The sequence below is a fragment of the Stegodyphus dumicola genome, chromosome 10, assembly GCF_044657685.1.
Source record: "Stegodyphus dumicola isolate Sdum_Otavi_A_Nest chromosome 10, ASM4465768v1".
Classification (NCBI taxonomy): Eukaryota; Metazoa; Arthropoda; class Arachnida; order Araneae; family Eresidae; genus Stegodyphus; species Stegodyphus dumicola.
In genome coordinates, this window is record NC_140777.1 from 141105407 (window position 1) to 142057812 (window position 952406).

At 33.3% G+C, this 952406-nt stretch overlaps 7 protein-coding genes and 1 long non-coding RNA gene across 13 annotated transcripts; 3 read left to right on the forward strand and 5 right to left on the reverse strand.

Annotated features, from left to right (window-relative positions):
• Positions 1-3397: 3397 nt before the first annotated feature.
• On the reverse strand, positions 3398-60607 carry LOC118204705 (protein BCCIP homolog). Its single transcript, XM_085825613.1, has 7 exons — positions 60451-60607; positions 60009-60086; positions 35377-35454; positions 22306-22392; positions 13072-13259; positions 6665-6809; positions 3398-3622 (listed from the first exon to the last, which is right to left on the reverse strand). The coding sequence occupies exons 1-7, from the start codon at positions 60550-60552 to the stop codon at positions 3458-3460; spliced, it is 843 nt and encodes a 280-aa protein (XP_085681739.1). The 5' UTR covers positions 60553-60607; the 3' UTR covers positions 3398-3457.
• Positions 60608-61336: 729 nt separating this feature from the next.
• Positions 61337-203352, forward strand: LOC146995117 (nuclear pore complex protein Nup107-like). 3 transcript variants are annotated; one of them, XM_085825614.1, is made up of 27 exons: positions 61337-61475; positions 64143-64246; positions 80457-80504; positions 84831-84898; positions 85023-85052; positions 87570-87642; positions 95426-95517; positions 101076-101140; positions 108541-108673; positions 109168-109239; positions 110439-110533; positions 112898-113024; positions 119903-119965; positions 124016-124195; positions 127827-128032; positions 128406-128454; positions 128558-128624; positions 138696-138847; positions 142227-142323; positions 144288-144445; positions 148613-148715; positions 156785-156870; positions 156957-157028; positions 159549-159728; positions 170545-170613; positions 196794-196961; positions 203185-203352. In XM_085825614.1, exons 1-27 carry the CDS (start codon positions 61441-61443, stop codon positions 203296-203298), a joined length of 2706 nt encoding a protein of 901 aa, XP_085681740.1. In that variant the 5' UTR covers positions 61337-61440; the 3' UTR covers positions 203299-203352. The 3 variants fall into 3 exon arrangements, with proteins under 3 accessions (XP_085681740.1, XP_085681742.1, XP_085681741.1); XM_085825615.1 differs by lacking the exon at positions 61337-61475 and adding an exon at positions 62438-62569; XM_085825616.1 differs by lacking the exon at positions 64143-64246 and having other exon boundaries at positions 61370-61475.
• A 122-nt stretch (positions 203353-203474) lies between these two features.
• Positions 203475-260539, reverse strand: LOC118195729 (uncharacterized). The gene is made up of 6 exons (XM_035367054.2): positions 260393-260539; positions 237168-237569; positions 221309-221465; positions 219279-219483; positions 205381-205481; positions 203475-204560 (listed from the first exon to the last, which is right to left on the reverse strand). The coding sequence occupies exons 1-6, from the start codon at positions 260431-260433 to the stop codon at positions 204054-204056; spliced, it is 1413 nt and encodes a 470-aa protein (XP_035222945.2). The 5' UTR covers positions 260434-260539; the 3' UTR covers positions 203475-204053.
• Positions 260540-290205: 29666 nt separating this feature from the next.
• On the reverse strand, positions 290206-292809 carry LOC146995118 (uncharacterized). Its single transcript, XM_085825152.1, has 2 exons — positions 292772-292809; positions 290206-291597 (listed from the first exon to the last, which is right to left on the reverse strand). Exons 1-2 carry the CDS (start codon positions 292807-292809, stop codon positions 290904-290906), a joined length of 732 nt encoding a protein of 243 aa, XP_085681278.1. The 3' UTR covers positions 290206-290903.
• On the reverse strand, positions 291917-294561 carry LOC146995119 (uncharacterized). Its single transcript, XM_085826107.1, has 2 exons — positions 294234-294561; positions 291917-294084 (listed from the first exon to the last, which is right to left on the reverse strand). The coding sequence occupies exons 1-2, from the start codon at positions 294366-294368 to the stop codon at positions 293881-293883; spliced, it is 339 nt and encodes a 112-aa protein (XP_085682233.1). The 5' UTR covers positions 294369-294561; the 3' UTR covers positions 291917-293880.
• An 18052-nt stretch (positions 294562-312613) lies between these two features.
• On the forward strand, positions 312614-374547 carry LOC146995120 (2',3'-cyclic-nucleotide 3'-phosphodiesterase-like). 4 transcript variants are annotated; one of them, XM_085825618.1, is made up of 7 exons: positions 312662-312820; positions 316911-317149; positions 317359-317663; positions 353739-353895; positions 365471-365675; positions 370281-370387; positions 373805-374547. In XM_085825618.1, the coding sequence occupies exons 3-7, from the start codon at positions 317362-317364 to the stop codon at positions 374339-374341; spliced, it is 1308 nt and encodes a 435-aa protein (XP_085681744.1). In that variant the 5' UTR covers positions 312662-312820; positions 316911-317149; positions 317359-317361; the 3' UTR covers positions 374342-374547. The 4 variants fall into 4 exon arrangements, with proteins under 4 accessions (XP_085681747.1, XP_085681744.1, XP_085681743.1 ...); XM_085825621.1 differs by lacking the exon at positions 316911-317149 and having other exon boundaries at positions 312614-312749; XM_085825617.1 differs by lacking the exon at positions 316911-317149.
• A 47729-nt stretch (positions 374548-422276) lies between these two features.
• LOC118192468 (corticotropin-releasing hormone receptor 1-like) lies at positions 422277-945508 on the reverse strand. Its single transcript, XM_085825622.1, has 12 exons — positions 943494-945508; positions 661932-662072; positions 594780-594871; positions 589640-589743; positions 588197-588326; positions 482826-482982; positions 454636-454766; positions 449047-449132; positions 445826-445961; positions 431726-431767; positions 427777-428018; positions 422277-422469 (listed from the first exon to the last, which is right to left on the reverse strand). Exons 1-12 carry the CDS (start codon positions 943588-943590, stop codon positions 422433-422435), a joined length of 1395 nt encoding a protein of 464 aa, XP_085681748.1. The 5' UTR covers positions 943591-945508; the 3' UTR covers positions 422277-422432.
• LOC118193726 (uncharacterized) lies at positions 873674-887543 on the forward strand. Its single transcript, XR_004758980.2, has 3 exons — positions 873674-873771; positions 875586-875663; positions 887081-887543. It is a non-coding gene; the product is annotated as an uncharacterized LOC118193726 (long non-coding RNA).
• Positions 945509-952406: the final 6898 nt, after the last annotated feature.

A 952406-nucleotide genomic window follows, 5' to 3' on the forward strand; every position in this document is an offset into this window, starting at 1 on the left:
GGGGGGGGAATTGAAAAATTTATAACACTAAACACCAAATATAATTTTTGCCCATTTTTAACTACTTATTTATGTCAGTTTACCAGAAACTTTTTTGTAAAATCTAAATTAGTAGAATCATTTTACATTTTTTGTGTATTACTTCACTTCTAATAATTTCACTGCTTTTTTGAAAATCTATCATCAAATGCTATCTGTATTTAAAAATAAAATTATCTGATCAATTGTCCACTTATTAGTTATTAATATGTTTACATTAAGTGCCTACCAGAGCAAGTCGATAAGACCACTGAACATTGATAGGTTGATTTAGGGTCAAATCCTGGTGAATCTGTATGGCATTTTTGCAATTCTTTTCATGTAAAATGTAAATATGAACTGGTTTCCTTTTGAAAATTCTCCAAGAAGGCATCTTCCTCATAGGCTAGTAGCTGTAGAGAGCTTTGCTCTTATAAAAGCATATTGTTGCAACATTTTTTGTTTGAATTTGCATCTGCACATACAGTCGAACTTCAAGCTATCAAACATTTGGTTTGCTATATCCAATCTGATAAGGAAGGAGGAGATTATATTACAGTAAATAGTGTAAAAATTGATTGATGAATTACACAGAAAGAAGGATTAATTTCCCAAAAATTTAGTAGTTACTTTAATGTAAAACTATTAAAAATTAATAATTATTTTGTGCAGTTACTGAATTTTTTTTGTTTTTCATTTACGCCGTACTCTAATAATTTTACATAAAACATTACTTAATAAAAAAAAAATGGAAAAAGGTCTTATCCATTATTTTTTTTTATACTTTATACAAGTTTCCTTTTAAAATAGACTTATGCAAATATCAGGTAACCCCATTTAAAAGAATCCTGAAAACTACTGTGGAGTTATAATTTCAAATAATTCAGAATATTAATTTGAAACACATACATATACACACATATTTTCAGACAACTTTATAAGAAAATATTATATATTTTTATTTATTGAAAATTAATTTATGATTAACTATTATTTCACACACATGCTTACAATTTTGATGTCTCACATTAAAAAAAATATTTGCTAACATCAGCATACTTTTAAGGAAAGAGAGAATTAAGTTTTGAGAACTGCTGCATTTGCATGTGTATTTTTGTGTGTCATAGGTTGGCAAGTTCAGTAACATACTTGCCAACCTATGACACACAAAAATCAGGAGATTTTTCACAATGTTAAAAAGACTTTTTAAATGATACAGATAGTTTTTAATAATGAATTAATTTTAAATAGTTACTAATTCTTAAATGCAAGCAACACAAAAATACCTTACACATAAAAATAATTTTTATTACTTGCATCGTTTAAGAAAATCGTTACTTTAATCAGTTTTCGTACAAATGTTATGAACAGTGGCAGATTTTGCTTTCGTTAAGAAAGAAACCAGTAAAAAGGCAGAGAACAGACATTCTGCATTAATAACTTTTTGGTCCTTTGTTTTAGAAGAGAAATTTAATTTTTTCGTTTTTTTTTTTCAAAATAACTCATGTTGTCCTTGTGTACGCACATGTTTGAGAACATCTGCCCTTTCACCATGCGAAATCGAAAATTTGCAAGGACACGGTAGACATCACAAATTTATTGCATTTCCTTGAGGAAATAATGAAAGGAAAGTCAACTGTGTACAATATTTTGAAACATACACGTGCATTTCACCTTTCTCACAGACAACAAAAGATGATAATTTCTAAAACTATTTCCCGAAGGCATGTGTACTCACACAACTCGGGACAAAATGAACGAAATAACTAAAGAACATCCAAATAACAGCCTTGAGCTTGCTTTGTGCTCATTGGCTAATAAATGCCTGATGACACGCAGTGGAGCTCAATGTCCATTGGAGAACGTTTTTGTATACGTATAGCTCTTGCTCACAAAGCAAAAATTCTCATCTGATTCGCAAGGTTTTGTTTTAGATATAATCTAGAGAAATTTCAGTTGCTTTCAATCATCCAAAATCACTTTTTTTTTTTGTTCATATAACGAAGTACTATGCCAAGTACCATAAAAATCGTGAGAAATTTTAAGAATAAGAAAAGATCAGGAGAAATATATTGCAAATTGGGTTGGGAGAGCAGTCGAAAATCGGGAGTCTCCCGCCTAAATCGAGAGTTGGCATCTCTGCAGTACGATCACATGTTTTGCCATACAAAAATAATCTAGCCAGTGTAATCAGCAAAACATTTTGTTATACACGACTTTAGATTATAATTTGAAGTATGTATATTAGTAGGTGTTCGAGCTGAAAAACTACTAGAAAGAACAAAGTGTTTCATGGAATGTAATGAATTTTGATTAACTGTTCAGTTATTCAATAAATTATTCCTAACATCTTTTATCAATAGGATCTTCAGAGCCAAAAGTTATGTGTGTATGGTTATGTAATGAGAATAAAATTTCCCAGTTTGTTGCATCAAAGCTTTCCACATTCAAGGATGCTCAACATTTTTTCATAATAATACCCATATAAATAAATGAACTTTCAACAGTTTGTCTATGAAAGCAAGTTAAAACAAATTTAACCAGTTTTGCCAAGACTGGAGATTTTTGTTTTCCATCTTCTTTCAGCCTGAATATATCAGTAAAACTTTTTTTTTTTTCATTTTTTGTAGAATACAAACAATGAAATAACTTTTCTGCGAAAGACAAATTGAGCAAACCCAGTTTACTCATATAAGAAGTTTGATCTCTCATTGAGCTTTATTTAGTTTTTGAACTTTATTAAATCTAAAAAATCCAGAATTCTGAACTATATTGAGACCACAATCACCCCTGAATTACAAATATGCATCATCCCTAAAACTCAAAGAACTGATTCAAACTCTGTTTCAATGTACGGCACAGTAGGATCTTCTAATGTATGCATGTTGTGTACTAATTTTCTAAGCTACATGCAGGGCTCGATTAACCATTAAGCGGGATAAGCACATGCAATCAAAAAATTTCCTATAACCAGTTTTAGGCTGCATAGTGCAAATAAATCACAACTGAGAGAGAGAAGGGATGAAGAAAAATATGTCTGAAACTTAAAGTTTTAATTGTGCCTTGTATTGTCTTTTATTTAGACTGCAAAGAAAGGCAGGAGAAAGATAAAGGCTTAAAGGTGATTTCATATTGTTCATGATTTTCATATGGTTGTATTTAAGAGTTAGTAACAAAAATTCTGGAAAAGTCTAAAAATTTTTAAAAAAAATTAGTCTAAGATATCCTCAATGTTTGATACATCCAGAAGTTCGCCATACCCATAAAAATAACAAAGTGTGTAGAAAATTGAAGGGGGCCGAAAAGTTTGTAATATATTCAGACTTGTAACTTGATGAATGAGAAATACAATATATCAGAGAATTAAAGAAATACAGGATTTCAGCATGTTTGAAAACAATTTATTACATAAATAATACACAGTCACGAAAATTTAGAATTATGCTTGAGAAATTTCTGAAACCATTTTCAAATACATTTCATCATATTTAGAAGCAGGTATGAGCATCACTCTTCGTTTTCGACGACCTTCATTTCCCTCATCTGTCCATGCACCAGAATCGTTTTCATTGGAAACTGGGTAATCAAATGACATCACTGCTGACTGCAATAATTAGATATATTAAAACCTATTAATTTAGATGCATATGAAATATTAAAATGTTTTCAAATAACACAATATACCATAACCCATAGAGATGCCCGAGACATAATAAATATTCCTACTTTTACAATTTGTAAGATCCTTCAGTTTTTAATGTATATTTACTATAACATTTTAAATTTAAGTTTTGCAGATGACGCTTCAATAATGCAAATGATGTCGTCACACCATATTCAACAGAATTCGATAAAGTGTGCTGATATACACTTGGATTTGCATTATATTCAGTAATCAGTTGAGATACCAGCAGCTACCTTTTTGTCTTCAAATAGCAGGGCAGTCTGCAATGTCTATTATTTATCAATCAGGTGTTGATATCTAGTGCCAACGCCCATCAGCGGCCGAGTGGTAAAGACTCTGAACACTGAGGTTCGAATCCTGCAAACGGGCTGGCTGCATGGGCATTTTCGTGGTTTTCCCCATGCGTAATGTATATACGAGCCAGTTTCTCTTAGAAAGTCCTCCACGAAGGCATCCCTTCCTTTAGGCAGATAGCCCTCGTGTTCTTTGCCATAATAAATTAAAATAATAATCCAATCCAATCTAGTGCCCAACATTCAACAATAAGTCTCATTTTTTCATCTCTTTCATTTTTAAAATGATAGATTTTACTCAACGTTGGAACCAAAATTACAAGAAATTGCTGTTCTTTCTTCAACAATGAGGTAAAGGAAGTGACTATTATTTAGAAAATGAAGATTCAGAATTTAAACAAAATGCAGTCAGTAATGTTCTTGAGACTGCAAGAATAATGAATGAAAAAGAAACTTTTAACACAATTTAATAAATGAGAAGACAGAAGAATGAATTTGACATTCCAACTGAAAAGCCATGATTCTCAGAATTTAATATGGCAGAGAAACAGTCTTTAAACATTCGACGAGGAATGAAGATAATTTATATTTTCTGAAAAAATCCTAAAGAAACTATGGCTGAGAACGTATCTGAAAACTATCTTTATTATATTACAAATATACAAAAGCATACTTATGGTACACAGTGCATGTGAATTCCTTATTTGTTACAAACAAAAAAGAAATAATAAAGTTTATCTTAAATATATTTTAATTTTCTGTAAACTTATATTTTTATAACCCAACATAAATTGCTGCTCCCATGGATGTACCAACTTATCTATATGATTTCACAATAGTAAAAGCAAGAATGATACAGTAAAACATAGTCTTTATAAAGCAGAAATAACACATGCAGAATAATTTTATCTTTAAAAAAAAAAAAAAAAAACCAGACAGAGGGAGCATACTGAAATGAGAGTGTCTCGTACATTTTATCAAACATATTAAGGTATAGCACAGAATAAGAAGGGCTAAGTATAGTTGACAATATGCAGCACAGTTCCCAATCCCTAATTTTTAACTTCTAAAGAAAATTTAAGCACTTATTGTTGAATAATAGTTTTACCAATATCATACACAACAGATTATCTACGATACTGTTACAATGAAGCAAATTAAGAGAAATAAAATTTCTCGCCAAGACAGAAAATAATAAGAAGCAGAAGATATATTTGTAGTATTATAGTTGTTTACATCTTTAAGTTTACAAGATGAAATGTTTATCATCAATTGTTCTTAAGTTACACAATACTAGATATTATACATACTACTAAAACCAGACATCAAAATGAAAAGATTTTGTAACCAATGAAATTTCTGAAAATTTGTAACAGGGTTGCCACTCAAGCAGGAGAAAGAAATTCCCTAACTTTTCTGGGTGTGTTTTAAAAAAATTCCAGTCTATCTGCATAGTGAACGTTGGCTGTGCAGAGGGTAAATTAATAATGGTACCACTTAAAAACACATAAATTTGCCAATTACATAAGACTTATAATACTATATGTGTGTGTGTATACATATAGTATTATAAGTCTTATGTAATTGGCAAATTTATGTGTTATATATATGTGTAAAAATCCCCAAAGCATTACTATTATAACTATAATAGGAGTTGTTACCCTCAATAACTTAATTACGTTTTTGTCAAACTAAGAGAACTTGCTATACAATATTTGCATACTAAACCACCATTCTACTCAGCAATCATCAAGTGTATTACAAAATTAGTTAAGTTCATATAAATTCTCTCTTTAATTACATGAAAAGAGTTATTAATACCAGAAGTGATAGTTAGCACATCTGAAATATTTGCAGTTACTGAAATATATTTATAATAAAATGTCAGTACAAATATAATTAATTAAAAGGAAAACTTAAAAATTAATTTTACATGCTATAAAGATATACAATTACAACAGAAATTGAATACTTACACTACATTCCATCTAAGTAATAAACAAAATTGGAAATGAAATTCATTGGTTTTTCAATGCAATGTATGAATTTTTAAACATTGGAATTTTTCCACCAATTATTATGATAAAATTATATCATGATAGCAGCTTTATTGTTTTAAAAAGTATTAAAGATAAATTCTGAAATAAAAGTTATTGTTTATTTACAAAATGGCAATGGGGGATAATTTCAACATATCTATCCAACGTTGACGTGAAATTCACTTTTTACGGATTACGACGTTCCCTGACATTACCCAGTTTTCCAGGAGTGTGGCAGCCCTGTTGTAATACATAACAAACAATTCAGCATTTCTTTATATGGCATGAACTTTATTTCTTGGAAGCAACACCAGCATTACTGGATGCACTTTATATGTGAATTATTGCATTACTTAAGTTCAGCAACAATATATTAAACAGGATGAAAACTTAACTATAAAATAAGGCATATTGTACTTTCTACTGCAATGCTCATTTTAATTAATCGATTAATTAGTCGAGCAAAATTACCAACATTGTACAGTACATTTGAAGCAGATTATAGACACCTAAACTCACCTAACAGCTAAAGCTAGTTGTAGAATAAATTTCAATAGGATAATTTGTAAAATAATTAATATTTTGGTTTGTGATTCAAACTTTTTGAAAATAAAACAATTTATACATACCTCAGCAATAATTTCTTCTTCAGGATTTGCATAATGCACCCGGTCTTCCACTGGGCCACTGTCATATACAATAAGTTTACTTATTATGATATAATAAGCAAAATCAAATGGTTGTCCTAGTGCTTTGTATTTTTTAATATCATGGCTAAAAAAAAAAAAAAAATATTCCATGAGAATTGTAAAATTAATCATGAACATCTAATAACAGAATTGGTTTTCATGTTGCACTACTTCTTAAAAGCTAAATGGTTTTCATGTTGCAATATTAAGTGTTTTCGAGAGAATGCCAAACTGATTTTAATGTTATTCTGATGCAATTTGAATATCATTACGTAAATATCAATCCTTAACAAGTTTTTTAATAAAAAAAGACAGAATATTGAAAAATATTCATGATTACAAGTTTGCAAACTATGGTGATATCCTAGTTCACTATTAAAAAGTATGCTATTATGTTTAGATAGGGAAAAACAAACTTGTAAAATTATTTTTGATCAGACTGTAATGTGGATTGTGAGATAAACTTTGTTATTGTGACTCAGAAACAAAACAACATAGGATAGTGTAGAAATATGATGAATCTGCCTATTTCAAGATGCTCAAAATCCAGAAAACCCCTCAGAATCTCCCAAGAAGATTTTAGGCAATATTTTAGGGGATGAAATGAAATAACTGTTTATTGATTATATACCACATATCATCGTAAGAGATATTTATTATGCTAATTTGTTGACAGAATTTTGATGAAATATAAAGGTAAAACACTGTGGCAAATTGAGCAGAAAAGTGTTGTACAATAAGGTCAGTATACATGGCTCAGACTTTCCAGAATAATTTCAGTAGGTGGGCATTTCAATTCCAATTTTTGATCATACTGACTTTACATTATTTTACTTTCGTTTTGAAAACTAAGAAATATTTGCATAGTTCAGAATACAGCAGTGATGATGATATGAAATACTGTTGAGAAATGGTTTGACAGCTGGTTCCTCCCAACAACCTGATGGCACAACTAACATATCATGCTGCATTGTTCATGTTTTTAAAGGGTTATTAATTAATAATTTTTAATCTCTTGCCATCACTGGTAGATATGAATGAATTGACAGGGTTCACAGCCACATTTTAATTAAAAAAATAAGCACCTGTCTAATTACATCATACACAACTGCATAACCTTAAAAATTAGACTTGTAATTTAAATTATGAGAAATGAAGTACTTATTAAGAGAGAATAAGCATTACCTCAACCATGGAAAATAATTACTTTTTTTTTTTTTTTTTTTTGTTTTGTTTTTAATTTTAAATGATAGTTCAATTTACAGAACTAGTTTACAATGAGAGGGAAAAAGAACTATGAAGAACTAAACTATATTACAAGATTTAATGATGAAATTTCAGTTCAAAATAGAAAAAATAAGTAATAATAAGGCATATTTATTGTATTCGCTTGGAACCTAATAACAAATACAATTTATTTTTCCACTTATATTGATATTTAAATAATTTAAATCTAAATTCTGAACATTTTCTAAATTTTCATTGTATATCAGTTTTCTCTTAACAGATATTGCAAGGAAAGTAATTTAAGTAAAAAAGAGGGACATGTCTGAAATCAGAAGACAGAAATTTGCTTCATGCAGTCATCTTTAACAGTAAAAACTTAACTAACCCGCTTACTTGGAAATTGGTGAATATTCGGACAGTCGAGCTTAACTTGAAGGAGCGGAGGGGGGGGGGGAAACTGTAGCCTCTCTTTAGATTTTTCCGCTAAATAAATGCTTTTGACATTTCAATATGTGCATCATATAAAAAGAAAAACCAATGGAACTAAAAAATATTCTGCTTAGCAAGCACAGTATAACTCTTTTAAGTGTTCATAAACAAATCTCGGACTGAACATCAAAATTAATTATCTCTGCAAATATCGCAAACTTTATTGCACAATACGTGCCCCGTAATTCTTCCCTACGTGATATTACGCAATCGGAATCAACAACTACCGGTATTGGGAGAATAAAGAACTAAATAACTGGGCTGTTTTTCATTCTAATTTTCAACAGACGGCGTTAAATTTCCGGAATAGAATCATTCTTCGCTTGCGTTGGTAGACCGCAGAACTTTTAGTCCTATTCAATCCAGATTGAAAGGTGACCCCCCCCAAAAAAGTCCGTTGCTTGTTTTGCAGCGAACTGTAACAGTTTCAATATTCCAGATTTTACGGAGAAAGCGGAGACCTCCCAATCTTCATACTGTATAATATATTGGCCAAAAAAATGAAATTATTTTGACTATTCGATTACTTTATTTAAGCCATTCCGAATATTATTCCTTAGAAAGTTAATCTGTGTTAAAACACAACCATTTTTGGAAGTTTACTATACTTCAGCAGTTACTGCAACTATGTTATTATAAACATTCATACATATGCTCATAATATAAGCATAACGATCATAATAAACACGAATATGAACTGACTAAGCAAAACGAGAATGCAAATTTTTAAGATGTTTATAGAAATTCAAACGTGTGTAGTATTTGGGGAGGAAAAGAATGCTGAATGTAACAAAATTTTCTACTGCTTTCGCAATTCTTTGACCAATAGAACGACGGGCACCTGTCTGTACTCTTCGTGCACACCAAAGGTTATGTTAATGCAGAGAAAGGGGGGAAAGCTATTTCCGGGAGTATGACTCACCATCTGACATTCCATATTAGGAAGAAAAGTTGTTTATTTAGTTTCGGCTTTGGTACCAGAAAAAAGCAGCGCATTCATTAAAAAAAAAAGCACTAAAAGCAAAAAATAAGCACTAAAAACAAAAAAATAAGGGCTTTAGAGAAAAAGTAAGCACCTATAAGGGCCTTTATATTTTATTTTCAAATATAAGGACTTAATAAGGACCACTACGAAAGCTGATCGATCATTTATGCCCAACTAACAGACAAGTACCTATACATTTTATCATGCTTATTTGACACTTGAAAGGAAGCTAATTTTAAAGTATGTGAATCCAATGGGTAACTCACAAGCGATGTCATAACTACATGAAAAGCATGTATTTGAAATATAAAAGGTGAGGATAAAATATTAAGTAAATTTCACATTATTTAAATTTTTCGCTAAAGAGCAAGTGTCAACAGCCTATTGGTACTTGCAGAGAAATATGAGATCTCAATTTAAATCCAGCCTCTGCCAGGGTCTGCTTTTTAAAAAAAGAATTACTACAAGTATTTTTTTTTAAGTGCTCCAATTTATTGCATTTTCCTAAAATTTATTTGTTACTGATGGATGATATTTATCACCGAATATTCAAAATATAAAATACTGGTAACAAGCATACTGAATAAATAATGGTTTCTCGCAATTTAAATTTTATGGGATGATGAAACCAAAATACAACAGAAGAACAACACATGGATCCATTTATGTTGCAAATGATATACGGGAAATCTTTATAAAAGCTTAATGGAAAGGCACTTTCCCTTTCAAAGTTTTAATGTAAAAAAAATCATAATTAATTTATTGTGCCAGGTATCAATAATTTTATATTAAAAACTATTTATGATAAATACTACATATATTAACCATAAATAAATTTGTGAGAAAATGTTTTAAATTAGTATAAAAATAAACGAAAAAGAGCTTTTTCTAAGAAAATTTTTACAGCCTTTAAAATTATTTTTAACAAATATTCTTTTCTTGTTCTCAAAATAAAGCAACATTACAGGAATTAAAAACATTGATTTAAGAAAAGCTGGCAAAAGTTGGATTCAAACTGAGGACTTCTCATAAGCCCCATTTAATAGTTTAAGGATACTGCTGCTTGCTGCCGAGAGAGAAATTCAAGCAATATGAATATTAAATTAAAGTAAAAATAACATGCCAAATAACAATTATTGGAGATGTTAAAGTAAAAAGGATCAGTAGTAATTTTTATAAATTTGCAAAACTAGTTTCAAAAGTTTGAATCTTTTTCAGTTGGAGTGAAAATGAAGAATTGGTATCATGTGAGCAAAGGCTTCTCCTTCATTTTCATCTTTTGCAGCTGAAGAAGGTTCTAACTTCAAACTCTTGAAACTCCTGAAAATTTATGAAATTACTGCTGATTCTTGTTGCCTCAGCCACTTAAATATTCTGACTGTTATTCAGAAATTTAGTCTTATCTATTCTTTTTTTTTGTTTGTTTATTATTAAGAGATGCACATTCTCTGTTTGCATATATATTTATTTTGTAACCACTACCACATGAGATGGTGTCAAGTTGAGACTGGATCTGTTTAAAAGAAAGTACATTATTTACCAATGCTACACACTATCTTCTTCAAAACGGTCACCTTGTACAGCAATACAACACTCCCAGCATTTCTGCCACTGCTGGAATGTGTCCTAGAAGTCTTCTTTTCAAAACGTGTCTGCAGTGGGGTCAAAATGGCAAACTTTGAGCTGGATCTTCATCTTCGGAAAAATAGTGAAGTCCACGGGAGCCAAATGAAGACTGTTGCTTTGTCTTAGGGCTGTGTCCACACACCCAAATTTCGCCATCGATAATGATTCTCTACATGAAAAACGAGCCATCCACAGCACACTGGCAGACTTCGATGCAGCATTCCTTCTGCTCCTGTGTCAGCAGCCTGAAGATGAACCTGGCAGTAACACAGTGCATGTTTAAATCCCACATGAGGCTTGTGTGCACTGTTCCATATAAAACACTGACAATGCATGATTTTTCTTTCACTCCCTGAAAGAAAGTTTTTGGTTCAATGGTCGTGTACAGCATATGATGTCCTAAGATGTGCTTACTGTATCCTTGTCTTAAGAGTTAAATGTCAACATTTGTCTCTCATAGCCTTTGTTCAGAACACAAAAAAGTGATGGTGAAGATAAAAGAAAAACAACATAAAGGTGTCTTTCATTAGGGGTGGTATGTAATTTTTTTTGTCTGTTTGTTACATCTTGCAGAAATTCTGGAAAAAATATGAGACATACAAAAAAGTTTTAATTAAATGATATCCATACAGTTTGTTACATTCAATTTCCATAGTCAAATAGGTTTGCTATTACAGTATATAATAACATTAAGAGTATCAAAACGGGATGGGACCAAAAATTCTGCTTTTTGTAGCAGGGTTTGATTTTTAAAGACATTTATTTTCCAGATACTTAGTAACACTAAAAATCAACTAAAAGAAAAAAAAAAGTTCTTAATTATTTCAGTAACAATTTTTTAACAAATACCTTTTCGGCAAAACTAGATCCCATATTTTCAACTAGTGTTCTGAATATGTTGAAAACAGTCAGAAATTTAGATTTGCTAGAAAGTTGCAATAATTTTTGCACAACAAGGCCAGCCTAACAAATGACTAATGACAGAATATTTATACCAAAATGAAAATGACTTCAGTTCACAGAGAAACACAGATGCAGTTGTGGAAGGCATAACATTAACCCTTTTGTGCCGACTGTCACGCATATGTGCCAACAAGAAACAAACCCATTTCCCAGCCGGCATCCAGGAACATTTTAAAGACCATTAGATGGCATCCCATGTCCATAACTTTTGAAATGAATATAGTTTTTAGGATCCTGACCTTCATTTTGATCACATTCTGCTTAATGTTGATGTCAGCTGTTGTGTGTGTGGGGGAGGACGGAAAGCATAATGTAGACAAAGAGTTTGTCTCTTTAACTCACCACGTGATATAAAAATCTGTGTTTCTGTGATATCTCTTTGAATTCTTTTTTTTTTTTTTTTTTTTTGCTAATATGCAGGGCTTTTTGGGTTACTATGTGAAGTTCTATTATGCTTTTATTTCTTATATTTCATGTACTTTCATTTTACTTCGGGAAGTCTCGATGGGGAGCAAGTGTTATTTATTAGATGAAGGATATACTCACATGGTAAATGAGCCAATCAGTGACATGAATAAGCGTGATGATTCATTTTCTAAAGAGTTAGAGAGCAATATTCCTAATGATTTCCCTATAGACATTTTGTGGAAGACTGAGCTCACTTCAGAATAATTTGAATAGCACTTCTGAAAATTATTTCTCAAAGTAAGCAATTTTTTTAATATATTTTTATGTACAATAAAGGAAAAAGATTATTAAATGCTAATTTTAACATACATGATAGCATAAGTAATAATCTAAATAATACCAAAAAGTATGACATTAGAATGTAATTTTGTGTGCGTGTGTGATTTTTCCCCCTCTTAAGTTCGGCTTAGCTTAAGTTCGGACGTAAAACCCGTCTAGTGGTACCATTAATTTCGAACCCCATTCATCCTGAGGGAGTGTCTTAAACAAAGGTGCACTGTCTTGAAAGGGTTAATAATCACTTCTTACTACATATTCTTAACCACACCAATATAGAACTTATACACAGCAGAAGAAACTTAAATAATACCTTAATCCAGCATAAAGTGGCACTGCTATTTGTGCTGGAATGTTGACCAGGCGTTCACTGATTATGAGGCCAACATGTTTTTCCATATCCTCAAGGATGTTTTTAAAGGTTCCATAGTCACTCTCAGCACAGACTTCCTTGCATTTGTCTAACAGCAATGAATGTATTTGCCTAATACACTCCATATTCTAAAATTACAAAAAATTTATTTCCTTAAATTAAAAAATACAAAGCATTTTTAATATACCAACATAAAGTGATGATGATTGACAAAATTAACATTAACATTGTGGGATTAATGTTTAAACTTTAGTAACAAAAAGTTATTAAATTTACTTCTTTTTATATTGCCTGTTTTTGCCATGAGGTTTGCTCATTCCCAAATATATGTAGATTTGAGTGGCATGCAATTTTACTACAAACAGACAGAGAGAAATTAAGGATTGGAAAGTAAGAATTTTGCCCGCAGAGTGGTGATTTGCAGATTAAAGCAGAGTCTTATTTTTTTTGTACTGAGTATTCTAGATCAGGGTTAGATCCTGTCTTGAAAAAGTGTGCTTGAATTTCTGCCGTGGTTTAGACAAGCTCGTCGTCTCTAGTCAAATTAGATACAAACTGTTAAATTTATATCCATTTTGAAAGGACGCTTTGAGTTTAAACTACCGTAATTTCTGGAAGAAACGCCGTGGCGTTTACGTGTTTAAAACTTAAATTTTCAGCGGGTGCGGCATTTAGGTGCACTGAAAATAAAATATTTCCTATGATGGTCATTGTACATAGTTTGGATGGCCTTGTCATTGTGCATAGATTGGTGCTGTTCCCACACAAAAGACCACTCAGTTGCTTTTTGCGAACGTTATTTTGTTTACGTTCTTTCCCTTGAACGGACCTACATGCCTTATTCATCCTAAACGAGATCTCAGAACAATAACATTCTTCCCCCTTTCAAATCAACATTCTCATCAGTTTGAATAGTCTCTCTCCTCTGCCATTCGATGAATCTTTCAGGACCCATCCTCTTTCCACCCCTGCCTTTTCTGAAATTTTTTTCAAAGGCGGACATGACTCCACCTGCCTCGCAATAACGAACTCTGACGTATTTCCCCTTCAGCATGAATGGATTTTTCTTGGCATTCTGCCAAATACAGATCCCATCAGTTAGGGTACAAGTACTTGTTGGATAGTTTTTAATTAGGGAGCGGAAAATTTTTGAAAATGTCTCTAAACGGCACAGAAGCTATACATTTCTTACCTTTATTTTTGAGTTATGGTTTCATTTCATGCATTTTTCTTAACTGGTATGTCATATATCAGGACTTAGGTTGAGTTTTTGCATCTATACGGCCCACGACGATGTCACGCGCAATTTAATCTATTGCGGCGTTTCTGTGTAATTTTAATTTTTTTCCCGCCATTTTTCTCAAGTGCGGTGTTTACGCTGATGCGGCCTTTCTTCCGGAAATTACGGTAGGTCCAGATTGGCTGGTAAATTTTTAGGTTTGTATATTTTAATCACTTACAAGTGGCGAGGTAAAATCTATTTGAAATGTTTTAATTCTGTGCCTGTTTGTCTGATGGTTAGATAGTCTGGCAGTGATAATTCACCTTAATTAACATAAATAACACCTTCTTGTTATGACATTGACAATACTAAGTTATTTGGAACCCAAAACTGTTACAACTAGTGCCCAAAATGGTAGATTGGGAGAAAAGTTACTGCAAAGTTTTGAAAGAAATTTAGTTTTGTGTAAAAGTGAATTTGGTGGTGTAGATAGTTGTGAAAATTAAGTGGTGATGGCACAAAGACTAAATGAAGGTGCAGTATTAGATAGAAGTGTGTTGACCCCGGCAAGGAACCGGCACATTAGAAGGATTTGGCTGGTTATGAGATGCATCAAGCCAAATGTCATATTTGAAGGAATAGGATCAGTATTACAGTTTTTAGAAGAAATTGAGACACATTTTGTATGTAGTACCAGATTCTCAGACGGTAGTTGTTAAAAACAGTCTTAAAAACTTCCATAGAATTATCATATGTGAGAAGAATGCTAGGTCTCAACTTCCTTCTGCATAAATTTTGATTTACTGTAGACTTTCAAAAGAGAGATGAAAGAGCAATTGCTTGTTCAAGCAGTGAAAAATATGTACTCGAGGTTAAGGCTAATTTTGGAATTTCTTATTTATGTTAAAATATATACAGTACGAAATGTCTGAGACATTGATTTCAAAAGATATGAAATGGATGGTTAGTTTAATGCAGAGATGAGTGGCAACGGTTTATGCCAAAAAACTCCAGCCTAGACAGAAGGTTCATTAAAGGAAGGTAGAAAACTGGTAGAATGTAAAGTTAACTTTTTTAAAATTAAATGGTAGAATATAACACTAAATCAGGGTTTGTAGCCACATTTTAGTTAAAAAAATAAGCACCTATAAGCACTTCAAGCACATTTTAAGAAAAAAAAAAAATAAGCACCTGTCTAATTACATTATACACAACTTCATAACCTTAAAAGAAAATTAGACTTGCAATTTAAAATATGAGCAATGCAATATTTATTAAGAGAATGAGCATTACCTCAACAATGGAAAACAATTAACTTTTTTTTCTTTTATTTTAAATGACAGTTCAATTTAAAGAATTAGTTTACAATGAGAGAAAAAAAAAACTATGCAGAACTAAACTATATTACAAGATTTAATGATGAAATTTCAGTTCAAAATAGAGAAAATAAATAATAATAAGCTATATTATTTGTACTCGCTTGGCACCTAATAATAAATGCAATTTATTTTTCCACTCACGTTAATATTTAAATAATTTAACTTAAATCAAAATTCTGAACATTTTATAAATTTTCATTGCATAACAGTTTTCCCTTAACATATATTCCAAGCAAAGTAATTTAAGTAAAAAAGAGGAACATTTCTGAAATCAGGAGACGGGGAAATTCCTTCATGCAGCCATCCTTTAACAGTAAAAGGCGCAATACGTGCGGCGATTCTTCGATACGTGATATTGTGCAATTGGAATCAACAGCTGCCGGTATTCGGAGAATAAAAAACTAAATAAAGAAAAGAAAGAGAATTACTAATCTGGGGTGCTTTTGATTCTAATTTTGAACAGACTGCGTTAAATTTCCGGAATAGATTCATTCTCCGCTTGGGTTGGGTAGACCGCAAAATATTTAGTCCTATTCAATGCAGATTGGACAATGACCAAACAAACAAACAAACAAACAAACAAACAAAAAAAAAAAAAAAAGTCCGCAGCTTCAAGATTAGAGACTTTGTGGAGAAAGGGGAGAACCTCCCAACCTCCGAATGTATAATGTATTGGAAAAAAAAAATTTTTTGACTATTCCATTACTTTCTATTTATTTAAGCCATTCCGAATATTATTCCTTAGAAAGCTAATCTGTGTAAAAATACAACCATTTTTGGAAGTTTATCTACACTTCAGCAGCTACTGCAACTATATTATTATAAATATTCATACATATGCTCATAATATAAGCATAATGATCAAAATAAACACGAATATGAATTGACCACGTGGAACGAGAATGCAAATTATTAAAATCTTGATAGAAATTCAAACATGTGTAGTATTTGGGTGGGAGGAAAAGAATACCGAATGTACCAGAATTTTCTACGGTTTTCGCAATTCTTTGACCAATAGAATGACGTGCACCTGTCTGTACTCTCGCGCGCACCATAGGTTACGTTAATGCAGAGAAAGGGGAAAAAGCTATTTCCGGGAGTATGATTCACCATCTGACATTCCATATAAGGAAGAAAAGTTGTTTATTTAGTTTCGGCTTTGGTACGGAGGGAAAATGCGCATTCATTAAAAAAAGCACTAAAAGCAAAAAATAAGGGCTTTAAAGAAAAAGTAAGCACCTATAAGGGCCTTTACATTTTATTTTCAAATATACGACTTATAAGCACTTGCAAGGACTGCTACAAACCCTGTAAATACATGATGATAAGCTGATGCTGAATGTTGAAGATGAGCAAGCAGGAACAGTGAAATACAAGTGCAGGAGAATCTCTCGAAATAATGTTCAAGTCTTTATACTCACACTACAGTGAATGCGCAGGGTACTGCATGCTATGCTAATGTCAAAAATGCAAATACTCCACAGTACTCCCCCCAACACCTGCCACAGGCACAAGAGGTCAGAGATACCTAGGGAACTTGACTCTCCTGCTGGAGCGAGTAGTCTGCACTGGAGGTATAGTGACATTCGGTTTTACAGTAAAAATCTGCTCAGGAACAGGAACTGATACTACAGTATCTGAAACCCAAATACTGGTTTCAAGCGATAAATGCTGATCACAGATTCTTTTCCTTTAATAAGAAGGGAAACATTTTTATTACTTTAAATGGTCCGTCATACGGGTAATCAGTGGTGGTTTTATTGCATCGTGTCTCACAAGTATGTGAGTACATTATTCTAAAGTTGCTGTACAAAATACTTATTAACATGAGTTAATGTAGATACTGGTGATATCTCTCAATGCCGCACACAACTTCTGTAAAAACGAAACTGGATCAGAAGAATTAGAAACTTAAGTGGGTTGTAAAAATTCTGAAGGGAGACAAACAGTCATTCCATAAACCATTTCCGAGCATGTTCCTCTGAGACCGTCTTTGTATGTTGTTCAAAGACTGAGGAGTGCAACTGGAAGGCTCATTGCCCATTATTATGGCACATTCGCACTTCTTTTAGTGAATGAAGGAATTTCTCATTTAATCCATTAGCTGCAGGGTGGTACGGAGAAGTTTGAATTCGGTAAACACCAAGAATTTTATTGAGAGTAGTGAACATGCATGACTCTTCTGGCAGAAAAATTCACCGGGATCTGTCTTGATCAGTACTCATGGTCGTGGGAACTCCAAACCTAGATATGCAATAGTAAAAAATGCTTAAATGGCAGTTTCCGTCGAAATATCCTTCTTAGGTACTGCTTCCGGCCATCAGGAAAAATCATTCGATAAGGGTAAAAAGGTTGGAGTATCCTTCTGAAGGTGGCAAGGGCCCGACTAATGCACTTATTCAAAACACTGACTTGCGTCCAGCAAAAACCTGCAATGGGCTGTCAGTATGCCTTATGACTTCGGACTTTTGGCAGTCAATGCAAGCAAGAGTCCAAGCACACAATTCCTTGACATAGAAGGCCATACAAAACATTAGATTCTTGATGGTATACCTTGATGAGAAAGTCCATGGAGAGAATCAAACACTGCCTTTCGTAATTGGTTAGGAATGAAAGGATGGATCTTGTCACCACTAACGTTACAGTATATAGCCAAGTCAATCATCGAAGTAGAGAATACAAAAATCTAAATAAGAAAGTACTCGATGAAAAATTTTTTAATTTGTTTGAACTTGCATTTTGTAAAACAAACGGCAAAGAAACTCAAATAATCCAAACTGGGTGGTTACAGCTTTTTTAGGCATGTCCTCGTGATTAACAGGAATTTAATGTTGTGCCATAGCCAAATCAAGTGCTGAGAAAATATTTTTTCCAAAAAATATCTGTGGAGAATCTTGAATATGCGATACAGGATACTGCTAAGGAATAGACACAGCATTCAGGGAGCGATAATCATCACATGGGTACGAAGGGCTTTTGGAAGGCTGAATAATTTCTTTAACATAAGGAACTCAAACACTTCTCTTGCCACTCGGAATACATCCACTGATAAACGACAAGGTTTAGAGAACACGAGAGGACCTTTAGTCTCAATACAATGAAAAATTGTTGAATTCTGATTATTGTTGGTTATGTAAGAAGAATTAGTGAGTTTGGAGTATTCAGCTAGTAATCTATTAAATTTAGAATCATCAAGAAGAACAGATATGCATGAATGAAAAGAATTCCCAAACAATTTACCACAGAATGATAAATTAGTTTTAGAATCAATATAGCAATTATTAGCAACATCAACAAATAATCCATATTTCTTAAGGAAACCTACACCTATAATTGGTGGATTTACATCTGCAATGACAAATACCCAAGTTAAGGTATGAGGTAAGCTTAAGTTTAAAGTAAGGCGTTTAGTGCCAAATGAGGGTATTTTAGTTCCATTGGTAGCAAACAAAACTAAATTCTGCGAAGGCTTAGAACACAGAGCATACTTTTATGGTTATACCAACACATCCGCACCAGTACCAGTTAAATATTTTATTTTGAAGAGGGGTTGGACAAGAGTGTACGATTCACCTGGTGGTCTCTATTTTGGTGAAAAGAACACAAAAGACTGACATTTCCTTGCATGTTCCCCAAAATTTACATGATAAAAGCAAAACTTGTTTGTTCGCACTTTATCACAATTAGTATGTAAGCATGACCTGCTGCAATGGTATGAATGCCAAAAATTACACTTAGCACTGCGAGAAATGTGTCCTAAGGTAGAGGTTTACTCACTTACTTGTTTAGTCAGCTCCGTTACCTGGAGTTCCAAATGACCAGTAGCAGATTCACTTGGCTCAGGGGTCACCACAAAGCAAGCCCAGCAATCTTATCAGCAACCACAGCCAATTTATTCAAATCACCTTCACCAAGAGCAGCTAAAATTGACTGTGTACTATTAGGAATTAGGAAGCCTTGCAAGCCTTAAAGACATTAGCAAGGATTTACCTGTGGCATCATCTGGCAAAGTCCGCATATGAGTCGATAACTGAGAAGGACGCTGGTCGTGAAACACTAAAACTTGCAAGAGAGTACAAATTTTCGACGCTTCGCTCTTGGAATGCACTAAAATCAATCTTTGTTTTAGGGCATCATATTTTCCAGTAGTGGGAGGTTTTAAAATCATATCATCGAGAGAATTAAGTCTATCAGAGTCATGCAGGAGCAACAACATGGTTAAATTTGGTTAAATCAGAAGTTATGTTAGAAAGGGAAAACTGCAATTCAAATCTGACAAACCATACGGAAGGATTTGTTTTTTAAAAAGGCAGTAATTTTACCAAAACATGCGACACATGTGTAGTCATTGAACTTTCAGGTACAATGTTATCTGTGAAATTTTCATTATATAACATTATCAACTTTCTACAAATAAGTATTACAAATATTAATAATAAAACAAAACATAAAAAGATAGAAAAACTATCACACATCTGTACCTATTACAGACACAGACTGGAAAGAAAATGCATGCCAACAAAAATACAGAATATTTGTTACATAAAAGAATACCGTACATATTAATACGGAAGAAAAAATGAACTCCTATGAACCAGTCTTACCTACACTCCAAAATTCACAATAAGCTGTGAAAAAAAATTATCCAATATCAGCACTGACATACTAAGTGATCAGTACTTTCACTGAAATATTCTTGATTTGCAGCTCCATAATAGAAATGTTAGCACAGATACTGTTGCCATAGAATCTCAATACTCAGCTTCCTTTGGCCACGCATAAGTGCAGCGTTCTTGTGTCCCCAAATGTGGCAATGGTTTATGCCACAAAGCTTGCCAGAAGGTTCAATAAAGGAAAGTTGAACACTTTGGTAGAATATAAAATTAAAAGGTAAAATAGGAACTAAATACATGATGATAAACCTATGCCGAATATCGACCACAAGCAAACAGGGACAGTGAAATACAGATGCAAGAGTCTCTATGCGAAACATTCAAGCCTTTGCACTTGCACTATAGAGAATGCACACAAGTACAGCGCAGCAAACGTGGATACTGCATGCAAATGTGAAAAATGCAAATACTCCACCACAGATGTTTCAGTGCAGCTCTACAAACATTTAACTGAGTTTGTGAGCTCTATGACTGAATGAAAGATGTATAAAACCTTCATTCTGCACACAATTATATGGTTTCCAGCTATCTGAGACAGTTACAGAACCTTGGTTTATTTTTCTCTTAATAACTTTGAAAACAGTTGTCCTGATTCTTTGCTCAACAAACTAGGGGAAAAAAAAAATAATAATAATATTGCCTAACTTCTTTTCAATCTCTCCAAATACCCAGGTTCCATTCACTCTTTTATGGCAATTATACTTTCACCAGTCATACTTTCATACACATGCATTTCTGCAGAGGAAAATAGGTACTTTTAAGGACATTTAAGGACCATCAGAGAAAAAAATTAAGGACCTGCCAGAGAATGAGAATTGAATAAATTACAGCAATTGTGTATGTCTGAGCTTCACTTTTCAAATACCATTCTAAAAGAATGAAATATACCTATAAGTAGCATGCATTACGATTAAACATAGTCCAATATTTAACATAATTTATAAAACAAAGTCAAAAATAAACTTCGTAAATTTATCAAGTAATTAGCATTAAATTATAAAATTTCTTAAAATATTTATATTTTGTACATATAGCAGTCCCACAAATTTTAAAGAAGATTACTGACATTTTATTTAAGTTTTATTTACAGTTAGTTTTATGTCAACTCTTTTTTTTTTATGCTTTCTTTCGTCATGTATTCGCTCATTCAGAGGTTTTGGTCAATATCATGCCAAGCGGCTTAGGTTAAAATGACAAGTGAAACCATAATCCTTATGATTTATAACAGAAGCTTAGCTGTTGCTACTACAACTGCTTGCCTTGATTAGAACTGATCAGAACAGATGTCAATGCCTAATGTTGGCATGGTTAAAATGAATGTTATTTCTCGTATCATTTTATTATATTATCAGGATTTTTATGATATTTATCAATGTTATTTTGTTGGTAAAAAATATCTATCACAAATTTATCTTAAATTGCCCAAATGTCAACAAATCACCAAATGTAGCCTCATATAACAAAAGAAATCATTTCCCCAAAAGAGAAAAGTTGTTTATGAATTTTCAAATGGAAAATCAAATAATTTTGAACTGTTTAAATTTTGATTGAGCTATGGCCTCATGTCCAAAAACTCGAGTATTGTACCGTTTATAACAAAAGTAGAAATGAATTCAAATAACTCATTAGATACACATGTGTCAACAAATTGCTAAAAATATTCCTCAGAAATAATAACTCACACTCAAAATGGAATTCGCAAAGAAGGGGTGGGGACGGACATAAATGTCAGATAAATAAAAGGATCTTTCGGCAATTTTGTAAGAAATTAAGGATTTTTAAAGACCAAAAATCATTTTTACAAAAACTAAAGATCATATAAACCTTGATCTATTTTCAACTACACAATAATTTTACAGGTGTTAAGTTTAAAAAATAATAAAAGAAAAAAATTATATACTTTTTTTGCTGTTAAATTCACAATTGAAAACACTCCGTAACATACATCATCCACCTCTACGTCTTCATGTTCAAATTCATCAGACACCTACATAAAATATTTAAAACATAATAAGCCCTGTTGAAAAAATGAACACAGAAAATGTGAAAAATGTAAAATATATTATCATTCTAAGCAGCATGACCATTCTGAGTTGTTACTCAGTATAAAGGATGATTCAAAAGGTCTTAGGTTAGATATTTTACACGTAGGTCAAGAATATAAAAGTAAACCACTACCATATTACAATTTCAGTGAAACGCCATTCCATCCAGGGCAATATATGCTTCACACACACACACACACACACACACACACACACACACACACACACACACACACACACACACACACACACACACACACACACACACACACACCACACACACACACACACACACACACACACACACACACACACAAAAAAAAAAAAAAAAAAAAAAAAGCATAGATCACAAAATTTGTTCTTAAATGGCAGACATCTCAAGGATGCTTTAAAATATCTTAATGAAATTATAGGCTACAAAAACAAAGATTATTTATATTAGTAACAATATAAAGGTAATAATAATAATAATGCAACCCCTTTGCATTAGAGGTTATAAATGCAACCCCTTTGCATTAGTAATTTACAAACTTTATTTAACATCAGCAATAATGTAAATTAAGATAAACACATTTGCTTTTCCGCTATTCATAAATTTCATGACTGATCTAAGCCTTTAATGTATGGAAAGTTTAAGCAATAATTTCTAATTACAAATAGTGATAAACATTTCTGGTTATTTTTGCATTAAAAATATCACCTTTTAAGTACACCAGATGGTTTGTTTGATAAGCATTATTAACTCAGTCTAAACCAAAGTAAAACATTCAGAGATTTTTCTGAAAGATCAGGACAACTATCTCACAGCAACTTAAATAATTTTTAAATAAATGCAAATTATAAGCTAGTGTTAAATAGTATTTCATTGATAAATAAAAGTGCAGTCTCTAATTCTTAAATATGATTTTTGAAAAGTACATGTACACTGCACAAATAATAATAATAAAATGGGATAGTTCCCGTTCTACTGGGGCAATTGACGAAATTTAACTTGCATTTTTCATGTCTCGAAAGCATGACTTAGGATACGTATTAGATTTATACATAGCACCTTTATAATATTTTGACACTAAATTGGACTTTTCTGAAATGACATGCCATGCCAAACTCTGAAGTTCAATAAATTCGCATGAGTAGTTTTTAAAAAATTAACTCTCTGAATTTTAGTTCCTCCACGTTAATTGAATTTGGTATATGTTTAGAAATATCTCTCTCTTTTTTTTTTAAATTAAACTTTTTTGATTCGTCCTTTCACATTTTGAAATTTAGGTTCATTCCAAATGAAATTCACCCATTTTTTATGATTTATTCTTGAAACTTGTATTTTAAAATAATTTTTATAAATTAAAAAAAAATTGAATTATAACCTATAAAATTTTTACCATCATCTTAAAATAGATGTATTTCTAAGCATACCTACAAAAAATTTGAGTTTTTAATTCAAAATTTCCTAAGGTACACGTGAATTTACGTGTACATATGAGCACATTTTGAAATTTGCCATATTTGTTATAAATGATAATAATGCCAAATTTACCCACTTTGTTAAAATTATGAGAAAGTATGAACAACGATTCCCCCCCCACTTCTGTGAAATGAAAAAAAAGGAAAGAAAAATAGGTTGCTATAAATTAAGAAATTCGCCAAGTGAATTATTCTTGGTGTAAACTGAAAAAAATGAGCCAGGATAAATTTTTAAATTTCTTATCAAAAATTACAAAATTTAATATCTAGGCATAATTTGAGTTGTAGAATTGAAATATGGAAAACAATTGATATGTTATTTCAGAAAAAAGTCAGATTTTGTGTCAAAATACCTATATTAAAACAATACTATATATAAATTTAATACATAGCCCAAGTCTCACTTTTGAGATATGAAGAATGCAATTTGAATTTTGTCAATCAGCCCAGTAGAATGAGAGATATAGAACTGCCCCATTTTTTTTTTTTTTTTTTCCCTTTTTTGGTGCAATGTACATACAGTCAAAAGTCGTTAATCCGGACTCGTTGGGACTTCGGCGATTCCGGATTATCGATTTTTTCCGGATTATAGATCATCAGTTTAAATCTGGTAAGATGGCATGCAGAAATTACAAAATTAAAAATATGAAACCGTAATTTATGAAATAAAGAACAATTATGATCTAAAGGGTATCAAAATTTACAAAAAGAAAAAGCTTAATATTTATTTGTTTACTTTATTAAACATTTCTTTCAATGTAAGTTGCTTCGTTTCATGTGATAATGCTTTCTCTTTAATTCTATTAAACAGACATAATTTCTTGTTTAGTTACAAAGTTCCGCTGTTCAAGTTCTATAATTGCTTTAAATCATATTAAAGACGGAGTACATCGACATGAAATACTACATTTAGTAAGGAATTATAAGCCATATAAAATAAAAACATCTGCCGTGAAGATAAACATAGTGCTGATAGATCAACTTCCAATTCATTGTGCTCCGCAGCATTAAAGATAAACAAAGGATATGCCTTTATCCATTTTTTGCAGCAATTCCACTTTTTGTTTAATGAAATTCGAAATATACTTTCGCTTTGTAGATCCGTTGCATATTAATAAATATATATCAGAAACTCTATTTGACCCTGAAGATAAGGATAGAGCTGACAGATCAACTTCCAATCCGCGGCGTGAAATTGATAAACAGATTTCGGATTTCAAAACATACTTTCGCTTTGTAGATACGAATTACATATTAGTAAATATATATCGGAAATTCTATTTGACATAATCGAAAGTTCAAGCTTACTTTTATGAAATTGCTCTAACAGTCTGCAAAAAATAATAAGCCGGATCCAATTCGAAGATTAAGGAACAACGCAATCTGCAACATTAACTGAATTAGATAATTTTAGCTTAGCTTATATCTCCGTTACACATTAAACGCGCATACGCACAAACATATTCGCAGCAGTAAAGGTCTTACGTGCACTCTTAAATGCCTGTGCGCATGCGTGAAAGCGACGCATGCGCAGAAAGTTTGTAGCTTTGAGGTCCGGATTATAGATCATTCCGGATTATGGGTGTCCGAATTAACGACTTTTGTCTGTATTACTTTTCCCTTGCACACATACTGAGGAAAAAGACTGCAGATTCTTAAATCATTTCTTGCAGCGCGTACACTCAAACTGTGTTATAAGAAAATGCAAAATATACCCTGAATCTTGTTTATGCTCATAAGCTAAAATACACTGCTATGTGACTGGTAACTCCAATCAAAGTTTATTGGAAAAAAATCATAAGAAATTTTTAAAATAAGCTTAAAGTGTGAGAAATGTGTTGATAATCAAGTTGGCACGATTGTAAATTAGAAGTCTCACTTAAAATTACTTTTTTAAATGTTCGATCTCATAGCCTTTTTTTCTGATCTGTAAATCCACATCACAAAATATACACAATAGAAGAGCTTTTTGTAAAATTTCCAGGGGCATTGATTTCCATTCCTCGTCTACTACTTCCTAGAATACAACAATCGTGGGTCTGCACTTCACAACAGCTATTTTCAAGAGCCCAAAGGCACAAGAGTCTCCATACATTAAACATCAGGGGACTTTTCAGGCATACATTGGAAAGGTATCTATGCAGTATATGTATCGGTTTTCTTTTTTTCAAAGAATGTAGAGGAACTTTTCTAAGATAACTTGATGAAGTTTAAGTCTTTTAAAACCATTAGGATAAAGAAATGGTAATTTTTCCATAAATACTGGACCTGAAACATTCTGTTGATAGTATGCTGAGTAGGTTTTAAAATTTGCAGCCCTGTTCTTAAGTTTAATTTCCTACTGCAATAGAATCGTGTGACAATCATACTGAAACTTCCTTTGCACCGATGGAACTAAGTTTGCACACTTTTTTTTTCCCTTTTCATTTTCAATACCAAATAGAGCCTTTTTTTTTTTTGGTTGCCCACATTTTAGGTAAATCTATGCTTCATCAAGAGTCATAACGTATTTCCCTTTATTTTCAGCTAGTCTTTATAGTTCCGTGTAGAGTAACATGCCTCAGCAAAAGATGGTGAAAATTACGTTCTTTAGTTGTAAATCCTGGTTTATGATTTACTTATTATTGTTACAGATAGATGTATTTAAAGACCTTGCAATTGATTTCCATGTGTCAGTGGATTTTCTTTTGTTACCAACAATTTGATTTTAGGAAAAGTACATAGTTTTTTTTGGGGTATTCGATTGGAATCATCTTTCCGTAAGTAACAACTGACAGTTTTTTTCTTTTCCAGTTACTAATGTTGCTTGTTTTGCACTCCAGAATTTTAATACCATGCATTTCACACTGTTTTTGAAATATGGAACAGGAAAATTATTCTTCAAAAACTGTGAAAATATATCCTTCAATCCACAGCTAGTTTACGTTCGACATTTTGAAAGCAAAATAAATTTAAAGGTAGAAGACAACAGTTCTCATTTCAAATAATGAGCTTTTGCCAAAATTTTTTATTCTAAAGTATTTTTTTTTAAAACTCTATCAAAATCATTCTAAAAATGTGCACACACCCTCCACATTTTCTGAGTTACTGAGTGGCACAGGTGCTAACATAGTCTTATAACCTTACTATGGAAGTGGACATAATCACACTAAGCTCTTAAATGGCTTTATGAAGCCCAACCAAATGATTAACAGCAATGAGAATAATCTAGATATTGAGGTTTTATGCATCAAAAAGGTCAGGGATACATGCCAAATAGTGCTAGACATGAAAATATTCCACTGTATATTTGTGGCATTTGCTTTGTGGTTTCAGGGTGCGACCACCAAGTCACTAGAGCAGTGATGGCAAACCTATGGCACAGTCGGCATGCGACTAAAATATTACATCCTTAATCAATAATCACAATAAAATGATAATATGCAATTTAAATTGGTATTTTAGTCTGTTCTTGAAAGTTTCACTTACTTCTTGCATAATGCCACTGGCTTAGGGCTAAGCCTAGATATGATTTTCGTATATTGCCATAGAAATGATATACATATTTACTGACACAACTCATGACGTGTCAATTTGTTTGAGTGAATTATATTACTTGTTACATGACATAGAATATGCCAAAGTTGAAGTGGCTAAATGTTTGCTACCGGTGAGTTTTAATACTTTCATTGTTAAGTAGATTGCTAAGTAGTAAAGTATATTTTCATTGTTTCTCCAGCAAAAAATACTCTAAGTCTCGAACCCTCACAAATGACTCCAGCAAAAAAGGCAAAATTAAACATTGATAATAGGAAGATCATTTTAAGAGACCTGGACAGAATCATTTGGAGTTATTGAACACAATAGGAAAACATTATGCATTTTGTGCGGGGAAAGTGTTGTGTGTCGCAAATTAAGTTTCAGATCGCACCTTAACACCAACCACAAGATTGTTGTTGAATTTGATGAAGCTGAAAGGAAGGTGTTTATTGAAGGGAAATTGAGGAATTATAATTACCAGAAAGTTGGTTTTTTCCAATTATCTTTCTAAAATAAAACCATCTAAAACGATCAGCTTTCAAATACCATTGCGTTTGGCAAAACATGGTAAACTGCTCTATGATGGGGATTTAATCAAAAGAGCTTTTGGGCACACGGTTCCAAAAAAGGTTTGCCAACACTGCACTAGAGCATTGTGTCACAATGCTCACAATCCTCTAGAGGGTGAGTGGTCGCACCTTTAAACCACTGCTTTTCACAATGGCATTTGCTGCTTTTCAAATCGAAATGTTTAGTTTTACCTGATATATATATATATAAGGGGCTTTGAAACCAGAGTTATTTTATTACTAAACAATACATGTACCTGCTCAGTGAAAATGCCTTTCTTTTCCAGAGATTTTTCTCTTACCTCAACAGGCTGGCTTCCTATGCTAGTATTGTAATTTTATAAATTATTTCATGTAGTTTAAATATACTTTTACTATAATTAAAAATAGAAATCGAGTAAAAGTTCTATTTAAATTTAAAATATTTTCTAAATATTTTGGGACGAAATACGAATGTGAAACGAAAGATCCGTACCAAAGCCAAAAAGACCAACGCCTCCTCCATTAACCCTTTGCGGCGCACTATACGTTAACATCGGAATTTCAACAAAAAAAGTTGTATGCAGTCTGTTTAGTCCTAAAGGAGTATACAGGTAAAATTTTGTAAAAATTGCTCTTACCATTTTAATTCTGTAGGTGTTCCGTGAGGTGGAACACTACGTCGCCAGAGCTTTTAAAAGTGCGGCTAAGCAAGCATTGCAGTGAAGCAAGAAAATGAGTAGAAGTGTTTGTATAAAAATGAAAAAACTGTATTATGGCTGTATACATGGTTTCCTGGATATATACAATATTCTTGAATATATACGGATAAACAAGATAAATATCTATATACACAAGTCCTATATACAAAAATATTTACAAATTTTAGGAAAGAGTGCTTCGGAAAGAGTTAGACCTCTGAGCACCATTTATGGAAAATTAATAATAAAAAATTAACTACGATTAATATTAACAATAAAGAAAAATAAGCCTATAATATATAGATACACGAAAAATATCTACACAACTATTGAAAATAAATGGGAATGAGAGTAAAATGCGACAGCAAAAAATTCGCGCAGGTCTAAGTAAAGATGAGTCAAGTACTAATAATATTCCCGCCTAAAAACTATTCCCAAAAAATTTGATATACCAATATTAGGGCTTTAATAACACAAAACACATTCCACCCCTCAATACTGCTTTGTTTGAATTCCCCCCCAAAACAGAAATCGTAAACAATGGATGTCCTTTCCTAAGCACAGATGGTCTGATTCGTAACAGCATGAGATCGCTAAAGACGCAGTGTTCCTCCTAATGGAACACCGGGTTTTATTCAATGATTCTGTGTATGGTTTTTGTATGAAAGATTAAAAAAAAATATAGAACAAATAATTTGGAGAACAGCCAGCAAAATTATTCCTATATTTTTTTCCAAATAAAATTTTTTACATCATTAAAAGAATAGAGAAAATTACTTGAAAAAAGTGGATTTTAATAACACATAATAAATGAAAATTCTGTGTCTCCTTGTAATATGCTGCTATCTACTGTTTAAAAAGAAAAGTTCAAACAGGCAGTGTACATTTTGTAGCGCAAGGGAGAAACCTCACAGAACAAGATACATCTGCGAAATGTGCAATGTGGGTCTATTGCATGTACCAAAAAGACAAAACATGCTTTGAACAGCGTCACAAAAAAATTTGTTCTTTGACATTAAAAAAAAAACACTTAGTTTTTTAATCCATTTATCTGAACGTCTTTATTATGTAGGTTCTTATGTTTACACTGCTTTAAAAAATAAACATTTATGTGTTTTTCTAAAATTCTGACATATTTCTAAAATTCTAAAAAACACATAAATGTTTATTTTTTAATTTTTTCTGACGATTTACTTTGTAAAAAAATTACATATAATGCAAATCTTTATTTGTCTCTAGGATCATAATATTCAATTTCTACAATTTTTTAGTCAAGAAAATTGTGAAAATAATATCGCACAGATCAAAGGTTTAAGGTATATTTTTAATTTATTTAAGGGTTAATGTATAATTTAAATTTATTCAAAAGGTTAAGGTTCGAATTTTTAAGAATAATATTTACGTGATGATTTCTTGAAACCGATAAATAACGGTCACCTTTAATGATTATCCCAAACACTGCATAACCATTAAAAATTGCCAGTATACAACACATCAAGCTCTTACATTGCTTAATTTTTGGCATGGACGGCGATGGAGAAAATCATGTTCAATTTTGTAAATTCTCAGGATTTCCCAAACCATTTAACTTAGAAGATACAAAGCAAAAAATAATAAAAGAATTTTCACTTATGGATCTAATTGCTATATGTAGTTTACTAAGAATTTTCTACTGATATTGAGAAGTGTGCTACCACAATCCTTACAAATTTTACTAACATTTCACTATTAAAATCAGATTTGTCTGACGTTAGTAAACTAGATGACGAACTTCTGGTGGAAAGTTCACCCCCCGTGGATATTGTCGCAAAAGTGAGCATTACTCACACACCACATGAATCTTTATGGAAACAAATGGAAGGGAAAACATGTCTTAATCACTCACTTGGAAATTTATTACTAATAAATAGTATGCTCAGAGTGTTTCTTTTCAATGTTCTGGTCTGAAAGACATCGTTGAGCTGATTAAACCCTTTTCCTATCGTGATAATTACAGGGTTGAAACTTTTATTTCAGACACTGATGACATTTTTAATCTCTATCAAAAAACGAACCCCGTTTGTTCACCAAGTAATTTTTGTTAAAGAATATTTAACAGGTCCGGCTTTAATAAGATCAATTCGTTCAATTACCAATTGGGAACAATTAAAACACCATTTGTTAGACGAATTTTCAGATAAAATTAATAATTACATTAAATAATGGAATCTCATCATAAGAAACCATTTGAAACTTAACAAGAATATTTTTTAGCCATGAGAGATCTTGTGCATAAAGATTCTATTGATGATTCTTCTCTCATTGAGTATGTTATAAATGGTATTCTTGATTCATCAAAGAACAAAACAATTTTGTACGGCTGTAAATTAATTTTTGAATTTAAAGAAAAACTGAAAATTTACGAAAATCTCTTCAGCAGTTCAAAACATTTGAGGCAAAATACTCAGAACTTTCACAATTCCCTTAACAATGTTGAACTCAATAATAAACGTACATCAGACACGCAACCAGTATGCTTATTCCTGTGGTTTAAAAGGGCATAAAAGCGTCAATTGTCCATATAAATAAAATGGCAAATTTTGCTATGGCTGCAAAAATTATGGTCATGTTCATGCCAACTGTTCCCCAAATCCTTGTAGTTTTACCACAGAATTTGATCCTATACATTCTACACCTAATACAACTGTAAACACACTTTCTGTTCAAATTTTTTCCAAACATCCTATGCATGTTGATATGTTGCCATTAACCACACTTTATGACACTGGATCCCAAGCCACACTTATTAATGAAAAACATATACCGCAAGACTGGTTCTCCATCATTACATTTTCAGGAACTGGCCGAGACACAGTTCAAAGCACTCGATTCTTTCACGATTCCACTGAAATTCAAAACACTCTTTTAACTGCTAAAATCCATATAGTAAAAGTTTATATGATTCTTCTTGATGCGATTATTGGAATCGACGTTTTGCAACAAACTCAATTTACATTTGATAAAGATGATATTCATTTATGCAACAGTAATGATGATGAACTTTTTGCTAATATTGCTAAGGTCACTCATGATCAACAATGTCCGTTTGATCTCTCACACATTTCGAACTCTGAAATTCAGGAAGAAGTTCACCATATCATTACTCCTTACAAAGCACATAAGTTATTACTGCTATGAAAGATTTTAAGAGGATGAAAGAAAAATGATAATCAGTTAAAGAAAATGGTTAATGATGAAGATGATGCCGATGCCGATTTGGATGATGAACAAGTATACAGAATACTGAGGAAGCCGTGAAAAATAAACTGAATCAGTTCAAACAAGAAAGTGTGATGAATAAACAAAAGAGAAAACACATGCTAAAAGTGCAGAAATACCCAAAGAAAAGAAACCAGAGAAAACTCTAAAAGCGGAAAAGACCCCGAAAACTGAAAAAAAGAAAGCTTTTCGCAGAAGACTCTTGATGATGAAGCAATAGGTTTAAACCGCAGAGCTGGCTTCCGTCCTGGATATATCTGGGTATACCCATACGGAATTGAGTGCCCACCCAGCAGGGAGATGCCAGAGAGGACCATCCCATGGTAACACAAGTCCGTGGACACGGCAAATTTAATGTTCTATTACTAAAAAAAAAGGAAAGTTCACAACATGGGCATGGTCACGGGCCCTTAAGCCCTTGAAGAGTTGCTAACATTCTATTGTCATACTGCATAAATCAAGTAATACGGGATTACAACTGAATATGAAAATACATACACTGTTGTTGCATTACATATGATTAAGAGGTACAAGTGCGTAGATTTACGCAGAGTTACAAAGTTAATAATAGACATTCATATGATATTGGTACAATTATACATATAAAAACAAAGAGGGGTTCACAACATGGGCACGGTTACAGGGCCCTTGAAGAGCTACTAGCATTCTATTGTCATACTGCATAAATCAAGTAATAGGGAATTACAACTGAATATGAAAATACACTATTGCTGCATGATTAAGAGATGCAAGTGCGCAGATTTACACAGAGTTACAAGTTAATAATAGACATTCATATGATATTGGTACAATTATATATATAGAAATTCAAACAGTACATAGAGAAATGTTAGTGGTTACCACCAACAGGGTACAGACAGAACAGTGTAGGAGCTTTACGAGTATACATTAGTTGAGAGTTATGTACTGTGTGCTGTAGGACATGTGCTAGCGCACACCTCTAAATGAAGGTGATGCATTAAAATGTAACTACCAGTTGACAATCAGAAGTAGGTAGCCGTGCTGTAGCTGATGTCTCTAATTAGTAAGGTTTGATGAGTCAATGTTGAGATTTTGCAGAGATATGATGTGCCCAGCCAGCAAATGTCTGTCGATGTGTATACACTGAGCCCTAAGGGCTTTCAAGTGGACCACTATGGTCGTTACTGCAAATTTGCACTTCTGGTTACTGGGCTCTGCCCTATACATTATTACGCATTCATCTATTACAGCCTTGATCTTTAGCTAATCTTGACTTAGACTCTTTGTAGTCTGGAACCATTGGGATCAGTAATTGTCTTTAGGCTTTTTGAGCCTGTACTGAGGATGCATGAAAAGAAGAGATGGTCAGGGTCATCTACCTCACCACATTCGCAGGTGTCATTATCTACGAATCCAAAGCGAAATTTGTACATGAGGAAGGGCCGTGTCGTGTTAAAAACTGCGTCATAAAATAAGTGTAGGACTGTGTATCGGTCTTTACTTTTGGGATGAACTTAAAAACCCGACATTCTGTGGTGCCCTGAGCACATCTCTGTTGCAACTAAGACAATAATTGTTCTTGCGTCTGTCTTTTGACAAAGGAGATCGGCTTTAATGTGCCTTCCTCACTGCCGTCAGTGGAGCTCGCTGCCTCCTTTGCCGCAGCATCAGCCAGCTCGTTGCCTGAGCTGGCACGAGTATGAGCCTGCACCTAGTTGAGACTTGGGATGTGCACCTGGTTGAATTGTAACAGCTGCAGCCTAATTTCTTGAACTAGCACGCTACGTGATCTCTCATTAGCTATGGCTTCCAGACTGGAGGCCGAGTCAGAGTAGATCTGTGTGGGAGCTCCTTCAACTTCTGTGTTATACTTCAGAGCAGCACTGATGGCCAGCAGTTCAGCCTGATATACAAAGTTGTAGTGCGGCAGTCTTCTTTTCCATACATGCATCACTTTCCCAGTTAGAGGCTTCTAGCACCTATTACTTCACGTCTGAGACGTTAAGTAATAGGTGCTAGAAGCATCTAACTGGGAAATTTACTTAGTGATATTACTACGGAAGAAATCAAAGCTTTGTCTTCTGATATTTTAGAGGTTGCTGTGCCAAAAAAGATGCAAAGAAACATAACTATTATTGCAAAGTATTATTTGCATTTTGAGAATTTACTAGTGAAACTAAAACTGAGAAAAATCAAAAGATCTTGCAGGAGATTTATTTGTCTCTTGTGCTCCAGTCGATACAATTTCTCAAATTGCTGAAATTTTTCCAAAAGTAACTGAGATAATCCTAAATTTATCACTTATATATTGAACTTCTACCGTAAGTTACATACATGAAAAAGATGCAGTTGAAGCTGTTAAGGCAACAAAGAATGCTGAAATATCCGGGGAAAAAATACTGTTTTATATTCTTTAGCCACTTTAAACCCAAAGATAGGCAAAAATAGAGCATGGAAACATAAACAAAGAAAATTTAAAAGGACCCTAAAGAAAATTAAATTAGAGAACCAGTGACATGATGAAAAAAACTCATCTATGTATTGAAGCTCAACAGAACATACACTGTTTACAAGAAGAAAATATACAACAGTATACGAAACGTCGAAAACCTGCCTGTAAATACAAGCTTTGAGACTAAGTGGCAATACAAAGCACCCAGTTTGGACCTCGACTGAAACTTCGTTCTAAATTCTTCGGCCTTTAAGAAATATTGAAAGTTCATCCATCTGTTCGTTATGAAGGCCTTACCACAACGTCAACTTCTGCTGATAAGATGAAACGGTGGTGCACAAACCCAACATTCGCCACCAAGACATTGATTTTTTCTCCTTCTTTTCAGCTCTCTTGTCTTCTTCAACCAGCCTGCAGAATAGCCATGTGGTTACAAGCTTCTTTTTACATATAAGAATGGCAACGCGCTTACCAAAACGACCACGTGACCACTTAGCAGATGAAAGATGAAAACAGCAGCAACGAAAAAGTTCAAAAGAGAAGAATTCTAAATTATTTTTATGATGTGATTTCACTTAATATGATGTTATTACATTTTGATGATGCCATGGACAGATAATTTTTCTTCTTCGTGTTAATTATGTTTGCGTGTTTTCGTCATTAAATTACTAAATGTCACTACCGCTGTCATCAATAGGACTGTTCCTATAGTTTGTAAATACAACTATATCCTACATATATACATGTGAAAAAAAAAAGTTTACAGACATGCATTTTGAAATGTGCCCAAATAATTGAAATAACATATATATTGGATGAAAAGGAGTCAAGGCATAACTTGGGAGGATCATTATGGGTTTATAATCCAAAAAATACCTATTATTCATGAACTTTAGAAATTTGTGGCCAATTGAAGAGTTAATATACTAGCTCAGACAATTAATTTAAGTTATATTTGAATTAAAAAAATATTTAAGTACTCAGGAAAACTAAACAACTTACTTTGACAACTGAAGTAATAGCTTGCTGAATCAACAAATCAGACAATTCACCAATATTAACACATACTCTGAAAAACAGCTGCAAAAGAAAAAAAGAAATATGATTCATAGCTTATTTGAACAAATTTAAAACTGAAGTGATCATGAAGCAATGAAAAAAATGTAATTTTACAGTACGACTAATTGATTGGCAGGCAGAGAGAGGAATGGACAAAGACTTTCCACTCTGTTACAAAAGCAATAAGTCTCCTTTATGCGTGGATATTTAGGTTAGGTTAAATAGGACACTAGATTTCCAGAGCCTGAATACTACTTAGGCTTACAAGGCCCAGACTAGGGCCCATAAATCTTCCTAACTTCTTATAATCCTATTTTTCTCCTGTAAAAGGAATGAAAGCAAGCACCGGGGATCCTGAAAGAACTCTCTGCTGCAGTCCCAGACTGTTTTAATGAGGCTTTGAGTATTTCCCCACATTATTGTCCTTCCTGTTTAGTACATATTTTGAGTATTTATATCATAAATTATTCATTTTTTAAATTAAAAAAAGGATGTAATAAATCATGGGTAAATGAAACACAAGATACTGAAAGCTAAATACTCTTTAGGCAGTTTCTTTCAGAGGATATTTTAACTACTATGAATTCTTTTAAAAATACCTGGGTATATTCTTTATAAAATAATAATAATAATAATAAAAAAGGAGTAGAGTAATACAGTCAAAAGTCGTTAATCCGGACCCCAAAACTACAAACTTTCTGCGCATACGTCAACACATAGTGCGTTCACGCATGCGCATAGGCGTTTACGCATGTGCGAAATACCTTTATGCATGTGCATATGCGTGTGCGCATGCTCATAATATGTTTACGCATACGCGTTTAATGTATAACGGACGGTATAAGCTAAGCTAAAATTATCTAATTATCTATTTCAGTTAATGTTGCTGATTGCGTTGTTCCTTAATCTTCTAATTTTATACGGCTTATTATTTTTTCCAAACTGTTAGAGCAAATTTTATAAAAGTAAGCTTGAACTTTTAATTATGTCAAAGAATTTCCGATTCTGGAGCTGCCAAAGGATCTACAAAGCAAAAGCATGTTTTGATGTCCATCAAACAAAAAGTGGAATTGCTGAAAAAAATGTATAAAGGCATATCCTTTGTTTCTCTAACCATTCCGAAATCTGTTTATCAGTTTCACGCTGCTCTGCGGGGTGGGGGAAACACCGAGGTGCGCAATGACTGGAAGTTGATCTGTCAGCACCATCTTTATCTTTAGGGCAGATGTTTTTATTTTATTCGGCTTACAATTCCTTACTAAATGTAGTATTTCATCTCGATGTACTCCGTCTTTGATATGATTTAAATCAAATTCCTCGTCATTATAAATATCACGAATACACATCAAATAGTTTTCTGGTTGTAATTTTCTAATTTCGACTATGCGTAATGTATGCTTTACGCATGCGCGCGTTAAAAGAAATATTTAATAAAGTAAACAAATAAATATTAAGCTTTTATTTATTTATTTATTTATTTTTTGTAAATTTTGATACCCTTTAGATTATTATTGCTCTTTATTTCATAAAGTAAACAAATAAAAATTAAGCTTTTTTTGTAAATTTTGATACCTTTTAGATAATAATTGCTCTTTATTTTATAAATTACGGTTTCACATTTTTAATTTTATAATTTCTGCATGCCATCTTAGCAGATTTAAATTGATGATCTATAATCCAGAAAAACCGATAATCCGGAATGGCCGAAGTCCCGACGAGTCCGGATTAAAGACTTTTGACTGTAAAACATATAGGCATGGCTAATTCTGTGGCAAGCATATATACCAAGCCTGGCAGTGTCTTTTTCTAAATGAAATTCTTATACATTATCATTAAATACATTTTTTACTTCATTAAAAATACAATTTAAAATAAAATTAACAAACTTATCCTATCCTGTGCCATCAGAGGCCTAAGTATTTGACATTTATACTTGACGATTTGCAATATTTACTAAAACAAAGGAGATCAATGCTTTTAAATTCGACAATGTAGGACAAGCATCTTGATCTCTCTGGAAAGAATACGCAGTTACTTTCCTCAATGTAGATGTCTGCAAAATCCACAACTATGAATAACAATCTAAGAATATGGTTCAAGTCAACAAAAGAAGACTTTTTTTGGGGGGTCTTTCCAACATCTTCTGAATTTTATAGGTAAGTTGCGTGAAAACATTCTCTCATTCTATCAATTTTATTATATGGTACAATCTTTTGCATCACAAAATTTACCAAATTCCACTAAAAATTAAACATGAATTATCAGGTAAATTTTATTTGCTAATTACAGAGAGATGATATATACCAAAGGTGGCCAAACTCCAATGTCAGTTAGAGCTTCATGTTGAAACTCAGTAAAGACTGAGAGCTGCAACTAGATTTTCTAAGAGCTACAAGTCGACATTCACATTACTTTAAAAGTAGTAATAACTTTGTAAAAAAAAAGAAATAAATTAATTACTTTCTTCTGAACATTCAGTAGTTTTAGATAACCATATTTTACACATATATTTTATTTGCACAAGAGGCCACACATCTAATGAGCCACGCTATAACCACCCGCAATACACAAACACACATTTTAGGTTAAAATAACACGGTGAATAATGATTACTGGAGAGGTCAAACAGGGTTGCCACTCAAACAGGAGAAAGAAATTCCCTGACTTTTCCAGGTGCGTTTTAAGAAAATTCCAGTCTATCCGTGTAATGCACATTGGTTGTGCTAAGAAGTAAATTAATTATGGTATTACTTGAAAACACAAAAATTTGCCATATATATAAATCTCATATTATAAGTATAATAGGAGATGTTTCCTCCTCTACAGGTCGAGATTAGAATCTGAATTAAAAAATGTCTTTTTTTACAGATATTTTGCAGCTAAACGAAAGAAAGAAATCTATTTAATGATGTTCTTAAATAAATTCAGGTATTTTATATTATTTAGGAGCATACATAAGCAAAAATTATGTGCATCAAATTTCATGATGGTATGTCATCATACTGCTAGAATGATTTCAGGATTATGCCAGAGAAAATTTCCTGAAATTTGAAAGTATTATTTACTAATAATAAATAAATTTAGAGGGAAGAAGCAACATTAAATGATACGAATAACATAAAAATAATTACTTAAAAATTGAATTCGAATAATCAATGATATTTTAGCGAATATAATTATATTAAATGGATTGCCTAGATGACTGATTACTATTTTTTCATTTTACCTCAAAATGACAAATAAGGCATTTATTAAAAAGGGGAAAAAAGATTTTGCAGTAACATCTTAATATACGCTAAGGCTTTGGACATGATTTTGAAAATTGTCGCCAACACCAAAATGACCTGCTTACTGCTCATCATAATGTCGCCAAATCCTGTGTGTACTATACATGGAGGTTAAAATAGAATACATGGAGGCTGTTCTAACCAAAGAACGCCTATGTAAAGAAGAAAAGATTCCATAGACCTAATGCTATCACGTTGGTAGAAAGCAGAGGGAAAATTCGCCAAGGGATTTGGCGACGAGAATTTCCCTCTCCGCGATGTGTACAGGGAAAAAATGTTTCTTCTTTGACTTTTCACGATAATTTAAACACGGATTTTCGTAGTGTTTCCCCCCCTCAAAATTAACTAATTCATTAATTAATTTACTTACTCGAAAAAATATTTCTTTTCCTTTAAAGAAAATTTTAAACAATATTCATTTTATGAACCCCTTGATAACGTCCTTCGAACTTCAACACCGGCTTTGAGCTTTGGCGACAGATATTTCACGTGTGCACAGCTGTTTCCCTCTACGTAGGAACGGAGCCACTCCTGTTGCAGAGTTTACTTTCTTAATAAACATATTCTTGATTCTGACCCTTCATAGTACTGTATACCAGGATTAAACCGATTACCTTTTATACCAGAATAAGTATATTGTTTAGTTGAACATGCACTGCACATGCGATTCTGAAAGTTACTGGAAACCAAAGTTGCTGGAAACTTGCTTTGCCTTTCTAAAATACAATATAATTGGAGCTGCGAAAATTGGCTCTATGCCGGCTGCCTGAATGACGCTCACGCGATACACAATTCGCCAAGAATGTGATCGCTTCCAACCTCGGAGCAAAACTCGCTTTTTTGGGGTGATCGCCGTATAAAATTCCCTGACTTTTCCCTAAATTCTTTGGTCAAATTTCAAATTCCCCAATTTTCCAGGTAGCATGAAAACCCTGGTCAAACAACAAGAATACTTCATACTAATAAGTAAGCTGAGGAATTATCCACAGAAAACAATCTAGTTCCATCTTTGCTGATATCTACATGCATTATTACAAATCAAAATCATTTGAAGCTTTAAACTTCCTAGTATGGTTCCACTACACAGATGATACTTTTACCCTGTTTGGTAGTAATAAAGATGATTTAAATAAAGTTCTTTGAAAAATGAATTGAATTGATCTTGCTATTCAGTTCACTTCTGAACTCCAATTCTCTTCCATTCCTTGACATTTTGGTTGCACATAACATATCCAACTTCAGTAACCTTCATCACTTTGCCTTCCATCACACTTCAAATCATATCATACAACTACACAGAAGTTAGCCTCATTTTATTGCTTTGTTTTCCATGCACTTCAGGTTTGCTCCTCCAAGCCGGCTCTTGATCATGAACTAAATAATTTAACAGCAGTTGCTATTAACACGTGCTTTTTACATAATATTATTAACCAAGCAGTTAAAAAATTCTCATCTCAACACATCAAAAGGCACACTCTCGTTTTAGAAGATTAAAAGAATTTTATTGTCTTCCATTGATTAGCTATAAAATTGTAAGTATTTTACAGAAATTTAAGTTTTGGGTTGTTTATTCTGCCATCAATAAAATTCCGAGTTCCATACTCAAGAACCCCATTCTGGATATGAATTCATGGGATATTTACAGAATTCCTTGGTTTAATTAACATTGGCCAAACCAAGAAAGCCTTAGAATTTCATGTTTAAGAATACGAGGAATACATTAGGAAAAAGGAAACCCAGAAATAATCTGCTGCCCAGCACTGTTGGTCAGAAAATCACACTTTCCATTTTTCTGCAGCCAAAATTATTCAAAAAACATCTTCCATTATTGAATTAAGATTTTCGGTTAATCTTTGGATTATGGTAACTTGTCGATTTTTTTTGGCGACCAACCCTGCTATAGTAACCTGCTAGTTTTTGTTTATATGCCATTTTGTTTTCACGAAGTAAAGGCATGTTTTTTTTCTTACTCAACATTTTTTCCCCAACAATCTGCTAGCCGAATTACGCTTATGCTAGAACTTTTATGGAAAAAAGTGCTTAATCCTGACGAAGATTAGTTGCGAAATTGGGACAAAGTGCAGAATCGCCCACTGCTTGCCACTGCTGCACTTAAGAATTCCACATACACTGTAAGGATCTTAAGTTTTACTAACGTTTATTTTATTTTAAATCTTTACTATCACTTCTTATTTTCTACTTCCGGCCAGAATTATAAGCGTGAAGGAGTTTATGCAAAGTTGTCTGGCGAACGCCAAGTATTTAAGTGTGGCCTTTTTGCCAAGCAGAGGAGAGAGGAAGCCGTGAGTTCGAAGCAGGCCGCTTACCTTAGAAGTTACGCAGTTGCTACTTTGCCTTCCAGGCCAGAGGTTTTAATCCTCTTGATAAATTAAACGTATTGTAGTGTTCACAGTCTCTGTGCTACATACGCTTTCTGTTATTATAAGGCCAATCTTATTCTAAAGTTAAATTAGAGTTTAGTTTTATTTTGATATCTTTTAAGTTAGACCCCGAGTGGAGGGTCATTGTATTCCGAAGTACGGAAGTCATTGTATATAAAGAAAAAAATAAAGGGTTTTGTATACCCTTCGTCTGTATCCTGTCTACTTACTACAATTAGTGAACATAGCTTTAGTAAGCTCTCTGTTCTAGTCAGGTCATTGTATGTTTCCGAAGAAGGTTAGAAGAAACATTGAACCTGATAGTGGCGCCCGACGAAGAATAACCATGGCCGAGTTTCAAGAAGAACCTGTGCTGCCTGCAGAAACAGCTCAGAATCCAGAAATGCCAGCTGCCGCCCTGGAAGGATTTGGGTATATTGTCCAGACCATGCGCGCTTCGATAAAACCAGAAGCAACGTTTAATGGAAACTCACAGGTAACCAGTTTTTTGGAAAAATTGGATGACCACTTCATGCTCTACCCCGTGCACGAGTTTCAAAAAGTTACCTTAGCTACCAGCGCTTTGAGGGGCCAAGCGCTTAACTGGTTCAAATGTATCGGCAGAAGTCTCTTGGGTCAAGCAGGAAGTCCCACCTATACCTACGAAAATTTCAAGACTGCCCTACTAAAAGCCTTCCCTGTTGTAAGGGATCGTGCGAAATTAGAAACAGAACTTTTCAGTATATATCAACAAAGAATGGAAAACATCTCGAGCTTTATTTTAAGAAAAATTCAAGTTTTCAAGCTCTTGTATGGAAACCGTCCGGATCCTGAAATAATTCAAGTGATTTTGCCGAGGTTACTACCCCAAGTGCAAGACTTTATTGAATTGAGAAATCCGACTACACTGGAAAAATTATTTGAGCTAGCAATCCAGTTTGAAAGTAGAAGAACGGCGGACGTCGAAAGAAGACGCCAATATCAACAGCGAAACCAATTTGGTACGCCAAGACTACAGCAAACTCAAGCACATGGCTACGGAGAAAAAGCGAATCAGTGGGCAAGGAAACCCGAGCATTCAAAAACAGCCGGCGAACGTCGACAGTTCAATAGCAACCCAGGAAAAAAGTCTCAAGGCCAGTGGAGAAAGAAGGAAAGCACCGAAAGGAAAAATAATTTAAACTAAAACGGATTTCTGCTGACGAGAGGGTGCGGAAATCCGAAGGCCACGAAAACCCCTCTTCCTACAAGTTAAATACAGTAATGGTGAAAAATTTAACTCTTCCGAAGATTGAAGTCTTGGTAAATAATATCCCGGCCACCGCACTCCTGGATACCGGCGCGCAGTGTTCCTGTGTGGCAGAAGTCTTTTTTAGAAAGTATTTTCGCAAATACCGCATATATAATGCGGATAATACAACAGTATTAGCGGCGCAAGGAGAACAATGTAAGTGCGTAGGTAAAGTACCTTTGTACATCCGTATCAAGGACGAACAAGTAAAGGTGATGTTTTTTATAGTAAAGAATTTGCAAGCACACTTAATACTAGGAATAGACTTTCTTTCAGACGCACAAGCTACACTGGATTTTAATGAAGCGTCTCTTAAGCTGACGATGAAACCAGTGCGTGTAGAAAAGGTTGAACCGCCAAGGTTAAATCTCGACCACCTGCCTAATGACGAGCAAGATAGAATCCGACAAGTGGTAAGTGAATTTGCTTCCTTATTTAGTGATATTCCAGGATTTACCCAGGTTACTAACCATAGTATTGACACCGGAGATGCATTGCCGGTTCGTCAAAAACCATACCGGTATGATAAGAATAAGGAAAAAATTATAGAATGGCATATTACCGATATGCTACGTAAAAAGATCGTAACGCCTATCTCAAGTAGTTATGCTAGTCCGGTGGTTTTATGTAAGAAAAATAATGATTATCCTTTGGAGCATCCAAAAAGGTAGAGATTCGCTATTGATTACCGTAAATTAAATTCCATAACGAAATATCCGGTATATCCGTTACCGATTATAGAAGAAATTTTAAGGAACATAAAATCAACCAAATTTATGACAACTTTAGACTTAACGAATGGTTATTTTCAAATAGGGATCAGGCCTGAGGACGTGCCTAAGACTGCTTTTATAACCAAGTCTGGCACTTATGCATTTTTGCGAATGCCGTTTGGCCTTTCAGGCGCCCCAGCAACATTTCAGCGATGCATGGACATTGTGTTAAGACCTGTTCTCGGAAAGTCCACATTTATCTATTTAGACGATATCATTATTACTAGTGATAATCTAGACCAACATGTACAGGATTTAAGACAGGTGGTTTCTTTATTAAATGAGGCCGGTCTAAAAGTTAATGTTGAAAAATGCAAATTTCCAGCCCCTGAATTAAAATATTTAGGTTACAAAATATCGCAAAAAGGGATCGAGACAGATGAATCAAAAATAATCGCTGTACAAAAGTATCCGACTCCAAACACGGCAAAGAAGCTTTCTTCTTTTCTAGGACTTTGTTCATATTATAGGTCCTTTATAAAAGATTTTGCGGCTATCGCTGAGCCATTGTTAAAATTAAAAAGGAAAAAGGCAAGATTCTCGTGGACGGCCGAAGCCAATAGTGCTTTCGAAAAATTAAAACAAGCATTAACGCAAGCCCCTGTGTTGAAATTTCCTGAAAAGTATGAAAATTTAGAAATTTCAGCGGATGCTTCGGATTATGCGGTAGGAGCGGTACTTTCGCAAAATCAGCAGCCAGTAGCATTTTTTAGCCGAACTTTAAATCAAACACAAAGAAACTATTCCGCGACCGAGAGAGAGGCACTTGCAGTTCTGTTAGCAGTGCAAAAGTTCAGAGTCTATTTTGGAAAGGCGCCGATAACAGTATATTCTGATCATGCGGCGGTAACTAGATTGTACTCTGGAAAAAATTTATCCCCAAGGTTAATAAGATGGGCACTCAAGCTGCAAGAATATAATCTGGTAATCAAGCATACCCCCGGAAAGGAAAATATCGTAGCAGATGCCCTGTCACGAATTAAATTAGACGAACAGGGTAATACCGTAAAAGTTGCAATGCTGACAGCATGTACAATAAATTCCCGAGAAACTGTAATAACCGAACTGGGTAAGGATCCTGAGTTTGGAAGTATTTATGAGTATTTGAAGGATCCTGAAAATTTTAGCCACCAAGATATTGTGGCGATAAGAAATAGGGCGGCCCATTACGAACTAATAGATGGTCTATTATTTTATACAAAAACTACGAATTCCAACAACGAATTTCGACCTGTTATCCCAGCTAGTCTTAGAATAAATATCCTGCAAGAGCTCCATGACAGCCCTTTAGCTTCTCATGCTGGTATTCGAAAAACTACTCAACGCGTACGCGAGGCAGTCTACTTTCCTGAACTGCAAAAGTTAACAAGGGCGTATGTCCAGTCCTGCCCAACATGTCAAGCCGTTAATTATATTAATTTCCGCCCGGCCGGGTTTCTAAATAGTATTAAATCCGAATTTCCAAATGAAATAATCGGCATCGATTTATTGGGCCCTTTCCCAAAAAGTCAGTTAAACAAAAGTCGCTATCTCCTTGTTATAGTTGATCATTTTAGTAAATGGACCGAAATTGTTCCCTTAAAACGAGCCTCCGCGAAATTAGTTACCGATTCTATTTTAAATAAATATATTTTAAAATACGGGGCGCCCCTAAAAGTTATATCGGATAATGGTCCTCAATTTGTAAATAATATATTTGAAGACATGTGCCAAAAACTGGGCATACATCATTTAAAAATGGTCCCGTATCGGCCGCAATCAAATATAGCGGAACGGGTCAACAGAAATATAGTGAAAATTATCCGTAGTTATGTTAAAAATTTTCATAAAAGCTGGGATAACTATATCAATGAATTTGCTTTCGCCCTTAGGACCGCAAAACATGATACAACGGGCAAAACTCCTGCTGAGTTATTTCTAGGCAGAAAGGTTATAACACCGTTAGATAAACTATTTTATGTGCAACAAAGAGCCCCAGAATTTAAAATGGGTGATATAGAAAAACTAATAAAAGAAGCAAAAAAGAATACGGAAGTAGCACAAAGAAAACAAAAATTGTATTATGACTTGAAACGACGGGGAGTAACTTATAAAGTAGGGGATGAAGTACTAAAAATTAAGCATTCACTTTCTTCAGCACCAGAAAAATGCCAAATTTTTTCCACGCTTTGAAGGACCATATGTTATAGAAAAAATAACTCACGCTGTTGTAGTGTTAAAGGCAAGAAATGGTGAAACCTGTTCCGCAAACATTGACCAGATAAAACCATTCTATGACCGTAATAAAATGCAAATCTTTTCAGATCTTTTGCAGGATCCGGTACGGCAGACACCGCAGGTACAAGTTCCAGAGGTGGGAAAACGACAAGTACAAGGGCAAGCCAATGAGAGACAGAAGCAAGTGAAAAGAAAATTGCCCCGCGGAAAAATTGAAGGTACAAAGAAAAAGAAGCCGTTCCACCGTCCAAAAAACAGAGTTCACGAACACCCCCAGAATGAAGAAGGGAGAAGGACGACGTATGTGGAAAAGACCGGGAGAAAGGACGGCAACTATAACCCGGCTGTGAAACGGAAGATTGACTCATCCGACAGAACTCTCTGCAGCAAAAGTCGCCGAACTGCGGAAGGGCCATCAGCGGCGGAGGAAAAAGTACAAGAAAAATTTGAACGGCCAACAACGAGGTCCAAGCAGGATCACGACAGAAGTTTCCCGGTTCCACCAAGACCAGCTGCCTTCAAACGGCCAAGACCACAAGCAGAGGACAGAAGGAAGATGTTCAAGGGTGGCCGTAGTGGTGAAAAACGGAAGCTTCCAGAGGAAAGCACTGAAGGGCGAGCCCGTACAAGAAGGAGGATCAACCAAGCTACGGTCTGCAGCACCTTTAAAGACTGGGCCCAGAAAAGGATGTCTGAATATTACAAAGATAAGTAAAATTTTATGTTACTTTACAAACTTAAGTTAATCTTTCATTCTTACTGCAAGTGGCAGATTTCAAGAAGTTTTACCTCATGCGAGGTCTACCTTTATCCCCAAAAGGGCGAGAAATGAGTTGTGACCGATTTTCTTATTATGTTTTTCAATTACTCGCGCGTAAAACTAAAGTTGATGTATAATAGCGTTGTATAAAGACTTAAATATTGTAAAAAGTTATTGTATAAATTTTATTTAAAACATTCTAACAAGAAAGAAGTTTTAGCCTGAAAGACTTTTTGAAATGTAGTATTATTTCAATGTAGAAAGAATTGGCACTTGCTTTGAAAAGAATAGAAGTTAACAATGTACTACTAATGTATGTTTTCAAATGTGTAAAATTAACGGCATCTTGATATGTTCTTGTATACATGTGAACTGTTATTTTGAATGTTTAGAAATACCGTGATATGGTAAAAGTGAAAGTAATGTTAAAAAATTTGTTATTCGTGTGACTGTAAAGATTAAATCATGGTGAATATGTGTTAAAGGTTGAATGATGTAGTTAGGCTCTCTGACGCTACACTTTAGAGTTAGCCACTTTCAGAATAGTACCTCAGGGTCTAGAGTTGAAATTAGGGTGTGTTAAGAGGTCTCGTATGTTGAATTTTAACACGTTAGTGTTTTGATTGTAGGAGGAAGTGTTGAACACATAGACAGAAACACATTCGTGTTTGGTGTTTTTACAACACATGTCAGAGAGCACGGGGAGAGATAATTAAAATAGTCATGAATGAAATAAGAATGTTAAGAAAAGTATATTCTATATGTTATTTGCAATGTCATTCTGTAACATTTCATTAAACTAGTTTTCCTTCCAGATCTCTGGAAGGAACCAGAATTGAATAAAGCTCCTGTTTTGATGCAGTACAGATGAAAAAGAAAAAAGATTGTTGTATATTCCGGGAGCTGCTATTGTAACAAATTTCTTTCTTTTAAAATTTTCTAGTTTCTAGCTAAGTTATGTTTGTAAAAGTTTGGCCTCGCGTTAGTATCTAGAGCTAAAAGTTTTCAACAAGGTCGTTTTAGACCTCAGTTTCAAACTAATTAACTCTGGCGGGAAGTATGTAAGGATCTTAAGTTTTACTAACGTTTATTTTATTTTAAATCTTTACTATCACTTCTTATTTTCTACTTCCGGCCAGAATTATAAGCGTGAAGGAGTTTATGCAAAGTTGTCTGGCGAACGCCAAGTATTTAAGTGTGGCCTTTTTGCCAAGCAGAGGAGAGAGGAAGCCGTGAGTTCGAAGCAGGCTGCTTACCTTAGAAGTTACGCAGTTGCTACTTTGCCTTCCAGGCCAGAGGTTTTAATCCTCTTGATAAATTAAACGTACTGTAGTGTTCACAGTCTCTGTGCTACATACGCTTTCTGTTATTATAAGGCCAATCTTATTCTAAAGTTAAATTAGAGTTTAGTTTTATTTTGATATCTTTTAAGTTAGACCCCGAGTGGAGGGTCATTGTATTCCGAAGTACGGAAGTCATTGTATATAAAGAAAAAAATAAAGGGTTTTGTATACCCTTCGTCTGTATCCTGTCTACTTACTACAATTAGTGAACATAGCTTTAGTAAGCTCTCTGTTCTAGTCAGGTCATTGTATGTTTCCGAAGAAGGTTAGAAGAAACATTGAACCTGATAACACGGTATCATCCATGTACACGTCGACCTATTTTCACTTAAAAAAAATCCCGGGATTGCACAAAAATGGCATTGTGCACACTCTTGACTTTATCCATGTACACTGCTAAAGTCCTAGCTAGTAACCTTTATCACCTTACCAAAATGTCGCCAAACTACCTGTTACTATATTCCAAAGATTAGCCAGATTTTCTAGAGGAATTTCACATTCAAAAAAGTCTTAATGTTCTAGTTAAGGTCCCTAATTCTAATTCCTTTAAGGAACTTATGTTTTAGTTTTCTTGTTTCATCAATATAACTTTTTTCCAGCAATTCTTAACTTATCTCGTTCATTTGTACTTAGGCAGCTGAGCCAGATGGTTCTAAACCATCGAAACTTAATTCTGCAAAATTTATAAATATTACGCTTGTTCGAGAATAAAAGTACTCATGAAACACAAACACTAAGATTTAATGGACTGTAGCTTTATTTCTTTTAACTTCTGTTTGGATGGACACTCTTGCCATCGCATAGGTGCACCTCCCAGCACGCAATCAAGCACAATAATAATGGCCGCTAGCTAACCACGTTGCTGTTTTCTCTCATCGTGGTTGCCAGATCACTTCTGCCTTAACTACACCGCCCGGGTTGGGCATTTGTTACATAGTTAACAATGACCAAAATTAAACAGTTTTAAATCACCATATAGTCCAAATCATATCACAAAATTTAAATTGATACACATAAACAAAAGCAATAAACATAATTAACCACAGAACATGAAATGCACAACATCTAAATTAAAATACAATGCATATATAATAAGTTTTTGAACTCAGGAAATATACATGAACTTATGTAACATCTACTGGTAGTACAGCTAATTTAGTTATTGGTCTTTTTAAAAAAACCTGTCTTGGTTTTTACAATACAAATTCTAACCTTTTTATCCTTACCATAAATTACCTCTTCTATTTTATCCAGTTACCAAGTCGAAGTGGGCATGTTGTCTTTCTTTACTAAAACTATAGTGCCCTTTTTAACGTTATCCTTAGAGAAATACCACTTAAATCGTTGCTGTAAATGACTGATGTAATCATTTTGCCATCTTTTCCACAAATATTGCATTACTTTAGTAGTGCGCTGCCAGCGCTTTAAAGAACTATCAGAAAACCAGTTAAATCAGGCTCTGTTATTGATGTTAAAGATCGCCCGACTAGAAAGTGTGCGGGTGTAAGAGCTTCTAAATCATTGGTGTCATTTGACAAAGGGGATATTGGACGTGAATTTAAAATTCCTTCAATCTGGTTCAAAATTGTAAGAAACTCCTCAAATGTAAAAATCAATCTCCCAACTGCACGCTTAAGATAAAACTTAAACGACTTAACACCTGCCTCACATATACCTCCAAAGTGAGGAGCCCTGGGAGGGATAAACTTCCAATGAATTCTTTCAGATGTCAGATATTTGGTTAAGAATTCATCAGGGTATTTCAACAAATTGTAGAGTCGCTTCAATTCATTGCTAGCCCCAACAAAATTTCGAGCGTTATCGCTAAATAAGGTTGCGCATTTACCCCTTCTAGAAATAAATCACTTCAAAGCAGCAATAAATGATTCTGTAGATAAATTTGAAACGATCTCGAGGTGGACTGCACGAGTCAAGAGGCAAACAAAAATTGCAACATAAATCTTGTGCTCTACGCTCTTCTTCTGAGTTGTATACTTTATACCAAAAGGGCCAGAAAAGTCAACACCAGTATGGTTAAAGGGAAAGGATGGATTTAGTCTCTCTAACGGTAAATTTCCCATCTTTTGATCCAGCAGTACTTTTTTTACTTTGGCACACGTAACACATTCTCTTACTATCTTTCTAGCAAGATTACGTCCACTTATCGGCCAAAATTTTTGTCTAACACTATGCAAGAGCGCTTGTGCTCCAGTATGAAAGTTTCGAATATGGTAGTGTAACACAATTAAATGAGTCAGTTTATGATTTTTTGGCACAACAGCAGGGTGCTTTGTGTTAAAGGGTAAGTTAGCTTCCTGCAGTCTACCACCTACTCTAATAACTTAAGATTCATCTAAAAAGGGACATAAAAATTTTAACTGACTATTTTTACATACTTCCCTTTTCTTACTTAAGTTCTTGAATTCTTCAGGAAAGTTTTGACGTTGAACTAAGGAAAGTAATTTATTTTCGCTTAATGAAACCTCATCTACTGTCAGATGACCTACTTGTTTTCCCTTTGATCTACAATTTCTTATAAATCTTAAAACATAAGCAAAAACATTAATTAATTTAGCATAACAATTAGTAATACTAAAAACATAATCTAAAAGAGAATTTTTGACAGTTACTGTCAAATTTACATTAGAAATAAGTTTCAGTTCACGCACATAGTTCTCATTTGAATTTTCAAAGTTATTATTAACACCATAATTAATGACCTGTTGATGCAGAAAATTTGGTCCCTGAAACCACAAAGAGTTGTCAGCAATAATTTCCGGGCTCAGACCGCGAGAAATTAGGTCAGTGGGATTGTCTGCGGTTCTGACATGTTGCCAGCAGAAATCCTTAGTTAGCTCTTGGATACGAGCTACTCTATTTGACACAAACACTTTTAGAAGATGAGGAGATGTAGCAATCCAGGCTAACACAATTGTTGAATCTGTGTACAGAATAACTTTGTCAACATATAAACTCAAAGATGTTATTACCTTACACACAAGTTTGGAAAGGAGCTCTGCTGCACACTACTCCAGATGAGGAATGGTTTTTACTTTGATAGGCGATACTCGAGATTTGCTGCAAAGTAAAGTCACTTTAACTTCGCCAATTTCAGAGACACTACACAAGTAAATTACTCCACCACATCCAAACTTTGAAGCATCAGCAAAACAGTGGAGCTCAGTTTCTTTAATTGATTCTATTAGAGTGTAACAAGGGACTTTGATTTGTTTCAACTCTGGTAAGGCCTTTTGAAATGTCTCCTATTCTTGTCGCTCTTTGAAAGGAAGTGGATCATCCCATTCTAGATGTAAAAGCCACAGCCTTTGCAGGAATATCTTAGCCCTCATGATTACAGGCCCTAGGAAACCTAAAGGATCAAACAGTTTAGCAATATCTGCCAAAACCGTGCGTTTTGTACAGATTTTTGACGAACTAGACACAGTAAAACTAAAAAAGTCTTCTTCTGGATTCCATCTTAAACCCAGAGTCTTTACGGTGCTTTGTGAAGATTCTCCAAAACGATACTCTTGTTTTTCGAATGGAACTTGTTCTAAAAGAATTTTTTCATTTGAGCACCACTTGTGCAATTCCTTTTTCGCAGATTGTAGCATGTCTATTAACTGCCGCTGCAATTCTACAGCAGAGGTGACATTTTCTGCACCAGACAAAATGTCATCAACATAAAAATCGTTGAGTGTCGTTTTAGAAGCCAATGGATACTTATCCTTTTCATCTAAGGCTAACTGCTTCAACACTCTTGTTGCTAAAAAAGGCGCTGATTTGGTTCCGTATGTTACCGTAAGTAATTGATAAAGTTTAGACGCATCATTTAACATATTTTTCCAAAGGATGCATTGAAGTTTGCGTTGCTCAGGATCTATACGAATATGCCGATACATTTTACATATATCAGCAGTGAAAGCCACCTTGTGTTTTCTAAATCGTAGCAAGATAGAAAACAGGTCATCTTGAACTACACCTCCATTCATCAAACAGTCGTTTAATGAAAAACCAGACGATGAAGGAGCCAATGCGTCGAATACCACTTGTAACTTAGTTGTATTGCTCTCTGCCTTATAAACACCATGATGAGGCATTATGTATCTAGAAGTTTCAGACACCCTCTGCATTTTTTGCATATGCCCTAACGCTTTATATTCACTCATGAACTCACAATACATCCTAGACATGTCAGGGGTTTTGTCTAGTCTCTTCCACAAATTATTTAACCGTTGGGTGGCCAATTGCGAAGAATCACCCAAATGAACATCTTGCCTTAATGGTAGAGTCACTACATATCTACCCTCAGTATTCCTCTGATGGGTTTTCATAAAACGTTCCTCACATTCTACTTCTTCTTTATTTTTTATTTTGAGAGATTCTGTAACAGCCTCAATCTCCCCAAAGGACTTGGTTAGTGAATTTAAGTCTTCTTCGACTTTCATAAATCCGCACTGAATCGTATTGCCTGAATTTGAACCAACATTTACACCGGTAGCAATGTATCCAAATACGGAATTTTGAAGAGTTAAATTAGAATTTCGTGGATGAATTTGATCAGCCTTCAATAGTTCATAAAAGCATACTGCACCTAACAAGGCATCTATTTTCTGGGTTTTGTTAAAATGAGGATCCGCTAGTTTGATCTTTTGCGGAAGCTGTGAAAATGAAAACTTAAAATAATTCACTGGTACTAATTCATTAATTTTAGGTACAACAAAGAATTCGAGACCACGGTGGTAATCACGCTTGTTTGATATCACAGCAGTAAGCTTGGATTTTACCAATATAGCTTTTCCATTTAAACATGAAACTGATATGTTAATTTTACTCCCTTTTATTCCAAGCCTATTAGCGAAATCATAGGTGAAACACGAACACTAACTTCTGCAGTCAAGTAAAGCTCGACAAGCAATAAAATTCCGCAAGAATCTTTAACATAAATAATAGCAGTAGATAGAAATACCTCCTTCGAAATCACTTGTGAAGCAGTTACACACGAACCAATAAATTCCGAATTGTTTATTTGGTTGCAATTAGATAACATTTCAAAACATCTGGCTTCAGCGTTCAGCTCCGAGTTGTCTACTAAAGGGGGGGCAGAATTATTAGCCAGTGCTTCCTCCTTCCCCACAAAACTCCCTATAGTAGCAGGTGAATGCGAAATGTCTTGATTGGGAAAATGCAGTAAACTATGGTGTTTTTTCATGCATTTTGAACAGCTGAATTCTGAATGACAGTTCTTTGCAGAATGAGTCGGATTCAAACCCAAGCAATTAAAGCATAATTTATGTTTCTTAACAAATTCAAGACGTTTGCTTACAGTCATTTTCAAGAAAGAATTACATTTATACAACTTGTGAAAATTGATACTTTTACAACAAATACATTTAAAATTTTGACATTTAACATTTGACACTAAGGCTCTCACCTTTTGAATAGGTTGACCCTTTTTCGCATTAAATACATTAGATGACTTTGACGACTGCAAAGTTCTAGCATGATTTTTTAGAAATGTAATAAGCTCAGATAATTTAGGTAACTCACTTGTTTTTGAATCTCTTTCCCACCAAAGACGAGTGGAAACATCTAATTTTTGCAGCAAAATATATGCAAGAAATGTTTCTGCGAATCCCTCTATTTTTTGGTCTTATATTTCCAAAGACCTTACACTTTCATTCACTGTGTCTACTAATTTTAAAATAGAAGACAGGCTTTCATTTAGTATGGGAGAAATTGACATGAATCGCTTTATCTGGGCGAAAACTTGATCACGTTTATTGGAGTATCTCTCTTCTAAAAAATCCCAAGCAATTTTATAGTTATTGTCACAAATTATGACTGATTAAATAATCCTAGCTGCGATAACTTCAAATACGAGAGCTTTTGGGAATCCGATAATACATTATTATTATGAATGCTTGAAATGAAAAGATCCCGAAAGCTTAACCAATCTTGAATATTTCCACTAAAAGACGGCAAGTTTAATTTAGGTAATTTCATACCTTGTGCACTGGTATTTTCAATCTTTACATTGCTTGCATCTTTAGCACTAAATTTTGACATTTGTCGTTTAACCTTAACCCACAAAGTATCAATGCTGTCTTGAACAGTTTGTTGTTCAGTTACATATTTGTCAAACTCTTTTTCATCTACTACTACAAATAATTTATCAAAAATCTCTGAACATTCATTATTAAATTTTGCACATTTATTTTCAAAAAGTTGTAACTGAAATTCATCACAAGTATATTTTTCGAAATCTGAAGTTGCTTTCGTTATATTTGACTTTAAAATTCTTTTCTTAATTAAAAATGCTTCCATAATTAACATTAATTAATAATACCGAACATATATGAGCAAATTCACTTACCTCCGTTTGAGGTAATCCAAATGAAACCAAAATTTGTAAATCCAAACACACACTAATTTTTAATTATCTTGTTGAATGCGAAGTAACATATCACACTTTTTTTTATCAATTTAACACTTCACCTTTAAGCTTTTTAACCAGCACTTTATCCATAGGCACTAATCTTCCTACCGGGTTGCACGGACCACAATATATTTGAGAATAAAAGTACTCATGAAACACAAACACTAAGATTTAATGGACTGTAGCTTTATTTCTTTTAACTTCTGTTTGGATGGACACTCTTGCCATCGCATAGGTGCACCTCCCAGCACGCAATCAAGCACAATAATAATGGCTGCTAGCTAACCACGTTGCTGTTTTCTCTCATCGTGGTTGCCAGATCACTTCTGCCTTAACAACGCTGATACTTGTTGTTTGACTTTCCAATACTACATACACACAGTTTTCCTTTGCAGTAACTTGCCACACTAGTACACTTCTTTGAATGTCTGTGGAGTTTCTTAATTACAGGAGAATAAAATTTTTTGTCTGCATATTGACCCAGTCTTGCATAGCATCAACAACTTCTTTCTCAGACAAACTTCTTTCTTCCTAAAAATATGTGAAATTCACATATTCTAAACTGAGATAAATATTCAATTCTGAACAGATTCTACACCAATTGGGATCATTAAGCTGTTCATGTGACTTCTTTCCTCTCCACAATTTTCATTTACTGATTCTTTCATCAATCAGATTTTCAGCCATTAATGTCTGTAAACATTTCATCTTCAAAGATAAAAGTGATGTATTTTTCTCAAGAACACTGCTTGCTCACGGATTACAATTATAATGCAAGCATGCATACTGGGTTTAAAAGGGCAAAAAATAATTTTTGTTTAAAGGAAAAGCTCTCAAAATTTTAAATTCAACAACTGTATAACATTGTGCTTCAAACAGCAGTTACTGTTAGACTGAACAATTTTTATTAGAAGTTACATCAACTAAAAGTAATGATGAGAAAATTTATTAGACATGTCGGTGGATCCAAATGCTAAATGTTAAAATCTCAACAGGAAAACACTAATCATATTCCAAATTATAAAAAAAAAAACTTTTCCTACGAATGGCGCTCGCTGATAGTTTAACATATGCCCACTGCTGTGTGATCACTATACAAATGTCTACAAATCAAATACTATCAAATACAAATATAGTATATATAAAAATAAAATCAAATACAAATATAGTTTTCAATAAAATTTTACGTGAAAGTTTTCTCAATATTAATGAAATAGAAATAGTGTCCAACACAGATACCAGCACAAAGTGAAATGCGACCATTCTCTTTCTTTTATGGGCATGTAACTCTATCCAACTATATATTTACATTAGAAAAGTAAATGGTACCCGCCATCAAACAGATATTCTAGAACAGCGGTTCTCAACTTTTTGACTAACGCATACCATCTAAACAAAAATTGAAAACCTTTAGTACCACCACCACGCTTGAACAAAGCTCACATCGCATAAATTTATGAATGTTAGAGAGAAAACTGAATCAGGATGTTTGGTTTTAATTTTTGAATTTAATAGTTCAAAATACTTTGCTTCTTTGCGTACCACCTATTTTTCTCTTGCGTACCACCAGTTGTGAACCCCTGTGTTCTTAGGGACAAAAAGGTTGGGGCTGTATATAAGACAGCAAAAATGCTTTCAGCTTGTAAGGAAGAAATCTATACAAATTTTCACTTATTATAGCATTACAGTGGGAAGCACTTCGACAGAGAACCCGGTAAATGTAAACATCACCAACTTTAGCGATAATAGTTCAAACCGGTAACCCAGCGAATTTATCCTATTCGCTTGTTCGAAGTTTGCAGATTTATATTATTCTTCTCTTATTTATTATTATTTTTTTTCTGAATATTTTAACAACGAATAGATAGAAATATTTTCGTAGATAGATGTCGGTTCTCGGTCCGGGATGAAAGGAAGAAAATACGGCGGGAGGGGTGAATGTTAATTTGTAACACGGCTGTTGACGTAGTGTTCTTAATTATTAACAGCTCTAAGAACCATGAGGTTTACAAACTCTAAAATAATTTGTTTCCGTAGGCCGCAAAAATTTGCATGTGCATTTTAAATAATTAAGTAATGCTTTTATTTTTATTATTGGGGCTGATCTTTGGAATATGGTAACTGGTAGTTTGACGACATTTTGGAGGCGATAAAGGTTACTTACTACCTAGGACTTTAGTAATAATGTGAGAAGTACTCAGTTCCGATTACGCATTATTTTGTGTGAGGGAAATGAGAGATCATGAGATATGTCATGTGACATTAATGAACGAATTACAGTTCTTTAATCGGAAAAGGGGGGGGGGAATTTGGAAAACTGTAGTACTATATTATTTTGTATTAAGCTTCATTGTGTGTTGTGTGAAATAGTGGAAGTGTGCGTGCCACGTAATAAAGATTCTGAAGATTAAGGAAGTTTGTATTTTTAATCATCTGAGGATATTATTTTTATGCATTTTCTAAATGTAAGGAGTAAATAAATTTATATGGTATTATTGGAAAATTGTTATTAGCACTGATTTAGTTTAAAGTAATTAGGATTGTAATCTAATTTTTATTAATTTAATGTATGTGCTTATTTATATTTTAAGTAGTGTTTTTTAGTTTAATTATATTTTAATTTAATGATCGTGATTTTGTGAGTTATATGTTTGTAGTATTTTGGAATACGTTTGAGTAGAATACGTTGAGTACTTTCATGCATTTTCGTGAAATTTTTCTAATTTATGAGATAAAAGCAGTGTACATGGATATAGTGAAGAGTGTGCGCAATGCCATTTTTGTGCAATTCTGGGATTTTTTTTAAGTAAAATTAAGTCGACGTGTATATGGTTTAGTGATATTTTAATTAAATGATAGTTATTTTGTGAATTTTATGTTTGTAGGAATTTGGTATACGTTTCAGTTGAAGCAAACGTGCATGGAAGTAATTTAAATATTTGACACTAAGTATTTGTAACCATTTGTAATGTTTGCGGTATGAATTCGTTGGTGACGTTTATAATATAATAGATAATTTAGAGGTAAAAGTTTTTGGATATTTTATTTATTTTATACGTGGAAATGTTCATCCTTAGAAAGGGTATATACTTTTTCGCGATCAGGTAATTTCATATATGTGCTTTTTACCGAGTTTAAAGATTCACAGAATTTTTTTGCATTTTCGTGCAAATTTTTGTAATTTATGAGAAAATAGCAGTGTAGATGGATAAAGTTAAGAGTGTGTGCAATGCCATTTTTGTGCAATTCTGGGATGTTTTTTTAAGTAAAAATAAGTCGACGTGTAAATGGTTTATGTGTATGTGCTATTCTGAAAAACGCGCAAGGAGTTTGTGAATGTGCACTTTTTCCCAATTTTGCAGTTAATATTTGTCATGATTAAGCAGTTTTGTTACATAAAATTTCTAACATAAGTGTAATTCGGCTAGTAGATGGTTGGAAAAAGTGTTCAGTAAATAAAAAGAAAAGAAACATGTCTTTACTTCGTGAAGACAAAATGGCGGCGAAAAAAAAATAGAGGGTTGCTGTAGCAGAGTTGGTCGCCAAATTTTCGTGAAAAAATCGCCAAGTTACCATAATCCAAAGATCAACCATTATTGGTTACTGTCATCTAAAATTATGAGAATAAATCAATTTTTATGGCGTAAAATTTTAACAAGATATTTTTAATGCTTTTCTAACAATAACCTTTCAGAGGATGGCAGGTGTGACATAAATAGATGATTAAATTGAAATAAAAAAATATTATTGATTATCTAAGATGACAGAATAGTTTGATGCATCACCATGGTCATCAAAATTAGCAAGCCACTGCTGGTGTAAGGAATATATTGTTTTCTGTGTTAACTGGAATTTAGGGCAAATTTTCGTTTATCACGTTTAACCGGTTAATTTCAGTACATTAATACTAATTTATATTTTTAAATGAATTCTTATTTCCGTTATAAATGCTTATATATTGTCTAATGCTTAATATATTCTTTTCTGTGCTAACTTGAATTTAATACAAATTTATTTTCCTATATTACGTTTAATCGGTTAGTTTTAGATCTACATGCTTATTATCTGTGAATTTTTACTACCATATGCTTAATATATTGTTTTGTCGTCTAACTTGAATTTACATGCACTAAAAATCACGGCTAATCTTTGGAATATGGTAACAGGTAGTTTGGCAACATTTTAGTAGGCGATTAAGGTTACTACCTAGGACTTTGGGAATAATGTGAGAAGTACTCAGTTCCGATTACGCATTATTTTGTGTGAGGAAAATGAGAGATCATGAGATATGTCATGTGACATTAATGAACGAATTACAGTTCTTTAATCGGAAAAAGGGGGAAATCTGGAAAAATATCTGCAGTACTTTTTGTATTTAGCTTTTGTATTTGTGCATTTTACATTTAGCTTCACTCTGTGTTGTCTGAAATAGTGTTGGTTAATTTTTGGATCCCATGGCCCTATCTAAAGTGAATTCGAAATGGGTATTTAGTGGGATTGAAAGGGGTAGTAATAAGTGTTTTTTTAAGGTTGTGCGAGATAGAAGTAAAGATTGCTTATTAAGTTTTATTAAGCAGTATATTCTACCTGGTACAATAATAATATCTGATTGCTGGAAGTCATATGTCTGTTTGCAGGATGAAGGTTTTCAACATCTTGCTGTGAACCATAAGTATGATTTTAAACATCCTGAAACAGGCGCACATACGAATACAATAGAGGGCATGTGGAGTGCTATAAAAAGCGCCATTCCGAAGCATTATGATAAAGAGAATTTTGTTTTTTTATTTAGCGGAGGAAATAAGAAAAGTTTATCCGCCACGTAATCAAGATTCTGAAGAAGATTAGGTAAGTTAGTATTTTTAATTATTTGAGGATATTATTTCTATGCATTGTTCTAAATGTAAGGAGTAAATAAATTAATATGGTATTATTGAAAAATTGTTATTAGCAATGATTTAGTTTAAAGTAATTAGGATTGTAAGCTAATTTTTATTAATTTAATGTATGTGCTTATTTATATTTTAAGTAGTGCTTTTAATTTAATTATATTTTAATTAAATGATAGTTATTTTGTGAATTATATGTTTGTAGCAATTTGGTATACGTTTCAGTGGAAGTAAACGTGCATGGAAATAATTTAAATATTTGACACTAAGTATTCGCAACCATTTTTAATGTTTGCATTATAAATTCGTTGGTGACGTTTATAATAGATAATTTAGAGGTAAAAGTTTTCAGATATTTTATTTATATTACACGTGGAAATGTTCATCCTTGGAAAGGGTATATACTTTTTTGGGATCAGGTAATTTCATATATGTGCTTTTTACCGAGTTTAAAGATTCACAAAATTTTTATGCATTTTCGTGAAATTTTTTTAATTTATGAGAAAATAGAAGTGTAGATGGATAAAGTCAAGAGTGTACGCAATGCCATTTTTGTGCAATTCTGGGATGTTTTTTTAAATAAAAATAAGTCGACGTGTACATGGTTACTGTGTATGTGTGATTCTGAAAAACGCGGCAAGGAGTTAGCGATTCTGCACTTTTTCCCAATTTTGCAATTAATATTTGTCATGATTAAGCAGTTTTGTTACATAAAATTTCTAGCATAAGTGTAATTCGGCTAGCAGATTGTTGGAAAAAGTGTTGAGTAAATAAAAAGAAAAGAAACATGTCTTTACTTCATGAAGACAAAATGGCGGTGAAAAAAAAAATAAAGGTTTGCTGTAGCTGAGTTTGTTGCCAATTAATCGCCAAGTTACCATAATCCAAAGATTAACCAAAATCACTTTCACGGTTCGGCTGATCGTCGATGAACCACAAGCTTGGCGAGTAAAAATGCAATGGCGCCAACGGGTTCTCTGCGGATGAAAATCCTTACAGTGCAGCAAATTAAGCCATTAAAATACATCTCATGAAATTTTACAGAGTTTGCTATCAGTTTTATATAATAGCATAACAGGGTGGACCTACTGTCTGAGTTATACAAATAAACATGAATATAATGGACAAAAGCCAAATGGATTAATTAAGTCACAAAACAAAATAAAAACAAAGAATTAATATAAAAAAGTATTACCTGCTGTAAAAGAGTTATTACACTAGGGCGATCAGTAGGTTCAGGAAATTTTACATCAAAGTCGACATTCAACACCACCTAACAAAGCAAAAAAGATTTGAGTTATTCACACACGCACATTAAAATTAATTTTTCATAATGTCTTAGACATTCAACATTTCAGATGCGGCTGCTCGCAAATAATTACATAAATATACCTTTGTTTACTTTTTAATATGCGGGGTCACTAGCAGAAAACAGAATATTGCATTTATAAAAAATACCTGATTATAAATACATTTTACATGCATCAATGGGAAAATTACAATTGTAACTCGAGTCCATCCTGCAGAAGCCAATGCCCTTAAATTCTCACAGCTACAATACGGTAACCCTAAATATGTTACAAAATTGGGTATTGTTTGAGTAATCTAATATTAGTTAAAAGTATTTTAAGACTCACCATTGGAACTACATCATCGTCATGTGTAGGAGAATTATTACCGGTATCAGAAGATTCTTTTTCTTGTTGCTGCACACGACGCTTTTTCTTATGGGCTGCCATTTTGACGTTAATTCGTTCAAGATTACACAAGGACCATACGCCGGAAGTGATAGACAGACAAAAAAAAAAAAAATTCTCAGAGCACGGTATATTGAAGCATTTTTGCCTTGTGAGCGAAAAAAAGTCCCAGAGTTATGTTGTCGAAAAAAATATAAAACATTTTTTTTAATGCGTGCGTTAGCCAAAATATAAAACATAAGAGAAAAAAAAGAGTGGTAGATGTGAATTAAAATAAGCATTATATGTATATATTTAAAACATTTAAAAATTAATTTACTTTTTATTTAAATAGAAGCTGAGAAATTCCAAATTAAGCCCCCAGTAGCCCATCATTCGTTTTTAATTTTGATTTTATTTTTATTCCTTGATTATCATATATGATTTGCTGTTTACATGACACTGTTTTATAGTCAAAAGGGTAAATAAAGAGAAAATATCGTAGCTGTATGTGATCGAAAAAAGAGACAGAGAGAGATAAAATGAGGCTGCTAAGGAAATATTATAGAAAAGCAAAAGTATTCCTAGTATTTTACAAAAAACGGAAAGGTGTCATTTCCGAATAGGTTCATTCTGAATCATTTCGGAAATGACTCAAAGGCTCATTGTGTCATTTCCGAAAAATAAAAATGAATGATATGTTTATGGTATGTATAAAATACGTCGGAAAATAAATCAATAGCATTTAAAGATGGACTTAAAATAGGCGTATAATTAAGTGTAATAATGGAAAATAAAAAAATTAATAAAAATTATCTCGCTGTATGAAGTGAGTTGAGTTGTATTTATATAATGCGCGCGGCTATGTGAATGTTGAAATTGTATACTAGCATGTACTACTGGTTTTACGTTTTTTAACGCTTTTAGTTTAATTGAATACTTTGTACCGAAATGTTAGAGTTGTCGAGAACTCCAGTAAAAGATATGTGAGTGCTTGGGTTTGTTATTTTTCCTATACATTTAGATAAAAATATATGCGAACTTTTGTTCTTTCCCCCTTTTGCTTGTAATTAATAGTTAAATTACATTTCATCAAATGTAACTTAATTTTTTTTTTAATTTACAAATTAATTCAACAGAAATCTTGTCTTACCTTACATATATTATATTCAATTTTTGGGAACCGAATATTAAATATATTAACTTCACTAATTCCGTTTGTTGGATTTAGTAGGCATTTGCTTATTTTCGCATATTAAATATTGCTATATATTTCTCCTAGTATCCATTGCACAAGGCATTTGGCTACTTTTGGCGGCTTTATGATGAGCAGTAAACGCGACATATACGATGAGTAGTTGAACGGGTCATTTTGGTGTTGGCGACAGTTTTCCAGTTTTTAAAGATCCTGAGCAAATCGTTATTCTATACTGTAATAGTTTAATTATAGGTTTTTTTTTTAAATTTACAGATTAATTCAAAACAGGTCATATGTTTATTTACTAACATTTAGTTTCTGGGTCCTGGATTTGGGGAAAGTGCAGAATCACCCACTGCTTGACGTGTTTTTAAGAATTGCTCAGATTCGTTATCCATGTACACATTATTTTCACTTAAAAAGTCAAAGAAAATTGACAAAAATCCAATTCTTCTTACTCTTAAAAAGAAAAAAAAAAGCGCCAAACAAATAAGTGGTCGATTCTGCACTTTACCCGTGGATTTTATACTTATTACTACTAACTTCACTAATTCTGTTTGATGAATTTAATCGGCATTTACTTAGTTTCGCATATGAAGTCATATTTGTATTAGTTTTTAAGGGTTTTCATCCGCAGAGAACCCGTTGGCGCTTCGGGAGCGAACCCGTTGGCGCCGTTCCATTTTTACTCGCCAAGCTCGCGTTTCATCGACGCTTGAGGCGAGCCGTAAATGTGATACTTTGTAAACGTGATTTTTAGTGCATGTAAATTCTAGTTAGCAGACTAAACAATATATTAAGCATATGGTAGTAAAAATTCACAGATAATAAGCATGTAGATGTAAAACTAACAGGTTAAACGTGATATACGGAAATAAATTGGTATTAAATTTAAACAAATTAATTATTAAATTATTAACTTTTGTTATGAATTTTGCTGATTATGATACTTCTCATTTTAACCTATGCCATTTGACATAAAATCAACCTGCTACTTACTAAACCGCTAGCCTGACCAAGTATGTGACATTATGAGACATAAAAAAAAAGTTACATAAAGTTAGTAAAATGTAAATGTCACTTCTTTCAAATATGCCCAACTATTATAAGTGTAAAATATTTAATGCTACTTGATCAATTACTTAAAGTTTATTTCATTTTCAAACTTATTAATAATTATGTTAATTCATGTTTAGTAATAATACATACTACTTATGGATCTATTTTATTTTTAGGATGGTATTACAAATGTGAAATGCAGGCATCGCTAATATTTTTAATTGAATTTATTCAGTTCGCGTTTACTCATAGGTCCTGAATTTTTTTTCATTAATGGTCCTTAATTTCTGTGTGCAGAAATGTGTATGAACTCTGATTAACAGTTTTCAGTATTTTTTTTTTTTTTTTTTTTAAGTTACTTGCATGCAGGTTAAAGCAATTTACATTGAAACAAATACCCATCCTTTTCATAATTTATTTCACAATACTAATAACCTTCAACAGTAATCAAATTTTCTTCAGTAGCATTGTTAATAAAACTTGAACATTACACATTTCATTACTTTTCAAGAGTCATTTGAACTATATTCCTTACACCAGCAGTGGTTTGCTAATTTTGATGACCATGGGAATACATCAAACTATTCTGTCACAGATAATCAGTAATAAATAGTATTTATTATTAAAATTTAATAATCTATTTATGTCACACCTGCCATCCTCTGAAAGGTTATTGTAAGAAAAGCATTAACAATATATTGTTACAATTTTATGCCATAAAAATTGATTTATTATCATAGTTTTAGGTGACAATAAACAATAATAAAAATAAAAGCATTGCTTAATTATTTAAAACGCACATTTTTGCGGAGTACGAAAACGAATTATTTGAGCGTTTCGAACCTCATGGTTCTGCGTGCGTACAGCTGTTAATAATTAAGAACACAACGTGAACAGCCGTGTTACAAATTAGCATTCACCCCTCCCGCTTTATTTTCTTCCTTTCATCCCGAACCGAGAACCGGAATCTACGAAAATATTTCTATCTATTCGTTGTTAAAAAATTAAGAAAAAAAGTAATAAATAAAAGAAGAATAATAGAAATCTGCAAATGCGAAGAACCACAGTGATAACGAAACAAAATGGTTGCAACAAGCGAATAGGTTGAATCCGCTGGGTTACCAGATTTTAACTATTATCGCCAAATTTGGCAATGTTTACATTCACCGGGTTCTCTCCGGAAGTGCTTCCGTTTTTAAAGATCCTGAACAAATTTTTTAATCAATTAAATGGAAAATTCATCGAATTCTAGTCATTGGAAGTTTGGACTATTTTATGTGTGGTTTCCCCCTTTTTCTACTGTTAAAAAACGTGATTTAAAATTGCTGTGACAATACTTATATATTGATTTATGGTTTTTGTTTAAAATGGATGTCTACAAAGCTTTATTTTCTAGGGATAGTGATTATATACAAATACTTTCACAACAGACTCCTCGACAGAGTGGGGTAAAGTCATCATTTTTGAAAAAGTGCATTAGTTCTAGAAGTAACAAAAAAGGTTTGTTTAATAATTTATAAACTATTATGAATACTTTTGTATATTAACACTTCACTTTCTTGTTAAAGTGGCCACTGCTAAGCCTTTGATGATATTTGAAGCTTGCATTTTCAAACTGGGCAATGAAGTTTGCCAGTTTTAGTGACTTAGTGTTGTGTCTGCCTCAACAAAAAAAATACCATATAAAGTTTTTAAAGTAGTTAAATTTTGTAGTTTTATCTTTCTTCAGCTGCTGTTATTCAAAATGAGAATAACTATGTTGTATGGTGTAATGTATATTTTAGGTTAAGTTTTACTAATTTTTGCTGGTGTTCTAAAAAAAAATGTCAAACTTTCAAGCATTTGGAATTTTATGGAAAAAACTCAGATAAGCTGCACTTGCCGTAATTTTTTCCGCCATCTTGAATCGCAAAAAATCGCCATATCCTCGGGAGGAATTTTTTGATGCCAAAAGGGAAATAGCAACAAAAGGTGCTTTCCAAAAATTCCTTCTTGAGCCCAATATTGGGAGGAAAAGCTTTGCTGGGCAAAAATTGGGTAAGGCAAAGTGTAGCGTTTGCATTGAGTGTGTTTGCGTGTGTATGGCAAAGCCTCGAGGGCTATCTGCCTAAAGGGAGGGATGCCTTTGTGGAGGACTTTTCTAAGGGAAACTGATTCGTATACGTGTTACACATGAGGAAAACCACGAAAACGCCCATGCAGCGAGCCTGTTTGTGGAATTCAAACCTCGGACCGAATTACTAGTGTTCAGCGACTTTACCGTTCGGTCGCTTGTTGGCCGTGTGTTTGCGTTGAGATGGTAAAATATACACATAGAACAAATTGTAAACGATTACTTTTTTTTGTGTCTAAGTAAATCTAAATACTTTTTTCATTTTAGTATTTTAGGTAAAAGTGTAGTTTAGGGTATCCCTTGGCGAAACTTTGCGATTTTTGGCGGTACATGGATACCAATTTTGTGCAGTTCTTTGACTCGTTATTTTGGCTTGCGAAGCGGTGATTTTTGCGCCAAAAATCGCCGCTACACAAAGCCAAAATAACAAGACAATTGCACAAACTCAGTATCCATGTACACATTGACTTATTTTCATTTAAAAAAAATCCCCGAATTGCACAAAAATGGCATTGTGCACTCTTTTAACTTTATCCATGCACACGTAAACATATTTTCACTTAAAAAAAATTCCCAGAATTGCACAAACTTGCATTGTGCACTCCCTTTACTTTGTCCATGTACACATCGATATATTTTCACTTAAAAAGTCAAATGAGCACCAAATTCTACAATATAGGCAAACAAAAAATACATAATCTCAATAAAATACATTTTAAACCAAACAATGAAATAACATAAAAAAGCAAAAACATGTTATACATTTAAGCACTACCAAAAGCAAATATTCACTTACCATGATTTTTGAGTTCGCTTCGTATACCCAGAGCCACGTAAAAATCAAAATATCAATCATACTATCAATCATCAATTTCACGCTGCTCTGCGGGGGGAGGGAAACGACACGGCACGCAATGAATTGGAAGTTGATCTGTCAGCACTATCCTTATCTTCAGGGCAGATGTTTTGGATTTTCATCCGCAGAGAACCCGTTGGCGCTTCGGGAAAGAACCCTTTGGCGCCGTTGCAGTTTTACTCGCCAAGCTCGCGGCTTATCGAGGATGAGCCGAGCCGTAAGCGTGATATTTTGTAAACGTGGTTTTTAGTGATGTAAATTCAAGTTAGCACAGAAAACAACGTATTAAACATAACGGGAAGTAAAAATTCATTTAAAAAATAACAATTAGTTTTCTTATACTTACGTTTACAATATACTTATATGTGTTTTCTCTAATTCATATAGAATACTAATATTTCTATTACAAATGTCTTTTTTCCACTATTAAGTACTTTGCCTGTTGATTGATGTATTTCGGTAAGAGCCATGCCCATGTAATAAATTAATGAATGCATGACCTTTAATATATCCATTTTACATAGTTTTTAAGTTTTTTTTTTTTTTTTTTTTTTCAAGTTACTTGCATACAGCTTAAAGCATTTTACGTTGAAACAAATACCTATCCTTTTTCATAATATATTTCACAATACAAATAACCTTCAACAGTAATCAAATTTTCTTCAGTAGCATTTTTAATAAAACTAGAACTTTATACATTTTAAAATTATTATAGGGGTTGGAAACCTCATGGTTCTATGTGCTTACAGTTGTTAATAATTAAGAACATAACGTGAACAGCCATGTTACAAATTAGCATTCACCCCTCCCGCCATAATTTCTTCCTTTGATCCCGAACTGACGACCCGAGAACCGGCATCTTTCGACGAAAACTTCTTTAATTATGCGAAAATATTTCTATCTATTCGTTGTTAAAAAATTCAGAAAAAATAATAATAAATAAGAGAAAAATAATATAAATCTCCAAACGCGAACAACGACAACCTTCGCATAAGTGAACAAGATGAATTAGCTAGGTTACCAGGCTTGAACTATTATCGCCAAAGTTGGCGATGTTTACATTTACCGGGTTCTCTGCGGAAGTGCTTCCGATGTTTTTATTTTATTTGGCTTATAATTCCTTACTAAATGTAATATTTCATCTCGATGTACTGCGTCTTTGATATGATTTAAATCAAGTTATATAATTCACTTCCGATAGTGAAGAAAGTGACACAGAGGTTATTGAAAACGAAAAAATTTCGGAAGTTAGTCTGTATTCTCGACACAGCAATTATAGGGCTGGAACAGCGGAACTTTGTAACTAAACAAGAAATTATGTCTGTTTAATAGAATTAAAGAGAAAGTATTATCACATGAAACGAAGTAACTTAAATAACTTACATTGAAAGAAATGTTTAATAAAGTAAACAAATAATATTAAGCTTTTTCTTTTTGTAAATTTTGATACCCTTTAGATCATAATTGTTCTTTATTTCATAAATTACGGTTTCATATTTTTAATTTTATAATTTCTGCATGCCATCCTTCCAGATTTAAACTGATGATCTATAATCTGGAAAAATCGATAATCCGGAATCGCCGAAGTCCCGACGAGTCCGGATTAACGACTTTTGACTGTATATCACATAGTTAAAGATGAATGTTTAAAAAATAAAATATGCATAATATTGCATCCTCGAAATGTATTCCAGCCTGTTCAATCATTCAGTCAGGTTTATATTTTCCATTCAGGATTCTTTTATGCATATAATTTCAATTAATAAGGTTAAAAGGGTTATTTGTATTCTTTTTTTCGTGTTTAAGTGCAAAAATAGTTTTCATGTAGGTAACCAAAGAAATATGATCCTGAATTTCATAACTGCAGAAAAACAAGATTTATAACAGGCGCTTCTATGGCTTTTCACGATTGTTATGCAATTGTTTAAATTTCAGAAAGAGACCAATCAAATAGAACAGGATAAGGTTATTTGAATTTGTCTGTATTTATTACATGAAAAGTTAAATACTTAAATATTACTTTTGTGCAATTTGAACGTTGTCTATAACAGTGTGAACTGGCGGCCCCCGAAGCAATTTGATGGGGTTGACGAATCTATTTCAGTTATGCATTTGTTGAAAATACAATGATGCAAAAATTTCTATGGTTTACTTATTTGAACTTTCAGTTTATTTTACATTCATTGCTATTAAACATGAACATGAGTAACACACCAGAAAAATCTATAAATATAAATCAGTACTTTTTTGTTTTGCCAGCGCCGGTGATAGTCACCATGGTGACAATAAAGGCAAAAGTCACCATGGTGACTTTATTGCTTGCGCCGGCAAAACTACTACAGTCAAAAGTCGTTAATCCGGACTCATCGGGACTTCGGCGATTCTGGATTATCGATTTTTCCGGATTATAGATCATCAGTTTAAATCTCGTAAGATGGCATGCAGAAATTCTAAAATTAAAAATATGAAACCGTAATATATGAAATAAAGAGCAATTATGATCTAAAGGGTATCAAAATTTACAAAAAAAAAAAAAAAAAAAAAAGCTTGATATTTATTTGTTTACTTTATTAAACATTTCTTTCAATGTAAGTTGTTTAAGTTGCTTCGTTTTATGTGATAATCTCGTAAGATGACATGTTTAATCTCGTAAGATGGCATGCAGAAATTCTAAAATTAAAAATATGAAACTGTAATATATGAAATAGAGAGCAATTATGATCTAAAGGGTATCAAAATTTACAAAAAAAAAAAAAAAAGCTTGATATTTATTTGTTTACTTTATTAAACATTTCTTTCAATGTAAGTTGTTTAAGTTGCTTCATTTTATGTGATAATACTTTCTCTTTAATTCTATAAACAGACATAATTTCTTGTTAAGTTACAAAGTTCCGCTGTTCAAGTCCCGTAATTGCTGTGCCAAGAATACCGACTAACTTGTCAATCGAAATTTTTTTTGCTTTCACTAACCTCTCTGTCACCTTCTTCATGTCTTTATCCATTTTTTGCAGCAATTCCACTTTTTGTTTGATGGACATCGAAACATACTTTTGTTTTGTAGATCCTTTGAGAGCTCCAGCATCGAAAATTCTATTTGACATAATCGAAAGTTCAAGTTTACTTTTATAAAATTGCTCTTACAGTCTGCAAAAAATAATAAGCAGGATCCAATTTGAAGATTAAGGAACAACACAATCATCAACATTAACTGAAATAGATAATTAGATAATTTTTTCTTATACCGTCCGTTATACATAAAACGCGCACGCGCATATGTGCAATCGTAAAGGTCTTACGCGCACGTGTAAGCGCCTATGCGCATGCGCAGAAAGTTTTTAGCTTTGAGGTCCGGATTATAGATCATTCTGGATCACGGGTGTCCGAATTAATGACTTTTGACTGTACTATTAATAGTACAACTGGTGCCAAACGGAACATCTTTGCTGATAACCTTTTACGCTTCATTTTCAAACAAGTTGTCACCATTTCTTATCAGATTGATTCTCTCTTTTAATACTAGCATACAATTACATAGAATTTTTATAGGATGAAATCACACCCCTCACCCGAAGGCGAAAATATAGAAAAGGCAAAGTTAGGGGTTAAATTCATCAATTCTAATGAGAATGCACTAAAGAAGTAAAGCACTGCAGTTTTACGTAATTTCTGAGTAAGCTATTCGTACAAATTGAAATAATTCTTGCATTTAAACTTGTATTCCAAAAGTAAGATTTAACTTGAAATTAATGTAAATAATTACTGAGAGAATTAGATTTTTGTAGCGTAGTTTATGTGGGATTAGATCACTTGGGGTCACGTGATACGAACCGGCGACTCAGGATGTTGAACCATGAAAGTGTAGTAAATTCTTAAAATTAATATCTTTTTACAAATTTATTGTCTTTATTTATTGGCTTTTTACAAAATTTTAAATGCTATTAAAATGTTTATGCCTTCAAAATAAAAAATTCTTAGAACTAACATTTGGCAAAATTTTTTATGCTCATACTGTATGTTGTCGCCAATAAAGTCTGCACCAGCGAAACGGAAAAGTACCTATAAATCTTATTCAACAATTTGAAGATACAAATTTAATTAACTTTTATTCTTTTTTTTTTTTTTTTTTTTTTGTGAAAAAATAAAGAAATGCTCATGTTTTGGCTAATGGTTTAGATTTTTTACCGATATACCCAACTTTTAATCCACAAAATCCTCTGCTGTTAAAAATCTGTTTTTATGATATAAGGTGTCTTTCAGCTGCTGAAGGGTACAATTGTTGCATGCTGGTAGTTCGTCTCGGAGTCAAGCCATTGCTGATAGACTTCCTTCTCCTTAAGCAAATAGCCCGGGAGTGCTTTTGATATTCTAAATAATTCTAATCGTATTTATATATAGACATAATTAGAAAAAAGGCATTTGGTTCGATTAAACAAATGACTTCCATAAATTAAATAAATATATATATATATATATATATATTCGTATTAGAAGTATAATTTATTTAGAAATTAATTCCTGTTTGTTATGGCCAGACTCTCATATATTTAAGTATTAAGTAGATAACTTAAAAAGTTTTCATTCTAATTAGAAATTATTTGGAAATACATATCTAGAAAAAGAGCATATTTTATTCTATAAAATAAAATCATTTTATTCTGATTAGAAGTGTGATTAATTTATGTATTATAATTAAAAATTTTATATGCAAAATACACATGGGATAAGGTGAGCCATAAGTACGGAAAAGGAGCATATTTTGTAATTTTCTTGTATAAAAGTAAAATTATCTTATTCTAATTACAAGTGTAATTAATTTATTTAGAAAATAATTAAACAGCGAATTCAAACTGCTGACAAAGTCATGTGATTGTATGCACAAAGATTCATCTGCAAAGTCGCGCCATCCAACGCAAAGTATCAACCATATAGAGAGAAAATATCCCTTTCCTTTTCCCTATCTTACTTAACATCTGGGCTAGCAACCTAGACACTCTTCAAACTGTTTGGCGCCTATCGCCTAAGTTGGTGAACACGATTTCCAGAACCTCACGAATTGCCGGTTATGTATTGTTAAGAAGGAAAACTTATACACAACAGGAGTGGCTCCATTCCAACGTAGAGAGAAACAGCTGCGCATGTGCAAAATATCTGTCGCCAAAGCTTGAAGCCGATCGTCGACGTAAAATGAATATCGTTTAAAATTTCATTAAAGTTGAAAAGAAAAGAAAATATTTTTTCACACAAGTAAGTTAATTAATAGATTAGTTTTTTTAGCCCCCCCCCCCCCGAAAAAAAACTATGAAAATCCATGTTATCAAATCAAATTATTGCGAAAATTTTAAGAAGAAACGTTTGTCAAAGACTGTTTCTTAACACGTGTTTCTCAGTTTCCTGTACACATCGCAGAAAGGGAAATTCTCATTGTCAAATTCCTTGACGAATTTTCCCTCCACTTTCTAGCGGCATAATAGCATTACGTCTATGGAACCTTTCCTTCTTTATGTAGACGTTCTTTGGTTAGAATAGCCTCCATGTATTCTATTTTAACCTCTGTGTATGGTACACACAGGATTTGGAGACATTGTGACAGGGTTGCCATGCTACCTGGAAAATCGGAAAAAGTCAGGGAATTCGGAAATTAACCAAAAAATTCAGGGGAAACTCGGGGAATTTAAATATTTTAGTCAAAATCAGGAAAAGTCAGGGAATTTCATGCAGCGATCCCCCCTTTCCCATTAAAGTGAGTTTTACGCCCATGCTGAAAGCAATCACTTTATTACGGATATCTTGGATATCTCCCACCAAGGATCTGGAAGTTTCAACATCATTAGATAATGTAATTTTGTGACTTAGTATTTGGAGAACGTTGGGTTCATCATCGAGATGTCTCATGTGAGGATTTTCTGAGTTTGGAGGTGAATTCTCCATGTTTGTGTTATTATTAGTTAAATTTGTGTTTGTTGTGTCATATTGATTGATCATGTGAGGCAAAAAGGTTGGGAAAAAGGCCAAACTATTGGCTGTACTTGAAGGTACCCTTATCAGCACGGTGAATAAAGAGAATCAGAAGAAAGAATAAAATATGACTTGTTTTATTCAGCGAAAAAGGATGCAGCAGTGGAAGTAAGGTGACGCTTCTGCGAGGCGAAAGCAAAAGAAGAAACAACACAAGCCCGTAAGGCGACGTCGATGAACTGGGTTCAGCCGTGGGGTGGTAGCAACGCCAAGGACATGGCGAGCGAAGCGATAAGACGTCTAGCTCGAATGCTGTCCCAGCTCGGAATTGGCAAATTTTGTTTTATATACTTGCCAGGAGGTCTTTCTATCATACGTGGATAGTTCTGTGAGAGACGAGCAGGTATGGGTAAAAATTTAAAACTATTAAATTGCTCCTTGCCTTCGCTATGAATTTCTTTAAAATATTAACTTCTTTGGCAACTGCAGAATACCTGTCATCAATTAGTTGTTTGATTTGTTGTTGAACAGCAGAAACTCTGCCTTCTATTTGTTCCTTGACAGAAGAAGCTTTTTCATCAATTTGTCCAACTTTATTTTCAACCGTGTCTATTCTGCCTTCCATAGCCTCAAATTTGTTTGCTATTATGGAGGTAATTTCTCTTTTCATCTCTACTTGACTAGCTTTATCTTTTCTTTAACGGATTCATGACCCGCTTTTATCTCTTCTTTGCCTACTTTCATTTCTACTTTAACAGCTTTCATCTCTTCTGTAACGGAATCTTAGCCAGCTTCCATCTCTTTGACGAAGTTGACGGCCCCTTCTATCTTTTCTTGGAATGCAGCAAAGGCAGTCACGAGCTGTCTTAATTATTCTTCCATCGCTCTTGTCACTGGCATTCAATCCCATTTCTGACACCAAAAAGTGTATCGTGCATGCGAGCTCGTAATAGATTGTTAATGCACAAGTCTGATAAAAGGTTAATAAAATTTATTTTTATCACAAGAAATATAACATTACACTGGAATTTTCCTGAGATATTCGTAGAAGTGTTCACTTTATCAGGGCGTAATAATCAGTAGAATGCATATGTGCTAAATAGAACGCAATTCAGTGCATTTAAAGAGAAAGCTAATTCAATCTCACCGTGAACTAGCAGCAAAAACAAGCTAGCTAAACAAACTCAGCTGAGATGTCTCACTCAGGCTTTTTAAAGCTTTCAATTGGCATGAGAGAGTTCTAATAATTTCTTTGCTTCTCGAGATTTCTGGAAACCAACAAGAGGATGAGGTTACAGTTAACACAGTAGTCCATTACATTTATTCAATTTCAATAAAAATTATGAGATATCTATTTATTAAATGTTAAATGCACATGCTTCTGTATTTTTACTTTTTCGGCTTAGCTTTCTCTTAAAATATGGCTCTTGCTGCATTGCACAGGGAAATAAAAGAATTTTAATTATAATTCTACTAAAAATATCTATCAAAATACAAAATTTGTGACCATATGAAAGAATTGCTTATAAAACTTGCATGTTATAGACATAATGACCAACAAGTCATTAATATTTATGGATTGTTGGAAAGACTATTCAGTGCAGCAGTAAATTATGGGTTATCAAAACATCACTGGAGATGTTTTGTTACCAAAAAATTCCTGACATTGAAAAATTATTGCTAAGAGTATGTAACCTGGTATAATTAATAAGTGCTGAAACTTCCATAAAGGCTAGATAAAAAAATTTATGATATCTTAAAAGAATTTAATTAAAAAAAGCAATTATTTTTCATTTGATATCTTATTTATAAAATTTATGTATATTATCACTTTTAAGCTCCTATTATAGTTATTCTTATCACTTTTTGAAAACTGCTACCTTAACTGAGCCATTTTGCATATGCAGATCGTCAGAATTTATAACTGAAATTTATCTGGAAAACATTTTGTGTTAATAATACCATTAGGAAGTTAGCTATAGAGTGGGAAAAAAACTGCACTGCTGTTCATGTGACACTTTATTGCAGGTGTGACGAAACTGCACTTCTTAGCCTTTAAATGTGATTCACAATGTAATAAATAATTTTTATTTTTAAAATAATAGTTGGTTATTACATATTATCTTGTAGACTGTGAAACTGCTAGCATCAATTATAAGCACGGCATAATTATACACAGTATCTTTACTTATGCTTATTAGCTTGATTTAATTCTAATTGATTTTTGATAAGTTTCATTTTATTTTTAGGATATAAATTATCTGTTGTCACTGTTATATATGTAACTGTAACTGTATCTATTATCTTTAATCATAACTGTAATATAGAATAGTGGATGAGTAATGTAGAATAAACGATGTTTGTGTACATCTTGTAATCATAACTGAGCACGTACCCAACACATATAAAATACAACACATGGCCGTTAATTAAAAAAGAAAATCTTTTATGAAGAACCATGCAGCGTGGGTAAAGATATTCTAAACAAAAACATGATGGGAAGTTGTTCACAGTGAAAACGAAACTTATATCGCTGGTAAGGTGCCTTGCGTTGTTTATTTTTATTGGAAGTGGCTAAAAATACGTATATATAAACTATTTAAAGTCCTAAATTAAATATGGATGGATTAAAGCCACCAAGTAATCTAAGTTTCGAAGGAAATTTAAGCGAAAATGGGAAGAAATGGAAACAAAAATTCCAAATTTATATGTTAGCGTCTGGTGGTATTACTAAATCACCTGAAATTAAAGTAGCTATTTTATTGCATATTATTAGTGAAGAAGCACTTGAAAAGTTTAATACTTTTAATTTAAGTGAAGGAGATAAGAAGGATGTTGACAAAGTAATTGAAGCTTTCGGAAATTTTTGCATACTGAAAGCAAACGAAAGTGTTGATAGACATATATTTTTCTGTCGAACACAACATGTAGGTGAATCGTTTGATGATTTCTTAACCGATTTAAAGAAATTAAGTAGCAACTGTGGATTTGGAAAATTAAAAGATAATTTAATAAGAGATAGAATAGTAAGTGGAATTCTAAATAAAAATCTCAAAGATAGATTATAAGGGAAGATCAGTTAACATTGGAGGAATGTATTAAAATGTGTAAAGCTTCTGAATTAGCAGAACTTCAGCTGAAAACTTTAACTGAAGAAAATAAAATAGAAGCTATCAAACGTAATAAATTTCAACCTTCAGAGGGAAAAAGTCAGCCTTGTAAGAAAGACTATCATGTAAAACAAAAGCAACAAAGTACTAAATCTTCTTCAAACTATCAAGGAAATAAGTACAATAATCCAAAACCATGTAGAAAATGTGGAACTTTTCATAAGTTATACAACTGTTCTGCTTATAATAAGATTTGCTTGTACTGTAAAAAGAAAAATCACTTTTCTAAAATGTACACTTATAAAAAGGTTAATGTTGTACAGAATAATTTAGAGCATGAGTTACATAATAATGGTAATGAATATATTTTAGGATCAGTAGAAGATACAAATCCATTTTCTAAAAATAAAACTGAATGGTTTGAAAAACTAAAAGTAAACATATCTAAATATTTATTTGTTAAGTTGGATACTGGAGCTCAGTGTAATGTGTTACAATTACCTAAATTTAAACAATTAAATTTAAGAGATAAATGTTTGACTAAATCAAAAGTCACTTTAAATAATTACAATGGTACTACAATTGATGTAGTCGGAAAATGTAAATTATTATGTGAAACATCGAAAGGGGGCAAGAATGAAGTAGAATTTCAAGTCGTAGCTTGTGATAAAACTGTTCCAGCTATTTTAGGTTTACCTACATTGCAAAAATTAAACCTGATACAAAGGATTTGTACAGTAAATTCTGATTCCAATGAAAAGTTACCAGAATCTTTAAAAGGATATCAAGATTTGTTTAAAGGAACTGGGAATTTAACTGGATATACATATCATATTAAATTAAAACCAGGAGCTGTTGGTAAAATAGAACCCTGTAGGAAAATTCCACTTAGCTTATTAAATCCATTAAAAAAGGAATTAGCAAGAATAGAAAAAGATGGTATTATAAAGAAAGTTAACCAACCAACAGAATTCGTGAATTCATTAGTGGTAGTAAGGAAAAAGGATGGAGATTTAAGAGTGTGTTCAGATCCTCAGCACCTTAACCAAAATATACTGAGAGAACATTATCACATACCAAACTTTGAAGAAATTTCATCTCAAATGACAAATGCAAAGGTCTTTAGTATTTTAGATGCAAACAAAGCATTTTGGCAAATTAAACTGTCAGATTCAAGTTGTGAATTTACTACACTTAACACTCCGTTTGGTAGATATTGTTTTTTGAGGTTGCCATATGGACTGAGTTCATCACCAGAAGTTTTCCACAGAAGTTTTTCTGAAATTTTTAGTGATTTAGAAGGAGTTCAAATATATATAGATGACTTATTAGTTTGGGGTAAAGATAAAAAAGAACATGATTCAAGATTAAAGAAGTTGTTGGACAGAGCCAGAGAAAAGAATGTTAAATTTAATTTAAATAAATGTAAATTTGGGCTGAATGAAGTGAAATATATGGGACATATATTTTCTAAAGATGGTTTAAAACCAGATGAAGACAAAATTAAGGCTATTCTAGATATAAAACCACCAAAAAATGTAAAGAAATTAGAAACTTTCCTAGGAATGATTACATATGTTTCTAGATTTATACCTAATGTATCAGAATTGACATCATGTGTAAGAGATTTGTTGAAAAAACAAGTTATCTGGACCTGGAATGCAACACATGAAAAAGCATTTAGAAGACTAAAAGATGTCTTAGTAAATAAACCAGTTTTACAGTATTATGATATAAAGATGCCAGTAGTTTTATCTGTAGATGCATCTCAAGAAGGACTAGGAGCAGTCTTCAGAATAATTTACCAGTAGCATATGCATCTAAGGCATTAACACAGAAGAATTATGCTCAAATTGGAAAGGAAACTTTAGCTATTGTATTTGCGTGTGAGAAATTTCACCAGTATATATTTGGAAAAAATATTACTGTGGAAAGTGATCATAAACCACTGGAATCCATTTTCGAAAAGCCATTAAATAAATGCCCTGTAAGACTACAAAGAATGCATATAAGATTACAGCCATATCAGTTTGAGATAAAATATAAACCAGGAAAAGAACTTTTTATAGCGGATGCATTATCAAGATCATTCACTGATGAAGGATCTGATTTCTTTGAAGGAGATATAAAAGCTCATGTGGGACTGGTTGTAAAATGTATACCAATGTCTAATGGTAAAATGGAAGTTTTTCAACTAAAAACAGAAAAAGATGAAGAACTACAAGTTTTAAGAAAATTAATTAAAACTGGATGGCCAGATGAAAAATGTATGGTTCCAGAAATGGCAAAACCATATTTTAACTTCAGAGAAGAACTATCAGAAGCAAATGGATTAAGATTTAAAAATTCCTGTGTTGTTGTACCAAGAAGTTTACGAAAAGATATGTTAAACAGAATTCATTATGGTTATTTAGGAGTAGTAAAATGCAAGATCAAAGCAAGAGAAATATTATATTGGCCAGGAATGTCGAAAGAAATTGAAGATTTGGTACTGAATTGTCAAACATGTTTAAGTTTACAAAAGCTAATACTAAAGAACCAATGATATCTAAAGAAATACCTAATGGTCCATGGGAAGTATTGGGAACAGATCTCTTTTACTTTCAAGGAAGGGATTATATAATAGTAATAGATTATTTTAGTAAATATGTTGAAATTGGACATTTGGAAGATTTGTCAAGTGTAGCAGTGATAAAGCAATTGAAATCAATTTTTGCAAGACATGGTATTCCGAAAATAGTATATTCGGATAATGCTCCACAATATAATTGTAGAAAATTTAAAGATTTTGCACGAAGATGGAATTTTGAAACCAGAACTTCAAGTCCAAATTATCCACAGTCTAATGGAATGGTTGAAAGACATATTCAAACTGTCAAGCGAATGTTAGAAAAAGCTGTAGTTGACAAGAAGGATCCATATTTAGTATTACTGGAATATTGTAACTCTCCTATTTCAGATGAAGTTAAGTCACCTTCAGAATTGATGTTTGGAGGAAAAGTAAATGGATTGATGCCTATAAAAGAGAATTTCGTCCAAGCTAAACGATATGAAGACCATAAACAACATTTACTGAAGAGACAAACCTTACACAAAAGTTATTATGATAGGAATGCAAGACTGTTAAAACCACTGAAAGCAGGAGATCATGTTTACATAAAAGAGAAAGGGAAAAAACTAAATGAAAGAGGGAAAATTATAGAAGAAGCAGAAAGACCACGTTCATATAGGATTATAAGAACAGAGGGAAGAATTGTAGAAAGGAACAGAAGAGACCTTCTTAAAGGAACTAATCAGGAAGAGTTTGCAATACAAAACAACTATGAGAATGAAGTTATAGATGAACCCGAGATACATGAAAATAGTAGGAGCACTACAAATTTAGATGTGCCTGCAAGTCCTTCAAAATCTAACAGAAGTGTTGTGTCACCAAATAGTGAAAGAGGTATAGTATCATCAAATTTTTCAAATGGACATAACTATGTCACTCGATCTGGTAGGACTGTTAAGAAATCTTATTATTTAAAAGAATATGTTTAATTTTACTACTATTATTATTTTTTATAAAAAAAGGGAGATGTTATATATGTAACTGTATCTATTATCTTTAATCATAACTGTAATATAGAATAGTGGATGAGTAATGTAGAATAAACGATGTTTGTGTACATCTTGTAATCATCACTGAGCACGTACCCAACACATATAAAATACAACACAGTCACTGTATTTTTTTCTTGCATTTAGAGGGGAAAAAGATTGAGGATTATAGAATCACATTTGTGACTGCATTCTAGTTCATTTACAGTTGGCCGAGAAAATATTCATCTGCTCAATGACCGATAATAGACTAGAGCATCAACCTGTAGGAAGTTTGTATTCATAATGTTATAAGAGCTTGTAAAGTTGACTTAACAAAATAGTAGAAATCGACAAAAGTATTTTCTCAAAGCACAGAAAGGAAGCAGATTGAATACTTCCCGAGCAGTGGCTTATTGTCAAATAGTTCTGAATGATTAATGAATGTTTTATTTTAAGAATTGCAGGTAGAAGTGCAGCTCAGAATTCCACAGGAACAACTGATGTAACTTTGGTGGAATCTCCACCAGCTTTCATGGTTGATAGGATAATAGTTCAACTTGAAGCAATCATACTTTGTCATGCTTTTCAGCAATCAATAATTTCACTCTTTTAATTATACATCTAGCAGTTTTAAACAATTTAAAACTGTGCACCATTTCAGCAGCTAGATAGGGGATTGCCACTGACCGCGGTATGTTATCCAAGTATCGTTGAGCCGTCATAGTGCCCTGAATACGAATTAGAGGTGACTTGGAATCATAGGCAATGGCACCTCAAACCATTATACCACGTTGTCGCACAGTGGGGTGTTCCACAGTTACTGCCGGATTATATCTGTCTCCACGTCGACGCCACACACGTATGCGGCGACTGTCACTGGATAAACGGAAGCGTGACTCGTCTGAGAACATGACGTTTCGCCATTCTGTCTTCCACATTGCTCCAGTCCGGCACCATTCTAAACATTGGCGTCTATGTTGTGAAGGTCGATAGCAGTCTTCTTAACGAACGAGGTGAGTGCAGGCCATATTCAACCAATTGATGGGAAATGGTTTTGGTCGACACAGGAACATCCAGAGTATCTTGCACATGCTGCAGAATCGCGATACAAGTGACTTGCGTGACTGCCACAGCTTGTCGGTGGATGCATCGATCCACGCATGCTGACATCACTCTGGCTGCAACTGCACCCCTCCTTCTTCTCACATTTCCTTTTTCCAACTATGTTTGCCATAGCTGATGCACTGTGCTTACATCCATGTGGGTATCAGCTGCAATTTGATATAAGGACCAACCTGCCCTTCTCAGTCTGATCACCATACCCCTCGTAAAATCGTCTATCTGCTGGAAGTGCCTTCGTTGACGGCGGCCTCGCATTCTCTCCTATTACACGTATCCTCCGGGACAAAAACCAACTTTCTTCGATATTTCGTCTGGCAGGAAAAACGACATGAATATTGCCCATTCTGCACGTTCCTTCCCTCATATCTTACTTCACGTGCGTCGGAGAGCTGCGCATTTCACATCATTCACATAACTCAGTGACGTGCGCCTACTCTAAAATTTGCATAAATTTCTGACCACTTCTTATTGGTGTTGCATTTTCAATGTCGAGCAGTGTATATATATATAGTATTTGCATATATTGTATAGCAAAAAAGACAAATATATTATCAACACTGTGTTGATTATGTATCTCAATTTTTACTGAATGCCGCTGTGTGTATGTTACTTTGTAACTTGTATGGAAAAAAATGAAATTATGAAATGATTTAGGTCAGCTTTTTTGTCTTTATGTTGACTCTAATGTTAATTGTATAAGAAAATTAAACTATAATTCTTTATGCTAAAATTCTGCTAAATTGGAAGCTTATTTTAAATTAAATGTAAAAGAAAAAGATAAATACTCTTATGGTTTGTTCCCACTTTTCATTATAAATGCACATTTTTACTCTTAAATTTTGTGTCTTTTTTTTTTTTTTTTTTTTTTTTTTTTTTAAATAATGTAAAACTATTGTACTGATGGGGAAAAATTGAGTAACAGAAATTATATTTCAAAATTATTTGTATATTCACTAAAATTTTACTTTTTAGGATTTTCTTGTGAAGATATGACTATTGATACAACCTTAGCTCAGTTAAGTACGTATAAATTAAATTTAAAGTACATTATACTTTACCTTTTTAATTTAAATTCATAATGATCATGAGAAATCATTTTTGCATAACCTTAAGTATTACTTGTAAAATTGTGGTGTACTTTTGAATGAATTCTTATATATAATATATATAATACTATTACTCTCTTGTTTAATAGTTTTAATTGTGAATGTAAGAACATCTGAAGTTCAGTTTTTAGTGTATATGCTTATTGGTATCTGTTGAACATAATAAGATGTGCATGACATTATAGGATGTTTGATTATTATATGAAGATGTGATTCATTATACATAAAATTGTAAAACACTAAAGTGAGATGAAATTATGCTGGAGAAAACATAAATCAGTCTTGAATGATTTAATGTGTCTGATTTTATTTTTGCTTTAATGAGCCAAATCTCTATTATTAAATAATGAAGAATCTGTATGTATGTATATTTCGTGCATTGTGGGAAAACAATGGGAACTAGAGCCACCAAATTTGGAGCACAAATCAGTTTAAAATATGACCAAAATTCATAATGTAATTTTTAAATTCAACAGTAATTAGATAGTTTTATTCCATTTTTGAATGAGTCAGTATATATTGCTCAAAATTTCTATTCAGTGGGAAATTTTGAGTTCACATTGTTTAAAGGATTATTATTTTTATATTAGTAATATACATATCATTTGGAATACTGATCATTAAAGTTGATTTATTAAAGAGAGTAGAACTATAATAATGTGTGTGAGTGCTTTGGATAGTTAGCATAAAACCAAAGGTATAACTTCAGTTCCTGTTTGAGGTTTAGCTACACAGGTTATCATAAATTAAGGAAAAATCATGATTACTGAAAAAGTTACATGTAGAATTTAATGAAAACTTACCCACAATATACAACACATAGTAAGGTATCAAATAACATAAAAAGAAATTACCAGACAAATATAGTAGTATAGAAATTAGCACATGCATAAAATGAACAAATCGAAGGTGCCAGTTTGCTATAGGAAAAGTACCGTCAATATGGAATATGATCGGCTCTAGAAGCAATACAGTACATACAACGATGTGTGATGCTTTCAATTATGCAGTCTATCAGTTTCATAGGAAGCGAGAGCCATTGCTCTTGCAAAGCTGTTGCAAGCATGACAAGGGTTTGAGGGGGTGAATTGAGAGCAGCTAGACGTCTCCCTAAAGCATCCCAAACATGCTCGATAGGGTTCAAGTCCGGGGATCGAGCTGGCCACTCCATGCACATAATTGTTACCTGTTGAAGATAATCATCTACGATTTCGAGCCCTTTGTGTTCTTGCATTGTTGTCCTGTAACAGGAAAGCATCACCTATTGCCCTGGCATATGGGTGCACATAAACATCAAAGATGTCATCTCTATAAATCTGAGCATTCACAGTTCCCCTTGGAAAGACATGGAGGTCTGTGCGTCCACCCAAAGAGATGCCACCTCAAACACAAACACTGCCTCTTCCGTATGCATCTCTTTCACGGATGTTTGACGGATGATAATGGGTTCTAGGTTCTCTCCATATCAAATAATGCCTATTATCGCTTTCTAGAATAAACCTGGACTCATCAGCAAAGAGAACTGCCTTCCATTGATCGGGAGTCCAGTGGACATGTTGTCGTGCCCACTGAAAACGGTTCCTTCTATGGTGTGACGTGAGCGGCACGCAAATGGCTGGTCGCCTCGCATACAGACCACCTTCGTGATGCCTTCTACGCACAGTTGACGTTGACACGAGCCTTCCGGTGGCTGCAGCAAGGGAGGATCTAAGAAGAGTCGGAGTAGCGGTTCTATTCCTGCGTGCACATAATGTCGAATATCGGTCATTGGCACTTGTTGTAGCAGTTGGCCGTCCTTGTTTGAACTCCTTGATTCCGAATCTGTGGTTTGAAATTGCCTCCAAAGTCTATGAACCACAGAAGGACTCGCATTTAGCCATCTGGCCACTTCTGTTTGACTTTGTCCTGCCTCTAAACTCCCAATGGCTCTCCATTGCAGTTCTGCAGGCAAATGATACCTGGAGGTCATTGTTACAAATTGTCTATCTCGGATTTCTGATGTCACTGTCGCAGTGAAATATGTGGGCTTGCTCTCAAACATGTACTTTTATGCTCCTTGCAGATGACGTATTTCGAAAGCAGCGCCACTAATTTGCATGTTGCAGTTTTACTCAGCTACTCTTACTTGGCAACATATTCAAATTTTACACGGTTTGGCTTATTTTTGAGGGAGTTATCCCTATTTTTGTGATTTTTTCCTTAATTTATTATAACCAGTGTATTTTCTGTGTTATCCCCACTTTTGTATCAGGTTTGATATCGATTGCTACCTGTACTGTATTCTGGGCAAAGTTATATTGTTAAATCCATTGCTTATTCAGTCATAATTTTAACTAGCAGATGTTTTAACCACCAGGGAAAAAGTATAATGGAAACTGTGAACTTGGTCTCTGTTAACTGAGCCAATAATCAGTTGAAAGAAATAATTTGGAAAATGTAGTAACATTATAAAATAAGTGCATTCACAAACTTTATCAACGACTGATTTTTTTGCCTTTCGTATTAGTAACAGGGGTATCACCTCTCAATGCATGTATCGCATGCCTTAAAATTTAATTTAAAAATTAAGAAATTTGGCAGCTTGTGTAAATTTTGATGGGTTTGTATGTTCTATTTTTTTATGAATACTTTTGTCAACAAAATAAAATCTTGCATAGATTATTCATTAATTGGAACCAAATATTATCCAACACTAAAGAGTTTCAGAAGTATTGACATTTATACTTATGCATTTACTTTTAGAATTTCATATAAACAGTTTCAGAAAACTTTATAGTAACAAAAAAATTGCTTTCTATTAAACTGAGTTTTCGATTATCTAAGTGATGACAGTCCCAATTGCCTCATATGACGATGATTCAGCTGTATTCTGTATATAACACTGATTAAAAGTAACAAAACATTGTTTTATAAGTGATATTTTAAAAAGAAGGCAGTTGTAAATGTCTGTAAATTTTATTTTGGAAGCATTTAGGACACCTCATTTTCTGCTACTTCGTCTGTGAAGCTTTGTTAGTTTATACTTAATATTTTAATTTTAAACTATTGGTGAGTTTAGTTTATTATTTTAAAATTATTTAAGTTAGAACTTACTCTCTTTTAATTTAATCTTCTGCTAGTTCTATGTTTGGATTTTCTTCCAAAAATATTAGTAATAATTCTAAAATAATACATAAAATTTTAAGAATGAGCATCATTAGAAATGAAGTAATAGCTAGTTTTAGGTTATAACAAAGTCCTATGATGCAGTTTTATGGCTAATTTTAGATTATAGCAAAGTTCTACAATGCATTTTGACCATTTCTTTGTTACAGTTTTTTTTCTTGGAACATCTGCAGAACTTTTAATAATTGTTAATGTACAGAACATTTTACAATTACAGTCAAACCCTGCTATAGCAAGCATACTATTTTAATGAATCCCTGGCTATAATGATGGAACTTTCTGACCCTGTCCCATTTTTTTGGAACTTTTGCAGCTTTCAACTGAAAAATTAATGGCTTTTAAATTCATCTTGTTTAGGGTATTAAGAATAATGAAAAACACCGTAAGGCTGGGGTCTTTTTATCTTTACTCTCCTTTTTCTCTCTGTTGCAAACAAAAAAGCATGCGAGGCAGGTGCTGCACTCAGTTCTTGGCAAACCAGAACACACCATAAACATACCTTAAGAAGATCCTACTGTATCATGCATTTAGCTAAAAAACTATTGATCTCTTGAGACAGAGAACTGGAATCAGTTCTTTGATTCCATTCTAATTCTTTGTTTGAACTGTCAGATAACATTCCGTTCAAGGCTGATTCTTATTCGCAGTTGCAAATGTGTATTTTGCATGTAAGTATGTAATTGGACAGGTGGATCTAAACCATGATTTTTGTGCTGATTAATTTTTGGTATAAAATTATTAATATATGGTAAAATAGAAAAACAATGAAAAGGAAATTTAATAATTGCACAGAATGATAGATGTAATTTAAATATTTTTAAAATAAAGTTTTTATTAACATCTGTTGGGAGATGGATAATGTTAATTACCTTTCTGTGTAATTCATTAATCTATTTTTACACTGTTTTGGAATATGATCGATTCCCTCCCCTTATAATATCAGACATAGTGAACCAAATATTTGGTCTCTTGAAGTTTGTTATAGAGGGCTTTGATTGTATATTAATGTAGAGATCAAATGAATGATTTGTGTTATAGCATTTATAATATGAAACATATATAACTTTTGTTATAGGTGACCAATCAATGTCATTCATAAATCCAGAAAATCCAGTCAGTTCTGACATCAGTGGTATCTATGAAGTAATAATTTATAACATTTTAATATTAATTTTGGAAATTTACTATGATTTTGAAGCCAAAATATATTTCAGTATAATGTTTGAAATCTAATTTGTTCATTTGTTTGATTTTTTATCTTTTTCAGATTGACAGCAGATTTCAAGATACTCCTAAGGTACTTAAATTTGAAATTTCAAGATTTGAAAAATAATTTTTTTTTTCTGTTCTTGTAACTATTTAAGTATAGCTTTTTGCAATGCATTTTTCTAAACATGCCTTATTATTTTTTTTAATGAATTTATGCAGTACTTCCTTATTTTTACAGCTCTTATTGTAATGACACCATATTGTCACAAAGTTCATGTTTACTTTTCAGATATTGTTCCTACCTGCCATATTTATGCATTTCTTTTAATGCAGTATCAGGAGTATTTTCGGGTCCCAAGAACTTCTGCTACAGGAATTTCACAAGATAAATTTAGAGATGATGACGATTATGATGTGCCTCATTCCTTTTTATTTTTTCACTTAATCGAGCACCGCCGTCATTCACCGTTTTGTATATTAGCAAATATTTTCAGATCCTCAAAACAGAATTTATGATTCACAATTAAGTGAACATACTATGCTTTTCCCAGTTCCTCTGTTTTGTATGCTTTGTTTGCAGTCTGAATAAATAGGTGATTTTTCTTCTGTAAGTTATCTGCAATTTTTGCCATGAGAATTATTATCTCTCTATTCGGAATCTGAACAAGAAGACACTCTCCAATTTCTCCAAATATCCACTATTGTGGAAGAACTCTGCTGACATTGTTATTCTTTTGGATTAACAGACTTTCGGCCATTTCCAGAATTTTTCCAAGGCCACCAAGGCTTATTTATTTGTTGAATCCAAGGCTTATTTAGTTGTTGAATTAAATCTAGAAAATATAGTTCTTTCATAAAACTGTTCCATTCAGCTATTATATTTTCATAAAAGTTCATTTATTTCTCAAACAATTTAAAATTACCATCCTCTGCCCAACAGTAAATAAATCAATAGGTAAAAAGATATTCTGAAACCACCGAATCAGTTGTGATTTCCTTTTGTTTGCAGCTATCACATTACATCTCCAAATATGTTTATTAACATATAATTTCAGCTTATCACATTACATTTCCAAATATGTTTGTTAACCCGTAATTTCATTTTCTGGCCATTTTCACATATTTGAATATCAGATAATGTGCCTTTTTTATGGAAGAATAATATATCATCTTCCTCAGCTGTTGGTAAATCAAATTTGTACTAACAGTTTTTAATTCCTTGTATGATGTAAAGGAAATATTGTAATGACGAAAAATTCCGGGAATCGTATTTGAACGAAAGTATACTTTTTGATCACTATTGAGTTAAATTTAATGATGTTTTTGCATGACATCTGTGTGTAAGGACAGAAAAAAGAATTCTTTTTCCCCAAACGAATTATAAAAGTATTTTAAAATGCATTCAAAAGAGGTTTTTGTGGCATCTGTATGTATGTATTTATCTCGTTTAACTCAAAAACGAGTAACCTCAGAACATTAATATTTTGTATATAGGACTGCTATAATATGTAGTTGTGCACCTCCTATTTTGGTTGCAATCGGCCACACCAAAAGTATATAAATATATGTATATGTATACCCACTCTGTTACTCAGGTCAGTGAGCTCATTTTTTTTTATTCTTATATTTTGGTACATTTTTTGCTTTAAAAAATGATTGAATTGTGTTGTTCTTATCTTCCGGTTGAGGTTTTTATGCCTTTAGTTAACCTGCATGTTATAGTTGTAGAAATATGAACGATTTAAAAGTTGTTTAAGTGTGGCTAAGCCTAATTTTTGTTTACTATAGCAGCCATATTTGTTTACATTTGAAACTTAGCAGAATCGTTAATTCAGTTTCTGCATCTTCAGTGTCTTTTAGCCAAGTGGAACCAAAATTAGATTTTCATTTTTTGGTACCGAAAAATCTGCTTGTTGCCTGCTGGCCAAATTGCTTGTTTTTGTGTAGAAACTCTAATTTAAATTGTAAAAAAATTTTTTTTGGATTGTTTTAACTGTATTTGATGTTTTATTATTTTTTCTTCTATATTTTTCAATTTTTAATGAAGATATTTTGAGATTTTATGTATTTTTGCCTTGCAGCAAACTGAGAACAGAATTAATTGAATGAGAGATATACCTCTAATGAAATTCGAGGCAATAAGTTTAAATGAAATGCAGGAAAAAGTGCATATAATTTAATATTACGTACTAGGAAATCATGTAGTGTACACATCAGATTTTTAAAAAGGGAAAAGGGCAATACATTCATACACAATCTATTCACACCTTTTTTATCTTCCTTAGTCTTACTGTTTTATCTTCCTTAGTTGAGTACGTCAGGAATTGTTAAGATATTTTTTAAAAAAGAAAATATGTTAATAGATGGTATACTGATAGCTCTTCTTGTGGTGTATGAATTAGTTAAGTGATCATTATTAGGACTGCTATTGGCTGTTTATCACTGTTCTTGCTGGTGTTTGTTTTTAAGACACATGAGCTATAAAAGTAAGGAAACACCATTTACATTATTAATATATTTTTGACTTTGGACTAATACTAGTGCCCTTTTGTGCAGAAAAACATTTTAAAAAGAGCATTTTTTTTTTTTTTTTTTTTTTTAACAGATGGATTTGACAGATGCTTCCAGAGGTGATTTTGATACTGCTGTCATCTTAAATGCAGATGCTGGGGCTTTATGTAAGTATAAGATATCTTTGGTATGACTAAATTGTAGGTATTTAAGCATTATAATTGACAAGTATTTGCTGTTTTATGAATGTTCACTTAATGCAATTTAACCTTTATGAAAGACCTATAGCAGCATTTTTTTTTTACTAGCTTGTAAAAAAATCTGAAGATTTTTGCTGCTGAAGATGATGAACACTGATGCTAAAGATTTTTCAAAAATGTTGATAAATGAAGTTGTTTTTCAGAATATATTTTATAAAGTGATTGAATTAAAGTAGGTCTTTTAGTGTGGAAGAGCTAACAAGTTCAGGAAAGTTTTAACATATTTTGTGTGTATGTCAGTAGTTGCAGAATGGGATAAATGTATGTGTCCCAGTATTAAAGCTCACTATTGCATTTTAAATCACAGCAGATGACACATTATTACACTTGACATTGGAAAAAGTGAAGGCGCTGTAAATGTAATCATCCGACAAAAGCAAACTGCAGTCCTCTATCTCCTGCAGTTTAATCTCCTATGCTTTCTACTATAAAATTTCTGTAAGCTCAGCTGGTTATTAGTCCTGTCATTTCTAAGTTTTCCCACTGTGTTCGTTGTATTCCTGGTCTTTGAAAGTGAATTGCAATACATGTGTTATTTCTGTTTTAAGACTATATATATATCATATCATTCTTGCATTTAGTATTATCATAATATAGCTCTTAACTCTACATTTTTTCAACATAGGTCCTGGTACATCATTGGTCTCCCAGTTTTTAATTATTAGCCTGGAAAATATTTCCCACCAATAAATGAAATTTATTGAATTCATGAAACCTAAATTCTAATTCCATTCCCCACACCTTAGTGATTTTTCAGTGTAATTTCTTTTACTAAATTTGGTATTAATGCAATACCATGCAATTTATTGATTTTTTGCAGATAAAAGTTACTTATCAGGCACAAGTTGGTGACTTTTGCAACTTTTTTTTAAAAATATTTTTGATGTGGTGATACTTAATCTGTAGCCTGCAAATATTATCAACATATAAAAAAATATGTTTTAGTGATTTAAAATGCATGTTTTGATTATTAAATAAAGATTATATGATACATTAAAAAATAAAACAAATTTTTCTTAAAATTCTTCTGTAATTTTTTTCATGCCGTTCTCTTTATGTATCTAGTGATCCGTTTTTGCTTAAAAAAAATCTGAAAGCTGCATAAACTCAGCATTGGGCACAGTCTACTGCCAAATGAACCTCATCATTGCTTCCTTTAACCGTTCAGGACCAGTGTAGCGTATACGCAGCGCAAGGATTCTACTCCTACCAGCCCAGCATCCCATATACATGACGCAATGATTCTGCTCTTACTGGCCCAGCGTCGCGTATACGTAACATTAAAATGGAACGATTTATTTGAATTTTTAAAAGCTGCACAGTTTATAAAAGCAGTGGATGGAGCTAATTGGTAGTTGTTTTCACATGGGCTGATTCATACGGCATTTGACCTTCATGCACTGGCATTAGTTTCTGTTTTGTGCTTCAGGTTTTGATAGATTTATTGAAATAAACAAACTGGGAATCACAGCTCTTTATAAGTGCGCCTGTGAATTGAATTAAAGAGGCACAGGCGTTTCTGTTTATTTCGTTAAGATTTCCCTTTTTTTTTTTTTTTTTTTTCTATTTATTTTGAAACTTAATATAAGCTTTCTTGGTTAATTAAAAAGTAACATTACAATAGTATTGTAGAAGGGGAAAGACTATCAGCTTTCTCGACGCATAATTGTCTTATTGGCTCGCATTTCTCAGGAAAGAGCCAGGGTTTTTGGTTTTTTTATTTGATTTACTAGGTCATTATATAATGCCTTGAATGGTCATCGTGTTGTGCCATATTTAAGAGAATTCGCTATCAATGGGATATCACCTAATTTTAGGGCCATAGTTCTTTAAACGGTAAAACAGCACAATATGAATATAAAATAGGGTATTTATGAATGAGAATTAAACAGTATAAACACAGCTTAAAATCGTAATACTAATAAATTATGAACGAATCAGGGAAAAATGGGCCTACCTAACTTCGGGGCAGTCCTTATATTCCAATATATTTCTTGGCCAATCAATGTAATCCAAAATCGAATTTCGATTTATCCAAAATCAGAAGAATAATCAAGTATCATGCGACATCATTCACATATGTCGCCCAGCTTGAAGAATATTAAATTGTCATAAAGGCACGTCTTGCCTTTGTTAGCTTTCTGAACATCTTTAGTGATTGCTGGTGTCTAGGGTTCGATTAACGCATGCACAAAAAGCACGGTTGAGCCCCCAAAATGTGGGGAAAGACAGCGACCATAGTTGATAACACACGTTTATTACTATTCACAAACATAGATTACATTAGGATTACAATTAATGATATAATATACAAGCGATTGAGCGACGTCTGCTCCGCTCGCCCGCTAGTCCTCATCTTCTCCCGAAGGCGGGAAACACATGCTGACGCAATGCATACATCACACAGTAGGGAATTAGGGAATATTATGACGTAACATTTCCCACACATATAATGCAATTATATATTATGTATATATTAACGTGATCACTAATGGATATTCCGCCAGTGGGGGTTTTTCCTTGATTGCTTTTCGGTTATTGTGGACGCTATTTTCAATTTAGAAAAATAGGAAGTTTTCTAATATAAACCTGATGTCACACAGGGTTTGAGGAGGAAATATTTCTTAGTGTCTTTTGAAGAAGTTTTGGGACATGTGTTGGGGTTATGTTCAGTTTCATCCCCTTAGCCATGGCTAAGAGACCTTACTTAAAAACTTACAAATTTGTGCAAAATCACTGGACACTCCACCTTTTCGTCTAACTGGAAGACAGTTTCCGAAAATTTACGTTGACGGAAAAGGTAATGAAGGTAGAAGAAGATGCGTTGTTTGCGCTAAAACCCAAATAAAAGCGAAAGCAAACAACATATTTTGAGTGAAAAATATGCAATGTAGAATTGGTGTCGATCCTTGTTTTGAATTATTTCACACACACAGCAGAATTTTTAAATTGGAATTTAATTACCTACAGTTTGTAGTTTAGTTTTTTTCTAAAACTTTTTTTAAAAAAGTTTAGTTGTTTAGTTGTTGTTTTAGTTTTTTGTTTAGTTTTGTTTGTTTGTTTAGTTTGTTTAGTTTTTTTCCTTTAAATTTCGTATTTGTGCTTTTTTAATGTTTATAGTATTTATTTCTGTGTGTATAGTTATGATTTTAGTATTTAGCCTTTTTAATTTATTTCTATTAATGTGATATTCTTTATATTAATACACATTAAAAATATGTACATTAAATATGCAACTTCAAAAATTGAAGTGTTGGTTGAAGTGAAAAATGTTGATTTTATATGATTTGTTTTATAAAATTAGGTTTAACTGCTGACAATGTGCTTGCCGATGACGACAATCAATTTCAGCGGGCCCGGTCCCATGACTGCACTTCGTTCTCCCGGCGCTTGTCCTTAAGGGGTTAATGATTTGCTGAAAAAATCTTGTATCCCTGCACAAATTTTACCACAGTTTTTTCATTTATTAGCAAATTCTAAAAGTGCACATTTTAAATTTGAGTTTAAAGTAGGGAGAAAAAATATTTTGTCTACAAAAACCATTGGAACTTGGAATGCAACAAAAATAATGCATACAAAAATGGCAGTACGGCTTGATTAAATGTTTGCATGATTGAGCATGGTTGATGCGTGCATAATGATGCATTTTTTTTTTTTTACTAGCTTGTAAAAAAATCTGAAGATTTTTTATTCTGAAATTTGAGAAGAATTCTGAAGATTGAGCATGCATGATTGAGTTATGAGCATGGTTGCTTGAAGAAAGGTTATGTGCGTAGTTGCCAAAGTTTGGCACATTCTGAAAATTTGGCGACCTTCTGCTAAGTTAATGCGAGAAGGCTATATTTTATCTGAATTATCTTGGGTATTTGTAGAATTTTTTGATTTAAATAATGTTTATCAGCTAATATTTGTATTTAATTTTGTTTGACATCTATACATGATATATTACTGTCTTTAACTAAATGGTAGTGTGTACTATAATTATTATTTTTATCATATTTAAAAGTGCTTTTGTAAATAAAAGTTTTCTTTTCTTAGTCAGTATATGCACATTGATTGTTAATTTTATTTTCATTTTATTTACAACTACTTTGATAAGTAAAAGAACATAAAATTTAAAATATTTAGATAACCATTAATATATTTTACATTAGAATCAGAAACACCTATGGCCCAAATCTGCAGCCTTTAAGTCTTAGGAGAAATGCATGTTTAGGGAAGTACTACAATAAGCTCTCTAGTCTTCGCCTCCAGAATCGTACCTCGAAATTTTTAGGGTGATGGAGCAATAACCAGAGGCTCAAACATGACAGTTCCTTTGGACAAGTTGTTTCTGACCACCTTATCGCCAGTTCTATAGATCATCACAGCTTATCTCAGATTATCGACCCCTCTGAAGGTCTCGATGGGTTTACTTCCATGTTAACCTTTCTGTCCAAGTTAGCAAACAGATGGAATTGCCATGTTACTTCAAACATTACTACAAAAATATGTACATTAAATATGCAACTTCAAAAATTGAAGTGTTGATTGAAGTGAAAAATGTTGATTTTATACGATTTGTTTTATAAAATTAGGTTTAACTGCTGACAATGTGCTTGCCGGTGACGACAATCCATTTCAGCAGGCCTGGTCCCATGACTGCACTTCGTTCTCCCGCCGCTTGTCCTTAAGGGGTTAATGATTTGCTGAAAAAATCTTCTATCGCATGATTTAGTTATGAGCATGAAATAATTAATAATCTTGAAGTAATTAATAATGTCTCTATAGATGCTGTTCACATGTATACGGACGGCAGTAAACTTGTTAATGCCAGTTCTGACAGTGGCATTTATATTAGATTTCAGGAAAGAAGAAATCCAGACTTCTGCTCGGTATTTCGAAGCGAGTTTATTGCAATTCTAGAGGGTTTGGACTCCATCATGTGGCTTCCTCAGTTAAAAGATATCTGGATATTTTCGGATAGTAGAAGTGCCGTCCAGAACTTGGCTGATTGGCATAATGTGAGGGATAGGATGGATACGATTGAATAAAAAAGATAATTGATTTAACCGCCCAGGAATCACATCAGTTTTCAAGTGCAGACATCCTCAGGAAACTAAAACAACTTTCCCTTTCTCATCGGATCCAGTTTCGGTGGATTCTGTCCCATGTTGGCGTTGCTGGAAATGAAATTGCGGACAGCTGTGTTAGAGCTGGTGCTAGTGAGACCACGCCTGCCACTCCTCTTACTTATAAGGAACTGTTTTCTAAATAATAAGGCCATTTGGATGGTCCCACCAGTGCATCCATGGTATCAGAGTAAATGCCCTTGTGGCTTCTTGGTTCAGAGCAGCAATATATGAGATCAAACTGCACTTAATAGATTCCTTAGTGGCCATCTGTTATCAATGACTTTTGTCGGTGGTAATAAACACTTCGAAATATGCACTAGGTGTTCTCCCACACAGGCCTCTTCTGGCCACATCTTTTCTTGTCTGGGGCTTACCAAGCAGGACCTGATTCAAGATCCCCTTTTTGTACTGGACTCTTTCAGGGTGAATGAACTCATGGACCTGATCTAGCTCTGCTGGTCATGGGGATGAGACACAACAATAACACATTAGAATCACAAATAACTTGAAATTATTTTCAAAATTGAAGTTGAAAAATTGCTTTCTTAAACTTTAATGGAATTTTCTGAGAAGAAGAAGGAGAGGAGAAAATTGAAAAATGCATTTTATAAATTGGTGATAACTGCTTCTTTTCTTACATTTTGGCTTACAAAAGATATAGGAATGATCTGTTTTTGTAAAGTGAGAGAAACTTTTACATCATACTGAATTATTTAATTAAAGCTTTATCAAGCATTTCCTCATTTCTGTTTTGAATGTAAAATTTAAATTTGTATCTTCCTTCTCTTGATAAAAATTTATACATGCTATGCATTAATGCAGTCTCCTTGATATTTGCCTTGTAATGAAAGTTTAATTCTTTAAATTGAATTCGAGGGTACCATTTTTGGTTATTTTCTATATTTAATATTACTAACTTTAAAAAACTCTTAGTTCCTAAAACATAGCCTTTTTTTTTTTTCATTTTTATTAAAATTAGTTTCCTTTTACTGCTTGTGTATATTTCAAACATCTTCATCTTGAAAATATAAAATCAATTAATATTCTAGGTGTAAGTAATGAAAGGTGTGACTTGTCAGTATTTGCTGAATTCATCCACACTGCTGTCAGCAGTGTAGATGAATTCAGCAAATATTCCTTGTTTGTAGTGAGATCTATGAACTGTAAACACTGTAAACATTTTATTTCAACCATGCTCATTAACCTTTTTATGACGGCGCACCTTTGTTTAAGACACTCGTGCGGGATGGAAGAGAATCGAAGGCAGTTACCGTACAGGACGGAGGTTTTGCATCGCTAAGCCTAATTTTATAACAAAAATCAGACAAAAAGTTTCGCTTCTAGCATCGTAATTTTTGGTATCATTTTAGATTATTACTTGAGCTCTTATATATGTTAAAATTAGCCCTTAAAACATTTTTTCTTTATTTTGCATGAAAATATACTTAAAAAATTGCTTATCTTTTAAAATAATTTTCGAAAGCGCTATTCAAATTATTCCAAAGTTTTAATTGATAAAATCCATCAATAAAGTTTAAAATTAATAAAAAAAACACAATAAAGACTATTTACAGTAAGAAGTAACAAAATTTAAAATAAAAACGAGTGTGGTAAATTTCGAAGCACAGAGAAGTATCACTTTGTAACTCTTAGAAAAAGTAGTGCCTTTCCACCATAATAGACTGGAGGTGAGGCTTTCCTAAATAAAAAAAGAAGGAACGGAAATATATCTGAAGGCAATGCAAAACGTAAAAAAACTCTACACAGTAACCCTAAAAGACCATACATAGTAGAATAAAAAAAGGAATTGGATATAAGTCTATACGAGAATGTTTTCATTAGCACACAGCGATTTAAAGAGCCCACCTCTGTTTACGATTTCCCTCCGCCCCCCACCCCAACCCTCGAACAGCTGATGAGTAAAATACCAAAGTCAAGTAGAATATATCAAACTCAAGGTCAGGAACCTAAAACTGTGTTCATTTCAAAAGTAATAAACCCAGGATGCCATCTAGTGGCCTTCAGAAAAACGTTCCACCTTAAAATGCATATACGCATCACCCGTCCTCTGAATGCGATCTTTACTGATGCATGGATGTTACACCTGGCTGTAAGAGACGTTCTTAGGGAATGCGTATATGGGACGCCCATCCTGAAAGGGTTAAGAGGCAGTTACTTTTTTTCTAATAATTTGTACTTACTTCAGCAAGTTCAGAGTCTGTAAACTGTTTTCAAAGACAGATTGTTTGTTTTGAAATATTCAGTTAACTTCCCACTTTCATCACTACTTCTGTATGATAGACAACTTTCCAATGCAAGATTTCTTTTAAGTGATACTTCAACTGCCTAAGAAAGTGTTTTGATGTTATGAATACTAAAATGAAGCCCTGAAACATGGGAAAATGTAAAATTTCACCAGGAGGCAAATAAATTGTAATGAAACTTATTGGTATAAATCTTAGCAATAATACTAATTTTAAAAAGTTTTTTTTTTTGATTTAATTAACTTTTTTAATGTATTTAACATTACAGCATAGTTTTCGAACACACTTATGCTTTTTCTGATGTTATTTCAGATGCTGATTTTTTATATGAAGAATTTCTTGATTTTTTTCTGAGTTACGCAGGAGAGCATGAGATTTTTAATCTTTTGCTAAATTATGAAGAGGTAAGAATTATATTTGTATTATGGTGAGTAAAGCTATAATTACTCATTATGCACTTAAATCTCTTTTCATTTCTTTATTAAATCATATACCTACATAGCGTGTTTACACATTTTTGGAACAATTTTAATAAAGGATTTAAGGAAAAAAAAAAAAGGTTTGGAATAAAAGTTTGCAGCAACATTCCAATTCTGTAATTCAAAAATATTGTACAGTGCAAGGTATTAGAATTTCTGGGTGCAAACTAAGCAACATTTTTAATTTAATAGGGGCAAACTGCTAATTGGAAAAATGTCATGACTTCTACATGGAAAGAAGATTCCAGACGAATACTCGAAAAAGTACATATTGTTTTTAACGTTTCTAGAGTTAAATCATTATTAACAGGAGAAGATCCTCTGATGCAAAAATCAGTTGCAAAAGCAACAATAAGTAAAATGATAAATCAAGATTTACAATTTAAAAAAGCTAAAAAAGATGATATTCACTAACTTTTGCTGAGGCATATGGCTGAACACAGAACAATTTGTGTAAAACTATTTAGCAAGAAATAAATAGAAATAGATTGTGACGCTTGATGAAACATGGGTTATCCAAAATGATTGCAATAAAAAAAAAGGTCTATTTATGATCGAAAATGAAATATATATATATGTGATATTTGCAGTAGATCAGCATTGGAAGTCGGTCGCGAACACTTAGCCGACAGGACACTTAACCGACACCAGTCAGCCGACAAGACATTTAGCCGACAGGGCACTTAGCCGACATGGACACTTAGCCGACAGGACATTTTGCTGACAGGGACGCTTAACCGACAGGTCATTTAGCCGACACAGACAGTTAGCCGACAAGACACTCAGCCAACAAGGACACTTTGCCGACAGGACATTTAGCCGACACGGACAGTTAGCCGATAGGACATTTCGCTGACACAGAGAGTTAGCCGTCAAGACATTTAGCTACGGGACACTAAACTGTCAACACATGTAGTTGACAGGACACAAAGCCTACAGTAACGTTTAGCTGACACGTACCCAGTAATTATTTAAACTTACTATCAATTACAAAAGTTCTCGACTTTCCATAAGTTCAATATTTAAGTTATTTTTTCACTATTAGTAAAATTCATTTTTCGATTCTTAAAGATCTCATATATACTTTTAATTATTGTGTTAATTTATAATTGTTTGATATGTATCCGTGGACCTTATAAGAAATAGACCAACCCAAATGGGTTTTCTCCCTTGCCTTGGCGTATTGCCGGCTGTCACCTTGACCACATCCGGAGGAGTAGGAACGACTTGCAGAAACTTAACAATAGTTGGCTATTGCAGCGCGTGTAATTTTCAAGAAAAAGGCTGGTGATAGCACCTCATTTAACAAATTAGAATTTTTAGGTATTCTTATTTTTGAAACTGAGATTGATTTTTAAAAAATTTAGCGTGTTTATCAAGCATAATTAATGTTCTAAATAATTATAAAGCTGTTGCATGCTTTCAGGTCTGGATGTTTTTTAGCTTTTCCTATGCTGTAAGGAAATTTGTATCTCCTTCTTTTAAAAAATAATATTTTAAATCTGAACTAATAGAAAAATTCAAACAAACAATTTTCTCTTACAATTTTTATGCTTTTTATTGGTGTAAATAAGTAAAAAATACTAAAATCGAAAAAATGGATTTTTGAAAGTTTTTGCTTAAAATTCTTATTTGTACTGCTTTTTAAAAATTATATCTGAATATTATAGCATAATATTCTACAAAGAAGTTTTATTTCAATAATATTTCATAATACATCATAGTGATTAACACTTTAACAATAATTTTTATGCATTTATTCTAATGTTAAAAATTGTATTTAACTGTAATAATTAATTGTGCTAGTATTTTATAGTGATTATTTTTTTAATATATGTCTAGTTCTGCATAAATTTTCTTATTTATTGTTAATTTATTTTATTAATGTCCAAAGGGGCGGCAGCTCAGAAAAGCTATTAGTTTCGAAACGGCATTTTGCTTTGTTTCACTATAAATGTTCGTTTCACTTTGCAAATTGTTGCCATCAAATATTATCGCCCTGTATTATATTTAAAGAAATTAAATAATGAAGAATCTGCATAAATGCATGTATGTTTCTCTCGCACTGTGAAAAAAACAACAGAATTTAGAACCATAAAATTTTGAATAACGTAAGCCTCCACCTTAACATGGACACCTGGATGGGATAATTTCGAATAAATTTTAATCCATTTCATATTTTGGTACTTTAACGAAGTTTTGATTAACGAACTCAATGAGTTCAAAGCAAGCAATGGCAACCCTGTGCAGAAAATAACAGCGCGGAATTTATAAATTTTTATCTCCAGCGCGGAAATTCTTAGATATGTCATTTTCAAATGTTTTGTGATATTGTTCTTGAATTAAATTTAATGTGGTTTACTTGAGAAGAACATGATGTTTAAAAAATAAAGGTAAAACACAAAACATTAATAAAATGCCTGTTTGGGCGTAATATAAAATCTGAAAGCTTTTAGATTTTATTTATTTTATTTGTTTTAATTTCTTTGTTTGAATAGTTTTTAATTCTTCCAGAGTTTATGTTTTTTTTCCTCATTACACTCAAAAAAGTTTATGCTCCGAATTTTATGAATTACTAAAATAAATAATCATCTTTTAATGTTAATAATTAATGATCATAAATAAATGATTGTCTTGTTATGTTATAATAATTTTTAAACACTACTGCCTGAAAATGCTCATAAAATCAAAGAAAAGGATCAGATCTTGTTTAATTCTACCTTATTTGTTTCAAAGCATCATATGCTATCAATATTATTTAATTTTACTTTATTTATACACAAAAATAAGTTCATAAGTTTTGCGTTTAGAATTTTTACCATTTTACTAAAGTAAAGAAATTTATACAAGAATTACGCTTGAAAAAAGTGCGCAAAATGCAGTAAAAAGTTCTTTTATGAGATGTATTAAATCTTGTTTGCAAAAACTGTGACTGTCATAATCTCATCACTATACAACATTTAATAATTAAAAACAGTTATGTGATACAAACGCCATAAGTTTCTGTGTTAAAGTAAGCCAGATCGACCTTACTCTTTCTTGCGGACATGTGGGTGTTAGTCTATCTCTTATAAGGTCCATGTATGTATCGTGCTGTTTGGTGTATATTCGCGAAATTGATAAAGCGCTGAAATTTCTCGTCAGAGAATATGAATGAAATTTCAAAAGGAAAAAAGAATTTTTTTAGCTAAGTACGGCGGTCACTTAATTACATTTTAACGTGAGATCTTCAAAAATTATCCATAAAACTTCTTCATTTAATCAACTGGGTTCTTCTGAACACTTTCATATCATTAATAATTTTTCTTGTTTACTTAATGATATTAATTTTTCAATGTCGCTCTTCCAAATGCTTTCAAATTTTTAATACCTTTATGTTTCATTACTATTTTACACATCATGTTACATTCTTTCCCTTACTAAATCGTTTGGCTCCTCCCACTAATGAAATTTCCTTTCCCTGTCATGAAAAATCTGAATAATGCAATAAAAATTATTGTTATTCTTGAATTATACTTTTTTATAGAAACATATGGTGGTAAGGGTTAGTTTAGCAAATATATTTTATTTTGTTATTAAAAACAATTAAAAAAAAGTGAATTTTTAAGACAAGTAAAGGTATAAATTATTTGTGACCTCTATAATTTGCAGTTCATGCCACCATTCTTGAGATAAAAATTCTGTAACATTTTATTGACCACGCCTCTCGCTTAAAATACTTACTTAGGTTAATGTTTATAGCCCTAAACTAGTGCATAATGATTAATTTAGAAGTAAAATTTAAAAAAGTAAAATTTAAAGGTTTTGTTTTATTCATTTTCGAGAAATTTCAGCGCTTTCTCAATTTGGCCAATGTACACCAAACAGCACGATACATATCAAACAATGCTAAATTAACACAATAATTAATAGCACATATGAGATCTTTAAAAATCGAAAAATGAATTTTACTGATAGATGAAAAAAAATTACTTAAATATTGAACTTATGGAGTAGTCGAGAAATTTTGTAATTGATAGTTTAAACAATTTTTGGGTACGTGTCAGTTAAACGTCGGCTTAGTAACCTGTTGACTAAATGTCTTGACAGGTAAGTGTACCGTAGCTAAATGTCCTGACAGCTAACTCTCTGTGTCGGCCAAATGTCATGTCGGCTAACTAACTGTCTGTGTCAGCTAAATGTCCTGTCAGCTAACTGTCCGCGTCGGCTAAGTGTCCTTGTCGGCTAACTGTCTGTGTCGGCTAAATGACCTGTCGGCTAAGTATCTGTGTCGGCTAAATGTCCTGTAGGCTAAGTGTCCGTGTCGGTTAAATGTCCTGTTGGTTAAGTGTCCTGTCGGCTAAGTGGTTGTCATCTAAGTGTCACGGACCCATTGGAAGTGATGAAGCATAGCAATCTGTTCACCTCAGAGTCCGGGTGTGGTCGTTACATAGTGGGAAGGCAGTTGAATTGAGGGCACAAAAGAATTTCAATTTTTAAAACTTCATACCTTTTTTCACTTAAAATTGCAGATCATTTTTCTTTCAGGTTCTCTAAAAACTACATATCCAATAATGATTTAAATGAAAATAAGTTAAAATTAAGCTTTCGATATCATAAATATTCTAACAAAGCGAAGAAGGGACAGAGCAGCGCAAGGTTTTATGGCAACAGTGGCAGGGAGCAGTCTGACGAAAAATGGCGTGAACTCTTCATTTATAGTAGCTGTTACATAACATGCCTGGTGTAGGGGAAAGATCCTGAAATTGCGGAAAATTAATTAGAGGTTTCCTGTTTGCGCAAAGCCATCATATTTTTTATATTATATATATATATATATATAAGCCTGGTTCTGTCAGTGCAAAGAAAGTTTTACAATGGGTTTATGATTGTTTCTGGATTCTCTTACAGTGAGAAATTTAAAATTAGTAATGTGTGAAAAAATCTTAAAATCAACTCAATGTAATATTGAAAAAGTTTTACATCAAATATTTACAGAAGAAACTCCATTTATTTATTCCAACGATTTTCAAAGAGTTAAGCTTCATCAAGGCGAAGCAACAGGTCATACTACAAAAAGTACCACTGTCTACCTTGAAAAAAGGAAGACTGATACAGGTATTGCATATATACTTTTTCAGTGTGTTCTTGTGAAGTCTTGATGTTTCACCTATGCCCTATTGTGCCTCTGGTCTGTTTAAAAGAGTTTTTTCTATGTGCAAGCCTAGCATAATTGATGGACTCTGGAGAGTAGTGGAAGTGGATAGAAATTAATACCTATAGAAATTTTGTGAATTGCCCAAATATCATGGAAACCATAATGCCAAATTATTATAGTCCAAGGGGGAACTACGAGATCAAACTTTTAAAAGAATACTCTAAATTTTAAATATTGATTAAAGTGTCCCGGAATCATTCTGAAAATGTGTAAATGCTTTTTGTATAATAGTACTTTTATTATTAATAACCTGACATATTATGTTATTATTCTATGATAATTTTAGCTGTGTTGTAAAGGCATTGAGAAATTACAAGAAATACTTGTGAAAAGAACTTCAGTAGAAACTAAGTAAGTGATTTTATCTGAATTTGAAAAAAAGTGTTTGATATCCATTCAAGATTTAATTACCCGTACATGGGAATTGTTGATTAGAACTTTTTTTTAAAATGTGCAATGTTTAGATATTCCAATTATGTACCATTGTGTATAAAAGCAACTTCCAAATAGTATAGGTTTATCGACTTATCAGTGCTGTTTTATCACAAATTTTTCTTTTCCTTTTTTATAGGCAATTCAGGGTTCCTACAGTCCTTAAAAGTCCTTAGATTTTTTGCAATCGATTTTTGGTCCTTAAAAGTTCTTAATTTTGGCCAAAATCAGCAGACGGTCCTTAATTTTAATCATCTGAAATTTCTGTCTGTTTTTACGACTGCCATTTTGAGTGTGAATTAGCATTTTAGGGAATATTTTTGGCGATTAACTGACGTATCTTTTGAATGGGTTCATGGGTTATAATTTGTTTCTATTTCTAATATAAGAGTGAGGGGATACTCGAGTTTCTAAGCAAAAAGTGAAACATAAGCATAGCAAAATTCGTTTTTATCTAATAAAGAGCCCTTAAACAACTTTTCGTTTTTGGGGATGTGAATTCTTTTATTAAACGGCTCTAAATTTGGCTACTTATCAATATTTTGGCGATTTTAAGATCAGCTTTTATAGAAAATTTTTAATTCTGAGATCTGAGAATTTTTTGACGACTTTTTTATTTAAAACATCGTAACATTGAGAAATTTCATTAAAATAAAGGTAATATATTAAAATTATATTTAAAAAATAACATTAAGGAAAAAATTTTATTTTTCCGCTGTCATATTATAAAGTTTCATTTTGGCAACATGGCCCACCAGCGGCCGAGCGGTAAAGTCACTGAACACTGGTAGTTCGGTCCGAGGTTCGAATCCCGCAAACGGGCTGGCTGCATGGATGTTTTCGTGGTTTTTTCCCCATGTGTAACGTGTATATAAGCCAGTTTCCCTTAGAAAGTCCTCCATGAAGGCATGCATCTCCTTAGGCAGATAGCCCTCGAGGCTTTGCCGTAATTAATTAACCTAACCTAGCCTAACCTAACCATTTTGGCAACTTATTATACAATATTTTGAATCTGAAAAATTAACAAGGTATAATACTATAAAGCACAATTTACGAAACAGCTCTTAGCAAAAGCAAAATTAGCTATGTAATTAATTCAAAATGCCTTCTTTTTAATTTTTTCATAGTAAGAGTTTTTTCCATGAATTGTCTCATTTAGAATTTTTAGAATATGCATCAGTTTTTCTCTATAAAATTAATTTTGCACTTTTTCCCTTCCCCCTTTTTTTTCCAAACAATTTCTGTTACAAATCAATGTTACAAAATTGGTAGGGATAAATTTTTTTTTTGGATTTTAGACATTGCAGCTTGGAAAGTTTAGAAAGATTTGAAGGCAAGATTTATAGAAGATTCGAGAAATATGTGACAAAATGAAAATGTCTCCGTGGTATCAACACGTAATTGATGTATTTTACAGAAAGTTTGCAATGAATTTCTTACTTTTTGGAGAACGTCTGGAAGAACAATGAAAACATAATATTTTAATGTTTTACTTCTGGTACTAGAATCTTAACATGTTTATCTTCCCTTTATTTTCTCTACTTTTCACTAGCTTGAAGCATGGAAAATATCAAAAATGCTTCTAATCTTATCACATGGGCAGGCATTATAGAAAGGGATTTTTGTATTAATAAAGAAATTGAAAACTTACAATTTAAAAGATTAATCTGATATGTCTTAATGCAAGTTACTCATAGCTGGCACTAGGCATTTTCCCGCTTGATGCAATCTCTGTGGATTCTAAATTCTGTTGCCTAGTGCCATTCTAAATGCATCCAATGCCAGCTTTAAATTCTAAAAGTTTTGCCATTTATAGATTTTGTTGTTCGGTGTGTCATTCAATTCTAAAAATTCTGCCACATCAGCTCTGTAACTGGTCTTTACCATATATATTTCATATTTCTTTTGAATATTCTTATTACTAAAAAATTAAATTAGCCGCTTTTTCTGTACATTCTAAATGCATTTAGTGTTTTCTAAAATAACAGAAATACTTAATTAAATCATAAAATTATAAAATGAAAAGGAAACATGTTGAAGAATGAAACTAAATACATAAAGAAAATTATTCTTCAAAGATATGTGCAGTTATTATTATATAAATTACCCAATTATTTATGATTTCAGCCTTTACTATAATTTCCCATTTCTATTTCCTCATATGATAGAGTTACTGAGCCAACCCTCTGAGTGGTCAGGGTTTTCACTAAGAAAGCACAAATTTCCCAAAACTACTATGAGAACAAATTATGTTTTTGATTTTAATGTAAAAATTCTCCTGGTATTACATACCTGGATTTGTGTACTTTTGATATATTGCCTTAATTTCTTTGACATATTTTAATATGCACGTATATATACATTCTTAAAGATATCAAAAAATATTCTAAGCCGTATATATACGGCCTTGCCGCTTAGAGGGTTAAATTAAAACTAAATTGTATAATCTTTGACCACTAGTCCACATTTTTAGTTTGAATTTGACTGTTCTTGTTTAATTATGTCACCATGAGCTGTAACTGATTTTGTTAGCATCAGAACATGCCTTTATATTTTAAGTTCTTTTTTAAATAAGAGGCTTATTTAAACCTTTGTCTGATATTACAGTTACTTTCAGACATAGCGATAATATACTTCACGTCTGTCGAGGGGTTTGGACTATTTAACTTTTACCAGATCAAATAAACCCTCATAGGTACATTGTGGACAAGTTGATAAGTTAGGAGATAAAGCACACAGAAACTAGCAAGAGCATTGGTTTTTGCATATTGAGACAAATCTCTAATTGTTAGAAAAGATGCTTAAAGAGAAGGAAATCGATATAAACTAGCCAAAATGTCTGTGAAGGCTTCAAATTAAAATGTATATTTTGCTATAACAAAAATAAATATTTTGTTGAGTGTTGTTGTTGCAAAACATAAATGTTTTGTAGCTTTTAATGTGTAATTATCCTAATACCATTTAAGAATCAATGCCGTAAATTACATGTATTTTAAACTGTGAAATGATATTAGATTTTTATTTTGATAACAAATATTGTTAAAAAATAAAATTTAATAGTGGTCATGTAAATCCATAATGACTAAGGTTATTAACCTACCTAATTTAATTATTGAACTGTTTATGCTTAAAAATTTTCTCTACATGTTAAAGCGAGTTATTGCCTTTGGTCAGGCCCACTAGCGGCCGAGCAGTAAAGACGCTGAACACTGGTAGTTCGGTCCGAGGTTCGAATTCCGCGAACGGGCTGGCTGCATGGGCGTTTTCGTGGTTTTCCCCATGTGTAATGTGTAAATGAGCAAGTTCCCCTTAGAAAGTCCTCCACGAAGGCATCCCTCCCTTTAGGCAGATAGTCCTTGTGTGCTTCGCCATAAATAATCCAATCCACTGTGGTCACAAGATAAAATACAAAAATGTAAAAATTCAAGTAAAATGTATTCTTTGCATCTAGTGAGACTTAAAATAATACAAAACAACTTATCACCTCTGATGCTTTAATGGATTATTGGAACCTTAAAGTATATTAACTGGGTTACAACCCCTGGAACTCTACACAAAATTACGACGCTAACTGCATCAAAAAGAGCCTGACTGACTTTCAACACTTGCCAACTGTGCCTACATCAGGCCTTTCAGGTTTGTTCGAATCAGCAGGTCTCTCTCTAGATTAGTAGTAGCGGTCACAACATTCAGTCTTTTATTACGAATCATGCTGATTATGATCTTACTTCTTATTTTAACTTATGCTGTTTGACAAAATCTACCTGCTATTTACGAAACCAAGTAAACTGACCAAGTATGTGACAAAATGAGGCATAAAAAAAAATCAACATAAAGCTACTGTTAGTAAAACTTAAATGTCACTTATCTTCTTTCAAATATGTCCAACTATTATAAGTGTAAAATATTTAATGCTACTTGATAAATTGCATAAAGTTTATTTTATTCTCAAACTCATTAATAATTATGTTAATTAATTCATGTTTAGTAATGATGCATACTACTTAGGGATCGATTTTATTTTTAGGATGGATTTACAAAAGTAAAATTCAGACATAGATAATACTTTTAATTGAATTTATACAGTTCCCAATTGCTCATAGGTCCTTAATTTTTTTCATTAATGGTCCTTAAAAGTACTTAATTTCCGTGTGCAGAAATGTGTACGAACCCTGGCAGTTGTGTTTTACATAGATGGTTTGTGATAATAATTTTTTCTGTCCTTCTACGATGAATAATTTTCTTAGACTGTCTGTTAATCTGCCTCTTGTTAATTGGGAGTTGATTGCATTTAAATTCTGCTCAGATCAGTTTTAAATTTTGGTTTTACTGATATTCAGTTTTGAGCACAAGTATTAAACACTTTTTTAGCTGCAAAGGGCTATTAGTGTCAAAACACGACTTTGCATTGTCAACTGTAATTACTTTGTTTCAGTCTGTTGCTATCCAGTGGAATGTAAGATATTATCTTTCAAATTTAATATGTCTGTTATTATAAACTAAGCTGTTTAAAAGCTGTTGGGAAACTTTCATTCCCCATTGTGAATATGAAGAGATGAAAAGCCCAGTGCTATATATAATACCACAGTAAATGTGTGACGAACTGTATATTCCGATCTGCTTATCTGGGTTGTATGTTGTGCTCATTATCGATGTGGCCAGTATCTATGAATCTCTCCAGCATGGTGGGATGATTTGTTATCAAACAAAAGATTAGGAATAGAAATCTAGCAGTGTGTCCTGGATCAGCATTTATATAAAGCATTGCATTGAACTGCAGCCAAATACGTGCTGACCTAAATGAATTGCAGAGTAGACTCTACTGACATAGTGCAGCAATTCATACCAATCAATTTAATCGCATATTATCAATCTTATGTTTTTTTCCTCGCATATCATGGGTTGACATACCCTGTTCATCTGTTTTTATAAAGCTCAAGGAAAGCATCCATTAATATCCTTTTATTTCACTTAGTTCATGTATGCTTCTTTGGTAGGCAACCATGTTTTCTACTGTGCATTACTCTCAACAAACAACAAAAGCACTAAAGTTTTTAGAGATACTATTTTTTTACTATTAATCTGCTTGTTTTAAATAAAAGTGCAATTAGTTAATGATTTATCTAATTAAAACAGTAAATATATTTATGGAATTACCATATATATTTTTCATTTTTCAAACATTTTCTTTTTATGCAGAATATATATAATCTCATGTTAGAGCAAAATGCATGTTTTTTTTTTTTTTTTTTTTTTTTTTTTTTTTTTTTTATGTTTTGTTATTCCGCCCGGGCTCTCTTTATTGATAATCGTTACTAATAAACTGTATTAGACATTAAAAGAGAATTTTTGTTGACCATTAAAATTTGAACCCTTTAAGATTTTTATTTAAAAGTACTTTATGTGAAAGCTTTTCTTGTCTATTCAGTATAAAATAGTATGAAAATTACAAAATTAAGTTAGTCAACAACATAAAATTTAGAATATCCGATTAAATAGTAATATATTTCACATGAGTATCATGTTATAAATAGTACAATAACCTAAGTACATATTATAAATTGAATTGAAGTCCATTTAGAGACTTGAATAATGTAATAATAATAATACATTTATTTACATTTGTCTAATCATTTGCACTGAATTCAATTTGTTTTGCTTTAATTCTGAAAACTGGGCAAAACAGTTAATTTGTATGTGAGCTTTTTTTTTTTTTTTTTTTTCTGTCTTGTCTGAAATTTGAAAACCTAATTTTGCCAAAAATGGCCACTTCCTCTGTGGTGAGAGATCATTCTTTTTTACTAAGTAATGTTAAATTTTTATGATTTTAGCATTTATTTTATGTTGTTGCTTAGGTTTTGATTAGCTACTGCAGCAAAAGAGCAAGAACATTATTTGTTTTAAGAGAGATGCTTTTGTGGGGGTATTTCAATGAAAAATTGGCTCATATTCATGCACCATGAAAATTCCATTGAACCATCCCATTCATTCATGGAAAATCAAATTTAGGATGAAGCACTAATGTTCTATGGTCTTATCCTTTTACTGTGGCTCCCAAATTGCTGTAGCTAGACTAACAAGTGGTCACCTTAAATGTCTCTCCTTTGATAATGGCAGAAAAATCCACCCCATTTGTAAAAAATTGCTGTGACCATCCAGCTTCGTTGGATCTCATTCTGATTTGCATAAGGTTGTTTAAGAGTCACAAAGAGCTTTCATATATTGGATGACCTGATGTATCTTCATTTGTTGAAAATATTCTTAAAAAAGCATAAATAGCATTGAGGTAAAAGGAGAAGTAAACACTTTGCTTTCTTTTAAGATAAATGTAAGAGGAAGAGGAGTGATAAATTATCTTTTTGTGTGTATATATATTTAGATAAATAATGTTAGACTGTGATTTAATATGGTTGTAAGGAAAGTATTTAAGGGGGAGAAATTGTATTATATTTGGGTCAGTGTGGTATTTTGCAGAAAGTATATTAAATTTTTATTTTTAGTAATCCATTTAAATGGAATGTTCATTTTTTGTAAGATATGTATAATACGTATGTTTCATTTTGGAATGGAATCAAAAAGTTGAATACCAAGCTATTCTTTTTTCTGCTTTTGATAAGACAAATTTTATAGTACTTGGAATTCTGTATTAAGTAGCTTAGTTTTAAATGTCTGTATTTTTCACTCTCTGGCCCATCTTATGTAGCATGAATATTGCTAGCGAGGTATGATGCCATTGGGCTCAGATTTGAATACAAAGCAACAGCCCATTTGTGACTGCAGTGTTTTACAGAATGAAGGTACTTGAAATTTATCAGTCTCAAAATCTATCAAGAAAATGATAATTGTGGAATTGGAATGGTAGTTGGCATATGATGCCTTTTTATTCTACATTTCTGAGTTCTTATAAATGAGATAATAGATGAGGCTTAGATATATAACTTTCAACAACCTTTGCTTACCAGCCTTCAATAAATGAACACTAGTGAACAAAGCCTTTTGCTTTATCAGCAACAAAAGTCAATACTGAAACTTGTTATTTTTAACAGAGAACTCTTTTTTTTTAATTTGTTTTTGTTTGTTATTTAGAAATACTTGTTTGAACCTTCAGCCTTATAGTCTGGATCTCAACTTTTCCATTTTTCTTTTTGGCTTTATTAATTTGGGGCATTTTTTTAACAATGTCCACAGTTTTTATTGTTCTGCTATTGAAATGTTAAATTAAAATATCTGTCAACTATTTCCTATTAAAATACTCAATTTTAAAAAATGCTTTTTAATATTTCTTTTGATTGTAATAAAAGAAATTTGTTTATTTTCAGATTACAGAAAACATCTTGCATGCTTCGTTTTTTGCAAGAAGAACGTAACACTTGGCGATTATTGCGAACACTTTTTAAAGATCGTTTGGAAACTGAAATTACTGAAGAAGGGGATATAACAATGTATCCTTTGGTAATGTTCATTTAATACTTACTTAAAATATATTTTTTAATTTGAAATATATAATAATTTTGTTTGACAATCCAATTTCTTTATGTGTTTTACTTTCAGTTTCTTTATGTGTTTTACTTTATTGTTGAATATCTTTATCATTTGAAGTATGTAAGTTTATTGACAGATAAAATTTGTGCATCATGTAAAAAGGGGAAGAGAAATATTTTCATCAGTCTTATCTTATTAAATTCCTCATTTTCTCTAAAAATAGTGAAATGCAGTTTCTTTAAAATGTACTGTTAGTCTTTACAAGAAACATTTTCAGTAATTAATATTAACAATATGTGCCTCCACATATATAAAATTTTTCAAATGAATATGGAATTAAGTTGTTCCAAAATAGAAAATCTTCTAATTTCTTACTCTTTTTCAAATAATTCATTATCATGTATTAACTGTGCATTGCTTAAATAGATTGATGATTATATAAAAGAAACTGTGTTTACTTTCAGGGAAAGAAAATAAGTGACAAACAAATAGTTGAAAATATTTATCAGAAAGATTCATACATACGCCAAAGTCAGGTAAATATGTGTACTGGTATTTTCAACTTTGAAATTTAATTTCTAGGAGCTCTAGCGGAGTCATGAGTTTATTTATATACATATTTTTAATTATGCAAAAACTTCATTAAAATATTTCAGGTAGTGTAAATATGCAGATTAGGAAAGGTTTACTTCTGGGGAGGGTATGTAGCATAAACAGATTTAAATTTCTCAGTACAGTACAAAGTCATTAATCTGGATGTCCATAAACCGGACCTCAAAGCTGCAAACTTTCGTAGTGTTTTCGCATGCGCATAATATGTTTACGCATGCACATAATACGTTTACGCATGCACATAATACGTTTACGCATGCGCGTTTAATGTATAACGGACGGTATAAGCTAGGCTAAAATTATCAAATTATCTATTTCAGTTAATGTTGCAGATTGCATTGTTCCTTAATCTTCTAATTGGATTCGGCTTATTATTTTTTGCACACTGTTAGAGCAATTTTATAAAAAGTAAGCTTGAACTTTCGATTATGTCAAATAGTTTCCAATTCTGGAGCTGCCAAAGGATCTACAAAGCAAAAGCATGTTTCTATGTCCATCAAGCAAAAAGTGGAATTGCTTCAAAAAATGGATAAAGGCATGAAGAAAGCGACAGAGAGGTTGGTGAAAACGAAAAAATTTCTATTGACAAGTTAGTCGGTATTTTCGGCACAGCAATTACAGGACTTGAACAGCGGAACTTTGTAACTGAACAAGAAATTATGTCTTTTTATAGAATTAAAGAGAAAGTATTAGCACATAAAAGGAAGCAACTTGAACAGCTTACATTAAAAGAAATGTTTAATAAAGTAAACAAATAAATATTAAGCTCTTTTTTTTTTTTTTTGTAAATTTTGATACCCTTTAGATCATAATTGCTCTTTATTTCATAAATTACAGTTTCATATTTTTAGTTTCATAATTTCTGCATGCCATCTTACCAGATTTAAATTGATGATCTATAAACCGGAAAAACCGCTAATCCGGAATCGCCAAAGTCCCGACGAGTCCAGATTAAAGACTTTGTACTGTATTATAATTATGCTTTGGGAGAAAAAAGTCTCTATTTATATTTGTATCATTATTTGTTTAATTTTTACCCTGTAAAGGAAAATTATAAAATTTGTATTTAAGTTTGTAACAGCTCATTACAAATTTTAACTGATTTACTTAAATTTCTTTTTAGCTTATAGTTGATTGGTTGGAAAAAAATGCTGCTGATGATTTTCGGGACATGTTCTTTGATAAATTTGAATATTTCACAGACAATTGTTTAGCACTGTAAGTTTAGTTTTTGTTCTAAATGTTATTTCTGAGTAGATAGAATTTTTAGAGTTAGCAACAGTACTTCATTTGTATGAAAAATTTGTGCTTGTTTTAAAAATTAATTAAGAATATCCTTGTTTATAACTGTATTTTAAATCAAATGTTATTTAGATGCTTTTATACATGAAATATATTGGGAGTATTTATTCTTACGAATCTTGGGAATTTTTTTTTTTAAATTGGTGTCCTTAGTAAAACTTTCTCTATTTTTATGAGATAATGTTGAATAATTTTTAAAATGGTTGTGTTATATGAAGTGCCTAGGCAAAAAGGATTATCTTTGTTTTCTTAGCATTCTATGTTTCCAATTTAAATCAACAGTTTAACATTAGGTATGTCAAAAGTGTATTATATTCAGTATATCAATATTGCATGATCATACACAACTTCATAGTTTTATTTAGTAACTATCTGAATTATAATAATGATAATTATAAAATTGTCCTTTTATATAAATGCATATATAGTTCAATGTTTATCATTAGATTTTTATTTGAATTATTTAAATATGCTACACATAAAACTAACTCAAATAGCTGAGGTACACAGTATATCGAATTTTTTAAATTATATTTATACTATAAGTGCTAGTAAAATGTAAGTATAAATTATCATTAAGAAATGACACAGACATGTGTGTGTGATTATGGCAAAGCCTCGAGGGCTATCTGCCTAAGGGGAGGGATGCCTTCATGGAGGACTTTCTAAGGGAAACTGGCTCATATACACGTTACACATGGGGAAAACCACGAAAACACCCATGCAGCCAGCCCGTTCGCGGGATTCGAACCTCCATTAAGAAATGCATATGGCTTTAAATAATTTATTTTTTTCCTTTCGTGATAAACAAACTGCTGTAATAATTTCGAATGTACCCATACCATTACACCTGCATTATTGACATGATCACATTCTATAATCTATGAAGGGAGATTTTGTATTCCTGACTCTCTTCACATGTAAATACATTTAGAATTAAATGTTTAACTATACCTTGTCTCATCAGTAAAGAGAACACAAATCATTGGTGCTCCATCCAGTTCTTGCATCCAGTGATCTTTCTTGAGTCCGGTGATCTATCTTTTGTTGCTCAGGCAGTGAAACACATAGCCTTGGCTTTTTGTCATGAAAGCTTTTTATAATTTTATTTTTATGTGTCATTAGACATTTTATTATTTTATTTTTATATGTATTTTAATTAATTTTTAGATGTAAATTGAAATTATAGAATTTGTATTTCAGTTTGTAGCAGCAAATCTTAACTGATGTACTTAAATTCCAATGTGTCATATAGTTGATTGGTTGGAAAAGAATGCTGCTGATGATTTTCACTTCATGTTCTCTGATAAATTTGAATATTTCACAGATAACTGTTATACAGTTTGCCATGATACAACATTTACAGTGGTAATTGCAAGCTCTGAACTTAACTGCCGAGCAGTAGATTTCCTGTTACAAAGGGCAACTAAGCCTCTCAACTTCAGAAGGGCAACTCAATCTTCAGAAGTAGTTGTTATTCATGTACGTTCTTGTCCAGATTCCTTACAACAGTTTCAGAGTTCTGAACTTTTTTCTATAGCCCAGAGATTGTCTCTTTTGAAATATTCACATATCTGATTGCTTCCATGATTATCTGCCCTTTTTCTAAATGGCTACCGATTTGTTGCTTCATATTTTCCCATATGACACTTTGGAACCATAACAAACCATTTTGAGCCCTTACGTATTGGAATCAAATACTGCATAAATTCGCTCAAATATTCACGTTGCACAAAGCATTTAGTCCATCGTCAGATGACACAGTGCTGTGATTTGTATATCAGAAACCATTTAATCACTTTTGATTGAGTAATACTAATTAGGTATACTGTTTTTACTTTACCTACAAAATGGATTACATCGATTGAATATGTAATGTAATTTCTTTATTGGATATATAAGTTAAGGTCCTGAATGTAGTTAGAAGTACAATGTGTAGATCACTAGAAATTTAAAATTTAATGTTGGAAAGCTACAACCCCTATATTTAATTTTCGATATATTTATATGGTACTCTTCTGTTATCAGGGGGACCGGATTCAGAAATGTATGTATTAGATGGATGGATTCATTCATATATGTATATGTATGTTTACACACACACATATATAGGCACATACATACATACATACATACATACATACATACATACACACACACACACACATGGGCATACATACATATAATTCTGAATCGGGCCTGATAACAGAAGAGTACAGTTTATATTTTTTATCAAGTTAATAATTTGAAACTTTTTTGCAAATGTATGCATTTTTTCAGGGAACATTCACTGAATGAACTGACGTCAAATATTAACCTATCAAAAAACAAAGAAAACTTAATGTTTGAAATGGATCCAGATGCTCCTTTCAGGCAAGAGAGCTATCCTGTACATGAAGCAGATAAAGTATGTATTCTTGTAATGAAAGAATGAAAAGCAAACTTTGCAGTCTGCTGTGATCAGAAAGTATTGGGAATGATTCTATAAAACGAAAACAAAATTGAATCTATTAATTAATGTTAATTACATCCACATTAAAACAATCCTCTTCAGTTGCAATGCAGTTACGCCAGTATTTATTTCAATCCTCTAAACATATGTTAATAATGTTTCTATATAACATTTTACATTCAGTTTTCTTTTATTACACCAAAAGACTCGCAGTGGTTACGAAAAATCACAGTATTCAGCAATTAAAATCACAGTTTGGCAGTTAAAATCACAGCAGCAATTTTAACTGCTGAAGTAAGAGAAACTAACATGTTGTTATATCAGATAAATTTCTTTGGAAGTGTTATTTGTTGAATTTTTAGCTAAAACATCGTAAGTTCCAGCAGTGTTATAATCAGATGATATATCATGGTGCAATATCTTTATGTTATCTCATCATAGTTTAGGTGAACTTCTACAAATTGCTGAATGCAAACACTGTAAAACACACAAATAATATTGTTTGCCAATAATTTGACTAGGTGGAAGAAATTCATAACACACAGAAGCATAACAGTTAAAGAAAAGTATCAGTGTGTCGTGGACTTTGGAAAGACTTTTAAGTGTACTGTATGTTTCAGCTTTCGAGCACTATTCATTTAACTGCTGAACAGTTTCTGTATTTACAAGTAAAGATCCATGTTTGTTGACTCACCTTGAGAAAGCATTTCCTGGGCTACTTGAATATATTTTTCTGGGGAGGAGGAAGGAGAGAATTTAATGTTTTTGAAACAATTTGAGAAATGTTATCCTACAAGCCCAAATAATCTTTGAAAATTTCTTGACTAGATTTAAATGATGGAGGAATTCATTCAATGCTATTCTTAACAGTTAAAATGAGTATTGCTAAGCACCAGATCTCTGATTTAGCATTGCATTGCTCAGTTGAAGTGATGTTCTACCATATTGTGATTGACCATCACTTCAACTAGTAATCATTATTGATGCTTTCTCTGCTTTATTCAAATATTTATATCACTCAATTTTGTTTCTGATAGAGTGTTGTCTTGAGGTTTTATGCAGTTTATACAACATTTTAAATGTATGTGAAATTTTATTGCAAAAACAAAATTTAATATGTGTATTTGCTCTGTTATATTTGTCATAAAAAATTAAAAAGAACATTTTTAAAAGGGGGGCAAATAATGAACACTTGAAATATGGATTGTTGCAAAATGTCTTTGACAGTAGTAACTTATGACTATACTTGTATTCTATTCTTTTGTTATATTCTTTGAAAAAAATTAATGAAACAGATCATTCATTTGTTTGAAAAAAAATATGGTAGAGTATCATTTATGTATTGTCTAAAGTTTCATAATAAATAATACAATGGATAAAATTTTTCTCTCCATTCCCTTCTTTCAAAGTATTTCAACACTTTTTGTTTTCATAGTACTTTTTAATAGTTTGTAAAATTCAAAATTAAAATGTTTTAATATACTAAACAGGAGCATTTAAATTTAAGATTTATCATTTGTGTGTATAAGTGTACATTATTTGTAAATTTATTAATATGCATTACTTATATATTTTTTGATTTTGTGAAGTATTTAATTAGTATAAATAAAGAAATATTTTTATTAGTATATACATGATATATACATGAAGCTTACATTTACATTTTGAACTTGTGGATGTGGATCCATGTGGTTTTGAACTTGCATTATAATGATTATTTTCTGTGAGGCTTTTGCTACAATTTGAGTCTGTCAATCTGAAATTAGAAAAATCTCCTCTAAAACTGGGGACCTTCTTGAGAATATCTGGCATAACATGTAATTGAAAATTATGCTACTAAAATTATTTCTATAATTACATTTACAGTGATAGCATCTTTATCAACATTTTCAGAGTTATAGGGTTTGATGTCAAATTACAGAGTTTCATTTTTATTTTTGTCATATAGGTTTTATTTTAAATTGTTTTAAGTTTGTAATTTGAAAATATTCAAATACCTTATCCTCTTTCCTGCTTTTCTGAGATAGGCTAACCTTATTACCAAACCAATTTATTTTTCATGCAGCTAGCCATTTTCATACAGCTAACATGTCTCGAAGTACTTAATGTCCCACTGTACAGTGCATATCAATTTTACATTTTCACTCATGTGGTAAGATTGTTGAAAATTTCAGTTTAAAATGTAAAATTGGTTACAATGTACAAATAACTCTCTCTAATAAGACTATTTATTTCACGTGAATTTGGTCTTCTATGGAGGTGATCATCTTAGAGAAGTGATGCCCTATATTGAAAGTTATTTCTGCTGTAAAGTTTTTTTTTTTGGGGGGGGAGGGAGTTGGTTGTCATAAGATGTCTTGCTGTCATTAATCAATTCCAGATCCTTGGATGTATACAAAATAAACTTTTCCAATAAGAAATAAAGAGAAAATAATCTATTCTTATAAAAAATCCCACTGTTATTATTATAACACTATTTAATGTTAAAAAGCAGTTAGAAAAATATGTACTGCATATAAATGAAGCATTGCACACGATACTGTACATAAATGCTTTTCTGTTATGCAGAGCAAAAGCATTTTTTAACATGCTCAGACATCTCTGATCTTTTCTATTCTACTTCCTTCACAATGTTAGCTTCTTTAATAGCATCTTTGGTTTTTTTCAGTGTTAAGATACCATTGTACTTTGCACACAATATGCATTTACTAAATCGCAGATTTGCATATCGTCTTCATATTTTTCAACAATCTTTTTATTCACCTTTGTGGTGATCCTAACAGTTTTCATCATTACTTGACTCTTCTCATTAACTTTTCTAAAGCTCATTCTTAATGAATTTACAAAACGATTAAGTGAATATACACAAAATCATTTGTAAATTCAGAGTTACAGCTTAGGTTGTTATTTTGCAACAAGTATACTGACTCTCATTGGCAATTATAGCGTAGTCTTGAAAGAGGTAAATAAGTGTAGTGTACGTAGTCATGTCTTATCAAACTGAGTCGTATTCCAAACAAATGTTTTATGCCAAACAAAAATTTTGGCATACAAACATGACATATGCCAAGATGGACATATTTCAAAGCAGATGTATGCCAAGTTGCTGCTATATATTGTTATCAATTCAATGGAAAATATTATTTAGATAGATACATATAAATTTCAGTGTCAGAGTTGCCAACTCTCCCGATTTAGGCGAGAGACTCCCGATTTTCGTCCGCTCTGCTGCCAACCCGATTTACAATATATTTCTCCTGATTTTTTCTTATTCTTAAAATTTCTCATGATTTTTATGCAACTTGGCTTAATACTTCGTTATATGAACCAAAAAAAAAAAAAAAGTGATTTTGTACATCTGAAAGCAATTGAATTTTCTCTAGATTATATCTAAAACAAAACCTTGCGAATCAGATGCGAATTTCTGCTTTGTGAGTGAGAGCATACATATCCAGAAACGTTGTTCTCCAGTTCTCCAATGGGCATCGAGCTCCACTGCGTGTCATCTGCCATATATTAGCCAATGAGCACAAAGCAAGCTCAAGGCTGTTATTTGGATGTTCTCTAGTTATTTCGTTCATCTTGTCCTGAGTTGTGTGAGTACACGTGCTTTCAGGAAATAGTTTTAGAAATTATCATCTTTTGTTATGTCTGCTAGAAAAGTGAAATACTCGTGTATGTTTCAAAAATCGTACACAGTTGACTTTCCTTCCATTATTTCCTCAAGGAAATGTAATAAATTTGCGATGTGTACCGTCTGTCATTGCAAATTTTCGATTTCATATGGTGAAAGGGCAGATGTTCTCAAACATGTGCGTACACAAGGACAACATGAGTTATTTTGAAAAAAAAAAAAAAAAAAAAATTTAATTTCTCTCCTAAAACAAAGGACCAAAAAGTTATTAATACATAATGTCTGTTCTCTGCCTTTTTACTGGAGCACAACCTGCCACTGAATGCAATGCAACACGCTGCAGCTTTATTTCGAAAAAATTTTCATGATAGTGGAATCACTAAGAAATACTCAACTGCAAGGACCAAAAGAGGTGCAATTGTTAAAGAAATGGGTTTGAAAAATAAATCCTCAGTTATTGATTGCATTAAAACAGCTCCATTCTGGATGGAAGCAATAATATCAATTCAAAACTGTATCCAATTGTTGTTTCGTTTTTTTAATCCAGAGTCTTCAGAAATTGAGTGCAGTTTACTTTCTGTCCCCACTTTAGAAGGACATTCGACAGGCTTTAATATAGCACAGTTAATTAAAACTTTTAAAGAAAATGCAGGCCCTCTGGATAATTGCTTAGCACTTGGTGCCTATAATGCAGGCTTGAAGACTGGTGTTGCAGGCATCTTAAGAAAGGAAAATCCAGATTTGCAGATTATGAGGTGCACCTGTCGCCTCTTAAATTTAGCAGCTGAAAATGGGGCAGCTTCTTTACCAATAAATGTGGATGAACACATTGTTGATATTTATTATTATCTTGAAAGGAGTTCTGAAAGGAAGGAAAAATTGAAACAGTTCCAACAGCTGCATAATACTGAAATGAGAAAAATTTTGAAACGTGTGTACACGCTGGCTGTCTTTAAAGAAATACTTATCTAGAATCCTCGATCAATGGAACCCACTTCTTGCATTTTTTAAAGAAGTAAATGCTTCGAGAGTTTTAAGATAAAAGACTCTATTGAGAGTTATAAAATACCTAAAGTAAATGGAGATGTAGTTACTACTTCCATTGTTAAAAATAGGTTTGAGAAATGTAAAGTAATTTCTGCACCATTCAGCAATTTAACTGGCAGTTCTCAAAATAATGCAGGAAAATATAAGCTTAAAGCTGATACAAATTTCTCTCAAAATAAAAAAAATTTTCAACACACGAAACATTTTCCAATTACTGTAAGTTTATCTTGTGAAGAACGAATATTTATGTTTTTTCCTTCAGACCTTAACAAAGCTTTTTTTTACAATTCATTTTGCCATTATTCGATTTTCTAAACACAGTTTTACAAAGCAGAATTCCATTAATTCATGTTTTGTAATCAATGATTTATGATCTGTTTAAAGACATACGTTTGTAAAACCAGTCTGTGTTTTGTCTGTAATTCTATATATGATGTGATTTATGATGAAATGGAAAATTAGAAGAAAGATGAAGATTTGGTAATAGGAGTTGCAACTACAAAAGTAGTAGAAGAACTTTCAGAAGACAAAAATAAGTTTTATCTTCATGTTAGAAGTTACTTCTGTCGAGTATGTGATTACATACTACATAAATTCCCAGGCAATGATGAAGTGATTTTGCATGCTAAAGTTGCTGATGTTTCTGCTTTAGCAAATGCATCTTTTTCTGGTATAAGGTACTTTTTGAACAGATTTCCTGTGTTACTTCATTTTGTCATGAAAGATGATGATATTGATGTTGCCACTGATAAATATTGCAGTCGCAATTTTGCAGTTTACTATTCGAAAACTTGGATGAAGTTATAAAATCAGCTAGGATTGACACCCAGTGGAGTTTAATTGGAAAACTGAAAGGTGCTGATGGAATTTTAAAATATAGTGAACTGTCTAGAAATATGTTGGCCATCTTGACAGTTCCCCATAGTAATGCAGAGTGTGAGAGGATTTTCAGTTGCAAAAACGAGGACTAAATTTAGATCTAATATTAGAAAAACTTTTATTAGCGAAAGCAGGCCTACGTGGCAATTGCTATGAACAAAATTATGAAGTTTCTTTCTTAACGAAAGCAAAATCTGCCACTGTTCATGACATTTGTACGAAAACTGATTAAAGTGTCTTTTTTTTTTAGTTTTCTTAAATGATGCAAGTAATAAAAATGTTTTTTTATGTGCAAGGTATTTTTGTGTTGCTTGCATTTAAGAATTAGTAACTATTTAAAGTTAATTCATTATTAAAAACTATATTTTTATCATTTAAAAAGCTTTCTAACATTGTGAAAAATCTCCCAATTTGTTAAAAAAATCTCCTGATTTTTGAGTGTCATAGGTTGGCAAGTATGCAGTGTTAATAATTTGAACAAGAAATGCTTAAAGATTAAAAAATGTGTACAGTTCAACCTTAATTTTTAAATGAAAAAGCTCAAGGTTTAAGGCAAATGAAAGGAGAAACAGTGCTCTTACTTAGAGGAATCATGAAGTTCTCCATGATAGCATCGCTCTCCTTAGGCATATAGCCCCTGTGTGCTTTGTCATAATCAAATAAACCATATTAACCAACTTACTTCCAGGAGAATGTTCAAAATGCTCATAATATTCAGAATACTTTATGACTGGAGAGACCATGTTTGTGTTTCAAAACATATTGGGCATTGGATCTTTTTATTTGAAACCTCAAAGAGGCTAATTGCTGCCTTGATTATAATAAAAAAATCAAAATTTTGAACATATTAACTAAATTTCGAGACAGACATTGTCCCCTCAATCTTGAAATTCAGTTAATGTTCTGAAATTACAGTAACTTATGATAAACGTGCCAACCAAATTTTTATATATAACAGGAAAAACTAGGGTTTTTAAAGGGAATGAATACTTAATTATTTTTAGTGGAAATTTTTGAAAAGATTTTTCTGAATAATACATGGATTTTTAGGATGTCATTTATGTTCTTTGATTCGGAATTTATTTATGATTTAAGTTTCCTTGTTTTGTTTATTGGTAAAAAAGTGCTGATATGCTTTTCAAAGTTTTTCATTAGATATAAATACCAATATGTTTTTCAAAATAACTGTTTGTATTTTAATGTAAATAAATTTGTTATTGATGCAAATAAAAATGTACTTTTAACTTACTTAGCTTTTAATTTACTTATTAAGGAAAATGAAGCACGCTTGTTTAAGTTCATGTTCATCTGCATTCGTTCTGGAAAGCTTGATGATGTAAGTTTTCTTTTATAAATATTGTATGCTTTTTAATTTGTAGTGATTTAGTGTATGCTTCAATTTTGGTCATCAGTTAGTTGTCTATATACTTATTTTTAGGATTAAAAGAAAATTAATAATAAAATAAAATTTTGCAACAAAGGTTCATAGTATGTGATTAGAAACAATTTTTATATTAACAGTGTAAATTTTAGTAATGCTATTAATAGATATGCATGTTTTTTTAGATAATTAAATTTCTTACTGGATCTTTGGCACACCTTTTGAATTACAATGGTTAATGTAATTCAAAAGGTGTGCCAAAGATCTTATATTATATAAATCGCAGAAATTAGAATTTACATTCTGACAGTTCTATAGTTATGATTAGAAGAAATCAAATTGGCAGTCTGCCACTTCACTTTTTTCAGATCATGCAAATGATTAATGTAGTATAATAAAGATCTCAATTTGTTACTGTAATGGCACAAAAAATTGAAATGCTGGACTGTAGATGTTCCCCACATCAAAACTGTGATTGGTTTTGAATTTTTTCAATTTCTTTTCGGTGTGAGGAGGACACTTTTCATGGTTGTTTAAAAGTATAAAAATCTGAACGAAAATTTATAAAGAATCTGTGTTTATCAAAATTTATTTATGATATTTATTTAATTTATTCATGTATATATTAAATGTTTTTTTTTTTTTTTTATTATTATTATTTGCATACTACTCTTTAATTTTTAACAGGTTTGGCCATGCAGTACTGAATTTCCTAAAAGGATATAAGAACATAATTTTTTTGGGGGGGGAGAAGGGAGTTAGAATTCCAATATGTTGCATTGGTGATTTATATGTTTTAAGATGCATGTATATGCACTTAAAAGTATTAGGACAAATGTTATTGAATGTGTGTACATGGCTGAATAGTTCAAAGTTCTATCACATATGTATTGTAACTATTATAACTTAGAATATTCACAATATATATCTTGAGATAATTTTAAGAGATACATAGCTTTTATCTAGATTAGAAAAGCCAAATAAATAAATAAATTTCTCCTGCACATGAGCATTTTTATCTCCATCGCGCGAGACCGTGTATCGGAAGTTCTAAAGATATGCTCTTTTTAAATTAGTTTGTGATATTGCTGTTGAATTGACTTTTATGGTTTAAATGCGAAGAACATGATACTTACTAAATTAAGGCAAGACAAAAAATCTTTAAAAAGAGCTCCTTTGGGTGTAATATAAAATCTGAAAATTTTGAGATTTCCTTCCCCAAACAAATGAAGCTTAAAAATCTTCTAGAAAATTCAGAAAATGAGGATTTTTTTAAAGCGTTTGTCAAGTTATACTAATATCTAATATGCTTGATTAGAATGAAAATAGTAAAGTTTTTTATATATATATAAACACACACAAACACAGAGGTGGCTGCCAAAAAAAATTTTACAAGCAGTAGCATTTGAAAACTGCTTATTATGGAGGGAATGTTTTTTCCCCAGAATGGAGACAGATGGTTTTAGTTGTCTTAAGGAGATGAACAGACAGGTAGTGTAATTTTGCAGATGCATCAGACCCATTAAAACTGCAAGATGTGTAAAAATTTGTCATGCTTCGAGGTGCAAGCCGCAGTTCATTTCTTATGGGCAAAGAATGTGTCTGCATTCTGAAATTCACAGTCAATCATGGAATTTTATGTTGAAGAAGGGATGAGCGGGCAATATGTAGTGAAATACTGTCTTGTTTTTAACTGGCAGAAGGGTTGTCAAAAACTGCAGTGGAAATCAACCCAGCATGAGTTGAAGAAATTATTCAAAATAATCGACAAGTAGCTGTGCATGCAGTCACATCAGAACTGACCCTGATACCATGGTATCATGCAGTATATCATTCCTGATTTGTTGCAATATTCCAAAATTTGTGCCCAATAGGTACCACATGCAGTAGAGAATTCTAAGAGCACAGAGCTACACGAATGATGTGCTGTCTCGCATTTCCTCGGCATTACTATTGTAAAATTCAGTTGTGGCTGGTGTCATGTGGTGTGCATAGTTAATGGCATGAGGTTGACTTTCTTATTTATTTAAATTACACAACATTGATTTATATACACTTTATACAAATAAAAATATATATTAATTAGGACAGAATTGCTGATTATAAAATCCCTACACTGAAACGTTCGGCCTCTTCATTCACCTAAACTACACTCTTTTCATTCACCTAAACTGCCTTTTTTTAAAGTTTCAGAGGACCAGACATTACAACCATTCTGGCAGGCAGTATTTTATTGATCATATCGTTACTGGGGGTGAAAACTTAGCATCATCATTTGATCCCCCACTACCAAAAGAGCTACTATGAAGTGGAAACACGCTAGATCACCAATGAAAAAGTTTAAAGTTACACCATCTGCCAATAAAGTTATGGGAACCATATTCTGGGATTCATGTGGTGTTATCCTGATCAAGAATCTGAAGCATGACCATACCATTACTGCCAGTAATTACAGTGCCACTTAGGTTACGTGAAGCGATCTGTTGGAAACATTGTGGCATGTTGAGTAGTGGAGTCATCCTCCACATGATAATGCCAGGTCCCATACTGCTTGCCAAACTCAAGAATTGCTGCAAACGTTCAAGTGGAAAGTATGGAGCCTGCCTGCATGCATCTCAAATTTCATATTAAATTCCAAAATTGAAGGCAGATTAATCTGAACGAGGTCCTTCTCAGATAGTGATGTGAAAACAATTGTTAAGAATTAGGCTCAGTGGGCAGGGATGTGATTTCTACTAATCAGGTTTAATAAAGTCTTCTGTATTCAGATGCATGCCTAAATAGATTTGGTGAGTATGCGAAACAATATACAGTCAAAAGTCTTTAATCCGGACTCGTCGGGACTTCGGCGATTCCGGATTATCGATTTTTCCGGATTATAGATCATCAGTTTAAATCTGGTAAGATGGCATGCAGAAATTATAAAACTAAAAATATGAAACCGTAATTTATAAAATAATGAGCAATTATGATCTAAAGGGTATCCAAATTTACCAAAAAAGAAGCCTAATATTTATTTGTTTACTTTATTAAACATTTCTTTTAACGCGCGGATGCGTAAAGCATACCTTACTCATAGCCGAAATTAGAAAATTGCAACCAGAAAACTATGTGATTTGTATTCGTGATATTTATAATGACGAGGAATTTGATTTAAATCATATCAAAGACGGAGTACATCGAAATTAAATACTACATTTAGTAAGGAATTATAAGCCGACTAAAATAAAAACATCTGCCCTGAAGATAACGATAGTGTTGACAGATCAACTTCCAGTTCATTGCGCGCCGCGACGTGCCCTCCCCCCCTGCGCAGAGCAGCGTGAAATTGATAAACAGATTTCGGAACGGTTAGATAAACAAAGGATATGCTTTTATTCATTTTTTGTAGCAATTCGTTTTTTGTTTGATGGACATCGAAACATACTTTCGTTTTCTAGATCCTTTGGGAGCTCCAGCATCGGAAATTCTATTTGACATAATCGAAAGCTCAAGCTTTCTTTTAGAAAATTGCTCTTACAGTCTGCAAAAAATAATAAGCCGGATCCAATTTGAAGATAAGTTAATACAACGCAATTATTAACATTAACTGAAATAGATAATTAGATAATTTTAGCTTATACCGTCCGTCATACATTAAACGCGCACGCGAAAACGTATTCTGCACTTGCGCAGATGCATATGCGCAGTCGTAAATGTCTTGCGCATACGAGTAAAACGCCTATGCGCATGCGTCAACGCGGCGCATGCGCAGAAAGATTTTAGCTTTGAGGTCCGGATTATAGATCATTCCGGATTACGGGTGTCCGAATTAACGACTTTTGACTGTATTTAACTAGTTTTTTTAGTTTGTGTAGCATGAATTTGCATAAGTTAACATGTTGACATTTTGAGGAAACCATGTTATATGTGTATAAAGTTTGGTCTAAAGAAGTATTTGTCTGAATGGTTTTAATGTTTTCATATTTAACTGCTTAGGTTGCTAAAAATGTATTTATTTTCTAGGCACAACAGTTAGCAGAAAGGTTTGGTGAGCCATGGTTAGCTGCTGCTTTAGAGGGGTGGAGGCTTTTTCATGATCCCAATTATGATAATGAAGTTATGGAAGGACAAGAATTGCAACCAGTTGAAGGTAACAAATACAGAGATCTGTGGAAAGCAGCTTGCTGGATGGCATCTCAAGCAGTAAAATATATTTTTTGTTACTTTTTTTAATTGAAATCTATCATGTATCTAAGTTTAATACTTTAGGCATAATATCATGGTCGAATATCATGGGTATCATGGTCGAATGTTGAAAGTAACAAGAATTTGTGCATTTTTGTTCTGTAAACTGTAGATTTCCCCAACCAAGATATGTATTTGTAAAAGCAGTTTTCTATAATGTTACATCGTTCTCTTTAATTCTGCTGTAACAAAAGTGAAGAGTTAGATTTAAAGCTGTTAGTATATGCAAAAGTAAAAAAATATAGTATTAAATTCTGTTTGAGAGAATGAAATTTTCTTTCTCTTTTTTAATTACTCTAAATGCAAAAGACTAAAATTTGGTGAAACTCAGTTTGATATTAAGGTAGAGTCAGTTTTAAGGTTGAATCTTTTATAATTTTAGCTTCCAAAATGGCAAGAATTTCTTTTGTCTAATAGTTAAATAATTGCCAATTTAGATATTAATTTTTTTTTAAATTTTATATAATTTTATCCAAGCATCTAAAGAAGCAGTTCAAGATACCAGCACATAATGTTAAAATCTCATTCCTAGGTACATTCAGAAATAGTCTTCCATTTGGCTATATTTTTTTCACAAAGTGTTATGTTCACCCAGATTCTTTTAAAACTCTTAAAAATCAAACTGCACTTTAAAAATATTTGCATATTTTCATATTTTAAAGCAATTAAGATGATTGTAAATCCTGCCAAATGCAAAATATCTGTTCACTCTTTTAATGCAGAAAATACGTTTTTGACCAACATTCAACACCAAATTTAACAACTTTATTGGCCATACTCAATATTTGATTTATTAATGAAGAGATGAGATAAAATTTAGCAAAAGTGATGGTAATGCTCAAATGAAATCAAAAATTTTTAATTAATTACCAAAAATCAACTGAACTTTCAAGTTATGTTATTTCTGGGTTCTAAAACTTTTATGTACAGAATACATGAAAAAACTTTCAGCTTTCTTACTTTGAAGTAACAAATTCTTTAATTGTTATGGAGATAAAATATGGATATCCTATGCAACTCCTGCATTGAAATATCAATCTAGATGAATCTAGAATGGATGATTTTCCCCAAACAGAAGAATTTGGTTTCAACCAAGACAATTGAATGTTTTTAACTGATGTTAAATATTGAATGTGAATTTTTGCATCAGGTCAAATAAATGTGTGCCGAAGATTATTGTGATTTCTGAGATTTAAAAAAAAAAAAAGTGGTGTGTATTTTAAAAAAAGTGTGGAATCTTGGTACAAGGTGTGTTATTGTTTTATGATAATTATAATGCTTAGCCACATTGCTTAAATTTAGCTCATGTAGCTTTTTGTTAAGTTATTTATCTGGAAGCAAAGGAGTCATCACCAGTCAAGGCTTTACTAAGCCTTGTTATATCCAGTCAAGGCTTTGACTGGACATCAACCTTTTATCTTTAGCCTAGCTTCTTACCATTTGTAAGATACTTTTGATCTGACCAAAATTGATGGCAGAGGTTAGGTTATTTAAATATGGCAAAGCACATGAGGGCTGTCTACTCATAAGGGTTGCATGAGGGCACGTGAGGAATGTCTTTGGGGAGAATTTTTTAAGAGAAAATGTCTGGATTTTGAACTTGGTTCATACTATCAGTATTCGATGGTCTCTCTTGGACACTACTAGGGCCTGTTGATGACAGAGAAGCTAGTAAAATGTTAGCTAAATGGATTGGCAGCAAATTTCTATGAGAGTGATATATGAAAGTTGGTATAGAAAAATATTTTATAGTGTGTCGAACATCATGGTAGTATATATATTTAAAAATCCTTTTTTTGTAGCTTAAGAAAACATAATTTCTAATTATGCTGCCAAATGTATATTTGAAGAATTATATTAATTTTTATTAAAATGTTGAAAATTGGAACTGGCATTTGTGAATGATATTTTAATTAAGAGTCCGGTATGTTCCTTTTAGTGCAATTTTTTTCCCTGCTATTTTTTGTTGTTTCTATCTGTGACCTAGCTTTGCCTAATACTCCTTTTTGATTATTTTTTATTCTGTCTGTTTCCGTTTAATTATGCATCTCTGAAAATGGAAGATATAACAATTGACTCATTTGATATCCAAAGGTGTAAATCAGTTTTTTGAAATTATGGAAGTTTTGGTTTGGTTCTTTATTGCCAACTCTTAGCCTCGTAAACTTTGAGTTGCTCTCTGTGGTTTGGTTTTTAACCCCTGCTCCCTCTAGTTTCAAAAAGTCTTAAACTCATTTATGGTGTTAATATAACGTGTCAGAATTTGTTAAAGAATACTTGGCATTGTATCTGTATATGTTAAATTTTTCAATACTAAACTGGAAAAGTTGTATGAAGAATCACATGCTTGACCAATATTATTGTTGTATGCAAGGCAACCTTAAGGTACCAACAGATGTTTGTGGCATGCACAAAAACATGGTTAAGTAGTTTGACAAGACTGTGTCTTGCAGTTGTGCACCAAGCAAGAACGATGTTCTAATGAATTTTTTGTCAGGTGCAGGATTGAAACTTCTACAGGTTTAGTGTCAGATTAGAATAAATTGTCATCAATATTAAACATTAATGTTGTATCATCTCATTACATTATACATGGCGAACTGAAGTTTCTTAAAGATGATATTCAAGGGCTTTATACATGAAATAAAGGAAAGAGATGGTGATGCTTGTTTTTAAGAGCTTTTTCATTGGTATGAGGCTGATAGTAAAGCATTTCTGTATTGTATCTGACTAGTGGATACATGCATAAGTAGAATAAAATTTGAGGTTGCTGGAGAGGTTTAATCAACAGTGCATAATTATTGTATACCTATCAAAAATATTTCATTTCCTTTGTTATCACTGTGTTTGCCAGTCAGTGATATAAATGCATTGAATTATGCAAGGACTGCACTGAATGAGGGTTTTATAATTATTTAATTTTTTTTGGCCATAAAAATTCTCTAAATATAAAATTCCAGTTTTTCGTTAATGTTATTATCTTTTATGGTAAAAAATGGTAATATTTAAAATACATTTGAAACAACTTGTAACAACAACATGTTAAATATTAGTTATCTTTAAAGCCATTCACTTTTATCATTTTAGATTAGTTTTATTTCTTACTCTCAGAATAGAGTGAATTTTCTGTTGAAATTTCATTATATGTTGCAAAGTAAATTATTGATTAAAGAACACGTTCCATAATTATCAAAATTGCATGATAATTTTTAATGAAAAATATTTTTTTTTTTTGTTTTAGATTATTTTATTTTATATTATCATATTATATTGTTTAAAACAGTTGCCATTTTATGTTGTGAACAATATAATGCATTTAAAATTATAATTTCCTCCCTCATTTTCACATTTCTTTTTTTTTTTTTTTTTTTTTTTTATTGTGTTCATCAAATTATCTAATACCTGAGATTGACTGTAAACTAACTGGTAAAAGCATGGCAGATATTGTATGGATTAATAATTAGTGTAAAAGCAAGCAGACTGTAAGAAATCTGAAAATGTTTACTTATGAGAAATTATATAATTTGTAACTGTACATTAAAACATGGGATTTACCAAATTTTTTAAAAAATTAATTTTAAAATTCCAGCCTGTTGTACCTGTTTATGAGCAGGCTGTGTATGGTTCAGTATGTGGAAATCTGAAAGCTCTCATACCTGTTTGCCATACCTGGGAAGACTTTTTATGGACGTATATGAGAACATCTTTAGATAAGCGTATTGAGGATGAATTACAGAGTTCTGCATATCAGCAAAGAGCTTTGGAGGAAATGCCTGCTGAATATTGGGATAAAACGTATGTTGAAATTTTCTAGTAAAAATGTTTTATTAATTTTACTAGAAAATTACTGTACTTTTCTTGGAGTCTTTAACTTAAAATAGTTTTCAGATGTATATTTTGTTTTGATAAATGAATGACATGGCATAATTTTGGGTACATAGTTTTAGTTTTAAAACAATGTAAATGTTAAGGAATACATTTGTTTTTAATAGAAATATTTTTGTCAGTATATTGCAGATTGTTAGTGAGTTCTAAAAAATACTAGAAATGTATGAACAGTTCTTCATTGTGTTGTAAATTATTAAATTTTACTTTTAGACTGTATTTGAAAGTTATCAACTGTCTTCCCCCCTCTTTATTTTAAAAATAACAATATTTTCTCTTATAGGTTAGATTTTGCAGAAATATTTCAAGAATTGGAAACAAATGATTCAAGAGTATGTTGCTAGTCCATTTTCTTTCATAGTGTGCTTATGTAAACTAATGAACTTTGAATTAGTTTTTGCAAGAACATTTTTTATAGCAAACTGTATTTTTTAGGTGAAGCTGAATTGCAACAGTTCTCATCATGTAATACAGAAATATATAATTTTAAATGATCTAGATGGTAAGTTAATTAATCGTCATTCTTGTATATATATATATATGTGTGTGTGTGTATATATATATATGTGTATGTGTGTGTATGTGTGATGTTGTGGTTATTGCAGAAGATGAAAACTAAGTTCCTCTTTAGTCATAGTTGAGAAGATTGTTGCGTAGATGATGACTGTTATGAAGATCACAACTGGCTTGATGATTAAAACATCATTTTTATTTTTGCACAGAAAAAATAATTCAGAAATATATTTCCACTTAAAATTTGTACAATTCGCCCTACAATTTTGATGTATGCAATTTACACAAACGATGAAGAAAGAAGGTGAAACAAGAGACATGATTTATTTAAGCAGCAACAGACAGGAAAAAGCAATGCACACTAACTTCAGTTGTATTCATAACTTGAAATTTATCGTGTTAATCTTGAGCAGTGATTCGGCTAAAGATATTGCAGTGCAAAGCAATTGCAGAGAAAGAGTGATGTAAAATATGGCAGAATGGTGCAAAGTGAATCTTTGAAGCGGAGATGTATTAAATTAAAAAATTTATGAATTTAAATGTCTATTGCCAGTTGATTGCAATTAAGTTTAGTAATTGTATTTTATATTTTGTATTTTACACACACATATATATGTATATATTATATACGTATATGTCTACATAGATTTCCGTCCTTACAGACTGCAACAAATTTTCTAACCTCTATGCTTTACCAAAATTCCACACATCTCTGATTAAATTTAAATTTATTGCAAATGGTAAACTAAAAACTACAAAAATGCAACTGACTACATTTTTACTTTCAGGCTTAAAAAAATTCAGGTAATATTTTTGAATCTGTTAATAAAGAACACCATTACAATTGGGTTATTAATAACAATGTTCCTATTCTTTCTTGAACTTAAAAATGCAAAGTAAAAGCGATCAATTGTAACAATTTTGAAAATTTATACACCTCTCTTCCATTAACAGAAATTTATAATAGTCTTTTAACTCTGCTTTTTCCTGAAGTGCTTACTGTTATTATAGAAGGAGATTGGAAATTTTCATTAATTTTCACTGCTTCATAACTTCATACAGTTTAGAGAATCTATATTTCAACAAATAAATGATATTCCAATGGGTTCTTCTTTTTCAACACAGATTTTCAACTTACACCTCTTCTCTAAAGAATTTTACTTTGAAAACTCAATAATGTTGATAAAAGTTACTTTACTAATATTTTCAGGTATGCTGATGATGATATTGGTATTTGAAAAATAGAAACACACAATATTTATCTTTTGTGCTTGATTCTTAATAAAACTAATACCACACCAATAGAAATCAGCTCTTTAGATTTACATCAATTCTAATTCAATAAAATTAATTAACCGTGATTCTAACATTTCAGAGAAAAATTTAAAAAAAAACACTATTCACAGCCTACTTCTTACGATCAAAAATATTTCTACAGAAGTTATTATGTTTAAGAAGCAATTTTACTTTTAGTTAATACCTTAACCCTTTGCGGCACGCGTATTTAAAATATATTTTAATCTTTAAAAAAATGCCTTAGAATAAGTCAGACGGACTTACTTAAGTGCCTTTAAGGCTTGAAAAAAATTCTGCACTTTTATTTTTTGCGGTGGAAGGTGGGATACCATTTGTCCCACCATGCAACTAGCACATGTCTTATAGCATATTGGTGTATAGCAGGAAAAAAAAAATCATATGTGGAATGAATAAACAAAATAAAGCGTGCATTCTAAAATATTTATAATAAACACACTAAAATGCATTTTGTACTTATTGCATATATGCATGACTTGTAAAATTTTGCATATGCATATTTTGCATTTAATGTTTTTAAATTTTAGGAACAAAAGAAAATATTTTCTTGAATATTATTTTAAGATTAAAATTTGATACTCGTACATATGATACTAAATAAAATATTAAAATTGGCACTTGATTCAAAAACATTTATATATGATTAAAATTGAAAAAAAGTCATTTTTCATGAAACTTTGAAAAACATGTTGTTTCATTCTTTTGTAAGCATAGAGGCACTTCACATGTTTCACACATCCAAAATGTTCATTGTTCTTCTTTCGATATGCTGCAATATGCACATCTTCTCCTGCTCGTTCTCTTTGGCGTTTTACTTACATTTTTTAGTCTCTTTTCTGGTTGTACGAACGGGTTTTTATTATTTGAACTGGGGATTTCAGTTTTCTTTTCAGCTCTTTCTTGCCTGCAAGTGCCATTAGACCTTCTATAACTGAGAGAAGAAAATCTTTCATTGTTTTTACATCATGATCAGGTTCGTGAACAAACTTGAATAAACGTGTTTACTATACTCGCATCTAAAAAGTAAAAAAAAAAAAAAAAAATCATGTGCCACCATTTCTTGCTTTTGCGGTGTATGACATATAGTCCTTTCAGTTGATCAATCAGTCGACATATCCCGTATTCTTATTGTATGAAATAATGCTGTTTGGGCACAGCACTTTTTTTTTTTTTTTTGTCTTTCCATCTCGTTCTTTTCTATTAATTTCTTTCATTTCAGTTGCCTTTTCCAAGCAAGACGGGATAGAAACGGATCTTTTATCGTTTCATTTTATGCAATAAATTGAATCATCGTTAACTGAAAAGTCTATATATTCTCTTGACATAAATTTGTCTTTTAAATTTTTGGGTAGATACTTCCGATCCATATTTACAGTGCCACATGCATAGATGGGTCTGTGTCTTTAAAAAGCAAAACAAATTATAACTACTTCCCTTTCTTCTTCAGCAATAACTTCAACCTCAGTTATTCTCTCCTGGATTTCAATTTCATCTGAATCAGAACTGACATCTGAAGCATTTGAGTCGCAATCGGATGGCAATTCAGCAAAAAGATCCAAAGCTTCCTGAGTTGTTAATTTTTTTTCTAGACATTTTAGCACATCAGAGCATACAACGGATGTAAAAGCGCGCGCAATCACGAAAAAAATAGATGCAAAAAAGAAAAGAAAAAATAATCATGAGTGCTGCGATCTATTGAGCAGAAATTCAAGTGTGTGGTGTGACAAATTTTAACCCACTTATTTCAACTGCAAAATTAATGTTATAAAATATTGAATCCAATTAAGATTTTTGAAAATAAAATACCTTTGGATATTAAAAAGAATCATACATATCATAAATTGTATACCAAAACTTTTAAAATATTGAAAAATGCGAGATACATGGATATCACTATTGTGATCCTATTTTGAATATTTTTTGCTAATAAACTTAAGCCCTGGTATAGTAGTAACATCTACTGAGAAAAATAATAACTAAAATAGATTATTTTTAAAAGATTAGAAAATTTCTAACGGAAATTGCTAACTGAGAAAATAAATATTAATTAGGTGGGACATATATTGACCCACCATGCCGCAAAGGGTTAATAGAAAATAAAATTCCAAACTATTTCATTAATCTTTCACTTAAAAACACAGGCATTGACTACCAAATTTAATCCCATATTTTATTACGATATGATTGCATTATTTCAAAATTAAGCAAGATGGTAAGTAAAATTAGAGATTTGTATATACTGTAATTAATTGTTTCTTAATATATAGTTTTTGTATAAATATTTCTGGCTGTATACTTTAAATTACATGGCATTATTTTTCCTTTTCATCAGCCACATGAAAGCCAACTTGTGTGAAGACTGTATTCTTTTATCTTATTATTTTCGAATTTTGTAACTTTTGCCAGATTTATTTTAAACTTTAATTTTAGCTTTTTTTGGAGGGGGGTTCCCCAGTTTCTCCATTCCTTATTGCAACCTTAATTTTCCACAAGCTCAAATACTCTTTTCAGGATAAATTAGCTGTTTCTTTATTTCTCAGCAACGTACTATAATAAACAACTTCGGCCTAGTTTTTATGTTATGGATTCAATGTCAAGGATACCAAACTTTTACGAAAGTTTGTTTCCTACCTTAATGAAATGATTCTTTTCATTTTTGGCAAACCAGTTGTACTTCTTACTTTCATTTTCTCGTTAAAATGAGTTAATATGTGCCATTTGCAACATCCAATGTTTTCATGAACACAGCTTTAAAAAAATTACCAAGTTATTAATCATATTTCAAATATTTTATTTTACATTTAGTTGTAATTAGACTATATTCTACGAATAATACTTTTGAACTTCTAAAAAAGCTTTACTCTCTTTCAGAGTAATTTTCATGCACTAATTTTTTTTGGCTGATCATTTGGTTTCTCATGTACTTTAGCCCGTATGGCAGGCTTTGCTTCTTTGGAATATAAGTAATTTTGTATTGAATATTTTCATATTTTGGCTTTTTGTATTTTTTATATTTATATTGCAAATTTGATGTGATTAGAATGTGGAGTTTTCATTTCAATTTTTTTGCATTTTGAATTTTCATTTTCTTCAAGATCTGAATTCAGGTTGAAGTATATTTTTGACTATTTGAGAATGGGATATTGTTTGCTGTTTAAAAAAAATTATTGTATATTAGTGTAAATTTTTCACTCAGGTGGTCAGAAAGGATGAAATGTGTATTCAGAACTCCTTAATTTTTACTGTTTAATGTTATAATTAATTTTCCCTGTCTAATCGGAACAGTAAGCAATGAATAATTAATTTACAAATTGTGTTTCAGGTTTAAAAGATCTAAAAAAAAATTTAAACGATTATTTTGAAAAAAATTTAATTTATTTGAAAGGAATAGAGCTACTCTATTTTGATTTTATTGTTAAAAATTTTTCTTTTTCAAATTTTTTTTATTTTCCAGGACAGTATAATCTTTTTCTCTTAAAAAATTTTTATTTTAAAAATTAATAAGTTTTTCAATCTGACTTGCTTTAGTTCTAGAATTTATTATTTTTGTCTTAAATATTCTATAAATGTTATATATGAAAGACTGAAAACTGGAGATTGTCGGCATTCACATAGTTGCTTGGTGTATGTCTGAAATGTTTATTAAATATCCTTATTTCACCATGCACTGATGGTGAATGTTGAAAAATATTTTTTGTTGTGTTTTTAAGTCATATTTTATTATTTAAACATGTTATGATATGTGTCAAAATAGGAGAAAGCTTAAATAACAGCACATGTAAACAAAATGTAAACATGTAAACTTAAAACGAACAATACATTCTAAATGGAAAAGAAAATAACACTTATAAACTTAATAATTATGTGATTGATGTTATACACTCTTATTTATTGCAACAACTTAAACTGTTATGTTAACAGTTAACTTTAACTTGCTGAAGAGTCCCTTGCTTTTACAACTGCATTTAGTCATGAAACACATCTTATTATAATGACAGCATGTATAGTCTTGCCTTCAACTTCTCTAATTAGTTGCAGTTGTTTCATTGAGGGACATTTCTTTAAGAAATGGAGTGTGTAGAAGAAAGTTTAGATGCAATTTCACATCTCTTGAATGTAACTTTTCTCTACAAATTACAAACTGATTACAGGTATAAAGTTGCTTAAGGGTACCATTTTTGTTTGCTGACTTATCAAAGTTGGGGTCTTTTATTCCAACAACAACTGCCAACACATTTCATGCATGTGTCTGACTGCAGTCGAGATCAGGGACTTGCATTTGTCTGGTATCACCCATTTGAGCAGGAGGAAATTTTCTTTTTGAGTTTCATAACATTTTCATTGCTTGCAGTAGACGATTCTATTTTGTGGCCCACTTTTTATAGAAATAAAATGGCATTGATCACTCAGGGCTTGCTATGAAGATGAGGTAAGTTGCAGCTCCTCTTTAATATTTTCTTTTGGAATATGGTTTTCAGTATGGCCACCATTCAGATTTTCTTCAAAAGTATTAACAGATTCTTTGAGCTATTCTTCAGTTTCAATGTTTGCATTTTGCTTGCATAAATGAGGATATTATGCCTCTTTTTACTTCCTTGTACAAAGTAAAAAGGAAGTATTGTAATTGCCAAAAGCTTCAGGCAGCATATTTCAACGAAAATATCCACTTTGACCACTTTCGAATGCAATTTAAGGATGTTTTTGCATGATATCTGTACATAAGGACAGAATAAAAGACTCTTCTCCTCAAAAAAAAAAAAAAAAAAAAACTGCTTTAAAATGAATTCTGAAGAGAATTTTTCATGGCGCCTGTATGAACGTATGTACGTACGTGCGTACATATGTATCTCGCATAACTCAAAAACGAGTAGCCTCAGAACGTTGAAATTTTGTATATAAGACTACTATAACATGTAGATGTGCACCTCGTATGTTGGTTGCAATCGGCCGCACCAAACGTATATAAATATATTTATATATATATCCACTCTGTTACCCGGCTCAGTGATCTCAGTTTCTTTACTTTTATATGTTTGTAAATTGTACATTTTTTGCTTTAAAAATGATTGAATTATGTTATTTTTATCTTCCGGTTAAGGATTTTATGTCTTTAGTAAATCTGTATGCAATATTTTTAGAATTATCAGCAATTTTAAAGTTGTTTAATTGCCGCTAAGCCTTTTTTTAATGGTGGCCATTCATGTTTACATTTGAAACAGGAGACAAGTGGATTTGTTGCCAATCTAGAGAAACTTAGCTGCGCAACAACAAAGATAACGCATTCATTTATTATTGCCAATTAAATCATGCTTTCTGGAATTTTTTCGAGGAAATAAGTGTTTGAAATTTACTTCGTAATTTTTAATATAGATATTTTGAGTTTTTATGTATTTTTGCCTTCTCGCGAAGTGAGAACTGAATTAATCGAATGAGAAATACCCAATCGTCTGTGAAAAACTGTTTCTTTTTTGTTTTGTTTGCTTAATTTCTTTTATACATAGTTCTAGCTTTATTATAGTATTTGAATAGAACATGTGGCAACGATTAGATAATTCTTTAAATGATATGAATTTTGTGCATTCAGAATTATAATATGAAGGAAATATAATACTGTTAAGTAAACCTAGCACCAGAGTGTCGCTATAGTAAACAAAGTGAATTTTAAAGAATGCATTTATTCTATTGTGGTTTATGCGCTGTCGGCGAAGTAGATTTAATTCAATCTAATAAGTTTAAATAAAATGCAATAAAAATGTGTATAATTTAATATTCCGTACAAGGAAGTCACATCAGATTTTTTATGTTCATTTAGATAGCAACTAATATCATTCAAATGTGACTTAGTTTATTTATTTAATGCTAACAGGGCTTCATAAGGACTTTGGCATATTCCTTCTGAGTATGTAGATCTCCTGGCAAATTTAACAAAGGGCAAACCACATGACCATTTGTTTGTATTCTTATCATTCATCCATGCAGTTAACATCTGTATATCCTGATTAGCCCTTTCACCTGAGCTTTGTGTTTGACTATGATGAGGCTTTCCATGAACTATCTCAACATCTTTCTACATAGCACATAGTTCAGCTATAACTTGATTGAAAGCAGAAGAGAAACATACCAAGTGAAACATAAAAGAAGTAACACAATAACTTTGAGTCTGGCATAGATTTAAGTCAGGATCTCAATGGATTTTGAAGGTAAACACGTAACTCCCTCTTTATTAGAAGGAAAGAAATCTCAAAACTGCAAAGCAGTGGGCGTAATGGTCATATTTATGTTCCACACTAAAGCAAAATCAGAATATAGTACTGTCTATCGGCAAAAATAGTAATGAAATTAAAAATATTAAGTTGATAGGATTTTAAAAGTGTTAGGAAGGACTGGATTTTACCTCAAGTCATTAACTAAACAAGATAAATCTTTGTGAATGTGAAAAGCCTCAAGAAAATCCAATTCAGCAATTGAAGAAGCTTTTTGAATGATTTTTGCAGGCTTAAAATCAGAATTATGATTAAATTACTAACAGTGATTAGCTATTCCAAATTTTATCTATAAATTATAAGAATATCAAGGAAGTGGATTGCCAGATTCAATTTCAAGAGTGAACTGGATGGCTAGATTAATTGAATTCATTGTAGATAAAATTTGGTATGAAGCTTCTTGATTACCACGAAAAAGTGTGAAAGTGTCATCTCCACAGACGAAAAGAAAGTTTTTGAAATAATTTGACCTCAAAATAGTACATGTAAATGTCAGCAAGTACAGGACTGAGGGGGATTACCTACAGCTAATTCCTCAATTTGGCGATAATATTTATTTTGGAAAACAATTTTTTACCAGTTCTATAACTTGATTACTTGATTAATTCCCTTCCAGTATCTGAGTGCTATATAGCTGGAGCACCAAATGTTAACAATATTTAAAGAAAGTTACATCTTCAGCTCTTAGTTTTTCAAAGGTCGTAGCTGGATAAACTTTGTCAAATGAAATTCTGATACACCGTTTATGAACTTACATTCTCCATTCCTGTGTGGTTGCTGGTTTATCAGATGAACTTGACATCTGGAGTTTAACTCTGAATTAACCACTGGCTTCACAACAGTACCTTTTATAGGTGCACTGTGTTTCATTTGACATTGTTTACATAAATTTAAATACATTACAACTTCATATGTAATTTTTTTGTCTTTAACTTGCAGTTCTCCAAAAATATATTTTCTTCCTCCAATGCCTATTCTAATAGTTTGTCATTAGTAACATAAATACTGTTTATTCATTTCTCTTAGTTTTAATGGTACAATTAATTAACTTTTCTTCATCATTAATTTTTAAAACAACAAAACATTTTAATCATCTGTAATCCAAATGTGTACTGTATTTAGTTTTACCAGAAATCACTTCAAAAAGTAGAGTACTTTCATTGAGAAAAATGAAAGCAGTGATTTTTCTCGGTTACTCACAATTAATGCATGCATCTTTTCGGGAAGGAGGAGATAACGGTTCACTGCAGTAGTCATTCAATATAAATTAGGGTATCAGATAAAAAAATAAAGAAAGTGCTGCACTTACCAGCAAACCTTGCAGACTGACAAACAAGCAGTGTTTCAGAATATAACAAATTGTTGCCACATGATCTCAGTCATGGCAGAACAAAGGATTTGGTGTTTTTGTCGCCTCTCTGTCTGTCTTCTTGGCTTCTTGTTTCAATCTTCAGCAGGGCATATCTGTGCTTATGAACATACACTGGTGATGGGCTGAATGTATAAAAATATAACCAAATATTTGGTCTTTCACCGACATATTTTATATTCACTGGTGTATGTCAACATTCTGCAGTTTCGGTCATTCACAGTAATTATATGACTTAATATTTTCTTTTATTTAAATTAGGCGAGTGGTAAAGTCACTGAACACTGGTAGTTCGGTCCGAGGACGGACTGGTTGCATGGGTGTTTTCGGGGAGTTTCCCCATGTGTAACATGTATACGAGCCAGTTCCCTTAGAAAGTCCTCCAAGAAGGCATCCCCCCCTAGGCAGATATCCCTCGAGGCTTTGGCGTAATTAAATAACCTAACCTTTTATTTAAATTGTTTAAGGTGATTTTGGGTACGAATTCGTTTTTGCAATGTATTTGCATCACGCATGCCTACAAAAGTATAGATAACCTTACCTAGAAAATAGCAATCAGGCATTTAACATTAAGAATTAGATTTAATAAGAAGAAGTAATATGGATAGATAATAATGGCTTAAGGAAGCGTACAGTCCCACCACAGATCGGCGTTACATATCACGTGGAAGGCAGAAGCCGAGTTGTTTCACAGATGCACACACACAGACTGAAGTCGTTACCCGGAACTGCCGGGAAAAATCTTCTCTTCCCGTCAGCCCATAGGGTTGTCAAGCAGGTTTACTGTTTCGCCAATTGGCGCTTTTCTCCAGAGCTTTTGAGCCTGTATCGCCTGTTTGGCGCTGCCGCAACATATTGATACTGAACTGTATTATTTAATACATTTGTCTGGAGATACTGAAACTGCTGTCATATTTTTTTGTTTATTTTTTGATTCAATGGTTGTTTGCACTTGTAATTTTGCTATTTCTGTAGTAAATCATTATTCCACACTGGCAAATTGAATACATTTGAATTTACTTAGATTTTGTATCGATTTTAATTATTATGTATGCATATTTAATTTGCTGCTGTTCTTTGAATTTATTGAAATTTAATGTTTTTTAAATTTTAGGGCTCATAGAAGAAATGTATAATTGGCTAAGCAATATCCAGCTGCAAGGCCATGTTTTGCGATGCATGGCACACATAATTCTTTTCTTACGAGTTATTGGAAAATCTACGAAGGAGGAATTGTGTATTCCTATTTTAGAAGCATATGTTCAAGTAAAAATTGCTTTTATTATAAACTATGTAATTAATAACAAATTTATAGTTAAGAATTTGCCATAGATTTAAATATGTGCATGTATATCGAATCTATTTAAATTATTGTATAGTGCTGTTCTGGAAGGCTGCAGTTTTCAATTATTAAAGTATCTTCTAGATTGTTACTCACTCTAAAATATGCTGCTGCAGACTATTGCATTTTTTGAAAAGGCTCTTTTGGTATAATTTATAGATGTGGAAAAAACTGCTCTTTTATGGGATCAGATCAGAACTGTTCACTCACTGAATTGAATTGGTTCTTTTATAGGACTTGTCACTCTCTAGAAGTAATCTTGATGGATAAGATCAAAAGTGGTGTGTGAGGATGGAGCAAAGAATGGGGGGGGGGGAATTGAGTGAGACGTATCAGGAGAGTTGACTCATTTGAACTGTTAACACCCCCTTAACTGGTTTTAAATTGGGTTAGCTGACTGAACCCAATTTGAACTTCATTCACTGTAGTTTTGAGATTCCTTAAAACCTCTTTTCTACATCAAACTAACAATAAAATTTTGGAGTATAAAAATGTTAAAATAGTTGGGAAGTGATAGTCAAACTTTCTTGGCATGCTTCTAACATGAACTCTTAGTGGGTGAGCTGTAAAGGAGCTACTGGTGCATTTTATCAGATCAGCATTTGCTCACTCAGTAAAGTGAATTGGTTCTTTGAATCAATTTATGATTGAATGTCCATCTCTAGTTATGTAGCCAAGAATATTGAGAGTACAAATAAGTCTCCACTGTTTGACAAAAAATAGTGCCACCAGTAAGTTATGGTTAAAAGTGTCTGATGTAAAATATCATATCATAAGGTTAAACATCTGCTAACAATATAATCTTGAAATACTAGCTGTTTTATATCAGCATCATGGTTTTTTTTTTTTTTTTTTTTTTTTTTTTTTTTTTTTTAAATGTCAAGTTTTGAAGAAATCTGCAGCTGTGGTATTGCTTGTAGAAGCAATGAGGTGAGGCTGCCTTAAGTAAGGTAAGTTGTCGTGAGTGGTTTAAAAAAATTAATAATGGTGAGTTTGATACGAAGAATGTAGTGGAAGCATGAAAGTTTGCGAAGACACAGAATTGAAAGCATATTGGATTAAGAATTAAGATTCGTATCATATTTTTTACACATAAAATACGCTTACCAGGCATAAATGAAAGGTTTTTTTTTTGTATCGTATAGTCACTGGTGATGAAAAATGGATATCAAGAGAGCCAAGGCGAATATTCATGGAAAGAAAATCGTGTTGTGTATAAGGTGGGAACAACTTGTAATAGTATTTTGAATTGCTCAGACCATTACTGGGGCTACCTACTGAATACAGTTGATGAGACTGATTTGAGCACTCAGAGAAAAATGTGCCCACTACTACTCCAGACATAATGGAATTATTCTCCTGCCTGATAACGTTCATCCATATGTTGTGGCACCTGTCAAAACCTACTCCAAATCATTGAAATGAGAAGTTTTTATCCTCCTGCTCTATTCACCATACATTGTTCCTCTGGACTACTACTTGTTTCAGTTGATGATGCATCTTCTGTCTGATTAGTGGTTGACATCATATTGAAGATACCAAAAATTGGGCTGATTTGTGGATAGCCTCGAAAAATGAAGCATTCTTCTGATGCAATATCTGTATGCTGGCAGAAAGGTGGGGAAAAGTAGTGGCTAGGATGGACAATGCTTTGAATAAAACATAACGTAGTGTTCTTTCACAATAAATGCCCAATTTTTTATGAAAAATGGCGGAGATTTATTTGTGCCCCCAATATATTTTGTAATTTTATCATCGTAGAATTAAAAATGAAATCTGATATCAAAGCAACATGTGTGTTTAAGAGAGATTTCCACGTGCTCATATATTTTTCAATACTTATTTTTGATTTGTGTATACATTTTTTTTTTAACTTGTTCTTGTTCCCTTTTATTTCATTTATTAAAAATTTTGTTGTATTTCTTCTGTGTATGTTGTTTGTCCTGCTTGTCATTAATTTAAAAACATTGATTTTTTTTAATATGATATCCATGTTTGCTAGTTAACCATGCATAGCTATGCAATTAATTAGCTGAAATAATCAAGAGTTGTGCTTGTAATAATAAAAACTGAATTTCCAAGAGTTTTGATAATATTTATTAAATCAGCTTTTATTATATTTTCTTATTTTGATTAAAAATCTAGAAAGATTGTCACCAATTCTCTTATATTTCATTTCAGTAGACATGTAGCTATGTTTCCATCGCTAATTATTTTGTGGCAAAATTTTGGCATAGTAAAATTTCTTATAATCGACAATATCAAAATATTGGCATTTCTGAAAGTTTATATTTAAAACCGAAATTGGATCTATCAAATAAAAAATGTATGTAGTGTATTAATGATTAAATAATTAAATCTAGAAAACATTTGTGTTATGCTAATGCCATCCAGTGTAACAAGCCTTATCCAACCAATGAATTATCCAGACTATAAAGATAAACTGCCAATCCCTTTTTATATCAGTGTGAATTTTGATGGCAGTGTCTGTGACTTTCAGAAACAATTAACATCAAAAAATGTCATATTTGCTTTGCCTGAAAAGATGTAAAGAACATTACTTTATGTCACTGTTAGTGTTAATTTTGGCCTATGTTTGTGGCAAAGATTTTCTTGGTTTTAAGACCTGTCTGGTACCTGTGTCTGACATTTTGAATTTATTTGCATGTTCGTAGAAGATTAGTGTTAGTGAAAAGAAGGTACACACTATGATGGATTAGATAATTCTGTTCCCATTTCACACTCTCAAGATGATGGCAGAATAATTGGACATGTGCTGGGAAAGAAGGAAGATGAAAAGGGTGAACATAAAGATAACATGCAGAGCAAGAAAATTGTGCTTGCTGTGCATATATATGTGCATTTTAAAAATTATGATGACAATCTTGTAAGCAGGCAGACATACAAAATTTTATGCCATCCTGCTAATAAATTTGTAATAATAAATATGATAATTTTAAAATGCTTAATGTTAAATTGTGTTTTAATTTCAAACAATCTGTGTGATTTTAGATTTTATATGTTTAATCATGGCTGATAGATGGAAAAACCCAACTAACAGATTTCACATGCTGTGATTTCTACAATTGGCATCACAAATAAGCTCTAAAAATTCCCATACCTGTAGCTTAAAAGAGATTCAGTCGTATTTTTTTATAAATTGTTATGATGTATCTGAAATTAGGTACTTTATTATTGTAATCTTATTTGCAACTTTCAGAACTTATATTATGTTATTACCTTCTGCTGTATTTTGTATTTTTTAATAACTTTAATTAAAGCTTATATATATATTTTCGCCAGGAATTGATAAAATCTCGCAAAGTTTCTCTTGTGGCACCTTATACATCAACACTTCCTAAACAGCAGCAAATAATGTGGTATGCAAAGTTTTTGGAAGGTTGGTTTTTTTTTTTTTTTTTTTTTTTTTTTCCGTTTTCTCATACTTTTTTTTTACATTGCATCTGTACAGTTTTAACATTTAAAAAAAAAAAAAAAAAAAAGTTTTGTAATATAAGTAGTTTAATAGTTTGTGAGGAACAAAATACAGTAAGCTCTCTCTAAAATAACCATCTTTGATTCCAATTGATTTTGGTCTTCTTTTGAAGGTAATTGTCTTAGATGAAGTAGTCTTCAGTACCATTATTTATTCATATTTTCAAAAATAATGGTTCCTTTCAGAGGTGGTCGTCAGGTGAGGGTTAACTGTATCATGTTTTTGTGTTGGTCACTTACTATGCAATTAGTGCTAAGATTGTTAAATCCATTTTATAGCTGCCAATTTTACAATTTTTCATGACATCTCCCGGTAGATTCTGTGGGTTTCTAATTTTTAGTTTTCATTAAGGAAAATGCTGCTGAGGAATAAAAGAAAAAATTAGTAATTAATGAGATTAAAAATTGTGCAGATTTCATTCCTCCACCTCTAGTGACAATCGGCATAAATTTTCATCTTAAATTTTATTCGATCTGAATTGTCATAATCTAGTGTAGACATTTGTGGAACTATGTTTATTCAGTCAATATTTATATTTAGTTTTGTTTTACATCAATATATATTACGTTACTAAGTTTGTCCACAATAGTATGTACATTAATTAGTAGTTTTATTTTCATAGTATATAGAAATGCCTTGATAAATAAAAATTTTTCTTCCCTACTCAGGATTTTCCTAGGCATAAAAGTGTAAGAAAATTACAAAATAAAATTAGCTAAAGGGCCTACAATTTAGAACATCACCTAATTAAATATTAATATATTTTACATCAAGCATTTTATAACTAGTTTATTCATGTGATTCTTTGCATTATAAAGTGAATTTAAGTCAGTTTGGAATCCTTTTGAAAAAGCATCACCACACAGCTCGAAAATGTCTGGGAAATACCAGGTTATTTTGAAATTGATAGCTATGCTATTTGTTCATTATCTACAATATAAAGCATGCAAAAAAAGATAACTGGGAAAGCTAAAATGGTATCAATTTTCCACTTTTCTACAGGCAAAACAGAATTTTAATGTCAAATGATATAAAGTCTAAATTATAGGACATTTTGCACAAATTACATATAGTTCAGCTGCTGGTAAATATGTACAGTAAATTGCATCATCTAAATCAATGTATGTTTTATGTGTAATATAAATTGCATTTAAAAAAATTGAATTAATTCATGAAATTAAATTTTTTTTTTAAATGTATAATGAATGCACTTACTATCATCCCAAACATAATCATTTGTAAATGCATTAATTAAAAAAGTTTTATTAATGCATTAAAGTTAACGTACTTGACCATGCCTCACAGAATTGAAAGTTATTTCATTAAAAGCTATGTATATTGTAGAATTCTTTTGCTTGACCAAGCCACATAAAATTATATGTAAATAAAACTTTAAGATTTCTTTTAATTACTTATTTCATTATTATTATTATTATTATTATTATTATTATTATTATTTTGCATTTGTATATGTTTTAAAATAAGCCATTTGAAAGTTATTCGTTAAATTATCCATTTTAGCCCAAAAGGGCTGTTAGTCTCAAAATTATATTTTGCATCAAATTACTAATAGTGTTGAATCACTTTTTAAATTGTTGTCACCAAATATTATTGCCCTGCATTATATTTAATGAAATGAAATTATGAAGAATCTGTATGTGTATTTATATCTCCAGTGCGTGAGATTGTCTATCGGCAATTCTTAAGATATGCTGTTTTTAATCATTTTTTGTCCAAAGGTCTGTTACCCCAAATGCTTTCGAAATGGCTGTCAAAATGTGAATGTATGTGTAAATGAAAAATAAACGCCGCTTTGAGCGTAATATAAAATCTGAAAGTTTTCAGATTTTTTCCCCCTCTTTCAATAGGTGTAACAGATAATGCTGAGCGTCAGAAGTGTTTACAGTATGCAGAAGATGCTGGGCTTGATGTTCCTGAAATCACTAAAACTGTCGTAAGAAATATACGAGAAAAAGAATCTGACAGAACTGAAACATTTACAGACCTTTCAGTCTTGACGACAGCTGTAAGGATTACTTTTAACATTGAATTTCTAAAATTATTCATGTTTTAGTACTATCACAATGACTGGATTTTTTTTTTATATGCCCATAAAATCCATGCATGTTGAAAATTTGCATAAAACACATTTATGAAATCATATTATTTTTCCTAAATACATGAATGTTTTCTAGGTAATCTTATGTATAATTCTGTAAAAGACATGAAGGTAAATGTTTACATGTGCATAATATATGTTTATGATTTGGGTTTAAAAAAAAAAAAAAAAACCCTTTTATAGTTAAAATAGGTATGTTGGTATGTAATGGAAAATGTAATTAGCTGCTACCTTATAAAACATGAATTCTTGATTTACCTTCACTGTCATATGAAAACAATTACCATATTTGACGGCATATAAGACGTACTTTTTCTCCTAAATTTGGTCTCAAAAAAGTTACCTGCGTCTTATACGTGAAGGACACAGGTTAACTTTCAATACTGAATGCTATTTTTAGCCCGGATAAAAGTCTAGACACACATAACTTTTTCTACATCTGCCATAATTATTTTGCACATGCGTGAAATATCTGTCGCCAGAAAGCGCCAAAGCTCGAAGCTGATGTCGAAGTTCGAACAGGTTCGACGAACACATTACGTCTATGGAACCTTTCCTTCTTTACATACTTTCTTTGACTCAGCCGACACATGTGTTGGTATCGGTGCTACTCTCTATAAACGTGTCAGTATCGGTGCTTAAAACTATTTGTTTAAAAAAAAATACCCTGGCAAATATAACTACAGGAAACAAGAGATGAAGCTATACAATTCAGTATAAACTAGGAGTGTTAAACTACGCCAAAGTCCATGGAAACAAAGCAGCAGCAAGGCATTTCAGTCCGCCACCTACCAAAAAAATTATACGTACTTGGCGACTGTAGGAAGATCAGCTGAAGACTGCTAAAAAACAAAAACATAATCTTCGATGCCCAGCTCCATCTTGGCCTGAACATGAAAATGGCGTAAAAATGTGGGTGATAGATAAGAGGAAATTTGGGATAAGTGTTTCAACCAAAAAGATAATCAATGAGGCCAAATGATTTGCAGAAAAACATGGGAATCAGAATTTTTCAGGTTCTGAGGGCTGGTGCTACAGGTTCATGAAAAGGCAAGGCTTATCAATGCGCACAAAAACAACTATTGCACAGAAAATGCCAGCAGATTATGAAGAAAAATACTAGCATTTCATAGGTTTGTTATAAATGCCTGCAAGAAAACTTCTTTTGAGCTTGGTCAAATAGGAAATATGGATGAAATTCCACTCACATTTGATGTACCATCCAACAAGACTGTGAGTATTAAAAGGTCTAAATCAATAACCATAAATACCGCAGGTCATGAAAAACCCCGATATACAGTAGTTATAACATGTTGTGCTGATGGCACAAAACTACCGTTGTTTTTCATATTCAAAAGAAAAACTTCCAACGGGTGTAATTGTTCATGTTCATCCAAAAGGCTGGATGGATGAAGCTGGAATAAAACTGTGGTTACAGAACGTATGGGCGAGGCGACCTGGTGGACTCTTAAGAAAACCCTCTCTTTTGGTTTTGGATCAATTTAGCGCCCATACAACTGAAACCATAAAGAATAAAGCGGAGAGAATGAAAAACCCAGATAGCTGTCATTCCTGGTGGACTGCGAGTGGGTAAAAAGATCTTGGGAGGACGTAAAGGCTGAAGTAATTGTTAAGTCCTTTAAGAAGTGCGGAATCAGTAATGCTCTTGATGAAACAGAAGATGACGCATTATTCAAAGAAGGTGATACTAGCGATGACGGAAACAGTAGTGGTGACGATATTCTCGTTTTCGATGATGATGATAGTGAAAATAATTTTTATGGTTTTGAAAGTGATTAAAGTCTAATTTCATGACAGGAAACGTTTTCTTTGAATCTGTGTTTTTTGTTGTTTCTGCTTTATTTTGTATTATGAATAATAATTGATTGATTGCTTGCCGTGCATTCATTTATTCATTATTGAAATTTACATATCATGTTCTTGCCGTTTGTTAATTTTCCTTAATAAAAATATGTTTGGTAATTGCATTCAATGATTGTTTATTTGGCTTTTACGAAACGTGGGAACTAAAAGAAACCAGATTTTAAGTTATTGTGGTACCGCGCTGTCACGCGGACTATTGAACATTTTTTCCTTGTGTGTGGCTTTCTAAATAAGGGTGCGTCTTATATGCCGTCAAATACGGTAAGATTTGAGAAAAAAGTTATCTATCTCCTTCTATATATGTGTATATATATAAGATATAACAAAATATGATAGCTGTTTAAAAAAAATAATTGGCAACCTCAAAATTAACATTCTAAAATTGGTGATCTGCCCCTAAATTAATCTCTTCTCACAGGTTCCAGATTTTCCTATCTTATGTAACGTTTTAATGCAGATGCCTCTTTTGTATTAACGTTTTAATGCAGATGCCAATCAAATTAATTGTAAACCAAAACTCTGAACTAAAACTTTCCCACTCCCGACCTTCTTCATCTGAAAGTACTATAACTGGTTCCCTTTTCTCGCATAAGATCTGCTGTTGACACATTGCTTTTCATCCATGCTGCTGCCACTTACTTGCTTAAAACAACGTCGTACTTCAAAATTTTTGCAGATGCCTCTTGTCCAATCAAATTAATTGTAAACCAAAACTATGAACTGAAACTTTCATCACTCCCAACCTTCTCTGAAAGTACTATAACTCTCCCCCTTTTCTCGCATAAGCTCTGCTGTTGACAAGTTGCTTTTCATCCATGCTGCTTCCGCTTATGTGCTTAAGATAACATCCTACTTCAAAATGCAAATTCTGTATTCAAATATAATTAGGAAACATCTTGTCTGAAAACAGGATGATTTAATATGCATAAAAAAATAAAGATTGTGAATTTTCAAGATACATTGTGCTAAATTGCGTCATCATGCTTTTACTACTCTGCCACCTTCAAGCCACTACGGTCTCGGTCATCTACGCAGTATCACAAGCTGTTAAAAGTTCCACTGTTTTCATCTACGCATTTTAAAATTATTACATATATTTATATAACTGTTTCATACAGCATCAGTATCTGTTGCATTGTATATTGAAAAGCATTAAGGCAATAGCTATGTACACTACAGATTTATTTAACAATAATTTCTGTGTCTCATTTTCACCAAATTTTGAAATGTAGGAAAAAACAAATATCTTTAGATAACTTTTTTCTAAAAAAGGATGTATTTTAATGTATTATTAATTACATTATTATAAATTTTTGAATTTTTTTTTTTAAATGAAATACATTACTGTATTTTACATTGATTCTTCTGGGGAAAATGTGTTCGTTTAATGAGTGTGTCATATTACGAGTAAGATATGGAAACAAATTATTCTCGTTAAGTTATTATTTTAAACTCTGGTTACTACTAAATAATAACTCTTCTTAACTTATGCAGTTTATTTTAATTGGATGCATTTTCTGCTTCAGTTTATTTTATTTTTATTTGTGACTTGACACAGCAATGTATTTTGGTAACCGTAATATTTAAAAGTAAGATTTTTCAAAATTTTCTTCTGTAATCAATTTACATAAATTATTTCTTCCTCTTTTAAAAGTATGTAGTAAAAATGAAAAAGTAGTGAAAAGTGTCTTTTCATTAGTTTATTTTCATTTAATAACTGCATAAAATCATTACATGCTTAATTTTTATCTCTGTGCAGTTAAATATTTTCTTGTATGTATATAATGTTAGATTTTTAAATATTGTTTGAAATTATTTCATGATTTGTCAGTCAAAGAATTGCTCTTATTGATAAGAAGAATAAAGGCAGTTCAATTTGTCATTTTATTTTACTTAAATAAATATTTTTTACTTTAAATTTTGTAAAATTTAGTTCAGTCTTATCATGTTGAATGAAATTTTCTGTAATGTGTAGTTGAAGAAAAACTAATTTAAAAAAATGGGAATGCTTAATTTTAGCTTCTTTTTGCAGAAGAAATATAATAGTTATTTTTTATGTTTGGTATGGAAATAAATAATTTCTAATGGAATATCAGTTCAGATGTTAAATTATTCCTTCATTTGAATTTTATTAGCATGTATGTGCTCAAACTCTTTTTTTTTTTTTTTTTTTTTTCTTCTTTTGATTAGGAAGATCTACAAAAAATCAATTCTATTGACTGGCTAATATTTGATCCAACTCAGAGAGCTGAAGCTGTGAAACAAGCAAATGCCCTAATGAGAATTTTCATTGGTAAGAGCTGTATATTTAAACTTTATAAGTTAATGCAGCAAAATATGATTAATATCTGCATTTTCTGTGAACATTAAACACAATTTCAAATTAGCATTTGATAAGCCTGTATTAATAACAGTTTAAGTAAGATATAACTGATATTATTTTCATATTTTTAAAGTTTTTGACAGCAAATTCTCTGATAATAAATTGTAATGCTTTGTAATCTTAAAATGTAATATCATGAGCTAAACTAGACAAACTAAAACAGTCCTTATGTCTCTTGGATATTACTTAAAAATTGGTTCTGATTCAAAAACCCATTTTCCTCTCAAAAATTTTAAGCAAGAATTTTACTGTTATTTAAATAATGGTGACATAAGGTAAAAGATAATACTTGTGCTTTTGTAATATCTTTTAAAATTTCATTTTATGCTAGCTTATCTAGTTGCTGTACTTATGGGTTGGTGTAAATTTATTGATTTTCTGTTTCCAAATTTTAAAGCATTTTAAAAAATGAAGTACAATCAGCTGTTACATACAAAGTACAAACAGATCTTGAGCATTACAGAGATTTTGTGCTTTTTAGTCAGTCTTTGAAACCAATTGCATTATACCAGGCATTTTGGAATGTGTCAAACAGTCCATAATCTAGTGCCATTCACATTTGATATCAGTGGTTGGCAGTATAAATACTACTTGTGTGATACCATCATGCGAGACTCGGAAGTCTCTGTGAATGCATCATGTTAGCCTTTCCTTTTTTCACCCAGAAATGAGCTGTGTAATTCATTTGCCTAGCCAGAAGTGGGTCTTTGAAGTTGCATATCTCCTCAACAGTCTGACTGTATTTTATTTCATCTGACTCTCTGAATGCACCACACTTTTTTGAAACAAGCCTTTTCTGGTTGCCTGTTTTCAGGGACATATGTTAGAGAGCTGTTTGATCAACAACGCTGTATTTAGAAGTATTTGGAGGTTGAACTATTATTATTAAAAGGCATTATGACATCTTCAAGTGTATGTTCTTTGTGAACAACATAAGTTTGTCATTTGTTTTTACTTCCTTGTACGAAGTAAAAAGGAAGTATTGTAATCGCGAAAAGTTTCAGGCAGCATATTTGAACGAAAATATCCATTTTGACCGCTATCGAATGCAATTTAACGATGTTTTTGCATCATATCTGTACATAAGGACAAAATAAAATACTCTTTTCCTTAACAAAAAATTATAAAACTGCTTTAAAATTAATTCTGAAGAGAATTTTTCGTGGCATCTGTACGAACGTATGTACATTCTTGCGTACGTACGTACGTATCTCGCATAACTAAAAAACCTCGTATTTTGGTTGCAATCGGCCGCACCAAACGTATATAAATATATTTATATATATATCCACTCTATTACCCGGCTCAGTGATCTCAGTTTCTTTACTCTTATATGTTTGTAAATTGTACATTTTTTGCTTTAAAAATGATTGAATTATGTTGTTTTTATCTTCCGGTTAAGGATTTTATGCCTTTAGTAAATCTGTGTGCAATATTTTTAGAATTATCAGCAATTTTAAAGTTGTTTAATTGCCGCTAAGCCTGTTTTTAATGGCAGCCATTGATGTTTACATTTGAAACAGGAGACTAGTGGATTTGTTGCCAATCTAGAGAAACTTAGCTTCGCAACAACAAAGATAATGCATTCATTTATTATTGCCAATTAAACCATGCTTAAATCTTTCTGGAATTTTTTCGAGGAAATAAGTGTTTGAGATTTACTTCGTAATTTTTAATATAGATATTTCGAATTTTTATGTATTTTTGCCTTCTTGCGAAGTGAGAATTGAATTAATTAAATGAGAAATACTCAATCGTCTGTGAAAAACTGTTTCTGTTTTGTTTTGTTTGCTTAATTTCTTTTATACATAGTTCTAGCTTTATTATAGTATTTGAATAGAACATGTGGCAATGATTAGATAATTCTTTAAATGATATACATTTGTGCATATATATAAAATACATTTTGTGATAAATATACATTTTGTGCATTCTGAGTTATAATATGAATGAAATATAATACTAAGTAAACCTAGCGCCAGAGTGTCTCTATGGGAAACAAAGTGAATTTTAAAGAATGCATTTATTCTATTGTGGTTTATGCACTGTCGGTGAAGTAGGTTTAATTCAATCTAATAAGTTTAAATAAAATGCAAGAAAAAATGCGTATAATTTAATATTCCGTACAAGGAAGTCATGTGGTGTACACATCAGATTTTTTAATGATGAAAATATATTAGGAAAATATGTCATTTTAATATTCCAGATTTTTAGCAGGAGTATTCAAGATGTTAATTATAAATAGGTAGATTATCTTTTAACACACTCACTGGCAGCTGGGAGTTAACTATTGTGCTGATGTTACATTGAGGAGCATTAAGGAATTTTTACACAAACTATTTTGTTTTGCATTCTCTGAAGCATTTCATATCATCTGTGTATCAAATTATGTGGTTAGTCTGGTGATGTTTGAACATATATAATTTCTGAAAATTTCCTTCTTTGCAATAATATCATTTATGATTTAATATGTCTACTTTAACATTGCTAGAATATCATGAATATATTTTCCATAACAGTAAAGCCTGATTCTTCAGTTTCAGACTCACCGAGCTTATGTCTTTTACCCAGTCTCTCTCTCTATATATACACACTCTTTTGCAAAAAAAAAATCGAAGCACCATGAAGGGAGTGGATGTTTTTGATGAAATTGAATATGTGTATAGCTCATACATAAGATAATAAAATGATTAAAAAATGAAGGTCATAGCACCTGTTCATGCCTCACAATCACCCATTGAGTATTCAAATTAGTAGTTCTTTGAACCGCCCCTGTCAGCAATGCATCCTTGAATTCATCGATTCAAGGAGTGTTAGAGGTTCCTAATGTCATCCTGCAACACATTATGCCATGCATTCAGCAATTGTCACTCCATATCTGTGATATTTTGTGCTGCCCGAATCTAGTGGCCTACCATGTCCCAAACATGCTCAAATTGGTGAAAGGTCTGGTGACCTTGCTGGCCAAGAAAGAGTAGTATCAACTGCACGGAGACAGTCCAGAGATATGCTTCCCCCCGGGGGTTGACTCGGGCGTACGCCTGGGCAGTACTAGGCAGTCTCAACCATGGGGGTTTTCTAACAGACTTTACAGAAGGCCTGAGGGCTCTCAGGACAGAGTAAGGCTCGGCAGGGACCGTACAGGTACTGCCTTGCCTGCCCTTGCTCTGTGGGGTTGCCACATGGTAGATTGATAAGATGCACGGGGTTGGCACTCAATTCCGTATGGCCATTTGAAGCTAGGTCGGGAGCCTCCCTGTCGTTTGAGTAGTCCATAGATATGCCAGCGATATGTGGCTTTGCATTATGTTGTTGGAAAATGGCCCCAGGATGACGTGCCATGAAGGGTAATGCAACCGGCCTCGGGATGGTATCAACATATCGTTGATCTTTTAAAGATGTATGGAGGATGACTAAAAATGACCTGCACTCATAAGAAATAGTGCCACACACCATCAAACCAGGGGTTATGGCTATATGCTGTTGTAAAACAAAGGCTGATTGGGAACGCTGGCCCCGTCCTCTCCAGACACGAACATGGTGGCCATTTGCTTCAAGACTGAAGTGAAATGCATCGCTGAACACTATACGATGCCAATGTGATGCCATGATGATTGGCTGCGACACCACTCCAGGTGACTGTGCCGATGTTGTGGGGTCAAAGGCAAATGTCTTAAAGGCCTCTGTAAGCGTAACCCCACCTCAGACAAGTGCTGTGAGATGGTGGGCAGTACCATGGGAGATATAGACGTGGCTGTAGTGCGTTGAATAGTCGACAATGATACTGTTGGGGCGGTTCGGGCTTGGTGAACAATCATCCTTTCTTGCTTCGCATTTGTGCTGCTAGCCTTCCAGAGCCTTCATTTCGTTGGCAGTTTACTTGTAGCAATCATTGCTGCCAACATCTTTGCACAGCAGGGTCTGTACGTTTCAGGTGGCGGCTTATTGCTTGGTGTGACCACCCAGCTTCACACAACCCTACAATGCAACCACACTCAATGTTATTTAGTTGTCTGTAATGTCTTCAATAACGTGGTAATGGCATCTTTAGTTACTTCTTTACAGAATTACAATGGCAGCAACAAAAAAAGATAAATTTTCCGCCACTGTTACTGGTTTTATATTGCAAAAATGTGCGCTATGATCACAATTCCTGTTCATTTTCCTTGTAACTTTGATCATTTGCATGCTCAATCAAGATGTTTTTGCATACCAAATTTCGTCACGATCGCAAAAGTCCTTCTTGGTGCTTCGACTTTTTTTGCAAGAGAGTGTATATATAGGTATATATATGGCTGAAACATTTCCCTAACCCCTCTGAATACTCACCAGCCGTACTCGAGGATTAAAAAAAGAATAAAATAAAAGGGAAAGCAGGAAAAAAAAAAAAAAAAAAGCTGATGAACACCACTGCTATATTTTATGATGATATACAAGGCAGTCAGAAAATAAACCACTAGTGGTTCATCTGCTGAACTAATCAAAATGAAATTTCAGATCACTTGAATATATATGCTCAAGATTGTTAAGGTTTAAAACAATAGAGCTCTCATGGTTACAATTAAAATTTTGAAATTTTTGAATGGTAGCACCCACTTTTTCCTTGCACAAATTGATCAGCACATTAAAAAATGGCGTTGGAACGACACACATATGACAAAAATTGACGGTGTAAAGTATTTGCAAAAAAGACCATTATAAAGGCAATTCAAGAAAGGATAGGGAAAATAATCTTATTGAAATTACAAGTTTTCAATGTGTCCACCTTTGCAAACAATAACACATTCCATGCAGTAGATTGTTGACAAGAATGACAAATGCAACATTGCAGGAAGTCTTTAACTTCACATTTTATGGCATCTTTCAGTTCTGAAAGGTCTCTTGGATTATGTACACCTTAGATTTCAGATAACCCCAGAATCAGAAATGTATCAGAGTAAGGTCAGAGAATCGTGGTGGCTACAAAACTGTAAAGTTATGGGAGATGACTATCTGCAAACTGCGGAGGCTGTACTTATCAAATACATTTGGCAACATGTGGAGAAGCACCATGATGTATCCATACAATATTATTAACGACATTCCCTTGATTCGATGAAATGAGTACCAAGTTTGCTTGGGGACTAAACACTGGGGGTCCTGCGACAAGCTGACCACTTGTTCAGGGCATATGTTTACACATCCCGGGGCCGACGGTCAAGAAAGCAGATTTCGGGGCACTGCAGTCATTGGCCCACTAGGGCTGTTACAACACTGAGTTTTTTTTTTTTTTGCTGCAGTTCTGGAATTACATAATTCTGCCACATTGTTGTTTACCCAGTACTTGTGATGGAGCACATTTTCATACCTGTAAAAGTAACTCTTTGAAGAAGTATGGATTGAAAATGATTGTGCTTGTGATGCCATACCACACATTCACTTTAGCTTCATGTAAAGGCGCTGGTGATATATCGTGTGGATTTTCGTCAGCCTAGTGAAGGCAGTTCTTAAAGTTTACGTTCCTAATTAACATGTTCCCTGCCAGAACGTTTTTTTAAGACTTCCCGTTCAGGCCGCGTGGGGCATGCTTTACATTTGTATTATTTTGTTTCTGGTGTATGCCTTCAGTAATTAAAATAGTGCAAAAATCATAATTATCAAGGAAAGGTTGTATAGTTTAACATGCATAACACAACAAACCAATAAATATATTTTTCTAGGAATTAGTTTAACAAATACTTAGCTGAACATTACTATGCCAAGCAAGTTGCATCCTCACGTATAATTTTTTTTATCGTACGTATATCAGTTTTAAATATAACATTTTAATTAAATTCAAGTTTGTATGCAATTACAAAGGGATGTTACGATGAACTTTAATAAAACATGGCAAACATAAGTGTGGTTTATCCACACAACTATTGCAGAATGTTGCAACTTTACAGTAACAGTTTCTTGCCAATGGGAAACCCAAATTTTGAACATTTCTTTCTTAACAAATTTTACAGCATCGTCTTATCGAATTAAAGTGGCCTTCGTCGTCGTCAGAATCATCACTAGAAAAACTGTTGCTGTGTTTTGCCTTATCTGCTTATAAGGAGTAATTATTGTAAAATTTGGAAAAGGTCTGAAGAAGAAAAGGCAGGAAAAATTGCAACCATTTTTAAATGCAAAATATCTGAATTTATAACACTGAAATAATATGTACGTACCATATTTCCTTCGTCTAACACACTAAAGAAACACACTGAACTATAAATCAATCCCAGCTTCAGTGAAGCAGTAAGTAGTGTATCAACGACACTCAAATAAATGACTGATCGAAATACGAGGAAAGCAGTTGAAACAAGTTACGGAGAAAAAAAATTCCCCATCACCCCACGATTAAATGAGGGCATCAGCAGTACTATTAAGATGCCCATAATTGACTGCATAATGAATTTTTAAAAAATTCTTCATTTTACAATGACAATACCAAATGGCTTGAACAGAAAGTTTAGCGTGGGACGTGTGGAACGTGTTAAAGAAAAATGCGCCTCATCCACCCTTTACAATGCTTCTCTTTTCAAATATTTTACACTAACAGTTTTCGTCAGTTCTCAGTTCTCAGGTCAGATCATAACAAAATAAAATGTTGTCTTTATAGAATGTGTTATTGTTTTAAAGTATAATTTATAGTTACATATGTTTATCTAACATATATCATCGATATGCATTGCTACACAAATGTGAGCTAGACCAACGTGCATTTTATTTGTGGAAATGTAATAGCTGCTCAAAAAATGGTACTTGGGAATCATTCTTTGTGTCTCCTTTGAGTAGTTACTCTGTTTTAGTCACAGCCTCATAAAATACATATCAGTGAGTTCTGCATTAATGTAGCAATGCATTTTGCTCAAGTTTCCTGTATTACTTTAATGTGCCATTTCTGCATACACATTCCATTATAAAATCTGCTTATTTTGATCTGCATTCACATTTTTACCATTTTTTAAATCACCCTGTATATATGAAAACAAAACAGAAAGCAAAATCTATCTTATGGCATGACTTCAAGACATGCATGAAACTGCAGTAATATAAAGTAATTAATAAAAATTTGATTTGCTTATTTAAGCTAAAAGGAAATGTTTAATAATGTGTTTTTTTTTCACCTGCAGCCAGTTTGATGTTTATAGAATTGTATGAAAGCAAAAATGAAAACAGTAAAAATGTTTAAATACAAGAATAAAAGTAAAATAGGTGGAAGAGAAAATTTTAAATCTAGAATACAAGACAAAATAGAATATGTACAACAAAACTGTTCAACCTGTGAAAATAAAAAGGAAGAAGCAGTGTGAAAACTAAAAAATTTAATAAAATTACACTTATGTTTCATCAAGGGGCAAAAGTTCATCACCGATATTTCTGACTTTTTCAATTCGGTCGCAAAAAAATTAGAATTTTTATTTCTTAATAAATTAAATGGTGAAAAGTGGCAAATGAATTGATAAATATGTAATATATCATTATGTAATAAAATAAAAAAAACTTTAGAGTTGTAATTTAATTTTCATCAAATTATTATTATTATATCAAAATTTATGTTCATTGTTTGTCACATAATGATATATCCTCAAGGTTTTTCATATTCATATGTATTACCAGCTTTGCTAAAAGTGTGTATTTTGTCTGCTTTCAAAATTATCGCTTTTTGTTATAGTAAGTTAATGAAATTATTTAACTAATTGCATATAATATTTTTTGAATCCATCTATCTGTTCTGTTATTTAATTTTGTATAAACTTCTTTAAAGTAATAATTCATTACATAGTTTGTGATGTTTAAAATTATGAATAAAATAAATTAATATAATTAAGTCAAAGTGTTAAAAAGCTCTTTTGAAATGATTTGCTCAATAGTGAGCTTAAGTGCTTCGCAAGACAATTGTGAATCTTTATTGCATTAAATTTTACATGTATATTTAGAAATTACAAAAATTCTGTTCTGCTTTATTTCAGTTCAACGTAAAATTGAAGCAGCTAAAGCAGTTTTTTCCAAAGTACCACCTGATTCTGTTGGAGTAATGGTACAACTTTCAAAAGCTGTAAGTGAAGAGAAGTTATTTTTTAGTATTTTGTAGCCATCTCTTAAAATGTATGAAACTTGCTGATTTTTGCTCTCTTGTTACAGAAAGGACTTGAGGAATTATCTGATGATGATGATAATGCAACTAGGGAGTATTTGTGTTTCAAAGCTTATCTAGTAAGTAAATTAAGTCTTTTGCAATAAAAATACAATGAAACTGTCATGAAAATAGTTAAATATATTTTATTTTATCCATTAAAATCATAAGCAGCTGGATAAATAATTGTTTTTCTAATACCTCAAAATATTAATGCTATAATTTCACCCTCCAAGTGGCCAAAGTTTGGCCTCAGAACTCTTAAATTGTTCCAAAACACTTTGAGTAAGTCATGTTTTCTTCATTATAATTCCAGAATGACTCTCCTGCTTTGTGCCTTGATTCCTTTTCTTCCAATACCTTAATTATTTCAAGATGCATGTTTGAATGCTTATAATTATCATAACAAATATTTTTGAACACATATATACAGTTTGGCCACTTGGAGGGTTAACTCTATAATGTATCATATGTGTAGTCCTGAAATGGCATTTTGCATCGGTTCACAATAAATGTCCGTTTCACTTTTCAAATTGTTGCCATCAAATATTATCGGCCTGTATTATATTTAAAGAAATTAAATAATGAAAAATCTACATGAGTGTATGTATGTTTTTTGCATTGCAAAAAAGCAACAGTACCTACAGCCCTCAAATTTTGAATAATATAGTTTTCCACCCAAATGTAGGCACCTGGAAGCCTGAATTTGGAATTTCAAATATGCTTTATTGTGTATTTCATATTTTGCAAAACTTTAAAGAATTTTTGATTACTCGCCAATTTCAAAGGGAGCAATGGCAACACTGTATGGGGGGGGGACATTTTTGTCTCCAGTGTGATTCTAAAGATAGGCTTTTTTAAATATTATTAGCCCAAATGCTCTCAAAATATGTATATGTGTGTAAATGAAAAAACACCCCTTTGGGCATAATATAAAATCTGAAAGCTCTCAGATATACAAATACATAAGGTAATTATAAGTAATAAATTGCCTAATACTTGCTGTAAAGCTGCAAAACAATAAAATAATAATTTATTTTCTCTCTCCCTATATATATATATGGGGATTAAATGATGAACAAATTAATTAATGAAAGACATTTTAATTAGACAAATGCTTATTACATAAATTTAGCATTTACGAGAATTAAAAAAGTAATGCTTTGTTAATGTTCGTTTTAAACAGAAGTAGCGTCTCAGCTAAAGAGAAACCACTAAATTGTCTTAATCTTTTCCGATTATTTCCGTTGCCCCACAACGTTAAATATTATTTTGTGTAATAATTTTATATTATGTGCTTTCTCACTTTTCAGGACATCTTCCATTCCTGACACATCAATTAGAAACATAGTTAATAAAATTGAGAAAATCACTCACTTCATATAATGGTAATCCACGATGTTCCTGGCTATAATACGAAACAGAAATGAAACAAAGTACTTCCATACCATCCAATAGATGACGAATGGTGTCACAGGTTATGTCCGATGGGTTTTGGCCAAAATTCACGTCTTGACACATGACATACGGTATTATTAAAATTTATTCCACAGTCTTTAATAGAGCTGCACACTATTTACTCATTATTACGCACTTTATGTCCATCAAACAAAAAGTGGAATTGCTGCAAAAAATGGATAAAGGCATGAAGAAAGTGACAGAGAGGTGATTTGTTTCTCTAACCATTCCAAAATCTGTTTATCAATTTCACAGTGCTCTGCGGCGGGAGGGAGGGACGTCGCGGCACGCAATGAACTGGAAGTTGATCTGTCAGCGCTATCCTTATCTTCAGGGCAGATGTTTTTATTTTATTCAGCTTATAATTCCTTACTAAATGTAGTATTTCATCTCAATGTACTCTGTCTTTGATATGATTTAAATCAAATTCCTCGTCATTATAAATATCACGAATACACATCAAATAGTTTTCTGGTTGCAATTTTCTAATTTCGACTTTGCGTAATGTATGCTTTACCCATGTGCGTGTTGAAAGAAATGTTTAATAAAGTAAATAAATAAATATTAAGCCTTTTTTTGTAAATTTTGATACTCTTTAGATCATAACTGCTCTTTATTCCATAAATTATGGTTTCATATTTTTAATTTTATAATTTCTGCATGCCATCTTACCAGATTTAAATTGATGATCTATAATCCGGAAAAACAGAAAATCCAGAATCGCCGAAGTCCCGACGAGTCCGGATTAAAGACTTTTGAATGTATTAGAGATAATTTCTTCTATGTGTTTTAGCTGAGCTGCATATTAGTCCTAAAATAAATTAAAAATAAAAATAATAAATTTAAATTATTTCAGTTGGCCTGTAAATATACAAGTTATGTTTATTTTGCTTACTGATATTTTTGTATGTGTATCTGTATAAATTTAAATTGAGAAACATATCTCATTTTAATTTAAATTCACTTTCTTTATTATTTTTATTCAGTAATAAAACTTTCTTGATTACATATGAAAAAAGAATGAATGTTTTTCTATGAGATTCTAAGTATCTTTCTATCAGGGTGTTAGATTAACTTCATAAGAATAAATATCAAACCTAAATAATTAATGCACCTGTAGTTTATATTTATTTTATTTATAGGAAGCAATGGATGCATTTAGTAGCTGGTTCCATCATTCAGTACAAGCAAAACCAAAAGAACCTCAACCTCCTTCTGGTGAAAATGTAACTTTTAAACAAAAAGTTGCGTACGAGCATGAAATGCAACAGTATAAGAAAGATTTAGAAAGATGGCACACTGTTGTAGCATCACTTGGCTTGGTAAGCAGTGGAAATGAGTATTTTATTGTATTATGCTTTGGTTGATACTACTTTTCAAAAAATGTACGCAAACAGAAATTCTGTTTTCCAGTGCTATAAATAAACATGCATTTTTTAAAATGTACTGTGCATAATGATTTACTTTGAATGTTAAGTCATAGATCTTGTGATCAGGATAGGGTTATGTTTAATAAAGTAAACAAATAAATATTAAGCTTTTTCTTTTTGTAAATTTTGATACCCTTTAGATCATAATTGTTCTTTATTTCATAAATTACGGTTTCATATTTTTAATTTTGTAATTTCTGCATGCCATCTTACCAGATTTAAACTGATGATCTATAATCCGGAAAAATCGATAATCCGGAATCGCCGAAGTCCCGACGAGTCCGGATTAACGACTTTTGACTGTAGTTTAAAAAACTTTCTTAGTGCTGTACAAAATATCTGTTTGACTGTAGACTGTTGGAGCAACCAAAAGGCTGAAAGTTACATGGCCGTGACAGGCCATTTTATTGACGAACACATGCAAAGGAAAACGGTACTGATTGACTGCTCAATTTTTGATGAACGTCATTCAGCCAAAAATATTGCAGAAAATATCATACACATTTGCCAACCATATTTTCCGATGGAAAAAGTGTCTTTAATAGTGACTGACAATGCCAAAAATATGATTAATGCTGTCGACAGCGAACTAAAGTTTAAACATTTAGGATGCATTGCACACTCTCAATTTGGCTATCACAAATTCTCTAAACGAGGTTAACGACCTTCTAACGAAAATTAGGGATATTGTGATAGTTTACAGGAGAAGTAATATCGCTGCTAAAATTTGCGAAAATATCTGTGCTCTAGCGAGGAGAGAAAAGATTTAAAAGTCATCTTAGATGTGAAGACTTGTTGGAACAGCACGTTTTATATGGTAAAACGTTTCCTTGAACTGAAAGACGCTATTCGTTCTACAATGGATTTGATGAACGACCCCCCAGAGGCTCTTGATGTGCCAGAAAGGGAAAGTGTCCAACATCTTTGTGAGGTTTTGAAACCTTTTGAAAAGGTGACTTGCGAGTTAAGTTCGGAAAAATACTTGTCAGCATCTATGGCGCCTGTGTTAATCGGCGGACTTGAAAAAATCTGTGAAAATCTGCTTAGTAAAAGTGTTAATGAACAAGTACAAAATGTGGTACTAGTACTACAACGTGAATTGGGTAATACATTTACAACTATCGATTCAAGAGAAGACATTGCTCAAGCCGCTTTCCTTGACCCCAGAATAAAAAAATTGGGGCTCAAATGTGATGTCGCCAAAAAAATTGAAAGTGATATTATCTGTGAGTTATCAGTAGTTCCATAATCTTGTTGAGGATGTGGAAGAGGATGATGAAGAGATAGACTAATCATCGGTTTGGTTTGAGTTTGAGAGTAAAGTTAGACTCTCGAACTTCATCAGCTCCCGCAGCAGACGCGGCGATCGACAAAGCTGCAGCAAAAGTAAAAAGATACCTGCAAGAGCCCATTCTTTCCAGGAAATCTGATCCACTGGAGTTGTGGGAAAAGAATAAAAATGTATTTCCTAATTTGTATGAATTATCACGGAAAAAATTAGGCCTTGTGGCTACTTCAGTGCCATGTGAAAGGGTGTTCTCTGAAGCTGGATTAATACTAAATGATCGGCGAAACCGTTTGAGTGGACAAAAGTTGAAACAACTAATTTTCTTACATTACAATTATGATAATTAATCATTTGTTGACTGTGATATCTGGCGACTGTTTGGCGATCAACAGAGCATGCTTGGCGCAGGTAGCTCTTCTTCGAGAAGGGTTAATGTATTTATTAGGAGTTGCATGTTAGCCTCGGAAGAGGAAGGTAGTAGATTGTACTATGCGGTAGGAGCGACGTACTGCTCTGAGTAACTATTATATTATTATTTGAATTATATATTTAATAAATGTTTGTTTCGTCTTGCTAAATGGTGCCTTATTAAACCATGAAGTCATCACAACACGCTCTCTTACGAGAAAACCAGAGAGGTTAGAAGCTTAGAGCGTTGAAAACGGAAGAGGCGTAAAGTTAAGCCTAACTAACGAAAGAAGTGTTCATTTGCAAAAGAGAGTAAAAACGTGAGAATTATTTAATCGAGAGTTTGAAAGGCTTGATTCTAAAGGAAAATAGAAGAAAATGTTCAAAAACGCAAAGAAAGAGGATTTAGTAACAGTTCTATTGGAAATTGGCGAAGAAGCATCCCCAGATTTGAAGCTGGTAGAACTGAAACACAAACTCCAGAATAGCAAGCAATACATCGAAGATGCTGATTTCGTGAAAGAAATTCTGATTACTACAGTGGAGAATAGAAAAAGAAAAGAAGAAATGGAAAGAATGCAAATGGAAGAAGAAAGAATAAGAACAGAAAGAGAACACGAAATAGAACTAGCGAAGATTCGAGCAACTCAAAATGAAGGAAGTAGAAGTCCAACACCTTTAATCCAAAACACAGAACGAGAAACCGAAATTTCCCTGGACAAGCTGATCAAAGGAGTAGAAACACTGACTATACCAGTACCGAAGAGAGCAGAAGAATGGAATATATTTTTCGATTCTATCGAAAGAGCATTTAAGCACAAGAAGGTTCCTGAAGAATACAAATCAGAAATATTATTGAAATTAATTGGAGAAAAAGCTTCAAATGTTCTTGTTTATATAAAGGAGGAAGATCTGCAAAATTACGAAAAAGTGAAAACTCTTGTTCTGAAGGAATATCAACCTACTCCTCAAACCTGTTTAGAAAACTTCAGAAAAACTAAACGCATATCCAGTTCGCTTCAAGACTAACAGCTACATGGGACTATTACTGCAAGTCAAGAGAAGTAAAGGATTTCGAAACACTCAAGGAGTTAATTATTTCCGATAAATTATTCCAAGCATTAGATGCAGAAACAGCTGCACACGTCGCAATACGCCAAGGAAATAAATGGCTGAAGCCTCAAGAATTAGCTACAGAATGTGATATTTATTTCACGGCCAAAGGAAAATCTTTCGACGAAGTTCGAAATGGAATTAAGCGATCACCGAGATTCCTGGATACAACATGTGCACACGACAAATATATTCCACCACCCATGAGAAAAGAATATCCAAAACACGAAAGATTTCACGCGAGAAGAAAAGAATGTTATATTTGTGGAAATTATCAACACATCGCGAGAGATTGCCCAGACAAAAGAAGAAAGAACGAAACTGCAGTAAATAAGAAGGGAAAGGATGATTCCAAAACTCAAAAAAATTCAAACAGAACATCAAAAGAAGAAGCCATCGTAGCTAAAGTAGACTCATCCCATCTACGATCTGAATTCGCAGAACGCATCGTTCAACCACTGCAAAAAGTAGATATTTTTATTAACTCTGAGAAAATCGAAGCTATCGTAGACTCTGGAACGCAGATAACGATCGTACATTCATCGCTCATTCCAAATTTAGAGGAGAGAGAAGGAGGTAAAATATTGCTAACACCTGCTTTCGGACAACCAATTGAAGCAAAAGTTTGCCGTGTACCTATTTACCATAAAGATCATGGAAGCAATATATTTAATTTTGTGGATACATTAATTGCAGTGACTGATAAGCTAAATGTGCCTTGCCTAATAACTCCAGAAATATACGAACTGTTGATTAATCCTGCGGCAGAAGAACCAAACGCAGAAAGAAATAATTACGGAAGCGAAAACTTACAAACTTTTTTCGTCAATGCACAGTCAAACGACAGCGTCGATTCCCCCCCCCCCCGCTAATGCTTATGGAGGAGAAAAACGAAGAGGAGGAAGGGAAGAAGGCGAGTGTTTATGTAAACACAGACTTATCGTCTGCTGAACGCCTACGCGAAGAGCAAGTTAACTGTCCCTCGCTGAGAGAAGCATGGAAGCTAGCAATAGAAAAAAAAGGAAATTATTTATTTATTGATCATCTTTTACATCACCAAGAAAAAATATTAGGACAGAATGTTTTTCAGTTAGTGCTTCCACTTAGTAGAAGAGCACAAGTGTTGGAATTAGCACATAGTTCCATTTTCAGTGCACATCTTGGGATAAGAAAAACAAAGGAGCGAATACGATATTCATTTTATTGGCCTGGATTAGCACAAGATGTTGAAACCTTTTGTAAAACGTGCAAAGATTGTCAGTTGAAAAGTCCAGAAAAGTGATCTGACAAGATTCCCATCACACCGGTCAGAAGGCCAGGATTACCTTTCGAAACAGTTAACATCGACATTATTGGACCTATTGAACCTTCCTCTGCTAGGAAACATAAATATGTGTTATGTCTGGTAGATCAACATTCCCGATGGCCAGAAGCCATTCCACTGAGAAGCTTGACAGCAAAAGCCACTTGCGACGCGCTTTTGGAGATTTTCATGAGAACAGGAATCCCTAATACAGTAGCTAGTGACAACGGAAGTAACTTCGTTTCAAAATTAACTAAAGAATTCCAGAAAAGACTAGGTTCTCACCCCAGGTTCTCTACACCTGCTTACAGTGCTTCAAATGGATTAGTAGAAAGATGGAACAAGTCCTTCAAGCAAATGTTACATCAGGACTGATCCTTCGAATTGGGATAAGCACATCCCATACCTGCTCTTTGCATACAGAGAAGTACCAAACTGCACCACGGGTGTCTCACCATTTCAGCTGATGTATGGAAGACAACCAAGAGGTCCTTTAGCAGTACTGAAGTCTTCATGGTCAGGAGAAATACCTATACCACCTAATCTAAGTGAATCGGCAGTGGATTACTTACAACTTTTAAAAATAAGGTTAGAACAAGCAGCCGAACAAGCCAATTTAATTGCAAGTGATAAACAACAAAAATATGCTGAGTACTTTAATCGGAGATCAATACCAAAAAATTTCAAAATCGGAGAACAAGTTTATTTACTCATACCAGATTCAAATAACAAACTCTATGCACAATGGACTGGTCCAGGAGAAATCGTGAATCATTGCCCACCTCATTCCTATAAAGTAAAACTACCTGATGGAAAGATCAAACATGTTCATGCAAATAAAATTAGAAAATTCCAAGCTAGTGTCAATGCAGTTGGAATGATATTTGAAAATGAAGAAGAATTTGGAGAAATTATAACTTTACCAGGAAAAGATCTCTCGACCCCCCTGGAAGATTTTAAAATAGATGCAAATCTGAATTTAGAAAATTTGAATCCGCAGCAGAGAAGAAAATTGATAGCTCTTATCAACAAACACCGAGCACTATTCACCGGAAAGCTGAAAATAGCTAAAGTTGAAGCTCATAAAATTAGATTAATACCCAATATGGAGAGGAAGAAACCTTACATTTATAGGATTCCTGAAGCATTGAAACCCAAGGTCGATGAAGAAGTAGAAGAATTATTGAAATCGGGACTAATAGAAGAAAGTAATGCAGAAATAGCTCATCCAGTAGTTTGTGTAAGCAAAAAAAATGGAGATATCAGATTGTGCTTAGATTATCGAGCTTTGAATGCAGTGACGAAGCCAGATGACTTTCCTATGCAAAATGCCATTGATTTAATGTACAGTATAGGAAGAGCCAACGTCATAACAACTTTAGATTTGCTGAAAGGATATTGGGCAATTCCCATGGAGGAACAAAGTAAAGAGTACACATCGTTCAAAACTCATCGAGGTCAATATCAGTTTAAAGTGCTACACTTTGGATTAAGGAACGCAGCAGCAACTTTTCAGAGAGTAATGAATAACGCGCTGAAAGAATTTCAACAATTTTCAAGAGCCTATATTGATGACATAGCTATATTTTCCACGGATTTCGACACTCATCTCCGACATCTGGATAAAGTTTTTACCAAACTAGAGTCACTTGGATTTACTATCAATTCGAAGAAATGTTCGTTTGCAAAACCTCAAATTAAATATTTAGGACACATCATTGGATCAGGAAAACATCAACCAGATCCCGAGAAAATAGAGGCAATCAAGAAGCTGGAAACGCCGAAAACGAAAAGAGATCTTAAAAGTCTGTTAGGACTATGTAATTATTATCGCGATTATATCCCAGGGTATGCAGAGATCGCCTACCCACTCACAGAACTCACGAAAAATAAACAACCGGAAATACTCGAATGGAAAGAAATTCATGAGTCAACATTTCAACAACTGAAGGAACGATTAGCGATGTCAACGGAGCTGATTACCCCAACACTGCAGGATCCGTTTGTCATTCATTCTGATGCATCCCAAATCGGAATAGGTGCATGTTTGTCACAGCAAAGGGGAGAGAAGCAATTTCCCATCTGCTACGCGAGCAAGAAATTATCGAAACCTCTGGCCGACTATAGAGCGTGAAGCTTATGCTATAGTATGGGCATTGAAGAAGTTTGAACCTTGGATATTCGGTTCATCGGTGAAAATTGTGACTGATCATAATCCTCTAGCCTTTATAGTGAGAAATGCTCCGCAATCGTCCAAATTACAACGATGGGCCATAGCTTTGCAGAAACATAATCTCGAAATAGAACATTTCCCTGGAAAAAAACTGTCAAACGCGGATGCATTATCCAGACTTCCCACTTGTGAACTTTGAACATTAATTTACTGTTCATCTTCACGAACATTTTGTATAGTTAATAATTAGATAGTTTTCTTTGCTTTTCATAATCATTTTACAATTTTGTGCAAATAAGATGTTTATGTAATTTGAAATAGGTAGAGAAATTATTGGATAACAAATATTCGAGGTAAGTGGTAAATTTAGATATTTGTCTCCCAAGGATTTAAATCATGCTGCAGCATCATTAATTAAAAGGAATGTTAAGAATATAATTTTATATATATATAAGAAACTTAATAATTTTACTGTCATCATTGGAATAATACTAGGGTATATTTTAACATGTTTATAAAAGAAAATATCAACTTGGTTTCTTTGAATTAAGAATTGATAAATTGTTACAATAATAATAAGGTTCGGAACAAGTGAAGTTAAAAATGATTTATCTATGTTTATATATAAAAATGTGTTATCTATGTTTATGTAGTAAATTGAGGTATGTCTATAGTAATTGAGATTTGAAAATTAGGAGAGAATGTATAAAAGTATATGTAGTTTTTTTTTTCTTTTTCACGTTGATCGCAAACAGTTGTTAGATTTTAGTTTCCAGATTGCTGATTGATTGTAAATAATATCAACAACAATCTTACGACGGGGGTGTGATATCTGGCGACTTTTTGGCGATCAACAGAGCATGCTTGGCGCAGGTAGCTCTTCTTCGAGAAGGGTTAATGTATTTATTAGGAGTTGCATGTTAGCCTCGGAAGAGGAAGGTAGTAGATTGTACTATGCGGTAGGAGCGACGTACTGCTCTGAGTAACTATTATATTATTATTTGAATTATATATTTAATAAATGTTTGTTTCGTCTTGCTAAATGGTGCCTTATTAAACCATGAAGTCATCACATTGACCTTCTTAAAATTCCAACCTAAGTTCAGCTTAAAATGTTTATTTCTATGTTTATTTTCGCTGCATTATTTTCAAAACTGTTTCTGGAAGTCAATTTTTTTATGCTTAATTTTTCGTTACATATTTTAAGTGGTCTTTATAAAAAGAAATAGAAGGAATTAAATGCCTAAAATTTCCATAAAGTTAAAAAATTTGATACTTTTATAACGTTTTGCACAGCCTATCAAAGTTTTATTTGTTTTAATTAAATGAAATATTACTTCATTCAAATGTTAATTTTTTAAAAAAAATATTATTTTGAAATTGTATTTAGATCATTAATATAAAGATCTACAGTTCTATTATTTACTTAGCTGTACTCACATGTTAAGTTCTCATATAGTTGAAAGCATGCTATCTTATTTTCTAGTGTTTAAATCATCTTTAATTTAAATTTTTATATCGAATGTACTTATTGAATTCATATAATGCGATTTTACAAATATTTTTGTTGCTTTTTGCTGTTACAGCATCCAGATATTACGTTTTCGTAGTTTTAAAGACATGCTGCCTCATTTCCTAGTGTTTTTAATAATCTTTCACTCAAAATTCTTATGTCGAATGCGCTTTGGCTGTAATTTGAGTTTTAAAAATATTTTTTACCATTCTGTTGCATTTTTGTGTTTACAGCAGTTACTGCATCCGGGTATTGCGCTCTCACAGTTTTAAACCCTTTTCTATCTTATTTTCTAGTGTTTTTTGATAATCTTCAATTCAAAATTGTTATATTGAATGTGCCTTTTAAAATCATATTGTGCATTTTAAAAAATATTTTAAACCATTTTGCTGAAATTTACTTATTACTGTAGTACATCCAAATATATTACATTATCTCACTTTTCAAAACATACCTCATTTTTCTAGTGCTTTTGGTAATTCAAAATGTTTAAATCAAATATCTATGTTTATGCATTTTTTAAAATCATATTTTTTGTTTTTAAAAATATTTCTAATCATTTTGTTGTTTATTGTACTGTGCCAAATCTCCAAAAGTACAAATTTAACTCAAAACAAACCTAAATGTAATTTAAAAAGGAACAGTATAAACTTTTTTGTGGAAAAGCTCTTCAACCATATGTATATGAATAAATGTGTAAATTTTATTTTATGCCAGTATTGTACAATTAAACACACAAGGTCATTTATGTTATATTTAATGTTTAAATTATCTTACTTTTACATTCAGAATTTTTAATATATATAGGGAAGAGTAGAGAATAAGAGATTTATCTTTTTTAAAATTTGGTAGCTTGAATAAGTTTTATTTCGCAGTGGTACTGAAGGTCATTATCTTATCTATAAGTGGGATAAAGGTTTGTGATTATTTTAATGTCTAGACCCTACACACCCCTATGCCCTTTACTACCGAATTGTAGGTATTAAACGACTTCTGTGGTATGTTATTTATTCGTATAAATAAAAAATATCATGTTAAAACAGATTGATCATTAAATTTCTGATATTTACTTAGGAAACTGCATCCTATCGGGTTGCTACACAGCAAGTTATAGTTAATTTTCTATTTTAAATTTATTGCGACATTTTTACTCATAGTATAAAGTTGCATCAAAATTTCTATTTTCCGATTTTTTTCCCTTCCAACAACACAACACAACACAACACAGCCGAAAAAAACATAGTGTACTCTCCCTTCCTTCAATATCATACAAAGAAAATCTTCCGACATTTTTCAAGTACGCAACTATGCTCATTTGGGGCTGTCCATAAATGATGTCACACTTTTCTGCAACATTTTGGACACCCCTCCCCCTCTTTGTCACAAAGTGTCACACTTCAACATACCCCTTCCACCCCCTTTGTCACGTCACGCAATTTTACGTAAACTTATACTTGCAGTTCAAAAACCTAGCACTACGTTATATAGATCATATTTCAGACTTTATTTTTAAATTTAAACTATATGTTTTAATGACATTTGTAAATATAACAATAATAATGATTCGTGCACTTATTTTGTATGAAATAAGAGAAAAGTTTACAGCAAAAACATAATTAATACACAATAGCAATAAAATTACAATTTCTGCCGCTACCTTATTCTCAAAACCTACTCTGAATGCCTTTTTTTTTTTTTTTTTTTTGGAAAGAAAGGAATGTAAGTAAAAAAAAATTTAAAAAAAAAGTGAAAGTTGCTTACGCCCCTATTAAGGAAAATACCTTCAAATATTGATAATTTTAAAATAACTTCAAAATTCAATCTGCTGATTTTAAACATTTTTATTTTAATCAAAATATGATTCGCCCGTCTTGTCACAAACTGTCACAATTTCACTGACCCGTCCTCCAAGCATGACATCATTTATGGACGACTCTATCATAGAAACAACCCGCCACGCTCTCCTGCTCCTCAGACACTTCCGTAGTTGACATGTTTTCTGATATTCAAAATCTTACTCCGTACAGATAAAATCAAACACGTGGTGGAGTTCCTTCAGTGCACAAAATCGCTAGCTGCGTATTTCGGTACTCCAAACCGTTACTAGGGTACTCCGGTATTTCGTTACTTCGGTACTCCAAATCGTTACTTGGGTACTCGGTACTTGAAATCAGTTTTTGGTACTTTTCAAAGTAACGGTTACTTGAGTAACGGGTATTTTGTACCGGGTACAAGAAAGTACCGAAGTTGCCCATCACTACTGACAAGTGCTTTCAAGCATTTGTCTAGGTATTTGTGACGAGAAATACCTTGAAAGTTGACTTATTCTTTATTTATAAATGACAAAATATTTTTGTTCTCAGTATAATTTCATTGCAATGGCTGCAGCATCATTGCACTTTCATATTACTATGCCTCACCTTCAAAGCAATAGATTGACTAAACTAAATGGCTTTATTTAGCCTAGTGATAACGACCTCACCTCAACCTAATACATTTGTTTGTGTCATGCAAAGTTTGATGTTGATTCATGCATACAAAGTAGTGAAATTTTGTGTATTTTCAGTGTACTGTTCCAACTGCATTTGCATTCAATTTTTGTCCTGGATATATCCTCTTTAGTCTTTTCAAGCCACTGTGATATGCTGTCTAACCTTAAAATTTTAATCATTTACAAATTGGTATTAAAATAGCTAGCTGCATGTGGAATTGCATTCAGATCCAAAGATTGTGGGGTATTGAACTTGTTTTGTTAAAGAATATTGTTATGAGATAGCAATTACTTGAATAAATTTCATATTAATGTATATTTAAAATCATGTCTACTGAATATAACTGTATTTGTTTCATATTTTTAACTGTTTACATTTACTATATTTTCAGAAATTTAAGAGTAATTTATTGTTTCAGAATGCAGCTGAATGTTTTTATAATGTACTACTCTTTGTGAGTGGGGGATGGATGGTAGATCAAAGAACAGTAAGTTATTTTTTAAATAACTTGAACAAAATTTGAGTTAATAATTTTTTTGCCTTCCCAACAAAAGTGAATTTAAGTTAATGTTTAATATATAAAACTCTTTAATTGAAGATTGTTGAAATTTAATTTTATACCTTATTTGCAAAACACATATGTGCAAAATCAGCATTATTGAATAATCCATATTTTTGGGGACAGGTTTTTAAAATATATTTCTACTTTCTGAATACACGAGTTAGAATTAAATTTTTATTTATATAATCATATTGTTACGCTTAACTAGCACTTAGGTTTTCAGTGTGTTATTGCTGAAAAGAAATTTCATAAGAATAATTTTTGCAATTTTGATTTAAATTAGAATATATACCATTATGAAGAAAATCAATTTTATTAATGTAGTAGATTTAAGAATTTTTATTCTAAAGAAATGCGATAATTTAATTTGGTTTTTTAAATAGTATTTATATAATAGGAATAATTTTTCCATAATTTATGCACGGTGTGCAATGAGTATTCGAATATTAATACTTTGAAATAAGATTTAATTTTATCAAATTTAGAAATATGTAAATAATTTTTTTAAATGTAAAGCAGTTTTTAATTTAAAGTTTTTTATAATTATTCTGCCAATTAACTTCAGAAGTGCATATGATCTTAACAGAAAAGTATGCATTTTAGAATTTGGAACACAATTATCAGATATCCAGATACTGTAACTTCTGGAAACAAATTTGGCTTACTTTAAATGGATATGCTATACATACATATTGGCCTACTATAAATAGATGTGCTATACATACATATAAAGCTTAAGCCTAGAAATATTCCAAATTGCAGATTTCAGTATTTCTGTTTGGCTTTTCTCATAATCCAGTAAATGAGATATTTTCCTTAATATGCAAGCCTCTCAAAGATCAGAAAGAGTCTAGATTTCTTGTTTTTGCTCTGATTGGTAAACAGAAGAATTCAGAATGTTTTTTTTTTGGGGGGGGGGGGAGGCATGAAAAGGAAAATAATTATAAAACATGAAAACAGCCCATAACTATAAGTGTGCAAGAAAGTAAATTTTAGTATTTCTGATCATGATCAAATTCTTTCTCTATGTGCACAATTTTAATTTCATAAAATATGGCACCCTTAAATGTTAGAGATGAGCCTAAAAAAAATAATTTCCTTTGGTCTTTTCAATCTTAAATCTGACAGCAAAACTGTATTTATCATGTTTTGAAAATTTAAGAAAGGGCCCTGATATTGATGGAATGCAATACCACAACAAAATTCCTCACCTATGTATGGATGGGTGGAGAGAGGGTTTAAGCATTAGCTGTCATCTTTCTATTGAATTTCCTGGCAGCATTCCAAAAAGAACACTGGAATTAAAGATGTTACAGCTCTTTTTTTTTTTTTTTTTTTTTTTTTTTTTAATGTTGTTTGTGAGCTGAGGTTCTTTGTTGAAGGTAGCAGGCTCGGATAACTGTTTTCTTCTGTAAGAATATGTGTTAATGATATAACATGTTCATGATTTCTTTTGAATAAAAGCAAATATTGTTTAAAGAAAGATGATTCATCACTATGAAGATTCTATGCAGTACACCAACTGAAACATCCACATACACTTTGATATGGTTGTTCGAAGGTATGATAGGATGAATGAATTATGTGCCATTTTAATGAAAACGTTAAGAAAGAAGCAACCACCCTAGTACCAAGATGTTTTAGGCTGCCCTAACATTTAAGTTTTCTACTTGAGAGTGCAGAAAACTCTGCTTTCCTGTGACAGAATATCTTCTTTTAATTTGAAATTACCATAGTGTTAAGACCATTTATTAATGGCATGTTATCCAGTGTTCTACATTTGATGAAATACAGCAGAGCAATCCTGCTCAGAATCTAGAATCTACGTATAGTGAGATTTATTTAGTTGGGCAATTCTGCCCTGTGTTCTCTGTTTGGTGAAATACAGTGTGCAATCCTACTTAATGTTATATTTGAATCCACGCATGTTGAAATTTTTTGGGGCAACCTGCCCAGATGTCTTTTTGCAATGTATTGTATTTTCTACAAGAGAAAGAGAGAAAGATCCAAAAATTATTTTAAGGTTTTTGCTGGATTCCTAAAAGTCTAACCAAAGTACAAGATAAGAAGCTAACTGTGTTTTTACTTTAAGTAATATTTTCATATGTAGGAATATTAATGCAAATTAAATAGTTTTGTTGTTATTCTACTAGAGTGAAACTTAAGTTCTAGAAGAGTAATTTTTATTTCCTTGTACGTAATCACGAAAAGTTTCAGGTGGCATATTTCAATGAAAATATCCATTTTGACCGTTATCGAATGCAATTGAACGATGTTTTTACTTGACCTCTGTATGTAAAGACAGAATAAAAGACTCTTTTCCTATTTAAAAAACAAAAAAACAAAAAAAACAAGAAAACTCCTTTAAAATGAATTCTTAAGAGAATTTTTCGTGGCATCTGTACGAACGTATGTATGTACGTACGTACCTATCTCGCATAACTCAAAAATGAGTAGCCTCAGAACGTTGAAATTTTGTATATAGGACTGCTATAACATGTAGACATGCACCTCGTATTTTGGTTGCAATCGGCCACACCAAACGTATATAAATATATATATCCACTCTGTTACCCAGCTCAGTGATCTCAGTTTCTTTACTCTTACATGTTTGTAAATTGTGTATTTTTTTGCTTTAAAAATAATTGAATTATGTTGTTCTTATCTTTTGGTTAAGGTTTTTATGCCTTTAGTAAATCTGCAAGCAATATTTGTACAAATATCAACAATTTAAAAGCTGTTTAAGCGCAGTTAAGCCTGAAGTTTTAAATAACATGGCGGACATATCTGTTCACATTTGAATAGCAGAATAGTAGTTTTGTTGCCAATCTAGAGAGATTAAGCTTCACAACAATAAAGATAACACCTTCATTTATTATTGTGAATTAAATCATGCTTAATATTTTCTGGAATTTTTTTCAAGGAGGTAAGTGTTTAAGATTTACTTCATAATTTTTAATACAGATATTTTGAGTTTTTATGTATTTTTGCTTTGTCGCGAAGTGAGAACTGAATTAATTGAATGAGAAATACTGAATCGTCTGTGAAAAACTGTTTCTTTTTTGTTTTATTTGCTTAATTTCTTTTATACATCATTCTAGCTTTATTATTTATTATAGTATTTGAACAGAACATGTGGCAACGATTAAATAATTCTATTCTTTAAATGATATAAATTTTGTGCATTATGAGTTACAATATGAACGAAATATAATACTGTTGAGTGAATCTAGTGCCAGAGTGTCGCTATGGTAAACAAATACTAGAGTGAATTTTAAAGAATGCATTTATTCTATTGTGGTTTATGCGCTGTCGGCGAAGTAGATTTAATTCAATCCAATAAGTTTAAATGAAATGCAAGAAAAAATGAGTATAATTTAATATTCCGTACAAGGAAGTCATGTGGTGTACACATCAGATTTTTTTATATTGGGCTCGGTTTTCTTACTGGACTGCATGTATTATTTTTGAATTTGTAACCTTATTTTTATCTATTCTAAAAAAGGCTTTATTCAAAATTATAAATCACTCGAATATGAAAAGAATACTGCAATAATAAAAAAAAAATGGTTACAGCAAATCCTTCCAACGTACCAACGAACATTTTATTAATCACGAAAAATAAATAAAAAAAGCATGAATGGCATTCTTAATAAAGTTCGCAATAAGAAGAGAAAATCTTTGAAACTTTCGTCCAATTCTTAACGCTTCCAATTTTTGAACATGTTCGATCAATAAGCTTATCGAATGGGAGGAAGTTAAAATCGACGGCTCATTGTTCCAAAAAGAATAAATAAGTTACCGGTGGGAGGGGGAAGCTGGAACCATCCAGCAAGCTAAACTGGATGGCACCATAAAGAACGTTTCAACTATGATGGAAGACATTTTTATTGATTTTGTAATCTATCAGGTGAATGTTTTGAAAGAGGATAGAAAATGGCTGCGGAAGACAAACTGGCGCCTTTATCGCCTATCATAATCATTTTTTCCTTGTCGCGAAGTGAGAACTGAATTAATTGAACGAGAAATACTAAATCGTCTGTGGAAAACTGTTTCTTTCTTGTTTTGTTTGCTTAATTTCTTTTATACATTGTTCTAGATATATTAAGAGTATTTGAATAGAACATGTGGCAACGATTAGATAATTCTTCAAATGATGTAAATATTGTGCATTCTGAGTTATAATATGAACGAAATATAACGCTGTTAAGTGAACCTAGCACCAGAGTGTCGCTATGGTAAACAACTATAGTGAATTTTAAAGAGTGCATTTGTTCTATTGTGGTTTATGTGCTATCGACAAAGTAGATTTAATTCAATAAGTTTAAATGAAATGCAAGAAAAAATGCGTATAATTTAATATTCCGTACAATGAAGTCATGTGGCGTACACATCAGATTTTTTCTTGAAGTAATTTAAATAAACATATCAGATGGTATAACTAGATTAGTAGTTACTTGTTCTGAATCTGTTCTAATTTTATATTATTATTCTGGTGATACTTGTTTATAGAAAGGAAAGTTCTACAAAAGTTAATATTTGTCATTGATCATTTTTAAAGTAATTTAAAAAAATGGAAGGGGAACTTAAAAATAATAATTATTTGCTTTGTTATGAAATTGCTTTAATTTTATTTATTTCAGTGATAAATGTTTATAGAATGTTTTATCTACTGTGTTCTTATTTGAGAATATGAAATCAGAATTAACTATTTGGTCGTTTTGAATTTTGCACCAGCTAATTTAGATCTTTGTTCTGATTTGGAAGTTAATTTATTTAAAATAACTTTGGTCCAAAAGGTTTTGAAAGGAAGATTTAAAAATTTTAGCTGATCATTTTAGATACACAACTGCTTTTCAAAGTTATAAATTTTAAGAATATTATTCTCAGTAGCTAAGATTATTATGAAGAACTTGTAAAAAGAATTAAACATGGTAATAAGAAAAGAAGGAATCAAAGAGGAAAGATAAGAAGCAATCACAATTGAAGAACAGAGAAGGAAAAATAAAATTTAGTTGGAGCTTGAAAAATTAAAAATTGAAGCCAAATGTAAGAAAAATGGGAAGATTCAGATGGATGACGCTAGAAACCCTAGGAAAGAGTTTAGAAAACTGGCTCAGAAATTTGATTGAAAGATATAAATTTGTATTTGATTCTTTTTGAAAGAGAAGCCCATTGTGTCTCCTTACCAACACCAAATTATTTGGGATTTTCTCGCCATGAAATAAATCAAAGAACTGCCTGTAAACTAGAGGATAAAGTCAAACAGTGTGATTATGTTAAGAAACTGTTGTTAAAAATGCTCGAGTTAACCCCCTGAGAAATTCTGGTAACTATTCACCACACGCCGAAGGACATGACCCAGTACATGGCGTGACTTTTAAGAACAACATTCAAATAATTAAGACATTTTAAAATTGTTTTATTTTATTTCCACTGGTTTATTCTCCAATGGTAAGCTATTTGACATGAACGTGATAACGTACTAAAATAACATAAGTAAGATACATAAACAGAAGAATACAGAAGTAAAAGTCATTGACCCATATGCATTCATGCAAACCAATATAGCCTCAGATTTTCCATGAAATGCAGTGCAGTGCATAAGATGGTTTCGGGTCATAATGTACATTGCTGCATAATGGGCAGATTGGGCATAGCAGGATACCAATGGAAACGGGTGTGTTGCTAAGTAGTCATGTCCTGCTGTTAGTCACTATGTTGTGAGAGCTGTAAGCTGAGGCCAATCAACAATATTGTACAAAATTGGGTCAGTAAACTATGGCTCACAGGCCAAATTCAGCCTGCCGCTTGTTTTTAATCCAGCCCATGGGATAATATTATTTCTTACATGAAAAATAAATCAAATTACACGCTATTATGCAATGGTCAATAGTTGAGTTAAAAAGTTGTGAATTATGACTGTGAGTGGTGCTACTGTATATTCTCTCGTTTGTCATTGTATTTAAAAGCACTTCCAACAGGCAATCTCGTTTGTCATTGTATTTAAAAGCACTCCCAACAGTCAATGTTTGTACATTGTGCAATGCAAGAGAATGTTGACAGTTTTGCTGAAGTGTGCGTGATTCAAGGCAATCTGTGCAATTTTGTTCTTTTAATTAAATTTTATTCATTACCTTACTGTTGCCATGTCCATCTCTAAATCAAATAAGAAGAGAAAAGTATACCTCAAATGTCATGCTTTTAAAGCAGAATGGAGTGCCAAATATTTTATCATAGAATTAAATGACAAAGTTTCATGTAATGACATAATATTTGTTTGAAAAGAGTGCAGTTATACATCATTGAGGCACAGTATTCAAACCTCACAGAAAATGAATGGTCATTAAAATTGGAAAATTTAAAACAGAATCATCACAATGCAATTTATTCATAAAAATAAAATATGATAATGAAGCAGTAACTAAAGTGAGCTTATGAATAGCTCATTTATTAGCTACAAAATGAAAACCATTTACTGATTGTGAATAATTAAATTGTATTTCCTTGTGGCCACCGAAGAAATGTACCCAGAAAAAACTAATATGTTTTGATCTGTCAGTCTTTCTGCGAGAACAACCATTCAGCCGCCTCAGTCATTTAAAAGACAAGGCAAAAATTTCAAATGATTTTCGTTGGCTGCTGATGAGTCAACAGGTATAACTGATATGGCCAAATTGTTGGTGTTTATTCGAGGGGTCAGTGCTGAATTTTGAATTGACTGGAGAATAAACTTCTATGAATAGTTTGCATAGAACAACTACTGGTGGCAGTATCTTCAAGGAAGATGAAAAATGCTAACACAATACAGTTTGCAATGGAATCAGTTTAAATATGTTACAAATAATAGTGAAAAAAATATCTGTGGAATGGGAAAGAATTAGTTGGACAAAGATGTTAAATGTTTAGAACCTCTGGGGATTCATTGCATTATTCACCAGCAAACTGTTTATATGAAACATGTCAATCTGTCATGTGTTATTGAAACAATTATATCAGTAGTAAACTTCATTCGCTCTTGTGGTCTTAACCATTGCCAGTTTCATGAATTTTTATTAGAAATCGAAGCTGAATATTTTAACTTGCTGTATCATACAGCTGTTCGAAGCCTTAGCAATGGAAAAGTTTTGTAGAGATTCTTCGAACTGAAAACGGTGAAAGATATTTTTTTAATGAGAAAAAAATGCCCATGATCTTTATTTACAAACAGCAAATAGTTATGGAAATTAGCATTTACCACAGACGCTGTGCGATATCTCAACAAATTCACTTAAAATTAAAGGGGAAATTAGTAAAATGAGAAATGTATTTTATCGTTTAAAGGCATACTGCTGAAAATTTGCATTGTTAAAAAACAAATAACATTAAACAAAATTGACTATTTTCTATGCTTAAAAAAAATTTCAAATGTCGGCAAAAACTCTTTTTGTGAAAGAATTTGGGCAAGATATATTTTCTGAACTTATACTGCAGTTACCACCAAGGCTGTAGAGTTGATAGGAACAATGACAGACTCCTGGAATTTTAAAGACTCCGACTCCCTCATATATATAATATATATATGTAAACATATACAGATGGGTTACAGCTTCTTTTTTTAATATAAAAGAAATAATAGATGCTACAGAAAAAAATGATGGCATAGCAAATTATTTATTATGAAATGGAAAAACTGGCATTAGTTATTTCTAAGAAACAGTATAGCTTCGGCAAGAAGATCTTTGTTGGAGGACCATAGATTCGATTTAATAAACTTCAGAGCTGAGAAGAGTCTTTCCACACTAACTTGAGTGAGAGGAAGAGCTCTTACTGTTAGGGCTACTTCTTTTAACTTTTCAGGGTAGACTTTTATAAATTCTAAAAGAGGTGTTTTGCAAGCGCAATCATATTTCTCTATTTCTTCAAAGGCCGTGTAAAAATCTTGTTTGTATTTTTTCATTTTTATAACTAATTCCTCTTGGTTCTTTATTTTCATTCGTTTGCCTTAGCCTTTTCAATATTATCCAAAAATATTTCTCACAATCTAATTCATCACTCAAAAAGGGTGATGTTTGTATATACCTGTTTTTAGCCACTTCAAATAAAAATAAACAAGGCACTTACCAGTGATTTCGCTGTAAACAACTTCCCATCATGTTTTTGTTTAGAATATCTTTAGGGTTATTCGTAAGTGATGCTGCATGGTCATTTAAAAAAAGGTAATCTATTGAGACCTACGCCATGTACTGTTTTTATATGTTGGGTATGTGCTTAGTGATGGTAACATCATGTACACAAACATTGTTTATTCTACATTGCTAATCTACTATTCTATATTACAGTTATGATTAATAATAATAATAGATACAGTTACATACATAACATGATGTAGTCGGAAAATGCAAATTATTATGTGAAACATCGAAAGGGAACAAGGATGAAGTAGAATTTCAAGTTGTAGCATGTGATAAAACTGTTCCAGCTATTTTAGGTTTACCTACATTGCAAAAATTAAACCTAATACAAAAGACTTGTACAGTAAATCCTGATTCTAATGAAAAGTTACCAAAATCTTGAAAAGGACATCAAGATTTATTTAAAGGAACTGGAAATTTAACTGGATATACATATCATATTAAATTTAACCCTTTGCGGCATGGTGGGTCAATATATGTCCCACCTAATTAATATTTATTTTCTCAGCAATTTCCGTTAGAAATTTTCTAATCTTTTAAAAATAATCAATTTTAGTTATTATTTTTCTCAGTAGATGTTACTACTATACCAGGGCTTAAGTTTATGAGCAAAAAATATTCAAAATAGGATCACAATAGTGATATCCATGTATCTCGCATTTTTCAATATTTTAAAAGTTTTGGTATACAATTTATGATATGTATGATTCTTTTTAATATTCAAAGGTATTTTATTTTCAAAAATCTTAATTGGATTCAATATTTTATAACATTAATTTTGCAGTTGAAATAAGTGGGTTAAAATTTGTCCCACACACTTGAATTTCCGCTCAATAGATGGCAGCACTCGCGATTATTTTTTCTTTTCTTTTTCGCATCTATTTTTTTCGTGATTGCGCGCGCTTTTACATCCGTTGTATGCTCTGATGTGCTAAAACGTCTAGAAAAAAATTAACAACTCAGGAAGCTTTGGATCTTTTTGCTGAATTGCCATCCGATTGCGACTCAAATGCTTCAGATGTCAGTTCTGATTCAGATGAAATTGAAATCCAGGAGAGAATAACTGAGGTTGAAGTTATTGCTGAAGAAGAAAGGGAAGTAGTTATAATTTGTTTTGCTTTTTAAAGACACAGACCCATCTATGCATGTGGCACTGTAAATATGGATCGGAAGTATCTACCCAAAAATTTAAAAGACAAATTTATGTCAAGAGAATATATAGACTTTTCAGTTAACGATGATTCAATTTATTGCATAAAATGAAAGGATAAAAGATCCGTTTCTATCCTGTCTTGCTTGGAAAAGGCAACTGAAATGAAAGAAATTAATAGAAAAGAACGAGATGGAAAGACAAAAAAAAAAAGTACTGTGCCCAAACAGCATTATTTCATACAATAAGAATACGGGATATGTCGACTGATTGATCAACTGAAAGGACTATATGTCATACACCGCAAAAGCAAGAAATGGTGGCACATGATTTTTTTTTTTTTTTTTTACTTTTTAGATGCGAGTATAGTAAACGCATTTATTCTATTTAAGTTTGTTCGCGAACCCGATCATGATGTAAAAACAATGAAAGATTTTCTTCTCTAAGTTATAGAAGGTCTAATGGCACTTGCAGGCAAGAAACAGCTGAAAAGAAAACTGAAATCCCCAGTTTAAATAAAAAATGAAAAACTTGTTCATACAACCAGAAAAGAGACTAAAACATGTAAGTCACACACCAAAGAGAACGAGCAGGAGAAGATGTGCATATTGCAGCACATCGAAAGAAGAACGATGAACATTTTGGATGTGTGAAACATGCTAAGTGCCTTTATGCTTACAAAAGAATGAAACAACATGTTTTTCAAAGTTTCATGAAAAATGACTTTTTTTCAATTTTAATCATATATAAATGTTTTTGAATCAAGTGTCAATTTTAATATTTTATTTAGTATCATATGTACGAGTATCAAATTTTAATCTTAAAATAATATTCAAGAAAATATTTTTTGTTCCTAAAATTTAAAAATATTAAATATATATATGCTAAATGCGCATTTTGCAAAATTTTTCAAGTCATGCATATATGCAATAAGTACAAAATGCATTTTAGTGTGTTTATTATGAATATTTTAGAATGCACGCTTTATTTTGTTTATTCATTCCACATACGATTTTTTTTCCTGCTATACACCAATATGCTATAAGACATGTGCTAGTTGCATGGTGGGACAAATGGTATCCCACCTTCCCCCGTAAAAAATAAAAGCACAGAATTTTTTTCAAGCCTTAAAGGCACTTAAGTAAGTCCATCTGACTTATTCTAAGGCATTTTTTTAAAGATTAAAATATATTTTAAATATGCGTGTCGCAAAGGGTTAAACCAGGATCTGTTGGTAAAATAGAGCCCTGTAGGAAAATTCTACTTAGCTTATTAAATCCATTAAAAAAGGAATTGGCAAGAATGGTAAAAGATAGTATTATAAAGAAAGTTAACGAACCTACAGAATTCATGAATTCATTAGTGGTAGTAAAGAAAAAGGATGGTAATTTAAGAATGTGTTTAGATCCTCAGCACCTTAACCAAAATATACTGAGAGAACATTATCACATACCAACCTTTGAAGAAATTTCATCTCAAATGACAAATGCAAAGGTCTTTAGTATTTTAGATGCAAACAAAGCATTTTGGCATATTAAACTGTCAGATTCAAGTTGTGACTTTACTACATTTAATACTCCATTTGGTAGATATTGTTTTTTAAGGTTGCCATATGGATTGAGTTCATTACCAGAAGTTTTTCACAGGAGTATTTCTGAAATTTATAGTGATTTAGAAGGCATTCAAACATATATAGATAACTTACTAGTTTGGGGAAAAGATAAAAAAGAACATGGTTTAAGATTAAAGAAGTTGTTGAACAGCCAGAAAAAAGAATGTTAAATTTAATTTAAATAAATGAATGAAGTTAAATATATCTAAAGATGGTTTAAAACCAGATGAAGACAAAATTAAGGCTATTCTAGATATAAAACTACCAAACAAATGTCAAAAAATTAGAAACTTTCCTAGTACGGATTACATATATTTCTAGATTTATACCTAATGTATCAGAATTGACCTCATGTTTGAGAGATTTGTTGAAAAAACAAGTTATCCGGAACTGGAATGCAGCACACGAAAAAGCATTTAGAAGACTAAAAGATGTCTTAGTAAATAAACCAGTTTTACAGTATTACAATATAAACATGCCAGTAGTTTTATTTGTAGATGCAACTCAAGAAGGGATACTGCAGAATAATTTACCAATAGCATATACATCTAAGGTATTAACAAATACACCGAAGAATTATGCTCAAATTAAAAAGTAAATTTTAGCTATTGTATTTGCGTGTGAGAAATTTCACCAGGAAAACCCACCGGAAAATATATTACAGTGGAAAGTGACCATAAACTGTTGGAATCAGTTTTCAAAAATCCATTAAATAAATGCCCAGTAAGATTACAAAGAATGCATATAAGATTATAGTCATATCAGTTTGAGATAAAATATAAACTAGGAAAAGAACTTTTTATAGCGGATGCATTATCAAGATCATTTACTGATAAAGGATCTGATTTCTTTGAAGGAGACATAGAAGCTCATGTTGGATTGGTTGTAGAATGTATACCAATGTCTAAAGACAAAATTGAAGTTTTTCAGCAGGAAACAGAAAAAGATGAAGAACTACAAGTTTTAAGAAAATTAATTAAAACTGGATGGCCGAATGAAAAATGTATGGTTCCAGAATTGGCAAAACCATATTTTAACTCCAGAGAAGAACTATCAGAAGCAAATGGATTAATATTTAAAAATTCCTGTGTTATTGTACCAAGAAGTTTACGAAAAGATATGTGAAGATTCATTATGGTCATTTAGGAGAAGTAAAATGCAAGATCAAATCAAGAGAAATATATTGCCCAGGAATGTCAAAAGAAATTGAAGATTTGGTACTGAATTGTCCAACATGTTTAAGTTTACAAAAAGCTAATACTAAAGAACCAATGATATGTAAAGAAATACCTAATGGTCCATGGGAACAGATCTCTTTTACTTTCAAGGAAGGGCTTATCTAATAGATATAGATTATTTTAGAAAATATGTTGAAATTGGACATTTGGAAGATATGTCAAATGTAGCAGTGATAAAGTAATTGAAATCAATTTTTTTAAGACATGGTATTCTGAAAATATTATATTCGGATAATGGTTCACAACATAGTTGCAGGAAATTTAAAGAATTTGCAAGAAGATGGAATGGATTGATGCATGTAAAAGAGAATTTTATCCTAACTAAACGATATGAAGACCATAAACAACATTTACTGAAGAGACAAATTTTACAAAAAAGCTATGATAGGAATGCAAGATCGTTAAAACCACTAAAGGTAGGAGATCATGTGTACATAAAAGAGAAAGGGAAAAAACTAAATGAAAGTGGGAAAACTATAGAAGAAGCAGAAAGACCACATTCATACAGGATTTTAAGAACAGGTGGAAGAATAGTAGAAAGAAACCAAAGAGATATTCTTAACCCCTTAATCTGCAATGACGGGCATAGTCCGCGTAGGATGGTCGGGCCAAACCTAACTTTCACGGGCTTAGCCCACGTATGATGGTCGGGCCAAACCTAAGTTTCACGGTCAAAGCCCGCATACTGTGATCGGGCCAGAAGTGAATATTACGTGGAATATTTGATACGCAGTTACAGTCTGGTGCAATAATTGTGGTAGACGCAAGTATTACAAAATGTTTATTTGTACAAAATTCCAAAATACAAAATTAGTAATCTGTAACAGTATGACATATTTCAAAGCATTCTGGTACATGTAACGGAACTTTACACTTGTGTTCTATGTGGATTTTCTCGTGCTTGATCTGCATACTTATTCGTTTCGGTTACAATATTGTTCCAAAATATGTCATCAAATATTAGATAAATATATCAAATTCTCCTCTACTTCCTCCTAATTGACATAAGGCTTCCTCTCTTATGCCAGGAGTCATCGTATAGTCCCAGATTTTTGGACTATTTCTTATTTCTTTCCAAAGCCAGGACTCTGGTAGTTGATCGTCATCGGATGTATCATCAATAATTATTCACCTATACTTTCTTCGAAAATTACATAATTCGTCATGTTTATGATTGCCCGGATTAGCATGTTATACTAGTCATGCAAATGTCCCGATCGCGGCTCGAGCTTGTATACAATTTCGGCCCAACATCTTCGAATCTAAATCGTAAGTTAAGGGGTTAAAGAAAGTAATCAGAAAGAGTTTGCAATACAAAACAACTATGAGAATGAAGTTATAGATGAACCCGAAATGCCTGAGAATAGCAGGAGAACTTCAAATATAGATGTGAATGTAAGTCTTTCAAAACCTAACAGAAGTGTTGTGTCACCAAATACTGAAAGAGGTATAATATCATCAAATTTTTCAAATGGACATAACTATGTTACTCAGTCTGGTAGGACTGTTAAGAAACCTTATTATTTAAAAGATTATGTTTAATTTTACTACTATTATTATTTTTGATTAAAAAAAGGGAGATGTTATATATGTAACTGTATCTATTATTAATCATAACTGTAATATACAATACAGTACAAAGTCCGAAATCTGGACTGTTTGTGACTTCGGCGATTCCGGATTTGGGATTTTTCAGGATATTACATCACCAATTTAAATCTGGTAAGATGGCATGCAGAAATTATACAATTAAAAATATGAAACCGTAATTTATGAAATAAAGAACAATTATGATCTAAATTTACAAAAGAAAGCTTAATATTTATTTATTTACTTTATTAAACATTTCCTTCAATCTAAGATGTTTAAGTTGCTTCCACAAAAAATTCAAAAAGTTCCTTTTTATTATGTCATATACAGTCGACTTTCTAATGCCATACTCCTCGCATAATTTTGAGACGGATATGCCTTTATCCATTTTTTTGCAGCAATTCCACTTTTTGTTTAATGGACATCGAAAAATGGTTTCGCTTTGTAGATCCTTTGGCAACTCTAGAATTCTAAACTCTTTTTGACATAAAGTTCAAGCTTAGTTTTTATAAAATTGCCATAATAATAACACAAATAATAGTGAGCTGGATCAAATTAGAAGATCAGGGAGCAGTGCAGTCTGCTACATTAATTGAAATGGCTTAGAATCAGTAAAGATAATTTTAGCCTAACTTAATAGCGTCCGTTATACATTATTGGCTGTGTATCACAAGATTGGCGACGAAAGCCAAGTTGTTTTGCTAAATTTTGTCCTGCTCCTATTGTGTACTGAATTAAGCCTGAATTGTATTAGTTTAGTTCTTTACTATACCTACGTTTATTTCATGCACGTTTCAAACTAATCCATGTCCTGAATAAATAAACTCCGTATACTTAAGGCTTTATCTAGGGCCAGCGCTCAGTACCGCCTGGTGCAGTCTCTACGGGTCCTAAATTCTGCTACAAAGCGCTTTCCTAAGTTCTAAAGTTTCACCGTGCCTAAACGTTGGATCCCAGTGCTTTCTCTAATTCATAAATATTTCTCATCCCTTAATTTTGCCGCTTGATGCTTCCCTAAATTCCAAAAATTGCGTCTTTCCTAAATTCTGCTGTTCGATGCCAACATATTCTGTCACTGCTTCTGGGTTTATGGTGAATAACATATCAGTTATTCTTAATTAAAATAGCACTAAATGTAATCTTTTGGCTTATGAGTTTCATTAACAAAATCTATTTTTAGCATATGAAAAGAAATTTTTGTTGAATTTTCCCTCGTCAACATTTCGTAAGAGCATTTAAAAATTTATAATCATCGCCAAGCGTAATGTTAGCATAAAAGGTTGCCATACTCTTGTTATTCAATTACTAATATAAAAAAAGTTTACAAATCACAGCATGAGTTATTACTGAAGCTATCATGTATTGATAAACTTGCAGTGATGAAAGCAAAATATAATAACTAATGACTTGCCAGGTCGGCATCAGGGATGTAAAATAGGTGAATGTTTCGGTTTGAGATGTATGCCAAGTAGATACTCAGCTATGGAGCCAAATTATGAATCTCGCAAATTTATGCTTACATGATTGTTTCTCCATAACGATGTATTTTATTTAGTGCCTAAGTGAAATTAAGAATGAGATTTTTAATTGAAAATTTCCACGTTTTATTATGGAAGAAAAAATCAAATGCACATCCGTAAAGCATTAATTAAAAATAATTTTTTTTGTGGCTTTGAGATTCCGATTTTAGATCATTCCGGATAATGGAAATCCGGATTTCGGACTTTGTACTGTAGTAGATTAGAATTTAGAATACATGATGTTTGTGTACATCACATTACCATTACTCAGTACGTACCCAACATATAAAAACAATACAATAGACTCAATTGCAATGTCTGCAGGTTGACTATCCTGATTCGAATTCTCCAGTTGTTCTGAGAATAATTTCATTCTTAATGAAAGTTCATAGATGGCTTTCTTTGCCTTTTTATCTTGTTCGTCATCCAAAAAAATTTGGTGTTTCAGATCTACTTATATTGAACCCAGCAATATCACATTGTCTAGCAAATTAGTTTCTCTTTTCTTCATTGAAGAAATGATTCCTTCTGCAGTAAACCCTCTATTTCAGAAAGAATAAACATTCTTCCATTCTCGCCTCTTGTCAGTTCTTCAGATTGCAGCTTTTTTGTGGCTATATATGGTGTAGAAAGAAGAGTTTCCAATTCTGCAAGATCATTCCATAGTGCTTTCTGTTAGTCAAACAATAGGGTTACCTATGTATGACGATTGGAAAACACATTTAATGTTGGGAATTTCAAATTCCGGTATGATGAAATATTACCTCAAAAAACAGTTACATTCTTTGCATTAAAAATTTTAACCTATTTAATAATAATGCTTTTTAATACCTAAATGTAAATATTGTATTCATTTTTCTTTGTAATTGCTAGAATGTGCATAAGTAATAAAATAAACATTTTCATAATAAAAAATTAACTTTTTTGGGGAAGGGTGGGGTTCTGTGAGAAAATTAACCATTCATCATGAGATCTTTGCTACTTGGCCTTGTCAAGCCCAAAATTTTTACAGTTTGGCTTTCTAAAAAAGTTTGCCGATCTCTGTTCTGAATAATCTTCAACAACTCTTTTTATAATTTTTACACACTAAATCTTGATGGCAGTTAGAGGCTGAAGTGTGTTTAATAATAGTTTAGCAGTTGAAAAAAAATGTCATTTTTAATCATCTGTGGAAATAGATCAACATGTTCATTACCATCCACACCACAGTGGGCCGAGATTCTCTGGAAAGTAACACGAATTTTTTTCCTCTTGAGTTGTTGTAAATTAATTCCATATTGTAATACACCTAAAGATGTAACTGCAGTATCAGGTGCAACAGCCTTAATAGCTGCCTTCAAGTCAGATAGTTCAAAACCTTAACAGAAGTCAAATTTCTAATCAGATAGTGTTATAGAGCTACCTTAATAGTAGCTATGCAGCTGCAAAATGTCCGATACAAATATGAAATGCAAATATGCTAATAATTCACGAAGTACTCCCACAGTGACATTTGGTGTATCAACTGAATGCGGTCCATTGTTGTATATTCCTTAGCTAGTCAGATTTCAAATATCGAAGTTCTAGTCTCCAGTGTCACACAGCGTGAGATTTCAGGAAGATTTTCTTTTTTATAGGCTGGGCAATAAAGTTTATAGCTTCATATTCACAAGAATGAGCTGGTCATACTAGATCCTGTGTCTCACCCTCTAGCTTGAAGGTAAGACACTCTTCCAGGAGCTAGAGTTGCTAAGTTGGATCATTTAATTCCTGGGACTAGAGTGGTATTGCTTCAAAAACTGACCACTACTTCTTATTAATTTTTCATCTTAAATAGCTGCCCTTTCATTTTTCAGGGTCTCAGTAGGTTTATTCTGTGTCAAAAATAGCATTGCATTAACTTTCGTGATCTTAACAATGCCGGTAATTAAATGAAATGCCTGATTCTGCAGCCTGTGGTTTTCTCAAGCACTGTTTAGAAATAGTAATCAATGGTTTGCAGCAATATGCAAGGACCAGCAGGATAAAGATAAGAGTTGCTAAAAAAAGTATAGTATACCTTTATAAGTATTGTTTAGAGTTGATCAAGCACATCCCCAGAGGAACCAGATCCAACACTTAGTTCATCATATTGTCAATCATAACCTTGGTCTCATTTATCAGCGATCAAATTAAAAAGCAACCTCTACCAGATTTCAAAGAATATTTCTTGGATGAATGGAGCAATATCGTTTTGCCCTTAAAATAAAGAGAAAAGCTTAGTGATTCTGAAAATGGGAAAAAGCCCAGAGAAGTGCCCTCTTATATGAAACATGATCGATCAGAGCTGTTAAGGTCACTTTTTCCAATTTTTTAAAAGAAATTCATTAGAAACAGAGAAATAAACAATAGAGATGTTGGCCAGGAGGCATCCAGAAACTGACAAACTGGAAAGTTTCAAAGCTTATTAAAATGCTGTGAATGTACACATAATGGACATTTCACGTCTTATTACCCAGAGTGACTGGAAAGAGATGTGGTCCCGTACCAAAAGCAATTAAGAGAAGGCAAACTCAGTAGTTAAAAGTCCTAAGCATTGACATTTCACTCTAGGTTCAAAACCTGGTGAATAGGTAATTGCATGGATATTTTTTCAGTTTATTGCATATATAATGTGAATTAGTTTCCCTTAGAAAAATCTCCCATAGAGACATAATGACTTTACCATAACAAATAGCACTTGCACGCCATATTATAGTTCATCAAATGATAGTAACATTCACCCTTTGATGCATGCAATATTATTTTTATAATGTTTTAACTAAAAAAACTCTAAAAATTGAATATGATCCTAGAAACAAATATATGAATTTAAAAAAAGTACTCTTGCCCATTGATCTGTGGGTTGTGGTTGCATTATGAAACCAGAGCATGTTTAGGACTTTGAAACTTACTGATGTAGTAGGGGGGAAAACTTACCTTTTTCCTTGCACATTTCCAGTAAATGACAAAATTTGCAAAGTAAAAAGAAATTGTATTTAAGAATTGCATTATAGGTAAATTCTTTACATTATTTTGTAAGTAAATCATCAGAAAAAATGAAAAAATAAACATTTATGTAATTTTTCTATAGCAGTGAAAACCTAAGAAGTACGTAATAAGGATATTCAGATAAATAGATTAAAAAACTATTAATTTTTTAATTAGCTTGTTTATCATGCCCTAGGGCAATGGTGGCAAGCCTTTCTGGAGTCGTGTGCCCCAAACCTCTTTGATTAAATCCTCATCAGAGTGCGATTTACCATGTTTTGCCCGGGACAGTGAAATTTAAAAGCTGGCTGTTGTTAAATGGTTTATTTTAGAAAGATAATTGCAAAAAACAACTTTCTGGTAATTATAATTCCTCAATTTCCCTTCAATAAACACCTTCTGCTCAGCTTTATCAAATTCGGCAACAATCTTGTGGTTGGTGTTCAAGTGCCCTCTGACACTAGATGTGCGACACACAACACTTTCCCCGCACAGAATGAATGCATAATGCTTTCCTGTTGTGTTCAATAACTCCAAATGATTCTCTCCAGGTCTCTTGAAACGATCATCCATTATCAATGTTTAATTTTGCCTTTTTCGCTGGAGTCATTTGTGAGGGTTCAAGACCTGGAGTCAAGAAAATCTATTTAATAATGAAAGTATTAAAACTCACTGGCAGTCTGCAATAAATTTGGCATATTCTTTGCCATGTAACAAGTAATATGATTGGCCCAAGCAATTGAAATGTCATAAATTGGGTCAATAAATATGTATACCATTTCTATGGTGATATATGAAAATCTCATACTGTCTGTCTATGGTAAGAACAGCTCTCGCTAGTTTGTCTGCAGCTGTCTGTTGCCGTAGAAACAAACCCTAACACATTCTTCATAGGGGTGTCTTGAAGGTTTACTTCTCAGTTTGCCACCTTGGCACATTTAAAGATTATTTGGCGATATACACATTTTGTTTTAGTTTCAAGTAAAATCCTCGTTGATCCTTTGCATCGACCACGACATCCAATTTCCGAAAATGGAAATTCGATGGCGTAGATAAAGCTTTTGCAGTTAAGAAACTGTCTTTGATTTTGCCATGTGAGGTACAAGTCGCTGTATTTGCCATCCCTCTAGATGTACAATGAGTAAACATATATCAAAATAACTTGTAGGGAAATAAATTTAAAAATCCGTGCTTATTTTTGAAGAAAAATTTAAATTTTTACATTAAAAAATCATGCTATTATTTTGCTTAGTTTTGTTTATTTGTTTGCTTTCAAAATCATAGATGACATCTTAGAAATCTACTTGATTGCCCCATTCTCTGTAATATAGTATAGACACACTTCATAAATGTAAAGTAAATTAAATTTTTATAGTTCTCCCCTCTAGCTAATCTACTGTGAAAATTCAAGCAATTTTTTCAGTTTTTAAATGATGCTCTGTTATGTTTTTATTTCAAAATTTCTGTTAATTTATTGCCTGTGCTCTAATAATGACTAAAAATTTAATCATTAAATGTACGAGAGCTATCCAGAAAGTAGATTACGTTTTGGAATAAAAAAATAAACAAAGTATAGGAAACAAATTTTATTATATACAGATGAAAGCCACACTCAAATACTACTTTTCTACATAGTCACCATACAAATTAAGGCATTTATCGTAGCGATGTACGAGCTTGGAAATTCCTTCGTCGAAAAATTCGGCCGCCTGCGCCTTCAACCACTTGCACAAAACTTGTGGTAACCAAGCTTTTCGCTGATGATTTCGTGCAACAAACTTCGCGAAATTTGTGGAAAACTCAAAGAAAGTTCCGTTATTGTGAAATTTCGATTTTCACGGACTTTAGCATCGACTTTTTCGAGAAGTTCGGCGGTCACTATGCTGGGTCTCCCACTTCGATCTTCGTCGTGAACATTGGTTCGGCCATTTTGAAATCTTATGACCCACTGACGCACTCCACCTTCAGTGATAATGTTGTCCCCATACACTTCACGAAGCTGCCGATAGATTTCTATCGGTTTACAGTTTTTTGCAGTCAGAAACCTTATTACTGAGCGCACCTCGCAGCTCGCAGGATTTTCAATTAACGCAGACATTTCAAACCGTCACAGTATCTGAACGGAGCACAGCACGAACCTCTCACTAGCACGGCTAGATGCAGACTGAGCTGCGCAACGCTCTGACCCCAAGATGGCCGCGCTAGCCCCGCCCCTAGCGGACACAGACGGAAACGTAATCTACTTCCTGGATGGCCCTCGTAATATTTCCAAAAGAAGAGCAAGTCCTATGGAGGAAAACCATGGATGAGGAAATAGCTTCTCTTAATAAAAATGAAGTGTGGAAGTTAGTCGACTTGCCAAAGGATGAAAAGCCAATATCCTGTAAATTGGTGTTGCGCATCAAACAAAACAATGTTTACAAAACTAGACTGGTTGCTCGTGGCTTTGAAAAGAAGCCAAGCATTGATTACTTTGAGACCTATGCTCCTGTAATTAGTACATCATCACTTTGACTTGTGCTGGCTATCATTATTCAAAAGAATTTTGAAATCTATGCATTAGATGTAAAGACTGCATTTCTGAATGGTGATCTTCAAGAAACAATCTACATGGAACAACCAATGGTCTACAGTGACAACAGTGGTCGTGTGTGCAAGCTTCTCAAGAGTCTTTATGGACTTGAGCAAGCACTGAGGCAGTGGTTCAAGAGATTTACTGATTTTATAATTCAGTTAAACTTCCAACAACTAAACTGTGAAGCATGTACTTTTGTGAGAAGAACTAAACAGAGTGAAATATTTATTGTGCTGAATGTGGACGACTTGCTTATTGCTGGTTTTAATGATTCAGAGGTAAGAATTGTGATTGAATTACTTGGAAATGAATTTGAGATGTTCAAGGCTGAAGTTGCAAATGAATTTCTAAGAATAAGTTTTGAATATTCACAGAACAAACTTACTTTAGGCCAAAAGGCTTATGTTGAAAAATTGTTAAATAGATTTAGACTGTTAGATTGTAAGCCATCTGATACTCCCCTAGTGCTTAAGTCAACTTCATCAAATTTTGTGAATGGTGAAAAATTTCATGGCCCTTATTGTGAACTTGTAGGTGCTTTGCTGTACCTATCTTTGACAACTCGTCCTGATATTCTGTATTCTGTGAACTGTCTGAGTAAGATACAAGAGCAACCCACTAACAGTGCTTGGGCTGGTCTGAAGTGAAAGGAACAGCTGAACTCAAATTATTATTTTGTAAATCTAATAGTGTTGATATTATGTTAAATGTTTATGTTGATGCTGATTGGGGGTCAGATACAATATGATAGAAAATCTACTTCTGGGTATATTATTTTCTTTAATGATTGTCCTGTAAATTGGTCTGTTAAGAAGCAAACATCTATTGCTCTGTCCTCTACTGAGGCAGAAATTTTGGATTTTAGCAAAAGCTATTCAGGACCTAATTGTATTTTATTCTATTGTATGCTATTCGCACCTCGCAGCTCGCGGGATTTTCAATTAACGCAGACATTTCAAACCGTCACAGTATCTGAACGGAGCACAGCACGAACCTCTCACTAGCACGGTTAGATGCAGACTGAGCTGCGCAACGCTCTGACCCCAAGATGGCCGCGCTAGCCCCACCCCTAGCGGACACAGACGGAAACGTAATCTACTTCCTGGATGGCCCTCGTATATGGAATCACCCTACAGTAAAAGTGTTTATTTACATACCTATGTTCTCAATAAATACTTATTGCATTTCTTCTTTTCCCATACCTTCAAACTAAACCAAAAGCTGGTCAATTTAATGGTGATTTAATTAAAGGTGAATTAAAATCAAAATTGCTTTTACCTTAATTACCAGTGGTTTGGGTTGGTTTATATGATAACGGAATGCCTCCAGGGTTAAATGCCTAAGAGGAGGGCTTCCTAAGGGAAACAGGCTCGTATACACGTTACACATGGGCAAATCTACGAAAACGCCCATGCCAGCCTGTTCACAGGATTCAAACCTCGAACCGAACTACCAGTGTTCAATAACTTTACCGATCGGCCACTGGTGGACCTCTTAATTACCAGCGCCCATTTATGTATTATGCTGCTTTTTATAGACACTGTAATAGCTAGTAATATAATAAAATGTTAAAATCAGAATAAAATTAAGGTCTCTTAAATTATTCAGTTACCTATTTTATATTTAAAATTATACGAAATTTATATAATTATACAAAATTTGGTTTTCATAACTGCAGTGAGCTGTGTTGCATTAACATAATTTTGTATTAATATTTTCATAATAAAACAAAACTTATTTAATTTTCATTAAAGATTAAAAATTATTTTTTAAGCAAATTATACCATGGCTTGTGGGTTCCCAAGAACACAGTAATGGGAAATGAAGCAATCATGCAGTATTTTTATTATCCACAAGAGGGGGGTTTCGCCTCTGCCCTAGGCTCATTGTTTCCCACTTTTCATTTACATAGTGGGAAAGAAAATACTGAACCTCAAAATATCCTCATAACTTGAAATAGCTATCAGATGAAGAAGAAGGATGCCTTCGTGGAGGACTTTTATAGAGGTATAACATCTGAAAAGTCAGCTGAATCACTTTTCCCCCTTGCCTTTGTGGGTTAAAAAAAAATTAACATACTTCTGGAACCTTATCAATTGGTTGTCCAAATCTTTCAGAAGCCATTGAAACCCTTGTTTTTTCTCTAAATAAATAAATAAAATTAAAATAAACTTTTTTTATTCTTAGTTCTATGCCATAAATACACTACACCAACTCAAAGTTGATTTAAAGTTTTGATTTTCATTTGCATTCTCTTTTGACCACTTTTAAGGCAAATAAATACATGCTGTTCTCTTTACAATTAATCGATTCTGGAGTTTTTCTAGGATCCATTTCACAACACTTTCTTCTAAGATAGATAATTTTGTTCATCTTTTTTGCAAAGCACATCTGCTAAACATTTATCCACAATTTCACACTGTTTTCATCCATCCTTTCTTTTAAAAATAACTGAGGATTATGTAACCTCCGCTAAGCAGTGAAGTGAGATTTTTTATTTATTGAACTAGTAGTTTTTTTAACTTGCAGAGTCATTAGGTTATTTTGAAGCAGGAGACATGAAAAATGAGCAATGCCCTTGCTGGGGCTCAAACCTTGAATTCTCGAATACACTCCGAGTGTGCTAACCATTACACCACAAAGGAATGCAGAATGGAGGGAGAAAATTCCATATGTACTCTCTCTTTTAAAGGGCGACTGGAGATTAAGGGACCCAATCGCCAAATCCTGGTAATGAAGAATCATCATCCACAACCTTTTCGTTTGGGTGCCATTGTAAAGTCATTTTGAGTAAGAAGACATGAAAAATGAGCAGTGCCCTCGTTGGGACTCAAACCTGGACCTCTTGTATATGCACCGAGTGTGCTAACTGTTACACAACGAAGACATGCAGAATGGAAAGAGAAAATACCTTATAAACTGTTTTTGTTCATTTTACATTAACTTTTTTATTTTCTTACAATTTTTTTCTGCTTTGTAATCAATAACATATGTCTGGAAGTGCAACAATTTGTTGTTGGAATTTTTCAGAAGCCTTTGTAAAACTGCTCCTTTTTCTCATAGAACTAAATTATTTCATGCTAACTACACCAACTCAAAGTTGCTTTAAAGTTTGCTGGCCATTTTCTCAGACTTCGTTTGCAACATTTCTTTCTAGGATAGACCATTTAGTTCCTTTATTCAAAGCACATTTATACTTAATACTACTAGCATATTAATTATTGTGATTTCATTTTTCTTCCACTCACATATGGAACTTCATCAACAGCAAACATACTTGCTGCAGGACGATTTCTATTTTTGTTTTTGCAAATTGAAACCAGCATCGCTTTTTTTTTTTTTTTTTTTTTTCATTTGGCAGCAGTCATATTTACAACTAAAAGGAATGCTAGATCAACTGCATTTCAGCTAACGCAAATGCGATTTTACTTCCAAAATCAGGGCTTCAAATGACTACAGAAAGAGAAAAAAATCTGATTCTTAATTCCGCAATTTCATTTGAGCCAGAAGTGAATTCTTACTCCAAATTGTTTCTCTCGTTTTGCAAAACCCCAGAATAACATTCTTGTGTACAGCTGTAATGAATACATCTCGTCCTCTTTGCAAAATTATTTACTCCCTCAAGCATTTCCCCACCACCACCACACACAGGCATATTGTTCCCTTACAGCTTGTCAGGGAAAACTTTTCAAATGATAAGAGCATCACACATCTATCTTTCATGTTTCTCCATTAAAAAAAAAATAGTTTGCATGTTATACGACAAATATACTAAAAACTGAAAAAAAAAAAAGTAGTTTGAAATTATAGGTGCACGTTATACGCTGAAAACAGTAATTAATAGTACAGTGTGGTTAGGTTCACCAACAGAGAAGCATTTCAATATTGCTGAATTGTTGATTACTTGAATTATTTACTGTAATATTTTTCCGTGAGTTATATAGACTAATTTTTCTATGTATTCAATCACTATTCAACCAGCAAGGAAGGGAAAAACAAACTGGCTGTGTTTGCCATTTCCTGCTCCACATTAAGTAGCAAATTTTAAACTCTACATAGTAGATTAAATTTCTTTGAGCGTTATTTAATGTTGTGAACATGTGGGAATATATGTTGCATTCCCTAACAAAAGGTGTTTAAAAAAAAAAAATGCATAGGATCACTAACAGAGAAGCGTTTCAAGATGACTAATTATTGTTTGACTGAATTATTCAGTAGTATATTTGACTAAGGCTGTTATAATGCATGGCATAAAATCTATTAATTTACATTTTTACATCTTTTATTCGTTTGTAAGCTATATTTACATGACTACAGCAGGTTGTCACATATGCCATCTGCCCTTAGATTGATAAAATTATTATTCATACCAACAATATCCAAGGTATCAATCCTAAATAAGAGCTCTTTTTAAAAATCATTCAGCCTTTTGAATTCCAAGTAAAAATTCTGCGACTGAACACTTGTTCCACACCAAAATAATTAATATGTTCAAAGTTTGAGAATAATTTCACAGTTTGTTTGCATCTTATAAAAAAGCATTCCAATATTACATTTATTTAAGGGGAGTTAAGTGAGAATATGTTTAACTGAATAGTGAATTCTTTAATGCTGAAGTGGAATTTTTTTTTAAACCTTCGTAATATCCAACTTACATTCAGTTAACAATTTATGACTTTAAGCAATAATCAATGTGTTTATAGTATACATTATATGCAAATTTATTTGCTTTCATTTAAAGTGAATTACTCAGCTTATTGATCTTGGTGTAAATACCCCTGCTTTTACCTCATGGAATTTTATTCACCAAACAAAGCACATAGAGATCTGTTTCCGCAAGTAACGTTTCACGTACGGAAACCAGTATAGTTCTTTGATTTTATTGACAGTTTTGTCCACTGAAAAATGTCCCATTAAGACATGAAATTTTACTGCCACGCTTTTCCTCATACTTTTGGAAATTACGTAGAGCAATTTTTCTCTCCCTTTACTGAAAACCCTCCGATATACTCTATTTGTTTTAAAGATGTAATTTGTAATTTTCTGTTTTTCTTGCTGCAACAGAAAGATATTTAACTTTCTTATAGATCTGGAGATTTTTGGTCAACTTTTTAGCTCTTACTTTGAGATTAACATTTTAAAGTGCTTAAAATTTTTCAAAGTTTTTTTATTATTTATCAATCACTGAATGCTACAGCAATTTTTGTTTTAATTTTCAGTTACTAAAAGCTTTGTTTTTTATAATTTTAACATTACAGGATGGCACACCAGATGAAAATCGACAGTTACAGTTGTCACATTTACGTAAATTCTGTATCCCTCAGGTTACACAATTATTGCAAGAACTATTACACAGCGAAAATAGATTTAAAGAAGCTTTGCAGTTGGCTGACATCATTGCATCAGAAAGGTATCAACTATACAAGGTAAGTAAAACTTTGTTGTATTTTATGATAATGCGTATAAATGTAGTACAAAGGGTATTCCTATGTTAATAACATTTTATTCAAAATCTTATTTTCTGAGAATTATGTATTTAAATAACTAAGAGTGATGACATGATAATTACAAATATTCAGCATTTATTTTCTATGGCATAAAATCTCGTTCTACTGCAGAATCCCAGCATTTGCATTGGAAATTCTTAATATTAGCGGGCCCACCAGTGACCGAGCAGTAAAGTCGCTGAACACTGGTAGTTTGGTCTGAGGTTCGAATCCCGCGAACGGGCTGGCTGCATGGGCGTTTTCGTGGTTTTCTCCATGTGTAACATGTATACACGCATGTTTCCCTTGGAAAGTCCTCCACGAAGGCATCCCTCCCCTTAGGCAGATAGCCCTCGAGGCTTTGCCATAATCACACACACACACTCTTAATATTAGCTTTAACTGTGATGCCTTCTGTTTCTGTTTATCATAAGCATATTTCACCTTGGCCTATCCTAAGAAATGAGTAATGAATTCCTTACTTTCAAAGACGCTGCTAGTTCATCAAATTATTTTATAATTATTCTATACATAGTTATTTAAAATGTGTAAAGTCTTTTTTATGCATAGGCCATGTTAATAATAAAATATGTATATAACTGTTGACTGCATTAAAACATCAAAGTCCTTTTATGGCAACATTTCTTTTCCCATGACAATAGCATCTGACAACAAAGCTTTTAGTAGGTGTTATTAATGGTAATGTCTTTCAAAATTCATTGTAATAAGTATGCGTTGTTTTGAATTTGACAATTTGTACAATAATTTGTTTGAAGCTTATATATGCTACACTGAATAATTTTTAATAGCTAAGAAAATAATCATTAACTTTTCAATACTTTAAAATTGTTAATGTATGTAATTATTGATTTAAAAGTATGAATGTTTGTTTTTCTGATTCACATAATGTAAGTTAAACCTAAACAAAATAATAGATGATTCAAAATGCTCTTATAAAAAATTCACAACATGCTGTTCTCTTTACATGAAGAGCTATCTTCTAAATAGTATCATGTTTAAAAAATCTGATACAGTTTGGCCACATCAAATAGAATTTAAGTTACTGATGTTAAACATCATACAAGTAATAAATGTCAAAAAGTATGAAATACAAAAGCTAAAGAAACATTTATGCCTAGAATACAATATTTAATAAATCTTTATGTAAAATGATTTTACACAGTTTACACATCTATAAAAGTTTTCCATGTCTTACTTTTGTGCTGAATATAATTTACATCTTCGTAATTAGATATTTCACCTTTCTAATGTTATAACTACTGTGGCATATTTCCTACTGCTTGCATGTACAACAGTTCATCTAAAAACTTTTCACCTGACATTTATAAATACTTCTGAACAAATATCAGTACTACTAGTTATGAAAGTATTAACTTGCAAGCGTGTGCTCTGGATTCAGTAGACCTGCTCGATTAAACAAACCCTTCTCAGAGCATGCCTTATAAGGTATTTCTCCCACTTCCCTAGCGTGCCTTCGTGGTGTAACGGTAACACGATGGGCTGGTATTCCAGAGGTCCGTGGTTCGATTCCCAGCAAGGGTGGTTGCATATTTTTCATCTTTCCTGCTTCCAATTAACCTAATGACTCTACAGCCTATTTTGCCTACAAGCCCTTGATGTCTGGTGTAGTACCATCCAAGGTCACCCTTTATAGGTTTCCGAAGTTTTTTTGCCAAGGCTTTGATTCAAAGTCTTGTTTTTGATCGGATCAGGATTTTTAAACCCAGTGCACCTATTTGCATTACTGCTATTACATAGTTGATTTGTGATAGAATAGAAAGTGGCAGACATGAAGCATAATTTATCCCACAAGAAAGAAATCTTGCAAAAATTGTTTGAAGATGTATCCACTGGCAAAGAATCTACTGATTTAGTTCGAATGATACTGATTCTGAAAACAAAAATGAGAATGACATAAACTGTTTTATTGGGGGGGGGAGGACACAGTATCTGTCCAGTGAAAAAGCACAGAAAAACAAAAATGTGCTGTGTGAAGTTTGCAAAATTTTTGTGTTTGGAACACATGACAACACGTTATTCAGTGTACTGCTAAAATATATTCTTGTATTTTTTCTTCGTGTTTATAATCCTCATAAAGAAAATGAATAATCGATACAGAGTAAAGGTATACAGGGTTGCTAAGATACCTGAAAAACCGGAAGTCAGGAAATTCGAAAAATGACAGGGAAAAGTCGGGGTAATTAAATATTTTTGTCAAAATCTTGGAAAGTCGGGAAATTTCATATGGCGATCCTCCAAAAAAGTGATTTTTATGCCAATGTTGGAAGTAATCACTGTCTTGGTGAATTATGTATCGCGTGAGCATCATTTGAGCAGCTGGCCGTAGAGCCAATTTTCTCACTTCCAATCAGATTAGATTGTCTTTCAGACAGGCAAAGCAAGTTTTTTTTCTAGTAACCTCGAGAATCGAGAGATTTGCATGCACATGTGCAGTGCATGTTGAACAAAAGAAAATACCTTCCCATTTTTGTATAAAGCAAAATCGGTTTAAACGGGTCATTTTGGTGTTGGCGACAGTTTTCAAAATCGTGCCAAGGTCATAACTTATATTAGGAATTTACCACAAAATCTTTTAAACCTTTTTTTTTTTCATTTTAATAAATGCCTTATTTGTCATTTTGTAGGTTTAAAAAAAATACTAATCATTCATCTTATACAGTCGAAAGTCGTTAATTCGGACACCCATAATCCGGACCTCAAAGATAAAAACTTTCTGCGCATGCGCCGCGTTGACACATACGCACAGGCGTTTTACGCGTGCGCGTAAGACCTTGACTACTGCGCATATGCGTGTGCGCTAGTGCAGAATACGTTTTCGCCTGCGCGTTTAATGTATAACGGACGGTGTAAGCTAAAATTATCTAATTATCTATTTCAGTTAATGTTAATGATTGCATTGTTCCTTAATCTTCGAATTGGATCCCGCTTCTTATTTTTTGCAGACTGTAAGATCAATTTTATAAAAGTAAACTTGAACTTTCGATTATGTCAAATAGAATTTCCGATTCTGGAGCTACCAAAGGATCGTACAAAACGAAAGTATGTTTCGATGTCCATCAAACAAAAAGTGGAATTGCTGCAAAAAATGGATAAAGACATGAAGAATGTGACAGAGAGGTTAGTGAAAACGAAAAAATTTCGATTGACAAGTTAGTCGGTATTCTCGGCTCAGCAATTAATTAACGGAACTTGAACAGTGGAACTTTGTAACTGAACAAGAAATTATGTCTGTTTATAGAATTAAAGAGATAGTATTATCACATAAAATGAAACAACTTACATTGAAAGAAATGTTTAATAAAGTAAACAAATAAATATTAAGCTTTTTTTTTTTTGTAAATTTTGATACCCTTTAGATCATAATTGTTCTTTATTTCATAAATTACGGTTTCATATTTTTAATTTTATAATTTCTGCATGCCATCTTACGAGATTTAAACTGATGATCTATAATCCGGAATCGCCGAAGTCCCGACGAGTCTGGATTAATGACTTTTGACTGTATTCACTAAAATATCATTGGTAATTCAGTTTTTAATCTTTAAGTAATTAACTTAATGTTGTTTGTATCATTTAATGGGGGTTCTTCCTTCAAATTTATTTATTGTTAGTTAATAATACTTTCAAATTTCAAGCAATTTTCTCTGTCATACTCCTGAATGTATGATGACATATCATCATGAAATTTAATGCACGTATTTTTTGCTTATTTATGCTACTAAATAATATCATATTTATCAAGGTCATACTTATATTAGGATTCAGGATTAACATACCTGGATTTATTTAAAAATATCATCAAATAGATTTCTTTCTGTCATTTAGCTGCAAAATGTTTGCATAAAGACATTTTTAAATCCAGATTGTTCAGATTTTAATCTCGGTCTTCAGTGAATAACTATTATAGTTATAATAGTAATGCTTTGGGTAATAGTCAGTCTTTGGGTATAAGTCGTATGTAATAGGAAAATTTTTGTGTTTCCAAGTGGTACCATGATTAATTTGCCTCTCAGCACAGCCAATGCGCACTATGCAGATTTCTTCTTACGCAGAGACTGGAATTTTCTTAAAACAGACCTAAAAAAGTCAGGGAATTTCATTCTCCCACTTTCAGTTGATAACCCTGGGTATACTATTTTTCTCCCTACACTATGTTTTTCTATTCCTTTGAGAAATTTTATTTCATAAAAACATTTGAAGAAATTAATTTTAATGTGCATACCTTTTAAGTTTGATCCTAAAATTTATTATTGGCATAGATATAATACTTTTATCTGGAATATTTACAATTTTTCCTTCAAAAAACAGGAGTCGGGTCTTTTAAACCTAGAGCATGCACTCGTGCAACTCAATGAGAATGTGTGCTTCTGGGTTAAAGGTATTATTTGGCAAATTTTAAGCTTTGTCAAAGTTTTTCCATTCTGAGATAATAGTCAAAGAGTGAAGTGTGGTTTATAAACAGGATTTCTATCTTTAATCTTAAAATGCTAATATTTTACAAATTATTAGACTATTGAAAAGCAAAACGTAACCAGAGCAACTGTTTCAATAGTTCTGAAAACTTGAAATCTTGCAGGTAATATTTCTTGACATCAAGTATTTCTCAAACTTTTAAACCTTAGATAATTCTGATACCTATATACTTTAATTTCTTAAATGTTTTCTAGTTTATACAGCTACTCTGCGGAAGGAGGAAGAAAAAGGAGATTCCTCGAAACAAATGTAGTAATTAACAATAAACATATAAAGCTATTAACAAGTATTAATAAACGATAAATTGTTTCATAATTATATATAATTAATACAAAAGAAAAGGATACTTTAGAACTTAATACATTTTACCAAAAATGATCTTCTTATCCAAACTTTTGGGAAGGGAAGAAACACTTTTTAAGTAGTTTGAGAATAATTGGTCACTGTCAACTGATTCATGAACATCTTTTGAAAGGTAAGAGAAATCCACTTTGTGTAAAATTACAATGGAATTCTGATAATTCACCATATTTTATTGGAATAGCTATCTTTTAAATATTTCCAGCTGAAACATTTTAATTCTTTCAATCTGGTGTTAGAAAACTTAATAGGAAGACAACCTGTTTGTTTTGAAGATACAGCTTTTACATTGTAATCTGTTTCTATTATCAATTTTACAGTTAAAATTATACTGTAGCTGCATACATGCAGCATTTTAACATACATTTTATTATGCGTTTTCTGAACTGTTGTTTCTTTCATGGTTTTACCCTGCCATTAGTTCCCCCCCCCACAGTTCCATCATTGTTTCAGTCTTATCCTTCCCATCCGTGATATAGTCTGTAATGGTGATCCCCCCCCTTAATTTCTATTTTACATGTTGCCTTCTAGATTATCCTAACTTTAAATCTATCAACTTTAAATGTTTTGCTTCAACATTGGTTTGGCATAGATAACCTCACTAGGTTTTGTGCCAGAAACTGCAATACAAATAAACCAAACTTTGGGTTTGGCTACAGGAAAACACTCCAAGGACTATCTGCCTCGGGGAGGAATGCCTTCATAGAGGACTAAGTGAAACTCACTCATATATATATTACATACGGGGAACCAAAGTTTGGGAAGTGTCTGCTTTACAGCATTAAATTACAGTATCTTGATTTGATATGCACTGTGACACAGAATACACTTAGACAAATAATTTAACCACTTGCACTAAAAAGATGTGCCACACATGTCAAGATGCTTTTGTCTCAAATAGTGTACAAAAATGAAAATAACGTGGTGCGCACGTCGCCTAACAATGAGATTGTTTATTTCTCTTGTTACAGCTCTGGATTGCACTCGCAGACGCGGAGCGGCGTAAATGAGACACTTTACCGCTTGTTATATTGTAGCACAAGGCATTGCAACCGTGAAGTTTAGTGGTAGTGCAAGTGGTTAATGAAAATTTATTTGAAAAATAATTTTAGATTTTAATATGGAAATACAACCTTATGCAAAAATAATATTTAATCATATAAATAACAGAGCTTTAAGTTATCTAGAAAAATATTTTAGTTCAAAAATTTTTCATTTGTCAGTGGCAAAAATAATATAAATGCTTATTAATGTGAATATACGTAAATTTTATATTTTTTCCTTTCAGGAATTTACATCTGAAGCTCTCAAAGATTTTTTGCGTGCTACACTTTTTTCTTCTTTTGCCTTACTAAATCAAAAACTGGATCCTTTGGGCTATGAGTATCAAGAGAATTTGTAATATATTTTTGAATTTTATTTTGTACAATAATGTATTAAAAATATTTTCTAATAATTTGTTCACGTTTTTATATATCAGATGCTATTTTTGCTAATGGTTACGTATTAGAAATTCAATTTAGTCACAGGAGTTATGATATTAATTGTTCTGTTATTATTTAAAAAATGTAGTCCGAATAAGCAATTAAAACACAACTTTAGAACAATCATTTTCACTTATTTTTGACAATAACAATGACAAAGAAAAAACTGATAACCATGGTAACGCTTTGCGACTGCGCAGATAGTCTCACAGGCGATGTGCTAAGCAGCACAAATACAATTTTAAACACACCACACCTGTACTCTGTTAAGAATACCCTCAATATTAACAAGAGATCAAATATAACACAAATTAATATGTATAACACAAATTAATAAGTATAATACAAATTAATAAGTATAATACAAATAGTACTACATGAACATACACTGTACTTAAGGACATTTGTTATCCAAAATACAATATTAAAGGAGAAATATCAGGTTATTTCAAGTGAATAAATTAACTGGATTGGTCCTTTATTGTTATTAAAACAACGCATACAATTATCAACAACATTATTAATCAACAATATATGCAATGTAAATAGAAATTTTGTTAAAAATTGAATTTCCAAAAATTAAAATGGCATTAATTATTCAGGTATTAAAATATTTTATTAAAATCAATAGCACATGCAAAGTAACAAAATAATGAAACCATCTTTCTTATATTCAGTTATAAAAACCAGTAAAAACTGTTTTCACTCTTATTTTTTGTGGAATTTTAATTAACCATTCGTTATTTGGTAATCGGGTGAACTGATAGCCAGTATATTCTTCACATTTATTATCCTGAATTGATGACAATGAATTATAAAAATGTTTTCTAGTTTCTTCAATATTTCCCTTATTATTATCCTTTTGGGCTATACAAATAAAAGTACTATTTGTTACACTTATATCTTCATCACATTTCCAATTTTCAAATGTTGTTGTTTTTCCATTGGCCGAAAATTCTTGACTTAATGGGATTGTTGCTCCAAATTCCATTATATTATCATCAAGTTCAAGCGCATTAAGTTCTTCAGCCACATTGTAATGTTTATTCATTTGCACACTCTCCTTGTAGAGAAGATACTTCAAATCATCTTCAACATGCACAACAGCAGTGACTATTGATTCAGATACAACATAACCAAGTATGGTAATGGCACAGCTTTTTCCACAATAATTTTGCACCTGAAAATTAAAATTTGTTTAAAATAAAAGCCAAGGGCAATTCTTGTTACATGGATCAAACCATTTATTGTAATGTTGCAGATATAGATGTCGGTATTACTACTGCTTGTGCAAGTTTAGCTAAAAGAGGAGTGTCTGATCAATGCAGAATCTTCAATGCAGCAATTCGAAATCAATGCAGAACCTTTTTTTTATTAAGCTTGCATAAAATATAACTCAAAGAAGCCCATTTAAATAAAAGCTTGATAAAACACATTATTTCTTCATTAGATCCTAAGCTCATTAGGAATTAGTTGCCATTGAATAGTCATCACCACTGAGTGACAAACCTGATTTCTGCTCTTCCATTGTAGTTTGAAATAATGCCTTCAGCATTAATACTGTGAATGCATGTGAGAAATAATGCATGTGATACTTGTTTTTCATGCTAAATTCTGTATTTTCATGTGAGTATAAAACAAAATAATAATAATCCTTTTCTAAGGAAAAAAAAAAAAGTCTCTTAAAATAGTTTTAAATGGATATTTGACAACTTATGTATATCTGTATTGTGCAAATCATTAAATATTAGAAATTCTAATAAAGTGGAATATGGTATCCAAAATAAAGATATTTCTTACTGTCTACACATTAATGATTATAACAAGAAATAATGATAAAAAAATAATGTAATACAGATAAGCGATTTTCAAAAAATGAAATGACTATTTTATTCGTAGATGAGATATTAGTTAAAAATTTCCTCCTATTAAATTCATAATTACTTTTTGTTTGATTTTCATTCTTTATTTACTTAACAGAATACCTAACATAAACTTACCAGAGCAGAAAAATAATACTTCTCCATATCAGCCTTACTTTTAGCATAACTGGCTACACAGCACAATAATCTTCTGGCTTTGTAATGGTGGAAAAGAGCATCTAATAAAAAAATATACCTATGTGTATATATATAAGAAAGATAAAAATATGTAAATATAAATCAGCAGTAGCCCCTTAATCCTTAAATTATTTATTTTCCATTTCTATTCTAAGAACAGTGTTGTATGCATATGGGTTTATAATAGATTTAATGCACCCCGTCTTAATGATAGGTTGATAAAATTTATTTTATCGAAAGAAACACTTCAGAGTTTTGGAATTTCCACAGAAATACTCATTCAGGTGTTCACAGTATCGCAGAGTATAATCAATAGATACACTTCAAACTACTAAGAACGTTAAAACACATGCAATACAAAGTGCATCTAAAAGGCGAAGCTTCTATAGATATCTCAATACAGTTGTTGAGATGTGAATTTGTTCCCAAAAAAATGAGAACAAATTCACAACAAAAAATGGGAAACAAACTCTCTCCAATCTTATACTATCTACCTGCGAGTGCGCGCACTGGGTACAAAGGACTCGTGCGATACAGGGTTCATAGCCACATTTTAGTTAAAAAAATAAGCACTTTTCAAGCACATTTTAAGAAAAAAATTAAGCACCTGTCTAATTACATTATACACAACTGCATAACCTTAAAAATTAGACTCGTAATTTAAAATACGAGAAATGCAGTATTTATTAAGAGAGAATAAGCATTACCTCAACCATGGAAAATAATTACTTTTTTTTTTTTTTTTTTTGTTGTTGTTGTTTTTAATTTAAAATAATAGTTCAATTTACAGAACTAGTTTACAATAAGAGAAAAAAAAAAAAAAAAACTATGCAGAACTGAACTATATTACAAGATTTAATGATGAAATTTCAGTTCAAAATAGAGGAAATAAATAATAATAATAAGGCATATTTATTCTATTTGCTTGGAACTTAATAATAAATACAATTTATTTTTCCACTCATATTGATATTTAACTAATTTAAATCTAAATTCTGAACATTTTCTAAATTTTCATCGTATATCAGTTTTCCCTTAATAGATATTGCAAGCAAAGTAATTTAAGTAAAAAAGAGAAACATTTCTGAAATCAGAAGACAGAAATTTGCTTCATGTAGTCATCTTTTAACAGTAAAAGCTTAACTACCCGCATACTTGAAAATTGACGAATATTCGGACAGTCGAGTGTAACTTGAAAAAGAGGAGTGGAGGGGTAGACTGTAGCCACTCTTTAGATTTTTCTGCTAAATAAATGCTTTTGACATTTCAACATGTGAATCATATAAAAACAAACCAACGGAACAGAAAAATATTCTCCTTTGCAAGCACAGTAAAACTCTTTAAGTGTTCATAAACAAATCTCGGACCAAACATCAAAATTAATTATCCCTGCAAGATATCCCAAACGTTATTGCGCAATATGTGCGCCGTAATTCTTCCCTACATGATATTACGCAATCGGATTCAACAGTTGCCGGTATTGGGAGAATAAAGAACTATATAAAGGAAAAGAAAGAGACTTGCTTGGGTTGGTAGACAGCAGAACTTTTAGTCCTATTCAATCCAGGACGCCTATTCTATGATCACTGGATCTGTCTACAACTTTAGCGAACAATATTGACTCAGAAAAACCGGTATGGACAGCCATCACTACTTATCGGAGAAAGCCATTCTATGGTCCTCAGTTGGTGGGCGCGTCCATTTAACTTTACTGAAAGGGGACAAGGCTTCAAGGAGCTTTAGACCAATCGCAGTACAGACGAGTGACGAAATTTATAGCATGCGCTATCTGAAGTTCTAGGAATATTCTGTTATTATTTCACTAACTCACACGCAGCATTTGTAGTTCGAAAAAAATTGCACAAAACGGTATTATGACCAACATTATGTGTTATGTGAACAACCAGTATTATGTGTTATGTGAAGGAAAATTCCGTTTTTTAAGGGGAAATTTAACGCAGGAATTTAGAGCTAAGAAATAAAGAGTGATATGGGATACCACGAAAGCAATGGTAAATAGATAAAAGTAAATAAATTAAGCTTGCTTCAAATCCTTTTAGAAATAAGCAATTTTAATCATTTAAATTTATAATATGATTAATTTGCATTACAATCTAATAGCAAACTAAGGTTTTTTTTTTTTTTTTTTTTTTTTTTTTTTTTTTTTCATGCTTACATTAAAACTGTTTCTCCGCAATTTATTTTATAGTTACTATTGGAAAAATATTTTTTTAAATAAGAAATTAGAAAGAAAATATTGCTTTCTTAATATTTCTTCCCTTTTTTTATTTTCTTTTTCTATGAAAATTATTTCTTTCAGGAAAAATAAAATTCATTCGCTATTACAGTATGGCCGATTGCTGCTGTATTCAACTATCACACACGCATCAAAGTGCTTTATTTTAAACAATTTATTCTATAATTAACATGAAAGAAAATATTTTTTCAATATAAAATATATAACCAAAATTAAACTAATCTATCCTGTATGTGCGATTAATTCGTTTTGCAATTTTTGTCACACAATTACAAATACCTTTTTTTAATATTACATTGCTGTTATTTGAATTTTTTATATATATAAGAACTGCTCAGTTTAAATATTCTTCCTTCTCAAAAGATTTTATTTCGTGAAAATAATTAAAAGATAGTAATATTTTCACAGTGCAAGTACAAAAGTAAAAATAATCAGTGTAGGTCTCCTGTAGTTGAAGTCCTTGTCAAACCAGAGTTTCGACACATTTTAAATAGAAAACTAATAATAATCAATATCTCTTTTACAATATAAAAATGAGAATGCTATGAACAGTATTTTTTTTTTTTTAATTTGCAAAGAAACAATTATTTTTTAATACTATAGTAGGTTACAAAAGTATTAGTCCATGTACAAACCCTCAGGCTTACAGCATTGTTACTTTATAGCATAATACATTAATAATGCAGTATAATTCTACTAACAAGCCCACCAGCCGCCGAGCGGTAGAGTCGCTGAACGCAGGTAGTTTGGTCCGAGGTTTGAATCCCGAGAACGAGCTGCCCAGCATTTTCGTGGCTTTCCACATGTGTAATTTGTATACGAGCCAGTTTCCCTTAGAAAGTCCTCACTTAGAAACCAGTTTTAAAACGTAATAAAATTACACACAAAAATAATAATAATAAATAAATAAATAAATAAATCTGAAAGCCTTCAGATTTTATATTACTTCAAAAGGGCCATTTTTTAACGTTTTGCGCGTTATCTTTATTCATTAAACATCATGTTTTTCGCACTTAAACCATAAAAATCAATTCAACAGCAATATCATATAATTTAAAAAAAGCATATCTTTAGAATTTCCGATACATAGTCTCCCACGCTAGAGATGAAAATTTTTTTTTCCGTACAATGTTGCCATTGCTCGCTTTGAAATCGTTGGGTTTCTTAATCAAAAACTCATAAATGCTTTACAAAATATGAAATAGATAATAAAACAAATTCTCAGTTCCAAATTTGGGCCTCCAGATGCCTATATTAGGATGGAGGATTACATTATTCAGAATTTCATGGCTCTAGGTACCGTTGTTTTATCACAGTGCGAGAAACATTCATACATTCTGCAGATTCCTCATTATTTAATTTCTTTAAATATAATAGAGTGCGATAATACTTGGTGGCAACGATTTGAAAAGTGAAACGCCACAAAATGGCAAAACGAAATTAATAGCCCTTAACTAAAACTTATTTTTAAAAGTATCACACTAGTAGTAGTACAGCTGCTGAAAAAGATATTATAAAGCTATTTTATAGTTTTAGCTTTCACATTGCAGAAGAAATAATGACATCAGTGATGCAGTATAGATTTATTAAAAGGCATGTATCTAAATTAAATCAGGAATTCAAAGATCTATTGCCAAATTATATTTGTGATTTATTAATAATTGTCTTTCATATTTTATATCAAACATATTCTCCTCCCTTTTCAAGGAGAAAAAGGCTTAGGTAGAAAAGCCTTTTTAGAAAAAGCATTAGAGTGTTAAGAGAAATTTTGTATAATGGATATGAGAAAGAATTGCTTCAAGAACATAGTCTTTAGATTTCACTGTGCCCTATTATTTGGTTATGAACTTTGTCATACCTGGATATATAAAACGACACATAAAAATGTAATTTGGAAATACTGGAACAAAATATTACACAATCTGTAAATTAAATGTAGAATCCAAGTTGGAAGTTTCTAAAATAAAAGTTTTTTAAATTCTGAAACATTTTAGCCTAACAGAATAAAAATATATTTTAAATCTGGTGTCTGAATTTTTTCATGAAATAATTAAAAACGTGCATAGTTCTTTAAGTGATTTTTAAAATTAAAATTAAAATGAATAACTTGTACACTTATCTTACAAATTTAATAAACAAATTTTTCATTAATAAAAAAAAATAATGTGTGTTGTGCGGTAACACTCTGTACTGAAACTATAACTAGAAGAATGAAAATCCTACTACAGTCAAAAGTCGTTAATTCGGGCTCATCGGGACTTCGGCGATTCCGCATTATCGATTTTTCCCGATTATAGATCATCAGTTTAAATCTCGTAAGATGGCATGCAGAAATTTTAAAATTAAAAATATGAAACCTTAATTTATGAAATAAAGAACAATTATGATCTAAAGGGTATCAAAATTAAAAAAAAAAAAAAAAGCTTAATATTTATTTGTTTACTTTATTAAACATTTCTTTTAATGTAAGTTGCTTCGTTTTATGTGATAATACTTTCTCTTTAATTCTATAAACAGACATAATTTCTTGTTCAGTTACAAAGTTCCGCTGTTCAAGTCCCGTTAATTACTGTGCCGAGAATACCGACTAACTTGTCAATCGAAATTTTTTCGTTTTCACTAACCTCTCTGTCACATTCTTCATGTCTTTACCCATTTTTTGCAGCAATTCTACTTTTTGTTCGATGAACATCGAAACATACTTTCGTTTTGTACGATCCTTTGGGAGCTCCAGAATCGGAAATTCTATTTGACATAATCGAAAGTTCAAGTTTACTTTTATAGTATTGCTCTTACAGTTTGCAAAAAATAATAAGCCAGATCCAATTCGAAAATTAAGGAACAACGCAATCATCAACATTAACTGAAATAGATAATTAGATAATTTTAGCTTATACCGTCCGTTATACATAAAACGCGCATGTGGAAACGTATTCTGCGCTTGCGCACACTCATATGCGCAGTCGTAAAAGGTCTTACACGCACGCGTAAACGCCTATGCACATGTGCTAACGCGGCGCATGCGCAGAAAGTTTTTAGCTTTGAGGTCCGGATTATAGATCATTCCGAATTATGGGTGTCCGAATTAACGACTTTTGACTGTAATACATAGTCAGTTCATGGCCACAACTAACTCACCTGTGTAAGCTATAAGTATTTAATAATGTGAGTTATCCTCGGTAACAATCTCCTAATAATAAAAATGTGTTATTCTGTCTATTTTTAATCCGATTGTATTGTCACAGGTTATGTTAAAAGAGAACAGCAATGCAGCACGCTATTAGGGAATCTAAAGCATTAGGATAACAACACTATAGTTGCATTTAAGAATTACTTTAATCCTCACACTGCTGAATTTCTGAGGAAATTTTAATTTTTGTATTGATCCATAATGAAGCCATTACCATTGCATTTCAGTTTTTACTTGTATGATCTAGTCCCAAGCCCCATATCTCATCCAGCATAATGCTATGATATAAGAAAGCTTCTCCTTAAGTATTTAAATGGTAATTCTCCTCAAAGTATTTAAATGGGCTTGAACAACATTGTATCATACTCTTCTAAACATAAAATCCATCAGGATGACAATTTTCTCATGTCCGGATTTCCTTCAGAATATAAAGCACAGCATTGTGTAATACTGCTTTTCAGGTAAAAGTTTAACAACCATCCAACATTTGTTCATTTCTAGCAATGCGTCAACATCTTGTGTTATTTCTTTACTGACATTATGTTTTTATGGGCTAAGCATGCCAACCACATTCTGGCATATTTAAAAGAAGGCTTCACCCATTAAGTCGATATACTAAGGCACTGCAGATTGCTCACATGACTTGTGAAAAATTTATGCTATTGTGTTCCACAACTGCACACATACTGAATCCTTATCCAACTCTTACTTGTTCATCACAGCTACATAATCTTAAATCAGAAACTCATGTGAAACTTGATTTTCTTGTCATGGTGGAAAAGTGTAATCTTGGAAGAAAATGTCCACTTACTGTAAGGTAGGAGGAATACTGAATAAATACATTCAATATCTAGTGTAACGTCAGTACACCCGTGTCGGGTGAAAGAAAGACAGGTTGTCTTTTAAATTATTTATTTGATAAACTAAAATAGATTTCTTGATTAAAACATAAAAATAAACTGATCATTACAGCTCTAAATCATACAATATCCGCTAACGCAGATTGGACGCAAAAAAGCGTCTTTTTTACTGTAGTTACAGCATAAAAAAACTATTGTTCTACAGAAACCACTGGCGTGGTTTAGAACGTAAAAGATGCGTCCTGTCACCTCAAAATCACATGAAGAACTCTTACACAAAGATTTCACTCGTTTTGTTATCTGCGAAGAGAAACATAATTAGTTCCTTGTGTCCGGAAATTCCCAGGGGGTTTTATCTGCAGTCCTGCTTTTTGCAGGTATAGTCCATTTTGTCCGCGAACAAACAGGAAGTTATAATTCAGCACCTGTGCCCGCGGGGGTGCTAGTAGCTGTATCGTCACAACCCCTTTTCTCCCCAGGGGGTGGGGGTTTTCAGAACTCCAATTCCGGGTAGCTACCACAGCAAGTTTTCAAAGTAAACTAATTAGCAGTTATTAGCATTAATACATTTTACAACAACACTGGGCTAAGTACCAAGGATAATATAACAAGAACTATATTGAGGCCAGTAAAAAAACAAACATATAATCAACACAATACTGAGAAATAAACTTAATTATACACATACAAATAAAGAACGTATAATTTTCTAAAAAATGGAACATAGTTTAATATTAATTATATATCTAGCCAGGCTGAAAAGGGAAACCTTGCAGATTTTTAATTTTCCGTTTGTGATAAACTCTCAATGGTAACCCAACACCTGGATGAGAACTACTACATTTGACCTCAAAATAAGCATGTACATTTAATTTGGCTTTAACATCAGAAAAAACCACTTCATTACAAGTTGGATTTACATCATTCATGAAGTAGCTATATTTAATCCCCTTTGACCGTTCAGTATCAGGCACTAGTATAGATAAATGATAAACTGGGGATTCTTCTACTTTCCTTGGTAAATTTACACTACTAGGTGTCTTGGGCAATTCTCCTACGGAATTTCTAGGCATTCGCAAACCTCCCGAGTCTGGTTGGTACGAAACGTCGTTTAGCTTATCTACAGTTTCTTGTTCGTGCCGAACCGAAAAGGTAATTCTTAACTTGTACACCTTTCCCAAAGAGTTACTGTGATCGTTTAACGCAACTAAGTCACAAGATGGCTTTACAACATCACTTTTCTTTTGTAGGTCCGCTATAAAAGAATATTTTATTGTAGGCAATGATAGTTCATTCACTTTCGTTTCAGGCAGAAAGAAATTGGTTTTCTCTATCCTTTGTGTTTGAGACAAGACTTTACCCCTTTCTATAATGAGGGGAGAAACTTCGATTGAGGGTTTGAGTTCGCCGCGTTCAGACTCCAGTGGACAACCTTTCTCCATTTCATTCTTTGATAGACTCGAAGCTCGAATACCTGTTTTCACCTGAAAGCAAAGTTTATTGTGTTGATCCACGGCTAATTTTTCGGCGGTTCTGTTTCCTAACAGATAATGTTCCAATTCATTTCGAGTGACCGCTGCTTTTGTTGTTACTTGGCCAAAAGTTCCTTCTATTATAACGTTTGCTAAGGGTACACAAATTGGGGCCTCATCAAACGGGTGTTTGACCCAAACAGTCTCGCCCGTCAGCATCGAAGGAGTGAGATATTTCTTGCAAATTACGTCAATGCATGACCTGGTATCTCTCAAAACTGGAAGATCAAAACCGTTCCCTTTAGCCATCGTTAGATACGGGGCTAAACAATCTTCTTCAATCTCCTGGACTCTATTTACAATAAACGGAGTTTTGAGATCCTTTTTAATTTCTGGACATTGAGGCCTTAAGTGTTGGGTTTAACCACAAGAATAACACTTAATTGGTCTTCTCATATCAAATTGACGCTCATCCTGATTCTGGAGATGTTCCTTTCTGTCAGAGGCATATCTATCTTTCCCTCCAGACTGGTGATACTTTTTTGGATCCCTCGAATTTAAATTACCGTAATTTCCAGAAGAAAGGCCGCATCAGCGTAAACACCGCACTCGAGAAAAATGGCGGGAAAAAAATTAAAATTACACAGAAACTCCGCACCAGCGTAAACGCCGCAATAGAGTAAATTGAGCATGACATCGTCGTGGGCCGTATAGATGCAAAAACTCAACCTAAGTCCTGATATATGACATACCAGTTAAGAAAAATGCATAAAATGAAACCATAACTCAAAAATAAATTAAAGGTAAGAAATGTATAGCTTCTGTGCCGTTTAGAGACATTTTCAAAAATTTTCCGCTCCCTAAAATAAATTAAAGGTAAGAAATGTATAGCTTCTGTGCCGTTTAGAGACATTTTCAAAAATTTTCCGCTCCCTAATTAAAAACTATCCAACAAGTACTTGTACCCTAACTGATGGGATCTGTATTTGGCAGAATGCCAAGAAAAATCCATTCATGCTGAAGGGGGAATATGTCAGAGTTCGTTATTGCGAGGCAGGTGGAGTCGTGTCCGCCTTTGAAAAAAATTGCAGAAAAGGCAGGGGTGGAAAGAGGATGGGTCCTGGAAGATTCATTGAATGGCAGAGGAGAGAGACTATTCAAACTGATGAGAATGTTGATTTGAAAGGGGGAAGAATGTTATTGTTCTGTGATCTCGTTTAGGGTGAACAAAGCATGTAGGTCCGTTCAAGGGAAAGAACGTAAACAAAATAACGTTCGCAAAAAGCAAGTGAGTGGTCTTTTTGTGTGGGAACAGCACCAATCTATGCACAATGACAAGGCCATCCAAACTATGTAAAATGACCATCATAGGAAATATTTTATTTTTAGTGCATCTAAACGCCGCATGGGTAGAAACGGCGCACCCGCTGAAAATTTAAGTTTTAAACACGTAAACGCCGCGGCGTTTCTTCCGGAAATTACGGTATTTGTATTTCCCCTTTGTGACTCCGAACTATGAACAGGAGAGATCTTCTTCCGGGGTTCACGCACATTTTCATATTCTTGCAGCATTTCCGCTAATTTCTCTGGAGTCGTTATCTTCGACCATTCGTTAATAAAATGTTGGCGCACTTCGGCATTTACACGACGCTTCATTTGGTCCGTTATCATGAGCTTCTTTAAAAGTTCAAAATCCCTAACTTCCAAACCTGCAATCCATTCTTCAAAGTAATTCCTTAATTCAAAGGCATTCCTAACTTTTGCTAAGAATGCCATGATATAACAAAAATTATGATCCTACACAATTATAGCTCCCTCACACTACAGATACATACAATTGATTTAAACAGATATCATTTTCACAAGAGAGAGTAAAAATTAAACTTTTATAATTTTTTTTCACAACCTATTTTACAGATGTTAGACAAAAACAAGACAGTTTACACTATAATATGCACATTGCATTCAAAAATAAAAACAAAAATTGTCTACTTGAGGACGTATGAAACTACAAATAATATTATCCTGTGAAAAGCTTTAAATTCAGTTGTGTAAAACACACTTGCTTGTGATAATTCAATATACGTTCCTCAAAATTTGGGATATATTAAAATATGCATTCAGAAATACAATAAATTACACAATACCTATCCATATGCTAGTAATTAACATTAATATGACAACAGGTAACAGGAAAGATACTGGGGGTTTTATCATTCCCCTTTTACTCCTTCAATAGAAAAAACAATTTCTCAGTTCTTACACAAATAAAAGTTTGACACACCTTAACTGAATTTCTAATATTTATAACATTCAAAACGTCTTAGAAATGATATGTCAGATTGCCACCTAACATTAAAACCTTCAAGTTACAGTAATTCTACTCCTTTACACAATCTAATATATAAGTTTAATTTAAGCACAACACATTAACATTTCAGATATTAAAAAAAAAATCTATTAACACAGGTTTAAATTCTAAATTGTATACTTTTTTATTGTAACATAAAACCCAAAAAGCACATTTCTTTAAGCTTTACAGGAACAAGTTGACTTAAAACAGTTATGTGACTTACATACTGATTTACAGAAATAAATTAAATTACTTTACTGCCTCAATATAAAAATCCAAGGGACTTACCCATCTGGATTGGAGAGTTGAAATGGTTGCGATGCAACTTCGCTTCTCACAATTTAAGATTTTATGGACACTGATGATCCAGGCACCTATAACGCACACACACAAGATCTGTTGATCTAAATTTTCTCGATCACAAGGGTGATCACCCACATATCACTTTTTCAATACTCTACACATCACAATGATCTGAAGATCTTCGGACAATGATTGTCCCACATGCTCACTGCGGTAAATTTTCTCGAACACAAAAGATGATCGCACAAGTAGCACCTTTATCACCGCGCTTAAAGATGAGCTTATTTCAGGAGACTGTCGTTCCTCTTTTTCTGGACTGATGTCCGTAACTTCTTCGTGGATTCTATTCCCCCACTTCAAAGAGCTGTAAATTACGAACGGATGTTCATAAATTCGTGCTGCACTTCAGAGCCTGGCGGTCTGTACTATCTGCAAACACTGATGATGTTCGGACAATGGCTGTCCTACAAACTCGAGATGAATTTCAGACTCGGACGGTCTGTAATCTCTCCATGGATTTTCTTATCTCGTCACTTCGGAGAGCTGTAATCATTTTTTCGAACTGATGTTTGTAACTTTTCGTGCTGCACTTCAGAACCTGACGGTCTGTAATATCTGCAAAACACTGTTGATATCCGAACAATGACTGTCCCACAATCTTGAGATGGATTTTTAGAGCCTGACGGTCTGTAATTTCTGCATGGATTTTCTCATCTCGTCACATCGGAGAGCTGTAATCACTTTTTCGAACTGATGTTCGTAACTTTTCGTGCTGCACTTCAGAACCTGACGGTCTGTAATATGTGCAAAACACTGTTGATATCCGGACAATGACTGTCCCACAATCTTGAGATGAATTTTTAGAGCCTGACGGTCTGTAATTTCTGCATGGATTTTCTCATCTGAACCGCTGCCACCATTTATTATAGCTGTAACGTCAGTACACCCGTGTCGGGTGAAAGAAAGACAGGTTGTCTTTTAAATTATTTATTTGATAAACTAAAATAGATTTCTTGATTAAACATAAAAATAAACTGATCATTACAGCTCTAAATCATACAATACCCGCTAACACAGATTGGACGCAAAAAAGTCCTTTTTACTGTAGTTACAGCATAAAAAAACTATTGTTCTACAGAAACCACTGGCGTGGTTTAGAACGTAAAAGATGCGTCCTGTCACCTCAAAACCACATGAAGAACTCTTACACAAAGATTTTACTCGTTTTGTTATCTGCGAAGAGAAACATAATTATTTCCTTGTGTCCGGAAATTCCCAGGGGGTTTTATCTGCAGTCCTGCTTTTTGCAGGTATAGTCCATTTTGTCCGCGAACAAACAGGAAGTTATAATTCAGCACCTGTGCCCGCGGGGGTGCTAGTAGCTGTATCATCACACTAGACTAAATCTGCCAACCTATTTTCCTGTCTCCAGTAAATGACTGTATCTCCAAAATTTTAAAGTTATCTAAATGTAAATTATTTCTTTCAAATCCATCTCTAGAACAAATGCTGATCACTAGGAGTCAAAAAAAAAAAAAAAAAAAAAAAAAAAAAACTATGAAGAAATGTCTTGGCAGTACTAAAAAATAGCTGCATAGTCCTATCTTAGCAAAACATTAGATGTGCAAACTCTGCTTGCCACGGTATAGTGATACTCAGCATGGTGTTTCTGATTATTATTATTATTATTATTATTATTATTATTATTTTCTGATCTGATTTGTTTAACACATTCACTGCCAGGATAGATATACAAAACTTCACATTAACTTACATTTAATATGTAAAACTTGTATTTCATTTGGTTTTAAGAGTTCATTGCTAAGCTTATTCACATAATAATTTACATTTTAATTACTACTAATTTAATTTTCTTCATGTTTAAAGGTAATTTGATAAAACTTTTTATTACTTATTCAAGATTTTGCAGCAAAAAGTTTATATACTGATAGTAGGAAGAAAAAATATAATAATGAATTAAATCAAAATCACATTTTATAATTAGTTTAATAATCTAAATCATGAATTGCACAGTGACTTTCCACTCAGATTTGTTAATTTATAATTTTTCTGAAATCTTACAGCTGTACAGTGGCATAGGCATTCCAGTTTTTCATATTTTATCTCATATCATTGGAAAGGTTGGTAGCTTAGGTGTGGACAGCAATGTTGTAACGATTAAAGTTCCAACTCATATATGTAGTTTTAATATATTCTGATGGAAGAAATTTCTTACATATAATTATAAACAGCTGATTGAGTTATGGTTGTACCAGATTTTTATATTATAAAAAAAAATAGTTGAAATATTGTTGATTTTGGTACATTTTCAAAACAAAATCTGAGATACAGTATGACAGATCAGATCATAGAAATTTCTGAAAACAACCAGTCTGCCAATATTCTGCAGAAAAATATTGTGCTACTAGACAGTTCTTATTGAATCCATGAATTAATTCACTGAAGCAACATAATGTAATGTTTTGGGCAAATGCTATGGTTCGTGTATTTAAATTCAAGTGTTTTATATTTCATCGTGTGTTTTTAAATGCTTTTATAATTGGTATTCTTGACTTATCAGAAAAAATTATGGGGCATTACATATTTTGGAACGAACTATGGGAATGTTCTCAATGAATTTTATTGTGGTATATTCAACAATGCTACTGTGTGCATTGACATTTATGTGTTGTGTTTTTGTTGTCAATGGGCTGTTTATCATGCAATTCATTCATGAATCCATAAGACTGTAATAATCTGTAATGTTACTTTTCTTGATTTTTTTCCATCGTTTACCAAACTGAAAGGAATGTAATGGAGTCTTACTAATTTTAATTTGTAGTACAAATGTTTGAGTTATTGTAAAACTATTCCATAAACTATATTATTCTTCATAAATGTGTTTTTAGAATTTCAATTTTTATCCAAATTAATGAAAGTTCACACAGAATTAAAAAATATATATCACTGTATATAACATCAAACACCTCTGTCACCCCAAAAAGCATTGTTAATACTGCGCATAAAACGAAAATTATCACAGAAACAAAATTATGATGAAATGCTTTTATTACAAAAAGATGGTTGGTTGTTATTTTGATTACAAAATAGCAAATAAGGCCTATTTGCCTAAGGAGAGGAATGCCTTTATGAAATTTTTAAGAGAAATAGCTCATATTTACATTAGCAATAATGAAAACTAAAAAATGACTAGCTCACTTTATTATCCCAAAGGATCTAAAAGCAGGCCAAATCACTAGTGTTCAGTGGTCTTATCGAATAAACCACTAGTGAATCACACACACACATACACAAAAGAAGATAGTATATATTTATAATACCTATTAAACATGAATTGCTCAAATAACTTAGAAAAAGTATTGAATCACACAGTAATTCTTACCATCATCATATATATCAAAAATCCTGCAAAACCTTCCGTCATTCAGCAGAATTTTAAGCGAACTTTTTAGAGAATTCAGAATACATGATGCATCTTCAGGACATAAGAACCATCCAGTTACATAAGGCAAAACATGATCCCACGTCCTCATGCGTTTTTTAAAATAATGCAAATTCAAACCATCAGAATTGGTTTTAGCCAAAGCCTGAAAAATTGCAATATAGCTGCATGTAATTGAGTGTTTTTTAATTTTGATTGTCATAATAACAAAAACATTCTTTACAGCGAAAACTTTTATGGTAACCACCTATGAAAGTGACTAATACTTCAATAGAACACAAACTATTAATACTAATTAGAAAAAATATCATACCAAATAAATGCTGACTAAGGAAACAATGGTAGTTGGTGTAGGTTTTATTTTAGTAAATGGGAGTTCAGCAATTTAAATACTTTTCCTTTCTTTCAACTACAACTAAATTAAAGTGCACAAACAAAAGGAGAGAATTTTCAAAGATCCCCCCTTACATGAAGATTTTAACTATGTAAAAAGTGTTAAAACAATTTGGTTATAGTTTAATATAATAAAATCATTCATTTTTTCACTGAAATTTTAAGTATTTTGAGGTATCATTTCTACTCACCTTTCTGACAGACATTTTTTATGCTCATGCATATTTTTTTATACGCTTCGGGGAAAGTATCAACATAAAATTGTTCTTTTATGTTGTAAATTACATGTAATTCCACTCAGTAATTACATGTTTAAAACTTAATTCTTTTTTAAATATGCATGAAATATTTTACACAATTAAATGCAGAGGGTCGCACTTAAAAGGGTCCCGGGAAAAATGGATAAATATTGTTTAACAAGAGAAAATGAAACCAAATTTTTGCATGACATACCTTTATATTTGAGGAATCAAAAATTAAACTGTAATTCAGCTAAATTTATATTTGATTTATCATCTTTATTAAACGTGTTTCTTATTTTTATTAATTGTTATACGATATCCATTTTTCCCAGGGCCCCTTAATTCCTTTTCCCAGGACCCCTTAATCCCAGGGCCCCAAATAAATGCAGAGAGTCTTCGACACTCTGCATTTAATTCTATAAAATATTTTAAGCATATTTGAAAAAGAATTAAGTTTTAGACATGTAATTACTGAGTGGAATACATTTCTAAAAAATTCTGAATGCCAGAACAGAATAACTAATGCAATTCATTAAGAAGGGTCAGAAGCACTTCCAAATTAAGAAAAATATGAAAAAGAATTTATCAAAATTACTAGCCATTTACCTAAAATTATTACCATAAAAATATTAAATGATCTTAATGAGTACAGCAAGTGTAAATTAACTATCTCATGACTTACATGCACTTTAATCTAAATCAATCAGATTAAAAAGTAGAAAAAATATTCTTATGAACTATGTTTCTTGCTTTTAAATTCCTTAGTTTGTTACTCAATAAGAAAATATTAAATTTGTTAAAAAGTTAAATCTTATGCTTTTTTGAATGGCAACAGACTTGCATATAAAAAATAAAAATATTTCATTTCAAGCAGTGGCAATACATGCTTTTAAATAGCCTGGTTTGTTGATAAGTTACAAAGATAAAATCTGATATTTTGTTAGCAACAATCTACTGCATTGGAAATAATCCTTAATAACTTCATAACTGATTTATAATCATACAAATTGTGAAATAAATAATAAACAAATTCAAAATCCGGGCTTCAGTGTGCACATGTTGGGTACAGGAATACACGTAATAAAAATTCAGTAGCTCCAGGTGCTGTTGTTTTTCCACAATAGAAGAGAAAAAAAAACTTACATACATTCATTATTTAATGGCAGAGATTATACATAATATTTAACAGCAGGTTATAACTATTTCATTTATATTTTGAGACAGAGACTATTTCATTTATATTTTGAGATTAATAAAATTTCATTTAAAATAATGAATATTTTATTAATATTTAAATCATCAAAATTAAAAAAAAAATCAAATATAATTATTTACCTCTACAGATACATCAAACTTGAATAGAGTGATAGCCATAATAACAGTATAATTGTGTGCTGCCGCCAGGTTTAAATACTTCTGCATTTCCCACTTCCTGATATGTGTATTTTGAATAATAATAGGGCTTTTGCTGTTTAAACAAGCATCTGTGGCTCTGAAAAACAGTTATTTAAAAGGAAATATTTTACTTGGATTAAATAGTTTTTTTTAAATTTTAATAATAATTTTACAGAAATAATAACAAGAAGCACGGCAATGATTATCATTTCAGGGCTGAATATGATGCTAAATATAAAAATAAACATTAATGGTGTATCTACTACTGTTAGGGCATTATCCTATTATAATGTAAACCTAGGGGTTCATGAAAGTAAGGGCAACGCTACATGGCATAGAATCATTGATCTGCTGTTGTACAGTAAGAGTGTCCCTGATGACAACCAAAGGAGTTCAGCTGCCAAATAAAATTGGCGCTCCATAACTTCTGGTTGTCAGCCCAAGTGTCAAATGACAGTTAGGTCATTATAGACTATTATGACAGTTAGGTCAGGATAGTATACCACGGCTATCATGGACATCTCCAGACACATCTTCGCTGGTCAACGAAACTCAATTTGAAGCAGTACTCTTTGCCGAAAACAATTCTATTCCAGTGCATCAGATTCCAGGTTGAATGACACACCACTGAAAACCTACCTTGTGTTGTGCAATGATGAGGCCCAGTTGGTGCAATGGCCTCTGTGATCTCCATTCCTGTTTACTGAGTCTCTTATCAATGGCTACTGTAGCCACTTTTGTCCTTGTTACACGTTCGATCGATGATAAAGACACATCAGTGTGCACTGATTAGATGATCACTTAGTCCTCTTGTCCTCTCGTCACTGCCAGTTGACCGCTATCTTCTTGAGCCTCACATGGTTCACCCATTTCTGACAATATCATTGAATGGTAGCATCATTCTGACCAAACTGTTTAGCAATCCCACAATTCGACCACTCTGATTTCTTTAGTCCAATTGCATGTTTTCTCTCAAATGATGATAACAATTTATGATCATGTTCTGCAAGGCACTGATACAGTCTACGTGGATCGACGGAACCACATCTGGAAGCTCTGTTGTAATGTGTTGGAGCTCTAGCTAGTCGCTCACTGGTCATCAAATGTTAATTATTTGCATATTCTATTTGAGTTATGGGCTTACAAAATTTCGCCGCATTCAGATAGCTTTTTCATGGTGCCTCGCATTTCATGTTGTATATTGCATTTATATACACATTTTATTTCACCTGTGTGATAAAAACATGTTACAATCATAAATGAGTCAATAAGATCTTATGTGTCTATTTGAGTGTGGCTGCAGTAACATTTATTCCTTAACTCGGCATTACTCGCACAGGGTATGAGATAACCACCTCCCTGAATTTTTTAATTTTCCTTCCTAACCTTTTTTGGAAATGGATGAGCCTTTGTATAGCTGACTCTAAGGCTGTAACCTTGAAAGAGAGGAAACTTGGGGCCAAATTTTGAAAATGATTCTTCAGATATTGCATCGATGGGTATATTATACCCTGCGTGAGTATTTGTGTTATAGTTCTAAGTATGCGAACAAGCTTTCAGATTGTTCTTCTAATATGGTCTGTAATTGCAGTTATGATGAAGAAATGCGATGTTTGATAAATTTATTGGATATTGTATCTTTGGATGAGTAACTAACATTGGAAACATAAGAAAAATATAAAAGAGAGATTCCTGCAATGTTTCTGAATTCAAAGAAGAGAGAGATTTGCTCCTCCATATTTGGTTTCCAAAAAGACACATAATTGTCTCACATACACCCAAGAAATATTCTTCTACTTTCAACTATGCATATTGATGATGCAATAGACTCATCCACAGGAGAATCGAAAAAAACCTGAAATAATAACTTTCTCCAATTTATCTAAAGGAGCAGTTGACGTTGTAGACAAAATTGCTGCCACATAGTCAATGGGCTAGGAAATCTAATCATTGGCACGTAGCAGTATTTTTTGCACTGTTGAATGTTGCTGCAATAAATGCTCGAATTAGTTTGCTATGTACTAAGAAACCACCTACTGAACATCATACAAAGTGATCATTTTTTAAATATTTGGCATTTCAACTTGCAGAAGAATACAAGAAAAACAGAAGCCAACAAGCGATGCTTCCATGAAACTTAAAAGAAAAACTAAGATCTAATGGAGACATCGCACAACCTACAAAGAAGGTCAAAGTAATATCTACAATTTTCGCTGAATGCCCTAATAGAAAAGACAGAGAAACTAAATTTATTTGTGAAAGGTGTGACAAACATATATGTGTGGAACACATGGCATGTATTTGTAGAAAATATGCAAAATAAATGTAAGTAGCATGATTAACTAGTTTTCAAACTGTAGTCTCCTTTTTATTTATTTATTTTTTACCTTTCATGCATAGATTTTATGATAGAAAATATAATGAAACATTCTTGGGTATGACATATCCTGCACAAGTAAGTTTTTGTCGCGCAGGTAATGCTGGATTAAAAGAACCTGCAGGTAAATATAAATAATTCCTAATTGTCACCTCATTATTATTTCCAAATTGTTTAATACTTAAATTTGCTACCCAGCAGACATTCTTTGATCATTTAAGAAAACAGATTGCTGTATATAAGGGTAAAAGAAGGTGCAATACAAATTACAAAAAGATTTGCCGAAGAATGTAAGCATTTTATTTTTTTAAATATTTTATATAAACCTTATTTAACATTTTAAATTGCTAAAGTACGTTTTTTTCACATGTTAATAATGTTTGCTTACTTACAATAAATATCAATAATATGGGAATCTTCTTAAAAAAAATCATGAAAACTGCTAATTCTCCCTCAATAAGTAAGTTATATTTCTTAATATGAGAAAAATTGCCAGATTGTGACGACAAGGTAGTAGTTGTGTTAATACATACATACCCTGGAAAATATTTAAAAAAAAAAATCAGTTATCGAATAAGTGATGTGAAAACCGACAAACTGAATAATAAAATAATATGATTTGTAAAGTCGGAAAGTATTAATTTATTGTACATTATTATATTTGCTAAAGCATTCAAAGTCTGTACAAAATGTATGATATAGGGGTGGAGGGGAATAAGTAAGAGCTACTGAAATAATTCGATTATTCCTTGGTTCAATAACATTCCCATGATGATGATGGTACCTAAAAGTATTCATGAAAGAAGTGTTTTAAAGAAAAACAGTTTAAAGATAAAAATTACGATTCATTATTTAAAAGAGATTTTTTTTCTTTAGGCCAATACACATACATACATACATACACACAGTAAAAGCCTGACTATCTGGATTTCAACTGACTGGAATATTTTAGAAAAATCCCCCCCCACAAATTTAATAAACGAGAAATCTGCAATGCCATTATAGAACCTGTAATACTATTAAAACACTTATTATTGCCAAACAGCATGATTTAGCATCAATAATGCATAAGCATGAAGTCCCGATTTTTCCAACTGATTTGGCTTTTCTAACATGAACTCTGTTTTTTATATGCTCAACTCGGAATTCGGCATATCCTAAGCTTTCTGGATAGTCGAGCTTTCATTGTATTCATCTAAATCACTATTCATCAGACAGTGTATTAGAATCATCTGAAGGTTCTAATATAGTTTACTTAATTCTATTTGAAATTTAACAAATAAATACAATTTTCAGGAAAGAAAACAAAAAAACAAAAAAAGAGTTGTATTTTCCTGTAATGTGCACATATGATTAAAAAAAGGTGACAGATTTGATATGATTTTACAGAATTAATACACAAATTATACGGGTGTACTCCAACTGCGCAAATGAAAATCCCCCCTGAGTAAAATAAAATAAAGAAAGAGGGTACTTACGTATTATTGCAACCAGGTTGGCGCGATTTGTAAGTTTGAGTAAAAAAGTATGAATAGAAAGAAAATGTACATTTATTAATTACAGATAATTTTTAATACAGTTTTTTATATTATTTTGTTTTAAAATATAAAATAGTAATTAAACCCTTCCGGTCTCCAATTTGAATAAGTTGCAGAATTATTTTTTCGGCGGAAATCTTTTGGCTATTGCTTTCAGCACTGATTGAAAACAGTCTTCGCCATTAACAGCTTGAGCTTGGCGCCATATAAATTTGATAAGGTATGAGTCAAGATGATGACAGGCTGTTCCTCTCTGTTTTTTGTTGCGCCATTTGGCTGAGCCCCACATGCGCTCTACATGTTGTGTGTGAACACGTGTTGGGATCCACAAAGTTATATTTGTGATTAACAGTTCCATGCAGAAATCCAGCATTTTCGAACTCACTTGTATTGTATCCTTTCCAGCAATCCGAATAAATGATGCTTCCTTCCTTGATATTTCCGCAAATTTTTTCCATGAGGGTAATGGCGCTTCTGTTAGGTACAGTAACCAAAAAAGTCTCTTTCTTTTCTCGGCAAATTCCACCGAAAACCCATTACTGTGGTAGTACACGCCCAGTGTTATTTTTTCTTTTTACAAATAAACTTTCGTCTATTGTAAAAAGAAAAAATAACACTGGGTAACTATAATTTGGCGTCCCTACTGTTAAACACGTAGGGTCGCCAAATTTGGCGATTTATGCGAATTTTGGCCTGGTTGCGTTAATACGTAAGTACCATAAATAGAATTACATATCACAAGAACAAGTAAAAAAATATCTAGCAAGCAGGCTAATTACTTGAATAACAATAATAAATGTGAGAGCTAACAAAGAAAATAAAAGGTATTGGTAAACATACATATTAGCATTACAAACATCTTTCATTTATTATAATAATATCATAAATTAAATAATTATAAAGGTAAAGGTAAAAGTATGGGGGACACCAGCGATGTACCATAGGTCAACTGGTAATGAGTTCCCATACTAACTCTTTGAGAGAAAAAAAAAAGGAGGGGGTAATTGCAAGTTTTATAAGAATTTGCATAGACTGAAGCTTTTCAAAAGGTCTAAAGTTTGCCCATTATGGTACATCGTGCAATTCCACAATACGCCCCACATCCAGTATTTATTAAAAATAATGGTGTAGGACATAAGTAGATTATAAAATAGTAGGAATACAATTTGAGATTCACAAGATAAATTGAACATCTGATTTGGTGCAATAACAAAAATAGGAGATAAACATAATTAATAAACAAATAAACATAATGAGATAATTATAATTAGTACTGGTAACACAATGTTAAATGAATTGTTATAATAATGCTAAAGAGGTAGGTGTCCATGGGTTATTTCAGATATATTGGTTTATTGCAGTTTATAAAGTTCACAAGTGGATCCATTTTGTCCATAATCACAGCATGTAAAAGTTCACTAAGTTTAAACTGTATGTGGACTTACACTTGACAGAGATCTAGGCCGTAGGAAGAAAGTCGTTGCATAATTTTCTGAAACTTTGGATACTGATGTTTATCTTTAATTAAAAACCTTTGGAAGGCCAGGAGGTCAGTTCTTGGGGATTTTATGTGAATATCCTCAGTTGAGGTGCATGAGAAAATGTAGTGATCAAGAGTTCCCTGTTCCCCACATATACAGATATCAGAATTTTCCAAATTTCTTGCGTAGAAATATGTGGGGAAGGGTCCATGTCCTGTTATAAAGTAATTTAGGGAAGGATTCGAGTTCAGAGATGATAAGCTTACATTGGGCATAAAGTTATATGTGTGTCTTCCCTGTGGAGCATTATTCCACAAATCTTGCCAAGATTTTGAAGCAAGTTGTTTTAGTTGGTACTTGAAATTTGAGCGAGGCCACGGAATGATGATTTCAGTACCATCTTGATTAATAGCTGCTTCTTTGGCTAGTTCATCTGCCTGATCATTACCAAAATGGCCACTATGTCCTTTGATCCATGAAATTTGAATTTTGTAGTTTGGGATTTTGCCAAGAAGAGAACTTATGTCGGATATCAATGGAGAGGAAGGTAAGGGATTTTTAATAGCTAGAATAGCTGCTTGGAAGTCAGATTTTATGCTAAATTCGTCGAGATTTTTGAGAATGGCTATTTCAATCGCTGCTTTTATAGCTGACAATTCCGCTTGGAAAACACTATTATTATTATGGAGATGGTCTTTCTATTTGACAATATTTGAGGGGGTAATTTGAAAAAAAGACTGCGGAACCAACTTTTCCTTCAATTTTTGATCCATCAGTATAAGTAATTGGAGATGAACTTGAATTTTCTTCAAACGTGAGGAATATTATTTTGCTGAAGCGAAACGCCGGATGGATAAGATTGGGGTTAATTTTCTTTTCATAGATGGATGGCCAAAAGGTTTAATTGTTGAATTCCGCGGCTTGGTTAAGTTGAAGGACTTTCATATAGGTGCATTCCATTTCTGCACTGATTGATAACGGAAGAGTACCAGCTAGAGTATCAAGTGCTATATTTGAAGTTGTGCGATACGCCCGAGTAATGCAAAGAGTAAAAGGCCTTTGAATTGAATTTAAACATTTCATCTTTCTCACTGTCATTGGTTGTGCCCAAATTCCGGCTCCGTAATTTACCATATTTGAGATGACTGTTTTTAGAAGAATACGTGTTATATGGGGATTTAAGCCCCAGTTATATCAATGCATACGTCGTAGGCAATTAGCTATTGATGCTGTACGAAGTTTAATATTTTGTAGATGAGGAATCCAGGAGAATTTCTTGTCGATTGTTAAACTAAAGTACTTGATTGTGTTCACAGATTTGATCTTTTGATTGTCAATTTTTAGAGCTAAAGTTTTAGTTTTGTCCTGGCTTATGGATCACTAAGACTTGGGACTTACTATGTGAAATTTGTAGTTTTTGAATTTTGCAAAGTTGGTTAAATAACTGGAGTGTTTCGTTGCAATTATTCTGTAAAATGTCTCTGGTATGGCAACTTGTAATAAAAGCTACATCATCTGCAAAAGCTACAATTTTTGAGAGATCTGGCCATGGATAGGCAATGATGTTGTTGAAGCTGATATTCCAGAGATCTGCACTCATGCACGACCCCTGAGGACATCCTCGGACTTGATTACGCACAATTTCAGTGTTGTTGTTTCCTGTTCCTGAAGTAATCTTGAATAATTAGAAATAAATTTTGAGGGCACTTAAAGGAATGCAGCGCTTGTAAAACTGTTGGCCACCATAAAGAATCAAAAGCTGATTTTAAGTCGAGACATATTATTGCAGAATGAAGTTGGTTGATTTTATTGTTTTTGACTTGTTCAAGAGCTGAATTAATTGCATGACTTGTTGAAAGTAGGCTTCGAAATCCAAACTGGTTATTGCTTATTAAGTTTTTGCTGTAAACATGAAATTTTAAACGACCAATAAGACATCTTTCCAAAACTTTTCCCAGGGCTGGGAGAAGATTTATCGGATGATGAGATTTAGGTTCATCGGAGCTTTTATTCTTCTTATTGAAGAGTATTATATTACCAATTTTCAGGCAATCAGGAAAGGTAGAGAGCTCTATACATCGATTTCAAAAACTACAGATTATGTCAGAATGGGCTTGATTGATTAATTTTATAATGTGGTTATCGATGCCATCTGGGCCTGCTGCCTTTTTTAAAGCTAGGTTTTTAATTATTTGCTTTATTTCTTGTTTTGAGAACGGAATATCGTTGTCTGTTTGTGGAATGTCATCGCAGTTACAGATTCTGGTTTGAGTACGCGAATCTTCAGCTGGATCATCTTTTAGAAAGACAGAGTCAAGAATCTCATTTAGGGTTGAGAGAGTGGCATCCTGAATTTCAGCAGAACTTGAAAGCAAATTTGAGGGAAGTTGGATTTGCGACGGTTTAAATATTTTACTACTGGCAATCTTGTATAAGGTGCCATAATTTTTTTTATTGTTTGAACAATAGTTGTGCCAACTTTTTAATTTAGATTTGAGAATCATCTTTTTGTAGTTTAAATTTTCTTTTTTGAATTTGAGCCAGGCTTGGTGTCTTAATTCATCGTCAGTAATCGATTTCATTTTCCGTTTCAATGCTCTCGCCTTATGCTTTTGAGCGCGTAACTCTTTAGTCCACCAATTTATATGAAAGTAAGGTTTTGCAGATCGTATTGGAAAGGTATTTTCACATATTTCTTGGACTTTTTTTAATAAAATTTTCTGTAGCTTTATTTAGATCTTCTTTTGTTGCACTTAGTTGGAAGGAAGAAGTCACTGGAAGTGCGGATTGTTGAATTTGCTTAATAAAATTCTTTTCTTTTTTTTAAGTAATTTTAAAATGTTCCATTAAAACTGATTCTGAGTTCTCTTTGATTTCAAAAGTAATATATTTATGATCTGAGTGGGAGTAGTCTTCTTCAATTTTGCGATTTGAAATCGAATTAATTAGGTGATGGGTAGTAACTATGAGATCTGACCACCCTCTCCTATACATTACTTCGAAAGAAGGTAAATCCGAGGTTTGGTTATGAATCACAAGATTATGTGAATTGAAGAATTCCTCAAGGGACCTTCCTCTTGGACTTGTGGAGTTGTAGCCCCAAAGCTATGAATTGAAGTCTCCACAAATTATGTGTAGACCTTGGAAGGAAAACAAGATGGATTCTAAATCTTTAAGCAAAGGAGAAATATCCTCGTAGGGAGATGCATAAATACTTGAAATAAGAAGTTGAGAGTTGGAACTATTAAGACTGATTGTAACTAGGTCTCTTTTGGCTGTAATTAGAATTGGGTGCCAGCTATGATTAAAACTGATGATAGCTGCTCTGGGATGTTGATTAGGGGACTGAGGAGAATATTGAAATACACTCCAAGACGTTGGAATGCTACTTACTTTCCCTTCGATACAATAGGGTTCTTGGATTAAAACAAAGTCTTTATGGTTATGAGTTAAGAATTCTGCTAGATGATCAGAAGCCATTTTTGCTCTTTGTAAGTTGATTTGGAGAAAACGAATTGAAGAAAATGGTATTGAGTTTTTTAGCAAGGTTGGGGGTAGACATCACTGTGACATCACTGTCCACGTTATAATCTTGAGTTGCACATCACTGTCCACGTTATAATCTTGAGTTGAAGCGTTGTTTTTTAAATTGCGCTCTTGCATGTTAATTGCAACTGAAGAATTTTTAGTTATGGATGATGGCAACATGTGAGGTTGTGGCTTTGTCCGAGTACAATAATTTGTTGAGCTGACTCCTGTAAGTCTGGCATGTTCTTTCATGAGCACCGTGATCAGTTGGCAATGAAGAACCAGTTTCTTGGTTACTTTGCACACAATTTACACAGAGTTTTACGTTTGAGGTACACTCTCTATGGGAATGTTGTTTTGCGCAGATGGAACAGCAGGGAGGATTTTGACTGCTTTGACTATTATGTCCAAGACTCTGGCAATGAAGGTAACGGGGAAGTGAAATGTAGGGACGGAAGGAACACGATTTGAATCCAATGAAGACTCTTGACGAAGTAAAACAGTCACTAGAATCTGAAGAAATTTCTACAATCCAATTATTTGTATTTTCAGATCGGTGAACTGGAGAACACGAAATATCAAGATTATTATTTGATGTAATTTTCAGAAAAGCCGATTTGATATCTTCAGCAGCCGCTGAAGATGGTACATTAAACACTATGAGTTTGGTACTTTTGGGTTTTCAAGTACGAACAGTTACGGAGGCTTGTAGTTGTGAATTTTTAACGATTGAGCGGTGTAAGTGTTCTAAGTCTGCTTTCTTTTCGACACCGATTAAAAGCTCATTAGACTTAGTAGTACGAATATTACTGATATGAATACCCAGTTTTTGTGAATTAAGTGTCGAACTTAGTTGGTGTCTGATATCTTCAGGTGTTCTCTCTGAATCTTTAGGTTTCAGGAGTAGAATATGATCTCTGAATTCACTTTTTGGAGTCTATTTCAAAGAAATGATTTTGGCGGCAGCAATGGCGTAGGAATTTGGGGTTTGTTCTAGAAACCTTGTTTCGAATAATTTTTTAACTTCATGTTGTTGTTGCTGCAAATGTTCCTTCACTTCAGAAATAACTGTAGTATTTGAATGCTGAAGAGACAGTTGCTCTCTCAGTTCCAAAATTGTACCTTCGTGCTTCGCTAGAGTAAGTTCTTGTTCTGCCACTATTTGATGAAGAGTTGTTAAATGGCCAGAAATATCTTTATGTTCTTGGGTATTAAGTTTTCTATTTTTGCCGATGTTTAGAAGATCTTTAATTTTATCAGTAATTCGTAGAATATCATTCAATCTGGAGGAGTCAGCATTTTCAGGATTGCTAGTTAAAGGAATGGGAGATGTTTAATAATGATGGTGAGGAAGTCCTATCTTTAGAAGCCATCCATAAGAGTTTACAATTTCATCGCTCACATAAAATAAAAATGACAAAAATCAGAAACTATTCATAAGCAGAGCAGAAAATTACTAGTACATGAAGTTAACAAAAATAAATAAATAAGTAAATAGTAGTGAATAATTGCTTATTAGAATAAATGTTATTACTCACATAAAGTCTGACAAAAATAATTCTAAATTCAGGTATTACGCAGTTCCAATGTTTCTTAGGAAAAAGAATATATATATAAAGAAAGAAACTCAAAATAAATAAAAATACAGAATTATCTGTTGGCAATACTATATTATGTCAAGTCTTAACCAAAGTTAAGTTAGTTTAAGTTAAAAATTAAGTTAGTTAAGTTACCAAAGTTAACCAAAGTTTATTTAAAAGCAATAGCTATTGACAGAGGCTTTTCACTCAACATTATTAATCAAGCAGTTAAAAAATTCTCATCTCAACACACTAAAAGGCACACTCTTGTTTTAGGAGATTATAAAAATTCTGTTGTCATTCCCTTCTTTCCATCAATTAGCTATAAAGTTGCACATATTTTGCAGAAATTTAACTTTCGGGTTGTTTATTCTCCCATCAATAAAATTCCGAATTCCATACTCAAGGACCCCATTCCGGATATGAATTCCTGGGGTATTTATAGGATTCCTTGCCAGTGTGGTTTAATTTATATTTGCCAAACTAAGAGAGCCTTAAAATCTCGCGTCAAGGAACATGAGGCATATGTTAGAAAAAAGGAAACACAGAAGTCTTCTGTTGCGCAACATTGTTGGTCCGAAAATCACACTTTCAATTTTTCTGCTGCCAAAATTATTCAAAAAACATCTTCCATTGGAGAACTGGATTTTCTAGAGGCATTTCACATTCATAAAAATCTTTCTGTTCTAGTTAACGATCCTAATTCCAATTCAAATTTGCCTTCGGCCTTTACAGAAATTATGTTTTAGTTCTGGTTTCACCAACAGATGGCGCCACTTGCTTATTCTTGTCCAGGCTTTCTTATCTTATCTAATCATTTTTTCCTATCTTGTTCATTTGCGGTTTTGCAGCTGAGGATGGTGGTTCGGTAAAAACCATTGAAACTAGTCCTGTGGAAATTTTGTAAATATAACGCTGATTTTTGTTGTTTGTCTTCTGAATTAGTTCTTAACCAAAGGTTAATTAATTAAATAACTGCGAGTTGTCAGACGTACATTATATTAAGTCATTAAGAGGAGTTCTAAATCTTATTCAGACAGGTATTTCTGCAAGTGAGTATTAAGTAATCAGTATTACACTTAGAAAACAGATACAACAGTACATAAAACTTTCAGAGTTATGCAAAACACATAAAACACAATGTGATAGGTTAAGGGAGTATAAATACCTATGAAAAGACACACTAGTTACATTAACACATGTACATACGATTCTAAATACCAGATAATAATAATAACAATAATTGTAGTGAAAATAAAATATAATATTAAAAAAGAATTTAAAAAAAGTATATTCTTTCTTAAAGTACTAGACTGCAGGAGTTAATAAATAAACCATGAAAACTGGTAAACTGTGCAGAGTTCTGGTTACAAGTGAATAAAAATAGTAATTCAAGAATTAATTAATTGAAAGATAAGCGCATGGTATCAAACTGATAATGTGATGATCTGTGAAGATGCAGTACTTGACCCCGTTTCATTCAGTGCTTTTATCCTTTTAGAACTTTGGTTAAAGATTTAAAACACAATTGTTGAAATAGGGCAAAAATGCTCCGCCGATGAAACTGAGAAAGCTGTGTGCAATGAAAGGGCGCTTCCGCTAGAGCTGTAAGAATAGAACACGGTCGTGGGCATACAGATACAGTTCAAGGTCGCCTCCCAACTGGTTTCGGGAGCAAGTATGTGGGAAAAAAAAATCTCTCTGTAGAAAGTGACGGGGGAAATGGAACACACTTGCACGTTAAATGATGTAAAATAATTAAAATAAACGCCTCAGACGAAGGAATGGGGAAGAAATTTTCAACGAAGATAAAGTGTTTAAGAGCCTACCTCTTGAGTACGATTTCAGCGTTGATAGTCTTGTAAATAAGTTATAATCCAGGAAAAACTTGCATTAAATGAGCTGAATATGGCACAATTTTAATGAGCTGTACTTCCTTAATTGCTTGAAATAATAACATCAAATGGCATCCATAGGTATCCTAGGAATGTGATTTAATTAAAAAGTTCAATTAATTTTATAGATGGCAGCACTATTACACAGGAAGAGTTTTATAAATAACTTGTGATCCTTGGCACTTCACTTAACCACTTTCACAAACAAAGGAATATCGGCCGCGTTTCACGAGAACAATAAAAACTAAGTATATAAAGCATACCAATTATATTTTTTATAAATTACATTAATAATAGTCAAGATGTCTGAACTAGATTGGAAAATTTAATACAGTTCACTGGTGTGCAAAAGATTATTCCATATCCAAGTGTGTTAATTTTTTTTTAAAATTATAGTAATGATGTAAATGTTTGCAGAAATTAATAGTTAAATTTAAAAAAAGCTTAGTGTGAAATCTATTATAACAACATTACTATGTGTTTGGAAAACTGCCGTATAAATTCTAAATAAGTTTAAATCAGTATGCTAAGAAGATTTTTCAAAAATTTATCTAGAAGAAAAGAATTAGATAATCAGTACTGCAAATTAATATAATCAATCAGGTCTCTCAATAAATAAAAGTTAATTTTTTTAACAAAAAATTAAAAAATGGGATGCAAAAGTTTGTGTAATATACTTGGAAATATCTGAACATATAATTAATTAGAAATGTATAATTAAATTAATAACAAGTTAATTAAGAGTAATATTAATTAAGCTTAATTTCATTCAATCTAAAACAAGCAATCGATCAGGAGCTCCGCATAACTGAAGTTTTATTGCTATTTTACATAGATTTGTGTATAAAATAAATATTTGCACTTGTGAAACAAGTGAATAATGTACTGATGGTCTACAGGGATTAAAATATAGTGGTTAAAAATATAACTGCTTGTCAGAAGGTATGGAAAGTTGCCATGGCTAGAGTAATTGAATGATTATAGAAAACTCATAAAGTTAAGTGCTACAGTGTGAAAAGAAAATTCTGGAATAAACATGTTAAGAAAATTAGATTGAGAAATAATCCTTAATTTATTGATATCCATATAAAATCTATGCTTTTGGAAAAAGTTACATATAATTTGCACTGAGGAATCAATCACCGAAAACGAGTTAATTGCTTTCCTTATTTTTTTTATTAGAGGGATTTGTAAAAAGGTATGCCAAAGTGAAAATTTTTGCAATATTTTTAAAGAATAAATTAAAAAGTATTTTTACTTCATGAACTGAAATTTTTACGATATATTTTTACACAGTAAATAAGCACAAAAAAAAAAAAAAAAAAGAAAAAGAAAAGAAAGAGTTGGGAGATCTCTGGCATTGGAAACTTGAGTCGAACTACTATTGTTTATTGACTTTTCCACTTGATCATAAGACCTTTTGAAATTAGGCTGAACAATAATTAAAGGAAAATAAAAGATACAGCACAGATAAGAACAAAAGTGAGCTGAATTAGAGAATTACATGTTTGGTGAATGAGTTAAACTTATATGTATGCCATTATGAAATATTAGGAAAGTAGCATAAAAGCATCAGTGAAGAAAGCAAGGGCAAGCTAAATCATTGTAATCTAAATGTATAACATTATCAGTATCCGCTATTAATTTCAATACTGCTGAAAAAATTATAAATGAATTATATTATAAATCACATGAACTTGTTGTATTATAAATTACAACTGTTAGAAATACTATTAGTGTAATTTAGCTACCATTTTTGTTAACAAATAATTTCAAATAATTAATTTTACAAATAATTCAGTTTGAAACTAGGTTGGAAAATGAGCTGCATGCTGAAGATTAAACTTTACCAAAGTGTTAGAAAAATCTTCTGCTAACTAGAGTTATGATGCGAGAATTTCTAAAAATTATCATTTAAATATAAATTGGCATAAATACAATACAAAATATATAAATTCTACATACATAAAAACTTGAATACAGTGCAATAATATGTGAAAAAGGAATGGATTAAAAGGAAACTGAAAATTCCATATTCAACTGAATATAAGGGAATTCGAGTTTTTTTTTTTTTTTTTTTTTTTTTTTTTTGTTAATTATGAAAATTCCCCAGAGGATCATAATTATGAATTTATTAATTAAATATTCATTAGAAATTAAATGCATGACAAAGTACATCAGGTAAGAGTAACTGGAAAACAGAATAAATATTTAAACGTTTCTAGTACTAAAATATGGAATTTGTAAGAAAGTTAAATAACCTTAAAATAACTTCAGTGACTAAAAATGGAAAGCTTACTATGGCAATATATTGCAATAATATTAGTGTGAATATAGAACTACTTAAGAAAATCCAATTTTTAGATTTAATAAAGAGAATTGTTTAAAATTAAATTAAAACTGTTTACCTAAAATAGTAAATTTGAAAGTTAAAATCATTCTGCTATCTAAGATTTGTTAATATTTATCCAGACAAGAAACGTATTTAAGGTGCGCTACAAATACGATATTTGATAGGTTGATTATGTATCAGTTTTGTGTATGTAATTAATCTATCAATTTTATTATTCAAAACTGATATATGTATATATATATATCAGCGACTAAAATCTACGACTTGGAAAGTTTTTAATTCTTACAGAGAATAAAAAAGATCTGGCTCATCATTCTTTTAAGCATCATAAAACTTTAAAATAAGTGTAAAATAAATTTATTTTTACTTTAGCACATGCCAGACGTTAAATGAATATTTGTTTTGTATGCACAATTTTTACAATATTGATAAACAAAAATAGAGGCTTGCAGTCTCAATAAAATGTCCCATTAATGGTGATAAATGACTTTTTGTAGCACCCATCTTCTTGGTAAAGAAAGAGGAGATAGGAAACGTCGCACAGTTCCTGAATTAGATAAAAGGGGGGAGGGGATTTTCGATCAAATTTCGCGCAGTTCGTACCCTACCAATTAAACATTAGCCACAGAACTGGCTTGAATACTAGGAAATATGGGGGGGGGGAACTGACACTGAAGGTGCAAACACAACTGGTTAAATACGTATGCATTTCTTACTATTTTACATATAAATTCATTAAAAAATTACTGTTCAGATTTGTGCAGTTTAACTTCTTTTTCTCATGTGCTTAATGTAGAGTCATAATATAACAACAAACCACTTTAAAAGTGAGTTTAATCTATTTTATACTATTCATTCCCTTATAAGTTAATTTAATTTTGACACTTATTTGAAAATAAAAAATGCACCACTTTCAGAACAATCATTTAAATAAAATATGATCTACTAATATGAAAATGTTCCTTAATTTTGATCTAGGACATTAAAAACTGGATAGGAAATTTTAATTACGTGACAAAGTTGATAATAAAATAACAAAAAACTTACAGCTTTTCACAATAATCGTGAGACTTTTTTAAAGTTTCTCTGTTTCGTTCCGAAGTAAATGTTTCGGCGAAATAACGATCAGCACAGCAATATACAGCAGATGGATAATACTTCAGAAGCATTTCACTTAATGTTTTTTTCCCTGTTCCAGGAGGTCCACGAACTATAAACATTATTTTTCCATGTTGTTGAAGATAAGAGACTGAGTCTTCATTTGCCAGAAATGGAAAGTCAAATATTTTTTCTTTATCTACATCACAGCCAAGTTCATATTTTTTTGTTCCCGGTATATCATACTGTTCCCATGGACCACTTTTCATTGAACTGTTTTTTTCATGAGGTGAAATGTCACTTGCTCGAAAATTGTATCTTCTAAAATTTCTTGACTCAGCCATTTCTGACCTACAAGAAAAAAATACTGAATAAATAAAAAAAAAAAAAAAAAAAAAAAAAGATAAACTGATAAGCAAATCTTCAGAACATAAAAAAATATTCCAACAGAAATATATTAGTCACGTACTACTGCTTCCAAATAGATATTTATTTATCCTTCAGTGTTTTTACATTCCTATATATATCTCACACTTTTATATTCCTGAATCAAGAGAAGAATAACTTACAGAAATCATAAGCTGTCTTCATTTGTAGTATTATAATAGTAAAATCTTAAAAACTGCCACATCATCAATCCTTAAACAGATACCAGCTATAATATTCATTAACAGCTACATTCAATGAAAGTGAAGCAGTGAATGTATCGAAATGCAGTTACCATTTTCTAAAATACAGAAATTTATTCTCAAAATCTGCTGATAAAATGGCATGCATATCTTTTGTTGTTTAGCTGACTTATGCAGACAAGAAAAGTTATTCTACCCTTTCAGTCTCGCATCAAGGACTATTAGAAGTGAATTAATTATGCTTATAGCTAACTCTCAATGTAAAACAAACCAAATCAGCATTAAGTTTGTTAAGTAAGCAAGTTACATTCATTTAAAATCCTTGAAGACGTTAAGCATATATGGAACATGGAAGAAGATAGGTTTAAATTAGATGTGAAATCGCTTCTTGCCATGATCGATAATTTGAAGAATTCAAAAATTAAAGCATATATCAAATGCTGTTGAAGTTACTTAATCTTCTGGAAATTGCTTCACCTTTTATTGTCACCATAAAACTATTAATGCAAGATATATGGGAAAATGGATTATGATGGGATGATGAACTACCAACAGGATTGAAGAATCCATTTAAGCTAGTAAAAGAATTAGACTGCATATATTTCCAACACAAGTCCTAGAGTTTTCGAAGCAGTTGTACATTTTAAGTGATGACCACATACACAAGTTTCATAACTGTGAAATCTAGAACTGCACCTCTGAAAAGATTGACGCTTAAACTAATAAGTTCTGTTATTGTTTCAAGAATTTTCCAATTTCCAGTTTCTAAAGTATATTTGTGGAACGATTTCTTTATTGCTCTTCACTGGATTAAAAGGAAGGCTTCAAAATAGAAAACTTTTGTATTGACACTATGTGAAATCCAGTCAAACTGACCCTGCTCAGTGGTATTATTGTAAAATGACGGATAATCACACAGATTACGTATCTCGAGAAGTGATTACTGAAAAGATTATGGCTCCACTGCCCGGAATGGCTTTATTGGAGAGCAAAAGCTTGGTCAAAGGGCTCTAATTACATAATTTGACCAGCGATTTCTCAGAAGTATCTAGTGAAAAAAGAACTAAATTGGATGAAATATATTTTGCACGAGGCATTCAATTGAAAGAAACATCTTTAATGGATTCTGTATAAATATAGCAGTTTGCAAAAATTACATTGTGTTACCAGTTGGATACTTCAGTTAACATCCAACACTAAAAATGAAACTAAACGATGTCAAGAATTAAGTGCTGAAAAACTCGATGGTGCCAAAAGATTTCTCTAAAACTATTCAGAGAGAAGTTTTTGGCTGAAGAAACTGTACTATTTAAGACATGGCAAAACAATTTAAAAATTTTCACTGATTTTAGAATCAAATCTCACTTTTGACGACAACAGAATAATGCATGTTCTCGGGAGACTACAGAAGTCAAACTTACATCATTCACTTACTTATCTGCTAAAAGATCCAATTATTATACCTGCAAAACATCGCTTCATAAATTTGTTAGTGTGGAATGCTCATAGCAAAGTGTTTCATGGTGGAATTTCTGAAACTTTGATAGAAATGCTTTAAGCTCGTATGTAAGTGATCAGGGTTTGAACTCAAAAACCTGTGGACTGTCATTAGCCAACTTATAGTAAAAGACTTATAGTATTATACATTTCCCTAAATCCAGTGGTGTTACATAACCAAGAAAAATGAGAAGCTGCTTAGTGGGATGGCTTTTATGACCCAAAACTTGCTTTACAAAAAACTACTTTGTCTCAAGATGAATTAGAAACTTTAATAATTGAAATAGAGGGTAAGCTTAACTTATGTTTATTCTGAAGTACAAGAATTAATGCCTTTAACTCCAGCTCATATGCTACTGGAGCATAGAATGAATAGTTTACCTCCTGCCAGGCTCGTCAATATTTCCTGTTAACAAACTAATATCTTCCTGTTAACTAAGACAGAATTAAATTTTTAATTCTACTTTAATTAACAGGAAAATAATATTGACAGATGACAGCATAGTGTTTGTGATTTGATTATACAGCAGTAGTATGCAGATTTAGGAAAAAAAAATTTCCATTTGAACCTGTTTTGAATTTTTGTTTTGAACATGTTTTCAATTTCAGTGCTCATCCTTTTTTCATGTTTAATATTTGAAAAATGAGTAGCTTAAGTGAACAAGAGGATTTAAGTCTTGAAAAATCAGGAACTGATTCAGAAGGCAGCTATTTTGCAGATGTTTTTGATTTTGAATTATCAGAATTTGAAGGCAGTGATAATAGTGACGATCCTGTGCAACTTTTACCAGGGTGCGAAGGGAACAAAACTTTGACAATCAATGCATGTCGTAAAGCAAAACTCTCAATCGTTAGATATTATTTCTTTACACACCTGACTCCAATGGGCTGTGACTTAGAATGGGTAGTCACTTACGATAAAACAAAATTACCATTCTGAATTTTTGAACATTTAATATAATTCTATTTACAAATTAGATACACCTACAATGACATAAAAAATTCTATTTTATCTGCATGTCAAGAATAAACCTGGAATCATTTCCTAAACTTTTGAAGATTGAACATTGCAAACTTACACAGGGGAACCTCATTTTCTAAATGCAGCAAACTGAAAGAATTCTTTAACAAATGCAGCAGATTTCATTTTGTGTGTCCCACAAAAGACCCCAAACTCAATTCTATCTCGCAATGTTGAAAACTATAACCAACTTATTAAACAAGATGGTCTCAAAGTTAGGAACGCTTTTTTCTAATTCCCCAAAGCAAAATTCTGTAACCAATGACGGTGCTGATAGATTTACTCTCGCACATACACAGAAGATAGAACACCACATATTTGTCTCCCTCCCCCTCGTTTTCAGTTCAAATCATTGCCTAAAGTTAATATTTCATTTCAAGGCACTTTACAATATTTATGGCCATTTTATAAATGATGAAACAGTATAGTATATGTAATTGTAAAAGAGACTAATCGTTATATTGAGCAATCAAGTAATGTTGTTGGTAAAAGAAAACTAAAAGGAAGAAGAGAATGGAAAACTTGTATTGCCACATGAAAAGCAATTGTTTCCTAAACTTTCGATTTTACAAGATATAATTAAAAAAAAAAAAAAAAAAAACCTGAAGAAAGCATCTGTTGGACTAACAAACCATTAGTGGAAATTCCCTTTTTTTATTTTTTTTTTTTAAGATTATGTCATATAATCAACAATGTGAAATTAAAAGATCACTGTGTGTTCATTTTGTGAACAAGGATTCTTATGATCTAGAAAGTCATCCTAACCCAAAAGCCTACAAAATTTGGCCCATATGTGAGCATTTGAATAAAGTATATCAAACAACAATTACCCTGAAAGAGATACTATCACAGATAAAACTCTGATGGTGTTGTTCAAAGAATGTTTATCCTTTGGCACCAATATGTACCTTTAAAAAAAAAAAAAAGCCAAAATCTGAAATCAAAACATATATGATAAGTAAATCTAGTACTGGTTATATATGGTTATTTATTATATATACTGGGAAAGGTACTTTAATTCATCCTAAATTCTAATCACTAACAACAGTACTACGGAGTATAAAGACTTTATACTCGTGAACAGTACCTTCACAAATTGTTATGAATTTGATGATGCCATTATTAAAACACCTTAATTAATTATTATTATACTTCACCAGAATTATGCGATATCCTTTTTTTTAATTATTAAACACATGTGGTTGGAACTGTCAGGAAAAAAAAAAAAAAAAAAGGATTTATCTTTAGAATTGAAAAACAGAAAGTTAAAATCTGGCAAAGTTATATCATTTAGACGTGGGAAAATCCTCAATCTGAAGTGGAAGGACAAAAAGAAAGTGACCAATGTTATCATCATTTCATGACTGAAACTATTGAGATAATGACAAAAAGTAAATATTGAAAACAAAGCCAAAGGTCGTAACTGACTACAATAAAACAATGGGAGGTGTGCACTTTGTAGATCTAATACCTTTCTAGTTATCAAGTAAACAGAAAGGATGAGAAAAAATATTATTAAAAAAATTAGCTTATACCTGCGGCTTCGCTCTCATTGATGTCCTTAAATAAGTTTCAAAGACTATTGAAAATAAAATAATTTTGTTTTCTTATTGCATGACCAGGATAATCAAGATAGAATTTTAGTTACTATTACTTATTTTTCAAGTTAAAAATACACTCTGCACAAAATTTCAGTAAATACTGCCCTTCACTGAGATAAAAAGAAATCCATATTGAATTTGCTAAGACGCTATTCTGCATAATTTTTAAAATCCGATTTGGATATATCAAACACTGCAATCATATTTTTTTTGGGGGGGGGATACTAAAAAATTCTAAAATAAAATATAATTTAAAAAAACTGAAAAACATGCTTTATTAAAATATCTCACTACAAAAATTAATAATTTTCATTACCATGATTTCAAAAAGTTTAAAGTTAAAACATTAATTCTTTTTCAGAAGAGCATGAATAAGAGTATTATTCTAGGATGCTTCTGTATAATATATTATATGTGTTTCCATTCGGCGCTAATAAATATAAATTCCTGGTTTTGGATATACACGAACAGGTAACATATACTTGACCATGGGAAAAACATAACAGAAAAACTAAGTTTGGTTGGAAACTGCAGTCTTTTAAAGTGAAATGGTAGGTCAGTGGGGAATATTGGAATTTGAGGTATGATAACACTTTCCCCTTTTCCTACACCTGTTCAAATAGTGGCACCGATTATATTCTGCCCTAATTTTGTGATCCGAAGCCTCATTCCATTACACAGTCGACCCACCAGCGGCCGAGCGGTAAAGACGCTGAACACTGGTAATTCGGTCCGAGGTTCGAATCCACGAATGGGCTGGCTGCATGGGCGTTTTCGTGGTTTTCCCCATATATAATAACTATATGAGCCAGTTTCCCTTAGCAAGTCCTCCATGAAGGCATACCTCCCTTTAGGCAGATAGCCCTCGTGTGCTTTGCCATAATTAAATAATCCAAATCCATCCAATCCAATCCATTACACAGTCGAGGTGCATCTATATTTCGCATAAGCATAACCAGTACATTTAGTTTCAATGAGATACATTCCGCAAGAGAAGAAGAGGAAGAATGACCTTGCTTGTTTACATTAGCTATGTGATGTATATTTAAAATAACTATAACTGTAACTGTAATGGCATTCATGCTATGCGGTTCTGTTGTTGTGATGCACATGTTACTGTGCTAGCGGAATGTCATGTAAACTGTTTAAAAATGTATAATAAAATTTTCAATTCTTGAGATATACTCATTAGTTGAGTCTACTTTGAAAGTACAGAAGTTATCAAGTTTAACAAACTAAACAAGAAGTTACATGGTGTCAGGAGCAAAATGGATTTCAGACCACCTGCTCCGCTAACATTTTCCGTCGGAAATGTTAAAGAAAAACGGAAAAAATGGAAGCAAGAGCTAGAAAACTATTTACTTGCAACGGAAAAAGATGCCAAGCCAGATAAGACTAAAATTGCAATCCTTTTGAATTTACTCGGCACTGAAGGAATCGAAATTTATAACACGTTTCGATTTGAGCCACCTGAGAATAAAGAGAAGTACGAAGAGGTCTTGAAGTCGTTTGAAGTTGTTCACCATGGCAGAATGTCGTATATGATCGTTACAAATTCTTTTCGTGTAGTCAGCAAGAAGGACAAACAATTGAATGTTATGTCACTCAGTTAAAGACTTTAGCGTCAACTTGTGAGTTTGCTAAACAAGAAAATGGATTGATTCGCAACCGTATTGTATTAGGCATTCGGGATAGGAGTCTGACCGAACGTTTGCTTCGAGAATCTAACCTAGGATTAGAAAAAGCTATTAGCAGAGTAAAGAACCATTTTGCCACGAGGTGTCCCAAGAACATTTGTGAAGTTGGAATACCAAATAATGAACTTAGTATATATAATGAACATAGTGTATTTGTTGACTCTGTAATGATAAATCCACCAGTAAACGGGCATAGTGAATTTAAAATAAGTGCAAAATCAATCAAAGATCTAACAAATTCTATTGATGAAGTAAATAAGGATATTCACAAGGTAAGTGAAACATGGGTGAAAAGTATTACAATGTATGTAAATAATAAGTCTTTTTACGTACAGGGGAATTTCCTGACGAACCATATCATATAACCCTTAAAGATGATGCAATACCAGTAATACACCTCCCAAGACGTGTTCCTAAGGCTTTACAGCCTAAATTAAAAGATACTTTAGATAAACTTGAAAGAGAAGGGATAGTATCGAAAGCAAATAAACCAACTGATTGGGTTCAAAGTTTGGTTATAGTTGAAAAACCTAATGGGAGTCTGAGATTATGCTTGGATCCTAGAGATCTAAATAAAGTAATTAAAAGGGAACACTATCAAATTCCTTCTCCAGATGATATAATTAGTAGGTTAGAAAGTAAAAAAAGTATTTTCAGCTGTAGATTTAAAAGATGGATTTTGGCATGTACCACTAGATGAAGCTAGTTCTGAACTATGTACATTTAATACTCCTTATGGAAGATATAAATTTAATAAAATGCCATTTGGAATATCCTCCACCCCAGAAATATTTCAGAAAAGAAACCAAAAATTATTTGGTGATATTGAGGGTGTGGAAGTTTATTTTGATGATATCATAATTGCAGGATCTGATGAGGTTACTCATGATATAATTGTCTCTAAGGTTCTTGAAAGAGCTAGGTCTATAAATATAAAATTTAATCCTAATAAATTACAATATAGGGTACTGGAAGTCAAATATGTAGACCAAATTATTTCTGAGTCAGGTGTAAAAGCCGATCCTAGTCATATTAAAGCAATTATTGATATGCCAACACCAAAATCAAAAACTGAAGTAAGGAGGTTGTTAGGAATGTTAAATTTTCTGTCAAAATTCATACCTAATGTATCTAAAGTTACTGCTCCTTTAAGAGAAATCATTCAAGAAAAGGCAGAATTTAATTGGGGAGAAACTCAGGAAGAGTCATTTAACAACATCAAACAACTGCTAACCAAAGCACCAATTTTTAAAGTTTTCAGTGGTAATGAAGATATAATTATACAGTGTGATAGTTCGAAGGATGGCCTACGATCGTGTCTAATTCAAAAGAGTAAGCCTTATCATTTGCGTCTCGCAGCCTGACTAACAGTGAAAAAAACTATGCACAGATCAAAAAAGAGCTATTGGCCATATTATTTTCTTTTGAAAAGTACCACAATTTTGTTTATGGACGGAAAGTCACAGTACAAAGTGATCATAAACCGTTAATGGCAATTGTTAAGAAACCACTGCATAAAATCTGGTCTAGAATGCAAAGGATGATCTTAATACTAAAGCATGATTTTGAGATAAATTATATTCCAGGTAATCAAATGCTTTTTGCTGACACTTTGTCACGAGCATATCCTGTGAATGAAACTATTAGTGATGATCCTGAAATGTTAAATGTTGTTCACATTATTTCAAAATATTTGCCTATGAGTGAAAGAAGAGTGGTGCAATTTAGGAAAGAAATTGAATCAGATCCAGATTTGCAAATAGTTATGAAATATATTAAAGAGGGTTGGCCTAAATGTTACAAAAAAGTAGATAGTTGTGTAAAAGCATACTTTAAAGTTAAAATGATCTATATATTAATGACGGCTTGTTATTTATTAATGAAAAATTAGTTGTACCTTATGGTTTGAGAAAAGATATGTTGCATTTCATGAAGTGCATTTTGGAAATGAGAAATGTAAAAGTGGAGCCCAAGAAATTTTTTACTGGCAAGGTATGACAAATGACATTGAGCAGCTTGTTTCCAAATGTGAAATATGTGAAAAATTCAGAAATAGAAATCAAAAAGAACCTCTAATGCAACATGAAATTCCAACTAAACCATTCGAAAAAATTGCCCTTGATATCTTGCAATTTGGTAATCAAAATTACTTAGTAGTTATCGATTATTACTCTAAATGGATTGAGGTTTCTAACATAAAAGATAAGACAGCAAATGAAATTATGATAAAGTTAAAATGCATCTTTGCCAGGTATGGTATTGCAAATGAAGTTGTTTGCGACAATAATCCCTGTAATAGCTACTTATTTAAGAAATTTGCTGAAGATTGGGATTTCGAACTTAAATTTAGTAGCCCCAGATATCCTCAAAGTAATGGGTTGGCTGAAAAAGCTGTAGGAATAGTGAAAAATATCATGAGGAAAGTGCAAGACATAAGTGTAGGCTTAATGGAATAATGAAATACCCCAATTAGTGGAATAAATTTGTCTCCTGCACAACTGTTACTTAATAGAAGATTAAAAAAAAAATTACCTATCAGTACTAATGAATTGTTAAATACTAAAATAAACAAACCTTATTCTAAATTTCGTGCACTTCAAGCTAGGCAAAAATATTATTATGATAGAACCGCACAGAAACTGCCTGAGTTAAAACCTGGAGATAGCATAACCTTGTTCAAATTTAGAACTGGGCAATGGGATAAAGGTGAAATAATTTCAAAACATAAAGCCCCTAGATCCTATATTGTAAGAAATTCAAATGGGGAAATCTTACGAAGAAACAGACACCATATAAAATTTTCAAAATCACCTTACAAAGTTAATAATGATTATGATGATATATTATTAGATAAAAAGGAAAATTCAAATGGAAGCCCTGAGAATGTTTCTGTGCCTATTAATATAGGAAATCAACAAAATAATCTATCCAATAATATAATAACAAGAAGTGGACGGTTGATTAGACAACCTTCAAGATAGAGACTTAGTCATGGAATAAAATAATGTAACATATTGCATATATATCATTTTTATGTAACTTTTTTTATTGTATGTCATATTGTGAACATACTTGCATTGATATTATTCACTATTTTTATTATTGTTTATAAACTGGAGGAAGGGATGTGATGTATATTTAAAATAACTATAACTGTAACTGTAAATAACTTTAACTGTAATGGCGTTCATGCTATGCGGTTCTGTTGTTGTGATGCACATGTTACTGTGCTAGCGGAATGTCTTGAGATATACTCATATGTTGAGTCTACTTTGAAAGTATAGAAGTTATCAAGTTTAACAAACTAAACAAGAAGTTACAAGCTGCACATAAGTCACGTGATCTCTGAGGTCATCTGCATTGTTTGTTTACAAAAGGTATGGATGAGTCACGTGAAAATGAGGTCATCGGAATGTATGTCATTGGAGTTTATGTGAGGGTACACCTAATACCTCTAGTGAATTTAAAAACTCAGCAGGATATGAAGTGCTTTGTTCTATATCCATGGTTATATCTATTGACAAATACTCCTTTAATTCTCCCTGCACCTCTTTCAAAATATCAATGTTGATTTTGTTTACAATTTCATTTGTCGGTGCTAGAATTGCTCTTGCACATAACCAGTGATCACTATTGAAATTTTGTTGCAAATGAGGGTAAATTTTAGCAATAAGCTCCACATCCTTTTCTACCAAATTACAAAATTCCTCTGAATGTAAAATACAACCTTCAGCAGCTGTGTCCAAACATTCATCGCCAATTTTCAATAGTGTCTCTGCGTAATTCCCTGAATTTACATCATTATGAAGATGCACTCTCATATTTGTTTTAAGATTGAATTTTTCAACTTTCGCTCATAAGCTTGATGATTTGAGACAGACTTTGATTTCATCTGTAGGTGTACCTCTCTGGATTACTGGCAGAGTTTGTCGGAAATTACCAGCCAATAAAACTACTATTCCTCCCATAATATCTGTACTGTCTCGCAAATCCTGAAGACTTTGGTTTAATACTTCTACAGCCTTTTTGCGAGACATTGTACTTTCATCCAACACTAAAAGCTTACATTTTCGTAGTATCCTACTTTCGAGTGTTATTTTTACTGAAACTGCAGATGGGTGAATCTTCCTGTGCAAGGTTCAACGGCAAATTTAAAATGGAATGTGCAGTTTGGCGGCCGTTCAATAGTGTAGCAGCTATACCAGAAGAAGTCACAGCAATCACTATTTTCTGGTCTTTTCTGACAGATGTTAATGATAAATTTAGCACAAATGTTTTCCTGGTTCCTCCAGAAACGTTTTCCTGGTTCCAAGAGCATTGGAAAAGAAAAGTACACCATTCCCGGATTCTATTTTACGTAACACCTGATGGAACACGTTATTTTGTTCTGGAAGTAACTGAGGGACCAATTCTGTTACTTGCTGCTGCAATGCAATGAAATTGTAGTCTAATTCTTGAGCAATTTCATCATTAAAGTAATTTTCGTCTGATTGTCATGGGCTAAGCATTCCAAAATCTTGAAGCTTCTTCCCCACCATTGTCAAAACCTTGTTTACAATTATGATCAATGCTTCGTTATAGACGTACTCAATAAAAGTCATTATGTGCATGCACTCGCTGCAGTTGCCACCAAAATATCTTTCACCATATCCTTCTTATACTTATCCCATAAAGTTTGAGGATTAGAAAGGCTGCAAGATGATGTAAGGGTTGCATAAAGTTCCCTGATTTTATCTGGTGATTGAAATTGCATACCTTCTTCTATAGTTTCGTTCCAATGGTTATCATTCTATAACAGACCCTGAGCTTCACATGCTTCTCTATAAGATCGACATTCCAGACTATTAACAATTTAAGCTCTTTAAAGCTAGTTGGACCTCGAACATGATACAATAAAATGGGCAGACAAAAACAGTCAAAATTCATTACATGGACGATGTAGACACGACCAAGAGCGTCCGATGCCAATTTTCAACAGCCGTACTTCGAATGCAACGTTGCCATTACTTTTTGAGTTGCTCCATGTAAAATATTAGGTAACTTCGGAATGCAATAATCTTTTTGCAACTTCGGAATGCAATAATCTTTTCGCAAACGTATCTGTCTGGCAAAGCTGGAAAAAAGCGGTCAGTGTGGTTTTAGGAGATAAAATTCTTCCTTGAAAATTATTCTCATTAAAAACGACACACGCCACCCATGTGGTGACTGTGTGTGAAAGAATAGTCCCAATGTAGCTCATGCATGTCATAAAAGGCGACTAAAATGGGTACTCAGCATCTGGGGGTATAGCCGGGCACCCTGCCCCTGGGGATTATATCAGAGGACTGGTCCTCTAGGTTGGAGATAGGGCATGGGGCCAACAACCCCCTAAAAAAATCTTACTGTTAAAAAATCCAAAGATAGACTTAGCCGGACTGCTTCTACTGGAAAACGACTTGGGAATGGCCTAAGGACGTTTTGTTTTAGAACCTGGAATGTCCAAACAATGTACTACAGTAAGGATCTGCAATTTCTTATAGAAGAATTTGACAAATATAACATGGATCTACTTGCCATTCAGGAAATGCGAAGGCTTGGGGAAGGTCCATTGAGAAAGAAACTACACGGTTTACTATAGCTGTGATGTGAAAAAACATGTTTTGGTAGTGGTTTCTTATTGAATAAAAATTTAGAACACTTAATGATTTTGTTCCTAAATTCGGCTAAAGGAAATGTTAAAAAAATTTTTTATGAGGAACATTCTATGTTATACGGATCTTGTTCCAAGCATGACATTAAATTGTTATGGGAGATATGAATGCTAAATTGGGTAAAGAGGATGAATTTAGACCAATAATTAGAAAGTATGGCTTACATGATAGTACTAATGACAATGGAAATGACTAGTACTTTTTGCTGTTGAACACAACATGATAATTTCAAGTATTGTGATCAGCCACAAGAGAATACATATGATGACTTGGTGCTCATCTGACGGAGAAACCTGGAATCAAATTGATCATGTACTCATTGATTCTAGACATTCTTCAGATATCCAGGATGTTAGAACTTATCGAGGTGCCACATGTGATTCCGACCACGTTTCAGTTATTGCTAAACTCATTGCTAAAATTTCACCCAAAAGATACAGGGAGAGAGGCAAAAAAAGTTTGATTGTGAAAAGCTGAAAAATGAGGCAGTTGAACGAAGTTTCCAGTTCTCACTCAGGGGAGAACTAAGATCTAAAAACATGGCCGAACTGGAAACCGTGGAAAATAAGTGGAGTTTGCTTAAAGACTCGATCATACGCTCAGCTGACAACACACTGGGATATATGGAAAAACCCAAACCAAGAGACTGGTTTGTATTAGAAACTCAATATAGCAGACAGTGGTTACTTGCATGCATGAGAATAAATAATACACAACATACCTGTTGGGAGTTTGGAACACAAGTGAAGTTTTATTGGAGTGCACAGTTATAGAAGAATATAAAAAACAGTGGTGCCATCTTATGGGCCAAGAACATATTTAAAGCTAACCTTTTTTACACTCCCACTTTAGGTTTAAATATCATCCTAATTAAATACAATGAGAAATTACATCAGCACACATACATATAATAAAACATTAAATTACATTGGTCTTCATTTTAAACCGATGATTTTTGCACACATTTCATATTTTGCACTGTTTACATTTTTTGTCAAAAAGTCTGCAATCATATCATTAGTAGTCTTATATTGTATGTCAATGTGCTGAAGTTTCACAGCTTCTCGCACGAAATGATGTTGTATATCAATATGCTTTGATCTACCATGACACACACTATTTTTGCTGAGATTAATAGCACTGTTGTTATCGCAGTATAATAATACTGGCTTTGCAGTAATAATCCCAAGTTCTTTAACAATTTTGTTGAGCCATATGGCTTCTTTAGTAGTTGCAGAAAGAGCCATATATTCGGCTTCTGTTGTACTAGTTGCAATGGTTGGTTGACGCTTACTACACCATGACACTGCACCACCTCCGATGAGGAAAACATATCCAGTGGTTGATCGTCGATCCCCAGCATCACCTCCATAGTTTGAGTCGCTGTAACCAAGGACATCAGTACTACAGTCCTTTGAAAAAGACAATGTAGCATCTGTAGTGGCTCGAAGATACCGCATGATGCACTTGACAGCATGCCAGTGAACCTTTGCCGGATTATTGGAAAACTGGCTAAGGGAATTCACAGCATAAGTTATATCTGGCCGTGTTGCCTGAGCTGCATAAAGAAGACTCCCAATGGCAGCCTGATAAGGAACAGGTAGCTTTTGTTCCTCACTAGTTGGTATCTGCAGTTTAGATAACACTTGATTTTGGTCTAATGGTGTTTTTACACCATGAGATTCATGCATATTATATTTGCAAAGCATACTCTCTACATACTGAGTTTGACTAAGGCTAATGGACCCTTTAGTTCTATCTCATTCAATTTTAATTCCTAAGCAATAATTTGCTGGTCCCAAGTCTTTCATTTCAAATTTTTCTTTAAGTTGTTGTTTTACCCAATTTTTAAGTTCTATGTTATTACTAAAAATGAGTAAGTCATCAACATAAATAGTAACAATAACAAGATCTTTATTTTCATTTATTTTAATATAGACACAACTATCAAAAGAACTTTGCCTCAGTCCCATTTCTATTAAACCCTTTTCTAACAGTTGGTACCATAGTCTACCACTCTGCTTTAAACCATCTAATGCTTTGTTTAATTTTAGGACCTTTTCCTTTAAGTTTTGCTTGTAAAATTCACTGAAACCGTCTGGAATTTTCATATAAATGTCTTCATTTAGAGTTCCCTGTACAAAAGCCATTACAGCATCCATTTGGTCAATTTCCCAATCATATATAGCTGCATAAGCTAATAAAACTCTTAACGTTTCGTATCGGACAACTGGTGCAAATGTTTCAGTATAATCTATTGCCTCAATCTGAAAATAGCCCTTAGCAACTAAATGTGTTTTATATCTTTCAATCTTGCCTACTGAATTACATTTAATTTTGAAAACCCATTTACAATCTACAATGTTCTTATCATAAGGTTTATCTGTTATTTCCCATGTTTTATTTTTAATATGGCCTAATATAGTCTCCCATATAGAATCCTTCCAATGGTTTGCATCATTGCCCCTTAATGCTTCATCAATGGTTTTCGGTTCAGAATACACACCATTTGTTGCTGCTGCCAAAGCTTTAACAAAGCACATACGATCTAAATTTGGCATTGGCATTTCTGGCATCCCATATGTGTCAAAGTCCTGATAACTCTTAGGGAATCTAAGTTTTCTGTTTCTAGTCAACATAGGTAGCTCATCAACTACACTACTGTTATCATGGCTATCATTTTGAGCAGTATTATGTTCATCGTGATTAGATTTAATACCAGCATTAACTAATTCATGATCAGACTGAGTATTATCATTAACCATCCCTTCCAATTCACCGTTCTGATCATCAGCTATTGCATTCTCAGTATCTGAAAATGTCGTAATCATGCTCCCACTGAATGAGGATTCATCATAGAATTTTGGCATATTACTTGCCTTTTTGTAGTACATTTCATTTTCCAAAAATTGTACATCTCGTGCATTTATTATTTCATAAGTTTTGGGATCTATTAATCGATAGCCTTTTCTATCCTGACAGTACCCAACAAGCATTAATTCCTTTGCTTTTATATCCCCCTTTTTACGTTTTTGTTTTGGAATGTGAGCAAATGCACGACATCCAAATACTCTCAAGTATTCTAAATTTGGCTTATCCCCATACCATTTTTCATAAGGGGTCATACCTGCAACTGCAATAGTTGGAGATATATTTTTACAGTGATTTGCAGTTTGCACTGCTTCAGTCCAATAATTTTGATCAAGGTGAGCATCCACCAACATTGATCGTGCTCACTCTACAAGAGTTCTGTTACTACGTTCAGCTACACCCATTTGCTCTGGTGTAAATGGAATAGATTTTTGATGCTGAATTCCATTTGATGCTAAATAGTTATCCATCTCATTGTTTACATACTCAGTACCATTATCTGAGTGTAAGATTTTGAGTGATTTGCCAGTTTGCCTTTCAACAAATGCTTGAAATATTTTGAATTTTTCAAAAACTTCAGATTTATTTTTCAAAAAATAAACAAAAGTCATTCGCGACAAATCATCAATAAAACTAATAAAGTAGCGAGAACCACGAATTGATGTAACATTCATAGGCCCACACAGGTCACTGTGTACTATGCCTAATAATTCTTTTGCACGCTTAGCTTTTCCCTTGGGAAATGGTTGTCTGTGCATTTTGCCTTTAATGCATGACACACAATTTAACAATTTTCCGTTAAATGTAAAACCTTCGACCATATCTTTTAATCTGGTCATTCCTCCTTCACTTAAATGGCCCACTCTTTTGTGTAATAATTCATTTGAAATATTTTTATCAGTAATTAAAGCCCACTCATTACATAAATCAAAAGAATACAAATTATCTCCCATACCTGTTCCAGTAGCAACTAAATGTTTACCATCATACACAAAACATCTTTCACTTGTAAAAGTACTAACCATTCCAAATACAGTCAAAAGTCGTTAATTCGGACACCCATAATCCGGAATGATCTATAATCCGGACCTCAAAGCTACAAACTTTCTGCGCATGCGTCGCGTTGACGCATGTGCGTAAGACCTTTACCGCTGCTAATTTGCGTGTGCGCGTGCGCAAAATACGTTTACGAATGCGCGTTTAATGTATAACGGACGGGATAAGCTAAGCTAAAATTATCTAATTATCTATTTCAGTTAATGTTGCAGATTGCATTGTTCCTTAATCTTCGAATTGGATCCGGATTATTATTTTTTGCAGACTGTTAGAGCAATTTTATAAAAGTAAGCTTGAACTTTCGATTATGTCAAATAGAATTTCCAATATATATTTACTAATATGTAAAGGATATACAAAGCGAAAGTATCTTTCAGAGTCCATTAAACAAAAAGTGGAATTGCTGCAAAAAATGGATAAAGTTTATCTAAACTTTAACGTTTGTTTATCTAAACTTTGTTTATCTTTAACGCGGCAGCGGCGCGCATTGAATTGGAAGTTGATCTGTCAGCACTATCCTTATCTTATTAAGAGCAGATGTTTTTATTTTATTTGGCTTATAATTGCTTACTCAATGTAGTATTTCATCTCGTCTTTGATACGATTTAAATCAAATGCCTCGTCATTATAATTCGCTTCCGATAGCGAAGAAAGTAACAGAGGTTATTGAAAACGAAAAAATTTCGATTGACAAATTAATCGGTATTCTCGACACAGCAATTATAGGACTTGAACAGCGGAACTTTGTAACTGAACAAGAAATTATGTCTGTTTAATAGAATTAAAGAGAAAGTATTATCACATGAAACAAATGCGTATTCCTTACTTTCATTGACTAGGGGTTTTGAATCTTCGGCTAACAAGCAATTTTTAACATTGTCAGCTGTTATTGCCTCACCGCAATTTTTCAAAGCCATTATAAGAGGTTCAAACCTATCAGGTAAATTAGCTAAAATTATTCCTGCAATTAATTCTTCATCAGGTTTAACACCAGTAGATTTTAACTGCTGATAAGATGAAATGGCCCTATGTAAATAGTCAGACATATCCTTACAATCAGTATAACGGGTATTCACTAATGTTTTAATTATTGAAACCTTTCTTGTGATTCCCTTATCCTCATATGTTTCAGCTAATACTTTCCAAGCTTCCTTTCCACTTGTTAAATCCCTTATATCATTGAAAATAATTTCACTTACCCCTTCAACTATATATGACAGAGCTTTGGTATCCTTTACTGGATCTTCTTTTGTACCCTCTACATAAGCCCATAAATCTAATTTAATAAGACGCATTTTCATGGAAAATTTCCAATCCATGTAATTTTCCCTTCCGAACCTTCTCCCCCTGGCATTTTTCCTTTTTTAACTTTAATCAACAAGAGACAAAAAAAATTATAATTTGAGATAAATTCAAATAAATTTTCTATTGAATTAATTTTATTCTCAAAGAAACATTTGCCCAAATAATTAACAGTCAAAAATATTTGTACTAAGCTTTTGCAACCATGTGCTTTGGCTAACCCTAACATAACCATGTGGTCAATTCTGGTTAAAGTAATTCTAAAAATTTACAAACAGAATTAAATAAACAAACTAACTTAACTAGTCACTAGATTATTTATCCTCATTTCTTAATCTGGACTGGGCCCATAACCTATTAGAAACTCAATGTAGCAGAGAGTGGGTATTTGCTTGCATGAGAATAAATAATACACAACATACCTGTTGGGAGTTTGGAACACAAGTGAAGTTTTATTGGAGTGCACAGTTATAGAAAAATATAAAAAACAGTGGTGCCATCTTATGGGCCAAGAACATATTTAAAGCTAACCTTTTTTACAGTTTGATAATGAATGCTTCCTGGTAACACAAGCAAAAAGAGCTGCTTATAAAAATATGGTCCAAAAGTGGCATTCGAGACTCTCTGTTGAGGAATATAAGAGATCAAGAAAACAGGAGAAGGTCCAATGGCTTACGAAAAGATATTTTCACGACAGCCTATTTAAGGATGTTGAACATCAGACGGGGTCCAATGAAAGCTGTGCTTTCTATCATGAAATTAATCTTGGCCACAAAGATTTTAAGCCTAGAACTACTGCCTGTAGAGACAAAAACGTCATCGTCCTATATGATAGAAAAGAGGTACTCCACAGGTGGAATGAGCACTTTAGTAACTTGATGAATGATGAAACATGGGATGGGTCTTCAAACTATCCAACTATCTCTGTAAACACTGATAGTATCCCGCCACCATCTTTGGCAGAAGTTGGAGAAGGAATTAAAAAGCTCAAAAATAACAATGCCTCTCGCCCTGACTCATTTACTTCAGAACTTATTAAAAGTGCTGCAGGTCAAAACATTGAGGAAATACACCACCTCATCAAATCAGTTTGGAACCAAGAAGTTTTACCCGAAGATTGGAAACTGAGTATCATCTATCCTATACACAAAAAAGGAGACATTTTGGAATGTACCAAATACAGGGGAATCAGTCTCCTTTGTGTTTTCTACAAACTATTTTCCAATATACTTTTTAGTAGACTAGTAATTTATACAGAAAATATTGTAGGTGATTGCCAATGTGGTTTCCGCAAAGGAAGATCTACAGCAGAACAAATCTTTTAACACTAGGCAAATTTTTGAAAAAACTGATGAATATGGCATTGCAACGCAACACCTTTTTGTTGATTTTAAGACTGACTACGATTCTGTAAACAGAAAATATTTAATTGAAGCTATGAGAGAATTTGCAATACCTGAAAAACTTATAAATTTGGTCACCATTACTCTTACTGAGACAAAACTTAAGAGTTAAAATCCAAAATAATCTTTCTGAGCCTACTGTTGTTTCAAATGGGCTCAGACAGGGTGATGCACTGGCCTGCTTGCTTTTTAATCTTGCCCTCCAAAAAATCATACAAGACTCCAACATTAATACATGTGGACTATCTTTAACAAGTTTGTTCAAATTTTTGCGTTTGCTGATGATATTGACATAGTCGCATACACTCCCGAGTCACTTAGAGAGGCTTTTACATCTCTCGAGGCTGCAGCCAGCAGAATGCATCTAGCAGTCAACCAAAATAAAATTAAATACATGGCATGTGGCAATAACAGCAGCCCATATTTGGAAATTGGGAATTACAAATTTGAAACTGTTCGCAAATTTAAATATTTAGGACCAGAAGTTAATACTCTCAATGATTTAATGCCCGAGATCTGCAGTAGAGTCACACATGTTGTTGCAAATAACTTTTAATTTAAAAGTGGCGGGAAGAATAAGCATCTTGCCTAAGTCATTGGGGCTAATATTACCATCTGTGCTATTACATCTTGTAGGTAAATGTAATTTTCAACTCGTAGTTGTGTCTGGTTTAAAGAAATGTAACAAAGGTGTTCGTTCTCTACTTTGATATACATATCTACTAAGAATTGATGAAAGAGCTGTCTCGACTGTGGAAGGAGGTTAAAATCATTCTCTCGAAGCTTCATGTGATAGGCGTAAAAATCCATGCAGGAAACTTTTTTATTGGGAACTGAGTGTTTTGTAGTTGGATTAATCTGTGAAATATGAAAATGGTATTGCAATTGCCCTTTACTAAAAGTTAATGGGTACTGCATAGCATCATAAAATTTAGGAGTATCTGCTATGCGTGTCAGCGCATTATCATGTGCTCGTAAATATACTATATCTCGTGGAGAGCATGGGTCGCCAGTAACCAAGACAGCAACTTCATTAATTGTCAGTGCATTATAGAGCTTTTCATGTTTGCCACATGGAGTTCGATCAGCATGAATGATGACTTTATAATCGTCTTGAAGCAAGTTTTCTATTGCAATTTTGAAGATATTTATCAAAACATTATGGTCATGTAACAGTCTTTGAATTTTCAATACTATATCTCTCTCAACTCCATCAATATACTGACAATGATGGCTTACTTCATTTTCTTCTTGATCCATGAAATAAACTAGCAAACATTTATGCGGTTCATTACCTGTTGGAAAAAGTGAACCAATTCGATGATGTATCTGGCCTTGTACGGTAAAAGTTGATGAAAACTAGGGCATTCTTATCTCTTTGTCTACTCCAAAAGATGTCATTTGGAAGCAAGAGTTTTACTTTCTGATTTTACTTAAAAAATGCTTTGATTCATCTGTATCATGTAAATATAGAGTTTTCAGCAGCTCTTCTGGTTCACCAAGTAAAGAAAGCGAACCTTTACCATTGGAACAGCACATTCCTGCAGTTTCATCTTTCCATTCTAAAGCATCGCAAAACTGATATTTTTTAATCGAATCTATAACAATTAATGGATGATTATGGTAATCAATTGAAGTCAGAATCATTAAATACAGACCAATTGTTACACATGAAATTTCGCTGGTGTTTGGTTTGCATTTCTGCATGAATGATTCTATTCACCAGCAATTGTTTTGGAGTATCTCTCGCTCTAATAACTGCCTGTTGTTAAGCCTGTTCTTCCAAGCAAATCTCTGTTTGAAGAGGCGCTTCAATAGCTCTCAAAGCCGTTTGATATTCAGCTTGTTCTTTCAAGCGGATATGCGTTTGGATAGGTGTTTCAGCAGCTCTGAAAGCAGCTTGGCTTTCAGCTTTTTCTTCTAAACAAATTTGTGTTTGAAGAGGCGTTTCAGCAGCTCTCAAAGCAACTTGTCATTCAGCTTGTTCTTCCAAGCACATCTGCATTTGAAGGGGCATTTCAGCGGCTCTCAAAGTAGCTTGGCGTTCAAGTTGTTCTGTCAAGCGGAGTTGTGTTTGGAGAGGTGTCTCAGCTGCTCTCACAGAAGCTGGACGAGAAGTTTGGGCCTCTAATCTTTCTTGTCTTTGAGAAGTTGTTTCATCAGTTCTCAAAACAGATTTTTGCCTTGCTTGTTCTTGTCTTCTTAATTGTGCATGCACGGAAGATTCTTGGTACAGTCAAAAGTCGTTAATTCGGACCTCAAAACTAAAAACTTTCTGCGCATGCGCCGCTTTGACACTTGCGCATAGGCATTTACTCGTGCGCGTAAGACCTTTTACGACTGCGCATATGAGTGTGCGCAAGTGCAGAATACGTTTTCGCGTGCGCGTTTTATGTATAAGCTAAAATTATCTAATTATCTATTTCAGTTAATGTTGATGATTGCGTTGTTCCTTAATTTTCGAATTGGATCCGGCTTATTATATTTGCAGACTGTAAGAGCAATTTTATAAAAGTAAGCTTAAACTTTCGATTATATCAAATAGAATTTCCGATATATATTTGTTAATATGTAAAGGATCTAAAGCGAAAGTATGTTTTGAAATCCGAAATCTGTTTATCAATTTCACGCTGCTCAGTGGGGGGAACGCCGTGGCGGGCGCGTAATGATCTGGAAGTTGATTTGTCAGCACTATCCTTATCTTCAGCGCAGATGTTTTTATTTTATTTGGCTTATAATTCCTTACCAAATGTAGTATTTCATCTCGATATGCTTCGTCTTTGATATGATTTAAAACAAGTTCCTCGGCATTATAATTCGCTTCCGATAGCGAAGAAAAGTGACAGACGTTATTGAAAACAAAAAAATTTCGATTGACAAATTAGTCGGTATCCTTGACACAGCAATTATAGGACTTGAACGGCGGAACTTTGTAACTGAACAAGAAATTATGTCTGTTTAATAGAATTAAAGAGAAAGTATTATCACATGAAACGAAGCAAAACTTAAACAACTTACATTGAAAGAAATGTTTAATAAAGTAAACAAATAAATATTAAGCTTTTTCTTTTTGCAAATTTTGATACCCTTTAGATCATAATTGTTCTTTATGTCATAAATTACGGTTTCATATTTTTAATTTTATAATTTCTGCATGCCATCTTACGAGATTTAAACTTATGATCTATAATCCGGAAAAATCGATAATCCGGAATCGCCGAAGTCCCGACGAGTCCGGATTAACGACTTTTGACTGTATTATCTTTGTTATTACAAAATTTTGTTTCTCCAGATTGGCAGCAAAGGAAAAAAAAAAAAGCAACAGAAGTTTGATATAACATCTAATAACGTTTTCTTTTATCACTGTGAATTAAAATGTTTAATCCATTCTGGAATTAACATTTAGGTAAAATCCTAGTATACGGTGCAGCCTTGGCGCTATTTTGAAAATTATCGCCAACACCAAAAATACGTCTATGTATATACTATACACTATATACTAAGTATATACTATGTATAACTATAATATATTCTTTGAATGACCCGTTTACTACTCATCGTATATGTCCCGTTTTTATTGCTCATCATAAAGTTGCCAAATCCCGTGTGCACCGGATACTAGGATTAAGCCAACATTTAAGTTATTAAATTATCTCATGTATTGATTGAGCATAGCGTCCATAGCAATCTCTCGCTAAGAGAAACTGAAAACTACATTATTTAGCAATCTAAACATACGTTAACTACATCTTGAAAATACTTCTATTCGGAGCATTTTACATGTTGAATATGCAAAAGGTGGTTATGATGATCAATAAATGTGGTGTTTATGAAGAGCACTAAATGAGTCATTTTGGTGTTGGCGACAATTTTCAAATCACACCAAGGGCGTACCGTATACTAGGATTTTACCAAAATAATATTATCTTTGTTATTACAAAATTTTGTTTCTCCAGATTGGCAGCAAAGGAAAAAAAAAAAAAAACAGAAGTTTGATATAACGTCTAATAACGTTTTCTTTTATCACTGTGAATTAAAATGTTTAATCCATTCTGGAATTAACATTTAAGTTATTAAATTATCTCATGTATTGATTGAGCATAGCGTCCATAGCAATCTCTTGCTAAGAGAAACTGAAAACTACATTATTTAGCAATTTAAACATGCGTTAACTACATCTCGAAAATACTTCTATTCGGAGCATTTTACATGTCGAATATACAAAAGGTGGTTATGATGATCAATAAATGTGGTGTTTATGAAGAGCACTAAATGAGTCATTTTGGTGTTGGCGACAATTTTCAAATCGCACCAAGGGCGTACCGTACACTAGGATTTTACCGAAAAAGGTTTACAAAACATGAAAAATTCAGAAGAAAATATTTAGAGCATTTGTAAGCAACATACTTATAAAATTGTTGGTATAAACGCACAACAGGCTTCATCATTCAGTAGGAGGAACTGCGTGACGTCATTAAATGGGTGGGACTAAACTTATGACGTGACAGTGTAGTCTCGCATTTACACTAGGTGTACTTTCTATTTTCTCTTAAAAATAACAATAATAAATTGTTTTTTATTGTAAATTAATATCAAATTCTTTACTTTTAATTTACATTTATAACATTTAAGCTTAGGCGTTACTGATAATAAGTATAATAAATTGTTTATATTTAAAATTACCATGATACAGTGAGCAAATTCTACCAATTATTAAAACGATAAACAACGTCGCAGTCCCTAATAGTTGTAGAGCTTCAATGTTTTCAAAGATTTCTATTAAATTATTATTATTATTTTTATTAATTTTTCTTATTTATACAAATAAACTATTTTTTTAAATTTAAATTCATATTGTGGAACATTTCAATTTTATCATTTTTACAAATTACCTTCTTGCTATCTAACGACATAATTCTTTACATACCAATAATTAGACAATTTTAATTATTTCAAAAATTTTAAACTTTACATTAATAAAAAAAAGAATATTTTTTATTGCATATTAACATCATTACACAGCTTTCATATCAGTTTCTAAAATTCCTAAATAACGCCATATTCTGTGTAGGCATGCTAGAATTCTACGCATTAATAAATAAAAATATCTAATCTCTCAGAATGAAAGAAAATAATATAATAAAATAAATACTACAAACTTGGAACACTAAGCAGTGCTTCACATACGCACACACACACATATTATCAATGAACTCATATTATCAACTGCAATTACGATACCAAACACTACCTATTAAAATATGAGGTAAACGTTACTTCAAGGGTTAAAGTTTACAGTTTTGCTACTGTTGAGTCGATCGTCGGACTATCCATATATATCGTAAGTCGGAAAGCGTTATAAACATATCAAAAAACAAAAAATTAAAAATACAATTTAAATGAAAAATTATGTCTTAAATATAATTCACAATTAAAACAACAATACAAATTTAAAATACACAAACGATATGTTAAACATTGCACATAAATAAAGTTACATTACTCCTCGACATCACGCACAACCTCGTTTTCCCTTTTACACAACAATCATTCGCTCGAAAAACATCAAAGAATTCCACAAACTCGGTGTCCATGTGCTCATTTATCTATTTTCACTTAAAGAAAAATCAGAGAATTGCTCAAACTCGGCATTGCGCACCACATTGGCTTTGCCCATTTGCACATCGATCTATTTTCACTTAAAAAAACATCCCAGAATTGCACAAACTCGGCATTGCGCACCACATTGGCTTTGCCCATGTGCACATCGATCTATTTTCACTTAAAAAAAATCCCAGAATTGCACAAACTCGGCATTGCGCACCACACTGGCTTTGCCCATTTGCACATCGACCTATTTTCACTTAAAAAAACATCCGAAAATTGCACAAACTCGGCATTGCGCACCACATTGGCTTTGCCCATGTGCACATCGATCTATTTTCGCTTAAAAAAACATCCCAGAATTGCACAAACTCGGTATCGCGCACAACCTCGGCATTGCGCATCACATTGGCTTTGCCCATGTGAACATCTATCTATTTTACTTAAAAAAGTCAGACATTAAATAAATTCTCCATTGCTCATATACTCAGAAATTCGCTTTCACTTAAAGAAATCAGAGAATTGCAGAAACTCGCGCGGAACCAACTCCATTGATTCGAGTTGCCAAAAATGTGTCCAGAAAAATGATACAAGACAAAAATAAAGCTGCCAGAATAAAGCAACTACCAAACATCCAAACTGCCATATTAGAAAAGCACCCAATATGTTACTTAAGTCAATAATAATAAATGAAACTTACCTTCAGTCCTCTCCTTTTGCAGAATATGTGGCTGTGATCTCACTGAGAAATGTAAGCATCAGTTGGCTGGCGTCGGATTTCTTGTGTTTCCTTCTCCAAATATATTCCGCAAGATAGGAATCAAACTGTCCTTTTGCCTTACTAGAGCCACGGAAATTTCTTTTGATTGCTGCCCAAGTTCCTTCAATACTATTGGTATGTGCACCTGTTTCTGGATCTTTAAAACTCAAGCTATGATTGACTTTCAAGTGCGCATACCCTTCGAACTCGAGACAGTCGTACGCTTTCCAACAATCGGATATAATAATCGATCCTGGTAGAACATTCTCTTTAATGATTTCTAGCAATGTTTCGGCACCTCTGTTTTCAACAACTCTAAAGACGCATTTATCTGTTCCTCTCTCAACCAAATCAAAAACCCATTTTCCTTCGACTCTTTTCTCTATGATACTTTTGCTTGCCAAACTTGCTTTCGTCGATTTCGACAATGACACCTTCCCCACCCAACTTAACATTCTCCTTCAAACATAACTCCATGCATACTTCTCTACAAAAACTTTTTCAATCGGTCACCGTATTTTTAGCAATACGTAATTCCGTTCGTATATCCCGCACTTGCCCAACCACATATAGGTAACTCGCAAAACATCACACATGCTCCATTTACTCTTCGCAAACCAGTGGTTCTTTCGAACTGACCTTGAAATTCGATGCCTACATTCGCCTCCAGTAACTCTGCACATCCACCCAAAACCGTCTATCCGTTTTTTTCGCTCTACTAGTTTCATATTTGTTCCACAAATCCGGCACTTATACGATATTGCAATCAAACCTTTCTCCATACACCACTCAATAACGCATTTTTTATCTTTTCGCTCCAACTGATAAAAGAAATCCAGATTCAGATACTCATCCATTCTGCAGTAAGCACTGAATTAGATTCACTCATGAATAATTAAACATAGAATTCTTTTCTGTATTTTCAGAAGTTACGGTTATAATTTTTAATTCATGCATTCAATATTTTCAATCGTTTGCTAATGATCGTTTTCAATCGTTTGGTATCTTAATAATACATTTGTGAGAGATAATTCGTTGCGTTAAATGCTAACAATACCACACAACACACAAAAGTAGATTTATAATTTAAAAAATCTCGCACAGAACATTATAAACCTACCATTTCAACTCAGTTAAAATATAATTTAAGTTTTCTTTAAATACGAAGCTATAGCATACTTATAACTTGTTTTGAAGAAGAGGCGTAACCAATATTACGTCATAAAAAGGCGTGTCCAAGCATAAGAGAAGTAAACACAGCATCGACTGATGCAGCCTATTCTGCGATTTAGCCAAATTTTGTTATATAATAATTTTGTAAATATCAACTTACAGGAGGGTTAAGCGTACGTAACACAATAGGCTAAAAAGGTAATTCCCCTAAAATGAAGGATACATAAGTTACATGCCTCCATACAGTGCAACCTTATATGCTCTAACTAACTAAACTCAGACGATTCATTCAATAACATTTCACGCGACATTTCACACTTATTAGTAATTAACTCAGATGACTCACTTCAGAAATCAATAAATACCTATAAATCAAACAGTCAACAGAAACCGAAACTTTTAGTGATTAGCGGACAGTTCGATGACATGCGCAGAAACATTGTGTTTAACGAGAAGCTAGACTGCGCGCTGTACCCTCATGTAGCTAGCCAATTAATTAGACTTCTCGATGACATCAGCTTGTGGGAGTGGTCTTCTGTTACGTGATGCGATCAAAGAAAGTTGAACATATTCTTTGACGCGATGGTCCATTTTAACTGTTGACTATCTATCTGACAGTTGTATGTTTTGGTAGTGATTGAATGCGTACGGCATGTCTTCTTCGGAAGAGTGTGTGCTTTGCATGTATTGCGAAAAAAGTTTTAAAAATAGGGTGCAACTATGGAGTATACTTTAATACTCCGTGGGTGCAACTTAGAAAACATTTATGCAACATGCACAAATTTTGAAGTGAGCTGAATCACATTAAATGCGGAGAAGAAGGTTGTTTGGAAGCTTCTGTACAATAATGAATTACAGAGAACATTTAGACAATCTGCTTAAGTATGAAATTATAAGTAAAAGTTTAGATCTGTCATTCCCAAAGACAAGGTTGTCATTCCTCACCTTACATTTATTTGAGTACGCAGTACTTTAATTTTTTTTCTCATTTTAAGGAAAATAAAATTACTGAAAAAGTGCTATTTTCTTCTTTGCTATGCTTGAATTAATCGTTGTTAAACTTTTCGGATCTTAACGATGTGAGAAATGTTATAAATATTGCTCTTTATCTTTTATTATCAGTAATACCAAAACACTTACCGACATTCCACTTGCAAATTACAAAATTATTGAAACATTAACGTACCAGTTAGTCTTTTTGCATCTCTTGCATATTTATGCTCCTTGAAAACTACGTTTATGGTATAAATTCATCACTCAATACATAAATTTTAATAACACTGTATATTTTTCAGTTTCATTGTCTTAGTTTTTAAAAATTGGGTACTCCTCTATAATTGGGATCAGATTCAGAAATGCACATACATACATTTCTGAATCTGATCCCAATTATAGACGAGTACCCAATTTTTAAAAACTAAGACAACGAAAATGAAAAATATACTGATAAATATACATACTGTATATATAATATATACAGTTATTAAAATTTATGTATTGAGTGATGAAGTTATACCACACACATACATACATATGCACATGAACACATACATCCATACATTTCTGAATCTGGTCCCAATAACCGAAGAGCACCAAAAACTGGTATCGATACATTAAATTTCCCTGCTAGACATGATGCAAGGAGATTTAATTGTATTAATTCTTTTTTTGCTTTCATTCACTAAAATGTACATACCATTTTACATTGCTTCACAATTTTCTTATCTCATATATGTTGCTTTCTTTTAGATTGTTTACTTCTTTTGAATACCTAAAACTGATCATATTTAGATTTTTGTCATCTGCATTAAATTTTTTTCAGTATATTTACCATTCAGTTTACATAACATGTTTTGTGTTAAAGAATCAAACTGAACAGATATGTTCATAAACCATTTATTGGAAATTGGAAAAATAGTCCTTTTATAATACATGCTTTTCTCCTTTTAGTATTACAAATGTGAAGTTAGTGGACTAAAGAAGTTACTGTCTAACAAGCTTTTCCCCCCTTCATATTTGTAATTAAAAACTGAGTTTTAAGTAATCTTAATCTTTAGCATATTTCCAAAATAATCTTTAATGAAAGAAAAATGAATGCTTAAGTTTTCTTTCAATGCATTCTTCCCATTTCCTTGTTATTATAGTAAACACACTGAGAACACAAATTTGCTTATATGCATTATCTTAATTGTATCAATTTAATTTGTCCAATGTGAGAATTCCAATTACATGCAGCACGTTGCGGAATATTGGCAGCATTGCAATAGTTTTCTTTAATGACTGGTTTGAAAATTCATTTATTAAAAAAGTCAGATATTACATAGAATAACAAAACCTGAACTGTAATGTTCTCCTCTCTTCACCAAACTCAACTCCAAACAATGGATCAAGGAATTATAAGAACATTCAAAGCGTGTTACAAGAGGCATGTTTACATCTTTGCAAATAAAGTACTAGACGAAAGAAAGCACACTAATGGCATTTTTGGAAGAAATTCAACATAAGTGTGTGATTATGAAAAAGTCTCGAGGGCTATATGCCTAAGGGAAGGGATGCCTTCGTGAAGGGTTTTCTAAGGGAAACTGGCTCATATACACGTTACACATGGGGAAAACCATGAAAACGCCCATGCAGCCAGCCCATTCGCGGGATTCGAACCTCGGACCGAATTACCAGTGTTCAGCGACTTTACCGCTCGGCTGCTGGTTGGCGAATTCAACATAAGACACTGCATAGAAATGATTGAAGGCCCATGGGAATAAGTGAATTCATCGACCATGAATGTTTTCTGGCTTCTGCTCTGGCCAATGAACAATTTTAAAGGATTTCCATCGAGTGAAAATGAAGCCAAGGAAATCATAAAAACTGCAAAAGAAATATTCATATATGGAAGGAGAAATAGAAACATTAGTCAAGAATGATAATTCTGAAATAACAAATTAAGAACTGAATGATTTTACTTTATTATCAACTAAACAGCAGCTGAACTATGAAAGCAGCAATAGAGGGGAAGATGAAATGCTTTTAATGTACAAGAAGTTAAACAAATTGTTAAAAAAGACACAGGAAACGTCCGATTTTGGAATACAGATTGACCGAAGTGAAGAAAGAAAAAAACACTGAGAGGAATTCAAAACTGCACTCCTTATCACAATATATTTAATAAGTTGTATCAAGTATTGTCCCAAACAAAAATCAGCAGCTATTTAAAAAAAAATAATTGTATCATGTACACTGCCCAAAAAAAAAAAAAAATGGGACAGTCCTATATCTCCCGATCTACTGGGCCGATTGACAAAATTCAAATTGCGTTCTTCATGTCTCGAAAGCGTGACTTAGGATATATATTAGATTTATATATAGCACTATTCTAACATAGGTATTTTGACACAAAATCGGACTTTTTCTGAAATAACATACCAATGTTTTTACATATTTCGATTCTACGACTCAAATTACGCCTAAATATGAAATTTTGCAAAATTTGGAGCGAAATTTACGGAGAAATTCACAAATTTATGTTGGCACTTTTTTGTCAGTTTGCACCAAGAATACTTCACTTGGCGAACTTCTTAATATATGGCAACCTAGCTTCCTTAGGAAAAAAAGTTACCATCGTTCCTTTTTTCCAAATAATATTCTTTATATTATATTTTTAATTATAACTTATTATTTTAAGTAATTCTTTTCGAATTCTTTCTTTTCGAATTTCATTTTAATTGTTTAAGTTGCACGTTTTTTTTTTTTTTTTTTTCTTCGAATAACTGTTTTAAAAATTTCTATTTACCTATTCGAACTGCGTAAATAAAGGTGCAGCGTTTATTTTTTTTTTCAAATAGTTTTCTTTATATATATTTTTCGTCATAGCTATTATTTTAGGTCATTTTTAAATTTTTATACTTTTATTTTAATTGTTTGTGTTGCATTGTCTCTTCAGATAATTGTTTTAAAATTGTCTATTTATTCCTTCGAACTGAGCATTTTAAATATATTTATTAATATCAATTTTCCAGAATTTGATTTTATTTATTTGAACTGCGTTTTTTTCGGAAGAATACTTTGTAACCCAGACTACGATGCGTTTGAAAACTGCATACTATATTAAAAGAGAAAATACAGTAAAGCACAGTTTTACACGCCTTTCAATGTTCCGTTCAGAAAATATATATATAAATAAGAGAGATGTATAACCGATATTTTAACTTAGGATGACTTGCATACACTGCTTTAAACAGTTTTATCATTGTGCCCATTGCTTTACACAATTTTATCCTACATTTAGTTTCTTAAAATGTTATTCATATTTTAGTCAAATATTTTATTTTTGAAATCGCAAGAATCAAATATCATAAGATTGAAAAGTTTTAAATTTAAAAAAATACGAATACTAAATTTTACGAAAAAATTTATTTTTCTTCTCTGTTTCTTTAAGCATTCTGAAAGTATATTGAAAAGGATCCAACTTTTCGAAACATTTTGGTATTTCTGACAATCATTTTAAATAAAGTTATCGCCTTCCATTTCATAAAGGCCCACAAACGGCCGAGCGGTAAAGTTGCTGAACACTGGTAGTTCACTCCGGGGTTCAAACCCCGGTAAACGGGCTGGTTGCATGGGCGTTTTCGTGGATTTTCTCATGTGTACTGCGCATGACAGCTGGTTTCCCTTAGAAAGTTCTTCACGAAGTATTTCGTCAGAGCCTTTATCAGTCTTTAGAGGCTAAACATTTTGAAGCTATGAGATGAAAGGAAAGACTGGTTTCATCAAAAGGTTTTGGTTTATTTTATTATGACAAAGCACACTACGGCTATCTGCCTAAGGGGAGGGATGCCTTCCTGGAGGACTTTCTAAGGAAAACTGGCTCGCATACACGTTACACATGGGGAAAACCACGAAAACGCCCATGCAGCCAGCCCGTTCGCGGGATTCGAACCTCGGACCGAACTACCAGTGTTCAGCGACTTTACCGCTCGGCTGCTAGTTCATCAGGAAGGGAAAAAAACATCTTTAAGTGACATCCACATACATCACTGGGTAAACTCCTGAATCTTCAAATAATTCAACTGAGGAAATCATGGGATTCACCATTTATGATACGATATGATGTTCTATAACGTAATTTACACAACCATATAGTTTAAAACCAGTCGCTCTTCACTTTAATCTGCAATGATAGCGTTTTGTCTTTTCTGGTAACACAAGCTCAATTGATGGTATTTGCTGGTGTACTCGTCCAAGTGTTTTCTCTTTGAACACCTAAATTCTTTGAAGTATCCTGAAAGTATATTCGAAAGCGTCCAACTTTTTGAACATCTTGGTACGTCTGACAGCCAAATTTCCCTGCAAATTTTTGCTTACTTTTCTCCCTAATTTTCTTCTTTCCTTCTACAGTTATTTTCAGTGCTCACACAAGAAAATTAAGATTTTTCGACTGCTAGACTTCCATACATTTTGCATTCTTGTCAATCTTTTAAAATATCAATTATATGAATTGCGTTTCAGCTAAAGACAGCTTTTCATTTTCAAGTCATTTTAGCTATAAATAAAGTTTAAAGCGAAGTCCAAAGGATAAATAATTTAATTAAAAGATTTTTGCTAAATGACAAAGAAATAAAACAGTCCAGCAGGATTTATTCTGTACCACAGAGTAACCCGATTCTTATATCGGCTGAAACAATCTAAATCATGTTAAAGATCATGTTTTTTTATACAATCTATAACGCGAGAGAAAAAATTAGCTTCTTAAAACATGCTTTCTAAGAGAATTAATATAAAAATTTATATTTATATATATATTTTTTAAAGTTGGGTCTTGAACCAAACTGTCAGACTTTTAAAGCTTATTTTACATGGTGGTTATTATTAAAGTTCCACTTTGAAATGGTAATAAAAGGAAAACTACCGGACCAAATGTTATCAAACTTGGGAATCGTGTAAAGGAGGTTATGAGAATTTATTTTTGGCGGAAAAAAAAAGAGTTAAAAAACTCACCATCAGGGGAAAAATGGCGCTGTATAAAATATTGTTAAATGAAATAAGACACGAAAACATCTGTTTAAAATGTGTTTAATATTTTCCGAAACGTGTTACAAAGCATGTTCAATGTAGCGTCCAGCATTTTCCGAAAGCAAGTTAAATTATGTTACTGCATTCTCAACAGCAGCTCTTAGCATATCAGGTTTGGTTTTGGTTTGGTTTATTAGATTACGGCAAAGCACTCGAGGGCTATCTGCCTTAAGGGAGGGATGCCTTCGTGGAGGACTTTTTAAGGGAAACTGGCTCGTATACATGTTACACATAGCATATCAGTAGGAATGTTATCAGTGTATCACATTTTTCATTTCTGCCAAATTGTTTAGATTATCACCATAAACAGTGCTTTTGAGATAACCTCATAGACAAAAGTCACAGAGGTTGAGGTCTGGTGGGAAGAGGGGAAGTGTTGGCCTATAAGACGTTCATTTGTGAAATGTTGCCTAAGTAACTATGCGACACTCTTGAGGTGGTGTCCAGCCCTGCATAAAAATCGTAGTATCTAAAATGTAACGTTACTGCAGTTCATGTATCACGAAACATTTTAATATTGGCTCTAAGGAACTGCAATCGCAGTGGTCCAGCTGTCGACTGCTCTTCAGAAAAAAATGGTTCAGTTATAAAACTAGCTGTCATTCAACAGTAAGCGGTGTGAAATGACTGTTATGCAATCGAATGCAGTAGGAGAATGCAATGGAACTAGATAGATAACATGAGAGATTTCTTTGGCCCAAATCGATTAAAAGCGTTTTGAATCAGTATCTTCATGTTTTAGTGCCGAATTCAGGCTTAAAAAATTACAAATTAGCGATCTGTAAGAAAACGATTTCCAGATTGTACGCACTTGTGAGAGTGATTTGCGATCTCACATTTTCTAATCGCTAATTTGTGGTTTTCACGGACGAAATTCTCACTTACAGGGATGGCGCACTCGACATTTATCGAATTTAACGTCTTTAAATAATAATTTGCCTACTTCAAAGTTTCTTAAGGGTATACAACATATTAAACCCGTTTAACAAAAGGTTAAGTTAGATTCCGACCCATATTTCGTTTAACAATATTGCATACAGCGCCATTTCCCTCCCTGGTGGTGAGGTTTCGAACTTCCTTTTTTCGCGGAAAATAAATTCCCATGACCTCCTTTACACGATTTCCAAGTTAGATAAGATTTGATCCAGTAGTTTTCCTTTTATGACCGTTTCAATGTGGAACTTTAATTATAACCACTCTGTATATTATTAAATTTTAATTTGAAGCTATGCGTTATATGTATACCATGCGTAAAATTTTCGCTTTTATGGAAAAATAAAAAATAGAAGCAAATATACTTAGTATAATGGACCAAAACTGAAAATATTTCCCCTCCCTCCGAAAATAAAATATTGAAATTTCGAACTTGAATTTACTGGGTTATCGAAATATTTAATTTGACTTATCTTCTAAGTCCTAGTTTCGACAACAATTCTGTCAAAAATTCCGAATTACTTAAGCTAAAGTTAAAGATTTAGTATATATTCACTGTATGTTAATAAAGTAATCAGAGTGTAATAAAAATAGATTATAGATATTACGCTGATGTAACTTTTTGTCTGAATGCACAACATGTAATGGTAGAGAAGGTTTGTAGAGATCTGTTTTTCACATGCCTCTAAAAGTAGATGTCATATTAATTTTGTCTCTTCAATGTCAAAAAACTTTCCTTTGAGAGGCAACTTTAGTTTTTGAGAAAGAAAAAAAATCACAAGAAGACAAATTTGAAGAACATGCAGGACGATTGAATATACATACTTATTTTTTGAACAGAAGCGGTTCTCCGACTGGTTATTGAATAATGAAAAGATGCATTGTCATGCAATACAAAACATTTGGAATACGTTTTCTGGCTGAATAACGTAAGATTAAAAGTCATCTGCTTAATTCACATCCATTTACAAGTCAACTACTCAGGCAATTGCAGAATAGTTTTGATCCTGAGCTTGTAAGACAAACCTAATATCACTGGATTTAAACACTTCTTTAATCTTCCGAGAACGTTCCTTCTTTAGCTCATATTCCAAGAATATTAAGTGAATACAATTATTGCCAAAGAAATTGAATATTCATTTGCACTACGGCTTGGTAGTTTACTAACGAGTTAACAAAACTTAAATTCTGCTTTTTGTGTCAAAGAATACAACAATATTTTAAATATTTACAAATAAAATATTAAATTGGAGATTTAATTGGAGCCTCATCAGTTGCCTAGCATTTGAAAAAGAAAATATTGTTAAATACTAATTGTTTGCTGCTCAGTCTAACCCAGGCTGCATGGTTGGTTTTCGTAGTTTTTTAGGTTCTCTTTACAAAGATTCTCTATGAAAGCATCTTAATCAAATAGCTCCCATGTTCTTTCTATGTTCAAATAACCAACTAACCTAGTTTAAGCGCGATTTCCAAGTGAAGTTACTAGTAAAATCCGAATACTCATTAAAAATCCTGTAGCTAGCCAATCGGGAGTAACATGAAAGATACGGAACCAATAATTGAAATGTTGTTACGGTACGCTGTTTCTTAACTTAGATGGTCATTCCTTAATTAAATAGCCCACCAACAGCCGAGCGGCAAAAACGCTGAACACTGGTAGTTCGGTTTGAGTTTCGAATCGCGCGAACGGGGTGGCCGCATGGGCGGTTTCGTGGTTTTCCCCATGTGTAACATGTATACGAGCCAGTTTCCCTTAGAAAGTCCTCCACGAAGGCATCCCTCCCTTTAGGCAGATAGCCCTCGTGTGCTTTGCCATAATTAAATAATCCAATTCAATCCTTAATTAAATATAATTGATTTGTAAATTCTACTAGAACTGACGGTAAGAATTGAAGTGGAAATAAGTAATATGGTGTGCAATCTTGATTAATATAAAATTAAAAATATTTGCATAGAAAAGTGTTTGCATTCAGACAGAAAGTTTTTTGAAATATTTGCAATTACTTTATAAGAAGGATTTATTAATAACAGCAATAATTACTTATTATATTACTGATGATTAGGATTCAGTTCTTGACAATTACATTCTAAATTAGAATTTTAAGGATATAATGAAAATACGCTACGCACAAAAATACATTTTAGGAAAAAAATGAGTTGATTTTTTATGTTTTAAAACTTCTTAATTCATTTAGTAAACATCGTATCCTTGTTGTTTATTGAATCCAGAATGTTGGTGTCGTTTATATAATTATTCTTACTTGTCCACAGAATCTGCTGACTTATCCAGCCATTAAGTAGCTGCAGATCATTTCTACATAACCATTGAACTTCCATTAATTCAGTCTCTAGAGGGTTGTATGTTTATATCATAATTTGACTTTTATAAAAAATGATTATTCTAAATATTATGTTTCTATAAAAATATATTGTGCTTTAAAAATATGGATAATAGTATCAGCCGCTCTTTCAGCCACTTCAAAAGCAACAGTTTGTTTAGAAATAAATTATGCAGTTAATGTCATAAAATTCAAATAAATATGAAACGAAAATTCTCAGTTTTAGACAATTCGATTTAAACGAAGTAAAGTAGCAGACGATAAAACGCCGAAGGTAAAAATTTACTCTTACAAAAACTTACTCTTAAATTTTTTAAAAAAAGAAAAGATACGAGAGAAATTAAAAAAAAAAAAAATTGTTAAAAATTTGAATAATATCATCTATAGTTTAAAAAAATAGCCTTTCATATAGTATTAATAAATATTTATTACGCATCATTGAGGGAAAAAATGTCATATAATTAATTCTCCGTAAAATTTTACTTGAAGTTTAAGGTTAAAAATAGCCGTGGCAATTCAGTGTAACAAAAATCCATAGACCACATTTGGCATTATTATCGCTCAAAAAAAAGGTGCCAAATTTCAAAACGCGAAATTATGTAAATTCGTGTATATCTTAGAAAATTTTGAGTAAAAAAGTCTAATTTTTTGCAGATATGCTTAAAAATACACCTACTTTAAGATGATGGTAAAAATTTTATAGGTTATAATTCAAAATTTTTTTCGAAAAATCTATAGAAATTATTTAAAAATAAAAATTTAAAAAATAAAACGCAAAAAATGGGTAAATTTTATTTGGAATGAACCAAAATTTTGAAATGTGAGAGAAAAAATCAAAAAAGTTTAATAAAAAAAGAGATATTAATAAATATTTGCCGAATTCAATTAACATTGAGGAGCTAAAATTTTGAGAGCTAATATTTTAAAAACTAATCGTACGATTTTTACAAAACTTGGTATTCTGGCATAATTTGAGTCGTAGAATCGAAATATGTAAAAAAATTGGTATGTTATTTCAGAAAAAGTCCGATTTTGTGTCAAAATACCTATATTAGAATAGTACTATATATAAATCTAATATATATCCTAAGTCGCGCTTTCGAGACATGAAAAACGTAGTTTGAATTTTGTCAATCGCCCCAGTAGAACGGGAGATATAGCACTGTCCCATTTTTTTTTTTTTCAGCAGTGTACCTACTTATTAAGCAGTAATAGAAATTATTTCAATTACCATTTGTTTCATTTTTGCCTTTTAATTACAATAATATTAAGGTTTGTATTAAGTATTCATGCTTTCTTAATCTGAAATATACCTAACCCATTTTTTTCCCATAAAAAGTTGGTCTTTGCGGAATGTAATTTTGCTGTATGTGCATTGTGTTAATGACATAACCCCTGTCTTTGGCAAAGCTTTAAAGTATACATATACAATGAACCCTCTGGAAAATTACCACCCATGGTCCCAGATATTTTTTTCTTCTGTGTAGGTAGTTAGTTGTCTGAAAGAAATAATGTTAAATATGGATATTGCCCTCAGAAATATTCAAAAATCATTTTTCAGGATTAATTTGGATTGATCAGATAAAGCACATTACGACTATCTGATAAAGGACAGAGATATAATCATGGGGGCCTCTTAAGGGAAGCTGGTTGTATATTCATATTACACATTTAGAAAATTACATGAACGACTGTGCAGTTAGCAATTTTGCAGAGATTTGAACTGGATCAAACTACCAGTGGCTGCTTGGATTTATAAATAGAGAAAAGTTCTTACTGTTGAGTGATAACTACCACCTACGTGCCTCTTGAAACACATAACAAAAAAACAGGATACTTGTTTTGCATGTTCTAGTTCATCTGCCTTACATCTTAGACACAATAACATTGCATTAAAATATTTCAGTACTTCTAACATTTCTTAGCTGTGAAATATTTTGAAACATGTTAAACAGTATATTGAACAATATTTGGCTTCTAAGTCACCTATAAGCTGATTTCCAGATGAGAAAATGTGAGAATGATAGCGATTATATAAGTGATCCATTGTGGGTGCTTTCTGTATGATGTAATTTTAAATTCAGCCACTAAAAATGACGGAATTTTTTAAATGACCGACTATGTTAAAAACAACTATAGACTTCCTATTCTTTTTCAACATATACAGGTTAAAATTGGTTTTTATAATACTACATATATTTTAACAAGATGCTGATTCAAAATTACAATATATGTTTATTACATATTATGAAATTAACATATTGTTATTAGATAAATTTTTACTGTCTAAAATTTTGTAGAAATAATGGATTATCAATTGCTTTTAATTTTTATAGAGCTTTTTATGAATGGTTACATGATGAGGAAAGAAATACCAGAACATCCTTTGTAATAAATAGCTCATGGGGGAAAAAAATTCAAAATCCATTCTTCTCTAACTATGACAGGTAGCCGAAGTGGATTTTATAAATCTGAAGGGAAAAGAATATGGCAACTAAAAGCTCAAGGTTTAAAAAGTGTGGACAGACATGTACAGCTAGCATAAATATTAAAATTTACGAAAATAAAATTTCAATACAGTACTACAACACATACGAGTACTACAAGCACAATTTTAATTTAGGTCATGTTCTTATTCCATAACCTCAAAAAGAAAAATATTGCTGGTAATGATTTTAATCTTTTTTATTCTATATTAATGTAATAGTTATTCATTCTTTGTAGTTATCACAGTTTATTTCAAAAATCCCTTCCTAAAATATATTAAAGTTTTTTCCGTCATAATATGTATCTGTTTCGCTTTCTCACTTTCTATGCTGCTGGTATTCAAAATGCAACACCATGAATGAAGGATCCAATAATCTTAAAATCTTCCTGTTAGATGACTTAGCATAGACTTTGATGGAATATGTTTTGCTTTGATTGTATGTTTTGCCAGTGCTTCTTTATGTGGGAAGTTTCAGCATGGCACAGCATTCTTTTCAGACAAATCTCATTTTTGCCTTACCATTACTATGGTCTTATCTTAGTCTGGTGACATTTTAATAACAGATATCATGACCCTTGCATTATGAATTATCCTATCAGTCTATCACTAATGGTTATAGTTTAGGGTACCATTAGCACTGTTACTCATGCCTAATATACTACATTACAGGCACCCACAGCAGCAATCACTACATCTTAAAATTTTGTGCCCTGTTGTCTTCCCTCCCTTTCAAGGATAGCCTGCTGCTGAGTTTCAATGTGATCACAATATTCAACAGTTTTTCATTGCCTATTAGGTCATTCTGCTGCCTTGGCACAAAAAAAAAAAAAAAAAAAAAAAGCACAAAGGCAAAATTACAACAAAAATCTCAAATACTTTTAAGGCTACACAAAGATGCAAAATGTTTACAGTCTAAGAAGATTGATGACAGAATATTTAAATTTAAAAGTAGCTCATCATGAAGAATCTATTAGGTAAAAAAAAAAAAAAAAAAAAAAAAAAAAAAAATTCAGAGCATGATTGTAACAAACACTGTTTGAAAATGCATACACAGTGTAATATTAGCATGCAAGCATATAGTATTTGTGAATGTATTGACCTTAGTATTCAAAATAATTTGTGCAAACACATTCTTTCAGCAGTAATGTACAACAGAAGTGAAACAGGTTATTCTGGAGCAATCATGAAAAGAAGGAGTACAAAATTTAGAAAAACCACACATAAACTTCACTTTTGAGAAATCAACTATCATATTTTTTTTTAAGGACTAGTAAATGAAATCCAAAAATTGGGGAATGAAAATAAAAATTTGCAGACTACATTAACAGCAGCAAATCATGCAACATTTAAATGCTGTTCAAAAATTATTACAGTAGTAAGAAAATTGCAACACAAATAAAAAAAAATACATATGCACTAAATTTGAATCTAAAAAGTAACAAGATTATTTTACAAAAAATATTTTTCTCAACAAAAATTTGTAAAAAAATGAGAACTGAACAAACCTACAGCAAATGAAACTGAAAAGTTCACAGATATTTTATTAGGACAGCCTGTCGTTAGCAAAGGAAATTATCATGACAATTCAATACAGAAACATCACTAATAAGTGAACTTTATTACTATTTTGTTTGATAAAGAAATTTAATCATACAATCTAATCATTACTTTTACTGTTAACTGCTCCTGTAAGTTTCTTTCTTTCTATATTAATAATTTAGAACAAACTATGAGAGATTAAATTATTATTTCAAGTGGCTTTAGAACTTTTAAGATGTTTAAGAGCTAATTTCACCCAGGAAATCTGTTTGCTAAATGAAAATGTGCTATGATTAAAGAAAACATTTGTAAATAATCAAACTTTTGAAAATAACATCTGACTAATGTAATATGTATTGTCAATCACATAATAACAAAGATTTTACTTTTTTTTAAAAAATTTTTGCCGTAAATATTATTTGTTGAATATTTTATAGATAATAAAAATACATAATGAAAATTTTGTGCATGCGCTTAATGTTGTAGGTAATTTCGAATGCTTCTTATCAAAACTTTAATTCTTTATTCAGATTTGTGAGAAAAAAAAACTTAACATTTATTAATAATAATGTGTATCCAACTTTTTATTAATTTCATAGAAAAATTTTATCTAGAATGTTGAATACTTGTAAATGCATTCACAGTCATCTACTTCCTTTTTTTATTAACAAAAAAGCTCATTAAGCTGTTCATTCGTACAATGCTCCAAAATCGTCATCCTTATTACGAACAATGCATATTTTCCTATAGCTTTAAAATTAGTTAAATTATTTCCTTATACAAAATAGTTCCTTATGTTATCTCAAGAACGAAAACAGCAACTTCATGTGGCACTGAATTGCAGTTCAGAATTAATCATTTATAAACTTTCATTATGCAATAAATCTTTTTTTTTTTTTTTTTTTTAACTGAAGTTTGATAGTGATTCTGTATAAATTGCATTCATAAACTGATAGAATAATAACTAATTGTACAGATATTTTTTTATATGGCACAGATGCTTAAACAGTGTGATGTCCTATAAATTATTTCATGTATGTTAATATAAAAGTTGACATGTAAAAATATTATTTTTGAAACTCGGATTAAATAATCAATGATTCAGCAACCGCCAAAATGCAAAAACAAGCAGCACCAGGAGATACTTTCAGAAGGCATAATTATCTAATATAGTATGGAAAACTTGAGATTATAAAAGAAAGTAAGATTAGACTAAAACTATCTGAACACTTTCACGTTTACATCGTCAGCCATTCACGATTACTCCGCCTATAAATGACGCCATTTTCAAGTCAAACATAATTGGCCAACATCAGAAGGGTACGGCGCATAGTCTAGCTTCTCGTTTGTGTTTATGTCTACAAGCAAACGTTTAAGTACTTTTACGGGGCACTGCGTTTAGGTTGTTAAATTTTTTGGTTACGTTTCTTTCCATCAAGGTCATGTAATTATATTTTCTTTTCATAATATAAAAATACCGAACATTTTGAGATTCTGATTAATTTAAAAGTGCATTAGAATGATTTAATAAACATGTCTTTCTCAAAAAATAAGTGTATCTTTCACATCATAATACAGATTTCGAAAAAATTAATTATTTCTTTTACTTGAAACTGATTATTATTATTATTATTATTATTATTATTATTATTATTATTATTATTTATCCTTGATTCATAAAAACTTTTTGTTTTATTTTTGTAAAAATCTTGTTGGCAACAATGATAGATTTCAAGAAAGTTTCGGTTTGCAATTTTCGATTGCTACCGGCCAAGGAGGTTAGAATAGCAGGAGGGAAGGTTCAACTCAAACGGTGAAGCTTGGCGGCCATCTTCCTGTTATCACCGTGACTTATGCAAGGAAATCCGTCATTGCAACATTTTTTTCTTTTCTTTTTGAAGCATGTCAGCTTGTATTGCATATGGATGCACAAATAGATTCTCGAAAAAAATTCCGGGCATTGTTTTTCACACGTAAGTATTAATTTTCTTTTTTATGTAATATGACAACTATGTCAAAAATATCACAATGTCATGTGATTTTCTTTCCAGATGTGAAAAAAAAGGACTTAAAATAGGTTATTTAATATAACTATAATCAAAATATATTAAATACATTTTAATGTTTCTGTTTATAGCTGGTATCTTCGTTCCTTAAGATACAATGCTATATGGTAGGATTTAAATTGTATAATTTGAACGTTTTAGTTAATTCGTTTTATAACTTTCATGAAAAGTAAGAAATCAATTGTTACTATTTTTATTAATTGTAAAGGTGTTAAATAAAGCAATGCTTTTCTTTATATATTAATTATTATTCATTTTTTTAAGTTAAGATAAACTGTTCTGTTGTTAAAATTTTTTTGCATAAACTTACAAATTTCTGGGCAGTATAGTGATAAAATTAAGTAAAATATTTACACAATTGAACATGTGGAAAGATGTATCCAAAAACTTATATAGGTGTATTTCTGTAATTCAACTTAATTAAAGGCAGTTTCTTTGAGATTAATAAATATGAAATGCGCATAAACTGAAATCATTGAATTCACATAAATCTGTTTTATTTTATTAAGATTTATTTTCTAACCTAAGCAAATTCGTGAAATATGCAGAAACATCATTTTTTTAAAGGCTTTAATGTTATGCGCATGCATTTAGATTTCGAACTATTTCTTAATAATTTGCTGTACATAGTAAATTATGGATATCATCTTTATTACTTTAAAACAAAAATTCAACAATAGCGAAGGATTTCATTATAAATTTAACATATTTTTACTGGAAAATAAATGCACGGAACAGCTTAGAAACACGTACATGTCACTGCCGTAATGCAATGTTTTGAAGTCACAAACATGGACGCCGCTTGTTCGGCGGAGTTTCATTCCCTGATAGTGAAGGAAACAGCGAACCCTCCCTCCTTCTATTCTAACCTCCTTGCTACCGGCATATTCACAAAGCCTACAGACCTTTTCTTATACGCTTTGCTCTGATTGGATGGCACTGCTGAAATGGCAGTTATATTTGGTTTGGCGAGTAATTGCTCTGCGTTTCACCTGTTAGGCTTTGTTAAGGACGCCAAGCAAACGTTGTAGGCTTTGCAATGTGTGGATTAGAACAAAGCGTAGTGCATTGTTAAATTTTTATTTTGAGATTTTATTTTTTTTAATTCGGTTTCTGCTAACTTTTTTAGTGTAATACTGTATTGTCATATATAGGTATTTTGTAATTACTTTACTACTGACCAGCCATTTTCATCAAATTTCAAATAAATTCGTAACGAAACGGCATGTAAAACATTCTTACCGTTGATTATGCTTGTCTAACCACTATGTATGAATAATAATACTTTACATTGTTTTTCTTTGAACAGAGATATTTTACTATGTATACAAAAATTATGCTAAACATAGAATGTTATGTTAAAATGTAACCCAGTTTAAAGTACTGATATTGAAATCTTTCTTATTCCTTCAACTGGGAGTGGAACAAAAACATAATGTATTATTTCATACAAGCAAATATATCAAGATTTTGTTTATAGCATTAGGCATATTAACATAGTATATTAAAATATATGAATTAATGTATAATTTTTCGACATAGCATATTGTTTAAAAAAATTTATTGTAAATTAAGTGTTCTCACAAAGTTAAGGATACTTATAAATCTCTGGACTCAGTAAGAAGTAAATAAGATGGTAAGTCTGCTAGCAGCTCATTATGTGTTATGATGTTTTATTTTTGAAAAGTAAGTGAACGTTACCATGATATTTTATATTTTACATTATCTCATAATGGCTATGGGAAGTATGCCCACTAACATAGCATATATATCAGATCTATTCAATTATTAATGATGGAGATGAGCACATAATACATTTATAAGGCATATTGTACACAGTTCTAGATAATTTCTAATTGCATACATAAGAAAGTTAAAGATTAAATACTATCATTCATCAAATTGAATACATTTCTCCATAACTGGAAAATCTGTGGTATATAAATTGGGAAAAGTAGAATTGAATTTTCACTTTTCTTGTTATGAAAATCCTAGTGGTTAAGTGTAAAAAATGTTCCTGTTGCTTCTTGCAAAATAATCTTGATATCTAACGTATTCCAAAGTTCATTCTTGAAAATTAAATGTATATGTTAACTACAGCATTCAGTAGTGATGCAAGGTGCAAGTTTGTTTGATATAAATATTCAATCTTATAATTCGGAATCTGCACCGGAGTTGGCAAAAGAAGTATTTACTGTTATGTATTTATTAAGCATTCATGAAAAGCAGTTTATTATTCTTACTCTGATTAACTAAATGTAGGGCAGTTTTGAATTTAGATTATATATCTTAAGAGTTCATAAAATCAAAGTTGAACTGATGTAAACGAAAATTTGTTTGAAATAAAAATATGTTTTAAAAATATTTGTTTTGAAGTATTATTACATATGTAAGTTAAACTGTATAGAAAACAGTTTAGAGATAAAAAAAGGAACTAAAGTATCAGTTTATAATTTGACATCTAATTTCAGTCTTGTTCATAAGAAAAGTTAAAAAAAAAAAAAAAAAAAAATAGCAGACAAAGACACAACTACTTCAAACACTGAATTTTTAATAAACCAGTAAATACATAATAGATGGCCCCCCCCCCACCAAAGGTGTACCTGTTTTTAGTCATAGTGCTAGTTTTGTTTCGCCATCCAGCAGCTTCAGAATTTTGTTGGCCTTTCTGCACATTTTGCATTTATTTCTTCTGTTTAAATCAGAGCTTAAATTGTGCTGGAGCTTTAAATAAGAATACTTCGGCACTTCTGTTTCGTAACTGAACAGTTGCAGTAGAAAATTGACCTCAAAAATTTTTATTTTTTGTAATAAAGTTGTATTCAAAATTGCTTATTAAATTTTAATTTATCTTTTTATATTTTTTTTAATTTTAATTCTTTATTTACTTTAAACTTTAATTATTTTAATAATTAATTTATTAATTATTCTATTGGTCATTTTATTTATTTTTGTTCCTCTTTCCTGACAGTCTTCCATATGGCTTCACCACCTCTAATTTTAGAAAGCTGTGGTTTAACAGATATAGCAAAGCTTTATGCGAAACTCATAACACAGTGCTAAGAATTAAACTGACAAATTTTTATATAATTAATATTTTTTTAATTCCCATTCTTCAGTAGAATTTACATGAAACTTATTTGCTTCCAAATAGTTGGCATTTGGACCTAAACAATATCCTGAGCACTACTGCAAAATGAACCTTTTATCTTCAAAAATTTCATATGTGCATAAGGGAGTTTAAACATTTGTTACTTTTCCGTTAACATCTGCCATGCATTTTGGCATGTGTGTGCATAATGGGAAAATACTGTGTGTATATGCATGTGCTATCTATCAACTACTTTTATTTATTACTAGATGTTATTTATGAAAAAACCCAATTAAAATGCATAATGGGAAAAATTCCAAATTTTCTTGCTTTTTACAGTTGATGAAAAATGATAGCCTGCTTGTAATACTGAACAAAAAATAAATATATACTAGCGGGCAAGCCCGCTATTCATTGTTCGTGTGTATAAGAGTTTCTAATGTAATTTAGCGGGTATTGGAAATTTGAAACGAACTACCAGTGTCCAGCGGTGTCACGCTGTCTGCGCCCGCTTTATTAAAGTTTGCATCCAGAATATACTGCATACACGATACACATGCGTAAAATCACGAAAACACCCATGCAGCCAGCCCGCAAATTTTTGGGATTCGAAAGTTGGGACGAACTAACAGTGTCCAGCGGTTACCACTCATGCAGCCAGCCTGCTCGCCGGAACTTGTAAGTTGGACCGAACTACCAGTGTTTAGCTTTCTTGCGCGGGCTGCGCCGGCTTTATTCACTTATGCATACACGATACACATGCGTAAAATCACAAAAACACCCGTGTAGCCTGCCTGCTCGCCGGGATACGAAAGTTGGACCGAACTACCAGTGTTCAGCGATTTTGGGCAGGAAACGCTTGTTTTATGCACATATGTATCCAAAAGACATTACATACACGATACACATGTGGAAAATCATGAAAACACCCACGCAACAGCCTGCTCGCCGGGACTCGTAAGCTGGAGCGAACTACCAGTGTTCAGCTTTCTTGCACGGGCTGCGCCCGCTTTATTCATTTATGTATCTAGAAGACACTGCATACACGATACAGATGTGTAAAATCACAAAAACACACGTGTGACTTGCCTGCTCGCTGGGATTCAAAAGTTGGACCGAACTACCAGTGTTCAGCGGTTTTTAGCGGGCTGCGCCCTCTTTATTCATGTATGCATCCAGAAGATACTGAATATACTATGTACATGCGGAAAATCACGAAAGCACCCATGCAGCAGCCCGTTTGCCGGGATTCGAAAATTGGACCGAACTACCAGTGTTTAGTGACTATGACGCCCGCTTTATTCACTTATGCATACAGAAGACTTTGCATACACATTACACATGCGTAGCCTGCCTGCTCGCTGGGATTCAAAAGTTGGACCAAACTACCAGTGTTCATCGGTTTTACGAGGGCTGGGCCCGCTTTATGCACATATGTATTAAGAAGACACTGCTTCCACGATACACATATGGAAAATCATGAAAACTCCCATACAACCAGCCTGTTCGCCGGGATTCATAAGTTGGAGCGAACTACCAGTGTTCTGCTTTCTTGCGCGGGCTGCGGCCGCTTTATTCAATTATATATCCAGAAGACACTGCATACACGATAGAGAAGTGTAAAATCACAAAAACACCCGTGTAACCTGCCTGCTCGCCGGTGTTCGAAAGTTGGACCGAACTACCAGTGTTCAGCGGTTTTTAGCAGGCTGCGCCCTCTTTATTCATCTATGCATCCAGAAGATACTAAATATACTATATACATGTGGAAAATCACGAAAGCACACATGCAGCCAACCCGTTCGCCGGGATTCGAAAGTCGGACCGAACTACCAGTGTTCAGTGACTTTACGGTGCCGCTAATGGGCCGTTGTAGAAAGAGAAATCGCGAAAATTTTCGGGTTTGTTATTCAAACAATAGATTCGTTACTAAAATTCCTTTATTTTTTATAATCTTCAACATAATCACACACAAAATTGTATCAATATATATATATTAATGCGATTATCAATTCATAATTATTTATAATAAAAAAGTTCTCATATACCGTCTCCAAGGGTCACATGTTCAATTTAAAACCCAAAACGAAAAAAAAATTTTAAATTTACAGAATCCGCACAAAGTTTCAACAAAGTTGTTTCACAAGAATATAGTTAAGTTAAATTAAATTTAAATAATTCTTTTGCGTCGTTGCTGCAAGGAAAAGCTCATATTCAATTAAAATTTAATTAAGAAATTTGAATCGTAAAAAAAAATTTAATAATTATTATTGTTGCGAACTAATTTACGATATCATTTAAATTCAAAAAGCATATGTAAATTAAGTAGACGTATCCAAAACCATGAAAGAATATATTATTCAAAAAGATTAAATTTATTATTCCAAAAAAAATTACATATTTTAAAAAAATAGCGCTTTCAGATTTTTAATTAATATCTCAGCTGATTAAAATTGTACAACTTCAAGAACGCCATCATTTAAATTTAATGTAATATAACAACTTTTACTCAATAGTAATAAAAGAATTAACGTGGCAATAACATATCATGGCAATTATAAAAACCTGAAATTAAAAGAATGTTAGTTTAAAATGCTGACATTAACGAAATATTTTCAATACACCGTGAGGTAACATGCAATCGCGTGTTTTATTAAAACTTCAGAATATAACCTTGATTTTTATCTCTAGTGGTTCAAGAAACTGTAGCCACTCGGAAAAATGAGGGGGAAAATTAGCATTTTCACAGTTTTTAATTAATATCTCAGCTGATTAAAGTCGTACGAAGATGAGAATGGTATCAATGGATTCCGAGAATTTTTTGCAATCCGGCGATACCTCTCTCGAATTCCAACTCGACCCGGTTCCATAGATATTTGGAAAAAAAAAAGAAATTGACACCTGACCTTTCGCCAGCACAAATCTGAAACGGAAGCAATTCCCCCCCCCAGCAATTCCCCCCCCCAGCGCTTTCGAAAAAGCAATTTTATCTCAGCTAATTCGGAGACTGTTGCCACTCCGAAAAATGAAATAATGCTTTCGCAGTTTTTAATTAATAACTCCGCTGATTATTGTCGTACGAAGATGGGACCGGTATCGTTGGATTCGTTGATTTTTTTGGAATCCGCGGATATGCGTTTCGAATTCCAACTTGGAGCCGTTCCCCAGATATTCGAGAAAAACAAATTTGGCACGTCGCCAAATCCCTAAAACAGGGAAAACTCCAGTAAGAAAGTGAAAAACGTAGGGAAAGTAGGGAGAAAATTAGTTTTTAATTAATATCTTGGCTAATTGTAATCGCACGAAGATGCCGATGGTCAAAATGGCTTCCCACGGACATTCCGAATCCAATGGTACCTTCCACTAAGCTCTGCACCCAGCCGTTTCGGAGAAGATGATGTTACAAACAAACGCATACAGATTTTAATAGTATAGAAAATTTAAAAAAAAAAAAAAAAAAAATCCAGGAAAACTTATCAGAATAAATCATATAAAATACAGAGTTTATATTTCACCGAATGTGTTGCCACTTACTATTCAGTTACACTGTAAGTTTAAGTAATTTCTGGTTTTACTATATAAAGACAATTCTTTGTCTTTTTAAAACATTTCTCTTCTATATATGGCTACTGCTGAAGTTGTGTGTCTGAAATTTGCAGTCTCTGGTTTAATTTATCATATATATAAAATATTCAAAATGTTACAGAAATTTATATTCTTGAAAGAGAACCTTTCTTTGGTATTATTTGATTATGGAAAAGCATGCAAGGGCTACTTGCCTAAGGGGAGGGATGCCTTCCTGGAAGACTTTCTGGGGAAACAGGAAACCACAAAAAAACCCATGCAGCCAGCCCGTTCACTTGGATTTGAATTATCAGTGTTCGGTGACTTTACCACTTGAGCACTAATGGGCCCCTGAGAAGAGAAAGTATGTGATCTGTTTTCAAGATAGTCTATTACTTTATAATTCAACCATTCAATAGATGTAGACAAAATGAAGGACTTCTCAAAGATAGGAAAATAACACATATATATCAGGTTGGCAACTAAGTAATTTCAGATTTCACTCATAGATGGTTTCAGTTGAATTTTTAGGGTTGCAGACGTAGTACAAACGTAAAACACATTTTGTTATTTGATAGTTGGCAATTCAGCTGTCAATCAGTAAAAAAAGTTTTTTGATTGGTTGCGTAGTTTTCATTTGGCGTTCGTTGAAAAATGGAAAATCAAAAGGAACATTTTTGTCATATTTTGCTTTTTTATTTACGCAAAGGGAAAAACGCATCGTAAGCTCATAAAAATTTATGTGCTGTTTATGGTGACGAAGCCTTAAAAGAACAGCAGTGTCAAAATTGGTTTGCCAAATTTCGTTCTGGTGATTTTTCACTTAAAGATGAAAAACGCTCTGGTCGTCCAGTTGAAGTTGATGAAGACCTAATCAAAACAATAATCGATTCGGATCATCAGTACAACGCGTCAGATTGCAGAGAAGCTTCATGTATCACATAAATGCATTGAAAATCACTTAAAACAACTTGGCTATGTTCAAAAACTCGTTAGATGGGTTCCTCACAAACTGAAAGAAGCGGATTTAACGCGACACATTAACAGCTGCGATTTGCTAAAGAAACGTAATGAAAATGAACCATTTTTAAAACGACTGATAACTGCCGATGAAAAATGGGTTGTTTACAACAATATCAAGCGGAAAAGATTGTGGAGCAGGACAGGTGAACCAACTCAAACAACATCAAAAGAAGGTTTTGTTATCAGTTTGGTGGGATTACAAAGGAATTGTCTACTTTGAACTCTTACCACTCAACCGAACGATGAATTCTGATGTCTACATTGAACAACTAACGAAATTAAGCAATGAAGTTGAAGAAAAGCGGCCCGAATTGACAAATCGAAAAGGTGTTGTATTCCATCATGACAATGCAAGGCCACACACATCTGTGGTCACTCGGCAAAAATTATTAAAGCTTGGTTGGGATATGGGCAATACATTACAGAATAAAGTTATTTAGTTCATGAAAAAATTGTCTTTGATTTTCTAAAAAAAATCAGAATTACTTAGTTGCCAACCCAATATAATAATAAATAAAGCAATTTAGTCAACAGATTAGACATTAAAATTGCATTGTAGAGCCATACAGTTATATTGAATATTCATTCGAGAGAAAATGGAATGTTTAACTTTATTTAGTTGAACACTAATAAGCTTGGAAGTTATTATCAACAAAAAGCCTGTTGAGGACAATTTGATGAGAATTTCCACCAAGCTGAAAGTAACATTCTTCAAAATGGGCATATCACAATAAAAATAATTTAGTCTCATGATTAAATTTATTTTCTGTACATTTTTCCATGTAAATCACACAGCCTAAATTTGAATACTGCACTAAATTATTTATTTATATTTTAAGATATTTTATGGATTATTAGGAGCAATATGGCAGATACTTTCTCAGAACAACTGTCAAATACTTTTATGCAGTAAATGATTCAGATAAACACTTAAAGTTTAGCTGATAAAAAGTTTTAAATGTTTGAAGTGTAAATGTAAATAAAAAGATTATCAAACTGAAATTCTACGAAATTCCATTATGTGAGGATACTTACTACTTCCAAAGGTAAAAATTTATATTGGTAGAAAAACAGACTTTTTATTTAAGCATATTGGAACATCCCTGAAAGAGAAAAATTATAGAAATAAAATGCAAAAGGAAAATTAAATATAAGCATGATTAAAAACACAGTTTGCAATACTAGATGATATAAGTAGGACACTGAAAATCAAATACAACAAAGACTTTTTGGAGCATGATAAAATAAGTAAATGAAAAGTTTAGTTCTTCACAGGTTAAATTGATGGTATTGAACAAAATGACAATATAGCAGTTTTCATATAGAAATATCAGTAACTCTGTATTACCGTATATACCCGCATATAAGTCGAGATATTTTGGGCAAAAAAAAGACTTCAAAGTGGGGGGATCGTCTTATACGCGGGGCCATAAAAAATTAAAAGAATCGGAAGTTCAAAAATTTCTTTGTATAATGCAGTTGTTTTCTTCCCGCACTCGAATTGGACGACTTATCAAATCAGTCACTTACTTGAAGTAATTTCACGACTTAAGTTATGTGACGAACTACAGTGGTGGCCAAAATTGTGGACACTTTTGGAAATTTTTATGTTTTTGCCCCTGAAAAATGCGAATGCCTGCGAAATACCCTCTGAATGATTATAAAATCATTTAAAAAATGTTGTATTAGCAACGAACTAGATGGCACGGAAGATGATACTGTTTTTGAAAGTGAAAATGACGACGAAGGCTGTAGTAGTGATTTTAACAATACAGTGTTCGAGACTGAAAATATGTATGATGACAAGCCAATGACAACAGAAGAGTTCTATGAAATGTTTGGCGAATCAGACGTTGAAGAATTTTGATTTTGTTTATTTACCAAGGTATTTTTTATCGTATTTTTACTTTTTTTCTCGATCGATTTCGGAAGTGGGGGATTGACTTATACGCGGGTTTCTTATTTTCTACGAATTTTTTATGTCGAAGTGGTGGGGGGGGGTTGACTTATACACGGTATCGACTTATATGTGAGTATATACGGTAGTTTTTAAATGCTTCAGTAACATAAAAAATTAACCAAGCTTAAGAAACAGTTCTAAAAAAAAGGGGAAAAAATGCTTTTTGAGTTTATACAGTCAAAAGTCGTTAATTCGGACACCCATAATCCAGACCTCAAAGCTAAAAACTTTCTGTGCATGCGCCACGTTGACACATACGCATAAGACCTTTACGACTGCGCATATGCGCGTGCGCGTTTTATGTATAACCGACGGTATAAGCTAAAATTATTTAATTATCTATTTCAGTTAATGTTGATGATTGCGTTGTTCCTTAATCTTCGAATTGGATCCGTCTTATTATTTTTTGCAGACTGTAAGAGCAATTTTATAAAAGTAAACTTGAACTTTCGATTATGTCAAATAGAATTTCCAATGCTGGAGCTCCCAAAGGATCTACAAAACGAAAGTATGTTTCGTTCGATGTCTGTCAAATAAAAAGTGGAATTGCTGCAAAAAATGGATAAAGACATGAAGAAGGTGATAGAGAGGTTAGTGAAAACGAAAAAATTTCGATTGACAAGTTAGTTGGTATTCTCGGCACAGCAATTACGGGACTTGAACAGCGGAACTTTGTAACTGAATAAGAAATTATGTCTGTTTATAGAATTAAAGAGAAAGCATTATCACATAAAACGAAGCAACTTAAACAACTTACAATGAAAGAAATGTTTAATAAAGTAAACAAATATTAAGCTTTTTTTTTTTTTTGTAAATTTTGATACCCTTTAGATCTGTGGTGATGGCGATAAGGAGCGCGCCTTGCGCCCTCCGATAACTGTGGCAACCCTAGAGGAGAAGTTTCTTACGAGTAGCGAGCAGAGCGAAACAGGCAGGCTGTCGGGGAGTAAACGCGAAGTTCCAAAATAAAGCTTAATTTTTATTGTGCACTATGTCTTGTTAATATTTATATTAATGCAGTAAGAACATAATCTGTGATATGGAATTCAAGGATTGGTGGTAAAACATATAGGAAATCACTATAGATCATAATTGTTCTTTATTTCATAAATTACAGTTTCATATTTTTAATTTTAGAATTTCTGCATGCCATCTTACAAGATTTAAACTGATGATCTATAATCCGGAATCGCCGAAGTCCCGACGAGTCCGGATTAACGACTTTTGACTGTACTACACAATCTCTATGATAAATAAAAACTGGGTCTGAAAGTAGATATCCCAAAACTAAAGTTTTTACACATAAAAAAAAACATTGCTATTCAATTCGTTCTGAAAGACTTCAGTTATGCGAAAAGTAAAAATAGCATTCTTAGTAGAAATACAAGAACCAAAATAAACTGGAATACTTCAGTAATACCACATAATTAACCAAGGATAAAAACGATACACATTATATAAGCTTTATAAATGACATTTAACACCATAATAGCAGAATTACTGCACAGAAAAAATATTTGATTACTTTTGAATTGTTTTCGTAACCAAAAACATAACAACGAATAAAAACATAGCAAACTGTATTTTTTTTTTTTTTTTTTTTTTTTTTTGGTTTACTCTATAAAAATAAACTGGTACTCAAAACCAATACTGAAAAACAGTTTTGACGTACAGGAACACCATTAATATTTGATTCAATCGATTCTGAAATATTAAGTCAAGCACATTAATCAACAGAAAATTTAATTTGAAAAGAATATGCAGTACAAAATCCAAGATACGGGCTCCTTGGGACTTCGGCGATTTCCGGATATTAGATCATCAGTTTAAATCTAGTAAGATGGCATTAAAAATATGAAATTGTGATTTATGAAATAGTTCAGTAAAGAAATAATAGATCACTAATACATTTTAAAGTCTTATGTTTTAAAAAAATATTTTTAATGTTCAATAAGTATAATATATACCTTTTAAATAAAAATGCAATAAAACCTCTCTTGATAATCATATATGACAGTTAACCTGCTTTGGCTTGGGACATTCAGTACTTCTGCAATGGCTCTGTTTGATTGTAATACTATAAGGAAATAATTATTTGATATGCTTCTCCATCATAGTTTTTTTTTTTTTTCATTTCTTGTAGAAATATTTCTGCATTCCACTACAGAGCCCTTTTGGGTTTTCATAAAGAACAAAATAGACAGTTATCGGTTTTCAGAAAGCTAAAAAAATAGGGAGCTGCTGAGTAAAATATAACTTCAGCTATGTTTTACTGAATGGAATATATTCAGCAAGATCACACTGGATGATCATCACTCGAAATGAAGCTGATCCATTTTACAGATTGTAATAATACAATAAGTATTATTAATAATTAAATAAATCATACCTGTTTTAAATACTTTTTCCTTCTCAATGTCAGTAATAACACATCCAACTGGTGCACCACCAACAACAGCTGGTAAAATAAAAAAATATACACGGCGATTCAAAACATCCATATGCCCTGAAGCATCTACTAAAATTAATTCTTTCACTTGAGGAAGAAGTGTGGTCGTTCCCTGCATTATTGGCGTACAAATTGCAGCTGCAATATTATTATTTACAGTTTTCATACTTACTTTTCCAGCAGAAACAATGGAATAATTATTGCAGCAAGCTTTCAAATCGGATATGACATCCTTTCCATGTTTTGCCCCATACAAAGATGCAAATTCATTGTTAAATAAATGCTGAATAACAGATACTGATGGAAAAATTGATGCATCAGCAACTAATCTATCATAATTTTCCGCATTATTAATCTGGAATGCCATATCCAAGCTCCATCGAGCACTTGCTGCAGTGTGTCCTTGACGAAAAAGACGTTTCAGTGCCTCTTTCGTTGATTCAGATAAATCTCTAAATCTTAATGCAGCAGCACCGCATACAGCATGATTGTGCACATTATGTAATTCAATGACACATGGAAACTCTTTTACAGTCTTATCAGGGTTATCCAAATAGCTATAAATAAAATAACATTAACAACATATTACTATACAAATAAAATAACATGAGCATATATATTACTGTTATTGAGATAAAGGTACTCATCTGTTATTGGGGCCGGATTCAGAAATATATGTATGCATGTGTATATGGATATATTGTTCATCCTCACATGTGTGCATATATTATGCATGTGTGTATATATATATATATATATATATACACATTTCTGAATCCAGTTTCCCAATAAATGAAGAGTACCAAGAAAAATACATTTGGCTTAGCTATTAAAAAATGGATTTAAATACAAACAGAATGGGTGAATCTTCAGATTATGGCGTTTTTTTGGCGACCAACCCAGCTACAGCAACCTGCTAGTTTTTTTTTTAGAGGCCATTTTGTTTCCACGAAGTAAAGGCTTTTTTTTTTTAACTCAACATTTTTTCCAACAATCTGCTAGCCGAATTATGCTTATGCTAGAACTTTTATGGAATAAAAGTGCTTAATCATCACGAACATTAGGTGCGAAATTGGGAGAAAGTGCAGAATCGCAAACTGCTTGCCGTGTTTTTAGGAATTGCACGTACACGGTATCCATGTACATGTCGACCTATTTTCACTTAAAAAAAATCCCAAAATTGCACAAAAATGGCATTGCGCACACTCTTGACTTTATTCATGTATACATCAACCTATTTTCACTTAAAAAAGTCTAAGAAAATTGACAAAAATTCAACCCTTCTTACTCTTGTAAAAAGCGGCAAACAAATAAGTGGGCGATTCTGCACTTTAGCAGTGAAATTGTTTCTAAGTGCTTGTTAGCTAAAATCACGATTGGAATTTTCCGGAAAATATCACGACATGTCTCATGATCTCTCCTTTCTCTGAGACAAAATAATCTGTGATTCGAACTGTGTACTTCTCAGGTTATCGCAAGTCCTACCTAGTAACCTTTATCGCCTTACCAAAATGTCGCCAAACTACCTGTTACCATATTCCAAAGATTAGCCACAGAATGATATATAGCCTGTATTCTGTTTTACTTTAAAGTCTACCACTAGCATATTTTTGAGAAAAACATATTACACCAGTCTGAATATAGGTATTTGTAAAATAAATAATGCATTACATATTTTCTACCTTTAGATGTTGAAAGAAAACATACTCATTCAGTTATGGTCAATTTTACTTGTAAAATGCTTTCAAAGTATCACTCAGGTTTGGCATTATCTGTGCCACACTCTGCAGTAAGACTTATGAGGCACAAATGTTTAGAATTCAAGGTGGGTTCACGCTACAAAATATCTAGCACTGGTCCTGCTTTATGCATATAAGCTTCTCTGATTTTGCACTTAATTATTGTTCATTGAACGGAGGTTGGTTTGTTCCCCTTGAAAAGTCAACTAATTTCCGATCAATGACAATGATTACTTGCATTTAATTTATTTCTTTTACAATTCTTATTCATGGTTTAATTCCAATCCCCGTTAAACATTTTTAACAATTTACATTCAAGTTACTTAAAAACATCGTTTGAAATAGAACTTACTACGTATGGATTCACTATTTTCAGATCATTCTACTATAATTAATCTTAGGAGATAATATAATCAATATTATTTAGTAAATAAATTATAATACCTTTATATATTCATTATTACCAAACTGAGTGTGATTTTTGAATTTTCCAATATGTCTCGAAAACCTAGAAAGAAAAATGATGCAGTAGTTATTACATATAATGCTAACCATTTTACCTCTGAAATTATCTTTTGAATATACATTATATTGATTTTTATTAACATAAATACGTTGCATGCTATTATCGCAAATCAGAAGTTTCTATGTTGCAAAAGCTAGGATATATGATACACAGTATGAATAAATATGCAAGTAAATAAAATTACCCATTCAAAATAACATTTTCTGCATTATAATATGAATGTTTTAATTAACAAACTATCCAAATAGTGACTAAGGAAGAATGTATGAAAATTATGCTGATTCTTTTTGCCTTCGTATCTCCAATGATCCAATTTGTGTTGGAAGGGCTTTAATTGCACCAATAAAAATTCTTTTATTTTGCTGCTTCATTATAAAATGCAGCAAGAAACTGTTACAGCAGGAATGAAATTCTTTGACTATATATTATATGGATTTTTATTAAAACTTTTAGAAAAAATGTATCTTTTTGAAACAATATAGAATACATCTGGGATAGCAAGAATACATAGATTCAGTACTTAATTATAATTGAATGATAAACTAGTTGAAAAAGTATGTATTCAACAGCTGTCATTATACGAACCTTTGCACTATAATTTTCAGAGTTGCTTGGCAATTTGTATTTTTGGAAATCTTCACATTTTTTATACGTCTACGAGAATCAGTATTATGCTGGCAGCGAAAATCTTCACGAAAGATGTATTTGCTGGCACATTTGAAAGTGCGAGCTGTTCTCCATACTACATTGGACAGCTTTTGATACGAATCAATCCATAACTGAAATAAAATATATTTATGAAATAGGACACGAATACTTTTTTATTAAATAAAAATTTTATTTTTTATAACAAATGGCTACTGAAATGCATTCCCCTCCTAGCTTTTGAGAAAGCCAACTTCCCAAATCATTAAAAGATTACACTCACTGAAGCGGATTCTTCATCCCTTACTTCAGCAATTCTAAAAGCGGCACTATAAGAAATATCACTCAGAAAATCAATTTTCACAATTTTGTATGAATAATTTTGAGGCAAATTTAACTTCTCCATTACAACTTTCATCGATAACAATGCAAAGTATGTCTAATTTTTTTTGTCAGGACTAATAACAAAATTATTTGGCGTACTTGAAACTGACGCCAACAACAGAAACAAGCAACCCCTTACAATCGTCTTTCAACCAATCAGAGTGGACTCTATAAGAAAAGGTCTGTAGGCTTTGTGAATATGACCGCGAGTTTCGAGACAAAGAACAAAGAATCTGTAAAGGTTTCCCGAGGCAAATGTGGCTCCGTCAGACTGAAGAGACACTGTGTATGTCCCTGAAGCAAAGAATTTTCCTTAGAGATTCTTTGCCCGAAGCTTATTTCAAAGGGGCAATCGGGAGCGACTAAATTTCAACTCGGCAGGAAAATTTGATTGGTCAACGGTACACATCACATGTGACGTCAAAAGCGGGATGTTTTAGATTTACCCCACAGGCAAAGCCTTTCTAACCCTCAAAATTATAGACCTATCAGCCTCCTATCCTCGTTATCTAAGATATACGAGTTTGTGTTACTTAAACGCCTGAATGATTTTCTCCGAAATCACAACGTTCTGATTGATGAACAATTTGGATTTCGAGCAAAACACTGCACCACGCACCAGCTGCTGAGGACAGTGGAGTTCATTCACGAAGGGTTTCGTAACAAAATGCTTACTGGCGCTTTATTTCTTGACATAGCCAAAGCATTTGATAGGACTTGGCATATAGGAATTATTATCAAGCTCATACGACTTGACGTTTCGGCCCATTTAATTCATATAATTAATTCGTACCTCACTAATAGATCTTTTTCTGTACGGGTTAATTCTATCATTTCGACACCCCGTCCTATACTAAGCGGCGTCCCCCAAGGGTCACTTTTAGGCCCAATTTTGTTCAACATTTTCATAAATGACATACCAAAATCACCTAGTATCACTCTTGCACTTTATGCAGATGATACGGCCATCCTAGCTCAACACAAACGCCTGGAAAACTTAGTCCGAAACATTCAGAGTTATCTCTCTAGCCTTGAGCACTGGCTCATCACTTGGAAAATAAAAATTAATGTTGCTAAATGTGCTGCTATGATATTCAAACGTAGCCCCCTCCCGTACCCTTCCATTAATATTAAATTCTTTGACGACTATGTTCCCTGGTCAAACTCTTACAAGTACCTAGGAGTTGTACTTGATTCAAAATTAACCTGGCGCCTTCACATTGAAAATGTTCTCAACAAAGCAAAAGGTGCCAGAGCCCAACTTTACCCATTTTTAGCTCGAAAGAGCAATCTGTCAATTAAAAACAAAATCCTTCTCTATACTTCCATAATAAGACCTGTCTTTATGTATGCATGTACAATCTGGGGTACTGCTGCAAAAACTCATGTGAAAAAACTTCAATCTTTTCAAAGTAAAACCTTACGTATGGCCCTAAACGCAGCTTGGTACGTCCGTACAGATGTGATTCATTCGGACCTTAATATTAAACCAGTTGATTACCTTATCAAAAAACATAGTCAAAATTTATTCCTCAAAATTGAACAGATTGATAACCGAGCACTTCAGCAGATGCCAGCCTACGATCCTACTATTCGCAGCTCACAGAAGAGACCAAGAGCCGTGATTGGCCGAGAGTTCGGCATCTACCCTCCATCTAAAAGGGCAAGACACGCCCTCTCAACATCAGGGTCAGTCGTTTTTCCTTTTCTCAGGGTTGCCTTCGCTTGCGAAGGACGTAATCGTGGGGAGTTCCGCCAAATCCAAATCGCCGTTTTCACGCTTCGATGAGCACGGACACGTGCTAACGCAGTGACGGTTATTCGGATTATGATTATGCCTTGCTTATCTTGCCATATTCTTGCTATCACGCCTAATTGCTGAGTGTTTACTGCTATTTGATTGTTTCCTTGCTGGATTTCAACTCACATAGTTACTCCCTAGCTCTCACTTCAGGTGATTGTCAGGAGCCTTGTGAGTTTCCGCCCGCCCATCTGTCTGCCGGGACGCCGTCGAGCGGGCCCGGTTCCAGGGCGCGGGTCTTACTGCGTACTTGGGCGCTGCGAATTTTTGGATTTTCGGACCGATCATGGACAGAATTAGCCTAGTTTTTGAGCAGCTCATTGAAGAGCTAGAACATAAGCGTTGCGATGATGGTGCGCTTACTTGCGAACAAGAACGTGACTACAAATTCTACGTGCACATGCTTACATGCATCAACGCATACTTAGCTGACAGAAATAGTAATACTAATAAAACGAAACATACACAAAAAACTGACGAAGCTGATAAAATAAGTGACAACGAACGTTCGCGCAGTCCACTAACATTTAATGATAATGACCAAACAAACTCCGAAAAAGAAATCACACTCGATCAGGAATCTAGTTCTGACGAAGAATTTTATACTAAACGAAGAGGCGACCAGACAGTACGCACCAGATCGGCAAAACCGCCGGCGAAAAAGCAAAAACAAGATATGCCGACTGACTTACCACTTGCCACTAGGCACATTAACTCTGATATTATTGATAAGAAATCTAATGATGACACACAATCAAAAGATAAACAACATGAGTCAACAGAAAATAGCAAACACCAACAGGGATTACCCCCTACTGCTGAAACCGAAAATGATACAATGGATACGACTGCTCCGGAAACGGAACACTCTCAAACCGAAACACACCCACAAAATAAAGACGAAAATGAGATAACTGACACAAACTTTGTCAGAAAATATAAAATTCCACCTATTACCATTAAAGTGACTAACAAGGTCTGGAATAATATCAGGAAAACCTTTCAAGAGCGTAATATTGAAGTAGATAGCCGTCAAACTCCTAAAGGCATTAGAATTATGACTAAAGATGACGAAGACTACAGGGTGATAGTTAAGCTGCTTCAAGCCACAAAAATTGAACATCACTCATTTATCTTGCCACAAGATAAAGATATTAAAGTAGTCATTAGGGGACTACTTCATGATACAGAAATCAAAGAAATTAATGAGGAATTAAAATTTAAAAATTTCGTCGCTAGTTCTATCAAACAAATGACTAGCAGGAGAAATGGTGAGATTATTAAATTGCCTCTTTTCCTTGTTTCACTACCCAGAAAGGATAAATCGAAGGAAATACATAACATTACTAACCTATGCGGGCTTAGAGTAAGAATTGAAGATTATAAGGGTAGAGCTGGGCCCCTACAATGTTACCGTTGTCAGGGGTTCCACCACACTCAAGCAGGATGTTACTTTACGCCCAAATGTGTTCGGTGCGCTGAAGAACATTTATCTTATCTTTGCCCAAATAAAAATAAAGAAAAACCACCAAAATGTGCCAATTGCCTTCAAGAACATACATCGAATTTTAGAGGATGTGACAAATTCCCTAAGAAAAAACAAGAGAAAGTAAAAGCCTACACAAGCAGAGTAGTAGAAAGCAAAAGCTACGCACAAGCTCTCTCTACTGGAATATATTCTGACACGATTAGTTAAGCGAAAAAGGTGTTCGCCGACTTGGCTGAACTTGTTAATGTAATTAAAAGCTCAGGCTTTTTGCTTTCACAGCAAATTCAACAGACCAAAGCGGTAATTCAAGAAACTCATCAATCCGGAGACCATAATGGCCAATCACAACATTAATAAGGCCCCCATTCGAGCAGTTTTCTGGAATGCTCACAGCATTCTTAAAAAAATCACGGAACTACACAATTTCCTCACTACTCATGAGATTGACATCGCTTTAATTTCTGAGACTTACGCCACTCCGTGTAAGAACATAAATATTAATAATTATCGCACATATAGATGTGATCGCTTGAATCAAAGAGGTGGAGGAGTCGCAATCTATGTACGTAACTCCCTGCAATCTTGTTTTATTTCCGATAAAAGAAACTCCACAAATGAAATGGTCACAGTTTCAATATTACTACCTTACATAGGGACTGTTTATTTTAGTGCTTTTTACAACCCACCCGATATTGAGCTTAATGAAGATATTCTGAAAAGTATTTGCCCTGACAATCATCAGTTTATCGTTGCTGGGGACTTTAATTCAAAAAATAAAGAATGGGGATGTAGACAGACAAATAAAAATGGAAAAATTCTACATGATTTTATTACGAATCACCCCATTGCATTAGAGGCGCCAGCTGAATATACTTACCGGCCAAATGATCCTCGCAGAGCAGAGATTTTAGATCTCCTTCTTACTAATACTTCCTTTCCCATGACTATTGAAGTTCTCCACGAACTCACGTCTGATCATCTGCCAGTGGTTGCCACCCTAGGAGTCGCCAGGGATAAAAATGCAAATAAAATTAAACTCACTGACTGGAATCTCTATAAAGATATTCTTCAGATTAATCCCCCGAATATCGGTCCACTCAAAACCAGGAAAGATGTTGACGTTGCAATTGAAAACTTGACTAATGGCGTCAAATCTGCCATTAATAATGCCTCAAAAGAAATTAGCAGAGAGCAATTCGCCAATTTTCTCCCCCGCAATATTAGAGATCTTATTTCCGCACGGAATAAATTACGCAAAAGATGGCATTTGACCTGGAGTCCATATGTTAAAAGAGACTGGAATAAATTAAACAGAGATATTAAAAAGAAAATTGCTGAATACCGTAACGAAGTTTGGGAAGAGAAACTTCTCAATCTCAACCCTGCTGACGGCTCTATTTGGAAATTTGCTAAAAACTTAAAACGCAAGCCTTGCAGCAATAGGCCTATTTATTCGGACAATCACGTTGCCACCACCAATAGTGAAAAAGCACAGATCTTTGCTAATAATTTTGAACAACAATTTATGCCGAACAGAGAACCCAGAAACATCAATTTTACTTATGAAGTTTCCTATTTCATTAGAGACTGGCTAAATGCACCGACCGCTAGCAATCTTACCAAGTTCACTTCGCCTATTGAGGTTAAAGAAGTTATCAAAAGACTTAAAGCTAAGAAAGCACCTGGCTATGATACAATTAGCAACAACGCTATCAAAAATCTACCTGATAACTGTGTCACTAAATATACAAGCATCCTTAACGCATGTTTGAACATGAGCTATTTTCCCACTGCATGGAAGCATGCAAAAATGATTTTAATTCCAAAGCCCGGAAAAGACATCACAAAACCGGATGGTTACCGGCCCATTAGCCTGCTCGCCGGATTTGCGAAAATTTTTGAACGAATTATACTTACCAGACTAAGACCATACTTATCTGTACTTCCACCTGAGCAGTTCGGTTTTCGCAGCCAACTTTCCACCACCAAGCAACTGATTAGATTGGTTGAGTTTTGCGGTGACGCACTGCACAAAAATCAAAATGTGGCTCTCCTCATGCTGGACGTGGCGAAAGCTTTCGACCGCGTCTGGCATGAAGGACTTATCTACAAATTAATTCATCACAATCTTGACAGAGAGATCATCTTGCTTATCGTCTCTTTCATTTCTAACAGGACTTTTTCAGTTTCCATAGGAGATGACTCTTCTTGTGTCAAACCAATAAATGCTGGAGTCCCCCAAGGATCAATTTTGGGACCCATTTTATATCTCCTTTACGTTGCAGACTTCCCTAATGTTGACAATGATCCTAACTATTTTCTTGGTTGCTACGCGGATGACACGGCTTTAGCCGTTAAGTCCGCTAGCGCCAAACATGCTATTTTCAAGCTACAACTACGCATGCCTGACATTGAAGAATGGTGCCAAAGATGGCGTATCTCTATTAATGCACAGAAATCAAACCTATTAATGATTAGGAAGAAACGCAGACTTATACAATTAAATGAAAATATTACACTGTTTGGGGAAACAGTCCCGCATGTTGAAGAAGCCACTTACTTAGGAGTCGTATTTAACAGACAACTCACCTGGAAAAATCATATCAAAAACTTGAAGAGAAAAGCTTACAGCATTATTAACTGCCTCAGGCCTTTACTTGGCAAATACTCCAGCCTGGATCTTCGCAGGAAAAGACTTCTTTATATTACCATGATCAGGCCTATTTTAACTTATGCGTCACCTGCATGGGCCACTGTAAAAGATAATGAAATTAACCAGTTACAGAATATACAGAATAAAATGCTTAGACAAATGACTAATGTACATATGTACGTTAGTAACGTCACATTGCATCATGACTTTCAACTCCATTCAATTAAAGAACATCTGCACAAGCTGAATACACAATTTTTTAATAAAGCACTAAACTGTGACCATCTTGCTATATTTGATACTTTTAAGTATATTATCCTCTCTGACGACGAAAAACTGAGACCTCTCGCGGCTCACCTCACTCACGACTCTAATTTTCCAACATAATCAAGTATTGTAAATATTGTAAAGCATCTTGTAATTTATATTATTTTTTACTTTATGATTGTATCTTTATTTTAAAAGTTGTATTTATTTATGTATTTTGTATTTATGTTTCTCGTTATTGCACATGATGACTTACACACTACCCGTCTGTCCATGATCGTCTCCTTGCTTGGTCTGCGATGTTGGCCCCCTTTTTACCAACTACCTCTCTAAACTGATGATTGTACTACTGCGATGTGCCTTCATGGTAATTTATGGAGCCAGACAAGCGGCCATGTGCTGCATTCTGGCAATATACAAACAGTCAGTCAGTCAGTCTCAACATCAGTTCCAGCTCCCGCGCCATGAAGGAAGGAAGTCTCTTCAGCGAGCTGCCATATAATTGCTTATTACCATCTCTACCTGCAACCAAGATCTTCAAGCAAAGTTATCAATCTGTTCGCATAGAGTCACATCTCCCGCAGATTTTTTAAAATCTGCCTATGAATATTTTCAACGCGTTCATATTTATTATTTGCACTATCCTACACAAGCCACATGCCAATGAGCCTATTAATCTTAAAATCTTTCCTCTCCGCTTTCTGCTTTAGTGTTGTATTGTGTATAAAAAATTTATAAAAACCAAAAAAAGTATAAAATATAAAATACAAAAAAATTATAAAACCTAAAAACTTTTAAAAAATATTATGATTCTTAAGTTTTTATTATCTCATCTCTATCCCTAAACTTTCTTGAGCCAGTGGCTCCCTCTAGTGTGCATCAGGTAATTCACTTATGCAAAATTTTTTCTCATTTCTGCTCGCTTTTAGTAATTCTGATGAGGAGGTAAATGGTTTTGAACCATAGGAACTCCGTAATTTTCAAATCATTGGCATTGGCATTACCCCACAGGATTACCTGCCATTTTCGGTTGCTTGTTTGCTGAGCTCTGCAGTTATATTTTTTGGCGGGCTAAAAGTGTTTTTTGATAAAATATTTTAATTGGTAATTTAGGTATTGTTTGCTTGTAATTAAACATGTGATTACAAATTATTGTAAAGTATTTATTTTTGAGACAAACTTTTTGTAATCTATTTATTTTTCATATATTGCCTTTTGAGAACAGATAAATTTAGCGGAAATTTCCTTTGTTGAACAAAGAAAAATGAAAAATGTTTCAGAATAGCAAGCCGTGTTAGTTTCACTCAAACATTAAATATTTTAATATCATATGCTACCATTTTTTGTGTCAAACATTAAATATTTTAATATCATATGCTACCATTTTTTTGTGTCAAACATTAAATATTTTAATATCATATGCTACTAGTTTTTATTCATTTCTTAATATATCTGATGACAAAATAAGTTTTTATTTTCTATTGCAGTACATAACTTTTTGTTATAACAATGGAATATGAAAAGATAGCAGTATTTGAATGTATGTACTGCTGCAAAAAGTACAAAAAGAAAAAGGTTTTATATGAACACATTCGGGAAGTACATAAAGTACCTGTTGTGGCTGAAGGAAATTTGAAATGTCCTATTAATGCCTGCAATTTTTCATGTAGAACGTTTGAAGAGTTAAGAAATCACGCAAGAGATCAACATGGATACACTCTTAACTCCGTTGAAATGACATTTAATACATATGAAGGTAAGATATTAGAAATTTGCATTTTCTGCGATAAACGTTTTTAATTTGAATAGCCCCAAACTGAGTACAAATTACTATTTTTGCAAATTCATTCATCAAGCTGGGGAATAAAATACATCTATTTTTGTGAGTATAATTGATAACAGAATAATTTCCTTAGCATCTTGCTTTTTTCTGTTAGCCTGATAAAACCCCATTATTCTTCAGTAAAAATATTTCAAAGTAATATTTCTCTTCCTCAACTATTTGAAATATGAAGTAAACATTTTCTAAATAATAAAAACATATATAGAGATGCACTGCTGCATAATTATTTATACGTGTAATTCAGTGCTTCATTAAAAAAAAAAGACTATCCTGTTATTACACAAATGGATCTCTTAATGCATATGTATATTGAAGATATCAAAAATGATGTGGACCTAATAAAAAAATTAGTAAAATCTTTATTAAAGTGGCAACCTTCAATTGTAAGTTTAGTATCATAATGATAGACACTTATTTTATTATATGTAAATGAGGCTTAAAATTTATTATATGTTATTTTAAAACTACTTAAAGAAATTTATTCGATGTCTTAAAATTTTAATAACCTATACACATTGTATCAGTTATCAAGAAACAGGCTACAATGTTTTTTTACTTTAGACATAGGCCAGATGACACTCATGTTATGGAAAATGTCTGATGACAATTTGTCTCTTAAGAATAAATTTCTTGCATTATTATACAACTTTGGGGAATATGTTTTAAGTCTTGTTTAGCTGGAACACGAGTACTAGTAACTGTCAAATAGGAAGAAAAATATGCCAATGTATAACTTAAAACAGAGTCGTAGCTAGGGTTTTCAGCGCCCAGGGAGAACTAAAGGTTTCGTGCCCCTCTACTGCTTGCCAAGGATGAAAAACATTTAATTCTAAAATGTCGTAACATCAGTTTGGCGCCCCTTGGATTCTGCGCCCGGGGACAGATGCCCCCCTCTAGCTACGCCTCTGACTTAAAATTAGGCAACTTTATTTCAGTGTAGATTTTAAATAAAACTATCAGTTTTGAGAGCAATTAGACATAGGTTCCTCTTCTTGAAGAGAAAAAATATTCTGCTAAAGTGACCAGTATCTATTTACAATCAGTGCCAAAATAAGATTTTGGTTAGTTTTAAATTAGTAATTTTGTTTTAAAGATTCACTAGTTCACAATTATAATGGGCTTTTATATTGTATGTAGGCTAATGTTTACCCTTCAAATTTAGATTTCTTACAATGGAAAAGTGAGGAAGAACGAAGAGAAAAAATTTCTTACTTTTTGAGAAGTACAATAACTCTTAAAGAAGGTGGGAAAAAGAGTTACTTCCTTTGTAATCGATCTGGATTTTATAATTCTAAAAGTAAAGGTGTAAGAGCTATAAAATCACAAGGTACCTGCAAAATAGAGGGCCACTGTCCATCTACTATTGAAGTTACCAGTAATGGCATAATTAAGATTTTATATTTCCAAACACACGTGGGACACACAGTAGATCTAGAACATTTGCCATTAACAAAAGATTTGCGAGAAGTGATTGCAGGTAAGTTTCTTTATGAACTTGATTGTGAAATTCAATATAAAACAGACATTATTATACAACATTATCATATAAATGCAATATTTTCAGGTAAGTTAAATGAAGGCATTCCACCACAGAAAATATTAGATTCCACAAGGAATAGTATTAAAGAAGACATTTACAGGGAGCATTTATTGACAAAAAAAGACATACATAACATTTCTAATTCTTACTGTATTGGTAATGATGAACAATATCATCCAACTGATGCTGTCAGTTTAAGGATCTGGATAGAAAAAATGAAATGTTTAGATGATAATCCAGTTCTTTTTGTAAAATTCCAAGGAGAAGCAGCAGATCAGCACTTGGAAATTAGTGACTTCTGCATCATCATAATGACAAACGTTCAAAAGCATATGCTTTTAAAGTTTGGATCCGATAGCACACATGGGACTAATGCTTACGATTTTCAATTATCGACAGTTTTAGTCATAGACGAGTTTAATTCAGGATTTCCTGCTGCTTTTTGCCTAAGCAATAGAGTAAATTTAGGTTCAATGCAAAAATTTTTTCAGTGTATTAGGGACAAAGTTGGACTGCTGTCTGTAAACTGCTTTATGAGTGATGATGCACCAGTATATTATACTGCATGGACATCAGTAATGTGTGATGCCAAATTTAGGATTCTATGCACCTGGCACGTTAAAAAGGCATGGCTGCAAGCAGCAAATTCAATTATCCCCTCAAAACGAACGGAAGTTTTGAAATTTTTAAATGTAGTATCTGAATGTCATGATATAAAAGAATTTGAAGCACTGATATCTGATTTCCTCAGCAAACTCTTTGCTGATAGAGATACAGACAAGTTTGCTAATTATTTTGCTTCAAATTATGCAAACAGATGTGAGTTGTGGGCTAAATGTTATAGAAAAAGATGTAACATCACAACTAACAATCATCTTGAAGCACTGCATCGAGTTTTAAAATATTCTTATCTTGATGGATTGAAAAACAAGAGGGTTGATAGGTGCGTTGCGAAGCTTATTAATATGGTGCAAGATAAATGGTTCCAGAGATTTATCAAAACAACAAAAGGGGCAAACACATCAAAGATCAACCAAACAAATTTACGACACAACAGAGTAATAAATTTCCAGCTAATAATATCACAGAAATCAATGAGTTTTCTTGGCATGTGATTTCAGAAAGTGACCCTACTCTTGAATATACTGTTACTCAAATACATACACAATGCATTAATTGTAACATTGTTTGTAAATGGTGCAAAATTTGTAACGATGCATTTGTATGCACATGCACAGATGCCATGATTAAAGGAAGTGTCTGTAAACATATACATGCAATAATTTTAAAGACAAGATTACCTAATAGAGAACAGCCAGCTAAAACTAAAGAATCAAATGATGTAAAATCCTTTCTTGATCTATCAGCACAAAAATTTAAAAAATCAGGAACCAAGCACCATATTATAGATCAACTGAGTATCATATCAAAACTTGTAACATCAACAACAGTAAATAATATAACTTTGGGAGATATTGAAAACACACTGAATAAAGTGATTACAAAATTAAAGAACGAAAAGCTGAAATTGAAAATGGTGAACTATGAACCTACAAATAAAAAAGCAGAGAAACAAAAAAATTTCTTTTCTACAAGAAAGAAAAGAAAACGTCCATGCAGTACTGAAAATATTGCAACAACTTCATACAAGAAAGCTGCTATACATGCCATTGGAAATAATGAAACTCTTATAATTCATGATTCTTTTGATCATGCATATTGATATCTCATCATGTAAATATATTGTATATAAAATAATCTCTAAATAGTTTATAAATTAAAATATGATGAATTAAAAACAGTATATAAATTTAAAAGGCTCTTAATCTTGTCACTACTTCATCCTTGCTAGTTACACAAGTAATTTATTAATCAATTTTTGATCTGCATATTCTGTCGCAGTATTTCACTACTAAATTATTAGTGTAAAGTTCTCCAGTTGATGGTACACATACAATACAGTTAGCAACATCATTTTACAAAACATCGACATATAATGTATTTATTAGGACGTATCACAACAATATGTGCAAAAGAACTAAAAGTTTCAGCATGAAATATGTAGTTACAGATTCAGTCAAATATAGATAGTAACATCATATACAGATAGAGAACATAACAGGAATAACAATTGCACTTGATTATTACAAAGGAAAATCATAATTTAGTATCTGCTGACAAATGAGAGTGTGCTGGTATTTCTCTAAATAAATGATTAAAAATGCCACAAAAATATAATAAGTGCTTTAAAATTCTTAAATTCATATAAGTGTAAATCTTAGTGTTTTTGAAAATGCTACTGTATTTTGTTATTGAGCATTTTTGAATCGCTAGTTATTACCATAACAATTTATGAATAGTGAAAACTTAAATTTTTCCAAGAGAATTGATTAATAAATTTCATACAGTAAATAAATCATTGGGCTGCAAAAGTATGCAGATATATGACAACCAATAACAGAAATAAAAATAAAATCTTTAAAAATTTTATGAAGTGGCGAAGCATGCAAGAGCTATTTATTTATCTTGTAAACAATACATTTTCAGTAGAATCAGTACTTTAAAAAATTGATATACTTTGGAAACATGCTCTGCAATGTAGTTGTTTTGTGATGAAACTGTTAATAGTGATGCTTTGATAATGCTTTTGTTGATTTGCTCCACACAGTAAAACTGTAGAATTTATGTATACATAGTTCTTGCTTTTATGTATGGATGCAAATTATACAGCTTTTAATTTTTCATGAAACTTGCATACATATTAAAGTCAAGTGACTTTTCAGAATATTACAACATTATAAATCTCACACCTTGAGATTACTAAGGCTTATACACAGATTTCAAAGGAAAATATTATTGATATAGACACAAGTATATAGTTTTCATTAATTAACACATTGTTATTGATGAAGATCTCTTTAATGATTCTTACATAAAGCTATTTGGATTTTTTTCCAGAGGAAAAACAAAGTTTCATTTAAGAAAATAAACCACAGAATATTCTTAATTTTATTATAAACTTTCATTACATCACATGAATCTGTAAACACTGAACTAATCGTTTTTAATTTAAATCACAAATGTATTCTTCATATTGATTTATTGACAGTATGAATAACGACGAAAACTTAATATTATCTGTATATAATAAGAAATCATTGATACATAGGGTAAAAATAAGCATGAAGTTAGACTATATTAGCATGCTAATGGATCAACTAATGGCAAAAGACTTAAAAACCTTTACCTAATCATTTGTACAAGATTATTTAATGAACACAAAATGTATAGGAGTTACTCCAACCCTTTTTTGACCGTGGACACATTCTAACATATATTTTGAGATCTTGTACCCTTATGACTAAACATTCAAACAGATTTCAGGCATGAGACTTTTAAGTGCTTCTTTGTCATGAAATTACCTTATGATCATTTCATTCAACTACTACAAATCAAGGAAAGGAGAATTAATTACCAGTGTTTTATACTTTTAGCCACTTGATAACGTTACATAATATGGATTAACTCAAAGCACATTCTACTGATTATAATCAGATAATTGCATATCTCTTCTGAGAATTTAGATTCTTCCGCATTCATTTCTTTGCAGATCTTGCTCTAAATGGATTTCAATACATATTTACCACTAACAATCGCAAATGATAGTAAATAACAAATTAATTTTTATTCTAAACATGATTTGGGATGGCTGCATAGGCGTTTTCGTGTTTTTCCTCATGTGTAACGTGTATATGAGCCAGTTTCCCTTAGAAAGTTCTCCAGGAAGGCATTCTTCCCTGTAGGCAGTTAGCTCTCGAGTGCTTTAATCAAATAAAAACCTATTTTAAACTACAATTTCAAATTTTGTATTTTGTCCTTATTTATTTCACTAAATAATTGAAGTCCTCTTTAGTACATACACATATCAGGCGCTATTTTATCTTCATTTACAAAATAAAACAGTTGAAGTAGTTTTAGGACTTTTCTCTCATGGGGAAAAAATATCTGCATTTTATCCAATTTCCTTTATGAAAACTGAAGTTTTCATACCAAACGACATTCTTACAATATAACCTTCCTTACGAACTCTCTTATTTACCATATAAACCATTTCGGATCTTTGCTTTGGTAAATGGTCTAAGGCATTTTACCAGTATATGGCTGTCATAATTCCTAAGGAAGCATATTAGAAAAACAAAACGGTCAGCTATACACAGGGTTTAATTTCAAAAATTAGAAGTACCAGAGCCCTATAGACGACCTTCAGGAAAGAGGAACAAGAATAAATAAGAGAATAAGATGACTAATAAAATCATTAACAATTAAAAAATTAAATAATTCATTATTAAAAAAAATTAATGGTTAAAGTAATTAAATAATTAAAATTTAATAAAATGCAAAGTGATAAATTAGAATTTAATAAGCAATCTATAATAATAAAAGCAAGTGTAATGTGTCTGTCTGTCTGTCTGACCGAGCTCTCCAGCCAAATCTATCGCACGCAGGGACCTGGAATTTTTTATACGGAAGCACAAAGGGGCTGGCCACCAGACCTCGAAGCCCGATTTTCGATTTTTGAATTAGAAAAATTTAAAAAAAAATTATTTATAATTAATTAATCACGGTTTTTTTGACTCACTGATATTATTATTTGTTTTCAAATAACGTTCGATTGTAACAATTGATTTCTTTATTCTAGCGTTAGTTTGCTGTTTTGACGATACATTAAATCGATTAATTACAATTCATTTCTTTTTTGTAGCTTGTGAGGGGGGGAGGAAGAGAGAGAGACAGTCTACATGTCCTACACTACTATTCCTGCGCTATTCACTTATCTGCATTTTCTAAATGCACGGGCAACGCCGGGCGGGTACACCTAGTTTTTAATATAATTTTATTATTAAAAATAAAGCTTCCAAGACCAGGTTTCTACTGAAATTATTGTTCAGTTACATAAAAGAAGTGCCAAAGCCTTCTTATTTAGGGCTCCGGCTAAAATTATGAATTTTTCCTAAAACTAATAAGTATCTGAGCCAGCCTCCGGTGGGCTCCGACGCAAGTTAAGCCCTGGCTATACGGATATCTTGGTAAAGCAAGAGAAGAACCCATCTTTGGTCATGACCAAACATGGCGCATGATGAGTTTTGATTGTAAACCACATGAGAGGCGGAGTTTAAATACGTTGAAATGACGTCACCAGAGCCAACCAATCAAAATTTCCTGCCAAGTTGAAATTTAGTCTCACCCGGGGCAATCCATCCACCCTCCGTACCTTTCTGCGCATGTGCGAAATAGCAAGCAAGAAACCGGCATGTCGTCAGCACTAGCGGCTCAAAACAGGGATGGCTGTGAACGGCTCCCTATGAGAAAATCTTTTGAACGAACTGCGCATGCGCCATTTCTTTTTATCGCCAACAAATGATGGTAAACCTATTGTAATTTCTCGCCAGCGTTTCGCGTTTCATTTGAATTAGCGTAGGTGTTGTCAGTGAGATTAATAACAACGATAATAAAAAAGTCATTTCAAATGTTTACGCAAGGAAATATTTTTTGCTCTTTTTCACACTATATATGCTATCATCGATAGAATTAAGAACTTTTAGTAATTAGGTCAAAATTAATTTTAACGTGTAAATTTCAAACTCACAAATTTGAGTACAGATTAACATCAGATGTCTGAAGGCAGTTACTATATTTCAGTACAGCAAATCCTGGAATATAAAAGAAAAAAATTTTAATTGAAGTCTATTCTTCAGCTTCATTGTAATTCCTATCGATACATCTCTCTAAAACAGTTTATTACAGAAGTTTCAGATGTAAAAGAAGTTCACAAAAGTATTAATCAATGAAATTATTTCCAATGGTCGGTGAAATTGGTTGCAGTTTCAGACACTGTTGCAGAAGTTTTCACATACAATTGCTGTTTATTGTGCAAGTAATATTGAAACTAACTAAAGTGCTTGCATAAATTTCTGCATCTTGGCGGAAAAAATGGAACATTAGTGGAAACAAATTGTGTATATTATTGATACTGTAAAATTTGGGAGGTTTCAAAGACCCAGCAGAAAATATGGTGGCATTGATATCAGTTGCATATTTACTTTTCCAGACTATTATATCTGAAAAGTACGAAAAGCATTTCATCTACACCATCAGCTTCTTACAAAAATAACTGAGGCTCATCTCAGTTATTTTTGTAATATAGTATGTATGTATTAATAAAATATGCTGTGAATGTAATTTGCTGTACAAGATAATAAACATGAGTGTCATCAGGATTTCTAAATATATGTTTGAACAATTATGTACAAAACATTCTTTCAAATTCACTTGAAAGAAATGTGGAAACGAAACTGAAAAAATTCAAGAATCAGTAAAAAGCAACTTTTTTTTATATTTGGATGATATTTTCTTAATGCTATGTTTAAAATCACAATTTCTTAAACTGTGTGTTTTAAGTATACATTTATACTTCTTGCAGGGTTAAAGTGGCCCTAAATCAACATAATTTATTATATTATAAATAATGAAAATTGTACATTACTTATATAAAGAGAAACATAAAGTGACATAGTATGTTAAGTTAGGTTTGCAAAGGTAATTTAAATATTTTCATTGTGCAAGACTTGTATGCTTAAGAATTTTTCAATCTTGGTGTTATTTATCGTATAAAACATCACGATTCAAATAAAAGTACTATTTTGTGGTATAATTCCATTATAGGAGCCATAGCAAATTGCAGCAAAAATATATGCGCAAAATCTAACGAAAGGGGCGATTTCACACCATGTAAATTTAAATAGTTCTATATTTGTAAGTCATCGCCCACACGATATTTTGATTAGGGAAGCTGACTGCGATACTACAAGGCCTAGGCTCGAATTCCGGAGAAGGCATGGTTATAACTGCTGGTTCCTTCATAGATTTTTCTGCACACCCCTATTGGTTTATTAGGTGCCTCCATAATAAAGTGACCACCACCTGGCCTTAGTTGTGGCCAAGCTGAAGGGCCGCCGTTGGGGGGGGGAAATATTTGTAAGTCGCCATTGGAATACTGGTTTATTTTTTTTTTTATTCGTTTTTGATAATGATATGGATCTAACAATTTGGGAATTGCCCAATGACAAAATATCTGCAATATAATTTTTCCAAAGAAAAGACATCATTCATTATAGAATATTATGATCGAAAAACCACGAGATGAAATTATGCTTTAGCGGTAACTCAATAGCGAAATGGAGGTGCAGGAATGAACCTGTATTCTGAAGAAAGGATTAAGAAGTCAGATATTGGATCGAAGGAGCAAAAATCCCCTTCCTTATAACTGATAGGCAGGCTCACCTATTTTTGATATCAAGAGATGACATCTATTGAATTTTGTGAACTCCAACTGAAGATGAACCACAATACAACTGTAGACTGGAAGATATGCATGAGGTGTGTGCCATAGCTTTAATTTCTCAGCCTAAGTTGAAATTCGGCGGATGTGAAAAAAATTATGAAGCAGATGAAAGCCTTTTCAGTAGAAGCAAGAATATCATTGGATGTCTTCTTCTGCCACAATGGGTTTTCGGTGGATTGTGCAGAGAATCAAAAGAATGTTTTAGTCGCTATTCCAGATCGATCGGTGAAAACCTTATGGAACATCATAAAGGTTTGGTTTGGTTTATGTGATTAGAGCAAAGCCTCGAGGGCTATCTCCCTAAGGGAAGAGACGCCTACGTGGAGGACTTTCTAAGGGAAACTGGCTTGTATACACGTTACACATAGAGAAAAACCATTAAATTGTCCATACAGCTAGCCCGTTTGCGGGATTCAAACCTCAGACCGAACTACCAGTGTTCAGCGACTTTATCGCTCGGCCACTGATGTTCGAACATCATAAAGGAAAATGTCACAGAAGGAAGCATTATTTATACTGACTGCTAGAAATCATATAAGTTGGATGAACTGCGATATGCCGGCATTGAACATTTTACTGTCAACCACAACTAGAATTTTGTGGACCCCGAAACGGGGACCATACGCAAACAATACAGCGACTTTTGGTTCTTGGCTGCAAAATTTGCTCATTGTTTTCATAATGGTCATTCCAAATAATTGTCTAAAAAATTTCTTGGTATGCTTAAAATTATTTTGCATATGTATATTCTGAAACTTGAGAAATGTCAATAAAAATCATTTTTTTACCTCAAATGTGTTATTCTTTGTTTTAATATTTAATAATATGCTTAATATGAAAAGAAAAATAGCGTTATTTATGTAATTAATTGCAGATTTGTTAGAAATCTAACACCACGGCAGTAGTTAATTTTGTTTTCTATTAATTCTGATCTTAGTTATAAATTAATGCTAGATATTATATCAAAAGAATAACAATTATGTGAGTTTACAGAAAGAAGGGTTAAGGGGAAAAATAAGGAATATAAAAATAATAAAATTTATTTATTTATTCATTTATTTTGCAATTGAATTTTAGGATGTTCTATGCGAAACATCTAGACGATTAAAGATTAGAAGATAAAAGATCAGCTACACAATTTATCTGAAATGTATGCAAATAAAGCATTTTGAAGAATTTCAAAGTAAAAAACATTACTATCTCCTCGGACTGCGCTATTTAAATTCCACCCTGCGCTGCTGTTTCACTGCATAGCCGTGGCTCCTCGATATAGCGGCGCAGAGGCGAAACAGGTTTGCATTGCGTCTATGGAAGCTTTCATTCTCCCCTTAGATTCTTTGACAAAGAATGCGCAAGTCAGTAAATTTCCGCTTTCATTTCCTGTGCTTTAGTAAATTCTTGGGGAGTGTAATTGTGAGAGGTTTGCATCGAAAACTTTTTAATTCTAAGCAAAATACTGTAGTAATTTAACTTTGGTAATTGATATATTTAGTAAGTATTACTTGAATGATTTTCTAGTGTAAATTGTAATGCAACGTAAGTATCCAAAAAAAAAAAAAAAAAAATACAGTTAGAGGTGTTCAAGAAAATTACTGTGTGTTTCAGTGGCCGTCAGTTTCTAACAGTTATGGGAAGACAAATGTTATATTTACCATTATATTTGCAGAATTTTAAGAAATTAATGACTTCACAGAATCTTCGTATGATTTGATTTTTAATTGCAAGTTATAAGGGACGTAGTTTATTAGTTCGGTAATTGTTAGCACTTTTCACTGCTGATATGATGTGCTATGTATTACTCAACGCGGGTATTGGTTGAGTTTCCCTTCGGAATCTCATCAGTAGTTGAGATTCAGTTAAAAATTGTTTTCCTTTTAGATGTTTTAGAGTATGAAAAGAATACGGATTCTGGAGATCCTTAAAGCAAATCTTAAAGGCAATAAATAAATTTTATTTTTTAAAAATAGTTTTTTATGAGTATTGAAAGTTAGGTGTGGTATGATCTCTGTCCTAGAAACAAGTGCTTTCTTCTTTCACTGCAAAAATTAATGACTAGTGTAAAAAGGAATTTTTCTGTCAGATATGCGAGTAAATGCTAATTTGTTGAAAGAAATTATCTTTTTTTTTTCATTTGCATAAAATATAGCCAAGGAGTTAACAGTAACTTCTGTCACTACATGGAATTTTTATTTAGAATAAATGGACTTATCATATTACAGAAGATATTAGAATATGAATTTAACTCAATATATGGAATTTTAATTTAAAATTGATGTACTCTATATGTTTTCATTGAAGCATATAAATTTATGTACTAGTTAATATTTTTTTTACCATTGATTAAATAAAAAAGCATATAAATATATGTACTAATTAATATTTTTTACCATTAAAATACTTTTAAATTTTGAAATTAATATAATTGTTAATCAAGAGCCTTTGACAGTATTTATTCTTAAAACTCTCCTAATATAAATAAAGTGCCTATTTTAATGAACCGACAAGCCAATCCAGTAACAATTGTGGAACGCCTCACCGTGCATCAACGCAACGTGGCATCATGGCTTGGGGCGCAATTGTGTACCATTCCATGTCAGCTATAGTTCGTATTCAGGGCACTAATAATGGCTCAACGATACATGGATGATGAGCTGCAGTCAGTGACACTCCCCTACCTTCAGGGCATGCCCTAGTGCCCTTTATCAACAGGATAACACTTGACCACACACTACCTGCATCAGCCAACATGCTTTGCAAGGTGTACAGATGTTTCCCTGGTCATCGATCGAACACATTTCGGATGTGATTGGATGCAATTTGCAGAAACTGCCATTGCCACTGTCAGAAGAGGAATTGTGGCAAATGGTTGCCAGGGAATGCAGAGGACCATTCCTCAGGACACCATCTGTAGTTTCATTAACTCCGTTCCTAGATGTGTTGCTTCGTGTATTGCCGTCCAAGGTGGTCTGACAACCTAGTAAGCCGACGCCGTTCTCCCTCTGCATATCATTTTAAAATAATGATCACTTCTTGTTCATTGCCTGCCTCTCTCTGTTTGCCAAGTTTCATCATTTTCTGGCCACTTCTTTTTGGTGTTGCATTTTCAATGTCAAGAACTGTAATTAAAGTTCCGATTTCAAATCAAAAGCTAGAAACTAGTCAAAATGACCTGAATATATGTGAAACAGTAAATTTTTACTTTGCAAGGAGGGGAAAAATTGTCTTCCAAAATGCACTGATAGATGACACTATTTGTCTAATATGGGAATTTTAATAATAAAGTAGTAATTAATACTAAGATAATTTTCATGATATTAATAATGAATAATCAAAGGTAAATATTTGTCATTTGGTAGAACATGTCAATTTAGTTAATAATACATGATTTAGGAATTAATGAAAAGGAAGTCATGATGCAAGAAATTAGTAGTATGTTGTCTATTCTATTTTGTAAAGCAGCATGTTTTACAGCAGATCAGTGTGCATTAATTGTGGTAGTTTGGATGGGCTTGTGAAATTCGTTCCTTCAGCCAATTTCACTTTCTGATCATTGTACACATTTTAGAGGTACCCTCAAAGTAAGATGTGACAGAGTTTAAAGGTCAGGTGAACATGGTGGCCGGATTGTTGGAAAGTTAGGGCTCATAGTTTCCAGAAAGGATATTTAGCAATTCTTCACTGGTGTTGCAATGCGTGAAAAAGCACCATTTCGCTTAATAGTGCTATTCACACATTAATGCTATTGAAAAGCCAGAATGATATGGTTGCACAAAAGAAATTCCTGCTGTTTGTTGGCCAGTAGTGGAATAGTGCATGCAAAACCTTCCTGCTGTTTGTTGGCCAGTAGTGGAATAGTGCATGCAAAACCTTCCTGCTGTTTGTTGGCCAGTAGTGGAATAGTGCATGCAAAACCTATCTCATTCAGGAAGGCCCAGTAATAAATACCACCATGAACCTTCACCATGCAGTGATTTATCTGTCCACAAAATATATCATGGCCGTCCCTCCAAGGCAAATCCTCTCCTTCCAGGCAAGAAATTATAGGGCAAAAATGTCTCATTGTGACAAGTGAGCAGAAAGCAACTCTTGAATGTGTGTAATTTTGTATGGATAACATCACAGGACACTTTGTAATTTTTTTAAAATTGTTCTGCCAGGCATGTCAGCATTGAGCAACTGTGCATGCACTGCAGCTTCAAACACCATTACTCTTCTCTTTCTGCAATGATGTAACAACATTTTCCATGGGTCAAAGCAGATTATTTCCTCCCTCTGCCAGGTTTGGCTGCCTGAATAGTGGTTGAATAGTTTAAGGTTGCTGAATAAGGAGAATTTAATCCCAGACTGCATGGTTGGTTCTTCCCATGTGAAACAAGAATATGAGCCATTTTTCCATAGAAAGTCCTCCACGTAGGAATCCCTTCCCTTAGCTAGGTAATCCTTGTGTGCATTGCCCTGATCAAATAACCTAGTTTCTGCCAAATTTCACATCCAATGAACTGGCCTCTTCAAATTTGGGAATCATTTTATCTAGAATGTTTATAGATACTGGATCCTTCTTTGTCTGGAACTTCCTAAGAACAGTTAATGTGTAGTCATTATTCTGGTAAAAGAATCTGCATGTGCAGTCCTTCAAGTGACAGAGCCATTATGAGGTACTCAGACGCAGAGTAATGGGAACTTATGCATTGTGCATATGTGAATTGAATCCATGAAAAATCTAGTGGCTAATTTTTCCACTTCAGCGACCAGTTTAACCTGCGAGTATGCGCACTGGTTATCTCATACCGGGGGGCATATTCTTTTTCCTTTATCTCAAAACCCCTTTCATGGAAATGGATGAAACCTTTTGTAGCTGAATTCAAGGTCACATTCATGAAGCTGAGAAATCCATGGAGTTATTCTTCGAATATTTTTCTAGAAATTATACCGTTTGGGTATTTGACACCCGCACGCCTTCTTCCGTCTCTCAGATTTTCACCCTCAATTTCTTAGTTAGTCAACATGGCCCGCCTTCTTTCTAAGTTACGATAAAGAAATAGAAAAGGTTGAGAAATATGCTAGAAAAATTTCAACAGATGGAAAATTAATAGATGAACACAGCAGCAATTATAATTAAAAAATGGCTTGGTATGGAAGAAAAACAAATTCCGAACGAATGTTCCAAACTAGTTCTAAAAGCATTATCTTTAAAATTCTAGGAAATACTGGTTATTTGAGAGTGGAAGATTATTCAAATCGACAGCAGCAGCAAATCGTGCTCCCTTTAAAACTAAAAGAAAAAATAATTTCAGGAAATTGCAACATGGAACCACCATCTAAAAAGATGAAAAACGTTTACAGAAGATGCTGTGAATGCCCAAAAAACAAGGACAGAAAGACACGGTTTCTGTGCGAGAAATGCAATATCAGTATTTGTGTAGAGCATATGTGTTCAGTCTGCCAGAGATGTGCAAAATAATTGTATGTTAAGTACTTCATTTATTATATTCTTTAAAATATTCTAAAATTCATTGTTTTTATGTTAATCCACAATTATACTCATATGAAATGTAATTTAAAATGTGTTCATTGCTTTCAGGTATGACATACCCAGTGCGCCTTCTTGTGTTTGTAATTTTGGCGCGCATGTTTGCGAGTTAAAAAAGAATATAGTGCTATATATAACAGCACATGTTGGAAATTTTCTTTCCCCCTTGGGTAAACCAAGGTCCATTGCTTTGTATATACTCAAGTATCACATCATATACTACAGCACTTTAAAACTGAAGCTTAAATTATAATCACTGTATATTATGCAAAGTAAAAATATTATTATGAGTAAGTATTATGTTTTGAATTTGTTATCAAAAATTAAGGTATACTGTATGCAATTATGTCTTAAGTATTTTTTCATGTAATACAATTACATAAAATTTTACATTTCACTTTGCTGGTACTATTTTGATACAATTCATACAATCACATTTGCATTTATAAAACTGAAATCTAATTGTATGTATTTGTTTTAACTATTTTGATTATTATAGGATATGGAACTAGAAAGTCATCAGAAGAAATATATTCCTGGCTCTGATGCCGACTCGGAAGATATATTTCAGTATCCATTTACTGTGGAATCGAACACTATTAATTTCATTGAAAATCATGGCCGTATTATGTTTATAGTACGTGGCCCACCAGGTACTGGCAAAAATACATTAAGCAAAATGCTTACAGATCGTTATGCTTCTGCTGTTATTTGTTGTGCTGATGACTATTTTAATGATCAGTTTTCTCGCCCTGTTCGTAACAAGGAAAGTTTAGCAGCCTCGCATATGTATTGCAAGAAAAAGTATGTACTTTGGTAATTGGAAATTTTATTTAAAAGTTGTATATTCTGTGTAAATGGATTTTTATATAGTCATGTTACTTGTATCCACTAATTTTATATCTGCTGTCCCCCTTTCAAAAGGAGCATGTTGCATAAGTTTTGAAATGCTTACCAAATGATATCAGGCTGTATGTATTATAGTACACCTGTAAAATATTTCGTTTAATCTTTGAATTATGGTAACTTGGCGATTTTTGGCGAAAATTTGGCGACCAACCCTGCTACAGCAACCTGCTAGTTTTTTTTTTTTGGACGCCATTTTGTTTTAACGAAGTAAAGGCATGTTTCTTTTTTTTTTTATACTCAGCATTTTTCCAACAATCTGCTAGCCGAATTACGCTTATGCTAGAACTTTTATGGAAGAAAAGTGCTTAATCATGACAAAGATTAGGTGCAAAATTGGGAGAAAGTACAGAATTGCCCACTGCTTGCCGCGTTTTTAAGAATTAATTGCACATACACGGTATCCATGTACACGTCGACTTATTTTCACTTAAAAAACATCCCAGAATTGCACAAAAATGGCATTGCGCACTCTCTTGACTTTATCCATGTACACTGCTAAAGTCCTAGCTAAGTAACCTTTATCGCCTTACCAAAATGTCGCCAAACTACCTGTGACCATATTCCAAAGATTAGCCAAGAACTCTTATTTGTATTTTGTAAAACAAAGCTGTTTATGATCTCGGTATAGTACTCCAGTTTTTTTTTAGCAATAATATTTTTCTTCAACGAAAATGCAAGAGAATTTGTTACCCTTTTTTTTTTTTTAATAATTAACATAGCGTATACTAAGTTGCTATCACTTTCAGCCTAGACATACTCCTTTCCACTCAGCAAAGGTACTGATATTAGAATCGTTTAAAAGAATAAATGGTACTTATGTAATATCCTATCGACTATGAACGTTGTCTACCATTGAACCGTGAGAACATTTGGTGGAAATCCCACCAAAGTTGTGCCATTAGTTTCTGAAAAGAAATTTTAAAGGAACTGTTGCCTCCTCAATAAACAATGGACCTGTTTTGTTTTGCTTTTTGTGAAAAGGCTTTTGATAGTTTGTACTATTTTGCTAGTACATTGAATTTTATTATAATCTCTGTTTAGAATGTTATAAATACAAACTTCCTACAGGTAATTGTTCCTATCTGTTATTGTTTTGTCATTCATTATTCACCTGACTGTATTGTGTTCATTAATACACTCTTTTTTTATTATAGGATTCCATAACTTACAAAATAATCCACTACTTCTTGATCTTTAGATGGCAAGTTTAATTTTTTTTTTTTTTCAAAATGCAAGAAAAAATACAGCAATAACAGCTAATATAGATCCTTGTACATAAAAACAAAACTGACTTATGGAGAATCAATTGGGATTATATCAAAACGAAAGCACACGTTATGAGTGTGTTTTTACTTCACGTTCATCCATAATTGGTACTAAATCTTACTGTTTGGCGACAGTTTTATGATTAATGGAATGATACACAAATACCAAGTATAGGACAAACTAGACATTAAAATTTTGGATTTGGGTTATGGCAAAGCATGTGATGGCTGTCTGCCTAAGGGGAAGGGTAGGTTCATGAAGGATTTTTTTTAAGGAAAACTGGCATGCATTTACATAACAGATATCGGAAAACCACTAGAACTCTTAGAAGTTGTGTTCACCAGGTTGATTAAGGATAATATCTTTTAATGAATGCATGTAAATTATTGAAAGACCTTCTTTTGGGTGTCGTTATGCTGTTCCAAAAGTGAGATTCTGTAAGGGAGACTCTTACATTTCGGATTCCTCCCCCCTTAAATCCATAATTTCCTTTAAAAATGAAAATGGGGTACTTTTCCGTTTTGCCGGCGCAAACGATAAAGTCGCCAATAATGGTTTAACTGATGCCAGACGGAATATCTTCGCTGGTAACCTTTTACGCCTCAGTTTCAAAACAAGTTGAAGCCATTTCTCATCAGATTGTTTCTTTCAATACTGGCATACAATAATATAGAATTTTTACACGATATTTAAATTTTATCCCCTAAGACAATTCACGGTAATTAAGTCAATTAGAACGCAATTACACCGCTCATCCGAAGGCGAAATCAAGTGTTAAATTCATCAATTCTAATGAGAATGCACTAGCGAAGTAAAGCACTGCGGTTTTACATAATTTCTGAGTAAGCTATTCGTACGAATTGAAATAATTCTTGCATTTAAACTTGTATTCCAAATTAAGATTTAACTTGAAATTAATGTAGATAATTACTGAGAAAATTAGATTTTAGTAGCGTAGTTTACGTGAGATGAGATCACTTGGGGTCACGTGATACGAACCGGCGAATCAGGATTTTGAACCATGAAATCATAGTAAATTCTTTAATTAATGTCTTTTTACAAATTTATTGTCTTTATTTATTGGCTTTTTACAAAATTTTAAACCATATTAAAATGTTTATGCCTTCAAAATAAAAAAAAAAAAATTCTTAGAATAACTATTTTTTATGTGTATACTGTATGTTGTCGCCAACAAAGCCTGCTTGGCGAGATTTGCGCCGGCGAAACGGAAAAGTACCGAAAACGGGTGTTATGATGCATGTTTGAGGTAAATGAAAAACTTAAAACTAATTGGTTATGCACTTGGTCTATAACTGAGTATGTAAATGTTTTTGCAGTATTACATTGCAAGACAAATTTTCAAGTCCGCTACAATACAAAAATAATTAAATTTCGGGGAAAGTGCAGAATTGCCCACTGTTTGGCGCATTTTTAAAAATTGCACATACTCGCTATCCATGTACACATCGACCTATTTTCACTTAAAAATACTATTAAAAAAAAACAGATATGCATGCCAATCACAATATTTACTTAATGTTAGTTGGCAACAGTGTGTTGTCATGTTGCCCTTATCTGGTGTGCATTACTGTGGTTGCTCGTTTCCATGTAACCAAAATATTCCCAATATAATTAATTGTTCAACCTGGACTATGCCATTTATTTAACACACGAATAATTTAAATTTTAACACGTTATCAGCACGAAGCTCAAAAGGAAATGCCATAACGATCCAGGATTGAAGATCGCGCTGAAGCCTAACCACGTTGGGACTCTGAAGTGAGCTGGATAACCATCCTTTGATGAAGAAAATAAATTTTTTTTGGTGAATTTAGCTCGATATATTTACTTGAAGAATGACATCTGAAGATTATAAAATGCCGAAACCAAACGGCAACAATTATCACACATGGTGTATCCGTTCACGTGCCATGCTGGTGCAGAAGAGATCTTGGGAAGCAGTGGAACCCGGATATGGAATTGAAATGAATGAAGCGGAGAGGAAAAAGAATAACGAAGCTCTTGCCCTATTATTCCTCATAGTTGAAGATACATTTCTAGATGATATTGGAGATTGTGTTAGAGCCAGAGACGCCTGGAACTGTTTAAAAGAAATGCATATAAATTTGGTTTGCTTCACATACTGTAACTTATGAGAGAATTCTTTAACATAAATATGAAGCCAAATGAGTCTGTCTAATCCTTTCTAGAAAGATTAATGGACTTACATAGAAAATTAGCAAATGGTGGATATGCATTAACAGATAGAGAAGTGGCCCTAGTGATGCTATTGGGACTGCCTAGAAGTTATGAATCGCTCATCCTAAGTTTGGAAAAAGACGAAGCAAATCTGACAACTAAGATTGTGAAACCAAGGCTACTTGTAGAAGAGAAACGTATAGTTAGAAATTGAGAGTTCAGCCAAAGTGTATCATAAAGAACAAGCTCTTCACACTAAAAGTTTTGCCACCAGCCAGAAGAAACCTGCATTTGGAAAACTCATGAAGAAGTATGCAGCTAAAAAAAGGCCAAATGAAGAAGAAACTAACAGAGGAAGAAATACTAAATGCTTCAGCTGTGGCCAGTGGGGGCACATCTCTAAAAAATGTGAAGAGGCCAAATATCAGAACCAAAACAGTACCAAAACTGCAGTTGACCTCAAGACAAGCATTGCACTTCTGGCAAACAAAGAAAAATCAAGGAAAAGTAATCTGTGGATTTTAGACAGTGGAACTACAGAACACATGACATCTGATAAAAGAAAATTCTCAGACCTTAAGAAATACACATCTGAAGTTGAAGTTTGCTAATTCAGAAAGAATAAAGGTCACTGGAATAGGAAATATTTCATTTTCTGTTGGAGAAAAAAATGTCGCTATTGAAGATGTCCAATATGTTCCAGAACTAGGAGGAAATCTTTTATCCATTGGTAGAATTGAAGAAAGAGGCTGAAAAGTAGAATTTGCTGAAGGAAAAGCCAAAGTATGGTAATGTTTGATGATTTCGTTGGTTGTGGTGGCAAACGTATATGTCACATGTTGTGATAAACAGGAATATAGTGGCAACTTACCCCAGGACAAGATCCAGGTCTATAACCCGCCGTGACGAGAGAGTGACAAACACGTGAAAACAGATTTAATTCTTGCTTTATTGGATACCAACAATACTGAAGAGATATTCCTTTTTTTTTGTAATCCGGTGGCACATGACGATATGAGGCCTCCTCACTCAGAACAAAAAAGATAGATCAATTCTTCCACACAGCCCCTCGAAGACATGGTGTATTTCAGCTCACACACATGCAGGTACTCTTCATCGGGATGCCGGGCGAAAATGCCAAGCCCGGGGAAAAAAAGAGATTAGCTTAAATTTTGCAGCTACAACATCAAAGAGAAAGAAAATCACTTCCTTTATACACACTGGGAGACCAAAGAAAGCTTGCACGATAAACTCCCACAAGTTTGCATTTTTACTCCACTCTTACTGTCTTTCTCTATGCAGCGTCTTCATCTCGCACCTTCACAATCTCCTCCTTCTCCTCCCTCTTGGTAGACAAAAAATACCGCCTTTTATAAAGTTCCACAGTTAAGTTTTGCCGCCCAATGAAAAAAGATCCAGCGTCAGAAGGCAACCAATCGCAAAATACCTTCAGCTACCCAGGCAAACAGAAGTGAAGACGCTAGTTGTCTGACGCAATACTTTTTTCCGCTTACAACAGTTGTCTGATGCAATGCTTTCCTCCGCTTACAACAGTTGTCTGATGAAATCTGTTTCTCACCTTACAACACAAGTTGGCGAAAAAAATGAAACTGTTACCAAAGGAATCTGATGCAAATATCTAAATATTGCCATAACGTAGTAAATAAGTAATTCAATGTGACCTCGTCACATATCCACCCCTCCTTCGGAAAAAAAAAGGTAAAAAAAAATTCCTATGTAGACGAAGAACATTCCTAGTGTTAAGAGGGAGCCTCATATCAACACATGCCAATTCATGTGAAAGTGCTGGTTAAAAATACATATATTACACATAGATTGCTATTTACATAATAAATAAAAGTACATAGTATACAAACGCCAGACAAATAACATAATCAAATGTGCTATAAATAAACATACAATTTCTAACATATTAAAACATGGAGATCACTTGGTTACATTGCTATCGTTTAACACCAAAGTATATGGAAAATTGTGCAAAGAATCCAATTTTACACTGTTGGCACAGATGATTAAAGTTCAATTGATAGTCTTCTGTGCATCACGCACAGTAATGGAAGCATTCATTTTAATAAAAGTCCAATTAGAGTCCATAATATCAAAAAGTCTATAAATTTAGCATAATTACCGTACTGAGTATTCAGGCACAGTCTCTAACACGTGTACTCAGTAATAAGTGATATAATCATTGCACATTCACATAATTTGTCCAAAATATTGAAGAACTAGGCACATAATTGATAATAAGTGTGCGTTAAAAAAAAGTACACAGTCCACAAAAGTAGTCGAGATGTCAAACAATTTGAACATTGTTCATATAGTTCATAACCTACATTCTGTTCTATTTGCACAGAATTCAGCATTTAAGAGGATATATGGATACACAAACACAGAAATATGTGTAAACAAAGTTAACTTGCAAGACATAAGACAGTTGTGGTGGTAAATGCATTAACAGTGAGTCCTCAAAGGCACAGTAATAGAATATCATGACATACAATACTTCTCATGCTATACAACAAACAAAATTCACATACCAACTTTTGATGCAAAACATGTTTCATGCTATAAATATGTAGTATAACACATACAGTTTCAAGATAAAAGTAGGGCGTATAAAATCTCATGGTGACTAAAGATTAGAGAACCGTTACAATAAAATAAGAAAACATTCTTTATGATAAAGCAAAATTGCAATTTTTACATAAACCTAGTTACACTTAATAAATAGCATTTATGATGACAAAATATTATAAGACAACTATAATCACATCATACAGAGAGATTTTGAAAAATAAAACACCTTTAATCATTTTAAATAAGTTAGGCACAATGTTGTTGAATCTATAATTGATATTTAAGGGTGATCAAGCCTTAAATATTAATGATTATGCCTGCACAATCATAAGAATTCAACAAAAGAGGCGCAACAGAATAAATTTGGTACAATTAGATATAAATACACTACTTAACAATATAATAACTTTTCATATATATCAACATTCTCCAATACACTACTATGTTAAAACGAGAAGAAAATTTAAACGTGCTGTCTTTTTCTTAGATTATACTGATGTGTAACTTGAGGAGCAGGAGGTGGATTTTGAACTAAGTGAGAGAATCGTTTTGGAGCTAAACGAAGGCGATTGATGTGAATTTTGAATGGTTGAGCAAACTCATTGTCAAGTGCTCGAATAGTGTAGTTTACATCACTTGATTTTGAAACAATACAGAATGGTCCAGAAAATCTGGGTTTAAATGTATCCTTAGATTTCAGATACACTACGTCATCAATACTGAATGATCTTAATTTGGCATTTTTCAGTTGACGAGTATTTTGTTCTACTTGTTTTCGCTCGAGCGTCTCATAGGCATGTTCATAAGTTAATTTCAGCTGCGTTAGAAGATCACACAAATAATGGGATTTATCCAATTGAGCTGGCTTTGGATCAGGATGAAATGTATCAAAAAGTAAAGATAAGTTTCTTCCAAAATGCAAAATATTAGGAGAATAGCCTGTTGAAGGATGAATAGTACCATTGTAAATATTCTGATGGATTAACAATGCATTTTGAAATGAAACACCTTTTTTATGAAGGGTAAGTAAAGAAGTTTTGATTGAAGTATTAACTCGTTCACTTTGTGCATTGCATTCCGGTCTCTGAGGAGTACAATGAGATAATTTAATACCTAATGATTTTGTAATTGATTCAAACACTAATGAAGTGAATTGTGTGCCCAAATCAGTCAAGATCATTTACGGTCGTCCATGTACAGATATATATTGTAATAAATGCCCTGTAATAGTTTCAGCAGTGAGATTTTTAAGTGGATATAAAGCAAGATGCTTAGAAAAATGATCTAAAACAGTAAGAACATGGCCACAATTCCTTATAGGACTGACAATATCCATGGAAATAAAGTCATTTGGGTACTTAGGTATTCTGATGGCTTTATATGGTGCTTGTTTAGGAGTGAACGACTTATATTTGTTGCATAAATGACACGAGAGGACAAAGTTCTTTGTGTCGTTATACATGCCCTTCCAAAAGTAACGTTTCGATAAAATCTCATAAGTCTTTTGCACCCCAAGATGGGATATATGGGAAATTTCTAACACTTTAGATTTCAATGCTTGTGGAACAACAATTAACTCAGCATTATTTTGTTTGTTTGAAATAAACATAAGAAGCTTGCTTGACTCATTAATAAAGAAATTATGTACCTTTGCAGCATTAAGCAAGGAAGGATTTTTCAAAATTGTGATAATTTCTGAAGTAAAAGGATCCGAACTTTGCTCAGCAAGAAACGTTGACTCAGAAATTTCATGAGCAGGATCTGCAGAAGAAACCAGGGCATTCACTTGGGGTCGTTCAAGATTTGTTTCAACAAACGGAAGAATAACTGAGTTATCTTCAGAGTTTTCAGCCAACACTGGCTGATTATGATCAGGATCTTGCATACGTGACATGTAATCAGCTAGAGAATTTAATTTTCCAGGAATGTGCTTAAATTCAAAAGTATATTCACTTAACTCCATAAGCCACCTAGTCGTGTTGTCAGCAGGTGACGTAGATTTTTGATAATGCAACAGAGGTTTACTATCAGTCAAAATTGTAAACTTTCGATTATATAAATATGATTTGAAAGCAGTAACAGACCGATAAATGGCATAAAGTTCCAATTTTATAGCTGGGTATTTTCTTTCAGATGGTGACAATGTTCGACTATAATATGATACAGGATGCAATTCATTGTTGTGCTCCTGCAGTAGAACTCCTGAAATAGCATGACCACTGGCATCAGTATTCAGTATAAATTCCTTGTCCCATTGTGGTAAGATAACAAAAGGTCCAGAAAAGAATATATGCTGAAGTTTCTCAAATGCAACGCTATGCGCATCAGTCCATTTAAATTTATTCTTCTTACTGGTCAATTGTGTCAAAATATCAGTAAGTTCGGCATAATTTGGTATGAGATGCCTATAGAAACCACAAAGGCCTAGAAATTTTCTGACCTGTCGGACAGTCTTAGGTGGTTGAAAGTTAGTGATCTTAGCAATATTAGTTGAAATGGGTTTAATTAAGTTATGAGAGATGTGAAATCCTAAATAATCTATAGCTGTTTTGAAAAAGACACATTTTGTAGGAGACAGTGTTATGTTATACTTAGATAAAAGTTTCAATACTGCAGTCAACTTAGTCATCATGTCATCAAAGTCAGAAGCACCTATTACAATATCATCCTGATATGCATGCACACCTACGATGCCGTCCATTTTTAGTTCATCAATAAGCGTATCCACTAAAGCTTGAAAAGTACTGGCGGCAGTCTTTAAGCCAAAAACTAGCCTTCTATTAGCAAAGGATCCAAAAGGTGTAGTAAATGTTAACACATCCTGCAAGTGATCGGGAAGTTTAATTTGCCAATAAGCATTTTTTAAGTCAAGTACTGAATAGTACTTGTAAGTGGAGATGTTGTTTATAAGCGTTGAAATCTTTGGAAGAGGATATGTTGAATGTTCAATAATAGAATTAAGCAATCTTAAATCAAGAGCCATGCGGTATTTGGGTGGATTATTAGGGTATTTGGGATCTGGCTTCTTTTTTACTAACAGCATGGGACAAGCCCATTCAGCAACATTTCGATGAATTAAACCAGCTTCCTGCAATTCCTGAAGATCTTTAACTTGGGATTGCAATGAATAAGGAATTTCAAAAGGGAGGGTCCTAATGGGATTCGAAGACCTAAAACAAATTTGTGGGGTTACCCTATCAGTGCAACCAAGTGATTTTAAAGATTTGGAAAAAGCTGCATAATTAGAGATTAACACATCCAATAAACACTGCCTTTGTTCAGGAGAAAGATGGTTAAGATCAAAGTCAGTTGGTAACAATTCTTGTTTCCTTATTTCTAAAACCTCTTTTGATGGAGTTATAAGATTGCAATATTCAGTTTGAGGAGTATCCGAATTTACAGAATCAGGTATGGTCTCAGCAAATTCAATATCAGATGTGACTTGACCTAGCTTCTGATTTTTGTTTAAATGAACATTGTTCGAACCAATATTTTTGATGACAGTAATGAAGGAATTGTCGTTTAGAGTGTGGATCGCAGGATGCAATTCAATATTGTGTTTACTTACAGTTGGTTGAAAGAGGACAGGTTGATTGTTAGCATGAGGACTATTGACTCTTAAGTGCGCAATTGTCGATTCTCCAGGATCTAACATAATTTTGTGTTTCAAAATTGCATAACATTCTGAAGGTACAGGATTACAATTATAATTTTTTACATTAACCATATTAATTAGAGGTACATCAAAATTATTAAATTTTGCAACTGCACTTTTAGCACATATTAAGACATCATGTTTGGATAAAAAGTCATAACCTAAAATTCCATGAAAATTTTGTTGAAAAGCATCAGATACATAAAAGGCGTGTTTAAAATGCTGCTTGTTTATCTTAAATGATATTTCTGCACAGGCTGAAAAATGTAAATTGGAATTGATAGTTTTAATTTGAACATGTCTGGATAAAAATCTAACTTTAGTATCCAATCTTATTGTATCAAACACAGCTTTTGATAACAATGACACAGAACTTCCTGAATCAAGTAATAAAGTGCACAAATTTTTACCAAATGTTACATGAATCAAAGGAAGAGTACAATCAGAAAAGACATTATTTATATGCACAATAGGTAAACAATTACTTTTACTTTTGACATGAAATTGTTGCAAAAACTCTTTGATAGAACTCGAGGGTTTACCACTGATTATCATTTGCTTATTTAAATATGTTTCAATACTCTCCGATTCTTTGCTCGTATGATAGTTGGTTTTTGGTGACTTAGTGTAAACATTAGAGGTCACATCGCCACCTACTTGTGAACTCCCCTTGCGTTTAAAGGGGTACTGTATCTTGGCTGATTACAATAATTTGGTCTCCGACTATAAGATGGAAATCTGTTAACATTTGAATTATCACATTGTCGCGTACTATTGCGATAGAACTGTGGTCTAGTGAGATTAGGACGACTGCTAACATAGTTATTCGAACTTCTAACATAGTTCTGACGAGGGCTACACATCGCCAAAAACGCACGACATACTGACATTGAATGTCCAAATTTATGACAGTATAAGCAAGGAAGTGGGTATTGAGGATATATGGGAGTTTCTTGCATCCAATTTACACAGTGGTCATTTGTATCTTGAGCATGTGTGGGATTACCTGTCTGTAAAGACAAAACAGCATTACATTGATTTAAGGGATGCTTATCTAAATTACAAAACTGACATTTTTCATTCAGTAATGCAATTTGAAGACTGAGGTTTTCAACTTGACTTTTTAAACTCTCAATAGCATCATTTTTGCTATTCAAAGCAATGGAATGTGTTTGCATTATTTTCAAATTTTGCGAATTAGAATGATGTTGCTGAGCTAAATTCACAAGCTGATCAAAATTATCTGTAGATTCACTAATTAATTTTTCTTTGAGTTCTATTGGTAAAGCAGCTAGAAACTGCAAAGATTTTATTTGGTTTAATGCTTTGCTATTTTGAACATGGTTGTATGTAGCATGAGCCAAAGTTTCAATGCGATGAGCAAAACTTTTCATTGACTCACCAGGTAACAGCTGAATGGTCTGGAAAGCAATTAAATTAGATGAAGAGTTAGAATCCTTTGAAAAGAAATTCATCAGTTTTTCACAAGCCTCGTCTAGGGAAGTCACATTTTGACAAGCAGGCGATTCTGCAAAGAACTGCTGTGCAGCACCAACAAGTTTACTTTTCAGATATAATAGTGCAACTTTATCATTCCAATTATTAAGAGTTTTATATTCTTTAATCTGGCTAGTGAACCAGCGAACGGTATCAGGATCACCAGAAAATGATGCAATATTAAATGTGAATGTTTTAGTTTCCATTTGTTCAGGAGATTGTTGTCGTGTCTTAGGCATACTCAATTAAACAAAATAACATTCTATGAAATGACACATATGATAAATATGCAAATTTTTGCCCAATAAAGGTATATACTATAAATCATATATATAATACAAATAAAAAAATTAATATCAAACAAATTTACCACTGCAGCATAAGACTTAAGTTAGACTTTGAATCATTCATGTGATTAATACAATGTATATTCATCTTAAATACATTCAGTTAGACTTTGAATCATTCATGTGATTAATACAATCTATATTCACTTTAAATACATTCATAAATACAACTGCTTTAAATACAGTCTTAGAATAGATACAGTTCAATGCAACGTTAATGTAATTGCCACAGCACACGAAACGGTTGGGCGCGGCACCAAGTATGGTAATGTTTGATGATTTCGTTGGTTGTGGTGGCAAACGTATATGTCACATGTTGTGATAAACAGGAATATAGTGGCAACTTACCCCAGGACAAGATCCAGGTCTATAACCCGCCGTGACGAGAGAGTGACAAACACGTGAAAACAGATTTAATTCTTGCTTTATTGGATACCAACAATACTGAAGAGATATTCCTTTTTTTTTGTAATCCGGTGGCACATGACGATATGAGGCCTCCTCACTCAGAACAAAAAAGATAGATCAATTCTTCCACACAGCCCCTCGAAGACATGGTGTATTTCAGCTCACACACATGCAGGTACTCTTCATGGGGATGCCGGGCGAAAATGCCAAGCCCGGGGAAAAAAAGAGATTAGCTTAAATTTTGCAGCTACAACATCAAAGAGAAAGAAAATCACTTCCTTTATACACACTGGGAGACCAAAGAAAGCTTGCACGATAAACTCCCACAAGTTTGCATTTTTACTCCACTCTTACTGTCTTTCTCTATGCAGCGTCTCCATCTCGCACCTTCACAATCTCCTCCTTCTCCTCCCTCTTGGTAGACAAAAAATACCGCCTTTTATAAAGTTCCACAGTTAAGTTTTGCCGCCCAATGAAAAAAGATCCAGCGTCAGAAGGCAACCAATCGCAAAATACCTTCAGCTACCCAGGCAAACAGAAGTGAAGACGCTAGTTGTCTGATGCAATACTTTCTTCCGCTTACAACAGTTGTCTGATGCAATGCTTTCCTCCGCTTACAACAGTTGTCTGATGAAATCTGTTTCTCACCTTACAACACAAGTTGGCGAAAAAAATGAAACTGTTACCAAAGGAATCTGATGCAAATATCTAAATATTGCCATAACGTAGTAAATAATTAATTCAATGTGACCTCGTCACACAAAGTGATTGGTAAAAATGGAGACACTCTTCTATCTGGTGAGAAAAAGGAAGACTACATAATCGAAGAAAAGATGACAACCGCCTACATTACGAAAACTGAAAGTGCCGACTTGCTGCACCGTAGACTTGGTCATTCACACTCTTGTACAACAAAAAATGTTTTCCCCATCTGCAGAAACCTGAAATCAACAGTATTAGTAAATTCACCTTGCCAAGTCTGTATCCAGGAAAAAAATGAAAAGGAAGAGATTTCCAAAGGCTTCTAGTACAAAAGCTAAGGACATCCTAAAAGTTATACATTCAGATGTTGCTGGTAAAATTTCTCCTCCTTCCTTTGAAGGCTCAAATTAGTTTCTGACTTTCACGGATGAATTTTCTCGCTATACCATGGCATTCTGTATGAAAGCCAAAAGTGAAGTACTAGAAAAATTTGAGGAGTACCGTTGCATGGTAGCAAATCTCCAAAACAGAAAATTCAAATTCCTGAGAAATGACAATGGTGGGGAATATATAAGTGAAAAGTTTGACAAGTACTTCACTGTGCATGGGATCCAAAGACAACTAACTGTACCTGACACACCCCAATAAAATGGTGTGGCAGAAAGACTGAACCAAACATTGATAAACACAACAAGATACTTCTTTATAGAGTCCAGAGCAGATCACAGGTTTTGCGTGAAGCAATGGCCACTATGGCCTATCTCCACAACAAGTGCCCATCTATGGCAATTGATGGCAATATTCTAGAGGAAATATGGTCAGGGTCTGGAAGCAAAACAGACCACCTCAGAGTTTTCGGATGCAGAGCTTGGTATCATGTTCGCTTGCACTCAAGAGAAAGCAAGCTTGATCCTAAAGCTACAGAATGTGTTTTTGTGGGCTATCCTAATGGAGTTAAGGGCTACAAATTGTATGACCTGAAGAAGAAACATTTTTTTTTTTTTTTTTTTGTCAGCAGAGATGTCATTTTTGAAGAAAATGTTTCCCTCTTAAAACTAAGCAAGTGTGACAATCCTGCAGAAGAAGCTACTCTTAAAATTGAAGACTTTGAATCAGAATATCCCATAAACCTACCTGAGACAGAAGCTCGTGATTGATCTCTAGATCACATAACTCCTGATGTAAATGACCTGGATGAAACGCAACATCTAAATACAGATCTGATTGACCAAAATTCTGAAAGATGTCCAGACCTACAGCTTGAAAATACTCCAGATTACGGAGATGAAGGCCAATCAGTTACACAGATACGAGATGTTATTAACAACCTAGACCTTGAAGTCGAAGCAGCAGCCAGAAATCCTACTCATGGGAGTGAGAGAGGTGAAAAAAGAAACACCAGAATTCCTAAATGTTTTGAAGGTTTTTATCTGTACAATGCCCAAGAGATACAACAATCTGAAGAAAAGGACCCAGTCCTGAAATCACCCGAAGCTGACTCCAGATGGTTTCATAAGAAAAAAGACGAGATTGGGAACTGAGCAAAGTTCAAAGCCAGATTGGTATCAAACAGTTATCTGCAAATACCTGGAGTGGACTTTCAAGACACCTTTTCACCAGTCATCAAACTTAAATCTATAAGGTTCGTAGCTTCAGAGGAAAAGCTAGAGTTTCACCAAATGGATGTAACAGCTGCATACCTTAATGGAATTCTAAAAGAGGACATATATATGGCACAGCCAGAAGGCTGCATTGAGAGAGGGAAAGAACATCTTGTCTGCCACCTGAAGAAAAGCATTTATGGTCTCCAACAATCAGGACGTTCATGGAATACTTGCTTGAACGACTTTGTTAGATATTAATTACTTTGCTTGCAGATAGATGACTGCCTCTAACCTGACTAAGTAGGCAAGTGCATGGTATTTGTGCTCCGTCACACTCTTGTCACTTGCCGCCAACCATGTAGCATCAATGTCTCTCTTATGTATAACGTAATCTAATTTAATCTTATAAATAAACAGTAATTTATCTGTGTTTGATGAGTCAACGTATATAACATGGTGTCAGAAGTGGTCAGAGTAAACCATGCTCACGGATTTAATGCATAAATGGATATTTTAAGGATAACGTGTATTTGAAAAACTTGGAATTAAAAATGGCGCATAACCTGCCCACGTTGTCACCGTTTGACGCTGGACCGAACCCTTCTGAAGCTTGGAGACACTGGAAGGAAGACTTCGAGGACTATATCGAGGCATTAAGATATAGCCAAGAGTCGGAAAGCACAAAAACTGCGCTTTTTCGACATGTTTGTGGTGACGAATTAAAAAAGCAATATCGATCGTTTGATTTGAAGCCAAAAGCGGGCAGCAGTGAAGTGTCCTTGAAACAAGTGCTACAAGAATTCGACAAATATTTTGCAGATTATCAGAATGAGATTTATGCATCATTCAAGTTTCTCGAAATAAAGCAAGAGAAAGGAGAGAAATTCACGGACTTTTACTTAAGGCTACGATGTGCAATAGTAGATTGCAACTATGGGCAAGTGCAAGATAGAATGCTCCGTGATAAAATAGTGCAAGGCATCTCAGATAAAGCATTACAAAAACAGCTAATATGAGAGACAAATAGAGTGAAAAAGATGCTGCAGAATATCATCAGTGAATGCAAGGCAGTGGAACATAGCAAAGCTCAAGCCACTGAAATGAACGAGAACAAAATCTCCGTAGATGCTCTCAGAAAAAACAAACATCGATCAAATCTCGTGCAGATAACGCAAGTAAAAGTGTGCAAGAGATGTGGAAGAAAACATGAGCCAAAGAAGTGCGCTGCGTTCGGAACGGTCTGCCGAAAGTGCGGTGGGAAAAATCGCTGGGTGAAAATGTGTTGCGCCAAACCAAAACAGAGAGTGCACGCCGTTGAATGTACGGAAGATAGTGACTCGGAGTTTATTTACCTAGGGGAAGTAAAAACTGTTGATGCGGTGGATTCAAATAAAGCATCAGTCTGGTACCAAAAGATCACTGTAAATAAGAACGAAGTGAAATTAGATACCGGAGATCAAATTAACATTATACCCAAGAGTGAATTGTTAAAGTGGAGTGAGAAACCAATAATTAAGAAAAATAAACAACCAGTACTGGATTATAGTGACAACCAAGTACCAATATTAGGTGAGTGCTACCTTACATGTAAAACTAAAAAATTGACAAAAACTATCAAATTTCTAGTAATCACTCTGGAATCATCTCCTATTTTGGGTCTTCAGGCTTGTCAAGACTTGGGTCTGATTGAAAGAGTGTATCAAGTCAAGCAGGAAAAGAAACAAAATGAAGAGACACCAGAGCAAGTGATACAGGAATTTGCAGATGTGTTTACTGGTGTGGGAAAACTAAATCGCACAGTAAAGATAAAAATAAAAGAAAATGTCGCACCTCATGTTGCAGCACCACGTAAAGTGGCCACTTGCTTTTCATGAAAAAGTAAAGCAGGAGCTAAACAGAATGGTTGAAACTGGCATCATAACGAAAGTTGATGAGCCTACAGAATGGGTGAGTAACATGGTTGTGATAAATACGCCAAAGAAATTGAGAATTTGTCTAGATCCAAGACAACTTAATGAGGCTATTCAGAGACCTCATTATCAAATTCCTACAGCAGAAGCCCTTATGACAAAATTCCAAGGATGTAAAATATTTACCATTTTGGATGCCAAGAATGGATTTTGGCAACTACCGCTTGATGAGGCGTCATCATACTTGACAACATTTACAATGCCCTGGGGAAGATTCAGATTTTTGGTTCTTCCTTTTGGTCTGAAAAATGCACCTGAGGAATTTCAACGGGCCATGGAGGAGATTTTTAGCAATGAGAACGAGATAAATCCATATTTTGATGATTTAGCCCTAGGATCGTCATCTGTCGAAGAACATTGCAAGTTGTTGCGGAAGACACTTACGATAGCCAGAAGTGCTAATCTAAAATTTAACATCGAGAAGACACAGCTATCTCGGACCTCTGTGACTTATTTAGGACATGTACTGTCTGATAAAGGCATTGCACCTGATCCAAAGAAGATCCAAGCGATTGAAAAGTTTGCAGAACCAAAAGGCTGAGAAGACTTGCAGCGATTTCTAGGAATTGTGACATACTTAGCAAAATTCACACCTCAGTTGTCAAGTCTAACTCATTCATTAAGGCAACTTTTGAGAAAAGATAGCGAATGGTTATGGGATGAAAACATCCAAAGACAGATGATTGACTGATGACAAAGACAGACAGATGATCCAAAGACACCTAAAACAGATGAATTGTGCAAGCCCCATGTTTACAATATTTTGATGAAAGCGAACCTGTAACTGTGTCAGTAGATGCCAATAAATGTGGAATTGGAGTGGTTCTCCTACAAAATAATCAACCTGTGGCTTTTGGATCAGCATCATTGACAGAAACGCAGCAAAGGTATGCACAGATTGAAAAAGAACTCTTAGCAGTTGTGTATGGCTTAGAACATTTCAACTACTATACATACGGAAGACATGTAACAGTGCAGACTGATCACAAACCATTACTAGGCCTTAGTAAGAAACCTTATGATACAATCTCACCTCGTCTTCAGCACATGCTCCTCAAACTAAACAGGTAGGATTTGAAATTGGAATATGTCCCAGGAAAAGAATTGCTAATAGCTGATGCCCTGTCCAGAGCACAGTCAAGTGTTGACACCTTTGATGACACCTTCAGTCAAGAACCTACTGTTAAGTCTATTAACACAAGCCTCTCCAACAAAATGGCAGGAAATCGGAAATATGACAGAAAAGGACCCTGAATTGCAAGATGTGTTATTTCATATCAAAAATAGATGGCCAGAAAGAAGCAAAACAAGGCCAGCAGCACAACCTTACTGGCATTGCAAAGAAGAGCTTTATACAACAAAGGATGGAATAATTTGTCAAGGAAACGACTAGTTGTGCCAGCATCTCTTAGAAAAGATATTATGAAAAAACTGCATGTGTCTCACAAAGGTATAGTTTCTAGTAAAGCTAGAGAATATTTTTACTGGACGAACATCAACAAAGATGTGGAAGAATATGTTTCTAAATGTGTGATGTGTCAGAAATATCAACAGGCGAATCAGAAAGAAGTTCTTTTAGACTGTGATCTACCAGAGAGACCCTGGCAAAAAGTTGCCCGTGATTTCTTTTACCTGAAAGGACAACAATATCTGTTAATGATAGACTACTTTTCAAAATATGTAGAGCTGAAACCACTGAAAAATATAACTGCTCAAGCTGTAATGATCGTTATGAAGTCCATTTTTGCAACACATGGAATACCAGAGAAGCTCATCACTGATGGGGGACCACCATACAACTCGGAAGCATTGCGGAAATTTCTTGAAGAATGGGGTGTTATGCATAACATCACATCACCACATTTTCCTAGAGCAAATGGGCAAATTGAAAGATCTGTCCAAACTCTCAAGAAGTCTCTGAGCAAAGCTGCTGAAGAAGGAAAAGACTTGTATATTGTTTTGCTAGATTATAGAATTCAACCTGCAAAAGATTTGCCATCCCCGGCTGAATTATTAATGGGAAGAAGACAGAGATCTTTTCTGCCATCACATCCTAAAGCATTGCAACCAAAATATCAAATAAAAGGTGCAAGTAGAGCATTAGAAAAAAGGCAGTTGGTGCAAAAGAAATATGCAAATAAACACGCAACCCAGCTTCCAAAACTTCATAAAAATGATAAAGTGGGGTTTAAATGGAAAATTAAAGAGCCTTGGAAACAGGGTATGATCATGAAGACAGGTCCTCAGCCAAGATTGTATGTCATAAAAGCAAAGGATGGAACTGTGTATAGGAGAAATCGACATCACATTCGTAAAGACAAGTCTACGTGTGAAATGACAGAGTGGAACAGGACAGCAGAAGATTTATTTGGACTTGATCAATCAACACTGGATCAACCTGTTCTTGTAGATAATGATAGGCAGGATCCACCTAAGGACCAGAAAATGATTCTATTAAACATCCTCAAATTCCAGGAAATGTGTCAACCGAACCAATGTTAAGATGATCTTGTAGAAATAGAATAAAACCTCTTTGATATAGAGACAATTAGGAAGAACTTATTGATGCCAAAAACTTGTACTTTATTTATAGACTAATTATGGAATTTTATGAACTGTTCAGAACTCTAAAATATCAGTCTAATTAGTAAGTCACAATTTTAAAGATTTAAGTGAGTCATCCAGGTATGTAATTTTGCTATGTTCTCTAATGTCAACTGTTAAGTAATAATTTAATGTCAAAATGTTTTCTTAAGTTAACTGCTAAGTAATGATGTAAAATAATTATTGTACTAAGTTAGTAACATCCACTAGTCTTGTTCTATAAATAAAAAGTGCATGTTAGATATTAATTACTTTGCTTGCCGATAGATGGCAGTGCCTCTAACCTGACTAGTTAGGCAAGTGCACGGTATTTGTGCTGCGTCACACTCTCGTCACTTGCCACCAACCATGTAGCATCAATGTCTCTCTTATGTATAAAGTAATCTAATTTAATTTTAATCTTATAAATAAACAGTAATTTATCTATGTTTGATGAGTTAACATATATAACAGACTTCCTCATCCAGTATGGATTGAAAAGATCAAGTGCAGACCCTTGTATTTACTTTTGTCATGAGGAGAACATCATGATTGGAGTTTATGTTGATGACCTTCTCATAGTTGGAAACATGCCAGAGATAAATGAATTAAAGGAAAGCATCAAGAAAAAGTTCAATGTCAAGGACCTAGGTCCTGCAAGCCAGATCTTATCTATGCAAATATGCAAAGAAGAAAATGGATCATACACACTAGATCAAATCATTTATGTGTCGGAGGTCCTAGAAACATTTAAAATGATTGAAGCAAAACGTGCATCCACACCATTGGACCCCAGCATAAAATATAAAAAGGTAGATGAACAACAACAGTGGGAGGAAATCAAAGAAAACAGCAAGGAAATCCCATACAGACAAGCTATAGGAAGTCTCCAATTCTTCTTACTCTTGTGAAAGTGCCAAACGCTAATCAAATAAGTAGGCGATTCTGCACTTTAGCCTAAATTTCTTACCTTTAAAATTTATTAAAAAATCCTGTCCTAGAGTTCAAAATCAGATATTTGTCAATAATACTTAGATTCAAATCAGTGACATTTTCAGCCACTATTTTTGATCACATTGAAATTTATGCTAAAAATTTTCTAATAATAACAATAATATATATTCATTTAAGTTATTGAATTTTAAGTTGTCCAGACAATATAGTGGTTAGGGGAGCCTACTGCGGTACCAAAGGGCCCAGGTTCGAATCCCGGAGGAGAAATGGATATTTGTAAACGTATAGTGTCTTTGTGGCATGAAAGCACTCCGAAATATATGGCAAGCAAAAAGTCCTCTCTGGTGAGGGAAAGGGGAGAGACACTTGGACCAACCCCTGAGGTGCTTTCTCTCAAAACTGGGGTGAAATTTCCATTCCCCCTCTCACCTCCTGCAATAAAATCTACCAAAACAGGAAAACCTTTATTCATTTTATCAGCAGATATGTCCTTCAGAAACATATCCTCGAATTTTTTATCTACTTCAGAATAAAATTCACCGTCAGAATCAATAGGTATTTCATTCTCTGATGAACTAGAATAGATCTTTTTATGGAGAATATTTGGTGTTTGAGGTTCCCTTTTCAGTTTAGATTGTTTTTTGAAAGCAGATTCTCCACAGGAAAGCATTTACAAAATCCATTTCTTTTACAGTGTTGAGAATAATCACACTTACTCCCTGGTTTATGATTTGATGTTATATGTATATTAACCATAATTGTTTATATTTTGCTTAGGTTGTATCGGCAACAGTCGTTGTAGAGTAGTTTGGTGTGATATGTAGAAGTGTGCTATGTCATGAGAGTGATTAATTTCATCATTTAATAAAGCCTCTACTTAAGTTTCACTGGCCTCTGATTCACCTTTTTAAATCTTAACAGCAGAGCGTGGTTCTGATATTGAACATGCTAGAGGCAAAACATGTATATTTGTGTTGTGGAACTTATTTGTTTGGAACGGAATCGCGTGTTAAGTGAAATTTGAAATAGCAGCACGTGATGAGAACACAAAGTATTGTGTTTAACCATTTAACTGTAAAAACTTTTCTCTGTTTAAGTGCTGTGTTGAAGCTGTGTTTGCAGCCAAAGAACTTGATAAATATTTAGTCATTGAAGCAAATGAAAGTTGCTGAAATCAAAGATGCAAAAAAGGTTACACATTGCTGCTAACCCTTCTAGATGATGCCATATTGGCTACCATGTCGAGTGAATCTTCTGCATGTGAAATTTGGAGCAGTTTAAACAATAAATACCTGAAGGTGAGTGCAGTTAGTCAAATATTACAGTCAAAAGTCGTTAATTCGGACACCCATAATCCGAACCTCAAAGCTAAAAACTTTCTGCGCATGCGCCGCGTTGACACATGCGCATAGGCGTTTACTCGTGCGCGTAAGACCTTTTACCACTGCGCATAGGCGAGTGCGCAAGCGCAGAATATGTTTTCGCGTGCACGTTTTATGTATAACGGACGGTATAATCTAAAATTATCTATTTCAGTTAATGTTGATGATTGCATTGTTCCTTAATCTTCGAATTGGATCTGGCTTATTATTTTTTGCAGACTGTAAGAGCAATTTTATAAAAGTAAACTTGAACTTTCGATTATGTCAAATAGAATTTCCGATTCTGGAGCTCCCGAAGGATCGTACAAAATGAAAGTATGTTTCAATGTCCATCAAACAAAAAGTGGAATTGCTGCAAAAAGTGGATAAAGACATGAAGAAGGTGACGGAGAGGTTAGTGAAAACGAAAAAATTTCGATTGACAAGTTAGTTTGTATTCTCGGCACAACAATTAACGAGACTTGAACAGCGGAACTTTGTAACTGAACAAGAAATTGTGTCTTTTTATAGAATTAAAGAGAAAGTATTATCACATAAAACGAAGCAACTTAAAACAACTTACATTAAAAGAAATGTTTAATAAAGTAAACAAATAAATATTAAGGTTTTTTTTTTTTTTTTTTTTTTTTTTTTTGTAAATTTTGATATCCTTTAGATTGTAATTGTTCTTTAGTTCATAAATTAAGGTTTCATATTTTTAATTTTAGAATTTCTGTATGCCATCTTACGAGATTTAAACTGATGATCTATAATCCGGAATCGCTGAAGTCCCGACAAGTCCGGATTAACGACTTTTGACTGTAGTACGAAACAAATTATTGACACTGAAGAAACGGCGAGATTGCAGTATGAGGTCACATATTAACAAACTGTTGGCAATCGTAAATAAACTGCGACTCTCGGGTTGCTGAAGTCAAAGATATGGATGTGATTATTTATTTGTTAATGTCGCTACCTGCCGAGTACGACATTATTAAATCAGCGATTGAGAACCATCCAAATGAAATGGTTACGCTGGACTTTGTTATGCAAAGACTTTGAATGCTGAAGAATTGCAAGATGAGAGATATTCTTATGATTCTCGTGTTTCTGGCTCAAGTAATAACGTAGCTTTTAGTGCTGATAAGAGTGATATCATCTGCCAAGAAACAATCTACATGGAACAAAAAATGGGCTACAGTGACAACAGTGGTCACATGTGCAAGCTTCTCAAGAATCTTTATGGACTTAAGCAAGCACTGAGGCAGTGGTTAAAGAGATTCACAAATGTAAAAGTAAAGGTCATTTTGCCAAGCTTTGTAAGAGAAAATTAATTTGTTTTGGATGTGAACGCTCAGGGCATTACAAGAAGGATTGCAGATTTAAGCATAAATCAGATTACACAGAATCAGCTGCAGTATGGTTGTGAGCCTGTTGGAAATTTCATTTTGGATTCTGGAGCATTTACACACATGTGTAACAAAGGTGAGTGGTTTGAAGAAATTAAACCTTTTTCTGGAACTGTAGCGTGTACTTCAAAAAATGATGTTTTAAAGGTAGAAGGTATTGGTACATACCTGGAACGTTAAATGGAAGAGAAATATTGCTTAAAGATATGTTATATGTGCTTGAGTTGAACGGTCAATTAATATCTGTGAAGAATATTCAAAAAGCAGGTTACAGTGTCATTTTTAAGAATGATGTAGCTGTTATTGAAAAGAGGAATGGAAAATTTGAATTTGCTAAACTCGATGAGAAAGGACAGTATGTGACTCAATTTGAATCTGTTAAAGCTTCAACATACATTGCAAATCATAGTGCTGAATTATGGCACAGGTGCATGGAGCACTCATCTGATAAAATATTAAAAGAAATGGGTTTGCCAGTATCTGAATCACCATCAAGTTTTTGTGAAGTGTGTGTGCTAGCAAAACATTCCAACACTCCTTTGAACAAAGACCCTAGAAGCAGAGAGCATGTGCCGGTGAGAATGATACACATTGGCATATGTAGTCCCATTGATCCACCCACTTGGGAAGGTGAAAAGTATTTTGTTACAATTATAGACGATTTTTCTAGATTTACTGAAGTGCATCTCTTAAAGCACAAGAGTGACATGAATGAAGTGTTTAAATTGTTCCTAAAGCAGAATCCTGACCTCTACAAAATCCGGTGTGATAATGCCAAGGAATACGTGTCTGGTGAACTAGCTCGTCATTGCAAGAAAAATGGTGTTATGATAGATCCTGCTCTTCCATATTCACCTCCTTTGAATGGTGTGGCTGAGAGAGCCAACAGATATCTTTTAGAGAAGGCCCGAGGTCTAATATGTGAAGCAAAGCTTTCTAAATCCTTTTGGGGTTATGCTGTACAGAGAGCTGCATATCTTAATCCAAATCAGACTGTTGAAAATCTATCTTATAAGCTCAAATATGGGAAGCCACCTGATTTGAATATTATTAAGGTGTTTGGATTTGATGCATACATGAGAGTTCCTGATAACTTAAGAAAGAAATTAGATCCAAAATCAAAAAAGATGATTTTTATTGGATGCTCTATCATGGGTTATCGTTTACTGGACCCAGTCACAAATCATATTGTGGTTTCTTGAAATGTAGTGTTCAATGAAGAGAAAAAGAAATGTATCTCGGTTCAAGATGTTTTTTCCATAGAAAGTACAGATCCTGCTAAAGATGAAGTAATATGTGATTCAAGTGATGTAGAATCCAGAAATCTTGGAGAAAGTCATGAAGAAATTACTAGGCAAAGAAGAAATATAAAATTACCTGTAAAGTTGAATGATTACTCTGTGTATGAAGCTAATGTGTCAATTTTTGGCACAGTAACATTATGAGGATATAATACGAGGGCTATCCAGAAAGTAGATTACGTTTTGGAATAAAAAATTAACAAAGTATAGGAAACAAATTTTATTATATACAGATGAAAGCCACACTCAAATACTACTTTTCTACATAGTCACCATACAAATTAAGGTATTTATCGTAGCGATGTACGAGCTTGGAAATTCCTTCGTCGAAAAATTCGGCCGCCTGCGCCTTCAACCACTTCGTTACCTCTTCTTGCCTTCCATCTTGCACAAAACTTGTGGTAACCAAGCTTTTCGCTGATGATTTCGTGCAACAAACTTCGCGAAATTTGTGGAAAACTCAAAGAAAGTTCCGTTATTGTGAAATTTCGATTTTCACGGACTTTAGCATCGACTTTTTCGAGAAGTTCGGCGGTCACTATGCTGGGTCTCCCACTTCGATCTTCGTCGTGAACATTGGTTCGGCCATTTTGAAATCTTATGACCCACTGACGCACTCCACCTTCAGTGATAATGTTGTCCCCATACACTTCACGAAGCTGCCGATAGATTTCTATCGGTTTACAGTTTTTTGCAGTCAGAAACCTTATTACTGAGCGCACCTCGCAGCTCGCAGGATTTTCAATTAACGCAGACATTTCAAACCGTCACAGTATCTGAACGGAGCACAGCACGAACCTCTCACTAGCACGGCTAGATGCAGACTGAGCTGCGCAACGCTCTGACCCCAAGATGGCCGCGCTAGCCCCGCCCCTAGCGGACACAGACGGAAACGTAATCTACTTCCTGGATGGCCCTCGTAATATTTCCAAAAGAAGAGCAAGTCCTATGGAGGAAAACCATGGATGAGGAAATAGCTTCTCTTAATAAAAATGAAGTGTGGAAGTTAGTCGACTTGCCAAAGGATGAAAAGCCAATATCCTGTAAATTGGTGTTGCGCATCAAACAAAACAATGTTTACAAAACTAGACTGGTTGCTCGTGGCTTTGAAAAGAAGCCAAGCATTGATTACTTTGAGACCTATGCTCCTGTAATTAGTACATCATCACTTTGACTTGTGCTGGCTATCATTATTCAAAAGAATTTTGAAATCTATGCATTAGATGTAAAGACTGCATTTCTGAATGGTGATCTTCAAGAAACAATCTACATGGAACAACCAATGGTCTACAGTGACAACAGTGGTCGTGTGTGCAAGCTTCTCGAGAGTCTTTATGGACTTGAGCAAGCACTGAGGCAGTGGTTCAAGAGATTTACTGATTTTATAATTCAGTTAAACTTCCAACAACTAAACTGTGAAGCATGTACTTTTGTGAGAAGAACTAAACAGAGTGAAATATTTATTGTGCTGAATGTGGACGACTTGCTTATTGCTGGTTTTAATGATTCAGAGGTAAGAATTGTGATTGAATTACTTGGAAATGAATTTGAGATGTTCAAGGCTGAAGTTGCAAATGAATTTCTAAGAATAAGTTTTGAATATTCACAGAACAAACTTACTTTAGGCCAAAAGGCTTATGTTGAAAAATTGTTAAATAGATTTAGACTGTTAGATTGTAAGCCATCTGATACTCCCCTAGTGCTTAAGTCAACTTCATCAAATTTTGTGAATGGTGAAAAATTTCATGGCCCTTATTGTGAACTTGTAGGTGCTTTGCTGTACCTATCTTTGACAACTCGTCCTGATATTCTGTATTCTGTGAACTGTCTGAGTAAGATACAAGAGCAACCCACTAACAGTGCTTGGGCTGGTCTGAAGTGAAAGGAACAGCTGAACTCAAATTATTATTTTGTAAATCTAATAGTGTTGATATTATGTTAAATGTTTATGTTGATGCTGATTGGGGGTCAGATACAATATGATAGAAAATCTACTTCTGGGTATATTATTTTCTTTAATGATTGTCCTGTAAATTGGTCTGTTAAGAAGCAAACATCTATTGCTCTGTCCTCTACTGAGGCAGAAATTTTGGATTTTAGCAAAAGCTATTCAGGACCTAATTGTATTTTATAATGTATCTAAAGAAATTTTAGATACATTATAAAATAGGAGTCGACAACATTAAATACTCAGGAGTCGACAACATTAAAGTTTCAGTTTATGAGGGTATTCAGTCTGTAATTAAAGCAATATTAAATTAAAGTAATTGTGCTAGACTAAAACATTGGGATATTAAAGTATATTAGGGATATTGTAAAATTGTATGATATAATTCTTGTATATGTTTCTAGTGAAAATCAGTAAGCTGATTTGTTTACAAAAAGCTTGCCTAAACCAAGATTCTGTTATTTAAGAGATAAATGTAAAATAATATTTGATTAAGAGATGGTGTTAAGAATAATCACACTTACTCCCTGGTTTATGATTTGATGTTATATGGATCCGGCGTATTATTTTTTCAGACTGTTAGAGCAATTTTATTAAAGTAAGCTTGAACTTTCGATTATGTCAAAAAGAGTTTCCAATTCTGGAGCTGCCAAAGGATCTACAAAGCGAAAGCATGTTTCGATGTCCATCAAACAAAAAGTGGAATTGCTCCAAAAAATGGATAAAGGCATATCCATCTCAAAATACAGACACTGGAAGGTCAGCTGTATATGACATAAGCAAAAAGAAAAAGGAACTTTCTCAATTTTTTGTGTATTCTGACATTCAGTTGACAAGTTAGTCAGTATTCTCGACACAGCAATTACAAGACTTGAACAGCGGAACTTTGTAACTGAATCAAACAAAAAGTGGAATTGCTGGAAAAAATGGATAAAGGCATATTCTTTGTTTCTCTAACCATTCCGAAATTTGTTTATCAATTTCATGCTGCTCTGCGGGGGGACGTAGTGGCGCGAAATGAACTGGAAGTTGATCTGTCAGCACTATCCTTATCTTCAGGGCAGATATTTTTATTTTATTCAGCTGATAATTCCTTATTAAATGTAGTATTTCATCTCGATGTATTCCATCTTTGATATGATTTAAATTAACTTCCTCGTCATTATAAATATCACGAGTACACATCAAATAGTTTTCTGGTTGCAATTTTCTAATTTCGACTATGCGTAATGTATGCTTTACGCATGCACACGTTGAAAGAAAATGTTTAATAAAGTAAACAAATAAATATTAAGCTTTTTTTTTTTTTTTTTTTTTTTTTTTTTGTGTAAATATTGATACCCTTTAGATCATAATGACTCTATTTCATAAATTATGGTTTCAATTTTATAATTTCTTCATGCCATCTTACCAGATTTAAACTGATGATCTATAATCCGAAAAAATCGATAATCCGGAATTGCCCGACGCCGCCAGGAAGTCCTGATGAGTCCGGATTAAAGACGTTGCGAGTTATTACTGCAAGATCTGAACTTAATCTTTATCATTTAAGGTGGCTTATTTTTAATCATTTGTTGTCTATTATCTCTTAAATTAATCTTTTTTTTATGTATAGTTTTGTATTTATCGAGTAATGTTTGATTGAAAACATTATGCAAAAATAGTTGACATGCAGCTGCATGATTTCTAGTTATATCCCCTTTAAAAACGCTTTTCTATAGTAACTATGTTTTTGGGGGGGGGAATTAAGGGGTGTTTTCAAATAAAATCCAAAGGAAAGAAAATTCATAAAAAAAAATTTATTTTCAAATTCCACATACTTTTCTCTATTTTTCAACATAATTGCAGAGTATTTTTAAATACAAATCATAACTTTGAACTAGATTTTGAATACCCTTTTCATAGAAATTTGCCGCCAAAATGATATTTGAGATAGCGGAAAAGATGAAAATCACTCGATGCAAGGTCTGTGCTGTAGGGAGGTTTAAAACTTCCCATCAAAAGTATCCAGTAAAGCTCTGATCTGAGCTGCAGTGTAAGGCCTTGCATTGTCTTGGAGTGGTAAAATTTCCTCTGCCAGCTGCATCTTTTACTTTGAATCGCTCTGCCTAGCTTTCACAGGGTTTGGCCATAGGCTAACACATTTATGGTGGTTCCATGTTGCATGAAGGTGACCAACAAAACACCATGCCTATCCCAAAACACGAATGCCATGATCTTGCACTGGGACAGCGTCTGTTTGGCCTTACCCTTAAAGGAGACTGTGTGTGTCTCCACTCCATGCTTTGTTATGTACTTTATTTGTAACAGCTACAATATATGGCAATGTAAAAATTTAAGAATTATTAATAAACACGTGGACAAGGGTGGGCATGGGCAGAACCGATTAACCGTAATGGTAGAGGGGTTGTGCCCACGTTCTCCGTTACTACTACTACATGCTCTGTTGCTTCTATTTGGTGTGACATGTGAAACCCATATTTCTTCTCCTGTTATAATCTGACTCAACATTGTGTCACCTTCTTTATTAAAACGAGTCAAATTCAGTGAACACTCAAAATCTTTTGTTTTTGTGCTTATCCGTTAGGAGTTTACGGACCCAATGAGAGCACAGTTCCTTAAACCTTAACTTTTCAGAAACAATCTTTTACAGCACTGACCTAGACACTTCAGGAAAATTTTTTGTAAGAGTGCTTATGGTGAAGTGTCTGTTTTCAAGAATTTTTGCTTCAATTGAAGTTAGCATATCGTCTGTGATCACGGATGGGTGACCGGAGCAGGTTTCATCATGGATGTATTCGCAGCCAGCTTTGAAGTCTCTGTCTCACTTACACACATTGCCTTCATTCATGACAGTAGCTCTGTAAAATTCACAAATTTGCCAGTGAATGTCTGTAGCAGACAGGTTTCTTGCCAGGTACTGGGCAGACAATTCGATAATTTTGAACAGTTTAAAGACACAGATTCACGGTACATTGTTGTCATGGCTAGCTTTGAAATTGTTTTGTTCTGTTTCCATATCGGCATTCACAGGTGTAAACACCGATACAGAAACAGACACTGGTGAAGCTGTAACTAACATAGTTTAGTTAAACTAAATTGATTTATTATTAGTTTATTTATTTATTAGGCATTTAGTTAAACTAAATACCAACCTGAAAATAAACTCTTTAAGAGTTAGTTAATTTCAACATTTTTCGTGATCGTACAAGTGAAAGTATATGCTTTGCGTTATGTGAATGCACCCGGGACCACGCCGTGAGAGGATCGGACAAACAAGAGATAAAAGCAATATACATATTAGTAAACACATAAATAGATATAAAGAAAACATAAGAAATAGGTTCCAGATTAAAATACAGTTTATTCTGATTCCTCAACAATTAAAATTAAATTTCACATCCTAGGTAATCAATACTCAATTTCTTATTTTAGTTACACATGTGAACTCTTCAATTTATATCATTTACACATTCAAATTAAGGATTTACAAATTTTATTTTATTTTCAACTAACGTAATGAAATTAGTCTCAGAATTCACTTTATGACCCATTTAATTTAACTTTAACCAGAACTACTACAGTACATCCTAGGATGTTAAAAAAAACATTATCTGAAATTCAACATCTATACTAGGATAATTTCACAAAAAACAAACTATATTTTACACCACAATTAACTTATTAAGACTTTTCTGTTTGTCTCGGTAAATTAAGAAGGGGAAAGGGGAGACAATTTTTAGCCATTTAGAATTAATTTAGAGATTCAATTTAAGTGTAATTAAGTTTCTGATTTAAAAAATTCTTGATTTTATTTAATTCTTAATTATTATTTTAATAATTTAATTTTGGGGAAAAAACAGATGCTTCTAAGAATATTATTTAGCTTCAAAGAATATTATTTTTTTTCCTTTTATTTGCAATCTTTGATTCATTGTGAAAGAAGCAGAGAAGGGAGGCGATTTTGCTAAGTCATGATTTTCACAGGCTGTTTTGTCATTTAGAATGTTCTAGAAGAAATTTCTTTTGTGCAATTGACCTTTAGGACAGGAAGTACGTGACAGGAGGGGTCAGAGATTGCCACTTAAACTTCGATATAAATCATCTGGTATTGGCGATCGGGGTCCGGTCGTTGGCTAAGTGAAGAGGGGCGTGCATGTGGGATCACCCTAGTTCTGATATTCGGGGAAAGAAACGCAAATTTTCTCCAAATTAAGGGGGCGATAAATGAAGCCATTGTGGGAGCCAATGTTTGTGAAGAAGAACACAGTACAAATTCCTAAAAGTTCATAGGAAAAATTGATAACAAAAAAAAAAAAAAACCTTTTAAGTAGACAGCTTGAAGTGGAGGAGAACTTTATCTTTAATTCTATATTTTATGACACCTGGCAAATCCACAGCTCAGGGGACTCGAATGGCATGGCAATAAATTGCATCCACTCCGGGAAAACAAGCCAAACCGTCTAAGGAAAATTGGAGTAATCGGAGTAGCAGTCGTGATCCATTCCCGTAAGAATAATGGCAGCGGCTAGGTACTCAAGAGAATGGCTGATGCAGGTTTTGATCCATCTACGTAGAAGTTCAGAGGACATCGTCCTAGGTTTTGCCGATACAGATATAGAACAAAGTCTGTTACTTTTTTTTTTTTTGTTGTTGTTCACTCAACAGTTTTTCTTTTTCCCTCGCATTTTTGGGAACCCACGGCCGCGGAGCATAATTGTCGCTCCCCGCCGGAAACACTGCTCGATGACGAACTACCTTTTTTTCCCCCTTTCTACCGCTCATCCCAAGAGCAAGTTCGAAGTCCAAGTCTTAGTCAAAAAGTGATTCAAACTCGAATTTTCTTCGTCTTCTTCACAAACATTGGCTCCCACAATGGCTTCATTTATCGCCCCCTTAATTTGGAGAAAATTTGCGTTTCTTTCCCCGAATGTCAGAACTAGGGTGATCCCACATGCACGCCCCTCTTCACTTAGCCAACGACCGGACCCCGATCGCCAATACCAGATGATTTATATCGAAGTTTAAGTGGCAACCTCTGACCCCTCCTGTCACGTACTTCCTGTCCTAAAGGTCAATTGCACAAAAGAAATTTCTTCTAGAACATTCTAAATGACGAAACAGCCTGTGAAAATCATGACTTAGCAAAATCGCCTCCCTTCTCTGCTTCTTTCACAATGAATCAAAGATTGCAAATAAAAGGAAAAAAAATAATATTCTTTGAAGCTAAATAATATTCTTAGAAGCATCTGTTTTTTCCCCAAAATTAAATTATTAAAATAATAATTAAGAATTAAATAAAATCAAGAATTTTTTAAATCAGAAAAATAATTCACCTGGATTTTTATAATGCGATCAAACAGTTATGTACACAACAGATTGTTAATCACGAATTTGTTAAAAGTTTTACAAAATATGAAATAGGTAATAAAACAAATTCCAAAGTTGGGCTTCCAGATGCCCATATTTGGGTGGAGACTTACTTTATTCAAAATTTGAAGGCTCTAGGTACCATTGTTTTATCACAATTCGAGAAACGTACATACATTTATGCAGATTCTTCATTATTTAATTTCTTTAAATGTAATAGAGGGCTCTTATACAGTACAAAGTCGGTAATCCGAACTCGTTGGGACTTCGGTGATTCAGGATTAGGTTTTCCGTATTATAGATCATCAATTTAAATCTGATAAGATGGCATGCAGAAATTATACAATTAAACATATGAAACTGTAATTTATGAAATAAAGAGCAATTATGATCTAAAGGGTATCAAAATTTACAAAAAAAAAAAAAAAAAAAAAAGCTTAATATTTATTTGTTTACTTTATTAAACATTTCTTTCAATTTAAGTTGCTGTAATGTAAGTTGTTTCTTTAATTCTATAAACAGACCTAATTTCTTGTTCAGTTACAAAGTTCCGCTGTTCAAGTCTTGTAATTGCTGTGTCGAGAATACTGACTAACTTGTCAATTGAATGTCGGAATACACAAAAAATTGAAAAAGTTCCTTTTTCTTTTTGCTTATGTCATATACAGCTGACCTTCCAGTGTCTGTATTTTGAGATGAATGTGCCTTTATCCATTTTTTGGAGCAATTCCACTTTTTGTTTGATGGACATCGAAACATGCTTTCGCTTTGTAGATCCTTTGGCAGCTCCAGAATTGGAAACTCTTTTTGACATAATCGAAAGTTCAAGCTTAATTTTTATAAAATTTCTCTAACAGTCTGCAAAAAATAATAAGCTGGATCCAATTAGGAGATTAAGGAACAGCACAATTTGACTAATTTACTTACACTAATTTCTTCTTGTTTGGTGAAATATATGCACAATTCTCGATTTTTTGCACCTTTAACTTTTCTTAATTGCATTTTTTAATAATTTTTTATTTCTTAGTCATATTTCTTATTTTGTTCTTTATTTTTGTTCAGTTATCTCTTTTTTTAAAGTAAATTGAGTGAGAAAGGTACATGGAACAATCGTCTTTTTATTGCTTTTAATTTGCTTTGTAATGCAAACAACATCAAAGCATCTGTTTACATTTGGTATGATGTTGTACTTTGGTGCAGAAGTTTGGATTTCTTTAGTCAGAAACAGACCATTATCTTCTAATCCAGATTATCAAGTTTGTTCTATAGGGTTAATGTTTTTTGAGAGTTCAAGCAATCCGAAAAGAATGTGATGACCTGTTTATGACAGGTTCTGAAAGAAGCATTCTTACAGTTTTCCCAGGAAAGACAGGAGTGTTGGATTAGGTGCGAGTGTAATTTGATTTATTTTGCTAACTAAACTAGATAACTAAATAACATTCTTTTATTTTTAAAATAAAGTTGCCCTGCAAGCATTTTCCACACATATTGAATACAGAAGTATATTTTGGCATATAAAGCCTTTTTACATATGTTGTTTATACAGTACAATATCCACATTCCGCAGGACTTCAGCAATTCTGCGTTTTAGAAATTTCCAGATTTTAGATCATTAACTTAAATCTAGTAAATGACATGTAGAAATTATAAAATTAAAAATATAAAAAAAGCTGTTAAAGTGGTTTCATTGTTTTGTATCAGTACATTCTCTACAAAGGCATAATGTTTTGTTATTACAAAGTTTCATTTTTCTAGTTCTGTAACAGCATTTCCCTAAATAGTTAACTAAAACTTTTTCAACAACCTTCAGTGGTAGTATTTTCTGGAAACTGTACTACTGATTTTGCCATTTTTTAATTAATTGATGAAAGGAGCATTCTCACTGCATTAGAAGACTTCAGTTATATCCTCTTCATTTAGCATTTCTTTCCATATTTTGTAAAATTTAAAATTTTGCAGTATATTTCTGTTAAAGTCCTACAACTTGACACTGTTTTGTTTTGGCATAGTTCTTCGGTGCACATGCCACCAGTTTGATTTCACATCTTTCCAGATGCAATTAACAGTTTTTTTAACCTTTTTGGGGAGATAAGGAATGGACTTATATGATTTGGATTTGCAAGAGATGAATAAGTAGTTGTCATATTTCTTAAGGAAAGAAGTGTTCTATTCTGAGCAAAGAAAGGCTATGTTTGAATAATCACCTCATGAAATTAAACTGTGACTCAAAGACTAGATGCAGGTATTTTCTTGATTTAAACTATTCTGCAGATTTTACCATCCATTAATTCATCATTAATTGGAGCATTGTCACTGCAGGGGAAGACTTCAATTATATCAACTTCATTTAGCGCTTCTTTGCATATTCTGTTAATTGGAAGATTTAACGTTTTACTTGGACAGTAAATGCCTGGAATATTATATATAAGTGGAAATTTTAGAATTTTAGAAACTTTTCTTTTTAAAAACATAACAAACAGAAGACTTATAAAGACAACATAAAGCACCTATACGATAGTTGTCGCCGAACAGTGTGATTTAGTGCCTGTAATGGATGAACATGGTATCGCAATGCAATCACAAGGTCTTCACCTTGCTTTTATATAAACCAGATTAATTAATGTTAAGTTGGTTTAGTTTTTATAAAGAGGGATATAAGTTAGCTGCTATTTATCTGTTTTTTCTCTTGCATGTGTGACACCCACCAGCAGCTGAGCAGTAAAAGTTGCTGAATACTGGTAGTTCGTTGTGGGGTTGAATCTTGGTGAACAGGTTGACCACATGGGCATTTTTATGGTTATCTCAATAACATATTTATGAGCCAGTTTCCCTTAGAAAGTCCTCCATGAAGGCATCCCTTCTCTTAGACAGATAGCCGCAGTGTGTTTTACCATAACCTAATAAACCAACCAGCTAACCCTTGCATATGGGAGAGAGGATGATTAAAATATGCAATCTGTTTTCTATGAAACAGCTTGCAGTAAAGTATTTTTAAAATTACAAGATCTTGGCACCAGGAGAAGTGTACATTAATGAGCTTGATAAGCAACCTTATTTGAAAATGACCAAATAATGACAATGCAAATTGAGAAATTGGGATAAGTGACTAATCATTTTATGTGTTATATCCATAACTTGTATTTTTTAATTATCTTATTAAAAAATAAAGAACAATGCTCCTTTAAACTCCTGCTGGAACGATTTGTGCAAGTTTGGCAACATTGCCACCAACTTTCATGGTCAGTGGCATTTAGTTTGATATTCATGTTTATAAGAAATAAGTTGATAGTATTTATAATTTTAAACTGAAAATTTCTTCCATTCATTTTGCTTTTCTATAATAGGAACCTGCTCTTATATATACAGTCAAAAGTCGTTAATCTGGACTCGTCGGGACTTCAGCGATTCCGGATTATCGATTTTTCCGGATTATAGATCATCAGTTTAAATCAAGTAAGATGGCATGCAGAAATTCTAAAATTAAAAATATGAAACTGTAATTTATGAAATAAAGAACAATTATGATCTAAAGGGTATCAAAATTTACACAAAAAAAAGCTTAATATTTATTTGTTTACTTTATTAAACATTTCTTTCAATATAAATTGTTTAAGTTGCTTCGTTTTATGTGATAATACATTCTCTTTAATTCTATAAACAGACATAATTTCTTGTTCAGTTACAAAGTTCCGCTGTTCAAATCCTATAATTGCTGTGTTGAGAATACTGACTAATTTGTCAATCGAAATTTTTTCGTTTTCAATAACCTCTGTGTCACTTTCTTCGCTATTGGAAGCGAATTATAATGACGAGGAATTTGATTTAAATCATATCAGAGACAAAAGTACATCGAGACGAGATACTACATTTAGTAAGGAATTATAAGCCAAAATAAAATAAAAACATCTGCCCTGAAGATAAGGATAGTGCTGACAGATTAACTTCCAATTCATTGCGCGTCGCTGCGTCCCCCCCCCACAGAGCAGCGTGAAATTGTCAATTGAAATTTTTTCGTTTTCACTAACCTCTCTGTCACTTTCTTCATGCCTTTATCCATTTTTTGCAGCAATTCCACTTTTTGTTTGATGGACATGCTTTTCCTTTGTAGATCCTTTGGCAGCTCCAGAATCGGAAATTCTTTTTGACATAATCGAACGTTCAAGCTTACTATTTATAAAATTGCTCTAACAGTCTGCAAAAAACAATTAGCCAGATCCAATTTGAAGATTAAGGATCAACGCAATCTGCAACATTAACTGAATTAGATAATTTTAGCTTAGCTCATACTGTCCGTTATATATTAAACGCGCATGCGTAAACGTATTATGCGCATGCGCACACGCATATTCGCAGCCATAAAGGTCTTACGCGTCAACGCGATGCATGCGCAGAAAGTAATGGAGAAAAATTGATTTAAAGTCCATTTTCTTTTTCTTGAATATCTTAATTCTCCATTTCTACACCGTATGATAAAAAGCAAGTTTTCAAAAAAAAAAAAAAGTGGGAGGGGGGGAATCTAAACAATAGATTATTCTGTTATTGGACATCTGGGATCTTTCAAAATTTGTATTGTATATCTTTATTCACAGTCATTTCTAGTTGAATTTGGAAGTATGACCGTAAGAATAAAAGCCAAGAATCTTTTGTGTTCATTGTGTGGAATTAATGATTATAATAGCTATTATTAACATATTTTGTTATTGAATTTTGTATGCAACTTTCAAGTTATCTTTCTGATAGAGAATTGTCATAAGGATAAATACCTGAAATAGTAAGAGTTTTTTTTTTAACCTTTCAGAGTGTCAGATGCTTGTAAAAAGAATAACCATCCAATTGTTGTACGGAACACGCACATGAGAAAATTTGAGCTTCAGCCATATTTGGATTTTGCAGCTGAATTTGATTATACTGTTATTATGGCAATTACAACGCATAAATTTAAAGTATCACCTGAGGTAAATATTTAATTGTGTATTTTATATTAATCAAAATGATTTTTTGTACTTTCTGATTATTTACACTCTTGACAATATTTGACTGAATTATTCTATTGTGGGCATATTTTTAAATGTCCATATGTCCATACCAGGAAGAGTATGTGTTAATTTATATGCTTTATATTTAAACAAACAGTATCCACAAGCTATAAAAGAGTAAATATATTTAAAAAAGGAGTAGAAAAAAGCGTTTTTTTTTTTTTTTTTTCATAAAATTTATTAAATGCTTTTACTATTATTTATGAACAGAACAATAAACCTATGAGTAAAATTAGCCAAATAAAATTGTTTTCCAGCTAAGTCACAAATGAATTGTCGATTTGGATAATCGTAAAGCACTGATTTTTCTGATGATATATGCAAGAAACTATTTGTACGCCTATAAGCACATGAAGAAGCCTTTTGTGTCGCATAACAGACATGTACTATATCTCATAACTGGTTATTATTAAATTATAATTTTTTTAGAAGTTATTGACAAGTCTTAGATATTCATTAATAATTAGCAAAGGTTGCTTGTACAGTAAAAACTCCATTATCCAGCATTATCCACTAACCGTAAAGATCAAGTTACTAGAATCTTATAGAAAAATTTAGTGAGAGATTTTTAATGTCATTATAAAGCTCATATTAATATTAATGTGTACACAGTGTGATATAGTGCCAGTAATGACGTTTCAACACAATCATAACAAGTTTGTTTTGGTTTAAATTTAAACTAGGTTAATCCTCGATAAGCCAGCTTAATTTTTATGACATTTCATTAAAAAAAATTATTTAGTATTTAGGACTGCATGAAGTGGAGTATTTTCAAAGTTACAGGATCCAGATGTCCCCCGCCCCCGCCCAAAAAAAAAAACTTCATAATTCAGAATGGTACATGGTACATAATTCAGTACCAGGAAGTTTAAAGTTTCAAACAATTTTGATTCATAATAATGCATTTAAATAATGCATAAACTTTAAACTTCCCGGTATTGTTCCACTACGTAGACGATACATTTACCCTGTTTGAAGGTAATAAAGATGATTTAAATAAAGTTCTTTCAACAATGAATTCTATTAATCCTGCTATTCAGTTCACTTTGATATTTTTGAACTTGAGACTTGCAATTCTCTTCCATTTCTCGACATTCGGGTCACACATAACACATCCAACTTCAATACTATGGTTTACCGTAAACCTTCATCGGTTTGCCTTACACCACACATTAAATCATGTCATCCGACTAAACAAAAGTTAGCTTCATTTTATTCCTATGTTTTCTGTGCTGTTCAAGTTTGCTCCTCCAAACTATCCCTTGATAAAGAACTAAATTATTTAAAAGCAATAGCTGTTGACAGGGGCTTTTCACCCGACATTATTAATCAAGCAGTTAAAAAATTCTTAAAAGAGTAAATATATTTAAAAAAGGAGTAGAAAAAAGCGTTTTTTTCTAAGCGTTTTTTTAAATTTGCTAAAACGTTGATGAGGACATTCAAGACTCGCCCAGAATGTAAACCAATGCCTAGAAACAGTCAACCAGATGGGAAAAAAAAAGTATATCTTAAAATAATCTCATCTCAACACACTAAAAAGCACACTCTTGTTTTAGGAGATTATAAAAATTCTGTTGTCATTCCCTTCTTTCCATCAATTAGCTATAAAGTTGCACATATTTTGCAGAAATTTCACTTTCGGGTCGTTTATTCTCCCATCAATAAAATTCCGAGTTCTATACTCAAGGACCCCATTCCGGATATGAATTCCTGGTGTATTTATAAGATTCCTTGCTAGTGTGGTTTAATTTACATTGGCCAAACTAAGAGAGCCTTAAAATTTCACGTCAAGAAACATGAGGCATATGTTAGAAAAAAGGAAACACAGAAGTCTTCTGTTGCTCAACATTGTTGGTCTGAAAATCACACTTTCAATTTTTCTGCTGCCAAAATTATTCAAAAAACATCTTCCATTGGAGAACTGAATTTTCTAGAGGCATTTCACATTAAAAAAAATCTTTCTGTTCTAGTTAAAGATCCTAATTCCAATCCATCTTTGTCTTCGGCCGTTAAAGAAATTATGTTTTAGTTCTGGTTTCATCATCAGATGGCGCCACTAGCTTATTATCTGTCCAGGCTTTAATCTGATCATTATATCCTATCTCGTTCATTTGTGCTTTTGCAGCTGACGGTGGTGGTTCCGGTAAAACCATCGAAACTACCTTGAAAATTTGAAAATATAACGCTGATTTTTGTTGTTTGACTTCTGAATTAGTATTTATTCAACATGTTATTGTGTCTTAACTATGGTACATAACTTTGAAAACATATAAACAATAGCCATATAATGTGAAAAATTATGATAAGTAATTCAGTTTTTTTATGTGCCAATGAGTAATTTTCATCCCTTTATTATCTATCCAAATAGTTGTATTTATTTTAAACTTCTACTGGAATGATTGGTGATAAATTTTTATGTTCTGTGGGATTTCGTAACAGTTGAAATACATCACCTTTTATGACTGAAATGTATATTTTTTTCAAAATCTTATATAATTTTAAATGCAGGCTTTTAATATTCAAGATGGTAACAAAAATCATGATAGTTTTTTAATTTCAAAATGAAAATTTTTCCTTTTGATTTGTCTTTTTTAATGGGAATTCCATTTTCTATATGTTCATCTATCCAGAATTAGGTATTTCCTGACCTTTCCAGATAGACAATCTTTTGCTGTGCTGAAGTAGAAATTTGTTAATTAATTGAAATTCTCTTATGTGTTTTTAACATGATAAAGCTTATACTGAAAAAATGTGCTTTCGGCTCATGATATTCATTTTCTTAAAAAATTGTATATTTTACTGTGAAAGAGAAGTGATGTATAAGCAATTTTAGTTTACAACAAGTTACGGAAGTTTTAACTGTTTCAAATGTATTTAACATTCACTGTTAGTAGCTTCTTGATGTATCTCTCTTTTATTTATGTATAAAAAATGCCTTACAAAAACATAAATCTTTGAAATTGAAGAAAAAGTGATTTTGCAGGTTACATATTGGAAGCATGAATATTTTTGACATATTAAATATGTTTTACAGTGACATAGCAATAAGGAAAATACTGCAGATGTAAAAGAATGATTAAAAAAAGTATCTTGAGATTTTGCAAAGATGTTCAACATATAAAAGTCCATTATTTATTGTGGAATGCATTTGTAAGTTAGGCTATATCAATCAATATGATAAAGTTTACGAGTTTATGATTAAGTTTCTTTGTATGGCATATTTCTAAAATGCTCTAAAAATGACTTAATTTTTGAAACTGTTGGTGACAATATATTATTTACAACAATTTCAATGATGAGAAAACATTCATTGAGTTATAGCAGTGATTTCAAACTCATGGAACCCTTAGAGGTTTATTAGGGAACCCTATCAACCTTTAGAAAAAGTATATCTTAAAATAATATTTAAAACAGATCAATATGTTATAAGGTACTTTATGTTATAACTGCCACATATGCTGAGAAAGATTTTTCATTTAACATTGTCTTGAATGGCATTAAAATGTTGATAGCTGAGTGAGAAACTTCTAGGTATTCTGCATGAATCTGCAACCAAAAATTTAGGAGCTGCTTTTACTTAAAAATTTGCGTTTTAAGATTGAATTTGCTAAAACGTTGATGAGGACGTTCAAGACTCGCCCAGAATGTAAACCAATGCCTAGAAACAGTCAACCAGATGGGAAAGACATGCATTGTGAAATGGATACCTGCATATGTTGGAATTGATGGAAACGAGGTAACTGGCTAAAAAAGGCAAAAATCTCAACAACTCAATCCTACATCACTTTAGAGGATGCTAATACCATTTCCAGACATAGACTCAAAAGAGAAATCAATTAAGAAAGACTGTCAGATATGCGATGTTGGTGAAAACGTAGAAATTGCAAAGACCATTACTAGATCGAGAACCTGCAATTTTAGAGGAATATTGAAGATGGTAACAGGTCATGTAGAATTTGTAGAAACTACCCCGAAACGGAGCTTTCTCGAGAACGCACCTTTACCTATCCAGCAATACTTGCAGCTCTCCAAAGCTTGGGGAAATTTCCTTTCCAAGGAGAGCTGTATAATGGAAAGCTGTATATTTCTTTTCCAAGGAGACAGTGGAACTAGCAAAAGCAGTAATTTCCAGGCATAGATCAATTTGGCTTATCAAAGGACAGGACACCAACCAACCATAAGTTTTTCTCTTTCCTTCATTGGCATACTTGAACAGATTTTTTTATGCAGTCATACTTAGTTTTTTTCTTCTGAGAAATATTGTCTTGTCGTTTTCTTTAATGGGAAGAGTTGCACCATTATATAATTTTTAAGAATTTTATTTTCTATTAGAAAATTGTTTAGTTTTTGCAAAGGATTGCATGTCGTCTTCTTTAACATATGATGATATATGTTAAGTTTTAAAACCAGTGCATTGATTTTTTTTTAATTATTGTAATATGTATATTCAGTCCTTGAAGGATATGTTTATTTCATTTAGAACATTGGCAGCTCAGGCAGGAAACTCCTGATTAATTTTCGAAGATGTTTCAATATTTTTTAGTTAATAAACACTTGTCAACTTGGGTGGATGTTTTATAATTTTCTTTTTAAACTTGTATTGTGGCCTGCAAAACCTTCCACTTGTGCAGAAACACAGTTTGAACAATACACATTTTGTAGTCGAAACCGAAGACATTTTAGAGTATTGGGACTGAGCCCAAAATACCCTTTGCTCAGTCTTTGTTGAGATCAATGAATTACAGATAATAAAGCTGTAATTCACCAGAAATTTTCTCGAAAGATGGGATAACAAATACTGCTTAAAGCTATTGCCTTTCACTAGGAACAATTAAAAGTAAGTATGATTTTTAGCTATTAAAATGGTTATTATGTGCAGAAGAACAAAGCCTAATCTTTTGTTTGCTAGCAGAAAAGTGCTGGTGTATAGTTGGAATGCATTATCTCCCCCTGCTCTTCCTTTCAACATATCCCCCTTTTAAATGCTTTTTGAATGAAGTGCAAAAATTGGATCAATTTTATTATGTATGATAATTATAGAATATGAAGCATGAGAAGTTTTTAAGAAATAAAATATTGCAGTCAAAGAACACCCGGATCAGTTTTCATATTAATAATAATCATAGAAGTTAACCTTTTAACTGTCATGCACGAGATAATCTCGGGCACAGCACTGGGGTTCGAAAATGTCATGCCCGAGTATTACTCAGGGTAATTTTTTTTTTTTTTGAGTGCATCGTATTGTTATACCCGAATATATATCGGGAGGCGTTTATTTCGGCTTCGTCTCTTTGTCAAACCCGACTGTATTTCGGGAAAAGTTAATGTGCGCTCAGTTCAATAGATGACAGTACTTTACTGAAGATTTCAAAGGTTAGAGGTTATTTGGTTCAAGGTGCATGGGATCTTTTTGTTGTAAAATAGCGTCCAGTTCTTTGAAATGTTATATAGATGATTTAGATTCTTCAACCGAAGATGAAGGATGTGTGTTTGATGAGCAGTATTCATGATACTTCCATGGTCAGCCTCAAAAATAAAAAATGGCGATATACTCAAGCCGAAGATTGTTTCTAATTACGGTCTAACTATGGGTGGTGTAGATCGCTGTGATCAGGAAATATCCTTTCATCCAACAATCCGAAAATGTCAGAAAAAATATTATAAAAAGATATTTTTACATTTACTAGACAAGGTACTCTGGAACTCATATTTACTCTATAAAAATGTAGTTGGGAAACGTATTACATTTTTAGAATTTCGAATCCAAGTTGTAGAAGAGCTTTTACATAAATATGATGATGCAGCTTCTGGACAAAAGAATGTTGGCAGACCACCTACAATAGATAACCCTGCCCGTCTTACTGAACGACATTTTATATCCCATTTTCCTCCTATTCCTGCGAAACGTGAGCCTACAAGACAGTGCAAAGTGTGTTGTTCGAAAAAGGATAAAAATGGGGAAAAGATAAGGAAGGAATCACGATTCTGGTGTAGTGATTGTGGAGTTGGTTTGTGCTTGGAAAAGTGTTTCCAGTTGTACCACACAAGACTGAATTACTGGACTACTAATAGGTATTCACTTATATTTATTTATGTTTTAGAAAATAGTTAATTTTTTTCATTTTTAGAAAATAATGCTCCACTAGAAGCGAACTTTGCAACTGCCATGTTGAGTGACAGCCGCCTCAAAGAAAATATGCAGTGGCTACAAAACTTTAAAAATTTTACCCATGTACGTCAAAATATCAATTTTTAACTACTTAAGTATATTTTATTTTGTACTAAACATTTGGTTTTTTGCAATAAAACAATTTGACAATTTGTGTACGCAAATCATCAAAATAACTTGACAGTTAAAGGGTTAACTATGAATGGAGCTTGTGAAGTTCTGTTAAGATAAAATGTTGCATCTGAATAACAGTTGGCAAATATGTTTTATAAAAATAAGTTGCTTATTTCATTGAATAAAAGATTTTCCTTTTGACTTTTTCCTTTTATACAGAAAGACATGAGAACTTTGTAGATAATTTAACAACTTAAAATTCAAGTACAATTATAACATTTGCAGATAATGTAAGTGTTTTGAATTTTTCACACTTCAGTAGAAATTTGATAATATTTTGCTGTAGTTTATTAATTTGAGTCTCCATTATAGGAGAACTAAGTGCTTTCAAAGAAATGAAGAAGGCAAACAGTCATATCAGGACAACTGTTCACTAAATATGTGATGTGTTGAAAATTTAATTCTTAAATAAATAAATAAATAAATAAATTTGGTCATTAGTTAAAATTGTGGGGGCTGTTGTATTTTGACATTAGGAAAGGACTTCAGAGGACGACATAACATTATTATGCTAACGTGTAATTTAATATTAAAATTATACCTTATTAAGAAATTGAGTGATTTAAGAGCAATACATGCATTTCTTACTAACTTAAATCTTTACTTTCAGTAATATATTAACATACCTAGCTTATAATTCTGAACACTTTCCATGCCATTATAATTAATAAAAGTTATTCTCTGTATCATGTATTACATACTTTAGTACAGAACCTTTTTTTGGGGGGGGGCTTCATTTTGCTGAAAAAATCGTAAAAAGGAAAGTATCATATGACTATGACATATATTCTATAAATATGCTATTATATGCACTTTTAATTGTTTAATGTATTTGATTTTAGACCTTGGCCAAATACATGCTTTTCTTAATCTGTGTTTACACCAACGCATTAACCAATCAGAAGCGAGTTCAGAGGTAGCATTTGCCGGATGGCCGAAGACCGCATAAGTTGACACAATTTTAACATTTTTACGCTTGATGCCTCAGTTTCAGGCATCTTGTTTCAAATGTACAGTTTATACCATGGTTTTTAAATGATTGCACTTTAAAAAATTCTTTGTGATGGAAAAAAAAAAAGTAAAATGGACTAATCTTAATAAAAATTTCAGATTAAATTTTAAAAAAATGCATACGCTAATAGAATAAATAGCTTTATAAATTATTTAAAGGAAAATTCTCAAGTTTATTAATGGTAATAAACCTTAATAATCAACCAAAAATGATATATGGTTGATAATTTTTACAGAATAATCTAAAGGAATAGATTGTTCCACGAAAATAGTGATGGATTTTGAAATCTCAGATTATGAATTTTAAAAATATATCTACATCAATTTAAGGTTGCTCTTGTTGCCTAGTGGATAAAACGTTGGCTTCTTGAGTTAAAGATTTTGGATTCAAGCATCACCAGAGTAGTGTTGTAATGAAATTGGTATTTTTTAAAAAAATATTTTCAGAAAATATTAGGGCTAGTTTCACAGTAGCCCAGATGCTTTTTTAGTTTCCTGAAGGTGAAGTGTGAAAACGATGCTTACCTGCAAGGTATCGTAGCGCGGAGGTAAAAGATTCGGTAAGTAAATTTACAAAGATAAGTAAAAGATAAGATTCAGCTTTTAGTAGGGGCTTGTATTGCAGGTTCAGGCCTTGCTTTTTCCTACCTTTGATGATGGTACGAATATACTTTTTTTTTTATCCTACCATGAATTTTTTTTGTGGGGGGGGGCACAAGAAACTTGCATATACAGTCAAAAGTCGTTAATTCGGACATCCATAATCCGGAATGATCTATAATCCGGACCTCAAAGCTAAAAACTTTCTGCGCATGCGCCGCGTTGGAACATGCGCACAGGCGTTTTACGCGTGTGCGTAAGACCTTGACTACTGCGCATATGCGTGTGCGCAAGTGCAGAATACGTTTTCGCCTGCGCGTTTTATGTATAACGGACGGTGTAAGCTCTAATTATCTATTTCAGTTAATGTTGCAGATTGCGTTGTTCCTTAATCTTGGAATTGGATCAGGCTTATTATTTTTTGCAGACTGTAAGAGCAATTTTATAAAAGTAAACTTGAAATTTCGATTATGTCAAATAGAATTTCTGATGCTGGAACTTCCAAAGGATCTACAAAACGAAAGTATGTTTCGATGTCCAACAAACAAAAAGTGGAATTGCTGCAAAAAATGGATAAAGACATGAAGAATGTGACAGAGAGGTTAGTGAAAATGAAAAAATTACGATTGACAAGTTAGTCGGTATTTTCGGCACAGCAATTAACGGGACTTGAACAGCGGAACTTTGTAACTGAACAAGAAATTGTGTCTTTTTATAGAATTAAAGAGAAAGTATTATCACATAAAATGAAGCAACTTAAACAACTTTCATTGAGAGAAATGTTTAATAAAGTAAACAAATAAATATTAAGCTTTATTTATTTTTTTTTTTTTTGTAAATTTTGATATCCTTTATATCATTATTGTTCTTTATTTCATAAATTACGGTTTCATATTTTTAATTTTAGAATTTCTGCATGCCATCTTACGAGATTTAAACTGATGATCTATATCCGGAAAAATCGATAATCCGGAATCGCCGAAGTCCCGACGAGTCCGGATTAACGACTTTTGACTGTATTTTTCATTTTATTCATCATTCATACAAACCTAATTTTTGCTCGGCATTGTGTGCATTATCCTTCTTTTGACAACGAGCCTTTGGTATAATTTATAAGATCTGATTCCATTTCGGCTGACACGAGACTAGCAAAAGTGATACTAGTATTAGTATAAAGTTGCTGTTTCATCTAATTAAAAAATTTAGTGAGTTCTGAATTTTAAACGAGTGGTGATGAGTAAACCATTTGTTTAAAGAAATTAAGAAAACTATAATCCAGAAAAGAAGCTCGCTAGTATGTAGCTGATTTCATGTAATATTTCTATGCATTTTAATGGCTTCATGTTTGTTTTTCTTAACATGCATGACCACATTTCGACAGGTTTAATCTTGATAATTGTTCATTAATTTAAAAAAACTTTTGCATGAGCATTAACAAATTTGCTAACTGTGGAATTCAATATTTAACACAGAAAAAGAAGTACAGTACAAAGTGTTTAATCCGGACTCGTCAGGACTTCGGAGATTCCGAATTAGGGGTTTTTCCGGATTATAGATCATCAATTTAAATCTGGTAAGATGGCATGCAGAAATTATAAAATTAAAAATGTGAAACCATAATTTATGAAATAAAGAGCAATTATGATCTAAAGGGTATCAAAATTTAGAAAAAAAAGCTTAATATTTATTTGTTTACTTTATTAAGCATTTCTTTCAATGTGAGTTGTTTAAGTTGCTTCGTTTTATGTGCTAATACTTTCTCTTTAATTCTATAAACAGACATAATTTCTTGTTCAGTTACAAAGTTCTGCTGTTCAAGTCCTGTAATTGCTGTGCCGAGAATACCGACTAACTTGTTAATCGAAATTTTTTCATCTTCACTAACCTCTCTGTCACTTTCTTCATGCCTTTATCCGTTTTTTGCAGCAATTCCACTTTTTGTTTGATGGACATCGAAACATGCTTTTGCTTTGTAGATCCTTTGGCAGCTCCAGAATCGGAAACTCTTTTTGACATGATCGAATGTTCAAGCTTGCTTTTTATAAAATTGCTCTAACAGTCTGCAAAAAATAATAAGCCGGATCCAATTAGAAGATTAAGGAACAATGCAATCTGCAACATTAACTGAAATAGATAATTAGATAAATTTAGCCTAGCTTATACTGTCTGTTATACATTAAACGGGCATGTGTAAACGTGTTATGCACATGTGTAAACGCATATTGCATTTACATATGCCCAGGAAGCTTGTAGCTTTGAGGTCCGGATTATAGATCATTCCGGTTTATGGACGTCCGTATTAAAGGCTTTGTACTGTATTACATAAAATGCAGTTACTTCAGTGAGTTTTAGATAAAAGTGACCTCATGAAATAAACCTTTAGATAGTGGCTGTTCATTAATATATGAATGACTAATTGAAGTAATTACTGTTACATTTAAGGTAAAAAATATGTACATAAGGCAGAAACTATCAAATATTTTTTTAAAAAATTGATATTGTTTATTAACTTAAAAATAACTCCTTTTTTAAGTGTGATATTTAATTTAGTAGTGCTGTAAATCCTACATATATTTAAAAAAATATACATTTTTATTGCATTATTTAAACCAATTAAAAGATGTTCATACATCATAAAACATTTATGGTATTCTACTACATGAAAAATTTACTCTCCAAAATAGAATCATACAATTAGGATTTTTTAATTATCATTCAACAAAATTCATAAATAAATTAAATTAGATATAAACAACAATCCTTTTCTGGGATGTCCTATTCCTACAGTCCAATCGATTCTTTTCTAGGATATTTTGACAAAAATTAGTTTTCTGCTTTTGAATAAATAGTTCAATGAGCGCTAGAAATTCATCAAATTGATGAGGTGTCATACAAAAGTAATTAAAAGAAATTTCGTTGTGTTCAAGCACATTTCTTCAATTAAATTACTTGCATCTCCTTACTGCAGTCATCTCTCACATATTAATAAAAACCTCTGCATTCTGCTTCTCTTACACAAAGCAAGATGTAAAATAAGTTTTAATCGAACAGAAATTAAATCCATTTTAATTAAAAATTATAATCGTAAAAAGTCAAAATACCACACAAAAATTTCACGTTTTCCCCAAAGTTTCCAATATGAAACTGCCATCTAGTGCGAGCATATGACAACTTTTAAGCAAAAGTTGCCGACCTGGTGTAAACTGGCTTACACGGAAAGTGCTTTTTTTACACTTTGCCGCTTGATGCCCCAACGGAGAAGTGTGAACGCAGCTTTACTAACTTAAATCTTTATTTTCAGTAATATATCAACATATCTAGTTTATAATTATGAACGCTTTTCACATCATTATAATTAAAAATTATTCTCTTTATCATGTATTCATACTTCAGTACAGAACCCTCTTTTTTTCGGGGGGGGGGGGCTTCATTTTACTATTATCTGAAAGATTTGTAAAAGAGAAAACATCATATGACTATGATGTTCATATGGTATGCACTTTTGATTGTTTTATGTATTTGATTTTAATACCATTTTAGATCTTGGCCAAAAGTAACACTAAAGGGTTAACAAAAGATTATTTTAAGAACCGTCTGAAACAGTGGGAGCATGTTCCACCTGTTGTAACTGGTTGGTTCCTTTGTTCAGATGACTCCTGTTTCCTTCTGAATGAACTACAACTCTCTTTGGATGCCTTGCTTGGAGATGGAAAATTTTGTCGTATTTTAAATTCCTATGATAAAGGTACTGGTTATATATATATATATATATGTTTATATATGTATGTATATTTTAGCTCTTAGTAAACCTGATATTTGTATATTGCCTTTATTTACTGCATTTAATTTTTTTTTCAATTCATATTAAAGATTCTAATAAATTTATAGAAGTAATGATTTTTTTAAATAAAATTCATTGTATTTATGTTATGTATACCCTGGAAATAATAGAACACTAGAAATATTGAAGTTTTCAGTTCAAACTGAAAGCTGCCTAATGGCTTCAAAAATGAAGGGGAATTAAATTCATTTTCAATTCTTTATCTAATTATTAATTTACAAACGCTATCTAGGCGTAGGTTAAGATAATTGTAAGATAATATTTATAGAAATAAAAATGTTTTAAAATTAAAAAATTGCAGACCTGTTTATGCAGTTTCTAATTCTTCAAAGTACAATTTAATATTAGAAGGATATATTTCTTTATTTGTAGTATTATTTTTTAAAATTCTCTTATGTATTGGTTGGGGGTAATTGCACTTACTGACAAAATTCCCACAATAAGAAAACTGGCTTATTAAAAGCACTTTTCTTTCAGCTTTGAAATGTCATTTATTAATGTAACCTCTGTTTATTTGATGTTTTGAATTGGTTTATTACTGTTGTTGAGCTTATGAAATATGTTTTGTTTACATTACTCTATTATATTTTCTCATGAATAATATATGACTCCAGTAGTTTTCAGCATCTTTGATTATTAGCAAGACAATTTAAAATGTTAATCATTTAAATTTTAAATGTTAAGTTAGTTAACATTATTATTTTCAAGGGTATGTTAATATTACAAATGATTCATCATATTTTGAAATACTCTGCTTTCCAAGTTATGGATTGCTTGTGGTTTAGCTAATAATGTAACACAATAAAATAGCTTAAATTTTTTTATTTGCACATTCAAATTTTCTTGTGACACATCATGTAGCCAACATGAGTTCTATTTCCAAAACTGTGAATTTACAGCTGGATGCATTTTATGTTTTTAAATGCTCAAAGTTTTTATCCTTTATTAATATGTAATATGCATTTTGAAAACCGTGCACTACAGATATATTGAGGGACTAAAGCATTCTGCAATGGTATTGACAATTCAAAGACTGGTCACGTGTAAAGGCATGATCCTCAAACAGCTGAGCATTTCTAAGGATAAAGTAGAGAAAGTTGGAGATGAATTAGTGTGTTGCCCCCCCCCAAAAAATAGGCACAAACTTGGTATTCAACAACCAATAATTTGGATGATATTACAATAGTGATTGCATTATATCAAGTGAAATGAATTTAGTAATTCTATGCAAGAAGACAGTATTGCTACCCATCTCTTAACATTTTGTGACTAAGTAATGTTTAACCTTTTAACTGTCATGCCCGAAATAATCTTGGGCACAGCACTGGTATTCCAAAATGTCACGCCCGAAAATTACTCGGGCTAATTTTTTTTTTGAGTGCATCGTATTGTTATACCCGAATATATATCGTGAGAAGTTTATTTCGGCTTCAGTTCAACAGATGGCAGCATTTTACTGAAGGTTTCAAAGAATAGAGGTTAAAGTTCAAAGTGTGTGGCATTTTTTGGATTTTTTTGACTGCGAGGCAAACATTTCATTTTTGAAATAAAAAAAATTGATAATTTATGCACCCAAACCATCAAAATAACTTGACAGTTAAAAGGTTAATTTGTGCGAAATTTTGAACCTTCACAATAACTCAACATAAGGTATAGAAAATTGTCATGCTATCATTGAAGAGAAATAGAACTCAACAACGCTAAAAATTTTTTTGTGCCAGTTCATTTATGTATGTATGAGCCCTTCAATGCTTTAAGAAATATCTGATGGGTGTACTATATCTTGATATGTGTCAGTTGTTGTTATTTCTTCAAAGAAATGGTGATCCAGCAAATTTTATATACCAGCAAGAATCTCATTGACACTGTGAGGTATATTGCAACCCATATGATGAGCTTTTATGTGACTGGATTAGTTAGCATGAGAAAGATGACTTAGCTACCTGAGTTATAAGTTGCCTCATCACTGGATTGGTTCATATGGGAAGAAATGATTTAATGTTGTTCAGATGGCCTTCAAAGTCTCCTGTCCTAAGGCATAGTGATTTCTTTCATCTGGGGATTTATTAAAAACAGTATTCCTGTGCCCATATTGTCAGCTACATTAGAAAAGCACCAGTTGTTTTAATAACTATCAGTGAGAAATAGTACAGTGTGTGTGGCTAAGATTGGAGTACCATTTGGGCATGCATTGTATAATGAGAGATGAAACTGAATATTTATAGTATTATGACTAAAATTTATATTTCATCTCATATAGTGCTCATTGTTGTAATGCTTTATAAAATGCCTCATTTTGAAACCTGATAAATCATTTCTAATGACTCTGTATAGTAATAGAACTCAATACCCACATATATGTAGGAAAGAGATCAAATTTCAAAATAATTTTTTTCCTATTGTGGTTCAGATTTTTTCTGAGGATCAACCTATCCTTTGAGAACTGAATCGCAATTGTTTATATTGGCTTTTTTTTAAAATCTTGTAAATTTTTGATCCATACCTGAATCATTACAGCTAGCCATTTCCCACAACTTTCAGTTCTTGAGAGTCTTCACTGATTAAAACTCCATCATCATCTTTAGTTATACTTGTATGAATATTTTATCTGATATTAAGGCCAGTTTGAAGTCTTTCCTTGACGGAATTTCTTTTGTTTTGACCATCTTATAGAAAACTATGTATTTTCTCTTGGTTTTTTAGTTGTTCTCCCAGTCTCTCTCACCTCTTTTTTTTTTTTTTTTTTTTCAACCAGATAATTTTTGCTTCTGATCCATTTTATCTTCTATATAAATTATTATCAAAAGAAAAAATTGAAATAAAGTTTCTTTCTGAACAAAAATAAAATAGCAATTTGCAAACTAACTACTATTATCATATCTGCTCCCCTTTTTTTTACTAATTTTATCCAGAAATCAAGAGGGGGAAAATTGTGCAAGTTTTATTTCTAAAGAATATAATAAATGGAAAGTAGTCGTAGATGAACTACACAATAATATTTTTAAGAGGAATTTACTTTCCAGTAAGAATACATAGTAATAGTAACATTATAATATCTAATAAGATATCTTCATTTCTATTTCCCTTTAACTTGAATCTCATACATTCATATTTCTATCTGTGCTATTTATTACTCAAATCATCCATAAATAAATAGAGAATGTGAATGTGAAGCTGACTCAGTGCAATTATAGACTGAATGTGAGTTCATGTTTGCTTTGCTGTGATTCATCAGTTCTTGTATTAGGTTGGCATAATGTTTAACAGTTAGAAGAAAATGTTTCAGGGTGGTTTTTGAAAATAGTTTCATATTTGCTGTGGTTACCTTTGTTAGACAAAAACAATCATTATGTGAATGAACCCATTTTAAAGATTAGAGAAGCTCATTCTTTGAATGCTTTGAGGAAGGGAAAATTACGTGAATATTTTACAAATTTTCAGAACCTGTGTCTTAAACATGGGCAACACAATGCTTACTATATTTTAACTGACCAAGGAATTGTCAACACAGGCCCACACTCCACTTTTGTATTGCTACCACCACTGAACCGTTGGTATGGAGTTCTGAAATTCCAAACAAGAAATTTGTTTGTTACTTGCCACAGAGAGGAGCTATTACTCTACTTAAATAAGTCGCTTGTCATAAAAATTTACCACCCATTTTTTATATCTTTAAAGCACCTTCTTCATAATAGTGTCTGTGTGCTTAGGTTACTTCATACACATTACTGGCTGGTCCTCATCTTCTGGGTTCACCTGGATATTTACAATCCTTTCAATGTCAAAATAAGCCCCAAAACAGTACATACTGTATTCAAGGTGTATACAATTATATATACCACATGTAGTATGTTGGTTTTATGTATGTATAAAACTTAATTTTCCTTTTTATAAAAATTATTGCAGTTCCAAGCAGTGGATTTCAAGGGTTACAGATTTGTAAAGAAATGATTATGATTGGATAAATTTCTACCGTGAATATATTTATTCTAAACCAAAGAAATCTTAATTTTTACCATATATATATATTATTTAAATCTGCATTATAAATCTTCTGTTCAATGGTATGATCAAACGAAATACCTGCCAACAGTTTTGCTTAAAAGGATTTCAGAAGAATATTACAGAATTTTCATCATTTTATTAAAGCTCGTCATTAATTTTCCATACATTGAAACTTAGATTTGAAATTAAGAATTTTATTATGCTTTAAATAAATATAGTTTTTTTAAATATAAATCTAAATTTAATTAAATGAAAAGAATATTGTGCAAAAATATTTTAAGAACGTCTTTTGTAGTAACCAAATTTAATTTTAAAAAATTCTGTAAAAAGATTTTAATAATGTGTTCTTCAAACCGTTGTGAACTTTGAAGATACAACTTATGCATAAAGGGCATATAAAAATATATGTGTACCATTCTGAAATAAATGTAAATATGTTCTGATTGTAATGAAATTTATTTTTGTATGGTTGTAAAATTTTAAAAAATATGTTTTATTTTTCAGATGAACTTTTGAAGCATTACAAAGCTAAGAAATTGCTGTTTTGCTTAGCTGGTTGCAGTGCAAATAACAATGCTAAAGACTTAAAATCTTACTACTTATCTGAAAATGTTAGTAGTCTGGATTTTTTGATACGTTGCTACAAATCTAACTGGAGTAATGAGATAATTTAATGTTTATAACTTTAGCTGTTATTATTTAATTTTATAAGCTCGGCCTGAATGTGAACTAGACTTTTATGTTAATAGAGCTGTTCTTATTATGTTGTGCATTTAATAGATGGTAATGAATAAATGGTGATTAAGCATGTACCTTATATACAAATTTTATTGGTTTGTATTCACAGGCATAAAATTAAAAGAAGAGGCGTCTAGTGGGTTATGTCAGTGCTTGGCTATTCAGCAATATTTATTTTTGCTTCTTTGTTCTCTTAGCGGCTAATAATTGAATGCTGCTTTTATTTTTTTATGAGACCTATAAAAGACAAGACAAGAAACATTGTAATCTGCCTGAAACAATGTCATTTGAGTAGTGTTGCCCCTAATGCACTTATTAAGTTACAAATTTCAGTGGGATGAAGTAAATTTTTCATTGAAGAATTTCAACTTTTTAATTCGTGGTTTGAAAGTACATATGAATGATATAGTTCAAAAATAAAATAAATCCCTAACACACATCCTTAGTAAGATACAAAAAATAGTACCCTATAAATTTATGAGAACATGACGCATATATGAAATTTATGAGAGAGAAAATAACATATAAAATTTTAATGTTATGCATGAATGAGATCTGTGAACTACTATAGTATCCAAATATCCTATAATAGTTGAAAATTAGACAGCATTTGGTTTAGTTTTAATAGAAGACTCTTAATGTGTTCTGAAAGGGAAACGTAGTTTGTCTTCAGATTTTGCTTATTTCTAAGTGGAATTTTTGTTGTGATACAAGATAAATAAATGTGATCTGTAAAAAAAAAAAAAAAAAAAAAAAAAAAAAAAAAATAACAGATTTCCATCCAAGTGTGACATATACTTGAAACTGTCACTTTATAAAAATGTTTTGACCCATATTAATTACTTATCTTGAAGTGAAATATTTGAATATTAGGGTCACCTGTAATGGGTAAATTTGTCAGCAGCAAGTAAAAGTGTACATCAAAAATAAAAATCAAATTCAAATTAGTAATGTGTTTGAAATATAAGACTTTCTCTTATTTATGGTAAATTTAATTTTTCATTTTAACTTATGAAAATATGCGCTGGGCGTGTCATGTTCATACATGTGTTCACTGTTGTTTAACCTTTTTCTTTGGAAGTGGAAGAAACTTTTTAATTTAGGAGATATTCTTTCAAAGGTTAATATAGGGTTAATGTATTGAGTTTGAAGATGATGTTTAAACAAGTTTGAATTTTGAAAACTCTTCAAGTTTATAATTAGTTTATTTTTGGGGGCTTTGATGTTTGAAAATTATGGTCATATTTAGGAGTTAAATTTTTGGAACAAACAGTAGAATACATTTCTTTAAAATGTATCTTCTGGATATTAGATACTAATGTGCCTTTTCACTTGACTCACATTTAATGTTCAGTCTCTTCCTACCAAACTCAGCACAGCATAAAGGTGCTTCCTGTTGTTGATTGCAGTATTTGTTATGCACAAATATATATGTATAAAATTATGAATGACAAGAAGCAGTCCATTAATTCAAAATGGTAAAAGTTAATACTATTGTAAAATGTGTGATGGATCCTTTATGCAATTCTCCACAAATCTTAGTCCACAATCTTAGGTAATCTTAGTTACTATCTCAGAAGCTCTTATAAACGAAACAACAATACAACCTCCAAAGTCATTAAATTATGTTATTAATGTATTAATGAAACATTATCCTGAATCAAAGAAGTCATTTCACTATTTCAGTTTTATATCCATCTTTTGTATATATTATGTATTGTCTGGCTATCTGTTATATTCAAAAACAGTAATTTTTTTTTTTTTTTAAATCTCCAGAAAGCCTGAAATCATGTCATTTTACAATTTATCAAAAACAGTAAATGTAACTTGAAATAACAGTATAATTTGGCTAACAGCTAGACAGTGACATATGGGGATTTTTTTACTATTGTTAAATATCACTTCAATTGATGAAATAATTATCATGCAGTTAAAAATATGCAAACATTCCAATTTCAAAACATATTATGATCACAGCTCTTTAAATTTCTAAGGAAGTAGATTTAACAATGTTTATTTTTTCATTCAGACTCCAAAGACACCAGTTTATAAAAGATGTACAAAATGCTTTTGTAACAAAGGTAATGTTATTCTGCTTCTGTTTGAAAGATGTAAAGAAAAATATGCACATGTGCATGACATTTAGATTGTTTGTACTAACCAAGGTAAATGTTAAAACACAATAAACTACATTTTCAAAATTTTTAAAGTACATATGTAGGATATAAAAAATATATGTAAGTACTGACTTTAATTTTGTAGTAATCTTTTAACTCATTTTAATTTGGGCATTTTCCCTTTCTGTCTTAAAAATAGTAACTGCTTATAATAATTTTTTTCAAAATTAATTGCTGTCATATGAATTTTACATAAACCTCTGATGCAAATAAATTGCTTAAGCCCTCAGCCAATGATAATGTGATTTATTAATTAGCCAACAAAAGGTATCAAAATTGAAACTAAATTGTTCTAAATTCGGATTTTGTCTTGAACACATCACACTTGCTTTCTACTTCTCTTGCTAGATAGATGCTGTCATTCTGCTTCTCTTAAACACAACAGTATGTAAAATGTTCTTTTAAAAAAAGATGCTATGGCACCTATTTTATTTGTGTTGACTTAAAGAAAAATGTGTGTCAGTATAAATAAAAAGAAATATTTTAATCTAGCCGCATCTGTAATTTCTTCTAGTATGCTTGAACACATCTAAATTATTGCACTTAGATTTTAGTTAGCAGAGAAATTAATGCATGTTGTTGCTGCTGTGATTTACCTTTCTTTTCTGATAAGAACATCAGATCAAGTTCATGAATTTTGTCATGGCCAAGAGGGCAAGAATTGTACCTGCCATATTGAGTACCTTATAGGTTATCATGAGAATTTACCCAGCTTCAGCCCATATTGGAAAGGGAATCTTCAGGAGTGCAGATCCTAGGTTCTTCTTTATTTCTTTCCATTCCAGCAATATCTCCAAACTGTTTTTCCAGCTTGACAGTATTGCGAGGGACCCCATGATACAAACGTAATACATGTGTAAAACTAGAATAATGTGCCTTTTCTAGAATTTGAACACAGCCCAAGGCTATGGCTGCTCCCTTACCGCCATGCCGAACAGGACAGCATTTAATATATAAATAATTTAAGCTGCTTAACATGCAATAAATGCTTTTGCATAAGAGACACCTAGCATATATTTTCATGTTTCTCAGTTTGGTATGTCCTCTCTTGGGTTAAAGCTTTTGTTCATTTTGATTTTTAATTTATATAATATTTTTATTCTTTCACTATAGGTTAAAGATTGTTATGGTAGAGTATACAAGCTGAGCATCCAAGCATTTATGGTGATGCCAGCTTATGCTTTGGCCATAGTTTCATTGAATGAAGCAATGAAAACACTTATTCACAAGGCTAAAGATTCAATAAAAAAGTCTAAGCAGAATGATATTGATGACTTCAGTTCAGCTCTTAGTTCACTTTCTCTGAAACGAAAGCTAGCTCAGTGTTGCAAAACAATCAAGTTTGAGGAGAAACTTTCTGTTCCCAGCAAAACTGCCGAAAAACAAATTGTTGATGGCATCACCATTAATCCTTGCAGTTTCATTCTTCTTGCTGAGAGTGGAGAACAGAGTTTTAATCTTTGGGAAATACAGAAGATATTAGAGTGCAAATTGAATAAATTAGATACACATGATGGAAAAATTAATGTTAGCAATTTTATAGAACTTGAAAAAGACTTTAAAATGTGTCGAATATCTAGTGATTCTTGGTTAGTTAAACCTCCCTATGATATAAGTCTTGAAGCTATTTTTACTGGAATTTATGAATAAAAGTAGCTGTATGAAATATGACATTTTTATTCAAGGATTGTTATTTTATAGAACTATACATTTTATTTTTGAATATGTAATTAGCTTGTGTAAAAGAAATTTTAAAATATTTGCTTATAATTTTAATGCAAAAATTAAGGTTTATTCATGTGTAATTTTTAGAAGCAATTGCAAAGTTAATAAATAAAAATGAAATATAGACTGAATTATTAATATTTGTCTTAATTGTTTCATCATCTGTTTAGTTCAGCAAGAATTCTTAAAATGAGAAGTAAATTATTTTCAAATTGAATAAATGTTTTATTATAAACTTTTAAGCACATCTGAATGCATTTTAATGCAATTAGCTTGACACTTTATATATATATATATTTTTTTTTGTCTCGCATGTTTTTATAAAATAAATTAGTTTTATCTTGCTGTTATAAGTCTTTAATTGTGGAACAAAAATTTCTATATACATTAGAAGTGTATTAAAATATAGTATGTAAGATTTAATTGATTTATCCATAATCCTTTTTGTTGCCACCAAAAAGTTTTTGCCATCTAGGTGCTACTGTATGAGTATCATCTTGTAAATATTGACTTCAGAAACTATTTAATTAAAAAATATATTTCTCATAACATCTGAAATATTATTAAAATAATTCAATTATTGCTATCAGTTTTTTATTTTTAGTTATTTGTATTGTTGTGTAGATAATTGTCTGATCGCGTTATAAAAAACTAGGTGAATGATTTTCTGATTTAAGAAAATCTTAATTTTATTTGATTCTGAATTATTTATTTTAATGCTTTAATTTTGGGGAAAAACAGATGCTTCTAAGAATATTATTTAGTTTCAAAGAATATTATTTATTTTCCTTTTATTTGCAATTTTTGTCCAAGCTTTCATTCATTGTGAAAAGAAGCAGGGAAGGGAGGCGATTTTGCTAAGTCATGATTTCGCGCGTTTTGTCCTTTAGAATGTTCTAGAAGAAATTTCTTTGTGCACTTGACCTTTAGGACAGGAAGTACGTGCAGAAAGGGTCAGAGGTTGCCCCTTAACTTTCGATGTAAGTCATTCTGGTTTTGGCGATCGGGAGTCCGGTTGTTGGCTAAGTGAAGAGGGGCGTGCATGTGTGATCACCTTAATTCGGTCATTCGGGGAAAGAAACGCAAATTTTGTCCAGATTAAGGGGGCGATAAATGAAGCCATTGTGGGAACCCGTGTTTGTGAAGGAGACGAGAAGAAAATTCGAGTTTGAATCACTTTACTTTTGGGACTGACGTTTTGACTAAGACTTGGACTTCGAACTTGCTCGTGGGTTGAGCGATAGAAAGGTGGAAAAGATGTAGATCATCATTGAGCAGTGCTTCCGGCGGGGAGCGGCAATTATGCTCCTCGGCCGCGCGTTTCGCAAAAATGCGAGGGAGAAAGAAAAACAAAATTAACAGAAACTTTACTTTTTGGACTGACTTTTCTATGGTGAAATGCTGTACTTTAGAGTTCTGGTGATGAATAAGGAAGGGTAGTTCGTCTTCCAGTTGTGCCTATGGCAGGGAACGGCAGTTATACTAACCGGCCGCAGACTTGTCTACGATTTTCCTGGTCCGAATAGATTCGGACAGCCGTGCGGGGCCAGCGGTTCTCTTGCCTTCCAGAGTGAAAATTTTTCGTCTATGGAAACCAGTTACCCGGCCGCGTGTTTCGCCAAAAGGTGCCAGGACAGGACGATGTCCTCTGAACTTCGACTTGTAACCGAGGGGCAGTGCCGTTTGTCGAAAGCCTAGAATTAGGATACTAGTTCGCCGCTTCAAGATGTGTACCCAAGATAATTTTTTTTTTCTGTGTTTGATGTATTCCTATGAATTTTAAGTAAAGTTGCAGAAACTTCCTTGGAATTTTAAAACTAAGATTGCATTTTTAAATTAATTCTAAAGGGTTGGAAATTGTCTCCACTTCCCCTTCTTTCTTTTTCTGAGACATAAATGATAAATAGTAATTAGGGTATAAAAATAGTTTGTTTTGTGAAATCATCCTTAGAATAGATGTTGAATTTCAGATAATGTGTTTCTTTTAACATCCAAGAAATTATAGCAGTAGTTCAAGTTAAATTAAATGAGTCATAAAGTAGATTTGCAAATCCTTGATTTAAATGTGAAAAAATGATTTATGTTGAAGAATCCACATGTGTAACTAAAATAAGAAAATTGAGCATCGATTACTTAGGATGTAAAATTTAATTGTTGAGGAATTTGAATAAGCTTGTATTTTCATCTGGAAACCTATTTCTTATGTTTTCTTTATATCTTTTATGTGTTTTCTTATATGTATATTGATTTTACATCTTGTTTATACGATCCTCTCATGGCACGGTCCCGGATGCATTTACACAACGCAATGCACAAAATTTCACTTATATGATTACTAGAAATATGGGGAATTAAGTAGCTCTTAAGAGTTTAGTTCTCAGCTGATATTTAGTTAGTTATGGTTTCACCTGTCTGTTTCTGCATTAGTTTCCTCCCTAAGAGGAAGTAGAAACACAACAGTATCGTACAGCTATTCTTTTCTAAGTATCATTTTATGAATTTGAAGTTTGTAAACTGTGGGATCAAAAAATGTCTTTTTTAGTTTTTGGAGCATTTAAAATTTATATTCAAGTTTGGTGAACTGTTTCTAGACTTCTCTAAAATTTTTTTTTTTTTTTTATTTTAGTGAGCCGTACTTTTCTTATTTTATTATTTTATAAAGTTCAAATCAGTGAACTTAATTGAAAAATGTTCGTCTGCAGTTTTCTGAAGCAGTAAAAATGTAGTCATACATTCTGTATGAAATATTACCTTACTAACTCTGTTAATTTTTTTCCTTTATGGTAGCCAGTCATTTTACCTCTTCCATTCTCAGTATCATTTTATCAGTGAAAAATCTCTCATCTAAAGAATATTTAAAAGTTTATTCATACGAGGTTGGAACTTTAAGAGTGGCAACTATTTATTTACAAGGAATACAAAAGTGATTCATGTCACCATGTTTTACAGTCCTTCAATACAGTCACCAGCATTGTGTACAACCCGTTTCCAACGATGTGGAAGTCGCAGAATACCTGTAGCAGTGCCTGTTTTATTGATAGTTTGAATGGACTGGTCTACTGCCGCAAGAATCTCAGGAACAGTTTGGAAGCGAGTGCCACGAAGTGGTTCCTTCATCTTAGGAGTTAAGTCATAGTCACAAGGGCTTAGATCTGGGGAGTATGGTGGATGGTAAAGCACTTCCTAACCCCATCGCTTGAACAAATCATTCATAGCTTGCGCTGAATGCGGCCGAGCATTGTCATGCAAAATTAGAGGAGCGTTCTGCAGAAAGTGTCGCCGTTTTTTCTCAAAGCTGGTCGGAGATTGTGCTCCAAAAATCAGCAGTAATGGTCTGCTGTGGGGGAACGGTATGCGTTAGGATGACACCATCACAGTCATACACAAGAATCACCATAACTTTCACATTGCTGGGGTTCTGACGAAATTTCGAATGTCGTGGTGACCCGTGATGACGCCATTCGTTTGATTGGCATTTCAGTTCTGGCTGGTACGATCGGGCCCAGGTCTCATCCAGCGTAATGATACGGCATAAAAAAGCATTTCCCTTGTGCTCCAGGTGGGTTCGAGCAGCATCGTATCGTAGCCATTTCTGCATTTCCGTCAATTGATGTGGAACCCATCGTGAAGCAGTTTTTCTCATTGACAGGCGTTCCTTCAGAATGTGCAGCAGAGTCATATGCGCTAATCCTGTTTGTCTGGCCAGCTGACAAATTGTTTGGCGTCGCTCACTGTCCATTAGTGCGGCAACAGCTTGCACGTCTGCATCGCTGACACTCGAACGACTTGGCCGCAGCATGTCTGCCACGTTTTGGCTTCCTTCATTGAATGCTTTCACCCATCTTGCTACGGTTCTGTAAGGCAATGCAGATTCCCCGCAAGCCTCTTGAAGCCCTTGATGACACTGTCGTGCTGTACAACCTCTGGCACATTCAATTTTTATCCAACATCGTTGTTCTTGTTTTGAAAACATCCTGACAAACACTTACTTTAGACCGCGAGCTAATACAAGGATCCGTTCTTCGCATCACTCCGCACGCGCGCGACGTAGGCAGGACGAATCTTTGCTGAGAGGTAAGGTAGGTATGTAGTTTACGTGTGGTATACGCGATATTCTTTCGTTTTGTTGCGTAGTGTTTTTTCAGCTGTGTTGCCACTATTAAAGTTCCAACCCGTCGTATATGGTTTGTAAAATAAAACATTTTAAAATGATATATTGTATTTTTTCTAAAGTTAAATGTTAGTTATTAGACATAAATTGCCAATATTTCACTTTTCAATTTATGTGTGGCTAACTTTAAAAAGCTTCCTTTCATATGTTGTTTATTAATTTGTGCTCAAATGTGAATATAAATTGCTTGAATGTTTTTCCTCTGGAACCAAAATATCTCAATTGATAAGCAGCTTGGATCCCTCTTCTCCCAAAAAAACCTTGCTACCCTCTAGCTTCTATTGACAAAGGAATACATTCCCTAAGGCTTCTGTAATAAATAAAATGCAAACTGGTGTATTTTATCTTGATATAGCATTTGATAGGAATCATAATCAAGCTCATATAACTTGATTTTTGGCCTATTTCATTTTATATTATTAAGTCATATCTGAGTAACAGATCGTTCTCTGTTCAAGTTAATACTATCATTTCGAATTCCTGTCTAGTACATTCAAGCGTGCCCAGGGTTCTTTATTAGGCTTGTATTTGTTCAGTATCTTCATTAATGACATGCCAGAATTATTTAATATCACTCTAGCATTTTATGCTTATGACATGGCCATTCTTGCTCAATATACAAGACTGGATTTTCAGGTTCAAAAATTCAGTTTTTCAGTGTTGAGCTTTGGCTTATTTTGTGAAAAATTTAAATTAACATTACTAAATGTGTTGCCATGATCTTTTTATGTGTACCCTACGATTAATTTAAAGTTTTTCAATGATTACATTCCCTGGTGTAGTTCTTATATATGCATACCTTGGTTGTACCTTGAATTCAAAATTAATTTGATGTCTTCATGCTAAGAATGTGCTGAAGATGGGTCAGATTCCAGGTATACCCTTTATTTTATTAGCTGAGAAGAGCTATCTGTCAATTTAAAACAAAGTTCTCTATACCTCAGACTATAAGACCTGTTTTCATGTTCACATGTAAAGTCTGGTGCTAATGCTGCAAAGATACACATAACACTCAGTCTTTCAAAATAAAATCTTATGTTTAGCCCTTAATGCACTGTAGTATGATTAGTAATGATGTAATTCATTTGGACTTAATCAATAAGCCCATTGATAACTTAAAAGATTTAGTCAAAATTTATATTCTAAGATTTAACTAATTACCTGGCATGTACACTCATTATCAGGGATAATTAAAGACCCATGTAATATGCACCAAAACTGTGCATCTTAATTGGCAAAACTGGGCATCTTAAATTTTTAGTCAAAATTTATTTTCTAAGATTTAACAAATTGCATAGTATGTGAAAAAATGGGGACAGCTCTATATCTCCCATTCTACTGGGCCGGTTGACGAAATTCAACTTGCGTTTTTCATGTCTCGAAAGCGCGAATTAGGATATATATTAGATTTATATATAGCATCGTTCTAATATAGGTATTTTGACACAAAATCGGACTTATTCTGAAATGACATGCCTTTTTTTTTTTTTTTTTCATATTCGAAAAGAAAAAAGGGGGATGAAAAAGAAAGAATCCTGATACAGGAACATTAAAAATTTGTGCGTTTACGTATAAATATAATATTCTCATATAGGTCATTTAAGCAGTCTTTGAATCGGTAACATTTCCAGAAGTATTTCAGTTTTCATAATGTAAAGCAAAAACAAACCTGCATTTGCAGAGAATATCCATTGGCAGTTGCCTTCAGAAAAGGTTTCAATTCATTGAAGCAAACCGATTTAATCTGAATCTACTGATGAATTCACGCTCTGCCATTTCAAAAGGATTACGTCTCTCTCTTAAATAACAAGGAATTCGATCAGCATTTCTCCGATTTCTTAAACGTCTGAGGAAAATCTCTTCAGCCATCTTGTTTACAGTCTCTGTTGTTGTGGCAGGTCAGAAGTAGCCGCAAAATTCCTCTATGGTAGTGACGGTGGTGTATTTATGGCAAAGCACACTAGGGCTATCTTCCTAACGGGAGGGATGCCTTCGTGGAGGACTTTCTAAGGGAAACTGCCTCGTATACACGTTACACATGGGGAAAACCACGAAAACGCCCATGCAGATAGCCCGTTCGCGGGATTCGAACCTCGGACCGTGTTCAGCGACTTTACCCCTCGGCCGCTGGTGGGCCTATGGTAGTGACGTATTTACAATAGGCGTGTCCGAAAAGCATTGCACTTGAATCCGGTTTTGTAATGCAAGTGCGATTATTATGACAAGCGTTGCACTTGAATTCGCCCCTAAGAAATTATTGCGTTCTCTTGAGTTGACATTTAGAAGATTTGTTGTGAACAAACTTTTCCCTTGCTGCCAAATTCCAGCAAGGGCAGAGTTGGATTTTTCACATTTCTTTCTTTGAAAGCTTACTACTTTTAAATATAGCCTGAGTTTACAAGAGGAGAACATTAAGTTGGGAGACAATGTGGACTTTTGAGACAACCAGAACTTAAATTCTGTGGAAGCCCAGCTCCAGTAAATTTTAGTTTTCGAGATGAATTATAATTATAGTTTTGTGTAACCCTAAATATGAGAGCTTTGGTGTTTCTTTATCGAACTGAACCACATTTTCAGCAGAAAATTCTTCTGACATTAAAAACATTATTTTCTTAACAAACTGTAAAATATTATTCTAACGTTGAATACAAGCATAGTGCTTTTCTCAGAAGCAATCACTTTCACTAAAGTTGAGACTTTTAATGAAAAGAGGAATACTCACCCACATGCCAGAGGTTTATTCTTCAGGAAATGTAATGAATTTATGAGAACGGGTAAATTTTTCATTCCTGAAAGTACTAGAAGTGATCACCCAGCTCGTGCATCGAACATTAATGACTTCCCAGAAAAAGAGCATCTACAAACGTTTGCAACGATGTGACCAAATACAGGGAATGAAAATTGTCATTTCTGCAAAATTTTATCTTTCTTGTTAGCTTACATATCAACCCTTAGATTCTGGGAAACGTTTCTTATCCTGTTGCATTTTGCTTGACAATTAGAGGGGATTGTGAACAGAAGTTTTTTGATTCTTCATACCTATACATATCTGTTAAAGTTTACTTCCATATTTGCATATTGTTTCCAGCATTCTCTCTGTTATCATCAGTGGAAATTTAGCCAATTTACCTTTTTACCAGATAAATAAAATAAATTCCTGGACAATTTATTTTAATAAATATATTTTAAATGCTCAGTTCGAATTAATAAATAGAAAATTTTAAAACAATTATCTGAAGAGACAATGCAACACAAACAATTAAAATAAAAGTTTAAAAATTACCTAAAATAATAACTATGATCAAAAAAATAAATTATGAAGAAAACTATTTGGAAAAAAAAAAAACAATGCACTTTTTATTTAAACTACGCTGTTTGAAGGGGTAAATAGAAATTTTTAAAACAGTTATTAGTTTTTTTTTCATTGGTTTGTTGGAGGAAGAATGGTATTTATTTTTATCATCTCTTGAGCTAGCTCATTGTACCGTACATTAAGGGCTTAAAATTCAGCCATAAGCCCGTTGACTTGCTTCTTAGTTTTGGAATGAAACTGTAGTTCCAGCTAAGTCCCAGTACATATTACTGAAATTGATTTATTTAATTATGAATTATTTTATTGGTTATTTTATTTATGCATTTTTTTCTCTCTCTTTTCTGATGGTCGTCTCTTAGACTTCAGTTTCTAAATTTAGAAATTAAAGCCGTAGAAACAGTGAATAGCAGAAGCAATTTCCTTTATGCGATGTGTGATGAAAACAATAACTGAACAGCTTCACAACTGCAGGCAACAGGAAAATAAAGTCAGTTTGGTGGAACTGGAAGAATATAATTTTTTTCACTGAATAATTGATTTAGGTAATCTAAGAATGTCATATTTTAGTAATTTTAGAATTATTTTACCTAAGAAAGATGCAGTAGATATTTTTGCTAAGAACTTTGCATTCCCTTAGGCAGGAAAGCAAGACCTTGATGAGTTTAGTGATTTAGTTGAAGGACTAACAGGTATTTGCCCATAGGAAAACTAAGAGCCCTTTCTTTTGACCTTGTGCTTGGAAGGACTGGACACATGACACCCCCATTCTCATAAATCTGTCGCGTCTCTTTCAACTAATGCACACTATTTTTGGACACAAGGCACTCGCATACATTTTGAAATCAAGCCACATGCCCTTTCAACCAAATCCGATAAATGAAATCTATACATTCAACTCTTTGAACGGCAGCCATTTTGCTGACACAGTTAAAATGATGCAGTGAAATGATGAATATTTAAAAAGGAGCGGTTAAACAGCATTGACAATAACCATAAACTCTTAATGGTTTTTGCAACTTGGAGCCAATGGCCCATAATGTTCAGTATGGGCCATTGGCTCCAAGAATTGGCTCAAGAAGTTCAGAAATGAATTTTGAACAGAAATTCGTGCTGTCTCCACTTCCATTGACAACATTTTTGTGCTATTTAACATTCTGGAGAATATATTTACCTGAAATTAATCTGGTATAAATGGAAAATAAGTATGTGTGATATTGCGGTGAGAGTTTAATATTTTCTATCTGCATTCAGTGGCGTAAATAAGGGTATGCAAGGAATGCCGACGCATAGGGGCCCTTAAATGTCCTGCTAAACTACATTTACATGTTTAAACTTAAAAGAGGAATTCTATTACATATGTATAGAAGCTTTAATTCATTTTCCCCTGATGAGTTCGGAATTGGAGTTTCAATAGAAGAAGTTTTGATATGTTTGGATTTTGTGTTAAACTCCTTTTACACGATTGCTAATATAGTTGAGGATAGCCTTGCTTTGACTCCGATTTACTTTTAACTTTAGAATCTTTAAGTATATGTAGATAATAGAATTCGTTTTCTTTTAAGTTTTAAGGGCCCCCTTCCTATATGGTGCCGTGACGCAATTCTCTATATGACGCAGATAGGAGGCCCTTGGAAGCACATGAAACAGCTAAATTCAGTGTTTGTAAAAGTTAATATTCCATCATTCGACTATGAAATAGTAACTTCATGACCTACCTCAGTTTAGGGATAGCAGTCAGCAGAAGATAGGAAAAGTTTCTTTGTATTCCTTAGTCTCTAACCTGAAAATTATTAAAGGCAACCCCCTAAAGGAAAGGTTCCACCTTTTGTAATCCCAAATCAGAAAGGGGTGGAAGTGGAAATTAATTGCAACTATTTATTATAAAGCACTTATTTTATATATTAATTTGTTTCTGTATAATTCGCATTATGATCAAACAATCAATAGACATATTTTCTAAGCATAAATCAAAGAAGTTATAAGGTATTTCTCCCACTATCCTAGAGTGCCATCGTGGTTCTGCACGCTGGGCCGGTCTCCAGAGGTCCGTGGTTCGATTCTCGGCGAAGGCTTTGCTAGTTTTTCATTTTGCCTGCTTCCAAAAAGTCCTAATGTCTCTACAGTGGCACCCGAACTGAAAGGGTGTTGGTTGTTTTCTCCACACCCAGGCTTTAGCGATTGGGTCTTCTGAAAACCCCAATCGCCCTTTAAAAAGCGGAGTATATAAGGTATTTCTCCCACTTTCCTAGCGTGCCTTCGTGGTGTAGTGGTTCTGCATGCTAGGCCCGTATCCAGAGGTCCGTGGTTCGATTCCCGGCGAAGGCGGTTACTAATTTTTCATTTTGCCTGCTTCCAAAAATCCTAATGTCTCTACAAAGTAACTAGGTAAGATTCTGGTACTTAATTTGGAATGAACTTTGCAAGTTAAGAGGAATGGTGGTATGTTATTTGCAGTTCGCAATTTTCATATGTCATTCCGTAGCGTGTAATTTTGTTCATATATGGAATTTCTTACTATCATTTCCATTAAACCCAAGTCCAAAAATCATTTCTAATATTCAAATCGAAATTGAATTTATAAATGTGAATGATTCTTACTATTCAATATAACATGTATTGCATTGGTTTGCTATAAACAGCGCATCACTTTTCAAATTGTTGCCACCAAATATTTTCACCCTGTATTATTTTTAAAGAAATTAAATAAAGAAGAATTTACATGCTTGAATGTATAGTTCTCACAATGTAAAAAGCGACGGTACTTGCAACCTGTGCAGTCGCACCAGGAGGCAGGGTTACGGGACAGAAAAATGTTTGATATAGAAGTACGATTGACATTACAAAATGGCAAAGTTAAAGGAGGATCTAAGTTTTCCTCTGTTTTTTACACTAATAAGCTGGAGGGTGGTATCATTCGTACATATCAATTGCTAACTCCAGAATATATGCTTTTCTTTCTTAAGGACACAAAATCATTGACGTAAGTTGAGCAGTTGTGCTATGAAAGGACTTTGCCCCACCCACATGTCGAAATACCGTTCTAGTGCAGGAAATGCAAAGAATTTATGACACCAAATTTGGAAAGGAGAGATTTCCCGTTCGGCTTAGGGATCTTTGAATGAATTCAAGGTCCGAAAAAAGGTCCGTTGTTTTACGATAGGTTGTTTACGATATCAAGGATCAAGGAAGTTAATTTACGGAGTGCGCTAGGCTAGGCCTTTAACTCCACATCATCAGAGATAGAATAATTACATCAAAAGAGGGGTTCATCTAATAAGGGAAGATTTTGAAGCCTAATTATAAAAATAAAAGCTTTTCAGATAATGCCTTCCGCATGAGAAAAAAAAAAGGAAAACTCTTAGAAATTCTTTAAATTAAATTTTGTGTTCAAAAAGGGCCAGGAATAAATTTTGAGAGAGGAGTCAACATTCAAAAAGTTTTGAAAAGAATAAAAAGGTGCAATACATTTCCTTGATTCTTGATATCAACAGTAAAATAAAATCCTTAGGACAAGCAATCCGGAGAGTTGGGCAAAAAGGGCTGGGGGCGAAACCCGTTGGGCGGGTTCTAGTAGCAGTTCAGTGTGATACACTGAAGGAGGAGAAGAAAATTATTGGTCGCTATTTAGTGCGACGTTAAAAGGTCCCCTTAGGGGGTCGAAAGCAACCCGTTTAGCGGGTGGAGAAGAAGCTTTTAAGAAGCTATTGAGAAATTAAGTGCAGTCGCGTGCGGCTGCGGAGATAGGTTGTCCCTTGTTAAAGAAACGTTAGAAGGCTCTTCTTAAAGAGTTAAAGAACAGGATTCCTCCGGTCAATGCCCTTACGCATTGTTAACGCGGGGGCGGTTGGGGTTTAGGAACGAGAGGTAAGCATCCACTTGGGCATCTGTATTCCAATACCGACGCCGTTTAAAAGGTAGTTGAGCATAATCAGGTTGTAAGATTGCTCTGGGTCGCTTTTTAGAAGAGGCAACCGCAGGATCATATACGGGCAGGGTATGTAATACTGGATTTCCAACAAGATGGATGTTTTTGAAAAATCTTTCCGAAAGTCGCTGTATAAAGCGATTAATGGGCATAATTTTGAGGTCGTTATGAATGTCATCGTTCCTTATGAACCATGGAGCGTTTAATATCTGCCGTAAAAATTTTGATTGAAAAATTTGGACGTGTTTACGGTTAGTCAGAGCAGCTGAGCCCCAGATGGGACTCGCGTAAGTGAGAATAGGCCTTATGATAGATTTATAAAGCAAGATCTTGTTATCAAGTGACAGGTCGCTATTTTTAGCGAAAAAGGGGCGCAGGTTGGCTTTGACAGCTTCCGCATTCGCAATAATTTTTTGAACGTGAAGTTGCCAAGTTAATTTTGAGTCTAGTAGAACACATTTGTAAGTAGTAACCCAGGGAATAGGTTCACCGAAGAAAATTAGATTATCTAAACGAGGGATGTTTCTTCGGATGAATAAAGTGGCAGCACATTTAGCGACATTAATTTTGATTTTATACAGTCCGAGCCAGAGTTCTAAGGCTGAAAGGTAACTCTGTAATGTAGAGATTACTGTGGTGATGTTGGTATGTTGAGTTAGGATGGCCGTATCGTCTGCATATAAAGCTAAATCGATACTAGGTGCCTTAGGCACGTCGTTGATATAGATATTGAAGAGCAGAGGTGAGACAAGACTGCCCTGAGGACATCCAGCATGGATCGGGCGGGGAGAGGAGAGTTCGTGGTTAACTCGTACGCGGAAGCTTCGTCCGGCTAAGTACGAGCTAATAATTTTAATGATGTGAGCCGGAAATCCAAGTCGCATGAGTTTGTAAATAAGTCCGTCATGCCAAACCCTGTCAAAGGCTTTAGCTATGTCAAGATAGACAATTCCAGTATTCTCTCGCTTACGAAAGCCTTCATGAATGAATTCCACTACACGTAGTAACTGGTGTACCGTGGAGTGTTTAGGTCGGAAGCCGAATTGTTCCGGGATGATTAAGTTTTGATCTCGACAGAATTCATTCAGGCGATTAAGTAAGACATATTCATATACTTTTGAGAGTGAGGAAAGCAGACTAATTGGTCTGTAGTTGACGGGTAAGTTTAGATTTTGCCCCGGTTTTGGAATGGGGACGACCGTTGCAATTTTCCAGCGGTCGGGGAAGTAGCTTCTCCTTAGCATAAAATTAATAAGGACCGTAATCCAAACAATAAACATTACAGGGAAATTTTTAATCATGCGATTAGAGATAGAATCCATGCCTGGAGCCTTGTTGGGTTTCAGTCTATTGATGTATTCCATCACCTCTTTAGGATCAGTGGGCCTAAGTTCAGGCGTGAAAGGTTGTGTTAAAAACTCTTCAACACGTGAATGTATGCGCCCTTGAGTAACCGGGCGGTTACAGTAGGCGTCGTTATTAGGAGCGAATTGAGTAGCAAGGTTGTCGGCTAAGACTTCTGCCTTTTCAGTGTCTGTGTAAGCCATCCGTGCGTCATCGGCCGTTTGGAGCGGCGGAATGTGTCTGGATTGTTTGCGTATTCGAGCGGCAGCCCGCTAAATCGAATTGTCTTCAGTCGTTAGGGACTCAATGTAGTGTTTCCACTCCGTCTGTTTGAAGAGACGGGTTTCAGTCCTTATCTCGTTCTGTATTTTGCGAAATTGGGCGCGGATATTGGGATCACGCGACCTTTGCCAAAGTTTTCGCAAAAAGTTCCGCTGCTTAATTTTGGATTTAGTCTCAGGTGGGAGTCTGACACCCGGATAGAAAATTGGTTTTGAAGCCGCAGCTCTCGCTTCTTTGAGAATGGACTCCAAATTTAGTAAACACCTGTCAAAATCCGAATTGCTGGTAATTTTGATAGGGGGGGTAGCAGTACGTTCCAAGATAAATCTAAAGTCGTCCCAATTTGTAGAGACTTGTTCCTGTAATTTTGAGTAACGATTTTGGATATCTAGGGTGATCAAAACTGGATAGTGATCAGAGTCAAGGTCTTGAATCACTTTTATTTCGTGTCTAAAATTGACATTATAAAAGGCAGCCAGATCAAGAACTGCAGGGGACCCTCTAACAGGGTAGTAAGTCGGGAGGGTAGGAGCTATGATCTGCATATGGTTTCTCTGGCACCATGAATTTAGACTAATGCCATACCTGTTCCTGTTAGGGCAAAACCATGCGGTATGACGTGAATTTAGGTCACCAGCAATAATTAGGTGATTTGATAATGATAAAAGTTTATCAAAATCACTGACAGGAAAAGTACCTCTTCCACGTGCAGTTGATAGTGGAGGCAGGTACGCCGAGATGACTGTTAGTGGGGGAGAATTTTGGAGGAAAATTTTGATAATTGTCGCTTCCAAAATACTTAAATCAGGAGGGGGTATCATGTGATGCTTAATCGAACGCTTCACGTAGATACAGGTGCCACCACTTGCACGCCTGGCTAATGACACCCTGTCAGTCGAGTACATGTCATAATTCCCAATTTTGGGAGTTCTTCCTGGGGTAAGATGAGTCTCTTGGACTAATAACACGTCAAGATCGTGCACTACAATAAAATCTTTGACTTCATCGATCTTATTGATGAGGCCGTTTGCATTCCATGTGCACATGGTAAGTTCTCTGTTGGTAACTGAACTTTGTCTTAAACAGTTGAATTTAAGGCCGTGGTAAAAGGTTACAGCTCTGAAAAACTTAAGACACGGGTCTAAAATAGCCGAGAAATCCTAATTTGAAAGCATAATATAGCTTTCATAAATTAGGAAGGCCCTCGTAAGAGCGTCTGCCTGCCTAAGCTTTGGCAGGGCCCTTTGGAAGGCTTGTAGTAGAATATGCCTATCTACCGCAGGATCGCGGGAGATTTCAATTAGGCATTTTAAAGTAGAGGAGAAAACATCCTCTGAGTCTCCACTTTCTACTTGGGTAACCGGGGGAGCTATTTGAGGCACATTCGCCATAGCCGCCGGATTTGGACCCTGATTTTTGGGTCGGGGCTCTGTAGGTCCTTTACCTAGGGTCGCTGCATAAGACAGCGAGCTTGTGGTTTTAGGTGCAGTCACAGTTGCTGGTTGTACAGCTTTTGCTGGGGTGTTTGTAGTTCCCTGAGGGGGGCTGCAGGAGCAGCTGCCCTAGGGGCATTCTTTTTTGAGCTCTTTTTGTTATTACCTGGGTAACGAGGACAAGATTTAAAGGACGCTGGATGACTACCTCCACAGTTGCAGCAGCAAGCAGGTTGATCGTCACTTAATGTGCAATCTTTTGCCCAGTGCGGGCCAGCGCATCTCACACAACGGATGTTAAGGGTGCAAGTTTCAGAGGAGTGAAAAAATCCTTGGCACCTAAAGCATTGAGTAGGGCCTTTACGGCCTCTGTAAGCCTCAAATTTGACCTCAGCGCCCCACATATCGGTGACACTGTACAGTTGGTCTATGAAGGGATGAGGTCGGACTTGTATGTAAACAAGTGGCATAGGGTGTCTAGTGCGCGGTTTAGTCAACCGGGCGCACCTATGCACTTGGAAACCCCATGATTCCACTTCATTTTTGACGTCCTCGATTTCAGTTTCTTTAGGGAGGCCTCTGATAACAATTTTGATAGGCCTGTCCTGCTTTAGATCAAAAGTCTTGAATTGGATGCCGGCCTGCCGCATCCATAGTGTAACCTCCCTAAATTCTAGTTCTGTTTGAACAAATAATTTTAAAAAAGGTCCAGTGAGAATGCACTTGATATTAGGGGCAATTTCTCGCAGGAAAGTCATCTGCGTTCTCCACTGTTTGCTGCTCTTAACGTGAATAGCCGGAATGGAGGGTTGCTGTGGAGGGGGGGGGCGCTCTGTGACTGCGCCGTACTAGTTTCTTCTCCTGAAGTTTCCCCGTTAACAGGGGGGGGTGATTATCGAGCTTCCCTTGGCAGGACTGCGACCGCTGTCCAAGAGGCTTTCTTTAATTCTTTCATATTTGTTTTTAGAAACAATATTTTTTGAATTTGCAATTACTTCAGTGGGGTTACTATCATCAATTGTAATTATTTCTGGAGGTTTTCCCTGTTTGCGTGATGCGGGGGTAATAAAGCCCTCCGAATCTACGCTCGCAGTCTTTCTTTTTCTGCTGGAGGCAGTAATGGTATCTTGAGCCGAGGGAGTCGAAACTGGTCTATCTGCTTGCTTCTTTACGCTATGCGTGCGAGAAACAGGTTTCAAATTGTCCTTGAGTTTCTCCTTGCGGAGAAGAGCTTCTTTTTCGGCGGCCATTTTGGCAATTTTCTCGTTATCTAATAGTTGCTGAAATTCTTGTAAGGTGGCAGGGAGTTGGAATATCTGTACATTAAGTCGGTTTGCAATGTCGTTGATCTTATTAAAGAGTGTCTTACCCGCTAGGTCTAGTTGTTGGTATCCAGAAGTATCCAGGGGGGCTCCAGTTCGTTTTAGGAACATTTTCTGCTGTTGAATGGCTTCAAACTGAGTTTTGAGTCCGTAAAATTCAGTGATAAGATTAGATCGGTCGTCTTGGGTATTATCATCAGATGGATTGCTCTCTGTACATGATTGCACGTTTGGAGTATCCAAAGGTAAAGCATTTGTTTGCGAAGAATCACAAAATTCCATGGATGAAGGCTGTGTCAGCGGGAGCCCGCAAAGCGAGCGACCGTCCTCGTCCGCGTCCATACTCGGAATCCTGTTTACGATAGGCTACGAACCAACAGATGCTCGAACATTTAAGCGGTTAAATATTTCAGTTAATTTCCTGCGTAAATTTAATGAAATTTTTTCATTTATCGAAATTCATTACCTCTTCACTTATGGGAGTAGAAAATGGAATGGATGAATATTCTTACTTAAAATAATGAGTAAATAAATATTTATCCAATTTTTCATATCAAAATATTCTCACATTGCAGATAAATGCAGGTTAGGAATTCTTTAAAATCCCTAATCGAGAAAGAAATCTGAAGGCATACATTGAACTGCGGTGCTTAACCACCAGGGTGCCTGGGCGCCATAGCCCTACCCCTCATCGAATAACATGATAAAAGTTTTGAATTATGAGAAATATAACTGAATGTGCTAAATAATTAAATGAGTAAGAGTTTAAATTCATAATTGCTAATAGTTAAATACATATTTTTTACCTATTTATCCATACATAATTAACTATATATATATTTTTTTTTATATATATATTATTCTGTTGTGATGCAGATAGCTGTGGCCTCTACGGCTGAGAGCTGTGGAATGTTCACGTGATAATGGGGAATGCAGCGTTTGACAAGAAGTGCAGTGCCACCTCCACGTGGGCGAGGAGCAGTAGTACTTCTGTGCGACTTGTAGGTATAGTAATTTGCCACACACAATGATATTTTAGGGTCAAGCTTGTGTTCTTGTAGGAAAAATAAGTCGGGACTGTGCTCACTTGCAAAATCCCGCAATTCATTGATCTCACGGAACAAACCATTTGCGTTCCAAGTAATTATACTTAAGTACCTACTCTTTACACTATACATAATTATTCAACATTGGAGAAAACACTGTCAAAAACATTAAATAATATAAACAACTTATCAATTGAATGCTCCGTAGCCCTCAATTCAGGCATGACTGCCGAGATTTTTTGAAAAACATTCATGACTGTGGTGCCTTTAAAAACATCACACACCTCTTTGATTATTTTGAGAAAGTCCATAAACATACCAGAATTAACAGTAGCACTAGCAGCACCACCACTGCTGACAATCTGTTTATGCATATCAACATTAAAATTATTAACAGTATTTACAGATCTTTGAACGTCACCCTTGGCTACACTAGCATAACTGCGCCCGGAGGCAACAGCAGAATAACTCAAATTTGCATTAGAAGTACTAGGCATTTTAACACCATTATTTACATTATTATTTACATTTTCTGAGTTTGCACTCTGAGTTAACTGTGAATAACAGTTTTATTTCCGACTATGCGTCGGGGGAATTTCGGATATCCGCGTTAATTGGCGGTGTGTCCTTCTTGCAGGCAATTACAACAAATAGGAGAGTCTAATTTTTTAACATTACATTTATCAGTACGATGGGCACCCGCTCATTTCACACATATTGGTTGTAGTTTGCAATTTTCACTACTGTGGTGGAAGGAAGTGTTGGCAGTTGTGACACTGCACAACATTTCCACGCACTTTATAAGGATGTATTTCAACAAAGAAACATAGCAGTTTTTTAACATCATAAATAGATTGCATCCCTGGTACATTCTCTAAATGAACCTGAAACAAAGGCGTAGGAGCCTTAGATTTGGTTCTGTGCATTTGGGTAACTTTTCGAGGTTTATACTTTAAATTAACCAGCTCCTCAAAAATGTCATCTGAGGGGCAATCGATAGGTAAACCTCTTATAACTATTTTGATGGGCCTATCCATCTTTCTGGTAATTAAATAATGATCTACACTTTTTCATCAAAATATTTTGTTATCTGACGATGATCATTTTCCGTTTTCGGAAAAACTTAAAAAACTCTCCAGTAACTTTAGCTGCAAAGTCTAAATTAGTTTCAGCCCTTAATTTTTTAGACAATTCCGAAAATTTAATTGGAGGCTTCACCATTATCGGTTTCACCTTCGGTTGTTGAATTTCGATAACCTCAATCTCTTCACTAACTTCCATATCATTATTAGTGGCAGTATTATCTGCATTAGCATTTTCAACTAGCTTATCAAATTTATTGCTAACATTAATTTCTGCATTAGCTTTGACTAATTTAGCAGGCCGAGCCGTATTACGCGGCTGTGTAAAGCCTTCTGAATCCTGAATTTCGCTCACACATCTTTTTCCTTTTTTTCGAAGGCCGTTTAAGCAAAATTTTTGTTTTTTCTCCGCTAGGAGTTTGTGCAATTACACCAGATTTATCATTGGCATTTTTTATACTTGATACAGTATCATTACAGTTAACAGAATTAACAGTAGATATAACCTGCATCTTAGGGACATGCTTAACAACATTCACATTCAACTTATCACATGATAAATTTACAATACTAGGATTTTGGGCACTAAAAACGTCGCACCTACCCTAAAATAACAAAGCCAGTCTTTTAGCTATTCCACTCCTTTTTTGGTGTATATCCAGACGTTTTTGCTTATCCTCCTCACTGGATAATGTATTGAGATCATCTTCCGTTAACTGCTCATCTACATGAACTGCAACATTCAGAAGCGAACTTGCTGAAGCGCGAGTTCATAATCCTCCGCATCGTAACAATCCTTGTTTAATAGCTGACTCCATCCTTTCCCTAACACCTTGTCTGCATACGCACATATCTCCTCGGGTAAACCAGAGAGATTTTCATTAATAACGTTCACAACCTCGGGCGGAGGAAACGGCGGGTAATCCTTCGGATCCATTGCTGACACGAGCACGTGTTAGGCCTAACACCCACAGGCTTCAGCAAATCATCAATGTGATCTGTTCCATTCCGTTGACTTCGCCAGCCGTGCAATAATTCTTCGATCATTCAACTTTTGTGACAAATGTGCTACAATAGTGATTTTCGCTAAATGTGCTACATCAGTGATTTTTCTGCAACGTGCTACGGCAAAATTCTTTCCTCAGTGTTCGAAAGTAGTGAATTTCTTTCCCATGTGCTACAGAAGTGATTTCCTTTTTCCTTCGATAATGTGCCTTAGCAGTGAGAAGTGGTGGTTTTGTGTGTGCGCAATACAAAGTGAACGCATCATTTTTCTCAAATAGGGGTTTCTTTTGTAATGCATTTCGATAAAATATTATTTGTGTGTGTAATTGCTGACTGTGTATTATTTGCGTGTGTATCGTTACGTAAATTTTATCTGCATGGTTAAAATATTTATTGTTATCATGGTAAAATATCAATAGTGTATCCTCATGCTACACAATTTGTGCTGTTAAGTGATTATTAATTAAAGCGAAAATTATCTATCAGTATGCCCAACGATATTCAACCGGAGCCACAAATCACACGCGTTGCGGTGAAGCCCCCGCCTTTCTGGAAAGATAATCCTTCATTGTGGTTCGCTCAGATCGAAGCACAATTTTTTATCGCTCGCATTACTGAGGATTCTACAAAATTCAACCATGTAATTGCAGCAATTGAGTCTGATATTCTGAATTCAGTGCATGACTTAATTCTCAAACCACCTGATTGTGATAAATACTCCAAATTGAAACAGCGGCTCATCGAAATCTATTCAGAAAGTGAATCTTCAAAAATACGTACTTTACTACAAGGACTTGAACTTAAAGATCAGCGACCTTCATACTTACTGTCACGAATGCGTGATCTGGCACGAAGCCATTTTAGTGACGACTTGTTGAAGTCACTATGGCTTTCGCGTCTCCCTAATAACATACAAATAATTCTTGCTGCTTCCAATGAAGATCTAACCCGTTTAGCAGCAATGACTGACAAAATTAATGAACTTGTTACTCGAGCTTATGTCAGTGCTGCTAATGTTGCACCTTCCAGTTCACCCCTCGAACAACAAGTGGCTGAATTGACCAAAAAAGTATCTGAACTCTCTACAAGTTTTCATGCTTCACGGAGATACAATCGATCAAATCAGGGCCCACGTAATAAATTTCGTGCCCGTAGCAGGTGTCGATCTCGTCACAATACTCGAACGCAATACAAAGAGACCATAAGTGGCATATGTTTTTATCATATGAATTTTGGTGCTCAAGCTCGCAAGTGTGCCCCTCCATGCACTTTTGAACAAGCGGGAAACTAAATGGGCGGTCTTCTGCTGGTCAACAGAATGTCCGCCACATCGACAGAATAGTACTGGCTGATCGTTCAACTCAGTTATGTTTTCTAGTAGATAATGGAGCTGACATCAGTGCTCCCGAGAACTAAAACAAATGCTCACGAACTTAATAAACTTGTACTGTATGCAGCTAATGGTACCCAAATAGCAACTTACGGCACCAAACTATTGACACTTGATTTAAACTTGCGCCGGACTTTCAACTGGCCTTTTATTATTGCGGATGTATATCAAGTAATTATTGGTGTCGATTTCTTGACACATTTTCACCGTCCAGTGGATGTCAAGAATAATTGCTTAATTGATGCTACAACTCAGCTGACATCACAGGGCCAAGCTTCTCACATATCAAACGTACCTACGAACATAACCGTTGTATCGGGCAGCACACGGTTTCATCGGTTATTAGTTGATAGTTGATAGTTGACGGGGGACGTGTGCACCATCCCTTTACCGTAATGGTTAATTGGCATATGCAACACGTCCACCTCTATCTTGAGCCAGATGGGCCACACAGGCGCCTCGCACCATACACCGAAACCCAGCGACCAGGCCATCCAGGTGGCAGTCCAAAAGACCAAAGAAGCCCCCAGAAGCATGTTCACACCAACCGCCCGGGCCTAGTATTTATTGAGTCAAAGTTCAACAAATACATGGCCAGACAAGGGCTCAAAAAATAAAATAAATAGATAAATAAAGGGTACATTTGTAGTTTTGACAAAGCATAAGATTACAAAGGTGCAAGTGCCAGTTTTGAATAAATACTATAATCACATAGACATAATTAGAACAAAACACATACAGATAGCGATAACAATAGAAAACCAAAGGAGTAAACACCATTACAAAACTACTACTGCTACATACTACAATACTACAAAACTACTACTAGAATACTTACAAACAGTACTACAAACTGATACAATGCTAAATATTACAAAACTGCTACTGCTGCTATATACTATGCTGATAATAATGCTGATAGTATGATATCGATGATGTAATGATCTTAATACTGATGGTAAGTTCAATACAATAGTTAGTGTACAAAGCAAGGATCCAATACATAAATACATTATGCAACTATATAATACCAATACAAGGTAAAGAGGATACATTATACAACTATATATACATATATATATATATACACACACACACACACATATATATATATACACATACGCACATATATACATACATACACATATACAGATATATACCAATACAAGGTAAAACGATACTAATGATTCTGTACGAGATGCAAGACAAGATAGATAATTCAATATAAGATCAATAAGCCATATTGTTCAATACAATAGTTAATGCAAAGTTAATAAAACACTATTTATATTACTATACCAAATGTATATTTCCTATATTAGTGCAATTTTATACGACGCATATCTATACGATGCTCACAATTTAATATATATTACACAGTACTGTATTGCAGGGAACTTATAATTCAATTTTATACAAGATGATACATATCTATACTATGCTCACAATTTAATGTATATATTATATAATACAGTATACAGTACAATATGATTTACAACTAATACGTAAGATAATGGATGCTATATCATTCAATTACAAAAGTTAATGCAAAATTAATGATACATTATTTATATTACGATATCAACTACACATTTTCTGTATTGAAGGGGACTTATAGTGCAATTTTATTATGTATACGATGCTCAGAACATTGCAATTTCATATAAGATGAAACATATCCATAGGAAGCTCACAATTTAATATATATATTATACAATACGGTTATACGATATAATATAATGTACTGCAAATACGTAAGATATGTGATACAATAGGTAAATTAACATGCTTACAGGGTTAGTATACAAGACACAACAATAGGTACAATACAATAGTAAGAGTAAATAAATAGAGTATGTGACAGTATATAGACAAATGCAATGTAGAAAAATACATATTGTCAAGTAATTGGTAATAATTCTATGCAATATGCAATACAAGACATATGATACAGTATAAAATCGATAAGCTACGTCTATGATACTATTTATAATTTAATGGAATATTTAAAGCAAAATGAGACCAAAATACTACTTTAACTTTCATACAGTATTTTAACACAATTGCTAGTTCAGTAAAATAATTATTACAATATTTAATTCAGTACGTATCTCAGGGTATAAAAAGAAGTGCAATATATATATTCTTAATAGTATGATGCCTATAAGGCAATGTTCTTAATAACTAAAGCGAATTAAATGCAATACTTTGTATACAATACACAAGAGCAACACTTCAGTACAATATTGAGGATAAAAAGACATATTTTGCAACAGTATAAATATACAAATGCAATGTATAAAAATACCTATGATCAATTCAATATTATCAATTCTGTGCAATATGCGATACAATGCAACAATATAGTTATACCAATATAATGTATAAAAAATACTTATGATCAATTCAATATTAATAATTCTGTGCAATATGCAATACACGACATATAATTCAATATAATCAATAAACTAATCTAAAATCTAAAGTCTAAAATTCTGCATGTAATTCAATAAAATAGTTAATGCCAAGTTGAATCAAGACTACTTATAACGTTATGCTAATAATCCAGCTAATAATCCAGTTTCTGTATTGCAAAGAATTTAATTTACAGTTCCATACTAAAGCATACATAGCGATACGATGTTCATAATTTCAATATGTTGCATCACATATTCTTAGGGTAGAGCTTATAACTCAACATAATATTACATAACTACCAACTTAATACAATAATTAATGCAAGAATTAAAATAATAAGTAAATTAAGTTAATAGACTAGTTAGAATATAATGCAGTACTTAGGGTGCAAATATTGTATATTGTAATTATAATGAAATATGATACAATGCTAATAGTTTGATACAATAGTTATTACAATGCTCGATACAATATTTTTGATATATAACCAGATTAGAATACTTAATATGTAGCTTGTAATTCAGTAAGATAGTAATACCATATCTATAGTTTGAGATTGCGAGTATAATACTTATTGTGCAATATCTTATAGTGCATTTAAAATACAATACAATTTTTAATAATATTTGTAACAATATTGGGACTATTAAAAAGAAAGAATATAATTATAATATGTAAATAGACAAGAATGCAACTGGAGTGTACAAAAATAAAATTGTATTATGAAAATACTATGTAAACAGACAAGAATGCAACTGGAGTGTACAAGAATACAGTTGTATTATGAAAACAGGACAAAACCATTAACATTAGACAACCTAACATAGATCAGATCCATAACTGTGGAGAATGTCCATAATTTTTGAGAGTTTTCTGATAAGGTACTTCTGCTTAATTAAAAATTTACTAAATGCTAGTTGATTATCCACAGGGAAAGGAATGTGAAAGTCCTCCGTTAACGGGCGTGTAGTAATATAATGTTAAGGTATGCCTAGAGTTCCGCAGACACAATATTCACTATTTGCAATTCCATGTAAAAGTAGCTTGGAAATGGACCATGCCCCGAGATATATCTTACTAGTTGATGATTTGTTATCTGACGACATTGATCCACATACGTAATATGATTGTACGTTCGTCGACCGGTTTCATCAGTATCCCATTCTAGTTGCCATTGGGATATAACTTTTAAAAGAAGAGCTCGTTTTAAGTGAGATGTTGGCCACTTAAGAATCACTTCTTCAGCCTCGGCATCGGTATTTTCGGCAGCTGATTTGGCTAACTTATCTGCCAAAGTATTACCGTGATCCCCAGCATGGCCCTTAGTCCAAGCTAGCGTGATTTTATTTCCCACTTGATTACGAAGTTCACATTGGATGTCCGAGATAAGCGAAGAAGAATGTCTGGGGTTTTGAATCTCTTGAAACGACGAAAGACTATCAGTGATAATTATTGCCTCCATAGCACCACTTGTTTTAGAGTGTTGAACTGCTTTGAGGATGGCTAGGGCCTCCGCTTGAAATACACTATTATTTCCATGGAGATGACCCAGCCACTGATAAATTGACTGACCATTATGAAAGGCTACAAGGGCACAGCCTGTCTGTTGATCTATTTTAGATCCATCAGTGTAATATTGAATGCTTGGGATAGGCGGCAGTGTTACGTCTTTAAGGAAAATCCGAAGTCCTGTTCCTTGAAGGACTGGATGCACATCCATATGTTGTGAGGGTTGTTCATAGTGCAATGGTGTGAAAAGTTCATCAAATAGGATGAAAGGTTTTTTCAAAACCTTGACGGATTGTATTGCTGCTTCCTGCAGAATACGTAGATGAAGAGGGATCAGTCCCGCCATGACATTTAATGCACTGGATGAGGTAGTACGAAACGCCCTAGTTATCTGTAAGGCAAATTGACGCTGGAAACTTTGCAAGTGGCGCACTTTGCGACCCTGCATGGGTTCAGCCCATATAGCAGCCGCATAGGTGACCATTCTCTCGATAACGGTGAGATAAAGAACCTTTTGTATATAGGGACTAATTCCCCATCCACGACCCTGCATTTGACGCAATTTACATGCAATTATAACAGTTCGTCTCTTTAGTTCCAAAACATGCGGCATCCAGTTCAGTTTCTCGTCAAAGATAACGCCGAGAAATTTGAGCTGCGGTTTGATAGGTATACGTGTACCATGAATGGTGATTCGAGGCCGTCGAACCAAAGATCCTCCTTTTTTAGGGATTAATAAAATTTGCGATTTTGGTTCGGAAATTGTTAATTTAATTCTAGAACATAAGTTATAAAAGATCACAGGTTTCAATAGCATTTCTTTGCAACTCTTCTCGAGTTCGTCCTTGAATGATAAAAACTGTATCATCTGCATGTGCATATGCCCGGGTATGTGCTGGCCAGTTTGCGGCAACAACAGAATTAAATGTTATATTCCATAAATCAGGGCCAGCACAAGAACCCCGCGGACAGCCTCTGTTTTGTTGTCTTGTAATAATGCCATGATTAGTGGAGTAGATAATTTTTCTTTCCGACAAGTAACTTTGAAATGCAAGAAATAAATTCTGAGGACAATCAGCTTGTCGAAGTGCCTCCAGTATTGCAGGCCACCACAGTAAGTCAAAAGCATTCTTAAGATCTATACTGATGAAAGCACTGTGGTAACCATTGTTGCGATTACGATGTATATCTTCTGTAATTTTTGATAATACTTGTAGGGTAGACCTACCTGGTCTAAAGCCATATTGGTGATCACTTAAAAAGGGAATTTTGTGAAGATAATGTTTTAAACGGTAGAGAATAATTCTTTCATAAACTTTTCCCAGAGCAGATAATAGACATATAGGTCGATAAGATGTGGATAATTGCGGATCTTTGCCGTTTTTGAGAAAAAGAACCACTCTTCCAGCTTTGAAGATACGAGGAAATACACCATTAAGAAATAACTTATTAAAATAATCACAGAAGAAGAAGATGGGGGAATTAATGATTACACGAATTATAGAATAGTCAATCCCGTCGGGGCCTGGGGCCCGTTTTTTTTTGGAATATTTCGAAGAGTGGTTTTAATTTCTGTAATTGTAATCTGTGGATCATCCTCTGTGTTAGGAATAGAAGTTTGCTGCCTAATTGACAAGTGCTCTGGGGAGTCATCTGTAATATCATCCTGAGGAAGAACTGATGCTAGAATATCATTAATAGTATTTTCTATTGGGCTAGACTCAGCAAGTGATGATTCTGAAAGATACGTTGATGCAGGCTGGAAAAGCTTATCTCGAGCGATCTTATAGGGTAAGCCAAATATTTCTCTATTTGATGTGCAGTATTTTCTCCAAGCTACTATTTTGCTCTGCATAATCATCCGTTTATACAGAGCACGCTCTCTTTGAAAAACTTGAAGAGTATTAGATGTTATTCCATTGCGTCGTTCAGATTTTAATCGTCGCCTAAGCGCACGACACTTCCGCTGCTGTATGCGAAGATCAGAGTTCCACCAATGTAAAGTATGGAGCTGCTTGGTAGTTCGCTTTGGAAGTATTTCGTGACAAATATCTTGAAGATTTTGCATTAAGGACTCTGAAAAACGTTCAATATCTTCAGATATGGTTAAAGAGTTGATTTGGTGACGAAGACGATTAAGAGTTCCACGAACTTTTCGACTAAACTGATTAATTTTCCTGCCAGGAAGATTATAACGAGGTAAGATAGGTAAAGAACTATGTTGTGTTACTTCAAAAGTGATATATTTATGGTCAGATAATGAAATCTCATCTCTGACCGTCCAATTACTTGTCGATCGGTTATTAGCAGAATTCCCTGACATTTTAAACCCATCTAAACCAGGGCAGCATACTCATCAGCCAGAAGTGTATCATCACATTGAAACACATGGCCCACCTGTATTTTCCAAACCTCGTCGTCTTTCTCCAGAGATGCTAAAGGCTGCTCGCAAAGAATTTGAATTCATGCTAGCACAGGGAACCATTCGCCCATCTAAAAGTCCCTGGGCCAGTCCACTTCATATGGTGAAAATGTCTAATGGTGACTGGCGGCCTTGTGGAGATTATCGTCGACTTAATGCCGTCACAGTCCTCGACAGATATCCAGTCCCACATATCCAAGACTGTACCCACCTCTTTTATCGAACAAACATATTTTCTACCCTCGATCTTGCCAGAGCATATCATCAGATCCCAGTATATGCTGAAGATGTGCCCAAGACTGCAGTGACTACACCATTTGGTCTCTATGAGTACTTATATATGACATTTGGCCTTCGCAATGCTGGCCAAACATTTCAGCGTTTCATACACCAAGTACTGTCTGGCCTTGATTTCTGCATCCCATATTTTGATGATATCCTGGTTGCATCTACAGATGCGGAAGAACATTTTCAACATCTGCGTCAGATTTTGAGTCGCCTTAAAGATCATGGATAAAAACTAAATCCATCCCAAATGTGTACTTGGTCAGCCCTCAGTTTCCTTTCTTGGATGTCTTATTACCCAGAATGGAGTCAAACCTTTACCGGAAAGAGTCAGCAATTAACGACCTACCTCAGCCCAAAACCGTCTCTGAATTGAAGCGTTTTCTAGCAATGTTAAATTTCTACCGATGCTTTCTGCCAAATGCTGCGAAAACACAAGCCTGCCTGCATGAGTTTCTGAAGAATAGAAAAAAAAAAAAAAGATCAACGAGCTGTCCCTTGGACTGAATCTGCATCTGCAGCATTCGTGCAATGGAAACACGATCTGGCAAATGCAGCCACACTTTCTTATCACTCACCTAGTGATCAGCTCTCTATAATGGTAGATGCATCTGACACGACCATAGGAGCAGTGCTTCAAGCCCATACCACTAAAGGACTTTCCCCAATGGCATTCTTCTCCAGAAAACTTACCAATGCAGAAAGGAAATACAGCACATATGACAGGGAGCTACTTGCTGTGTACTGTGCTGTTAAATACTTCCGGCACAACTTGGAAGGACACGACTTCATCATTTTAACCGATCATCGACCATTAACCTTCGCTTTTAGAAAAAACTCTAACTCATGTTCTCCTCGTCAGCTTCGACAGCTGAATTTCATCACACAGTTTAGTACAGATATCAGATATGTTTCTGGTACTGATAATTGTGTCACTGATGCCTTCTGTCGGGTAAACAATATCAACCTCACTACCCCAGATTTTTCTGAAATTGCAAAAGCTCAATTGCATGATGAGGAACTCAAGAACCTAATCTCAAATCCACAAACCTCCCTTCAGTTACAACCGCTGCACATTGATCCAACGCTTAAAATTTACTGTGACATAGAGAACAATAGCATACGTCCCTATAATTCCTGTCAATTTTAGACGTGAAGTGTTTAATGCCTTGCACAATTTGGCACATCCTGGAATCCGTGCCACCAAAAAGCTGATCGCAGACAGATTTGTCTGGCCAGCGATGAACCAAGACGTCATAGAATGGACTCGTTCATGTATTAGATGTCAACGGTGTAAAGTATCCCGTCACACTCACAGTCCCATTCAACAATTTAACCTTCCAGCAAGACGCTTTGATCATGTGCACTTAGACTTGGTTGGCCCATTGCCTCCTTCAGATGGTTACACTTACCTCCTCACTTGTATTGATCGGTACACAAGATGGCCTGCAGCCATTCCTATTGAAAATATATCCGCTGAAACTGTAGCTCGAGCATTCATCTCCCAGTGGCTTTCGAGATTTCGCATGCCTACCACCATCACTACTGACCAAGGTCGACAATTTCAATGTCAATTCGCATCCCTCACCTCTCTTCTTGGCATTCGCCATATTCGCACAACACCATACCACCCATCTGGAAATGGGATGGTGGAACGCTTTCACCGATCTCTCAAACAAGGTCTGAAGTATCACAGTAGCACACACTGGACAGAAGCCTTACCCCTAGTCTTGCTCGGTCTTCGCAGAGCATTCAAAGAAGACATTGGTAGTACTTGCGCTGAAATGTTATATGGTGCAATCCTCCGTCTGGAAGGTGAATTCTTTCACTCAGAATCTACTCCAGTTATCGACCCTCAACGTTTACGTGAGACCATGAGTAATATCTTGCCAAACCCAGCATCCTCTCATAACCAGCTAAGGTAATTTGTACATCCTGCGCTTGAGACATCTTCGCACGTATTCGTGCGCAACGATGCAATTAAGCCACCTTTAACACCTTCATATGATGGTCCATTCAAAGTTGTCAAACGAACACCGAAACATTTCACCATCATCTGCAATGGCAAACAATCAGTGATTGGAATTGATCGTCTCAAACCAGCATTTCTAATGCAAGATCCAACAACTTCCTCATCAACATTACCCCTGGAAGAAAGCTTAAATCCTGTTAAAGAGCAACCTAAAACTACCAGATCTGGAAGAAAGGTTAAATTTAACCCAAAGTACTTATAACGTACCGATGGTACTTGGGGGGGGAGTACTGTGGCGTTCCGACAGATACTTTAACTTCTATTCATGAGATGGCGCCACCTGTCAAATCCAGTTCGTATTCGGAGCAGTAAAGCGACGTCATTACTCACTCGGACTTATCGTCAGACAAACGTACGCGACGATAGCATGAACTGTGTTCCGAGCTCTGCGTTGATCTCTGCAATGTAATTTTTAATTATAATTTTAGTACTTAATATATTCTTTTGTTACAGGAGATTGTCTACTCTTATTTTCTTTAATTATATCATGCATTAAGCACACTATCACCAAAGGCTTTCTACCTTTTTTTAATGCTATGCGTCGACATGTTCCTTTTTTTTTTATATAGACTTATTCATTTATTATGAGTAAGTATCTCAGTGGAAGGAGAGAAAAATCTGTCTCTCGCACTCACACGCACGCACATAAAAAGTCCTAAATAACTGAATTAAAATCATATGACGTCAAAAACCCAGACTAAGGCAAATTTGCGTTTCACCAGTTGGTCAAGAGAAAATATTTTCTTTTTTATTCTTCTTCATGTTACGTACCTTTCAACTGGTTCCCTAAGAACGTGCTTTTATTTTTTAACAATCAATCCAGATGTCATAATAATCATCATGAAAACATTTGCTCCTGGAATCTTTGATTTTTTCAAAAACTTTTCACTTTTTTATTATTATTTTATTTTTATTTTTAAGCACATTAAATTTATTGGCATATGGGCCCAGGAAATTTTTTTGCATAGGGGCCCAAGAGTTCTAGTTACGCTACTGTCTGCATTTGTTTTCAGTCTGTGGGAACATAGGTAGTTTTGCATTTACTTTTGACTTATATATATGTAGCTTTGGTTTTTGTATGTGCGTTTTTTTAGTTTTATTACGTGCCTTAGATTTTTGTAACTGCCTTTTACATGCCATGCTTCGTATTCTTACGTCTTTAACTTAACAGCCACGACTATTTTCGGACTTTTCTTGTGACTATTATTGTTTGTTCAACTTCAGAACTTTTGTAATTACTGTTAGAATTTTCTCTTTTAGTCCGCCATGATAAATTCGAAATTGAATGTATTTCGATGGTCAGTGCACCTAGGTACTCCGGTGTTGTACCATTCTAATCAGGATTGCTAGATTCTTTAACGTATTGGTTACTGAATATTTGTGCATTACCGCGCCATTTTAAAATTTTATTATTCATCTCGTCGAATTCCTCAGATTTCAAAGCGAATGGAAATGTCCGTTTCGAAGATTAATGTTGTTATTGTTAATTACCAAGAATTATTGGTATCGGAATTAAAAAATTGCCCTTTGAGACCTTATTTTGGCCACCTGGCTTTCCTAATCAAAGATTTATTTATAAATTGTTACAAGGATCAGAGGAAATTTATTTTAAATTTTTGGAGGAAACATCGCTAATTACTTCTTCAATGAAGTGCAAGAGATGTAGATCACAAAAGAAAATCTTTTTTTTTTGTTGTACTTATCAAAATACGACTAGTAAAATACTTAAAAAAAATGTAAGTACATATTTTTATTTTACTTTATAATTGTATACTTCAATTTTTATTAAAAAATTAATACATTTTTTTCAAAAATTCCCGAGATATTTATTGCCACATATGTTTTAATGTTAAATAATTATATCCTATAAAACTTATTTTAAAGTATTTGAATTTAACTAATATTTTAATTCTTTTAAATGTTAGTATGATGTTTTTAATTCGATATTCAATTTAAGTAATATTTTAATCCAATTAAATGTTGCCGCAATGTTTTTACAGTGGTATTTTTATTCTATTATGTGAAAGTAATAATTAACCTTACTTTAGCATTTTTATACTCTTAGTAAATGTATTTATTTACATTTGCCAGCCATCTTAAAAAACAACGTTTTCAACAAAAAATGAATCTATTATTTTTAACGATATTTATTTTTTTAAAGTTTCGAATACTTTACTATGCGTAAAATACGTAAAAACAACATTTTTCAAGATGGCTGACGACTATAAAAACCGCGCCAACAATTGCGCCAATGGAAATCTCCAAAAATCGGTGCAACCGTCTACCAAAGTAGTTACAGTATTTATTGAAACAATCACTAGTAGCAGGATATATTATAACCTTTACCCCAATGGAAAATTTCAGACTGGGCATGGCCAGTGAATGAGAAACACGACAAAACGAGTATTAGGTAATAACCATTCTGATGTCTTTCAAAGATTTAAAAGCAAGGCCCTTAGCAGCTAAATGGATGAGACTGATGAACATTTTGGTGGCTTTGCTATATGTAATACAGGGAAAGTCAGCTTATATGTATTAGTAAGTAATACGCAAAGAAAATAAGTATATATGTAGAGCAGTAAATTTAACACATCAACAAATCCAAATTAAAAGTTTCGCGTAGAGAAAAGCAATGGATACGAGTTTTCCTTAGAAAGTCCTCCACGAAGACATCTCTATCCTTGGGCAGACAACCCACTTCTATTTTAATCTCTATTAGTTAACCAATTAATCAACACAATAAGATTTAGTGTAGGAAAGGGCATGTCTTGGGACGCGCTCATAGCTCTTAATGGGATGTACGGGGTTGGACCGTGAAACCGAAGGACTTTGAGAATAAAATGCTCTAGTTTTCTCCGATTGGAAACGCCGAAAGTTTTTAAAAAGCAGCTGAAAGCAAAATTTGAAGTGTTTAGTGGCATTGGAGGTCCCGATTTCAAACATTGAGGATTCTTGGATGTAGTTAGAAGACACATGAAGAAAAAAGAGGAACTGGTGCTTCTCTGGAAGGTGTACTTGCTAACCAAGAGACAGTTTTTTTAATATTTAGGATCATATCCATACACTTAGAAAAGCGAAGATCATCTTCAAATAGGAGTCATTCTTTAGGTCAGAGGTTTGAAATAGATAATAGAATGTTAAAAGGGCTTGCATCAAATTGATGACACTGCAAACTCATCCACCTGCTGAGTTCATTTTTCTCAGCAGTATTAGAGTTGTGTAGTAGAGTATTAAGTTGCGTATTAGAAACTTCACAGAGTTACTAATCAATTAATAGTCCCGGTCTATAAATCTTTGATAAAATGCGCCCAACAATGCAGGTAGAGCAAAATGTGTTGTTCATCGATCAGTCTACTTACAGGATCTTAAAAGAGTTTATATATGGAAAATTCTTCATTCAGGGGCTTATAATCTGGACTCTTTTGCCTCCAAGTAAAGTATGGAGTGGTCTGGTGACAATTTGGGCTGCAGTATTGTGGAAGTCTTTCAGAATATCGATTTTTCTAAATTGTCAATATCAATGTATTCTATATGAATATCAATGTATTCTATATGAACAAGTCTACTCACATTTTCAAGCAATGCACGTGGAAGTACATACTGTGCATTAATGCATTAGTACACGCTTCAAAATTCGTGACAGAATGATTTGACGGAAATGAAAATGAGTTTGAATGCCTTTTACGTGCTTTATAGGCTCCCGATCTCACTATCATCGAGCTTGTCTGAGATGTGATAGATCAGAGATGAAAAAGTTTGCACCTTTTCCCCATATAAGGAAACAGCCTTTACTTTGCAACAGGAATGGCTAAAATATTTTTAATGACTGTTACTGTCTTCTAAAAGTGGGCTTGCATCTTAATATTAAAGTATTAACTGTAAATGCTGGCATTACAGTTTCATTTTCCAACCTTCGTGGATAAGTACTTAAAAAGTTAGTTATTATAATGTTACAATGTTGAATGCTACTGGCTTAGCTAAGGCGGGCAGTCCACCTCGAGTGAGACGTCTTATCGCGTGAAATTATATTTTATGTGTTCAGTCATGTGAATCGCCAACGCAGGTGAAGAATAAGGAGATTCAGAATTGCCATGTGGGAAAAAATTGAGAAAATGATTTTTACACTAAAAGTGTTTAAACAAATCAGTAAGATTTTAACAAATACATACTCGTTATGCGTTCATCGAATTTTTGAAAGGAAAATGCGAATATGAACTAAATTATGATCATGGTGATATTAATAATTAAGACTCTTTCACTAAAAGGGAAATATTTCAGGGTTTTATTTCTGTTACGGACAAGGAAAGCGAAACTGGGGCGTTGAAAGTGGTCTTTCCGAGCTTTTACTGGTTTTTCTAAAATACAAACTCCGCATCATAATTCAAAATATTGTAATACTTCTGTGAACTTTCCTCGTAAGTGTTGCTAGTTGTGACAGGGATTTTCTAAAAAAAAATCATTTACGACAAACAAATGTATATTTTGCAATTAAGAAATATTTTTAATACTATCTGCGTAATAGCAAATGGAGTAACAAACATTGTAGATCTCTTAAAAAAATACTGTTTTAAAATTTTCAAATGTGAGAATTATAATTTTACCTAAAAAATGTAAAGTTTAAATTTGATTTCACGTGCGCTATTTGGATCTTTCTTTAGCTATTTACTTGAGCATCGAGAGGGGCTGCAAATTTAGGGAATGTCCTAAGAAGCAAGTGAGAGATTATCTTAAGTGGCAAAAGCTCTAGCTATGCTACTGTTTATAGCCTTCCTATCAGGCAAGGGTTTCACTTCTTCCCAAAACTTTAATGAGAAAGAGGTGTTTTTTTTATTATAATACCAAACTGCGTCTGGTACTTTACCCATGAATTCTTTTGCTTTTAACATACTGTTTAAATTTCTTGGACATACTTGAGGATGCACGTATATGTGTTTATTTAAAGGAATTAGAAAAATAGTCTAGGGGGGATATAAACGGCTTGGTCGTTTGGAGATCTAGTAATGGATGATGTTGAATCTCTTTTTCTGTTTGCTTAAAAGGCAAGAATATTGTTCATGTATTATTTTGTCAACCTACTGAAATCATCTCAATTTTGACAATGCTGCTTCGAGCGCAAAAAGGAAAAGTCGTTGTACAAAGGTGGATTTCCAGTTTGGGAATTCTTTCATTGTCTCATCTTAAGGAACGGCGAAGTTTTCCAAGATGGAAAAGATTCAGATTATGCTTCCAAATGCAAAACCACTTTGTCAAATACAGGGATTTAATCGTATTATTCTGAATAACTTTTGCTTATATTATTTAATAGTCAAGACACAATGACATCCAATACTTTGCATTTTGCTTGCAGGTATTGTGCTGTTCGTGGAAATATCAAGAACGATGCCAATAATTAGTTATCATGAATTATTTTTCAGACAATAACCAATCCCCTGATTCTTGTGTTCACTTCTTTGGCTAACTATTTACTGGTCTTCTCAGTCTGAAGAGTCCATTCACCAGTATCAAATGCTTTTAGAAAACGTACATCGGCCTTACTGAGAAAATATAATATTGCAGCTTGTAGGGTTTATATTTATTTTAACTAACATTTATTTTAAGTTTAAACTATCTTTCCTGTCAAGCCTTACTTTCCCCTGGAATTGCCAATGCCAGAGTATGTAAATTTTAGTAGAATGCGCAAGGATTCAAATTGTCAGCGGAAGTAATCTGAGTTAAATAGAAAGGAAACGAGTTCGAAAGTGTGCTTTTCTTGCTTCACGAACGTGGAGGTGGCTAGTTAGAAATTGAAGGACCACGCGTTTCGGCCTGTGTCCTTGCCTCGGCAGATTGTTAATCTTTCAACATAATATTCAGAAGTTTTCTGAATTATCAGCGGTATTTTAGAACGCGGTGAGGTTACGTTTAGAGAGCCTCGTAATTAGTCACTTGTTACTATTTTTTTCTTAGTTTCTAATTTTTATTTTACCGCCGGGTCGGCGTAGTTTGTGAGCGTCAAGAGCACGCATTTGTAAAAGTTGAATAAAAAGGGATTTAAACCCTTCTCAAGACTTTGTCTACTTTCCAGTTCTTAGCAGTCACCACTATTGTTGCGTGCAGGTTGGAAGCGCGCAACATTACAAGCTGAAAAGATGAGAAAACCGATCTCAGTCGCTTTTCGAGATTTATCTCTTTGAACCATACGATTATAGTATTCAAAATATCCGTAAAGAATTTTCGCTAAACTTTAAAAAAATTCAGGAAGAAGCTATAGTATTTTGAAACCAAATGAAAGACTAACATTTAAATAAACACTATAAGTTAATTTTTCTCTCCTTTCTAGCATGCATTCGTGTGGTGAAACGGTAGCACACTCGATGCATATTTGAGAGGTCCAGGCGAGACATTGCTCATTTTCATCTCTCCTGCTTCAAAAAACCTAATGACTCTACAAGATAATGAAAGTTCGTTACGAATGGTTATCATTTTGTATGCTGGTAAACAACTATCTTTTTTTGGATTTGGTAGAGCTGAAAAAGAGGAGAGCTTATATAGCTAAAGAGGCTGCAGAAATAAAGTCAGTTTACACAAATTTTTTCTTTGTATGTGCAAAATTATTGTAGTGAGTTATAGAATAGAAAATTTAATACCAATTATAATTTTACAGCTATAAATAAATGTATTAGAACCTTAGAAATGTATAGTAGGTAAGATATTCTGATACCTTACAAAATTTCTAGATCTAATAATATTTTATTTCTGACCCGAGATCTGATATTTCATGAGTTTATTTCATGCATATAGAACCGAGACAAGTGGATATTCAATGCTAGTTAAATTTTTCTGTGAGCTCAGTATTTGCTGAGATTAAATGTTAACTTACCAACTGGGGTGATTTAATGGACAAGTCTGGTTTTGAAGTTATAAAAATGCTAATAACTTTCCCTGGAAATGAATAGACATGTGACCTGAAGAGCCCCGTCTAGTGGAAGAGTGATTTTTAGAGATGCACACTTTGAATTACCATGGAACTCAGTACTCGATCTCCCAGGCATGCTTGTGTGTTACCTTGAACTTTTTAATTTCTAAATTGCTGTTTGACTACACCTTCACTTGTTATCTTTCCACGACTCATGCTAATTCCTGATTTTTTTGCTTATTTTAAATTCTGCTATACTTTAACTTTCTCAGCTTTCTTTCCAGCTTAGTTCTAGAATATGACAGGTTATTTTTTGTCATTATTCGTAACTTTTAATAATGTTCTACAAAGGGTAGGGTTTCTGAGCCCAGGTACCCTGGTGTTTTGACACCACTCTACTGGATAGAGCTTACAAAACTAGAGCTATCTTAAAAGTCCTCTGTTGACTGGAACACTACCAGATGTTACTGATGATGTTTCCCAGGAACTCGTGCTTGTAGAACTAGGTTGAAAAGTAGATTCCAAGTGTAAAGTTTTATTCGCAGATCAAATATGTTGCTTCTAGCACGATGTTATTGATAGTTCAACCTGTCAGTAGAAAGCTGGAGGATAACCTGGGAGCATTCTTTTACCAATTCAAACGATAATGCAAATATCCGACTCAAAATACCAACAATGACATAATAGTTATAAAAAGTATAATAATAAATTCTAGGAAAAAAAAATTCTAGGAAATAATCCATTTCACTTCGTGTTGCGGAAATGTTTTTGAATCTGATTAGGAACTTTACATATATTGCCTATTGGCTGTTTTATTTTCTGCCGAGGTTTTAGTGAGATTTGCTAAACGTTAAGGTATCTAATTTTTGCCTCTAATTGCGTTTTTCGTTCAGGAAATCATTTTAAAACAGAAAACCAACAAGCATATTCACATCTTATAATTCTTCGATTTTGCCCATAATTTGTAATAAATTTGATTTTTGGAATAAGTACAGAATTTTTATTTTTGAAGCAAATGTTTTATAAATTATTATGTTATTAATTGGAAGTTTATAAACACTGATCTGAATATCCAAAATTTAGTGTATATGAATGCATTTTCTCTGTGATCCGTATACGTAAAGGACCAGGATCATTTGGATGTGTTCTAGATATCCAAAAGCTACATAATGCACTCACTGAAGAGGCAACTGACATTCGTTAGAGGTTTCCTAAATAATTTTATTTGTTTACTTACTTATTCCTTTTTTTTAAATATCACCAGTGTTTCCAATACATTATCTAATTGATGACCATTGGATAGCTTATGGATACTAAGTGACTCTTTCGAGGAACTTTGATAGCTATTTTTACCCCTATTCTAGGTTTTTCACTTCAGTGAGCAGTTACTAGCAGAAATGTAGATTTACGTTCCTGAAAATATATAAAATTTTAATTTATAGAATCAAGTAAGTTCTCAGAAATTCACATGCCAATACTTTTCTTTAAAATTTACAAATATTACCCTTAACACTTTCCGGCACGCTACCTTTTAAAGTTGGAGTTTTGATTAAAAAAAAAAAAGGTAGGCAGTCTAATTAGGCCTAGAGGAGTACATAAGTAAAATTTTGTGAAGATAGCACTTATCTTTTAATTCTGTGGATGTGCCCAAAGTGGGCACACTTATTGAATAGAGCTTCGAAAAGAGTGCTGAAACGAGCATTGTTGTCAATGAACTGACCGATGAGATGCGGAGAAACAAAGAATACAGACTCTCAAAGATTTCAAGGTAAAAATTTAAAACTAATAAAGAATAAGGAGATTAGCATACAGCCAAAAAATAACATAGAAATTTCTTTTCAAACAATTCTTTTTATACCCTAAAAAAATCTGGAAGACTTCTTTCAAAAATGGGGTCTTAAAAAAACTAAACATGGCTAAAATATATGGACTGGTTTGTGTTAAGCTGCTATCTACTATAAATAAAGAAGGTTCAGAGTAAGCTATAGTAACCTATAAATCCTTTTTCATTCAATTTTTCTGTGCGTACAGAAGGAAATTTTTAGGTGTGTCCAGACCAGATACACTGTGCCGCAAAGGGTTAAATGAGTACAGCTGTTGGAAATGCATCATCGTTATGCATTAAAGACCATATGCAAGGCCTGAAAACACATTTTGGTTTATTATACATAGTCTGTAATGTGATGATAAATTTGGGCACCTTCCGAATTAAATTTAAGAATAATCAGTGCCCATCCTCACAAAGATTTCGTATACTGATAATGGAGCATATTTTGAAATATGCTCCATTATTTATTTGAAATATGCTTAATCCAGTAAAGATTTGGAGTGCAATAAATGTTATGAGAACTGTTTAGTTTTTGTTATACTTTCCTTTTTAAACTATGAGTTGCCATTTTTTATTCAAAATGAGCATGCAGTAAGACGTAATAGAATAAAATATACGGAAGGGATAACTTAATAAAAAGAGTAATTTGACTCGACTGTGAGCGTTAGCTATTTTTATTTATCAATAATTATTTAAAAATAATACAGATTTTGTTCATGTTTTAAATAGAACTTTTAAATATTTTACCTGATTTCCCTTTCTGTGGACTATTATTATTAAAAGGGCACAGCCCCGATCCTCCTAGCCGGCACAAGCCGGCCGTATGATAAAAAATGGGACTGGCCAAATATATATATATATATAAATTAAAAAAAAACCTGAAAGATTTCAGATTTTAAATTACGTCCAAAGGAGTTTTTGTGTTATCTTTATTTATTTCATATCATATTCCTTGCATTTAAACCATAAAATTAAGTTCAACAGCAATGTCGTAGAATAATTTTAAAATGAGCATATCTTTAGAATTTCCGATAAAAAGTTCCGCGGGGCGCTGGTGATAAAAAGGTCCCCCCCCCTCCGTAGAGTGTTGATATTGCTTTGCTTTTAAATTGTTGAATTTGTTAATAAAAAATTCGTTAAAGTATTACAAAATATGAAATCGATAATAAAATAAATTCCAAATTTCAAATTTGGTCTGTCAGATGCCCATATTATCAGTAGGATTACGTCATTCAAAATTGGATGGCTCTAGGTACCGTTGTTTTATCACAATGCGAGAAACATAAATACATTTATGCAGATTTTTCATTATTTAATTTCTTTAAATATAATGCAGGACTCTAACATTGGGTTGTCTGTGACAAACTGTTTCCTTTTCTTTCTTTTTTTTTTATTCGCTTAATTTCTTTTATATATCGTTTTAGATTTATTATAGTATTTGAATAGAACATGTAGCAATGATTAGATAATTATTCAGATGATATTTTTTTTTTTTTTTTGCATTCTGAGTTACAAAATGAATGAGATGTAACGCTGTTAAGTGAACCTGAATTTTAAAAAGCGCAATTGTTCTATTGTGGTTTATGCGCTATCGACGAATAAGATTTAATTCAAATCAAAAGTTTAAATGAAATGCAAGAAAAAAGTGCGTATAATTTAATATTTCGTATAAGAAAGTCATGTGGTGTATACATCAGATTTTTTTTCATAGCCTTAAATTAATCATTTGCCACGTTTCAAGTAGTTATTTTCAGTGATTTTAATTGGTATTTTATGAACTATGGTTTCTCGTAAATTTGTGAATGATTCCGATATATTCTGTTATATTCATGGAAACTATGCACCACTAAAACAAAGGATCACAGATTTTGATAATTTTGGAATTAAATTAGGCGATCATTGCTCCGCATAAAGGTGTGTTGAAGCTTTGCGCCTTTAGAGTAAAGGTAAGAAAATTTCAATGCCTTTTGCAATTCCCATGGTGTGGAGAGAATAAAAGAATCATTATGGTGATTGTTATTGTTGTGTGACAAATGTTATTGGTTATAATGCAAAAAATAAAGGAGGTATTATATGTTCAAACCTATTTTCAGCAATAAGACCTATAGGTTATAATGCAAATTTTCCTGTTCCTCATCCTAAAGCCCCCCCCCCAAGTCTTGGTATGCTGCCTCAACGTGGCGGAGGGAGGTGTCACTGGGCGGAACGGGCGAAGTACGTCGCGAGCATAGCTCCTGGTAGGGCCACCCTAGGCGTGAAGACCGTTTCAATATGCCCAACTAAAGCATAGAAGGTGAAGATCCTTCAGGGGATTACTGTCTCGGTGATCGTGTGTGACAATCCTGGAGCCCCAGTGATCTCTCCTCCTTTCTGCCTCCTCTCCTCTTCACTACAATTTTTCCCGTTTTCCTTCTCCCGTGTGGTTTCCTCTTCCGAGGTTCGGGCTCGTCGTAAGAAACTGGAACAGCCTTGTCCCTAGTTCTGCGAATGGCGAGAAAACTTCTCACGTGTTTGCCGTGCGTGGAGACCCGTGTCACTGGAAAGGAGGGTCCTGGTAGTTGAGGGGCGAGGTACTGGTCCCAACACACTGCTTTGGCCTCTGCTTCAGTTAAATGGGAGGCACCTTGTCGTCCTCACGGGTGTCGATCGGCTGGTCACTGGTCCTTGTGTCAGTGGCTTGGGGACAAGCTCTAGGGAGTACCTGCTTTTGGGAAAGCCGACTGTGGGACTTCAGATTGCGTATAGGTTCGGCTAGCCTTGGCGTAGGAATCTGCGTCCCCTTGTTGGGCTCCATGGTGGGTGGGGCGGTCGGACCCGAATCTTTCTCCATTTAAATATGAATACTATGATACCTTCCTGCTCCAACAATGTACCCGATACTTCGACTGTGACTAAAAGACTAAGAAGCAACATAGAAAGCACTGTATCATATGCACTTTGTCCACGTTCCTTAATTATGTTTCTCGTAATTATAACCAGCTCTGAAGAATTGAAAAAAAAATGCCCTTTCTAATAAACAAACATCTTTTGTCTTCTGTAGGAGAACTGAAAAATATTAAGAGACTTCGATCTGGAGACCTTTTGATAGAAACTGTGTCTGGAAAGCAGTCTAATAGTCTTTTGAAAGTAACTAAATTAGGACAAGCAGACATTGCAGTTAAGCCACATAACACTCTAAATTCGTCCAGAGGAGTAATCTCTGAAATAGACTTACTGTCAGTAACTGAAGAGGAATTTGTTAGAGTTGGCAGATCAAAAGGTGTGTGGTGCTCGTAGGATCAAAATACGGAAAGAAGGTCAACTCATTCCCACTAAACATGTCATAGTCATTTTCAAGTCTCCTAACCTGCCTAAAAACATCAAAGCTGGATACCTAAACTGTTCAGTCAGGCCATATATACCGAATTCAATGCGTTGCTTTCAATGTCAGCGCTTTGGACATGGAAAGACCTCTTGTCGCGGTAGCCTCACGTGCGCTCGATGTTCCATCGTAGGCCACGCTAGTGAAGGCTGCTCTGCTGCCCCTTGTGTATAAACTGTAAAGGCGAGCATCCAGCTTTTTCAAGATCATGCCCGAAATGGCAGACAGAAAAAAAATTCAAAACATTAAAGTTACACAAAAGATATCATTTACAGAAGCCAAAAGACTTGTTTCCTCTAATCAGCCAAGATCTAATAAATCTTATGCCTCCGTAACAAAATCATTCAGTTCAATATCAGCGCAAACCACAATAACCGCACAGAAAAAAGAACTAGCAACGACAGAAGATCCTAGAAGCCAAAAATCAGGAAAAAACCTGATGTTGAAAGTAGTACACCGGTGACTGCGCCCAAAGGAAAACAGGATGTCCAACAGAACAAACATAGAGATCGTATCAAAGAGAAAAATAAGCAAAAACCCAGGACTCCCAGTCAAAGTTCCATCGCAAGCATGAGTGCAGGACGCTTAGACGACTCAGATGAAATGGACGTTGAAGAAGGGTTATCCTTTCCGAAACACCTATTGCCTCGGAAGTCAAAACAACAACACCGCCAAAACAAGCATCAATAATGGGTACATTTATTTCGTGGAATTGCCGGGGTTTTCATCAAAACCTGGATAAGATCAAGGATTTAATAAACATGCATCAACCTGCCTGCCTTGCGCTTCAGGAGACCTTGTCAAAACCAAACAGACATGCTAAGATGCGGAGATATACAACAGTAAGAAAGTACAACCCATCTGGGGATCGTGCCTGTGGTGGTGTGGGCCTTATCACCTCCCACAATCACTCACACAGTGCTCCCCCTTTGACGACCTCCCTTCAAGCTGTGGCGGTTCAGATTAATTTATGCTTTTCAATCTCTGTATGCACTGTTTATTTACCCCCACATGAGCATATTCATCAACGAGAGTTGGACAGAATAATAGAGCAGCTCCCAAAACCTTTATTGCTTTTAGGTGACTTTAATGCCCATAGTACATTATGGGGAAGTAGTTACACTAATTCAAGGGGCCGGCAGATCGAACAATTAATGGAAGAACACTCTATTTGTCTCCTTAATAATGGAGAATACACTTACTTTCATCAGTCGACTAGAACATTTCATACAACAGATCTAGTTTTTTTTTCTCCATCTCTACTACCTTTCTGCTCTTTCAGTGTAGGGCAGAATCTCTACACTACACGATAGGGACCACTTCCCAGTCATTGTAAATATTACAGGGAAATGAAAGATCTCAAGACAACCATGCTTACTTTATATAAAGCTGATTGGGATCTTTTTGAATCTTGTGCTGTGCTGACTGAAGAAATGGTCAACGATGTGGACATTAATACAGCAGTAAAAATGATCTCTGATACTATTGTACAAGCAGCTGAACTCTGTATTGCGAAGTCCTCGACAAAGTTCCCTAAACCCTGGTGGAACAATGATCGTCATAAAACTTCGAGAGAGCAAAAGAAAGCTTGCCGCATCTTTTGTCGTTATCCTACACGAAAATTTTCTTGCCTTTCAAAAAGCTAAGGCGAATGCAAGAAAAGTGAAGCGGCAAGAAAAGTGAAGCGGCAAGAAAAGCAAGAAAAGTGAAAATCATTGGCAGACTACGTGTCCATTATTTACCTCTTCAATGTCTAGCAAACAGGTTTGGGAAAGAGTCCGCAAAGCCCCTGGACTATATAATGATTATTCTTTTTCTGTTCTAGAAAAAGATGGAAAGTTGATTAGCACCAGAGAAGAAATAGCCGATGCTTTAGGTGATACATTTGCTGCTGTATCTGGCAGTAGCAATTACTCAAAAGAGTTTCTGCCCACAAAGTTGCGCTTGGAAAGGATTCAGTTCGACTTTTCCCATTTTAATGCAGAATCTTATAATAAAGGTCTCACCATGTTTGAATTAAGAAATGTAATATCTCGCACTGATAGGACTTGCCCTGGTCCTTGCTCTGTATGATAAGATATGGAAGGAACAAATTTTTCCTACTGCCTGGTGCAGGGCCTTTGTTATCCCTATAGTAAAACCCGGCAAGGACCCGAAAAATCCTTTAAATTATCGCCCCATCGCGCTCACTAGCTGCCATTGCAAGATTATGAAAAAAATGGTAAATCACCGTCTCACCTACTATCTGGAGACTAATCATTGCCTATCGCCTTACCAAAGTGGTTTCCGTAAGGGAAGATCCTCACTTGATAATGCCCTGGTTTTAGAAACCGCAGTACGTAATGCATTTGTGAAAAGAAATCATGTGGTTTCAATCTTCTTTGACATGGAAAAGACGTACGATAGAACTTGGCGGCATGGGACTCTTCATGACCCTTACAGCACTGGATTGCGAGGTAATCTTCCCATCTTTATTCAGAACATTTTGAAGGACCGCACTTTCCAAGTCAAGATTGGTTCGTTGCTTTCTCAAGTATTTGTACACCAAGAAGGTATACCACAAGGTTCAGTGCTCAGTGTCACTCTTTTCACCTTGAAAATTAATTCCATTTTAAGAGAACTGTCTCCCATAGTTCATGGTTCCCTGTATGTTGATGATCTGATGATCTATTGTCAAGGTCAAGATATGAGATACATTGAGAGACAACTACAAATTGCTCTAAATAGAATCATGAAGTGGTCCAACAACAATGGTTTTAAATTTTCTAGCCAGAAGACAGTCTGCGTGCACTTCTGTCGCAAAAGAAATCTACATCCTGATTCAGAGCTGCATCTTGACGGCTCTTTGATACGCGTTGAGCCAGAAGGAAAATTCTTAGGAGTTATCTTTGACAGAAAGCTCACTTTCCTTCCGCATATCCTAAATCTAAAGAAAAAATGTGCTAAAGCTCTCAACATACTGAAAGTACTGGCCAATACCTCATGGGAAGCAGAACGTTGTTCTATGCTCCGCATTTATAGAGCTTTAATCCATTCCAAACTTGACTATGGCTGTGTTATCTAGGGATCAGCAAGACCTTCTGTGCTCCTGAAATTGGATCCAGTCCACCATCAAGCGCTACGGATTTGCTGTGGAGCCTTCAGAACATCTCCAGTCCAAAGTTTATATGTCATCTGTTTTGAACCATCTTTGGAATTCAGACGCAAGCAGTTGTCCATTGATCTTCATTATAAAGTAATGTCACAGGCCGAACATCCTGTCCGACTCATGACATCTATCAGTACTGGCGTCTTTACCATGCCCGTCCGTCATGTATCTCACCTTTTGATCTTCGCATTCGCTCACTGATTTAAGAATATAACCTAAATGATCTGCATCCCAAAAGCTTTGACCTTTTCGGTATTGCTCCCTGGCAAGAAGTGAACATTCACCTACTTAACATTTTTGGAGAACTAAAGAAGAGCAGAACCAATGATATTCATAACCAACAAATTTTCCTACAGCGTAGAAGCAGTTATTCTAACTACAAAGCAATTTTTACTGATGGCTCAAAGAATCATGACCACGTCGGGGCAGCTTTTGTTTGTGATAAAGAAATAAATAGTAAACTTCATAAGGCTGCATCTATCTTTACTGCGGAAACTTTTGCCATTTTGAATGCCTTAATATTTATCTCTAGGCAGAATAGCAGAAAGTTCATCATCTACTCTGACTCTCTGAGTGCTCTTGAATCAATAAATACAAATACCAGCCACCCTTTGGTGTTAGAAATTTTAAAGGCACACCTCCGTTTGAGAAACGCAGGTTATTATAGCGCGTACTGCTGGGTGCCTGGACACGCTGGCATCAAAGGCAATGAACGCGCCGATATTGCAGCAAAATCTGCTGATATTACCTCAGAAAACGATGTCCCTTTTACAGACATACGGAATTACATTAGAACAAAGGTCTTGTTCAGGTGGCAAGAATTCTGGGAATGCCAAACTCTGAACAAATTAAGGCAGGTAAAACCCAATTTGGAGTATTGGGAGTCGAGAGGGAATCGGAAGGAGGATGTACTACTGACTCGCTTACGAATTAGTCATTGCAGACTGACACATCAGTACTTCTTGAAAGGAGATAATGAGCCTATTTGTGTGGCACTTGCAACGTTCCCGTTTCAGTCAATCATATTTTAACCTGCTGTCCTGCTTTTAGTCAGAAACGTGAATTTTATTTTAACTCTACGAATGTTAACAGATCTCATTAGAAGAAACCCTCACATCAACCTCATAAGTATTTTTAAAAGACATCTCCTTTACCATATGATTTCAAATATTTTATTCTGCTCTACCTGTTGCTAGAGCATTTTTCAGTCCTTTCTGCATGGACATTTTAAAGTCATTTTCCATGCCTTTATCAACATTTCACGTTCATTTCATCAATTCACTTGATACTTGTTTGTGCATCTTGAATTTTACTCACCATTTGTCTGGCGCATAATAACCCTCGAGGTTTTGTGCCATTTAAAAAACCAACCAAACAATCAACCAATCATCATCAAGCTAATATGGGAAATATAAGTGACATAGAAATTTATTCATATTTGCAAGTGGTTGAAGAAGAGGAAGATCTGTATATACCTGAAACCAAATGAAACTATGCCAGTATTATTTAATCAAAATGAGCTTAATGATTTAGTACGAGAGATAAATTTGCTAAAGGAAAGTGCTGAACGTTTTGGTTCTCGCCTTAAGCTTAATTTACCATTACCACTTTTTATGCTATAGACTAACACACTTTTCATGGTGTAGACACCGTGAAAAAGAATTAGTACCAGAATTTTCGGAAGAAGGCTCACTTGTGTTCTGCACTGATGTCAATACAATAATGAATTCTTTGGTATTAATCACAATTCTTCTGACTGGAGACTATTTACAGATTCCTCAAAAAGAAGTTTGAAGGGAGTTTTACTTCATAATGGAAATCAATATGCATCGATTCCAGTGGCACATTCTGTTCATTTGAAAGAAACATTGAAAACATCGCATTTTTATCATACAAGGTGAATCGTAACAAACATTAGTGGCTTTTATGTGGTGACTTTGAAAGTAATTGGAATATTACTTGGACAACAGTCTGGTTATATACTAAATTTCCACGTGTTCTATGCGATTGAGATAATCGGGATAAAAAGAACCACTGGAAAAAAGCATTGGTGTTCTTGAGAGTAATTATTACCTGGGTTTTAAAAATATTCTTCATAAACCACTAGTTGAATCCAAAAATATTTTACTTCTCTCACTTCACATTAAATTAGATATTATGAAACAGTCTCCCAAAGTTTTAAATAATGAAAATGACAAAGATTTAAGTATATTTGTGACGAATTGCCTTCTATTTCTGATGCTAATTTTAAGGAGAGAATTTTTGTTGGACCACAAATTCGAAAACTTACGTTAGATTCCAAAATTGAAGCAACGATGAATGATTGTGAAAAAGAAGCATCGCCGAGTTTTAACAGGTGAATGAGCTTTATTAGGGAACAGGAAACATCCAGATTACTAAATTATTGTACAAGATATGCTACAAAAATTAAAATTGCTCGAATGAGTATTAGCACGAGTGTTAAATTACATTTTTTACATGCACACTTAGATTATTTTTCAGAGAATCTAGGAAAAATCAGTGAAGAACAAGGTGAACTATTTGATCAGGATGTAAGACATGTAAATACGGTACCAAGAAAAGTGGAATAAAAACATGATAGCAGACTATTGCTGGATGAAGCAGATGACCACCTGGAGAGGATGGGGCCAGCGGTCCCAATCAGCCTTTGCTTTACAAAGGCACACAGCCATAACCCCTGGTGTGATGGTGTGGGGCGCTATTTCTTATGACAGCAGGTCATCTTTAGTCATCCTGCGTACATCTTTAACAGCTCAACGATATGTTGATACCATCCTGCGGCCGGCTGCATTACCCTTCATGGCACGTCATCCTGGTGCCTTTTTCCAACAAGATAATGTCAGGCCACATACCGCTCGCTTATCTCTGGACTGTCTCCGTGCGTTTGATACTCTTCCTTGGCCAGCAAGGTCATCAGATCTTTCACCAATTGAGCATGTTTGGGACATGATAGGCTGCCAGATTCGAGCATCACAATATATCGCAGATCTGGAGCGACACCTGATGAATGCCTGGCATAATGTGTCGCAGGATGACATTAGGAAACTCTACCTTCCTTGCCTCGACAAATTCAAGCGTGTATTACCGCCAGGGGCGGTTCGACCAACTTCTGTTTAAACACTCAATGGGTGATTGTGAGCCGTGAACAGGTACTATGACCTTGATTTTTTAATCATTTTATTATCTGTGTATCGGCTATGTACATATTCAGTTTCATCAAAAACAACCAGTTCCTTCATAGTGCTTCGATTTTTTTTTACAAAAGAGTGTAATATCCTAAATTTGTTAATATATTTATAAATCTACTTATATACTTTATAAAATGTATTAAATACATTTTTGTTATTGTGCAATTTATTTATAATTTGTATCACTAAAACCAATTCATTAATATAAGGTAAAATAGAAGTATTTATGAAAATATGAAAGCTCTCAATTTGCAAAAAATCATGACGTGACTCATGATTTTGAAATCAGCACTGAATAAATATAAAAAATTACCTATTAAATTTAAAACATCAAAAATTTTCTTTTTTGAAATGCAGACCAGTGAATTATTTCTGCATTAATACTGATCTTCATATTAATACAAGTATCGCTAGCATGAAATATGGTTTCAACTTAACAGTGAATTCTTAATATCTTTGATGTATTAATACACTTTAATAAATATTTCACATACATATTTTTTATGTGAAGATGATACATCTATTAAGTGAACAACTGGAAACAGTATAATGTTAGAAGAAAGCACATAATATGACATCTTTTCTTGAATTCTTGTTTATACATCACTAACATTCATACAATTGTGATCGCACCTGCGGAAGAAAGAAAGAAAGAAAAAAAAAAAAAAAAAAAAAAAAAAAAAAGAGAGAGAGAGAGATCAGTTTTCTACATTTACCTTCAAATAGTAAATTAGTTTAAAAACATAAATAAATATACAATAAATTAGCTGCATTCCTGCTTAAAACGCTAACAACGTCATCAATAAAACGTCAACTACAGAATATCTTGACCATTTTATTAATTATCCTAATTATAACAGTTATTTCAATTTTAGATTTGTAGTTGAAGAAAAGATAACGGAAGCTCATTTTTATTTCCTTGTACGAAGTAAAAAGGAAGTATTGTAATCGTGAAAATTTTCGGGCATCATATTTCAACGAAAATACCCATTTTGACCCCTATCGAATGCAATTTAACGATGTTTTTGCGTGACATCTGTACGTAAGGACAGAATAAAGGGCTTTTTTTCCCCGAAACGAATTATAAAAGTGATTTAAAATGCATTCAGAAGAGATTTTTTCTTCGCGTCTGTACGTACGTACATATGTATATCATATAACTCAAAAACGAGTAGACTCAAAACGTTGAAATTTTGTATATAGGACTGCTATAATGTGTAGTTGTGCATCTCCCTTTTTAGTTGCAATTGATAGCACCAAAAGTATAATAGATATAACTACATCTATATATAAATATAGTATAGATAGATATATACCGACTCTTACTGAATTTAGTCTTTCTGTACCTTCAGTGTCAGTGGGACCAAAGGCAACTTTTTTTGTGCACCGAAAAAAATCTGCCTTCTTGCCTGCCGGACGAATTGCTTGTTTTTGCATAGAAACTGTAATTTTAATTTTAAAAAAATTAAAATCGTTTTAAGTGTATTTGGTGTTTATGTTTTTCTATATCTTTCAATTTTTAATATACATATTTTCAGTTTTCATGTATTTTTGCCTTGTCACGAAGTGAGAACTGAATTAATTGAATGACAAATACATTTCTAATGAAACTCGAGGGAAACAAGTTTAAATGAATGGCAGGAAAAATGTGTATAATTTAATATTCCGTACAAGGATGTCATGTGGTGTAGACATCAGATTTTTTTAATAAAACTTTACAGATATCAGAAGCCACATGCACTGAGCTCAGATTTTGCGTATGAAGAATTTACTAGAAATTTATGAAACTTGGCACTGATAAACGGCAAGCGTTTAATTTGAAAGTTAGGTGACATTCATCTCTAGATTTATTTAGATTTTATATAAAAGCTTGTGAGATTTTACTATTCCCTCCTCACATTTCTTCAACATGGACAACAACGTCACTTCCTGATCTCTCTCTAGCGCAATGTCGACTCTGCGGTACTTATTTCTCCTTCTAACGTATCTGCCCTAAGTATCTCGGTTCTGCGGGGCTGTCAAAAAGAACTATTTCCTTCCGTTTTTCAAGTTCGTGTAACACTCTTTTCACCGCTGAGATTGATGTTATACTAACGCCATGTATATATTTTAATTTATAAAAAGAATTTATTTTTTACAGACTGGTGTTTAATAATTATCTAGGAACTCCAAAAGCTGTATACAGTTTGACGAAGGCAGCCAGGATTCTTTTTGTTTCACGAACTTTTTGCCGCATATTTTATTCCTTGGTGTGGGGGGGGGAACGAACAATATCAATTTTCCTTAAAGATATTTTATGTAAAAATAAGAAAAATGTAAGGCTGAATTTTACTCATTAATTTACTAGTGTACTCATTACACACTAGTGAGGAAAAGAAGTACCTTTATTTTAATTTTAAGATGATACTTTTTTTCCAGAATTCTGTGACTATAAATTCCTTTCCACTTGCTTCTGGTCAGGCTGCAAGAGAAAATTCCAGCCATAGTAAAATGGTGTGGTTTTTTTGGAAAACCAACATTCAGCCCTCAAAATCTAAAATTCTTCTCACCAGGAAGTATCGTAGACTCAACCAAATTAAAACTTAAGTCACCCTTTTTGGCTCCCCAATTCCAAGGGTCAACAAAGCAAACTACCTCGGAGTTCAATAGTAATTTCTCATGGAACGATCACGTGACCCAAGTATGTGGAAAGGCCTACAAAATTATGTTCAGAATGTTCGCACCGTTAAAATGTGAACAACTATCTCTACATCTGAAAAAGAGACTCTACATTACGGTCATTCGACCGATTCTCACATACACTTCCGCTGCCTGGGCCCACGCGAAAGACAAGGACTACGAAAAGCTTTAAGTTCTTCAAAACAAGTTCTTAAGAATAATCACCGGAGCACTCGGATTTAAAGTTAGAAAAGTTGAAGAATTTATTAATCGCATCAATGAAAAATTCTTCAACAGAGCGATTATCTACAACCCGGCTAATTTCGCCAATATCTTAAGTTACGAAATACTTGATGAAGGTAAACTTCTTCGCCCATTCGCCGCTCACTTGTTACAGTCAACCTAAACTGACCAATGAGAGCTCAGCTTACACACTCAGTAGTTTGCAAACTCACCACGTTTCGGAATCTACAAACCTCTTCATGTGTTTCTGCCAGCTTTCCCCACCTCCCTGACCTTCTGCAGCTGCCCCCTACATGGCTTTCTGATCACCGAAGCTCGGGCTTCACTTCTCTATTACTTTTACAAGGCTATCTCAACCGGAGAAGCTTCATTTTTGGACTTTTACATATGTCAGGACCCTAAGAGAATTCATTGAGGAATCTGGAAAGAGCGGGAGTAGTGCATTTCCCGCTGCATGCCAGAATAAAAAACCAAAGTATCAAAGTATCAGGTGCTACTCTCCTAAAACGTTGCAACAACATCATAGGAAATGCATTCCATACTTGCAAATATTAGAGACCTTGGATCACTGATGTAAGTTGTCCCCCAAAATCTCACGAAATTACACTATGCTGCCAGCTGATTCAACGTCTATTAAATTACTTCTCTTAAGCGAGCTCTAATACATGGAATATTATAGCTGTAATGACTATTTAGTTTTATTCGTTTTTTTTTACGTAGGTAAATCCCAAACACCTTATATATGATAAACTATTTTCTCGCATATTTCTCACTGTTTTTTTTTTTTTTTTTTAGATTTTATCGTCTAAAAATCGAGTTCGGAAAATTATGCAGATAAGTTCCAAGGACGCGGTTTCAGAAAAATATAACATATGAAAAGCAGTCATTAGATAAGCTACTGGTCGCTATCCCAATATTCTTTCTTTAAAAGATTCCAGGAACATACACCAGGAAGAATACACAGTAATGTTAACATTACGATATGTACTACGATATTTTTCATTTCTAGTTCCCTATAATTTGAATCTTGTCATTTCTTATCGTTGCCTTTGCTGCTCCTTATGATTAAAATCATCCATAAGTAATTAAATAAGATGGACGTAAGGGCAGCTGACTCAACAAAATCGCAGATTGAAAGTCAGTTTGTGTTATATCGCTGTGACGAGTCGATTCTTGTATTAGGCAAGCAGTAAAAGAGAAAAGTTCAAGTTCAGCAAGTAAAAGAGAAAAGTTTGGCATGACCTTCTTCTCAGGCAGGCTGCGAGGATTTGCTTTTGTTAGACGAAAACCTTCGTTACGTAAACGAATCCATTTTAAAATTTAGGGGAGCTCGTTTTCTGGGAAATTGAAGAAGGAACAAATTACGTGAATATTTTTAAAATTTTCAAAACCTGACGCTAAAATGCTAGGGGGAATATATGAGAAGAAAATAAAAGATATAGAGGATATCATAATGCATTATTTTTCAATATGATATTCTTGTATTTCGATACACTTCTCACATTGTTTAATGAGCAACTGTCTTCAAAATGTTTCTCAGCCACTGCTTTTATGACATCGCCATCATTAAATCCTCTTTCTTAGAAAGGTCAGATTTCAGTTTGGAGAACAGATAATAATCATTCGGAGCTGAGTTGCTAAGAGGGGACGGAGCAAAATGCCTTAAACCCACATTGCTGTTTCGGATTTGCATTGATACGTCGCGGGTTCTGTATTACTGAAAGAAGTCGAGTACGCCTCACGTAGTATTTTCGCCCATAACTAAAGCAATATTTTCTGATGTCAAGACATCCAATAGTCGACTTTTACGAGAATCAGCTTTTACGGATTCTATGCCAGTGCGAAAATGGTTTATCTGCTCTTTCACTAAGAAAGAGAATAGGAAAAAGACGAATCAGCATACATATATAATCCAAGTATTGTTTTGTTTCTTTGGGATTAAAACTTTTTAATCAAACATGTAATCACAGATTCTCAATTATAAACATTTCAGGATGAACTAACACACCTCTTTGTGCAGTAGTAAAAGTAATGAGTTAACTTTGAATCAACTCATTACTTTTCCTCTACTCTCAACTCTAGTATTCTACCAGCAGCAGACAAATTAGGTAACGTATATCTGGAACAACATTTCTTGAATTTAGGAGCCAGCCACTGGTGACTGTCTTGATGCTATTTTCGCCCACCCCCTAGAGTAACTTGAGGCTTTAGCTTTTGCTAGCCGTGGTTGATGGCGTGAGTTGAAGGCATGAGCCAAGACCTAGAAGCGAGCTTGTAAATTTTCACATACGAAAGCTTAGCTTGAACATTTATGTTTTATTAATCTCGCAAACAATAGAGGGCGTCGCCCAGATGGTGTAGTGTTTAGGGTAGCCTAATACTCATATACGAAGGGCCCCGGTTCGAATCCCAGAGAAGACATGGATGTTTGTAAATGCATAGTGTAGGTGCGGCATGGCGGCACTCTAAATATGCGGGGAGTCGAAAAATCCTCTCGTGTAGATTGAAGGAAGGGGAGAGGGGGTGAGAGAACCCCCCAGATTCCCCCCGGGGTGCTCTCCCTCAAAACTGAGGGTGAAAAATAGTCTCCTAAGAAGTCCAACCTGTCTTAGGAGTCGGTTCGTTTTAAACCTAATTCTAGCTGCTGTTACTTTGGACGGCTAGTAATATTGCTGACTGTCGTTACCGAGCCAAAATTTAACATTTTCGATAGTTAAGTTCCATATACTGTGAAGCGTTAAAATAAAGTACACGATTTCTCAAACAAACTTTTCAAATTTACTGCTACTACACGTCTTCAAGAGGAATTTGTTGACAAACAATTTTTTATGTGTGAGACCCGGAAAGTTTTCGATATACCTACATATCAATGAATAACAATAAAAATACAGAATGTATGAGATGGAAATCAGAAAAGAACTTGTGTTATTTGTTTTATATCTCCCTCTTTGAATAACATAAATGAGATGATTGTATTTTTCTTTATGATATTCAAATCATTAATTCTGTAATGAGAATTGTTACAGAAAAAGATATCACCTTCGTCCCACTCCGCATTTCTGGTGCCCACATCTTTCAGGTCTTCGCAAGTCTTTCATGCAGACGGCCCTGATACTTGTTCCGGATCGCACTAATGCTGATTCCGTGACAGAATTGTCGAAGTTGGAAACGTAAGTGCTTGTTTGGGATGCTCTGGTGGTGCGGCACTTCCACGTGTACCGGTGGTTAGGGTTGCGACGCAGGGCGGCTCTGACGTACGCCTTACGTAGAACCGTTTGCACCTTCAAAAGCATAAGGGAAAATTGCATCTTATTCGGAAAATATATTGTGAAGACATATTGCAAATTTTATTTTAATAATACGTTTGTGATGGAAAATTGCTTTTTGTCTTCAAGAAAAAATCAGGAAAGAAGAGGAAATACAATATATGAGTTTGTCAGATATGTTGATATATATATATAAAGGGTTATGAGTCAGGTAAGTTGTCAAAAACTGGTAGGGGAATGCAACAATCTTTTTACGCTCATGATCTTTTGACATCTGGATTTTTAAAGAACAAACTTGCGAGAATGTGGACTCGTTCATTTTCGAAGCAAACACCAATTATTAGAAAAAAAAAAAAGATAATAATTACTCAATTTCTGTAGAACACAAAGTATAGGTAGTTCAGCCTAGAGGAACCTTTATGTGAATATGTATCAACTTGGAGATGGATACCTTTCAGTACGGTAATCCACAGCATCCGATGTTACGAACTTCTATTTTTCTATTAATCTCAACAGGTAACATTAAATATTCGATAGCATTTATCTATTGAATTTCTTATTAATTCTTTGAGTTTGTACATTTGTGGCGATTAATTCTACATTTACGCCTGCACTGAAAGCAAGCAGTCCGTCACGATTCTCGAGATGCGGTAAGTGTTTTAATGTAAAATAACATAAAGTAGGTTGTGTTTTATGATTTACTAAATTTATTTACCTATTTAATACAGTTAATTCAATTATTTACAACATTAAGAAACATTAGTAATTAATATTATAATCATACATACATGCATGTATGGGAGTATATATGTGTATGTACGAGTATGTATGCGCATGAATAATTTGCTGCACTTCGTTAAGTATATATATATATAAAAGATAAAAAATATGAAAGCAAACTTCTAAATTTAATTCACTATAACCTCTTTTATTTTCTATTTCATTTGTGAACTTCATCTATGTGTCCTAAAAATAGCGCTGTAAGTCTAAACTGCGTCATTCAAATTAATCAAATTAATCTTACGTAACCGTTAATGCAGATGCCTCTTGACCAATCACCAAATTGCAAACCAAAACTTTTCTCTTCGCGTGCTTCCATCTTGCACAACTACACACTTAAGCTTTTGCTCTCTACCCTGCAAAAATGTAATTTCGCTGGCTTGCTTTAACAATATCAAAAATGTAAATCTTCTGTGGAAAGGCACGACTGGAGTGCCAAGTGATTGTGGCCATAAATATCAATTGCAAATAAAAATTGAATTAAAACTGCAGCGACTGCCAGGTTCTTTACATACTACGCAATCAAAATTCTTCTTCAATATGTATCTAAGCACGCATCAACAATGCTCCGGCTTTTCCTTGTGCCTTTTTCTTATTATTGCATATATATTAATATATATGTAATATATATGTACATATAATTAATTTGAGATCTCATATTTATATTCTGCGGGAACATTTTATTCTGATATTATTTATTTGTGGAAATCTCATCCAAAGCTGAAAAAAAATTTACATACGGCGGGATACTTTTATTTTTGTGTGACCTTGAAAGAAATGCCTTGTGAAGTATCTTACTAGTTCTAATAGGGGACTCCAGGAATTCTATCTACTCCAGGGTATTGTTATAATATGTTATGACTGTTAATTATCTGGTTATAGCAAATGTTTTTCGCTAAAAAAAATCTCTTAGTAAAGTTAAAAAAACGTGAACGTAGAATCTTTAGTGAGGGTAGTAATCATCACCCAAATCTGTGATTTTCTGCCAACAGTTTGGTAGTTTTCCAAAGCCTTCGGCCCGAGAAACCTGGTGGCAGTCCGCAAGTCCAAAAATACATAGTCATTTCGGACGTCCTGTGCAGAATGGAGGATAGCACCAGAAAGATGCAGCTGCAGGTCTGAAAAAAGATATAAATATAGAGTGATTTTGCCGCTATATAATGGGTGTGGCCAAAGATCCCATTCGATTCCGTACAGAATCTTGCCGATGAATTGTGATACATGTGGTCTTGCCTTATCTTGATGGAACATTACCTTTTTGCTCTCGGAACTCAGTTCAACGTTTTTCCTTGATAGCAGCGTCAACACAGACTAGCATCTCGCTGTTCACTTTACTGTCGACGGTTTTAACTTTTTTCAGATACTCTTTGTGGATAATTCCTCAGAAATCCCACCAGATACAAAGCAAGGTATTTTTGCTAGTCTAATTGAGCTTTACGACGCTGCAGTGCTCACCGGGCGCAGACCAACCTCCATTTTGGCCTGTGTTGTTGAAATAAATCGACTTTTCATCACAAATAACGATCCAATCGAGAATTTTGTCCTTGCGTTGATATTCGAGCAGTATAGATTAGTGCAGGCTTTAACACGTGCCTCCTTATTTGCTTGAGTCAGCTCATACGACACCCAGCGATTGAACGTGTACATCAAGTTTATGCGATGCGTAGCGCGGCTAATAAACATAGCACTAACGTTAAACTCCTTAGCAAGCTCTGTAGTGGTTGCATACTGATCTTCTTCCACAAGTTCTCGCAGGCGGGACTCATCAACATCAGTAAGCCGTCCAGAGTGCTCTGCTTCTTGAATGTCATGGCTCCTTGTTTTTGAGCTTTCGGTACTAAAGCTTCAGAGTGTCATATGATACAACATTAGTACCTAAAGCTATGCACATGATTTGGTGACTTTCTTCTGTTTATTTTTGTAACAGAACTGGAACTAAATGATGGTTCTAATCCGGTAGCGTGATAGTTCCATTTCAAATACCTTGTACTTAATGGTAACGATACATTTTTTTTACAAATTCCACAATACAGTGTATTAAAGCAAGTCTCTTTCTTTCAAATGCCAAAAATCGTTTGACAAAATATAATTAAACACGCCAACGCGAACTATTTGTTCAGACGATATTTGCGGTGGCGAAACACTTGCGTTAAAACTCGATATATTATGGTGTAATAAAAATTATTCAGTTTCTTAGTGTAATTTATAAAAATTATGATAGCTTGCATCTTAGCGTCTTTTTGTCACGAGAAGTGTAAATATTTTTAAAAGTAAAAAATATTGAAAGAATATTATGGAGAAATCTATATAATAAAACATATTTATACAAAAGCCAAGAGCTTTTATTATCAGTCCTACTTACATTAAAACTAGTATTTATTATGAAATGGCCTTCAGACTGTTGATAGGATGAAACTGCCATGAAAATGTCGTATAAAAGACTATTGAATAAAATTTCCGAAGGAAAGACATTAGTGGTCTTCAACCATTTTGTCCTATTCTTCACGCATCGGAATACCTTACGCCCTTTCTAGATTTTTTGAATTCAAGTACCGCATTCCTAACATGAAATTGAAAATTGAAGCTATTTTATTTTAGTATACTACAATAAATCCTCGTTAACCCGAATCCCGAGGGACAGAAAATTCAAGAATTAATGTTAAAAAATTTCGTGTTAACTGGGGACTCAAACTTTTGTTTCGAGATAATTATTTTTACACATTAATCATTTACAGTACATACGTATATACATACTGATACTTTAATGCATTTCGATTAATAAACTTGAACATACAAAGAAAAAATAACTTCGTCTTGTATTATATTAAACTGAAGGATTTAAGACATTCGTTGGAAATCGTACATAATTTTACTCCGTTAACAATCTGTAAAAAATATATTACTGAGAATATAATAGACTCAAAGTGGTTAGTTTAACTTACCTCTACATTCATGAAGCAGTACAGAATAGAGACAAAAATTCCCTGCAAAGAAACAGGATATCATGCAATTTTTGAAAATTGTAATAAAAATGCTACCTCTCACGGTGGCATTTTTATACAATATTTATCTCATAGTACGAGTAAAAACAAAATTTTAAAGAAAATGGATTATCAACACACATTATTTCGCTTTCTTGTATGAAATACCACGGACTATATTTTTGGAATACCACAGCTCATAGTTACAGGCCAGCATTTCTCATTGTTTGTAAGCGTTAATATGGAACTTATCGCTTTTTGTTCTTCTTAATACCAATTAAAAACAGCTGATGTTTCTGAGAACCTGGATGTCGTCAGTGTCAGAATTACGTGTCTCGGAAAGCATTAGCCAACAGAACACAAAGGCTGTTGATTATATATCGTTAATGACTGCAACATCTGTTGTATGGCATTACTGGGAATGTCTTTCGGACTTATAAGGAATAGACTTCCAATTTTCTTTTCTTTCTGTATCTATCTGTATCTATCTTTCTCTATCTGTAAGTTACAAGCAGGCTACCGCTGAATTATTCGCATACTGAATTTAAAATCACTCCTTTTTCACTGAATGTGTATCCAGCTTGAAAAATTGCATGATTAACGTTCATGTAAGAGGGACTTTTTTAAAATTAAATTCCAAGAAGCTTGTAAATAAGAAAGAAACTGAAGGAAATAATACATACTAGGTAGTGCCACTGATCTATGCCAGCGTTTCTCAACCGGTGGTACGCGGAAGAGAAAAATAGGTGGTACGCAAAAAAAGGTTTTTAACTATTAAATTCAAAAAATAAATTCCCTAACATCCTGTTTAAGTTTTTCTCTAACACTCTTAAATTTATGCGATGTGAGTTTTGTTCAAGGTGAATAGCCGCTCATAGACTTTAGTAAATAATACATTTTTATTTGCACAAATATTCTTTTATCCATAGACAAAAATTTTTTTTATAAATGATGTTTTTAAAAACAGATAATAGAAATGATGTTGTATTTAACAGGAAATAAAATTAAGTTCTTATGAAAAGATAATAGTATCTTATTAATTCTTTTAGAGTTGATCGATTTATTAGCATGAACTACACTTTATGTTGTCACCATTTCGGCCTAATATTGTTTCTTTTTCAATCAGAATAATTTTTTAAAGTCGATTTACTTTCTCTAACAGCAAGTATTTTGTCTTCTAGTTGCTTTGCATTCCTTACTTTTCTACGCAATTTGAGAATATCGTTGTTCGTTTTTGAAGAACTCGTAATATGTTGTGCATTTAAATATTTGTGAAAAAGTAATAAAACAAACCTAGATTTTTCAAAAATGAAAAATGGCTAGGATTGACTGAGCGGAAATGTGATGATTCAAAGGTTATGGATCCAGTGCAATATATTAGCAATAAGAATATTGAACAGAAACGGAAATTGTTTATAGAAAATGTAAAGAAAGTTATTTATCATATCGGTTTACATACTTGGAAGGGAGATGAAATGGACCCTTAACCTCAAAGACTTGTTCAATGAAAGTGAGAAATCATTGTTCCCACCTTTCTTAAAAGACATATTTAATCTTAGCATGCAAATTTAAAGGATAAATCTGAAGAATATCTTAGGAGGAATTTATCGGAGTTCAAAAATAGTAAAAAAGTGATGAAAGGTTTTGTTACTTCAAGTGAAAAAGTTTTGGAAGCTAGTGACCTAGTAAACCTAAGAACTGCCAAGACTGGGCAGGCTCATACCACTGGAGAAAACCTTACATTACCAGCAGCTAAAGATATCGTTTTAACATTATTAAACGAAAAAGTGTCTAAGGAATAATATTCCGTTATTAAATGATACGGTCAGTCAACGAATTCATGAAATGGCAAATTCCATAAAAGAGAAACTTATTCAAAAAAATAAAACACATTGAGTATTTTCATTGCGGTTGGATGAAAATACTGATAAAACGAACTTTGTTCAATTATTAGTTTACATACGTTTCGAAGAACATAAACGAATTGCCGATGAGTATTTATTTGTGAATCTTTATGATAGAGCAACTGCAAATGAAATTTTCAAAGTAATTGACAATTTTATATATAAGAGCGATATTCCTTAGAATAAGTGCATGCAATTGACGGAGCTCGGGATATTACAGGAAAGCATTTCGAGTTATTTCTCAAATAAAGAATTTCGCACATGAAACTAAATTTATTCACTGCTGTACTCATCGTGAAGCGTTAGTAGCCGAAACAATCCCCGAAAACAAGAAAATCGTTTTGAATCAAGCTATGAAAATTAATTTTATTAAAAGCCCAGCTTTAAATTCAAGAATATTTACGATTTTATGCCAAGAGATGGGAAGTGAACACGGAACGCTTTTGTTACATTCCGAAATAAGGTGGTTAAGCAGAGGCAGAGTTTTAAATCGTCCTTTAGAACTTCGATCAGAAATTTAAATTCTCCTGTGTGATGCAAACTTTGCATTGCAAAATTATTTATTTAATGAACTATGGTTGGCGCATTTAGCATATGTAGCTGATATTTTTTGAAGGTTAAATGAATTAAATTTAGAATTACAAGAGCAAAGTGTTAATTTGTTCACCATTAGAGATAAAATAACTCGAGCGAATAATCAAAGAATTGGATAATAATATTTTGAGCTTTTCACCACTTTTAGAAAGTTTCCTAACGGATAATAATTTGAAAATAAAAGAAGAATTGGCGTACAACATTAAAAGTCATTATTTTTCATTGGTCAATAATTTCAACATGTATTTTTCCGAGGATTATGAAAAAGGAAATTGGATTAGAAATCTATTTTGTTCAAACGTACTTGAAATTTTATCACGTGAAGAAAAAGAAAAATTGATAGAAATTTCCTGCGATCGAACTCTAACCGAATATTTAAAAAATAAAACACTTGTAAATTTTGGCTGAACAGAAAAAAAGAATATAAAGGCATTTCAAATAAAACTATTAAATTTTTATTGGCTTTTACGCAACCTGTTTGTCTGAATAAGGATTTTCTTCCATGTTATACTTAAAAAATAAATACAGAACAAAATTAAAAGTGCATCAAATTTGCGGTTAAAACTAAGTAAAATACAACTAGACATAAAAAAGTGACCTCTCTCTTAAACAAGCCCAAATTTCGCAGTAAATTTTAGAATTAAAATATTATAACTTAAATTTTGATAACTAAAATGGTAATTAATTTTTAATTTAATATTTTTTGTGTGCATATTTAATACAAATAGAGAATAGGTTGTGCAAATGGCAAAACATTTTTAAAAATATTTTTATTCAGAAATTGAAAAATAATCATTGTAAAATATAGTCGTGGTACTAAAGTTTTTAAATGTTATTTAGATGGTACGCGTTAGTTAAAAGGTGGAGAACCGCTGATCTATGCAATTCCTTACACACTGTCTAAGCTATTGCAAATAAACCTTGTCTAAAAAGTGATCAACCATAGTTTTGAAAGATCTTGTCATCTGCGAAGCTGGTCGTCTTAGAAAGGTGATTTTCCAATACCAATATTTATTTATTTTTATTGGAAATACTGGTCACTTTAATAAATAGTTTATTTACGAGAAGTGGATGCGTGGAGATTGTCATAATGTGTCACATCCTTATTAATACATATTTGTCCACCCAACCTTTTACATGATTTATTTTGTTCACATGATTTATATTGTTCACATGATTGTTCACATGATTTATATTGTTCACATCAGCAGTAGTCACAGATTTTCTATCCATCTATCCATTACGGACATTCGTTTGTTCTTTGTAAAAATTTCTCTATCATTTAGTCTCTGCAATTAAACAATATGCGAGACTTTAACATTTTGACATTTGCTTTAAAATAGTTGATAACAGAGAAAATCTTCAGCCAGACAGGAGTATAAACACTGTTGTTTTAAATACATATTTTACAAACACAAATTTCAGGAATAAAGAACCGCTAGAACAAATGATATAATGTACTTCGTATCTAATATGAAACACATGGAATTTTGTTTCCTCCATTACTCGTTTTATTTCCAAGCTCTTTGGAAACTTAATAACAAAAATTCGTTGTCATAAATTCTTATACAGGATATTTGAAAAACATTTTGTGGCTGAATATGTGTTAAATGGGTAATCATAGATGATTCCAGTTTACGAAGTGAATCAAATAAGACAGGATTTTAGACTATGACGCTTTTCGGTAAAAGTACACAAAAGTAAGAACTTTGACGTATGTTTCAAACAGAGAAAATTTCAGTTAGTAAATGGTTTTTACTGAAGATAAGATAGTTCATGAAACAAAAATTGGTTCTTCGATTTGCAAAACTCGAACAATTTTTTTAAAAAAATTACTTGATTTAAAAACCAGTTTCTTACTATAGAAAGGAAAGCAAAAACGCGAATTTTCAGGTTCATAATTACGAACAAAATTTAGAGTTTTAGCATTTCCTTCAACCGGCAACTTGAAATCTACGCTTTTACATTAACATTTATCCAACATCAAAGGTATCTTTTAGTGATCTGGCATTCTAAACTTCAACATAATTAGTTGTCTTAAGTGATGTAATTACGATCCCAAAACATTTTGATAGATTATACCTCAAGGAATTTTGATTGCAAAACATGAATATTGTGTTTGATTAATTTCAACTATGGAAAGCAATTTTTTGCTTGAATGTCTTTTATTAATACAAGATGAGTATATAATTTGAGTTTCCTGAATTTTTTATTATATGGTATAACTTGACTAAACGTGTAGTCTGAATCTGTTATTTTTATTTATTTTTTACACCGGAACAAATATGAGTATGTAAATAACACCACAAGCAGTTCACATACCTAGTTCCCTGTAATAATTCATTGGGATTGGGTTATTATCCTTTAAAAATGTGATCTATTCCTTGAAACAAGAAAATTTTTTAATTTCTTTTAATTTAAAAATGGAAGTTAGTCATGCGCAAAGGTCTTGTTTGCGTTAATGGCGTTTCACAGCTTTAAAATTTGAAGTTTTTTGAACCAGATTATGAGTCATAATGATGATAATAATTCTCGGAGACAAGAATGCAAAGATTCTCAAGCTAACAAGTCTAGCTGACAGTTTGGGACTCACCGAGTTTTCCCAAACTTCACACAGTTACAGAGGCAAAGCATTTTAAAATGCATTCTCTGCACCTGAAACAAACAAGGCTTTTAATTTCTTGAGTTGATGAATCTTTCTTGGATTAACGGTAACCTGCAGGCGTTTGAGACAAAAATTGAACATTTTGAAGTTAGAAACAGATAACTTTATTTTTTTAAACTTTATATTTTTACCTTCATTTAAATAAGAGCAAAAATTAATTCTTAAAAGTTATTTTTCAAAGGATTAACGTAAAAAGTTATATGACATAAAATTAAAACAGGAAAATAATTCTTGTTTATTTTGCTGTAAAACTCTTTGCGTTTTGATTTATGAATGAGCGTTAGATGAAAAATGAGCAACGCCTTCGCCGGGACTCGCACCACGGGCCTCTCGAATACGCGGCAGCGTGCTGAACACTATACTACGAAAGCATGTTAAGAAGGTGGGAGAAATACCTTATAACATGATGCAACGAGTGCGTAGAACAGTATCTCCTCATTATACTTACGGATTGCAAATGCTTAATCCGCAGTCACGAAACTTGCTTTAAGCGCTCAGTACTTGAGGTTATTCTGATCTATTTTTTGTTTGTTTGTCGCAAGGGAATGTACTCAGCACTATGCGTATGTGTGAAGTTAACCTAACATATTTGCATTCTTTACAACAATACGCATGTATATACTATATTTCGGTGTACTATGCAAAACTATGCAAAGAATAATTACAAGAAGGTTAAAGTGGTGTATTGAGAGTTTTGGATGTTTAGCCAATGAGCAAGCAGGATTTAGACAATACAGATTAATTAACCAGCACGCCGTTCTCCTTAGCCAGATGGTAAAGGATGCATTGGGCAAAAAACACATTCTATCAGCTAGAATCTTTCTAGCTTTTTCAGACCTAGAATCCGCCTATGACTTGGTCTGCAGGGAAAGTCTTTTGCTAAAGCTATCTAATATTGGTATCCACCGGCTCAAACGCTTTCTCTGCCAGTAGAGTACGTTACGAAAACTGCTTCTCACATTTCAAGAACCTTAAAACTGGACACTCTCAATGCGCCGTCACTGGTTATTTACTTTTTAACATTTATATAAATGACCTTATTACTGACCTACTAAAGATTGGTGATGTCAAATGCCTACTTTAAGAAGACGATTTGGTCATCTAGACTGAAAATCTTCCACCAAAAAAGCTATATTACAATCTGAAACTTATTTAAGTCAGGTTCTAAATAAGTTAAGCGATTGGTGCCATGTTAATAATATGGAAGTAAATCTAGAAAAAACTGTATATCAAACATTTTTCCTCACATACTAACCGATCAAGCTGAATTTATTTTACCCAAACCTCCCTGTTCTTCAGACGAACCACTTCTCTTATTTGGGTGTCATTTTGGACCGTAAACTGACTTGGAAAGAGCATGTTACAAGTATACTAGAACGAGCTACTTAGAGACTTACTATACTAAAAAGAATTGCTGGCTGTAAGTGGGGATGCTGCAGAACAACCCTTGAGCTGCCCTATAATTCCTATATTTTGCCACTTATTACTTACTATTCCGAAACTTTAGTGGCGGCAAGTAAGCAAGTTACTGATACCTTGGAAAAATTCCATTCCTAAACCCTTCATCTTATCACGGGAACTATTAAGACAACTCCGATTGATGCGCTTTTGATATTTACTCAACATCTGAGTATTAAATAAATAATTGAAGAGAATGTACTAATTATATGGGAAAAGATCGCAAGACTACCAGATTGTTTTCCCCTGTAGAATAGCTCTTTGTCATCATATTCACGGAACCTTAAAACCCAGTATGGTTTTGATATGACCCAGAGAGTTTTTGATATGAAAGAACAACTAGGATTGAACTGGGGGATGGAAAATCTCATCAAGTCACAATGTCCAGTTGAAGGAAAGAAGTGCATCGTTAGGATAAACTACCAAGTGAGGTTGTTAAAGAAACATATGACGTAATTCTAAATGCTGCAGCCTTGGAGACTATTCATGAATTGTGCCCAGATAACGAGTGGCTGCATGTGTTTACAAGACAGCTCCAATGTTGAATGACCATACCAATGCTGGTGCTGGCGTCTTTCGCAGGCTGTTCTCATTATACACTCCTGTCAGAAGGTTTAAAACAGCCACTGACGCGGAGATCTCTGCAATTCAAATCGCCTTGCCACAGCTCCAATGCCAATCTGAAAATTTTTCAAGGGCTGTTATACTATCAGACTCTAGAGCTGCCCTCCTGACCATCGCTTCATCTGAAGCTCCTGTTTCAGCTGATATTTTGAATATTCGTCTGACCTTTAATGATTTAAGCGAAGAATATAAAGAGGTTGCTTTGCAGTGGGTACCACCACACTGTGGACACCAGGGTAATGAAATAGCTGACTCTGGCAAAGAAGGCAACCAAAATTGCTCAGATAACAGATAAACCAATTCCCTTTCATACCAAATGCTTAATTAAGTCTTTTAGAGAGGGCTATTGGAAAAACATCAAAGAGGCAAGAAATGAATTGAGGAAATCACAAATATTCCACTACGGCCAAAGGACATATCTGTTGACACTTTTCTTCTTTCTATTGGCCATGATTGCCTCTCCAAGAATGTATATCGTAAAAAATACCGCCAAGTCCACTTTGCTTAATTGTGCAACATTCGTGAGGATGCGAACCATTTTCACTGCCACCTGAACGAGTCATTGCCTTGCACTGGGCTCGGGACACTTGTGGGAGAAATACTGGAGAGTTTACCAAGATGAACAATTTATAGATTTACTGTAGTTTTAGTTTTATTACCTGTTTCCTCTGTTAATATGTTTGTATTTCTGACTACAGTTGTTTTCTAATCTGCCATTGAGAAAAAAAATCTACGTTTCGGTGTATTTAGTTTTTAACAGAAACATTTGTCTTCAAGACAGGTTGCATAAGCCATGCTGTTCTACTTGGTTTATTATAGCGAAATTTGCCTTCTAGGGCTGCATATTTGAAGCTGCGTAGATTAATCGGTTTGAAGTTAGGAAAGAAGCTTTCTAATGCTGGACATTTAATCCTGTTTATTTTGCAATCGTGGAATGTAGATTAGAGCCCTAGTTGTTTGAAATTGTGTAGACCTATTCCAGATTGTATTTCAAAACATTGAACACTAGGATGTTTGAGATAGCGTTGGCCCGTTCGATTTACAGCTGAGAAGTATACCTTATCGCACAAAAATATTTCAACTTTTCGCTTTGGAATCGCGAAATATTATATTTTTTTATTATTTTTTGTTTGACGCTGTATTGGGCTACATGATTTAAAATTAATTTACATTTGAGACTGAACGATTGGCCCAATATGCTATAGTTAAGAAACAAACTGTCTGATACCAAATTCTTCAGAATGCGTTAACACGTGTTTAATTTGTATTCCTGAAGCTTTATATCTAGAACTGGCTATTTTTCGGATGTGTTTCTAATATGGTTTTCATCACCAGATATTTTATTTAATATAAACTGCTTGTGAATGTGTTGATTTATATTTTACAATCGATATTCTGAAAAGAAACAAAACGTTTTAGAAAAATGTTTAGATTTAAAAAATTTAAATAATAATTGTATTTGTTTATGTGGTATTTAAAGCGAAATTAAGAGCATAAGGTCCACTGTCAACTCAATGACTTTTTTGCAAATGAATTGTTTCATTCAACAATGTTACTGTTCGATTCGACATTATATGCTTTCAAGGACAAGAATATATTCATTAGGTTTACAAAAAAAAATCTTAATGTCTTTTCTGATTGCCGTCAAAGAATTCATGAAACGAACAGTGGAATAATCGCTGGACCATTAAATCGATTCTAAAGGGAATTAATTTGAAAGTGACGCAGCAGAATAAGCGTTATTGGTAGAATAAGAGTATAATAAATTACAGTAGAAGAGATTTATTGTACTTTTTAAAACGTAATTATTACCTGAAATGTATTATTTTGCAAATGACGTATGCCATGACTTTTATTCATTTACTTTAGGTGTGATTCTTAATGTCGCCATTTTTCTTTAAATTATTCCACAGTACGATTTCTAGTAAGAAATTTATTGTTTAACATAGTTATTTTATACTGAAATAAATTAATAAAATATTTCAAAATACATATAATTTTGAATAATTGATTTTTGTATAGAATAATTTGGAATGCTCTAAAATCTTGCAGGCATAGTTAAAATGAAACATTCTAATAAAGCTTCACGAATTTGAATATTTAGTTATTCCAATATTTCTCAGTGAAGTAAAGGATATAAATTATAATGAATAACTTGAAGGCTATTTTTATTGAAAAGAATATTTTCCTGGGAGACATTCTAAGGGAGATAGACTGTATTCTGTGCTATATACTCGCAGAATTACAATAATATCGACGCAATTAGGTCGTTTCATTAAGGATAGAACTAAGGCAAATTTTCAGTGCTTTTACCTGTGCAGAAAATCTTATGACAGGGTCAGGTTTTTCGCCTTATTTTACATATACAAATACTAAATTTTAAAGAGGTATGTATTGTATTTTATCTAGGTATATATATTTATGTATGTATCCTATAAAATCATACAAATATTGACACTGATGTTGAAAACGAAGATAAGTTTCATCACCTGATGGTTATCTTCATAACCGTCGTATATATTTTAGTTAAATTTGGTATGGACAACATACAATCATACAATAATCTTGATACAGACGCATGGTTATGCTTAAGGCTCATCAGGGCTGGTAGGTCTAAAATAGGAATTGCAGGATCAAATAAGAAAGACTCCAGTGGGTATGGTTCCCCCTGACAGTCAAACAGTTCTTACAATGTGATTTCATACTGGAGTTGAGGCAGTCTTTGTAGCAGTTAGTGCCCCTGTTGCAACAATGCTGTATTATGTCCCGGAGGTTTTCGAGATGCAGTTGGTCTCCCAAGTGTGTACCAGACATAGGGCTTAGGTACGGAGCTCTAGCTAGCCAATACATCATCTTCACTTTCCAGAACAGCATTCACTAGATTAGTAAATTAGTCGTCATCCATTAAAATGTGCTGCAAACCTAAAAAAGGCAAACATAGGCCTTTAAGATTACTTCTATACCTTCCAGCAGTCACACAGCCACTGTCAAAGACATGAAGCTCTGTGCATGATATATTCTCAGACATCAAACTGCGTTACCATACGGCTCCCTTTCTCGGATGTTGGTGGATGTAGAGGTTCTTCTAGACGAAGGTACGCTGAGAGTCAGTGATAAGCTGAATTGATGAGATAAGCTGAGCTGGAATTCATCTGTGAAGAGAATGATCCACTGCTAATGCTTGATACAGAAATGATGTTTTCTGCACATGCTAAATGAGCTGTCTGAAGTACAGAAGTACTAAGGACGGAAACAGCAAGTTTTACAAATAGACCTCTTTTATGTAGTCTTCTGGAAACAATAATCTTTGAAACTCGGGTTCTTGTAGTCGTTTAGGAAGGTCACGAGAACATTACAGTTGTTGCACTCTCGTTACGTTTCGGTGAAATAGACAAATTTCGATCTTCTTTCACTGTCGAGGCAGTCGACAGTTATTTTCGTCGACCTTATCCACGTTTTCTATCTACAGATCCTATATGCTTAAACCTTTTCCATAAGTTGCACGCGACACTCGGCGTTATCCTGAAATATCTAGCTATTTGCGTATGAGACTGCCCTGCTTCCAATCTTTCAACGATTTTGCATCTCGTTTCATTATCCTGTTAGCTGGTGGTTACTGATTTAACTATGCGTTTTCGTTTTTTTTTAACTGTCTGCCTTTGAATTCTACAAAATGTTGCAAAGAAAACACTGCAAATGTGGCCAAGGAGTGAGAGCGAATGAAGCGCGAAAAATGCCCCGCGCGCTTTTAATGACGGTTACTCTGAATCCTCCGCTCACCTGCACTTGTATGCTTGCGTATCCGATTCTTAAGATTTGTATTTCTCTTAATTTTAAACATCAGTCTATAAGCTTTTATTTTACGCATACTGTTTACTTAAAATATGCAATTTTAGGCATTTAAATAGAGTTATCAGTACCAGAGTTGTTGAATGTAGAACTTGTCAATCTATAAGGTATTTCTCTCGCCTTCCTAGCGTGCCTTTGTGGTGCAGTGGTTCTGCACGCTGGGCCGGTATTCCAGAGCTCCGTGGTTTGATTCCCGGAGAAAGCGTTTGCTCATTTTTCATCGTGCCTGCTTCCAAAAATACCTAATGACCCTACGAACCTGATCACAAATTGCTGTCTTGATTCAATATGTCTTTTGTTTTTGAGAGGCAGTAGTCACCGAGAGATCGTAAAAGTGTAGTAAAAGTTTAGAAAGCTTTGGTTTATTTCCAAGGAAGACTTTGATTGCTTTTGACTTCTAAGTTTCTTACTTAAATGACATTTGATTTGAGAGACAGCTAAGATTTTGTTTCTGTTTTGGAAGGTTTTACTGAGGATTATTTGCAATATGTAGGAGGATAATAGAACTACCTGAAACTAATGCTTATTTTGATTAACAGTGTGTTACTAAGAGGGGATGCAAATAACGTTTTTGTTGACGTTAAGATTATTCATTTAAAATATTATTCTTGCACATGAGGAAGTGCTAGTGCTGCATAGTTATTTACCTCTGTCTATTAATATTGATTTCTATTAATAGTGATTGTTCTTTTATTTATTCTGTTTATATGCATTTACCTTTTACTTTCTAGAGATCTGAAATGTTGCAGAAGAATATTCCACTGATTTAGTGTTCAAACATTAGTCTCTCTTTTTTCCACCTCTTGACTTCGCTGTTAAATATTTTTGTACATACTTGTTAATTTGATTACTTGCTTGCATTTGTTCGTTTCTAAATCAATATTCTTAACTGTCTCACTCAGCATTCTTATTTGTGATTCATGTGTAGTTTACATATTTTACTCTCTGTTTTTTTTCTTGTAGACACTGTTTACTTGCGCTCAAGTTTTTATTTTTTATTTCGTATTTGCTAAACTGTAACTATTTATTATAAGTTTAATATGAAATAAAAAAGGTTTGCATTAGTGATTTAAAATAAAACACGCTACTACTATATCATCCACTCTGTTCACCAACGACATTCAAAGGAAAGCAACTAGTAATTAAATGATTATATAAAACTTATACATATTTTTGCTGTTTCATGGACATTAGTAAAGAAATCTTGAAATCAATGTAAAAACTAAAATTTATCACATGAAAAACGCACTGAAAAATAAATAAGTAAAAAACTATTCGGAAACAATTTTATAAGCACTTACTTCTTTTTCATAGACATCTTACAGTGATACTTACGTATTAACGCAACCACTTTGGCGCATTTCGGCGATTTTTTACAGATGAAAAATAAAAGTCACTTATTAAGTGCAAGTTGGTTGTTTTTACGACATTTTTCGAAAAGATTCCTGAAGTATCGATAATTATTGTAAGTCGGCAAACATTATCAACATATGAAAGTGAACATACTCGTATTTTAGCAATTTAAAATGAAATTTTTAATTTTTAAATAAGAATTACATAATATATTAAAAACTACAATATTTACATTCGTCTCCAAACAAATTCTGTTTTCTTTCAAATAAAAGTCAGAGAATTGCAGAAACATGACATCGCTCAAACATGTTCCTGAAGAAATTTTACCGTAGTTTCCTCCATCACTGGCAAATTTCATAAATGCATATTTTAAAATTAAGGTATAAAGTGTCACGATTTCTTATAAAAGCCTTGGAATGCAACAAAAGAACGCAGGCGAAAATGCTGACGTTGCTTGACTGAAGAATTGTCATGAATACGGTTGCCTGAAGAGCCTTTAGATTTAGAGAACAGGCTGAATTCTTCCATATGTAATGTGGTTTTCCATATGTAACGTATATACAAACCAATTACCCTTAGAAAGTCCTTCACGAAGGCGTCCCTCCCCTTAGGCAGATAGCCCTCGAGGTTTTGCCGTAATCATATAAACCAAACCCTTACAGCTACCAATATTATTAAATCCATTTCTAAATAAAAATTCAGCAAAAACTAAAATCTGTTATAAACCGAAATTTAAAATCGCTATCAAATTAAGCTGTACATAATCTTAAATTTTGTGAGTAACTGGTTGTCTAACTTAGCTAGGCGTATCAAGATGAGTTTCAATTCATCTTCGCTTCCATTCGAAAAATAGGGGTGAGAGTAGTCTTGAATAATTAAACACTTTTATTGCTTTTAGTTTCTCAGTTTTCCAGCTTAAACACATGTGGCGCTCTGGCAGCAAAGCGAATTTTACTTTAGTGCTCAGTTGTTGTACTATTCTGAAGTAATCGCAAAATTTTTTCCGTCAGTAGCGCTGTCACCTTTATGAGTGAAACAAATTCTTAATTTCTAAACAACACAATTGAAAATACCAGGATACAAAAAGGGCTGTATACTCTGATAATTTTAAACTGAAAGTTGTCCCTTATCTTGAACATTTTTAATGGATGGAAAAGGATATTATCTGCTAAGCGAAAGAAAGCGATATTAATCGTGAAATAGAAGACGATTTCATTTCTAGCAGAAAATAAATTTCGAGATGGCTAGAAAATTCAGAGTCAAATTTTGATGTTAAGAATTTTGATTAATGTGTACTAGGATTAAATAAAATAAAAATTACAATATTTCAATTATTTAAGCTGTAATATCATTCTGAAATCGAATTGTATCGAAATGATTTTATACTCGCATATAAGCGGATTCCCTAACTTCATTTGTAAACCAATTGCTAAAATTTTTCAGCTTATTCACTGTAATTGATTTAATGCATTTAAGTACTTAATAAAGTTTCGCATGACTAATTTTACTTAAATTAACAAGTAAAAAATGTTTTAATATATCTCAGCTTCATTAAAAAGGAATTTTCTATCTACCGTTAAAGAAAATGCATTAAACAGAAATAGTAACACATACCTGCGAAGACTGAAGAACGGCGTTTGTAATCATATAGGCTTCTTCCAGCTTACTGTCGTCTCTGGGATTGACACAGAACAGTAAATGAGTGATACCGAGAAGAGGAAATAATAGAGCCGTGGCTTTCATTGCTCGTCTGGAAGAAAACGATTCAACGCTTCAAATTTCTCTACATTTAATATTAGTCTGTAAATGCCAGATATCAAATTTACGAAGTATGCAACTTAAAAAACAGCTTAAAGTTTTAATACAACCAAAATATATGACATCTATTCCTCAGAGTGAGTAAAAATTGGGCGACCACTAAATATCGATAGCTCGTTATGCGCTCGAATTTTAGTGAATAGCCTATCTGCAAGGGAGATTTAAGATTTACTCCATTTTTAACGTGAATACCAGAAAATTACCGTAGAAAGCTTTCCACGAAGACATCTCTCCCATTAACCAGACACTCTTGCGTAATGCCGTAATCAATCAGCCAACTAGTCTGTAAAGCCCAATTAAGTAAATCACTAGAAATACCTTTCTACTTTACGATTAACTGGAGGAAAGTAAATTTTTAGTATCGTTAGCAAGGAATTACTCACGAAAGATGAGGGCTTACAAGCATTATGAAATCATCTTGAAGATTGTCGTTTTGAGTCTTATTTCATATTTTAAAGGGGAAAATGTGCATATGATATATAAACTAATAATTAAGGAATAAAATTTCCTCTGAAGCACACAGATATGATCGTTTTTTGATATTTATTAAATAAAGAATAACAGCTTATTATACAATTGATGTAAATGAACCATCATTGGCTTGCTGTTTCTTCATCTTAGTAACAGATATTTTCTTTCCAAAAACAATGACATCATCCTTAAAGTTTCCGATTTATTAATGTTTAATAGCAATTCAACAACCTTCATTCCAGGAGAAATAAAATTATTCATAGTGCTGCAACCAAGACATTAAAAAAATTCAGTATATGGCAGATATTCAGTCTAGGATCAGTATATGACAGATATGATAACAGTCCGACAGAGATAGTAGACTGCTACAAACGTAATGTTATGACTAAAGAACTCTCAGAGTAATATGCATCTGCTAGAATCCAAAATTCGTCTGTATGGGTGTCCTGTAAAAATATCGTCTATATAAACTTAAACTTATGCAAAGATTAAACAAACAGTAATTCGGCAAAGTATTGCAGTTCGCAGCATGGCTTATAATCATAATTAGCACCTCACGTATAACAAACAAACAAACAAAAAGCATTTATTAATTTACTTTTGAATTTAAGTATCAGTCGATACTCTGTATTGGGCTCTGTTGTGTGCTACCAGACGCTACCAGATGAAATGATGGGAAATGATTGTAGCTATACAGTTCCTTAAGATTATACAAAAACGTTGGGTTTAGCTCGCGAACTGCAGACGCTTACCTCTTTACTGGACATTCTCCTACTCAATAGTCGAGACAAACTCGCCTAACCTATGGTGTCATCCTTTCTCGTCAACAGTCAACAGCAGTATGGCTTAGAAGGAGGTTCCTGTAAATCCCGTGTTAGAATGTATAGGATTCCACACAGTGGTAAAAATTTTCGAAAATGGCGAAGTAAATAAATAGAATCTGACTGATATGATTACAGCCCATCACTAACAGATCTCATAAAAATTTTTGGGAACGATATAATGGCAATACAAAGCTTCTTCTTGTATTCATAAAAGCTAACTCAGTTCTTTCTCAAGTACTTAATATCATGCTAGGTCATCTAGAATGAATAAAAAACAGTAAAATAAGAAGGTTTACTTCAATTTCACAAGTAATTAATCTCTTAGTAAAATATTTATATATATTAAAAAAAAAAAAATTCTTCAAGCACTGTATTTTTGTGAACTCTGGCTTCGTGCATCACATAGCAAATTTCAGGTTTAAAAATGTATAGAGATCTTCAAGATTTTACCTTCAGTACGATAACTCGGCATTTAAATTTTCCTCTACCAGCTCTGCATTCTACCTATTATACATTATGAGTATTTAGTTTCAATGTTTGGAAGGAATTGCTAAAAGGAACAGTATTTCCCAGACTTTTGATTCACTCTATTGTAGTTCTAGATTTAATTAAGCTGCTACTTGTTAAGTATAATTAGTATGATATAAGTAGGTAGTTAATAGAAATGCAATTCTTTCTCAGTCTTTTAATAAGAACTAAACATCGTGCAAATTACCTTTTCCTTATTCACACTGTTGCGAAATGCTCAGCTGCGGTGAGATAGCTTCTTTGCAAAGCGGTGTTAGGGTTGCCAGAAAGTTGTACTGAAATGCAGGGTTGCCACATTTGGTGCAAAATCATTTGGTGATATTTTGCGACAAAATTGGAGATATGGCATAGAAGGAGCGAGAACATTCTAAAACGCATTCTTAGCTATTTTCCCGAGAATCTTCTCGAAGGTAGGTTAAAGCTACATATACCTGCCTGTACGCGTAGTAGTAGTACAGTACTTGAATTACAGTAGTAATGTAATAGTGATTTGAGCTCAGAGATTAGCTTGAGAGCGAGCGGGAGCTGAACTTTAGTGCTTTGCCGTGAAGCTGTTCTCACCGTAATAGCTTGATAATCTGAAGGCTGTGTTGCTGAATGTTTCAGCGTGTTTATCGTAGTTTTTCGACGACAGTAAACATATTTTTGGAACTGTCTTGAATAGTGCTAGCGAATAAATTGTGTTTTGATTGTTCATCAATGTGTTGTCATGAATTACTTTCAATGCACGAATCCGTAGAACGCAACAATACTACAGGTGATTTTTAAAAACAATGATATGTTCTTATGTTAAATGTTTAGCATTTAAAGAGAAGAATACTATTTTTTTATTTTTTGCCTTTTAACTAGACAATATTTTTAATAAGTAAAGGAAATTGCTTTAACAAATAAAATAGCAATTTACAACGTTATATTTATATAAATTTCAATGCAAAAATAAAGATCAGTTGCTTCTCAGTGAAAATACGTAATTTCCTTTCAAAAGTAATAAAAAAAGAAGAGCAATTTTGCTTTAAATAGTTTAACAGTGCAATATGAAATACATCTTAATTTAAATTAATCAGTAAAAATAAATATCAACGAAATAACTTGAAAGATTTCTCTTTCGAAATGTTTCATGAGCGCCTCAGAGATGGTTAGATTTTAAAACTGTTTGAAAACAAGAATCTTCTATAGATGTAAAGCACCGCTTACCTTACTTGAACAATTTCAAATGTAGAACTGGTTTTCATTTTTGTGACAAGAATGCGCACAATGTTCACCAAGAATATCAAATTAATCTGTTGGGAAGTGAAAATCATAAATATTAAAAAACATCCAGTGTACATACTGAATAATGCAATATCATAACAACTGTAATTCAATTTTCGTTAATATACTATATGTCAGTTTACAGAAAAGTACGGTAATCCCCGAAATATATATAATTCGCAGTTATGAGGCCATAGAGCAGTCTCAAATAGATTCAAAACGCAAAGCCTTATGCACTCGTAACAAACTTAAAAAAGCCGCAACTACTCTTTAGAAGAAAAGTTGAAAGTTACTGATATGAGTAGTTATAAATGATCCTCATGAGGACATTCTAAAAACAACAAAAAAGAAATGTAAGTTTTTAATATGACAAATCACATAAAAATAATAAAGAATTAAGAAGATATGTCTAAGTTAGCAATTTTAATAATTTTTCAGAAGCTCCCGTTATTTACTCGCTCAAACTTTCAAACTGGAGATTCATATTTTTTCAAATAAAAAGGAAATATTCCTCAAAATGGCGAGAACAAATTATACATTAAAAATATTATTACACAAACGAGGAGACTTTGAGATAGATTAAAAGTTTATAATAAAAAAAGCCTTAAAAATGTAATTTTTTTTAAAAGGAAGACGCATATAAAATGAATTTTTTTGAGAACACGATGATTTAAAAAATGACGAGAACAAATTCTGTATTTAAAAACCATTAATACATGAACGAGGACTTATCATAAAAGAGATTTAAAAATGGATGAAATTAAAAATATTTATAAATTTTTTGATAAAATCATTTAAGTACTTAAAATAATAAAGATGAAATATGGAAAAAAAGAAAAATAAGCAACCTTAACGAGCCTGTTGAATGATAAAAACTCACTATTAAGCACACACTATCTCTTTGTAAGCGAAATATTATTTTTAATCTGCCAATAAGTACTTTATCTTTTAATAAACAACTTCTTTGCTCTTTGTACTTAAATGTATCCATGTACTTAAAATACCGAGATTAGTTAAATATATAAAGCATAGATAGAAAAAATATATAAAAATCGAAAATTAAAAGTAATTAAGATTTTTGAACAAATTTTAGCCAAATACTTCAAAACCATTTTTTAATATAATATTTACGATTTCTTCTGACGTATCCGTTTTTATTAGGATGCAATAATTCTCTATTTTATCAATATTCTTAATTATGAAACGTTTTTAAAGAGTTTAATATTTGAAAACTTCATTCCAATCTGGAATCTTTTGAAACATTCTACAGTAATTTTCGATAATTTTTTATATCTAGGAACTAATGTCATATTTCATTTATCCGAGTTCTCTTTAACGAAACTACTGTTTAATGTTTGAGATTCTGAAATGTTTTTACCAACCCATTTAAAAAATTTAATTATAAACTTTTCAGATAACATTTGATATCTATAAATGATATCACAATGAATTAAGTGCTCCTTCTCAAAGGTAAATCTTTCTGATAGTCTTTGATAGGCACAAATATCATGCCAATCTGCTCTGCCTTTATATTCTAAGATAATAAGGCTCTGATAATATCTGACCCTTTGAAATAATTGTCCAATTCACACCAGTTTCAAAATTTCTAGCCAAACATTCAGATAATTTATCTATCCTCGAAACTTATGATAATTTGATATTCATTTATATAGTATAATGTTTTCCAATTCGTAATCATAATATTTATTTATTTTTTCCTATGAAATTAAAATTTTATCCTAAATATTTATTTTTTAGCCGCTGTAAAAATGAGTTTACCACGACCACATTTTAAGATAATAACTTCTTTTTTCATTATCTACTGGACGTATTTCAAAGATATCATTTTATATTTTACTGCACTTCAATCATTCAATTTAAGAGTTTCAGAGTAGGATCCCAAGATGTTGAATTCTTTCATTACTTATTAAAATGATATAATTTTAAGATTGGCCTAATGCTGTTTCGTGAATTCTATTTCTAAAATAAAGCGTTTATCATCTGTGGGTGATAATGATTATTATTTTAAATATTAAATTCTTTCTTTAAAAATTTATGTATAGTTTTAACTTCATCCACTGAAAACATTTTTTTTTTGTATAATTTGTCCTTGTACGGGTATTAATGTTTTTTTAACACATAATTTGTTCTCGTCCTTTTCTTTTTAAATCATCGTATTCTCAAAACAATCCTTTTATATGTGGCCTCATTTTTAAAAATAATTTAAGGACATTTTTAAGGCTTTTCTCATTAGAAAATTTGAATCTCCTTCAAAGTGTCGTCGTTCGGGTATTAATTGATTTTAATGTAGTACTATAATATAATTTAATAATATAATTTTCTTCGGATATTTTATTTTTTTAGAAAAAATTTGAATATCCAGTTTAAAGGTTTGAGCTGTAAAGAATAGGACTTCTGAAAATTATTAAAATCGCTAATTTTGACATATCTTTTTAATCTGCTTTATTTGTTTCATACGCTTTCTTACTATAAAAAGTTACATTTTCTTTTTTGTTTATATTTTAAGTTGTTACTGTTACATATCATGATATATTTCAAAGTATCCTCGGGCGAATCATTTTTAAATACCAATGTATGAAAAGGAGAAAATATATATCAGCAACAACTCGAGATTTAAATTGACCTGTTTCGACTACGGAGGTAGAAAATTATATTTTTACCTCTACGATTTCGATGCTGAGTACGGAAAAGATCGCATTCTTGAAAGCATACAATATTCATTAATGCTAAAGGCCGCAATTATTACCAAAGAACGTCTGGGGCCTACTTCAGAGATGGAGAAATTATTCTCTGTTGGCAGAAGTGCATACCGTTGACTTTTCTGATTGTCAGCAGAAGCCGAGACCTTTATATAAAGATTAACCACAGAACACAACATCGAGCGGTTGGAGATCGCTAGCAGCCATAGCTATACCAATGTATCTAGTTACAGGATCATCTACGATGAAAAAAGCGTGTTACCGCGCAATCTACTCTTTATCTATTTGTGATATACTACTAACACCAACGTCAAGATGACATCTGAAACGATCTCGACTACCCCCAGATTTCAACATCAAGAACATGAGAAGTTACCAGAGCGCAGCATTTCTGTTTACAACTGTTCACATCCACTGTCAACTGTCCCTTTACACAGCCAGTTCAGATGACATGTTTTTATTTGAAAATTATCCAAAAGAATATCCACACAGAAGCAAAGTGAAATAATACAATTCGTATATACGTATAATAAATATTGAAACTTCTTAGGAAGTTATATTTAAGCAATTTACAAATTCTATTTGTATAAAATTTGAGTTATGAAAGGTTTATGGAACGCATTACGTACGGAATTCGGGCTTTAGTGTACTTGGTACACTACTCCGCAAAAAGATATAATAGAGAATTATAAATGGATTATATCACTGCCTTGAGTAGAAAACAGAAATTATTTTTTTTATGGAGCATTTATTGCAAAAATTAAATTACCATACTGTTTTTCAACATTATCTCTGTATAGTTCTATATCCCGTGATATCTACGCATTTAATATAGTATCGTCGGAATTAACTGATATTTTCTGATGGCTGCGCAGCCACGCACACCCGGTGGATACTGTTCGTCTTCCTAGAATTTTGTGCACCTAACTCTCAGGACCAGAGATGATAGATACTCTGTAGAAAAGTTGGATAATCAGCATCATAACGTCCGAAAAGCTATCAGCAAGCATCGACACGTTTTTATTTCATTTCAGGTGTCAAATCTTTGCCTGGTCATCTTTCAAACACTTTTCGGAACTACAGCTCACAATTGTTAAAGTGACAGATTGATCGAATCTCACCAGTAGTGATACCACCCAGTTGATGACAATGCTCTTGCTTTTTTTACATTCTGGAGAATCTGCAACATTACCTTCTAGGATTGCTGAACCCTGCAGAGAAGACGTTTTAGAGCGAAGAACATCGATCTTCATCCTGTCAATAAATTGTTGCATACGACTTGCAAAACCTGTCAACGCACGTAAATTATCAAATGACAATGAATCTGTATAGGTGTCGCTCCTACGCTTAAGAAGAATCTTACAATACTTCATCGCAACTTGCTTCTCCCTTGTTCCACACGTTCCTATGCATGCTGCAACCAAGGACAGCAGCGCCACAGCCGGTGTAACAGGAGGGGTATCACCGACATTTACAGACGCACAGAGCAACAAAACTTTTAGAATTTATGGGAGGCACTACGCAGCAGAATTTTTAGAATTTATGGGAGGCACTGCGCAGCAGAATTTAGCGCCAGAAAAGCTTTTAGAATTGAGAGAGGTGCAGGGCAGAAGAATGTAGGACCCACAGGAAATGCAACGGGCGGAAAAGCATTTGTCATCGACATTTGCTGCAAGCGTGCTAACATCACCTATAAATAGCTTGAAGCCATTATTCTGCACACTCCGTTTGCCAATGATATCCATTGTACATGCATTTTATAATACAAATTTTCCGTTTTTAACTGGAATCTGGTTGTAGTACAACTAAATGGGAGATATTTGTGGGTAGAGATATTAATAGCACCTACAGTATAGTATATAAAATATTAACTTCCTCAAATTTAAACACTTCTTTAAGAAATATCAGATACTTTATTAAGTAATTTCATGTGATTGTTTCTGTTATTTGTTATAATACTGCTAAAACGAGGAATCATGATCAAGTTCAAGTTAGATGATCTAAAGACAATTTTATTTTCTAATCATATGGTTACTATAAATATGAATACCACTAAGTTATTGTCCATTAAGAGAATCTTTTTCAATTTCAAATGAAAAAAACTTTAACTTAATGCAGCTTAACTTCATTTAACGAATTTAAGATTGTTTTAGATAACTTTAAAATTTCTGTAACAAGACAGTCACCATTTTATTCCTGTTGACATTATCTTACGTTACTTCCGTCCACATATCTAAACTAAATTATAGTATTCTGTTATGTTCTGAGCTTTAAATTTGTTAAAAAATGTGCATAACCTGATTCCATCAAAATTACAAAATACATTCTTGTTGCAACTGTTTCTCCTGGATAACAAATTTAAGGTTGTTTTAGATAACTTTAGAATTTCTGCAACAAGACAATCACCATTTTATTCCTGTCGACATTATTTATATCTCACGTTACTTACGTCCATATATCTAAACTAAATTATAGCATTCTGTTATGTTCTGAACTTTAAATTTGTTAAAAACCGTGCATAACCTAATTCCATCAAAATTACAAAAAACATTCTTGTTGCAACCGTTTCTCCTGGATAAAGATCACTGAAAACAGCCAGCACTTCTGAGAATTTAAATACATACTGTTACTGAGCATCATATTTTTATGATAAGTGCTTCCACAGAAGACCAAAATCAGCTGGAATTATGAGTGGTGTTTTTAAAAAGACAGGTTCCCCGACGTAGCAACAGCAAGCTTTTACAATGATTATTGACTAAATTTCACATTATTTCTAGAATTTATTTAAAGATACAAGAACATATGAACTTACTCCTAGTGCTCCTATCATAGGGCCGGTAATGATCCATACATAAGGAGATTTTCCATAGCCTTCCCAGCAGTCTGTGGTTAGCTTAGAAGACATAGTACAGCACCAGCTGATGATCAACAACAACGGAATACCTGCAAAAATAGGACACTTAGTACGATATATGTAACTTGACATACACGTTAATAAATTCTCATATTAATATTAAAATACTTGACACTAAGCAATATATTTCAATTACTTCTAGTTAAAGTGAAATACATTTTAAGACGGGGTTTCTTTCTTTTATGATACCCGAAAGTTTGGGCCATTATCTACTGAGTCAAGTACAAACTATAATAAAGCAAGACCACTGGATTGGAAAAGCTAATCAGGATCCCGAATGGAAATTATAAGGAAGAATTTTTATTTGAAGATATCTGTTTTGTGGCTGAAAATGAACAGAAATAAAAGTTCATCTTTAAGATTTGTTAGAAAGACATGCAAACCGGGATCATCTTTGAATATATTCTGACCGTTTTACGTTAACTCAATATCTTTAGCTTTTATTTCACAGATATAGCTTTTGCGACAATATATGTATCTGTTTATACGGAAACCTAATTATAATTTTGAAATTTAAATATTTGTATAAAATATTCATAACATTTTCAAGTATTATATGTGAACAAGCAATCGCAGAATTTGGAAACTTAAACAGTAATCTATGCATATGCGTGTGAATACAGTATATGAGCATTATATAAAACTGCTGAAGAATGCCTTAATACTGTGATAACAATGAATAACGAATGACTCATTTTAAATTATGAAACTGTTACTGCTTTCATCAATATCTGGAAGTATCTCGTAAATAATTTTCTTTTATCAACTCCAAATAAACTGATTTTAAATTAATAAAAGAACTTTATTTGGAGATTTTACCAAATAATGAATATCATTCAGTAACAAGCATGAGTTAAAGTTTGTTTCCGAAATGAAATTTATGCCACACAAAGTATTTGACATAACACACATGCTTTCCACGCTTTGGCCTATCTAGACTGCTGTCTGTCTGCTGCTGCTTTCTTACTACAAAGTTATCAAAAATGTAAGCCTTTTGGAACAGGCACATTTAATGTGCCGACTTGTGTGTAGCCGCAACATGTTACAGAAAATAAAACTGAAGATTTAATCTGCTTTCTCCAATTTACTATTCATTATGGATACACAATTCTACGCCATCCAAATTCCTGCTCCTGGTCATTGCTTCTGAGTTTGAATATTACATATATATGTGGTAATACCTTCTTGAAAAGACATCTAAGAAACTACTTGAAAGGACAGCAAGTTAAATTAAATTTAAAGTATTTACATTTTTAACAAAAAAGTTAGTTATAAACTGAATTCTTCAATACATTTTTATTTACGTCTTTATCGTCGTCGTTCTTTTACTGCATCTTGAGTACAACTCATCTAATTGCCAACTCACAAAACGAAAAATAAAACATTAAAAGAATTATACGATGAGCCATCTGTACTCCATCTGGTATTCAACATTGGCACATATATATACAGGGTATCTCGTAAATGTTGCAACAAACTTCTAGGGAAGGTAGGGCACATCATAAGGATTAAGAATTGCATAGGAACCCACACCCGGAAATGTCTGGGTAAGTGGTAGCAGAGGTAGAAGATGGGAAAAGAAACAAGAGTGATTAATTTGAAACATTTATTGGACGTGAATACAAATGGTGTACGCCAGCTTGAATGTTACGACAGATGCCAAACATGCCTGACACCGACGGACCATTGATTACCGGACATGTTCAAACACACCGGGAGTTCCTTTGATTGTAGCAACTGGGCAGGCCAGTCTTGCCACAAGATCCATTTCAGACACAACAGGATCGTGATATACTACACTTTTGATGGCTTCCCACAACCAGCATTAAGCAGTCGCCAACCAAACCTGCTCAGACATTAACTTTGAAGCGTTGTTGTGCCGCGTGGTGACGCACACCGTGGGGTTTTCTTGAGCCCACAAATGCTGATTGAATACGCCATCCCTATTGAATATGCCTTCATCCGCAAACAACACATAAGCTTGGAAATTAACATCACAGACATTTTCTTGGAGAAACCCCTGTGCACATATTCAGGATGATCATCAGGGAGCACTAATGGAACCTTTGGAGACGAAAAGCGTGGAAGGACTGCGTTCAAGAAACGCTGGACACTGGTACGAGACATTCTTAATTAAGACCCAATGGCACGTATGCTGGTCCTTGGACTACTCTCCACCGTATCAAACACTTTCTTCCCAACGACCGAGTGAGTCGATCGTCGCCTGCACTCACTTGTGCTGCCACTTCCTAATGACCCGTAGTTGCACAAATTTTGATGCAGACTTGCAAACAAACTGTGTGTTGGTTGATATATGTTGGGGAAGCGTTCTCGATAAATGCGTGCGGCAGCTCGTCCATTACCCTCAGCTGTTCTATGCACTAAGTTATGTCTGCAAGCTCTCTGTTCGTACACCTTTCCATTCTCTTCGTATGGTACCTACCGCTCGAATGACGCAATCCTCATTTTCCACTAGCACTCTCCTGCACAAAACACCATGGCGGCGTACAATAACGTTTCTGCGCGTGGATTCCTATGCAATTCTTAATCCTTACGATGTGCCGTACCTTGAAGAAGTTTGTCGCAACATTTACTGGACACTGTGTATTATACATACATATATATATACGTATATATATATATACACCAAAGTATCGGAAGGTACGGAACTACAGTACGGAACACTGTGGTTCCGCACCTTCCGATACGTACCTCCGATTCCGGTTCAGTACGGAACCACAGTATCTAAGCAACTTTTTAGCGTACGAACTAGGAATTTTCTCTTACCGTTTTTCTAAATTTTGCAGCTCAATGCGCTAAGTTTTTGACCGCATAGGTCTTTTATAGTTTGTTCTCTTTTCTTTAATTACATATATATACACTTCTGGTGCTGCCAATTCCAACCGAAAATACACAAAATTTCAACGATCTGAGGCTACTCGTTTCTGAGGTATGGCGGGATACATATAAGTATTTACGTACAGACATCACGAAAATATCTCTTCTAAATCCATTTTACAAACCTTTTTTTGAAAAAGACTCCTTTGTTCTGTCCTTATGTACAGATGCCACGCAAAAAATCGTCAAATTGCATTCGATAACGCTCAAAATGGATATTTTCGTTGAAATACGATACCCCAAATTTTTCGTGATTACAATACTTCCTTTACTTGGTACCAAGGAAGTAAAAAGAAGAATTTTACCTCTAAATATTTTGTAGCTGGTTTTAACCTCTAAAAATTATTTGTAATTCTTCTAAATATTTCGTAACCAAACAATTTACCGCATCTCAAAATAGTCTTATAGCCGTTTAAGAAGTAAAGTACGCTTATCGATATTGAGAAACATGATTAAAAGTACCATGATAAATTTAAATTTAAAAAGAAATCATTATAAATTAAAGAACATTTTAGGCAGATTTCACTCTGATATGAATGAGCTTCGTTATATGAATGAATATTTTAATACCATTATCATTTTTTCCATAACTGTAATGTACAATGTATTGTTCAAAGATGGTGTTCGAGATGTTTTCAGATTTTATCAAAAGAGAAAAGAAAAAAGAGTTTGAAGAGAAATCTTCAGAGAGCAATTTAGAAGAAATCACTTTAAGAGCTTCAAACTCTACTTTCGTAAGATTCTTCAGATACCGATATCAATTTCAGGTTTTATCTCTCGCTTGGCATCCAATTTGTAGAAAAAGTCTTTTGGGAGCATTATCACTTACGAGTTTCTAGCTCTTTGTATTTTCTTGAACAACACACAGGTGGGAGAAAAGGCAAAGAGGAACATAATACAACTTTGTTCGTAAGAATTTCTTAAACAATATATCACAAGACACATGGGTGAAAAGAAAAACTCTGAAGAATATACTTTGTTTCTCATGTTACAGATAAAAGCTTGAATTTTGAATCACTTTTAATGATTACTTTATTGTATGCTAAATGAATGAAATTGATATGAAAATGATTTATTTGAAATGAAAATGAATTCATTCGGTACTAAATATGCGATATATGACGCTAGAAATGTATATTTTTTAAAATTACAATTATGCATTATAATTTAATTCAATTAAATCTGTTATTTAAAACGAAATGAAGATTTGATATTTTCAGAAACATTTTAAATTACTCATTAAATTCGAAAGGTAAACTAAACATTTTTCATTTTTCCGAATGACGACATTCTGAAAACTGACTCAACGACATTTCCCAGGTCATGCGGATGATATGCCCTTGATAACGTAACGTAGCGTACGGTTCAAATATTTTGGTAAGACTCTACTAAAAACATTTTTAACGTCAAAACTAGGAGGCGCACCAAAAACACTAACATAGCTGCTTCTTTTTAAAATTCTTAGGTATATTTTTTTGGCATCGTAATTTTACTGAAGTCGTATTTTTGTGTAATTCGCCTTGCTTTGCACTACTTTTATCCAATCTCAAAGAAATGTTATTTTGCTAAAATATTCCAAAGAAACGCGTAGTGTACTTAAAGTGCGGATATTTTTATTACATATTAATATTCTAATAAAACGAAACATTTAAATTAGTTAAAGTATTAATTTAAAATTTTATTGTGGAAGTACTGTAGACTTGGCTGAGTTTTTAACAGCATAAGAATTGTGCTCGACAAAATTACGTGGTGCGATATTCTTACAGCACACACGTGATGCAGATTGATTAGAATTTGGAAGGCAGATGGCGTTAGGGTTAATATTTACTTTTGGCTTTAATGCTTTCTTTTCAGATGATGAGGAGTAGCGATACTAATGAATGATACAATTTCTACTCATGAATTGCAAGAAACTAAATATTGTATTGTGCATGTACGCTCATAACTGAGCTCAATTAATAGGTTACTCGAAGAAGGTAAGGATGTTTTCGTGGAGAACTTTCCTAGGAAACGAGCTGGTATTTATGTTTGACATGGGAAAACCACGAAAACCAGCCATGCATCCAACCCGTTTGATTCTGTTGCTAGGGCAAAATACTAGCATTCAAAGCTCTTTAACCACTAGGACACTAAGCCTATATTCGAAATTCATCTTATGGGTAAAATAAAATCAGAGAATTATAAGTTATTAAATAATCAACTTTATTTTTTCTGTCTGCATAGTTAGCATTCTCATAGGAGGCAAAGGTGGCCAACCAACAAAGATGCCTCCATAACAAACTGATCACCGCTTCTGGCCTTAGTAGTGGCTAACGTCTGTGGACGGTTTGGGCCTGCCACTTGGGGGGGGGGAAGTTAACATTCTACAGATTTCTCTGATATGCTGTTCTTTCCAACCCTGACTGGCCAAGCAAGCAGTTTTTTAATAATGATAGGTGGCGTTGTATGTAACAGTATTTACTCTTAACACGAGGACTGAATGAACAGCGCGAAAACCGTTTATGTCTTGAAATAAGTAATATATGGCTTCAGAAATATTTTTTGTTAATTACAGTAATGCAAATGATTGTAAAATTTACCAAATGGATACGTTATGAATTATATCAATCCGATGTATTGTATAATATTCATTTATTTTCATTAACTAGTTTTATGTGAATGATTTTTACTGTCTTCTCACTTTCAGTTTTCCTACCATAATGCTAATTTAAAGTTCCCGCGTATTCAAATGAGATAGAAAAAGGTAATATTTAAAGGAAGGTTTTAGAATCAGAGTATGTGTCCGCCTGTTGAAATCCACGTTACTAGTTGAATCTCTTGATTACATTATTGCCGCTATTAGGCTTGTCACGCCATAATAGGTTTGAGCCAACTTGCTCGCATTTTGTCTGTGTAGCCTTTGGGCTAAATTAGAAATCACTTTGTTAAGTTAAATTCGTTACTTTTGGTGTACGACATAAACGATGATTTCTTTAAGCACAAACTGTGCCTCCTGTTAATTTATCTTAGTTAATAAAAGATCTTTTACACCCTTTCCCAAGTCTCTGTTGTGAATTCTAAGATATTACGATAATTCGCTTAAGTTTCCCGGAGTTCTTGCTTAGTTTATGTTGCCAAAGATGGTAAGTTTCTAAAGAATGATTTAATAACGATAATAAGATAAAAGCTATTAAACTGAGTTTTTTGCTTTTCAGCTTACCTTGCTAAGCAGCTGTAGTTGCCTTTTGAAAACGAAACTTAACTTGTTTATGGAATGTCAAATAGCAATATTCTAAGGTTGGTTATTTGCCAAAATAGCATGCAAGACAAATTCAGGGTTTTATGTTTATGAGTGGCAACATACATACAGTTGTTGAGTAACACAAGGTAACATTTATAAACATTTATGAGTATTTAATACAACATTTATGAGTGGCAATTGTAGCATAAAATGACGAAATGGTCCAAAATATTGGAGAGATTCTACTATAAATGTTTCTCACATAAAAGCAAGAACTGTTTTATAGTATAAGTTTTAATATGACCATAACACTCTTGAACGTAAAGACATTTATTTGCATTAGTGTAAACATGGCTTTACTTTAGCATATTTATTAACATTATTTCACCTTTATTAAAGTATTCATTTATTAAATATAACCGACTTGAAATACTTTAAATAAGTTTGCTGGTTATTTGAATACAGCAGACCACCATGCCTATGAAATACTTTATGAATGTTTTGTTTTACATTCGAGATAAATTTACTGCTCGATTTTGGTTCGCCACGAAAATTTTCTGCGTGCTTATGAAACGTAATTTCTGCCTGAACTTTCAGTTATGTCTCCTTTACGGCTAACAGCGCATGTGAAATATTTTTCAGGAAGTTTCCAAAGATTTCAAGTGCTTACTGGGTGAAATTAATAGAGTGAAAATTCCATTTTCAGTATTCGCTGAAACGGAAGTTTGCTTCAGAGGGATTTTCCTTCATCTTTCGCAGGATCGGTTTCAAATAACCGATGCGAGAAATAAGTCCTTCCTGTGATTCCCTAAGCATAAGGGTCATCAAAATTCCTTTCCGCTGCACCTGCGACGTTATCCAATCCTATGTGGGTTGTGTAGCAATAATAAATAGCGATAATAGTCACCTATCATCCAAAGGAAGCACACGCAGATTAGAAACTCTGTAAAATAGTATAATAAGAGTTTAAAAAGGCTTACGATTTGCAAGCATCAATTACCGGAAAGAGAAATGTGCTACTTCAGAATCGTTTTGGAACTGTATTGAATAAAATGCAAAAGTTTACATTAAATTAGCTCAATTTTAGTTTAATAATTAAATGAAATTTAAACTTATATTCCTGAAATTATTTGACTGTTAATGTTTTAAACATTACGGATCAGGATAGAACGAGAATATGTAGCTTTTAAACCCTCTTTGTTTTTCCAAAAAGGGTCTGTTAATCTGAAAACGGGATTTTGCGTTGGTTAACTGTAAAAGGCGTATCGCGTTTCAAATTGTTGCCACCAAATATTATCGCCCTGTATTTTATTAAAGAAATTAAATAATGAATCTGCATGTATGTATAATATGTTCCTCCTAATTCTGAGCAACGTAGTACTCCACCAGAACATATGCATCTGAAAGCTCGAATTCTAAATTTCGAATTTGTTTTAGTATTTATTTCATATTTTGTAAAACTTTAATGAATTTTTGATTAACAAATTCCGCGATTTGAAAGCAAGCAGTGGCAACACTTATCGAAGTGAAACATTTTTACCTTCAGCAAGCGAGACTGTTTCCATTCATAAAAATGTAAGATGTCTTTCAATTTTAATTAACAACCTCGGATTTGCCAAAGCAGTGTGTTGCAGCGGCCGGAAATAAAATACTTTTATCTTACACGTGCCAGCCTGCTGCTATCCATAGAAGCCTAAGATACTTTAAAATTTAATCTGGTAGGATACTGAGTAATAAAACAAGCCATTTAAAAGCAATAGAGCTCTTAAGAGTACCATTTCCTACTTTTAATGTGATTGATTTAAATAAGCATAGTTAGAAATATTCAATATTTCTATGAAATTAAACTAGCAGATTCATTAAAATCATTATATAGTTTCTGTTTTTTATGATAATTATTTTATGCCACTCGAGCGGCTAGTTTTTCTAAATAGGTAATATAGCGAATATAAAAATATATATGGCCACATTTAAGACTCTATCGGGAATTCTAAAGATATGCTGTTTTTAAATACATCCAGATTTTGATGTTGAATTGAATTCTATGTTGTGTAAGCGCAAAGAGAGTGATATTGAATAAATAAAGTAAACACATAAAAAATTAATAGCAATAATAATAATAATAATAATAATAATAATAAAGGCATCCATTTTAACCAAAGAAACTGAAAATTGATATAAAGAACTAATAAAAGACTGGAAAAAATATAAAAATGTATGACAACTGCATCGGGAATTCTAAACATATGCTGCTATGCAGTGTTTGAAAATTTTGTTATTTTATTGTTGGAGTGTACGTGGCGTAAGTGCAACCGATGCTTAGAAAAAAAAGGTTACCCGTAGTGAGGTGCAAGAGCTGACTGGTGGACTGCAAGCTTAGCGAGAGCCCAAAAAACCTTAATAAAACCTCTTAGGTAACCGTTAAAATCTGAATTGCTTCAGATTTAAAAAAAAGTATATTCTGAAGCCTAACTCGCTAGGAAAAACAGATTACAATATGCTAGAAAGGAAAGTTTCGCCTTTTTGGTCACCTATAGTATTTTTACTATCAATCAAACTTTGATACAGTTTTAACATTTAGAAACACGTATTGCGTACTTTATGTTACTCTTTGCCAGAATATTTATCATCGACATAGCTTTGTAAATGTTTCCTTTACACCAGACCTTTGAAGAACTAATAGGTTTTCAGAGTAGGAATACATGAAAAATCAGTTATGCCTGTTATTCGAACCACAGAACTTCCGATCGCTAGCCTCACGTGCTATCAGTTACGCCAAGAGAATACACACACATACACCCAAATAAAAATAATAATTCATTATATACTTTCTCCATTTAAAAAGAGAATAAGGAATGAGGAATGAGACCTAATTAGCCAAATATAGGTCCACCATATCTTAGCTCGGGCACTTTCGAAGTGAGAAACATAAGGTAATTTCTACAGGACTTGAACCACGAGTCTTCCGATTGCTACCCGGACGTGCTACCAGTTACACCACGAGAGCATTCATGGGGATAGACAAGAATTCTTTACATCTGTAAATTATTTTCTTCCTTAATTTAGCTTTCATATTAAACTGTATTTGCTCAATGAACTTGTAGAGTCATTAGGTATTTTGGAAGCAAAAAAGATGAAAAATATGCAACGCCTTCGCCGGGAAGCGAACCGCGGATCTCTGGAATAAGCGCCCAGCATGCAGACCACAACACCACGAAGACATGCCAAGAAGGCGGTAAAAATATCTTATATACTCTCCCTTTTAAAGGGCGACTAGGATTTTTAGGGAACCCAATCGACAAATTCAGGGTGTGGGGAATCATCACCCACCACCCTTTCAGTTCGGCCATCACTGTAGAGTCATTAGGTTATTCGAGGTGGGAGAGATGAAAAATATGCAACGCCTTCGCCGGAAATCGAACCGCGGAACTCTGGAATACGCACGCAGCATGTAGACCACCACACCACGAAATGACAAGAAGGCGGGAGAAACACCTTATATATCGCCCTTCTAAAGGGCGACTGGGATTTTTAGGGGACCCAATCGCCAAATCCTGGGAGACTCATCATCCACCACCATTTTAGTTCGGGTGCCATTTGTAGAGACATTAGGATTTTTTTGGAAGAAGGAAAGATGAAAAATGAGCAACGTTTTCGCCGGGAATCGAACCGCGGACCCAGTGTGCAGACCACCACACCACGAAGGCATGCCAAGAAGGCGGGAGAAATATCTTATAAACTGAGCGATTTAAAAAACAATAAACGTACTTCATAATAATTTATATCTTAATAATTTATTTTATTTTGCTGTCAGAATTGTCTTTAGCAAAGTTTTTCAAAATCTCTGAACCTATACGTTGCTCTATCATGTCATGTATCATCCAGCATACTTGGGAGATGTTGGAATAGCACGAAAAGTATCTAAGATCTTTATTTTTCTTTCAACGCCTCGCAATGGTCACTTTCAGGTATATATTACATTCGACGTGACATAAAGTCTTTAATTTTCTTTAAAATTATATTGCTTAATAAACTGAGTGACTTAAAAGAAATTCAAGAAATTATTAATTCGTGAAAACGTTATTTTACTTTTTAAAAATATACATAATGAATATAATTTACAATGCATTCAGTGGTAATTTAAAAAAGCATTGCAATATTATTGCAATTAATGAAATGCATTTCAAGCGTTATATATTACGTAAATCGTTTATTTTGTTAATAAAACTTCTACTTGATACAATTTGTTGTACAGTCGAACCTGGAATCACGAACGCCTCATTAACGAACAAATTATCTGAGCAAAAAACGATGACTAACGGTGTCTCTATTTACGAACACTCAAGTCGTCAATATGTGATTTTAATGTTGCCTATGCGTGCCTTAATTAACTATTCAAGATTTCTAGGAGTATCATTTTACCATATGCGTAGCTCTCATACACAAAGCATGTCAGCAAATGACTTACAGAACCATAACTTTAGCAGGGAAGAAATTATATTCTGTTTTAAAACTTAGGTTCTTTTTATTGTTGTTGTTGTTATCTTTGATACTGTGCCTCTAGACAAGCCTATGAGCTAGAAAGTTGAAAATGAAGAGTGGGAAATTACTAGAAGGTTATAAAAATGAACTTAACAAGAAAGAATAACAACAATTTCAAATGCAGCAAAAACAGACGGCTGTTGAAAAAATGTCATTAGAAGAAGAGGAAGCAAGAATAGTTATCTTAGCTCTCCAATCCGAGAAAAATGAGATCAAATGGAAAGTTTTCAAGTAAGGAAATCACCGCACAAGCAATTTTAATGAGAATGCTATGTTTCACTTTAGAAACATTTTAAAACGCAAGCAGTAACACATCACACTGAGATTCAGTGAAAGAGAAGCCCATGGAGTCTAAAGCAGAATCAAGTGGTGCTTAGAGACAAAGAAGCAGTAACAGAAGGTGGCTCTTAAAGAGAATTAGCTGATGCTTTTATGAAATTTCACAAACAATAACATCTTTCTCATTATATGTCAATTATACCGTCTTTATACCGTCAATTATACCGTCCAGTAAAATTAAATTAAGTTTTCCTCTATTTTACCTGTTTAATCTTATGTTAATTGTCTTACTTCCTTGTTCAAGTTACGGAAGTATTGTAATAGCGATTGTAATAAGGGAAGTATTGTAATAGCGAATTCGGATATCATATTTCAAAGAAAATATCCCTTCTAACCGCTCTCGAATCCATTTGAACGATGCTTTTGTGTGACATATGTATGTACTGGCAGAATAAAGGGCTGTTGTTTCCTAAAGGGATTGTAAAATGGGTTTAAAATGGATTCAGAGATATATTTTCGTGACGTCTGTTCGTTTGTACATATGTAATGTATGCATTTCGCATAACTCAAAAAAGAGTAACCATAGAACTTTGAAATTCTGTGTATGGGACTACTATAACATCTAGTTGTATAGTTGTACATTTACCTTTTTCGCTGTAATTGGCTGCACCAAACGTGTATATATATACAGTAGACGCTCGTTTTTACGAACTCGTAGGGACTACGAAAACAGTTTGTTAAATCGAGAGTTCGTAATTTAGAAAGGCATCGGAAATTGTTAGTATTTCACATTTTAATGTTTTCGAGACAGGTTAGTGATACTATTCCATGCTTTTATTTATGTATTAGGAATTATTTTTAATAGTATTACTACTTAATAAATGATATCCATTCTATTAAACAAACAAGAAATATAAAATATTTGTAAAACGTACCTTTATTAAGTCATTGAGCAACAAAATAATCACTTATCTTTGTCGGTTTTAAAACAACAGATTGTACAATGCAAAACTCCATCTTCTCTATATTTGTTAGCATTTCACAATTATCACTGGCCTCAAAAAATCGTCTAAGTTCTGAGAAGTATTCAGCAGTTTGTTTTAAAGTCGGTCTTGGTGTTACTTCATTTTATTCTTCTTCTTCTTCTTCTGGATCTGAAAGTCTCTCATTCTCGTTGATTATGCTGCTAATAAAATCGTGATCCGATATTTCCTCCGTGCAGATGACATTAGAATCCACATTTAAAAAATCCTCGAATGAAAGTTCTGGCAACTGTGGATTTCTACGGCGAAGTTCATGCATGAGAACCTCATCTTCGTCGTGAGATCTATTGTAATGGATTTCTTCAGTTACGTCTGTTTCTTTAATAAAACCTGCATGTCGAAAGGCTTTAGAAATTGTTTCATCTAAAACATCATTCCATGCACTGATTGATAAATGCATTGCCACCAAGAATATCAATCTGATAAGGTTGTTCCCTTTCCAAGCCAAGGATTACTCTTTGCAAGAGCACTGTCTTATATTTTCGCTTGAAACTATTGATTATCCCCTGATCCATTAGCTGTAAAACTGCAGTTGCATTTGGTGGGAGATATTCCACACGGATTGCCTGAAGCCCAGTGACTTCCATGTGTGCAGTACACGATTAGGAGAACTTTGCGCTTCTCTGCTGAAAAACAGTTATCTAAATCTCTCAACCATTTTTCGTAGGTGTTGCCAGTCATCCAGGCCTTATTATTAGCATAATATGCAGCAGGAATCTTCTGAACATTTTTGAAACACCTTGGTTTCAGATATTTTCCAATAAAGAGCAGAGGCAGTTTTTGTGACCCAGTCATGTTGGCTGCAATCAAAACTGTAAGTCTCTCTTTAGCTTTATTACCTCCAACACATTTATCTCCTATGTAAGCTAATGTTCTTTCTGGCAAAATCTTAAAAAAACAAAGCCGTTTCGTCCGCATTAAAAACGTCATCTGCAGCGTATTCAGAAAGAAGCAATTTCAACTTTTCTTCTTTCCATTCATTTGCTGATGACGTGTTTACTGCTGCACTTTCACCACACACTTTCCGGAAACTCAAACCATTCCGAAATTTAAATTTCTGTAACCAACCATCCGATGCTTTAAAATCTTTGATGTTTAATTTGGAAGCAAAAAAGTGTGCTTGTTCTTTAAGTACCTTTCCATCAATTGGAATGTTTAAGCTTCTCATCTTTCGAAACCAAACAAGCAAAGCCCTTTCCAAATTTGGGTGTTTTGATTCTCGAAAATATTTTCGAGAGGAGGGTCCACATTCATCGTTTCCGTTTTTAGCTCCAAAGATCTTCTTTCTTGCCTTTAAAATCGTCGATAAACTATTTTTAGGAATTCCATATTTCTGAGCAATTTGTGTCTTGCTTAATATTTTTTCGTCAACTTCTTTTAAAATCATCTTCTTTATTTCAACTGCCAAACAAATTCGTTTCTTCATTTGCGACACAGCTCTAAGAATCTTACTTAACAAAAACTGGCCCAATCTCCCTCTCGACTAACGAGACTTCACTGATTGAATTGTCTAGATCAAATGACTATGACATTACAAAAAGCAACAACTCTCTTTTAGAAGCAACCCAAACCCCTTTAACACGAATGGTCTCACCCCCACCCAACAACATCAGGCCGATGCTCTTCTGAGAGCCTCCCACAACAAACAACACCATAAATTTGTCCTAATTCCCCCTCTTCTCCCCCCCTCCTTCCTTACTGTACTTCTTCGAATGTTTCGCACTTGCTGCCTCAAAATAGTTGGAGATTTTATTTGACCTTACACTTTCCCAATGAAACACGCAGAAGTATGAAAACTGAGTTCGCAAAAAAGAGATTTTCCTGATTTGTAGTTCGTAAATAAGAGCGCAAAATTACATTACATCTATGGGAGTGTATTCGGGACCATTCGCTAGTTCGTCAAATCGAGAGTGTTCGTAAAAAAGAGGTTCGTAAAAACGAACGTCTACTATATATATATATTTCTACACTGTTACCCGGCTCGGTGAACTCAATTGTTTTTTATCTTACATGTTATTTTTTGCTAAATTGTGCATTTTTTGCTTTAAAGATGATTGAATTATGTTGTTCTTATGTTTTGGTTAAGGGTTTTATGACTTTATTCAATCTGCATGTGATAGTTGTAGAATTATCAGCAATTTAAAAGTTTAAGTGGCGCTAGCTGTAAAGATGCCGCCATTTGTTTATATTTGAAACTCTTAGTAGAAGAGTGAATTGGGACAGTTTGTGCAGCAACTTCAGTGTCTTTCTTCCCAGTAGGACCAAAAGTTAACTTTAAATTTTGTGCACTGAAAATGCTTTCTTCCTGCTCGCTGGCCGAATGGCTTTTTTTTTTGCACATAAACCCTAATTGTAATTGTAAAAATTTTTTAACTGTATTTGGTGCTTTAGGTTTTTTCCAGTATGTTAGAATTTTTAATGAAGATGTTTTGAAGTTTATGTATTGCCTTGCCGCAAAGTGAGGGCATCTTGTAACACGGTTTCGCTATAACACGATTCATAAATAGGGAGAACTTTTTTACAACACGGTTTTCCTATAACACGTTTTCTCTCTAACACGATAAGAAAATTGCCGAAGCAATCCGAAGAAATTTAATGAACTCCGCACGAAGATTTTCCATATTGAGCAAAGTACCCATATAGTCATTTAACATATAAGAATCCTCGTTTCGTGAGTTCTGCCAGTTGTCTTCCAACATCCGGTACCTCGAAGAACAAATGTCCTCAGGGAGACGAGCCACGTGGGGGAGAGCGAGTGTTGAATTCTTAACTGGTAACAGAGGAAAATCGTTTCCTTCCATAACCTTAAAAACAAAATTACATAACAGAAACAATACCCAGTCTCAAATGAGCACAATCACCAGATAACAATGAAGAAACCTCACTATCGCAGAAGGTGAACAACATGAAGTCGCAATAAGTGCCCTAAAACGCACAACCTGCACATTCGGCTTCCAAAATTCGAATCCTCATCTTCGGGGGCCTGAAAATAAAAGTGTCTCACGCTGCTGGTCGGCAGTCTGTGTTTAGCCACGGTGCGTTAGAATAATTTTTTCATCTTTAAGACATTAAGTTTTAGTCCCAAAACATGTCTGATAAAGATAAAAAACAATGTTTAAGAAGAAATGCATTTCTTTAGAAGTAAAGATAAAAATTTTTGACCGTCGTTTAAAAGAAGAAAAAGCATATCACATTGAGAAAAGTTTTAATTTGAATGAAGCAACAGTCCAAACTATTAAGCAAAAATGAAAAAGAAATAAGAAATGTAGTTGCTGCAGGATCTTCGACATTCGCAAAACGTCCCCCCCCCCCCCGAGCGCCAATAATTGAGAAGATGGAAAAGGCATTTAGCATTTGGATTGATAGCTGTCAAAAAAGAATTCCGTTGGATGTTAATATCATTAAACAAAAAGCACTCAAAACATTTAAGCACCTTAACCTCTTCGTCGTCCGTAAGGCGTCTAGCGCGTTCAAATGAAACTTCCGCAAGCGCCTCAAGCATTCTTCTACAGTGAGAGATGGCTTCAATGTATACTCAGCAGAAAAAGAGAAAAAATGAGGTTGTGAATTAGAAAGACAAGAAGGATATACGTTTGATGAGTACAGTCCATAATAACTCGAGGATTGATGTTGGAACACGGAAAAAAAACTGTAAAAAAACCAATAATAGTAAAAGATTACAACAACAAAATGGGAAGAGTGGACCGTCTGGATCAGACGTTATCAAATTATCCTGCTGTTAGAAATAAGCAGATATATTAATATTTTTCCATTATGCTTTATTTCCTTATAATTTTACTTAATATTCATTCACATTCATCCACTACAAAAGTCATGTGTGGAAAGTTATGATGTACAGAGAAAACAACATTACACGCTACGAAAAACAGACGGTCGCTGGGGGCAAATTTTCGCGGACAGGAGAGGACAACGAAAAGATTAAAGAACATAGAGAATCCTCTGTTAACCCAGATTTTCTGTCAAGTAAAGGTTGGTTCGAAAACTTCAAAAAGCGTCTTGAAACTCATGGCAGAATTCAAAGATAATCTGCATCGGCTGATTATGAAGCTGTGAGGACGTTGATTATGAAGCTAAAGCTTGGCTTTTAAATTGTTTTTTTACCAAACGCCGAACGTTATTTGAGGCAGAAAAATTTGAGCCTTAAAGCTCTATTACTATTAGATAATGCTCCATGTCACTCACAAGATTTGAATCATCCCAAAGTCAAAACACCACTTCGTTACTCTAACCATTGGATCAAGGTATTATTTATACCTTTAAAACATATTACATACAGTGCATTTTAGACGTAACTGATTCAAAATCAATTCAAGGTAATGGGAGCTTGGAAGACATTTTCAATCAAGCACTGTATTGACATTGTAATCTTTGTCTCTGAAAGTTAAATGCATGTTAGGAAGAAGATAAGTCCCTCTTCATATGAAATAGAAAACGTTCGTGAATCGTCAGAAAATGGAACTCTTGGCTTATTAAAACTTGCTAAATCAATCGGAGGCGAATGTTTTGTCGACATGGTTATTGAGGACATTCAAGATTTATTAGCGGAATAAGAAATTGACGAAGCAGATTTGATGGAAATGGCATCCGAAGCCATAAATCAAATCGATTCTGAGGACACTAGCACTGATGAAGATAGTGCAGTTAATAAGTTAACGTTAAAAAAATTAAAAAAAGGCCTAAGCTTAGCTGAAAATCTCGAATAATGTTTCTTGAGTACAGACCCTTCCGCTGAAATAAGCGGAAAATTCAAAAGGGAGCTGCAAAAATGTCTAGCTCCATATCGAGAAATTTGCATTAACCCATTATGAACTAGTACGCAAATAAAATTACAGATTTTTTTAAAGAGGGAAGAAAATGCTAGAACTTTAAATGAAGAAAAAAATTCTGAAAGTGAAAGTAATCTCATTCCACCGAAAAAACTTGATTATGCTAAGCAGAGACAACGAAGAAATTCATTAAACTAAAGTTCTGTTAAATTAAAATATGTAATATTTTTTGTTTTGTGTATATGCATGATATCGTATCATATATATGTATGATTAATTTTTATAAATCATACATATATATGATTAATAAACATTAAGTTGTTTATGTAGAATTAAAAAACATTGTTTATAATAAGTTTTCGGAACGTAACCCCCGTTTTTATACTAGTTCTGGGTCTCATACAACACGGTTTCACACAGCACGGCTTTTCTAGGAACCCATCTACGATGTTATACGAGGGTTACCTGTATATCTTTAATGAAATTCGAGGAAAGAAGTTTAGGTGAAGTGCAGCAAAAAATGTGCATAATTTTTAATAGACCGTACAAGGAAATCATGTAGCATCCACATGAGATTTTTTTTATATATAATGGTTTGATAATAGATTTTGGTTATGAACGTTTACACTATCAGGGTCAATGTTCCTTCTTACCTTCTTCGGGAACATACAAGGACCTGACCCGGAACAGAGAGCTTACTAAAGCTATGTTCACTAATTGTGGTAAGTAGACAGGGTACAGACGAAGGGTATACAAAACCCTTTATTTTTCTCTATATACAATAACTTCCGTACTTCGGAATACACTGACCCGCTACTTGGGGGTCTAACGTAAAAGTATAAAAATAAAACTAAACTCTAATTTAACTTTAGAATAATAAACGTGGAAGATTGGCCTTATATTAACAGGAAGCGTATGTAGTACAGAGACAATACGTTTAAATTTATCAAGAGGATTAAAACCTCTGGCCTGGAAGGCAAACAGCAACTAAGTAACTTCTAAGGTAAGCGGCCTGCTTTGACTCAACTGCTTCCTCTCTCTCGCTTGGCAAAAAGCCACAACTTAAATACTTGGCGTTCGCCAGACAAACTTTGCATAAAAACCTTAACTTATAATTCTGGCCGGAAGTAGAAAATAAGAAGTGATAGTAAAGATTTAAAATAAAATAAACGTTAGTAAAACTTAAGATCCTTACATACTTCCCGCCAGAGTTAATTAGTTTGAAACTGAGGTCTAAAACGACCTTGTTGAAAAGTTTTAGCTCTAGAATCTAACGCCAGGCCAATCTTTTACAAACATACTTCGCTAGAAACTAGAAATTTAAAAGAAAAGAAATTTGTTTTTACAATAGCAGCTCCAACGACACGCAATTTTTCATCTGTACTGCATCTAAACAGGAGCTTTTATTCAAATCTGGTTCCTTCCAGAGATCTGGAAGGAAAACTAGTTTAATGAAATGTTACACAATGAAATGGCAAGTAACATGTATAATTATATTTCACTTAACATTCTTATTTCATTCATGACTATTTTAATTATCTCTCCCCGTGCTCTCTGACATGTGTTGTAAAAGAACACCAAACACGAATGTGTTTCTGTCTACGTGTTCCACACTTCCTCCTACAATCAAAACACTAACGTGTTAAAATTCAACATAACAAGACCTCTTAACACACCCTAATTTCAACTCTAAACCCTGAGGTACTATTCTGAAAGTGTCTAACTCTAAAGTGTAGCGTCAGAGAGCCTAACTATATCATTCAACCTTTAACACATATTCGCCATGCTTTAGTCTTTTTACAGTCACACGAATAAAAAAATTTTAACATTCACTTTTACCATATCACGGTATTTCTTAACATTTAAAATAACAGTTCACATTGTATATAAGAACATATCAACATGCCGTTAGTTTTACACATTTGAAAACATACATTAGTAGTACATTGTTAACTTCTATTCTTTTCAAAGCAAGTGCCAATTCTTTCTACATTGAAATACTACATTTCAAAAAGTCTTTCAGACTAAAACTTCTCTCTTGCTAGAATGTTTTAAATAAAATTTATACAATAGCTTTTTACAATATTTAAGTCTTTACACAACGCTATTATACATCAACTTTTAATTTTACGCGCGAGTAATTTAAAAACATAATACGAAAATCGGTAACAACTCATTTCTCGCCCTTTTGGCGATAAAGGTAGACCTCGCATGAGGTAAAACTTCTTGAAATCTGCCACTTGCAGTAAGAATGAAAGATTAACTTAAGTTTGCAAAGTAACATAAAATTTTACTTATCTTTGTGATATTCGGACATCCTTTTCTGGGCCCAGTCTTCAAAGGTATTGCAGATAGTAGTTTGATTTATCCTCCTTCTTGTACGGGCTCGCCCTTCAGAGCTTTCCTCTGGAAGCTTCCTTTTTTCACCAGTTCGGTCACCCTTGAATACCTTCTTTTTCTCCTTTGCTTGTGGTCTTGGCCGTTTGATGGCAGCTGGTCTTGGCGGAACCGGGAAACTTCTGTCGTGTTCCTGCTTGGACCTCGTTGTTGGCCGTTCAAATTTTCCTTGTAACTTTTCCTCCGCCGCTGATGGCCCTTCCGCAGTTCGGCTACATTTACTGCGGAGAGTCCTGTCGGATGAGTCGATCTTCCGTTTTAGAGCCGGGATATAGTTGCCGTCATTTCTCCTGGTTCTCTTCACATACGTCGTCCTTCTCCCTTCTTCATTCTGGGGGTGTTCGTGAACTCTCTTTTCTGGACGGTGGAACGGCTTCGTTTTCTTGCTACCTTCAATTTTTCCGCGGGGCAATTTTCTTTTCACTTGCCCCTGCCTCTTATTGGCTTGCCCTTGTACTTGTCGTTTTTCCACCTCTGGAGCTTGTGCCTGCGGTGTCTGCCGTGCCGGATCCTGCAAAAGATCTGAAAATATTTGCATTTTATTACGATCGAAGTAGGGCTTGATTTGATCAATGTTTGCGGAACAGGTTTCACCATTTCTGGCTTTTAACACTACTACAGCGTGAGTTATTTTTTTCTATAACATATGGTCCTTCAAATCGTGGAAAAAATTTGGCAGTTTTATCTTCTGGTGCTGAAGAAAGTGAATGCTTAATTTTTAAAACTTCATCCCCTACTTTATAAGTTACTCCCCGTCGTTTCAAATCATAATAGAGCTTCTGTTTTCTTTGTGCTACTTCCGTATTCTTTTTTGCTTCTTTTATTAGTTTTTCTATATCACCCATTTTAAATTCTGGGGCTCTTTGTTGCACATAAAATAATTTATCTAACGGTGTTATAATCTTTCTGCCTAGAAATAACTCAGCAGGAGTTTTGCCCGTTGTATCATGTTTTGCGGTCCTAAGGGCGAAAGCAAATTCATTGACATAGTTATCCCAGCTTTTATGAAAATGTTTAACATAACTACGGATAATTTTCACTATATTTCTATTGACCCGTTCCGCTATATTTGATTGCGGCCGATACGGGACCATTTTTAAATGACGTATGCCCAGTTTTTGGCACATGTCTTCAAATATATTACTTACAAATTGAGGACCATTATCCGATATAACTTTTAGGGGCGCCCCGTATTTTAAAATATATTTATTTAAAATAGAATCAGTAACTAATTTCGCGGAGGCTCGTTTTAAGGGAACAATTTCGGTCCATTTACTAAAATGATCAACCATAACAAGGAGATAGCGACTTTTATTTAACTGACTTTTTGGGAAAGGGCCCCCAATAAATCGATGCCAATTATTTCATTTGGAAATTCGGATTTAATACTATTTAGAAACCCAGCCGGGCGGAAATTAATATAATTAACTGCTTGACATGTTGGGCAGGACTGGACATACGCCCTTGTTAACTTTTGCAGTTCAGGAAAGTAGACTGCCTCGCGTACGCGTTGGATAGTTTTTCGAATACCAGCATGAGAAGCTAAAGGGCTGTCATGGAGCTCTTGCAGGATATTTAATCTAAGACTAGCTGGGATAACAGGTCGAAATTCGTTGTTGGAATTCGTAGTTTTTGTATAGAATAATAGACCATCTATTAGTTCGTAATGGGCCGCCCTATTTCTTATCGCCACAATATCTTGGTGGCTAAAATTTTCAGGATCCTTCAAATACTCATAAATGCTTCCAAACTCAGGATCCTTACCCAGTTCGGTTATTACAGTTTCTCGGGAATTTATCGTACATGCTGTGAGCATTGCCACCTTTACGGTATTCCCTTGTTCATCTATTTTAATTCTTGATAGGGCATCTGCTACGATATTTTCCTTACCGGGGGTATGCTTGATTACCAGATTATATTCTTGCAGCTTCAGTGCCCATCTTATTAACCTGGGGTATAAATTTTTCCCTGAGTACAATCTAGTTACCGCCGCATGATCAGAGTACACTGTTATCGGCGCCTTTCCAAAATAGACTCGGAACTTTTGCACTGCTAACAGAACTGCAAGTGCCTCTCTCTCGGTCGCGGAATAGTTTCTTTGTGTTTGATTTAAAGTTCGGCTAAAAAATGCCACGGGCTGCTGATTTTGCGGAAGTACCGCTCCTACCGCATAATCCGAAGCATCCGCTGAAATTTCTAAATTCTCATCCTTTTCAGGAAATTTCAACACAGGGGCTTGCGTTAATGCTTGTTTTAATTTTTCGAAAGCACTATTGGCTTCGGCCGTCCACGAGAATCTTGCCTTTTTCCTTTTTAATTTTAACAATGGCTCAGCAATAGCTGCAAAATTTTTTATAAAGGACCTATAATATGAACAAAGTCCTAGAAAAGAAGAGAGCTTCTTTGCCGTGTTTGGAGTCGGATACTTTTGTACAGCGATTATTTTTGATTCATCTGTCTCGATCCCTTTTTGAGATATTTTGTAACCTAAATATTTTAATTCAGGGGCTGCAAATTTGCACTTTTCGACATTAACTTTTAGACCGGCCTCATTTAATAAAGAAAACACCTGTCTTAAATCCTGTACATGTTGGTCGAGATTATCACTAGTAATAATGATATCGTCTAAATAGATAAATGTGGACTTTCCAAGAACAGGTCTTAGCACAATGTCCATGCATCGCTGAAATGTTGCCGGGGCCCCTGAAAGGCCAAACGGCATACGCAAAAATGCATAAGTGCCAGACTTGGTTATAAAAGCAGTCTTAGGCACGTCCTAAGGCCTCACCCCTATTTGAAAATAACCAGTCGTTAAGTCTAAAGTCGTCATAAATTTGGTTGATTTTATGTTCCTTAGAATTTCTTCTATAATCGGTAACGGATATACCGGATATTTAGTTATGGAGTTTAATTTACGGTAATCAATAGCGAATCTCCATCTTTTTGGATGCGTCAAAGGATAGTCATTATTTTTCTTACATAAAACCACCGGGCTAGCATAACTACTTGAGATGGGCGTTATGATCTTTTTACGTAGCATATCGGTAATATGCCATTCTATAATTTTTTCCTTATTCTTATCATACCGGTATGGTTTTTGACGAACTGGCATTGCATCTCCGGTGTCAATACTATGGTTAGTAACCTGAGTAAATCCTGGAATATCACTAAATAACGAAGCAAATTCACTTACCACTTGTCGGATTCTTCCTTGCTCGTCATTAGGGAGGTGGTCAAGTTTTAACATCGGCGGTTCAGCGTTTTCTGTACGAACTGGTTTCATTGTCAGCTTAAGGGACGCTTCATTAAAATCCAGCGTAGCTTGTGCTTCTGAAAGAAAATCTATTCCTAAAATTAAATGTGTTTGCAGATTCTTTACTATAAAAAACATCACCTTTACTTGTTCGTCCTTGATACGGATATACAAAAGTACTTTACCTACGCACTTACATTTTTCTCCTTGCGCCGCTAACACTGTCGTATTATCCGCATTATATATGCGGTATTTGCGAAAATACTTCCTAAAAAACTCTTCTGCCACACAGGAACACTGCGCGCCGGTATCCAGGAGTGCGGTGGCTGGGATATTATTCACCAAGACTTCAATCTTGGGAAGAGTCAAATTTTTCACCATTACTGTATTTAACTTGTAGGAAGAGGGGTTTTCGTGGCCTTCGGATTTCCGCACCCTCTCGTCAGCAGAAATCCGTTTTAGTTTAAATTATTTTTCCTTTCCGTGCTTTCCTTCTTTTTCCACTGGCCTTGAGACTTTTTTCCTGGGTTGCTATTGAACTGTCGACGTTCGCCTTCTGTTTTTGAATGCTCGGGTTTCCTTGCCCACTGATTCGCTTTTTCTCCGTAGCCGTATGCTTGAGTTTGCTGTAGTCTTGGCGTACCAAATTGGTTTCGCTGTTGATATTGGCGTCTTCTTTCGACGTCCGCCGTTCTTCTACTTTCAAACTGGACTGCTAGCTCAAATAACTTTTCCAGTGTAGTCGGATTTCTTAATTCAATAAAGTCTTGCACTTGGGGCAGTAACCTCGGCAAAATCACTTGAATTATTTCAGGATCCGGACGGTTTCCATACAAGAGTTTGAAAACGTGAATTTTTCTTAAAATAAAGCTCGAAAGATTTTCGATTCTTTGTTGATATATACTGAAAAGTTCCGTTTCTAATTTCGCACGATCCCTTACAACAGGGAAGGCTCTTAGTAGGGCAGTCTTGAAATTTTTGTAAGTATAGGTGGGACTTCCTGCTTGACCCAAGAGACTTCTGCCTATACATTTGAACCAGTTAAGCGCTTGGCCCCTCAAAGCGCTGGTAGCTAAGGTAACTTTTTTAAACTCGTGCACGGGGTAGAGCATGAAGTGGTCATCCAATTTTTCCAAAAAACTGGTTACCGGTGAGTTTCCCTTAAATATTGCTTCTGGTTTCATCGAAGCGCGCATGGTCTGGACGATGTAACCAAATCCTTCCAGGGCGGCAGCTGGCATTTCTGGATTCTGAGCCGTTTCTGCAGGCAGCACAGGTTCTTCTTGAAATTCGGCCATGGTTATTCTTCTTCGTTGGGCGCCACTATCAGGGTCAATGTTCCTTCTCACCTTCTTCGGGAACATACAAGGACCTGACCCGGAACAGAGAGCTTACTAAAGCTATGTTCACTAATTGTGGTAAGTAGACAGGGTACAGACGAAGGGTATACAAAACCCTTTATTTTTCTCTATATACAATAACTTCCGTACTTCGGAATACACTGACTCGCTACTTGGGGTCTAACGTAAAAGTATAAAAATAAAACTAAACTCTAATTTAACTTTAGAATAATGAACGTGGAAGATTGGCCTTATATTAACAGGAAGCGTATGTAGTACAGAGACTGTGAACACTACAATACGTTTAAATTTATCAAGAGGATTAAAACCTCTGGCCTGGAAGGCAAACAGCAACTAAGTAACTTCTAAGGTAAGCGGCCTGCTTTGACTCAACTGCTTCCTCTCTCTCGCTTGGCAAAAAGCCACAACTTAAATACTTGGCGTTCGCCAGACAAACTTTGCATAAAACCTTAACTTATAATTCTGGCCGGAAGTAGAAAATAAGAAGTGATAGTAAAGATTTAAAATAAAATAAACGTTAGTAAAACTTAAGATCCTTACAACACAAAGTGTTGTTGTAAACTTAAAATAAGCAATCATCTGCGGTCCAGGAATGACATAATGCATTTTATATTAATACTTAAGGGAGAAATTGTTCCGATTTACGGATATTTCGTTAACGAACGGCTTTCAGGAACGAATTAAGTTCCTGACCCGAGGTGTCAATGTGTATTATTTAAGTAATATTATTTATTATGTATCGGATCAAAATATCTGAACAGTTATAGAACAGAATTACTATGCGTATATGCGATTTAAGATGGTACATGACAAGTGTATACATAATCTATGAGGCTCATATATGAGTTAGTATTGATTAATATTCTGTCTAGGTATTGACAACGAAGTTAGAATGCAACAGTTCTCCCATGCAATAATTTTGTTTTCATTTTTAACAAGTATGTATCGTTTTAGTAACAGAACTGATCCGTAAAAACTTGAAAGAAAATTTTTTTTTCCTGATTAACGGTTATATATGAAAGAAATAATTTTATTTCTTGAATTCATAATGAGATGTTATCTTTTATGTAAGAGAAGGCAGAAACCACTTTAGATGTTTCTAGCTCGTAATTTTATGAAGAGTTTTAACTAGAGGAAGGATAACACGCCCGAGCCATAAAACGTTTCAAGCATTTATTATGGAATGCTATCCACCATTAAAGCCAGGTACCAGAGGGGCACTGCGCATAGTACGATTTTTGGTTGTAAAAAAGAATTATTGATGCGTTTTGGAGCTGGCTGTTGAATAAATGAGTATGCTGGCTTTTTTACTAACATTTACGGAAATCTGAATAAGAATCAGTGTAGTGTATTTATAACAAGTATTTTGATACGGACAAATGCGTATAGAACTATCAATGCATGTGCTTATGCACACTTTACTCAATATCACGATGGTTAAGTAGATAGTTTTATTTTGTGAAAAATATTAATCTGTAATTATTTGAAATAATAAAAATATAGTTATTTTTAAATTCAACTATCCGGACTAACAGGAGCGCAGCTTAACTGAATAATAAAATATTCAGGTTAGCTAGGTTTCTTTTAATCTGTAGACCAAATTAATGTTTTCACATTCTATATTTTATTGGTAGAAACAGCTCATTTTTGCTAGTTAAGCCTATGAGTTTATTTTTTTGAAAAAGTGCACAGTTAATCAGTGAGTGCTTTGGCTAAGCAATGAAATATTGGAGTAAATAAAGGCTGTAAATGATACAGAAAGGCGTATGTAAAGTACATTTCTTTTCCTGTAACCGTTTGCTGGCTACAACTTCGTCTAATACTGTACAACAATCTCCCTTTCCATCTTTCTCTATACTTAAATATACATGCTGTGGCAGCAAGAATACATACTTTCAAATACAAAAATGATTTAACTAATCGGCCGCACCAAACATATATACGGATATTCTTGCCCGGCTTGGTGAGCTCTGTTTTTTATTCTTATATGTTGGTAAATTGTGCATTTTGTGCTTTAAAAGTGATTGAATTATGTTATTCCTATGTTTTGGTTGAGATTTTAGAATTATAAATTGGTAGATAATTGGTAGAATTATAAACAATTTAAAAATTTAAGTGGTTCTAGGGCTAACGAGAACGCCATTTGTTTGCATTCGAAACTCATACTAGAAAATGGAATTAAGTAAATTGGTGCACACTTCAGTGTCTTTTGGCCAAATAGGACCAAAAGTTAACTTTCAATTGTGTGCACCGAAAATTTGACTTCCTGCCCGTTAACCGAAGTGCTTCTTTTTGCGTAGAAACTTTAATTTTAATTGTAAAAATACTTTAAAAACTTTTTTGAACTGTATTTGATGTTTTAGGGTTTTTTCCCAATGATTTGAGTTTTTATGTATGTTTTGCCTTGCCGCGAAGTGATAATTGAATTGACTGAATGAGTAATTAGAAGAAATGAGTTTAAATGAAGTGCAGCAAAAAGTGTGAATAATTTAATAGGTGGTACAAGGAAGTCATGCGCTATCTACATCAGATATCAGTTTCTTGGAATAGTTTAAGTAGAGTTTTGCCGAACCAAGAAAATGTCTCATTTTTCTTGGTTTTCTTGGTTCGATTACGAACCGACCGATTTCGTAATCGCAACCGAAATTTCTTGGTTGCGATTACGAAAATTGTAGTACTTAAAAGCAGAAAGAAAGCATTACTAACACAGACTAGCCTCAAAGCAACTCTCCTTTTCTGTCTTTTTCATACATTTTAAAAATTTACTTAGGGTTTACTTAGTGTCTGTTTATGTCATAACGACTATTGCGATACTTAAAAATTATGATAATCAACAGAAATTGTAAATAATGATTATTTCAAAGCTTCTAGGAAAAACTGCATTTTGTGTTCGAAATAGCTGAAGCATATAGAAGTACTTTATATGATAATAGTCGCTTGTTCTTTTAAGGCTGGCGTTAGCCAATGAGTGGCTGAGTAATAAAATCGTGGAACCTTAGTAAGATTGTAAGGATTATGTTAATTTTATCAACAGTTAAATTTTGAGTTAAAGTTCCTTTCCTATCGATTCTTAACTTCAACTTATACTTCCGGCCAGAACGTAGTTTTAGAATCACGTCTGAATACATAATGAGGAAGAGCGATGTTCAACCGCGAGGTTCTTCGGTTTTAGTGAGAGAGATACCAGGTATTCTGTCTGCACGCGTCCGCCATTTTTAGGCTACTCTCTCACTTTTAGGTATTATCACACTCGGCCGTACTTTAGGCCCTTGATAGCTTCGCAATCTATTTAAGTTAAGGGGTCAACTCTGTTAGAATTGTGATAGCTTCGGCTATACCTCTTTAGTTTAGATTAGTTTGGTATTATTCTTAGTCTCTGAAGTTCAAAGCCCAAGTTTCGGCTTTATTGTACACTCCAAGACGGAGTTAAACCTTGGTTGGAATAATAAAAGGTTAGTTAACCTTCTATCTTGTTGTTTCCTGTCACACGACCTCAAGCGATTATTCGATTATCAGTTCTTAAGATTCTTAACTTCCAACAGTAACCTAGAAGTACAAAGTGAGACAAGACCTAGATCCAAAACATGAAAAATGGGCTGGCTGCATAAGAGTTTTGTGTTTTTTTTTCATGTGCAATGTGAATGAGTCCAGTTTGATTTAAAATATCGCCATATCAGTAACCCGAGTGCTTGAACTATTGAATACTGGAAATTCACTGCATTCGTTCCCTTGCGAACGGGCTGTCTGCTTGGTTGGTTTTCGTGCTTTCCCCCATACATTATGTAATTTGCAAGTCATTGCCCTTAAAATGTCCTTCATGAAGACATCCCTGTTCCTAGGCAGATAGTCTGTGGTTGCTTTACTATAATTCAAATAATTCGGAATCTTTAGCTTAACATGCATAACTCAGCTTGCATAACTCAGGTGGGAGCATAACTCAGCTTGAATTTATCAAATGTTCTAGCCTCAGAAAACCTCTGATCAAATTACTTAGACTGATAAAGTTGCAGCAAACTTCGGTCAAGTTAATAGATAAGTTCGTATTCAAACTATGTACTAATTCCCTCTGTTCTTGGCTATATTTGTTACAATATTCCTCAAAATTTTTATTTCTCTGTTTGAATTGTTTTGGTTCGTTGCACGGTCCCCACTGTTCTGCGTTTAATCAAACGTCGCACCAATAGTTATATGCATATTTATTTTGAAATTTTAATGATTATATTACTTATTATTAAAGTCAAGTGTATTTAAGATATTTAGTTGAAATTAAAAGTATTAACTGAAAGGCAGCTTCAGTTATCTACTTACCCCATCCAATGACATAGTAGAGTTTGAAAGGAGCATCCTTTTGGAAAATATTTGTTGTAATCCTGCTATGAAGAAGCATACCTTCAACGAACATCCAATTAATACTCGAAAGCGCAGCATACATCTTAATCGAAACCACAGTCTTGCACATCCAGCTCTGACAGAAAAAATATAATTATTGTTGCAAAAATTGTTTCAAAAGAATAAAGTAAAGTTAAATTAAAATTAAATAATTCTCTTGCGCCATTGCTGCAAGGAATGAAATCTGAATTTAAAAAACATTCTCTATTCGTAAAAAGCAAATTTAAAGTTAATTAAATTTTAAATGAAATTGAATTACAAATAAATGATTAATTATTGTTGCGAACTAATCTACAATATCATTTAAATTCTGAGAGCATATGTAAATCAAGTGCAAGCATCAAAATCCATGAATATATAATAAATGTATAACATGTAATATAAATACGGTTAACTAAATATCCCAACTGCTCCTTACTTTATTTTAAAGGAACACTGGTTTTCATTTAATTAAAGTGAATATTCTGGTAAGAAAAATGGCCTTTCATATAAAATCATTACCTTTGTGTATTAGGTTGGGTATACCATTTCTAACGAAAGTTTTGTGACTTGGTATATTATTTCCAAAACGAGATTTGAACATTAAAATTGGTATACTATTCCTACAACCATCTTTATTTATTATGATTGACATATTAGCATATCTAAAATGAGCTCTTTTACATTGTAATTTGTGTAGTAAAATAAGTTTTATGTATACGGATTGATATATCTTTCATAGAGGTGTGACTAAAACGTTTTAAAACCTCTTTATCAATATTAGGCATCGCTGATTTTGTGAAGGTATACAAGTTGTTTTCAATCTCTAGTTGGACAGCCATGGCCCTCAATATTTTATCATTATGAGAAGAAGCATTTAGAACGTTTTGTCTTGATGATCGAAAATAACGTTTTTATGACTATAGATGCAAATAAATTTTCAGTGAAACTTGGAAACAGCCTTAAAGAAATTCTTGAAATATTACAATGTGCATATTTGATTAAACAATTCATAAGAGCACATCGGTACCGCCATCAAGGGTGAACCTTCTACAGCTAACTCAATGACCTTACAGTAATATTTTCTATCATGTCACGCGACCTTTGATTTCGCTGTGCTTAAAGTAAAATGGGTGAAATCTTTTTCCAACCAATTTCCTAGCCCTACGCTTACAACGGAGCGATTGCCAGTGTTCCAACACACAGCAGAACGTTTCTCTCAAAGAATCAGCTAGCTGCGATTATTAACAGTGGCCCTCTCTCTCCTCTCCTAATGAAAATCACAGAGCATACAGTCTGCATCAGACTAGACACTAGTAACTGCAGCATTGATATTATTGCTGTGTATCTACCCTTGAGAGCGAAGGTATTACCTCTCTATTAGAAGAACTTAATTCTAACCTTCTAACTGGGGCATCACACTGTATCATAGAAGGAGACTTTAACGCCACCAGCCAACTATGGGGTGCTGACTCGGAGAACCGAAGGGGAATTGCGGTACTAGAATTCTTGGACAATAAGCATTTCATTGTCATCAACGCTCAGGACTCATCGCCTACCTTTGAAACATTTAGAGCTCGAGGGTGGCCAGATCTGACAATATCAACTCCCAATACAACTCCGTACATACAAGATTGGAAAGTGAGTGACCTGCCGTCATTCAGTGATCACAAAATTATTACTTACAGGCTGGATACTCTTACAGACTACATAATTAAGAAAAGATTCAAAACGGCATTTGGAGGACATTCCGTTTTACGGGAACACATTCGAGCGCATGTAGAGAAATTTATCAAAGATTTCAACAACTACCAGGACAGAAACTCCTTAGATAATCTCTACGACTTACTAGTTACAAAAATAGTGCAAGCCGCTCACAAAGCATATCGTTTGAAATCTGTAAAGGCAAAACAGTTCATATCCTGGTGGTCACAAGAACTTAACACAGAGAGGAGCAGAGTTTGGGCACTTCGCAGAAAGGTACAATCCACGCTAGATCCATATCTACGGCAACTCAAAATGATAACGTACAATAAAGCCAGAGCTTTATATAAAAGAAAAATTAAAATGCCAAGTTAATCTCATGGAGAACTTACTGCAGTAATGTCACTAAAGCCTTTGGACCTACTCAAAAGATAACATATAACAAGGTGTTTCGTCCTACGATACTTTCGCCTATGGTGAATAGCACTGCCTCATCCAACATCGAAGTAGTCAGTGAGATCATAAATGCAGTTTTTCCTGATGATGATGAAGAGGATTTTTTAGAGGAGCAAAAGGAAGCGAGAAAAACCTACAGTATGAAATTTCGCCAAGTTACCAGAACAGACGAACCCCCTCCTACGCATATGGAAGTGAATAACATCATACGTACTCTGGCACCCCTCCAAAAACAAGCTCCAGATCCGGATGGAATTGATAATATCATCATTTGAGAGATACACCGGGAATTCCCAAAACTATTCCTTGCGGTTATTTCAGCTTGCTGGAAACATAAGCACTTTAATAAAAATATGAAGTTGGTAGAAGTGGCGTTATTCCTAAAATCAGGCAAAACTCCGGCAGAACCTTCATCTTACAGGCCAGTCTGTCTACTGCCAGCGCTCGGTAAGGTATTGGAAAGAGTAACTCTTTACAGATTGGACTTCTTCCTACAAAGGAACAACGCCCTGCATCCCAATCAATATGGATTCCAAATGGGCAACTGAACTGAGCATGCCATAAAAGACTTAATGGCCACTATCAAACAGAGCAAGGATAACAATTTGCACTCACTGGCAATAGCCATTGACATCAAGGGAGCCTTTGACTCCCTTTAGTGGCCAGACGTAATAAATTTGCTGCACAACATGGCCTGACCAACAGCCATTATTACCATCCTTCGCTCGTAACTTCAAGATCGAAGTGTACAAGTAACATCAGACAGCGGCATTTATGTCAAAAATGTCTTTAGAGGGTGCCCACAGGGGTCATGGCTTAGACCAACACTGTGGAAAATAGTGGCAAACTCGGCATTTCGTCAATTCGAGAACGTAGAATACGCTCGAATCATAGCCTATGCGGACGATTTTATGCTAGTTGTGGCAGGAAGGAGTAACGTCGAGATGAAATCTCAATACTGTCTTGATCTGTTCTCCCAATGGGCCAGAGCACATAAGCTTCATATTTTGGCAGAGAAAACTAAAGCTTTACTCATAGGACGCAGCAGGCAGCTTAGACGCAACCTAAGCATTAAACTCCATGGGATACCAGTAAAATGTTTCCCCAATTGAAATATCTTGGGCTATTACTCGACAACAGATTTTCTTGGATACCACATGTCAGGAATCTTAAGACTCGTATTAGCATCCTAAGCAACAACATGGGAGGCATGACTTCACATAAATGGGGTATCTCATCTAAGCTACTAAAAATTTGGCATGAAACCATTACAGCAAGAGTAATAACTTACGGAGCAGCAATCTAGGGTGGCGAACTTACCTCTCATATGAAAAGATCCCCGCTCTCTATTCAGAGACAGCAGCTACTCCAAGTATGCAGGACCTACCGTACCACGCTAACACTAGCCTTACAACAGCTGGCAGGAATTTATCCCCTAAATTTAATAGTAGAAAAGGAGGCAGCTATCGTAAGGGTTACCAGGCTGGGTTAAACTTCAAAACTCTGGGATCATACAGGGTTCATAGCCACATTTTAGTTAAAAACATAAGCACCTATAAGCACTTTTCAAGCACATTTTAAGAAAAAAATAAGCACCTGTCTAATTATATCATACACAACTGCATAACCTTAAAAACTAGACTTGTAATTTAAAATATGAGAAATGAAATACTTATTAAGAGAGAATAAACATTACCTCAACCATGGAAAATAATTACTTTTTTTAAATTTTAAATAATAGTTCAATTTACAGAACTAGTTTACAATGAGAGGAAAAAAAAACCATGAAGAACTAAACTATATTACAAGATTTAATGATGAAATTTCAGTTCAAAATAGAGAAAATAAATAATAATAAGTCATATTTATTATATTCGCTTGGAACCTAATAATAAATAAAATTTATTTTTCCACTCATATTGATATTTAAATAATTTAAATCTAAATTCTGAATATTTTCTAAATTTTCATTGTATATCAGTTATCTCTTAACAGATATTGCAAGCAAAGTAATTTAAGTAAAAAAGAGGAACATTTCTGAAATCAGAAGACAAAAATTTGCTTCATGCAGTCATCTTTAACAGTAAAAGATTAACTAACCCGCATACTTGGAAATTGGCGAATATTCGGACACTCTAGCGTAACTTGAAGGAGCGGAGGGGGGTGGGATAGACTGTAGCCGCTCTTTTAGATTTTTCCGCTAAATAAATGCTTTTGACATTTCAATATGTGCATCATATAAAAATAAACCAACGGAACTAAAAAAATATTCTGCTTAGCAAGCACAGTAAAACTCTTTTAAGTGTTCATAAACAAATCTCGGACTGAACATCAAAATTAATTATCTCTGCAAAATATCGTTATTGCGCAATACGTGCGCCGTAATTCTTCCCTACGTGATATTACGCAATCGGAATCAACAACTGCCGGTATCGGGAGAATAACGAACTAAATAACTGGGGTGTTTTTCATTCTAATTTTCAACAGACGGCGTTAAATTTTCGGAATAGAATCATTCTTCGCTTGGGTTGGTAGACCGCAGAACTTTTAGTCCTATTCAATCCAGATTGGAAAGTGACAAAAAAAAAAAAAAAAAGGTGTGTTGCTTGTTTTGCATCGAACTTTTACAGTTTTAATATTCAAGATTTTGCGGAGAAAGGGGAGACCTCCCAACCTTCGTACTGCAAAATGTATTGGCCAAAAAAATGAAATTATTTTGACTATTCGATTACTTTCCCTTTATTTAAGCCATTCCGAATATTATTCCTTAGAAAGCTAATCTGTGTTAAAACACAACCATTTTCGGAAGTTTACTATACTTCAGCAGTTACTGCAACTATGTTATTATAAATATTCATACATATGCTTATAATAAGCATAACGATCATAATAAACACGAATATGAACTGACCAAGCAGAACGAGAATGCAAATTTTTAAGATCTTGATAAAAATTCAAACGTGTGTAGTATTTGATAAAAATTCAAATGTGTGTAGTATTTGATAAAAATTCAAACGTGTGTAGTATTTGATAAAAATTCAATTTGAACTTGATAAAAATTCAAACGTGTGGTGGGAGGAAAGGAATGCCGAATGTAGCGGAATTTTCTACTGCTTTCGCAATTCTTTGACCAATAGAACGACGGGCACCTGTCTGTACTCTTCGTGCACACCAAAGGTTATGTTAATACAGAGAAAGGGGGAAAAGCTATTTCCGGGAGTATGACTCACCATCTGACATTCCATATTAGGAAGAAAATTTTTTTATTTAGTTTCGGTTTTGGTACGGGGAAAAATAGCGCGTTCATTAAAAAAAAAAAGCACTAAAAGCAAAAAATAAGCACTAAAAACAAAAAAATAAGGGCTTTAAAGAAAAAGTAAGCACCTATAAGGGCCTTTTTATTTTATTTTCAAATATAAGGACTTATAATCACTTATAAGGACCGCTACGAACCCTGCGCAATTGAAGCTATTCCCTCTAGATGCATAGCCACCAAATCTCCTGATGTGTCTCCTATGGATTAATGTGCATTTGTACTTTTAAAACAAGCTCTTTATACGTGGCATCCCCAAACATTGGACGGACTGTGGAACATTGTGAAGGAGAAGTGGCATAAAATCAACCTTGATGTTTTCAGGAAAAGGCTTTTCTCTTACAAATCAAGATGTAATATGATGGTTTAACAAAAGGGCTCTCAGACGGAATATATTAGAAAAATGAAATTATAACGTTTGTTTAGATATATAATTCTTTGCAAAATCCTTAAAAGGATACCTCAACACCCCCTGCACTCAGTCATTTGCGATAGTTACGTTGAATTTTAAATTTCAGAATAAACGTTTCAGGATTATTCATAGGGTTTCCTTTATTCTCATTTTTATTAATAATGCCTCATAAATATTTATTCAAATATATGAAAGTATATGAAAGTTTCATTTACTAATTTATAAAATACGCTGTTTTTAAATATTTTGAACCCAGAGGGACATTAGCCCGAATTCTGTCCAAACGTTTATGTCTGCAAATGAAAAAATGATCCCTTTAGGCGCAATACAAAGTCGGAAAGCTTTCAGTTTAATATTTGTTTTGGGTGTATCCGTGGGGTGTAAATTCTTTAACTTCCAGTATATATCCAATCGAGACATTTTTATAAAAGCTATTTAAATTAATTTCTTCCAAATTTCATGTCATGACTGATTTGTTTGAGTAAAAGTTAGGTTATTTGAAAAGGGCAAAGAAAAGGATGGTTACCTGCCTGGCGCGAGGGATGGTTTAGCGGAGAACGTTCTATGGGAAATCGCCTAATGTACATCGAGATAAGGAAAACTGCAGAAGCCAACCGTGCAGCCAGCACGTTGGATGGGAATCAAAGAGGGTAAAACTTTTAGCATTCTTAAACACAGGGCATATTGCTATGGGACGCATATTGAAAATACTTCGTTTGAAAAGAAAGCAATTTATTCTAATTTATTATTTCTAGTAAGTTTTGACATGAAGCCCAGAGAGAGAAAAAAATCTAAAATACAAAATAACATCCTTATTCGGGTTTTAATGATAATCTGGAGTTTTTTATACGAAATTCCGACAAATCACATAGGAAAAACAAAAAGGAAGTAGCTGACGGTCACTTCGAATTGGGAGCACAGACAACAAGGGAAAATATGCCTAAGAAAAATTTCAATAATAGCTTCAGCTTAACTTAATTCAATGAGAAGTTATAGTTAAAATAGAGCATATTGGTAAATCATAACTGAATATGGTGTCTAAACTAGTAAATTAATTTAAGAGCACAAGAAAAACAAATTTAGCAACGGCATTTAACTGCAAATAATATTTTAATTTCAGGTTACCATATAATTTCATTTAAATTTTGCAGTTCTGAAATGTAGCTCTAGAAAAGAATTTTAAAATGATTTTCTGTTTCCATTTCAGCTGTAGCGCAGTCGATTGGACTGAAAACATCTTTCCTCTCTCTTGTCGAAAAAGGCAATTTCTTCCGTCCAAATCCAATGCTCAATCAATAAGGACGTCACTTAGTCAATCATTGGTCAGTCAATGTTCAATTTTTATTCAGTCACTGGTCAGGCAAAGAGATCTCCACTTTCTCAGTCGATTTTCAGTGAATGTCCAATTTTTATTCTGTCAGTGGTCAGTTAATCAGATCGTCACTCAGTCACTAGGCTGTCAATGAGATCGTCACTTAGTCACTGAATGTCCAATATTTATTCAGTCACTGGTCAGGCAAGGAGATCTTCACTTTCTCAGTTCCTGTTCAGTGAATGTCCAATTTTTAGTCTGTCAGTGCTCAGTCAATGAGATTGTCACTCAGTCACTGCTCAGTCAATGTCCAAATTAAGTCAGTCTCCCGTCTGTCAATGAGATAGTCAGTTAGTCATTCACTGGTCAGACAATGTCCTACTTTTAGTCACTCAATGAGATTGTCATTTAGTAAGTCACTGGTCAGACAAAGTCCAATTTTTAGGCAGGCCCTGGTCAGTCAATGAGATCGTCAGTTAGTGACTGGTCAGAAAATGTCTAATTTTTAGTCAGTCACTGGTCAGACAATGTCCTACTTTTAGTCAATGAGATTGTCATTTAGTCAGTCACTGGTCAGTCAATGTCCAATTTTTAGGCAAGTACTGGTCAGTCGAGATTGGCGTCATGGCAAACAAATTTATAAGGAATACAAACTGAAATTGTGTAAACTTATCTCAGATCTATATAATATGTTTTAAGTCCTTTGTTTATTTTTAATTTTTTAAAGCAGAAATATTTCAGTAATGTTTTTCTTATGTTTGAAATTTTGAAACGCTTGCTATGATTCGAAGAAGGATGTTGAGTGTACTCGTCATCAAAGCAGATAACAGGGACGGTATCAACGATGAGATCAACGAGCTGTTCTTCAGAAACTTCAGTTGGTTTCACTTCTGTTCTGTCTACTTGATCCAGTTTGCCATTCATTTTAGGTACATTATTTGTGTTAAGGAGATTACCAGAATCTATGTCTCTTTGTGCTCCGAGATCGTTATGTGATACAATGCATTCAGCATCCAATGATTCAATAGAGGCATTCAAACTGAATTCTTCCTGGTTCAAGATGGTTATACTGCTACTCGTGCCCATTTGATTACCTGAGTTATCAGGTTTTGGAAAATCGAAATCCTTTTCTGTTTCCTGTTGGAGGTAATTAAATTGCTTTTCATCGCTGATATTGTGCACATCGTAAGAATTATTATCGAAATCTTTGGCAAAATGGCCGATCTGGTCAGTATCACTATCAATATGCAACTTAAGAAGGTTATTATCAAAAGCTTCGTTATTAACTTCGAGGAGATCGGTGTCACTGTCTATGTCCACATCAAAGGAATCATCATTAAATTCATTAATATCAGCATATGAATCAAGGAAATCTAAATTACGTACCTTGTTTCCGGCATTAAACATGTGTTCTTACGGTTAATAGAGTTTTCATCATTATTTTCCCGAATTCTCTCTTCTCTTCGAGAAAACAAAAGGAAGGCAGTCGCAAAACAAATAAGTATGCCTAATAGGCTGTCGATAAAGGGTGTTGGTATAAAAACGTAACACAATACTGTCAAAAGAAAGAACTCCATTTCTAAAAATGGTTCGAATGCGATTTCAGCATTAAAAATAACAAGCAAATAAGCTCCACACGTAAGATTTTAGCACCACTAGATTTGATATCTCTAATGATTATGGTTTATAAGCATTGTTAAAAATGTATACATTAACTTTGTTTTAATTCAACAAAGCCTAAAACAATTATTGGTAAATTCATTGTTCCGAACGTTATTAAAAGGATTCTTTGATTATGTAACAATGAAAGGTATTCTGATATATAACTCTACTCACAATAGTGGGAAGTTTCTATGAGTCTGTCTTTCGTTCTGTCTGCGTGTAAGCTGATAGACCCAGGCCTACGAATTTGCTACATAGGTAAATCTAGAGAAGAGCCAGTGCACCTCGAAACGAGGTTTCCAAAATTTGAATTACTTTTTAAATTTTATTTTATTATTTTTGTTTTATTCATTTTTTTGATAAAATCGCGTAAAATCGGTAATTCTCTCTCATTACATCAGCAATAATGCCACGCAACCATTATTGCTCTTGTATCCCTGTCGCCATTGTTGATGATATCAGCAATGTTGCCATTCGGAAAAATTAGGGCGAAAATTAGCGTTTTAATAACTTTTAATGAATATCTCTGATTTTTGCTATTTTTTGGGATAAAAGTGGAAGCGGAAAAGTGGAAAACGAACCAACGCAAAACTGCCGCTGCCATACATATTTAAATAAATGTTTCTTTTTTGGGGGTTTCTTGCAATACAAAGGATAAACGTAATACTTATATGTACATATATATATATATATAACCAGAGATTATTATTATTAAAACGAAAATACTTGAATACTCTGGGAAAATATTTTTTATACAAAAAGTACTTTCAAAACATGAATTTGTCTTGGATTTATTGGTGCAAAGCACAGAGAATCATGTTTACCTGCCACTCTGATGGAAAGGGTTTCATCTACCTTTGACTAGAAAAAAAATGAAGCTAAATATATATATACAATACAAAAATATATAAAACTATTTTTAATTCTTTAATAGTCACCTCTTTAAGATAAAATCAACTGGTTAGCGGAACATGAACTTACGTTATATAATTAGCGAGAACGATACACCAAAATGAGTTTTGGTGATCGATGTACTTAGTGTACATAGTGTTTTTTCTACTTTTGATCATTTTCTCTTTATTACATTTACTTAATTATTGCTGATAAATCGATATGGACTTTGCGAAACCTTGGGGCAGCACATTGATGTGTATCACGCGTAAAAATTTCAACAACTGGTCTGTGCAACTATGCTCCTCTCACTTATGTTACATGCCTCAACAACTACGGCCACGATATTCCGCTAGCTTCAAGACACGGAGCAAGGAGGACGCTATAGCCGTAGCACTAACGAGGATAAAGTTAAGCCAACGTGTTTATGCTACAGATGTGCTAATTTGCTTTTACGATGTGAAAGTTAGGTTTCAGATATTTTATATCGCTATTTTACACAAGTTATCCCACTGTTACATATTGCCACATTGGATGTGATTCCGAACTTCAAGTGAAAAGGTTTGTTCCAACATTGGGATTTATTTTTGACATTTATATGATACCCACTAAGGACAGATATAGATAGGTAACGATTTCAGGGTATTGTACCTCTTAAATAAGCGAAGACCTATGAACTATGACCTATATGTTATTAAAGGGAATGTATTTAGCGCTAGGAAGGCTTATAAATAATAAGCTCAATCATATGCTTATGTACGAAACCATCACAACAGACGAAATTTTGACATCATAACAGGCGACGACATTTTGACATCATAACAGGCGACGACATTTTGACATCATAACAGGCGACGACACTTCATACGACCATCATAACAGACATTCTGAACATGCAAAACGAGTGAATAGAACATAGCACTTCAATTCTCTACATTCCTCAATAATAAGATATACTAATTTGGAAAGATGCTCAGTAGAATTCAAGTCAGGGCTTTCAAGTAACCAATTTATGACAGAGAAGTCAGAGGAATGCTCTTCCATCCAACCAACCAGTAGCCAACCGTAACCTGTGAGAGGCGCAGTTATCTTTCTGAGATACTCCCTTTCCGTGTGAATGACAGGGACATAAATGGATGGAGATGATAGCTCATCAACTCCACGTACAGAATCATATTGAGGGAGGTAAGAACAAGTACTAAAGATCCCAAACACAACCAGAAGAAAGCATCCGAGACCATGATTAAGCCTCCACGGCCTTGTACAGTTCCAATCTGTCACACCGGATTCATACATTCATGATTCTCTCGCCATATTCTGAGCCTCCCATCGGTATTAATTAGAGGGATCGAGACTCATCACTCCTACACATTTCATGTCCACTAGTGTCTATTCTCTATATTCTCTTGCCCAGGTAAGAATGGCAACTCGATGGCATGCATTTAGGAAGGGTACCCTCTTGTGTCTACGGCTTCCGAAGCCCATATGGTGAAGGGAGCGATACACGATCTTTTTACTGACTGTACGACTGTCGCCTGCTTTAGCTAGGTGGTAATTTGAGCTAATATTTGGCTTCATTGACCATGTACAATACGGCTGAGACGTATCACAGCACGATTGTTCTAAGTTAAATGTGCTTTGCACTTTGCAGAGTCGCTACTTCTTTTTCCCACCATCCGTGTATTCTCGGTATGCTCTTGACACTGTCGACCGTTAAAATCCTATCCCACTGAGGATTTTAGAAATTGTATGGCCCATGCGACGAGAGATTACTATCTGCCCGATATTGAAATTTTACCTATACTGGTATATGAAACAACTGATTACCGACAAGCATAGTGCTAGCTGTATGTGCATTTACCACAACTCCCTCACGTAAGCCCAGATGCGGCGCAGCGCTATTCAATTTGCATAGCCATGTATATCCCTAATTTAGTGGCACTTCAGTGTAGTTACAACTCATGAAGCTTGGGCATACGTGTAACGATTGCAAGAGATAAACATGAATTTACTGCCGAAAAAGAGGAGCAAAATACTTAATATATTGGTTCAGAGAAAAAAAAATGTCTTTTTTCTAAAGGTTTTATTGTTCTTACTGGATTCTTTTATAAGGGGAACTTAAAATAAGGAAAGTAGAAAAAAATATCAAAATCAATTGGGATTACAATCAGAAATAACTTTAAACACCTATATTAAAAGACGAAATTCCATCTCTTTATCCAAACAATCTTGACTGTATTAAGTTCCATCAGGATAAGGCTACAAACCATACCTCTAAATCTACTGCTTTATGTTTTGAAAAAAGTGAGATATGAAACCGCAATCAGGGTTCATAGCCACATTTTAGTTAAAAAAATAAGCACCTATAAGCACTTTTCAGGCACATTTTAAGAAAAAAATAAGCACCTGTCTAATTATATCATACACAACTGCATAACCTTAAAAACTAGACTTATAATTTAAAATATGAGAAATGAAGTACTTATTAAGAGAGAATAAACATTACCTCAACCATGGAAAATAATTACTTATTTTAAATATTAAATAATAGTTCAATTTACAGAACTAGTTTACAATGAGAGGAAAAAAAAACCATGAAGAACTAAACTATATTACAAGATTTAATGATGAAATTTCAGTTCAAAATAGAGAAAATAAATAATAATAAGTCATATTTATTATATTCGCTTGGAACCTAATAATAAATAAAATTTATTTTTCCACTCATATTGATATTTAAATAATTTAAATCTAAATTCTGAATATTTTCTAAATTTTCATTGTATATCAGTTTTCTCTAAACAGATATTGCAAGCAAAGTAATTTAAGTAAAAAAGAGGAACATTTCTGAAATCAGAAGACAGAAATTTGCTTCATGCAGTCATCTTTAACAGTAAAAGCTTAACTAACCCGCATACTTGGAAATTGGCGAATATTCGGACACTCGAGCGTAACTTGAAGGAGCGGAGGGGGGTGGGATAGACTGTAGCCGCTCTTTTAGATTTTTCCGCTAAATAAATGCTTTTGACATTTCAATCTGTGCATCATATAAAAATAAACCAACGGAACTAAAAAATATTCTGCTTAGCAAGCATAGTAAAACTCTTTTAAGTGTTCATAAACAAATCTCGGACTGAACATCAAAATTAATTATCTCTGCAAAATATCGTTATTGCGCAATACGTGCTCCGTAATTCTTCCCTACGTGATATTACGCAATCGGAATCAACAACTGCCGGTATCGGGAGAATAACGAACTAAATAACTGGGGTGTTTTTCATTCTAATTTTCAACAGACGGCGTTAAATTTTCGGAATAGAATCATTCTCCGCTTGGGTTGGTAGACCGCAGAACTTTTAGTCCTATTCAATCCAGATTGGAAAGTGACCAAAAGAAAAAAAAAAAAAAAAAAAAAAGGTTCGTTGCTTGTTTTGCATCGAACTTTTACAGTTTCAATATTCAAGATTTTGCGGAGAAAGGGGAGACCTCCCAACCTTCGTATTGCATAATGTATTGGCCAAAAAAATGAAATTATTTTGACTATTCGATTACTTTCCCTTTATTTAAGCCATTCCGAATATTATTCCTTAGAAAGCTAATCTGTGTTAAAACACAACCATTTTCGGAAGTTTACTATACTTCAGCAGTTACTGCAACTATGTTATTATAAATATTCATACATATGCTTATAATAAGCATAACGATCATAATAAGCACGAATATGAACTGACCAAGCAGAACGAGAATGCAAATTTTTAAGACCTTGATAAAAGTTCAAACGTGTGTAGTATTTGATAAAAATTCAATTTGAACTTGATAAAAATTCAAACGTGTGGTGGGAGGAAAGGAATGCCGAATGTAGCGGAATTTTCTACTGCTTTCGCAATTCTTTGACCAATAGAACGACGGGCACCTGTCTGTACTCTTCGTGCACACCAAAGGTTATGTTAATACAGAGAAAGGGGGAAAAGCTATTTCCGGGAGTATGACTCACCATCTGACATTCCATATTAGGAAGAAAATTTTTTTATTTAGTTTCGGTTTTGGTACGGGGAAAAATAGCGCGTTCATTAAAAAAAAAGCACTAAAAGCAAAAAATAAGCACTAAAAACAAAAAAATAAGGGCTTTAAAGAAAAAGTAAGCACCTATAAGGGCCTATATATTTTATTTTCAAATATAAGGACTTATAAGCACTTATAAGGACCGCTACGAACCCTGCGCAATTGAAGCTATTCCCTCTAGATGCATAGCCACCAAATCTCCTGATGTGTCTCCTATGGATTAATGTGCATTTGTACTTTTAAAACAAGCTCTTTATACGTGGCATCCCCAAACATTGGACGGATTGTGGAACATTGTGAAGGAGAAGTGGCATAAAATCAACCTTGATGTTTTCAGGAAAAGGCTTTTCTCTTACAAATCAAGATGTAATATGATGGTTCAACAAAAGGGTTCTCAGACGGAATATATTAGAAAAATGAAATTATAACGTTTGTTTATATATATAATTCTTTGCAAAATCCTTAAAAGGATACCTCAACACCCCCTGCACTCAGTCATTTGCGATAGTTACGTTGAATTTTAAATTTCAGAATAAACGTTTCAGGATTATTCACAGGGTTTCCTTTATTCTCATTTTTATTAATAATGCCTCATAAATATTTATTCAAATATATGAAAGTATATGAAAGGTTCATTTTCTAATTTATAAAATACGCTGTTTTTAAATATTTTGAACCAAGAGGGACATTAGCCCGAATTCTGTCCAAACGTTTATGTCTGCAAATGAAAAAATGATCCCTTTAGGTGCAATACAAAGTCTGAAAGCTTTCAGTTTAATATTTGTTTTGGGTGTATCCGTGGGGTGTAAATTCTTTAACTTCCAGTATATATCCAATCGAGACATTTTTATAAAAGTTATTTAAATTAATTTCTTCCAAATTTCATGTCATGACTGATTTGTTTGAGTAAAAGTTAGGTTATTTGAAAAGGGCAAAGAAAAGGATGGTTACCTGCCTGGCGCGAGGGATGGCTTAGCGGAGAACGTTCTATGGGAAATCGCCTAATATACATCGAGATAAGGAAAACTGCAGAAGCCAACCGTGCAGCCAGCACGTTGGATGGGAATCAAAGAGGGTAAAACTTTTAGCATTCTTAAACACAGGGCATATTGCTATGGGACGCATATTGAAAATACTTCGTTTGAAAAGAAAGCAATTTATTCTAATTTATTATTTCTAGTAAGTTTTGACATGAAGCCCAGAGAGAGAAAAAAATCTAAAATACAAAATAACATCCTTATTCGTGTTTTAATGATAATCTGGAGTTTTTTATACGAAATTCCGACAAATCACATAGGAAAAACAAAAAGGAAGTAGCTGACGGTCACTTCGAATTGGGAGCACAGACAATAAGGGAAAATATGCCTAAGAAAAATTTCAATAATAGCTTCAGCTTAACTTAATTCAATGAGAAGTTATAGTTAAAATAGAGCATATGGTAAATCATAACTGAATGTGGTGTGTAAACTAGTAAATTAATTTAAGAGCACAAGAAAAACAAATTTAGCAACGGCATTTAACTGCAAATAATATTTTAATTTCAGGTTACCATATAATTTCATTTAAATTTTGCAGTTCTGAAATGTAGCACTAGAAAAGAATTTTAAAATGATTTTCTGTTTCCATTTCAGCTGTAGCGCAATCGATTGGACTGAAAACATCTTTCCTCTCTCTTATCGAAAAAGGCAATTTCTTCCGTCCAAATCCAATGCTCAATCAATAAGGACGTCACTTAGTCAATCATTGGTCAGTCAATGTTCAATTTTTTTTTCAGTCACTGGTCAGGCAAAGAGATCTCCACTTTCTCAGTCGATTTTCGGTGAATGTCCAATTTTTATTCTGTCAGTGGTCAGTTAATCAGATCGTCACTCAGTCACTAGGCTGTCAATGAGATCGTCACTTAGTCACTGAATGTCCAATTTTTATTCAGTCACTGGTCAGGCTAGGAGATCTTCACTTTCTCAGTTCCTGTTCAGTGAATGTCCAATTCTTAGTCTGTCAGTGCTCAGTCAATGAGATTGTCACTCAGTCACTGCTCAGTCAATGTCCAAATTAAGTCAGTCTCCGGTCTGTCAATGAGATAGTCAGTTAGTCAGTCACTGGTCAGACAATGTCCTACTTTTAGTCACTCAATGAGATTGTCATTTAGTAAATCACTGGTCAGACAATGTCCAATTTTTAGGCAGGCCCTGGTCAGTCAATGTGATCGTCAGTTAGTGACTGGTCAGAAAATGTCTAATTTTTAGTCAGTCACTGGTCAGACAATGTCCTACTTTTAGTCAATGAGATTGTCATTTAGTCAGTCACTGGTCAGTCAATGTCCAATTTTTAGGCAAGTACTGGTCAGTCGAGATTGGCGTCATGGCAAACAAATTTATAAGGAATACAAACTGAAATTGTGTAAACTTATCTCAGATCTATATAATATGTTTTAAGTCCTTTGTTTATTTTTAATTTTTTAAAGCAGAAATATTTCAGTAATGTTTTTCTTATGTTTGAAATTTTGAAACGCTTGCTATGATTCGAAGAAGGATGTTGAGTGTACTCGTCATCAAAGCAGATAACAGGGGACGGTATCAACGATGAGATCAACGAGCTGTTCTTCAGAAACTTCAGTTGGTTTCACTTCTGTTCTGTCTACTTGATCCAGTTTGCCATTCATTTTTGGTTCATTATTTGTGTTAAGGAGATTACCAGAATCTATGTCTCTTTGTGCTCCGAGATCGTTATGTGATACAATGCATTCAGCATCCAATGATTCAATAGAGGCATTCAAACTGAATTCTTCCTGGTTCAAGATGGTTATACTGCTATTCGTGCCCATTTGATTACCTGAGTTATCAGGTTTTGGAAAATCGAAATCCTTTTCTGTTTCCTGTTGGAGGTAATTAAATTGCTTTTCATCGCTGATATTGTGCACATCATAAGAATTATTATCGAAATCTTTGGCAAAATGGCCGATGTGGTCAGTATCACTATCAATATGCAACTTAAGAAGGTTATTATCAAAAGCTTCATTATTAACTTCGAGGAGATCGGTGTCACTGTCTATGTCCACATCAAAGGAATCATCATTAAATTCATTAATCTCAGCATATGAATCAAGGAAATCTAAATTACGTACCTTGTTTCCGGCATTAAACTTGTGTTTATTACGGTTAATAGAGTTTTCATCATTATTTTCCCGAATTCTCTCTTCTCTTCGAGAAAACAAAAGGAAGGCAGTCGCAAAACAAATAAGTATGCCCAATAGGCTGTCGATAAAGGGTGTTGGTATAAAAACGTAACACAATACTGTCAAAAGAAAGAACTCCATTTCTAAAAATGGTTCGAATGCGATTTCAGCATTAAAAATAACAAGCAAATAAGCTCCACACGTAAGATTTTAGCACCACTAGATTTGATATCTCTAATGATTATGGTTTATAAGCATTGTTAAAAATGTATACATTAACTTTGTTTTAATTCAACAAAGCCTAAAACAATTATTGGTAAATTCATTGTTCCGAACGTTATTAAAAGGATTCTTTGAATATGTAACAATGAAAGGTATTCTGATATATAACTCTACTCACAATAGAGGGAAGATTCTATGAGTCTGTCTTTCGTTCTGTCTGCGTGTAAGCTGATAGACCCAGGCCTACGAATTTGCTACATAGGTGCATCTAGAGAAGAGCCAGTGCACCTCCAAACGAGGTTTCCAAAATTTGAATTACTTTTTAAATTTTATTTTTTTTATTTTTGTTTTATTCATTTTTTTGATAAAATCGCATAAAATCGGTAATTCTCTCTCATTACATCAGCAATAATGCCACGCAACCATTATTGCTGTTGTATCCCTGTCGCCATTGTTGATGATATCAGCACTGTTGGCATTCGGAAAAATTAGGGCGAAAATTAGCGTTTTAATAACTTTTAATTAATATCTCTGATTTTTGCTATTTTTTGGGATAAAAGTGGAAGCGGAAAAGTGGAAAACGAACCAACGCAAAACTGCCGCTGCCATACATATTTAAATAAATGTTTCTTTTTTGGGGGTTTCTTGCAATACAAAGCATAAATGTAATACTTATATGTACACACACACATATATATATATATAACCAGAGATTATTATTATTAAAACGAAAATACTTGAATACTCTGGGAAAATATTTTTTATACAAAAAGTACATTCAAAACATGAATTTGTCTTGGATTTATTGGTGCAAAGCACAGAGAAACATGTTTACCTGCCACTCTGATGGAAAGGGTTTCATCTACCTTTGACTAGAAAAAAAATGAAGCTAAATATATACACAATACAAAAATATATAAAACTATTTTTAATTCTTTAATAGTCACCTCTTTAAGATAAAATCAACTGGTTAGCGGAACATGAACTTACGTTATATAATTAGCGAGAACGATACAACAAAATGAGTTTTGGTGATCGATGTACTTAGTGTACATAGTGTTTTTTCTACTTTTGATCATTTTCTCTTTATTACATTTACTTAATTATTGCTGATAAATCGATATGGACTTTGCGAAACCTTGGGGCAGCACATTGATGTGTATCACGCGTAAAAATTTCAACAACTGGTCTGTGCAACTATGCTCCTCTCACTTATGTTACATGCCTCAACAACTACGGCCACGATATTCCGCTAGCTTCAAGACACGGAGCAAGGAGGACGCTACAGCCGTAGCACTAACGAGGATAAAGTTAAGCCAACGTGTTTATGCTACAGATGTGCTAATTTGCTTTTACGATGTGAAAGTTAGGTTTCAGATATTTTATATCGCTATTTTACACAAGTTATCCCACTGTTACATATTGCCACATTGGATGTGATTCCGAACTTCAAGTGAAAAGGTTTGTTCCAACATTGGGATTTATTTTTGACATTTATATGATACCCACTAAGGACAGATATAGATAGGTAACGATTTCAGGGTATTGTACCTCTTAAATAAGCGAAGACCTATGAACTATGACCTATATGTTATTAAAGGGAATGTATTTAGCGCTAGGAAGGCTTATAAATAATAAGCTCAATCATATGCTTACGTACGAAACCATCACAACAGACGAAATTTTGACATCATAACAGGCGACGACATTTTGACATCATAACAGGCGACGACATTTTGACATCATAACAGGCGACGACATTTTGACATCATAACAGGCGACGACACTTCATACGACCATCATAACAGACATTCTGAACATGCAAAACGAGTGAATAGAACATAGCACTTCAATTCTCTACATTCCTCAATAATAAGAAATACTAATTTGGAAAGATGCTCAGTAGAATTCAAGTCAGGGCTTTCAAGTAACCAATTTATGACAGAGAAGTCAGAGGAATGCTCTTCCATCCAACCAACCAGTAGCCAACCGTAACCTGTGAGAGGCGCAGTTATCTTTCTGAGATACTCCCTTTCCGTGTGAATGACAGGGACATAAATGGATGGAGATGATAGCTCATCAACTCCACGTACAGAATCATATTGAGGGAGGTAAGAACAAGTACTAAAGATCCCAAACACAACCAGAAGAAAGCATCTGAGACCATGATTAAGCCTCCACGGCCTTGTACAGTTCCAATCTGTCACACCGGATTCATACATTCATGATTCTCTCGCCATATTCTGAGCCTCCCATCGGTATTAATTAGAGGGATCGAGACTCATCACTCCTACACATTTCATGTCCACTAGTGTCTATTCTCTATATTCTCTTGCCCAGGTAAGAATGGCAACTCGATGGCATGCATTTAGGAAGGGTACCCTCTTGTGTCTACGGCTTCCGAAGCCCATATGGTGAAGGGAGCGATACACGATCTTTTTACTGACTGTACGACTGTCGCCTGCTTTAGCTAGGTGGTAATTTGAGCTAATATTTGGCTTCATTGACCATGTACAATACGGCTGAGACGTCTCACAGCACGATTGTTCTAAGTTAAATGTGCTTTGCACTTTGCAGTGTCGCTACTTCTTTTTCCCACCATCCGTGTATTCTCGGTATGCTCTTGACACTGTCGACCGTTAAAATCCTATCCCACTGAGGATTTTAGAAATTGTATGGCCCATGCGACGAGAGATTACTATCTGCCCGATATTGAAATTTTACCTATACTGGTATATGAAACAACTGATTACCGACAAGCATAGTGCTAGCTGTATGTGCATTTACCACAACTCCCTCACGTAAGCCCAGATGCGGCGCAGCGCTATTCAATTTGCATAGCCATGTATATCCCTAATTTAGTGGCACTTCAGTGTAGTTACAACTCATGAAGCTTGGGCATACGTGTAACGATTGCAAGAGATAAACATGAATTTACTGCCGAAAAAGAGGAGCAAAAGACTTAATATATTGGTTCAGAGAAAAAAAAAATGTCTTTTTTCTAAAGGTTTTATTGTTCTTACTGGATTCTTTTATAAGGGGAACTTAAAATAAGGAAAGTAGAAAAAAATATCAAAATCAATTGGGATTACAATCAGAAATAACTTTAAACACCTATATTAAAAGACGAAATTCCATCTCTTTATCCAAACAATCTTGACTGTATTAAGTTCCATCAGGATAAGGCTACAAACCATACCTCTAAATCTACTGCTTTATGTTTTGAAAAAAGTGAGATATGAAACCGCAATCAGGGTTCATAGCCACATTTTAGTTAAAAAAATAAGCACCTATAAGCACTTTTCAAGCACATTTTAAGAAAAAAATAAGCACCTGTCTAATTATATCATACACAACTGCATAACCTTAAAAACTAGACTTATAATTTAAAATATGAGAAATGAAGTACTTATTAAGAGAGAATAAACATTACCTCAACCATGGAAAATAATTACTTATTTTAAATTTTAAATAATAGTTCAATTTACAGAACTAGTTTACAATGAGAGGAAAAAAAAACCATGAAGAACTAAACTATATTACAAGATTTAATGATGAAATTTCAGTTCAAAATAGAGAAAATAAATAATAATAAGTCATATTTATTATATTCGCTTGGAACCTAATAATAAATAAAATTTATTTTTCCACTCATATTGATATTTAAATAATTTAAATCTAAATTCTGAATATTTTCTAAATTTTCATTGTATATCAGTTTTCTCTTAACAGATATTGCAAGCAAAGTAATTTAAGTAAAAAAGAGGAACATTTCTGAAATCAGAAGACAGAAATTTGCTTCATGCAGTCATCTTTAACAGTAAAAGCTTAACTAACCCGCATACTTGGAAATTGGCGAATATTCGGACACTCGAGCGTAACTTGAAGGAGCGGAGGGGTGTGGGATAGACTGTAGCCGCTCTTTTAGATTTTTCCGCTAAATAAATGCTTTTGACATTTCAATATGTGCATCATATAAAAATAAACCAACGGAACTAAAAAATATTCTGCTTAGCAAGCATAGTAAAACTCTTTTAAGTGTTCATAAACAAATCTCGGACTGAACATCAAAATTAATTATCTCTGCAAAATATCGTTATTGCGCAATACGTGCTCCGTAATTCTTCCCTACGTGATATTACGCAATCGGAATCAACAACTGCCGGTATCGGGAGAATAACGAACTAAATAACTGGGGTGTTTTTCATTCTAATTTTCAACAGACGGCGTTAAATTTTCGGAATAGAATCATTCTCCGCTTGGGTTGGTAGACCGCAGAACTTTTAGTCCTATTCAATCCAGATTGGAAAGTGACCAAAAGAAAAAAAAAAAAAAAAAAAAAAGGTTCGTTGCTTGTTTTGCATCGAACTTTTACAGTTTCAATATTCAAGATTTTGCGGAGAAAGGGGAGACCTCCCAACCTTCGTATTGCATAATGTATTGGCCAAAAAAATGAAATTATTTTGACTATTCGATTACTTTCCCTTTATTTAAGCCATTCCGAATATTATTCCTTAGAAAGCTAATCTGTGTTAAAACACAACCATTTTCGGAAGTTTACTATACTTCAGCAGTTACTGCAACTATGTTATTATAAATATTCATACATATGCTTATAATAAGCATAACGATCATAATAAACACGAATATGAACTGACCAAGCAGAACGAGAATGCAAATTTTTAAGATCTTGATAAAAGTTCAAACGTGTGTAGTATTTGATAAAAATTCAATTTGAACTTGATAAAACTTCAAACGTGTGGTGGGAGGAAAGGAATGCCGAATGTAGCGGAATTTTCTACTGCTTTCGCAATTCTTTGACCAATAGAACGACGGGCACCTGTCTGTACTCTTCGTGCACACCAAAGGTTATGTTAATACAGAGAAAGGGGGAAAAGCTATTTCCGGGAGTATGACTCACCATCTGACATTCCATATTAGGAAGAAAGTTGTTTATTTAGTTTCGGTTTTGGTACGGGGAAAAATAGCGCGTTCATTAAAAAAAAAAGCACTAAAAGCAAAAAATAAGCACTAAAAACAAAAAAATAAGGGCTTTAAAGAAAAAGTAAGCACCTATAAGGGCCTATATATTTTATTTTCAAATATAAGGACTTATAAGCACTTATAAGGACCGCTACGAACCCTGCGCAATTGAAGCTATTCCCTCTAGATGCATGGCCACCAAATCTCCTGATGTGTCTCCTATGGATTAATGTGCATTTGTACTTTTAAAACAAGCTCTTTATACGTGGCATCCCCAAACATTGGACGGATTGTGGAACATTGTGAAGGAGAAGTGCCATAAAATCAACCTTGATGTTTTCAGGAAAAGGCTTTTCTCTTACAAATCAAGATGTAATATGATGGTTCAACAAAAGGGTTCTCAGACGGAATATATTAGAAAAATGAAATTATAACGTTTGTTTATATATATAATTTTTTGCAAAATCCTTAAAAGGATACCTCAACACCCCCTGCACTCAGTCATTTGCGATAGTTACGTTGAATTTTAAATTTCAGAATAAACGTTTCAGGATTATTCACAGGGTTTCTTTTATTCTCATTTTTATTAATAATGCCTCATAAATATTTATTCAAGTATATGAAAGTATATGAAAGGTTCATTTTCTAATTTATAAAATACGCTGTTTTTAAATATTTTGAACCCAGAAGGACATTAGCCCGAATTCTGTCCAAACGTTTATGTCTGCAAATGAAAAAATGATCCCTTTAGGTGCAATACAAAGTCTGAAAGCTTTCAGTTTAATATTTGTTTTGGGTGTATCTGTGGGGTGTAAATTCTTTAACTTCCAGTATATATCCAATCGAGACATTTTTATAAAAGTTATTTAAATTAATTTCTTCCAAATTTCATGTCATGACTGATTTGTTTGAGTAAAAGTTAGGTTATTTGAAAAGGGCAAAGAAAAGGATGGTTACCTGCCTGGCGCGAGGGATGGTTTAGCGGAGAACGTTCTATGGGAAATCGCCTAATGTACATCGAGATAAGGAAAACTGCAGAAGCCAACCGTGCAGCCAGCACGTTGGATGGGAATCAAAGAGGGTAAAACTTTTAGCATTCTTAAACACAGGGCATATTGCTATGGGACGCATATTGAAAATACTTCGTTTGAAAAGAAAGCTATTTATTCTAATTTATAATTTCTAGTAAGTTTTGACATGAAGCCCAGAGAGAGAAAAAAATCTAAAATACAAAATAACATCCTTATTCGTGTTTTAATGACAATCTGGAGTTTTTTATACGAAATTCCGACAAATCACATAGGAAAAACAAAAAGGAAGTAGCTGACGGTCACTTCGAATTGGGAGCACAGACAACAAGGGAAAATATGCCTAAGAAAAATTTCAATAATAGCTTCAGCTTAACTTAATTCAATGAGAAGTTATAGTTAAAATAGAGCATATTGGTAAATCATAACTGAATGTGGTGTGTAAACTAGTAAATTAATTTAAGAGCACAAGAAAAACAAATTTAGCAACGGCATTTAACTGCAAATAATATTTTAATTTCAGGTTACCATATAATTTCATTTAAATTTTGCAGTTCTGAAATGTAGCTCTAGAAAAGAATTTTAAAATGATTTTCTGTTTCCATTTCAGCTGTAGCGCAATCGATTGGACTGAAAACATCTTTCCTCTCTCTTATCGAAAAAGGCAATTTCTTCCGTCCAAATCCAATGCTCAATCAAGAAGGACGTCACTTAGTCAATCATTGGTCAGTCAATGTTCAATTTTTTTTTCAGTCACTGGTCAGGCAAAGAGATCTCCACTTTCTCAGTCGATTTTCGGTGAATGTCCAATTTTTATTCTGTCAGTGGTCAGTTAATCAGATCGTCACTCAGTCACTAGGCTGTCAATGAGATCGTCACTTAGTCACTGAATGTCCAATTTTTATTCAGTCACTGGTCAGGCAAGGAGATCTTCACTTTCTTAGTTCCTGTTCAGTGAATGACCAATTTTTAGTCTGTCAGTGCTCAGTCAATGAGATTGTCACTCAGTCACTGCTCAGTCAATGTCCAAATTAAGTCAGTCTCCGGTCTGTCAATGAGATAGTCAGTTAGTCAGTCACTGGTCAGACAATGTCCTACTTTTAGTCACTCAATGAGATTGTCATTTAGTAAGTCACTGGTCAGACAATGTCCAATTTTTAGGCAGGCCCTGGTCAGTCAATGTGATCGTCAGTTAGTGACTGGTCAGAAAATGTCTAATTTTTAGTCAGTCACTGGTCAGACAATGTCCTACTTTTAGTCAATGAGATTGTCATTTAGTCAGTCACTGGTCAGTCAATGTCCAATTTTTAGGCAAGTACTGGTCAGTCGAGATTGGCGTCATGGCAAACAAATTTATAAGGAATACAAACTGAAATTGTGTAAACTTATCTCAGATCTATATAATATGTTTTAAGTCCTTTGTTTATTTTTAATTTTTTAAAGCAGAAATATTTCAGTAATGTTTTTCTTATGTTTGAAATTTTGAAACGCTTGCTATGATTCGAAGAAGGATGTTGAGTGTACTCGTCATCAAAGCAGATAACAGGGACGGTATCAACGATGAGATCAACGAGCTGTTCTTCAGAATCTTCAGTTGGTTTCACTTCTGTTCTGTCTACTTGATCCAGTTTGCCATTCATTTTTGGTTCATTATTTGTGTTAAGGAGATTACCAGAATCTATGTCTCTTTGTGCTCCGAGATCGTTATGTGATACAATGCATTCAGCATCCAATGATTCAATAGAGGCATTCAAACTGAATTCTTCCTGGTTCAAGATGGTTATACTGCTATTCGTGCCCATTTGATTACCTGAGTTATCAGGTTTTGGAAAATCGAAATCCTTTTCTGTTTCCTGTTGGAGGTAATTAAATTGCTTTTCATCGCTGATATTGTGCACATCATAAGAATTATTATCGAAATCTTTGGCAAAATGGCCGATGTGGTCAGTATCACTATCAATATGCAACTTAAGAAGGTTATTATCAAAAGCTTCGTTATTAACTTCGAGGAGATCGGTGTCACTGTCTATGTCCACATCAAAGGAATCATCATTAAATTCATTAATATCAGCATATGAATCAAGGAAATCTAAATTACGTACCTTGTTTCCGGCATTAAACTTGTGTTCATTACAGTTAATAGAGTTTTCATCATTATTATCCCGAATTCTCTCTTCTCTTCGAGAAAACAAAAGGAAGGCAGTCGCAAAACAAATAAGTATGCCCAATAGGCTGTCGATAAAGGGTGTTGGTATAAAAACGTAACACAATACTGTCAAAAGAAAGAACTCCATTTCTAAAAATGGCTCGAATGCGATTTCAGCATTAAAAATAACAAGCAAATAAGCTCCACACGTAAGATTTTAGCACCACTAGATTTGATATCTCTAATGATTATGGTTTATAAGCATTGTTAAAAATGTATACATTAACTTTGTTTAAATTCAACAAAGCCTAAAACAATTATTGGTAAATTCATTGTTCCGAACGTTATTAAAAGGATTCTTTGAATATGTAACAATGAAAGGTATTCTGATATATAACTCTACTCACAATAGAGGGAAGATTCTATGAGTCTGTCTTTCGTTCTGTCTGCGTGTAAGCTGATAGACCCAGGCCTACGAATTTGCTACATAGGTGCATCTAGAGAAGAGCCAGTGCACCTCGAAACGAGGTTTCAAAATTTGAATTACATTTAAATTTTATTTTTTTATTTTTGTTTTATTCATTTTTTTGATAAAATCGCATAAAATCGGTAATTCTCTCTCATTACATCAGCAATAATGCCACGCAACCATTATTGCTGTTGTATCCCTGTCGCCATTGTTGATGATATCAGCACTGTTGGCATTCGGAAAAATTAGGGCGAAAATTAGCGTTTTAATAACTTTTAATTAATATCTCTGATTTTTGCTATTTTTTGGGATAAAAGTGGAAGCGGAAAAGTGGAAAACGAACCAACGCTAAACTGCCGCTGCCATACATATTTAAATAAATGTTTCTTTTCTGGGGGTTTCTTGCAATACAAAGCATAAACGTAATACTTATATGTACATATATATATATATATAACCAGAGATTATTATTATTAAAACGAAAATACTTGAATACTCTGGGAAAATATTTTTTATACAAAAAGTACTTTCAAAACATGAATTTGTCTTGGATTTATTGGTGCAAAGCACAGAGAATCATGTTTACCTGCCACTCTGATGGAAAGGGTTTCATCTACCTTTGACTAGAAAAAAAATGAAGCTAAATATATATATACAATACAAAAATATATAAAACTATTTTTAATTCTTTAATAGTCACCTCTTTAAGATAAAATCAACTGGTTAGCGGAACATGAACTTACGTTATATAATTAGCGAGAACGATACACCAAAATGAGTTTTGGTGATCGATGTACTTAGTGTACATAGTGTTTTTTCTACTTTTCATCATTTTCTCTTTATTACATTTACCTAATTATTGCTGATAAATCGATATGGACTTTGCGAAACCTTGGGGCAGCACATTGATGTGTATCATGCGTAAAAATTTCAACAACTGGTCTGTGCAACTATGCTCCGCTCACTTATGTTACATGCCTCAAGAACTACGGCCACGATATTCCGCTAGCTTCAAGACACGGAGCAAGGAGGACGCTACAGCCGTAGCACTAAAGAGATTAAAGTTAAGCCAACGGGTTTATGCTACAGTTGTGCTAATTTGCTTTTATGATGTGAAAGTTACGCTTCAGATATTTTATATCGCTATTTTACACAAGTTATCCCACTGTTACATATTACCACATTGGATGTGATTCCGAACTTCAAGTGAAAAGGTTTGTTCCAACATTGGGATTTATTTTTGACTTTTATATGATACCCACTAAGGACAGATATAGATAGGTAACGATTTCAGGGTATTGTACCTCTTAAATAAGCGAAGACCTATGAACTATGACCTATATGTTATTAAAGGGAATGTATTTAGCGCTAGGAAGGCTTATAAATAATAAGCTCAATCATGTGCTTACGTACGAAACCATCACAACAGACTAAATTTTGACATCATAACAGGCGACGACATTTTGACATCATAACAGGCGACGACATTTCATACGACCATCATAACAGACATTCTGAGCATGCAAAACGAGTGAATAGAACATAGCACTTCAATTCTATACATTCCTCAATAATAAGATATACTAATTTGGAAAGATGCTCAGTAGAATTCAAGTCAGGGCTTTCAAGTAACCAATTTATGACAGAGAAGTCAGAGGAATGCTCTTCCATCCAACCAACCAGTAGCCAACCGTAACCTGTGAGAGGCGCAGTTATCTTTCTGAGATACTCCCTTTCCGTGTGAATGACAGGGACATAAATGGATGGAAATGATAGCTCATCAACTCCACGTACAGAATCATATTGAGGGAGGTAAGAACAAGTACTAAAGATCCCAAATACAACCAGAAGAAAGCATCCGAGACCATGATTAAGCATCCACGGCCTTGTACAGTTCCAATCTGTCACACCGGATTCATACATTCATGATTCTCTCGCCATATTCTGAGCCTCCCATCGGTATTAATTAGAGGGATCGAGACTCATCACTCCTACACATTTCATGTCCACTAGTGTCTATTCTCTATATTCTCTTGCCCAGGTAAGAATGGCAACTCGATGGCATGCATTTAGGAAGGGTACCCTCTTGTGTCTACGGCTTCCGAAGCCCATATGGTGAAGGGAGCGATATACGATCTTTTTACTGACTGTAGGACTGTCGCCTGCTTTAACTAGGTGGTAATTCGAGCTAATATTTGGCTTCATTGACCATGTACAATACGGCTGAGACGTCTCACAGCACGATTGTTCTAAGTTAAATGTGCTTTGCACTTTGCAGAGTCGCTACTTCTTTTTCCCACCATCCGTGTATTCTCGGTATGCTCTTGACACTGTCGACCGTTAAAATCCTATCCCACTGAGGATTTTAGAAATTGTATGGCCCATGCGACGAGAGATTACTATCTGCCCGATATTGAAATTTTACCTATACTGGTATATGAAACAACTGATTATCGACAAGCATAGTGCTAGCTGTATGTGCATTTACCGCAACTCCCTCACGTAAGCCCAGATGCGGCGCAGCGCTATTCAATTTGCATAGCCATGTATATCCCTAATTTAGTGGCACTTCAGTGTAGTTACAACTCATGAAGCTTGGGCATACGTGTAACGATTGCAAGAGATAAACATGAATTTACTGCCGAAAAAGAGGAGCAAAAGACTTAATATATTGGTTCAGAGAAAAAAAAAATTCTTTTTTCTAAAGGTTTTATTGTTCTTACTGGATTCTTTTATAAGGGGAACTTAAAATAAGGAAAGTAGAAAAAAATATCAAAATCAATTGGGATTACAATCAGAAATAACTTTAAACACCTATATTAAAAGACGAAATTCCATCTCTTTATCCAAACAATCTTGACTGTATTAAGTTCCATCAGGATAAGGCTACAAACCATACCTCTAAATCTACTGCTTTATGTTTTGAAAAAAGTGAGATATGAAACCGCAATCAGGGTTCATAGCCACATTTTAGTTAAAAAAATAAGCACCTATAAGCACTTTTCAAGCACATTTTAAGAAAAAAATAAGCACCTGTTTAATTATATCATACACAACTGCATAACCTTAAAAACTAGACTTATAATTTAAAATATGAGAAATGAAGTACTTATTAAGAGAGAATAAACATTACCTCAACCATGGAAAATAATTACTTATTTTAAATTTTAAATAATAGTTCAATTTACAGAACTAGTTTAGAATGAGAGGAAAAAAAAATCCATGAAGAACTAAACTATATTAAGAGATTTAATGATGAAATTTCAGTTCAAAATAGAGAAAATAAATAATAATAAGTCATATTTATTATATTCGCTTGGAACCTAATAATAAATAAAATTTATTTTTCCACTCATATTGATATTTAAATAATTTAAATCTAAATTCTGAATATTTTCTAAATTTTCATTGTATATCAGTTTTCTCTTAACAGATATTGCAAGCAAAGTAATTTAAGTAAAAAAGAGGAACATTTCTGAAATCAGAAGACAGAAATTTGCTCCATGCAGTCATCTTTAACAGTAAAAGCTTAACTAACCCGCATACTTGGAAATTGGCGAATATTCGGACACTCGAGCGTAACTTGAAGGAGCGGAGGGGTGTGGGATAGACTGTAGCCGCTCTTTTAGATTTTTCCGCTAAATAAATGCTTTTGACATTTCAATATGTGCATCATATAAAAATAAACCAACGGAACTAAAAAATATTCTGCTTAGCAAGCATAGTAAAACTCTTTTAAGTGTTCATAAACAAATCTCGGACTGAACATCAAAATTAATTATCTCTGCAAAATATCGTTATTGCGCAATACGTGCTCCGTAATTCTTCCCTACGTGATATTACGCAATCGGAATCAACAACTGCCGGTATCGGGAGAATAACGAACTAAATAACTGGGGTGTTTTTCATTCTAATTTTCAACAGACGGCGTTAAATTTTCGGAATAGAATCATTCTTCGCTTGGGTTGGTAGACCGCAGAACTTTTAGTCCTATTCAATCCAGATTGGAAAGTGACCAAAAGAAAAAAAAAAAAAAATGGTTCGTTGCTTGTTTTGCATCGAACTTTTACAGTTTCAATATTCAAGATTTTGCGGAGAAAGGGGAGACCTCCCAACCTTCGTATTGCATAATGTATTGGCCAAAAAAATGAAATTATTTTGACTATTCGATTACTTTCCCTTTATTTAAGCCATTCCGAATATTATTCTTTAGAAAGCTAATCTGTGTTAAAACACAACCATTTTCGGAAGTTTACTATACTTCAGCAGTTACTGCAACTATGTTATTATAAATATTCATACATATGCTTATAATAAGCATAACGATCATAATAAACACGAATATGAACTGACCAAGCAGAACGAGAATGCAAATTTTTAAGATCTTGATAAAAGTTCAAACGTGTGTAGTATTTGATAAAAATTCAATTTTAACTTGATAAAAATTCAAACGTGTGGTGGGAGGAAAGGAATGCCGAATGTAGCGGAATTTTCTACTGCTTTCGCAATTCTTTGACCAATAGAACGACGGGCACCTGTCTGTACTCTTCGTGCACACCAAAGGTTATGTTAATACAGAGAAAGGGGGAAAAGCTATTTCCGGGAGTATGACTCACCATCTGACATTCCATATTAGGAAGAAAAGTTGTTTATTTAGTTTCGGTTTTGGTACGGAGAAAAATAGCGCGTTCATTAAAAAAATGCACTAAAAGCAAAAAATAAGCACTAAAAACAAAAAAATAAGCGCTTTAAAGAAAAAGTAAGCACCTATAAGGGCCTTTATATTTTATTTTCAAATATAAGGACTTATAAGCACTTATAAGGACCGCTACGAACCCTGTGCAATTGAAGCTATTCCCTCTAGATGCATAGCCACCAAATCTCCTGATGTGTATCCTATGGATTAATGTGCATTTGTACTTTTAAAACATGTAGGTTTTATATTTATTTTAACTAACATTTATTTTAAGTTTAAACTATCTTTCCTATCAAGCCTTACTTTCCCCTGGAATTGCCAATGCCAGAATATGTAAATTTGAGTAGAACGCGCAAGGATTCAAATTATCAGCGGAAGTATTCTGATTTAAATAGAAGGAAACAAGTTCGCTGTGTGAGATTCTCTTACTTAGCGAGCGCGGAGGTAGTTAGCGAGAATTGAAGAACCCCGCGTTGCGGCCTATGTGCTTGGCGGGAAGTAGTGGTCATCGTTCCAGTGAGCTTCAAGTCTGCTGAATTAGCAGCGGTATTGTAAAACGCGGTGAGTTAGTTATTTTAGAGAGCCTCGTAGTTAGAACCTTGTCCTTATTTTCTTTTCAGGTTATTATTTTTTTTGACTGCCAAGTTGGCACCGTCTGTAAGCGTCAAGAGAACGCATTTGTAATTTATTACGTTGAATAAAAAGGGACTTAAACCCTTCACAAGCTTCTATCTTTTATACAAGTTTTCACAGTCACCTCTTGGTTGCGTGCAAGTTGGAGGCGCGCAACGTTATATTGGCGCCCGAACACTTATCGAACTGAAATGGCCGAAAACTGGATGGAAGCCGCTGGACAACACCAAGAAATGACAACGCAGTTAGAAGGATTTGGATACCTGGTCCAGACTTTGAGAGCATCAATCAAGCCAAACGTCTATTTCGAAGGAAAAAATTCGGTGTCCGTATTTTTAGAAGGTATAGAAAACCACTTTCAGCTCTATCCTGTGCCTGAAAGACAAAAAGTTGCTATCGCCACATCAGCACTAAGAGGTCAGGCCGCGCTATGGTGGAAAAATATAGGCAAATTTCTTCTAGGTGAATTTGGAAGCCCGACGTATACATTTGAAAATTTCAAAAAATCGTTAGTAAAGGCCTTCCCCATAGTGAAAGATCGCGCACGGCTGGAAGCCGAGCTATAAAGTTTCTATCAACGGGATACAGCAGATTTGACGGACTTTATTTTACGAAAAATCAAGCTAACGGATATGCTGTATGGGAAAAAACCCGGTGCGGAGATTATTGAAATAATATTACCAAGATTGTTACCCGCTGTCCAAGACTACTTTGAAATTAGAAACCCAACCACATTGCAGGAACTTTTCGAATTGGCGGTGAAATTTCAAAATCGCAGAATAGCGGAAAGAGCGAGAGGGGAAACGTATTCTCAAAGTACCAGAACGAAGGAGGAAACCAGAAATGGAAATCGCTCATATGGGGGAAAGAACTATCAAGCTAACGCATCGAAACTCGAAGGTCAAGGCCCAAAATGAAAATTTGAAAATAAGCATCCGCGTACCCAGAAGACACAGATTGAAAGGAAAGCTTTAAACGACTAGAGGGGCCTGTGAAAGGGAGGGTCCAGACCCCGGAAGTTTAAAAAAAACCCTCAAATAGACATTTAAATACAGTCATCGTAAAAAACTCACAGCTACCAATTATACAAGTCCTGGTTGGCGATGTACCAGTAGAAGCCCTCATCGATACAGGAGCAGAAGGAAATTTCATGAGTGAAATGTTCTTCAAAAAGAATTTTTATAGGATACGACTCTTTAAAACCAGAAATACGGAAATTATAGCGGCGCAAGGAAAAACATGTCACTGCATCGGGAAAGTATCATTAAACGTACAGGTAAAAGAGGAAAATCTCAAAGCATTAATTTTTGTGGTGAAACACCTGCAACACTCTCTTATTTTAGGTATGGACTTTTTAAGGGCCGCGAGGGCCAAATTGAATTTTCCGTGGTGCTGGAGATGGACCAGAGGGTGGTGGAACCTGTGGAGACACCTGAATTGGACCTTAGCCATTTGAATGACCAGGAAAGTAAAGCAATACAGCAAGTGGTGAGTAATTTTTCTCATTTGTTTTCAGAAAAACCAGGAAACTGTCAAATCGTGACTCACAAGATTCAATTACATGCCGAAAAACCTTGTAGGACTAAACCGTATCGCTATGATAAACAAAAAGACTTAATCATCGAAGAACATATTCAGGAGATGTTAAAGAATAAAGTAATAACGCCCATAAATAGTGAGTACGCGAGTCCAGTCGTACTATGTAGGAAAAAGAACGAGTTTCCTCCTTCGGATAAAAGGGCTTGGAGGTTTGCTATCGATTACAGAAAACTAAATAGCATTACTAAATTTCCAGTTTACCCTTTGCCGGTTATAGACGAGATCATTAGACAGATCAAATCGACAAGATATATGTCTACTTTGGACTTAACGTCTGGCTACTATCAAATAGCTATGAGACCCGAAGATATACACAAAACCGCGTTTATAACAAAATCGGGCACTTATGCATTTTTACGCATGCCCTTTGGGTTGTGTGGGGCCCCATCAACATTCCAGAGAGCTATGGACATTGTTCTAAAGCCTGTCCTAGGAAAATCAACTTTAATTTATCTAGATGATATAATTATAACGAGTAGTACGTTGGAACAACACATTAATGACCTCAAACAAGTTATTAAATTATTAAAAGAGGCCGGTCTTACAATTAACGCCTCAAAATGCAAGTTCGCAACTAAAGAACTTAAATATCTCGGTTATAAAATTTCGCAAAAGGGTATAGAAACGCAAGATTCAAAAATAAAAGCTATTAAGAATTTCCCACCGCCCAACACCGTCAAGAAACTTTCGTCTTTCCTTGGATTATGTTCTTACTATCGATCTTTCATAAAAGATTTCGCTAATATTGTTGAACCACTCTTAGTAATCAAAAGAAAAAAGAGTAAATTTACGTGGACAGCGGAAGCTAACACAGCTTTTGAAAGATTAAAAGAAGCGCTTATTAATGCCCCTGTTTTAAAATTCCCTGAGGGGGACGAAAACCTGGAAATTGCGGCAGATGCGTCAGACTATGCGGTGGGTGCGGTTCTTATGCAAAATAACCATCCGCTGGCATTTTTTAGTAAAACATTGAATCAGACACAAAGGAATTATACAGCTACAGAAAGAGAAACATTAGCCGTATTAATGGCTGTACACAAATTTCGAGTTTATTTCGGCAAATCGCCAGTAACAGTCTTTTCGGATCATGCGGCTGTTGGTAGACTTTACTCGGGAGAAAACCTAACGCCCAGGTTAATAAGATGGGCTTTAAAACTCCAAGAATATAATATCACAATAAAATATAAACCGGGTAAGGAAAACAATGTAGCTGACGCACTTTCTCGTATAAAACTGGACGACGAAGGAAATGAACTTAAATGCGCTGTGTTGACTTCAAAAATTTTAGATTCTAGAGATACGGTTATTACTGAACTGAAAGCTGATCCTGAATTTGGAAATATCTATGCTTATTTGAAAGACCCCGAAAGCTTCGAGCACACAGATATCGATGCGATAAGAAATAGAGCAAAAAACTATGAAATAATAGATAATTTATTATTCTATACGAAAACAACAAACGAAAATCTTGAGTATAAGCCAGTCATCCCAGCCTCGCTTCGATTAAGCATTTTGAGGGAGTTGCACGAAAAAAAAAAAAACAGCGGGCCACCTCGGGGTCAGAAAGACTATAAAAAGGGTACGCGAGGCGGTATATTTCCCGCAATTATACAAAACAGTAACGGCGTATGTCAGGTCCTGCAATCAATGTCAGTTAATAAATGATATTAATTACAGCCCGGCCGGGTACTTAAATAGCATTCGCGCTACATTTCCGAATGAAATTTTAGGAATAGATCTCCTTGGTCCCTTCCCCCAGAGCGAGTTAAATAAAAATCGTTTTCTTTTAGTAATAGTAGATCATTTTTCAAAATGGATAGAAATTGTTCTCTTAAACGCGCGTCAGCCAAAACAGTCGCAGATGCATTCTTACACAGATACATTTTAAAATACGGTGCACCGATAAAAGTCATTAGCGATAACGGAAAACAATTCATTAGTCAAGTATTTGAAAACATATGCAATGGACTTGGCATACGCCATATCAAAATGGTTCCGTATAGACCACAGGCTAACATAGCAGAAAGAGTTAATAAAAACACAGTAAAAATAATTCGCAGTTACGTGAGCACACATCACAAGCGCTGGGATGGGTACATAAATGAATTAGCTTATGCTTTAAGAACGGCACATCATGATACTACGGGAAAAACTCCAGCAGAATTATTTTTAGGCAGAAAGTTAATTACGCCTTTAGATAAATTATTCTTTGTGCAACAAAGATAGCAGGAGTTTAAACAACAAGATGTGGAAAAGTTGATTGATCAGGCGCTTAAAACCTCGGATACGGCAAGAAATAGACAAAAGTTATATTATGATAGAAAACGCCGTGAAGCAGATTATAAAGTTGGGGATAAAGTATTGAAGCGGAAATTTTCTTTATCAAGTGCCCCAGACAATTTTATGGCAAAGCTAGCTCCAAAGTTTGAAGGCCCCTATGTAATTCAGGAAATCAAAGGGGTAGTATTATATCTTAAGAACGACAGAGGGAAATCTGTAAAGCAAGTCCCGACCAGGTGAAAAAATACTATAATCCAAATGATTTTGAAATCCTTAAAAGTTTCTTGCAGGACTCAAGTCTAAACGAAATAGAAGGGCCAGAGACTGCAACAACTATTCCACCACCCAAGAAACGGAGAACTGAAGAGAGACCTAGCACTTCTACAACCCGGACGTCGGTATCAAAAAGAAAAAATGATTTTCAAACTCCGGCGTTTAAGAAAAGCAAAAATACAGATGAACCGGGTAAAGAAACCGTGGTAAAGACGAAAACACCACCTACAAAGGATGGCAGGAGAAATTACACATCAAGGAGAACGCACACACGGCCACAGAGTCAGGTGCCAGCAAGGCCGCCGTTCCGGAAACTGAAACGCCAGCAGGAGGCACAAAAATACGAGGAACAGAAGAAATTCAAGAAGGACTCCAGACCGGAGGACGTCAAGACCAGCCGTCCCAGGCAGAAACGCAAAGGCCAACAACCAGACGATTACTCCGTCAAGAGGCCAGCATGTAGAGGACGCAAAAGAAACAGCAACGTGGACGACACACGGAGATCAATAAGGAGAAGATTGACATCCATGAAACCTCTAACTTGGGATCAATTTTGCCAAAAACGGATGATGGAGTTTCAAGCATCGAAAACTCAAAGATAAGTTAAAACCTTCTATAAATTTTTTTTCTCTTTTGTTCCGAAATGTTATGCATAAGTACGAAGTTCTATGTTTTGACGAAAGTCAATATGTCTCGGTTGAGACTTAGTTTTGTTTTACTTTATTTAGCTAAGGTAAAAGTATTATTTTCTTTAAGTGTAAAAGCTAAAAACAAGCATTTTCTGTTGGTCGAAAGACTAATTCTGTTATGTTAAAGCCAAAATTTGGCCGAAGATAAAAATAACTTCGTATTCTTGTATTAATAAGAATTTTAGTTTCAGTGCCGCCAGCTTGGCGAAGAATGAGTAAAGTAAAAATTTATTTTCTCTTATTCATTTTATGGTAAATTGTAAAAAGCATATGTATAAAATTTTGTAAATGTATGTAAATACTTGAAGGTTATGTAAAAGTAGAATTTAGTCTAGAAGCATAAAATTGTAGATGCTAAAAGTGAATGATTAAAAGCAATGAAGTCAAAATTTAAGTAGTAAATTGTAGATAAAGTCATGCTTTAGAGCGAAAGCCTGCATGTTTAAAGATGAATGAGGGGGAAGTTAGAATGAATGTGTTTTGTAGGGTTCTCCACCTACATTTGAATTTTTAAGAATATTAAAGTAGCTCATTGAGTTGTAGAATGTCGAGTAAGGTGTGTCTATTTGGTTGTTGAATTCTAACAAATCATGGTGGTTAGGGAAAGTGTTGTAAGACTAAAACACGAATATTCCCGTTTGACACCACACACGGTGGAGAGCCAGGGTAAAGTTAAATTAATGCTTGAAAAATTGAATGAATGTGAAGTAAGCAATAACTAAGAAAAACGAATCGTTTAAAAACAAAAATTTATTGTGTCAAGAAAGTGTAAATTATAATGTATGTAGAAAGATACTGATACTCATTCCTTCCAGATGCTGGAAGGAAAGACCAAGATTGATTGATGAAGTCCAGGAAAAGTTGCTGTAAGAAGAAAGCTTTGTAACGAGTAACAGAATTTTAATATATAATTGTTGCATAAGATTTTTTTTTTTGTGTAAACGAGGTTCTCGCCAGTTAGTTCAGAATTAGATAAACTTACAACAGGTTGTTTGTAGGACCTGCTTCCAAGTTTTCCAAATTCTGGCAGCGCCAAATGTAGGGTTTATATTTATTTTAGCTAACATTTATTTTAAGTTTAAACTATCTTTCCTGTCAAGCCTTACTTTCCCCTGGAACTGCCAATGCCAGAATATGTAAATTTGAGTAGAACGCGCAAGGATTCAAATTATCAGCGGAAGTAATCTGACTTAAATAGAAGGAAACAAGTTCAATGTGTGAGATTCTCTTACTTAGCGAGCGCGGAGGTAGTTAGCGAGAATTGAAGAACCCCGCGTTGCGGCCTATGTGCTTGGGAAGTAGTGGTCATCGTTCCAGTGAGCTTCAAGTCTGCTGAATTAGCAGCGGTATTGTAAAACGCGGTGAGTTAGTTATTTTAGAGAGCCTCGTAGTTAGAATCTTGTCTTTATTTTCTTTTCAGGTTATTATTTTTATTTGACTTCCAAGTTGGCACCGTCTGTAAGCGTCAAGAGAACGCAATTGTAATTTATTACGTTGAATAAAAAGGGACTTAAACCCTTCACAAGCTTCTATCTTTTATACAAGTTTTCACAGTCACCTCTTGGTTGCGTGCAAGTTGGAGGCGCGCAACGTTATAAACAAGCTCTTTATACGTGGCATCCCCAAGCATTGGACGGACTGTGGAACATTGTGAAGGAGAAGTGGCATAAAATCAACCTTGATGTTTTCAGGAAAAGGCTTTTCTCTTACAAATCAAGATGTAATATGATGGTTCAACAAAAGGGCTCTCAGACGGAATATATTAGAAAAATGAAATTATAACGTTTGTTTATATATATAATTCTTTGCAAAATCCTTAAAAGGATACCTCAACACCCCCTGCACTCAGTCATTTGCGATAATTACGTTGAATTTTAAATTTCAGAATAAACGTTTCAGGATTATTCATAGGGTTTCCTTTATTCTCATTTTTATTAATAATGCCTCATAAATATTTATTCAAATATATGAAAGTATATGAAAGGTTCATTTTCTAATTTATAAAATACGCTGTTTTTAAATATTTTGAACCCAGAGGGACATTAGCCCGAATTCTGTCCAAACGTTTATGTCTGCAAATGAAAAAATGATCCCTTTAGGCGCAATACAAAGTCTGAAAGCTTTCAGTTTAATATTTGTTTTGGGTGTATCCGTGGGGTGTAAATTCTTTAACTTCCAGTATATATCCAATCGAGACATTTTTATAAAAGTTATTTAAATTAATTTCTTCCAAATTTCATATCATGACTGATTTGTTTGAGTAAAAGTTAGGTTATTTGAAAAGGGCAAAGAAAATGATGGTTACCTGCCTGGGGCGAGGGATGGCTTAGCGGAGAACGTTCTATGGGAAATCGCCTAATATACATCGAGATAAGGAAAACTGCAGAAGCCAACCGTGCAGCCAGCACGTTGGATGGGAATCAAAGAGGGTAAAACTTTTAGCATTCTTAAACACAGGGCATATTGCTATGGGACGCATATTGAAAATACTTTGTTTGAAAAGAAAGCAATTTATTCTAATTTATTATTTCTAGTAAGTTTTGACATGGAGGCCAGAGAGAGAAAAAAATCTAAAATACAAAATAACATCCTTATTCGTGTTTTAATGATAATCTGGAGTTTTTTATACGAAATTCCGACAAATCACATAGGAAAAAAAAAAGGAAGTAGCTGACGGTCAATTCGAATTGGGAGCACAGACAACAAGGGAAAATATGCCTAAGAAAAATTTCAATAATAGCTTCAGCTTAACTTAATTCAATGAGAAGTTATAGTTAAAATAGAACATATTGGTAAATCATAACTGAATGTGGTGTGTAAACTAGTAAATTAATTTAAGAGCACAAGAAAAACAAATTTAGCAACGGAATTTAACTGCAAATAATATTTTAATTTCAGGTTACCATATAATTTCATTCAAATTTCGCAGTTCTGAAATGTAGCTCTAGAAAAGAATTTTAAAATGATTTTCTGTTTCCATTTCAGCTGTAGCGCAATCGATTGGACTGAAAACATCTTTCCTCTCTCTTATCGAAAAAGGCAATTTCTTCCGTCCAAATCCAATGCTCAATCAATAAGGACGTCACTTAGTCAAACATTGGTCAGTCAATGTTCAATTTTTATTCAGTCACTGGTCAGGCAAAGAGATCTCCACTTTCTCAGTCGATTTTCAGTGAATGTCCAATTTTTATTCTGTCACTGGTCAGTTAATCAGATCGTCACTCAGTCACTAGGCTGTCAATGAGATCATCACTTAGTCACTGAATGTCCAATTTTATTCAGTCACTGGTCAGGCAAGGAGATCTTCACTTTCTCAGTTCCTGTTCAGTGAATGTCCAATTTTTAGTCTGTCAGTGCTCAGTCAATGAGATTGTCACTCAGTCACTGCTCAGTCAATGTCCAAATTAAGTCAGTCTCCGGTCTGTCAATGAGATAGTCAGTTAGTCAGTCACTGGTCAGACAATGTCCTACTTTTAGTCACTCAATGAGATTGTCATTTAGTAAATCACTGGTCAGACAATGTCCAATTTTTAGGCAGGCCCTGGTCAGTCAATGTGATCGTCAGTTAGTGACTGGTCAGAAAATGTCTAATTTTTAGTCAGTCACTGGTCAGACAATGTCCTACTTTTAGTCAATGAGATTGTCATTAAGTCAGTCACTGGTCAGTCAATGTCCAATTTTTAGGCAAGTGCTGGTCAGTCGAGATTGGCGTCATGGCAAACAAATTTATAAGGAATACAAACTGAAATTGTGTAAACTTATCTCAGATCTATATAATATGTTTTAAGTCCTTTGTTTATTTTTAATTTTTTAAAGCAGAAATATTTCAGTAATGTTTTTCTTATGTTTGAAATTTTGAAACGCTTGCTATGATTCGAAGAAGGATGTTGAGTGTACTCGTCATCAAAGCAGATAACAGGGACGGTATCAACGATGAGATCAACGAGCTGTTCTTCAGAATCTTCAGTTGGTTTCACTTCTGTTCTGTCTACTTGATCCAGTTTGCCATTCATTTTTGGTTCATTATTTGTGTTAAGGAGATTACCAGAATCTATGTCTCTTTGTGCTCCGAGATCGTTATGTGATACAATGCATTCAGCATCCAATGATTCAATAGAGGCATTCAAACTGAATTCTTCCTGGTTCAAGATGGTTATACTGCTATTCGTGCCCATTTGATTACCTGAGTTATCAGGTTTTGGAAAATCGAAATCCTTTTCTGTTTCCTGTTGGAAATAATTAAATTGCTTGTCATCGCTGATATTGTGCACATCATAAGAATTATTATCGAAATCTTTGGCAAAATGGCCGATGTGGTCAGTATCACTATCAATATGCAACTTCAGAAGGTTATTATCAAAAGCTTCGTTATTAACTTCGAGGAGATCGGTGTCACTGTCTATGTCCACATCAAAGGAATCATCATTAAATTCATTAATATCAGCATATGAAGCAAGGAAATCTAAATTACGTACGTAAACAATTATTGGTAAATTCATTGTTCCGAACGTTATTAAAAGGATTCTTTGAATATGTAACAAGGAAAGGTATTCTGATATATAACTCTACTCACAATAGTGGGAAGTTTCTATGAGTCTGTCTTTCGTTCTGTCTGCGTGTAAGCTGATAGACCCAGGCCTACGAATTTGCTACATAGGTGCATCTAGAGAAGAGCCAGTGCACCTCGAAACGAGGTTTCCAAAATTTGAATTACTTTTTAAATTTTATTATTTTTATTTTTGTTTTATTCATTTTTTTTTGATAAAATCGCATAAAATAGGTAATTCTCTCTCATTACATCAGCAATAATGCCACGCAACCGTTATTGCTGTTGTATCCCTGTCGCCATTGTTGATGATATCAGCACTGTTGCCATTCGGAAAAATTAGGGCGAAAATTAGCGTTTTAATAACTTTTAATTAATATCTCTGATTTTTGCTATTTTTTGGGATAAAAGTGGAAAACGAACCAACGCTAAACTGCCGCTGCCATACATATTCAAATAAATGTTTCTTTTTTGGGGATTTCTTGCAATACAAAGCATAAACGTAATACTTATATGTACATATATATATAACCAGACATTATTATTATTAAAACGAAAATACTTGAATACTCTGGGAAAATATTTTTTATACAAAAAGTACTTTCAAAACATGAATTTGTCTTGGATTTATTGGTGCAAAGCACAGAGAATCATGTTTACCTGCCACTCTGATGGAAAGGGCTTCATCTACCTTTGACTAGAAAAAAAATGAAGCTAAATATATACACAATACAAAAATATATAAAACTATTTTTAATTCTTTAATAGTCACCTCTTTAAGATAAAATCAACTGGTTAGCGGAACATGAACTTACGTTATATAATTAGCGAGAACGATACACCAAAATGAGTTTTGGTGATCGATGTACTTAGTGTACATAGTGTTTTTTTTTACTTTTCATCATTTTCTCTTTATTACATTTACTTAATTATTGCTGATAAATCGATATGGACTTTGCGAAACCTTGGGGCAGCACACTGATGTGTATCATGCGTAAAAATTTCAACAACTGGTCTGTGCAACTATGCTCCGCTCACTTATGTTACATGCCTCAACAACTACGGCCACGATATTCCGCTAGCTTCAAGAGACGGAGCAAGGAGGACGCTACAGCCGTAGCACTAACGAGGATAAAGTTATGCCAACGTATTTATGCTACAGATGTGCTAATTTGCTTTTACGATTTGAAAGTTACGCTTCAGATATTTTATATCGCTATTTTACACAAGTTATCCCACTGTTACATATTGCCACATTGGATGTGATTCCGAACTTCAAGTGAAAAGGTTTGTTCCAACATTGGGATTTATTTTTGACTTTTATAGGATACCCACTAAGGACAGATATAGATAGGTAACGATTTCAGGGTATTGTACCTCTTAAATAAGCGAAGACCTATGAACTATGACCTATATGTTATTAAAGGGAATGTATTTAGCGCTAGGAAGGGTTATAAATAATAAGCTCAATCATATGCTTACGTACGAAACCATCACAACAGACGAAATTTTGACATCATAACAGGCGACGACATTTTGACATCATAACAGGCGACGACATTTCATACGACCATCATAACAGACATTCTGAACATGCAAAACGAGTGAATAGAACATAGCACTTCAATTCTCTACATTCCTCAATAACAAGATATACTAATTTGGAAAGATGCTCAGTAGAATTCAAGTCAGGGCTTTCAAGTAACCAATTTATGACAGAGAAGTCAGAGGAATGCTCTTCCATCCAACCAACCAGTAGCCAACCGTAACATGTGAGAGGCGCAGTTATCTTTCTGAGATACTCCCTTTCCGTGTGAATGACAGGGACATAAATGGATGGAGATGATAGCTCATCAACTCCACGTACAGAATCATATTGAGGGAGGTAAGAACAAGTACTAAAGATCCCAAACACAACCAGAAGAAAGCATCCGAGACCATGATTAAGCATCCACGGCCTTGTACAGTTCCAATCTGTCACACCGGATTCATACATTCATGATTCTCTCGCCATATTCTGAGCCTCCCATCGGTATTAATTAGAGGGATCGAGACTCATCACTCCTACACATTTCATGTCCACTAGTGTCTATTCTCTATATTCTCTTGCCCAGGTAAGAATGGCAACTCGATGGCATGCATTTAGGAAGGGTACCCTCTTGTGTCTACGGCTTCCGAAGCCCATATGGTGAAGGGAGCGATACACGATCTTTTTACTGACTGTACGACTGTCGCCTGCTTTAGCTAGGTGGTAATTTGAGCTAATACTTGGCTTCATTGACCATGTACAATACGGCTGAGACGTCTCACAGCACGATTGTTCTAAGTTAAATGTGCTTTGCACTTTGCAGAGTCGCTACTTCTTTTTCCCACCATCCGTGTATTCTCGGTATGCTCTTGACACTGTCGACCGTTAAAATCCTATCCCACTGAGGATTTTAGAAATTGTATGGCCCATGCGACGAGAGATTACTATCTGCCCGATATTGAAATTTTACCTATACTGGTATATGAAACAACTGATTACCGACAAGCATAGTGCTAGCTGTATGTGCATTTACCACAACTCCCTCACGTAAGCCCAGATGCGGCGCAGCGCTATTCAATTTGCATAGCCATGTATATCCCTAATTTAGTGGCACTTCAGTGTAGTTACAGCTCATGAAGCTTGGGCATACGTGTAACGATTGCAAGGGGTAAACATGAATTTACTTCCGAAAAAGAGGAGCAAAAGACTTAATATATTGGTTCAGAGAAAAAAAAATTTCTTTTTTCTAAAGGTTTTATTGTTCTTACTGGATTCTTTTATAAGGGGAAACTTAAAATAAGGAAAGTAGAAAAAATATCAAAATCAATTCGGATTACAATCAGAAATAACTTTAAACACCTATATTAAAAGACGAAATTCCATCTCTTTATCCAAACAATCTTGACTGTATTAAGTTCCATCAGGATAAGGCTACAAACCATACCTCTAAATCTACTGCTTTATGTTTTGAAAAAAGTGAGATATGAAACCGGAATCAGGGTTCATAGCCACATTTTAGTTAAAAAAATAAGCACCTATAAGCACTTTTCAAGCACATTTTAAGAAAAAAATAAGCACCTGTTTAATTATATCATACACAACTGCATAACCTTAAAAACTAGACTTATAATTTAAAATATGAGAAATGAAGTACTTATTAAGAGAGAATAAACATTACCTCAACCTTGGAAAATAATTACTTTTTTTAAATTTTAAATAATAGTTCAATTTACAGGACTAGTTTACAATGAGAGGAAAAAAAAACCATGAAGAACTAAACTATATTACAAGATTTAATGATGAAATTTCAGTTCAAAATAGAGAAAATAAATAATAATAAGTCATATTTATTATATTCGCTTGGAACCTAATAATAAATAAAATTTATTTTTCCACTCATATTGATATTTAAATAATTTAAATCTAAATTCTGAATATTTTCTAAATTTTCATTGTATATCAGTTTTCTCTAAACAGATATTGCAAGCAAAGTAATTTAAGTAAAAAAGAGGAACATTTCTGAAATCAGAAGACAGAAATTTGCTTCATGCAGTCATCTTTAACAGTAAAAGCTTAACTAACCCGCATACTTGGAAATTGGCGAATATTCGGACACTCGAGCGTAACTTGAAGGAGCGGAGGGGGGTGGGATAGACTGTAGCCGCTCTTTTAGATTTTTCCGCTAAATAAATGCTTTTGACATTTCAATATGTGCATCATATAAAAATAAACCAACGGAACTAAAAAATATTCTGCTTAGCAAGCACAGTAAAACTCTTTTAAGTTTTCATAAACAAATCTCGGACTGAACATCAAAATTAATTATTTCTGCAAAATATCGTTATTGCGCAATACGTGCGCCGTAATTCTTCCCTACGTGATATTACGCAATCGGAATCAACAACTGCCGGTATCGGGAGAATAACGAACTAAATAACTGGGGTGTTTTTCATTCTAATTTTCAACAGACGGCGTTAAATTTTCGGAATAAAATCATTCTTCGCTTGGGTTGGTAGACCGCAGAACTTTTAGTCCTATTCAATCCAGATTGGAAAGTGACCAAAAAAAAAAAAAAAAAAAAAAAAAAAAAAAAAAAAAAAAAAAAAAAGGTTCGTTGCTTGTTTTGCATCGAACTTTTACAGTTTCAATATTCAAGATTTTGCGGAGAAAGGGGGGACCTCCCAACCTTCGTATTGCATAATGTATTGGCCAAAAAAATGAAATTATTTTGACTATTCGATTACTTTCCCTTTATTTAAGCCATTCCGAATATTATTCCTTAGAAAGCTAATCTGTGTTAAAACACAACCATTTTCGGAAGTTTACTATACTTCAGCAGTTACTGCAACTATGTTATTATAAATATTCATACATATGCTTATAATAAGCATAACGATCATAATAAACACGAATATGAACTGACCAAGCAGAACGAGAATGCAAATTTTTAAGATCTTGATAAAAATTCAAACGTGTGTAGTATTTGATAAAAATTCAATTTGAACTTGATAAAAATTCAAACGTGTGGTGGGAGGAAAGGAATGCCGAATGTATCGGAATTTTCTACTGCTTTCGCAATTCTTTGACCAATAGAACGACGGGCACCTGTCTGTACTCTTCGTGCACACCAAAGGTTATGTTAATACAGAGAAAGGGGGAAAAGCTATTTCCGGGAGTATGACTCACCATCTGACATTCCATATTAGGAAGAAAAGTTGTTTATTTAGTTTCGGTTTTGGTACGGGGAAAAATAGCGCGTTCATTAAAAAAAAAGCACTAAAAGCAAAAAATAAGCACTAAAAAGAAAAAAATAAGGGCTTTAAAGAAAAAGTAAGCACCTATAAGGGCCTTTATATTTTATTTTCAAATATAAGGACTTATAAGCACTTATAAGGACCGCTACGAACCCTGCGCAATTGAAGCTATTCCCTCTAGATGCATAGCCACCAAATCTCCTGATGTGTCTCCTATGGATTAATGTGCATTTGTACTTTTAAAACAAGTTCTTTATACGTGGCATCCCCAAACATTGGACGGACTGTGGAACATTGTGAAGGAGAAGTGGCATAAAATCAACCTTGATGTTTTCAGGAAAAGGCTTTTCTCTTACAAATCAAGATGTAATATGATGGTTCAACAAAAGGGCTCTCAGACGGAATATATTAGAAAAATGAAATTATAACGTTTGTTTATATATATAATTCTTTGCAAAATCCTTAAAAAGAAGTAGTGTACAAATGAGAGAGCTGGCGCAGTGACCTTTGGGGGCGAAACAATGACTGCGAAACCCTCCATTAAAATCGAACCCACTTTTAGAATGTGATGGCTCTCCAACCCTCCATTAAAATCGAACCCACTTTTAGAATGTGATGGCTCTCCAACCCTCCATAAAAATTCCACCCACTTTTAGGAAACAATGACTGCGAAACCCTCCATTAAAATCGAACCCACTTTTAGAATGTGATGGCTCTCCAACCCTCCATTAAAATCGAACCCACTTTTACAAACGCCACTTTTCCTCTTCATCGCATGCTTCTTTTGCAAGGGGCCATTCGTCCCCCACATAATCCACTGGCATGGTATATTTAGTGAGGGTATTAATTTATACCATCAGTGCACCATTATGTATGGCTTCTAGAGCGTCAAAGGAGAGACAATGGGTAATTGATTAATAATACCTAGTGAATAATAAAAGCATTTAAAGAGAAGGTTTGCAGTATATAGAAAGACAAAATGGATTTTCAATCAAAAACAGTTCGACAGTTACAAGATTACTGTCGAGAAAATGATATTCGAGGATACTCGAAACTTAAAAAGGTGGAACTGATCGCCCTCATTCAATACCACAACGGCTTTTCCAGGTTCCACAATCACTTGTTTATCAAGCGAAAGAAGAAGAGGGAGCTAAAAATCAGGTGTTGCGGAAAGTTAATAAAGGAATCTAGCATAAATAAGCACTTACAAACTAAAGCTCATCAAAACTATAAGCCTAAGAAGGCCAGCCAGGAGGTTCACAGAGATGATTTTGACAATATGCAGGGGCTGCATCATATGACCATTAACCAACTACGTGAATTTTGTCGATCGCGTGGCATCGCAGGCTATTCCAAACTACGGAGGAAGGCAGACATCAAAGCATACATAGAAAGCGTTTTGTTCAACCGTCACTTCGAATTTGATTCCGACCTGTTTTCAGATTCGCGAGAGAGAAGGCTATATACCCCCAATGAAATTGATACGGCTTTTGAAAACCGTTTGGTGACGTATGATGTCCAAAATGAGCACAATCTGATGCTTCCCAAAGACTTCTTGAACGATGTTTCATCACTGGTCCGGGGTCTTATTACAAAACATCTGAAGAGGCTGCATGGCTTGAAGGTTAATTTCCAATTTCTCTGTGACTATGAAAAAGGGAAAGATGAAACGATGACAGAAATGGAGAAAAACTTCAAAACAAAAAATGAAGTCATCTTAGAATCAACTGATTTGGTAGCTTATTACAGATCAGTTATCCAAAAATTATTGACGGAGATGGAGGAGTTTGTTGCAAGGGGTTCAGGTTGGACGCTTGCTAGAATCAAAAGTCTTGAGGTGAGGATCAATAAGTACACCCCACTGAGAGGATCATCCTACATTGATTTGTCAAAAGTGATTAAAGCTAAAAAAGCAGTCATAAACGTAAAAAATGAGAATGATAATGAGTGTTTTAAATGGGCGATACTGTCTGCACTACATCCAGCAGAAAAAGATGCCCAAAGAGTCACCAAATATAAGCCATATGAAAATGAGCTAAAGTTCGAAGGCATTGAATACCCAGTAAAGATGGAAGACAGAGTACTCGAAAGGTTCGAAAAATTGAATAACATATCAGTGAACATATACTCATACGATGAAAAGACTAACATATACCCCTTAAGAATAACTAAGCATAAAGTAGATAAGCATGTCAATTTACTTTACATAAGAAACGAGAAAGAGAACAGTCATTACTGTTGGATAAAAGACATGTCCAAATTAATATGTAGGCAATTAACCAAGCATAATGGAAGAGTATACCCATGTGAAAGGTGCCTGTTATTTTTTCACTCTGAGGAAGATCTTCAAACGCATGAAAAGGATTGTAAGAAAAATCAGGCTGTTAAAATAGTAATGCCTGAAAAAGATTCAAAATTAAAGTTCAAACATTACCATAAATCGCTACGAGCACCTTTTGTAATGTATGCAGATTTTGAAAGTTTAACAACTAAGATAGATACATGTCAGCCAGATCCCAAGAGCTCTTACATGCAGAAGTACCAAAAACATGAACCCATGAGTTTCTCACTTTACATTAAATATAAGCACGGAGACTACAAACCGCCTATCACATATAGAGGTCCAAATGCAACTAAAGTATTTTACGAAACGTTGAAAGCTGAGGCCTTAGAGATAAAGAAAATTTATGATAAGAAGCACCCAATCAAAATTACTGATGAAGATGACAGGCATTTCAAGAGAACCCATATATGTCATATCTGCGGGTTTAACATCAAAGAAGTACCATCACCATATTCGCCGAAAGACTCTGAGGACTTCCAAAAAGTAATGGATCATGACCATTTACTCGATCCATCCAAACATGAATCAAACTATAGAGGGCCAGCTCATAAATTATGTAACTTAATGTACCAATACCCTTCCCTCATTCCTGTCTTCATTCACAACTTATCTGGGTACGATTCTCATTTATTCATAAAAGAGCTAGGTGGTGATAATGGGAATATCGATGTCATTCCAAACACTGAGGAAAAATACATTTCATTCAGCAAAGAGGTTGGAGCGGAATGGGTAGATGCAGTTGATGGTAAAAAGGTCAAGCTACCCGGAATAAAGTTGAGGTTTCTGGATTCTTTTAAGTTCATGGCTAGCAGCATTGATAGTTTAGCCAAAAATGTGAAAGAATTCAGAGAAACAGCCAAATTCTTTCCCAAGGACAAATTGGACCTCGTTACCAGAAAAGGTGTGTATCCGTATGATTATATGGACTCGTGGGATAAATGTGACGAAACACGACTACCCAACAAAAAAGAATTTTACAACAAAATGACTGAGTCGGATATATCACACGAGGACTATGCACATGCCAAAACAGTATGGAAGACCTTCAACATTAAAAATTTAGGTGAGTATTCTGATTTGTATGTGAAGACTGATGTACTGATCTTAGCTGATATTATGGAACATTTTAGAGATGTCTGCATAAGGACTTACAAATTGGATCCTGCATGGTACTTCACTGCACCCGGTCTCTCTTGGGATGCTATGTTAAAAACCACTGGAAAGGAATTAGAATTATTGACTGATTATAACATGATTTTAATGTTAGAAAAAGGAACCAGAGGTGGGATTTCTCAGTGTTGTAATAGGTATGGGAAAGCTAATAATAAATATATGAAAGACTATGACAGAAGTAAAGAATCTAATTATTTAATCTACCTAGATGCCAATAACTTGTATGGATGGGCAATGAGCCAATTTCTACCATATGGCGGCTTCAAGTGGGGGGATACCGATATAGATGTAACAGCGATCCCCGACGATTCAGATGTGGGTTATATCTTAGAATGCGACTTGGAATATCCTGAATATTTGCATGATCTCCATTCAGACCTCCCACTAGGAGCTGAGAACAGAGTTCCTGATGGCTCAAAACATACAAAATTACTAACAACCTTATATGACAAAGATCATTATGTGGTTCATTACAGGGGTTTGAAACAATTTTTACAAATGGGCTTAAAATTGAAGAAAGTACACAGGGTATTAGAGTATAAGCAAGCACCTTGGCTGAAGACATATATCGACTTGAACACTGAAATGAGAACTAAAGCAACTAATGACTTTGAAAAAGATTTCTATAAACTCATGAACAACTCTGTGTTTGGTAAGACAATGGAAAATATTAGAAAAAGGCTTGATATCAAACTGTGCTGTGATGCGGAGAAAGCCGAAAAACTTATTGCTAAACCAAATTTTAAAGGAAGAACCATATTTGAAGAAAATTTAGCCGCTATACATATGCACAAAACTGCAGTACTCTTTGATAAACCTATCTATGTTGGAATGAGTATCTTAGATTTATCCAAAACTTTAATGTACGACTTCCACTATAATGTGATGGCACCTAAATATGGGAAAAACATTATACTGTTGTACATGGATACGGATAGTTTCATCTATGATATAAAAACTGATGATTTCTATGAAGATATGAAAGGAATGCTTGAACATTTTGACACGTTTGATTATCCGGAGGATAATAGGTATGGAATGCCGCGAGTTAATAAAAAGGTTTTGGGGAAGATGAAGGATGAAAATGCAGGGGGGATCTTGGAAGAGTACGTTGGCTTAATATCTAAGATGTATGCCTGTAAAACTGAAAAAGACTTAGTTAAAAAATCAAAAGGTATTAAGAAATGTGTAGTGAAAAATAGAATTACTTTCGAGGATTACAAAAACTGTCTATTCTCACATCAAAAACAGTACAGATCTATGAATCTCATTAGAAGCACAAAACATAATATTCATTCCATACAAGTAAATAAGATTGCCCTTTCAGGAGATGATGACAAGCGGCACATATTACCAGATGGTATCCATACCTTGGCTCACGGTCACTATGCGATAAAGAGCAACCTCAAAAGTCACCTGTACAGACGCCAGGCGAAGGATCAGCATTTTGGTAAGGCCCCCAAGAAACCTCTCCTCTATAATAGCTCGGCTACGTACTGAACATTTCAAGGGTATCACCAACTGGTCCTATCCCAACTGCTGTCCTGAATCCCTCATGCCTCTTCGAACTCCGCCAATAGAGATCCGCCCAAGAAACCTCTCCTCTATAATGGCTCGGCTACGTACTGAACATTTCAAGGGTATCACCAACTGGTCCTATCCCAACTGCTGTCCTGAATCCCTCATGCCTCTTCGAACTCCGCCAATAGAGATCCGCCCAAGAAACCTCTCCTCTATAATAGCTCGGCTACGTACTGAACATTTCAAGGGTATCACCAACTGGTCCTATCCCAACTGCTGTCCTGAATCCCTCATGCCTCTTCGAACTCCGCCAATAGAGATCCGCCCAAGAAACCTCTCCTCTATAATAGCTCGGCTACGTACTGAACATTTCAAGGGTATCACCAACTGGTCCTATCCCAACTGCTGTCCTGAATCCCTCATGCCTCTTCGAACTCCGCCAATAGAGATCCGCCCAAGAAACCTCTCCTCTATAATAGCTCGGCTACGTACTGAACATTTCAAGGGTATCACCAACTGGTCCTATCCCAACTGCTGTCCTGAATCCCTCATGCCTCTTCGAAATCCGCCAATAGAGATCCGCCCAAGAAACCTCTCCTCTATAATAGCTCGGCTACGTACTGAACATTTCAAGGGTATCACCAACTGGTCCTATCCCAACTGCTGTCCTGAATCCCTCATGCCTCTTCGAACTCCGCCAATAGAGATCCGCCTCCAGAACTGGCAGCACCAAGACTTTTTGATTTTTGCACCTCATGCACTTATGTATAGACATGACAACAACATTATCAATCAATTTAAAAGGGGTTAAAAGGAAGACTTATTAAAATAAATATGGACATGACGGAAGAAATGGAGGAAATAATGAGATTGTTTAGTCCAGACACAGAAGTTTCTTCAGACTTGAAAACTAAAGAGTGTGAACACAAATATGTAATTGGTGATGACTGGTACAATTGCCAAGCATGTGGTGAAGAACTGAGATATAATCCAAATAAACCCCCTATCAAATTAGAAGATTTATATTTCGAAAAGGCGCAGACAGCTAGAATGAAAAGCAGAATGACAAATCTTTATAAATGGATAAGTAAGTATAACTTTCCTTTCGAAGAAGAGCTTATGATTGATTTGTCATCTTTTATCTCTAAATACATAGAGTTGTATCCGAAGCGTAAGAACTTAATTAGCAAAGACTATATTTTATACCAAATGTTACGGAAAAGAGGTGGTTATGAGGTCCCACTTAAGCTACCTAAACTGATGACAACGCTAGCTCAGAATGAAGAAATCTGCAGAACCATCTTCGATGCATTAAATTGGAGCACAAATATGGGTGCGATAACCCCAATGAGTGAATTATAATTTTTAATAGCTTTCGTCGGCTATTAAAAATAAACTAAATCCTTCTTATCAATCCAGCTAGTCTCAGGATAGCCTAACCATTTTACTAGATATTTGTCCCCTTTCTTTTTGATGACTTTTTCAATCTTATATACGTTGTCTTTCTTATCATACTTTACCAATTCATTTTCATAAAAAGTACCTTTAACCTCTTCATTATTTAAATCCTGAACTCTATAAGTGATTGGATCAGTTTCTAATACTTCAGAAATGACAAATATTTCTTCTGTAAAAGTTGCTTGATAACCTCTTCTGAAGGCAGACTTATATATTGATATTCTTACTTTATCTCCTACTTGGTATTTAGGTTTATGTATGACCTTTTCTTTAAACAAATTGTGATACACATCACCACTGTTTTCTTTTAGACTGGCTTCAACAGGTGTCATTTTGATACTTCTGTGGTAGGAATTGTTATAATTTTTTACTAACTGACTCAATACATCTATGTATCTTTTTGTATTGTTTGCTGCTAAATATTTTCTAATTTTACCGTTTAAAGTTCTGTTGAACCTTTCCACTATGGAGCACTTGATTTCGACATTTTCAGTAGTAAACCAGTGAATATTATTCTCTTTAAACAGTTGTTGCGTCTCTTTGTTAATGAACTCGGTCCCCTTGTCTGTCTGAATTTTTTGAGGAATTCTTTCCTTAAAGATCTTTTTAAACGCTATAGTAACTTCTTCTCCCGTTTTTCTGCGAACTGGTATAGCCCAAGCATATTTGCTAAAAATGTCTATGACTGTTAGTAAGTAGTTGTTACCATCATTAGAACTTGATAATGGTTTTAAAAATAGCAAGTCTGCTTGCCATTGGTCGTCAATGTGTGATACGTAAGTTCTCCTTCTTTTGAATTTACGGATAAGTGGTTTGTGTTTGGTATAAACATCTTGCTGGTGTAAGAACTCTTCGATATCCTTTCTAGGAACATGCACCTTCCTCTGAAGCTCCTTGATGCCGCAATATCCAGTTTCAGGATCATAGTACACATCTCTCAGTCTAGGGGTGTTCTGAGTTACCCCGTCAACTTTAAAAAAGAACTTTTCCTTGATCCACACTTTTCACACTTTCCTTTCATAATAGGCCTTCCGTTGCTTGTTACTGAATTTTCAACATTTAGTGTACCTGTCTTCTTTTTACAAATCAAGCAATATGTCACAATAGCACCTAGTCCAAAAACTCTTTTGGTTTTTATGATAGGTCGGATGATAGCCCTAGCTTGTTTTTCTCCGAGTGGATAAAATCCGCTGTTTGGGTTTTCAATGGCATCTAAATCCTTTAAAAGCTCTTCATCTGCAACATGTCTCTGTCTAGTGTCTTTTGTTTGACTGTATGCTATGTCATGCTTCTTACATGCTTTATCTACTCTGTTAACTCCTGGATCCCCTCTAGTCAATCTTTTAGAAAGCTTTGTAAAAGGTCCACAGTACTGATAACCAGGAAGATGCATTTCTGGTGGATTGAGCTTATCTTGCATCCAACCGACTAAATCTCCACCTTTAATCTTTCTATCTTGTTTGCTCATTTATTAAGAATAGAAAATTATTTTTCGTACCCGTTCAAACCTTTCTCCTTTAAATATTTTTCCATGGGGAAGTACTTCAAGTCCTTAATAAATTCTTGCTCTTTAATCAAAGCTTCCTCCTCCGAAATAGTCTTTGCTCTCAAGCAATTTAGTAAAGACTTATAAAACTTGTAGGCAAACTTGTATTCTTCTTTCCTTTCTGCGACATGCAAGGATTTATCAATAATCTCTATGACACTGGCCACGATGCTCAAGGATGCTAAGGGAAGCAGAGCGAAAGCTGTCAAACTCGAAGTACCAAACAAGAACTTCGCAATTGTCAGAGACAGACTAACATCACTGTAGAATTTGTAGCTTTTTCTGTATGCGTACAAGCATGACTCTAATTTTTGTTCCATGTTTTATTTAAAGAAGAAAAACATTTCCTATACCTCATTTCAGGGTTAACTAAATCAAGCATGAAAAAATCATGAGGTTTCGTGACACACTTTTTGTACATACTATCGAACTCCTCGCTGGTGAGACTACCATCGATTTCCCTCAGGATTTGTTTAACCTCTCTTGGTTGGAGTCTAAAGAAGATAAAGTAGTTACAGTTCTTGCGTATGTTGATGGGTGTTGAGTAATATGATTGAGATATATAGATGATGGACGCATTTTTCTTCCTACCTCTTATGAATAGGTCCTCTATGACTTTTTGCTTCTTTTCTGTCACGCAGTCATCGAATACAACTAGATTCTTAACGTTAGGATCAAGTTCATCTACTGTTATAAAATCGCCCAACTCTGACGTGAATAATGTTTCCTTCTTGAATTTGTGAAACATTTCTAAAACTTTTTCTTTATCAACCTTCTTAACTTTTTTAAGGCTAAGAATATCATCTTCCTCTATATCATTAAACTGCGTGTATGTTTCTTGTAGAGATGAATACTTGGGCTCAAAGATGTCTTTAGCACATACGTAGAGATTGTCAAACTTCAACCAATCATAGATGAAGTTAAGAAGCAAGTTTGTCTTACCACACCCTGAAGGTCCGGTGATTAAAAGTCTGAAGGGATGTTTGGGTAGCAAAGGATGCTGATCAGCATATGCAAACTCTTCAGGTTGCGTGTAATTCTTTATTCGAATCATATCTTTATTTAAGGTGAAAATATTTGCTTTAAGGCAAAAAATATTTACTTTAAGGCAAAAACATTTACTTTAAGGCAAAAACATTTACTTTAAGGCAAAACTTTATTTGCTAAGTAATAAAGATGAATCAATTAGAAAAGGAACGCATTGAAAAGATAAAGGGGCAGATACTAGCCCAAAAAAGATTGGGTGAGTTACAAAAAGATCTTAGAAGAAAAAACGAGCAGCAGCTTCAAGAAAAATTAGGTGTTCGAGAAATGTTAACAGAGTTTCATAAGCCTGTGACAGAAGAGATGACTAAGCAGGAAGTATCTAGAAACAAACACCTTAAAGCTGTTCAGGATGCAATACAGGAAATATCCTCTCCATCGTTAGAGTCCACAACAATTCCAGAATTGGATTATGGAATAAAAGATTTGGAGCGCGGGATTTATAATTTAAACTTAAATAAGGATATCGACGAGTCTTTCATTCGGGAAGAGGGTTTTGAACTACCATCGGAATTAGTGAACAAAAGTGAGGGCGAGCTGAATGAAATCATAAAACGCGCCAACGACAGAAATAAAGAATTCGGAACTAGAAAAGGGCCTATGAAAAAAGAATGGAAGAACAGTGCAGAAGATAATGAAGATAGGAAAAAATATTTAAGAAAAGAGTTGGACAAGTTCGACTACAAAATTCAAATGATGAGGAACTATACAAAAGCACTCAAAACACTCAGGGATGAAAATTATTATTCAGGCGAGGGTATCGATAGGGTGGAGCTGCTTTCGCGACTGACGGATAAAAGATGTGGAGGGAATAAAAGTAAAACGCTCTACAATAAAATCGTTACTCTGTTGGATGCGCTTTTGAAAAAGGGTGAGCTAACTAATGATTTTGTAAAAAGCTACTACGCAAAGTTTTTGAGCTAACTAAAATTTTCTCTACATATAATAAATGAGTAACTACATTAAAATAAAAGTGCATCTGACTGATCATCAGATCAACAAGTTAAAGACTGCACACAAGAAAAAAGAGGAGGTCACTCTACAGATCAATACCTCCAAGGCGCCAAATCATGATCTATATCTTACACAAACACAGATCGAGCAACTAAAGAAGGGCAAACGCATAAAGATCAGCAAAACACAACTGGAGACAAATGGTGGATTCTTGCCTTTTCTTCTTCCCATTCTTACTACTTTAGCTACCGGTGCTCTTTCGGGGGCAGCTGGATGGGGAGCCAAAAAGATTATGGATAAAGTGAGCGGATCCGGTTGCGGGGGAAAGAAAAAAAAGGGGAAAGGCGTTCTACAAAACTGGGAATCTCGAACAAAATGATTGAGGAATGCATGAATGGTGAGAGAGGATTTCGTGGCGTCTTCACATCAGACTTGCTACCCAAAAAGATGAGAAAGTTTGAAAGTGGAATTATTAATTTAGACTTGTCGACAGGGCCTGGAACACATTGGGTGGCTTACTACAACGATCCAAAAAATAATTTTGTAGAATATTTTGATTCATTCGGAGACTACAAATATAAAGGTACTACTTTAAAGGATGACACTATCCCGGCAAACATATTTCATTACCTGAGAACATCAAACAAAGAAGTTCGGTACAATTCAAGCTTCCTGCAGAAACCCACATCGGAGCGTTGTGGCTACTTCAGTATGACATACATAAAAAAGAGAAATAGAGGACACCCTCCTTGGGACATCTTATACTCCCTAACTCAAGAACCAAGTGATCATAATGAGAAGAAAGTGCTACTTTAATGAAACATGTGTGTTATTTTAATAGGTAAAAGCCCATTAAAATAAAAAAAAATAAAATGCTTATAATAAAATGACTCTGCTTATATTAAACTCAAAAGACTACCCGAAGTCAGAAGACTTTACTGTCGAATACGCTACGCCTCTGAGAATCAAGAGGGTTGCTTTGCAATCATTTTCCTTATGGGTTTCATGGTACAACATTTGCAAGGCCTATGAGAACAACATGCTTTCATTCTATGATGGAAGCCTTTGGTATGATCTAACTATTCCGGATGGAAATTATACTCTGGGGGAGCTAAACGATTACATGATGCAGTACTTCAAGGACGAAAGTCCTCCCATACAGTTTGGCGTGATATTCGCTCGACAGAGATTTGTGATAAAACTGAAAGAACACTACAAGCTTGATTTATCAAAGAGTAAGCTTCATGAGATTTTAGGATTTGAACCAAAGATTTACGAAGAAGTGAAACAAGAAGCCAAGTATGTGGCTAATATTTCTCGAAGCATCGATGATATTCATATCCATTGTGATATAATAGAGGGAGCTTATTTGAACCAATTTGCATCAGAAGTTATCCATTCTTTCACACCGGCTCAAGAGCCAGGCAGTTTGCTCTCTAAAGATTTTGACAGACCTATCTTTTTTAAGACAAAGAGTAACCACATATATAGGATCAGGATGCGTCTGACCAATCAGGATGGTGAACCTATTGAGCTCAATAATCAAAGGGTACTTTACAGGTTGCTGGTGGAGTGAAGAAAATTTTTGTACTTACAATAAATGAACAGACATAGACTTTACGGAGCAAGCAAGAGGATACAAGGGCGAGGTTTCTTTGGGAGAAAGCTTTTGAACCTAGCTAAGAAAGAGGTTGAACAAGAGGTGCAGCAAGCAGTGAATAGTAAATTGGAGTCAATCCTTAATAAAACGATTAAAAGAGGCACAGGTTTAAAAGTAGTGAACGAAGCTAAATTAGAAGCTATCCTTGGAAAGAATATGAAGCGAAAATAATTTTACTGCATATAATAAAGATGAACAATATTTGGGAGTTGAAACAAACGTCAGAAGACGTCATCAGAGATATAGAAAGTTTTGAGTATAGAGAAATCAAAGAAACGCACAACACTCAAGATACGAGTGAAGATGCCACGTATAACTTTCACATACTCGATACAAACGCTAAAATTCTCTACTCCAAAGGATATATTCACCAAGAACTCAGAGTCCTAAAAGCAAATGGAGATTCTGTAGGGGAAGAGAACGTGACATTGGTGAATGGTGGAGGTTTACTCAGGAGAAGTATCATGACCATCGGTGCCTACGAGATAGATTCAGATGTGCATGACACATCCTTGATGTTACAGGTTATGGGTTTAATTAACTTCACACCTGATTATGCAACTTCGGAAGCGACCAATATGTTTTACTATATAGATACCTCCGATTCTACCGAGAGAGGATCGTTCAAGTTTAACGGTGCCCTTACCGACGCTACAACAATAACAAATTTTTTCGCTAACTTAAGAGTGAATGATGACCATAACGAAGGTTTTACCAAAAGATGGATGTATACCCGAGATAGTCAGTCTGTGCACATATTTATACCGCTCAAATACATTTTCGGCTTCCTCAATGATTATGAAAAAGTCATTACAGGCTTTGATGTAAAATTTCAGTTTCAAAGAAACAGTCACAGGAACATGTTGTATACAAATGTACCTAATCCTAAATATAAAGTACAAGTCAAGAAACTTTCGCTTTGGCTACCTTATGTTAAATTCAATTCTTCTGTTGATGGTCAGTTTACAAAACTGATTCTGTCGGACCAATCCATCGACATTAACTGGAGGCAACCTAGAGTAGTCAAGTCCAACATTTTAGAAAATAGCAGCGGATCATGCAACATACCCGCCACTACTGATGAAGTGATGAGCCTTTACGTTGTGCCCCAATATGATAAAAGAAACGAAAACTTTTCTCAAAACAACATGCTGTTCGATAACTTAAACATGATTGATTGCTGGCTTATGGTCAATAACGTGAGGGTGCCAAACATCAATTATACTATGGACTTTGAGAAAAAAGATTATTCGAGACTCTACACCGCTCTCTTAGATGCAGGGCTTAACAATATCACTTCCGAAGCCGGATGTCTGATCAACTATGAAACCTTTAGAAGTCTCTATCCAATCATATGCTTCAACTTATCTTTTCACGAGCCGTACGTAAATGTTAGCAACCTGATGATTGAATTTCACTGGAGACTGAAGAGCAGCCCTGATGATAAGTATGTATTTTACTTTGTTTTGAATGAGAGAAAGAGATGCAAACTCAATATGGTAGAAAAGAAGATCATAGTGTTGAATACTTTAAGGATGTAATATTTAGAGATTATTTTTAGATTTTAATAGATTACAATCTATTAAAAACTTATTTATATAATAATAAAGATGGCTTGGTATCCTTTTGGAATATACTATCCCAGAAAAGCGGTGGGTCTTCGCGGTCCACCTGGAATAGGGTTTAAACTCACAAACGATGGGAATTATGATATGGAAAACAAGGTGCTGAAAAACTGTAAAGATCCAGTAGACGCCAACGATGTCACCACGAAGTCCTTCGTTTCCGGAGAATTGGAGGATTTAAAGCTGGAAATTAGGACACTTTATGATGTTATGACCAACAGAATAGAGGAATTAAAGCTGGAAGCTAGGAGAAGTAATGATGCTATGGTAAACAGCTTTAAAAATTATTCGTCAGAGACTTCGAAGAAGCTTAAAAGCTTGGAAATAGGATTCAAGCATACTGAAGAAAAATTACAGGAATATACTCAAAGTGTTTATGTATGCGCAGATCCTCCTGAAAGCGGGTACAGCAGCTCAAAATTTCAGAAGGTGACATTTACTTCGTTCAGTAATAATTTACTGAATGGAGCACTCATGACATTGAATGAAAGTGTAAAGGCTAAAATAACCTTCTTCGCACTCATAGATAATAATGGTACTTATCTTGAAAGTGTGGTTGAAGCTCAAATTTTTAACGGTAATAAGATGCTGCGGGAGTTCAATTATAACACCGAACAGGTATCATTTATAAACTATATTAAGAAAGATAAAGAGATACAAGTATTCGTTAAGACTAAGGACCTAAAAACTTATGTATACTTGAAAGTAGAAATTCTTTTGTGTTTATAATAAATGGCTGACGTAAATTGGAACGATATTTCGAAGACCGGTTTGTTGGAAGGACAAATCAGGGCATTACAACAGAATATAAGTTGGTAGCTCGTGAGTCGATACTCGACTCTTTCGGAGGAGTTCATCGAAGAATTCTCAAATCAGGTGAACTGGAAGGTCATTTGTCAGTATCAGACGTTATCAGAACCATTTATAGAAAAACATGAAGGTTTAGTTGAATGGTATGAAATCTCCAAATACCAGAAATTGTCGGAACCCTTCATGGACAAATATGCCTATAGTTTAGACTGGGAACAAGCTTGCAGGTACCAAAAGATGACAGAACCTTTCCTCGATAAACATATAACAAAAGTGCATTGGATAACAGTTTCCCACTACCAAGTACTGAGCATAGACTTCATGCGGAAGCACAGACTATATCGATATGGTTCTTATCTCTTCCCAACAAACACTCACTGAAGATTTCATGAGGGAATTTGCAGAACAGCTGGAATGGGAACGAATTGTCAGATATCAAACCTTTAGCGAAGAGTTTATCTTAGAACACCAGGATAAGATAGACTTTTGTCATCTGATGACTTATAAACACCATTTACTATCGAATGCCTTTTACGAGATGCACTATAAAAAACTGATTTGCATCCTTCTAACTAACATATGCAACAGAAATTTATATAGATATAGCAGCGAAAATGAACCTTAAACCTAGTAATTTTTTAATGCTGTGTAGCATTAAAAATAAAATAACTACCCGCAATTTGTTATGATCGTGTTTCCGTTTTCAACGTCCCGCGTGGGGAAAAAAAATCGAAGCGAACGCTGATGAAATGACCTTGGAGTGAAACGTGTTCCTAGCTTGAGGAAATGATAAGTGCTTTTTTTTTTTTTTTATTCTATCGTATACGTCACGACCTTGACTGCGTCTAAATGCGTAGTATTAGAAAGTGACAACAGATGGCAGCACTTCACAAAACATGTTTGATATGTTACATTTATAAGACAGTTAGCAATTATTGAATACGGTTAGCGCGCAGGACTACTAACATCAAAGTCCCAAGTTCAAACCCCGACCTCTCCCGGATTGATGGTCTTAACCTAGCCAAAAAGACATGTCAGCTTACTCTCGCCGTTGAACCAATAGAGTAGCATTCACCGTTATCTCAGCTTACTCTCGCCGTTGAACCAATAGAGTAGCATTCACCGTTATTCATAAGTGGGATCCCCGACGCTAAAGCGTCAGAGTCTTACAGTGTATGTCCTCTATGTGTCTTATATATGTTGTGCGAGAGGTGGCCTGTGGAGGTGCAGCTGGCGCGCCTATGAGCCCTGTGAGTCCAGTCAGACCACAACTCCAGGTGAAGGGCGCTGCGCCCTCCAACCTCTACATTGGGAAAAAGTATGATAGCTTATCTTATCATGATGGTAAGGCCGTCTATATTTACTGTGTATGTGCGTGTTGTAATGGCTGTTCGCTCAAAGTTTAGTCCAATGGGGGAGAGTGTCCGCGGGGTCCTTCGGTCATGCTTGCGGGGCCTTCCTGGCTTTCTTCTCGGTACCTCGGCGAGCGAGTCCTTGGTATCGTTGGTGAGTGTCATCATAGTTAATTACTACAGCTTATGAATATACTGATCTCAGAGTCATTTCAAACGAAGGTTTCGTAAAATTTCGAGGGGTCTGATGAAACCTAGTGAATAATAAAAGCATTTAAAGAGATGCATTCTATATGTAAAGATGGCAAATATTTATGACTTATTCGGTGATATTAGAGCTTTATATAGCTCAGGTAATAACAGCAGAATGTGCGGCCTTGCTAGAATGTGTCAGCATTTACTGACTGCTGTTGAAGAAGAAACAGATATGAATAATAATTATCCTGAAATTCATTCGCTAATTTTAAAATATATTATTCAAATGTATCAAATACTACACGAAGAAAAGAATAGTAAGGTACAGAATATGGGTTATGACACTCTATCAAAAATGACCAGATTTCTTTTGTGTAACTAAGCCTACTTTATTTTTTAATGATTCTAAAACCATTAAAAAAAAAAAGTTATTGCTCAAATTTAAACATGTTTCCAGGTTGGGCTTTCCCGACATCTTTACTTCCTAAATAAACAAAATAAAGAGGTTTAATGCCATTGAGCTTTAAATAATCAGATGCTTTGTTATCACATCGCTTCGGTAAAGATACAACACACTCAGGTAAATGGACTATTATTTTTTTACCATACTTTGTGTTTATTTCTCTAATTTCTGTAACCGGATACTTTTCATTGATATTAAGTTCGCTCATTTTCTTGAACTCATTGAGCGAACTAAATGTGTTTAATTCTTGTAACAATTCCATCTTTACATATAGAATGCATCTCTTTAAATGCTTTTATTATTCACTAGGTATTATTAATCAATTACCCATTGTCTCTCCTTTGACGCTCTAGAAGCCATACATAATGGTGCACTGATGGTATAAATTAATACCCTCACTAAATATACCATGCCAGTGGATTATGTGGGGGACGAATGTCCCCTTGCAAAAGAAGCATGCGATGAAGAGGAAAAGTGGCGTTTGTAAAAGTGGGTTCGATTTTAATGGAGGGTTGGAGAGCCATCACATTCTAAAAGTGGGTTCGATTTTAATGGAGGGTTTCGCAGTCATTGTTTCCTAAAAGTGGGTGGAATTTTTATGGAGGGTTGGAGAGCCATCACATTCTAAAAGTGGGTTCGATTTTAATGGAGGGTTGGAGAGCCATCACATTCTAAAAGTGGGTTCGATTTTAATGGAGGGTTGGAGAGCCATCACATTCTAAAAGTGGGTTCGATTTTAATGGAGGGTTTCGCAGTCATTGTTTCGCCCCCAAAGGTCACTGCGCCAGCTCTCTCATTTGTACACTACTAAAAGATACCTCAACACCCCCTGCACTCAGTCATTTGCGATAGTTACGTTGAATTTTAAATTTCAGAATAAACGTTTCAGGAATATTCATAGGGTTTCCTTTATTCTCATTTTTATTAATAATGCCTCATAAATATTTATTCAAATATATGAAAGTATATGAAATGTTCATTTTCTAATTTATAAAATACGCTGTTTTTAAATATTTTGAACTTAGAGGGACATGAGCCCGATTTCTGTCCAAACGTTTATGTCTGGAAATGAAAAAATGATCCCTTTAGGCGCAATACAAAGTCTGAAAGCTTTCAGATTAATATTTGTTTTGGGTGTATCCGTGGGGTGTAAATTCTTTAACTTCCAGTATAAATCCAATCGCGACATTTTTATAAAAGTTATTTAAATTAATTTCTTCCAAATTTCATGTCATGACTGATTTGTTTGAGTAAATGTTAGGTTATTTGAAAAGGGCAAAGAAAAGGATGGTTACCTGCCTGGCGCGAGGGATGACTTAGCGGAGAACGTTCTATGGGAAATCGCCGGGATGGCTTAGCGGAGAACGAACGTTCTATGGGAAATCGCCTAATATACATCGAGATAAGGAAAACTGCAGAAGCCAACCGTGCAGCCAGCACGTTGGATGGGAATCAAAGAGGGTAAAACTTTTAGCATTCTTAAACACAGGGCATATTGCTATGGCACGCATATTGAAAATACTTCGTTTGAAAAGAAAGCAATTTATTATTTCTAGTAAGTTTTGACATGAAGGCCAGAGAGAGAAAAAAATCTAAAATACAAAATAACATCCTTATTCGTGTTTTAATGATAATCTGGAGTTTTTTATACGAAATTCCGACAAATCACATAGGAAAAACAAAAAGGAAGTAGCTGACGGTCACTTCGCATTGGGAGCACAGACAACAAGGGAAAATATTCCTAAGAAAAATTTCAATAATAGCTTCAGCTTAACTTAATTCAATGAGAAGTTATAGTTAAAATAGAGCATATTGGTAAATCATAACTGAATATGGTGTGTAAACTAGTAAATTAATTTAAGAGTACAAGAAAAACAAATTTAGCAACGGCATTTAACTGCAAATAATATTTTAATTTCAGGTTACCATATAATTTCTTTTAAATTTTTCAGTTCTCAAATGTAGCTCTAGAAAAGAATTTTAAAATGATTTTCTGTTTCCATTTCAGCTGTAGCGCAATCGATTGGACTGAAAACATCTTTCCTCTCTCTTATCGAAAAAGGCAATTTCTTCCGTCCAAATCCAATGCTCAATCAATAAGGACGTCACTTAGTCAATCATTGGTCAGTCAATGTTCAATTTTTATTCAGTCACTGGTCAGGCAAAGAGATCTCCACTTTCTCAGTCGATTTTCAGTGAATGTCCAAATTTTTTTCTGTCAGTGGTCAGTTAATCAGATCGTCACTCAGTCACTAGGCTGTCAATGAGATCGTCACTTAGTCACTGAATGTCCAATTTTTATTCAGTCACTGGTCAGGCAAGGAGATCTTCACTTTCTCAGTTCCTGTTCAGTGAATGTCCAATTTTTAGTCTGTCAGTGCTCAGTCAATGAGATTGTCACTCAGTCACTGCTCAGTCAATGTCCAAATTAAGTCAGTCTCCGGTCTGTCAATGAGATAGTCAGTTAGTCAGTCACTGGTCAGACAATGTCCAATTTTTAGGCAGGCCCTGGTCAGTCAATGTGATCGTCAGTTAGTGACTGGTCAGAAAATGTCTAATTTTTAGTCAGTCACTGGTCAGACAATGTCCTACTTTTAGTCAATGAGATTGTCATTTAGTCAGTCACTGGTCAGTCAATGTCCAATTTTTAGGCAAGTACTGGTCAGTCGAGATTGGCGTCATGGCAAACAAATTTATAAGGAATACAAACTGAAATTGTGTAAACTTATCTCAGATCTATATAATATGTTTTAAGTCCTTTGTTTATTTTTAATTTTTAAAAGCAGAATATTTCAGTAATGTTTTTCTTATGTTTGAAATTTTGAAACGCTTGCTATGATTCGAAGAAGGATGTTGAGTGTACTCGACATCAAAGCAGATAACAGGGACGGTATCAACGATGAGATCAACGAGCTGTTCTTCAGAATCTTCAGTTGGTTTCAGTTCTGTTCTGTCTACTTGATCCAGTTTGCCTTTCATTTTTGGTTCATTATTTGTGTTAAGGAGATTACCAGAATCTATGTCTCTTTGTGTTCCGAGATCGTTATGTGATAGAATGCATTCAGCAGCCAATGATTCAATAGAGGCATTCAAACTGAATTCTTCCTGGTTCAAGATGGTTATACTGCTATTCGTGCCCATTTGATTACCTGAGTTATCAGGTTTTGGAAAATCGAAATCCTTTTCTGTTTCCTGTTGGAGGTAATTAAATTGCTTTTCATCGCTGATATTGTGCACATCATAAGAATTATTATCGAAATCTTTGGCAAAATGGCCGATGTGGTCAGTATCACTATCAATATGCAACTTAAGAAGGTTATTATCAAAAGCTTCGTTATTAACTTCGAGGAGATCGGTGTCACTGTCTATGTCCACATCAAAGGAATCATCATTAAATTCATTAATATCAGCATATGAATCAAGGAAATCTAAATTACGTACCTTGTTTCCGGCATTAAACTTGTGTTCATTACGGTTAATAGAGTTTTCATCATTATTTTCCCGAATTCTCTCTTCTCTTCGAGAAAATAAAAGGAAGGCAGTCGCAAAACAAATAAGTATGCCCAATAGGCTGTCGATAAAGGGTGTTGGTATAAAAACGTAACACAATACTGTCAAAAGAAAGAACTCCATTTCTAAAAATGGTTCGAATGCGATTTCAGCATTAAAAATAACAAGCAAATAAGCTGCACACGTAAGATTTTAGCACCACTAGATTTGATATCTCTAATGATTATGGTTTAGAAGCATTGTTAAAAATGTATACATTAACTTTGTTTTAATTCAACAAAGCCTAAAACAATTATTGGTAAATTCATTGTTCCGAACGTTATTAAAAGGATTCTTTGAATATGTAACAATGAAAGGTATTCTGATATATAACTCTACTCACAATAGAGGGAAGATTCTATGAGTCTGTCTTTCGTTCTGTCTGCGTGTAAGCTGATAGACCCAGGCCTACGAATTTGCTACATAGGTGCATCTAGAGAAGAGCCAGTGCACCTCGAAACGAGGTTTCGAAATTTGAATTACTTTTTAAATTTTATTTTTTTATTTTTGTTTTATTCATTTTTTTGATAAAATCGCATAAAATCGGTAATTCTCTCTCGTTACATCAGCAATAATGCCACGCAACCATTATTGCTGTTGTATCCCTGTCGCCATTGTTGAAGATATCAGCACTGTTGCCATTCGGAAAAATTAGGGCGAAAATTAGCGTTTTAATAACTTTTAATTAATATCTCTGATTTTTGCTATTTTTTGGGATAAAAGTGGAAGCGGAAAAGTTGAAAACGAACCAACGCTAAACTGCCGCTGCCATACATATTCAAATAAATGTTTCTTTTTTGGGGGTTTCTTGCAATGCAAAGCATAAACGTAATACTTATATGTACATATATATATATATATATATATACATATACATATATATATATATATATAACCAGAGATTATTATTATTAAAACGAAAATACTTGAATACTCTGGGAAAATATTTTTTATACAAAAAGTACTTTCAAAACATGAATTTGTCTTGGATTTATTGGTGCAAAGCACAGAGAATCATGTTTACCTGCCACTCTGATGGAAAGGGTTTCATCTACCTTTGACTAGAAAAAAAAATGAAGCTAAATATATACACAATACAAAAATATATAAAACTATTTTTAATTCTTTAATAGTCACCTCTTTAAGATAAAATCAACTGGTTAGCGGAACATGAACTTACGTTATATAATTAGCCAGAACGATACACCAAAATGAGTTTTGGTGATCGATGTACTTAGTGTACATAGTGTTTTTTCTACTTTTGACCATTTTCTCTTTTTTACATTTACTTAATTATTGCTGATAAATCGATATGGACTTTGCGAAACCTTGGGGCAGCACATTGATGTGTATCACGCGTAAAAATTTCAACAACTGGTCTGTGCAACTATGCTCCTCTCACTTATGTTACATGCCTCAACAACTACGGCCACGATATTCCGCTAGCTTCAAGACACGGAGCAAGGAGGACGCTACAGCCGTAGCACTAACGAGGATAAAGTTAAGCCAACGTGTTTATGCTACAGATGTGCTAATTTGCTTTTACGATGTGAAAGTTACGCTTCAGATATTTTATATCGCTATTTTACACAAGTTATCCCACTGTTACATTTTGCCACACTGGATGTGATTCCGAACTTCAAGTGAAAAGGTTTGTTCCAATATTGGGATTTATTTTTGACTTTTATATGATACCCACTAAGGACAGATATAGATAGGTAACGATTTCAGGGTATTGTACCTCTTAAATAAGCGAAGACCCATGAACTATGACCTATATGTTATTAAAGGGAATGTATTTAGCGTTAGGAAGGCTTATAAATAATAAGCTCAATCATATGCTTACGTACGAAACCATCACAACAGACGAAATTTTGACATCATAACAGGCGACGACATTTTGACATCATAACAGGCGACGACATTTTGACATCATAACAGGCGACGACATTTTGACATCATAACAGGCGACGACATTTCATACGACCATCATAACAGACATTCTGAACATGCAAAACGAGTGAATAGAACATAGCACTTCAATTCTCTACATTCATCAATAATAAGATATACTAATTTGGAAAGATGCTCAGTAGAATTCAAGTCAGGGCTTTCAAGTAACCAATTTATGACAGAGAAGTCAGAGGAATGCTCTTCCATCCAACCAACCAGTAGCCAACCGTAACCTGTGAGAGGCGCAGTTATCTTTCTGAGATACTCCCTTTCCGTGTGAATGACAGGGACATAAATGGATGGAGATGATAGCTCATCAACTCCACGTACAGAATCATATTGAGGGAGGTAAGAACAAGTACTAAAGATCCCAAACACAACCAGAAGAAAGCATCCGAGACCATGATTAAGCATCCACGGCCTTGTACAGTTCCAATCTGTCACACCGGATTCATACATTCATGATTCTCTCGCCATATTCTGAGCCTCCCATCGGTATTAATTAGAGGGATCGAGACTCATCACTCCTACACATTTCATGTCCACTAGTGTCTATTCTCTATATTCTCTTGCCCAGGTAAGAATGGCAACTCGATGGCATGCATTTAGGAAGGGTACCCTCTTGTGTCTACGGCTTCCGAAGCCCATATGGTGAAGGGAGCGATACACGATCTTTTTACTGACTGTACGACTGTCGCCTGCTTTAGTTAGGTGGTAATTTGAGCTAATACTTGGCTTCATTGACCATGTACAATACGGCTGAGACGTCTCACAGCACGATTGTTCTAAGTTAAATGTGCTTTGCACTTTGCAGAGTCGCTACTTCTTTTTCCCACCATCCGTGTATTCTCGGTATGCTCTTGACACTGTCGACCGTTAAAATCCTATCCCACTGAGGATTTTAGAAATTGTATGGCCCATGCGACGAGAGATTACTATCTGCCCGATATTGAAATTTTACCTATACTGGTATATGAAACAACTGATTAACGACAAGCATAGTGCTAGCTGTATGTGCATTTACCACAACTCCCTCACGTAAGCCCAGATGCGGCGCAGCGCTATTCAATTTGCATAGCCATGTATATCCCTAATTTAGTGGCACTTCAGTGTAGTTACAGCTCATGAAGCTTGGGCATACGTGTAACGATTGCAAGAGGTAAACATGAATTTACTTCCGAAAAAGAGGAGCAAAAGACTTAATATATTGGTTCAGAGAAAAAAAAAATTTCTTTTTTCTAAAGGTTTTATTGTTCTTACTGGATTCTTTTATAAGGGGAAACTTAAAATAAGGAAAGTAGAAAAAAATATCAAAATCAATTCGGATTACAATCAGAAATAACTTTAAACACCTATATTAAAAGACGAAATTCCATCTCTTTATCCAAACAATCTTGACTGTATTAAGTTCCATCAGGATAAGGCTACAAACCATACCTCTAAATCTACTGCTTTATGTTTTGAAAAAAGTGAGATATGAAACCGGAATCAGGGTTCATAGCCACATTTTAGTTAAAAAAATAAGCACCTATAAGCACTTTTCAAGCACATTTTAAGAAAAAAATAAGCACCTGTTTAATTATATCATACACAACTGCATAACCTTAAAAACTAGACTTATAATTTAAAATATGAGAAATGAAGTACTTATTAAGAGAGAATAAACATTACCTCAACCTTGGAAAATAATTACTTTTTTTAAATTTTAAATAATAGTTCAATTTACAGGACTAGTTTACAATGAGAGGAAAAAAAAACCATGAAGAACTAAACTATATTACAAGATTTAATGATGAAATTTCAGTTCAAAATAGAGAAAATAAATAATAATAAGTCATATTTATTATATTCGCTTGGAACCTAATAATAAATAAAATTTATTTTTCCACTCATATTGATATTTAAATAATTTAAATCTAAATTCTGAATATTTTCTAAATTTTCATTGTATATCAGTTTTCTCTAAACAGATATTGCAAGCAAAGTAATTTAAGTAAAAAAGAGGAACATTTCTGAAATCAGAAGACAGAAATTTGCTTCATGCAGTCATCTTTAACAGTAAAAGCTTAACTAACCCGCATACTTGGAAATTGGCGAATATTCGGACACTCGAGCGTAACTTGAAGGAGCGGAGGGGGGGTGGGATAGACTGTAGCCGCTCTTTTAGATATTTCCGCTAAATAAATGGTTTTGACATTTCAATATGTGCATCATATAAAAATAAACCAACGGAACTAAAAAATATTCTGCTTAGCAAGCACAGTAAAACTCTTTTAAGTGTTCATAAACAAATCTCGGACTGAACATCAAAATTAATTATTTCTGCAAAATATCGTTATTGCGCAATACGTGCGCCGTAATTCTTCCCTACGTGATATTACGCAATCGGAATCAACAACTGCCGGTATCGGGAGAATAACGAACTAAATAACTGGGGTGTTTTCATTCTAATTTTCAACAGACGGCGTTAAATTTTCGGAATAAAATCATTCTTCGCTTGGGTTGGTAGACCGCAGAACTTTTAGTCCTATTCAATCCAGATTGGAAAGTGACCAAAAAAAAAAAAAAAAAAAAAAAAAAAAAAAAAAAAAAAAAAAAGGTTCGTTGCTTGTTTTGCATCGAACTTTTACAGTTTCAATATTCAAGATTTTGCGGAGAAAGGGGGGACCTCCCAACCTTCGTATTGCATAATGTATTGGCCAAAAAAATGAAATTATTTTGACTATTCGATTACTTTCCCTTTATTTAAGCCATTCCGAATATTATTCCTTAGAAAGCTAATCTGTGTTAAAACACAACCATTTTCGGAAGTTTACTACACTTCAGCAGCTACTGCAACTAGTATGTTATTATAAATATTCATACATATGCTTATAATAAGCATAACGATCATAATAAACACAAATATGAACTGACCAAGCAGAACAAGAATGCAAATTTTTAAGATCTTGATAAAAATTCAAACGTGTGTAGTATTTGATAAAAATTCAATTTGAACTTGATAAAAATTCAAACGTGTGGTGGGAGGAAAGGAATGCCGAATGTAGCGGAATTTTCTACTGCTTTCGCAATTCTTTGACCAATAGAACGACGGGCACCTGTCTGTACTCTTCGTGCACACCAAAGGTTATGTTAATACAGAGAAAGGGGGAAAAGCTATTTCCGGGAGTATGACTCACCATCTGACATTCCATATTAGGAAGAAAATTTTTTTATTTAGTTTCGGTTTTGGTACGGGGAAAAATAGCGCGTTCATTAAAAAAAAAAGCACTAAAAGCAAAAAATAAGCACTAAAAACAAAAAAATAAGGGCTTTAAAGAAAAAGTAAGCACCTATAAGGGCCTTTTTATTTTATTTTCAAATATAAGGACTTATAATCACTTATAAGGACCGCTACGAACCCTGCGCAATTGAAGCTATTCCCTCTAGATGCATAGCCACCAAATCTCCTGATGTGTCTCCTATGGATTATTAATGTGCATTTGTACTTTTAAAACAAGCTCTTTATACGTGGCATCCCCAAACATTGGACGGACTGTGGAACATTGTGAAGGAGAAGTGGCATAAAATCAACCTTGATGTTTTCAGGAAAAGGCTTTTCTCTTACAAATCAAGATGTAATATGATGGTTTAACAAAAGGGCTCTCAGACGGAATATATTAGAAAAATGAAATTATAACGTTTGTTTATATATATAATTCTTTGCAAAATCCTTAAAAGGATACCTCAACACCCCCTGCACTCAGTCATTTGCGATAGTTACGTTGAATTTTAAATTTCAGAATAAACGTTTCAGGATTATTCATAGGGTTTCCTTTATTCTCATTTTTATTAATAATACCTGATAAATATTTATTCAAATATATGAAAGTATATGAAAGGTTCATTTTCTAATTTATAAAATACGCTGTTTTTAAATATTTTGAACCCAGAGGGACATTAGCCCGAATTCTGTCCAAACGTTTATGTCTGCAAATGAAAAAATGATCCCTTTAGGCGCAATACAAAGTCTGAAAGCTTTCAGTTTAATATTTGTTTTGGGTGTATCCGTGGGGTGTAAATTCTTTAACTTCCAGTATATATCCAATCGAGACATTTTTATAAAAGTTATTTAAATTAATTTCTTCCAAATTTCATGTCATGACTGATTTGTTTGTGTAAAAGTTAGGTTATTTGAAAAGGGCAAAGAAAAGGATGGTTACCTGCCTGGCGCGAGGGATGGCTTAGCGGAGAACGTTCTATGGGAAATCGCCTAATATACATCGAGATAAGGAAAACTGCAGAAGCCAACCGTGCAGCCAGCACGTTGGATGGGAATCAAAGAGGGTAAAACTTTTAGCATTCTTAAACACAGGGCATATTGCTATGGGACGCATATTGAAAATACTTCGTTTGAAAAGAAACCAATTTATTCTAATATATTATTTCTAGTAAGTTTTGACATGAAGGCCAGAGAGAGAAAAAAATCTAAAATACAAAATAACATCCTTATTCGTGTTTTAATGATAATCTGGAGTTTTTTATACGAAATTCCGACAAATCACATAGGAAAAACAAAAAGGAAGTAGCTGACGGTCACTTCGAATTGGGAGCACAGACAACAAGGGAAAATATGCCTAAGAAAAATTTCAATAATAGCTTCAGCTTAACTTAATTCAATGAGAAGTTATAGTTAAAATAGAGCATATTGGTAAATCATAACTGAATATGGTGTGTAAAGTAGTAAATTAATTTAAGAGCACAAGAAAAACAAATTTAGCAACGGCATTTAACTGCAAATAATATTTTAATTTCAGGTTACCATATAATTTCATTTAAATTTTGCAGTTCTGAAATGTAGCTCTAGAAAAGAATTTTAAAATGATTTTCTGTTTCCATTTCAGCTGTAGCGCAATCGATTGGACTGAAAACATCTTTCCTCTCTCTTATCGAAAAAGGCAATTTCTTCCGTCCAAATCCAATGCTCAATCAATAAGGACGTCACTTAGTCAATCATTGGTCAGTCAATGTTCAATTTTTATTCAGTCACTGGTCAGGCAAAGAGATCTCCACTTTCTCAGTCGATTTTCAGTGAATGTCCAATTTTTATTCTGTCAGTGCTCAGTTAATCAGATCGTCACTCAGTCACTAGGCTGTCAATGAGATCGTCACTTAGTCTTTCAATGTCCAATTTTTATTCAGTCACTGGTCAGGCAAGGAGATCTTCACTTTCTCAGTTCCTGTTCAATGAATGTCCAATTTTTAGTCTGTCAGTGCTCAGTCAATGAGATTGTCACTCAGTCACTGCTCAGTCAATGTCCAAATTAAGTCAGTCTCCGGTCTGTCAATGAGATAGTCAGTTAGTCAGTCACTGGTCAGACAATGTCCTACTTTTAGTCACTCAATGAGATTGTCATTTAGTAAGTCACTTGTCGGACAATGTACAATTTTTAGGCAGGCCCTGGTCAGTCAATGTGATCGTCAGTTAGTGACTGGTCAGAAAATGTCTAATTTTTAGTCAGTCACTGGTCAGACAATGTCCTACTTTTAGTCAATGAGATTGTCATTTAGTCAGTCAATGTCCAATTTTTAGGCAAGTACTGGTCAGTCGAGATTGGCGTCATGGCAAACAAATTTATAAGGAATACAAACTGAAATTGTGTAAACTTATCTCAGATCTATATAATATGTTTTAAGTCCTTTGTTTATTTTTAATTTTTTAAAGCAGAAATATTTCAGTAATGTTTTTCTTATGTTTGAAATTTTGAAACGCTTGCTATGATTCGAAGAAGGATGTTGAGTGTACTCGTCATCAAAGCAGATAACAGGGACGGTATCAACGATGAGATCAAAGAGCTGTTCTTCAGAATCTTCAGTTGGTTTCAGTTCTGTTCTGTCTACTTGATCCAGTTTGCCATTCATTTTTGGTTCATTATTTGTGTTAAGGAGATTACCAGAATCTATGTCTCTTTGTGCTCCGAGATCGTTATGTGATACAATGCATTCAGCATCCAATGATTCAATAGAGGCATTCAAACTGAATTCTTCCTGGTTCAAGATGGTTATACTGCTATTCGTGCCCATTTGATTACCTGAGTTATCAGGTTTTGGAAAATCGAAATCCTTTTCTGTTTCCTGTTGGAGGTAATTAAATTGCTTTTCATCGCTGATATTGTGCACATCATAAGAATTATTATCGAAATCTTTGGAAAAATGGCCGATGTGGTCAGTATCACTATCAATATGCAACTTAAGAAGGTTATTATCAAAAGCTTCGTTATTAACTTCGAGGAGATCGGTGTCACTGTCTATGTCCACATCAAAGGAATCATCATTAAATTCATTAATATCAGCATATGAATCAAGGAAATCTAAATTACGTACCTTGTTTCCGGCATTAAACTTGTGTTCATTACAGTTAATAGAGTTTTCATCATTATTATCCCGAATTCTCTCTTCTCTTCGAGAAAACAAAAGGAAGGCAGTCGCAAAACAAATAAGTATGCCCAATAGGCTGTCGATAAAGGGTGTTGGTATAAAAACGTAACACAATACTGTCAAAAGAAAGAACTCCATTTCTAAAAATGGCTCGAATGCGATTTCAGCATTAAAAATAACAAGCAAATAAGCTCCACACGTAAGATTTTAGCACCACTAGATTTGATATCTCTAATGATTATGGTTTATAAGCATTGTTAAAAATGTATACATTAACTTTGTTTAAATTCAACAAAGCCTAAAACAATTATTGGTAAATCCATTGTTCCGAACTTTATTAAAAGGATTCTTTGAATATGCAACAATGAAAGGTATTCTGATATATAACTCTACTCACAATAGAGGGAAGATTCTATGAGTCTGTCTTTCGTTCTGTCTGCGTGTAAGCTGATAGACCCAGGCCTACGAATTTGCTACATAGGTGCATCTAGAGAAGAGCCAGTGCACCTCGAAAAGTGGTTTCCAAAATTTGAATTACTTTTTAAATTTTATTTTATTATTTTTGTTTTATTCATTTTTTTGATAAAATCGCATAAAATCGGTAATTCTCTCTCATTACATCAGCAATAATGCCACGCAACCATTATTGCTGTTGTATCCCTGTCGGCATTGTTGATGATATCAGCACTGTTGCCATTCGGAAAAATTAGGGCGAAAATTAGCGTTTTAATAACTTTTAATTAATATCTCTGATTTTTGCTATTTTTTCGGATAAAAGTGGAAGCGGAAAAGTGGAAAACGAACCAACGCAAAACTGCCGCTGCCATACATATTTAAATAAATGTTTCTTTTTTGGGGGTTTCTTGCAATACAAAGCATAAACGTAATACTTATATGTACATATATATATATATATATATATATATATATATATAACAAGAGATTATTATTATTAAAACGAAAATACTTGAATACTCTGGGAAAATATTTTTTATACAAAAAGTACTTTCAAAACATAAATTTGTCTTGGATTTATTGGTGCAAAGCACAGAGAATCATGTTTACCTGCCACTCTGATGGAAAGGGTTTCATCTACCTTTGACTAGAAAAAAAATGAAGCTAAATATATACACAATACAAAAATATATAAAACTATTTTTAATTCTTTAATAGTCACCTCTTTAAGATAAAATCAACTGGTTAGCGGAACATGAACTTACGTTATATAATTAGCGAGAACGATACACCAAAATGAGTTTTGGTGATCGATGTACTTGGTGTACATAGTGTTTTTTCTACTTTTCATCATTTTCTCTTTATTACATTTACTTAATTATTGCTGATAAATCGATATGGACTTTGCGAAACCTTGGGGCAGCACATTGATGTGTATCATGCGTAAAAATTTCAACAACTGGTCTGTGCAACTATGCTCCGCTCACTTATGTTACATGCCTCAACAACTACGGCCACGATATTCCGCTAGCTTCAAGACACGGAGCAAGGAGGACGCTACAGCCGTAGCACTAACGAGGATAAAGTTAAGCCAACGTGTTTATGCTACAGATGTGCTAATTTGCTTTTACGATGTGAAAGTTACGCTTCAGATATTTTATATCGCTATTTTACACAAGTTATCCCACTGTTACATATTGCCCCATTGGATGTGATTCCGAACTTCAAGTGAAAAGGTTTGTTCCAACATTGGGATTTATTTTTGACTTTTATATGATACCCACTAAGGACAGATATAGATAAGTAACGATTTCAGGGTATTGTACCTCTTAAATAAGCGAAGACCTATGAACTATGACCTACATGTTATTAAAGGGAATGTATTTAGCGCTAGGAAGGCTTATAAATAATAAGCTCAATCATATGCTTACGTACGAAACCATCACAACAGACGAAATTTTGACATCATAACAGGCGACGACATTTTGACATCATAACAGGCGACGACATTTCATACGACCATCATAACAGACATTCTGAACATGCAAAACGAGTGAATAGAACATAGCACTTCAATTCTCTACATTCCTCAATAATAAGATATACTAATTTGGAAAGATGCTCAGTAGAATTCAAGTCAGGGCTTTCAAGTAACCAATTTATGACAGAGAAGTCAGAGGAATGCTCTTCCATCCAACCAACCAGTAGCCAACCGTAACCTGTGAGAGGCGCAGTTATCTTTCTGAGATACTCCCTTTCCGTGTGAATGACAGGGACATAAATGGATGGAGATGATAGCTCATCAACTCCACGTACAGAATCATATTGAGGGAGGTAAGAACAAGTACTAAAGATCCCAAACACAACCAGAAGAAAGCATCCGAGACCATGATTAAGCATCCACGGCCTTGTACAGTTCCAATCTGTCACACCGGATTCATACATTCATGATTCTCTCGCCATATTCTGAGCCTCCCATCGGTATTAATTAGAGGGATCGAGACTCATCACTCCTACACATTTCATGTCCACTAGTGTCTATTCTCTATATTCTCTTGCCCAGGTAAGAATGGCAACTCGATGGCATGCATTTAGGAAGGGTACCCTCTTGTGTCTACGGCTTCCGAAGCCCATATGGTGAAGGGAGCGATACACGATCTTTTTACTGACTGTACGACTGTCGCCTGCTTTAGTTAGGTGGTAATTTGAGCTAATACTTGGCTTCATTGACCATGTACAATACGGCTGAGACGTCTCACAGCACGATTGTTCTAAGTTAAATGTGCTTTGCACTTTGCAGAGTCGCTACTTCTTTTTCCCACCATCCGTGTATTCTCGGTATGCTCTTGACACAGTCGACCGTTAAAATCCTATCCCACTGAGGATTTTAGAAATTGTATGGCCCATGCGACGAGAGATTACTATCTGCCCGATATTGAAATTTTACCTATACTGGTATATGAAACAACTGATTAACGACAAGCATAGTGCTAGCTGTATGTGCATTTACCACAACTCCCTCACGTAAGCCCAGATGCGGCGCAGCGCTATTCAATTTGCATAGCCATGTATATCCCTAATTTAGTGGCACTTCAGTGTAGTTACAGCTCATGAACCTTGGCCATACGTGTAACGATTGCAAGAGGTAAACATGAATTGACTTCCGAAAAAGAGGAGCAAAAGACTTAATATATTGGTTCAGAGAAAAGAAAAATTTCTTTTTTCTAAAGGTTTTATTGTTCTTACTGGATTCTTTTATAAGGGGTAACTTAAAATAAGGAAAGTAGAAAAAAATATCAAAATCAATTCGGATTACAATCAGAAATAACTTTAAACACCTATATTAAAAGACGAAATTCCATCTCTTTATCCAAACAATCTTGACTGTATTAAGTTCCATCAGGATAAGGCTACAAACCATACCTCTAAATCTACTGCTTTATGTTTTGAAAAAAGTGAGATATGAAACCGGAATCAGGGTTCATAGCCACATTTTAGTTAAAAAAATAAGCACCTATAAGCACTTTTCAAGCACATTTTAAGAAAAAAATAAGCACCTGTTTAATTATATCATACACAACTGCATAACCTTAAAAACTAGACTTATAATTTAAAATAATCGAAATGAAGTACTTATTAAGAGAGAATAAACATTACCTCAACCTTGGAAAATAATTACTTTTTTTAAATTTTAAATAATAGTTCAATTTACAGGACTAGTTTACAATGAGAGGAAAAAAAACCATGAAGAACTAAACTATATTACAAGATTTAATGATGAAATTTCAGTTCAAAATAGAGAAAATAAATAATAATAAGTCATATTTATTATATTCGCTTGGAACCTAATAATAAATAAAATTTATTTTTCCACTCATATTGATATTTAAATAATTTAAATCTAAATTCTGAATATTTTCTAAATTTTCATTGTATATCAGTTTTCTCTAAACAGATATTGCAAGCAAAGTAATTTAAGTAAAAAAGAGGAACATTTCTGAAATCAGAAGACAGAAATTTGCTTCATGCAGTCATCTTTAACAGTAAAAGCTTAACTAACCCGCATACTTGGAAATTGGCGAATATTCGGACACTCGAGCGTAACTTGAAGGAGCGGAGGGGGGGTGGGATAGACTGTAGCCGCTCTTTTAGATATTTCCGCTAAATAAATGGTTTTGACATTTCAATATGTGCATCATATAAAAATAAACCAACGGAACTAAAAAATATTCTGCTTAGCAAGCACAGTAAAACTCTTTTAAGTGTTCATAAACAAATCTCGGACTGAACATCAAAATTAATTATTTCTGCAAAATATCGTTATTGCGCAATACGTGCGCCGTACTTCTTCCCTACGTGATATTACGCAATCGGAATCAACAACTGCCGGTATCGGGAGAATAACGAACTAAATAACTGGGGTGTTTTTCATTCTAATTTTCAACAGACGGCGTTAAATTTTCGGAATAAAATCATTCTTCGCTTGGGTTGGTAGACCGCAGAACTTTTAGTCCTATTCAATCCAGATTGGAAAGTGACCAAAAAAAAAAAAAAAAAAAAAAAAAAAAAAAAAAAAAAGGTTCGTTGCTTGTTTTGCATCGAACTTTTACAGTTTCAATATTCAAGATTTTGCGGAGAAAGGGGGGACCTCCCAACCTTCGTATTGCATAATGTATTGGCCAAAAAAATGAAATTATTTTGACTATTCGATTACTTTCCCTTTATTTAAGCCATTCCGAATATTATTCCTTAGAAAGCTAATCTGTGTTAAAACACAACCATTTTCGGAAGTTTACTACACTTCAGCAGTTACTGCAACTAGTATGTTATTATAAATATTCATACATATGCTTATAATAAGCATAACGATCATAATAAACACAAATATGAACTGACCAAGCAGAACAAGAATGCAAATTTTTAAGATCTTGATAAAAATTCAAACGTGTGTAGTATTTGATAAAAATTCAATTTGAACTTGATAAAAATTCAAACGTGTGGTGGGAGGAAAGGAATGCCGAATGTAGCGGAATTTTCTACTGCTTTCGCAATTCTTTGACCAATAGAACGACGGGCACCTGTCTGTACTCTTCGTGCACACCAAAGGTTATGTTAATACAGAGAAAGGGGGAAAAGCTATTTCCGGAAGTATGACTCACCATCTGAAATTCCATATTAGGAAGAAAAGTTGTTTATTTAGTTTCGGTTTTGGTACGGGGAAAAATAGCGCGTTCATTAAAAAAAAAAAGCACTAAAAGCAAAAAAATAAGCACTAAAACCAAAAAAATAAGGGCTTTAAAGAAAAAGTAAGCACCTATAAGGGCTTTTATATTTTATTTTCAAATATAAGGACTTATAAGCACTTATAAGGATCGGTACGAACCCTGCGCAATTGAAGCTATTCCCTCTAGATGCATAGCCACCAAATCTCCTGATGTGTCTCCTATGGATTAATGTGCATTTGTACTTTTAAAACAAGCTCTTTACACGTGGCATCCCCAAACACTGGACGGACTGTGGAACATTGTGAAGGAGAAGTGGCATAAAATCAACCTTGATGTTTTCAGGAAAAGGCTTTTCTCTTACAAATCAAGATGTAATATGATGGTTCAACAAAAGGGCTCTCAGACGGAATATATTAGAAAAATGAAATTATAACGTTTGTTTATATATATAATTCTTTGCAAAATCCTTAAAAGGATACCTCAACACCCCCTGCACTCAGTCATTTGCGATAGTTACGTTGAATTTTAAATTTCAGAATAAACGTTTCAGGATTATTCATAGGGTTTCCTTTATTCTCATTTTTATTAATAATACCTGATAAATATTTATTCAAATATATGAAAGTATATGAAAGGTTCATTTTCTAATTTATAAAATACGCTGTTTTTAAATATTTTGAACCCAGAGGGACATTAGCCCGAATTCTGTCCAAACGTTTATGTCTGCAAATGAAAAAATGATCCCTTTAGGCGCAATACAAAGTCTGAAAGCTTTCAGTTTAATATTTGTTTTGGGTGTATCCGTGGGGTGTAAATTCTTTAACTTCCAGTATATATCCAATCGAGACATTTTTATAAAAGTTATTTAAATTAATTTCTTCCAAATTTCATGTCATGACTGATTTGTTTGTGTAAAAGTTAGGTTATTTGAAAAGGGCAAAGAAAAGGATGGTTACCTGCCTGGCGCGAGGGATGGCTTAGCGGAGAACGTTCTATGGGAAATCGCCTAATATACATCGAGATAAGGAAAACTGCAGAAGCCAACCGTGCAGCCAGCACGTTGGATGGGAATCAAAGAGGGTAAAACTTTTAGCATTCTTAAACACAGGGCATATTGCTATGGGACGCATATTGAAAATACTTCGTTTGAAAAGAAACCAATTTATTCTAATATATTATTTCTAGTAAGTTTTGACATGAAGGCCAGAGAGAGAAAAAAATCTAAAATACAAAATAACATCCTTATTCGTGTTTTAATGATAATCTGGAGTTTTTTATACGAAATTCCGACAAATCACATAGGAAAAACAAAAAGGAAGTAGCTGACGGTCACTTCGAATTGGGAGCACAGACAACAAGGGAAAATATGCCTAAGAAAAATTTCAATAATAGCTTCAGCTTAACTTAATTCAATGAGAAGTTATAGTTAAAATAGAGCATATTGGTAAATCATAACTGAATATGGTGTGTAAAGTAGTAAATTAATTTAAGAGCACAAGAAAAACAAATTTAGCAACGGCATTTAACTGCAAATAATATTTTAATTTCAGGTTACCATATAATTTCATTTAAATTTTGCAGTTCTGAAATGTAGCTCTAGAAAAGAATTTTAAAATGATTTTCTGTTTCCATTTCAGCTGTAGCGCAATCGATTGGACTGAAAACATCTTTCCTCTCTCTTATCGAAAAAGGCAATTTCTTCCGTCCAAATCCAATGCTCAATCAATAAGGACGTCACTTAGTCAATCATTGGTCAGTCAATGTTCAATTTTTATTCAGTCACTGGTCAGGCAAAGAGATCTCCACTTTCTCAGTCGATTTTCAGTGAATGTCCAATTTTTATTCTGTCAGTGCTCAGTTAATCAGATCGTCACTCAGTCACTAGGCTGTCAATGAGATCGTCACTTAGTCTTTCAATGTCCAATTTTTATTCAGTCACTGGTCAGGCAAGGAGATCTTCACTTTCTCAGTTCCTGTTCAATGAATGTCCAATTTTTAGTCTGTCAGTGCTCAGTCAATGAGATTGTCACTCAGTCACTGCTCAGTCAATGTCCAAATTAAGTCAGTCTCCGGTCTGTCAATGAGATAGTCAGTTAGTCAGTCACTGGTCAGACAATGTCCTACTTTTAGTCACTCAATGAGATTGTCATTTAGTAAGTCACTTGTCGGACAATGTCCAATTTTTAGGCAGGCCCTGGTCAGTCAATGTGATCGTCAGTTAGTGACTGGTCAGAAAATGTCTAATTTTTAGTCAGTCACTGGTCAGACAATGTCCTACTTTTAGTCAATGAGATTGTCATTTAGTCAGTCAATGTCCAATTTTTAGGCAAGTACTGGTCAGTCGAGATTGGCGTCATGGCAAACAAATTTATAAGGAATACAAACTGAAATTGTGTAAACTTATCTCAGATCTATATAATATGTTTTAAGTCCTTTGTTTATTTTTAATTTTTTAAAGCAGAAATATTTCAGTAATGTTTTTCTTATGTTTGAAATTTTGAAACGCTTGCTATGATTCGAAGAAGGATGTTGAGTGTACTCGTCATCAAAGCAGATAACAGGGACGGTATCAACGATGAGATCAAAGAGCTGTTCTTCAGAATCTTCAGTTGGTTTCAGTTCTGTTCTGTCTACTTGATCCAGTTTGCCATTCATTTTTGGTTCATTATTTGTGTTAAGGAGATTACCAGAATCTATGTCTCTTTGTGCTCCGAGATCGTTATGTGATACAATGCATTCAGCATCAAATGATTCAATAGAGGCATTCAAACTGAATTCTTCCTGGTTCAAGATGGTTATACTGCTATTCGTGCCCATTTGATTACCTGAGTTATCAGGTTTTGGAAAATCGAAATCCTTTTCTGTTTCCTGTTGGAGGTAATTAAATTGCTTTTCATCGCTGATATTGTGCACATCATAAGAATTATTATCGAAATCTTTGGAAAAATGGCCGATGTGGTCAGTATCACTATCAATATGCAACTTAAGAAGGTTATTATCAAAAGCTTCGTTATTAACTTCGAGGAGATCGGTGTCACTGTCTATGTCCACATCAAAGGAATCATCATTAAATTCATTAATATCAGCATATGAATCAAGGAAATCTAAATTACGTACCTTGTTTCCGGCATTAAACTTGTGTTCATTACAGTTAATAGAGTTTTCATCATTATTATCCCGAATTCTCTCTTCTCTTCGAGAAAACAAAAGGAAGGCAGTCGCAAAACAAATAAGTATGCCCAATAGGCTGTCGATAAAGGGTGTTGGTATAAAAACGTAACACAATACTGTCAAAAGAAAGAACTCCATTTCTAAAAATGGCTCGAATGCGATTTCAGCATTAAAAATAACAAGCAAATAAGCTCCACACGTAAGATTTTAGCACCACTAGATTTGATATCTCTAATGATTATGGTTTATAAGCATTGTTAAAAATGTATACATTAACTTTGTTTAAATTCAACAAAGCCTAAAACAATTATTGGTAAATCCATTGTTCCGAACTTTATTAAAAGGATTCTTTGAATATGCAACAATGAAAGGTATTCTGATATATAACTCTACTCACAATAGAGGGAAGATTCTATGAGTCTGTCTTTCGTTCTGTCTGCGTGTAAGCTGATAGACCCAGGCCTACGAATTTGCTACATAGGTGCATCTAGAGAAGAGCCAGTGCACCTCGAAAAGTGGTTTCCAAAATTTGAATTACTTTTTAAATTTTATTTTATTATTTTTGTTTTATTCATTTTTTTGATAAAATCGCATAAAATCGGTAATTCTCTCTCATTACATCAGCAATAATGCCACGCAACCATTATTGCTGTTGTATCCCTGTCGGCATTGTTGATGATATCAGCACTGTTGCCATTCGGAAAAATTAGGGCGAAAATTAGCGTTTTAATAACTTTTAATTAATATCTCTGATTTTTGCTATTTTTTCGGATAAAAGTGGAAGCGGAAAAGTGGAAAACGAACCAACGCAAAACTGCCGCTGCCATACATATTTAAATAAATGTTTCTTTTTTGGGGGTTTCTTGCAATACAAAGCATAAACGTAATACTTATATGTACATATATATATATATATATATATATATATATATAACAAGAGATTATTATTATTAAAACGAAAATACTTGAATACTCTGGGAAAATATTTTTTATACAAAAAGTACTTTCAAAACATGAATTTGTCTTGGATTTATTGGTGCAAAGCACAGAGAATCATGTTTACCTGCCACTCTGATGGAAAGGGTTTCATCTACCTTTGACTAGAAAAAAAATGAAGCTAAATATATACACAATACAAAAATATATAAAACTATTTTTAATTCTTTAATAGTCACCTCTTTAAGATAAAATCAACTGGTTAGCGGAACATGAACTTACGTTATATAATTAGCGAGAACGATACACCAAAATGAGTTTTGGTGATCGATGTACTTGGTGTACATAGTGTTTTTTCTACTTTTCATCATTTTCTCTTTATTACATTTACTTAATTATTGCTGATAAATCGATATGGACTTTGCGAAACCTTGGGGCAGCACATTGATGTGTATCATGCGTAAAAATTTCAACAACTGGTCTGTGCAACTATGCTCCGCTCACTTATGTTACATGCCTCAACAACTACGGCCACGATATTCCGCTAGCTTCAAGACACGGAGCAAGGAGGACGCTACAGCCGTAGCACTAACGAGGATAAAGTTAAGCCAACGTGTTTATGCTACAGATGTGCTAATTTGCTTTTACGATGTGAAAGTTACGCTTCAGATATTTTATATCGCTATTTTACACAAGTTATCCCACTGTTACATATTGCCCCATTGGATGTGATTCCGAACTTCAAGTGAAAAGGTTTGTTCCAACATTGGGATTTATTTTTGACTTTTATATGATACCAACTAAGGACAGATATAGATAAGTAACGATTTCAGGGTATTGTACCTCTTAAATAAGCGAAGACCTATGAACTATGACCTACATGTTATTAAAGGGAATGTATTTAGCGCTAGGAAGGCTTATAAATAATAAGCTCAATCATATGCTTACGTACGAAACCATCACAACAGACGAAATTTTGACATCATAACAGGCGACGACATTTTGACATCATAACAGGCGACGACATTTCATACGACCATCATAACAGACATTCTGAACATGCAAAACGAGTGAATAGAACATAGCACTTCAATTCTCTACATTCCTCAATAATAAGATATACTAATTTGGAAAGATGCTCAGTAGAATTCAAGTCAGGGCTTTCAAGTAACCAATTTATGACAGAGAAGTCAGAGGAATGCTCTTCCATCCAACCAACCAGTAGCCAACCGTAACCTGTGAGAGGCGCAGTTATCTTTCTGAGATACTCCCTTTCCGTGTGAATGACAGGGACATAAATGGATGGAGATGATAGCTCATCAACTCCACGTACAGAATCATATTGAGGGAGGTAAGAACAAGTACTAAAGATCCCAAACACAACCAGAAGAAAGCATTCGAGACCATGATTAAGCCTCCACGGCCTTGTACAGTTCCAATCTGTCACACCGGATTCATACATTCATGATTCTCTCGCCATATTCTGAGCCTCCCATCGGTATTAATTAGAGGGATCGAGACTCATCACTCCTACACATTTCATGTCCACTAGTGTCTATTCTCTATATTCTCTTGCCCAGGTAAGAATGGCAACTCGATGGCATGCATTTAGGAAGGGTACCCTCTTGTGTCTACGGCTTCCGAAGCCCATATGGTGAAGGGAGCGATACACGATCTTTTTACTGACTGTACGACTGTCGCCTGCTTTAGTTAGGTGTTAATTTGAGCTAATACTTGGCTTCATTGACCATGTACAATACGGCTGAGACGTCTCACAGCACGATTGTTCTAAGTTAAATGTGCTTTGCACTTTGCAGAGTCGCTACTTCTTTTTCCCACCATCCGTGTATTCTCGGTATGCTCTTGACACAGTCGACCGTTAAAATCCTATCCCACTGAGGATTTTAGAAATTGTATGGCCCATGCGACGAGAGATTACTATCTGCCCGATATTGAAATTTTACCTATACTGGTATATGAAACAACTGATTAACGACAAGCATAGTGCTAGCTGTATGTGCATTTACCACAACTCCCTCACGTAAGCCCAGATGCGGCGCAGCGCTATTCAATTTGCATAGCCATGTATATCCCTAATTTAGTGGCACTTCAGTGTAGTTACAGCTCATGAAGCTTGGGCATACGTGTAACGATTGCAAGAGGTAAACATGAATTGACTTCCGAAAAAGAGGAGCAAAAGACTTAATATATTGGTTCAGAGAAAAAAAAATTTCTTTTTTCTAAAGGTTTTATTGTTCTTACTGGATTCTTTTATAAGGGGTAACTTAAAATAAGGAAAGTAGAAAAAAATATCAAAATCAATTCGGATTACAATCAGAAATAACTTTAAACACCTATATTAAAAGACGAAATTCCATCTCTTTATCCAAACAATGTTGACTGTATTAAGTTCCATCAGGATAAGGCTACAAACCATACCTCAAAATCTACTGCTTTATGTTTTGAAAAAAGTGAGATATGAAACCGGAATCAGGGTTCATAGCCACATTTTAGTTAAAAAAATAAGCACCTATAAGCACTTTTCAAGCACATTTTAAGAAAAAAATAAGCACCTGTTTAATTATATCATACACAACTGCATAACCTTAAAAACTAGACTTATAATTTAAAATAATCGAAATGAAGTACTTATTAAGAGAGAATAAACATTACCTCAACCTTGGAAAATAATTACTTTTTTTAAATTTTAAATAATAGTTCAATTTACAGGACTAGTTTACAATGAGAGGAAAAAAAAACCATGAAGAACTAAACTATATTACAAGATTTAATGATGAAATTTCAGTTCAAAATAGAGAAAATAAATAATAATAAGTCATATTTATTATATTCGCTTGGAACCTAATAATAAATAAAATTTATTTTTCCACTCATATTGATATTTAAATAATTTAAATCTAAATTCTGAATATTTTCTAAATTTTCATTGTATATCAGTTTTCTCTAAACAGATATTGCAAGCAAAGTAATTTAAGTAAAAAAGAGGAACATTTCTGAAATCAGAAGACAGAAATTTGCTTCATGCAGTCATCTTTAACAGTAAAAGCTTAACTAACCCGCATACTTGGAAATTGGCGAATATTCGGACACTCGAGCGTAACTTGAAGGAGCGGAGGGGGGGTGGGATAGACTGTAGCCGCTCTTTTAGATATTTCCGCTAAATAAATGGTTTTGACATTTCAATATGTGCATCATATAAAAATAAACCAACGGAACTAAAAAATATTCTGCTTAGCAAGCACAGTAAAACTCTTTTAAGTGTTCATAAACAAATCTCGGACTGAACATCAAAATTAATTATTTCTGCAAAATATCGTTATTGCGCAATACGTGCGCCGTAATTCTTCCCTACGTGATATTACGCAATCGGAATCAACAACTGCCGGTATCGGGAGAATAACGAACTAAATAACTGGGGTGTTTTTCATTCTAATTTTCAACAGACGGCGTTAAATTTTCGGAATAAAATCATTCTTCGCTTGGGTTGGTAGACCGCAGAACTTTTAGTCCTATTCAATCCAGATTGGAAAGTGACCAAAAAAAAAAAAAAAAAAAAAAAAAAAAAAAAAGGTTCGTTGCTTGTTTTGCATCGAACTTTTACAGTTTCAATATTCAAGATTTTGCGGAGAAAGGGGGGACCTCCCAACCTTCGTATTGCATAATGTATTGGCCAAAAAAATGAAATTATTTTGACTATTCGATTACTTTCCCTTTATTTAAGCCATTCCGAATATTATTCCTTAGAAAGCTAATCTGTGTTAAAACACAACCATTTTCGGAAGTTTACTACACTTCAGCAGTTACTGCAACTAGTATGTTATTATAAATATTCATACATATGCTTATAATAAGCATAACGATCATAATAAACACAAATATGAACTGACCAAGCAGAACAAGAATGCAAATTTTTAAGATCTTGATAAAAATTCAAACGTGTGTAGTATTTGATAAAAATTCAATTTGAACTTGATAAAAATTCAAACGTGTGGTGGGAGGAAAGGAATGCCGAATGTAGCGGAATTTTCTACTGCTTTCGCAATTCTTTGACCAATAGAACGACGGGCACCTGTCTGTACTCTTCGTGCACACCAAAGGTTATGTTAATACAGAGAAAGGGGGAAAAGCTATTTCCGGAAGTATGACTCACCATCTGAAATTCCATATTAGGAAGAAAAGTTGTTTATTTAGTTTCGGTTTTGGTACGGGGAAAAATAGCGCGTTCATTAAAAAAAAAAGCACTAAAAGCAAAAAAATAAGCACTAAAACCAAAAAAATAAGGGCTTTAAAGAAAAAGTAAGCACCTATAAGGGCTTTTATATTTTATTTTCAAATATAAGGACTTATAAGCACTTATAAGGATCGGTACGAACCCTGCGCAATTGAAGCTATTCCCTCTAGATGCATAGCCACCAAATCTCCTGATGTGTCTCCTATGGATTAATGTGCATTTGTACTTTTAAAACAAGCTCTTTACACGTGGCATCCCCAAACACTGGACGGACTGTGGAACATTGTGAAGGAGAAGTGGCATAAAATCAACCTTGATGTTTTCAGGAAAAGGCTTTTCTCTTACAAATCAAGATGTAATATGATGGTTCAACAAAAGGGCTCTCAGACGGAATATATTAGAAAAATGAAATTATAACGTTTGTTTATATATATAATTCTTTGCAAAATCCTTAAAAGGATACCTCAACACCCCCTGCACTCAGTCATTTGCGATAGTTACGTTGAATTTTAAATTTCAGAATAAACGTTTCAGGATTATTCATAGGGTTTCCTTTATTCTCATTTTTATTAATAATACCTGATAAATATTTATTCAAATATATGAAAGTATATGAAAGGTTCATTTTCTAATTTATAAAATACGCTGTTTTTAAATATTTTGAACCCAGAGGGACATTAGCCCGAATTCTGTCCAAACGTTTATGTCTGCAAATGAAAAAATGATCCCTTTAGGCGCAATACAAAGTCTGAAAGCTTTCAGTTTAATATTTGTTTTGGGTGTATCCGTGGGGTGTAAATTCTTTAACTTCCAGTATATATCCAATCGAGACATTTTTATAAAAGTTATTTAAATTAATTTCTTCCAAATTTCATGTCATGACTGATTTGTTTGTGTAAAAGTTAGGTTATTTGAAAAGGGCAAAGAAAAGGATGGTTACCTGCCTGGCGCGAGGGATGGCTTAGCGGAGAACGTTCTATGGGAAATCGCCTAATATACATCGAGATAAGGAAAACTGCAGAAGCCAACCGTGCAGCCAGCACGTTGGATGGGAATCAAAGAGGGTAAAACTTTTAGCATTCTTAAACACAGGGCATATTGCTATGGGACGCATATTGAAAATACTTCGTTTGAAAAGAAACCAATTTATTCTAATATATTATTTCTAGTAAGTTTTGACATGAAGGCCAGAGAGAGAAAAAAATCTAAAATACAAAATAACATCCTTATTCGTGTTTTAATGATAATCTGGAGTTTTTTATACGAAATTCCGACAAATCACATAGGAAAAACAAAAAGGAAGTAGCTGACGGTCACTTCGAATTGGGAGCACAGACAACAAGGGAAAATATGCCTAAGAAAAATTTCAATAATAGCTTCAGCTTAACTTAATTCAATGAGAAGTTATAGTTAAAATAGAGCATATTGGTAAATCCTAACTGAATATGGTGTGTAAAGTAGTAAATTAATTTAAGAGCACAAGAAAAACAAATTTAGCAACGGCATTTAACTGCAAATAATATTTTAATTTCAGGTTACCATATAATTTCATTTAAATTTTGCAGTTCTGAAATGTAGCTCTAGAAAAGAATTTTAAAATGATTTTCTGTTTCCATTTCAGCTGTAGCGCAATCGATTGGACTGAAAACATCTTTCCTCTCTCTTATCGAAAAAGGCAATTTCTTCCGTCCAAATCCAATGCTCAATCAATAAGGACGTCACTTAGTCAATCATTGGTCAGTCAATGTTCAATTTTTATTCAGTCACTGGTCAGGCAAAGAGATCTCCACTTTCTCAGTCGATTTTCAGTGAATGTCCAATTTTTATTCTGTCAGTGCTCAGTTAATCAGATCGTCACTCAGTCACTAGGCTGTCAATGAGATCGTCACTTAGTCTTTCAATGTCCAATTTTTATTCAGTCACTGGTCAGGCAAGGAGATCTTCACTTTCTCAGTTCCTGTTCAATGAATGTCCAATTTTTAGTCTGTCAGTGCTCAGTCAATGAGATTGTCACTCAGTCACTGCTCAGTCAATGTCCAAATTAAGTCAGTCTCCGGTCTGTCAATGAGATAGTCAGTTAGTCAGTCACTGGTCAGACAATGTCCTACTTTTAGTCACTCAATGAGATTGTCATTTAGTAAGTCACTTATCGGACAATGTCCAATTTTTAGGCAGGCCCTGGTCAGTCAATGTGATCGTCAGTTAGTGACTGGTCAGAAAATGTCTAATTTTTAGTCAGTCACTGGTCAGACAATGTCCTACTTTTAGTCAATGAGATTGTCATTTAGTCAGTCAATGTCCAATTTTTAGGCAAGTACTGGTCAGTCGAGATTGGCGTCATGGCAAACAAATTTATAAGGAATACAAACTGAAATTGTGTAAACTTATCTCAGATCTATATAATATGTTTTAAGTCCTTTGTTTATTTTTAATTTTTTAAAGCAGAAATATTTCAGTAATGTTTTTCTTATGTTTGAAATTTTGAAACGCTTGCTATGATTCGAAGAAGGATGTTGAGTGTACTCGTCATCAAAGCAGATAACAGGGACGGTATCAACGATGAGATCAAAGAGCTGTTCTTCAGAATCTTCAGTTGGTTTCAGTTCTGTTCTGTCTACTTGATCCAGTTTGCCATTCATTTTTGGTTCATTATTTGTGTTAAGGAGATTACCAGAATCTATGTCTCTTTGTGCTCCGAGATCGTTATGTGATACAATGCATTCAGCATCAAATGATTCAATAGAGGCATTCAAACTGAATTCTTCCTGGTTCAAGATGGTTATACTGCTATTCGTGCCCATTTGATTACCTGAGTTATCAGGTTTTGGAAAATCGAAATCCTTTTCTGTTTCCTGTTGGAGGTAATTAAATTGCTTTTCATCGCTGATATTGTGCACATCATAAGAATTATTATCGAAATCTTTGGAAAAATGGCCGATGTGGTCAGTATCACTATCAATATGCAACTTAAGAAGGTTATTATCAAAAGCTTCGTTATTAACTTCGAGGAGATCGGTGTCACTGTCTATGTCCACATCAAAGGAATCATCATTAAATTCATTAATATCAGCATATGAATCAAGGAAATCTAAATTACGTACCTTGTTTCCGGCATTAAACTTGTGTTCATTACAGTTAATAGAGTTTTCATCATTATTATCCCGAATTCTCTCTTCTCTTCGAGAAAACAAAAGGAAGGCAGTCGCAAAACAAATAAGTATGCCCAATAGGCTGTCGATAAAGGGTGTTGGTATAAAAACGTAACACAATACTGTCAAAAGAAAGAACTCCATTTCTAAAAATGGCTCGAATGCGATTTCAGCATTAAAAATAACAAGCAAATAAGCTCCACACGTAAGATTTTAGCACCACTAGATTTGATATCTCTAATGATTATGGTTTATAAGCATTGTTAAAAATGTATACATTAACTTTGTTTAAATTCAACAAAGCCTAAAACAATTATTGGTAAATCCATTGTTCCGAACTTTATTAAAAGGATTCTTTGAATATGCAACAATGAAAGGTATTCTGATATATAACTCTACTCACAATAGAGGGAAGATTCTATGAGTCTGTCTTTCGTTCTGTCTGCGTGTAAGCTGATAGACCCAGGCCTACGAATTTGCTACATAGGTGCATCTAGAGAAGAGCCAGTGCACCTCGAAAAGTGGTTTCCAAAATTTGAATTACTTTTTAAATTTTATTTTATTATTTTTGTTTTATTCATTTTTTTGATAAAATCGCATAAAATCGGTAATTCTCTCTCATTACATCAGCAATAATGCCACGCAACCATTATTGCTGTTGTATCCCTGTCGGCATTGTTGATGATATCAGCACTGTTGCCATTCGGAAAAATTAGGGCGAAAATTAGCGTTTTAATAACTTTTAATTAATATCTCTGATTTTTGCTATTTTTTCGGATAAAAGTGGAAGCGGAAAAGTGGAAAACGAACCAACGCAAAACTGCCGCTGCCATACATATTTAAATAAATGTTTCTTTTTTGGGGGTTTCTTGCAATACAAAGCATAAACGTAATACTTATATGTACATATATATATATATATATATATATATATATATATATATATAACAAGAGATTATTATTATTAAAACGAAAATACTTGAATACTCTGGGAAAATATTTTTTATACAAAAAGTACTTTCAAAACATGAATTTGTCTTGGATTTATTGGTGCAAAGCACAGAGAATCATGTTTACCTGCCACTCTGATGGAAAGGGTTTCATCTACCTTTGACTAGAAAAAAAATGAAGCTAAATATATACACAATACAAAAATATATAAAACTATTTTTAATTCTTTAATAGTCACCTCTTTAAGATAAAATCAACTGGTTAGCGGAACATGAACTTACGTTATATAATTAGCGAGAACGATACACCAAAATGAGTTTTGGTGATCGATGTACTTGGTGTACATAGTGTTTTTTCTACTTTTCATCATTTTCTCTTTATTACATTTACTTAATTATTGCTGATAAATCGATATGGACTTTGCGAAACCTTGGGGCAGCACATTGATGTGTATCATGCGTAAAAATTTCAACAACTGGTCTGTGCAACTATGCTCCGCTCACTTATGTTACATGCCTCAACAACTACGGCCACGATATTTCGCTAGCTTCAAGACACGGAGCAAGGAGGACGCTACAGCCGTAGCACTAACGAGGATAAAGTTAAGCCAACGTGTTTATGCTACAGATGTGCTAATTTGCTTTTACGATGTGAAAGTTACGCTTCAGATATTTTATATCGCTATTTTACACAAGTTATCCCACTGTTACATATTGCCCCATTGGATGTGATTCCGAACTTCAAGTGAAAAGGTTTGTTCCAACATTGGGATTTATTTTTGACTTTTATATGATACCAACTAAGGACAGATATAGATAAGTAACGATTTCAGGGTATTGTACCTCTTAAATAAGCGAAGACCTATGAACTATGACCTACATGTTATTAAAGGGAATGTATTTAGCGCTAGGAAGGCTTATAAATAATAAGCTCAATCATATGCTTACGTACGAAACCATCACAACAGACGAAATTTTGACATCATAACAGGCGACGACATTTTGACATCATAACAGGCGACGACATTTCATACGACCATCATAACAGACATTCTGAACATGCAAAACGAGTGAATAGAACATAGCACTTCAATTCTCTACATTCCTCAATAATAAGATATACTAATTTGGAAAGATGCTCAGTAGAATTCAAGTCAGGGCTTTCAAGTAACCAATTTATGACAGAGAAGTCAGAGGAATGCTCTTCCATCCAACCAACCAGTAGCCAACCGTAACCTGTGAGAGGCGCAGTTATCTTTCTGAGATACTCCCTTTCCGTGTGAATGACAGGGACATAAATGGATGGAGATGATAGCTCATCAACTCCACGTACAGAATCATATTGAGGGAGGTAAGAACAAGTACTAAAGATCCCAAACACAACCAGAAGAAAGCATCCGAGACCATGATTAAGCATCCACGGCCTTGTACATTTCCAATCTGTCACACCGGATTCATACATTCATGATTCTCTCGCCATATTCTGAGCCTCCCATCGGTATTAATTAGAGGGATCGAGACTCATCACTCCTACACATTTCATGTCCACTAGTGTCTATTCTCTATATTCTCTTGCCCAGGTAAGAATGGCAACTCGATGGCATGCATTTAGGAAGGGTACCCTCTTGTGTCTACGGCTTCCGAAGCCCATATGGTGAAGGGAGCGATACACGATCTTTTTACTGACTGTACGACTGTCGCCTGCTTTAGTTAGGTGGTAATTTGAGCTAATACTTGGCTTCATTGACCATGTACAATACGGCTGAGACGTCTCACAGCACGATTGTTCTAAGTTAAATGTGCTTTGCACTTTGCAGAGTCGCTACTTCTTTTTCCCACCATCCGTGTATTCTCGGTATGCTCTTGACACAGTCGACCGTTAAAATCCTATCCCACTGAGGATTTTAGAAATTGTATGGCCCATGCGACGAGAGATTACTATCTGCCCGATATTGAAATTTTACCTATACTGGTATATGAAACAACTGATTAACGACAAGCATAGTGCTAGCTGTATGTGCATTTACCACAACTCCCTCACGTAAGCCCAGATGCGGCGCAGCGCTATTCAATTTGCATAGCCATGTATATCCCTAATTTAGTGGCACTTCAGTGTAGTTACAGCTCATGAAGCTTGGGCATACGTGTAACGATTGCAAGAGGTAAACATGAATTGACTTCCGAAAAAGAGGAGCAAAAGACTTAATATATTGGTTCAGAGAAAAAAAAATTTCTTTTTTCTAAAGGTTTTATTGTCCTTACTGGATTCTTTTATAAGGGGAAACTTAAAATAAGGAAAGTAGAAAAAAATATCAAAATCAATTCGGATTACAATCAGAAATAACTTTAAACACCTATATTAAAAGACGAAATTCCATCTCTTTATCCAAACAATCTTGACTGTATTAAGTTCCATCAGGATAAGGCTACAAACCATACCTCAAAATCTACTGCTTTATGTTTTGAAAAAAGTGAGATATGAAACCGGAATCAGGGTTCATAGCCACATTTTAGTTAAAAAAATAAGCACCTATAAGCACTTTTCAAGCACATTTTAAGAAAAAAATAAGCACCTGTTTAATTATATCATACACAACTGCATAACCTTAAAAACTAGACTTATAATTTAAAATAATCGAAATGAAGTACTTATTAAGAGAGAATAAACATTACCTCAACCTTGGAAAATAATTACTTTTTTTAAATTTTAAATAATAGTTCAATTTACAGGACTAGTTTACAATGAGAGGAAAAAAAAACCATGAAGAACTAAACTATATTACAAGATTTAATGATGAAATTTCAGTTCAAAATAGAGAAAATAAATAATAATAAGTCATATTTATTATATTCGCTTGGAACCTAATAATAAATAAAATTTATTTTTCCACTCATATTGATATTTAAATAATTTAAATCTAAATTCTGAATATTTTCTAAATTTTCATTGTATATCAGTTTTCTCTAAACAGATATTGCAAGCAAAGTAATTTAAGTAAAAAAGAGGAACATTTCTGAAATCAGAAGACAGAAATTTGCTTCATGCAGTCATCTTTAACAGTAAAAGCTTAACTAACCCGCATACTTGGAAATTGGCGAATATTCGGACACTCGAGCGTAACTTGAAGGAGCGGAGGGGGGGTGGGATAGACTGTAGCCGCTCTTTTAGATATTTCCGCTAAATAAATGGTTTTGACATTTCAATATGTGCATCATATAAAAATAAACCAACGGAACTAAAAAATATTCTGCTTAGCAAGCACAGTAAAACTCTTTTAAGTGTTCATAAACAAATCTCGGACTGAACATCAAAATTAATTATTTCTGCAAAATATCGTTATTGCGCAATACGTGCGCCGTAATTCTTCCCTACGTGATATTACGCAATCGGAATCAACAACTGCCGGTATCGGGAGAATAACGAACTAAATAACTGGGGTGTTTTTCATTCTAATTTTCAACAGACGGCGTTAAATTTTCGGAATAAAATCATTCTTCGCTTGGGTTGGTAGACCGCAGAACTTTTAGTCCTATTCAATCCAGATTGGAAAGTGACCAAAAAAAAAAAAAAAAAAAAAAAAAAAAAAAAAAAAAAAAAAAGGTTCGTTGCTTGTTTTGCATCGAACTTTTACAGTTTCAATATTCAAGATTTTGCGGAGAAAGGGGGGACCTCCCAACCTTCGTATTGCATAATGTATTGGCCAAAAAAATGAAATTATTTTGACTATTCGATTACTTTCCCTTTATTTAAGCCATTCCGAATATTATTCCTTAGAAAGCTAATCTGTGTTAAAACACAACCATTTTCGGAAGTTTACTACACTTCAGCAGTTACTGCAACTAGTATGTTATTATAAATATTCATACATATGCTTATAATAAGCATAACGATCATAATAAACACAAATATGAACTGACCAAGCAGAACAAGAATGCAAATTTTTAAGATCTTGATAAAAATTCAAACGTGTGTAGTATTTGATAAAAATTCAATTTGAACTTGATAAAAATTCAAACGTGTGGTGGGAGGAAAGGAATGCCGAATGTAGCGGAATTTTCTACTGCTTTCGCAATTCTTTGACCAATAGAACGACGGGCACCTGTCTGTACTCTTCGTGCACACCAAAGGTTATGTTAATACAGAGAAAGGGGGAAAAGCTATTTCCGGAAGTATGACTCACCATCTGAAATTCCATATTAGGAAGAAAAGTTGTTTATTTAGTTTCGGTTTTGGTACGGGGAAAAATAGCGCGTTCATTAAAAAAAAAAGCACTAAAAGCAAAAAAATAAGGACTAAAACCAAAAAAATAAGGGCTTTAAAGAAAAAGTAAGCACCTATAAGGGCTTTTATATTTTATTTTCAAATATAAGGACTTATAAGCACTTATAAGGATCGGTACGAACCCTGCGCAATTGAAGCTATTCCCTCTAGATGCATAGCCACCAAATCTCCTGATGTGTCTCCTATGGATTAATGTGCATTTGTACTTTTAAAACAAGCTCTTTACACGTGGCATCCCCAAACACTGGACGGACTGTGGAACATTGTGAAGGAGAAGTGGCATAAAATCAACCTTGATGTTTTCAGGAAAAGGCTTTTCTCTTACAAATCAAGATGTAATATGATGGTTCAACAAAAGGGCTCTCAGACGGAATATATTAGAAAAATGAAATTATAACGTTTGTTTATATATATAATTCTTTGCAAAATCCTTAAAAGGATACCTCAACACCCCCTGCACTCAGTCATTTGCGATAGTTACGTTGAATTTTAAATTTCAGAATAAACGTTTCAGGATTATTCATAGGGTTTCCTTTATTCTCATTTTTATTAATAATACCTGATAAATATTTATTCAAATATATGAAAGTATATGAAAGGTTCATTTTCTAATTTATAAAATATGCTGTTTTTAAATATTTTGAACCCAGAGGGACATTAGCCCGAATTCTGTCCAAACGTTTATGTCTGCAAATGAAAAAATGATCCCTTTAGGCGCAATACAAAGTCTGAAAGCTTTCAGTTTAATATTTGTTTTGGGTGTATCCGTGGGGTGTAAATTCTTTAACTTCCAGTATATATCCAATCGAGACATTTTTATAAAAGTTATTTAAATTAATTTCTTCCAAATTTCATGTCATGACTGATTTGTTTGTGTAAAAGTTAGGTTATTTGAAAAGGGCAAAGAAAAGGATGGTTACCTGCCTGGCGCGAGGGATGGCTTAGCGGAGAACGTTCTATGGGAAATCGCCTAATATACATCGAGATAAGGAAAACTGCAGAAGCCAACCGTGCAGCCAGCACGTTGGATGGGAATCAAAGAGGGTAAAACTTTTAGCATTCTTAAACACAGGGCATATTGCTATGGGACGCATATTGAAAATACTTCGTTTGAAAAGAAACCAATTTATTCTAATATATTATTTCTAGTAAGTTTTGACATGAAGGCCAGAGAGAGAAAAAAATCTAAAATACAAAATAACATCCTTATTCGTGTTTTAATGATAATCTGGAGTTTTTTATACGAAATTCCGACAAATCACATAGGAAAAACAAAAAGGAAGTAGCTGACGGTCACTTCGAATTGGGAGCACAGACAACAAGGGAAAATATGCCTAAGAAAAATTTCAATAATAGCTTCAGCTTAACTTAATTCAATGAGAAGTTATAGTTAAAATAGAGCATATTGGTAAATCATAACTGAATATGGTGTGTAAAGTAGTAAATTAATTTAAGAGCACAAGAAAAACAAATTTAGCAACGGCATTTAACTGCAAATAATATTTTAATTTCAGGTTACCATATAATTTCATTTAAATTTTGCAGTTCTGAAATGTAGCTCTAGAAAAGAATTTTAAAATGATTTTCTGTTTCCATTTCAGCTGTAGCGCAATCGATTGGACTGAAAACATCTTTCCTCTCTCTTATCGAAAAAGGCAATTTCTTCCGTCCAAATCCAATGCTCAATCAATAAGGACGTCACTTAGTCAATCATTGGTCAGTCAATGTTCAATTTTTATTCAGTCACTGGTCAGGCAAAGAGATCTCCACTTTCTCAGTCGATTTTCAGTGAATGTCCAATTTTTATTCTGTCAGTGCTCAGTTAATCAGATCGTCACTCAGTCACTAGGCTGTCAATGAGATCGTCACTTAGTCTTTCAATGTCCAATTTTTATTCAGTCACTGGTCAGGCAAGGAGATCTTCACTTTCTCAGTTCCTGTTCAATGAATGTCCAATTTTTAGTCTGTCAGTGCTCAGTCAATGAGATTGTCACTCAGTCACTGCTCAGTCAATGTCCAAATTAAGTCAGTCTCCGGTCTGTCAATGAGATAGTCAGTTAGTCAGTCACTGGTCAGACAATGTCCTACTTTTAGTCACTCAATGAGATTGTCATTTAGTAAGTCACTTGTCGGACAATGTCCAATTTTTAGGCAGGCCCTGGTCAGTCAATGTGATCGTCAGTTAGTGACTGGTCAGAAAATGTCTAATTTTTAGTCAGTCACTGGTCAGACAATGTCCTACTTTTAGTCAATGAGATTGTCATTTAGTCAGTCAATGTCCAATTTTTAGGCAAGTACTGGTCAGTCGAGATTGGCGTCATGGCAAACAAATTTATAAGGAATACAAACTGAAATTGTGTAAACTTATCTCAGATCTATATAATATGTTTTAAGTCCTTTGTTTATTTTTAATTTTTTAAAGCAGAAATATTTCAGTAATGTTTTTCTTATGTTTGAAATTTTGAAACGCTTGCTATGATTCGAAGAAGGATGTTGAGTGTACTCGTCATCAAAGCAGATAACAGGGACGGTATCAACGATGAGATCAAAGAGCTGTTCTTCAGAATCTTCAGTTTGTTTCAGTTCTGTTCTGTCTACTTGATCCAGTTTGCCATTCATTTTTGGTTCATTTTTTGTGTTAAGGAGATTACCAGAATCTATGTCTCTTTGTGCTCCGAGATCGTTATGTGATACAATGCATTCAGCATCCAATGATTCAATAGAGGCATTCAAACTGAATTCTTCCTGGTTCAAGATGGTTATACTGCTATTCGTGCCCATTTGATTACCTGAGTTATCAGGTTTTGGAAAATCGAAATCCTTTTCTGTTTCCTGTTGGAGGTAATTAAATTGCTTTTCATCGCTGATATTGTGCACATCATAAGAATTATTATCGAAATCTTTGGAAAAATGGCCGATGTGGTCAGTATCACTATCAATATGCAACTTAAGAAGGTTATTATCAAAAGCTTCGTTATTAACTTCGAGGAGATCGGTGTCACTGTCTATGTCCACATCAAAGGAATCATCATTAAATTCATTAATATCAGCATATGAATCAAGGAAATCTAAATTACGTACCTTGTTTCCGGCATTAAACTTGTGTTCATTACAGTTAATAGAGTTTTCATCATTATTATCCCGAATTCTCTCTTCTCTTCGAGAAAACAAAAGGAAGGCAGTCGCAAAACAAATAAGTATGCCCAATAGGCTGTCGATAAAGGGTGTTGGTATAAAAACGTAACACAATACTGTCAAAAGAAAGAACTCCATTTCTAAAAATGGCTCGAATGCGATTTCAGCATTAAAAATAACAAGCAAATAAGCTCCACACGTAAGATTTTAGCACCACTAGATTTGATATCTCTAATGATTATGGTTTATAAGCATTGTTAAAAATGTATACATTAACTTTGTTTAAATTCAACAAAGCCTAAAACAATTATTGGTAAATCCATTGTTCCGAACTTTATTAAAAGGATTCTTTGAATATGCAACAATGAAAGGTATTCTGATATATAACTCTACTCACAATAGAGGGAAGATTCTATGAGTCTGTCTTTCGTTCTGTCTGCGTGTAAGCTGATAGACCCAGGCCTACGAATTTGCTACATAGGTGCATCTAGAGAAGAGCCAGTGCACCTCGAAAAGTGGTTTCCAAAATTTGAATTACTTTTTAAATTTTATTTTATTATTTTTGTTTTATTCATTTTTTTGATAAAATCGCATAAAATCGGTAATTCTCTCTCATTACATCAGCAATAATGCCACGCAACCATTATTGCTGTTGTATCCCTGTCGGCATTGTTGATGATATCAGCACTGTTGCCATTCGGAAAAATTAGGGCGAAAATTAGCGTTTTAATAACTTTTAATTAATATCTCTGATTTTTGCTATTTTTTCGGATAAAAGTGGAAGCGGAAAAGTGGAAAACGAACCAACGCAAAACTGCCGCTGCCATACATATTTAAATAAATGTTTCTTTTTTGGGGGTTTCTTGCAATACAAAGCATAAACGTAATACTTATATGTACATATATATATATATATATATATATATATATATATATATATATAACAAGAGATTATTATTATTAAAACGAAAATACTTGAATACTCTGGGAAAATATTTTTTATACAAAAAGTACTTTCAAAACATGAATTTGTCTTGGATTTATTGGTGCAAAGCACAGAGAATCATGTTTACCTGCCACTCTGATGGAAAGGGTTTCATCTACCTTTGACTAGAAAAAAAATGAAGCTAAATATATACACAATACAAAAATATATAAAACTATTTTTAATTCTTTAATAGTCACCTCTTTAAGATAAAATCAACTGGTTAGCGGAACATGAACTTACGTTATATAATTAGCGAGAACGATACACCAAAATGAGTTTTGGTGATCGATGTACTTGGTGTACATAGTGTTTTTTCTACTTTTCATCATTTTCTCTTTATTACATTTACTTAATTATTGCTGATAAATCGATATGGACTTTGCGAAACCTTGGGGCAGCACATTGATGTGTATCATGCGTAAAAATTTCAACAACTGGTCTGTGCAACTATGCTCCGCTCACTTATGTTACATGCCTCAACAACTACGGCCACGATATTCCGCTAGCTTCAAGACACGGAGCAAGGAGGACGCTACAGCCGTAGCACTAACGAGGATAAAGTTAAGCCAACGTGTTTATGCTACAGATGTGCTAATTTGCTTTTACGATGTGAAAGTTACGCTTCAGATATTTTATATCGCTATTTTACACAAGTTATCCCACTGTTACATATTGCCCCATTGGATGTGATTCCGAACTTCAAGTGAAAAGGTTTGTTCCAACATTGAGATTTATTTTTGACTTTTATATGATACCCACTAAGGACAGATATAGATAAGTAACGATTTCAGGGTATTGTACCTCTTAAATAAGCGAAGACCTATGAACTATGACCTACATGTTATTAAAGGGAATGTATTTAGCGCTAGGAAGGCTTATAAATAATAAGCTCAATCATATGCTTACGTACGAAACCATCACAACAGACGAAATTTTGACATCATAACAGGCGACGACATTTTGACATCATAACAGGCGACGACATTTTGACATCATAACAGGCGACGACATTTCATACGACCATCATAACAGACATTCTGAACATGCAAAACGAGTGAGTAGAACATAGCACTTCAATTCTCTACATTCCTCAATAATAAGATATACTAATTTGGAAAGATGCTCAGTAGAATTCAAGTCAGGGCTTTCAAGTAACCAATTTATGACAGAGAAGTCAGAGGAATGCTCTTCCATCCAACCAACCAGTAGCCAACCGTAACCTGTGAGAGGCGCAGTTATCTTTCTGAGATACTCCCTTTCCGTGTGAATGACAGGGACATAAATGGATGGAGATGATAGCTCATCAACTCCACGTACAGAATCATATTGAGGGAGGTAAGAACAAGTACTAAAGATCCCAAACACAACCAGAAGAAAGCATCCGAGACCATGATTAAGCCTCCACGGCCTTGTACAGTTCCAATCTGTCACACCGGATTCATACATTCATGATTCTCTCGCCATATTCTGAGCCTCCCATCGGTATTAATTAGAGGGATCGAGACTCATCACTCCTACACATTTCATGTCCACTAGTGTCTATTCTCTATATTCTCTTGCCCAGGTAAGAATGGCAACTCGATGGCATGCATTTAGGAAGGGTACCCTCTTGTGTCTACAGCTTCCGAAGCCCATATGGTGAAGGGAGCGATACACGATCTTTTTACTGACTGTACGACTGTCGCCTGCTTTAGCTAGGTGGTAATTTGAGCTAATATTTGGCTTCATTGACCATGTACAATACGGCTGAGACGTCTCACAGCACGATTGTTCTAAGTTAAATGTGCTTTGCACTTTGCAGTGTCGCTACTTCTTTTTCCCACCATCCGTGTATTCTCGGTATGCTCTTGACACTGTAGACCGTTAAAATCCTATCCCACTGAGGATTTTAGAAATTGTATGGCCCATGCGACGAGAGATTACTATCTGCCCGATATTGAAATTTTACCTGTACTGGTATATGAAACAACTGATTAACGACAAGCATAGTGCTAGCTGTATGTGCATTTACCACAACTCCCTCACGTAAGCCCAGATGCGGCGCAGCGCTATTGAATTTGCATAGCCATGTATATCCCTAATTTAGTGGCACTTCAGTGTAGTTACAACTCATGAAGCTTGGGCATACGTGTAACGATTGCAAGAGATAAACATGAATTTACTGCCGAAAAAGAGGAGCAAAAGACTTAATATATTGGTTCAGAGAAAAAAAAATGTCTTTTTTCTAAAGGTTTTATTGTTCTTACTGGATTCTTTTATAAGGGGAAACTTAAAATAAGGAAAGTAGAAAAAAATATCAAAATCAATTCGGATTACAATCAGAAATAACTTTAAACACCTATATTAAAAGACGAAATTCCATCTCTTTATCCAAACAATCTTGACTGTATTAAGTTCCATCAGGATAAGGCTACAAACCATACCTCTAAATCTACTGCTTTATGTTTTGAAAAAAGTGAGATATGAAACCGCAATCAGGGTTCATAGCCACATTTTAGTTAAAAAAATAAGCACCTATAAGCACTTTTCAAGCACATTTTAAGAAAAAAATAAGCACCTGTTTAATTATATCATACACAACTGCATAACCTTAAAAACTAGACTTATAATTTAAAATATGAGAAATGAAGTACTTATTAAGAGAGAATAAACATTACCTCAACCTTGGAAAATAATTAGTTTTTTTAAATTTTAAATAATAGTTCAATTTACAGGACTAGTTTACAATGAGAGGAAAAAAAAACCATGAAGAACTAAACTATATTAAGAGATTTAATGATGAAATTTCAGTTCAAAATAGAGAAAATAAATAATAATAAGTCATATTTATTATATTCGCTTGGAACCTAATAATAAATAAAATTTATTTTTCCACTCATATTGATATTTAAATAATTTAAATCTAAATTCTGAATATTTTCTAAATTTTCATTGTATATCAGTTTTCTCTTAACAGATATTGCAAGCAAAGTAATTTAAGTAAAAAAGAGGAACATTTCTGAAATCAGAAGACAGAAATTTGCTTCATGCAGTCATCTTTAACAGTAAAAGCTTAACTAACCCGCATACTTGGAAATTGGCGAATATTCGGACACTCGAGCGTAACTTGAAGGAGCGGAGGGGGGTGGGATAGACTGTAGCCGCTCTTTTAGATTTTTCCGCTAAATAAATGCTTTTGACATTTCAATATGTGCATCATATAAAAATAAACCAACGGAACTAAAAAATATTCTGCTTAACAAGCACAGTAAAACTCTTTTAAGTGTTCATAAACAAATCTCGGACTGAACATCAAAATTAATTATCTCTGCAAAATATTGTTATTGCGCAATACGTGCGCCATAATTCTTCCCTACGTGATATTACGCAATCGGAATGAACAACTGCCGGTATCGGGAGAATAACGAACTAAATAACTGGGGTGTTTTTCATTCTAATTTTCAACAGACGGCGTTAAATTTTCGGAATAGAATCATTCTTCGCTTGGGTTGGTAGACCGCAGAACCTTTAGTCCTATTCAATCCAGATTGGAAAGTTATAAAAAGAAAAAAAAAAAAAAAAAAAAAAAAGGTTCGTTGCTTGTTTTGCATGGAACTTTTACAGTTTCATTATTCAAGATTTTGCGGAGAAAGGGGAGACCTCCCAACCTTCGTTTGCGTAATGTATTGGCCAAAAAAATGAAATTATTTTGACTATTCGATTACTTTCCCTTTATTTAAGCCATTCCGAATATTATTCCTTAGAAAGCTAATCTGTGTTAAAACACAACCATTTTCGGAAGTTTACTATACTTCAGGAGTTACTGCAACTATGTTATTATAAATATTCATACATATGCTTATAATAAGCATAACGATCATAATAAACACGAATATGAACTGACCAAGCAGAACGAGAATGCAAATTTTTAAGATCTTGATAAAAATTCAAACGTGTGTAGTATTTGATAAAAATTCAATTTGAACTTGATAAAAATTCAAACGTGTGGTGGGAGGAAAGGAATGCCGAATGTAGCGGAATTTTCTACTGCTTTCGCAATTCTTTGACCAATAGAACGACGGGCACCTGTCTGTACTCTTCGTGCACACCAAAGGTTATGTTAATACAGAGAAAGGGGGAAAAGCTATTTCCGGGAGTATGACTCACCATCTGACATTCCATATTAGGAAGAAAAGTTGTTTATTTAGTTTCGGTTTTGGTACGGGGAAAAATAGCGCGTTCACTAAAAAAAAAGCACTAAAAGCAAAAAATAAGCACTAAAAACAAAAACATAAGTGTTTTAAAGAAAAGGTAAGCACCTATAAGGGCCTTTATATATTATTTTCAAATATAAGGACTTATAAGCACTTATAAGGACCGCTACGAACCCTGTCATAGTTATCACCAATCGGACTACGAAGAGCAAAACATCTGCAATAACTTTTATCCAGCAGCTTTTAATCTCTCCGACGGTATCAGTATAAACGACCAACTAATTCAGAGGTACAGTAATAACCTTTTCACAGATGGCTCCAAAACTGAGAACGGCACGGGCAGCGGCTTCTGTAGACTGGAAAATGGAGTTGTAACATTCGAGTGGAAAAGGAAGCTAGGCTTGAACAACTCGGTATATCAAGCAGAGCTTCTAGCTATCCGTGCTGCAATTAAATATGCGAACACATGCCAACAAGAGAAATTCTCCATACTCAGTGATTCGGCATCAAATCTGGCGGCTATCGCAAGTCAAAACAGCCGGAGTCCTTTGGAATATCGAATTCAGAAACAGCTTCTGACAATGCCTATTTCGCAAAGACCCACTTTAAAATGGGTTCCCGCTCACACAGAGATTCAAGGCAATGAAGCCGCTGACCTACTGACCAAGCAGGCAGCCAACTGCACGGATATATTAGAAAGACCAACTAAACTTCCTTGGTCTCATATTAAGCGAACAACTCTGACAAGTCTGCTACAAAATTGGCAAAATAGATGGACAGAGGCAGAGGGTAGGACGAAGGACATTTCGCTTACTGCCAAAAGTTAACATGGAAATAAAGATCCGCTGTGCTAGCCTAACACAGTTCTTGACGGGTCATGGACAATTCCCAGTGTACCTCAACAGATTCAGACTTAGAGATACTCCCTTTCTGCGAATGAGGAGAGGAAGGCGACACGGACCATTATTACTTCCATTGTGTACATACAAGAGCCTGGCACTTGAAGAAATCAGCGGACTGTGCCTGGGCAATGTGGACGTCTAACACACTCAAAAACAGAATAGCCCTAGATAAAATCTCAAGACACTGCCTAAGCAGAAACAACCGTGAATAATATTATGTTTCAAATGTTCAGAACTTAAAGCAGATAACCAAAATAACGCTTAGTGCCTTGCAATTATCAATATGTAAAAACTGTTATTAGTATGTAATATTCAACCTTGTTACTTTGGAGTCTTAATATCTTGATGGTATATAATTCCGTTTGGTTCATGTCCCGTGGTGGGAAGCCATCATAGCGGTGCACTCACTCACTCCCTATGAGGTTGAAAGAAGTTGAAAAGAATACAAACAATGCATGTGAATGTTGCGAAGCATAGTATCGATAAAAGGAAAATACCAAATTAAAAATAATCGTGTCCAAAGAGCAACAAAAGCCTACGGTACTCGAAGCCCTTTCCTCGGTTGCGATCCTGATGTGCACTTAAGAATTATGCAAATGATGCAAATTTATTTCTGATAAAAACAGACATTTCTCGATCTATACGTATTAAATATGTCCATTTCTTTTGTGTTAACCCTGTAATTTCACAGAAACACATTAAAACTGCTTTTTACACACGTTATACGTTTTTACAACTATATTTAATAATACAGAATAACATTTATCGTTACTTACTATATCTCTGTAAGAAGGTATACTCGTCCCTCCGACGACGGGTAGAGATATGACAACAAGCATCAAAGAGTGGATTATCAAAGCCACTACCAGATTCCTGTGAACTCTCAGTCTTGAACATTGTAGAGATCTAAGATTAAAAAACGAAGAAACGAAGGTGCATATAATTATAAGGTACTGATTAGTTTTGAGAAGCAAACAAATTGCTTGCAAAAATTTCCGAGCATATATCGACCCAATAATAAATGATTACTTCAGTGCAGGCCATTTTTGCTGTTCAGAATAATATTGGATAAGGAAATACTTTATATTGTTCGTAATAAATTGAATGCACAAGTCCAATGGAAAGGGAATAAAATTTATTATTATCACAACAAATAAAACAAAGTGCTTAAATTCCTCAGATATTCATTCAATATTGCAAAATCTCCCAATAGTTGTCTTTTAAACTACCAAAACGTTCAATAGAATTAATTCAAAACAGAGAAAGCTAATCCGATTTCACCGTAAATTCGCTACAGTAAACAACAGTTTTCTAAACAAAACTCATAAAACAACTACTGAATTGAGACGTCTTCTTCCTTTTATAAGCTTTTTAAAGCACGCACGAGAATGTTCTGGTATTTTCTCGATTTTTCCTGAAAGGCAGAGCGTGCAATTACGAGATATCTATTTATTAAATGCGCGGCTCCTCTATTTTTAATTTTTCCGGCGTAGCTTTCTCTTCAAATAAGTCGTGTGCGGTATTGCACGGAAAAATGAAACCATTTAATAACAATTCTATTAAAAATAGCAAACTAAAATAAATCAATACAAAAACCGTAACAATATTGTAGTAGAAATGGGGAAGGAATTAGGTTGCTAAAAGTTTGGTGGAAACAACATTTAGATGAGTCAAAATTGAATTTTTTTCAGCAGAAAAAATTGCTTCAAACAGATGTAGATATTTCCATTAAGTCGAATTTCTTTAGTTCGAAATATTCAGGAAGTCAAACTTCATAATAGCATTTCTAGCCTACATCATCAAATAAATTTATATTCATACTTATGATACCTAGAATATTAAGGTTTTTACCGTCTAATTTGCAAAAAAAGCTTCTTTAAGTGGAATTTAATTTTTTTAGGAAAATGAAAATTCTGTTCCGTTTTTATTAGCTTTATATTTCACCCAGCACAATTTTATGTTAGTAATTCATTTAAAAAGCTGCAGACAACGTTAATGCATCGTCATCAACAACATCGTGATGACAGACAAGCAGACATATTTTAAAATACAAGAAAGACAGAACAAAATAAATTTTCGGTTAAAGCACATGCAATATAAATCAAATAAATAACTTTCAACATTAACATTGTTTTTGAATGGATGGAAAGGAAAAAGACAAAATACATTTCTGAAATCAGTTTCGAAATTTGCACGAGAAAACTGCATTTAGTACTTACTTGAAGTAGAAGAAAATGAAGATGGTGACAGCAAGAAAGAACAACGATATTAACGAGCAGACGAGAAGAATCAAACTCACTGTTAGTGGAGTCTTTGGTACATCCTGGAAACAGAAAACAAACGTAACAATATAAACAGAAACATTTTCCTTTTCACAATAATGGCATTTCCGACTTTTCCTTTTTATTTTAGCACTAGTAACATTTTCTTAAAAATCGATACTATTCTTTGCTTATTTCGAATAAAATCGGATTATTTCAATTTCTCTGAGGTATAAGAAATGTAGAATTCTTGATATGAGTTGTTTGTAAATTGGCTGAGAAAATGAAATGAGTGGTAGCAAACAGGAGAGTGATATTAGAACCCCCATATTGCTTTAGCCTAGTCTCGGAACGGTCTTTTGCGTCGAATTACAAAAAGCGTTGAATCAGTTTTAAATTTCTTGCCACCAAATATCGCCTTCTATTATATTTAAAGAAACTGAATATTAAAGAATATGCCTGCATATTTCTCGCACTGTTAAACAACAACGGTACTTAGAGCCCTCAAACTTTGAGTAACATAGTCCTCCCCCCCCCGAATATGGGTTCCTGGAAACTGGAAATCCAAATTACAAATTTCGAATTTGTTTTATTATATATGTCATATTTTGTAAAACTTTAACCAATTTTGGATTAAAAAGCTCAGTGATTTCAAAGCGAGCAGTGGCAACACTGTACGGAATAAAACATTTTTATCTGCAGTACCCAAATGCTCTCGAAACGTGTAGGTGTGTATGAATGAAACAACGCCCCTTTGAAGGTAATATAAAATCTGAAAGCTTTCAGATTTTTTTCCTTCTTTTTCTTTCTTTTTTAAGTAGCCTTATTTTTAGGAAAGAATCTTTCGGTATCGAAAATCCATCAGGCAAGGATAGACAACGTAGTAATTTTGAGAAATGACATATTAAGTAATTTTGAGAAATGACATATTAAGTAATTTTGAGAAATGGCATATTAAGTAATTTTGAGAAATGACATATTAAGTAATTTTGAGAAATGGCATATTAAGTAATTTTGAGAAATGACATATTAAGTAATTTTGAGAAATGACACATTAAGTAATTTTGAGAAATGACTCTTCGCTGTATTCTAGATGTTCAACAAAATTTGTCATTCAGTCCTCTAGTTGGAATTTTTGAATTGTAATTATTAGTCAAGATTAGAGTTAAAATTACTTCCAGTTTTGATTAGAGTTAAAATTCCTCTGTCGTATAATTTTACAGATATTCTGACGAAAAATAGCATAATAAGTAGGAAAATATGAAAATAATCTTATATATGTAATAGAGTTTAAACATTAAAAAAAGACTTAATATGTGAGGCTAGATTAATTTCCTCGAAAAATACCAGTGGGATACATATTAGACATTCAAAACACCCACTGTAGCACGTATATCTCATATGCACACATTGGTAAATATTAGTATTGTTGCGTTATGCGGGTTCGTGGATTTGGAGTGATTGATGATAACACATGATGAAGAATCAAAACAGTTTCACAGGACAGTTCCAATGACGCGTTACAGTCGTAGAAAAACTACGATAAAGACCCTGAAACAATCAGCATTACAGTCTTGAGGCTATCAGGCTATAACGATGAAGAGAGCTTTACGGCAAAGCACTAAAGTACAGCTCCCGACTCGGTTGATCGCTCTTAAGCTAATCTCTGAACTGAAAGCACTACTACTGAAATCAACACACGCAAGATACTTTTCACGATAAACTCCCGATAAGCTTCAAGATACACTGCTACTCCGCGGACAGGCAGGGTATTTATAGCTTGTCTTCGAGAACATTCTTGGTAAAAACGGAAAAAATTCATTCTAGAATGTTCTCGCTCCATCTATAGCATATCGCCCATTTCGCGCCAAACCTGGCAACCATGCTTTTCCTTGCGTTTTTCTCTAGCAACCTTAAACCGGTTTTGTGGAGAACCTTTCTTACTGCGGCTGGGCATTTCGTAACAGTATTTTTATTTGCTGCAGTGGCCGAGTGGTTAAGACCATTGAAAGCTAAAAGCTCAACTCGGGCTCGAACCCAAGCGCACAAGCTTCCCTTAGAAAGCCCTTCACAGCGGCATACCTTATCTCAGCCATATGGCCGTTGGATGCTTTCCTATATTCGAATAACCTGCTACAGCAGCAGTTTTATAATATTTATTTCCATAGATCAATTTATCACAATTACAAATGAAAACAGTTACTTTTAAAAACAGAAGAAATGCTTAACTTTCCTATTTCCTTTGTTAAGTAACCAGTGTTACTTAATATGAAACTAATTAGCTGTCCAATAATGGTGAGTTTCATGATACTTACTGCTGTAGCTACATTTTAATCCCTACTTGGAATGGCGCTGTAATAAAAGAATTAATGACATCACCCAATAAACTACTGAATTTTCTATCGTTAATCAAGCTTGGCCATTAGGCATGCAAAATTCTTCAATTCACATTGAACGAACAGACATTTCGTCATTAATCTCCCAAATTCTGCAGCAGAATCTTTCTTGAAATGTAAAAGGGAGATGTCTATGAAATCGGGAAGTTAGTGGTTATTTTGACTGTTATTTACCATTAAATAATGAAAAATTTATATTATACGTATATATTATTTGGGTATATGATGTATGTTTGTATGTTTGTCTTTCGCTCTGCGGGAAAAGCGACGGTAACTAGAGCCACCAAATTTGAATACACGTAGTTAGTTCTCCACCCAAACATCTACACTTGGAAGCCCGACTTTTTAATCTGGAATTACTTTATTTATTTCATATTTGGCAAGAATTTAATGAATTTTTGATTAACAAACTCAACAGTTTAAAAGCAACCAGTGGCGACACTGTTTGAAAGAAAACATATTTATCTTCATCGCAACCAAGGGGGTCAGAACAAGTGGAGTAAGACTCCCCCATATTCCCCGTACTGAAAATGAAGCCATGGAACGTCACGACTCATCATGGCTGCTACCCCAAGCAGACGTTTGGTTAGCTTTGTTTATATTCGAATCGGTGTTGTCTACAGGTTAGTTATTCATCACTGAAGGTTATACTTCTTCCGTAATTTTAATACTTAACATAAAAATTATTTTACTTAGTGTATAGAAAAATCACAAGGATACAAATAACTGTTTCAAATTTAATAAAATCTAGGTAATCTGAATGAAATGCAAATGCGTAAATTGTAACTAAAAAATGTGTGCATGGTAAAATCTGGAAGGTCAGTGAACGTTTCAATGGTATTTTATTTAAATTATGCCTCGAATTTCTTTATTGAGGACGTTGATATTTGCTCACATCTCAACTATACAAATCAGTGTAATTTTATTTAACAAGTTATTTAGTATTCTTATCCGTACACTGTATGGCGGCCATGATAAGTCGTAAAGCCACGTTGCTGACATTTCCTTGGCTTCAGTTTTGTGACATCAGGCTTTCTCCATTTATTCTAACCTCCTTGGGCACAATAGACTGTCGTCATTTGGCAAAATGTAAGATATTTATCTTTCATAATTTAATTTGCAAACTCGGTTGTTTAAAAACATTGTGTTGTCACTGCCTGAATTGAAATACTTTTCCTTCCAAGGGCCGTTTGGCAAAGAGTAATATATTTAATCTATTTGTTACTGATTAAGAATTAAGCAATTTAAAAGCAATAAGTGTTGTTCTTTCTTTCTGTTAATATCAGATACTAATTGGTCCCCTTAAAATACAGAAATTGGACTCAATGAAATCATTACATGTTTTTTTCTCTTTTATAAAAATGTTTCAGGCAACCTATCTCTCAAGCAACTAGTTTTTATATGTAATCAATCCATCGCATGTAGGCCTTTCAGCCAAAAGAGCAAGAAAAAGTTCCTTCAAATGAATACTAAGAATAAATGAAAAATTGTCACTCTGTGAGAAGAACCTGCACCTTTTATGAAAAGAAATGTCTGTGCTATGATTAATAGCCTCAGCAGAAAATTATCGAGATACTGAGATTTGAAAATCTTTGAGAACTGCAAAAATCATCCTTAAATTTTTATTTGCATATTAGAGAAAGGAATTTTCCAGGCATGCAGCATGAAGTGAAATTTAAATAATTTTAATAGTTTTTTAAAACATACGTAAAATGCGATCATATCTTTTTATATCACATAAATCAATGAAAAAATGCAAATGATAATAAAACCATCTAAATGAATAAACAACAAGCTTGATTTTACTTAGCCTAAAAAAAAAAAAAAAAAACGAACTATCTGGATAAGAGGAATTTTCAGTATTTATTTTTACTGTATTGTAAACTGAAAAAGTGAAAACAAATGAAAGCTAATTTCACAAATTTACACGTACTTGAAAATTCCGTTATATTATTATTAAAAAGCCCAAATTTTTGTTCATAAATAATCATATAGTATAAAGAGAAAAGAATGAATATAAACAATAAAGAATCAATTAAGATTTGAAACTCATTCAACAGTCAACAAATAGCTGGAAGAAAAAACAAAACTTCTTCTGTTGTCTAATTCCTTATTAACGCTTTACGGTTTAATATTCTAAGTGCATGCATATATTTAAGACAAAGAACGCATTACTAAAGTGCTATTATTCTGCGGGGACTAGTTTTTTACAGTTTTTTAGTTATTAACGGAAATGATATATGTGCTTTTCTACGTTATTTTGCGGCCTACCAGCGGCCGAGCGTTAAAGTCGCTGAACACTGGTAGTTCGGTCCGAGGTTCGAATCCCGCGAACGGGCTGGTTGCATGGGCGTTTTCGTGGTTTTCCCCATGTGTAACGTGAATACGAGCTACTTTTCCTTAGAAAGTCCTCCCCGAAGGCATCCCTCCCCTTAGGCAGATAGCCCTAGTGTGCTTTGCCGTAATTAAATAAACTAAAAAAAACTATATTATTCTGCCTCGAGTTTGAACATTTCATAAGTTCGGGTTTTGTTTTTCAGTTGTTTTATTTTCTATGCTCTCTTTTGAAGTTTTTATTAAATATGAAATAAAGAAGTAGTCAAATTAAAATTAAGCTAGCATATATTTGAATATTTTACTTCAAAAGTATGAATTAATTTATTAATATTTGGTAAAAGCTGAAAGCAAACAAAAATACTTACAGTAGTTGTAAAATTCAAGCATTCGCTGTAATTGGTCCAACTTCCCCAAAGCCATTTTCCATCTTTATCGCATATTCTGTAGGCTTTCGCTTCTAAAAAGGACAATAAAAACACAAATTACTTCTTGCATTTTAATACAAGTTTAATGAAAATACTTAAATATTAAAAAAACTTTAGACCTTACGCTACTAATAACTCACAGTTTAGAATGCAAGGTGTTTTCTGATATAACTGAGTACGAAATTCTGGAAAATTTAATTTCAATTAAATGAAATCATAATTTTATTTTAAAAAAGTGCTCATATTCAAGGTTGAACATAACTGAAAGACAAATAAGATTTTAAAAATATTTATCGAAAACCAAATTAAAACTATTTTTTAGGCTTAAAATTTAAAGAATCAATTGAATTTCAAATTCCAGCTACTTCAGCGCATGTCATTTCCTCAATATGTATCTTGGTTCCTCATCAGGCAGTGCTCAGGATTTATGATTGTCATGTTAAACATCCGTTTTGATGTATTTTGCATTCGTTTATTGATGAAGGCGGACATTATTGGAAATGAAAACTTGCGTAATAAAAATAATAACAATAATAAAAAGAAAATCTGAAACGTTTCAGATTTTAAATTACATCCAAAGGGGCGTTTTTTAACGTTTTGTTTGTTACCTTTATTTATTAAATATCATGCTCTTTGCATCTAAACCGTAAAATTCAGTTCAACAATATCGCAAAATAATTTTAAAATGAGCATATCTTTAGAATTTCCGATACACAGTCTCACGCGCTGGAGATAAAAAAGTTTTTTTTTTCTGTACAACGTTGCCATTGCTGGCTTTGAAATCCTTGAGTTTGTTAATCAAAAATTCGTTAAAGTTTTACAAAATATGAAATCGATAATAAAACAAATTCCAAATTTCAAATACGGGCTTTCAAATGCCTATGTTCGCAGTAGGATTACGTTATTCAAAATTCGATGGCTGTAGGTACCGTTGTTTTATCAGAATGCGAGAAACATACATACATTTATACAGATTCTTCATTATTCAGTTTCTTCAAATATAATACAGGGAGATAAGATTGGGTGGCAACAGTTTAAAAAGTGATGCAGCCTTTTCAAGTTTTCAATGCAAATTTGCAAAACGAAAACAATAGTCCCTCAGGGACAAATAATTTGGACTAATAATACCTAAGAAAGCAGTTTAGTGCATTTTAGTATTAAATGCATTTATTTTAAAATTCTCTGAAATACGAATTTTTTAAATGTTTAACGGATTTGGGAAGAAATTTTGTAGTAGTAAGGGAAAATGGAGTTTTGAGAATAAAAAATATTTTTCAATTATTTATATAGATATGGAGACGAAAACATATATACCCATATAAACATAGCTATATCCATAGCCATATATATAGATATGGAGATGAAAACGAAGTGAAGGGATATAGATTCCAAAAGGAAAGAGAAGGAGACGAAGGCTACGGACGAGGTGGCTAGACAATGTGAAAAAGTGGTTAAAGAATGCTAGTGTCAATAACGAAGGACTGTGGCACTGGATGGGTCAAGGTGGCTGAAGCTGACTGAGACAGCCTTCGCCGTATATCGACTATCATGATCTTTCTATGGAATCAACAATGATTCTCTTGTTTCATTTCTTCAATTCAGCATTTTATTTAGCACGTCCAATTTAATTAATTACAAATTGAAATTTTTAATTTCCACAATAGTGCACATTTACTATCTAAATTTAATTGCTCATTTCCTAAAAGATCATTTTTCATAATATATACTATGAATAATTATTTACAATACATTTAATACACTATGAATACAGGTGCTGATTTTAGATTTCTCAGTTCTTTCGTATTAAAAAAAAATCTGATGTGTACACCACATGCCTTCCTTATACGGAATATTAAATTATACACATTTTTTTCTTGCATTTCATTTAAGCTTATTGGTTTGAATTAAATTTACTTCGTCGATACCGCATAAACCAAAATAGAATAAATGTACTTTTTAAAATTCATTATATTTGTTTACCATAGCGACACTTTGGCCATAGGTTCACTTAACAGTGTTACATTTCATTCTTTTTTTAACTATGTTTATGTCTATGTCTTATCACTTAGTAAGAGGCAATCGACCATTAACGGCCTTTACAAGTATATGATACTTTTAAAAATGCTTGAAGAATCGAGTAAGTTGTATCCAATAATATGGAAGTACTTGTACACATGCTGTGCTAGAACTCAGAGATTACTAGCGACGGAGGCTCCTGTGCCGCCGTCCGTAGAATAAGTAAACTTTGAACAAAAGAGGTGTTCGTGTGGCGCCATCTATTAGTAGTGATCAAAAGCATTTTAATTGCCTGGAGCCCTGGTTGCGTCATCTCTTGTAAGGCATTTTTAAAATTTCATAAAAATTATTCTTTTGATAAGCAATAATTGGCAAGTAAAATGATGAAAAACATAATTTGCAGTACATTGAAACGTTTCACAAGAATAAAAACTATTTACACACAATTCTTTTTTTAACTCAGAATGCACAAAATTTATATCATCTTGAATTATCTAATCGTTGCCACATCTAATCGTTCTATTCAAAGACTGTAAATCTAAAACGATGTATAAAAGAAATAAAACAAAACAAAACAAAAAAAAAAAAAAAAAAAAAAGAAAAAAAAAAGAAAAAAAGAAAGAAAAAAAGAAACAGTTTTTCACAGACGATTCAGTATTTCTCATTCAATTAATTCCGTTTTCCCTTTGCGACAAGGCAAAAATACATAAAAACTCAAAATATCTGTATTGAAAATTACGAAGTAAATCTTAAACACTTATTTCCTCAAATAAATTCCAGAATGGATTAAGCATGATTTAATTCACGATAATAAAAGACAGCGTTGTCTTTGTTATTGTGAAGCTTACTTTCTCTAGATTGGCAACAAATCTACTATTCTGCTGTTTCAAATGTAAACAAAGATGGCAGCTATGGGAAAAAAGTAGGCTTAGCGGCACTTAAACAACTTTTACATTGTTGATAATTCTAAAAATATTGCATTTAGATTTACTAAAGGCATAATAAACCTACCGGGAGATAAGAACAACATAATTCAATCATTTCTAAAGCAAAAAGGGCACAATTTACAAGCATATAAGAATAAAGAAACTAAGATTACTGAGACGAATAACAGAGTGCATATACATAGATATAGATATATTTATATACTTTTGGTACGGCCGACTGCAACCAAAACACGAGATGCACATCTACATGTTGTTGCAATTCTATAACAAAATTTCAACGTTCTGAGGCTATTTGATTTTGAGTTATGCAAAATACGTACGTACGCACAGACGCCGTGAAAAGTTCTTATCAGAATTCATTTTAAATCAGTTTATAATTTTTTTGGGGGGAAAATAGTCCTTTATTCTGTTCTTACGTACGGATGTCACGCAAAAACATCGTTAAATTGCATTCGATAGCGGTCAAAATGCATATTTTCGTTGAAATATGATGCTTGAAATGTTTCGCGATTACAATACTTCCTTTTTACTTCCAAGGAAGTAAAAACACTTTTGACTACTTTATTATATTCTTGAAATATATATATATATATACAGAGAGAGAGAGAGAGAAATAGAGAGAGAGAGAAAATAATGACAGTGGTTTAGAAAGGATTCACTGCATGGCATTAAAAGTTTGAATTTTTAATTTTTGAAATACGTTTCAACACTTTTCTACATTAGAATGATTCCGCGATTTTATTGAAACTGAAAATAATATCAGCTTTTTGAAATGCTAATAAAGAATACAGTAATCTTTAGAAAATGAGTGACTTTTAAAGGTCAGAATCATTAGACTGCTGAGTTTGATGATTATGGTAAGTTTTAATGAAATTTGATTCGTTACTAGTCTTCATGTGGTTTACATTGTTCAAAACACAACGAAAAAGTATCTAAAAGAAATCAAGCACGTTTTCAAGCATATATAATTTAGTTATTATCAAAAACAGGATTTACGTTGAAACAAAATAGACTTACTCTTTTCATGTGGCTACTTTGTGTTCTTTAATTCGGTACTTTAAGAAATGATATTAATAAACTTAGTATCATTTCTCATTGGCCTGAGAATAATGCTGAACCTTTCAAAAATCGCAGTACAATCTGGAAAGCATAATCTGAATTCATTGGTTCTTTAAGACTCACTGCAGGGAAGAAGTCGAGAAATTCTATCGATTTAACGTTTCTGTATTAGTCTTATTTTTATTTTAAATTTATTTACAGCAGCAGCAAGATTTGAAACTACATTGCAGATTATGACTTTAGAATCAAGTAACAATTTAATCTCTCCAATATAATCTCGTAAGGTATAGAAAGCGAATTCACTTTATTTGTAATATGAGGGAGATTAAACTATAAGATTTTCTTCCGGAAAAAGATAGCAACACAAAATATCTTTATAACAATTTATCTTTCCAACATTTGCTCGTAAAGTATAGAAACAGAACTTACTTTGCATGTAATATTATTAAGGAGATTAAATTATGAGATTTTCTCCAGAAAAAAAAATGGCAACATAAATATCTTTATTAAATTTAACTCTAGAGGAATTGAATTAGAGGTGGGAAATTCTTTCGCCTAATTTTAGAATTCTCGACACCTGTTTAAAATGCAGAAGCTGTAGATAGTTTAGGAAGAACATGTCTCAGAGAAAGCAATTCTAATCTACTTATGATTAATATTAAAAGTCTAAAGCTCTTTGTTTGTTGTTATATTATTATAATATCAATATGTATTACATTGTTAAAAACAATGTCTAATTAGTAGACTTTTGCGTTTAGTCATTAAGAGGATTATCTAAAATTCAGGAAATTCCAACAATTAGAGTTTTAATTCTCTGTCTTTTAAAGTTACCTTGTTAGAATTACTTTGGAATTGATTAGGATTAGTTTGTCTTTTGTAATACTCAGTTGCGTAATCTTCCTTAAGTTAGTCATTTTCAGTGCTTACGATTGTTCAGAACTGAGGTTGTTGTTTACATGTGGCAAGAGATATTTTAATGAATTAGAAAATCGCGTACAATTTTAAGCTTCTTAGTGACTTTTTAATCATCTATGACATTTTCAATCTTCAAAAATTCTGCTTTGTTTCTTTGTGGTAATAGTTATTTTATTCAACATATGACTTCATTCTCTTTCATCAAATCTTTATCCTCTTATTTCATTTTCAGCAGTTATAAGTTTTACCGAAACTTAATCCTAAAAGATTCTATAATCTTCCGCTTCTCTTGAGAGCTTCATAAAACAGAAATAATAATAATAATAAAACAAACAAACAAACAAACATAAATTGAAAGCTTTCAGACTTTATTTTATGCACAAAGGAGCATTTTTAAAGGTATTTGTGTGTAATCTTTATTTATTAAATATCATGTTCTTCGTAAAAAAAAAAAAAAAAAAAAAAAAAAAAAAAGAGTCTTGCGCGCTGGACATAATTTTTTTCCCGTATAGTGTTGCCATTGTTCACTTTGATATCGTTGAGTTTGTTAATCAAAAATTCGTTAAATGTTTACAAAACATGAAATAGATAATAAAACAAATTCTTTCTTCGGGCTTCCAGATGCCGCCCATACTCTAGGGAAGTTATTCAAAATTTGATGGCTCTAGGTACCGTTTTTTTTTTCACAGTGCGAGAAAAATACATACATTCATGCAGATTATTCATTATTTAATTTCTTTAAATATAATAATGCAGGGTTCTAATATTTGATGGCAACAATTTGAAAAGTCAAACGCCGTTTATAGTGAACCAACGCAAAATGCCAAAACGAAATTAATAGCCCCTCTGGGCAAAATGCTCCTTTGGCCTAATAATAATAATAAATTTATACTCAATATTATAATTTCTTGAGCAAAATTCGATCTTTTCAAATCAAAACAAATACAGAGATAAGAACACTATTTTAAGAATTAACATAGACAAACAATGAATGGAATGTTTAATTCTATCTAATAGATTAAAAATGTAATACTTAGGGCCGCTACGAGGGGATACTGGAGATACAAGTCTCACATCACCCTTGAAAAGTGCAAAAATCGCATTCCTTTTTTTAATGAACGTTTCGCTTGTATGCTAATGAGGCTAATTTTCCCGGCTAAGTTATTTGAATACTGGCAAACTTACGAGAGTTGTCTGCCTACGGGAACGAATGCCTTCGTTGAAGGGCTTTCTAAGAATATTTACGTTACATAAGAAAAATCACAAAAATAACCAAGCAGCCAGGCTTTTCACCTGGGATCAAACCCACAGTATTTAGGAGTCTTTACTACTCGGACGCTCTCAAGTTTTGAAATAAAAAGATTACGGATTTTTCAGTTAAAATTCGAATAATTCGAGTGCCGGAGAAAGCGCAAAGACCGGATCGTGATACACGACATTTTTGATGGCGTCTCACAAAAAGAAATCAAGGCTCGATAAATCCGGTTAGCGTGGGGGCCAGGGAACTGGTCCACCACCCCAATCCATCGATGCGGGAATGATCTGTTCAAATGGCTACGATCATCCAGTCTAAAATGAGCAAGGGAGCATTGTGTTGGAATCACATGTTACGCCTCACATTTGGTGGAGCATCGTCAAGCAAATCGGGAAGAACCTGCCCAAATAATTCGCGGCATTCAAATTGTCCATTGGTGTCAGCCATGTTTGGCGTCTGATGCATCTGTTGTAACACTCAAGCTGTTGTATACCATTTGTATTCATGTCCAATAAATGTTTCAAATTAATCACTCTTGCTTCTTTTCCCATCTTCTACTCTGCTACCACTTATCCCTGACATTTCCTTGTATAGGTTCCTATGCAATTCTTAATCCTTATGATGTGCCCTACCTCCCATAGAAGTTTGTCGCAATATTTACGTATATTGTTGAACTTTCACATTGAGTAGTAATATGCTTCTGATGATTACTCACATCTATTAATTATGCGCACTAAAAATAAAAATTATTTCTAGTTGCCATAATATTCTGTCCACATAAATAAAAAATATGGTTATAATACACGGTTCGTGGGTATGCTGAAAATGGCGTATTTTAAATTTAACCTTTGAAAGAGAAGTTTAAAGGGTCAGTTACCTTTAAGTGATTTAATAAAATATTTTTTAATGTTCTCATGTTAAAATTAGATTTCTTTCAAGTATTTTAAAATTAATCCCATGTAAAAATTTGCTCTAGAAAGAAAGTTACAGGAAAAATAATTCTAGGATTTTGCCATTTAAAGTGGCGGATGGTTTGCTTGCATCTGCATGTCAACTAGTTCTTCGCATTAAATTTTCCGAAAGTTTATACAAAATTGTTCTACACACAGTTTTATACAAACCTATAATTGCGTATTTTAAAGTTGTAAAGTACTTATTATCATATATATATATATATATATATATATATATATATATATGTACCTACATGTTTTTTCATTTAAAGTAAGTAATACGATTACAAGCTTCTAAGGTAATTTCCTTTTCATCTAAAATTTCATAAAAATGTGATTTTCTTATTTTTGTGTATTATCTCTCTAAATTGGCATATTAGAATTTCATGAAATGCTGTTGAATTGTGTAAACACGGTATTTGTATAAAATGACCTATTATTGTGCTCCTGATATAAAAACGTTTAGTACATTTGAAATGAGTGAAAACTACGATTTTCACTCCCCATTGTTTCACTTTTCATTATATCCATTACAGTTATAGTAATTATATATGCAATTTTGTTCAAATATATATACTGGCGGACAATTACTAAAGACGGATGACAATTGCAGAGATAGCAACTACAAAATGGAAGGCAGGAAAATGTAAAAATTAGCAAAGGTACGAGATACAGTAAGACGTGTGTGTATGTAGAAGGTACGGGATACAGTAAGACATACATTTGTCTAAGTTCTTCGTCACGTGATAGCGCTGATAAGACATATACAGGATTTGATGCGTATTGACCGTTGTCGTTGAAAATTAAAATTTAACGGGAAAGAATCAATTGATGAACTTCCAATTTTCACTACGTCTTCCAGACATCACTTATAAGATTTTATGCGTGGCCGTATTATTGACAAGATTGAAGAAGGACGGAAAGTAACAGATTTTGCTAGGGAGTTCGATGTCAGTCACAGTGTTTTTTCAAACTTTTGGAAATCATTCAAACTAAAGAAATAATACATAATGCTATTGACAAAAAGAAACAGGCGCAGCACCACTACTGAGGTAGCAAATCAGTTAGTTGCTGCTATAGTTCGACGCCTCATCCGCGACCATGAGCGCAAACACGCATGCGCCATTCGGACCGAATTATTCTCAAATAGGGTGGAAGGATGGAGGATCAACATATAAATTTTCTCTTTCCGGAGAAGAGAAGACTTTGTGATTCTCCTTCATGTAACTTAGAAATTACTTATGCACAGTTTCGCATAGAAAAATTAATTTAGGATAAATTTGCATTAGGAAAGGGCAAAAGAAAGTTTATTATTAGTTAATTTCGCTTAAAACTTCATCTATCCAAATATTTAAGGAAATTTAGTGCAAATTTATGTTTTAAAGATATTTTCTGTCTGCAACAGAAAGGACCAATTAGAAAGAGACTTTACGTCATGTGACATACACTTAGAACTCTTACGTATCTCCTGCTCATTTCAGTCAGCAACGATCTCTCACGTAGCAACGGATGTCAGATATGTCAGATATGTCATGCACCTAATGAAAAAGACTGCACAGAAATTGTATTTAATTAAATTGCATCAGAAGTGATTTCCAAAGTTTGATCTACAATGATTCTGAACAGATTCTCTTGACTTGGCTCCTGTAAAAATTCTTTCGTCCCCAGGACGCGGTGCTAATGCACCTTTTAGCTAATTAAACAATTAATGTGATTGCCCAAGAACTGCTGGTTTATACTCTCAGAAGTAGTCACCAGAATCGAAACTTACGACTCCAGATTCCAAGAGAAGACTTTCACGTGACCTTTCACCTCGCAGCAAGTAGTAACGCCTCTTTCGGACGAGTCTATGTGTTTTGGTAGAACGCCAGCCAGGGTTGCGTTTGAGACGGTCGAACTACACTGGTGTACAAAAATTAAGGACGAGACGGTTTTTCAATATAACTTTGTACAAAAGCTTTCCAAATCAACACATTTAATACCGTAAGATCCCCAATACGTAAGGACATGAGTAATGTAAGCAACACTTACTAAAAGAGAAATCAGAGGGATAAAAACAAGCTTTATTGAAAAAGTAGCATGGAGCGCAATGCGACTGAAGGCCGAAACATCCCTGTGATGGGTGTCCAGCAAGAAACATCCGGTCTTTAATAGGGAATATGATCTCCCCTGACTGCTAGGCAGGTTTCACAGCGTCTGCCCATGCTGAGAATGAGGGTGTCAGTGAGTTGTTGAGGCATTGCTGCCCATTCGTCTTGCAGCGCCGATCGAAGCTCCGGAATCGTTACTGGTGGTAAGGTACGAGCTGCCAAGCGTCTGCCTAGAAAATCCCATACATGCTCGATGGGATTGAGATCCGGAGATCGTGCCGGCCAATCCATACGTTCAATATCCTCACTCTCTAAGAGCTGTTCGGCAGCTACTGTGCGATGACATGGTGCACTGTCGTCCATGATAAGGAACTGCGGACCCATAGCGCCTCTAAAAAGACGCACATATGGAAGAAGAATCTCATTACAATAACGGGTCCCGTTGACTGAACCTGCGTCGAAGATGTGAAGGTCTGTACGGCTACCAAGCATGATGCCTCCCCAAACGAGAACACCGTTACCTCCATACCTGTCCCTTTCAATGATGTTCGAGGGATGATTGCGGCTTCCCCGCTCTCTCCAGATGAGTATGCGATGAGAATCGCTCTCAGACTGAATCTGCTCTCATCTGTAAAGAGTACTCGTCCCCATTCATTGTCTCTCCAATTCCGGTGTTCCCGGCGCCACAGAGAACGCCTTCTCCGATGGCCAGGCGTTAGAGGTACACACCGTACAGGACGTCGTGCAAACAGACCACCACCGTGCAGTCTTCTGGCCACGGTAAAACGCGATATCGGTCGTCCAGTCGCCTGTGTCGTGTGTCTAGCGATTTCTCCCGCTGTCTGCCGCCTGTTTCTTCTGGCCTGTAAAGCAATATACCGGTCATCTGCGGGTGTGGTTCCTCGTGGACGACCATTACTAAACCCCCGGATAGCTGTTCTTGTAGTTTGAAATTGTCTCCAAAGTCGTGAAACGATGCTGTGAGCAATTCCGAACTCTTCAGTTACACTTGTCCCACTGCGGCCTTCCTCCAACTTCCCAATGATTCGACCTCGGGTAAAAGCATCCAGATGTCGTCTAACAGATTGATTATTCGCCATTTCTCGCTGAGGCAGCAACTCGGTGTGATTTTAACTGCTATACGGCGTGCAATCTCTTTGCCAGAAATACTGATCTTACACCGACAACATGCTTTATACTACTCAGACACTTCCCCATTAAGTCTACCTGCATATCTGCGCATGTGCTACCGTACATCATCTTACTTAATCTCCTGATTGATCTTTCTGTCCGCTCTGCCTCTTCGTTCAGCTGATATGCTAATTTTTCGACTTCGTCCTTAATTTTTGCACACCAGTGTATATTAGCGAGCAAATCTCTCGAAAATCTGTAGATAAACCTTTGCCTCAAGAAGGAGCATACGCTTGCGGTGCTAATTGTGTGCATTACATTGTCTGGATGTTACAGTTCCATCGGTTTGCAATGGTGTCGTCAACATCGCAGTTGGAGGGAAGACGATTCTCTTGTGTACTAATCTCGGATGATTGCAGTCTCTCGTCTGACTGTCCAATTCAATTCTCATCTCGTCTAATTGTCAATTCAATTGAATCTCAACTGATGTGGCGTGAGAGTGGTACTGCATATAGTCCGGCAAACGTACAGGAAAGGGACAAGATATAACTATGACCATAACTATGACACTATAACCATAACTATGACACTTCAAGTGTATTCTATTTGTAGTGTCATAGTTATGGGCTGGGATCATAATCAACGGCATTCAACCACACGTTTTTAGTCGCTATATAACCGTTTGTGATCTGGCTTTAGCAATTGTCCACCAATGTAATTATGCATGCTTACAAACTTATGAATATATTTTTCTGTTTATTTATTAATATTAAGAAAATAGTGTTTGATTTTGAAGGTAATTATATTACGTGTTCTTACTTTTAAACGAAATGAATGAATTTTTCCTGTAAGTGCATTCTTCTTTAACAACATTTCTTTTTACTTATTTGTAGAAAATATAAATAGTGTTTAATAAAGGATAAGTTAATAATTTATATAATTACTTCAAATTGAAATACATTCAGAAATTAAACAGGATGATTTCAGATGGAAAAATAAGAATATATCTGTTACAAGTGACTATCACTTCGTATCATTTAACAGTTTTTCCAAAATGCTACCCAGCTCAGATACGCTTGGTCCTTCTGTAATTTTTAATTATGAATTACAATCATAATAATGAAATAGTATCCGTCATGATATATTTTCTACTTGCATTATTATTACAATTCAATCCCATTTATTCTGCAATTGTAATAGTAATGTGATTATAATAATGGAAAGGCAATTTCATTGTAACTATTTGCTTAATAATTGTGTGATTTAATTAGAATTATCATGTGGTTACAATTACTGTGTAACTACAATTACATGAAAGCAATTGTATTGTAATTTCAATTACAATATAACGTAATTGTAGTTGCGATAACATTTAGCCCTATAGCCTCAGGAAGCCTCCACATAATGACTAAAAAAACTCGGTAATTATGACCCTATTGTGGACAGCGTGGTGAAGAGACCTCGGTCAATTCACCATAATGAGCGGTGGTGATGTAAATATGTAAATAGTGTACATATGAAGTTGTGTTTTGTGCTCTATCTAACCTTATTTAACCAAGTACTGTGTTACTGCCAAAATTAGCTATTTGCCTGGAAGCAGGCTAGAGACTCTGAATTAATTACTATGTGTTAAGGACTGTGTATTCTGTGATCTTACCACGCCCACTGCTGTGGTTCTACTCCTGATTACCTGCTGGACTGCGCACCCTATCTCAGTAACCTTACGCTACTGTCTTGACCGAACGCATCATGCAAGGACTTGAATGCTGGACGATTTTGTTTTCCAAGTACTAATTTCCCAATTTTCGTATATTCAGCTTGACTTCGCCATGGAATGATTGCACCTTGTTCTAATGTCACGCCCCCGGGCGAGGTACAGTAGCACCTTAATGTACTCTAAAAACCGTGAATGGCCTTTATAGGTTGCACAGATTGTACAGGTCAAAACTCAAAGTAGTTGTATACCTGAGGTGAATCAGAAATAAATAAATAAAAATAATGACTAAAAAATTACCCACATTAACTTATTGATCTTCAATTTTTTAAGAATACTAGAAGAATACTTTTTTCAGAATACTGTTCCTGAAAAGATGTGGTTAAGATATGTTATTCTAAATGATGAGATTTTTTTCGAAGTATAGCATTTACATAGTTAATAGATTTTGGTTATAATGCGTCTTTTATGACTCTGAAGCAGAATGTAAAAGCCATAGAAAAAAGTGCTTTAAATCAGAAACAGAAAACAGGAAATATTTAATTCCCATTTCTGTTTTTATTCTCCTCTCTCCATTAAGATAATTTACTTGGCTGAAACCAAAAGGCAATATTGCCTCTGTTTTCTTTAAGGAAGCGTACCGCAACTCATGCTAAAGAAAGATTAGAAAATTAACGAATAAAAAAATGGATTACATATTCAAAAGAAATTTTTTCAAAAAAGAACTATTTGTTTCTGGTATCTTATTGCAAGGGAAATGAAAACATTTCGGATATTTAGTTTTAAAATTAGAGTTGGAGACGTAATATGACATTCATAACCAGCAGTACTGTATTATTTCCCTTTTTAAAATTACGGATAAAGAGTATATTTTTGAGGTTCTCAAGTTTTAGTTTTTTTCTCTTTTAGCATCATTACGCTTAACATTTAATGTATCTCTCAGAAGTTAAGCTTAATGATGTCAAAACGAATGACTCTTATTTTTAGTCATTGCAATAACGACTGTAAGTGAAAGTGTACTGAAATGGCTGGTTTCTTTTATGGAGGAGATAGAATGTTTAAAATTGGAAGTTATGTCCTTTTTTTGGTTGTAAGCAAATAAAAGATAATTAATAGTAGTAACAGAAAGGAATTGTTTATGCTTTCATTTTCTTAGAGGAAAATGCAATATATTTTATTTGGATTTACGTTTCCGAGATAAAAGTTTCAATTATTACTATTTATTACTTTGGAAGCATTTATTTCACTTTAAATTAATGTTTATAATTTTATTTTTTAGAATATAAGATGTTCAAGTATATCTAAAACAATGGAAAAATTCTGATTTAAAAGTTAACATTGTTTCTATTTATTACACTGCGGAATTATTTTATATACATTCCCAAAGTTAGGTAAAATTTCAAATTTTAGTTGAAGTTTGTAAAGAGGAGCTCCAAAGAGGCCAAACTGTCGATGCCTGATCTGTAACCTCAGTTATAAAACAACGGCAACCATACCGTAGTTTGAAGCAAATCCAATTATGTGTCCTTACAAGGAAGAATAAGTAGCTGTGACTAAGCAGAAGTTTTAGCAACCATGTTTATTCAATAGCACAGACACTTTTTCTTAATCTTTCAAAATAACAATGCCCTCATTCACCTGAGTAACATTGTTCAGTTATAGCCTAAAGATAAAGTTACAGATCTCTCCTGACCTGTACAATTGTCAGCTTTAAATATCGTTGAACTATTGCGGTCTGAGTAGAAAAATAGATTTGAGTTTTCCGTTTTCTTTTACCAGTATCTCTCAAAGAATTCGATCAGTTTTTGACATTAGACTGATATAAAATACAACTACCATCAACTTCGAACCTGTATATGTCATTTCGAGAAGAACTTATGCAGTTGTGGATGCCAAAGTGGCTTTCACACCATATAACGTATATAATTCTTCATTTTTTTAGGTGTTTCATTGTTTCGACCACTGGATATTTAAAATAATGTTTTTCTGCTTTTGTTGTTTTTCTGTTTAAATTCTTTCGTAAAGTTCATATTTAATAGCTGTGTTCAGCAGATAATTCTAAAATAAGCTATTAAGAATCAAGATCAGCTGCTCTTAATATTTTCAACGTAATCTTAGCCCCAATCGATTTAAAAAAAAACAGAGACATTCACGAGAGCTAAATTATATTCATTAAATGTATTGAACTCCAAGACACAATTTAAAAACATAAATTTGTATCTGATTAGAAACACACAGATACTATTGTTTAGTAACAGCGCACATTTCTAGCAAATTTTACCTAAAAACTACTTTAAATTGCTTCATTTTCTGTTTTCTTAATTTAATAAAAATTCTTACATATTCGTATGTGAAATACGAAGAGATTAACTGTAAGAGTTCTCAAGTCTAGTTTTTAAAGCATCAAGCTTTAGGGCATTAATAACGAATCACATTTCTGCTTTGATTAAAAAATGGTGGACATTTTCTTTTTATTTCTGCTTACTGAGCCATATTTTAAAAGTAATATATATTTTCACACGTACTGAATTCATATTTACTCGGAAAGGCGTATTTTAAGTTACATTCCTGAAATGCACTAAAGTGCCAAAGTCTGTATACATCAGCTTAATATTTTGTAGACGATTTGGACGAGTGCTGACCTGCAGAGAACGTATGCTGAACGTATTCTATAGGCAACGGATGTCATACTTCCTGCAGAGTATTCGCTTCCTGCAGTGCACATAATTTTGTAGCAGATAAAAAATTTTGTGTTATAACGTTGCGCGCCTCTAACTAGCACGCAACCAAGAGGTGACTGTGAAAGCTTGTATAAACCACAGAGTCTTGTAAAGGGTTTAAGTCCCTTTTTATTCAACGTAATGAATTACAATTGCGTTCTCTTGACGCTTACAAACGGTGCCAACTCGGCAGTCAAAATAAAAATAAGAACCTGAAAAGAAATTAAAGACAATATTCTAACTACGAGGCTCTCTCAAATAACTAACTCACCGCGTTTTACAAAAGCCGCAGCTAATTCAGCAGACTTGAAGCTCACTGGAACAATTGCAACTACTTCCCGCCAAGCACATAGGCCGCAACGCGGGGTTCTTCAATTCTCGATTTCTACCTCCGCGCTCGCTAAGTAAGAATAACTCTCACACCGAACTTGTTTCCTTCTATTTAAATCATACTACTTCCGCTGATAATTTGAATGCTTGCGCGTTCTACTCAAATTTACATATTCTGGCATTGGCAGTTCCAGGGGAAAGTAAGGATTGACAGGAAAGATAGTTTAAACTTAAAATAAATGTTAGGTAAAATAAATATAAACCCTACATTTGCCGCTGCCAGAATTTGGAAAACTTGGAAGCAGGTCCTACAAACGACCTGTTGTAAGTTTATCTAATTCTGAACTAACTGGCGAAAGCCTCGTTTACACAAAAAAAAAATCTTATGCAACAATTAAAATTCTGTTAGTCGTTACAAAGCTTTCTTCTTACAGCAACTTTTCCTGGACTTCATCAATCAATCTTGGTCTTTCCTTCCAGCATCTGGAAGGAATAAGTATCAGTATCTTTCTACATACATTATAATTTACACTTTCTTGACACAATAAATTTTTGTTTTTAACGTTTCGTTTTTCTTAGTTATTGCTTACTTCACATTCATTCAATTTTTCAAGCATTAATTTAACTTTACCCTGGCTCTCCACCGTGTGTGGTGTCAAACGGGAATATTCGTGTTTTAGTCTTACAACACTTCCCCTAACCACCATGATTTGTTAGAATTCAACAACCAAATAGACACACCTTACTCGACATTCTACAACTCAATGAGCTACTTTAATATTCTTAAAAATTCAAATGTAGGTGGAGAACCCTACAAAACACATTCATTCTAGCTTCCCCCTCATTCATCTTTAAACATGCAGGCTTTCGCTCTAAAGCATGATTTTATCTACAATTTACTACTTAAATTTTGACTTCATTGCTTTTAAGCATTCACTTTTAGCATCTACAATTTTATGCTTCTAGACTAAATTCTACTTTTACATAACATGCAAGTATTTACATACATTTACAAAAGTTTAATACATATGCTTTTTACAATTTACCATGAAATGAATAAGAGAAAATAAATTTTTACTTTACTCATTCTTCGCCAAGCTGGCGGCACTGAAACTAAAATTCTTATTAGTACAAGAATACGAAGTTATTTTTATCTCCGGCCAAATTGTGGCTTTAACATAACAGAATTAGTCTTTCGACCAACAGAAAATGCTTGTTTTTAGCTTTTACACTTAAAGAAAATAATACTTTTACCTTAGCTAAATAAAGTAAAACAAAACTAAGTCTCAACCGAGACATATTGACTTTCGTCAAAACATAGAACTTCGTACTTATGCATAACATTTCGGAACAAAAGAGAAAAAAAAATTATAGAAGGTTTTAACTTATCTTTGAGTTTTCGATGCTTGAAACTCCGTCATCCGTTTTTGACAAAATTGATCCCAAGTTAGAGGTGTCATGGATGTCAATCTTCTCCTTATTGATCTCCGATTGTCGTCCCCGTTGTTCTTTCTTTTGCGTCCTCTACATGCTGGCCTCTTGACGGAGTAATCGTCTGGTTGTTGTCCTTTGCATTTCTGCCTGGGACGGCTGGTCTTGACGTCCTCCGGTCTGGAGTCCTTGAATTTCTTCTGTTCGTCGTATTTTTGTGCCTCCTGTTGGCGTTTCAGTTTCCGGAACGGCGGCCTTGCTGGCACCTGACTCTGTGGCCGTGTGCGCGTTCTCCTTGATGTGTAATTTCTCCTGCCATCTTTTATAGGTGGTGTTTTCGTCTTTACCACGGTTTCTTTACCCGGTTCATCTGTATTTTTGTTTTTCTTAAACGCCGGAGTTTGAAAATCCTTTTTTCTTTTTGATACCGACGTCCGGGTTGTAGAAGTGCTAGGTCTCTCTTCAGTTCTCCGTTTCTTGGGTGGTGGAATAGTTGTTGCAGTCTCTGGCCCTTCTATTTCGTTTAGACTTGAGTCCTGCAAGAAACTTTTAAGGATTTCAAAATCATTTGGATTATAGTATTTTTTCACCTGGTCGGGACTTGCTTTACAGATTTCCCCTCTCTCGTTTTTAAGATATAAGACTACTCCTTTGATTTCCTGAATTACATAGGGGCCTTCAAACTTTGGAGCTAGCTTTGCCATAAAATTGTCTGGGGCACTTGATAAAGAAAATTTCCGTTTCAATACTTTATCCCCAACTTTAAAATCTGCTTCACGGCGTTTTCTATCATAATAAATTTTCTGCCTATTTCTTGCCGTATCCGAAGTTTTAAGCGCCTGATCAATTAGTTTTTGCACGTCCTTTTGTCTAAATTCCTGCTCTCTTTGTTGCACAAAGAATAATTTATCTAAAGGCGTAATTAACTTTCTGCCTAAAAATAATTCTGCTGGAGTTTTTCCCGTAGTATCATGATGTGCCGTTCTTAAAGCATAAGCTAATTCATTTATGTAGCCATCCCAGCGCTTGTGATGTGTGCTAACGTAACTGCGAATTATTTTTACAATGTTTTTATTAACTCTTTCTGCTATGTTAGCCTGTGGTCTATACGGAACCATTTTGATATGGCGTATATCAAGTCCCTTGCATATGTTTTCAAATATTTGACTAATGAATTGTTTTCCGTTATCGCTAATGACTTTTATCGGTGCACCGTATTTTAAAATGTATCTGTGTAAGAATGCATCTGCGACTGTTTTGGCTGACGCGCGTTTAAGTGGAACAATTTCTATCCATTTTGAAAAATGATCTACTATTACTAAAAGAAAACGATTTTTATTTAACTCGCTCTGGGGAAAGGGACCAAGGAGATCTATGCCTAAAATTTCATTCGGAAATGTAGCGCGAATGCTATTTAAGTACCCGGCCGGGCTGTAATTAATATCATTTATTAACTGACATTGATTGCAGGACCTGACATACGCCGTTACTGTTTTGTATAATTGCGGGAAATATACCGCCTCGCGTACCCTTTTTATAGTCTTTCTGACCCCGAGGTGGCCCGCTGTTTTTTTTTTTTTCGTGCAACTCCTTCAAAATGCTTAATCGAAGCGAGGCTGGGATGACTGGCTTATACTCAAGATTTTCGTTTGTTGTTTTCGTATAGAATAATAAATTATCTATTATTTCATAGTTTTTTGCTCTATTTCGTATCGCATCGATATCTGTGTGCTCAAAGCTTTCGGGGTCTTTCAAATAAGCATAGATATTTCCAAATTCAGGATCAGCTTTCAGTTCAGTAATAACCGTATCTCTAGAATCTAAAATTTTTGAAGTCAACATAGCGCATTTAATTTCATTACCTTCATCGTCCAGTTTTATACGAGAAAGTGCGTCAGCTACATTGTTTTCCTTACCCGGTTTATATTTTATTGTGATATTATATTCTTAAAGTTTTAAAGCCCATCTTATTAAGCTGGGCGTTAGGTTTTTTCCCGAGTAAAGTCTACCAACAGCCGCATGATCCGAAAAGACTGTTACTGGCGATTTGCCGAAAAAAACTCGAAATTTGTGTACAGCCATTAATACGGCTAATGTTTCTCTTTCTGTAGCTGTATAATTCCTTTGTGTTTGATTCAATGTTTTACTAAAAAATGCCAGCGGATGGTTATTTTGCATAAGAACCGCCCCCACCGCATAGTCTGATGCATCTGCCACAATTTCCAGGTTTTCGTCCCCCTCAGGGAATTTTAAAACAGGGGCATTAATAAGCGCTTCTTTTAATCTTTCAAAAGCTGTGTTCGCTTCCGCTGTACACGTAAATTTACTCTTTTTTCTTTTGATTACTAAGAGTGGTCCAACAATATTAGCGAAATCTTTTATGAAAGATCGATAGTAAGAACATAGTCCAAGGAAAGACGAAAGTTTCTTGGCGGTGTTGGGCGGTGGGAAATGCTTAATAGCTTTTATTTTTGAATCTTGCGTTTCTATACCCTTTTGCGAAATTTTATAACCGAGATATTTAAGTTCTTTAGTTGCGAACTTGCATTTTGAGGCGTTAATTGTAAGACCGGCCTCTTTTAATAATTTAAAAACTTGTTCGAGGTCACTAATGTGTTGTTCCAACGTACTACTCGTTATAATTATATCATCTAGATAAATTAAAGTTGATTTTCCTAGGACAGGCTTTAGAACAATGTCCATAGCTCTCTGGAATGTTGATGGGGCCCCACACAACCCAAAAGGCATGCGTAAAAATGCATAAGTGCCCGATTTTGTTATAAACGCGGTTTTATGTATATCTTCGAGTCTCATAGCTATTTGATAGTAGCCAGACGTTAAGTCCAAAGTAGACATATATCTTGTCGATTTGATCTGTCTAATGATCTCGTCTATAACCGGCAAAGGGTAAACTGGAAATTTAGTTATGCTATTTAGTTTTCTATAATCGATAGCAAACCTCCAAGCCCTTTTATCAGAAGGAGGAAACTCGTTCTTTTTCCTACATAGTACGACTGGACTCGCGTATTCACTATTTATGGGCGTTATTATTTTATTCTTTAACATCTCCTGAATATATTCTTCGATGATTAAGTCTTTTTGTTTATCATAGCGATACGGTTTAGTCCTACAAGGTTTTTCGGCATTTAATTGAATCTTGTGAGTCACGATCTGACAGTTTCCCGGTTTTTCTGAAAACAAATGAGAAAAATTACTCACCACTTGCTGTATTGCTTTACTTTCCTGGTCATTCAAATGGCTAAGGTCCAATTCAGGTGTCTCCGCAGGTTCCACCACCCTCTGGTCCATCTCCAGCACCACGGAACTATCTTGAAAATTTAATTTGGCCCTCGCGGCCCTTAAAAAGTCCATACCTAAAATAAGAGAGTGTTGGAGGCGTTTCACGACAAAAATTAATACTTTGAGATTTTCCTCTTTTATCTGTAAGTTTAATGATACTTTCCCGATGCAGTGACAGGTTTTTCCTTGCGCCGCTATAATTTCTGTATTTCTGGTTTTGAATAGTCGTATCCTATAAAAATTCTTTTTGAAGAACTTTTCACTCATGAAATTTCCTTCTGCCCCTGTATCGATGAGGGCTTCTACTGGTACATCGCCAACCAGGACTTGTATAATTGGTAGCTGTGAGTTTTTTACGATGACTGTATTTAGATGTCTATTTGAGGGTTTTTCTAAAACTTCCGGGGTCTGGACCCTCCCTTTCACAGGCCCCTCTAGTCGTTTAAAGCTTTCCTTTCAATCTGTGTCTTCTGGGTACGCGGATGCTTATTTTCAAATTTTCTTTTTGGGCCTTGACCTTCGAGTTTCGATGCGTTAGCTTGATAGTTCTTTCCCCCATATGAGCGATTTCCATTTCTGGTTTCCTCCTTCCGTCTGGTACTTTGAGAATACGTTTCCCCTCTCGCTCTTTCCGCTATTCTGCGATTTTGAAATTTCACCGCCAATTCGAAAAGTTCCTGCAATGTGGTTGGGTTTCTAATTTCAAAGTAGTCTTGGACAGCGGGTAACAATCTTGGTAATATTATTTCAATAATCTCCGCATCGGGTTTCTTGCCATACAGCATATCCGTTAGCTTGATTTTTCGTAAAATAAAGTCCGTCAATTGTGCTGTATCCCGTTGATAGAAACTATATAGCTCGGCTTCCAGCCGTGCGCGATCTTTCACTATGGGGAAGGCCTTTACTAACGATTTTTTGAAATTTTCAAATGTATACGTCGGGCTTCCAAATTCACCTAGAAGAAATTTGCCTATATTTTTCCACCATAGCGCGGCCTGTCCTCTTAGTGCTGATGTGGCGATAGCAACTTTTTGTCTTTCAGGCACAGGATAGAGCTGAAAGTGGTTTTCTATACCTTCTAAAAATACGGACACCGAATTTTTTCCTTCGAAATAGACGTTTGGCTTGATTGATGCTCTCAAAGTCTGGACCAGGTATCCAAATCCTTCTAACTGAGTTGTCATTTCTTGGTGTTGTCCAGCGGCTTCCATCCAATTTTCGGCCATTTCAGTTCGATAAGTGTTCGGGCGCCAATATAACGTTGCGCGCCTCTAACTAGCACGCAACCAAGAGGTGACTGTGAGAGCTTGAGTGAAAACCAAGAGGTGAAACCAAGAGTGACCTTGACTGTGAAAACCAAGAGGTATAAACCACAGAGTCTTGTAAAGGGTTTAAGTCCCTTTTTATTCAACGTAATGAATTATAATTGCGTTCTCTTGACGCTTACAAACGGTGCCAACTCGGCAGTCAAAATAAAAATAAGAACCTGAAAAGAAATTAAAGACAATATTCTAACTACGAGGCTCTCTCAAATAACTAACTCACCGCGTTTTACAAAAGCCGCAGCTAATTCAGCAGACTTGAAGCTCACTGGAACAATTGCAACTACTTCCCGCCAAGCACATAGGCCGCAACGCGGGGTTCTTCAATTCTCGATTTCTACCTCCGCGCTCGCTAAGTAAGAATAACTCTCACACCGAACTTGTTTCCTTCTATTTAAATCATACTACTTCCGCTGATAATTTGAATGCTTGCGCGTTCTACTCAAATTTACATATTCTGGCATTGGCAGTTCCAGGGGAAAGTAAGGATTGACAGGAAAGATAGTTTAAACTTAAAATAAATGTTAGTTAAAATAAATATAAACCCTACAGTGTAACGTGATCTGTGTTGACACATTCTCAAATGTGTTTCATTATGAGATCTTGTGGTGGCCACAAAAAGACTTCAGACTCAAACGACTGTGTCCTTAACCATGATATAGTTCTGTAGACTTGTATAGCTGCACATATCCTGTTAGAAAAGATCAAATCCACCATAATGAAAGCAGGGCCTAAGAAATGTAACTTGAAAAACATTGAAAACTTAAGAACCTATCAAGGAAATCTGCATACGTGGTAAGAGTTGCACAGAATGCCAGCTAAAGATTTTTATAACATTTCGGAATCACCATAGCCTATACAATTTCCGGTTGAGTTTACACAATTCATTGGATTAATGGGTTTTTTTCCTACGCACAGATCCTGCAGTCTGCCTGAAGCAAATGGAAAATCCATACCAGGTTCCGTTTCGAAACAATGTCCGAGTTGCTGAGCCCAGGCGAGCAGCGTAGCTATGCGTAAATGCTTTCATTCATCAGAGTTATTCTACCGCATTTTAAATCCTTTACAATAAAGGGAACATTCCACTGATCTCACGCTAATATTTGTAGAAGTTCCAGCATTGAACTTTGATGTAAATTGAGATACAGTTGTATCCTTATTGTGTGCAGTATCATTAGTCTGTCAGCTGCTGCTAGTGAGGTACGTCCAGAATCGTTTTACTGTAAAACTGTTGTCGTAAATTCATTATTCTGACAGAATGTTTGCTCTCACGATGCATCCGGAAATGATCATATTCGAAAATCCAAACATCTGAAGTCAGAATGCTATAATTCATCTTACCATCTTTAACTGGTAAATCGCATAAATTCTTAAAACACGACATTCATAAGGTGGAAATGACTCTAAGAATTTCCACAGATGTTTGTGGCGTGTATGGGTAGCGTTACTAAGTATTCTGCATAGGTTCTCAGTTTATTTGTTATTGCAGAATTCATTTGAAGTGATTATTTTATAAATTGTACATCTGCTGCTAACTACATTTAAAAAAAAATAGCAATTTTTAATAGTACATAAAGCAACATATTAAAATATTGTAATTTCAATGCAGTACATTAAAAACTGTAGCGGTCTGGAGCACTAAATCTAAAAAAGGAAGCAGTTTGAATGAATATTGAGGTTAATTTAAAGTGCATATTTGATAAATGCATGAAACTATAAGTACTGACTTTGAAATATTGTATTTTAGAATAGTATCAGGGTTATTTAGAAGGAATTTCAGAATATTACATTTGATTTTGAATACTTTTTTTATCCCAATGGTAGATGGTGAACAATTACGAATGTAACCCAGTCCATTAATCTATTGTGTTCGATAAAAGGAGACGAACGCAATAGATTAATGAACTGGATCCTGGTCTCTTTATTACGGATGCACCTAATAGGTAGACCACCATCGCCTTTCTTATGAAGGGACGGACAGTTAGAACCATGCCTTCTCCGGGATTCGAACCCAGGCCCTTCGCGGCATCGCAGTCGACTTCCCTGACCGCAATACCGACTGGGCGGTTTAAGTTTGAATATTACATTCGAAATATTAACTTGTCAGACTTCTATAAGGAAAAGAATGGAAATCAAAGTGAATAAATGTTAACATGCACATAAATATTATGTTAATTATTGAAATTAAAAATCAGGGTTTATCACTCAGCAATAAATTGAATTTTTCTTTTCGTTTGCAAAAATATAAATTTTATTACGCGTGAAATACTCCTTTTATTTTATTCATAGTATTTCTCTAATTTGCAGTTATTAATTTGGCATAAAAGTTCCTATATTTTTATTGCAGATTATGTACAAAACTGTTTAGAACTATGCTTTTTTTGAGTTCTTGAGCTTTCAGCGTTATAGCTTTGTTTTGTCTCAATATCTCTCATTTTTAATTATATAAGCAGTTTGGCACTGAGCCTAAGTTTTACCTCAGCGTTTGCGCAAAATCAGTGAATATATCGGCTTTCTTGTAACATGTTTCAAAACATATATATATATATATATACCCTGCATTTATAATAATTGGAGAGGCACTCACATTATTGCATGAAAATAAAGAGAAACTTTCGCAAATTTCGTTCGAGAAATTAAGTTTTAGTCAGTTGCATAAGAAAATATTTAGGTAGATACAAACGTTCCGGTATTACGAACAAAACATTTTCAGACGGTGAATTCCTTTTGAAGGCTGTAATATCGTGGGATCTAGTTCTTTTTGTTATCATAAAATGTAACTAGATCTACCTAAGTGTTAATCCTTGCGAATTCTCGCACAGGGTTGAAGATAACCAGTGGAAGGGTGAAAAAAAAAACCCTTTTATTAAACACAATAAGGTTTACAGACGACATGGACGTGCTTACAGACAACGACCACTTGCGGTCAGAACTTAAAGGTTATGTAACATTAACTTTAAAAGTAAGAGTAGTATAAGACTATACAATTCAATTTAAACTAAAAGGTTGGCTCAGATTGCGAAGGCGATATTCAAGAAAAACGTCTGAAACATATATCAGCGTGCTCTCATAACAAGAAAACCACGCTCTGATTAAACTTTCGCTAAAATAAGGAATAAGAGGGGAGTAAGAGAAGACAGAAACAAACAAATTAAAATTAAAACTATCAACAAATTAAAGTAACTATTAGGAAAAATAAATGAAACCATACAGTGAATACATCTAAATGAATAAATTTAAAAATTTAACTCGGAAAGTGATGTGCTAGTTTCTTTTGAACTGTTTAGAACTAAGTATTGTTTTGCGATCAAAATTTTGCGTAAAGAAGATCTTAACCGCAAAGAACCTAAATAATGCTCATATCATGTGTATGCTAATTCGTCTCGTTCTTATTTTATAGCGAAAGAATGGAGAAAATAGCTTCGCCTACGTAAGTGAAGATTTTAATTTTAATTTTAATTTTAATTGTAATTTTCTCGTGGATGATTTTGGGCCTTTGAAGGCATTGATATCAGGAAATATTAACTCATGTCCAGAAGGAAATTCTGACGGATAAAGGTCAAGACAACTTCAGAAAGATTGGATAGATCCAAAACAACTGTTTTATGCGTTTTAAACGTTTTCCCATAAACTAAACCTTTGCAAAATGGTTATCCCGATTTTTTTCAATAATCCCCAAAACAGGATGGTCTCCGTGCAGTTTAAAGACAGCCGTGCGGGTTTAAAAGCTTGATCATTCCACACATACATCCAGATTTAGTTCCAAATTATTGTTTTCTATTCTCCAAACTAAAATTGATTCTTTGCGGAAAGAGATTTGACCATAACGATGGAAAAGGGAAACAAAAGCTATGGAATATTTTGAGGACTCAAATTACATTTCAGAGGCGTTGACATTATTAGCGACTGCTCGCCGAAAAATAGTGGCAAAAACATCGTAGAGTAAACAAGGCAAGCAGAAAACATCGTCTTAAGATCGAGAGAAAAGAAAGCAAGGAATTCATCATCGCAGTTCCAAAATATCAGATTAGAAAATAAAGTAGTGCAAAAATTTCGCAGTTTTGAAATATCATCGTAGAAAATATCATGGTAAAAAACAAACATCTACAAAAAAAATCTCATGAAGATAATACCGCAAACATGCATTTTCACACGTGTTTGCGGTAAAATATAAGCACCTAAAATCCTGTGATGACTTTTTTTATAAATTTTACGAGTGTATTTTAAAACTGTGAGGTTTTCGAATTGCTTCATTTTTTTTATACCAGTGGTCTCAAATTCAAATCGTATGTGGGCTGAATATCTGGTCAGAATTTTGTTTAACAAAATGAAAGTTTTTAATTAGGAAAAGGAAAATATTTTAAATAATTAAATGAAAGTTTAATTTCTCTTGCTAAATATTTATCAATTATGCATAAACAACAACAACAATGCTATACAAAGGAAAAATTCAAAGTTAGATTTATTTTCTACCTGAAAACTGAAGTTTCATGCTGTCAAACGTTTTTATTCGTTACAGTTTGTAATTCAAACACATTGAAGCTAAATATTACATATACAAACTGACACTTATTTCAAATAATTCGGGCATGTTAGTTAATCGTTAAATAACTTAAATTAATTTAAATTAAAAGTAAACAAGTTATGAAAAGTTTCAAGTTTTCAGAAAAAAACTCTCCAAGAGGGAAAAAACTTGAGAATAAGTAATGTCAATTTAGTCTCTTAATTAATCTTATCAAATTTTTCTTCGCTGAATAAGCAAAACTGTACACCTTGTAAGGATCTTAAGTTTTACTAACGTTTATTTTATTTTAAATCTTTACTATCACTTCTTATTTTCTACTTCCGGCCAGAATTATAAGCGTGAAGGAGTTTATGCAAAGTTGTCTGGCGAACGCCAAGTATTTAAGTGTGGCCTTTTTGCCAAGCAGAAGAGAGGAAGCCGTGAGTTCGAAGCAGGCCGCTTACCTTAGAAGTTACGCAGTTGCTACTTTGCCTTCCAGGCCAGAGGTTTTAATCCTCTTGATAAATTAAACGTATTGTAGTGTTCACAGTCTCTGTGCTACATACGCTTTCTGTTATTATAAGGCCAATCTTATTCTAAAGTTAAATTAGAGTTTAGTTTTATTTTGATATCTTTTAAGTTAGACCCCGAGTGGAGGGTCATTGTATTCCGAAGTACGGAAGTCATTGTATATAAAGAAAAAAATAAAGGGTTTTGTATACCCTTCGTCTGTATCCTGTCTACTTACTACAATTAGTGAACATAGCTTTAGTAAGCTCTCTGTTCTAGTCAGGTCATTGTATGTTTCCGAAGAAGGTTAGAAGAAACATTGAACCTGATAGTGGCGCCCGACGAAGAATAACCATGGCCGAGTTTCAAGAAGAACCTGTGCTGCCTGCAGAAACAGCTCAGAATCCAGAAATGCCAGCTGCCGCCCTGGAAGGATTTGGGTATATTGTCCAGACCATGCGCGCTTCGATGAAACCAGAAGCAACGTTTAATGGACACTCACAGGTAACCAGTTTTTTGGAAAAATTGGATGACCACTTCATGCTCTACCCCGTGCACGAGTTTCAAAAAGTTACCTTAGCTACCAGCGCTTTGAGGGGCCAAGCGCTTAACTGGTTCAAATGTATTGGCAGAAGTCTCTTGGGTCAAGCAGGAAGTCCCACCTATACCTACGAAAATTTCAAGACTGCCCTACTAAAAGCCTTCCCTGTTGTAAGGGATCGTGCGAAATTAGAAACAGAACTTTTCAGTATATATCAACAAAGAATGGAAAACCTCTCCAGGTTTATTTTAAGAAAAATTCACGTTTTCAAGCTCTTGTATGGAAACCGTCCGGATCCTGAAATAATTCAAGTGATTTTGCCGAGGTTACTACCCCAAGTGCAAGACTTTATTGAATTGAGAAATCCGACTACACTGGAAAAATTATTTGAGCTAGCAATCCAGTTTGAAAGTAGAAGAACGGCGGACGTCGAAAGAAGACGCCAATATCAACAGCGAAACCAATTTGGTACGCCAAGACTACAGCAAACTCAAGCACATGGCTACGGAGAAAAAGCGAATCAGTGGGCAAGGAAACCCGAGCATTCAAAAACAGCCGGCGAACGTCGACAGTTCAATAGCAACCCAGAAAAAAAGTCTCAAGGCCAGTGGAGAAAGAAGGAAAGCACCGAAAGAAAAAATAATTTAAACTAAAACGGATTTCTGCTGACGAGAGGGTGCGGAAATCACGAAAACCCCTCTTCCTACAAGTTAAATACAGTAATGGTGAAAAATTTAACTCTTCCGAAGATTGAAGTCTTGGTAAATAATATCCCGGCCACCGCACTCCTGGATACCGGCGCGCAGTGTTCCTGTGTGGCAGAAGTCTTTTTTAGAAAGTATTTTCGCAAATACCGCATATATAATGCGGATAATACAACAGTCTTAGCGGCGCAAGGAGAACAATGTAAGTGCGTAGGTAAAGTACCTTTGTACATCCGTATCAAGGACGAACAAGTAAAGGTGATGTTTTTTATAGTAAAGAATTTGCAAGCACACTTAATACTAGGAATAGACTTTCTTTCAGACGCACAAGCTACACTGGATTTTAATGAAGCGTCTCTTAAGTTGACGATGAAACCAGTGCGTGTAGAAAAGGTTGAACCGCCAAGGGTAAATCTCGACCACCTGCCTAATGACGAGCAAGATAGAATCCGACAAGTGGTAAGTGAATTTGCTTCCTTATTTAGTGATATTCCAGGATTTACCCAGGTTACTAACCATAGTATTGACACCGGAGATGCATTGCCGGTTCGTCAAAAACCATACCGGTATGATAAGAATAAGGAAAAAATTATAGAATGGCATATTACCGATATGCTACGTAAAAAGATCGTAACGCCTATCTCAAGTAGTTATGCTAGTCCGGTGGTTTTATGTAAGAAAAATAATGATTATCCTTTGGAGCATCCAAAAAGGTGGAGATTCGCTATTGATTACCGTAAATTAAATTCCATAACGAAATATCCGGTATATCCGTTACCGATTATAGAAGAAATTTTAAGGAACATAAAATCAACCAAATTTATGACAACTTTAGACTTAACGAATGGTTATTTTCAAATAGGGATCAGGCCTGAGGACGTGCCTAAGACTGCTTTTATAACCAAGTCTGGCACTTATGCATTTTTGCGAATGCCGTTTGGCCTTTCAGGCGCCCCAGCAACATTTCAGCGATGCATGGACATTGTGTTAAGACCTGTTCTCGGAAAGTCCACATTTATCTATTTAGACGATATCATTATTACTAGTGATAATCTAGACCAACATGTACAGGATTTAAGACAGGTGTTTTCTTTATTAAATGAGGCCGGTCTAAAAGTTAATGTCGAAAAATGCAAATTTGCAGCCCCTGAATTAAAATATTTAGGTTACAAAATATCGCAAAAAGGGATCGAGACAGATGAATCAAAAATAATCGCTGTACAAAAGTATCCGACTCCAAACACGGCAAAGAAGCTCTCTTCTTTTCTAGGACTTTGTTCATATTATAGGTCCTTTATAAAAGATTTTGCGGCTATCGCTGAGCCATTGTTAAAATTAAAAAGGAAAAAGGCAAGATTCTCGTGGACGGCCGAAGCCAATAGTGCTTTCGAAAAATTAAAACAAGCATTAACGCAAGCCCCTGTGTTGAAATTTCCTGAAAAGGATGAAAATTTAGAAATTTCAGCGGATGCTTCGGATTATGCGGTAGGAGCGGTACTTTCGCAAAATCAGCAGCCCGTGGCATTTTTTAGCCGAACTTTAAATCAAACACAAAGAAACTATTCCGCGACCGAGAGAGAGGCACTTGCAGTTCTGTTAGCAGTGCAAAAGTTCCGAGTCTATTTTGGAAAGGCGCCGATAACAGTATATTCTGATCATGCGGCGGTAACTAGATTGTACTCTGGAAAAAATTTATCCCCAAGGTTAATAAGATGGGCACTCAAGCTGCAAGAATATAATCTGGTAATCAAGCATACCCCCGGAAAGGAAAATATCGTAGCAGATGCCCTGTCACGAATTAAATTAGACGAACAGGGTAATACCGTAAAAGTTGCAATGCTGACAGCGTGTACAATAAATTCCCGAGAAACTGTAATAACCGAACTGGGTAAGGATCCTGAGTTTGGAAGTATTTATGAGTATTTGAAGGATCCTGAAAATTTTAGCCACCAAGATATTGTGGCGATAAGAAATAGGGCGGCCCATTACGAACTAATAGATGGTCTATTATTTTATACAAAAACTACGAATTCCAACAACGAATTTCGACCTGTTATCCCAGCTAGTCTTAGATTAAATATCCTGCAAGAGCTCCATGACAGCCCTTTAGCTTCTCATGCTGGTATTCGAAAAACTACTCAACGCGTACGCGAGGCAGTCTACTTTCCTGAACTGCAAAAGTTAACAAGGGCGTATGTCCAGTCCTGCCCAACATGTCAAGCCGTTAATTATATTAATTTCCGCCCGGCCGGGTTTCTAAATAGTATTAAATCCGAATTTCTAAATGAAATAATCGGTATCGATTTATTGGGCCCTTTCCCAAAAAGTCAGTTAAACAAAAGTCGCTATCTCCTTGTTATAGTTGATCATTTTAGTAAATGGACCGAAATTGTTCCCTTAAAACGAGCCTCCGCGAAATTAGTTACCGATTCTATTTTAAATAAATATATTTTAAAATACGGGGCGCCCCTAAAAGTTATATCGGATAATGGTCCTCAATTTGTAAGTAATATATTTGAAGACATGTGCCAAAAACTGGGCATACGTCATTTAAAAATGGTCCCGTATCGGCCGCAATCAAATATAGCGGAACGGGTCAACAGAAATATAGTGAAAATTATCCGTAGTTATGTTAAAAATTTTCATAAAAGCTGGGATAACTATGTCAATGAATTTGCTTTCGCCCTTAGGACCGCAAAACATGATACAACGGGAAAAACTCCTGCTGAGTTATTTCTAGGCAGAAAGATTATAACACCGTTAGATAAACTATTTTATGTGCAACAAAGAGCCCCAGAATTTAAAATGGGTGATATAGAAAAACTAATAAAAGAAGCAAAAAAGAATACAGAAGTAGCACAAAGAAAACAAAAATTGTATTATGACTTGAAACGACGGGGAGTAACTTATAAAGTAGGGGATGAAGTACTAAAAATTAAGCATTCACTTTCTTCAGCACCAGAAGATAAAACTGCCAAATTTTTCCCACGCTTTGAAGGACCATATGTTATAGAAAAAATAACTCACGCTGTTGTAGTATTAAAGGCAAGAAATGGTGAAACCTGTTCCGCAAACATTGACCAGATAAAACCATTCTATGACCGTAATAAAATGCAAATCTTTTCAGATCTTTTGCAGGATCCGGTACGGCAGACACCGCAGGTACAAGTTCCAGAGGTGGGAAAACGACAAGTACAAGGGCAAGCCAATGAGAGACAGAAGCAAGTGAAAAGAAAATTGCCCCGCGGAAAAATTGAAGGTACAAAGAAAAAGAAGTCGTTCCACCGTCCAAAAAACAGAGTTCACGAACACCCCCAGAATGAAGAAGGGAGAAGGACGACGTATGTGGAAAAGACCGGGAGAAAGGACGGCAACTATAACCCGGCTGTGAAACGGAAGATTGACTCATCCGACAGAACTCTCCGCAGCAAAAGTCGCCGAACTGCGGAAGGGCCATCAGCGGCGGAGGAAAAAGTACAAGAAAAATTTGAACGGCCAACAACGAGGTCCAAGCAGGATCACGACAGAAGTTTCCCGGTTCCACCAAGACCAGCTGCCTTCAAACGGCCAAGACCACAAGCAGAGGACAGAAGGAAGATGTTCAAGGGTGGCCGTAGTGGTGAAAAACGGAAGCTTCCAGAGGAAAGCACTGAAGGGCGAGCCCGTACAAGAAGGAGGATCAACCAAGTTACGGTCTGCAGCACCTTTAAAGACTGGGCCCAGAAAAGGATGTCTGAATATTACAAAGATAAGTAAAATTTTGTGTTACTTTACAAACTTAAGTTAATCTTTCATTCTTACTGCAAGTGGCAGATTTGAAGAAGTTTTACCTCATGCGAGGTCTACCTTTATCGCCAAAAGGGCGAGAAATGAGTTGTGACCGATTTTCTTATTATGTTTTTCAATTACTCGCGCGTAAAACTAAAGTTGATGTATAATAGCGTTGTATAAAGACTTAAATATTGTAAAAAGTTATTGTATAAATTTTATTTAAAACATTCTAACAAGAAAGAAGTTTTAGTCTGAAAGACTTTTTGAAATGTAGTATTATTTCAATGTAGAAAGAATTGGCACTTGCTTTGAAAAGAATAGAAGTTAACAATGTACTACTAATGTATGTTTTCAAATGTGTAAAATTAAAACGGCATCTTGATATGTTCTTGTATACATGTGAACTGTTATTTTGAATGTTTAGAAATAACGTGATATGGTAAAAGTGAAAGTAATGTTAAAAAATTTGTTATTCGTGTGACTGTAAAGATTAAATCATGCTGAATATGTGTTAAAGGTTGAATGATGTAGTTAGGCTCTCTGACGCTACACTTTAGAGTTAGCCACTTTCAGAATAGTACCTCAGGGTCTAGAGTTGAAATTAGGGTGTGTTAAGAGGTCTCGTATGTTGAATTTTAACACGTTAGTGTTTTGATTGTAGGAGGAAGTGTTGAACACATAGACAGAAACACATTCGTGTTTGGTGTTTTTACAACACATGTCAGAGAGCACGGGGAGAGATAATTAAAATAGTCATGAATGAAATAAGAATGTTAAGAAAAGTATATTCTATATGTTATTTGCAATGTCATTCTGTAACATTTCATTAAACTAGTTTTCCTTCCAGATCTCTGGAAGGAACCAGAATTGAATAAAGCTCCTGTTTTGATGCAGTACAGATGAAAAAGAAAAAAGATTGTTGTATATTCCGGGAGCTGCTATTGTAACAAATTTCTTTCTTTTAAAATTTTCTAGTTTCTAGCTAAGTTATGTTTGTAAAAGTTTGGCCTCGCGTTAGTTTCTAGAGCTAAAAGTTTTCAACAAGGTCGTTTTAGACCTCAGTTTCAAACTAATTAACTCTGGCGGGAAGTATGTAAGGATCTTAAGTTTTACTAACGTTTATTTTATTTTAAATCTTTACTATCACTTCTTATTTTCTACTTCCGGCCAGAATTATAAGCGTGAAGGAGTTTATGCAAAGTTGTCTGGCGAACGCCAAGTATTTAAGTGTGGCCTTTTTGCCAAGCAGAAGAGAGGAAGCCGTGAGTTCGAAGCAGGCCGCTTACCTTAGAAGTTACGCAGTTGCTACTTTGCCTTCCAGGCCAGAGGTTTTAATCCTCTTGATAAATTAAACGTATTGTAGTGTTCACAGTCTCTGTGCTACATACGCTTTCTGTTATTATAAGGCCAATCTTATTCTAAAGTTAAATTAGAGTTTAGTTTTATTTTGATATCTTTTAAGTTAGACCCCGAGTGGAGGGTCATTGTATTCCGAAGTACGGAAGTCATTGTATATAAAGAAAAAAATAAAGGGTTTTGTATACCCTTCGTCTGTATCCTGTCTACTTACTACAATTAGTGAACATAGCTTTAGTAAGCTCTCTGTTCTAGTCAGGTCATTGTATGTTTCCGAAGAAGGTTAGAAGAAACATTGAACCTGATAACCTTTGCATGTAAATAATTATAAACTTCTTTATTTCTTACAATTGGACACCTGATGGCATTTCAATTTTGATACAGTTTGCTACCTTTTTCTAGAAATTTCCAGAAATTATCTTCATCACATATCGTAGAAGCTCAGCTGTCAGTAGGACTTTTTTGTTTTTATTATTAATTAACCCAGAAGAGCTATTAATTTTGTTTTGACATTTTGCGTCGATTCACTATAAACTGCAAATAACGTTTTAAATTGTTGCCACCAAATATTAGAGCCCTGTATTAAAGAAATTAAATAATGAAGAATCTGCATAAATGTATGAATATTTCTCGCATTGTGATAAAACAACGGTCCGTAGAGCCATCAAGTATTGAATAAGGTAATCTTCCGCCGAATATGGGGACCTAGAAGCCCTAATTTGGAATTTGAAATTTGTTTTATTATTGATTTCATATTTTGTACACTTTAATGAATTTTTGAACTCAAAAACAAAACTCAAAAATTTCAAAGCGAGCAATGGCAACACTGTAGGGGGGGGGAAACATTTTTATCTCCAGTGCGCGAGACTGTGTAACGGAAATTCTTAAGATATGCTCTTCTAAATATGTTGTGATATTGCTGTTGAATTGAATTCTATGGTTTAAGTGCGAAGAACACGATATTTAATAAATAAAGGAACACACAAAACGTTAAAAAACGCCCCTTTGAACGTAATATAAAATCTGAAAGCTATCAATTTTTTTATTACTTTTTTGTATTAAATATTTATTAGTTCACTGGGAGAAAAACTGTTCGCATATAAATTTAACCTCAAACAAAACGATTAGTCTTATCACAAAAATTTTGCTTCAATCGCAGCTGAGCGTATTTGTTTTTATGACAAATTTGTAAAACATTTCATAAAATCTGTGAATAAGATTTATATTTCACTGTGAATCAGTAAACTCTATTTATAGATTTTCTGTTGCTCTATTCAGGTTCATTTTTGAAGATTATATAAAAAACGTACACTCGGAATTAACTAAAATATGTAAAACTAATTCGAAATAATATTGTTTAAAAACAAAATCCAGCTCTTTTGTTACAAGATTTATTTTAAATTAACAAGATTCAAGTAGTTATATCTGAGTTTAAGTTTTTAAAAAATATTTCTATTCAAGTAAAATGTTTGGAATTTATTTATTACAAAAACACTACAGTCAAATATTTTGGTACGTAGTTTTAATTTTAGAATATAGATGTTTTAAGATGTATTTTTAAAGTAAACTAAATATAAATATAGAGTTTATTGGTTTAATTGTCTATGGAAAATCACATGAAAATTATCTTGCCTAGAGGAATAATACTTCTGTGTGGAATTTACAACAGAAATTTTCTTTGATCGCAAATATACATCAAAAGTTTTTCTATTTGATTCTATAAAGTTAACAAAAATGTTCATTCTTTTTATTTATCAAAAGTGTATATTAATTTTCTAGCTTAAGCATATTTAAGAAAAAACTTATAAAGAATGAAAAAAAGTGGAAAAAGAGAGAAAAAAATAGTTAATGGTGAATGCAAAATATTAGGAAAAAGAGCTAGATCGTGCGAAAATGTATTTATGAGTTTCAGTCGCAATCAAGTGGGGGAAGTTGCAACAAATAAAATCTAATTAATGAGTATATGTGTTAATTATATTTTTATGGCTTTTTATATCCTTTAATAAGAGATGCGTACTATTTGTTCCGCGAACGATAATTGATCCTTTTTCAGTTTCTGAAATAAAAATTATATGTAAAAAATGTATTATAAAATTTTTTTTTTTGATTTCTTATATCTAAAATTAATATATTTCTATTTCACATTCTTTTACCTTTCTCTTTAAAGAATTTTAGGAAAAAAAAAGAAAGAATAATGAAAATGTACTTAATGTTAAAATCGATCTTAGCAACGTCTTTCCAAAAATGTTTGGACCGTTATGTTACGTTAGACCACTACGAATGTATTATCATTTCAATACGTCTATGCCATTGCACAAAACGCAAGATCTTTAATTCAATTTCCGCTCGTTTTTGTGCTTAACCAGTACTCAGAAAGCTGCCATTCTGCGTAATGTAAGATATTCATCTTTCGATTTTATCTAGTCTGTAATTGCTTAACAAACTGAGCGATTTGAAAGCAATGCACAATTCAGATATTTTTATTTTATTTATAATAAAATATACAATTGATATAAATTAAAATACATATAGCAGTGTTATAATTAAGAAAAGATACTTTCACCATCATATTTTACCTAGATGGTGAAGAACTACATTTGTTTTAAGAATAAAAATAATTTTTCAATATTTTTCTCAACACATCTACCGCGTGAAACAGATTTGGAAGTACTTAAATTTTGTTTTCAATTTCCGGAAATTTTCCTAATTCAGTTCAGAAATTTTCCTGATTTTTTTCCTTACTATTGATAGAATAAGAATTTTTTTAACTGGTCAACTTATAAGTTGAAACCTTTTCATAAAAAGTAAAGAATTTGAATAAAACTGGTTTGAAAAAGGAGGAAGAGGAAACAGCGCAAATTTCCGAATAAAATCTATGATACAATTTGTAAACATCAACATACTTTCAAATTCTATTTGCAACTGAATTAGAAGAGAAGCTAAAATAAAGTAATAAATACCGAGCCAATAAAGTAATAATCAAAAAATAAAATAATAATCCCCGGTTATTGATTTCTTATTTTAACTCTATTTTAGATATTAACAAAATTGTTTCATACAAGACTAGAGCCGTAAAACTAATCCTCTTAATCTCTTCATTGTACTAGATTGTCTTTCTGATATGCATTCCTACTCCATCAGGCTTCACTAAATGGTCTAGGTTTCATTTAAACTTGGCATAAACTCGGGAAATAAATCTTCCAGAGCCATTCTGTTCTACAGTATTCCACAGCTTCCGGGATTACTTCGGAAGTGCCCAGAGATTTCCTTGTAAATAAATTTCACTCAACCCAATCGATTTCGTGTCAGATTTCATAATTAAGCAAATTTGAATTTTCCTCCGGGAGCTTAATACCCTCTCCGCGGTATCTGCTGCACGTCGTACTTCAACAGTCTTATTACGCCATCCATTCATATGTCAATCTGTTGCGAGAAATCTATAACAACAAATTCGAGCAGAGTTAAGTTATAAGTAAACTTCCCGAAGCATTCATTTAAATTACCGATAGGAAAAGATGGCATCTTCCTGTTGGGAAGAACATGTCACACTTCAAGATTTTGTCCAATGTTTCCGCAGGCATAACGATCGATTAAAGTTTGTAGAAATGTTCCATTTAAATGCTTTTTAGAATTTAAATACCCTACAGCTAAGGATGAGAGACATAATCTTGTTAAATGAAGGTGTTGTTTTAAAATTATGTGAATTACGAGAGTTATTTGGATTCGTAGATATTTGGCTGAAGGGTTTTAAATGCGGTTTGGATGATTTTAGAACTTCATTTGATGTGATGTTTCATAAATGTTTCCTTCAGAACGTGTTTATTAATAATATTATTTGCACTCATATTATTATTTATTTTAAACATACATTCCTGCATTTAATGGCTAATGACATATTTAATAAAATAAACTTTCGCAGTAAATCTTAGCTTCAGTAATTTGCTCTTTAAATACATTTTGTATGCACTCAAACGAATACGACTTTTGTATGCATAGACAGTCACAATATGAATAAGATATACAACTAGGATCAATATCTAAGACTCTAGAGAGCGTAGTCAGCTTTTTCTAACACTCTTAATAAACATAATGATATTAATATATAAATTAAGTGTTTAAAATTTTCTCTACAAGCTTAATCGCAAGATTCTAACCTCCTTTGTAGGATTCTAACAGATTTCGAGCCATCGCTTTAATGTCACAGTCAAAACTCCTCATAATCATATATAAAATTCATTAATTTAATAGCAACTGCAATATACACTTATGTACACGTGTCCAAAATAAATATTTTACACATTTAATAGTACAGTGTTTAGTCTCAAACTCTCTGCCCGCCAGCAGCATGCAGCTTCCGAAGTAATTTTATTCAGTCGGGGGATACATTTTAATTATGCATGCTTATAAGCATGCATAATTAAAATGTTCATATATTTATGTCTCTAAACCTATAGGTTTAGAGACATAAATATATGAACTGATGTTATGTGTGGGATTGCTACGAAGGACAAAAGATAAAATGAATCGGTTGAGGCTTTGCGTTTTTCGCTATATGGTTATATGCCAGGCCATATGACTAGGTAATGAAGAATTTCCCACGTTTATGCTGTCAGTAAACTTAGTTTGCTAGCCGACAGCTGTTGAAGCTTAAGCATTCTAAAATTTCCTGTTAAAGTAAGTTATTTAGCTGTTAATTCAACATATTGGAATTACCTGAAATAAATGTTAATCTAAAAGTTAATATTTAGCTACCAATGAGTTTGAATTATAAAGTACAATCGAAAGAAATTCCTTGCAGAGTACAGATGTGTAGAGTTCAGGTAGAAAATAAATATAGATTTGAATTTTTTCCTATGTATTATAATTACTATTCACTAGATAAATATTCAATGAGAGAAATATAGAATTTTTTTTATTACAATTTTCTAAGTTTTTTGCTTTATTTTGTTAAAATTATTTTTAAATTTTGTTAAAATATGATCTGACCCGTTAGTTGCTTTCGGATCGAGCACTCGGCCTGCACGCAATTAGAGTTATCCACTGCAGTGGTACATACGTGCCAAAAATTAAGAGTGGACACTGCTAACCAAAGTTAACACCGAAGAATAAGATGTACCAACTTGTTTCAATCAATATATGTAGTCACGACCAACAATTCTTCTTAATACTTATACTTCGCTTGTTAGGCCCATTCTAGAATATGCCGCCCCCATTTGGACACCAGCCTCATCTTCTGCAAAGGATAAGGTTGACACTGTCCAGTACAGAACATCTAATCATTACTGGTGCCGTTTCATCTACAAATAATAACAAAGCAGAAACTGAATGCTGCCTAACCCCCCCTTAAAACACATAAGAAAATTGGCCATGATCAAGTTCACAAAAAAAATTAGAAGATCTTCATATCTCCAGAAAAACCTTCAAGGCGTGGAAAGAAAAAATAGATTAAAACGGTCCTCTACCCTATAATTCGACAATGAAATCAGGAGAGAAATCAACTTACATCATGAAAATATTGATATTGTTAAAGAACCTCTTTTCTCTATCTATCCCTCCCCACAAGCAAGTGTAGATTTAAACCTCTTGCAACCTTGTAACAAAAAACAGCCAGCTGCAATAATCAAGAAGAAAAGCAGCCCCGCCATCAATGAACTTTCAAATTCAGCTATTGCATATACAGGTGATTCCACCGGCTCAGACCTCGACAAGGATTGCGCTGGCATCTATTTTCTTCATGCTAATGGTGAATGTGAATCCCATAAAATACCTGTTGGTAAAATTATTCCTGCTAGCTCGTGGCCATCAAAAAGGCTTTAGATATCTACCTTTACAAGGTAATCCAGAACTCCAGGTGGCCACTTATTATTATCTGATTCTAAGTCTGCGCTCCAAGCCATCCTAAGCGGCAACTCTCGACTTAACCCAGGACATTATCATGCTCATGAACAAAACTACTGAAACCCAAAGGACCTGCAGACTACATTGGATACCAGCGCAAAACCCTTACCGATGCTGACTCAATAGCCAGCCGAAGACTTACCTCCCAATCAATCAAGAAGAATTCCATTCCTGCCCTAAATTGTAACTGTGTCATTTTCAGACCGAGGACAAAACACTTCAAAGAAATGAAGATATCCTCTGATGGCCAGCCAAATTATAATAGCTGTCCTCACTGTACTGATATCCAACTTTCTCCAGACCATCTCTTCGACGGTCCTGCTACTTTGGCCAAGCTCTTCAGTATAGATATAACTCCCACGCACCAATTCCTCTACTCATCGAAGATTATTGATGTTGTTGCGGCTGTTCTGGGTACTTTTCGGTGCTATTTGACTCCTCTACGCTGACTCTATGGACAAGACAACAACAACAATATACGTAATAGAGAACTAATGGATACGTAGACTCCCGAGTCTTGTTTTTAAGACTCACAAGGTAATACGAAGTTAATTGAATAGAAAATTAACCCTACCGATGAAGTATGTGTTTTAAGAGTTCTTAAAATACAGAAATATACAAGCGTGATATTTTCTTTTGTCTGAAAGGTATTATCCTGGCGAGTTTACAACGATAAGGTTACAGGAACTTTTAGAAAAGCCTCACAATTACTAGAATTACATTGGAGTTTGGAATCATTCAAATCATTTTTCCAGGCTTTGATGGGCCTTATTTTCCAAAACGATCGATTCAGGCTGCATTAGTTCTTAATCTGGAGTTAGGATGAGGGGTAGCAGCAAGAAAGTAAACGAGAAAAATACCATTATCGTAGTGTTGAGATAGTAATCCGAAGAGACGTGCTGAGCTATACATGCTAGGCAATCTCACAACAAAAGACGGTTACAGTTTTAAAGATTTTAAAGAACACCACGTTAGCTTATTCCGTGATACATTTTAAAATATTTTATTTTATGAACGATTATGAATGCCACGTTTCGCTGAAATAGAGCAATGCTTCTGAAGAAAGAAAATAGATGTTGGATCAACTGGTCTGCATGATATTTAGAATTCAGTGCCATATAATATACAGCCTATGCCATATTAGAGAAGACAGATTACAGCTCGCATTCCTTTGCAGAAAATCAAGCAAGAGTTAACCAAAGCTTCAAAGAGGGAATGAAAGTAACTGTTTCAGAAATTCCTAAATCATTTTATAATTGAGAGTGTCAAGATTTGTGAATGCTGCATCACATTTTATTCATATATGCTACCAGTACAATTTTTCAGTTCTTCTTTTATGCTGTACTGTAATGTGTAGCATCTCTGCCCCTTCCCAAAACAGGATGTTATTGTTTTGAGCTATTATTTCCAATAGGCTTGTGGTTATTATTTTGGATTAGCAAAAGTGAAATATATAGCTTGCGGTTTTTGTTTCCATTTATGTACAATTTTCTGTACACACAGAAATATTGCTCTTCCTTAAGCTTTAGATATGTGGGATTGTGCGCTGAAACATTCGGGCAGCGAATCTCAAAGTAGTGCAAAAGTCCCTCCCAACATTTTCGAACTCCTATATTAGTAGATTCAAACTGCAAAAAAGGTTCGAGACGAAAACTGGCAAAGGAATGCTTGAAATTATGAGACCCAAAAGACTTCAAGAAATTAAATTTAGACATAATATTAATGGAGTGAAAACGATATTACTTATTTATATTTATTAAATGATAGTAACGTTTTGAGTTTACGAAAAGACATAACATTCAAATCGTAACTTACCAGTTAGGTAAAAAGGACTCCGTGAGTAATCCCTCTTTCCACCAGCCTATATGTTTTGTATTTTAAACACTTGTTTATCACCGGTTATATTTATTGTTTGTTTATCCACAAAGTACTGAAATATTGTGCCGATTAAACCTCCAACTCCAGATATTGAGTAGTTTGCAACAAAGGGTCTGTAGAGTTTGTTAAAAATCTTTTTAAAGCTAAAAAAAAAAAAAAAAAAAAAAAAAAAAAAAAAAAAAAAAACGAAGAAAATCAGCGATGCCCTTTCCAGTAGAACGTAAACCTCTCGATTCCTGGGCATATGTGCTTCCAATGACATTACGAGGGCCCTCGGTAAGGAAGGATAAAATGCCTTACATTCTCTCCCCGACTTAAATGTTGAATAGGAAGAATGGGACATAATCGAAAAACCCAGCTGAGCTGTCACGAATTATAGTCCACCCCATTTTAGCTCAGATGTTTCTTGTAGAGTGTGTAAAATTTTTTATGAAGGTGGGAAACACGAAGATAATCACAGAAGCCCTTACCAGAATTCGATCTTCAGACCTCCAATCGATAACCGGAGAGGCTTTCAGTTACTCCACGAAGCCATGTAGTAAGGAAGGAAAAATGTTTCTTGGGCGATTGGCCGAGGCTTTTAACCTGACACTCGTGACACTATAGCAAAATTAGAATAGATAGGTTCGATCATCAAGCAAGTCGAGAATAATAGTAGCCACATCCATTCCGATGCGCTCGCAAAACCACCAGACTGATAACTAAGATTGTAGAGTCATTAGGTCTTCTTTGAAGCGGGAGACGTGAAAAAAGAGCAGTGCACTCGAACCTGAACCTCTCGAGTACGCGCCGAGTGTGCTATCGTTACACCACGAAGCCATGCTGGAAGGAGGCAGAAAACACCTTATAAAATAACCTCGACTGTCTTCAGACTTCAGGATCAAGAGCAGTAGAAGTTACAAGAAAATAGCAATTTTTTTAAACAAATGTTTCACTTCTAGACCGGTCTCTCCCATTACAAAAATAAAGGATCTGTTGCAAGATAATTTTTTTATACGAAAATAGTTATCTAAGTTTATTTTTATGTGTCTTTATATACACTGCTGGCAATTAAAATTGCAACACCCCGAAGGAAAGAAAATATAAAAAGATATTTATTGTACGTGAAGACAAAATGATTAAATTTGTAAGCAGTTTTGGGGTTTATAGGAGTGTGAAATCAGTTTGAAACAGCTACCACCCGTGCTAGCGAAAACGGCCCTTACCCAATTAGGCATGGAGTCGAACTGGGCTTCGATGACAGAAACGGGTAACTCATTTCATGCTGATTCAAGTCTATACCACACTTCATCAACGGTATTAGCTGGAGAGGGATGGCGGGCCAGTCTCTCAGCAACTCATGACCAGATGTTTTCAGTAGGTGACAGATCTGGAGACCGTGAATACCAGGGCAGCAGTCGAATAACCTGCGTATCGAGGAAGCTGAGAAAATGACGTGCAACATGTTGTCTTGCATTATCTTATTAGAAGATGGCGTTTGGCAGGCGTAGAAGATAGGGCAAAATCACTGGATATGAGATTTAAAAAATGCAGCGATCTGCTTTCAAATTACCGTGGATCCGAACTAGAGATGTGCGTGTTGTGTATCCAATGGCTGCCCAAACCATCACACCAGGTGAAGGGTCCCTATGCCGATATCGAATGCAAGCAAGCGACGTGCAGTCACTTCGAAGACTCCATATACGTATACGGCCATCAGAATACTACACGCAGAATGGGAACTCGTCTGAAAATACGACGTTATGCCATTCCTGTACCCAGCTTTGTCATTTGGGGCACCAGTGTCGCCGTCACTTTCTATGCTGCATTGTCAAAGGAAGCCGAAGTAATGGTCGCCGTGCTGATAATTATGGCTACTGAAAACGTTGACGCACCGTACGAGCGGATACTAGGCATGCTGCAAACATGCCAACTTCCTGACTAATGATTCGTGATGTGGTTCTACGGTTTTGCAGGGCTGACCTCACAATATATCTGTCCTCATAGGCGTTATTCAGGGAAAGGCGTTGAAATCTTGCTTGCCTTTCAGTGTAACCCTCAGCAACCCATTGATTTCATATTCGCATGACAGTGGTTGGATGTCGACAAGTGCGAAGGGTGATATCACGGAACGATAATCCACATTTTGGATAGGCAACGATCTTGCCTCTGTCGAATTGCGGCACTTGATGGTAATCAATTTTTCTTCTTATTCGAGGAAGAACATGATATTCTGAGCAAACTCCTACCTTACTTCACTACATAACTTTTCTTTTATGCGGTGTTTTAGATGTCGTGTCTCCCTCCCACGTCGTATAAATGCGCTGAAATGCTAATCATTTGCATATCCCAACTTCTTCTTCCTTTGACGTGATTTTGGCGTTATTCCTTCCTGGTGTTGCAATTGTAATGGCCAGCAGTGTATTTTTCATATTTTAATTTGAATTGGAATAAATATTGCTGCATTGTGTTTCATTTATGAAACAATACTGGGTAAATAATTTACATATGCATGCAAGCATATGAAATAACAAACACTGCAATTTCTTACGAAGTTATGCTTAAATAACTTACAGATTCGACTTAGCGGACAATCCAAGTTACGTAAAGATTAACGGAATGCATTATTTACATGAATTATATTGGAGGATTACTGTAAATGGTAAATTTGTGTAGGCTTTTAAAATATATTTTTAAGTATAATGTTTTAAGGCTTTCATAGCATTTGGAATGATTAACTAAAATAAAAAGAAATTTCGGGGCACATAATGACATCCTGATATGCGATGAGAAGGTGGAATGGAGTAAAAAAGAGTAAATAAAATCACAGTTAGATATTAAAGGTCAAGTGTATGTTTCCCAAAGAAAGGTCCATGGCTCAAGTTGCGAAATTTCAAAATTTTTCAGATGCATTTTAAGCAGTTCAGAAAGATTTAATGTCATTACATATTCAGCATGAAATCATTAATGCATCTATATTGAGGAAAATCTCACCAAACTGTCAACATCCGCCACAAGGTTTTAATCTTCTCTTTCCGCCTACTCTCAAAATCAGAAGAAAAAAACATTTTTAGCACAGTGGGAAGGATTATCACTGTCACTCTTATTACTTATATACTTCTTAGACTTATCAAGCTATTCTAATAAAAATGCTTATTTTCTAGACTGTTTTCAATAACATTCTTTTAGATGTATGCGCAATGTCTATATCGGACGATTACAAACAGTGCAAATATTGCTTCCATTTTCCATGTAAGACGGAACATTATGCGAATTAGCATTTTCTGCAATAAAAAAATAAACTGACAGGAAAACTGACAAGAAGCTGTGAAGGTGATCTGCTCGTTAAGCAAGTCAACTTTATGACTGTCTCTTGATCAACTCTTAAACCCCACGAAGGCACCGTCTTTATATTTAATTAGTCTATATGTTTGTGTGACCAGTCGTCTAAAATAATTATGATAAAAAAGTAAAAAAGATAAGAATTTTAACGAGTCCATTTTAGTGTAGTTTTATCAGGTTCAGCTAATATAATTTCCTAAAAATATTTAATGATTTTAATAATACACCAAAAGTATTGTTTTCTTGATAACACGAATTTAATCAATCCATCCTGTCCAACGATTCTGGAAAAATATACGACAGAAATTGTACACATCTGTAGCATTCACTACAGCTCTTTGTGCAATTTCTTTAGCAGGGAAACCAATTTTTAATTACGCTTAGAAAAGGCCTGGAATGGAGAAGAATGCTTTGAAGCATTTAATTATTCAGTACACAAAGACAACTTATTGCTTAATAATTTAATATAGAATATCATTATAACCCCTCAGACTTCTCACCTCTATGTATAGTATTTTTGGTATGCTTTTGCATTTTTGCTTTCTTGTACGAAGTAAAAGAAGTATTGTAATCGCGAAAATTTTCGGGCATAATATTTCAACGAAAATATCCATTTCGACCGATATTGAATGCACATTAACGATATTTTTGCGCGATATCTGTACACAAGGGCAGAATAAAGGGTTCCTTTTCCCCCAAACGAATTATAAAACTGATTTAAAATGCAATCAGAAACGATATTTTCGTAGCGTCTCTGTGTACTTACGTATCTCGCATAACTGAAAAACGAGTAGAATCAGAACGTTGAAATTTTGTATATAGGACTGCTAAAACATGCAGTTGTGCATCTCCCGTTTTGGTTGTAATCGGCCACACAAAGAGTATATAAATATAAATACATCTCTCTCTCTCTCTCTATATATATATATATATAGATACATACATACATACATAAGTTCAGAATAGTACAGAATTTAAAACCTAACTAAAGCCTCTGAAATATTTGAAAGCATCCTATTTTTTTCCTGAAACATGTTGTAAAAGTGAAATACATAAGAAAAAGCAAGTGATAAAATAAATTTATAACTACTGGAAAATGGGAAAATTAGAGAATCAAAAATTTTGTTAATCTCCTCTGATTAAAGCTTCAAACAGAACTTATCAAGGGTAAAGTATTTTGTAGCTTCCAACCAAGTTGATCAACAATATCAACTTGATTGATGTTTACCCACTCTGTTACTTGGCTCAGTGAGCTCAGTTTATTTTTACTCTTATATTTGGTTAATCGTGCATTTTTTTCCGTTTAAACGTAATTGAATTATGTTGTTCTTATCTTCACGTTTAGGTTTTTATGTCTTTAGTTAATGTGCATGCAATAGTTGTAGAATTACCAACAATTTTAAAGTTGTTTCATTGTGGCTAAACCTAATTTCTTTACCATAGCAGCAATTTTTGTTTACATTTCAAACTTAGAAAAATAGTGAATTTAGTCTTTCTGCACCTTCAGTGTCTTTTTGCCGAGTGGAACCAAAAGGAACATTTTAGTTTTGTGCACCGAAAAATCTGCCCTTTTCCCTACTGGACGAATTGCTTGTTTTTGGTGCAGAAACTCTAATTTTAATTGTAAAAAATGTTTTATTAATTGTTTCAACTGCATTTGGTTTTTTATGTTTTTCTATATCTTTCATTTTTTAATGAAGATCTTTGAGTTGTTATATATTTTTGCCTTGCCGCGAAGTGAGAACTAAAATAATTGAATGAGAAATCTATCTCTAATGAAATTCGAGAAAATAAGTTTAACTGAAATGCAGGAAAAAGCGCGTGTAATTTAATATTTCGTACAAAGAAGTCATATGTTGTCCGCATCAGAATTTTTATTCTTGTATGTTGGTAAATTGTGCATTTCTTACTTTAAAAACGATAGAATTACGTTATTCTTATCTTCTGGTTAAGGGTTTTATGCCTTTAGTTAATCTGCATGTTATAGTTGTAGAATTATCAACAGTTTAAAACTTGTTTAAGTGCGGCTAAACCTATTTTTTTTTACCATAGCAACCATATTTGTTTACATTTGAAACTGAGCAGGATATTGAATTAAGTCCGTTTCTGCTACTCAGGGTCTTTTTCCCAAGGGGACCAAAAGTAAACTTTAAGTTTTGTACACCGAAAAATCTGCCTTCTTGTCCGCTGGCTGAATTGCTTGTTTTTGACGTAGAAACTCTATTTTTAATTGTAAAAATTGTTTTAACTGTATTTGGTGTTTTATCTTTTTCTATAGTTTTCAATTTTTAATGAAGATATTTTGAGGTTTTATGTATTTTTTTCTTGTCGCGAAGTGAGACCTGAATTAATTGAATGAGAAAGATAAATTATGAAATTCGAGGAAATAAGTTTAAATGAAATGCAGCAAAAAATGCATATATCAGTGTTCCATACAAGGACGTCATGTGGTGTCCCCATCACAATTTTTGTATATATATATATTGACAGTATTAGTATTAGCTCAGTTACTTTATTTTATTTTACTTTTGTTTGTATATGGAAAAATTTGATGATAGGTAAAACAATAATCTTTGTACAATAGTCATCATGCATGTTATTTCTGTAATAAAATTCCTTTTTTCTTTCTGTTTATCCAACGAAGACAAATTAATGAAGACAATTAATATTACGTCTATAAGCAAAATTCCGTTCTGCAAGTCCACGCTCGGAATTTTGATACAGATAGTTGCCTTTTTTTAGAAATTTCCAGAAATTATCTTCTTCACGGATCGTAGAAGCTCAGCTGTCAATAGGACTTTTTTATTATTAAGATTATTTTTGTTTATTTTTAAAATTAATTTTAATTTATACGCTTTAGCTGTATTTAGAACTTTTAGAAGCAGGAAACTTGAGAAGGTCAGCTACGTTGTTGTCGGGATGGGTTAGATAGATGTACTACCACTTACACCACAACACTACGCAGTGGCAAAGGCAAAAATTCTTATACTGTTCAATAACAAAGCAGTCGCAGGAAGCTGAACTGACTCACAGGTCTAAAGTCCAGGCTCCAACACAAACTAAGTGTAACACACATACACAATAACTTCAAGAGATACAATATATTATCATAAAATAACTACAGAGATAGGATGACTAAGTAAGGAAGCAAGTAAAAACAGCATACAGCAATACAAAACTACACAAGAACTAAAATACGAGTAAAGAAATAAAAACATTCATAAAAGTCTAAAACAATTTGTTGAAAAACATGCTCCATTTCATATTAGCTGATGCTCTATTCTTCTATGTATTAAACTTTTGCTGGCAGAAAAATACGGAAAAAAAGTGCATTAGATGCATTAGTATAACTACACAAGAACTAAAATACGAGTAAAGAAATAAAAACATTCATAAAAGTCTAAAACAATTTGTTGAAAAACATGCTCCATTTCATATTAGCTGATGATCTATTCTTCTATGTATTAAACTTTTGCTGGCAGAAAAATACGGAACAAAAATGCATTAGATGCATTAGTATACGTGTCTTATTATTCCTCTTTCTACAAAATTCAGTTTAGATTTGTCAAAAAACCTCGCGCTGAGATTTATCTAAGGAGAACTGCATTATTATAATTCGCTGTTCATAACGCATGACAAATTATTTGGAAATCTATTAGAATTTTATACTATCAGTTATAACGACATTTGTTAAACCCCCTCGTTTGCCACTGTGTCTGTATGTTTCAGCTGATGGTTTTGACAAATCTGGCATTTAAATTTAGAATGTGATAACAATTCATTAGCGATAGTTGCACAATGAATGTGTAACACAGGAGCTATGGATGTTTACATTTACATGATTGCAGAAGCGCCAAATCAGTAATTATTACTATTCATAATTGTTGTATTGAAACTTGGTCTTCCGGGTTACGAAATTGCTCACTTCGATAACTGTTTAGAATAAAAGAAATTAACATTAAATGGAATATTTCTTAGGTTTTCTTTTTTTTACAGGTACCCAGTTAGTGAACATGATGATTATGACATACAGGAAAGTTTAGGTAAGCGATTGCTTAAGATTAAAGTCATTTTAGCAAGTAAATTCATTCTGTAATTTAAAAAATATCGATGTTTAGTAGGTAAATCCTCCGCATTGAAATACATTTCTAACATTACTAACTAGACTTTCTAATTAATTTTCTTAATACGATGCAGACATATTTAAGATTTAATGCACACTGCGGAAAAAAAACGGACAGCTCTGTATCCCCGTTCTACTGGGTCGATTAACAAAATTCAACTTGCGTTTTTCATGTCTCAAAAGAGAAACTTAGGATATGTATTAGATTTGTATATAGTATTGTTCTAATATAGGTATTTTGACATAAAATCGGAATTTTCTGAAATGACATGCCACTTGGTTTTTCAATATTTCGATTCTACGACTCAAATTATGCCAAACTACCAAGTTTTGTAAAAATCGCACGAGTAGGTTTTAAAAAATTAGCTCTCAAAATTTTAACTCCTCATTGTTAATTGAATTTTATATATATTTATTAATCTTTCTTTTTTTTATTAAACTTATTTGATTCTTCCTTTCACATATCGAATTTAGGTTCTTTCCAAATAAAATTCTCCGATTTTTTTAAGATTTATTTTTAAAATTTGTATTTTAAAATAATTTTTTATAAATTTTTCGAAAAAAAATTTGAATTATATCCTATAACATCTTTACCATCATCTTAAAGTAAATGTATTTCTAAGCGTACTTGCAAAAAAAAAAATAGATTTTTTTTATTCAAAATTTCCAAAGATATACTTGAATTTATATATTGGCACGTTTTGAAATTTGGCATATTTGTTGAAAGAGATAAAACATCAAATGTGGTTTAGGCACTTTGTTAAAATTATTTGAATGTAGGAACGAAGTGGCTTTTTCCTCTCTTGCACAGCATAAAAAGGGAAAGGAAAATAGGTTGCCATAAATCAAGAAATTCGCCAAGTGAATTATTCTTGGCGCAAACTCGAAAAAATACGCCAAGATAAATTTTTGAATTTCTCCGTAAATTTCGCACCAAATTTAACAATATTTAATATTTTGGCATAATTTGAGTCGTAGAACCGAAGTGTGGGAGGGGGAAATTAGTATGTTATTTCAGAAAAATTCCGATTTCGTGTCAAAATACCGATGGTACATTAATGCTATATATAAATATAACATATATCCTAAGTCGCGCTTTTGAAACATGAAAAACGCAGTTTGAATTTCATCAATCGGCCCAGCAGAAGGGGAGATATAGGAACTATCCCATTTTTTCCCCGCAGTGTACGCCATAACTATTAAAGAACTTATGCGATAGTTTTTTCGCAACCGTTGGTCGTAGGTATATGCTTCCAGTTACAAAAATATCTGACTCATATTTATGTTTTGCCTCTCAGAGAGTATAGTGGTTAGAGGAGCCTACTGCAGTACCAAAGGACCCGGGTTTGATGGAGCAGGCATGATAACTAAAACTGGTATTTCATTTAAGGTGCAAACATTTTGTTCTTCAATTTGTGTGCTTCTCTGAACATAATTTCAAATTTTAAAATTAATATCTGTCAGTAAATTGTTGATCGTACGAGAGTTAAATCTTCTTTGTTTTATTTTTTTTAGAATGAACTTAAGGTTTTACTAAATGCAAATACAAGAACTGCTAGACCATGTAAAAGTGTGTACTTCGTAATTTTAACAAAATTTATTTTTAAAATTTAAAAATAGCAAAACATGATTGTTTGAGTCTTTCAAAACATTTTTCACGATTGGAAGTACAGTGTACGAACGGTTGAGAACATAAAGGCTCTATAAATGCTTATTTAAACATGATTATATGAGATATAGCAAAACAATCTGAGCAAAAAGGAAAAAAAAAAAAAAAAAAAAAAGAATCCTTTATTCATTACATGACTTTCTTGAACGGAATATTAAATTATACGCATTTTTTTTTGCATTTCATTTAAACTTATTGGATTGAATTAAATCTACTTCGTCGATAGCGCATAAACCACAATAGAATAAATGCACTCCTTAAAATCCACTATAATTGTTTACCATACCGCCACTTTGGCGCTAGGTTCACTTAATCACTTAACAGCGTTACATCTCATTCATTTTATAACTCATTATATATATATTCCTTTTATAATCGTTGCCACATGTTCTATTCAAATACTATAATAAATCTAAAACGATGTATAAAAGAAATCAAACAAATAATAAAATGAAACAGTTTTTCCCACACGATTCAGTATTTCTCATTCAATTAATTCAGTTCTCACTTCGCGACAAGGCAAAAATACATAAAAACTCAAAATATCTATATTAAAATTTACGAAGTAAATCTTAAACAATTATTTCATCGAATGAATTCCAGAATGAATTAAGCATGATATAATTCGCAATAATAAAAGGCGTTATCTTTGTTGTTGCGAAGCTTAATTTCTCTAGATTGGCAACGAATCCGCCATTCCGCTAAGTTTAAAATGTGGCTTCAGCAAAAACTAATTAAGCTTAGCCGCATTTAAGCAGCTTTTAAATTGTTGATAGTTCTACAAATATTGCATGCAGATTTACTAAAGGCATGAAAACCTTAACCGGAAGATTAGAACAATATAATACAATCATTTTAAAGCAAAAAATGCCAAATTTAAAATTATATAAGAATAAAGAACTGAGATCACTGTGTCGGGTAATACAGTGGAGGCCACTCGTTTTTTCGTTTTTGAGTTATGCAAGATACATGCATACGTACGTACGTACGTTCAAACGCCACGAAAATTTCTCTTTAGAATTCATTTTAAATGAGTTTTATTATAATTTTTTGCGAGAAAAACAGTCTTTCATTCTGTCCTTACGTACAGATTTCTTGCAAAAACATCGTTAAATTGCACTCGACAGATGTCAAAATGGATATTTCCGTTGAAATATGATAACGAAAATTTTTCGCGATTACAGTAATTCCTTTTTATTTCGCAAAAGGAAGTAAAAAGTGATTAAAATTAAAGAGCAAATAAACTGTTTGCTTAATTGATTTAATTAACTGGTTTAATTGATTATGGCAAATCACACTAGGGCTACCTGACTAAGGGGACTAATGCCTTTGTGAAGCACTTTCTAATGCAAACTGGTTCGTATACACATGGCGAAAACCACGAAACATGTGTACACTTTACACATGAGGAAAACCATGGAAACCCTATGCATCCAAATCGCCTAAAATCGAACGCAGGTGGGAACTACTACCGTCCAGTGTCTCACCGCTCAGGAGCCTTTGCTTGTTTAGAGAAAAATAGGATGCACAAAAAATTTATTTAAGATACAGCTATGTCGACTGGCAGCGCATAATGTATAGTCATCTGTCATTCCAACAACAAATAATGTCCTAGTAAATTTCCAGTTGCATTTTCTGTTATTTTCTTAGCAAGTTCAGTTACCGCACGAGATGGTTGTAATACGCGTCTTTTTATTATAAGTCTCGCGTATATTCGACAGTAGGGCGGAAGATCTGTTAGCCCTTGGAGACATTCCCCATATATGTGAACTTGGATTAAGACATTGAGCCGTTATCACAGACAAATTTTAATAAACTAGGAGTTGCAACTTCAGGCAGCCGCTTGATTAAGCAAAACTGATGGTTGGTAGAATGGCAGTACTCTGCAAGCAAACATGGTGCATCAGTGTAAGAATGAAATTTCTCACATCACGCAGCGCATTAATCAGGGACGATATCGTAACAGTAATCGTAATCACAGAACTGCAAGTGTATATATAAACACCAGTCTAACAGGTTTTTCTCTCTTATTTCTGAGCTTTTGCAGGTACCCTTGGGTACAACAAAATGTCCTTATTTAGGACTCAAGGCGATTCTTCCGATGACGATATGGAATCCGACCGGTCCATGACTTCCAGTAAATTATGCAATTCCCACTCCGACACGAAGATTTTGTAAAGTCTCCCAAGAGGAAAAGTAAGAAAAAAAAGGTGAAAACCTTATCCGAGACTGATATCACTCAAGAAATGTTTTCTGGAGCTTTAAGTAATGCTCATGCAGCAATACTGAAAATGTTACGCGATCAACAAATGGCGGGAATCTTGAAAAATCTTCAAGAAATGGGTGAAACATGCACCACTCCCGCAGCAACAGTGCCTAGTCCCGTGATTAACACCCCTCAGGCTGAAAAGGATAAACCGAAGGAAAACCCATGGATCTCTCCCAAGAAAATGGCGCGGAAACCTCCTACGGCTGACCAGATGGAAATTTCTAGTGAAAACAGATTCGAGAACTTAATTGAAACTCCGAAAGCATCAGAAAATGAATGCGCTGAAGAAATACCCCCCCCTCTATTGTCTTCAAACAAGAGCTGATAGACTGGCTGATAGTTGAACGCGATTTAAGAGAAATATGTACAGAGGATATTGAAGCGACTATGAAGGTGAAATTAATTTACGTAAATACGGAAAAGGTGGAGGATTTTCAAAATGCAATGAAATTCCTGAAATCCAACGAAATTCCTTTTCATACTAATTTATCTGAAAATGAGAAACCACTCAAAGTCATCTTGAAAAATCTCCCGGCTAAAATTACTGAAATACGATGATCTTGCAAGAAGAAAGTTCCCAGTCCTTAAGGTCAAACAGTTCTGCCGAAGCAAAAAATATAATTCGGAAAAATTGCCAATATGGCTTGTTGAACTAAAAAGAAATGACGAAGGCCACGCAATACATCAGCTGAACCCTATGTTCAGTATGGACATAAGGATTAAAAAATACAGCCCCAAGAAGCGACCAACGCAATGCTTTCGACGTCAGGGAGTGGGGGCACTCCCAGCATCTATGTACTAACGAAATAAGATGCAGTAAATGTGGAGAAAATCACCGCAGTAATACCTGCCCCAAGAATCAGGACGGAACTCCCACATGCTTATTTTGTGGGAAAAACCACGTATCCAGTTATCGCGGCTGCGAAGTGTACAAGAAAAAATTTGATAGAACCCCCGCAAAACGACAGAATCTACTTTCAAGAATGATGAATTTCCCCGCCCTACTACAAAACCCGAAGGAAGCATTCCCCTACCTCAGAAAGCCCTGTACAGCGAGAAACTAAAGAATAAGCTGAACCAAGTCCCTGCAGAAACTAACGAAGCTTTCACTTGGCTACGAGACGACAAGGTGCAAGAATTTCTTGGAAAAATCATTTACTTCATCGAAAAGATCAAAAGAGCAAAAACTACTGCGGAGAAACTTTCATGTGGATTTAAAGTTGCAATGTACCTTGTGAAGATTGCCGATGAGGACTTTTAAGGATCTCACATCAAAGAGATGCAGTAATTTTACGTTTTACTAAAATTTTTTCTTCACTTTTCTACACATATTCTAAGTTCCAGTTTTCTGGTTTTCAAGCAGCACCAACTGGGGTCAGTTTTGGGGAGGTTGACCTCCCACGTGACTGGCCCCGACGAATGAATCTCGCGAAAGGACTTTTACGACTAAGCACAGGACTTTGTTCTCACCAGCTCGACGGCGTTTGCCGCTAGTAGCAATTTATCATCTATTATGCTACTTTTCCTATCTTAAAGCTTTCCAGAACCAAAATTTATGTAACTGATGTTGATATGTTTATTATGATTTTTGTTGTTTTCACATTTTGTTCTAGGAATTTACTGGTTATTTCATCTCGCATCTTTCGTTGCTACCAAATGTTCTACAAGGGGTAAGGCCTTCGGCCTAGGCACCCTGGTGTCTTAAACACCGTACTACTGGGGAGGTTTCTCTCTCTCGGCTGACTTCGGGTTCGCGCGAGTGTGCGGGGCTTCGCCTCTGCATATCTCATGGAGTGTCGTCGTTCTTTTCGGATGGAAAAGAAGGAGCTGCCTAAAAATTGCACAAATTAGCTGAAAGTGTTTAGGTTGAAAATTGATCTATCTTGATGCCGTGCTACAATTTAAACCATCCTCAAGTAAATTATTAAGGTGTGTTTCGTATCAAGAAATTGCTGTCATTTCTCATCAATCATCGCCTCGTGGTAATTACCTTGTGATGAACAGAAAAATGTGTGTGAAAAAAAATATATCTACACGTGTGTAAAGCTCCATCTCCAATATGTTTAGTTAACGTGAAAATATTTACAGTGCACTGGTTGAACGATGTTTAAAGATTTAAAATTCTATCTTTATTAGACGGCGCCATTCTTCCGTTATTCTTATTCCGTTTCTTGTGATATTATTTTTTGTATGTTGTGTTGATATATTTAATCCAGAAAATGTTTTGATGAAATAAATGTGAGATTGACGAAATAAGTTGTTTGCTCTGAGGTATTTATGCAAGGTATTTTGATAAGTAATGCATTTTATTATTCTTGATATTAGGTTTAGAAACGCAATGTACTAGAAATAGATTTTAGGCCAGCAAATATTGGGCACGTGTAAATTGATTGAATACTTGTAGGTATCGAGTTAGATCAGATTGTTACACTTCAACTCCACAATGAGTTTCTAATGTTTTGCGTGCCACCAAAATGGAACCTTTGTCTTAAAATCAGAGCACAATGACGAATTTTGCAACGTAAAGGTCGACGTCTCTGACATAATTTAGAAATGCTTGTAGAAACCACAACCGGGATATAGGAAATCTATAGGCATAGGAAGGTAATTGGGTGCTCTAGCATCGATACAAGCAGTTTCTTGTAGATTGGCTGAGGAAGATTTGCAAATACACTTTCTTTTGCGAATTTTTAATTAAACAAATTTGCGAGTTAATAATATTCGTGTGAAACTTGCAATAATTAGTTATCAGAAGACGTTGACGTACACTCTATAAAAAAATATAAAGAGATAAGATTGAGGATAACATAGTTAGGGTAATAGCGCAGATTAAATTAAAGCATCTTTCGACAATTCAAAAGCGATATCTTATTTTGAGCAAAGAAAGATTTATAGAATTTTTTTAAAATCAAAAATAGATTTATGTTAATAGGACAAGAAAAAAAAATGAAAACATTTGCCCAACGGTCAGCTGTTAGCGTTTTAGATGAATGTTTCTTCAAAGGTATCTAAGTATCATTAGTACAGTGGTTAGCATTACTGGCTGCTGTATTGTGGAGCATCGATTCGAATCCAGGACAGTAATTGGATATCTATAAATGTGTAATGTTTTTGCGGCAATGGAGAATTTAAAATACATGGCCAGCCGAAAATTCTAGGAGTGGTTTGATGGTAGGGTAAGGAGCGTGAGGACCCTTGGAAAAAAGTCCCCTCTTTCAAAATTGGGATATAACTACACCAAGTCATACTGACACCTGTACGATGCTGAAAACCCATGCCAGCGACAGGTAAAATCTTTCGCTTCCCTCCACGAAAAATTCGTGGACTCGTTCTGATGCAACTGTTCGACAGTTGAGATCAATTCACAATAACAAGGTATCTAAGTAATAAATTTTTACATTATAAAATGAATTGCCCTTCAAGCATTTTTTGCGACATTTTCAACACAAACGAATTCAGATTTCCTCTCCGTTCAATAACGTATTCAATCGAGATTCAGTGAACAGCGTTAATGATAGAGTGAGGTTCTGGGAAGAGAGCTTAGTAATTTTACTAATCCTTCTGCAATTACAAAATGTCATATAACTCGTTAGTGTGGAGCCAAGGTTTAAAAGTGACATTCAGCAGCAACCGATTACATAACGAAGACATGATGATCTACCGATAACGAAGTGTTGCAACCCTTTTGAAACAGCTGTATTTCAGAGTCAGCAGACTGCAAATTTCAAGTGAAGTAACGCGAGGACAAAGGAATTAAAACGTTTTTAAACGAAGATTATAATGATAGTATAACACAATAATTGTTATACGGATTGCTAACTTGCATAAGCAAAGGTAACGAATGTTTTATGTTTAAAATGTTTGTTCAGAAGAAAAATATTTATATAATTTTTAGCATATTTTAATGTATGGAGTACTTTTTAAATTTCCTAATTTCTTTTAAGGATAATTGTTGCTTTCACATGGCAGGTAAAATCCACCTGGAAAAATAAATTCTTTAGTTACGATCATGATTCGGAAGCTGATTGCCTCAGAATGGAAAAAATCTAGAAGACGCATATTTTATTCACATCCATCGGAAAGTGTTACCAGGGTGCGAAGCATATGAATGTGCCATTCGGTGTATCATAAAATCTATGATTTATCGCTGTAATAAAATCAGTCTGTTTCCACTAAACTGAACAATATAAAAACAGTAAACTTAACTCTTAATTTAAGTCTTTATTTCTTTTCTTGAATTATGTACCTAATTGATACAAATTAAATGCATTTTAATTTATGTTAATTAGATACATTATAATGAAATACAATTGAAATATATTTATAAAATTTTACGAACAAGCGCTTTGTCAAAATTAAGGAAAGATATCTTTACATCTATTTGCTACAAAACTGGTATAGAAAATTAAAATTTTTTAATATAGCTTTAAATTTTTGAATAATTTAATAATTTGAAATTTTTCATTCGAAATGTTAGACTGCAATCTGAAGTTTCCAGTTTGTTTAATATTATTTCTTATTTCTTTTGTATTAATTTATTCTGTACGTATATTAAGATAAGAATTTTTAAACCTTGAAATGAATTAATATCTTTCATTAAAATTCTGAAAATTTAACATATTTCATTTAAAGTGTTAAAATTATATTTCACCAACTTGGTATTTCCTTCTTAATAGTATATTAAAACTCAATACAATTTGCTGAAAGCATTTTGCCGAGTCAGCTGTCATTTGGAATGCTTTTAAGAGTAATTTAATTTACGACAATAAAATCTACCTTTCTAAATTTCAGTGTTAAGGTATTAGAAATTAAAGCTGTTGAAAGTTCCAATTACGAATGCCATTATTTTCATTTTCTAAAAGTTCTCATTCTAAATGGCTAATGGCTATCATATTAGATTCTACTCTACTGTCTAAGCAATTAACGCGATGAATTAAAGAGGCTAAGATTATGAAAGGCTGAAGTAATAACTGCTTCGTTAAATTTGGAAAATTTAGAAGTGCAGTTTTGGTCGGTTATATTTTGTGATGAGGCTACACAATATTACGAAATATGTTTCGTAAAATCTATGTTGTAGCAATTATTGAACATCTGCCTTTCATCAAAAATTACGTAACTAGAAGGTAAAATTAACTTCTATCAGAATCAATTAAATCGGTTTTAGAAATGCCTAATTAACGAGTCTAACAAATTTAAATGCTGGAGTTGTTTTAGAAGTACATACGCCTCTTTTACTGGTAGTGAAACACAAAAATGAAAGATAAATAAAAATGATGCTTCAAATTCTACGTATTTTAGTGTTTGAATAAGTTTTGGCATTTATGTATGTGTATTATTTTCTTTTGTTAAGGCAACTACAGTACATTCTTTAGCCTGAATAAGGTGTTAGTCTCGAAACGGGATTTGGCGGTGAATAGCTTTAAACGCCTGTATCACGTTTCAATCTTTTCAAATTGCTGCCACGAAATATTATCGTCTAGCAAAACTTTTAAAGAAATTAAATAATGAATAATCTGCATAAACGTATGTGTGTTTCTCCCAGTGTGTAAAAACGACGGCACATAGGGCCATCAGATTTTGAATAACGTGGTCCTCCACCCGAACATGGGCACCTGGAAGCCCGAGTTTTGAATTTTGAATTTTATATTTAATATTTTGTAAACCTTTAACGAACTTTTACAAACTCAACTGCTTGAGAGCGAGCAGTGGTAACACTGTGCGGATTAAAACATTGTTATCTTCATCGCGAAACTATCTATCGGAATTTCTAAAGATATGCTTTTAAACATCATTCGGTTTTGCTATTCAATTCAATTTTATGTGGCATAATGGCGAAAAACATGATATTTAATTAATAAATTTAACATATAAAACATTAATAATAAAAAGTTTTGCAAGCCATCTTACTCAAACTGTTCATTGACATGATAAACTGAGAAAAGACAGAAAAAAGTAGATAAACGTATGTCAACAATTAGCACTTCATCGGAAATTCTAAAATGCTGTTTTCAAAATTTTTGTAATTTTGCTGTTGAAATGTATAAGGCGAAAGTGCGAAAAAAAATCATACTTAATAATAAAGCTAAAAAGACAAAAAGAAATGGGCTAGCACGAGTGAGTGTAATAACAGGCTGATAAACTGCGAGCTCAGCGAAAGCGTAGAAAATCCTTATTTAGCAAGCCCTTTACTGCAACCTTTAAAATCTAAAGTCCTCTCAGATTTTTTTTAATTAAATTTTTTATTATATATTTTTTAATTTTTCAAAATTGGAATTTAACAAGAAAACATCTTATATTCAAGCACTTCGATAATAACAAAACATATTTACTACCTATTCTGGAAAAAATGCAGAAAATATTTTAGCATATCAACTCTATGAGTCATATTTATCTAACCGTGTTTTTATGTCACATGTTTAATACATATCACGTTATTATCCGTTATTTTGTAATATAAATGCAAATTTTACCGCACAAACAGCACTTCGTTGCAGTACTCTGCTATAACAAGTAATTGGATGAGGATAGTTCTGCTTTCGTGATGTTGAACATGCTATGATCGGTAACCAACAATATTTACTGATGCGTTGACTCGAAAGTGTGGAAATAGTCTTTCTGTTTCATAATCCTTTAGTGAAATAGGATTGTTTTATGTAATTATGGTAAAGCACAGCTATCCACCCAAATAGATGGATGCCTTTTTGGCGAATGCGCATGCAACCAGCTTTTTCGCCGGGATTCAAACCCCGATCGAACTACTAGCGTTCAGCGGTTTTACCACTCTGCAACTGGTGGCACTAAATGCCCATTAGTAATAGTAGAATTCCCAATTGTGCAAGGAGTACGTCTATTAGGATCATATCTTGAAATTTGTTAAATGGGAGAGCGGACGTGAATTACATGAATATAATAAGATATTTTCTCAAAAACACAGCATTGCTACTAGTTTTTTAAACTTCTGATTCATTTATAACCTGCAAAAAATGTGTTATAAATGGCCTATTATTTCTTTATTCTCTTGGGCGTTTTCGTGTCTTTTCCCATATGTAACGTGTATACGAGCCAGTTTCCCTTAAAAAGTTTTTCACGAAAGCATCCCTCGCCTTAGGCAGATTGCCCTCGAGGCTTTACCGTAATCACATAAAACTAAAACTAAATCATTTCTTGATTCCAGGTGATTTAGCATGGAGCTGACAATACAGAAATGAACTGAAATTTTCTTTATGAATGGTAGGAAAACTCCTGAATGTAGCAACTTTTAAAGCAACAGAAGCAGCAGTCTTCACAATGCGTAGTCTAGTTATTAAAATTATCTATTATTATTATTATTATTACCTGTGTATCTATTATTATTATTACCTGTGTATTATTATTATTACCTGTGTATTATTATTATTACCTGTGTAGTATTATTACCTGTGTATGAAAAAAATTGCAACAGATATCTGAAAAGTGCAGCAGATGTTGTAATTGTCCCTGTAGTAGTTGCAACTGCTCCAGAAGAGTCCACATATGCAGATAGATACATCTATTGCAGGGTTCTCAACCTTTTTTTACCCCATGAACCTCTTTCACCCTTCCTGGACCATCACCCCTTCCTTAGCTTTCCAAAACTCGAAAAATATGCATACATTTATTTAAATGTATTCCATTTTGATGTGTTTTATGAATTAAGCAAGAAAGATCAGACGTGAATTACATGAATATAATATTATTATATTCATTGAATTCATGAATATAATATTATTATATACATGAATATAATATTATTATATGACTATTGATAAATCCCAAAACCTGAATAAAAGTAGTTTTTTTGTACTCATAAACTAAAACTAAATATATAACAAGGAAATAACGGCCTCCTCTTAAAATTATGAAATTCCCCTATCCCTAAGAAGGTGGGATTCCTTCTTATCGAGAATCTCTGATCGTGGTTTCACCCAGAAGTTCAGTAGGGTATTTAACTCAGGATGCGACAGATATCCTTGGAAACTGTTATCCTAAAATCGTTCATCACTAAAATACCCACAAACAATTGGCATGTAATTAAGTTCGATCTGAATGAAGATAACTTCGAAATAAGGAGCAGTATGGAAGGAAATCATTGTGCATCTTATGTTCCTTCAGACGATTCTATTCAAGGAACGAGCTTGCTTTCTTTGTGAATGATTTAAGTTAGCAAACAAAAGCATTGATACTGGTACGATTGAAATATCCAGAAAAACGGTTGGCAATACAAAAAAATCATGGCGCTTTATAACTTTTACATTTTTCTACCACTCATAAGGATAATGATTTCAATTCTTTCCTAAATGCTTATTGGCATACTGTATTATCCGGAATGAAAAAGTAACAAATCATCAACAGTCCAATTAAATGAAATTTGTAAGTCAGGCAATTGTTAACAAATAAGTATATCACGAATATTATAAGGTATTTCTCCTACTTTCTTAGCGTGCCTTCGTGGTGTAGTGGTCTGAACGCTGGACGCGTATTCCAGAGGTCTGTGGTTCGATTCCCGGCGAAGGCGATGCTCATTTTTCACTTTTTCCTGTTTCAAAAATAACCTAATACCTCTACAATCTACTTGTACTTTATGCTTTAAACAAAATTCCAAACTAAATTCATATATTATATGCTCCCTTCCCATTTAACAATAATATAGAACGAGATTCAAAATGGCAGCTTTCGGTATGACGTCTGTAATATTCGTACTGCGCAGCAGTATTTTGATTTGACACACATTTTATTAAATTTCAATTCTCGCAACGGTTTAACGTGTTTCCGTACTTTTGGATCTCCCAGCATGCACAGATGGAGAAAGAATATTCACCGAAAAATTCCTGCATATTCTTTTACTAAAAACATTACACGGATATAGATCAGTTCAAGAGATTTGAAATTGTTGGATATTACTTTGCGAAACCAGTTTGCCAAGTGCAATATATGGAATACGTTGAACAGAAAACTTCATTAAATCAAGTCACTTTTAGAGTGTTAGAGTACTGAATTTCAATTTTGACAATGCATGTGAGAAACGTAAAATTTGGTATTTCATTCAAAGAAGTGTATATGCATTTGGACCCTTTTCTTACTTAAATAAAATGTATTGAGTTTTTAGTGGAAATGTCACTTTGGTAAGAAACGTTATTTCGAAACATTCGATACAAATTTTCGAATTTCCATTCCTCTTTCCTTTGCAAAATTTACAAGAATTAAATTATATATATATTTACAGAATTTACTAAAATGTCAAATACTTTCTGTTATTAAATACTGAAGAATTTGCATGTATGTATATCAAAATGTCAATTATGTTTAGTTCTGTTATTAAATAATGAAGAAGTTGCGTGCATGTACGTAGGTAGGTATGCTCCTCCATTGTGAAAAAATAGCGGCATAACATGTTTTATAATATTTTTTACTTCCTTGTACGAAGTAAAGGAAGTATTGTAATCGCGAAACATTTCGGATATCATATTTCAACCAAAATATGAATTTCAACCACTCTAGAAACCATGTTTTTGCGTGACATCTGTACATACCGAGAGAATAAAGGACTGCTTTTGCCAAAAAGAATTGTAAATTGGATTTAAAATGAATTCAGAAGAAATTTTTTTTGACATCTGTAAGTACGTACGTATCTCGCATAACTCAAGAATGAGTAACCGTAGAACGTTGAAATTTTGTATATGTGACTGGTATAACATGTACTTGTGCAGCTTTTTGTTGGAATAGGTTGCAACAATTGTATATGTATATTCTCACTCCATTACCTGGTTCGGTGAGCTTAGTTTTTGATTCTTATTTGCTGCTAAATTGTGAATTTTTACTTCCTTGTACGAAATAAAGGAAGGTATTGTAATGGCGAAAATTTTCAGAAATCATATTTCACTTAAAATATCTATTTTGATCACTACCGAATGCAGTTTAATGATATTTTTGCGTGACATCTGAACGTAAGGGCAGAATAAAGCACTCTTTTTCCCAAAACGGGTTGCAAAACTGATTTAAAATAAATTCAGAAGATACTCTTTCGTGACGTCTGTACGTACGTACGTATATATCTCCCATAACTCAAAAACGAGTAGCTACAGAACGTTTGAAATTTTGCATATAGGACTGATGTAACATGTAGTTGTGCACCTCCCTTTTCGGTTGCCATCGTCCGCGCCAAAAGTATATAAATATATATATGATATAATAAAGTCAAGGAAACGACGAGTCACTGTTAATGCGTACTATAATTGTGTGTATACAATGGTATAGATTTTTTTAATGTGTAAGTATAATTGTGTTGATATAATTGTGCACAATTATGTTATATACCGTAGTATAGTGTTTTATTCTGCGTTTTAATACGTTAGTATAATTTTGTTTGCATAATTGTTCACCATAACTGTGTTGTATATAGTAGTATAGTGTCTTATTTCGTTTGTACAATTGTGCGCAGTATAAATTCTAATATCTAATGCTTTACAAGCATAGTGTATCTGTTTTTACATTGTGTATCAATTCTGTAAGCATTAAGTATATAAAAAGCGCTGCATATCTATTCAAATTAAATAAGTATTGTGTACCTGATATAATGTATTGCATAATGTATTCTCCAGAGTAAAGTTTCATCTGTAATTACTATATCATCTAATAACAAAATTTAATATTCTACAGTGTGCCTGCATGCTTTATGTATGTTTATTTGCGCATTTTACATGTGATATGTGATCTAAATGTGTCTAAATGATCTAAATGTGTCTTTAGTGTAAGTTTATACTATATATTAGCTTAAATATGTTTCATTATAAGTATGTGTTTTACTTGTATAAGTGTGTGCAAACTAGTATCTAATTTCTATTTTTATGTAATGTGCTTACATGTTTTATATGTGTTATATATGTGCTTTTATATGTGTTTTACAAGTGTTTTGTATGTATCTTTATATGTGCAATTGTATGTACTTGTATGTGTATGTATATGCTGTAATTAGTGTCTAACAGTGTCTAAAAACCAAGATGTAACAAATCATCCGCCTATCGATCGAAACTAATGTATTCCTAAGACGCCTCTGTATGGCCATGTACAATTACGTAAAATTCTTCAATAAACTCCCAAGGTGGCCTCATGAGGCTCCTGGGAGTTGCTGCCACTAGATAGGGGAGGGCGTGGGACATATGCCTGTTTACCTCTGTTAAACATCAGGCGTCCCCGTCCTCCGTCACCTGTCACCTGTTAATGCGTCCTAAATCCTAAATCCTATATTGAAGAGGAAGTATTCTGATTGCGTAGTAAGCTAATGTGTTGACTTCGTAAATAAAACTTGGCAGTCGAGGCGATTTTAATTCCATTTTTATTTCTAATTGGCATTATGCGGCATTATAATTATTATCACTTGGCACCCTATTCGTGCCTGTTCAAGAACATTTACATAATTGATGTTTTTGCAATAGGAAGTAGCATAGCGAAATTGCGTACAAGCACAGCACAGACAGAGGTTGAAGTGCGTAGTTATGAAAGATGGGAGCACGCGAAGAGAAAAGTTTTGGTTTACAATGGTAGTTTAGTTCCCAATTATTACGTCATCAGAGCTGCACAGGCCATAGAATTATCTAGAAATAACGCAATCCGCAAAAATGATGAATTATGTTGTTCTTATCTTCTGGTTAAGGTTTTTATGCCTTTAGTTAATCTGCATGCAGTAACTGTAGAAGTATCAACAATTTAAATGTTGTTTAAGTGCGGCTAAGCCTAATTTTTTGACCATAGCAGCCATATTTGTTTACATATGAAACTTTGCAGAATAGTGAATTAAGTCAGCTTCTACAACTTCAGTGTTCTTTTGCCGAATGGGACAAAAGTAAACCTTCAGTTTTGCACCGAAATATCTGCCTTCTGGTCGAATTACTTGTTTTTGTGTAGAAAATCTCATTTTACTTGTAAAAGTTTTTTTAAATTGTTTTAATTGTATTTGGTATTTTATATTTTTCGATATATTTTGACTTTTAATAAAGATAGTTTGAAGTTCCTGTATATTTTCCTTGCCGCGAAGTGAGAATTTAATTAATTGATTTAGAAATATATCTCTACGGAATCGAGGAAATGAAATGGAGCAGTTTAAATGAAATGCAACAAAAAATGCGTATAATTTTCCGTATTAGGAAATCATGTAGTGTACACATGAAATTTTGTTTGCTTTAAAAGAGATTGAATTACGTGTTTTTTATGCTCCGGTTAAGGTTTTTATGTTATTAGTTAATATGCATGCAAGAGTTGTAGAATTATCAACAATTTATAGTTGATAATTCTACAACTTCAACAATACAGTTCTTCAACAATAATTTAAGTGGTTATCTTAAAAATTGCTAAGACTGGGCTGGCTTACACTATTGGAGAAAATCTTATATTAATAGCAGATAAAGTTATCATTTTAACATTATTCAACGAAAAGCGGCTAATGAGCTTAATAACATTCTGTTGTCAAATGATACAGTAAGTCGACGAATTCATGAAATGGCAAATTCTATAAAAGAGGCACTTATTCAAAAAATAAAACAGGGTGAGTATTTCGCAATGCAATTGGATGAAAGTACTGATTCAACGTATTATTAGTATACATACGTTTCGAAGGAGATAAACGCATTGCAGAAGAGCATTTATTTTGTGAATTTCCTCATGATAGAGCAACTGCAAATGAAAGTTTTAAAGTAATTGAAAATTTTATATCTGAGAATGAAATTCCTTGGAATAAGTGCATTGCTGTACGCAGTGACGCTTTAACAAGAAAACATTCCGGTGTTATTTCTCAAATAAAGAAAGCCGCACCTGAAATCTAATTTACTCACTGCCTCATTTATCGTGCAGCTTTAGTAGTCAAAATAATTCCGAAAGTTGGAAAATCATTTTAAATCAAGCTGTTGAAAATTGTTTATTTTATTAAAAGCCGGTGTATAAATTCAAGAATATTTATGATTTTATGGCAAGAAATCGGTAGTGAACATAAAACGCTTTCGTTACATTCCGAAGTAAGGTGGTAATCCAGAGGCAAAGTTTTAAATCGTCCTTTTGAGCTTCGATTACAAATTCAAATTTTCTCTGTGATTCAAAATTTGAATTGCAAAATTGTTTATTTAGTGAACTATGGTCGGAACGTTTAGCATATTTAGGTGATATTTTTGGAAGGTTAAATGAATTAAATTTAGGATTACAAGGTCAAAGTGTTAATTTGTTTACCATTAGAGATAAAAATCAATGCAATGATAAAAAACTGGAGTTAATAATCAAGGGACTAGATAATAATATTTTAAGCTTTTTACTAATTTTAGAAAGTTTTCTAACCGAAAATAATCTTAAAATAAAAGAAGAATCAACATCCGACATTAAAAATCATTGTTTTTCATGGATAAATAATTTCAACATGTGTTTTCCCGATGATTATGAAAAAGAAAATTGGATTAGGAATGCATTTTGTTCAAATATACCTCGAATTTTATCTCGTGAAGAAAATGAACAATTAACAGAAATTACCTGTGATCGAACTCTAACGGAAGATTTCAAAAATAACACAGTAACTTTTAGTTGAACCGAAAAAAAGAATTTAAAGGAAATTCAAAGAAGCTATTAAATTTTATTTGGCTTTTGCACAACCGATTTGTGTGAAGAAGGATTTTCTTCCATGTTATATTTGAAAAATAAATGCAGAACAAAATTAAATGCGGATGCTAATTTACGATTCAGACTAAGTGAAATAAGACTAGACATAAGGAAATTGATTTCTTTTAAACAGGCCTAAATTTTAGAATTAAAGTATTATAGCTTAAATTTTGATAATTAAAATGATAACACATTTTTAATCTAATATTTTTTAATGTGTGCATATTTAATACAAATAGCGAATAGGTTGTACAAATGGGAATATATATATATATATATATATATATGTAATATTAAAATTCCATAGTCAAGAATACACTTAAAATTCTAACTGTATGTTCTTTTCATTTTTAATGGCGACGTTCTCTTATGTGAAAGTACGTGGAATTAAATCCACAGCCCAGTAGTCAAGTTGTTTTTCCCGCCTTTTCTACACGTACAGTTATAGAATGTTCTGGAGACATTTAAAGCGAACTGGAATGTCTGACGAGGCTGACGTCATTTCTTGGAAGCTCCGCCTTTCCAGAGGCTATAAAAGGACTCGCAAAGGAATATCGGGGGCTTTTCTTAAATGTCACGATGCAGTAAACTTCATACAAAAAGTTATTAATAATTCTTTTTTATTTACTCCGGAGATCTTGATTTTTGTAATTGCTATTTTCCCTGAAATATAATAAATGGATCCTGTTTTTTAAACTTATTGTCTGATAATCTAAGCTACGACTACATCTATGATTCTTCACCAAGCTATTTATTCCGGACAAAAGCTGGTACATCACATATATATATTTTAAATATTTCTTCTCAGAAAATTGAAAAATAATCATTGTAAAATGTAGTGGTGGTACTAAAGTGTTTCAATTTATGTTTAGATGGTAAGCGTCTATCAAAACGTTGAGAACCACTGATTTAAATAAATGGATTTAATGCATGATATATATAAGTAAAAAATATTAAATATTTTTACGAAATTACACTAGCTGAAGTCATTACACATTTTTCGTTTTCATAAGTATTTTTAGGCGGTCAGCAGCAAAAGCAATTAGTATCATAAAATGCTAAGAAAGATTAAGAGAAGTAAGAAATTAAGTTCCATTATGAAAATATTGTAGAAAATTATATTCCTAAGAAAATTCAGTAAATTTACTCCAGATTTCACTAAGAAAGTTATTTTTTAAGAAGTTATAATCATTAAGAAGATTATATTTAGATTATTATTAATTGAATCGTTTTGGTCAGATAGAACATATATCAGGATAAAATAGCAAGAATAATGAAAATAGCAAGAATAATGAAAATAGCAAGAATAAAATAGCAAGAATAATGAAAATAGCAAGAATAAAATAGCAAGAATAATGAAAATAGCAAGAATAAAATAGCAAGAATAATGAAAATGCGTATGACGTCGATTTAAGAAACAATATTCAGAAACATCTGAGCCATAAAAAATGATGAATGCTGTGTACTTATCTGCGAAGGAAATCTCCGAAAGAAAAATATCCTAAACGAAACGTGCCGAAAATACATCGGCCTTTTTTTTTTTTTTTTTTTTTTTTTTCGTTTTACTGCTTTCGATCTAATATCATTCCAAGACCGATCGTATATTTTTTTCTTTTCAAAACTGAAGAAAATCCATTTTGTGATTTTCGCTTTCTTTCCCCATTTTCATACATAATATTCAAGCTTGTTTCATCCTTCGAAAAATCAATATTTACCTGGTGGGAGGACGACGCTGTTGACATCCAAGGATGGAACGTACTGCAGAACCTGCCAGCAGGACCTCCAAGCAGTCTGTCCTGCTGGAATAGAAGGCCAGCACAAAACGGAATCCCAAACGGCCTCACAGAACACTTCTCCTAGAAAAAAAACAAAAGCATTATGCAAATGAATCACATTCTAAAATTTAGAAACTCAAATTCATGCCTTATAAGTATTAATATAAACGTTACGCAGGAAGTTTCAAAACAATTAGCCAACTAAGACTGATTTTAAATAAAGTTCCGTATGCTCACGTTAATAAAATAAAGTAAGGTTTCGGATAACGCCAGTTTGGGTCACGTGAGCAGTATAAGCATAAAAGATTTAGCTTTAACGGGCGAATTATATATAAAGGAGTTATTTATAACGGAGTCTTTCCAATTTCTTGGGTTGTTATCTTATACAAGAAATTGTCTACGTCTCAATTGAAACGTCAACCCTGTACCGTGGCAACTTCACTTCATTGGCTAGTACAGTTACGCAAGTAACCAATAAACTATCGGCGAGAAACAGACACTTAAGCCGCATATAAATATATGGGGTTTCCACTTTCTTTCTTGGGTTTTCCCTATTAGAGGGAGCCCACCAGCGGCCGAGCGGTAACGTCGCTGAATACTGGTAGTTTGGTCCGAGGTTGGAATCCCGCGAACGGGTTAGCTGCATGGGTGTTTTCGTGGTTTTCCCCATGTGTAACGTGTATACGAGCCAGTTTCCCTTAAAAAGTCGTCCACGAAGGCATCCCTCCTTAAGGCAGATAGCCCTCGAGTGCCTTTCCGTAATCTAATAAACCAAACCAAACCAACCATATTAGAGGGATTTGGCTACGTGCCAAATTCTTTTTTCTCGAATATCTACGAAACGGTGCCGAGTTGAAATTCGAGACGCGTATCCTCGGATTTCGAAAAATTTTCCGAATCCATCGATACCGTTCTCATCTTCGTACGACTTCGACTAATCGGCCGAGATATTAATTAAAAACTGCGGAAACGTTAATTTCCGCGTTCATTTTTCCGAGTGGCAACAATAAACTATCGGCGACAAACACTTAAGCAGCTTACATGTATCAACATGATCAGAATATTTATATCCAAGTGGCTTGAAAAATGTTATCGCACGAAATGCCGTGCGAACATTATTTCCTGTGTGGTCTTTTAAAATTCTCAAAGTAAGGTCATGCAATGGGGCATAAGAGCTTTAATTTATCTTTCAATTTATAACTGTAGTTGCTTTTGATTGCTTTGGATATGCAAAAGTGAGCCCTGTTAAAGTTCCTTTTAATAATCAGTTTTTATTTTAGTTTTTAAAGGAGCGTTTAGAAGATTTATTTTAATTAAACATTAGTCTTATATTTTTGGTATTTTTATTTTTCGTAATTTCTGCCAGATATATATGGCGCCATGTTTTATGTGTAAGTACTCTTTTTTTATAAATATTTCTAGATCTTATGTTTATATATCCAAGAATGTTTTAAATTACGTATGAAACTGTCTCATGTAGAATCCACGATATAAGCAGAAAGCCTTCTAAACAGCTTTCGAGTCAATTGTCGAACTATGTTGTATGGCGATATTTTAAATATTTCGGAAAAAAGCATTTTCGGAGCTCTAGGCGCGATTTTCCTCGAAGCTTCCAGAAGCCCGGGCAACCCCATATAAATACGAATCTAAAAGCAATGAACTTATCAATCACTTCTGTGTGATTTCAGATAGACTGCAGTTCAGAAAGAAATACTGAATTTCAGAGTTTATTCTTCGAGTGATAAAGGTAATATACGATATTTCTCATTTCTCAAGCAGATGTGGACTAGTTTACAGCTGTTAATTTTGCTATATTTTGTTTAATTGTAATAAAATGTTAATTCTTTCCTACTCTTCATGAATAATTATCTGAACAGATTTTCACGAACCCGTAGCTCGCAACATTCGGTTAAAAATCTTCTCCGTCTATTACGGTTTCGTCTGCTCCACCAGAATATGTAAATAAGAGAAGTTGTCAGTAGGAGTAAGAATGCAAGTTTAATACAGTGATGATGGACTATTCCAGTTAGCCGTAATAAAACTACTTTCTTGTCATCTGGAGCAAGCACTAATGCTACTAGTTAATGCATTTTCTTTTCTTGGAAATCTTGTACAGCAGTAGGGTTATAGCTGACAGCATTGTAGCAAACGCATCGCAAGCGAACACGTAGTCAGTTGTACAGCTAACAATATCGCAGCAAAAAAAAAAAAAAAAAAAAATAGTTCTGAAACATCATAGTATAAAATAAAGCTTCGCTGTTTAGAACATCGTCGCTGAGCCAAATCTTCGCTGTTTTGGAACACCGTCGTGCATTTTATTGTGATAACAAATAAAGCACCTACAAATCATCGCATGATGATAACATCGCAGACACGTGTTTTCTAACTATAAAAATATTTTATGAAATTTCGTACAGTAAGTTGTCAGCACAAGAAGAAGTAAAAAATATTTTTATTTCTATATTTAAACATTTTTTTGAAAGTAAGAAAGAAACTTAACGACCCAACATCTAGAAATTAGTAAAATGCAATGCCTACAGAAATTAACAGAATTTTAAATTCGTGCATCTTCCTCTTTCTTGTCTTTTTTATTCTATAGCGTTCCATCAAAATCTATTAACACGCATTTCTAAGAAATGTAAACTAAATCATGACTTTTATTAATAAGCAAAATAAGTTTAAAATTCAATTAATTGCTTATGTAGTATTAATTTTTACTAATTTAAATTTTTCTTTTTGTTTTCCAGTAAAAATTTATTAGTTAGTACAAAAATATGAACTATAAAGGTGAAATTATTACTTACTTCTTGCGATCTCAAATCCTTGTGCGAAATTTCATTCAAATTTTTTACAGTCAGAAAATGCATGCCTTCGATGTTATCTTCATGCCCTGATTTGCAGGTGCTTTATTATTTGGCCACTATTTTATTAGACGATATTTTAAAAACATTTTAAAACTGCGAAGAATTTGCACTGCTTTATTTTACCCCACGGTAATTTTGTACCCTAATGTCTTATAACTATAGTACAACAACGTTTTCTCCTTGAGTTGTTTGCTCCACGATATTGCTCGATGTTTTCGGTGAATATCAGTAATAGTTGTGCAGAGAGCTTCTACTATCTAAAACCTTGAATTGCGCAGAAATTGATTAATTGGAGAAGTCAAACAACAAGAATCACCGTTTATATTTGTAAGAATTGTTGAATCCATGCATCGACATTGTGAAGCATGCAGTGTGGTGAATAGAAGAAATTTTGAACTTCTTCTGCGATTTAACCACTTTTTCTAACAAAAGTAATTTTAACACCTCTTTCCACATCCTTCCTTTCTTCTTTTGTACGCTTGCAGGTATCGCCCTCTAGCGGTTGCCGTTCTCATCTTCGGACACAAATCTTGTTTGTCATGGAATGACAAATAAGCATGTTAAGTTTGGCAACGACCTTTTGAGACACCCTGTGTACCTATGGGAATGCACAGGTGTTGGCCTTGCTACAACCGGTATGTTTATTTTTTAAAATCTCTCAGGCAATGGTGTAGGTGTATGTTAGTTAGTTGATTTCTGTACTTTGATTTGAAATCCAAATAAATTTTTAGTCATTTTATTTCTAGTATACTTAATTAGCATTCTGGTTTTGATAACTTAAGATCGTGAAAACATCGTCTGCAGTTTAGAATATTAGAATGATATTTACATTAAACAGAACTGAATTTAACTTTATAATCGACTAAAATAATATACGGGAAAATGCGAAAAACATCTCTCTCTCAAGGAAATATAATGTTATATGAATTCATTCATAAATAAATATTTACATATAGAACTTTGTATGAGGCATAAAAATCTATACTTATTATATAATTTATTCAATTCCGAATATTTACAAAAACATGATAAATCATTTACTGTGTAATAACATGAGCATTTAATTTCGTAAAACTTTTTATTCACAAAATACGAAAAGCATTTTTTATCTTGTTAAACACTTTGTTAACTAAAACGAAAGAAGTATACAGTTTAGAGAAAATTCTATTAATACCAGTTTTACGATTTTCAAATCTTTTTTAAAAACGTTACATGTCTCCCACGAGACAGTAACTACATTTCGAAGTTAAATCTTAACAATTTTCTTACATGCATCATACTTAAACGGGAGTTTTATCAAAAAGGCCATTTTTATGTTTCCTTACCTCAAAGGAACACAATTTTTAAATCTCAGCCAAAGAGGTTCGGGTAAGTAAAATAATTTTGGTAAAAAGATAAAATATATCGAAAATAGCAAAGAGTTTTGAAAATGAGATTTTCTTTCAAAGCATAATAAATGGTTCTTACGGTTATGTTTTATTTTATTGTTCAGCATTTAAAAAATTGCATTTTATTTGGTGCTCATTCATTGGATGTTCCGTGTTAAGGGATTTATGGCATTCGAAATCCTTTTCATTTTACGACTATTCCATTCCTTAATATACATAAAGTAATCCTTAAGGGTATTTAAGAGTTGTCGTAAGAAAATAATGTTTTGTATTCAGTGCATTTTTTTCCCATCTGTTTGGTTTTATGATTTTAATCTGAAACAATAATACAAGTTAACAGGATAAATGTAATGTCAAGACAATAATAACAAGATAAATATAATTAGCTAATTGTAATATCGAATTTTTTAAAGCAAAAACGCACAGGGAGTGGGAATTTCAGCCTATATTAACTGAAAGAAATACTCCACATATATTAATTACTTCCTAGGACTTTTAAAAAGATTTCATGACTAAATATATTTTGAGCCACTGATGAGCGACCTATGAGAGTAATAATGAAATGCCTCAAGCCCTTCATTCGAATGTCAATGTTGTGAGTACGCATAACATTTTAAATAAGAATTTACGACACTGTAATTTTCATATGAGTATCCTGAAAGGAAAGGGTAAGTATTAAACAGAAAATCATATAGCAAAGGAAAAAAAGAGATTCTTATTGGGTTAAAACTGCAACCGATATTATGATATAAAATTTTGCTTAATCCTCTTCAAATAGCAGTTCTTTCTACGAATAATATTATCTTCGCTGTTGCGAAGTTTAGTTTCTGTAGATCGGCAATAAGAAAAATTGCAAATAAGAAGTTCACTTTGATGTCACTTGGTCATTGGTCATCAGGATACAATAGGCATTTAGCATTTTAAATATGTTTTTAACTATATTTGAAGTTCTTGCCGGAGGGCGCTGGCGTTATTTAAAAGTCAAAGAGCACAGGATTACTCACGCCAAAAAAGGCGAATCCATGGACGAGTGCCACAATCTAAAGACAAAACAGTCTAACTGAAATCTAGAGATTTAAACACGAACTTTAACTGTTGCAGGGGGAACTAAGTCAGTATAAGTACTGCGAAAATACAATTTCCAGATGGAGAACACATATTTCTTGAACTATTTGGAGTATATTGTAATTTCACACTTGGAACTATAACGATTTGAAGATGAAAACGCCCAAGACAAATCACTAAGTCCAAAACCTGCTTAGTCAGCTATTGCAGTGTCTATAACCTGCCTTGTCGGGTGATAAAACACATAAACTTGAAAGGCACATTTCAAAATGATGATAATAAATGAATAAATGAAGAACAAAGTCTGCTTTGTAAAAATTTCTGGAAACAGAGCCCATATCCTGCTCTGTCCGGTTGTAAACAAATGTAAACACAGTAGAAATATGATTTGGTGGTCACCCACCCACCTGCTGATCACGGCAGTGTTGCTGGAAAATTGCTTTGATGTTGTAACCTTAATGTCTTCTTTTTATTGATTTTTTCCTTGTTGCTAATTTACAGAAACTAAACTTCGCAACAACAAAGATGATAACATGCGTAGAGGGAGCTGCTCTTATTAGAGTTAAGCTATAACAAGAGCCTAACTGCTTTAGTACACTACTGAAGATGGTATGTGCTACATTTTTAAATACGCCGCCCAGAGGGGAAACTGTTTAGTGACTCTTACTGCAGTACCGAAGGGCCTGTGTTCAAATCCCGGAGAAGGCATGGAATAAACTATCTCTTCCTTCGTAAAAGGTAACGGTGGCCCACTTATAAGGTGCCTCCATAATAAAGTGACCACCTTCTGGTTCTGGTCTTAGTAGAAACCATAGCTTATAATATCTAGTGCCCGCAACAAGGGGAAAAAGCATTTCCAAATGCAAATTTCTGAAAGCACTAGAAAGGCAGTAACACTTAAGAAGCTTTAAATTCTCATTCTAGAAATGCTGATTTTAACGAATTTTGCTTCTAAGGAAATTCAGCTTTCACAAGTCCTTGAGATTTTTTGTTTTCCTATCGTCAGATAAAATTAACATTAAGTCATACATTAAAAAAAATTAAAGTTCTAACTAGCGGAGTGCAAAATTTATAATTTTATAAGAAAAGCAAAATTTATAAGTTCTATATAAATCTGAAAAGAAAATGTATAAAAGCATTTTAATATGAATGTAATCAGTTAATTATTTCCAAGCAACAACCAATTCGTGAATAATTTTTTTTTATTGCCAAACAACGAAACAAAAAATTTTGGCATTTCACGTATGTGCACGCTGTCAGGATTTAAATTTTATGTAGTATAACACTTTTTTCAATCAATAAAAGAATTAACGTGGCAATAACATGTGTCAATTACTCTAACCTGAAACAAAAACAAAAGTTGCCAACAGCAGGTATTTATTTAAGATGCTGATATTAACGAAACATTTTCGACATGCAATGACGTCACATGCAATCGCGTGTTTTCTTCAACGTCAGAATATGATCTTGATTTTGATCTCCAACGAGCGAGACTGTTGCCATTCGAAAACATGAATGCGAAAATTAGAGTTTTCAGAGTTTTTAATTAATATCTCTGCTAATTAGAGTCATATGAAGACGAGAAGTCAAAATGGCTTCTTACGAATTTTTGGAATCCCGGAGGTACCTCTTTAGAAACTCAACTCTCCACCGTTCCGGAGGAGATGACGTCCCAAACAAATGGACTCTCACAGAGTTTAATAGTATGAAGATCTAATTTTGCATAATAACGAATTTTTCCCCTTCTAACCTCCAAATTTCTTTAGCATAAGGAAAACCTTAAAGAAGTCGTATACGGCAAGAAACTTCAGCAACTCCGTATTAGATTAAGCATTTCTAGGAATTTGCTTATGCAACTTATTGTCTCCAATAGATAATTAAAGTTGGTCATCAAGGAAAAATCCATAACGCTTACAATAGCGAAAACTGGTTTCTCGAGATCCTTTTTAGGAAGGCACATTTGATTGTTAAAGATTATACGCCACACCGATTTTTCAAGCAACGTTTTGGGCCTCTGTGTATGTTCTGAAATACAGTAGAAATATGTCCTTCAGATTGGTTTTGGAGAGATGGCGTTTCTAAGAAACACTGCATGCTACCTTTGGAGGTACTGAATTTGATAAGACGTCATTTTAAATTAGAACTTTGTATATAGAAAGCCAACATAAGAATTCATATTTTTATATTTTTAATAAAAGTTGGCATGTGGTCAAAAATAACGTATTGCAACTTGTGACTCTTGAGTCACAAGTTGCAGTCCAACAAAAGTAATCACAGGTCACAATAAGTTGCAGTCACAAGACTAACAAAAATAATCGACAGCAGTAGCAAAATCAAAATTACGAATCTAGTTTGTCTTTCATATGATATGTCTGAATGTAATTCATAATTGCATTTATAGCTTGCTCAAAACGAACTATCTGCTATTAAGCAAATTCTGCAATTAACGCAATGTAACGTTATTTTCTGGAATGTATCGGTTCATCATTTATTATTCAAATGCTGTAATATACTATAAGGACTTTTTTTTTTATCTGAGTGGTTATTTTAAGTTAAGTATCTTTACTGTCATTTTCCTTTCCGTTTTCCTACCAGAATGCTAATTTTTAGTTCTCGCTTATTCAAATTACGTAGAAAGAGATAGTATTTTAAAGGGAAATTTTAGACTGTTTAGTCAGAGTGCATTCCTTCTGCTGAGGACCACGTTACTAGCTGAAACTCTGCGATAGGTGACAGGTGACGGAGGACGGAGGCGCCTGGTGTCTAACATAGGTAAACAGGCATATACCCCGCGTCCTCCACTGTGTAGAGGCAACAACTCCCTGGAGCCCCATGAGGCCGCCCGGGAGTTTATTAGGATCTTAAAAGTTAACATGGCCATACAAGGGCTAGACTACATGTAGTACATTGTAAGAACGTGAGACAACTGAAGGTTATGGTTACAGAGGTAGAACAAAATAAGACATAAACATAAAACATAAATGGAAACATATAAAGAAAAACATGAAGAAACACATAAAGCACTAAAAACACAAAAAGGTACACTAAGATACACTAAAATACACGTATCTAAATAAACACCGAACACACATAGATAAACACGATGCAAATAATTAAATAATGTGGACACATAAAAACGAAACACTTGATGATGTTATGAGACGCATAATAGCACGTAATTATTTAAACAGCGCGTGTGATACTGAGAGGACACTCAATAAGGCACGCATATATACGTGAAGCAATGTGATGACAGTAGTTCATGAAGCCATGATAATAATAGTACGCACAAGAAAACGCGTAGATATACAAGATGCAAAGTAAGGACTAAGGTACATGATACAATGATATACAGGATGCAATATAATGGTAATAGTTCATGATGCAATAAAGTTAGTAATTCACATAACAGGTAATAGTACACACATGTGAGCATACAAAGATACGTGTTACAGCATAGTGACAAGAGTACTTGACGTAATGGTGCTAATAGTTCACACTGTACGATGCAGTACACACATATATGCAGAACATATACTCGATGACAAATAGTACACATATAAACGATGCAGACGATTAAATGATGCAGACACATGAAGAAAACAAGCATTAATATGGTGCACATAAAAATTATGAGACTCATAATAGCATACAGTTGATGATAAGGCACGCGTGACTTGATAGTCCGTGACACAATTGTCCATTCATATATACGTGATGTAATGTGATGATGGTGATACATGATGCGAAGATACTAATAGTACACTGAGCGGTTAATAGTGCACACGATAAGACATGCAAATATACATGTTGTGGTGTACTTATTGACCACATGATGCTAAAACGACAATAGTGCACAAACAAAACTTGCGTGTAGACAAAATGCAGACAATTAAATGATGCAGATAAACATTAGTATGGTACACTTAATGATATTAACGATGCATAATAGCACATGGCTGATGATTGATAGCTGAAGATATGTCACCCGTGGTACAAGGTACACACAAAGACGTATAATAGCATATGGTTGATGATAGATGGCTGAAGATATGACATCCGTGACACTGATTGTACACACAGTAAAGCATAGACACATGATGCAATTGGCTGACTAAAGTACATGATGAATTGCTGAAAAAAAAAGTACATGAAGAATTGTTGAGAACAGAACACTTGACAAGACATGCAAGAACACATGTTGCTGACAAATGCATGCTGCAGACTCAGAGAGGGGCTTCATATTAAGTAGGCTGACAAAGGTCTTGCCCTAATGCCGTTATTGCCTTCAGAATACGGCAGATTTTATTTGTCGTAGTCTTATTTTTGATAGTGAAGCGGTAGAATGCCTCTTCATTGCTGGATGGTGTAGGCAGGTGGTGCTGCGACGTAAGTGGGCATTGGTAGATATAATGGTCGGGTGTGCCTTCGTTGCCACACACACATACATTTGTAGTTGAGATTCCGTGCCTACAGAAGTAAGTAGGGAAAGGGCCATGTCCGGAGATGTAGTGTGACAATGGCGCAATTCCTATAGTGCGGTCAGTGGACACTTTTGGGAAGAACATATAAGTTCTCCTGACTGTGTCACTTTGGTCCCACTCTGATTGCCATTTGCGGGCAGCTTCATCCTTGAGTAGACGTTTGAGGTAAGAAGGAGGTAACGTACAGCTCTTGCGCTGCAATGTTGTTAGCTGCCTCCTTCGCAAGCTGGTCTGCTGCCTCGTTACCAAGGATGCCTGCGTGGGCTTTGACCCATTTTATGGAAATCTCGCGGAAGCTGTTGAGCCTTAGCATCTGTTGCAAATTCATAATAATTTGTGACGTGTGCATATGGTTCTGGATGGCGTACAATGTAGATGCGCTATTCGAGAAGATGGTTGCATTATTAATACCGGTGTCTTCTATTATATGCTGAACTGCTGCTGTGAGAGCGAGCGCTTCTGCCTGGAAGACGCTGTTGGAGTCAGCTAGGTGGCCCTTCCATTCATGAGTCGTAATGTGATTCTCAAATTGCACAAAAGCGCATCCGACTCCATTTTCGAACTTAGAGCCATCAGTGAAAATATAGGCTTTGTTGTCATTAGCCATGTTTGCTGGAGGCTCTGTAGAAATAGTCACTCGAACTCCCTTGCCTTTAAGGGCTGGGTGTGTTTGAAGGACATCTCCAGGGTGTTCAAAAGGGATCGGACAGAGAGTCCTGCCATTCAAGGTGGCGTCCCGTCGTAAGTGAATTAGCCTAGTGTAGGCGGCTTCTGCCTGTGCCTTGATATGTAAGGGTAGAAAGCCTGCCAGGATCAATGCAGAACTCGTTGCTGTAGTCCGGTATGCTCTACAGATGTTGAGCGCGAAAGGTCGTTGTATGGCAGAAAGTTGCCTGATTTTTCTTGCCCCCATAGGGTGGGCCCAGATGGCAGCAGCGTAAAGGGCAACTCTCTCAGCAACCGTTGTATAGAGTATCTTCAAAATATGAGCATTCTGGCCCCAATTATGACCTTGAAATTGCCTGGTCTTTGCGGCTATAGCCGTTGTGCGGCGCCGGATTTCTTGAAGGTGCGGTATCCACGTTAACCCCGAGTCCCAGGTGAGACCGAGGTACTTGAGGCTGCGCACGATCTTGATATTTCTTCCACCTAATTTAATACAGGGGCGTCTGGTGGGGTTAACTCCAGGTCTGGGAATTATGAGGGCTGATGTCTTACGTAGGACACATTTAGTTTGAGCTTCAGGCAAAGGTCGGTGAAGATTTTGCAGACTTCCGTACCATGCCTTTCCAGTTCGTCACGGGTCCGGCCTTGAACAATGAGAGCTGCGTCGTCAGCATAAGCCACTATAGTAACAGCATTAAATGTTAGGTTCCATAACAATGACCCAGCACAAGAGCCCTGAGGGCAGCCTCTAACTTGCGACTTTGTAGTGATACCATTGTTGTTGGAGATTAGCAGGGTCCGGTCGTGCAGATAGTTGTTGAGAACTTTATAGATGTTCGCAGGGCATTTGACATCTCTGAGGGCCTGCTTAATTGCAGGCCACCAGAGGGTGTCAAAGGCACTCTCCAAGTCTATTGAAATAAATGCCGTATGAAGCTTAAGAGATCTATTGTTCTGAACACATTCAAGGATGGTGTGCAGTGCATGCGTTGTAGAGTAGCCTGCGCGAAATCCAAACTGACGGTGACTCAGATAGTGGTTGCGATGTAAATGGTGGCTAAGGCGGTTGATCAGCAGCTTCTCATAAATTTTTCCTAAGGATGACAATAGGCAGATTGCCCGGTAAGATCTGGGGTTGGTCGGGTCCTTATTCTTTTTAAGGAACAGGACAACTTGTCCCTTTTTGAAGATTGCGGGGAAGATTTCCGCCTGAAAGAGCTTGTTGAAAAGAAGGGTGAAAAAACCGGGTCGAGCTTTGTAAGCCACTTTAATGAGTGCGTAATCAAGGCAGTCTGGTCCGGGGGCCTTTTTGACAGGCAGGTGTTTAAAGATTTGCTTAACTTCTCTGTTGTTAAAAAGGTAGTCATCAGGGGTGTCTGGGACGCTTTCGTCATTGCGCATGTTCCGCTGCTCTGGTGTGTCATCTTCCGGGCAGTCGGCTATAAAAATGGCATCCAGAAGAGCACGATCAGTATCTGCTGCAAGGTTGTCCGATGCGCTTTGTGGTGAAGGAAGAGCATGGATTTGAGCCGGCTGGAATACTTTCTGGGTTGCGATTTTGTGCAAAATGCCAAATGGGTTATTGTTGCTGGTACAAAAAGCCCTCCAGCTGGTTACTTTCGCTTGCAGAATACTCCGTTTATAATTTGCACGTTCCCTTCTGTATGCTGCACGAGTGTGAGCTCTGTTGTCTTCGTCAAGGTTAGTGCGAAGGCGTCGGCGAAGAGCTCTACATTTTTGCCTTTGTTGGCGAAGGCTCCTGTTCCACCATGAAATGCCCTGTATTTTTTTCGCTGTGCGAAAAGGCAGGATTTGCTGGCAGTCATGGTGCAAATGATCCAGCAGTTGCTCCGTGAAGGTTTCCAGATCATCTGGGGTATTGCATTGCTGTAAGCGTTGTTCTTCCTGAGTAAGGCGATTAGCAAAAACTCGCGAGAGAGTACGGATCTTGCATGCTGGAAGTTTAAACCGTCTTATGATTGAGATAGTGGTATCCAAATTAGTTTCAAAGTGGATGTAATTGTGGTCAGAGCAGCTTTCTTCATTTAAAACTGACCAGAATTGCAAGTAATTGCTCATGTCTTCCGTGGAGATGGTAAGGTCTGGCCACCCGATATTATATGAATTATCGAATGTTGGTGGGGCATTGGGAGTATTGTGCAGATGCAAATGATTGGCTGCAAGAAAGTCTTCTAGGTGCTGCCCTTTGGGGTTTGTGGGGGAGTAGCCCCAGTTGACATTATGGGCGTTAAAATCGCCACATATTATTTGAGGGAGTTTGGGGCATGTTCTTTTGGTCTCGCTTATGAGGTCTAGGGTGGCTTGAATGTCTTCTTGTGGTGACGAATACAGTGAAGTGAGCAGGAATTGAGAGTTATTGAAGATAACCAGGATGACTACATAGTCTCGATGCAGATGAACCACTTGTGGCGTCCAGAGGGGATTACAACACACAATGGCAGCACGTGAGGCTTGGTCTCTTCCTGTGCTGCAGAGTTGAAAGATTTTCCACGAATAAGGAAGGGCAGCTACACGACCTTTCATAGTGTAGGGCTCTTGTATGAGACAGAAATCTATATTGTGATCTATGGCATGTTGTATGACTTGTGCGGTAGCAGCCTCCGCCCTTTGGAGGTTAATTTGGACACATTTGATAGAGACTTGTTGTGTAGGAGGTACATTAACTGAAGAGGAAACGATCGGGCCATGATGTGCACTGGTGCTTGTTGGAGGCAGTGGCTCATCTTCAAATTCAATCTGGGTAGACGTCTGTTGTAAATCTGCCGTAAATTTAATCTGGTTAGACGTAGGTCGTGCTGCGCCTGATGCGCTCAACGTATTTGGCATATGTAGGACATTTTGTGTCGTAGGCTGGGTGTCCACTGTACAGTCTGCCATTGGTACGATGGTTAAAATCTGCACAGTTGATGCAGGTGGGGGCTCTTGCTGCGCAGTCTCTTGTGAGGTGACTTCCAGAACAGTAGCCGCAGTACATCTTGTTTCTGCACTCCTGATGTATATGTCCGAATTCTTGGCATCGGAAGCAGCGTCTTGTGTTAAAGAACTCTGCAATCCGATGCGCTCGCCAGCCAATGAAGATTCTTGAAGACTGCATGAGTTGTGCGAAGGCCGCTGGGCTGCATTCGATAACCCATTTGACGCCATTGGATCTATCCTTTAGGCGATATAGGACCTTTGCCTGTTGTTTGGAAAGATGGAATTCGGAGCCTAGGACTTTCTCTAAGTCCTCTTTTGTTATGTCCGGAGAGACGCTATGCACAGCGACTCTGGGGAGTCTTGTGCTAGGTAACCTTGTCTTAAATATTTCAGAGGCCTTTTTACTTTGGAGGGAGCTCACGAGCTTGGTGAGATCTTCTTTGGAGTGACAATCAACCGCTAGTCCTTCTTTTGAAATGGATCTTACAGAGGAGACCTTTACTCCCAGTTGGGAGAGGGGAAATTCCGCGCTTAATATTTCTTTTAGCTCCTTCCTAGAGCTGATGATGTCCTTTTTGGGATAGATCAGGAGTGTTTGCTTGGCTATGGGCTTCGCTACTTGTGCGTAAGTAAGGGCAGTTGGTGCTGGGAAAGGTGCTGAATGTACTATGGCAATTGTGTTGATTTCAGTATTTACACCTACTTCTTCTGTTGCAATCGGGTGTACGGGGCCGTTTAGAGCTAAAATTCGGAGGGCTTGTACTGTACGGAGCATTTGATGTCTTAAATCAGTTGGTAGAACGTGCCTGCCGCCGCGGCAGCAGGTACTAATTCGCTCTGCTTCTTCGACGAGGCTGTTGACTTTGTCAGCGTGTGTGAGAGAGGCTGACGCTGGAACTGAGGCAGTATTTAGCAAGTTGTGATTTGCAGAGGTGTTCTGCGTTCGTCATTGCATGAAATGTTGCGCTAAATATGCTGTTTTAGTAGTAAAATATGCTGCTTTTAGTAGTAGAAGAGTAGAGGGTGCTATGAGCACAGAGAATTTAGCAAATACTAATCACTAGAATACCTTAAACATAGTATTTATCAAGTGCGTGAGCACAGGAAATAAAGTACTTTAGTTGGCAGTCCGAAGATGCAGTTGAAAAGACTACAGTAGTGCAGACACAGAAGCTGACGCAATAATATTATCACAATAATACAGTAATAGTGACACGGAAAAATGCTGTATCACACTATTTAACTAACATAGCAATTAAATAATAGCACTAGCACAGAAATTCACTCAAAAATATAAATAACAGTAAAACAGTAATAATTGCACAGAAAAATGTTGTAGAGCACTGGTGTGCTTAAATAGCAATTAAAATAATAGCACTACTATTCTCAGTTGTTGTGAGGTACCAAAGGCTTGGAAAATTAACAGGAAGAGGGAAAACCCGGGTTATTAGTTGCTAGGAGAAGAAAAAGGGGGAGAATGTGCGGAATTAATAAAGTGAGTGTTAGGGAGGGATAGAAAACTCTGCGATAGCAGTTTCTCTTCCGCGTTGCTTTTATTCTCGTCAATAGTTCTTGTCACGCCGGTACAAGTTTGAGTTAACCAATTCTGTCTAAGGCTGCTATCACACGTCGGTTTGTTTCGGAAGAACAACTGTTTGGAACTATTTTTCTGCTTTGTCACAACAGCCAATCACCACAGATCGCTTTGGAGTTAACGCAGGAGAAACTGGTTCCCCATTACAAGCAAGCTGATAGCATTCGAAGCTGATAGCTGATTGGTTGAAAACGAACAACCTGCAATTTTTTTGGAAAGGAAGGAAAAAGTCGCGCGTCTTTCTTTCAATAGTAAACCAGGCAGAAAAATTGTCCGAAACAGTTGTTCGTGTGAAACAAACGCCGAGTGATATGGGCCTAACTGTTGGCCAACTTACGACTTAACTTAGTTTTAATTCGTATTCACTACGTTTGAGTTACGCCATAAATTCTTTATGTTTTTGTAAGCGCAAGAAATGCCTTCTGTTAAATTATTGAATTCTTAATAAAAGGATCTTTATCTAAAGTTCTCTTTCATCTTAGACATAGCGATAAGTCGCTTACACAACTATTCAAAGAATGGACCCCGAGTTAATTAATTACAAGCACAACGACTACAATAGACGTAATATTTGTAAGATACATACAAATATTACGTGCAACATCGAATACAGAAAAAGTCAAATTACATATTTCGATCAATAATGTAATTTATGAAAGATCTAAAGTTCTTAAACGAATTTACATTTTTTGGAAACAAATAATTCTTTACTTAACGAATTGAAAAGCAAACTTCTAGTCAAGTTCCGAAAAAAATCGTCTGCTAAACAAAATTCCGTTTGGGCAATAAATGAGGGAACAATATTTAGTTCCTAGATATATTAAATCTTAGAATTTTAGATCAAATTTTAAATATTTGGCAGATCCAGGCAAAGTGAGTATGTAAATGATGCTGCACCGTAACGGGGGGGGGAAATCTCACTAGTTACGTAATATGTGCCATTTTATTAAATAAATTTTCCATGGAAGTTTTCGAAACCTGCTCTCAAATTTAATATTGATCTTTTGAAGTGACATTTCAATTACTTTAAAATTCAGTTTAGTCAGGTTCGATTCTTAATCTCGTGAACAACATTTCAGTGCTTTGTCAATTTATATGTCGCCCGTAGCACAAGAAACGTTTAAGAATTTTTTTTTTTTATAAACTTTTAGTGTTGCGTTATTTGCATTCGTAATTTACGTTTATAATTTAAAAACAGAACTTCAGGCGGCTGTCGTCGTCCCAGAGCTGATATGATTTTAAACTTTAGCATCTTGCGTTGAAGTTTAGCGAATTCTAAAGAAGTTTTAATATATTCTTAAATTATAATCTTTAGTAATTATCGGAGAAGCTACACATTTCTTCTTTTTCAATGTGTTAGACAGAAACTGCGGTATTAATACAAAATCAAGTTTTTTCAAAGAATTTTTGGGTCTTGCATGAACCTACGAACCTTATTTTGAGGGCTGATATTTTTAAGCGGAAGGAAAATGTTTGTATGGCAGGTAGACAGGATGTTAAAAATAAGAATATAGAAGTTATGAAAACCTCCCATTATACTTTCAGGAAAAAATTTTCATATAAATAACTTAGCGACAAAATGCAGGCTCCGACAGCAAAATGAAGAAAATAATCCTTCCTAGGACAAAAATCCTTCACCCCGATAAACCTCAAATACCGCGTACTTCTTTTACGTTACTTTTTTTTTTTTTTGCATGAAGTAAAGTGCATGTGTATATCGCAAAACTCAAACAGAATAGCCGTAGAGCTTTGAAATTTTGTATAAGAGACTGCTATAACGTGTAGTTGTACACCTTCTTGTTTCGTTGATATCGGCCGCAACAAACATATATATATATATATATTCGAAACCTATTACTCGGCTTAATAAGTTCAGTATTTTTATTCTTATATGTGGGTAAACTATGCACGTTTTTCTTAAAGTGATTGAATTATGTTGTTCTTATGTATTTATGTTCTTATGTATGCACCTCGTATTTTGGTTTCAATCGGCCGCGCCAAACGTATCCACTCTGTTACCCGGCTCAGTGATCTCAGTTTCTTTACTCTTATATGTTTGTAAATTGTACATTTTTTTCTTTAAAAATGATTGAATTATGTTGTTTTTATCTTCCGGTTAAAGATTTTATGCCTTTAATAAATCTGTATGCAATATTTTTAGAATTATCAACAATTTAAAAGTTGTTTAAGTGCCGCTAAGCCTATTTTGATAGCGGCCATTTCTTGTTTACATTTGAAACAGCTGAGTAGTAAATTTGTTGCCAATCTAGAGAAACGTAGCCTCGCAACAAAAAAGATAAACGTCTTCATTTATTATTGCGATTTAAATCATGCTTAATCCTTTCTGGAATTTTTTCGAGGAAATAAGTGTTTCAGATTTACTTAATTTTTAATAATTCGTAATTTAATTTTTAATAATTAGTAATTTTTAGTAGAGATATTATGATTTTTTATGTATTTTTGCCTTTTCTCGAAGTGAGAACTGAATTAATTGAATGAGAAATACTCAATCGTCTGCGAAAATCTGTTTCTTTTTTGTTTTGTTTGCTTAATTTTTTATACATCAGTTCTAGCTTTATTATACTTTTCATGCACGTTTATTATACTTTTCATGCATTACTTGAATAGAACATGTGCCAACGATTAGATAATTCTTTAAATGATACAAATTTTGTGCATTCTGAGTTATAATATGAACGAAATATAATACTGTTAAGTGAACCTAGCGCCAGAGAGTCGCTATAGTAAACAAATAGAGTGAATTTTAAAGAATGCACTTATTCTGTTGTGGTGTATGCGCTGTCGGCGAAGTAGATATAGTTAAATCCAATAAGTTTAAACAAAATGCAAGAAAAAATACGTATAATTTAATATTCCGTACAAGAAAGTCATGTGGTGTACACATCAGATTTTTTCTTACCAGTTTCATGCTATTGGATGTACTCATTTAAGTTGAAAAAAAAAAAAAAAAAGGAAACATGACATTTTTTTCGATAGCTGTACTTAATAATACCTACAGATGAATGTAAAACAAAGAAGCATTCTAACACGATAAATTTAGTTGAATCCATGTTACCGTGCATGAAAAGTATAATTTTAGTAAAGGACACCCAATGAAATATTGAGGGTTTCGTTATTTTCTTAACTTTAGTAAATACAAACTGTTTATTCAAATTGTCTGAATCCATGTGTAAATTACCTTTCGTACATTTTGAATGATTTTTTTAATAAAAAGAGTTGGAACAACTTTTCTCAAAACAAGCAAATTTTAAACAACATGATTAATAAATAGTATATGTAAAAGAAAAATAAATTATTTCTCTTATACCTAGTAACTGAAATTTGCAAAAAAAAAATTAAAAAAAAAAAAAAAAAAAACAGAAGTGTTCAAAAACAAATGTAAGTCATTCTATACGACCTCTAAAAGGGAACATTTCCAAATTAATAAAAGATTTATAAGCTTTTAATATATTAAAAAGAAGAATTTCGTTCATTTCTCATGGTATATTGATTGAATAAATAAACATTTTCACAAAAATAAAGTAAAAAAACATGGAGAGTAAAAAACCGCCATGGAAAAAATTATTAGGCTTAGCGGCACTTAAACAACTTGTTGATAATTCTAAAAATATTGCATGCAGATTTACTAAATGTATACAAACCTTAACCGGAAGATAAGAACAACATAAATGAACCATTTTTAAAGCAAAAAATGCACAATTTACAAACATATAAGAATAAAGAAACTGAGATCACTGAGCCGAATAACAGATATATATATAGGATTTGTATATAGCGTAATTACTCAATTGTATATACTGTAAAAAGCTAATTGTCTTCAGACTTATACTGTTACTATACTGTTACTAAAAAAATGGGCCTATTTCATGCCTTTAGTCTGTCTATTAGCTCTTGGACAGTGAAAATTCCTTTTTCCTTTCTTAAATTCTTAATCATTGTGACACGACAATTAGCCAGAAATTAATTAATTTCCATTTACTAGTATTTTCAAAAAAATCTTAACAGACAGTCTCACTCAGATAAGAACTCCACATAATACATCCTTCAAGAATTCCAAGTCCCACCCACTACCATAAATTACTTCACTCAAGTCTTACCGACTGATATTATTCAAAGCCCCCACTGCCGCTAAGAATTTTCAGACACCCTACACTTATGAGTCAGACACGAAGAGAACACTTTGCCAACTCCCCCACTAGAAAGAATGTAAGTTACTTAATACCTTTTCTGGCCTCTATATCTTCATGTACATTCACTGATCTTATTTATATTATTTTCTATATTATTTTTATATTATTTTTATATTGTCTTTGGTTTGTTTTTACAAAGTTTGCACTATTTATCTTATTTTGTAATCTTCTATGTTTATTTCAACTTTACTTTGAATTCGATTTCATAATGACAATTTCCAATGTTTAATTTCTACAAATAATATAGTACTCAAATGCATAAACATGAAGGTGTCGGGGACGGTTACTCGAGTTAATTACGATTTCTCTACAGTAATTGATTTTTACTCCAAATTGAATTGACTAAAATGCTTCATAAGAATAAGTTCTTTGAGTATCAGCATTGGTTCATAATTCCTTCTATTCGCGGAAATATTTGGCCTGACTAGAATTGCCGGTTTGGCTTTAACTTATAACTCGAGTAAAGACGAAACACTTTCGTATTTACGTATTTTTATCAATTATTGTTCATTGAACGGGAGTTGGTTTGTTCCCCTTGAAAAGTCAACTAATTTCCGATCAATGACAATGATTACATGTTTTTAATTTTTCCTTTTACAATTGAAATTTTATTCTTCATGATGATTTAACTCCAGTCCCCGTTAAAACATTATTAACATTTTGCTTTCAAATTACTTCAAAACATCTTTCAAAATATAACTTACCAGTATGGATTCACACTTTTAAAGTAATTCTACTTTAATTAAACTTAGGAGATAATATAATCAATTAATCAATACTGTTTAGGAAATAAATTATTATATATATATATATATATATATATATATATATATTTATATTTATATACTTTCGGTGCGGCCGATTGCAACCAAAATACGAGGTGCACATCTACATGTTATAGCAGTCCTATATACAAAATTTCAACGTTCTGAGGCTACTCGTTTTTGAGGTATGCGAGATACATAGGTACGTACGTACATACGTACGCACAGGCGCCAAGAAAAATTCTCTTCAGAAGTCATTTTAAGTTAGTTTTAGAATTTTTTGAGGAAAAAGAGTCCTTTATCCTGTCCTTACGTACAGATGTAACACAAAAACATCGTTAAATTGCATTCGATAGCGGTGTAAATGGATATTTGCGTTGAAATATGATGCCTGAAATTTTTCGCGATTACAATACTTCCTTTTTACTTCGTACAAGGAATTAATAAATTAAAGCTCCTATGTTAAATGTTTTATGCTTCGTGCCATGGCGACGCTTGGAAAGGGGTTAAACACATTTTTTTCTTTCTTCTATTAGTCTCTGATCTTTATTATGGGTAGATTTTATTTTGGCAGTTTATGGTTTCCATAATAACCGAAAAAAAAAAAGCATAGGGTTGGCAAGAAAGTGATTTCAGATTTTTAGTGTGAAATAAAACTGAGATTTTTCTGCACAAAAAATGTATTTTATTCAGTCAAATATCTTCCATTCTGTTCAATGACTTTTCCCCATCTTTCAGGTTAACTGCATGAATCCGCACTCGTGGATCTTCTGGTCTCTATCAGCAAAAAACTCAAGTGAGATTTGAGATCATCGTTATTTGTGAATATGTTTATCATTTAAAAAATTTGCTAAACTTCGAAGTCAGTTATAATTCGATGGTGCACGGTCAGAAATATATGGGGATGAGATATCACTTCTCAAGAAAGCTTCAGTAGTTTGATACGTATTGCTTAAGATGTGTGAGACTTCGCATTGTCGTGGTGGAACTCGATACCTTTGCGATTTGCCAATTCCTTTTGACCTTTTCTTTTTGAATGTTTTCTCCGGTTTCATTATTGGTAGTAAACATCTGAATGATTGTTAGCTTGCTTGGAAGCAGCTCAAAATACACAACACTTTTGCAATCTCACCAAATTGACAGCACGATCTTCTTCTGATGCCATTTAGCTTTCGACATGATTTTGTTCTGATTCATCATACTTGGGCCATGATCCTTTTCGATTAATGTTATTGTAGACAATCTATTTTTCATCACTAGTAATAATTTATTTCAAAAAAGAAAAGGGTCGATTGCATTACATTTGAAATGCGTAGCGCAAATATGGATTCGTTGAGTTAAATGAGTTTGTCACAATTTCTGAACTCAACAATGAGCTTCTTAACAAGACACCCTATGACATTTTAAATTGTCGTATGTATATATAACCCTTTTGAAATCTCTCGGACAGTTATATGACGATTCGATTCAATTATAGCTTTAATTTTGCCATCATAAACTTCAGAAGTTTGGCTAGAACGGTGGTCATCTTCAAGTGAAAAATCTCCAGACCCATGCGTTCTGTTAAACACTCAACACCATAAACTCCACGTATCTCTTTCTGAGCCTCCGCTTCTTTCTTGCCATTATGGAAAAAAGTTAAATATGTCGAAAATTTTTATTTTTGCACCCATTGTTAAAACTGACCGTAAACTAAGAGTTATAGACAAAAATATACAGAATTTATTCCATGAACAAGCTGTCAGCTGCCAGATCTCAAAAGAAAACAAAATATAAGATTGATAGGAGAATGACAAAACGAACATTACGCTATCTATTTTTGCAACCGAATTTACTTTCTTGACAGCTCATTAACATCTTCGAGGTGTAACAAATCTTTTTTAAAAAATCTAAACTGATTAATTTAATATACTACATTTAGTTTGAATTTAAACAAAATTAAAAGTAATTCAACTGACATAGTAAATTGTTTTTAAACTAACCATCCAGAACTTTCATCGGAGAGGTGCAGTAAGCCGTATTCTAAAATTTCGAATTGCGATTATTGGATGCTGATTGACTTGAAATATAACACAAACTGTGATATTAGCTTTTTCGCAATAACTAGATATCAACAGTGAAACTCGTTTACAGGCTTTCAGTGAAATTTAACCCTTTCCGGCATGTACTCTTTGAAGTTGGAAATTTACCAAAAAAATTTTGTACGCATTATTTAGGCCTAGGAGAGTGTGCAGCTGTAATTTTACAAAGATTGCACAAACCGTTTCTATTTTGTAGGTGTGTCCGAAGCGAACACACTGAGCCGCACGAGCTGCGATAGGTGAGCATTGCTGTGAAGCACATATTGCAGAAAAATACTTTGTCTATGATTTAAAAACAGTAGAATCTGATCTCTGTAGCAGATTTAGCATAACCCAGGGTGCACCACGGGGAGGCCTTCTACTCTACACCCACCCATAAAACCCGGAAAAAAAGGGAAACTCTCATTGCTTCGGCAATGCTGAGGCCTCTTCTAGCCATTTACACAATTTTAAAATTTATAAGAAAAATAATTAAAATAGTATAATATTTACAATTAATTATTGACTAGAAAAAATAGTTATTAAATATATATACAAATAAAAATCTACAGAAATCTAAACTAAGCAAACTACGCACAATGAAAGCAAGAGAAAAAAATCTGATGTGTACACCACATGACTTCCGTGTGCGGAATATTAAATTAAACGCATTTTTTTCTTGCATTCATTTTTTTTTCATTTCGTTTAAACTTATTGGATTTAATTTAATCTACTTCGCCGACAGCGCATAAACCACAATAGAATAAATGCATTCTTTAAAATTCACTCTATTTGTTTAATATAGCGACACTCTGGCGCTAGGTTAACAGTATTATATTTCGTTCATATTATAACTCAGAATGCACAAAATTATATAAATATTTTTTTTTCATTTATATTCTTTATATTTAAAAAAAATTCTGAAACATTTCTTTGAAAAAAATCAGTGTCTTTAAAAACAAAATATGCTCAACGTTAAGGTGTGGTGCTGTCATCTATTATTCATAAAAGGGATTAAAAGTAACCATTAGTGTAGTTTTCATGATATTTATCGACTATATTTAGTGTCTAAAGAGGGAATATTTTTGGTATGTTCACTCCGAACACACTGCGCGCCGGAAAGGGTTATCGTAATCATCACGGCGTTCCTAAAACATTGTAAATTTGTCGAAATGCAAACTTTATAAACTTGCAAGCCTCTTTTGATCGGTCAAAAAATACATTAGGAATCTCATGCAAAATTTTAATTTACAAGGTATGAGAAAAGTCGGAAGATCAGTTTACAGGTTAAATATTTGGGTTCTAATTATGAATGAAACGAATGATAACTTGGAATACAGAAAAGATTTATTCTTATACAACTTTCGTTTTTGATCCGCAACACAATTTCGAAAATTCTTCTGTGATATATCCTTAAATTGATGATCACCTAAGATTTTTTTAAAAATTGAAATAAATATTCGAGTTAATTTTATTTCATTCTAAATTTGTGCTCGTTGTTTAATAACTAATTAATAGCTGTTGAGTAAAACTACTTCAATAGATATTTACTTGTTAACAAAAGAAAGACATATCTCGCAATCTCTATTTAAAAAAATTCTGAATTTACGAAAAGGCAACAATTAAGAAATTAGAACAACAGTTAAAAGATATACAATGTATTAATTATTATTTTATTTTGACAGATCATAGCAACGCTTTTTAAAAACTGAATGTTGGCATTTGGCCCATTTGTATATGCTGTTTGATAATTTAGGATTAAATTTTCTTTGGCGAGTAAAATTCTTAAACTCCTGTTCACACAGAAGATGTGTGAATGAAAATGTGGTCAACTAATGTTCTCTCGTGATGAATGAATTGTAACTTGAAGTCACACCGAGTTGTAATCACAAGCCAAGAAAAACAAGCAAATAAAAACTAAAACGATAGCCATTTACCATAAAGTTAAATACGACAATACAGAATTGAAATGAGTATATTTTATAATACACATTAATATATTTTGTCATTACTGAATACTTAATAATAATACCCGTTTGCTTACTAATACAAATAACAGCATGTTTTCCCTAAAACTTTTACATGCTTTTTAAATAAATGTTACCAAGTAATTAAATTAAGCAATTTAGTATACAACGCAACTTAATAAGAAAGGGTAATTTAATTGCTTATTCTTTCTTTGGGTATGAAAACCTGCTTCGAACTTAGTGGAATTAAAAAAGTTTTAAAAAATCGTTTTAAAAATGTACAGACACTATACATCTTTTAAAAATGTACAGACACCGTACATCTTTAAAATGATACAAAATCGCATGCGAAATTTTTAATGTATATTAATTTTAAATTTTAGTGAAATTGCTTGCTTAGAGATAAAGGATCATGAAAATACATCGTCCTTTAATTTTGTGAAATTTGAATGTTCAATGTAATTTTCCCCTTCGTCTAAATTTTGCAACAGATAATACATCTGCTGCACAAAACTTATGTGCAACATAAAAGTATGATTTTGAGTTACGTTACAATCGTTGAAATATATAAAATAATTCATTCAATAATTTTTGAAAATCTCTCAAATTCTCTCGTGTTTTTACATATAAGATATAAGGTTTATTTAACATATAAGATATAAATATAAATATATAAATATAAGATATAAGGCTTATTTAAGATATAAGCTATAAGACATAAATATGAGATAAGATATAAATATACGATGTAAAGCTTATATAACCTATAACCTATAAAAAGCCAATGTTCAGTTATAATTGTTTGTTTATACTGTAAAGGATTTTTCTCCTTCTTTACCTCGCGTCAAAGATTCTAAAGTAGCGCACGAACTAAATTGTTCTGGATGACAATTCATCGCCTCCTGGATTTGGTGACTGAATCCCCGCCCCTGCAGTCGCCCTTTTAAGAAGAGAAAAGTGTAAGGGATTTTACTACTTCCTTACCTCGTACCCCTTGATTTAATTGGAAGCACGTGTGACTAGCAACCCGGAGGCTAGACCTGAAATTCCGGCAAAGGCGCCACATATTTTCATGTTTGCTACTTCGTTAAACTTAATGACTCTACAGTACAGTTTACAGTAATTTTGTCTCGAATCACAGAATCATAAAGTAATCCTTCCATAGCGACCAATTTTTGTACAACGACAATTCCTGAAAGCAACCACAATTTCAATATAAATAAACATCGTGATTCATTATGATTTTTCTTAAACGTTCGCTTCACCGTTTCCAAAGAAGACCAAAATTCATTTCCAACTATAGGTACTCGTCACAAAAAAAGATTTACTATACGTTCCTTTTTAGTTTTATACTAAAATTGGAAGATTGCCTTTTTTAAAATTCAAAGCTGGTCTGTGATTTAAATAATTAAATGCTTTACCAAGCTGAAAGATTCGATTTTAATTAAAAAAGAGCATTTATTTTTCATTTGATTCTCAGGCGGAAAACATTTTGTCTTGCGGCTGGAATTCCATTCATCCCTTTGTTAAGTTATCTACATCTTTCATCTATTATTCTTGAATAAAAGGGGAAAAAAGCTAAGAAAATGCTATTTAAAAACAAAGAAAAATGCGTTTTTCTTCAACACTAGAATAGAAGAAGAAAATATTAAGAAAATGTTTTTTAGAAAGAATTTTGCAATAAGTAGAAGGTAATTTCATTTTTTAATTATCATTAAAATTTTGTAAATGTTATACATTTATCCAGAGAACACTTCAAACAAAAAAGGAAAATTTTAATTAATGCTTTGTTTGCTCATACCTTCACAGATAAGCTCATTTTTTGCGATAAATTATTTTCTTTAATTTTGATTCTCTGCAGTGGACAGTAAAAATAACTAAAATCGAAAAAATATACATATGTATTAAAATTTATAAAAGTAGTCATATCTTTCCCACATTAGATATTACGTTCATTAGTGGAATATTTGAGCTAATCTGTCTTAATGTTAAATTTACGCAGAAGTAGGTTTATTATGAGGAATTTTATGCAGATATGTTTTGCCTTTTACGTCACGATTCTCCAGATATTTTAGCTAATTATTTTTACCGTTCTTTCATAATATTTGTTGCATTTGACATTATTAATAAGTCCAGAATCAAAGTATCGTGTCTAATATTCTTTTAATTAATGCCGAGTTTTTGTAGGTAAGTACAAATTTTAATATACAAACCAGTGACGTAATCTGAGTTTTTGCTGCCCTCGGCTATTCGTTTGCTTTCTTTCTCTAATTGCACATGAAAAGGTATACAAAATATCAAGACTATATAATAGAGAAATACATAAAATTTCTGTTTGATTTGTGAAATTAAAACTTAATTTCAACATTCCAAAATGCTCTTTTGCTTGCTTTTCCTGTTACCACAATCATCGATGGTATTCTTGAAAGTTTGCTTCTTTATTCAAGTAGCTATTCCGGAGAAAGCACATTGAGATATGTTTAACTCAAAGTACTCATTCTGTTTTAGGTTTGTAGCCATTCGAATTGATTTGTAGTTAGGAAAAGTCTTCTCATAATAAGTAATATTTAAGTCGTAGTAAAAGGATTATAATTCCTTTTCCTATTATTAATTCCCTTTCCTATCAAGTCTCGTTTCATTTCATTGCAAGAATGCAAATTTCCAGTGCGCGCGATATTCAAATTAGGTACAAAGAAGGAAAGCAACTGAAGGATTTGGAAGGTGGAATTAGATCGTGTCCTGCTGCTTGAACTAACGGGATAAATGTATCAAAGAGCCAACTTGCGCGCTAGTTAAATTGTGAAGCCGTGAGGCTAGACTTAAATTTCATTAACTTTAGTTTATCCATTATCTTTGATTTAAAGCCAAAAGTGATGGCTTTGGTAAAGACGAGTTGGTGCTGTCTGTTAAAATTTATTTAGATCAATAAAAGGATACTTTACACCCTTTCCCTGTCTTTGCGGTACTTACAAGACCTAGAGATAATTCGCCTTTCCGAATTTTGGTTTAGTGTATGGTACCTAAGAAGACCAGATTCTATAGCATATTATAATATTTGGCCTGTATTTTATAATGAGATAGAAACATTCAAAAGGGTTTTGTTTCGCCTGTTCCAGCTAAAACAAAAATACAGACTTTAAGCATTTCTCTCTCGAGTTAGGGAGTAATGCCATAATTTAACTAACATCTCTATTTTTCATTTAAAAAATTTTGATGGAGTAAGGAAAGCTTAGCAAGAACATGAAGCCTTTGAGATCTCGTTGTGATGACGTTGAATAATTTGGTACAATGGCAATTGTCTCCTGAACTAACTTTCGTGTGTTAATTCAGTATCTCGTGAATCTCACCTCACCAGTGACCGAGTATGGATAACACAGCTGATTACTAGCAATTCGACCTGGGATAAATCCCAAAGAACGGCCTGACTGCATAAGCGTTTTCACAGTTTACTCTAAGTACAAGGTGAATGCGAGACAGTGTTCCTTTCGTAACGTAAATAGAAACAGGTGCTCCTTAGAGAACTTTAGTCTTCCATGTAATCATCCCTTCCTTTAAGTATATAATCGTAGTAAGCATGATCATAACGTAATAACATCCTAATCGTTCTTTCTTCTCCGATGATCCATATGACTATCCACTATGTTAAGTTTCCTTTGAAAAATGCCACAATAAATAATGTTCCTCCTTTTCCGGACAGTTCCCTCCATCCCCCTATATCTACGTTATTGGTATAAATGAATTTGTAAAATCTAACTTTCTTTGCTATCATAAAGTTAACGTGATCTTACGAGGAAACCTCGCGACCTCTTGCACAGGCGCGAATAATACCAGCACAGAAGAAGGGGAAAATAAACTTTTCATTATTTGTCAAACTCTTTACACAAATGTACGCACTTCGTGCTCACAATAACACCGAAGACTTGTCGTGGAACTTAAGAATAATTTAACAATAAATTCAAAAATAATTAGTAGTGCTAGACTAACAATATAGTTTAAGACTAACTACTCTGACTCAACAACCTACCCGGCGATATTCTTATTAAATGGCCAAAAGGCGTATCAGCATCTCAGCGTAACAGCATCAAAGGCAAAATAGTAATCTGCCTTAGCTAGTGAAATCACGCGCTGACTAAACTACTAGTTTCGTCTGTTTTTGTACCCTGTTTTACTTAAATTTAAATTTGCATTCTGGCGAGGAAATGCAGTGAGAGGATGAGAGGTTTAGGAAAGATACCAAACTTAAAATAATTTGTTATGCAAACTAAGGGAAACACTACAAATTTAAGAAATATTAAGACTAAAATTTTTTAATTTTATAAATTTGCTGAACACCATTTAAAGGAGTAATCATTGGAATTGCTTTCAAAGTTTAGTATGAAATTAGCTTGAAAATTTACTAGAGCTCAACCCTGAATATGTGAATCAAGTGAGGTGGAGTTACGTTCACAGTTGTTTCCTAAAAAGGTTTTTAATTTTTATGCACATCATTCCCATCAAACCTGTTGTTTTCGAATATATATTTTGCATAAATCAAATTATATAATTTTTCTTTTAAATTTTATTCCTATTTAAATTACACAAAGAAAATGATACATAGCTAAAATAAAAAAAGATGTTCACGGAAAAGTGGTTAGTGACTCTGACTGCCGTACCGAAGGCCCGGGTTCGAATCTCGGCGATGGCATGGATAATTTGTCTGTCCCTTCACACAAAGGTGACCGACCTCTTAGGTGCCTCCATAATAAAGAAGCCACCACTTCTGATCTTAGTAGCGGTCAACGCCTGTATAGGACTGGACCCCCGCCATTGGGAAAATAAATTTACAACAAAGACATCCCGAGAAAGGGCACAGAAATCCCGAAATTTATGAAACTCATAACATTCCACAAATATCGTAAACGTTTAGTTTCAGAAAACATGGTCCAGAACATTGTTAGCATCTGTAGGGTGGCAGAATATTTAAGCATTTTGAAGAAGAAAAAAAAGAACAAAACCAATATCAAACCTAAAACTGAATTTCTTTCGGTTTCAGATTTAAGATTAGAGTCTTCAAGTTTACACATTATCAGCAATATTCTGCTGACAGATTTCCTCAGGTAATAGTAAAAGTTCACTTAGGATTATGACTTGATTTTAAAATAATGTATCAAAATTTTACAGTTAACATTTTTTGGTAGTTTTTTTTAAATTTTCTATTAATTCGCTTTGTTTAAAGCAAATTTTAATTGACATTCCTTCAATGATTGTAGATATTCGAAAAATCATTTACTCATAATTCATTCTTTGCGCATGGAGAGAGCTACTCGTTTGCATTTTAAATGTCAACTCCGGCTCCTATTCAAACTAATCGGCAGACAACACGGGTATTCTAGGGGATTTTCCCATGTGTAACATGTATCACAAATCAGTTTCCATTATTCTTCGACAAAGGACAAAGACGTCATCTACAGTATTTTACTATAATCTAATTCTATACTTTGCTGCAGTAAAAGGTATAAAAAGCTACAGTTTTAAGAATAAGAAAGCTTCAATTTTAATTGTATTAAAATAAATTGAAAAGAAGTTATTTTGCGAATGCGTTCTACTTGGCATGTAGCGCCACCTATCGAAGAAAATCAAAAGGAGAACTTGGTTTATTTTCTAAACTTAGATTTTACTCTTTATTATCATCCCAATTTAAGATAGTGATCACAGTCCTTTTGAGGTACATCGGTATTTACTAAAGCTATTACCTATTTTTATTTATGCAATAAATGTGAAGGATTTAATATATTTACATATTTAATTAATTAATGCCTGTTTGATAATATCACAAGAAATTTAGCTTCTTAATTTGGCAACTCTAAAAACAATGCTATACTGAACTGCAAAGCAAATTTTTCAATCTGAAAGCAAAACAAAATAGCAATTTAAAGAAGATGCATCAATGGATATTTTTTTCTTTGCCACATATTAAGAACTGCAGCTGTTGCTAATGCGAAAAATCTAATAACCAAGTAATCTATTTGCTGAATTTAAAATGTTTCCAGGAAAAAAGTAACATCAGAAGACTAGTCATCAAATATATATATATATATATATATCAAGACAAGTTATAAAACATGCCGAAAATAAGGCTTAAATGCTATTCTTCCGAAGCTTAAAAATGTCTGGACAAAAATGCAGTGAAAAAGCCAGCCTTCAATGAAAGACTGCTAGCCATAAAAAAAAAATCACGTAAAGAATAAAAGTCATAAGAAAATGATTATGTGTGTTATTTTAGAGAAAGAAAAGGGTATCTTCCTTCCGAATATGTTGTATTTTTTTTTTCAAGTACTAAAATAATTTTGATTTTTAAGAAAAGGAAAGTTTTCAAAGATGTTGTTTCTTTCCACGTTTCTTTATTTCTTTTTGGCTGCAAAACAATTTGTATTGTGATTATGAAAAGTTTGTCACCGGAAGATCTTATAAAAATTGTCTTTTATGCATGGCGCATTCTCTTGTCAGGTCTGATATTGAACATTTTCTTCTATGAAAGAAAATAATAAAAAATACTTTCCTTTGCGCTCCTTTTGCCACGTTAGCAAAATAATTATTCCTCTTTTCCGATAATATCAAAAGTGAAATGAACAAAAAATTAAAAATTATTCAAAAGTTTTCCATGAAAAATGAGACAAGGATAAAGATTAATTATTTTTAGGATTCGAAAGAAAATATTTCGAGCACAGAAAAGCTTGTTGATATTCTGATATTCTCTCGGAAGAAAATAACATTATATCTAGCAAGGAAGAATACGCTACATTCTTATCATAAGATACTTTCTCATAATTATAAATTCAAGTCGAGTTTAGTTTTTGCTGAAACTTGCTCAGCATTTCTGATTATGTAGTTAATTAGAGGATAGGAGGAATTCATTTGGTGTTTCATATTTAGAATAACAGTAATATAAAGTTTCATATATTCGGATTAATTGGACCAAAATCCGACTGCATATTGAAAAGTTAGGATACTTTCCATTTTGGACGCAAAATCTTTCCGAAATGTATTTAGTGTTAAATTATACTATCACGTATTTATCATACCAGAATTAAAATCCTAATAACATCCCTTATTCTATGAAAAGATTCTAGATAGGATGTCCTGAGGATATACTCGGATGCGACACTAAACACACGGAAGGGTGATTTTAAGAAGTTAACGGAATGTTTCGGAATAGCCTGAGAATGTTGTAAGTAGAACTTCAAATCCTATTAACATCCTTTTCTCTGTGAATGGAACCTAAATAGGATGTTCTGAGGATATCACGGATGACTTTAAGCATTCTAAAAGACGCGTTTAAGAGGTAGTGGGGATATTCTAGCATGTCCTGAGGATATGAGCCTATCTCATGAGCAACAATTCTAGGTTATTTCGAGGATGTTTTTGAGCTATATGGGCGCCTTATACTTTGACAAATGGCAATACTGAGTTGTATGTCACTGAACATCCTCTACACTGGTCACTGAGAACTCTCAGCTATGACCTGTGGTGTTATTCGATTACGGTTAGCATGCCCTTCAATTTCAAATGATTTTAAATATTTATCTAAATTTACTGCGTAACCCCACATCAGTGATCCTATGGGCTGATTAGTAGAAGTAACCATAAATTACTGGTGGCCAATGTGTAGGTTACCAGAGGCTAACATTTTCGATGCGCATCAGTGTCCTTCAGAGTCTTTTAATTTTAATTTTATTCAAATTTAATGCTTTGTTCACTGGTGATTTAGAGGTTGACCTTCAGTAAATTACTGGTGACCAAAGCTTTTGGAGGTCACTGGTGTGCTTCATTTACATTTAAATTTTAAAATCTCTCTAAATTTACCCAACTTCCCCATATTAGTTATCTAATGTTTGTAGGTGTGAGCTGGTAACCGTCAGACTCTAAGTTATAGTCCGATGAGAGCAAACCTGTAAATCACCAATGACCAAAGTCCTCCTAGGTACAACTGTGCTTACATATAATTTAAATTTAAAACTCTATCTAAATTAACTGCATTACCTCACACTGATGCATACCAAGTGTCCCTTTACCTTTAGGCCCCCAGGAATCTTAAAGAGCATTGATGGACACTGACAATGATAATGAACACCATTGATAGCATCAGCGTGGCCTAATTTAAATTTCTTAAACAGTTATCTAAATTTACTCCATAGTCTTACAGTATTGACCAAAAGACCCAAACCTATAAATTAACAGAGGCGAACAGAAGATTTAGTTTTAAAAAATGCATCCAACTACACCCGCCTGATATTGGTGACGTACTGGTTGATTCCAAGTGACGCCAGCCTATAGAATATCAATCTTGGGTAGCTCTGACAGAAGTGGGATCAAAAATCTCGACAGGCATCGGTGTGGTTTGATTTAATTTCAATTTATATAACTATTTAATTTTACTTGAATGCCTTACAATAGTGACCTGTGGCATGACCACTAGTTAAGAGCACTTTGTATAACGGTTATAGGTTTTGGTGTTCTTTGGTAGCATAAATTAAATCCAAACTCTGTCCTGCCGTACAGGGAATAACCGCTATGTCTGAAGACAACGATCAACCCATGAGAAGGTTAAAAATAATCTTTTTAGTAAAGCAGGACTTTCAACATAAATGGCGCATAAGCAACTACAACTTGTGGCAATATAACTTTAATTAAGAGACAACATTCAAATTAAAACTAAGACTAATAGTCGAAGACCACAGAAATGATTTAACGCGATGAATGCTCAAGTTTCTGCCTGGCGTAACAAGTTAAATATTGGCCACTATAATGCAAAGCTGAAGAATTCTAATATATCAGAGATAGCGAGACCTGGCAACGTAGCCTCGAGAGGCAGAAACACACTATGTCTTATAATCCGAAAATCTCACCTAATATATTCTTAACCTAATTTGCATTCTGGTAGGAGAAGGGAACGTAATGATTTAAATAATAATATTGATTAGATTAACATAATAGAAACTTACACGGTCACCCTTGTAGATCAGTGCATAATAGCTTTGAGCAGCATTCATTTACCTTGGTTTGATTTTTATTCAAAAATTATCTAAATTTTCTGCACTGCCTTATATTGGTAATGTTATGTATATAATTGTTTGATCGCGTTATAAAAAAACAGCTGAATTATTTTTCTGATTTAAGAAAATCTTAATTTTAGTTAATTCTGAATTATTATTTTAATGCTTTAATTTTGGGGAAAAACAGATGCTTCTAAGAATATTATTTAGCTTCTATGAATATTATTTATTTTCCTTTTTATTTAAAATTTAAATTGTTATTAAATACGTTGACTCATCCCTCTCATATAAAGATCTGCGAACCTCATCCTTATCCCATCTACACAGGAAATGCGACTGTTCGTGTGGCCATTTTGTCGTGGCCGTTTTGCCGTAGGCCCTTTCGCTGTCGGGCCGTTTCGCCGTCAAGACATATTTTTCTTTACACGATTGTATTATATCTTGCCGTTTTATATTAATTTTGTTAAAATTATTAACTCTGTTTAGTTTAATAATTTAGTTTAATTTAATAAGCATTTTATATGAAATAATACATAAAATGTTTTTGTGTAAGTTTTATACAAATACACCGGTATACATGACATATTAATTTTAAGAGAGCTGACAAGATTTCAAAGTAATTCCGCTTTCCATTCAGATTTCATAAAAATGTGATTTTCCTGCTTATATGAGTGATTTCTTAAAACTAGCCAATTAAAATTTCTAGAAATTTTGACGAATGATGTAAACATTGTACCCGCATAATTTTAAAATCGGTAATATAACTTCTGGTATGTCAGAAGTTCTCTTTGATACTGACATAATTTTCGGACTAACTATGTGTAATTTTTTTATATATCATCTTCTTTATATTTTGTAAATAACTATATATATATATATATTAAAAGCAACCTTTATTAAGTATACAAAAGGTAAACAGAATTATTAAATTAAATAAATTTAATACGAGTATTATACAGCAAGATAAAGTGCAGTCATGCAAAGAAAAATATGTCTTGACTACGAAACGTCCCGATTGCGAAACGTCCACGGTGAAATGGCGATGGCGAAAAGTTCTAGACCCATCCACATATGATTCAAAGACAACATTCCGAAGTGCGTACTATAAAGTAATTTTTTATTTATTTATAATGTATTAAAAACTTAAAATATATTATTTATTTGTTTTAACATTTTTCAATATTTCTTTTGACAATATTTATATTTTCTCTCTCACAGACATCTTTACGAGATATGTGTAGCGAACTGCGTAACGTTTCACGAACAAATTCATGGTACAAATCGTATCGTTTGGAACGCAACTCATTCGTAAGATAGGGAGTGTCTGTAAATAGATGAATGTAGTTTTCTTCAATAAAAGACACGGAATAAAGAATTTTCATATATGCTATTAATAATAATTATTTTCCTTTTTGACTTCAGACAAATTGGTTGTTTTTCGAAACCCGGAACAATAAATAAGCTTCTTTCCTTGACACAAGATCTGAAAAAAAAGGAAAATAAGACGAAAAGCAAATAAGCAGAAGTTTCTTAGAAAATTCTACTCATTTGGGAACAAAGCTTTCGAAAAACAAAAAAATGTCTCAGCTTCACAGGACCTCCAGATTCAAAGAATTTATTTCTTCCATTTCTTTTAATGCAAAACTTTCACTTCATTCTTATAAAATCATATTTGAAGAGTTAAATAAATATCAAAGCAATGATCGAGAAGAAACGCATGGCGGTCTTCCTTAAAATCTTAATTTATTTCAGTTTTCTTAAAACAATGTATTATAGGTCTCTTTCAATAAGGTATATACATCTCCTCGTTTGTTAATAACATAATATTATTAGCAACTCTGATTGAAGTTTCAGAGCAAAATGCGTCGCAACAAAAACTGCATTCATCCTTTTTTTTAGGTATTTTTAAGAAGCGAACAGATTTTTTTTAAAGAATATAATTAAACAGTTCTCTTATTTATCAATTATAAGTGGTATCGTAAAACATTAGATAAAGGAAAGGTTTTCTTTTTACTACTGTTTTCTACATGTTGCCTTGAGCAAATATGTAGAAATATTATATATGAATATGAATAAATATTCATATATAATATGAATAAATCTGCTAAACAAACATGAATGAATATGAATGAACAAATATGAATAAATCTGCTGATATTAGCCTTTTATTAACAATGAAAACACATTGTAAAACATAAATTTTTATTAAATAATATAAAAACTATGACACAACATAGCGGATTTGTTAACCAACGAATACGTGATTTCCCGTAATAAAATATGAAATATATACAGTTAGAGAAATCTCTTTCATTAATGCCACTAATGGTTCAAAGCACAATGAAAATTACTAATTAGATATGCAGTCAATGACAAATCTAATAAAACATTTGACCAGGGTTCAAGAAACTCCATAATTAAAAAGAAAAGAACATTCATATCACGTTTCAGGTTTCACGGCTTATACTGTTCTTCTTACGCATTCAAACTGGCGCTTCTTGATACAAAAACAAACAAACAAACAAATAAATAAATAAATAAATGAATGAATAAAAATAAAATTTTAAAAAATTCTAAAAAATCTGAAAGTTTACAGATTTTTATATTGCGCACAAAGGTACGTTTTTTTTAACGTTTTGTGTGTTACCTTTATTTATTAAATATAATGTTCTTTGCACTTAAACCATAAAATTCAATTAAACAGCAATATCGCAAAATAATTTTAAAATGAACATATCTTTAGAATTTCTGATACACAGAATGCGCTGGAGATACGTTATTAAAAATTCGATGATCGTAGGTACCGTTGTTTATCACAATGCAAGAAACATATATATACATTTATTCAGATTCTTCATTTTTTAATTTCTTTAAATATAACAATGGGAGATAATATTTAGTGGCAACAATTTGAAACGGGAACCGACATTTATAGAGAACTAACGCAAAATGCCAAAACGAAATTAATAGCCGTTCTGGGCTAATGTTCTTTGGGCTAAAAAAAAAAAAAAAAAAGCATCATCAAGCATTGAAGCCCTCTACTGGCGATTAAAATAAAGTTTCCGACAAAATCTCTTATAGTCAAATATATTTACAATCAAAGTCAGATATTCCGCCATGGTTTCGACACATTTAATAATACGCCAACACCTTTTTCCAACATAGATCCCGTATAAAATGGTGTTACCAGCCTTCTGTTGAGCAATATTCAGAAAGGTTCGGGAATTCGTTGGAAAATTTTGTCATTTTTAGTTAATCTCTTTTTATAAAAACTTCATATTTTTATATTATTCTATTCCTTATCTTAGTTTATTTAAAATATTTTCGAAACTTAATAACAAATGTTAATACAAAAATAAATTAAAAATTCTAAAAGCTTTTCGATTTTATATTATACCCAAAGGCGCGTTTCTAACGTTTTGTGTATTATTTTATTAAATTTATTAAACAATTTATTAAACATCATGTTCTACTCACTTAAGCCATAAAATTCAATTCAAAAGCAAAATTACAAAATAATTTAAAAAGGACATATCTGTAGAATTTCTGATACACAGTCTCGCGAGCTAGACATGGAAATTCTTTTTCCTTACAGTGTCGTTATTTACGCTTTGAAATCTTTGAGTTTGTTAATCAAAAATTCGTTAAAGCTCTACAAAATATGATATAAATACTAAAACAAAATCGAAAATTAAAATTTCGAGCTTTCAGATGCATATACTTTGGTGGAGAACTACATTATTCAAAATTAGATGTCTTTAGGTACCGTTGTTCTTTCACACTATGAGAAACATACATACATTCATGAAGATTCTTCATTATTTAATTTTTTAAAAATATAGTGCAGCGTTCTAATACAGGGTGTTTACAAAGTCTCTATGCATTTTTGCATAAACAGGCTTCATTCTGAAATATAAGTTATTTACATGAAAATGCAACATAGTAGATCATTAAATTAGTACAACTCAATGTGGTCCCCCTGGACGTCTAGGCACAATTGAACACCGGAACACCTTATGTAAAGTTATTGGTATAATGTCAGCTGTTGCAGCCATAGTTGTAATCGTTGCAGCCTGTTTTACTTGTTCAATGCTGCCAATCTTCACTCGGTACACTTTGCCCTTGACAAAACCCCATACAAAAAAGTCTAGGGAATTTACGTCTGGTGATTGTGGAGACCAAAGCCGTTGAGAGCCACGACCAATCCACCTATCAGGAAAAGTTTCATTTAGATAATTGCGCACAATAATGGCAAAATGGGGAGATCCCCCATCCTGTTGGTAGACAACAGGGACAATAATGCCATCTGATATGAGCTGTGGCTCAAGACATTGTTGCAACATAGCGAGATAAATTTCTCCAATGATGCCCCATTCTGCAAACAAGGCCAACAGAATTTAGATTTAGGTATTACATTAACCTGAGATTCGTATAACACGTTTGGTTATTCATCTGCCCTCATTCGGTAATTACGCCTATTGATATGGCCGGTGAGATGAAATGTGGCTTCGTCGCTAAAGAGAACATATTCCATTAGTTTCTCATTATCCACAGCTTCCAACAAATCATAACACATGGCTTGCCAAGCTGCATAGTCCTGAGCTTCAAGCTTATGTACAGTTTGAGTGTGGTAGGCATCCTTGTTTAAATGACAGTATAGAGTATTCCAAACAGTAGTATGCGAAATACCGAGTTCCCAGCTGAGTCTTCATGTAAATGCCTGGGGGCTACGCGGAATCGCTTCTTGTAGGCTCTGCTCAACTTGTGGCGTTATCCAAGGTCTCCCAGAACGGTCTTCATCTTTAACACTACCAAGTTCGCTTGAATTCGTTTACCAAGGTTTTAATAGCTTCTCTGGTAGAAACCTTCTCTGGTTGTTTTCTGAATTTCCGGGCGAAGTCCTCCTGCACCTGTTGATACGTTAATCCACGTATACTGGCACAAACAATGGCTATTCTTTCCTCTGTTGACAGCATTCTTTCAGATCGTCTCCAAAAAAATTGGAATTAGAACGTATTTCTCAAAAAATGTGTAGAGACTTTATAAACACCCTGTATTTAGTGGCTACAATTTGAAAAGTGAAATGCCGTTTATAGTGAACCAACGTAAAATTCCAAAACGAAATTAATATACCTTCTGGACAAAGTGCCCCTTTGGCCTTTGAATAAAACGGAAAGACGTTCTTTTAATAATTCATCAAAAACTGGATGTTATTAACCTATTAAGACGAGCATAGAAGTGTTATAATAGAAGAATCTATGTCAGATTTGCTACTCTGTTTGATATGGGGCTCAAGTCAAGATCATTTAACAACGAACAATCATTGACGGAGGTGAATTATTAAATACATTAAAAAGTATTCTACGGGAAAATAAAATAGAAAAATATAATATAAGAGGGATATTCATATTCTAATGAAAGATTTAGAAAAAAGAGCGAAACTTTGAAGCAAATGATTATTCAAACCGTATTTGGAAGCCTTTATGTACTACTTTCCGCCTGTTCTCAGCATATTCAATAGCAATAACAACAGCAACAAGAACAAAATAGTAGTTTTTTTGGCATTGTTTACAGCACTGAAAACGCTGGATTATCAATTATTTAATACGCTGAACGCATTTGCATTAAGTTACTGCGCATACTGAATTTAAAATGAACTTAAAACAATAATAATGGAAAACTACATCTATGAAGAAGCTGTACACAGAATTTCCTTTAGGAATTCTTTCTATATTTTAACCAACCTAATTGCAAATGCTTCTTAATTTCTTAACTGAGACTTTAGTTAATTAAATTTGGGCAAAATAATAAATAGCCTTCGAATAAAAATCTATGTACTTTAGAGAGCGATCAGACACGGTCCTTCTTATTCAGAGGCAAAAATGTTTGCGAAATGAGAGGAGCGACAACTATTTTCACAGCGAAAATAATGAGCAGAGGAAGGAAAACACGAACATAGCACCATCTGCCGACAAAAACAGTAATAAAACGTCAGAAATTATAATATTAGATTAGAATTCTAATATCTTATTTTTTCGTGTTTCGTTACTATTTTATATCTTTGGTATAAGCAGGGTTACAGTTTTTTCTCTTTTGCAGAAGTATTTTTGCTGCTGAAAAAGAGGAAAATGTGTTTGACTGTCATCAAAATCGATAGTATTTTTCCAAATCTACGCCAAACTAAATAATAGTTCCTGTTGAGGCCAGTTTTGTAGATTACTTTAATATAATTTACAAAAATGCATATTCCATAATTCCATCTGTAGAAAATCTTAAAACTTGAATCTTTTGAAATTAAATTATGGTAGTGCTTTGCGAATAAATTTTTTAAAGTATTTTTCCTAATGTGTTTATTTTTAAATAATAACAAGCAAGAACAATACAAATAATTCTTCAAATTAGAAAATGATAAGAATAATATTAATTATCATGCCATCACTGAACCTTAGCATCAACATCAACGCAATCAATCGCCATCAGAAGGCCCAGTAGCAAATATTCACAACTGCCTACGGCTCATCCATACGTGACGTCCATTTAGTCTTTATTTTATGTCTCATCGTCATTCGGTCTTACAGACAATCAATTTTTATTTCAGAAATCTCTGTACTGATTGAATATCATGTATTCCATGGATTTATCACCGTCATGAAGGGAACTGCTTTTGTGTCTTCCACCATTTTTACACAGAAAAAAGTGGCTTGAAATATGGATCTCTTGATGATCAATGAGCTAATATACAATTCAGTTACAATTCATATTTTTCAATGAGCAAAATGGTGTTGGCAGCATATACGTCTGCAAAAACATGAAACAAGATCATAACAGGCCAACCGGATAAGGGAATTTACGGACTCTAAATCATCCTGCTAATACACTTACGAGAAGATTCTTTAGTGTAAAGAAACTTCGCGATAGCACCTTTTATCATCAGCGGGCCTTTTTCATAAACTGCTCATGTCAAAATTGTTTTCGTTTTGCTGTTTTTTGTTATGTAACTTATATTTCCTGCACAAAAAGGGAGGGACAGTTCTATATTTCTCGTTTTATGGGCCGATTCACGAAATTTATCTTGTGTTTTTATATCTCGAAAGCGCGACTTAGGATAAATATTAGATTTATATGTAGCATTTTTCTAACATAGTATTTTGACTTCTGAAATGACATACCGATTTTTTTCCCATATTTCAATTCTTCGCCCTCAAACTATGTCAAAGTGGCAAATTTTTGAAAGAATCGTACTAGTAGTTTTTAAGTAATTAGCTCTCCAAATTTTAGCTTCTCAGCGTTAAATAAATTTGGTATATATTTATTAATATCTTTTTTTTTATTGAACTGACTTGATTTCTTCTTTCACAGTTCAAAATTTAGGTTCACATTAAACAAAATTCGCACACGTTTTCTGATTTATTTTTAGTCCAAAGCGGCTTTGTCCCTGAGGAACTATCGTTTTCGTTTTGCGATTCTGCGTAGAATTACTCTGAATGTCCGTTTCACTTTTCAAACTGTTGCCACCAAATATTATCTCCCTGTATTATATTTGGAAAAATTAAATAATGAAGAATCTGAAAAAATATAGGTATGTTTCTCGCATTGTGATAAAACAAGGGTGCATAGAGCCATCCAATTTTGAATGACGTAATCCTACCGCGAATATAGGCATCTGGAAGCCCACATTTGAAATTTGGAATGTTTTATTATCGATTTCAGATTTTATAAAACTTTAACGAGTTTTTGATTAACAAACTCAACGATTTAAGAGCGAACAATGGCAACGTTGTACAGAAAAAAGAAAAAAATTATCTCCAGCGCGTGAGACTGTGTATCGGAAATTCTAAAGATACGCACAATTTAAAATTATTTTGCGATATTGGTCTTGAACTGAATTTTATAGTTTAAGTGCGCAGAACATGATATTTAACAAATAAAGGTAACACACAAAATGTTAAAAAAACGCCCCTTTGGACGTAATTTAAAATCTGAAATCTTTCGGATTTTCTTTTTTGTTTGTTTTTTAATTGCATTTTTGAAGTAATTTTTATAAATTTTTCGAAAGCCATTTTGAATTATAACCTGTAAACGTTTTGCTATCATTTTAAAGTAGATTCTTTTATATATATACTTGCAAAAAATTAGAGTTTCTATTCAAAATTTCCTAAGATATACGTGAATTTACATATTGGTGTGTTTTAAAATTTGGCACCTTTTTTAAAAGCAATAATAACGCCAAATGTTATTTACAGATCTAAAGATAAGAGTTATAATTACAAAATATAGTGTGAAGAAAATTATTTGAATGGATGAACGATGTAATTTCTCCTGTCGTGCACAATAAAAGGAAAAAAAAGCAAATTAAGATAAATTAAGAATTTCCACAAGTGATTATTCTTGGCTTTTTGGCGCAAACTGAAGAAAGTGCGCCAAGATAAATTTTCGAATTTCTCGGTGAGTTTCTCACCAAATTTTATGAAATTTAATATTTAAACATAATTTGATTCGTAGAAGCGAAATATGGCAAAAACTATTATGCCATTTAAAAAAAAAGTCAAATTTTGTGTCGAAATTCCTATGTTAGAACAAAGCTATATGGAAATTTAATATATATTCTAAGCTGCGTTTTCAGATATGAAAAACGCAAGTTAAATTTCGTCAAGTTGCCTAGTAGAACGGGAGATACAGAACTGTCCCTTTTTTTCTGTGCAGAGTGTACATATGTACGAATCTCTTTTGTGCATTTTCATTTATAATCGTAGATTATGTTCTCAAAGATCTGAACTTTTGGCCTATTTCGCTCATACAACACACAACATCACTTTTGTCTGAACTATTCGACATTTTGGATTTGTACTTATTCTTATGATCGTGTCCCCAAAATGAATCAAACTGATTTTTCAACATGATTAAGATTATTATTCGATTAATTTTAGCTTACCGTTTTACCTCCAGATGCTCAGGCGACAATAGGATCGAATTCAATTTTTAATTTTGTTTTCTTCTTGTTTACGTTTTAAATGCTTTGGATCAGTTTGTGTATCATTTGTTTGAATTAAATAATGAGCACACTGCTTTCCGTAATAAAAGAGTATTATTATTATTATTTTTATCATATAATTCCATTTAATTACTGTCCAAATTCAAATCATCATAGTTTTATTACACAGAGTGATCCAAAAGCCACGCACATTAAATTTTCTGATTGTGAAAATTCCAAAATGAGTATTAATGTCAAATTGTTTGAACAGATGTCACTAATCTATTGTTATAAGTAATGAATCAATTCCAATTTTAATTGCAATTTGGGTTGTTAGCTTTAAAAGCCGTTTGTTATAACCTATTGCTTTAGAAAACTGTTTTGTGGTGTAAAACGAGGAGAAGATTATCCGAAGCGGAACGAAACTTTATGATTTAGCATTGCTTCGCAAGAAATAAATATGACGCGATCTTTCCCACACTCTTTGTTGGTTGTTGCATCATTGTTTTTCCTGACTTCATCCCTTTTATCCGAATTTAGAAGACACGGGCGGCACTTCCTTTCTTACGGTTAATGCTTCCAATTTGTCGAAATCGAGTTACCAAACTGAAAATTGTTGTTTTGTTAAGTTCACGAACATTTAGAAAATTCTCTTTAAACACTTCCAACAACTTTTCCATACGAATGCGTTACGAATGTACATAATGGTCGATCATAAAATGGTCGATCATTTAATGGTTGATCATTTAATGGTCGATCATAAAATTTCATTTTGCTTGGGGAAACTCATGCCCATTTACCATGTGGTACTACAATTATAATATTATTTATTCATACCAGTTATTATATTGTAGAGACATTAGGTATTTTTTAAAAGCGGAAGAGATGAAAAATTAGCAAAGCCTTCGCAGAGAATGGAACCACTGACCTCTGGAATATGCGCCCAGCGTGCAGCCACCACACCACGAAGGCACGCCAAAAGGTGGGAGAAATACCTTATAATATAATTTTCACAATATTGCATTGTGTTATTACAATGTCATACTAGCCTTTTTTTAAATATTTTTGATATTTGTTACTTTACAAGCTCTAATGCTGGGAATCCGAATTACATATAAATCCTATCTAAAGATATTTTGAGGAAAACAGCTTGTTTAATCTGGGGCTATTAACATTTATGTTTTCTGTCGACAAAAATACATACCCAAACCAAACAGGTCTAGCTTCGCATTTTGACGATTACTCTAATTTAACGAATAATCAAACGATAGTAACTATACATTCTGTCCGAATACAAAGAGGGACATTATACACATACTTCATACCTATTCAGCATATTTTGTACATTCTAAACTATAAAATTACAAGATCTCAGGTCTTTGCTTAACAGCTTGGAATGCGTATTCATTCAGCATTAATTGGATATTGCAGGCCCAAGAATTAAGTGATCTGGTATCTTGCATTTAGAATAAGACAAATTTATGTCCAGATGTTACATTTTGGCATATTTTAGATATTTTAAATTATCTTAAAACTTTTTAGTGGGACTGTAGGTCAGCATTATATTCGTACCTCATAGCTAACTAATAATTTTGTTTGAACCGAGCTTCCAAGAAGAATAATTACAAATTTTAATGGGTTCCACATAGCAAACAGGTTGAAGAGTTTCAGATGGGCTGTTCTAATTTTCGTTATAAGTGCTGGACTATTTTTAATATTATAAATCTGATAAATATTAAAAACTTTATTTAATAGTGTAATCATGCTGCACTCAATTAAGCGAAAATGTACTGCAAAATATTCCTATTTTAAAATCCATGCCAAAGCTTTGAGACTTGAATGAAAGTTTTGAGGCAATGAGTTCTGATCTGAATTTCTAAAGAAAATTTCATCAATTAGAAAGATACATCTCATGCTACTCCTTAAATACTCTCCAGATATACTTCTCAAGCTAAATACTGAAAAAGCAAGTTACACTATTTTTGAAAGATTTCCTTTATTGATACAGATACAAAGTTATAAAAAATAACATAAATTTTAACTGTGTCATAATTGTCTTTGGTTGAGAGAAAAACTCAAGAATAAGAATATTACCTTAGTGGCATATTTTGATTCATGAAGTGACAAATAAATAAAATCTGAGAGTTTTCAGATTTTATCTTACGCTCAAAGGGGCTTTTTATCGTTTTGTGTGTTAACTTTATTTATTTAATATCATGTTCTTCGCACTTAAACCACATAAAATTCAATACAACAACAAATGTGACAAAATATTTAAAAACAGCATATATTTAGAATTTCCAGCAGGCAGTCTTGCACGCTGGAGATAAAAATGTTTTTTTTTTTTTTTTTATTTTTTTATTTTTAACTTACAGTGCTGCCATTGCTCACCATGAAATCGCTGAGTCTGTTAATCAAAAACTCGTTAAAGTTTTACAAAATATGAAATTGATAATAAAACAAGTTCGAAATTCAGGCGTCAAGGTGTCCATGTTCGAGTGGAGGATTACGTTATTCAAAGTTTGATGACTCTAGATATCGTCGTTTTTTCTTAATGAGAGAAACACACATACATTCATTCGTCATTATTTAATCTTTTAAAAAGAATACAGGGCTATAATATTTGATGGCAAAAATTTGAAAAGTGAAACGGATATTTATAGTGAAAGAATGCAAAATGCCCTTTAGAAACTAATAGCCCTTCTGGACAACCGCCCCTTTGGGATAATGCCTTGAAGGGTCAGGATAATTTGTATTAATGGCTAAACCTAAGCATTAAGACTAAAAATTGTATGTTGGATGCTCACTGTTATCCCATCTACAATTTTTTACTATGCATGATGAAACTTATCCTGCTCTAAATCGGGTAAAAAGGCCTAACAGTTAAGTGTACTGGCGTAGATTTTGAATATAATTTTATTGATTTCGAAGGCGAGCAGACATAGCAGCTCTTCTTCAGAAGGAAAAAAATATTGCTACAGAAAAACAAGAATATCTACCTGATCGCATCGAAATCGATAGAATTTTATTCAAAATATACGTCGATCTAAGGTTGTCCTTTTTTTTGTTTTAAAGCTCTGGATATTTGCTATGCAAAAGATAAATTATTATTGATTAATAAATCGTTATGATTCTACAAATTAAAAGCGTGGTTCTTGTCAACTAACCAATTTTAAACTTCATCAAAGCATGAAGTATATTTGATCTTATTTGTTTTTTTAAAATGCATTCTTATTTCCGATGTTGAGGAAAACTGAATACTAAAATGTCGTTCTTAAAAACGAATATTAAAGAATTTTGTATTAAAAAACGTTTATTAAACTTCTGTTATATGAAATGCGGTCGTTTTCCTTAGCTCTACAAAGTATCCGTCTATTAATCTAAAACAGTATCCATACCAAAAGATCCTTTTCTAAATTTAAAAATATATTTTATAGAATAACAAATAAGATACAAAACTTGTGATTTTTGAGGAAGATTTATCGAAAAGCCGTCCACGTAAATGAAAATCTTGATCTCATATATCAAACTTGCTTCATATATGAAGATAAATGACAATTTAAAATCAATAATGTAATGTTTTTATACCATATACAATTTTTTTATCTATAAACCATGTTACAGCAACGAGAATCTGAGTAATTGCATAAATTTGCAAGACAAGTTTCAAAGATTACACAGACATGCTTCTTCAGCTGCAGGAGTGAAAATGAGGAAGGGAAAGCATGCGCTCATGCGATAATAATAGACACCAAATCCCAGATAATTCTGAATGAAGCCACTGATTTCCGAACGAAGAGGAAACGAAGCCATTGGTGCCGTCTATTGACAGAAAGGAAAATGACTATGAAATAATCTCTTTAAAAGTTGAAGGTTATGATGGATTAGAATTGGGACTATTAATTAGTACTGACAAGTTTCCATCAATGTAAAATGCCTCTGGGAAATCTAATTGGCTAATAAATTCTGACCAAAAGTTACATTTTCGGCTTCTCTGAAGTCAAAATTATACAAAAATCCTTTTCCGTTCGCGAATTAGATTTACTAGAGATGTTTCACATTAATAAAAATCTTTCGGTCCTAGTTAATGATCCCAAATATAATCTGTCTTTATTTTCAGCTTTTAAAATAAATTATTTCACATTTGGTTCCACTTTTTGACAAGAGATGGCGCCAGTGGCTTTGATTCATCTTCCTTACCTAGAACGTTCTGGAATTTTACGTTTATCGTTATCGCGTGAGCATATGCTTCCCCTTCGTCCTTTCCTCTCCTGCAGCTAAAGAAGAAGGCGCTATAAACCTTCGAATCTAGCGTGAAAATTCACGCACTTTATACTGATTCTTGTTGCTGTTATATTTTTAACATTTTCTCTTCAATGTGTTAGTTAATTTTGATTTGTTTATTTGCATTGTGTATTAGTTATTAGTTACTATCTCCTCGTTATGCTATATTTTTCACAGTGTAAGGGTAACTCTTGGGCTCCGTAAATTTCGTAAAATCGTTGCTTCAAACATAGGTTCTCGAAATTATTCATGTAAATACCAAGTTACGACATTTTTGGGATTTTTATGATTTAACCTGTGAGCGTTCCCGAATTCCTATTCTTTCTTCTAGCCACAAAATTATTTATTTACTTATTTATAACTAAGCAGTTTTTGGATATTCTAATCGAAGTAAAAAGTGAGTTCTTCATGAAAATGTCGCCACGATGTTTTGGAAGTGCAATCGTTTTAAAATATGGTGATCATAAACACACCTCACATAGGTATATTATTACCCCTACGCCACTCCCGAAAAAAGCGCCATATTCATACTTTTAAATTCAAAACTTACTGCTGTCAACTTTATAATTCATTGAACGACAGATGCATTTTTATTGCCAATTAGTAATAACTGGAATATTATTTCCACCAATTAGTAACTACTGAAGTATTGTTCGCATTTGATGTTCAATATTTGACAGCCAGAATGACATAACATCCATTTCGCTTCCAACACAAGCGCAATTATTAAACTTACTTTAATAACATATTTTTGATTTATAGTTAAGTTTTTCTTTTATTCCTTTTTAATGTACGTGACTTCAAAATAAATAACGAGTTATCTGCGTCCCGAAAAATCATGTTTTAATGTAATAATGTTTCAACATGTCAGCTGATAATGACATTTTGCGAAGCTGAAAAAATTTTGCGAATAGTTAATGCAAATGTAAATTCTACAAACTCTATTAGTATTTTGATTCGAAAGTTTACTTTTTACTTTTAAAACGATAAAAATACGAAACTGCAAACGAAAGCGAAATAACTCAATAAACAAACATTGATTAAATGTACCTCAAGTCAGAAAATAATCTGGAATAATTTAGCATTAAAGAGCCTGGAAAATTTTTACTTTTTCAAAGATTTCGCTTAAAGCTACAAAACGCTTTAAAGAGTCACAGAAACAGTGTAAACGATTTTAAAATTATGTAACAATAAAAAGGATGGCAGCAATGAAAAAAGTTGGAATTGTGGTGCAATGGCTGGAACCGCTATGCAAAACCCTGGGTTGTGACAAAGAATTGGAATGAACTTAAATTCAAGTTTTAACAATAACACGAATTTTAATAAGATGAAAACCTTAACAGTTGCACATCTTGACAATATGGGACTTGGATATATTTAGTTCCGTAATTTTAGAATTTTGTTACAGGAAAAATGCTCTAACGCATTAGACACGAGGAATGATCGTTGTTAGCAGGCCCACATGCCCATAGCTCTAAACAGAAAAGTTGTTCCCTCTTCTCAAGAAGCCACCATATACAGTGGTGACCAAAATTGTGGACACTTTTGGAAATTTTTATGTTTTTGAAATTTGTATGCTTATAGAGAATGTTACGTTTCGCAAAATACAAACATGTATATATCATTTTAAAGAGAATTTATTACTGAATTCAATACAAAACACAAAATTTAATTATTTGCAATACAAAAAAGTTATGTGTACTTTAATGTTAATAAAAAACACAGTTATGAAGTGGTTTGTAATGTCTAGCTTTCCTGGCCAATCACTGTTCTTGTTCTGAGAACCAATCAAATGTTAGTAACTGCCAGTAGAAGCTGACATCATGTTTACACTTGAAACAATTCATTATTTTGCTTTGTTATATAGAAGGAGGACCTGTTTCTTATACACTGCAATTACAAGTAGGAATTTTTGTAAAAATTTTTAATATTTAATCAAGAAGCAATGACATCAAATAAAAGAGTACATTGGACACCTAGAAAGAGATGTAATATTATTGTGTTACGAGAAAGTAGTCTTTCCTATGCTGAAATTGCAAGACAGGTGGGTGGTTCAGTGACTACATCTGGAGTCCGAAAGTTTTGTTTCGATATCAGGAGACAAATTCAGTAAAAAACAAATAAGGAAAAGGCCGAAAAAGGTGCACCGCATCTATTGATGACAGAAGAATAAAACGACTATGTCTCCAAGATAGAAAAATGTCATCAGCGGCCATCAGAAGAAATCTGAATGCTGTTGGTGTTTCTGTCAGTTCAAAAACAATCAGGAGAAGATTAACAGATGTTGGACTGAGAGGTAGAATTCCACGAAAAAAGCCTTATCTTAATTTTCAGCAACGAAAAAAAAAGACTACTGTGGGCAAAGGAACACATTAATTGGACAGATGATCAGTGGTCACAAGTTATATGGAGTGATGAAACTAAGATATCGTTATTCGGTAGTGATGGGCGAAAATATGTAAGACGTAGAATAGAAGGGCTACATCCTGACTGCATTCAAGCAAGTGTGAAGAACCCAGTTAGTGTTATGATTTGGTCATGCATGTCAGCAGATGGTATTGGTCGCCTTCATGTCATCGATGGGACACTGAATGCCAGAAAATACATTGACACTATTCTAGAACCAAAACTTCTACCTTCCATCGCAGATCTCTTTCCCAACAATGCTTCGTTTATTTTTCAGCAGGATTCTGCTCCTTGCCACACGGCCAAAGTATCGAAAGAGTGGTTTCGTACAAAGAGCATTAAATTTTTTTCATAGGCAGGAAACAGTCCAGACCTCAATCCTATCGAAAATTTGTGGCACCGTTTGAAAACTCTTGTCCGAATGAGGCGCCCATCAAATAAAAGGGAACTAATTGAGGCTATAATTGTTTCCTGGCATCATGTAATAACGAAAGAAGAGCTTAAAACTCTTGTCAGCTCAATGAAACGCTGATGTGAAGCTGTAATGAAAAATAAAGGGTACCCTACTAAGTACTGATAACTCACTGCAATCATCACTATTTTGATCATCACTATTTTGATTATCAAAATAGTGATGATTGCAGTGAGTTATTATCAAAATAGTGATGATTGATATTTTGATTATCAAAATATTGATTATCAAAATAGTGATGATTGATATTTTGATTATCAAAATATTGATTATCAAAATAGTGATGATCAATCAAAATAGCGATATACTATTTATACTGTTATATTATGTGTTATATTATACTATGTATTTTTTTTAATATTAACTTTAAAAATAAACCGAAGTGTAGTGGGACTATACCTACATTACTTATAGTAAACATTGGGTGTCCCACTACATTTCCACCTGAACCTGAACCTGCAATCATCACTATCTAATGTATATCGATAACTATTATCGTTTAACTTTTTTTGAATTGCAAATAATTGAATTTTGTGTTTTGTATTGAATTCAGTAATAAATTCTCTTTAAAATGATATATACAAGTTTGCATTTTGTGAAACGTAACGTTTTCTATAAGCATACAAAGTTCAAAAACATAAAAATTTTTAAAAGTGTCCACAATTTTGGCCACCACTGTATATCTCCCTGTATTTAATTGCGCTGAACTGCCGGGGGGAATGATTCTTTCACTCATACATAACAAAGTGTCCATCTCCTGACCCTGATGAAAAGAATTCTTTTACCTTTGTCCACTGGAGTGACCTTCGAGGCTGCAGCAGGAATCGTTATCAAAAACACAGGATTTCACCACGCATTTGAAAACTATTGCACTCTGAAAACTCTTCCTAGACAAAGAACCTTTATGCCACCTTATCACAGAATAATAACAATTGATACATGCAGTGTTACCAAGTCGCTTTAAAGTTAGCATGAAAAGAATCCGCTTTGGAAACATTTTTTTTAAAATCGTATTTAAAGGCATTCGTATCACTGATTGGGAAACCTCTACACATATGAATTTATATATAACCATCCAATCTATGCCTTAATGCATCCTTATAATTTCTTATCAGTGTTTTTGAGATGCCGAAGTAGTTTTACTGATAAGAAAGAAAGAATGCTTGTAGATTTCAAATTCGAACTTTTTCAGCGCCCCTGATGTCGAAGTGAGGAAGTAGAATTCCTACTTTACAAATGTAGCAGGCAAGTTAGGAGAAAAATTTCATCTGTAAAGTATTATGGAGTTTTTTCCTTAATTTTGTGAGAAAAGAATGTTCGGGTTTCAAATTTTCAAAAAGTAAAATAAAAGCTATAATTTAATAAAATTCACACTTAATATCGAAATATAAAAAATATGGCAGGAAATAAACGCAATAAATTAGTAACCAGCCTAATAACGCAACTTTAGGGTAGTTAGAACTATTTTCTCTTCCATTGATATAAAAGTCGTTTTTCATCCAAAATACGTACTCTACACAATACATATACGCCAGAAGATATTTCCAATAAACCATCAGCCAGGATATACTTTGAGTAAACCATCCATCAGCAATCAGGATTGAAATATTTCTCAGTGAATGCACTGAACTCATACTGAAGACTTAGATAGCTTCTCAATTTTCGTTTAGTCAAGGCTACATTTATGTTAATTTTTTTGTTTACATTCTATTACTTTCGTTAGCCATCTCTAGAATGGAGATTACAATTTAGTTTAAAAAGATAACAATATGCAGCAGAGATGTGCTTTCAAAGTGATTCAAAGAACCGATTCATTTTATTCAGCAAGCGAACAGCGATTCGTCAAGAAAGATCAGCAGCTCTTTTAGAGTTCACCCACCGAAAGCTCTTGTTGGAAGCTCGCCAAGAAAGTTCGATTCCCAGTTTGGGAGAAAAAACAATAATTATCTTCACATGTTAAAACTGAGTTAAATTTGTATCATTTCGTAACTTTTTGAACACATTTTTATTATAACATATTATTGTTAGCAGAAAGGAGTTTTAGGTCATCTCAGAACTGAACTCGAAAGAGATCACTCAAGGGATTCAGCAATTCGGTCAAGTTGAATTTTCCGATCTTATTGCTCGTTCGAGTCTTTCCGCTTTTCGCTCCATTCTCACTTGCCAATCCTTGTTGCACTCCCTGTTACAGATTTTATTCGTTAAAGTTAATTTTAAAGAACATGGAATCGAAAAAAGAACCAATTCAGTTTCAGTGGACTTACAGCTCTGGTCCTATCCCAAAAGACAATGGTTTTGCCTACATTTAATTTGTAACTAAGAGTTGTGTCAACTCACCAGAAGGCGCTTTTCCTCGAGACGTCCGTCCGTGAGCCGATGTGCAGTTTGATTGGTATTTTTTGCGTTCGTTATACGTACTGTGCAGTACATAGTTAAATACGTAAGTATTTAAATATTTTATGGTCGAACCAGAAACAATGGGTAATGTTTATTAAATCATTTTAGTTGTGTAACTACAACACGTAGCTTTTATTAAGCCTTTAAGTTTTACTAAATCTTAGTTAACTTTTTCTCTAACTAAGTTCTTGGAGCTTAGATGTTTCGCAAGTGCCAAGTAAAGCAAGTGTAGTTCAATAGCTAATCTAATTAAGTTTAATCTTAAAGACTGACTAAACTGCACGAAGAATCTCTTTCTTTTATATACTTTATTTTATGAAGTAACTGTTTCCTTTATAAAGTAACTAGTCGCTTGAATAGTTATATAAGTTTATAAAGTAACTAATCCTAATAACTTTTGAATAGTTTATAAAGTAACTAATCCCCTAAAATAGCTATTATAAATAGGTAAAAAATTGGTAGTGATTTTAATGAATCCAGTTAGCGTAATTTAATCGCTCTCCTACAAAAAAAAAAAAAAAAAAAAAAAAAAAAAAAGATAGCTGAACATAGTCCTAATCCTGTGTAGCTTGAATAAATAAAGTTCGCATCAGATGAGAACATATCATGTGTTTTCGACGAAGTAAGGTGACACAGCAACAAGGAATGTCACGTGATGGCAAGGACACAGAAGTTTGTTGAAGAGCATGGAGCTTAGCTGTTGGTGGAAGAAAAGAGTCGATTTAGTTCAGGAAATGAACAGAGTTAGACTTTCTATCAGAAACCCTTTGGAAGGAATAAGTCCAAAACGTGGACAGAAATGGGAAGGAAATTTTCTTTAAATTGAAAGGCAGCTTACACTTTGCCGACAGGCAACTTCACATTATTGTTGAAATCGCTAAGCTTTCTGTTTAAATTTGAAATACAAATATCTTATGCTTAAATATCTATATTTATGGCAACATATTGCTCTTAAATTACTGAGTTTGTTAATCAAAATTTCATTAAATTCTCGCAAAAGATACAATAAGTTTAAAACAAATTCAAAATTCGGTCTTCGAGGTACACATGTTTGTGTGGAGGACGATATATGCTCGAAATTTAGTGGTTTTAAGTGTCGCTATTACCCCTCCCCCAACACAAAAACAAGAATCCTGGTCCATACGGAATCTTCATTAAATAGTAACAGAGAAACGGATGTAGGAATTAAAAGAATTCTATATAATTTTCGGGTTTTCCATAGTTACATATAGCAGGCGACGAATCTTCAAGCAATTTTGGAATTCGCTTTAATGATCTGAAGCGAGAACTCTAATTTTACTGTTCAACTGATATGCAATACGTTTGGATTTATTAAACATGTTTACATAGTAAAAAATCTGATGTGTACACCACATGACTTCCTTGTACGAAATATTAAATTATACGCATTTTTTCTTGCATTTTATTTAAACTTATTAGATTGAATTAAACCTACTTCGCCGACAGCGCATAAACCACAATAGAATAAATGAATTCTTTAAAATTCACTTTGTTTACCATAGCGACACTCTGGCGCTAGGTTTACTTAATAGTATTATATTTCGTTCATATTATAACTCAGAATGCACAAAATGTATATCATTTAAAGAATTATCTAATCGTTGCCACATGTTCTATTCAAATACTATAATAAAGCAAGAACTATGTATAAAAGAAATTAAGCAAACAAAACAAAACAGAAACAGTTTTTCACAGACAATTGAGTATTTCTCATTTAATTAATTCAGTTCTCACTTCGCGAGAAGGCAAAAATACATAAAAACTCAAAATATCTATATTAAAAATTACGAAGTAAATCTCAAACACGTATTTCCTCGAAAAAATTCCAGAAAGAATTAAACATGATTTAATTGGCAATAATAAATGAATGCGTTATCTTTGTTGTTGCGAAGCTGAGTTTCTCTAGATTGGCAACAAATCCACTAGTCTCCTGTTTCAAATGTAAACATCAATGGCCGCCATTAAAAACAGGTTTAGCGGCAATTAAACAACTTTAAAATTGCTGATAATTCTAAAACTATTGCACACAGATTTACTAAAGGCATAAAATCCTTAACCGGAAGATTAAAAACAACATAATTCAATCCTTTTTAAAGCAAAAAATGTACAATTTACAAACATATAAGAGTAAAGAAACTGAGATCACTGAGCCGGGTAATAGAGTGGATATATATATATAAATATATTTATATACGTTTGGTGCTGCCGATTGCAACCAAAATACGAGGTGCACATCTACATGTTATAGCAGTCCTATATACAAAATTTCAACGTTCTGAGGCTACTCGTTTTTGAGTTATGCGAGATACGTTCGTACGCACGAACGTACAGACGCCACGAAAAATTCTCTTCAGAATTAATTTTAAAGCAGTTTTATAATTTTTCTGAAGGAAAAGAGTATTTTATTCTGTCCTTACGTACAGATATGACGCAAAAACATCGTTAAATTGCATTCGATAGCGGTCAAAATGGATATTTTCGTTGAAATATGCAGCCTGAAACTTTTCGCGATTACAATACTTCCTTTTTACTTCGTGCAAGGAACTAAAAAGCAGTACGTAAAATAGTCATAATTAAGAAAAGGTATTTAGGGAGAAAAGTACTTATCAAAATTCAACCAAATTTGGTGTATAGATATTTTCAGTTATAGGATTTAAATTCGATAAAGAAATAAGTTCCGAAATTTGTGGCTAGCAGGAAAATTGTTCTCTGATTTGAATCAAATACAACATATTTTAAAAGTAATTTTAAAATTAAAATTAACTGTTTTAGAATCCTAAAAACTTGCATAATATTTTAAAAATTCAACATAAGAACAAAATTTTATAAAAGAAGTACAGATATTTTTACTGAAAAAAGCATTATTTTTACGCAGAGTAGTTCTTATTGAAGGAATACCTTTTCCGGAAATATCATTTTCCTTCAAAATGGAATCCTAGGACGTATGTGAATTTTTAATCAGAAAATGTTTCGTCTTTGTAGCAGTAAAGGTAGTAAAATCCCTGTTCAGAATTCAGTTCGTATTCAAAGCTTCCAGATGCGATTTATAATTATATAAATTGTTCATAAAATGTAATTTGTACCGTGTTTGCTTTTGCTTCATTAATGATTTCAGCCAATAACATATTTTTTCTTTTTTTTTCTTTTTTTTTTTCTTTTTTTTTTTTTTTTTTGTCAATGGCTGACTACACATAGTTGAATCGCCTTCATGCTATTATAAGACTTGGAACAGAACTACCGATCTCAAACAAATGCTATTAAACTTAATTATCTAACTTCAAGAAACGATGAAAATTTCGTATTTGAGAAAAATTCAATAAATAAGATTACAGTGAATTTTTAAACGCGACTTAAATTTGTAGAGACTTGAAATTTTAGGTATTTTTTTGGAAGCAAGAAAGATGAAAACCGAGCAACGCCTTCGCCGGGAAGCGAACCACTGAACTCTGGAATACGCACCCAGCGTGCTGACTACTACAATACGAAGGCATGCTAGGAAGGATGGAGAAATATCTTATAAATTAGCTTGAAAATTGATAATTTAAATAACTTGATTTAATTCATTGGAAAATTGATAGCGACAAACGATAAGGTTAATTCAAAATTGTATTCATTTGTAAGGATTATGTTAATTTATCTAACAGTTAATTTTGCATTAAAGCTACTTTCCTATCCTTTCTTAATTTCAAGCTTACAACTTCCGGCCAGAAGGTATTTTTAGAATCGTGTTTGAATGAAAATGAGGAGAAATATTTAACTCTGAAGTTCCACCGACTTCGTTAGAGAGAACCAGTGATTCTGACTAGCGCGCGTTAGCCTTTTTAGGCTACTCTCTCTTAAGCTATTATTACGCTCGGCCGTACTTTAGGCCTTTGATAGCTTCGCCGTTATTTAGCGTTAAGGGACCAACTCTGTTAGAATCTTGATAGCTTCGCGTATATCTTTTTAGTTAAGATTAGTTTAGTTCTTATTTTCCTAAGTTCGAGCCCGAGTGGCGGCTTTATTGTAAAACTCCAAGAAGGAGTTTTGTAAATTTAATTTGGAATAATAAAGGATATTTAACCCAAGTCTTATTTTCTGTCTCACAAACTCAAACGATTATTCGCTTACCAGTGCTTAAGATTCTTCAACTTTAACTGTAACTTACAAGTACACAGACTTACACATTTAAATAAAATTAAGCTGTCTTTAGTAATTGTCCATGAATTATGCAATTTAAACGGACATTGAGAATTCATTAAAAATAATACTGAAAAGAGATGCAAGAAATAAATTCATAACGTATAGATGAAAAACCCACTACATCCTGCTTTTAGTTTCTGGCACTGTTCTTGTATTTTTAGATGTTAATAAGAGTTTTAACTCAAGTAATTCAAAGGCAGTTTTTATGCATTCAAAGAGAAAACTAACATGGTGACATAAACACCAGCAGGTACGAATAATACACCAAACTTATTTTAAATTACCAGTTGCTTCTCAATCTTTCGCGATGCTTTTAAAATGGCAATAATATGTATTATTCTTATAACTAGAACCCAGTTTTGACATTAGTTTATCCTTTCCATTTTTATGTATTTTTGCGTGTTGTAACTAATCTCACTCGTTTGACTTCATCAGTACAAGCTCACGAAATTCATCGCGGCAAGGAGTATAAGATTATATATCTGTCGTTGGAAAGAGCTTTGGGCACTATATAGGTGACAGTATGATTTTACCCAATTTCGCCTGAGCACTCGGGTGGAATTGGACCCGGTGGAATTAAACCCGGGCTGAAATGGAGAGGGATGGCAGACTTCGAGAGTATCATGTCCCTCTTCCCCTACTATCAAACCACACGAGAGGACTTTCGGCTCAATACATATTTAGAGTGCCCTCAATGTCGCAAAGATACTATATATTTACAAACATCCATGCCTTCTCCGGGTTCAAAACCGTACTCTTCGATACGGGAGTCAGAGTCATTAACCACTATTCCATTTGAGCATCCTATTTTTCAAATAATATTAAATTAAGCGAGAAAATGGCTGACCACCCATATTTGTTTCTTATACCTTAACGATACTAACTGGACAATTTAAATGTGTTTCATTTTGTATCCTGTACATTTCGCCTTGCATTCACAGTAACGATATAAAGTATATTTGAAAATCGGCATCACTGCAGGTGTCTTGCATTGGAGATAGCATGAATAAGCCACTGATGATGTATGTGGCCTGGAAAATTACCGATTCGAAAGCTGTTCGCAATTTATCGGGGTAAAGCTCTTTGGTTTACCTTCTGGATTACTGACCCGAATTTTGTACCTAAGTAGATGATTTTAATGCAATTATATGTGAAAGTGTTGTATTTTTCTGTGCAATGTAACGCGAAAAATCTAAAGAGACAAGCTATGCCGAAAAAGTAAGAATACAGGGACAAGTCTATGTAACATTGAGTAAATTGGTATCTCGTTTATTTGGCGAAAAATCGCCAAAAGTCACTAAACTTTGCAACCATTTCGCGACATTTTGGTCCAGTCCCTATATCACCGTAATAGGTATTGTAAATGAATAAATGTAATCGGTTACTGTATTAGCTGTAAGCATAATTCGACCCTCATATTTCCTTCCAATAATTTCGAGATTCAGAGAGTACTAGAAACATCTCGCCGATCGAATGAAAACTATATAAGGCCGTAGAGAGTATCTGCTCTCAGTTGTTGTTGTTAGCTGTTAGCTCAACGCGAGCTGAGATAGCTCCGGTATCTGAGATATCTCTGGGTAGCTTTCTCTTTAGCTGTGCTTTGCATTGCGTTGTGTTTAACGTTCATAGTAGTTTGAAGTGTAACTACTGATTGTACCTTGTGATATGGTGAAGAGTTGTACGAATACCTTATTGGAAAGTTCCAAATCTCTGAAGTATTTTATTTGATAGAATAAACGTTATCAAGCTATCATCGGAGCTGTACGCATTCAATGTATTACAAGCCCGCACATACATTGTGAACTGAATCGTTTAAAAGTAGCGGACATGTTAATGACGGCATCAATAAGATTTATATTTATGCTGTAAATATGATTAATAGAAGATCTTTCTAGGGCCAGGAATCATATAACTCTCTTTCAAATAAGTTTGTAGAATAGACTATATTTTCATTCTTTTTGTCAGAATAAACAATAAAATTAATATATATTATATTTAATTCAGCAGCATGGAAGAGAATTTCTTCCCATAATAATGACCGGAAAAGTAACTTTAAATTATTTACATCAGGAACATAACATAAAACAATTATAATGCACATAAAACACAGATGGATTTGATTACATATTTTTATGCCATACTGGCTGTAGAAGCTCTCCTGAATCTTGTATAATTTTTGTTACAATTAAAGGCAGCAGAGTTCAAGTTCAAAATATAGGAGTAGGAAAGTAAAGTTCGTTCGACATTCCAACCTCAAAATGATGGGGGAAAGGTATACATGGAAGATAAGTTTCTCGTATAACAACGACTCGATAAATAACTTAAAATTATTTAATCGAGAAACATAATATAAAAAAATTATAAAGAACATAATATTAGAGATGAGGTGGATTACACGCCTCTTTAGGCCAATGCGGCTCTACGGAAAACTTAGGAGGGGGAAAGCAAAGTCCCTCTGACTAGTTCAACCTCAAACTGAGAGGAGAAAGCTTTACAGTTTTTTTGGCGTATTGCAATTTAATAAAGTATTATAATGAACGCTATTTAATACGAAGAACTAAAAATTACAAAGAAGTGATGTGACCAGGAAATATCAAAGGTGTTTTTAATTCTCCGAGCATTCAAACCGTAAAGGTAACCGACCTCGTTCGAAGGGATTTTTTCAAAATGTTTCCTATATTTCCGAATTTATGAGATTTTTTTTATTGGACTACACTCACACTTAAATACAATCAGTACAAAAGGGGTAAAAATTTATTATATTTTTTAATTTATGTAAAAAAAGAACTGAAAATTTTATATTGAAATTTACAGAAACATCAACCATCACTGACAAGAAAATAATGATGAAAATAACATATTTTTGACTTTATGTTATATATATATATATATATTAACTATAAGCATACACTGAAGCAGAATAATTGCAAAATATTGATTCACTAATAATATATGGCCAAATATATTAGTCAACACTCAAAAATTTTAAAAAATGCACATACACTATTGAATGTAAAATGATATAATTTAAATTCTATAAGACTAATACTTTAACTCCTACTTTACATCATGCATAATAATATGCAAACTTTGCGTGCAAAATTCAGGTGATTTTATGAGGAACTTTCAGAGTTATCATGGTTGTTGTGAACGTAAATAATAAAAATAAACTAATCAAAAATCGCGTTTAAAGTTTTCAGGTTAACGTTTCCAAACAAAAATGAGAAAATACATAATAAAAATATTTTGCCAGATTCTCCAGACATATTAGAGTGCTTATAAGTTAGTTAGTTAAAAAAATAACATAAAAAGTTTGAAATTTTATCTTTAATTTGCCTTTTAAGCTTTGACTTCCAGCGTGGGTGACAATAACTTCTGGTTGGTCGTCTGTAAAAAAAAACTGTTTATTTCGGTTTCTAATAAACATATCAAGAAAAGCTGCTTTTGATAGTTAAGAGTGTGGCCTCTAAAATTGTTAATTAAAATCAAAATTGAGATTTTTAGTCGAAATCGACCTTTTGAACGAGGTTGGTTACCTTAATATGTTCACCAGTATTTGTAACAGTAACATTACTAATTAAATAAATATACGTACATGTCAAAGTAGTGAAAAAGATTCTATGTACAAAGTACAAGTGGTATGTTTTAATTCTAATCAAGCAACTCTGTGTTTCTGGGTTTTTCATGTTCTTTTTAAAAATTCTGAGGTTTCAGAAGCAAATACTTTGCAGACTCATTAGTTTTTTTTTTCAGGGAGACGTTCAGAACGTGCAATGCCCTCGCCGGGAATTGAATCCTAGACCTCTCGAATACGCGTTGAGTACGCGTTCAGTTAAACCACAAAGGAGGGAGAAAATACTTGATAACTTTTAACAGTTGGACGGATCGTTCTGACTAACTCAAACACATTAAAATTATTTGTATTTTCTGCCATGACGACTAATTTACCTCATGTCAAAAATGTAAAAAACATAATCAAATGAAGTATTGAAATCAACAGCACATCAATCGTTTTTCGAAATCGATTTGCTGTTTTTCTGTCCTACGTGAGGTTCCGAAAAAAGAATTATTTATAGGAAAAAGAATGTCCAATTCATAAGAGAAATTATTCGCATTCGTAGAAAGGAACAAATGCTAAATATTTATTTACTCAGTGTTCTGCATATTGGATTTTGGTAACACATTTAAATATTTCCCGAATTTTCTATTGGCTTTCAGAAGAAAGTGCGATTTTTATCAGCCAGTAAAACCTTAAGGAATTGAAAACTATACGAATATCACTGTTCGCAGGTTTATAATATATAAGGCAATAAGAATACAGGAAATCAGTTAGCATTACTTCCAAGATTTAATTAACTTCGAAAAGTGAATGGTACTGAAAAGATATCACCTGGAATAACTGAAAAGAGATTTCGAGGATTTGTAGTTCAGATTACAAATCACCATAACATTTTTCATGACGATGAAAATTCAGTTTGTGTTTCGTTGCTGATTTGGCTAATAAAATTTCGGATAAGAAGTTAGGTTTTCGCTGGCGCTGATAAATAATTTAATTCTCCTCGATGTGATGGTTTCGAAATTAGATTGATGATAAAATAAAATGAACGAGCTGTTGCAGCCCATTGCCACCTTTCATACATACAAAGTAACTTCCTCTGGAGTGTATACACAGCTTTGCAGGAAAATATATACGCAAAAAGATTGCTAGTTCAACTAGAAGATCAAAGAATGTTGTTGGCAACCCTCTATAAAATTCTAAAATTTGGTCAAGTTTTCAGAGAAAAAATTCTACGGGAATGGTGCTTTGGAAAATCATATAAAAACGCTCTAAATATGTTATCGAATGGTATTCTATAGAAATGTGCACAACTCTAATGAAAGTAAATATTTTGTTTCTGATTTATTACATGAGCTATAGAACAACAATATAAACATATTTTATTCATAAGTATTGAATCATTTGCAGCCCAGTTTTCATACATACAAAGTAACTTCCTCTGGAATGCATACACAGCTTTGCATGAAAACACCTATGAAAACAGATTACTAGTTCCACTAGAAGATCAAAAAATGTTGTTGGCAACCCTTATGAAGAATTTTTATAATGGCTAGTAAAGCTCTAGAAAAGGTCCTATGCAACTTTATAGATAACACACTATAAAATTCTAAAATTTATAAAGTTTTCACAAAAACATTCTATGAGAATGATGCTTTGGAAAATCATATAGAAATCCTATAATATATTATAGAATGGTAGTCTACAGAAATGTGCAAAGCTTTAAAACTGTAGTGAAAGTAAATATTTTGTTTTTGATGTATTATATGAGCTATAGAACTACAATATCAAAATTTTTTATTCAAAAGTATTGAATAATTTTGTAATGTTTGCCTCGCTTAACGTTGTTAGTTTCTAAAATTTATATAATACAGTGGAATTCATTATACAATATCGCTTATAAAACATAAAAATTGAATCTTGCAAAAGCTTAAAACCAATTGAAATAATAAAATTAACTGAAAAAATAAATTAATGATTTTATTTGTAAAATTTTAATGCTTTTAACTATTGCTTATGTGCCTCTGATAAGAGAAAACTGAGCCATCATTTCGAAGGATTCTATAATAGTTTAACATTGGATTTTTTCATAGAATTCTACTAAAAGTTTTCGTTACCGCAAACTTATGAAGCTCTTTTACCCTTATGAAAATACCTTATGTAATTCTATAAAAATGCTTAATTTATAGATTATAAATTATATTCAATATTATACATATTATAAATATATTCAATAATTATAAATATATTCAAATATATATATATATATATATATATATTCAATATTCAGATATTTCCAATTCAGATATTATAAATATATTCAATATTCAGATATTATAAATATATTCAATGCTAAATTTATAGAGGTCTAGTTAATTTGAGCGTCTTTGGCAAATACAACTAGAAGAGACTATAGCGACTATTCGCTGTTCTTCTTAAAACTACAGAAACAAAGTCCAAAAAAGGGTTAAAATATTCTTTCATTCAACTCAAAGAATAATAACAGTCGGCTCTCTCTCGGGCTTACAGTAAAGCCTCCACTTAGGCTTTAAGTTAAGATAGAAAATAAGCAACTAAATTAATTCTAACTAACTAAACCTTTGCCGAAGCTGTACAGAAATAGCTAACTGAGTTGGCCCTTATTTAAACCTCACCAGCCAATACTAACAGGCACGTAGGACTACGGCTGAACATGCGTTACTGAAATCTCATTTTGGTATAAAGGGCAGTACTAATCAGGCATCCTAATTGAATCTTTCCCCGGGTTTTATGAATATTCGTGCCATTTTACATAAGATACAAGACAGTGAGAGATATTCAACGTCTACGCAGCAGAAATAGAGAAAAAATTAGGTGAATTGGAAAGACAAGAAGGATATACGATTGATTAGTACAGTCCATAATAACTCTATGATTGATGTTGAAACACGGAAAAGAAATGTAAAAAAAGCCAATCATTGTAAAAAATTATAAGAACAAAATCGGAGGAGTGGACCGCCTGGATCAGATGTTATCAAATTAATCCTGCTGTTGGAAATAAGCAGAGATATTATTAATTTTCCCTTATGCTTTATTTCCTTGTAATTTTACTTAACATTTATTTACATTGATCCATTACGAGCAGCGTCATCTACAAAGTTAAATTGAATAATAACATACCGCGCCCCTTGAAGCACTTCAAGAGCTTCAAATGAAAATACAAGATAACCTGAAAAATTGTAAGAACATTTTAGTGACAAAGTATAAAGAAAAGCCGTAAATAATCAAACTTAACAGTGTAAAGTTACGAAAGTTATGCATGGAAAGTTATGTACGTACAGAGAAAACAACATTACATGCTGCGAAAAAAAAAGGGTCGCTGGGGAGAAATTTTAGCGGACAGGAGAGGACGGCGAAAGGGTTAAAATGCTTTACAATTATGGTCCAGTTTTCCATAAACTAGGCAGATATCTTCTGTGGACTATTAAAAGTATTATATATAGCTTCTATGAATTATCTATAGAGATTTGTAAGAGATTCTGTGACAATTTATACAAAGTTTCTAAAGGTCCTATTTATAGAGTCTTGGATAATGTGCATAGAATCAACTAATAGAATTCCAATGAAAGTATCATATCATGTTTATAGGCCATAATTTTAAAGACTTCTAAATGAGTTTGCTTTTAGAAAAAGAGTAACCTTATTTTGACCTAAATTTTAAATAAATCTGCATCGATTTTGAGTATGATCAGATACAGATCCATCCTCATCGAACGAAAAAAAAAATTCTACAGTTCTTTTAAGTTTCCTTGCTTTATTTTTTATAAATGATCCTATAGAAGTATTTAACAGAATTATAAAACTAATGAAACTTTATTTTGGAATTAAAAAGAATTAATCATTTTTAGTACAATTTTTAGACTAATCAATTGAAATGATCTGTAACATAGCAGGCGGAATAAAAAGTTTCGGAACAGATGACATTTTTTTCTAATAAATACATTTTGATTCAAAAGTATTTAAATAGAAATAAATATATTTTAAATAATAGTTTAATTAAAAATTAAGAAAATATTTTTTATCAGGGCTATATATACAGTAATTAAAAGCATTCATTTCAGGAAATAAAATTTTATTATTAACAGTATATATTTAAAATTTTAATTAAATTTTGTATTTAAATTGATTTTATGCTTTTACAAGATTTAGCTTTTGTATTATATAAGCAATAATGGGCAAAACATTTCATAGAATGATGCATAAACTTAGAAGTTAAAAATTGTTAAGATACAGGAAAAGGGGCATAAATGTTCAATTAAAAATTATACAACATTTATAATTAAAATGGGTTTATTTTTGCTTTTCTTTATCCCATGTAGCACATCAGAAACGACAATTTACTTTGAGTATAGATAAAAAACTTAAAATATTTTTAGAATACCATTCTGTTAAGTCCTTATAAAATTTCTATTAGATCTTTCAAAGCAGTGTTTGTATATACTTTTGTTTTGTGATAGCTTTATAAAATTTCGATAGAATTTTATACAGAAGCCTTTCTGTCAGTTCTATAAGAATTTCTGTACAGCTCCGGCAGTCTCTACAAAACGTTTCGTAAAGGTAATAACGAGCCTACATTTAATTTAGAACCTTTCGAAATAATGCTTTTATTTTATGAAATAGGAAATAGTCAAATGATACTACGTCCAGCACACAGAAGGGGAAGAGTTTATAACAAAAAGCTTTATAGTAAAGAAGACAAAGTCTCCGAATTCTGGCGTCAAGAAATATTCTCTCACACAAACATGATAGAGCATCCAATAAAAATGCAGAAGTCGAACTTTATGTGTGAATTCTTAACGTACATTTTCTCTTCTGTTGTAGAAATAACAAACAGCACTATTACTTTTTGTTTCCATTATCAAATTTCTTCGACTTCAAGAAACGTCGCCGATTTCCAATATCCGTTCCTTTCCGTGTCACTCAAGAAACCATATTGCCGTCTATTTTAACCAGCCCTAGTAGAATAGATTCCTTTCAACAAAAGCATTCATGCTATTCGACGTGATACTACGATAAGTCCACATTGATAGATTTTAGTCTCAGGTAATTATCCAGAGATATGAGAATGGCAATAAATATTCATAAAGAAACTCTTCTTTATTATCAGCTCTAATTATTATTGTTAGCAACAGATTTCATCTTCGGTAGCCAGTCAGCTTTATCTGTTGTTTTATCTGTCAGCGCAAATACAAATATATTTGAAGTTACTGCACTTTCTGAAATTCCAGAAACTCCCAATGTTAGAAACATGAGACTAATTCTAACATCAAAAGTAAATACAAATATCAAAGATGCATAAAGAAAATTAATACAGTACGTAAAACGTGGGTAGAACAAAATCTGGAGGTTGAAATTTACTTTCTAACTCAGTTCTTTGACGAAAAAATGTATTCTGGAAAATAATTTAGCCCCTTAATAAACAAATATATTATGCCTGTCACCTTCAAAATCAAATGAATCTTCTAAACAAACCAGAATACCCCTAATGAAAATGTATTGCAGAATTCTATAAAAAAATCCAATGTTAAACTTGCTGAGAGGTCTTTAGGATTATGATCCAATTCTCCGTAAATTAGGTCAGACATTTTCTGGAGAATTTTATAGAATTTTAGTTTGTATAGAATTATGTATTGAGATTTTATAGAGATACGTAGAGGTATTTTTAGAAAATGCATATAAAATCAACTATTATAAAGTGCATAGAATCATTTATTGTAATCCGTATAGAATCTTACATAAAGTGTATAGGTAGAACTAATGGAATTCTACTGAAAATAGTAGATAACGTTTATAGATAACTGAGTTATAATTCTTAAAAATTCTACACAAGTTTCCTTGCTTTAATTTTTTATAAAAGATCCAGAAGATTTAAAATTTTCAAAAACATTATGAAACCGACAAAAGTTTCTTTTGAGATAAAAAGGAATAAATTATATTTTGATTTTTGAACGGAATTTTTTAACCTTAATTTTGAAATAATAAATGGTATGGAGGCTGAGGATAAAAATTTTTCGGAACAGAAAGGATTTTTCTAATAAAAGATTTAATAACCTGTAGAGACATTAGGATTTTTGGAAAAGCCGGAGAGATGAAAGATTAGCAATCGCCTTCGCCGGGAATCGAACCACGGAGCTCTGAAATAGCCCAGCGTGCGGACCACTACACCACGAAGGCACGCTAGAAAGGCGGGAGAAATGCCTTATATACTACCCCTTTTAAAGGGCGACTGGGATTTTTAGGGGACCCAATCGCCAAATCCTGCGTGTGGAGGGTCATCATCCACAACCCTTTTAATTTGGGCACCACTGTAGAGACATTAGGTTTTTTTCGAAAGCAGGCAAGATGAAAAATTAGTAACCGTCTTCGCCGGGAATCAAACCACGGACTTCTGAAATACCAGCTCAGTGTGCTGACCCCTACACCACGAAGGCACGCTAGGAAGGCGAGAGAAATACCTTATAAACCTTTTAATTCCAAAACCTTTTTAAATAAAAAATAAATACCTTCTAAATAATACCTATGTTGAACTAAAATTAAGGAACCATTTTTCTTATTAGGAGTAAATATACAATGATTAAACCATTTCTTTCAAGGAATAAAAATTTATAATTAACATCATAAATTGAATCTTTTAACTAATTTTATAATTTAAACTGGTTGCATGTTTTTGCAAGATTGAATTTGATAATATATAAGCGGTCTAAAAAATGCCTAACATGTTACATATAATTAGCCGCTTTTAGATGTATCGATGTAAATCTCTGCCGTATAATTTTATGATGCAACAATGGTTTCTAATGTGTGTTATAACTGACCATTTTGTTGCAAACAATTTCAGAACAATATACTGGTTTAACTGAAGTCCATGTAATATAGCTTAACCAATGCTAGAACCGATCCACAAGTAACCGAGCTGAATACTGGTAGTTCGATCTGGGAACGAATCTCGGCGAACAGCCCCCTGTTCGGTGGGGTTTCGTGATTTTTCTAATGTGTAACGTCGATACAGGCCAATTTCTCTTAGAATGTCCTATACGAAGGCATCCCTTCCATAGGCAGACAATCCTAGACTTGTGTTGGCTATAAGGCATCTTCTCCTTCCTTCCAGCATGCCTTTGTGCTGCAAGTGTAGCACACTCGGTGTGTATACGATAGGCCCAGATTCGAGTCCCAGCGAAGGCATTGCTCATTTTTCATGTACTCCTGCTTCAAAATAACCTAATGACTCTTCATGGCTTAATGTAGGGGTTTTCAAAGTGTGTTCCACGGAGCCCTGGGGCGCTTCGTGAAGCAAGGCCAGGGACGCCTCGAGGCGCTCCTAGCCTTGCAGCACGGAGGGACAAGACGCGCTGATTTTTCCTTATTATATTTATTTTTCATTAATTATTATTTTTCATTAATTATATTATTTTCATTAATTATACATTTACTAATGCGTTTCGTTAATTTTTCATTACTTATCTGTTCATTAAATTTTATTCCATTTCTTGAAATAGTAATTCCGTAAGTTTTTCTCAAAACTTTTATTTCAGTTGTTCATCTAATGCCATATGTATTACATTTTTATTCCTCCTTTTAATCTAAAGTAATTCTTGTTCTCAATTTCATTTCTTAAAGTGTCCTTTTATTCTATCAATTAGTTCTTTCAAGTCGAAAATAATTCTGTGTTATTGCGTCAATTTGTGTTTATTATTTGTCGTATAATTTTTGCACTTGTTACTTCCTTTTACAAGATTGCTATATTAGTCTTCTCAGCATTGGCATCTATTGGCGCACGACCGTTAGTATCGAACTCGTACGTGCGTGAAAGTCGTACAGTCATTCATAACACGTCTATCAAAAAAAGTCGTGACCTCGACAAAATATTGCCAGTAACGAGAAAACCGATAGTAACGATAGTTTGAGTGATAAAGCATCGATAACTGGCTCAGGAGAAAAGAAGCAAAAATTTGGCAACTACAAGAAGAGTTACTTTGATTTTTTGTTTTTTGCTTCATTAGGAGTAAACAACGAAGAAAGACCGAAATTACAAATGTGATATCTGCTTAAAAAAAACCTTTGGACTCGAAACTATGCTCCTAAGAAAGCTAAAGCGATATCTTGAGACATTCATCCTAACTTGGTCGATATATCTCGCTTTTGTTTTAGTAAGAAGTTGCAGGATTTATAAAAGCAACGTGGTGTGTTCACTAAACACACTGCTTTGTTTTTGTAAATCCTGCAACTTCTTACTAAAATAACGCGGGATTTGTCGGCCAAGTTAGTATGAATGGTCTCAAGATATCCTGCTTTGTTTTTGTAAATATTGTAACTTCTTACAACGAAAAGTTCCAAATAGTTTCATATAGTTCCCAATAATGTACAGCTAGATTCTGTTCAGAGCGAGCCGAAAAAAAATCTCAAAGGTTTCAAATTTTAAATTACGTCCAGAGGGGCGTTTTTTTAACGTTTTGTGTGTTACCTTTATTTATTACATATCATGTTCTTTGCACTTAAACTATAAAATTCAGTTCAATAGCAATGTCGCAAAATAATTTTAAAAATGAGCATATCTTTAGAATTTTCTCACAATCTCAGTGTTTAGTTGATAGAGAAAGTGATATGAAATGAATTCGGTCTGCAATTAGGTGAGGCTACTGACAGTAAAAAAGATGCAAATCTTAGACGTTATGTACGCTTCTTGGATGGTAATATTATCGTTGAAGATCTTCAATTTTGTAAGAGTATAATCGGACGCGCGAGGGCTCGACTTGTTCGAAATGCTTGAAAAGTTTATAACGGGAAATGATTTAGTTTGGAAAAGTGCGTCGGTGTATGTACTGGTGATCGATTAGTTTTCGGTCCTATGAAGGACTACAGACGCCATTTTACAGGAAACTATCGCGTACTATGTGGACTACAGGGAAGCACTTGCGTCGAAATCGCTCAGTCCTCAGTTGAATTTGGTTTTGGAATGTGTCATAGATGTCGTAAACTACATAAAATCTAGACCTCTGAAAGCAAAAATTTAAAAAAAAAACGTTATGCTGAGACAGACATATAAGTTGAACATACAGACTTATTGCAGTTCACGATAGCTTTCACGACTGCATCAAAAAAGTCACACTTTTCTGCAAGAGGAATATCATGCGAACGCTAAGTATTTTCGTAGAATCAGACATTTTTCTGAAACTAGCATATTAGTGTGACATGCTTTAAAAACTTGATGTCTTGAATCTGCCTCTGCAGAACAATGTATGCGCATTTTGAAACTTGTAAAAAAGATAGTTTAGAGAAAATGTGGATAAGGAAATTGAATAACTGTGGTGCTTAAGATTATTTTTCTACATTGTACCAATACACAGCTTCTAATACAAGAATTTCTGTCCCTTTACATGGAAAACCTTTCAAACATCACTGAGTGGTTCGCAAAATACTATGCGAAAGATAATATAGATAAATTTACATTGAATCTAAGATTCTTTTCATTGTTAAATACACCAGTACTTTACTTTTCGAGACGAAGAGAGTGTAACTGTTTTGAAAACAAAATTTGCTCGCTCAGATTTAATGGAGGTTTGGATTTTGATCAAAATTGAATATCCAACTTTAAGTTCTAAAGTTCTAAGGATCGTCATTCCTTTTGCGACATCCTACCTATGCGAATCTGGATTTTAAACTGCCACTGTATTAAAGACCAAATACCGCTCGAAAGTCATTGTGGGGCAAGAAATGAGAATAGCTGTGTCAAGCCTTCTTCCGCAATTTGATAAACTGTGTAAGGATCAACAAGCTCGCCTGTCACACTGACTTCCTAATCTGCCACTGAAGGTTTCTTTTATTTGTATTTAATGCGTATGTTTTCTTATCAATTAAAATCATACTTTTTCACTAAAATGTCGCTTTCATTTCTGTGCTTCATTAACGCTGTACTACAAATATTGCAACTGGGGCGCCATGAAAAAATAACCAGATTGCAATTACGCCGTATATTGAAAAAGTTTCGGAATCCCTGACTTAATCAGTTAACCTAACTGACTCTAGAATTTCACCTGAACCAAGCCTGTATTAAAGCCCTATAGCTTGTTAGTTACAAATGTGGAATGTTAACTACACCTGTGTTATGCTAACTCTAGAATGAAGAAAATAATACAATTTATTACGAGTGAAGGCAAGGAATACGAAACTAATAAAATATAAAAAGGAACGGATGAAATACAAGTAATAAACAATAATCGAATACTTAATAGAATCAAACTGATAGTAGATAAAAATATATTAAGATGGGCTCCGAAAGAAAATAAGTAATCACTTACCGAAGTGAACATTCAATTACTTTCCATTATCTAATATAAATTCAGATTAGTTATTTTCTTCTTATTTGTTGCGTTAGAGAGATTTTTTCCTTTGGCTTTTCCTTATTAACAAAATGCGCAAGAAAATAAAAGTCTGCAGGCTGATTCATTAAAATAAGAGCTGCGAAAATCTGCCACATCTTCATCTCGCTTATTATCCTTTCTTTCGAGAATGGTATTCTTCGCAACACGGGGAAAAACCAACGTTATTAAATTTCGACAGCGAAGTGTAATGAGGGAACGCTTTTATACATGTAGGAGGCACTAATAAGCAAAGAAAGCTATACAGCTGTATAATTAACAGTGAATTATATCTCCTTAGAATGTTTTTCTTTCCCTCTGCATTCTAGTTAGTTATAAGTTTATTTCGAAACCTTTCATTTTGTTTTTTTATTATATTCGTTAGCTTTCAATTCTAAGATCTGTTTGCGGCTGTAACTTCACATTTAGTTAGCACACGATGAAATTAATGAATCTAATAATAACTAGTCAGTTTTCCATTACTTCCATTGCAATGAAAATTAATTAGAATTTCAATAGCTCATTTCACGACTTTGCTTAAAAATGAGAGTATAATGAAAGGCATTACGGTTAGGGAAAAATATATGAACCTGGTAAACAAGGAGTTTTGTCCTGGAATAAGTGAGTTATATAAGTATTCATGTATACTGCTTTCAGATATGCGAATATGTATTTGCTATCGAATGTACTTTCTGAGCGATATCATTTAATACCATCAATTAATAACATGTAAGTATGTCCTGGACATGTATGGAGAATTTGACAGTAAATTCCGGCAAATTTCTTTTAGTGAGTGATTTTTGTGTTTTATTTCAGTGTTTACTTTACATTTCGAATTTCCGATATATGTAACTATCGCAATAAAGGAAAAAAAGGGACCAAACAGATAATGCTTTTCATTGTTGTTAATGCAAGATATGTGGGGCTTCGTTTTTGAAACTATCTCTTTAAATTTTATGCATCGCTTTGTAATTACTTCTTTCAAAGAACTCACAGAACACTGAAAAATTGTAGTAACGCTGTTAATTCGTTCTACTACATTTATAGCTAATTATCAATTTAGATCCAGAAATAGCCTTTGATAAAGAATTAGAAGACCCATTTGGGTTTTCATTTAGGCTTTTCATAAAGATAAACAACATACAAAAGCTGTAGTACCAACGATCTTGGTACGAATGAGAAAACCATACCACGAATTCTTAATTCCGTTTAATGGAAGTATCAGACATCTAATTCAAATCAAGCATGGTACTCATCGAAATGTCTCGTTATTTTCCATCTGCCAAGAGAAGAATTGATCAGTTTATCATTTTCCTCCAGACTGTAGAGTATGTTATGGTAAATGATAATAGCATTAAGAAACGGATTTTTATGTTTTCATAATGAGCACGAAAACACGATGTAATATTTTGTAAAGTTAATTAGGTTTTTCCATGCAGGAGACGTGAAAAGTGTCCATTTCTCTCGCCAGGATTCGAACGCTGAACTTTCCGATTATGCATCGAATGTGCTTCTTTTTACACCACGCAGTAGCATAAGGGAAGGAGAAATTACTTTACATACTCCCTCTTTCAAAAAACGACTGGGAACGAGGGGACCTAATTTCCAAATCTGGTGGTGACGAATTATCGTTTACCTTCTTCTTTAGTTCGAGCTCCAATGTAGAGTCATTACGCCTTTTTGGAATAATAATATATATCTTCCTGTGCTACATTTAGGGTTAGGGTACTACAGCATTTTGGTAAGGTTATTAAGCGAAACTGACTACGTATTCATGTCCCTGAAATAGTTTTTCTAATGAAGTGAGAGCAAAATCAATGAAGTTACTGAATAGTATCACATTTCGAAAAATGTTTGTTGCTCAGAAATTCTGTTAGCCTCGTGTTAGTTAAAAAAAAAAGGTACTTTTCACACTTTCAAGAACTTTTACAAAAACATCGTGCTAAAACCAAAACACAGAGGGAGCTAATTTTTTCTGGCAAACCTCAAAACAGTGAGAAATGAGCATTGCCAACATTTTCACATTGAAGATTTTTACTATTGAGAAATGATATCAGAAATATTTGAGCGCCATTATAATGCTTATTTCAGTTGAAATCCGCAAAAGAGACATTCCTCTGTATTGTGAAAGTTTCCTTTCTCGATGCACTTATAAAGTTATTCAAACTTATATATATATATTGATTATGTCACAAAACGTCTTTCAGCGAGATAACATTTACAATTGCACATTTCAGTACGGCGACAAAAATGTTATTTTGATTGCGAGACGAAAAAAAGGAAACATTTTTTAGTCAGTGTAATTTGCATTACTGTCTAAACCAAAGTCGGAAGTTCTAAATTGTACTTGACATTGTCTATCGATGAGACGTATGTTTGACCACACAACAAAATGTTTAGTGATTTAGTAGACTGTTACTACTTTTATTAAACTCACAATACGTAAAACTCTTAATTGCAAATGTAATAACGCATGGTTTTCAGCGAGCTCTTTCACAGGCTCTCTTTCTCAGACGCCAACAGCAGCGACTCTCATTACGTAAAATAATATGTCACATGATTATTCTTGCAACATTGCAGACGCAGGGCTCCAACGCGCATATGGCCCAAATTAGAGGAATAGGTCGGTAAATGCGCCTGATCCTACTGAAGTTAAAGTAAAATAGTTGGAAAATAAGATAAATTACTGTAGCTTGTTTAGTTTCCGATAAGACATGGCTGATTGAAATCTGATAGAAAAGTTGATAATGCATCTAAATGGCCTTGTGTCAGGATAGTTTCAAGTCTCAAATCCCATTCGAAGCAGTATGCAATTGTTCGGCCGCAGTAGACACCCTATTGTCAGAGACATACAGAAACTACTAATTTCGATTCCTGCAAGTCTGAAGCCCCAGCTACAGTGGATTCCAGCCCATACGGGAATTAAAGGAAATGAAGCAGCGGATATGATTGCAAAAGGCGCAGCGAATGAACCCCACGTGAGTAGCATCGGTGTGCCCCTTCCGCACTCATATTTGGAAACTACTCTCAAATGTAGATTAAGTGGCCAAACTTCTGGGAGACAAGCACCACAGGCAGAAGGCTGTATAATTTCCAACCAAAAGTTAATCACAATTTAAATAGCAGCTCTTCGCATCTCACACAGTATCTGACAGGACATTTTCTTCACAGATTTAGCCTAAGAGACAGTGACCAATGTATTTGTGGCAGTACTGATGACCCAGATTACTGTCTGTTTGACTGCTCGCACACAGGGAATTCACATTTAAAAAGACCAACTGCAATCAATATGCCGGCATGGTTCAAGAACACAATTAAGAATAAATATGCGCTCAGCCGCATTAGAAACTGCACTATCATTGCTAAAAGCATTGCTGACAACCTGGAGTGACTTCTTTCCTTGGACACCGTGCCGTCAGCAGCCCGCTCTGTACATATTAATTTACTTAATGTCTTTTTTTTTCGTTGTTTTTGCTGTTTTTTTAATTATATTTAATATTATGATTAACCAGAACTCATTTAATGTATTCCACAATTTGTAATGTATTTGGTCATCTTTATATCTGTACCTGATTATTATAGCACATCCTTAATATAACTGTATGCCTAACATGTACGATAATAGTGAAAAGTGTTCCGCTTAGTCTCAACAGTCCCCACCATACACCTTCTCTCCATGTTCTGGTCCTTATTTCAATGTTCCTCGTTTCATGGCCAATCCCCGGAGGACACAGTACTAAGCTCTTTATTTATATTTATTCATGTATTCCTTTTTAATTCCATCGACGGGATCCAACAGGCTGAAAAGCACTTAACCCAGAGGGCCAGCTGTTCCGTCGATGGTGAAAAGAAAGAAAGTATGCAATTGTTATTACGATATTTGATAAGCACGAAGAATTCTACAATACATGCATCTGCAACTGTCAGTGTCATAGTTGTAACGCTTTTAAATACAGCGAATGGAGCCAATTCTTAACTGTACCTCTGTATACATGAAGTTTGGAAATGATTTTATTTCATCTGAGCAAACAGTCACATGAGTTGTAACTGGTTATGTTTGATTATGCGAAGAAGAACTTACACGTGCGACTGGGCAGCCTAATCTTCGTGAATTGTGTTGTCAGTTGAAGATATGAATATGATACTCTCAACTATCTTTGGAAAATACTCTCAACTATCTTTGGAAAATACTCTCAACTATCTTTGAAAAATACTCTCAACTATCTTTGGAAAATACTCTCAACTAACATTCAAGATCAAGGCCATTGTTGTCAGATGGAATCAGCTATTTATCTAACAACCATTAAATAGACTATGCAGTGCAGGAAGTTTTTGAGACGTTTACGTATGAACTGCTGAAACATGTCATAAAAACTTTGGAAACTAATGATGAGTTTTGTGCCCAACATCAGAGAGAACATACATATTATGTTGGAAAACCAGGCAAATTATTTCATTACGTTACTTAAAGCGTTTATGATAAAGTTATGAGAGGTTCTTCGATACACTGCACACTAATAACCTGATAGTTCATGCTTTTACATATAAATTACAACTATTAAAGTGTCTAGCTAAATAATTAACTATCTTCGCTTACTGCTCATCTTCAGAAGTTGCCACTGTTGGAGAACTATAACCTTTTTTTATTGCTTTCTGTGGATATAAGAGTAATGCAAAAGATAAATCTTCATTTTTGTAAAGATAAGAAGGTTCTTCGTCAATTTAAGCTCTGCAGCTGAAGAAGAAGGTTATATATTTATACCTTCGAAACTAGTACAGCAAACTTAAATATTACGCTGATTCTTGTTGCCTTAGTACCTCCAGTTAACGTAAAATGTCATTCCTTGCAACTTGTGTACATAACATAAAAATCGTACAACATAAATTATTCACATCATATGAACAGTGGCTTGCTGGGAATCTACAGTATCTTTTCTGTGTTACAACCCAGTATTTCTTTGCAAAGCTGCAACACTAATTGAGTCAAACTGAGTCAGATAGACAAAGCTCAACTACCTTTCTTCACTTTATCAACCTTGGCAATGTTAGACGTTAATATCTACTCAGATCAGAGACTATTTAAGAGAGAAGCAGCGGCAGCATCCAGACGTTTACAATAGAGGATACATTTTTTTCTCATTTTAAATGATGACAAGTTCCGTAAAAGTCTGCATAACCCTCTGGATTGAGCTAGTACGTGATGAAAAAAGACATTATAAGGAAAGATTCAACACAAAGCTAACCATTAGTGAAACGTAAATCAAATGTCAAGAAAACATGTATGGAATTTACTTTTAGAGATTATATTTTATTTTATGAAGCATTATTACCTTAATGTTCAGATTGTATCAATCTGTAAGAAGTATACTTACTCGTATTTATATATTTTTATGTTACCAATAAAAGCTTCGAAACAATCCTTGAAACGAGAACTGAGTATTATTAATCTCAAGAATGCTTCACAGAGTTTGCGCAACTTTCTGTTAATATCTTGATTGATACGAAACCTGGTTCCTTCTTACGTTGATTATAAACCATTCTTTACTGTATGGTTTTGTAATACCTAGAACCCATGGAATCAGTGGTACTAATACTGATTAATCATAGTGTCTCTTCTAAGCTTTCATTTCTTATATTATTTGCTTTCATTGATCTAGTTTTCTTGTTCGCTAAATAAACAAAATGAGTTATTATTCTGGAATTCCACAGAAAATGACATGAACATATCAAAAGATGTCAGTTTATATAAACAATGTTTTTGTAGCCTTAAGCCATAAGAATATTATCATTATTTATGTTGTGTAGGATGGATATTACGAAATCGTAATCTTCTCTGCTAAAAATATAGAATTTTGGATATTTTCCCGTATGCAAGCTGAGATATATACATCATAAAATATTCTACTTCATTCGAATAGTAATCAAAAATTTTTTATAGGATAGTAATTCACTTATAACCGCATTATTATAGTCTGTTACCTTAAAATAGGAATTTTAAAGTTATTTTCCACTTCCCGAATTAACTCGTAACTATGAGAACAACAGTTGCGGAAAAAAAAAAAGTTGGAAAGCTTAATTTTTCACCCCTCGACTTTTCCGCTTAGCATGTTTCGCTTTGTGAAAATCACACGAATGTAGGCTGACTTGAACTACAATGTCAGATAAAATGGAGAAAATAAGATGATAAGAGTTACGATCACAAATAGGGGTGGGGCTTTACACACAATGGCACGGCCTTGAAGATACGAGTTTCGATCACGATGGCAATGGCCTTGAAGTGCCTATTTTAAAATAACAAAATGCAAGGATGCTCCTATTGAGCATCTGTAAGATATATAGAAAACTTGAAAAGATTCGTTAGATAACTATGGGCAAATGTTTTCTATATTTGTTTTCAGTATTGGGCTGTAGGTGTCATTACGATTTTTTGAAGCAGGAGAGGTGAAAATGCGCAGTTTCAAGGTTGGGACTCGAACCCTGGACCTCATGAATACGCGTCAAGCATGCTTCCAATTATACCACGTAGGCATGCGGAAAGGAGGGAGAAACTACTTTACACTACAATAGTTGGCCGACTGAAGAAATAGAAAGTACATAAAAGGATTAACATAAAAATAATGTATTATCTAAAATAAAACACACTTTCAGTAATGCCAAGAAGTTTACATTTTCGGCGTAGGACGATACTATTCGTGTTTAGTATTTTTAGAGAATTCGTTGAAAGTTTTCTGCAAAATAGATATCTTCCTTTCAAAAACATCTTTTCGCAGCTTGTTTAGACTAAATATACAGTGTACTTTGAGTTCATATAAAAAACTTATTAACTTTAATTTGAATTTCGGATCATATATGAATTCATAATTAACTTACTACCTGTAAAAGGTAATAAAGCTTAAAATTATAACTTTAAAAAGCATAATAAAGTTTCGAAAACTCCTGCTTTTATGATGCTTTTCATTGCTGCATAAAATATTAAGACATTGAATCAGAATTTCAGACTCGAGTAAATATTGACTGGATGTGTTTTATTTCCTTGATTTTAATTAAAACGTTTTAAAGTAGCATTTTTCCTGCACGGCTTTTGAAGTGAGATTTCTTATTTTGAAGTAATTGGAAAATATTATATTTGAAGACCCGTTATGTGTTCTAAATTTAATGAATCTTACCTCTTAATTTTTACCGCTACTTTGAAATAATTTATGCTATTCACATTATCGACGAAAAAATATGTTCTTCGGCGGATATTAATTGCTGTCACAGGAAATGTATGCAAATTCTCTTCTTAACTGCTGTTTCAAGAGACTATTCGTCAACTGCTCTTTAAACACGTAAAGAAATTTTATTTTAACATTGTCAAACTATATTGAGAATGTTCTGTGCTATCGATGTTGTTTCCTAATTGTTTCTTGTTATTTAAGGAAACTGTTTCTGTTTAAATGTCATTCAATTAATTAATTTTTCTTCTTGAATCGCGCTTACAAGATTTGAAAAACGTTTACAGATGTTTGACAAATGAGAAAGGAGTAAGACAAAAATCACAAATTTATACTACAAATATTTAATTTATTACGCTTGAATAAATGGTTTAATTTAACCTTCTATATTTAACCAAAAAATGAAGTATTTAAATTTGAAGTTAATACTAGAGAAATTTAACTGTTAGTACAGAGAAATTAATATATTTCAAAAGAATATGAGTTGCGCAAATATTCTTTGCCAGTGCATCAAAATTTTATTCCTTAAATTTTTACCCTTTCTATTATATTCATATATAGAACGCTTCATGTTGCCTTCACAGCGCACTTTATAAAACTACTGCCGGCAAATCTGTAATCATATTCTTCCTCCAAAGAAAATTAAATGTCGTGATTTTGTGCTTCAATAGATTTTGGTGTACTGTTGTGACTAATACTTCTGATCTGAACGTAATCTAGGTCAAGTTTACGAATTTATCCTGTCCAAGACGAAACGTTTGTATCTGTTCAAGGTCTTGAACATCTTATAGATAGTAGTACGAATTTGCTGAGATGCGTGCTAGTTTTGATAGAGAACATTTCAAGGAATGCATCCGAGAATGTCATATGGCTGTTCCTTAACTAACATCAACCTCTCGAAAGGGCTTTCAACCCGAAAGTATTTTAAAGCTACACTTACAGATTATATACTTACAAACGATATATTAGAATGATATGTGATTTTGATTACAATTAAATAATTACTTGATACAGGCGCTTCCCGGCGTGCATGAAAATATTTAATTTGCAAAAATAATAGTCTTTGCAGCTTTTGTAGACTGAAGGCAATGCTCGACATTTCGTCGAAGACTGCGTATTATTGCGACATGTTAGGGAAAAACATGGTTCTATAAAATCTATTGCTGTAGGAAAGGTATTGGATGAACTTTAAAAATGGCAATAGAAAAATACTGGGAATTTTGGTTAGATGCTTTTTAACTGTATTTTTGTTTAAATCTGTGCTGGGTGGGCTGTATTAACCGTGGGACTGATTATTATCGGTCAGGAGAGTATTACACTCTTATAATTACGCTAGCTGATACCCACCAGCTTTGCTGGGCACACTATCTACTATTTGAATGTGAATCTAGACTCCTTATATAAACGAAATGTGTAATTTCGAATTGATAATTAATGTACATATTTTTAATTTGAAGTCGGGAAATGTAATGCCAGTCAGTGAATCTGTCATACACAGATTTCCACATCACCCGTGAGGTACTGTGTATTGGGATGCGTCTCCATTATTTAACGTGGCGGGATCCTCAGTAAGCCTACACCACGAAAAATTGCCAACATAAAACTAAGGTTTATATATGTTTAACTGTTATCGTAAGTTTCATGAAAATAAACGTTATTATCTTTGTTATTAAATTTTTTAATCAATTATATTTATTCGTTGTTGATTTTTTATGTATAGCCATTTTTATAAATAACAACAATATTTTTATTTTTCATCACAATAATTTATTTCTCTTAATAATAACACTTATTTTCATGAAACCTATGATAACAATTAAATATAAATGTTATTATGAGTCTTATCATTTAAATGTTGTTTGTATTCCTTCGATATATGCAAGTTATTTACCAATTTAAAAATTTTAAAGGAAAATGAATTCATTGGCAACATTGTATTTCGTATCTAAATTTGGCAACAGTACAATAAAATTCTTAACTTGGATTTGAAAACCAAATGTATCAAAAACTTTTATTTCATAACAAAAATCCATTTTGGATAGGATTACGGATTTTGGACCGGAATATTAAAAATCCGTTCTTAGTGCACGTCTACATCGTGGGATGAGTAACTATACTAAATTTCAAGTCAATAGGATGTATAGTTTCGAATACCTCGTGCCACCGCTTACGAGCCACCGCTAGTTTAATAAATAAAGGTGATTTAAATAATAAAATGTTAATTCACATGTCAAAGATCTCTTTGTACACAACGTTTCTTGTGTAGATCTTTCCATCATTTTTAAGCTCACCTTGCAGAGGACCATCCATTATATTTAATTTTACGTCCGTTCTTTCACGAACTCTCGAACAGGCAACACAAAGTTGACCGTGTCCAAATGCAGGCTCAGGTAAAAAAATGCCAACACGCTTAAACGTTTGGCCCTGAAATTTATTGATGGTCATAGCAAGTTTTACAGAAAATGGTCTACGTCTCAATTGAAACGGCAACCCTGTGCCGTGGCAACTTCACCCCACTGGCTAGTACAGTTACGCAAGCAACCAATAGACTATCAGCGACAAACAGAGACTTAAGACACAGGCATATATATATGGGGTGAAGAAACATCATCGCCTCCGAAACGGCTGGCTCCCGGGCTTAGCGAAGCACACTGTTGGATTCCACAGGTCCGTGGCACGCCAGTTTGACCATTCGCATCTTCGTAGGACTTTAATTAGCCCAGATATTAATTAAAAACTAATCTTCTCCCTACGTTTTCCCTACATTTTCCACTTTCGTTCTTGTGTTTTCCCTATTAGAGGAATTTGGCTACGTGCCAAATTCTTTTTTCTCGAATACGCCGAGTTGAAATCCGAGACGCGTATCCTCGGATTCCAAAAAATTCACCAAATACATCGATACCGTTCCCATTTTCTTACGACTTTAACCAGCCGAGATATTAATTAAAAACTGCGGAAATTTAATTTCCGCTCTCATTTTTCTGAGTGGCAACAATAAACTATTGGCGGCAAACACATAAGACGCTTACATATATAAAAATATATAGAGAGAGATTACACTTACAAATGCCTATGCTTTGTCCGGAACTCGAACCCGAGCGCAAATATATGGCAGCCGTCAAGGAGTTCTAATAAGGAGTTGAAATAAATTTCTATTTGAATTTGAGGGTGTTATGGAATGTCATTAAGAGTACATATTATAAATAAATGGCTTGTGAATGAGCCTTGAATTAGTCATGCATTAATCGCATTTAGCGTCGAATATGCGCTTGGACATGGAAAACTAAATGTGATTAGTAAATAATACCCACAGCGAAAGTCACGGCCAAGCTTTTCTAACATCTAAAAGACTGCGACTCTGGGCAATTTACTATTGGAGCTTTTAGTGATATCGGTGAGGAAGCCAAATAAATCCAAAATACTTGCATGGCTGAAAGAAGGCGGTGGGATGATGATTTGAATGCACTAGAGTATGACTTCTACAACTTTGCACAAAAAAAAAATAATTTTCAGTGCCTCGCTAACCAGATTTCAGTTAGATGTCTGAGAAATAAATAATTTTCTAGGTGGTTTTAACAGCACTTTTGTTAAATTATAAATTATCCCCTTATTTAAATTCCAGCTGATTTGTATCTTCGTGATCGTCGATGGAAGCAACAGAAGGTAAAAAAATTAACATAAAATATGTATTAGATGAAATAGGTGTTACACGTGTAAACACTAAATTAATAATTAATATCTCTAAAGTAATTTTACAACCTTACACTTACGCTTGAAAATATAAAAATTAAAAGCACGAAAAATACATATATTTTATTATCTTAAATATGAATAACACCCACAGCTAGGGAATGTTAAATCTGTACTGTTAAGTAAAACTTAAACGCAACTAAAAATGAGGTTTACTTCAATTTCGCTTCTTTCCACAGCATGCGCCTACATCCTATTTTTAAGCGTAAAATTATACAAAGCAAAAAAAGTATCAGAATATTAAAAATAACGTTGCCGTTTATATGAATTAATTTTATAAGCTAAAAAAGAAGTACAGAATGACAGTTGTAGTCTTTATATTTTTGCAAAATTTCGTAACAGTCGGTAGATATTATTTCTGAAAAAGATGAAAATGTGCACAAGAAGCAGAGTTAGAAATATAGCAATAGTATATATATATATATATACAAATCATAGTAAAAATATAGAAATATAGCAAAAATAGTGTATATATATATACATCTATCTATCTTTATAAAGTAAGAAATTTGGAACCAATATTTCACAAAGACTACAAATTGAAATGCATAATTAATAAATTTCAAATAATCATTGTTTTACAAGAGTAAAAATTTTACTTTAATTTAATTCAATTAGTATCTTTTTCTTTGAATAAAAAAATAAAATTAAAATTTTCCTTGAAATATTTAAACATTTTCTTTTTGATTTCAAAATTAAATTTACGTACAAGATTTTAGCCTTTTGAGCGATTAATTTCTTGCCAAAGTATTTTAGTTTCGCCAATGAAAACAAGATGGCAAAAATGTACGTATCCTTCTGCATCGCCTCTAAAATTTAACCTAGAGTCTAATGAGAGTGAAAGGGAGTTCTTAATTTCGTTTTGTATGTTCTAAATGGGTTTTTCAACTACATCCTAATTCATTGGATTATCTGTTTAAAGGTTAGCATTTAAATTAAAAAAAATTTCACTGAATTATTTTGTTTTTTCACTTTCGTTTTCAATTCTTTTAAAGGCATTGAATTCTCGTTATTTAAGATATCTCGTATTGATTGAATTCCTCTTCTGTTTTTGTTCATTTTTCTTTAAATTTCATACTTTTTGAAGAGGGATTTTGATTATTTGAAATGTTTTGGTTTTAACATTTTTATGATTATTTGAAATTTATTAATTATGAATTTCAATTTCTGGCCTTTGCGAAATATTGGTTCTAAATTTCTTATTTTATGTCTTTAATGATAATTTTTCTGCAGCTTTAAGCGCGAAAATAACTAGGCATGTTTGTGTTTTGTTTTCAAAAGAATTGTTTTGTAATTATCTATCTATATATATGAAATGTATTTTCTCATACATTATTTGTGTTGTGCAGCCGGGGCAACAGGAATGAGACAAACTTTGGAATATAAAGTGATACGTTTATTTTAGCATCCTTCTCACAAGCGTTCCTCCTATACCTCAAGGAGAAGCCCTATTTATAGATATGTGTGCGCCATGATGCTCATACAATCAGCGATATTAATTGAAATCATGAGGTGACGCTATCTCCTCATCAGGAGTGTACTTAAGGACTTTATGTAATATGACAGATTTATGAGTTTGGCGATTTGGCGTGCGCCAACAGGTTAATATAATTTATAATAAAGAAATGATTTCGCCAAGATTTAGGAACAGGGATGCAATTTAGGTAGAGAATCGCCAACACATTATTAAGCAATATTGTTAGAATTTAATTTAATCAATTGATTTAAAAATATCATTACATATATATATTCAAATTATAATACTTCTGGTTACACAATAATTAATGCTGCACATTATTTTTAAAAAGAAGATATTGTTTTTAAATAAATCGCATTACTAATTGTGTTTCTAGTCTTAACCTGCAATCAACAAGATTTTATTCTCTAAGTGAAAAGAAAATGACACGTCTTCGAGCTACCTGTAACAGTGGGAATTTTGCGTATGGCAGGAGCATCAATTCGATAATTGTAGTCACTCGCACGTTTATGCTATACGAAAAAAATTAATATGCAGGAAATCTCCATCAAAGACCAAATGAGCTAAAATATTTTTTCAAATAGCGTGCAAGATATTAATATATATTAATAATATATATAATATATAACAATATGTATATAAAATTATATATAATACATAATAATTTCATCAAAAAACTCGCAAATTTCGCAAAAATTAAAAAAATTAATGCATTGTGTACAACTTTTGTATGTTTACTTTTGTTCAGAATGACGGACACAATGTTTTGGGAAAGGAATAGCAGTTCCATTAGCAGATGGGTTCCCACCAAGAAAATGGATATTATTATTGCCTGATGTCGAGTAAAAATTTTGATGATCAACAATTTACTGTACAGTACGAACCTCGCTTTTTTCGCGATATGCTTGTTTTGCCAGGAGAATGAAACTGAAGATCATTTCCTTTTATCCTGTTGACACTACAGTAATATCAGTGAAAAATTTTGGATTTAACAGGATGTTCTCGAACGGAAATCTACAATCCTTTATGTCAAGGGTGATGATATCTAGACGACGAATAGAAGTTCTTGAGAAATTTTTAGTCGCATCCAGCCGGTCTTAAGAGTTAGAATAATTCGGGCAATATGTCTTCTTTTAAGTATTTTATCTTGTTTTTTTTTTTTTTTTTTTTTTTTTTTTGTGATTTTAGGCGGCACAAATATAGCTGAAGCTGTTTCTTAGATTCGTATGAATGAATGAATGAGAAACCGATGGGACTCAAGTAGAAATTGAGAATTTAGAGTATATTTGATGTCTGTCACGAACATTTATGGAAAATAAAATAAAATGAATTCAATAATTAAAAGGCTCACAGATTGTTCGATTGTTGTTTGATTACAGCCTTAAAATATTTACCAAATTAAAAAAAAAAGATGTTGATGTAGTATTTATTTTATATAAACTAAACTAAGTGGCACAACAGCCCTAGTGGGCCAAGGCCTGCGACCCCCGGTGTTTTGTCCCCAAGCGAACTTGTTACTAATTTATCGACCCACTCAAAGGATGAAAGGCTGAGTTAACCTTGCCCAGCCCGGGGATCGAGCCCCGATCCTATGGTGCTGCTACGCTATGAGCTAACCACTGCGCCAACGGGTCTCATTTATTTTACATACTGTAACTAATAAAATACGTAAGATTATTTATTTAATTTGGTACTTGTGCCCTTTGGATTAAAATCACTAAAACCTAATAAACCTGCCAACTGAACCTAGATTTTATTTATCTTCTGTTGTTTCGTTACGGAAAAACCATACAGCCAGGCTCTTCTTTACCATTGAATTCAAAATTTTTCGTGCTGCCCTTTACCGTAATGTTAATTTGTGGGAATGTTTAGAAACTGAACATGGGTGATAAGTTGAATTAAAAACTTTTTTAAGATGAGGTATATGCTGAGGGACCATAAGAGGGGTTTTCACCATTTCACCAGCCCAAGAAAGCTCTTTTTTTCACCAGCCAGTATGCAAATTATGTTTTTCTAGCTTTTGTATGAAACAAAAGCTAAATAATTATTCGAATATTTTATTAATTTTTTTGGAAGCTGCAATTGCACTAAAAGTCTGATTAGCTTGATTGGAATTTATTTGGGGTTGTAAACAAGACATATATGCTTAATAAATGCAAATAAGATTTAGATCCATATGTCATAATCATCCAGGAAAGACATTTAAAGTCCTTTTTAAATGGGCTGCTGCCTAACCAGATCAATCTCACTTATTTAAAAAAATAGATGTACCGTACCTTTTGGAATTTTATTCTGTCTGATAGCTTCTGAATTGTACAACGTGGATTTTCAGTGAATAACTTCTTTTTACATGTGAACAACATTTTATGTTAAAAACTTATAACTTAACTTTCTTCTTCGTCTTTACTAGTCCTTGTTTAAAGAAGATAGTCTTTCAGAACAGAAATCATCATCGATCCTGAAATTTCCACGCTTAAACATCTCTGACAACCTTCAAATTGTGCCATCAGAAACAGAACATTTTCCATATATATCAGAAATTTACCGCAGAGTCTGAGTAACATTCTTTTCCTTTTTTAAATAAAAGAGCATAATATTTCGAAAAGAAACTTTTGGATTCTCTATTCTTAGCACTGCACTGAAACAAAAAAAAACAAATGTCTGCTATGTCAGGAGAAACCACCTCCTCGATCAAAGTTATTTCGTATCAGCAGTAACAAAATAGTAAGAAGAAAATAAGCTTCAATGTGAAACACCTCAGAGCTTTTGGGATTATCCAATATAACCATTTAATTTTCACGATGCGAAAGACTGTCAGGTAAATATTGCATTTTTTAAAGATGAGGTAAATAGCTATCAATAACATTTGCATAGTTCATTAAAGTTCTTTATTTTCCAAATATCAACTAAAAATAAACAAACAATCATATCTTTATGCTGAATTATATTTGAAAATTGAAACTTTTCGAATAGATCTGAGTTATTCTTGACTCGCCGCAATTTGAAGCAAATTGCCCACATTATTTTTTGTTGGAATCCGTCCAAAAAATAAACTATAAAGCTTACGAAACTATTTTTGATCGGGTTTCCAATATGTCTCCATCACTATCTGTCTCTGTCATGTTATGCTCTCTGCCTCACATATATTTTTGTTCCTATTGACGTTTTTGTGATTGCGTATCTTCAGAATGCCATCCCTAGAGACAATCCTCTTTCCTGAGCCTTAGTTTTTCTCTCGTTCTGCGATGAATTCCGCAAGATGTATCAGAGGAATTTCTCGCTAAGAAGTGCCGCAAACGAACTACACCTCTACATAGTTAACCGTCATTTACGCAAAAAATGATTTCCTAAGAGACTAGTCTGATATGTTTTTCTTACGTTAAACACGGTCTTTTTATCATTCTCTTCAATTTTAATATTTTATTCTTCTGTGGTACAAAAGTTAAAGTTAACTTTACATTTTATACTTCGCAAATGTTGTCCTTCCGACCATAGACCAGGTTGCTTGTTCTTGCATAGAAACTCTAATTGTAAAAATAGTTTTTTAATTGTTTTAAATGGTAGTCTGACTTTTTAGACTTGGTATTCAGATTTGGTTTCAGACTTTTTTTAAATATTTTAAGTTTTAAAGTTGTTGGGTTTTTATCTATTTTTGTCTTGCCGTGAAGTGAGAACTGAGTTGACTGAACACGAAATGCAGGGTACTTGTAAATGAATGGTTCGGTTTTAAAAATGAATAATAAATCGACGTTATTAACTTACCCATCTAAAAACCTAGATAGTAAGCATTGGAAACTGTGCAACTGCTCTTTGATTGTTATGCTTACTGCGCAGCCGTAGCGTCATTTTCAAAGATGGCGCCGCAACAGGAAAAGGCTTTCTGTGTGCTTCATTTTGAGGAGCGCAGATCTGTGGTTTCAATGTAGCGTAAGTTTCGAGAACGTTATCTGTGCGGTCTCCCGCAAGAAAGTGTACGATCCATTTTTCTTCGAACAAGAAATTGTGATCGGTGACTCATTGCTAGGACATGTTAGAAACATGGTTGTTACATTAGCTGAACACCGATTAGGATGATTACATTTTGCAACTGGACAGTGATCAGCCCCATTTTCTCGGGAATGTACGAGAGCTGCTTAATCGTGTTCTTCACCAGTGCTGAATTGGACGTACTGCAACAGCAGAACACAACCTTCTCACCTGACCATTCCGTTTGCCGGATTTAACACCGTGCATTTTCTCTCTTTGGGGTGTTAAATACTGAGTTTATGTATTGCAAAAGCTCGTGCCCTTTGAGGAAATTTGTGATCGGATATTGCACGCACTACAGAACATTACGGAAAACATACTACACCGAGTATAGAAAGATTTTGATTATTGTGTATATGTGTAGTATGACCAAGTGTGCACACACTGAAGGATTGTGATTAGTGCATTCAAAAACGTGTACAGTTGCCGCTGTTCATACTGTAAGGCTTGCTCATATAAAGTAATACATCGATTTAATTACACTCACTTCCAAAAGTAAAGCACGAAGATGTAAAATGCAAAAAAATCAACAAATACTGCTTTGATTGACACAAAATTCGGTAAAAAAGTAGCATATATATCTATGCATAAAACAAAATCAATAATTATATACAGAACTGAAAACAATATTAAATTTTTGTAAGTTATCAGATAATGACATACTGGAGACTTAAACAGAATTATGTATAAAGTGAAAATAAACAGTGTAAAAAGAAAAAAAGGACATTAATAGGGTATGTGATCCTCCCTCATCTGTATACAAAGTTTATACCTTGTGACCATGCTTTCAATTAGGTGGTTAACCACCGCAGAATTAAGCAATCGCCATTTTTCTTGTAGAGCAGTTTCCAGCTCAATAAGAGTGGCTGGAGGTGAGAAACGGGAAGATACAGCAAGGTCGAGAGTATCCCAAAGATTTTCAATGGGATTAAGGTCTGACGAATATGCTGGTCACGCCATACGCGCAATCCCTTCACTATCCAGATAGTCATCGACGATGTCAGCTCTATGGGGACGTGCGTTATCGTCTAGTAAAACAAACGTAGGGCCAACTGCTGCAGCGTACAATCTCACAATGGGTTCTAGGACTTCATCTCGATAACGGACAGCCGTCAGAGAACCCGTTTAAAGATGTGCAGGTCGGTGCGGTATCCTAATGAAATCCCTACCCACACCATAATGTTTCCGCCTCGGAATGCGTGATGTTCGGTGATGTTTTGGGACTGATTGCGTGTTCGTCGTTCGTTTGTTGTTCCTTATACGCTTGTCATCTGGCTCCAGAGCAAATCTTGACTCATCCGTAAACATGACATTGTCCCAGTCAGACACATTCCAATTGACATGTTCCCGGTACCACTGTAATTGTGCCCTTCTTGATTGGATGAATAGTGAAACACAAAATCGAGGTACCCGGGCGTATAGTCCATTCATATGTAATCTTCGGCGTACAGTAGCTGCAGATATCGCCTTTTCAATGGACGCTGTAACCGTAGATGTCACACGTGTGGAGGTCGCTTTGCGATTCCGCTTGGCTACAATATATCGATCTTCTGCGGGGGTTGTAACCCTAGGACGACCGGCCACGGGCCTTAGGGCAACTGTCTGTGTGTTTTGTAATTGTTTCCATAACCGTGAAATTGCAGAATGATGAACGCCGAAGAAAAGAGCAACATCTGTGATCGACTGTCCTGCTTCAATGCGCCCCACAGCACGCCAGCGCTCAGAATCTTCCATTCGTCTTCTGGAAGTCATAGAAACACGTATGTCTTGAAAACAAATTGTACGAAAGTTTTAAACACCTTCTATCAGCACTTACAATCAACTTCTGTAACCCTTAATAAAGCTGGCTTCTTATAAGAATGCCTTTTTTGCATATTTCTTAACATGAAAACGCAATCGGCTGTTACCTAACATATTTGCATACTTCCATCTACCTCTGCAGCGAACTGCATCCTCTTCAATTCTCATTGGCTTCCGTAAATTAGCATTTTCCTCTCCGTGCTTAACTTTTGGAAGTGAGTGTGTTAATTCTTAAAACCATACAATTCATTCATAAACCCCCTATGTATTTCTAATGAAATTCGAGGGAGTCAGTTTAAACGAAGTGCACCAAAAATGTGCATAAGATAATAGACCGTACAGGGAATTCTTATACTGTCCGTTCAGACATTTTTCGAAAATAATCTCGACCATTAGTGCTCCGAAATCAGTTGCTGCTGCGTTTTGCTGTATTTTATTGTATAAGTGCGTAGACAGTTCCTAAGGCATTACGTAATGAGTGACTTTGGAAAGAACATAATTCATAACATCCTGCTTTTATTTTTCTTTACTGTTATCGTATTACTATGGATATCAAAGTATGCCCAAAGGGGACAAGTTTTTGTTACGTTCGATAAACGCATCTTTATCATAATTCTTTCCTAAAATTTCAAAGGATTTTGACATTAATATTTAATATACCTGAGTTTTGGTGTAATTTACATAACGTAATTATATAAAAATATAGAAATATTTAACATTTCTGAAAGAAATGAATTATGCTTCTACGCGTATATATTTCGATACCTCATTAAAATAGGATTATCGAAAGAAAATTAATAAAGGAAGTTTGTTGCAAATAACTTCAGCATCCTTTCGTTTGGCAAATGCATAAAGAAATTTGCTTTCATTAATTGCCAATAATAAGCCCCATTCTTGATTTTTAAGAATTCGTTTTACTTCAAGCGCGTGCTCTCAGTGTAATAACAATTTTCCATAAACAGAATTTAAAATATGCAATTAGTTGTTTATCTGATAAAGGCAAAGTTTATCTTTTATCTCGCACCACTGAATTTTTCTTTCTTTACACTTACGCAAGGCTATAAAATTATTATTATATTTTCAAACAAATCTAATTTTCCAGAGGCCTAAATATTTGGATGTTTTTATTTTGAATGAAGTTTTAAAATAAAAATTCATAAAAAATTTAAATATTATTATTAAAATTAATTAAAAATTTTGAATAAATTTGTATTTTATTCTAAATAAAATTATAATTCTTAATCATTGTTTGATTCTTTCTCTCTAAATGTTACATTTTGCTACAGATTTTGATGTTTGTAGCGAATGTTTAGTTGTATAAATATGAATGTGGCTGCTACCACAAAATTTACAAACATGGTATATGCAGTTTTTGTCTAGGAAATTGATATGAAATTGAATTTCAACATGAAGACATCAAGAACTCTTTCAAGAATTTGTGTCTTTCTGAGACAAAATTATTAGAAAAAAATAATGGCAACTTGTAAATATTATAGAGCGATTAGGTTTATTGAAGCAGGAAACGTGAAAAATACCCAAGGCTTTCGCCTGGATTCGAACTCTGCACTTGCCGGCTGGTAGCCGGAGATGTATCTAATTATACTACAAAGGTACTCAGTAAAGAGGGACAAATTATCTTACAATATTTTTGTATATGTACATACAGATACAGGTAGAAGTTAGGCTAGTATCTCTATAGTATCAAGATGATTGAGGTATTGCTGAACCTAGCTAACTGTTAATCTTCGGCCCCCGTTTAGAGGAAAAACTTCACGGAGTGGCCAGTCAGAGGGCCTCCCACTCCTTTTCCTCTATCATCATCTTCTCAAGAGGACTTTTGACCCTATGTGTATTCTGAGTGCCTCTGCTGCACAGACAGTATACGCGTACAAATATGCCTGCCTTCTCTGGGACTCGCACCGCGGCCCATCGGTACGGCGGTGTCATTAACTACTATATTGACTGGGCGGCTATATGTACATACAGAAATTTATTTCACTGTGCTATATGTACATACACAAATTCATTGCACTTAATTGTAACGTCATCTAAGACGACATATAACACACTCTACTAATGTTTCCATATGAGCTCTTCATCTATAAGCATTGTATGTACACCAAGCGCATTCGTGCTGCAAAATAGTTAAAAGTAAAGAATCGTAATCGTATCATTTAGTCATATTTAATCGATATTAGCTCCAGCCGAGAAAAGTCTTGCTGTTTTCTAGTCTTGGGATACAACTACATTAAAGCTGTATCTAATCTACGTAGGAGAAATGTAATATAAAATACTTCTTAGAAACGCGTTTGCTCAAAGTCATTCTGAACGGCTGCTATTAGTCGCATAGGATGAGAAAACGTTCCATTTGAAGCAGTGTTTAGTCTTGTGAACCAATCAGAATTAACATATACAGTCACGGGACTTGAAAACGTAAAATTCTTGGAAGCAAAGATTCCTCGAAAAGTATTGTTCAACGAGCTATTTCTGTAGCAGTCTTGACTCAGCCTAACCGCTGACTGTCAAAGTACCTTCACATGGAGTAAACCTGAGACTCGCTATCTGTCCTCCAGTATCCGGGAAAAGGACCAATATGGCGGCAGAGATTTGATGATTGAGCAGGCATCATGTTGAACGGACTCACAGACCAAATGCCTTTGATAGAGGCTCTATAACTGCTACAAAATTCAAAGAAGCGATCTTAGAGCTTTATGTTTACTTTTCAAGGGTGATGGTGGCCGCCAGTTCCTTTGGGTGGCTGACAGTGTTCATCCACAAAAGGAATAACCTGGTGGGTGATTTTTTAGAAACTGAGAATATTAATACGTAGGTTGTTTTTTCTTTCACCTCCGATAGCACAGTATGATGGTCAGGTATGCGGCAGGTGGTTGGTGTGCGTAGTAGGCGACTGCGCATCTCCCCCTCCACACGCTCTGTCACTGGCATATTCAACACGCCATTTTCTGTTGAGTTGCAGTCACGTAAACATGGCTGTCGCTATTGATTCTCCCGCCAAGTGTGAATTGCGAGCTGTTATTCGTTTCTTGCAGGCAGAAGGGAACAGTGCAGCGGAAATTTATCGAAAAATGAGTCGAGTGTATGGAAACAGAAGATGGCCGAACTGATGAGCATAATTAAGGGGGTCAAGGACGCAAGTCTGTCGCTACAGACGACATTGTTGAACGAGTTGACCAAGCGGTTAAGCAAAACCGAAGGTTCCCCAAAAGTTAATTATCGATGAAATTTCCGGAAGTTTCAAGATCTTCCCTGTACTCTATCGTTACTGAACAGTTGCGCTACAGAAAAGTTTGCGCTCGCTGGGTCCCACAGATGTTGACTGACGACCACAAAACTCGCCGAATGGTTGCAGCGTTTGAGTTTCTTGACCATTACAATACTGACGGAGAAGAGGTTTTGAAATCCATTGTGACAGCTGATGAGACATGGTTCAATATGACACGCCCAAAACGAAACGACAATCACAACTATGGATGCACACAAATTCTCCAAAGAGACCCACAAAATTCAAACGAAACTTTAACAACCGTAAGGTTATGGCAACTGTTTTTTTTGGGACAAAAAGGTGTGTTGCTTGTGGAGTTTATACAGCCTGGAACAAAAATTAATGCAGATTCATATTGTGGAACTCTGCGACGCTTACGGAGAGCTATTCAAAACAAACGAAGAGGCATGCTGACCTCTGGAATTGTTCTGATCCATGACAATGCCCGTCCTCACAGCGCTCGTGTAACCCAACGGCTCCTTCAGCAATTTCAATGGGACATTTTCGAACATCCACCATATAGTCTCGACCTAGCGCCGAGTGACTTTCATCTGTTCCCTGAACTGAAGCAGTGGCTTGGCGAGAAGCGCTTCTAAAATGACGTGGAACTGAAAGAAACCGTCACAACTCACTTTCAATCATCGTTGGGGACATTTTATGAAGAGGGTATTGCAAAGCTTGTTCACAGATATGACAAATGCTTTAATCGTCAAGGTGATTATGTAGGGAAATAACCTGTATTGTACATTACTTTTGGAAATAAAATCTTTTTTATATATTCACCCGTCTTTTCTTTATAGCTCATCGGAGGTTGAAAAAAAAATAGCCCTCGTAGAATGGATTGGCTATTCAAATGTCCAGACCTAAATCGTATAGAACATGTCTAGAACTGCAACTCGCCTTTTCCTTCCCAGAACCCTCCAAAGCTTGGAAACAGCTTTGGTTGCATAAATAGGATAGATACAACAGGGACTCATAAATTGCCACATTTCTAGTAAGAAGTCACATTTTGAGAGGTGTATGACTATTAGATACGCATGATCATGCTTTGTGTACCAAAAATGTTGTATAGTATATGGTTTTATATTACATCAACGTATGTCCATGCAAAATTTCATTAAAATATCTGCATCAGTTCTTCAGATAATCAATTAATTATATGAAAAGTTTCTTGAACACACGTGAATAACCAACATTAGGCACAAACTGCATATTTCTCTTGTTGCTGGTTACTAATGTGTACCATCGTAAGCTTAATTGAAATAAATCCAAGAAATATATCGTTCGAAAATCTCATATGTTTCCTCCTGTACCACCAACATTTTATGAAGATTTACCGATGGGCGTACCTCAAGTGCCTCGTTAATGCTTTGCCCGAGATTCCAATTCTGCGTCCCAGAGTGGAAGCAACCTTAGCTGAAAATCGTACCGAGTAAGCAGAATATCGAATTGTAGGGTAAAAAGTTTTTATACATTTCTATTTTCTTCATATAAATTGTACTAGTAGAATCTAACATATTACACTTAGAAATGTGGCAGCATCTTGGGGATAAAATTTGTAACTGAGAGACCTCTAATGATGATTCTGCAATCCTTTAAGTTCTAGTTTAGCACAGATTAGCAATTTTTCATGTGGTATAAAAAAATTGTATTACATATAAGATATTTCTTCCACCTTCTTAGCGTTCCTTCGTGATGTAGTGGTCAGCACACTGAGCCGATATTCCAGAGGTCCGTGGTTCGATTCCCAGCGAAGGTGGTTGCATATTTTTCATCTTTCCTGCTTCTAAAAATTACCTAATATCTCTACAACCTACTTGTCTCAAAAATTGATTCTGAAATTTTCGTACGTACACATTTTCAGACTGAATGCCATGAGCATAAACATTTAATAATAATTGCTCTGCTTTAACCGCTAAGGACCAACTTTTTTCTCATTTTAATATGATGGTATTATTGAAAACTAAAAAATCAAAATGTTAATTATCTCTTCCGAATTTTTTTATGCTTTTTCTTTCCAGGATACATTTTATTAGAATATTGTTGAGAAATAAGGAAGGATGTTCGAAAATAATGATTAACCTGAAATACAAACAGAAGCAAATTAAAGTAATGAACATTGGATTGATTTGCTTTAAAATACGCCTGCCATTTATTTTGCAAAACGTTTACAATTAATTCAATGCTTACAGAATGGCCTCTTTAAATCTCTTATGCAATGCGTAATAAAACGGCAGCGTACTTAAAATTTGATACATAATTGTTTCTTTTCACGCAACAAAATCCTTATCAGGATAGAATCTAATTATTTTAATTGTTTAAAAAAAGGGCAAAACCTTTTTTTATATTTGGCATTATTTTAGTAACTAATTGCAGTTAACTCTGGTTGCCTGATTATCGGTTCATATATATTCTTATATTTATTTTTACTGAATAAAAAATTACAATGAACATTAACGCAATACAAATGTTAAATTATTTGACTGAAAATAAAATATCTGAAAGCATTTCGAGTAATAAATTGTTATAGCGTTATTTGAAGCATTTCAGTTAGACGAATAAAGTTAGATGAAAGAATTCTGAATTAAAATTATTAGCCCAAAGCGAAAATTTGACCAGAAGGGCTATTAATTTCGTTTTGGCATTTTGCGTCGTCCACTACAAAACAGCGTTTTACTTTTTAAATTGTTGCCACCAGATATTAGAGCCCCGCATTTTAAAAGCCTCAAGAAATTAAGTGATGAAGAATTTTCATGAATGTATGTTTCTGGAAATGTATGTTTCTGGAATTGTGAAAAATCAACGGTACCTAGAGACATCAAATTTTGAATAACGTAGTCCTCCACTCAAATATGGGCACCTGGAAGCCCTAATTTTGAATTTTGTGAATTTCGGATTTATTTTATTACCTATTTCAAATTTTGTAAAACTTTAACGAATTTTTGACTTAAAAACTCAACGATTTCAAAGCGAACAATGACAGCATAGCACGGAAAAAAAACATTTTTATCTGCAGCGCGTGAGACTGTGTATCGGAAATTCTAAAGATATGCTGTTTTGCTGTATTTAAATATCTTGTGATACTGCTGTTGAATTAAATTTTACGGTTCAAGTGAGAAAAACATGATATTTAATAAATAAAGGTAACGCAGAAAAAGTTAAAAAACCCCCTCTTTGAGCGTAATATGAAATCTGAAAGCTTTCATATTAAAAAAAAAATTTATTTATAATCTGTTTAATTTAAAAAAGAACCGACGGAGGAAAAATTCTTGCAGGATATCAACGTCTAGGAAAGATTGGACAACTTTATTTAAAACTTTATTGGCACTGCATTAAAAAAAGGGGAAGGGAAAGAAAAAAAAATTCTTTCACAAAAAAAAAAAAAAAACAGTTGAAATTAATGTAATTATAAAAAATATCTTTTATTTAAATATAGTATAAGTTATTCATATAGTTTATTGAAATTTGTTTACAGCATTTGTATAACATCTTTGATTTCTTCAGTCAGTAAATTTTACTGTTAGCAAAAAGTATCATTAATCATAGTTAAACAAGAAAATAATTCACAGATTCGTTTAACAACACGTACCAATGCAAACAGAAGTCAAAGCAGATGCTTCTTGTGTAAATCTCCTGAAAGCTTTATTTATTTCAAATTTTCTAAATTATTTCACTTCATTTTTAGGGGTCTTTAAAAAATCATTATAGTGTTCCTTGAACAGTTTTGTTTTGCTATCTTATTAATTTCTTATGTGAAAAGTGAAGTTTGAAATCTTTATATATTACATATTTATAAAACTGAAACAAAACTGCAGAAATTTGCATACCAAATTATTTTTTATTTATTTTACCTTTGTTGTTTCAGATTAGTAAATAACCGCTTTAAAAAATTCTGCAATACTTTATTCCTTCTTCAAAACTCATCCGCTTTCCAGAAATATTCAAATTCGTGAGTGTTTAGAAAGAAGCAGTGGGCATATGGTAAATAATAATCATCAGTGCGACAAACAGACATGGCTGTCAATAATCGTTAGTGCTAGAGATAGCCGTATTCCAGTTAATAACCGTTGATACCGAACCGTAAGGTGCATAAATTGAGCATATTTAAATTCCAACAGCCCCACTGCCATGTTGATTAATTGTTGTTTGATTATGACAAGGCACTCGAGGGTTATTTGCCTAAGGAGAAGAGCGCCTTCGTGGAGGACATTTTAAGGAAAACTGGCTCGCATATACATTAGACAAGGAAAAAGTCATGAAGATGTCCATGCAGCTAGCTTGTTCGCCGGGATTCGAGGCCCAGACCAATGTAACCGTATTCAGTGACTTTACCGCTCATCCACTACTGGACATCACACTGCTAATACAATCAGCTAATAGTTAAGATAGGAATCGAAACAGAGCTCATTCTTACATTTAAATGTTTAATATTTAGTTGTCTCAACTTCTAACATCTTGACGCACCTGCGTTATGTTGTTAAATTTATCAACAGAATAGAGCTGCAATTATCCGAATTAATAGGTCACAACTTATTCGGATAATTGGACTGCTTTGCTTCTGTAAGTCCAAAGCATTTTTTTTCCTATAAAGATTATACATATATAAATGTTTTTTATTTACGCTGAACAAAATATAAATCACACCTGGCATATTTTTAGTGACGAGTTAAACAGTAAGTTGAATTTGTTTGCACAACACTCAATTATTCTTCAGCTAAAATACGCAATGAAATTATTTTTTATTTATGCAAGACCTAAAATTAAACCTATAGAGTCATTAGGTTATTTTGAAGCCGGCGACAAGAAAAATCTGCAATGTCCACGCCGGGACTTGAACCTGGGCCTCTCGAATACGCATCGAGTATGCTTCCAATTACAACATGATGGAACGCGGAAAGAAAGAAGAAAATAAACCCAATTCTTATTTTCAAGTCTCCAAAGCAGGTTAAAAAAATTGATACAGACACCACATCACTTCCTTGTATGGCCTATTAAATTATACATAGCTTTGGCTGCGCTTCTTTTAAACTTATGTCCTGGTATTTCATTAGAAGTTATTCTCTTTGAAGAATCAATTTAGTTCTCACTTCGCGGAAAGGCAAAAATATAAAAAAAATCAAAGCATTTTCATTAAAAATTTTTAAATACAAAAAAAAAAAACCTAAAACAGTTAAAGAAACAATTTTTGAAAATTAAATTTAAAGTTTCCACGCCAAAACATGCAGTTCGGTCAACGGGCAGGAACACCATATTTTCGGTGCACAAAATTAAATGTTAACGTTTGGTCGGCGTGAAAACAAAAAATGCACAATTTACCAATATATAAGAATAAAAAATGTGAGCTCACCAAGCCGAGTAAAAGGAGGGTGGGTGTATATATATTTATATATAATTTGCATTTTAATTGTGTATTATATATGTGTGTGTGTGTGTATGTGAGATATTTTAATGCGCTGCTTGAAAACTGCGGAGATAGAAAGATGGCTCTTAAATACAGATGTGGCCGCTTGGAACTATCATTTTATTCCATGATAATGCACAGCAAATCATTTTTTAGTAGACTAGATATTTTGCGATCATAGTTAAACAATAATTTTTATGTACGCGAGTTTCAGGTAAAGAGCAAAAGGGGGGCAATTAAGCATAGCAGCGTAGAGATGTTTTGCAGGGCAGGAGACGTTAAAAAAGAATGACGCAATTCCTCGCGAAACAGTATTTATACTAGGCAGGTGCATATGTGCGATTGGTTAATTTTAGGCTTTAGTTCTCTTTGCAAGCAGTGTTATGTAGTTTGAAAAGATCTGGAATTTGGGAGAAAAGATGACCTGAGAAGGAGAATTTCAAATTTAGAACAGTCAGTTTTGAGGTTGTCAATTATTTCTTAGCGTAGCCATTGTATTTTATTATATATATATGCTTGGTGAGGCCGATTGCAACAAAAGAGGGAGGTGAACAACCAGATATTATTGCAGTCCCATATACAAGAGTTGAACGTTCTACGTTCTACATCTAATTCTTTTAGCTATGCGAGAGACATATATACTTGCGTATGTAGAGACGTAACGGAGAACATCTCTTTTAAATTCATTTAAAATCAATTCACATTCCTTTTTATAAAAAAAAGTCATTTTTTCTGTTCGTATGTGCAGACGTCATGCCAGAAAAAAAAATGTTAAATGGATTAGAGATGGGTCAAAATGGATATTTTCCTTTAAATATAATACCCGGAATTTTTAGCGATTAGAATGCTTCCTTTACTTCTTACGAAGATGTAAAAAGAAATTATCTTCTGTTTGAATAAAATAAGGCGCATAATCTGTTTCTATTCAATTAAAACAGGTATATTTTTTGTGCGTGAAATACTAGTTATCAGTAAATAGCATGAATAGACAGAAAATAATAAAAATAATAATAATGATAAAATATGTTTTAAAATTTTTTAAATGAATGAAAAATTAAAAACATGTAAATAAATTTGCGACAAGCTTAATTGTATTTGAGTAGGAAAACAAAAGGCGATCCTTATACTTGAAATATCGAATGCTGAAATTAGGTCTGTTGGAATCCTGGTATTCAATATAAGGCGCATAGGAAAGTAAAACTTTTCGTGGCAACCATCACCCTAAGACGAACAACTCTTAAAATAGTCAACATTTCTGAGAACATAAAGAAACACTAGTAGTAAACATCATCCTTCCTAAGATAACGTTTTCCAAAGAAAATGAAAACAGCGCGTGGAAGTCTCAAAAAAGAATTCGCTATGGTTTAACTGCCTTCACTTGCATTTTAATTGCTAGAATTGCATTTCATTTGCGATTTTTAATGTTGTTGTAATAAATTTGCACGGTTTGTGCAGTTAGTTTTTGTGCGTTTAATCTCGAACAAAGGCAGAATCTGACTTGTTAGTTTTGTTTGGTAGATAAGATTTCCTGAGATCTTAGAAACATACTTGACACTATTCAGCGACTGAGAATTTTCATTAAACCAATCACGAGTCCTTTTAATTTATCTATTGAAAAGAGGCATGAAACAAATTCTGAAAATAAATTATTTCAAGTTACAGATTCGTTGATGTCTGTTTAAGTAAACATTCCAGATAAACTAAAAGTTAAACGGGAAGAAATTTATTAAAAAATTAGCGACACACCGAACAGTAAATAACTTGATTTAGATCAAAGGAAACGCGAATATTGAGTTAATCATCCTTAGTGCGCGAGAAATATCGTCACTTGTTAAAAATCCCTTACAGAATAAACTCTAAATGGCAATTTTGTTAATCTCGTTGAATAGCTAAACTAACCAGCTCTCCGAATCATATATGTATATATATCAGTAAAAATAATTGTGAGTAATTTAAGAAGCTGAAAAGTTTATGCTAAAGCTGCTAAGTAATAAATCAATAACTCATTATTAGAAAAGATATTTATATATCATCTTCAAAGAAAATATATTTAATTAAAGCTATGCTTTATTAGAAAAAATATTTAGTAAATATTCAAGTAGCTTTCCAAGTCAGTATCCAAAGTTATCTAGATTTCTATTGTAGATTTGTATTAATATTTGGATTGAAGGATTTTTCTATACACAATTTTAATATTTTTTACTACAACAGAAATCTAGATAACTTTATATACTGACTTGGAAAACTACTTAAAATGTTTATTAAATTTATATAATGATTCATAGCTTTAATTAAATTTCTTTTCCTTGGAGATGATATATAAATAACTTTTCTCATAATAAATTATATATATATATATATACAGTGGTGGCCAAAATTGTGGACACTTTTGGAAATTTTTATGTTTTTGAACTTTGTATACTTATAGAAAATGTTACGTTTCTCAAAATGCAAACTTGTATAAATTATTTTAAAGAGAATTTATTACTGAATTCAATACAAAACACAAAATTCAATTATTTGTAATACAAAAAAGTTATATGTACTTTAATATAAATAAAAAACACAATTATGAAGTGGTTTGTAATGTCTAGCTTTCCTGGCCAATTACTGTTCTTGTTCTGAGAACCAATCAAATGTTAGTAACTGCCAGTAGAAGCTGACATCATGTTTACATTTGAAACAATTCATTATTTTGCTTTGTTCTGTAGAAGGAGGACCTGATTCTTATACACTGCAATTACAAGTAGGAATTTTTGTAAAAATTTTTAATATTTAGTCAAGAAGCAATGACATCAAATAAAAGAGTAGATTGGACACCTAGAAAGAGATGTACTATTATTGTGTTACGAGAAAGTGGTCTTTCCTATGCTGAAATTGCAAGACAGGTGGGTGGTTCAGTGACTACATCTGGAGTCCGAAAGTTTTGTTTACGATATCAGGAGAGAAATTCAATAAAAAACAAAGAAGGAAAAGGCCGAAAAAGGTGCACCGGATCTATTGATGACAGAAGAATAAAAAGACTATGTCTCCAAGATAGAAAAATGTCATCAGCGGCCATCAGAAGTGATCTGAATCAAGCTGGTATTTCTGTCAGTTCAAGAACAATAAGGAGAAGATTAATAGATGTTGCACTGGGAGGTAGAATTCCACGAAAAAAGCCTTATCTTAATTTTCAGCAACGAAAAAAAAAAAAAAAAAGACTACAGTGGGCAAAGGAACACATTAATTGGACAGATGATCAGTGGTCACAAGTTATATGGAATGATGAAACTAAGATATCGTTATTCGGTAGTGATGGGCGAAAATATGTAAGACGTAGAATAGGAGAAAAGCTACATTCTGACTGCATTCAAGCAACTGTGAAGAACCCAGTTAGTGTTATGATTTGGTCATGCATGTCAGCAGATGGTATTGGTCGCCTTCATGTCATCGATGGGACACTGAATGTCAGAAAATACATTGACACTATTCTAGAACCAAAACTTCTATCTTCCATCAGAGATCTCTTTTCCAACAATGCTTCGTTTATTTTTCAGCAGGATTCTGCTCCTTGCCACACGGCCAAAGTATCGAAAGAGTGATTTCGTACAAAGAGCATTAAATTGTTGTCATGGCCAGGAAACAATTTTGACCTCAATCCTATCGAAAATTTGTGGCACCGTTTGAAAACTCTTGTCCGAATGAAGCGCCCATCAAATAAAAGGGAACTAATTGAGGCTATAATTGTTTCCTGGCATCATGTAATAACGAAAGAAGAGCTTAAAACTCTTGTCAGCTCAATGAAACGTCGATGTGAATCTGTAATAAAAAATAAAAGGTACCCTACTAAGTACTGATAATTCACTGCAATTATCACTATCTAATGTATATCGATAACTATTATCGTTTAATTTTTTTTGTATTGCAAATAATTGAATTTTGTGTTTTGTATTGAATTCAGTAATAAATTCTCTTTAAAAGTTTGCATACAAGTTTGCATTTTGTGAAACGTAACGTTTTCTATAAGCATACGCAAAAACGTAAAAATTTCCAAAAGTGTCCACAATTTTGGCCACCACTGTATATATATATATATATATATATAGTGCAGTATAAGCTTCTGGAAGCTAACAGAAATAGCAGGCGTATGGCTTCCAAAATGTTTTTTCACGAATCTTCCAGAAAATCGCCAAATTGGCAAAAAATTATCAAATATCACCATCTCGGCTACATAAATAGTTTTAAAAGTTAGTCAGCAGCGTATTGGTCCCTATCTCGCTATTTTAACAAATAAAATGTTGTTGGAACTCAGAACCGAAAGATTTAGAGCGTTACAGGTTAAGCTCTGAAATTTCAAAGTTTCTCAAAATGTCATGAATAAGTGATATTTTCTTGATTTTAATTTAAAAATGACTATCTCATTTTGTACTTTGATTCCTTTTCTTCCAATATACATCCAAACCTAAATCAGATACATTTAAAAGCTAACAAAAATTTCCATGTATAATGAATATAGAAGGTAAGCTTCTGTATGAGATGTACAAACATACGGTCAAACATTTCATTAAACACAAAATAAACCGTAAGATTATCAACCTAAAAACAACAAATATATGAAAACCAAATAAAACAACACACAATATTACAATAATGCAATAAAAATGACTGAAATAGTTACAGAAATTTACAATATCCGATAATCTTTGCTTCACAGGAAACACGGGAAACTAGATAAAGCGACTATTATAACAGTGCTTCTTCGGTCAAACGAAAAACATTCTCCTAATGTGAGTGAGCACTTGCGTTTTCTTTTCGGTTAGGAGAGAAACTACTTATTTAATACAAAAGTTGTAGAAATAAGAGAGCTTTCGATTATTTATACTTCCTATTAAATCCCAAAATCTACTGACTCACGTAACTGTGTACGATAATAATGGAAGCTTAACGACTGTTATACCGAACGTATTGAATTTATGTCGAGAAAAATCATATATAAATGGAGATCTTGACCGGGTTGGGTTCATTCATATATTTTTGGCTAGATCATTACATTTATCTACCGTTATTGCGCGTAACATTGAAGGTTATTTTTGGTATTTCGATTCAGTAGACCGAACGATAAGCGATAATCCGGACTTGATGTAAATGGCTGGTATTAAGAGAGCATCCATCAACTGAATGATTCAAAGAGACATCTGATGTATTGCGCTTATCAGAAACTGTATTTGCGAAAGACAAAGTGAGACCTTTCTGTGTATCAAAGTCTTCAAACGTGTTTGCGCTTGCTTTGACGAAGAGATAAATGCATGTACAAAAAAATATTTAATTAATCAGTAAAAGACTGTGAAAACTTGAAATATCCTCTTTGGCATGAAATTGACCTATTGACGTATCATATACATAAGATTTATTTAAATACATATTACACAAAGGTGTCCAGAAAAGTCCTTACCTGAAGTTTTTTCCCATCAATTGCTGGTTGTAGACATATACTTTCAACTACTTTAAATACCGCAAAGATTAATGTTTCGACATTTTAAAATTTGAACAGATTAATTTATAAAAATTTCGAAATCTAACTTTCTGTTACTTCATCCAGTCCCTAAACTTATATTCAGGAAACTTTTGTACTCGTTATTAAAGATAAATAAATAAATAAATTCTGAAAGCTTTCAGATTTTATATTATGCCCAAGAAGGCGATTTTTTCATTTACACACATATACACGTTTCGAGAGCGTTTGAGCTAGAAAGTCTCGCGCACTGGAGATGAAAGTGTTTTATTCCGTATAGTGTTGCCACTGCTGGCTTTGAAATTGTTGAGTATTTTAATCGGAAATTAGTTAAAGTTTTACAAAATATGAAGTAGGTAATAAAACAAATTCAAAATTCGGGCTTCCAGTTGCCCATTTTCGGGCGGCGGATTATATTATTCAAAATTTGATGGCTTTAGGCTGTCTTTTGTTTTGTTACAATGGAAGAAACATACATGCATTCATGCATTTTCTTCTTTACTTAATTTTTTAAAATATAATACAGGGCGATAATATTTGGTGGCAACAATATGAAAAGTGATCAAGCCTTTCAGTGATGTGAAGCCAAATGTCGTTTCGAGACTAATACCCCTTCTGGGTTAAGGCGCCTTTGGACTAAAAAATAAAAAATAATAAATAAATAAATAAACCACCATATGTTGGACTTTTATACGTCCGAAATTAATCGAGATATTTCATTTCAAAATTTGGGATTTTGACGTCATATTCAGTGTGCGTTGAGGGAGGTCGGGTAGTAAATAAATTAAATAATTCAAGGTTAACTTCCCTCCTTATTCACCATTCATTCGTTCGTGACTTACTAGTATCTTTAATTTATAATTTTGCTACATTTCCTATGTCGTAAGAATTTTCACATACGTATTTTATAGATTATTAAAGATAACTTTAAATATGTTCATGGTTTTATTACTTTTGAATCAAATTCTGGGAATCGTACAAAAAAATAACTAAAGTACAAATATTTTCCATTCTTATTTCATGCAAGTAATATCTGTAGGGGTCATAGGGCCTGTAGAGGCCATATTCTCTCCGCCATGAATCAACACCGCACGGTTACTTTTGTAGAGGCCCTTGATGGATCACTTAGGGCTGTTTATATGCAAACATTCAACTGCGAGTATTGGCGATGCCAATTCAGACAAAAATGAGCCTTATTTCAATACAATAATTGTCGATTTCCATTTTCATAATCTGTTATTCGTAGGTCTTGAACGTGACTCATATTACACGGTAAGATTTTGCTGTCAGTAACAAAAATCATATCCGTACTGTAAGGTATTGCACGAGCGTCTAAACCACAGCGTCTAACCCTGTGTCATCGAACACTGCATTGGTAGCTTCTGTTACTGCATCGTCTGATACTATGTTTTATCCTCTGTTCGTTCTAACTTCTAGCGATTCAGTTTCCTCGAACTTTTCAATCATCTGTCAGTGCTACAACAGACATTGGATTTTAACGCCCGCTATGAAGCTTTCCAAATTCCTTAAGAGCCGCTATTTACCGCTATTTGTGCTGGAATCTGTCCAATGCAACGGAACTTTGTAAATAAAGCACGCTCAGGTACGCTAGGACCAATATTAAGCACAAATTAACGCTCAGTCAAAGAACTGCTGACTCAGTACTCGCTCCTCTCTTTTTAAAATGAATGAATGCGTTGCTGTCGTGTATGCACTTGCATAATCTACCCAAACTGCGCAAATTTTCTAGTGTGTACATGACAGCAAAGCTAAAATCTCTCCTATCGGCGACTTTTTTTTTGGTACTAAATATTATTACTAGTAGTTGTTTAAGGATTCGACTTTCTATGTCTTTTACAGTTTGCATATCAAATTTAGTTTCTTTCTATTCATTAATTTTAATTGTAGAGGCCTTTAAATAGGGAAAGTCATTTTATAACCATTATAAGGTAGTTCTCCCGTTTTCTTAGCATATTTTCGTGGAGTAGTGGTTCTGCACGCTGGGCCGGTATTCTAGAGGTCCGTGTTTCGATTCTCGACGAAGGCGGTTGCTAAGTCTTCATCTTTCCTGCGTCCAAATATATACCTAATGTCCCTATAGTGGCGCCCGAACTAAAAAGGTTGTGGATGATGACTCTCTACACCCAGCATTTATGGATTGGGTTCCCTGAGAACCCCAGTCACCCTTTGAAAAGGGGAGTATATAAGGTATTTCTCCCACTTTCCTAGCGTGCCTTCGTGGTGTAGTGGTTCGGCACGCTGAGCCGGTATTCCAGAGGTCCGTGGTTCAATTTGCGGCGAAGGCGGTTGCTAATTTTTCATCTCTCTGCCTTTCCAAATTAACCTAATGTCTCTACACCATCCGTTATACTTTAGTGAAATATAATTTTGTATTTATGCTATGAGATCAAAGATTTGCCCAATTTTCCTACCGCTAAAAAATAACTTCTTTTGCTGCTAGTTTTAAAATAAAAGAAGAAGCATTACAATAATACTCTTAAGAATTAATATAAAAGGAGCTGAAGATGATACTGTCTACGAGATAGATAACAACGATGTCCGTCTCAGCGGCCAGGGTTTTCGTTAAGAAAGCACAAATTTGTCAAAACTACCATGAGAACAAATTATTATTATTATTATTATTATTATTATTATTATTATTTTAATGTAAAAACTCTCTTGGTATTTCATACCTGGATTTTTTTTTCTTTTGGATATATTGCCTTAATTTGGATATATTGTATACGTTCTTACAGATATCACAAAAAATATTCCAGGGCGTATATATACGGCTTTGCCGCTTTTAATTAACGGGGAAAGCGAGGATGTCGATATTCACTATGATTTGCCTCTAGCAGAGATAGATTTTCGAGAATTATTAGAAAATTTCGAATCAGATACTTATATTAAAAAATTTAATTAAGATTTATTAGAAAAATAAAAATAAAATATTTTTTTAGTTATTTAACGTATAATATCACTTTATGTTCGAGTTATTTGTAAATCATCTTTAACTCGTTCGTGAACCGACCCATGAATTGTATTATGAACTTGAGTAGAAAAATTATTCGTAAAAACCTTTTGGCTTAGATACAGATATATACGCTAATGTACAGACTCTGGTCACCTCACGAACGCGTTAAGCTCTGAACGATCGTTCGTACCATGTACTTATTCGTAAAATATTACCAAGTTCACTATCTATATTTCTTAATGATGTTGGGCCCACCAGCGGCCGAGCGGTAAAGTCGCTGAACACTGGTAGTTCGGTCCGAGGTTCGAATCCCGCGATCGGGCTGGCTGCATGGGTGTTTTCGTGGTTTTCCCCATGTGTAACGTGTATAGGAGCCAGTTTCCCTTAGAAAGTCCTCCACGAAGGCAGATAGCCCTAGTGTGCTTTGCCATAATTAAATACACCACCGCACCTTAATGATATTGGTGAGATAAAACTATAAATACTATACAATTATCGTTTAAAATGCCAAAACAAATAAATCATACACTTTTAAATGTTTAAATAGCCATAAAAAAATTCCTTTACAGTACGTAAATTGAATTGTCATCGTTGACATATGTGTGGATAACGCTGGTAGATCTTTATATGGGTTGGGTGATTCAATGTCTGACTCCTTGAAAACATATCGACAATGTAAGGGGCATTTACTTGTCAAGGAGGCTACCTCCCCGGGGGTGGAAGGAGGTAATCCTTTTGAGTACTGCCTACGATCTCTGCCACAGCAGCCTCGCCAGCTGGGGATTATAATAAGTTTTCACAGGACTGGAACCATCGATCATTCGGTGATAGGTTCAGGCTCTGCAGGGACCGTACGTGTACTGTTTCGTCTGCCCCTTGGTCGTGGGGACGCTACATGGTAAATAATATAAAGGCTGTCCTCGGGGCTTAACTTCTATTGGTTAGCACTGAGGAACGGTCTAAATTAGTTCTCCGTTCTTTTTGTATGGTGACAGATTTGTGCCTAGTTCACGTGCATTTCTTAAAATTGACTGTGCTCATAATTATCACCCGGAGTTGACCAGGCCGAGCGCCCCTTTGTCGGGATTGAGGAGTCAATACTATATTAAGGGCTTTACATAGCTTAAGTCACTGAACCTCTTCACTCTAGTGTACTGTCAAGGAGGCTGTATGAGAAGTGGGAGGAGTTGGTATACTAGACGGTTTAGCAACACCGATTTCTGAAGTGACTTGTTTAAGAAAATAAGAGCCTAAACTTGATTGAGTAGGTTTTTTTTTAAACTTTTGTCGTAAAGAAGACAGTAACACTGTATGTCAATCACGTATGCATTTGTTTATTTTCTTTGTAACTTCGCGAAAATTTTATTGAGAGCAAGTCTGTTGTTCGTATGTGCGAATGTTCGTAAAGCAGTGAAGTAGGAAACGTCTGTCTTTTTAAATTTCAAGTAAAAAAATAAGTTAATAACATAAAACGGTTAATAACGTTTGAAAAATAAGTTAATAACATAAAACGGTTAATAACGTTTGAAAAATAAGTTAATAACATTTGCCTTGTGCTTTAGGTAATCTGTATCTCCGTTCATTTCAAGACGATATACTTATGTCCAATCCTTGATCCACTGTTGAAAAGTAATGTAAACCCTGCAGTGCAGACAGAAAACTGTTATTAATATTGTTACCAAATTTGTACATAGAGAGATGATTTTAGTCCAATTATGTGTGAAATTGTATAATGTAACATGAAAATCTTTAGAAGCGAAGCTTGCCGGAAAACTAAGAATACAGCAAGTCTATTTAACATTAAGTTAATGGCTATCTCGCTTGATTGGCGAGATACCGCCAAGCTGGCAACAATTTTGGCGACTAATTTTTGACGCCAAATTAGGTGAGAAATCGACAAAAGGATGTAAACACTAGACTAAGTTTGGACGTGGACTAAGAACATTAAATTTGGTTGGACACTGGACTAAGAACACAAATGCTAAACACTGAACTAAGAACACTAAGTTTGGTAACCACTTGGCGACAGTTTGGTCTAGTCCTTGTATCAGCATTATAGGTATTGAAATTGAATAACTGTAATTGACGTTATATGTAACAATAACCGTATCCGGCCCTCATATGTAATCTAGTAATTTCTAGAAGTACTTGAAATATCTCGGTAACCGGTGAAAACTGAGAGGATCTGCTCTCAGATTTTAGTTCAGCGTGAGTTCGGAGAATTGAGATATCTCCGGGTTAGCTTCGCTCTTTAGATGCGCTTTGCATTGCATTGTATTTAACGTTATTAGCAGTCTGAAGTAATTACCTATTGTACCCTGTGATAATGTGAAGAGTAGTACGACTGTTTTTGTGGAAAGTTCCAGAACTCTGAAGTGTTTCTTTTGATAAAATAAATTTTATCAACCTATCATAGGAACTCTGTGCATTCAATCTATTACGAACCCGTATGCGCAATAATATCTAGTATCCTAAACAGTTGACTGGCAATTACCATAATTAACTGCTATTACAAGAAAGTTGCTTTTTTTTTAAAATGCTTACATTATACGTAGTTCTTGAAAATTCGGAAATTTTATTAAATTTGTATCTAAATCTTATTTAATTTTCATTCGTGTCTTATCAGGAAATATGTAATACAACATATTAAACACATTAAGTATTTGATAGGAATAATTAAAGGTTATAGATATTAGCCCGTCTTTCATTAACTTGAGCTAATATCTTGACATTTCTTCTTTATTGAGGATAGAGACACAGTTCTACACTAGCACTCAGCCTTTTTTTCTTTCCTGTTTCAAAAGGGATACGTTGTTCTTCTAATACCATCCATCATAGGTGACGTAATGACATAGTTCAATCAAAGTGCTTTAGATTAATTCCTTTCCAAAAGGTATATCGAAGCATTCCACCAGCTGATTGGTTTTTGATATTTCGTCTTCCTGGAATATCTGTCGAATACCACATAAATTAAATAACTCAGAGAAGCTTAGCTTTGGCAAAAAATGCATATCTCGATATCCTTATTTTTAAAGAAAGAGAATTATGTCAATAAGAAGATTTTTCAGTAAGGACGGACGGTCTGTTTAAAAGTGATAAATGATTTAATTTTTTTTATATCCGAAAATTCAGTATAGAATTAATTTCATCTCATTCAGTTCTTTTCATACAAAAATGGAATTTGCAGAATTCAATGATAAATTCTAGATGATTGTTAGTATGACGGTGATTTCGAACATGCATATAGTTTTCAAGTCTTTTTAAACTGAATTAGCCAACGCAAAAGGCGTGCATTTTTATTATATATATATATTTTTTTGTTCAGTTTATGTATGTTGAATTTATTAGGTCAGTCCATAATTTCATTTTTTTAGTCATTTTAGTAATAATAGTCATTTTTTTGATAAATTTTTAAATAATATAAGAAAACGCAATTTAACATTTTAATCAATTATATATTTTCCTTCAATATCTACAATGTCTCGCCATCTTACAGGCAGCTTTATTATGCCATTGCTGAAGAAAGACTCTGGTTTTGATGAAAAAAAAAAAAAAAAAAACTTGAAAGTTCATTGTGTACACCCTGTTTAGAATTTAATGTTTTCCCAGTAAAAAATTTTGTTAGGCACGAAATAAGTGAAAATCATTTGGGGCAATATCTGGGGAGTAAGCTGAATAATATGTTAGTCAAACGATGACAAGTTTCAAAAGGTTCAAAACTGTATTGTTTTAGTAAATGCGCCATAGTTAATTCCATGCATACTCTTAATGCGCTCGAACTTATGGACTGACCAGATATTTTTTTCACTGATTATCATTCTATTAAATTTCGTTTTCCCATTTAGGCAGAAATTTCACAGCAACAGTATATACGTGAGGATAATTAAACTTTTAATTAATCTTTTGCTAAAAACAGCAACACATGTTATTTGTAAATATGTCTTTTTTAAACTGGCAACGACGAGATTTTAGAATTCTAAAGATGTAGATATCAGCTGTACATCTAAAAGTGTATGTATTTGTGGTTCGTATGCATTTTCGTCTATTAAAATGATTTGCAAGCAAATATGAATTTACTGTATCTGTAATGAGAAGCACATGAGGAATCCATAGGTATCAAAATACAACATGTGAGCAATGATAAAGAGAAAAGCTTTCTTCGTTAAAAGCAAAAAAGAAACTCGTTACGTTTCATAAATTTTGAGCTAATTTCGATTATAAGAAAAGCAAATAATAACTTCTTGCATCAAAGATCAATATAATAAAATACTGTTATGTATTTTGTATATATGTAAATAACTTTTATATTATTATATATGAAATTGTAGAATTGTTTGTATAATGTAACACAGCTTGGAAGAAACGATGCTCGGCCGGAAAAATAAGAAAACAGGGGCAAATCCATTTAATATTGAGGTAAACTGCTATTTCGCTAAATTGGCGAGATATCGCCAAGCTGGCGATGATTTTGGCAACTAAATTTTGTTATCAAATATGGTAAGAAATCGCCAAAAGTCACAAAATTTGGCAACGTTTTGGTCCGGTCCCTTTGTAATTATAATTGGCATCGTGATTGACTAAATATAATTGATCCTTATATTGTAACCGTACCCGGCCCACACATGCCTTCCAGTAATTTCAAAAAGTGGAAGTTACTATATAAAACTGGAGAGAGCATATGTTTCTCAGTTGTTAGTTCAGACCTGACTTCGGAGCATAGAGATATCCCTGAAGGCTTCTCGTTTTAGATGTGTTTTACATTGCGCTGCGTTTAACATCCTTAATTGTTTGAAGTGTAAATATTAATTGTGCTGAGTGATACTGAGAAGAGCGGAATGAGTGCTTTTGTGGTGACATTCCGAACTCTAAAATGTTTCTTTTGGTAAAAATAAATTCTATCAAACTGTCATAGGTTCATTGCGCATTAAATCTATTAGTAACCCGTATGCACGCAACAACATGTAAGTCTATTTATAACATAAATTGTATGTAATATAAATAACTTAACATGCGATAAAATAACTAAATATGTAACATACACTATTATTATCTCATTCATAAAAAGCTAGTTAAAGTTTTAAATTATGTAAATTAAATTACAAACAAAAAAATAATAATCTGAAAAGTTTCAGATTTTAAATTTCATCCAAAGAGGCGTTTTTTTAATGTTTTGTGTGTTACCTTTATTTATTAAATATCATGTTGTTCTACGTACTCAAACTATAAAATTCATTTCAACAACAAATCGCAAATTAATTTTAAAATGAGCATTAGAATTTCCGATACAGAGTCTCGCGCGGTGGAAATATTTTTTTTTTCTTTTTTCGTACAGTGTTTGCCATTGCTCGCTTTAAAATGTTTAGTTTTTTGAACAAAAATTCGTTGAAGTGTAAAAAAATCCGAAATCGATAATAAAACAAATTTAAAATTCAAATTAAGGCTTTCACATGCCCATATTCTATGGAAGATTACGTTATTCAAATTTTGATGGCTCTAGGTATACCGTTGTTTTATCACAAAGCGGGAAACATACATACATTTATGCAGATTCTTCATTATTAAATTCCTTCAAACTGGTGTGACTGGGTGTTAATATATAAAAGACTGGGTGTTAATATATAAAAGACTGGGTGTTAATATATGGTGGCAACGATTTGAAAAGTGATACAGTCTTTTAAAGTTTTCGACGCAAAATGCCAAAACGAAATTAATAGTCCTTCAGTGCAAATTACCCCTTTGGACTAATAAATGACTATAAGATAAATTGTATGCAATATAAAGAACTAATATCCTATCAGTTACAAAAATGTTAAAACAATTTTAAACCTACCGGTAATAAATATTTAAATAATTTTATAACTGTCTACAACTTTTCCTATTTACAAAGAACGAAGTGTGCATAATCTAAGCAATAGCTGATATTTATATCCAGTTTAAGGTTTTTAAAGCTCTCTGATTTTAAGACACAAGTACAGTAATTTACATATGACTTATTTTACTTTATGTTCTAAAATATAAGGAAATCTCGAAACCAATCTTGCTTCACGCCCAGATTTTTAACTGCACTCACAAACTGTACTGGGGAAAATACTGAGTGTGTGATAGAGACTAGTTACTATCTGCAGTTTTATTTGAACCGTGCTGCATACGTTTTCTTTTACATTATTTTATTTATGCCTCTGAGTTACTGAGGAATTTTAGAAGTAAGAAATGAAAGGGCTGAATAACTGTATAAAATATTGATGCATAAGAATAAATAGTAAAGTTAAATTTAATTTAAATAATTCTCTTGCGCCATTGCTGCAAGAATTGAAATTTGAATTTAACAAATTTTCTCTATTCATAATAAAGCTAATTTAAGATTTTAATTTTTAAATTTGAAATTATAAAAATTTAATTGTATAAACTAAAAGATTATTATTGATTTAAATCCTAAGATTATATGTAAATTAATTGCACGTATCTAAAACAATGAAAAAATAATCCAAAATTAATCCAAAATTAATCCTAAAAATTCTTAAAAGTTTTTGTAAAACTAAAACATTAACCTTTTTTAAATTTTTAATTAAGAAACTCAACGATTTCAAAGCGAACACTGGCAACACTGTACGGAATAAAACATTTTTATCTCTAGTGCGCGAGACTGTTCTATCGGAAATACTAAAGATATGGTGTTTATAAATATTTTGTGATTCCACTCTTTAATCAAATTTTATGTGGCGTTAGCGCCAATAATGTGATATTTAATAAATAAGGTAAAAGCACATAACGTAATAATAAAAAAGACAAGAAAAAGGTTTGTAAAGCCGAAACTAAACATTCATATAATGAATTGAGAATCAACTGAAAATAAACGGAAAAATATATGCCTACACTTTAACACAATAGCAGTATACAGGAAAATTCTACCTATACTTTGCTGCTTTTGAAAGTTTTGTAATTTTGCTGTTGAACTGCATATGGCGTAAGGACGAACAAAATGTTTCTTATAATAAAGCTAAAAAACAAAACAAAAAAAGGGGATTAGTAGGAGTGAGTTTAAAAGCAGCCTGGTAGACTGTGAACTCAGCGAAATCATAAAAATCCTTAACAAATTCTTTTGTGCGACTGTTAAAATCTGAAACCTTTCAGATTTTGTTTTAAATTAAAATTTTTAATCTTTTTCAATTCTCTTTCGTGCAGTAGGCCACGCTGCAGTTTTTATTGCTTTCTCTACTGCTTTTATTATTGATTTACTTTAACTCGAGAATTATCAACTCTTACTTAATTTATAATTTTGAAATTTTGTTTTATATATTGATTTACGTTTTTGTGTGTATCAGTTTTGATTTCCATGTTTAGAATTCATTGTTTTGATTTACGCCTTTCTGCTAGGGGATTCACCATTGTATGTTTATATTAATTCTTTTATTATATTGCATCTATTTCTTAATTATTAATTAATTTTGTAGCATTTTGCGCAACGTTAATGTATTTTAATTAATTTTATCTAGTTCTTGTATACACACATACATACTCATAAACATTTTTCTTCTCATCAAGCAATTTATTTTCCATACAAATACAAAATGATCTATAATACTCCACTGAATTACTTTAAATTATTAAATAAATGCGTATTTCTGAAGTAATAGGGTAAAATTTCTGCATTTACATTACGTGATTTGACGAGAAGTAAACACCAAATGAAGTCAAAGACTGCCCTTATTATTCAACCAGATTCCAAAATCTCAGACATTTTCTGTTTTCTTCTGTAGACCTCTTTATGAATGGGGGATCTCCGACATTTCCGCATTTACCGTTTAGTGGAATTAATTAGGTATTTAAATGGCTGAATTCCCATCGATTACCCGGTATTTTGTTAATCTCGATCATTCGCATTCACTGATCCCTTTGTGGGTTTAACAGGAGAAACGATGGTAGTTCGGCCGTAATTGCACTGACGATTCATTTGTCTTGATTCGTATTTTCTAGGAGACAGAACTGAATACGGAAGTTAATTAAAAGAGGAGTAAATTAAAAGTTAGTTAAACTTTAGTAGATAGTTCGGAGGTTTGTAAATTCTACAGAAAGAAAATGATTCAGTTCGGTCAGTTTAAATGCATATAACATATGCAAGGTGTAGTGCATCGGGAAAGTACCGCTCATTAACAATAAACGAAAATTAATGAGCAGATTGGTGTTAATTTTAATTAAATAAATGCATTATGACAGATGAAAATTGAACTGTTTTCTTTAAAACATCTAAAGTTAAAAGCATAAAACAAACTATAAAAATAAGTCCTATGCCGCTCCATTTAGCGAAGACGTGTTAAATGTTTAAAAATCGATGAATGGGGAGAAGTAGAAATTGAAATTACGCATTTACTGGAAGGTCTCGAGGATGAGAAAAAATTAGAACGAAAAATATTTTTTAAAATAATTTTCTCAAAAGGAAATTGTAATGTATGATGAAACAACTAAAAAAAAAGTTTAAAGGAACTCATTTGCCAACAAATGAGGCTTTTTAAATAATATTTATAAAAGACAATTTTAATACATGATCAATAGACCAGCAACGATAAGCATTGCGATTGCCACCGAATTTTAGTTTCGGTGCCTAAACACTTACTGTCTAAAGCTGGTTAAACGTATTTCAATTTTTAGTTTATAATTAAGTCAAGTATTTGAAAGTCTTCGTCTTTAAGCAGCGGACACTAAAATAAGAGCATAAAAAGCCAAGTTGTTGTTTAAATTAAAAAAAATCAGTTTTGTAAAAATTTAGATATCTGACTTATTATTCGTTCTTTCGGTTCCTAAGTGACGAATATTTATTTGCAGATTATTGTGAAAAATATTGATCAATACAATACTTTTACAAAATGGACATCTTATTCACAGAATCTTGTAGAATTCGTGTTCTATCTACAAAATAGCAGACTTCAGTACTGGTGAGCAGCCAACTCGTAATATTGTTTGTCGTAATTAAAAATGAAAAACATTTGAAGTTTAATGAATTTTTTGCTCGTTTACTAGATTATGATTTCAAAGTAATAAAACTTCCTGAGAATAATGTATTTTTAGATTTATAAATTACGTGTTCCAAAATTCATTCGGCATACGAGATGTATGAAAACTATAAATTAAAGACACTAATAAATCACAAAAGAATACCATTGAATGGCATTTAAGAGGGGAAATAGGCCTCGAAATAGAATTATTATGATTTATTTTAACTGAATTCAACGTGAATATGACGTCAAAAATCGAATGTTTTCAAATAAGAATCTCGGTCAATTTTTGTCATACAAGAATCAAACTTTTTTCTTCTTTTAATATCGAGTACAAATTTTTTCCATATATATATATATATATAAATCTCCCCTAAATTCATCTGTTCTCCCAGATTCGAGATCTTTCTACGTTATGTAACAGTACGTGAAAACGGCAACTAAATTTAATATTAACCAAACCTAACTTGTCTCTACAATTACATCAGACGTAGTATAAATATCGCTCGCGAGTTAATTACGTCATTAATCTGTTGCATTCCTTTCCTAGCTTCTGCCATTGCTAACATTTCTTTTATGCTCTGCCTATCCGTCTAAAATGATATCACCCCCATTAACCTGTATAAATCGTATTTAAGAAATTATCTTAATTGTTTGATTAAAAATATTTTTTCTGCTAGGTGTTATTCTGTGCCTGGAAATCTGGAAATAACGTTGATAAGTGGCTGAACTTAGTTTAGTGTCAACGTCTTCCTCTCACCTTGCCACTCAGCCATCGCGAGTGTGCTTCGAAATTATGACACACATATATGAAAAATAGAACCGGTATAAAAATATAGGTATAAAAGGTATAAAAATTTAGACTTCGTCAATTCTAGAAAAATTATTCTTTAAATTAAAAAATTCCAAAAGATAAATATTTGCGTCATCTAAAACACGTTTGTAGCTGGAAGTATATGTCTACGACCAACGGCTTTTAAAATAATGCTCAGGTAAGGACGTTTGGGTATATATACGCCTATACATACAGGGTGGTCATAAAAAAACCTTTCCGGATATATGATCCCCCTAGCGGACTATCCGCTCAATCAATCAAAAGGAAATTTCAGATATTGTTATTTGAATGTATACGTTGGACATTGTGATAATTCAAAAAACAGAGCTGTCGCAATTACAGTAATACCAAAAAATGTTCGAAATTTCCCAATGGTAATATACCCTCTTTTCCTTCCCAAACTGATCAGTTCACTGATAAAACATGATTGGCTTTGGAACGATACACTTTTGACGAAAATTACAAACAGCAAAATAAAGGACTTCTGATAACACAAGAGAGCAGAGTGGGAAAAAATGCTTATTGGAATGAAAGTTATAAACCTGCCCAATTTCATATATCGGGGAAACATTTTCATGATTATCCTGTATATATACTATAAAGATTTTCTACTTTGCTATCTTTCAAGTGTCTGCTAGCATGTGCACAAAATACGGCTTCTCAAAAAATCTGAATTTTTGAATTTTCGCAATAATAATAAATACAATAATTAAAACATTTATAAATATTTAAAATACCTTAAAAATATTTATACATATTTAAAGTTTTTCAGTTTATTTAACTTTTATGTAAATGCAAGAATATAGCGATATGAAAGGGAAATATCAATAGAAAGCGAAATAAAAAAAAAATTAAACTACTTACAAAAATGTCATACAAAATTAAAAATTTTTTTGTTTTATTTCTCCCTTTCCTCCTAAGAAAACATAACTTCAAAAGCATAAAATGCTCATTGTTATATTATCTTTTTCTTCTACTAGAAACAAAACTACTATATTAACAGAAATACAATGGTGCCTCATGCGACATTACTAATGCAATCTGTTCCACAAGAACGTTTCAAATAAGGAATATTTCAACTACAAGTAGATTACTATGCGAAAAATAATAATCTGTTAAAATGTCCGGTAAAGTCGTAAATATTCTAAACAATTTAAGAAAATAAGAATTTTTTAATTTGTTATTAAAATATTTGCATGCACTAAGTATATATATATAAACTTAAAGCATCTAAATTTATTATTAAATTGGAATAAAAGTAAGACAATTCCTCTATAATACAATGATTGCAATCGTGTATAGCCGTTTAACACAATATCAAAACAAATCCAATTAAAGAAAGAAATCATAGTAGAACAAACTCGAAAAATAATAACGTCAAAGAGAAAATATGCAAAATTATACAAATAAAAATTAATCTCCTTTCATTGAAACTCCGATTCAGAACTCATCAGGAGAAAATCAATTAAAGCTTCATAAAAGTAGATTAATATGTTTCGTTCTCCGGATCCATCTGAGAACAAAAAACCGTAAAAAGACCGCACCCAACCATTTTATAGACCCCATCTTTAGAAATTTAGTTAGATTACGCACAGAAGGTCGTGTTAAGATTTCAATAAGTTTGCGTTTTTCAATTATTGTTTCAAATATGTTTTCAGTCTTTAGCTGTTTAAGGCTCATATTTGACTTTTTTTAAAGGCTCAGATTTGACTTTTTTTAAAGGCTCAGATTTGACTTTTTTTATTTATAGAAATCTCTATATACAGTTTTTCGTTTTCTCGGTATTAAAAGTTTAGTTTAGCATAAACGGGGATCTTTCATTTTTTTTAGTTTTGTTTAAATGATTAATAGTTTTGCTCTTTATTTATACTTGCTTTTGAATTTTGAATTAGCATATATTAGTTTTAGACCAATTTGTTCTTTTTTTTTTTTTTTTTTTTTGTGCATAATGTAAAGTTTTATGGTGTTTTTTAATTGTCATTTTTGCAACATGTTATGTTTTATTCTTTTCTCCAAGTGTTTCGAAAATGTGTAGGAAAAATTATGGTACATTTGAGATTCGAGTTTTCGGTTTTATATGAATTTTAGGTACCTTTCTGTTTCACCGGCGCAAATCTCGCCAAGCAGACTTACACAGTAGCGACAACACACAGTATAAACATAAAAAATTTTAACAAATGTTAGTTCTAAGAAATTTTTATTTCGAAGGCATTTTAATATTGTTTAGAATTTTGTAAAAAAAAAAACAATAAATAAAGCCGATAAATTTGTAAAAAGACATTAATTTAAGAATTTACTAGATGCTTTCATGGTACAACATCCTGATTCGCCGTTTCATATAACGTGATCCCAAGTGATCTCATCTCACGTAAACTACGCTACCAAAAATCTAATTCTCTCAGTAATTATCTATATTAATTTCGAGTTAAATCTTAATTTGGAATACAAATTTAAATGCAAGAATTATTTCAATTCGTACGAGTAGCTTACTCAGAAATTATGTAAAACCGCAGTGCTTTACTTCACTAATGCATTCTCATTAGAACTGATGAATTTAACCCTCGACTTTGCATTTTCTATATTTTCGCCTTCGGTTGAGCAATGTGACTGCATCCTAATTGACTAATTACCGCGAATGGCCTTAGGGCATAAAATTGAACTATCTGAGTAAAAATTCTATGTAATTGTATGCCAGTATCGAAAGAAACAATCTGATAAGAAATGACTGCGACTTGTTTTGAAAATGAGGCGTAAAAGGTTACCAGCGAGGATATTTCGTTTGGCTTCGGTTGTACCATTTTTGGCGACTTTATCGCTTGCGCCGGCAAAATGGAAAAGTACCAAATTTTAGTACCGGAAATCTTTAATAAGAATGTGAAGAAATCATTTTACGGTTCTTGATTTCAAATGGATCAAGAGAACGAAACATGTTAATCGACTTTTATGAAGCTTTAATTCATTTTCCCCTGATGAGTTCTGCGTTTCAATGAAAAGAGATTCATTTTTATTTGTATAATTTTGTATATTTTCCTTTTTGCATTATTATTTTTCGAGTTTGTTCTGCTATGAATTCTTTCTTTAATTGGATTTGTTTTAATACTGTGTTAAACCTCTTACACACGGTTGCAATTATTGTATTACAGAGGAATTGCCTTGTTTTTATTTCAATCTGATAATAAGCTTATATGCTTTAAGTTTATTATACTTCAATCCTGCAACTATAGCGCAGGACGGATTTGAAAAATATTTTAATTCTAATTTTGAGCCTATTTTTACATTTCTTTATATATATATATATATATATATATATGATAATGATATATGAGCTTTTGTCCGGAATAAATAGATTGGTGAAGAATTATAAATGTAGTCGCGGCTTAAATTATCAGACGATAAGTTTAAAAAATCTGATGTGTACACCATATGAGTTCCTTGTACGGAATATTAAATTATACGCATTTTTTCTTGCATTTTATTGAAACTTATTAGATTGAATTAAACCTACTTCGCCGACAGCGCATAAACCACAATAGAATAATTGCATTCTTTAAAATTCACTTTGTTTACCATAGCGACACTCTGGCGCTAGGTTTACTTAACAGTATTATATTTCATTTATATTATAAATCAGAATGCACAAAATGTATATCATTTAAAGAATTATCTAATCGCTGCCACATGTTGTATTCAAATACTATAATAAAGCTATGTATAAAAGAAATTAAGCAAATAAAACAAAAAAGAAACAGTTTTTCACAAACGATTGAGTATTTCTCATTTAAATAATTCAGTTCTTACTTCGCGAGAAGGCAAAAATACATAAAAACTCAAAATATCTATATTAAAAATTACGAAGTAAATCTTAAACGCTTATTTCCTCGAAAAAATTCCAGAAAGAATTAAGCATGATTTAATTGGCAATAATAAATGAATGCGTTATCTTTGTTGTTGCCAAGCTAAGTTTCTCTAGATTGGCAACAAATCCACTAGTCTCCCGTTTCAAATGTAAACATCAATCGCCGCCATTAAAAACAGGCTTAGCGGCAATTAAACAACTTTAAAATTGCTAATAATTTTAAAAATATTGCACACAGATTTACTAAAGGCATAAAATCCTTAACCGGAAGATAAAAAGAATATAATTCAATCATTTTTAAAGAAAAAAATGTACAATTTACAAACATATAAGAGTAAAGAAACTGAGATCACTGAGCCGGGTAACAGAGTGGATATATATATAAATATATTTACATACGTTTGGTGCGGCCGATTGTAACCAAAATACGAGGTGCACATCTACATGTTATAGCAGTCCTATATACAAAATTTCAACGTTTTGAGGCTACTCGTTTTCGAGTTATGCGAGATACGTATGTACGTACGTACGTCTGTAGGTACGTACAGACGCCACGAAAAATTCTCTTCAGAATTAATTTTAAAGCAGTTTTATAATTTTTCTGAAAGAAAAGAGTATTTTATTCTGTCCTTACGTACAGATATCACGCAAAAACATCGTTAATTTGCATTCGATAGCGGTCAAAATGGATATTTTCGTTGAAATATGCTGCCTGAAACTTTTCGCGATTACAATACTTCCTTTTTACTTCGTACAAGGAAGTAAAAACAGGATCCATTTATTATTATTCAGGAGAAGTAATTTCACTATGTTGAGGTATTCTGGCGAAAATCATTGATTCCTGTTCCCTTTTTTTGTAAACTTTAATTTGAATATCATCCATCGCGCCTAAATCGATTTTCTATCACCATCGCTCGCGCCTAAGATAAGTTTCCTATAGGTGCTGGCATAACAGTGATAATAAAACAATACTCATAATAGTCGTCTTCGATAAAGTTTAGAGATCTTCCTTACAATCTATATTTATCACTTCCCGAGATTCAAATAATGTGAATGAATGAATAAATGAGATGGTGTCGTAAATGTTGTCTGTTTGTAAGACAAATTTTCATTGATATTGTTGCGTGTGTACGGGTTCGTTATGAAATGAATGCACAAGTCCGATGAAAAATGAACAAAAATGTATTATTATCACAACAAAAATGCTTAAATTTTCTCAAATTATCATGCAGTATTACAATATCTCACAGTAGTTATCTTTTAACTACTCAAATGTCCAATAGAACGTAATTCAAAACAGCTAAAGAACGCTAATCCGCGAATTCGCTACAATCAACAAGAGCAGTTTTCTAAACAACAACAAAAACTAAGCAACTACTACAAACTGAGATGTTTTCCTCCTTTTATAAGATTTTAAAATCACGCGCTAGAATTTTCCAGTACTTTCTCGAAATCAAAAGAGATATTTATTTATTTAATGCACGCGCTCTTGTATTTTCAATTTCTCGACTTAGCTTTCTTTTAATATTCGTCACGCGCTGCCCTGCGCGAGAAATAAAACCATTTAATTTATAATTGAACTAACATTAGCTTTTTAAATACCAAATTCGTAACACTATATTCTTGTAAATGTTTTTTGTCTTCTTGATAAATTTTCACTGAGATATTCTTGTAAATGTTCTCTAGCTTTGTGTCAAATGTTTAATGAGATACTTTTGTAAATGTTTTCTGTACTTGTGAAACTTCTTCATTGAGGTACACTCGTGAATGCTCTTTGTGTTTGGGACAAAATTTTATTCCGAAACTCTCGCAAATGTACTCGATAATGATTTCTGTGTTGAAAGGTAATCGTCAGTGTTTTCAATCAGCGTGGTACTAGTCACCTCATCAATATATCCAAATAAATCCTCTGAGTGATGCATATATATTTAGTGCATCACCACAAGTGAGCGCGATAAGTATTTACAAAATATGCAGACGAAAACGTAGTGAGTTTGCCGTCATTTCAATGTAATAAACTTTAGTACCGGTTGTATAACTTATTTTTTCCAAATTTTAAAACTTTTTTATAGATTTATAAATGACTCTGTACTTGTAATAATAACTAATTGTCTTTTAGAAAATGCTTGAGGACATGAATGAATGCGTTACTTTTTTTGCTCTCTAGAAAATGAAAAAATTAATACTGTCGCATACGAAGACTTATGCACCGTGACTTACATTTTTTCATCGAATTTTGCATCTTTGAGACACCAGCGTGAATAAAAACAGCAAACTTCACTACATACTAAATTCTGCCATGCAGAAATTCATGAACTTCAGATTTTTTTAACAAGAAACTTAAAAATAATTATGGAGCATTCTTTTGGAAAACCTTTTTAAAACTTGCTTAATGAGACAACAGTGTCTTATAAAAAAGAGACTTGTGAATGCTTCAGAAATTTTTTTCCCCTCTTCAGTATGCATATGTCTTTTATTTTTTAAAAGTTTTTTGGTTTAAAAGAAAAGTTATAATAATAACTTAATACATTCGGAAATTCGCTTTTGTTTTCTCCTACCGTTTCGACTTAAGCTATGATAGAGATGATGTTAAGAAACGTGAACATAAAATCCGAGAAAAAACTTATTAAAAGAGTAATTAAGAATGTACGAAATTTCATGTCTAATGTGAATTAGACATGAAATACACTAATTTTACTTATATAAGTGAGCTGCTCTCAATTAAATCATTTAAAGAAGTATTCACACAGAGAACTAACTCTGGAAAGACATTTCATCGGATTTCACTGCCTATAGATGTTTTGTGTAGGAAAGGAGAAAAAGATGCTTGTCTAAAATAAAATTATGTAAGTCTGGAATATTAATAAATAAAGATTAGCGCCTAATGGTCAATTAATGATTATAAAATGATTCATAATTACAAACACTATAACGCAATAAATATATACTATAAATTTATTATACTTTATTATTCCCTCCTTCCCCCCCAAAAAAAAAATAAACTTCACTTCAAAGTATTTCTTAAACATCCGAAAAATTGACTCTTGACCTATTATCCGTATGGGTCGAGATAATGTGCAAGAAGTATTATAAAAAATCAAAGGTAGTCCTCTAAGACATTTTTGTTATGCAGTGTTCAGTATATTAATCCACAATTCGAAAGTCCAGAATTCAATTCCGGTCAGGCATAAGGTGAATTTTGCTATGAATGCTCACTTCAGATTTTGCGGCTCCATAACTGGCGTATAAACAAAAATATTTGATGATTATTTGTCTTTTAAATTTAAAATGTTGACATGTGTAAACAACTTGCAATTTTTTTCGAAATTCTAATATACCCAAGTAAATCTCAGCAATGGTCAACAAAAGGTTTTCACACAATTGAAAGTAGACATGTTAAACGTTTATGAAACATGTAAAAAAAATCTGAAAGCTTTCCGATTTCAACGGTCCCCCCTAAAGCATTTATTTAAGTTTTTTAGCTTTCGCAGTCTACCCAGTCTGCAATTACACTCACTCCTCATAACCCTTTTTTTTGTCTTTTTAACTTCATTATTAAGCATTGTTGCTGGTACACCATATACAGTTCAACAGCAAATTCACAAAAATTCTAAAAGTGAATAGCAGCACGTTTAGAATTTCTAATTGCAGTGTTAAATGCTGATATACATTTTTCTATTTTTTTCCAAATGTTTCTCAGTTCACTATATCAGCGTTCAATTTTATTAATAAGATGGCTTGCAAAACATTTTTTTGTCTTTTTATTATTAACTTGTTTTGTAGTAACTATTTATTACATATAACGTTCTTCGCATTTACATCACATAAAATTTAATTCAACAGCAGTATCATAAAATGTATGAAAATTGCGTATCTGTATAACTTCGGATACATAGTTTGGCGCACAAGAGATAAAAATATCTTTATTTTTTCGAAAAGTGTTACCACTACTCGTTTTTAAAGCGCGTTGAGTTTGTTAATCGAAAATTCGTTAAAGATTTACAAAATATGAAATAGATAATAAAATAAAGTCTAAATTAAAAATTAGATATTCCATATGTACATTTTGGTGGAGGCTCATGTTATTCAAAATTTGATGACTCTAAGTACCGTCGTTTTTTTCTCAGAATGCGAGTAACATTCAAGCAGATTCTCCATTATTTAGTTTCCTTTTTAAAAAATAACATAGGTGAATAACATTGGGTGGCAACAGTGTGAAAAGTGATACCCCGTTTATAGTACACTGACTCATGCTCTCATTTCGAGACTAATAACCCATTTGGGGCTTTAAAAATGTAAATGAAAACTTAATAAGTTAACCTATGTTCCACGTTTTTAGTCCAAAGGGGCTCTGTCCCTGAAGGACTATTGTTTTAGTTTTGCGATTTTGTGTCGATTCACTACAAACGGCGAATCACTTTTCAAACTGTTGCCAAAAAGTATTATCGCCCTGTGTTATATTTAAAGAAATTAAATAATGAAAAATCTGCATAAATGTATGTATATTTATCGCATTGTGATAAAACACAGAGTACATAGAGCCATCGAATTTTGAATAATGTAATCCTCCTACGAATATGGGCATGAGGAAGACCAAATTTGAAATTTGGAATTTGTTTTACGATCGATTTCCTATTTTTTAAAACTTTAACGAATTTTTGATTAACAAACTCAAGGATTTCAAGGCGAGCAATGGCAACGTTGTACAGAAAAAATATTTTTACCTCCAGCGCGTGAATCTCTGTATTGGAAATTTTAAAGATAAAAAATATTTTTATCTCCAGCGCGCGTGAGTCTCTGTATCGAAAATTTTAAAGATATGTTCATTTTAAAACTATTTTGCGATATTGCTGTTGAACTGAATTTTATGGTTTAAGTGCGAAGAACGTGATATTTAATAAATAAATGTAGCACACAAAATGTTAAAAAGACGCCCCTTTGGACGTAATTTTAAATCTGAAACATTTCAGATTTTCTATTTCTTTATATTATTACATTTTTAAATAATTTGGTGCTTTTATATTTTTTTAAATTTTTTTGTCTTTTTAATATTTCTCGGAATTAGGAGTATCCCTTGTTAAGTCATTATGTTTGTTTAGGAAGAGGAAATATGAAAAATTCTCAATGCCGTTGTCAGGACTCAAAATCCTGTGCTCCCAACTAACTGCTAACCGGACGTACTGCCAAATACTCCACAAAGACGTGGGATAAGAATAAAGAACATTCCTCAAACCCTTTAACGTTATTTTAAACATATATTTTACAATAAAGGATTTTCAGTGAAAAAAAGGTAAGCGTAATATCAGAAGGTGTAAAATCTTTCAGCTGACAGATAAGATGAAGATTTTCACGAAATTTATATCGTTGCTTGAATGAAAGAATAACTTTTTTCGTTGCAAGTGACATTTTCGTAACTCCTTATTTAGCGATATAGATCTAAAATTCTCTTTTCATAAAAACAAATCTTATATTTAATTGAGTACTTAATTATCCAAGACCTGAATAGAAAAAAACATTGCTAGCAAAGGAGATGAAGATGTAAAAAGAGCCAAAGCTTTTTTAACATAATAATTAAAACTTGCAAGATGAAAAGATAAAAGCAAACTGAAAAAGACACAAGATACTAAGATAACGTAACAAAATGCATGGCTGTCTATTACTATGTCAAAAAAATTGAAAAAAATTAAAAGATTCAATTTGATCAGCGAACCATAAAGCAGAACTAGTTAGAAATAAACTTGCGGTATTAATCAGAATCAGAATAGAAAAGTTAGTAGTCAAACTTTCCTTTTTGCCATGGAAGGGAGCTTCATCGGAGTTAGCGTACTCAAAATAGAAAAATTTATCTTTTCAGCAAATCTGATTCAAAATCGCGCATGTAGTGGAAAGGTTGTAACTAATGAGATTTACTGCAACTAATCCTTTTGCCTGGTAACAGCAATTATTTTGTAAAACAAAATATGTTTTGTTTTGAGTTAGGATAGAGCTTTTTATTGGCTTTCAAAGCATGGAAAATTTCCTTCCTGAAGTCTAGTTTCAAAACATTTTAATGCATCTATTACCAGTGAATAAATATTTTACATTAAATGTAACTCGGTAGAATTTTTGGAAGAGGTATTGTAAGTTTATGGACACATTTTAAAGATGTGTAGGATTACCTGTTTACAGTAAAAGAAGTTTTTGTTTTCGAAGAAAGGAAAAATATCTATATATTCAGAGGTGTAACAGACATAATATAGCTGTATATAAAAGCTATATTGAGAAGTTTAAGAATAAAAAACATTTTACATGTAAAAACAAATTTATTTAATTAATTAATTTCTCATTTCAGAAACAAAACAAAAAAGGGAATAAAAAACGTTTATTTTCAAAAATAATTTGCTTGAAATATGCAAAAACGTAAAATGAAAACAGAAAAGAAATACACCAAGCGAAGCATAAAACTGGTTATCCAACAGAGTTTGGCGTAGATTTATATCAAGATCTCAATCGATTTCGAGTGCAAGCAGGTACAGGTCCCTCTTCGTCAGGAGCAAAGAAATATGCAAGACTAAATATTGCAGATGGTACTTATTGGTAGTAATAACTGAGCAGTGGAGGTCTATTACACATAGTTCTCCAATTAATTTTTTGCTCATAGATTTTCCTTTAGATTTTTCTCTCTGAACGATTTCTCTGACCAATGATATTCTTTGCGTGCTAAGAAGAATTTTCCTTTATGTCTGCGTTAGCTTGAGACTACGTATTATAACCAACTGTATCTTCTCTAAGAGCTGTAATTCATCTCAGTTCATCTTTTATCTATCATTGAGTTATTTACGAATATCTCTACGAAATGGCTGCACGCAATATTATTATTTTAAGAAATAAATTTTTAACTAGATCTTTCTTCACAGAAGGTGCGTATAAGAATTCATATCTCTCATATTTTTACTAAAGGATGTCACACTGGAAGTCTACCTTATTTGATTCATTTTTGAATTCAAACCATGGGTTTACGACGAAACATTCAGGAGGTGATTATTTGTTAAACGTTGTTAAAGTTCCATTTTAATGACGCATATTTTCTTTTCACCTAGTTTATAATCAATAATATACTCAAATTCCTAAAATATGTAATATGATCAAAAAAGGAAAATAATACAGCAAATTATTAATATACCTCATATTATAATTTGAGATATATATGTATAATTAATATAATATTATTATGTACGGTATTTGCCGGCCTATAAGACATATCAATAATTTAATATTTTTTATGCACATGTTTGAAAGAAAAAACTTTATTACAGATCATTATAATCAATTTACAGTATTTTAAATATTAACTTTAATTAACAAATACTTTAATTAACCGAGCTATTAATTAGAAACTCTGAAAACGCTAATTTTAGCACTCATTTTTCCGAGTGGCAACAGTCTCGCGCTCTGGAGAGAAAAGAGCTTTATTTCTAAAAGTGTTGCCACTGCTCGCTTTCAAATCGTAGACTTTGTTAATAAAAAATTTGTAAGTTTTAAAAAATAAGAAATAAAAATTGCATTCCCAAACATTAAACGTATTATTATTATATAAAGCCATATTCTGACATTGAAGAAAGCACGTGATTGCATGTGACGTCATTGTATGTCTATGTCGAAAGTTTTCCGTTAATTCAGCGTTTTAAAGAATAGCTGCTGTTAGTAACTTTTTTGTTCAACGTAATTGGCGCGATATGTTATCTCTACTTTAATGATATTGAAAAAAGTTGTTATATTACATTAAATTTAAATCAAGACGTTACACGTATTGACATGAAGTGTCAAAAGTTTTGCTTCCTGGTTTGGCAGCAAAAAGTATTTACGAATTTTCTTGCTTGGAAAGAATGAACTAATTTCATTCATATTGAAATACTTTTATACATTTTCTTTTCGAGTGTAAGTAGAACTCATAAATTTTGCTTTGGCCGCAGCCCGCTTCTCATCTGACGAGTTTGCCCGCTAGTAAAAAGTAAAATCTGGTGTGGACACCACAGGATTTCTTTGTATGGCCTATTAAATTAAATATATTTTTTGCTTCAACAATTAACTGACATTAAATATTTTTAGATATTTACAACAATAAACTGATACTAAATTTTGTTAATACAGTTATTGTTAGCCTAACATATATAAACTGTTATGTTAACTGTTACTAGTTACATTTCGTTATTTTCCCAAAATGTTTTTTTAATTTTTTCGTTGTTAAAACATGAATATTACCGTCATTTAAAACCCTTCTGTAGCTGGAAATATATGACTACGATCAACGATTTTGAAAAAGTCCGGATAAGTTGGCTTAAGCTCGGTGAGGGAGTGGATGTATATATATATATATATATATATATATATATATATATAATAAAAAATATGTAGTATTTTGGTAGGCTGGCACAGAAATGACAAAGCTTAGTATAACTACATCAGAGTCCGGGCATTGTTGTGCCTGAGTGAAAGGCGGCAAAATGACGAAAAAGAAGGCTCTAGCTTTTAAATTTCCACATCTTTATTCAGTTCTCACCACAGATCATTTTCCTTTACATGAAATTCTCCAAATTACATAATCAATAGTGATTTAAACTTAGTGAGACTGAAATTAGACTTGCTACATCATAACTGTTCTAACAAAGAAAGACAGATGGGAAGAGCAGCAGCAAAGGTCTGGTAGCAGCAGTAGAAGAAAACAGTCTGACGAAAAATGGTGCATACTCTGTATTTATACTAGCGATTATATAACATGCCAGAATGTTCTCGAAAGTACTGGTCTATGAGAAGATCCTGAAACTGAAATCCTGAAAATCATATTTTTTATATTTTACATATATATATGTAATAATAGCAAGGAAACGACGCTCCGTCTTGATGCGTACCTAGATCCATACTGAAGAATTCTGATTGCGTAGCATGCTAATATGTTGACTTCGTATTATCTAAACATGTTGGCAGTCCAGGCAGTTTTAATTCCATTTTTATTTCCAACTGACGTTTGAGGCCACAATCACTTGGCACTCTCGCCGTGCCTATTCAAGAACATTTACATTTTTGATACGTTTGCGAAAGCGAACACAGAGAAATTACATCCTAGCAGGATAGAGAGCGAAGTTGAAGTGCGTAGTTATGCAATATGGAAGCGCACGAACAGAAAGGTTTTGGTTTGAGTTAAAAGTTTCTGTTCTTAATTATTACGTCAGCGCTGCGCAGGCCGTGAAAAAGGAATGATCTAGAAGTGCCGCAATCGAGAGAAGTTATTACGATTTTCAGGACCAAGAGGGAGAACAAAAGGGAATTAGGGGTTAGTTTAAATTATAATCTTGATTTACATATTTTTTATCTTACATGTATATATACACTCATTTCCAAAAGTTACGCACGAAGAGAAAAATGCTAATTTCCGGAAGCCAATCAGAATTGAAGAGGATGCAATTCTCTGCAGAGATAAATGGAAGTATGCAAATATGTTAGGTAACAGCCAATCGCGCTTTCATGTCAAGAAATATGCAAAAAAGGCAATCATAAGAAGCTAACTTTATGAAGCTAACTTTATGAAGGTGATTGTAAGTGCTGATAGAAGGTGTTTAAAATTTTCGTACAGTTTGTTTTCAAGACATACGTGTTTCTATGACTTCCAGAAGACGAATGGAAGATTCTGAGCGCTGGCGTGCTGTGGGGCGAATTGAAGCAGGACAGTCGATCACAGATGTTGCTCTTTTCTTCGGTGTTCGTCATTCTGTAATTTCACGTTTATGGAAACAATTCCAAACCACACAGACAGTTGTCGATATATTACTATTGTAGCCAAGCGGAATCGCAGAGCGACCTCCACACGTGTGTGACATCTACGGTTACAACGTCCATTGGTAAGGTGATATCTGCAGCTACTGTACGCCGAAGATTACAAATGAGTCGACTGTACACCGGGGTACTTCGAGTTTGTGTTCCTGTATCCGTCCAATGAAAAGAGGCACGATGACAGTGGTGGCGGGAACATGTCAGTTGGAATGTGTCTGACTGGGGCAATGTCATGTTTACTGATGAGTCAAGATTTGCTCTGGAGCTAGATGACATGCGTATAAGGATATAGCGTGAACAACGAACACGCAATCAGTCCCAAAACATCACGCATTCCAAGGCGGAAGCATTGTGGTGTGGACAGGGATTTCATTAGGATACCGGACCGACCTGCACATCTTTAAACGGGGTTCTTTGACGGCTGTCCGGTAGCGAGATGAAGCCCTAGAACCCATTGTGAGGTTGTACGCTGCAGTAGTTGGCCCTACTTTTGTTTTAATGGACGATAACACACGTGCTCATAGAGATGACATCGTCGATGACTACCTGGAGAGTGAAGTGATTGCGCGTATGGCGTGGCCAGCATATTCGCCCGACCGTAATCCCATTGAAAATCGTTAGGATGCTCTCGGCCGTGCTGTATCTTCACGTTTCCCACCTCCAGCCACACTTATTGAGCTGGATACTGCTCTACAAGAAGAATGGCGATTGCGTAATTCTGCGGTGGTTGACCACCTGATTGAAAGCATGGTCACAAGGTGTAAACTTTGTATACAGATGAGGGGGGATCACATACCCTATTAATGTCCTTTTTTTCATTTTATGTTATTTATTTTCACTTTATACATAATTCTGTTTAAGTCTCCAGTATGTCATTATCTGATAACTTACAAAAATTTAATATTGTTTTCATTTCCGTATATAATTATTGATTTTGTTTTATGCATAACTATATATGCTACGTTTTTGCCGAATTTTGTGATTTTAGGAAGTGAGTATATATAAGAAATTTAAAACCAATTTCACGAAGATTCCAAAAAAAGTGAAATTCATTACTAATAAATTTCAAAATACCCTATAAATATGTAATATAAGAATTAAAGAAATATGAAACACTAAATTCTCTATAAATTACAAAACTAGAAGAATTACAAAAACAGAAAAAATACAAAAGGAGAATAAATGAATCAAATCTGATATAATGTTATAAAGAGGAGGATACATATCAGACTCAAATGCAATCCCCTCCACTTAAAACCGAAAGAAAACAACAAACGCTTTCGCTGTTGCCTTTGTTTCGAAATTTGTAGTTGCACTAAAATGTTCTGTTTATCTCTTGAAAGTTTTGCTTTTCTACATTTTTATTTTTTAACTTTAATCTTTTATTTTCTTAAAAAAGTGTACTTAATTGCTTTAAAATTCGAATTGTTTCATATGAAATATTTGTATATGTCTCTAACAGTGTGACTCTACGAAAAATGTGTAAGTTTTGTATTTTTTTAATTATAATTTCAGTTACAATTGTCAAAGTAATTTCAATTGCTTTACTGGACTTATTTTTTTTTACTTACGCTCCGTCGAGGAGGAGGTCAAAATTTTCGGATGAACTGTTATAATTAAGTGCTTTAGAAGGGTTCATCAGTTTATTGTGGATATAGAAACGCAGTGGTTTTCAAGTGGAAGGGGGATAGAAATTGAGTCTGATGTGTCCTTCTCTAGATAACGTTATTGAGATTTGATTGAATTTATCTTCTTTTGTATTCTTTCTGGTTTTTGGAAATTTTAGATTTTAGTACTTCATATTTCTTTCATTCTTATATCGCATATTTATATGGTATTTTGAAATTTATTGGTGTTGAATTTCACTTAATTTGAGTCTTTGTGAAACTGGTTCTAAACTTACTTTTTCTATGCTGATCAATTTACAGCAGTATACTGCGCGAAAAAACTTGGAATAATTTTGTTTTTAATCAAAAAACTTTGTGATACTATATATAAACAGTATAATTTAATTAAAAATAAATAAGCTAATTCTTCCTGACGAGTCGGCGTTGTCTCATTGACTTTTCAGTAATTCATATTTCTAAAATTTAAAATTCAAAATTAACTGAAAGTTTTAAAGTATTATGGATGTAATTTTGAAATTGTATTTTCTTTAACTGTATTTTCTCTTGCTTCACAGGCAGGAAATTACCTTTACCAAATTTACTTCAGTTGTTCAGTATCTTTTATGTTTAAGAATTCAAATTATCAATAATTTAAAATTTAATTAAATTCAATTTTGTTTTGGCCTTTATTGGTGTTGAATTATAAATTACATAATTAATGAGGTTTAATTTTTGACTTCCCAATTGAATTTCTTAACTTTTTGGCTACATATTTACAATTTAATAGGAGTTATATTTATTTTTAATTTCATCATATTATTTTTAAATTCAAAATATGCAGGGAATGTGCAGGATGCTAAAAATTGTCCTACTTTCCATTTCGGGATATATATATATATACTGGTGCAGCCGACTGTAACGGAAAGGGGAGATGCACAAGTAGATGGTATATTAATCCCATATATAAAATTTCAATGCTCTACAGCTAATCGTTTTTGAATTATGTGAGATACGTCCATGCATACATATACGTACGAACATATATTACAAAGAAAGGAATATTTTTAAATCCATTTTACTCTCCGCTTTGGAAAAAAAAAGAAACCTTTATTCTATTCGCATGTATAAAATCGTCCAAATGAATTCGGGAATGGTTAACATGGATATTTCCGTTGAAATATGATATCGGAAAGTTTTCGCGGTTGCAATACTTCATTGACTTCGTACAAATAAATCATGCAGTAATACACTACTTATTGGGGCAAACTACTCTGCGTCAGTATCTAATTAAACACAAATAAAGCTAATAAATTACATACAATTAAGAATGAATTAATTAATATAAAATACCCAACAAGATTATTGATTGATTAGCATTGAAGAGATCCAGAACAGCCTAACCGGAGATGTAAACTGTGTTCCAAAAGATAAATTTTACAAAGGAATGTAGCAATTTTATGAAAGTGACCAAAATTATAGATCTTACAAGGATTCTGTAACATATACAAGGCTAATGTTTAATTTCTTCAACGTTCGACTTTTTTGTGAACTTAAGTCTTAAAGCTCTGTAAGCGCACCGTGCATTTAATTAACTTTCAGAAAATAATTGTGTAGTTCGTATGAACTGATAGCGAAGTAAAACGCTGATATTTAAAACAATTTATGACTCAATCTGCATCACAATTTACTTGAAATAATTAATTGTTAAAAAAAATATGTTTGTTAACAGCTAATGGAAGTTATAATTCGTATCCACAGTAATATGGCAGAAAATTAAGATCCACGCCAATTTAATCTAACCGCCATAATTAAAACTCGAAATGGAAGATAAATAATATCGAAAATTGCAAACTCTAATGGGTTAATTATAGAACGCCGACAACAATTTTATGAAAAATCTCGCCTTTTATAATTAACGGATTTTAAATTACAAATCCAAGTTATATATTTCTTGCTGCGAAATTGTTAAAAGTTTATGTGTTCGAATTCTAATTATCTAACTACTAGTAATTAATATTTCAGATTTTTTAGTTTTGCGGTGAAAGATTGAACGTTCTCTTCTTTTAATTACAGCTACAAAATCAATTACTTAAGATGATAAATTAAGAAGAGTTAGATTAAAAATTTTTATTGAAAGTCTTAAATCAATTACTGTTTTAGTGTTTATAAGCTTGTTAATATTCTGTTAGAATATTTTTTCATGTAAGTAACTTTTTAATGCAGAGCAAATTTTGCATAAATCATCTGCAATTTTATGCTAAGGAGAAAATACTTTTACAATTTCAGTTAAGGGAATATTTAGCATTTTTTTTATCATTATTCAAGAGATATATTGTATATACCGGAGCATACCGCACGCTTTTAATACAAAAAATGAGATCGAAATTTATGAGTGCGGGTTATACGTCGAATTTAAAAATGATTAATTTAAAAAATAAGAAAAAGAAAAGGACACAAAAATTTGATTTCTACATGCACCTAAATGGCGATTTTCTAGGATACCAATTCGCAACAGTTTCTTCTACAATAGGTCATTTCTTTACTGCTTTCCGCAAAGCACATTAGTTTCTTTGGCATATTAATTTATTGTGATATCATTTTTATTCCATTTACATATGGAGCTTTCACCAATACACCAATACCAAACATCTTTGCTGGAACACGATTTCCATTTTCTTTCGCAAGTTGAAAATGACTTTGCATTTGACAGGAGCTATATTTACTATTAAAAGGAACACTATATGAACTGCATTTCAGCTAAAGCAAATGCGATTTCCTGAAGCCTTCGATTTTCACTTCAAAATCACGGCTTCATATGACTGTAAAAAGAGAAAACATCTGACCCGTAATTCCGAGAATTCATTGGACTCGGATGTAAATTCGTATACCATATAATTTTCCCCTTTTCTCGAAACCCTAGAATAAAATTCTTGGCACACCAGCAATACAACTCAAACTCTTTGCAGAATTATTTATTCTCTCAAGCACTTCCCCCACATACATATTGTTCCCCTTAGCGCTTGCCAATTCAGAATTGTTCGAAAGCCTGAGAAAAATCGTCAAATGAACGACTTCAAAAGATAACAGCATGACACGCGTATCTTTCAGGTTTCTCTGTAACGAAAAGGGAGCTTGCTATACGACGAATGTACCTAAAAAGTGAAATTACAGGTGCGCATTAAGTCCCAATCACATAGGTTTCCGCTACGAGGAGCTGGACCTCGAAAGGTACAATTCTCAGAACCCGCATATTTCCACGAAACCTACGTAGCTAGGTTACCAATTTCACTTACTACAAGGACTTGAATGCGAAACAATAATTGATTATCTCTCAGATTTGGATCACGTTATCCTTCAGAAGCAGAACTTTCGTCTAATTGATTTATCTCTACCCGGGACAGAGCTGCAGCCGAAACATTTTCGGCGAGGTGTGAAAAAATCCCGCATAGCCGGTACATCGTTTCCATAGCTAGGCGGGACTTCGCTTCAGGCGGAGCTGTTTTTCCCAAGGAATCCTCCCGTTTAACCAATGCTACTAGAATCTCGTTTCTCAAAGTCCCGTTTAGCAGGGATCGTCGTTAGATGTGATAACCTCATTATACGCCGCCGGAATATACGGTATATTATTTATATTATTAGTGTTTTATTAGATAATAAAGTTATGTTTTATTAGATAATGAAGCAAAGTATTTTACTTCAATAAGCAGATGTATAACGGCATAGTTTACATCAATACATATTGTTACGAATTTTGTACATTTGAATATTTTTAGTGAAATTATAAGTGAAATAATAACAAGATGTTACTACTTCACTTATAATTAACAAGATGAAGGTTCTTTTGTACAATGTAACCCGAAAATCTAAAGAGGTGATGCTTTGTCGCAAAAGTAAGAATACAGGGGCATGTCTATTTAACACTGATTAAAAGGCTATCTCGCTAAATTGGCGAGATATTGCCAAGCTGGAGATGGATTTGGAGACTAATTTTTGACGCCAAATTTGGAGAGAAATCGCCAAAATTTGCCTAATATGGTCACCATTTGACAACAATTGGATTCGGTCTGTATAACTGTAATGGGTAACTGCATAACTATAATTGATCCAGTTACTCAACTGTAACCTGGCACTTAGATGTAACTTTAACCGCATATGCTTTCGAATAATTTCGTGAAATGGAATTTATTAGAAATTTCTCGGCGGTTGGAGAAATCTGTATAAGACAGGAAAGAGAATTTGCTCTCAGTAGTTATTTCAGAGCTGAATTGGGAGTACTGAGATATCCGAGCTTCGCCTTTTAGATGCGCTTTGCATTGTGTTGTGTTTAACGTTCTAAGTAATTTCAAGTGTAACTACTGACTGTGCTCTATGATACTTTGAAGAGCTGTGCGACTATTTTTTGGGGGAAGTTCTGGAACTGTGAAGAGTTCCTTTTGGTAAAATAAATTTTATCTAGCTATCATCAGTTCTGTGTGCATTCAGCCCGCTACGAACCTGTATGCACGCGACATATAGCAGTTGTGTAATAATTTAGATGCAATTTCACACAAGCAGATGTATAACGGGGTATCAGAAAATTTATTCCAGTTACAGAACTTCTGGCGATATTGTTTATAGTACTGTACCTTAAAAAGTAACTAGTTTAATTCCTCTCTGTTTAACCAACAGTACTATTAGTATTGCTTTGTAGTGCCAATGTATAAAGTCATATATCCATCCATCTACTTATTTGGGAGATCAAACATAAACCATTTAGCTAGCATCGATATTAAGCCTTGTTCTGAAAGTTTTATTTAGAAAACACTAATATCATAAAATAACAAACGTATGTTTTCATAAAGACAATACTTAAATTTTTCAACAATACATTCTTTAGATCATTATATGCGTTATAAAATCGGTAATTTATTTCCCACTTAATAGCTTTTAAGAAATCTAAAGTAAACTAATTCTTAAAGAAGCTTTTAGGAAAAGAATCTGCGGAGCATAAAATACGAGTTTTTGCTTTTATTAATAGCATTCTTTCCTTATTTGACAAACGCCTGCAGCGAAAAAATTACCAGCTATATAATTTATACCGACATCAACCCCGCAAGAAGTACGTGTCGTGTTTTTCATTACCTTAAAGCTTGCAACTGGAAAAGTCCTCGCCTACCTCATCTCCGCAAAATGCAGCGGTTGGAAGAAGCAATAAAGCATTTAATTAGGCACTGTGATATTTGGAAAGGCGGGCAGGTTGCTGGAACTGGAGGAAAGCAAATCAGGGCTTAAATTAACCGTGAACAAAATGGAAACGCGGTGTCTATATTGATGCAACGCAAGGGAGGAATTTAAATCAATGATTTTTTTTAGACGCAGTTTTAAAAAAAAGAGTTTTTCTGTAATATAATTCATGTCAGCAAGCTCTGCACTGCATATTAAATTTTTGTCCTGCCAAAATCATCTCAAAAATCTTTTTTGTCGAAGAATTCGGTTTTACTGGAGATTTCTGTTATTTGTTATTTTAGTTAATGAATCACATTCCAGTCATAGCTAGCGGTATGTTGCTGTGAAATTAAAATAAAAATTACTGGAGATTTCTGTTATTTGTTATTTTAGTTAATGAATCACATTCCAGTCATAGCTAGCGGTATGTTGCTGTGAAATTAAAATAAAAATTACTGGAGATTTCTGTTATTTGTTATTTTAGTTAATGAATCACATTCCAGTCATAGCTAGCGGTATGTTGCTGTGAAATTAAAATAAAAATTGAAAATTTTGAAATTAAATATCTCGGTCAACTTTTATCATACGGGAATCAAATTACTTGCATTTTTACTTTTTTATAACGGGTATAAAACGTTACCAAATGTACGTGCAGGAAGATAAAAAAGTTTCATTAAAAGTTAGATTTAGTTATATGTCCAAATTTTTTAAAAATTTTATTTTAGATTACCAAGATATAAATATTTTCGTTATTTAAAACCTACTCTGGGTACTATCGATTGCCATAAAAAGGAGAGGTGCACAACTAGACTTTACGGTAGTCCCATATACGAAACTTCAACGTTCATTTTTGATTTATGCGAGATACATACATATGCAAACACATTAGGATGTACAGGCATTAGGATTTTTTGGAAGCAGGCAAGATGAAAATTATCAACACCTTCGCTGGGAATCGAACAGCTGAACTCTGGAATACGCGCTCAGCGTGCAGACCATCGAACTACGAAGGCATGCCAAGAAGAAGGGAGATATATATACTCCCCCCTTTAAAGGGCGACTGCGGTTTATAGGGGACCCCTGGGTGAGGAGAAACTTCATCAACACCCTTTTAGTTCGGGCGCCACTGTAGAGACATTAGGATTTTTTTTGAAGCAAGAGGGATTGAAAAATTAGCAAATTAGCAATGCTATGAGATCAAAGATTTCCCGTTAAAAAAGAAATTTCCTTTCCTGATAGTTTTAAAATAAAAGAAGAATTATTATAATACTCTTATGAATTACTAAAAAAGGAGCTGAAGATGATAGATACTGCCTGCGAGATAGATAGCAACGATGTTACCGGGGAAAGCGAGGATGATGATATTCACTCGTATTTGCCTCTAGCAGAGATAGAGCTTCGAGAATTATTAGAAAATTTCGAATCAGATACTTTGTAGAGACATTAGGTATTTTTTTTGGAAGCAGGAAAGATGAAAAATTAACAAACGCCTTCGTTGGGAATCGAACCATGGACCTCTGGAATACGCGCCCACCGTGTAGACCACTGCACCATGAAGACATGCTTAGGATGGCGGTAGAAATACCTTATACACTTAAAAAAAATCCCTTTTGAATCCATCTTACAATCCGCTTTGGAATAAAGAGTCTATTCTGTTCGTACGTATACACATCACGAAAAATAATAATAATAATAATAATAATTCGGAAACTGTCAAAATGGATATTTTCATCAAAATCTGATATCGAAATTTTTCGTGATTAGAATACTCCCTTTACTTCGTACAAGAAGTTTGACTTCCATACTACAAAAATTTATCGGTATATTTAATTCCAAAATTTGCAATTTTTAATCTCATTTTGAATTTGCTATGAGGGATCAATTAAGTAAGTTAGAACAATTCGAGGAAATATGTTGAAATGAAGTGCAGGAAAAAATGTGTACATTTTAATAGTTCGTGTGAGGAAGTTGTGTGTAGTCCACGTCAGATCTAAAAAAAAAATCTCAGAAAGAAGAACATCTTTTAATTAAGAAAAACAGTATTATGTATAACAAGTATCTATGGGTATAATCAATTTTGCAATTGCTAAAATTTCCACTTTTACAGCAAACTCTCGAAATGTTCTCATTCCTTTCATTTTACTTTAACAGAAACATTTCTGTTCATCTTTTTAGATTTGCACAAGGACTTAGTTGTCACATTTTGCGTAAGCACCATTGCCAAAATGTTATGCAAGATAGTCTGTATTTACAGGCTGATAAGCAAAAATGCATATTTTCGTTAACTAAGTGTTTCAAAATATTTCGATTTGAATGCGTATTAGTACCGTATTTCATCACGCATTTTTCCCTCTCGCGTAATTTTCCCCATAACATTTTAAAGCCACAAATTAAAAAAATATTCGCGTAAAGTTTCCCTTCTTCATTGAGCTCAGAAAATGAGCTCCTCTAAATCTCTAAAATGAATTAGTCCAGTCAGTGAATGTTTTCCCTCTTACTAACAAAGACAAACCCTCGCAAACTACCTGCGAAAGTCACGCCAAAACTTTCCCTCTAACATTTGAACATTATACCGACCTAAGGCTTAATACAAAAACTTACCCATCACAGCAAAGAAAATGCGAACCGATATTTAGTCCACGATTTCGCCGATTCAGCTGCCCATTCTCTTTCTCTAATTATTTAACGATGATCTAAGGCTTTAGGAGTAGCTGAGACAACAACAACAGCCGGCGAAATTCAGGCTACAGGAGAGTAGAAATGATTATATCCCTTATGGAATAAAAACAAATTTAGAAGCACTGATGTAGGAGCACTGAGACGTTGAAACGCAAAAATAATAATGGCGCAGCACACAGATAGCACAGAAAGTAGATCCGTATTGAAGAGAAAGAATTCTGATTGTGTAGAATGCTGAATCCGTAAATGACTAAAAAAATTGGCAGTCGAGTAAGATTAAATTTGCATTTTTATTTCATTTGACATTTGTGACCACAATTCACTTGGCACTCTAATCGTGCCTATTTCCAAAATATTTACATTACGTGTAAATATTTTGAAAATATTTACATTCAGCATGTCTTAATGATGTAATATTTACGTCATTATCACATGCTGATACGCTTAGCAGATTAAGATACGCTCATGATTGCAGCCCAAAGTGGATTTCCAAACCACTTTGATGACACTTAGAATTACAAAACTATATTTTACAGATTAATAAAGCTAGTAGTTCAAAAGGAATAGGCGTATAGCTTTAGTATTAATGACGTAAGAATAATTAATAGATTAATTTTTTTTTTTACTTTATTTCAAATCTGCCCAATACTGGAATGAGAATGGGAATTTTATGATAAAAGATTTCCTTTAGGAATAAAATAAATGCTTGTAAACTACCAGATTTTTTGGAAGTCCTATTTACTGCCTCCTTAATCTCTTTCAGCTCTCGAAATTTCTTCAAAGAATTTTACGACGCTCAGCGACGAAACGTACCGCAACCTCCTCAGCACACTTGGAACGTTTTAAACTTCCAAATGCATGATAAAAACAAAAATTTCCTGAGCATTCTTTTGAACAACTAGTTTGGGAAATTGTTTTATTTTAAAGTTCTAAAAACAATCTTTTTTTTTTCTTTTCCCGAAGTCGAATACAAAATCGACTTTTGGATCAATATCGAACCATTCGCTTTAGAGCGTCAGACAAAGAGTCTGATGCTTTTATGCCGCTTTGTGCATCATGCTAGTTATTTATGTTAGACACATTTAAACACACGAGTACATCTGACAGCTGCGAATGTCCCAGTTATAATGCACCGGAAAAGATTTGGTAAAGATTTTTCAGTTTTATCTAAGAGAATGTTTAAAGTAATGATTCAGAAAATCTACTCTTTGACGAAATCTATTTAAAATTAATGAATTTTTCATTAATAACAACGGCTATGAAGACTATGTTAATTAACCAAGTTACACGAAGATACTCGGAGAATAATGTAAAGCTTATTAAAGACGTGGTCGTGATTGTGATGTCAAGAGCAAAGCTTGCGGCAATGTTATACGACTCTTGCAAACTTTTCATTAATGTTTAAAAGATAAAATAATTTTGCAGATGAATGAAAGAGGGGATGAATGTATTTAGTCGAGCTGAAACGTGTTATAATTATTTAAAAGCAGCAACGTAGCATTTATTATCGTCTTCTTTGTGCTTTTCTCTAAACTCTCGTTCATACACAATAGCGTAATGCTTGGAGGATTAGCTCCGTCTAGCAGAGCTATAAATAAACTACAATAAAGGAAACAAAAGGAATTTCAAATTAACTTTGCTAAATAATAAGTTATTAAACATTATTTTCATAACAAAAGATATTCCTCATCATATTTTTGGTGCATTTATTTTTGCACATTAATAAATAAAATAAAAAACAAAATAAAGGAAAAAAAAAGAATGAATAAAAATAAAGGAAAAAAAAAGAATGAAATTTGAAACTTATGAGATTCTAAGAATAAAACTGCAATCAGTACAATTTAAAGGGAAACCATAACTAACTTCTGCAAATGCGGAATGAATTTTTTTTTTTTTTTTTTTTTTTTTTTTTGTTCCAAACATTTTTGAAATTCTCCTCTCGCATATTATTCAATCAATTTTGTAACACAATAACGATTAACGCAGAGGAAAGTTACCAATATTTTCATCATATCAAGTTGAAGGTATTCGCCTCTCAGTCGGTCAGGGAAGCTGACTGCGATGCCGAAGGGCCTGGGTTCGAATCCCGGAGAAGGCATGGTTGTAACTGTCCGTCCCTTCATAGGAAAGGCGATGGTTGACCGCCTATTAGGTGCCTCCATAATAAAGAGACCACCACATCCGGCCTTGTATAGATTAATGGAATAGGTTACTTTTGTAAATGTTCACAATTCGCCATTAGGAAAAAAAAAGTTGAAGGTATTCTGTGAGGTTTTTTACATTATTTGAGTAATTAACAACGATACCTCATTCTTAATTACGATCTCAGTAATTTTATATAATGTTATCATTTTAGACAATGATTCAGTCAGTGGTTAGTGGCTCTGACTACCATACCAAAGGGCCCGGGTTCAAATCCCAGAGAGGCATGGATGCTTGTAAACCTGTAGTGCCCGTGCGGCATGAGGGCACTCTAAATATGCGGCGAGCGGAAATCCTCTCGAAAAGGTTAACAGTAGGAGAGATAGGTAAGAGACCCTTAGACTCGGTCCTCCCCCCGGAGTGGTCTCTTTAAAAATTGGGACGAAACTGAGCAAAATCGTACTATCTCCTATATAGTGCTCAAGGCTGTTGCCAACAATAGGTGCAATCTTAACTCCTTACGACGATGAATTTCGTGGACTTACTCTGATTTGAGACAAGCGAGATTATTCACAACAACAACAGACCGCAATTACTGATACAGCGGAACCTCGAGTTACGAGAACCTGTATATGAGAGAAATTCGAGATACAAGGAACGTATGAGCGAAACCTTTGTCTCTAAATACGAGCTTTGACTCGAGTAATGAGCAATGAGCTAGGCTGTTGGTATGCGTGGCGCTATTTCCCGATCCGACTTGAGTCGGGGAATCCCCTCATCAGATCAGTCGGTGGTCTTTGATCTACGTGTTTGTTCGCTTGTGAGTCAATTGTTCATTACATTTAATGTGAAAATAATTATATCACGTTGCCTCAGATAGTGCTGCAAAGGAAAATAAGAAAGCCATGGCCGTTGAAATTAAGAAAGAAATCATAGATAAATAAGCGTGGTGTAAGAGTGACGGAATTGGCGAAGACTTACGGCTTTTCGACCGTAACGTAAGTCTTCGACATCAACGATTTTCACTATTCTGAAGAAGCAGGAAGAAATTAAGAAATTTGATGTAGTCAAAGGAGCTACCGTTACTTCGAAGCACCGTCCAAAATTCCTAGAAGATGTTGAGAAGCTGTAGTTGGTGTAGATGAACGAGAAGCAGTTAAAAGGTCGGTGGCGGAAGTTGACATCTGTCGGAAGCTCTCATAAAGGTAAACTACGTATATAATATTTATCAGTGTTATTTATTAGAAAAATTGATTTTTATGTTGATATTTTTGGGGGTGTGGAACGGATAACTGGATTTCCATTATTTTCAATGGCGAAGTTTGTTTCTAGATACGAGAAATTCGCTATACGAGCTCAATGCTGGAACGAATTAAACTCATATCTCGAGGTTCCAGGTTCCACTGTACCTTTTAGAATACAAAGGTAAAAATTTCAAATAATTCTATTTACTAATATTGAAACCTTAATCTTAGAGGAGAGACCAAAACAGTACAAACTCAGATTTATTTATTCCTGACAAATATTCACTTCTAAGGCATTTACTAATTTCTCACAATAAATGAGTCTAAATGTCTTTTATTGTGAATAACAGTAGATATTCGACTCGAATCAGTGCCTTTTATTTACCTACATTATTTCCGGAACGAATAGAAGTAAATAAAAGGGAGGTATGAGAAGGAAGTAAATTCAAAAATCAAATGTTTAGCGAAAGAGAAAAGAATTCGCACTTTTAGTTAAAACTCCTCCTATTCGAAACAATAGGTCTTCTGCTATTATACCACTATAATTACCGCTATAGGAAAGATGAGTAATTTAAGAAAATGGAAATCGGTGAATCCGCCTCTAATCAGTTGTGAAAGAATGATGAAAAAGATTAGCTTGATATCTGGAAATAATAAATAAACTTGCCATCAAATATTAGCATCGTAGTATTATAGAATTCCTTGAATAAATGCTTATAACAGTATAATACGAAAATTTCGATAGCCATCTGATTTTGTAGACTTGCTTAGTGTATTAGCAGAAATGAGAGCAATCTATTTTACCTTTCTTCTTTCCACTATTTGAGGTAACCTATCATTTGGAGTTTCTCAGTTAGCTTGAGCATGTTTGTATTCTGAATATCAAAATTAAATTTATATCGCTGCATACAGTCTGTATGTAGCAGGCTACTCATTTTTAAGTTATGCGAGTACATACGTACGCACAGACGCCACGAAAAACTTTCTTCAGAATTCGTTTTAAATAAGTTTTACAATTTTTGGGGGAAAAAAAGAGTCCTTTATTATGTCCTTACTTGCAGATGTCACGCAAAAACATCGTTAAATTGCATTCGATAGCGGTGAAAATGGATATTTTCATTGAAATATGATGACTGAAATTTTTCGCTATTACAAAACTTTCGTTTTACTTTGTGCAAGGAAGTAAAAAGGCAAACGTTTTTTTAAATAAACTGGCTTAAATTTATTTTAACTTATTTGGTTTTACATATCAAAACTAGAGAACAGTTACGCTGCCCAACGGGATAGTGGTTAGTGAGGTTAAATTAAATTTAGGCATAGTAGGGTTGTCTGCCCAAATATAAATTTTAACCGAGAATACCCTTGAAATCAAATGTGCAGGCCACGTACTTCTCTTTCCTTAATCAGCTCTTCATGCAAGTGTCATCTCTAATCATCACACCATCTGAGGTGGCCACATTTGTTCATCTTAACTGCAAATATTTTGTTGCATTCATCAATCCAGAACAGCACGTATGTAAGGAAAAAGGAGTAAAAGGTTACTCTATACCTTTCTTCTACAAAACTTCTCTCAATCAAATGCTTTACAATTAATTTGTTTTAGCTTTAGATAAATTCGGGATTTTAACACAGCTTTTAGAACCACAGCAAAACTTCGAAGATGTCTGGCTGTCGACTGTCTATTGTGGTACACATTTGGTCCCGATTAACGATCTTTCTCGAATTTATATGGTTGTTAGATTTCACTGCCCTAATTTTGTGGTTATTGTTCTAATTGCATGCAATTGTTCCTGAGAGTAGAATATAAATTTCTAAAAGATTTAAGTCAGCTGTGTGCTTCAGCTTGATATTTCTGTGGTTCTAGTCATTTACCTGCCTTTGGGATGACTGACGAAACATTAATATGGAAACAGCCAAAATCTTTGCGCTTCAACAAGAATTACAATAACTTTTTGAAACACATGTTGTAAGGATCCTAAGTTTTACTAACGTTTATTTTATTTTAAAACTGTACTATCACTTCTTATTTTCTACTTCCGGCCAGAATTAAATGCTTTAACTTGTTTATGCAAATTGTCTTGCTAACACCCAAGTATTTAAGTTGTGGCTTTTTGCCAAGCGTTAGAGAGAGAAGAAGATTTAGGAAGCGAGCCGCTTGCCACTGTAGTTTTACGAGTTTTCACTCGGTTGCTGGTTGCCTTTAAGGCCAGAGGTTTAGCCCTCTTGATATTTGCAAGCGTATTGTAGTTTCAGCAGCTCGGCGTATTACATACGTACCTTTTTTAAATAAAGGCCAGTCTTAGTGCTAGGCATTTGTATACTAGTTAGCTTTTATAAATAAGTAAAAAATATATATTATAAACTTTTATAAAAGTTAGCTTTTATATATTAAAACTTTTATAAAAGTTAGCTTTTAGTTAGAGTTTTAGTTAGTAGTTTTTATATTCTTACGTTAAGACCACAAGTGGCTGGTCTCTGTATTCCGAAGTTCGGAAGTGCCTGTAAAAGATTGAAAATAAAGGGTTTTGTATACCCTTCCTGCTTGTGTTGTCTACTTCACACCTTCTTGAACATAGCTTGAGTAAGCTCCCTGTTCCTATTCAGGATCATTCATGTTTCTAAAGCAAATCAAGAGAAACACAAGTCCTGACAATGTTAATTATTCCTGTTTCTCTCTAAAAAAATATAGTTTCATTTATATATGTTACAAAAAGGAATAGATTTTGTTTTTTATTAAATTAAGAAGATAAGATAGAAAATAGATATCTTACAAAGACTCTGATGACGAAGACTTATTGAAGAGAATTAGTTGATCAATTTTCTGTCGCCATTTTGAGTTACGTTATGGCCTATTTACGATATCCAATATTCTTCAGAATGTAAGTGAAAATTAAACGTCTGTGTCTTCGAAAACTTTGAATGAAATGTCTTTAAAGGAAAGAGATAAGAATATACCCGCATAAAATGGGCGTTGAAATTGTCAGGAGTTGTACGTTCCCTCTCAAAGCTCGGTGACACGTTTCATGAAAGTGGGTAACAGGCGGAAACTTCTTTAAGAAGTTATTTAACGCCTGAATTACTTTTCCAAAATCTAAAGTATAACACACGAGTGAGTACATTGAAAAGTATAAGTACTGTAAAGGGGGACTAAAAGTAAAAATTTCTTTACTAGACTTTTCGGTTCTTTATTTTTTCTTATGCTCAAATACCCGTACAAATTGTTTTCTTAAGATTCACACACCCCCAAAAATGGTATAAATATGTCATATAAGAACACTTTGATGTCAGGTTCTGAAGACGCAGAATAAAACATTTAAAGTTAGACAAAAAAAGCAGTCTTTCTTTGGGGGAGATTTGAATTATATTCTATCAATTTCGAGAGAAATCAGACACAATGTGTTCTTCGATAAGATAAAAATATTTTGAAAAAAAAAAAAAAAAGGAGTACAATACTTTTATACCGAAATCAATGGAAGGAGCAAAGTAAAACGAATATAGCCCCATCTGTTGAGAAAAATACAAACCAAATATGAAAAATTAACTTGTTGGAAATCCGAAAGCGTTAGGAGAAACTGCATTGAAATTCTTCTCATTAACAATAAATTTTTACGAACGCTCAAGAAATAGTTTTGTGAGCATCAACATTTATTTAAAAGTGTTAAATAAATCCCATTTAGCAACTGAAAAATCTAAATGGATACGTTTTGCAGAACCAAAGTCAAAATTATGATTAAGTGTCCGACTATGAATAGCTAACTAAGATTTGAAAATTTCGTCGTTTGCAACACAAAATTCTTGTTCCTTGAAGCGAAAGTTAGATGCAGTTCTACCTAACGCTTACAGTATTTTATTAGTTTAGATTTTCAAATTTTATTAGAATTTCCCTATCCAAATGAACGAAACGTTCGTTTTCGGTTTGTCCCGCTGATTGCTGTTGGTGCAAAATGGTTGGTTTCCACCTATTTTTGCATTGCATTTGGCCGCCTTCGAAATCAACAAAGTTTTATTTAAAATCAAAACCAAACTAAATTTGCCTTTCTGCCTAGTTTTAAATTTTACATTAACATTATTTTCTTTCAATTTAAGTATAATATATATATATATATGTTTTAAAAATTACGAAAGAGAAAACAGAATATTCAATTTATATTCGTGACTGCAGTTTTGATCCTGAAAAGGATTTACAGAGAAGTTTTCGATAAATGTTTTAAAGTAATGTGAAAAATTTTAAACTAGGCAAAGCTTTAATTTTCATATTTCTTTAAATTTGAAAATCGGTCCATACATGATGCAAAAATATTAGCATAGAAATGTTTTTAAAAGGAGGCAGGCATTTTCAATACGCAAATTGCATTTTTATGAATTTTATCAGAATTAAAATATGTCATCTACTAAAATGAAATATTTTCATTTTAACTGCTCATAAAATTTAATTTTGAAATGCATTTAATAGAAAAAACTTTAGTATTACAGTATGTTTTAAAAAGCAATCTCACAAGAAACTGTAATACAAATATACATTTTTTATGCTGGTTTCAATATTTCAGTTACAGGAAATTTTGGAGAATAAAACGTATTTTATTAATTTAATTCCTCAGCTAGAGCTTTTTCGTGTATTTATGCAGATAGAAAAAGAATGAATTATTAAAATTTCTTCTTTAAAAAAGTGAAACTATTCATTCATTAATTCCGTTAGAAAATTAAATTCCTGTACCCTGCGATCCAACCAGCGCTTAAAAATGTCCATATACTTACTCTATGCAAAGATACTTACTTTTTAAAGTTTGTTTTAAGGATTATACATTTAGATATCCCAGATATGATGTAAGTAAGGGAAATAATTATTGCACCTGAAATTTCGTTTTTACAGTTTCGTATTCTAACATTATCTTCAAATAGAACTTAATAAAAATTGAGAAATTATAATAAGGACAGCAACAGGAAAGATGATATAAATAATTCTGTGAGTAAAATAACTTTTTCTTCTCATCGTCTATGCAACGAAATTTATGACAGTAATACCGCCCGAAAAGTATTCTTATTGGTTACTCATTGTTCTTAATTATATTAGATTGTTATGCAGAGAGTTATTTCTAAATGCTATGGATTCCTTGACAGAAAATACCGAGAAAATATACCTGTAAAATGCAGACGCCAGTAAAAGCTAAACAATTAGATTTTAAATAAAGGGTCGTTTGGTTTTTGTGTATGCTACAGAAACAGAGAGAATGCTTTCTATTCTCCTTGATGATTCTTGCGATCCACGAGGGGGAAGGTTAAAATTTATTTCGCTGTGAGAGGTAAGCGGATGCGGCAGCTTTGTAAAAAAGGCTTGACTTGGAGTAATTCCGCATTTATTGTTTAAATGGTCCTTAAACTGTAAAGGAGAAAAATAAGGTGAACGAACTTTTAATATTATTTTCTTCAGAGAGACATCGTGTCGGTGTTTGAAAATAGTCCAAGACCTTCCTGTGTAATTGAGTTGGACTTTTCTTGGGATGATGTAGAAAAATATATGCGGTATTTAACTTTAATTGCTACTTTGTTTTCATTGGTTTGGAAAAGTTTGTGGAGGAGTGTAATTGACCAATGAAGTGATGTATGGTTGCATCTTTAATAACTAATTAGAGTTGGAAATAATTAGAAAGATTTTTTTGGAAAACTACTTTTGTTTTTGACTTGCTTTGAGCTGGATGAGGAGTTTATTGAAAATAAAGAAGAAGAAAGAAAAATGAAAATGAAGCTGATAGTTAGTAGAAAGATATACAGTGTTCTTTTCTTTTCTTTTTTCTTGAGATAGAGAAAGAACATTTATTGGAGATTATTTGGAAAGACGGAACTATAAAGGTTCTTGCCCTAAATTGATGAAATGTCCCAGTTTTACAGATGTTTAAGAAAAGACTGAGCGATAGATGTTCCTGCTCTATACTGATAATGTGCGAATATCACGGCACTGCGTTTTTCATTTTTTTCCCGACGTATTGTAGAGATGTTGCGAATTGATATTTAGAGTGTTGGAAAAGACGGTTTCTCTCTACGAACCGTATTAAAAACTGTAAGCGACCGTGTTAGAAAAGATTTCATTAATTCATTTGCGGCCAGACTCTCGGAATGTTATCCTTCAGCATCCTGTGAATTTGGTTTAGATTCTAGATTCCCGAAGTCTGCTCATGTAAGTATCCTTCACTTATTCTTACTTTATAGAGTTCATCATGTAAATCTGAATTTTTTAATATTTATTCAGACGTTTAGGATACAGTTTTTACTTGTTTGTTGATTATACCTTTAATATGTTAATCTGGTACTTGTGTAAAAAATTAATATCTACATAGCTATAATTCTGTATATGGTGGTCTTTTCTGTCCATTACAGTAAAATTAGAGAATTTTAAACTGTGTTATGCAAACAAACTTGGGTTAATTATTTGCGGCTGTATTTGATTGTTCCAAAATGTTCGTTTAAAATTAAGGTAAAAAATACTGTATTCCCTCAATTTTTGGTACTTAAATATTGCACCACTTTAATTAATATTCTTATGCAACAATATAAACATCTCATTATTTAATGAATAAAAATTAAATATAAAGATGTGGGAAATAATTAAAATCTCGTCTACACGAGGCGATATATTTCCGAACAATTTTTCTCCCGATGTCTGCGACTCTTCACCAGTCTGTCTACACAAAGAAATATATTGTCGGCGCGAAAAGGTACATATTGAGAGTACCTGCCCCGATCTAAAACAAAGTTGCTGGCAACTTAAATGCAAAGAGATAATTAAATTAAGTGCAAAACATCACATGTCTAAAAGACAACAGCGGCTCCTGAATCAGCGTTTGGCTTACTAAAAATGCAGTCATCTTCATACGTCACCTATTTTAGCCTCTCTAATTGGCTTAGTAGTTCAGGGCAAATTAGAGCAAAGTCGCCTTGTAGTGATGAACAGCTGCTTGGCGATAAGTTTACGAAAAAAACTTTTTGCATCGTTAAAGAACTCTGTAGCTTTGTGTAAATGAATATTAAACTTTTAAAATCCCAAGAAGAGGCAGCCGTGTCTGTTTGTCTCTTCCGAAATAGGGTTAACTCTCAATTTATGGAGGTAATACTGAGGACGACATCTATAATTCGCTCAAAAGCGTGATCATTCAGAATGCAGTTAAAAAAATAGAAGAAAGAGGCATAATTCATTATTATAACTAAAATTAATACTAATAAAATGACTATTAACAATTCACCTGCATTTTAATCCTAACTTAAAAAGTTCGTTTTTGTTTACATGAATTAAATCAGTATTCAAGACAAAAGACTATAAATAATTATGCATACTATAAATAATGGGATCATCATTGTAAATGAAGAAATTAAGTTATATATGACTGTAACTAATGCTAAGATTAATGGTTGTATTCTAGATTTATTGTTAATGGAATATTAAACAATGTTTATATATTCCGGTTCAGTGAAATTGAATTAGGTTACTGTTGCGGATACAACAACTATCAAATTATTATGATAGCATGTGACACCACTCTTGTTATCCCGCACACATTTCTCTCTTTCTTTGTACTTCCCATAGACACTTTTAGTTTACATTTATGTTTTGTGATAATAGTTTTTTGTCATTCCGCAATAAAATAAACGTTCTTTCAGATAACGGTTAGTTAAATCTGCCCTATGCAACGTCTTCAGGTAAACTTCAGGCAGAAAGGAGGGAGAAAATGCGTTATATACTCACCCTTTTAAAGGACGACTTGTGATTAGGCGATCCAATCGTCAAATCCTGGTTGTGAAGAATTATCATCCAGCACCTTTTTTCAGTTCGGCCGCCACTGTAGTGACATTAGGTTATTTCAAGTAGAAGGTGTAAAAAATGTGTAATGTCCTCGTCGAGACTCGAAGCTGGACCTCTCGAATACGCGCAGAATGTGTTACCGTTACACCACGAGAAAAAAGGGAAAAAATGCCTTATAACATTATGCGGTTATTATTATTAATTATTGGTGATTATATTATTATTACTAATCAGATTTATTATATGAGGCGCAACAAAAATACTAATAATGTCTTAAAGTGTTATATGTGATATTTTGCATGTGAAAATTATGAAAAAAGTATTCAGTACATTTTGTCTTTATACTCCCTTTTTTATCATGTTTCATCTTCTGTTGCTAGCCGTAAATAGCATTAGAATGTAAGAAACTTATTATCGTAAACTAAAAATCAACTGATAGATCTTACACTGCATGGATTAGATAACGTTTTCCAGTTCTAGACATAATTTTTTGTAATGTGGAAAAATTACGATATTTCTTTCGAAATAAGCGAAGAAATAAACAAAATAACTTGCTTAATGAAATTCATCTGTAGTACAAATAAAGACTAGCTTACTGTGACGTCATCAAGTCATTAGATATATAACACATTCATATTAAGCAATTGAAATTCTGAATAAAACTTAACCACTATAAAAAATAGCATCTTCAACTAAAAACCGATTGCTGTCATCACAGACACCCACTTGCCTAAGAAGCTCCATCATTCCTATATTTAAAAGCAACAAAATGCGAAGTTATTTATAGATCTCAACAATATTTCTCGCTAGCAATTTTTCTGTTTCTTTGCAACTTCCCGGAACTTTCTTTCATCATCATGAGGTCAAAGGATGCGAAACAATGACTGCCTTTCAGCCTGATGGTTATTTGAATCACGTCTGGAAGCTTTCTAAAACAAGAACTACGTTTCTTTAGTTTTGTAACCAGGAAAAGTTACTTTTAGAAGACATTTCAATGAGAGGTGAGGAGCTGAGAGGTCAAAACTCACCAATTGCCTGGAAAATGATCTGCGAAAGAACTTAAGATTTCAACACCCCGTAGTCTTTGCTCTTCCGAAATGTGGCTGTTTGGTAAAAAAACTGTTTTCATCTGTTTGGCGAAGAAATGTTTATTTATCTTCAGACTTGGATAGTTTTGCAAAATACATCGCTTAGTGAAGACATATTACCACATTGCGTTTCACAAGAATAATTTTTTCCTCATAACTTATATGGCACAATGAGTTCTCATGCCGACCACCTCTCTAGGATGACCACCTCTGAAAATGGCCAATATCTTTTAAGACATAAATAAAAAGCTGTCAATTCCTAAGAGGACCATAATTAACTGGAATCGTGGATGGTAGACTTAGAAAGGTTTCACTGCATTTTAAACCTGTAAAACATATAGAAAACTTTACAATATTGTATGCAACGCGGTGTATGGAAAAAAATCCAAGGATCAAGCAAGTTCGAGATTTTAGTGGTGCCGGATTATCAGATTGAAATTGTAAAATGCCACCAAATTAAATTTTTCACATTTAGTGCATTAAGGAATGAAAATTGCATACATTAGTTCTGAAAAAATATTTAATGAGTCAAATGTGTTAGTAGATATATTTATCGACAGCTTATTTATATTGAATTAGTGTTTGTCCTGAAATCATTGTTACTCCCACCCCATGAAAATTTTTTAATTGAAGTCCCAATGTACGCCTGTTGTAAAAGATTTTGGTCTCTTTTTATCACCCAAATACATAAAATATGAATAACATTATTTCTAGAATGTTTTATATATATTCGTTTTCTAGTTAACGTTTATAACTCTTTTTTCTCAGCTTTTCCCAGTTGATCAATATCCCGTTTTTAATGAATGTAGTCACAAGTAATTGTGACACATCTTGTGACTGCATTCACCAAAACCTGGAGACTTTGTCTCACATAGTGTCACAGCTACTTGCTACGAAATGTGCTCCTAATGATCACGTCAGAAGTTTTCATTTCATTCCCTGATCAATACTTAGCCCATAATTGCGCTAATCCAGAAGGGGTGTCAGTCTCGAAACGGCATTTTACGTCGAATCACTAAAAACGTTGAATCATTTTTTAAATTCTTGCCACCAAATATTTTCGCCTTGTATTATACTAAAAGAAATTAAATAATGAAGAACTGGATGAATTTACATATGTTTCTCGCATTGTGAAAAAACAACGGTATCAAAAGCCATCAAATTTTCAATAACGAATCCTTCACCCGCGTATGGCCACCTGGGAAATCCAAATTTTGAATTTCGAATGGTTTTATTATCTATTTCATATTTTGAAAAACTCTAACGAATTTCTGATGAACAAGCTCAACGATTTCAAAGCGAGCAGTGGCAACAGTGTACGGAAAAAAATATTTTTATCTCCAAACGCGAGAGACTGTCAATCAGAAATTCTACAGATATGCGGTTTTTAAATATTTTTAGCCCAAAGGGGCGTTGACCCAAATGCTTTTGAAATGTGTATGGGTGTGTAAATGAAAAAAAAAAAAAAACCTTCTTTGAGCGCAATACAAAATTTGAAAGCTTTTAGATTTTTTTTAATCTTTAGTTTTTAAGATGTTTTAAATAAATAAAGTAAACCGCGTATAAATTTGAACTTAAGTAAAAAGCTGGTATAGTTCGACTGTCTAAAGCGCAATTCTGGTTGGCATTCTGCCAAAACACATAGACTCGTCCAAAAGGGGCGGTATTACTTGCTGCGACGTGAAAGGTCTTCTCTTCTCTGGAAAGAGCTATGCTGGAGGGAAAGAAAGTCCCCATACTTCCACCCTATTTTGAGAATAATTCGGTCCGAATGGCGCATGCGTGTTTGCGCTCATGGTCGCGGATAAGACGGTCGAACTATATATAGAAAATGGTAAAAACACGCGAGTGTTTAATCTTAGTGTACAGTAACAAGCGAATCCATTGGGTTTTAGGTTTGAATTATTGTCGCCATTACTGGCGGTGTTTATATTTACTGGGTGCTTTGAGGAAGTATTATTTTTTTACCATCTTTCAATATTTATTCAGCGGTAATTTTAAATACAGAAGCAAAATTTAGCATCTTTAATTAGATTATTATTATTTTTAAGAATGTATTAATTAATTTCCTCAATAACAAAAAAGGAAAAATTGCAAAAATTCAACAAACTTAACACTTAACTACGAATTCAAAATTCTTAAGTTTCATTCTTATCACTTAATGTTTGCTTTATTCCTTTTGGTTAATATGTGTATATATAATGAAAATCGTGCCATGGCCGTATTGTATACTAGGATTTTAACCACGTGAGCAATTGCCGATCCTTATCGGATATTTTTAATGCTACTAGCTCTAGAAAGCTGCATCTTATGATAAGATTGCTGGCGAAAAGGATACCGGATGATTAGGTAGCTGGATTATTTTTTGTTTTAGTGCATTCTTGCGATGGAATTGGTATTGTTTTTTAAAACAAGTTTTAGAGGTCAAAATACATGCTTGTTTCACGATTTCGTGTAAAGCTATACTTTCGTTTTAACTTTAAGATATACGTTTCGTAAAACAATATATTTACTTAATGTTGATTTTTATATTGAATTAATTAATTTAAAATTGCTGTTTAATTCTTCAAATTTTACGCATGGAAGAATAAATATTTCTGATTTAAAAAAAATCTATTTATTGTTTTCATTTCTTAGCTCATATATCACAAGTATGCACGGAAAGATATTGCTCTTCCATAAAAATATTTTGATTAAATATGTATAATATCTTAATTAAATTGCAAGCATGAAAAAACGCAAGTTTAAATCTGTGTGTAGGTGTTAAACTGAAACTTCACTGCTGTTATAATGAAGAAATTTTATAATAAGAAAATGTTACGGTATTACGCAAAATTAATTAATAAAGCAAATTACCTTCTGTGCCCAATCACTCCATGATTTTAAAATAAAATAAATACATTCCGATGTATAAAGCAGTAACTCGATTTTAAAATTATGATAAATGTCATCTTTTAATCTGTTACTAGTAAATTAGAATTGTACTTACTCCTTACTTGTATAGTATTTCCATTAAGACATATAACCAGTTTCACATGTGATTACTTTATTTCTTTTTTTAACAGCTACTAAATTAATTTTCACGATTATGTGACATATTTCCAAAGAGACAACACAAATTCTACCTTCATTTTACAGTCTTTGAGGATTCTATTCATAGCCAAATCACATACGATCACAAGACATGTGTCTATAAGTAACGATCATGTTATATAAACTGTCATCGAAATATTGAATACAGAAAAACTACTGCTGCTAATCTGTTCTTGGATCTATGTAGATTATTTTGCAAGTATGAAGCTGCTCTGAACTTCTGCCTAATATATTTTTAGACGACAACGCGTAGTAGGAGAAATTCGTAACCGAAAAATATTATTCTTTGATGAATGAAAATACTTTTCTCAAAATGAAGTTAATCGAATCATTTATTTTCTATTGTTTTGAGCTCTTCATTATATCAATTAACTTTCCAGAGTTGAAGAATTTTCGCTCTACCATCACTGCAGACATATCGCGAAGAAGCCTAGCGGAGAGACCAACGCCAAAGCCTCCTTCTCTTGCAGTAATCGAAAAAATGCCGGAAAAAAACTGGTTCGGTGAGAATTTATACAAGCGCCCTGAGCGAATTTGATGAAGATTAATCACAATTCAAGTATGAATGCTTTCTCTCACAACTGCGATTAAGATTATACCTCGTCGGAGTATGCTTTCTATGTTTGCATTGTATAAAATTAATTTTGGTACAGATGCCTAGTTTCGGACCCAATCTTTCAGTTTAATTAAAACACAAAATAATACATAATTTATTAGTTAATTGTTTAACCTATTACTCTATACAATATACTTAGTACATTACGCTTGCCATCATGTGTTGGGTTAATAAATTATCAAAACTTAATTCTACATCTTTATGCGCCCCAATACGCTCGTAAATGAAAGCAGTAGCTAATTAACGCCCAAAAGAGAAGTCTAGTTATGGAGATAGATGCTGTGTCTCTAATTATCATGTTGAAGATAACTAACGAGAGCCATTAATTTAGCTTATCAATATATTAGTTGCGGGCATTTGTGATTCCATATTGCATCTCTTTATGCATAATAACTTCATGACTGAATGCTTTAGTAAGGCCTAGGAAAATCTTCCAATAAAGGATTCATGTTTTAAGCATGGATACGTTCTCCTTAATATACGAATTAAATTATAGATTGTAATGTACTGTTGTATAATGTACTGATTTTAAAATCTATAAGAAATTCATTTTAAAAAAGACTCAGATATTGATTTAAACTAATATCTGATAAAATAATCAAGAATAATTAATTTAAAAAGGCTAGACCTTGACCTCATTACGTAATTTATTAATTCTAGGGTAATTAATTGTTGAAGTCTTACTCTTAGAGAAAGTATTAATCTTTTAACTTATTCAAGTTAAATTTTGTGCCGAAACTAAACTGTGTGCTGCTGAACAAAGCGTGTAGTTGCATAAATTAAAACTGCACTGAACTTTACGTTACCCACATATGGATTATTCGTACAGCATATTATTAATTGTACATCATCTAAGGATTTATCAGAACAATTCTCTAATACTTTAAACGGTAAAGAATTTAGGAGGTTTAGAGAGCAACTTAACTATTTGTGATAGAGTGAATCTTGTTGCTTAGGTCTAAAATGAACTTAAGACATACTTTAACTCATAACTAAAAAATTGAACAGCAATATATGGAAACAGGACGGTTCTGCGAGAGATTATAAAGTTAACAGAATTCGACCTTGTTCAAATCAAATCTCGTGTTCAGATATTTCAAAATGTGATTGAAAAGAAAACGTGGAAAAGAAGTTTCAGAAAAATGAACAGTGAAGGTTGTAAAATTTTATCAGACAAAGATATTCTGCTCTTAATAGTTAAGAGTTGCCAGTCGAACAAAAGAAGAAAAAATTGACATGGAGATAAAGGACTACAGATTGGTCTTAGAAGGATATATATATGAGCCTAGAAAAATAAAACTGAACTCTCAAAACGTGATATAAGACCAAAAATACTCCTGACTGCCTTGGCGATATTTTGGAGATTTTTTGGCTGATTTGACGAAACGTATTTTTTAAAAGCTCTAGGAGCGGTTTTCCTCACAGTTTCCAGAAACGCGTACGGCATCATGCACTATATAACCAACACCATGTGCCTCCGAGGGTTAGGAGTAGTCAGTTGCTAATCCGCTCTGAGAATTAGTATTTATAAAGCAGTTAGCAGAATTTGCGTTTTAGAGTTTACAACCTGGGCAATTTTGGAATTTGGGATATTTGTCCTGATCCAAGGAGGCTTAATGTTCGCATTCTCGAGATATTTACAGCCATTTATTTTGCTATGTGTCATTATTATTTTAAGGAAATTGTCAATTTCTTCCTGCTGATCCAAAGTGATTACTTAAAGGGACAGCCGTAGATAGCAATAATAAGTAGCTTGTGACGCGAACGGTATCAAGGAAGATTTAGAATTCAATCGTTTGCATTACAGTAAAAGCACAACAGATCAACCGGAGGAGGGGGGAGTATAGTAACTCTACTTGGAATTGCTGTCTTTGTCAGTCCTGTTATTTTCAATTGTTCTGTCCGATTTGTGAGAAATAATGTAATCTTGTTTTATATGGGGCAATTTCAGCACGCAACTTGAAGCATGTTGCTTAAATGTAATACTGATTTTCGATACGAAAATTTCCAGTACTTTACAATTAAAATATTACTGATATCAAAACTCTGGACGAACCTGGCTGGACCTGGAACAAACTGTACACTAGTTTCCAAAATTTAAGCAACAAACGCGAAAAATCGTTATCTGCTTAAGGGTAGCGATGCCTTCGTGAAGGACTTTCTAAGAGAAACTAATTCTTAAACACGTTGCACATGGGATAAAACATAAAAACGCTTATGCAGCTAACCTGTCCGCCGGGACTCGAAATTCAGACTGAACTATCAGTGTTCAGCGACTTTAACCACTCGGCCCTTCTCTTGTGATTTATCAGACGCATCTTTTTCTAGACTAACATAACCTTTAAAATGCCTAAATCCAATTACATTAATTTTGACTAGTTATTTAAATGGAAATTAGTAGCTATCTCATATAATTTTTAATATAACCGTTTTAAATAATTGTGAGATTAAAGTCCCTTTATAAAATTATATTTTTCCGAAATTAGTTCTTTTATCAATTGATTTTTTACAGTCTGATATCTTAACCTTCCTTTTTAATTGTCTAGATGGATCGGGGTTTGAAGCCGTTAGACAGGAACATCAACGATGTCATCGCCGGGATTCAAACTCCGGGCTTTCAGATCGCTAGTCGGATGCGCTTACAGCATGAAGACATTTTACGAGGAAGGAAAAAATTTCTTTACAATTTCTATTTATATTCTAGTGATATGCATCACCTTGAAAGCTAAATTTTCACATTTCTCAAGAAATGTTTTCTCATTTTCCGTAAAGATAAGAGATAATATTTCTCTTAGACTTGTTTGTTTCATACAATATGGTGTGATAAGGTGGCATAAAAGTTCTTTGTCTAGGATGAGTTTTCCGAGTAAATAGTTTTCATATCCGTGGTGAAATCCTGTGCCTTTGTTAATGATTCCGGTTGCAGCCTCGAAGGTCGCTCCAGTGTACAGAGAGGTAAAAGAAGTCTTTCCACCGGGGTCAGGAGATGGACACTTTGTTAGGAATGAGTGAAAGAATCTTCCCCCCTCCAGGAGTTCAGCGCAAGTAAACACAGGGAGATATATAAGGTGGTTTTTTGAGAAGAGGGAGCAATTTTCCTGTTGGGAGCTATGACCTGCTAGAACGATCATTCCTCGTGTATAATGCGATAGAGCATTTTTCTTGTAACAAAACTCTGAAATTACGGATCTAAATGTATCCAAGTCCCATACTGTCCAGAATAGCAACTGTTAATGTTTTTATTTCATTAAATTCATGTTATTGTTGAGTTAAAAGTTCATTTCAACCCTGTGTCACAACCCAGGGTTTGTGTAGCGGTTTCGGCATGGCAAACGTATGAGGGATATTTCCTACGCAATTTTCGAATTCCTGTTCTAAGGCAAAGTGGTTCGTATTTACATTTCACGTGAGGAAAACAACAAAATTACCCATTCATGTAATCCATTTTCTGGCATTCTATATTAGGTTAATCCCTCTATCAAACATGAAAAAACATTTACATTTATATTTAATTTTTTTCTCTGAAAGGATTCGTTTATCTTTTATTTTCTTGCAGCATTCGATTCTACGAAAACACGCATAAAATTTTAAACTGTTTTGCTTAAAAACGCTATTAGGTTTGTACGCTTGTAGAATCCTGTTCTCTTTGGCTACATTAACTCTACGAGATTTTAGTCAGGAACCTGGCGACTTCTCGCACAGGCGTAAATGTTACCAGTACAGAAGAGGGGTTAAAAATAAACCTTTAGTATTATCAACTATGACCAGAAAGCCACGTACTTCCTACTTACAATAAATAACACCAACAACTTGCTGTGGAACTTAAAGATCGTCACACAATAAATTCAAGAGGACATCTTACCCGATGTGATAATTATTTAAATGGCCGAAAAGGCGTGTCAGCAACTCCGCGTAATAGCAAGGACAGAGCCGTAACGTGCGCTGGCTAGCGAAAACACGCTCTGAATAAACTCCACGATTCACCTGGTTAATTACTCATTTTGCTTAATTTTAAATTTGCATAATGGCGAGAAAATGCGAGGGGAAGTTGAGGATCTATTACAATCTCAGTACTCGGAACTTCAGAAAAGATTTTAAAAAAAAGTGAAAAAAGTTCAGAAAAGATTTTAAAAAAATTGAATACTTGGTTAATTTTACTAAGGGAAACTCTACACGCTATTATAATGATTTACTATTAAATCTTTTACATAACTTTCAATTTTGTGTACATAGTGTTACGAATTTTGTACATAGATAGACGCTTTTAGTGCAATTATATATGAAATTGTTGAATTTTTCTGTATAATTTAATACGAAAATCTTGATAAGCGGAGTTTTCCGGAAAAGTAAGAATACAGGGGATGTCTATTTAACATTGAGTATGGCGAGAAATCCCCAAAATTCGCCAACATCGGGGTCTATTTGGCGGCAATTTGGATCAGTTCCTGTATAACTATAATGGACATTTTAAATGAATAATTGTAATAGATATTCTGTGTAGCTCTAACCGTAATTCGGCTCTCATATGCCTTCCAGTAAATTCGAGAAGCAGAAAGTACTAGAAATATCTCGGCCAGGTGAAAACTATAAAAGAATGGAGAAAGGCTCGGCTCTCAGTTGTTAAATGTTAGTTCATTGTGAGTTCCGAGTACTGAGATATCTCCGGGTTAGCTTCGCGCTTTGCATTGCGTTGTGTTTAACTTTCTTAATAGTTTGAAGTGTAACTATTGATTGTACAGTAAATTCCCGCAAACTCGACAAACTTTTAGGAACTTTTTAAAGATATATTTAGGCCAAGAAGAGCAAATATTACATACAGTACATATAATTATTATTTGTGCTTATGTCTTTCCTGTTCTATTCAAAGATTTGAGTGTTCTTTTTCTGTAATTTTTTGCCATTTTCGCATTGTGCCTTTAATTCTTCGAACTGCCTAACAAAGTTTAGAATATGTTGTAATACTTGGCAACACTGTTTGCTTCTTTCGAGGATACGAAGAAAGTCGAGTAGCAGCTGGTCATGGTTCACTTTACTTTCTATTGAAGCGAAACGTTAGGAGAGTTGTTTGAAGTTTTGTGACTGAATCTCATTGCAAATTAAACTCACACCAGTTCATTTCGGATATCGTTCGTCAGTTCATATCCAGGCGTATTAGTGCTAACATATGTTTGGGAACTTTGGATATTCAGTGAAGTGAAAATGTCATTCGGAAAGAACAGAAAAACAAGACAATGGAAATGAAACTAGATGTCTTAAAGAAACAGGACAAAGGGGAAAGTGCAAACGAGATAACCATGGATTTAGGCGTTAGACGAACTACTTTGATAGACACTAAAACGAAGAGGTCCGAAATCGAGTCTTGGTGTGTGAAAAGAGCATGTACGGATAGTTTATAGGAAAGAAAAAATATGAAAGATGGTGAATACGAAAAAGTGAGCGAGGCGCTTTATTTGTGGTTCAAGCAGCAAAGGAAACAGGGAACACACATTTCACGACCAGTTTTACGAAAGCCCTAAAATTGTATTATGAATTTCAAGAAGAAAAGCCTGTATTTACTGCTAGCGCTGGCTGTCTCGACAGATGGAAAAAGCGGTATGGCATCAGGCAGTTAAACGTTTGGTGGGTAAAAGCTATCTGCTAACTTATAAAATGCTGCAATATTCAAGGATAATTTCCAGAAACTAATTGAAAAGGAGGGTATATCTGGAGATTGAATTTATAATTGTGATGAGACCGATCTGAAGTTTCGAATGCTACCTTCGAAAATATCTACCAGGGAAGAAAAATCGGCCCTTGGTTACAAAAGAAGCAAGGAGAGAGTCACAATCTTGGCATGCAACAATACAACAGGCAGCCATAAGCTCAAACTAGCCCTTATAGGCAAATTACAAAATCCCCGGGCGTTTAAAAAAGTAAAAAAGTACACTAATGGGATCGAAACCAACTATGATCTTCCTGTTTGGTACCGGAATCAGTCAAACGTATGGATGAATGGAGCAATACTTAATGAGTGGTTTCATCAGCATTTCGTTCCATCGACGGAAAAGTTTTCAAAATAAAAAATTCTACCAAGGAAGACGATTTGCATTCTAGAAAATCACAAAATCTACTTAGGAAGGCAATTCTCATTCTAGAAAATCACAAAATCTACTTAGGAAGGCGATTCTCATTTTACACAATGCCTTATCCCGTCCTGATGCAGAACAGTTACGAGACAAAGATATAAGAGACATGTTTCTCCCTCCTAAAACGTAACTTCGGTGTGTCAGCCGATGGACCAGGGCGTTTAGGAGGCAGTGAAGAAAAAATACAGACGAAAACTTCTTTCATCTCTTACCCTTGTCATGGAGGAAAGGTGTGATATGATCGAGAAACTGAAGAAAATAGTTGCATGTTGTTAGATGGATAGCTCATTGGAGTGAAATCGAGCAGATAAGCCTCGTCCGTTTGTAGAGTCATTAGGTATTTTTTTGGAGGCCGGAGAGATGAAATATTAGCAAACGCCTTCGCCGGGAATCGAACCACGAACCTCTGGAATACCGGCCCAGCGTGCGCTACCGTTACACCACGAAGGCACGCTAGGAAAGTGGGAGAAATACCTTATACGTTCCTGGAGAAAGTTGCTGGACCATTCAGGAAATGAATTTCACGAAAGCAGAGAAGAGATAGCAAATTGTAAAATAGTTGACTTATTTAAGAAAATTCCAAGTTGCCCAGAAGTTACTGATGTTGATGTTAAAGAATGGATGGAACAAGATGAAAATTTGGAAATTTTGAGATATGCAGAAATAGTTGCACTGGTGAAAGACAATGCGGATAAAAATGAAGATGAATGAGAAAACGAAGAGATTGAAGGCAACGGAAAAGCTAAAATGATGACTTATATTGGAGGAGTGAAACCCGCTGAAGGAATCCTCCGTTACATGGAGGAACAAGCTGCATTTGGTATGGACATTTTGTTCCTCCGTCGCCTACAGGATGATGATGCTGCACGAGGACGGAATGAGTGGGAGAGACAGCCTACCATCAAATGATATGTTTCTACCAAGAACTACTAATAATTTTTCTTCATTTTTGTATGTAAGTTTTTTTTACTCAATTATCTTAGGATATTTCTTCCTTTTATGACTCATTGTGGATAAGCATGGATGTAACTTGACATAAAAAAATTAACATTAAGTTAATTGTGTGCTATACTTTTCCGTGTTAAGTATTGAGCTACAAATATCTAGAGTAATTTACAGTTAAATATTAAGATTTCTGAAAAACTCACCCCTTATTCCGTAAAACTTGACTTTTTGGAACCTCGACAGCATCTCAGTCCACATTATATTGAGTTTGCGGAACTCAACTGTACTCTGTGGATATATTGAGTTTGCGGAACTGTACTCTGTGTATTATACTGAGTTTGCGGAACTCAACTGTACTCTGTGATACTGTAAAGAGTTATGGCAGTTTCTGTGGAAAGTTCAAGAACTCTGAAGTGTTTCGTTTAATAAAAATAAATTTTCTCAACTTGTCTTCGGACCTGCGTGCATTCAATCTATTATAAACCCGTACGGACACAACAATATACGAGTAAATTAATAATTATAAGTTGAAACTTATGTAAAATATGAAATAATGATTTTGGTTCTCTTTTAAGTATTAAATCTTGAATAATTGCTTAAGTGTTTTATCTGATTGGTTCATCGACTAAAGAAAATCACGCAAGTTGCGCAAATGTTCAAGAATGTAGTGCCTTTTGATTGATTTAAATTTGTTATTTTAAAACAGTGCTTCTCATTATTTTTCAGAACTTAAAGTTAACTATCATAATTTATATTTTAAATACATTTTAAAAGTTTCTCAACTAATTTGACGCCTTTCGAGCCGTTCACCATAGTGTCTGATTTGCCTCGTCTTTGTCTTAGCTCTGCTTGAAGAATTATCTTCAAACAATTAATAATAACTAATCAATTAAAATAAGTTTAAAACTAAAGGAAATTTTAAGCTCCTACACCCTGCTTGAGTATTCGCCTGAAATAATAATTTTAATCACAGATTTAAATTTAATTCACTAATAAAATGTTATTATGGAATATACCTTCAGGTTTTATCTTTCTGCTTTATTGAGATAACATAAATGGTTTTTTTCATACAAACAAGAGATACGTAACAAAAATAATAAATGAATGTCTAGACATATCATCAAAACTGATGACTTTCCTGGAAACATCAGTAAAGTATTGACCTTTTTCTCATTTTCGCAACCTTACTAAAATGAGTTACGAAATTTAACTCTCCCTCTCTATACAACCATGGGTTTCTATTATAAATGGTTGTCTAAATTACGGATTGAAACCAAACGGAAATCCAAACATATTGTAGAATTTATCAAGAACTTCTCGATTCAGAAGTTAATTATTTCGTCCTAAACTAACTTACAAAGTAAATGCATTGCTAAAAATATCTTGTTTACAATTTTTATATGAAATGCAGTATCTGTTTATATTTCTAACTGTCATTGAAATAATAAGCTTTTAGTTAGCTGAAGAAAGAAATATTCTAAGAAGAAACCTCTTTCCAGATAACATGATGAAATTGTCGCATATTCGTTTCTTGCATAAAAGTACTTTTATGCAAGAAATATTATCCGTTTATTTATAATGGCAGTTTTCAAAGACTGGCAGTTTATTTAGACTGGCAGTTTTCAAAGAGTGCGGCGACTTATCAGCGAGTCAGCTTTTGACCTGTCAAAAATGCTTAATTACAGGCATTTACCTAAAATTATAAGCTAATTATTAACAAATAGATAAAATAATTTATTATGTTTTTCTTTGTAATATCCTCGCTCAAATAGTGTTCTTTGAAAGCTAGAAAACTTTAGAACTATGTAGCGACTGTTCACAGAATTCTAAAAGTAAGAAGTCCAAAGAAGGGTTAATTTACCCTTTACGCCAACTCAAAATAGATGAACAGACGACCCCTTCTCGGGCTTACACTAAGCCTCCACTTGGGTATTAACGCAAGATATAAAATAAGAAACTATTCTAATACTAAGTAAAATAAACCAGCCGAAGTTGCACAGAATTAACTAACAGATTTGGACTTTAATTAAGGTCATCGGCGAAATATAGCAGGCACCTAACAATACAGCCAAATAGCAGTGACGTTATACAAGCAGTAACAACGTGGCCGGAATGCGGACACACGTTTTCTACGCTGTTCTAAACTCTTCTAGTGAAGTTATAATGTATGTCTCTCGCCTTCTTAGCATGCCTCCGTGGTGTGGTGGTCTGCACGCTGGGTTCAAATTCCAGAGGTCCATGGTTCGACTTCCGGTGAAGGCGTTGCTCATTTTTCATCTTGCCTGCTTCTAAATAACGTAATGACTCTACAATGGCGCCCGAACTAAAAGGGTGGTGGATGATGATTCTCCACACCCAAGATTTGACGATTGCGTCCCCTAAAAACCCCAGTTGCTCTTTAAAAGGGGGGAGTATATAAGGTATTTCTCCCGCCTTCTTAGCATGCCTTCGTGGTGTGGTGGTCTGCACGCTGGGTGCCTATTCCAGAGGTCCGTGGTTCGATTCCCGGCGAAGGCGTTGCTCGTTTTTCATTTTGCCTGCTTCTAAATAACCTAATGACACTATAAAGTGAACTACACTTTAACTTAAATACTGGTTTCTACCCCATTTACATAAAACATTATTCTAAAACCTCATTCTGGTAGAGAGACGTAGGTGGAAAATGAGAAATGAAAGGCTTGTTCCAGAATGAAAATAACTATTAGGAAATTAAAATATAAACCCTACATTGCTTTTTATTTAGAAATCTCTTTTTTCCTTCGTTTAATTAAGAGTAATTACCTGCATGGTAATAGTGATGAGACGCGACGGCACGTGGATCTTGAAGCTAAAAATTTTGGGAAACAGTGCACTTGAAAATAAACAAAACAGATTAAAGGAAAGGCAGTCAGAATACAATTTTACGAGGAAAAGCAAAGATGTTACACAATTTTCTGTTAATTTTCAGCCTGTTTCCGCGTGTTATAAAACTATACATTTTAATTAATAAATATTTAAATTAATCAATCTAAATGTCTGAGAAATAGTTCTTAGAAATGAATTTTTAGGTTAAATTAATTTACTGATATGAACTTGATACTGATTATTCTCTTTAAAATTTTTCATCTTTGACTCAGAAAAGCAAGAAGCTGATTTAGCGAAGACTATCCCCAAAGTGATTTCTTATCCCTGTAAAATATTACATGTCATTGTGATAATAACATGTCAAGTGTAATGGGAACTAGACATTTCATTTCTTGTACCCCTTCTACGTATTTTTAACTACATTAAACAGATAACCTGTGATCATTTTCGACTATAATCCAATTAAATGACATTTAAACCTTATAAGGATTCAATGCATTAATTTCACACTCAGACAACAACAATTTGCTTATCATTTGCCAAGTCGATGAGATCGCTAAACACAAGTAGTTTTATAAAGTCAAAGGGTTTTCTTTTATGTTGGAGACATGAAAAATGTGCATTGCCCTCGCCGGGACTCGAACCCTCGACCTCTCGATGACGCGTGGAGCATGCTTCCAATTATACCACGAAGGCATAAAATACTTTAGATACAACCCATTTTAAGAGGCAGTTGAGGATTAGGGGACCCGATCGCCAAATCCTGGTGCTAGTGAATTCTTGTCCAACACCTTTTAGTTCGGGAGCCACTTGTATAGTCATTAGGTGTTTTCGAAGCTGAAGACGTGAAAAACCTGCAATGCTCTCGCCAGGACTCAAACCTCTAGAATACGCATCGTGTATGCTTTAAATTACACCACGATTTCAATGTGTATACGAGTCAGTTAGCCTTAGAATTTCAATGTGTATACGAGTCAGTTAGCCTTAGAATTTCAATGTGTATACGAGTCAGTTAGCCTTAGAATGTCCTCTATAAAGGTATCGCTCCTCTCAGGCGTGTGTGTTTGTTATAATTATGTATTCAACACAATCGCAATAATTTTCAAAAAGAAAAACTGCTGTATATAACTATTATTTTAATTAAAATACTGGTTATGATCCAACTTTCAAGCAAAAAATTGTAAAATTTAATTTACGAAAAGTTACTTTCACTGTCTCAACGAATATAGTTCCCCTTGTTTATGACAGGAAGAGATTGAAATTCTTTTCAACTTTAATAACGGTTAAATGCCTCATTCATGAGAGTATTAAGAAATTTATTGAATTTTACACATTTGGGCGCATAAATTCTTACAAAAGATTTGGAATTTAATCATAGTTACATAGTGACCACACTCCGATTTTGGAGGGTAAAAATTTCCCGCTTTTTATAAAACATCTGAATTTCTTATTTTAAATGTACTGTAAAAAGATATTACCTATTATTTATTCATTATTATAGTAAATATAAAGAAATAAAAAATACATAAATAAAAAAACACATAAAATGCATGCAGAGTAAACTAAATTAGGAGATGTAATGAGTTAGATTTACTCGGTGGTATTCGATCATTAACGTTACATCTCGTCAACGAATATGTATTGTTAACGGAGGAACAGCTAGCATTAGCTGAAGGGCTATTTGCTTTCCACACCATAAACCACAATTAAAGTTTCAGATCAATTGATTGTATGTCGCAACGATCAAAACATCGTGCAACAAAAAATTTGCACGTGCAAGGACAAAAACCGAAGCAATTATTTATAATGTTTTTTCAACATATTCGTTTTCACAATTGCAGAAATAATTAGATAAATACATATTTATATCCATATATTATGATGCTTCCAACCACAAAGATTTAAAATTATTTCCCAGAAGTTTTAAATTTTTGATCCAAAAACTGGAATTAAAATTAGAACATTAGATTTTGTTTCATTGCCGGGTGAAACTTCACAAATAACTTTTGATTCAATAAGTACTATTTTAAAAAATAATAATTTGAGCAATAAAATTATTGCCTATTGTGAGGATACCACTAACGCAAATTTTGTCGGAAAAGCTAGAAGAGGCATCAATAACGTTTTTACGAAACTTAACGAAGATTTGAACCAATAAATTATTGGGGTAGTTGGGGTAGGTTGTGCAACGCACATTCTACATAGAACTATTCAAACAGAATCTGACTTACTTCCAGTGGATCTTGAAAATATTAATGCAAAAATTTATTCGCATTTTTATATATACACACTGTGCGTGTTGAGAGTTTGAAGGATTTTTGTGAAAGCGCAGAAATCAAATATAAAAGAATTATTGGTTACAGAAAAATACGATGGCTAGCTCTTTTACCAGTTGTAGAAAATATTTTTAAAATATACGAACCATTAAAATCTTACTTTTTATCACAAGATAAATGTGCATGAATATTGCAGCTCTTTATTGAAAATGACGCATCACAAATTTGGCATCAGTTCATATCCACAACCAAGCTACATTATTTCACAATGCTGTGAAAATTATTGAAGGAGACAAATTTTCAATTTCAATTATGGAAGTGTCAAATGAAATCAATAATTTAAAAACAAAATTGTGAGAAAGAATTGATAACGATTACGTTCCTTTAGTTATTCGAAAGGATATCACTAGGTTGGAAGAACAAGGTAGCATTAAACGACCTGATTTTCCGAAAGAGGTCAGAAATGTCTATAATAACTGCTTGGAATGTCTTGAAGAACAGACAGTTCAATTTGAGGATATTAAAAGTTTTCTTTGGGTGACATTAAAAAAGGAGATTTTATGGGAATATGTGGAAAATCTTTTTAATATATTAGTAACCATTTTCGAAAAATAATATTTGCGAAAAAGATCTTTTTGATGAGGTGTCATTTTTAAAAATATACGTTACTGAAGAAAAATTAAATGTTCGTTGTCTGCAAATGTGGAAACGGACAAAAAAATGGACGAAGTTATTTCTTCATTTTAAACAGAATAATATTCCTTATGAAAATATTTTGAAAATTGTAGAACATGCGCTCTTCCTTCCAGGAACAAATGCAGCAATAGAACGGTTTTTTCTAGTATCAATAAAATATAGAAAATTGAGAAAACGCAGTTGAACATTAAAACTTTAAAATATGTATTAAGCGTAAAATATAATTTGACCAATTCATGTGAGAAATTTCACGACATTTTAATAAATGATCCGAATCTATTGCAAAGTATTCACTCGGATAAAAAATATGACCGTGAAAATTTTTTTAAATAAAATTTTAATTTAATTAAAAAACATAATATTCAAATTATAGTTTTTTACAAATATTTTTATAGTTACCAATAGTTAATAATAAATATATTTTTGCATATTTATAGATAAGTAAATGAATGTATACAATAAAATACATTTTTTGAATTATTGGTCTGCTTTCATAACTAAATTACAATTTTCATTTCATTCCATTTTGTCCCGCTTTGTCTCGATGAAAATGTGGTCATTTTGTATTTGGAACATGTTTTATATTATGTATTTCAGACGCATTTAATACACTTAGTAATATTGTCTTAATTATATATTTAAATTATTATTTTAATTTATTATTTACATGAAATGTACTAATTTACATTTAAGTAATGCACTGAAAAACTTCTTCAGTAATACTATTTTTAGCTTCTATTTCGCTACAACTATTCTTTTATCCTCAAAAGAACATGAGAGATTTCCTGTACCTGGCAACCCTTACTCGAGCTTTTAAATAGATGAGGGAGGATTTCTATATTTAAACAGGTCTTTTGCTAACAGTTTCGATACTTATTTCAACAAAAAGTTAACCCTTAATAGTAATGCATGTCAAGAAAAGATTTTCAAAAGAACGTGTGTTTTGCTTTTCGCGTCTCTAAATGGAAATAGGAAGTTGTTAAAAAGTAAGGAAAGATGAAAATCTTTGATAAAAAGAAGCTTTCTTCGTGACTGTTGGAATCGGATTACTTACCTAGCATACAGGTGTAGTTAAATATTTATAGAACTTAAATAGAACTTTAATTTCGTATTTGAATACATGGCAGAATGAAGGTGGAAAAATCTATTGGCTGCTTCAGTACGTTAACACTCTCAAAATCAATTTTATTTGAAAGCACAGAAGAACATAGCCCATAAGAAGAACCTGAGATTGAGCTCTCGTGAAGGTATCGTGGCTTACCTTGAACATAACTTTCACGTTTATGTTATTCGTAAAGTTACCTGCTAATATCTACGTTTCTTCTTGTTTGATGATTTTTGCTCAGAGTGGGCAAGCTATGTGACACAGGCAGCAGTTTATGTCGTCTAAAATGTTGGAAGTGGGTCTTTTTATAAGCTTTTCTTTAATTCAGACTTGGTCTTTGTCACATGATCAAAAGTTTTTCATTGATTTTTAGCTTACTTCTTGATAAGCTATTTGGTTCAAATTCTTGTACACACACTGTTTGTCGATGGTAATGCAATGTGTTGAAATGAACGACTTTTCAAAATTCGATTTTTGTTTTGCTTTTTTTTTTTTTTTTTTTTTTTTTTTTTTTTTTTTTTTTGTAAATTTAATGTTTAAAGCGATTTTTAACGTATACCTTCGTTTAACAAACAAACTAAAAATCTAAAATTTTAAAATTTTCCACCTAAAACTAAAAATGGAATACAGTGAAAATAATATCCTTTTAAATGAAGTTTGTATGAATTTCCAACGTATTTCGGATGCTTTTGCAAACTTTTGAAAATTATTTTTAATTTTTTTTAGACCATTTAACGTATCAAAATTATTGAAAGTAAAAGAAAATGATTTTTGGACCGAATAATGATTTCTATCGTGTCACTGGGACCAAAAAGATGAAAAATAAGGTAAAAATGTTTTTATAAAATAAGCTTTTATTCAAACTCATAAAATAATTTATGAACTACAAAGAGAAAAATAATTCATCATTTAGTTTCATGGTAAAAATAGATTAAATAAACTTTTTAAAACTTCAAAATTCATCTGTAATTTTATATCACAAGTAATAAAAGCCCGAGAGCTCAGGACGATATCTATTAATCGAATCGCATTGTGAAAACTTAAATCCATTACCTTTATAAATTTATGAAAGACACCGCAAGCTTTTTCATAAAAAAATATTTTAATCTCTTTCTCCAGTGAGGCTATACGATAAGTTATTTTTCTCCTTTTAATTCATTTAGATTTACTTCATTCATTACAGGCGAACGGCTTGGCTACATGAACGTTTTTCCCATGCGTAACGTGTATATGAGCTAGTTATCCTTAGAAAGTCTTTCACGAAGGCATACCTCCTCTTAGGCAGATAGAAATTGCGTGCTTTGCTATAATTAAATGAGCCAAACCAAACTAAACATAAATCATCAGAAGAATAACAAAGTTCTATTTTTTGCCGCCCAATACTTTAACATAGTTTTATATTCATCCCTTCTCGAGTCTACTTGTCAGTTTTTTTTCTTTTGTACATATATATATAGACAGAGACAAATCTAGATATATATACATAGAGCAGTAAGTAGCTGCCTTTCGATCACATATCTGTTGTCTGTGGCACCACTTGCATTTTATCGTATTTGTGACTGCTTCCATGATAATTGAAACTACTGTTTGGCTCGGTAGTGTGAAATTCAAATTCCATTCAGGCAAAATGGATAATCTGATAGAAACTGACGGACAGGATTTATTTTCTTTTAATAAAATTCAAATTTTGAAACAAAGAATATTTTAATTAAATTTTAAATTTCTATTTTTCAAAACATAAATAAACAATAATAATTATACCGCAATGGAAAAAATTCAAATTTATATTTATTTCCTGTCTGAAATCTGAAGGTTCGTACGTGCAAAAAATGTCTATTGGTGCCATTTTGCAAGTTAAACGTATCAACAGCTTTTCCCAAACTGATATTTATTTCAACTAATTCTAAAACTCTGAAATATCTGCTAAACAGCTTACTTAAACTAAAAATAAACAAATTAGTTTTTTTAGTCTTTAGAGAATATATTCCAAGTAGGACAACCTTCAAGTAAATAATGATAACTTATCATTTTTTATGTTATTTATTAAATTTGTGTTCGATACATACAGAAAAAAATACCCATGTTTATAGGCAAATAATTATAAATTTCTTTATTTCTTAATGCAGCTTAGTGGCGTTTCGATTCTAATAAAGTTTTCAGAGCCTTCGAGACGAACTAATGAAAACTGTATCTTCATCACTGATATTAGATGCTCATTGGTTAGTCAGCTTCTTTGCTTAATAGGGGTAATGTAAATTGCATTCCTTTGGAATTTATATCACATTATTACCAAACAAAAATCTGATATGATATGGCTTCCTTATACGGCTTATTAAATTATATACATTTTTGCTGCATTTCATTTAAACTTGTTTCCTCGAATTTCATTAGAGATATATTTCTAATTCAATTCAGTTCTCAATTCGCGGTAAAAATAAATAAATAAATAAATAAATAAATAAATAAATATATAAACTCAAACATCACAAAATTGTTAAAAATTGTAATATATAGGAAAATATAAAACACCAAATACAGTTAAAAACAGTTTAACAAAATTTTTACAATACGATAAGAGTATGTGTTCAAAAACAAGCAATTCGGCCAGCGGGCAGGAAAAAAGTTGTTTTGGTACACAAAACTGAAAGTTTACTTTTAGTGCCATTTGGCAAAAAGAGGCTAACGTTAGTGCACGAAGTGATTTAATTCACTGTTTTAATATAAGTTTCAAATATAAACAAATGGCGGCCCCGTTAGGCTTAGTACTCCTTAAACAACTTTTAAATTATTGATATAAATTCTACAACTATTTCATGCAGATTAACTAAAGGCATAAAAACTTAAACATAAGAACAATGTAATTCAGTCACTTTTAAAGAAAAAAAAAAAAAAGAACAATTTACAAACATATAAGAATAAAAGACTGAGCTCACAAAGCCGGGTAACAGAGTGGATATATATATATATATATATATGTAAGATAAAAATATATGAACCAAAATTATAGATTAAACTATAAACATTAATTCTTCCTCTCTATTCTAAAATCGTAATAACTTCTTTGCATTGCGTCATTTCTAGATCACTCTATGATCGGCGCAGCTCTGATGACGTAATCATTGGGAACTGAAACTGTCCTTGTAAACCAAAACTTTTCTCTTCGCGTGCCTCCATCTTGCATAACTACGCACTTCAGCTTTAGCTCTCTACTGTCCTAAGATGTAATTTCGCTGGCTTGCTTTCTATCCCAACAATATCAAAAATGTAAATCTTCTGTGGAAAGGCACGACTAGAGTGCCAAGTGATTGTGGCCACAAATATCAATTACGATTTTAGAATAGAGAGGAAGAATTAATGTTTATAGTTATATTTTAATTCTGATTCATACATTTTTATCTTACATATATATATGTGTGTGTGTGTGTAAGATATAATAAAATACGATGGCTGCTTTAAGAATAATTATCGACCTCAAAATTAACTATTCTAGATTTTATGCTCTTCCCTAAATTAATCTGTTCTTGAAAAAGGGAACTAAAATTAAAATTAACCAATCAATAGCAGTTCAGCTTTACAATTGCATCTATTTCGGTATAAATACCGCTCACAAGTTAGCTACGTCATACTTCCTTTCTCTAACATTTTACTCTGCCAACAACTCTCTGCTTTACCTTGCTTAAATATCTACGTCATTTCATTTAAAAAGCACTGTACCTAGAAATTACCATATTTCGTTAGGATTAGAAAAATTTCTACTAAGATGGTTTTATTAGGGTGAAAATGAAAATTGGGTTTTCATAAAAATTCAATTGTGTCAATGTCGTCTTTTCGTCTTTCCGCTTAGCCATCTAACATTGCAGGCTGTTAAAGTATCCAATTCCTCCTATCTATCTATATCTATATATATATATATACACATATTATATATATATAAAACACGTATACTTTTGGTACGGTCGATTACAACCAAAAAGGGAATTCGTAACTATATGATATACCAGTTCTATATGCTTCAAATTTCAACGTTTTGAGGCATTTTGTTTTTGAGTTATGCGAGATACATACATACGTATGTACGTACAGACGTCACGAAAAAATAATTTAAAAAAATTTATTTTGTATTAAATTTTGTATGCATTAATTATTAATAAAAACGTATTATACATTTACTTATTAAGTTATTTAAAGTGTTTTACAATATATTGAAGTAAGTAACAAATGTATTCGAATATGGATTGAATTCAGAATAGTCTTCTACTACATTAATTAATTAAATTATCTGATACCATTCGTATAACATTTCATTGCAATGAAAAAGCTATTTAAATCATTTTGTAACAGACCTATTTAAGTGTAATTGAGCTATTTTATTCACGCCTTGAACTCATGAACTGTAACTGAACTATTTTATTTAAACGCCATCTCGTGGTGATATGAAAAAACGTCAGTCGAACTCCAGCCGCCATGATGTTAGTTTACTATGTCTCTGTTATTCAACTGTTTGCTGTTCCATTTGGTATATGTTTCATTTTTATGTATATTTCTTTTGTTTGTAACCGTTCCTGTGTGCTCTATTAATAAATCCTTTTAAAGCTAGCCGGCATTACTGTCTATTGAGGAACAGCTACATCACATTGGCGCCCAACTAAATTTGAATCCAAAATGGCGCAACAAAATGTTTAGAATTTCTGTTTGGCTTTAACAAGTTCTTACTCCCGAATTTAACTTTTAGTTGCTGGAGATCGGCTCAGTTTCTTTTCAGGTGTGGACTACTGGTCAAATATTCTGGAAACCAATTCTGTAATTAAAATTGTCATACCGTGCTGCTAGCACATCGAATCATCAACTGGACAATTTCAACGGAAAAGATAAGTTTCGTTTACATTATCGTTTAATCTGAGTTTAAAGTTCTTTTAAACTGATTATTTATTATAAGCTGCTTCTTAAAGCAAATGTAAATTCTTTACTGAAATCTCATTTATTGATACTACATAAGAGTATTAAACGAAAGCAAACGGCTTTCTGTTAACCAAACGTTATTTCTTGAATTGTAATTTGTTATTTTAAAATGTTAATGCGCATAGTAAATTAATTTGTGAATAATATTGTTTCACTGAATACATGTTTTGATGTTAAAGTTTGAATATATTCATGGACGTTGTTCATTAGAATTTATTAGTTTCGATTCTGACATACAGCAGCAGATGTTTTCCCCCCGCGGAAATGTTTAGACTAGCGATGATTTATGATGTGTTTACGTCAAATCTTTTATTATTTTTATTTCCTTTGAGTGCTGTTGTTCCTTATTAAATGTTTTATTCTACATAAAATAAAATATTGTACTTGTTGATTTATCTTTTCGACGAACATTTTGAGAAAATGATTATAGTATAATACTTTAAGAAAATACGATTGTTTTCCTTGTTGCATGTCTTGAAAATATTTCTTGAAGCGAAAGAAAATAATTATGAATAAAATCGAATGACTATTTAAATAAAGTAAAAGAGTTACTAAGTGTGTGTTGCTTAATCAGCTTAATATTTTGTTAAGATTAAGATTTCGAAGAATTCAGCTTAAATATAAAAGCTTATGGTAAGACATTTATGTATGTTTTGTATGTTTTGCTAAGTAGTAAACAATTTTTGAGCAATTTATTATATGTTATTTTCTTGATACAAGTTGAATTTATGAGGGCATTTTATGATATTTTTACGACTCCGAAATAATAAACTTTGTGAGTATTATTGTTTACATTTATAAATATTGTTTAATAGTGGTGTATAAATGTACGAGTAACATTGTTTACATTCATACGTGCTGTTTAATAGGGGTATATACATTTTACTTAAAGGTATAATTATTCTAAAATACTGTATTGTGAATAAAATCGAAATAATAACAAATTCAACTTCATCTTTTCCCTCCCCCCTGACCTCTCATATAATTATGGCTTACCTTGCCAAAGCACGAAAAGAGGATTTAAAAACTCTCGCTGCAGAACTGGGTTTCACTGTAAACGACACTATGCGAGTAATAGATCTTAAAGACCTTATTGTCAATTCTGACACTTATGATGAGGCTTTCACCAGGAATCTTCTGGAAACTTTAATCGAAACTAGACAACAAAAACAACGTGAAAGCAACGATCTGGAGACACGTCAAAGAAAAGAACAAGAACTTTTATTAGAATTGGAACGTTTAAAATTAAATCTGGCAGCTGCTAGCTCAAACCCTAACTATGCCGCCTTTGCTTCAAATGCAGCTATTGGAACAAATATCCAACATCTAATCCCTAAATTTACAGAAACTTCTGACATTGCAACCTACCTGCAAATTTTTGAAAGACAATGTGAGAAAGTTAATATAAAACAAATAGATTACATCACTCATCGCCTACCTCTTCTGCCTATAAACATTTCGCAAATTATTTTAAGAGAACCAAAAGACAAATTAGAAGATTATTCTTACATCAAGAAGATTCTGCTACAAAGATTCAAATTAAATGCTGAATCATTTCGAATTAAACTTACTACACACCAAAAACACCCTGGGTCCTTATGGAAAGATTTTGCTTACGAATTAAACCATTATCTCGAAGAGTGGCTTCATAGTCTCGATGTTACAGACTTTGAATCACTCAAAGACTTAGTCCTGACGGATCAGCTTAAAAGAAGCGTCAGTAGTGACGTTAAGGAGCATTTTATTGATACTTGGGGAAAAATAAAGAGTTCATCTGAATTAGTACAGAAATTGGATGTTTATGAAGCTGTACGTGTTAAAAATACGAACTATAAAACTCAACTTCCTGGCAGGCGGAACTATTCTTACAAACCGACTAATCCATCCAAGCACAAAGTAGAAAAATCGAACAAGTGACATACAGGGAACTCATAAACCTTTTTAAATCGTGTTCAGCAACAAACAGAAGGAACGCGACCTCCTTTAACATGCTATGGGTGCGGAAAAACTGGTTTTATCAAGTCTAAATGTCCAGATTGTAACCCCCCAAAGACTTCATATTCATCAAATTTTGACACTATCCAAATCCGATGTTTATCTTCCCCTCGGACTGCTGTATTTCGAATTAGTATTGGTGGTTTTTCCGGTACAGCTTTCGCCGACACTGGTGCTAGTCACTCAATTGCAAGTGAATCTCTCTATCATATTCTGCAAAAACAAGATGCAGTATTTGAAAAGACAACACTACAGGTGTCTTTCGCTGATGGTTTGGTATCTGAAAAAGAGGTACTTCGCACAGAACAAATTATTCTTCTCAAAGACACAAGGAGTGGAGTTCAAAACTCCACTCCTTGTGTTGCCTGATGCCAAAAATAACTCGACTCTGTTAGGAATTGACTTTCTTCAAAAGGCTAAAATTGTTTTAAATCTTGCTGAAAATAAGTGGAACTTTTCTGATGAACCTCGAAGAAAATATAGATTTGTGAAACCTTATCAATCCCAAGTACTGGAAGAAACCCCAGTTGTTGTAAACAACTGCCGACTACGAGAAAATGAAGGACAGCAATTATCTACAGCCCAACGGCTTGCAACTGATGCATTGCTTAACAAATATCACACTGTCTTCAAAGTAGGGGAAGAAGCCACTAATCAAAAGCCATCTGGCTTACTTCAAACTCCAGTCTATGCTCAACGTTTTGAGACCTTGTCAATTGATCTTTTCGGTCCCCTTCCTGAAACACCGTCTGGTGAAAAATGGATTTTTATTGTGCAGGACTGTGCTACGAAGTGGACATAACTATTTGCTTTAAAGGAAGCCACGGCCAGAGAATGTGCCATTATTCTTTTGGAGGAAGTTGCCCTTCGATTTGGGTTACCCAGGAAAATAATAAGTGATAATGGTACCCAGTTTACTAGTGCTGTTATGCAACAACTATGCTATATCTTGAACATTGATCAAAGTCTTACTCCTGTCTATCACCCACAATCTAACCCAGTTGAAAGGAAGAATAGAGATCTGAAACCACGTTTAGCAATACTTGTTGGCAACGACTATCAGTCATGGAAGGATAAACTGCCATTAATAAGGTTTGCTTTGAATACAGCCAAATGTGATTCAACTGGACATTCTGCTTCTTTTCTTCAATTTGCACGAGAGTTACGAACTTTAGATGATGTAAAGCATGATATAAAAGCCGTAATTGAGAACGATAATTTTGTTCCCGAAATTACTCCATATTTGAAACGTTTTGCAAGAAATGTACAACAGGTACGAGAAAGAGTCGAAATGCATCAAGATAAGCAGAAACGATATGCTGACAAAAAACGAAGAGAAACACCGAAATTCGTTCCTGGAGATAAAGTTTGGGTCACCCTCCACCCAATCAGCAAAGGTCCACTGAAGAAAACTGCTAAATTGATGCCCAACAGTGATGGTCCTTATGTGATAGTGACTACAAGATCTCCAACCACTTATGATATTGCCGATCCTCATGAACCGGACAAAATTCTCGGCAAGTATCATGTTTCAGCCTTGAAACCATATCAAGATCGAAATAAGCAAAACTCAGCTCGTGTAATTCCAGTGGTTCCCTTAAAGAAAAGAGGACGCCCGAAACGTGTAATACCATCCGAATCTGCACCTGTTGCACAAGGTGCTGGTGACGCAAAATCTACTCCTCGTCAGACTGGAGCCCGTCCATCTGATTCTCCGCCCGCTGCACAAAGTAGACAAATGTCAGTTCCTGACTTCTTGCCGAGACGTCTACGAAGTCAGAGGGGGAGGATGTAACAGACCTATTTAAGTGTAATTGAACTATTTTATTCACGCGTTGAACTCATGAACTGTAACCGAACTATTTTATTTAAACGCCATCTCGTGGCGATATGAAAAAACGTCAGTCGAACTCCAGCCGCCATGATGTTAGTTTACTATGTTATTCAACTGTTTGATGTTCCATTTGGTATATGTTTCATTTTTATGTATATTTCTTTTGTTTGTAACCGTTCCTGTGTGCTCTGTTAATAAATCCTTTTAAAGCTAGCCGGCATTAGTGTCTATTGAGGAACGGCTACATCACAATTTTTAATTTTTAAATTTAAAGTTGATAATAACTGATTTTTAGTTAAAAATTAAGTTGCAATAAAATTCACAATATAATATAAAATTGGAAAAAGGAAATCCCACGTAATAGAGTCATAAAAATTGCACAGAATTCCAATTAACGTTAGCAAAATGATTTTTATGATTTATACCATTTAAAAGTATGAATCAATTAGTTCAAGTATGAATTTAAATTACCATTTAAAAGTATGAATCAATTATTTTAACACAGCTTATTCGAACTGACACATTTAAAGATTATGGTTACCTCTCCTATGATAATGTCGAGTACTTTAATCTTTGGAACGAGAGTAGATGAGGAGATTTCTAGGTGCACATTGCCATCTCATCAATTTCACTGTCTCATGCGGGCTGAACTTCTTCGAACTGAAACTTCGGTCGAAATCTTTTCATCTTCTAATACCACGGGGAACCAAATTACAGCCCTGAGATTTTTAAATTTCTCTTTAGAATAATTTTCACCTTTTTTTCGCTTGGATGTTAAAAACTCAAAACCTCATTGCTTTTTCCTTCGCAATTTCATTCTAATTTTCCCGATTATAAATGACGCGCATGAAGCTATTTGAAATCTATGATATATTAAATTTTGTTAGTATAGAGTTTCCCAATTAAATTTATTCACGGAACATTTTCGTATTTTGCTTATCATAATGAAATCTTTTAAATAGTGGTCCCTCTCGATATAGTCCCATTTCAATTTTTTTCGACATCACGTTTACGGAGGGAAGGGAGGGCAGCGAAAATCTTTTCACCTCAGACTTTTTCGCGCCTTCAAGATTCGTTCAATTTCCTTTCGTTTTTTCTTCCCCTTAATTATAGTTGGCAAGTACATGTTTTTGGGGGAAGGATGCTCAAACACAAGCTTTACTACGAATTATATCCTCTTAAAAAATTTCATACTTACTTTATTAGATAACAACGCTAGTGATATTTCTGTTGCGTCTATGCAAAGTCTGCGCACTAAGTTTAAGAGACGGAGCGCAATTGTGATATCACTTCATGCGTACTTTACAATCATGTACCAAGGTATTTTTACTTTAACATAAACCATTAATGGGAAAGTTGAAATAGAAACCCTCCTAACACAGTTCATTGAGAAAAATTGAAAAAGCTTCAAATCTGAATGCCTGAAGTGCGATATAACTCTCTCTACATCGCGATGCTCAAAAATTTCCATAAGACCACCTCCTCACAAAAGGACTAATAGACTTGAAAACGTATGTAAAAGTATGATATTAGGCATTACCTCTCTAAAACGACCATCCCTACAGAAGACCACAATCGATGGAAATATGGATAATCCTCTTAAAGATGATTACTCCATTCTCAGTTAGTACATGAAAAAGCATAACTACACAGGATCCGAAAAATCATTTTCGTTCAGACTCATATATCTTTAATTCGGAATTTGGTTCAGACTCATATATCTTTAATTTGGAAGTTTCACTTTTTTTACAACAGCTTGACAAATGCGTCCATAATCTACTTTCATATCTCATAAATAACTATAGCCGCTCTCTATTACTTGTTGGTTTTTGTCTCTATTTAGCGCTAATTACGATATCAAAATTCATGATTAATTTGAATGTTAAAATTTTTAATTTGAAATTTTACTCATAGCAAGTTAATTGCGTAGATTATTAAGAATATGAAATAAATATTGAAACAAATTTCATGAGAAATACGGCAGTGTAGAATTTCATATTAAATTTTAAAAAAAACTTTACATAGACTGTAAATAAAATTCCATCGATTTTGAGTACGATCGGACATGGTCCTCTCTTCTTCGGGAACAAAAGTGTTTTTCAAACATTTCTAGCCCGGAGTGTTCCTACGCGAGATTGCATTTAAAAAAATCTGATGTGTACACCACATGACTTCCTTGTACGGAATATTAAATTATACGCGTTTTTTTCTTGAATTTCATTTAAATTGATTGGACTGAATTAAATCTACTTCGTCGACAGCGCATAAACCACACTAGAATAAATGCACTCTTTAAAATTCACTATATTTGTTTACTATAACGACACTCTGAATGCAGAAAATTTATATCATTTGAAGAATTATCGTTGCCACATGTTCTATTCAAATACTATAATAAAGCTAAAACGATGTATGAAATAAATTAAGCAAACAAAACAGAAAGGAAACAGTTTTTCACAGACGATTTAGTATTTCTCATTCAATTAATTCAGTTCTCACTTCGCGAGAAGGCAAAAATACATAAAAACTCAAAATATCTGCATTAAAAATTACGAAGTAAATCTTAAACACTTATTTCCTCGAAAAAATTCCAGAAAGGATTAAGCATGATTTAATTCGCAATAATAAATGAAGGCGTTATTTTTGTGTTGCGAAGCTTAGTCTCTCTAGATTGGCAACGAATCTACAATTCTGCTGTTTCAAATGTAAACAAATATGTCCGCCATGTTATTTAAAACTTAACCGCACTTAAACAGCTTTTAAATTGTTGATAATTGTACAAATATTGCTTCCAGAATTACGAAGACATAAAAATCTTAACCGGAAGATAAAAACAACATAATTCAATCATTTTTAAAGCAAAAAATGTACAATTTGCAAACATATAAGAGTAAAGAAACGAGATCACTGAGCCGGGTAACAGTGTGGCTATATATATAAATATATTTATATACGTTTGGTGCGGCCGATTGCAACCTAAACACGAGGTGCACATCTACATGTTATAGCAGTCCTATATACAAAATTTCAACGTTCTGAGGCTACTGGTTTTTGAGTTATGCGAGATACGTACGTACATACGTTCGTACAGACGCCACGAAAAATTCTCTTCAGAATTAATTTTAAAGCAGTTTTATAATTTTTTTGGAGGAAAAGAGTCTTTTATTCTGTTCTTACGTACAGATATCACGCAAAAACATCGTTAAAATGCATGCGATAGCGGTCATAATGGATATTTTCGTTGAAATATGTTGCCTGAAACATTTCGCGATTACAATACTTCCTTTTTACTTCGTATAAGGTAGTAAAAATTTACCGTCTATCAGAATTATGTAAATAAAAGTGTTTCAATCCCTCTTTAACTAATAAGGCACATGGAACATAAGTAAAATAAAGTTAATAAATCCTTCATTGCTTAGCATTTTTTTACATTTGGTCGGTGGATCATGTTTTCGAATTTTTTAAAATTTTTATTTAAAAGTACCAAAATAAAATATCTGCCATTGACGAATAAAAATGCTTTAAAATATAGTTCTAATTCACTCTTAGGCTTTGAACTTTATCATCCTGAAACGCTTGCTTCCTTTGTTTTCCTCCAGTATGTGATATTAAGCATTTTTTACTTTTCTCAGAAGTCATTAGCCTATTTTGAAGCAGAAGACATGAAAAATGCCCGAGACTCGAACCTGGACGTCTCAAATACGCGTCGAGTGTGCTATCGTTACACCACGAAAGTATGCTGGAAGGAGAGAGAAATAGTTCGTGAGAAAAAAGCCTGGCTTTTCTTCCTGTAGAGTTTAGCGTGCATTCATTTACAAAAGCCGCAAACGAAGAAAAGCTTCTCAGTCACCCTGTATGGTAATTTACATTCATTACGCTATGTGCCTTACTTTTATGTTAATACCCTGTATATAAGCTATAAAATGTAATTACATCTCCAAATTACTATTAGCAGTGGAGATTAACTGAATGAATTTAATAAAAAGTTTACCCTTTCAGCATGCTCAAATTACTAATTACTAACGCAAGCTTTCCCTTTTTTGCCCAAAAAAGCGCATTATGTGTATTAAATAGCCGAACGTTAGTGAAAAACATTTATTAATGCTTAAAACCCCATCAAAAGGTTTTCGCCAATTATCGTAAAATACTGGCTGATCATAAGCACATATATGATTTCTTGAAAAAGTAAAAGAAAAAAAGAAAAAAAAAAAACTTTTTCGTGCAAAACGATAATGAAAGCACGAATCTTTCAAGCATATAAATTAATATTTCTTTTCTTCAAAACAATATCATCACTTAACTACATTAATGAGATCTTAAATGGCCTACATAGGAAGTCAAAAATTCAATAAAACATGCAAACTCACTAGGAACTAGCTTCAGGTGCTGAAAATTTCCCTTTATCTATTAAATCATAGGAAAAGGTAATGGAGTTTTCTACCTCTTCTGTATCGCAATATCTCTGGTTTATTAAGCCCACTCACGCACGAATGATTATCTGAAAAAAAGACTGATAATAGCGATATTATCACGCCATTAGTTTAATTTGGTTTTATCTGAAGCCCAGATGCTTATTTAAGAACTGATGTGAAAAGCGAACAAGATGGATATTGGAAATATGATGAAAGATTTTGAAGATGGAAGGGATCAATAAGTTTCTTGGTATTTATGTTCTTAATATTCTTGATTAAGCTCTTGCTCTTGTTTCTGATGATTCTTCTTTGTTGATATTCATGATTACTTATGCGGTGTCTAGAAACAAAATAGATCTATCTTGCGCAGTAGAATAAATCAATATTTTCTAAACGTGTGAAACAACAAAAGAAACTCTTAATCGAATTCTACTTACATAAATTCCAAATTCACCAAAACAATAGCATTCAATTATAACAATAAAAACAGCATTCGGTTAGTGCATCAAGGAAGCGGGCATTTTCAGTTTTCTCAACTTTCTCCAATGTCTTATTATAAAGAGCTGCATATATATTCAGATATAAGCCACCCAGATGGAAAGGTCGCTAGTGACTCTGACTGCCGTACCGAAGGACCCCGGTTCGAATCCCGGGAAAGGAGTTTATGTAAATTGTCTGTCCCTTCCGAGGAAGTAACAATGGCCTATCTATTAGGTGCCTCCGTAATAAAGTGACCACCACTTCCTGCCCTAGTAGTGGCCAAACACCTATAAATTTAGAGCCCAGTGTTAAGGAAAAAATATTCAGGTAAGAAAGGAAATGTTACCGTCATCTACAAGGTGATTCAGAATTCCTCATCAGTATTTGGTGGGAAGGTAGGAAATAGGAAAAAACGGAGATTGCACATAGGAAATGCGTGGGCGCATATGCCATGTAGTAGGGCAAAATGACCTCATTTCAATGATGGAAAGAACACATAAAATGGTAGTAGTAAGGAAAAAAACAATTTATTATCTTACATGTAAAATTTCTTTGCATCGGTTTTACAGACTTACAAGAGGTGCTCGAACTGCTGCCCATGTGCTAGAATTCATGACTCACAACGGACAGGCGTCAAACAACTGTGTTTATGTATGGAAGTTGTGTACACACAGCGCCCTCTACACCACTATGGGTTCGTCTGCAAACATACTTTCGTATGTGAAATCTCCTTCTTTTCCTATTCCCTACCTCCCGACCAAATATGGATGATGAACTCTGAATCACCCTGTATGTAATAATGGTAGATTTTATTTCTCTAAGCATCCTCTCTCAAAAAGTAAGTCATTTATGTATGCATGCTGGCGAAGGATTCTTCGTCACATATGCATATTTATGCATACCTAAAGTACATATTTAAATTTTTTACATAATCAATTTGTGAGCTAAAATCTGGCTTCTAACAAAAAGGTAAACGACCGTAAACAGAAGGATGAAAGATTTTAAAAATGCATATTACAGTTGCTTATTAAACATACTGCTCACTGGTTAATAAAAATCAACCGCTTATTGCGCTCAAATTTTTGGAAGCCAAAATAAATGTAAACTAATTAATAGAAAATCTGCTGCTTATTAAACGCATTTTTGCTGCTTATAATAATCTGTGCGGCAAAAAACTGGTTCTTGAGCGCCAGAGTATCCTAGTGGTACCTGTTAAAGCTGTTCATCCATTTAACTTAATGGATGAACTTCTTCACGATTCAGATACATAATGCTTCAATAAAAGGTGTTAGGCCCTTTTTTTGACGAGTGTAGCTCTACTCTAGATCTTTCAGATGCTGTCTGAGAGGCTGAAATTCTTGCTTCTGGAAATAATACCAACAAAAAAGGTGATTGCCGAGTTTTTTCTGGAAGCGCCATGGCATAACGTTATGTAATCTACCTCGAGCTGTAATATTCTGCTCGTAATTTTTTTATGTCATCTTTAAAAGTAAATATTTTAAAGATAATTTATTGAGGGTTCATTATGAAGAAAGGAAGTTTCCGTTTCTGTCAAGATACTTATTAAGATAAACTTATGAAGGGAATCCACTGGGGCTTAAATCCACATCTTCTTAAAGTTTTATATGCAACAGTAACTGAAAAGATTGTTTCATATGGTGCTGCAATTTGGGCAGCACCAATGCAAGGACTCAAAGTCCGACGTTTAAATAGTATACAGAGACCATTTCTCTTAAATATCACTCGTGCCTTCCGCACATCACCAACTAATGCCCTTGCAGTTGCAGCTGGAGTCTTGCCTTTACCTATTGCGGTTGAAAAGGACGCAACTTATCAGTTGATTAGACAACTTGGCTGTTCAGTTCAGTTTCGAGATCACTCTTTCTCCTGCCATGATTACGAAGCAGCAATAAACAGAGAAGATCAACACCCCTCCCTCTATGGAACGGGAGTTAAAGTTAATCTCAAACCGAGTCATCAAGTTTCTCATGCTGATCTGGTCTTTTATACTGATGGCTCTAAACTGGAAGATCAGGTTGGCTGTGCATATATAGCCATACTGCAAGATCAGACAACTCTTCACCAGTGGAAATGTCATCTGTCTTCTTTTAACAGCGTCTTCCAGAGTGAGGCTATTGCTATTCGACAAGCCATACAAACAATGATTAATCATCGATATTCACATTCCTATGTTCTTGCCGATAGTCTCTCCACATTGTATGCCATTTTAAATCCTCTGCATTCATCCCCCATTATTGTGGACATTCAAACTAGCTTGTCTCGACATAAAAATCTACGCATTTGTTTAGAATGGACAAAAACTCATGTGGGGAACTACGGTAATGAAACTGTCGATAGGCTTGCTAAAGAAGCAGCACAGATTCACGAGATAACACAGACCTTGACGGTTTCACGCCCAGTATCTAATCTAAAGCGTCACTTACTTCTCACAGCCATCTCCTTGTGGCAAAATGCATGGAGTTCGGAGGAAACCGGTCGCCGAGCATTTGCCCATATCCCTAAAGTAGATTTAGACCGATTAATCATGCCACCACAGCTGATCTTCTACATTACGGGTCATGGTCCTTTTTCCTTATATTTCGAGAGACATGGACTCTCTTCCTCAGCACTCTGTAGTTGTGGACAACTGGGCAATCCAGAACACTATCTAATCGATTGTCCACTTACTACTGAATTCCATATTCCTTTTCCACCAACGGATAGGACTGCCTTTAGTCGTTTTTTGATTAAACAACGGCATCAAGTCAAAAAGATAGTCCGTTTAATTGACAAACTGATGAATCTGGGACTTGATCTTTGTGCCTTATAATATCGACATATGATTCAACTTCTTCAACAGCTTGTATATATTATAACCTATTGTAACCCATCTACTTTTATGCTTTGAAGTGTTTGTAACCATTGTAATCTATTGTAATCCATCTGTTATAAGTCGCTGTGTATAGCAGCAGTCAAATATTTGTATTTTCTCTATCAGCATCATTTTCTAAGTGCAATCAGGTAATATTGTCTATACAAGTTGTCCCTGTACCTATGGTACATTTACTACCAGGTGCTGTTTAATATCTGTATATCTTGCATTTGCCTATTTACCGATGAATAATAATGTTACCTTTTGCATATGCACATTTATTATCAAGTGCTGTTAAATATCTGTATATATTGAATTTTCATATTTATCTGTTGCATATATATTGTCCTATTAGTCTCTTTGCTGTCCATAGCAGCTGTCAATGTACTTATGGTACATTTATTACCAGGTGCTGTTAAATATCTGAATATATTGAATTCGCATATTTATCTGTTGCATATGTCCCGTCCTAATAATCTCTTTGCTGTCTATAGCATCTATCAATGTACTTATGGTACATTTATTACCAGGTGCTGTTAAATATCTGAATATATTAAATCTGCATATTTACTTATGAATAATAATGTTATTGTCTTTATTTTTATCTTTTGCCCATGTATTATCATACATATAACTGTCTGTATTCCCTCATAATGCACTATGATAATATCTACCTTGAATGTATTCTGTGCTTTTCACTGTATAATAGTATATAATATCTTGACATATCTAGTTGTGCATATTAATGATACATTGTTTGCCAGTTGCTGTTAAACATCGGTATACCATATACTTGCATATTTGGCTATACATTATACTGTCACTGTCTTCTTTTCATCAATTGCCCATGTAATATCATACATTTAATTCTCTTTGTAATAATAACACTGAATGTATTGGGGTCGTTAGAGATTTTCATTGTATAACATATCCAACCATTATCCATTGTTTTAAATATATCCATTGTATTTATACCAACATTGAATGTATTTTGTGTTTTTCACTGTATAATATATGTTCATAATTTGGGGCATACTTAAGTCTATATTTCATCCTTTGCAAATATATAGTAACACATTTAACTGTCTGCATCAATTTATTTGCTGCATAAGGATTACAGGTGTCATGACAATTTTAAATGTATATTTGTGTTACCAACACTGAATGTATTTTATATTTTCATTGTATAGTATTGCATAGTATCTAGTGTATCGTATCGTATTGTGGTATTATTTAATATTGTATAGTATCTTATATCAGTTGGCTTTATACAGGTTAAATATGTTAATTTTTATTCATTATAACCGTTTAATTAGCTTTTGTATTGTATTGTATTATAGTATTGTATAGTATTGTATGGTATCTTATATTAGTTAACTTTTATGCAGGTAACTGCATCAATTTATTTTCTTCATTAGGATCACTGGTGTCATGACAATTTTAAATGTATTTTTGTGTCACCAACACTGAATGTATTTTGTATTTTCATCACTGGTGTCATGACAATTTTAAATGTATTTTTGTGTTACCAACATTGAATGTGTTTTGTATTTTCATTGTATAGTATTTTATAGTATCTACTGTATCGTATTGTATTGTGGTATTGTATAGTATCTTATATCAGTTAGCTTTTAGTACAGGTTAAATATGTTATTATTTTTTTTTTGTATTGTATTGCATTGTAGTATTGTATAGTATTGTATGGTATCCTATATTCGTTAACTTTTATGCAGGTTAAATATGTTATTTTTATTCTTCATAATCGTATAATTAGCCTTATTGCATGTTTTTCCCACAATACCACGTGATCAATTGTATTGTACCGCTATTGCATTCCATTACTAAGTGTGGTACAAGTCCTGTACCATAATTGGTAGTAACCAATGTATCGACCTTTGTATATCTTAAACACAGTCGCATGCTAAATATATTTTGTATAACATATTCCTTTTTCCTAACTATTGTTGTACTATAGGGATTGAATGCGTATCGAGATCAAATTATATTGTACGCTACCTACTTCTTCTGTATCATATCACTACCTGCGGTATTGTAACATGACTTTGTTATAGCGAAAATCTAGTTTATTACACTGACTTTCAATATGTTGCTTTGTCAAATATATGTACTTGGCTATGCAATGTATCCCGATCCAGTTGTTAGTCTTTTGAATTCAGTCGAATTCTGAATGCCTTACGCCTTTCCCATGTATCAGTACTTCCAGTCACACACTGATGGCTATTGTATTCTTATATTTTTATTTCCTTTGGTATATCATCTGTGTATTGCTGTAATCATTTACATTCATTATGTCACTATGTTCTCTGTTTTTATATTATATTGTCATTAAGTCTAATTCTACTGTCTATATTTTACTCATTGTATATTATTGGGCTGCCCAACATCAGACTGTACTTTAGCTTATGTATATTCTATGTTTGTGTGTATTACACCTTTGTAAAATTTTTGCTTATTGTCAAAACTCGCCCTTGTTTGGCCCTGTATGCTTTTGTTATTTTATTTAATAAATGTGGGGCCTGGGCGGTTGTTGGGACTGTCTTTCATGGGCATTTGGTCTGTTGGACCGCCCTCGAGTTGAATTTGGCTTTGGGTTTGGGCGCCCGGTGCGTGGCGTATTGTGATTCCTCTTTAGGCTCTAGATATAGGTGGACGTGGTGCTATACCGATTAACCTTTTGGTAAAGGGACAGTGCCCACGTCCTCCGTTGCTTATCGCTTATCACTTCTGTCAAGATAACTAATTTCTTTACCATTTGCAGAAGCAAACCTCCGTTAACGAATACACCAGTTTACGGACACACTGTTAACGGGTATTTCTTGAATTCCTGCACCTTTAAAGCAGAGACAGTGCACTGCCTTTTAGCAGATTGTTCTCTGAGTGATCGCTAAGAGATTTTCGATTACTTACTAAACAGCAAGCATATTTGCCAAAAAAGGATATAGAATAATAAGAGTTCTAAGCTGCACTTTAACATAATATGATAATATTATTCGTAAGTAAGTTCAGAAAGAAATGTTCGTGAGATTTTAATATTGCTGAATAGGAAATGAGTGCCGAAAGATAGAAAAACAAAGAGGATTAACTGTAACGTAGAAAACAAAGTACGATATACGTACAAAAATATGAACTTGAGATCGCTTACTATACGCGTCTTATTAGGATGTTAGTGGCAAACAATCAAATGAATCGGATTTACGTTTCTTAATTGCATACCAAATAACTTGATGATGAAGATGGAAATAAATCCAAAATGTTTTTTACTAAATAGATTCGAATTAAAAATACTTTGAGCATTTATTCAGATATAATCCTTCTCGACGTGACAAAACAAAAGCGGAGACTGCTTCACATGGCAATCGATGAAAACATCCATTCGATCGATGAAAACAAACAAATTACAAAGAATTAAATATGAAATATCTATGACAACAAGACTTAAATATAAAATATCTATGATAGCAACTATTTAAGATAAACAGCAAGATAAAATTTTTAGTTAATAAAACGAACAGTACAACTTTCAAAGTTGTGATTGTTATGTGTTTTCTGCAAATTAACGGATTCAATAAACTAATGGCCTACATTAAAAAACCAAACACATTGAAGAAGCCATTTTACTACTACTGATACTTCTGGAAAAAAAATAAGAAAGATCTGAAAGAAGACATTAAAAGATAAAAGGAAAAAACTAAAAGATAAATAAGATAAGGAAAAATATTTTATTGTTAAATTGATTTTGTTATTAATCTGAGGCGTTTTCATGCATGAAACAAATTTGAAGTGTGGAGAGTGAAGGTGTCAATGAAACATTAGTGACTAGATCATTTATTTTATTAACTAGGAAACGCATTCTAGGAACGAACTTTCTAGTTAGTATTTGATTCGCAGGTAGTATTAAAACCAAATATAGTTTTTTTTTTCATTAACAAGAGCTGAGGTAATGAAGGTTTTAAATAGGGTACAAAGCGTCTGTAAGTATTTTTGCTGTAAAACGTTCGTATGGGTCCAAATCATGCTAAATGTTAATTTCTGGATCCGTGAAAGAAAACTCCATTATAGATAAATATTTAAATTAAACCTTTTTATTAGTTCGCCAGCCTAGCAAATATACAAAATTAACAGAAAACAATCTCCGTAATTTGCGTGAAAAACAAAGTATAAACTCAAAATTCAGCGTCAAATTTACAAAGTAAATCGCGCTTAAAAGCTTCTGTTCATGTCCTAAAGACTCTCCGGAGTAATTACGGCTGAGAAAGCTAACGCAGGTTCAGGTAATGAGGCGGTTAAACGAAGAGCTGCCAAAAGTTCTGTCTTAACTTTAAGCAATAGGTTTTTATATATATATTAATATCTTGGGTAAACATATAAAAAAAAACAATAGTCCTTCAGAGACAATGCCCCTTTGGATTAAAAATCTGAAATGTTTCAGATTTTAAATTACGTCCAAAAGGGGCGTTTTTTTAACATTTTGTGTGTTACATTTATTTATTAAATATCACGACTACATTTTAAATTCCGAACTGTGCAACAGCAAAGCGTATATACTAGATGAAATTTATATATGTTAGGAACATAAGCAGAACAATTTTAAGAGGAACGAGGGTATGCGACAAAAAACAGGAAAAGAATAGACCATTTAAGAAGCTGGAAGCGTTGGAATTCTTTGATGTTGATGATTCATGATGAAGATGGAATGACGTATGAGTGATGGGTATTTCGGAAACAAGTGTTTTTTAATGGCAACGTTGGACACAAGCCAGGATGGAGGTATTCCAAGTCTTCGATGAAATCCTCAATGCGTTGAATTCCTAGCTCTCGGTAAAACGTTTATATACCTGTTGAAATGAATGTCGTGTTATCCTAATCACCCAGTATTTGGAATTTACCTAGCTTGGCTATTACCAGTTTTATTAGGAATCGCTAAGTTTAGTGAAGAATAATCTTGAATTCATTTAATAGGTACCGATGTCAATTCTAATCTGATATCCTTTAGTCCCGCGAGCTTAGATTTACTAAATCAGAGGAAGTTATATCGATTTTCGAAGTTTCCATTACTTGCGTTAATCGTACCACAGGTCGTCTGTGTATGCGATCCACTTTAAAGAACTGAATCATTACTCTAGTGGATGATGAAGAATTATTCATTCTGGAATCATGACATTAATGAGATTTAATCGCGCCATTGAAGTGAATCAGTGCTCGCTTATTTTAAAATGCATAAATTTTCAATATTACGGTCCTTAAAAAAAGTAGCCATAAAAATATTATTGTAAAGGCAGCGAGGAAACGGTTGTTCTGTACCGCAGTAATAGCAGATGATATTAGAAATATCTACAGATTATATACATCGGTATCTTCTATAAGCTGCCCAAGGCCCTGGCCGAATAGCAGGCATTTTCCTGACTCTTGACCCTGATAAATTCATGGACCTGGCAGAGAACGCCCTCGGATCAGCAAGATAAACAAACAGCAATATTCGGAATACCTTTATTAATTACGCTTATGTTGCAAGTGTTTATGAAAATGATTATTTATCTATATTATAAGTCACAAGAATTAAATTTACCATTATTTACACCAATTAAAGATGCAAAATGCAATGCACATCATTAATAGATATATGATGCTTTTAACTCCTTCAGTTATTGAAAATTGAAACAATACCCAAGAAAAGTTTTTTCTTTTTTCTAAATTGACAAATAAGTTGAAAGGTCTTACGGCCATCGAAAATAAGCACTTTCGGCAATGGTAATACACAAAGACGAGTAAATGATAAAAGCTTCGATAACATAATATACGTAGCGGTGACAAAAAAAAATGGATTTAATTGTAAGCACACTTGACGCGTATTCGGGAGGTCCGGAGTTCGAATCCCGTCGAGGGCATTGCTAATTTTTCACGTCTCCAGCATCTAAAACTTTAATGACTCTACAGAGTTAATATTTTAACATAAGACATAAAATGTTATGAAAGAAAACTTGACAGGTACTAGTTTCCACTTTCTGTTATTATAAAGATGTTGACAAAGAGCTAAATAAGCCACAAGCTAGTCGCTTCCATGTTTGTTGACCGTTTTCATTTGTTAATAGAAAATGATGAAAGAAGAACTTTCTTTTTTTTTATTTTAGAAAATTCGTTTTACCACAGAAGGAAAATATTACACAACCACTCTCCAAAGATGGAAAATGTAAGTCATTTCATGGAAGACTAACTTCAGATGAATGTTCGACATCTTTAGGAAAACCTTTAGCATTTCTACTTTTATCAGTTCGAAAGGAAAGCGTTCGAAGTACTTTAAAATCCGGAGTATATCTGTTCACCGTTTGAAAAAGGGAAGCCGAAATTTTAATATTTGGAAGAATATCGCTTTATCTTTGGTGGTACAAAATTTCGCTTTAAACATATTTTTAAACGAAAGAAAAGTCCACAGAAGCTTCCTGCAAAAGTTCAGCAGCACTTCATGAAATCGTGTATTTTGTACATCTAACCGCGTTTTAAAAATTAGTTTACTAACATTAATAAGTTATATATAATTAATGAAGCAAACTTAGCTCTAAATGAAGTCATAGAAACAGTTGATGACGTAGATATAGAGGTCCGGCATTTTGTAGTTCGTGAAAAAATATGCAATTTATAAATTTAATTAGCAGTAGCCCCTTGATGCTTAATTTTAATTATAATTTACATTTACATATTATCTTTCTTACGTATAATTAGCAAATTTATGATATATACCTTGTAAATGTTAAATAAATTTGCAAGTAATCTCTACATATAATATAAGATTTGTCTGTGTGTCTTTCGTTCGCGCTGCGCGTAAGCTAATAGACCCACGGCTACGAAATTTGGTACATAGGTGCATCTAGACGAGAGCCAGTGTATCTCGAAGCGATTTTTTCGAAATTTGAATTAGAATTGTTTTTATTTTATATTTTGTGACGAAATCGTGTCATTCTGAGGCACAACGGGCTATAGGAAACCGAGATTTTACTCTACGCACTCCATTTTCACATCGTCATGAAACGTAGGCACTTAGCTATTTTACGAACTTAAAATAAATTTCGTGTTTCAATAAATCGATTCAATAAGAATTTATTTAACAAAATGAGCTTAACACCTTTTCAACGGGATTTTTCTAAAAAAGTTTATTTTTTAAAATGTACAGTTTATTTTTATTTGATTTTAGACACGTTAAACTTTCATCCTTGCGACTGCTTTTACAAAAAGAATTTTGGAAAAATGATAATATTTTGTAGTTAAAACTTTTTTTTAAATGAAGCTTCCGAATATACTTCTCACATCTGACATATTCAAAAATGTGATTTTGGCAACAATTTTCCTTTTTTATTGTTGATGATAGATTTTTAATGAAATCCCATCATTTTGAATAGTTTCATTCTTTTAGAAATATGGGTTTGGCAACAATTTTTCATCGTATTTCTTATGTCACTGTTTTTAAGAGATTGGCATATTTCATTGTCATTTTCTTATATATATAATACATTTTTATTGATTTTTTTATAAAGTTGTTCTGCAGAGTAAACTTCTGCGTGGAATTTTTTGTTTTCTGAGTTTCTTTCATGTTATTTTTTGCTTATTTCACTATTTGGAAGATACTGAAAAGTTTTGCATGATTTATTTTCTTCAACGGAAAGTTGGTTAATTTTTTATTAGGATAATTAATATTTGTATTAAGGGATATAGCTTATTTCATTGTAATTTTTTTATCTTGAAAATATAAGATAAAATATCCTTAATTATACTTTGCTTTTCAGAATTTTTTGTTTGTTGTATTCTTTTATGTTATTTATTGCTCATTTCACTGTTTTTAAGATATTGAAAAGTTTTGAGTGATTTTTTTAGGAAACAAAGTTCTTAACCTCCTTTATAAGATTTCTTATAAGATTTCCTTTATAAGATTCCTTAAAGTTCTTAACCTCCTTAAGATTTTGCAAAGGGAAGTTGGTTAATTTATTTATTAGGATAATTAATATTTGTATTAAGGGATATTGCTTATTTCATTGTAATTTTGTTATACATAATAACTTTTTTTTATTAAGTTGTTCTGCAGAGTAAAATTCTAAGCAGTTTTTAAATTTAACGTTTGGTGTTCCCTTCAGCCATTTTTCCGGTACATTTAAAAGCCAGACAAAGGCTGGCAGCGAAGCTGCTAGTTTTATATAGAATTCAAAAGATTATAAATATTTAACATAACAACAACACTGTAAAAATTATACATGAGAAAACAGAAAGATTAAATCTAAACCATAGATCATTGTGTAAATTCAAAAGAAAGCAATGAAGTAAATTTTAAAACGTCAAACGTTTAACATTAATTAATGTGCCAAGCTATGCAGATTAGTAATATTTAATTCGGAAACCTTTGTTTTTAATTGCTAATGCAGATCTCTTGGGCACATTACTCACAAGTCTGTTAAGGTCGTTCATTTTGTAAAGTTTACTTTATTTCCCTAATAGTTATTTTTATTTTGGAATAAGCCTTTGGTTTACCTTCTCGTTTCCCACCTATGCCAGAATGAGGTTTCAGGATTGCGTTTCATGTAAATGAGGTAGAATCGAGTATTTAAGCTGAAGTCTGGGTCACCACTAGAAGAGCGTAGGAGTGCGTGTTCTGCCTTTCCGCCAAGTTGTTGCTGCTAGGCTAAGCTTGTTGTTATTCGGCGGTACTGTTATGTGTCTGATAGTATCCGCCGGTGATCTTAAACAAGTTAGCTAACTCTGTTAGTTAATTCTGTGCAACTTAGACTGGTTTATTTTAGTTAGTATTAGATTAGTTTTACAAATCCTATCTTGAGTTAAAGCTTAAAGTGAAGGCTTATTGTAAGCAAAAGAAAGGGCCATCTGTTCATTAATTTTGATTGAATAAAGGGAAAATTTAACCCTTCTTTGTACTTGTTATTTGCAAGAACTCAGATAATAGTTGTTACACAGCTGTTCAGCATTCTGGCTCTTAAGGAATTGAAATTCAGGTAGGATATTAAAATTTAATAATACAAAAAAATAATAATACAAAAAAATACAAATTACAAAATTTTACTTGGAAGGTGCAACCCTCACCAAAGGTGACCAGTAGCTGAAGAGATCTACATATAGAAAAGCTACAAACTTGAACTTGGAAGCACATAATCTGAAAATATAAGATAATATTCTGGTAATTAATTGTTAGCAGAGGAGCTGCAGGTTCGTTTTTTTTCCAGAGATACAATCCTATACTCTTCTCGATCCATCTGTTCTTGGTTACGCATCTTTTAGTCTCGAACCTTAAAAAAAACTGCACATTTTCCTTTGGGTGCTCGACTTCGAATTTCACCTCTCTGGAAAAGAATATACCCACTTCAATTTCTAGCAAACTCTAAGGTGTCACTATCCTTTCCAGTGGAAAACAGTGGCGTCACAACAAGGGCGTCAAAAAAGGGGGGATTACAGTCATGGCGGATATCGCTTCTTTTTCTTCCTTTTAACACTCAGTTCTTGGAAAAGTCAACCAACGATAAATGCCCAGCAAGTCACGTTAACCCTGGCTACAGCTTTCCAGATGGTACACACATTTCTTTTCCTAGCCTAATAGCCAGCTCCTTTTTCAAGGGTCATATGATGCTACCCATATTCCTTTTGCTAGTCTTCCAAGGTCGCCAAGCTGGAAGGGCCTCCAAACTAACAAGCCAAGCATCACGAAAACCGATAAAGGAATATCTTTGAAGGGAAGGTTCAGTTACCATCATTTTTGGAGTTCAGACACAGCTTTGTAGTATAATACATTTTTTCTCCAAATACCTAACACTTTTAACAATTATATAAAATTTTTATCGTTGCTACATGTTGTTGAAATATCAGACTTAGTCAGAAACCCCAGACTCGGAACTTTAAAGAAAAAAAGGGAGAGAGGGGAATTAAATTCTAAAATTAACAAAATAATTAAACAAATACACCAATAAATGTAAACAGAAGACTTCAGAATTAAAAACATTAAACAAATTCTGAAAGCTCAATAACCCTTCTTACCAAAACTAATCAAATAGCAATTAAATCAAATGAGTAAAATTAAACAAAAAATATGAATTAAGGTTTCTTTAAAAAATTAAATGTAACAAGTTTTCACCTCGAAATTTGTTAAAAGATTAAACACTATAAATTAGAAGTAAATTACAATTAGAACATTAATTAATAAACAACCTTAGCACTTAAAAATAATATTTAATAATAGTCAATACTTTTAAATTTAAGAAATTAATATTACTTTAAATTAGAAGAAAACAAGTTACATAACAGATTTAATTTAATTTAAGAGCAAAATAAGGTGGAATTTACGTTAGTAAATTATTTTTTTTCTCCTCGCAAGACATTGTAAACAGGCTTTGATTTATTTTTAAAGAAACAGTTTCAACAAACATTTACTAATATATTAACTGAGAACATACAATTAATAATTATATATTTTTATTATGTATGACCAAAATGTTTCACTATAGAACTGTTATTGAAGATTTTAATCAGAGCAGAAATGATACAGTTGAAAAATTATTTTTAAATTAGCATTTATAGCACTCAGAATGTTTAACTAATTACATTAAATGTTGCGAAAAATATTTTCCTGAGCATTTTAAAACCGTGTGTTGTTCAGTATTATTCCATTATCTGCTGGGTACTAAACAGTCCTATAAATAGTTAAATAAAACTAAATTAAATATAGCTAGTCGAAAGAGCATTCTGTAATACCGGCTGAATTAATTCCCGTTTAACGCTGACTTTTGCAGTAAATATATATTGTTACGAAATGTACAGGCGCGGTGAGATAGCTTCCCCACAAAGCAGTTTTAGGGTTGCCATAAAATAGCAAGGGAGGCAGGATTGCCACATTTGGAGAGAAATCGCCCATTTGGCGTCAAAATTGGCGATATACCATGGACGGTTGAAGAGCTTTCTGGAACGAATTCTTACCGGTTTAGCCCAGAATGTTCCCGAACACAAGCCGAAAGCTATATAAACCCTGCTGGTCCGCAGTCAGTTAGTGTGTGTGTGCCTCGCATAGAGGGCGATTGAGTGTGTCTCAGAGAGTGTGCCTCATCTAGCGAGCCGTGCGGAGTCGATCGAGTTGACAGCCGGGCAACGAGTTCCGAGTGGGTCGTCGAGTGCATCGAATGAGTCTCTTAGTGTATCGCGATTAGTGCATCGTCGAGAGAGCGCGTTTAGCTCCGGGAATGACTGAACCGAAGAGTCGTGAGCTCCTAGTTGTTGTGTTTTTCTTTTCTGACACCAGTTGTTATGTTATATCCTTCCTTCACGTTCGTACGGGTTTCATAGATTTGGAGTGAATAACGACGACACTTGATGAAGTATCGAAACACACTTTATTAGTCAGTATTGTCAGGACAGCTCCAAGACACGTTTTACAGTCGTCAATGAACTACTATAAAGACGCTGGAACAATCAGCTTCACAGCCATCACACTGTCAGGCAATAACGGTGGAGACAGCTTCCTGCAAAGCACCAGAGTACAGCTCCTGACTCTGCTCGGTCGTTCTCTGAACTCCACGTACTCTCGAGACTCTTTACGCTACAACTCACGATGCACTCGACGACACACGAGCACAGCTCCCGACTCTTCGGTTCAGTCGTTCCCGGAGCTCAATACGCTCTCTCGACGATGCACTCGGGAACATTCTGGGCTAAACCGGTGAGAATTCGTTCCAGAAGGTTCTCAACCGTCCATGGTAGATCGCCAATTTTGTCGACAAATGGGCGATTTATAACCAAATGTGGCAACCCAGCCTTCCTTGCTATTTTATGGCAACCCTGAAACTGCTTTGCGGGAAAGCTTTCTCACCGCTCCTGTACATTTCGTAACAATATGTAAAATGATTGATAGGGTAATAAAATTTCTAAAAGAAGAAAACGAAGGAAATTTTAGCTTAAATGCGAAAAGCTCTTCTGTTTGCTTTATTCTCAGTAAAACAATTATGAACTCATAAATTAGCTTGACTAATTTTAAAACAATAATTTGCGAGCAAGACAACGGTATTGCAATTCCTACTTCATATCATTTTATTGAAAAATCCATTTAATTTCCTTAGTTATGTTGTTTGGTGCCTATGATTCTTAAATTTGCGAGCTGTTCCCAATAAACAACTTGCAATTGAACTTGCGAAGGAATTTTACTTCTTCTTACCGGTTTAGCCCAGAATGTTCTAAATGGAATAAATTTAGCGATATTTCTAACGTACAATGTAAATTTTGCCATGTAATTAGAAACTATAGTCAATTATTTTTAAAAAGGCACTTCAAGGTCTTTGACGCGTCCTCATCTATGACCATAGCGCATACTGTGATCACGGCATAGTACATATTTTAGCTTAAGTCAGCCTCTATTCGTGCCCTTTTCACGATGCGAGACGCTAAACAGAAATGAAGTGCGGGAAAAAGTTAGGGAATTTAAATATCGCGCAGTTGTCGATACTGTAATTATGAGGTAAGCTGGGAGGGGAAAATGATTCTGAAGTGCCTATTTCACAGTCATAATCCATAGAGTGCTGTCATACATCGTTCATTTTAGTACATTATTATTATTTCTTTTACTTTTTCACTTTGCCATTCAGATGGTAAAGTGGTTAGTGACTCTGGCTGCCGTTCCAAAGGGCCCAAGTTCGAATCTCGGAGAAGGCAGGGATATAATTTGTCCATCCCTTCATAGGAGGCAACGGTAGCTCATCTATTCGGTCCTTAATAAACAGGCCAGCTGATCCGGGCTTAGTAGCGGCCGACGTCTATAAAGGGCTAGAGCCCGCCATTGGGATGAGGAGTTATTCACTTTAGAAGTTTCGTGTTTAGCGCAAGATTCGAATTTACAAACAAAATCTTGAAACACCGACAGCTGTTTGCTTTATACGATAGTTACCAGTCTCATTTCATGAAAGACCTGATATTACAAATGTGTGATGGCACTATGACGGTAAGCATCGAAAATTGCTCATGTTAGAATTGATTGCAAGAGCAATTTATGTTGCAGATTACTGCTCTTCGGGCAAATCATAAAAGTAGCTACAAAAATAGCAAACATTATTGGAACAACCTCTTTGCAACACCGCTTTTTTCAAAGCTCTGTTAGAAAATCTTAAAGGTTCTGGTCTCATTCTGCGCACTGAAGCACTTTAGTAATAGAAAGGTTCTTGCAAGATTCGTAACGTTAACTGAAGAAATAAAAAAAAAATCTCTGTTAGTAGAATTGATACGTAATATCGTACTGATAACCCTCCACTAGTGTCTTCCCATCAATATAGTTTATAAGTGCACATACGTATCGTAACTAAAGAAGGGCCTTCTAGAACTGACCAATAAGTTACAAGCAGTATCTTCTGTCCTGTCACGTGCGTTTTGTCACGCCTAAAGCAAACTGAGTGAAAATTTTTTACCGCCCAATTTCCTCTTCAAAAGAGTTAAAACATCATGTGAAAATGTTTAGCGCGAAATTCAATCAGGAAGCATTTGGTTGCGAAAACCATATATACCTAAAATGTCATCACGCGCAGTGTATGAAACTGTATTAACTTATATAAAATATATAAAACTATATATAAAACAGTGCCAAGTTGAAGCTGTCTAGTTATTTAGATTTAGTATATTTCCAACGAGAATGTAACTTTTGAATATGCGCATTCAGCAGTGTCACGCACGTAAAATGCAGGATTCAAAAACATAAGTCTGCAGCTTCTTACTACCTGTTCCCTGATGCTCCTTGAAGCATCCATACGTGTGTTATGGACGCGCTATATACCTTTCAGTCGGTATGCATTAGCAAGGGTTATTTGCGACTGCCATAACCAATGACATATGCTCGCCAGGTATTAGAATATCTATCAACAGTATATCTGCAGCTGCCTATGAGAACTCTACAGTTGCGCCGATAATGCATTCACGTTGAAGTTGCTGAAGTCGGCCCGTACGTGCATTATCATTGATTATGATGCATACTGAATGCCAGACATTTACTTATTTACAATTTAAGTTTGGTTTAGCTATATTTCCATTCTATTCCAGATTTGTTCGAGTACATTAATTTGCCCGATTAGCAGTTTAAGGTATTAGGTGCATTGTTGTTTCGTAAATCTGCCGGGATTTAATCTTTTCTGTTTTTGATTGAAGTTTAAAAATACATGAGTTGTAGCTGATCTAGAAGCATGTATAATAGTTTTAAGGGTATCGAGGTGGAAATAAAAGAGCTTTCGTGAAAGTTGTTTTCGTCTAAAAACGAGAAATCTAAGAATATTGTGGCGTTTTCTAGATATTATGGAAATGGTCTGGCAAAAAACATCTGTGGAACTGATGTGATATGCATGAGTTCACTAATGTATATCTCTGATTTCTCGAAGAGCATATTTAATATTCTAGAGATAAAAGTCATTTGGAATTTGGAGAGCTGGAACGTGGCGAAGAATTCTGAGATTGAGGGGAGGATGTTGTATCCGGTAATAAAATACCGTTTATCGAAATTTCCTAAAAATTATTTACATAAAAATAAAATCGAATGGAATGCCTTAAAATTCACAAGCAGCAGTGATAAAATAAGATTTTTTATTTATTTTTTACTAGTAAATTGGAATTTAGTTAGCACTTTTAAAGGCTTTAAAATGGCTGGTACATTTCGGATGTATCATTTGACGTTATGGTGTTTCGAAAAGGAATTCAATAGAGTTTATCGAAAAGAAATTGGTTCATAAGAAGTGCAAAAGTATATTTGGTTTCAAAAGGAGAAAACTATTACGTGTTATCGAAATAATGCTATTGGAAGTTCATTTTATTGTAAGATCATAAGATACTATTCCATGCTTCACGATATTGTTAAAAAACTCGGGATATTAGAAGAAAAAGATTATGGCAAAATGGGAAGTTCTATGTCAGATTATTACTGAAAATTTGGAAAACTGAAGAAGTGTAATACAGAAAATCAAAAAAAGATATGCTAAAAATGTCATATGAAGAAATGAGGTATATGTCAGACAGAAAGAAAGAGAGAAGGTGTATACGTATTTAGCATACAGAGAAAAAAGTGGAATGCTTCTAAAAATACGTATTAGTGGTTCCACGTATATAGATTCCTTTGTAGACCTCCACACTGAGTAAAGAAGAATAGAAGGGAAAGTTCATAAGATTCTATATTCATTTGAGATAAATAATAATTTTACTTTTACAGGATATGACGTTTTATTTCACTGGTATTCAAATGGAGTAGGGACAATATAGAACTAACGGATTAGATAAGAAACTTATAAGTTTTCTTTATTTTAATAAGCCAGTTATTTTATGTTTTGGGTCTTTACTGTCACTTCTTCCTTCCATTTTCCCGCCAGAATACAAATTAGTTCGCGAGTATTTATAGTGAGATTTTTAGATTGTAAGACCGAGCGTGTTTTGCTACTCGAAGCCATGTTACAAGCTTTGCTAGGTTCCATCTGTTCTTATTTAATTTTAAATAAAAGGTCTTTTATACCCTTCTCAAGTTTCGGTTATTATTTTAGACTTCGCGATGATTCGCTTAACATCTATCGCTAACGTCTGGAAACGTAAATGATTGCAAAATACACCAAATGTTATAAACTGAATTGCAGAACCTAAGCCCTGTTTCGGTGACTAAACGGGATAGTGACATAGGCCCCAATTACCTGTAGGAAAATCAAATAAGAGCCGTCTTCCCGTACTAAAAATTCCTATGACAGACAGCAATCCAGTACACTGATATTATAAATATCTGAATCAAATTAAAGATAGTAAATTCATATCTGCTGCACGCTTTTTAAATTGTAAATACATCTCGTATTATACCGGAATTAACAACTCATTTCATCCAGATAACTTTTTCTATTTTTAAGTAATAGAAATTATCTGTTAGTATTAGTCACATTAAATAAATTAAACTACATAGTATTATTAAATACATTTTATATTCATTTAACTTGTGGATTATTATTCGATAAATATAATAGCTTTTAATACTATAAATATAAAAGTATATAGTATGCTATAATATTAATTACTAAATATGAATAAGAAATAGTATATTATCAAATTATTATTATTAAATTAATAAACGTTTTTATTAATAGTAATAATAAAGTATTATCACTGTTATTAAATTAATTAATTAGAATAACAATTAAAAATAATAAAATTTAACTTCCTTTATAAAGATGTTATAATAGTTTGCATGAAAATTATAGTTTAAAAAAGATTAGAAAGAGAAAAATGATTAACTACAGGAGGTTATTTACATTAAACTGTTTAATTAATTAAATAATATTATTTAATAGTTAAGTACATAAATTTAAAATTCCATTAACTGCTATACGTAGCATTAACTTTCTACTCATTTTCAGCTTTTAAATGTTTTTCTTCTTGATTTTTCAGAAATAATTCATTCATCCATTTATTCAAAAATATAAAATGTAGAGGTAAAAATGCTCTTCGTTCATCCTTGTCGTCACAAATCATCCTGGGAATTAACATTTACAACTTTTAAGCCTGAAAACCAGATATCTTACGATATTATCGTCACGCGATGATTGATTAGTATTTTATTTTTTACGATGGTGTTGTTTCATACCGCGATATTTTAGAACTGCTAATGTTTTCTCTTTTTTTTTTTTTTTCCTCCCACGATGTTTCTATACGACGACGTTTTCACCTTATATTACTTTCTTCGCGGCGTTTTCGTTCGCGATATTTTTGCTGAGATGTTTTCGGCGGGTACGCATTTTTCAATTACTGAAGGAAGTAAGCTCATCCATCTTGTACAGATTTTCTCATGTGGACATGTTCATCTAGAATGTTCAAAACAGTTTTTCAGATCAATCCAGTCTTGCTGCTGTCTCGATGACTTTTAATCTCTTATCACTTAGTATTTCTCTCAGGTAGGGCCCACTAGCGGCCGAGCGGTAAAGACGCTGAACACTGGTAGTTCGGTCTGAGGTTCGAATCCCGCGAACGGGCTTGCTGCATGAGCGTTTTCGTGGTTTTCCCCATGTGTAACGTGTATATGAGCCAGTTGCTCTTAGAAAGCCCTCCACGAAGGCATCCTTCCCTTTAGGCAGATAGCCCTCGTGTGCTTTGCCATACTTCAATAATCTAATCCAATTCTCTTAGACAGGAGCAACATTATCTAATGACAATGCCGCCAATGGTAGACTTTCACGAAAATCCTCTTCTGCGGATCCTCAGCCCCTGTAAAATTGTTTTACCGATTTTTTCACTGTAGAATAAGAAAGGCAGGAATAATAATACGCATGAATCAGTCCTTGTTTTATTTGTTTTGGAATAAGTTCTTCTTTACTGAAACATTTAATCACAGAAAGACACTCAGTTTTAAACATTTCAGCACAACAAACAAATCACTTATTTCAGCAAACCGACGAAAAAGAACGCATACGATTTCTCCAAATAAGTTTTCTAAGTTATTCATTTTGTGTTGCCACTACATATCTGCGAGAGGAGCTTCCTGCCGCACAATTTTTTTTATATGGAAGCCCGTAAGCTTCTGAATCTACCTACATTAATTTAAATATTGGTTACTAAAGTATAATTCCATCGTAATAATAAAATGAAATTTATTACGTCACTGTTGTGATGAGATGTTGATGCAAATGAAAGGTAATATTATGATTCAAGAGAAAGCATTATTATGATATAATTCAGAATATTAGTATAATTCGTATGAAAAAAAAGGCATATTCATACATATGTATGAAAAAAGAAAGACATATATATTTGCAAAGACTTTTAATTTCAAGTAGTGCTATTTTCATTATCACTTATAAAGTTTAAGACCAAAAAAAAGGGAAGCTTTGCCGATCCTTGTACATACGATGCTGAGTTTATTTCTTAATTCTAATAGCACACAGAACTAAAAAAAAAAAACTTTAAAAGGTATTGTTTTTAAGTTTCCGGGATGATGGCTGCTCCATCAAAATGAATCAGTAGAGCTTAATCAGGTTAATTGTTTACCAATATGCAGTTTGTTATTTGCAAACTATGTAAAAGAAAAAAAGAATATAGAGCGTCATTTTCATGCCTCATTTATATTTTTTCTTAAGTGTTAATAAAAAAAATAAAACCGATTTACAGAATATGCTTGAAACGATTGATATTCAAATAAAAGTGTTACGATCTGAATGTAATAGTATCATTGGAAATATGACATTGTAATTTTACAGCAAATTAATAAGAGTCACAAAACAGTCTAAGAAAATATCCCAATTTACATCCTTGTACGAAGTAAAGGAAGTATTGGAAGAATTTCTGGTATTCTATTTCAACGAAAATATAAATTTCAACCGCTCTCGAAACCATTTGAACGATGATTTTGCGTGACACTGTACGCGAAGCCAGTGTATACGCAAGGCCAGTGTACTGAATAAAGGCCTGTTTTTGCCAAAAAGGATTTAAAATGGATTCAGAAGAGAGACTTTTTCTTGACAGCTGTATGTACGTACGTACGTATGTATGCATCTCGCATAACTCAAGAACGTGTAGCCTTAGAACATTGAAATTTTGTATATGGGACTACTATAACATGCAGTTATGCACCTTTCAGTTTCGTTGCAATCGGCTGCACCAATCGTATATAAATACATATACAGGGCGGCTCAAAACTATATGTCAAAAATGTAAAGGCAGGTAGAGGGGATCTGAATAAGTAGATTTCGTATAGGAATGTATGTGTGGTAATGCCGCATTAAAGCGCTAGAACATTAAACAGTATGAATCACAGGAAACTAAAAAGACAAGCAAAGATAAAAGAAAAAAATATTAACAATTTACAATAGGTGCTCAAAAGATCGGTCAACCAACCGCAATACAAGATTCACAAAGGCGGCACGTGGATCAGCGTACATTAAAATTGACGTCAGGCATGTCGAGCACATGTCCAGTAGCAGCAAACAAGCAGGCAACACGATTTTCTACAGATATGATAGGACTGTCGTACACGAGGCTTTTAATATGATCCCAAACGAAGAAATCAAAGCAGGAAATCCAATGCTGGCCGTAGACACGACCAGGGGATCCCTGACATTCCGGCTGAAGTGAGCTAGGGCTTCATTGAGCTGGAACCACATTCGTCTGTGAACAGCTGGAGGAATATCGATGAAAAGTTCAGATAAGACCTGTAAGAAGATGCTACATGTGCGGCCAGTTAAACAACTAGGTGGAATGTACGGTCCTACTAAGCTTTGTGCATAATGCTTGCCCAAACGTAATGGAAAACCTTTCTTGGTAAACGTGTGTTATTGTGTTATGTGGGTTATAATGAGCCCACAGGTGAGAATTATGCATGTTAAACATACCGATCGCGTAAAGGTAGCCTCATTTGTGAATAAAACATCTGAATTGATTGCAGAGAGTGCATAATTGAATGAGAGATCATTTACAGAGAGTGCAACATTAACTAAGTCAGAAGGCAAATAAGCTTAAATGAAATGCAGCAAAAAATGTGTATAATTTAATGGTCCATACAAGGAAGTGTGATGTCCACATAAAATATTCATTAAAAGCATAAAATAAAGAGCATAAATCTTCATTACGAGCATAAACAGTAAAAATATTATTTCCCGTCTAAAGAATTTTTTTGCGTACATGAATATACTGAATTTTTGTATCTACTGAATTTGTTCAACAAGGAAATAAAACTAGTCAATTAAAACTATCTGAGTAATGTAGACATACATTTCGTATGACAATTTTTATTGCGAATTTTGAAGATATCCAGTTATATTGTTTCTTTGAATATCAAGACAAATGATGAAATTTAACATTTTGAATCAAAAGACAAGAGCTTAAATTTAAAAACTGATGAATATAGCAGTTCTCAGGGACATTATATTGGAAATAACTTTTATTAAACAAGATATAAGCATTTTCCCGTAAGTTGTAAATTAATGAATGAAAATATTTCCTTTTTACACCTTTCATGTTGGCATTTATTTGCATTGCATTAAACAACCCGCTTTTCATGAAATTGTATAAGAAATAAACTTCGTCCGCGATTTTATGCAGAAAAATTTTGAAAATCGTCTTTCAGCTGCAGGGTTAAATGATCACCAACAAATATAGAATATTGAAATATTTGAAGTATGCGCAGTCTGATGCCATCGCACATTTTGAAATAAGTAAATAAAAAAATAAAACAGAAAGAAGGGAGGAGAATGTAACGCTATTTCGTATTCTCATTTCTGAGTCGCAAATTCTTATTCTTCGTCGAACTGGAACGTATTTTATTTTCAGCTGTAGCCATTCTGATCTTTGCGCAACACCTGCACGAATTCAGATCCTTCTTTATTTCTTTTCTTTTGCTGAGACAATGCGGAAATTAAAATTGTTTGAAATGGAACGGATTTAAGAATCAAAAATCTGATTATTTATGTCTCGTTGGTTAGAAAGAATATTTTTCTTTTTCCTTCTTTTTTATATTTCTACTTTATTCAAGAGCATACTACAATCTGAGAAAAATATCTAACTCCCACTAACTATAATAGAATGTATTATATAGTACTAATTTATCATTTCTCATGGCATTAATGGAATATTTTATGTCATTTTTTGTGATAAATGAAATAAACTAATGCCAATCTGTTAATCAATTGATTTTTCTATGTAATTAGTATTTGTAACAATAGTACTTAAGCAAAAATTAGGAATTCAAAAATAGGATACGTTTCAAATGACATATTACATCTTTAATAACTGTTTATAACTGTTTTATAACTGTTTTTAGGCATAAGAGGCATACCCCGCAATTAAAATAAAAACGCTATGAAGCAATAAAATATGTGTCATATTTTTTTAATAAATATAACAGAATAGGTGGCCATACCGTTTCTGTTTGGTTAAGACATCTTCATTCTGTATTGAAGTACAGCAAAATATGTTCATAAAAGTACTATAAAAGTACAATACATCACATTCGTTTTTGCACACTTCTGCGTGTAGATCTTGTAATAAATATTGAAAAATATACTTAGGGGAAGATATTTTTAATATATTGCCTGTTCTGTATTTGAAGACTAGCTTGTTGCAAAATAAATACACTAGAGAACAATTTGTAACGCAGTTCCTGCTGATTTCGATTTTTGAGCTGTTTTAGAATTAAATAGGAATACTGATTTCAAAACTGTAATTAGTTTTCTCCTACCAGGTCAGTTTTCTTTGTTTACACCTTATGTGACCACTCTCCGTGGCATCGACCGTGGATCAAGGGTGTGGAACACATTCTAAACTTGTATTTGGTATACCTATAATATGGTAGAGCCCAAAGGGCACTCAAGTGATTGCTACTTTTGTGATGTGAAAATATCACTATATAACAAGAAAAAGAAATGTAAAATAGAGTAACATTCGGTCATATGCAGATGATTTTCTGTTAGTTGTAAACGGCGCTCGAGAACAGAGAATGAAATTAGAGTCCGACATGCTGTGAACTTACAAGTTAGGCAAAAGATCATAAGCTCACTATATCTTCATTCTAAAGCTCAAAGCATACTCATTAGTTCAGGTCGTACTCGTACCCCCTGCCTGAAAATTGATGGAAATAACTAAAATTCTGAAGCACATGAAATGCTTGGGTGTTTACATTGATGACCGAATTACATGGCGCAAAGCAAATGATAGTAGTTTGGAAGGGCGTATATATACACCCGTGGCAGCTAACGCATCGGCTGAGCAAGGCGTATATATACGCCCGCGGCAGTTAAAAAAAAAGTTTCAGTATGTTTATTACCTTCTGTGTTCGTTATGTCCATCTAAAGTTGTCAAGCATTTTTTTTTGTTAGCTAATATGATCAATTATAGGCAATTGCCAATACGTTTTTTACCCACTATATATAACTGCATTGCGTTTTCAAATATATCCTAAATATAACTATATTTTAAGTACTAAAATTAAATTAAGCAAAGGAAGATGTTCAGTTTTATGAACCAAATGCTGTTTCTTTTCATCCTTAATTGATTGTTTCCAAACTTTCCGCTATGCAGTCAGAATCTCGAATAAAACTAAAAAAGCTTTATTTAAAATTAGCGCTTGGAGTAAAGAATAAATAACTTTATTATATTTCCAGAAAGAATACTTAAGCAGCTTTATCTTCCAACTTTTAACAACAACATACAGATTTTACGGAAGATAAAATCTGCAATTCGATAAATTGTACGGAGCAAAATTCAAATATTTAATGCTTAAAAGCACATAAGCTTTTGTAGTTGGCTTTTCTTCAAGTACAAAGAGATTGTCACGCGAATCAGTGATCAAGGTTTCGATGAAACTCAGATAAAAAGTGTATCAAGCTCCTTTCGTGGCCAATAATTTTTTTCTTATACCACGTTGAAAAAATCTAGTCGTTTGCAAAGGCAGGGGAAAAAAGTATATTTTATCTTTCAGGAACGAATTAAAACTATTCAGATCATATTAAGAAATATTCATATTTTTTTAAACAGAACTTAAAAAGTTATTTTATTAAGGCTATATATAATAAATGAAATATTTCAAGCAAATATTTGAAGAGGAGCTTTTTTATGCTTTACTGAGTTTACCTACGGTGTTTATCACGATGATCAAAAGTTCGTCATTGATTTATAAACTATTATCTGATAAGCTACTGAGTTCCCAGTTTGTCTCACATTGTTTGTGGATGGCAATACAATGTAGTAAAGTTAATTTCTCAAATTTCGAAGAGATTTTTTAATTTAAAAATTAAACGAGTTTTCGTACAAGTCTTAGTTGATGAATGAATTAAATTTGTATGAAAGTTTTAACTTAACTTCTGCATTTTTGGCGAATTTTTCAACAACGTTCGGTTTTTCTTTATTTGATGTCCACAATTTTAAAATTTCAACATCTAAACATGAAAAAGGATATAAAGTTTTGAAATTTTCACAGATTATAAAAAATTCTTCGTCCTCTTTGGAAACAAGACAGATTAAAAAAATTAATTGGTGGATTTTCAACATCTTTTTTAATGTATGTTGCAGTTCTGAAGCAGACGAGAAAAAAATCGGTTCTTCTAGCCATCGCTTGGAAACAAACTTTCAAGCTTTCGATCTCATTACATCACACGCTTCATATTACCTCTGTACAAACGAATTTGAAATTTTACAAGATTAGGAAACTAACTCTTACCTTCTTTTAAAACAAAAATGATATAAAAATATTAATTAGGCAACTTTCTATAATTTATTTAAAAATTAGCCGCGTTCTTATAAGCTTTTTTTAAACTATCTCATGGTGTTTGTCGCTAAGGCTGAAACTTCGCGACTGATTTTTTAAACTATTCTACGTATGCGTTTTGAAGACAATCTAAAAATTAAATATTTCCTTTTCCTTTGATGTATATCATGTATAAAAATTTGTCACGTTTATGCTCACGAATTCACGATTATATTTTTTTTATATAAAAACAAAACATTTAATGAAGAGCTTATGTACATTATTTACATTATTGAAAGCACAATTATACATATATTATAAATTTTCCCATCATAGGGCCAAGATTCGTTTATCAAGAACAATTACCGCTATGCGGCCAAGAACAGATCATTTCAAGGCGTCGCCCTCAAGCTAACTAACAGAGTACATTCCTTCTCTGCTGCCAGTCACGTGACCTAGTCGGCGACAGACGATAAAAAATAAAAGAAAAACTGAATCCATCGGAGGTAAAAAGAAATAATTTCAACATATCATATTAATTCACTTCATACTCACAAGTTCAGATATAGATTTATACTCATCTGAAATTGCGCCACTAATTTTGAAACTATATATTTGTGCTAGTATTGTAAATGTATTGTTGTTTACTTTTTCTCTCAGTATTGTAAAGCTACTGTTGTTTTTCTTCTTCCTCAAAGTTTTCATCGAGATTTTACGGAATCTGGGTCCATTTTTATTTGCACTCATTTCCTGAATTTCATTTCGTTTCGCTTTTCCAGCGTGTCAAAAGACTCACCCAGACTTCAGTCAATTATTCATTTTTCCAATCCAGAATTCATTTTATAACCAAGTCGCAGGTTGGTGGAAGGAAAGAAAAGCTTCGTTTTTCATGATTTATTTCCTCTTTTATATTTCCCCTTTGAATTATTTTCATTTACTTCCGAGTTTACTTATAAGGAATTATCTCCCCCTTCCATGAGCCCTGTCGCGGTATAACTGGTAGCAAGGCCAGATAGCAAACTCAAAGATCCGTTTTAGAATCCCAGCGAAAGAATAGTTGTTTCATATTTCCCACTTTGAGAAAGCCTAATGTCTCTACAATATTGCTTGAACTAAAATATGCTGGACAATAACTCGTCGCTATCTGAGTTTGGTAGACTGGGCCTTTTTTTCTTGCCATTTACCTTTTAATTGGAGAAGAGTGTAAAAGAATTACCGTGTTTTCTCATGGCTTAAGTGATTGTACACCCAGCTAGCAAACTGGAAGAACCGCAGTTCGAATCTCGGTGACAGCATAGTCGAATTTTCATGCTTCTAACTTAGAAAACCCAAATGTCTCTTTCCTCGGAGTAAAATGTATTTCATGATAATTCAACACTACCTTTGGATTTTGACGAGAGTGTCTCCCCTTCCCTTCGGTGATACTTTAAATGGGGAAGAATATAAATAATTATCGCATTGCCTTATGCGTACTCTTGCGGTTGTAAGTGAATAACATGTCCAGTTTGCAGTTGGAGGATACGTGGCTCGAATCCCCTTGAGGATATAGGTGGCGTTTCTGCTCTGAAAATAAAACTAGATATTTTTGCAAATATTATTTGTACATAATTTTTAAAATGTTTCTTGCATTTTTCTTAACTCTCTGTTCCATGCTAACTTTCGGTTATTTATTTTCTCAAAAATCTGGTTTCATTCGAATTCATTGAATTTTTCTTTAATATTGCTTAAATTGTAAAAGAATCTCGGTAATCTTATATGAAAAATGGAGGACTAACACGAAATGCAATAAGTTTTGCTAATATAAAAATGACTTGAAAATTTAATTTTAATACGTAATTTTAAGTTCATGCAATAAATAAAAATTAATATAAATTACAAATTTATTTTTCATTTGTAGTTTTTCAATTTAGTATCTTATAATATAGTTGCAGTTTTCAATCTAGGTTTCTTTTCATGTCGTTCAAAGAAGTCCTCGGAATTTTTAATTCGTCAGCTTTTTTTTAAATGTTTTGCATCTCTAAATTCCATCATAGCATTCAATTATTTTCAAACGTAATACTAGTAATTTTCTTTCCAGAATGTATGTTTCCAGATAAAATCAGGAAGGGATTCACCGGTTTTGTATTACCGGCATCTTTTAATTATCAAAATAAAATGGCTATATAAACATAAATTTGTTTATGAAAATTGAGTAAATTTCTTTTAAAATGTTTCTAAAGAAACGGAAACGTAAAAAGGTAAACTTATGATACATGATTTGCTACATAAAGTTTTCATCATTTTCAATATGCAATAAAATAAATTCTCAGTACTATTGCACCAGCTACAACTGATTCATGTAGATATGTACCTTTCGTTTAATTTCTGAATCTTATTTCAGCATTTTTATTTTACTATATGGCGTGGATAACGTAGTACTCTAACGTGAAAGATTCACATTCAGAAAGGGTTTTTTTTATTTAAGAATACTAGAACATAAAATGGATCTGTGACACTTAGTTGACATGTTCCTTTGGAAGATGCCTTTAGCCAATTTTCATTGTTTTTTTTAAGATCTTGGGCCGAAGTTATTAATATAAATGCTTAAGTAAGCACCAATCTGTGGTCAAATTTCTATGGAGACAACAGTTTTTGTGTTACAAATAGTCGGAGTTATGAATGGCTTTCAGGAACGAATTACATTAGTAAATCTTTCACTTTATCTACAATAAAATATATGCAAATAAAAATATCTAAGATACTTGCAGTACTAAGTAACTTTAATTACCATTTAAATGAATAATAAGCTGTAGCTTTTCTGTACTCTCGTGTAATTTTAATTTTGTAGAGCTTTTGAAATAAATCCTGCTTTTGTACTGAGACTTTACTTTCAATAATTTTATTTTCATACTTTGTATACCAAAATTTAAAAATTTCACTTTCGACCTTAAAATTTAAGTAAATATATGTGAAATGTTATGTTTAGTTAGGTTTAAATAATACAGGAAACATACATGTTCACAAACAGAAATTATGCATTGGAACCTAGAGAAAAATATTGTCGATTACCAGTTTGATCTATTACGGATTTGCTGCAGAAACCACTAAATAGTGAAATTCTAATTCTAAATCCTTTTTCGAATTTACAGCATCTTAATAAATTGTACTTCAAAATTACCATCTTCACTAAAATGTAAATTGAAAAAAAAAGTTCCAAAATTCAAAACATATCTGATTTAATTTCCATAAAAAAAGTCTTTTGTGAAATAAAAAAGTAGCAGCATTTTTTGCATGAAGTTAATCAAATTACACAAGTTAACTATGTTCACAGCATATTGATCTTTTCAAGTTTCAAATTTTAATTTAAATAAGTTAAATATTAATTTTCAGTTTTATAAGAAAAGTTTTATCGCAATTCTTTTTTCTTTCTTCTTCCTTTCAGAACTTTCTCTACGTTTGTAAGAAGATGTGAACATAAACTACACAAAAAATAATGAACATTTAATTTTGTCTTTCTTTCTTATCGACAAGCAGACAAAATTAGAAGTTTAACAGAGTTGCCATGCAAACAAAACGCTTCAAAACTTTCTTTTTTTATGCATTTGTTTTAGCCAACAAAAATGTAATAAGAATTGTTTTGAGTCTTAGATAATAACTAAGCGATGTTCTTAATTTGAATTTCCTTAATTACTTTTGTCCGCGCATAGTGTCTTTTAATTACATAGTAACGAGAATTTATTATCGTCTGCTCCAAAGAATTTTTTTTTTTCAAAAGGCGTGTGGCAATATCTAAACACATAACTATACTAAGAAGAAAATTTTCTAGCTAAAACTATCGTAATCTATTTAAGCGCATGATTTGGATTAGTGTGTTAGACTTTCTTCTGTTGCGCTACTTAAGTATTTTCTTCATTACTGACTTATATGTTTTAAGAATAAATAGTAATGCTTGGTAAATAATTTTCTTTCAACATTGTCGATCGTTGACTTCCAAATTTCCTAACGAAATCTTAACGAATATTTTTCAAGCTTTTTCAGAATATTGTCAACTCAAAATGAAATAAATGTCTATATATAATAGTGTCCGTATGCTGCTGTTTTAAAGGAAATGTTTAGAAATTAAATTTTCGTCAGTAATTCAACTTTCATTTAAAAGTTGTAATTTACAATTAATAATAATAAATAAATGTGTAAAAATATGTAAATAAATAAAAACCTAAAAAAATTAAGTTTCGTTTATGAAAATTTCATACCTGAAAGCAAATTTTCAAAGAAAATGGAATGTTCAATAATATTTAGAATGTTAGATTATTTTGTGTGCAGTAGCTCACATTTGTTTCCGAACGCTTGTATTTTTCAGTTTTATTTGCAAATATCGTTACTAAATATTTGCAAAATTACTTTACTTTTCTTTCACATATAATACTGATAATCTGTTTTAAAACCTGCTTGTTTTGAAAAACGTTATTCAAAACGCTCTTGTTAACAAAATAATTTATTCAAAAGATTCAGAAAACGAATTAGCGTAAGTGTTCATTGAGCAAACAGTTTGTATTTGTAGAGACTCTCATTTGTTTTTTGCTTACTTGTTTTAGATTTATTTACAAATACCAGTTACTAAATACAAGTGAAATGTCTTAATTTGTTTTGCATGTGCTTTTGATCTTCTTATCTAAAACCTGTTTATTAAAAAAATTATTCAAAATGTTTCGACAAATAAAATACTTTATTCGAAAAGTTTTGAAAATGAACTCACTATTCGTACAGTTTCAATAAACAGTTTATATTTAATATAAACGTGAAAATAACGGTACATTTAATACAGTAGAACTCCAATGATCCGAATCAATTGGAACCGGATAGTCAGAAATTTAGATAATGGGATTTTTTCCTAAGAAAGAGTCTACACACTTTAATTAATTAGTGTATGTACTGTATGTTGAAAAAAGAAAAACCTATTTTAAAGAAAATGAGGTTTTAATTAATTGAAATGAAAAAGCAACACCTTTACGTACATATTATATAACGTACAGTGCAGTACTTCCAAATGCTGAAAATTCTTGGTTGCTGAACTGCCTTCATCCGTTTTTGGGAAGCCAAGTCGTGCATACACTTGATAATGAGAAGTTCCCATGTTGACACACTCGGGCGGACGCTCTATTTACTTCAACGCAGTTTCAACGCCGGCAAACGCTTCAGTAATGATGGTCCCCTGCCAGCTTCGACATTAAGGTCATCTTCTTCCTCGACACTTTCTTCTCTCACACTTTCAATAATTCATGAGACCCTGTATTTCAAATTCTAGATGATGATAAACTTTCAATAAGTTTATCATCATTTAGAATTTGAAATACAGGGTCTCATGAATTACATACCATCCATTCTGCTGTATCCTCAACTCTAACTTCTGAATATCCAGTAATTTTCAAAAGAATGTTTCTTAATTCTTCATCTTCTGTCTCTTCCCTTTCCTTTTCTTGAGCTTGTTTTTCCTTTTTCTCCTTTTCCTTCTCTTATTCAGTTAATTCTGAAAAATTATGAAATTATGAAAGCGATTCGGATTGTCGGAGTTCGTACTGCACTTCATTTGAAATCATTTAGTTAAAATTACACTTTTCATGCTCTTTCGATGGATTTAACTAATTTTTTCGTAAGAATATTCCATGTTTTTCCAGGCCCCCGTAAGAATTCTTTTTAGTATATCTTTCAATGAAATATTATATTTTCTTATTCTTTAGTTTAACCCACTCCTTATATATTCGATAGGATTGAAGAATGGACTGGAAAATATGGAGGAGCTTTGATAACTTCAGGCATGTATCCTAACCACAAGCAAAAATTTAGGTCAGTATGTTTAGGATCTTTATCGTGATCGAATTTAAATCTTATGAAAATTTTCAGGTTTTCCTTAATAATATTTATATGTTTTTTGTAGGATAAATCTCAGCTTCCTAGGTATTAGCTTGAAATGCAGTCCATGCTTCTGTGCATTTTCAATAGTATCGGGTTGGAGGGAAAGTTCTGTCGTATTTTAAATAGGCAGGTGATTTTTCTTGTAAATAAAAAAAACATCTGGCTAGTGAGTCAATCGGAATTTTTTTTTGTTTTTTTAGCTGCTGTATAATATAAAAGGTGCCCTTTTCTCCACGTCCGGATTTATTTATGTCAAGTGCCCTTGGGCTTTAATTTTGGAACCGGCAACATTGCTCTTCGCAATAGCTTGGTCAATTATAGAGTCTAAGTCTAAGTCATTCATCATTTACTTGTAATATTTAAAGGGAAAACCATGTCGGTAGATAAAGTGCATTTACGACACTGCATTTTATATGAATTCCAAAAAGGAAGCAACGCATCTGTTGCATGTAAAAATTTATGTGCGGTATTTGGAAAAGATATTGTAAATGTTCGTACTTGTCAAAGATGGTTTAGCAAATTTCGTTCCGGGGACCTGAGCCTCAAAGAAAGTGTTAGATCTGGACGACCATCCAAGATCGATAATGATGTTTTGCGATCCATGTTGGAAAATAATCCACATTTAACAAGTCGAGAAATTGCAGAAGAGTTTGGCATTCATCATACAACTGTTGGAGATCACATTACATCTCTTGGGTTTGTGTTAAAGCAAAGTGTTTGGGTTCCACATGAATTAACGGAAAAGAATTTGTCTGATCGTGTAAGAATATGTTCATCACATCTGATTAGACACAATGTGGAGCCGTTTTTGGACAGGCTGGTTACTGGAGATGAAAAGTGGATTCTTTACGAGAATATTAAAAGAAAAAAAATCTTACTGCAAACCAGGAACATCATCAGCAACAGTTCCAAAACCAAGTATCCATCAACGAAAAGTACTGCTTTGTTTGTGGTGGGACAGGAAAGGTCCAGTGTATTACGAGTAGCTGAAACAGGGAAAAAACATCAACGCGGATCTGTACTGCAATCAGCTGGATAAATTGAATGCAGCTATCAAAGAAAAAAGGCCAGCATTAGCGTCCAGAAAAGGAATAGTGTTCCATCACGATAATGCTCGCCCGCATACTGCAGTGGTGACACTACAAAAACTGAATGCGTTAGGATGGGAAATCCTTAGTCACCTCCCGTATTCACCTGACATTGCACCTACCTGTTCAGATCTCTGCAAAATTATCTAACGGGAAAAAAATTCAAGTCTTTTGAAAGTGTTTCTAAGGCAGTTGCTGACTATTTTAACTCCATGGATGAGAACTTCTACAAAACAGGAATTTACAGGTTACCTGGAAGATGGCAACAGGTTGTAACAAATAACGGAGCATATATAATTGATTAATATTAAACACATATTTTTATAAATGAATTCAAATATTTTCTTTAAAATACGACAGAACTTTCCCTCCAACCCACAAACACGAAATTTCCATCATTTTATAACATCAATGACAGCTGAACGAACGGAATTTCAAGAATGTTTTACATATTTTGAATAATTTTACCGTACTTAATAATGAATAATTTAATTTCCAGCAGAACTTACTTATACTTTGTAATGCCCTACCATGTTTATTTCAGATTTGAAAACGCTAAATGCATTTTGCTAGGCAAGTAATAATTTCAAAACGCAGATGATGATTCTTGGGATGCATTTTCATTTAAAAAAAAACTTGTAACAAGACACATTATCTAGCAAGGCATTTGAACAAAAACTTGGAATTTCCGAATTATTGTGTGAGTTCCAGATTACGACATTTGCAATAAACTATTTTATTATAAGGAATATTTTGATGATACTTATTTTACAACAAGCAAGGCTTAGAATAGAGAAAAAATAATGTATGGGAAAAAAGTTAGAAGTTGTGTTTCAGTATTTAGTACAAGATCTATGCAAATAAATGTCAAAAAGACATGTGTCCAGAAACAAACCTCTCTATGTGAGTTTTATGGGAACCTCTCTATTTGATCTATTGGTGGGGGTAGTGGAAGAACGCGTATAGGAAATAATATATTGCAAGAACGGTAAAACACAATTAAATGTTACATTATAGGTTTATTAATAATTACATTTATTAATTTTAATATACTTGAAATATCATTATTATATAACAAATTAGCTCTGCAGTAAAATCCTCTTTTTCTATATGCATTTTCTTCTCTATATTCTTCTGTATAATCGAATGAAAATGAAACTTTTAACTGCATAAAAATTTCATATTTTTTAATAATTTCTTATTAAAAATAATATTAATTATTGTTATAGGAGTAAGTAATATACAGATTTAATATTTAAAAATATTTATTTAATAAACCTCACATGCTATTTTGACAAAGACACTGTTAAAATGATAGCCCATTTTTGTGCTAATGTGAATGCGAAGATGAATTTTTAAAAATATATGCAACAGAAGATTGAAATAAGAAACTGATTTAGTTTGAACGAATGAGTTCTCTAACAAAATAAAAAATATTCTTTTCTTGTAAATATATGTCTGTGTTATACGGTATAAATATATACCTATATATAGGTATATATTATATAGGTATATATTCCCACCCTGTTACACGGCCCGGTGACCTCAGTACTTTTATTCTTACATGTTGTAAAATGTGCATTTTCTGGTTTAAAAGTGGTTATTCTTATGTTCCTGTTAAAGTTGTATACTTTCAGTTAATCTGCATGCAATAGTTTTAGAATTATTAAGAATTTAAATGATTAATTACCACTAGGCCTAATACGTCCGTCATTTGTTTACATTTGAAACTCTTAGTAGAATAGTGAATTAAGTCCAGCTGGTGCACCAACTTCAGTACCTTATTTGCCAGTGGAACCAAAAGATAACTTTCAACTTTGTACACCGAAAATATGGTCTTCCTACCCGTTGTCCGAATTGCTTGTTTTTGTGTAAAAACTTTAATTTTAATTGTAAAAAGTTTTTAACTGTTTGGTATTTTAAGAGTTTCTGTACTTTGCAATTTTAAATGAACATGTTTTGAGTTTTTATGCATTTTTGGTTTGCCGCGAAATGAGAACGGAATTGATAGAATGTGCAGTATATCTCTAATGAAATTTGACGAAATGCATTTAAATGAAAGGCAGCCAAAAATGTCTATACTTTAAGTGGCCGTAAAAAAATCATGTGGTCTCCACATCGGATATTTTAAATTATATTTAAGCGATAATATGATTTCGAACAAAATTTGATATTTTTAATACGCATCCTTTTAGATTAACAGAGAAAATCACTTGAACATTTAACTTTGAAATAATTCTTTTTATTTCATTTATTATCAAGGTAACCAGTATTAGTTTATTATAGAGCTTTGAAGCCGGATATTTTATGTGATAGATGAAAGGGCGTATTGATCAAGATACTATTTTACTTGTACCTGTACTTTTCTTACATTTTAAAGAAAAAGCTAATTATTTGTACGATTTTTATTTACAAGTGTTAGCTGCATAAAATTTGGAATCTCTCCAAATGCAGTTTATTTTATATATCTTATATGATATATATATATATATATATATATATATGTATGTATATATATATATATATATATATATATATGTATGTATATATATATATATATATATATATATGTATGTATATATATATATATATATATATAGCAACCGTATTTTGGAGTAAGATTTGAATGAAACTGTCAGTTTCAAGAGCGATCAGATACAGGAGGTCTTCTTCACGATCAAAACTATTTTTTAAAATAGAAAGAATGACTACCGTTTTGATAACGAAAGCAAGGGAAAGAGCAAAACGAACACAAGCGTAATGCTCTCTAGAGAAAAAGCATAAATAATATGTGAACAACTGAGATATTAAAATTCTGAAGCATTGGGAAACACTGGATTGTAAATAATGCCATTAATTAAATAAGATAAAATTTTGAGGACTTGAACTAACATCTTTTCTATGTTGAAAAGGAATATGACATTAAATTCATATTATATTGTTAATTTATTAGATTTTAAACAAGAGGTACACGTGTGATAAAATCGTAAATTTATAACATTTATATTACTTCTGCAAGTAGAAATAGAATACATTCAAAGATCTATACATTCTTTATCTAGATTGAGATTAAAAATGGCCGAGGACTTCAAATACACTCATATATTTTATCTATGATGTCTAATATTTAAATACGCACAATTATTTTGAATTCAAGATTACATTTTATTTTTCTACCAATATTAAAAAAGCGATAAAATGTAAAAACGCATCCAGTTGAAAATGTTAATGAAAATGTAGTCAACACCAGGAATCAGAATATGAAGACGAAATAATAATTGTTGCTCAACTGTTGATAAAACGTTAAGGGAAAAAGAGAGAAATACAATTATAATTTTCACTAATTTGGTTTCTCCTTTATCTTGAGGCAATTTTTATCAGTATTACCATTATAAAGGGTAAAAAAGAAATCATTAATAAAAAAGTACTGGCCAAATTCTGTTTCAGGGGAGAAATTTCTGTTTTTTTTAATTAAAAATGATTTCTTTTACTACTCGATGTTCAAAATCGGTATCCTAACGCTGCAGTTTTTGCAATTAAAATATTTTATGTTCATTTAAATACACGAAATGAGCATAAAAACTCTAGAAGTTTTTCTTCTAACGCAGACTGTCTTTTTCGCGGATGTGAAACATTTTTTGTTTCTTTTAATGGAAGGAATACTTCCCTTTTCATTTCTCATGAAGTAGCTTTAGTACACAATATTTCGAAAATCAAAGGAAAAAAAACATAAACAGAATCAGATAGTAAAGAAATAAAGTTCTATTTTACGTAAGAAAAAAGAAAGAAAAGAAAATGTGTTTATAAAATTATGAAACAACAGGCCCATCTCAATGTTTTCGTAATGGTATACACGTTTAAAATTGTATTAAATAACGTTATAATGTTATATATTTTTAATTGTATTATATAATATTAAAATCTTATGCACGTTTAAATTCGTAGTTTATAATATTATAACGTTACGTAAATTTAAAATTTTGGTGAAAATCAAATTTAATCCCAAATAAAATTTTCTAAAAATCCACAGGAAGGGAAAAAATAATAATAAAATAAATAATAATAAAATAAATAAATAAATAAAATTATAGCATATCTGAAAAATTATCTAATTGTTACCACATGTTCTATTCAAATACTATAATAAAAATCTGAAAGGTTTCAGATTTTAAATTACGTCCAAAGGGGCATTTTTTTTTAACATTTTGTGTGTTACATTTATTTATTAAATATCCTGTTCTTCGCACTTAAACCATAAAATTCAGTTCAAGAGCAATATCGCAAAATAATTTTAAATTGAGCATATCTGTAGAATTTCCGATACACAGTCTCACGCGGTGGAGATAAAATTGTTTTTTATGTACACCATTGCAATTGCTCGCTTTGAAATCCTTGAGTTTGTTTATCAAAATTTCGTTAAAGTTTTATAAAATATGAAATCGATAATAAAACATATTTCAAATTCCAATTGTAGGCTTCCAGATGCCAATATTCGCAGTAGGATTACGTCATTCAAAATTGGATGGCTCTAGATGCCGTTGTTGTCTCACAATGCGAGAAACATACATACATTTATGCAGATTCTTCATTATTTAATTCCTCAAATATAATACAGGGCGATAATATTTGGTGGCAACAGTTTGAAAAGTGAAACGGAGATTCAAAGTGATTCGACGCAAAATCGCAAAACGAAAACAATAGTCCCTCAAGGACAAAGCCCCTTTGGACTAATAAAAATAGATATTATTCCGCAGTTTCATTTCACGAACTATTTATAAAATAATGTAAAATTATCTTTAAACTGTCTTGTGACGTTTATGTTAATGAACCATTTTTTATGCTAAAATCTCTTTCTGTATTCCTAATACTTCAATTATTTCACCTGAATATGCAAATGTAAGTGATTGTATTTGTGCTAATGGCCTAAGTTTAACAGGCAGAGGGTTTCCATTTCCACTTGGGCATCTTCTGTGCCCGAAATGAGAAAACACTCTCCCAGCTTGTCAGTTGTCCATTTTCTTTAACAGAAAATCGTTCGTTTTAATTAACCAACCCCGATGCTGGGATGTAAGTTAAACGCTCGAACTGTCAGTAATTTATATGTGTGTTATTTGTTATTGCCGCGAGATAAGATTGTTGTTGTTGCTGTGACTAATCTCACGTATCAGAACTCATCAAAACCAAGCTCACGAATTTCGGTTTGGCAAGGAGTATGGGACTGCGTTTACCACTCGCAAGAGCCTTGAGCATCATGTAGATAACAGTATGAATTTTGCTCTCTTCACCCTAATTTTAAGGAAAAGTACCCCGGGGCGGTCTGAAAGTAGCCCACCCGTCTTCTTCTACCATAAAACACACTAGAGGAATTTCGGCCTGTCATATACTATTTAGAGAGACGCCATGCCTGAAAGACTAAATAGACAATTTCAACTTCCAAGCCTTATCCGCGATTCGAAAATGTTTGTTTTGAAATTTTTTTTGTTATATATATATATATATATATATATATATATAGTTCTGCGTTTCAAGATGAAATCAACAATTAAATTTGTAATCTGCTCCTGTTGTATTCATTCCATTAATGCTAATGAAAGTCGGGGCAAAATTTCGTTTGGCAAATAAGAAAGTTAGATTAAGATTCAAATTAAGCAAACCTAAATTTAACAGTTAAGCTTACTTTTTACTATACGTTAGGCCGGATGTTTTGGCCGGCGCCATTTCCCATTTCGCCGGCGCAAGCGATAAAGTCGCCGAAAATGGTAGAACTGATGCCAACGTGAATACCTTCGCTGATAACCTTTCACGGCACTTTTTCAAAACAAGTCGCTGAGATTTATTATCAGATTTACCTTTTGTTTTTGTTTTTCAATATTGGCATACAGTTACATTGAATTTTTTTAATTATAATATTGAAATAATTCTTGCATTTAAACTCGTATTCCATACTGAGATTTAACTTGAAATTAATGTAGATAATTCCTGAGAGAATCAGATTTTTGTAGCGTATTTTACGTGAGATGAGATCGTTTGGGATCACGTGGTATTAACCTGCGAATCAAGAGGTTATGCCATGAAAGCATAGTAAATCTTTAATTTAACGTCTTTTACAAATATGTCAAAAATGGATGAAAAACCAATGAAAATTTGGGATTTGCCCAGGACAGAGGAAGAATCCGTCAGATTCTTTCAAGCGAAAGGAGTTTTGCCTAACATTGCTATTTGTGAAAATAATCATGAAATGAAATTATATTTCGGAGACGAAATTCAATGGCGTTTCAACCTTTCAACTTGCCGCAGTAAAAGAAGTATACGGAAAGGCACATGGTTTGAATCATCGAGATTGAGTTTCTTGAAGTTTTTAAGATTCATTTATGGTTGGAGTGAAGAATTAACGGTGCTACTTTGATAGACGGTTGCACGGATTTTTGGCGATTTACGTTGGCGCAATTGTTGGCGCGATTTCTACAAACGTCAGCCATCTTGAAAAACGCTGTTTTTACGCATAGTAAAGTATTCGAAACTTAAAAAAAAAATAAATATCGTTAGAAATAATGGATTAATTTTTTTGTTGAAAATGTCGTTTTTTAAGATGGCAGGCAAGTGTAAATAAATACATTTACTATGAGTATAAAATACTAAAGTAAGGTTATTATTACTTTCATATAGCAAAGAAGAGAATAAAAACACCGCTATAAAAACACTGTGCCAACGTTTAATTAGATTAAAATATTACTGAAATTGAATATCGAAATAAAAAACATCATCCAACATTTAAAAGAATTAGAATATTACTAAATTTAAATACTTTAAAATACGTTATATAGAATATAATATATATATATATATATATTATATAGAATAAATACATTTACTACAAGTATAAAATACTAAAGAAAGGTTAAATTATTACTTTCATATAGCATAGAAATAGAATAAAAATACCACTATAAAAACATTGCGCCAACGTTTAATTGGATTAAAATATTACGTAAATTGAATATCGAATTAAAAACCATCATACCAACGTTTAAAAGAATTAAAATATTACTTAAATTAAATACTTTAAAATAAGTAAATAAGAACGCTTCGTACACTAGAGCTAAAATGACAGCAATTAGTTTATTGTCGGTAAAAAAGGAGGAATGTCTAATAATTTTCTTACCGTTACAGCGGTTATTTCTTCCAACATGACCACAATATCATATACGGCCGTCTCAGAATCGGCTCTTCTAACGGTCTTCATCTGTGATCTACACTTTCGCACTTCATTGAAGAAACAATTAGCGACGTTTCCTTCAAAAATTTAAAATAAATTTCCTCTGACCCTTGTAAGAATTTATAAATAAATCCTAGATTAGGAAAGCCAGGCTGGCGAAAATAAGGTCTCAAAGGACAATTTTTTGATTCCGAAACCAAAAAATTCTTGGTACTTATCAAAAACAACATAATACAATACAATACAATTTTGTAGATCCGGAAACTGGAACACACACGCAAAAAATTGAAAGACTATGGTGGAATAAGAAACACAGAGGAACTGCTCGGCATCATCTGGAAAGTTACCTCGCCGAATTTATGTGGCGAAAGGACACAAAAGACCCATTTGAAAAACTTCTAAACGATATTAAAATATTTATGACTCCAAAATAAAAAAAAATGTTTAAAATTCTTAGAATTAACAATTCTTAACATTTTTTATGTGTATACTGTGTGTTGTCGCCAATAAGGTCTGCTTGGCGAGATTTGCGCCGGAGAAAGGGAAATGGCGAGGTTTGCGCCGGCGAAACGGAAAAGTACCCAAAAATGTTTAAATTTCACTGCTATCTGAAAACTTAAACTTATAGTCTAATATCTTGAAGAGTTGGCTGTTTAAATTTTATTTTTTTAAATATTTAAAATACAAACAAATATAAAACTCACGAGATTAAAGAGAAACTGCAATATGATCTTAGGATGTGGTTTTCAGTTTATAATTTCTCAGATCATATCAAGCAAAATAGTAATGACAGGCCAACAAATTAAAAAATTCATCCCCAAAATTCCTCAGGTAAAGATGATAAACTCATGTAATTAAAAGGATCTGTTGAGAATATCAGTGCCAAACAAAGGGGGGGGGGTAATTGGTATGCTGTTTAATGCTACATCGAGACTGTTATTCCTAAAATACGTGTTTGTTGCTTTTAAATCGGTTAGTTTATCACTCAAGATTAAATATGAAAGTATCTTAGGCTTCACTGAATGGCAACACGCTAGTGCGTGTGAGATGAAAGTATTGTATTTCCGGCCGCGGCAATACATTGCTTTCATAGAACCGAGTTTGTTAATTAAAACTAAAAATAAATACCTTACGTTTTTCCGAATGACAATAAGTCTTTCGTGCTCAAGATAAAAATGTACCGTACAATGTTGCCACAGCTCGCTTTGTAACCGTTGAGATTGTTAATAAAAAATTCGTTATATGTTTACAAAATATGAAATAGTAACAGAAGAAATTCGAAATTAAAAATTCGTACAGCTAAGTGTGCTCATGTTCGGGTGGAGAACGGCGTTATTCAAAATTTGATGGATCTAAGTACCGCCGTTTCTCCACAATGCAAGACACATGTATACAATTATGCAGATTCTTCATTACTGAATTTCTTTAAAATTTATACGGGGCGATAATATTTGGTGGCAACAATTTGAAAAGTGATAACCCGTTTACAGTAAACTGACACAAAATCCCATTTCCAGACTAAAGCCTCTGTTAGGTTTGTAAACATTTACAAATTCAATAAGTGACTGCAAATTTAAAATTCAATCAAATACTCTGTGAAAAGAATTATAAAATAAAATACACAAAATAAGTAAGTAAATAAGAGTAATACACAACACTGAGAAAATGCATAAAAACCAATCTGCAAACAAATAACCACAAATATTCAAACAAACTTACAAAGATATTCTGAATCATCACACTTCTCCGAATATCACTACGCTGACTGATTACTGCCAGATTCATGAGATATTTTCATCAAATCCATTTCATCTTGAAGTCTTGAATTTCCCGACTTTTAAATAGTTTCTTATTTGGTTGCGCGTATTAATTTGTGCATATTCATAAAAGTTTAACACATAAAATCTTTACATTAGACTAATATTCCGATTAGTTCATATTAAGCAACAGCAAAAATACAGTTTTCTGGTTGTTGTTAGAGCATTTCACTAACTGAATTGTTTTATTATTGGAGACAATATAAATATTCGATTTTACGTTTGTGAATCTTTCCACTGCCGTGCTCAGTTATTCACAAAATACTCATAATTTCGAGAAACGTTTTTATAGTTTTTACATATATACTATTACTACATATAACATTTATTTTTCATTTCAAACTGAAATAAAATTTATCTACCCACACATTATTGAAATAAAATAAAAACTAGGTACTTCTTAATAAAATTTCATTTTTGATTAATTATTAATTCTTATTAATAAATTTATTTAGACTTTTGAAAGCACAAACGTATAACTACTCCAATTTAAACAAAACTGCAATTACAAATTTTATATAAAAAATTCTTAGAACATTCTTCTGAAGTTGTCATTGAGACAAAGCATAACTCTGTTTCCTTTATTTGTGGCTCGTTATCTTTATTTTCTTTTTTCGTCTGCGAAAATCATTTTAATTTTACGTTTCACAAAATTGTACAATGATCAACATGTTAAGAAGTGGTAGGAATTTATTCTTATCTGTCCTAACACTATACATGTTATCGTTTACTATAAATTAAATAATTCATAAATATAATAAATAAGTTACTTATATTATTTATCTTATTCATAAATTTAATAAATAAGATGCTTATAATAAATAAGATAGGTGACTTACTTTCATACTAGTAATTAATTCCCATCGCGATCTCAATATTAGGCATAAATTTATATGATTATAAGTAACAGATTTAAAATGGGCAGAATGCTTAATTAAATGGGCAATTTAAAATAAGTTCAAAATCCTCGCAGTATCACATCTAAATATATATATGATATTAATGTAGCTTCGACTTCTTTGTTTTAAAGTAAGCCACATAAATGAAGTGTTTTCTAAAAACTAAGCTTTATTTCTCAGAAAGTTCTCCTGTCACACGCACCTAAGAAGAAAAATGAAAAGGTTTCTGAAGTTTTAGAATGTGTTGTTTGAATAATGAAGATGAATGCTGTTTTCTTGCGTTTTAAATGCATCTACACAAATAATTTCTCTGAATGTATCTTTCTAGGTAGTTACTCCATGTGGAAAACATTAAGGACTCTCACGTCAGAATTTCGTGACTAAATTTGGATTTTGGAATTTCAAATATTTCATCAGAAAGAATGGAATTTCAAAGGAAGCGAGAGCGAAATCTTTTCGTTCAACGGGAAAAGTTCAACATGAGATATCATTATGCAGAATGTTTTTAGAAATCGGTTAGAAAAATTCAAATTTCTCGAATTCATAAGGAAGTTGAAACAGCTGCGTTACAAAGAAAGTGCGTGAAATATGTTTATGCAGTAAAATCTGAAGCTAAACATTCATTTAAATAAAATCATAAAAATAAATTTAGAAGAATATATAGAGTTTTGTTTTATTTGGAGAAAAATACCTTTATAGGTTTTGTTATTAGAAAAAGCATTTTAAGTTTTTGAAAAAGGCTTCCTGCAGTCCTTTTGATGTGTCACTCACTGTATTTACTATAATTTGCTTTATTTTGATTTTACTCCACGATAAGTGCAATTTTCTTAAAGTGAAAAATAAATTAAAGTTACAGATTTGCAATTTGAGTTTTCAGACCCTAAATTAAAATTTTAAAGAAACTGTGATATATTTCTAATTGATAGCAACGTTTAAGTTCACTTCTTCTTATAATCAGTATTTAATTATATATGTATGCAATATGAAGACTTAAAAAATAAAATCTATTCTTTTCGTACGATGAAATATATTTGCACGTGCCAATCTATGACACGCTAACTTAACAGCAATTGTAAACATTCGAAATTCTGCAAAAATACCATTGATAAGATAGAGATAAGCTGCAGATTCCTAAAATTGTGTCTTATTGTACACTCGAGGGCAAAATTAATAGAATTTGCATATTATGTGTATTTTTACGTATCGTATTCAACCAAAGTACTAATCATGCCTGCAAAGAATTATGCTAATATTCAAAGTCTAATACATAAGTGTATACAAGCGGGTGTCTGCTGAGCTGTGTTTATGGAAAGGATATAAGTGAACGAGGGCTTTTCAACGATGTGTGTACTCGTATTCCTTCACTACATTCACCCTGTATCTCGCAATAGTTGGGTAAATATTTTAAGAAATCAGGTAAAATGAGTAGCCAACGAACGTATGGATGGCAGAATGAGGTGGTGAGTTGTCAGTAGATTGGACGCAGGCCAATCACAAGGGCATGTAAATCACTGAGCTTTGTAATCACAAGGTGATTACAAAGCTCAGTGTAACCCAGTGTCATCTGCCATTTGTGGAAACAATTTCAGGACACTGGATGTGGTTACACAGGACTGCTATAGCTTCACAGCTCTCATGTTAGCCGTATGCTGCCACAGGAACTTTCCACGCTGCTTTTCACCGTCTACAGTGTCCAAAAGGCTTATGAGATAGGCTATTTGTGTCTCGCTCACTGCATCACACAAGACACAGCGCGTTTAGCGTGGCGCAATCACCTTGTGCCTTGGACCAAAATTCAGTGGAGCATTGTGCTTTTTACAGATGGGTGGATATTTTGCATGGTCACTGATTATCGGCGTAGCAGTATCTGGAGAGAGCCCGGAACACAATACCATCCCTCCCTCAGCAGGCAAAGGGATCATTACGTATTATGATGGTGAAGATGGAATGGTTTGGGCAGGCATTATGGTGGACGGCCGCACACTCCTGCAGTTGCTTGACAAAGACTCACCATCAGGTATAGAAAGGAGATCTTAGAGCCCTATGTTCGACTTTTCAGGGGCGCAGTTTGTCTCCGGTTCCTGTTAATGGAAGACAAGGCTCATCCGTATAGAGCTCAGCTGGTCGACGATTAGCTGGAATATGAGGGCATTCGCCGCATGGATTGATGACCAGCCAGCATGTCTGGACACTCTTGGGAAGCCATCTCGCCATTTCCCTCTGAGAACCAGCCCGGAATTGAAAACCACAGGAACTCCTCAAATATCTTTTGCCTAGTATACCGTAGCGCTGCGTGACCTGTCAGGCTATGAGAGGAGACCATACCCCATATCAGAATCAATTTTAGTTCGATACCATAACATTGATTTTGGGCATTGCTGCACTATGAGCTTCACTGAAAATAATGCTTTAAAATGACTTTCGAATGGTGCATCTTTCTCTCTGTTATAAATATCTATTTATGCTAAATTTCATTAAAATCTGCCCATTAGTTTTTCAGATATTTGACATAATGTGCAAATTTTCTTACTTTTCCACGCGAATATATTTTTATTATCAAGACTCGTATTAAAACTCACATTACAGTTTGAATAAATTTAAAAACGAAATATGCAGACAATTGCATTCTGTATTTCATTAGAGAATTTCATCACATAAATTAGATTTTATATTTTATGTAGTCGAGTCCATACACAAATTTAGAGTAAGAAACTTTGTTTATTGCAAATTAATATGGCGTTGAAAAGGCAGTATTGGTAATACTAATGATATAAATATTAACAAAGATTTTTCAAATTATTATTAAGATGTATAATATAATTAGCTCAAAAGGTTATTTATCTCGAAGCAAGATTTTGCATTTTTTCACTTTAATGCGTGTTTTCACTTTTGATTCGAGTCTTGCCTAGGAAAAACATAAGATATTATTCTTTCACATTTAATCTGTCTGCTATTAATTAATAAACTAAACTATTTAAAAGCAATAAATGCAGTTCTTTAGAAAATATTTTTTTTATTTTTTCAAGCTGATTGATTTAAATAAAAAGGCATTAAGTACATGATAAATAGCTATTATAAACATTAAATATTTTAACACTTTTCAAATGTATGGAAGAGATATAATATTCCGAAGTTAGTCTAAATGCATATTCATTTAATATCCTGTAACATGTGCGCTATACCAGTTGGTCCATCTCTTTTGATAAACCGTATTAAATTTTCAAAGAACACTTTTGGGCGATGGTTAAAAACTGAACTCGATTTTTTTATTTTGACACCCTGTTGATTTTATAAAGTGAAATATAAGAAAGTAGATTTTATGTTTCGTCGAATCAGCAACTAATTTTGTATTTGAAAGACTAGAGTTTTACCTTTCACTTAAAGCGAATATCTGAATTTAGATGTTAATAAAAAGCACACTCGCATGCTTGCACGGAAAAAAATTATGTACAAATTTTTATATAAATGTAAATTTTTAATTTCAGTCTTCTTAAACGTTTCTTTAAAAATATTCTTACCTTGGATTTTGCATAGGGAAGACAGGAATGGCGATCCATTTTCATAATTTAATTTTTTGTCTATTTTAAACGGACATTTTTATAAAATGTATAACAGAATTATTGCCATGCCTATTCTCTACAGAATATGATATTTTTAATTAACTATAAATAATGTTGAGCCTAAAATTTCAGAGTTCTAAAAATTTGCAAATCTGCTTAAAAATTAGGGACACCAATAATATCACAAAAAAGTATAAATTTAAGTTATTATTGTATTTTTAACGTAAAAAAGTCAGAAGTTCTAAACACCACTGTAATAAAAATAAGTGAAACTTTAGAAAATGATAGCAAATCTAATTGGCAGATACACATTATTATATCACATCAAGAAATACCAGGTTTCTTTGAGCCTCCATAATGAACAATTTTCTTTTGCACTGAGAATCTGACAATCTGAAAATCATTCACACTCAAGCATTTCATTAAAATTCCAGGAGATATGTTTTGTATTTATTATATGGATTAAATCCATATTGCAAGAATAATTTTCCGAAACATTTCATAAAATCCTTTTGCCTTTATTACGTAGAATATTTTCATTGGGACATTTGATCCCTAGAATCATGTATCCGTAGAAAAGTGAGATCAAATATTCTAACTCTATGTTTTAAATAAAAATATGTTGTAGATAGTAAATAAACGTAATTAATTTTTTGTCAAAATCATAATTGTAGAGCAAAAGTTTATATTTTAAAACAATACAGAATTAATTTGTTCAGATGGGAATAGTAAAAAGCTTATATCATAATATTAGTTCAAAGGGGCTTTGTCCCTGAAGGTCTATTATTTTCGTTTTGCGATTTTGCGTTGAATCACTATAAATGTCTATTTCACTTTTCAAACTGTTGCCATCAAATGTTAGAGTCCTGCATTATATTTGAAGAAATTAAATAATGAAAAATCTGCATAAATGTATGTATATTTCTCGTATTGTGATAAAACAACGGTACATAGAGTCATCGAATTTTGAATAACGTAATCCTCCAACGAATATGAGCATGTGGAAGACCAAATTTGAAATTTGAAATTTGTTTTATGATCGATTTCCTATTTTTTAAAACTTTGACGAATTTTTGATTAACAAACTCAAGGATTTCAAAGCGAGCAATGGCAACGTTGTGCAGAAAAAACATTTTTATCTCCAGCGCGTGAGTCTCTGTATCGGAAATTCTAAAGATATGCTCGTTTTAAAACTATTTTGCGATATTGCTGTTGCACTGGATCTTATGGTTTAAGTGCGAGGAACATGATATTTAATAAAGAAAGGTAACACACAAAATGTTAAAAAACGCCCCTTTGGACGTAATTTAAAATCTGAAACATTTCAGATTTTGTTATAGTTCTTTTTTTTTTTTTTTTTAAATTTTTAACGGTATCTTCTGTATTACAGGGTTAATTTCTTTGATGATTACTAAGTGTAATTGCAATAGAGTTATAATAAAATTCCAGGTTTTCTTACAATTGCGTGTTTATTTGAGTAATTAATCCTCAATCATTAACATGCAACAATATAATATCGGTTTCATTCTTTAGTATTAATTGTAATATTCTAAATACTGAATTCATGAAAGACATGCAAAAGTAGTAACTATGTAAATAATTTAAATAAAATGTGATGAGAAAAAAGAACTCATATCAATAGAAAATTTAACTAATGCGCATCATCTAATAAAAATTAAATATACAGTTTAAAATGTATTTTCGAACTATTAAAATCCAAATAAATAATAGCATTGCACTTCTTCGTGATATATTTTATAAGATTTTACCTTGAACATAAAATACCAGCTTATAAATTTTCTTTCCAGAGAGAATTCATGATCTATTTTTAACCGAAAATAAAGTTTCCGAAACAGAAATGGAATATTGTTTTTTAAATATACATTCCAGTATTTCGGTACTCTAGAGCAAGAAACTGAAATCTGAAGTGGCAAACCGAAAAGAATGCCATTCCAAACTTGAACGTTTTTGCATTTAATGTAGCGAGTGTTATATATCTACATATATTAAGTATTGGGTTGGAGGGAAAGTTCTGTCGTATTTAAAAGAAAATATTTGAATTCATTTATAAAAATATGTGTTTAATATTAATCAATTATATATGCTCCGTTATTTGTTACAACCTGTTGCCATCTTCCAGGTAACCTGTAAATTCCTGTTTTGTAGAAGTTCTCATCCATGGAGTTAAAATAGTCAGCAACTGCCTTAGAAACACTTTCAAAAGACTTGAATTTTTTTTCCGTTAGATAACATTGCAGAGATCTGAACAGGTAATAATCAGAGGGTGCAATGTCAGGTGAATACGGGGGTTGACTAAGGATTTCCCATCCTAACGCATTCAGTTTTTGTAGTGTCACCACTGCAGTATGCGGGCGAGCATTATCGTGATGGAACAGTATTCCTTTTCTGGACGCTAATGCTGGCCTTTTTTCTTTGATAGCTGCATTCAATTTATCCAGCTGATTGCAGTACAGATCCGCGTTGATGTTTTCCCTGTTTCAGCAACTCGTAATACACTGGACCTTTCCTGTCCCACCACAAACAAAGCAGTACTTTTCGTTGATGGATACTTGGTTTTGGAACTGTTGCTGATGATGTTCCTGGTTTGCAGTAAGATTTTTTTCTTTTAATATTCTCGTAAAGAATCCACTTTTCATCTCCAGTAACCAGCCTGTCCAAAAACGGCTCCACATTGTGTCTAATCAGATGTGATGAACATATTCTTACACGATCAGACAAATTCTTTTCCGTTAATTCATGTGGAACCCAAACACTTTGCTTTAACACAAACCCAAGAGATGTAATGTGATCTCCAACAGTTGTATGATGAATGCCAAACTCTTCTGCAATTTCTCGACTTGTTAAATGTGGATTATTTTCCAACATGGATCGCAAAACATCATTATCGATCTTGGATGGTCGTCCAGATCGAACACTTTCTTTGAGGCTCAGGTCCCCGGAACGAAATTTGCTAAACCATCTTTCACAAGTACGAACATTTACAATATCTTTTCCAAATTCCGCACATAAATTTTTACATGCAACAGATGCGTTGCTTCCTTTTTGGAATTCATATAAAATGCAGTGTCGTAAATGCACTTTATCTACCGACATGGTTTTCCCTTTAAATATTACAAGTAAATGATGAACGTTAAAAAAGGTCACCTTTTATATTATACAGCAGCTAAAAAAACAAAAAACAAAAAAATCCGATTGACTCACTAGCCAGATTTTTTTTTTATTTACAAGAAAAATCACCTGCCTATTTAAAATACGACAGAACTTTCCCTCCAACCCGATATTATGTTTATGAGTTTTATGAAACTGATGTATTAAACTTAGTACCAAAAATCAAAAATATTTAAATAAATTAAAAAAATAGAAAAAATAAATAAATAAACCAAAAAAGGTGTTTTTTAACGTTTTGTTTGTTACCTTTATTTATAAAATATCATGTTCTTTACACTTAAACCATAAAATCAAATTCAACAGCAATATCACAATGTATTTAAGAAGAGCATATCTTTACAATTTCTAATACATAGTCTCGCACGCTGGAGATAAAAGTGTTTTTTCTTTCCTGTAGTGTTTCCATTGCTCGCTTTGAAATCTTTGAGTTTGTTAATTAAATATTCCTTAAAGTTTTACAAAATATGAAATAGATTATTAAAAAAACTCCAAATTCCAAATGTGGACTTCCAGATGCCCATATTGGAGTGAAGAACTACGTTATTCAGAATTTGATGTCTCTGGGTACTGCTCGTTTTTCACAATGCGAAAAACATACATACATTCATACAAATTCTTCATTATTTAATTTCTTGAAATGTAATGCAGGGCTCTAATATTTGGTAGCAACAATTTGAGAAGTGAAACTCCGTTTTATAGTGGACGACGCAAAATCCCTAAACGAAATTAATAGCCCTTTTGCGCAAATTGGCCCTTTGGACTAATAATCCCCTTTTGAGGATATGGTATATTACGTATAGAGATTAAAATATCTGCAAATTGCTTCTCATAGTTAAGTTATCTGTCAGGAGAAAAAATTAAGCAATAGGATCGACTGCCACAGAGATTCATAAAGTACCTTATTTCCATTATAATCTGTGCGACTATGGAACCACACAGCTTATTAGCCTCCTCTTGTGTTTGAACAGCTACATCTGTAGCGATCTTTCTACGTCGACGAGTCTTACACATTATTATTGCATATATATCATGACTGTTATACGATACTTTTATATATTATACAAACTTATGTCATATGTTACACAAACCTCTCTCATATTCATTAATATTTCTCCATTATTTCTGCAGATAATTGATAATTCTGAGCACCAGCGATTGCAGAATCATTGCAAGTATAGCCATGTGCTTTCCAAAACATAGCTAGAAGTTTCTTATCCTATTAAACATTTTCACAGCCCAGCTCCGTAATACACAAATTTGCCTCAAAATAATTGTCCCAGTTATGTGATTTAAAACACTTTCCCATATAATAATGAGTAACTGAAAACACTGCTTTTACGGGCTGGAAAAATATTGAATTGTTGTAGAAAATTTTGTCAAATTTCCGTGGTTTTACGAATGGAAATCTGAAACCCACATAAATTTGTCTGATGTATTGCTTGTTCTTGCACAGCTGCTTATCTTCAAAACCTGCTATGCAAGAAAATTTGCTACGAAACTTCGTGCAACCCGGAAATTATTGTTGCATGCGGACGGGTTCGTAATGGATTGAATGTACACAAAACCGATCATAGCTTGGTGAAATTTATTTTCACAAAAGAGACACTCTACAATTCCGGAACCTTCCACAAAAGCACTCGCACAGTTCAGTATCGTAGAGAACAATCAGTAGCTGCACTTCAAACTACAAAGAACGTTAAACACAAACAACGCTAAGCGCATCTAAGAGACGAAGCTCTCACAAAGATCTCAATACTCGAAATCAGCTCTGAACTAACAACTGAGAAACTAATGCTCTTCCCTGTCTTATACGCTTTTCCTCCCGGCCGCCGAGAAATCTCTAGTATCTTTCATAAAAGATCTTGTTGTAAAAGTTGGGAAAATAGGAGAAGTGAAAATGAACTACGTGAAAGCCCATATTGGTGTTATAGGCAATGAGAGGGCCGACATGCTGGCCAAAGAGGTTGCTATGGGTAATGCTGCGAATGCGTTCGATATTCAGGCATCAAAAATAATTGTTACTGCTAAACTCAAAGGACTTTTATAGTGATTACTGGAAATAGAAATGGAGCATTTCGGAAAAAAGAAAAGATTATTTGTTAAACTTTGACGTTTCTAAAAGTATGAGAAAGATACGTGATTTTGATTACAATCAAATAATTACTGGACACAGCCGCTTCCCGGCGTACCTGAAACGATTTTATTTGAAAAATAATAGTCTTTGTAATTTTTATAGTGCTGAAGGCAATGCACGACGTTTCATCGAAGACTGGGTATTATTGCGACATGTTAGGAAAAAACATGGTAATATAAAGGAAAGAGAATGTATTTGCAAAGGACTTCATGATATCTATGAATGGCAATTGAACAACAATATTGGAAATTTAAATTTGATCTTTTTAACCGTAAACGCTAAACATGAGGCCGATTATTATTGGCCAGGAGGGTTGCCGCACTCTCGTATATTACATTACGTTACCTTCCACTTCTCGAAATTACTATAAGCATATGACGGCCGGACCCGGTTTTTTGCAATTACGATAGCCATTACAGTTATACAGGGACCGGACCAAAATGTCGCCAAAAGTAGCCAGGTTTGGCAATATTTGGCGATTTTTAATCAAATCTGGTAACAAAAAATAGTCGCCAAAACTATCGCCTGTTTGGTAATATCTCGCCAGTTTAGTGAGATAGCGATCTACCTCAATGCTAAGTAGACTTTCCGCTGTATTCTTATTTTTCAAAACGCGACTATCACACTGTGATGACTTCATGGTTTAATAAGGCACCATTTAGCAAGACGAAACAAACATTTATTAAATATATAATTCAAAGCATAATATAATAGTTACTCAGAGCAGTACGTCGCTCCTACCGCATAGTACAATCTACTACCTTCCTCTTCCGAGGCTAACATGCAACTCCTAATAAATACATTAACCCTTCTCGAAGAAGAGCTACCTGCGCCAAGCATGCTCTGTTGATCGCCAAACAGTTGCCAGATATCACACCCCCGTCGTAAGATTGTTGTTGATATTATTTACAAATCAATCAGCAATCTGGAAACTAAAATCTAGCAACTGTTTGCGATCAACGTGAAAAAGAAAAAAAAACTACATATACTTTTATACATTCTCTCCTAATTTTCAAATCTCAATTACTATAGACATACCTCAATTTACTACATAAACATAGATAACACATTTTTATATATAAACATAGATAAATCATTTTTTAACTTCACTTGTTCCGAACCTTATTATTATTGTAACAATTTATCAATTCTTAATTCAAAGAAACCAAGTTGATATTTTCTTTTATAAACATGTTAAAATATACCCTAGTATTATTCCAATGATGACAGTAAAATTATTAAGTTTCTTATATATATATAAAATTATATTCTTAACATTCCTTTTAATTAATGATGCTGCAGCATGATTTAAATCCTTGGGAGACAAATATCTAAATTTACCACTTACCTCGAATATTTGTTATCCAATAATTTCTCTATCTATTTCAAATTACATAAACATCTTATTTGCACAAAATTGTAAAATGATTATGAAAAGCAAAGAAAACTATCTAATTATTAACTATACAAAATGTTCGTGAAGATGAACAGTAAATTAATGTTCAAAGTTCACAAGTGGGAAGTCTGGATAATGCATCCGCGTTTGACAGTTTTTTACCAGGGCAATGTTCTATTTCGAGATTATATTTCTGCAAAGCTATGGCCCATCGTTGTAATTTGGACGATTGCGAAGCATTTCTCACTATAAAGGCTAGAGGATTATGATCAGTCACAATTTTCACCGATGAACCGAATATCCAAGGTTCAAACTTCTTCAATGCCCATACTATAGCATAAGCTTCACGCTCTATAGTCGGCCAGCTCTGTTGAGGTTTCGATAATTTCTTGCTCGCGTAGCAGATGGGAAATTGCTTCTCTCCCTTTTGCTGTGACAAACATGCACCTATTCCGATTTGGGATGCATCAGAATGAATGACAAACGGATCCTGCAGTGTTGGGGTGATCAGCTCCGTTGACATCGCTAATCGTTCCTTCAGTTGTTGAAATGTTGACTCATGAATTTCTTTCCATTCGAGTATTTCCGGTTGTTTATTTTTCGTGAGTTCTGTGAGTGGGTAGGCGATCTCTGCATACCCTGGGATATAATCGCGATAATATCCTAACAGACTTTTAAGATCTCTTTTCGTTTTCGGCGTTTCCAGCTTCTTGATTGCCTCTATTTTCTCGGGATCTGGTTGATGTTTTCCTGATCCATTGATGTGTCCTAAATATTTAATTTGAGGTTTTGCAAACGAACATTTCTTCGAATTGATAGTAAATCCAAGTGACTCTAGTTTGGTAAAAACTTTATCCAGATGTCGGAGATGAGTGTCGAAATCCGTGGAAAATATAGCTATGTCATCAATATAGGCTCTTGAAAATTGTTGAAATTCTTTCAGCGCGTTATTCATTACTCTCTGAAAAGTTGCTGCTGCGTTCCTTAATCCAAAGTGTAGCACTTTAAACTGATATTGACCTCGATGAGTTTTGAACGATGTGTACTCTTTACTTTGTTCCTCCATGGGAATTGCCCAATATCCTTTCAGCAAATCTAAAGTTGTTATGACGTTGGCTCTTCCTATACTGTACATTAAATCAATGGCATTTTGCATAGGAAAGTCATCTGGCTTCGTCACTGCATTCAAAGCTCGATAATCTAAGCACAATCTGATATCTCCATTTTTTTTGCTTACACAAACTACTGGATGAGCTATTTCTGCATTACTTTCTTCTATTAGTCCCGATTTCAATAATTCTTCTACTTCTTCATCGACCTTGGGTTTCAATGCTTCAGGAATCCTATAAATGTAAGGTTTCTTCCTCTCCATATTGGGTATTAATCTAATTTTATGAGCTTCAACTTTAGCTATTTTCAGCTTTCCGGTGAATAGTGCTCGGTGTTTGTTGATAAGAGCTATCAATTTTCTTCTCTGCTGCGGATTCAAATTTTCTAAATTCAGATTTGCATCTATTTTAAAATCTTCCAGGGGGGTCGAGAGATCTTTTCCTGGTAAAGTTATAATTTCTCCAAATTCTTCTTCATTTTCAAATATCACTCCAACTGCATTGACACTAGCTTGGAATTTTCTAATTTTATTTGCATGAACATGTTTGATCTTTCCATCAGGTAGTTTTACTTTATAGGAATGAGGTGGGCAATGATTCACGATTTCTCCTGGACCAGTCCATCGTGCATAGAGTTTGTTATTTGAATCTGGTATGAGTAAATAAACTTGTTCTCCGATTTTGAAATTTTTTGGTATTGATCTCCGATTAAAGTACTCAGCATATTTTTGTTGTTTATCACTTGCAATTAAATTGGCTTGTTCGGCTGCTTGTTCTAACCTTATTTTTAAAAGTTGTAAGTAATCCACTGCCGATTCACTTAGATTAGGTGGTATAGGTATTTCTCCTGACCATGAAGACTTCAGTACTGCTAAAGGACCTCTTGGTTGTCTTCCATACATCAGCTGAAATGGTGAGACACCCGTGGTGCAGTTTGGTACTTCTCTGTATGCAAAGAGCAGGTATGGATGTGCTTATCCCAATTCGAAGGATCAGTCCTGATGACATGATGTAACATTTGCTTGAAGGACTTGTTCCATCTTTCTACTAATCCATTTGAAGCACTGTAAGCAGGTGTAGAGAACCTGGGGTGAGAACCTAGTCTTTTCTGGAATTCTTTAGTTAATTTTGAAACGAAGTTACTTCCGTTGTCACTAGCTACTGTATTAGGGATTCCTGTTCTCATGAAAATCTCCAAAAGCGCGTCGCAAGTGGCTTTTGCTGTCAAGCTTCTCAGTGGAATGGCTTCTGGCCATCGGGAATGTTGATCTACCAGACATAACACATATTTATGTTTCCTAGCAGAGGAAGGTTCAATAGGTCCAATAATGTCGATGTTAACTGTTTCGAAAGGTAATCCTGGCCTTCTGACCGGTGTGATGGGAATCTTGTCAGATCGCTTTTCTGGACTTTTCAACTGACAATCTTTGCACGTTTTACAAAAGGTTTCAACATCTTGTGCTAATCCAGGCCAATAAAATGAATATCGTATTCGCTCCTTTGTTTTTCTTATCCCAAGATGTGCACCGAAAATGGAACTATGTGCTAATTCCAACACTTGTGCTCTTCTACTAAGTGGAAGCACTAACTGAAAAACATTCTGTCCTAATATTTTTTCTTGGTGATGTAAAAGATGATCAATAAATAAATAATTTCCTTTTTTTTCTATTGCTAGCTTCCATGCTTCTCTCAGCGAGGGACAGTTAACTTGCTCTTCGCGTAGGCGTTCAGCAGACGATAAGTCTCCTCTTCGTTTTTCTCCTCCATAAGCATTAGCGGGGGGGGGGGGATCGACGCTGTCGTTTGACTGTGCATTGGCGAATAAAGTTTGTAAGTTTTCGCTTCCGTAATTATTTCTTTCTGCGTTTTGTTCTTCTGCCGCAGGATTAATCAACAGTTCGTATATTTCTGGAGTTATTAGGCAAGGCACATTTAGCTTATCAGTCACTGCAATTAATGTATCCACAAAATTAAATATATTGCTTCCATGATCTTTATGGTAAATAGGTACACGGCAAACTTTTGCTTCAATTGGTTGTCCGAAAGCAGGTGTTAGCAATATTTTACCTCCTTCTCTCTCCTCTAAATTTGGAATGACCGATGAATGTACGATCGTTATCTGCGTTCCAGAGTCTACGATAGCTTCGATTTTCTCAGAGTTAATAAAAATATCTACTTTTTGCAGTGGTTGAACGATGCGTTCTGCGAATTCAGATCGTAGATGGGATGAGTCTACTTTAGCTACGATGGTTTCTTCTTTTGATGTTCTGTTTGAATTTTTTTGAGTTTTGGAATCATCCTTTCCCTTCTTATTTACTGCAGTTTCGTTCTTTCTTCTTTTGTCTGGACAATCTCTCGCGATGTGTTGATAATTTCCACAAATATAACATTCTTTTTTTCTCGCGTGAAATCTTTCGTGTTTTGGATATTCTTTTCTCATGGGTGGCGGAATATATTTGTCGTGTGCACATGTTGTATCCAGGAATCTCGGTGATCGCTTAATTCCATTTCGAACTTCGTCGAAAGATTTTCCTTTGGCCGTGAAATAAATATCACATTCTGTAGCTAATTCTTGAGGCTTCAGCCATTTATTTCCTTGGCGTATTGCGACGTGTGCAGCTGTTTCTTCATCTAATGCTTGGAATAATTTATCGGAAATAATTAACTCCTTGAGTGTTTCGAAATCCTTTACTTCTCTTGACTTGCAGTAATAGTCCCATGTAGCTGTTAGTCTTGAAGCGAACTGGATATGCGTTTCGCCGGAATAACGTCTAGTCTTTCTGAAGTTTTCTAAACAGGTTTGAGGAGTATGTTGATATTCCTTCAGAACAAGAGTTTTCACTTTTTCGTAATTTTGCAGATCTTCCTCCTTTATATAAACAAGAACATTTGAAGCTTTTTCTCCAATTAATTTCAATAATATTTCTGATTTGTATTCTTCAGGAACCTTCTTGTGCTTAAATGCTCTTTCGATAGAATCGAAAAATATATTCCATTCTTCTGCTCTCTTCGGTACTGGTATAGTCAGTGTTTCTACTCCTTTGATCAGCTTGTCCAGGGAAATTTCGGTTTCTCGTTCTGTGTTTTGGATTAAAGGTGTTGGACTTCTACTTCCTTCATTTTGAGTTGCTCGAATCTTCGCTAGTTCTATTTCGTGTTCTCTTTCTGTTCTTATTCTTTCTTCTTCCATTTGCATTCTTTCCATTTCTTCTTTTCTTTTTCTATTCTCCACTGTAGTAATCAGAATTTCTTTCACGAAATCAGCATCTTCGATGTATTCCTTGCTATTCTGGAGTTTGTGTTTCAGTTCTAGCAGCTTCAAATCTGGGGATGCTTCTTCGCCAATTTCCAATAGAACTGTTACTAAATCCTCTTTCTTTGCGTTTTTGAACATTTTCTTCTATTTTCCTTTAGAATCAAGCCTTTCAAACTCTCGATTAAATAATTCTCACGTTTTTACTCTCTTTTGCAAATGAACACTTCTTTCGTTAGTTAGGCTTAACTTTACGCCTCTTCCGTTTTCAACGCTCTAAGCTTCTAATCTCTCTGGTTCTCGTAAGAGAGCGTGTTGTGATGACTTCATGGTTTAATAAGGCACCATTTAGCAAGACGAAACAAACATTTATTAAATATATAATTAAAAGCATAATATAATAGTTACTCAGAGCAGTACGTCGCTCCTACCGCATAGTACAATCTACTACCTTCCTCTTCCGAGGCTAACATGCAATTCCTAATAAATACATTAACCCTTCTCGAAGAAGAGCTACCTGCGCCAAGCATGCTCTGTTGATCGCCAAACAGTTGCCAGATATCACACACACTATACAAGGTATTTGGAAAAATGTTGATTATTGGCTTTATTTCCTGTGATATTGGTTCTACATTTGTTGTAACGAGCTTCAAAGGACTATTCGCTAGTATGTTTCGCTATATCTAATGGTTCGTTATATCCGATTCCATAGAAAAATTATGTTGTTCTCCAAAACCTGTAAAAAACTGATGAATGAATTACAAAAGAATTAATAATCATTGCCACATGTATCAGTAGACGTAAGTAATAAATAATTTTTTAAATGACCATACTTAAAATTCTTATTAGGCGCAATTATGAAGTTTTTCCTTTCCTTTTACTCCGTTTCTCTCTCTTTTTCCCAGTTTTACCAAACCGTAATTTTACCGTTTACACGATACATTACTTAGTATAATTAGTATTATTTAAGATCTTACTTCGAAATACATACCTCCCTCTAAAATATACATTTATAACTATAAATAATCATTTGAATGATACAGTACGATCTCTTAAAATTTGCATATCCTGGTTTATCGACAAATGGGTGTCACACTATATCGAATATTCTTTTTTTTTACAGCACTGTAAAAGTGAAAAAGAAGATAAAAGAACAGAAATGTAAAGTTTTTTTTTTTTTTTTTTTTTTTTGCTCCGCGAGTAACCTAAATATGCCTAATTTTAAGAATTAGTAATTTTTCGTCCAAAACTTGCAGCAGGTCTGGAAAAGAACTATGAAAAATATAAAAAAAACATTTCAGTCGAAGATATGCATAAAGTTCATTGTATCCGATCTTTATAGGTTTGACGGTTCATTATAGCCATATAAAATAACATTAACTACGTGTGAAACTGGATGGGGCCGAAATCTTCGCTCGTTATATTCAGAAATTCGTTGTAGACCGTGTTCGCTATGGACACGTTTGACTACATTTCCATTTAAAAAGTTTGTTTAAATAAGGTAGCGAATTTTATAAGAAAAGTTTCAGTACTGTGAGGGGAAGAATATGAGATGCAAATATAAAATCTAGCTTTTGTGTATTTTTACCATAAAGCAAAAGATTCCATATATAACTCTGGCATTAAATTTTTTTTCCTAGGAGTAACCTCATTTAACAGTTACGTGGTAATTAACAAATTGTTAGCACGTTATCACCCTAATTCAATGCAAGAAGTACAAAGACCAATGTTCAACAAACTTTTGAACAGAACGTATAGTTTTACAACTAGTTAAAAAATAGGAAACTCAAGCGAACTTCGAGACTTATCTCACTTGCCTGACAGTCACATCAGAACAAGCCCACGAAATTCACCGTGACAATTTGACACTGATGTTTCACAGTTAGGCCATGAGGTGTATAAAGAGTCCATACTGAAATCAAATTTCGTATAACGAGCCATTTGCTTTGGTCCTTATTTCATCAATATAAAAGCGATACATTTACCACTAGGATGGTAAACGTACTCTACGCAATTTCAGAACAATTATTACCGTTCCAAAAGCGCTAAACTGGGTCGACCTAAGGAATCTCAGGCATCATTATTTTTATTTTGTGAGAAATTTCCTGTAAATATTCATGTGCCTGTCGCCATTTTCATAGTGTGTAAAAACCGCAGATATCTTCATTAATGTTCAAGTCAAAATGTCAATATGCACTAGCTGAACACATTTACCCTAGACTTAGCCTTTTTATGAAGTGTGTTCACAAAACGTTAAGGTAAGATAAGTACTCCAAATATAATGTGTAAGTAGTCTTTATGCCGCTTTTATTTTCACAATAATAGATCGTCGACTTATACTTCCACCTCTAAAAATCTTCTAAACAGTCCAAATATTCGTGTTTTAGATTTTTAAAATTTAAAAAATCAATTTTGAGGAATCACGAAATTTAACTTTATATGCGGTCGCCGGTTCATGTATTTAGTTTAGTAAATGTATCTTCTCATTCTAAAAAAGTTAAGACGCAAACTATTTGACACCCACAAGAGTAAAATTGAATCAGGTATTTAATTTTAAAGTCTAGAATTATATTCAGCGGTCGTATACAAACTGAAGAGTGAAATGCTTGCATTTGTACGTAGCAAAAAATAAAATATTAACTTTAATAAAAAAAAACATTTTTTTGAAGGAAATAGATTAAATAAGACTTGATGATTGATGACTAAATGACACAAATGATTCTTTTGATGACAACTTACCTTATAATACTAAGCAGATTGTAACAAAAAGTATTGCTCAATGTAAAGTTTTTCAAAGAAGAACTCTTATAGAATTCTCATTCTAGAAAACCCTGCTGGCTTCAGTATTGTCACGTAGCCAATTCACAGTATTATTCGGATAAATATTGAAGTGAAAAAAACTTCTAGTCCGATGACATTTTTTTTTCCCTTTTTTTTTTTTTTTTTCTTTTTTTTTCCCCTTCCTAGAACATAATCCTAAAGTATCGAAATTGTGTGTGTACATTATTAACTCGTTGTTAAAATTTTAAATGTTATAAAACTACTGGTTGAAAATTCTTACGGTACAATAAAATTGAATATTAAAAGAAGATTTTATATTTACCCAAAGAGGCGCTTTTTACATTTACACATACATACACATTTCGAGAGCATTTCACAAAAATGTTTAAAAACAGCATATCTTTAGAATTTCCGATAGACAGTCTCGAGCGCTAGATATAAAAATGTTTTATTCCTTACAGTGTGTTGCCACTGCTTGCTTTGAAATCGTTGAGTTTCTTAATAAAAAATTCATGAAAGTTAAAAAAATATGAAATAGATAATAAACTAAATTTGAAATTCAAGATTCGGATTTCCAGGTGCCCATATCCCTCAGGAGGACTGCGGTATTCAAAATTTGATAGTTCTAGGAATCAGTTTTTCACAATGCGAGAAACATGCATAAATTTATGCGGATTCTTCATTATTTAATTTCTTTAAATATAATACAGGGCGATAACATTTGGTGGCAACAATCTGAAAACTGCCGTTTCGAGACTAAAAGCCCTTATGGGATAACGCCCTTTTGCGCTAAAATTATTACTCTCTAACAAATCGTAAAAGGATATCATCTATGAAATTAAAGGGTGGGAATCAACATCGAATCGTTCTAATTTATTTTTTAACTGTCGCTCCCCAAAGAATTCCAGAAAGACTGTTAAAAAAATCCCATATTTTAAAATTAAATATCTCTATCAGTTTCTATCATACAGCAGTAAAATTTTTTATATTTTATTTCTAGAAATAGTATAAATATTTACTAAAAATAACCGAAGTGGTAGGAGAACTGTATGAAAAGTTAGATTTTGTAATTTTTACAAAATTGATTTTTTTTATTGAACAAAATGCCAAAACATGAATGTTTACGTCATTTAACGTATTTTTGTAACCAGAAGTACTATATGTCTACAATCCGCAGTTGCGAAAATAAATATACGGAATTTTGATGACACGCTATATATATAACGAACTTTATAATACACCTGCGTTATAATACAGAATTCCACACTATCCTTATTCTATGTAATATTTTCAATGAATATCATGTATGACTAATGTTGCTTGTTTACGCAATGATGGAGTACAAATGCTCTCACATTTTATGCCATCATTCCAGAGAATGAGAAAAAAAGTGTTTACAGGATCTCAATTACATTCAGAATGAATTTAGTACTTCTAAATAACAAATTCTTTCTCTTTGATCATAAAAATCTACCTCATTAAATTATTATTAAAGGAAAGCTCATTTTGAAGCAGCTTAAAGCCATTTTACTTTCAAAAGCAAATCTTAGCATCTTTAATAAAAAGATTTTAAAGTTCATGATTTCCAGAAAGTATATTTGACGAGTATATCCGTAGCCGCTGGGATACATTCAAATTGCTGACGTTGAGTGAAATTTTTTGCTTTTATTAATTTAATCTTTGATGAACTAAACACCAGTTTTACTTAAAATTTTTACGCTTCGCTAATATTTTGCGTAACAATCTTTCTTCAAAGAAAATCATAATTTAATCGCTTTAGCATTCTGTCGAAAATTTATTTTTACACTCGAAAAACGCTAAGGTGTTTTTTTTTTTTTTTTTTTTTTTTTTTTTTTTTTTAAACATTTGGAAAGCTAATGTTAGAATGGATTTATTACAAAAACGTAAATGAAGTTTTACTTCCTTTGGCAATGAAATAAACATCATGAATGAATTTTGTAAAAATCTTTTGTTTGGAAAAACATTATATTCACTAATACGTTTCCACGGAAGTAATATATGCCCACGGAATTATACATATATGCACAAAAACACTCGTCACTTAATTTATTAGCATCAGAAATATTTTCCTAAACTGATATTTAGTTATATTTAGTTAAGTATAAATGCAAATACTTCACTCTTTCATTTATGTACGACCCCTGAATATGATGCCCAAACTTAAAACTAAATATTTCGGTCAATTTTTACCGTACCGGAGTCATACTTTTTTTAATGTACTTTTCATAATGAAAGCAACATTTTCCTAAATTAAATAGCATAGGGACCGAGGAAGCATAAAAAGTACGATTTCGTAATTTTTTCAAAAATGATGTTTCTTTATCTCAAAACTCCAAAACTTGAGTATTTGCATCATTCAAAATGATTTTATAACTGTTCGCCACGGAGCAGGCTTCCGTCCTAGAAATTCATGCGGAATGATGCCTGTTCGGTGGACGAATCTCAGTGTAGGACCGACAGACGTAAATTTATTCGTTGTCACTGAAGACTTTCATGGACAGGGTAGGTTATTGTTGCTTAGTCACCTTGCATAGGAATGCTACGATTATTCGTGGGGGGATTACTTTAGACAATAATATGCCTTCGTGTTTGAATCACTAAATGGCCATAGTCATAGTAAATGTGGAAGTGGAGAGTCCAAAGTTCTAGGAAAATACCATCGTGCCTTTGTGGATATTTCCGTAGAATTATTCCTGAGAATAATGCACAATGATCAGACGTTACTAAACCGTTATGCTATTATGCATAGCTATTAAATAACGTGGTGACTGCACACAGATTATACACATTATCAATGGCCTTCCCATGGGGATACATGCCCCAGTTTTTAACAAATTAATATGGATAGCATCAGTAATACTTTAGATTGTAACAGATAGTAGAAGACGTACGCTGAATATCTAAGTACCGACATGTTTGAACATAATTGCATAATGTAACAGCAGTATTGTAACTATACACACATTCGGTATACATAGTATAAGACAGTACATAGGAAGACTTAAACCAAGTATCTAAATACTGACTTTCTATAACATAACACGGTTACTGTACATATATTGCATGCATTTTCAATGACCTTTCCATGGGGATACCTGCCACAGTTATTAACAAATAAAAATAAGTAGCCTCAGTAATACTTTAGGTTATAACATAAAATAGAAGACTTAAGCTAAAGTATGAACTTAAGTATCTGAATACAGACACGTTTGAACATAATTGTATAGTATATGAACAGTACACATATAAAGTACACACATATAACAATATACACATTCGGTATGCCTAGCATAAAACAGTAGATAAGCAGAATATAAGTACTGATGGTTCTTTGTAATCAGCATCACCAATACTACTAAACACGGTATAATGAAAAAAATTTACGAAAATGCAATAATAATTTTACAATAGTAAGTTACAACGATTGCAGGATATCATCCTGGAATGAACTATTCAGAATATACTCTCATGCACTTGTATATTAACAGTAGCGTGTACTGCAGTACTGAAATACATTGATTAATTTACTCACTGTGTATTAGTAAAAACTACTAGGTTTCAGTGCACCTTTATGCCTCATTAAGTGCAATGCCCACTCTTTACAGTATGAATCTGAAGGCTTCGACAGGTGGTATCTCTTTCTAAACTCGCAGAAGAATGCGTAGTGGTCAGGATTGCCTTGCTGTCCACACTCGCATGTATCGCTTTTTCAGCGATTCCAAAACAGTCCAGATACGTCAGGAATGGGCCGTGGCCAATGAGGAAGGTAGCTAGCGCTGGTAAAAACGAAGATAGTATAAGACTACGACCAATAGTTTCGAAACTTAAAGTCCAGGTAAGGAGTTATGTGGACAAGTGCATATATTAAAGCTCCCGTCTTTCAAATCTTGGCATCTTTATATCTTCAAAGCATTTTTAACTTAGAAGAGGAAATTACATGGTTCGTTCAGTAATTACCCAGATATACAACTTATAAAATTTTTAAACGATTAAGGCTCTAGAATGAAGTAATAGACATTTGTAACTAGAAACGAGAGAGAAAGAGAGAACCCATTTCTTTGGAATAAAAGTTTATAGGAAAAATTTCCATCTGAGAAGTAGCTGTAGTAATGAATGAAAAGGAAATGCGTATAGGATAAAACATCCCTTGACAGCTTCGAACGTATTGTGTATTTCCCGATAGGAAATGATGACGTTGAAAGAAAATATCTTTCGAATGAGCTGCAGTGCGAGAGACGACAGATGTCGAAACATTCGCGTTACTGCGCTTCTAAGACTAAGAGGCCTTTTAAAAAGATTTTCGTTCTTGCAGGAGCATCTTGTTGCGAAGCTTAAAAATTCCTTTTCGTATTTTTTAGCAGGTATAGATACTGACACAAAGGGTAGGGTAACAGGTTGTTAACAGGCAAAATTATTAACACGTCATCATAAACTAAGTAAAATTATAGAGCTTCAAGCTTTACTTTTAAGCAAATAATTACAGCATAAGGTTTAACAAAATTTGCATAAATTGCCCTTTCCCTAGAATTTACGAAAAACTTTTAATTTAAAGCAATGTTTCAGAAAATCCCTTTGTAGGGGTTTTAATTATCGGGGCAGCTGTGAACCAGGGCAGAAGTTTTTGATTTCAATGTCTAAGCAGCTGTGTTAGCAAGAAATGTATAATAATAATAATAATAATAATAATAATAATAAATGGAATAAAATAAAATCTGAAAGCTTTCAAATTTTATATTACGCCCAAAAGGGTGTTTTTAACGTTTTGCGTGTAACCTTTATTTACTAAATATCCCGTTCTTCGCACTTAAACCATAAAATTCAATTCAACAGCAGTATCACAAAATATTTAAAAAGAACACATATTTAGAATTGTCGATACACAGTCTCCCGCGCTGGAGATAATAGTATTTGTTTTTTTCGTACAGTGTTGCCAATGCTCGCTTTGAAATCGTCGAGTTTGTTAATCAGATATTCGTTAAAGTTTTACAAAATATGAAATAGATAATAAAACAAATTACAAATTTGGGCTTACCAGATACCCATATTCGGGTGGAAACGTACGTTATTTAAAATTTGATGGCTCTAGGTATCGTCGTTTTATCAAAATGCGAGAAACCTACATACATTCATGCAGATTCTTCATAATCTGAAAAACAATCTGAAAAGTGAAACGCTGTTTTATAGTGGATGAAAATGGCAAAACGAAATTAATAGCCCTTCTGGGCAAATTGCTCCTTTGCTACTACTACTAAAAATAATGTAACAAGATTAAACATAATTTACCCAACAAATTCAACATATTATATACAAAATTAACATTATTTTTAATATTTTATTCTTTAATATTAGCCATAAAATAAATTTAGTAAAATGGCGTTTTAATGCTATTAGTCAACTTTACTTTTTAGAGAAAACAAAAAATTCGCGTATATATATTTTTTTTTTTACTTTTAAAATACTGTTATGTACAGTACTATAGAATTTAGATTAACAAATTTTAATTTAACTATTGGTACACTTCATCTTGTAATAAAGAAAACTTATGTGCATAAGTAAATAGCAGAAAGCTCAAAAGAAAAGTAGTTGATCTCAATTACTGAAATTTCCAGAAAATAGATTCGAATTGTATTTAATTTTGTAATAAACCTATTACCAAAGTCTTCTAAAAGACCTGCTATAAAGAGAAAATATTTTTTGAAATTAAAAATTAATTGTTTTATTTATTTTTCTATTTTATTTATTTATTTATTTATTGCTCTAAATCGTTATGTTTTCTCACTAAATGAAGCAGCTCTGTTTTGGGGAGGAGTGTGTTTTAAAATGTACCTGTTTGGGTACTTTTTAGATACGCATAGAAATCATTCTTTTTAAAATAAATTGCTCTTAAAAGTGTGCTCACCCAAAGGTATCATGTTGGCGCATGAAATGCCATACACTTTGTTTTGTTTATTACTCATTTGTTTATCATCGAAATGTTAGAAAATGAATGCATAGTTAACTCTTTGCGTGTGGAAATTGAGTTTAATGCAGAATATGTTCCATGTGTCCACCATTGTGTTTCGCAACATCTTGCAAGCGAACCTTTTCATTGTCACAAGCCTCCTTCACCTGAATTCGTAAGCAGTAATTAACATCCACCATGCTATTTAAAAAAGGATTTACGAAAGGAGTAGCATAATTAAAATAAACTTCAGAATTCTAAGGATTTTCATTTTCCCAGAGTAACTAAAATGCATTCACGTTTTCAATACATTTCAGTACATTTGAATGCAGAACGTCAGTTTCGAGAAAAGACGAGTGGATAAATGTAAAACCTGTTAAAGTTAAGATTTACAATTTAAAATTAGAAAACTAGGAGGAATAACAGGTACTGTAATATTCGACTATTCAACAACAGAAAGATAAAATAAAAAAGGAAATGAAAGGAAAGGAAAAAGTTATTATAAGGTAAAGAAAAAATAGTACCGTTAAATTTCATTACAAGGCGAACTGAAATGGGATTTTAAAGCTTAAGAAGATGAAAGAAATACGAGATTTATGGTCTAATGCGAAAAGTATCGAAAGAGAATACGGAAGGAGGAAAATAATAAGATCCGTAAAAATATTAAAAAAAACATCTGTGCAGTTTAACACAAAAAATCAAAAAAAAAATTAATATCAGATAGCCGAGTGGTATTAGGAAATTTGGGTAAAATTTTATTAAAGGTACAAAAGCAACGTAAAAATGTTCTCTGACAATAAAAATTGAATAGAGACGAGCAAAAGCTGTGATTGATGGAAACTTTGCGGGGTGACATATTTATGCATAACAATAAATGTAATTTTTGCTTCTTTATCTATAGATTTTCTTTAGCCTGCATGCAATAATTATGGCTAGAATTATGGTTACTTGACTAATCATAAATGTTAACGAAAATAATTAATGAATACTTGACACCTGTTTTTAACAAAATATTTTGAAGGTTATGAATCACATCTGCGATTATTCATTTGTAATCCTTGCATTGTGAGATTTTGGGATTGATAAAAATGTAAATACATTCTTAGACGTTAAAAAAAAAAAAACGACGTGTATAAACGTGTGTTTGTATGTATTCGCATATATGTGTGTATGTATACACACACGTACATTCGTATTTACATAGATACATGCATAGATGAGCACCTACATGCATGAATACATACATTTCTGAACCTGTTCCTGATAACAGAACACTTTCTAAAAGTGTTTTAAATAATGCAAATATTCTTGATTTGGCATTTTTAGATCTTAAAAAAAATGGATTTTATAAAAATTACGAAATCTAACTTTTTATGCATTCATGTATTTATACTTAGAAAAATATTGTTTCCCAGAAAATATGACTCCCGTACAACAACAATTGATTGAGATATTTGCTATTAAAATCTGGTATCATATTGAGGTGCGAACGCTAATAATATATCAGTACGAACGAAAAATAAAATAACAGTTTGAAAAATGCTTTCTGATGTTAATAGATTAAGTGATTATGCAGATTGTGGAAAATATTGATGAATATAAAATTTTTGAAATTGGAGATTTCTTTCGCAAAATCTGACAAAAATTTGTGTTCTAGAAAACTCAGACAAGCTTCTATACAAGCAGCTCAATTCCGACAAGATTAATTCAGTATTACCAAGTAGCAAACCCGTAGTATTAGTTGCTTTAATTAAAAAAGGAGAAATATTTTTATTTTCATGAATTTTTTCCTACGATTAATACATTATGATTCTAAAGTAATAAAATTTCATGAGAGTACTAATAACATATTTTTAGACTTCGAGGTCTACTTACGAAGTACTTATAAATTACTTGCGTGAAAAAGTCTTTCAACATACCAAATGTAACAAAATTATCAATTAAAGTCACTACTAAATCACAAAATAGTATCGTTGAACGGTATTTAAGAGAAAAAAATAACCCTCGAACTATTCTAACTTATTTAGTAACCGGCTCTCATTTTAAACTAAACATGATGTTAAATGTTACAAATATTGAAATTAAATATATCGTTCAATTTTTATCGTAAGAAATCCAAATGTTCTGTGTTTTAATTTTTATAATGAGTGCAAACATTTCCTAAATATAATAATAGGGATCAGACGGACGTATATAAAATGCTAAATTTCCTAATTTTTGCACCCTTAAACTTCAAAAGGCACAACATGAATATGTGCGTCATTTCAAACAATTTTGTTATTGGAAATATATGTCTATCATCAACGATTGCGAAAGTAAAGTCAGTGTAAGAACGTTTGTGGACACAGCTTATAAAGCATGGTTCGTTTCTAGCGAAGTTTACATGTCATCATCCCACCAGCGGCTGAACGGTAAAATATCTGAACAGTTTGGTCCGGGGTTCGAATTCCGGCAAACGGGCTGGCTGCATTTGCGTTTTCGTGGTTTTCCCCATGTGTAAAGTCTATACGAGCCAGTTCCCTAAAAGCATCTTCTGCGAAGGCATCCCTCTTCTTAGGCAGATAACCCTCGCTTGCTTTGTCATAAACCAAACATATAAAACCACATATAATCGAGAGATGAGAGCGCTAAACAATGGCAGTTCCATTTGTGTTCAAATACTGGTGAATTGCCTTGTTGTAGAATAGGAATTTTCAGGGTTTTCCCCATGTGTAACGTAAATATGACATAATTTCGTTTAAAAAGCTTTCCAGGACAACATTCATTTTCTTTGTGTCCTTCGCCATAGTAAAAATGAACAGAATCAAACAATGTTTGGCGTGTCAAAAAATTTAAAAACAGATTATTGCTGTGACTTATCTCACTTGTGTGACACTAACATCAGAACAAATGCGCGAATTTCATCGTAACGGGAAACGCATGATTTCGACTCTGCTGTTAACGTGGGACTTGGCCATATTTTAGATAACGGAAGAACTCTGCTTAGTTTCATCCCAATTTTGAAGGAGAATCCCCCAGAGGACAGGTCCAAGGATTTCTCATTCCTCTTCCCTTAGAATTAAGACATTCTTCTCCACTGCCACGAAAGAAATTTTAGCTGTGTATTTTAAGTGCTCCGATGATGGCAAAACACTATAAATTTGCAACCATCCAAGTCACCTCCAGGCTTCGTACTGGTTACATCGAAGACGCGCAGAAAACAACGCAGGGGGAAAACATCGGCATATAAAAATCATGATGTTTCAGAATTGCAGTGTTTACTCCTTGATTTTTTTCCCTCCAAATATGTTTTGTACAACGATGCTTTTCCCTTACGTTTGTTGTTTTCTCCGCGGCAATTTCGTCCGCGATGTCTTCGGGGTACACCTTTGAGTCCGGGTCCAACAATACAGCAGCCAGTAACACTAACCACTATACCTATTATGGCGGTTAAAAAAAAAATGTAAAGCAGCTTTAGAACTTCCGATAAGCAGTCTCACGCGCTGGAGATAAAAATGTTTTTTTTTTCACGTACATACATTGTTGCCACTGCTGGTTTTGAGATCGGTGAGTTTTGTAATCTAAAATTCGTTAATATTTTACAAAATATGAAATATATAGTAAACGAAATTCAAAATTCGGGCTTCCATGGCCCATATTTGGGTGGAGTACTACGTTATTCAGAATTTGATGACTCTGGGTACCACTGTTTTTCCATTATACAAGAAACATACATACATCCATGCAGATTCTTCATTACTTAATTTGTTTAAATATACAGGGAGATGATATTTGGTGGCAACAGTTTGAAAAGTCATACAACGCGTTTAAGTGTTTCGACACAGAATGCCGTTTTGAGACTAATATCCCATTCAGGATTAACGACTCTTTTGAGCTAACAATAAAACAAAATTTAAAAATTCATTAATCTAAATTTTTGTGATCATTATTGCGTTTCATAATAATTTATATCCTTACTGAAGTATAAAAAGATACCTTAATTTTTTTCTAAACTGTAATGAATTATAAAAGCAGTGATAATTTATTTTAAATAAAAGCTTTGCCTGACACAGCTCTAATGCATATTGAATTAGGCATATTGAACTGGAAAGTGCTAAAGAAAATTTTAACTAAATGTTTGCAACTTCGAATTTATACTCTCAAATATTTCTTATAATTTATATATAAAATATTTGTTAGCTTCGTGTATTCCATTCCAAGTTTAATTTATCATTACTTTAGAGTAGTGAAAGAGAAAAAATAAGAAAAAAAAGTTTTTCTTTTAAGTATTTTAATGGCGTTAGGTTATTTTTAACAATTACAAACTAAAATAGCAGTCATCTGCTGTTGCCACTTTCATCTGGTGGAATTAATTGAATTATGTTAAGCATATATTCGCGAACCAATTTTCGCTGCATTTAAAGTACTTCTCTGCGTTCTTTTAATCTGCTTACATTTTACTTCTCAGTGGAAGAAGTTAACTAGATAACACCATCCTATTACTAACTCTTTTTTAACATGGAATTATTTTTCCTTTGATTCACTTGTAGTACAAAAATATCTAAACATACAACGTGTCTGTCCACAAAGGGCTTTATCCGGCTTTTATGTTAGCAACCGTTGGTCTTAGACATATATTTCCAGTTAAAAGAAGTGTTTTAAATGTCGCGAAGAATCAAATTTTGACATTTTTGAATTTAAAAAATTGAATTTTATAAAATTTTATCAAATTAAAATTTTTATACATTTTTTCGGTCTCTTATATTTAGAAAATTTTTCAAGTGTTCTTATTAATTTTTAGATTCTTTTTAAGATGTTCTTGTTATTTATGGATATTTTTTCTTATTATGGTGCCCAATTACTTCTACGACAACCCACGTTATTTATAAATTATTTATAATGCTCCTTGTATTAAACTGTTTATTCACTTAACTCGTAATTAATTTCTATCCCTCGTATGATTTAAATAATGCCAAGATCATTGTACTTGTATAGCTTCCATGTAAATTGTATATAAAACACCAAATTAGTTTTTATAATCTTTAGATTAAACAAAAATTACCAAACCATTGCATTATATATGAACCGTTTATTTTCAGTAAAACATTTTCAGATGCTTTTTTATACAAATGCTAAATTTTGGCCTTCAAGCCTTCATTTCAGGACTTTGCAGTCATTGCATTTTCAGGACTTTCTCCAGAATCAAGCACAGCACCCATCCAAGCCATCATAAGGCAAGTGTTGTGTTAGTTAAAATTGTCTTATTCGGAACTTGTAAGTCATCGGAATTTAAAGTAACTTAAAGTAAAGTAAGTTAAGGTCTGTAATAAGCGCAGAATGAAAGAAAATTCTTATGCTTCCGTACATATAAACACACTAATTCAGCTTCTATTTCTAAAGATCACTGCTAATGTTAAAAGTTGAAATCAAATTAATGTCAATTAATATACTGCATTAATGGTCAAAATTAATAAACGTATGTAAAAAACTGATATTATAAATTCACATTATCATACTTTTAAGCATTTTCTGTTCACCAAAAGCTACAAAATGTACAATACCTTGAAAAAATTAAATTCCATTAAAAGTTTCCAGATTTCTGATGCAGTGTATAGGCAGAAAAATAGTTACAATGCAGTCTTTTTATTCTATACCCATTAAATGTGAAACATCAACTGAATGCCGGTTATCCATACGCGGATTATCCCTTTTGCAGGTCATCCTTGCATCGTCTGCAAATGGTCTATAATTAAAGAAAGGATAGATTCTTAATTTTGTAGAACTCGAATTCGAATGGTGAATGTATCTCAAATTTCTTGAATCTTCTTTAAAGGATAAGAAGAAGAAAGTAAAAAATTATCTAATATTAAAAGCTTTTAATAAAAGCAAAATATGAAATATATTTCAGAGATAAGTACCAATTTTAAAGTACCCTCTAGTTATGTGGAGTTTTATTTAATTTAATTAAGAGTTAATTTTATTTTGGAAGCATTCTTTCCTATACCTCTTGTTTTCAACCCACTCTTTTTGCCAGAATGAGATTTCAGTTTCGCGCTTTATGCATGGTAGGGTAGAAAGCTGCTATTTAAGCTGGTGTTTGAGTTACTTCAGACAGAGCGTGTTCTACCTTTTATTTTACGGCCATGCGTATTAATTGTTTCTCAAGTCTACGTCAGTGGTAGGGTCAAGAGCTAACTACGCGTTAAAATATCTCTGCGCAACTTCGGCTGATTATTCAACCTAGGTATAGCTTTAATTTTAAATTTCTATTTTGAGTTCCCAACAAAAGTCTTAGCGATGATTGTACGCGCCAGACGTGCCATCTGTGCATACTGTTCCTGAGTTGAATAGAAAGGTCTTTTCACCCTTCCCACGTCTTATTACTACTCAGGTCCCCTAGAGATGATTTTGGTGATTCAGGTGACATTGTCTAGAGTCACTAATATTGCAATAATCGCATTTTTCACTTAAGATTTGCTTCTGATGGACGTTGAAAAAAGTGATATTCGTAAAATTTTGAGTTAAAATGTTTAACGGGTATATAAGTTAGGATTTGAATGATTCGACTGGTGAAAAATAAGGAAAGATTCAAGATTACGAATCTTAAAATCTTTTTCAATATTAGCCGCTTGCTTGACGGTGTTGAATCCGAGCCTAAAATAGTTATTCTACAAAAGATATATATATATATGAATATTATTTGTAATAATTTCATGAACTGCGTCTTTCCAAAGTAATCCGTTTCATGTTGCTTATGTTATCATGCTAATAATGCAAATGGCTCTCATCCAGTCAGATTAAAAAAACATTTTACTATAGATATTGCTACTACTAATGCGCAATCCTTTTGTTTTGTTCCAAATTAATTTATCAACAGAGATATATAAATTTCTCTTATTATTAACGGTGGCTGAAAGTTTTTAAGTTATTATTGGGTAAAAGACTTCAGTTTCGTTTCAGTTCAGAGCCAATAATTTTGGAACAATGTTTGGAACGAATGATTTTTGTAACGGCAGGTTTATTGCAAATATCTTATAATTTTTAAGACAGAAAAGTGAAAATAATAAAATTAAAAAGGATAATTTAAAAGCGATTTCTAATCAAGATTTCATCTTAAACATGCATATTTATGTACATATTGAATTAATTGTTTGAAATTCATTGAAATCGAGGAGGATTTGTACATAGTGTAACTACAAAAATAATTGTATCTAATGTAAAAAATCGTTGTTTTCTGGCTCTTTCTTATTCCTTTTGCTGTTACTAAAAAATGAGCCTATTTCATACTCTAAGTCTGCTAAATGGCTCGTTAGCTGTGAAAATTACTTATTATTTTTTTCCTCGTTATGCCATGACAATTAGCAAGAAATTAATTAATTTCCATTCACTAGTCAGAATAATTTCAAAATTTTAACAGCCGCATTTACACTCGCAAAACAGCTCAGCAACCACTTCCCTCCCACATTCCAAAAAATAGCTTCTAAAAGGTTCACCGACAGTAATAATTCAAAGGATCCTCACTGCTGTTCCCTGCATATCGGATAGCCTAGCATACCACACTCCTTCTAAGTAAGAAAACAGACACGAAACATCAGTGTCATCTCACTAGAAAGAACGTTTGTTAATTAATTCATATTCTGGCCTTTTTATATATTATGTACATTTAACTTCGTACATTTCCTTGCACATTTTTATATATATTTCAATTTTTCAACCTACATTTCATTAATTTTGCAGAAATTGCATTGTTTATTATGTTTATCATGTTTATAACGATTACTTTAAGTTTTCTTTCAGAAATATAGCAAAGATTAAATTCTATTTATGTTTATAAAAGTAGCTCTGAAGTAACATGCATGAAAGCGAGGCAGTCGGGGGACACTTTACTCAAGTATATGATAAAAAAAGTGTTTACTACTACTTTACTCAGCAGAGAAACATTTTACTCCCACTTAAATTGACTATAATATCTTGAAATTTCTAAAACTTAACAGAATTGCTCCATTAAAAATGAATTCTTTATAGTACTTCACTTTAATTCATCTCACTTTAATCTCACTATTGAATTAAAACTCGACATACAAGTTTGACTTTAACTAAAATTACCAGTTTGGCATCATAATTCTTACTTGAGTAAAAGACGAAACACCTTCGCATTTATTAATTATTATTAATTGAACGGGGACTGGTTTGTTTCCCTTGAAAAGTCAACCAAATTTCGATCAATGAAGAAAACTACTTGGTTTATTAATTTTCATATTAGAAATTTGCATTTCTATTTTTCAAGATTTAAATTTAAGTTCTTTTAAAAATATTATTTTCGGGATTAAATTTCATACTTCTAGGTTACTTCATTCAGATACATTCTGCTAACTTTATAGTATTAGGAGATAATATAATCAATATTACTTTAGTAAATAAATTACATATATACATATAATAAAAGAAATAAAGTAAATTAAATTAAAATGTAAATGGTTCCTCGGCTACTTCTGGATACAGAAAAGCAAGAATTTTTGTAAAAGAAAGATTTCAATTAATTTCAAAGTCCGCCCCCCTGATGCAGTGACATTGAGGTTAATTGAAATCATCTTCTGTTGTTGTTCATTTTTCTTTTAATTTCATTAATTTTTTGAAGTGGGGTTTTGCTTGTTTGAAATGTTTTGGTTTTAACATTTTTAAATTCTCTGTTGCATTTATGTGATTATTTGAAATTTATTATTTATGAATTTCAATTTCTGGTCCTTATTAAATATTCGTTCTAAATTTCTTACTTTATGTCTTTAATGATAATGTTTCTGCAGCTTAAATGAGCGAAAATACTAGGCATGTTTGTGTTTTGCTTTCAAAAGAATTGTGTTGTAATTATATCTATATATACAGTCATTGCCATAAAAATTTGCGCACCAAAAAATAATTGTCGGATCGTAACGAAACTTGGCATGAAGGTACATGTCGAATAGATATGCAAATGATTAGAAATGCATTGCGTAATGCCACTGGAGGGAGTTGAACTTCGTTCTTCTTGGAGTATAAAACAGGTAAGCGGAGCTTCCCGAACCATCGCAAGGCGCCAAGTTGAAGGACATCTGGTATCGCGGCGCCCATTACGCGTGCTGCCAATGAAACCGCGAAATTACCTGTGCGAAGAACAGTTATGATATTTAATAAATAGAAGTAACACACAAAACGTTCAAGAAAACGCCCTTTTAGGCGTAATATAAAATCTGAAAGCTTTCAGACTTTTTTAACTATATATTTGCCTTTGGAAACTTAAATGTTATACCAACTAGATAATATAAGTTACTTATTTGCTAAAATATTTTTGATATTTTAATTGTAACAAATAATTCTGATTTCATCGCGCATCAAGAACGCTTGGCTTAAAATACATTTACTTTTGTTTTCAATATCATTTTCACCTTACAAAAACATGTTTGTTTATCTTGTATTTTTATCTTTTTTTTTTTTTTAGTCCAAAGGGATTTGAATCCCGAAGGACTATTAGTTTCGTTTTGGCATTTTGCGTCGGACTCATAAATGTCGGTTCACTTTTCAAACTGTTGCCACAAAATGTTAGAGTCCTGCATTATATTTGAAGAAATTAAATAATGAAAAATCTGCATAAATGTATGTATATTTCTCGCATTGTGATAAAACAACGGTACATAGAGCCATCGAATTTTGAATGACGTAATCCTCCAACGAATATGAGCATGTGGAAGACCAAATTTGAAATTTGGTATTTGTTTTATGATCGATTTCCTATTTTTAAAACTTTGACTAATTTTTGATTAACAAATTCAAGGATTTCAAAGGGAGCAATGGCAACGTTGTGCAGAGAAAACATTTTTATCTCCAGCGCGTGAGTGTCTGTATCGGAAATTCTAAAGATATGCTCGTTTTAAAACTATTTTGCGATATTGCTGTTGCACTGGATCTTATGGTTTAAGTGCGAGGAACATGATATTTAATAAAGAAATGTAACACGCAAAATGTTAAAAAAACGCCCCTTTGGACGTAATTTAAAATCTGAAACATTTCAGATTTTTTTTTTTTTTTTTGGCTTATTTTTCTTTACTCAGTTCAAAACATTTTGAATTCAGTATTTTAAAATCAACGGCTTTTACAAAGATTTCGAAGTTTAAATTTTTCTGTGTTTCTCGAGCTCCACGTTTTTTCATGGCTTGTGCATATGTCATGCTACTTTTCAAATTACTAATTAAAAAAAAGTATAATTCTTCTTTTCGATTAACCATTTTATGAATTTTGGACTTCATGTTATGTTGTGCAATTAATTTTGAATATCGCCGGAGCAAAGTATTCTGAATCTAAATGAGTTAAAATGAATTCATAAAAAGAATTTCATTTTTAAAATTTTAATTTTTTATTAGCCCAAACGACGTTAGCCCAGAAGGGCTATTAATTTCGTTTTGGCCTTTTGCCAACTTTAAATGTCGGTTCACTTTTCAAATTTTTGACACCAAAAGTTATCATCCTGTATTATATTTAAAAAAATTAAATAATGAAGAATCTGCATGAATGTATGTATGTTTATCGCATTGTGATAAACCAACGTTACCTAGAGCCATCGAATTTTGAATAACGTAATCTTCCACCGAATATAGGCATCTGGGGGCCCTAATTTGGAATTTAAAAATTGTTTTATTATCGATTTCATATTTTGTAACACTTTAATGAATTTTTGATCAACAAACTCAACGATTTCAAAACGAGCAATGGCAACACTGTACGGAGGAAAAAAGTTTTTATCTCCAGCGCAAGAAACTGTGTATCGGAAATTCTGAAAATATGCTCATTTTAAAATTACTTTTCGATATTGCTGTTGAATTGAATTTTATGGTTTAAACGCAAAAAACATGATAGTTAATATAAAAAAGGTAATGCACAAAACGTTGAAAAAAGGTCTTTTGGGCGTAATACAAAATCTGAAAACTTTCAGATTTTATTTCTTTATTCTTTTCTAGATATAATTCAACATTGTTTGAATTTTGCTACATTGATTTACTCTTGTTTCAGTTTTGACCTTTTTTTTTTTTTTTTTTTTTTTTTTTTTTTTTTTTTTAAATTCTGCTTTTTTTTCTCCTGTTAGTAAGTTTGCTACTATAGAAAGATTTTAATTTTCTGTTAGTTACCTCTTTATATATATATATATGTATATGTATATATATATGAAATACATAACAGAAGCAAAATAACTAAACAAAACATATGTAAACAAAGTAAATTAAATTCATATTCATACTGGAATAATCAGTTGATAAAAACATTTTTTTTCAAAAGCGAAATACAATTGTAAAATTAACTGGCCAACCGGTCTAGTTTGGTTTTGAACTTAATTCTACATTGTTTAAGTAACTGTACATATATGTGCGTATGTGTGCAGATTAGTATCAATAAATTTATTATTAAAATAAAAATAATTTCAAAATAATCTGTTTTGAGCCGAAGATAAATTAAAACGGATTACTTTATAGAACTTTAAATTCATTAATTCAAAATAACAAAAGAATAAAATAGTTTTTTTAAGAATGATATGCAATGTTTTTCGCACGCACAGCTTATTCTGAAGCATATTACAATAAAAATTCCTTAAAACGATTGTTTATCATTTTATATTACTTCGGTCTTTTGTGCAAATTTCATCCTCAGATTACATAATTATCGGTGGTGTCTCAAAAAATACCAACTTGAAGATGTGGTCGTCTATGAGAGGTGGGCGTCATAACAGTTTTTACTAGTGCGAATAAGTCATTGAATACACATTCATTAATTACTCGCAGACATGTACTCACAGAGCTTAGTTTATACTGAAACTTTAAAAATTTATGCCTTCATATCAGAAAAAAAAAAAAAAAAAAAAAACGGTCGAGATTTCTCAATTTAACTTAGATAATAATTGAAAGCCAAATAAAATAAGTAAACTAAATTAAATGAGCTTCTAATTGAGAAGAAGGGTTTCTCGCCCCCTCCTTTAATTAAAAAAGTGCTCTTTCACAAACAATTTCAGAAACTATAAATAATTGAATGAAGTTCAGTATAAATGAATTAAAGCAACAAGGCACTTTTAATCGACTCTTAATTCCCTTAACACGTTTGTGATATTTTTGTACACAAAATAAAATAAATATAGACAGAGCAAGAACTTTTTTTCATGTACTTTGTTCTTTACAATCCTGCGCTATTTTAAGTAATCAATATTAGTTTGAAAAAAAGACTTGCTACAACAAAAAATTGTAAAACACGGACCTTCATCGTTTCGGAACATTTAATTAAGCTCATTATCTTAAATTCACCGTCACCATTTGAGTTCCTAATTTATTGCAATGATAACTAAATAATAGTTAAATTGGATAAGGCACAAGTTAGAAAGATGCATACAGCGCATTTTTACCGCGAAAGTTCAGCAAGGGCATTTTTTTCTTCATTCCTATTTTTATAAATTATGATACAAAATGCTTGTTTTCATCTTTTCTTCATAGAAAACGAAAATGCAGTTTGAAAACTGCGGGTTGCAGCGTAACATCCCAAAGGGTTTAACACTGAAATATTTTTTTAATTTAATAACATTATAAAAAACTAAAAAACAAAAGATTCTCTATTATTTGTGCCATGTAACGACATTAGAAAAGTTTTTTAATTCAAATAAAGATGCAAATGTTCATAAAAATTAATAGTATAATATACTGCAGTCAATCGCGTATTTCATTTTTAGTGCACGATTTAAAAGATTTTGATTTACTGGGACAATACCTGAATACAATTTTATTATCAGACTATGAAAAATCTCTATGTATGTATGTACGTTCCTCGCATTGTGGAAAAACAGCGACACCTAGATTCATTAAATTTTGATCACACATAGTTCTCCCTCGAACATGGAGTTGGACTCGATGCCCGACTTTTGAACTTCGAAATGTTTTTTTATTCTTATGTTTTCAGCTAATTTAATGAAATTTTGATTAAAAGATTCTGCTCTTTAAAATCAATGTGTTGCCATTCGAGAAAGCGTAAGCTATATATCTTCTAAATTTAATCAGAAATTTCAGCGATTTTCAGCGATTTCACTGCCCTAAATCTTCCGCGTGGTAATATGTTACCGTTCGATAGAAAGTAAGGTATTTAATTTTCTTGAAAATTTAATCTATCTATCTATTATTAACAAACTGAGCGATTTAAAAGCAATAAACGCAGTTTTTCGTCTTTATTAATATTAGTTTCTAGCTGATGTTTTAAAACAATTGCATATGTTGTTCTTTCATTATGATAATTTTGGTCTGCTAGTCATGCAAACGGCTAGTTGGCATCTTGAGTTCCTTAGATTGGTGCTTTTTACAAGTGCATTTCCAGAATGCTAGACAAACGCCAAAATCCTATACAATATGACTGTCTTTTCCTACAAATAAAGTAAGAAAAAGCTAAACCAAGTTTTAGGCGCGCCCGTTACTGTCGACTAATCAAAATTAGTGTGCTCGTCCTAGTCTTGTAGGTTAGATGGTAAACGAACAATGTTAGAAAAATATATTCTACAGAATAGCAGCAATACCTGAACAGAAGAATGGGCAGCGAAAATAGCTGCGGCATTTTCTGGAGAGTCAGTCTTCGGAATTTGTTCATAAAACCGGAAATGTACGAGGTCTTAATGTTCCGACAAAGATGCACATGTTGAATTATACCTCACTGCCATTCTCACGCCAACCAGTTAAAAAGAAAAGATTAGCATACAAAATTTAGATTTCTACATGTACCTAATGGCTTTTTATTTAAAAAGAATGACATATCTTATGGACATTAAAATTTTCGTTCTTGGAGAACATGAAAAGTTCGTCATATTCGTCTTCCATTATATATTCACGCACATCTTCGAATTCTGTTTCATCTTCATGATCACTGCTACTCCGATCCATAAATAAATAATCACCTTCCGTTCCATTTAGATTATTAGAAATACTATATTTTAAATGACTTTTGGATTACGTCGGGTTTAATTTTATTCCATGCTTTTATTATCCATTCGCACACTATTTCTAGTCTGACATGACGCATTTGCCTTCCTTTGTAAATGTTTTTTCACCTTCTAACGTCCCTATATTTCACTGTCAGTTTAAGTTTTTTTTTTTTTTTTTTCTCTAAAAGTCTAAAAGGACAATTTGCCCAGTAGCACTATTAATTTCGTTTTGACATTTTGCCTTGTACTACAGGCGTTGTTTCACTTTTCAAATTGTTGCCACCAAATATTAGAGCCCTGTATTATGTTTCAATATTTCAAGAAATTAAATAATGAAAAATCTGCATAAATGTATGTATATTTCTCGCATTGTGATAAAACAACGGTACATAAAGCCATCGAATTTTGAATGACGTAATACTACTGCGAATATGGGCATGTGGAAGGCGAAATTTGAAATTTAGAAATTTTTATATTATCGATTTCATATTTTGTAAACCTTTAACGAATTTTTGATTAACAAACTCAAGGATTTCAAAGCGAGCAATGGCAACGTTGTACAGAAAAAACATTTTTATCCTCCAGCGCGCGAAACTCTGTATCGGAAATTCTAAAGGGGATACGCTCAATTTAAAACTATTTTGCGATATTGCTCTTGATACTTATGGTTTAGTGCGAAGAACGTGATATTTAATAAATAAAGGTAACAGGCGAAATGTTAAAAAAAAAACGTCCGTTTAGACGTAATTTAAAATCTGAAACCTTTCAGATTTTAATTTTTTTCATAGTGGCAGCACTTGCCAACGAGCTGCTATTTGTTTCTTTTCTTATTACTTTTGCGCGTCTATCAGGTTCGGAGAGGTGGTAGTGTTCGCGAATTTAATTTTTCTAGGATAGGATTTTTTATGTTTTTAAGTGAAAATAATAAGTTTCCTTTGCGCTGTGAAAAAAAGTTTTTCAAAACGCCGTTTTGCTAAATAAGTAATTCATATATTCAATACTGAACTGTTTAACAAATGCAGCTTTTCCTTTACTACGAGAACTGTGTTGTTTCATAAATGTATGTAAATAAAAAAATATTTTGCATGTAACTTCAAAAGTCGCAGACTAACCATTTCGAAAAATGGCAATAATTCACAAATCATTCGAGAATCTGTGAAAGAATTTATTCGAATTTTTATTAAATATTCTGAATTATATTAATATTAATTTTATTAATATTCTAAATTATTCAAAATTACGGGATTTACATATGAATATTTTATTTGCCATGAGCCAAACTATGATTTTTTTTCCTATCTTTTATTTTTAGACGAAAATATTGAAAAATATATTAATAACTAAAATACATAAATACATTCATACATAAATAACTATAGCGATAACGCAGCCTAGTAGGGTCTGAAGAACATTGATTTAAGCTTCTAAATAAGTAGAATCCTAAACCTTTTCTTCAGCACTCTGTAACGTTATTTTTTTTTTATTTGATGTAAAATCATAACTGCTACAAGTACAGATCATAAATACGAAATCACGCTATTGCCAGTCGACGACTGTAAAATCTTTTGCCGATTTTCAATATTATAAGACTGCGTTCATAAACAGCTTAAGAAGGTAAAATTTTACTAAAACGCTTCAAAATATTTTGTAACAAATGCAATTTTATGTCATTAAGAGTGTTTCGACCACCGTTGTAACACGATTATAAAATTCCTAACTCTACTTCTTCAGTAGAGATAGGAAAGTCAGTAAAGCCAGACCTTCTTCTGTACGAAGATATTTATCATCTGCATCTTTCTACATTAACATACCATCCGAACGATCGCCTTATTACGTTGTCGTCTGAATGAAAGTAAGTAAAAAAAAAAAAAAAAAAAAAGGTGACCGAAAACAATTTGTTATAACGAACAAGATTTTATCGTTTAGATTTATTTCTTTTTCTTTTTTTTTTCTTTTCTTTTTTTTTTTTTTTTTTTTCATTTTATACAAATGGTTATATATGTTTTTATTATTCTAATACTTGCGTACTTAAACAGTTTTATTTTCTAAATAAAAATGTAAAAACAAACATTGTACATTTGAAATTGAAATATTTTTTGTTAAATTTTAATCTCAGTCATTAAATTAATCATTAAATTAATCTAAATCATTAGATAAATCTTTTGAATCAAGAATCTATACATGTGCTTCTTTACAGCTATGCATATTCCTCGTATTATGGAAAAACAATGGCACCAAAGCCGCTAAAGTTTGAACACACATACTATACCTTTCCTACCCAACTAGTGCACCTCAAAGCCCGAATCGTTACTTTCGATTATTAGTTTCAACGTTTCTCATTTGTTTAGTGTTTCGCACGAATTTAATAAATTTTTTATGAACAAAGTCAGAGGTTTAAAAGCAATGTTTTGCAGCTGCTCAAAGAAAACCAATTTTACCTTCATCACGCCATTGCGTTGCCATTCCACAAAATGTAAAATAGTTAGCTTTCAAATTTAATCAATAAACTCTATTTAAAAGGTACATGTTGCCACTGATATTGCAACTGAACAACAATAAAGTACTTTTATCTTTATTATTAAATACTTATATATAAGTATTTAATAATAAAGATAAAAGTGTGTCAGTGTTGCCACTCGGAAAAGGTAAGATATTTAATTTTTCTTTATAATTTATTCTCTGTTACGTGTTAATAAACTAAGCGATTTAAATGCAATGAACACAGTTCTTCATCTTTGTACCCGTAAAATTATATTAATGAAATTATACTAATATCATTGTATATTTTTAAATCATTATATGTATTTTTAATCGTTACATAACATATTTTTTCAAGCATTACAGTTTTTTTCATCTTAAATAACTTTATTTTTTTTAAATAACAACTTTAGACAGAAAAAAAGAAGTTAAAATTTTTTCTGCAGTCAACATTTAATATTCTTTATCTACTGATTATATTAAACATTTCTTGTTTTAAATTTGATAGCAAAGGCCGCGTTCATGAAATAAAAAGAGAAATCGATCTTATGAGGAATAATGAATTTGCGATTTTGAAACTGGCAATAACGAGTACGATAAATAAGGAATACTCTCGTGCATGAGCTTTTTTGTCATGTCAATTCTATACATCATTAACGTAGTATAAATTTTTATGTAAAGGTATAGTTACTAATTCTTTTCAAATGATCTTCATCCAAATTTTTAAAAGAAATATTTAATTAAACAATGCTCTATTTTTGATTTTTAGCCCAAAGTGTGTTAGCCCAGAAGGGCTCTTAATTTCGTTTTGGAATTTTGCTTCGGTTCACTATAAATGTCGGTTCACTTTTCAAATTGTTGCCGTTAAATATTAGCGCCCTGCATTTTAAATATAAATTAAAAAAATTAAATAATCATGAATCTGCATGAATGTATGTATGTTTCTTGCATTTTGAAAAAAGAGTATTAGTTAGAGACATAAAATTTTGAATAACATAGTCCTCCAGTCGAATTTGGGCATCTGGAACCCCAAATTTGGAATCTGGAATTTGATTCATTATCTATTTCATATTTTGGAAAACTTTAACGAATTTTTGATTAATAAATTCAACGATTTTAAAGTGAGCAATGGCAACACTGACCGGAATATTTTTTTTATTCTCCAGCGCGCGCGATTGTGTATCGGAAATTCTAAAGATATGATCTTTTAGTTTTAATAAATAAAGGTCATACACAAAACGTTAAAAAACGCCCCTTTGGGCGTAATTTAAAATCTGAAATCTTTCAGATTTTATAAGTTTCTTTTTTTTTTTTTTTTTTTTTTTTTTTTTTTTTATCGTTTTTGTCAGATCGAGATGTGCAGTCTTTTTGTCAGATTGAGATGCCAGATCGTTTTTGTTAGACACTCATGCATAATCGCATAAATATATTTATAAGAAAGGTTAAACGAAATTTAGGTGTAATTAGAAACTCGTTTTCACGAACTACATTTCCGTTCAGGAATTCTTTCTCAGTGTATTTACTATAATTGTAGGAAGTGAGCTTGAACTTCTCTTTCAGCTACATTTGGGAAATAGGGTACACACAGAGTCCTTCCGAAACATGCGTAAGAAATATTTTCATCCTTTACAAAAATACAAGTATCTGGGCGGATTCCAAATAAACATTCTTAACGGGATGTAACAAAATAAGTGGCTTTCTCAATCTTATATAAGTTTCGAATATATTTGTGTAATTATTACGCGATAAACAAACAGTTCTTATCAAAAACTGATTGGATCATAAATAACGTTGTCGTCTTTAAGCAATACAGATTAAAATGTATATTTCTGTGTTCGTAAATAATGTTATGCAATGTTTATTATTCAAAATAATGAATTAAATAAAACTTCATGCGAATCGATTATTTCACTCCGAACGCTTAAATTGCTCACTTGAAGCATGATTTTATTCTTTAGTATAGTTTCTCGCGTGTTTCAGAAACTTTAATTGAATTTATTTTAATGATATTATAAGAGACATTCATTATAAATCAAAACTTATTGGTTTGGTTTCGTTTATTTGATTATGACAGAACACGCAAAGGCTAGCTGCTATGAGAAGGGATGTCTTACTGAAGGACAGGATTCAACGAATTTACCGTTTCGGTGCTCAAAGCTTATTGAATACGTCAACATTTTTACGTTTTCAAAGAAGCTCATTTTCAATTGAAAGCAAGACATTAGCCTAAAAGAAAATAATCGTCTAGGGCAATGAAACACAGGCGGGAAGTTAGGCATATTGTATCAGTCATTTAACGGAGCTGACAATGCAATGGAGTTCTTGCGTTACTCCAGTAAGCATAATTAAGTATAATTAAAAGTGATCTAGTAAGTGTAATTAAAAGAACTATTTGTGTTGCAAACATAAATCAAACTTCTGTTTATGCTAAGGGAATCAAATACTCGTAGAAATTGTTTTACTTTGGCCGATTGTTTAGCTGCAAACGAATTTGATATATCTTAAGGCATACCTCAAAACCGAATACACGAGTTAAATATCTATTCTCATATCTAAATATTAGAACTTCGCTGAAGATAGGAAATAGACCAAATTGCTTAAGATAAAGAATATTAGAAGACTAAGTTTAAAATACTATAGTAGCCTTACGCGTTCAGCCACGTAGAACAGCTACCATGAAAAAAAAGTATATAAAGATTTTATTGAATCCAGCTGTGATTTCACGGTTTCACCTAGTAATTAATAATAATTTAATTGAATCTACTTTTATTCTTCTTAAATCGCTTAGCCGATACATAAATTTAAAACATATTTTTTGAAAGCAGGAAAGATGAAACATCAGCAACGCCTTCGCCGGGTATTGAACCACGGACCTCTGGCGTGCCCAGCGTGCAGACCACTACACTACAAAGGCATGCTAAGAAAGCGGGAGAAGTACCTTATACATAAATACATTTTGCTTTGCAGAGTGACAACGCAAAGCTTTCGGCACTCTTCTTTTATTGGGACGAAATTCAGAAATGTATGTATGTATACATGTACACCTTGCACCAGGAAAAAAACAGTTCTATATCTCCGGTTGTGCTAGACGGATTGGCGAAATTTAACTTGCATTTTCCATGTTTCGAAAGCGGGACTTACGATATATATTAGATTTATGTGTAGCAATTGTTCTAACATAGGTATTTTAACACAAAATTGGACTTTATCTGAAATAACATACCATTTTTTTCCATCTTTCGATTTTACGACTCAAGTTATGCCTAGTTATTAATTTTTGTACTTTTTGGTGAAACACTTATAGAGAAATTTAAAAATTTACCTTGGCGCATTCTTTTCAGTTTGCACCAAGAAAAATTCACTTAGCAAAATTCTTAATTTATAGCAACCTTTTTTTCCCTGCTGTTTTACTTCCTTGGACGAAGTAAAGGAATATTGTAATAACGAAAAATTACGGGTACCATAATTCAACGAAAAGATATCCATTTTGACCGCTATCGAATGCAATTTAACGATGTTTTTGCGTGGTATCTGTACGTAAGGACAGAATAAAGGACTCTTTTCCCACAAACGAATTATAAATCTGATTGAAAATGAATTCACAAGAGATATTTTTCGTGGCGCCTGTACGTACACATACGTATATATGAATGCATCTTGCATAACTCAAAAACGAATAGCCTCAAAACGTTGAAATTTTGTTTGCGTGACTGCTATAAGATGTAGATGTGCACCTCCCTTTTTGCTTGTAATCGGCCGCACTAAAAGTATATTAATACATATATACTTATATACCCACTGTATTACTCAGTTTTTTTTGTTATTATATGTTGATAAATTGTGCAATTTTTGCTTTAAAAATGATTGAATAATGTTGTTCTTATCTTTCGGTTAAGGTTTTTATGACTTTTATAGTTAACCTGCATGTTATAGTTATATAATTATCAACAATTTAAAAGTTGTTTAAGTGCGACTAAGCCTAATTTTTTTTTTTACAATAGCCGTCATATTTGTTTACATTTGGAACTTAGTATAATAGTGGATTTGTTGCCAATCTAGAGAAACTAAGCTTCGCAGCAACAAAGATAACATCTTATTTTATTAAGAAAGCGATTATTATTGCGAATTAAATCATGCTTAATCCATTCTGGAATTATCATTTAAGTTATTAAATTAGCTCATATACTGACTCAGCATAGCGTTCGCAACAGCCCCTACGCCTTCAGTGTCTTTTTGCCGGGTAGAACCAAAAGGAAACTTTCAGTTTTTTGCTACGAAAAATCTGCCTCTTAGCCTGCTGGCTGAATAGCTTGTTTTTGCGCAGAAACGCTCATTTTAATTGTAAAAATTGTTTTTTAATTATCTTAACTGTATTTGGTGTTTTATATTTTTCTATATCTTTCAATTTTTAATGAAGATATTTTGAGTTTTTATCTATTTTGGCCTTGCTACGAAGTGTGAACTGAATTAATTGAAGGAGAAATATACCTGTAACAAGGAAATAAATGTTTCGTATTAACAGCAAATAATGTCGCCAGTCTGGCTCGGACAGATGAGAATGCTTCCGAGTAGCGCATGCGCATTAGGTATGCGGCGCTGAATCGTCTGTGAAAACTGTTTCTTTTTTATTTGCTTAATTTCTTTTATACCTAGCTTTAGATTTATTATAGTATTTGAATAGAACATGTGGGAACGATTAGATAAATATTCGGATGATATAATTTTTCTGCATTCTCAGTTATAAAATGAATGCGATGTAACGTTGTTAAGTGAACCTAGCGCCAGAGTGTCGCTATGGTAAATAAATATAGTGAATTTTAAAGAGTGCATTTATTCAAATGTAGTTTATGTGCTATCGAAGAATAAAGAAATAATCGAAAATTTTAATAAAAAAAAGATATATTAATAAATATATACCAAATTCAATTAACATGGATAAGCTAAAATTTTGAGACCTAAATTTTTAAAAACTGGCCGAGCAATTTTTACCAAACTTGGCGTTTTGGTATAATTTGAGTCGTAGACTCGAAATATGGAAAAACATTGGTATATTATTTCATAAAAGTCCGATTTTATGCCCAAATACCTATGTTAGAACATTGTTATATATAAATCTAATATATATCCTGAACTGCGTTTTCGAGACTTGGAAAAGGCAACTTAAATTTCGACAATCGGTCCAGTAGAACGGGATATACACAACTGTCCCAGTTTTTTGGTGCAAGGGGTATACGCATATATACATATATATACATACGCATATACGCCATATATATACATACATACGTGCATACATATACACATTTCTGAATCCGGTCCCAATAACAGAAGAGTACCAAGCCTTTAAATCGCGGAATTTTTAATAAAAAGTTTATTAATGTCGCTCGAAGTACGAAATAAATTAAAAATCAAATTTCAAATTCACAATTCAGACTTCTATGTGTATATATTCGGATGGAGAACTACGTGTATTCAAAACTGGGTGGCTCTATGTGCTGCCGTGCATACTTACGAGACGTTTGTACGTACATACGGATTGACAGATCTTTTATTATTAAACAGTAGAAATGATAAATAAAATATTATACAGAACTTGTTAAAAGTAAATTATCAAGGAAGACTAATTCTGAAATTTGTCTCAAGTATTTATATATGTAAAAAAGGCTCTATTTTGTAGGTACGCAAGTCCAATTACGTATGCATGTTGCTTTATAAATTATTTTTAAAGCACATAATTTTAGATTCCAGATATTTACATGACGTTTCAAATAACCTCCGGGAAATACACAAAACCGCGGTATTTCGAATTGATTTGTTACTAAGCAAAGCTGTTTCCTTTCTACAGACAGCATAATGTTTTCGTTTTATTATATAGTTTATCCTTTAACCATTAATTATAAATGATTGATGATGTTTTTCACAACTAGAACCGAAAAAACTTATCGATAGCAACAATCTATTAATCATATGCAACTAATTGTATAATTTCATTTGCCGTTAAGAATTACTTTTTACTTTTGTGAAAAATACAGACAAAAACATAGCAGTTTAGATCCATTAAAAAATATTAAAATTGCAAATTGGGGTATAAATCATTTATTTTTGGAGAAAATCAAAAGGAAAATGAAGCGCTAGAATTGTTTTCAATATTTCTGTTCTAGTTTCAAATGATAAGAAAATGCTACCATTTCATGGAAGCAAAATTTTAAAACGAGGAAAGATTCGGCTTCTTATTCCATTTCTTCCATGCTTTTTCTATTGATGATAAAATATTTTTTCTTCATAAAAATGAAAGCAACGTGTTTTATCTTGATACTATGAAATCCGATCGATTACTTTTTAACTAATCACCAATTAGATGAATTAGTTATCCAAGACCAAGCAGGTCTTAGAATATTTTTGTATAAAATTAAGCAATTAATTTTAATAATTAATAATTAATCAAAAATATATTTTAATCAAACGGTATTTAATGAATAATTCAAAATATTTAAAATTTAAATACGTAAATAAATTCTTCGATTTGGGAATCAAAGTTTTAGTAACACTGATTGCCATCGGAATGTCTGAAGGCTAATGACAATTAATAGCTGTACAAAGCAATCAACATTTATTGCTCTTCAAAACTTCCGATATCTGTAGCGTCACTGACAAAAATAAGGAACATTTCTAAAATTTTTAAGTTGCATTGCATTCTTTAAATGTTAAGTTTCACCTCTTTTCGCCTTATATCCTCAAAATATTCCAAAATACAACATTTTAAACTTTTATAAATGGCAACTCATTTAATAGAACATATTTGTAATTTAGGTCAGCTTTAGAATTTTATATTATATTCTAGAATTCTGTATTACATTAATAACCCAATTTTGTGACTTAAAACTGAACTTTATGTAGAAGAATAACAAAACACTATAGAGAAAAACGACTTTTTTTAGGCCAAATAGGCGTTAGCCCAGAAGGGCTATTAGTTAGCTAAAATTGAACTGCATACAGAAAAATAACAAACTGTATACAGACGAACGATTTTTTTGTAGCCCTGAAGGGCTATTAGTCTCGAAACGGCATTTTGCGTCCAATCGCATTTCAAATTGTTGCCACCAAATATTACCGCCCTGAATCTACATGAATGTATCTATGTTTCTCGCACTGTCAAAAAACAACGGCACCTAGGGCCATTAAATTTTAAATAATATAATCCTCCACCCGAACATGGATACTTCGATGCCCGAATTTGGAATTTGTTTTATTGTCTATTTCATATTTTGTAAACCTTTAACGAACTTCTGCTTAAAAAACTCAATAATTTCAAAGCGAGTAGTGGCAACACTGTAAGGAATAAAACACTTTTATCTCTTTTTTGTGAGACTGCCCATCGTAAATTCCAAATGCTGTTTCTAAATGCAAAAAATGCTGCTTTAAAATATCTGGTTGTAACGAAAGTTTTCCACCAGAAAATGTTTTTAATAAAGTTAGAAAAAAATTAAAGCAGTACCTTTAGTGCGGGTAGCAATGACTACCTTTATCTATGATTTTCTGCCAAAGTTTTGTTAGTTTTCAAAGCCTTCGGCATAGAAACTTGGTGGCCGCGAGTCCCAAAACAGATCAACCTCATTTTGAGGTAATGTGCAAAATGGAAGATAGCACCAGCAGGCATGTATCTGCAGGTTTCAAAAAAGGTAGAAATTTGAAGTAGTAAAGTCGGGGCTATGGCAAAAGATTCCATTCGGGTCGGTACTAAGACCAGACGCTGAATGCAAATACATGTGGTCTTGCATTATCTGGATGGAACATTGCCTTTTTGCGCCGGAACTCAGTTCGACATTTCTCCTTGCTATCAGCATCAACACGGACTAGTATCTCGCTCAACACCTTATTGTCAAGGGATTTTCCAGGTACCCTATGTGGTTAATACCACGGCAATCCCACCAGATACAAAATTTGATCATTTTGTTAGTCAAATTGCGTTTGCGACGGGTTCACCGGGCCCAGACCAATCCGCTTTTCGGCCTGTCTTATCGAAGTAAATCCACTTTTCAACGCAAGCGACGATCCGGTCCAGTTATCCTTACGTTGATATTCGAGCAGATTAGTGCAGGCCCAAACACGTCTGTCCTTATCTGCTTGAGTCAGCTCATGTGGCACCCAGCGATTGAACTTGTACATCAAGTTTATGCAATTCATAGCGCGATTAATGGACATGCCACTAACGTCTAACTCCTTAGCAAGTTCTCGAGTGGTTTCATACTGATTTTCTTCCACAGGTTCTCGCAGGCGGGCATCATTAACATCAGTAGGCCGGCCAGAGCGCTCTGCTTCTTGAATGTCATATTCCTTTTTTATAACGTTCGGTACCAAACCTTCACAGTGTCATATGATACAACATTAGTACCTAGAGCTGTACACACGATTTAGTGACATCCTTAGTTGACGTTTTGCAAGACAACTGGAAGTAAATGATGGTTCTAATCTGATAGCGTTATAGTTCTATTTCAGGACCCTTGTACTTAGGAGAACAATATTTTTTTACAAATTTCCCAACTCAGTGTTCAAGTCTCTTTCTTTCAAATGCCAAAAATTATATGAGAAAATATAATTAAACACGCCAATGCGAACTGTTTGTGCAGACGATATTTGAGGTGGAGGGAAACTCATTAATAAGCTATATTTTTAGCCTAATGTTGCGTTAGCCTAAATGCTGTTGATAAGTGCATATATCTGTAAATGGGAAAAAAAAAAAAAAAAAAAAAAAAAACGCTCGTTTGGGCATAATATAAAATTTTAAAGCTTTCACATTTTATTTTTTGTCGCATACCATTCGTTTATACCAAAATGTTATTTATGCCGTCTTAATGTGAAAGATTATAAATGATGGAATTCTATTGGGATGTTTGATTGATAATGATTTTCCTATTATGCTCAAAGAAACAAAAAGTTCTTCAAGGTGATTAAAAATTAGAACGATTAAGTGATTTAAAAAAATGGATTTTTTAGCATAATGTGTCAATGAATTTACATCAGATGTGATATGAATAAAAGGATTATGAAAATATTTCTTAATTATCAAAAATCTTAACTGATATCAATTTTTACTTCATTGTGCGAAGCGAAGGAAGTATTGCAGCCACGAAAATTTTCTGGTATCATTTGTCTTCGAAAATATCCTTTGACAGTCATCAAATGCAACTGAACGATGTCTTTTTCCGTGTCATCTGTACATAAAGACAGAATAAGGACTATTTTTCACAAAACATGGTTGCATAAAGGATTTAAAATGGATTTAGAAGAATTGTTTTTCCTGACATCTGTACTTATTTGTGCATGTATGTGTGTATCTCGCATAACTCAAAAACTACTAGCCTCAAAACGTTGAAATTTTGTATATAGCACTGCTATAACATGTAAGTGCATCTCCCCTTTTGGTTGCAATCGGCCGCACTAAAAGTACATAGATATATATATATACATATCTACCCACTTTGTTACTTGGCTCAGTGAGTTCAGGTTTTTTATTCTTATATGTTGGTAAATTGCGCATTTTTTTGCTGTAAAAGAGATTAAATTATGTTGTTCTTATCTTCGGTTAAGGTTTGTATGCATTTAGTTAATCTGTATGCAATAGTTGTAGAATTATCAACAATTTAAAAGTTGTTTAAGTAATTTTTTTATCATAGCAGCCACGTTTGTTTACATTTGAAACTTAAGTGCAAAGAATATGATATTTAATAAATAAAGGTAACATATAAAACGTTAATAAAAGCCCCTTTGGGCGTAATATAAAATCTAAAAACTTTCAGATTTTTTTCTTATTATATTTCTCTATATTTTTAAATTTTAATATATATTTTGATGTTTTAGTATTTTTGCTTTGTCGCAAAGTGAGAACTGAATTAATTGAATGAGAAATATACCTCTAATGAAATTCGAGGAAATAAGTTTTAATGTAATGCAGGAAAAAATTCGTAAAATTTTAATATTCCGTTCAAGGAAGTCATGTGGTATACACATCAGATTTCTTTTTTCAAAATTTTATGCATCAAATTTATTATTGACATTTTATTCCCTTAATATTTCTATTTTTAAAAATAAAATAATGTTTTCAACTCAAATATTTTGCAGTTTTAGTTTTAGATTTTTGAAAAATTTGTATTTACATTTTTTATGCAGATTTATGTGCAAATTTAAATTTTAAGCAACGTATTTTTGTAGATATATCTTTCAGTGAAACCGAAGAAGCAAAAATTACAGTGACTTTTGATTAGTTGAAATGTTAATTTTCAAATTATAATAGAGATGTAACAAAATGCAAATACTTCTTCTACAAAATGCTTTTAATACTTTTGACTTTTAAAAACATTTCCGATAAAACGATAAAGTACCCTTAGTACAGAGATATACAACACCCTTTTCTAAAAGATTAAAATGTTTATATTATTGAAATATATTTATTTAATACTGATTAAAACGTATCGTAACTCTGTAAAGAAACGATAGCAACAATTCTATTAAAATTTCTTAGAATTGTGAACTTACAACTGAAACAGAAATTAAAAAACAATAAAAACAGAAGTGTCATCTTAAGTCCCTTCGACACTTCGGTTACAGTTTGTTATTTAGCTTTTGAATCATATTTGCTTCTTATAATACATATTTCGTTAGCTCTTAAATTTTAAAACATTACATCAGCTTGAAATCATAAACTCGAACAAGCGAAAATAATACTAAGAACAATTTGATATTGAATCAAAGTACCATAGTAAGCAGTGGATTAAAGTGTGAGGGATAATTTTAAAATAAACTTCAGAAAAGCATATTCTTCAGAAATTTTTCAAAGAACTGTTGTTAAAGATTTGGATTTATTAGATTGTGGTCAAACTCACTAAGACTCTCTGCTAAAAAAATAGATGCCTTCGTGGAGGCGTGGATATTAGCCATTTTCCTTAGAAAGATTTCCCCGAAGGCATTTCTCCCCTTAGCAAAATAACCCTCGTGTAACTTTGCCACGATTAAATAAATTAACCTAACCTAGCCTTCTTGGGGAACGTTCTATGGGAAAGTGACTATAATTCACGCTACACGTGAACAAAAGCACGAAAATACCCATGAGGACAATTCGCTCGTAAGAACCTGAACTCGGGCCTAATTACCACTGTTAATAGTGCTATCCGCTCAGCCGCTTACAGACTTCGGTTGTTGAAAATACGATGGCCTAAAGAAAATTGACTTTAAGGATATTATTTTTAGGATTTTTTTACTCTAAGCATGCATTTGCATATTCTTTTGACGAAAGACATCACTAGCTTTGTGAAGTTGTAGAGAAACAATGGAATTTTCCTGATATGGAAAACTTAACTGTCAACTGCAAGCTGCATGTCGTTCATCAGATTAGAAAAAAAAAAACAACCTCACTCTGAAAGAAAACAATAGCTCAAAAAACCTCGATGAAATATATCGGACTCTTAAAAACAGCGAATCTAAAAATTCAACTAAAGAAGAAGATCACATTAATAAAATAAATAAATAAATACTCACATATATGGCAGACTTATTTAATCTGATTCGTAGAGACAACAGGTATTTTTTGGAAGCAGGAAAGACGAAAAATTAGCAACCACCTTCGCCGGGAATCGGACCACTGGAATACCGGCTCAACGTGCAAAACCACTACACCACGAAAGCACGCAAGGAATACGGGAGAAATAAGATTCGTACACAACATAAATGCCGTTTTGTATGGTTTTCGAATTGATTAACCATATTTTTATCCAACTTATTAATTAATATACAGGTTAATCGAGAATCTACTGTAAGTCTTAAAATATAAATAGCTTAATATAGAAATAGCTTTCAGTTTTAAAACATAAACAGCTAAATGTGATTTATGAGTTAAAGAATTTAAAAGTTATAGTTAGCTTATTCCATTTGAGGTATTTAAACATTTTTTTAAATACATGAAAAGTAATAAATTGCCAGTGCCAGCTTAATATGACTATTTGGGAAAATGCAGCAAACAACTGGAATTTAAAATTACTGCAAAGTTACAAAGTGTTTCCTAAAAATATATAATCACGTTTTATTTTTCATTCTGTAGCAAAACATGGTGAAGGGTGAGAAAGAAATTTTAATACATGGGCAAAAGAAATCCTTTCCTTTCCTCTTTGAACATCTAATATTACAGCGAAATCTAAGACAAATACAAAAATATCTGATATGGACACTACATGACTTCCTTGTATAGCCTGTTAAATTATACACATTTTTTGCTGTACTTCATTTAATTTTTTTTAACATATAAGAATACAAAATCTGAGCTCACCGACCCTGCTAACAGAGTGTGAATACATATATATATATATATATATGTTTGGTGCTGTCGATTGTAACGAAAAAGGGAGGTGCACAACTATATGTTAAAGCTGTCCTATATACAAAATTTCAACATTCTACGGCTACTCATTTTTTGAATTATGCGAGGCACATACATGTATTAGCACAGTGGTGCCCAATCTTTGGCCTATCGCGAGCACATTTCCAAAACATCAACATTTTTATTAAACATATTTCCAATCTTATGTGATACATCTTAATATTAATAATTAAATATTAATTTCGGCAAATGCGTTTGAGATGAATAATAATATTGGCTGAACTTTATGGAAATCAGAGAAGCGGCGTTCAAAATTATTTTTTAGTGCATTTAGGATTTCCGAATATTTCTCTGTTTCAATTGCCTTGTGGTTATTGATATGGCATGATAAATTCTGAAAATGGCAGAATTTTTTTTCTTTCATTTGATTCATTCACAAATTTAACTTTATCTGAAAAGCAATTACAGTCCCAGTCAATTGAAAAGGGATTTCTTTTCCCTTTTCCCTAAAATCTTCGTTCCGTTTGCTCAGTTTCGCTGTTATATCCGTGAGAAAATACAGATCGGATAACCAATTATTATCGTCCAATTCTTTATAACTTTCGTTTCCGGATTCCCAAAACTGCTTTATTAGCGAAAGAAGTTCTACAAATCGTCGAAGTACTTTCCCCTGCTGAGCCATCTGACATCGGAATGAAGCAATAAGATTCCGTATTCCCTATTAAGTTCATCAGTCAACAATAAGTTATTTTATAACTTCTTGCAAGATATCACTTATGACTATAAATGTTTTCCATATTTTAACAATTAAGAAATATAAATGAATAATTATTTTAAAAATATTTTTTGGTCATAGTACCTAATCGGGCTGTCGAGCACATACAAAACGATCTTAAGAAAACACTTGTGCTCGGGAGCACAAGGTTGGGCACCACTGTGTTAGCAGAGACGTCACGAAAAAAAATCTCTTCTGTATCCATTTTACAACCCGTTTTGGAAAAAAGAGTCGTTTATTCTGGCCGTATGTACAGATGTGTTTTCCGACTTATCGAGAATTATTGCTGATTCCATAGAGAGATTCGACTTATCAAAAACATCGTTTAATTCATTTGAGGGCAATCAAAATGGATGTTTTAGTTGAAATATGATACCCGAAGTTTTTTCGATTAGGATGCTTTCTTTTCTTCGTACAAAGAATTAGAAATTAAGACATTTAAATATAAATATAAAACAGCGATTCTTAAACTATTATAAGCAAAACCCCTAAAAGTTCATGAATGATAATCAGAGGCTTATCAGATAAAGATGAAGCTAAATTTGTTATTAAAATTTGTTCAGTTTCAAGATAAATTTGATTTGTTAATCAGCTTTGTTATGCAAATCGTAATAAAAATATCATGTGAATGGATTAATTGCTAGTGGTCCAGCAAAATGAATATAATATAAAAGGAGTTCTCTAACTTCTTCAGTTAAATTTCCGCTGCATGTGACAATTATCTTAAAAAGAAATTATGTTTAGAAGTATAATTCCCATATAAAATTTAGAATTCTGCCATGTTAATTAAAGAAAAATACAGTTCTAAAAATAGAAAACCAAAATAATCACATTATATCTCTTGAATTTCGAATCTTTTTCCTAGAAAATGGAAAACCTTAAAAAAATAAGTTTAGCTGTCAAAATGTTACTCTATTTTTGAACATTTAGTAATAAGTACTTAGATTAAACAATGATTATATACATTCAATACAAATTTTATCCTTTAAAGAAGTATAAAGCTATTTCGTTGTATAATAAGTTAGCACATTATTTTGAATAATCATCACTTCAAATTTACGATCACTTTGGATCAGATTTAATATCTGTATCGAATTTTATTGATGCCTTTTCTCGCACATCATGATAGAGCTATGAGCTTATTCATGGCTTTGATGTGAATCGTAATTTGTAAGCTAAAGTTCTACTCAAATGAGCTCCTCATTTAATCAAGAACTTGTAACTTAAGAACTGAAAAGGGCAAGTTTAATTTGAGGAAAGAAACAAGTTGTGATTTATAACAAAAGAAGAACGAAGATAGCAGTAGAAAATAGTAACGTTAATATATATGTGTGGATATATATAATTTGATAGAGAATATATAAATGAAATTTTTTCCTGTGAAATGTAATGTAAAGTGAAATTCAGATAACAAATGTGTGCTACTGTGCAAAAATTAAACTGGAATTGTTTATATTGATAATTTAAATGCACAGCTACAGAATAAAATAAGATAATTATTGCTGATTCCATAGAAAAATTCCGACTTATCGAGAGGAACTGGTACCGCTCCATGTAACCATTAAAAATTCATAAGAAGCGCGTTTCATCATTTCGCATATCTGAATAAATTTCCTATTTCAATTTTAAATTACTATTCAATTTTTTAAAATCCGAATTTAAATCTTAAAATTTCCATTTTTATATTCTCGATCAAATTTAATTTTATCTTTGCAGCAATAACACAGGATTTTATTTTTAAGTCCTTTTTAAATAAATTTTAAAATTTATTAAAGTTTTTCTTCTTATTTTTCTTTAAAAATTATATATATATATATACATATACATATTTGTGTGTGCGAACATATATAAATGGACGCAATAAACATCTGCTATTGAACACTACGAAAATGAAGATAAAATTTTGAAATACGTTACAAGCAGTAAGTGGTTGGCAGGCCAGAAACAAGAGCGAAAACGTGATGCATTTAAACTAAAATTATGAACAAAATTAAACATTATGGTTTTCAAACGAGTTAGTTACAATTCCGATGTATTTTGATCAGCTAATCAAAATTATTATATAATTGTTATATAAAATATATGATTAAGAGATAATCGCAAATCAAAGTAAGTATTTTGCTTCATATATTTTGTATCTTACATTGTAGAGACATTAGGTATTTTTGAGGCAAGAGAGATGAAAAATGAGCAATCGCCTTCGCCAGGAATCGAACCACGGACCTCTGGAATACCGGCCCAGCGTGCAGAACCACTACACCAAGAAGGCACGCTAGGATAGCGGGAGAAATACCTTATATACTCCCCTTTTTAAAGGGCGACTGGGAATTTAGGGTACCCAATCGCCAAATCCTGGGTGCGGAGAATCTTCATCAACATCTTTTTAGTTCGGGCGCCAATGTAGAGACATTAGGTCAATTCGAGGCGGAAAGATGAAAAATTAACAACCGCCTTTGCCGGGATTCGAACCACAGACCTCTGGAATACCGGCCCAGCGTGCAGAACACCACGAAGGAACGCTAGGAAGACGGGAGAAATACCTTATAACATGTTCGCCCCTCAAAGAGAAAAAGCTTAAAGACTGAGGAGCCTTTGTAGAGAAAAGTATTAAAGCGTTAGCAAATGAAGACGGATATTACTGTACAATATATACCACTTTTAAGATGACACAAATGTGAGAGAAAAGAATTTTCATTAAAGACATATTCTTTAAGTTTTTCTATGCCCAATCGTAACCAAACTGAAAGTAAATTAATATAAAAATAAAACAATGTTTATTACATGTTAAATAATAATTAATAAACAGTTAATAATAAGTTGATATTAACTCCATATATTTTGCCTCTTTATTTCTTAAATAATTTCGCTGCATTTTGATCGATGTTAATAATATCTATTAGTTAAATATGCTTTAGTTTTTTATGCGTATGAATTGATGCAATAAATATTTTTGCAAATGTAAAATACTATTGTAAAAATAACTGGTAAAAGGCACTTGATCTAGACAAACTAATGTTGTGTAAAAAAATTATCACAATAGAAAAGTCTTATTTTCCCCTTTGTTCAAATTATAAGTTTAAATTATATTTGTCTATCTTATCTATCTCTTTCTCTCTCTCGATATATATATATATATCGAGAGAGAGAGAGAGAATGTAATCAAATGAAGGTAATATACATAAATAAAAGTTTAAAAATTTCCAATTAAATTGTTAAAATAATTCATAAGAATCTAGTTATTTAATTATCCATAACACTTACTATAAATGATTTCCCTCTTTGGAAAGACAACTGAAGTATTAAAATTCATTTCAGTTTACTTGAAATAATTCTTCGTTTACTTGAAATCTCATCTTTAATCGGAAGTAATTTTTAACTAAGATCCATTAAAACCTTCGCATATACTACTTTCTTTTAGACTATATAAAAATTTCATCATAATCGGCTTCTGTAATGATTTATTGAAAGTAAGCTTCCTTCAAAACATCTTTTTTCTACGACTTGAATAAATTTTCTAAGGGAACAGAATGGCTGTTTTAGCAAATTAAGCTTTTAAATTATTCACATAAATAAGAAATACCTAGAAACTTTACAAGTGCAACAAATGAATGTTCTCAGAAAAATTCTTTCCAAAATTTCTTAATTTATTTTTCTTTTTAAATATTACTTCAACTCGTAGCATAAGTCCTTAATTTATTCCGCTATTCAGAGCATTATTATAAACACAAATCTCTATAAAAGTTAGTAGAATTAATTATCTAACAATGAAATAATTAAAATGCAACTCACCCTTTAATTCTGTTTCATTTCTCCAGTAGAGTTTCATACATTCCTCAGGGCTTGTAGGCATAAATGAATCTCCCACTCTGAATTCAATGCTTGACATTTCAGCATTAAAATATAAATCAGCTGTTGTTCGTAGAGTAGTCTTTGGCTATATTCAATGAAATCCTTATTTTGAGTTGCTTAGATGAAGAATATTTGGCAGATATTTTGTTACAATAACAGCAAAGAAAAAACTGAAAACCATTTGCACATAGATGGAATAAGCTTCATAAATACCTCAGAGAGGGTAAGTAAAGATTTGTTTTGAAACTTTCTTCGCCGGTAGAAATGTAATATATTTTCAATTTTATGTTTTGAAAAAAGAACATAAGAGTGTACTATTCAGTTTCTGTTTTGATGATAGCAAATATCAAATTACAGGTTGCAAAATAAAACAATCATAGTTTTGTTTTGAACCAACAGAATAATCAGTTTCGTATTCTTACTCAATAACAGACGACATTTTTCAATTCGCAGGTAAGTTTATAATCTGATATTTGCAGCCGAAAGGTTCTATTTTTAAGAATGTCGGCAATCATATTTGAACTTTTAGAAAAGAAAGTTGTTTACATGAAGATCACAACCTAACCAATAAAAGAAAGACTTAGGTCTTTCTCTTTTGATTTTGAAAAATTATTTACTTATTTAAAATTTACAGCAAATATGTTCCTTTAGCTACTTTACCAAGTTATACATTGAGTTATTAGTATGTATATCGTACAAAAAGCAATCTTAAAAATTGTTACGAAGATTGATTAGCTTAAGGATTTCGATCTATCAGCTAAGTTCACAATTAAGAAGACATTTTTCTTTAAATCCTTCTCTTGTGAATAAGGAAGAAATTAATTTTAGATTAATTGATGTATGTAAAATTTAATAAAAATTATTTTAACTGAAGCAGCTGTTTAGTTGTTTATTTCATCTTACCTTTATATATTCATATTATATTCTTTCAAAATGAATTTGATATATTCACTCTGATACATAAATATCACAATATCTGTTTGCTCAAGAAAATACTTTGTGCACCAACAGCCTTTGTTAGGTCATACATAGAAAATTCCGTCATACATAGTAAGCAGAAAATAATCCTATAGTTCAATAGTTCTGAATGACTTAATGTAATAGGTTTTTTAAATAAAACAAATTTAATGTTAAAACAAATTTTATTCCTAAAAAATCATAAACGTATTATCAATTCGGAGCTCTTTATTTTTTTGAATATTTAGATTTCAGCTTTTCTTGTTCACAGGTAACAAACAGTAAGTTACTTCAAGATTAATTTACCTTTTTCAACTTAAAATACTTCTTTTCTTATTCAGTTAAAGTATCATAACATATTGAACTCAATATTTAAGTAATAAGAACGGATTTCTGAATGAATTTACTACTGCTACTAAGCTAATTTCATTTCTTATTTCCTTAATGATATACATATGTCATATTCTTTTTCAAGGAATATTTCAATGAGCGTTGCATTTTTCCATTACAGTAATAAACATAGTCAAAACAGTCGGCTATGATACTAAAATGATGATTCTATATAAACTAGATTTACAAAACACATATGTATTTTCATCAAACTACAAATCCATCGATATCAGTTTATCTAATCTATCGATATCAATTTAGGAGATCGAATTATTTTGAGAAATCTTTCATAAATTTATGTTAGCATTATTTCGCACGTAGGAGAAATTAACTCTTTTCAGATTTCTTTTTACAATGTTACAAAATAATTTCAAATGCTAGTTCTCGCATATTTCGCAAGTAAGATTATTTAAAAAAAAAAAAAAAAACATTAGTTATTCATTATATTCAATTGTATGACTGTATCTTTATGTTTTACTGCTATATATAGTATTACTTTACAATACTTCCGTCACAAAAGTTTCGAACGAATACACTGTGACTGCAAAGCTCGATTATTCAGCGCTTTCCAGATCTATCGCACGGAGAGCGAAAAACACGATGCACAGCCAAAGGCATTAACTTTGTCGAATGAACCACGTTGGCGGGCTTTTTCGCAAAGCATCTTGGTCATGTATTTCGGATTTCGTATGGGCATGCGTCAAAGTATCTCGAAATTTTAGACGCTGATCCTCACGGTAAAATGATGACTGATTGGCCGGTAAGGAAGATTCTTATTTGTTTTCGCTGCTACTGGATAGAAGAATGTTTTAATAGAACGATCTTACTAAGTCTGCTAGCATTATTTCTTTTTTTAATATTTGGTTTTACACTGTAACAAACTAATTTGTTAAAATTTGTTAGAAGATCATTTTTACGTGTCGGCTACTATGATTTCAAAGAGAATTGAAATTTTCTGCTTTTACTTTTAAATTTAACTAATTTTTTTCAGACTTTCAAAATAAACGGATCTTTTTCGTGATGATTACAGTCCTAGGACAACATCCTTACGATAAAGTTTTATAGAGGCCGATAAAGCTCCACATTGCCTCCGCAAATATTCTTACCCAGGCTCTACTTGCGCATCAGTCGTCAAATACAAATATATACTTCCAGTCACAAAAATATTTTGAAAGACGCAAAGAATCATGTTTCGGCATTTTTAATTTAAAGAAACCAATTTTGTGGCCATTACAAAATCTAACTTTTTATACGTTCCTCTAGTCACTACACGTGTATTTAGGAAACTTTTGTACTTATTAAAAAACGAAACACAAAAAGCGTGATCTCCATAAGACAAAAACTGACCGAGATATTTGGTATTAAAGTCGGGAATCATATTCAGAAGCAGTATACAAATTGAAAAACGAAATCTTTGCATGTGTGGATAATTAAAAATAATATATCAGCATAGAAAAATGTGTCTGATGTTAAGAAATTAAGAGCATTCCTATGCAAAATATTTTGAAAAGCATTGAAAAAAAATACTTTTTTTTTTTTTTTTTTTTTTTTTTTTTTTTTTTACAGAAAACACTGGCAGCCATACTTTCTGTAAAATTCTTAAGAAGTTTCATTCACAGAACAAAATTCTATAGAAATGTAGCTTTGGCTTTTCTAAAATAATGTGTTATGGAAATCTGCAGTTTAAATTTTCATCGAGGCAGATTTTTACTTTTTGTTGTACTATAAGCCATATAGAAGAGCAAATATAAACACCCGTTATTTATAAATGTCGAACTATTTTTGAATGGGAAATTTTTGCCATTTTTACTTCCTTGTACGAAGTAAAGGAAGTATTCTAAGCACGAAAAATTTCGGGTATCATATTTCAAGGAAAATATCCATTTTGACAGCTATCGAATGCAATTTAACGATATTTCTGCGTTAAATTGCATAATAATAAATAAATTGTAATTTTCCCCCCTTCGTGGCGTCTGTACGTACGTACGTACGCATGTATGAATGTATCTCTCAACTCAAAAGAAGTAGACTCAGAACGTTGAAATTTTGTATATAAGACTGCTATAATATGCAGTTGTGCACGTCCCTTTTTAGTTGCAATCGGGCGCACCAAAAGTATATATATATATACACCCACTATGTTACTCGCCTCCATGAGCTCAGTTTTTTTTATTCTTATATATTGGTAAATTGCACGTTTTTTACTTTAAAAATGATGAATTATGTTGTTCTTATCTTCCGGTAAAGTTTTTTATGTCTTTAGTTAATATATGTGCAATAGTTGTAGAATTCTCAACGATTTAAAATTTGTGTAAGTGCAAGCCTAATTTTTTTTTTTTTTTTTTTTTTTTTTTTTTTACCATAGCAGCCATATTTGTTTACATCTGAAACTTGGTATAATCGTAAATTAAGTCCGTTTGTGCTCCTTCAGTGTCTTTTTTGCTGAGTGGGACCAGAAGTTAAGTTTCAGTTTTGGTGCACCGAAAAATCTGCCTTGTTGTACGCTGGAAGAATTGCTTGTTTTTGCGTAGAAACTCTAATTTTAATTGTAAAAATTTTTGCGTTCTCCATAAGTGAGAATTGAATTAATTGAATGAGAAATATATAATGATTTACGAGGAAATAAGTTTAGATGAAATGCGGAAAAAATACCTATAATTTAATATTCTGTACAAAGAAGTAATGAGGTGTATATGATACTGTAAAGGACCGAGATTTGGAGAATGTCAACATTCACATAGTCGCTTGGTGCATGTCCATAATATAATATTATCAGGTTCAATGTTCCGTCTTACTTTCTTCGGGAACATGCAAGGACCTGACTCGGAACAGAGAGCTTACTAAAGCTATGTTCAATAACTGTGGCAAGTAGACAGGATACACAAGAAGGTTATACAAAACCCTTTATTTTTCTCTATTTACAATAACTTCCGTACTTCGGAATACAAAGACCCACTACTTGTCTAAACGTAAAAATATAAAAATAAAACTAAACTCTAATTTAATTTTAAAATAATAAACGTGGAAGATTGGCCTTATATTAACAGGAAGCCGTATGTAGTACAGAGAACTGTGAACACTACAATACGTTTAAAAATTATCAAGAGGATTAAACCTCTGGCCTGGAAGGCAACCAGCAACTGAGTAAAACTTCTAAGGTAAGCGGCCTGCTTCGACTAACTGCTTCCTCTCTTTCGCTTGGCAAAAAGCCACAACTTAAGCACTTGGCGTTCGCCAGACAAACTTTGCATAAATACGTTAACGCTTATAATTCTGGCCGGAAGTAGAAAATAAGAAGTGATAGTAAAGATTTAAAATAAAATAAACGTTAGTAAAACTTAAGATCCTTACAATATTGCCAAATATCCTTATTTCTGACTTACACCGGCAAATGTCTACATTCACCATGCACTAATGATGCATGTTGAATACGTCGAAGATTTGCATTTTGTTCTCCGTATTTCAGGCGCCATAAAACTTCAAGGGTGACGTACCGTTTTCGCCTGTCTTGCTGAGAGGAGTAACCAATGCCTTGTGAGAAATTGTTCCTAACTCTATAAATGCGTTTTCACTGCGTGACATGTAGCTTTTGATTCTAACGCGAGAAGGGCTTATCAATATTACTTGACTTCTTAATAATGACAACAGTCGTGCTTGGATAAATATTAAGCATTTAATTTTAAATTTAGTCAATAAAAAACTTTTTTTTTTTTTAACCTTTGCATTTGTACCGTATATGTCAAAATATGAAAAAGCTTAAGTAACAGCATATGTAAATAAACTTTTGAACTTAAACAAAACATTCTAAATGAGAAAAGAAAAGAATACAAAAAAAACTTATGTGATTGAAATCTTATTTATTGCAACAACATAAACTTTTATAACATTTTGAATTGCACAAGAGTCCCTTGCTTTTACAACTGCATTTAGTTGTGGAACACTTTCTTTTGCAGTGATAGCGTGTATAGCCTTGCCATCTACTTCTCGAATTAGCTGCAGCTACTTCTTTCAGCAACATTAACTTGAGAAGGAATCTATCTATGGAAAGTAACTTTTATTTAAAAATTACGGGTATAAAACTGATTGAAGGTGTCATTTTTATTTGCTAGTTTATAAAAGCTGGAGTCTTATTCCAACAACAACTGCCAAAACATTTGGGCCATCTATACGACCACGGTCGACATCAGGGACTTGTATTCGTACGGTATCACCAATTTGAGCAGGAGCGGAATTTTTTTTTTTTTTTTATAGGTTTGTAACATTTTCGTTGCTTGCAGTAAAAGATTCTCTTTCGCGGCCGATCTTTTTATAGAAATTAACTTCTGCTGTTCAGTGCAGGCTTGATACGAAGACGTGGTAGGTTGCAGGTCCTCCTCAATATTTTCCTTTGGAATATAGTTTTCAGTATGGCCACTGCTCAGATTTTCTTCAAAAGTATTAACAGTTTCTTTAAACTGTTCTTCGGTTTCAATATTTGCGATTTGTTCGCCAGGAAAAAAAGACGATGCTATAGCTTCATAAAGAGTAATCAATACCGGTGAGGAGAAATGTGTTTGAAAGCTGTGTTTGGAAAATAAAAACAATTGTCTTCTCGTTTACTCGCAATTAATGCATTTAACTGTTCAAGGAAAAGTTCACGATTCACTACAGTATCCATTCAACATAAATTAGGGTATTGGATTAAAAAAAAATTAAGAAAACGTTGCGCGGACCATCAAATCTACCATAAAACTGAGAAACAGTGTTCCAGAGTATAACAAATACATGCTATATAACTTCAGTCGCAGCAGAGCAAACGATTTGGCGACAGACAGTCGCCCCTCTGTTGAACTCGACTTCTCTTTTCGACCTCCCCCAGAGTATATCTGTGATTGTCGACATACACCGGTGATGGTTCGAATGTACAAGAATATAATCAAGTTTTCGGTCTTCCACCGACGTATTTGGTATATGTTGACATTCACCGGAGAATGTCGGCATTCTCCAATTTCGGTCTTTCACAGTAACATATATATAAGATATTTTACAGTTTATTTAATCCTGGAAGTGGCAAAGCTTTTTTGAATTTGCTTTAGAAGACGAAGATCTGTATTTAAACAGCATTTAACAGTTGAATTTGTGTATTGCTTATTTTAATCTCTATTTTCATTAACTTCCATTCAATTCATTAAGATTACATTTGCATCATCAAAGAAAGTAAAAAAAAACCCTAAATTACAAGCTAATACATACTTACTGACAAAAAACTCTCATGACTTTATACAGACGGTGATTCCAATTAAACATTTTATTATTCATTTTTTATTGTTTTCCAATTTATAAAACGACATTTCGCGAGGTAATGAATGATTCATCATTTTAAAAGGTTTTTAATTCAGTAAGGATTTTCTGCTTTAAATAGGTAAATAAATCACTGCATGTTTTTATCAAGTACCCCGCGTCAAAAGCTACGGGTACATTATAACTAAGAAAGCCGTGGCATCAAAAAATATCTGCTCCAGGGATAAGGTAATTGCTTATGATTATAAAATCGATTATTTAACGGCTGACTTAATTATTTCATGTTTAAACGATATTTTCTTTGTCCAAGACAAAACCTTGGTAAACTAGCAAATTTATCGAATATTTAAGCGTTTAAATGGATGCTCCCATTAATACATAATGAAGACTAATAATAACGTTGCACTCGGTTCGTAATAGATTGAATGCACACAGAATTTATAACAGCTTGATAAAATTTATATGACCAAAAGGAACATTTCACAGATGCGGAACTTTCCACCAAAAATACTCGTACAGCTTTTTACAGTATCGCAGAGTACAGCCGGCAGTTACACTTCGAACTTCTAAGAACGTTAAACACAATGCAATGCAAACTCATCTAAAAAGCGAAGCTTACATGGAAATATCTCATTATTCCGAACTCACGCTGAACTAAACAACTACTCAGAAACTGATGCTGTTCCCGGTCTTACATAGTTTTCTCCCTATCTCCGGGAGATTTCTAGTGCCTTCCATTTCTTGAAATTACTAGAAGGCGTATGAGGGCCGGATACGCTTACAGCTACATATAGCATCACTTACAGTTATTCAATTATAATACCCATTACAGTTATAACAGAACCGAACCAAATGCCACCAAATGTTCGCTAAGTTTGGCGACTTTTGGCGATTTCCCCATAAGCTTAGGACAAAAATTATTCGCCAAAACCATCGCCAGTTTGGCATTATATCTCTAATTTAGTGATACAGCTATTTACTCAGTGTTAAATGGACTTGCCCCTGTACGCTTACTTTTCCGGCAAAGCATTGCCTCTAAAGATTTTCAGTTTATATTATGCGAAAGCATTACTACAGTTAGTTTCACATATAATTTCACTAAAATTGCTTACATATGTACAAAATTCGTAACAATAAGATAGAAGATAAAGATTTCTTAACCACGACAATAGATACGGCTGATCAGTAAATATTTTTAAAACAGAATAAATATTTGGCGAGAAAGAAATATTTTCATATCTTAGGGGAATAGTATCAATAGCAGTTTTAGCGATATCCTTCTCTGAAGAAACTCCTGAGCTGACTCCTCTTTCCTTCTCTCCATGAACTGAATCAAATAGTGCTTTGTTTTCAGTAACATTTTTTTATACTCAGAAATCGAAACATTCACTCCAGTGATAAAAATCATACTTGCTCCAAAATTCTGGAAGAATGTGTAGCAGTGGTAAGTTTGTTCCTTTGGCGAGGTTGGAAAAGATTATATAATCGCATTTAAATCTTTTTGTACGATAAGACTAGTCGGTGCTTGCATCAAAATAAAGGTTTGATATTTCCTTTTCTGTACCACTGGATGGTAAGCCCTAAAAGTTGCAGAAGCACGTTTGATTTTTGATAAACGATAAGCGGCAACAGTGCGGAAAAGAACATTCTTTCGATTTTGTTTTGATGCAGTTTGAATGTTTGATGTTAGATTTTTTAGATTATACTATTCTGTTTGAGATATTTGAATAAAATCGTTTCAAACTAGGCCGAGCATAGATTTACCATTGCATGTAGATTCAGATGCGGTTAATCTTCTTGGCTTTATCCAAACTTTCGGGATATTCGGTGGCATTATTGTTTAGTCGATGTTTCGAACCAGCTTTTATAATATTAAGTTTTTATTCATGTCAATCACTAATATGTAGAGCAAAACAACCAATTCTATGCCAAGGTACACGGCGGGAAAAAAAATGGGACAGTTCGATATCTCCCGTTCCACTGGGTCGATTGACGAAATTTAAATTGCGGTTTTCATGTCTCGAAAGCACGACATAGGATATATATTAGATTTATATATGGCATTGTTCTAATATAGGTATACTGACAAAAAATCGGACTTTTTCTAAAATGACATGCCAATGTTTTTTCATACTTCGATTCTATGACTCAAATTATGCCTAAATATTAAATTTTGTAAAATTTGGTGCGAAATTTACGGAGAAATTCAAAAATTTATCTCGGGGC

Excerpts from the sequence above, each read along its gene's own strand:
- LOC118204705 (XM_085825613.1), bottom strand. The coding sequence starts at position 60,552 with ATGGCAGCCCATAAGAAAAAGCGTCGTGTGCAGCAACAAGAAAAAGAA. Across the intron at positions 60,087-60,450 it reads ACGATGATGTAGTTCCAATG|GTGGTGTTGAATGTCGACTT; the intron begins GTGAGTCTTAAA and ends TTGCTTTGTTAG. Across the intron at positions 35,455-60,008 it reads TAATAACTCTTTTACAGCAG|CTGTTTTTCAGAGTATGTGT; the intron begins GTAATACTTTTT and ends TTTCTTTTGCAG.
- LOC146995117 (XM_085825614.1), top strand. The coding sequence starts at position 61,441 with ATGTTAGAGTTGTCGAGAACTCCAGTAAAAGATAT. Across the intron at positions 64,247-80,456 it reads TTCTAGAAGTAACAAAAAAG|GATTTTCTTGTGAAGATATG; the intron begins GTTTGTTTAATA and ends TTTACTTTTTAG. Across the intron at positions 138,848-142,226 it reads TTTTAGAAGCATATGTTCAA|GAATTGATAAAATCTCGCAA; the intron begins GTAAAAATTGCT and ends TATTTTCGCCAG.
- LOC118195729 (XM_035367054.2), bottom strand. The coding sequence starts at position 260,433 with ATGATGAAGCCTGTTGTGCGTTTATACCAACAATTTTATAA. Across the intron at positions 221,466-237,167 it reads CACGATTATTGTGAAAAGCT|AGCCACAGATGCTTGTTTAA; the intron begins GTAAGTTTTTTG and ends ACTGTTTTTCAG. Across the intron at positions 219,484-221,308 it reads AGTTTGATGTATCTGTAGAG|GCTTTGGCTAAAACCAATTC; the intron begins GTAAATAATTAT and ends GCAATTTTTCAG.
- LOC146995118 (XM_085825152.1), bottom strand. The coding sequence starts at position 292,809 with ATGCCAAACCTGAGTGATACTTTGAAAGCATTTTACAA. Across the intron at positions 291,598-292,771 it reads ACTTTGAAAGCATTTTACAA|CTATTTGGATAACCCTGATA; the intron begins GTAAAATTGACC and ends TTTTATTTATAG.
- LOC146995119 (XM_085826107.1), bottom strand. The coding sequence starts at position 294,368 with ATGAAAGTTGTAATGGAGAAGTTAAATTTGCCTCAAAATTATTCATAC. Across the intron at positions 294,085-294,233 it reads GGGATGAAGAATCCGCTTCA|TTATGGATTGATTCGTATCA; the intron begins GTGAGTGTAATC and ends ATTTTATTTCAG.
- LOC146995120 (XM_085825621.1), top strand. The coding sequence starts at position 317,362 with ATGGAACTAGAAAGTCATCAGAAGAAATATATTCCTGGCTCTGATGCC. Across the intron at positions 317,664-353,738 it reads CATATGTATTGCAAGAAAAA|AGTGTCAGATGCTTGTAAAA; the intron begins GTATGTACTTTG and ends TTAACCTTTCAG. Across the intron at positions 353,896-365,470 it reads AATTTAAAGTATCACCTGAG|ATCTTGGCCAAAAGTAACAC; the intron begins GTAAATATTTAA and ends ATACCATTTTAG.
- LOC118192468 (XM_085825622.1), bottom strand. The coding sequence starts at position 943,590 with ATGTCAAGCATTGAATTCAGAGTGGGAGATTCATTTATGCCTACAAGC. Across the intron at positions 482,983-588,196 it reads TACCTTCTTACAGAGATATA|AGCTGGATGTGCAAGACTGT; the intron begins GTAAGTAACGAT and ends TTTTTCTGTCAG. Across the intron at positions 445,962-449,046 it reads TTTGAAATTGTTCAAGTAAG|ACGAGCAATGAAAGCCACGG; the intron begins GTAAGCGGTGCT and ends GTTTTCTTCCAG.